The following is a 990,281-nucleotide window of genomic DNA, read 5'->3' on the forward strand; positions in this document are numbered from 1 at the left end:
TCCAATTCTGAATGAGCACCTTGCAAGGGGGATAATGCTTGCTTGGCAGTTTTCTTCCTTTCAGCACTTTGAATATGTTATGCCACTCCTTTCTGGTCTGTAAATTTTCTGGTAAAAAAATTATGATAGCTGTATGGGTTTTCCCTTAGACATAATATGTTGCTTTTCTCTTGCTACTTTTAAGAGTTTCTCTTTATCCCTAACTTAGACTATTTTAATTATAATGTTCTTGGTGTGTTTTTCTTTGGGTTCATCTTTTTTGGAGCTCTCTTGACTTCCTAGACTTGCATATCTGTTTTCTTCCCTGGATTAGGGAAGTTTCCAGCCATTAGTTCATCAAAGAATTTCTCTGCCATTTTGTCTGTCTTTTCTCTTTATGGACCTCTTTGATACCAGATGCAGTAAGAGGATGCATGTGGCTCCGAATGAAGCAAGGGCTGAACTGACTGGATTGAGTTCATACACCACACAGAATCATGCATGTACATTGTGTTCTGGCTAGAGTGGCCCTAGTAATAGCTTGTGCTTAAAATGGTTGGGGAAGACAGTTGTTCTTTCTTGTTCCTACAAACAGAAGGTCTCATTGTGGTTGCTCCAGGAACTTCTTGTTGAGGGTGGGTCTAATCTGGGATGATGCCTATGTCACATGCCTGGCATTTTCTGCCTTGGGAACTCCATGTAGCTGAGGAGATGCACATGTAACTTGGAAGTGTGAGGGAGTCACTTCCTCATGGAACAAACTTTGATACATAGAGACATGAGCTAGATGGTAAATTCTTCTTTCCTCACCCAGAGAGATAACTGAGAAACGCAGTAGCTTCATGGACATCAGTGAAGAGATGGAGGCACTCTAATTGATGTTGTAAAGCTGTGGCTGGCTTGGTAATGCATTTCCATGTATTTTCTGTTCTTGACTGCCTCTCCCCCTTCTTCCATCATTCTTGTTTCCCTAGGATTGGACTTATCAGTAAAGTCTTAGCACCTAAGTTTTTGCCTCAAACTCTGTTTCCTAGGGAACCCAGGCTAAGAAAATTGATACCATTTATTAAGTGCTTACTGTATACTGGACACTGTTTTATACACTTTACATTATTCATTTTTTATTGTGGCATATATATAGAATATAAAATTTGCAACTTTAACCATTTTAAGTGTATGACACTATAGAAAAATAAAGTAAAACATACAGAGAAGTGCAGAATTCAGAAATGTACAGCTCAGTAAATTTTTGTAAATTGAACACATTTGTTCAAGATACATAACATTACCGACACAAGAGAAGCCCTCCCCTTGTACCTCTGCCAGTCACTATCCTGTCCCAAAGAAAATCATTGTTTTGACTTCTATCATGATTTGTCTGCTTTTAAATCATAGAATAGAAATAACTCTTGTGTCTAGATTCTTTTGCTCAACATCGTGTTGCAAGATTCACTGATGCTGTATGCGGCAGAGTTTGTCTGTTTTCATTGCATATAGAATTCTATTGTAGGATTAGACTTATTTATTCTACTAAAAATAGACACTGGATTGCTTGCAGTCTTCTACATTTCATAATGAAGCAATATTATTTTGTTACAGATTAACTTCCCTTTATTTCTTCTTTAAAGTTGGAGCACTGCTGTGCATATTGATTTAAAAATTTTATGTGGCTACATGGTATTATGTACCATTTTAGCTCAAGATAATTATTTCATTTCAGCATTTTTGTCATAAGCAGAAGGGTCTGGAGTCTGATAGGTTGAGAACACCTTGGGTAGAATCATGATGTTTGCTAAGATTGATTTCATTGTACAGATAAAACCCAACATAAAGAAGCCTTTGCATTACTACGATTTAGTAGTATTTTTAAGAGTTATTATTACATATAGCGGTTTTAGGCACTCTGTGTCGATTGCCTCCCGGCGGGGGAACCTTTACGAACCTGTCCCAGGCACTAAGCCGAGTTGCTTGGGACCCCGACCGGAACCTTGGCGCAGTGACGCAGGTTTCCGGCGGGCTTCTTAGAGCGCTGAACAGCTTTGGACCGAAGAACTGTGAGAGGGCCGGATTCCGGTCCCGAACCTACGATGGAGGGGGACGTGCTGGACACGTTAGAGGCTCTGGGGTGAGTATCCCTGGGTACGCCTTTCCTCCGAAGACGTAAGCTCTCCCTCCTCTTGCCTGCCGCAGCCGCCCCCCACCCCCCACGTGGGCCGCCGCTGCGCTCGGGCAGCTCGGCGCAGGCCTCCTCCCCCGCCGCGCTCCCTCCGGCGCCGACGGAGTTAAGCGGGAGGCGGGAGGCAGGCCCGCTTGGGGAGCCGAGTAGGGCCCGAGAGCTGGGGTGCGCGCCCCCTCTTCCAAACTACATACCTTGAGACTCCACAGCCGGGACCTGCTGCGATGGCGCGGAGAGGCCCGGCGAGTACCAGTCCTGCGGGGTAGCGGGTCTCTACCCCGGGGGTGATATTTTTGTTGACATAGTTGTCGCGTCCGGAAGAGGTGCTTGAACCTGGACTGCTGCAGCGAATTGTTTACCACGGTGTACAACCTGTGGCTTAATTAGGGCTCGGGAACGAATCTGCCCTGCTTCCTAGTCCGGAGAAAGTGTTGTCGTTCAGTGCGAGTCCATTCATTCAACCGTTTGATCCATTCGTTATCAGCATATGAACTCGATGTTGATAATGTATTCATTAGTGCATATTTGTGTACTAGGCAGAGGAAAAGACAGTTTCCAGATTTCTAGTAGTTTACATAGCCGTTGGGGGCTACAAAAACTCCACTGGTATTTACAGTTCAGAGTGGTCAGTGGTATGAGAACTCCTGGGATGATGTTAATACTTTCCAGGTATGGGGATCAATATATCCCAAATTATCTTGTCCTGCGCATGCATTTATTGTCTCTTGAACGTCCCCTCAACCCTACCGAAAGTTAGCTACAGAAAAACAGGTGTCTGGCTTAATAAATAATGGCTGGCTGGGTAGGTAAATGAGAAGTTCCAAAGAAGAGAAGAGAATGCATGGAGGTAAGCATAGGGCCAGGGAGTTGAGCGTCAAAAAAAAAATACATATTAATTAAAGAGATCGGAGCCATCTGCACAATTGTTTGCCCTGCCACAGGCTGGAGTTTCTGTGCCTTTGCAGCACTGGAGTGCAATCTAAAACTGCAACCCCATTTTATATTTTCCTAAAACTGCTCTTGCTTCTCTGTCAACTGTTTCTTTTGGATGGTGATAATACCTGATGGTGATAATATTTGCAGTGACCCAATATTACAAAGCCTTGTGCTTAGCAGATCCTGAATGTTTGTCAAATGAAAGAACAGAGCCAGTGATTATTTAGGGGGCATTTTTACTTATGTGAAATCCCTTGGAAATTTTCACTTAACTTGGTTAAGCAAGTAAACAAAAAGTTGTGCTCCATAACAGAAAGTTAACCAAAACAAGAAGTTAAGATACTAGGCCCGAAACAGTCTGAGTTCCCAAGTACTCCAGATAAGAAGAGTGGGATTCTGAACGTAGTTTATGAAAAAGGGAAAGTCAATGCTTTTTTCCCCCCTTCCTTCATTCCTTGAATTTGTTTATTGAAAAATGAAGCTTGCTAAATCTTGACTTTTATGAAGGAAAGTTTCAGGTTATTCATTATAGAAAGTCAGACAGTTTACACACTTTACCTGGATTAACTGAGGACAAGATTTTGAAATTTGAATTTTCATATAGTGATAATGAAATGTGTATTGTAATTGAACACTTTTAAAATATCCATAAAGATTGTGTATCATGTGTTTTCTATTTTGTGATTAAACATTTAGGATATTAGTGAAGGTATTTCAGTTTGTCAGATAAAACAGGAAATAAAAGGGAAAATCTGTGTGAAAAAACAATTTAGTGATATATAGTATATTTAAAATAGCAATGGAAACAGGGTAGGAATAACCTAGTTTCCTCATTTGTGAAAGCAGTGGATTGGAGCAGATTTCAGAAGTCTCTTGCAGTTCTGACAACATATAACTTTGTAGAATAGTTCTGCTCAACCCTGTTTGTACATCAGAATCATGTACGGAGCTTGTGAAAAAGCATTCCAGTCTGTTATATACCACAAACTGACAAGATCATGCTCTTCAGGAGTGCAGTATAAGCATGCCTATTTTTAAAAAGCTTTACAGCGTAGGTTGAGAACCACTGTTATGGAGAGAAGTTCATTTCAGGTATTTATGGAGCACAACTCTATATTGGACACTATTCTGAGAAGTCACTGGTGAGCAAAATAGACTTGGTCCCTTTCCCTGTGGAGCTTACAATCTAGTGGAGAAACAGAAATGATCACATAAACTGTAGTAAGTGCTTTAAAGGAAAAGAACATGGTGACGTAACATGACCAGGAGGACCTATGTAGTCTTAGGGGTTAGTGATAGATTCCTGAGGAAGGAACATTTGAGTTGATTGGAATTGTGAATGGGAGTTAAATTAGGTGAAGTTGGATGGAAAAGGAGGAAAAAAGGTGTCCTTAAAATGAGAACAAAATGTGGAGACCTTTAAGTGGAAAGGAACTTGCTGCATTAGCAGAACTGGAAGGATACTAATGTGGCTGGAGGGTGGAGAGCAAGGGTGAGTCACGGAAGATGGGATTCAAGAGGTAGGTGAGGATCAGGGCATGTAGTGCCTTTTAGCCTGTGTTGTGGCTTTTGTTCTCTGTTATAATAGCAATGGGACATGATGAACTATTTTAAATAAAAAAGGGAGAGCTTAAATGTCTAGTTTGAAAAGTTACCTCTGTCAGCAAGGTGGAGAATTGTTAGTAGTCTAGACGAGAAGCGATAGTTGCTTACTGGCAGTGAATGTGGAAAGAAGTGCTTAACAGGGCTTAGTTATTGATTGGTTATTAGAGCTGAAGGAGGTGATGGTATCAAAGATTAATTTCTTCAGTAGGTATCTATTGACTCACCAAAATGAAATGATTCACTTTGTAACCTAAATTGGATAGGAAGAAAGTGAAGACAGTAGGGAGTTAGTAAATATAGGGAATGCAGGACCAATGGAGAGGAGGTAGAGATGAGATTAAGGAATAGTTGTAGGTAAGTGGTCAAAAAGGCAAGCTAAAAGGTTAGGTACCGGGTTTGGTCCGGGAGTGACGTGTTTGGATTAGTGATTTGGAGGTGGAGTAGTTGCAGGCAGTGGCAAGGTCTAGGGGTAACTCACATGTAGTGGCAAAGATTGGAAAAGAGGTTGTTCAGGAATTGAGAGCTCAGGGTTTTGGATAAGGGTGTACATACCGGCTCTGAAGAAACTCAATATAGATAGGAATGGGGAGGAAGACTGAGCACATGGAATATTGGTGGGCATCCAAGAGATTGATGGACAAAAACCACAAGAGAAACAGGGTGGCTAATCTCTGAGCTTTGAGCAGGTGATATTTATAAGATAATGGGAGAGTAATATGGGAAGCAAGGAGGATAAAAACCCTGCCAGATGACCTTGAATTTGAGAGAGTAAAATTGCCAAAGCTAGAGGTGGGAGGGTGGTCTTTCTGAGAAGAAATTGATACTACAGGATATTTGTCTATGGATGGAACATAGTGGAAGAGTTTGGGAAGCAAGAAGTTGGGAGCTGGATAGAGGCAAGCCAATAGGATGGGTAAATGACAGAGGGAAAGAAAGGGTCTCATGTTTTATATGTTGGCTGATGGAAATAGAAAACAGTAAATTAGGTTCTCGCCTGTGTCTTTGTGGCGGCCCTGATGGACAGAAGATCTGGATCACCCAGCTTGAAGTAGTGTCGGACCAGCAAATGAGGTTCCAGTGATGGCTCTGGAAGTTGTTCTCAGTGTTTGGAATAAGAGTAGCACTTCCCTAATTAAATAAGAGTATATAGAACAAACTAAGAACATGATAATAATACCTGTCTTATTAGATAGATGTATTGGATATACTTAGGATATTGTGGCAGTTAAATAAAGTTGTATACATAAAGCACACAGCACTGGCCTAGCATAACAGCAGTTTACAAATGATACATGCTATTATAATTATGTTTGCTATTAGATGTTCAGATTTACTAAATGCATTTATTTTTTTCTTATTTTTATTGTTACCTGATTTGATGAGCTTAGGCATTATGGATTATGGGGTTTTTCCCCCTCCTCTAAATTCAATATTTTGGATGATTTAATGAATTTTTGTTGAATTTTATAATTAGCATTTCAGTAAAAGTAACATCACCCAACAATATGAATTAGTTAAATTTATTCACAGTTTATGATTATTTCTTTATGGCATAAATGAAAGCAAGTAGGGGGAAATAATATGTTTACTATTAAATCTCAATGAGAGGCACTGTAGGACATGGAGGAAAGGTAACCCATGCGGGAAATCAGTCTTGATTCAATCAAGGTATGAGAGTACCTGTTCCCCCGTAACTCACCTTCAGTGGGCATAGATTCAGGACCAGAAAGAGTGGTCTAGATCCAGCTATGCCTTTATCTGGCTGCATTACCTGGCTAGGTTATTTGTTGAGTTTTCTTATTAGTGTAGACAGAAGTTTAAGAGTTCACATTGAATGTTTGGGGTTAGATTTGGGTTTTAATCCTAGTGTCATCACTAGTTAATTATCTTTTGACCCTACAAAATTAAGGTAATGCCAACTTCAAAACATTGCTGTAAAAACTAAATGAAAAAAGTAAATATTTTTATTAATATCAATATCTCTATGTGTATATGCCTAGTACTGTGCCCAGCCTGGTACTTAAAGCAGTTATCTTAACATTGTTAATCCTTAATTTCTACCTGCAAAATGGGGAGGATTCAAAAATATTTATCCCTTATGAGATAGGATCAGAGAATTCAGAAAAAAAGAAATGCAAATATCCTATAAACATATGAAAAGTTGTACAGCCTTGATCATAAGACAAATGTAAATTAAAACTATACAGAGACATCAGATGGTCAAAAATCTAAGTGTTCGACAACTTTGGTGAGTTATGGGGAAAAGGTACTCTCATACCTTGATTGTATAAACCCTGTAGGGAAATTTAAAAAGTATCTAGCAAAGTTACATTTCTGTTTACCCATTGACTCAACAATCCCATCTCTAGGAATGTGTCTCAGATATACACTGACAAAAATTTCCCATATTTTTTATAATAGTGAAACACTGCAAACAACCCAAAAGTTCTTCAGTGGGCATAGTGAATAAAATATTGTTAGCCAAGGCAGTGGAGAACTCTACAACTATAGAAATGGTTGAGTAGTACCTCTACTAATCTCTAGTATATGTGAATGTATGTGTGTAAAACAAGGAATAGAACAGTACACAGTAGGCTGCCTTTTATCTAAAAAAGCAGAAGCATATATATATATATGTTTATACTTAAAGACATGGAATGACAACCCAAAACTAATATATATGGCTACTTACAGGGGAGGGAGGAAACAGAGGAGAAGGAACAAGATTAAGATTGCCAGTTAGATTTGTCTGAGTATACCTTGTTTTGTAAATTAACTTTGAAACCATATAAATGTTTTACATAATTATAAAAGCAAAATTAAATAAAAATAATCCAAACAAAAGAAGAGAGATAAACCCCTAAAAATTAAAGGTACAGTATCCATCAACATATTGAGTAACTGGTTTAATCACATGTAAAGGAGTTGTTTTTTTGTACATTCTTACTGTATAATAAAAAAACATAATATATACATCCTTACTGTATAATAAAACAAAATATAATAACAATATATTCTGAAGATAAAAAATAGTTTTTAGTAATTTTATTATTAGTAATAATGCTGGTTTTCCTATTCTGAAACTGTAATTTGTATTTGTTTATATATAAACTAGGATTATGTAAATGTCATTAGAAACCAGAATTTTCATTGTAAGAGAAAATAGATAAAAACCTGAAACAAAATAAGTAAAAACCCTACAATTCTGAATTTGAAGTGGAAATAGAAATGTGAACTCCTGATGTAATTTCTCTTAAAAAGGTATAGGTACAGCTGACTTACCTTTAATGCCAGATTGTGTACTTTAAATACCATTGAAAAGAATTGGGGCTGCTTAGAAAATGGCTGATTGCAGGTTTAGGACAGAAACATCTTGTCTTAGAAAGAAATGAAGGTGTTCAAATAGTACTAGGAGTGAGTCAAATGACTTACTGGGCTTCACTAACCAGAGAAAGGACAGTTTGAGCATCAAAAGAAAAATAACTACAGTGGATTAAAATCCATCAAAATGTTAAAAATTGAAAGTTTTTTTTTTTCTAAAAGCACAGTGGCAGAAAGAACCATAAAAGCAGAAAACTGGTATCCAATTCAGTTATGTAATATAGAGAATGAATGGAAAATTTAAGGTTCTGTTCAGATACTTATACTAGTATTTGAAAGTATAAAATTATATAATAAATGGTTTAGGTTAAAATGATCTCATAGGTCCTTTTCAGCTTTAATTTTTTAAGTCAAAATCTGCATCCATTCTTTTTTTACCATATTATATTCATTATAATATATTCACTAAATATTCTTCTTGTAACTAGTATAAGGTTATTAGAATGCTCTATTTGACTTTGTTTTGAATGTAATATTTATCTTAAAAGTGGTTGATAATTTTACTAAAAAATGGTAAAATACAGGAAAAAATGCCAAATGTTAATTATATAGAACAGAAATTGTCAAACCATTTATGTAACAGACCAGAAAGTAAAAATTTCAGGCTTTGCCGGCTGTCCTGTCTTGTCACAACTACTCAGCTCTGCCATTGCAGTGTGAAAGCAGTCAGACAGACCGTCTGTAAGTGGATATAGTTACTGGCTCTGTTACACAACAACTTAACAGAGAGTATTAGGTGATTGATTTATTTAACTTTTTATGTCTTTCTTTTTAGATATAAGGGTCCACTGTTAGAAGAACAAGCCCTTGTGAAGGCAGCAGAGGGTGGACTATCTTCACCTGAATTTTCAGAGCTCTGTGTTTGGTTAGGCTCTCAAATAAAATCATTGTGCAACTTGGAAGAAAGTATCACTTCAGCTGGTATTACCGTTGTGTTTTATTTACGTTTCTGTTTAATAATGAAATGGTAGCCTATGGCTTATAGTTTTATCTACAATGTACCCACTGTAAAAAGAAAAATCATTAATCTTAGGGAGAACTTTAATATGTGATATTAAATATCTTTGGATTAAATTTTATATTAATCCAAATTGATTCTTAAATCTATGTACCAATTACCATGTTTCTCAACTGTCTAAACTTTAGTATTAATCTTTAGAAAAGTAGGGTCTAAATTTGGCTATTTAAAAAGTTTAATTTTTGAATACTGCTTCTTTTGAATGAAGGATTAGTTGTTTGTAAGTCCATGTAATACCTAATTTAAATTGTATTACCATGTTTGTAACTCAGGATATGGGTTCACATAGGAGTACTTTTATAAATACTCCTGCATTGGCTCATAATATGTTTATTAATTCGTTACTGTCTTGGTAACTGGAGGCCTTATGACTATTTGATTGGTAGAATTTCATACTATAATAAAAAGAAAAATAAAAAAAATATTGAGTATTTGATAGAGAACAAAGTAACCTTACCCTCTGAAGCTATCCTTACTTTTAAATTGCTTGTTTCTTTGCCAAACCTAATAGAATTCACTTGGAGAAAAGTAAAATAAGCTGAATTCAAAATATATGACATAAATTTCTGCATAATTAGGTTATGAAAGAAAGATAAACAATGAGGCTTAGATGATTGCATTTATTGTCTGAATCCACAGAAGTACTATAGAAATGGATTATTTGCTCTAAAGCCAATTAATAGTTATAGCCATAATATGCTTCCAATATTTCATTTACTAACATAAAACATTTTCAGTTTATCTGCTTATATGAAAAGTCCATTGGAAAAATCTTCAGGGATTTATCTCATGATTAGATACTCATGTTCTTGATTTAAGTATTGCTTTTTATATCTAGAAATTATTTGGTTACCTTTATCTAAACTTGGTGTCACACATAAGAATTTAATGTCAAAGTGAAAATTTAGAATTGAGTGTAAAATTGAAGTCAATTAGTAGTAGATGTTATCATATGAGTATATGGTAAATATTCACTAAATGTTTTATGATTTTCCTTTTTTAAAGGGAGAGATGATCTAGAAAGCTTCCAGCTTGAGATAAGTGGTTTTTTGAAAGAAATGGCATGTCCATATTCTGTACTCATATCAGGAGATATTAAAGACCGCTTAAAAAAGAAGGATGACTGTTTGCAGCTTTTATGTAAGTTGTCTTTCTTTGAACATTTTAAGTGCATGTGTGTTATTTTCAAGTTAAGATTTATGAAATTTCATTAATGAAGCACTAGACATTTTGTATATTGAGAAGGTTTTAATATTTGAAAATATGAAGCTGACCTAGAGGTATTTTTATAAATCATAATGTACTCTCTAAGATTTCTAACACTATAATCTATTTAGCCAGTATAGAATGCCTTGTGTTTGTATTTATATATTTAGTCATTTTCCCTTTACTAGTTCATTTCTCAGTGTTTATGGCTAAGTGACTAAAGTTGGTGATCTCCAAAGTCCTATGTATTCTTTTTTATTTTTATTGAGGTATCATTGATATACAATCTTATGAAAGTTTCACATGAGCAACATTGTGATTACTACATTCACCCATACTATCAAGTCCCCCAACCAACCCCATTGTGTCACTGCCCATCAGCATAGTAAGTTGCCACAGAGTCACTACTTGTCTTCTCTGTGCTTCACAGTCTTCCCAGTAACCCAACCCCACACCATGTGTGCCAATCATAATACCTCTGAATCCCCTTTTCCCTCCGTCCCCATCCACCCTCCTCCACCCATCCCCTTTGGTAACCTTTAGTCCCTTGGAGTCCATAAGTCTGCTGCTGTTTTGGTCCTTCAGTTTTGCTTCATTGTTATACTCCACAGGTGAGGGAAATCATTTGGTACTTGTCTCTCTCCACCTGGCTTATTTCACTGAGCATAATACCCTCTAGCTCCATCTGTGTTGTTGGAAATGGTAGGATTTTTTTCTTCTTATGGCTGAATAATATTCCATTGTGTATATGTTCCACATCTTCTTTATCCATTCATCTACAGATGGACACTTAGGTTGCTTCCATATCTTGGCTATTGTAAATAGTGCTGCATTAAACATAGGGGTACATATGTCTTTTTGAATCCTGTTTTGTCTGTGATCATATGTCTGTGATCCTGTTTTCTTAGGGTAAATTCCCAGGAGTGGAATTCCTGGGTCAAATGGTATTTCTATTTTTAGTTTTTTCAGGAACCTCCATACTGCTCTCCACAATGGTTGAACTAATTTACATTCCCACGGGAAGTGTAGGAGGGTTCCCCTTTCTCCACATCCTCACCAGCTTTTGTTGTTCCTTGTCTTTTTAATGTTGGCCATCTTAAGTGGTGTGAGGTGATACCTCCTTGTGGTTTTATTTTGCATTTTCCTGATAATTAGTGAAGTGGAGCATGTTTTCACGTGCCTGTTGGCCATCTGAATTTCTTCTTTGGAGGAGTGTCTGTTCAGATCCCCAACCCAATCAGATTATTTGCTTTTTGGGTGTTGAAGCATATGAGTTCTTTATATATTTTGGATGTTAATCCCTTATCAGATATGTCATTTATGAATATATTCTCCCATACTGTAAGGTGCCTTTTTGTTCTACTGATGGTGTCCTTTGCTGTGCAGAAGCTTTTTAGCTTGATGTAGTCCCATTTATTCATTTCTGCTTTTGTTTCTCTTGCCCGAGGAGATGTGTTCATGAAAAAGTTGATCATGTTTATATTCAAGAGATTTTTGCCTATGTTGTCTTCTAAGAGTTTTATGGTTTCATGACTTACATTCAGGTCTTTGATCCATTTTGAGTTTACTTTTGTGTGTGGAGTTAGACAGTAATCCAGTTTCATTCTCTTACATGTAGCTGTCTAGTTTTGCTACTACCAGTTGAAGAGGCTGTCATTTCCTCATTGTACATCCATGGCTCCTTTATCGTATATTAATTGGCCGTATATATGGGAGTTTATATCTGGGCTCTCTATTCTGATCTGATCTATGGGTCTGTTCTTGTGCCAGTACCAAATTGTTTTGATTTCTGTGACTTTGTAGTAGAGCTTGAAGTTGGGGAGTGTAATCCCCCCAGCTTTGTTCTTCCTTCTCAGGATTGCTTTGGCTATTTGTGGTTCCATATGAATTTTGAACTATTTGTTCTAGTTCATTGAAGAATGTTGTTGGTATTTTAATAGGGATTGCATTGAATCTGTAGATTGTTTTAGGCAGGATGGCCATTTTGCAAAGTCCTATGTGTTCTTAAAACTCTCTGAAACTGGGTTGCTAAGCAGATTATTAGATCTTGTTTTTAATGAGAGCCTTTGATAGTTGGTTCAAAAATATGTATTAATCACCTGTTATATTAGAAACTGCTCCAGGCACTAGTGTTAGATGAGTTAAAAAAAAATTGTGCCCTTGGGCCATTTGAATTCTAGTGAGTGCCTCAGTGAATCTGGATTATAGCTTACCCTATTATCTAAACAATTACCATAAATAATAGATCTGTTTATTTGTATTGAGTCCCTTCAAAAATTTTTAAATTCAGTATTATATCTTGGTACTTTTAAAGTTCTACAAACAATGACCACTCGAAAGAATTTTCTAACATCTGTTATTAAAGATTTCTATTATTTTAGGTTGTGCCATTCATAAAAAAAATCCACGTGATATATTTCTTCTAGGTTCTAGTGTTAGTGACATTTGTTACAGCAGAAATTGTATGTATGTGTTTAACTAGTGGTGGTGATAGAAATGTTGACATTTGAATTACCTTGTGTGTGCTGGGGGGATAAGAATTATGTGCTCACTACCCCCCCATTTCTTACGTTGTTTCCCATCTTCCATTCAGTGTGTTGAGTCACTGATTTAATTAATAAACCATTGTTCTTAGTGGGAGGTTACAGTAACCCTTAGGTATATTGGAACAGAAAGAAGCTAAGAAGCACTGGCCTAGAGAAACTTATGAACTCTCTGTGTCAGTCAATGAGAACTATGTAATTCATCATGTTTCCCTTTCTGCCTCGGCTGCTAAGAAGCTCAGCAATAATAGTAATACAGGTTTCTGATACAAGTAAAAGTAAAGAGATTTAAAGGAAGTTGGTATAGTTTGTTCTGATTATGAAAATACATGCTCAGGTGGGGGGGCAAAAATGGGGAGTTAGTGTTAAGTGGATGGAGTTTCGTTTGGGGAAGATGAAAAAGTTCTGAATGTGAATGGTGAAGGTTATACAACAGTGTAAATGTACTTAAAGCTGCTATACACTTAAAATGATTAGAATGGTAAATTTTATGTTATATGTCAAAAATTATATGCTTCTTAGAGAAATTTTACAAAGTAGATAAAATTGTAAAGAAGAAATTCTTTTATAATCTCATTCCACAGAAAAGATCATAAATAACCTTTTGGTCTATTTCCTTTCCCGTCTCATTTAAATAAGATGGAGATCTTGTTACTTAGGCAATTTCTCTTTCTCCTCTTTGTTTAATGCATTGTGAGCATTTCCCTATCACTTAATTTTTTCGAAAAAATAATTTATATTGGCTACACAATGTTCTATGCTATGGAAATAACATTTTTACTTAATAGATTTCAAATTTGGAGGTATTTGAATTCTTTTTAAGTTATTTTAATTATAATATTGTATAATTTATATAACAATTATATGCAATTTAATTATATTAATTATTTTAAATTAATTTCTTTGTTTATACTTTTGGTTACTTATACTTAAAGATTATGAACATTTAAAAAAAAATTTCTAGATAAATATTGTCATATTTTGGTCCAGAAAGGTTGTACCAGTTGACAATCTTACCAGCATCTATTCCATCTTATCTTTAGTTCAGCTGTCTTTAAAACAGTCTGTAATAAAGTTCTTCATATTTTCCTTTGAAGTGTTTGCAACATGTATGAAATAAAAAGGGCCAAATTCCTTACTATGTGGACACTTTCTATCTCTCAAGAAGAAAAGATTCAAAACTCACTGGAAATGTATGAAGTACATAAGACATGAACAAATATTCTACAGAAAAGAGTTTTTTAAAAATGCTTCTAATCATGAAAGGATACACAGTATCCTTCAAAATTTGAGTTAAAAAAATAAAATGAGAAGATATTTTTCACTTATCAAGTGAGCAAATAAAAAAAAAGTCGTAAGTGTGGGAAAATAAGCATTCTCATATACTGTAGGGAATAGAGTGTGGTGGGAAAATAACTGGTACCCTTTAGAAGGGCAAATATTCAGTATCACAATTAAAACACTACCTTTTGACTTGGGAATTCCATACCTAGGAATACATATTTATTTCCCTACAAAGACATATGAAAAGAATGTTCACTATGACATTGTTGGTAGAGTTAAAAAGAAGTGGTATATCTTTTCAGTGATACTACTAAATATCAAATAGAATGAAAATAGATCAAAAGTGCTGATACAGAATGATTTCTAAGATGTACTGGTAAACAAAATATACAGAGCATGTATAGTATGCTCCTGTTTGTTTAAAAGAAAAGTATGTAGTGGATGGAGCTAAAGAGTATTATGCTCAGTGAAATAAGCCAGGCAGAGAGAGGCAAGTACCAAATGATTTCACTCATGTGTGGAGCATAAGAACAAAGCAAAAACTGAAGGAACAAAATAGCATCAGACTCACAGAACCCAAGAATGGACTAACAGTTACCAAAGGGAAAGGGACTGAGGGGGAGGTGGGTGGGAAGGGAGGGAGAAGGGGAATAAGGAGCATTATGATTAGCACATAATGTGTGTGGGGGGGCATGGGGAAGGCAGTATATAGCACAGAGAAGTCAAGTAGTGATTCTGTAGCATCTTACTATGCTGATGGACAGTGACTGTAATGGGGTATGTGGTAGGGTAGGGACTTGATAATGGAGAGAGCCTAGTAACCACAATGTTGCTCATGTGATTTTATATTGGTGATACCAAAAAAGTAAAAAATAAAAATAAAAAGATGAGCAATAACAAGTAGTGGGAGGAACTGGAAAAAGGGAACACTTGTGCACTATCAGTGGAAATGTAAATTGATGCAGCCACCAAGACAACAGTATGGAGTTTCCTCAAAAATTAAGAATAGAACCACATGATCCAGCAATTCCACTTCTGGGTATTCATCCAAGGAAAATGAAAACACTGACTAAAAAGATATTGGTCCTCCTGTGTTCACTGCAGCATTCTTTACAATAGCTGAAATATGGAAACTGCCTATCAATGGTTGAAGGATAAAGAAAAGGTGTATATACAAAAAGACTGAGCTCATAGTTACAGAGACTTAGACTGGTGGTTGCCAGAGGCAGGAGGCAGGGGGTGGCAAGGATATCAAAAGGCACAAATTTTAAGTTGTAAAATAAATAAGTACTGGAGATGTAATGTACAGCATTGTGACTATAGTTAAAATTACTGTATTGTATATTTGAAAGTCTTTAAGAAACTAAATCTTAGAAGTTCTCATCACAAGAAAAAAATTTTGCAACTATGTATAGTTATGGATGTTAACTAGACTTATTGTGATAATTTTACAATATATATCAAATCATTATGTTGTACATCTGAAACTAATATATGTCAGTTATACCTCAGAAATAATAAAACAGACAAATTGTTATAAGAAAAATAAAGAAAAATATGTAGAGGTAGCTATGCATGCTAAATATATCTACACTTATGTGCCTAAAGAAATACCCAAGAAACTAATAATGGTTATTGCCTCTGGGAAGGGGAAATCTGAGGATCTTGGTGGTAAGAAGACTTTTCACTATATAGCTTACTATCTACATGGTTTAGCATTTTAAATAATAGATTGAACTCTCATTTATGCTATTACATAGAACATGTTTTCATAGAACAAAACCTTCAACTTTGGTTCTGTCTAAAATACAAATTCTTGAACCTAATGATCTGTTTTAATTAAGTTTTGAGATCAGGGACCCTGGCTTTGACATCAAAAACAAAGTTTGATACATATTGGTCTTAATTTTTTGTGGGCTCTTTAGACTGTCGTGTGTAAATTGCATGGAAAAGTCTTTAAAATCAGTGGCTTTCAATCCTGCCTGCTCATGAGAATCACCTTGGGTTTAAACCAAACTACACAAATGCCTAGCCTCTACTCAGATCTGGTTCCGAATCTTTGAGGGTGGCATCGTTGTACCTGTATAGGCAGACCTTGGAGATACTGTGGGTTCAGTACGAACCACTGCAATAAAGTGAATATCATGATAAAGCTGAGTCAAAGGAATTTTTTTGGTTTCTCACTGCATATAAAAGTTACGTTTATACTATACTGCAGTCTATAAGTGCAAAACCTCTGCTAGCTTCCAGATTTTTCTGCAGCTTCGTCATCTTTCTCTCAAGCCTGGATAGTATCGAAGAAAGTTAGGGCCTTGCTGTGGACTAGGTTTTGGCTTAAGGCGATGTTGTAGCTTGATCTTCTGTTCAGACCACTAAAACTTTTTCCATATCAGCAGTAAGGCTGTTCTGCTTCCTACTCATACACTGGGGTAGCCCATATAATTTCCGTCAAGAACTTTTCCTTTGCATTCACAACTTTTCTGACTGGCACAAGAGGCCTAACTTTCAGCTTATTTTGGCTTTTGATGTGCCTTCCTCACTGAGCTTAATCATTTCTAACTTTTGAGTTCAAGTGGGAAACATGAGACTTACTTTTCACTTGAACACTTAGAAGCCATTGTGGAATTATTAATTAGCCTAATTTAAATATTGTTGTGTCTCTTGTAATAGGGAGGCCAGAGAAGAGGGAGAGAAATGGGGTAACAGCTGGTTGGTGGAGCAGTCAGAACAAACACAACATTTATCAATTAAGTTTATGCTGTCTTATATGGCATGGTTTGTGGCACTCCAAAACAATTACAGTAGTAATATCAAAGATCAGGGATCACAGATCTCCATTACAAATATAATAATAATGAAAAAGTGAAATATTGCGAGAATTACCGAACTGTCACAGAGACATGAAGTGAGCAAATGCTTTTGGGAAAATGTGCCAATAGACTTGCTCGTGGGTTGCCACAAACTTCCAATTTGTTAAAAACACAGTGTCCGTGAAACACAATAAAACAAGGTAAGCCTGTTTTGCCAGGGTGTCATCTTTGATGAATTACTTAATCACCACCTGCATCTGTTCCTTCCTGAGTCACAAGGAGGCTGTGTAGCATGTAAAAACAAAATTGGATTTTTATGGGTTGGGGGGAAGGCAGAAAACTACCATATTGAGGATTAGATTTCTGGTTCTCTTACACAGAATGGAGGCAAAATAGTTGCTTCTCCAGCCTGTTGGAGTCAAGCCTGGGTTGGGAATAGCTATAAGGAAGCATCCTTACCACGCCACCAAATGACCGTCACAGTAACTTGAGTGCACACAGGGCACTTGCTCAAGGCTGGTGGTTTTTCTGCTTTTATCACCTTTGCATGTCTCACCACATAGCCAGCAGCCTTGGCCACCCCCTTACCATCAAGTTTTTGGGCTCCCTATCCATATATGTTGTGATTGTGATGAAATACTTGTGAGACAACAATCTTGGTGCCATTTTATAGACATTTCCCATGTGAACAACATATCATATTTGTTAATTAACCCAATGCCCAGAGGCCCAAAGTGTTAGTATCTCTGAGCCTGCAAGGCTGTAAGTTTATAACAAGGCTAAACACATCCCTTTGGCCACAATAGTATTAGAGCTTCTCTTTTACTTTGCATTTCACTATTTTGGACTCCACTAATTTGAAATAATGGGTTGCAGCTGGGATACTTGCCTGCGCCAAAATTTAACTTTGAGTTATTTATGGGGGAAAAAAGCATCTGTGGAATTAAAATGATTGATGTAGGTAAGATCTACAGGAGAACATTTAAACGATATGAAGATAAAACATTTTCATGTGCGTACAACCAAGTGGAAATCACTCCACTTTTCCCCGCTCCCCAAAGATGTCCATGTCCAAATCCCTGGATCCTGTGAAGATGTTACATTATGTGGCAAAAGGGACTTGGCAGATGTATCTAGGGTTGGTCCTTGTGATAGGGAGATTATCCTGCATTATCAGGACTCTCTCAACCTAATTACAAAATTACTTAGAAGTGGAGAATTTTCTTCAGGTGGAGTCAGAGAAATGAGTTACAGGAGGAACTTGGAGAGATTTGGAGCATGGAAGGGCCTTGACCTGCTGTCTCTAGGAGGAGGTTCGTGGAAAGCACAAGAGGGATGGCAGACACCCTCGATCAGCACAACCCGCCCCCCAGCCGACAGCCAGCAAGGAAATGGAGACTTCAGTCAAGGACCTCAATTTGACCAACAACCTGAATCAGTTTGAGAACAGGTTCATCAAAGCAAACACGTGCCTGGAACTTCCAGAAAGGAACATGGCCCTGCTGACCTTTAGTTGGCCTCCTCAACTAACCCCACTGAGCCACATGGCACCCAGACTTCTGACCTGTAGAACTGTGAGATCATAAATGCTTGTTGTTTGAAGCCACTACATTTGTGGTAGCTTTTAACAGCAGCAATAGAAAATTAATACAATCGGCATGTTAGTAAAAAAATTTTAATTGCTAATACGGCCAGGAACTGACGGCCCAATTATCAGAATGGCCAGAAGTCCAATTCAGTGTGTCTTGCTGGAATATCAGCCTCAGATAAAGAGCTGAAAACAGTGATAAATTACTCTTAGGTCTTCATGACAACAGATCTCTAAAAGGGTCTCTCCTAGGCGCCATTCTGTAAGCTCACGCTCTGTTCATGGCATGTCTTTGAAAGTAATAAAAGGGATATTCCTTAAAAAAAAAAACAAACAACAAGGTATGCCTGTACTTTTTTTTTTCTTTTCAAAAAAATCCTTTTTTAAATTTTTTTTATTTTGGTATCATTAATCTACAATTACAGAAGGAACATTATGTTTACTAGGCTCTCCCTTTCACCAAGTCCCCCCCACATACCCCTTCACAGTCACTGTCCATCTGCTTAGTAAGATGCTGTAAAATCACTACTTGTCTTCTCTGTGGTGCGCAGCCCTCCCCATGTCCCCCACACACTATACATGCTAATCGTAATGCCCTCTTTCTTTTTCCCTGCCCTTATCCCTCCCTTCCCACCCATCGTCTCCAGTCCCTTTCCCTTTGGTAACTATTAGTCCATTCTTGGGTTCTGTGATTCTGCTGCTGTTTTGTTCCTTCAGTTTTCCTTTGTTCTTATACTCCACATATGAGTGAAATCATTTGGTACTTGTCCTTCTCCACCTGGCTTATTTCACTGAGCATAATACCCTCTAGCTCCATCCATGTTGTTGCGAATGGTAGGATCTGTTTTTTTCTTATGGCTGTGTAATATTCCATTGTGTATATGTACCACATCTTCTTTATCCATTCATCTACTGATGGACATTTAGGTTGCTTCCATACCTTGGCTACTGTAAATAGTGCAGCGATAAACATAGGGGTGCATCTGTCTTTTTCAAACTGGAGTGCTGCATTCTTAGGGTAAATTCCTAGGAGTGGAATTCCTGGGTCAAATGGTATTTCTATTTTGAGCATTCTGAGGAACCTTCATACTGCTTTCCACAATGGTTGAACTAGTTTACATTCCCACCAGCAGTATAGGAGGGTTCCCCTTTCTCCACAACCTCGCCAACATTTGTTGTTTGTCTTTTCGATGATGGCGATCCTTACTGGTGTGAGGTGATATCTCATTGTGGTTTTAATTTGCATTTCCCTGATGATTAGTGGTGTGGAGCATCTTTTCATGTGCCTGTTGGTATGCCTGTACTTTTAAACAGTTTCTCAGATGAAGATGAAACTACTGAATTGTGTGTGTGTGTGTATAGCTTTAACAAAAAAAAACAAAACCCAGTATTTTAACTATTGTAATAAACGTTAATTTAAAACAAGACTGTAACCATCTAAGATTTTTGAGTAATTTTCTTGAATGGCTATTGGAAGGATTAATTAAAATGACAGTAAAGGGACTTGTGAACAAGGGGTGGTCCATCCTGAAGGCAAATAGTCAGATTGCTCTGTCTGATTATATATCTTTTTTTTCCTGGTTTGAGCATCCTGTACATATGAGAGAGACAATATTTTATCAGTCTTACTCATTCTTATACATTCTTGAATAGTTCATTACTGGTGGGTCTCTCTTACTGGATTTTAAAATTTTTATAGGAAAGGTATTCTTTTTTTTTTTTCTAGTTTCCCCCTGCCTGTTTGTTTTTTTTCTTGTGTGTGTGTGTGTGATAAGAATACTTACATAAAATCTACCCTCTTATCAAATTTGTAAGTATAAAATACAGAATTGTTAACTATGGGCACTAGGACTTATTCATCTTATATAACTGACCAGTATATCAAACTGTGCTTATGAGTACTATGCCAAGGTCCCTCTGCTTTCAAAACTTCATTAAAATAGATGACCAATTTTTCAGAAAATTTTATTTAACTAGTATCTTCCAGTTTTCTCTCTTTCCCATCCCCTGGCAACCACCAGTCTTCTCTCTGCTTTATGAGTTTTACTTTTTTTAGATTCCTTATGAAAGTGATATTACATAGTATATCACTTCTGTGTCTGGTTTATTTCATTGTGCACAGTATTCTCCAGGTTCATGCATATTGTCACAAATTGCTGGGTTTCCTTTTTTTAAAGCTAAATACTACTCCATTGTGTGTATAAACTGCATTTTCCTTAATCATTCGTCTGTTGAAGGACACAGGTTGTTCCCATATCTTGGCTATTGACAGTATTGCAGTGAATATGTCAGTACAGATCTCTTCAAAATCCTGGTTTCAGTTCCTTTGCGTGTATACTCAGAAGAGGGATTTTTTTTTTAAGGAGTTCTTCTTCATTTTAACATTATTTGTTTTTTCCCTTTTGTTTTATTATAGTATTTTTAAGTACAGAGCTTCAAGCTTTACAGATATTACAGAACAAGAAATGTAAAAATTCTCAATTAGATAAAAACAGTGAAATTTATCAGGAAGTTGAAGCTCTCTGTGATACTCTTGGTATATCCAAGTCAACAACTTCTGACATTCCACTTATGCTAAACCAAGTGGAATCAAAGGTAATGTATTCATTTCATTTTTTATTTCCAAAAAATTCGACTAAATCCTGACATGTAAATCTCATAAAAATAATAATATTTCCTTTACTTAGAAGATATTCCATTTCAAGAGAAGTTTGTTTTCATGTAAAACTAAATTTTGGATTTTGAGTTAACATGCATGTGACCTAATTTGTTTATAACTAATATTTAGGAATCAGAGCTTAATGAGTGAGTGCCCTTAGGGTTTGATGTCATAGAAATCACTTTGCAAATTTAAGGATCCCTTTCCTAAACAAGGTTGTAGTGCAGTATAATGAAAAAGGTAGAGTTATATTTCAAAGACAAATTAAAATGTTTTTAAATGGATATTAATAGATTGCAATGAGGTTGTTTTTGGCAGTGAGAAAGCACAATTTTGGGTGGGTAAGTGTTTAGTGTTTGTTTATAGTGAATGAATGAATGATTACCCTGATGGAGTAGTTAGAAATAGCCAAAAACTATGTACTTCAGGCTTTTTGAAATTTTCTTTATAAAATAGAAGAATTCTTTCAAATAAATTTTTTAAAAATTAAAAGAAAGAAAAGAAATTCATACATAGAATAAGTCTGTAAATTCCAGCTAAAAAAAGTTCCTGAGTTAACAAGTTACTCTTCAGGAGTTTTATTTTCTTTTTTTCCTCTGGATTAAGAATGATCTAGGGCTGGCTAAAATGTCTGCAATTATTTCAAGTGGAGACAGATTTCTGGGCTTTTTCTAGTCTTCCAGGGCTTCCACGTACTGATTCCAAAGAGGGTTTTCCTATTTTATGGGTTTCAATTAGTATTAACAACATTCCTAAACCTCTTTTCCCTCCTTGAAGCAGACTATAATGCCCATGTTCAAATGCTGGCAGACTAATTGTAAGGTAGTTGTTGACCATGGCCATCATGGATAGATATTTACCTAAAAGAACTTCCTTCTCCATTTAGTTCCTATCAAAAGCAAAAATTTCTTTACTTTCTTCTATGTGTGGTATGTTTCAAATACACTTTGTCCCCCTTGGGGAAGAAAATTATCATTATTTTCTAACTTGAAGCTGTTCAAATATGAATCTAAAATAGTTACAGTAATATTAACAGCAAACATATAAAGCATTTACTGTTCTAAATGTATATATATTTAATAACTCATTTAATTCTCACATCATCTATAGTGAGGTATAGGAGCTATTATTTTCTTAATGGCCATATGAGGAAACTGAGGTGCTGAAAGATTTAATAAATTAGACAAGCAAGATTCTAAGTAGTAATGATAGATCTGAGGGTTGAACCCAGGCAGTCAACCTCTGGAGTGTATGCTTTATCTCCCTCTCTATCACAAGTAACTCAGACTTATAAAAACTGTTATCTCATAGTGAAATCTTGGTAATGTAGCTGAATTATTACATGTAAGAATCTACAAGTGTGCATTCAGAATCCCTCTTGAGTGAGGAGTTAAAACTAAAACTTTGAGTAACATATGAAATACCAACCAAACTTGGAAGTATCTATAGAAATTGAGGAATCTCCAGAAATGGTATATTTTAAGAAAATAAGTTAATTATAATATGTAAGAAATGTATTTAGTTGTATCATTGTTGTAGAGGAAGATTTGTTGTGAAGCAAACCCTAAGCTTTGGGGCCCCTTATTTTCATAAGTTCCTTCCTAAGCTAATTTTTAAAAAACAGCTTTCTTAAAATATAATTTATGTGCCAAAAAATTCACCCATTTTAAGTATACAATTCAGTGAATTTTAGTACATTTATAGAGTATAACCATCATCAAAATCTAATTTTAGAGCATTTCCATCACCCTCAAAAGAAACCTTGCACCCATTTACAATCACTCCCTATTACCACCACCAGTCTCCAAGCTAATTTTGTGTTCACAACTTCTAATCCTTTTTCTTAAAGAAGACCCCCAACATTAAATAAGCTTTACATCTCTCAAAATCTGAACTGCTCCAGATAGTTTTCCCTGGTTACATTATACCTGAGAAACTAAATATTTCATTCAGTTTTGAAATATTTTCATTAGATAATGAAGGATTCTCCAGTTGGGAGGGTGAGTCCAACTTAGGCTATAATTTCTCAGTCATTTTCTTCAGAATAAGTTACTGTTTTAGAAATGACCCCCGATGTTGCCAAAGCAAAACTGAATGCCTAATATCTTGTTCACCAAAATAAAACATTTTAAGTAATGCAAATTAGTGGCTTTGTAAAAATAATGAAATGTGTATGTGGTAACTAATTGAAAGGGCTTGCCCCCCTATGTTGTGTTGCTGAGCAGTGAAAGCAGAATAATTAAAATTAGAATGTGTGTAGTATTTAATTGCAAAAAATCAGTGTGCTAATCAAAGATTTTAGTATCTCTTTTGAGAACTTACCAGAATGTAAGAGAGTGCCATCTTAAGAAGAAAGCCCCAAATTATTTCACATACAACATACAGATTCTTGTAGTAAAACCTTTTAGTAGCTACTTCTTTAGTCGCCTATGTACAACATTTCTTAGACTGGAAAAGAAAGTGTGCTATAGCTTGAATTAATACAATTAATGCTTTGGAAAAGATTCTCTGCACTTTGGTGATACCTTTTCCTAGTATGTGAAGGTATATTTTAATTATTTCACTGTAACATTTTATTTTCTAGCATTCAAAACAACATTTTAAGCAAGAATTAGATTGTTTTAAATTAAGGATGTATATTCTCATAATCTTTTACTTTTAGGTGAAAGATACTCTCTCAAAAGTCCAGAAAAATCATGTGGGAAAACCATTGCTGAAAATCGATTTAAACCTGGAACAGGCGGTAAATCCCCCACTTTTATTAGTTTTATGTAATTAAATCAGTGAATATGACTTAATTTATAAGTGGACATTTAGATTTTATAATGTGTAGCATGCATTAATATTTCGGAGAATGAAAATATATTGATATTCTAGAGTAATAGATCCTAATGTTTCTCCGATGAGATTGTTAATTAATTTTAAACATACCTGGCCAAGAGTATAGTGCCCAATATGTTAGCATAGTTTTGATGTGAAAAGAATAGTAGCTCAAAGCCAGCAAGATGGGATGTTTTTGGTATTTTCTTTTCCTTATTGGTCCAGATGACTTAGCAAGTAGACATTTTACTTAATATGTTTGATTGAAGATGAGTTAAACTTTATCAATTGTAGTGTACTTTATATGCTTAATCATCAGTGTTCTACCAAATACTCTTTATAATGTGAACATTTACCATAATGTCTCATGGTATCAGAAAGTGGTCAAGTACAGTATCTTTTGAATCAGCAGGAAATATTAACTAAAATTTTCAAATTTCTTTTCTCTGCCTAAAGAGCAAACCTAAAGTTTATGATTTTTATTTTCAAATTCTTCAGGAACAGCTGGAAAGAATCAATGATGCTCTTTCCTGTGAATATGAGTGCCGCCGGCGGATGTTGATGAAACGATTAGATGTGACAGTGCAGTCCTTCGGGTGGTCTGATAGAGCCAAGGTAAGGCTGTTCTTCCGTTTTGTCCTGTAGGTGGTACTCTGGGACAGCTCTTCAGGCTCTCTTGTTTCTTATGTACGTATGCCACATTTGCACTTTATCACTAAATCTGAGGCACAAACCCAGGCCAACTACTAGTATTATATGATCATCTGCTCTTGTGTAAATCCCTGTTTGCAAATATCTTAATTTTTTCTCAATCTTTCACATTCATTTTAAACTCATAGATGTGATTTATGCAAGGATATGCATAAAAGAAGGGGCGTCATTTGAGACAGTGAGATATAGTGAGCAACTGGTCAAGAAAGCAGGATAGAGGAATGGGTACAGGTAGTACTGATGCTTGGACAAGTCTTAAAAGTATCTTAAGCTGTAGAGTGTGTTTCAGTTGAAGAGCTGGTTGGAAGGTGGGGCATTCCCAAATATGAATCTCTTTAGATAGCTTTTTAGACAGATGTCTCCTTCACTCCCACTTAATGCCTTTACTCTGTACCCAGGCTTTGTCTGGGATCCCCTGTGTTACAGTCTAGAAATTCTTCAGGCAGTAGTAAGCTGAGACAATTATAGGGCTCAGCTCATTTGTTTCTGTTTCAAGGATCACTGTCCTGTGTTCCTTGATGTCAGTGTCTGCGAATCACTGGTTCATATTGGTTGTCCACTGTTGTAGTTGTTTCAGGTGGGAGGGTAACTGTGGTGCCTTTCACTCTCAGATGTGACTTTACACTCTTTGGATTAACTAGGGAGTTCTTCTGCCTCATGTTCTACCAGCTGAGGCCACTGTTGCAGCTTCATTCAGCTGGTGGCTGTTCTGGGCCAGAATGTCCAAGATGATGTTCTCACATGTCTGGCTTCTGCTGACTGACTGCTGGTGTTCTTCAGTTGTCTTGGCTCTTATGTATGTCTCTGTACAGGGTGTCTTACTGTTTTCCTATGGCTGCTGTAACAAATTACCCAAACTTACTGGCTTAAATGATACACTTTTATTCTCTCACAGTTCTAGAGATCAGAAGTCCTAAAATGAAGATATTATCAGGGTTGCATTCCTTCATTCCTTCCAGACACTTCAGGGGAGAATCTGTTTCCTTGTACTTCCTAGCTCCCAGCTGCCACCTACGTACCTTGGCTCTTGACCTCATTCTCCATCTTCAAAACCTACTAGTAGTGTGGGATCTTCTAGTTTGTCTTTGTCTTTCTGCTTCCATGGTTACCTTGCCTTCTCCTGTCTTATAAGTATCCTCGCGATTACACTGGGCCCATGCAGCTAGTCCAGGACAAGCCTTCCATCTCAAGATCCTTAACTTAATCACATCTGCATCTGAAAGGTAGCCTGTCCATAGGGCCCAAAGATTAGGATGTGGACACGTTTGGGAGGGCCATTATTCAGTTTGCCAGGTGTCACATCTTCCTTCTAATTGGATTTTTTCTCTATCATATGCTGTTGCTGTTTTTTTTCTTCCTTTTAAATATGTTTTAAAAATCAGATGTTCTAATGAGCCCTCCATTTTCTGTATACTTTCCTTCCCAAAAGTTCATATCCTCCTGTTGCAATCTGTAGCTATCCTGGCTACCCCACTATTCCTGGATCCCATGGCCACCTCTTTCATTGCTCAGTTCCTCATTATCTATAGTAAATCCACAAATAACTTGACAAATAGATTATGTGGTGATTTTCGAAAATCTTTGCATTCTGAAAATATTTATTCTCTTGTCATATTTGAGTCATACTTTAGGTACATATAAAATTCTAGGGTGAAAATATTTTTAAGAATATTCAGGCCATTTACATTTAGGGTGATTATTGAAAGATATGTACTTATTGCCATTGCAGGCTTTAGATTCATGTCTTTAAGAATATTAAAAGCCTTGTTTCATTCTTTTTGAAAATTTAGTGCTGCTGTTAAGAAACCTAATTATATTCTTTATCCTTTTGGATAATCATTTATTTTTCTATGGAAGTTTTTGAGCTCTTTTCTCCATCCTTGGAGTTCTGAAATTTTACAATATGTCTTAGCCTGAGTGTTTTTTCATTCATTGTGCTAAGCAGTAGGTAGACCTTTCAATTTGTACTCTTAGCTTTAAAATTTTTCTTTATTAATTTCTGCCCTTTTGTTACTGTTTTGATTACTCTAGCTTTGTAGTACAGTTTAAAATCCAGTAATATACTGCCAGCTTTGTTCTCTCTCTCAAAATTGCTTTTAAAATTCCCAGAAATTCTTCATAGTTTTTTGCTTTGATGTGCTTATCTTCTTGAACGAGGATGGAAATTAAAAAAAAAATGTTTGTGCCTCCAATTAGATCTGTTTCCTAAAGGGTAATTTATGTTAATTTCTTTTGGTGCCTCACTGGGGGCATTATGGTCTTTGCTTCTCCGTATTTAGGAGCAAGACACTGAAAAGCTGCCTGGGAACTACACTTAGAAATTGGGACTGTTGATGTTGGACTTTGAGGATGGCTGCTGTGCCATGGAAATTCCTAATGCTGACTTGCAGAAGTCAGCTCTGTAGCTGCTCATTTTTTTTTCAGAAGAAACCTTATTTTTGCTGTATGCTTTTTTTTCCTTTGGCCAGTGTAGGAAAAGTGGCAGCATGTTACTGGGGTTAGAGGAATCAACTATTGAATAATAGACAGAGTTAACCCCTATTTCTGGCTCCAGATTTCATTTTCTGGGATGTTGGTTCCTTTCTTATCTGTATCTCTCTTTTTCATTCTCTTTGTTGTAGTATATATGTACCTTTTTAAAATTTAGTGTATTCTGTCTCTCTCATTTACCTAGAAATACTCCTTTACATATTGTACATAGAATCTCCTTCCAAACACCTGGCAGACATACAGAAAATTTAAGAGTGATTAGATCAAGGTTGCTGGTGAAATCTATTTCAGAGAACTTTTTTTTATTGATATATAATTGACATACAGTATTACATTAGTTTTAGGTGTCTAACATGATAATTGGTATTTATAAGCATTATGAAGTATCACCATAATAAGTTTAGTTCTCATCTGTCACCATATGTAATTTTTATAAAATTATTGAATATATTCCCCATCCTGAACATTACATCCTCTTTTTATTTGTTTTATAACTGGAAGATTGTACATCTTAATCCCCTTCACCTGTCTTGTCCTTTCCCCTTCCCCCTTCCCTCTGGCAATTACCAGTTTGTTCTTTGTTTCTATGAGTCTGTTTCTGTTTTGTTTTGTTTGTTGGATGTTTTGTTTTTTAAATTCCATATGTAAATGGAATCATACAGTATTTGTCTTTGTATTGTTTCACTTAGCATAATACCCTTAGGTCTATCTATGTGTTCCAAATGGAAAGATTTTGTTTCTTTTTTAATGGATGAATAATATTCCATTGTATATATACCACATCTTTATCCTATTCATTTATTAATGGACACTTAAGTTGCTTCCATATCTTGGCTATTGTAAATAATGCTATGACAAACACAGAGGTAAATGTGTCTTTTGAATTAGTGTTTTTGTTTTCTTTGGATAGATAAATACCCAGAAGTGGTATTGCTAGGTCATACAGTAGTTCTATTTTTAATTTTTTAAGGAACCTCCATGCAGTTTTCCGTAGTGGCTGTGGTAATTTACATTCCCACCAGTAGTGCACAAGAGTTCCCTTTTGTCCACATCCTACCCAATATTTGTTATTTCTTGTCTTTTTTGATACTAGTCATTCTGACAGGTGTGAGGTAAGATTGCATTGATTTGAATTTCCTGATGATTAGTGAGGTTAAGTATCTTTTCATGTGCCTGTTGGCCATCTGTATGCCTTTGAGAAATGTCTATTCAAGTCCTTTGCCTATTTTTCAATTGGATTGGGTTTTTTAAAATATTTTTTGATATGTATATATTTTGGATGTTATCCCCTTATTGGTTTTTATCATTTGCAAATATCTTCTCCCATTAAATAGACTGCCTTTTCATTTTGTTGATGGTTTCCTTTGCTGTGCAAAAGCTATTTTATTTGATGTAGGCCTATTAGCTTATTTTCCCTTTTGTTGTCCTTGTCCAAGGAGACATATCCATAAAAATATTGCTAAGACTGATGTCAAAGTGTTTGCTGCCTAGGTTTTCTTCTAGGAGTCTTATGGTTTTAATTCTTAATATTTAAGTTTTTAATCCATTTTGAGCTTATTTTTTATTCTGTGTAAGAAAGTGGTCCAGTTTCATTCTGTCATTGCATGTATCTGTCAGTTTTAACAGTACCATTTTTTAAAAGAGACTTGTCTTTTTCCCATTGTATATTCTTGCCTTCTTTTCATAGATTAATTGACTGTAGAAGTGTGGGTTTATTTCTGGGCTGTCTGTATTCTATTCCATTGATCTATATGTCTGTGTTTGTGCCAGTACCATACTGTTTTGATTACTCTAGCTTTGTAGTACAGTTTAAAATCCAGTAATATACTGCCAGCTTTGTTCTCTCTCTCAAAATTGCTTTGGCTGTTGGGAGTCTTTTATGGTTCCATACAAATTTTAGGATTATTTGTTCTAGTTCTGTGAAAAATTCCTTTGATGTTTTGATAGGGATTACATTGAATGTATGGATTGTTCTGTGTAGTATGGCCATTTTAATACTATTAATTCCAATCCATGAGCATGGTATATATATTTCCATTTATTTGTGTCATTTTCAGTATCTTTTTTCAATGTTATATTTTTCAGAGTACAGTTCTTTCACCTCCTTGATTAAATTTATTCCTAGGCATACTATTCTTTTTGATGAAGTTGTAGATGGGATTGTTTTCTTAATTTCTCTTTCTGATAGTTTATTAGTGTGTAGAAACAACAGATTTGTATGTTTTGTATCCTGCACCTTCACTGAATTCATTTCTTAGTTATAATAGCTTTTTGATGGAGTCTTTAGGTTTTTGTATGTAGTATTATGTCATCTGCAAATAGTGAGTTTTCCTGCTTCCTTACCAATTTGGATGCCTTTTATTTCTTTAACTTGCCCATTTGCTGGCAGTAGTAATTCCACTAGCATGTTGAAAGAGTGGTGAGAGTGGACACTCTTGTCTTTCTCCTGATCTTGCAGGAAAGCTTTCAGTTTTTTACCACTGAGTATGATATTAGCTGTGGGTTTGCTATACATGGTCTTTATTAGGTTGAAGTACATTCCCTCTATACATGGTTTGTTAAGAGCCTTTATCATAAATAGATGTTGAATTTTGTCAGATGCTCTTTCTGCACCTATTATGATAATATGATTTTTATCCTTTCTTTTGTTAATGTATCCCATTGATTTGTGGATATTGATCCATCCTTGTGTCCCTGGAATAAATCCCATTTGATCATGTTGTGTGATCCTTTTAATGTATCGTTAAATTTGGTTTGCTAATATTTTGTTGAGGATTTTTGTATCTGTGTTCTTCATGTATATTGGCTTTAATTTCCTTTTCTTTCTTTCTTTCTTTCTTTTTTTTTTTTGTAGTGTCTTTGTCTAGTTTTGGTATCAGGGTAATCCTGTTGTTGTAAAATGAGTTTGGTAGCATTACATCCTTGTGCCTTTTCCATACAACAGTACAACTCCTTTTGGGTTCTTGGACCCATTTCCAATGTGTGTGTGTGTGTGTGTGTGTGTGTGTGTGTGTGTGTGTGCGCGCGCGCGCGTATGTGTGTGGTTTGTGGCAGGAGTTGGTGGTGGAGGGGGGTTTCTTCCCAGGCACACCAAGCAATTCTCTAAGACCAGCACAGTGTTCTGGAACTCAACTTAGTTCTGACACAATCTGCCCAGAAACGGCACCATATTCCCTGGGTTAAGGGCTCTTTTCTACAAGACCTCCCTCCACCCCCAACTCAAGATGCTAGTTGCAAGCCCCAGGCAGTTACCCATGGTTATGACCAAGCAGCTACAGTTTTGAGGTTCCCATGACTACCTCCTTAGGTTCGACTAATTTGCTAGAATGGCCCACAGAACTCAGGAAAACAGTTTTACCAGTTTAATAAAGGATATTGTAAAGGATACAAGTTAACAACCAGATGAATAGATGCACAGGGCAAGATTCCAAATAAAGGAGTTTCTCTCCTCATGGAGCTTGGGGTCTGGCTTAGTGGTATGTGGAAGCTTTCTGGTTCCCTAAGCATAGAAGCTGTATCTGACAGAGGAGCAGGACATGAGAGAGAGATATGCTCTTCTCATGGGTTTTTGTCAGGGCTTCATTGCATAGTCATGTTTGACTAAATCATTGGCCATTGGCTGATTCAGCCTCCAGCCCATACCCTTGTATGTGGTATAAAAATATCTCATTTTACATACCAAGTCACCCATTTCATCTTTAAGGCTCTGAAGTGTTTTCAGGAACTATGGGTAAAGACCAAATATATACCTGGGAAATACATATTTCATCATCTGTTAGTATGGTTAATCTGGTTTCTTTTTTCTGTTATTTTGCCAGTATTAAGATAAGACTGTGAGTATAATTTTATAGTTCGCTGTTTTCACTGAAGATCTTGTGAACATTGTCCCTTATCTCTAAGAGCTCTATTTCAGTATCCTTTTTAAAATTAATTTTTAAAGTATTTCTTCTTTTTTGAGATAAAATCACCATCTCAAAGTGTATAATTCAGTGGGCTTTTTACTATATTCTCTGTGCTGTGTAACCATTCCCACTATCTGATTTCAGAACACTTCTATCACCCCAAAAAAGAAACATTCATTAGTAGTCATTCCCAGTACCCTTTCTTCCTTTCTGTGGAAGCTGCTACTGTGATCTACTCTGTCTCTCTGGATTTGCCTTGTCTGGACATGCCACATAAAGATCATACAATATGTGGCTTTTTTTGTATCTGGGTTCCTTTGCATAATGTTTTCAAGGTTCATCCATGTTGTCACATGTAACAGTATTTTCTTTCATATCCTTGTTATGGCTGCATTATGTTTAATCATATAGTGGTGCTATAATTTACTTAACTTTCTTATTTTATACATTTTTTTCCTATATAAACTTATACCAGGAATGTTAACATACATAATTTTTATTTGTACTGAATAAAAATTTTCTGTATCAAAGATTATAACTTCTAATGGTCTTTATTCACATGGCTAAATTGTTTTCTAGAAAGTTTGTGTGAATATAAACTGCTACCAGTAGGGTAAATTAGATTTTCTCTTCATTTCAGCTTTTTTTTTTTTTTAAGAATTGGTAGTTTATCTGAGCTTTTGCATACGTATACAGTCATTCTGACATGTGAAAAATACACATATTTGAAATACCTTTTTTAAATTTAAAATAATATATGACATAGGATACAACATTGACATTTTAAGCATCAGTAAACAATGACCATGATATCTTTAAACATTTATAAATATTGAGCATTTGTAAGTATCAATAGATACCCAATATACTGTCAGTTCCACCATAATACTAGATGATACACAATTTAAAAAAAGAGCAAAAAATGATTATTAAACTGGTTAGTCAAATAAAATCTAAATTTTTTGGTTTTTGTCAAAAATCATTGACAAACCCATATTTTTTGCCTATTTGCTACAGTGAGCAACAAATACAAATAACTATAGTAGTACATAATAAAAAGAGACAAATACAGTAAGCAACAGAAGCATTTTTACTTTTCTATGAAAATGATTTTTAGCATTTATTTTGACATATTGCCATAGGTTTTCAAATGCAATGGCTGGTCTTTTAGGATTTTGGATATAGAATCCTAAAATAAAATCATTTTATTTATTTTACTTAAATGGTTTTAAAATTATAATGGTTTTAAAACTAACATACAACTGGAATGTGGAGAATGATTTGGGGGCAAGGTAGGGGGGGTGGTCCTCGATGTATATAAATCATCAAATATTTAAACAAGGAAATATAGCTTTCCCTAATAAAATTGTAGTCATCCTGGCTTCCAAAATTATAAGCTTCAAAATGAACCAAAATCTTCATTGATTTCTCCAGTGAATGTGAACACAGCAATTTGGTCTGGAACCTCTTCTCTGAACATAGAATAGTGAATAAACAATCTATGTATCTCTATAGTAAATCGTGTGTATATATATATATTTATACACACACACACATACACACACACACAAACACATTTATGCGTATATATATTTTTGGGGGTGAACTTTCACTGGGAGTGAATGTTTTAAGATGAAAAATAAACCTGCTTTACACCAGAAAATAGACTGTGCCTTACATAAGCAGGAGTCACCGTGTAGGTTAACACTTATCTGAATGAAATGCTATCCTACAACCTGTAAGTTTTAGACACTAACAGAGCGGAGGAGGAGCTAGCCAGATTATTTATATAAAGAATTGGAAGATAATGTACATTACTTAAGCAGTAGATTTATCTTTTTAATTATTTTTCTTAGTCTAATAATAATAAGTCTTCATTACCTATGGCCTGATTACTGGACAGTAGCAGAAAGGCCTAGGAATACATGGAGAAGAGGGGAAGACTGGCTTCAAGGATGAGTACATGCTGCTGACAACTGGGTGACCAAGTATATACCTTTATTATCAGCACTTTCATAAACAAGTATTTTTACCAGAGGCTCACAAAATGCAGTCCACTGATTGTCTATCATACTAGCTTTAGTATGAGAAAGGCACACTCAAAATGGGCTTTAAGCCAGATGTATTTGCCTTTCAAAATGGTAAAATAATTATAAAATAGAGATAATTCTGAACAACAGAAAGGCTTACAAGGAAGATCCATAGTAAGTTAATTACCAGGCACAATTTCAAGAGCAAGAATTGTATTTACAGTTTTGAAGTAGAGCTGTCCTCATTTTTTGCCTTTAATTGCAATGGTTTAGTGAAGTTGCACAAAGAGTAAATCACATTAAAAAACCAAAGGTCAGCTTATACTTGGTTCTCTGCTGGGTCTTTATTTCACTGGAATATTAATGTAGATTTTTGTTTTTTTTTTACACAATTATATGTTTTGTAAATTAAACATCAAAAACGATTGAAAGTCAGAATACTAGTTAGGTGAGCAGCTCATTTCTGTTTCTTTTTATATATGTTAATTTATTTGTAGTGTGGACCAAAAGGTTCGTGTTGACATCTCCTTCAGTACTTACATACTCCTACATCTCTGCCAGGACTCAGGATGAGTTTTCCGGGGACCAGATGACATGGCCAACAGCAGTCTTGTCGTTTCAGTAGTCCAGTGCTGAGCCCACTGCTGGTACAAAGTAGATGCTTGATGAATGTGGCTGAACACATAAATCTCTACTCCAGTATTTTGGTAAATGACTGAAAGCTCTAGTTCTTCTGGTGAACATTTCTTCTTTCACATCCACATCCTAAACTTTAGGGATGATAAGAGAGTCTTGGGTTTTGATATGTTCACGTCTTGTATCTTTTAGGCCTGTGGGTTGTTCCGCTTATTCCCAGCCTGAGATCACTCACACCAGTTTCTTTGGTTTCATTTGCTGATTGTTTCTGCAGTAGTTGGGCATCTTCTGTTTCTGTGTCTGATTCAGGTATGTGTGGTTGTCTCTTCACTTTGAGGGGACTGTGGCCTCTCCCTAAAATCTGTGCTATATATCTGTCTGCTGAATTTTCTTTTCCACCTACTTGGATATCAATAGCACTCTTCATTACACCTAAATTGCTGGCTGACATCTGAAATACCAAACGACTAGATAGTCGTGTACTTTCATTTAAACTCATGGTCAATGGTTTTCCGTTAGAAGGGGAACATTTTGTCATACTTTCACAGGGCTCAGTGTTTTTTTCTTGGAGAGGTCTGAATGTCTTCTGATTCAAATTTCTAGCATTCATCTGAATGTTATGCTTAGGTCTTCTTTTTACAGCTCAATCTGTTTGTTATTCTGGATCACACGAGTTTTAAGTGAAGACAATTTAGATTCTGCAACAACATGCTGTTTTCTTTTTAGGTTGCCAGGTTCTAAGATATTTTTGTTTACCTGTAATGACCAGTTTTTGGAAACTGGTATGACTTTAGGGGCAGTATTATTTTGAGAGCTAAAGGCTGTGTCCTGAACTTGAGTGTTTCTTCTGCTGGGCCTGGTGCTCCCAGAGCTACTGGTGGTGCCCTGTCAGACCCGAGTTTCCTTCTGCTCTGAATGGACCGGGGGTGGAGCTGCAGAGCTGAGAACACACGGGGCTTTGGGCAGCTCCACCTTGTGGCTCATGGCTACTGAACACAGTGTGAGAGGTTGAGTCAGGGTGGGTCTTGTGGAAGGGGCCTTAATCAGAGAGGACCTGAACATTTGTTTAATGGTCAGATTGGGTGGCTTGACTTTGTTTGCCTGCATGTGAGGCTTAATTAGGTCCTGTGTATAGTAGCATGGTTTAGTTGTCATCTTTATGGGAAATCCACATATGTGGGGCAGCTTAGATTTTAAATCTGAAGGAAAACTTTTCAACGCATCTTCCAAGTCTACCCTTGGGAAGAACTGTATGGGCTGACTGCTGATGCAGCTGGAGAGGGTATGTGAAGATCCTTCCTTCTAGCATTTTGATGTAGATGCTGCAGTATGTTTTAATATTTCCATCATCTTCTGGAAGTTTAAAGCCATACAGGTCATCCCAGTGTGTCTGGAAATCTTCATACAAGTGAAAAGGACAGTCAGGGGGTATGATGTGAAGAATACTTATTATTTGCCCCATTTTCATACTTGGCAAAACATAGCACCAGCTGCTTAGAATCGAATGTCCCACAGTATGGGAGAATATATTCATAAATGACAGATCCAATAAAGCTTGACATCCAAAATATATAAAGAGCTCACGCACCTCAACAAACAAAAAGCAAATAATCCAATTAAAAAATGGTCAGAGGAGCTGAACAGACAGTTCTCCAAAGAAGAAATTCAGATGGCCAATAGACACATAAAAGATGCTCCACATCGCTAGTTATCAGAGAAATGCAAATTAAAACCACAATGAGATATCACCTCACACCAGTAAGGATGGCTACCATCCAAAAGACAAACAACAACAACAGTTGGCAAGGTTGTGGAGAAAGGGGAACCCTCCTACACTGCTGGTGGGAATGTAAATTAGTTCAACCATTGTGGAAAGCAGTATGGAGGTTCCTCAAAATGCTCAAAATAGACTTACCATTTGACCCAGGAATTCCACTTCTAGGAATTTACCCTAAGAATGCAGCACTCCAGTTTGAAAAAGACAGATGCACCCCTATGTTTATTGCTGCACTATTTAGAATAGCCAAGAAATGGAAGCAACCTCAGTGTCCATTAGTAGATGAATGGATAAAGAAGATGTGGTACATATACACAATGGAATATTATTCAGCCATAAGAAGAAAAGAAATCCTACAATTTGCAACAATATGGATGGAGCTAGAGGGTATTATGCTCAGTGAAATAAGCCAAGCGGAGAAAGACAAATACCAAATGATTTCACTCATCTGTGGAGTATAAGAACAAAGGAAAAACTGAAGTAAGAAAACAGCAGCAGAATCACAGAACCCAAGAAGGGACTAACAGTTGTTACCAAAGGGAAAGAGACTGGGGAGAATGGGAGGGTAAGGAGGGATAAGGGCGGGGAAGAGGAAAGGGGGTATTATGATTAGCATGCGTAATGTGGGGTGTGGGGAAAAGGGGAGGGCTGTGCAACACAGAGAAGACAAGTAGTGATTCTACAACATCTTACTATGCTGATGGACAGTGACTGTAATGGGGTTTGTGGGGGGGGACTGGGGGTATGGGAGAGCCTAGTAAACATAATGTTCTTCATGTAATTGTAGAATTAATGATAACAAAAGAAAAAAAAAAGGCATGCTCCAAGTGGGCAGTCAGGAAGGCCCCAGGAATATTCTGGGTACCTGCTGTAACTGGCCAAGATTGGGATTAAAAGTTAGTTACAAAGAATATATAAAATGGAAATCAACATATAGACAGTTAATAACCTTAACAATCCATTATATGCAGTCCTGGGCACACTATAGGTGGTTTACAGTAGTTTTGAATAAATATGTATAACCTCCCCCCCCCCCCCAAAAAAATCGAATGTCCCTTAATGACAGCATCCTGGGTAGTATCAAAATGCTAAACTCTGAGAAATATCAAATTCTGTTAGCTCAGGTGGTGGCAATCTGACTGTGTAAGCTTCTATGCTTAAACAAACTTGAGTTTCTGTTACATTGATGTTTAATACAACAGCACTTTGCTTTCCCATCTGAGAAAGAAACTCTCTTCCTTTCACTAAGACATGGCCAGTTTTATTCTAGGCTGGAGCAAGTCTAGCTGTGAGTGAATACGAAAGGCAGTTTTGAAGAATTACAGGAATTACTCTTTGTGGAGCCTCCCCCTAGCTCCATATTTTTCAATATAGGAATTAAGTTTTCCAGCTGTATAAAATGGTATTGCCATCATTACCCAAATTTCTCAATATTCCTGGTACAGGTGATGCAAGAATAACTTGGTGCAAATACAGCAGTTGTCTACACATCTTCATTTGTGTACTCCTAATCTCAGTATCTGCCATCCCATTACTCAATATTATCCTGACAGCACAGAGTTTGTGTAAATCTGGAATTGTGATGAAGAACAGTGACTGCTGCCTAGAATCATTCATACTTTCCTAACGACTGAATATCTCAGCAATTAGGCCTTCTAACTCATTTTCCCTTTAAATATCTTTCAGCAGAGTCAGGAACAGATTCCCATGAGCCCTTCTCCACTTCTTTTGTAAATTTGGTGATAGACCCAATTTTGAGGATGTCCATATTCCCAAGCTTCTGACTTGGGTGACTTGATAACACTAGCAGCTGTATTTCTTAAAACTGTCTGGAACCCTGACTGGTACATCACTGCGATTCTGGTGGGTGAGTTCCTGTGGACCCTCGCCCACCTCCATGCTCCCCATGCCCCCTGCCAGGCTCCACACCCCCCATGGCCAATGCCCCACCCAGGTCCATGCCCCATGTGCCTCGTGCCCCCCGGCAGGCTCCACACCCCCCATGGCTGATGCCCCACCCAGGTCCATGCCCCATGCCCCATGTGCCTCATGCCCCACGCCAGGCTCCACGCTCCCCCCCCAATGCCCCAAGCCCCCTGCCCATTTCAGCTTATTTAATATTTAGAATATTAACAATTTTATTGATAGCTTGATGGTTTAAAAAAAGGCTAAATTGTTTTGATTTATATGTTTTTAGTGGTAAAGTTGAACTTTTTTCATAAGCTTATTAGTCATTTGGATTTCCTCTTTTTTAAAATTTCTACTTGTATCTTTGTTTTTTTTCCCCCTGAGGGTCTTCCCATTTTCCTTTTGATTAAGGTTTTTATATGTGAAGGAAGTCAGCTAGTTGCTTTATTTGTTGAAAATATTTTACCTAGTTATCTGTTGATTTTGTTCTAAGTCTTCTGATGTAAAGAAATTATAATCTTTTAATCTTTATAATATAGTTAACTTTTTCAATTTAAAATAAAACCTTAAATCATGAATTTTTTACTGTATTTGGAATTCTCTTTGTTACATGGTGTGTCTTATTATAGTTATTATTATTATTGCTCTTGTTTTTACAAGTAGTTTTATTATTTTATTAGTTTTACTTTAATAATTTTTTACAAACAGTTCACTTCAGTACCATTTAAAAATAATCCATCATTTTTCTTTCTGATTTTTGATGCAACTTCTATTATTCTATTGCATTTATACATTTAAGGGGCTCTGAATCTCCATTTCCTATTTTGTTTGATCAGTCTATTTTTTTCCTCCCAGGTTCCATTTAATTGAACTGAACTATTATAGTATATTGTTATCTGTACACCTGTGCTCAGAGGTGAGGTAGACCTTGATTAGTAAGTGGGCAAAGCTGGAATTCTCTCTGTATTTTGAGGAAACTGTTTAAGCTTTCTAAGCCTCAATTTTTTTCTTGTCTGCAAAAGGGGATAATAAAAACAGCCACTCTAAGAGGATGTTTTTAGGATTAAAGAAATGATTATTGAGTGAACAGTATCCTGGCACATTGAATAAGTACTCAATGAATTTTAACTGTTAAGACAATGATAATTTTGTGCTGCTAATAATATCTGGTTTCACTCTCTTTCAAAATTTTAGTTCTTACATATTTAGTTTCTGAATTAACTTCAGATGACTTTTTTTTTAACCATTCTTTCAAAAACCACTCCAGTAGGATTACAGAAAATCTATAAGCTAATTTGGGTGAAAACTGACAATACTCAATGTCCCCAACCAGAAACTTGGTATTTCTCTCCATGTATTTAAGTTTTCCTTTTGTTTGTATAAGATTTACTAATGTTTTCTTCAAAAACATCTTGTATGTATTTTTGGGAAAGCCACTTTTAGGCATTTTGTTTGTTTCTAGGCATTCATGTTAACATGAATGAAATGTTTTGTGTAATTTTTTTAATCAGTTTTTACTGGTAGTTATGTATTTTAGTGTCAGTTGCTCTGTTTCATTATATGTACAAATTGTAAAGCATTTGAAACTTTTGGTTCTTTCTATTTCTTTGCTTATGTATTATCTCCTTTTTTTTTTCTTTCTTTCTGAAGGTTATAATTGCCATCGCACTTTCACTGAAACGTTCTATGGTTTCTCTTTTCCTTACCTTTTGTCACTTAGGTAAAAACAGATGACATAGCAAGAATTTACCAGCCTAAGCGTTATGCTTTGTCACCCAAGACAACTATTACATTGGCACATCTACTTGCTGCTCGTGAAGATCTGTCCAAGATCATTAGGACAAGTAGTGGCTCCAGCCGAGAGAAGACAGTGTGTGCCATTAATAAGGTTGGTTTTCCTTTGAGTAGAGTGGATGGTGAATTTATAATATCCACATTTGATATTTTTACAGATTTCAATTCATTTTTCTTCTATGTCTTGGTGAATTCCTAAGAAAGAGAGTGGTCCTGATGCTCAGTTCATCTGGGCTTAGTTATGTTTTGCATGCACGTTTGAATTTCTGTATTCATAAATGAAACCAGAGTTTTATCTAAATTAAAGAAATTAAGAATTGTTTTTAGTCAATAGCTTTAGCAAGAATTACTTGCCTTCTCTCCAAAAATGTTATCATTTTTGTCCGTAAAAATGTGTAGGAATTGTTTCAGGTGCTGACAGATTCCTTATACCCTTTGTGTAAAGGTGGAGTGTGTGTTTGGGAGTCATGCAAATCCGGGCTCACATTCTGGCTTCATCACTTGGAGGAATTGCCTTGGGCAGGTTAACCGAATCTCTTGGAGGTTCTGTTTCCTGATTCCGAGTGTGGATCCACCTCTCTAACACTGGTCTTACATAGGCTCCAAGAGGGAATTTTTCACTTTAGAACAGAAACAGCAACGGTAAACTAGTTTGGAGTGCTTATCAGCTCAGCCGGCGTGTAACATCCATTCATTAGAGAGCTGGCGGCAGACATTATTTCAAAAGAGCCAAAAATCACAAGTAAGGGATTTGGGTAATTTAAAAATACCATTACTCACTCAGTGCAGTGAGAAAGGTATCCTTGATATAGAATATTTGGCCATAGGGATGGTTGTTAATAAAGTCAATTTGCTTATTATTACTAAGTTAGGCATCAGTGTTTGTGCCTCCTGCTTACATTTTTGATCAACCTCCTCTGTATTCTGTAAGTGTTCTATCTTTAAATATATTGCTTAGTATTTTGCATCAGGTTATAATCTAGTCTTGACAGATCAAGAGTTCTACTTCTTTAACAGACATTTCCCAGCTCTTTTCTGAGTTTGTAATTTATAGTCTTAAGTATTTAAGGGCAATCTGTGATCAGTTCTCAGAGCAGCATCCCCAGATACCCACCAATATAGCCTGTTTGGTGGGAAGACCAGTGAGAATAACAGAAAAGAAGAGCCATTTTTTGGATTTGCTAATTAGGACATTATTCTGATTTTAAGAGAATGTTTGCATACTTTGAACATTGCCCCACAGTGAGGATATTGTACTTTTTGTCTTTCATTTATGACATAAATTACTAAAACAGGGTTCTGAATAGAGAATCAGGGGAAGTTGAACCCAACTGATTCATAGTTCATTTTGGTTGAGGCAGATACTGTTTTACCTTCTTTCCTGAAAGAGATTAGCAGGAAGTTGTTGGCTGCCTCTTGGAAATGTTAGGTGGGGGATACCCTGCTCACCACTGTCCATATTTCCCTGTTCATAGGCATGTAAAATAGCACCTTTCTACAGATAGTTGGGCACTTAAACCAAACTTTTCTCTGGTTTATCCTTCAAAGTATTGTAAAGCATGGTTAAGGAGGTTTGTCAAGTCTATTTTCTAACAATGTGCTAACTAGTATCATTGAAAGTTAGCTTAAGGTTCTCCTAAGAAAGGAATATTTCATTGAGAGCTCTTGATTCTCTCTGCAATGATATCTTGGATTATAGTCATACTCATCTCTGACCTCATTACATCCACATGCCATCATATACAATTCATGCTTTATTGAAATAAAATGTGCTTAGAAATACAATTCTTTCACTGGGTAATTCATTACCAAATCAATGGCAATGGAAAGTCCAGAGTTGTATAAATGGATATTAATTAGCAGAGGATATTTAGTTTATATATATATGTAAAATATTACACTAAAAAATTAGTGTGCATACTACAGTTATAGAATTTATTAATGAATTTAAAGAAGAGAAAGTAAACAAACCCGTAAGTTTCAGAAATATTTCCCTGGATTGTTTAAGAATAGTACCACATTGTGAGGAATTTGTTATACTTCACATTTATAATTTCAATATTAATTCATACTGCCATGTTGATACTTTCACGTCCTTAAGTATTTGGCTTCTGTTTCTTTATTGGAACAATAACTTCAATATCACCTGATTCCTTTATGTAAATTATAACTTTTAAAATACTAGAAACTGAAAGAAAATGTTTCTTCACACAGGTGCTGATGGGAAGGGTGCCTGACAGGGGAGGACGGCCGAATGAAATTGAACCACCACCCCCTGAAATGCCCCCTTGGCAAAAGAGACAAGAAGGCGGTGGAAGGGGTGGTTGGGGAGGTGGAGGCGGAGGTGGTGGTAGAGGAGGTGGTGGAGGTGGAAGAGGTGGCTGGGGGGGTGGAGGTGGTTGGGGAGGTGGTGGTGGGGGAGGAGGAGGAGGATGGGGAGCAAGTGGGGGTGGTAGAGGAGGTTTCTCAGGTAGGGGAGAATACGGTGGGAGAGGGGGCCATGGGGGAAGAGGAGGCTATGGGGGTAGAGGTTATGGAGATCCATATGGAGGAGGTGGTGGTGGATATAGAAGATATTAACTAACAAAATTAGATCTCAGTACTTCTTGATAGATACATTAGGCGTAACATTCTAAATAACATACTTGAATGGCATCTTTGAAGTAAACACCGTGTTAGAGTCTCAGATATCATTCTTGAATCGGGTTAATATGTAAGAGCATTGTTTTTATACTACCATTGGATCTCTTAAATCAAGTGGTGATTTTTCCATATTCTGTGTACGCTTGAACATGTCTTTTTAAGAAACAAAAAAATGAGCAAAAATTATTTTTAAAAATGTAAATATTTATTACCATCAAACTTGGAAAGTATTTTATGTCACAATTGAATTTAGATTGTTACCTGTATTTTATTCAGCTTTGAGACACATAAATTGCTCCACACGTAATAGAAAGGAATATAGACTGTTGCCTCATCTGTATTCCTGTTTTGTGTTTGTTAATTCAACTTTACAAAATAGGGAAAGTTGTGCTCAATAGTTACTTGTCATGACTTGTTTTTTTTGTAACAGAGGCGTTCTCTGGCCAAGTTTCCACTAAAGTTCTATTAATTGAAGCCCAAGACTACTTTTTGTTACATATATTTTATTTTCCAACTGGATTTGAAATATGTGATTTTATTTGAGAAAACAAACTTAAAGGTTAAGGTCAGAATTACTCTAAAGGGGCAAAGATGTATACTAATTTTGCCTGTTGTGAAAAATATTCCTATAAACTGGTTTCTTTGTCATTTGTGCTGTCACCTTAGGTATCTGAATATTAATAGGCAGGTTGGGCTGTGTCATGTAGGTTAGGGCCGCAATTTCCAGTTTCAGTAGGTCAGAAGTAGGGCCAAGGCGTGTAGTTCCAACTCACAGCTTGACCCGAGAAACACAGGGGTAGGGAATAGTTGCCTGTGGTCTGGGGGCTGTAGCAGTCACCAGCTTGGGGGTCAGGAGCTGTGAATTAGAATTATGGCAGTAGCCCAGGGGTGTTGTGGGCTCAAATGACCATAGCTCTCAAGGATTGACTTGTCTCTCATTTGTCAAATGATGAATATGACACTTGTACCTTTCTCAGGTTGTTTCAGAAAGACCTAAGTACCAGTTCAATTCACTGAGAATTTATAGAGGGCCTATTGTGAATGGTTTAATTGGTGGGCCAATTTAATTTTTCTGTTAGTGTAGAGAGAAAAAGTCCGCACAAAATTTTCCATTCCCACTTTAAAAATCTGTATCCTAACATCAGCTCCTGATCAATACCTGTACATAACAACTTCTGTGATCTGCCCGACTCAACAGATAGAAAACTGAGTACTAGTGGGCAAATAGTATTTGATATTTGGCAGTTTTAGTGTCATTTTGTTTTGTTTTACAGTCAACTGTGTGGTGAAATCTAATATTAAAACTTTAAAAGTAAATACTGTGTTTTCTATAGTCTTGGCCACATATTTTTCAAGGTAACCCTTCAAATAAATTTGTTTAGGATAGGAAAATGAATTTTTTCAGTCATTTGTAAACTTAGGTTTATTTTTAATGTGTTTACATTTAATGAAGAGACTTAATTTTACGTGATAATTGAAGAAAAAGGCTTTCCATAATTAAAACATTTTTTCAGTAGCTATGAACTCTGAAAAAAATTAATTTTTGAAAAGACAAGCAAAGACCACTGGAAAAAAATATTTCAAGAGAGTTACTGGTTAAAATAGAAAATGTTAATCTAAAACCCTTACATTTCTGCTTCATTTCTTTTCAGGAGCTTTTAATCTGATACAGAAGGGGTTTATAACTACTTTGAATTTCTTTTGTCACTAATGGTTTATGTCAGATAATGACAGGAACATTAGTTTATCAGTTTCTGTAAGATTTCTTTGTACGTTCATAGGAGTGCTGTTGGATTGTCCACTGTACTCACTGTCAGTCTTACCCAAGTTTAGCACACTTCTGGAATCACTCATGCTGGAGCTGGAACCACTACTGTTTACACATTTCCATAAGCTTAGATGAAAAACTGAGTGGTCTAGACTCTAATATCTTATTCTTTCCTTTAAGGCAGGATTTTCATGATTCTCTTCATAAAAATTTCTTTTGTAGTTGAGTATGCTGAGCAATATTTAGAATAGCAGCAAGGCAGTTTGGGGCTTCAATATGAAAGGCCACAATGTGAAAATGTTTTATAAATTGAGTCCAATACAGATGTAGAATGTGTTGAATGGCATTTCACTGCTTCCTAAAATCTAACACATTTTTATGTGCCTTGTCTTCATTCTTTTTTGTCTGTTTGTCAAATTTTATTTTTTTCTGTTGTCTCATTTTTCTTCCCTTTTTTCTTCTCCCTGCCTTGGTCTAGCCTGTGGTAGCTAATAACACATATAGACATGAATTTACTGGGACTTACTGGGTTATAGAAGTAATTGACCTCTTATCTGGACCATAGAAAGAATACATGTCCCATCCATACATAATCACCACACTGTTACATCTAAGCTCTCAGCAAATGAAGGGATCAGGTGTTTTCTTTCAACTTACTCCCTTGTTTTCTGAAGATCAGGGAAACCTTGCCTTATTAAACAGAAAAAAAATGTGTGTGTGTGTGTGTGTGTTATGAGTCTCTTCAGTTTTGTTTGTTCATTTGTTTTTTTTAGATTCCACATATAAGCAAAATCAAACGGTATTATTTGTCCTTCTCTGTTGTTAGACTTATTTCACTTAGCATAATACCCTCTAGGTGCATGTTGTCACAAATGGCAGGATTTCATTCTTTTTTATGGCTGAGTAACATTCCATTGCATATATGTACCACATATTTATCAACATTCACCTACCAATGGACATTTAGGTTGTTTCCATATATTGGCTATTGTAAATAATGCTGCAGTGAACATAGGTGTGCATATATCTTTTCAGATTAGTGATTTTGTTTTCTTTGGGTAAGTTCCCATAAGTGGAATTACTGGGTTGTATGGTATTTCTATTTTTAGTTTTTTGAGAAACCTCTATATTGCTTTCCAGCAGCAACACATGAGGGTTCGCTTTTATCCACATCTTTGCCAACACTTACTATTTCTTGTCTTACTGATATTAGCTATTCTGATTTGTGTGAGGTGGTATTTCATTACAGTTTTGATTAGGATTTCCCTGATGATTAGTAATGTTGAGCATCTTTTTGTGTATCTGTTGACCATCTGTTTGTTGTCTTTGGAAAAGTGTCTATTCAGGTCCATTTTTTAATCAGTTTTTTGAGTTCTTTATATATTTTGGATATTAGTCCTTTTTCAGATACATGATTTACAAAACTTTTCTATACAGTAGGTAGCCTTTTTGTTTTGTTGAAAAAACATTTTAAACCGAAAATATTTCATTACTTGTGTTTGTGTCAAAAGAAGGAATGAGAACCCAACAAAGGTTTGTGAATGTTCTGAGCAATGATACTATCTATACCTTGTAAGGAGCACAGGGTAGAGATTTTTGTGAAGAGAATTGGGGATGGAGGAGGGGAGGCAGTTAATCTCAACTCTCCTTCAGGGTCAGGTGGTCAGTGTGATTTCATTATTTTGTATGAAGTATTATGAATTGCCCAAATGATAAATAATATACTCACATCCAAATGTACCAAAATGTATTCTGCGGTGGAATTTGAATGATTTGAACCCGCCTCCCCACATTGGTCTTTTTAAATAAAAGTTGACTGGGGATTAAAGGAAAATCTTGCCTATCTTTAATCACTAAATAATCATGAGCACAAATTGCTCTAGGTAGTCTGTGTACCAGAATGAACAATCCTCTACCAGTTTCACCCACAAGCTTCAACGTTTTTCTTCTTGCTAGTTTTCTTAGTCCTGTAGAACTGACAAAAGTCACAGAAATGGCAAGCAGATTTGTCTCATTCCATGCTAAGTAGTTGTATACTTAACATTTGGGGGTCCCTGTAAATCATTAAGCAGGCTAACATGGGAAAAAGTCGAATGTTTCTGTACTGTTACTTTGTGTTATAAAAAGATGTAGAAAAACTTAATACTGAATAATTAGCTCCTTTGCTTTTCCTTCAAGGAAAATTCAGTTTGGTTAATAGACTAGGGGAGTGATCTCAGCTGTGGATTAGAGTAAAAATTCAGGTGAAGTTTCTACGTATTTATGAACTAGAAGAAACACAAGATGCCTGTGTTGAAGGGATCCTATTATCTTTTATCATATAAATATTACACAAAGAAAACTTACATTAGGTATCAAAAAAAACTTTACAATCTGTACATTTTTTTTCCCTTGCAGTTCTTTTACATTATACATCTTTAAACAAAAAATTCACAAATGGCCAGTAAAAAGGCAATTGCCAAATAAAATGATTAGTGACATTGCTGTTAACAAAACAAGATTTGTCCTGGCAGATAAATATTGCTCAAACTTATTTCAAATATTCAGTAAGACACAAAAACTTGTATCCTAGCCTTAACCAGAAATCTGTTCCAGATTATTTTTGTAGATTCCACTAATCCCAGGTAGCACAGTGCAAATAATATTAATTTACCCACTATAATACTTTGGCCCTTACTGGACTGTAAAAATCAGTGATGAAACTACTGCTTACTATCCAGTTCAGTAATAAATTCTGGAATGCTTAAGACCCTCTAGCTATGTTAATTTGACTAATTAAGGAGGCTGACTTTTGAATTCTCAGATTACATATTGTTTACACAGAAACTAACCTGGGGTCTGTATTTTGGATGGAGGGTAAGAATGAAGAAATTTATTACATGTCCATGTTTAAAGAAATTGAGCTGTACTATCTTTGGTCTATATCAGAGGAAATAATAGTGAAGAAAATGAATTCTAAAGATCATAAATTCATGTTTGTTGCATATAAGGTAAGTAGCAAAGTGCATCTGTAAATTTATATACCAGGTGGTGGATCCAAGCAGTTCTATTGTGGGGATTTCTGAGTTTGGATGAGGAGAGGGTAAATTTTTGTGTAAAATAATTCTTTAAAACATGGACCTAAAGTCACTAAAGATGTGTACAGAAGGTATGCAAATAGGAACTGGTCTTTCATCAAAGAAACCTTTAAATGTCTGAGCCCTCCAAGGAAGCCATACTGGATATACTTTGTGTTCTGATGAAGACTTAGTGTCACTGACCTTAGGTTTAGAATTTTTAATTGCTGAGATTATATTCTTGGCAGTTTGCCAACTTGTGTATGAATTTCAAGTCAGGTTAGTACCTGCCTTCCAAGAATGGAAGGTAAATTGTCCCCATTTTCAGAATGAAAATGATCATATGAATTTTTTAGGGAAATATATTATCTGATGGAGTTTATGAACCATTGCCCAGACAACAAAATAAGCTCATTTGTCATTAACCATCATCAATAGAAAATGCACAGGACTCTTAACTTACGATTTTGCCAAACAATGCAATTTATATTGTGAGCAATTTCTTCACCTTGCAACAAACTGAACTTTGTGAATTTGTGTAAATGACTAAAAATTGTTTAATTCACTTGCACATTTTATGAAGGAGGAAACAAAATTGCAAGCCATCTGCATGCCTGATAGTGTATATACATGCTATATACATATATACATGTCAGCTATTACTGAAAGCTTCTGATCCAATTAGCTTATTTCTAAATAGTATTAATAGTGAAGACAGTATAAGCACAAATTTAGTTCTAAAACAGTTACTTCAAAAAAAAAGATGGCCCATGAAAGAATTAAACACTGTTTTAAAAAAGGCCATAAATTCCTAATTCCACTGTAGATTATATGAGGACAAACAGCATGTTTGCACTTTTTTTTTAGCTAACTAGTCAGTCATCTTTGAGATGGTATTAGCCATGTTTCCAAGTATGTAATTTGGCTACTTATTAAGACTGTGAGACTAAGGCTGTGAGATGACCTGCAATGGGATTATGTCCTGTTCTGTAATAGATCCTCCCAAATTTGTGGCTACATCTCTAGTTTACTCTTCACGTATGGATCAGCGTAGTGAGGAAGGAAGGGGCAAAGGCTAACTGAGTAGATCTGAGGTAGTGAGTTGGGAGCCAGATTCGTGAAGAATGCTGGAATATAGAGGAAGTGAATCTATGTGAGTATTTTTCCATTATAAGCAAGCTTTGGATGGAACATAGTAAATTCCTCAGTTCACAGAAAACCCAGGGAAGGAAGCAAATTCATTTTTCAGAGATTTTTAGTTCTAAGGAAGAAGCTGCCAGGCAGGCCACACAGGAGAAGCTACCTTGTCAGAAAACTATAGTTATATTTTTATCATGTTTTTAGTATTAGTCCCAGGGGGGATGAAAGTCTATAGTATGAATGGCAAAAATTTTGTGTTCTTCAGTTTTCCCTTTTGATTCAACTGACTGGAAGAGAAGACAACACTGCGTATTAGGAATCTTTTAGGTAAAAATGAATTTCTTGCCTTTCTCTTTTAAAGTGCTCTTCTTAAAGCCTGTCTGTCTAAAGTTTCCTGGGATTTTTTTGTGTTAATTGGTTTAGAAAATGAGATCTCTGATATATTGATCTACACATTGTTCTTGAGTTTCTGGGTTAAGAACAGTCACCCTGTTCCATATGAGCTAAGACATGATTGCTTGCAAGATGGAGAGTTTCTATTTTCTTCTGTGCATATTTCAGTTGAATCTTCAGTGCCTCATTATCTGCTTTCAAGGTATTTACTTCCTATGGGAAAGGAGAATGACATATGTTAATAGAGCAGCAATGAATAGCAAATCAAGTTACATCAGGAGTACCACGCTTGATTGGCACCTCCTTTTTACTGTGGCTGAGAATTAAAAACTATTTTCAAGACAGTTATTTTACCCTGAATAGAAAGTATCGTGAGCATGTGCAAACAGCAGTTGCTTTTTGTTATATCAAATATGCGAGAGGCTAGCAGGCAGAATAAATCATTCCAGGTAACAGGTGGATAATGACAAAATCTTTGGATGTTGTGTAGTTGGAGACCTAAACTAAGAGTCTCTGGACAGGTCTGAAGTATGCAGTCAGTGACTCAGAATACTGGAATATGAGATATTGTACAGTTCATTCTGAGTTTTTTTCTCCCCAAATCATTGAAAATGAATAGACTCTTTTAATAAAGGTAAGAATTTATCTTACCTCCTCAACTGGGATTTAGTTAGCCTCTGCAGTAGTTGATTTACAGTCTCCCCTCCCTTCCCCTTCCTCTCTCTTCTCTTCCTTCATAAATTTAAGGTATACAGCTTGTTCATTTGATAGTTTTATACTGTAATATGATTGCCATTGTAGTGATAATTAGCATCTCTACCATGCTACAGAATTGTCCTTCTTTTTTAGTAGTTGGAGTAATTAAGTTCCAGTTTCTCAGCAAGTTTGATGATTATAATACAATATTGTCTATATTCACTCTACTGTGCATTATATATCTAGGGCTTATATTTGCCACTTGTAAGTTTGTACCCTTAAACATCTGTCCTGTACCTCCACTCCCACCCCCTTGTAACCATCATTCTATTCCCTATTTTTAGAAGTTTGGCTTTTTCATATTCCACATTGTGATCTCATACAGTACTCATCTTTCTTTATCTTACCTCCCCTTTAGCATACTGTGCTCAGAGTCCATCCATGTTGTTGCAAATAGCAGAATGTCCTTTCTCATGGCTGAATCCCATTGTATATCTGTATCACATTTTCTTTATTCATCATCTGACTTGTTTCCAGATCTTAGCTATTACAATACTGCAGTGAACATGGGGGTGTATATATCTTTTCAAGTTATTATTTTCATTTTCTTCAGCTAAATGGCCACAAGTGGAATTGCTGTGTTACATGGTAGTTTTTAGGATTTGAGGAACCTCCATTTTGTCTTCCACAGTGGCTGCACCAATTTACATTCCCATCAACAGTGCACAAGGGTTTCCTTTTCTCCTCGTCCTTGGCCAGCATGTTATCTCTTGTTTTCTTGCTAGTTATCATCCTGACAAGAGTGAACTGGTATTTCATTGTGGTTTTGATCTGCTTTCCCTGATGATTAATGATGTTGAGCACCTTTCATGTACCTATTGGCTATTTGTATGTTTTCTTTGGAAAAATGTCTCTTCGGTTCTCAATTTTAATCAGATTTTTTGTTTTTTTGTTTTTGATACTGAGTGGTAGGGGTTCTTTGTATTTTTTGGATATTAACCCTTATCTGGTCTGCAAAAGTTTTCTCCCATTCTGTATGTTGCCTTTTCATTTTGTTAATTGTTGTTGTTCTTTTTTTCTTTTTGCAGTGTAAAAAGCTTTTGAGTTTGATGTAGTAGTCCCATTTGCTGATTTTTGCTTTTGGGGCTTTATTTTTGGTGTCATATTCAAAAAAATTATTGCTAAGACCAATGCTGAGGAGCTTCTTCCCTATGTTTTCTTTTAGGAATTTATAATATCAAATCTTATGTTTATATCTGATCCCTTTTGAGTTCATTTTTGTGATTGATGTAAGATAGTTGTCCAATTTCATTGCTATGTATGTGTGTGTCCAGTTTTCCCTATACCATTTGTTGAAGAGACTACCCTTTCCCTACTGGGTGCTTCTGGCTCCCTTGTTGAGTATGAGCTGACCATAACAGCAAGAGTTTAATGCTGGGCTCTCTTCCCTGTTCCTTTGGTCTGTATGTCTATTTTTTTGCCCGTACTGTCTTTATTATTGTAGCTTCATAGTCCAGTTTGAAATCAGGAAGTGTGATACCTCCAGCCTTGTTGTTTTGTGGTTCCATACAAATTTCAGGATTGTTTTTCTGTTTCTGTGAGGAACACAATTGTTATTTTGTTGGGATTGCATTGAATCTATAGATGAATTTGGATAGTAACTATTTTAACAGTATTTATTCTTCCAATCCATGAAAACTAGATGTCTTTCCATCTGTGTTCTTCAGTTTCAGCAGTCTTGTTTGCTTTGTACAGATCTTTTTCAGTTCCTTGGTTAAACTTATTCCTAAGTATTTATTATTTTTGCTGCTTTTGTGAATGGGATAGTTTTTTCAGACATTTCATTCTTAGTGGATAGAAATGCAACTGACTTAAGTTGATGTACATTCCTGCAGCTTTACCGAAATCATTATTTCAAAGTTACTTGGTTGAGTTCTTGGGATTTTCTACATACAGACTCATATCATCTGCAAATAGAGGCATTTTTACTTGTTTCATGATTTAGTTGCCTTTTCCTTCTTTGTCTTGCCTCACTGCTCTAACTAGGACTTCAGTACTATATTGAATGAGAGGTGAGAACGGGCATCCTGTGTTGTTCTTTATCTTAGAGAAAAAGTCTTACATTTTTCTCCATTGAGTTTAACGTTAGCTGTTGATTTGTCATATATGGCCCTTAAGTTAAGGTACATTCATTCTATCTTCTGGGGATTTTTATCATGAAAGGATGTTGTAGTTTGTCAAATGCTTTTTTTTGCTGCCTTTATTAAGATAATCATATGTTTTTTATATTTCATATTGTGATGTATTACATTTGTTGATTTGCATATGTTGTTGAACCATCTTTGCATCTCAGGGATAAATACCACTTGGTTATGGTATATAATCCTTTTGAAATGTTTTTGAATTTGGTTTGCTAATATTTTGTTGAGAATTTTTACACTTATATTCATCAGCAATATTGGTTTATAGTTTTCATGTGGTGTCCTTATCTGACTTTGGTATCAGGGTAATGCTGCCCTTACAGAGTGAGTTTGGAGGTATTCCCTCTCAGTTATTTGGAAGAGTTTGAAGATTGGTGTTCATTCTTCTTTGAATGTTTGGTAGAATTCACCAGTAAAGCTGTCTGATACTGAGATTTTCTATGTTGGTTAATTTTTTATTAGATTCAATCTCTTTACTTTTATTGGTCTGTTAAGAGTTTCTGTTTCTTCCTGATTCAGCCTTGGTAGGTTGTGTGTTTCTAGACATTTATCCATTCCTTCTAGGTTATCTAATTTATTGGCATATAATTGTTAATAGTCTCTTATGGTCCTGTGTATTTGTATAGTAACAGTTACAATTTTCCTTTTCTATTTCTAATTTACTTGAGTCCTCCTTTTTTTCTTAGTTTGGCTAACAGTTTGTCAATTTTGTTTATCTTTTTGAAGCACCAGCTTTTAGTTTTATTGTTCCGATTGGTTTTCTGGCCTCTATTTCATTTATTTCTGCTCTGATCTTTATTATTTCCTTCCTTCTGGTAACTTTGGGTTTGATCTGTTGTTTTTCTAGTTCTTTGAGGTGAAATGTTAGGTTGGTTATACAAGGTCTTTTAAGTTTAATGCATTTATCACTGAAACATTTAGAACTGCTTTTGCTGTATCTCATGAGCTTTGATATATTGAATTTCCATTTTCATTTGTTTTGAGATAATTTTTTATTTCCCTTTTGACTTCTTGCTTGACCAGATGTTGTTTCATTTCCACATGTTTGTAGATTTTCTAGCTTTCCTCTTATTGATTTCTAGGTTTATACCATTATAGCCAGAAAAGATAGCTGGTATGATTTCAGTCTTCTTAAATTTGCTGAGATTTGTTTTGTGCCCTATCACAAAATCTTATCTCAGAAAATGTTCTGTGTGCCCTCAAGAAGAATGTGCACTTGGTTTTGTGTAGAATATTCTTTTCTACCACTTTACTTTGAGCCTATGTGTGTCATTAGAGCTAAAATGAATTTCCTGTAGGCAGTATATAGTTAGATCCTGTTTCTTAATCCATCCAGCCACACAATGCCTTTTGATTGGTGAAATTAATCCATTTATATTTAGAGTGATTATTGGTATGGAAGAACTTGCTGTTATAGTTTGCCTTCTGGTTGTTTTGTATCTCCACTGTTTTTCCCTCTTGCTATTTACCCTTTGTAAAATGGTGCTTTTCCAAGGTGATTTGCCTAGTTTTTTGTTTTGGGATTTCACACTTAATGTCTGCTTTGTGGTTACCATGTGGCTTACATGAAACATCTCATGTAAAATAGTCTTTTTTATGCTGATAGCACTTTATCTTTGCTTGTAAAGGTTCCACCCTTTTACTCCTCTGATTTTTGTCACAACTTACCTCTTTTTATGCAGTAAATTCATTGAGAAATTATAGTAGCTATTGTTATATTTAATGCTCCTTTCTTTAATTAAGTGGTTAGCATACCATTCTAATATAGTTATAGTTTTCTAATTATTTTTCCCCTTTCCTAGAGGATTGTATATTTTATTTGCTTTTATGTCACTAATTAGCATTTGCATTTCAGCTTGAAGAACTCCTTTAGCATTTCTTACAAGGCAAATCTAGTGATGAACTCCCTGTTTTCATTTTTCCTTCATCTTCATATCTGAAGGATAACTTTGCTGGATGAAATATTCTTGGCTGGCAATTTTTATCTTTCAACACTTTGAATATGTCATTCTATTTTCCTCTGGCCTGTAGAGCTTCTGCTGAGAAATCCACTAATGGCAAGTCCCTCAGGTTTCGTTCTTTTTTTCCCTGGCTGCCTTTAAGATTCTTTATCATTGATTTTTGACAGTGTCATTATAATGCGTCTTGGAGAAGGTCTTTTTACATTGAGATAATAGGGTAATCTGTGGCCTCTTGGATTTTCGGACTTGTATGTCCAATTGCTTCCCCGGGTTTGGGAAGTTCCTAGCTATTATTTCTTTAAATATGTTCTCTGCTTCTTCTAATAGACCAATAATTCCTATATTTGTTTTTCCCATGTCTGAGAGCTTTTGTAGGGTTTCTTTATTCTTTTAAAATTTTCTCTCTCCTGAGTCATTTCTAAATTCCTGTTGTCTAAGTTGCTAATTCTCTCCTCGATCTGATCTCCCCAACTTCCTAAGCTCTCTAATTCATTCTTTATCTGATTCATTGAATTATTCACCTCCAGAATTTTTTTAATTTAGTGAAAAAACAAACAAAAAAAACCTCCTTCTGTTCATTTAACTTTACTCCTCAGTTCATTCAGTTGCCTTTCTGGGTTTTCTTGTATTACACTGAATCTCCTCATAACAGCTATTTTGAATTCTTTATCAGATTGCAATATTCCATGCCTTTGAGTTTGGCTGCTGGGGAATTATTTTGTTTTCATGATAACCATACTACTGTGATTTTTCACTGAATGAAACTCTGCAGTCTCACTTGAAGTAGCACATACACCTTTCTTAGTTGTTTGTACTTTGATTGTTACTGTTCAATAGACTGGCAGTTAGAAACCTTTTGTTTTCTAGAAGGTGGCACATTCTAGAACTCAAGTTTCTGGTTTCTTTTTACCTGAGCTGGCTCTGTGGCTGCACTCAGGAGCATGGGTTAAAAAAAGATGGTGTAGAAAGAGCTGGTGGCCGAGTGCGGGAGTTGTAGGCTTATTACCTGGGACTTCTGTGGGTGCTCTTGGCATGGTAAGGGGATCCTTGAGTTGGGTATTCCTAGAGGTCTTTGGGCAGACATCCTGATGAACTCCCATAGAGGTAGGAAACATGTTCCTTCAGTGCCCTTAGTTATTCTTGTTTGCATCTTTCCCTTTCCTCTCCCTTCCCCATGTCATGCAGGTCCCGCCTAAGAAGTCTGGGTGCTGCTGGAGAGACACAGGTACCTTCAGCTACAACCCATGTAGCTAGTTACTCACCACTTTCACTTTCTACCAGTACATATCAGTGTTACCCTGTGGAGAGAGACTGACCCAAGTTTCTCCTCTGCCTACAAACTTACTGTCCTGCTGTGATGTCATGCCAGTTTCCCATCAGGCTGGCTGGGCCTTCACAAATTCTGTATCTCTCTTGGTATCAGACCTGTTTGTTTTGCACTCTCCGGTTTGGCTCCCTACCCTCTCCCCCCGTCATGATATGTGGGGTTGAGGCAAGCTTACTCCCTTGGATTTGCAGCCCCCTCTGAGAGCCTATCCATCCTACTTTCTGAAACACAGGTGAGTAAAAAATCTCCTGGGTGTTCTGGTGTAATGTGCAGTCACTTTTATTTGGTTATGAATGACCAATTGTAAATAGAGAAAAAAAGGAATGACCCCTGCTGCTGCTGTCTCCAGTCTTCTGACTTTGAATCCCGTGTTCTTATACATATTGATTACACCCCAAAATATGTGGCAATATCTGGGTAATTTGGGATATGTTTTGTTGTTTCTCAATGTAAGTTACCAAGATAGCCGGTTTTTAACTACTGTATAATATTGAGCATTTGCTATGTGCCAGGGACCACGTTACATGATAATAAGAGTATTTAGCCCTCATAAATATTGTTGAAGATCTGAAGCAAACTGCAGAGAACATGGAATAAGCTTCTTGGCTCTGTGTTTTACAGAAGACCAAATAGGTCACAGTTTAACAGTTAGCATAAGTAGTATCTGGGAGTAGAAATAACTAGTATCTGGGAGTAGAAACATGAATGTTTGTCCCCAAGACCAAAGTTCTTTCTACTCTATCAAAGTTTACTTTTCATGGTTTCTTTTATTGTTCTTATAAGTTACTTCTGGCAGTTTCTATCCCTAAAGAGAGAGAGAGGGCTTTGTGTAAGCCATATTTTGTCACCTTCTGATTAACTTGATTCATAACGCATATCTTAAAAATACTCTGAGCAAGAGAGTACCTTTCCAGAAACTTTTTTTTCATATGGTACTCCTAATATTACATTCTTTGTTCCAGGCACCAAACCAAGAGTGTCACATTGTCTAAGTTGCTTTTTCAAATATTTCTGTAATTCAATTCCTGGGAGTCTGACAAGGATGGTATAACACTGAGGACAAAGCAGGAAATTCTGAGACCCTCTTGGGCAGTTTCACTATGTAGTATATAGAATTTTTTAAGTAATCCTAACTAAGTGGATGGTGGTTTTGTGTTTGTACTGATAGGCCTCAAAGTGTTTTAGGGAAAAAAAAGGCAGACAGGCATTCCTCCCCACTGTCTAAACTGACTTGTCACCTATCATTGGCAAGAAGTACTGTGCCATGACAGATGTCTGTCTAAGCCAGCCTTCTCCATAAGCTCTGACTCTAAACAAAGTATGTTAGTGACAGAGTATTGGAACAACACGTGGTTGTCCCATCTCTTACTTAACTTTTTTATCCCTTTTTCGAAAATTTTGAAACATTTCCGAACTACTGTCCTCCTTTTCTTGGTAAACTTTGTCTTTCTTTCTAATGCCTCTATGAGGTAGCTTATAATTAGGACATTATAAGCCTTATAGAAAAAAGCAGCTCCTGGTACAACTGTTAACATTTTATAGATTATATCCACCTGTGCATTTAACACATTCTGTTGGTTTAGCTGTTAGATTAGCACATTCCCTGATGTGTTAGGAAAGATATTCCTCATTTATATCAAGAAGGCTTTCTCTGTGGTGAGCTCTAATACTTTTTTTTGCAGGGGGGGGGTGGGGGTAGTGGCGGGTAGCACAATGATCACCTACCTTCTTTTTAGGAAGAGGCCTAGAGAACCACAAAGGTCCCAGTACATGATCCTGAGGAGTAAGTTAACAAAGACCTCCAGGGATGGTGGACTTAGGCAACTTCATTTTAAGTTTAATCTAGAAAAAGGGTGTGGTGTCAGCCCAGTAAAGCTGATCAATAGAAACTGGTTTTTTCCAAGGAGTCTATTGTGAACAGAGCTTTGAGCCCTGGCACCCACACTTTGAAATGGTCCCATTATGGCAATTGGGAGCCCAGCTTATCCTGTTCTCATGTGAACCAGGGCCCCTACTTCTCTCAAAGTCTGAGAAAGAGGGAAAGGAAGTTACCTGTTCCAGCTCTTGGTAGGTAGGGAGCCTGAGGTGACGGAGCTCCTCCTTTGATTTTATGAGGGATTCTTTATTCTCCCACTTGACAAAAGCCCGCTTTCTGACCAGGACTGGGCTAGGGCATGGAGATGTGGGGCTGGGAAGAACATACAGAGTATCCTGGGCTGTCTTCCTTGGGGAAGGCGGCACACAGGGACCAGAAGGGCCCTCGCTGCCAAGCCAAGGCAGTGATTCGGTCTGGGTGGCCTTGTGCGCCGCAGTCCTCTTAAGCCGAACAGAAATCTTCTGTGAGGACACACCCATGAGCACGATGGTCCGATCCTTACTTTCCTCACTGTGTTCCACAGCCTCCCCATTAGGGAATGTGAAGGGTCCTTCCTCAGGTGCTACAGGTAGACACAAAACATGTTAGTACCCAGCTCAGAAAAGGAGACTCAAGACTGACATGTTAATTTCAAGTGAGACCTTTCCTATATTTATATGAGTTCTGTAGTCCCAAAGTGGATTCATTTTCAGGCACCCAATTTAGGGGTGAAGGGGACTGAAATCCAGGGGCTTTGCTGGCCAAGCCCTAGCCACTGGGGTTAGGCTGCATCCACCCTGAGGGAAAGGCATTTTTTTTTGTTTGTACAAAGATTGCCTAGAAAGTTTGTTTCTTCAGATAAGCTGAAGTCCCTGCCTCTACTGTAGTTTCATAAATTAAAGAGAGCAGGGTCAATGTACAGATAGAAATGCTCTAAATGCTTTCTGTGGACCCTGCTGTCTGGGAGCTCTCAGCACTCAAGTTTCAGTTTGGATACAGGTGGCCTCCAGCAGCCTATATTCTCTGTGAGGCCAATATGTCCATTTGAACAATGGGCACAGCTTAACCGTGAGAGGGAAGTTGTAGCTTTGTGGAGGTGTGTGTCAACATAGTGCTCTTGTTTGATACCAACTGGAAAAGGAAAGAGGAGTCATTCTGATTTTTCTCCTTTGAACCAAGACTCCTGCCCAGGCCCCAGCCTAGACAGTAATCTGGAAAAGGAGAGTAAGAGCAGTGTATCTGAGCCAGGTGGCAGGTGTTCAGACTGCAGAGTACTCTTCTATTTCTACAGAGCACTACTTCTACTCTGAAAAGTCCTTAGGGCCCATACAACGTTTCTTGATAAACAGAGATTTTGGATTCTGTTTAGTCTTTGATTAAACATGGATGAAAAAACTACTACCTTCCAGCATTTAGGGAATGAAATGATTTTATATGCTTATATGTATACATATATATATATATATACACACACACACACACATATATAAAATATATATAAAACACATTTTAACAGAAAGTGACACTTTTTAAAAAAATACTTTTTCTTATATAATTTTTAAAAATATTATTAAACTTTCTAACAAAGACATTGAATTGGTATAGTCAAATGGCTCTGGACCAGGAAAGTTCTCTAATTAGCATTGTGATCTGAATCAACAGTTCTATTAATAGGAACCTATAAAGATACTAGTTTAATGTTTCCCTAGAGGAACACAGTTTTTAAAAGTTCAAAATTATAATTGCACTGTCAGTACTAGAATATTTAAATTGTTACATTTACCCTAATTAATTACAGTCTTTATTATGGATGATTATTTTTTTCTGTCTCCATTTTCTAACATTTCTATAACATGTTATACTTTTTTATCAGCTCAAATTATAAATAATCCTAGACATACAGAAACTTGGGGTAGAATCCTAGGCATGTTACCTTTTTAGAAGCAAAAAGAAGAAAGCAAGTAAGAAAAAGCAACAGAAGGAGCCTTTAAAATGGCAGGAGAAGTTCTAGGAGTCTACAATGTTGTAAAAGCCAGGAGAAGTGTTAAGTTTCAAGAAAGGAAAAGTAGATGAATATACAAAGTTACAGTGAGATTGACAAAGATGATAATGGGCTAAAAAGAAAACATTGGAAGTTTTGATTTGATGAGCAGGTGCCATCACAGAGAATAATTATTAAGAGATGGAAGCAGTTTGAATGGATGATGGTGATAGCCAGTCAGTTTTTCCATTACAAACATGCCTTGAAGGCTTACTGCAATCTTCATTTGTTGCTCATGAATAATACCTGTTTTAATCCTACCCATTAATTTACTTCCTGGTGGGTTATAAGAAAGCCTCAGAAGTCCTCTTATTTGGAGGCAGGGTTGAGAGAAGAGATGGACTGGAGAAGAGAAATCTCTAGGTGCAGCCCCTTTCCAGGCTTTGTGCTGAGGTCCAGACCTTCATGCTGCTCTCTGCCACCTTTCTCCTATGAAAATTTGCATTGTATCTGACACAATTGTGGTGCCCAAAAGTTGTGTATAACTCTTAAAATATAGAGTGCATAGTATACAGGTATGTCATCCACAATGGTATTTGTGGTGGTTTCTATTAAGAGTGGAAAGGAGAACAGTAATCTTCCCATTTCACTTTCTAAGATAAATGTTGAGTGCCTACTTACTGAGGAGCAGATCTTTGGCTCCCAGTGAGCAAAGGCTGGATGTTGGCCCCACCGAGGTGCTGTTCTCTGTGGGAGCTGCTGGGTTCTTGGCTCGCTTCTTGCACTCAAACACAACCAGATCTTTGCATTGTTTGTGGCAATTCATCCCGCAGTCTGTGGACAAGACACTTTGGTCAGGAAGTCTTTCACTTTCATCTTCAGGATCTTAAAACTGCATTTACATGCAGCACTCTCCTGTCATGCATGCCTGTACCGTCTCCTGGAGCTAGGTCACCTAGCACTCTTTGTGAACCTAGCATTCTCCTCACTTGGTCAACCCTCGATCTCACCAGCTTGCTGTAGTCCTGACTATCTCAGAATCAGAGGTGGAAGCTTGTATCATCTTGGAGGGACTAAGTGGTATCTCAGGTATTCTGCAGATACTACCTACTCTACAGAGACTCTCTGTGGGCTATTAGGTTTTACTCCTTTTTTCCTTGCAGTAAAAGCTCTCTTTTTCACTCTTGAATTGTCTAGTCACAAGGAAGGACAGTTATGTCCTGAGGTGTCAGCCTTTCTTTTATCGTAGACAGGACCTTTTGTAATCACTGACCTTCTGTTCCAAAAGTCAGTCTGTGCATTTGAATGGGAACCCACTTTTTCCATGACCATCTGAGAGTATAATCTCCTAACAGCCAACCCTATTTCCAAGGCAGCCAAGGCAGAGGATCTTGTAAGGGGAAGCTGCATAACTGGTCACCAGGCATTCCTGTCTTGGGTGTGGTGGCAGTCAATCTCGGTGGGCACTTATCTAAGGAAGCCAGTTTGGGGATGAGGCTGTGTACTGTGCTGAGAAGTTGTGGACTGCATGGATAATTACTATGGGCAAAAAATGCTTTTTATAGGAGAGCCTCTGAGACCAGGGAAAACAAATCAACAAAGCTGAACCTTACCTTTACATCGGTATCCTTGTTTGATCACTCCCCAGAGCTATGGGACGAGAGAATGCATCACATGTCATTCATCTATCTGTGCGAGGCTAGACTTTGACATCCATTCTTTATTTTTCCCCTCACTCTGCTCTCATCCTCAAGTAGGAGGGAAACCTTGCTCATCTCTCCTATGTCTTATCCCTCCTGATCTTAAACTGGAAACAGGAGAAGTCTGTGCTGATCAGAGTCATATGTTCTCAAGAAGCTCACCATCGACCCAGGCCTTCTCCAGGCCTGAAATGGATGAATCACAGGACAAACAGCCTTCTTGGGACTCCAAACTAAAGAACAAGTGCATAGAATCTTGGGGTGAAGCACTGGGTTTAGAAAGAAACTCCTGGTCAGGGATGGGACAGAGGAGGGACACTCAGATGACTTTTTAAAGGCAGTTCTCTTTGAAGGGGGGAGGGGCAAGGATGTCTCATTTCTTTTTTTCTAACATTTGAAACAGCATATGATCATAATACTTAAAAAGTATATCTCAAAAGTAATCGCATTAACATTTCCTTACCATTTATTCCAAGCCTCATGCACCAGTGAAAAAAATAAATCAGGAAGAAATGGGAAAAAGTGAGTGCAAGCTAAAGTCATGTATTTGAGGACCAGGTGTTTGCTTAGGCTCTGAGCTGGGATGAGCTGACAAGGGTGCTGAGGCCTATGCCAGGCTTCATCATTTACACTGTCCCAAGTTCAACCCTAAAACACTCTAAGAACAACTTACAAATCCAGCACAGTTGTCACAAAATGTGGGTTTCAGGTAGGTGGTCTCTTGGAAGTTGTGAGGAAAGCCCAGGCCCAGCTTGGAGTAGATTGAGCTGGCCCTCATGAAGTAGGCTGTGATCTCCTCTCTGCTGATGAGGCCTTCCCTGCCAGCACATGAAGGAGATGAGGGTGTAAGTGGGGGACAGGAGGTGACAGGGGTGACTTCTAGCCTTAGACTCACCTTTGTTTTTATCCTTGAGTGGTAGCACAGTACATAATACCTGATAATTACTTCCATGAGCCCTCCTCTTAAAAAGGGTACTTGGGTAGCATCTTGTAAGTACTTGAGGCAGGAATACTCATTTCCAAAGTTGTTCTTTGGATAAACTAGGTTTTTCTAATTAATCTAACCAATATCTGAAATATTGTAAAGAAGAATAATCGAGAATGTGTGTACAGGGAGAGGGGTATCATACGCTGCAGTTTCTGACTTTACACAGCACATATAACTGGAAGCCATCAACCATGTATTTAGTTTCATACAGAGAACCAACATCGGCCTTAGTGTAACCTTGAGGAAAGCAAATATGCAAAATATTAATAAATATTGTTTCTCATAATCTGTAAGATGAAGCAAGAGGGATACTAAATTTTATCTTCTTTATAGTTGACTATTCCTAAACAGATTTATGAAATCTTCAAGTCTGAGGCATTTAAAAAGCATGTTTTTCATTGTCTACTGTGGACCAAACCAGAGCCAGACAGGCCTTCCCCGGATGGTTGCCTTTCAGCCCCAGTATTCATTAAGTGGTCACAGCAGCACAGCTGAGTTTACAGGTGCATCTGATGACACCCATAAACCCCTCTCACCAGGCTCAGAACCACATATTCTTATACACACTCACCTGTCTTTGTCCATCACACAGAAGGAAAATGGAAAACTTGCAGCAATCTTTTCAAACTCTTCCTGAGAAATGTATCCATCCTGGTCATGATCATAGTTCTTGAAGACAGACTGAAAAAAGCAGTGTCTTTGATGATTACCAAAAAGAAAGCAATCATTTTTCCCTTTAGCCAAGGACAGAGAGGCTGGAGCAGCTGATGGAAACATGCTCCTTAAAGGTGCTGCAAAGCCTCAGCAGATCCCATCCCATGTCTTTGCTGGCACCAGCATCTGGAGGGTGGCCAGCTGCTGTTAACCCCATTAGCCCTGTGTATTCCCAGCTCGTTGCACGGAGGGATGTTCCCCCTCCTCTCTGACCTTCTGTCATTGCTCAGCTCAAACTGCACCTTCTCTGTGAAGCTCCCACTAACAGCTGATGCAAGTGCCCCCTCCTCCCCTCCCCCACTGCTTTAATCCCCAACCGCTCACTGTTGTGTTACTTGCTGGCCCTAGCTTTTCTCCTTTCACACTGGAATGGCCTATGAGGAAGAATGTGGAAATGTGAAAGTATATACCTCCTCAGCATTTAGCACAGTGAATTAAATCAAGCAATGCCAAAATTTTCAGTTTTAGATTCTCCTTGTTACTCTTCCTCACACACAAGTGTTTTCTTACACCTCTTGGCCCCAAATAAAGACCAGCTTTATGCTCTCCCGCTACATCTATCCTCTCTTGTAAGAGGAGGCACACTTCCCCCTTAAGGCCAAAGTACGATGGCAGAATGTAACTTCTGAACTGGTCTGCTGCCAGTGTAAGCACGTGGCCCCCTGTGCTCCCCTCCGTGCTCTCCCCCATGCAGAGCTAAGCCAGGCAGTGCCTTGTTTTTGTGTGCTGAAAAACAGCTGTACTTACATCCACCATCCTCTGGACGTGTTTGCTTATGGTCTTTGGGTCAGGTTTGGGAGATACTCCAGAGGCCCAGTCCACTACTACTGGTGGCTTTGAAGGTGTTAGTGGCTACAATGAAATATTCAGAAAAATCTCTATGACTCTAATGCAGCGTCACCTACAACTCTGCTTTTCTACTCCCCTATGGCTGCATCTATAGACAACCTTCAACTATGTGTCATGGCAAGGAGCAGAGAACTCACACATAACTGAAATCTAGAACTGTAATCTTGGCTGACACAAATATGGTGTTATGGTTTACAAAGAGCTCCTCATATGCATTATCTCCATCTACACATAATTCAAAATTCTCAATTCCCTCTCCATTAAATCTTTTGGGGAAGCTGTCAACCAAGAGTAAAGTATATCATTTAAATTTCCTCTCTGTTCTCTACTTACTGTTTAGTAGAGATGTAGATGAAGAGAAAAATAGCTATAAAGCAGGAAAATACTGCCTTTAAAGAAAAAAGTCTGAGGCCAAGACAAGCTGAGATGGAATCAATTCCTAAATATTTGAGAGTTGGCCTAGATGTAAATCTCTTCCCAAAACAGGAGAAGGTATCCTTTCTACTGAAGTGCCCTGAAAATGGAACCTACCAAATATTTTCAGGGAACATGTCTCGTTATGATAGAAAGCTGGAACTTGATCTTTCTTTGTAGAGAGTGAAATCTGCCACATGAACAGATGAACTCAGTTTCTTAAGTGTGAACCACTCTCTCCACTTGAGTACTACTTGTTTTGGGACTGGGAAGCTTCCCAGGAGACTGTGAGCATTACCAGTCCTTCAGAAGGCAAACTGAACTTATTACACCTGCCTGTCAGAGAGGTGGGGACAGATAACCAGTCAAGTTCCTACTGTGCAGTGCCACGACTATGCTCTTGTGAGGTCAGAAGACCCAGCACACCACTCTGTCTGACCCAGATGAATACACAATGATGGGGCTTTTCTCTCTACCAAGCTGGGAATCCCCTTAAATTTAACTTCTGATTAGTATGCATATTGCTTTCATTATCATCAGCAAATCATATAAGAGAAACAATTGATGTGGGAACACTTTGTAATAAAGTGGCCTACAGTGCTACCTCTTCTCTAATTTGTGAACCACTGATGGTTCCACCACTTATTCTGATGTTCTTACAGCCACATAGTTGTTTCCTGTTAGTAATCTTATCCCTTCAAGCAGACTGCAGGTTCTTTATGGTCAGAAACTAGTCTTCATACCTATGTTGGTGCTTTCTCTGCTCCTAGCACAAGGTTGGGCATGTAGTAAACACATCATATGCTTATTAAACTGAACTAAGATGTTTAGTTTCTTAAGATGAATGACCTCGATGAACGGCTTGTAGATCACCTGTTACATGCAGGAGACTTAATATGAACAACTCACTGGGGCTTTGTGGTTCCTTGGTTCCCGGGCATAAGAAAGCTCATAGATTTCATCTTCAGTGTAGTAGAGATCTAGGGATAACTGCAAATAAAAGCAGAACAAGGTTAATTCCTAGGATGCTGTTTTCCTTTCCCAGGGTTGAAGCATTTCTTTCTGGGTTCTGCCTCTTCAGTGGTTAACTCTTCTGGGCTCTTAGTAGTTTGTTTTTAAAACTCACAATTTGGAGGGCATAACACCTTCTATTGCAATAGGGCAAGCATTAGTTCATTCTCTTAAAAATGTTTTTAAACATTGGAGAAGTCTCAAGATGACCTCTTTTAAACTATGATTTCATATGTAAGCCTCTAGATGGAGCTTAGGCCAGAGGCTCAATCCAGTCAGATGGTCCGCTTCTCACCCGGTCTTTCCCCAAAGCAGCAAGTGCTCTGAAAGGACAGTTTGCTTAGCCTGATACTGTTAAAATTTGTTTCTAGCAACAGAATCCAGTTTAAATGACAACAGGTATGATTAAACAATACTAAGAGTTAATGAGTTTCATATGTCTCAGAACTATAAAATTTTAGAGGACAGATGTTTTGGAAATAACCTTATTGTTAACCTAGAGTCAACAGCTGGGCTTCAGAAGGTTCAGAACTAAAAGACATGCATATTTTTGTATGGTTATGTATTTTTTATGGGAAGAATATTCACAGCTTTTATCACGGGATTTGTAATCCAAAAAAGTTAGGAGTCAGTGCAGCTTTTCATAGATGATGATGTCTAAGGCCGAGACCCGCCAAGGTCACCTGACCAATTAGTGAAAGCGTTAGGATTAGGCTGGATGTGAAGCCTGGGACTCTATCAGCCTTACTCTATCCTGTAAGGTAGGGAGAGGCTATAATATTCCATTCTGCAAAAAAAGCAGATTAATAATTGTGTAATTTGAGAACTGAAAGAGAAGTTATAAGTCATCCCAGAGACTAATCCCTCTGGTTTACAGAGGAGGAAACAAAGTTAGTTACATGCCCACAGTCACAACAGCTACTGAATCACAGGATTGCAGGTCAGAAGGGAGTTCATTTGACTGCACCCTGTTTCCAAAGTGCCTACCCTTTGGTGTTTGCCTACCCTTTGCTTGAACGTCCTGGAAACAGGGATCTAAGTTAGTAGTGGCAGAACTTAAATAACGAACCTGTTTTTGTATTTGCTTTTTAACTCACTGCCTTTTCCTTTTTATGAGAACACACTGTCTCCATCTCTTACCAAGCTTTGTATCCCTGATTTGATATCAGCTTCTGCCAGAAATCTTAGGGCTGCTTTTGCAGGGGAAGAGAAACACTGAGAAGTCCTCCTTAAGAGCACACAGCTTCTGGAGTCCCACCAATGGGTCTGAATCCAGGCTCTGCTGCTTAATGTAAGTGTGGTCCTCTGACCAGTTATGTCTCTGTGCCTCAGTACTCCTAACCATAAAAAAGAGATAATAATAGTATCTAATTCATAGAGTTTTTATGAGGATTAACCGAGCTAGTATTTGGCAAGGTGCAGACAGCGGCGCCTGGCACACAGTGCTTAGTAATCGTCTCCCACATGAGCCTCACCGTCAGCAGGTGCACCAAGTCCTTGTTAGCCTCCAAGGGTGGAGCCACCTCTTGCAGCTGCACCAGTTCATTGATATGATTGTAAAGGGCCAGCAGCTTGTGGACGTTCACCTTCCCATCCTCCAGATAGTCGGGCATGGCTTCATATAGGGAGATGAGGTCCTTGAGGTGCACCCCCAGGATGGGGATCTTGAAGCGGGTACACTCCCCATAGGCTCGCCGGTAGTTATCATAGTTTCTACAGGAGGAGAGCAGCTCAGTCATCTCACCCAGAACCTACAAAGCAGAAGAGAAGTCCCAGTCACATCAGGTATGCATCAGGCAAAGTATATTGTCTGCACTGCTGCACTGGGCATCTTGTTTACTCTTAATGAGTCATGGGATGTCATGATTTCATCCCATCCCTACTTTGTCAGGCAGGAGGTGATTCATCTAAAAGGTACAGATTATGATTCCCAAATGAAAATTCTAGTCTGGCAAATGTCACAGTGTATTTACAAATTCAAGGCATACTTTACTTGATTCTACTGTAAATCAGAAAAAATTTTAATGAGGTCTGTTTTATACCCAAATTTTCTTTAAAAAATAAAAATAAAAGCACCTGATACAGAAACTAAAAATGTACAAGAACACAGTGAATAATAAGAATCCCTCTGATCTGTTCCAAGCCATGCTGTTCCCTTCTCTAGTGTCTGTGACAGCTTCTAGAGGCTGCACTGCATTGCATTTGGAATGCGATGGCAGAATTGCAGACTGTGTTGCTGGCATGGGGCAAACCATGTGTTTTAAATGTGGAGCTTCAGTGGTCTGTTCCATGTTTTTATTCTTTATGCTGTGATGGGTCGACCACATCTCAGTGATTCTCAAATGGACCTATATCTAGGAAGCAGGTAGCATTCCATTCAGACTGACACTCTGATCTAGAGACAGAATAGATTAGACCACTTTGTAGCAAAGACATGCAAGAAGATGAGGTGGAGGCCCCAGGGAGCTCTTCATTGGAGCTCAGGCTCTGCCCCGGCCTGGGAGGGGGCCTGACTGCTCATTAGCCCAAGAGGAAGTGCGAGATCTGTGTTCCTCTCAAACACACCTGGTTGTTACAGAACCCCATTCCCCAAGCGTAATGACCAGCTTTCTCAGAAACAAACACTAAGACGGTCTGCCAATCATGTTACAACACAAGATAACCATTTTAAGTTGAATGTCAGAAGTTCTTTTAATTATTTATGGCCTAAGAAGTACCATTTCTCCGCAGTGAAAACTTGAGGTCTTGGAGTTAGCTGGCCTCCTGCAGTCACTTTGAGCTGACAAGGGAGCCTCATCACACCCCTCTAGCACACAGTGCAGGTGAGTGTGAGGGACAGAAGGTGCTCACAAGACAAGAAACTAACACCAAAAATGACAGAGGTAGTTTTGTTCCCGTTAGAAGGTAAGGTGAAGCACTGGGGCACACTCGCTTTGGCCCTGGACTTACTAATTTGCTGTGTAGACTCTGAGGGGCAAGCAGCTTCGGATAAAGAGGCACTGCTGTGGGGGACCCCAGGCTGTAGCTCATAAGGGAAATGGAATGAAGCTGTATGAATTTCTGTGACTATACCTCTGTCACCTCTGAGACATGGGCAGTCTTTGCAGTTCCATCTGGTCTCAGCGGAGCTATTAGGGAATTCTCAGGTGACCAGACAATTGGGAGATGGGGGTAGGCTCCCCGGGCCCGGCACTGTGAGAGCAAGGAAGGTAAGAGACTGCCCCAAAAGAGGCTGAACACTGGGGAAAAAGGGCAACTGGACACAGACATCTCCCTGAAAGTGTCCTTCCATGCCAGAGGGAGGGCTGGGACTTGAGTTTAGTGAGGGAGGGCTTGCTGGTCCTCTTACACGGGAAGAAAATGCTCATAAAGTGGTCTTAATCTAACCCCGATCACACAGCTGCATTTATATCTTCAGTATATCATAGTGGTTTATAATAACAGTGCTGTGTTATAAAGGATCAGAGTCTATACTGTGAAATCTCATTAAGAATACAGAAAAAGACTTAGGACTGTCAAGAAAAACATTCCTCGATAAAACACTATCTAATACAAAATTCAGGCACCTGAAAATTTTATTTCCAACTATTTGGGAAAAATTCAACAACCCATTATGTTATTCCCAAGAGCTCTGGAGAGCTCGGTTTCTAACATGTCCCTCCATAACTGCACCTGACAGACTGACCTGTTCTCACCGGGACCACTGCTCCTTTTGGGGGAATGTTCTGGGGCAAGGGAGTTGATAAAGATGGTGACTGAATATACAGCAGCTTGTGAACAGAGGAAGGAGGCACACATCACTGCAGCTGACCAGCTGGAACGTGTGCAGCGACCTTGAGGCCAGACGGAATCATCATCACTTTCAGATCTGTGACGTTCCCATCCTGTGGGTTTCCTTAGGGTTTGCCTTCCTGGTATTTTGTCTGGTTGGCAAAGGATGATGTGGTTAAATGCCCTTGGTGCTGCCGCTCAAGGAGGAAATGCTGACGTTGGTCCTGGGAATGCTGCTAAGGGGCCCTGGAAGAGGCTGTAGCACTGACCTTATTAATTTCATGTGGGACATGTGAACTTGTCTCCTTGAGCCTGGAGATCGAGCTGTGACATAGCCCGCCTATCACAGCCATCAGTGTGTTGAAGTTCTGTAATTGGTGGAGCTTCTGTGACACAGAAAACAGGTAAGAGCGGTCACTGTACATGTCAGTTACACAGGGGCTTAGAGGCTGCCTCTGGACTCTATACTGCAAGTCTTCCTAATGCTAGTCAAAGACTAGTGATCAGGTGGTGTGATTCCTGTCCATTTCTCTCCTAAGGCTTAGTTCCAAACCAGCAGGTCCCAAATCTGGCAGGTCATCGCATCTCCTTCCCTTTGTTACAGCTGGTCTGTGGACCACTCTACTCAATGGTTTCTAGGAATAATCCAAAGTACTTGTTTTACACAAAGATTTCTGTGAGCTTAAGGATGTGCTTTTAATATACCTTTGGTTAAAATCAGAGCAGGTGGTCCATGTACCAGACTTTGAGAAACACTGGTCTAGACTATCTAGAGCTGGAAAAATAGATCGAGTGTGTAATCTTTTATAGCCTTCATTCAAAATTAACCAGACTTTTATTTTTGAGGGCAAGGATGGTGCCTTATTTTCTGTGCAATGCCAGAGCTATACAGGACAGCAATGGATGCAGAGAAGCTAGAATCTCTGGGGATTTCAAGTATGTGTTCATACTACCTGTTCAGATGCTTAAACTCTGCCTCTGAAACCCAGCCATTCAACACAACATGGGCTCAAAGACCTAAGCCAACTCAGGCTGGCCTAGCCCCAGGCAACCTTGCATGGGGGCTTGCCCTTTTCCTTTTGCCACGTGAGCCAGATTTAGGAAAATAATAGAGGCTGGTAAGCATCTTCTGAAAAGAGATACGGATGGGTCTAAAACTGAATCCTGACCCCTGGGATAGCTTGTATTGGCCCTCTCCCTATTGCTCTTGTATGGAAAACAGAAAAATCACCATATCTAGAAATGGGGACAGTTGAAGCTACACAAACCCCACCGTGGATCACGAAGGAAAAGCAACTCTAATGGAGAGACTAGGCTGGGGGGAAGAGGTGATAATTCACCTCACAGCCCAGCCAAAATTCTTAATCCAATCACTCACCTGAGCCACCTGGATGAACTTGATGAAGACTTCTGCTCGGAGCTGTGGGGTGGGACGGCTGAGCACCATCAGCTGGACCCACTGGGAGATGCCATTACATAGGGCAATGGATCTTTCCATGGTGGGGTTCTCCTTCACGCAGCTATTCACAAGGTAATTCTGATAATCAGAGAACTGGGGGGAAAAAAAACACCAGGACTGCCCATCTGGTATTCTGGGAGATCTGGGGGAATGTTACTCTGCCTCCTTGATGGCTAGAAACTGCTGTGGAACAGAGTTGCTTTTGGCCCTCTTTTGCATATGCCCCACTTGGCCAACAAGAACAGTAGGAAGGAAATCTTTCTTACTCTACCCACAGCACAGTCTCTCTACATCAAAAGTCATTAGGTGTAAGTGGAAGCATGCACACAATGGGTAATCCAAACATTGTATCTGAGTAGCTACTGATACAGTCTCTTCTAAATTCTAAATAACAGAAGAAAAGTCTCAGTACAGACCCCTGACTTACAATGGTGCAAAAGCTATACGCATTCAGTAGAAACCACACTAAATTTTGAATGTGGATCTTTCTGGGCCTAGAAAATGCTGTACAATCCTCTCTGGTGATGCTGGGCAGCAGCAGTGACCTGCAGCTTGCAGTCAGCCACACCATCTGAGGGCGAAGAACCAATGCACTCAAAACCGTTCTGTACCTAGACAACCATTCTGTTTTTCACATTCAGTACAGTATTTAATAAATGACATATTCAACACTTTATTATAAAGAAGGCTTTGTGTTAGATGACAACTGTAGGCTAAGGTAAGTGTTCTAAGTTCTAAGGTGGGCGAGGCTCAGCTATGAATGTTCGGCAGGTTAGGTGTATTGAATGCATTTTTGGCCTAGGATATTTTCAACTTATGATGGGTTTATTGGGGTGTTAACACTGTTGTAAGTCAAGGAAGATATGTACTAGTTCCAGGTCTGTTGCTAAAGTTAATGGGGAAAAATAATCCTCTCACAAAAATCTAATGTCTCTCCTTTCTTCCCCATTCCTCTCTCTCCCAGCTGTTTTTATAACTTAAAAATGGAATAAAATCTGCCCTTTGTAGGGCACAGATTTGATATGACAAACATAATAATATGTGCTTTTCAGAGGGCTACATAAATGTGCGGTGGTGCTAACAGGACAACTGTTAACCTCAGGCTAAAACAAACCTGTTTGGGTTTCCTTCTACTCGAACAAGCATGAGCAAAGGCCAAGTGAGTGGGGTGCATGAAACCTGGTCAGCTATTATTTGGTGACCATAGTTTCCCAACTGGACAATGGCACCGGCTGGTTGACTATGAAAGAGCATATGTGAAACTGTAAATGCCCCAGAAGATCACTGTATAATTGATGAGTGTAGCTATTGTGTCCCTATCACAAACGGAATCTCAGCTCAGACAGCAGAACCACGAAGGGAGGAGGAGTCTGCTCTGCCCCACTGCTCCTACGGAAATGTGTGGGGCTGCTGCCCAGCTCCTGCTAGCTGCTTCAGAACGTGCCCTTTGAAAGCAGGGAAATCCATGTCAGGACAAAGCCTCCCACATCTGAGTCTCTGAGCAACTGTGGTCAGCAGAGGCTCCTGCTGACCCATGCTGAGACATGCAGTGTGAGTGAAACATAAACTTGCTTTGTTGAGCCACTGCGATTGTGGGAAGTGGAAGGAGAGTTGTTTCTCAGTATTTAGTCCTACCTGACTGGTAATAACACACTGAGAAAAACTCACAACTTAAGTAAAGTAAGTGCAAATTAACTGAGCCCCATTTTAATGTCCTGTGATTGCTGATGGGTAGAAAACTGTGAGTAGACCAAAGCCACTCCTGAAGAGAAACATAAAGCAACATGCTTACTGGTTCTAAGAGAAAGTTCCCATGTCGCACTTATATACCTGTCCCACTATAAAGATAACATATTGAGTCCACTTGTTTTTTCAAAGAATTGTCCAGCAATTTTCCCCTCCCCACCGAAGTATAAGAATAAGCAGAAAATACAAAATGATGTTCAATTCATAGTAGAGATATATACTGTAGGAACCCTGTATCAGAGGAACAGTTTGGGAAATCTCTTTAGAACTGTGTAAGGAAAACAAAACAAAAATCCTCAAAAAAGTCTTCTGTGAGGGGACCACACCACTCAAAAGAGTGAAGGTTCCAAATGATGTTTCCATTTGCAAACAGAGGAACCCCTCAACCGCTGGGAGCACGGGCTCCTAGTCCTTGTTCTACATGGATTTTTCACCCCTGCTTGAGCCCTAGCACTGACCTGAACACTAGCACTGAGCAGACATCCCACGGGCCAGGTGGAGCAGCACAGCCAATTGGGCCCAACACAGCTCAGATTTCCAGTGTAATAAGCAGCTCTTTTCAGAGTCCTTCCCCGTGACAGGAGGTACGCCAAATGGAAATTCCCCAGATAGAGCTTCCCAACTGGGGCCTGTGGTTCTGTCTGAAGGGTGCCAGTGAGGAGACTGGGGGCTAGTGCACATTAATGCTGGGAGACATCTTTCCAAATGGGAGCTGGGGGGGTGTTCCTGACTGACTGATCAAAAAGTGAAAACAGGACAGATGTCAACATTATGGGAGAAACGATGAAATAATCTGTGTGACCTGGTTTACAGCTCTCCTTCCAGAAACAACCAGGCTCAATAAACTGTTGCTGAGTGAGTGAGAGAGGCACAGGATTCCCAGTTCTGACTCTTAACAGACTGTAAAACCTTGTTCAAGCCACCCTCCATGCCCCTCATCCAGGGAACATAACTCATTCAAAGAAATGCACCCAGCAACTAGGTAGTCTGTGGTTCTAGAGCAAAACTGAAGACCATATCTTTTGGTACAAGTGGGGGCTGGGTGGAGGAAGGGTGTCCTATCTTGGGAAGGCATCTGGGCCAGTGTCCTTTGGGGTCACACACGGAGTTTTAAGGAGCATGGTTTGGGTCACCATAGTTCATCTTGAGTCATGGATGATGGCTGAGCAAAGTCAGCACTACTGCAAGGGTCTCAGTATATTCTGGGCTAGAACAGCAGCATCTATTTTACTTTGAGACTCTCCAGAGCCTTCAAAGCCTATCCTAGAATGAACTCAAACTCTTACAGGACTATCCTCATTTTTTTTTAGAGGAAAATTTTTTTAAAAAACCACTAAGCCTAATGACTATAGAGGTGAAAGGAGTGTATGTGTGTGTGCTTTGTGTACACTCAACTAACATATGCATGTGTATAAGGTGCCATGTGTGCCGTTAGTACTGCCCCTTGAGCAGGGCATGGGGTGGGCATGGAGGATGGGAGAGGGAGCCCAGCAGGAACAATGAAGGAATCAGAGTACTGATTTCTAGACTACCCAGAGTCTGCCGAGCAAGCCTACCAGCCCAAGGGGCTTCTAGGGTTAGCAGGTAGATGGCTAGTACATTTCTTGGCTCTTAAAAATTATCCCAGGCAAGTCCTTCTCCTGCCACTTGGGTACATACAGATATCCTCCGGAATGACTTGAACTCAAGGTAGGTCAGGTGCTCAGATAGCTCCTCTGGTTCCAGATGGTCAAAGAGGAGGGACACTTTCCGTTTCTTGCTGGTGTTTGATTTTATCCTTTGAGTAAGTTTCCTGGACCAGTCACGGGCATTGCTTTAGTGGGTAAACATAAAAAGGAAAGGACAGGGAAAAATAACAATCAGAATTGTTTTTTACTGCAAGTAAGTCCACTAATGTTTTCCACAAGAATATATAAAGCACTCTTAGCTAACTTTCCCTGACCAAGACAACGCATTCACAGAGTTTCGCCAAGTCAGCTGTTCTTACGGCAGCAGCTAGGAAGCTTCACTGGTTTCCAGAGAACCTTTTGAAATGCCGTGGGAGCTGCGTATACCGCGTTTGCTCGAGGCTGCAGGAAGGACAGCCTCAGGCGTTGGTCGCCTCTCCTGGCCCCTGGTCCTGGCTTCTTCACCTGGCCCTGGCATGTCTGCTCTCTCCATGCTGCTTTGTGTCCCTTCATTCTCGTGAGGGTGATGGGGACTTTGTCTGCTTGGGAATCTCAAGGTAGCAGGGCAGCTTTCAGGCAGGAAGGGCACAGAGAACCACAGAGAGGAGATGCCCTGCTGCAGGGAATCACAGGTAAGAACTTGCAGTCACTCTGGGCCGACTTGTGGCATTTGCTCAAATGTCCCCAGTCATTGAAATGACCGAAGCAGCCTAGCTAACCCTAGAGTGCCCTCCCACCCCACAGACATATTTTCCTGTAATCAATCCATGTATTTCTTACTCAGTTTCAGTTTTCTTCACCAAGAAGGCAAAAGGAAGCAGCCTTTTTGAGATGAAGCAGGTTGCAGATTTGTGTTTTCTAACTGGTATTCCTGAAAACCTTGTCTGTTGACAAAGGGGTTCTGTGGTCAAATGAGTTTGGGGAAGCACTACAAATTCTGTAGCCCCCTTGGCCAATGAGCATGTTATAGACTGTGACATGTACTGCAAAGGTAAGTTTAACTCACTATTTTTCAATGAAGTATCCCACTTCAGGCAATATCCCACTAATTCCTGAAGAATAACTTGTGGAAAATATTTGTAGAGGAAAGTCAATTACAGCCTATTGGGACAAGGAGATCTGGGTTTGAGAACTGTCCTGGGCTCTGGTTCTGCATCTCTAAAATGAGGACATTGTTAATTCAAACATTTCTTTCATCTTTCCAGTTGTATAATTCTAAGCAGAGAAGTACAGATAATCCAAACTGAGAAAAAGACCTACTTGGAACCAGGAAATGTGATTTTTGAAATTAGTTCTACATGGCCATGGCCCAGGGCCTTCACAGTCCAACTTCTGCTCTAACTTAACTAGCTGTGTGACCACAGACGAGTCACAACTTCTCTGTGCCTCAGTTTCCCAGGATGCTGGGCAAAATGATCCAACATGTTTCGGTCCTGGATCCTAGTAGATACTCTGTATACCCTAGGGATTTGTGTTATTCCAAAATAAAATGGCCATCTTGTAAAAACCTTAGCATACAATGTGTGCACTCGCCTCTCCCAAAATTAGGAAAGGCACTCATTTTTCCAGAGCACACCAATCTCATAATTAAGAAATCCAAGGAATAATTTGAAATATTTCTGAGATTCTTTCCATTCTGAAAATCTAAGTGTTTCTCACAGACATCCATCCATGTCATAATCTGCTCAATACATTGTTCAGCAGTCCCAGCCCCATTTTCAAGTTCCTAGCTCTGAAGAAGAGTGAATTCAGTCACTGCACTTTCAGTTTCCCATGATCTCGATACATTTTAGTATCTTGATACCTCATCTCTTTTTCACTGGGACTTTTGTTTTTTTTCCTGTTCTTGGATATTAGTCACCTACATTTTATCCCCAGGGGTCTTCTTTGCTCTCCATTAAATGTCAAGCTTTTCACTTTGGGAAAGCAAGCTGCAGCTGCCCGAATGGGGGGAGAAAGAGCCGCAGTCATAGCCGGAGTCAGAAGCCTCGCTGAGCAGCCTGGACTGTATTACAGGAGGGAGGGGCTTTCGACCCTAGATACTCACATTTGGGTTGTGTCAATCAGGCGGCAGTGTATCTCCTCACCATTAGCCTTCACCAGTTCCTGAAACTCCTCCATAGTGTTTGTCAAGCTGGCATCCATTTTGAACATGATCCAGAATTCTGTGATCCAGTACCTACAGCATGGGAGTTAAAAAACACAATCCACAACCGAAGCCAAGTACTCACACTGGGTGGGGCCTTCCCACAGAGAGGACTCAGGAAAAGGCAGAGGCTGGCTTGCCTTCTCTATTCCTGGGAATACAGGATCCATACGCTATAGACAGAAGACGCAGAGCTGGGGTAGAGGTGGGGGAATGGAGAGAGAACCTCCCACTGACAGTCCTCTGCCCTCCACGCACTGAACACTTTGAGGGGACAAGGGGAGTCTCCATCAGAGGAGCCATGGCACAGATTCGGGTGCAGCCACACGTGTCGAGGGTACTACAAAGAAGACGGTCACAGACACACCCATTCGAGAAATGGGGCAATGGATCTGGTCACGTGACAAGAACACGTTAGCATGTCCAAGAATATTTATGACCATTAAAAATAATGCTTACAAAAAAAAGTTTTAATGACTAGAGATGATTTCTAAGATATAAAGTGAAAAACATAGGCCACAAAACTTTGTATGTATTTTGATCTCAGCTATGTTTAAAAAAAATCTACCTGGAAGAAAAGACAATGGAACTATGCCAAAATAGGCCGTTGGAAATGAGTGACTATTACTATAGCTATATTCTTTTCTGTATTTTTAAATGCTCTAAAATGACTTTTACTACTTTTATAAATAGGAATAAATAACAGATATCTTTCATTATCTCTGAATTTCTCTCTATGTCATTTGGTACCCAAATGGTGTAAGACTGAAGAAAATGTTGGTGTAAAATATTAAGCCCAGGCACACTAGAAAAACACTGACCGTACTGGCTTGAGGCATTTCCAGCATCAAAGGTTGCCCTTTCCTGCCTGTCCAGAGGTGTTCTATGGATGGTCAGGAAGGGAAAGGCAGGGAAGACAAGGAAAGATCCAGAGTCCTTTGCTTCAGTCTCATGTCACCCCACTCCACAAAGCCCCAAATGCAAGCAGACTATTACCTTACAAAATAGCAGATCTTCAGGCAAAGTCCTGGTGAATTCTTTGCCAAGGCATCCTTATAAGTAGGGCCGTGGTTAAGGAAAATGGAAGCCTCTGTTATAGAAACTGAACAACTTTGCATCTTTGGAAATATTTGCTAAAACTACCCCTCTCCTCCAAATTTAAAAAAGATGTTTTATCTCTCCAGCCGTAGGATGAAAAACCAACTTGGTATGCACAGCTGTATGCTTATTATCACCTCGAGGGCTGACTTTATCTAGCCCATGCTGAACGGCTTCTGGGAGGAAGCTGCAGCACTTAACTCTGAAGAAGTAGAACTACGAACTCAGTCTCATGGAAAGGTCCCAGCACAGGTGCCCTGTAAGAAATGAAGAAGGGGAGTGACCCCTGCCCATGCCCAGGAGACCAGGGGTTCAACTGGGACAAGGTAGAAAGAGGAGCCCCTTATCTTTTCAAATGATTCTAGTAATGAAAGACAATTTTTGCAGTGAGCTGGAAGAAGGGGAGTGAACATTCAGATATACTGTCACAATAGTTAAAAAAATAATGTGAAAGTGATGATATACACCTAGAGGATGTCAGTAGATTGGCCTCCTAAGTTGTGATGGCAAGTCACACAGAGCCACGTGAATAATACAAAATAAAACTGTAGATCCCATTAAGGATCCACATCATTTGGAATATTCCGTAAGAATGGTGCCATCCTAAGAACAGGAAAGAATACAAGATGTCATCAAGTTCACATGCTTCTAGAGATACATGGAAAAAATATTCATTTCTTTTATGAGCTCAAGAAATATAAAATTTAACCTAGTGATGAGAACTGGGTAGGTCCTACCATCTTCTGTCAACAAACTGAGGCAGGAGGTGGTATAGGCTGTGCGTGCCCCCACAGGACTAGGCCTCCTTCTCTTCTAAAATCTGTGTCATACTAACCACAATAAAGGGCTCAGCAAATCCCAGAAGGGCCCGAGAGGAATCCAGTGAGCAAGTAGGTAGAGATCTCAGTGGGGCAGACGCAGTCTTCCATCATTGGGTAGGCATATTTTAACCCCTGGAAAATTTAGAGTTAAATATAGAAAAGTAAAAGTCTAAATCACAGTATTGATGTCATTTATTAGGAAGGAATCTGTGGTTTTGAGATTTTTATATGCCTGTAATGTTAACAGCACATTAAGATGATAGCCTTGAAACTTCACTTTGGAGTATGTAATTAAGTGCTTTAGACTTGTGATTTTAAACTGTAAATTTCTGAATAGCCTTGGAATGTCTAAAATAATGTTAGCTTTACTGTTTATAACTTTTACGTACTAGAGTTATAGAAACTAGAATTGAAGATGGCATCTGAAGTAGTTGAAAATCATCTAAAATGTGAAATTCATAATTATAGTTTAAAACCATTGGAAATATTTATTAACTAGCATTATTCAAATTAACCATTTTTCATGGCTCCTTAAAAAGTGCTTGGTGTTAACATGCTCGACTTACAGAAATAAGATATGCAAACTAAACTTGAACCCTTGAAGAATTATGGTTGTAAAATTTGTATTTTTAAGAAAGTGACTTTATTTCAAAAACCTGAATTTTAATAGATTTACTCCCCATAAAATCAGTCCTCAAGAGCACCAAAAACAAAAACACAGAACACAAAACCATACACAAAGATAATCAAAATAAAAATAAGCCCTGGCAACTGGTAAACCTCGTGAAGTAAAAAACTTCTGACACCTGCCTTTCTCTGGGCTTAAAGAGTAAGAGTGAGCACAAGATGGTTTTATGTCTCTTTTTGCCACATCACTGAGGAAATGCACCCCTTCTGTGCAAGCAGGTTCAAGCATAAAGCACATTCTAGATAAATACATCTCAGATTCTGGATTTTTATTATTTGGTCTACTTGTTGAAAGTTAATTCTTCCTCCACTTTAACAAAGAAAGCACAAGAAACACACTCTCCTTAACTAAGTGGAGAAACATCAATATGGAGCCTTTAACTGTGTTGTTTCTCCTCCTCCTGGTGGCTCCTCACCCTTCTCCTCAAATGCTCGCCCTGGCAGGGCATGGTGGCTGCGTGTGGGGCAGCCTCCGTGTAAGTGCAGTCAGGGTACACGCCAGTACTGAGCTTGGCAGAGCCGCCCAGGTCGTTAGAGCCCCTGGCCAGAGCAAAGCAGGGCAGTGCTTTCCACTTCGGGAGATGGAAGTAAACACCCAGCACGTGCAGGCCAGCGATGCAAGGCTCGGTGCCTGGTTGCCAGAGGCCAACAACACTGTGTGCTGGAAGCTTCAGGCTCCGCACATTTCCTTCTCTTCATAGCTGGTACTGTGCTTCTGAAGTATCATTGTTCTGACTGTACTTTACAGGCATCTGTGCTATTCAAAGCATGTTTTAAAATTGCTTTCTTTTAACAATGGATAAAGAGGAAACCACAGGCAGCTATCTGAACTTATTTAACTAACAATTCTATTAGTTCCAGGTCAGAAAACAGGGACAAAATATGAAGAAAACATCCTTTTGCCTTCAGTGTTTAATCTGGGGTTCAAGGACAGGGAGCCTTACCTCATATTCCCTTCTTGGAATCTTTCCCCCTCTCCAAACATAAGCAAAGCCTGGATTTCTCCCCTAGAAGTCCTGATAGATATAGAAAGAGTACCCCAGTGTTCTGCAGCCATAGTAATGTAACATTTGTGGTGTCTTATCCTGAGACGGCCACAAAGCTCAGTTCTAGAGAAACTGTAAAGATACACAAGCCTTGGCTCCTGCTGTTGAGGGATGCGCACCGTAGTGGGAGAAATGGCATGTAAATAGTAAGTTACAATACAATGTATGTATTTTAGATATATGTTAAAAATATATACTTATTTATTTTTTTAAAGTAGCTTGTAACTTGTCACCTTCTCTACTCATAACACAATTCAAACTACAGCAACTAGACATAAGGTTCTGTGGTTTGCTTGAAATAGTCATCTCTAAAGACTAGGTGTTACACTGCAAAACTTACAGACTGAAGTCTAGGTGGATTAAGTTATTTAGATAGAATAAAAACATGCTTTCTGCAATCATAGATATAGATTACAAGGCAGATTACATCCAGGCCAGAAATGTGAAAGGCACTTTGACTTAAGCAATATAGAACTGAAGTCATAGGAATTAAATATACTTTCAATCTAATACTATCTTAAAATACTAGGTAAATTTTAAAAGGTAGGTAGAAGGCTGGAAAAGTCAGGAGAGACTTCACAGAGGGGTCTTGAAAGGGTCTGCAGAGGAAAGAGGGACAAAAAGCATTCCAGGCACAGGAATTGTAAGATGCCCCATTACATCTGGTGTGTTGCGAAGTTCAGTGCAAAGTGGAAAGGGTCTCTTGGGAACTGCAGGGTGAAGCAGGAGGGTCAGGACACACACTGGGGTCAGACTGTGGAGGGCCTTTTCCTGGGGAGGGCAGAGTTTGACCTTAAGCCTGTAGTCTGCAGAGGCTCTGAAGCAATGGCCTATGTTAGGTGCTTAGGAAAATAACTTCAGAGGTGTGTCATGAAAGGGAGTGGAGCCCACATGGATGTGGAGATGAGCACGGGGCAGAGGCCTAAGAGAGAGGGTGGGGGCCCAACCCGAGGCCGCTCATGGGCTCTGTAGGAGGTGAAAGGCTGGGAAGAGTCAAGAGTGCTTCTGACACTTCTGGTTTAGGCAACTGGATGGAAAATGACACTATTATCTGAAATTGAAAATGAAAATACAGGTGTCAAAGCAGAATTATTGACAGTAGTTGTGGGGATGAGGGTACCGACCTAGTGGGCTCAGTTCTGAACATATTAAGATTGAAGTGTCTGCAGGACAATCTAACATTAAAATAATTGGTTCGGATTAGAGAAATCTGGACTTGCAAGTTGTCAGCACAGAGGAAGGTGGTGGAAATCCCGGTGAGAAATCACCCAGGGAAGGAAGCAGAGTGAGAAGACCACCAGGATGCTGTCCCCATCTTTAAGTAGTGCTCAAAGAGGAGGCTGGGCGGGAAGCTGGAGGAGGGCACGGGCCAGGGGGACGCCAGCTGGGAAGCCTGGAGGAAGAGAGTGTGGAGAGGCAGGGGATTGTCAGCAACGCCCACCGTAAACAAGGACAGGAAAAAGCCTTAAGGTTTAGCGACTCAGAGGTCACTGATGACAGCAGAGAAGTCTGTGCAGGGCTGGGGGGTTAGTGTTGGGTTAAGGAGTGAGCGGGCACTGAGAGACTGGGGATAAGTGCCGCCTATTTTAAGAAGTTTGTGTACAAAATTCTAGCCCTAACAAGGAGTTGGAGGGGACACAGGGTTGGGAGTTCACTTCCAGGCCAGAGAGACCCGAATGTGTTTCAGGCTGCAGGGCAGCTGCCAGTGAAGAGGCAGAGTGTAAAGGCACAGGAGAGGAGAGGTGGGGTGGGCGGAGCGCCAAGGTGTCAGTCTGAGGACCAACAATGTTTTCAGTGCGGACTATTTCATCACTGACATTGTTTAGAATTGCTGGGATGTGGGGTTAATAAAAAGTAGGTCCAACCAGAGTGGGTTTTATTATGACCTTAAAATTCTCAGCAGACCAGACACCCACTTACTACCTGTACCACGTATTTTGTGGCCCTCTCACAATGCTCAGAGCTTGGAATACCACAGAAACACCTCCTGTGATATGAGAAGTAAAGATTTGTAAATAGGTGTAGAGAAGAGATACAGTCCTGAGGGTTTTTCTTTTTTCCTGTGTGCCACGGGAGGAGAAGAGAGGGGGCAGGAGAGTGGCACAGGATGACAAGGGCCGCCAGTGCTGACTCGGCGCCAGGGGCGTGGCTGCTGGTGCCGACAGCCGCACCTCACCGATGGCCCCTTCTCTCTGCAGCCATAGCTCACAGCGTCAGCAGTGAGAAGGGAAGGCAAGTGCGTGCTCCACCCTACTCAGTTCACACCTCCTAAGGTTAACATCCAGCAGGGTTCCCTTGGCCCACAGCCAGTGCCTCTGCCTGAAGCAAAAAGCCTCCGGCAGACTCCCCAGACACTGTGGCTTTAGGACGCTTTCTTCAGAACCTGGGGAAGGTGGATGAACTGGGCAGCACAGCCAGGATGCACCTGTCATTTGAGTCACGCTGGCACCCTTGTCAATCTGCACGGGAATATGAATTTTGACTAATCTATAAGAAATGTATTTTACTAGCCAGAGATACCGAAAAAGACTGTGTCTGCATGTTTTCTCTGACGACTTCTCAGAGCAATCAGCATCAATAATACAGACCTACTCAACAGGAGACACGTATTACCTACAGACATGCACACTTGGACACACACACACACACACACACACACACACCCACCACACTCCCTATCAAAGGAAATATGAACCCATTTACCACTCAGGGTTATTCTAAACCAATCAAAATGAAGGCATACTTCAAATTCCAAGATCCTTTTGAATGAATCCCACCTTGGGATTGCCAGCCAGATTGCCAGCCACTGTGCTAAAGGATATAGGGTGATCACTTTCCGGAGCAGCTCGCCAGAGGAAATGATGATGCGGTGCATGGTCAGCATGACTTGCAGCAGCTGGTTACTTCGACACAAGTTTCCGTCTGCATCTGAAAACATACAGAGCAGCATCTGAGTGAGGCCCCCGAGAGAAATCGGTCCGTCGGGATGTCCGCCAGCGTGCGTGACCCAGGTAGGTGACAGAGAGCAGGTTCTTCAGGACAGGGCTTTTCTCCCACTGCCTCTGGCACTGCACATCCCTCCCTTCCACACTTCTCTTGCCCTCCTGCCGCCCTCACCCCTTCCCATAATGTCCATTTTAATGCACGTTAACCACCCATCCAAAAAGGTTCTTAGGAAAAGGGTAAAAAATGGCCCCAGGACACAGGAGTCTGTGTTCAAGCAGAAGCAGATACAGGTTTTGTGGAATCTAATGTTCATATGAGGCAGGGGTGGAGGGCCTTCTAGGGTCAGAGTGAAAAATGTTGTAGTCTTAATAGATTACAGTTAAAATACCTTTTGCAAATCTTACAAGGACATACGACCATAGGAATACATTTCTAGGGCTCTCCCATGGCAAGGACTCATGCCAGTGAGGAGCCCTGAAATGTAAGTGTCCCTACTTTTATGGACAATGTGCTCTGGGTGGGAATACAGGAGGACAACTATGGGCAAACATTACATTTGGAGATTATAGGTGTGTTACAAGTACCCATGAGGATTGTATCAAAGATATAGTTTTCTAAATCCCAGCTGGTAGCAAATAAGATAATGTATTCTATACGCTGGCTTTGGGTAGAAGACTTTTCAAAGTCTTTTCAACGTTTATGGCATGAAGAGTCAGGGTCTGTGCTGGTTATTCACTGCAGGACCTATTCTCTGGCTTCACCATCAATCTCATTACCATGCCCAGTGAGTTTCCAGCTGGTTCAGCTGTTGGGAAGCATCGACAAGACATAGGAGGAGGGAGAAGCCAGGATACTTCTTTCTCGTCCCCCCTCTGCTTTGGCACCACCTCCGGGCTGACAGCTACAGGTCTCTTCTGTGAACGATCAGACCAGCTGGACTCTCCCTTGACCCTTTGACCCTAAGGGTGGCAATGTCTGGCTCTTGACAGTTTCTGGGTGCAGCATCCCTTAATTTGACTCTCTTCTGTGTAAACAGTTCCTTTATTAAAGCGTCTTCATTTCAACAAACTGTGAATTCTGTTCCTTGCTGGGAACTTGAATGATTCAGGATAAATTATCAAATGAAAGAATATACATGAATTCCTTTATCATTTGATATCTCTGTAAAATGCATTATACAAACGAGGCTATTATTTTCATTCTTTCCAAGTGTACCAAATAGTAAACGAAGGAAGGACACAGTGCATTTGGGTTCAGGGTTCAGAGCACCAGGCTCATTCTTAAATGATGACCTAATGTCACTGTGTACCGAGAAAGAGCAAGTGAACTGCCGAGTTCAGCTGGCTTCCTATCACCAAATCCACCAATGCACCCACTCTCTTACTCGTGCCGCCTGGCCCCCCATTTCCCTGGAAGGCCTTTCAGAGGCCAACACTTCCGCTGTGCCTTGCGGCTGCTCCTGTCTCAAGGACGGTGATCCTGCCTTTGACCACTCTCTCTCCTGCATTATCAACTTCTCTCTCTTGGTGTACTTCCTCTGACAGTTAAACACACACCTGAATCTCCTATTTAAAGCAAAATGAAATGAAACCTTAACCCTCATCCTTTGTAGAAGGTTTCCACTCCTCTGTTTCTCTGTTTAGCAAAACCTCACCATCATTAACTTCTCGCCTTCCATTCACTTCCAACCATTCCATGTGGCTATCTTATTCCACTAGACATTGTATTTTCAAGGTCACCAGCGAGCTTGATGATTCCTCTGTCCTCATCTTACTTTAATGACCGAAGCTGCGCTCAACCCAGCCCAGCCTAGGCTGACAGCTCCCTCCCTGGAACACTTCTCCTCTTGGCTTCCTCACCGTCACACTCAGCTTCTCTCACAGGCTCTTCTTCTGTCGCCTCTTCCTCTGCTGAGCTCTTAAATGTCACCATTCTTGGTGCCGTATCCTCCTACTTCCTCAAACAATTTTTAAAATTTAAAACTTCTTAAATTTTACATGAAAAAACCCAACTTCTTTTTTCTAGGTAAATTCATCTAGTCTTTGGGCTAAAAACACCATCTTTTAGTTGCTGATGGCTGCCCAACTTCTATCTTCAGCCCTCAGTACCAGATTAGTATGTCCATCACTGTACTTGTCAAAGCCACTCTGATGTCTAATTCAAACTTAAATCACCCAAACAAAACTCTTGACCTCTCCACTCCACTTCCACCTCTATTCTTCCTCATCTCAGGAAACAGCACCACTGACCATCCTCTCAGTCACCCAAACAAGAAACCTGGAAGTCATCCTTGATTTCTTACTTTCCCTCATATCTAGTCCATCAGCAAGTCTTCATTCTATTTTCAAAATAGATCTCAAACCTGTCCATTTCTGTCCCTCCTTGCCATCATACTAGTTGTAGCCGTCACTATGATGCGATGACCTAGTTTTCCTCCCCGCTTCCTCTCTTGTCCACTCATAGCCCATTCTCCACACAGAAGCCGGGAGTGAGCTCCTAAATCCATAAGCCAGGTCATGTGCTTAAAGCGCTTCAATGCATTCCAGTGTCCTGACAGAACACCAGCTCCTCACCGTGGCAATGGTGCACCCCACATCCTGGCCAGATCACTCCTCTCGCACTTCCTCTGTGACCCAGACCCTCCAAAGTTAGTCCCACCTCACGGCTCCTGCATTTGTTGTTTCCTTCCGTGGGGGCTTTCTTCCTTTGGCCCTTCATGTCATTTACCTGAGAGAGGTCTTCCTGACACTTCTTAAGGAAGCCACTAACCGGCTCGAGCTTCTTCACAACACTTTTCATGGTCTGAAGTTATCTTGTTCATTTAATTTTTATTTTCTGGGTCTACACTAGAATATAAGCTTCATGAGACCTGAGCCTTGTCTGTTTTTTCCACAGCCATATTTCCAAGGCCTAGAACAGTGCTGATGCATGGTAGGTATTCATTAAACATTTGTGGAGTGAATGAGTGAACTGTATGAAATGGGAGACCCCCTAACTTTTCATGTATCTTTGGATATTGAGTTTCGGTTTGCTCGTCATTAGCTATTTCAGTGGACATATACTATACACACTTACTTTCTTCTTGGCCACAGTTTACAAAACAAATACAAGGTTGCGACTTGACACGTAATTTTTATGAAATTAGCCTGGTTATAGTTTTGTAAATCTTTCATTAGTTTCTCTAAACTTATATTCTGCTGAGGCGGGGTTAGTACTGCTCTCTCTGTCCGCTGGCCCACACAAGTTTTGCAATAGTTCTATCTTGCCATGAAAATTCTGTAAAACAAACCACCCGAAAACTCATTTATTTCTTCTCAAGTGTCTGTGAGGTGGCAGGGTCCAGCTGAGAGAGGCTGGGCTTTGCTGTGGATGCTGCTCCACACGCCCCCAGCTTCCTCGCACTGGTCTAGCTGTGCTAGGTTCTTCCATGGTGACAGAAGGGCACCTGGACATCTCCAAGACCTCTCAAGCCTAGGCCTGGAGCTGGCCTACTGGCACTGCTGCCTTCTGTTGGCCAAAACAGGTTGCACTGCTGAATCTCAAGTCCAAGAGCAGGAACCGTAAATCACATGGAAAAGATCACTGACACAGAGGAGGTAAAAATTTGGGTGGGAGGCAATAATGTAGTTAAATCTATCACAATTATGGGGGGAGAACTTCAATTCATCTGACAAAACAGTCTTTATAACACATTCTACCTCGCGGAGGCAGCAGTGCTCCCATCCCCATCACCAAGGCAAGAGGGGAAGCTGCGGGATCTGTCTGCAGGACTTGCAGCAGGCTGCTCATGCGAGCTACGGACACAGTTGCAGGCTTATTCAGTGTGGATGGAATCTGAGATTTGCTGTCTCCTTGTGGCTGGCTAGCATCCTTCCATGGATGCTCATGTATTAGGTACGGGGCTTAGAAGTAGCCTGGGTGAGATCAAAACCAAGTCACCTATGGAAGGATTCAAGGAGCTAAGTTCACCATGGAGAAGGCCCAGGAGAGAGATTAGAACTGTCTTCAAATATTTCTAGTTTTATTTATGAGAGAAGATATAGACTGTTCTGTGGGGCTACCAAAGGCAGGACCAGAGAAGATGACTAGGGAAAGTTATAGGAAAGAGAACTGGGCATGACACATGGTGGAAGTGTCTAACCCCTAGGAACGCCCAGCGATGGGCGCATTCCCGTAATGGTGGTACTCAAGGCGGGACTGGAGAGGGGCCCTTTCACATCAGTGCAACTGGCATAGCACCTATTAGTTACTGACGTCCTAGTAATACCAGAGGCTGTGCTAAGCACCTTAAGTGTTAATTCTAATTCTCACAATTCTGTTGGTATTACTCAGAATTTATAGCTGAGGAAATCAAAACATCAAGAGATGAGGTGATTTGTTCTAGGTCAAAGAGACAAAGAGAGCTAGGCTCTGACTCCAGGTCTGTAGTTCTTTCCACTACACTCAGCTGCATGCTGCATGAGCATCTACCAGGAGAGGGAATTCAGGTGTTAAATAGGGGCAGCTAAAGCAAATGAGCTGTATGATCTTTTCCAGTCCTTACGGCTACAAGTCTATTTCATGCCACTGGGAATACTGGGTCAGAACCAAGGCACATTTGGAAGAATAGCTTTTGTACTCTGGTGGTTTCTGAAAATTGGTGGTTTCTGAAAATTCTTGCATGCCTTGGTTGATACATATTGGTCATTACATTGCCTTTAAGATAAGAAGGGTGCTGTGTCTAAGATGCAGTCATGTTCGGTCTCCACGTCGGTCTTGCACCCACCTTCCACACAGTTCCATGACATTCCCCCGCTGTGCCTTGTTGACCCTCACGTGCTCTCTGTGGGAACGAGGGCTGGCAATGGTAGGGCCAGAAGGGGATGACTCCCCCAGCAAAGGGAGGCAGAGACAGGGTGAGGAAGGAAGCATTTCTGCACCCAGGTCCCAACGCCCTTCTTGGCTCTGCTTTTTCAGCAGGAGAATGTCTTGGCATATTCACTTGCCCTCATTTCCACACCGTCTCTCACCCAAAAGATCTTCAGCCTCCATATGACCTGATCAAGGCTGCATTCCCTTCCTGCCTTCATTTCACAGAGAATGTACTTCTTCCTATTTGAGTGAAAGAGCCTCCCTTTGAAAGTCAGATTTCTAAGAGGGTGGTCAAAGAGGCTCTACCTTCCAAGCTGCGGGATTTTATTTTGATATAATTGCTGTAAGCTGATTTAAATATGTCAATGAATAATTTAATTTAGTTTGCATCTTTGGCTTTTTAAAAATATGGGAGTCATACTAACAATTCTAATAAGGAAAATGTACATACTTTCTCAGTACCATCTGCTTCTCCTTACACTTAGAGGGAAGATTTCTCAAAGGGTTGACACCTCAGTGGGGTACAAAATGTCCATCTTAAATATTCTATCACTTGACTTGAAGAATAATACATGTTGCTAAAGAAGTACACTAGTCAAAGAATGACCCAGCCTGGAGACCATTTGCTCTACAGAGCAAGCAGAAAGCCATGTAGCTTCTAGAGCGTCTATGAACCACCAAACTCATCTTCCATCACTAGACTCAGTGGAGGCAACAGACACACTTTATGGAATCACAGAACCTCAAGGGGAAGAGACTTTAGACATCTTCTACCTCAACCTTGTATCCCATGCCTTATTTCCTCCTAAAAGCATCACAAGTAAGTGGCTGTCTAGCTTCTACTTGTACCCTTCTAATGGGAGGATATGGCTCTCTTGTCTATATAGCAACTTTTCATTGTACTTCAACTAAAATAGTTATTTTGACACGATCAACCAATATGATAATTAATCTACTCTGTGTAAGGCACTGTCTTGATCCCAACAGAGATCTGAAGAACTATAGGAAGACCCTTGTTACTGAGAAGTTCGCAATCTATTTGGGGAATTAGACACATACCCAAGACATCTAATCCTATTAGGCGGTAAATGTTGAGTGGAGCCCATGGAGGCCACATGGCATGATGGGAAAGTTCAGAAGAGGGAGAGATCTTATCCAGTTGTGGTTCAGAAAGCATCTCCTGATATCTGTGGTGAGGTGACCAGAACTTCAAGATTCAAGAGGCTATCTGGTCCAGCTCTCTGCCTCTAAATCGACCTGAATACTCTTTTCTTCCTTTCTGTGGTTTAATCTTAAATGAGCCACATCCCCCGGAGAGCAATAAACTACTTCCTGATGATTAGAATCCCACCAGGGCAAAGGTGTGACGGGCTGCCTTCCAGGCCCTGCTTCCTGCTGAAAGGAGGTGGGGTGACTCTCCCCCAGTGAAGGCTTGTCCAGGGATGAGGCAGGAATAACTCGCTGCAAAATGGATATGAAACAGGTCAACACTAGAGAAACTCCAGAACAGAGTCTTTTCTTCTTTGTTTTGGTTCCATGTTAGTTTCTTGATGTATAAAGTGATATTTTGAGTGTATCCAAGGCAGCATATCAGAAATTGCTATGTTGAGAGTGGGCAAGCTGTCAGCATGGGGAGCATAACACAAAGTAACAGGTGTGTCAAAACCAGGAACCAGAAAATGGTGATGGAAAAGCTAGTGTCTGGAAACCTTGGGGTCAGAGCTGGACCTGGAGTCACTGGCAGGGCTGAAGTTGCTAATGGAGGTCAATATCCCCAGAAAGGAGAAGAATGATCCAGGTAGCACCTGACTTGCACACAGAATTCTGAACGTGATACATGTCCCAAAGACATGAAACCTACTTGAAAGATAGACTACCACATTCATTAAATCCTGTTTGGAGAGTGTACACAAACTGGCAAGCTCAGAATAAGTTCACTAGCTCGGTGTTTTTTGTTTTGCTTTGTTTTTTTAGTGCCAACAGCTGCGACCAGGGCAGGAAGAACATGTGGAGAAAGAATGTGGTAATATATACTTGAACTCTCACAGCTTTACTACCTGAACAGCTTAAAACCTGCACTGGACACCACCTTGATTTGTTCTTTTGTCCCAGCCCCTCAAGACAGGGGCAGGGAGAACAATCAGAAGAAAGCAAGTGATTGGTTAAAGATGGAGTCTCACATCACATGTGCTGGCAAGAATTTAAAGAACAGCTTTCCTGGGGGGCCAGGGGCCCCTGATTTGTAGTGTTTGGGGGTTTCTGTGGTGTAAATACTCCAACTGTGGCCAATTTCCAGCTACCAGTGTGAAGTCACAGAACAGGGAGCTGGGAAGGGATGCCTGCCGTCAGCTCTCGGGCAGGTGCAGCCCCCGACCTGCCGCGGCGGCAGGGCTCACCGGTGGGCCTCGGGCCACAAAGGCTGCTGCTTGCTCAGCTTCTGGCTGTTCTCCTGTCTATCTGGTCTCTCTGCTCCCAGATGTTTCTGAAGCCACTTTTCTCCTCACCTCACTCCTCAATTCACACTGTGTGGGCCTTGCCTGGTTAATGCCGACCAAGAAACTCCTCTGGTGGGCAGAAGAACTTCAAGGGTGAATCCTCTCAGAGATACTGCAAAAGCGATTTCTTGGAGTGGTTAGTGCTCTAATCCAAGGCTAAAAATTTTAACATAAGGTTAAAATTTGGGAGAAGGGAAGCTCCTGGTTCCTTCCCTGGCTCTCCTCTTCGAAAATCTGGTATATCAAAGCCAGGATGATGGTGTGGAGCTGCCACATGAAAGAGATAATGTAGGTCTAGCTAGACTATTTTCTATTCTTTGCCTCAGTGCAGTGTACAGGAGCTCTGAGTAACTTGGCTACAATTAGATTTTAATTATTTATTTGCAATGGCTGGGGGACACCACAACCTGGATAATACACGAACTTTAATTTGACCATGACCTGCAATTTCAAACTTCCACAACAGGTCTCTAAGCAGAGTCTTACTAAAGTGGGTAAGGGGCTGGTCAGGTTTAGCTCTTCTCTTTGCTTTTGCCCAACCTCTGGGGAGTAGGGGGATGGTGACAGCCTAGAGAAGGGAAAAAGCCTGCCGTGGACACTACCTTGATTTGTCCTTTCACCTGCAGCCCCTCAGGAGGGGGGTGGGGAAGACAATCCAGAGAGCACGTGATTGGCTAAGGATGGAGTCTCCCTCACACAGAGGGGGACCTGGAGGCATCCCTGATTCCTGTCCCAGAGAGGCCACCAGGGAGACACGCAGGGAAGGAAAAGAGCTTGCTTCCTCCCTTCACTCTGTTGGCACCTAGTCTCTCTCCTTCTGGGTCGGAGTGATGGGGCTGGAAGAAGAGCAGGCTCTATAAGTGGCACAGCATGTAGATACACACGTGCTCTACAGACATGCCAGGGTCATGCACAAGCTCAGAGAAACCGTCCCGGAAGCAAGCCAGCAGCAGGCGAGCCACTCCTCTCCCTAGATGAGAACACTGGAGTGTAAGCCTTTGTGTTGATAGTTTACAGGTTCAGCAAACAGAATCCCCTGTGTTGAACATCTTAGCCACACAGCGACTCTGTGCCCTAGCAGGGACCATGGGCTCAGGCTTAAAGGTGAGGACACTGGGGTATCATGCCCTGGCCATGGCCACAGGTCTGGTGTGTGGAGGTCCCAGGACAGGAGACAGGAATGGCTCTCTGGTCCCCAGCACCTGCCTCTCCTCAGGGATTAGATGAGTGGACTGAAGACTGGTTATACTGGGGAGAGCTCTAACCTTCAGCTCTCCATGCCATAGGCCAAACTCCTGACCCATGGCCCCACTTCTGTTTCTCTCTCCAAGAAGCCCTACACCCACACCGACCACCTCTCCCTTCCCACCGCAACTACGGTACATGCTCTGAAATCATGCTGGAGATCCTGCCTCTCAGTCCCACTACTGCTTCACGTTACCACGGTGTAGCTCCTGCTGGCACCACTCGAGCTAGAGAACTGGAGGCCAGAGAGCCTGTGAGCCACGGCCTGCGAGCTCCTGGCGCCGAGCCGGCCCACCTCCCTCCCAGAATGGCAGACGCGCTCTCCACTCCCTCCCACATCAGAACGGTCCTCCCTGGGCATGGCTGTTCTTCTGAAGCACGAAGCTCTGGGTAAAGGATGACCTAGATTTCGTGGATGAGTGATTGCAATCTATAAACGTCTAACCAAGCGCATGAATTGCCTCAAGTGAAAAAAGAGCTTTTAGCTGTGTTGCCTCTGCTGAGCAAGACAGCCGGCCTTTCTTGGGGACTGCCGCCTCGATCTGGATCTGTCACATTTGAAAAACCAGGGGTCTGAGAAGTCGTGAGGGAAGCTGGCCTCTTTAGTTCTGCGAATTGGACACAGTTCTGGGGGTGGGGGTTGGGTGCTAGGCTGGAACAAAAAGACAAGAGGCGGGAGGCGACGTGACAGGTCCTGGGTGGACCCAGTGATATGACTCCGGGACAATGCCATGACCGCGTGAGCCCTTGTCAGGAGGTAGGGTCCACAAACTTCCCTGGGAGCGATCAAATAATCCAGCTGGGCAGTCAGGCTGTAAACCGATTCTCTGGCAAGCTGCCTCCATGCAGCCTACCTGGCTGACGTGACCACACAGGAATGTGCCGGGCAGCGGGTGAGGGGCAACAGGGCCCTGCCCCAGCTGTCTGGAGGCACAGAGAGCTGCCAGCGGGTGGCCTCAGGAGGGGCCAGGCAAAGGGGAGTGGATCCAAAGGAAAAGAAACAGAATGGGGAGGAGAATCCAGGGGAGGCCTCTTTCCTTGCTCATGCGAGCACATTCCCATCACTTCATATTCATCTGTTAAGTTCTGGGCCTCTTTTACTTTATCAGTATTAAGAAGCAACTCAGGGAATGTCCCAAATACTCACGCAGTGAAGTAATACACGGCCGAGCTGAGACTGACTGCTTAGCCTCAGACGCAGCCTTCTTCAGAGCGCTTTCCTCATGATCTGACCCTGACGACCTACATGCCTAGACACCCTCAGTCCAGTGCATGACAGGACTGAAGCAATCAATGTCATGCTGACATGACTGCAGTCACACCACGAACTGTGTGCTTTCACCACAGAAACTGTCCTTGGCCTCTAACTTTCTGCAATGACCAGTCCTGTACAAAAAAACAGCATCATAGCACCATGTATTGTAAAAGTGACTGAGCAAAGTCTTTTGTAATCAGATAGAACTTATTCTGAAAGTCCCCTCTCCCCTTCTGTGGTTGTAGTGAGGATTAGATTATGCTTGATAAAATACAGAACAGTGCTTAGTAAACTGTGAAGCACTACAACAGCGGTGAATTGTTCTTACTTCTCTTGCTGGATTTGGAACACTATTTTTTTTTCTTCTTAGCCATTCCAGATGCAGCTTTGATTTTTTTCTGAGACACGATGACCACAACTCAGAGTGGCTGTCCACAGTGGCATGGCAGGCCGTCCACGGGACGTGGCTTTCACTCAGGCACTGTCCCACTCCATGGCCGAGTTAGCTGGGGCCTTCCAATCTTCCCTCCAATCCTAGGTTTTAAGGCCACCGGCCCCTCAGACCCTCAAGGCAACATTTTCTTAGTTACTGAGGAGCCAGACAGAAATCTGGATGAGGACAGGGAACTACTCTGATCCTAACAGCCCAACACGCCCAGATAACCTTGTTTTCTAGAGAGAACTGCACAGAGAAGTGAGGAATCTCCTACTATCTGAAGGAAGAAGAAACTGCCCTCCACTCAGGAGCCAAGAGCCAAATAAGAATGTTTTGAAACACCCCAAGTCATAAATTGGTCTGGTGTCACTGCTTTACAGAAATAGCCCACATGCCCCATGGGAACTCACAGTGCTGCTACCATCCGGAAGATGGAAAAGCCAGGAGGAATATTTGATATTGTTGGAGGACATGCAGCACCGGGCTAGAACAAAGTGCTCTATAACAAAGTGCTTCTCTCTCTCTCTATCTCGCCAAATCTGTGTTGCTCTCTTTTTGTTGACCCACATGGGGTACTATCTGTGGGCCAGACAGGCTTCATGTGTATTAACTCTATGAGGTGGGTGATACGAGTATCACGTGGTAGATGCAGAAACTGAGGCCAAAAGGGGCTGCAGTAACTTTGCCGAGTTCACCTGGTAAGTGGCAGACCTGGGATTTGAATGCAGCTGCCTCGCCCTGGGATAACCACTCATTTCTGCGCCTCAATCTGCTCATTCGCAGAATGGGATCTTAATTAGGTCCTGCCCCCAGCCCGCCCAGCAGAGATAATCAGATCAGGCAAGATAAGGGAAGAGCTTTGATATCTTTGGGGGAGAGCAAGGTCCTGAACCAAGTCCAAACCATGTGATTTCTGCTTGACTTGTGGGTCCCAAGAATCTAGGCTGCCTGACAGCTGTCATGTTAGGCATATGACACACTTACCCTGCGGTTGAAGTACCAATAGCGCACATTAACTAGTGGTTCCTCACAGACTCCCCTCCCCTTGCATGTTAGCTCATTTGACCCTACAGCTCTGTGGGTTGGATATTATTTTTATTAATTGGCAGGTGAGGAAATGGAGAGTGAGGCCATGTGACTGCCTAAAGTTGCACATGTGAAGAGTGATGGTGCTGGGACTTGAGTTCCAGTGCTACCCTTCCCACACACTGCTTCTCACACTGACAGCTGCAAAGATTCAAGGCATTATCTTCTACCTAGGCACTTGAGGGCTTTAGCTACTTGCTAAAGGAGGGCATCCTGCACGCCGGATGCCGGCTAGGCCATGTTACAGACATTCTCTCTCATTTTTACCATAGCTCCACACGGTAGATGGTTTCTCTGTTTCACACATTATCAAAAAAGACTCAAGAGAGGTAAAAGAATTTGTCAGTGGCCCTATAGCTAGCAAATACAGGAATGGGCTGCAAACTGTTGTCCTGGTTTTCTTATCATTTTAAGGATTTTAGTCTGAGAGTCCTGCATTGCCTTTTAAATGGGAATCCTCCTCTTAGGAAACCATCAACAAAATGAAAAGGCAACCTGCTGAGTGGAAAAATACATTTGCAAATGATATATCCAATGAGTGGTAATAGCCAAACTATATAAAGAATTGAATACCAAAAATATCAAACAAGCCAATTAAAAAAATGGGCAAAGGACTTGAATAGACTTTTTTCCAAAGAAGACATGCAGATGGCCAACAGGCATATGAAAAGATGCTCAAAATCACTAATCAGCAGGGAAATTCAAGATGCAAAAGCCAGGAGAAATATTTGGTACTGTTGGAGGAAATGCAGCAACTGATTTTCATCTTAAAATTCTGCAAAATCAGATGGTCTCCAGAAACAGGAAGCAACCAGGCTATTGCACCTTGCAGTCTGAGACCTCAGGGCTCTTTTTGAGGTGGGTCATTTCTAAAGCACCTTCAATCTTATTTTAATTTCTGCTTGTATCTTTCCCTAACTGCACAGCCCCTGAAGAGACACAGCCACTAAAGGAAGGCCAGCTAGTGCGTGAATGCGTGTACACAAGTGTGTTCTTGCTGCTACAGAGAGGTTGTATCAGAGCATGAAATAAAGGTTGGTTTTTGCTGGACACACTAATTCTGTAGTTATCAGGAAGCTCAGTTATGTGCCAGCATTAGCATCTTCACCCTCGAGCTCCTTCCTGGCCCACACCTTTGTTGCCTGCTCTAGAAGCAGAGGAAGCATAGGGAGGGCCATCTGTGATTACAGGGCAGCAATGCTCTAGGGCTTCCCAGATCTGTCTGTCACAGGGATGCTGGGTCAGTCACTCTCCAACAAATTCAGACCCCCAAAAAGCCTAAGAAGTCAGCAAGGATGGGCTGGAAGTTGGCAAGGCATTGGTTTCACCTAGCTGGGTAAGGGTTTTACCATAGTCAGTAAATATGATTATTCCATCTTTGGTCCTTCTGCAGCAGCCAGCTCCTTGGCCTCTGGTCCATGCTAGCGACTGAAGTGAAATTATAACCCTGTAGCCACTTCCCGTAGGTCTAGAGCAGACTGTGAAGTAGGGAAAGATTCAGGCACTTTCCACATTTGGTGTGTTTTCTCCTTTTAACTCCCACCTTTTTGCACACTTGGTTACCTGGGGAAGCCATAGGAAAGATCCACCTATGTAAGGTGTTGGAGACTTCAATATTCTTCAAGTGAAATTAGTATCAGATTCATTCTGAAGGAGATACAATAATAAAAATAAAAAATTCACAATAGGTGAAATTTCGGGCTTGTGTGAGTGAAAATTTCTTTCTTTTTCTAGTGAGATGGTCTTAATGTTAATGGAGTGTTTCTAGGGGGTTGGAAATCAATGGTTTTCTCTTAGGATGAGTAGGTTCAGGCTTTTCCAGAAGCAAATGAATATACTAAACCTGACTTTTCAAGACTTCCTGGGTAGCTTAAAAATAAAACAAAACAAAAAAAATAAACCAGACAATTCTCCCCACCCCAAATGGATTTCAAGGCCTTATCTCATACCTATTACATCACAACATCTAGAGATGGGGCACAGAATTTGTATTTTAAAAAGTCTCTCCAGGGAGCCTACTTTGATTAGGCTGACTTAGCCCACTTGGCTCATTCGTTGGCCTGGGGTTGGTCTACAAGCCACTAAAAGACCCCATGAAGATGCTTAATGGTTTCAGAAATCAGTGGTGAGGTCTGTCACGTCTTTTCAGGGTTAGATATAACAGAAGTACTTAACCAATAGGTTATTTGGTGCCGACATTATGGACTCCTTGGTGGGACTTGGTCACTCTAATTTATAAAGCACAAGCAGAAGCACATCAGAAATCAGCCTGGGGGGAGCCAGGGGACCAAGATTGAAGGGAACTGGTCTGGGCCCCAGGGAGTTTCCCAGTGAGCGTGTGCAAAGCCCCCACTCCCTGGGGACTGTACAGCTGTATTCTGAGATGATATTTCCCTAAAGCCAGAGACCAGGGCCCCTCATACTCTCGAAAATAAAGATGCCAGTTCTCCTGTGGCCTTCACAGGCTCTCCTACTTAAGGGTCTGTGCCGATGGCATCTGGGCAGTCTTTTCTTTCCCCTCTGCCCCTTGTATCCTAGGAAATGTCCATTGGGGTCTATCATCTTCCAGGCATTAAAGAAAGGACACCAAAAGTCTGATTCCAGGGATGGCCCTGTTTTACTTTGTTGGACAAGGGCATTTCACCCAGGGTATGAAAACACTTCTCTTTCCCTTTCCCACCACCCAACTCTCAGGCCTTTTACCATCATCACACCTCTGCCAGGGAGAGGTCCCATGGGGTTGGATGCTAGTTCTCTTCTGGTATTTCAGCAATTCTGGTAAAACAGTTGGACTCAAAAGACTGATTCAAATGAAATGTATGGGTTCTCCTGGTAAATTTCAACAAATCCTTCTGGACTGGCATGGTCTCATGAATTAATTTTCCATTTTACCTCTTGAGTTCTTGGGACATTCCAAAGAATATTTCATTAGCAGCAGTTCACCTCATTAAATAAGGACATGTTTCTTTGGCAGGGTTTTGTTTATCTCCCTGCCTCTGCCCAGTGAGTCATCAGAAGGGGGCTCTGGCTTCTGAGTTACTAGACTTTTTGGCCCTTAGATCTTGGCCTTGAACATATTTGATCACACACAATCACAGACAAGCCCAAAGGATCACACCAGAGGTGAAGCAGAAGTTAGTCACCTCACTCATCATCTGCCACCTTGAAGTCTTGCTCTGCCTTCTAGCAAGCTCTACCACATGGGCACAGACTGTGAAAAAATTTCCCCTCTCTTAAAGTTCTTACAGAAAGGACTTCTGCCAGTATTCTCATAGCCTGTTTTGGTGTTTGTTTCAAATAACTTATCTATCTTACTGAGCTTAAGGAAAAAGCACATATCTTAATGTGCAGTGTAATGTCTTCTGACAAATACCTACGTCCATGTAACCCAAACCCCTCTCAAGGTCTTGCTATTTCTATGACCCAGAAAGTCCCCTAATCTTCCTAGTCATCTCCTCCATCCTCACCCCAACATAAAGCTATTATTCTTACTTTCTAAAATCATGGACTAGTTTTGCCTGTTTTAGATCTTCATATAATGGAAATCATACAATACATACATTTTTGTGTAATGCTTTTTCTTGAAGTGAAATGTTTTTGCCATTAACCAGTTGCTGAGTATATGGGTGATTCCTTCCTTTTTATTGATGAGTAGGATTTCTGCTGTATATTGTTTGTTGTTTATTATCTGTTGTTTTTCTTTTGATGTTGAGTGATACTTGGGTTGTGTCAAGTTTTGGACTTTTTGGCTAAAGCTGCTACAGACAGTCTCCATACAAGTCATACTGTGGACATCTGTTTTCCCTTCATTTGCATAAACACCTAGGAGTGGAATTGATGGGTCATATGGTAGATGTACATTTAACTTTATAAGATATGGCTAAACAGTTTTCCAAAGTGATCTTACCATTTTACAACTCCATTAGTAATGTTTAAGAGTTCCAGATACTCTATGTCCTTACCAACAGTTGGTATTGCCAGTCTTCTAATTTTGGCCTTTTAAGTGGATATATAATGGTATCTCATTGTGATTACAAATTCATATTTTCTAGTGCCTAATGACCCAACTTCAACAATGATGGGCATATGGCCAATTTTGATCTATCTATACCCCACTCACTTCTCCTTCCCATATATTTAAAAGCAAGTCCCAGACATGATATGTCATCAATAACAATTTCAGTATGGTATTTTTAAAAATAAGGACTCTTAAGGAAAAAAAATTCATCATTAATATACCTAAAACAAAACCAATAGTAATTCCTTAATATCAAATATCCAGTCAGCATACAAATTTCCAAATACATGTTAACTGTAATTATAAGTATGTGTGAGCATATACTTGCACACACACACACACAATTTTTAGGAAAAAGGTTCACACACAATGACTGGTTGAAACATCTCTTGAGTCCCTCTCAGTCCCAAGGGTCTTCCCCCATCTTGCCATGTTGAGGGCATGCTTTCTCAGTTAACTGAAGCTAAGTCCATCTCAGGCAGCCATGGGTGGTTGCTGGCCAGGTAACAGGACTCTAAGCCATTGAGGACAGAGTGGGTGGAGGAACCTCAGGCATAGCCAGTGGTGGAGGGCTGTTTTTTTGGAGCTTAAAGCAGTGCCAGACAGTCAGGGAGCCCCAGAGTCACGCACTAAGACCAAGCACTGAGCTCACTCTGTGCAATAACTGCAGTAACAGTCCAGCAGTCAGGAGCCTGGGTACAACAGCTGTCTTCTGGGAAGCAGCCCATCAGGAGCTGGAGTGATTTCTGTGTGGCCTTGACTACCTGGGAGTGGAGGTAAGTGGAGAAGCGCCAAGGCAGGTTTGGATGGATTGAATCTGGAACCAAGATGCTAATGAACTGGGGAGCCAAAGGGGAAGGAACCATTTAAAAAGCCCCATGCATTTGGTATTAAATAAGTGAATGCAAAATTAGCCAAAATGATTAACTGCCAATCAGATTGAAGGATGCTCTGTAGGTTATAACTATATTCTAACAAGATAGACTCACAAATTATAGTTCTTGGCTTCCTAAATGCACTGGGTGTCCCCTTAAAATGGGGCTGTTCACAAGATTACAGAACAAATCCTGGCCGGTGGTTCAGAAATCAGTAGCCACACGTAGCTATACCTTTGTTCCTCCACCCCAGAAATTCCCAGATGACTCCATCCCTGACTGCTTTATTAGTCTGGTTATTCCCTCCTCTTCTTCACTATAAAACTGGCAATCTTTGCTTGCCCCTCCCCTTAAGATAGTTAGTGCCGCTAGTCTCAGCTCCTTCTGTCTATTTCGATTAACCCTGGGTGTCCCTCCAAATCAGGCTCCATCCAGGATTATCTTCCGCCTGAAGGTCTTGGCTATAACCTCAGCGGTCTTCCCAGGGCCCTTAGCCACTCTCCGGAAAAAACTGCAGGAGACCACATGGCCTCCCCAGCACGGCTGCCCACCGACTCCTCTGCTCCGCAGAAGAATCACATGTACCAGATTGGAGGATCTCTGCATTTTTGCTGTGTATCTCTCCAGGTCCACTTCTTAAAATTCTCTTGGAAAGTTTAACAGATACAAGTTTTTTCTCACTCTTTTTGAAGATAAAGCTTCTCTTCAACAAAGCCAATCCGTCTTTCCTTGTACAAAAAAATAAACCTCACACCTAGAATTTCAAATTAATGGAAGCCTTTTTTTTGTTTTCTTCATTTGTTACAACTATAATCAGTCATGGTTATCATAATTACAATTTAGAATTGGAAAGAAATTAGTAACTACTCTTCTTGTAATGTTTTTAACTTACTAGAATCATTTTAGTTGCCAAATAACCTTCATTTTTATGTCTCACCTTTGAAGGGATTATGCCAGAATTATTTTTTATGCTGATTTTAGGATAGAATAGCAACTTTGTGTGCTAACATACCTCTTTACAAATACTAATGCTGATTTTAAGATAATTGTTTAAATTGTGAATTATGGAGAACTAAGAATTATAGTGAATCTATCATGAAAAAGTTAATGTAATTATCGTACTTGTAAATATACAGAGCAGAGAATCTAGGAAGATACACCGAACAATGATGATAGTGTATATGTTGCTCTTGGTGGTAGAATAGATTACTGCAATTTTCTTTTCTTTTACTTTCTAGCCTATATTTTCTAAGTTTTCTACAGTGATCATGAGTAATTTTAAACATTATTAAAGTTTGAAAAGTAAAAATGAGAGCTGAATTATAGCTTGATCTTTGTAAATATAAGAACTAACAAGAAAGTGGGAATTAAATGAGGATATGCATATAAAATATATTAACATGAACACTGTGTTGCTCTTAATAAATTATCAAAAGTTAACTATTACTATTTTAAGAGTCTTTTTAAGTGGTATACTTTATGTTATGTATATTTTACCACATTAAAAAAAGTCTATGTAGGAACAATATGGACTCAGTTGATACTAATTATTTAGAAAGAATGGACTTAAATCTGGTTGATTTTCTAAGTCTCTTACCTAAGGATATTGGCTCTTCAAATAGCTCAGAAGGACTTTCTTCAGACCAACACTCAGCATTGCGGTGGAGAGCTCACTCTGCCCTTTCCCTGCCGTGTTCAGTGCCCAAAATTATTTCAACACTACCCCAGTGAGGGGCAACTGAGGTGCTGAGCTACAGAATAAGTGTCCAAGGTCTGGTTTTAAGCCAAGGAGAATCTCAGAAGCAAAACTGGAGGCTTTTTTCTCCAGTAAAAATGTACCGACAAACTTTTATTGATCATCCACAATGGTGGAATATGGAATTATGTCAGAGAATGGATTTAATAACACTGATTAAAATAAAATGGAACATTCACCACATCTTTGGAACAGGGATATTTTTTCAAGTTTAGAGTTAATAAAGGAAAAGATCAAGGAAACATGGACAAATTTACATCAAAATGAAAATTTTCTATACATTAAAATTCCCTACCAACATAAAGATGGAAAAGAACAGGGGGAAAATGCCTGTAGCAAATGATGTTGAAAGAATTACAGCCTTTTTATACAAAAAGCTTTTGCAAACCTCTAATAATAAAAATAACGAGCAGCAAGTGATAAACAGACAAAGGATATGAACAGAGAGTACACAAAATTGGAAATATGGTTAGCAAGCAACCTTATGGAAACACTCAACAAAAGCTTGGTTATGTGTATCAATAGTACCTATTACCATGTAGCAGGAAGTGGAGGCAATTGATTAAACAGGTGGAATTGGAAACAAATAGAGACAGCATATAATACACGAAGACCAGAAGTTCAAAAAATTGAGGTTTGGCTGGTCAGAAATAAGAGACAGGTTAATTAGGGAAAATTTTTAGATGAGGTATATTAAAAAAAAAACTTAGAGCGATAATTCCAACTCCAGAATGAGACTGTTTTCAGGTCCCACTGTCACTGGAAGAGTACTTCTCAGCATCACTGGTACTGGCTTTCCTTACCTCTAAGGTTCACTGTTTCCTTTTCTTTAAAGAACATATAGAGACACATGAGATAAGCAAACCAGTAACAACTAACTATTCCTTTCTCCTAATTAGGTGATAAAAAATGAAAATGCCCATTTTTCTTCTTTGCTTCCCACCTGGACACTTTGCTATGTAAGCACCCTCTGGAGCTGCAAGAAAGTGGTACACTGGGAAATGTTTAACAACAGCCTCTGCAGGAGTGAGGCTGAAGAGGAAGCCCTGATTAGTACTGACTGTCCATTCTCGTGGTGTAAATACTCCCAACACAAGCAACATCAAGCTACTACCATGACTTCATCGCATATGGAACTGGGAAGCGATGCACATGCCACATACCACCACATAGCACTCACACTGCACAGAGGCCATGGACAGAACCTCACGGGCATGGACAATAGTAAACATGGTCAGGTATTAGAAAATGATGAGTTTCGAGGGTTTATCTTTATTGTAATAAGTTGTGTTAGTAATTTAATCATTGACTATTAATTGTATCAGTTCATTGTTAATATTATTTAGTAACTAATAATTAATTAATTAATTAAAATGTTTTCATGGCTGTATTTAACAACTGGCTTGCAAAATTCCCCACAATTAAACATTCTGCTCTTGCAGATTAAGACTTTCGAGATTGCAACAGTGTTAAATCAAGTGTGGTGCCCTGTGCATTTGCACAGGCCGTGTGAAGTTGGCCCTGCTTATGCTCCTGCTCATCCCGTTGTCTTCCTTCCAACCACTCTATGACAACCCCGGCTGGGCCGTAGCCCAAACGACTGGTCCAACAAAGCCCAAAGCCCAGCAGCTGTATCATTCCCGGCAGAGAGGGGCAGCTTCTGCCTTCAGCAGGTGGCACAGTGTGGGGCCTGTACTTCACAGGACCTCCAATGGTCTCACTGCCATATTATTTCTGTGTCAGTCAACTGTTAAACACAACACATTTGCGTTCATGCCATTTCCTAACGTGTTTCCATCATGAACTTAATAACTTTTGCATCAACATATAGCTTTAAAAAGTCAATTGGGAAAGTGGCCCTTTTGGAGAAGTGTTTAGAAGGAGCACCTCTCTATTCACCCCCACCACGACACCAGCTAAGCTACTACTTCTAGGCTTCTGGCCCCTGGGCGATGTGCACACATTAGGGAGAAAGGCCCTACAGCAACCCAGTAAACTGGTCTAAGTGTGGCTTCAAGGTGGGCGTGCAGACTAGGTATCCTGTCTTGGAGTGCAAAGACAGTCGTTATAACAGACATCCATATTGTTTATTTCCACTGCCAAAAGATTGACAGGAAGTTTTCAATGGCGTTTCTCCAGCTGACAAAGAATAGAAATGCAGGAAAATCTGGTGTTTCCCCAGGGCTGCAGCCCTGCACCTGGGCAGCGCCTCTGTCTAATCAGGCCAGATTGCTTAGAGGTGCCCAGGACATGGGCTTCACCAGGTGCTTTTCTGGTTCATAGAGTTGAAAAATCTATTTGCTCTACTGCTGCTTAGAGGATTTGTACCCTTCAGGTTTTCCAAGTTTTCCTAGAAAGCCTGAGAAAGTGCTCTGGGATGTGCAAGAGCAAGTGTGCTATAGGAAATGAGTTCATGGTTCACTTGAGACCATAGTGACTGCCGGCTGAATGAAAATCTCTAGAGCTGACCCTCAGGAATCTGAATGCCCGACACACCTCTGCCCATGACTACTGCTCATGTTGAAGTTGGAGAACCTCTGGCAGAGTGGGAAGAACATGAGCTGACCCTTGGAGATAAATTGAGAGTTCAGATCTTAGCAGCTCTCCACTAAGGAGCTGGGACAGTTTCCACAGGTTATTTAACACTTCTGAGCTTCAATTCCCTACTAATAAAAAAAGCAAAATAATACCCACCTCATAGGGTTGTTGTCAAGACTAATGGGCCAATTCAGGTAAAGGCCCAGGACCCTACAGAGTCCTGACAGGGAAGTGTTCAAGCACAGTCTATCTGTCTGTCTCTTTACTTTCTCTCAGCAGTAAATCTCATCTCTCTGGATGGACTTACTGAACTAAAATGCTCAGAATTCCTGAGACACTGTCAACCTTACACATAAGCATTTCTACGATGGCCTCTGTTCTCCATTACAGAGGGAGGTCTGCTCTAAACACCACAGCGCAGAAGAGCAGATGAGAGGAGGGGATTTCCCATCTCCTCCTTTCTCAGGCCTGCCAGTTGCTGTAACTCACACCCCTGGGAGGGCCGACATGCAGCCTGGGGCACTGGGTGACGCCAGCCTGTCAAACATGCAGCAAAGATGCTCCTTGGAATAACATCTTGATGGCAGGCTGTCAATTCACCCCAGAGAGCCAAGAACAGTCATGTTAGAAGCCTGAGGATGTGGGTACCCCGAGGACCATCCTTTATAGGTGAAACCTTGTGGCCATGAGCCCCAGCGGCTGGGTGTGGCACTGAGGCGGCTACTGGGACAGTGGCCGTCTTCACCCAAGGCCTTTCATCACCAGAGGCCAAGGTTCTGGGCCCTTCCTGACACTACACTTGCTTTTGTTCCTTGGAGTTGCCCACTCCTGTCCCAGTGCCCTTCGATGTCCTGGCTCTGGGCACCCTGCTCTGGTGCACAGACCCTAAGGGGCAGAGCTGTGAAGAACACCTAACCTTCCCTTTGCCATGAAGGGAACTGTGTGTGGTCTCAACAAGTATGTGTTTACCTGCTTGGCTCTAATTTTAAGAATAGGTACACTGTTTTACCTCAATAAGGTGGGGTCTATAAAATGCTTTTAGCATCCAACTGTTCTATGATATGAGAAATATACCTATTAGTTTTGAGGTATTTCTAATTTGGGAGGCCTTTGGTTAGCACAGTACAATGGACATGGTAATTATAATTAATACTTTGTTCAAAAGAGAATTTCAGGCAGACACCTGTTATGCAGATGGCATCTAATAAACCTCTCTTAGATTGGATGGAAGTTAGCTTCTAATCCAGGGGAGACCAAGCCTGCAGAACTGGACACAGGGTGCAGGCCTGCCCTGAGCAAAGGGACAGCTGTCCTAAGACAGAGACTAGGCACACCCCAGCTCAGGCTGCAAGTGGCTGCTGGGGGCACAGGAAGAGGCACATGGGAACCAGGTTTTCTCTTTAGACTGGAGAACATTGTTGTTTCAATTCTCAGAGGCTTGATTTATTTTCTCATAATACCTGACCTGCCTATTTCCTAGTTGTTCTGAGCTTAAAATAAATCAATACATATGGAACACCAAGAAAAAATAACAACACTCTATAAATAGAAGATACTAGCTAAGTGTACTTCCATCCATACTGACACGTGAAGCAGAGATGTCGAGTTTCCTCCCACACCCCTCCTGGAAGGCTGCTTGTTGAGGGTCCCTTGCTGGACGTGTCTGCAATTTTCTGATGCTGTCAGAAGTTGTCTTACGTGCAGAAGGGGACAAGGGAAGAGCTTTGTGAATGTGGACACCTGAAGCGCTCCATTTGGCCCCAAGTGCTAGCAGCCCTCTTACAAAGGGGAAACAGTAAGAACAGCCCAGATGATCGCGTAGGTCTTTTCTACCTGTGTGAAACAGGTAGCATGATTCATATACATTTGACATAAATGTACCGGATTGTGATGATTTGCCTTATACTCAGCTGAGAAGTGGATTAACTAGCAATAATGTGCCGAGAATGCAAAGCATGACCTCTGATTAAAACGGAAGGTAGGGAGTGGGTTGTTTCATGGTTAAAGCAATGACCTATGACTCAAAGCTCTGAGTTTCTAATCACATATCCGTAACCTTGTATGTGACACTGGGAGGCTTGCTAGAAGCCTTCAAGAGTACCCTTAATTTGTACTTGCTGGTCACTCACCCTTAAAATGATTGTAATAAGTCCTTCCTCTGAGAAGAGTGTGGGTGATAATTAATGGTTAATAGTACTAAAGGGAGAGCCATCAGTAAAGACTGCCAGATGCCTGTAATGCAAAGACTGCTCATAGAGAGTGTTCATGTTCAGATTATTATCTAGAGATGCTAGAAAAATGCAAATCCCAGTTTCCAGATCTCCCTGTGCTTTTCCCTTTCAAATCAACTACCCTGTCCAGTGGCAGCTACCACTTGTGGCTACTGAGCATTTGAAATGTGGCTAGTGAGGCTTAGGAAGTAAATTTTACATTTGATTTCATTTTAATGAATTGAAATATTTATGTAAATAGCCACATGGGGCTAGTGGATACCATACTGATAGGCACAATTCAAACCTCTTCAAAGTATCTGCATGAAAGTGAGGCTGGGAACACAGTAGGAGGTAAACTAACTAGTTAGTCTTTATGTTCAAAACAGTTTTTTTCCTCCTTTTTTCTCAGGTTGGTGGGAAAGTGGCTGAAACTAGGGTCTGAAGAAAAAAGATTACCAAAAGCACCAGTTTCCCCCCACTTCTGTACTATTTCCCTCTCTTGTCACGGGTTTTACAATGAGAAGACATCAAAATTCATTAACAAAAAGCTAAGCTAGATTGCATTATTCTAAAGCAATACTTTTCTATGCAAACTTGAGAAAATAACCAGTGAAGGTAAATCCCGAGAGGTACACTGCCTCACTCGGCACTCTTCTGAGATCACCTCTGAGGCCCCCCGGAGCCAGGACTGTTCTTTGTCAGAAGGCCTGCCCCCCTCCAAGCTCCACCTACATCTGCAGCTCAGCCTCGACCCCCACCCCCACCCCAGACACAACAACTGATGACCAGAGAGTCAAACTCTCCGCGCTGTCTCCCGTTCCCTCCAGACGAGGGTGTCCTTTCTTTCGTGGGTTTTTCACGTACATTTGGTGGCAGGAAACTGCAGGGCATACATAATGCCAGAAACCTGGAGGACTTCCCTTCTTGCCCTTGCACAGCGTTCCCACGGCCCAGAATGGGGTTTGAACAACCAGTGGTTGTTCTCCTTAATCTGTGTCCTCCTCCTCAAATCGAATTTACTCAAACTCTACCTGGTATACAGAATTTATCCTTCCTGCACGCCTTAGTTTATTACTGTTTTTTGTATCTATTTATTTTTTGGCATCTTTTTTTCTATTTTTTGTATCTATTATTTCATTTCTCAGGTATTCTAAGCTCTAATAATGGAACAGGGGTTCAGATACTGTAATTCTCCTGTGCACTGCCCAGCACAGTGTCAGACGTAACTAGGTGCTTAACCAATATCACTAGATAATGGATATAAAGACTAGTAGACTCCACGGATTTTTATAGCTTTTGGATTTTAAGGTACTTTTTTCAATTCAACATAATCCAGAAAACAATGCACTTTTGCCCTTGTTGGATTTGTTGAGGGGGGTGGATTAGGCTTGGTTCTTTTGGGGAAGGACTTCGGCATGGATCATGTTTTCAGGTTGATGTCATGATTGTTTCAAGGTTAGGAAAACGGCCCTGAACTCAGCCAGCCACTGCATGATTGGCACAGAAAGCTGGCAAGACAAATATACTGCTGGTCCCCACTTTCTCAACAGTGCAATGGAGAGAGACTAAAAGTCCTTGTCATGAAATAGCCACCATGTCCCACTAGAGACAAGTAAAGGAACTACTGAGGCTGCCTGAGGAACTTTGCAGTCTGTTCAAATTGGGAACGAGGTGAAAGTAAAGAGCACAATGAATGATGGCACATCCATCACAGCCATTCTTCCACTAGGCTCTGCCATCACCCAGGGTATCTCCTTGCACTTATATTTTATAAGCAGATTGTTTTGAAATAGAAAACCATTCAGTCTGCTCCCAAACTCATCCTTAACTGAAAGATTAGAGTCTAAATAAATGGAAATTTAATGAAGATTTAAGACTAAACTAGTAATAAAAGTGCTCCCTCTTTTCCAAGTTGAAAAGTCTAAAACAAACAATGAAACAGTGATTCTCCAACCTGGGTTCTTCGATCAACTGCATGACCATCACCTGGGAACTTACTAGAAATGTAAATTCTCGGGCCCCACCCCAGACCTACTAGGGTAGAAACTTTGGGGGTGGGGCCCAGCAATCCATGTTGTTAAAACACTTCCACCATTCTGTACTAATAGTTGAGAAACACTGCTTTAACCTGATGTTGAAATCATGAGGCTAGTCTTCTCAATGTTGTACTAAAGTGTGCTAAATGGTGTCCCTGAAATGTCAAGTCCTTCCCAATTCTGGAAGCAAGGTCTGACGGAGCACTGACCACATCCAGCCAATAACCCCTACTTCTGAGTTCTAACAGATCTGCACATTGGGCTACCTGGGATGGGATGGAGCCTCCCCTACACTCTCCCAGGCAGCTGGCAGGCACTTCTGAGCTGAGTCACACACACTTCATGTGGGAGATGCAGAGCTTCGGAAAGGGACCTGGTGTCGGGGGAAGAAGGGAGGGCATTGGAAATCTACCAATTTTCCATCAATTTTAAACATTCCTTTTTTGGAGGGGAGCAAATATCAGTACTTTTCAATTACTATTTCACAAATAACAGTCAAAAGAAGGACCGTGCTTATAAAACTTAAAAAAAAAATAGGGTTCCTTTGCAGATAATGGCTTGTGCACTGCACTAAATCATGCATTTTTCATGGTGAGTATGGGCGATGGCCAGAGCACAGAATCTGGATAATTCACTGCCAGTGTGTGTCTCTGTGTGCTTATTTTCCGCAACCACAGCTACCCTCCAGATTGTAAGGGGAATTATAAAGACTTTACTGACCAAACGGTCCAAAGGCTTTCAAAGCTCTGTTCGATAACAGTGTTTGCTCATGTAACCTAGTCTTTGTGTGCCCCAAGAACATGAGGACAGAAAAGTGTCAAAGCACCATATGCACAATAACATTTTATGATATTTTGCAACATGAGAAAAACCTTCGAAAAATGGAAATGCAAACTCTCCTCCGTAACTTTTCTCATTTTAAATCGCACTTCTCATCACGACCTATTACACCCACATAGTCATGTGCTGGAGGCACTGCACGCCGTCTCCAACATTTCAAAGGCTCAAAAGATATTTTTAAAGCCAAAACACAATCTAGGTTGCTATTCTTTAAAGCACTTTTTAAGGAACATATGAGTTTTCATGCATGTGGGCAGTTAGCCAACTCACCAAAAGATTGAATGCAGCTGTCAATGAGATCGTCCAGGCTGGCTCCTTTGGCTAAATGTCCCAGAGACACCATCATTCGGAACTGGGTAATCTGGGCCAGGCTGGGATGGGAGGGGAAGGGGCTGCTGGCTGGCTTTGCCTCTAGTTTTGCTCTCGGGGCAGCTCTGCAGCCATGTGAAGGTTTCCTGCGGAAAAAGAGCAGGCAGTGAGTGCAGGCAGAGCGGCCAGGGGATGAGCACACTGGCAGCTCCACTTCTGAAGGCAGATCGAGGAGGGAGGAGTAGAGATAAGACAATTAATCCTGGGAGCTGGGATGAGAGAAGACACACCCCTCCCACTTGGCACATGCACCAAAGGACTGGTTGGCTGTTAAAGAGACATCTCCCCTGGAAGTAACAAGGTGAGATTGCGGGGTTGCAGCTAGTGCTCTCCATCCTCGGGTAGGATGGCTTCAGTCTGCTGTCTCCTGAAGGGGAGAGGCAGAGACAAGACTATGTTAGCAGTCCTTAACTCCAAGCAATTATTTTTTATTTCAACTGTAAGCCCACTGACTTGGGCTTTAAGAATGGTTTAAGTTGATCTCATCTTCAGCTAAATTCAGTCATTTTTGAGCGATACCAGAGATGCTGTAGGTCAAGTGGCCTCAGAAACAATAACTTCAAGGACTTTGGGGGAGAAGTCAAGGACAGGGGACCCGTGTGCAAGAAGTGAGGATTTATGGTGGTGGTGTTTAGGTTTTAAGCCAGTCCTGCCTTTCTCACAAATCTTGGTTTTAAGATTCTGTTTGTCACTATTGATAATACAGGTAATCATTATGAGTCATTTTTATCCATAAATTCATTCTATCAAGTCCTTACTAATTGCAAAAAGCAGCAGAGCTTATGAGAGCTTTATTCCAGAAGTGAATGCTAAAGGATGAGTCTGGGTCTGGAAATGTCTTAGGAGTCCAATAGGTCACCATCTGCTCTCACTCAGCTTTATTTTTGGTCACGACCTCAGCACTATAAGTCGTTCGCAAAATTATACAAGATTAAGCATTTAATTTTCCCTTCCATTAACAAAACACATACACAGATGCATATCTACAACCTTTTAAGTTTTAATACTGATAGGTGTTGCTGGTAACTTCTTTGAGCGTATAGTTAATTCTCCTCTTGCTACTGTGGTTGTGGTTATTTCATAGCTTACTGCCAAAGAGGAGACAAGAAAAAAGAAATACACCTCAGATCCATAACTTCAGCTACTCACTATGTATTTTGATACACACGATGGCATTAATCAGTAAGTGCTTATTCCATGAGAAAGACATTGTAATAGGCCCCAGGGGACTGCAGTGAGATAGTTTACATTTGAGGGTACTAGGTAAACTGTAAAACATACTTGTGATACGTTACATAAAGGGGATCTAGAGGTTCCTAATACAAAAATGTAGTTGGAGATTTTATATTGGCTGTTGGGAATCTGCTAACCCAAAGGAGTGACACCTAAAGATCAAGTTGGTGTTATAGGACTTTATTGAATTTCTGGCCGTTACCCATTTTCACCCAGGCCCTGTGATAACCCCAGGGTCCGATCAGTATCTGAAAATGAAAGAAAATAATAATGGCCATAATGATTAAGTGGTACATACTTCTACTTATAAAATAAATAAGTCACAGGGATGAAATGTACAGCACAGGGAACACAGTCAATAACATTTTAGTAACTTTGTATGAAGACAGAGGGTAACCACACTCACCTTGGTGTGAGCAATTCATAATGTATGTAAATGTCCAATTACTATGCTGTAGTTCTGAAACTAAAATCTTATTGTATGTCAATTATACTTGAATTAAAAATAAATACATTTTTTAAATGGCTATAATAAATTAAGTACCTATGATATGGCAGGCACTATGCTGATTTACATGGTCTTTAAAGCTTACAGTGCAGAAAGATTTTATCTCCGTTTCACGATGTTGAAACTGAGTCTAAATGTGGCTAAATGACAGTCAAGGTTCTACAATCCATGTTAGATCTGGGATTTGTACCTGATGCCTCTCTGGCTTTGTTTAAAAATATTTATTGTGCCTGGAACCTGGAACCATGAACCTTCACTGTGTCAGAATTAGCAAGTAGACTGTGGCACAGAGGATGAAGAGGTCAATTCAAGACAAAAGGAAAATCCTCCAAAAGCGTAGCTTAGATAACATAAGGGCGGACTGTCAGGCCCTACTCCTTCTGCAGGTCCCTGAACAGCCCTCACACCCCAGAGCTGGGTGGGCTCCTCATGGCCATTTTCCGAGACCTTGTAGATGAGGGAGGCCAGGCTCAAAAAGGCAGCATGATTGGCCACTGGTGCAGAGGCAGATAGAAGCCAGGCCTCCTGTGTCCCATGCGGTGCTCGCCAGCCCAGCTCCCTTCCCTTCCAGAAGCACTGACAACTCTAAACTGGGCACTGGCAGTCCAGTGTTAGAATTACCCAGCTTTGTGCCTTAGCTGTTACCTTTTCACCATTAAGACCTCTGTCCAAGGCACAGCTGGGAAAGATGGGGAAAAAAAATGCTTCTCAGTAGAAGTCTTTCTCTGTTAGCCTTCCACACTACTTCTCCCCAACCCCTAGGAAAGAGGCAGCGGCAAGTGATGGCTGCCTCCACGTCCACACACAGCTCTTCCAGCTAGGGCAGGGCAGGAGGTGTGGACCTCAGTCTCTCAACTGGTAGACCCAAGGAAAATCCATTTTCTCACTCAGTTGGTGGACTCTGCCGTAAGGATTCTGCAAACTGCCTCGGCTCTAATTCTAGTGATAGTTCACCAGTAGGGAAGACCACTTGGGTTCACAAGGTGATTCTCAGAGGCAAAAGCTTTCCAGAAGTAGGAGGGTCTGGGGTACATGAAGTAGAAAGACTGAATTTGAAAGGAGTGCTTAGGGTTGGTGGAAAAAAGGGAAGGTGAGAGATGCAATCTGGGAAATAGGGAGGCCAGAGAGACTGAGGGCTGGGGGCATGATAAACCAGGGAGAAGACAAACTGCTAAAAACCAAACTGGGACCTGAGGGGCCTCAGAAGAGGAGGGTTATTTGCACCATAAACTAGGAAACTCTGCTCTTTGGCTGTGTAGTCTCTTGACTGGCTGCTTTGTGTCAAACCTTAAAGTCATTCTCACTTGTGGTGAAATGGCTGTAGGTAAGGATTTATAAAATGCTTCATTATAGGCAGGTTTGTTTGGCTTGTTTGGGGGACAAACTCAAAGTTCTCTGGCTCCTCCAGGCCTCTTTCTCCTGTCAAGGACCATTTCACTCACTGTCACTCTTCCTTCATCTTCAAGACTTTCCTGAAATCTCTCTCTCTACTCACAGTGGGACGGGGAGGGAGCACAGGTTTCTACCAGGTTATATGGTTCGCTGACCTCTGCTTGTTCTCTGCAAACGCAGCTGGCCTTTCGGGGCCCGGCCCGCGAGCTTCAAGGCCGGGATTGGCCGCCAGGTGGCGCTGCCGGAGTTCTGCGCCCTTAGCAGGTGCGGGTTCCGCGGAAAGTCCGCGAGTGGGAGTCCCAGGTGTGTGGGGCAGAGGGGCCGGGGGGTGGGGTGGGGGGATGAGGGTCAGCGCAGCTCGGGGTCTCGCTGGGTGACGTCTGGCCTCCGCCCGCATAACCCAGCTCCCTCCTCTTCCCCGGCGCGGCGCGCTGGGCGCTCCGGGCGCGTCGGTCCCTCGCGCACGTCTCCCCGGACTGCAGCGGAGACCCCGGCCTGCAGCCGCCCGCACGCGGCACCGACAACTTCGCGCAGGAGGTGGCATCCGTGTCGCACCCCGCACCCCCTCCGCTCCCGAGGGTCTCAGGGAGCAGCCCGCGGAGCGCACTTGCCCAAGGAAAGGAAACATGCTCCCGAGGGCCTGGGCCCCTACTCACCGCGGAGCCTCTCTCGCTTTGCCCAGGGTGCCCATGGCTACGGCCCGCGCTCCTGCCGCCGCTCACCTCGCGCGGCGGGAAGGGCTCGGCGCGGCGCGGCGCATCACCGCCGCCGCCGCCTGCCGGGCCCCCGCGCCCCGGGCCGCCCCCCGCCGCTCTCCGAGCCCGGCGAGCCCGAGCGAGGCGCACCCGCAGGCTCAAACTTTGTGTGAGCGCGCCCCCTCGCCTCTCCCCGGCGCGCGCGCACGCCCGCTCGCACCAACCACCTGACACACGCTGATCTTATCGGCGGTAGGAAACGTGTGGCGCCCTGCAGCTCTTCTCCGAAACCTGCCCCCATGACTCGGTGGCGCCCAGAGGCCCGCGCCTCCCGCGCTTCTCGCCTCTCCCGCTGCCATCTAGCTCTCCCAAAGGGAGCCAGAGAGGAAGGGAGGCTCCGGGCGCACTGGATACCCCCAAATCCGCGCCTGGAGAGAACTTGGGAGTCCGAGGGAACGCGACCCCCGCCCCGCCTGTCAGCCCGCATTTCAGTCCTGGTTCTCGCGGACCCCCCTTTGTCCCCTCGTAGGCCTCTCTTGTATATAGCACAGCCCCGAGACGGGGGCAGGAGAAGGAACTGATACACAGTTGTGGATGTGCCTTAGCCCGCGCCTTCGAGTGTCTACTTGGTAGCAATTTGCAAGCCTGGGCTGGAGATACCTGCCCTGCACCCTGCAAGCGGCGGCGGTGTGGAGGTGTGCTCCCCAGGTGTGATCCATACGGGCGAGAGACAGCTGCCTGGCGTCTGTGGGTGTGGAAGATGTGGGGAGACGACAGAGGCACGGGGAGGGGTGGGGAGAACTTCCTTACAGCCGATCTGAACAGAGATTGCGGCCTATCCCTGCTTGTCCGAAAGACAGTGACGGTAACAATAGTTCATGTGGACTGAGTGCGTGTGCTAAGGGCTTTCTAACAGTGCCTCATTTAAAACATCTTCCCCAAATGCCAACAGGTCATTTTAGAGATGAGAAAATTAACGTTTAGAGAATAATATGCCTTCCTAACGCCCAACGAGTAAACAGCAGGGAGAACTATGAACTGAGCTGGGATCTCTCTGACTCCTGTAATAGCTGCTGGATATCCTAATAACACACCCAGTATCATCATAACATGCCACAACTCCAGCCACAATAATAGGTCTCTTCCCAACCATAATGTTCTGGGCCTTAAAGCCTCCCTCTGATTTCATTTATATATTTCCTCACATTTATATCTTTAAAAAAGAAGTCAAGGTAATTTACAAAAGTACATAACCTACGAAAAGTGTGTGAAATGAAAAGTGAAAAATAAGGCAAAAAAATGGAGCCAGAAATGAAAGTCGTTTTTTTTTAAATACATCTAATAGAGTCCAATACACGTGCTACACATGGAAACAAAATTTGTATCCCAGATTTCTAGCAGTCATGTTCAAAAGGGAGGCTTTGTCTAAAATTCTATTCCTGTCACATGCAAGACAAAAAAAGAAAAAAAAAAGATTGCTCAACAAAAGATCAACTCTTCTTGGTACTGAGACCAGAAGAAATTTCCCCAGAGAATCCTTATGAACATTGGGTAATAGAATCAAGTCCTTGGTCATGCTATATACATATAGAAGAGGCATGTGGACATTCAATAAATATTAAATCGTGACACTCTTGCGGACATGTAATGTATATGCACATGTATATATGCCAAATGGATAAACATATAGCTTTACGTAAATGCACAATTATATGCAAATGTGTGTTAATATATATAGGTAGATAGGCTATTTGGTGTATACACACAATACTAAACACACATGGCAGTTGTACACACCTATACACCTGCTGTCCTTGTATATGTGTGTGTGTGTGTGTGTGTATATATATATATATATATATATATATATATATATATATATGTATATGTATAGAAAATATTTGTTATTATTTCATTCAAGAAATGGGTCTTGCTGAGTTTTCCAAAGAAAGAGGCCTGCTTCTTTCTGGAAAACTTCTTTCTTTCTGGCTTCCTGAGAGTGCTGGATTCCACTTGCACGTGAATCTGTTTCTGGACCCACCTGAGCTCTTTGATGAAGCTTTCTGGCTGTTCCTACCTAAGCAATTTGTCTTTTTCAAACGTCTAAAAAATGAGAAGACAGCTCCAAGTCTTCATTTTCTGCCATGAGGTTAGTCTCCCTGGTGTCTGGGGCACCTCTGACCTCAAAAACAAAGTTTTCCTTCTTTTCTCTGGTTCTCTCCCCTACCCTCTCTTCTGCTGCCCCAGCTTCTTTGATGGGCAGTAAGTCACCATTCTCTGTAGCAGTATGCTGAAGGGCTGGGGCCACTGTCTTCCTCTGCTCAATCCTCGGGTGAGGTCATTCCTTGGCATTCTTCCTCTTTTCAACCAGACATTCCTAACATGTTCATGGGCTTTTAGTGAGTATTTGGGAAGCCTCTGAAACCACAGTACCTGCTTTCCTCAGATTTTCTAAATGATCCATTACTCAAGTTAAGTGTTCTTATTTTCTTCTATGACTTCAACAGGACCCATATAACTCTCATGCCTGCTACCCAGCCTTGTTATGTAACATCCACATGCACATTTCCAACTGGTTCCCTCTTCGAACCATCCCACAGGGCTTCCTCTCCATCTCCACAGCCACCTGCTGGTCTTGGCTCTCATGACCTCTGAACCTGGACATGTGTAATAGCCTCATAAGTAGCCTCCCTAATTATAGAGCCTCCTCCTCTGATCCTTCTTTGATATTCCTTTCAGAGTTACCCAATTGTGTCATTTCTCTGCTTTCCAACTGTCAAGGAACCCAGTTACCTACAGAACAAAGTGCAAACTTCTTAACATTATACATCTTCACAACCAGAACCTGCCTGTCCAGGCTGACCCCTGGCCATGCCTTCCTGGGCATCTGACCTCTCAGATTTCACCTTGGTGACTCCTGGTAGCTGTTGTGCCCCGAACCCTTGCAAGCCCCAGTGCTTTTGCTCATCCACTTCCTTCTGCCTGCACTCTCTTTTCACCTGGTAAACATACAAAGGCACAGTTATACCAACCACATGTCAAACTGACAAGTCACCCTGGAGGACACATACAGGGCTGCCTCCCAGGTGTAGAGGGTACAAGCCAACTTTTCAGAATCTGCCTGATGACTGGCTGTGGTTGGAGAACCTATTGGCTACCACAGCTTCCACTCTACTGCCTAATATTTCTTCATTTCGGATACATTCAGTGGGTGCCTTTCTAGTGTTAGACGCTGGCCTTGGCATTGAGAATCTTGTAGAGAACAGGAACAAGAGAGACAAGATCCTTGTCCACACGAGTTTACATATCTAACAGACAAAGTCAGCAAATGAACAATTACACCATGATTTGACACCCTGATTTCCAGGGGCTGCCACTTCAGAGTCAGGTTACCCTGCCCTAATGGATAAGTCCCCCTAATGGTTGAGTCCCCCCTGTGGAACTGTGAGGACAAAGCTGCCACTGTTAGGGGCACAGAGCTCCAGAGGAGAGTGAGAAGAGATGGAGAGGGGAAAAGAGGCAGGGGACATGGCACCACCTTTGCTCTCCTGCTGAGCGCTGCTCCTGCTTCTGAGCCAAGGTGACCTGGTCCCGTCGTCTCTGTGACTGGCTGTCCCACACACCAGCCCATGGGACACGGTCAGTCTCTGTAGCTGCTCACCTTGGACCAAGGGCAGAGGAACGGTTCCTGTGCAAAGTGGCGCCTGGGCCCCATGCCTGGTGGCTGGGGGCTTGTGGTAGTGCCGCTGGGTCTCTGTCCTGCCACCTTCCCCAGGATGCAGCCGCGGCCTCTCGGGAGTCTCTCCATCTGGGTGCCAGCTGCTCTGCAGGGTGTTCTGTCTCCTCGAGGGGCCCCCAGGATTCTCTAAGTAGAATTTTATGAATGTCGTATAAAGCATATTTTAAGACAGATCATCCCTCTTATAGACCCCAAATGTGAACACCTATTGTTGTTTTCAGCTTCTTTAAAGGATGCTGCTTCCCAGAGCCCCCAGCTAAAAGTTGTATGTGTTTACATCATGGAGTCCATATTTTTTATTTTGAAATTTTTTTTTTTTAGGATGCTAACACAAGAGATAGATACATGTTGTCCCATGGTCTTTACTCTTAGTGAGATGGGAGTCCCTGGAGGGATCTGAACAGAGGAGGGATGGGACCAGATTTCTGCTTGATAGGATCATTTAGGTTGCTAAGTTCCAAAGGACTCATGAGGCTTTTCATGGAAGTGTCCCTCATAATTTCCAACTTCTGTGCACACCCGCTTGGTGGCTTTCAAACATCTTTGAACATCAATCGGTGGTGAGAAGTGTAAAATCTCATTTTATACTCTATGACTCAGATGTACATTTATGCCACGTAAAACTGAAACACAGGCTGTGTGAAACACGAGTCTTCCAGAAAGCTTTTCTAATTAAAAAAACAAATGCTGGTCAGAACCCACTAAATTGATCCATTACTGGGTTGGGATTATAGTTTACAAAATAGAACTGTAGGTCTACCTCTCATGATAAATTAGATCTTGGTAGTTACCTCAGGAAAAGGGAACTAGGTAGCTCTGAGTGGGAGAAATCTTACTTTGTGCTATTTCCCCTTTGTAACTTTTACTTTTGTATTATATGTAAGCATCTATTCAATAAATAAGTCCTGTTTTGAATCATTTTGGCATAGAACTTTTTGTTTCTGATTCGGGCCCAAATGGCTTTTAAAAACCAGAGACTGGAGCCAGCAAAGGTAAGATGTTGGTAAACCTCTTTTGTAAACATTTATCAAAAAATATCAAACAATATATTTTTCAAAAATATTTGGGAGACAGAATGGCACAGTAGTTAGAAGTATGAGCTCTGGAGTATGATTGAATTTGAATTTCAGCCGCCTTCCTAGTGTTGTGACCTTGAGCAAATTAACTCTTATAAGACTCAGTTTCCATGTCTGTAAAAAGGGTACAGAAAAGGCCTACCTAATGGAACTTTGCTAATGATTGTATGACATGGTTTGTGCCTCGCAGACATTTACTGTTTTGAGTGATTCCTTTGTGCCAGGCTGTGGGCACACAAGGTGAATGTTTCAGGAACCTAGCAATGCTGTGCAGTCACATCTAAAGGACACCTACCCTAGTTCTCGGTTGTTGGGGAGCTGCCTTCGGAGAGGAAGTGAGGTCTAAGTTAAGATGCAAAGGGTGAGATGAATAGCCAGCCAATCTGTGTGCGGGAAGGAGAGAAGAGGTGAGTATATATATCAGAGAGAAAGAAGACGCAGGGGGAAGGAGGAAGAAGAGCACAGGGCTTTGCTGAACCACAATGCTGAGGAACTTCTCTGATTCTCCCCACCCCCTGCCAATATATAAATAAGGTTCTCAAGTCCGACTCAATCTTACTGCCTTTGCAGAATCTGAGAGGCTTCACACATTTAAGGGTCCCCCATGATCTCCTTAAATCCCTCACTTCACTTTAGATGTGATTCAATTAACACCACTCCTTTAGTCTGCCTTTGGGTGCTTGCGATGAGCTGCTGAAAGATCGAGTTAATTAAAATCCAGCACTGGGCTTCTTTTCAAATGGCTGGCATTGCAAGCAGAACAGAAATAATTTAAATGCTAAAACAGGTTGTGTAATGCAAAGTTATTTTTAAATCTCCTATTGTATACCCAGCACCATACTAGCATCAATACTACTTAATAATTTAACACCTTACAAAGACACATGGGTAAAAGCTGGAAAAAAACCCAGTTCATAGAAAGATTCAGTTGCCTGGACCAGCCAAAGGATGTGGTTTTCTGGGTTCAAAAAACTGTTTAGTATGTACTCAAAAAAGTACTGTGATAAGCATAGTATTGAAATGAAAACTCAAGTATTTATTTTATACTTGTATGTGAGGAATGGAGAAAATCATTGTAAATTAATAGAGGTGAGTGCTTCTCAAACTGGGATCATCTGCACATGCATCCTGCAGGGTCTGGAAGAAATTTTTTCCTCTAACAAGGGCTATACTTCATGCATATTGGAGAAATACTGAAGTAGGCCATTTCACACACAACTGCACAAGCATTTTACCTCCTTATTTTGACAATGGAGTTCTCATACCTCTTCTCAGGCCCTTTGCAATGCCCAGGTTTCCCCAGCCCATGTGGGTGTAAGTATCTTTTTATACAGTCTGATTTTTTGTCATGGGAATGGGAGTGAAACTCTCACAGACAGAGAGCAGCCTTAGGGAAGTATAAGATGGGATAGAATAATCTGTCTTCCATGTTGATCTGGCTTGGAAGTGGGAAGCAAGGCTCTGTCAGCCCCACTAAAGAAGATGTACCTTAACCTTGTGGGTAACTGTCCCCTGAGTACAGAGAATGATAAAGCCACACCCAAGAGAACATCATGAAAATTAGAAATGTATTGATTAAAAAACAAAGCTGAAAGCTTAAATTTGCTGCAAGTAGGGGTCAAGATTGATCTGCCTCCATAACTAATTGCCAGTGGACTCAAAACATTTTTATTGAAGTAATTTCTCAGCATCCATCCAAGTGACCAAAATTTACTGTAAAAAAATACTGAGGTTTTTTTTCTTTTTTGCACCTTGCACCAAACTAAGCATACTTAATTCTGAACAAAGTGTACAGCTGGAGGAGTCTGCATTACAGTTTCATAAGAAAGGATGGAGACCTAACATCAACCAGGATAGTCAACCATGTGTTCAACGTAACTGATTTTAAATTAAGTTAATCAATAGAAAGCATTGCCCCATGTTGCAGTAAGTCCAGTCAGGGCCCGTTTATGTGGGATTTTCAAGTGCTCCAGAAGTGAAGCTTTGCTCTTTGAGAAAGGTTCCCATTCCCTTATGCTGGATCTTAACTTTGTCCATGCAGGTGAGACCTGCTCTAGTGTTATGCTTTGATATGGTTAGCTGGTATTTGGGTTGGGGGTGTGAGGAAATCTGAGTTGGACCTATGATGGAAATAGGCAAGTTATATATCATCAACACTGGCAATTATTTAAAGACCCTCTTAAAAATCTACATTGCTGTGACTTTGGTCCTGTCCCAGCAATTGGAAGTGAATGGTCAGGTGGGGGCGGGGGGGCAGATGGGTGAGTGTGCCTCAGGCCCTCCCCACTCAGGACACCTCTAGACTCACCAGGAGCAGCAGGGCCACATTTTGATGACTGTGGACCCCTTCCTCTGCAAACAACATTTTCTAAAATATATTTTTATTGTGTTGGCATACAGATAAATAGAATCCAGAATGGACCCATTATTATACATTCACTCTTATTTTATTCATTTTTTTCTGCTTCTTTTAAAAGAAATTAAAGTGAAACCTTTTCGTAGGCCCCTGTAAGTTCTGCGGCCCCTAGGCCCTGTGCCTCTGGGGTTCACCGGCCTTGGGAGCTAGGCTGGCCCCTTCATGAAAGACAAAGTATTCTTCCTTAGTGGCTTCTGGCTGTTGAGAAATGTTGGTCTAAAAAAAGGGGGCAGGTGAGTTTCAAGGAGGAGCTCCCGCCGCCCTTTTGCACATGCAGTCCGGGAGGCCACCTGGAGAGCAGTAACAGAGGAAATATGATAAAAAATGAAGGCTTGCCCAGGGAGAAGAGAAAACGCAGGCCTCTGAGGGTCATTCAGGCCAGAGGGTCCAGCTCAGGGGAGCCCAAGTAGTAGTATCTTCTGACCAACCAGATGTAAGTGTAGGGATTAAGGAGTGCCTGTCCTATACCAGGGAGGGAGGGAGTCCCTGTGGCTTCCATGTCAGGCTTGAATGTGGGGCTGTCATACCCAGAGGCCCAGCTAGCAAGGACCTGGCAGCCCCTGGGCTATTGCAGAAAGCAGGCTAGACTACTGAACGCCACTGGTAAGCAGCGAGAACAAAGAAATGGACAAGCAAACAACAACAAAAAAGGGCTGACTGACATGTTAGGCTAAGCTCAACTGGATTCTATGATCGAAGAGAATGTTTTTTACTTTTTTCTCTGTATTTGCTGTTTACCCTAAATTGCTCATGATGATTATATGAGCCAACATACTGAGTACTTCCTACATGTCAAACACCGTGCCAAGAAATAAATGTGTTATGTCATTTCATGTTCACAAAAAGACTTCATGATGATTTCCCATTGTTGTCCCCATTTTATAGATGGAGGATTTAAGGCTCAGAAAGGTTAAGTAACTCACCCAAGGACACAAAGCCTGTGAAAAGGGAAGCTGGGTTTCAAGTAAATATGATTCTGGAGCCCAAGCTTATCACCAGTTTACTACACAGCCCACTCATAATACATTAGATTTCACACCCAAAAGAGTTGAGCTTCTTGGCTATCACCTAGTATGAAATTCTGGGTGAATTAGAGGATAAGAAGCCAGCACTCACTGTATTGTTGATGGTCTCAATGAAGTGCTAACCTTTTAGCTGTCTTATCAACTACAAGTTACAAACTGCAGCATCATAAGGGTCACAAATTTGGTCGAGTTAACAGCTGCAACTTGGCCCGGCTCAAGCTAAAATTGTCCCTAAAAAGAGTTGGCCATTGGTGGGGGTGAGGGAGCAGGAGGAGAGCCACTGGCTTAAGACGTCTTCAGGCCTGCCCCAAACTTCCTGTTCAGCGACCTGAAGAGCGAAAGTGCAAGGGCTGTCAGTGTGCTATCACTATGCTTGGCCAGGGCCTAGTTGCCCTTGTATATAAGTTCTCACATGACAGGTACCATGCCTCATGTGTGTGTGTGTGTGTGTGTGTGTGTGTGTGTGTGTGTGTGTGTGTGTGTCTAAACACAGGAATTTTTCCTCCACAGACTGGGCTAACACTGTGGTTCCTGCTATAACCTCCTCTCCATAGTTCCTTTTTTGGGGCTTTGCTATTCTCTTTAAGAAATGGGGGATTATTAGATCAAGTAATTCAAGCCTTATTCCTTAGGCCTTTCCTACTACAACCCAAGAGGTTTGACTTGTTTATTTATGTGAAGAATTTTATCTCATTACACTTAAAAGAAAATTGTCATGACTGAGCTATTCATGGAATTATACACCAAGTTTAACATCTATTCTTATCAGATATAAATATTTTGTGAGGTACCAGTATAAATTCAGGCATTTGGTCTAACCTGGTCAAATTAGGAGTTAAGACTGATTTGGACTTTTCTGGTTTTTGGATTGTTTTGTCCAGTCCCTCAAGTTGCTGGACTGGACCACCCATTTCTGGAACATTCTGGAAACCCAGTGTTCTCAGCATCTTCCTACCTTGTTGCCATTTAGCTTACTGTTTGTGATACAAATCTGGGCACTGAAGGAAAAGGGTCCCTTACCTGCCTTGATTTGAACAATAAGCAAATCATATGCTAGGAAGTTCCTGACTCAGTGGTACCTCTTTTCTTCCTGGTTGCCAGCCTCTCTGAAGACTCACGGGTGACACATAAGCTCATGTTTCCAGCTATTCCATCAGTGTCTTCTTTTCCTTTTACTCTTCCAAGACATTGGAGGACCACTTTGTATTTTACCTTCTATTTAACATGCTGTTCGACATCTCTGCCAGCCTCGAGAGTCCATGCTGAATCCTGTCCTTACAAACACTGGGCTACAAAGGAAGAGCTAGATGGTCAACCATCCAGGACGCCTATAAAATAGTGAGTAGGCTAGAGACGAGGAAACACATGGAGACGCGGCACACGCGATGGCTCACCCACTTTCTAGCTTCTGCTGCAAAGAAGCGTAATATATCTGGTTCCTGAAAAATCGTTTGCCTATATCCCACCCTACTTCATCCTCTGGGGAAAGATTTTTCCTCTGCTTGGTCCTGTGTTTTTGCCCTTGTCACTTGGAAGCAGTAAGTTGAACTGCCTGAGATTGATGAGTCTTAATATTTTTTATGCCCTAACTTTGCTAAGGTTGTGGATATCCCAAACCTAGGATCGGTTTCTGAGAGTCAGGGGCGGCTTTTGATCTAGACTCTCAAGGACCAATGTTTCTGGCAGAGGCAGCTCTTTCTGAAGAGTAAGTCATTGTTCAGCAGCACGAATAGGCCCAGAGCTAAAGAAAATTAAGGTTTCAGAAGACTGTTGAAAACAAAAGTCCTTTCAGTACCTAGTGTTCAGAGTTTCATCCCTCACTGAGTCAAGGTTGCTCATTTTGCAGGGAGAAAGCGCACCACACTGTGCTGTCTGGATCCAAGCACACTGTGATCGGCAGGTCAGCCACCATTTATGGATGTGGAGTGCTTATTGCTCGGCATAAAGTTCATCTAGAAGAAGAGGTAACCCTTTCCTATCTTATCTGCACTTATTCTCACCTTGGATTTCACGAGGATCGTGGCTGTAGCTACAGGTACATATCAAACAGAAAACAGTATCATTCCAAGAGAGAATGGAACTCAGGGAAATGGTGGCCAGTTTTACAAGTTCTTTTTTCCCTATGTCCATTCATTCATTCATTCATTCATTCTATTCCTTTTGAAAGCTGTTGAGGTCTTGTTGTTTCTTAGGAGCTTTAACTCAGATCTCAGGCAGTGCTGACCTGGAGGACTCAGGAGGGTTTTATCAATAGTTAGTGACCTTTGGAAGTAAATTCTGCTCTAGGCATGACTGGGGACCATCAGCACTCTGAGACCTTCAAGACCCCATGGACATTTAAAGGTGGACTGGTTTTCTGGGGGAGACTTGGGCACATGAGAACTCCCTGAAAAGATGCTAGGCTGACCCTTCATGACTGGGGCTGTCTAAAACAGGGCAGTTCCAAACTTTCAGGGTTGGGGAATCCCAAACTTCCCTGAATTTTTCTTGGGATTTCAGTAGACAGGAAGTTCCTCTTGGTTCACAGAGGAATTTCCATTCCTATTCTTTGTTCATTACTCACAAGAGCCATTCCCAAGGCACAGAGATAAGTGACTTTTTGGGGGACACAGTGAGTCATTAACAAATTGCATCATGTCTTCAAAGTCTAGCTTGGCCTCTTCAAAACAACATCGAGTCTGTTTACTTGAAAAGATAATGTCACAGGGGGTAAAGCATTTGTCTTTGCCTTTCTTCATCTCACCTCTGTTTCCTGGTCTCTTGCAGGTATTATCTGAAAAGTCTACTTAGCCTTTGTAATTGATTCACGTTATACAGTTTGATTTTTATATGATCTCTCTCTGCTGAGTTAGTTGAAAATGGCAGAAATCTATGCTAAAATCCAAAAAATAAAATGACGTATTGAAATCGCCTTTGTCCTGGAAATTACCCCCAATGGCAACATTTTCTCTGTGCGGCACCTGCTTGGTAATTTAGGGAAGCAAGTCCTCAGGTCTAGTGTTGACTGTGAATATGTCATTTTTGTTTTTTAATCAGGAACTTGTTTATGTAAACTGAAAATATACTGTATATTTGCTATGAATATAAATGTTAAAAATCTTCTGATTTCATGATTTGTTTTGCTGAGAAAAAAATTCCTAAGAACATTGATCATGAATATGATGTATTTCTGAGGGGTCAGTGGGTCTCAGAGTTCTCCTCCCCTCCCCTCTCCTTCTCTGGAGCCACCCCAGCTAGGACACCTCTAAACTAGCTTCACAAGGGTGAGGACCTGAAAAGATCTGAGGGCCATCAAACTTTGAGTTTTGCAGGGTTTTCCTCAGCTCGTTCAGAAATTCTCCTATGTTTACTGAACAAACTAGAAAAGTCACTCACTTCTGAGATCTTGGTCTTCCCAGCAGCGCTCTGCTGGCATCTGTGATCATTTGCATCTCACTTAATTTTCACTGAACACCATGCTCTCCAGTTATATAAGCGATACAATAAAACATCATGAATCCAGACTCAATACTTTTAGAGAATAGTAATTCCAGAAGCCTGAGATGAAGCTTACTGTTTTTAATATATATACATGAAGAAAGTGTTTATTAAGCCTAAGCATGTGATTACAGGAGCAAGTAGTGAACCTGCTAAGAATAAAACTGCTTTGAAGAGGCAAATATCTTTTAAATGCTGCTGCTACTCATTATACACACATGTAGCAAAGGAGAACGGCAGCATTCTAAAAGAAGTTTCAGTAGATGTATGTTCTGTGAAGTTACAATATAAACACAATACAAAACTCCATATCCTTAAAGAGAGTCCATAGATGAGACTGTTTTGTTTTGTTTTCTTAAATATGACATTGGCCTTCACCTCACTTGGTCCAAACTTGAGATGTTTAGCTAGATATCATGTTATAAGATCTGGAGTGACTTATTGGACCCTGACTTTCTGGGGCAGTCTAAGATCCTCCCTGGATTTCAATGTGGTCTTCAAAGTGTAAGTCTGCTGCCGTGTGTGTCTGTACGTGCCTGAGTGTGGGCACGCATGCAGGCATGTGTGCTCTGAGCACACCTCTTCAGTGCCACAGAAGCTTAAGGAAGCAGATCCAGGCAAGTGAGCAAGGGCAATAGAAGTTACCTCCATGGTTAAAAGGGGGAAGAATTCATCTCAGAATTTTAAAGTTCCATAAAAGCAAGCAAGAGGTACTTTGCAGCATAAAAAACAGAGGGGGAAGTAAGAAACCAGTATAAGGGCATCATAAATTCTAAGATCTTTGGCAAAATAATAAATGGAACCCATCATAATAGCATTTCTGAGGTACATGGTTATTTCTACATTTGCCTAGTGTTTATGTTTGGGGATAATAAATGAGCTTTGAGGTTTATGTCTTAGATTAGGACACCTGTATTCTATTCCTGACTCTGGAGTGAGAAAAAAAGTTCAATCCCATCAACATGTTTTAGGGAGAACGCAAACACAGCAGGGAGAAGCTCCTGCTGGAGTCTTCCTTTCTCAGCCCTCTGAAGCTGACTAATGGCCTTTCTCCTCTGAGGCTGAGTTAGAACGCCATATGGGGACAGCACAAGTCTGCTTGCTCTTCACCTGACATGACTCTGGTGCTCTGAGGAAAAAAGACAGTATTCCCAAACAAATTATTGTTGTAGATGTCAGGTGTTCTTTGTCCACGGGAATGACCCCTTCCCACAGTATTTGGATTTTTCTACTTCTAAATAGTTTTGGCATCTCAGAGTTTCGAAGCTGTTTCTAGCCACCAACCAACCCAGCCCCTCCACCACATCTCGCCGGTGGTTCTGCCCATTGACCTGGGGGCAGGGTTGCTGACACCTGCACAGGGCAAAGGCTCTTGTGCCATAGCTCAGGAGCATGTGGCTGGGAACAGAGGCTGTGGAGGGACTTCCTCTTTCCAGGGTGCCAGCCTTGTGAGCCAAGAGGACAGATGCCCACATGGTATTGCAGGGATTCCTCCAACAGAACAGCTTCCAAGGCCGGGAGCACTGGAGGAAGAGTCTTTGAAACCCAAAGTTTCCTTTAAAAGGCCATCTAGTTAACCTTTGTGCAGCAATTTAAAGATACACACACATGTGTATATAAATACAGTATTTTTATATAATAATGTATATATATGAGGAAATTGAAGCCTTCCAAAATAGGGCTACTCAAGTTAGATAAATACTAAATGGTGAACCCAGAATTGGAACTGGGGGCCTTTTGTCTTCAAATGTAGTGTTCTTTCTAAACATGCTGCTTCCTCCTCAAAATATTCTACACTAAAAAATTTTAGCACTATTAGTTAAGCAGATTAACAGCCTTCGATAGATAAATTGTCCCTATTTGGAATGGAGTCTAAGGCAAATGCGTGTGTGTGTGTTTTCCTCAAGTTTTTATTATGAATTTCAGATATAGAGAGAAGTTGACAGAATAGTATATAGAACATCCATCCATCTACCCTCCACCTAGGTTCAATGATTATTGACAGTTTGCCTTATTTGTTTCCTTTCTTTTAAAAACATTCTTTTCAAAAATAATTTTCAGACATCATGACACTTTAGCCCTAAATACTTCAGCCTAAATCTCCTAAGTATAAGGATACTCTCCACATACCCATAATATTTCACTTACAGCAAATAGTAATTCTATAATAGTATCTAAGAACTGGCCCATAGGCATTTTTTTCCAGTTGTTCAGTCCCCATGCAAATGTTCTCAGTCGCCCTAAGAATGTCTTCTATGGCTCTCTTCTTCAGAACTTGGGTCGGGACTGGAATCGCTCACAGCTTTGGGTACTATGTCTCTTTAATTTCTTTTAACCCAGAACTGCACTGTCCTAGACAATAGCTACTAGGCGGCTGTAAGTGTTGAGCACTTGAAATGTGCTAGTCCGAACTGAGATGTGCTATAAGTACAAAGTATGCATCAAATGCTGAAGACTTGGCATAAAGAAAGAATGTAAGATGTAGCATTAAATAAAGTGTCTCATCAGGACAATCTTAATGTCAATTACATGTCGAAATAATATTTTGGCTATATGGAGCTGAATAAAATATATTATTTTTATAAAATATAAATCAAATGGAAAATAAAATAAAATATAAAAGTTTCACCCATTTCTCTTTTTTTATGTAACCACTAGAAGATGAAAAATGACATATGTAGCTCACACTGTATTTCTACTGGCAGAGCTGGTTCTGGAATGCACCTCCTTCCTAGCTTCCCCATGACACTGGCTTAATGAATCGTCTGTGACAGTTGTCTGCCAAGGAAGACAGGTGTATTTTGGCGGGAAAGAAAGCTAGGGATCAACTGCAGAGAGGGCTGCTTCTGGGGAGGGCCCAGATGGGGAGTCCCACCGGGAGGAGCCCTGAAGAGTCTCTGCTGAAGGAAGGTGCTCTCTGCGCCCCTCTGCCGCGTGTCTGCTCAGCGCGGGTCCGTCACTGAACTTTGCTCTGTATGCCTCCTTCACATAGGTTTGTATGGTGTCTGAGGATTCACGCTCATGTCATAGTTTGATTTTTCTTTTTTGCTTAGCACATTCTTTTCTCAGTTTTTTCCTTCTTCCTATGCCTGCTCACTTCTAAATTCATTCTTCTGGTTCATTTGAGGGGAGGCCGGATGTTCCTGAATGCTGCTTTGGCCCTTCCTCAAGAGTGGCTAAATCAATCTTTGGAGACATTCCGGAGGGCTCGCAGCGGCCTCCCGTTGACTCTCTCCCCTGCTCCTAGGCCGCTGAGGCCTGACTCCAGGCAGCCCCCTTCCGGGATTGTCCTGAATTTGCTCACCAGAGTTCTCCTTTTCAAAATAAGTTTTCATTTTTAGTACAAAAGCGATGTGTGCTCATTTTAGTAGAGATAAGAAACATAGGTAACTGAAAAATATTCTCACCCCATTATACAGTATGATAGTTTGGCTACTGCTAGCCTAACAATATTCCTGCCCTCCTGTATTAGTTTCTTATTACTGTAAAAATTCCTCCAAATTTTAGTGACTTAAAACAGCACAAATTTATAACCTTACTGTTCAACAGGTCAGAGTCTGAAGTGAGTTAAAACCCAGGTGATGACAGGACTACGTTCCTCCTGGAGGCTATGGGGGAGGGTCAGTTTCCTTGGCCCCCTGGCTTCTAGAAGTGGCTGGCACTCCTTGGCTTATGGCCCCTTCTTCCACCTCCAAAGCCAGCGCTCCAATCTCTACTTTCATTGTCACATTGTCTGTTTCTGACTTTGTCTCTCTTGCCTTGCCTTCCAAGGCCCCTTGCCATCACACTGGGCATACCAGGACAGTCTCTCCATCTCAAGATGCTTCATCTCCAGTCTCAAAGTCCCTCTCGTTACGTCAAGAAGCCAAAGACAGGTTCCAGGGATTAGGACGTGGACACTCTTGGGGGTCAGTTATTCTGTCACACCTCCCCAACTCCAAAACACATGCCACTATTCATTTGCCTCCATTTATGCAAATGTTTATTGTTATAAATTGAGGAATAGGGAGGAGCTTTTTGGTGTATGTGAGGGAAAAATAAAAGCAGGAAGAGAGAATGGAAGGTTCTGTGATGACTATTCAAGTTCTGGATGAAGGACTGGACTCATGACATGCTGAATAGGGGGTGGGGCCGGAAATGGATGGGGCCATTTAAGAAGGACTGTGCCTCTGGGCACATACAGCACCACTTTCAGATCAGGGAAAAATATGGCTCACAATTATCTGTTTTTGCCAAGAGCCCAGCAGACTTCCCATGTACTGGGGATGGAAGCATTGGAACATATGGATGTGATAGCCTGGCAGATACATGCTTATTCTTATGGTAGCAATGGTAAAGGTCACGCATGAGAGAGCTGGAAGGTGGGAGAATGGACAGGTGAATGCCACAGGTCTGCTGTGGTGATTATGGGCACAGTATTGCCCCATTTAGAGGCTTCCAGAAGGTTCCTCTGTAGCAGGAGTGTTAGAGGCAGAACAAACGTGTGTGTGTGTGTGTGTGTGTGTGTGTGTGTGTGTGTGTGTGTTCCACTTAGTAATTTATGATGAACACTTTTCCATAAAAGTGATTTCCTTCTGTGATACATGGGACTTCCCAATATCCCAGGCCTGGAGATATAGCAGTATTTGTTCAACCACTCCTTTCTTGCTGGGGCTTCCAATGTTTTCTCTATTTTAAACTATAGCATGATGAATAGTCTTGAAAATTTCACAGATCCATAATTATTTTCTTAGAATAACTTACCTGATAGTGGAATTGTTGGGATCTAAAAGGTACAGGCTTTTGAAGTATGAAATACAGTTTTCTCATCTGCAAATGAAAGGTAAGATGAAACTGGTGACTTTCAAACTCTTTATTTTTTTAGCTACTAAACTCTACCAGCAGGAACTTCTGCAGAAGCCTGGGGAGTCAGTGAATCACAGGTGAACTCTGGAGGAGGGGCCTGGGCCATCTGTTTCTGCCTTCCTGTCCCTTCAGCTGCTGAGCCTCTGATTCGCCTCCAGGTCTACGAGGCACACAGTTTGGAACCACAGGGCAAGGTAGCTCACTGCCGTCTCTGCTGTCAGGTGCTTTGATTGAACTGCTGGCTGTCTAGACGGGTGCGAGATGCCATCCCTGGGCCCCGCCCTGACCCTTCCCTGCTTGGTCGGCAGATTCCATCATTTCAGATAACAGCCATTTCACAATGGGTCATCCTGCAGGTGAAGTGGAAAGGGGAGAGGGTGCTCTGGAGCCTGCATGCCACAGAAGAATGGGGGAAATTTCTGTGACTCGGAACTTGGGAAGTGTAGACAGTATATAATAAAAATACAATTCTAAACACACAGGTGACTTGGAGAATATCAAATCCAACTTCCTGTTTGTAGATAAGGTAATAGAACCAGAGAGGCTGAGGGTCTCACTCCAGGGCACACAGCAACATCAGGGCATAAACAGGCAGCCTGAAGCTATACGAACACTCCTTTGCTTTCACTGCAGTTGGACCTTCCCTCCCTCCCCCTTAGAAGGAGAAGGACAGAGGGAAGAAGCTAACATCCTCAACACCATTTTGTGCCAGACGATCTAGGTGCCTTCCTTATGCTTTGCTCACCCCAGGATGGGCGCCATACCGTCCTGCATGGGTGACCGTTGCCTCGTAGCCTCGGTCCTGGGTTCAAGGGCAGCCCGCAGTGGGTGACAGTGCTGTGATTTGAACTCAACCTCTGACTCCAAAGACTATCCTTCTCCAACTTAGATCTATTTTATTAACCTAGGAAGGTATCTGTTGCTTAAACCTAAGATTGCAGAGGAATCTGGGAAGCAATTTCAAGGCTAAATAAGGTGAAAGATGATGGACAAGAACCTGGTAATAGACAAGCCTCTAAGTAGGATCTAGACACATCAGTTTGATTTAAACACATTAATTTAGGAACAGAACATGACCTGAAACCCTGCCTAGAACATGTCCCTGGAGGTCCTTTCTTAACATGAAAGTTGGTGCTGCAGGAATTCCAAAAAGGGGAAGGTTTTCCTAAACTCAAAGTCCTCCAGGAAAAACCACCTAGTGTTCACCTGAATGCATGTCTGACTGGGAAACCCAGGGCACTCTTCAGAGAATGTGAGGTTTAGGTCCAGCTCCCCAGTGCCATTCAAAAGGCGTGGGCAGCCAAGCTGCGGGCCCGTGGGTGTGATCCTGGGGGAGGCGAGGGACTGCAGGCAACAAGAATAGGTGCGTGATTACCTGGAGACTGAACTCTAGCACCACCTTTCATGCATTGCAAGCTAGGGGAGACCTTGCTGTGACCAGGGGGGATAGCCCAGGCCTTGTCCACCAGCATCAAACTTCTCTTGCTAGTTTACAATGCTGCAGACTACACAAATACACAGTAGTTGTAAGAGAACATTAGGAAAATTCTAGAGTTTACTGATGAGATGGGGTTTTCCTTGCACAGAAGTTTTATGACTCCGGAAGTCCACTGTAATGAGGCTCGTGAGCCCATGGTTTTGTGAATAAAACAGTCTTTAAAATTTTTCCTAAATTGAAATATGGCTACAGCCTTGCTCTGAATCTCCTCCAAAGAGTGGGTTCTAAAGCCACTCCCCTTTGCCCAAGTCACTTTGCCAAGTAGCTTTTTCCCCCTGACAACTACAAGCTAACATAGCATGCTTGTAACATACAGGCAATGCTCATGCTTGTAACATACAGGCAATGCCCATGCTTGTAACATACAGGCAATGATCATGCTACGGACGATGCTCCCCATTGCCTCCCCAAACTCACACGTCCAGCAAGGCCCCTGGTGCCTCCTGACAGCCTCACCCCCTACTGCCTCCCTGTGCTCCGTGTGCTGCTTACTTCTTCCTGCTCTTCTGCCACTGAGATTGTCACTTGCTGCTGTATTGCATTGTTCTCTACTTTTTCATGTGTGTGAATCCCAGTGAACCCCAAATTTACACATTTCTTGAGGTAAGAGAAGAGATGGGGTGATGAATTTGACTACCATTTCAGGTAGTAAATCGTAGAGAATGAAGGCATGAGAGCAGGACTTTGAAGTCAGACTGACTGACTTTACATGCAGACTCCATGTTGGTCAAGTTAGGTAACTCAGCTGTGCTCCAGTCTCCTCAAATATAAAATGGGCGTAATAATAGTGTCTACCTCAGAGCGCACTGATTAAGTCAGAGAATTCACACAAAGTGCCAGGCACATTGTAAGTCCTCAGAAATGTCAGCTGCTCTTATTATTCCCATCTGCCAGGCACCGAGCAGGCTATCTTCACTCAACAGCTCATCATTCATCACAGGAATTCGGCCGGGGACGCAGTAAACACTGGTAGCTTACCCTACAGGCTGCTACTGCTTCCTCCTTGTCAGAAAAGTTCTGCTATTGTTTAGGGGTTTAGGGTCTGTCCACCTATCACCCTGTCCTTGGGGAAGGTGATTCTGCTCAGGGATAAGTGCTGAGTACTTTAAGCCAGTCATGGCATCCATCCCCCTGGCTCAATGGTGGTCATTTGGCCCTGTTCAAGGTGGGGAAGCATGAGGGGAAGTCTGGCCAGTGGAGGTGGAAGGTTGGGGAAGTTTCCTAACTGATGAAAAAGAGATAGAAAGAGACGTCCCTCTTCCTGACTCCACGCCTTGTGGTGTCTGGATGTTTGTCTGGAATTTCCACAGCTGTAAAGGCAGACAACACAGAGGGAGGAGGCTGAAGCCAAGCAAAGCAGAGGCAGGGCCTGGCTCTTTGACTACCTGTGCCTTCACTGTCAAGTGAGATGGGACTTCCCACAATCATTAAATCACTCAAGTCATGCTTTTTCTATAACTTACACCCAAAGAAAGTATCCTAATGTACTTAAGTATTTTGCTCCCTAAGTCCCAGACAAGGAAACTGAGCTTCAAAGGGGTCTGCATTGTATACTCCACTTCGGCCAGCCAGCCAGTGGCCATGCAAAACAGGCTTGTATGTTGCCGTGGCCTCCAGTGCTCAGGGCATCATTGGACAGCTACTTGCCATCTGATAAGCAGGCATCTCAGAGACTCATGATGCTTGCCAATCTGTGCTACTTGTGGGCAGTCTCAGAGTCCTGCTGCAAGGAGCGTGTAACCTGACATGCTGCAGCTGTTTTAACGACTTTCCAAACCAGTGTGCACGCTGAGTCTCCTCAGTTCTCTTAAAAGTGAGAAGAGCAATTATCTAAAGTGTTTCTCGTTTCTAGGGCATACTCAACACACTCAGCTCTGTCATAAGTAATCCTTGTTCTTTATTTAAATGACAGACTTTGGTCTGGTAGTTGCTGCTTCTTTATGTCATTTTCTTTTAAAAAGACGAGACTCATGCTATAAATGCTTAAGAAGTCCAGTTCTCTCTTACTGCAGCAAGTTGTGTTGAACTGGTCTCAGCATTTATCTCCACTCAAAGAGAGTCCTCTGACTGGGGATCTGGTAGGGAAGTTTGGGGTGGGATGTACAAGAGCAAGGCCAGTGGGGGCAGGAGGCGCACGTCTCAGATCGTTCTTGCCTGAGGAGCCTGTGCCTTTTCTTGATGGATACTCCTCTGACTTCTGCCGGATGATGGAAGATTAAAATATACCTCTAATTCTACTGAAAGCTACCAAGGGAAAAGTAAATGACATATACCACAGAGCCACAGAGGCATGACTGGATTCCCCATTATGTCCCTGCCTTACATGGTCTGCAAAAGCCAAGCTCAGTCCTCACTGAATCTGCACTTGGGCAGAACTTTAAGGACAGTGACCTTGATGGATATGGCCAAACGAGGGAGTTATGGGCCAGGAGCTAAGACTGTAGCCGGGCGATTTCCTCTCACTACTACACCCATGACAGCCAAATTAATTGTTAAACCCTCCTCCCATCTTAAGGAATAACCGTAGGAGAGAAGCCAGTAACAATAAAGGTGACAGTTAATACTGAGTGCTTTCTACATACTAGGCTCTGCTTTAAACCCTTTACATACATTGTTATTTGAAATCCTACAACCTGTGTTAGTTAAACTACCACAACTTGTATTCATTAGTTTTCTCTCACAACAAGAGTAGACACTGTTGTAATAGATAAAACTGAGGCGCAGAGAAGTTAAGTAACCTACCCAGGGTCTCAAAGCCAGGAAGCAGCAAAGTCAGAATTTAAATCCTGGTATTCTAGGTCCAGAATCCAGCTCTAATCACCACCCTGTACTGCCTGAATAGCCAAAATAGTTCGTGAGAAGGCAGGTGGGTTGAAAACAGTAAGCAGATGGGGACCAGGGAAACACTTCTGTCAAGCTAGTTTCATCTCTGCACCTTAACTGTGCTTGGGAGGCCACGGGTAGGCAAGGTGGGAGAGCACGTGTGTTGGGATATCTGGAGCCCAGTTCTGACTCTGCCACGACTGGATTTTAAGGCCCACAGAGGATAAGCAACATGGTCCCCTCTTGTTTATATTTGAGTTAACATGAAATAACTTACAAGTTTGAAGTACACACGAATCACCAACGGGTGCAGGATCCTTAGGCGTGGAGAACAGGAACCTGCATTCTGACAGGCTGTCCATGTGATGAGGAGGCAGGTGGTCTTTGGACCATACTGGAAACCAGCTGATCCCTGGGCTCCTTTCTGGTCCTTATTTGGCAACTCTAGGCTACCTGCTGTTGCGGTGGTGTTTCTGGCCTGCTTTTGTCTGTAGAGAGGGGTGGGGGCTATGGGAAAAGCAAGGAAGGCCTGGGGAGTCAGGCAGGTGTGTGGTGGTGGGCTGCGCACTGCTCACTGCCTCTGGCCCTTTTCTCTTAGGTAAAGGGGGATTTAAAGAAACCAAAAACCAGGGGCACGGAATGCAATGGGGGCTCGGGCAGTACCGGGCCCCACCCTCTGCCATCCTCTGGTCTCTAGAGCCAGGCTCTAGTCTGTGTGGTCATGTTTGGCTTAATGACATTGCAGAGAAAAGTTAGAATCTAAGGAGCCCCCCAAAACTTTGTTTGCTTTTTTATGGGCAGGAATCATTTGCCTCACTCTCAGGTCTCCACAAGTTAAAGCCTATCTTCGCAGAGAAGCGAAATAGTTGAAGACCACAGAAGGCACAGACCTCTAATGGACCAGACAAGCCTGGAAGGGTCTCCCAGACAAGACCTAGCATTTCATTGAAAAGGTATTTGACGGATTTTTTTTCTTTTCACCCATTTCAAACTTTTTTTCCTCAGTTTTTCTTGACCCTTCTGTGTGCTTAAATCTGCAGGGGTGCTAAACAGCCTTCCTCTGAAATCATAGCAGGAAATACCTCACAGCATCGCTTTCCCCTCTTGCAACATGGTTATGTGGTTGAAACCAGGTGAAAGGAGCATTCACAGTTCCCCCAAATTTGTGCAGGGCAGCAAGCTTGGTTTGTGTCCTGCCTTCCCCTCCTGCCCCCTATGGCCCATGATGGGGACCCAAGGACCCCATGTTCAGTGTGCCTGCCCCACCACCCAGCACCTTCTCAGGGAGTTCCACCAAGAGGAGATGCCTGCTCAGCTTGTCCTTACTTATCCGAGGGTCCAAGGGTAAAGAGGGAGAGCAAGGGGAGGCAATGCTGAGAACTCAAGTTCTCTGAGTACTAACTTCCCCAGTTTCTTAGAAATGGAATAACACTAGGGGCATTGCCCGAGGACGGACCTGGGGTGTGCGTATTGTCAGAGGCTCGCTCCTTGACCGACCTCGAGTCAGGCTCCTCTCTCTGAGCTCTCTTCTTGGCCAGGCCTTCCCCTTGGCCCTTGTCCTGTCTTGGGCCTGGTGGGCACAGTTTTAGCAAAAATCCTGCTACATCAGTTTAGCAAGAATCCTCAGCCCCACCTTTGATGCCTAAGTCCTTGGCCTGCCCTTGCAAAACGTTGTTAGGTCAGTTTAACAAGAATCTCCTTACCCCTGAAGTCTCCTCTTAGTTATTTTCCATCCACTGATCCCTTACCCTGCTCCTTGGCTATAAATCCCCACTTGTCCTTGTTGAGTGTGGATTGAGCTCCACCTCTCTCTCCTGCACTACTTGGATTGCAATAATCTTGAATAAGAGTCTTTACCATTTTAACAAGTGCCAGGATGTTTTCCTGTAACAATGAGTGTGTGTGAGGAAGAGGATCTTTCCAAAGGAGTAACACATCTCAGGGAGGAGGACAGAGCGTCTGGAAAGAAAACAGCAAGCGCAGCTCCCTCACGCACTATGTGGCTCTGTATGGAATTTACCTTTCTCTTCCTCAGTTTTCTAATCTCTAAGATGGAGATAATAATAGTACCTAAGTCAGAGCTTTGTTATATGAGTTTATTAACATTAATTCTACTATAAAAATATTTATAGAACACATGTACATTTGACATACATGTGTTTGATTTTGTTATTATTTAAGTAACTACTTATTATTTAAAAGTGTTATTTTTAACCTTTAAGAAAAGTACCATTTTTAACCTAGGGAGAATGATAGTAATGATACCAAGGATATTATAAGCAGTTAAAAAAGGGAATCATTTGAGTAGGGGTGCTTTTTTCTGCCCTGGGTGGTTAAAATCCCCAGGAAAGAATACTTCACTCCATAATGTACAGAATGTTAATTCTGCTGTTGCTCTGAGCAAGAGAAAGCGAGATGAAAGAGATGGTAGCACCCTGGACTTGGCAGGGGTGCTTCAAAAGTGCCAAGTGTTGGCCATGTAGTTCTGACCAAACAGTAGGGTGGGTGGTCTGGGCCTCAGGGCCAGGTCCTCAGGCAGCCCGCTCCCCGTGAGGACCTGTGAGAGAGCACCCTGTGCCCCCTGGGAAACCTCAGCTTTCAGGGCTGCTGGGAGACAGTGGAGGCAGGGAGGTGCAAGTGGTGGTGGTGAATCCCTACCCATCTTCCAGCCAGTGCTCAGGATGGCATGAGCCCATTACCACTCTTGAGGAACCCTGTTTGTGGAGAGATGTCTGGGCCACTAAGGAAGTATGCCCACAGCCGATGGGCCGGAGTGGGGGCTGACCTCCAGGGCATGTCGTCTTAGCCCTTGAGCCTGTTTCCTGAACAAAATTGCCCTGATAAAGAAGAAGAAAGCTGAGTAGGAGAAGACCCTGGGAGGCCTTGGGCTTTTGCAGCATGTAGGAAGGAAAGCTCAACACTGCAGGAAGCAGCCAGTCTCCTAAGCGCCCTTCCCCCTCCCCTATGCAGGCCCAGGGCAAGGCCTACAGGCAGACAAAACACCTGAAAAAGCTACCGCTTTGGGGAATGGGCACAGGCCAGGAGGCGGGAAAGATGTGCTGTACTTGGGCAGTTTGGCTCAAGGAATTTAATGTGAATATAGAAGCATAGAGTCAAAATTAGTTCTTACCAGTGAAGTTGCTTTAGTAGCTAACCAGGGAGCTGCAGTGTTGTGTATTGGTTTGATAGGATTTCAAATCTACTTGTTCATGACTTAAGTGAAGTTGGTTTTTTCTTTTTTTTTTTCATTGAAGTATCATTGATATACAATCTTATGAAGGTTTCACATGAACAACATTGTGGTTTGAACATTCACCCATGTTATCAAGTCCTCACCACCCCCATTGCAGTCACTGTCCATCAGCATAGTAAGATACTATGGAGTCATTACTTGTCTTCTCCATGCTGTGCTGCCTTCCCCATGACCTGCCTATATTGTGATTGAGAATTATAGTGCCCCTTAATCCCCCTCTCCCTCCCCATCCACCCTCCCCAACCCCTTCCCTTTGGTAACCTCTATTCCTCCTTGGCATCTGTGAGTCTGATGCTGTTTTGTTGCTTCAGTTTTGCTTTGTTGTTATGCTCCACAAATGAGGGAAATCATTTGGTACTTGTCTTTCTCCGTCTGGTGTATTTCACGGAGCATAACACTCTCTAGCTCCATCCGTGTTGTTGCAAACGGTAGGATTTTTTTTTCTTTTTATGGCTGAATAATATTCCATTGTGTGTATGTACCACATCTGCTTTATCCATTCATCTACTGATGGACACTTAGGTTGCTTGTAATATCTTGGCTATTGTAAATAGTGCTGTGATAAACATAGGGGTTCATATGACTTTTTGAAATGGGGCTCCTGCATTCTTAGGGTAAATTCCTCGGAGTGGAATTCTTGGGTCAAATGGTATTTCTATTTTTAGTTTTTTGAGGAACCTCCATACTGCTTTCCACAACAGTTGAACTAATTTACATTCCCACCCACAGTGTGGGAGGGTTCCCCTTTCTCCGCATCCTCGCCAGCATTTGCTGTTCCTTGTCTGTTGGATGCTGACCATCCTTACTGGTGTGACGTGATATCTCTGTGGTTTTAATTTGCATTTCCCTGATGATTAGCGATGTGGAGCATCTTTTCATGTGCCTGTTGGCCATCTGAATTTCTTCTTTGGAGAAGTGTCTGTTCAGATTCTCTGCCCATTTTTTAATCAGATTATTTGTTTTATGGGTGTTGAGGCATGTGAGCTCTTTATATATTTTGGATGTTAAACCCTTCACCAGATAAGACATTTATTAACTGAAGTTGTTTTAATCTATTTGTTTATGACAAAAACAAAAGGAATGAAGATGTTTTTAGAAGCCAAGTTGTTTTGACATAAGAATGAGGTAAGTTATATTAGGATATCATCTCATCTGTTCTCACAGGTAAGAACTCAGTAGCTCAGCTGGTGAGGGGCTTTACTGGAGGCTTATCAATAAAAATGTATGAAGAAGCAACTATGGCAAGGGGACATTTAGACAATACACATGGAGAGTGTGTGAGAACTATTCCAGAATGCTCGATCTGGGCGAGGCTACTCCCTGCTGATCTATATAGCTCTCCAAAGACCTGGAGGCAATTAAGTCCTATGGAGACTCTTCTACCAGGTGAAAACCATGCAGGGCCCCCTCAAGGAATGACCATCTTGCCTGTTAACACTGGCACCTTCATTCCATAGCAAAAGGGGACCTCAACATTTGCGCTGGCAGCTGGATGCCAGCTCTCAGTTGGCTAAGCCATCTCCCCCTAGCAGCAACTCATATAAAGGTACTCCTAACTAATTTGGGGCTTTATTCCTTTCATCTCCCCTTGCCTGGAACAGTAGTATGATTAAATATCACTGGTTTGGAATATGGTATTTCTTTAATGGCTTATTAAGAGGCATTATCCTGTATACTATTGGCTTATGAAATTCCCACAATGAATCTGTGTTAAATATTAATTGCTGGCAAAGACAAGCTTCGTTTCTGAGTATAACTTGCCTCCCCATAATAAAACATGCAGCCATTGATAAAAGGTGTGAGGAAGTAGTTTGGGAATGAAAGTGCTCACTGTTTGTGGAGCGGATTCCAGATGGTCGGTTAATTGACACTTCATAAAGGTTTTTGAAAGGCATAGAAGTTACAATTTTTTCCTTAATGCCTCCAGTCATTGTTCCTGGCAGCCACAGGGGGACCTTTCCACTTTTTATATAAGATGTGATCTCTAGGAAGCCAGTTTTTTTCCCAGAGGATTAGAGAAAGTTCTTTTTATGGGGAAAGCCACAAATGAGGAAGAGAGGGAGAAGTATCTTACTTCTCAGAGCACTGACATAGCCCTAGATAGATGAAAAGCTGTGTAGGTGGAGAGGAAAATGCACAGAGCAGGCCACCTGGAGTTTGTATGGACCAACAGGAGGTTGGAGGCAGAAACTCTGTTTCTATATTAATCTGCCCTCCTAAAACCTATTTCAGTTCTTTCAAGTATCATCTCCCTTTATATACCTCCTAATAGCATACTGCAGGTTCAGAAAACTTTCTCAGAATTAGTGTTACTTCTACAAATTAGTTTGTGGGGCTAAGAAATGGGACTGGGCAAAATTGAATGAGGCTCAATTTTCTAGTAAATTAATGTCACTGAATACTTGTTTTGAACATAATTTAAAATATTTTCAAAGCATATTCTTTTGTGAGGCATTAACAAAGCACACATAAAAAGAATTTTATGATCAAATGAATTTGAGGAAACAGAGTTAATATAAATTATATAGGCTTCTTTGTGGTAAGCTTGCTCAGAACTTTTAAGAAACAAATGTAGATTATAAAGAAAGGTGGGCTCTCTCGTGAGCAGTAATTCCCAAGCTGCTTCTCAGAGTGTCACGACACAACAGTGATTTAAAGAACACACTTTAAGAGACAGTAGTTATATCTCAACCCTTTGATTTCACTATTTTAAAGTTCCCTTCCATAGTTTTCACCAAGAACACACCAGAGAGAGATACCATGGGGCAGTGAGTGACAAATGAGTCAGGAGGCACCTGGGTCTAGTCCTATATTTTTCTTACCAGCAGTGGCAAGTAGTAGCAAGCTGCTGGGCCTCAATTTTATCATCTGTAAAATCGGATAATAGTGGCCTTACTTTGCTTGCAGGGAAATAGTTGGGAATATCAAATGGAAGTTTGAGATAACACAAACATACCCTGGTAGTTGTGTTGATCTATGGGCTGAGAAACCCCTTATCTTGTGTGCTTTGGAGGAGACTTCATGGCAGAACTGCCTCTCTGTTCTTTACTCTTTATCAGGTTGGCAAAAGTCTGAATGCCTACTTTGGATAAGGCACTGCTGAAGTTGGTTCTAGAAGAACTATGCTAAGATTCATAGCAATCCTCCAGAGATATTTAAATTCCCCAGATTGCTGTGGTGACCTTCCTTAGGGGTATCGCACCGATGCATACTCGTTTCGGTCTGGACAAGCTCGGCCTGATAGTCCTTTTTGCCTGTCATCACAGGGTCGTTAATGAACCACTTCCTTGTTAGGTGGACCAGTAAAGCAAAGCATGTGACTTCAGGGTCAGTGTTTGTTTGCTTCAGGACATTTCTGTCACTTTGGTGAGTTCAACTTTCTTCCTTTAAGACCTGGTTTTGTAACTACCTTCCCAAAGATCAAGGCTAGCATTAGTTTGGGTCATTTTAGCATAGCCCTGGACATTCTCAACCTGAAAATCATCTACTTTTGTTGTGTTGGGAAAAGAAACAGCCCCAAATGGAGTCATTTGCCCACCACAGTAAACCAAGACTTAACTGCAGTTTCAGCCTCTTCCAGAAGTGTAACCTTTAAATAGTCAATCTGAAATTTCCTGCTCAATACTAGGGACCTAATGTGCATGGTAAGATCCTTGCTGTTCTCTTTCCCCTAAAAGGAGATGACCTGGCCTTTCTTTCCTTTCTCTCCTTTTGCTAATAACTTCTTTGCTTCACCCTCCTTCCACCTATAAAAACCTTCTATTTGGTACCACTCCCTTGGAGCACCTGTCTATTTACTAGAAGGGATGCTGCCCAACTCATGAATCATTGAATAAAGCCAATTAGTCTTCAACTTTACTCCATTTAAGTTTTGTTCTTTAACATTTATCTAAGGGTGTTAGCAAATTTAAGTTTGGCAATGGTTGAGGCACATGTTCTCGCAAGGGCTGGGTCAGGCAAACCATGATGGGAGTCAAGGGCATAGCACACTGGAGAACCAGAATGAAAGCAGGCGTAGTACAGCTTGAATAATAATGCCATTCATGGCAATTAGTGTGCGCCAGGCCCTGTTTTATGCACGACACAGAGATTCACTCCTGAAAATCTCATAATAGCACCGTTATTAGCCTCATTCCACCTGTGAGGAAAGTTGCAGGTTTACAATGCCTGCTCCAGGGCTCTGGTTTAAAGGACAGTAAGTGATGTCCTGGTATGATAGACACATCAGGCAGTCTCCCTTTACTGCCCATTGTACTGTCGTGGCCCTCCTGGCTGTGACTGATTGGATTCTGGATGAATGTGTGTCCCAAAGCCAGCCACTTCACTGGCTAGTGAGATTCCCTCAAGAATTTGAATTTGGAGTCATAGAGATAAGAGTCTCTATAAAAGCTGTAGGGATGAGGCAGCCACTTTGGGTGAAATGCAAGTTGATGAGAAAGTAGAGGTAACTGTTCACCTGAGAGAGGCAGGAAAGAGACAGAGCCACGTGATGCTGAGACTGGATACGATGGGTAAAATGCTCCAACCCTGGAGGCTCATGGGCTGGAGTTCAAATCTGGACTCTTCCTTGTGAATGTGGACAAGTGACCTCACTTCTCTGGGCCTCAATCCCTCATCTTTAAAGTAGGAATGGTGATCTATCCCTCAGGTGAATCACTTGGCACAGTGCCTGGCACCCGGTAAGCACTCACAGATTAACAGCTATTACATTACTAACATTTCTGATGGCTTTTCAGTTCTGAGGCTTGACTTTACTTATTTTCTTTCTTATAGCATTCTATCATCTCTGAATCCTCGCCATAACCCTCCTTGAACTTCAGTGAGACATCATGGGAATATATAAGTTGTCTTATGGTGTAGGGATAACTTACCCTCTCTGCACTCTTCAAATAGACGTCATGTTTTAGAGCAGTTGTGGGTTCACAGTGAAACAGAGCAGAAGATAGAGATTTCCCATATATCTCCTGACCCATAGGTGCATAGCCTCTCCAGTTAGCAACATCCTCCAAGCTGGTATGTTTGTTACAATCGGTTAACCTACATTGACAAGTCATTAACTCCCAAAGTCCATAGTTTACTACATTAGGGTTCACACCTGCTGTTTTACATTCTGTGAGTTTGGACAAATTAATAAAGAGATGTATCCACCATTATACAGAGTAGTGCCACTGCCCTAAATCTCTGTGCTCCATCTATTCATCCCTCCCACCTCACAACCCCTGGCAGCGCCTGCTTGTTACCATCTCCCTGGCTCTGCCTTTTCTAAAAGGTCATGAAACTGCACTCACATAGCATGTAGCCTTTTCACATTGGCTTCTTTCACTTCACAAAATGCATTTAAGTTTCTTTCATGTTTTTTCATGGCTTAATAGCTCATTTCTTTTCAGCACTGAATAATATTCCATTGTCTGCATGTACCATGGTTTATTTATCCATTTACCTACTAAAGAACATCTTGGTTGCTCCCAAGTTGGGTAATTATGAATAGAGCTGATATAAATATCCCTGTTCAGGTTTTTGTGTGGGCATAAATTTGCAACTCATTTGAGTAAATACCAAGGAGCGCCATTGCTGGATCATGTGGTAAGAATATATTTAGTTTTGTAACAAACTGCCAAGCTATCTTCCAAAGTGGTCCTACCGTGTTGCATTCCCACCAGCAGTGGGAGAACAGAATGGGATTCCTGATGACTGACATTCTCTCTAGCATTTAGTGCTGTCAGTACTCCTGATTTTGACAACAGCCCTCCCGTTTTCAGACTAGCTTTTTAGGGAATGGTCTGGGTCATGGACAGGATTGGTCTTCACAGAATCATAACAAAAGGGAGCAATATAAACAGTTTACTCTCCCACTCTTCCATGTCCTTCTTTCCTTATCAGGTCTGACAATCTAACATCAATAATTTATTATATCTTCACTGTGTGCTTTGTACTACTCTGGTGTGTATGTGTGTGTGAGAGTAAGGAACCCTGCTCCTGAGGTTGGTAGGAAAAACCAAAGCAGCAAACTGGAAATAATTGAAAAACAACATGATCATGTGTATTAAGTACCACCTGGCTCTTTGTAAACTAATGGACTCAAATGAGGGTCTATGGGAGCATAAAACAAACAAACAAACAAAAAACCAAAATAAAAGACAGATATCCCAGTCTCACTGCCCAAATTTCAAATTCAGACCATCTGAGGCAGGTGATGGTAAATACTTAAAAATCTCATCAGAGAGTTTTGTTTTCCCCCAGATTTCAGGGCTGCCACTATTGATTACAAGCACAGTTAGGATTTCTGGAGCTCAGAGTTATCAAGTATGTCTTGATAGAAGGTTGAAGATTAGACCTGAATCTTAGGAGTGCAAGATAGAGAGACAAAAGGGGGAAATATTCCAGGCTGGGGGAACAGGAGGAACAAATGCAGGGAGTTTGGACTCTCTGTAGCATGTATTGAGCAGGTGGGAGGTGACATAAACGAGACCTATGAAACCAGAGCAGCAGGTCAAAAGGAAGAGCCACTGGCGCAGACTGTCAGACTTGAATTCTGCATTTACATTTGCAGTGTCAGCATCATCTTGGTCTATTTTTGCAGTGGGGCCTGCAAAAGGGGTGGAGCAACACTCCTGCTGGGCCTGGTAGCTAAGCTAGGTGACCTCTAGGTACCTCTGTGACTGTCTCCTTTCTACTGCTGGTCTCCACTGTCGGTGCCATCAAGCAAAAACCAGCTGCAAATGAGCAGAGGGAACCAATGGTGTTTGCTGAAGTGATACCTCATCTTTGTAAGGAAGTTCTGGATCAGCTGGTTGAGTCAAGATACCTGGAAAAGCCAGTTCAGTCCAACCTAAGCCAGCCTCGGGCTCAGTGCTGGCCTCCAGGATGCTGGCAGCTCAGCTGACTCACAATTTGGTTTTGTGGTACTGACACCCTCTTCTACAGAAGAAGCTTATGGAGGACAGAAGAGTCTTAGCTAGGAAGGTTTCTGAGAAGCTAGAAAGACTTTAACAGAGACATTTCCCATGTGTCTTTGCTAAACAGAGACATTTCCCATGTGTCCATGTTAAACATAGGACTCTGCCTCCTTTCCTCCCAGGAACCAGCAGCCTGTGTGTTGATCTGATGCAGGGTTTGTCTGTCAGAGGCATCTCTTCCCCCATGCCGGGCCTCCCACTGCTTTGCCTCCCTGGACTGCTCTTCTCTGCGTCAGCCCCAGGTCTGCATGTGCCCAGCACTCTCCTACCTCATGTCCTTTGACACCAAGCACAGGCATTTGACAAATCTTATCTATGCTAAGTAAATCCTATAGCAAATAAAGCAGCAACAGGAAAACAGATGGTGTTTTTGGCTCTGACTGTTCTATGACTCAAAATATTTAGGGTCCAGGGACCTACATTGTCAAAGACCACCATTAGAGGTTCCTATGTCCACTGCCCTGCATGGCTATTTAAACACAGCTTCAAGAGACATTTTACTTTATCTGGAGTTGCATGGTGAGAATTTCTTGCTTTGTGCTATGGAGTGAGGGAGAAATGTTCTCTGGGTAGAAGGGCCTTTCCGGGCCCTACTGCCCTTAGGTCACCCTCTATGGGGGGACTTACTATCAATGGCTGGGTCGCGTAGTATTTGTTGGTACTCCAGATTCAGACTCAGATATTCTTCACCTCCAATGTTGAGGTAGGATCCTCCTTACTGTTCTTGTCCTTCCCTCCCTCACATAAAGAAGCACAACAAGACAAGAGTCCCATAACCTAGAACCTCATGGACCTATATTATCTTATATAAGTGAAGGCAAGAAAATCTGCTATGTGAGCTTATTTTTTTTTCTTCCTCTCTGCATGCACAGACCTGATGTCACTGTTGCGGAATGCTCATTGCTGGTGAACTTCAGGTTGGGTGTCTGCTCAGGGGACTTGTGTGGAAGGACACACCCCTCTGGGGAGCATCACCTCTCTCATTAAGTGTGAAATAGTCCCCAATATTACACTTTAAGGACACTGATTAGGCCATCATTTGAATAAACTGTGTCACTGAATGGGTGAGTCTCCATTAGTGGAACAAGTCAGAGTTCTCCAGAAGTATTTGTGGCAACTGTTTAAACATGTGCTGGAGCTTTGTGTTAAGTAGTTGAGACTTCCACTGTGCCTGTTCACTGGGCTGCACCCGCAAGGGGCCCAGCTCCAATGAGGACCTCAGCAAGGGGCATTCTTTGAGGTGCCACAAATGTTCCCTCAAGTGCCATGAAGGCAAAGGCCTTGTCTGTTTTGTTCACCCTTGTGTCCTCAGTGCCTACAGTAGTTACTCAATAAACCTGTGTTGGAGGCACGACCTGACTGCCTTCAGTGGGCTAAGTACAGTGCTAGAGGTATGAGCTGATTAAATATGGTGTAGTATGAGCTGAACAGAGGTATGTGTTGGCTAAGACATGGATGCTGTCCTCAAATTATTCTCAGGCTACTATATAAGGTAAATAATTGTGGGAAAACAACATAAAATAGAGTACTAAATGTCTATAAAGGTCTCAAGGGAGCCCCAAGGAAGGAGCTAATTGTGTCGGAGGGCATACAGGTGGATCCAGGTTTTGTGGAGGAGACCAACTTGATAGGGACATGAAAGATTGAGGAGCATTAGCCAGACAGAAAGATCTAGAATGACTTCATGCTTCACCAAAGGAGTGGGAGATGAGCTGAATCTTGAAGGAGGTGAAGGAGCTGGTTAATGATGGGAAAGAGGAACAATGCAAGCATGATTTTTATTGCTGAGGAGCTCATTGTATAAAGGGAGGGCCAGGGACCCTCTGTGAAAGGCACTAGTAGCATGTGTTGAGGATGTTACAAAGAGACTGTTCCTGCCTGTTTTGACTGAGGCACCAACGTAATAGTTAGTTACCAAAGAAGTATGAAACAAAGCGCACCACCTCCATATTCTCTGAAGAAATTACACAAGAAGTAGACATATTTAATGTCTCTCAGTCCCCTCAGCCAAATTAAGGACTTTTCATGGCTAGGATGAGATGAGTGTTGCCCTATTTCCTGTGGATTAGATGGAGGCCATTTGGAAGAGAGATGAGGTGGAACCATCCTGGGTCCTGTGCAATAGTAGAGGCGCCGTCTTGAGAGGAGAGGAGAAATTCCACAGCAAAGAGTCAGAGACGCAATGCCTGGTGTCCAGCAGTAAAGGACAGAGTTGTAAGGGGCCACAAAGAATAGAAATGCGTTCTCCAGGTCAAAGGGGACTGCGGGAGAAATGAGTCTAGCAAGACTCCCATGAAGAACTACAGCAGTGCTTTGTGGGAGAGAGTTCTCCTGCCTGGGGACACCAGCATTAGCCATGTGCCAGGTCCAGAGAGCACAGAGCCATCCAGTCCCCAGTAACTGCCGTCCCCTTTAGATCTGACAGTGAGGGAGTGGGGGACTGTGAGAGGAAGAGGAGAGAGCCGAAGCGTCAGGCCTCCTTCCCTCCCATGGGCTTCCAGCCTGAAGCAGGCCTGAGGGGAGAGGGCTCAGCACTAAGTCAAGCTCACCTCTCGATTATTACATGGAAATGGGTATTATCAGGACCAAAGTGAGACTATCGTGGTGGCCTAAAGTGACTCTAATACTGTTCTATTACTTAGAAGTGAGCAAAAAAGCCATAGCACTTACCAGTGTTTTATCTGGGGGCAGGGAAGGTTAACTCATTGAAAAAACCAGTAAGTTCAATGGGACACCAAAATACTTCTGAGTACATCACAAATTTATTCAACATGCCTATTACACATGTAAACAGTGGTAAACATGCAGTGCATGTCTAATATCTTTTTTAATGAGTAATGTGAACAAGGTTATAATGACTGCAGTGGAACTCTGCATGGAGACACGGAGCTCACAAGTGCACCAAAAGTCAAACCTAGAAGTTCTGGTTTCGGGTTGCTATGAACTGTATAAGGATTGTTAACTATTTGGCCTCATGAAAGTCACGATTACAGGTCACGTTCGGCAACCTCACGGCATTGTGAGTGGGGTAGAGTATGCAGGAGCCAAAGCCATAGATGATAGGCCTTTTTGGAAGACAACTAATGACTAATGACTCCAAAGAAAATGTACAAAAGTTGTTTTAAATCTCTTCACGAGTGAGGACACAACCTTACTTTAATATTGGCCTAAAGATGCCTAGTTTGCAATTGATGGAAGATGGGAGGATAAGACCTTCTCCAGTTCCCTCAAAGTGTGATACGGTGGAATCCCTCATCAGTTCCTTCTGCCCGCCTTCCACACTGCTTTCTTCTATCCTACAGAGGCTGGAACTTGAAAAACTACATTTTCTCAACACTCTGGAGAGGCCTCCTGAGCTGATTGAAGTTTGACCAAGCAGTGGAACTCATACAGATTTGGAAGACAGACTTGAGGCAGGGGCCATGCTTCTGCTGCTTCAAAGGGCCAATCAGCACATGGAGGCATCTGGCCTTTCCAGTCCATTACTCACGGGTGAGAGGCTGAGTGTGGGGCATTCGTTCATATCAGCAGGTGTGGTGTGACTGGGGGATTGCAGACCGTGGTAGCTTGCAGGTTGCTGGAGCAGCAGTGTAGCTCTGGTGGAGGAAGCTTCCTGGTTGTAGAAAGGCAGCAGCTCCCTTGATGGGCCAGTTCTGTAGCATTCTTCAGGGATGTTTTCTGACAGCTCAGTCTGAAGTCTGTTTCTTCAGCCCTCCCAATGATTCTATGAGCTATTTAATACCCTGAACTAAGTCCCTTTCTATCTAAACTAGTTAGAAAAGAGTCTGTTCTGTACCACTGAGCTCTAAGGGATACAGCCTGGCATGTAAGGAAAACACAGAAAACGAAATAAAAATAAGTATGTCTGAGAAGCTAAACACAGGGAGAACAGTTTTATCTGGAGGTTGTGGGTGACATTCATCTGTTCACCCATTTATTCACTCATTCAATCTTTATTTATTGAGGCCTCCATGTGCTAGACCCTGGGAGCAGCTAGCCATTCCCTGGGGACAAAGACTGATGGGATCCTGTACTCACAGTGCTCAAGGTCTAGCAGATTAGTCCTCTTTCCCTTCTCCATTCTCCCTATCTGGCTGATAATATTGACATACATGTCTTTTCATTTAGTGATCAGAGAATTGAGTGAACAAAGAATTTTGTTCCTGGAGAGTTGAGAACTCCAGGACCAAAGCTCTACCCTCAACCCAGACCAGTTGTAACCACTAGTGATTGAGTTTGCCCTGCCAGCTACACCAACAATTAACCAACAAATCGAGCCTACAATTCATTTGTTACCTTGAACACAGGGTTTACCTCCCACATACCTACAAGTTTCCAACTATCAGCACAGTACATTCCCCTCTAAATTCTTTTGCTGCAGGATGATGTGTGTGCTCAGCAGCAGTGGAGATGAGTTGCTCAGACCTCCCTTTAAGGGAGAACGTGCCGGGGGGCCTGCTGCCAGTGGCAGGCTCCCTTGGGATCTGGCCCAGCTTTGGAACTTAACTGGCATGTCCCAGGCAGCTCCAGCCACGGCTGAGCTTAGCACAGGCCAAGGCCCACTCACTTCTTCTCTAGAGGCAATCTTTGTACCTGAAATTCCTATCCAGCCATTCTTCCTTTCCCTTTCCTTTCACAGGTGTCACTGTGTGAAGCATTTTCCTACCTACTCCAGCTCTCGCTCCTCTTTCTTTTTCATAGAGAAAGATTTATCTCTAATAAATCTCTTGGATTCCTAACTCAGTCTTGGTGCCTGCTTTCTAAAGGAGGCAACTGGTCCATTGTGCAAAACTTTCTTTTGAGAAGTTACTCACTTATTTCTTATTTATGAGCTTTCCCATTTGCTTTCATCTTTCTTTTTTTCTGGATGAAACTTCCCATATCTGAGGTTCTAATTTATCTGATTTAGTTCCACTTCAATCCCAGTAATAAAGGAAGTGATGGGAGACCCTTGGAAGTAACCTGTGTAAAACACATAAATTAGGGAAGCTACTGGGTAACTGGCATTTGGTCCAAAAATATTCCTGACCCTGGCACAGTTGGGACAGTCCTTGGCTGATTTCATGGAACTGGATCTTCGGTTGTGATTAGAGGACAGTCACCAGTGGGCACGGCTGTGCAGCCTCTCCTCCAGTGTGTGCTGTTGTAACTGCACAAGTGGGAATGCCCTTCCCGTCACCTGTATACCTAGCAAGCTGTATTCTTCAAGGCCCAACTCATCTGTCATCTTCTGTGTGAAGATTTTTCTGCTTCTCTAGGGAGCATTGCTCAATTCTTCAGCTCTCCTACAGCAGGGTAGATGCAGTTCCTACCGTGCACGGTGATTATTTGAACACGTGACTCCTCCCTAGCCAGTCTGTGAACTTAAGGGTGGGATGCTGTATGCCTCAGGCAATCTATTACCCTCCTCGTTGGTGTGGAACCCACACTTTGAAGGAGCCCATTAAGTGCTTGAGCGAGTGGAACTGCAGCCTAACTGGATCAAGGCAATGGACTAGACACTTCTGAGGAAGCTCTTTGGCCTCGGATTCCCGTTCAGTCTCAACCCAGGGCATTCCTATGCATCTGGTTGGTTCTGTGAATACCGGCCCTTATTCACGGCACAGTGAAGAGTAAAGAACAAAAGGCAGGGGTCTCGGCTCCTCACTGGGCTTCAATTTCTTTATCTTTAAAACAGTAGATCCAGCCAGATAATCTGGAAGGGCTTTCTAGCTCTATGATTCAGATTTCTGTGTCTGAGGACATGTGCCGTGTCATCTGTTGGCCTATTTGCTTCCAAGGTGGATGTGGCTGACCTGGAGATGGACCCTCCCTCGCTGCTGGGGGAACTTCCCCAGTGAGTACTTGCTCAGACTGAGGGAGAGACTCTTCTACCTACAGTAATGGGGTAACACTTGTGTTCAGACTGGAAGGATCATAAAGAGGAGAGAGAAATATTTACTGGGTACCTACTATGTTTGATGCTTTCACAAGTGTTACCTAATTTTATCTCTTTCTACAACTCTTTGAGGTTAGTATTATGAACTAATTTTAAAGATGGAGAAATGAGATTCAGTGGTTAAAAAAAATTGCCATAGGTCACACAGCTAGTGAGATAGAAGTGGGATTTAATGCCAAGTGTTTAGTGTAGTCTTCCTACTGCTGTTATTCTGGGTGGAAGGAAGGTATGAGTAAAGGTACTGAGCTGGAGAAGCATGGAGAGTATTGGGGAATGGGGACAGGTAGATGGCAGAGCACAAAGAGGATGTTTAAAAGGGATTGGCATGAGACAAGGCTGGTATGGTCAATTGGGGGTGCATATCAGCCAGTGATTGAACTTGAACTGTGTGCACTAGGGAACCAGGGACAGTTTTGAGTACAGATAGGACAAACTTGGAATCATGTATTATAAAAATTAATCTGGCTTTGAAGTATAGATTGAGTGGGGAAAGAGGGGAGGCATCTTTTCTTTCTAGATTGAGGCCCAACTTATTTTGGAAGCCCTTTTGCAAACCACACAAGGTATATAAAAGAGATCTGACCAAAGGTCTTGAGATGGAGAGGATAAAGCCCCTGGGAATAGCATTCCAATAGTCATTCAGCAAATGGAGTGCCTCTATGTACAAAACACTGTGCTCCATGCTGCAAAAGATACAGAGATGAAATAAATGTGGGTCCTGCCCTTAAAGAATTTATTATCCCAGAGAAGACATAACCTGAGGACTATTAGAGCACGTGGTCTTATAGATGCAAGTGCTAAGGAGGTACAGCCACAGCCCTGCCTCTGTAGAGTTCTCCACTGGGTAAAACCCACTAGTTTTAAAGGAGTCTCGAGTGAGTTTTTGGGTAGCTCTTTGTACTAAATTTGGTTTTCCTTTCTTACTGTTTGCTTGGATGTCTGAATGTTTGCCTGTCAGTATGAAAACAAACTGTGACTCTCTGCCTTTTCTCCTCCCTTAAGCTTCCACTCTCCTTCCTAAGTGTAGGTCAAGGGTTAAGGGTTTCTGCGTGCTGAGGTCAGTGCCGGACCACAGTTCGAGGTGGAGCGGGCAGGTCTTCCTTCGCTCCCATCTCTACCTGGACTTAAGGATCTTCTTTACTGGCTCCTTCTGGTCTCCACCAAGGCCAGGATTTCCAAAATCTTCAGGTGCCATTAGCTCAGTATGGTCCTCAAACCTCTGGCCTCGGGAGATGGGGAGCAGCTCTTAGCTCTGTTCATCTCAGCTCAGTTTGTCTACTGTTTGTTACTTCACAGGTGCCTCATACTTTACAGGTTGAACCCTACCTTCAGTCACCCACCGAATGCTTAAATATCAGCTCTTGGGGGTTTAAGTAGCAGCTTCAAGAGGAACACTCTTGGCCTCTAAATAGATCTCCTTTGAACTGGCCATACAGTCAATAGAGGAGCCAACACTTTGTTCTTTTCCTACTTTTTCTTTTTTTTTGCTTCACTTTGTGTGTGTGCACCTCTCCTCTGTGCCCAGAATTGTGTTGTGAGAGATGGAGCAGTAGATAGGGTTATATATTTATTTTTCAAAACCTTATAGAGTGCCCCTATGCCTGGCATTTTCCAGAAACCTTCCCCTTTTGGTTTCCAGCTCCTCAGCAAGGAGCTGCCACTGGTTAAATTGGTGTCCATGCCATTGACCCTGAGTGGCTGAAAATCATTCTCTCATTTGTTTCTAGAAGTCTCTGTGTCCTCCTGACAACCAATTGCACCCCACGTAGCAGCTAGTAGGGAGACAACCCCAGGGAAAAACTCTGAACTGAGAGGACTTTCAGACTAAAAATTCACAGCAGATCTTTCACAAGGCTCCGAACCCTGGCTGTTGCCTTTGTCATTGACTTTTCCTTACTGGAAACTGTTCAGAGACCCGAGCAAATCTTTGTGCTAATACTGATATGATCATGCTTATCATCATAACCCAGGTTAGTGTTCATTAAACATTTACAGAGTTACACGCAGGGCAAGTGCTATGTCACACTTAGTTACACATGGAGACCGAGTTTCTGAAACTCACAAGGTAATAACATAAATGTGGGCACAGAAAGCTCTGAGAATCAGAAGGGCTAGGCTCTGGTCCCGCCTCTGCGACTCCGCCTGTTTCTTCCTGCTTTTAAGAGAGGGTTGGAAAAATGAGCTTGCCCTTCCAGTTTGGGATTCTATGATCCTGACCTCATCACTTCCTTTCTAATATTCTCTCATCACTGTTTTTCTTTATTTAACCATCTTTTCTCTTGTCCCTGCTCTTTTCTTTCTCTCTCCCCGACCCTTATCAGCCCAGCTTACCAGGCTTCATTCATTCATTCATGAAGCTATTGCCTTCATTTACAAGTAACAGCTTCCAGAACACAGTGCACAAAAAATATGGCTGCTATTCCTGCCCCTGGAGGAATAGGAAGAGAAAGCTTTTCTTTCCCGTGATTGATGAACTCTGGGGAAACTGAGCCCTTTTTCTCTTACCAATCAGTGAATAAGTGGGTATTAAGGCTAAGGCCCCAGACTCTTTGTCTTCCTCTTAGCTGCAAACTTTAAAAAGAGGTTTTGGGAAATAAATGAAGGCAGAAATAAGTGTGTGTTGCTAGATCCTTCTGGCCTCTTTCCTCATCATGTATTTTACCTAAACTATTTGTTGTAACTTCTACCCAAGAGAGTAGAGACAAATTTGCATATGGTGACCAAAGGTCATTTACTAAGTTCTTAACTGGTTACAGCATCATGGTTGAAACTGCCTTAGACTGAGAATTTCCTAAGGGCACATGGCACAAGTCTGGCACATAGTAATGCAATGAATGCTTTACTTTGAAGGAGTCAATGATGTACAAGGTTACACTTGCAACTTTCTCAGAGGCAGAGTTTATTGATGATGATTGTATTTTAGAAAAAAAATGTGGAGGCAGACTCAACAAGTAATTTCTTCTGACTTTGGAACTTGCCAGAAATTACAACAGTATATATATTAAATTTGTTTTGTTGTGCATTGAATTAATCACCTTTATTGAAAAAAAACTGGGGAGATCTCAGAAAATTAACATGATTTTTTATAATTGTCATGCTTATGGCTTGTAAAATCAGGAGTTGCAGTAGGTAGTGGACTTAAAAGTAATATCTTTAAACTAACTACAGTAAATAAAGACGTTGTCACTTGGTGCAGCCACAGATCAGGAGTAGCTATGGTATTGGGATTTGCAGTAGCACAGGCAGCATAGACATACGGGGGTCCAAGCCGGGAGACAGGAATCATATAGCAGCCTCTTTTGTTTAATCTTGGAACACTAGAGTGAATGACCTCATCAAATATTTGGAACATGAACAAAGATAATTCATGTTAATCAGCTAGTGTCGTCAATTGCTATCAGGGTTCATTGTGGTATTACACTCAATTTCTGCTAATTGTTACCAGTTGGGTTTAGGTCAAGACCCTGGAAGATTAAGGAAGGAAATTAAGTGTCTCACAGTTCCATATTTCTAGGTACAAAAGGATGTGGAGAATATTTTATTCTAACCCTCATCACCTAAACTCAGTAAAAAGAAAAAAAAAAGACAGACATTCTTTTCCTTACTGGATGTCTTGTGAAGGCCTACTTAAGGCCAAATGTATTTCTTTGAGTGGAACCACAGGAGCTGTGAGGGCATCTGAGGGCATTTCCCTGATGGTGGGGGGAGGACAAGGATATTCCATATGGCCTTCAGTGCTCAGAGCCCAGCTGGTGCAAACTTCATTCTCTCTCTTGCTACCTTAGTCTCCTGAATGGTCCTCTGCTTCTGCTCTTCTCCCTCTACAATCTGTTTTCACACAGCAGCCGGACGCTTTCCATAAAAATGCAGACCAGCTTGTGTCACCTTTGTATTAAGCTGTCCAGTGGTTTTGCATTGCAGTTTGGATATCTTGTTATCACATTATATTCTTCCTGTGGTCACTACACTCCTAACTCCGGTCTATGGAGCCCTATGAAGCCCTTGCCCCCTCCTGCCTCTCCAGCCTTGTCTCAGGTTACTGTTCCCTTGCAGAATGTGCTTCCAGGCACAGTGGTCATCCTTCTGTCCCTCAAGCATGTCCCAGGGCCTTTGTACTTGCATCCTTAGGCACTCTGACCTCAGTTCTTTGGATGGCTGCTTCCTTCCATCCTTTGGATCTCAGTTCAAGTACACTTCTTCCATGAGGACTTCTTTTACTCCTAATCTAAATTTATTTAGAAAATTGCTCATAATTATTTTGCCCTATTTTATTTGTTCATAGTCCTTATCACTTTCTAAAATCATTTTATTTCATGGTTTACTAGTTGACTGACTGTTTCCTCCTGCCAGAGAGTATGCTTCAGAGAGTCATCTGGTAAATGCATTGCACACTGCTGTATACCTGTAAGTTGCTGGCCCATAGGAGGTCCAAAATAGTTTGGGTTGGTATTGATGAATGATGGAACCTAACCTATTCCACTGTCTCATGGCACCAACATGCTCCATGGATAGGACATACCTTTCCTTTTATAAAGTGGGTTGAGTGCCTGTTTTCCTCAGAGGAAAAGCCATTCCAGGACACACATTAGAGCATTTTTTAAGCACTTAGCATTTAGGGAGGGCTCATGCACACCATCTAATATAACCAAAATGGGCAGTATAGTCTCCAAAGATAGCCACTACCAATTCCTTCCCTCCCTATATGTGCTTGCCACTTCACCCGTCAAGAGACAGAAACCATTTCTCCTCTCCTTCAATCTAATTGACCTTGTGATTTGTTTTGATAAATAAATGGAATGCAGCAGAAATGATGTTCTGGAACTTCCAAGCCCAGGCCTAATAGAATTGACAGCATCTGTGTCCTCTGTCTTGGAAGCCAGTTGCCATGTAAGCAGCCCAGTGCCCTGAGAACACTGTGGTTTGAGGAAGTCCAAGCTATCCACATAGAGAAACCTCAGGGAGGAGCACTGAGGTACTAAATAGATGAATAAAATCTTAGACCTGGCAGTACAGCCCACAAAAGCAGCTTGGTGATTGGCCCCAGCCCACACTACCTGCAGCAAAAGAACCTACCAACTGAGCCAGGTTGATCTGTAGAATCATGAGAAATAAATCATTAGTGTTTCAAGACACAGTAAATTTTGGGGTGGTTTGTTATGCAGCAGACAGCTCCTATTAGGCTGCTGTTGCTATGGGGTTTTGTGTAACCAAATCCTGAGGCTTGAAGAAATTTGGGCTTCTCAAGCTTTAATCTGCAAATAAATCATCAGAGCATATTGTTAAAAGGCAGGTTCTGTTCTGTAGGTATGGGGTGGGGCCAAGATTTTGCATTTCTCACCAGCTCCTAAGAGGTGCCTATGTTGATGATAAAGTGCATGGACTTCTCTTTGAGTAGCAAGGCCAGTCCCCAGGATCCAGGAAGTTCCATTCTTAAATCATCTTAGAAAACCCCAGACTTTCCCCATGTGCATTTGAGGAAAGACTAATTTATAAAAGGGTTCTGGTCAAATAAGTTTGGAAAAAAACCCTACTATTAGAGACTCACAACATATATCAGCTAATTAAAAGCTCTTAGAACTCATCCGATAAAAAACCTTTTTGACTCTATTTAGCACAGTATTTCCTGGATACATTTGATTATACTGTTAATATCTTAAAGAACTGTGTTCTGTGGAACATACCTAGAGAAACACAAAACCACCCTATTTTTAAATTAACTCAGGTTTCTCATTGTTCCTCAATAATGACTACTCATGTTACACAGTATTGTAATCTAGAATTTTTTTCCCGTTAGTTCTATTTCCTTACCCCTTGCTGCAGTGTAAGGCATCTCTATTCATTTCTCATAAAGATGGAGAAGAGGGAGGACCACTGCATTGCCCCATTACCCAGCCTTTTCTATCCCTGAAGGTCTCCTTGTCACGGACCTTGATCTTCCAGTTCTTTCAGTTTTTCTTTCTGTTTACCAACACTTGATTGTTCTTTTTCCAGTTCTACCACTTAACCTGCTGAGTGGCCTTAGTTGCATGACATTTCAGATAAATATCCTCACTTGTAAAATGGAGGTACTCCTACTGTTGGCATGAGAATTAAATGAGTCGGTCTACATGAAAAGCTTAACAAAGGCCTGCTGTCCTAATCTTCAATAAACGTGAGCTCTTGCCATCATTGTTCTGGGCAGAAGCCCCGGCTCAGAGCTCCCACTCTCCAGCATCAGGGGTGTTCATGACCCACTGGGGCTGGGGAAGAAGGAAGACATTGAGGGGCACGTGGCACACGGAAACTCATCTAATTCCACAGTCTGATTTGAGTTGCTATTCTTAGCTGCCTTCACACCAAATCTTTTCCTGGTACTGCTGAGCAGCTTCAGAAAGTTCAGGCTAAAGTTAGAATCTGAATCTGTGTCTCTGGAAGTCCACCCACTCCTCATCTCTGGAAGCTGTTCTTTGGGGCTGACACTGGCATTTCAAGGGTTATCTATTTTTACATTTCTATCATCTCTCTGCTGGAACAGGCCAGGGACTCCCAGAAGCCAGACCTGATGCTGGTAGGTTTTACACTGCAACACAGCTCTGAGCAACATCACTTCCACCCACTACCCTTTATTTCAGAAACTACCTGTAAGTAGGGTTGCTACTCTTGTTCTTCATTTGCTTAGGAGAGAGCAGGCAGCTTCTCATCCATATTAAAAAGCTATGGTGCTCTTCTTTTCCCTGGCTGCTCTCCCCTGCCATTTGCAGACCCCACTAATAGCACCATACTGTAAGTGTCTGCTCCTATGAAGGGTACCCAGAATAACTCCAGCTGTCCTTAGTTCTCTCTTCTTCTGCCTTAAAAGGAAGTGGCTCTGGTCACAAGACAAACTTCCTTTTCCATGCAGTGGGAGAAAAACCTGATGGATTTTGTTTTTCTACAAGCTTAACATGGTGTCTTAATGTGTGCAGATAAGATGTACTTATTATTGTATTTCTTCATGGGGGTACCAATGGCTGTCTTTCACACAGGAGAGATCCAAAAGCCAGCACAGAAGGTACTAGGACTTTGGTGTGTGTGCTGTACTTGGATGAAGTGACTCAGTTTCTCTCCATAAGAAACAGCAAGTCTAGTATTTCCATCTAACTTAGAGATGGAAGAGGACCATAATGGTAACAGCCGAGATTTAATGTTACTGACATGCCAGGCACTGTGCTAACCAAACACTTTACCTATAATCTCATCTAAGTGTCCATTTGTATTCCTTTTTTTACAGAAGATACCTGAGGGATCTAAGGCATAAGGAGGATGATAGAACTTGTCTCAAGTCTCAGAGTTGGTTAGTGAGAGAATGGAGATTTAATCTCCAGAACCTCACTCCTGTCCACTGCATATGGAAACTTCTCTTGGAAAACCAGCTTGGGCTGCTCTGGGGGACAGTACAGAGTTGTGGACCCCACAGGGATGCAGGGTCCTCCAGAGGCCACTTAGCACAGTTCTCAGCCACCAAAGAGCATATCTCACAGCCAGTCCACCAGGGTGTTGTTGCTCCTAGTTGAAAATAGCTGCAAGTTAAGTCATTCCACATCCAAGCCTGACAAATCTACTGTGGTTTCATGACCCTTAAACAGGAAGTTTTAGCCTGAGGTTTCTTGGTATTTGTGTCTGAAAAAATCTGTGTGCTGAAACTCAAACCAATGTTATTTTCTCTCTAGCTTCCCACAGATAGGAAATGAATCCAGAGAAGTTGCAACTTAACACTGGAGTGCACATATGGTGCTAGTCTTAGGACTATCATGGATCCAAAGAAAGTTTTTATTACCAGTCTCATAATTAGTTTGCTTCTTATATGCAAGTAAAGAAAAAAGAATGTAAAGTAGGAAGTTGCAATGGCTTTGGTTTTAAGGTGTTTTAATTCTGCGTTTTTTGTTTTTTTTTTTTTAATGGCCTTGCTTCTCACAGGGTGTCTCAAGGACCAGCAGCATCCATGTCACCAGGGAGCTGGTGGTAAATGCAGACTCTCAGGCCCCACTCCAGGACCAGGAAATCAGACTCTGCATTTTAACAGCACCACAAGTATATCTGTGTGCATGTAAAGTTTTGAGAGGCACTATTTTTGGGGACTTAAAGCTTGAGAGAAGGGTACAGATGGCGTAGGTGTTAGGGCAATTGTTCATAATGCTGGCTGCACCTTAGAAACACCTGGGGAATTTAGAACATATTAAAGACTTAGTTTCACTGGGCATGGATATATCTGAAAACTTCTTTGAGTGATTCTACCATGTGGTCAGGTCTCAGCACCTCTGCCCAAGGGAAAGCAGGGGTCTGGCTCTGGACTATGTGTGCACCATCATGAAGATGTAGATGTGTGTGAGTACAAGGGCTTTCTCTGCTGGACTAATTAAGGCAGAATGGAGATAGACAAGGTTTAAGGAAAGACAATAGAAAAAATGTGCAAGCATACAGTCAAGCCCTATCATGTGTAGGTTTTCTTTTGAAAAGGCAATGAAATGGAAGCCGTGGGATCAATGTTCAGACAGTAATTGGAAAAAATGCACCATTATTCCTCCAACTCAATGGAGGGGGTGCTCATGGAGGAGATCTTGTCCTCCTTCCAAGGTTTAGTTTCTTTCATTCAGGACATTTGCATGTCTTGGGGGTGCCAGATTTAGCAAATCAAAAAGTAGAGGACACTCATTTAAATTTGAATTTCAGATGAACAAAGAAATGTTTTAGTACAATTTTCTATTATGCAATATTTGGGATATACTTACATTAAAAATTATTTACTATTTATTTGATGCTCAGACTTAACTGGGTGTCCTGTGTTTTATTTGGCAACTCTAGCCTGTTTAGAATAGTGAATCTTGATCACTGCTTCAGGTCACATACAAACCAGATGCCCTCAGTGAAGTGTGAGGGTGAGTGTCTCCACTCCTGGACTATGGCTGCTTTGGTGCTACACTGGTAGAAGGTGAGTATGTGTAACAGAAACCGTGTGGCGTGAAAAAGCTGAAAATATGTACTACCTCACTCTTTTCAGAAAAATCTTACTGATCCCAGATCAAGATTAGCAATATCTATATAGCCTAGATACAGGACATAGGTGCTCAAATCCGTGCCATCTTGAAAGAGAACAAGGTCTGTCCCTGTCCTCTGGAACTAAGTTCTCAAGTCAACCTTCTGTTGCTCAGCTTCGTTTTCAATTCCAGTGAAGGTCAGAGCCGTGAGAGCTAGAAGCTGAAGGACACAGCTCTGGAAGGCTGAGTGGGAAGGGGACTGTCATCCTTGGCTACAACCAAACAGCTCACCCTCCTGAAGAGCTATCCTGTACTTCTGCAGAACCCACCCGACTGGACACTGCACCCCTGATTTCAAGCACTTGCAACCCAGTCTCCTATCCCGGATTGGACTTGTTCAGGGATTTCAAAATTTTCTGATTTTCTTTAGCAAAAAGGAGAGCAGTAGCGATATGCCACACTTTAAGAATGCTGAGGTTCTTTACATTCACATGCATATGAAGACCCATCTCAACAGCCTTAGAGTGGAAAACCTCACACTCTTGGCAGGCAACCTTTTACCAGCATCCCTGCTGCTAGGATACATGTCATCTGATTGATGGTTTCAAGATCCTGTTTGAAATCTCTTTGTTTTCTTAGTCATGAGGGTATTTATTCAGGTTTTATGTTTTAAACCAAGTCAAACAAAATCCGTGGTTGTGACAAATGAAATGGGTCAACATTTTCAACAAGCTGAATATTCACCAAAACATCATTCCTCCATTAGTAATAGTGACGCAGACTTTCCATTTTGGCAAATGGCCCTACAGTTCCTTACTTCAAGGTACTGGGTGAATGAGAGTTTCCTTGCTGGCTTCTCTCAGCTTGTTTTTCCCTTTGGCCCACCTACTTGAAAATAATTTCTTGACTATATATAGCTCCTACTTATTTCCAGAGTCAAGAGTTTGTTTGGAGGTTGTTTACTGGGATGTCATCAACCAAACTGCAGTGTCAGGCTGTTCAGGGAAACAGCTAATTTCCTTTCGAAAATTGTAATTCTGAAATTTTATCTCCATCATCAATAGGAACAAAAGTCATAAGTGTTTTCATGCTGAGTGATATAGCAGCAAGCTAAATAAAAATGATCTTACTTTTGCAACTAAAAATAGATGACATGGATATGAACTGGCCCCATTGTGGCACATACAGAATTAACTTTCAGAATCTCTGAGCCATCATCCTTCCACAAGAGGCTTGGGTAGCTGCCAATCAAGAGAAGCAAGCCACATGTATTAAGACTTTCTGAGTAGAGGGAAGAAGCAGCAGTTTCAAATAAATTCCAAATTGAAAGTGACTAGGGCAAGTGCTTCAGTTTCCAGTCAGTGATTTGCAAATGAGCTGTTTTCATACCCAGGCAACTCCAGGTAGTAGGCTTCACAGCATATATGCTAGGGCAGTGACCCTCAACTGGAATGATTTTGGTCCTTCACTCGCACCCCGACCAGAGAATACTTGGTGATGTTTAGAGAGATTTTTGGTTGTCATGACTAGAAATGGGGATGCTTCTGGCATTTGAAGAGGCCACAGATGCTGGTAAACATCTTGTGATGCACAGGACAGGCCCTGACCCCCAACAAAGAATTATCTTGCCCCACATATCAATAGTGACAAGGTTGAGAAACTCTGACCTTGGCCTTGGATTCAGTTCCTTAATGATGGTTGATGATCTTCTGTACAGTTCATGGGTGGCCAGATGCATTTGTAGAAAGTAGTAATCACATGCATTTGTAGAAAGCTGTCTGCTACTGCAGGGACTTGCGCTGGTCAGCAGTGAATAGTGAGACCCGTGAAACCCATGCTCAGTGGGTCTCATCTGAAGGAAGAGGAGGGACTTCAGGAGCCCTTAGGGTGATAGAAGGGAAAATCTGCCGTGAGCTAGAGTGCACCTGGACTTTCCATGGCCAGGTCTGTGCCATGAGAGGTTTGGTTTGGGATGAACCAAAGAAGACTTTGATAGAATCTAGTAAGTAATCCTATAAATGAGGGGACGGGAGCACCTCAGGACTTGGTGGGAGCTGGAGAGCTTCTAAGGAGTACAGAGCTGGCTTTGTGCGCTCTGGCCTCTGCTCTCCCTCTTACGTCAGTGTGATGCTCCATGAAGAACCTCCTCTTCCTTGGGTGGAGAAGGATTTCCACCACACCCGTAACCCCCTCTGATCGACTCTTCTTTTGAGTCTTTCTTCTGTGTAGACCCACAGGAAAGTGATAACATGTTATTTCCTGGGAAATCCCTGGGCAGCTCTCAGCAAGTAAAGAGTACTTGGGAAATGAGGTCCTAGGCAGTGACGAAAACCTTTTCCAAAATTACTCAACCTAGGTAAAACCATCACAGGGAAGTCAGGAATAAATGGGACTACTTGACCTCAGTATAATTATGTAATATTGGCTTAGAGATTCTAGTGAATGCAATGATATTTTTAGAAATGAAGTAATTTGTATAAACTTCGGAGAAGAAGAAATAATTTCTTTTGCATACAAGTCTGCAATTGTGTACTTGGAAAATTAGAGTGTCCAGTAAAAAATACTAGAAAAAAATCAAAGAATTATGTAGGTGGCTATCTATAAGATGTAGTTGTACAAATCATTAACTATTCTCCAATTACCATAAGCATCTAAAATGAAAATAGAGAAGCATTCCATTCCCAGTAGCGATAAAAATAACAAAAGATTTATAAAGACATACTTTTATCTTGCATAGGAAGGCTTAGAGTTATTTAAAAATTTTTCCTAAAAATAATGTAAAAATTTAATCAAACTTTCAGGAGAATCTCAATAGATTTTCCTTTTGGGATTGGAGAAATAATCTTAAATATCACATTGAAGAATGATGTGCAAGAGAAATTAGAAAAATGGGAATAATAAGAAGGCATGCTTTTCTTGAGTTGGATTTGCTTTACCAGATATCAGAACAATTTGTAATCATATAAATATGAAATTGTCTTAGGAACAGAGAAATAGACAAGCTTAACAGAATAAAGAGGCTAGAAAACGACCAAAGCATTTCTGAGGATTTAATATACTTCAAAGGTGAGTCAATGAGGAAATGACGGATTTTAAAATCAATGGTGCTGGAACAGAGGTTTAGTCATCTAAATAAGGATAAAATTAGGCCCTACCTTACGCCATGTTAAAAAATCAAATAAATTGCATATAGATCAAAGACACAGATGAAAAAATTGATACAACAAAGTTAAAAATCTGGGAAACTTCATGAATAATCTAGGATATAGATGACACTTTCTTAACTAAGACAGAAAAACCAGAAGCTATAAAAGAATATACAAATAACCATGAAGCCAAAGGAGACCATGAGTAATGTCAAGAAAAAATGACAAATGTGGAAAAACAGTTTCAATGTAGAAGACAAAGCAAGATTTTGTCTATAAGACTTGAAGAGCTTCCATAAATTAATAAAAGACAGACCATCCAACAAAAACAAGGCAAAGGATGTGGAAAAACAATTCACTAGGAAAAAATAAAAATGGTAAAAAACCCTGAAGAAATGCCCACTCTCACTAGATGTCAGGGAAATGCACTGTGAGTAACAGTAAGCTATCACCTATCAGACTGGAAACAATTTTTAAGAGCCAAATTATATATTCCCTGTGGGCCAGCAATCCCTTTTCTGGGCATGTATCCCAGAGAAATAAAAAACAACAAAATGTGGAGATTTACCTATAAATCTTATTGCAGCTTTTTCTATGTGTGCTAAATAAAAAGCTGGAAAAAGTATGTGCCCATTTAAGAGGGGAATGGATAAAAAATTATGGACCCATCACATTATAACATATTGTGAAACTTTACAAAGATTTAGAACTATACCACTTGACTTGGGGAAAATTTCTAAAACATACTGTTGGTTGAGAAATTCATGATGATGAAAAACTTGTATGATATGATTTCCATTATTGTTAAATAAATAATGACTCATCCTTAGCATATGCAGCAGTGTGCTCATAAACATGGAGAGAAAGATACACGAGACCACCCACTAGGATTTTAGAACTCTGTGGGGAAGGAGGTGTGGAAGAGGAGGTCAGCAAAAAAGAAAAAAGATATAATACTTCTTTTCCCTTTCATATCTAAGCTGTGACTATGATTTAAAAATTTTTTTTACATTTATGCACCTGTTCATTTATTTATATAATGTGTGTGTACATATGTGCCCAAGTTAACTGGCTGGGGAAGAAAAGGAAATTCACAGATACGTTTTCAAAATTATGCTAATGCCATCTTGAATTTATACAGCAGTTTTCTCTCCAAGAATTCTTAATGCTTTGATGTATACCATTCATTTCATCTTCCTGACTTCCTGGGAGGTGTGACCTTTAAATGTCGAAGCCTACAGGGCTCACTGTCTGGCTCCAGGGATGGGTGTCCGCAGTGAGACGCCTGCAGCAGCCGCTTCTCCTCCGTGTGAGAGCATTCGGGGGGCTGGACTTTGCTGCTGGGGTCTTCCTGCCTGCAGGGCTCTGGGTTTCTGGGGCTCCCTCATAATTGGCTGCTCATCCAAACACGTCTCACCCTCTTCGATGAAAGGGAGTGCCTCGGGGCTACCCAGGTTCTGGACATCCAGGGACTGAATAGCAAGATCACTGAGTAGGACAACTAGTTCCAGGAAGTAGGGGATACATTCTCCAGAACCCTTGTGTGGTCTCCTGTGATGGAGCAGGTTTGGTCTGTGTGGCCAACTAGCAGAATAAGGAAGGGGTGATGCTGTGTCACCTCTCAGATGAAGTTACAAAATTCAGCACCTCTGTCTTTGGCTCCCTCGTTCTCCTCACTCTGGGGGAAGCTAACTGCTGAGTGGTGTGGACACTCAGGCAGCCTTTGGAGAGGCCCACATGAAGAAAAGATCTGCTAAACCCATGGCAGTGGGTTTGTGAGCACATCCTTCAGCCATCAAGCCTCAGAAGGCTGCAGCTCTGACAGCTTAACTGAACCTCATGAGTGGAACTGTTCCAGAATGACCTAGCTAAGCTGCTCTTGGATTCTTGACCCATAGAAGCCATGAGATGATAAATATTTGCTGTTATAAGAATTTATTGTTCCCAAATCTTTACCTTCCTCTGTATCAGTATACTTCGCTATGTGATACTGTGGTTTCTCCTATGAGAGGTAGAATAAATACATTTTTCTGCCCCACTGATGTTGCTTTGGTCAATGAAGTGTGGGCAAATGTGAAGGTCTGTCATCCTCAGCTATCTAAGATGTATCATGTGTTTTTGCTTACTTTTCTGGGAGCTTCCATCCTCCTCCATGAAGAAGAACTGGTCACCACTGCCCTGGTAGCTGATGCCCTTTCAGCCTGTGCCCCACAAGGGACACATATCACCAGAGTCATTCCAGTCAACTTGCAGACCTGTGAGCCTGAGAATAAACTATTGTTTCAGCCATTGATTTTAGGGTGATTGTTACACAGAATTAATGTAGCAGTAAATGATTTATGCTATCCCTTTACACATGTCAGCAGAAAAGGAGACATAAAGATTGGAAATGGTTTTAGACTTAGAGCCATGACAGAGTGTGAAGCCCGGGTCATGATTACATTTGGAAGGATCTTCAGACCCAAGTTAAAAGAATTCAGAATTTATTCTGTAGGGCACCCAGTATAATTCATTCTAGGAAGAATGCTTTGGTGACAGTGCAGAGAATAGATTAAAGAGGACAAGACTAGAGGCCAGAGCTGAGGTAGGAATCTTTGCAAGAGTCCATGCAGGACATAACAAGGGACTGAATTAGGGCATGGGCAGCGACAATGAAAGGAGAGGATAGATTTAACCTTGAGACTATCTCCTGAAATGACTTGTCTGTTTACCAAGGGAATGTGTGGGGAGAGAAAGTCTCCCAGTGCAGGGTTATGCCTGTACTAAGCTAGGAAACTTTTTGGTTGGAAGGGTTAGTTAGGCTAACTTGATGAAATTTCCAGGCAGATCTCATTATTGATTCCTGTTGGATCTATGGAAGAAGTTCAAGTTACTCCATAGGTGGTTGGCCAAATCCACTGCCCAAATGCCTGTCAGGGTATGTCTGAGCTTAAAGTGGGTATTCAAGGGTCTACCCTGCTTTCAAGAGAACATTCCCTTTGCATACATTTAGAAAATTTCCCTTCCTCTCCTTGACCCCACTCCAGCTATTTTCTCCAAAGTTAGGGGAGTGTAGATTAGCTGTGGGTTTCTTTGGTAAATGAGCTCTCAGATAAAGTTCAGAGGTTGCTCATGGGAAACTTGGCTGGATTAGGGACAAAGGCTTCCTGAGAAACCTTTCCAGTTTCTACTGCTAGATAGGAATTAAAGTATTACATGTAGGACAGGTTTTGGAGATTTTCCTCCTCATTCTGAAGTCACAAGTTGGGCTAGCAAGATTTGGGTCCATCTGGTATTTTCTACACATTAACATATTAGCTGGGAGGAGTCTTATGTTATTACCTAAGAGTGAGAGATGCCATAGACTCTGATTATCATTGGTACATGTTGAAACAAAGATATGTGTGTTTCTGGCAAGTGGGAGTATGCTAACCAAGCCTAATAAATACTTAAGATGAAATATGCATTGAACAAGATTGGCTTAGTTCATATATGTCTGACAGAATTACAAAGTTTATATTCTTAACAGCAAAGATAAGTTCAGAAAATTTGTAAATGGATCAGGGATTTCAAAGCATGAGTGACTTAGAGCCGTGACAGAGTGTGATGTCACTTTGGTGCCTTGTGATCTAGTCTCAGGCTACCTTGTAGGGTAGTAAAGGGCAATTCATGGGCTCCATGTTTCAGCTTTGTCATATGGAAAAAATTTTTCCTACAGAAATATCTCTACTGGTCTATTAAAAAAATTAATCAGCATTTACAAAGAATTTACAAAGACTTCTGAAAGCTGGACAGCAGCTAGATGGTGCGATACAACAGACATTTCCTCCAAGTCTGGGGAGCAGCTGGGTTAGTGGTAGGCCTCTCTGGCAGATACTCTGAAGCTGGGAGCAAAGTGATGAGAAACAATATTTTTCGTATGGTGTGAAGTAGCGGGTCTTACAACTGATGGTAAGATGCAGGGCTTCTGTCATTCAGGAGACTGATATGACTTAAGGAGAAGTTTGAGTAAGCAAGAGGTGGCATACAAAGTCCCACTCTGAAACCACAACCATCTGTTACCTTGAACATCACAGCAACGATAGCTTTGCAGTGATCTTCTTTGGAAACAGTGCCGTTAAGTCAACAAGAGCTGTCAGTGCCACTGAGGGCAGAGATCCCACAAGTCATGTGCACATCAGTCCCCGTGATAAGGAATCAGGGTCTCTGGTGCTGGATGTGGTTGTTCTGAGAGCTAAAAACACATCGACTCACAACCTGCAGATAGACATTGGAACTTGTCTGGATTAAAAACAAAACAAACCCCATTTCTGTTGCACTTTTGTCTAGACCCAGGGACCCCGACCAGGGGATGTTCATAGTATATAAAAGCAGGAAAGGTTCTTTAAGGATTCTCACTTGAAAATGAAGAATGAGGCCAAAGAGATGAAGTGACTAAAAATTTGTGGCCAAGGTGAAGCCGACTACCAGGTCTTCCAATTCTCGATCTTTTAATTATTTTTACTGTTTTACAACTTTTGTTCTCAATGTCTTGAAATGATTCATATCCCACCCTGACTCTTAAAAGAAGTGACCTGCCTCCTTCAAATGAGGTAAAGACACTTGCTCCCAACTTGCCTTCCCCCTCCTGAGAAGCTTCTCAGGTTCTCCCCGACTCCAGGAAGAGGGGCTGCCCGTCTACTTGGCCTTCTCTTCCATTGGCCTTGCTGGACTCGACCACCTCCTCCACATACATTCCTTTCCTCCTGACCCCCAGCAGCAGGAAGTATTTCATACCTACATGTTATGTCACCCTTATCAAAGAATATTTGGGTTTGACCAGTTCCTTTTAATATGGGGACCCAAGAGGTGCTTAATGACAGAAAGCAGGAACTTAGAGAACCCAGTGGGGGAGTTCAGTTAGGACAAGTTGATTTTCTTTAATTGAAGTATAGTTGATATACAGTATTGTATTGGTTTCAAGGATATAACATAGTGATTCAACAATTATCTACATTATTAAATGCTCACCCCAACTAGTGCAGTTACTCTCCATCAACATAGAAAGATGTTACTGAAAACCACACCTGGCAGTCGGCTCCTCACTTTGCCTAAGCACACAGCTAAGCTTGGGCCCCACTACTTTGTCTTGAAGGAAAATGTGACTCACAGTTTGGGGTATGCTTTGATATAAAGTAAACTAGTAGTATTATAGTTATAACCCATTCTGTGAGATACTACGCAGAAAAGTAGAGATAGCAATAAGCAACCATTAACATGATGGCTAAGTGGTAGTTAGCCTATAGCAAAATGTAAAGAAAGTTGGAACATAATTTTTAATATCCTACCACCTACTTTGCAAACGTCTACTAGTTCAATGGGGCATGTTAATATCTCTACAATATAATTACACCTTACTTTAACATGTAATCACACCAGAGAATAACAACAGGATGCTTTATATTATTATCCTTTGTGACCTTCGACAAATAGTCTTTACATTATTCCTCAGTCTCATTACCTGTATATAGGGCTAATGCCACTTTATCACATCTAAAAATCAGGCCCTGTGAATTTAACCTCCCCTAATTTTTCTTAAATCAGTTATGTCATTTATCTGTTGCCACAAAAATGTTGCATAATAAACTACCACGAGAATCTCAGTGGCATAGAATGATGCATTTGTCAGAGGTTGGGGTACCTACTGTGACTATTGTGAGGAGACTTGAGCCAAAACTCCATTCATCACCCAAACTCCCTAAAATCCTACCCTGGCTGGTGGACATAGTGGTGCTTTGGGTCTCCAGGAGTCAGTGAATAGCCAGTAATCCCTGAAGAGTCAAATTATTTTTCCTTTGTCAATGCACCGCCACCTTGCTAAGTGGCATAGTGCCTTTGGGGACAATTAGGAGGTTTTACAACATAAATTTTATGTCTCTGTAGCAGGGGCAGGGTTCTTACTCCAGGAGAGCTGCCTTTATTCAAAGGGTCCTGGGTCTGGGAACTGGGTAAAGTCTGGGAATTGGTTATTCCTTGAAATTCTGAGGATGGAAACAGGTAATATCATTCAATTTCTTTGATATTTACTGTATCTCTTCATGAGTCACCACTTCGTGCCTTGCATTCTTGGCTCTTCTAGAACTTAAATCTAGTTATAAGTCAGTAAATGGTGGTGGGGTTAGGTCCTAAGGAAGTTCTGTATTTCCTTGCAAGGCAACGTATCTCAGGGGAGGTGGTAATAGGTTCTCCAGGCAAAGGAGATTAATCTCCTTAGACAGGAGAGGAAGGGCTGTTTCTATTGGCAAAGGAGGCCTACCAGTGCTTAGGGGTTCAAGTTGTCCAGCTTCATTGAAATTGCCCCCGCCCAATATTCAAGGCCCCACTCTGCCAATTAATACCCTAACATGGGAAACTGTAAGACAGGAAAGTCAGTTGGCATTGTAATTGAGCTATGGGCATAAGTAGACTTTGGGTGTGGTTTTAGAAGTCTTGTCCCTAAGGCTGTAGGTAGGGAAGTAACATATTTTAGGCCCTTTATGCAAATCTTAAGCTGGGAATTTAAAGTCTTGATTTCATTATTTTCTTTCTTCAAGTCCTCCAGCTCATTTAGAAGCAACCAAACCACTCCCAGGACCAAATCTGGTATTAATCAAGGTTCAATTGAAGCAGCAGCAACTACTATGAGCAATTCTGTATCATTCTATCATAATAAGGAATTTCTTATAGAAACTTGATATTATGCAAATATGTTATGTGCAATTGTTGCAGTTGTGTATATATATCATATACATATTATTTATATATGTATGTTTTATGTATATATAGTTCACCCTTGAACAGTGTGGGGATTAGGGGCACTGACCTCCCCTCATCCAGTTGAAAATCTGTGTATAACTTTTGACTCCCACAAAACTTAACTACTAATAACCTACTGTTGATCAGAAGGCTTACTGATAACATAAACAGTCAATGAACACCTATTTTGTCTATTTATTACATGCTGCATTCTCAAAATAAAGTAAGCTAGAGAAAAGAAAATGAATTTTCAAATTGTCGCAAACCTCCAAAAAGTTTTCCAGTATGTTTATTGAAAAAAATCCATGTATAAGGACCTGCATAGTTCAAACCCATGTTGTTCAAGGATCAACTATAAGTACTCTTTATATATAGAGTATAAAAAAATTTATAAGATACAAGTACATAGAAAATACATAGAAATGCATACACACACATACATATGTATAAATATAAACACATAAATACATACACAACCACATAGAAAATGTGGCTTTTGGCAAAAGAGTAGACTAAAAGAACCTGAAACTCCCCTAATACAATTCTGGGGAAAGCTAAATAAAATGTTTAAAAATTCTTTGAGATCTATAGCTAACTCTAAAAGAAAACAAAAAAGGGAAATCCCAAGATCCCAGAGATGAAGAAGGAACTGAAAGCCCGATCAGTAAGCCTGTAAACTGACACTGGCTGGCCTGGTGTGGCAATTACAGATTCCTGCCACTGGGGTCCTAGGCTGTAAGGACCAGGGTGTGAAGTAAAGAGCATTATGTGGGGAGTGAGCCTGTGGTGCCAGTAAAAGCCCAGACATGAGAAGCTGAGGCTGTACTCAGTAAAGGACATATGAAAAAAAATCTACACGGTGGCCAAACACTCAAAAAGGAAGCTTTTCTGTTTCCATATGGCTCTGGCCTGACAAAATAAAACCACAAATCTATGCTTTGCATGGGCTTAATATCCAAATGTATATTGCCTACGTGATCCAGGAATTCAAAATGCATAATAAATAATATGAAACTTAGTGATAATAATAAGAAGTGATATAAATAACAATAAAATGATGACCATTAATAACAAAGTGGAATTAAAGCAGAAGAAAAAGACAACATGTAGAGTAGGAGAGAGTTTAGTGAATTTAAAAGTTTTAGTGTTCTGTTATGTATAAGGAAGTTAGAAATACTGGTTAAATTTAGATATGTTCATTAATCATGTATGTAGAATTTTAAAAGTAATCCTCAAAATACAGAAATAATAAATTAAACTTCAAAACCAGTAAAAAATCAAAGAGGAAATAGAAAATATGATAAACCCAATAGAATTTAAGAAAAAAAAGCAGCAATGAAAAAAAGGGTAAATTGCACAAAATAAAATTATAGAAATCAATCCAGCTGAACATAGCACTAATCACGATAAATGTAAATGAGCTAAATTCATCATTTCAAATACAGAGGCTCAGATTGTATTTTAAAAGTCCACGATCATATAATCTAGATATATGATGCCCTGAAAAATCCATAAATAAAGTATAATATCATAAAAAGTTGAAAAGCTGCTAGAGACACTATGAACACACCAACACAAAAAAAGTTGGGATAACTACCTTAATAACAAGACATATTTTAAAACAGCAATTATTATAAATGATTATTACAATAAAAAAGAACAATTTTTGAGGATGGTATTACAACGCAGTGCAAAGTATATAAATCCCAAATTGAAGAACTTCAAGAAGAAACTGATAAATCAGCAACCACAGAAGGAAATTTTACCCCGTACTTGCTTAGAAATTGATAGCTCAGGTAGGTAAAAAGCAAGCAAGGACATAGTAATTTTGACTAATACAATTAGTATAGCAGATTTGATATATACAGAACTCATTATCCATCAATTAGAAAATTTACATTAATTTTAAGGGCAGTTGTGGCATTTGTCAAAGTTGACCACTTGGATTGAGCTGATTTAGGATGGATCTCAGGGATGTTTTTATTTGTTTTTTAAAGTTCCCCAAAAGATTCTAATGTACAGGCTGGGTTGAGTATCACTGTAATACAGAAATTTTAAAAAATGAATGATCTATGTTTTCACATAATGATATGGATACACTTGTTGAAGCTAATATTAAGACAAAAGGCCAGTTACAACAGGAGCATACACTATATGTCACTTGAAAACACAAAACAATAGTTCTGTTATTTCTAAAAAAAAAAAATGACAAACATAGTAAAGTCTCACCATGGTAAAATATGGTGATAGTGTGGATAGCTCTTACATGATTTTTGTACTTTGTATTTTTGAAAATTTTCATATTTCAAATATTGAACAAAAAATAAATTCATAGATTAATTAGATCTCATGTCCACTGGTTAATGCAGAGTGTGTCTGTGACCAGGGAAGGAGGTGTGATGGACTTTTCCCTTAAGATTTCACAAAAGTGACACTGTCTTGGTGATTCAACCATGGACCTGGATCTTTTGGGTTCAAAGTTTTGATTTGTCTGCAATTTGATTCACAGTTGGGAAATAAAACTGTTCTAGGGACCTAAATATTCCTGCTTGTGGGACACCTCAAGCTTACATAATATTAGGAGAGGAATCCTAAGGAGACGTTTGCTTATGAGTGAACACTGAATTGGACCAAGTGAAACTGTTTAAACAATGATTTTGTTTAGCAGCATCAGGCTCTGTTAACCCCTGAGGCAGATGTCTCATTAGCAATGTAATTGAAATCCTCAAACCCATTTGTGAAGCTTCTCTCTCCTCTGGGCAGAGCTAGATGAGCAGAATCTGTATTTGACTCTGTGAATATAATTTTTTTAAGCTTTCTATGCTGAACAACAGCTCTCCATTCCCTCCACTCCCAAATATGTTAAGATTAGTTAAGGGAGGTTCTAGTCAGCTAAGGCTTGACATTCTGTCTCTCTATGGTAAATTTCCGTTTCTAGGCTTTGATGTAATTTGGGTTGATTTCATGATTTTTTCTATGTACTACCTTATTCTTTAATTTCCAAAGAATTTAAGGGAGAACACTGGACTTCAGGCCCCAAGAGATGGCACATTGACCATAGATAGTACTTACCTACTTAACACACTTCAATAGCTCTGTTTTTCCTGGGTTGAGGCTCCAGCTCCCATGATGGCACTATGCTCCTGCCTGTATCCACAGTCTGTTGTTCTGGCCTAGCATTTCACACTCAGTAGTACTGTGCCAATGCCCCGCTTCTTGTTGCACACACACTGTGCTGTCTCTTGCTTCTGCTTTGACTCCAGCTGCCTGGAAGGCTAACTCATCCTTTGCCCCTTCACTTGCTTGGTCCTACCCATAGTTCACTATTCGCTCAGCTGTTACCTTCTCTAGGCAGCCTTTGCTACTTTCCGCAACTCCCATCTTATATTTGCCACCCTGCCTCTGTGATCCCATAGCCACCTTTGTAGGCTTCAGTTATGGCACTTACCACACAGCATTTGAAAATTTCTGTTCATGTGTCTTGTCTCTTCAACTGGATTGATTGTTCCCTCAAAGGCAAGAACCATGTTAAATTATCCTGTAACATTACTTAGAATGCCTATTCTGTAACATCCTATATGCTGGTTACAGACTATTTCTAGCTCTCTGCTTCTGGGCACATGGTGAGATTGTACTTCCGGGTCACCCTGAAGCCACGTGACCAGTTCTGGCCAATCAGTTATGTGTGAAAGCGATTTGCCCTGGGTCAGAGAAGTTAACTGCCAGTGGGAGGCCCTCTATGCTCTGGCTGTTCCCTCACCACCTGGCTGACCAGCAAGCAACAGGTAGTGACCGCTCTGGTGACCTAGGACCCAGAGTGAGGATGATGGAGATGGTGAGCAGGTTCCCAGCCAATCCATGATACACATTCAGTGTGAGTACAAAACAATATTTGTCTTACATCACTATGATGTGGGGTTGTTTGTTATCACAACACAAGCAAGTCTCTCCTGACTGATACATACCCCAAGCATTTGGCATGGTGCTGGCACCTGTAGGTTCTTAATAAATGTTTACTGAAAAAAAAGTTCAACTACTCTAGGAGAAAAATCAAATAAGATGGTGTTTGCGAAAGGACCAGGCATTTTAGGGCACTCATTACATATTAATGGGACCTAAGGCAGACATCTATATTTTAGATTTCCTTTTAAATACTTACTTGAATTGTGTGTGAGAATAAATGACTGCTGGAATGAAAATTAAGAGACTAAATTATAAATAGTCATCAAGAAAAAGAGGAAACTCATTTATAGCCAGAGATAAAAAGTGATCAGGGAGAGTACTTCTTAAGCAGAATATTTAATATCCCAAATTAAACAAGCATCCTATTAAAAAAAAGTCAGCATTTGAAATCCTGTCCTAGGTCTCTTGTACTCCTGGCAGTCTATAATTTGTCTTAGAATTATTCATGTAGCTCTTTATTAGCCTTTCCAGATTCTGCAGGTTTTCCTAAGGTAGGGAAAGGCTCATTATTACTGGTGGTGGGGGGCTGGTCGGGAGGGGGACTGATGAGTGGTAAGGCATGGGAACTGTTTATTTTGAACAGCTTTCTTGGCTTCTCTGATTGTTGTTACTGCCTATAATAATGGTATGACAGCAGAAATAGGATTTCTTAATAACTGAACCCCAAGGAAATTTTATCAAAAATATGGAGACCAGTAACGTTTAGTGAGTGTGTGATAATCTAAGAATTTACAGAGAGTATAATATAGAAATAAAACTCCCACAAGAAATTTATAAAGTGCCTGGATAAATGGCACAAGAAGCCCCTTACAAATGTATAAGGGATTATTACGATCATACTGGGTAAAGACCAGGTATGTGTGTTTGCGTGTGTGAACATGTATTTCCCTTTTGTGAAGTAAATGAATTACCTCTTATGTAACTGCAAAATGAAGTGTTTGTGTATGTTAACTGATAACATTCACACTCATTTCTCCTCCGGGAAGAAGAGCTGCGAGGTCCCAGGAGAAAAAGAAAGGTGGCTCCAAATCTCAGACCAAAGTAGAGTGGGCAGTGAAAGGTAAGAGAGAAATAGTTAAGGCTGCTGTCATGAAAGTATAGAGTGAAAATAATGAACACATGGGGGAACAAACCAATAAGCCAGAAAAAAAGTTGAACTCAGCCACAGTCAAGTGTCGGAGGCCACTTCATGCCCAAAGCCCTATCCCCAGTCTAGAAGAACTTGTGTCATCTGACCCCTGCTCTCAGCCTCATCCTCCACACTTGTCCCTTCGCACATGGGCTCCCTGTGCTCCTCTGCCTGATGCTCCTCTGACATTTCATCTTTTTTCTTTTTGAGGAACTTAGCTCTTGATGCTCCTTTACCTACAAATCTGTTTCCCAGAACTTTACAGTGACCTCTCTTTCTTCAGGGCTTGGTTCAGATATCACGTCTCAGAGAGACCTTGCCTGACCATCACGCTTTAAATGGAAGGTGTCTAGAAATGTTTGTTGAATAAATGAACATGAGAGAAATAGAATCAGTGTGCTCTGCTATGTGTTTTACAGAAATGGAAACCAAAGGCACCAAGCAGTGAGGTGACATATGGTGGATTATCTAGGCAGATGTAGAATCTGGCACTCTGAGTATAAATGTCCTGTATCCCCAGTTTGACATGGAGAACTAGGGCTTGGACATATAACTCTAGTAATAAACTACTGTGCAACTATGCTTTATCATCAGTGAGATGCGCTGCCTTTTTTTATGGACTTTGAGAGCATATTTAAATCTTTTTTCATCTGAGGGTATCAAATGGTTTAAAAAGGTTATTAGAACTGGAAAGGAATATTTTCACCTTATATCACAAAGAGTTAATTCCATGATATATAAAGAGCTTCAAAAAACATAGAAGAAAAAGTCCAAAGCACTTATGAAAAATGGGCTGGAAATATGAGCAGACAGGTCACAACAAAAGAATGAAAAATAGCCCTTAAACTTATGAAAATGTTTAAAACCTTACTTATAACAGAAATAGGCATGAAAGCTTCACTGAAGTACCTTTTTCTCACCTATCAGACTCACTAAAATCTAAATTGACAACATTTTGTGGGTGAAACTGTATAGAAATAGACAATCTCATACATAGTTAATAGGAATGCAAATGGTACATACCCCATGAATGGGAATTTGATTTATCTAGTACAATTGTATTTGCATTTGTCCTTTGAGCCAGTAATCCAACGTCTAAGAATCTATCCCAGAGATATGTTGGAAAGTACAAAAAAGACTTGTATTCATGACTGTACATTTCTGAATCATATCTAATATCCAAAGATTGGAAACTATTTGAATAATCTATGCAATACCCTCCCAGTGGGATACTATGCATCTATAAGCAGGACAAGGGCAATTTCCATGAACTGCCATGGAGTTTTCAGCTCTATAAGGTGTTTAGTAGAAAAAAATTGAGATAGAAAAGTGTATGTACTATTGTAACATTTATCTAAGGAGGGGTAATATGTGTGTAAGAGTATGTATTTGCTGATATTTAAGGAAACATAAAATAAACAAAATAATCACATAAGGGAGTAAGAAGGAGAAGAGTAAAGAGGACAGAGATGGAAGTTAGTTGTTCTGAATGTACTTTGCTTTGCAGATATATCATTGGTACAACGTAAATGTCTTATGTAATTGTAAAAAATTAAATCAAAATGAAAGAATCAATTCCTAAAAATAAAAAACAAGGGATTCTAAACAGTCATGTAACCAGATAGCCCTAGTGTGGTAAACCATGGAGATTAAAAAACTGCAAGAAAACAAACAGTAACAACAAAAACTTAATGTCTGTATTTTTTGTATTGTTTGTATTGTTACCTGAAATGGTTACACATTGCACAGTAGAATCAAATGCATTATTATGTTAAAGAGATTAGAAGGGAAGATTTTCCATGTAAGAGAATGAAGGATACAAAATTACAAAAGCAAAACCCTATGATCCTAAAATTGAATTAAAAATACCAGTATGAACCTATGATGTATTTAAAAAAAAAAAACAAAAAACTTATTTCCTGGTTCTGTCCATGAAAAGATAAACCCAATAGCAGTAAGTGCCTCGTGTGTACATTATAGCATCTAGATAACATTTTGCAGTAAAAGAAACTAGGGCTCTTTTGGGGAATGGATGGTCTAGGTCTGAAGGCAGACAATGGGCCAGAGGAGCCTGGATATCTTGTTATAATGGATTGCAAGGAAGTCATCTAAGACTATGGGTCCTGTGTCAAAATTCCTTAGAAGCCAACTTGAAGAGTTTGCCCTTGGGCTTACATAGAGCCATTTGAGTGGCAGGAAAGCTAAAAATCACAAGGAGTTAAAATATATCAGATATGTTAAAACACATGAATTCATAAAGATACTAAAAAAAAAAAAACTAATTGGGCACCTCTGGGGATGCTGCAGCACCAACTCATTTTCCTGAGTTAGTCATAAGTAGAGGAAAAAAGTTAAGCATTTATCTTTCCTTTCATATGAGAACTCCATCTCAAGGTAACCAAATAGTTGATGAGAAAAATTTGCTCTCTACAGGAGTGTGAACTAGCTAATAAGGAAGAAACGACAGAACTGGGAAAGCACTGTTTTGCAACTCCTGATTGAAATACTGGATCTCTGTAATGACCATCAATGGGTGCTAATACCACTAGAAGAGAGACAACCAGATATCATATGCCCCCTGATGGGTGCACACAATACCACCTATGAAGTATCCTTGCAAAAAGGATTAAGTCTGAATCAAACTAAGCCTCTAGATGGAACATCAATTTCATAGGAAGTTGAATGGACAAAAGCAAAAGGAAAGTGTGAGAATGCAATCAGCCAAATCCAGAAGGTGAGGATCTCTAAAGGAGAACATCCCAGTTTGTTCAATGAATTTTAAAAATATATGGATTAAAATAGATTTAAGGTCAATGTCAACCAAATCCCAATGCATGCTGTTTGCATCTTGATTTGAACAACTTGACACTAAAATTAAGCATTATGTGCAAACCAGTTAATGTTCAAGTTTTCCTGGTTAACCTAGGAGATTGAACATGGTCTGAATATTTATGCTTTCAGAGAATTACTACGAATTTTGGGGGTTGTAACACTGATATTGTAGTTAGGTTTAAAAACAGTTCTTATATTTTATGTTTATATTGAAATTATTGTGGATAAAATGATATGATGTCTGTAACTTCCCTGAGACTAACCCTAAGAATGTGTATGTTTGGGAGTGGGGGAGAGTTTGGCAGTTGGATGGGGTTATGGATGAAATAAGAGGGGCAATGAGTTAATGACTGTCATAGCTGAGAGTTTATTGTGTTATTCTTTGTAACGTTGAGTATGTTTGGATTTTATTTGTTTGAGACAGTGCCTGGCACATAGTAAGCATGCAATTGACGGGCCTCTGAGGGGATCTGGGACTTGAACATTCTGAATCTCTGGGAAGCAGTATACAAGACATCTCTTGTTGGTCGAGGATAATCCATGTGTGTAAAAAGGGAAATTTTTGTTATAGTACTAGCAGATTATCACATTGCGCTGTACCTCATGTTTTATCACTTACTAATATATCTTGGTAATTGTTCCATACCAGTGCCCAGGAGCTTCCTCATTCTTTTTTTTTTTGCAACTGTTCAGTTTTCCATTTATGGCTACCCACTGTATTATATTTAACTCACTCTTTACTGATGTCTGTTCCTATTTCTTTTCATTTTGAATGCAGTGTTTAATAACTCATTCTTATAGGACACAGAAAAGATTTATCACCTACAAGGAGTTCCAGGGCTCTATAACTTACTCAGTTGTCAGAGACCAATCAAGAGACTCTCCTGACACTGGCAAACCCCTACCCCGTGTCAGATGGGTGCACTCCACAACTCTCTCGCAACAACAATTAAATTAGCTTCTCCTTAAGTAAGCACCTCAGGGGACACACCCCTCCAGTGTGGGTTTAGGTTGGTTTGACTGGGGTGTGGGTCGGGTGGGTGGGACAGGATGAATAGTTCTTCATTATTGTTTGTCATGTTTGAATGCAGACCTTCCCTAGCTGGGGTCAGAGTCTCCATGCTTTTAGTAGGGATTTCTAGAGCCCCTGAGCCTTCAGAGAACTGATAGGAAAGCTCTTGGCAGGTTTAAGAGTCAAAGGAAGTACCTTTACATGGGGCTGCTTGGAAATGGGGCAAGCTGCTCAATAAAAAAGCACAAAAGCAAAAGTGGCCCAGGGTATTTTTAAACCTCTTACAAATAGGAGCAAGACAAATTTAACACTGGCTGGTTGTTTAATGTGGCTTTATCTTTCACCCATCACCCCTTCAAAGGGTAGTTTTTTTCCTCTTTCTGCCAAAATACATGGGCTCAGGTAGCAACTACTCGCAGCCCCAACAAGCCCAGCAAGTTAACACTTGTGAGAACTGCACCCAAGTAGCAAAGGAAGCTTTAGTTAAAGTAAAACCACACCTTCTTCCCCTCCAGGTGACAAAGATAACCTTCCCTGGTCTGGCCTTAACGCTCCAGCAGCAGCAAACTGAAGAGACCGGCACCTGGGCGGGAAAGAGCAACAGAGCTGGGGGCTGTCCCGCCTGCCGGTTCTCCTCTCCCCTCCGCCTCTCCAGTTCCCGCCTCCACCCAGAGCTGGCCCTGTGTAGAGATGTGTGGGGAACTGGCGGCACCATTTTCTCTCTCTAAAATACCTCTCCAGGCACCTTACACCTCTGGTCTTTCTTCTCTCAAAACAGCTCTTAGCAAGGATTTCCTAAAATGCATGTACACTATGGTACAGAAGATACTGTAGAAGCATCGAGACTACAGGTAATTAATGAGTTTCGATGTATCACCCCTTCAGGGGATATTCTTACCCTTAAGCCAAATTACTTAGTGGGACATTTCAGGCATCCGTGATTCATGAATGGGAGATAGTTTGGGTAGGAGGTATGCTCCAAATTCTAAAATCCTATATATGGGTGGCTGCCTGCTCATATATGCAAAAACACAGCAGCCTGCACCCTGAACACATTTAAAACATGCATAAAACACTCACTGTTAAGTGCCCTGTGTTCCTACACTCTTCTGCAGAAAAGCAAAGGCCCTTCCATTTGAGTGGAACCTGCACTTGCATGCAGTGACCCAGAGCCAGGCAGTGTGGGCCGTCAGTCCGCGGCAGGCTGGCAGCTCCAGCCTGCAAGCCTGGAGGTTTAAGGAGTATGAAGGTAGGCCATTGAGCTTACATTAAAAGCATGGTCAGACCTTTCAACTTCAAAATATTCATTCATTTCACTTATTCACATTTAACATTTTGTTTGGCTCAGAGTCCAGTGCAACCTACATAAATCTGCCTCTCTGCCCTGTGTCAGCCTCTGTGTTCTGGGACCCCCAGTTTGGGACAGACACCATGCAAGGTGCATTCAGGTCTTGTCCTGCTTATTAATTCATAAAATAGATGACTCCCTGACTTTAATCCTTGAGACTAACTTCAAGGAATGAGAAGGGACTCAAATGAAAATGTACGCAAAGCAGCATGCAGATGAGAAGTACCAGCAGATTAAAGGTAAGTGAATAAACCTGCAGGACCTCTCGTGCATCCTCTTCTACTCTTGTCTGGACACTTTCTTGCAACTTGGCTTCTGTAGCTGTCAAAACCCCAACCTTAAAGCTATTGGTTCCGTGATTAGACTCTGGGTTTTGGGGTCAGGAAGTTAGGTTGGGGGTGGGGGTGGAGTTTTTCTGCGGCTGTCTGAGCAACTGTAGAAGAATTATTTGATCTCTGCAAGCTCCAAAAATGATAACCAGCTCTGGCAGGCTTTTGGTAGGTGACAGGCCATGGTGTAGGAGGACCTTTTACCTGTCTTTGAAGAATGTGAGACTGGGTCAGCTATCTGACATTCAGAGGAGCAGCTTCGAAAGGGAAACAAGCCCCAAAGGCTAGATGAATACTTGCTGCAGAGGAGAGTGATGAGGGGGCCCCAGGCCCTTGGCACGCTGTCCCCTCCCCAGGCTCTGGAAGATTCCGTATGCCTGTTCTAATGACCTGGCTTTAAACCATCCAAGATCCTTTAAACTCTCACTATGAAGAGCAAGAGACTATGAGAGCTTCAGGAGAAATCTATGGACAGATGCTGGAATGATGTCATTCAATGTCAGGGTCGTCCAACAAGTCTTTTACTCCCTAACTAGCCATTTTAACAGGGTTGAAATGTATCCAGGAGAAACCTATTTTCTAATACTTTTCTAAGGAAAAAACACATTAAATCTTCATAATAAGGGGAGAATAAATGCTCCCCTTTCCTAAAACCTAATGGTGAGCTAATGGGCACTCTTCTCCCACATTATTGCAAGAAGCCCAGGAATTAAAACATAAATAAATATAGAAGCCTTTGGTAATTTCCTTGTTTAAGCAGAGATTATGGTGAAGTCTCAGAGTGACGTCAGCAAACAAATGGGAATAATGTCTAAGCAGGATAACCTGGGTGGCAGTGCTGAAAAAGGACACACAGACAAATAGAAGTCCACACTGCAGCACTGTGAGGAGGAGGAGCTGGAGAAGGGCCCGTCAGCAGCACCGAGAAGGCTGGCACAGAGGAGAGAATTACCGGGGTCTGGTGAATAGTTCTTCAGGACTTGGTGAAGCAGAGGAAACACTCTTCTTAATCTCTAGCCAATTAGGAGATCTAAGGCCATAGAGGGAAAACTTACTTCTCTAGAAACGAAAGGTGTTAATAGCATAGTTCTTCTACCTGGGAGTGGAAAATAGGAGCAGGATTTGAATAAAATATTGCAACTCCCACCAAGATTAGGTTCTAGAACCTCTCTGTTGAAATATCACATGAGTCACATATACAAGTTTCACTATTCTGTTGCCCCATTCAAAATGGTAGTAGGTAAAATTAATTTTATTAATATATTTTACTAAGCTCAATAGATCCAAAATATTACCATTTCAACATTTAATCAAAATAAGCAGTGTTTGAGATATTTCAGATTAATTTTCATGTGGAATTAATTAAATTAGATTAAACAAAGAAATCTGGTTTCTCGGTTGCATGAACTATATACATTTCAAGTGCTGAAATGCACCCGCAACTAGTGGCTACCATGCTGGACAGTGCGCATCTAGAGCAAAGTCCCTCAAATTATGCAATGTTTAGCACTTTAAATTTGGATACAGGCAACTGAGTTATAAGAATATACATTTATTTATAAATTTATAAAATATATTTACCCGAACTTGGGAGTCTATTCTCTCTTGTAAAATTTAGTTGTGTGCCCTTGAACAAGCATGTGTGTGAGACTGTGGTGTCCAAGGTGGAAAGACTATTCTTCAGATTATAAGAATGTGGGAAAGCATAGGAAATGATAGTAGCCATCTTTATCAGTCAGGATAAACTAGGTTTTGCTTCAGTAACAAAGAACCCCAAAATGCTGGTGGCTTTACCCAGCAAATGTTTATTTCTCATTCATTCTGCATGTCTGACCTGGGTTGGTCAAGAGGGGTGTTGGGAGATGGGGAGACTTTGCTTTGCATTTTTGTTCTTGGTCCAATATGACAAAGAAGGTTACTGTCTGAAACATGGTTGGTCACCAAGGTAGAAGGGAAGAACGCTCTGGATGGCCTCACAACTAAACGGTGGGCCTAGAAGTGATGCAAGTCACTTCCCCTCATTGACTAGAACCAATTTCATTGGTCACACCCACTCTCAAAGTGGCCAGGAAGTGCATTTCTACAAAGTGGAGACCTTGGTGAATAAGACTTCTATCTCACTATCTTTTTTACCATGGCTGGTTGTTGTGAAATTAACTCAGATTATATCCAGGACCAGAACAGAACACCTTGTTGAGGCTCATTAAAGAGTCTGCACCATGCCTGCTTTGTTAAGGAAATGCTTGCCTGTGAATCTGTGCTTTTGTAGAGGGGGAGTCCCAGAAAGACACATTTCCAGGCAGATGAGGTTCAAAGAAGAGAGAGACACAGGGGAGCAGTATTTCTTTTTTCTCCATATGGCAAGAAATCAGAGATGCAACTTCTTGATTGGTCTGGGACAAGAGCAGGAATTTCTACCCAGATACCAGACTGTGTGAGGGTGAGAAAGTAAACACAAAGGGCTTGCCTATGTTCGAGAAGCAAATTCATCCCTAGCATTAAACAATGTAAAAATAACCACGACCAAATGTATTTTCAAAGGCAGTGAATGTGAAGACATTAATAAGGGGAAAGGGGATTACTTAAAATGAAAAATACTGCCTTGTTTATTTTTGAATCACAGAATCATCATTTTTTTTTTTTTTTTTGCAGCAGGAAGTCTTAACCTCATTTTAGAGAATAGAAAATTAGGTAAGAGGTGAGATGCACGGTCTGTGATCAGTGCTGCGTAACTCAGTGGCCTGGTTGGCATTTAGCCGGGGTCTCCTAATTCCCACACAAATGTGTTCCCTACCCTGGTGACGTAATTTACATCTTGTAATCAGGGCTCCTCATTATTTCCTGCCTTTCTCTTCATTTCTAGCTTTATCTTTACATCTTGATAGATGGAGACATGTGAATTTCATGAGTTTAGGGACCACAGATATTCCTCTTTCTTTAATATTTATCTTATAGACAAAAATAAACCTAGACACCTGTTACAAACCGAATCGTATGTCCCTCCCTCCCTGCCCTGCCCCATTATACGTTCAAGCCCTGACCTCCAATGTGGTTGTAATTGGAGACAGGGCCTGTAAATAACAAGAGATAATTAACATCAAATGAGGTCAAAGGGTGGGGCCCTATCCTATAGGTTCTTATAAGAGGAAAAGAGCTCTCTACACGAGCAGAGGCAAAGCCATGTTTAAAGGCCTGGTATCCCTAATTCTCACTTCTCGTTATATGAATGTGTTACAAGGACTCAAAAAGGATATTTCACTAATATGTTCAATGGCTACCAGGCCTATATTTGTGGCTGGCACCGTATGGGGTGCTCAACAGGACATGAAATAAGACACTACCTGCAAGAAGCGTCGAGATGGAGATAGAGAAATCACACAGCAAAAATCACTGTGGTCTGTCTACAACTGTAGCTCCAGGAAAAATGAATCCTGACTAGGAAGTTGAAAAGTTTCCAGAGGAGGAGTAGTGGGCCAGGCTTCTTCCCTCAACTCCTCTCCCATCCCAGATCCTTTCAGCTTGGTGCATTTGTATGTCAATGACACGTACAATTCTCAGTGAAGCCAACATTTATTGTGCACCAACTGTATATACGTAAAGCACTTACAGATTTAATTTCATAGAAACCTACAGCATCTCAATTTTGCATTTTTAAGCTCACTTTGTAGATGGGAAACCAGATTTTGGTTAACTTGCCTAAGAGGATAAATTTATTAATGATGGAGCTGAGATTTGATCCCAGATTGATTCTAAAAATAAGAACAAACAAAAAATCCCCAGCCCATTGCCCCTAGAAAATAACAGAAGCTCCTGCTAAATATCTAAGATAAATCTCTCAAAAATCAGTTACTTGGTGACCCTGGCGTCTCATTTCACCTGTAGGCTTATTTATTTACTTTCTTAAATTTAGATGTCCTAGCTCCTCTATCTCAAAGATCAGTGTGCGTTTTTCCCACCACTTATCCCAAGTGCCTTTACTAGTGCCTGGCACATGGTAGGTGCTTAATAAATATTTGTTGAATGAACCATTGCTTTTACTTCTCTGAGATATGTAAAATGTAGCTTTGGGAACAATAAACAGATACTAGTTCAACTGATCCCTTTACTTGACTGAAATGTAAAGAGCTAGGTTATTGGAAGATCGAGACTGGTGAAGAGGTTCTTTCAGGCCAATGAAGTGCTTTGAACTTGGGGAATTCGAGGACTCACAGAAATTTGATGGCATAAGCAACAGGCACCTGGAAAAGTCCACCCAGAGAAGAGGCTGCGTCTGTGGGGCCATCTGGAGAGGAGCTGGCTGAGGCTGTGGAAAGACAGGGCTGAGGGAGAGGGTGGAGAGGACGCTGGAAGAGGTAAAAGTCTGGGAGACTTCCCAGAGGCAGGCTTGTCCCAACTGTACTATTATGCATTTGTCCTCCCCCAGGGCCACCCAGATCAGTCAGATCTGCTCTCTAACATTCTTTTGTGTCTTCACTGACCCTTTTTTTCTTTCATCTGGACTCACCCTCTCTATACGCCCCACCCTTCAAATCTAAATTCTATGCAACTCTTTCTGACCTTGGCTCCTACTGACTTCCCTCCCTCTGAATTTCTGCTGCTTCACCATTAAGCTAATGATCCCTGATTTTCTGATTGCATATCCTTACTGATAGAACATTTCTGAGCATAGTTCCCTATGTATCCATTCACTGATTCCTTAAAATGTATACATATAACTGCTCTAAAAAATTACATAGAAATGAAATTTTAGAATAAATAAAAATGAAGTAAGCAATATTTAAAAATATTATGCTGATGGTGATGTTTTCATGTTTCTATTATATCTCAATGAAAAATACCCACTTAGGGATATCGTTCATTGTTGTTAATAGGGGATATTAACCTACATTTCAAATGCTTTTTCTTTTTTGATAATTTAAAAAATATGTTGACCCCCTGCCAGATCAAAATAGATTATTGTGTTTACCTCCTATTGAAGCTGATGAACAGCTAACAGGAAAGGTACAAGAAATGTCAGCCCTGTCATTTTCTTGTAGTTCATTTGTACTAAGGCTATTAATATTATTTTCAATCCATGGATAATTTGCATTAAAAAAATTCATGGCATTTGTTCATTTTGTGGAAACTATTATTATCTTGTCTTTACTAATTGATAAATCCATTCAAAGAGGGGCAGATAAGTCCATTTGTCACAATTATTGGAAAGTGGAGCAGCCACTGTCAAATCTTCCTCTTGAAAATTCCACTCTTCCCTCAGGACCCACAACTGTCTGACATACCACCCAGAGGAAGATCCCTGCATACCCCCTGCTTTGGGGTACGTGCACCACCTGTCGGAGAACCTTGGTCCTATCTATATTCCAAAGCACTTGATCACTAATTAGTTTGAATTTTTCAATCTTGCACGTGCCTCTTGCAATCTTCTTATCTTGTTAATAATCCTTGAAATGTCGAAATGTCCATGTTGTTTAACTTTGCTGATGGATTGGTAACATGCCTTAGCTCTTTCCTCCTCTACTTGTGTCACTTTGTGAAGTTTGAGTCAAGGGGAAACTAGGGTTCAAATATTATTTGAGCGCCCACATTTCTAGTGTGATGTGTATGAGCACAGCACAAGAATCTGAGTGAAGTCCTACACAAACCCCTTTTGTATTTCTCTGAACTTTCCAATTTACATCTCTTTTCAAGGGTGCTCCTTCTTAAAAGCCCTGCAAAGTTCTCACTTTATAGCTTTTAATTAGAATGTTCTATTCTTATACTCTGGTAGTCTCCCCTCCTCCCTTCTGCAGTACAGAATATCTCACCTGATGAAGTTTGCAAAAAGAAAAATAAAATTGCAAAACAACCTGGGAAATTACATTTCGCTTAACTTCCCTCCCCAAGATAACAATTCAGAAACAGCACTTTCTGTGCAGTCAATTTGTAGGTAGCATTTCTTGGCCTGAGACTCAGCTTTAGCCCCTAGCTAAGAACTTTCATGTCTGGTGTGGTGACTGAGGGCAGGCTCTGCTGAACCCTTTGCTGTGTAGTAAAATCATAGGTAATGACTGGTATGGGTTGACAGATCCCTCACTGTGGTGACCTGGGGTCTTGTCTGAGTTCTCCCTATTCATAGTGATGAATAATCTACTTCCCTGGTCTGTAGACTTCACATAGATAAACTTTTCAACTTCCCAGTCAGGATTCATTTTTCCTGGAGCCATAGTTGTGTAGAGACCACAGTGATTTTTGCTTTGTGATTTCTCTGTCTCCATCTCAACACTTCTTGAAGTTAGTGTCTTGTTTCATGTCCTGTTGAGCACCCAATATGGTGTCAGCCACAAATATAGGCCTGGTAGCCATCGAACATATTAGTGAAATGTCCTGCTTATTGAGTCTTTGTAACACATTCTATATAACTAGAAGTGAGAATCCTACCCACCTCATAAGCTTATTTTGAGGACTACTGAGAAATGGTACAATAAACATACTTTCAAATTATAGGAGGCATACATTTGCCTACAAGTATACAATGCATACAAGCATAATTTGTCCAAACCCATAAAATGTACAACACCGAGACTGGACACTAATGGGAACTGTGGTCTCTGGGTAATAATGTGCCAATGTAGGTCTATCAAGTATAACAAATGTACTGCTCAGGTGAGGAGTGCTGATAATGGGAGAGGCTGTGCATGTGTGGAGGGAGGGGGCATATGAGAAATCTTTGTACCTTCTTCTCAACTTTGCTGCAAACTTAAATGTGCTTTCAAAAAGAAAGTCTGTTAAAGAAAACAAAAGGTATACGACAAATGCAGGATATCATAACAAGTTTCCTATTTTCTGCAAATATTCTCCATTTTTCTGTTCTCATAACCCTGGGCAATGGACAGTACTTAAGTTTTCCCCCAGGAAGGGATGGGATGCACAGAGAAATTGTTTCTTTCTAAGTCAGTGCTTAGAGAGTGAGTTAATGCACAGGCGTATCAGCAGTGGTTCAAAGTGGCATTTTGGACTGGACTGAGGGTGGTAGGGGTAGAAGTGGGGATGTGGCTGCCTAAATCTTCCTTTTCTTATTTGTCCTTCATCTATCAGCCCATTCTTTAACAGTTTTCATGTGCTCACTTACATAGCATATTGGCAGTTTGGGCTAAGGAGATGGTACTATACCATACCATCTATATCTACATGATTAATTCTTTATTCACTAGTGAATTCAGCTACATTTGTTAAATACTTACCATGTGCCAGAAATTATTTAAGGTGCTAGGGAGGAAAATAACCATATATAAGAAATATTCCCTGACCCCAAGGAGTCCCAGTTTCTGACTTTTGTAGCAATCCAGTATTGCACACATACACCTAATCATTTTATCCTAAATTCTGGATAATCAAATCATCAGGCTGAATGTCTGGGTTGTAACATGTATGAAAGCATTACATTTATTCAGATACCCTGAGGAAGAAGATTTCTTGTAAACTGTCCCACTTCTTTTTCACTATTCTTCTTTCATGGTGCCCGTATCAACCTAGCTAAGAACCTTCCTCAAGAAATCCCCATTGCATCACTAAGTTAGGAAGCAATCAGCATGTAGACCTACCAAAGGCAGGCAATGTCTTTCTAGGTTGAGACTATGAAGTTGGGTGACTGGGAAAGTTGCTTGAGGATCTCTCATTTATATTTTTTAGTAGGTAATTATTTATACACCCCATAGAGTTCTATCTTATAAACTATGGCATGCCTATTTTCAAAGCCCTTATTCTAGTCTTGAGACAATCCTGTGACAGGGACAGGGGAGTTATTATGTTCATTTTCCCATGGAGAAATCGAGGCCTAGATGAAGAAAATGACTGTCCATTGTCTGAAACTCCTAACTGTAGAATTAAGAGTAAAATTCTTCCATAGAAATTATTCTGTGATAATACTCTGCTTCTCAGCATTTGTTGCCTGCATCTCATGCTTTGTCATGCCATGCTAATTAATTTCTTTTCAGTTTGTAAATTCTCAAGTATTTATAGAGTACCATTTTATCCAAGGCAATGTTTTAGTGGAGAGATGGACATAGTATTTCTTTTGTTTGAAGAATTTGCAATCTATTGTCTATGTTCCTACTGTGCTTCCAACTCTTACTTTCATTCAGCAAAGGCCCCTAATTGGCCCAGTTGGGGTTATTCACATGTTGGAGAGTCCAGTAGTAAGTGTAATGGTGAATGTCCAGTGGCAGTTGGGCCAGCAGCAGTGACGGCAAGTGTCCAGAAGTGACAGCATCAGCTATCGATAGCACACATTGCTTGTGTTTTGAGCCCAGGTCTCATCTTTTCTGTCACTTCTCAGAGGAACTCTATCATTCCAAAAATTTATTTTTCATTTTAAGTTTGCATTAGTTACTATTGAGTGTGACCTAGAGCACTGATATATTTTCCCAAGAAATTAAATGTATAATATATATGTAATTCACACATCCATGTGTATGAAGAAATGTATATATACACAGTTTATATTCCAAAGATTCTAGAACAAGCATTTGAGGTCCAGGTGGCCATGCACTCATGCACAGAATGCCCCCCACAGGTTACCATCCCACGCTGCAGCCCCTAGTCCTCAGCGCGGTCCTCCTTCCCCTCTGCCCCCACCTGACTTCAGAGCGTCCATCCCACACTCAGTGCAGACTCAAGGTGGAGAGGGAAATGCTACTGAAAGCAGCACTGGATTCCATGGGAGCCTAGGCCCCTCTTCTTGAAGCAAAACACTGCCAGTCTAGTTCTAAAACTGAGGCTCTGGGAAAGTATGCATTTTATCTATTACTAGGCATATCTGGCCAGAGCATGTCTGTTTTGCAAAAGAAGTCCAGGGCATTTGTGAATGGGAAGAGCTTGTGGTCAGTAATGGAAAAATATCTGACAAAAGACTGTCTTACAGAACTACATAAGGAGGTAAAATGTAGCACTTGCCATAGACAAACCAGAGTGCATTGTCCATATCAGAAAATGGCCCTAGACTTCAAAGTAAAAAATTCTGGAATTTGCTATGGACCCTGGAGTCATTCACTGAGATCTATAGGTATTGGAATAGGTCCCATTGGCTTCACGTCCCACACAGGGCCTATTCACACATTCAGAACTTTTGATTGTGTAGTCAAAGAGGCAAAACTGATTTAACTGAAGTTTCTACAGAATAATCTTGTTATATTTTCTATAATGTTACACTTTCATGGCTGCACACTGAAACCATCTAGGGAGCTTTTCTAAATACTGATGCCTAGACTTAGAGATTCTGATATAACTGACCTTAGTGGAGGCGAGGAGGACACGTTATAAAAAAGATTCCCTAGGGGATTCTAATGTGAGGCCAGTTTGGGAACCACTGATGCATAAGAACAAAGACATTAACAACAAAAAACAGTTGATTCAATCTAAATCTCAAGGCAAGGAAGAGAAAAATGGGAGATCTTAAGGTAGGAATTTATAACTCAGAGCAATCCTTAAAAATAATACCTTGTAAACCATGAGTCTCCTATGATGTGCATGGCAAGAGCCAGTAGCTGAAACTATTGACCTCTTCAGTTCTATAGATAAGAAAAGTCTTTGCTTTCTTGCACTTATAAAACTGTCCAGCATAGTGCTGCACTCAGATCTACTTAACACCAAAACTGAGCACTTTCTGATCCCTGTGCTTCTGGCATGCTTTTCCATTCACTATTGGACCATACTCAACTACTTCTCCCTCAATTGGCTTCATCTGCAGGTAGACAGATAGCTTAGGGCAAATAAATTCAAACCAAATGCTTCAGGAAGCCCTGGACATCTGCAGATGTGTTAAATGTAGAACTACGTTCCTTTCCCTCCAACACCCTACTGTAAGGACCATGCCTGCATTTACATCCAGATGGTTCTTTTGCTTTTCTTTCTTCTTTTTTTTTTGTTTCATTTATTTATTTTTTATTAAGGTATCATTGATATACAATCACATGAGCAACATTGTGGTTACTAGATTCCCCCCATTATCAAGTCCCCACCTTATACCCCATTATAGTCACTGTCCATCAGCATAGTAAGATGCTATAGTGTCACTACTTGTCTTCTCTGTGCTATACTGCCTTCCCTGTGCCCCCCCTACATTATGTGTGCTAATCATAATGCCCCTTAATCCCCTTATCCCTCCATTTTCACCCATCCTCCCCAGTCCCTTTCCCTTTGGTAACTGTTAGTCCATTCTTGGGTTCTGTGAGTGCTGCTGTTTTGTTCCTTCAGTTTTTGCTTTGTTCTTATACTTAACAGATGGGTGAAATCCTTTGGTACTTGTCTTTCTCTGCCTGGCTTATTTCACTGAGCGTAATATCCTCCAGCTCCATCCATGTTGTTGCAAATGGTAGGATGTTTCTTCTTACGGCTGAATAGTATTCTATTGTGTATATGTACCACATCTTCTTTATCCATTCATCTATTGATGGACAGTTAGGTTGCTCCCATATCTTGGCTATTGTAAACAGTGTTGCAATAAACATAGGGGTGCATATGTCTTTTTGAAACTGGGATCCTGTATTCTTAGGGTAAATTCCTAGGAGTGGAATTCCTGGGTCAGAGGGTATTTCTATTTTTAGTTTTTTGAGGAACCTCCATACTGCTTTCCCCAAAGGTTGAACTAATTTACATTCCCACCAGCAGTGTAGAAGGGTTCCCCTTTCTCCACATCCTTGCCAGCATTTGTTGTTTGTTTTTTGGATGTTGGCCATCCTAACTGGTATGAGGTGATAGCTTATTGTGGTTTTAATTTGCATTTCCCTGATGATTACCGATGTGGAGCATCTTTTCATGTGCCTGTTGGCCATCTGAATTTCTTCTTTGGAGAAGTGTCTGTTCAGATACTCTGCCCATGGGTTATTTGCTTTTTGGGTGTTGAGTTGTGTGAGCTATTTACATATTTTGGATGTCAACTCCTTATAGGATCTGTCATTTATGAATATATTCTCCCATACTGTAGGATACCCTTTTGTTCTACTGATGGTGTCCTTTACTATACAGAAGGTTTTAGTTTGATATAGTCCCACTTGTTCATTTTTGCTTTTGTTTCCCTTGCCTGGGGAGATATGTTCATGAAAATGTTGCCCATGTTTATATGCAAGAGAGCTTTGCCTATGTTTTCTTCTAAGAGTTTTATGGTTTCATGGCTTCCATTCAGGTCTTTGATCCATTTCGAATTTACTTTTGTGTGTGGAGTTAAACAATAACCCAGTTTCATTCTCTTACATGTAGCTGTCCAGTTTTGCCAACACCAGTTGTTGAAGAGGCTGTCATTTCTCCGTTGTATATCCGTGGCTCCTTTATCGTATATTTATTGACCATATATGCTTGGGTTAATATCTGTACTCTATTTTGTTCCATTGGTCTATGGGTCTGTTCTTGTGCCAGTACCAAATGAATTTTGGAATATTTGTTCCAGTTCATTGAAAAATGCTGTTGGTATTTTGATAGGGATTGCATTAAATCTGTAGGTTGCTTTAGGCAGGATGGCCATTTTGACAATATTAATTCTTCCTACCCAAGAGCATGGGATGAATTTCCATTTATTAGTGTCCTCTTTAATTTCTCTCAAGAGTGTCTTGTAGTTTTCAGGGTATAGGTCTTTCACTTCTTTGGTTAGGTTTATTCCTAGGTATTTTATTCTTTGTGATGCAATTGTGAATGGAATTATTTTCCTGATTTCTCTTTCTGCTGCTTCATCATTAGTATATAGGAAAGCAACATATTTCTGTGTATTAATTTTGTATCCTGCAACTTTTCTGAATTCAGATATTAGTTCTAGTAGTTTTGGAGCGGATTCTTTAGGACTGCTTTTTTTTCTTCTTATTGATTTATTTTTATTGTGGGGAGAAGGATATCAGAGTTCTGGATGAATGCGTACAGCCTCACGGTTTGCCTAAATATGTATGCACACACATGAATGCCTCGAATGTTCATGAATTCCCATCAAGAAGAGAACTATTTAAAAATTGTAATGCTCGCCATTGACACATCCAACTGAAGAGCAATTTTACAGCATAATTATAATGTATTGCATAATTTGGAAAAGCTTTTGTTCTCTTTGCGATTATCCTCGAAGAGCTCCTCTTCACCTCCCCGTTTCCACACTGACTGAATTAAGAATATCAGACCCTTGAAGGCTGTTTTTCCTTCAGAGAATTAAAGTGATGCTCTAAGATGTAATGTATGAGAAGTGTTGGGTGGGAGAGAAATTTTGGTACATGACTCACTTCTTTCTTGTGGTGAAGGTAATTTTTTACTGCTCTGAGGAACTTTCATCCTAGGATTTTACTGGGGTCAGGGGGAAAGGACGTGTGGAAGAGGACTGTAGGCACCAAAGCCCTCCTGAAAGAGGGAGGGTTACTAATTTGCTCATGCCCTTAGCAGTCAGAGAGCCCTCGAGGCCCCAGTTAGCTCATCCTTAAAGTGAGGGAATTTGACCAGGTGAGTCTTGACATGAACTAGTATTCTGTCATCTGGGCATATGGGAGGGGCAAAGAAAATGATTAGGAACCAAGCATGAGTTTTCTGTAGTCCTTGAGAAAATGGAAAATTCTGGTTACTTTGGGTTTACTGTTTTTATAGTCAGGATAAGGGATTTCGAAATGGGAATACTTCCAAGCCCTCCAGAAATACTGATTTTTCTCTAAATAAAAGTGCCTAATTTTACTCTCCGGCCATAACCAACAGCCCTTAAAAAGGAAGTAAGAATGAAGGTTTCAAAACATACTGTCAGTCATGAGGCACCCTGTACTGGGATTTTTTCAGCATGAATAATACATACAGAACACCTGAGGCTTGTCTTTTTCTTACCAAGTACAGTGCTGGATTTAGAACAGCCCATCCCCGGCCTGCCCCCTGCCACATCTCGCGTACCAAGGGGTCATCAGAGGCAGTGAACATGCCGTTGTGTCTTATCTGGAGTCTCAGGGGCTGCTTCTATCCATCATGAATTATCAAGGTAATACATCACATGGTAAAACATCCATCAGTTCATCAGAACTCAAATTGACAACATTTTTTATTTGATTTCTCCCTTTTCCTGGTCCCCTTCTTTTCATGGTTTATAATTTTAGCTGTCTTGGTGGTTACCTCTATAACTAAATAATGTGCTGATGGTTTTGTTTCTTCCTTTCTTCACTGTGGACAATGTTTATGATCTTCTTTCTATGAAAGGTGAGGATTAGATCACTCTTACTATCTCCTCACATGCCCTAGTTTTGATGCTAATGCTATTTGTTTTTGTTCTTTTCTTCATTACTTTTATAACTTCAAATACTGTAATTCTTAAAAAATTTCTTATTCTAGGCAACCATGGACTTAAATGTTCTCACTCTATCAAATTTTCTGGCCAATCCCTGCACAGGATTTACTGGTCACCCCTCTCTGCTGTTTATCTTTGTCCACCACTTCCTCTAATACATTATTTTAAAATGTCCTCATCTTTGAAGAACTTAACTAACATTTAAAAGAAGGCTATCCTTCAATTGTTCTTACCCCCCACCCCCACCACACACACACACACACACACACACACATGCCCACACACGCACACACACCACACTAAGTTTACTGGCTCGCTTGTAGTCCTTTACACTGCAATCTGTGCTGGTCCTAACTTCCTTCCTAACCTGATCAACTAATTGAGGGCAGACACAGTTACTTCTCATCTTTCTATGGAAGCTTATACAGACAGCTTTTGGCCTGAAAGTGTGCTCTCTACATGCTGCTGATTAAAATAACTAAAGAGACACGTTCACATCCCCCAATTTACTGTTGATGACTTTGACATGTCAGTCCTAATCACAGTTTGGGGAGAAAATGAGATTCTTCCCAGCTGAGGAGAGCACTTCTGTTCGCCTCCAGGGAGTGTTAATGAACTGCTATCTAGTGTGTCTCCACCATCCCTTGAGAGTTAACACCTCTCTTGGCAGTAAACCAAACAGGTTGACATTAAGGCTTGCAAGGCTTAGCTAAAGGCCAGGTGTTCTCCGTACATGCTGTTTGGATGCAGATTTATTTTTTGTGTTGTCCAAAACAAGGTCTGATGGCCCTTGACTTCTGATCCATTTTTTGATCTGGGTGGAAGAAAGCTAGGAGCACGGATTGGAGGAGATCTTGGAGGAGAGGGAAATGATTGTGTAAGCTTACTGTGGCTCTGGCCTTGCCATGACAGGATGGCAGGGAGGGAACTAAGGGTATCGGATGGTGAGGAACGTTCTTCTGGGCTTTAGGGTTGGCATAACACACTCAGGCTGGTAAAATTGGCTTCCCTATCTTCTAATCTCTTTCATTAGTTCTTACTCACTTTTTGATAAGGTCTGTTTGAAGAACTGAAAGCACTACTGAGTCTCCAACAACGTTTTTAAGTCATCAAGTGAAGTTTAAGCTCAAAACAGTCCTAAGCTCTTGAACAAACAGTGGCAACCTATTTGGCTAACAGAAGGCCTCCCCATGACTATGGCAGATCATGCATGTTTCTTATAAACTCAGAAAGGAAGTTCCTTCTCCACCCTCTATGTTGAATCTGCTGTTTGCAGGTCAGCCTGTGAGGAAGGCCCACAACTGCTCTGTGGTGACCCCAAATCAGCACCCCTCTAACTGTAGCTTTACCTGGCTCACCCTTAGGACATATTCTCAGCTCAGATGAGGGTAGGAGTAGGCTGGCTGCTTTGAATTCAGATTTCATGGAAGCCCCTCCCCACCACTTCCCCACCTCCACTGAAAGCAGTTCCCTTGCCCTGAATAGAATTCTACTGGGCAAATAAATTGTTTGTGCAATTTCAAATTTTCTGGGGGTGGTAAAAGCAGGGGCCTGCCTAGGGCTTAGCCAGACTGACCACAACTATCAGCTACATAAAAGAGATTCAGTTATCTACAGGAGAGAGGCTTCTGAAAATACATGGCAGCAGTTTTCCAGAGCCTGTGATGGCCTATTCAAAACATTTTCTGGTAAGTGCCAGAGAAAGTGTTATGTGGGAGGAGGCAGGGTTCAGGCTTACTAGTGCCTCAGGAAAGCTGGGCACAGTCTCTTTTCATAAGGAAAAGCCAGTCTTCAGCTCTGACCCAGGTAGAAGAGTTTCTCACATATTCTAGTGTGGAATTGCAGAGACAGAACCTGGTACCTATTGGCTTCCACTTCGCTGTCTTTCTGACTTACTGTTTATCTGAAATATAACATGGCAAAGGAAGAGTGAGTCTTGACAAAGGCCATTTGCCTTCCCCTCTCAAGTCCGGTAGACCTCCTGACATGATGAGGCCATTTCCCGCACGGCTGGCTGGCTGTCCTCCGTCCAGGCCGCTGCGATAGGTGTCACAGGGAGGGTGTGAAAGATCAGTACCTTTGGCTGTGCTCTCTCTGTTCCCACAGTGATCGCCCAGGATGCCTAAAAAATAATCCCTTCTTTTCATGTCAAGTAGATTTGCAGGTCTGGAGTCTGTAAAGCCAATTTTCATTTTTAATCCATTTTGAGCTGATCTCATTAATCAGTCAAGGCCTCCTTTTCACACTTGCCTTGGGACACAAAGGGAACCTAGTTATGAGCTGTTAATTAGCTATTAGGGGACTGGGAAACTTCCAATGAGTCATTTTTCACACTGTTTGAGGCTAATACTTATTTAATTAGAACTATTCCTTTCCTGTCATAAATCCCTAGTTAAAATAAATTTAGCTCAAAATGTCAGCTTAGCTTAAAAAGAAACTAGTAGCTTAAAAAGAAACAATTTGGCTAATTCAAATTCTACTGACTTTTTATGGGGCAAATGCTTGAATAATTGTCCTGCCAAACCAAGCACAGCGGCTAGGAACTGATCAGAACTCTCACCGAAGGGACGTGTATGTGGATGTATGTAGTTGGTGAATGCTCGTGAGACCAAGAGAGTGGGCTCCCCTTGGCTGTATATCATTCTCCCACGTATTTTTTTAGTCTTGAAAACACTGATGAGAACCCAAGATCTGATTATGGTGGAGGAGAACAGGAAGGGATGGGAGAGAGCAACATTGCCTATACTCATGCTACATTCTTAAAACCAGGAGTTAGCTGAGGCACCTGGGGAATACAGCATCCTACCTAATGAAGTTTCTAGATAAAGCTTTGGCAGAAAGTTTTTGTTTCTGTTATTGAAGCTTATGAAAAAGGAGTTGCTATGTTTCCCTCTTGTTTCAGGAATCTATTGCTATATAACAAAGCATCACAAACATTCATGGCTTAAAACAACCATTTCTTTGTGAGTCATGAATTGGATTAGGGCTCAGCTGGGTGGTTCTTCTGCTCTATTTGGCATCTGCTGGGGTTCCCTTGGCTGCATTTAAGAAGGCTTATTACATGCTGGCAGCTGAGTGCTCCTCCACAGGGTTTTTCTCTGATATTCTGGCTAGCTTGAGCTTCTTCATAGCATGGTGTTTAGAGAGTGTGTGGATGTCTTCTTACAGGGTGACTGGGTTCTGAGAGTTTTCCAAGTGGCATGATGAAAACTGCAAATGTCGTCAGGTCCAACCTCAGAAGGTACCCAGTGTCACTCTACTTCATTTTGTTGGTGAATATAGGTCATGTAGCCAGCCCAGACTCAAGAGAAAGGGACACTGACTTCCCCTCTCAATGGCCTCCCAATGACAAAGAATTTGTGGTCATCTTTAATGTACCACACAAAACTTGCCACATCCAAAACCTTTTGTTGTTGATGGAAGGTTGTGCGTTTCATGACCGTCATGCATGATATGAGTGGTGAGCACATACGTATGTGGGTGCAGGAGGCATGATAGACCCCAGCATCAGTTAAAGATGCTTTCAGCTGTGAAGGAGAGAAAACTTCAGTAAAGTCGGTTAACATCATATGAAGATGTATTTGCTTATTAGGCAGGAAGTCCATAGTGGAGGGTAGCCTTCAGGATCGGTTGATTTGATACCTTAGTGATATCACCAAGTGGTGTGTGATAATTCCCATCCCTCTTCTGTGACATCCAAAGTATGGGCTTCATGCTGAGCTCCACCTCTAATGGCAGGATGGCTCCCAGTGGTACTCATGGCTGTTTGGTTCTCTGTTCACATTTAGTGGGAGTTACTATTTGTTGTTCCTTCTTAAGAGCAAGAAAGAAGCTCTTTCAAAGACCCCATTAAATCTTTCTTCATGTTTTACTGACCAGAACCAGATCTCATGCCCACTTCTGAACCAATCACTGACAAGAGGAATGTGATTATTCTGATACCAGTCCATCCACCCTGGACTTGTGGGTAGGATGGACTTTCCCAAGAGACCTGGGCTGGGCTTTGTGGAATAATAAACAAAGATGGGTTTATATTAGGAGAAAGAACGTGGTAATAAAATTTCGGATAGGCAGCCAAGAATGTCATTGCATTGCTTTAAAAAGGAATCCATGGTATCAGTTTATTTTCTTAACATAGAAAATAAAAATTCCTTTTAATTGAAGATTCAGTTTAGGGAGAAATTATCATAGACTGGGCAACATTATGGAGACAATTTAGACAGAATCCTACTTCTGTACTGAGAAAATAGTCTCTCTAAAGTCTGTTTTCACTCCCTAAAAGTAGGATAATGGTATGTGCTTCTTAGGGTCAGGATTGAAAAGTGATCATGTGTGCAGGGGGATGAGACGACATTAATTACCCTGTGCTTAAAAGGGCACACGTAGTGGGTCCTCCAGAGCAGAAGGCAGGGATTTCTGAAGGACTAGGGATGGAGGGGATGTGGAGCTTTTTCAAGGCAGAATATAAACATATCTGAAAGCCCAGAATGTAAACTTTCACAACCAGAACCATCTGGAGTGGGGGGGATGGTGATACAGAACTGGGGCAGAATCCTCTGGGTGTTTGCTCCCCCACAACATGTTTTTTAGAAGTGAAATCAGGTTATGAAGAACACTGAGGCAGCCTGGAAGGGGAAGTTATACAAAGACTGGCCAGCACTTAGGGACAGGAGAATGTGTGTGCTTATGGCAGAAGGGCTGTAGGGGAGAGCAAGCCCACCCTCTTGGCCTCATCTGATGGCATATTCAGTCATTAGCTCATGGCCTCACCTCCTCCACACCTCCTGCCTCAGTGAGTCACCACACAGCCAGGGGATGGATGGGAATGTTCCCAAGCCCAGCCTAGGCTCCAAGTTCCTTCGCCTCACCTTCAGGGTGACTGCAGATCCCTCTGACTCCCCTATTTCCCACCTCCTACCAACAAAGCACAGCTTTATTTCCCCTCTCTCCACCATCTCCTCACAATACTGGCAGGGCCTTTATGCTCTGTAAATGTACGTGCAAATTAAAGTAAGGGATTCTCAAAGAGGAGACATTTCCGTCCAGGTTCTGTTCAATCAGGATTGTTTTCTCACATGTGTTACCTCTTGCCAACATGCTAATGTATGTGGTGCCCTATGAGATAGAAAATTACAAGGCAGTATCACCTTCAAAGGTGAAAAACAAGCCCCAGATGTTTTCAAAGCCACAAAACACATTTAAAAAATCTACCTACTTTTTTTTAACTCTAGCCCGTTCTAGAAAAATAACTTAAAATACCTTTGTTTTCAAGAATACAATTTTAATGTGGCACATACAGTTAGTTAAGCTTCATATTTCATATACAGGAGACAATTTTTGGTATCTTTTGGGGTGACATTAAACCTGACACGAACGCCTGAGGCTGGTTAAATTACAGCAAGACAGAAATCTTCCTGCAGTGAATGTCAGTAAGGGACAGGAATCTACATGCATCATGTCCTTTTCATTCCTCACCAAAGTTACGAGTGAGGCATTAATATTCCATTTCACAGATGAGAAAATTAGATTCAAAATTCAAACAGTGTAGTCAGTTTCAGTTCTTTGTGTGTTACCTAGGTTCCCGCTGAGCTGATAGAATAACCTTTCTTTACTCATGTTCAGCTTTTTACAGAAAGTCAGTTATGCACAAATTGGGAAATGGGAGTTCCTGCCCTAGCTCTGCCCCTCACTAACAGGGAGGCCTTACTGAAGCCCGTTCTCCTTTCTGAGTGCTGGACTGGGCCAGCTAGGTGGTCTCTGAAAGCAGAATTGGCTCTGAAAAGCCCAGGTTGCTTTGTCTGTTTTGCACACCCATCTGAACACTTCCTTAGCCTTTAGTTCTCCTGAATGGGTCTGGCTGGGGCAGAGCCTCATGCAAATGTTGTGAGAGAAAGGAGCCACTCCAAGCATCAGACCTCTCTTGGCCAAGAGCCACCTTCAACCAAGCCTCCTTGGAGGGAGGCATTGGAAGCGCATTTTCTCAGCGAACAGCTTGAGGCTGCAATGTGGGAGGCCTTTTTGCTTTCCCCTAAAGATCACATCGTCAAATGTCTGTGGATTGAAAAATAAATGAGGTTTTTGTTGAGTCAGTTTTAAGAAACATCGTGTATATCTCTGCAAATGACCTTGCAGTACTTAAAAGGCAATATATAAATGAGGTCGCACTGGCTGTTTACAAACTGTGAGAGGTGGGGTCAGAATGAAGCAAGTAGGTGAGCTTTCCTGCAGGCTTCTCAGAGACAGTGTTTTGAAAAAAAGGAGGGCAGTTCCAGGTATGGTATAGATGGTTGAAATCATTTTTTGATGGATTAGAGCTTGAAAGTAGCTGTGAGAGCGACAGTGCAAAGGTAGGGAGGGGAAAGACAAACTGAGGACCCTGAAGATGCCTGTTAAAACAGATTTGTAAGATATAAAAGGCCAGCTGGGGGCCTGCTGGGACAGCAACTTATTTCTTCTGAGGACAGTTGCTTGGGGTGGAGCCTGTATTCAGATATCTAGGGCAGACCTCAGCTCACCAGCAGTGGGCTGGGAGATGGGGGAGGAAGGCTTTGTGCACAAGTTGTAGACAGATTAAGGAGACCTTTCAGCTACCTGAAGGACAGCCACCTTCTCTTATAAACATTTCCTTTCTTCTTACTACTTCCTCTTCTGTATGTATACAACTCACTAAGGGCACCGCACAGAAGATTTGCAGAGCTCTGATTTTAGTTGCAAGCATTTGCCCTTGTGGATGCCACATCGGTGTTTGTTAGGGATGAAGACCTCTGTTGCCTGGGGCTGTCCAGCAAGGTCCTTGGGGAGCAAGGTAGGGAGGGACCCTTTCTTGTAGAGAATGCCTTGAAAAAGAGAACACAAATCCATCTGAGGTCCCCAATATTCAGGCTTAGTTTTCAAAGCAGCAGCTGGTTTGGAGATACTTAGAGTGGGCACCATATGACTGCTGCCACGAGAAGTGGACACGATAACAAACTACACGGACCAATTTGAATAAAGTAGAGGTAAAACCTAGCTTTGTGTAAGTCAAAAATCACAAGTCCTAGGAAGATGCCCTCTCCCACCTCATGGGGGATTTCCTTGTACAGCATCCATGATAAATGGTTATTAGCCTCTTTTCAAACAGTGTCTGTGATGAGAAACTCAACAACTTTTCAAGGCACCCCAATGACCTGTTGTTGAAAGATGTTTCTCTTTATATAGAGCTGAAAACTGCCTCCCAGTAATTTCCACCCACAGGTTCTAATTCTGGAACTACATACACAAAATCTATTTCCTCTTTCAGATGAAAGCCCTTCTAATGTGCGACCATTTTTTTGCCTCTCTCTTTTTTTTCTTCTCTATTCTTTCTCATAAAAGTCTGTTGTGTAAGTCTGAATTCTCTCAGCTGCTTCTCAGTCAGTGTCCCCCTAAAAGAGTGGTCATGCAGGAATAAATATTACCAAAGTGTCTCCCTAGCACTGAGGCTGGTGGGGCTATACTCTCTCTTGAGCTGGGCATTGATCTACTTTTACACCTAGTTAATCTCAAAATACTATGTTAAGTGAAAGGAACCAGACAGATTACAAACAGCATGATTCCATTTAAATGAAGTTTAAGAATAAACAAAATAAATCGGTGATGAAAACCTGAAAATGGTTCCTCTGGGAAGGGGAAAGGGAAAATTCATTGGAAAGGGGTGCAGAGGAACTTTCTGGAGTAATAGAAATGCTCCCTGCTTTATTTGGGGTAGTGAGTAATAGGTGTACAATTGTCAAAACTTCTCAAATTGGTCACTGATCTGTATTTTACTGAATGTAAGTTATATCTCAATATAAAGAAAACTCAGATATTATTCATACAGCAAACCTTTTTCTCCTCAAATTTTCTTTTCATTTGTTTAGCATGAGGTATTTATAAGACAACAAATGTGCCACAAATGTATATCAAGAGCAGCTGCCAGCTTTTCTATTGTTAGTCAATTAAGTATGCACACATTTGTCTTCCCCATCATGTGATTCTACTTTTGTGTGTTGAAAGGAAAAAAAAAATTCCAAAATCTCAAGCACAAGTAATATTTTAATGCCAATAACCTTCACGAAAATGAATTGTTCTTTGGTGTTTTATTAAAATACAAGGATTATAAAGTAATTAGAAAATACCTTTATTGAGTTGAAGTAAGACTTATGTACCCTTGCAGTGAAGGAAGAGGCACTTCTCAATGCAAAATGCTAATTAAATACAATCTAATGATAACTGCCAGGCATCTTTATAGGTTCTGCAGTGCAAAGAGTACGTCCTTTTCAAAAGCAAATATTTCAAGACTTCTTTTTCTGTTTTTTGTGACTCTATTCAGAATCAAACATTAGCTCAACCTGCTAAAGTAGCAAGAAACTGAAGTTTTCCAGAGATCAGAAAGAGCTCTTTCTTTATCAGCAATAGAGACCATTTCAAAGTTATCCAGAACAGGATAAAAAAAAAAAAGCCAAAGAAGTCCCATTACCCCACTTTTACCATGAGGAAAACATCAGACAAATTCCAATATAGAGGCTTCCTATGATACACCTGCCCAGTACTCCTCAAAACTGTCAAAGCTAAATGAAACATGTTATCTTGAGTGGGATCCTGGAACAGAAAAAGGACATTAGGGAAAAACTAAGGAGACATGGCCTTTAATTAATAATAATATATAAATACTGGTTTTCATTAATTATAACAATGTATATCTATGTAAGATGTTCATAATAGGAGAAACTAGGTGAGGGGCATATGGGCACTGTCTGCACCATGTTCTTGATTTTTCTGTAAATCTAAAATTAAGTCTAAAAAAAAAGTAAGTTACTAAACAGTTTGGATAAAAGTCCAGAAGGTTACCACCAAAATGTTTTCAGAGGTTATATATCTTCACGGTGGGATTAAAGATTTTTTAAATAAACAAATTTTCTTAAAAGCCATGGATGAAAGTCCCCCCAGAAGCCCAAACCCTTTGCAAACTTCTTTGGGTCTGGAGGAGGTCAGGATGGCCTCTGATCAAGTGATTGGACACCAGGTCTACCACCTGAAGATTATGGGGCTGAGTTTTGATCCTCAAATCAAAGGCTGTACATTTTGGCCAACATTAGGTAATGCCAGCCTTTTTGGTAATAGCCGTTTTAGTGAGTATGAAATGATGTCTCATTGTTAATTTAACATGCATTTTTCCGATGATACCTGATGTCAGCAGCTTGTCATTCTTACTGCCACGTGAAGCCTGGTTTATGGAGAGCCACCATTGAGATGTCAGCATGTGTCTGCCACCCATATACTTAATGGCTTTCCTGGGAATATAATCCTTTGGTGGGTGTTCTGGCCTAACATAATATACACGCCCCAGCACATCCACTTGAGTCTTTCCATCCCTTCCTCTGGCATCTATGGTAATGCTGCCATTTTACCCTCACTTACCAGAAACTATTGCTTTTTCCATGCATCTAGGAAGCAGCCTAGTAGTGAGTATGCACCATTTCTTGGGGGTCTTGCCAGGATGCTAAAAATCTGTGTTTCAAGAGTACTGCCAAATCAATACATTTGCCCTTATTCAGTATTATATTCAGGCCTCCCTGATCAAGTACACCCGGAATCCAGGCCCACGAGTGTACCTGCTAGGGAGGTCTTCCAGCCCCCTCAGGAGTGTGGTCCCTCTTCTCCTTTACCAGACCCAGAATGTCCACACTAGGTCAAGCTGCCACCTAATCCTAGTTATAGGCAAGCCTCTGCATTGTCTTTAAGCAAAGGAGTGGTCCTAGTTCTTAAACAGACAGGTGGATCATTTCTTCAGGCTCAAAGGGTTTAGAAGAATCTGGGAATTTAAGAGTTTGTGGAAAATCAACCCAGACATTCCACCCCATGGGTCAGGACTCATTTCCCCATAACCAAGTTCCTGACTTTGGCATAACAAATCTGCCCTGACTGGAAATTTTAACCTTCACTGCAGTTTGGGTGACACTTACTGTGAAGACCTGGGTCTGGGATGGAGCCCCCTATGCTCCCCCTGTCCTTCCTCTGCAGGGGCACAGAGGCTCTCCATCTGCCTCCATGGAGAGCCTCTGGCTTTGAACTTGACTTTCAATTGCCTGTTAATTGCTCTCAGCCTTTTGTCAAACTATATTCTTTTTATAGAACTTCAAGAGTGTAGCAATAGGCACCCTCTCATCGTCCTTAAGTCTCCTCTTTCTCTGGTCCTTTTCCAACAGCAAATACACAGCACCGGCTCCTGTGCCACCTTCTACCCGTGCACTGTCCTGACTGATCACAGAGAAAGTTTCAATAATTGGATCAGGGCTCTCTGTGTTCCGTCTGCCTCCAGTAATGGGGTCCCCATTGTCAATTGGAGGCTGAGTCCCCAGCCCCTAAACATTCTGTTACCTAATTTCTCAGATCACTCTTGGGCCAGCCTTCACAGTTTGGGTTCTCTGGGAAGCCAGCTCTGAGGAGGAGTTCAGCGTGTAGGATGCTTATTCAGGAGGGTCCCTGGGACCAACAGCCATGTCAGGGAAGAGGGTTGGTAATGGGAGGAGTCCCTTAAAGTTTTATATGACAAGAATTACATGATTATCATAGAAAACTTAGGAAATAAAGGGGAGCCAAATGAAGCAAAAATTGCAACATGGTTAATATTTTGTTTGAGGAATATGTTTTATACATTATAAAATGTTATGTAAATGTATACATAATTCCTTTTTAAAAATGCTTTCACACTGTAATGTTTCATAGTCTACTTTTCTCATTCACATCTTATTAACATTTTTCCATGACAGTGACTATAAATCTATTTTGCAACTTGAATGGCTGTAGAGAGGCTTACACGGCACAGGAGAGGTTGGATGGTGTGTGGCTCAGAGAGCAGCCTCTGTGGGCAGACTGCCTGGGTGCCAGTGTGAGCTCCACAGTCCCTAGCTATACGGCCTCAGATGAGGTAGTGAGCTGTTGTACTTCACTTTCATAATCTGTGAGATGCTGATGATAATTGTAGTACCTATCTGTTGGGAGGATTACATGAGTTAATATATGCAAAATGTTATGAACAGAGCCTGGCATTCAGTAAGTGCTAAGTAGGTGGTGTTAGTACTTTGCATGAAACAGCATTATTTATTTAACCAAAACACCTACGTTTTGACATTTTCTCAAGAAAATAATGTGATGAATACCCTTCTACTTGGTGGATGGTCAAGGACACTTATTTGCCTATATTCTTCAGATCAATTCCTAGAATTAAAATTGCCATATTAAAAGGCAAGTGCATTTTAAAAACTTTTGATATCTGTTGATATCTGGGGTTGCCAGATAAGCCAGTCAGAATGTTGTACCAATTTCCAGAAGCAGCACTGTTGCATGAGAGTGCCCGTTTCCTCTTATCATCTCCAAGTACTATCATCCACATCAAGCTTTGTCAGTTTGCTAGGTGGAAAAATGAGGTTTCAATGTGTATTTTATTTAGTTACTAAAAAGGCTGAACTTTTTCATAGCCTTGTCAATTCTACTTCTTTTGTCAGCTGGACTTTTATCCACTTTTATTTATGCTTTTGCCTATTTTTTTCCAAGGGGTGTTGCTTTTTCTTTATGTACTTGAAATAACTCTTTTTATCTTAAGGATACTCCATATATTTTGCACATCTTAAATATAAAACTGGCTTATGGAATTTCACATATTGACATTTTAGTTAGGTATTAAAGCTATGTCTGATGTTAAAGTGATCAACTGGGTTTTAGAAACCTTTTTTTAAGTGGACTAGTGAATCTAGGTGAAGGATAAATGGGTGTTCTTTCTACTATTACTCCATTTTTCCCCTTGTAAATGTGAAATTATATCAAAATGAGAAGTTCCAAAAACTACATTACTGACATGAAAGCCAACTGGCGGGTCTGGTGCCTGGCTAGCCCAAACACTATATACCTGACTACTCTCTTGCATTGTTTGTGGCTGCTGAAAATAGAGAGACCTCTGGGCCATCTCTGTGGCCAGCCTGAGACCACAGTCTATGAGCTACTCCTGCTAAGACCAGCTGCCTAGACTTCTGACATTCCTTGGTCTGAATCTGGGCCTGCTCGAAAAATCATACCCTTCTGGTCTGTTATCATGTGCCCAGTATCCTGCTAAAATGGAAAGGAATGATAATCGTATCTAGCCTCTTTTTTCCCACTAGTCTCAGGAGAATTGGAGGTGGCAATGCAGTTTGCTTTTACTTTCTCCATCCTCACAAGTCTGTGCTTTTTGTGGAAGGCCCACTCAGAGGTAAAAGACATCACTCTTAGTTCCATTTCTGCAACTAGAAAGTTAGTCCTTAGGCAGACTAACACACTTGCTGGGGTATGCTGCAAAACAAATTAATCCCTAAATCTCTGTGGCTTGCTTCAGTAGAGGTTTATGCTGTCTATCCCAAATGAGCAGTGGAAGATTGGGGTCAAGCAGCATGGGGATTACTGATGCTCTGCTCCACACAGACACTCAGGGATTCAGGCTAAGAGAGTCTCTATTATCTGTCATGTCACCAGCTATTTCAGCAAAGGAAGAAAGCAGCATGGAGAAATTATACTCACTCTCCTCTGCTTTGGCTCTACAGTGTCACATGTGACTCCCACTTACATTCCATTGCCCTGAACTGGTCACAAAGCCCCACCTAATGGTAAGGTGGCTGGAGAATGTGGACAAGTCCATAGAACATGTGGGAAGCTTTGCTGTCTCATTCCCAGCATTACTCTGTGGATGCTTCCTCCCACTATTGCAATTTAACTATAACATTTTTTTAGTGTCTTATCTTCCTGCTAGACTTGGACCTTTGCGGGGACTCTTTATTTGCTCACCACTGGATTCTTAATGCCCAGCAAGGTATCTGGCACAAAGTACCCCAGAAGAACTGTGACCTTTGATGCCATCTGGTGGCAAGATGCCCATATTACAGGAGCAGTTATTTTTAAGTAGAGTAAGGACTCAAGACTTCATTTCATTTGCGGGGTGCAGGTGGGAGTGTGGGGAAGTAGAACAAAGTGTTAGAAATGAAAGATGGTCCAAGATTTCAGCAGACAAATGCTCTGGAGGGAGAATGCCTGGGCGTCACAGGGCAGTTATCCTGTCTGTTCTGGCCCTACCCCCGTTTGGCCCCTTTCTCAGTTTGTCTGGTAAAAGAGCTATTGACACAGCCTGAGTTTTCAGAGTTTTTAGGAGACAAAATGAGTTAAAATGTCATGCCAAATATAATTCTAAAATCTACCCAAAGCTACTAAATCACCTGCAAAATAAATCCGTTTACTGGTACACTTCAACTCTGATTTCCTTAGCCTCAGGATCAGGGACAGAAAACAGATGAAGCTAGTGACCTCATTTTGTCTCCAGTGCATCACTGCTTCAGGATCCATGCTCAAGTGGCTTTTGTCAAAGCTGAAAACATTTAAGGTAAAAAACCATGTTAAGGAGGTTTCTAAAAAATTATCCGGCCCAAACTTTGAGATGTCTGGGAAGTGCCAGGGCCAGTTCTGGCTGCTGACTGCTGTGCCAGATGAGAGCTGATGACCCTGGGGGGCTGAGGGTTTCAAAGAGCAGAGCTTAATTGAAGGTAATAGTGGGAGAACAGTAACGGGTGGACTGCATTAGTGAGGTGTTTGCACTGCCATCCTTCACCCAGAGCCTCTGGGCTGACTCTTCTCTAAGTGGCCCCATGTTCCCTGGAATCCATTATCTCCCCAGGATGCCCCATTATGTGCTTAGTGAGATGGAAATGGTGGTGCCTGCTGCTGGCTCTGGGGAGGAGAGGTCTAAGGCAAACATCTCCCAGAAAACAAGAAACAAAAAATAACTTAGTTATACAATGAAGAAAGAAAGAGGCGGCAGTGCAACCCTTATGCCAACACAACAGGCTGGGAAGTCTGCTCTGTCTATAAGGGACTGGTTGCCTGAGTACAGAGATGGTGGCAAGTGAAGAATTATAAATGCATTCCTTGCGAATGCCATTGCTGGAGATAATAAAGAAAAACTATTAGAGAAAGCTCACTGAGGTGACAGACCTTTTGAAATGACAGAGGATAATCTAGAATTTTTAATGAATAATAACACATTTCTTAGGCATTTGGTAGGTGGCAGGTACTGGCACTAAAGGCTTCTACATGGTTTATCTCTCAGTTCTCACAGGTACTCTGTGATGTAGATGTTGCTATGACCCTCGTTTTACAGAGGATAAGTGGGAACAAGAAGGTTCTATAACTTGCTCAAAGTCACGCAGTCAGGAGGGGTGGGACCGGGACTCCACCCGAGGCCTGCTGGCTCCAGAGTCCTGGCTTTCATGGGGGGCTCACATGGCTGTTATGCTGTCCTTTCCTGTATGCTGAATCCTAGTTCCTACATCACTAGCATTTCTAGAGGTCCATTTTCTCCCTACATGCTGCCTTTCCCCACTCCTTTCTTCCCTGCCTAGTGATGTAGAGCCATAATCAGCATCATCGAAATATATTCATTTGCTCTGCTGGTGGCAGGTGATGGAGCCATGAATGAAGGAGGGGCTCACTGTCCCCAGAAGTGGTATTTTTGGCTGACCATGGTTTTGTATGACTGGTTCTTCTGTCCCTTTATTGCCAATCCTCCCTGCCTACCCCTCCCCCAACCACCTTTTTGATTCCCCGCCCACACTTCAAAACTCTGGGCTCCAAGTTACCCAGAGAGAAGAGCTAGAGGCCCCAGAGCCACCCTTCCTGTGAGCAGGTTCTCAGAATTCTTCAAAGGATTTACCCGGAGATACAGTGTTACAGGGTATCACCGAGGAGTTCAAGCACCAGACTGATGTGTATCTTCTTCAGTGAAATGGTTTTAAACTGTTGAAAGCCAGTCTTCTGAAGGTTACTTATTTTTTCCTGTGACCTGGACAGGGAAAGTACAATAACCAATTCAGAACAAAAAAGGTCAGCTGGGCTCTGAACTCTCTACCTTGCTGTGTAAATACATCTGCACCTAAAAACACGAAAAAGACTGAGGGTGGCAGAAAGTTCTCTGCAGCACTGTGGGAAGGAACGCACCCTGGCCATGCAGGATGAGGCGCTGGGTGAGGCAAGGTGGGGGGACAGATGGCTCAGAGTTCTTCATGCCTTCTAGCACAAACTAAGTGTGCCCAGGGAGGCAGTTTCCTTGGAGTCAAACATTGGCTCACTGTCAGGGTCACAGCTCAGGGCCAGGTGTCAGGAGGTTAGTTAGAAGGACAGAGTTTTGCCCTGTCACTGACAATCTATGATCCTAAGCACATCATTCAAACTCTCTGCCTTGGTTTCCTTATTAGTACAATGGGGATGGAGGACTGGAACCCTGCCTCATGGGTTTTATTGACTAAATCAATAAAAGAAGTACATTATTGAAATATTCTGGTCCAAGTTCTTAGCAATAAGTAGATCTGAGCACAGCAAATCTCCACCTACAAACCTTTGGTCACAGGATAGAGCCCCCTGTCAGCATGGCAAGTGCAAGGTCATGCCCTTCCACTCCTTTCAGCTGCCCTGCATGCCCACTCTACACACCACCCAGGACTGTGATCGAACACGCCTCTTCACACTTCTGTCCGGGCTGTTTCCTTTGCCTGCGATGCCCTAAATTCCCTTGTTTGCTCTGGAGCTGGACACTGGGTTTATAAACGTCCCTCCCCAGGTCCCTGAATTCTTCCTGTATAAGCCAAATGAACTTGTACAGTTACTTAGCTTATTTGAGCTTCAGTTTCCTCATCTCTAAACTGGGATTAATAATAATTCCTGGGTGCTAAAGGCTCTGGGGGGAAGCGAGAAGGGACACCATGGTTGTCTCAGACATGACCGCCGTTAAGACCCAGGTGAGTGTGCTTTAGAGAAGGCCATGGAAAAGCTGAGTCTGTTCAAAATATATGTGACACATTAGTGGTCAGAATGAGAGACAATAGAGGAGGTGGTCTAAAGACAGGACCTTTAAAATGTGTTCACTCCCCTTGTTGTAGAACCTGCCCATACTTCTGATGTGACCTCCGGACTAGCAGGAGGGAGATTAAAGTCTCTGCAGCATTTGGCACAGGATTTGATACAGAGAGCTCAAAAAACATTAGTGAGGACTTTTCATTTTATTGTCCTTTCATCCATGTTCCCATGTGCTTTATGCATAACTCATTACATCACTTCCTTTTGGGAGTTGCTTATCTTCCCTGGGCCACAGCACCCCCAACCCTCACTGAACAAGGGGAAGGATGGCACCAGCCTCAAGTCTCCCTGAGACAACATGTAAAGTACTCTGAACACTAAGCACACAAAAGGCAGGGTTGTTCAGTCATTTGTTGTGAGGGAGTCAAGCAACATGGTCTGAGTGGCTGGGCAGAGTAAACGTGAGGTAAATGCAGGTAATTTGGGAAGAACAAATGTATTAAGACTCCCTCTAGTGAGGAAGTGGAGAACTGCAGCTCTTGACAGCTCACTTCTGACTCAGGGCCTCCCTGGGGTCTGATTTAAGGCACAGAAGCCAGCTCCTTCCAGTTGTGTCTTCCTTGCCTTGTTGACCTCTTGAGTTTGACCAGATTTATGGAGACGCAGGAGAATTTCAAATGTAAAGGTAATGAAAAATATTACATATCCTCTGTCTGGCACAGGTGAGAGGTTGTCCTAGCCTTCACTTTTGTCCTGAAAGTGCTTATGGATGGGGGGGCATACAAAGTAAGAAAAAAGATGTGGATCATTGTATTCAACTGAACTCCTTCACAGACTTATAGTTAGTCCGAGTTACAAGTATTGCTCAGAAAAAGGAGGTATTGAGGATTGTGTTGACATCTATTTAACTCAAAATGTGCATGTGGATTAAGGGAATGAAATGAGGTGCTAGGAGGAAAACCCATTTCTCGGCCAAAGGTTTCTCAGGCCCCCTTTGTGGCTCACCACCTTTCCACAAGTTTGCCTTTTGATTTCCCTCTTCTGAGCTGCTCCTCTCTGGAGGCAACCTTTGGAGGATGATGACCCTGAGAGAAAGAAGCCCAAGGGGGTAGGGGGCAGAAAGCCAGGCTTGGCTGTCAGGCAGCAGAAGTGGAGAGAAGATAAAGGGAAGACCTTTCTTCTCATAAGAAGCATAGCTTCAGGAGCCACAGAAAGTAGTAAGGTTAGACCAGCGCTCCCTGCAGTCCTTTTCTATTAGTCTCCATCTGGCCACCTTTCTGCATTCATGGTCTAGCCCAGTTGAGCCGTGAAGGTGTAAGGGATCAGAAAGAGTTTCCTGCTCAGATCTGGGGTGGGGTGTTCTGGGGAGCTAACTCTAACTTCATCCTCCTAAGAGCTCTCCTCAGTAGATTTGACCTGATCTTTGAGGAAACAAGCCGAGAACCACCGGAACCGTAGCTCAGGGACTGAGACCTTCTCAGAGGGCCCAGGAGAGCCGGTCCACACTGGTCTTGGTCCAAGGCAGGAAAGGACTGAGGTGTGGGGTGGTGGGTGACAATGGAACTAAGAAGGGAGGCAGGAGGTCTGTTGCTGCCCAAGTAACAGAAGAGAAAGTATTAGCAGTTCCTGTTCTGGAAGGAGCTTACTCTCTGGGGAAGCAAGGACACCCTCACAGGGCTTCGAAGGGAAAAATGGTAAGTGGGATACCCATGAGGGTGCAGGCTAGGGAAGCAGGGCAGAAAATGCAAACTTGGTGGCTTTACAATTGTCCAGATAAGTGTGTCCCTAGCTTTGCAGCTTCACAAACGGAGTGTTAGGGAAAGCCACTGCAAGGTAAGGATCTAAACCTTTCCACCAGGCAGCAAATTCAACACCCAGCAAAGTATAAAAAAGTGCATTTTACCCATGTGAACTGTACATGTGAAACCACCAGGGAAAAGCATGTCTGAAAAAAGAGCCACCATTGGGCGTGTTCTCAAGTAAAGAATAGCGTGCCAGTGATTGCAGATGAAAAAGCCTTTTCCTTTCCAGAGCCTGAACACTAACGCAGGCAGTGTTCCTCCTTCAGGCACCTAGGCACCTGGGCACCACGCGTTTGCGCTTCAGAGCACTTGTGACTATTAGGGTGTTATCATCGCAGCTCTTGACAAAGCCTCCAAATTATACCTTTTATAATTTTGTTATTCTTTTTGTGCCACACAGTCTTCTGCTGTGTGTTAGCTTAAGGCAATTACCTTCATTGGGAAGAAAAGAAAGACTAGCTTCAGCCTTGCCTTTTATCTTCCCAGAGGTTGAGAGAGCCGGATAAAGGCCATCACCCTGTTGCCCTCAGGCAGGGCCTTGGCACGTCCTGGAAATTTCTAGCCATCTCAAGCAGAAAGGTGCAACGACCTCCCCTCACTGCCCAGATATACGGTACTACCACTTTCCAAGAAACACACTTGTCTTCCTGGCAACTGCTTTTCACTGGAGATTTGATTATTTTGTAATGACCAAATAGGAAAGGGCCTTTCTAATGTTTAACTTGGGATTCCCAAATGGAAAATTATTGGACTGAAGACACAGATTCTGTTGAAAAACTGGTTAGACTAATTAGTCACCGAGGTTATTGGCTAGGTGAGTAGATTTATTAGATATTTAACTAAGTCCAAGATAACCAGATTCCTTATCTTAGTTATTAACTTTGGTAACTTTTCAAACTTCAAATCTAGATTTTCTCTCCAATTTTAGTATTTTAAACCAGAAGCAGACAATTAACTATCTGGATGATATTCTTCTTCATTTTCAGAAAGGGGTTCTGATGAATAGGAAAAAGAAGGAAAACAAGGTAATATATCATAAGCTTAAAAACTACCTTTTATTAGTTGAAAACTGTTCGGAAATCCAATGATCTGATCCAAACAACCTCCCAGTTGTCCCCTGGGCCCCTCTTGCTCTTGGTCTCTATTGGCTGCCGTAGAGTTTGATTTGGCCTGATTTTCGGCTCTGCCCCCTTTCTGTATGGCTATGTCATTTAGGATGCTCTCAGCTGAAAATAATGAAAAGCCCAGCTGAAACTGGCCAAATCGACCTTTATTAACTCACTTAAACAGAAAATCCAGAGGGAGGGCAGTTTCCAGTCACTCATTTCCTCAGTTATACCTCAGGTATCCAGTCTTTTCCCCTCTTTTTTCTCTGCCAAACTTAGTGTACTAGCTTCGTTCTTAAGATGATGTCCAGGGTTCCAGGCATCACACAGGGAAACATAGCCTGTTTCATGCAGCCCGGTAGCATCCAGTGTCTTTGTTTGCAGAAGTCTCCTTCGCCGACACTCCCTGGCAGTAAGCTCTTTTCAAAGGGTTTCCATGCAGGCTTTGGGCCTTAGTTAATGTACACTTCAGTACTTTCTTCCCTGGGGTGAGGCTGGAGGTGGGACTGGCACATGTAGCCATATTTGGACCCATAACAGTCATCCCTTTGACACCCAAGCCCAGCTGCCTGTCCCACCCCATCCCCCACAGTCCTTGTCCACTCAGGAGGTTCCCCCAGGGTCCAGCTATCTTCTTTCCCCCTCAACTCTGACTCCTATGGGCATTGTTAGGCCATCACACACCTGGACATGCTTTGCACATTCCTTCTGTCTTCTGGCTGACAACAACAGGTTAGGAACCATCTGAGGCTTCAGGAACACAGCTGAGCACAAGACAAACAGGCCCTGCTTGCAGGCTGCTCACACTCATGCAGGGTGACATGGGACAGCAGACAATAGCAACCACATCAGACAGCATCAGAGATAGGAAGGAAACTGGAGAGGACGGCGGGACAAAGAACCCTTGGGGTGGGCGGGCCACCTCACGCGGGTGTCAGGGAGGCCTCTTTGCAGGGAGATGTTTGAGTTGAGGCCTGACCAGCTGGAGGAACCCAGACACACAGAGAGCTTAGTCGGGTGGAGAAGGGATGCTCCAGACAGAGGGAACAGCAAGAAAGGCCCGTAGGAAGCTAGCGGCTAGGGTAAAGGGGTTGGGCTCCAAGCTCATTGCAAGGGTGCACGTGGAGCTTAGGCCAACCCCAGGAATGGATGGACACCTGTATTAAGGGTTCCTGAAAGGTATGTGACAGTTGAGAAATCTCCTAGGTGTTCTATGGCAGGATCCTGTCTTCCCAGGGCACATGAGACTTTCCCAGTGACTGCGTTGACCAGTTCCACTTGCCCACCAAAAGGATCTCACCTTCAACCCCAGGACCAGCAACATTCCTTAAGTCATCCTGCTTCAGAGTCATTATAAATCTGCTGTTTTCTGATATACTTTACACGTGAATTGCTATTTCTGAGATAGGGCATGGGAAGTTCTCCTGCCGCTCCAAGACTGGTCCTACGTTCTCAGTTGATGAGAACTGGTGGGCAGCTGTTCTGTACATTCCTGGATGGTGAACATTGCAGACATGCTCAGCCAATGAGCTTTTGAATTTTCCAAGTTGAAGCTGTTCTGTAACATGGGTTCCTAATTTGTGTGCCTAAGATGATTAGCCTATGTCCCCTTTAAAGAACTGGGCTCACGACCTGGATGGATGAACCACATTGGAACGGAAGAAAGGACACCCCAAAAGTCAGGTGGTTGAGATAAAGTCAGCAGTTTTGAGGCAGTGCAAAAATGCAGGGGTCAAAGTCAAGGATTTCTCCCACTCTGGGTGGGGGGGCTCTAATCCCTTTTATGTAATAGCTTGTCAGATCCACTGAAGTGTGGGAAATCGGTAGGAAAATGGAAAGATACCCACGTGTTGGATTTGTGAAGGAGGTGCAAAGTTTTCCAGGGAAGTTTTACTAAAAACGGATCAAGAGCAAGAGGAAAATTGTGGAATTTTACTCACAGAGGCCACACCTACCTGTCATCCACAGTCAAGACTGCGGAGGCTCAAACAACTGCATTTCCTGCTCACAGGCGGCAGCAGAGCTGCCCTCCTGCCTTCCTAAAGCTGACGTGTGCACGTCGTTAGAGACATGCTATTCTGGCCGTTGTACTGGTGCTCTTTGGGGGAAGATCAGAGAGGAAAGCTCTCTCCTAGGCTTCGCTGGGCCACGGTCCTGAAGCAGAAACCCAGGGGCACGGCCTGTAGGACCTGCTGGACAGAGTGATCTAAGCTGGGCGGGTGGGGGCTTTTCTGAGCAAGTCTTTCTAGTCACACAGGTGTTGTCTGGAGCTTGTAATTGCTGACAGGTTTCCTCTTTGCTGTCCATTTATTTTGGGCCACTCAGGGCTGCTGTTGGTGACTTAGCCCTGAGAGGGGTCCAGGGAAGTCAGAACAAGGATGCTGTGTTCCTGAGGGCGTCAACCCCTGAAAGTCTCCCCTAGCAAGCAGTAGGAGCAGAAGTGGCAGTGACCACTGGCATTCTGGGTTTTGGGGTGAATAATTAAGAGTCATATAAGTGAGGGAGCACTATGCTCTCCTGGTAGCCATCCTTGTCACTCAAGTCTGGCTGGCTCAAGTGTGGGGCTGTGACGTGGATGTGCCTGTAGGACACCTGTCAGGCCTGGCTTCCAGAAACAGATTCTAGAGCAGAGGAAGGCAGAAGCCCTTACTGACTCTCCTCCTGTGTGGCCTGGAGCAGAGAGCCTGAGACGCTGTGGGCCAGATGCTAGCCTGTGCTTATCAGCCTGGGCTGATAGCCTCTTTTCTAGTTTATCTGGTGCTTTCACCTTTCATTCCATGGCTGTGTTAGCTCTGCACTCAGGTGAACGGTTGCCTGGGTGTGTGGTCAGGGTGCTAGTTGGCTCAGGGAGGCCCAGCACTGGAAGAACAGACAGACAGGACCACTGGCCAGGCTGACCAGGAAGGAGCTCTGCTGGAGGCTGCTGCTCTGCTGAGAGTTAAGCTCTGTGCTGACTCACCACCACAATTGTGGTTGAGAAAAAAACAGCAAGGGGTGGCTCCCATGAGCCCTGGAGCTGCACAATATAGGCCAGGGAGCCTCAGCTGTAAGGGGGCTCCACTTAGTAAGAAATCAACTTTTTCCTGCCCTCTCCCAGCTCACTTTTATGATAGGGAGTCACATGGGGCCCAAGAGGATCCTGGGCATTTTCCTCTCTAGTCCTGTAGGGAGACCAGGAACACAGTCTGAAAACAGGATGCAGGAGCAGCATCTGCGTCCAGACCTCTGAGATGCTGAGTGTCCGTCCCTGCTCTGTTGGTCTTCTGCTGTGGCTGGACCTGAATGCAGCAGGTGCCCAGCTCAGTCCCTTGGTCCACTTGGCAGCTGCTTCCTAGAGAACTGGACTGACTCTCTCTGGAGACCTCTAGCAACGCACAGACTAGGCTGCAGCCTGCCTAACTCAGGGATGAGGACGGGGGAGTCAAGGGGGAAAATCCACATTGTACTTTATGTAAAATGGAGCCCCCCCAGGGTACTGCCAAGGAGCCCTGAGACAGATGTCCCAGGGTGCTGCACACTGCTAGCTTCTTCCCAGCTTAATGCCCCAAGCCTGGCATCTTAAATCAGCACTTCACACTGTACTTGGCCTACTAAAGCACTAAAATACTTTTGAGTATACAATGGTGTGGCAGACAGAATATGTCAGTCTCCAAAGATGTTCCCATCCCAACCCCCGGAACCTGCAAATATGTGCCTACACATAGCAAAAGGGATTTTGCAGGTGTGACTAACGTTATGGACCTTGAGATGGAGAGGTCATCCTGGGTTGTCCAGGTGGGCCTGCTCTAATCCCAAGTCCTTAGAGCAGACAGCCTACCATGGGTGCAGAGAGGGAGATGGCTGGGGAGGAAGAGGCAAGAAGAGAAGGCTGCGCCAGGTCTGAGACACAAGGGGCTACATTCAAAGGCCAGAGAGGACAGCCCCCGCCGTCAGCCACAAGGGCCCGGGGACCTGAGTCCTCCAACCCCATGGAGCAGCCACAACCTGAAAAAGCAAAGAAATGGATTCTCTCCTAGGGCCCCCACCAAGGAGCACCGCCCTGCCGGTCCCTTGATTTCAGTTCAGCGAGACTCACGGGACTTCTGGTCCATAGAACTAAGACATGATATATTTGTGTTTTAAGCTGCTACAGTAATGGTAACTTGTTAGGGCAGCAAAAGAAAATGAATATGAACAGCTACAAAGTGGAAGATATTTTATAACTGAACATAATTTTCTTGCCTCTGGCACCCCCAATTTCCTTGGTGGCCACCAGTGGTGGAAAAGTCCTTTTTCATGGTTGGCTGTGTTCTGATGGTAGGGAAGGCGTCCTTCCTGCTGGTCTTATGTCCTTCTAGGCACACTTGGGTCTGCTTCTCTGCTGGTATCTCCACGAGCCTGCCCTGGGATAGGTGTAGCTAGGGGCTGCCCCTTGCGGAAGTACGTAGGGCTCTCTGCTTCCCATCATCTCCACAGCTTCAGAGAGGCGGCTTCTGGCCCCTCAGACAGGTGGTCTGCACCCTTCCTGTGTCCCTCTGCTCGCCGAGTATCCCCTGGGGCTGGGAAGGTATATCAGGTTCCAGCTAACAACCTCCATGCCACTCAAGGTCCAAAGAAACTCACGGACCTCCTCCATTACAACTCTTGACTCCAGGGAAGCCCAGAAGTGGCACCCAGCCCGTCTCACCTGACTGAGACTTGTCCTCTCCCCACGCCCTTTCTCCCCATGACCCAGCAGGGAGGTGTGTCTGCAGGGGTTGCTGCTGCAGAGACTCCAGCTGGGGGAGAGCATGCAACCTCTTCACCGCAGACCCTTTGTGGGGGACCTGGACCAGGCCTGAGGGGTGACGTCACCATCAGATGGCAAGGGAGAAGCTATGTGCCCCTTCTTTTTGGTTCTTCTTTTAAACTTTTCTCTCCCTCACAGCCCAGCAGGAGCCCAGAGAAGGAGGACACACAGATAGATGGTAACCCCCAGCAGTCATTAACTCCAGCTGGTGGCGGGGGGTCTCTGAATCTAGCTGTTTGGTCTAGACTCAAATGCCTTTATTCTTAGCAGTGTTTGTGGGGTTGGCAGCAGAGAAAGAAAAAAGAACAGGTAATTTGATTCCTCAAGTTCTTTGTGCACAAAAATTAAAACCTGACCACAGGCTCAGGAGTGGCTGTTGCATTTTAACAACAAGGATATCAGCAGGATGGCTTTGCCAGGGGCTTCTGGCTCCTTAGGCCCTTCCAAGGTCTCAGGGCCCTTCTTAATCACACAGGCTGGATTCTCTGTGTCCCTTGCTTCCCCTGGGACTCAGTTTCCCTATTCTAGGCCACAAGGAATTTGTGGCATAAAAGATCCAGTCCTGAGAGAAACTGGTCAATGCTTTTAGCCTGCCAGGGTTTATTCTTCAGTCAGTTTCCTCAGGGCCCATGGGTAGCCTCCTGGGGATGGACCCATGAAATGTCTGGATTGGTTGCTGTAGGAGCAACCTCAGCTTTCTGTGGAGAAAAGCCCTGGCCCTGATTTATACTTTGAGCCTGGGAAGTCTCTTGTCAAACTCAAAGACTAAACAGAGCTCCTCTGAGGTTCCTTTTGTAGTTCCCCAGAGAGGAACACCAGCTAGTCATGGGTTAGAGACAACTGAGATCAGTTATTTAGGGTCAACCACTGCCACCCGGCTTGGTTTCCCTCCCCCAGGACCTCCGAGGTGTTCCTCTTTGAGTGGTGAGGATTTTGCTTTTAGGTAAGATCAACGTGGGCAAAACAATGAGACACAGCTCCAGACTGCTGCCTTTTCTGAGGGTCCAGAGAAGATGGCTGCAGCTGCCATGTGGAGGGTCTTGGGGGGAAGGACCCTGTCCTCTGGAACCTTTACTTACTGAGCTCTGACTGGGCCCCCGACAATGTGCCAGGCTGTCAGCATTATCTCCCTTCAGCCCACAGCAAACAGAGAAGGGTGATGCTCTGTTATCCCCAGGGGAAGAGGTGGCCTTCCTTGGAAATCATCCTGGGGTCACAGCAAGCGTCAGGGCTGGGTTTCAGTCCCCAACCTCTCTGTGGCTTCAACTGAGTTACATGCTCGCTCTATGCTTCAGGTGTCTTATCTGCAAAATAGAGAGGTTACCCAATGCATTAAGTTGTTGTGAGGTTAAGTGAAATAAAATCCATAAAGTTCCTTGCATGGAACAGGTGATTAATATGTGTCTTCTGCCTCCACCCCTCAAATGCAGAGGAAAACTCTAACATGGTCTTCCTATAACTTTGGGGGTGACAAGTTTCAGCCAAAAAAAAATTGGATATTGTCCCATCCAATGTTGTATAAAGCCTCTAACCCCCCTTCCTCCCAGGAGAATTCAGTAACATGACCAGGGCTCAGTTCTGCCAGGGACATGCCTTCAGCCTTTCTCCCCTTACTCCACCCCAAGGGGCTGGGCTCCAGCTGTGGAGTTAGACAGCAAACTCCTTTGCCTCTCCACACTGGCCTGTCTCTCTCTGGTCCTGCATACATTTTCTTACTTTTTTAGGGGATGTGTTTCATTTAGGTTTTTGCTAACCTTCAAATGCTAGGCATTTGAAATAATGCCTAATGGCATTTCATTCTATTATCCACGTGTTGTAGTCCCCATAACTCCATTTTCCTCAGTCCTAACATTTGGCTTTCATTTACCTGCAACAGGCCTAGTTAAGCTTCAAGCCACCATCCGTTTTCCCTAGCCCAGACTTCCCGGCATGGTCAAGCTGATCACAGGGAGTGAAACTGCCACCTAGCGGTCATTGGCGGTATGACGGCCTTTTCATGAGCTGTCTTGTTACTAGTGTCTGGAAAAAACTCAGATACTAATGGTTTTCTTTTAAACTAACTTAGAAGCTGTGACAAGAATCAGACCAGACAATGTATCAGCTTCAAAACCCTACTGGTAAGAGGTTGAGTACATCTGAATATTATCAAATCAAAACGAAAGGTGAAACAAAAATCAGATTGACAGGCACCAGAGCACCAAACTAAGACACGACATCTTTTTCTTTGACTAAACTTAAATCCAAACGAAGTCCCACAAAAACACAATAAGCCAACCTACCAACAGACAACCTAGACCAAACAACTCGGAAAATGGAATGGCTTTTTCTTTGTCCCATGTGTATCTACCAAGTGCTTGGCTAGCTCTGGTCAGCACCTAAAAGTTCAACGGGCATGAGAGCAGCTCACCTCAATACCTGCAAAGGTACTCAGACCAGGTAAAGGAGAATGCAGTGGGGGGGCCATGAGGAAGAACTGCTCCCTCTGTGGAGCACTGAAAGGTTAGATTTTGTCAGGTAGGAGTGAGAGAGGCAGGAAGGGAATTCCACCTGCACGACAGATCACATGCGAGGCCTGCAGGGGTGGAGGAGAAGGTCGAGTTTAGGAGTTGAAGAGATCAGGGCATCTGAGAAATATAACTGAGTCTAAAATCTTGTACCAACACTGTGGTTATTCACCATTTATTTTATGTATGTATTGGTTGCCTGTTTTATTCAAAGAAGACACACAATGGTAGGGGACACTGACAGAAATTTAAGAACTCAAGGCATGTTGTAAAGATAACAGGTCTTCCCAGATGAGTCTATAGGTGCAAAGAAAACCCAGTAATAATACTAGGTTTTTTTCTTCTGTGGAAATTGATCAGTTTCTTCTAAAACTCATTGAGAAATATGAAGGGCCAAGAACAGCCAAGACAGTCTTGAAGAAGAACAAAACGAGAAGATTTATACTACCAGATATCAAGACTGTAATAAAGCTAAAGGAACTAATTATTAGAAAACTGGCAGCTTATACTAAGAATGAACATATGCACACCCTCTGACCCAAATGTGCCCTCTTAAGTATGTGCTCAGCCAAAATGCATATGTATTTAACATAAATTTATATTAAATTGTTCAAAGCCAAACTATTCGTAATAGCTGTAAACTGACTATTCAAAGCCCATCAACATTGTGGTGTCTGCACAATGGAATTCTATACAGCAAAGAGAGGTTATGATTTTCAGCTACATGTGACACTGTGGATGCATGTCACAAACATAATGTTCATAGAAAGAAGCCAGACTCAAAGGAATACATACTGTACAATTCCCATTAATAACATATAAAAATGGCCAAAACTCATGGCTGTAATCATTTACATGGCTAGCTCTGGTCCTACGTCTTTCCTGATAGCTGCGCCCTTCCCCATGACTATAGCTCCCCTCACCCCAGATGTGGAGGGCATTTCCCCAAGAGGGCTGGGACTAGAGTGAGACAAGGCATTCCTCCAGGGCACCAAAGTTAAGGTATCACCCAAAACCTCAGTAGTTAAGATTTTAAGGCAATTAAAAAAAATTTTTAAGGCTTTATTAAAATAAAAATTAATACAAAAAAAATTGTGTACAAAATATCAACATTTTCAATAAAGACAAGAGCTGACCCTGTACTTGCACAGCTTACTTTATTAGCTCTGGCTCTGTCAGATCCTGTCTTGAGTAAATAGGAGGCTTGCATATTTCTGACCATTTTCTTATTCTGTCATCACCCTGGCTATGCTCTGGCTATCCTGCTGGAGGAGAGCTGTCCCTGCCCCTAGATATGGGAAATAGCCCAGCCAAGATAAGCAGGGTTGCCTCTACAACTACCCCATTCTTGATTTTGTGTGCCACTGAAGTTTTGTAGCTGTTTGTTATGCAGCAACAGCCAGCTGATACACTAAATTATGTAGGTAAGTCAGGATAAAGGTTAGTTTTGGGAAATAGGTAATGACATTGAAGTAGGCATGAAACAGGCTTCTGAGGTGCTGGCAAGTTCTGTTTCTTGATCTGGGAACTAATTATACAGCTGTGCTTAGTTTGTGAACATTCATTGAGTTGTATGTTTATCATCTGTACATTTCTATGTTTTCATCATATTTGAATATAAAAATTTAAAAAGAAAGGGGACATGGCCTTTCTCAATTTTTCAAGTACAACTTTGTTTGAAAGGGATAAGACACTAAAGAAAAGCTATAAGCATCCAGGACTGAAGCAAAAATATAGAATAAATTGAATTTGAACCAGTATTCAGAAAATCTTAAAAATTATGTATTTTGAATGTTACCACTATTGTTTATAAGAAAACACTTAGAATTATTTGACCACTATATTTAAACTCTTTTAGGCCCAAAGTTCAAACTTAAGAATATTCTCTGAACTAGTATTTCATCTGCCTTGAGTTTTCACTAAATTAATCTTTACATATAGCTTTAAACTGGCTTCATTTCAAGGAAAATAATAATTATTATGATCATTGTTTTTTCAACCACATTACTGCTAACACATGGAAGATGAGAAAGCATGACTTTTGTGGACAAAAGTTGTGTACAGAGAGAGGAGGTGGAGCCAAGATGGCAGTGTGAGTGGAGCAGCAGAAATCTCCTCCCAAAACCACATATATTTTTGAAAATACAACAAAGACAACTCTTTCTAAAAGAGAGACCAGAAGACACAGGACAACAGCCAGACTATATCCACACCTGCGAGAACCCAGAGCCTCACAAAGGGGGAGAGGAAGGCCACAAACCAACAAGAAGGGATGTTCTCCCAGCCGTCACGCATGCCAGCTCTGCAAACTATCTCTATCACCATGAAAAGGAAGAATTTGAGGCAGACAAAGATCACAGAGACAACACCTGAGAAGGAGATAGACCTAACCAGTCTTCCTGAAAAAGAATCCAAAATAAAAATCATAAACATGCTGACAGAGATGCAGAGAAATATACAAGAGCCAAGGGATGATGTCCGGAGGGAGATTACAGACATCCAGAGGGAGATTACAGAAGTGAAACAAACTCTGGAAGGATTTATAAGCAGAATGGATAAGATGCAAGAGGCCAATGATGGAATAGAAACCAGAGAACAGGAACGCATAGAAGCTGACACACAGAGAGATAAAAGGATCTCCAGGAATGAAACAATATTAAGAGAACTGTGTGACCAATCCAAAAGGAACAATATCTGCATTATAGGGGTACCAGAAGAAGAAGAGAGGGAAAAAGAGATAGGAAGTGTCTTTGAAGAAATAATTGCTGAAAACTTCCCCAAACTGGGGGAGGAAATAATCGATCAGACCACGGAAATACACAGAACTCCCAACAGAAAGGACCCAAGGAGGACAACACCAAGACACATAATAATTAAAATAGCAAAGATCAAGGACAAGGACAGAGTTATAAAGGCAGCTAGAGAGAAGAAAAAGGTCACCTATAAAGTTGAGGGAATTTGCCTCCCACAAACCACCTCGACAGGGTATTCTAGAGGGACTTTTCTAGACGGGAGCACTCCTAAGACTAAACAGGTGTCACCAGAGAAAATAAAATCACAGCAAAGAAAGGAAACCAACCAAATATTAACTAAAGGAAAAAAATAAAATCAACTACCCACAAAAAGCAGTTAAAGGAAACACAAAAGAGCACAGAATAAAACAACCAACATATAAAGAATGGAGGAGGAGGAATAAGAAGGGAGAGAAGAAGAGAATCTCCAGACAGTGTAAATAACAGCCCAATAAGCGAGCTAAGTTAGGTAGTAAGATACTAAAGAAGCTAACCTTGAACCTTTGGTAACCATGAATCTAAAGCCTGCAATGGCAATAAGTACATATCTTTCAATAGTCACCCTAAATGTAAATGGACTGAATGCACCAATCAAAAGACACAGAGTAACAGAATGGATAAAAAAGCAAGACCGATCTATATGCTGCTTACAAGAAACTCACCTCAAACCCAAAGACATGCACAGACTAAAAGTCAAGGGATGGAAAAACATATTTCATGCAAACAACAGAGAGAAGAAAGCAGCGATTGCAGTACTAGTATCAGACAAAATAGACTTCAAAACAAAGAAAGTAATAAGAGATAAAGAAGGACATTATATAATGATAAAGGGCTCAGTCCAACAAGAGGATATAACCATTATAAATATATATGCACCCAACACAGGAACACCAGCATATGTGAAACAAATACTAACAGAACTAAAGGAGGAAATGGAATGCAATGTATTCATTTTAGGAGACTTCAACATGCCACTCACCCCAAAGGATAGATCCACTGGACAGAAAATAAGTAAGGACATGGAGGCACTGAACAACACACTAGAACAGATGGACCTAATAGACATCCAAAAGCAACAGGATACACATTCTTCTCAAGTGCACATGGAACATTCTCCAGAATAGACCACATACTAGGCCACAAAAAGAGCCTCAGTAAATTCCAAAAGATTGAAATTCTACCAACCAACTTTTCAGACCACGAAGGTATAAAACTAGAATTCTACAAAGAAAACAAAAAGGCTCACAAACACATGGAGGCTTAACAACATGCTCCTAAATAATCAATGGATCAATGAACAAATTAAAATAGAGATCAAGGAATATATGGAAACAAATGACAACAACAACACAAAGCCCCAACTTCTGTGGGAGGCAGCGAAAGCAGTCTTAAGAGGAAAGTATAGCAATCCAGGAACACTTGAAGAAGGAAGAACAATCCTAAATGAATAGTCTAACATCACAATTATTGAAACTGGAAAAAGAAGAACAAATGAGGCCTAAAGTCAGCAGAAGGAGGGATATAATAAAGATCAGAGGAGAAATTAACAAAATTGAGAATAAAATAATAGCAAAAATCAATGAAACCAAGAGCTGGTACTTTGAGAAAATAAACAAAATAAATAAGTCTCTAGCTAAATTTATTAAGAGAAAAAGAGAATTAACACGCATCAACAGGATCAGAAATGAGAATGGAAAAATCACAACAGACTCCACAGAAATACAAAGAATTATTAAAGACTACTATGAAAACCTATATGCTAACAAGCTGGGAAACCTAGAAGAAATGGACAACTTCCAAGAAAAATACAACCTACCAAGACTGATCCAGAAAGAAACAGAAAATCTAAACAGACCAATTACCAGCAACGAAATTGAAGCAGTAATCAAAAAACTACCAAAGAACAAAACCCCTGGGCCAGACAGATTTACCTCAGAATTTTATCAGACATACAGAGAAGACATAATACCCATTCTCCTTAAAGTTTTCCAAAAAATAGAAGAGGAAGGAATACTCCCAAACTCATTCTATGAAGCCAACATCACCCTAATACCAAAACCAGGCAAAGACCCCACCAAGGAAATTACAGACCAATATCCCTGATGAACGTAGATGCAAAAATACTCAATAAAATATTAGCAAACCAAATTCAAAAATACATCAAAAGGATCATACACCATGACCAAGTGGGATTCATCCCAGGGATGCAAAGATGGTACAACATTTGAAAATCCATCAACATCATCCACCACATCAACAAAAAGAAAGACAAAAACCACATGATCATCTCCATAGATGCTGAAAAAGCATTTGACAAAATTCAACATCCATTCATGATAAAAACTCTCAGCAAAATGGGCATAGAGGGCAAGTACCTCAACACAATAAAAGCCATATATGATAGGCCCACAGCCAACATTATACTGAACAACGAGAGGCTGAAAGCCTTCCCTCTGAGATCGGGAACAAGACAGGGATGCCCACTTTCCCCACTGTTATTTAACATAGTACTGGAGGTCCTAGCCACAGCAATCAGACAAAACAAAGAAATACAAGGAATCCAGATTGGTAAAGAAGAAGTTAAACTGTCACTATTTGCAGATAACATGATATTGTACATAAAAAACCCTAAAGACTCCACTCCAAAACTACTAGAACTGATACTAGAATACACAAAGTTGTAGGATACAAAATTAACACACAGAAATCTGTGGCTTTCCTATACACTAACAATGAACCAATAGAAAGAGAAATCAGGAAAACAATTCCATTCACAATTGCATCAAAAAGAATAAAATACCTAAGAATAAACCTAACCAAAGAAGTGAAAGACCTATACCCTGAAAATTACAAGACACTCTTAAGAGAAATTAAAGAGGACACTAACAAATGGAAACTCATCCCATGCTCTTGGCTAGGAAGAATTAATATCATCGAAATGACCATCCTGCCCAAAGTAATATACAGATTTGATGCAATCCCTATCAAATTACCAGCAACATTCTTCAATTAACTGGAACAAATAGTTCAAAAATTCATCTGGAAACACCAAAGACCCCGAATAGCCAAAGCAATCCTGAGAAAGAAGAATAAAGTCCGGGAGATCTCACTCCCCAACTTCAAGCTTTACTACAAAGCCATAGTAATCAAGACAATTTTATACTGGCAGAAGAACAGAGCCACAGACTAGTGGAACAGATTAGAGACTCCAGACATTAACCCAAACATATATGGTAATTAATATTTGATAAAGGAGCCATGGACATACAATGGGGAAATAACAGTCTCTTCAACAGATGGTGCTGGCAAAACTGGATAGCTACATGTAAGAGAATGAAACTGGACCAATGTCTAACCCCATACACAAAAGTAAATTTGAAATGGATCAAAGACATGAATGTAAGTCATGAAACCATAAAACTCTTAGAAAAAACATAGGCAAAAATCTCTTGGACATAAACATTAGTGACTTCTTCATGAACATATCTCCCCGGGCAAGGAAAACAAAAGCAAAAATGAACAAGTGGGACCATATCAAGCTGAAAAGCCTCTGTACAGCAAAAGACACCATCAATAGAACAAAAAGGAACCCTATAGTATGGGAGAATATATTTGTAAATGACAGATCCAATAAAGGCTTGACATCCAAAATATATAAAGAGCTCACGCACCTCAACAAACAAAAAGCAAATAATCCAATTAAAAAATGGGCAGAGGAACTGAATAGACAGTTCTCCAAAAAAGAAATTCAGATGGCCAATAGACACATAAAAGATGCTCCACATTGCTAGTTATCAGAGAAATGCAAATTAAAACCACAATGAGATATCTTCTCACACCAGTAAGGATGGCTACCATCCAAAAGACAAACAACAACAAATGCTGGCAAGGTTTGTGGAGAAAGGGGAACCCTCCTACACTGCTGGTGGGAATGTAAATTAGTTCAACCATTATGGAAAGCAGTATGGAGGTTCCTCAAAATGCTCAAAATAGAAATACCATTTGACCCAGGAATTCCACTTCAAGGAATTAACCCTAAGAATGCAGCACTCCAGTTTGAAAAAGACAGATGCACCCCTATGTTTATCGCAGCACTATTTACAATAGCCAAGATATGGAAGCAACCTAAATGTCCATCAGTAGATGAATGGATAAAGAAGATGTGGTACATATACACAGTGGAATATTACTCAGCCATAAGAAGAAAATAAATGCTACCATTTGCAACAACATGGATGGAGCTAGAGGATATTATGCTCAGTGAAATAAGCCAAGCGGAGAAAGACAAATACCAAATGATTTCACTCATCTGTGGAGTATAAGAGCAAAGGAAAAACTGAAGGAACAAAACAGCAGCAGAATCACAGAACCCAAGAAGGGACTAACAGTTACCAAAGGGAAAGAGACTGGGGAGAATGGGAGGGTAGGGAGGGATAAGGGCAGGGAAGAGGAAAGGAGATATTATGATTAGCATGTATAATGTGGGGGGTGGGGGAAAGGGGAGGGCTGTGCAACACAGAGAAGACAAGTAGTGATTCTACAACATTTTGCTGTGCTGATGGACAGTGACTATAATGGGGTTTGTTGGGGGGACTTGGTGTAGGGGAGATCCTAGTAAACATAATATTCTTCATGTAATTGTAGATTAATGATAACAGAAAAAGGGGGGATTACTCTCTGATAGGATAAAATTAACTGCAAATCAATGATTAATGCATGCTTTATATATCCTTTATTTTGATCTTTTTAAGGGTGTCGGATGATCAGCTATGGAAGTACATTTTTCTGATAATATTTCTTTCTCTTAAAAAAAAATAGTTCCTGTGTGGTGGTCTCCAATGGGTTCTTCACAAGAGTATAAAGGTCATATCAAAGTGTGGGCAAAGGGTTTATTTGTGTTTATACAGAGGATCAAAGCCTAATTTGGCCACCCAGAAAACGAATTAAGATACGATATGAAGAAGAACTTCCAACATCAACATCCTCTGGAAGAGTCATTCCAGAAGATGATCATCAAAAAACTTCAACAAAGATCCTGGCGCTGTTGCAGTTGCAGCTGCATTCATCCCACCAGTTCCTGGACTTGCCATTGGAATGAAGAAGGGATATCTAAGCTGGCCTGTGCATACAGTAAAACAACAAATTTGACTGGATCTATACTGTCAGAACTCAACCAAGAATTAGAAGAAGTGCAAGTTGCAGTGCTCCAAAATTGTGCGACTATAGACTATCTACTGTTAAAAGAACATATGGGATATGAACAGTTCCCAGGAATGTGTTGTTTTAATTTGTCTGATTTTTCTCAACCTATTCAAGTTCAGTTAGACAATATCCATCATATCATTGATAAGTTTTCACAAATGCCAAGGGTACCTAACTGGTTTTCTTGGTTTCACTGGATATGGCTGGTAATTGTAGGTCTGCTTTTGTTATGTAGCTGTATTCCTATTATGTTAATGTGTGTATGCAATTTAATTAGTAGTTTGTTAAAACCTATACATGCTTATGTCACTCTACAAGAAGTTATGTCAAAGAAATAATCAATCTTTCCATGTTTTCTTCCATCTGCTACTTCTATAGCTTTTCTTCTTCCTTCCTAATTACAACCCTTTAGTAGCAGTCATGCCTCATATCGAAAATTACCGAGTATCATAATTCTTCCAAGTGGTAAAGATACATTAAGACAAATGCTGGGCATAGAAGCCACAGGGCACAAATCTGCAAAGAAGTAAAAAGCTAACCTTTTCAAAGAATATTGCTTCTCTCTCACTTACCAACTTTACATTTCCCTGTATGGCCCTGGAAAATGACTGGTTAGCCAGAGACGGGTAAGATTCCTCTAGGGAGGAACAACCTAAGACAGGCACAGTCGTAGGGGGCCATCAGGTGAGAAATTGGGGATCAACAGAGGTGAGGCTTAGAACCTCACCCCCCTGTTTTGAGAGAAATCTTCTGCATCCATGTATGTTTTGCTGCCCTTGTCTGCTTGGATTAATACTTAGTCTATAGGCACACACCTGATCATCTACATTTGCCCTCTTACAGCACTAAATTATGTTTTCTACCTTTATCTTGTATCTACCTACCACTTCAGCATTTTATTAAAAAAATAATAATAATAAGGGAGAAATGTGGGATCCACATATAAATCAAGTATAAAAATCAAATGAATAATCATATCTGACTTGATTGTTTATAGTTCATGATGTGTGATCAAAACCGAAAGTTTCTGTGATATGACTGCCCTTGCACTGTTCACCATGTAAGAACTTATTCACTATGTAAGAACTTGTTCACCATGTAAGAACTTGTTTGTTATGCTTCAGAAGATTGGAGACTGTTGAGAATTAGGCTTGGGGTTGATTAATGATTGTGCATTGAGTCCCCTATACAGAATTTTATTGTTGTTAACAACCATTTGATCAATAAATATGAGAGATGCCCTCTCAAAAAAAAAAGTTGTGTATAATGATCATTCAGCATTAAGGAGCAATTTATTAACTATCAGTCTGTCTTTCAGTCATCTATCTATCTTCACTCCTGATGGGAAGAAGTCCACATCAAACAGAAATGGGATTTCTATGATTTCCTTGCTGTGTAAACTTCCTTCTCTTTCTAGCTTGTCAGGACTGACTCTGAAGTGGGTTGGCAGGTCCTGTCATGAATTTGACAACAAAGAGTAAGTATACCTGCTCTAAGATTGAGATTAAAGGGCAAAGTATGTATCTAACGTAGCACTTATGATTTCTTCCTGCATCTCCCAAAGGAATATCTTCTAGTTACTTTTCAAAAAGACACAGAAAAACTTACTTTGTGATTTTCTGGAGGAGCTAACTTTCTATCCAGCACCAAATTTTCTATGTGATCCAGGTGTTTCCACCTCACCTGGCCTTGACAATGCTGGTCCCCACTTCCCACAGATGAGGGCCAGGCAGGTTGCCAAGAACTTGAACTACATCAACTCATTTAATCTTTGAAACCTCCTTCTGGGAACATACCATTATTATCTCATTTTTCACAAATGAAGGCACCAAGCACAGAAATGTTGCCTCACTCGCCTGAAATCACACAGCGAGAAACTAGCGGAGCTCACATTGAACTGGGCTGCCAGGCTCTTAATCACCACAACTTGCTTTCAAATCATACCATGAGCTCACGATTTCAAAGGAGCTATGTAAATCCTCCTTTAAAGTTTATATTTATTTTATAAGCAGAACAGTATCACCCTAATTTATAGCTGGTGTAAATCTAAATTTTATATATATCAGGTTTGCTTGATATGGTGTGGATAAAATGAGAGTTCCTGTGGCAAGGATTCACTCCTGCCCTGGTTGACTGGCTCACTGCACACCTGTGGGCAATACATGACTGTTGACCCTACATAAAGAGCTCCAAACAGTGCTCTGAGCATGGCACAGTGGCAGGGCTGCAAGGCTGCAAGGCTGTGGGAGAGCAGAGCAGAGGACAGAGGCCCCGAGGACGGCTGTGTGGGACAATTGTGCAGAGAAGCCCCAAGGACGGCTGTGCGGGACAACTGGGCAGGACGGTTGTGCAGGCAGCGGGGCCCAGAGGCAGAGACCGGCTTGCTGCATGCAGACTCGCTCTGAGTGAACGGGATTCTAGTGACTGACCTGCCACCTGGAAGTAAAGTTGGGTATAACCTTTCATCCTGAGAACATTTTGCTGTCATTTCTTTGGTCAAACTGAATCCATAGCTAACTTGCCGGGGGCTGAAACCCATTGGCAAGACATATGGAAAGGGCATACCTACAGTGTGAATGTATATAAATGAGGTCATTCTGTAACTAATGACTTTAAATTATCTTTTAAAAGTACTTTAAATGTATACCTTACTGTATACAGTCCTGTTTTCACTACATCACACAAGGAGTCTGTGTGGTATTTTTGCTGATAGTTTCATGAATCTGTGTCTGGTTAGTTACAGATGAGGGCCCTTGAGGCCAGAGACCAGCTCATCCTCTTTGTGAGGCTGGAACTCAGCACATGGGGCGGGGCGACAGTAGGCGATCAGAGTCCGTGCTTATGGACCGATTAACAGGACTAAGTTAATGTCCTACAGCTTAGCAGGGATTCTGGGGAGAAACAGAGTAAAATGGTGTTGTGTGAAATTGACTAGTGGTACATATGTAAGTGACTCAAGTATTTTCATGGACAGGAAAACAACAACACTATTCCCGGCCATGATTCCGTGTCCCGCCCCTCCTGTGTTTCCGGCGTGGCAGATTTCACTCCCGTCCCCGCCGCCAGCAGGAGGAAGAGCAGAGTTGCGGGCAGGGTCGGCGGGTCGTTCACAGGCCCCGCGGAGCCGGCCGGGCAGAAGGCTGCAGCTTCCAGGACACGATCTCCCGGGGCCTCAGAGAACCTCATCTCCACACATCCTTTCCTCTTCATTGTCAGAAGGCTGTGAGATTTCAGACAAATGGGGGCAAACGGAGGGGTTTCCTCACTGCCGTAACCCTGCTCTGCTTTGCACCCAGATGAGCTGCTTCTGAGGGTCTGTCCTGGGCTCACACTCCCGTCAGCCCAGCCACGTGTACTGGGGACAACTTCTGCTATGGCCTCTCTTACCTCCCTTGTAATTTCTGTCACTAGGAATTGTAGCTCTTGTTTAAAACATAGCACTGGTTCTAATCAACACCTTCAGTGGCAACATTTTCTTGCTCCTTAACCAAATCAGTTATCAAATTCTTTCAACAATTCAGCTAACATTTAGAGGCTTCCCTTGCGTGCAAGCTCCTATTCTGAGTGCAACAGGGCATGCAGAGGTGATAGTGGAGATCTGCCCTCTCCAGCACCAGAATCTGTTGGACAGGGAGTCAGGATGAAATTAAGTCTAATACTGTGATATGTTGACTCTGCTGGGGATGTGAGGATGGGATAAACTCAAATGCTGGGATAGACTGATTTTGACAACCAGGGGTTCCTTCTCTGGGTAACTGTGTGTACCCCACTCTCCCTCGTCCAAGTCATTTTTCTTCCCTGCATTCAGACTTTGGTCAACATAAAAACAATCCTTTCATAGTTCATATGGGAAGCTTTGGGGAAGAAAACAACCATAGACCATTGTACAAGTGGGTTCTTTCTTCATTCAAAAATGGTCTACCTGAAATCATTAACTAGCAGATTTTGTAGGAAAGAATGCATACCTTTGGTGGCCGGGAGCTGCAGTGAGCACTTCTCCAGTAAGCAGTGCAAGACTGACAATGCAAGGATTTTGAGTCCATTTTCCCTTTTCAATAAGGGACAGCTGTGGTTCCCCCCACCCCCTGTGGGCCAAATTGTGAGCTGTGGACTAGCTGCACTTAGAATCACCTGGAGAGCATTTTGGACCGTGCAGTTCTTAGGTTCCAGCCCTAGAGATTCTGTTGCAGTAGATGTGGGAGTAGGACCTGAAAATCTGTTTTTAAAAAGCTCTTGAGGGGATTCTGTGTAAGCTAGGTTTGGAAATGACTTCTGCAGGGACTGTGTGATTGGCAGGTGAAGGCCCCTGGCGATTAGGGTTAATGCTCCCACACGATTTTGGTTTCAGGGGTGCTCTTCCCCACACGATCTGCTGCTGACTGAGGGCAGAAGAATGGTTTGCTGGGCAGAGCTGAGAGTGGTCACCATATGTCAGCTGGGGGTAGGGAGCAAGTGGTTTGCTTCCATTTGGGAGACTATTTTGTGAGTATGAGACACCATCATGAAGTGAGACTTTTGTGTGTCTACTACAATTTCATGCAAACAATAACTAATTTCTATGCATCCTCATTTACTGCACATACATATTGAATATTAAGAGATAGAAAAAGAAATCAGCCATATTGGTTTCCATTTTTATACATCCCACTAACTTTTCCTCATTCCTTTCTTTTGAAATGCTTATGTTCATAAATGATACTCTACGTTTATTCTCCTATTAGTATTCTACTGAAAGTTATCTCACATTGCTACAGAGGATTTCAATTTTTTCTCTTTTAACCTGCATGTTCTTGCCAGATTTTAGTGTACCTTAGTTTACATCACGTTGGTGGATTTTAATACTTGACACCAACTGATGTCCTGGGGACTTCTGGAAGGCCACACTCACACTTTCACATTTTAGGTGTAGTTCATTGACATCATTGCGGGCTTGGGTACTTTAATGGCCTGAAAGTCACTCCGAGAACTGTTTAGCTGTTCACTCCGTCAGTGTAGCACACCTCATGTGACCAGGAGATGGCGCTGTGGGCCAATTTTTCTCCCACAGTCCGCACTGCAGGTGGTTTTTTGATAACCCAAGTGAGTTTATACCGTGAGCTATAGCCTTTATTCCTTTCCTATTGGGCTAATAAACTAATGAAACCTTTAAAATAAAAAAATCATTTAACTTTTAGCTAGTGATGAAAGATAATAAGGGACCATCAGAGCTGACATATAGGGAAAAGACTATAGAGTCCAGAAATAAACCCACATCTACATGGTCAATTAATGTATGACTAAGGAGGCAAATATATCAGTTGGGGTGTGGATAAAATGAAGGTTCCTGTGGCCAGGATTCTCACCTGGCTCTGGTTGGCCAGCTCACCACACACGTGTGGGCAATGCGTCCTTATTAACTCTATGTAGAGAGCCCTGCCCAGTGCTGTGTGCGACATGGTGGCATGGCTCCAAGGCTGCAGGAGAGCAGAGCAGAGGCTGGAGTGGTGGCAGCGTGGAGGACAGAGGCCCAGAGGACTGCTGCGTGGGCAGAGAAGCCCAGAGGCAAAGACTGGCTTGCTGTGTGCAGACTCGCTCTGAGTAAATGGGATTTTAGTGACTGACCTGCCACTGTGGAAATAAAGTTGGGTATAACCCTTTCACCCCAAGAACGTTCTACTGTTATTTCTTTGGTTACACTGAATCCACAGTGAACTTGCCCAGGGCGGAAACCCATTGGCAAGACATGGGGAAAAGATGGTCTCTTCAATAAATGGCACTGGCAAAACTGGACAGCTACGTGCAAAGAATGAAACTTATACTCTACACAAAAATAAACTCAAAATGGATTAACAACCTAAATATAAGACCTGAAGCCATAAGACCCTAGAGGAAAACATAGGCAGTAAACTCTTGAACAATGGCATTAGTAATTTTTTTCTGGATATGTCCCCAGGCAAGGGGTACAGAAGGAAAAACAAGTGGGACTACATCACACTAAACAGTTTCTGCACAGCAAAGGAAACCTCTCAGCAAGATGAAAAGATAATCTATTGTACGAGTATTTTTGCAAATGATGTATCTAAGGGTCTGATATCCAAAATATATAAAGAATTCATACAACTCAACACCAAAAAAACCAATCTAATTAAAAAATGGGCAGAGTACCTGAATAGACATTTTTCCAAAGACATACAAATGGCCAAAAAACACATGAAAAGATGTTCAACATCACTAATCATTGGGGAAATGCAAATCAAAACCACAATGAGATATCACCTCACACCAGTCAGAACGGCTAGTGTCCAGAAGACACGAAATAGCAAACGTAGGCAAGGATGTGGAGAAAACGGAACCCTCCTACACTGTGGATGGGATGTAAACTGGTGCAGACACTGTGGAAAGCAGTACTGGAGGAAACTTCAAAAATGAAAAGTATCATATGACTTAGTAATTCCTGAGTAAATACAGCTGGGTATTTACTCAAAGAAAATTGCAAATTTGTAAAGATATATGCATCCCTATGTTTATTGCAGCATTATTTACAATAGCCACAACCTAATGTACATTGATAGATGAATGAATAAAGATGTGGTACATATACACCGTGGAATGTTACTCAGCCATAAAACAGAATGAAATCTTACCATTTGTAACAACATGGGTGGACTTAGAGCATATTATGCTAAATGAAATAAGTTAGACAAAGACCATATAGTTTCACTTTTATTTAGAATCCAAAAAACACAACAAACAAACAGAAATAGACTCATAAACTCAGAGAACGGACTGATGGTTTCATTAGGGGAGAGGGGAGAGGGATGGGTGAAATACATGAAAGTGGAAAAGAATTAGAATATTTGATATCTTGATTTGGGGGATGGTTACATGGGTGTATACACATGTCAAAATTCATCGAGCTGTATACTAAGATTTGTGCATTTTATTATATGTACCTAAATAAAAAATTTTAAAAACCAAAAAAAATTGAGAACAATTCATGTTATTTATTTAAAAAATGAATAAAGCTATCAGATTTGAACTTCACTCTGAACTTGAACTTGGAGGACATAGCAAGTTACGTGTTTATTGGTAACTTCCAGTTGTTGAGAAAGAGGTCAAAGAAAACTTTTGAGGAAGGCTGGAGACCAATCTGGGGCTTACTGCTCCTCTAAGAGCAGCACAGAGAAGTGATTACAGTATAAATAGGGTTCTAAAAAATATATGTATTTTATGTTCTTTTTGGTTTAACCATGAAAATGGTAGGCAAAAATTGCTACCTGCCAAATTAGCATAAGGAGAACATCCGATGTCAAAGAACATAGGATTTTGCACAAGCCCTTTGTGAGCACGAATGCACTTGACTCATTTTCCTAGGAATTCTGAGATAATACTAACAGACTGTTTGGTTTTCCTCGTGTGTGTTTATGACTTCTTCTGGTATTTGTAGTTAGAATGTGGCCTGCTGGAAAGGATTTTCTTTTCCTATTTGCATGTAAATAACATGACCATGACCCTGTAAATCTCCCACAGGCTGTTTTAGAAATAGGGTGTTGTTATCCCAGAGGTGGGGGTGCCTGCGTCATCCCCGAGTGTCTAAGCCAATTAGCTCAGATGGTTTGAGCATGACTCTAAGACATCCAATGTCACAGTGACCCTCTGGGGCAAGATCAGTCTAGTTAGAGAAGCGAGGACCTGGGTGTTCTGGGCACCAAGAGGAATGTGCTCTAACCCAGGCAAGACGGGAGTTACTGGTAACAACATGAAAAGATTGAAAGAGCACAGCCCAAAGTCCCTTTATGTTTAATAGAACAGGTGCTTAGTGATGTCATCAGTGGCAGAGCCACTTTTGTCTATATAGGGTAACCACCTCCCTAAGATGAACGTTTCAACCTGTGCTTCCTGACTCAAGGGTTTTATGTATGTGACTCTTCACCTGATTCTCCCACCAGAGGGCCCCCATCAGCTGCAAAATTCTAGGGAAACTGCAAAACAGGTTTTGCATCATTTTTGCATGTTGCCTACTGTTTTATTAGCCACTGTGATCCAGATGTGTACCTGGGATTTACAGTTGTCTACTTGGGTAGCAAAATCTCCTATGAAACAGGAAAGGAATTCTTCATATAAAGAATGTTTGTGTTCTAGATGAAGCAGAAGTTGCCTTCCTGACCTGAGTTGCCGCTGCTGGCTGGTCGAGTGTTGGTTCGTAACAGCTCACATTCCTTGACTAAGGGATACACTCTGGGCTAAGAACAGTACAAGCATCACTTTAACCCTCACAAAACCTTGTGAGGTAGGTGCTGTTATTATCTGCATTTTTAAGGATGGGGAAATGGGCCCACAAGGATGAAGTTCCCTGGGATTCTCTTGCTTGTAAGTGGCAGTGCCGTGCTTTGAACCCAGGCTGTAGAATCCCAAGGCCAAGTTCTTAAACAGGGTTCCATCCTATTCTGCTTGTAGTTTATCAGACAAAACCTGATTTCAATCTGATTTTCCCCCCAAAAAAGGCTTACATAGTTGCAATTCAGTAAGTGAGAAATAGGCCCAATTTTTTTGTTCAGATTTGTCTCCATACTTCTCAATAGGCAGCAGGTACGCAGTGAGGTTTAGGAAGCACAGGGCCAGTGTCCCCATTTTTCACTAAGTCCTGTGCGTGTGTTTTACATCTCTCCTTGGAATGTGAGGCTACCTTCCCTCTCCATTTGGGACTATGTCAAAAATTCTGGACAACAGGAAAAGCCCCATTCAATATCCTGTTATAATGGAATACTCCACTCGTCTTAGTGCTCAGCAAAATGAAGGTCCTATGATTAATAGGAAATACTTTCCTGAGAGGGCATTTAGGGATTCATTTATAGTTACTTGAGCATATTCTCTGGGTTTCATCCTTTCAAAGTATCCCCCTCATGTGTTGAAGCCCGCACATTATTCTTGCAAAAGAAAGCTCTTTTGTATTAATTACCAAGATGATAAATTTTTCTCCATGTTTATACATGAGGCTTTAAAGCAAAACATCAATGAACAAGAATCAGCTTTAGATGTTTAACATGGGGACATGCTTTTAGAAGTTTAGAACCTACTGCCCCCTCCGGCTCTGGAGGCTCATGGCTGCTCCCTGCAGAGGTTCTCTTCTCCAGGATTACTGCCTTAGGGAGACGAGCCGGCCCTTTGTCCCAGGCAGCTGCATGAAGGGGATGTCCCTGTAGACAGGTGAGTGGGGAAGGTCATAGAAGTGGGACTTGGGTTGGACTTGGAACGAAGTGCAGAATTTGGATGAGTGAGGAGGTGGGGTGGGGTGTATCACATGGAGAAAACAGCCAGAGGAGCCTGGACGAAGGGCTGGAATGGAGCCTCGTGGCACAGACTAAGGAGGCAGAGAGGAGGAGAGGATGACTCACCTGAGTGGAGCTGCGCTAGGGACGGTACAAAGGCACAAGGAACGTAAAATTAATGGGGGATGTTATGGAGCTGGTGGGATACCAATGGCAATTTTCAGTGTCATCCTATCTTTGGGAAACATCCATTCCAAACCTCACATCTTACAATCGAGGCAGTGGGGACTCAGGGGGGTAAGGCCTTTCCCGGGGTCTCACAGGCTCTTGGGGCAGGAGGGTCCCTCAGGACTCGCTCCTTGGTGCTTTCCTGTCTCCACGCCAGGCCTGATCATAAAAACGAAGCCTTTGTAGGCTGGGAAATGAAGAAGCTCTGCCACAATACAGTACCATGTTGCTGGATGCCTTAAACAGGGAGAATATGGAAAATCAGAAGGAGAACTATTATTATATTAAAAAAGCTTGAGGTGGAGAAGTTGGTAGGACCTAATACAGGCCCCAGAGAAGAGGAACATAAGCTGACTGTAAGTTTCAAATTTTGACTTCCTGTAGAATAGTGTCTTGGGGACAAAACGGGGAGATTCTGAGTTTGCGTCTGGAGATGTTTGTGAACAGACTTGGTAATGCCCAACTGGCAATGGCCATTCATTTGTGCACCCGGTGAAGCCAGCCTCCTGTGAGGCTGTGCTAGGGCTGGGGCACATCAGGAAATAGGCAAGATGTGCATGGGGGCGGGGGACTCCCTGGGGTTTTCATTCCGATGCTTCCTGGTGGGGGAACATGGACTTAGGTGAGAGGCCCATGTTGGTGCATCAGCAGCTGTGGCGCTTGGTGGGGTGCCCTCCTGTAGGCCGTGGGTACAGAATGGCCTGCCAGGGCTACGGACAGTGTCTGTGGACCCTGGACAATTGCTGGAAGGATGCCATCATTATCACTAGGTAGTGAGTTTTAAACAAATTGTCTTAAGAGTTTAAAAACCATTTTCCCTCTCGTTTTTTAATTGAAATCAATAATTTAAACTCCTATTCACCAAAGAGTTCTCTAACATTCAACTGAAGAGAATGAATGATTAAACAGACTGTCCATGGGGTGAACGTGCCCACTGACCCAGGATAAAAGGTGACAGACTCTAATTATACTTTAAAAATTCCGCTGGCCCACTGAGCTGGCAGCAGTACCTTTTGTTGCTTTAATTTGCCAGGATTCTTCAAGCTTGGCCCTAGCACCAGCAGTGGTATTAAGTGCTAAATAAACACCCCCCCCCCTCTTTTTTTTTTCTCCCTAATTTTAAGCCAAGCTTGGACTGGTCTTTGAGTAGATAAAGAAAATCTTAAGATTTAAATGGTTAAGGGCAGGCCTGGGACCATCCCACAGACTCCTGATTTAAATAGCAACTTTTTAGAGGTTAAGAGAAAATATTATTGAATGTTAATAAATACTAAAACTAATATTGATCTACATTTTCAAAGTCTTATTTACTACTTCATTATGCTATAATGACTTTGTTAAATTTAAAACTTCAAAAAAAATCACAGAAGTAATGACAATGTATATCTTATAAATAAAAGACCAATTGTTAAAAGGGAATTGTTAATGAAAAAAAGTGGAGGAATTGTCTTAATGACCAAAGTTCTTAATAGTCTTTTCCAGAAGTGTTTTCTTAGGGTGGGATGTATGTTGAAAAGATCATCCTTTGAAACACTGTGATGATCATGACTGGAAGAAATTTTTAAATTCCTCAAGGGCAGGAGAGCGCCATGCTCCACACCGTATTTGTTCTGCCAACTTCCCATTCTTCTCTTTTTGGGGCAATGGTATGTGTGCACTATCTTTTCCTCCTTGCCTGGGGAAACGCTTGGTACCTTGGCACCTCCTCTCTGTAACTGTATATCTCTCTATCCTCCCTCTCATTTGTCTTTCCCAGGACACGGAGTGCCTCAGAATTTCGATTCTTTCAGCTCTGATCCATTGTGTGCTTTTATTTTAAAGTTTAACTTGAGATGGCATCACTTCCTTCAGTGTAGCTCCTGTTGGGACCGGGGGCAAGTGCCTCCTTGTGTCCCTGCACATCCAGGCAGCGGCTCCGGGAGCTGCACAGCTTACATCATGGCAGCATGTTTCTACCTTCTCTGAGGGACACTGCAACAAATTTTCAAGCATTAATACTCTTTGCATCAAAGTTTGTAAATGATGATTCTTGAAAAACAAATTCAGAGAGGTTTGCAAGTCACACCTGTAATCAGTAATCCTCACCCTTTGCATTCCAGTGTTTTCTGGAGTAGAAGAGAAAGCCACAAAATTGCAGAAGTGAATCAGAAATGAACATAACCCACCACCAGTCTGGGTGCCTACAAAGCAGTGTGCTCACATGTGTATTTATTGTTTTAGGGGTGGGAGGTGGGAAATGCATCATGGAGCTATTTGGAAAAACACTCCTGATTTTCTCTAATAATGAATCAAGCAAACTTGAGGCCCAGAGTCCTTTCCACCATGAATACTGAAGCTACTTTGAGTGATTTTGCATTAAAAGGAATTTCTAGCATTGTATAGTTAGGTCAGAATGTTTTGACTGAACATGATTCATAATTAACTAGACAAATCTAACTTCATTATATACATTTTGCTATTCAGAGACCTGCCCAGACATTTTGGCCCTGCCTGTCAGCACCAGCACGTCTTGCTTCTCTCTGCCTGTCGTCTCTCTCTCCTTGCTTTCCCCCTCTCCTTGCCTCCCTGCCTGCCTCTCTTACTTCCTCACCAGACCCCATCTTTCCTTTTCTCCGAACAGAAAGTCTGTCTTGCTATGGTGTGGCTCTACACGAGAAATAATGGAAATGGTGGAAAATATTCTTGTGGTCAGAGGTGAAGCCAACAGTAAGGGGAGCCTGCCCCCCACTCTTCTTCCCTGTGGACACCCTCCTCTGGGTGGGCATGCAGGCTGGGGACAACGGGCACAGGAGCTGTGGCCAGAGGTGTCAAGAGATTCTTGTCGGCTCTTGCCGCCTGCTGTGTGCTTGGAAACTGCAGCTAAACACACTTTGTGGAGATCTGGAAGGATGGGAGAGCACCAAGCAGACACGTCTTCTTCAGAGGCTGCTGGATGCCAGCGCAAGGCCCCAGCAGGAGGCTCCTATCCTGGACCCCCAGTGCACACAGGGGCCCAACAGAGTAAATACCTCCAAGCCTTCTGTGTCCATCTGGCCCTGTTCAAACCCTCCATCTGTGTGTTTGAGTTAGTCCATTAGAGAACTCCCAGGACTCTTGAAATGCCTGTGGGTAACCTGGAATTTCCTGAGACCTGGCTGATGAGATCACTAGCTAGCCTCAGGGACCCATGCCATCTGTAAGCAACAAAGACCTTTGTGTGAAAGTGGGTCACAGGACCTCTCTGGACATTCTGGAGCTCTAAATTCCCTATAAGGCACAAACATACCAACTGTAAAACTTTTAGGGTGTGGTAGAGCAGGCCTAAATCTCAATCAAGCCAAGATATATAATACTATCGCTATCATTTTGTCTTTGGCTCACTCTAAACACAAGGTTTTTATTATTTTTTTGCTGTAGGCCTATGAGACTTAGAAGATCAACTACCATTTTCTTAGTTCTCTGGGACATTAAAAGGTATAGGCATTAGGGGGCTCACTGGAATTCCCAGGGTCTCAAGGACTGAAACACAAAACAGTGGTTAAACAGACTGAACAGAGACTTAATTGACCTTTCCTAGCAGATGCTAGTCCTGAATTCCCTCAAGGGAAAGCTCGGAAATGGCCACCTGGGCTCTTCTTTTGGGATGGACCAGAAAGGTCCCCTATTTAAGCCACAATTCATATATCTGCAAACACAGGAACACTTTTGGGAGGCCTATGACCTCTGCTTAGTTTTCAATAGTACTAGCTATTCCTTTCTCACAGGTCACACCCTTCTGTCCTTTTTGATTCATCTAACAAATATTCACTGAACAGGTGCCAGATCCTTTATTAGTAGTGGAGAAATAATGGAGGGCAAGAGAGTTCCAGTCCCCACCCCTTACAAGCCTAAAATCACCACAAAGCAGGGCCGAGAGTCCCAGTGACCTACACCTGTGGGCACAGGCTCCAGATCCTGGACACTATTGCTGCTCTTGTCCATCACTCCCTCTAGACACTGTGACTTCAGCAGTAGGTGACATCAGCCCCAACCTCGGCTCTCGCCCCTCTGTTTTTGGCTTTTCTAAGAGAGATGCTTGGGAAGGACAAAGACACTGCTTCCTCAACCAGAAGGCAGAGCTGCAGCTAGCCTTTTGATAGCTATTGGATGATGTTCTCCTAACAGAATAGTTTCTGCAATGCCTGCATGAACTTACATTTCTTGATAGAAGCAAAATAAACATGTAAATGCTGTCACTGTCTTCTTACAAAGTCCCAATTTTTCACTTTCCTTCTAATCATTGCAATTCAATCCATCAAAGACCCTGAGCCCAAGGTGTTTATTGTCCTGTCAAGAAGACAACAAATACAGACATGACGGCATGTGGGGGGATGACCACGTGAGGCAGCTGGAATCAGATGGGTGGGCCTTCTTGTGGTCTGAAATAACCAGCGGCCACTTCATGAGGAGGAACATGGGATTCAGAGCATGAAAGAGAGACGAAATGTGGCCAGCGGAGGGTATTTTCATTAGAGGAGAAGAATACGCAGAGGTGTAGAGAATTATTTGTGACGAGTAAGGTGGCAAGGAGGAGGCCGGCCCACCTGGAGCTCTGAGTTTTATTTGGATGGAAACCCATATCCTCTGTCCAGAGACACCATCCACGGGCCTCCATGGCTCACAGAGAACTTTCCTTGTAGAGAAGGCACCTCATGTGGCCCTTTGCCCATCACTGCCACCACCATAAAGCAATCAAGGATAGAAATTAGGAGACGACAGCTCATTTCCTCATTCTTTGCTTGAAGCATCAGTTTTCCATGCACAATTTTGTAAATTAAGGATTTTCCTGTGCTAAGGGATAGGCAAGTTTCTTTAATAAAGATAGGTCTCTAACTTGAAGGAAATATTCACAAACTCATGTGCTTAAAGAGGTCATGTCCATCCCCCCAGTGTTCCACGGCACCCTTCCCAGATCAGAGTGCCAAAGGAGTTGCCCTAATGGCCAAAGCCTCGTGTTACACATCTCCAAAGAAAAAGGCCCTAAATTGCCAAGAACTTAAGCCAAGAAAGACCATAAATGGCACATTTCTTTCAAGGTGATGCCATAGGGACAAAGCTTTTCTGTTTGAGTTTTATGAAACTGCTTGTTTTTTGAAGTGCAAGCCAGACTGTGAATCTGACTAGGAGCCAATTGTAAGTCAGCAGTGCTGAAAACTTGTTCTATATATTCACACCAACATGTGTGCCTGGCATCACTGTGGACAAAGCTGGAAACCATGAGTATCCTGTGTGAGGACAATTGCATCATAGAATAAATACTGGGCTCAAATACCACTAGTCCAAGACTTTTTCAAAGAAAGCCTTTAACATATATCATTGCAAGCATTAGACAGTGTCTGTTTGTGCTGCCTGAGGTTTTCTCTTCCCCAGAGAGGAAAGTATTCTTTAATGAAACGTAGTCAACTCCAACATTCTGAAAGCCTTAGCTTCATTTTTCCTCCATGCAGTGAGAGGAACAAACTAACCCCGACTCACAAAAGAAGCAATAGAATATGTCTCTCCTGTGCCTCTCTCTCTCCCCCTTTCCATCCCTTTTCAGACCTCTAAATCCTTACTTCCCAAAGCAAATCTTCCTTGGCAAGCTGCTCAAATCACACTTCCCAGGACATCTGTGGCATTCCGGCCTCCATACCTTTATGTCTGCCATTTCCCCTGGCCTGGAGTCCCCTTTCCATTCTCTCTGGTTATTTAAGCCAAATCCAGCTTTCAAGATTCATCTCAAACATCTCTTCCTCAGAGGAACTTCCCTGGTCCCTGCAGTCTAGTTGAAAGTCTCCTGCCCATTAGCCACCATGTCTCCACTGAGTGACATTAAGTAATCACTTTAGCACTGTGTGTCATGTGCTGCCTTGTTCAATTATTATCTATGAGTTAACCCCTTGACTAACCCAAGAGCTTACAGAGAGGATGAACTATGTATGGTTAATTTCTTATGCCCTGATATCCAACTTTTTTTGTATTTAATTTTTAGATACCTATTAGTTCCCCAAATCAATGCAGACACATTCAAGAGGCAAGTTATTTGGGACTGGAGGGTTCCCTGAAGAAATCAGCTATAGCCAAAATAATGCTGCCTCAGACAATAAGGAAACATGACTAGCCATTCTGCATGCAATGTTGTTTTGATTTCTACTGAACCCGAGACATATTTGTGATTCAAGGCTAGTGCATTGAACATTTGACACGTAAACAGATCCTGCTGTTGACTGACGTGATGGATGCAAATTGGGAAAGCAAAGAAGGAAGTGTGTTCCCAGGCGGAAGTGAAGGATGGAGGCCATACAGGCCAACATGGGAGTGGCCAGGATATTGATCTGGAGTCTGTTCAGTTCTAGCCTACTGAGCTTTGGGGAGAACCACTGGTTAGGATGCTGAATAGGGAAGCTACCAATCTGTCTCAATCTAAATTTTTTGTAGCCCCAGCTAATCCTCCTGTGGGTGACCCTTGCTGTTCATATCTCATGCCATCCATGCTGGACTTGATCACTTTTTTGTTTGGGGGTCCTTAAACTGTGGTAACTCAAAATTTACTTTTTGTATTGAGATATAATTCACATGCTATGAAATTCATCCTTTTCAAATGTACAACTCAGTGGTTTCTAGTATATTTACAAAGTTGTGCAGCCATTACTGTTCATTACAGAATAATTTTCATCACCGTCAAAAGAGACTTCACATCATTTAACAATCATGCCCTATCTTCCTCTTCCCCTCAACTCCGGGAAACCGCTAATGTACTTTCTTTCTCTAGGGAGTTCTCTGTGCTGGACATTTCATTTAATGGGATCATACAGTCTATACCTTTTACACTTGGCTTCTCTCACTTAGTATAATGTTTTCAAGGTTCATCCATATTGTAGCATGAATCAGAATGTCATTCTGTCGAATGGGAGAGTAATATCCCAAACATACCACACTTTTTATCCATTCATCAATTGATGGACATTTGGATCATGTCTACTTTTTGGCTATGTGAATAATGCTGCTATGAAAACTGAACAAGTTGGTTTTTGTGTGGAAATATGTTTTAAATTCTCTTGGGTATATACCTGGGAGTGAAATTGTTGGGTTGTGGTAACTCTGTTAACTTTCTGGGAAACTGTCAGACTCTTTTGCAAAGTGATGGCACCATCTTCCATTCCCACCCTCAGTGTAGAAGGGTTTCTGCTTCTCTACATTCTCACCAACCGTTCTCTGTGTTTTTGATTATAGTCATCCTAATGTGCGTGTGGAGTAGTATCTTGTTGTGGTTTTGATTGCATTTCTCAAATACTGTTGACTGTTTTTTAAAAACATGTTTATTGACCATTTGCATAACTTCTTTGGAGAGATATTTATTCAATTTTTTTGCCCATTTGTTTTTTTCAACATAAAAAGAATTTATTTTGGATGTCAGCTTAAAAATGTATCAGGAGGTTACATAGTTTTTCAAAATTATTTTGTGAGTAAACAAGCCAAAAAAAAAATCACCACTTCTGCCTTTTTGTCAGTGTTGTTCTGCTGTCCACTCCCTACCCTACACTGCAAGTTTTCAGTCTCTTCCTTTCTCTGGGGCTCCTTCTTTCTGCCTTTACTTCTTTTTTTTAATCACATGTTTTAAAAAATCAAAGTATAGTTGATACACAATTTTATATTTGTTTCAAATATACAATGCAGTGTTCAACAGTTACCCATATTATTAAATCCTTGCCCCTACTGTGGTTACTATCCGTCAACACAGGAAGATGTTACAGAAACACTGGCTATATTCTCTGTGCAGTACTGCCATCCCCAGGACCAACTTATATCATGATTGTGAATTTTTGTGCCCGTTTATCCCTGTTACCCTCCTTATCCACCCACCCCAACCCCTCCCCCATGGTAACCACCAGTCACTTCTCAGTGTCTGTGAGTTTATTGCTGTTTTGTTCATTCTGTTTGCTTTGTTTTTATGTGCCACAAATAAGGGAAATCATATGGTATTTGCCTTTCTCCACCTGTTTTTGCCCCATTTTTAAACTGGGTTATATTTTCTTTTATTATTAAGTTGCAAGAGTTCTATTATACAGATAGAGAACCAAGACGGCGGCGGGAGTAGAGCAGCGGAAATCTTCTCCCAAAACCATATATATTTTTGAAAATACAACAAATATAACTATTCCTAAAAGAGAGACCAGAAGACACAGGACAACAGCCAGGCTACATCCACCCCTGCAAGAACCCAGCGCCTCACAAATGGGGTAAGATACAAGCTGCAGCCCAGCGGGACCCGAGTGCCCCTTCCCTCGGCTCCCAGCGGGAGGACAGGAGTTGGAGCGGGGAGGGAGAGGGAGCCCAGGACTGCTAATCACCCAGCCCCAGCCATCCGGACCAGAGCGCAGACACACAGTGCATGTGTGGGGTGCTGGAAACTAGGGAAACAGGACAGTAAGACCTGTGAGTGGGTCCCCGCAGCCAGTGAACCTGGGACAAAGAAAAGCGAGTGCTTTTTGAAAGTCTTAAAGGGACAGGGACCCCACAGCTGGACGGAAGCATCCTGGGACACTTAGCCTAGCAGCTGGGAATCCCAGGGAACACTGGGTGCCCAACCCCCTGGGCGGCAGTGCAGCTTGGAGGCCCCTCACAGTGATAAACAGCCTCCCACTCATTCCCCCTCTGGCGCGGCTCCACCATATTGGAGAATCAGCCTGTGGCTAGCCACACCCACAGCAACCGCTGAGCTCCACAGCCGCCAGGCAAGAATTAAAAACCCCGCCTGCACGCAGCAGCTCAGCACAAGCTGCTAGGGGTTGCTGTTCTCCCAGGAGGGGAAGGCCACAAACCAACAAGAAGGGACTTTCTCTTAGCCAACACACACACCAGCTCCCCACAAATACTTCTATTGCCATGAAAAGGCAGAAGAATTTGATACAGACCAAGATCACAGAGGCAAATCTTGAGAAGGAGATAGACCTAACCAATCTCCCTGAAAAAGAATGAAAAATAAAGCTCATAACCATGCTGATGGAGCTGCAGAGAAATATGCAAGAGCTAAGGGATGATGTCTGGAAGGACATTACAGAAATGAAACAATCTCTGGAAGGATTTATAAGCAGAATGGATAAGATGGAAGAGACCATTGATAGAATAGAAACCAGAGAACAGGAATGCATAGAAGCTGATGCAGAGAGAGACTAAAGGATCTCCAAGAATGAAACAATATTAAGAGAACTGTGTGACCAATCCAAAAGGAACAATATCCACATTATAGGGGTACCAGAAAAAGAAGAGAGAGAAAAAGGGATAGAAAGTGTATTTGAAGAAATAATTGCTGAAAACTTCCCCAAACTAGGGAAAGAAATAATTGATCAGACCACGGAAGTGCACAGAACCCCCAACATAAGGGACCCAAAGAGGACAACACCAAGACACATAATAATTAAAATGACAAAGATCAAGGACAAGGACAGAGTTTTAAAGGCAGCTAGAGAGAGAGAAAAAAGGTCACCTACAAAGGAAAACCCATCAGGCTATCATCAGACTTCTCAACAGAAACCTTACAGACCAGAAGAGAGTGGCATGATATATTTAATGCAATGAAAGAGAAGGGCCTTGAACCAAGAATACTGTATCCAGCACGATTATCATTTAAATATGAAGGAGGGATTAAACAATTCCCAGACAAGCAAAAGTTGAGGGAATTTGCCTCCCACAAACCACCTCTACAGGGTATTTTAGAGGGACTGCTCTAGATGGGAGCACTCCTAAGGCTAAAAAGATGTCACCAGAGAAAATAAAATCACAGCAAAGAAAGGAAACCAACCAAATACTAACTAAAGGCAAAAAATAAAATCAACTACCCACAAAAGCAGTTAAAGGAAACACAAAAGAGCACAGAATAAAACAACCAACATATAAAGAACAGAGGAGGAGGAATAAGAAGAGAGAAAAATAAAGAATCACCAGCATTTAAAACAGCTCAATAAGCGAGTTAAGCTAGACAGTAAGATACTAAAGAAGATAACCTTGAACCTTTGGTAACCACGAATCTAAAGCCTGCAATGGCAATAAGTATGTATCTTTCAATAATCACCCTAAATGTAAATGGACTGAATGCACCAATCAAAAGACACAGAGTAATAGAATGGATAAAAAAGCAAGACCCATCTCTATGCCACTTACAAGAGACTCACCTAAAACCCAAAGACATGCACAGACTAAAAGCCAAGGGATGGAAAAAAGATATTTCATGCAAACAACAGGGAGAAAAAAGCAGGTGTTGCAGTAGTATCAGACAAAATAGACCTCAAAACAAAGAAAGTAATAAAAGATAAAGAAGGACATTACATAATGATGAAGGGCTCAGTCCAACAGGAGGATATAACCATTATAAATACATATGCACCCAACACAGGAACACGAACATATATATGAAACAAATACTAACAGAACTAAAGGAGGTAAGAGAATGCAATGCATTCATTTTAGGAGACTTCAACATGCCACTCACTCCAAAGGATAGATCCACCAGACAGAAAATAAGTAAGGACACAGAGGCACTGAACAACACACTAGAACAGATGGACCTAATAGACATCTATAGAACTCTACATCCAAAAGCCACTATTTACAATAGTCAAGAAATGGAAGCAACCTAAGTGTCCATCAGTAGATGAATGGATAAAGAAGATGTGGTACATATACACAATGGAATATTGTTCAATCATAAGCAGAAAACAAACCCTACCATTTGCAGCAACATGGATGGAGCTAGAGGGTATAAATAAGCCAGGCAGAGAAAGACAAACACCAAATGATTTCATTCATATGTGGAGTATAAGAACAAAGAAAAACTGTAGGAACAAAACAGCAGCAGACTCACAGAACCCAAGAATGGACTAACAGTTACCAAAGGGAAAGGGACTGGGGAGAATGGGAGGGAAGGGAGGGATAAGGGTGGGGAAAAGGAAAGGGGGTTTTACGATTAGCATGTATAATGTGGGGGGACATGGGGAGGGCTGTGCAACACAGAGAAGACAAGTAGTAATTCTACAGCATCTTATGCTGATGGACAGTGACTGTAATGGGGTTTGTCGGGGGGACTTGGTGAAGGGGGGACCCTAGTAAACATACTTTTCTTCATGTAATTATAGATTAATGACAACAAAATTTTAAAAAATACCATAAAGGAATTAAAAAGAAAAAAAAGAGTTCTATTATACATATTCCCCAAATCCACTTTTAATTGCATATGTATTAGCTGATTACCATAACAGTTTCTTCTTACAATAAAATCCTCAGGATACTGACTTCCTGAACTACCTTTTAATAGTTTCTGTCTCACTTGGCTGTACAGCTTTTTCTCTTAGTGCTTCTCCTATCTCTGTGCTCTTGCCTGGCTATGACTGCTATGTCTGTGTAATAACAAGGACTGCAGGTCATTGTAGGAGAAGAAAAGAACATGCAAGAACATAAGGCAGAAAACCATTCAGCTACCATACTATCAAGAGTCAATTATGCATCAGGGCCACAGTGGGAAAAAGTGTCACAATTCCCACTCTTTGGAGAAAACATTCCTGTGGGGAAGACACAGTACAGAAACAAATATAAGTAAAATATCAGTTAGCCGTAGGTGTTATGTTGAGAATAAGAGAATAGCACCCAGGGTTACCTTTTCTCCAGAGAAAAATTAAAAGCATGTCAATCTATTAAAGCTGTAATTAGTACACAGAACTTTGAGAAAAGAAACAGAAGTAAACCAAAGAAAAAAAATGGTGGATGGCAGCTTTGAGTTGTGCACCTACAATGCTTCTCAGCCCCAGATGCCATCTTTTTCTGTCTGCTTTCACCCACTATCACCTTGCTCCTGCCCAAACCTTAGTGCGAATGACTGCCAACTCCCAGGGTGAACCCATGGAACCTTCTTTGCTTCCACATTCTTCCCAGCCAGCCACCCATTTCAGAAGCCCAGTAGCTCAGTACTACCCATTATGGTCCTGGGGTGTGAACCTGACATTACAGTGGCTGTTTCATGGTTACGGAGCCACCTGGGGCTGACCCCGCTGGACTTCTCTCACTTCTTTCCCTGTGGGGGTCCAAAGCTTCCTGGAGGCCATACTCAGGCCCTACAGAGCTGGGCTTTCAGCTGAGATGCAGTCAGCGGCAGTGGTCTTAACCCTAAACTTCTAAATAAGATAAGCCCACCTAAGCAGTCCAGAGCCGAGAGCCGGTCCCCACCCACTCACTGAAAAACATAAAACTGAGCTTTAGGTTTCCTCCGATATTCAGAGCAATCTCTTTGAGTCTTACTTCATTCCCCTTTTAACTGCAGTGTTCACCCTTCCTCACACCCTGTTGGCTTTGGCTCTTGTTTCTGGCCCTTCAGATTCAACAACAGATTTTGGCTTTCTAGAGATAAACTCTCACCCTCTCTTTCTCCTCCAGACTCAACCCAACCAAGCGCCAGCCCCAGGAGCCCACCCCAGTGTGGGCCAGTTCAGCTACTGACCAGGACCGAGCTTTCCAGGGTCATCACAGAACGGTGGGCAAGAGCGACAGGAAGCTGAGCCATGCGACTCCAGAGACTGTCCTCTGACACCAGAACCCAGGGTTGTCTACATAAGCCATGACTTAGAAGTGGGTCAAAAGCCAGACTCCCAGAAACAGTGTCTCCAGCTGCCCCTTTGAGTGCCTCATCAGTAGGTAATTAGATCTAGGTGACCTTTGGCCTGTGAGCCCAGGTAAGTTCCGCGATGGGGAGGTAAAAGAGCTTTGGGAAGCTTCTGCTGTCCTCTGCAACCCGCCTCCCTCACACCGCTCCACCCCCAGGCCCGGCTCCACTCACCGCAGCCCCGTCCTGGAGCTGCTCAGGTGATTCTGACCTGCTGCCCAGTTGAGAATCACGGTGTTTAAAGGCAGATAGAAAGATATCTGAAAAGAAACCCCCCCAAATCTTATTACTTTCCTAGTGCAACGAGAAGCATATTCTTCAAATATGGAGGCTTAAATATAATATCTCAGTTTCTAGTTTTGGAATAATTTCTCTGGATGATCCACTCAGGCTAAAAAAAGTTCCCAGGAATCCGTATTGCTGTTCTCATACCTTCTTTAGTGATTTTGGTCAGCAGTTAGAAGACCTTGATTTCTGGCTTAGCTTTTAAAACTGAAGAGCCACTCAAAACAAGGTGTGAACTTTCAGGGAGTCTAGGCCTGTGCCAGGGGCCTCAATGCCACCGTAACAGGAAAAGGGTGGAGGGCGCTGGTTTTCTTCAGGGGTCCTCAGCCTGGAGGCCTCATCAGTGCAGAGCACTTCAGTGGGGTCTTAGGCAGGACTTTCCAAAACAGCAATTTCCACAGTCATAAACATGCTGGCTGTTTTGGAAAATGTGAGACTGGTCATCATCAGTTAGTAATTGTTGAAGTTTTACAAGTTAGGTTAAAAGGAAGGATTTCAGTAACAATTTCTCAGATGAAAATAACAAAGGGAAAATTATCCCAAATTTGTTATTCTGCATGACATAAATAGGACATGTTTGTTCTTTGATAGAACTTCCTTTTCACTCATTTTCTTCTAAAGAATAGTCAGAAAAAAACATGAGCAGTAAGCTCCTTGACACTGTTCTTGGCATATTTTTTTGGATCTGACTCCAAAGGCAGTGGCTTCAAATGAAAGCAAAAATAAACAAGTGGGACTACATCAAACTAAAAACTTCTGCACAGTGAAGGAAACCATCAGGAAGATAAAAGGCAACCTTCTGATACAGAATTAATATCCAAAATATATAAAGAACTCATACAATTCAATAACACAAAAAACCAAATAATCTGATTAAAAAAATGGGTAGATGATCTGAAAAGACATTTTCTCAAAGAAGACAGATGGCTAGCAGGCACATGCAAAGGTGCTCAACATCACTCATTATCAAGAAAATGCAAATCAAAACCATAATGGGACATCAGAATGGCTAGTATCAAAATGACAAAAAATAGCAAATGTTGGTGAGGATGTGGAGAAAAGGGAACTATTGTGTACTGTTGGTGGGAATGTAAATTGGTGCAGTCACTAAGGAAACAGTATGTATGGTCCTAAAAAATTAGAAATACCATATGATCCAGCTGTTCTACTTTTGGTTATTTATCCAAAAGATATAGAAATGTTGATTCAAAAAGATATATGCACCCCCATGTTCAATGCAGCATTATTTACAACAGCCTACATACGGAAGCAACCTGCATGTCCATTTATGGATGAATGGATCAAGAAGATATGGTGTGTATATGTACATATATATATATATATATATAAATATATATATATAATGGGCTATTACTCAGCTATAAGAAAGAATGAAATCTTGACATTTGCAACAACATATATAGACCTAGAATGTATTATGCTGAGTGAAATAAGTCAGAGAAAGAAAAATACCATATGACCTCACTTATATGTGGAATCTAAAAAACAGAACAAATGAACAAACAGTACAAAACTCATAGACACAGAGAACTGATTGGTGGGTGTCAGAGGGGAAGGGGGCTGGGGGTGGGCAAAAAGGGTGAAGGAGATCAACTGTAGGGTGAGGGATGGTAACTAGACTTACTGTGGTGATCACTTTATAGTTTGTAGTGTAAGCAATATTGAATTATTATGTTGGATACCTGAAAATAATAGAATATTATATACCAATTTTACCTCAATTTAAGAAAAAGAATAGTCTGGATGTTCTCTGATAAGATGAAATCTATTTTATAAGAAAAAGGTAATAAACTAAAAGTGAAAAGAGGACAAAGGAATACAGTCCGGAAGGCTCCCTCTGAAGCAGATGGCTGGTGGTTGGAACACCACCTGCTTACTCCAGACTCACACCTCACAGTGCCAACAAGCCGTGCTCTTCAGCTCGACCCCAGGGGACATCAGAACAGGCCACAGGTGCGTCTAGTGGGAAGAAGGATGGAGCCGACCCTACCCTGAGGTCACTTCACACCTGTAAGAAGGCCTCCTGCAAGGACCACTGTGCCTGCTCCCTCCACCTTGGTCTCTCACACTGTCAGAAGTAATCATTTCATAGCAGACTTTTCTATTCTTAGTGCGCTTCAACAATTTCTTGCCCAATGAATATCTGGTTTGTGGATTATTTTTCCCCAGACATATCCTTTTGCATTTTTCCATGATGATTTGCATTTTGTCCCTGCCTTTTCCATTTTCCTAATTCCTTTAGGTTATTTCTTTGCTTATGTTGGTGTTTGTCACATGTCTCCATTCAGAATCATCTGTGAATTTCATTTTCAAGCCGTTTCTCCCTCCCTACGGCTGTTCACACAGACAGGTCTGAGTGAGCTGGGAGGAAAGGCCTGCTTCCCAGTCCACTCTGGGGACCACCGTCCTGAGCCAGCCCAGTGTCCTGAAGGCTGTTTACTTCTACCCAGCACATTTTTCCACCCACATGACAGGATGGGCAGCCAAGATGATCTGCCTTTATTTATGCCACGTCCCAGGACCCTTTATTAACTGCCAAACTTCAGAATTCATGGATGGAACATCTGTTCCTGTCAGTTTTTATGCTAGGGTTACACACAAAAGGAAAGGTTTGCCTTCACCTCAAGAGGCCACATGGGAAGTTGTCGTCAATTTAACGTATGTGTATGGAAACAATCCTCCCTCTCCTCATCCTGTGGGAAATTACATCCCCTTCTATACCCCCAAATTTTTCTGAGGGCTCCCTTCACTATTCTTTTGATGTGTGGGACAAGCAATCTCCCCTTCAAAGAGAGTCAGTAGGGAATCAAAGCTATTCAGTCCTTCCAAAATTATTTGGAAACTGGTCTGCGATGTTTTCCTCCACTTTTGAGCCCCTGAGTTCTCACTTAGTGCAGAGTGAGTTCTGCTGATGAAGCCATGACTTTGCCAACTGGCAAAGCCTAATTCATGTAGATCTCAGAGAACAGGAAAGGGGTTGAAATCAGGATGCTCAAGAAAGAAATAAAAATTAGACTTACAAGTGATATTTGAGGACAGAAAGAACCCTAGAGAGAGCTCTTCTTTACCTAAACTGGCTTCTGACATGAACTAGCTCTGTGGGCTTGCCCAGTCGCTCAACCTGTCTGAGCCAATTTTCTGTCTGAGGATAAGAGGTTGGAACTAGAAAGTCTAAGGCCACTTCCAGCTGTAGATCTATAATTCTATCTGAAGAATTGCATGAAGTGCAGAAAAGAGGGTATCTTTCCCTCTTTTTTTCAGAGAAAATGACTATAGCCTGAGAGTTGGGGTCCCTTAAGAACTGGAGAGCTCTCTTTAAGATCTCAAAAGGCTGGTGGAATCATTCTGACTATGGCACTTTTTAAAAACAGCATCACGAAGAAAGAGAGGCTCAAAGTTGGAACTGGCCAGAAACTGCAAAGCATACAGGATTTATCTCTGTTCCTTAACATCAGCTTTTTAAAGTACTTGCTCATGTAGCTTCCATGTTCCTCTTCTCGATGGTGGTGGTGGGGGTGGCGTATCTTATGATCCAGTACCAAGCACTTGATTGAAGTGTTTATAAGGAACACAAATGTCGCTTCCCAAAGGTACTTTAATTAATTCAATACTCAGAGGTGGCATTTTATCCATTCATTCCTGCAATATTGAGTGCTTATTAAATGCCAGGTACAGGGATAAAAATTTGGTACAGAAAGACAAATAGAATATAGCTTCTGCCCTCAAAGAGTTCACTTTTTAATGGGGGAGTGAAGTAGATGAACAGATAGTGCAATGTATTTACAAGAGGGGTTCTGAAGAGTTGTTGATGGGATAATCACATAGCTTATAGTACAAACAAGGACATACTTTAGATTAAAGGGTTGCAATACTAATATGCCCACAGAAACGCATAAGAAAAGTCTGTCATAGGCAAACCAGCATATATGGTCATCCTCAGTGAAGAGAAAGTGTGGCTATTAAGTGTGGCTTTATCATTTTTACATCACCACTGAGACTGGGCCATGCACTCAGATAAGAAAGAACCTCACCTCAGAGAATTAGGTGATGCCTGACATAAAATCAACAATAGCTTGAATTCCTTTTTCAGATAACTGGTGATGACTTTTATAAACTATGCTATTCACCATTGTTTTCCTTCGGTCCTTCTTCCCTCCCTTTCTTCCTTCCTTTCTTTATAAGTGGCTCCCCAGTAGAAGTAGTTATGAGGAATCTTAACATAGTAAAATCATTAGCATTCTGTGTGTTTCTTCTATGAGGGAATAATGTGCCCAGTGCCTCCCAAGACTTCTGCTCCTGGAAATCCAGTGGCCTGACATCTCTCTGGCAATTTCATTGCACTTCACTGTTGAGTCCTTAAAACACCATCCACGACGTCATTCCCAGGGGACTGGGCTACAGGTGAGATTGTTTTATGACAAACTCCCTTCCTCCAGGTCTTCCACAGTGGCTCTGCATCATACTGATTTTAGTACTGTATACTCTCATGATTTTATGAATTTTTACTATAGAAATTTACTTTTCTGTACCATTAGCCTCAGTCCAATGTCTTCTTGCTAGGCAGTTAGGTTCAGGAATAAAATTTAAAAGTTGGATTTATGTTTATTTGTAATCAAGAAGCTCTCTCACACGTCATTGCTAAACATCCTGGAACTCTCCTAGGAGTTTACTCCTTAGCCATATCACTCAGCATATGTTATAAAAATAATCATAGTCCAGTATTCTCTGATATCTCTCTCCAAAATAACTGAAGGCTGATGGCCTGGGTGGGCCTGAAGAGGCCAGTCATCTACCACACTAAGCCCTCCACATGAAGGTCACCTTCATCTCCCATCTAGAGGTATAGTCAGACCTTTGAGACAAAACAGAGCACTGTGGCTCATGGCCTACATTCTTCCAGAAAAATATCTTCTGTGTTGTAAGAAAATTCACAGTGTAGGTCTCATCTGGCCCAATATGTACTACCCCAAGTCACAAATATAAGAACTAAATCAACATATTGGTGAGTTGATAAATAACTCCACAACTTGAAGAGTCAAACTGATTGGAGCTCCCTCTCCAACATGAATAACCGCTGAAAAAGAAGAGCAGAAGAGACACTCAAAGGCTTAGAATGTTTCAAAGGGGCTCCCAATCAAGAGTCCACATAAATTACATACCAAAGGATGAATCAGTAGAAAGGGTTCATCTCACACCAGGAAAATGACAAATATCACCCGCTCACCCACTTTACTGAGTGTTGTATAGAGATTCCAGCTAGCATAGTAAGACTAGGAGAAGAGATAAGAAGTAAAAGATACAGAATAAAGATAAAGGAAAAAAATGGAAAAAAGTATTGGCAGATGATATTATTCCCTAAATAGAAAATTCAAGAGATTCTACAGACAAAAATATTAGAATGAACAGAGAACAATAAATTTGCAAGAATCAGTACACAAAAATGTCAGTAACATGTTTCTTCTCCAGAAGCAGCAAATTAGACATTTTAGTTTTAGAAAAAGAACAGAAAATTCTAGAAAAAATTCCTTTGCACACACCAAAAAAAAAATTATAAGCTGGAATATATTAACACAATATGGACAAAACTTTGTGGATACAAAACATTTTAAAAACAAGAAAAAATCTAAACAAAGAGATATGCTGGACACATAGGAAAGCTGCAACATCATTAGAATAATAATTTTACTCAAATCTACCTATAAATTCAATGCCATTCCAAACACTATCTTGACACTTTTTTTGCGGAAATTGACAAGCTGATTGTAAAACTTTGATGTATGGGTGACAGGTCAAGAATCATTAAGACAGTTTTGAAGACAAAGAAACAAATTCTAATCACACTAGGTACCAAGAATTGTCCTAAAGCTACATGAATAAAACAGGGCTATCCTAGCACACCCGTGGAATAGACACACAACTATATAGAAACTCTGCAAATGACAGAAGTGGCAATACCACAGTCAATGGAGAAAGGCTGAGCCTTTTAACAAATGGTGTCAGGACAATTAGCTAATTATCTAAAATAAATTAATTAAAATTAGTTGCCTATGCAAAAATAAATCCCACATGGATTAAAAATTTAGATATTGGAACAAAGCAATGCTGTAAAACTTTTAGAAGAAGAAACATAAATAAATCTTTATCATGTTGGAGTAAGGAAGGATTTTTTGTGTAATGCACAGAAGTACCAAATGTAAAGGGAAAGATAGGTCAATTCAGCTGCAATAGACATAAAGACTTTTGAGTGAAAAACAAATGTAACAATTAAAAGCCAAGCTTCAAATTAGGAGGAAATATTTCTAACTCTTGAAACAAACAAAAAAAAGTAGATTCCAGAATATACAGAGACATCCCACAAATCAGTAACAAAACCAAACAACAAAAAAAAAGGGCAAAGGATATGAACAGGAAATTTATAAAGAAGGAACCTGAAAAGCCAATAAATACATGAAAACATCAAGACAATATTATTTCATACTCATCAGATTGGAAAAAATGTTAAAGTCTTACAACACACATGATGGCAAGGATGTGGGAAAGCAAAACGTTATAGTACTGGTGCGAGCATAAACATCAAAAAGCAGTTTGGTGAGCAATTTTACATTATCTAGAAAAACTGAACATAAACATACCCTGCCGCCAGGTAATTCTGCCTCCTGGTGATTACGCTAGGGAAACTCTCATACGTGTGCTCAAGGAGACTTCTACACAGCTGGTTGCTGCAATGTTATTTTTAATAGCAAAATGTTGGAAACCATTTAAAAGGCCATCAATGCAGAATGGATAAACTGTGGTATATTCATATACTGGGATACTAAGCCACTGTTAGAATGAATGAGTGAATAATTCTATAGATGGTAATGTGAATAAATCTGGAAAATATAAAGTTCAGCAAATATAAAGAAACTTACTGTAGGATAGTATTTATATATATATATGAATTCAAAATGATAACTATATATTGAGAACACACACTAATTTAAAGATAGTGGTCATTTCTGGGAAAGGAAGATATGGGGATTTATTATCTATAGTGTTTATTTTTAAAGAATTAATCTAGATCAAATATAACAAAATATCAACATCTATTAAATCTAGATGGTAGATGCATGAATATTTGTAATTTTTTTGTTTTTTTGTGTATAATAAACATTTTCATAACAAAACATGTTAAAAAGAAAGCAAAAATATTAAATATAGGAACAAACTGATATGTGAATATTTAATAAAGAATTGGCACTTCAGATATTGGGATATATTACACAAAGAGCGGGCAGACTATTACAGCTGAGAGCACCATTAGCAAGTATGTAATCTTACTACACCTGTGACACATGTGGAACTTGAAACCAAGAAAAATTAAGTGACTACAAAGCCCCCAAAATAGCCAGAACAGAACAAATAGGCCTCCTATCTTGTAGTCCATGACTCCTACCATGCCCCAGAAACACATCATTGCCATCTTCATTAGAAGAGACAAAGAATTACAGGCATCAAGAATAGTAGTGGGAATGGCCTCTACAGCCCGAGTCATTCGCCAAAGGGCTCTCAGTGTGAACAGTAACATTTATAAACTCTAAGAAAACTACATAGCAACTCATTTATGTCATAGCATCACCTCAAACCCTAGAATAACCTCTGCCAATGTCAATTACTGGCAAACACCACGAAAGAAAGCCATCCCAAGGGGGACTTGACCAGGCACAAGAACCCTGCATATCACCTGGTTGGTAGAAGACCGTGCCACTCATGTCATGAACTTTCTGAAGTTGAGATCTCTTCAGAACCTTACCGGACTGATAATGCCCAACAACCCTTATCAAACTACCACACATGCTGGTCTCCTGAGCAACCTTCAGATGCCCTGATGCAGATGATTCACTGGCAGAGTCTGAAGAGGGTGAGCTTTCCCATTTATTCTTGTCTTCCACTCCCCTTCCACCTTACCTTGGCTTCATTCATAAAGTACACATTATCTCACTTGAAGACTGGGTTTCCAAAGTCCTTTCCAACACCTGGTGCTTTATTGTAATTAACAACAATAGCTAATTTTATTGAATGCTCACTGGGGCTAGCTTTACTAGATAATGTAAAATTGTTCACCAAACTGCTTTTTGATATTTATACTCACACCAGTACTATGACGTTTTGCTTTCCCACATCCTTGCCAGCCTGTGTGTTGTACCAACTTGTATTCCCACTATTCTATGCATTTTTTTATTATTAATTCCTTTAATCCTTCCAAAGCCCTTTGAAGTAGATACAATAATCATCATCATTTTAAAGACAAGGAATCACAATCACAAGATTTAAGGACATTTTCCAAGGTCATGCTAGTAAAGTTTTGGAAGAGGACTCAATCTAGGCAATTTGACCCTGAGCCTAAACCATCACATACTCCACCAAATTCACTTTATTCTTTGAGGGGTACTCTTTATTGGCAAAGAATTGAAGAGAAATAGACTCAATCTGCCTTTAGTCCAGTTCGAAGTCAGAAAGTATAGTGTCTCCAACTCTGTTCTCTTCAAGGTTTCTGAGAGATTGATTGGTATAGTGTTAGAACAGGGCTTTCTACACAGTGGGCCTCGGGACTGGAACGGAACAAGGGCGGGAGTGGTAGGTTAATTGTGTGTAATTTTCTTTGCCTGTAAGTCTGTAATTCTACAAATTTTCATAGCCAATTTTGAGAAGTCTTTTTTCCTTTAAGTCAGACGAATGTCAAAATAAGGAGAATCATCTTATGATAAAGGAATTTAGGTTAGTGTCAAGTCATAGATGAACCAATGTAAGTTGTAGAAAATCAGGTATTGAGTATCTCTCTTCATCCCTCCACACCATACTTACAATGTATATACATTTTCTTTATCCATTCATCTATTGATGGATACTTAGGTTTTGTCTCTATCCTGACTACTGTGAATAATCCTGCAGTGAACATGAGAGTGCAGATTTCTCTGAGATAGTGATTTTATTTCCTTTAGATATATACCAGAAGGGGATTTGCTGGATCATATAGTAGTTCTACTTTTAATTTTTTGAGTACTTCCATATTGTCTTCCATAATGGCTGTACGAATTTATATTCCCACCAACAATGCACAAGAGTTCCCTTTTCACCACATCCTCACCAACACTTATCTTTTGACTTTTTAATAACAACTCTCCTAGCAGATGCGAGGTGGTATCTCCCTGTGGTTTCAATTCACATTTCCCTGATGATCAGTGATATTGAACATCTTTTCAAATACCTGTTGGACATTTGTATGTCTTCTTTGGAATAATACCTATTTAGATCCTTTACTTATTTTTTAGTTGGGTCATTGGTGTTTTTTTTCTTTTGCTATTGAGTTTCTTATATATTTTGGATATTAATGCCAATCAAATAGATGGTTTGCAAATATTTTCTCCCATCCTCAAATTGCCTTTTTATTTTATTGATTCCTTTGTGGTGCAAAAACTTTTTAGTTTGATGTAGTTTCATATTTTCTATGCATCTGTTTTTATGCCAGTATTATAAAATTTTGATCACTACCGTTTTGAGACATAGTTTGAAGGCAGGAAGTGTGATGCACTCCAGCTTGTTCTTCTTGCTCAAGAGCACTTTAGCTATTTGGGGTCTTCCATGGTTCCATATGAATTTTGGATAGCTTTTTTCTATTTCTGTGAAAATGTCATTGGAATTTTGATAGGAATTCATTGAATCTTTAGATAATTTGTCCCAAAATGGACATTTCAGTAATATTAATTCTTCCAACCCATGAGCACAGGATATCTTCCTATGTATTTGTCTTCTTCTATTTCAACATTTTATAATTTTCAGTGCACAGATTTTTTGCCTCCTTAAATTCATTCCAAAGTATTTTATTATTTTTGTTGCTGTTATAAATGGGATTCCTTCTTAATGTCTTTTTTTGACAGTTCATTGTTAGTGTATAGAAATGCAACTGATTTTTACATATTAATATTATATCCTGCCACTTTACTCAATTCATTTAGTCTTAACAGGTTTTTTTTTACAGTCTTTAGGGTTTTCATTATATATGAGATCATGCCATTTGTAAACAGAGACAATTTTGTTGACTTCTTTCTGATTTGAATTCCTTTTATTTCTTTTTCTTGCCTAATTTCTCCAGGACTTCCAGCACTATGTTGAATAAAAGTGGTGAGTGGGCATCCTTGTTTTTGTTTTCTTAGAAGAAAAACTTTCAGCTTTTCACCATTAAGTATTATCTTAGCTGTGGACTTGTCACATAGGGCTTTTTATTTGTTCTCTACCTAAATTGTTGACAGCTTTTTTCATGAAAGGGTGTTGAATTTTGTCAAATGTCCCTCATGTCCCGCATGCCTATAATGTACTTCTAGCCATATACATAGGGGAAGCTCCCTTAGAGGCAAAACACTGGGAGATGCATGTCCAGTCAAGTTTTCATTATTCCTTTTTACCTTTTACATATGTAGGCTAACTTTTTTTCTTTTTCCTTCATCGAAGCCTAACATCCAGGGCTACAAAGATATTAAAAGCTATCATTTCTTTCAGTGACTCAAAAATCTCTTATTTAAAGGGATTTTCCTCATTACCCCATAAATAGTAGATGACACTACTCCCTCCCCACCCCACACCTTGGCTATTCCCTTCTCCACTAGGGTGCTTGTTTTCTACATACCTGCCACATTATAGTTATTTGTTTATAATCTCCCCTCCCTAGAATGTAAGCATTATAAAGATGGAGCTTTATTGTGATGTACCTTCAGTATCTGCAGTAGTGTCAGAAACCAGAACTGTTTCTAATCTAATTGGTATTTCAAATCCCAAATACCATGATGTTCAGAGCTTCCTCTTCCTCTTCCCTCTAGGCCCCAATGCTTTGAAGCTCTCTGGTGCCTTGAATTATGTGAATTTTTCTGTAGATAATCAAACTTTGATTGTTATCAATGGAAATTTAAAAATTTTTTTTATTAAGGTATTACTGATATACACTCTTACGAAGGTTTCACATGAAAAAACAACGTGGTTACTACATTTACCCATAGTATCAAGTCCGCACCCACACCCCAATGCAGTCACTGTGCATCAGTGCAGCAAGATGCCACAGATCCAGTATGTGCCTTCTCTGTGCTACACTGTTCTCCCCGTGATCCCCCACACCATGTGTACTAAACATAATACCCCTCAATCCCCTTCTCCCTCCCTCCCGACCGTCCTCCCACACCCCTCCCCTTTAGTAACCACTAGTCCCTTCTTGGAGTCTGTGAGTCTGCTGCTATTTTGTTCCTTCAGTTTTGCTTAATTTTTATACTCCACAAATGAGGGAAATCCTTTGGTACTTGTCTTTCTCCACCTGGCTTATTTCACTGAGCATAATATCCTCTGGCTCCATCCATGTTGTTGCAACTGGTAGGATTTGTTCCTTTCTTATGGCTGAATAGTACTCCATTGTTTATATGTACCACCTCTTCTTTATCCATTCATCTACTGATGGACACTTAGGTTGCTTCTATATCTTGGCTATTGTAAATAGTGCTGCAATAAACATAGGGATGCATATGTCTTTTTCAAACTGGGCTGCTGCATTCTTAGGGTAAATTCCTAGAATTGGAATTCCTGGGTCAAATGGTATTTCTATTTTTAGTTTTTTGAGGAACCTCCATATTGCTTTCCACAATGGTTGAAGTAGCTTACATTCCCACCAGCAGTGTAGGAGGGTTCCCCTTTCTCTGCATCCTCGCCAGCATTTGTTGTTCTTAGTCTTTTCGATGCTTGCTATCCTTACTGGTATGAATTGATATCCCATTGTGGTTTTAATTTGTATTTCCCTGATGTGGAACATCTTCTCATGTGTCTGTTGGCCATCTGAATTTCTTCTTTGAAGAATTGTTTCTTCATATCCTCCACCTATTTTTTAATCAGGTTATTTGCTTTTTGGGTGTTGAGGCATGTAAGTTCTTTATATATTTTGGATGTTAACCCCTTGTTGGATATGTCATTTACAAATATATTCTCCCATACTGTAGGATGCCTTTTTGTTCTGTTGATGGTGTCCTTTGCTGTACAGAAACTTTTTAGTTTGATGTAGTCCTATGTGTTCATTGTTGCTTTTGTTTCCCTTGCTTGAGGAGATGCGATCAGGAAGAAGTTGCTCCTGCTTATATTCAGGAGATTTTTGCCTATGTTATCTTCTAAGAATTTTATGGTTTCATGACTTACATTCAGGTCTTTGATCCATTTCAAGTTTCCTTTGGTGTATGGGGTTAAATAATAATACAGGTTCATTCTCTTACATGTAGCTGTCCAGTTTTGCCAATACCAGTTGTTGAAGAGGCTGTCGTTTCCTCACTGTATGTCTGTGGCCTCTTTATCATGTATTAATTGACTATATATGGTTGGGTTTACATCAGGGCTCTCTAGTCTGTTCCATTGGTCTATGGGTCTGTTCTTGTGCCAGTACCAAATTGTCTTGATTACTATGGCTTTGTAGTAAGAACTTGAAGTTAGGAAGCATAATCCCCCCAGCTTTATTCTTCCTTCTCAGGATTGGTTTGGCTATTCAGGGTCTTTTGTGGTTCCATATGAATTTTAGAACAATTTGCCCTAGTTCATTGAAGAATGCTGTTGGTATTTTGACAGGAATTGCATTGAATCTGTAGATTGCTTTAGGCAGGATGGCCATTTTGACAATATTAATTCTTCCTATCCATGAGCACAGGATGTGTTTCCATTTATTGGTATCTTCTTTAATTACTCTCATGAGAGTTTTGTAGTTTTCAGAATATAGGCCTTTCACTTCCTTGGTTAGATTTATTCCAAGGAATTTTATTCTTTTTGATGCAACTGTGAATGGAATTGCTTTTCTGATTTCTCTTTCTGCTAGTTCATCTTTAGTGTATAGGAATGCAACAGATTGCTGTGTATTAATTTTGTATCCTGAAATTTTGCTGAATTCAGATATTAGGTCTAGTAGTTTTGGAGTGGATTCTTTAGGGTTTTTTATGTACAATATCATGTTATCTGCAAACAGGGACAGTTTAACTTCTTCCTTGCCAGTCTGGATGCCTTTTATTTCTTTCTGTTGTCTGATTGCCATGGCTAGGACCTTCAGTACTATGTTGAATAGAAGTGGGGAGAGTGAGCAGGCTTGTCTTGTTCCTGAACTTAAAGGAAAAGCTTTCAGCTTCTTGCTGTTAAGTATGATATTGGCTGTGGGTTTGTCATATATGGCCTTTATTATGTTGAGGTACTTGCCCTCTATACCCATTTTGTTGAGAGGTTTTATCATGAATGGATGTTGAATTTTGTCAAATGCTTTTAGAGCATCTATGGAGATGATCATGTGATTTTTGTCCTTTTTGTTGTTGTGGTGTATGATGTTGATAGATTTTTGAATGTTGTACCATCGTTGCATCCCTGGAATAAATTCTACTTGATCATGATGGATGATGTTTTTTTATGTATTTTTGAATTTGGTTTGCTAGTGTTTTGTTGAGTATTTTTGCATCTATGTTCATCAGGGATATTGGTCTGTCATTTTCTTTTTTGTGGTGTCTTTCCCTGATTTTGGTATTAGAATGATGCTGGCCTCATAGAATGAGTTTGTAAGTATTCCGTCTTCTACTCTTTGGAAAACTTTGAGGAGGATGGGTATTAGGTCTTCACCACATGTTTGATAAAATTCAGCAGTGAAGACATCTGGTCCAGGAGTTTTGTTCTTAGGTAGTTTTTTGATTACCAGTTCAATTTCATTGCTGGTAATTGGTCTGTTCAGATTTTCTTTTTTTTCCTTGGTCAGCCTTGGAAGGTTGTATTTCTCTAGAAAGTTGTCCATTTCTTCTAGGTTATCCAGTTTGTTGGCATTTAAGTTCTCATAATATTCTCTAATAATTCTTTGTATTTCTGTGGTGTCTGTAGTGATTTTTCCTTTCTCACTTCTGATTCTTTCAGAATCAGACTTTCTTTTCTCATTTCTGATTCTTTCAGAATCAGACTTTCTTTTTTTCTTGATAGGTCTGGCTAGGAGTTTATCTATTTTGTTTATTTTCTTGAAGAACTAGCTCTTGCTTTCATTGATTCTTTCTGTTTTATTCTTCTCAATTTTATTTATTTCTGCTCTAATCTTTCTTATGTCCCTACTTCTACTGACTTTGGGCCTCATTTGTTCTTTTCCTGGTTTCATTAATTGTGAGTTTAGACTGCTTATATGGGATTGTTCTTTTTTCCTGAGGTGGGCCTGTATTGCAATATACTTTCCTCTTAGCACTACCTTGGCTGCATCCCACAGATTCTGCAGTGTTGAATTATTGTTGTCATTTGTCTCCATATATTGCTCGATCTCTGTTTTTATTTGGTCATTGATCCATTGATTATTTAGGAGCATGTTGTGAAGGCTCCATGTGTTTGTGGGATTTTTCATTTTCTTTGTGTCATTTATTTCTAATTTCATACCTTTGTGATCTGAGAAACTGGTTGGTACAATTTCAATCTTTTAAAATTTACTGAGGCTCTTTCTGTGGCCTAGTATATAATCTATTCTTGAAAATGTTCCATGTGCACTTGAGAAGAATGTGTATTCTGCTGCTTTTGGGTGTAGAGTTTTGTAGATGTCTGTTAGGTCCATCTGTTCTAAAGTGTTTTTCAGTGCCTCTGTGTCCTTACTTATTTTCTGTCTGGTGGATCTGTCCATCAGAGTGACTGGAGTATTGAAGTCTCCCAGAATGAATGCATTGCATTCTATTTCCTCCTTTAATTCTGTTAGTATTTGTTTCACATATGTAGGTGATCCTGTGTTGGGCACATAGATATTTATAATGGTTATATCTTCTTGTTGGATTGACCCCTTTATCATTATGTAGTGTCCTTCTTTGTCTTTTGCAACTTTGTTTGTTTTGAAGTCTATTTTGTCTGATACAAGTACTGCAACTCCTGCTTTTCTCTCCCTATTAGTTGCATGAAATATCTTTTTCCATCCCTTAACTTTTAGTCAGTGTATGTCTTTGGGTTTAAAGTGAGTCTCTTGTAGGCAGCATATAGATGCGTCCTGTTTTTTTTTTTTAATCCATTCAGTGACTCTATGTCTTTTGATTGGTGTATAAAATACATTTACGTTTAGGGTGATTATTGATAGGTATGTACTTATTGCCATTGGAGGCTTTAGATTTGTGGTTACCAAAGGTTCAAGTTAACTTCCTTACTATATAAGAGTCTAACTTAACTCACTTAATATGCTATTACAAACAGAATCTAAAGGTTCTTTTTTTCTCCTCCTTTTTCTTCCTCATCCATTCTTTATATATTAGGTATCATATTCTGTACTCTTTGTGTATCCCTTGATTGGCTTTGGGGATAATTTTGCGTTTGCTTAGCAACTCCCTATTAGTTGCATGAAATATCTTTTTCCATCCTTTAACTTTTAGTTAGTGTATGTCTTTGGGTTTAAAATGAGTCTCTGGTGGTTTTATTACCTCTGGTGACAGCTGTTAAACCTTACAAACACTTCCATCTATAGCAGTCCCTCAAAATAGACTGCAGAGATGGTTTGTGGGAGGTAAATTCTCTCAGCTTTTATCTGTCTGGAAATTGTTTAATCTCTCCTTTAAATTTAAATGATAATCTTGAAGGATAAAGTATTCTTGGTTTGAGTCCCTTCTGCTTCATTGCATTAAATACATCATGCCACTCCCTTCTGGCCTGTAATGTTTCTGCTGAGAAGTCTGATGATAGCGTGATGGGCTTTCCTTTGTATGTAATCTTATTTCTCTCTCTGTTTGCTTTTAATAGTCTGTCCTTATCCTTGATCTTTGCCATTTTAATTACTATATGTCTTGGTGTTGTCTTTCTTGGGTCCCTTGTGTTTGGAGATCTGTGTACCTTCATTGCCTGAGAGACTATCTCCTTCCCCAGGTTGAGGAAATTTTCAGCAATTACCTCCTCAAAGACACTTTCTTTCCCTTTTCTCTCTTTTCTTCTTCTGGTACTCCTATAATGCAAATATTGTTCCATTCGGATTGGTCACACAGTTCTCTCAACATTCTTTCATTCTTAGAGATCCTTTTTTCCTCTCTGTGCCTCAGCTTCTTTGTATTCCTCTTCCCTAATTTCTATTTATCATCTCCTCCACCATATCTAATCTGCTTTTAATACCCTCCAGTGTGCTCTTCAACAATTGGATCTCTGACTGAAATTCATTCCTGAGATCTTGAATATTTTTCTGTACCTCCAAGAACATGTTAATGACTTTTATTTTTAAATCCCTTTCAGGAAGATTCATGAGGTTGATTTCATTTGAATCTTTCTCAGGGGTTGTATTCATAATTTTACTTTGAACCAGGTTTCTTTGGTGTTTCATATTTGTATATGGCACCCTGTAGTGCCCAGAAGCTCTACTTTCTGGAGCTGCTCAGCCCCTGAAGCAATGTCGGCAGTCACAGGGGAGTGGTATTGGTGTTGGGGGGAGGAAAGAGCTGTTTCCAGCCTCTTAGCTGCTATGACAGCCTCCACTGTCAGAACCAGTCAGCTGAGCACACAGGTATAAGCATCTATGCTTTGTGTTTGTAGTTGCTATAGACAGGGCTTCCCTCTGGCTAGCCTAATGTCAGGGTAGGGTTTGCTGGTTTGTAAGCCAGGTGTGGCTGGCTGGCAGAAAGGTGAAGTAGGCTGCATATCACAGAGGGGGTCCTTGGAGCTGTGTAGCTAGCCAGGGAGCTGGAGCACCTGAAGATTGAGAAAGTTCCCAACCTGCTGGGCAGAGTGCACCAGGACAATTTTGTCTACCTGTCCTTTCTCCTGAGCAGTAAGCTCTGTGCAATCCTTGCCCCTTTAGCAGCCCTCTTGATGTTAGGAAGTTTCTCATACTGCCTGCCTTTCTTTTGTCTCAGAGCATCCAGATATGGATCCCTGCTTTCCACAAGTGGCTGGAATCTCAGTCTCTCCAGGTATTCTGCCTGCCTTAGCTTTCCAACTCCCTAATCATGAGAGTATCATGAAAGCACCATGAAATGTAGTTTTGTGCTCCCAGAACAGATCTCTGCAGTCCCAGGCCTCCACTCCCTCCCTTCTCTGTTTCTCTTCCTCCAGCTGGTGAGCTGAGGTTGGAGAAGGGCTTGGGTCCCACTGGGCCACAGCTTTGGTACGTTACCCTGTTCTGTGAAGTTTATTCTTTTCTTCAGGTGTATGCAGTTTGGCACAGCCCTCTTTCCTGTTGCTTTTTCAGGATTAGTCATATTAATCATATTTTCATATTATATGCGGTTTTAGGAGGAAGCCTCTGTCTCACCTCTCACACCACCATCTTTAATCCCAGTCAGAGCCTATTCTTTCTTAATAAAGAATTTTTACTCTTATCAATGGGAATTTGTGCCTGCTGTAAACCAGTCTATCCTGATCTGGAGGCAAAGATTTCTTTGTTTCTGCTGCCACCACCCAGTGACAGTTCCATGGGCTCATTCCAGTCCTGTTTCTGCAGCCTCGGTGGATTCAAAAGGATTGGAGCAGCATTCTCTGCTGTTGAGCCTAACGGCATTGTGGCCCCAGGGCCTTGGAATGGTGCTTCTTCTCGTGCCTTTGTCTGTCCCTTGCGACAGGGCCAGCCCACTGGCTGAAGGTTCCCAACTTCTTATCTCCTTTGAGGGAGACCTGGTGATCTTCCCTTTGGGTGTAACGATGTGATAGGGTCTTATTTAACTTTAGGGCTTGTTTATTCATTCACCTTCAACAATTAATGGGGGTTTTGTTTATCATTTTCTAATATATTTGACTAAATTTTTACACAGGTGTGATAGGGTTATGACTGGTAACTTCATGATTTGGATGCTAATTGAAGTAAAGAAATATAAACTAACTTTCTTACTCATTAACTATGGGTATGCTACAAAACTATGTTGAGTCTGTTGGATAATGGTGTCAAATTAAAAAAAATTCCAATAAGCTATGGTGATAGACTTAAGCTGGTAGAATGAATATGGACTCCTACATAAGGATACCCCCCTGCCCCAAAACACACAAAAAAAACACTTTGGCTAAGAACAAGATAGAGGAATATGGCTTAAACACAGACTTCTGTGTTTATTTACCACAAACCATAAGTGAATCCTAAAGATGACGGAGCTGCTAAAAATAAGGTATTAGCATTTTAGGCTCTTCTAATACTAGTGTGGGACTCAGGTTAGTTCTACTTTTCTTGGTCACACCACATCTACATTATTCCAGTTTTGTATTTAATTCTTAAAGTGGGTATGGGTAAACAAGGACTCATGTATGGACAGTGAGAAGCTCAAATGAAAATTTTAGACTGGAAAAGAGACTTATTCTTTAATAGCCTAATTAAATATTGGAAATGTTGCCATGTAGACTTACTTTGTACATGTCTAGAGGACAAAATGACCCAGTCCATGCAGAGGTGTAATTTGGGACCATTGTAAGTACAGGCCTTTTCATGATTAGAGCTGCTGAATACTAAGGTGGGCTGTTCTTGAGTGCCAGAGAACTCCCTGCCATGGGAGATGTTTAAACAGAGGATGGTTGTCCCACTGTGAGGAATATTGTGACAAAATGGAATATTACAGAAGATGACCACTAGGGTTGCTTCAACTGTGAGATACTCAGCTTCAGAGTAATTCTGCAGCCCCACCTTCATGCTGTGAGAAGCATGAAACAGGGAAAAAAAAGAATCCTGGGATTGTCCTCAGCACTTAAACCCCTAAGGGGACTAAGTGGATCAAAGGGAAGAGAGAGGAATACTGGTTCTCATTTCCTTTTTCTTTTTTAAGTAACAGACTCTTGCCTCTCGCCTTTACAGAGATTGAATGCTATATAGATCCCAATTTAGAAAATAAAGAGCTAATTAGAATGGCCAGGTCTGGAGGTCGCTCCAGGTGACCTGGACCCCCACCTTCTTGGATGCCTCATGCTCAGAGGCCCTTGTGGTGTCTCCATGGAACCTAGGGTTTCCTGGAATTCAGTGTGAAACCACTAATAGGAAGCTTTACAGAAATCTCTTGGATTTGTGAGAAAGAGGAAATTGGGAAATTCTGGGAAAACACTGTCCAGTGTCTTTACCCCATTAAATGCACTGTGTCCACATAAGGAAATCCAGGAACAATAGAAAAGTGCCGAGGAACTTCCCCAGCTCAATTCCCTTCTCCCTATTCTGAAGTGCCTCATTTATTGAGTCTCCTTATTTCTCCATTTTGGCTCCCGGTCTTAGATCTTTCTTTCCCCCACTTAGTGGCCTGTATGTGTCAGCTTTTACATATAACATGGCTTCTATTTGCTGGTTATATGCAGCTGGGTCCACTCTTCATCAGTCCCCACTCACCAGGAGAGAGGAATAGCAGCAAACGGTACAGTGCCCAAGAGCAGGAGACCTAAATGTTGGAGTCTGCTGTCTAAAATGAGAGATCTGGCCACCCCAGGGTAAGCTGTCTAGGAGGCGGTTCTTGAGGAAGAATCTGTGGCAGAAGCTGTAGCTGGGAACTCTGTCTCCTCCTTCTTGGTCCCTTCCACCCTACACATAGGGAACACTTTTGGTCATGGGGAGGTAGGGACAAACTGGCATGTTGACATGTGCCATCTGTAGCAGTCAGAGTCCAGCACATTCAATTTGGGTTATTTGAAGAGTTTAATAAAAGTGTGGGAAGAATTTAGGAAAGGCAACAAGGGGCAAGAAAAGGACTGGTTGGAATCCAGACAGAAAGAACCATATGGATAAAGCTGCCCAACAGGAGCTATGGCCTCCTGTAGAGCAACAAAGCCAAATGACAGCAACCATCAGAAATGGAGCTAGAGGAGCAATACTCTGATTTCACTTCCCTCCTGCCTTCTGCCCTTTTGCAAGAGCCTGCCTTTGTGTGTACACAATAGGAAGTCAGGTATCAATAGAATCCCTTGATGAAATCCATATATGTCAGCCTCCTGGTTTTGTAGCAGGGGAGAGTGAACCTGAAGGGGCAAATGGAAGATACTCAGCAGACCAAACATCAATATCCAGGCCAAACTTTGTGCTTTAGCTTTGAGGAGAACATCACATTCGTACCACCTCACTTTTATACACAGCTCAGTTGTAATCATGTGTTTTACTAGTGGTTATGCAATGTCAGTAGAAAAAGAATTCCTTGAAGTCTTTTTTATTTTTTTTTATTTTTGTGGGTTAATATTGAAGTTAATGCTGAGCATTTCTGCAACTGTTCTCTGGAAAGTGAGGCTGAGCCATTTCAGGATGTTTGCCTGTGCCTCCAGTTTGACATTTGCCTCTCTGGTCTTCTAGGCAGAGCTTTCAGGATCTGAGGTATAAAGCTGACTAGAACTCCACCACTGAGAGCATTCTTTCTGCTTTAAAATTGACCCCAAAGGTGATAAGCAAATAACAATTGGCCTGGACTTTATAACCTCATTCTGTTCCATTGTCTCATTTGTAGGTGAAATCCATTTAATTCTCCAGCTTGGCAAGTAGAGGTATAGGATTTTTATGTGGTTTCTAGCTCTGTATCTCCTAAGGAGTGTGATATACTTGATGCATTTTTCAAGAAGTACTTGCAAAATACATTGTCTATTTATACAGTAAACACACTCAGTTGGATGTTTTATTCAAATGAAGTTTGTGAGTGGATTATATTCTCTGGACCTAAACTATATTTACAAGTTACAGGAAATTCAATTGTAAGCTACCCCAATGGAAGTATATGAAGTTTCACTTTCCTTTTCAGCAGAACAACTAGTTTTTGAGAATTTATTACATGAGTATTCTGGTTATCATTGCTAAATAACAAACCACCCTAAAAATCACTGGCTAATATAGTAATTTCTTATTATATCTCTTTGTTCCATGTGCTGCCCGGGCCTACCTGGGAAGTCCTGTCTGAGGTGTCTTGCAGGATCGCAGTAAGTTGGCAGCTAGGAGTGGAGTCATCTGAAGGTTTTACTGGACTGGTTATGCAGGATGGCTCATAGCTGGCAGTGGATCCTGACTGACACCGAGGAGCTTGCTGGGACTGTTAACCTGATTTTTCTGCACTTAGTCTCTCCACATCCTCGGGCTTCACAGTGTGGAGACTGGGTACTACTAGTGAGTGAGTATTCTGAGAGAGCAAGGTGAATCTGCAACACTTCATATGGTTTAGCTCAGAATTCATGCAGTGTCATGAAGTGTTTTAAAAAATAGGAAGGATGTTCCAAGACACTAGGACAAGGAACTAGCATGCACAAAGGCCTAGAGGTACGTAAGAACATGGAACAACCTCAGGAGCTACAAGTATGTTGGTATTATTAGAGTCTGAAGTTCACAGGAGGATGTGGCAGAAGATGGGATGGAAACCCAAGAGTAGGCAGGACAACCAGGAATTTTGTACACTTTGCTGAGAAGTCTGATCCTTCAGATTTAAGGAAGCATGGGGTCTTTAGAGCAGATGTTTAGATATCTCTATGCGTGCCATTCAGTGAGTGGACTTAGGGGACCCCTGTTAGGACTGCACTGTATCCCAGGGGAGAGAAGCTGAGGTCTAAATGAAGACAATGCTCGAGAGGAGGGGATGAAGGGGACAGAATTAGAAATACAAATATCTAAGGCAAAGTTGGAATTCCTGGGTGACTGAGTTTCGGGAACTGAGTTCAAAGAAATCATATATTTTAATTCCCAGATTTCTGTGTAGGGCCTGAGGACCTCAGTTTCTCAATGAAGTAGTTGGTGAGGCTATCAGAGATAATCTAGGAAATTTCCTGAATTTATGAAAAACTTAATTTTCAGATTTAAAAATGACATTGAGTCTTGAGCAGAACAGCATGTGTGTGTGTGTGTGTGTGTGTGTGTGTGTGTGTGTGTGTGTGTGTGTAGCTCCTAAAAATAGCCAAGGTAAAAAGTAACAGGACAGAAGAAAACATGATTAATCCAATGTAAGTCCGGAAAGGAGCATAAGAAAGTAAACAAAAACTGCAGTAATAAAAACACAAAATACAATGGTAGGAATGAGTAAAAATAAATCAGTTATTATGGATATGAATTGCTCAAAGACATTCATTAAAAGACAGAGATTCCCAGAGTGGGTGAAAACATATTCCAACTTATAAACAAATGTGAGTGTGTTTGAATGTTTATATGCATGTGTGTGCATGTATGTATGTACATATACATACACATACATATGTATTTATATGTAGAGGAAAATGATACAGCAGGCAAATATTAATCAAAATAAAATTGGGGTAATTATATTAACGTTACTGCTATATCAATGTCAGAATAGATTCAAAATGAAAGCTGTTATTAGTGATACAATATCATTCTATAATGATACAAAAATAGTTCATCAAGACTTGATATTTTGAATCTGCATGCATCAAACATATATGAACTCCAAATTGACAAAAATTAGAGAAATTAACAGGTATATATTAATCAAAATATTTTTAACATGCATTTGTCAGAAATTAATGTATTAAGTAAATAATAGGTTGATTAAGAACTAGAAAAATTTGACCACCACAATTAACAAACCATATTTGTGAGGTTAGGATCGGTGATACTGCAGTAACATTTTAACCACAAAATTTAAATGATTTAATAGACAGGGTTTATTTCTCACTTGGAGTTTGGTCCGAAAAAGCCTGGGGCTTATGGTGGCTATAGGCTAATGGTGGCTTATGATCTTTTAGCTCCATCACCTGGGACAAGCGGCCTTCTTTCACTGCAGAAAGGGAAGGAGAGAGCAGAGATTTATGCATGGCTTTTCACCGCCTCAGCCTGGAAGAGACACATGGAGCTTCCACTCATATTCCATTGACTAGACCAAGTTATACAGTCCTGACTAGCAGCAAAGGACATGAAGAAAGAGGGAGGGATAGATGCCTGATTATTAGCTCAGTCAAACGGAAACAAATAGAGTATTGCACCCATATTGCACACATTGTAATTTTGTTTTTCAAAACTGACCATATGCAAAAAATTTTATAGAATTAATATTCATCTGATTTTCCAATTTGAAAAATAATTAGCACAAAGTGACTCATGTGTCACAGTAGGAACCATAATGGAAATAAATATTTAGAGCTGAATACTTTTTTAAAGATTATAATATTTGTAGTATTCAGTTAATTAATTTTTAATAAGCATATATAAAATATATATACACACATACATATATACACACACACACACATATATATGTGTATATTAATACATATGTAAAGGATCCCATTTAAAGTACTAGTGAAACTTATTAAGTTTGTAATAGGGGAATTTTGGAAGCTGATTAAATGTGAATGAATGGATGATAATTAGATTGTTTGCATAATCATACATTTGGATACAATACAACACCTTATGTGAAAGAAATGACTATCAACATTGGAAAAACAGTTACCTGGAAGAGTTTTTGAGTAAAAAATGTCAAGTATCAGAATATTTGTGTAATGATACTATTTTGTAAATTAAAAAATGCACAAAATAGTGCTACTTACTTCAAGTGGATCTATACATATTTTGTGAAAGTATAAAACATGTATAGAAAAAGTATTTATACCAACTTCAGTATGAGAGGGAGAAAGGAAAATAGATTAGGTATTGAAAGATTCAACAGTGATTTATTTGAAGAAAGGTCTGAAGCAAATTATACAAAGTCGTAACGTTTTCTAAATCTGGGTGATAGGTAGCTAGCTGTCTGTTTTACTAGCCTCTTATGTTTAACTCACTGCTTTAATATTTTCAAAAATTTAAAAAGTGAACAGAAAGTGGAGAAATGTAGGGAAAGTACAGTGTCAGCGCTCTGGGGAAGTTTGACCATGAATAACAGCAGAGAAATGCTGTACTTTCTAAATGGGAAGGTGCTGGAAGATGAAGCCAATGCACAGCTGCCTCAAATGCCTAAGTTTTCTGGGACTTCTTGTGACTGCTGTATTCTAGCTGCAGAGATGACCTGGCTGCAGTATCTTTCAGCTGCTTTTAATCATCAGAGTTATGGATACTGTGCATTTATTTAACACTCACAATGAGAAAATGCAAGCAGTTATGTTTTCCTTTGAGCCATTTTAAAATAGAAAAAAAATGATTTTCTGAATCATGTAAGAACTATTAAATCATGATTGGTAGAAGTAAAGTGATTATTGTATTGTATTCTTTAAAAGTTAACAATTCCTTAGTCATTCCCAGAACAGTCCTGTTTTCTCAATACTTGAGTTTACGGGAATGTCATCTTGTTTGAAGGGACTTGATGGTTCCTGCATTTGCTTTTGTTTTGATTATTGCCTTGATGAGCTCTAAATCAGAACTAATTAGGAGGAATCTGGGAGAAAGCTCTTACTCTAAATATGAAAAAGAAAATGTGCTTATGCTATTAATTAGAGAGTAAGTTAATATAATCTTTTTGGCAGGACAATTCAGCAGTTCTGATTAAAAACTAAAATGTATATGACACTTAACCAAGGATTTCTATTTCTGGAAATCTAACCTTTGGAGATTTTTTTTTTTTGAGAGGGCATCTCTCATATTTATTGATCAAATGGTTGTTAACAGTTAACAACAATAAAATTCTGTACAGGGGACTCAATGCACAATCATTAATCCACCCCTAGCCTAATTCTCATCAGTCTTGGATCTTCTGAAGCACAACGAACAAGTTCTTACATGGTGTACAAATTCTTACATAGTGAATAAGTTTTTACATGGTGAACAGTACAGGGCAGTCGTCACAGAAACTTTCAGTTTTGATCACGCATTATGAACTATAAACAATCAGGTCAAATATGAATATTTGTTTGATTTTTATACTTGATTTATATAGAATCACTACTTTCTTTACATCTATCACACAGTAAAATGAATGAGAACATGGCAGACATGTAGAAAATGAGAGAAAAACAAAAAGGGGTGCCTCCTTGTTTTTGTGGGAAGGTCATTTCCTGTCCACACATAACCCCATCCTTCAGTCAGAGGCCTTTGTACAAGTGGGATTTTTCAAGGGTCTACTTCCTTTCATACTTTTAAAGGCAAATAAAAAATACAGAACTTTAACTTCCCTTTTGTCTAGCAGATGAGGGAACTCTGCCAGTTGTGCTGGGTTTCAAAATACAGGTGTTTAGGGTAAAGATCAATGTCTTACCTCTAACAGGTATCAGAGGCCTTATGTATTAGTCAAGACTTGAAGGCACCCACGATTTCCAGAAGCTTTCAGCTGTACAGAAAATGGAGCATAAGCCATTGTGCTCTGTAGAAGTCCCCTTGTGCATGGTTAAGGTTTTCCTTGGTCTGCGTGTGGAAATAACTCTCGCATTGGAATGAGGACTGATGTGAATCCACGGGTGCGCCCTTTCAGGAGATAAGTTTCCTGGCTGTTCTTAGGTGTGATTTAAAAGTGGAACATCTCACTGCTGACCTGGATCCCATGGTCATTGCAGGGGTTGTTGAACTAGGGAGTTTTCTCAGAGTGTCTTTTAAAAAATTTTTTTGAAGGTCCTTTAGAAAGTAATAGAAATACATCTCTTTGGGTAGCTGAGAAGTCACAATGTGTCTTCATCTCCTTCCTTGTGCTGTCAAATAGTGCAAGCGTGCATGGCTGTCCTGTAGTCCTCACTATGACTTCTGTGTTGTCATATAACATTAGAACATAGAATTGAATTTGATCACTGTTTCTTCATTTGAGTTCCTGTTGAGCTGATGTCAGTGGAGTCAAAAGGAAAGTATAACTTTATTCATGTTACTGTTCCCTATGAAAAAGGACTTGGGACTTCTTCCCATGTCTTGGAGGAGACCCCAGGAGGGGTCCCATATTTTTTCTGTTTATTCTTATATAGCCAAAATGTTCTGTTGCCACTCCCATTTGGTAGGAAGCCTATTCTAGTATTAATCTAAACCTTAATTCCTGAATCTTGGAAAATATCTTCTGGCCACATCTGGGTCCTGTTTGAAGACTGGAATCCTGCAAGTGATGTGTAAATGTGAGTGTAGGGGTGGTAATAGACAAGCACTTCTTACCTTTCTGTTCTTAGTCTGCTCCTGGTGACCAATGCTCATTCTTCTCTCCTGATGTGTTCCCCAGAGAAGGGCATAGAGAGAAGGGCACACGATGGTATGGCTGGCTAAGTTGTAACATGGGTATAGACTCTGAGATGTGGAGGAGACCACAATGAAACATTTCCATTTTTCTTCAGGGACCTCAGGCTTTATGCCCCTGTCACATGTAATGCCTTTCCTCAGACTTGTGTCTTAGACATCCCCCAGTCCCTAGGCCTGCTGTGCTCTTCACTTGTGTTGTTATCTTTCTTCCTTACCAGGCAGTGCTCTTGGGTGGCTTCCCACGAAGTAATCCCCAGGCTCCTCTATAAAACCACTTTTCAAAATAAGGAAACATTCTAAAGAATTGGGTGTTAGGACTTCAACATATGAGTTTTTTGTGGGGAGGCAGAGTTAAACCCATAACAGAGCTTCTGCCAAGTCTCTTGACTGAGAGAGTTTGTATTTCATGTGCAATTCAATGCAGGCTTTCAAGAATGTGCCCTTGCTATGACTTGATGATAGATGGACTCTAGCCCCTAGGGTTTGGTGCCCTACCCTGCTGTTGTGTGTCCCCTTTTCTTTTTGAGGACTGCTCTTGGGTAGTTTAATTTGGACGCAATCTCAAAGCACTCACCATTGTAGTTTTTTTTTTTGAGAGGGCATCTCTCATATTTATTGATCATATGGTTGTTAACAACAATAAAATTCTGTATAGGGGACTCAATGCACAATCATTAATCAACCCCAAGCCTAATTCTCAACAGTCTCCAATCTTCTGAAGCATAACGAACAAGTTTTTACATGGTGAACAAGTTCTTATATAGTGAATAAGTTCTTACATGGTGAACAGTGCAAGGGCAATCATCACAGAAATTTTCGGTTTTGATCACACATCATGAACTATAAACAATCAGGTCAATTATGATTATTTGTTTGATTTTTATACTTGATTTATATGTGAATCCCACATTTCTCCCCCATTATTATTATTATTATTATTATTATTATTATTATATTTTTAATAAAATGCTGAAGTGGTAGGTAGATGCAAGATAAAGGTAGAAAACATAGTTTAGTGTTGTAAGAGAGCAAATGTGGATGATCAGGTGTGTGCCTGTAGACTGTTAATCCAAGCTAGACAAGGGCAATAAAACATCCACGGATGCAGAAGATTTCTCTCAAAACAGGGCGGGTGAGGTGCTAAGCCTCACCTCTGTTGATCCCCAATTTCTCACCTGATGGCCCCCCTGTGACTGTGCCTGTCTTAGGTTGTTCCTCCCTAGAGGAATCTTACCCGTCTCTGGCTAACCAGTCATGTTCCGGGGCCATACAGGGAGATGTAAAGTTGGTAAGTGAGAGAGAAGCAATATTGTTTGAAAAGGTTAGCTTTTTACTTCTTTGCAGATTTATGCCCTGTGGCTCCTATGCCCAGCATTTGTCTTCAGATATCTTTACCACTTGGAAGAATTATGATATTCAGTAAATTCGATATGAGGCACGAATTCTATTTAAGGGTTGTAATTAGGAAGGAAGAAGAAAAGCTATAGAAGTAGCAGATGGAAGAAAACATGGGAAGATTGGTTATTTCTTTGACATATCTTCTTGTAGAGTAACTTAAGCATGTATAGGTTTTAAACTACTAATTAAATTGTGCACACACATTAACATAATAGGAATACAGTTACATAACCAAAGCAGACCTACAATTGCCAGCCATCTCCAGTGAAACCAAGAAAACCAGTTAGGCATCCTAGGCATTTGTGAAAATTTATCTATGATATGATGGATATTGTCCAACTGAACTTGAACAGTCTGAGAGAAATAAGACAAGTTAAAACAACCCATTCCTGGGAACTGTTCACTTCCCATATGTTCTTTTAACAGTAGATAGTCTGTAGTTGTAAGATTTTGGAGCGCTACAACTTGCACTTCTCCTAATTCTTGGTTGAGTTCCAACAGTATAGATCCAGTCAAATTTGTTGTTTTACTGTATGTACAGGCCAGCTTAGATATCTCCTTCTTCATTCCCATTCCCATGGCAAGTCCAGGAACTAGTGGGATGAATGCAGCTACAACTGTAGCAGCACCTGGATCTTTGTTGAGGTTTTTTGATGATCATCTTCTGGAATGACTCTTCCAGAGAGTGCTGATGTTGGAAGTTCTTCTTCATATCGTATCTTAGTTCATTTCCTGGGTAACCCAATTAGGCTTTGATCCTCTATATAAACACAAACAGACCCTTTGCCCACACTTTGATATGCCCTTTATACCATTGTGTAGAACTCATTGGAGGTCACCACACAGGAACTGCTTTTTTTTTTTTTTTTTAGAGAAAGGAATATTATCAGAAAAATGTACCTCCATAGCCGATCATCTGACACCCTTCAAGTGATCAAAATTAAGGATATTTAGAGCATGCATTAATCATTGATTTACAGTTAGTTTTATCAGTAATACCCCTTTTCTTTCTTTCTTTTTTTTGTTATCATTAATCTAAAATTATATGAAGAATATTATGTTTACTAGGATCTCCCCTATACCAGGTCCCCCCTATAAACCCCTTTACAGTCACTGTCCATCAGCATAGCAAAATGTTGTACAATCACTACTTGTCTTCTCTGTGTCATAAAGCCCTCCCTTTTCTCCCACCCCCCATTGTGCATGCTAATCTTAATACCTCCCTTCTTCATCCCCCCCTTATCCCTCCCTACCCACGCATCCTCCCGAGTCCCTTTCCCTTTGGTACCTGTTAGTCCATTCTTGGGTTCTGTGATTCTGCTGCTGTTTTGTTCCTTCAGGTTTTCCTTTGTTCTTATACTCCAAAGATGAGTGAAATCATTTGGTATTTGTCTTTCTCCACTTGGCTTATTTCACTGAGCATAATACCCTCCAGCTCCATCCATATTGCTGCAAATGGTAGGATCTGCCCTCTTCTTATGGCTGAGTAATATTCCATTGTGTATATGTACCACATCTTCTTTATCCATTCATCTACTGATGGACATTTAGGTTGCTTCCAATTCTTGGCTATTGTAAATAGTGCTGCAATAAACATAGGGGTGCATTTGTCTTTTTCAAACTTGAGTGCTGCGTTCTTAGGGTAAATTCCTAGGAGTGGAATTCCTGGGTCAAATGGTAAGTCTGTTTTGAGCATTTTGAGGAACCTCCATACTGCTTTCCACAGTGGTTGAACTAATTTACATTCCCACCAGCAGTGTAGGAGGGTTCCCCTTTCTCCACAGCCTCGCCAACATTTGTTGTTGTTTGTCTTTTGGATGGTAGCCATCCTTACTGGTGTGAGGTGATACCTCATTGTAGTTTTAATTTGCATTTCTCTGAAAATTAGCGATGTGGAGCATCTTTTCATGTGTCTGTTGGCCATCTGTATTTATTTTTTGGAGAACTGTCTATTCAGTTCCTCTGCCCATTTTTTAATTGGATTATTTGTTTTTTGTTTGTTGAGGTGTGTGAGCTCTTTATATATTTTGGACGTCAAGCCTTTATCGGATCTGTCATTTACAAATATATTCTCCCATACTGTAGGGTTCCTTTTTGTTCTATTGATGGTGTCTTTTTCTGTACAGTAGCTTTCCAGCTTAATATAGTCACACTTGTTCATTTTTGCTGTTGTTTTCCTTGCCCGGGGAGATATGTTCAAGAAGAGGTCACTCATGTTTATGTCTAAGAGGTTTTTGCCTATGTTTTTTTCCAAGAGTTTAATGGTTTCGTGACTTACATTCAGGTCTTTGATCCATTTTGAATTTACTTTTGCGTATGGGGTTAGACAATGGTCCAGTTTCATTCTCCTACATGTAGCTGTCCAGTTTTGCCAGCACCATCTGTTGAAGAGCCTGTCATTTCGCCATTGTATGTCCATGGCTCCTTTATCAAATATTAATTGACCATATATGTTTGGGTTAATGTCTGGAGTCTCTAATCTGTTCCACTGGTCTCTGGCTCTATTCTTGTGCCAGTACAAAATTGTCTTGATTACTATGGCTTTATAGTAGAGCTTGAAGTTGTGGAGTGAGATCTCCCCTACTTTATTCTTCTTTCTCAGGATTGCTTTGGCTATTCAGGGTCTTTGGTGTTTCCTTATGAATTTTTGAATTATTTGTTCCAGTTAATTGAAGAATGTGCTGGTAATTTGATAGGGATTGCATCAAATCTGTATATTACTTTGGGCAGGATGGCCATTTTGATGATATTAATTCTTCCTAGCCATGAGCATGGGATGAGTTTCCATTTGTTAGTGTCCCCTTAAATTTCTCTTAAGAGTGACTTGTAGTTTTCAGGGTATAGGTCTTTCACTTCTTTGGTTAGGTTTATTCCTAGGTATTTTATTCTTTTTGATGCAATGGTGAATGGAATTGCTTTCCTGATTTCTCTTTCTATTGGTTCATTGTTATGTATGGGAAAGCTACAGATTTCTGTGTGTTAATTTTGTATCCTGAAACTTTGCTGTATTCTGATATCAGTTCTAGTAGTTTTGTGGTGGAGTCTTTAGGGTTTTTTATGTACAATATCATGTCATCTGCAAATAGTGACAGTTTAACTTCTTCTTTACCAATATGGATTCTTTGTATTTCTTTGTTTTGTCTGATTGCTGTGGCTAGGACCTCCAGTACTATGTTAAATAGCAGTGGGGATAGTGGGCATCCCTGTCTAGATCCCAATCTCAGAGGAAAAGCTTTCAGCTTCTCACTGTTCAGTATAATGTTGGCTGTGGGTTTATCATATATGGCTTTTATTATGTTGAGGTACTTGCCCTCTATGCCCATTTTGCTGAGAGTTTTTATCATGAATGGATGTTGAATTTTGTCAAATGCTTTTTCAGCATCTATGGAGATGATCATGTGGTTTTTGTCTTTCTTTTTGTTGATGTGGTGGATGATGTTGATGGATTTTCGAATGTTGTACCATCCTTGCATCCCTGGGATGAATCCCACTTGGTCATGGTGTACGATCCTTTTGATGTATTTTTGAATTCGGTTTGCTACTATTTTGTTGAGTATTTTTCCATCTACATTCATCAGGGATATTGGTCTGTAGTTTTCTTTTTTGGTGGGGTCTTTGCCTGGTTTTGGTATTAGGGTGATGTTGGCTTCATAGAATGAGTTTGGGAGTATTCCTTCCTCTTCTCTTTTTTGAAAACTTTAAGGAGAATGGGTATTATGTCTTCCCTGTATGTCTGATAAAATTCTGAGGTAAATCCATCTGGCCCGGCGGTTTTGTTCCTGGGTAGTTTTTTGATTACCGCTTCAATTTCGTTGCTGGTAATTGGTCTGTTTAGATTTTCTATTTCTTTCTGGGTCAGTCTTGGAAGGTTGTATTTTTCTAGGAAGTTGTTCATTTCTCCTAGGTTTCCCAGCTTGTTAGCATATAGGTTTTCATAGTACTCTCTAATAATTCTTTGTATTTCTGTGGGGTCTGTCATGATTTTTCCTTTCTTGTTTCTGATTCTGTTGATTTGTGTTGACTCTCTTTTCCTCTTAATAAGTCTGGCTAGAGGCTTATCTATTTTGTTTATTTTCTCAAAGAACCAGCTCTTGGTTTCATTGATTTTTGCTATTGTTTTATTCATCTCAATTTTATTTATTTCTTCTCTGATCTTTATTATGACCCTCCTTCTGCTGACCTTAGGCCTCATTTGTTCTTCTTTTTCCAATTTTGATAATTGTGACATTAGACCGTTCATTTCGGATTGTTCTTCCTTCTTTAAATATGCCTGGATTGCTATATACTTTCCTCTTAAGACTGCTTTTGCTGTATCCCACAGTAGTTGGGGCTTTGTGTTGTTGTTGTCATTTGTTTCCATATATTGCTGGATCTCCATTTTGATTTGGTCATTGATCCATTGATTATTTAGGAGCATGTTGTTAAGCCTCCATGTGTTTGTGAGCCTTTTTGCTTTCTTTGTACAGTTTATTTCTAGTTTTATGCCTTTGTGGTCTGAAAAGTTGGTTGGTAGGATTTCAATCTTTTTGAATTTACTGAGGCTCTTTTTGTGGCCTCGTATGTGGTCTATTCTGGAGAATGTTCCATGTGCATTTGAGAATAATGTGTATCCTGTTGCTTTTGGATGTAGAGTTCTGTAGATGTCTATTAGGTCCATCTGTTCTAGTGTGTTGCTCAGTGCCTCTGTGTCCTTACTTATTTTCTGTCTGGTGGATCTGTACTTTGGAGTGAGTGGTGTGTTGAAGTCTCCCAGAATGAATGCATTGCATTCTATTTCCTCCTTTAGTTCTGTTAGTATTTGTTTCAGATATGTTGGCGCTCCTGTTTTGGGTGCATATATATTTATAATGGTTATATCCTTTCATTGGGCTGAGCCCTTTATCATTATGTAACGTCCTCCTTTATCTTTTGTTACTTTCTTTATTTTGAAGTCTGTTTTGTCTGATACTAGTATTGCAACACCTGCTTTTTTTCTCTCTGTTGTTTGCATGAAATATCTTTTTCCATCCCTTGACTTTAAGTATGTGCATGTCTTTGGGTTTGAGGTGAGTCTCTTGTAAGCAGCATATGGATCGATCTTGCTTTTTTATCCATTCTATTACTCTGTGTCTCTTGATTGGTGCATTCAGTCCATTTATATTTAAGGTGATTATTGAAAGGTATGTACTTATTGCCATTGCAGGCTTTAAGTTTGTGGTTACCAAAGGTTCAGGGTTAGCTTCTTTACTATCTTACTGTCTAACTTAACTCGCTTGTTGAGCTATTATAAACACGGTCTGATGATTCTTTATTTCTCTCCCTTCTTATTCCTCCTTCTCCCTTCTTTATATGTTGGGTGTTTTGTTCTGTGCTCTTTTTAGGAGTGCTCCCATCTAGAGCAGTCCCTGTAAGATGCCCTGTAGAGGTGGTTTGTGGGAGACAAATTCCCTCAACTTTTGCTTGTCTGGGAATTGTTTAATCCCTCCTTCATATTTAAATGATAATCGTGCTGGATACAGTAGTCTTGGTTTGAGGCCCTTCTGTTTCATTGCATTAATTATATCATGCCATTCTCTTCTGGCCTGTAGGGTTTCTGTTGAGAAGTCTGATGATAGCCTGATGGGTTTTCCTTTGTAGGTGACCTTTTTTTTCTCTCTGGCTGCCTTTAATACTTTGTCCTTGTGTTTGATCTTTGCCATTTTGATTATTATGTGTCTTGGTGTGGCCGTCCTTGAATCCCTTGTCATGGGAGTTCTGTGTACCTCTGTTGTCTGAGAGGCCATGTCCTCCCCTAGTTTGGGGAAGTTTTCAGCAATTATTTCTTCAAAGACACTTTCTATCCCTTTTTCTCTCTCTTCTTCTCTGGTACCCCTATAATGCAGATATTGTTCTGTTTTGATTGGTCACTCAGCTCTCTTAGAATTCTTTCATTCCTGGAGATCCTTTTATCTCTCTCTGCATCAGCTTCTCTGCATTCCTGTTCTCTGTTTTCTAGTCCATTAATGGTCTCTTGCATCTCATCCATTCTGTTTTGAAGTCCTTCCAGAGCTCGTTTTATTTCTGTATTCTCCTTCCTTAGTTCTTGCATATTTATCTGCAAGTCCATCAGTATGGTTATGACTTTTATTTTGAATTATTTTTCAGGAAGACTGGTTAAATCTATCTCTCCAGGTTCCTTCTCAGGGGAAGATGTAGCAGATGCCGAAGCTGTCTGGGTTAGTCTTGTCTGGATCAAATTTTTTTGTCTTTTCATGTTGATAGGTGCTATTGACTGTCAGCTGGGAGAGCCAAACTTTCCACTTGCTACTGGCCTTTCTTTACTGGGAGAACTGCAACCCCTAGTGGCTTGTGTTGGGCAATTGCGTGTAGACTGGGTCTTTGTGTCTTGCCCGGCTGGTATGGAGGAAGCTCCCTTGCTGAGGGTGTGGCCAGCCACGGGCTGCTTCTCTGCTATTGCCATGCCCCAGAGGGGTAATGGACAGGGGGCTGTTTGGCTGTTTACCTCTGTGAGGGGTCTCAGAGCTGTTGCCCAGGGGGTTAGTGTGCCCGGGTTTCCCTGGAATTTCCAGCTTCTGGACTGTGACCTGGATTGTTTCCGTCCAGCTGTTGCATCCCTGTCCCTTTAAGACTTCAAAAAGCACTTGCTTTTCTTTGTCACAGGGGCATCAGCTTTGGGACCCGCTCAGAGGTCTTGCTGCCCTGTTTTCCTACTTTCCAGCCCTCCATGCATGCACTGTGTCTGTGCTCTGGTGCGTATGGCTAGGGCTGGGTGTTTAGCAGTCCTGGGCTCCCTCTCCCTCCCCGCTCCGACTCCTCTCCTCCTGCCCGGAGCTGGGGTGAGGGGCACTCGGGTCCCGCCAGGCCGGGGCTTGTATCTTACCCCTTTCACCAGGCGCTGGGCTCTCGCACATGTGGATGTAGTCTGGCTGTTGTCCTGTGTCTTCTGGTCTCTCTTTTAGGATTAGTTGTATTTGTTGTATTTTCAAAAATATATATGTTTTGGGGAGGAGATTCCCACTGTCCTACTCACACCGCTATCTTGGCTCCGCCTCCCTTCGGAGATATTTTTATATGTGCACAAAGCTTGGGTAAAGGAAGTTCATTGTAATACTGTGGTGAACATCCTTGAACATGTAATTGTTCTTATGCTCAAGTATATAGTAGTAGTAACTTGGAACTAGGGCAAATGAGCATCAATAAGGGAATAGAAGCATACACTGTGGAACATCCATGCTATGTAATACTTCGGTAGTTAAAAATAAATAAGGTAGATCTTTCAATATAGAGATACAAGTTCAACCTCTAAGATACATTTAAGTGAGAAGAAAGTTATAAATACCTATAATATGATCCCATTAATATTAAATAAATCCCAAAACCATGTATGTGCAAATATAAAAAACACACGTGTGTAAATTTATGGAAAAGTTTACTGCCCAAACTGTTGACAATGATTATTTTTTAGAAGAGTTTCAGGTAGTGAGATAATGTGTTTTCAAAATATATATTCAACATATTCACATATATATATTTATTTAATATATTATAAATTTTATAATAAATATATATTTAATATAGTCACATGTTCTTGTGAATAACATTTTTGTATTTTTTAAAGACTGCTTAAATTCGCACTCTAAATAGATGGAACATAAACTCTACTATATTTGAGACTCACTCTAGTCATATTGCCTGAAGAATCAGAAATTATAAAGAGTAATGAATGCATTTTTTCTATAATCAGGAAAATATTCTTTAATAAAGGAAATAATTTGTGTGTCCTGTGGAAAAATTTAAAATACAGAGAAGTGCAGAGAATGGAAATCAATCCTAATCTCATCATAACGTGTTGGTATTTCCCTTCTTTTATAGATATGTTTGAGATCATACTGTATATACAACTTTTATCCTGCTTTCTTTTTATTTAATGCATAAATATATATCTATGTCACTGAAAGCTCTTTAGAAATGGAATCACATACATTCCCCATCACTGACTTAACCATTTCTCATTGGTCTCAGATTTGGTTAACAACCACAAAATGTTTCTGAATGAGACTCTCAGAACACATTTGTGAAGTTGGAGACCCTTTGTTGATGTGGCCAGTATGTGCCGAACATGGTCAAAAGGAAAGAAAGAAATCTAGCACCTCAAGGACACAAATATGGACCAAAGCACTAGCTGGGAAGCAATGGCCAGTAGCACAGATCAGATGCTTCCTCTTCCTTCTCTCTTATAATAGTGTTGCGAATGTTATACATGACTGACATGAATTGAGTCCACTTTTGAAGAAACCTTCTACCAGTTTTCATATGTTGGGGAGAGTAACAGTCCAGCAAAGAGGCCCCATCCTTAGTTCTATCTGATAAACAGGACAGAAATTTCAGGAAAAAAGGGCCCTGTTGGAAAACACCCTCAGACCCTAAAACTCACAGGAAGGAGCCACTAGTGACATTTATTTGGTGTTAGAAGAAATGTGGGGCATCCTGAGACACAAGACAAATACTGTAGGACATTTTACAGGTGAGGAAAATGAAACCTTCTCCAAAGGTTCACAAAATCGCACAGCTTCCCTTGGAGATGGTCTCCATGGTGAACCTGGCCTTCCTTTTTTCCAGGCCAATAAGCAGAGGAAGGAGCTGTAGAGACCCTGGCTGAGCACCCCCATGCTGCAGTGGATGGCTGGGGTTTACAGCAGAGGCCCCCATCCCTCCAGCCACAGGCCCAGGCCCAGGAACTCCTTCCACACTTTCGGATGCTTGAGGTTTCTCTTTTTGTTGGACTCACCACAGAATGAAACAACAGAGGCAATGGAAGCCTGCAGTCCTTCACGGATGGTCTGAATGGAAACCACGAGACCTGGCAATTCAAGGGCTTTAGCAAAATGCTGGTTTGTTTTTCATGTCCCTAAACTGGTCTGGCCAATGTCTCAGGTGACAAACAGTGAACAGCACTGGGCACTGTGTGTGCTATAATTAGGCTGGTGGGCTGGACTGGGGCTTCTTGGGACCAGACTCAGGCCATATGCTACTCCTGCAGTTATTCTGTGGCTTCATCACACAAGCTAGGGGCCCTGGCTAGGCTGATTTTATTAAAAGAAAAATAAGCTCATCACTACTGGCCAGCATATGTTTGGGTGTTTTTCTTTTTCTGATCAAGTCCCTTTGCCAAGCCACACAGTCTGTGATAAACAGAGCCTACTTACTCTGCTGGCTGGGGCTTTTCCTGGATCATGGCTACAGCTCTTACCGAAATGCCTCTGGGGCAGCTCATTTAACCAATTGTTCATTCTTTTGTGTGTGAATTTGTTCATTCATTCAATATACATTTAGTAAGCATCTGTTATGGGTATATTTTTTCCTGAGGCACTCTCCTTGGGAATACCATGAAGAATAAAAACAGATCCAGCCCTGCTCTGATAGAGCTGTAATAGAAACCAGGATAAGTGCTCTGTTGGAAAGTAGCCATTACAGGAGAATGTGCGGCAGGATGGATGGAATCCTAGCAGTTTATAGTCCCGGCTGATCAGGTCAGCTATCTTCAGTATATAGGTATTGCCTTTAATTATGTTATGAAGGTGGTAACCATCATCACTACCATCATAATAAACATTAACAAGTACAAAGTGCTTACCTGTGCCAGAAAGGAGTATCAGGACTCAAAATTTTATTTGTTAAACTGGGTTGCTGTTCTATTAAAAAAGTCTTCCCTGGGAAAGCAAATGACAGAATCATGGATGGAACTCTGGCCATACTTAAAACACTTCTGACACCAAATGTGTGGGTTTTTCACACCAAGCAATTCTCCAATTCTCCAACTGGCTGTTCCATAACATGATTCAATTCTGGAGTTAGTGCAGACCCCGCAGGTTAGCACTCAGTCCTGTAAGACTATCCCCACTTCAGAGGCCAAAAATAACTAGTGGATTCCCAGGTCACCCATACTTCAGTCCAACTTGACTACAGACTGGGGGCTCCCAAGACTCCTCCTCCTCAGGTTTGATCATTTGCTATTATGGCTCACAGAACCCAGGAATACAACTTATTATCAGTTTATTATAAAGGATACAAATGAACAACCAGATGAAGAGTACATAGGGAAAGGTCTGTAAGGGTCCTAAACACAGGAGCTTCTGTCCCTGTGGAATTGGGGGCTTGCCACCTTCCTGCCAAGCGGTTGCATTAACCAACCTGTAAGTTCTCCTAACCCTTTCATGTAGGGTTTTTATGGAGGTCCTATTACATAGGCATGATTGATTAAATCATTGGGCAATGGCAATTAAATCCCAGTCCTTCTCCCCTCCCTGGAGATTAGGTGTTGACGGTGGGGCTGAAAGTTCCAACCCTCTGATCACACGTTTGGTTCATGGGCAAGCAGCCCCACCCGGAAGCTAGCTAGAGGCCCATCAAAAGTTACCTCATTAGCATGAACTTGAGTATGTTTGAAAGAGGCTTATATTGAATAACAAAAGACTATCCTCTAACTCAGGAAATCACAAGGGTTTTAGGAGCTCTACCAGGACCCAGGGATAAAGACCAAATATATATTTCTGACTCTATCACAAAATCACAGGTCTCATATATTACAACTGAACCTCTGTCCCTACAGGGGTGTCCACATATTCATATTAATAAGAAGGCTGAGCTTTCAGTAGCTTGGAAACCCTTGGGGGCAGGAACGCAGAGCAGGTCTAGAGCTGACAGAGGTCTGCCCCCCTCTTACTCCCCACTCTTCCCCTCTCTTAACCCTCCTCTCCCACTCCCTCACTTTACCTTCTGGCCCAGTAAATTTTATGGTCTCATGATCTTGGGCCAGAGAAACTGTGAGGGCAGAGGATTTAATGGTAAACTCCACAAAGAGCAGGAATTTCAACTTTTTACCTTTATATCCCTAGCACAGCACAGAACCTGGCCCGTAATATGCACACACCACGAGTATTGAGCATATGCAGCAGGCACTGGAGTTGTGGTGACGGAAAATAACCGTATTTCAATTTGCCTGTGTGAGGGAGTGATGAACAGGTTTTCTCTCAGAAAAAGTTATCTTCTGTGTCCAGGGCAGGATAATAGAGAATCTTAGCCTCCTCTTGGTTTGAAGTTCCCTGGGACTCTAAGTAACTAGGCAGCCTATGTTTGAGGTAAGTCCGATCTGTCGTTTTTGTCCTATGTTGTTTGACACCCTATCTCTTGAAGTCAACCTACATTATTTCCATGGCTTTCAAATCCTTTCTATGTTTATCCCTTGATTTTCCCAATGTTTGACTCAAAACTCTTTGAGAGAATACACTGTCTAGTTACTTCATTTCCAATTGCGAATGAGTCTAAATGATATACCAGATACCTGGGTCTCTTGCTGGGCCCTCCCGGCCCTCCTCTGGCTCCAGCAACCCATGCTCATTACCTTCTGTGGCCTGGATGACATGATCCTGCACTACCTGGAAACATTTGGGTGGGCTGAATCCAGTTGAAAATGGCCGCATTTTCTTGCTAGTGAGGACTGTGCTGCTGAAAGTTGTGCACCGTCTCTTTCTCTTAGAGTGACCAACCTTTTTGGTCTGCATGGGGTTTTGGGGCTTCAGGAAAGTGGAGTTTCAGCACTAAATCCAGGACAGTCTGGGCAAACCAGGAAGGCTGGTCACCCTACTAGTGGAAATTAGACAGTAGAATACTCTTGCTTCTGTTACCAAACCTCAGTTTATTTGAGGGACTGTGTTTTGGCAGATAAAGGGAGGAAGAGTTGAATATAAACTGATTTTGATTCTCCACTTGCCAAGCTCCAATTTGGATAGAAATCTCCCTGCCCAATTTACTTTCCAGTAAATTAGTGGCTTCATGGGGATACGGTTAGGATTCTTTATGAAAGACCCTCATCACTTACGGGGACTCAGGCACTCTGAATAGGGAAATCCCTTTAATTCATTACTCCCACAGTAATGGTTTGGTCCAGCATCTTGCTCTCTTGCTGCACTATTTTTTGCACCAGGACTTCAACGGCCTAAGGACTCAGCAGATCCACTGGCCCACTCAGTGTGCTGTGCACCTTTGGTCACCAAGCACGAGGGTGTAAAAGAAGCAAGGCTTACATAAGCTCTAGCAGTGCAGCCAAAATTGGTGAAAGCTACAGTTTCTGTCAATCATTGATCAAAGACATGAATGAATGGAGATTTAAGAGGCTTAGACTTTATAAAAATGGATTTCCTCCAGCTCCTAGTAATTGACAACCTTTCAGAAAAGCATCAGGAGGTGCCAATGCCAGGGAGAGGCAGAAATTAAACAATATGTTTGGAAGAGCTTGAGTTTGCTTAGTAATACCTACTCAATACTTCATTATTTCATCATGTGCTATTCCCAGCCCCTTTTGCATGTCTGCTTCAGGGGGCCTGGGGGAAGCCTAGAAGACAAGAGTAATCATAACTTCATCTCTGCGGTCACAGTCTTAGAGTTTAGCAACTCCAAACTGATAATCTGTATATGTGAGAATTAAATAGATTGAAATCTAGAATCTTTAAAAAATAACCCTGAAACCTTGGCCAGTCCTTTAAGACTACATAGTCTATAATTGAAAGCTGTGCTATTTATGTGTTTCCAGATGAGATAATTAAACCCCATCTCCCCCAACTACCAGTGACAACCCATTGGGAAGTTGGTAACTGAGACCTTGTTGATGCTGTTTATCCTTTTTATAGCTGTTTTTGTAGAGGATACATGCCACCCTCTTCCATATCCCACAACTGGTACTTGACCCATCTTCCTCCAGTTAAGAGGAAAATGAATAACAGCAGCTGGCAATAAAATGAGCTGCCTGCACACAGGAATATAAACCAGAGAGAGGGTAACATGGAAAAGAATTTCCTGAAATAAAAGGACAAAACTACAGAACATTTTAACAGTCATTAAAACTCACAGACTTAACACAATTCACATAAGAACTTAATTAGGACACATGCTGTGTATTTATAGAAACAGAAAGTCTGACAGAAAAACAAAGTTGGGCAGATTTTAATGCATTTGGAAACTGTTTCAAATGGGAATTAGAATGTTACCAAGTACGAAGTGCTTACCTGAGATTTTAATATTGGAAGAGTTCTTGGTATCAATGCAGTTAAAAAAAATCTTAAAAATACCTGCTTACCTCAACTCCTGGTGATGATAGCAAATAGTGGATCTGCAGTCAGACCAGGTGGGGCAGGAGGTGTGGCTAGACTTGGGGAAGTTGGTGACTCCTGACTCCTGGCAATGGACTAATTCATGTCACATGCCACCTGTAATGCCAGGAAGTGGGTAAGTGCTGGAATCTGAGACCTTACTATGGCTTTTAAATAGGCCAAATGACTCACTCTTTTCTCTGCCACTCAGCCCCTTACTTTCTCATAGTGCTGGAAGCATATAAGAATTACTGTGTTGAACTTAAGAACAGGGGTAGATGACTGTGTGGCTACAGTGGTTTGGTTAGCTACTGGGGCACTTCAGAAGTTGGGAACTGGAATTTAATTTACCATATAGACTGCCCAACTCACACCTCAGCTGGGTGTGGCATGGTTGTCCCCTGCCCAGCCCTCCCCATGCCATTTTATCTTCCTGTACTACGTTGTTCTTGAACATCACAGATGCTGCAGGGACACGTCCATGGTAACAAGTCATCAGAAAAACTCCTCTCAGTGACCTTTACACAGGGAAGCAGTGCCCCTGGTTAACAGCTCAAGGGCTCAGCAGAACAAGCCTATCCTTAGAGTCAACCTTGCTCCTCTCTAAGCCAGGCAACATGGTTCTAGTTTCCCTCCTGACTACATCTAGCTGCAAGAACTTCTGGATTTCTTTTTCCTTCCCTTAGGATGTGGAGTTGAATCTGTAAGATTCCCTCCCAGCTCCAACATCTATGAACTTTGATCATTTATGATCCCATCTAGAAATATATAAACCCATCTGTGAATCACTTATTTGACAATGACAAGTATTATCCAGAGTGAAAAGGTTTGAGCTCTTGTCCAGCAGCTCCAAGCAGAATTGTTTCTGAGGCTGTCTGGCTTTTCCATGAGACGTGCAGTTGTCTTTCCCAGGGAGCCAGCCAAGGCTCCGGCTGGAGACAGTTACAAAGGAAAGAAGTTGATGCAGATCATAACAGTGCAATTAAAACCACCATGTTTTGACAGCCCCATTCTAAGGGTAAAAACAAGGAGGGATGAGAGGGCAGTTTTTGGGATGCTTTTGACCCTTTTGCTAGAATGATCTCATTATCTCTTGAAAAATAAAGTGGAAGATGTACTCACAGCTCTCTCCAATTAGAGGTAGCCTTTAGTTTCTTCTAGCCCCTAACCTTTTAGAGGGTTTACACATGTGTTAGAGGAAAATAGTTGTTGATCATTCTCAGTGCTATTGGCCATCTTGTACCCAATGGTAATACTTTATAATACTACACTCGACCTTGGCTATTTATCAAATTGCTCAATATGGTCTTTTTTTTTTTAAAGCACATAGGTGAATACAGACTACTAACTTTTGCCTTCTTTCTTTTCCCTAATGAAACCTCTCCTGCTAGTGTTTTCTTCTTGAAAATCTGTGATGCAAGCAGAGGGTAGCTGGACCAGCCTCCCTTGGGGCTCTTCAGTGATCCTGATGCAATCACATACTTATGATGCTATTTTTTCATAAACAGACTTTTTATTCTAGAATAGTTTTAGATTTACATACAAGTTGTGAAGACAGTACAGAGAGTTTCCACCCAGCCTCCCCTAATTATATGGTACCTTTGTCACAACTTTCATGAAACAGCATTTATACATTATTATTTACTATGGCCCATACTTCCTTCGGATATCCTCAGCTTTTACCTAATGTCCTCTCACTGTCCCAGGACCCCATCCAGGGTGCACACTGTATTTATTCATCATGTCTCCTTCTTAGGCTCCTCTTGGCTATGGCAGTTTCTCAGACTTTTCTTATTCATGGTCTTTATGGTTTTGAGAAGCACTGGTGAACACAGATTAATAATAATAATAACACAATAACGTTTTTGAGGCCTTGCATTGTGCTGAGCAATGTACAAAGTCCTTTAGACATACTGACTCATTTAATTTCCACAGCATCCACATAGGTGGCTCCTATTATTATCCTCTTTTTATAGCCAAGGAAACTGAAGCCTAAAGGGTTCAAGGTCACATAACGTAAGTGGAGGAGCAGGAAGACTGACCCAGGCAGGCTGAGTGCAGAGGTTACATGCTTAACTACCATGCTTGGTGATAAGAACAATGATGAAAAATCTCTTAGTCCTGTAGTTCTTAACAGCACATTCACATCTATCTCCATCGCTTCCTAACCATCCTGGTGAGAAGGGCAGGTTCTACCATTTTTAGAAGTCCAGCTCCTTGGTGTGGCTTCTCCCACAGATTGATCAGAGTCAGGCCAGTGTTACAATTACTTAGAAGTATCAGCCTTGCCTGTGGGCCTGTCATGCTCTGGGGGGCATAGCCCACATCTCCTTTAATGTTATCTGCCCTGTGATGTCTAAAATAATGTCTTTTACATGGCAATCTTTCATAGGTACTTGTTGAATTGGATTCCTCTTTTACAGATGAAGAAACTGAATATCAGAGAGTTAATGAAAGCCAAAAAATTCATTTTCCTTATAAATTGTGAGGCTTTTAAATCTTAAAGTCTTTCTACTGCAGGGTTTCACCTTATTGACTGTCTGTGTACCAACAAAAAAAGTATTACCAACAAAAGTTTGTTTAAGATGATGAGAGAAGCAAGAACACAGATTGGTAAAATTCAGATGACTTTAAAATGGATTTTTTTCCTCAACAAATACAAGTTCCTTCCTGGAGGTAGTGGTAGTGTGACCTTTATTTTCATTCCCTATTGGCCAAGTCTTACCAGACATAGTTATAAATCACAGCATGTCAATTTAGCTCTTTGGCTTTAATTTGTATGCCACTGGAAGAGACACTAACGTAAGTAGGAAAAATGGTTAGAAGTGCAGAGACAGAATAAGAGACAGAACAAGCTGGTGAATGAAGAACTGGCAATGTCTGCATTCACTCTCCTGAAGGAAAAGAAAGGCTCCCTTTATGCTCTTTCATCCAGAGAGAGGCTGACAGCCATCAGCACACTACAGGCTGGTTGCCTTCCTGCAAAGCAGGCTGGGTAAGACCTCATGATATCAGGAGTGGCAACCATTGTTACACTTCCCACGGGATTAGCAAGGAGAGGCCCCGCAGAGGAGGCATGAGTTGAACTTGCTTTCTAGAAAAATACTGTACCTGGGTTCAGACATTGACAACTTACTGTGTGAAATTGGCCAGTTCAGCTACTTTTTTTTTCAAGTATAGTTGATATAAACATAATGATTCAACACTTATCTCATTTTCTTCATCTCTAAAATGGGCTTAAAAACAAGTGTATCCCAGAGCTGTTGTGAGGATTTATTAGAAATAGTATGTGCAAATCATGTATGAAAAGTCCAATGAATGGCAAATGGCTTACATTCAAAATATGTGGTTATTATTAACTTGTATGTTTTCCATCTTAAAGACAGATGTAGATGATTGCCTCAGTCACATTCTAGCCACAGACTCCACTCTCCTTTCATTTAATATTCCCCAAATGAAAGTCAAAGTTATTTGAAAAAAGGCCTTTTCCTAGGGTGCAGGGTAGCCAGTTGCTGGATTTAGTCCAGTCCCGAGAGCACCTCTGCTTGCAGCGCAGCCCAGGAAGCGCGGCTCTGCAGACCCTCTGCATCTCCACAGCCAGGGTGCAGCTCCTGAGCTAGGCGCCTGCCTAGCCCCCCTGCCCCCTAAGTCCAGTCTTCACCTCCCATCCCGTTCTGCCTTCTGGGCCAGTCTGCCTCTGTTTTTCACTCCATAGTGTATTTGGCATTTTAATGACCAGGGCTTGGGCAATGGGGCAAAACCTTTGGGTCAGAACTGGGCACTATTGCCGAGGAGTTTCCCTCCATGAATGGCTTGACACTCTGCTGGGTACGAGTGGGTGGTTTTGACAGCTGCAGGGAGAGGTGCTGTGCCCTGGGGTGGGATGGGTGATGAACACACCATAAATCCCATCTGCCTAAAGCATAAATCTGAGGGCTGCACAAGTTCCGAGGCAAGGAAATTGGAACTGTGGATCCAGGTAAACAGACCTGAGTCAACAGGAGCAAAGAAACAGCTCTTGTGGCCCTGCCATCCACAGCCTTGGGCTGCCTTTTAGGAGTCATCTTTGATTTTTATGGTTTTGTGGGTTTGGGAGAGAAAACAGAGGCAGGGCAAGGATGGGACTCCTCCTTGCCGTGGCTGGGGCAAATGCTCCCCGGCGCCGTGGCATGCCGCGGAGTTTCCAGGGTGGCTGGACACTGCTGGCTCCTTCTCCCACCAGAGAAGTGAGGGAAAGGCTGCTTAGCTACCCCACGGGTCACTGATGGCAGGTCCTCTGGTGAAAACATGAGGCTGCGAGTCAGAGCACCCGGATGCCAGCTCCCGCCTTGCCGCTAATTGGTGACGTGATCTGAGGCCTCCAACTTCTCTGAATTTCAACTTCCTCCTTTACAAAATGGACATAATATCCATATCCTGCCTACCTCAGAGAATCAAATGAGATTCTAATGCCATAGTTTTGGAAACCTACTTTGTAAAACTGTCAGACTTTGTGTGAACATTTTTTAATAATTAGAAAACAGCTATCAATTGCTAAGCATTTTTTAGTACTTGGCACAGTTCTAGGGCTTAGAACAAAACAGAAATATGAGTCTTTTTCTTCAAAAAGAAGAAAATAGTGCCATTAAAGTTATTAAAATACTACAGTATAGTTAACAATACTGTATTTATTTTGCAAGCTGCTAAAATGGTAGATCATAAAAGTTATCACAAGAAAAAATGTAATTCTATGTGGTGATGGATGTTAACTAAGCTTATTGTAGTAATCATTTCACAGTATAGACATATATCAAAATCATTATGTTAAACATCTAAAACTTATATGTCACATGTCAACTGTATCTCTATGAAAAATTAATTAAAAATAAATAAAATAAAACTTTTCCTTTTCATTCATGGGCTCTCTTTCCCTGTCAATGTGGTTTATCGTTTGCTATTTAATGTTGCCACTCCCTTAGGCATGGGTGTACTTGCAGAGTACAGATGTTCATAGGCTCTCAGGAGCTCTGCTCCACGATGTCGTGTGTGTGTGTGTGTGTGTGTGTGTGTGTGGTCCACTGACTGCAGGGCCAATGTGCGTGCCCTGATTGAGGTGGGCAAGTTGAGCCAGGCATTTCTCCTTCCCCAGTTCATTGCAAACAGGTGATCTGGATGGATGGGTGAGAGGCTGGCCCTGCTAAGTTACAATAAACATACTCGGGTTCTGCCAGCCTGGAGCCAGGATGGCCTGGCCATGAGTTGCTCTCACATGTGCTCACTGGCCCTGATCTGCCCTGTGCCAGTGAGCAGGACCCTGCTGGACGGGGGTGGGGAGAGGGAGATCAAGGAGGGACCCAGGGCTCCACATACTGGGAAAGCTGGCAGCTAAGAACTCATCCTTGGTTGGTGGTGGGAGGCAGAACCACAGCTGAATTAAGGCTCCAAGCTTCTTTTTGGACTTCACTTACAAAACTCAAATTTTTGGATTGTGATTGCAGGACATTAAACTTAAAGTGGGGGATCCCCTCGGTACCAAGACCTATGTGACTATACAGCTCCTGTCCCTCAAGCCAGTCCAGGTAATTATCTCATGAGGCCTGAGGACTGCACTGTCAGGGAGCTACTCTTATTCCTGCTCAGCAGAAGAGGGAACTGACACCTTATTTGCTTGCACCAAGCCCCATAAAAGCAGAGGTGACATTTGAGCCCAAGTATAACTGAAATGATCCAACAGACTCTCTCCAATGTTAATGGATATGTGAGTTGGGCTGCTGAACTATACCCCTCAGCTGATCTAGATTAGTAAACTTACATTCAGGTACTGTTGACTCCCTTAAGAGAGAAGGCATGATGCATTTTCTCTCCAACAAAGGACATCCAGCAACACTATGAAGAGTCTTCACAGTTGATGAGGACTAACACCAGGGTGGTCGCTGAAACTATTCTCAGTCATTTACAATCATTCACTCAACCATTCAGCAAGCAATTAGTGAGTGCACATGGTAGGCAAAGATTTTGCTTGACATTTTTTGGGAATGTAAGTGTGACAAAGATCTGACCCCTCCCTTCTAGGAACTTATTTGTGCTAGAAAACTTGCAAACACTACCCTTAATGCAAGGTCAATAGTGAAAGGTGCCCTAATGGAGATACAACAACTGAGGCAGGGTAGAGGGTTCAAAGAAGAGAGGGCTTTTGGAAGTGAGTGAATAAAGCTTCCTGGTTAGGTGTTATTTAACATGGCCTTGGAGAATGTGTAGGGCTTGGCATTTTGAAGATTGTGAGGAGGGAACAGCAAGGGCAATCTATAGTGATTGGAAAAGCATGAAGCCTATTCTGGGAACTGTCCATCTTCCAATTCCTAGCATGTGTTTCCATGTCTTTACCTGATCCTGGTCCTTGGCCACACTTGAATGATCTAGTGATACACACCTCTGGAATTCTTTTTTTCTTTCTTTTATCCAAACAGATTCTGAGAATGAGGATTCTCTTCTGGTTGCAGAAGCTGTGAGCTGGCACTCCTGAGAGACTTTAGTGGTAGTTTTCTTGACATGTGTGGGATGTCAAATACATAAGGAAAATGAAGGTGACAGGCAGAGAAGCAGAGACAAGAGTGGTGGGGCTGGGAGGCAAGCATTCATTTCCTCATTTCCAGGTCTTCGCAAGGCCCAAAGGTGCATCAGCCTTCTGACCATGGACACCCCATGTCCTTCCAATCAAGCTCTCTTTTGCCTTGCTACTTTGAGATGAGTCTCTGTCCCTTGAAATCCAGAGACTTCTTCCAAAGGACTCAGGAGAGCCTGCTGCAGGGCAGGGGAAGAAGATGGAGGGGACCAAGCTGGATGGAGGGACTTTTGTGGAGGTACCTATGGTGGGACTGACCTGTTAGGATGTGGTGGTGGTGGATGCTCCGTCAGGGGGAGAGGTGATGGACACCCCCAGATTTCAAGGGATCACTGCCATGACTGTGACTCTAAATTACCACTTACTATGTATGCTCTGTATTACAGGACATGAAAACTGCTCCTGCTCCAACCTTCAGAACGATGAGTTGGCACCTGAGCCAGTCAGTGCTTCCTGTGTTTCAGTAGCCAACTGTTTTCTGGGTGTATAGAAAGATAAACAACCTGCATGAGATTTCACATCTTTAAAAAAAGGCATTTGAACTTAGTTGAATAGGTTGACAAAGTAGGATGTGATGAGAGTCCCAGCTGTGAAATGGGTTTCCAACACTTCTCAGATATTTGCATTTAGAAAATCTTTGATAAAAATACTCCTCTGGAGTGTCCATGAGGGGCGATGAGGCCACTCATAAGACACGGTCCACGCTTACTCAGCCTTGGCTCCTTTCTCTCCTCCTTCAGTAAAGACTGGCCTCTTCATTCTCAGTTTCCCCAATTCCTGCAGGCAAATCTTGTGTTTCTTGATTAGTCACTTCAGCCTGTCTTTCTTTTGTGTCCCTTCTGTTTGCACTTGCATTTTGTCTAAAGCTTTTTCTTGCTTTCCTGCTTTGGGGATTAGTTCCCACTTGGTAGAGGCAGGCTCTGTGACAGCCCTGCCAATCTCCCAGGGCTCTTGCTTCTCAGCCCCTCCAATTGGATTGGCCTTCTGTCAGTTTGGCCTGTCATATCTAAGTTTCCAGGAAGACTGATGCTATCGCAGTTCACACTTATGGGAGCATAAGAAAAACAGAGAGGGCAAATAATGGCTTAAAAATATTTTGATAATCCTGTACATTTGTTTGTATAGTTGACTGTGGATTTCCAAGAATGTGGTGGAGGAGGAAAGGGAGGCAGAATTTAATGGACCAGTTGTAGGAAATAAACTTGCAAAGCTAAAAAATATGATCTAGAGACTTTAACACAACACACACGGGGCTGATTCTATAAATAGCTGTGGCAGCATGTGGAGTTCATTAAGTTAGGGGAGTGGTTTGGGCACCTTGGAAGGTAGTGGCAAGAGCAGGCACACTCTGAGACGCGCTCTTTCACTCACAGATTTCACAGATGGCGAGAGTTTCCAAGGCTCCGTTCTCTCTGTGTCTGCCGACAGAAGAAAGTGTGGCCACACCTCACCCTTTGCCTTGGACTGGCTAGGAGTGACCAGGACTTGGAGAGCACATGCCTGGTGTGTTAATAGATCTAGCAGAGAGATTTGGAATTGGGATTGGTGAATTTGCCATCCTAATTTTTGTTCTCTGCTCTCTTTCAGAGCTACTGAATGTCATGCGTAAGTTGCTGGCTGTATATCAGAGAGCAATTAAAATATAATTTCTGGTGTTGGATGCTAAAATTTGCAATATTTCTGGCATTAGCCCAGCCCCAAAGAGGAAAACATACAAGTCGTCTTCTTCATCTATATTTTTTCTTTGAAATCCAGCTAGCTCCTTACCTCTTCAGTTTTGGAGTCTTCCCAATTTCTCAGTCTACCTCATCTTTCCTTCCTTTGAACTCAGAGTTTTTGGTTTCTATCTCTTGTGCTGTGGAAAAGGAAAGGGGATCTACAGATTAGAGTTCATATTTTGGCTGGGACTCTTGTTATGTTGAGTAAATTTGAGCTACCATCACCATTTAGACAAGGAATACTAAATGATTGATGATTACTACATTGCTTTTATGTTTTTATTTAATTCTCACTGCAACTGTATAAGGGCTCTTATTACCTTTACATTTTATGGATGGGGAAATAGAAGTTCATGGAAAAGAATTTGCCCAAGATTACATGGTTTGTAGGTGGAAAAACTGTCAGAAGTGAACCTGGATCTCCTACCTGTAGTGCTGTATTGACTCCAGGTTAACTTTTCTGAGCCTTAATTCTTTCATTTTTGAATTAGAAATAGATTGTAATGATTCCATGAGAAAGAAAGCCTAAAGTGCTAGGTTCAAAATACATGTGTATGTGAGCCCTTCTTTCCCCTCCTTCATTAATTGGATTTTATTGTATGCTACCTTTTTGTCTTCTTGTATTTAAAGAGAATTTCCACCCCAATCCTGCCTTTTCTGTGTGGTGACTCTGTCTCACACTTTATAGGTCCCATGTTATTGCACAGTAACTGTCACAAAGCATGTATGGATAGTGGGGATGACTTGATTTTGATAATCATGCCACTTTCTCTGCCTTTAGATATGCCTAGTAGCCTGGCATCATGACATACTGTCCATCTTGTGAGGTTGAGGCAGTGGAGCCTTGTTTACCACATTCCTTCACAAATGGAAGTTCAAAACTACAGTATTGCCACTCCAGGAAATTAAGTCCATTGAACAATCAAGGTTTCCAAACTATTTGGATGTTTTATTCAAAGATTCTTGGGAGTTCAATCTTCCTGTTGGCTATCCAAAAGTATTATAAAAATAGGCAATAGGCAAGAGTGTGGACATATCCAGAGACAGGGTAAACAAGGTATTTCTTGCCTCTCTGAGCTACTTGCCTGCAATAAATTTTGAATGTAGTTTTTGAATGAAGTGTTTTTAGCAAGAGAGAGATGTGGGAAGTGAGGGAAGGGAAACAAGGATGTTCAAGAAGAGGGGTAATAGGCCCTTCATTAATTTCTAGCACTTTCCTGTAGCTTGGGATGTTAGACGGTGGGAACATGCGTGTCTATGGCTGGGATGAGGCAATGGGCATGGGCCAGTGATTCTCAATCCTGGCTGCATATGAAAATAAGCTGGGGAGAATTAAAAAATGCCAGTGTCCAGGACCAAGCCCAGACCACTTGAATCCAAACCTCTTGGAATGGGACCTAGAGAACTGGTATTTAAAAAGAAAAATTCTTCAAGTCATTCTCACGTGTGATTGGGGTTGAATGAACTAACCTAGTAGTTAGCCAGATCAGGCCCAGAAACAAGCTGTTTTCCTGGCACTGTCTCTGGGAGAAGGAGTACAAGACTGTAGTTAATCTTGAAATGAAGGAAGGTGGACAATTTCAAGGAGCCCGAGGATGTGCACTTTGTGTATCTCTTTGGTGAGGTGACTACCAATCATGTGTATTAGTGTCAGGGATATAATAGTTATCTGGTAGGTGCTTGTATTGTTATATTTTTTTCTTTAGTACATTTTTTCAATTTCAGAAAGGAATAACTATGTTAAAAATGGCTATAGGGGAGGGCGGGAGCCAAGATGGCGGCATGAGTAGAGCAGTGGAAATCTCCTCCCAAAAACACATAGAGCTATGAAAATATAACAAAGAAAAATCTTCCTAAAATAGAGACCACAGGACACAGGACAACATCCAGACCACATCCACACCTGCAAGAACCCAGCGCCTTGTGAAGGGGGTAAGATACAAGCCCCAGCCCGGCGGGACCCGAGCGCCCCTCCCCCCGGCTCCCGGCGGGTGGAGAGAAACCGGAGCAGTTTTTTTTTTTGGCGAGCGCTTTTTGGAAGCCTTAGAGGGACGGGCCCCCGTTGCTGGGGAGGCAGGGTGGCGGGACCGGTGAGGAGGTGCCTGGGAACAGCGCCGGAGGACAAAGAATATCCTGCGTTTCTCCCTGCAAGACCTGGGGGCGGGTGCCTGAGACCGGTGCCTGAGGACGGAGGAGGTCGCGCGTTTTTCCCCTTTTTTTTTTTCTCTTTTTGGCAAGCGCTTTTTGGAAGCCTTGAAGGGACGGGGACCCCAGTGCTAGGGAGGCACGGTGGCGGGACTGGTGAGCGGGTGGCTGGGACCGGCGCCTGAGGACAAAGAATATCCCCCGTTTTTCCCTGCGGGACCGGTGGGCGGGTGCCTGAGACCGGCACTTGAGGACAGAGGAAATCGCGCGTTTTTCCCCTTTTTTTTTCTCTTTTCTGCGAGTGCTTTTTGGAAGCCTAAAAGGGACAGGGACCCCGGTGCTAGGGAGGCAGGGCGGCGGGACTGGTGAGCGGGTGCCTGGGACCGGCACCTGAGGACAAAGAATATCCCGCATTTTTCCCTGTGGGACCGGTGGGTGGGTGCCTGAGACCAGCACCTGAGGACGGAAGAAATCGCGCATTTTTCCCCTTTTTTTTCTCTCTTTTTGCCAAGTGCTTTTTGGAAGCCTTGAAGGGACAGGGACCCCGGTGCTAGGGAGGCAGGGCGGCAGGACTGGTGAGCGGGTGCGTGGGACCAGTGCCTGAGGACAAAGAATATTGAGCGTTCCTTCCCTGCGGGACCGGTGGGTGGGTGCTTTTTGGAAGCCTTGAAAGGACAGGGACCCTGGTGCTAGGGAGACAGGGCAGCAGGACCAGTGCGCGGGTGCCTGGGACCGGCACCTGAGGAAAAAAAAAAAAAAATCGCGTGTTTTTTCTTTTTTTTTTCCTTTCTGTTCCCTCTCTCATTGTTGCTGTTGTTGTTTTGGTTTGGAGAGTGCTTTTTGGAAATCTTAAAGGGGCAGGACAGGTCACTTAGACCAGAAGCAGGGAATCTGGGGATCTCTGGGCACTCTAACCCCCTGGGCAGCAGGGAGCACAGAGGCCCCTTACGGAGATAAATAGTCTCCTGGCTGCTCCCCCTCTAACGGGGCTCCACCATTTTGGAGGAACAGCCCCAGCCAGGCCAAGCCCACAGCAACAGTGGAGATAAACCCCAAAGCAACTGGGCAGGAAGCAGAAGCCCTGTCTGCGCACAGCTGCCCAGCACAAGCCACTAGAGGTCGCTATTCTCCCAGGAAAAGGCTACAAACCAACAAGAAGGGAAGCTCTTCCAGCGGTCACTTGTACCAGCTCTGCAGACTATCTCTATCACCATGAAAAGGCAAAACTACAGGCAGACAAAGATCACAGAGACAACACCTGAGAAGGAGACAGACCTAACTAGTCCTCCTGAAAAAGAATTCAAAATAAAAATCATGAACATGCTGACAGAGATGCAGAAAAAAATGCAAGAGCAATGGGATGAGATGCAGAGAAAAATGCAAGAGCAGTGGGATGAGATGCAGAGAAAAATGCAAGAGCAGTGGGATGAAGTCCGGAAGGAGATCACAGATGACAGGAAAGAGATCACAGAAGTGAAACAATCCCTGGAAGGATTTATAAGCAGAATGGATAAGATGCAAGAGGCCATTGAAGGAATAGAAGCCAGAGAACAGGAACGTATAGAAGCTGACATAGAGAGAGATAAAAGGATCTCCAGGAATGAAACAACACTAAGAGAAATATGTGACCAATACAAAAGGAAAAACATTCGTATTATAGGGATACCAGAAGAGGAAGAAAGAGGAAAAGGGATAGAAAGGGTCTTTGAAGAAATAATTGCTGAAAACTTCCCCAAACTGGGGGAGGAAATAATCGAACAGACCATGGAATTATACAGAACCCCCAACAGAAAGGATCCAAGGAGGACAACACCAAGACACATAATAATTAAAATGGCAAGGATCAAGGACAAGGAAAGAGTTTTAAAGGCAGCTAGAGAGAAAAAGGTCACCTATAAAGGAAAACCAATCAGGCTAACATCAGACTTCTCAACAGAAACCCTACAGGCCAGAAGAGAATGGCATGATATACTTAATGCAATGAAACAGAAGGGCCTTGAACCAAGGATACTGTATCCAGCACGACTATCATTTAAATATGATGGTGGGATCAAACAATTCCCAGACAAGCAAAAGCTGAGGGAATTTGCTTCCCACAAACCACCTCTACAGGGCATCCTACAGGGACTGCTCTAGATGGGAGCACCCCTAAAAAGAGCACAGAACAAAACACACAACATATGAAGAAGGGAGGAGGAGGAATAAGAAGGGAGAGAAGAAAAGACTCTCCAGACAGTGTATATAACAGCTCAATAAGCGAGCTAAGTTAGGCAGTAAGATACTAAAGAAGCTAACCTTGAACCTTTGGTAACCACGAATCTAAAGCCTGCAATGGCAATAAGTACATATCTTTCAATAGTCACCCTAAATGTAAATGGACTTAATGCACCAATCAAAAGACATAGAGTAATAGAATGGATAAAAAAGCAAGACCCATCTATATGCTGCTTACAAGAAACTCACCTTAAACCCAAAGATAAGCATAGACTAAAAGTCAAGGGATGGAAAAACATATTTCAGGCAAACAACAGTGAGAAGAAAGCAGGGGTTGCAGTACTAATATCAGACAAAATAGACTTCAAAACAAAGAAAGTAACAAGAGATAAAGAAGGCCACTACATAATGATAAAGGGCTTAGTCCAACAAGAGGATATAACCATTCTAAATATATATGCACCCAATACAGGAGCACCAGCATATGTGAAGCAAATACTAACAGAACTAAAGAGGGAAATAGACTGCAATGCATTCATTGTAGGAGACTTCAACACACCACTCACCCCAAAGGATAGATCCACCGGGCAGAAAATAAGTAAAGACACACAGGCACTGAACAACACACTAGAACAGATGGACCTAATAGACATCTATAGAACTTTACATCCAAAAGCAACAGGATATACATTCTTCTCAAGCGCACATGGAACATTCTCTAGAATAGACCACATACTAGCTCACAAAAAGAGCCTCAGTAAATTCCACAATATTGAAATTCTACCAATCAATTTTTCAGACCACAAAGGTATGAAAGTAGAAATAAATTCTACAAAGAAAACAAAAAGGCTCACAAACACATGGAGGCTTAACAACATGCTACTAAATAATCAATGGATCAATGAACAAATCAAAATAGAGATCAAGGAATATATAGAAACAAATGACAACAACAACACTAAGCCCCAACTTCTGTGGGATGCAGTGAAAGCAGTCTTAAGAGGAAAGTATATAGCAATCCAGGCACACTTGAAGAAGGAAGAACAATCCCAAATGAATAGTCTAACATCACAATTATTAAAACTGGAAAAAGAAGAACAAATGAGGCCTAAAGTCAGCAGAAGGAGGGACATAATAAAGATCAGAGAAGAAATAAACAAAATTGAGAAGAATAAAACAATAGCAAAAATCAACGAAACCAAGAGCTGGTTCTTTGAGAAAATAAACAAAATAGATAAGCCTCTAGCCCAACTTATTAAGAGAAAAAGAGAGTCAACACAAATCAACATAATCAGAAATGAGAATGGAAAAATCACGACAGACTCCACAGAAATACAAAGAATTATTAAAGACTACTATGAAAACCTATATGCCAACAAGCTGGAAAACCTAGAAGAAATGGACAACTTCCTAGAAAAATACAACCTCCCAAGACTGACCAAGGAAGAAACACAAAAGTTAAACAAACCAATTACAAGCAAAGAAATTGAAACAGTAATCAAAAAACTACCCAAGAACAAAACCCCGGGGCCGGACGGATTTACCTCGGAATTTTATCAGACACACAGAGAAGACATAATACCCATTCTCCTTAAAGTGTTCCACAAAATAGAAGAAGAGGGAATACTCCCAAACTCATTCTATGAAGCCAACATCACCCTAATACCAAAACCAGGCAAAGACCCCACCAAAAAAGAAAATTACAGACCAATATCCCTGATGAACGTAGATGCAAAAATACTCAATAAAATATTAGCAAACAGAATTCAACAGTATATCAAAAGGATCATACACCATGACCAAGTGGGGTTCATCCCAGGGATGCAAGGATGGTACAACATTCGAAAATCCATCAACATCATCCACCACATCAACAAAAAGAAAGACAAAAACCACATGATCATCTCCATAGATGCTGAAAAAGCATTTGACAAAATTCAACATCCATTCATGATAAAAACTCTCAGCAAAATGGGAATAGAGGGCAAGTACCTCAACATAATAAAGGCCATATATGATAAACCCACAGCCAGCATTATACTGAACAGCGAGAAGCTGAAAGCATTTCCACTGAGATCGGGAACCAGACAGGGATGCCCACTCTCCCCACTGTTATTTAACATAGTACTGGAGGTCCTAGCCACGGCAATCAGACAAAACAAAGAAATACAAGGAATCCAGATTGGTAAAGAAGAAGTTAAACTGTCACTATTTGCAGATGATATGATACTGTACATAAAAAACCCTAAAGACTCCACTCCAAAACTACTAGAACTGATATCGGAATACAGCAAAGTTGCAGGATACAAAATCAACACACAGAAATCTGTAGCTTTCCTATACACTAACAACGAATCAATAGAAAGAGAAATCAGGAAAACAATTCCATTCACCATTGCATCAAAAAGAATAAAATACCTAGGAATAAACCTAACCAAGGAAGTGAAAGACTTATACTCTGAAAACTACAAGTCACTCTTAAGAGAAATTAAAGGGGACACTAATAAATGGAAACTCATCCCATGCTCATGGCTAGGAAGAATTAATATCGTCAAAATGGCCATCCTGCCGAAAGCAATATACAAATTTGATGCAATCCCTCTCAAATTACCAGCAACATTCTTCAATGAATTGGAACAAATAATTCAAAAATTCATATGGAAACACCAAAGACCCCGAATAGCCAAAGCAATCCTGAAAAAGAAGAATAAAGTAGGGGGGATCTCACTCCCCAACTTCAAGCTCTACTACAAAGCCATAGTAATCAAGACAATTTGGTACTGGCACAAGAACAGAGCCACAGACCAGTGGAACAGATTAGAGACCCCAGAAATTAACCCAAACATATATGGTCAATTAATATTTGATAAAGGAGCCATGGACATACAATGGCAAAATGACAGTCTCTTCAACAGATGGTGCTGGCAAAACTGGACAGCTACATGTAGGAGAATGAAACTGGACCATTGTCTAACCCCATATACAAAGGTAAACTCAAAATGGATCAAAGACCTGAATGTAAGTCACGAAACCATTAAACTCTTGGAAAAAAACATAGGCAAAAACCTCTTAGACATAAACATGAGTGATCTCTTCTTGAACATATCTCCCCGGGCAAGGAAAACAACAGCAAAAATGAGCAAGTGGGACTACATTAAGCTGAAAAGCTTCTGTACAGCGAAAGACACCATCAATAGAACAAAAAGGAACCCTACAGTATGGGAGAATATATTTGAAAATGACAGATCTGATAAAGGCTTGACGTCCAGAATATATAAAGAGCTCACACGCCTCAACAAACAAAAAACAAATAACCCAATTAAAAAATGGGCAGAGGAACTGAATAGACAGTTCTCCAAAAAAGAAATACAGATGGCCAAGAGACACATGAAAAGATGCTCCACATCGCTAATTATCAGAGAAATGCAAATTAAAACTACAATGAGGTATCACCTCACACCAGTAAGGATAGCTGCCATCCAAAAGACAAACAACAACAAATGTTGGCGAGGCTGTGGAGAAAGGGGAACCCTCCTACACTGCTGGTGGGAATGTAAATTAGTTCAACCATTGTGGAAAGCAGTATGGAGGTGCATCAAAATGCTCAAAACAGACCTACCATTTGACCCAGGAATTCCACTCCTAGGAATTTACCCTAAGAACGCAGCAATCAAGTTTGAGAAAGACAGATGCACTCCTATGTTTATCGCAGCACTATTTACAATAGCCAAGAACTGGAAGCAACCTAAATGTCCATCTGTAGATGAATGGATAAAGAAGATGTGGTACATATACACAATGGAATACTACTCAGCCATAAGAAGTGGAAAAATCCAACCATTTGCAGCAACATGGATGGAGCTGGAGAGTATTATGCTCAGTGAAATAAGCCAAGCGGAGAAAGAGAAATACCAAATGATTTCACTCATCTGAGGAGTATAGGAACAAAGGAAAAACTGAAGGAACAAAACAGCAGCAGAATTACAGAACCCAAAAATGGACTAACAGGTACCAAAGGGAAAGGAAGTGGGGAGGATGGGCGGGCGGGGAGGGATAAGGGGGGGGAAGAAGAAGGGGGGTATTAAGATTAGCATGCATGGGGGGGAGGGAGAAAGGGGAGGGTGGGCTGCACAACATAGAGAGGACAAGTAGTGACTCTACAACATTTTGCTAAGCTGATGGACAGTAACCGTAATGTGGTTGTTAGGGGGGACCTGATATAGGGGAGAGCATAGTAAACATAGTATTCTTCAGGTAAGTGTAGATTAAAAATTTAAAAAAAAAAAAAAGAAAGAAAGAAAGAAAAGGGGGATTACTCCTTAACAGGATAAAACTATTGGTAAATCAAAGATCAACGCATGCTTTAAATATCCTTAATGTTGATCACTTAAAGGGTGTCAGATGATCAGCTATGGAGGTACTCTTTTCTGATAATATTCCTTTCTCTTAATTAAAAAAAAAAAAAAAAAAAGCAGTTACTGTGTGCTGACCTCCAATGAGTTCTGCACAGTGGTATAGAGGGCATGTCAAAGTGTGGGCAAAGGGTCTGTTTGTTTCTACGCAGAAGATCAAGGCCTAGCTTGGATACCCAGAAAATGAACTAAGATACGATATGAGGAGGAGCTTCCGGCATCAGCACTCTCTGGAGGACTCGTGCCGGGGGATGATCATCAAAAAGCCTCCACAGGGATCCGGACGATGCTGCGGTTGTGGCTGCATCCAGCCCACCATCTCCTGGACTTGCCATGAGAAGGAGGAGGGAGATGTCTAGGCTGGCATGTGCATACAGTGAGACAACGAATTTGACTGGATCTGTACTGTTGGAACTCAACCAGGAGTTGGGAGGGGTGCAAGTTGTAGCACCCCAAAATCTCATGACTATAGACTATCTATGGTTAAAAGAACATATGGGATGTGAACAGATCCCAGAAATGGGCTGCTTTAATTTGTCTGATGGTTCAAGTACAGTTGGAAAATATCCATCATATCATAGATAAATTTTCACAAATGCCTAGGGTGCCTAAATGGTTTTCTTGGCTTCACTGGAGATGGCTGGTGATTATAGATTTGCTTTGTTTATGTCACCGTATTCCTATTATGTCAATATGTGTGTGCAAATTAGTTAGTAGTTTAAAACCTATACATACTTAAGGTACTATACAAGAAGATATGTCAAAGAAATAATCAATCCTCCCAAGTTTCCTTCATATGCTACATCTATAGCTTTTCTTCTTCCTTCCTAATTACAAACTTTAAATAGAATTCGTGCCTCATATCGAATTTACCGAGTATCATAATTCCTCCAGGTGGTAAAGATACCTCGAGACAAGTGCTGGGCATAGAAGCCACAGGGCATAAATCTGCAAAGAAGTAAAAAGCTAACCTTTGCAAACAATATGGCTTCTCTCTCACTTACCAACTTTACATTTCCCTGTATGGCCCCGGAAGATGACTGGTTAGCCAGAGACGGGTAAGATTCCTCAAGGGAGGAACAACCTAAGACAGGCACAGTCGCAGGGGGGCCATCAGGTGAGAATTTGGGGATCAACAGAGGTGAGGCTCAGAACCTCACCCCCCCTGCTTTGAGAGAAATCTTCTGCATCCGTGGATGTCTTGCTGCCCTTGTCTAGCCTGGATTAATACTTAGTCCATAGGCACACACCTGATCATCTGATCATCTACATTTGCCTTCTTACAGCACTAAACTATGTTTTCTACCTTTATCTTGCATCTACCTACCACTTCAGCATTTTATTAAAAATAAAAATAATAATAATAATAGGAGAAATGTGGGATCAACATATAAATCAAGTACAAAAATCAAATGAATATTCATATTTGACCTGATGGTTTATAGGTCATATTGCATGATCAAAACCGAAAGTTTCTGTGATGACTGCCCTTGTACTGTTCACCATGTAAGAATTTATTCACTCTGTAAGAATTCGTTCACCATGTAAGAACTTGTTCGTTATGCTTCAGAAGATTGGAGACTGACGAGAATTAGGCTTGAGATGGATTAATGATTGTACATTGAGCATTGACCCCCCTATACTGAATTTTATTGTTGTTAACAACCATTTGATCAATAAATATGAGAGATGCCCTCTAAAAAAAAAAAAAAAAAAAAAAAAAAAAAAAAAAAAACTACTACGTGAGGGCATGTATAAAAAAAAAAAAATGGCTATAGGAAAAAGTTAGACTAAACACACTATGCTTAAATAAACCCTATTTACATTTGAAGATCAAGCACAAATACTGACAATTCTGTGGTAAACTAAATGAAATAATAATTGATAAACTATTGGTCCAGAGCTTGGTGCATAGCATGTAGTGAATCTTACTTTTTTTCTTATTCTTACTCCTATTTAGGGAATTTTCTAGGCAAGAAAGGGGATGCAGCATTATATTTTATGTTAACAGGATATTATGATAATCTCCATTATTACTTTTAAACATTTTTTTACACCATAAGCTTTTAGAAATCTTTTCATCTTAGGATTTTATATCTGAATATATTCTCCTTTCCCTAATTCCCAGATAATTTTAGCGTTATTTTGGGTTTATGATTCAGTCCTATCCTTCATCATATCCACCACCGTTATTCTCAGGGATTTCAGCAACTATGCTGACCTTCCAATACCCTGGCATATGGTTCTCTGTACTTTAATTATTTCTTTTCATTCTACTACATCTCCCTACATGCACGACCATTGTAAATGTCTCCACTGCCAAGATCTTTACCCTATGATCCCCCTTTCTGAATAGATCTATCTATCCCCTGTATCTACTAGACCTGTTTGGGCATACAATTCCCACAGTCTTTGAAATGGACAGATAAGCAATGACTATGACAAAGGAGGCAAGAATATACAATGGGGTAGAAAACTGTCTCTTCAATAAAAACTGGAAAACTGGACAGCTGCATGCAGAAAGAATGAACCAAAGTGTTCAAAAATAGGTGAATGGATAAAGATGATGGAGTGCATCTATATAAAATGGAATATTAACTATAGAAAAAGATGAAATCTTGCCATCTGCAACAACATGGATAGACAGAGAAGGTGTTTTGCTAAGTGACGTAAATCAGAGAAAGACAAATACCATATGATTTCACTTATAGGTGGAATCTAAAAACATTTAAGAAATGAACAAACAAAACAGAAATAGACTCATAAATACAGAAATAAACTGGTGGTTGTCGTAAAGTAGGTGGGTGGGGAGACAGGTGTAATAGGTGAAGGGGATAAAGAGGTACAAACTTCCAATTTTAAAATCAGTCATAGGCATGGAAAGTACAGCACAGGGAATATCATCATTATAACATTCAGTGTAGTTGTATGGTGACAGATGGTAATCACACTTATCATGGTGAGCATTTCTTACTGTATGTAATTATTGTTATATACCTGAAACCAATATAATATTGTATATCAGGTAAACTTTAATTAAAAAGAAAGAAATGGATACATAAGAAAACTATCAAGGGCCATATTAAGCCAGAGGAATCAAGTTGGTTCTAATGCCAAGCTAAGTTAGGTCTTGGAACTTAAAATACAAATTCTAAGTCTGGTACATACACAAATGGTATTGAACTATGGATTTTATTAGATGGGTTCATACAGTACTAGAGCAGCAAACTTTCAAGACTCTAATCCTTCCACTGGCCTGTAATTTTACTACTGATTATGACTTGGCACCATTTGTACCATCTGTGATTTGATCTTGACCAAATAAACTTAAGTAAATTTCAGATGCTGAAAATACAGCGGTTGAACTGAACTGAATTTTGGGGAATATAGCAAATAAAAGAATTAGTAGAATGGAATCACTCCTCAGTCTTTGCACTTCTTGAGCCCCTCTATGTGTCAGGCACTACGCTAGGTTCTGGATACAGAAGTTAAGGATGATGAAGAGCTGGCAATCTAGTAAAGACAGTAAGCAGACACAGTTGGTATTTTGAGCTCTTCCATGGCTCAGTTTTGTAGAGATATTCATTGTGTATGATTATAGTTGGTGGGGTTGTGACTGGGCATAAGGGTAGCCAATTTACAATGTTCTCTGCCACATTTTATACATAGAGAACAAAGACATCTGGAGACACCCTAATGAGTTTTCAATCTTTGAGCTGCTTGGCATTGAGTTAGAGTAGGTGGTAAATGGAGTTTGGTGCCTGGTCAGTAAGTTGGATTTTTATGTCCCATTTTTTTGGAATTTTTGGAATTCATTCCTGGAAAGGAGGCCTATCCTGGGAGAATTATGATGCAGGGGGCCTAAGTTGTTAGATGTCCCACTGTTACCATGTCTTCAGGGCAGCCGTTTACAGCTTTCAAAATGAAAGGGATGTGAATATGTGAAATGCAGGCATCTGACTCCTCAATAATCAGATTTGGGGAGGATGTAACCCTGAGTCTCACATGAGTGATGAGGACAATATTCAAACTCATTAGATTCCTCCAACTGTTGAGGTTCATCCCAGGGAATTTTTTCCCCAAGGGTCCTTGGAAACAAAACTCATTCTATCCATAGCTGTTTCTGAAGAGGAGGCCATTAAGGAGTCTCAGTCTCTTATCTTTTTGGTACTCAACAAAGCCTCAGTGAGAAACAAGAATGTACTTTCTGGATGCTCTTTGCTGTGGGCAGAGGAGTTACCATAAGTCATGTCTGAAGGAAAAGGCTAAGAGCGGTCTCTCCCCTAGAGGTCCTGGCCAATATGCTTATTTGTAGAACTATAAGAAGACCCACCAGACTCCTAAAGTGCTGACTAGATATGCTTTGGTGAACATGTCACTGTGACACAGTAGAAAATGACATTGGGCCAACTGATAATTAATATTCTATGAGTAGCATTCATTGCCTTGACCATATCCCTATGTGGAACCCCACTTACCCCAGAGTCATCTCTAGAAGGTTTGGTCTGCAGAAAAATTCTAGCTTTAGCAGTTTGTCTCCTACTTATTCAACATTTTGATGCCTGTGTGCTCAGAATTAATGGTTTCTTTTGTCCATATGCCTGTAGCTGTATTGTTTAGGACTTTTTTTCTGTTTTGTATTACAGTTATTTACATTCCTGTCTCAATCAATAAATGATGAGCTGTAGAAAGGTTTAATTCTACTTATTTCTTTGCTCTTGGCATATCTGAGTTCTAATTTTCTTTCTTGTGAAAGCATCAAGGAAGGTTTAAAGTAGTGGGAAGGAGGAAATTAAGAAAACACACACATTAGAATATGGAGGGGTGTGGGGGGGTAGAGGACACCTCCACCCCCTTAATTTGGTAATAGAGATAATTTATGGGTTGACTGTAGATATGCAAGTTCAGGTCTTTATTTCAAGGTGTCAGCTGAACAAGTTACAAGGGGGACACATGCAGAAGAAAGGAGAACACCAGCTCTCTGAGAACTTCTTCCTTCAAAGGGACAGAAATTACTATGGTTTGGACTGGGAAAAGATATGTAGAGACAAGTCTGAAACTAAAACCAGTAATTACATATATTTACATTTAATCCATTAACTTTTGTCATTGTTTTTATGGAAGGCAACCATGTTCTCTCAGGCAATGCTCTTTGTAAACTTCTACTCCTCTTTAATCTTGAACACAAATGTCACCTCCCCTGTAAAGCATTCTCTGAACCAAATTCAGCAGACATGCTTGCTGTTCCGTCTGATCTTTCTCTGAACCTTTTAGGTGTGTCCATGACGACAATGATCGCCCTGCACTGCAGGGTCTGAGACAAGTGTCCTCTCACTGGATTTGTGGCTCCATTAAGTGAGGCTACACAGCATAGAGTAGGTGTTCCATGATTTATGAGGTAATAAGTATTCTTTGGGGTCATTTTTAGACCCAATAGATGGGCCATGGAGCTGACCCAGTATGGTGTATCTTAATGTTCTTAAGTATAATATTTCCTAAGAGAAATATAAAGGTAGAGATTGATTTAGCTTGTGTAAGTTCAGTCACTCACCATCTCATGACTTCATTGTATCTGTTACCACATGTTCTATTATTTAATATTTTTACTTTGCCTCAACTCATTGGTTTTACTTAGAATAGTTTTTAAAAAATTTAAGAAATTAGGAACATTTGCATAACTTGCCATAATAGAGAAAAACCATTTAAACACACTGAAATATCAAGCACTTGTTCATATATTGCTTAAAATTGTTTCTGTATGACTAATGGTGAGTAGAAAACTCTTAGAAAACAGGCCTCCAGAACTTACATAAAGCCACCATTTTCCTTACTCTATCCTTACTATTCAACACACTGTCAGTATTTCTCATACGTCCCCATTAAAGTACTCAACATGACACAAGAGAGTAGATATGCTCTCTGTGCCCCAACTCCCAAGATCTGCCCCCTCAGACAAGAGTGTGCGTGCAACCCAGGATAGTCTGTTGCATAGCATCAAAGTGGCCCATCATAAGTTTCTTCAAAATCTTCATTTATATCTTGACAGTCATAGACATTTTGCTTCTACACCATACTATGTATTTGTCATTATTTTTATACAGAGATGTATTCCAGTTCATGGATAAGAAGAATTAATACTGTTAAAATGGCCATATTTCCCAAAGCAATCTACAGATTCAATGCCATCCCTAGCAAAATTCTAATGGCATTTTTCACAGGACTAGAGTGAATAATCCTAAAATTTGCATGGAAACACCAAAGACCCCAAATAGTAAAAACAATCTTGAGAAAGAACAAAGCTGGAGGGTATCATATTTCCAGATTTAAAACTATACTGCAAAGCTACAGTATGGTACTGGCACAAGAATAGATAAATAGCTCAATGGAACAGAATAGAGAGCCCAGAAATAAACCCATGCCTATATGGCCAGTTAATAGATGACAAAGTAGGCAAGAATATACAATGGGGAAAAGAGAGTCTCTTTAATAAATGGTATTGAGAAAATTGGGCAGCTGTCTGCAAAACAATAAAACTGGACTACTGTCTTACACCACGTACAAAAATAAATGCAGTATAAAGACCTAAATATAAGACTGCAACCATAAAATTCCTAAAATAGAAAATAGGCAGTAAACTCTTGAACATTGGCATTAGTAATCTACTTCTGCCTATGTCTCCCCAGGCAAGGGAAGCAAAAGCAAAACAGAAGCAAAAATAAACAAGTGGGACTATATCAAACTGAAAACCTTCTGCACAGCAAAGAAAACCATCAACAAAACAAAAAGGCAGCCTACTGAATGGGAGAAGATATTTGCAAATCACATATCTAATAAGTGGTTGGTACCTAAAATATATAAAGAATTTATACAGCTCAACACCAAGAAATCCCAAACAATTCAATGAAAAAATGAACAGAGGACCTGAATAGACATTTTTCCAAAGAAGACACACAGATGGTCAACAAATACATGAAAAGATGCTAACATCAGTAATCATCAGGGAAATGCACAGTAAAACCACAATGAGATATCACCTTACACCCATCAGAATGACTAGTGTCAAAAAGACAAAAACAAAAAGTGCTGGCGAGGATGTGGAGAAAAGAGAATCCTCATACACTGCTGCTAGGATTGTAAATTAGAGCAGTCACTGTGGAACCAGTATGGAAGTTTCTCAAAAAACTACAAATGGAAATACCATGCAAACCAGCAATTCCACTTCTGGGAATTTATCCAAAGAAAACACCATAAACAATTTGAAAGGATATACACTCCTGTGTTCATTGCAGCATTATCTACAGTAGCCCAAATATGGAAACAACTTAAATGTCCATTGATAGATGAATAGATAAAAAACATGTGGTACATGTGTATATGGAATAATACGCAGCCATAAAAAAGAATGAAATCTTGCCATTTGCAACAACATGGATGGACATAGAGGGCATTAAGCCAAGGGAAATAAGTCATACAGAAAAAGACAAATGTATGATTTCACTTATATTTGAAATCTAAAAAACAAAGCAAATGAACAAACAAAACAAATAAACTCAAAGACACAGAGAACAGATTGGTGATTGCCAAAGAGGAAAAGGGTGAGGGTATAGGTGAAACAGGTGAAGGGGGAATATATTAGTGACAATATTTGATATCTTGATCTGGGTGAAGGTTCCTTGAGTATATATACACGTCAAAATTATTGGACTCTATACTAAGATGCATGCATTATATATACCTCAATAAAAAAGATATATTTTCCTCCAAATATTTGAGTAAAATTGATGATCTTGGATACTATTTGGTGATTTTGAGTATAACCAATTATACCATCATGTATCACACTTTGAGAAGCATAATCTTGAGTAAGACACAATACTGTGTTAGGTGGCTTCTATCTTAGTACTAATGTGTAGTTTGGTACAAAATCCTCATTGAATGACATTGAAACTGAAGTCTAAGGAAACAGATTTGCAGAAAACTCTAGGAAGAATTTACCTACTGAGACAGTAAGAAGTACAAAACAGAAGTGATTATGTAGGTCATTCTGGACCGGACCAAAAAATTAATTTTTGAAAGCTAATTCTGGTGGTAGTTGAGAACTAGTTTCTATCTGAATGACAGAGCCAAGGAGGCCCTCTGCACTTACAGGAGAATGGTATCCTTAATTGCACTAGCTTTAGCCACCCTCACTCAGGCCCCAGCCATGCCACTCAGCACAGCGGGCAGGGGTGGGTCAGTGCCATTGAACCACGCATTCTTCCCCCATTGGAAACACCTGTAGATTTTGTGGATAATGTGTCTCAGAAGTTAGTGACTAGGGAGAGGTTTTCCATTCATCAGGTGACTTCAGCATACCAGTTGGGAGCCCTTATCTAGACCTTTTCTATACTGGATATATTTTCCATGTGATTCAAATATGCTATACATTGGGGTACAGCTCATTTGGAATTTGACTGATAGCTGTTTATTTTTTTGGTAGACTGTTCTCATTTATAAATTTAGAAAAAGGGAAGCTCTTGGCTTTAATTTAGTATCCTGTTTCTGCACTTACTGCTAGTGGGGACAGCTGGCAGGTTGGGTAGACCACCTTCCTTTAGCTGTCAGGAGCCTTGTAAAACTGCCTGGAAGTCAACAGAATGAGCACCCAGGGGAAAAGAGCAAAACCTGGACTGGAGTCAGTTTTAAAGTTTGAGACTTGACTTCAAATAAAGCAGTCTACATGGTCATTCTGATTTAATAGGAATTCTAGGGGTTTAGCAGTTTCAGATTATGATAGACTCATGAAAGCTTTATTGGAATTTAGCATGCCCGATCTTTCCTCACGATGTGTGTGTGTGTGAACTGATGGCCATGAATAGTTTCTGCCAACTTTGGCAGCACTCCTGGCCAAGTCCAGCAATGAATTTGGTGGCAACTGGCCTTCAGACTGAAGGAAATTAGCCCACGTGCTAGTTCCTAGTCTAGTTGGCCTCAGAAGCCATCAGTAGCTTGCCCTCAAAAGCAACAGAAGCTGTGTTCCCCCGCTCCCACAGTGAGGGCTGATTTGCTTACTCCCCATTCAATGACCAGGGATAGCAATGAGATATAAAGTCAGGATCTCAGCCTGGCCCCCACATCAGGCCTATGGCCCATTTCCCTATGTCTGAATGCAGGTGCTGGAAATCCAAGAACACAGCCACCATTTATCCACTGTTAATCTGCCTTTGAGGAAAAACAGGTGCTACACCTAGAATGGGTCTTGTTTCCTGACAACATTTTTGATCTTTAAACAAATGCCCACCCCTGCCAGGGAGGCCTCTACATTGCCTCTTCTCCCAGTGAGCTAAGGCAGGTCTGAGGGTGAAGAGTTGTGGGTCTATGTGACCCACTCTTTTTTTCAAAGACTCCTTTCTCCATATGGCCCAGGGCAAAGAAGAGAAGCCATATAGAAATGCCATGCTCTGCCATCCCGTTCAAGCCTCTCAACAGCAAAAGACAAAAGCAACCTGTTAGAATTTGGAACTGGCAGATACTTCTGTGTCTCCAATCAGAGACAGGCTGGACAACTGACAGGAAACTAAACTCCCCCTCCAACTGACCAGAAACAAAACACATCTGCCTTTCCGGCATATCCAGTCCCTCACCTGGGCTGGCACGTGCCTGGGGAACTTGGCAGGCTGGCTTCTGAGCTCTGCCCCTTGCTGGCTGTGTTTCTCCTGACACAGGCATGCTCACCTCTTTGAGACCCTACTTCCTCAGGTCAAAGAGGAGGCTAGGTACATTTCTAAGGACACTTTTACTTCTGATATTCTACAATGTGACTAAAATTGTGGGATGGGGGAAAGGAAGGCACCCATGGGGAAAATGTAGAGGACAAAGGAATGGTAAGTCACCTCTAAGGAATGCCTAGGTCTTGCTTCATTTTTACGTGCAATTATACTCATTGACTCCGTCATTTTCTAGCATTTCTACTTATTTACTCTGCGACCTTCAGCAATTGCCTACCTTTTCCAGATCTCTGATGCCTCTCCTATAAACTGTGAGCAGTAACACCATCCATCGGGTTGTCGATTTTGGTATTTTCATTTTGAGGACTAAATGGTTATACGTTTAAGGTGTTTAACATAGGGCGTGCTCATAGAGGTACTCAGTAAGTGTGAATTTTCTCCACCTTCCCCTTTCTCTCTGCTTCCCTCTGGATCTTTCCCTGAAAAATTTGCTCTAGGCTGGATGTTCTAATTAGGCGTTACCCAATTAAGGATGAAAGTAGTATTTGGAATACCACTGATGTTTCTAAGAGCAGGAAAATGCCAAAGGAGAGATTTTCTATGTGTTCTTCATGTTTCCTAAGGCTGTAGAGGCAGAAAAATGGGAAGACACTCCAGACAAGGCCAGCAGTGCCCACCACCCACCAGTGCTCAACCTGCCTCCTGAATCCGATCTGCTCCTTCAGGGCCTGGCTCCCTGGTCCCCACTTCTGTGAATTCTGCCCTGTTATCATAGCCAAAGGAACCTCTTCCATGTCTGGAGTCTTGTCACCTTACTATCTAGGCCTACTGTTCACTTACATCATGAAACTGTTTCAAATTGCCACTGGTGTTCATATATCCTTTTGCTATTTAACATGGTACCTTTCTCTTGTCTTTTTACCTAGATGGCAGATTTCTTGAGGGCAGGAAGCTTGTGTTTCCACAGTTCCCTGAACATAGCAGGCATTCCACATGTGGGCAGAATCCCTGGTGAAAAATAATGTCACACTTTACATCTGTTCCCACAGTAGTGCTGACTCTTCTCAACCCCTCACCACTCAATTAATATCAAATTTTCTAAACAGATGATCACTCTGCTTCTTCTAATCATAGGGTAGATGAAGCTTCTAAATTTGAACTTGTGTTACTTTTAGAAAAATTTTTTTCCTTTTTATACATAAAAATGAGGCTACACTTTCCTTTTCCATACCTTCTGTATATCTTTCTGGGAGTTCAAGATCTAGCCTTAAACTCTCTTCCAAGGCGTTCAAAGGTGGGTAATACATTAGTCTCCTAATAATGAGACCTTTGCTTTAAAACAGACATCACAAACCCTTGATTCCTTTTCCTACTCTAAAGGCCTCATCATTGTTTTTCAAGAATTCCCCAAAATGGAAAATGTCAATCTCACAAATCAATCTCCATTTGACCTATTCTCCAGTCAAATCCAAACTCCTGCCTTAAACGTTCTGCATTCCTCTGAAGCTGAATGACACGAAATATAAAAAACACCCTTGCATTTGAATGACCCCCATCTCTCCCAGCTCACAGGGCTGATTCAGCAGATTGGCTCCTGTGGTGGTGGGGGCAGGGGCACTGGTGTCCAGCCTACTTAAAGCAGACAAAGGTATTTCCAAGGTGGCTTTGTTAAAGGCCAAGGACATTTTTTTGGCATAGTCTCCGAGCTTACTGCCACATAAACAAATAGAAGGATTTCACTTTAGCTTCCCCAGTTTTTTGGATTGACAACAAGTGCTAAGACTGAGAGGGAAGCCAATAAGGCAGCCCCAGGCAGCTAGAAGCACAGTAGGAAGCCTGGAATTGTTGGCTCTGGCTCCAAGCTCAGGGTGAGGTTGGGAGCAAGCCGCAGCCGTGAACGAATGTCTGGAAAACCTCTTAGCTGGATTGCACCCGTAGACCCCGAGGCTGGATGATGTAGCAGTAAAGAGAATCTGCCTTGGATCCCCTTCTTTAGTGAGTAGTTCTCACCCCTGGCTGCACAGTGAAATCACCTGTGAGGCGGTTAAAAGCTGCCAGTGTCTGGGTGCCACCCAAGTCTCATGAGTCCCAAGCATACATGTTTCTGAGAAGATCAAGGGGATTCTTACATGCAACCAGGATGGAGACCACTGACTGGTGACAGCAGTCAGATTTTCTTTTGATTAGTTTGATTGAATCTCTCTGTTAATCACGATCTGGGATTAAATACTGATATAGACCTTTTCTATTTTGAGGATGTTGTATTTCCTCTTTTTGATGGGTTATTCTTAGAGAATAACTGTAGGCTAGGTATAGGAGGGGTCTTAGAGATCACTGAGCCCAAATATGGCAAGTAGGTTTAATGTATGGTGCCAGCTCTAAGGGGTAGATGCCTGGAGAAGGACATTGGGGCTGCATCCTCACTCAACAGATTGAAGTTCTGTGCAACTCCTAACGATGACCACCATCTGTAGACGGTGGTGCTGTGTAACGTGACGGGGGTATTTGCTGTTCATTATGTAGATGAAGATATTGCAGAGAGCACATACTTGCCAGACTTATACCAAATAACCAGTTTCTTTCTCCTTCCTTATTTATTGAACATGAACAACATTTTTGCTATGTAAAGGGTAATGTTACATAGATTATTGATTTTGAGATTATCTCAAGCCTGTCAAAGCACACAATTACTGAATTTGAATAAATGGTTAGAGCTAATAGGGATCAGGTCAGGCCAATTACTTTTACTTTCCTTCGTCTATGTGAAGGTGGCCAATGCCTGTACCCAAATCTGGAATGCTAATTAGTGGTTTGAAAACTTGTAGAATTTGTTGCTTTCACATTTTGAAACCTGAGAAAAAGCTAACATCTCCTGGCATTTGGGAGCCACTGCTCCAGCCTCCCACAGGCCTCTCGGGCCTTACTTTCAGGTGCTTTCTACTCCTGATGTACGCATTTAGAGAATTAGTAGATGACGTGAGCTTATAGAAATGAAAGTTGCTTCCAGTCATTAACTTTGTGCCCCCAAACACAGCCACTGATATCTGGTTCTATGATGGAGCACATCACCCTACTTTAGACCCTGGTTTCTTGTCTCTCGATTTCTGGCTAGCCTGCGGGAATGACTTTGCTGACCCCTTTTAGTTCTCTTCCAAATATCTACTCTCCCTCCTGCCTCTGGATATTCCTTAGCTTTTATCTTCTTTGGCATATCTTTATGCTAAGAGAAGGTCTAGGGTTTTTATGTGCAGCACACAGGAATGAACTGCCTGCTAAGATCAGGGAAACTTACACTCAAGCCTCCAGCCCGGCTTTGAGGAATGCATGGCAAAGAGCCACTCTCAACTGAGCCCAACAAATATTTTCCCTAAATGTTATTTAAGTCCAGTTCAGTTGGTCATTACTACATATGTCACTCTACTTTGCAAACTGATTGACAGTTTAGAATAAGCTCTATTCTTTTTTAAAAAAAAGCTATACCAGTGTGTGCATGTTTGTGTTTTCACAGAAAATAACCTAGAAGAAGATGTACCACATTTTGATTGTGGTGAACTTGGAGAGTAGGAGTTACAGGGGGAAGTTTGGGGGGGCCTTCATTTTCTACTTTATACACAACATTGTTTTTTGTTTTTTTTTTTAAATAAATAAGGATGTATTTTCTAACTGGAAGATAAAAAATTAAGTAAATTTAGAAAGATAAAAAATTGTTCACAAAATCTAGAGATGATGAGTGCCCCAGAGTTCATTTAGTCCTTTGATTCAAAATCTGATCTGAGTCTTTGTCAGATTTATTGTACTACTAGACTAGGTGTTAGGGATAAATGAGCATAAATAGGTATATTCGCTGGAGCTCATAGTGTAATATAATGGATCACAGCCTTAGTTTGCATATCGCATGCTAACCCATAAAATTAAACTTTTTCTCTTCAGGAAATAAGTGAGCCTTATATAACTTTACTTACTACATAATATTTTTTCCTTATCTATAGTTCATTACTGTTCTTTAATAGCAGAAATTTTGCCCCATCCATCTTGTCTTACACTTGAACCATGCAAGAATTTTAAGTGTTTTTAAAAGTTAGGCAGAATGAGCATGCAAGTTCACTGCAAACTAAATATTTAAATATATATATCAATAAATGAGAGTCTGGCTTCATTGCTCACAGCTCTCCAATCCCACTCTGGTCTCCAGAGTAAATCACTGATTTGTGAATATCCTTTCAGGGCACTTTCCTTGGAGTATATGCATATATTCAGGTCACTTTTATTTGTTATGTGGCCTTTCTTATAAAATCTTCTTCTTACAGAGTAAACACTCTTAATCCCAGTTAGAGTGATCCTATCATTTCTGAAAATAAGGTTGTCAATCACCCCTTGACAGTTTTGCCTCTCTCAACTTAAAAACAAGTTGTGTTCAAAACGGTTTTGTTTTACCAGCTGATTGGAATTTGGAATGTGTTGTCTCATAAAAAGAGTTATAAATGTGTTTTTACATGGTGGCTGCAGCAGTATAAGAAAAAGGTCAATGTGGAAAAGGAACATTTAAAGAGTATTTACCATGTGTGTGAAAACCCTATTAAGAACTTTCCATCATTCCACTTCCTCTCTGCAACATTTTTGTTAGGGTGGTTATTATTCCAAAGAATACAGATGGAGCAAGTAATGTTCAAAGTACCTAAGGAATTTGCCCATTGTCATGGAGGTTGTAAATGTCAGAGCTGAGAGTCAGATCCACCTGTGTTTGACTCCTAAGCACTTCAATGCCTGGAAGGTGGTTTGAAAGGGGAAAGGTGCCTACATAGGCATATATTCAGCTTCAGGAGGTGGCACGGTGCTTGCCCCCTCTTGTTCCAGTGATCATAGATAGAAAGATAGGAGCTGCTGGGCTACAAGCTTTGGTTCCACCATATCTTATTCATACCCCAATTGATGACTGTGTCAGACCGGCTAATTGACATATTGGCTGCTGTTGAATAGATGTTTCTTGGCTTCCAAAGCCAGTCAGTAAACACACTGCTAGAAATTCTTTGTTTCTCCTAGTTCTCTTACCTTCTCCATCCTGCTCTGTGCCTTGTGAGGCAAACCTTCTCAGACTCCCTCAGCTGGCTGACTCCCTTTTCCTCTGGCCTCTCATCAGCTGTGTCCAATGGGCGGCACAAGCCGGAGGTTGGAAGGTGTGAGGGAAGAAGCAGCAGGCCACATAGTTCCCCAGCTCCTCTGCCATCACAGTACTTTGCAGTGCTGGATTCCAAACCCAAAAACCACAGCGCCTGCTGGATGGCCTTCCCTGCATCTCCAGCTCTAAGTCCCAACAACCAGTTCCTCCCTGGTACCTTCAAGCCTAGAGGCGGTACAGATCTTACTCTTACTAGCCAGGTTCATCATTTCTTGTTGTAACAGCCTTGCCCACACTCTTACAAATGTCCCTTCAGTAAACTCTCTTTAATCACCCCTTCTGAGTGCACCATCTATTTGCTGCTGGGAACTTGGCTGGTCCAGTATATGAAACCAGTATTTGTTCCTAAAAACAGATCCTCAAAATGGGATTCAGTGATTAAATTGCTCACATAGTTGATGAGGGCACAGATAATCTACTTTCCAAGGTGAAATGGATAATATAGTATGTATAGAATAACTTACTCAAATTATCAGCAGATCATGCCGCATGGGGCGCTGTGTGGGCTAAAGCCAGATCACACCATGGGGGTGTGTGCAGGTGAAGGCCAGATCACATGGCAGCCACACTAGCTACTTTGTCGAGTGCTTTTCATTACACAGATTGTGCTGTGATCTGTCTATTTATGAAACCCAGAGAGAAGAAATGTAGTAAAGGACAAATGATCAGCCTTGAAAAGGTAGGCATAGGTAGGAAATGAAACTCTTTGGGAGTGTTTAAAGAATAGCAGGATAAAAATATCTAACTCAGGGTAGCTTTATCTAGTTGCAGGGAAAATATGATTGAAAATCATCTGCAGGTAAACACATGTTCTATCCCTATCCACCTTTCCCTTAGTACATAGATTTCTAGGGGCTTCCAACATTGTAAAATAAAAGGGACATAAGCTGAGGATTCAAATATACCTAAGATTGACTCTCACCTCTGATAGTAACACCAGTGTGGCATCAGGCAAATTCCTAGACAAATCTGAGAGGCAAGTAGCTGCATCAGTAAATGTGCAACCCTACCTGAGTTTGAATGATAAGGAAGAGGTGATGAAAGAGTGGATTCCTGAGATAAGGTGAAGTTATTTGGGGCAGATAAAGAGAAGATTGAGAACTGTGAACCTCCAAATTCCCCGTATCTTCCATTCATTATTTAATGAAGAAGCTCCTGCCCCACCTCAGCGACATCAGAGGCAACCAGCCCTCCCCTCCCATCTTTGACAAATCACACTAGGAGAATCAGGTGAGACCTCTAGTGCTTTGGTGTATAACCCGACATCCTCTGCAGATAACTAGTCTCCCTTTAAAAAGTTTCCATCTTGCCACTGGGCCCTAGTAGATACCAAATGCCTAACCACATTAGGTTTCCTATGGCTATATTAACACATTATCACAAACCTGGTGACTTCCAAGAACAGAAGTCCGTTTTCTCACTCTTCTGGAGGTTAAAAATCTAAAATAAGGTATTGGTGGGGCTACACTCCCTCTAGAATCCTTCCTTTCTGCTTTCAGCTTCTATTGTTCCAGGAATTCCTTGGCTTGTGACTGAGTAACTCAAACCTCTCCCTCCATCTTCACTTGGCCTTCTCTGTGTCTTCTCTTCTGTCTCTAATAAGAACACTTGTCACTGAATTTAGGGCACATACCAGTAATCCAGCATGACCTTATCTCAAAATCCTTAACTTAATTCTGTTTGCAAAAGTGCTTTTTTCAAATAAAGCCATACTCACAGGTTCTTGGAGACATTTTGTTGGCAGGGTGGGTGGGGGCACCATTCAAACCATTATACTGACTATAGAAAATCAACTGGCTATGTGACTTGAGGTGCCCCTAATGAACTGGGTGTTATCTGCCCCACCATCTGTAAAATTGGGCATGTGCAGCATCAATCCATCAAGTGGAAATGGTACATAAAATATTGGGTTCAACATGAGCAGACAGCTTACTCAGTCAACACCCACTTACGGTGCATTACCTCTTCCATCTCAGTTCACATCTGTGGCCTTGTATAGAGTCCCCTATAATCATGTTACCAGGGAAGAAAAAAGCTGGGCCTGATTTTATGATGTGTGGCCACAGCTAGAAGGGCACTGCCACTGCACTATCATCCCAGTTAGGGTGGCTCTGAAAGACTGTGATGAAGTGATGAAGGGAAATCACTCCAATTAGAACTTTAAGCAATACATTTTTTTTTTTTTTTTTTTTGAGAGGGCATCTCTCATATTTATTGATCAAATGGTTGTTAACAACAATAAAATTCAGTATAGGGGGGTCATTGCTCAATGTACAATCATTAATCCATCTCAAGCCTAATTCTCGTCAGTCTCCAATCTTCTGAAGCATAACGAACAAGTTCTTACATGGTGAACGAATTCTTACAGAGTGAATAAATTCTTACATGGTGAACAGTACAAGGGCATTCATCACAGAAACTTTCGGTTTTGATCATGCAATATGACCTATAAACCATCAGGTCAAATATGAATATTCATTTGATTTTTGTACTTGATTTATATGTTGATCCCACATTTCTCCTATTATTATTATTATTTTTATTTTTAATAAAATGCTGAAGTGGTAGGTAGATGCAAGATAAAGGTAGAAAACATAGTTTAGTGCTGTAAGAAGGCAAATGTAGATGATCAGATGATCAGGTGTGTGCCTATGGACTAAGTATTAATCCAGGCTAGACAAGGGCAGCAAGACATCCACGGATGGAGAAGATTTCTCTCAAAGCAGGGGGGGTGAGGTTCTGAGCCTCACCTCTGTTGATCCCCAAATTCTCACCTGATGGCCCCCCTGCGACTGTGCCTGTCTTAGGTTGTTCCTCCCTTGAGGAATCTTACCCGTCTCTGGCTAACCAGTCATCTTCCGGGGCCATACAGGGAAATGTAAAGTTGGTAAGTGAGAGAGAAGCCATATTGTTTGCAAAGGTTAGCTTTTTACTTCTTTGCAGATTTATGCCCTGTGGCTTCTATGCCCAGCACTTGTCTCGAGGTATCTTTACCACCTGGAGGAATTATGATACTCGGTAAATTCGATATGAGGCACGAATTCTATTTAAGGTTTGTAATTAGGAAGGAAGAAGAAAAGCTATAGATGTAGCATACGAAGGAAACTTGGGAGGATTGATTATTTCTTTGACATATCTTCTTGTATAGTACCTTAAGTATGTATAGGTTTTAAACTACTAACTAATTTGCACACACATATTAACATAATAGGAATACGGTGACATAAACAAAGCAAATCTATAATTACCAGCCATCTCCAGTGAAGCCAAGAAAACCATTTAGGCACCCTAGGCATTTGTGAAAATTTATCTATGATATGATGGATATTTTCCAACTGTACTTGAACCATCAGACAAATTAAAGCAGCCCATTTCTGGGATCTGTTCACATCCCATATGTTCTTTTAACCATAGATAGTCTATAGTCATGAGATTTTGGGGTGCTACAACTTGCACCCCTCCCAACTCCTGGTTGAGTTCCAACAGTACAGATCCGGTCAAATTCGTTGTCTCACTGTATACACATGCCAGCCTAGACATCTCCCTCCTCATTCCTATGGCAAGTCCAGGAGACGGTGGGCTGGATGCAGCCACAACCGCAGCATCGTCCGGATCCCTGTGGAGGCTTTTTGATGATCATCCCCCGGCACAAGTCCTCCAGAGAGTGCTGATGCCGGAAGCTCCTCCTCATATCGTATCTTAGTTCATTTTCTGGGTATCCAAGCTAGGCCTTGATCTTCTGCGTAGAAACAAACAGACCCTTTGCCCACACTTTGACATGCCCTCTATACCACTGTGCAGAACTCATTGGAGGTCAGCACACAGTAACTGCTTTTTTTTTTTTTTTTTTAATTAAGAGAAAGGAATATTATCAGAAAAGAGTACCTCCATAGCTGATCATCTGACACCCTTTAAGTGATCAACATTAAGGATATTTAAAGCATGCGTTGATCTTTGATTTACCAATAGTTTTATCCTGTTAAGGAGTAATCCCCCTTTTCTTTCTTTCTTTCTTTTTTTTTTTAAATTTTTAATCTACACTTACCTGAAGAATACTATGTTTACTATGCTCTCCCCTATATCAGGTCCCCCCTAACAACCACATTACGGTTACTGTCCATCAGCTTAGCAAAATGTGGTAGAGTCACTACTTGTCCTCTCTGTGTTGTGCAGCCCACCCTCCCCTTTCTCCCTCCCCCCTATGCATGCTAATCTTAATACCCCCCTTCTTCTTCCCCCCCCTTATCCCTCCCTGCCCACCCATCCTCCCCAGTTCCTTTCCCTTTGGTACCTGTTAGTCCATTTTTGGGTTCTGTAATTCTGCTGCTGTTTTGTTCCTTCAGTTTTTCCTTTGTTCCTATACTCCTCAGATGAGTGAAATCATTTGGTATTTCTCTTTCTCCGCTTGGCTTATTTCACTGAGCATAATACTCTCCAGCTCCATCCATGTTGCTGCAAATGGTTGGATTTTTCCACTTCTTATGGCTGAGTAGTATTCCATTGTGTATATGTACCACATCTTCTTTATCCATTCATCTACAGATGGACATTTAGGTTGCTTCCAATTCTTGGCTATTGTAAATAGTGCTGCGATAAACATAGGAGTGCATCTGTCTTTCTCAAACTTGATTGCTGCGTTCTTAGGGTAAATTCCTAGGAGTGGAATTCCTGGGTCAAATGGTAGGTCTGTTTTGAGCATTTTGATGCACCTCCATACTGCTTTCCACAATGGTTGAACTAATTTACATTCCCACCAGCAGTGTAGGAGGGTTCCCTTTTCTCCACAGCCTCGCCAACATTTGTTGTTGTTTGTCTTTTGGATGGCAGCTATCCTTACTGGTGTGAGGTGATACCTCATTGTAGTTTTAATTTGCATTTCTCTGATAATTAGCGATGTGGAGCATCTTTTCATGTGTCTCTTGGCCATCTGTATTTCTTTTTTGGAGAACTGTCTGTTCAGTTCCTCTGCCCATTTTTTAATTGGGTTATTTGTTTTTTGTTTGTTGAGGCGTGTGAGCTCTTTATATATTCTGGACGTCAAGCCTTTATCAGATCTGTCATTTTCAAATATATTCTCCCATACTGTAGGGTTCCTTTTTGTTCTATTGATGGTGTCTTTCGCTGTACAGAAGCTTTTCAGCTTAATGTAGTCCCACTTGCTCATTTTTGCTGTTGTTTTCCTTGCCCGGGGAGATATGTTCAAGAAGAGATCACTCATGTTTATGTCTAAGAGGTTTTTGCCTATGTTTTTTTCCAAGAGTTTAATGGTTTCGTGACTTACATTCAGGTCTTTGATCCATTTTGAGTTTACCTTTGTATATGGGGTTAGACAATGGTCCAGTTTCATTCTCCTACATGTAGCTGTCCAGTTTTGCCAGCACCATCTGTTGAAGAGACTGTCATTTTGCCATTGTATGTCCATGGCTCCTTTATCAAATATTAATTGACCATATATGTTTGGGTTAATTTCTGGGGTCTCTAATCTGTTCCACTGGTCTGTGGCTCTGTTCTTGTGCCAGTACCAAATTGTCTTGATTACTATGGCTTTGTAGTAGAGCTTGAAGTTGGGGAGTGAGATCCCCCCTACTTTATTCTTCTTTTTCAGGATTGCTTTGGCTATTCGGGGTCTTTGGTGTTTCCATATGAATTTTTGAATTATTTGTTCCAATTCATTGAAGAATGTTGCTGGTAATTTGAGAGGGATTGCATCAAATTTGTATATTGCTTTCGGCAGGATGGCCATTTTGACGATATTAATTCTTCCTAGCCATGAGCATGGGATGAGTTTCCATTTATTAGTGTCCCCTTTAATTTCTCTTAAGAGTGACTTGTAGTTTTCAGAGTATAAGTCTTTCACTTCCTTGGTTAGGTTTATTCCTAGGTATTTTATTCTTTTTGATGCAATGGTGAATGGAATTGTTTTCCTGATTTCTCTTTCTATTGATTCGTTGTTAGTGTATAGGAAAGCTACAGATTTCTGTGTGTTGATTTTGTATCCTGCAACTTTGCTGTATTCCGATATCAGTTCTAGTAGTTTTGGAGTGGAGTCTTTAGGGTTTTTTATGTACAGTATCATATCATCTGCAAATAGTGACAGTTTAACTTCTTCTTTACCAATCTGGATTCCTTGTATTTCTTTGTTTTGTCTGATTGCCGTGGCTAGGACCTCCAGTACTATGTTAAATAACAGTGGGGAGAGTGGGCATCCCTGTCTGGTTCCCGATCTCAGTGGAAATGCTTTCAGCTTCTCGCTGTTCAGTATAATGCTGGCTGTGGGTTTATCATATATGGCCTTTATTATGTTGAGGTACTTGCCCTCTATTCCCATTTTGCTGAGAGTTTTTATCATGAATGGATGTTGAATTTTGTCAAATGCTTTTTCAGCATCTATGGAGATGATCATGTGGTTTTTGTCTTTCTTTTTGTTGATGTGGTGGATGATGTTGATGGATTTTCGAATGTTGTACCATCCTTGCATCCCTGGGATGAACCCCACTTGGTCATGGTGTATGATCCTTTTGATATACTGTTGAATTCTGTTTGCTAGTATTTTATTGAGTATTTTTGCATCTACATTCATCAGGGATATTGGTCTGTAATTTTCTTTTTTGGTGGGGTCTTTTCCTGGTTTTGGTATTAGGGTGATGTTGGCTTCATAGAATGAGTTTGGGAGTATTCCCTCTTCTTCTATTTTGTGGAACACTTTAAGGAGAATGGGTATTATGTCTTCTCTGTGTGTCTGATAAAATTCCGAGGTAAATCCGTCCGGCCCCGGGGTTTTGTTCTTGGGTAGTTTTTTGATTACTGTTTCAATTTCTTTGCTTGTAATTGGTTTGTTTAACTTTTGTGTTTCTTCCTTGGTCAGTCTTGGGAGGTTGTATTTTTCTAGGAAGTTGTCCATTTCTTCTAGGTTTTCCAGCTTGTTGGCATATAGGTTTTCATAGTAGTCTTTAATAATTCTTTGTATTTCTGTGGAGTCTGTCGTGATTTTTCCATTCTCATTTCTGATTATGTTGATTTGTGTTGACTCTCTTTTTCTCTTAATAAGTTGGGCTAGAGGCTTATCTATTTTGTTTATTTTCTCAAAGAACCAGCTCTTGGTTTCGTTGATTTTTGCTATTGTTTTATTCTTCTCAATTTTGTTTATTTCTTCTCTGATCTTTATTATGTCCCTCCTTCTGCTGACTTTAGGCCTCATTTGTTCTTCTTTTTCCAGTTTTAATAATTGTGATGTTAGACTATTCATTTGGGATTGTTCTTCCTTCTTCAAGTGTGCCTGGATTGCTATATACTTTCCTCTTAAGACTGCTTTCGCTGCATCCCACAGAAGTTGGGGCTTAGTGTTGTTGTTGTCATTTGTTTCTATATATTCCTTGATCTCTATTTTGATTTGTTCATTGATCCATTGATTATTTAGTAGCATGTTGTTAAGCCTCCATGTGTTTGTGAGCCTTTTTGTTTTCTTTGTAGAATTTATTTCTACTTTCATACCTTTGTGGTCTGAAAAATTGGTTGGTAGAATTTCAATATTGTGGAATTTACTGAGGCTCTTTTTGTGAGCTAGTATGTGGTCTATTCTGGAGAATGTTCCATGTGCACTTGAGAAGAATGTATATCCTGTTGCTTTTGGATGTAGAGTTCTATAGATGTCTATTAGGTCCATCTGTTCTAGTGTGTTGTTCAGTGCCTGTGTGTCTTTACTTATTTTCTGCCCGGTGGATCTATCCTTTGGGGTGAGTGGTGTGTTGAAGTCTCCTACAATGAATGCATTGCAGTCTATTTCCCTCTTTAGTTCTGTTAGTATTTGTTTCACATATGCTGGTGCTCCTGTATTGGGTGCATATATATTTAGAATGGTTATATCCTCTTGTTGGACTGAGCCCTTTATCATTATGTAGTGGCCTTCTTTATCTCTTGTTACTTTCTTTGTTTTGAAGTCTATTTTGTCTGATATTAGTACTGCAACCCCTGCTTTCTTCTCACTGTTGTTTGCCTGAAATATGTTTTTCCATCCCTTGACTTTTAGTCTATGCTTATCTTTGGGTTTAAGGTGAGTTTCTTGTAAGCAGCATATAGATGGGTCTTGCTTTTTTATCCATTCTATTACTCTATGTCTTTTGATTGGTGCATTAAGTCCATTTACATTTAGGGTGACTATTGAAAGATATGTACTTATTGCCATTGCAGGCTTTAGATTCGTGGTTACCAAAGGTTCAAGGTTAGCTTCTTTAGTATCTTACTGCCTAACTTAGCTCGCTTATTGAGCTGTTATATACACTGTCTGGAGATTCTTTTCTTCTCTCCCTTCTTATTCCTCCTCCTCCATTCTTCATATGTTGTGTGTTTTGTTCTGTGCTCTTTTTAGGGGTGCTCCCATCTAGAGCAGTCCCTGTAGGATGCCCTGTAAAGGTGGTTTGTGGGAAGCAAATTCCCTCAGCTTTTGCTTGTCTGGGAATTGTTTGATCCCACCATCATATTTAAATGATAGTCGTGCTGGATACAGTATCCTTGGTTCAAGGCCCTTCTGTTTCATTGCATTAAGTATATCATGCCATTCTCTTCTGGCCTGTAGGGTTTCTGTTGAGAAGTCTGATGTTAGCCTGATTGGTTTTCCTTTATAGGTGACCTTTTTCTCTCTAGCTGCCTTTAAAACTCTTTCCTTGTCCTTGATCCTTGCCATTTTAATTATTATGTGTCTTGGTGTTGTCCTCCTTGGATCCTTTCTGTTGGGGGTTCTGTATAATTCCATGGTCTGTTCGATTATTTCCTCCCCCAGTTTGGGGAAGTTTTCAGCAATTATTTCTTCAAAGACACTTTCTATCCCTTTTCCTCTTTCTTCCTCTTCTGGTATCCCTATAATACGAATGTTTTTCCTTTTGTATTGGTCACATATTTCTCTTAGTGTTGTTTCATTCCTGGAGATCCTTTTATCTCTCTCTATGTCAGCTTCTATACGTTCCTGTTCTCTGGCTTCTATTCCTTCAATGGCCTCTTGCATCTTATCCATTCTGCTTATAAATCCTTCCAGGGATTGTTTCACTTCTGTGATCTCTTTCCTGACATCTGTGATCTCCTTCCGGACTTCATCCCACTGCTCTTGCATTTTTCTCTGCATCTCATCCCACTGCTCTTGCATTTTTCTCTGCATCTCATCCCATTGCTCTTGCATTTTTCTCTGCATCTCTGTCAGCATGTTCATGATTTTTATTTTGAATTCTTTTTCAGGAGGACTAGTTAGGTCTGTCTCCTTCTCAGGTGTTGTCTCTGTGATCTTTGTCTGCCTGTAGTTTTGCCTTTTCATGGTGATAGAGATAGTTTGCAGAGCTGGTACAAGTGACCGCTGGAAGAGCTTCCCTTCTTGTTGGTTTGTAGCCTTTTCCTGGGAGAATAGCGACCTCTAGTGGCTTGTGCTGGGCAGCTGTGCGCAGACAGGGCTTCTGCTTCCCGCCCAGTTGCTTTGGGGTTTATCTCCGCTGTTGCTGTGGGCTTGGCCTGGCTGGGGCTGTTCCTCCAAAATGGTGGAGCCCCGTTGGAGGGGGAGCAGCCAGGAGACTATTTATCTCCGTAAGGGGTCTCTGTGCTCCCTGCTGCCCAGGGGGTTAGAGTGCCCAGAGATCCCCAGATTCCCTGCTTCTGGTCTAAGTGACCTGTCCTGCCCCTTTAAGATTTCCAAAAAGCACTCTCCAAACCAAAACAACAGCAGCAACAATGAGAGAGGGAACAGAAAGAAAGAGAAAAAAAAAAGGAAAAAAAAGGAAAAAACAAGCGATTTTTTTTTTTTTTTTTTTTTTTTGTCCTCAGGTGCCGGTCCCAGGCACCCGCTCACTGGTCCTGCTGCCCTGTCTCCCTAGCACCAGGGTCCCTGTCCTTTCAAGGCTTCCAAAAAGCACCCACCCACCGGTCCCGCAGGGAAGGAACGCTCAATATTCTTTGTCCTCAGGCACTGGTCCCACGCACCCGCTCACCAGTCCCGCCGCCCTGCCTCCCTAGCACCGGGGTCCCTGTCCCTTCAAGGCTTCCAAAAAGCACTCGGCAAAAAGAGAGAAAAAAAAGGGGAAAAACGCGCGATTTCTTCCGTCCTCAGGTGCTGGTCTCAGGCACCCACCCACCGGTCCCACAGGGAAAAATGCGGGATATTCTTTGTCCTCAGGTGCCGGTCCCAGGCACCCGCTCACCAGTCCCGCCGCCCTGCCTCCCTAGCACCGGGGTCTCTGTCCCTTTTAGGCTTCCAAAAAGCACTCGCAGAAAAGAGAAAAAAAAAAGGGGAAAAACGCGCGATTTCCTCTGTCCTCAAGTGCCGGTCTCAGGCACCCGCCCACCGGTCCCGCAGGGAAAAACGGGGGATATTCTTTGTCCTCAGGCGCCGGTCCCAGCCACCCGCTCACCAGTCCCGCCACCGTGCCTCCCTAGCACTGGGGTCCCCGTCCCTTCAAGGCTTCCAAAAAGCGCTCGCCAAAAAGAGAAAAAAAAAAAAGGGGAAAAACGCGCGACCTCCTCCGTCCTCAGGCACCGGTCTCAGGCACCCGCCCCCAGGTCTGGCAGGGAGAAACGCGGGATATTCTTTGTCCTCCGGCGCCGTTCCCAGGCACCTCCTCTCCGGTCCCGCCACCCTGCCTCCCCAGCAACGGGGGCCCGTCCCTCTAAGGCTTCCAAAAAGCGCTCGCCAAAAAAAAAAAAAAAAAAAAAAAACCGCTCCGGTTTCTCTCCACCCGCCGGGAGCTGGGGGGAGGGGCGCTCGGGTCCCGCCGGGCTGGGGCTTGTATCTTACCCCCTTCACAAGGCGCTGGGTTCTTGCAGGTGTGGATGTGGTCTGGATGTTGTCCTGTGTCCTGTGGTCTCTATTTTAGGAAGATTTTTCTTTGTTATATTTTCATAGCTCTATGTGTTTTTGGGAGGAGATTTCCACTGCTCTACTCACGCCGCCATCTTGGCTCCGCCCCTAAGCAATACATTTTGTTGTTTACTTGGGTCACCAGAATATGAATTAAGGTTTGTACCTATATCTATGTGGGAAGCAACTACAAAGTTAACCATTTGGCCAGGGATTTTTAAAGAACTTCATATGAAGACTGGTGATAAGGGGAAATGTATTAGGATAGATTTCTTATAATGGGCACAGAATATTATTTTATCTAAATGCCCACCAGAGAGTGGTTCATTGTCAAGAGGCTCTTGATACTGAGGCAGATGAGATGAAATTATTCTGTGGCTGTCTGTCAGAATATTTCTCAAACAACATAGCTTGTTCAAGAGGCCCCTTGACAAAGTTGCTATGGTATTGAATTGAGGCTCATCAATGTGCCTCATTAAGACTGAATTCTTTCCGGCCACTGCTCAGAATTCTAACCTGTCAACATCAGAGACCAATACTGAACCTGTCTGCTAGCATCAGCATTCCTAGGCTTATGGGATGACTTATTTCCCCTCATTTTACCACATACAACTCACTGAATGGCAAATCAAATGTGAAATGGATGCACAATATTCATTCACATAATTGTGGAATGAACTACTGCAGGTTCAGTTACAATTACAGAGAGAGAATGAAGTGTGAAGTTAGGGTATATGCCTCAAGGCAGAGGTCAGAATACAGCACCATTTCCTTGAGAGCCAGAATTCTCAGATTGGAAAATCAAAATGTGGAAGTGGAAGAGGTCCTTCTAGTAACTCAAAGAGTTTTAGTTTCCTGTCTGCACAGCCTGACATTGGTGGGTTTGGAGGTGCTAGTGCTCAGAGACAAATACCTCCAGGAGCAGTCATGGGTCCATGAAATTGGGAATTGGGACTGATTGGCTCCTCTTGCTGCTGAACCAACAGGCAAAGGGTGGACCACATTAGTGGCCTGGGTGCTTGAACTGGATCAGAAAGGAAGTGTGGGTTGCTGATCCTCAGTGGGAGGGTCAAGGGCTATGCCTGGAACCCAGAGAATATGCTGGAGCTCCTCTAAGTGTTTCTCTACCATAGTGGTCTATGAAAAGCTGCAGCAAACTAATAAATACAAGACAACAATGAGTGTAAGTCCATGAGTGTAAGTAAACTTTGAAGCTCACAATCAGGAAAAGACTTAAACCTAGTTACAGATTACAGAGGGTAAGGGGAGCAGGGAATGGGTAACAGAAGCAGCTATGGTTATCAACTAAGGCCTGTGACCAGGTACAAAAATCAGGAACTATAGGACCTATGCTTTGTGCTATTTATCCTCACCCACATCTTTTCCCCCATTACATGGACAGCACTAATGTTGGCCTGCATTTGTTTCATGTAGGAGAATGAGTGAATTCACACCTCATATCTCTGCTGATTGGAACTGCTTATTTCCTACACTATGTTTTTCAATAAGACAAAAGGAGAAGTAGATGCTGAGGTGTAAAAATGTGCTATATATTTTATGCCCCTCTAGATCTGTTCTCTGTCCTTTTCTTCCCAGCTCGGAATGGAGAGGTTGAACTCCATGACCGCTTTAACCCAGCTCCCATGCCCAGTGGATTTTAGTTGCAAGGGCAACGCTAGATGAAAGTGCTGGAGAAAAGACCAAGCTGTGCATTTCCTGGCTTCCTTCTGTCTGGGCCACAGTTTAGCAGTAGCTACTTTATTCTTTCCAAATCCAGGGCTTCTTTTGGGTAGTCCCTTCCCACAACTACAACCATTAAGTCTCAGCAACCACTCTTTCCTCTTGTGTCTTCAGTCTTTCCTTAACACCATCCCTTGTCACTTTCCCTTAATTCTGCTCACTCTAAAAAATAGCCCTTTCATGAACCTCTGCGGTCACCCATTAGAATGAGGCATCTCTTTCTTGCCAGGCTTCTGCCTAGTACAACATCCACAGCCAGGCTCTTCAATTTAGGTTAGGGAACCCCAACTTCTCCATCTCTACCCAGTTTATATGCTCATATATCAAGAGCTGCTTATCCCTGGTTCTATGTGTATATGCTGAGAGGACAGATCCAAAGGCAACTTCTTTTACTTGGGCTACGGTTGCCTCCATAACAACCACTATAGAAGGTAAGAAGAATTTCTTTCTTTTAGGCCAAGAAATTTTGGCCCCTGCCTCATCTAGTTGCCAAGTCCTCTGAGCTTGGAAATGAGTGCCCTGTTCAATCTGTAAGCATTACAGTGGGCAAAGCAAATTTATCATAGTGTTCCAGTGGTAGTAAAGACAGTGGTCCATTACTGGGCTATGAGCTTGCTTCATTCACTTGTTCAACAAATATTTAGTGAACACATTGTTTAGACTTTGAAAATATGGAAGTGGACAAAACAAAGACTGCCATCACAGAGCATACAATTCCAATAAATAAGCTCTTGCACTCTTCTCAACGGTGCTGTGAGCATTGTGGTACAAGTTCATTCATTCATTATTAAATGAATAAAGATGGTGATTAGAACAATGATTGAAAAAGTAGCTAAAACACTTATACAGCATTGCTTTATAGTTAGCTCAAAGTAGTTAGCCTCTCAATGTGAGTATGGTCTTTGCAACACTGGCCTGTCTCTCTGTCAAACCATCTAGCACATAGAAACTTGTGAAAACTCAATGAGGTTTTGCTGGATTCTTCTCAATTCATTGTCAAATATCTGGGAGCACCACAATACCAGTCTGTTACTGTTATGGAATCTGTCCAATGGCCTCTTTTGGAAAAATCCCACATTCCTTGCCCCACTGTGCTAGGACAAGTTCTGTTGAGACGACTGGGCTCTGTAGCCTTCCATACCTCAGCTGCTTATCAACTTACTTCAGCCTCTGTTCAACAGGATTCCCTTCCTCTCAGACTTCCGTTTAGATTCACTTCATCTTTTCCTCTAGTCCATGTCTTTTTCTTTTTAACCTCAGTTCCCTTCCTCCACTTCCTAGATTATAGTCCTGATGTCTGTCAGTCAACTATGGCCCATTATGCTGTTATCAGTCTACTGGGAGTCCTGCTGACAGACAGATAGGTGGTGTGTCAACAAACCTATTTCATAAAATGGGAATTGGAAGACACCTAAAACAACAGAGTAGGGGATGGAAAGCAAAGTCATTAATTTCAGACTTAGCTTGCTCCTAGTAGGTTTCTGCAATGGCATTTCCTCCTTACACTGTTTTTCTCAGTGCAAGGTCGAATTAAAAAATGTGCATGCGGATACTCACAGTTGTGCCTTCTCATTGTTGGGTGGCTAGTGTGTGGTCAGGGTTTTTGCGCTTTTTGTAGTTTCATGTGAAAACTCACTGTGACATGGGGTAGGCAAGACCCACAGGGGAAAAATCATACTCACAGTAGAGCTGAAATCAAAGGAATGCTTCAGGCTGTGAGAAATGGCTTCCTGTTCCCTAGCTCCAGACTGAGCACTCATTCCTTGGAAAAGGTAATCTGGAAAAAGTGAGTTGCGGGGAGGGTGGGGATTTTCACACTGCAGCAGAGGATATCCATGGTTTCTTTTCCAGTTTAATTGCATGTGGGTGGTGTATGATTATAAGTGCTCATAAACTGTCTACCTCAATATTGAATTCAGCCCCCTCCACATGTGTCAGTGTGAGCTGAGCTGAAGGCAGCAGAATGGGCCAAAATACACGATAACTGCAGCCAAACTGATGACAGAGGGTTTGAAAAGTCAGCTAGAGACCTGTGGACCCAGTTATTGAAGTAATAGATTTCTTGTCCTGAGCCTGTGCACAGATGCTATTTCTTCCTCTTTGAGGTAGGATATGAAATGAGAAGGTACCAATGGAGAAACTGACTTTTCTGTTCAGTTGACAAAGTAGCATTTATTAATTCAGAAAACTATTCAGAAGTTTTAGATAAAACTTACCAAATGGCATTTCATAGGATGTTCAAATTATCTATAGTAAGGTACATATTTCTTGTTGAAATTTACATTGTAATGTACATCAAATTGTAAGATACATATTCCCTGTTTTTAACTTTTTTTTTTACAAAAAGAGTGAAAACATTAGAAATAACATTATTAATTTTCTGTAGGTTGAAAATTATTTTTCCAACCTGTACAAAATAGTGATGAGACAAAGAAGTACTTTGAACCCCCAATGTAGAAGTAGTAAAGTGCTATGCAAATATTTCCTACCACCTCCTAATGGTTACTTATTAAAAGTGACCATTTTGACTGATTCATTAATTAGTATACAGTACAAAAATTGTGTTCTTGTGTGTTTTGTGTAAATGTGAGGCATTTTTGAGGTTGGGAGGAGAATTAAGGAGTAATCGCCATTTGAAGGTTGGGCAAATACAATTTAAATAGCTTAGGAAGATATACCATCTCATGGATTGGAAGAATTAATATTCTTCAAATGTCCATATTACCCAAGGCAATCTGCAGATTCAACACAATCTCTACCAGAACACCAGTAGAATTTTTCACAAAATGAGAACAAATAATCCTAAAATTTGCATGGAACTATGAAAGACCTGAAATAGTCAGTGATCTTGAGAAGGAAGAACAAAGGTGGAGATAATATCACACTCACAGATTTTAAACTGTACTACAAAGTAATAAAAACTGCATGATACTGGTACAAATGAGGCCCATAAATCAATGGAATAGAATAGTGAGCTCAGAAATAAACCCACACTTATATGATCAATTAATCTATGATAAAGGAGGCAAGGACATACAATGTAGAAAGTCTCTTCAACAAATGGTGTTAGGAAAACTAGACAGCTATGTGCAAAAGAATGAAACTGGACCATTGTCTTATATCATATACAAAAGTAAATTCAAAATGGGTTAAAGACCTAACTGTAAGACCTAAAACCATAAAATTCCTAGAAGAAAACATAGGCAGTAAACTCTTAGACATTGGTCTTAGCAATATTTTTTGGGATATATCTCACAAACAAGAGAAACAAAAGCAAAAATAAATAAATGGGACTATATCAAACCATCAATGAAACAATAAGGAAACCTACTGAATAGAAGATATTTGAAAATCATGTATCAAATAAGGGGTTAATATCTAAGACATATAAAAATAACTTATACAACTCAACACCAAAACAATCCCAAATAATCAAATGAAAAAATAAACAGAGGACATGAATAGACCATTTTTTCCAAAGAAGACATATACAGATGGCCAACAGACACATGAAAAGATGCTAAACATCACTAATCATCAGAGAAATGCAAATTAAAACTACAATGAGATATCATCTCACTCCCATCAGAATGGCTAGTATCAAAAAGACAAGAATTAACAAGTGTTGGTGAGAATATGGAGAAAAGGGAACCTTCATGTACAGTTGGTAGATACATAAACTGATGTAGTCACAATGGAAAGCAGGAAGGACACTCCTCAAAAATCTAAAAATAGAACTTCCATACGATGAAGCAATTCAACTTCTGAGTACTTATCCAAAGAAAATGAAAAGATATATGTGCTCCTACGTTCACTGCAGCATTATTTACAATGGCCAACATATGAAAGCAACCTAAGTTCTTTCATGGATAAAGAAGATACAATGGAATATTAGCCACAAAAAAGAATGAAATCTTGCCATTTTCAACATGGCTGGACCTAGAGAATATTACTCTAAATGAAATAAGTCAGACAGAAAGACAAATGCCATATGATTTCACTAATACATGGAATATAAAAAACAAAACAAAGGAATATACAAAACAAAACAGAAACAGTTTCATAAATATACACATACCTTGAAGATACTGTGTTTGGTTTCAGACCACTGCAATAAAGCAATTATTTTAATAAAGTTAAATAATTTTTTTGTTTCCTAGTGAATACAAAAGTTACATTTATACTATGTTGTAGCTGATTAAGTGTGTAATAGCATTATGTCTAGAAACAATGTGCATACCTTAATTAAGAATACTTTATTGCCAAAAAATGCTGTAATCTATGTTTTCAGCCATAATCACTGGTCACAATTTCACCATAACACATAATAATAATGAAAAATTTTGAAATATTCCAAGAACTATAAAAATGTGACACAGAGACACAAAGTGAGCAAATGCTGTTGGAAAAGTGGCAACGACATACTTGCTTGACAGAGGGTTTCCATTTGTAAAAAATGCAACATCTGTGAAGCCCAATAAAATGAAGCACAATAAAACAAGGTGTGCCTGGACAGAGAACTAGTGGTTGTCAGAGGGGAGAAGGGCTTCCTGGGCTTGGATGTCTGTTTCTTCCTCCAGAATAGGGAAGTCATCAGTTATTATTTCTTCAAATAAGTGTTCTGCCCCTTTATCTCTCTCTTCTCCTTCTGGAACCCCTATAAAGTGGATATTATTCCACTTGATGTTGTTCCATAGATCCTTTAAGGTATCTTCACTTTATTTTTTTTATTTTAATTTTCATTTTTTTCTGCTTTATCTGGTGAATTCTATTGCTCTGACTTGCAGTTCATTGGGCCATTCCTCTGCTTCATTCAGTTTGACTCTGTGGCATCTGTTTGATACTTTCTTATATATTCTGTCTCTTGGTTGAAGTTCTCACTCTGTTCACCCATTCTGCTCCTGAGTTTGGTGAACATCTTTATGGCCATTACTTTGAATTTTTTATCAGGTACATTATTTATCTCTGTTTCATTCAGCTATTTTTCTAAGGTATTGTCTTGATTTTCATTTGGAACATATTCCTTTGTCTCCTCATTTTGCCTGATTGTCTGTGTTTATTTCTGTTATTAGGAAGACACATACCTCTTCCAGTTTTGAAGGAGCAGCTTTATGTAGGAGATGCCCCCTTGTGCCCAGAAGCACAGTCTTCCCTGGTCACAAAAGCGAGGCATTCAAGAGGCATCCCTGTGCGGGCTTTACAACCCGACTGGCTGTGATGGTGCTGCAGATGTGGGATGGGGGATGCAGGGTGCTCACCTGGCTAGCTGTAGCTTGGTTGTGTCACAGGGGGTGGGCAGGATGTGCCCAGGGGCACTATAAGGTTAGAGAGTTATAGCCAAGATGGTACTCACCAGTGCCAGCATTAACAGTGCAGAATGAGATCACAAAAATACCAGCACAGTCCCCAGAAAGAGTCTCAACCTGTTTCTCTGGCTGTCACTTTAAGATTCAGAAGTGGGTCTGCTTCACATATGGTCTAGATGCTTCTCAAACTGCTGCTTTTGTGATGGGTCCTGGGGCAAATGCGTCTGCATGCCAGTCCTTTAGGAGCAGTTTCTCTATTCCTTACAGTTCTGTGGTTCTCCTGGATGCAGCCTCTGTTGGTTTTCAAAGCCAAACACTTCGGGGGCTGTCTCTCCAGTGCAGGATCCAAGGGTTGGTGTGCCTGCTGTGGAGGAAAAACCCCTTGTTCCTTAGGGAAATGTTCCATATTTTTGAGACCCCCTTCTGATTGTGGGTCAACATGACTAGGGTGCGGTTTTTGGCAAGGCTGTGTCTCTGCCTCTCATACCCATCTCAATGCAGCTCTTTTCCCTTTGTTGTGGAAGCGCTGTTCATCTAGTTTTCAGAGGAAATTATTCCAAATGTAGCTGTAGTTTTTTCTGTGCCCGTAGGAGGGGAGTTCAGTATCTTCCTCAGTTGCTATCTTGACCTGTCTCTTGCCTAGATAAGTGACCTTTGGAAACTGACCTTTTTCATTCCATATAATTCTTGTTACATATATTAATATGCTCTTATTTTCATTGCTGAGTGTATTTCATTGTATGGATGCATCATACCTTTTTCTTGTTGAAGGACATTTGTTTTCAGTATTTGGCAATTACAAATAATGCTGCAGTAAGTAGTTGTATACAGATTTTTGTGTGAACAAGAGTTTTCATTCAAATCCTTAGATTAAGATTGCTGGGTCATGTCATAAGCTGGACCATGTATTTAACTTCGTAAGAACTACCAAGTTGACTTCTAGAGTGTCTGTACCATTTTGTATTCCCAATGGCAATACATAAGAATTCTAGTTGCTCCCCATTCTCATCAGCATTTAGTGTGTGTGAAGTTAAAATTATTTTAGCTAATTTAATAGATGTATTGAAGTATAAGTATGTAGCTATTCCAGTAGGTACATAGAGGCCATTGCTAGTTTTGAGCAGAGAAGTGTCACAGTCTGATCAGTATTTTGACACGATGCTGTGCTACTACAGACTGTAGGAAGGCAAGTTAGAGGAAAGAAAACCTCCTAGACAGCTACTGAAATAATTTAGACAATGATAATGGTGGCTTAGAGCAGGGTGGTAGCTGTAGAGTTGGTGAGATGTTATGAGCTTCTTTGCTAACCAACTGGATGTGGGATGAAAAGGAAGTGGGAAGTCAAGGACGACCACAAGGTTTTTGGGCTAACCAATTTGAAAAAGCAGAATTGACATTTACTAAAATATGACAGGAACAGTTTTTGGTAAATTGTCAGGAGCTCAGCCTTGGATATCTTAGTTTGAAATACCTATTAGACATCCACATAGAGATGTAAAGCAGATGACTGGATATATAAGTCCAGAATTCATGTCTAGGCTAGAGATAGAATATTAGGAAGTTATCAGTTTATACTATTTATGTACATGACTATGGATGAGATCTTCAAGAGAGTGAGTAGCTAAAAAAATAGAAGGTCCAGTGGTTGGGCCCTGAAAGAAACTTATACTGATGGGAAGAGGAGGGAGATAAGAAGGAACCAGCACAGCATTCTGTGCAAATGTTTTTCCATGACTAATGAGACAAGACAGAAGCTAGGCATATGATAAGGAAGTCTACCTAGCTCATTCCAGCACATTTTTATGCAACAAATAATATTTTGTTAAAAAAATAAAACACCTTGAACAAATATCAAATTGGACAGAATACAGGGACAACATACAAAACCCAGAAATGTCCTGGGCAAACTAAATTCAATATCTTGACTCCATGTCTTCTGGAGCCTGATTTTCTTCCAGCAGTCATTTCCTGTCTCAGCAGATGATAGCACTGTATCACTTACTGCTCAGATAAAAACCCCATGGATCACCCTACCATTCCTCACCTCTTATGTGTCATATCCAATGCATCACCACATTTCCATCATTCTTCCTTCTAAATAGCACATGAATCCATCCACTTCTCTTCATGCCCATTGCTACCATCTCAGTCCCTATAACAGCACCTTGCTCCTGAACTACTCAACTTATCTCCCAGGATCACATTTACTCCCCCACAAGTTATCCTCTACACTGTGACTATGAAGAGTTTTTTAAAATGCAGATTTAGTCATGTTACTTCCCTACTTAAAACCTGTCAACAACTTCTCACTGTGCTTAAACTGAAGTCCAAATTCCTTATCATGACCTGCAGTATATTTCTTGATCTAGCTCTCTTTCTCTGCATTCTAATTTCTCACTAACTTCATCTTCATTTTCTACATTCTAGTCTTTCAATCCTTGTAATGTATATGCTGTGTGCTACCAAAATCGTTATGTTGAAACCCTAATCCCCAATGTGACTGTATTTGGAGGTGGAGCCTCTGGAAGGTAATCAGACGGTAGAGATGGAGTCCCTGTAACAGAATCCTCTCTCCTTAGCAGGTGAGGACACAGGGAGAGGCTGGCCTTCTGCAAACCAGGAAGGGAGCTCTCACAGGACCCTGAATCTGCTGGCACTCTCATCTTGGACTTCCCAGCCTCTAGAATTGTGAGAAAACGGTTTGTATTTTAAGTGATCCAGAATCGTGTATTTTACTATAGCAGCCCAAACTAAGACAGTACCTAAAACATGCTATATTGTTGCTTCTCTGGGCCATTAATGCTTGGAACACTTTCTCACTCATTGACCTCTTTGCCACCTAACTGCTGGCCTTCCTGTAGCTCTCATTTAAGGGCCTCACTCTAAAGGTTAGTTCCCCAGGCAGGACCCCCCTGAACTCCTCAGATAGGTTATAATCTCTGTTAGGTACGTCTGTGCAGCCTATTTTCCCTTTCTGTAACACTCATCACATGGACTGAAGATCTCTAAAATGCACTGCTGGAAGCACCGCAAGCATAAGAACTGTGGCTGTCACACAGTCTCTGGGTCACACTGTGCACAATAAATGATTGCTGAATGACTGAAAAGACATTGTCTAACTTTCTTTTTCAAAGAGTAAGTCAAATTTTAACTATCTTCAAATTCTGTCTTAAAGACTCAATCTCTAAAAAGCACCAAAATATGAAGTCCTGAACACTTGTCATTTGACTCTTTGTGTCCATGTTGAATAAGAAGGCTCACACACGCAGAGGGGATTGGGGTTTCCCCTAGAGAAATCCATGTTTCTTAATGACTGAATAAAGGTCTTTTTGGTCCTATGTCAGTGAGGTCTTCTTCTACCTTGGGGTCTTGATCTCCATTATTTTTATCTGGGATCAGAGTAGTAAGGACTTTTGGGATGTGATATCTAATGCATGCTCTTGACTTTAGGCAAGACGCCATTTGGACTAGTTCAGATTAAAGATCTCTAAATTGTATGTAGTACAGGAAGATGTTATCTAATGTACCCTAACAGAGGAGATCCATTTTGATGTATTTTTGCTGTAAAAATAGATTTCCCAATACTTGATTTTAATTTTTCAGCTTCAGTTTGGACCCAAATGCATTTTGTCTTGTCCCCAGGAAAAGGTGAGAATGGTTGGTTCTGTTTCTCTGTCTAAAGACTCTTCCTAGACATCTGAACAGTTCTTACATTAACCCTCAGCTTTCTGGATGGTGAAGTTGGAAAAGCTCCTCTGGGATTCATGTGAAGAGTTCCACATTAACCCTTAGGTTTCTAGATGTTAAAGTTGGAAAAGCTCCTCTGGAAATAAGCATTCCCTAAAAAGGGCTTCTACTAAGAAGTCAACCTCTGCAAGACTAAAATGCATCATGCATAGGGAATTTGAAGTCTTTTATCCATTTAAGAAATGCAAAAGAAAAAAAATGAACTGCAATCTACATCATGTTTCAACTATGTCCGAGAAGACTGAGAAGTGTTGTTTTCATGGAAAATTGCTTATTGAAGAAAAGACTTTATAACTCTATTATAATTTGTGATAGACATAGATGTTTCCTAAGGGCTCTCTGGTTTAAGATTGTAATAATGGATGAAACTGGTATCATGGCAACTCTTTAGAGTGTGAGATTTCCAAGATTTATAACCTTCTTTGTAATTCTGCTCCAGAACTATTTCAGTGGCTGGGACAGTGTTCTAACTGCAGGGAGGAAGGAAGGAGCAGAGAAAGCAGCATGAGAGGGAGGGAAGGGGAGAGATTTCAAGGCAAATTTGTAACTATCTTTCTGTTTGTCTGACTCCTTGTCTCTGTTCTCTCTCAAATTCAATCAACTTCAACAGGCCCCAGACACCCTGAACACAAGGTAGACCCTAAACAAAACATTTTTTGCTACCAAAGTAGCCTCTGCAAGTCCTGCAAAGGGCATTTAGTGAAACACACAGTAAACATGCCTCTGACGAAAGGCTGGTGGTGGCTGCACTGATGAAAAGGCCAGAGAGAAAGGAGCAAGTTCCTCCAAATCAAGATTCATCTTCAAAGACTGGTTTCCTTTCATACAAATCAGCCAGTGGCTCGCCTAGTACGGAAACTTCTCCCAGATCCCTGAAGATCAGCAGCCTGCTGGAGAGGGCACACCACTTAACCTCTCTGGGCTTCTGCTTATTCATCAATAGAAAGGAGATCGAGCCAGGGCGCCTCTCAACTCTAACTCTCTAGGATGCTCATACGAGTACAGGTGGACTCTACATAAAAGTGAAAATGAGCATAAATACATAGAATGGATCCATTAGGAAGTAAATTTTACCTTTGGCATTTGGATTCTATTGATCAGCTAGTTCTTTTTTCACTCATATTTAACACATTTGACCTGGAAATTTCCAGTGCTGTTTAACCTGCCTAGTAATCTGTACCTGCTCTCTGGAGGAGGGTGTAGACTGAAGTGATGAATGAGGTAAGGTCTTTACCTTCTTCCTGTGACACTGGCACCTGCTGTGAGATTATACTTTGGTGTGGGCCACTGGCAGCAGCTGTAGCCATGGTCCCAAGCCTAACAGGAATCCACCACTGAGTGTCAGAGACCATGTTAATGCTACTAGGAGGACATGGATAATTTAGTGAGCATCAATGTATACTATAGTGGGATAATACTATGTAGTACATGCTGAGTACGTGAGTATACATGTGTGCACACGCACACCAGCACACATACTCTTGTATATACAGCCAGGCACGCAGACTTGCCTGCTCAGGCCCATCAGATGCCACTGGAGATGAGGAGGGCAGGGCTCTGTGATGTGAAATGACAGTGAGGATGTAATGGGAATGCCAAGGGTAGAATATAAATGGGGACATGTGGGCTCTTGCTCTGACATCAATCTTCTCTGTCTTGGAGTCCAGGGGCTATACCTGGGTAGGCAGGGGGCCAGCTTTGCTCCATTTTTTCTTTCTGGTCCCTCTTCTCTGTTGTAAGTCATCATTAACCTTGAGACACTATAAAGACTGTACAAAATACCCCCTTTTTGGCCAGCAAATCCAGGATATGAATCAGTTCACATGTAGGCAAATTACATGTATACTTCCAAGTTAGAATCCAACCTCAGCCAGTTTGAGTCATAAGCCATATGTCTCAGAACTTTTGGAATTCCCTACTCCCTAGTCCCTTTTAGACCGGATAGGGTATCTCATTCTGAATCTTAACCCTTAAATCTCGGAAGCTTAAAAGAGCACACTGCATATTTTGCTCACACTACATGTCCATTAGGGACTGGCAGAAGAACTGCTCATTGTAGCCACTTGGGATCTAGCTTGTGGAAGCTGAACAAAACATAGACTTCCATCATTCCAAAGTTGGGCGAATGAGAACAGGGCAAACTATACACTTGCCCTCAAAACTGCTACATGGAGATAATACAAGTCACTTCCACTCGTATATCTTCAGCTAAAGCAAGCCTAATATTTAAAAAGCAATTGTACTACTCCATCAGAGCTGGCAGCAAATACTGGTCAACAGCAGCCTTTCACCTCCCTGTCTCAGAGGCTGGCTCCTCTCCCTCATCCATCCCCTACTCCTCTCTGTCCAGGTTGAACTTCTCTGACCTTCCAACTTGTTAGTTCTTCTTTCAGGGTCCTACATCTTGAATCTTCTGAACTTGATTTCTAGCACATTTTGGTTATCCAGTCTCCAGAAATAAGGCACCTTGGAGAGCATCCCAAATGAAAATTTACCCTATCTTTCGATGAGCTATTCGCAATGTGGCCCATATTAGTCTGGTAACCTTAGAGTTTCTCTTATAGATTTCACTTTTAATAGATGCAACAATTCTGGATCATTCTTACCAAAAGTCACTCTTGTTATAAGCACAAGAATAACCTCTCTAAGGGATATGTCACCAGTATTCCTGATTAGCTGTGTGACCCTGGAAAGACACTTCACATCTTGGGCAATGTTTTAATGTGAAGAGGATAAGGGATGGCACTGTATTTCCAAGAGTCTTCTAGGTCTAAAGTTTTATGATTCTATTATCTCTGCTTACAGTTCTCCAGGAAGTACACCATCCTCCAACATGAGTTGGGGATAGTAACAGTTTACATTACTTGGTATGCCAAGTTGAAGTTCATTATTGAGCATGCTCTATGGAGATCATGTGGAACTGTCTTGTGCAGGTATGAGAAGCATCTGGTTCCAGATGCTTGAATGGGGAGGTCAGGGAAAATAAAAACAGTTGTATGGTTCACAGCCATAATGGAGTTAATGGATTAGTTGTACACACTGCTGAGGAGAAACACACCCACCATAATTCTTTTGTGTTTGACACAGGTCAGATTATTTTCCTTGTGTATTCCTAATGTTAGGACTGAGAGGCAGTGACCAAAATAATTTGATTGTAGCATCTTGCTAGTTACATGGCTTTACTTATATTTATTCTTTCTTTTTTCTTTGGAATTCCAGACAAAACAATGCCAGGGACTGTACCTGGGCTGTTTCTTTTGATTCCCCCTCCAAGACCGCTGGTTTCCTTTCCAGGACTTCAATCTTGGTATACCTCTAAGCAACAAGAGACTGAATTAGAAATCACCTTGGAATCCACTTGTGGATTCTCCAAACGAGTAAATAATAATTATGTTGTTTTCTAACTTTCTTTCACTTATTCACACATTCAATAAGCATCCAATGAGCACCTCCTATGTACCAGACTGCTGGGTACTGGAGACTCAAACACCAAGAAGGCACAGGAGAATAAGTCCCTGCCCTGGAGGCTTTCATCATCTTGTCAGAATATATATAAATATAAAATGAAGAGGACAAGTCCTGTTAGAGGTGGATGGCCAGTACCATAGTATACAGGAGTCAGTGATTTCTTGGGTGAGTCCAGAAAAGGCACAGAGAGAAGATGATGTTTGAGTGGGATCTTAAAGGGAGTGGGATTTTGCAAAGCAGAGAGATTCAAGAAGGGATTCAACATTCAGGCAGAGGAAACAGCTTGGGCAGAAGGACAAAAGTGAACAGACTTAAATGTGCTGGGAACACCTATTCTTACTGTAAGGAGCAGCCCTGATGTATTGATCTCCTACTTTCCTAAAGATTTCTTCCATATCTAAAGGTGACCTGGGAATAAGTGTGGTGAAAATTAAAGTCAGAAAAAAGGGAAACTTGAGTGTCATGTGGAAATGTCTAGCCTGGGTAATGACCAGAATAGGATGGGAACCAGTCCTCGGGGTGCCCTGAGGGAGAGGTGTGCTGTATGTAGCCAGGAGGCCAGCCAGGCCTGCTCCCTGTCAGATGGTCAGGGGTCTGAATTCCTGTCCTGCCACAGCTATCTGTGTGATTTCAGGCATGACTTACCTTCTCTAAGCCTCAGTTTTCTCCTCCACAAAATGGGGATAATAGTACCTTCCCCATGGAATTGTGAGAAGTAACTGAAATAACATATGCAAATCTCTTAGAGTGGTTCTCGGGATATATTAAATACTTAATAATTGTCAGATTTTGTTGTTTTTGCTATAATCATTGCTATTTTAACAGTTCCCAAATTATTTTCACTGTGATTATTGAGTAGGGGCTTCATTTTCTTACAATGATTTTAAATTATTTCTTTTAGTGATTTTAAAGGATTTAAATTAAATACTCCAGTTTGGAAAGGAAGCATAGGATTAGAGTCAACTTTAATCAATCTTCTACTGAGTAATTTTTTGTTTTGTTGAGTATTTTACCATGAGGAAGGGCCTATGTTAGCTACTGAAATAGTATATTACAGAGAACAGAACTCAGGGAAATGACTTTTCATCTCGAATTTGCTGAAAAGTTGAAGTGTGGCTTGCTTGAATTTCCATTTCAGTGCAGCTTTCAGAGGATAATAACAATTATACCCTGCAGTAATGGACACTTGTTTTCTGTATGCTTTGTGTCCTTTTTTCTTCTGGTACACCTTGCCTTTCTTTGGAGAATTATTCTTCCCCCAATCTTGTTACTCAGTTGAGGCTGAGAATTTGTACATATTGACAGGGAAAGAGAATATCTGTATCTCACCCCAGAGCAAAGCCAAAGGAAGCAGTGGAGGATATGTGAGCACATAAGGGGCGACAGACAGAAACAAGAGCTCCTGGAGGCATCAGACTCACATTCCAGTGCCTAAGCCCCCCAGATTGGTCCTGGATTCCACCTTTGGTTCTCTGAGTGAATAGAATTTCTATTTATGCTGCGGCAAGCTGGGTCCTGGCACTTCCAGCCAAGGAGTCCTAATATCCACATCTGCCTGCCAATGTCATTGCATAGGTCAGAGAAGTACACTGTTCCTTGAAAACTCAAAGCATAGCAAATACTAACTGTAATAAAAAAGAACTGTGAGATATTGTTTCTGCCCTTAAAGGAGAAATAAGGTATTCTGTACTGCCAGTGTTAATTATTCAAGAATACAGTGTGAATAATCTTATGATCTATGTAACTACAGTTGGTGTTAAGAGAATGCTGAGAATTGTGGTGACCAGGGAAGGCTTCAGGGAGGAGAAAGACTTCAAGCTTGGCCTGAAGGATCAACACGCTGTCACTCAAAGTAAGGAACAGGCTTTCTGGGCATGAGGATGCTCCAGGCTAAAGCTAATGTTGGTAATGTTGATGCCCAGTTAACAAATATTTACTGGCCTACTGTGGGTCACGCACAGAGGAAGTCAAGGCTTGGAGAGATCTTAGAATCTGGTCTGGCTACTTGTAAAAGTCATTTAAATCACCAAATACAAAAAAAAAAAGTCTGCAGTATTTAAACAAACAAAAAAAGAGGAGCATAATCCACATTCCTGTGGGCCCTCTCTTTTAATCCAAGGCCTTTCTTCTTCTTGGTTAGCATTTTTAAGACTTCCTTGGTGTTTGAATTAGGTTGGTATCCCCTGAACACTTCCCCTGTGTGTTTTTATTTCCCCTTTTTGGGACTGAGCAGAAATGGCCAATTTAGATGGAAGATATCACCCCTGCAGGGCCCTTCCTGACCATCCAGCTACTATTACTTTTCACCACCCTGTGGCTATTGTCCTTTCCAGTTTCACCTTCTTAGACACTTGTGGCTGAACCTCAGGGCTGGAAATGGAAATTATTCTTCTCGAGAACCTTGATGCTATTATTGTTAAGTAGCTGCAGACTTCCAAGGTTGCCAGGGTCCAGGGAAATAATTGTACACACTGTGTTCCCCATTATTTCTTAAGTGTGTCATGCTCAGAAATCTGAGTTAATTTATCATATGACTCAGAGATCTGAACAGTACATGTTTTCTTCCTTTAATTCAAGGAAGCTCATATTAGAATTGTTCTCAAGTTCATTCACTATGAGACATAAATTTAAAAAATTGAAACCTTGGTTTCCCCACCTACAAAATGAGATTATAACACCTAATGTTACAGGGCTATCATAAGAATTAACTAAAATAATTGATGTGGAATTACCTTATGAAGCACCACAATAATAATATAAGCAATCCAAAGATAGTAGAACAGGTATGATTCTTATCTTGACTTTTACTCCCTGTCTTAAACCCCTAGCTCTATCCTCTCTCTGTGGTCATGATCCTCTAGAATCTACCCACTGATATATGGGCTCATATTAATTCTAGTACCCGACAGGCACCTGAAGCTAGAGCTTACTAATTTGCTGGTTAGCACTTTTCATGTCATACTCTGCCAGAAAGAAACTAAAGACTGTACTAAAGACTGAGAATCAGGGTGGCTGTAGTTCAGAACAGCTATGCATGAGAATTATCACCCGCAGAGATGGGTAAGTGGGGACCTGCATGGCAATGGGACTCCAGTGACAACTACAGCAGAGAGAAGGTCTTGGCTTTGTTACCAGGATGTATCAAACAGGGCCAGTCTGATGATAAAGAGGTGGAGGAGAGGGAGAGAATTTGGCTAATTCAAGAAAGGAGCAGGTGCTGAGTGCCACCTGCAGCTCATTTTTGTGCTTTATAATCCATCATTTTCTTTTTGTCTTTAAAAATATCTCCTGGGAAGAGGCCCTTTGGCATGAGGGAAGCTAGCATGCTTCTCATCTTTTCCCCTATCCTCATCTCAGATGGAAACAAACAGCTCAAAGCTGACTGACATCCTAGCAGATCCAATTTGCTTCAAACTTCATTTTCAGTCAATTTCATAGGTAAATTCTTCCAGGAAAGCTGAAATAATTCTGTGGAAACAGTTGGGGATTATGGCTTGTGGACAGAGTTAGCTAACATTATTGCCATGGAGAGCACCTGATAGAGAAAGGACCCCAGAGGTCAGGTAGGTGCCTCCCCTAACTTTTTACGAGAACACCAAGGCCAAAATGGGCAGGTGGCTTCCAGGTTTCTGTCTTCCTAAGTCTCCTACAGGTAGAGAGTGTAAAAAAGAGTTGAGTGACTATAAGAATATAGTAATTTATCCTCCATTTGCCCCATGGTCGCAAGCACATAAGCTGGTGAGAATTATGCCTGGGCTTGCCTGGGGCTTGCCCGGGTTTACCCTTCCTTAGTCTAAACATCCCGACCCTCCCCCAAAGCAACAGGCCATGCGGATCCCCCACAATAAAAGGCACCACGCTGCTGCCCCCTCTGTCTCTGTTTCTGTCTCTTTGTCTCTGTCTCTCTGTCCCCCTGCTCTCCCTTCTCTCTCTCTCTCTGTCTCTCTCACTCTGCTGCTCTCTCTGTCTCTCTGCTGCCCTCTCTCTCTCTCTCTCTGTCTCTCTGTCCCTCTCTCTCCCCACACCCCCCTCTGGAGTAGTCACTCTCTCCTTCAGATAATAAAGTCTCTTGCGTGGGCCCGTGTCTCCTGAGTCATTCTGGGTAAGGAGGGTTGCGGCGAGATACCCTTTCAGTGACCAGGCAGAATTGGCCAGCTGGAACTGATCTTTCTGAAGATTAGGTGGGGATAGTGGGCATGAATAAGAGCAGAGCAAGATAGAATTCTCAGAAACAGAGAAACAGAAGAGTCTTAACTAAACTAGAACTTGAAGCAAACAAGTCAAAACCAAGAGCCAAAACTAGATGGGGACAGAGTGACACTAAGAACAGTTGAGAATGATTTGGGGTCAGCATGGTGAAAAACAAGTTGTCTTCAAGTTAATAAAATCAAAACAGGTGTTACATAAAGTGAATATGATCTGTGGATTGGTTAGTGGCTTCCCATTGTTGGGGAAGCCCCCACAATCTGGCCCAGTCTATTTTCCCCTTACTTTCCCTGAACCCACACAAATGCAACCAATACTTGCATATGCACCTGGTACTCGCCATCTCCAGGGCTCGCCGCAGGCTGTTCGCTCAGCCCAGAATGTTATTCCCTCTCGTAAGGCCCTACTTCTCAGGTTCAAGCAAATTCTACGTATCTTTCTAATGACTCTGGCCACCAATGCCATTGTGTGGGTTTTCCCCCTAGACCACTAAGCAGTTCTCAGATGGCAGCTGGGTATCCTACAATTTAACTCAAAGTCTGACACTATCTACTTGAAAACACAGTCAGATCCCACAGATTAAGGGCTTGGTCCTGTGAGAATGCCTCTCCCCACTTCAGATAACAATTGCCAGTCCAGAGTGTCACCTGTACTTCTGACCCACCTGCCATAGATCAGAGGCTCCAATGACCCCTTCTTCAAGTTGAATTTGCTTGAGTGGCTCACAAAACTCAGAGAAATTTTTTACTTACTAGATCACCAGTGTACAATGACGGGATATCATTCAGGAACAGCCAGGTGGAAGGGATGCACAGGGCACGGTGTGTGGGAAGGGGCGCAGGGCTGCCATGTCCCCTCCAGGGCGCCACTCTCCCAGTGTCACCACTTGTTCACTGGCCGGGAAGCTCTCTGAACCATGCTTTGGGCTTTTTTATCAGCTTCATTGCTTAGGCGTGACTGATTAAATCACTGGCCTTCAATGACTGAACTCATCTCCACACTCTCGCTCCTAGAAGAGCGGGGTGGGAATGGAAGTTTCAACCCTCCTACCACAGCTGTTGGTTCCCCAGGCAACCACCATCCTTGCTTAGGAAATCACCTTATTAACATGAAAGAGACACTCTTATTGCTCTCATTGTAAGAAGTTTTAGTTTAGGGTTTTAGGAGCTCTGTGCCAGAAACAGGTTGAAGACCAAATGCATACTTCTTACTATAAATCGCAATGTCACCTTCAAAGGCCAGTTCAGTCCCCACTGCCTGCGTGAAGCTTCATACGTGCTGACAGTACTCAGTGATGTCTGGGCAGGCATGCAGCATTTTCTCCTTTCTCTTTCTGGCAAGTCCATGAGTAATACATCTTACATACCACACAGGCCATACCAGTGTGCATCACACATAGTAGGTACTCAGAAAATTTTTGCCAAAGAATTTTGGTCACCCGGAGAATATATATAATCTTGAAAGCATCAAACTTGGTTTTCAGGCAGATCCTTACTATGAGTATAATATGCCCAAATAAGAAGAAATGTCAGGAAGCTGAGCACATTCAGAGCAGAGCCACAGAAATAATAAATAAGTTCTAAAATAGGCTAAAGGAAATCAGTTTAAAGGAAAATAAAACTTGGGACCTTTCCAGAGTAATGAGGCATATTCATTGATCTTTCTCCAGGCCTATAAAGTGCTTTTACCCAGAGAATTGACAGCAACTGTTTTTCATCCCTGATCAAAATGGATCAGTATGAAGTTAACCTAAATAGAAGCATCTGTGAGGTCACAAATGGGGAAAATATTTCTGAGAGGTGATTAAACTCTCAGACGAATTATCAGAGGGATTCATAGACTTTAGGTTTCCAAAAGACTATTAAAAAACAAATTCTTGTGTGTCAAGGCCAGTTTCGAGTCTCCCTCTGGAACAGATGCCATGGAATGAGCTTGACAATCTGTTCCCTCACACCTCCTGTGCTGGCAAGATGTCCACTTTACAAGGCCCGGCAGTCAGTTCCAGGCTGGGTCCAGCAGGTGGCGGCCACGTGCAGTGAGAGGTCTTCCTACAGCTAGCCAGAATGGCGGGAAAAAGCAAGCCTACCAGGATTGGAAAGGCACTGGAACTCACGTAGGGTGTGCAAAAGTCTAGTAAGCACATCTCACAGGAGAACCCAGGAAGCCTCCACCAGGGGGCCTCCTGCTTTCTCTAATTCCACCCCATCAGGGCTCCTGGGTGTTAAGAAAACCCCAGGAGTTGTGCTGACCAACTTGGAAAACCTTCCCTCCAAACCTTATGGCACAGTCATTTCTAGAAACTCCCTAGAGCCTGTGTTAAGAGAATTGGAGTGGTATGCTGTGACTCTTTTTGATATGCTTCTACAAAACCCAAGCATAGTGAATAATACTTTAGCGAAGACAAAGCAAAACAAAACAAAACAAGAAATGCTTGGTGGAAAGGAACAATAGCACAGATATTTCAAAAGAGCAGTAAATAACTTGTATTTGACTCTCAAGATACATGCACACAGGGCATATACATGCCTGCTAGGTTCACAGGCCTCCTTCTAAGGAATGCTGCCCCAGGCACATGGAGTTTGCTTGTGCTCTGTTGAGGGAACTCACTGGCTCTGCTGCCACCCAACAGGCCAGGTATTGAGAACTCAGCCAGAGGGCTATGGTGGGTCAAGGGCCATCTCTGCCTATGAACTGATCGGGTCTAACAGCACCTCCCACAGGGATGAAATGCATGTGAAAGATTTGCCCAGGAGCTGCTATCAGCCCCCTGAAGAAATAAATCTTGCTTTTTATCTAGTCCTAGAGTTGATGGGTCCCAGAGTATTCTAGACCACTGGGAAGACTTCATTGTGTCTTTACTTCTCCCTTGGAGTCCACAGCATCTTTCCATGGACTCAATGACCCAAGTACATCTCTCCCCAAAATCTGAAAAAAGTAACAAACACCAGGAGATTCCTTGCCCTGTCCCCCCACCCACTCCTACAGAGGAGGCTTTTGAATTCTTTTTCAGTTTTATATGCCGTGAAGTAAGATTTCAGCTCAGAAACCTAGATGGCTGGACCCCCAGAAATTGCAACTGTGCTGTGTTGACAGGATGAGCAAAGTATGGGCCCTCCAGTGCGTGGAGAATTACCGCACTTTTCATGGGGCTCCTCTCAGGTGTGCAGCCCAGCTGAGCTTGAATTCCAATTCCAATCCTTGAACAGGGGATTTAAGCCTCCAAGACTCCCTTTCCTCATTTGCAAAACAAGGCTTGGCTCACAGTACAGAGCTTAGGAAGCTGTAAGAATGAATTGAGATCATTTACGTAGAACACTTAGAATAGCCTCTGCTGCGTAGTTAAGAGCTGGATCGACAGTAAATTCATTGACAGATCCTTTATCTCCTCCTTTAGACTATGCAACCCCACATTGATATTTCTACTTCCCATTACCAATAAGTAATCAATTATTTTGCATTGAACGACTATGAAAACAAACTGAAGAAGACAGTGAGATGCTTGGCTATATCTGAGTAAAGGTTTCTTTCGGTTTTCTGTTTTTTGATATTATCTCCTGTGCTCAGTTTGTGCATAAGGTCAGGTTTTCTTCAATGTCTCCAGATGTACTATATTTTGACACCCTTTAGATTAGGAGTCATAACATCCTGAATTGGTTTATCATCTTATAGTGAGGGTCCACTAGGTTCAATCACCTGATGGTGGCATTATTCCCAGTCTGGGAGAAGGTTGTCCTGGTTGTCTTTTTGCATAAGACAAGGGGATTTTAAGTCTGGGGTTGAATCCAAGATGTTGAGAGTTTAGAAGATGGAGGTGGGAAGATGGAATACAGTCAGGGGTGGATATCCTCAATGTAGACCCAGTTTTGAAAATGCAGTGCTTTCTTTGGACTTATTTCAGATGTCAAACGCAGCAGGGTTGACATCAATACACAGCAGGCCATGGGTTATGGCTGTCTCTAATGACTGTGTTCCACTGTGTTTATTGTTTTGGATGTTAACATAGAGAGTAAATGATAGTCCTTGAACTGATGGTCGGAAATGCCCTACATTAAGGCACTTGGGTGACATCATCATCACACTCAAGTGAAACCCAAGACACTCACCGGCCAGGAAATCACAGCCTTGGAGACCACCTTCTTATGTGTGTATGTGGTGTGCATGTGCGGGGGAGGCCCAGAAGCTGGCCTGTGCCTTAATGGCAGTTCTTGATGTTACTGGGAGGAGAGAGGCATCATTTGGAGATTAGCAAGAATACATTAGGCCCACAGGAAATCTCAGCTCATCAGAACCTTAATGGAACAAGTTCTTATGGGGTGTATGGGCTCAGAAGAGGACAGACAGGTTGGCTCTCTTTCTTTCTTTAGCAATTTTAAGTGGCTCTTCAAAGACTTTCACCCATATATTTGTGGGAACAATTTATAATGCCTCTATCATAGGGATTAATAAAAAAAATTCCTTATAATTATTCAGATTGTAGCATCTGTGTTCTGAGAAGCCTTGACAAGCTACTCTGGCCTTGTTTCAGTGGAAGGTGTATTAGTTTCCTACTGCTTTTGTAACAAATACCACAAACTTGGTTGTTCAAAACAACACCAAAATCTATTGTCCTGTAGTTCTGGAGGTCAGAAGTCAGACATGGGTCTAGTGGGCTAAAACTTAACATTCTTTCTGGAGTTTCCAGAGGAGAATATGTTCTTTGCCTTTTTTTCTAGAGGCTGCCTGCATTTAATAGCATGGGGCTGCCTTTTAGCAATTGCATCATCCTGATCTCTGCTTCCCTTGTTACAGCTCTTTCTCTGACTCACCTGCCTCCCTCTTTTGATTATAAAGACCCCTGTGACTGCACTGGCCCACCTGGATGATTCAGCATAATTTCCCCATCTCTAGGTCAGCTGACTAGCAAACTTAATTCCATCTGCAGTCTTAATTTCCCCATACCATGTAACACAATGTATCTACAGGTTCTGGGGATGAAGATGTAGACATCTTTGGGGTGAGCACATTATTCTGATTACCGTCACAGAATTGAAATTTAAATTGGAAGTTAAGGACTATTGATGGGAAAGTGCAACAATGGTAAAAGGTTGCTCTATATGTCCTAAGGGTAAAACAGTTGGATAAGTCAGGGGCATTATAGCTTATTGACTAACAACACACACTTTGGGCTCAGACAGAATTGGAATCAAAATTTAACTCTGCCACTTGCTGGCTGTGGGATCTTAGAGTAGTCAATCATGCTAACGACTTTCGTAACTATAAAATGGAGGCAATAATACACACCACATAGCACAGTTGTACTGCAGATCCGAATGGATCTGGAATCCCATAGGGCAGGTTTGCAAAGTGGTAATAGCTTAGTTTGTAAATGGAACAATTGCATTGTTTCTGATGTCCAAGGAAACAGGATGTCTAAAAACCTAAGATTGGGTGTATCAGACACTTATTGCTGTGTGACAAACCAACCCTAAATCACTGACTTAACCATTTATCTGTTCATGTGTCTGTAGTTTGGAATCTGGGCTGGATGGTCTTTCTGGTCTTGGCTGGGCTTACTCTGCTGTACCTGTGGTCAGATGCCAAGTCCATCTCAAGCTGCTCTCCTGGGATGCCTCAACTTGTCATCACAGTTTTTCTTCCTAGTCTTTCAATATCCAACAGGAATGCCTGTGATTTTTTTCATGATGGGGACAAATGTTCCAAAAGAGCTAGTAGAAACACGAAAGACCCCAAAAGCCTAGGCTAAGAACTGGAACACCAGTACTTTGACCTCATTCTATTAGACAAACCAAGTCACGATGCTAAGCCTGAATTCAAGAAGTAGGGAGAAAGACCCCACTTCTTAATGGGAAGAGCTAAAAGTCACATTGTGAAGACTGTGGCAACTGGGACCACTTTTGTAATAACATCTGGCACTGTAAGAATGCAGACAATATTTGGGATGCTCTGCTAAGAACCCTATTTATTTATTTATTTATTTTTGTATTCTTATAGCCTCATCTACACTGAATTCAGTAGCAATGGTATGGTGAATTGTATGAGTCTTGCTTTGTTTCCATTCCATCTGTGCAGGAGGACTGAGACCATTGTTTCTGGCTTGTCCTGATGAATCCACTGAATGTTGTAAAGAACTAAAAACATGGAAAGCATTTAAATACTCAACTGTTCGCACTGGGCTTAAGATTTAAAGGTGACTAATATCCCCTAATTTCCCCAAGAAGGAAAATAGGATGGTGGGAAGGAAGCAAGCTGCCTGGGCCATCCCCTATCCGAGGGGAAAAAAGAATTCTGCCACTCCCCCAAGTATCCTTTCAAGGAAAAGGCTACTCTTGGGGCTATTTGCCTGTGGTTGCTGCACACCCTGGCCCTCTGCAATCCTATTTTAATGACGCAGTGTAGTTAGAGCCAGGTGTCATGTCTTTTTTTTGGTTCTTCACCTATTCACAGCTGATAAAAAAATGACGGGATGTGTGCTGTGTGTAGTATGTGGAAGTGCATGTCTCTGACAACAGTTATGTCCTCCCACCCTCACTTTCCATGGAATTTTTTAAAGTCTGCATATTTGAAATGGTCTATTTGTTACTGTTGACAAAGATTGAAAGCAATGTGAGCTAGTTATAGAGAAGGAGTTTGCCTAACAAAAGGGCTTTTCACTAGCAGCTGAAGGAGGCTGCTTCCCTTTTGCCTCAGTTGATGGTTTGATGGGATTCAAAAAGTACACAGTAGCCTCTAATAATTTCTAAATTGGGCTTAAATACAAAGCACATAATGAAAGAAGGGTTTATACTGCAAGTTGGGGTGGGAATATCTCTGTTGGATTTTGTACTAAGACAGCTAAATGGATATCATCTGGACAACAGGGACATGCAAATAACAACAGTCTCACAGAAGCAGTATCATTCTTTATGATACTAGGATCCAAAGGTCAACTGAACAGATGAGAGCAATTTGCACAGGAGTGATTTGCTCTGGCAGCGGAGCTGTGTATTAGCAGAGTTAAGGGGGCCGGCAGAGAACGTGGGGGAGGAGGGTATTGTTTCATCACCAGCAATCGGGGGAGCTCTCTTTGCAATAGCTTGTTGTGCTTTCAAGACACTTTTCTTTTTAAAAATCTCTAGTCTGATATCATGCCGATTTCCCCAGGAACTGCACTTACCTCTTCTACCTCTCTACACCTCCCCATCTAAGGAAGCCACAGGTGTCAGCTGTGAAGTGCTCAGAGCCCCAGCTCCCAGCTCCAGTGATGCTCTTGCCTTACCCCGTCAGAGCCCCACATGCGTGAAGGAGCCAGGACGGTTCCAGAGATGTGCCCTCAAGCGGGAAGCCAGAGGATCTAAGGGCTGAAAGTCCTTGTCTGTTGAATGGAAAACCAGGCATGGTCCCAGCCCACTACTCTCACCGGCCACAGATCATCAGAAAGATATTTTAGACCGCAATTCTTCATTATGGACAGTGCTTCGGACAAAAAAAAAAAAAAGTCTCAGGAGGAAGTAGCATGCGTGCAGACTGAAGTGAAAGGATTCTTCCTCTGTCCTTGGGAGCAGGAATCCCATTGTTCGGCCCCGTGTGACCTAAGCTTGGCTCTGAGTACCTTTGGAAGCCACTAGTAACCGTGACTACTCAGTGGCGGGAAGGTGATGACATGGATTTCCCCACACTCGGCCAGACCCGGAGGGGCTCCAGAGGAACCCGGGCAGCTCCCACGTGAGCTCTTGGTTCTGCATACCTATTGGGAACGAGTGAACTGCAGCTTGACTCCGCTCAGGAGCCTTCAGTCCTTATCTCTACGAGACATCAGGGAAGGTCTCAAAGTCCCAGATCACTCAATATTATTTTATAAAATACAATGAAAATACTTCTCTTTTCATTCAAAGGGTTGAGGGTCAGAAAGGGAGGTGACTACCTTGTTTCCCTGGCTACTAGCCAACCTGGATTAAAGCAACAACGAAACAGTATCAATAGAATTTTCTTTGAGTTTTTCCAAAGTCTGTGTTTCCTGGCACTTAAAAAGCACCTATATACCACGATCAAGCTTTTGACTGTTCACAGGACAGTTTGGGGTGTTTGCCCCAAAATGAACACCAGTTCATCCACAGTCTCAGTTTTATACATTTACCCCCAGCTAGTGTGATGTGCTCTTTTAAATTCACTGGCCTGTTAGGGTATATAGTACATGGCTGTGAAACTGAAATTTAGTCTGTATAGAGACCTTGGTTCTCCATTTTATTAAAAGATGGAAGCATGATACAGTGGAAGGAGATGGAACTGAGCAGAGTACATGGCTTTTGCACCCAGTTCTGCTGCTTTGCTCTGGGGACTGAGGACATCCTTGAGCTTCAATTTTATGTATAAAAAGGAAATAAACACTATGACTCACCTCATTGAAAGGATCAGATCAAATAATGTATTAAAAGTGCTTTCTTTGCACATTGGGAAGTTGGACAAGTGTGACTGATCACCAACACCACTTCTAAACAACTTGAAGAATACAACTCCTGTTAATACAGACATGCCAGAAGCAGTCTGTAAAGATGGATATAAATTTTGAAGCAGCTGAAATTGACTCAACCTAAAATAGCTGTTCATATGACTTGTATTTTATTTGGACATTTCTGAGGACTAAACTGGTTGCCTTATTATTGGAAAGTCATATAGTAAATTGAAGTTCTTGATGCTGAGAGATAAGTGACCTGGTGTGTTATTTCCTGACAGATTTTCTACTCTCTGATGAATTCATGTTTTTCTTGGCTTAACTCTCCTACTAAATTCTTCCTCATCTCCTGTTCTTGGAAACCACAGAGACAGTTTTCTCCTCTGTAAAGTGGGATAATATACCTACAGTTTTTGTAAGGTGTATAATGAATTATTTTCTGTAAAGCAGTTAAGACATTGCCTGCAGCAGGTATGTAAAAAATGTAAGCTACCCTTATTATTGTTATTATTACATTTATTATAATTATCATGGGGTGAATAAAAATTGCAATGGTCACATTTCTCCCTATGGCCAGGCATTGACTAAATTAAGTTTTATGTATTTTTGTGATGTATCTAAGAAAAATTGATACTATTTTAACTTCTTTAACAGTAGGATGATTGATCTTTGAATGTTTTTCTCTTCCACTGGATGACTGAGAAATGCCAGCCCCCTTGTAAAGGTGGGGAAACCCAATGAAACAGCAGCAGGTTCATTGTTTTCTGTTTCCCAGCCACCTGTTCCGGATAGGAGACTGTATAGAATAGTCACTGTCCAAGTTCAAACGGGGCTGACCCTTTCTCTCTGCAGTGGGGCAGTAGTTGCCAGTGCCACCGATCCTGTGCTGTGGTGAATTAACTGTAGGGCACGAGCCAGGTCTAGGGTTTGCATAGAAGCAATAACTATGGGAAGACAATGGCTAAAACTCTCTAAGCACTTCCCATTTGCCGATACTTCTCTAATCACTTGACAAATATCAATTCATTTAACCTTCCAGGGTAGGTACACATCAGCATTATTTTTCAGAGGAGAAAGCTGAGGCACAAAGCAGTTGTGTCCCTCAGGTAGTGCCAGGATTAAAGCACAAGCACTTTCTCTCCTAAACTATACTCCCTGAGGAAAGAGCTGAGTCAGAGCGGACTGCAGAGTGCATCTCTGTGTTAAGCAGGAAACATGGTTCTTCTGAAATGTGGGGGATTCTAGTTGTATTCAGGTAGATGTAAACAGACACAGCCTTTAAGTGTGAATCTGAATCTTCTCTCTGGGGTCTTTTGTTGACGGTGCAGTTACTTTGTGTAAAAATACAACCTTCATTGCCTGGAACTGTCATCTCTTATCTCAGTTTGTATGTCTGGGTTGTGTGGTCAAAGTAATGGCAGATAATAAAGTACTTTCCCATGAATTTGTCTTTGCTCCAACTCTGTGAAATAAGCATTCTTATCAGACAGATTGTCTTAGGTGAGGAAAGAGTGTCAGAGAGTGAAGAGACTCTCCTAAGGTTATACAACTAGCAAGTACATAACTAGGGTTCGCACTCCATGTCAAGCCCCTAGCCCTGTGCTGTAGAGCACAATTCCTAGTCAGCCCTGGGGGCCTATGACCAGATTAAAGGAAGGAAAATCTGCCTCTCAGGTCAGATACTATTGACACTTTTGGTAGAAAGAGGACCGAGAAGAGAGAGACTGGGATACTGTCAGGGAATAGCCATGTGGCACTAAAAGATACACAGAGGAAAGCAGTGAGCTCTGATGGACCAAGGACAGCTTTTGATCCCTCTGCACATAGTAGGCCTACCTTAGCACTCTTCACTTGGCATTTCCTACTATTTTCTTAAGGGTCTGTGTAAATGTCACTTTCTCAGGAAGGCCTGTCCTTATTGCCTCCCTGCCCCGGGCACATATAGATCATCACCTTTGCATTCCCACAGCATCCTGTCCTTCCCCTTTCGTGGCTCTAGTTTGTTCATTCATTCAGTCAACAAATATTTATTGAGTCCTCACATGTCAGTTCATGTTTAGGTGCTAGAACTGTACCAGTAAAAAACCAAAAAATCCCTGTTCTTGTGGCACAAGATGAAGAAGTGATGTGACTAAAGTGAATAAAGGAGTTGACAGTGACAGTAACAGTGGTCAGAGAAGGAATGAATGAGTGTGGGAGCAGGGAAGAGCTCTGCTGGTCAAGAAACACAAACACAAAGGGCTCTGCTTGGAATCTTCGGGAACTCTTTCTGATGTTATTATTTACTTAACAATATATTATATGGTATATATATGTGTTATTTAACAGCAATAACACCAAACTGCAACAGAACTAGGAACTTGCTCCCTCTCCCTCCAGTGTGTCCCTGACACCATTCCTGACAGTTCCGGGCACATGGAAGGCCTGTCATTACCAGGTAACTGAATGAATCAATCTGAGGAGTGGAAACAAGAAAATGAAGATGATTTCAGTGGACAAGATGAAGTTCAAGGACTGAGGTATTTCTGGGATTCACTAAGTAATTGCAGTTTGGATACTAAGGATACTTCTCTTTTTTTTTTCTTTCCAGTTTTTGCAGATAGAATTTAAAATATTTTAAGCAAATATTTTCTAAAGAGTCTTTAAATGTGTGTGATATGTCTATGATTCAGCTCAAATTCTTAAGTACCTATAAGTTACCAATCTTTAAGGTTTTTTTAGATTATTATTTTGAAATGTCTTGAGCTTACAGAAAGGTAAGCTTAGTACAAAACCTTTTTCCTTCTAAGTCACTTGAAAGTAAACTGTTGACCCACTGTCCTAACAACGTTTGCTCTCCCGTGTAGACACCTTGTCTGAGCACTTCAGAGTGTATTTCCTGCAAACAGGGACAATCTCCCTGATAACCACAAAACCACCATTACACCCAGGCTCTGACACCCACCCCGGGTGCCTCATGTGGGGCCCCCTTACCCTGCTCAGCAGGTTCTGAGTCCCTTGACCAGTGCCCTCCCGAGAGGGGGCCCTCCTCACCTGCCCAGGCTCTGACGTCCTGCTCTGAGCCCCTGCAGCTACTGCCCACCTCACTCCAGCCAGCACAACACTTACCCTTCTCAGCCCCACCTAAAGGCTTCAAGACTGGCTGGTTCATGAGAGGGAAGCAGCCAGTCCTAAAAGTTTAGGAAGTAGCTTTTACTATAGTAAATTGATGAGAGCTACCATCACACATGTTGTTTCCTAAATAGCCTGGCCAGAGCATCCAGGCAGCCTTCTTGCACGGGGCGGCTTTCCCCACCACTGTGGCTTCCCCAGCAACTACTTCTGAGCACCCTCCCTCTTGCTCTGCCCCTTCACTGCCAGCGCTTCCTTAAGGACCCAATCAAAACTCACCTCTTACAAAGAATCTTCCTCCAAACTCACCCCACACATCTCCAGTCCCACTTTGTCCTAAGGGCTTTCCCCCCCCAATTTATATCATATTCCCAATGTGTAGTTTTGTTTTCTGGTTGTTCAGTAGGTGTTTTGCTTCCCTAGCTATATTTGTTTACTTCTCATGTTGCCCACAAGAGCTGGGCATGTAAGATGTGCTTAGTCAACATTTGCCATTGAAGTTAACATGAGTATGTACTGTGGGCCTGCACATCAATTATTAGAGGCCCCATGCTAGGAAGAACAGATGGGGATGTGGCCTCGAGCTTTAGGTCTTCAATGCCTATTTTGATCTAGGAGTCTTTACTTTCTGCTTTGTCCACAGAATAGTACATTCAGTCTGAAGATATTACTTCATGACATAAAACTCTTCAAAGGCCCCTCATTGCCCACAGAGAAAGTCAAAGCATTTTTGGAATGATGTACAAAGTCTTTCATGTTCTTGAGCTATGTATCTCCTGCTACATCCTCCCTCATAATTCATGTCCTGCACGAAATGCCACATCACTTGTAATTGCTTTCATGGCCCAAGCCATTTCATGCTTCTGCGATTTAGAATGCTACTTTTGCATCTGGTGCACCTGTTCCCTCTTTTCTTGAAGGCTAACATCTATTCATCCTTCAAGATACAGATTAGTTATCTAGCTTAGGACACCCTTCTGGGGCTTCTTGACAGGGATGGGGCCCCCTTCTCTGTGCTCGTATAGTTCCCATGCATACTTCCATCACTGCTTTTAATGCATCTTATTCGCTTGTTCATTCATTAAGTTGACTTTTGCACACCTTCTGTGTATCATCCATTGTCCTCACTGCTGGGAAGACTGTACTGGCAAAACCAAACAGTGTTCTTTATGGAGGAGATGTACATTAGAAAATATTTCCATAGATTCTTAAATGATAAATGTGAAAAGTACTATGAAATAGAAGCATGGAGAGACCAAGCCTAGTAAGTGAGGTCAAGGGAGCTTTTTACTGATGAGGTGACATGTCAGGACAGGTGAAGACAGAAGAGAAGTATGATTGCTGACATATTTGGTTTGCACATCTATGGCCTAGTTTAAAATTTCAGTCATGTGAAGAAAGGTACTGGACATAATTTATTATTGTATCCCCAAAGCCTTGTGCTGTACCCAGAACATTTTCAACATCTGTTCAGCTGAACTAAGCTGCTGAGTGACTGTCCAAAGCATGAGGTTTCGTCAGCGAGCACCAGAAGGGCTATTTGCAGGCCTGCTGCAAAGAGGGGGCACTCCCACCATTTTTTCACTTCCTGTAGCCCTCTGGGGTTGCCTTTACTCAAATTATGGCTCGCTCTCTCCATTCTTACTTCACCAGATTTCTCAGAAGAGCTTCCAAAACTCTTCCCACTATTACCATGAGGCAACAGTAAACAGTCTGCAATTTCCAAGGGCTCATTATCTTTCAGTCCTAAAAACGGCTGTATATTGGCCTTTTGCCACCCAACTGTGGTGTGATGGAATCTGAGGGGCCCAACCTGTGCGTAAAGCCTTGTAACTCTGGGTTTCAAGAACCAGCCTGAATTTATTCATTGCCTATTCATTACGGGGGTGAAAGAGAATGGCACCTGGCCAGCTCTGGAGCTCAGGTGGGAGCACACCTGCCTGAAACAGTGAAACTCCCCCATCCCTTCCAGAGAAAGGCTCCTGTGATTAGAATCAGCCAGGGAGTCAGGGGAAGGGGCAGTCCAGTCTGCCTCTAGTAGCTCAGGTGCCAGTTATTTTTCACTTGCTTCTGAAACTTTGGGCAGTAGCAGTAGGTTGAATATTTCTCAGGGCTGGCAAAAACATTTGAAAAGTCTTTCAGTTCACCTCAAGTTGAGATGCGACTGAAGAGACAAGAATACATGTATCTATTCTTTCTTTTTTAATAACGAAGGAGAAATTACTCTTTTGACACAATTAAAAGCCTAACAACTTAAAGTAAGAAAGTTCTTGATTATTTCTATCCTGTTTTCAGCTAAAAGTCAGTCCATTATACTTGCCTGCCCAAAGAAACTGTGAGTTCTGGTTATCAAATTGAGAATGACATGCTTGGTTGAGCTTATGTCTCCAAAGTGCTGAGTAATGTTCTAACTTGTTCATTCAGGCTGACGGGAGCACTGTAGGCTGAAGCCGGGCCCTCGTACAAACACTTCTGGGGAAATACACGCAGTGGACAATGTTCGTGTTCTTCCAACAGCATCTCATCTCGAATTCATCTCTCTAGGAGGAAAAAAGGCCTAAGCCTTTCCATGTATCAGTGGGTGAGTCAGTTTTATATTGGAAAACTGCTGTAGAAGGTGGATGGGTCATTCTAAAGTGATGGACCCACATTAAAGATTCAAGGAAAACAGTAACTGCACCTGGAAACAAGAGTGCCAGTTTCTTGAGCTGTCGTCTAGGGTTTCAGTGGTTTGGTTATTTGGATTTTCCATTACTTTCCCCATGGGCTAGAGATACCAGAGACTCTCAGATAATAAAATACTTCATGGTAGCCAACTGGAAATATAAATACATGTTGAAATTATTGAGGCAGAAGAGATCCAAACTTTATGTAACTCATGACAGCATAAAGGCATTGTGACCAATAAGAAAAACAAGACGGAGATGGATCTTAGGTTTGGAAAAAGGGTGGTAGTGGAATTCACTGTTTTGTGTGAGGGAGAAATTTAGGACATGTGCTTACCCTAAATGAGTTTATTTTGAATCTCTTAACAGGGTTTCTTGTCTACATAAGAGATTAAGTGTCATTAATATTTTATCAAGCTTAATCTTACATTGAAACATTTTGCTATTTTTTTAGACTGTTTTTCTACACAAGTGATTCAAGTAGTAGACAGTGACAGCAAGTTTTCCACTTGAAGTTTTTAGTTTCGTCACTGAGTGCATGCCCTGATGATACAATTCTGTTGGTCCATGAACTAGATTCCATGTTATTCACCTTTTCCAATAAAAGGAGGTAAAACAAGGGTATATAAACAACTGAAACTTAATTGCTTATGTTAGGTTGGAAAATTATCTGGCTTACACACCAGGAGAAAAGCAGAGTTCAAATAATGAACATATCTATGATTAATGATCAGAGAGAATTCCGTGACATGTACACCCAGGCTCACTCATACACAAGGCATGCTGCTAATGACCCTGCCCATCCCTACCCCCCACCTCTTGCCCCAGCTTCAGTTCAAATGCACATTTCCCAGAGGATACACACATACACATAATACAACTTGTAAGGAAAACTCATGTCAGTTAAACGCCAGATTTTGATGTGAAAGGTAACTAACTAACTGCATGAACCATGCATCTCTAAGGTGGGTTGCTATAACTGGAGAGGGGCCCCAAATTTTGTTGAAAATGTAGAAAGTCAAGAAAAAGGAATCTTCAGCATATGTAGGACCTATAAAATTATGGCATTTCCAGGCCAACTCATGTAATTGACCTGGGTTTCAAGAAGGGTTCAAGTGTGTACTGGTGGCAACTTTATTCTTAACAGGCCAAAACAAACCTGGGGTCTGGGAATCATAGTGATAAAGCATGACCATTAGCATGCAGCCATCTGCTCAGGCAATTAGGATCCTAATTCAAGAACCAAGAGAAATTTAATTCTGCTCATTCTAGGTCACACTGTTGCTTTCCTTCATGGAGATTTTCTCCTGCATAGAATTGTGCAAACACCACCCATCCCATCTGGGACAATGAATAAAGCATTGTGAATTTTGAAGTGTTGGCATGGATGTTAGAGGTAATCACTAGCCTCCTGTTTTTAATACCTCAACTCTCTTAAAGAGCATACGTCTGTGAATGGAGCATGCCTGTTGAATTGGTATTTCTACTGTGCTGCTGTATCTTAGCAATTCTTTCTTTGATGCCTTATCACCCTTGTGACCAGTGCTGTGAATTTACAGGATAGCTGACAAGGGAATTCTCCCGGACATGGCCTGTGATTACCAACTAGTGATGCATTAATAGGATGGCCTGCAAGGGTGATTTGACTTGAGAGGGTCTATTTGGGAGGGGACCTCACCCTGGCTCAATAAGGCAGGTCACAATGAGAGTGCTCAAGAGAAGATTTAGTCTATTGTCTTCTTTGAGAATCAAATAATAATCATTGTCTTATTTGAGAATTAAATAATAATCATTTGGCAAATTAGAGTATGGTCTTTTGAGTGGTAGCTTTTTCATATAGCTCTATCTGCCTTTTCTTGCCATGGGCATATTCTTTTTTTAAAAAAAATTGACTTACTTTTGGGATTCTTTCTTACCATCTTAACTGTCCAGAAGCTTAAGTCCATTTCATTGAAAGACATCTGTATAAGCTGGCAGGAGAGTGGAACAAGAGTGCTTGACTTTCTCCTGTCTTCCCCATGGAACTGGTGATTTATTTTTTATTATTTATTTTGTCTTTAAATAACAGGAATCATTACATCACCTGATTTCAAAAGAATTAGCCCAACCCTGGCAGAGGGCAACACATATTTGGACATCTCTACGTCAGGAAACATTTCCTGCTAAACTGGATTCAATTGACTTGGATGAAAACAAGTTCACAGGGCTCGAGAACTTGGCCGGGAAGCCATAAACAATGGGAAGCACCAAGTGGAATCTGTGCTTCCAAACTTGGGGGTGTTGACTTACGTGGCGCCAGTGGGGTGAGGGAAGAGTCATGTCCATGTAAAGGAATTGCTGAGGTTCTGGAAGAGGCTGTTGGTGTCACTAATTTCATTATAAACACCAACCTGTGTCAGCACCAGCTAATGCCAAGGAAACACGTAGAGGGGGCAGGAGAGCACGGGTGCCAAGGAGGTGCTCAGAGTGAGTTTGGGCCCCAGCCTGGGCTCCGTTCCAGGGGTCAGCTCTCCACACTGGTGGTTGGAGCCTGCTGGAGAGGTGCCAAGTGAAAATGAGGTGACTGGGCAGCCACTTTTAATGGCATTAAAAAGAAGCCAAAGAGCCAAGTTTAATGACATTATTACACAAAATAGAGTTAGAGCATTCCCTCTCTGAAGGATATATGCAGCATTTTTGTGATAACTCTGAGATGACACCAGAGGACAGAGTTTTGTGGATGATATAGTAGAAAAAGATGTTATTATAATAGAAAAACCAAAGCCTATGCCCTCAAATTAAATACTATCCCCCTGCTGTATTACTAAATGCTGAAGCAAGTGTATACTAGCCTAGGATGATGTCAATTCACAGTTGAGTGATGGAAGGGAAACATTAGAACACTAATTGAATGCTCTAAACAATTTTGATGACTGAAAAATGAGGGTCGTTTATAATGAGTCTTCTCCTTAGGCTCTAACATAGAGCCTCACAGGATCAACAAATCACTGTATGTGGCCAATGTCCAATAAATATTTTTTGATTAGTAACTGAACGCATAATAGGCCTCAGTCTGGGGAGATCTCTCTTTTAGGAGATGGTTCTCCCCCTCCTCTACAGGGCAACTATGAGCAAGAGGAATACAGGATGAGGATACAGGTTAGTTCGTTCATTCAGCACATATTTACTAAGCACTAATTGTGTATCTGGCACTATTCTAGGCAAGGGGATTAAGAGATGAACAAAAAAGGCTCCTAACCTCATAGAGTATGTCAAACAATGGCAACAAGCACATATCTAACAAAACTCAGCTCTTAAAGAGTTTGAAAAAAAATATGGCTGAGTAAGGAAATACTGAGTGATAAGCAGGGAGGGGCATTTTTAAAGGGTGAACACGGAAGAAGGAGATCATTTGGGATCAGGATAAGGAAGTGACAATTGAGGAAGATAGCAAAATGAGATAGCGTCCTGTGGAGAGACCTGGGGAAATAGTGTTCCTGGTAGAAGCAGCAGCTAGCAGGATTGAGCTTGGTGTATTCTCTGACCTTCAAGAACTCCAGGCTGGCTGAGTGGAGCGCAGGAGGCAGGGAGTGGAGGAGCTGAAGCCGGAGAGCTGGGCAGAGGCCAGTCATGCACCGGCAGGGCTGGCTACATAATTGAGGAGGCCCACTGCAAAATGAAAATGGGGGTCCCCTTGTTTGAAAAGCAGTAAAAAAGGGACTTTATAAGTACTAAAATATAAGCCTTTTTCCTTTCATTTTATTTACTATATAGACTGTACTCCCTTGAGTATGGCGATGCTTGGGGGTGAGTGCAGAGCCTCCTGGGCAGTAGGGCTCCTGTCCTGGGGCTCAGCACGGACAAGGCCCACTGGCTGCAGGGGTCTCCTCCCCAGCCAATGGACCACCAATATGCCTTATCCTGGTTGAGGGGTGGGGAAGGGCCCTCCCCATCCTCCCCCACCCCACGGTGGATGGGTGGCCCCCAAAGGATTGCAAATGTCTGGGAGCGTGCTTAGTGCCTGATTAGGGGACAGAGAGAGGCTTGGCCCACTGCTCACCACCCCCACCAAGTACCTGGTGGAGCGCTATAAATGCTAGCCCAGGCCGGGTCCTTCTGGGGGTGGGGGTTCAGGGCTGTGGCAGAACTCAGGACTCTTGCTGTCATCCCTGCCACTTGACCAGGTCACCACCCCAGGGGCAAGGCATCTGCTGTGTGTTACGGACAGGGGTGGGGGCTGATGGGGCTTAGAACACCACAGGGTAGGGAATGGGCAATCAAAACTTATCCTGGGGAGGCAGGAAAATAGTGGGATGCAGGACTGTACATGAGCTGAGGTTCCAACTCTGAGCACATGTTCCATGGTCCCACTGGACTTCATTTACAAAACTCAAATTCAAAGAAAAAAGTATTAAGATTTCAAGACATCAACTGCAGGGCGTTAGGCCCCAAGTGCCGGACCTGTGTATGGACTGTGGTGAAGACTCTGATCTTTATTCTGAATGAGATAACCAACTGGGAGCAGGTGGTTGGGGGCAGTGGCAGAGAAAATGATGTTTTAAAGAGATTGTTCCAACTGCTCTGTCAAGGAAAAAGGCCCTGGGGGAAACCAGGAGGACAGGAGATGGGGGTGGCATGCTGGCAGCACTGCCGGAGGTGGTGGCAGGTAGTCACATTTTAGATGTACTTTGTAGGAGGCACAAGTTTAAAGTTAGTTTCAAGGAATACCTTTTGGATAAATTCTTGGACACAGGAGAGTTCTGGGGACAGGTCCCACTGACAAACACCTGTGCCACCATGACGGAGCATCAAACCCCTGCATAATTTAAAACCCTAGAAAACAATGTGAGGGTCTAAGGAAGACAATTACTTTAAAATAGAAAATTTACAACATTTTCTCTAAGAGACTTCTTATTGAACTCATCACCACACACACTAAGATCATATGCTATATCCAAAGCTCTCCTGAAATATGAAAGTAACAACTACATTTTAAAAAAGAAAAATATCCTGATCCCAGCCCCTGGGCTCAGGGAGAAAGTGCTTTGGTGGATGTGAACCAGAATGGGTAGTACTCAGTTCTTCAACCTTATGCCAAGACCTCTGAGAGCAGGGGCAGGTAACATGTACCTGTTAGAGCCTGGGGCATCCCCAGCCTGAAGACCCCACTGTGCCTCTGAGCCTGGTCGGAGCTGTCGCTGAGATGCTGCTCCTCGTCGGCACACAGACTGCTGAGAAGCTGAGACCCCACCTCGCTGAGACCTCCCTTGGGCGCCTCGCTCTGCCCGGCTCTGACTCTGTAAGCCGCCCTCCTCTCCGTCTCATGTTGCCTTCCCTTACTCCTCAAGCTGACAGCGACCATGGGGCAGGAGAGGTACCATTTCCTGGGACATGATAATAATCAATTCACAGGTTTTCAGGTACTTCCATGAACATTATTTAATTCCCATTAACATGAACTGTCTGAACACCATGGGCTCTCATCACTTTTTTTGGAAAGGGGGATGGAGGTGAATAGTGGAAAGAGAGCAAGGTGCTTTTCAAAATCTCACATGGCCAAAGTTACTCCGTGATATTTTATGAGAAAAGAGTCAGTTTTAAAAAAGGTGGAGGGGAGACAAAGTTTGCTCTGCAGGTCATTTGCCTAAAATGTCAGGAGTATAGAGTCAAAAACATATTTTTCTTTCCCGAGTCAAGGAAGCTGCTGAGATATAACAGGGTGTTGTGGTGTGGAGATGGTTTCTGCTGTTTCTTCTCTTTGAAAGAAATGTCTGAGGTGATCCTCTCATTCTGTGGACTCTGTTCGTTGGGTCCTGAACTTGTCATTTTTAAACTTCTCTTCAGAGGGTATCATATGGGCCTGCAAAGGTATGATTGCTTTTCTCAAATGTGAAATCCTAGGTTTTGTGCTTTGGGTCTTTTCAAAACTTGACATTACTGGATTAATATTTCTTTTCCTGGTATGAGAATAATGAAGGGCAGTGTAGTTTCAGCACACCAGCCTGTTTTCCTTGTGATGTCCTGGAGGAAAGCCCCATGGGAGCTACCTGTGGTCTGTGGCCACGGTCAGAACTGCACAAAGAGGCATACTGTCTGAGCGTGTGGATGCACCCACATTCAGGCCTTGCCCTGTCAGCCTGCAGAGCTCAGAGGCATGGTTGGCATCACAGCCTGGTACCTTCCTATTGAGCTCAAATGAGTTTACCTGGCAAAGGAGCTGTGTTACTCACCACTAGGATGTTACTATGGTGTTTTCACATTAGTAACATTTTTATAAATGTAAAAAAGCACTGAAACATTTTATATGTCTTAAATGAATTATTCACTTGTTATTTTAGTGTATAAAAGTCAATATATCTGACAACAACTGTTGTGACTTGGGTAGTAATTGAATATAAGTTCCTCTTGCATTAAAAAGCTGGGTCTCTTTTGGCCAAATGTGAATCTCAGAGAGGACTTTGGCAATGCTATCTTTGTCATGATATCGTATGATGACATCAGAATAAGATGTTATTGGCTATGAAGAATTTTCAGTGAAGAGATAGAATTTCACTTCCCTGTCAGCATAAAGAGATCACAGATGTTGATTTAATTCAAAATTCTAACCAATTCCCTGTCCTGCTCTTGGGCACAGGAGGTTTGGGGATTGTTTCAGAGCTTCTTTGCCTGGATTTCTCCAGCCTCCTGCTGCAACCATCCTACACTGGTGGGGACAAGAGAACTTCAGGATCATGTTCACTCTCCTGGGACCCAACCAGGAAACTAACATGGGCCTTCCATACCTGGGCTTCCAAAACAGGGTTGCCTCGGGGAGAGCGGCCGATGTGGGAGCCCCGCTCCCTGGGACACACTATGTCTAGGCACTGTCTCCTCAGCTCTTTTCTCCTTCCCAACTCTGAGGAATCTTTATCAAGCCTAGAACAAGAAATAAAGAAAATTATATTATCATGGTTTCTTTTTAAATCTATTCAATCTATGCTCTATCCTGAGGATTTCAAAGTTGATTTTGAAACTTAAAAGCTGGAAGTTGGCTTTTTGTTCTGTTATTCTGAGATAATACTGCCATAGCAGATACCTATCGTTTGAAGACAATGTGGCAAAAAGAAAATACAGAGATAGAAGAACACACAGGAAGTAGTATAAGGTTACCCTGTTAGATATACAACATGCTCATGCAATTCTAGAAGGTGGTGTGCCATGGACTATTTTAACACAGCTTGTACCTGTACAGATAATTACTCAGAGGATCATTTCTGCCCATAATCTAATTTCATGTAATTATAGATGTTTTAGAGCTTAGTGAGACTGTAGATTTTATCTAGTTTACACTGTTTTTCTTTCATTTTTCAACAGACAGAAAACTGAAGAATGTAGAGGCTAGATCAGTTGCATGTGGTTACATACATATTCAGAAGCAGAGTCCACAGGAGAGCCCAGGTCCCTGCACTCCCATTAGTGGGCTTGCTCATAAACTGATGCATCAGGGCCTTCCACTGTGTCAGCACTACCCCTGAGGGGAGAGGCTCTAAGGTGGAAACAAGCTGAGCTGACACAAAGAATGCAGTATATGAGGAAATGTTCTGCATACCCCTGGGATGGCCTCTGTTAAAGGAAGAGAAAAGCCATGGTTGGGATCAGTTGGAAGATGACGTACAGGGACCATCCAGTTAAATCAACAGGACCATGAGGCTTTGGGCTGCTCTGAGAATCTAGTAAAAGCTACAGACTCCTCCCCAGACAAATGTGTATCTGCACAAAATTTTGCAAACATAATTCAGGTCGTTTTCCTATCCCCTAAAATCCAAGACCTGAATGAAGTTTAAGAACCCTACGACAGAGTCAGGACCCTTCTTTGAGGTAGTAGGCAATACCTGCAAAAACACCAGGAAGATCACTTTCCCCAGAGAACTACCCTGGGATTTCTCGGAGCAGGAATAGAAAGGGGTTAGTCCACGGGTCAGTTCAGAGTGGGGGAGTGGCATCTCTGGGATTTTAAATATTTTAGGAGCATGAGCTTTGACAGAAAACTGCACTCACCTCTCCATCAAAATCACCCCTGTGGGTCGGGGGCTAAAATCAGCCTTTGCAAGCAAGGCTAATGAGGGCTGAAGTAGAGAGCTGACTGTGTGACTGAACAAAGATGGTCTGTTGGCTCCTAGGTGAGGGCCGAGCTCATAAGCCACTTGGGAGGGTGTACTTTTGGGAGAAGAGCGCTGTGACTCCCACAACTTGGCAGAAAAGAAAGGGAAACTGCTGATTTCCAAATTCTCTGGTCCTTGGAGATTTTATCCAGTAGCAGTAACAATAAAAACACTTAATTAAGAAGCAGGATCTTGGAATTTATATTTCTCCTTACTCTGAATGTGAGCCTCTAAGCAGAGGGGACAGGAGGCTGGGGTGGGGGCTGAGGGTCCATGGTTGGGCGTGGTCTCTCATTCACTATGTACTCAGCACCTCTGACATGACAAACACGGTGCTACAAGTTGGTTATAAATGATAAAATGACAGACATGGTTCCTGACTCTCCGAAGTATAAATTCCAGTAAGACATGTTGACAAGTGAACTGACTATCAGTGTAATACAGGCGGTGGTCCAGGAGAACCTCAGGGCGAGGTGTGCCTACCCAGGTTGGTGATGCTTCCCGAAGGAAATGGAGACTGGGCAGATGGGTTGCAGTTACCCAGCAGAAGCGGGGCTGGGAGAGCTCCGGGTGGGGGACAGCGCTCCGGTGGCAGTGCTGGGGCTGCCGAGTGAAGGTAGGGTGAGCGAGGGAGCCATAGGTGACACAGTGATGTGACAGGTCCTGAACCACAGGATGGAGCTTTGTAGGATATGCTAGGAGGGTGGATCTTAAATCTGAGAGCAAAGAGGAGCTTTGAAGGGTTTTGTGGGGAGGGATGACCCAACGCACCTTTAAGCCTGGGGAAGAGGGAACCCGACAGATGCCTCACGTTAGCATGCTAACTTGCCACATTCTCATGTCTTTCAGCCTGTTAGGGACGGACGAAGCTGCAAGCGCTCTGTTCCATGTGCCCGCTCAGGCCTACATGGAAGTGCGTGTTACCTTGAAGCTTTGGTTATGGACCTGAGGAATGAATCAACGCTTGTGCGGTTCTGCTTCCTTCCTGTACGGGGCACCCCAGCGTCACCTACCTGACGGAGCTGCGGGTGGTCTGCAAGGTCCTTCACAGGCACAACTCACGTCCTGCCCCACGGAAGACAGGGAAGCATGAGTGGTACAATTTTTTTCTTTCTTTCTTCTCTTGACTGATTCACTAACCCACTTTCCACCCGCTACCCAGGAGAGGAGAGACTCATCTGACTGATGAGATAAAGGAGGGCCTCTGGCCACGTGTGGCTCAGCCTCTTCTCGACCCACTCTATTTGGAGCCACTTCTTGTCAGGATCCCTCTGCTCTGCTCCTGCCTTTGGGGCTTACCCAGCTACCCTCTGCCCCTGCAGTGGGAGACCTGTGCTTTAGACTCTAGATTCTGTTTAGAGGAGGCTCATGTTGTCTCACGGAAGTCAAGCTGCATCCTCAATTTCTGCTTTCCCGCTAATAAAGTGGGTGTCTTAGTTTCAGTCGTTTTGATTCCTGTATCCATCTCTCATTTGGTTCTGAACTCAGAGAGGGAAGGAAACGAATGTGATCACCTAACCCTTGCAAACCTGACTAATGATAGAATCGCTGACTTGTCCTTACCTACGCTTGGATTGCTGGTTTTCCGGATCATCTTTGCTGAAGTCTGGTTGGGCTAGGAGACTCATACTTAATGATCCAATTTATTTATTAATCCTTAGGAGAAAGCAGTTTACATAGTGGGAAGAATCCAGACAGGGGCGACCTTTGAGACCCTTCCCCATTCTACACTCAGCAACTTCTTAATTTCTATCCCATCCCCCAGAGAAGAAATGAGAGAATTGACTAGTTTAGAGAAAGAGGCTAGGTCTTGTGGCTTTATGCCACCCATTCACAGTGCTTGGAGAACTGATGTGGAGATTGGATGATGGTAGGAATTGTGGTCCAGAGGGAACGGAAGAGCTTTGTTATCCACGTCATCTAGTATCTAGGGAATTTGTCTTTGGATATTAACCTAATTTCTGGCACCATCTTATTTGTCTAACCCTCTTTTCTCTTTCTCTTACTGTCTTTGTTTTTTAAAAATTTATTTGACCTTACTTCACTGTATGTGTCTTTATGTTTCTTAAATTAATTTAGCAAACAGCAGGGGACAGATAAATAATAATGCCCTCCCACAATGTTCAGTTCTCTTCAGATCTGCCTGGCTGTCAATCTGCTTGATATGGACAGTTTTAAAATATAGAAACACTCAGATTCATGCAATCCATGGAAACATGGCAAAGTCCAACATAAATGAGTTTTTAAATCCTTTTATAAATAATTTTCAAAATTATTTGTATCACTGCAGTGCTCTATTAGAACTTATCTTTCATATCTGTTTTTATGTTCAATTTTTATTTAAATTAATTCAGTAATTTTTAACAGTACTGTCTCTCAGGAACATGTCCAGAAACCTGTCTCTACTGATCATTGAGTCTCAAAGTTCAGCTGAATCGTATTCCCTTCCTAAATATTTCTGGGCAAAGTCGAAACACTACTTTCTAATTGGTTGAGTGCTTCGCTGAAGTGTTTATATAGATTTTGAAGAATTATGTTGGATAATCATGCTCTGCTTGGGGGAAGGGTGGAGCAAGCAGAGCCTTCTGAGTGTCTGACTGCTGCCATACCAATGAATAGAGTAGACTGAGAAAGAATTACAGAAGTATGGTGGTGGTGTGGTGGTGATAGCTCAGATTTCACTGAACTGAGAAACCTACAGGTCTTCAAATGCATCGTCTGATTACATTTAGGAATGATTCAGTCCCACAGAGATATCCTTCTGAAGCCTAGCTCCATCTGTTCTAACAGGTGTTTTGTGAGTTCACCTTCAGCAAGCTTTTATTTGGTGCCTCCTGTGAAAGGTGTTAACCACATCTTCTCCCAGAGTTTGGCTCCGGTTCTAGTTCCTTCACAGAGTTTTGTAAAAAGGGAAATTCATAGCCTGTCTCTGTGGTCTGATATTTCAGTTTATTGCTTCTCTAGTGCACTGATCCCATCTTATACACGCTTGCTTCTTTAAGTACCAAATTCATAGTCTCATGTCTACAAATGTTTCAGTTAATTTGTTTTTAACATTCTGAGTGTGTTTTCCTTATAGTCTAGACCACATGAGAATATGTATTAAATAAGTATTCTATTCCTTGGTTATTCCCAAGTTTCCATTTCTAGTCTTATTCACTTTCTTACTATTGCCTGTGTATGTGTGTGTGCACACGTGCATGCATGCCTGTGTATGTGTGTGGTACATACATATTTACATGCATCTGCTGAGTTGGCAGACTGGCAGGTCTAGTGTATATCGGAAAGAAGAAAATACCACTCAGTAATAACAGATTTGGTAGGAAAATTTTATTTTTTTTAAGAGTAAAAAGGAGGAATCATGTTCCATATTAAAAGAATGGTACATATAATTATCATCCCAATTGTCAATAAAAGTACCCCACTGTGGTTAGGAAGAGAAGCCTGACAGCCCTGGGGCTCCAAAAGAAACAACCCAATGGTATCAGATACCCTTGTCTTTCAAGGACAACTGTCCAGGAGCCACAGAAACTGAAGCTTGACTTTAGGGGCTCATGGCCATTTCCTCTGTTGACTAATCATCTGAATTGGTAGTCCAAGACTGTCAGGCTGTCACCCAGAAGCCATATACTCTATGACCTTTCCTGCTTCCTTTCAGCCAATGCTATATTGAGCTATTCCTGAAATTACTTTAAGCATGACTGCCAATTGTGACTGCATCTCCTCCCATCTTTGGTCCCCAGAGTCCCCAGCAGGAGTGTGATGGTGCTGACATCCACTCCTGCATGCCTTGGTAATACCAGGTATGTCAACTGCCCTCTGGCCCCCCACGCCCATCCTTGCCACAACACTAGTTCAACTGAGTTATGGAATTCTATGGGCATGGAAACAATGTGCATCACCAACTGGTCTACTCTTGGCAATTCAGTTCAAAACAATTATAACCACCTGCTCTGTTCTGGGAACTATGCTGGGCACTGGAGAGAACTTATGGAGAGAGAAGCCTCCTTCCTGAGAAAAATTCATTCCTTCATTCAGCACAAATTCTTTGCTTGCTTATTGTGTGCCAGACAGTATTCTAGTTGCTGAAAAATATATCCATTAAACAAAACTGAAGAGTTTGATTTGCTTATGGAAGTGACATTCCAGTGAGGAAAGAGACACAACAAATAATAAGTAATAAGGTAAAATATATCAGGTTGTAACAGTCTTTTTTGATGTATGGACCTATACAGACTATGGCCTCCAATTGTCAAAACAAACACTAATCTGGATGTTGCTGTGAAGGTATTTTGTAGACAAAATAAAGCCCATAATCTGTGGACTTTAAGAGAGATTAATCCTAGAGAATCTGGGTGGGCCTGATTCAATCAGATGAAAGGCCTTAAAAGCAAGGCTGGAGCTCACCTGAGAGAAGAAATTCATTAGCAAGTAGTGGCTTCATCCCATGTTCTTCCTGTTGGCCTGGCCTGTGGATACTGGACTAATTTAGGCAGCCCCCAAGATTGCATAAGCCAATTCCTTTCAGTAAACCTTTTCATATTATTTTTTACTGCTTCTGCTTCCATGGTTAAAATCTGACTGATAGAATTCTATGAACTGGATAAGCCCAGTTGGAGACATGTAGATACAGGCAATTAACATGGAATTTATACCTATCACAGAACTATGGACAAAGAGCTGGAGTAACACAGTGGAAGCAGTGATTACTTTGCCAGTACAGAAATTCTTGCTGTGGAGAAAGGAGTGCAACTCAAATACTATGGGGTAGTAAGCAGGTTGTTTTCTTTTTCTGGAACTTTTTCAGCATTTTAATGTCTAAAATAGTAATGCCAACCTCACGTGATTATTATGCAAATATACATTAAGACTGTCATATATAAAGCACCTAGCACCACACCTGGCACATAGTAAACTCTATTCTCCTTTATTTTTTAAATATCCTCCTTCCTAATTGCAACAAACACATTTGACTTATGAATATCATGGCAACTCAGCATTACCTTGACAGCATCAACCTATACCTGAGGCAGACACGTAGTAAAGCAGGCTCAGTGCATGCATTTAATAGGTTAACGCAGGCTCATGAGCCCGAGAAGAAAGCAAACTGGGAATTATATATGGATGGACGAGAATTAGGCTTATGTTTAAAAACCAGTCTACTCCATTTTTCACAATTGTCTTGAAACTTTTCCCAATTCTCTATTAAGTGTTCAGAGAAATATCTGACACATCCTAGCTGCTCTAAATACCTTCAAAATAATCAAAGTGGTGCATCAATGAATGAGTTATAGTCTTCTAAGTCTTCAACTAAGATTTTTCTTGTGCCTAACTTGTCATTGTCGGAGGATTTCTGACGGTTGGCAGGAAGAAAAGAGATGGAGAGGAATATTCTTCTGGCAGGTATATTTCAAACTGTCACTTCTGGGTGAGGGAAATTACTGTCATTTCTGTACATATCTGACAGTGGTAAAAAGCACAGGAGAGCAATACTTGCTTGAAATAGTCCACATTATGATGCAGACCCCTCCTTTCTCTGGTTAGCTGAACAGGAAACCATATTTCCAGGGTTGTTTTGCCCCTGAGTAATGCTAATTTGGAATAGAATGAACCTCCAGCTTTCTGGGGTGCATGAGGTGGCAGCTAGGGGTACCTTAAAAGAGGCATCTGAGGCCAAAGTTGCTGCTTCAAATTCAGCATTATCATTAAATGGCAAGGGTTATATTCCCACACCTTCTTAAAGTAAAATAACAGGCTAGAATGAATCTTCAGCGAACCATTCATCCAACAAGCATCTTTTCAGTGCCCACCGTGTGCTAACCATAGGAGTAGGGGATAGGGACACATCGGTGAGTAAGTCAGGCAAGTTCCTATTCTCATGTAGGTACTTTACTAGTTGGCAATCTAATTGGAACAAATAACATTTATTGGACACTTACTCTGCAAGTTCTCTGTCTAGGTAATCAAATGTGGAGCATCTAGCAAAGGGTAGCTAGCAGTGTTCCTGCAGACAGGAGGAAGCTAGGAACTGGGAGCCTAGGTGCAGGGGGGAAGGGGATATCACAGTCCAGCTGGTGACAGCTATAAAGGCCTGAGAAACATGGCTGGACTCAGACTGTGATTCCCAGCGAAAAGGGGGTGGTGACAGCAAGTCACTGAGCAGTTTGAATAGACTATTAAGGCAGACATCAACCTTAGGGAAACAAGACCCAAATACTTGCACTGGATGCCTAAGGAGTTGGAGGATAACTAGAACAGGGCCTGGTGCTTAGTTAGAGCTTAATAAATATTTGTTGAATGAGTGAAAGGACAGAATGAAATTTACAAGTGTGACTGATATTCACACCAGAACCACTGAACCAGAGCTCTGAAGTTTTCTTATTAGGGTCAAGATTTACTCCAGGACTTTTGGAAGATCTTTGCTCTGAAACAAAGTCAACTGACCCCATGGTAGACTGGTGAAATTTGCAGGAAGGCTAGCTTTGTCTGGTGTGATACGTGGCCCACTCTGGTTTTACAGGCATGGCCAGGGCCACCCTGCCTGGATTCCGCTCAGCACCATTACCAGGGGACTGCACAATTTGAAGGGAGGTCAGGAGTGTAGCAGCTATTTTTAGGACCATCTATTATTCCTACTTCCATATTATGATATAACCCCAGATGAACTGGAGAATATTTGGAGGAGATTTTGGGGCAAAGCTAGAGTCTGCTGAGGCCTAATTTAGCTTCTGTATTAATTTTGCTAGTGGGTCAACTTCTCATGACCACATGTCTGTGTCAGAGCTATCACTGTCTCCTGCCTGCCACTGAGAAATCTATTCAACTTTGGGTTAGGAAAAAATATATATGCATATGCCTATTTAGTTCCATCAGATTAATATGTAGTTATGGCCCTAGAAAGAATCAACAGGAAGGACATGTATGAGCATCCGACAGCAAAGGTGAGGTTTGAAGCTAGGGCAGAGATTGTGGTTTCTGCCATTATTTACACCACCTTAGTGTGGGTAGCCCCAGGTGAATGAATATCATATGAAAACTAAGGAATATAAAGGTAACTTCTGTACCAGATGATAGCTAAAAAAGAGGTGATGGCATTACCTGGAGTTTTGCACTGGGTAGGCAGTTAGCAGATGCTGGGGTAGAGTGAGTGACGCCATTAACTGAGGGCCTCTGGGACGTGCCCTGTGCCTCCCTGCTTCACATACAATATCTCGCATTTTCCTCACAGCCTTGGAGTCTGTATCATTATGCCCATTTTTCAGATGAGGACTCTGGGGCCCCGCAAGATCAGCTAACTTGTCTAAGAAGTGTATCTGCCATGTGATATGTGCTTTCTTAAGTGAATAAATATATCTTAAATGAATAAATGAATGGATAAAGCCGCACAGTTGGTAAGTGGCAGATCTGAGATTTGTGCTCAGGCCAACACAAGACAGGTAGGTCCCTTACTGCTATACTTCCTCAAGGGTTTTACTTTTGTAGACAGCAAGAAATACCAGAGTAATGTTTAGCAGCTCTGTTTCTGAGCAGGGGAATGTGTGTCTTCTCCCTTAAGTAAACCCAGCTGCCAGAATACACTGGTGGAGTTATGTTACTAACTGGGAGTAGCCAGCTGCCTACTGGTTATCCACATGAAGGAATGCTGTTTGGTTATTTCCCTCTGACTGATACTGAAACTAAAATGGGGAAGGACTCCAAGTACAACACATCATGCAGAGGGGTGGGGGTACCCTTGTGGGATCACACTGAGAACCTGCCAAGAACACACTGAAATCATTATTCCGACAGATCATGGATACTTTCTCCCCCAAAGCCAGTGGCCACATCTGCTGGGCACTCACTGTGGTCAGTCTGAGTCGGCTTCTGTAACATGGGGCTACATCAGGAGTCCAAGGGCCACTTCCACTGGAAAAGCAGTCATTTGTCCACATAATAGAAACTTTGGAAAAGTTGGGAGACAAGGACCCTGCCTGTACAGACATTCTCCCAGGAGGTCTTCTGTAGGTGAGTGCTGTGCTCCAAGAACAGGCAGGACAGACTGTACCTTTCCCCCCGGGGCACAGGCCACGGCATGCTCAGAGCCTGGGACAGGTGTTCCCTATGTGTTGACTGATCTGGCTATGAGGTTAAGAATCTCTCTTCCAGGGGGATCGTGTTCTGCAGTCAGGGCAGGGGGACAAAATGAAGAGGTAAACCTTTAATTGTTCCCTCCCAGTTTCCCTAGAAAGTACATTCTGTGTAAAGGGGGACTGCTTTTTTCCTGGTTTCAACATTGTGTATTCCTGGTTTAGAAAATCAGACGACCTGAGATTTACGAGCTTTGTTTCTAGATTCAGGCTCAGACAGATCCGTCTGAAAAGGAACCCTCTCTCTTACACAGGATGATCTGGAAGACAGGGGAGGCAGTGACTCCTGGCTGAGGAGCCATGGGGAGAGGCCTGAACAGTTAGTGTACCATGTGGACAGGTGGCGTAAGAGACTGGGCTCTATTGTTTCAGAAATGTACCTAATGATCTAATTTAGGGCATGTGTGATTTCAAGAAGGATACCAAACATCGATCTGTCCCATACACTCAGGCCTGTGGAACGAGGATCAATAAACTCAGGGCAGAGTTTTCTTCACTCTATCTTTGTCTTTATGGCTTCTGTAACATGGGGCCACATCAGAATCTAAGCTTCTTTCAATGACTGAGAAAATTTCGTACACCAGCGTTCAGGTATCTGAAGTTACGGTCTCTATCTAGTATTTCCTGGGTCCCCTGGTCTGTTTCATCTGCTTGCAAGGCCTTCATATTCAAATGCCTTTAAGATCTAAATCCCTACTCCAGATCTTGAAATGTCCGCTGCTAAATGTACCACCACCACCTCAATCTTGATATGGCCAACTCATGCTCACTGTCTCTCAGAACATAGTACTCGTGTGTTCCCTGTCTCAGTAAATGGTTTCCTGCCTCATTAGGGTCAAGATTTATTTCAGGACTTTGGGGAGACCTGTGCTCTGAGGACAAGTCAACTGACCCCACATTGGAGACTGGCGAGGTTTGTAGGAGGGCTAGTTTTGCTGATATGTGGCCCACTCTGGTTTCCAGGCATGACCAGCATCACCCTGTCTGGAGGTACCTCAGCACCATTGCTGGAGCTTGGGCAGCTTGAAGGGAGGTCAGGACTGTAGCAGCTATTTTCAGGACTGTTTGCCTAGAATTTTAGTTTGAAATGAACCACACTGGATTCCTCCTTCTCCCTCATTCTCATATCCAATCAGCCACTAAAGCATGATCAATTTCAACTCTTTAATATCTTTTGGTCTGTCTCCTCATGTCCGGTCTTATAACTATTACCTTAGTTCAGGCCCTCATCACTTAAAAACACTTTTTGGCCTGGATTAGTATAGTGGTTTCTTAGATGGTCCCTTTCCAGCTCTTCCACGCATCCAGTCAGGATGAATTTTCTGAATCATAGACCTCATGTCATCCTCTGTTTACATGCTCCCTCGAATGGCATTTCACATGTCTCACGCATTAGTCTTGCTTCTTTCCCAGATCCTTTCCCTGCCTCTCCCCCCAGGTTCCCATGGCACACACACCTATGTTCCACCCCATCCATTCTTCCCTCAATGTGACAAGCTCCCAGATACCTCCACAGCTTTCCAAAGCTGGTCCCTTTTCTGTTGGCACAAATCAATTCATTCTCAAAGACTGACCTACAGCCTTCCTAATTCTTATCTCCAGGTGCAGATAAGTGTGATGTTCCATGAACTGCATTCTAATGACCACAGTGCTTCTGACACCACATTGTGTGGGTTCTTTCCCCACTCCAACCTGTTTCCCACCAACCTGAACACCAGCGGGATATCCCACAGATCAGGTCAGTGTAACTGAGAGCTGATGCAGGCCCCACAGGGTAAGGGCTCATTCCATAAGACTCACCCACTTCAGACACCAGTTTTAAGTCCCAGGACTCTTGTTCTTCTGACCAATAAGCTATAAATCAACCTTCTTTTACTTCTGACCAAATCAGCTATAGGGAGTTCACTTGACCTCCTCCCCAAGTTCGAAAATTTACTAGAATGGTTAACAGAACTCAGAAATGGTTTACTTACTATTCTCAGTTTATTATAAAGGATAAAACTGAGGAAAAGTCAAATGGAAGAAATGCGTAGGGTGAGGTACGAGGAGACGGGCACAGTTTCCATCCCCTCTCTGGGCATGTTCAAGAAATGCTCAGTGAATAACCTCCCTCTACTGGAGAGTTTAAAAAGACAGGCTTTTTCTTAACATTTTTTCATTTTACCATGAAAAATCCTGACCAAATAATACTATGAACTTTGACTTTGAAAATAAACCTTTGCTCCTTCCTTCCAGGATTTCTGCTGCAAAGCCAGCTCTTAGATCTAGGTGCTGGGGAATCTGGAATCAGAATCTCTCACAGCTGTATCAGAGTACATGTGTGCTAAACATTCAGTGCCAACGTTTGCTCTTACAAGAGCAAAGGACCTGTGTTTTGAAGAGATGTGTTGGATTGCCTCCCTCACCAAAATCATCTCCTACACTGTTTATTCTTTGTCACAGAAAAGATTACTCAAAGTAGGACATGACTGAGAAGAAATAGAAAAAACACCGGCTTTCTGCCATATCCACATAGTCTTTATCGTAGTAGCTTGATTTTAGAGATTTCTGGGAAAGAAGACTCTACGTGAGTCATTTGCTTACTGTAAGGACTTAGTAAGGACTAAATGTCTGATCTTCCCTCTGGTTTTGTTCTTTGGGAATCTGGAAACTAGTGGGCCCCTATAGTATTCTTATAACTTCAAAATGGGGGGACATTATTTGAAGTATTTCATATCTAGGAAGTGCTTTGTTTACAGGTTGGTCACAGTAATGAATGGCTTCGGGAAGGGCTTAGAATGTCCCATAATCCAAAGCACAGTCCTGGGGCCTTGCACATGACATGCAGCTGCAAAGAAGTCACTAAACTGAGGTGGTCCTTTTTTCCCAAGTCAGCTCTTCCCACGCTTCCTCAAGGACAGCCTAAGGGCAGACACTTTGGTTCTTTCTGTGCCTCGAACAAACAAAATCTGGGAAGGGCCCAGGCTGAGCAAAAGAAAATGCTAGCAGAAATGAAGGAAACAATCAACATCCGTGGCTGTGTTGGTCCCGCGTGACGGCTGTGTGACTGCAACAAGAGGAAGGAAGGAACTGCCCATTTTTGCTTTTCTCTCTTTCCTCTTCTTCTTCTAGATTCTGTCAGAAAACAACCTTCTCCTCTTCTACCCGGTGCCGGCTGCTGCTCCTTCGTTTTGTTTCCCCCCAGGGCTTCCTCCTATTTTGTTTTGTCCGGCTAGAGTACGGATCTTGAGTCTTAGGTCTTCCTGAGGTTCTCATGAGTCTTATGGGATGATTTCTCACTGAAGAGTTCAGAGGTCCTTCAGATCATGGACTGGTAAAGATACCACTCTTCAAAACTGAAAAGTAGAATGATTCCACCTGGGAAATAGTGGCCATGGATTTGGAATACATTCTTGGCTTGTGTTTGCCCAAGAAGGTGCCATCTGCTGCAGTATTTGGATGTGGTGTTTGAAAGGTCCAGTCAAGCCATTGACTTTGTTTTCTAAAGAGTGCAGGCAATCTCCAGGCTCTGGGGAAGTCACTGGACAGTCAAGCCCTTGCCCTCTTGGATGGCCTTTTAAAGAAATCCCAACTACTTATCTTCAACCTTGGAAATCCTGACATCCTGGTTCTGAAAGAGAGATTTAAATGGTAGCTTGTACTGATTATATCACTGATATGTTGTTTCTATAGACCCCTTCAAATCAGTATTATCTTCATTGGCAGCATAGTCATGAAGCAACATCTTTATCTCATTCCTCATTTCAAAAATATGTATGAGTATTTTTCTCCTCAACAGCAGAATGTTTAAATTTGGAAAAAGTAATATTTGTATCTGGCATTCATTTCTTTGAATGGCACTTTCAAATAAGTGCATTTAGTGCCTGTAAGTTGAATATTCTCACAATTTCCATCAACACTAAATGAAGATCAGGATTTTCTTTTTTTGGCTAGTGATTATTCTGTGTGAATAAACAATATGCAGGCAGTCATTCAGAAGCACCTTCTCAAGCAGCTACAGTCTGGGTTTTCAGTGACTGAAAGTGTACCAAAGTGTCATATTCTTCTCCCTTATATGAAAACCCTATATAGTGCTAAGCATTGATTCAAATTTACCACATCTGTATCTTTATATAATTCTAATATGTGCCAAGAATTAATTATCTTCTACAATGTATGCCATGAATATTAGGCAACATGTAATAGAGTCATTTATAAAAATAATTTTTTCAGTTGTTCATTCTGATTTACTTCTGAACATAGTTATTATCTTTGTGGATGGCTTTATATATTTTTATCAATAGTGTGAATTCTATTTATTTTTGCTATGAGGTGTGCAACTGTGAAAAACCTGCCTGTAGTTTTTCTTTCTTCCATGCCTTTAATGAATAACTTAAGCCATTTTGAAAAGGAGAGCATTATTTTGCATTTTTTATTAGAAAATCTCCATTAAGGAGAAAAGAAGCTCCATTGATATTATAGAAAAGTTGTTGAGCTTTTTATTTGAAAAATGTGACAAAAGCTTTGACACTTTCGTGTCACGCTTTGATGCAGACTCATGATTGAAATTGTAAATGGACAAATGGATCACAAGTATAAAATTAAGTGTCTGGAAATCCATTGTCATTTTGCCTGCTAACGCTTTCATGTTTGAATGCTTGTGTAAAATCATCACCTTCATCACTTAATTTGATTAATAACTCCATTCTTCTACTTACCAAGTTCTATTCCCTTATTTATTTTACAAAGTCATTCTGAGTTATAGTATTTGCTACTTTTCATCACTGTTTTTAAACCTCACGTGTGGTTAATCCATTTGTGTGTGTGTGTGTGTGTGTGTGTGTGTGTGTGTGTGTGTGTGTGTGTGAAGTGAGGTTATAACAACATAACGGTGATGTTAAAAAAACCCACCCACATATATAATGTGTGTCTACATGAAGACTTACACATGAATGTTCAGAGCAGCCACTGGAAATAATCCAAATGCCCATCAATGAGCTAATGGATAAGCAAATGTAGTTATAATAAAGTATAATGACATGCAGCTGCAAAGAAGTCACTAAACTGAGGTGGTCCTTTTTTCCCAAGTCAGCTCTTCCCACGCTTCCTCAAGGACAGCCTAAGGGCAGACACTTTGGTTCTTTCTGTGCCTCGAACAAACAAAATCTGGGAAGGGCCCAGGCTGAGCAAAAGAAAATGCTAGCAGAAATGAAGGAAACAATCAACATCCGTGGCTGTGTTGGTCCCGCGTGACGGCTGTGTGACTGCAACAAGAGGAAGGAAGGAACTGCCCATTTTTGCTTTTCTCTCTTTCCTCTTCTTCTTCTAGATTCTGTCAGAAAACAACCTTCTCCTCTTCTACCCGGTACTTAGCAACAGAATGGCATGAACTACCCCAACACACAACATAGATGAGCCTCAGAATCCTTATGCTGAGAGAAGCTAAACACAAAAAAATACATACTGTGTGATTTCAGCTCTATAGAATTCTAGAAAATATAACACAACAGAGTGACAGAAAGCAGATCACATTGCCTGGGTACAGGGGCCCAGGTAGAGATGGACTGCAAGGGGGCATGAGGAAATTTTTGGAGGGGATGAAGATGAGATTTAAGAAGACAATTTGGGTAGTCATTGTTTTTGCATTCAATTACAGATCATTTTTTTTTTTTTTTGGTCAGACACAAAGTTGTCCACAAAGTTTCTATGACTTTATTTGGTTTTGCTGTGTTTAAAGTTTTCTTTCCTGTCAGGGGTTATTTTAAAATGTAAGTTCCATTCACTCAGGATAACATATCCTGACACATTAGCTGACAGACTAAATTCCAAAGAATAATTATTTTCTAACTTAAACAAACATATTAAACAACGGTCATAAAATAAACTTTGGGGCATGCAAATAAAATTTAATAAAGGTATCCCACTTACTACTGACAGTATTTGATAAATTTGGGTTCTTTAATATTGCCATATGACAATTTTTGTTTTTCTTGGGAAAAACAGCATTCATAAATGGTTCCTCAGCAAGTGGTGCATCCTTCCCCAAAATAAGCTGTACATTTTACAATCAGGGAAGAGAATGTGAAATATTTGAAAATTGTCAGAAGTGTGTTTCTTTGTCCAGAAATTGTATGATTGTGCGCTGTTTAACATTCTTGTTGGAGACTAGACCAGGAATGAATCTTTCAACCTCAGAGTCTTGAATAAAGTAAAAATATTATGTTCACCATTGAGTCTTTTTCATGTGAGGTAAGAGAGTTTAAATTTAATAATAACTTGGACTCTTAATAACTGCCAGGAGGAAACTAATAAAAGAACCAGAGCACTTTAAAAAAATCCCATAGCGTGATCTCAGAGCCTCACAGTAGACTGCCTGCAAACTCCTCTGTGTCCGTGCTGAAGACCACATGGGTAATGACGCCTCTGAGTTCCTAAAGGAGTCATACCTTCCTCAGAAGCTGTACGCAGTCTAATCTCAGAATATTGCTTAGCACTATCTTGGATGGATAATAATAATAATAAATCAACCTAAAGGGCAGTGCAGAATACAGACACACACCAGTTTTTCTAATAAAGAATACTTAATATAGGGATTTGCAAAGGAGGAACGCAGAGATTTCATGGAGGTAGCAATTTCAGGAAGCAACTACCTCCTAAGGGCTGAGGCAACAAAGGGCAGAGGTTATGGTCACTGAGATGGAGAAGCTTGGAGGAGGGCCTGGCAGAGTGGGAAACCAGAACCAGGAGGGGCTCTCCCTGCTGGCCGGAGCAGGTTTCTTGGGAACGCAGAGGAGACACCCTCAGTGCAAGAACTCAAAATGTGGGGAGGGGTGCCAATTGGCAGATGCCATCACTGGGGTGGGTTGACGCTGGTTCTGGGGGTGAAGGAAAAACTGAAAACTGGAGCTAACTGCTGTTGGGGGTGATGCTGACAAGACCAGTAAGAAAACAGGGAAAATTCCCTTCCTCTTTCCTTACTTCGGGTCTCTCTCTCTACTGCCCCCTATCGATGGAAATTAATGGAGATCCAGCTGGCAAAGCAGAAATGTGCTTTGCAAAGGCCCAGTCCCAGAATCACGAGTCTGAGAATGGAGGCTGAGTTTGGAGCTTAGGGACGAAATAGCTTACTACTAATCAACACAGATAGTAAGCACATTTTTTATTGGTCCCTGTGTTTTGTCCTAAACATCTGTTCATTGCAGCTAAAAGATGCACCACAGCTTAGGCCAGAGAAGGAGTAAACTCTCGTATTGTCAGGTCCTAAAACACCTCCTTTCTGGTAACTGTACACTAAAGGAATCTTCATTTTAGTACCACTGGAAACTCCATGCAGCCTTTTTCTTTTTTTATTTTCCAGGGGGCATGACTGAGTAAGGAGATAATTTGGGGTCCCAGCTCTTGCTTCAAGTAGCTGGGAGACTCTTTGGAGGCATTTCCATTCAGGATGCCAGGAAGATTGTCTCTACAGTTGTCTTATTTCTCCCAGGGAATCCAGTGACGCTTACTACACACTTTAAGTTCTGAATCATCAAATTCTGCTAAAAAGCCAAGGCATTCATCAGCCACTCTACCTTCTTTTTCTTTGCATTCTTTTTCTTTCTCATTTCTTGTTTTTACCCATTTTCCCTCCTTTGTTTTTCATTTTTAGGTTCTTTTCCTTTCTCTTCTTTCCTCTCCTTTACTTTCTCTGATACCACTCTTTCTTCCCAGGGGCCAGTGTAGTGTGTTGGAAAGAGCATGAACCCCTTGCATGAGAAAGGCCAAGTGTTAAATCCTAATTCTGATATTTACTTGCTTTATGATCTTGGGTAAGTTATTTCTCATTTTCATTTTTCAAGAGTGGGAATAATAATAGCTAGGCTATCTGTATTTTGTAAAAAATAAATGAGAGAATGCATATGTAATGTCTAGTAGATATTAGGCGCTTGATAAATATTTATTCCCATCTCCCCTTTCTTTATTTCTCAAATGTACTTTAAAGTGCACCTTTTAAAAAACAACTTAATACCATATGCCCACTGCAGGACCCTGGGCTAAGCACTTACCTTAGATTCAGCCTGAATTCTTCTCCTGTAATACCAAATTGGTTATTCTAATCTGGCCATATTTCATTGAACTCATTCTCTCTGTCTTCATTATTTGGAAACTGAATCAAAATTCAGCATGTGGCTGTCAGAATTACTGAGCTGGCATATCACGCAGTTTGACTAAACTGGGGGAAAGTTTATAGCAAAAGGGAAAGAAAGATTTCAGACTACATTTGGACTTCCTTGGCTGGAATCAGTGGCAAGGATCACCAGTGATTCAGTTGGAAGGTTCAGGACATAAAATGTCATCTGTTCACATTCTGTGCCAAGACCAGCCTTCAGGTACCACTCATTGTCATGTGCAAACTTCATCTAGACCTGGAAAATGACTACTAAGGGCACAGGAGGGTGCAAATCACATTTCTCCTTGTCCTTAGTGTTATGACACCTTGCTGGTTGCAGTCCTTTGGAACCCTTAACTAAACGTATTTGTAAAATCAGCCAGCCAGTAAGCTACTTGCCTTCTGAGGCAAGCAACACAGGAGAATTTTTAAGTTGTCTTCTCTCTTATCCAATGAATGCTGGCCAGAGCGGGCCTAGCCCTGCATCTTGAAACAGGGCCTCTCCTCATCGTGGCTTAAGTTCCCTGAGCCGTCTGCATCTGAGGGAGCCAGGGACACCTCCTCTGAGAGAGGAGGTGGGGCCTGCAGCCCCTATTGGTCTCTGGCAGGAGTGCACTGGCAAGGTTGACCATGGCTAACTGAGAGGTCTGAGGTGTTCCTTTTGTTCTTATGGGCCCTGCAGGCGAGACAGAAAGGAAGAATGTCTAGAAAAAAACAAATATAATTCTCAACTGTGGGGTATCTTTGTGGTTTCAGACTCTTGAACTCCAGGGTGGGGGTTTAGGGAATGCCCATTCTCAAGGGTCAAGGGGCAATTTAAATGTTGGGCCACTTCCTGCTGGTGAGTGAAGGGGTATCATGGGAGGTTGTCACCTGGTATGCACAAAACTGAAGTTTAAATACTAGAGGATTTTACTGATTTAAATAAAAAGAAAAATTGAGGTACATGTTCCAGGATTGGTTCAGCAATTCAATAATATCATTCAGACCCAGGCCCTTTCCACTGTTTTCTCCTCCTTCCTCGGGTGTGGCACCTCACTGCTGCAAGCATCACGGACTCACACAACTACATCCATGACGGAAGTTTAAGTTCAGACTTGTTTAATGTTATGTGCACCCCATGGGGAAATCCATTTGAATCAGGTTCAAGGGAGGCATAGTAACCGTATGCCTCTTGGACTTGAAGTATGACAAGATTGATTTCCTACCAATGCCCTGCCTCAAGTAATAATAATATCAAATATCCACTGAGTAATTATCATGTTCCAAGCCAAACTACTTTTAAATGAACATTTTAGTCAATCTTCATAACAACTCTATGAGAAAGATAATATTATTCTTGTTTTATAGATGAGGAAACTAAAGCTTTGAGCAGAGTAAGTTGTGGTCTCAACCCATGAATAGATCATGGAATCGACCTAATGGGCCATGACTAGTGTTTACAAAAGTTATATGGAATAGAATCAAAGTGCTTAAAACAGAATGATAAGTATTATTTCATTAAATGTTTGTCTCATTTTTTGAGAGTGTGTATATATGCTAGAATACTATATTAAATGTATGTCTTACTATGAATTGCAGTTAAGAAACATTTGAAAACCTGTCCTTCAGAGAGTTTAAGTAAGTTGCCTGAAAACACATGGTAAACTGAGAAACTTTAAATCCATGCCCTGTGAGACCGAGATGTGGCTCTCGATCCCTCTGCCTTGCTGCCACGTTAGCTCGGAGCATGACGAGCCCACAGCGCAGTGTGAGTGTGAAGAAGGAAGAGTATGGGTGAGAAGCACCTGCAGAGTGGGTGAAAGGTACGGGACTCTCTGAGGACTTTGGACTCTGGGGTACAAAGGCTGTAGTAAGTGAATGGGCCAGTGGAGCTTTCTGAGCAGCCCCTGGAGGGGGGCTCTGAGGACTGTGGTTCCCCAGCACAGTCTTACTAATAGCTACCCCGTGTAGTCACACATCTTTGCTGGTTTGAACAAAAAAATGTATCTGATGACCTGTGCCACTCCCATACAGAATTTCAGGGCTAGAAGGGACCTGAGTCCAAATTTTGAGGTTTCTGGATGAGGAATGTGAGAGCTGAGAGGTGAAATGACATGCCAAGGTCACAGAGGAAATGATGGTGAGTCAGAGCCAGAGCCCAGCCCTCTGGCTCTCAGGCCCGTGCTTTCCACTAATGTGATTGTATCATGGCTGTGAGCCTTCAGAAGGTGGTGGACAGCAGGCTGGCAGGAACTGCGGGTCGGTGTGCGCCTCACCCTGGATGCTCTTCTGAAAACCTAGGAGAAGATGTCCCACTTCTCTAGCATCTACTTCAGGCTTCCAGGTGGGGGAGGACCTTCCTGGGGCAATACAGGGAAGTGAGAGTGGAAAGGGGGCTGCATTGCCTCTGGGCTTATTTTTCTAAGCACAAGATGAAACCTTTTACCAGGCAACTTTTTTTTACAAAAATAATTTGAGACTGTTTTCCAGGGCAAAATATACTGTGAGTCTTTGTGCCCACAGCACCTGTAGGAGGGGGTTGAATTGCAGTTTTGTTCCAGGTCCTGAAAGTTTATGGTCCATTTAGCTGTGAAGCAGAGTTTAATGTTGGCAAACTTTGGTGTTGGTTTTAGTTGCTGAAAGTTGCTAACCATTCTCCCTTCCCCGGGGAGGAGAACAGGCCTGGAGGGGAAAGACAGGGCCATAAGAGGGACAGGGTGGCCGGCATGGGCTATGTTTAGGTGGGAAGTGTTAATGGACCAGTGGATATTTCTGCCTGGTGCTGTTAGCATGACCATGTTTTAGGCTGGAATCCTGGCGCATAGAGCTAAGCCTGCAGAGACTGAGGAACTCAGGGTGTTGTCTGAGCCCCTTCCTGCTGCAACTTTACCGAGTGTGGATTCTAATGGACAACCGCAGCCCCCAGAGCCAAACACGCATTCCTGCAAAAGACAAACACTCGTCTGTTTGCTGGGCCCTGGTTTTTTCAGTTTATTCCCATCTAAACCAGATCTGTCATGCCTTCAATGAAGTTGGTAGGGAAGACAGATGCCCTTAGATCTGGCTACACATTTCCCATTTCTGGAGCCCTGGCACTAGTACCTGCGGGCCTTCCCCCAGTACGTGAGAGACCCTGGACAAGAGATCTAATGTGCATTACCTGTTCTGTTTTATGCACTAGCAGAAAGTGACATTTCCTTGAGTATGGAGTACCAACTGGCTTCATTTTGGAATTCTGGAAGCAAATTGCTTGTCTGAAACACATAAAAACAAAGATTTTGTAGACACATTACAATAATTATAATAACATAATAACATGTTAGCATAAGTCCCCAGCTCCTCCCTGTTGCTTTGTCCTTTTCCTAAACTCCCATTCCCACCATGGCCACTGAGGACCTTAATGCTTCATGCCTAGGTTATGGCAAGAATCTCCCATCTTGTCTCTTTCCCTCTCAGCTCCCCCTACTCTTTTCACTCTATGCAAATCTACCTTCCCCCTGGTTACCATAAGGCACAATCTTCTCTCTCCTTAGTGGGAAGAGAACAGGTTTTGTATATGAGCACAGTACACAGATGCCCAACTGATATTTGTTAAAGAAATGAATGCATAAATCTTGTGCTATAGTGATGAGTTTGTACATGTGCAATGCCCCTGTATGAACATTTCTAATTTCTGTAAAAGGGAGGGAGCGTGGTTCAGGCAAGAGCTCTAGTCCAAGTCAGACTTGGCTTTCAGAGTAAGCTGAGCCACCAGATGCTACTCGCTATACTAAGAGCTTTGCATTCATTACCTCATTCATATTATAAGTAATGTGTAATGTAGATATTATTTTCATTCCATTTTAAAGAGGAGTTAACTGAGACACAGTGACTTTGGGGGATCTGCCCTCAGCACACTGCTTAAGGTTCCCAGATATTCTGAGTCCAAAGCCTGTTTGCTTATCCACTATGCTAAACAGCTATGCAAACCCGGCCAAACTAATTATCTTCGGACTCAGCTTCCTCCTGTGTAGAATGAGAAGCCTGAACTTCAGAAATCTCTTTAAATCTTGTATAGTTATCCTGCAGCTCTGTGCTTCTGATTCCAAACAACCACAGAAACACACTGTGAAGCTTCAGTAAATTGTGACCTGTGTTATGAGCTGAGGGCAGGTGGGAGAACTGTAACATTCCATGGGCAAGTGGCACACATTTGCAGCCAACAACTGAAATCCCAAGTCCCAGCACGGAGCTAACCCAGCCCTGGCCCTAATGCCTAGTTCCCTGGTGAGTCCCTCTAGCCCATTCCGGAATCCTGAACCCTGGGTCACGTCCGCATTATGAAGCACATATGCAGGCTCAACTCACTTCTTAATTAGGTGGTTGTTTGCTTATGGGGCATAATTTGAGGGAAGTAAAGCCTGTGTGCCCAAGATAGTTGGAGGGCATTGTTATTACCTGGGGGTACTGATGACTTAAAGTCTTAAAACTGTACTCATGATTCTCCTGTGACTGGCACTCTTTCTTCCTCATATTCTTTGAATTTGCTTCTTTGAATTTCTTTGTACGCATTAAGTGTTGTATGTTACCAGGATAGAGCTCTCAGCCTTTCTCTCTGCCAATATAGCCACATTCTTTCTCATATTCAGGGCTGACTTTCCTTTAAAATCTCTATTTGAATTTCCAGCTAATTACTAGATATCACTAATTATTGTATTTCAGCCCCACATCCCACAGTACTTCAGAGTTCCATAGTTTCCAAACAGAACCATCAAGTGGTATAACACAGAAATAAATAAAAATCCTGGTGAAATACATAAGCCTTGAAATAATTAATAATACATTAGTAGAGATGAAGATTTTAGGTAAACTTTCACATGTACCTTGGGAAACAGAACTATTTTAGTTCCTGAGAACAAGGGAAATACTTAAATTATTGTTTTATACTTTGGAAAAAAACAGTATAGTGCCTGGGGCAGAGTAAGGACCCAAAAAAGTTTTGTTGAAATTAATGAACTCAATAAAGAAAACTTGGGCCTGGTAAATTTTGAGAGGAGGGAAGAGATGGTCCAAATCTTAAAGTGTTGCTTGGAGAAGGCAGAGCCCTGTAGGATGACACAATATGGGATTTGCTTTGGCAGATCAAATGGGGACACTGGACCGCAGGATGGGAAGAATAAAGGAGGAGGATCCAGCTCATAGCAAGCAGTCAGATTTTGCTTAGTTCACTTAATTGGTGAGGGTCATTTCAGGCTCTTAAGATACTGCCTTTGGCTATGAGCCTGGAGAATAATTAATATTTTGGAAAATTCAAGTTATTTAGTATAGACCCAGGGTAAGGCTTCCATGAAGACTCAGCTGGTTTTCATTATTTCCTTTTACCTTTTCACAACATCATTTTCCCCGGGCAACCAGTCACTGAAGTGGTCCCAGCTAGGTTTTGTGGCTCCCAGTTCCCTGAGTACTCAGGAGAACAAGTAAGGGCAGCTAGCCATGTGAACCTTAGAAAAGCTTTTGGAAAATGTTTCTCCCTCTTATAACTGGTCCTGATGAGCTGGCAGCTAGCTTGCAGACATACAAGGTGAGACATTTTAACTCTGAAGTTGTCTAGTTGAGTCAGCTGTGGTGTACTGCATCCATACCTCCTAATGCTTGAATCAGGATTCTTGATCCCAGCTAAATATCTTGTATCTGAATAATGAGTTCTCTTGGCAGGTAACAGGGTGTTCTGGGACTAGGGTAAGAGAGGTGGAGTGTTGGGATCTATGAATTCTATCACTGCTAGATGGGGACATTATCTCAGAGATGTAGACTCTCCTTTCCGCTTAAATGTATTCCTCCTCATATTAAGTTCTCCCCTTGACAAGAAGTATTTCCTTCATAATGAGACAATGGGGATAGTTAAGAGGATCTAGAAGGTACACTGACAGTAAGAGAGGAGGCTGGCTTCAGCCCTAGGCAGAGGGCAGGTCGGGCAGCAGGGCTCCAGATGTGATAGGGAGACATGGCTACCACTACTTAGAAGCTAGTCAAAGCAACACAGTGGCGGTGGGAAGAGACATGGTAGAGAGAAGGGTGGTCTCCATTTTAGAGGTTAATATAATTAGAGTGTGGCTGGCTGGGTCCTGGGTCTGAGCAGTGGAGGTGACTCTAGGGAGCCAAATATGAACCCATTAGCCATGGCTGGGTGAATGGTTTAAATCCAAGCCTTGAGGGATGGTGAGCTAAGATGAACTTTTCTGCCGTTGCTAGAATTATTGCAGGAACTTCCATGAATTGACCTTCGATGGATTTGTACCTGGGGGCATCGGCTGTGAGAAGTTAGGAAATGCAGAGGAAGACAGCTTGAATAAAGAGTTGACCAATCCCTCCTGGATTTATTTTCCATCCATTCATATTCAGCTTATCATCTGTCCATTTCTGTTTGGCTGTTCTTTAAAAGCCATCTTCTCCTTTAGTTCTCAGCTGCCTGTGCTCATGGTCTAGATCTAACTTCCTTAATTTGTATTCTCAATGAATAAGTCATCTCTATGTCTAGTGCTCAACTGTTACCAAGCATAACTCTCCTTTGTCTCTAACATATTGCCTTTTGGAACACAAAATCTTGCCAAAAGAAGGCAAAAAAACATTTCTATTGTACATATAACTCTATCATACAACAATTTGTAACATAGCTAAAATTATAGCCTATTTAAATTTTTCTTATCTTATGCTCCTGATTCAACTATACTGGATGCTGAGTCTCAGATATGTTATCATATAGAAAAACTTAATTTTAGTGAACCCAAATATTTCCCTTAAGATGCAGTATCCATCTTATTTAGGAAAACATTCTATTTCAATGTCATAAAAATGATCTATTTTCCTATATATATATATCTTTTTTTAATGACATTTTACATTTAAGTCTTTATGAGGATGGTTTTATGTAAGATATAATGTAGGATATTAATTTTAATTTTTTTAATATGGTTATCTAGTTGTTTCAGCACCATCTTTTGAATTGTGCCTTCCTTTTTTCAGAGATCTGTTATATAAGATTTCATATATGTGTAAGTCTAACTTTCTCTTCTATTCTGTTCATCTATTTGCCTATCCCTGGAGTAGAACCACATCCCTTTAACTGTTATAGCATGAAAACAAATCTTCATTTCTGGTAGGATCTATATCTTGCCTTTCTACCAAGAACATTTCTCTATAGGGTTCTAGTTAGAGTTACATTCAATTTATACATCAGCTTGGGGATGAACTGACCTCTTTTTGATATTGATTCTTCCTATTCATGAAAATGTTATATCATCCCTTTATTTAGTTCTTCTCTAATATTATTCAATAAAGTTTTACATTTTTCCACAAAAATCCATATTTTTGTTAGGTTTACAGCAGGGTAAGTATATATAGTATATATATATGCATATATATTTAATAGGATCTTATTTAAGATTACATTTCCAACTATTTGCTGTTGTTACTTGGAAATGGAACTTTCATATATTTATGTTGTACTCTCTTTTGGATTTTCTGTAAGAATAACAACATCATTTACAAGTAGTAATATTTTGTTTATTCTTTCCTAATACATAGACCTTTTTTCCCCTGTACTGTACAAGCTGGGGTCTCTGGTAAATGCTCTTTAAATTCATGACCACAAATCTCTGATGAGTTTCAAGGGATTCCCAGTATATCCCATTCACTCTTTCATGCTCCTAGACTATTTCATACCTTCTTTCTCTTCAAATTTCCAAGACTTGCTCCTCCATCTGCATGTTCACTCAATTACATTCTTTCTTAATTCAATGGGGGAAAAAGATAAAGCAATCAGAAGAGAACTTTCACAGACTTTTAACACTAGTCTTCCACGGCCCTGCATCTTTGTCCATATAGTTCTTTCCTTCATGTTACTGCAGAGGATGGTTCCTAGGATGAGCTCAACTTGACCATGACGCACAGTCCTTTTCATATTTGGATTTAGTTGGCAAATATTTTGTTCAAGATTTTTCCATCTCTGTTCATGAGAAAGATTGGCTAGTGATTTTCCTTTCTCATCCTTGCCTTGTCCAGTGTTGGCATCAGTGTTGAGTCCAGCTTCATGAAATAAGATGAGGATCACTTCCCCTTTTCCTAGTCTCCAGAAGATTTGTTTAAGTAATTGAAATTACTTGTTTCTTGAATATGTGGCAGAACTTGCTGGTAAAACCGTTTGATGTTTTCTTTGCCAAAAAAATTGTAATTGCTGACTTGTTTTTTAAATGGGCTATCTTTTTCAAATCAGTTTTGGTGAGACATATTTTCCTAGGAATCTAACTATTTCAACTAAGTTTTAAAATATAGTGTCATAAAGTTATTTAAAATACTCACCTTTTGCGTATCTACAATACTTTTAGTTACAGTCACATTTCCATTCCTAATTTGTTATTAGTGCCTTCCTCCCTTCTTTTTTCTTCTTCAATCTTGGTAGAGGCTATTTTGCAAGTTTTCTTTAAAAGTACATAACCCAAAAACCCAAAGAACAAAAAACCCCAATTTGGATCTTCTGATCCTCTCTTTTATATGTTTATTTATACTACATTAATTTCTGCTATAATTATTTTCTTTTTCTACTTTTTCTTAAGTGGGTGCTTATTACTACATTAAGGTTTATTCCTTTAGCCCCCAATATAAGCACTTAAGATTACAAATTTCTCTTTCAGTTCTGTTCTAGCTGCATGCAACATGTTTTGAAATTTAGTAGTATATATATCTTTCAGTTCTTTATTCTATATTTAAATTATGCTATGTCTTTGTCCCAACATGTGTGATGACTTTGTTTACTTAGGCTTTTTATTTTAATTGTGTCTTTCTGCAATTTTCTTCACCAATCTTAAACATCTTTTATTACTTGGACTTCTAGGTTCTTCGCTTAAAGTTTGCCTGTGTGTGTTTGTGTGTGTGTATTTGTGTATGGTACTTCAGAGCCCAGAGAACCCAAATGACCTTTTCCAGGCTGGCTACCATCCTGGGTATAATTTTAATTTGGACAACTGGATATGCCTTCATGTGATTAGAAAACGTATATGGGTTTTCCTTAAAGCTGTAGGAAAAAAACAGAGAACTCCAAACAATACGCTGGTGTCAGCACAAATAAAGAGTCTGATCTGCAGCCTGATCCCACCAAGGGGACGTTGGTCTGGACTACATTGATTAAAGCCATCTCCTCCTCACCCTCCTGAAGGTCCATCTTCATAAGCTAGGAGAATGCAGGTGTCAGCTCACAAGCAATCAGACTCTGAGTTTCCTCTTAAAAAAGCAAAGACTAAAAGGAAAGACAGAAAATGCTTCTTTCTTTGTAATACCTATATTATTGCCAGATAACATATCTCATTGCTTAAAAAATAAAATGCAGATTAGCAAAAAGCATGGACCAAAAACTGTTGTTAACTCTTCCCTCAGGGATGACCCACTGTTACATTCCTCTATATATTGTTAAATTAATTAAACAAGGAGGCCAGACTGAGGTGGCTCTAATGCCATGGCAGCCTATGTAAGCAAACCAAAACCAAAGCCTGCAAAGGCCTCAAGGTTATGAGCTCAAAAGGCTAAGGACAACTAATCGCAAACAGCCAACTAGGCTTTAAGCTGTAGTCAATCAATAATTTCCCTACTTTGCTTTGCCTTTTGTCCACTAAAGTCTTTCCAAGCTCCTGCTGGTGGAGCAGTTTTAACCACTATCAATTTGGTGCTGCTGGATTTGAATGGATCTTCGCTCAACTAAACTCTTAAAAGTTTTAAATATCTTAGTTTATTTTTTAACAGTTCATACCATGAACACTTTTCTTAAGTCATCATCTGAGTTTTATCAGCCTTCACAGTGCAATCGTAGATTTTATTGGCAAGTAGTGTGTCCCGGAGAAGACACCACTCAGGTCCATATGACTGCTGGGTATAGAGTCCAGATGGGAAAACAGCTTGTATATCTGACTCTTTAGGAGAGACCCCCTGGTACTTTGGGCTGCTCGGATGCTCTCTCAATCATCAGTGTCCCGACTCATTTATTTTCAAATTGAAACTATTACTAAAAACATTTAGTAAAAACAGTAAAGAGAGAGATGAGCTACCTGGAGATAAATTCACACCAACATTTTCCAGAGCTGCACTTTATCTAACCATAGAAAACAGTCCGTTCAAAGAAAGAAGATGTAAGGTAGAGACTAGTCATCTCACCAAGTAGGAGTCTAATTCATGCTATCCCTTTTTCCCCAATTGACCGTGGAATAAGTTTGCAAACACTGAAAGGAAATATCAAAAACAGGGTGGATCTCTTTCTGCATGGGAGTGGAAGGGAAAAGCACTTCTCCCTTTATTATTTTGCATTGTGCCACCCCAGTTTCATAATGAGAACATGCAGAATTTTGTTTTCTAAGACCAACAGTCTCCCACAAAAGCCTGATGAACTTTATCTGCAGCTCTGTCCAAATCTCCAAGGTAAAACCATTTTGTTGACTCCTGATGTTTGAGAGATGCCAACATATCAGTCTGAGTTGGCTCCCATGAGAATTCTATCCAAGAATCTGGGCTCTTGACTGAAAAAACAAAGCAAAACAAAAAACCCTGTTTTCTGAGAAGGATTTTATGTTTATAGACATTCTGTTAATCTGTTCATCATTTACAATGGTGTTAAGGGCATGAAGCTTAGAGTAAGCTGAATCAAGAGTACATTTTATTGGCACCTTTTAGTAGTTACAAAAGCCTTGTGTCTTACTAAGTTTGTTTTGTTTTCCTCTCATCTCCACCCATCACAAGTGATATGAATGTACTGTCCTAGGAAAACTGAGTAAATGTTGGGGCTTTCTGTAACAACACCAGTCTCCCCAAGCCCGAATCTTCAAGGTCTCCATCTTTCTCCTTTTCATAAAGTGGATGATTTGCATCTTGGAATTATATGTGGAATTCCAATGGTTCTCAAATAAGACGATATGTGACTTTCTTCCTTTGTCCAAAATAGAAGGGAAGGTCAAATCATTTTTCATTAGTGTTGAACTGAGTCTTGGCCTCTGGTCCATAGTTTCTTTCAGTAAGAAGAAGAGTTTTTCACTGACGTCTAAAAATCAGAAATTTTCTGACTTTCTTTCAGTCATGGTTCTTGTATGTGGCTTTTTATGCCTATAGTCCCTTCTCCGACCTCCACTCCCAACTTCTTCCTTTCTACTAATAGTTATAAGATTAGGCTTACAAAACACAAGAACTTTTTTTTGTTATTTATAACCATTCTTCATTTCAAGGCAACTGTAGAGGTGCCTAGAAGAAAGGAGGAGGGTGTTGGGTATAGTACTAATGAAAAATAACTGGTGAGGGCAGGATGAAATGTGGGGAGACAGAAAATAATAGCAGTATATACCAAACTGCACCCAGGATACACACTCAAGTCATGGGGCAGGGAAGAGAAAACTGCTTTCATAGGATGTGTTAGCCAGGGTAGACTAACTGATGTGCCACACAACCCCAGGTCTAAAAGGATAGATTACACAGTAGGAGGTTGTTGGACCTCTCCTGCATCCATAGGGTCTTCTCTGTTTATCTGATGACTGGGGAAAGAATGAGAAGATTACATACAGAAGGGTTTTACCAGCCAGGCCTGTGAGTGGTGTGTGTGTCACTTAAGCCAGCATGCCATTGGTGAAATTCTGTCATATGGTCACATATAGTAGCAAGGGAGGCTGGAACACATAGTTTACTTGTATGTCCATGAGGAAAAGGGAATGCCTTATGCTGACACTGGCAGAGGATGAAGACACTTTTGAGGATACTTGCAGGAGTGAAACTGTCCCAGTGAGCTCACTGTGTAAGCGCCATTCCTTCATCCCTACCCCCATTTCTCTTTTAGCTCTTGGTTCTGAGTCTACACATATTACACTACTCTCCTAGCTAGGAATGCATTTAATTCATCTCAGAGAGGTATGTGATCTTCAACTAGGGGCATTTCCTTTACTGAGTCCCTGATATGTATTCTGCAGTACGTCACAGAAGTTTCGCTGTCATATTTTTCTGCTAGAGATAGGAAAGAAGATGACTTGAGTTCTGCTTTCAGTGCGCCTGCATAATTCTTTCTGACAAATTAAGATGATAAACATGAAACAAGCAGAGAATAGCCCATAACAGTAGATGACAAAGGTATGGGGCTTAATAGTCTGTGTGATGTGGATCATTCGTATCACCATAGCCACAGTGTATGAAACCTTCTTGTACAAAGGTGGGATGTTATTCATTTAAGGGTTTTCATATACTTTTCTTTGAAATATGACAAGCCTTGGGGCAAGCACTTGGCTGTGTGCCAGTGAAATAATTAAGTGGACCTTCCTAACCAGTTCTTCCTACTAAATAAAACAAACTGGTGTTAACAATCTCACTTGGCTAGACAGTCATTCTGACAGTTACGGAATCCAATCTTTTGCCTCCTCATGAAGAATATAAAGCAGGCAAAAGGCTGGTGAAAAATAGGATAATCGATTCAGGCCAATCATTTGTGTGTGTGTGTGTGTGTGTGTGTGTATGTACACTCACACTTTAATGCACACACTTTTATTTTTTGTCAGAGAGAGTAGAGAGTCCTATCTTATTTTGATTTCCAAGTTTCCAAGAAACCCTTACTTCTCACAGGAATTCTTAGTCAAGGCTTAGGGAAGAAAAAAATTAAGAAAACTTAAAAATATAAAAGGACTAAGAGAACCTAAAAGATAGACCACTGTAGCCTGAACCCTTCCTGCCCACACTGAGAAATCCTTCCCTACCTACTTGAGGGTCGGGAAGATGCAGCACAGGATGACCTTCACGAATAGACCAACAGCTGCCTCCACTGCTGTGGTAACTGTACTAGTGAGTATTTCCCAAGACTCAGGATTCCTCAGGTTTGTCATCACAAGCAGGTGACTGAAGAGAATTCTTTGGCTTCACATAGGCCTGGCTAAAGTAATACTGTTGGAAACTCTGAGGAGCTCATGTAGGAAAAAACTTTTTTTCCTATGATTTATGGGATCCCAAATGCCACCACTAGCATTAGATGATTAAATTGGGACATTTGCTTGAACTGTATCAACAGGGTTCTATCCTTCCCTGAGGGCCTCAGGTGGACATTGCACACCACTGCCATCATCACTTGGATGCGTCACCAGCAGGAAATATCAGAAGCCTCCCAAGACAGTCTGTACCCCTGAGCTTTCCAGAGAAGACCTGGCAGACACAAGAAGTCAGCTTTGTCTGGGTTGGCACCTGGGCCTGGAAGTCTCTAAAGCTTAGAGCTCCACAGTGGCGGAAAAGCCTTGGGTGAGTGCCCTGAAACAGTGGTAGCAGAGCAGAATACGGACGCCTGTCAGATGCCCAGTGTCAGAGGTGACTGGGCCTGTGACCTCCCCACTGATCAGATTAGCCAGGCACTCACTGGTGTTGAGTTGCAAATGTCTGGATTTTGTTCCCTCTGGCAGTAGCTCCTAGGATAGGAGAGAAAACAGCCTATAAATTCTTTAACGATTCTTGGAGCCAAGGGCAGCTTACAGACTGGATTTTTTAGCAATGTTATTTAAAAGGTTCCAGGCGACATGAAGGTAAATAGCTTGAAAAACAGGGGGAAGTTATTTCTCTCCTCCTCTGAGAACATTACACAGAGTGTATTAACCCCTTCTTGTGATTATGACGCACAGCAGTGAGCATGTACTGGCATGTCTTGATCTGGCTTCCTGTACAGCCTCATCTTTGTCAGTGATGTTTACTCATTGGTCTCACTGCACAGTTGTCTTTAGAAGAAACATTTGGACATCAGACTTATAGAATTTCTTTCTTTCTATATTTTTCTTCCTCTCTTCCTTTTTTCCTTCCTTCCTCCCTCTCTGCCTCCTGTCCTTCTGTCTTTCCCTCTCTCTCTCTTTCATTCAGTTGCAGAGATCTGAACATCAGCTATGAAATGTCCTTGGGGGGATGTCTGAGGATGTGTGAAGACAAATGAAAGAAGAGTTCAAGTAGAAGCTGCGCATTCAATCAGAAAGGAGATGCAAGCTCTAGCTGGAAGGATGAATGATATGACTTAATATCCTTCTAGTCCTAAAATTCTATTACTGTATTTAGTTTACATCTGTTTGAATATTTGAAAACTAGGACATTAACTTTTTAATGAAAGGGGAGATAAATACTGAATAAAACATCAATTTTGTTGCACACATTCCCCAGCAGAAACCTATTGTAAGACTGGGTCATGCCTTTCCTGGTATGGTGCCCATAGTCCTATGTCATGGGACAGTTCTGATTTCAAACTTCCTCATTTTTTGTTCTGTGAGCCCAGTTCTGCTTGACACATGACCTCTTATGATTTGACACTTAATAAGTATTGACAATTTGCTGACAGAGCAAGGAAGTACCAGTGATGAATAGAGCAAGCCATTAGATGTAAAGGTCACACAGGGAGATTACATTTCCTAACAGCTTGGATGACTTTGAATTCCTTCAGCCTTCAAATATTTCAGACCCATGGACCCTTCTTCTTTCAATGCATTCTTCTTATTTTTAAATTTTTTATTAAGGTATTATTGATATACACTCTTATGAAGGTTTTACATGAAAAAACAATGTGGTTACTACATTTACCCATATTATCAAGTCCCCACCCATACCCCAATGAATCAGTGCAGCAAGATGCCACAGATTCACTATGTGTCTTCTCTGTGCTACACTGTTCTCCCCATGATCCCCCACACCATGTGTACTAAACATAATACCCCTCAATCCGCTTCTCCCTCCCTCAGCACCCATCCTCCCATACCTTTACCCTTTGGTAACCACTAGTTCCTTCTGGAGTCTCTGAGTCTGCTGCTTTCTTTCCTTCAGCTTTGCTTCATTGTTATACTTCACAAATGAGGGAAATCATTTGGCACTTGTCTTTCTCTGCCTGGCTTAAATGTCCTCCAGCTCCAACCATGTTGTTGCAAATGGTATGATTTGTTTCTTTCTTACGACTGAATAGTATTTCATTGTATATATGTACCACCTCTTCTTTATCCATTCATCTACTGATGGACACTTAGGTTGCTTCTATACCTTGGCTATTTTAAAAAGTGCTGTGATAAACATAGGGGTGCATATGTCTTTTTGAATCTGAGAAGTTGTATTCTTTGGGTAAATTCCAAGGAGTGGGATTCCCGGATCAAATGGTATTTCTACTTTTAGTGTTTTGAGGAACCTCTATATTGCTTTCCACAATGGTTGAACTAGCTTACATTCTCACCAGCAGTGTAGGAGGGTTCCCCTTTCTCCACATCCTTGCCAGCATTTGTTCTTTTTTCTTTTTTTTTTGAGAGGGCATCTCTCATATTTATTGATCAAATGGTTGTTAACAACAATAAAATTCTGTATAGGGGACTCAATGCACAATCATTAATCAACCCCAAGCCTAATTCTCAACAGTCTCCAATCTTCTGAAGCATAACAAGCAAGTACTTACATGGTGAACAAGTTCTTACATAGTGAATAAGTTCTTACATGGTGAACAGTGCAAGGGCAGTCATATCACAGAAACTTTCGGTTTTGATCATGCATCATGAAATATAAACAATCAAGTCAGATATGATTATTCGTTTGATTTTTATACTTGATTTATATGTGAATCCCACATTTCTCCCTTATTATTATTATTATTATTATTATTATTATTATTAATAATAATAATAAAACAGCATTTGTTCTTCTTAATCTCTTCAATGCTGGCCATCCTTACTGGTGTGAGGTGATATCTCATTGTGGCTTTAATTTGCATTTCCCTGATGATTAGTGATGTGGAGCATCTTCTCATGTGTCTGTTGGCCATCTGAATTTCTTCTTTGGAGAACTGTCTCTTCATAGTCTCTGCCCATTTGTTAATCAGGTTATTTGCTTTTTGGGTGTTGAGGCAAGTAAGTTCTTTATATATTTTGGATGTTAACCCCTTGTTGGATATGTCATTTACAAATATATTCTCCCATACTGTAGGATGCCTTTTTGTTCTGTTGATGGTGTCCTTTGCCATACAGAAACTTTTTAGTTTGATGTAGTCCCATTAGTTCATTTTTGCTTTTGTTTCCCTTGCTCGAGGAGATGCATTCAGGAAGAAGTTGCTCGTGTTTATATTCAGGAGATTTTTGCCTATATTGTCTTCTAAGAGTTTTATGGTTTCATGACTTACATTCAGGTCTTTGATCAATATCAAGTTTACTTTTGTGTATGGGGTTAAACAATAATCTAGTTTCATTCTCTTGCATGTACTGTCCAGTTTTGCCAACAGCAGCTGTTGAAAGGCTGTCATTTCTCCAGTGTATGTCCATGGCTCCTTTATCATATATTAATTGACCATACAAGTTTGGGTTTACATCAGGGCTCTCTAGTCTCCATTGGTCTATGGGTCTGTTCTTGTGTCAGTACCAAATTGTCTTGATTACTGTGGCTTTGTAATAGAGCTTGAAGTCGGGGAGCATAATCCCCCCAGATTTATTCTTCCTTCTCAGGATTGCTTTGGCTATTCGGGGTCTTTTGTGGTTCCGTATGAATTTTGGAACTATTTTCTCTAGTTTGTTGAAGAATGCTGTTGGTATTTTGACAGGAATTGCATTGAATCTGTACATTGCTTTAGGCAGGATGGCCATTTTGACAATATTAATTCTTCCTATCCATGAGCACAGGATGTGTTTCCATTTATTGGTATCTTCTTTAAGTTCTCTTAATAGTGTCTTGTAGTTTTCAGAGTATAAGTCTTTCACTTTCTTGATTAGGCTTATTCCTAGGTATTTTATTCTTTTTGATGCAACTGTGAATGGAATTGTCTTCCTGATTTCTCTTTCTGCTAGTTCATTGTTAATGTATAGGAATGCAACAGATTGCTGTGTATTAATTTTGTATCCTGCAACTTGGCTGAATTCAGATATTAGATCTAGTAGTTTTGGAGTGGATTCTTTAGGGTTTTTTATGAACAATATCATGTCATCTGCAAACAGGGACAGTTTAACTTCTTCTTTGCCAATCTGAATGCCTTTTATTTCTTTGTGTTGCCTGATTGTGGTGGCTAGGACCTCCAGTACTATGTTGAATAGAAGTGGGGAAAGTGGGCATCCCTGTCTTGTTCCCAATCTTAAAGGAAAAGCTTTCAGCTTCTCACTATTAAGTATGATGTTGGCTGTGTGTTTGTCATATATGGCCTTTATTATGTTGAGGTACTTGCCCTCTATACCCATTTGTTGAGAGTTTTTATCATGAAGAGATGTTGAATTTTGTCAAATGCTTTTTCAGCATCTATGGAGATGATCATGTGGTTTTGTCTTTCTTTTTGTTGATGTGGTGGATGATGTTGATAGATTTTTGAACATTGTACCATCCTTGCATCCCTGGAATAAATCCTACTTGATCATGATGGACGATCTTTTTGATGTATTTTTGAATTCGGTTTGCTAGTGTTTTGTTGAGTATTTTTGCATCTATGTTCATCAGGGATATTGGTCTGTAATTTTCTTTTCTTATGGTATCTTTGCCTGGTTTTGGTAGTAGAGTGATGCTGCCCTCATAGAATGAGTTTGGAAGTATTCCCTCTTCTACTCTTTGGAAAACTTTAAGGAGGATGGGTATTAAGTCTTCACTAAATGGTTGATGAAATTCAGCAGTGAAGCCATCTGGTTCAGGAGTTTTGTTCTTAGGTAGTTTTTTTATTACCATTTCAATTTCATTGCTGGTAATTGGTCTGTTCAGATTTTCTGTTTCTTCCTTGGTCAGCCTTGGAAAGTTGTATTTTTCTAGAAAGTTGTCCATTTCTTTTACGTTATCCAGTTGTTAGCATATAATTTTTCATAGTATTCTCTCATAATTCTTTGTATTTCTGTGGTGTCCACAGTGATTTTTCCTTTCTCATTTCTGATTCTGTTTATCTGTGTAGACTCTCTTTTTTCCTTGAAAAGTCTGGCTTGGAGTTTATCTATTTTGTTTATTTTCTTGAAGAACCAGCTGTTGCTTTTATTGATTCTTTCTATTGTTTTATTCTTCTTGATTTTATTTGTTTCTGCTCTCATCTTTATTATGTCCCTCCATCTACTGACTTTGGGCCTCATTTGTTCTTCTTTTTCTAGTTTCATTAATTGTGAGTTTAGACTGCTTATATGGTGTTGTTCTTCTTTCTTGAGGTGGGCCTTTATTGCAATATACTTCCCTCTTTATGTGGCCCTTCTTGCATCCCACAGATTTTGTGGTGTTGAATTATTGTTGTCATTTGTCTCCATATATTGCTTGATCTCTGTTTTAATTTGGTCATTGATCCATTGGTTATTTAGGAGCATGTTGTGAAGCCTGCATGTGTTTGTGGGATTTTTGATTTTCTTTGCATAATTTATTTCTAGTTTCATACCTTTGTGGTCTGAGAAACTGGCTGGTACAATTTCAATCTTTTTGAATTTACTGAGGCTCTTTTTGTGGCCTAGTATATGATCTATTCTTGAAAATGTTCCATGAGCACTTGAGAAGAATGTGTATTCTGCTGCTTTTGGGTGTAGAGTTCTATAGATATCTGTTAGGTCCATCTGTTCTAATGTGTTGTTCAGTGCCTCTGTGTCCTTACTTATTTTCTGTCTGGTTGCTCTGTCCTTCAGAGTGAGTGGAGTCTTGAAGTCTCCTAAAATGAATGCATTGTATTCTATTTCCTCCTTTAATTCTGTTAGTATTTGTTTCACATATGTAGGTGCTCCTGTGTTGGGCACATAGATATTTATGATGGTTATATCTTCTTTTTGGATTGATGCCTTTATCATTATGTAATGTCCTTCTTTGTCTCTTGTGACTTTCTTTATTTTGAAGTCTATTTTGTCTGAAACAAGTACTGCAACTCCTGCTTTTCTCTCCCTATTAGTTGCCTGAAATATATTTTTCCATCCCTTTACTTTTAGTCTGTGTATGTCTTTGGGTTTAAAGTGAGTCTCTTGTAGGCAGCATATAGATGGGTCCTGTTTTTTTGTTCATTCAGTGACCCTATGTCTTTTGATTGGTGTGTTCAGACTATTTACATTTAGGGTGATTATCAATAGGTATGTACTTATTGCCATTGCAGACTTTAGATTCGTGGTTAGCAAAGGTTCAAGGTTAACTTCCTTACTATCTAAGAGTCTAACTTAACTCACTTAATATGCTATTACAAACATACTCTAAAGGTTCTTTTCTTTTTCTCCTCCTTTTTGTTCCTCCTCTATTCTTTATATATTAGGTAGCATATTCTGTACTTTTTATCTATCCATTGATTGACTTTGGGGATAGTTAATTTAATTTTCCATTTGCTTGGTAATTAGCTGTTCTACTTTCTTTACTGTGGTTTTATTACCCCTGGTGACAGCTATTAAACCTTAGGAACACTTCCATCTATAGCAGTCCCTCCAAAATACACTGTAGAGACGGTTTGTGGGAGGTAAATTCACTCAGCTTTTGCCTATCTGGAAATTGTTTAATCCCTCCTTCAAATTTAAATGATAATCTTGCCAGATAAAGTAATCTTGGTTCAAGGCCCTTCTGCTTCATTGCATTAAATACATCATGCCACTCCCTTCTGGCCTGTAAGGTTTCTGCTGAGAAGTCTGATGTTAGCCTGATGGGCTTTCCTTTGTATGTGATCTTATTTCTTTCTCTAGCTACTTTTAGTAGTCTGTCCTTATCCTTGATCTTTGCCATTTTAATTACTATATGTCTTGGTGTTATCTTCCTTGGGTCCCTTGTGTTGGGAGATCTGTGCACCTCCATTGCCTGAGAGACTATCTCCTTCCCCAGGTTGGGGAAGTTTTTAGCAATTACCTCCTCAAAGACACTTTCTATCCCTTTCTCTCTCTTCTTCTTCTTCTGGTACCCCTATAATGCAAATATTGCTCCATTTGGATTGGTCACACAGTTCTCTCAACATTCTTTCATTCTTAGAGATCCTTTTTTCTCTCTGTGCCTCAGCTTCTTTGTATTCCTCTTCTCTAATTTCTATTTCACTTATCATCTCCTCTACCATATCTAATCTGCTTTTAATACTCTCCACTGTGCTCTTCAATGATTGATCTCTGACTGGTATTCATTCCTGAGTTCTCAAATATTTTTCTGTACCTCCATGGGCATGTTAATGATTTTTATTTTGAACTCCCTTTCAGGAAGTTTCATGAGGTCAGTGTCATCTTTCTCAGGAGTTGTATCAATTTTACTTTGAACCAGGTTCTTTGGCATTTCATATTTGTATATGGTGACCTCTAGTGTCCAGAAGCCCTACCCTCTGGAGCTGCTCATCCCCTGAAGCAATGTCAGGGGTCACAGTGGTGTGGTATTGGTGTCTAGGGGGAGGAAAGAGCTGTTTCCTGCTTCCTGGCTGCTATGCCTGTCTCCACTGCCTGAACCAGTGGGCCAAGCACACAAGTATAAGCCTCTATGCTTTGCGTTTGTAGTTGCTATAGACAGATCTTTCCTCAGGCTGTCCTAATGCCAGGGTAGGGTTTGTTGGTTTGTGAGCCAGGTGGGGCTGACTGAGAGAAAGGCGCAGTAGGCTGCGTATCACAGAGGGGGTCATTGGAGCTGTGTAGCCATCCAGGGAGCTGGAGCACCTGAAAGTCGTGAAAGCTCCCAACCTGCTAGGCAGAGTGCACCCAGACAATTTTGTCTACCTGTCCTTTCTCCTGAGCACTAAGCTCTGTACAATCCTTGCCCCCTTAGCAGCCCTCTTGCTAAGGGCTTCCTTGTTAGGAAGTCTCTCAGACTGCCTGCCTTTCTTTTGTCCCAGAGCAGCTGGATATGGATCCCTGATTTCCACAAGCAGCTGGAATGTCTGTCTCTCGAGGAATTCTGCCTGTCTTAGCTTTACAATACCCTAATCACAAGAGTATCATGAAAGCATAATGAAATGTATGTTTGTGCTCCCAGAGCAGATCTCCAGAGTTAGGTATTCATCAGTCCCAGGCCTCCACTCCCTCTCCGCTCCATTTCTCTTTCTCCCACCAGTGAGCTGGGGTGGGGGAGGGGCTTGGCTCCTCCTGGGCCACAGCTTTGGTACGTTACCCTGTTCCATGAGGTCTGCTCTTTTCTCCAAGTGCAGATAGTCTGGCACAGTCCTCTTTCCTATTGCTCGTTCAGAATTAGTTATATTAATTATATTTTCATATTATATGCAGTTTTAGGAGGAAACCTCTGTCTCACCTCTCATGCTGCCATCTTTAATCCCCTCTGTCTCAATGCATTCTTCTTTATAAAAAAAAGTTCTACACCAGATAAAGTGATGACCATGAATTAATCACTGGTTGCCACTACTTGAGAGTGATTTTTCCCAAGCTTCATGCACACATGGTGCGGGAATTTCCCAGGTGGATTTCCATGACTGCTCTGGGACCAGTCATAATGCTCGGTTCCCAGTCATAATACTTGCTGGAGAGATGTTACTGGAATGAGCAGCAGGTCAATGTCTTCCACTTTGATACCACTCTGGCCCTGCTGTCATTTATGTTGCTAACCTCACTGTATTCCAGAGGAAGTCTTGATTTCCCCACTTCCTTTTCTGTCTTTTTTTGGGTAAAACCTGAATTTCTCAATCTAACCTCTGAAATGACACTTAATAGCAGAAACCCCTAAAAAGGAAGACTTGACTTTCTCCTTGTCCACTCAATAAGCAACTCCCTTCTCAAGTGATCTGTATAGAGAGTAAAATACTAAGACTGGTGGATGAAAAGATAGAGTGAGATATACCAAAGGAAATCTATTTTTTTAAGCAAATAGTTAATGCATGCTTATTAGAAAATAATTCCAATGAGGTTAGGGATCTTTGTCTACTTTACTCATGGATATATTCTTGGTACCGCACCTTAGACAACCAGTATATGGTGTGTGACTATTTCAGGCCATGTCTTTAGGAAACACACTGTCTTATATAAGAGGCAAACAGGGAGGGGTGAGACCTAGTTCTAAAGATTTTATAGAGATAAGTTAAAAATGCATATGAAATACAGAGGAGAACAAGACTGATTCTGCCCTGGGAGGGCTATAGTAGAGAGGAGATGAAAATGATACTGAGTGTTTAAGGACAGGTTCTCTCAGAGAGCTGAGACATCACAGGCAGGGAACTCAACATGAATGAATGAAACAGAGGCAGGTGACTGAATGCTGCATTTTGAAATGGGCTGGCTACATTATGGGTTTTCCTGGCCTCCCTTCACACCATTTATCCATAACTTCCTATCTTTGTCATCCATCCATCCATCCATCCATCCATCCATCCATCCATCCATCCATCCATCCATCCATCCATTCCATGCATACTAAGGTCAACAGGTATTTCTTGAGCATCAGTCAGGTGTTACAAAAAATTCTAGCCCCTGAGAAGAAAGTGAATAGGTGAATCAAAGTCTCTGCCCTCAGGAGACTTACAATATAGTGAGGGGACAACTAATGAGTAAATATAACAGGGGTGATGAAAGTTATAGTAAAGGAATATAAAGTAATTGAGAGGCTGTTTTAATCAGGGTTGTCAAGAAAAGGCTGTATGTGGTGAAGACATTTCAGCAGAAAGTAGTGAGAGAGTGAGCTTTGAGTGTGATTCTGTAGTTTTTCTTTATACCCTCACGAGCGCAGGGCTGTCAACATTGGAGAAGCATGAAGAGAGAGGGGATCCCCCAGGTGACTGATGTGGTCATTTCTCAGAAAGAGAAACCTTGGGCCTGCTGGCCCAAACTGCAAACTGAAATTAGACACTGAGCTTTTTAAATGTAGTTGTTCCATCTAGGGTCCAACGACTTGGTGGTAGGAGTGGGTTTGGGTTGAAGAGGTACACAGACAACTTGGAACAGGTGGAAAGAACCTGCTTCTTTGATTTCTAAAGGAAAAACTCATTTTGTAGGAAAAGTTGCAGCTGAAGCTGCTGGAGAATATCTCTCACCTGCTGAATAACATATCCAAAGAAGAAGTAGATTTTACATGCCCTTTGGGAACAGAGTTACAGAGCTTTCTATGAACATACTTTGGGTGGGGTCATCATGAATGTCAGTCTGTTTCAGCAGATCCACAATAACAGTAAAATGCCTTTGATGGTTGTATTGTAGGTATTTATAGATTTTTCTTACTCGTTTTATGTTTCTTCTGGTTGCTGATGAAGTATGCTGTGAAGGGAGCCTGTTAAACACAGTGCTTCAGCTGGCCTACAAGGCTGTCACATATAAATGTTTTATAGCTGAACTTTATTATACTCAAACTTCACAGAGACATTTATGAACCTTATTGCGTTCTGATATGAAATGAGCCCAGAAGGGTATTTTTGGTTTTATGTGAATGGAAGTTTTCATTGTATGGAACTTTCAAAAGGTTGTTGAATGCCAGAGTTCAAAGTGATTCTGCAAATGTTAATTTCTCTAGGGATCTTTGGGACCTTAAAAAAATTGTTGATGACTTCCACATCTTGCATCTAGCACTTTTTTTTTTCACTTGGAAAACACAGTTGCCTCAGTAAAAGGAATGTGTAAAGCTTGTGGTTGATGCTGAATTCACGCCGTGCTAAGAAGAGAGACCCTGTTTATTGCTGTAGGAGACATATAAAGAAAGTAAAAGGAGGAAAATATCATTTAATAGACGAACAGGTTGACATTTTTCTAACCCCTTCAAGGACACACATTCCTGAAGTCTGGTGAGTCAGTCTTTAGACTACATTTGGGAGAGTAACTATTAACTTGCCTTAGGAAGGAGATTATTTTTGCAGTGCTACCAATGGAAACTATGGCCTTTCTAAGTCTCATTCAATCACATTTAATTCATTCCATATTTGCTGAATTCTTTGTATCTGACACTGTTTTAGGTACAGGTGATAATCAGAGGAAAGACATAATTCTCAAGGAGTTTATGGTTCAGTCCCAGATGACTAAGCAAGACATGTGTATAGATCATTCCCAGATTACAGATGAGAAAGATATAACTTAGGGTGTGCTGTGTATACAGGATATTCACACAGAGAACACTGTAAAGACTTCTGGGAGGCAGGACCCCCTGAATTGGGTCATTAGGGATGCATAAGAGTTAGGTATACACACACACACACACACACACACACACACACACACACACACACACACATTTTGAGATTAGGAAGGATAACCTTAATTACTTAGAAAAGTAGAACTCAGAATACTGGCCTATATCAAGAGGTATGAACTATGCTAAATCCCTAACTACATAATAATCCTATTATCTCATTATCTTATTTTTTATCATTGAAATAATTTTAATATTTGCATGACACTTATGGTTTACATGTTATTTTCCTGTGTATTATTTCCACTTTAATCTTTACAGCAACCTGGTTTGATATGTATTATTGTTATTTTATAGATGAAGAATTGAATCAAAGACATCAAGTGACTTACCCAAAGTTACACAGAGTGTGGCTTAAGTGGGCTCTGAAAGAATTGCTTTCAATTTATATTCCGAATATTCTACTATATCATAGGACCTTTACTAGTTTACTTTTATTCATTGATTCAACATACATTCATTCAATACTATATGTATGCATGTATTTATTCAATACACACTTATTGAGCACATACTGTATGACAGGCAGACATTGTTTTAGGTTCTGGGATATAACTGAACAAAACAGATAATTTAAGATTGTGAAACATGCTATAAAAATAAAAATGATGGTATGAGAGTGATTGGAGGTAGGGGCTACATTTTAGGTGGTTGCTCTTATTTCCTTGGCTATTCAATTTTATCTAGGATTTATCTCTCTGAGAGTTCACATGATATACATTGTTCAGTGAGAATTCACTAAGTGCTTCCATGTATAGATCACCATGTAAGACTACTGCATTATTTTTGTTGGTGTAGAAGAAATAAAGGGAACTTCCATTTGTTGAGGAACTAGCATATGTCAGACTCTTTGACAGATACTTCACTCATTTCATTTAGGGGATGCTGGTGTCACGATCTCTCCCAGCTAATTCTTTTGTTTCTTGGAAAGTGCATTGACCACCTTTTTCCTCTCAGATGCAGGAGACAAATCCCAGAGTAACTCTCCATTCCTTCTGCTTAGATGTCCTGCTAATTTCTGTCCCTGCTCACAGCAGCCAACAAAGGTGGTTGCCATACAAAAACATCCTTGCAAGGTTCTTTTCCCAAACTTAAATGTTGTTATTAAATATCTCACTGGGGATGATGATAAAATTCTCAACAACTAAGGTAGCCACACAGGATATTCTCCAAGAACATTACAGGATCAGATTGGTCCCCAAATATTATCAGCACCATTAGCCTGGAATCACACAGCCTTCTTCTCCACCACACCTGATGCTCCAATGTTAGAGCCAAAGTCCAACTACCGAGCCGTGGGCAGAACTCCCTGAAGAGAATTAGAGCCCCAGGTATGGGGTAGAGATGGCGCCCTTGTTCCGTCACAGCAATCTGGATGTCTTTTCCAGTTGGCTGATTATATCTTAGAAGTCTAAAAGAACTAGGCTTTGATGGATTAAAGACAGGCCTAAAAAACATTGCAGAAATGGAGTAGACAGTGGAGTCCAGGAGGAAGTGCTGTTGGGAGAGCATTGGACCAGCAGGTAAGCCCCTTGCGGTGTAGGCAATCCCTCCTGCTGGATTAGCCTTCGAGATTGGTGCAGTATCTGGGCTCTGAAGAAGATGAGACTGTCTAGCATATACAGTTTATTCCATTTACTAGCTGTTCAACTTTGGGCAAGCTGCTTTAGCTTTATGAAGCAGTTTGTGCATCTTTAAAATGGAATTAGAACATTTACCTCACGGTTTGTTTATTTTGAGATGGAAATAGACAGTGAATGTTGTCTTAATCAGACTCTTTAAATAAATATATACAGATTTGCTTCAACACTGAAGTTTGCTGCACAGATATCCCAATGAGGGATTATGGGAAATGATTTCAGGAACAGCCCAGTCTCTCAGGTTCTCGAGGATTTACAAGACAGCACAGAAATGGCTTTGCTTAGAACAGCAGCTTGACCTTAAATGATCCATGGATTCTGTGTTCACGGGTATTTATACTTCTCCAAACATATATGCTTTGTTTTTTACTCATCTGATAAGGAATGTGCTGGTATGCAGCTTTTGCACCAGCTCTGAGCTATGGGTCTGTCTGATTTATAGCATATGTAGCATTTATTGGTTTGTACCCTGATTCCTGTTTCAATCAGTAGCAGCAGGGCTAGTTTTACTCAAAGTCTAAGTTTGGGCCTTAGAACTTGAAATGGGTTGTGACTAGAACAGGCATTATGAGAATTAAAGATGTGACAGTAGATATGGTAGGGACATGACACATCACAGCTATATATGTAGATGGTCTCTAAAAAACTGAAATTTAGCTGATGGTCCAAGACTAAACTGTGGGGTGGTAAGGAATAAAAGCCACTACAGAACAATGTGGCACTACAGCCATGATCCCCAGACGGCTCCAGTGTGGCCACCATCAAGGGAGGAGAGTGCCACCACGAGCATCCAGTCACACTTACACGCAGACCACCCCTGGGCAATGTCATTTTGGCTCTGAAGGATCATCATCGTCTGTACACAGTGGGTGCAAAAGATACACTATCGGAAAGAGAGAGACAGTGGCTGGGTGGTCCCAGTATTTCTTGTGGTTGAATTGTTTATTCAGTATTAGTTAAAATTGCTGGCTTGGAGACATAAACAACTAGGAAAATAACTTAGCACCGCCTGATAGCCGTTTCTGCTGTTCCCCTGCGTTGTCGTGATGAAGTGCATGATGAAACGATTTCAGTTGATTTTTTAGAGAAACCCATGCTGCATTTGGGCAAAACAGGAAGTGCCAGAGGGCTTACCACATGGCCTCTAAATTCATTTATCTCATTGCTAGGCACAGGAAGGAACCTCACAAGTTGCAAATTGTGGGACATAAATATCCCTTTTGGGTGCTATGAGGTGGATGGGACTGGTTCCTATGCTCTGATGGTTAGGAAGCCAAGTTTTAGGACAACTTAAATTCTGTTGTGGATGTTGTGTTTGGGTCCTTTTCCTCACAGCTGTGGCTGTGGCTGAAGAGAAAACCCGCAAGGACTGGTCAGTGATCCAAAGAGTCACATGTCTGCAACCTTCCCTCATCTGGAGCCCCCTAGTCACCATCACTTTCCCTGGCTTCTATGACCCTTTCCCTTCACCTAAAACACTTCAACTTGGCAGAACTCTTCAACAAAGCCTGGTAAATCAGAAGTTTGGTTAACAAATCTGAAATCTTTACAAATTGGCTCCCTAATGGAAAGTATTTATCACTGAGAATCTTTTGGGGGGTACATAATCCAAGAGGCAGTGAAGATCTCCATCCCTCTGAAAGGAAGCAGACAGGGAGATTTACTATTCCTGGTTAGAAGTCCACAAACTCTTCCAAAAATTTTCTGCTTATCCTTGTCTTAAAATGATACAAGTACTGTCCTTGGCTCCTGAATCCATTCCATTGCTCTGTGGTATAGCGTTCTTGGTGACTTTCTTATAAAAATAAGAATCTTAAGAGAACTTTTGGAATGAACTATCTTGGTTTCGCATTTCACCGAAAAAAGTTTACATTGGTCTACTCTGACATGCTAGCACAGTGGGGTGGTAAAGGACTTGTATCTGGAATTAGACAACCCTACATTTGAATTCAAGATCCTTACATATAAATTGTGTGAACTTAAGCAAGTTTCCTCCCCACCTTAAGGTTGTTTTTGACATTTATAAAATGGGCATAATAGTGTCTCCTTCATAGTGTGGTTGTAGAGTTTATAACATTCAGTTAATGATAAGTAATTATAACATGAGAATATATTTAAAGGCAAGCACTGCAGGCACTCGTGTGCTAGGAGAACTAAGGAAGTTGAGTGGTTACATTCAGGGTATAAACTTGGGTCCCATAAAGCAAAAAATAGTCTTGGCTTGAGGGTTAGGATAAAGGAGTAATTGAATTTTTTCTTTTGGAAAAAATGATGAATATTTTGCATTTGAAAAAATATTTCATTAACTAGATTGAAACTCCTCACAGTCAACATGAGCCAGCTCAGCTGAATGTCTGTTACTTGGGGCTGGACAGTGAGGGACGCCTTACAAAGCTCTTCTGTGTCCAGGTTGAGTAGCAGCCATATGATACTCCCAGACATACCTTCTCAAACCACATGACACGTTGCCATGCTAAGCACAGAGAGTCTGTATATTTCTTCTCTTTCCTGTTATTACACATTCCATGCTGAATTTAAATGCAAAAAGCATTTGAATGACCTGTGTCCTGAAAATTGAACCTGGTAAGACAAACTTTTAGGGACTCACTTTTAATAAGAGAGAAAATGAGAGAGGAGTAAAAACTGAACTACGTTATCTCCCTCTTTCTTGACCAGCAGTCACAGAAACAGATAGAGAGCATCAATTACCAGTGACAGCATATTGCATAAAAAAGTATGTCTATCCCAAGAACAGATAATGTACATAGGTATATAAGCAACTGAACATATGTGAATTCACATGCAGGACTCATGCAAGAGTACACATTTGGAACATGCATGAATTGCTGGAGAAGACTTATTTGGTTGTGCTGAGGTTAGTAGGGTGAAAGAACCTTATATTTCATAGAAACAGCCCTTGCTTCTGTAATAAAGGCTTTGTAAGTAAAGTAGAATGTCACTTGGAGTTTTACGGATGGAATTATGATTTGGTGGGAGTGGGTAATAAAGTCCTTTAGAGGTGCTGACGGAATCAAATCCCATCTAGGGTAGCATTCTGAAGCTGATAGAAATGTAAAAACAAAAATTAGTCTATGTGGATGGTTCCATAGATAGTCCTGGGAGTAAGGGGCGAAGGTGTTATGTAATAGAGGGAGTGGGGTGAGAGATGGAGGGCTAGGGCAACATCATCTGGATCAAGAGCCACAGAGGGAAGAGCAGCAACAAAGCTGTGAATGTGAAGGGCGGAGCACATGCAGTCCAAAGCAGAGAGCAGGTGTGAAGGGGGGTCACATGCGCAGGAGGGAAGGCTCTCCAGTACTTGCCAGGTGTGCAGTTTCTTGGCTGTCAGAATGCAGATGTAGAATTTCTATTTTTAATGTAATATTGTGTGAGTGAATCAGTCAGGGTATTGATAAGCAACAGATGGAGCCCTAAAAATGGGGAGTTTAATCAAGAAATGATGTTCAAAAGTAGGGGCGGCATGCAGGGAAACCATAGGGATCTGTGGGGCTTGGGGAGCATTTCCTCAGCCTGGAGGGATGAAGGGAGGGGAAGTTACTGGAGAGCATCAGATGCAGGAGACAAGAGCTGCAGCAGGCCATACAGGTCAGTCTCCAGGACACGGCCACGGTGGAGAAGCACAGAAAGTCGATCTTTCCACTTCTCATGAATACAGAAACGCTGCCTGCATTTGACACTACTGTTGATTTTTTCCTTTGCAACCTACATTTTGAGATAACTATGATACAGTGTTTAAGAGTTCAGGCATTAGAATCAGCCAGCCCCATGTACGAACTGCACACCCTTCACTAAGTGCGGAATTATGTGTATGGAATTGAATGCTGCAAAAAAGCACATTAGACAGAGCACAGTTCATCACTGTTGAGACTCTTGTTGGGAATTAGCTTTTTGGTCCTTTCTCCTTGGGCTTAATTTTCAGTTCTTTGCCCCAGGTCAGTTCTCAGAAAGGCCCACAAACAAGAGTAAGAAACAGCATGTATCATGGGGTAATAGATACAGACACAGGCATGTGTGCATGCATATATGCACGCGCGCACACACACACACACACACACACACACACACACACACACACACACACACACACACAAAATGAGTCTCCTCTTGGAACTAAAGGAGCAGAGAAAGAAGAAGAAAATACTACTCCTGGATATTTTTTCGCCCTCTCTGCAGCCTATCTGTAGATATTCACATCAGGAGAGTATCTGAGATGTGAGAATTAACTAAACCAAACACCCTGAAATCCACCTAACTTCTTTGCTTTAAATATCAATTGTGAGGAAAAGCAAAAACATAAGTAGAACTCAAAAGAAGCAGAAAATTTCAGACTGCTTCTGTTTCAGCAATTGACTGAATCTTTTTATTCTTGGTGAACTCTGAAAAGAAGGATAAGGAAGTAGCTCTGAATCTCAAAAAATAAAACAAAATCGACACAAACAAAACTCTTTCAGTCTAGTGTGTGGTGGGGAAGAAGCAGTAGTTTTAAGCAGTACAGTATTGAAGCCAGACTTACGTGGGTTTAATTGGTGGTTCTGCCTTTAGTTATGAGATGCAGGCGAGTTACTCTAATCTCATTAAAAAACATAATTTCATCAATAAAATTGAGTTGTTTTGAGAATTCAGTATGACTTTTAAACGGCTTAGTGCGTTATCTGGTACATACCAAATACTTAATAAATATTACCCATTATTATGATTGTTAGGTCATCTCTTATATCAATGTCTGCTTAAAAAATATTTCTTTATTTAGATTCAAAAGTTGTAAAACTTCTCTGTCCCCAGTCCCAGCGCATGTGCTGGCATTCTTTCCACAGTCCCATTATGGCCGGACTACCCTCCCCCGTGCCCGTTCTACACTCTTCTCCTCCCAGGCATCCCTCAGGGGTCTGGACTTTTCTGAAAAAATGGTTGAGGGCCCCACCACCTTCATGCCAAACAGTAAGCAACTGCTATTTGCCTTGGCTGTTTGCTTGACACCAACCTACTACTAGTGGGTGCCTGTGCTTTTAAAAAGAAAGATCTTTCCAAATGATAACAAACTTCCAATTACACATTTGGTACCTTAAATTTATTAGGCCTACTGCAAGGAACAAACTGTCCTTGTTACTTGTTTCCAAGAGCAACTGTAGTTTAAAAAAATCAAGTTTCTGTCCATTTTTAATATTTGTTTTTTATTTTGGTTTTATGGGAAAAAAACGTATGAGCCCTCCTTTCCTAAGGAGATGGTTGGTTCCAATTCTTAGCACTGAGGTTTTCTGCTTTGCCTTCAATCTTCCTAAGTCTTACTGACAGGGTTGACCCTTGATGCTTTTGCTCTGACCCCAGGAAAACCAGTGATAAAATATCCAATCAGACAATGGTTTGTTACTATGTTCTCTTTGGGGAAAGTATATAATTAACAGTAAAACAATTTTTCTTTCATAAATCTCATTTGAGAAATGTTGAAATTTATTTTCAGTACTGGATCTATATTATTCTTTCTTTAAATTTCTAGCTTGTTTTTTTTTTTTAACTTTTCTAAATCTTTGACTCCATCACTTTCTCCTACAAAAAGCCCCATCTTTTACAAACTTCCTAAAAAAGAAGAAAAAGAAAAAGTCCCTTGTTTGTCTCCTTCATCGTTAATGGGTGAAGAAACAACAAAAACAAAAAAGCACATTAGTGCTGACAGGCATCTGTGCTGACAGGACAGCTCCTCGCTGGCCTCAGTCTCACAGGGGCTACTGGTCATCAGGCCTCACCTTGGACCGGCGCGGGCTTGGCTATGGCAAGTCACACACAGCTGCCCAGCAATGCCTGGCATTCCCACTGACAAGCATTCCAGGCAAGGGGAAGTGATTCTCTCTCTTCCACGAAAGACCTGTGAAAGGCCTCTCAGTTTCTACTCAGACACGGGTCTTCAAAGAACAGAGCTTCTTTCTTCCATGTCTTTCCACTCTTTCTTTGTCATTATTTAGATTCTTTTCTCCTCCTTCTCAGTCCTTTCTCTACAGAATCAGGCCCAGGCAGTTGAGAAGTCTTGCTCCCTTTATGGGGCTACCAGGGGACAAGAACGAATGTTGCTTCTTCTCTCTCCAAACACAGAGCTTCATTGCCTCAGTTAATAATCTAACTATCCTGATCGCTATCCCCAAATGCTTTTCTCTTATTCTGGATTTGGGTAATATGCATATATTAGTTGTTGAATTTTGTTTTCTCTTCATTGAAGGATATATTATTTTCCTTTTCAGGATATTGATACAAATACATTTATTGATTTTTGAAAGTTGAAGTGATCTTACATTCCTGAATAAACTTTGTTTACTCATGATGTATTATCTGTCTTATGTATTGTTGGTTTTAATTTGCTGGTACACTGTTAAGAGCTTTTTGTACATATGTTCATGAGGGATACTGGTCTGTGGTTTATTTTCTTGTAATGTCTAAGATTGTGGTAACAGTTAAGCTAGACTCAAAAATGTATGGAGAAGTGTTCCCTTCTCTTCTTTTTCTGGAAAAGTTTTTGGAGAATTGGTTTTGTTTAAATGTTTAGTAGAACTCACCAGTGAAGTCATGTGGACATGGAGTTTTATTTTGGCCTTTTTTTGCTTACTGTATTATAATTGATGTACAATATATAGGACATATTGAATATGGGAAGATTTGGTCCCATAATAATTAGATATAGGACAGTTTAGGTTATCTATTTTTTCTTGATTAAGTTTTATAGTTTGTGCTTTCTAAGAATTTGTCCATTTCATCTAAGTTGTCAAATTTATTGGCATAAAGTACTTGATAATACTCATACCATTCTTTTAATATCTGTAGGATCTATGGTGATTCCTATAGCTGATATTGGTAATTGATATCTTCCATAATTTTTTTTGATCAATCTGACTAGAACTTCTGAACCAGCTTATTCAGTGAAGCAACTCATTTCACAACTAACCTATGCTCAAAATTTATTTCACTGTTGAAATGACTGAGGGACAGGAAAAGAACACATGTTTCAAAGAGGCTTTGTAACAAAACTAAATCAAGAAAATTTCCTTTGCTGTAGAAATATGGCAAATCCACACATATATTTTATATACAAATGAATTACAATGGAAAATTTGTCATCCTTTTCATATTAAATCAAAGATCATTTCAATTAAATTGTCACCTCTATAGTCTCCTATACTTTATCGAAGACACTCTATTATCATTGGATCTGGGGTAATAGGAGAGTAATTCAATATAATGACATTAAACCTAACTTCATTTTAGGTTTTAGGCTCTGCCTCTCAACTAATTTCACACATTTACAAATTACATTTTTTCCATCTTGACGTAAAACTAGAGCAAATATGAATTATGCTAATTATGGGTACATTGGTTAAATAATATACATATAATATTACATGATTAACAAAGATAAAAATATAATTCTCAATTTTTGTGAGGATAGGGTAAAACTGGCACTCTTGTATATAATCAAGAAGAACATAAATTGCTACAATCTTTGCAAGGAATTTCAAAATAGGTGTTAAGAGCCTCCACACCTTTTTTACCTTCCAAATCAATTATTTCTTTTCTTAGAAATTGTTCTGAAGAAATGGTTAAATACATGAATATGTTCAGAAATGTTCATTGGTCAGTTATTTAACAGTTTAAAAAAACTAGACATGAAATCCAATAACTGGGGAACAAATTTTAAGTAAATGTCACTAGGTTGAGCCATGTTGAACTACCTTTTTTATGGGTTATAAGGTTAAATGTCAGTAATATTATATGTTTCAATCCAGTAGGAGAAACAGACATTAGAGTATTATGTAGCCACTAAGTATCATTTGTACAGACTGTTTTTAATGATATGAGTAAATGTTCATATGCTGGTACAATATATAAGATTCAAAATCATATTTTCAGTATGCCTTCAAATACACTCACACACCCTACATGACTTGTAAGCTGTCTTTGGGTGGTAGAATGTTTTTTCCTTTTTTATGTTCAATAATAGGGTAGTGTTACTTTTACAATCAGGAATGGGTTACTATTAAACAGAAACACAGAAACTACTGTTCTCCAAATAAAGAAGGAGTACCTGTCTCATAATCTCCAATCTCAAAGAATTTCCAAAGTTAACTAATTCTTGGCCTTTTGATCAAGTGCAAGGAAAAAGACCTGGAACAAGTAATATATATGGAAAATGTATTCATATGCCTGGAAGGAGGGAATTCACAGATTTCCAGTTGTCTGAGGTGACAAACCTCCCTAAGGACACATTTTGGCTTCTCCTTCCCAAAGCCAGCTGACACTGACATAGAGAACACTGCCATGAATGTTACAGCCAGCCCTCAGCACGCAAGCCAGCCAGATTTGTGCTGGGGAATGATCGTCCTACGATACAACTCTAGAACTGCTTATGAAATCAGTAAAGTACATCTTAAGAGAAAGCTAGTGAAAGGTTATTTCCCTCATTTGATACTCAAAGTGAGTACACTGGAAAGCTAGTACCCAACTTTAACTGATAAGAAAAATAAATGACAGTGAGAAAGGATGGCTCACTAAATAGAAACAACACCCACTGTGAGGAAAATATTTCATTGCTAGTCTACTTTTAATTTGTCCATTTTATATCTTCCAAAGTGCTTTGAAAAAAGTTAAGAACTACATCAACTTTAGGTAACTGATGCCTTTTCATTTAGATATTTTCTTCTTGTTCATTTCCTGGGCTGACTGAGGAAAACCAAGATCAATTGTACATAGTATTTTGATATTTGTGTCTTTCTTGTTCCAGTGGCTATAATCACCACTCCAGTCATTTTAAAATGTCATTTAGGCATTAAGATGTCTTTCTAGGAAAACACCACAAAGGATTTGAATTATTGAATTAAAATTTATAAAACTTTTATTTCACAAACAAAGCTGCCAAAAGGAGTTTCAAAACCTACCCTCTTGATGCATTTTGACCTGGAATCTTAAATACTGGGGACAAAGCATTGCTGGCCCAGAAACTGGTGCTTATGAAGACTAGAAAATAATTCAGGAGCATCTGAAAGTTTGAAAAGATTCTAAATAATGTTGAGTTTACAACTGGAGAAAAAGCATCCACTTACTTCTTTTCGAGGAGGGGTGCAGTAGCAGCCACCAGTGCTGACTTGGTGGAGCACTGAGAACTAAGAGAAAAGTTTGTTTCTTGAAAGGATTTTTAAAACTGGTGCTGCAACCTTAGAGAAAAATAACATTTATTTTCAATTTACTTGGCTTAAGTTTTCCTTCCCCTACTTTTAGCCTTTAAACACACCAGCACAATCTTCTCCTCCTGTAATGGGGGCTGGGGCACGTAAGGACAGGCTGTTTGTACTGGACTTACTATGGCCTTTTTGCTTAGCAGGTTGGAAAGTTGTGCTGATGAGTCCAAAGTCATGGGTTTAATTCCTACATGGAACTTCATTCTTCTCTATTACCCATCTTTGAAGAAGACCTGAAAGGAAGTAAAAACTGGACAAATAAAATTTGACTGTAGAAGAAAGCTGTGGATGTCCAAATTAAAGGATGCTGCCTTGAGTGTGACATAGTGGTAGGAAGACCTGTGTGAGCCAGTGACCACACAAGTTGCCTGAAGTGAGTATGAGGAGAGGAGAGCTGGATCATGAAGGAAAAGGAAGGGGCATACTGACTGTGTGATATTTGCCTAAGTGGTTGCTGTGGCTAGACCAGAACAAACCCAGACTAGTAACTAAGTAAACAATTTAGAGGGTGGCAGGGCAGGGGCATCAGCTTGGGATTCAGTATTTATTTGTTATATTTGGGTTGGAAGGCCAGAAATCAAATTGTTATACATGTGCCCAGGTTACTGCCATAGTTTTGAAAAAAAAATACACAGTGTTGAGTAAGCCTCTGGGGTTACAGTCACAGTATCATGGCATCTTCTCCAGGTGGCTCCATGGTGTACAATACAAAGCAGCTGCAGCTACACACTAAGGGCACAGCTCATCGAGGACACCATTTCCATCCCTAGTCCATGAGGACATATTACGCATGTTTTAAATCTTGTTCCATAGAGTACATTTTAAGCAATATTTAGAAAATTAAAAACAAAAATGAAAACAACCTCCCATTGTCATTTCACAATCCTGTTCAAGCATCTTAACAATTCTTATCTCATGAATGTAAGAATGGAGATTATCAAGGGAGAGAAGGGGAAGGTACCTTCTGTGGGACCTCTGCACCCTTCTCTGCTGTCAGACTCCATTCTCTTGGCTGTGTACCTGGAGGCTCCTGAATTATTTTCTAGTCTTTATAAGCACCAGTTTCTGGCCCAGCAATGCTTTGTCCTCAAGCTTGATTGTGACTCCCAGAATATGGCACTCCCATTTGAACCCAGTCCCACCCAGACTTGTACTTTCCTGAGTGGGTCACCAGGATGCTAGACTTGCTCCTAACACATTGCCAAACCTCCTACTAGATAGGAATGATTTGGCATCCAGGGAGAAGGACTATGGTCTAATCCAAATTAGTTACTAATGTTACCAGGACCAACACTCCTCCTTTTGGTCACCAAGGACTGTTGGCTATTTATAGGGTTGTGCAGGGAACACAGAGGTAGTAATGAAGTCAGGATGCCTGCCAGTAAATATTTATGTCAACAGGGATGGGATTAAAGATGTCAGTGTGAGAAGTGAGACAGAAACCTCCTCCCCAAACCACATATAATATGAAAATATAGCAAATACAACTAATCCTGAAAGAGTGACAGGAAAGACTATGATAGACTGCCTACATCTGGGGAAAAGAGAAGATCTCATGGAAAAGGGTAAAGTAGCAAAGCCGCAATCTGGTAGGACCCAAGCCCTCCCTACCCCAGCTCACTGGAGGGAAGAAGAGAAATGGAATGGGGGTGGTTGGGGAGGCCTAAGACTGCTGAACATCCAGCTGGGGAGATGTGCTCTGGGAGCACGAACCTACATTACATGATGCTCTCGAGAGTAGTGGGGTTGGAAAGCTAAGACAGGTGGAATACTCAGGAAGACTGAGATTCCAGCCACTTGTGAAGAACAGATACCCACAACTGACTGCTCTGGGACAAAAGAAAGGCAGGCACTCTGAGAGAATTCCCAACAATGAGAAGGCTGCTAAAGGGGCAAGGATTACACAGAGCTTGCAGCTCAAGAGAAAGGTCGGGTGGATAAAATTGTTCCAGTGCACTCAATCCACCAGGTTGGGTACTTTCAAAGGCTTCAGGTGCTCCATCCCCTTGGCTGGCAATGCAGCTCCTAGGCCCCCCACCATGATACAAAGATGCCACTCCTTCCTCCTACCTGGCACCAACTCTCAAACCTGCTGCCCCCACCATTGCACCAGTCCAGCCAGAGGGTGTCCAACCTATGGCAGCTACAGGGGCATAGCATAGAAGCTGCTCCCTGCACACTTGGCCCACTGGCCCTGGCAGTGGAGGCAGGCACTGCAGCCAGGAAGTGAGAAAGCTCTTCCCAGCAGGCACCAGCACTGCTCACTGTGACCCCACCATCGCTCCAGGGCCTGAGCAGCTCTAGAGAGTAGAGCATCTGGGCACTAGAGGGCACTGCCTACACAAAGTTATTATTCCAAATTATTCATTACAAATATGAAACATCAAAAGAACCTGGTACAACCCAAAATCCCACAAACACCAGTAAGAGGGCCAAGTGAAACTGAAATCACCAGTATACCTGAAAAGATTTCAAAATAAAAATAATAAACGTGTGTGAGGGGGCACGGGGAGGGCTGTGCAACACAGAGAAGACAAGTAGTGATTTTACAGCATCTTACTACATTGTGCGGGGTATGTGGAGGGGACTTGGAGAAGGGGGGAGCCTAGTCAACATAATGTTCTTCATGTAATTGTAGATTAATGATACCAAAATTTAAAATAATAATAATAATAATAATAAACATGTGCATGGAGCTACAGAAAAATATTCAAGAACTCAGGGATGAATTCAAGAAAGAGATAGAAACTTTGAAAAATACAGTATCTGGAATGAAACATGCAATGGAGGGATATGAAGGCAGGTCAGATGAGGTAGAGGAGAATGAAATACAAATTATAGAATAGGAATACAAAGAAGCTGAGGCACAGAGAGAAAAAGGATCTCTAAGAATGAAAGAATAGTGAGAGAACTGTGTGACCAATCCAAACGGAACAACATTCACATTATATGGATACCAGAAGAAGAAGAAGAGAGAGAAAAAGGGAAAATTCCCCAGTCTGGGAAAGGAGATAGCTTCTCAGGCCATGGAGGTACACAGAACACACAACACAAGGGACCCAAGAAAGACAACATCAAGACATAAAAATTAAAATGGCAAATATCAAAGATAAGGAAAGAATATTAAAAGCAGCCAGAGAGAGAAAAAAGGTCACATATAAAGGAAAACCCATCAGGCTATCATCAGACTTCTCAGTGAATGAAACTGGATTATTATCTAACTCCATACACAAAAGTAAATTCAAAATGGATCAAAGACCTGAATGTAAGTCATGAAAACATAAAACTCTTAGAAGAAAACATAGGCAAAATTCTCTTGAATATAAACATGAGCAACTTTTTTTGAACACATCTCCTCAGGCAAGCAAAACAAAAGCAAAAATGTACAAATGGGACTACATCAAACTAAAAATCTTCTGTACAGCAAAGGACACTATCATTAGGAAAGAAAGGAATCCTACAATATGGGAAAATATATTTGAAACGACATATCTGACAAGGAGTTAACATCCAAACATATGAAGAACTCACATGCCTCAGCACCCAAAAAGCAAATAATCTAATTAAAAAATGGGTGGAGGATATGAACAGAGAATTCTCCAAAGAAGAAATTCAGATGGCCAACAGGCATATGAAAAGATGCTCCACATAGCTAATTATCAGGGAAATGCAAATTAAAACCACAATGATATATCACCTCACACCAGTTACAATGGCCAACATCCAAAAGACAAAGGAAAACAAATGCTGGCAAGGATGTGGAGAAAGGGGAACCCTCCTACACTGTTGGTGGGAATGTAAATTAGTTCAACCATTATGGAAAGCAATATGGAGGTTCTTCAAAAAACTAAAAATAGAAATACCATTTGACCCAGGAATTCCACACCTAGGAATTTACCCAAAGAAAACAAGATCCCAGATTCAAAAAGACATATGTACCCCTATGTTTATCGCAGCACTATTTACAAGAGCCAAGATATAGAAGCAACCTAAGTGTCCATCAGTAGATGAATGGATAAAGAAGATGTGGTACATATACACAATGGAATATTATTCAGCCATAAGAAGAAAACAAATCCAAAATTTGCAACAACATGGATGGAGCTAGAGGGTATTACGCTCAGTGAAATAAGCCAGGCAGAGAAAGCAAGTACCAAATGATTTCCCTCATTTGTGGAGTATAACAACAAAGCAAAACTGAAGGAACAAAACAGCAGCACAATCACAGAACCCAAGAAGGGACTAAGGGTTACCAAAGGAGAGGACTGGGGGAGAGTGGCTGGGATGGGAGGGAGAACGGGATTGAAGGGCACTAGGCTTGGCACACATGGTGTGTGTGGGGGTCATGGGAAGACAGTGTAGCACAGAGAAGACAAGGAGTGACTCTGTGGCATCTTACTACGCTGATGGACAGTGACTGCAATGGGATGCGGTGGGGACCTTGATAATATGGGTGAATGTAGTAGCCACAATGTTGATCATGTGAAACCTTGATAAGAGTGTATATCAATGATACCTTAATAAAAAAGTAAATAAAATTAAAAAACAATATTTATGACAACAGAAGTTAACACCTCCTCCCACTATCATTCATAATCCGCTTCAACCACATAATAGCCACACTTCATGATGGGACAAGAGAAACAGGGTAGTGTACCTCTCTGAAGAATCTTGCTTCCTATATGGCGATGCTTCTCTCTGGACATCTTTAAGGTAATTATTTTGGTCTAGTAGGCTCCTGGCATCCTGTGATATAAAGCACAAATCCATGAATCAGAGGTGTGTATGTGCTTTCTTGATAGTTTGACATCAAAGAAATTGCATTTACAGTGCTTATATCATTAAATCAGATAACTACTAAGAAGTTTATAAATCTCACATTCTACCTAAGTGAGTGCAAAGCATTCTAAGCCACAAAAGCATAAAGTTATTACTAGAAAGTCCTAATTATAGATAAGAAAATTAAGATGATAAAAATCCTAGCCTCAAAATTTGAATCTAGATACTGACACGTTCTTCAAAAAGAGGACTAGTCACATGAATATTATTCTTGCTCCCATCTCCCAATGAAATATTCTGCAAAGAGAAATTAACAGTCAGTGGTCAGCTGAAAAGGAGAGATCTACCTATAACTTAGTAAAACAACCTAAATTTCATGGAAGGGAAAAAACAGAGAAATGGAAACATACAACAATATACTTTCAATGAATTACTCAAAAACTGTTCCTTTAAGTTGAGTCTCAAGTTGTACTTTTTAACACAGTGATTGTACAATATTGAAAGTACATTTGACTTCACTTTTTTATTAGATGCCTTTCTGAATAATCAGTAAAAAGTATATATATATAAAATAATCTGAATCAAATACACATGTCTTTTTATATATGTTTTAACTTGGGCAACTTAGTTTTATAGAAATCATATCTATCTCAGCATATAATTAAGATCACAAAACTGATTATAAAAAAACATTATTAGTTTGTTCATTTTTCTCACAGTTGTGGAGGAGAATACAATAAATTCTACACAAAGAAAACACCCCACAGTAGATTAAAGCTACAAGTATATTAAAATGTACCATATATATATTTCAAATTTGAAGAGGCTTAATTGTGAGGTTGTCAGAGCAGTAAGTCCACTGTCTGAAGAATAGAGTAGTACTTGCTCAGTGGACTTTTTATTTTCTCTCAAAATATTTGTGTGTGTGTGTTTATGTGTGTTGTCTCTACCTATCAGTATTGGAAATACTCCTCATCTACTTCCAGAGAAATACTGTTATTTTAAAGTAGCAGTTAAGAATGTAAATTACTTCCATATAATTTTCTTTGGAAAGTCAATTAGAAATGGTTTGAAGAAATTCATCTGGATATTTACCAAGTGATCTTTTATTTTTTATTTCTTTGTTTACCACCACTAAAGAAAAAATAGAGAAGCAATGCAGGCTGGAGCCCCAAAGTCAGAGAAAGTGCAGTCCTAATATTCATATATTTAAATCAAGCCACCACTACAAATCATAAAACACAGAAAAACAAAACTGTTCTAGAAAGATCTGTGCCCAAGGTAATATTTATTTATACACCTATTTTTTGTGAATGCCCCTAAGTATACATTTTCTGAAAAATATAAACCTTAACAAGAATTTGCAAAATTATTTCCCATTGACTGGCACTAAGGAATTTCATCATCAAATTGTTAACTTAGCTATATATACCACCAACCCTGGGACTCCATGGTCTATGAAACTTCTGTGAAACAAAAGGTATATTTTAAAGTTTTTATTTGTTTTGTAATTTTAAAAACACTGTTTAGGGCAAAGGACTCCTCAGTTCATTCCACATAAGCAAATATCCTAATTAATAAAATTACCTTGTGACTCTATTTCTCGCGCTATTTGTCCTCATCCTTTTGAGAGAATGGAAGCAAGCATATAAAAGCCAATGTAAACACCAGAAGTCAATGGAGTTATTCAGAAAGAACTTCTGGTCACTTTGAAAGGTGCAGCATTTTTTAAAGATTGCATGTAGTCTGCCTGTTATAAGCAATTTAAAACGTTCTTATTCTTTTTTATGTGGAGTCACAGATTCTGACTAAATGCTTTTTTTTAAAACCTAAGACTTATGATAATGAATGGACAGCTTAATTCAAAATAGAGCTCCACAGTATACTTAGGAACCTCTATATGACAATGATATAGTTTAGTTTGGGAAGAAAACATTTGTGCGGCATTTAAAGGTTTTCTTTCTTAGCTACATTTTTGGTTTATATATTTTTTCATTAAAACTAATTAAGTCAGGTTGTAGATATTTCTTGATTTTATGTGCACATTTTACATGTAATATGTGTGCATAAATTCAATACATTAAAAATAAGTCTGCTATATTACCTAACATTAATTATCAGTATCAAGGTATAGATCTTAGACCTTCTTTCTGAAGTCTACTGCATGAGCTCTTCCCATGCTCAAACTGATAAAATGAAAGAACAAATGCAAATAAAATCATCAGCTATCCTTTATTCCTATGATCTCTATTTTAATAAAACCCAATCATACATCTTTTTTAATCTTGCAGAAATGGTGAATTAGGAGATGAGCTGCACTTGTACCACAGAGCTGTAGACTAAGATAGTGGACTCATACTTCATGATGGAAACTTCTAACTGCAATATCCCACAAATCAAACCAAACAAAGCAAAATAAAGGGTCCAGAAAGTTGCAGTTTTCATGTAATCTGCTTCCACAATTAAAACCTGGTGGCTAAGGAGAGAAACAGAAAATTCTCCTGAGAAGCAGAGCATTGTAGTAGAGTGAAGCTCTGCCCTGACTCCCAGAAGCAGCACTGGGGAGTGACATAAAAAAAAAACAACACTAGAATTCTAACCAATATCTCAAATATGAGGAAAAGTGAACTCAATGAATAAGCTTATCCTTTCCCTCTTGTGTCTGGACTCACTGAAAATGGCTCCCGGGTGAAAATATACGAAATGGAATGGGTAGACCAAAAGATGGTACACTGTGATAGAGGAGAAGGCTCCTGAGACGGACACTAAGCTGAGGGAATATGTATTTCTCTTTGGCATATTAAGTCTATATCTATCTATCTTTCTAAATTATATATTATATAATACACTGATATATTATGTATTAAAAAATAGTCTTTCTTACATATTTATTGATAATTCAATATTGAATATTATATAATTCAATACTACTATATATTATAGGATATATCATACCTTATATATATATCATACCTGATATGTACATATGTATACCATGTATAATTATATAATTCATGATACATATAATTCAGAGAATAGGAAAGAACTATTGGAAATGAAGAATTGATAGAAATGAACAAACAGAAAATTTAGAAGACAGAGTTAAGGAAATCCAGAAATTAAGATTTAATAAAATACTAGGAAATAGGAGGAAAATAATTTTAAAATTAGAGCATTAAAACATAATCTGTTATCTGACCAGTGGAGACTTCAGAGTACAGAGGGGAGGAATTATCAAATAAATAAAATTTTCTAGAACTGCTGAAGGGGCAAAGCCCCCAGATTGAAAGATTGAAAGGGCCCACTGAGTGTTTAGAACAATAAAAAAAAAAAAAAAAGGCCTGCCAAACTGATGACACAGAAAAAAGAGTTATACTAACATGAGATTCTTTGTTTTGTAACCAACTTTCTTTTTTTTTTTTGTAGGCCATAGTGAAACAAATGAGAGATCTGACTTGTTATTTTTGCCAGTATTCAAAAGTGAATGTGCACTGAAGTTTCTAATGTAGACCAGCCTTCATGAATTAGACATTAGAAATTTTGGAACACTGGCATAAATATCATATGTACTTGTGTCCAGAGAAATAAAGCACACCACATAAAAAGGGTCAGGATCAGAATGGCACAGAATTCTCAGGACAGCACCAGAACCTAAAAGAAAATAAGGCAATGCCTTCAAATCTTAAAGGGAAATGACTTCCATAGTAGTCAAACTGTTAATCAAATAGAAGAAAATGAATTAATTACCAATAAATAAAGTTCAAAAAAAAATCCTAAACAATCAACCACCCTATACCTCTTCTCAAAACTGGTATTGATACTCTACCAATATCTCTGTTGAAGCAAAAGAGAGAGATACACGATTCAAGGGGTACAATGGAGGAGAAAGGCAAGGAGAACTCCCCGCTTGATGATGAGGCGAAGACCCAGGATCATGGCCATGCAGCAGACACAAAGTGAGCATTCCATGAAAGAAGAGTTTAGAGTTCTAATTGAGGTTTGGTGATAAATTAATAATAGGGCCATTAAAATAGAGGCAGCTATTAACTTCCGGGAGGGAAAATTAGCCAAAAGAGAACTGCAGTTATAATATACTACTTGGCTCAGCTGCAAACAATGAGAACATAAAATGTGGGTCACTGAAAGAGCACTGACTATTGGCCATGTTTCTCAAGTGCTTTGACCAAGTAATAAAAGGATTATTTAAGTTTGGTTGGTAACACAGTCAGTCTTTAGCAGGCTCCATTTTCCTTTTTTCATGTAAGAGATTTGCCTAAATAGAAACATGCACAGTCATACTGAGACACACAAAACAGAATTTTTTATCTTACTGCTGTACCCACTGCCATCTCCTGGCTTTCTGACTGGCTTTGCTCACTGACCAGATTTCCTAATTGCAAAAGCGACTCATTAAATCTGAGAGGGAGGGAGCTTCTCCCCCTTCACGGCTGGATATGGATGACTAGAGGACATCAGCCTGGGCCTGGCTCCACTCCTCCTCCTTGAGCGTTAGTCAACCCATCTCTTTCCCATACAACTCCAAGGCTTGGGAATCCGTGTGCCATTTCTTACTTTTTTAATTCTAATGCTCTTATATTTTCTCTCCGTCTTCAGGAGCAAATGTTACAAAATGGTGCACAAGACCTGTTTTGTTTGGCCTGAACTTTTTGTGAATTGTTTGTTTGTTTTAATTTATTGTAAGTATGAAAAAACTGAGGGGATCTACATTAAAAAATCCTGATTTATGTCTTTTCTTGAAAAATTGCAAGATCACATCACCATGGCCATACATTCTAACATAGATACAAGTGACTGAAACTGAAGAGTGATACAGCATAGTCTTTCCAAATTGCCACAGTTCAAACACCCCTCGCTGTCTCTTACGTCCAACTTATTTTCTTGACTTATGCAATTTCCCATCCTTGCAGGCATCTGCATTTAAAACTCCTGTTCCGAAGTCTAATTTCTGTACTACAACTCTACTGGCCCAGCTTGCTTAAAGGTTACTAATGGTCTTTTTTGCTATCATTAATGGCCTTTGTGCAGAAGTCTTCCTTGTTTATTTCTGTGCTGGTTGAATCTGGGGCCGCTTAAATGACATTGCTGTTCTCTAAGAGGTAATGTACTTCCTATTATCCCTGGATGCCATTCCATGAATTTCTATGTCAAAGCAGTTCTGGTTGTAAACTCTGTTGCCTGCCACTGAACTGATCCAAGAATGTTAATTTTGTCCTCTGTAAATGTTTGATTTTGTGGCTCTATTGAAATAGTGGTTTGTGGCTATTCCTTGATTTCACTTTGCATTCCATTGAGGACCTGGACTTGTACCAGTCATTATAAGACTGTGAAGTGTGTGACAGAACTGTAGTGAGTCAGTGACTGGGAGGTATGAGTTTTAGCTCTTTCCTGCACTTCTTAGTAGAGGTATAATTGGGAAATACTCGACCTTTCTGAAAAGCAGAATTGGGGACTGATCTCTTCATGGGTTAAAGGCTATTTAATTTTCAGTGAAATTTCCTATAAAGTGCCTATATTTTACAATTAGGAACATTTAGGAAGAAGTGATTTGCTTTGGATCATGGGGTTGGTACCTAATGAGCTGGTGCTGACTTCTTGGTCACCTAGCTACCAGACTGATCTTTATTCTGCTGTGCAACATGGAATTCCCCAGTAGAACCTGCCTTCTTTGAGATGCACTTTTTACAGTTCTGTTTTAAAAACCCATGACCTCTTTTGCATCAGCTTCAATCTAACCCCCAAATGGCATTCATAGTCTGAATGAAACATTGTAAGAGGAAGGCCTTTCTTCACCTAGTTTTTGCTTTGTTCATTTTTCATGGCCAATTTCATAGTCTGGACCTTATCAGGGTTCACTCTATCACCACTGTCTGAGCTAATAATGCACACATACTCTAATCCTTGAATTAATAATATATGGGCAAGCATAAAATTTATCATCCAAGACTGGATGCTTTGGAGAAAAGAAGTTGTATTATTTATTACTCTTAAATGACATATATAGAATAGGACAATGATTCTCCTCTTTATATAAAGCATTTGCACAGTGCCTGACATAGTAAATGTTCAATAAATGTTAAGTTTTAAAAAGAAATTTATCAAAAGAGGTGAAAGGAGTTGATAGTTTATTAAAGGGTTGATAATTTTCTACATTATATTTAAGAGTTGTTCCCTTGAAAGTAACACAGAGCAATGGGTTTTTGGTGAAAAAAAAATGTATGTGATGTGGAATTTGAAGTCTACTAGGTTTTCCACCTAGGAATCAAAATGGGAGTGTGAAGAATTTTTGTAGGCAAACTTAACAGATGAAGATATTTTTTAAGGGTATGATGGATATATGAGGATAAATTCCTCTTCTTTCACAGAGGAATAAACTCAAGTTGAAAACATTTTCAAAGTAGTTTGTCCTGGGTAACTTTCCCAGGATTAGAAGACAGTGGTCCCAATTTCCAATACCCAGTCTGTGGAGGATGACTTACTTTTTACTGGTGTTCTATAGGGTTATCTGGATGGCCAGGCTGCCTTTGCAGGCTATCATTTTCCTGGGGATCAGGCATGCAGAGAGGCAATCTATCTTACTGCCTTCCTTCCAACTTGAGACTTGCCCCTTGATTGCTGAGGTCTGATCTCTACTGTTTCAGCACCAGCTGCAACCCAATCCTTCAGTGAGCACAGCTGAGCTAAATTAATCTAATTTTTTTAGCCTTTGCACCCTAGATATCAATCTCCTGGGCAGTTAGCGCTCCCTGAGCCAGCCATGGATTCCAGAGCCCCTTATCACTGCCCCCTTTGTACTCCAGCCCCCAAGCTGCAAACAACCCTGTGGGCACCACAGAGCTACACAAACATTTGTCCCCACAGCCGACTGGGTTCCTCAGGCCAGTGCACCTAATGAGCCGGCCGTGCCGTAAATCAAATCAGGCATGCACAGTTTGCGCTTTCATCAGGTGAGCCCCGTTCAGCAATGCCTGTGAAGGAGGGGCTCCTGTGGGCTGCAGAGGCTGTGTGCTGCCCAGATAAACACCCCATCTCAAAGATGTTGTTCTGTTTTGCAGACAGGCTTGTCGTTAGTGGGAGGAAGCATGCCGGGTTGCCAAGAACAGAAGCAGACTGATGTGACTTGGGAGCCAAGGAAAAGAAACACACACACAGTCTCTGCAGCCTCTCAAGAACCCAACTGGAGACATGAGGAAAACAGAAGGCGTGAAAGTCTCACAGACCATCCTCTCACTCACAGATGTGCCACTACCAGGCAGTCAGCAAAACGTGTGGCAGGTGTGTCTTCATTGGGGTCTGTCGTGAAAGCCCCCAACAGGGCTCTAGAAAGATGGACCACTGGTTTGAGGATCTTTGTCGCGTGCCCTTCCATTCTTTCCTTGCTGAAGCCTTCCCAGGCTCCTCTCCCTGTTCAGTGCCTTCTCTGACCTCCCCCTATAGTTACAGTCTAAAATGTTCCATGGATTAACTTCCAGTCAGAAAACAAGACAAAAATAGTTTGTCTTGCAGTATAGTATATAGGTGATTTCTTATGTTTTTATTTTCTTTACCCACCTAGGACAAACAACTTTTTACACTGATTTAGAATCTCTCTCCACCTAGTACTTAGCAAGTGCTTTTTAATTTTTGTAGTGATTTTTTAAAATTCCCTTTGAATTACTCTATTTTGTTCACTCAATATATAAATAAAATTTAGTAAATATTTACTAAGTACCCAAAATATATCAGAACTTCTAGGGGCTGGGGATATGGTGATAAGCAAGACAGACAAACGTATGTATTCTATGGGGGTGGGGGGAGAGACAACCAATGAGAAAGCAAATAAATACAGGATGGCACTTTCGGATAGTAATTAGCTCTGTAAATAGAATTTAAGTGAGGGGGATAAAGAGGTACTGCAAGTGGTTGGCCCTGGGGGCACTTCCAATACAGTGCCTGGCAAGAGCTCTCTGAAGAGATCAGATTTAAACGGTAGCTTATTTTAATGAAGAAGCAAGAGACTTGAAAATCTCGATAACAGCATTCCCGGCAGAAGAGAATGCAAGGGTCTGAATGGGATGAGAAGGCGACTCAGGGACAGGTGAAGAACAGGGAAGCGGGAGCACAGTGAGAGATGCTGAGCAGCGTAGATGAGGTCAGGCAGGCAGGCAGGAGCCGCGCTTGACACAACTGCTGTGAGCAGTGACCGGCATGGTGTGTCACCTCCAGTGAGGGCATCACATCCATTCTTTCATTTATTCCTCAGATAACCTCGCAGAGACAGCACTGTTTTCCTCTTTGTATAGGGCTCAAAGTGGCCAGGTGTCTTGCTGCAGTTTGCACAGACAGCAAGTGACAGAGCCAGGATTTGAAGCCAGAGCTCAATTCTAAACTCCTGCTTTACCTACCAGAGTTTCTGCCTACCATTGCCTTCAAGAGATGACAATTTTGTTAGGGAGACAAAATTTAATCTGATGAATAATGTGAGAACAGAAAATAAAATTTCAGCTAATCTGAACTGTACCGTACTGGCAGTGACTATTTTAACTTTTGTTGTCCCTTTAAGCAATTAGAAATAGATCCTCCCACACTCAGCCAGCCTCGTATCAGATGGGAAGATTAGAGCAAATGGCGCCAAGATGATCACCGTGCAGACTGGGTATATACAGCTAAACATAGTATTAGGGGATACTAAAGGCAGTCCTCCTTGTCTAAATCAGTGTTTTCCAAATTTTAGTCATTTAAAAACCACCTTGATTTTTTCTATTCTCATACTATTACTTAGTATTTTCCTTTAACTTTTCACTTAACTTCTTACTTAAATATATTTGTCTATAAAGGAAACTTTATATTGCTATTATAAACATAAAGCCAGTAGTTTGTCATAAAAGGAAAGTATTTTATTAATAGAGTTTAATATAGGTCATATCCATTTGTCTAAAATGGTCCTCAACAGTAATAGGCAGAGCTGTGGGAAACACAGCTGAATTCTCTCTTCCTGTAACAACACAAAAGGCAGAAGCTAAGTACCTGGGCCCAGCTGGTTAATGCTCTGTCCATGTACTTTCGATCATTTTCAACAACTATACATTAGGAGTTTAGAAAAATTTACTTTGCTGCTTTTTTCCTTTATGCATAATATTAGCTTTTATCCTGGACACTAATGGTAGTCAAATGCCACAGTATCAGACACTGGGATTCAGGATGACATGATTTCCTCTGTTTGTTTTTGCACAATTGCTCAAGACACCTTGGAACTCGGTACTTAAAAATTTACTGTTGAAATCATCTTCCTCCACCTTCCTCCTTTTACATTCCTTTTTAAAGACACCCCCCACTCCCATAGCTCACCTAATCTTTCCATCCAGTTGTATTTGGATGTGGAAAGGTGGAGGAAATTATGGATAAGAGGAGGAGAAAATTAGGTAGTTTTACTCTATTAACTGCTCAGAACTATGTCAATTCCTTTTTATTTCTATTGTTCCCATCTCAGTTCAAGTCCTAATTACTTCTCACATTATTTCAAAAGACCTCAGAATGGATCTCTGTTGCCTTTTACCCCCGTCTACACCATGGCTGCCAACATGTAGTAGTAACACTTCAGACATACCCCTCTTACTTTAAAAATTTTCATTAAGTTCCTATTGCCTCCTGAGTAGAGATTTGCCTTTTCTCTTAGACATTGTGTCTCCCATTAGACATTAGTCTTGTACTTATTTCTATAATATCTTATCATCTCTAACTCCCAAAATTCCACTGATGTCTTAAGGCACATTCTAAACATTGTCTCTTCCATAATATGTTCATACAGATGCATATGGAGGCAGGGATAGAATCTCTGCAACCTTTATCTTGTATCAAATTTCACTGTTATAAGGCAGATTTTTAGTGAAAAGAGGTCAGTTTGTACACACATTAGCTCAGCTCTCATGACTCTGCTATTACACAGAGGGTATGAATTATCCTCTGAACCCCTTGTAAAACCTAATGGATCCTTTGCAACAAGAATTTGAATAGCTGTGTTCTATTTTGTTTTTCCTAGGAGAGAAGTCAATGGTTGGTTGACAGAGTATAATTTCACTGAGGAACTGGAGAAAGTCACTGGCCTTATTACTCTCCTGAGAAAAGAGAAGAAATGACTTTCATTGGCTTCTGTTTCACTGCTCCATTAATCACCTTTACTGTCAAATATCATTTCCTTCTGTTAAATTTACAGGGATTCTCCTTAGAGACTTTCTAATGACAACTTCTTTGTATATATTTCCTGTGACCGTGAAATCCTCAATAATAATAAGTATATACTTCACTGTCTTGAAATGGTCACCCCTATGAAAAGACTCATATCAGTGATGTACATATCCTGGCAAGGCTAAGAATTGCCTGTCTCTCTGCAGTATGTCCCACCCTGGATGCCTGTGACCTTCACATCCTTGCCATACGCCAATGACACTGAGATGAGAAAAGACTGGCAGGTATGGAGGCTGATGTGAGGAGAACCAGAGAGTCAAGTCCTCTTTGAATCATATAGTCAGAGGCTGAAATAGATTTGATTGATTTCTCTTACTAATATTCTAGAACTAAAATAGGGAATTCAAGAGATATGAAGGTCACTTCTATATTAAGAAAGCATGCTAAACACAGTTCTAATAATTATGAAATATTTTTAAGATTCATATTTAAAATTTTTAATAAAGTACAATGAATTGTGCTAGTCATGATATGCATAATTGTAAGGGTGCAAATTATGATCATTGGAATCATTGATGAGAAAGATTTGCTGCATGTAGCAAGTATGGTAGTAATACAGGTGTGCATTACTTATTGTTCCCATTAGTAAAAGATTCATTTGGAATTTTAGAGAAAATACATGGAAGCATACTTTGGGAAATATTTTCCTATTACAAAAATTGTCTACTTGATTGGCTGGAATGCTGTTGAAACCAGGTAGCCCCCGGCTAGAAACAGATGTCCACAGGCTTCTATGACCTGTCATGGTATCCTCCCAAGCCTTATCCCCTTCCTGTCAGAATTTCCCTTCCATCCCAGACACAGATGTTTGCTTGTCCCCTGAAAAGTTGATTTTCTTTTCCAGTGCTAGGGCACCATCACTGGGTGCCTTAGGAGGCACCTCTTTCTGTGTCCTGCCCCCCAATCCTATGGGCACGTAGCACTTCTGGCGCCAACCAGCTCTGCCAGTTCTTGCTCAGGCTTTCTGGGTGCCTGTCAGTGACCATTTGTGACAGGACTTGGGAAAAATAACAAAGCAGCTCTCCCTCAAGCCCTCTGAGGAATGTGAAAACTGGAGTGGGCACACATAGGCTCTTTGTAGCCTCAGGTACACGGTGTCAGCTGCCTCCTCTGGCTGGCAGGGCTAGGTGACAGAATACAATGAAATGCTCAATTGGACTGCATCAGGCTAGTCAAGACAGAGGATGCATTTTATTAAAGAAAGTAACATTGTGCCTCTTGCCAAACTGAGGTAATTTCCTTCCCTTTTCTATACTTCCTAGCATTCCAGATTTATACATTTTTACAGCATTTGCCAGAGCTCACCTGAAGAAAGCAATGCTCAAATAAAAAACTTAAAAAAATATTTTTGTTCATGGCTCAGACCCATAAAGAATAATTACCATAAGCTAAAAAATCCCAACCTAACTTTACAACTAATTACTTAAACCAAATAAACAGACCAGTTTTGTCTCACTGAAAAGAAAGCTGTAAGTATATAACCTGCTTGGGAATTCAACTGATTCAAGTGAGAAAACTCCTCACCCCACCCCATCTTCCCATTGACCTTATTTTGTCTCTGAATCCAAATGCTTGTATAAATATGAATATATATGTTTAATCATCAGATCAAAAAATTGATGTTTAGATAAAAAGTCAGATCTTTCTTGTTAATGACATATGACAGATATTACGTAGTGCCTAGAAGTCCAGACATGCAGCCATAATATCATTCTCCATGGAGTATCCATGACCCGCAGGTTGAGAACTATTGTTTCAAAGCCCATGCAGGGTTTGAAAGAAGGAAAACATGCGGAATTAGGAGGCACTGATCTGTAGATAGCTGCTTTTAAAAAGAAAATGACAGAGGGGCTTACTTGGCATTTAGAGAGGTTTTTCATGCAGTTAATTTCCTGTCAGCCTGTATTAGTTTCTTGAGGTTGCTGTAACAAATCACTACAAACCAGGTGGCCTTAAAGCAACAGAAGTTCATTCTTTCACCGTCTGGAGACTGGAAGTCTGAAATCAAGGGTTGGCAGGGCTGCCTTCTCTCCAGAGGCTCTAGGCGAGGATCCTTCCTGGCCTCTCCCAGCCTCTGACGGCTGTAGGTATTCTTTGGCTTGTGGCAGCATCACTCCCATCTCTGCCTCCATCTTCACATGGCTTTTTCGTCTTTAATTGTGTCTTCCTCTCTTTTGTCTCTTTTAAGGAAGGATTCTTGACATTGGAATTAGGTGGACCTGGATAATCCAGGATGATCTCATCCTCAATCTTTAATTACATCTGTGAAGACCTTTTGACCTATCTTTTGGCGGGGCACCACCTGCTACACAGCCCAACATCCCACTTAAGGCCCCTGGTTTGGTACAAGGAAAACTATGGTGTCAAGAAGGCTGTGAATTAGAGGTGGTGCAGGAGAGCAAGTTCAAGTGTCCTAGTGATCACTGAGGCATACCCAGTTCATCCATCAGCTACATTTGGAGGCCTATAGAAAAGCATCTTATCTAGAAATAACTTTAAAACATGAGTTAATTTTAATTGCTTTTTTTCTGATTATAATAGGAATGTGTGGTCATTTAAAATATTCTTGAAAATATAAAAAATTATGGAAAGAAAAGTAAAAACTAGTGAAGCTATTTACTGTATAACTCAGAGAAAGATAAGTTCTAGAATGTTTCCCACCTCTGCTCATCCTTATTTGATCCCTCACTACTAATATTAGGCCCACTAGTTAGACTTCACTAATGTAACCAAGTTATTTGTTCACTATTTAAGCATATTTATTTTTTAAATATATTAGTATTTTAATATAAAATGCCACTAGTATATATTAATGAGTTGTCAAGTTTTATAAACTTTGATTTCTAAACAATATTTGATCCTGTCTTCACTATAATCCTGCTTTCTAGTCATGCATATGAAAGTATATATAACCTGCTTTAACCATTACCATAGTCATCTGCCTTACCACAGAGGAGAGATTAGATCAATAAAATACCTAATCCCAGCAGGAAATGTCCCAAAGAACGTGAGCAAGTCACAAAAGAGAACATGCAAAAGACTAGAAAACAGGTTTTTAAAAAAATAATCCTTCCACAATAATAAAAAATACCAAATATTTGGTAAAAATAAAGCATATATGTAATAAAAAAGCATTATATAATATAATAAGTTATAGCAGCAAGGCGTATTTTTAAACAATAAAAGTAAGGTTTGAAATGTATAAAGCACTTTGCTGCAGACAATGCAGCTGGCAAGTTATAGAGCTGGGATTCAAGTTCAGACCGTACAACCTTAACAGCATTGAGCCATCTGGCTTCTGAGAATAATAGTTACTGAGTTTTTTGGTACTTGATTTGTCCAGGCAATGTACACATAAACTTTCTCATTCCCTACCTTAATCTCTTTACATACTTATATGTATCTATTTTGACTTTACATTCACTCCTTGATTTCATTTTTTGACTTAAGTTTACAAAGTAAATTTTTCCATTCTTATTTTAATGAAAAAGAAACAAATCTTCCCCTCCTTCATAGCCCTGAGATGTTGGGAAGAAATGACTTTGTAAGGCTGCCATTTTGTAAGAAAGTATAACAAACAATACTCCCAGGCTTGTTTTTCTTTCATTTTTTTCTTTCTCCTTCCTGATATTTCCAAATGGTGGCAAACACAGCTACTCTCACATTACACCCAGAGGAAGTGTAAGGTAATTGAGTATTAACTTTAAGAAAACATTTGATGAAAATATGTTATAGGGATACACAACATATATTATATAAACATGCCATTATTTCATTTAATTTTAAATTTCTTTAGTATATACCATGTGTTGTTTGACTATACTGATAACCAATATCCATTAAAATAATCAGGAATGTTATACTAGTACATTTTCCTAAAGAGTGTTTGTGGGTGTATAAATTTGTCACTATTATATATTAATAATATAATTAATATGTTAATATATTCACTATATATTAATATATTATGTTCTACATGTTAACAATATAGAACTTGTTATATTATATAATGCTTTTTTATTACATATATGCTCCATTTTTACCAAATATTTGTCTTTTTTTATTACTATTATGGAAGGATTTTTTTAAAGAACTGTTCTCCAGTCTTTTGCAAGTTCTCTTCTGTGATTTGCTCATGTTCTTTGTGACATTTTCTACTGAGACTAGGTGTCTTATTGATCTATGCTCTCTCTCTCTCCTCTGTGGATAGGCAGTGCTGTTTTAATACATAAATGTGATTTTTGCAAGGAAACAATTCTCCTTTTTCCCATGATGATAAAATGTTGCCCACATTGTATTTGATTTTCTCATTACATTTTATGAGAAAACATCTCAGGAATGATCGAGACCCCAAAAGGCAGTGCTATGATGTGGACTGCTGTTGATAATTTGAGAAATGCATAATAGAATGCGAGTAGCTTAACCATCTTGAATTCATTCTAAAACAGTGTAAATAACACTTTCTCCAAAGGAATTAATCCTAACAAATATTTTTCAATATTTTAGCCATTCCCCTATTTAACTACATTAGAGCATTTGGAGATGATTATTTAATGGGAGAATATTTCCTTAAGTGTTCTATTCATTTCCTCTAAAATTCCATATAAACCATTCACCTTTTGGGTAGGTGATAAGGAATGTCACCCCATATTAACACCGTCTTTGGTGTATGCAGCAAATCTTTCTTATCAATGATGCTGATTGCTATAATTCTGTACCCTGTGTACTCTTCAAGTACAGGTCTCAAGCTTCCATATATATTCAAGTGTGAGGCCCTGGTAGTGGGAAAAGCTGGCTCTGTCAGCCTGGGTTACCCATTGTTCCCTAGCTCCTTCCCATATTTATAAGTCCCATATTTCTGCAATGGCACCCCAGGAAATCCCTTTTGTTAAAGCATGGAAACGGCAGTGTAATACGTGAAATCTCCTAAACTAACAATCTGCATTTCTCAGGCATCAGCAAGGAACTGAACCAATCCTGGCTGGAGGCTTTAGGTATACAAATGGAGAACCTATGACAACATCTGGAACAGAATGAGACTGGCAAAATATTGGGACCTTCTCAACAAAAGATTCCATTGTGGGGTCACAGGACATAAAGGTACAGAAAACAGATTGCAGTACAGGGAATCATAACTGGCGACCAGCTAACAGGGGCTGCTCCTTAAAGGTGGATTAGGGAAGTTCCAGGCAGAGAAACTCCCCGAGGAACAGCTCTGCAGAGCCCACTCCTTTTTTATTGGGGCTCGCTTTCCATGGGGGCTAAGCTGGTTAGCAAATATGACAATTGATTACAATGGTGACTTTGAGACTATAAAATACTGAAGTGGTTTTTGAATCACTACAAAAATATTTCATTACTCTATTTTATATTATGACATGTGGAGTTAAGGATATAGTTTTATTTCTAATTCTTTAAACATATACAGACTCCTGACCACAATATTTGGTTGTCTAGAACTCCTTACCAACCATGAGGAATAACAGATTTTACTGTACAGCTTCTGTGTCTAATTCATATTTTAATCAATTTAAGACCAAGAGACTGATTTTTTTATTTCCTTTGATCTCCCAGCAGGCTGCAATTGAAAGTGGATTATGATGGATTGGAAAAGTTAATCCATCTCTGAAAGGTACTGGAGACCAGCTCACCAACCAGGGGCTGGTACAGTGTTTCAAATCCTGCACTGAGAGATTCAGTCTTGACTTGGTGTGCCTTGAACTAAACATACCTTTGGTACTAGTCTTAGTAACAGCATTTATCAATCAAGTCTTTGTGTAGTTGAGTCAGTGATTTGACATGTGAAATGAATAATTACGAACTTGCTGACTTGGAGCCCATTTCAGGAGCCAAACTTCAACTTATTAATAGCCCTAGGATGAAGCTTTATACTGCACAGACACACATGTCTGCAGACAATAAATGATTCCATTCTTCTTTGGCTTGGTATATTTATGATTTTTCTTAACCCTTTGGTAAGAATATGTTTTATGTCCTCTCATTTGTTTTCAATCTATTTTAGGTATATAAGTTGTAAGACTCCACAGTCATAGTCTAACCTCTTAGTTAATTGTATCTTTTCATTAAAACAAATTGGTACAATTTTCAAGGGTTCATTTATCAAATTTTTGATCCTTTAAAATAATCTCCTGTGTATTTAAAGAAGTTCTGCATTAAAAATAGCAACTTTTTAAAAGAAATAGTAATTTGGCAAGAAAACTTTGTTTTTAAGGGTTTATTAAAGTGAGTTCATCTTGGCTTTTAAGAGTCAAGGTGACTTTTGATAGTGTATTTGCACCTAAAACATTGAAAATATAAAACAGGTTTAAGTCATAGTAAGTAAGGTTTGAACTGGGAAAAGGGGAGTATTTTCTGGAGTATCCTTTGGGTTTTCACACCTTTATTTTCCAATGAATATGCTTAAGAATTTGCTCATATTTCCTTCATTACTCATGAAAATATTTTCATGGAAATTTCACCATCTGACATTACACTTGCTTACACAGACAAACTGATTCTATAATTATATGAAAACTCAAAGAATCAAAAATTGCCAACATAATCTAGGAAAAGAATAAACTTGGAGAATCTCTACTACTAGAAATTAACACTCTTTAAAGATAGAGTAATTTAAAACAGGTAGTATTTTGTGGAAATGGAAAAATAGAAAAAGAGTCCAAAAAGAGACTCACACATATGTAGACATTTGATTTATGGTAAGGATGGCACTGCAGAGCAGTAGGAAAAGAAATATGCCTTTGATAAAATGCTATGCCAATTGATATTGATATGAAAAATAAAATTGTGTATCAGGAATTAAGGTGAAGTTTATCTGGGAAATTTTTCTGTTTCATACTGGGGTTAATCCCCTGTAGTTAGCTGATACACTTTCAAGGTGACCCATTCATATTGCTGACAGTTTGTTTATTGTCAGCTGATAATTTAGCCAAGGGTTTTGCCTGGAAGCACATGCAACTCTCCATGGAGCTGCTTGGACTTCCTCATAGCATGGTAGCTGGCTTGTGGGATCCAGGGTTTCAAGAGACAGGAAGTAGAAACGAATTGTCTTTTATAGTGTAGTGTCAGAAATTGGCACTATATTACTTCTTTAATTTGTCAAACATGTCATAGAGCCCACCTAGATTCAAGAGAAGGGGAGCTATCATGAATATACAGTGGGGAAAAGACAGTCTTTTCAATAAATAGTGTTGAGAAAACTGGGCAGCTACATGTAGATCACTGCATTACACCACTGTGTTACTTTCCCATAAGTAAATGCTAAGTGGATTAAAGACCTAAATGTAAGACATGAAACCATAGGACTCTTTTTTTCAGCTGACAATAAACAAGAAGAAAACACAGGCAAGAATCTCATGAACACTGGCATGAGAAATTTCTTTCTGGATGCATCTCCCAGGTAAAAGATAGAAAAGCAAAAATAAACATGTGGGACTATATCAAACTGACATATTTCTGCACAGCAAAGGACACCATCAACAAAACAAAAAGGCAACCTATCTTATAGGAGAATATATTTGCAAAGCATATATCGAATAAGAGGCTAGTATCCCAAATATATGAAGAACTCATACAACTAAATATCAAAAAACAAATAACCCAATTAAAAAATGGACAGAGGACTTTTTTCCAAAGAAGACATACAGATGGTCAACATGCACATGAAAAGATGCTCCACGTCATTAATCATCAGGGAAATGCAAATCAAAACCACAATGAAATACCACCTCACACCAGACAGGCCACTATCCAAAAGACAAGAAATAACAAGGGTTGGCAAGGATGTGGAGAAAAGGGAACCCTCCTACTTTATTGGTAGGAATATAAATTGGCTCAGTCACTGTGGAAAATAATATGGAGGTTCCTCAAAAATCTAAGAATAGAAATACCATATGACCTAGCAATTCCACTTCTGGGAATTTACCAGAAGAAAATAAAATCAATAATTTGAAAAGATATATATGCACACATATGTTAATTGCAGCATTATTCATAGTAGCAAAGATATAGAAGCAACCCAAGTGCCCATCAACAGATGAATGGATATAGAAGAAATGGTATACATTCATGATGGAATATTACTCAGCCATTAAATAAAGAAGGAAACCTTGCCATTTGCAACCACATGTATGGACCTAGAGGGTATCATGCTAAGTGAAATAAGCCAGGCAGAGAAAGACTAATAACATATGATTTATTTATATGTGGAATCTAAAAAACAAAACAAGCAAAAAAGAAATAAACCCATAAATATTGACAACAATCTGTTGCTTACCATAGGGAGAAGGGTAGGGAGATGGGTGAAGGGGATAAAGAGGTACAATCTGTAAATTGTAAAAAAAGTTAGTCATAGTTATGGAAGTCATATAGCACAGAGAATACAATAATACTGCAGTATCTTGGTATGGTAATGGTGTAACTACACTTATTGTGGCAAACATCTGACAGTGTATATAATATTGAGTCACTGTGTTATACATTTGAAACCAATATAATAATGTACATCAACTTTATTTCAATAAAAAATTATATTTTTAAATAAGAGAAGGGGAGCTATAACACCATCTCAATGGAAGTCATATCAAATAGTTTGTCATCATTCTTAATTTTCCACATGTGGAATGCCTCAGAAAGATTTCTCTCTGCAACCCTGCTTCAACCCTAGTCTTCAACGAATGATTTCCATGTACTCAGTGAAGGACATGGGAAAAACTTGGTAGATAGGTACAGAATCACTTTTACTGGGGCTCCTATGATTCTAACCTGTCACGCCAGCCCTCACCTGGCCATTAAACGTTCACACAAAGTTTGGTTGACTTACTGGTGTGCCTGTCAGATTCCTCCTTCTCTGGCAGCACTACTAGCAATGAAAAGAGGCACGGGTCTCTCCTCTCCTAGGAAGGGCTTGTCAATTTCTAGAATTTAGTGCATTTAATTTGACTTCTTGACTCTCTGATGGGTTTTTTAAAGCTATAATTTGTAGTTTATCTGCCTTATTCTCTTTGTTAGGGTGACAGTGACAGTCTCATCACTTACTATGTTCTAGTCAGAAGAAGAAATTTCCCCCTAGCTCTTGATTTGCAAAGATATAATTCACAGGAAACAAAACATACAATTCCTATGTTTTTTTTCTTTCTTGTTTGCTCTAGAAGTTTTTAAAGCCATAAATTTTCTTCAGTGTAAAGCAATGGAAGTATTCCATAATTATTGTATTCTCAGTATCATTTTTCTTTCATATTGGATTCATTGATACAGGTTAGAGGCAATGATCCCTTTAATTAGTTCAGGGGGCCTTCCCTAACATCTAAATTTTATTTTTTCTTCTACATTTACATAGTTCTTCTATATAGCTCTATAACTCATGCTGATTGGAGGTATCTCTTTGAAGTATAGCTAAAATTACTTTTACAGTTTTACTTGAATCCAGAATCATATTTTGTCATTTAAGTCATCTCCTTTGTGATAAATTGCTTCCCACCTGTCTCTTTCTCATAAGTTTTCATATACTTACAGCCCTAGGTAGGATCATCATAAAGTTAGAATGCCGACAAAGACAGGGATTTATAGAAATTAGGAACAGGCATGAAAGAATGAACATGTATTTTCATAAAACTTGCTTATGAGTCATAAAATATTGGTAGAATATCTCCTAGAGTTTCTGATGCTTCCTTTCACCAGCAGGTATCTATAAAAGCATTTGCAGAGTTCACTATGTCTTAGCATGTGATTTCATTTTCTTCTTAAATTATGGTAAGAAGATTAGGGATTGTTTTGGGATGTTTTTAAAATTTAATTAACTTTTAAAATTATGGTCAGAGGACTAGAGATTGCCTATTCTCTCCCCTCCATATTGCTTGAAGTAATTTTACATATTAGGGGTGGTATTTGCTACATCATTAAATGTAGCAGCTTCTACTTCCTGTAGAACAACAATTTCTGTATTTATATCTCAAATTTTATTTAAGAAAAGAAAGCTTAAAAGAAATGTGACTTCTTTTTATTTCAAAAGTAATAGAGTAGCTTATCCCTATAATAATCTTTTTGGGAAACAACCTACCACGATATAGAAATACCTCAGACATAAAGTTTCCAACTTCTTTTCTCTCTGAGAATGAAAGGTTCCTCTATATACGCTAAAGTTTCCAAACAAGACTTCTCCATGAACAGCCAAGGAGAGAAACACAGTCAGGCCAACATCTGGTTCAGTGCTGGACAAACAACAGAAAACCTCACCTCTTACTAATGAGTGATGTTGGTGTTTCTGCCCTTCCTGCTGCAGATGGTACTGAAGGACTGAAGGCAGGTCAAGTCCTTGTTCACAGAAGTCTCTTTCAAAAGAGAGCTACTAGTGTCTTCCATTTAAAGAAGGTGCCAAATATACAGCATTTTAATTTTGTCCCAAGCTGAATAGGTACTTCTTGGTAAACTTTCCCCTATGCTGATGTCTGAAGAAAAGTTATGCTTGTGTCAGAATCCAAGGGATGTAAAACTTGTCTTCATTGTGATGATTTTTCCAATTCTGTTTTTCAGTCAGGACTATTATCTGTGAGAAGCTCTTGCAAATTATTGAAGTAGTTTTGTTGTCTAAGTAGCTCTTATAGTCATCCACATAACTTTCCTAAATTCCTCCTTAAGGTAAAGACATGTGTATATGTGGGGTGTGTGTGTACCTTTATGAAGTTGAGAGGTGCTGAATTTTAGAAATGGTTGAGACTGTGAAGAGCAGCTAACAGGAAGAAATAAAACAGGATACTAGAGTTCTGTAGTGAATTCTGACTGTCTCGTATTCAATTCTCAGTCCCAAAGTCTACTCATCTTTCAAGTGCAGTTCAAGATCCACCCCAAATGCGAACTCTTTGCTGATGGTATTGCCCAATTTGATGTCTGAATTCCTAAAACACATTTACATGACATACTTAGCATCCAAAATATACCACCCAAAATTGTCCTTGTGATTTTTTTGTTTTGTTTGGCCCATTTGTTTATTTTTGCTTTCGTTACCTTTGCCTTTAGTGTCAAATTCAAAAAATAATTGCCAAGACTGATGTCAAGGAAGTCACCACCTATAAATTTTCTTCAAGTTTCATGGCTTCAGTTCTTTACGTTCAAGTCTTTTGTCCATCTTGTGCTGACTTTTGTGTATGCTATAATACAGGGGTCCAATTTCATTCTTATGCATTTTTTAAAAATGTTATTCAGTACTGTAGTTTTAGTTTTCTCTCAGATAATCCCAATCTTATAGGAGTTCCTTGCTTTTTATGGTTGTTTCATGATTCCTTAATGAAAAGGATAAGAAAGACTATATAAACACAGCCAAGCCAAGTATCTAGACATGTGGATGTCTCCGGACTAATAATATGTTACTATTTCAAAATGAAATTTAAAATATTTATTCAGCATTACTTAAAGGGGCAGGGGTAATCTGACTTCCTATTAATAAAAATGTATATAGAAATAAACCCATTTATTGAATCACTGTGCTGCCCAGAGTCAAAAGTCTGAAAAAAATATCACTCAAAAGTTCCCTGCTTTCCTAAAACTCTTGTTCTCTCCTCTGTTTTTTTGTGATTATCCAAACCAGATAACTTCTTGGCAAGCTTATTAAAGATTCAGATAATGAAGGAAATTCCTCAATTCTGTGAACAGGGTTGTGTTGTGCAATGTTTTGATCCGTGAGTTCTGGCTGCCAGCTACTGCTATGTTTTGGCCAACAGCAACTGCATGTGCATGTTGCAAAATTATTTCATAGAGGCATGTCCATGCTAGTGAGAACTCTTTACATTTCCATCTGAAGCACTGTCTGCTTCAGCTGGATTTGGACAAATTGGTACTTCTAAAGTTCCATAAAAAGCCACTTGAGAAAATCTGATTGAGTAAGCACCGCCTTTCTCATTTATTCCGTGGGTGTGTTAATGCCCCCACATCAAGGCTTCAGGCAGCAGTCTAGTTGGTCTATCCTCCATCAGGTTCTGTACCATTTAGCAACTTTCTTTCTTCCAAAAACCAGTCACTCTGGCTGGTATATTATAAACTTAATTTGCCTTTTGAAAATGTGACTATTGAACTTCCCTCTTTATTGATTTTTGGTGAAATGAGAAGCTAAGGAAATCATTATAAAAAGCATAAGTTAGGAGTCAGATGTGGCAACACATTCTGAATTTGCCACTGTCAGCCCCTAAGAATCTTGACAAATCATTTAGCCTCCCTTTTATCATCTGTAAATTAAAGATAATAGTATCCCCCTCAAAGAGTTGTTGAGAACATCAGCAACAATTAATCTCCCGATGTTCTTTGTGAATGATAGCTAATTTATTGCTTACAGGTACCATAAAATTTTTAGTTCATCTTTTGGCACACACTGAATTATATAAAGAGGACTTGAAATTATTAAAACTTCAATTGCTTTGAAAATCATCATTTATCTATTAATTCATGTATTCAACAAAAATATATTTGGCTCCAGTAGGTACCAATTCTATTTTTATAAAAATTTACATTTTTATAGAACACACATAATGTAACATGAGTTTTGACAGTGCACATATATGTGTATGTGTATGTGTGTACATGTGTGGATGTAATACTTATTTAGGACTGACTGTATAGAAAGATGTAAAGTTGGAAGTAAACATCTACCTCTCTACTTCAAGCTGACCTTCAAAGGTAACTAGTATTAACAGTTCATTGTTCATTATTCAAAAACATTCATAATTATCACTTCATTCATTGAACTAATATTTACTGAGTACCTATTATATACCAGGCATTCTTGTAGTTTCTTGGGGTGCATTAAGAAAAAAAATCCATCTTTTCTTCTTCCATCCCTTCATTGCTGTGTGTGTGTGTGTATTTGTGCATAAAATATTTTCCCTTTATTTATTGAGGTATAATTTATAAGCAGTGTAATGCACATATCTTAAGTTCAATGAGCTCTGATGAATACATACATCTGCATATCCCCACAAAAGAATCAAGATATGAAATACTTTTATCCCAGAAAGTTCCACTATGTCCCTTCCAGTCAATCCTTGCTCCAACCCCGTGTCACAGGTTAGCATCTTCTGATTTCTCATATCAAATCCTTACTGTTGCAGGATTTCACATAAATGTCATCACACAGTATCTATTTCATACACTATCTTTTGTGTATGAATGTGAAGCAAATGTCTAGCTTCATTTGCTTAGCAAAATGTTTTCAAAATCCATCCACTTTATTGCATGAATTAGCGGCAATTTACATCTATTACCTCAATCCTTACAGTGTCCTATTAAGGCAGGTGGCATTTTTTTAATTGAAGTATAGTTGATATACAATCTTATATGGTTTGAAGTATACAACACAGTGGTTCAACAGTTACCCATATTATTAAACCCTCACCCCCACTAGTGCAGTTACTATCTGTCTACAAAAGAAGATGTGACAGAATCATTGGGTATATTCTCCATGTTGTACTATCATTCCTGTGACCAACTTATGATTGAGAAATTTTATTCCTTTATCCACCTCTCCCACCCTATCACACACCTTAACCCCTCCCCCATGGTGACACCAACCTCTGCTTGGCTCATTTCACTTAGTGTAATACCCTCTAGATCCATCCATGTTGTTGCCAATGGCAGGATTTCTTTCCTTTTTATGGCTGAATAATAGTCCACTGTGTATATGTACCACATCTTCTTTATCCATTCATCTACTGATGGATACTTAAGTTGCTTCCATATCTTTGCTACCATAAACAGTGCAGTGATAAACATATGGATGCATGTATCTTTTTGAATCAGAGATTTTGTTTTCTTCAGATAAATTCCTAGAAGTGGAATTATTGGGTCATATGGCATTTCTATTTTTAGTTTTTTGAGGAACCTCCAAACTGCTTTTCACAGTGACTGCACCAATTTATATTTCCACCAACACTGTAGGAGGGTAACCAATAAGGGGCTAACATCCAAAGTATACAAAGAACTCATATGACTCAACACCAAAAAAACAAATAACCTGATTAAAAAATGGGTGGAGGACCTGAACAGACATTTTTTCAAAGAAGAAATATAGATACTCAACAGGCACATGAAAAGATGCTCCACATCGCTAATCATCAGGGAAATGCAAATCAAAACCACGAAGAGATATCGCCACCTCACACCAATTAGAATGACCACTACCCAAAAGACAAGAAATAACAGGTGTTGGGGAAGATGCATGGTATTTTTATTATCTTATGTTTTCTAGTTGTTTATTGTTCACATATAAAAAACATTTGTATGCATTCACCTGTTTCCTATGGCTTTGCTAAATTAAATTATTAGGTTTAGGAGCCTTATTATACATTCCTTAGGATGTTTTATATATGTCATCATGTAATCTGCAAATAAAGACAGTATTCTTTCTTTTTTTATTAAGGTATCATTGATACACACTCTCATGAAGCTTTCACAAGGAAAACAATGTGATTATTACATTCACCCTTATTATCGAGTCCCCCCATACCCCATTGTAGCCACTTTGCATCAGTGTAGTAAGATGCCACAGAGTCCCTATTTGTCTTCCTGAGCTACACCGTCTTCCCCGTGACCCCACACACACCATGTGCATCAATCATGATACTCTAGAATCCCCTTTGCCCTCCCTCCCCATCTGCTATCCCCCACCCCTCCCCTTTGGTAACCACTAGTCCCTTCTTGGAGTCTGTGAGTCTGCTGCTCTTTTGTTCCTTCAGTTTTGCTTCATTGTTAGACAGTATTCTTTGTTATTTTCCAACCTTGATGCAAGGTATTTATTTAGCCTGAGTGTGCTGGCCAGAACTTCCAGTACAATCTTGAATAGAAATGATTAGAATGGATATCATTGTCTTTTCTCCCATTAAAATGGAAAATGTATCAAATCCTTCACTATGAAGTTCAATGTTTTGTGTAGGGTTTTAAAAAATTAAGTGACTATTTTTAGAGCAGTTTTAGATTTACAGAAAAACTGAGCAGAAAGTACAGAGTTCACATATCCTTTCCCCCCCTCCCAGTTTTCCTTATTATTAGTATCTTGCATTAGTGTGGTACATATGATGAATGTGTGTGTTACAACTGATGAATGGTTACTGATACATTATCATTAAGTCTATATTTCATTCTAGTTCATCCTTGTGTTTGACAAATGTATAATGTCATGTATCCACCATTATAACATCAGAGAGAATAGTTTCACTGCCCTAAAATTCCCTGTGCTTAACTAGGTTTTATATAGACACCCTTGATCAGGTTGGGGAAGTTCCCTTCATTTTTAGTTTGCTGCATGTTTTTATCATAAATGCAGTTGAATTTTGTTAAATGCATTTTCTGCATGTATTAAAATGGCCATATGGGCTATCTTTTACCTTTATTCTGTTGGTTTATACTGATTGATTTCCAAATGATAAACCAATATTGCATTCCATGTAAACCTGACTTGATCATGATGCATTATAATGTTGATATATTGCTGAATTTAATTTGCTAACATTTTGTTAAGGATTTTTATGATTTATGCAAGAGGAATATTTTCTTAAATATTTTCTTCTTTATGCTTTTCTCTGTATTCAGTATTAGAGAGGGTAACTCTGGCCCATAAAAGGAGTTGGAAAGTATTTCCTCCTCCACTATTTTCTGAAAGAGTTTGTATAGATTGGTATTATAGGTACAAAGCAGTTAATAATATTTCTTTACCCTCTTAATATATTTACGTTCTCTATAACGTCTCCTTTCATATACATATTAAATATTTTTCCACTTTGTTATTTTCAATATCCGTGTCTTAATATAGTTGAATCCTGCTTATTTATCCAGACATAGCAATCTCTGCCTTTTAATCGGGGTTTACTCCATTTACATTTATGTAATTATTGATATGATTGTTACTTTCCTTGTTTATGCCATTTGTTCCTTTGGTTTTCCTTTTTCTATCATCTTCTAGATTAATCAAGGATTTGTTGTTACTCCATTTATCTAATCTTTTTGCTTTTCAGCTGAATCTACTTATTTTCAGCAGTTGTTCTTGTGGTTAAAATATGCATTAACTTATAGTCAGATTTAAATTAAAATCTTTTCATATACAATGTAAGAACCTTGTGACATTTACCCTCCGTCCTCTGTGCTTCCTGCCCTACACTTTATGTTTATATACACTAAAACTAAACACTTCATAGTCATTGTTCCTTTGTCTTATGAAGAAATTCAAATACTAATTGGAGACATATTTTTATATTTTTGCAAATATTTATTATATATATCTGGCACACTTCATTTCTTTGCTGATATTTAGTTCCTTTTAGTATCAGTATTTTCTAGACTGAAAGATTTCTTTTAACATTTTTTGAGGTACAGTTCTGCTACTTATGCATGGTGCTGCTGTCAGCTAGTCTTTATTTGAAAATGTCTCTAGTTTGCCTTCATTTTTTTATTATTTTTTCCAGGAGGCTGTGTTCTTTTTATTATGTTTTTTTGGTAAACAAAAAAAAATTGCCACATTTAATACTTACACCAGTCCCTTGGGATTTCTCTGACTAACGTAAAATGACAGTTGTCGCAACATTCCATATAAATACAGGTCTGTTTGCAGGATAGTTTGCCTTCATTTTTGTAGAACATTTTTGCAGGCTATGAAATTTTAGGTTGAAAGGTTGTTTTATCCATAGCACTTTAAAAAAAATGACACCCCATTTTTCTAGCTTGCATTGTCTGTGATAAGGAGTCAGTGCTCACTTTATCCTCATTGTTGTTCCCCTCCATGTACTGTGTCTTTCTCTGGCTGCTTTCAGAATTCTTTCTTAGATTTTTAAAATCAGTTTAATTATCATGTACCTGGATGTGGGTTTTTGTTTGTTTTTTTGCTTACTTTGATTTCCTTTTGTCAAGATTTTCAATTCTATGGGCTGAAATTTATGTTAAAATTAAAAAACTTTTTGGTCATTATTTTATCAAACTTTTTTTCCTTTTGCCTCAGTCTGTCAATTCTTCCCTTCTTTGACTCCAGTTGCACATATGTGGCTCAATACGGTTTCACGAATTACGGTGTCTCTATTTTATTTTTTTCAGTTTTTTTCCCATCTGTGTGCTTTATTTTGTATAGTTTGTATTGAACAATTTTCAAGGACATTGATACTTTTTTCTGGAGTGTCTGATCTTCTATTGAACTCATTTACTGTACCTTTCATTCCAAATATTGTATTATTTGGCTTGAGATTTCTTTTAAGTATATATCTTTTTCCTCTCTGATGAAATTTATCACTTACTCTCTCATATTTATATTTTCCATTAAAAAAATATTTTTCTCCCAAATTCTACATCTGTATTATCACTGGACCTTTTGATTTACTATTTTCTTTTCCTGGTTATGGTCCTATTTTCTTATTTTTTCACATGTCTAGTAATTTATTTTATCATATATTGAATATTAAGGATGACATTTTCTTGAGGTCATCTGTTTCTCTGAATATTACTACATTTTATTTTGAAAATTAATTAATCTATTGGAGGATCAATTTAATCTCAGCAAGGCTTGGTTTGCTGAGCTACTCTAGGATTTACCTTTATGCAAAGTTGCAACATTTCTATTCCCTGGTATGTCCTTTGTAAGGTGCCAACTGAATGCTCAGGGTAGTCAGCAAGTTCTGTTCATTCTGGTTGGTTGGGACTCCAATGTATTTCAGCATTGCATAAGCTCCAGAATCTCCATCCAGCTCACAACCCATTAGTAACTATTATCCCAGATTTTGCAGATGTGCAGGGCTCAGTATTCAAGGGTACTCCCCCATATATAGATTCTATATAACTCCTTCACTCCAGTACTCTGTCCCTCACATTCCACCTCCCCAATAGCCCTGACTTTTTATCTCTCTTTCACCCAGAGAGCTGGGCACTCTCTGCTGGTCTGCATTTTCTTGGGCCACCCCTGAGATGGAAAGCCATGGTGAACGCACAGCTCACTTTATGTTTTCCTCCTCTCAAAAATCACAGGCAGCTTTGCATTCTCTAGTGTCAAATTCCTGAACACTGCTGCTTAAAATATTTTGTTCACTTTTATAGTTATATAGGACAGAGAAGGAAAATTTGATTTATCACATTGACCTATTACTTTAACATTATGGTTGAAAATAGGAGTCTTTACAAAGCATTTAAAAAAATAACAGTGATACCTCAAAAGTTTGGTATAAATTATTTTTAAAAACACATCTTAGAAGTCATTCCATATCTGCATATATGGATCTGTCTCATGTTTTAACACAGTTGCACTGAAGGATGCATCCATCAATAGATGAATGGATAAAGATGTGGTACACATACGCAATGGAGTATTAGCCTTAAAAAAAGAATGAAATCTTGCCATTCATAATATGGATGGGTCTAGAGGATATTATCCTAAGTAAAATAAATAAAAAAGAATAATATAAATACCATATGATTCCACTTAGTGTGGAATCTAACAACAAACTAACAAATAGAAATAGACTAGTAAATACAGAGAACAAACTGGTAATTGCCGGGGGGGAGGGAAATAGGGGAATGGGTAAAATAGGTGAAGGGGTAAAGAAGTACAAACTTCTAATTATAAAATAAATTAGTCACAGGGATGAAAGTATAGCATAGTTAATAATATTTTAAATACTCTGATGATAACAGATGGTGACTACACTTATTGTGGTGACCACTTTGTAACATATATAATTGTTGAATCATTATGTTATATACCTGCAACTAATACAGGATTGTGTGTCAACTATACTTTAATTAAAAACTTAGCTGCATTAATTTCATTGAATGTCTTTATTGCATTTTATCCAATCATCCCTGTTAATACTTTTTCGGTTATTTTTGCTATTATAGGCAATACTGCAATAAAAACTCTTAAACATAAACCTTGGCCTATTTATGTGACTATACCAGTACACTACAGTTATGGTATGGAGTTGATGGGTCAAAAGTAGAAATATTTGAGATTTTGATAGATAATAATAAGGTACCCTGAGAATGCCATTCTGCACTCTTACTAGGGGCATAGGAGAGCTTTTGCTCCTCACGCCCTCCCCTCCAGAGGTATTTCATGACAATGTTCTAAAAGAAAAAGAGGTAAAGTGATGTACATCATTTGTAGCAGTGGGAACTTCCCAGTAATGTTTTAAGTTGATATTTTAAGCTGAATCATTTTGTGGTTTCCTCAGTGTCAGTTTTCAATGTTTGAGGCATAGGAATTTAGTGAACAATTACTGAATGCACTTGAATGAACAGTAATTTTATTTTTGTTTTTTAAAAAAAGAAGGTCAGAGCATTTACACTATTAGGAAGGCTGAGAAAAAAAAGAGCCCTGCTATCAAAATGGTTAATAAAAGTTAAGAGACAGGTCCACGGAGGCCCTCAGACCAACTGGCTGTATTTAACTACTCTCCTCTCATTATTTACTCCCCACTACTGCAGTGGTCTGGAATCCTGAGAATTATGTTTTCCCAACTGGCTGGAAATGAGAGATTAGGTGGGTCAGATCAAAGACTTCTTCCCTGTGATCCAGGGAAGAAAACTGAGACCTTTTGAAAACACTCTGTCCTGATTAGCCATACAGTGTGGGGTTTGTTCTAGGTGGAGAGCACAACACCTCCTTTATAGACTCTCTTAGTCCACTCAGAGCCTTGAAGAAGCTAAGTACCAAAATAGAAAAGAAAAAGAAAGAAAAAGGAGATAGATAAGGAGAGTCATATAATCTAAATAATTTTTGCAAATCACTCTAACTCCTGCAATTAATGTCCAAGATTGTCCTTGACATATAGTTACCACAAAAATCTTAAAAAGAAATTTGTAAGACTAATCACTTAAAACAAATATCACAGATACATACTTATGAAGAACACATGAAGAAAAAATATGCATCATTTGGGAAAATCATTACACTTATCTGGGTTTTTATTCCTTCTTTTTCTACAAGAAAGCCACAGAGAAGAGGTAGACTTTGAGGTGATTTCATGAGAGATGGGTACAATTTGCTAGTTAAACAACAAAAGAAGCACATTCCAGGCTGGAAAGAACATCCCTTTCAGGAGTCCTCATGTTACTCAGATAGTAAATCTCTCTACCCTCTGGGCTTCTGCTGTGCTGTCTATTTATTTACAATATCAGGATCTGTTTCTTTGCATATACCTGTACCCCCAAGTGTTTGACTCTGGACCAGGCACAGGTGGTCAGTTACTGAACATTCCTAAACAGTCATGGAATGGTGAAATTGAAGAGCATACTTGGTGAAGGCTAAGTCTACTATTGTTTTGGTACAGTGCTAGGTGGTCTGGGACCAATATTAAGTATTTGAGAAGATCCACAAGTATGTATTTTGTGTGTAATGGCACCCTTAACATATGATACAATGAATATCATATTCAGTGCCCTAAGATACAATTGTACTCCAACTATTGGTACAATAGGATTTGGAAAAAGAAACATTGGTTTGGGGAAAGAGCAAAAAATTTGTGTAGAAGATAGGCTGTCAAACAGACTCAGAAGGATGGATAAGTTTTATGTGGGGAGAAGAAGGGAGAGAGGTATCCAGGAAGGGTGACCAGAGTACAGGAAAGAAGTGTGTGGCACCTGGAGGGAACAGGTGGGAGTGCAACATCGCAAAAATGGACCTGGGAGGAAATTAAGGGGAATAAGGTAGACAGATGGAGTAATTCCAAATAGCAAAGACCACAGGTAAAAGCAGTTGTACTTAATCCCAGATTCTGTATGAGGAAAGTGACATGATGACAGTGGTATCTAAGAATGCTTGGTACTAGTCCAGCAGTAGCAACTAAGAAATTCTGAGCAACTTGATGTCAGAGATTGAGTTTTGCTTATAGTTTTTATTCTGTCACTATTACATTGTTTGACACCTAGTACATTTTATATAAAAATTTAAAGTATCCTCCTGCCTATAATTTCTCCATCAATTGAATGAAGAATGAAGAGGCTAAAGCCCTAAATCATACACAAGGTGACTACAACCATGAATATGGTGGCCCCAGAGTAAATGGATAACGGAAAATCTCACTGACATGTCAAAGGAATAAGTAACAGAGCCTACTGACAGATTGGAATGATGTATGAAGAATTTCAAAATGTGTGCATTTCTTGCTGGAGCACTATGTGAAATGGGAAGGATCCTGATTTCAGGTTCAAAAGAGACAAAAGAGTTTGGGTGACAGAAATGTTGTAATTGGTGGGACAACCAAGCATCCAAGTTTCTTAGGGGTGTTTGGAAATTTGAAACTAATATGTAAGTGAGAAGTCAAGAATGAAGATTGTTTCTGTGAGTGAGAATGAGAAAAGGAGAAGAAATAAAGTGGGCCTTTTGAGGAATATATCTGGACTGTATTTCTGACAGTGTCAAGGAGTGTCTGAGATATGAGTTAAAGTCTAGAAATACCGGTCACAGAAAAAATACACCGAGGGCCCTCATTGGGAAAATGGTCCTGTTTCCATGGTTGCCCTGTTTTTGTGGTTGCTCTACCTCTGTGAAGGTGTAACGGTTTCCGTGTTTGTGTCCAACAGGAACCGGTATGATATCTGAGGCTAGAAAGGAAGTGCATTAATGGAGGTCAAGTGGACTTTCCTTCTTTGGGTTTCTACAAAGTGGGCATTTAACACAAACAGGAAACTTGGGCAGGGCTCATGAACGTATCATGGGTTTTAGTGCCTTTTTTTTTTTTTTGGCCACTAAAAGAGACACATTTCCCTATTGCATAGGAGACAAGTATAATAAGACTTGCTTGGAGGCCAATCATTTTGTGTGGCAATACATGTAAAGGAAAGATTGAAGTTTTCTAGACAAAACATTGCAATGTTTTGTGTCACACCTGTTCTCATGCTGTTTGCTAATTTCCTTAGCTTCCATACCTCCAAAACAATGCTTTAAGCCCATTTGGAACATTCCCAGGAATAGAGAAGGTTGATAGCTCAGTTTTCTCTCAAAAACATTTAGCAATTCCAGAAATCTTTATTTCCAACATGCCACAGCACACCTCAACTGGCCTTTCATATAAAAGATATCGTAACTCCTCTTACACAACTTTTGGCTACAGGGGAATGATCAAAATGTGAATTAGCCTCTGCTTCAGAACATAGAATATTTATACATAAGCCAGGAACATTGTCAGAAATGTTTGCAAATGCCCGTTGCTAACAGGAAACAAGAAAAAGTAATTGAAGATTTCTACAGAAGAGTGTTTTCAAACATTTCTAAGGGGATCCAGGGTGAAAAAATGTATTTATATCATGACTCAGCTCTGTGCATGTGTGTGTGTGTGTGTGTGTGTGTGTGTGTGTGTGCATGCATGCGCACACACACACACACACACACACACACACACCAGGCACAACCAAGACAAAGTTTGAAGTAATGGTACTTACTCTTGCTACCTGGAAAATGCCCCTCCTTCCCCCTCCCCTCTGTACTCCTCCCCTCCCCTCCCTTCCTCCACTCCACTCCACTCCACTCCATCCTGTTCTATTCCATTCTATCCCATCCCATCCCATCTCATTCCATCCCATCTCATCGCATCCCAGAAAATATAATTCTGGTTGTGACTTCCTAAATTGATTTTTATCTGGGCTGAAAAACACTGCTAAGTTATTTTTAGGCCCATAGGAGGAAATTTATTTTTCTGAACTTGGAAATAGGTTATAATTTTTCATCCTATGGGGTACTTTATATATCATCTTCACATTTCCTCCTCTCAAATCAGCAACTGTCTTTATTCAGAGAACTAGGCAGTTGGATGTGGGGAGTTCCACTCCAGTAGCCATCTCCAAGAAGAATCCTTGTCGCTGGGCCAGGTGAAGCAATCACCACCTCTGTGCCCTTGACCTCCCCTGAGGGCCAGGGTAAGTTAGGGTGTGACCATCCTCCTATCCCAAACAGCCCTTACACTGTTAGGGTCCAGGAACTCAGGGTTTTCCCAAGAGAACAAAGCACACAGGCATGGAGATGTAAGTACAGGCAAAGTCTTTATTCAGCCAGCAAGCTGGGGTCGACAGCACCTCCCCTCACACGCAGGCCGAGTCTGAGCTGCCGACCCCCAGGCAACTTTAGGTATTGCTTATATAGGATTTTCACAGCCGTTACACCGAAGCCTGTGCATTTCTACAACTAATAATTTTAAAACACATTCTATATTGTAACCTTTTAGGGAACACTCCAGTTGCCTGACTGCTTCAATTGTTATCTCTTGCTTACCCAAGCATGTCTACGTGACTTATCACGGATCACGCCCCCAGGCTGTTGCCCACTTCTAGTTATCTAACTTAAAGCAGGCGCATTTCTAAGCTTAGCCTCGGGTTGTTTATTCAAAACTGGGTGGCCCATGCTTTAGGCAGTTAGGTTAAATGTTATTAGTCCTTTTTCCTGACTCTTGATGCCCTCCGCCCTCCTTTACATTTCCCCCCTTTTCTTGATCAGACTAAGGAATCTTCTGCAGCGGTATCTAGGGCCTGATATTTTTGGCGAAGGACCAGGAGTTGGACGGTGTCAAACTTTTGCACAAACTTAAGCAGCCTATTTATTATACACGGGCCGATGGTAAGCAGAAGCAGCAGGATGACCAGTGGCCCTGCAACGGCCGAGAGGAGGGTAGCAAACCATGGCTTGTGCTTGAACCAAAGATTCAAACTAGCCTTCGTTGCTGCTGCTTTCATATTCTTTATGCCGCCTGTCAAGATCTTTTTTTAGTTTGGCTAAGGAATCTCTAACTGCACCTGTCTTATCTACATAGAAACAGCATTCTTCTTTTAGGGCTGCGCATAGCCCACCTTCTTTTAAGAACAAGAGGTCCAGGTCTCTTTGGTTCTGTAGGACCACCTCTGCCAAGGAGGTGAGGGATTGCTCCAGGTTTGATACTGACTGTCGGAGCTGTTCTAGGTCCCTGTCAACTGCCAGCCTCAGGGTTGTGAGCCCTTTTTCCCGTGTCACGAGGGCTGCGACCCCAGTGCCCGCCCCTGCTATCCCTAGGGAGACGAGGATCTCAATGGTCAGGGCAGTAACAGCTTCCCTCTTGCTCCGGTGGGGATTCGGCCTTTCTTCCCAATAAGAAAGGAGAGAGTCATGAGAACGATATATTAGGCGAGGTAGAATGGCCACCAGCACACAAAACTCATTATTAGTATTGAACACAGAGGTGGATAGGGCCGGGGTGAGGCCTGTCTTTGAACAGAGCCACCAACCTGAGGAGGGTATAATCTACTTTCTTTGCTCTCACGGGGTGCTATTATAGGAGGAGCATAACTGGCTCTGGGCCGTTGGGACTGTGCTTACACATGTACCAGCGATAGAGACTTGAGCGATTCTAAGTCTCCATGGTCTCCCTTCCCAGTAAGTGGGATGGGAGTTGTTGATAGTGTAGGAGCCATTTATCTCGATTGCCTCATAGAAGGGGGGTGAACCTGGGTAGCATAGCCAACAGGGATCGGTGAGGGAGGAAGTGGTGTGGTTAAGAGTCTCTACTACTGCCTGCACTATTTCTCACATGGGATTATCTAACCCGGAGGGAGTGTGCTGGACCCATAACCCAGAGGTCGATGGACCTGGTCCTCTCGTGGGTTCTGGAGCAATCGTCCTGGTCGGCATTTTCTCATCCTTTTTGCTCAGGCCCTTAGCTTGGATTGAAGGTTTCTGGGGATTTATAACCGGGTTGGGACCTATGGCGGCGGTGGGAGCTAACGCGGTTAATTTAATGGTGAGGGTTGAGCCTTCTTCTTCATGTCTCTAAGATTTATAGTACTTTATCCCCCATGTTAGCCCTCTTATCCAACGTGATACTTCAGTCTTTTTGCCCATTTCAGTGAATCGAATTCGTACTTAATCTCGGTCCCGGTCACAAGCCTTGTCCCTTTGTATGTGATGTGGGAGGCCCTGGTTGACATAAGAAAATTTGACAGCATCTTCTTTTGTAACCGGCCATTTCTGACTCCCATCGTTCGAGGTTACACAGGTCAATTTGGCACACCAGAAGGGCCTCCACCTACATGACTCTCTTTTACCTGCTTTTGGGCAGGCATAAAATTCCTGGGCCTGGGTGCCAGCCGAAGGAGCGATCCCCCAAAGGGTCCAGTAACTTTGGTTTATCCGTCGAAGGCAGAAAAACAGGTCAGGCCACCAGGTTCCGAGTGGCGCACTGTGTTCTGTGGTACTGATGACTTCCCCAGTTGCGCTGTTGACCAGCACCCAGGTCAGGCCCCATGGCTGGGGTGGGGCTGGTCACAGATGTGGTTCCCTTTAAGGTCTATACTAAGGCACTTATCAGCAGGATCTCTTTCATCTTCGGCTTAGGTGTAGTTTCAGGGGATTCGCAGGATGCTGCTGCACCTTCCACTCCTCCTTGCGGGCCCCTGGATCCTGATGAGGCAGGATCTTCCAAACGTGGGTGTGGTGCACCCAAGGAGCGATACTGTCAACCTTGAGAGCAGTGGGGGTGGTAAACAATACAAACATAAGGTCCTTTCCACCTGGGCTCGAGAGTCTTCACTTGGTGTCTCTTGACCCACAGTATATTTTCTGGGACTATGCCATGTTCCGGGCTCGGAATTTTCCCGCCCTCGTAATACGCTCTGATCAGGGGCCAGATTTCCTGCTGCACTTTAGCAAGAGCTTGCAACACTTTCAAATAGTTAGGGGACGGGTCTTCTACACTGGGAAGATGCACTCGCTGGATTATGGGTGGAGGAGCTCCATACATTATCTCAAATGGAGTTAAACTATGTACATAGGGAGAGTTCCGAGCACGGAAGATGGCTAAGGGAAGGAGGGTCACCCAGTCCCCGCCAGTCTCCAATACTAATTTAGAAAGGGTCTCTTTCAGGGTCTGATTCATTCTTTCCACCTTCCCAGAGCTTTGTGGGTTATAAGCACAATGTAACTTCCAATCTACTCCTAAAGCTAGGGCTAGTCCTTGCAGGACTTTGCTAATGAAAGCCGGGCCATTATCGGAACCTATTGCTTCAGGGACCCTATATCTGGGGATGATTTCTTCAATTAATCTTTTTGCTACTACTTGGCTAGTCTCATGCTTGGTTGGAAAGGCCTCTACCCACCCAGAGAAAGTATCTACTATAATTGGCAAATACTTGTATCTATACTTCTCTGGTTTTATCTCGGTGAAGTCTATTTCCCAATTCCTCCCTGGAGCCCTCCCCCTTTCCCGGGTACTTGCCAGGTGCAGCCCTCTTGGGGCTGGTCTTAGCCTTGCACAGCTACTGCATTCATTCATGATCTGACGAGCTGCCTCATTCTGGTGGGGAAACACCAACTGCGCGGACTGGAAAAGGCTGAGCAGCTTTTTCCAGCCTAGATGGGTGGACTTGTGCAGATTAGCAAGCATGTACTGCCCCAATGCTTCAGGCAGGATCAACTTACCTTCTTGGTCCCTACTCTAATTTCCCTCCCTAAACACTTTCCCCGAGACTTGTTTCTTAATCTACTCAAGATCCTGGGGGGAATACTCAGGCTTGGGTGGCAAGGCGGGCAGTTCAGGTATGGGTATTTCGAGGGCTGCAAGTACAAGGGAGTACGAGAAGGCTGCCCTTTTAGCTTCTGCATCAGCATGGCTGTTGCCGATGGCCTCAGGTGTCTTCTTTGATTGGTGGCCCGGTACATGTATAACTGCTACTGCTTTGGGTTTTTCGACAGCAGCTAGTAGTCTTTGGACTTCTTGCAGATTCTTCAGTCCCTTCCCTTCTGCGGAACGGAATCTTCTTTCTCGGTAGATGGAACCGTGGACATGGACAGTGCCAAAGGCATATCTGCTATCTGTGTATATGTTGGCCCTCTTGCCTTCTGCTCTTTCCAGGGCCTCAGCAAGAGCAATAAGTTCCGCCTTCTGTGCTGAGGTGCCAGGGGGCAGAGCTGCGCTCCAGACAACTTCCCCTTCGTGGGTTACTACTGCTGCCCCTGCTCTCCTGACCCCCTCCTGCACAAAACTGCTCCCATCCGTATACCAATTCAGCTCACAGCTTGGTAACGGTGTGTCTTTCAGGTCTGCTCGCACCTGGATAATTTCGGAAAGGATGTCTCCACAGTCATGGATGGGGGTCGTCGGATCTGGGTCCGGCAGAAGGGTGGCAGGATTTAGGGTTACCGGGTCAGAGAAGGCGATTCGTGGAGAGTCCAGTAGGAGCCCTTGGTAGTGGGTGAGTCTTGTGTTCGTCATCCATTTTCCTGGAGGATGCCTGAGGATCCCCTCTACGGTATGTGGGGCTGTTATTCTTAGGTTCTGGCCAAAAGTCAGCTTGTCTGCCTCCTTTACCAGTAGAGTGATGGTTGCTAGGATACGCAGACAAGGTGGCCACCCGGAGGCCACTGGGTCTAGCCGCTTGGACAAATAGGCCACAGGTCTCTTCCATGGACCCAGCTGCTGAGCTAGGACTCCTTTGGCCACTCCCTTCTTTTCATCTATAAACAGGATAAAGGGTTTTTCTGGGTCTGGCAGAGATAGGGCGGGGGCCCGGAGGACAGCTTCTTTTAGTCTGTCAAAAGCTTCTTGTCATTCTTGAGTCCATTGCCAGCCCAGCCCTTCTTTGGTCGCTTCATATAGCGGTCGGGCTATTTCTGCGTACCCTGGAATCCAAAGCCTGCAAAACCCCGCTGAGCTAAGAAATTCTCTCACTCCCTGGGGTGAGGAGGGGACGGGGATAGTCAGGATAGTTTGTTTCATAGCCTGCATTAGCCACCTGGCCCTATTAGATATTTCGTACCCCAGGTAGACTACTGACCTCTGACAGATGTGGGCTTTCTTGGCGCTGGCTCGATATCCCAGTTCGCCTAGTTCAGCCAGCAAGTTCCCTGTGGCTTCTTCACACTCCTCATGGGTTTCTGTAGCCAGCAACAGGTCATCCACATCTGCAGCAGTGTCATGCGGGGGTGGCTCTTGCGAAAGGGCTCTAGGTCCTGGCTTAGGGCTTCATTGAATAAGGTGGGAGAGTTCTTGAAGCCCTGTGGCAGTCTAGTCCAGGTAAGCTGCCCTTTTCTTCCTCCCCCTGGTTCTTGCCACTCAAAGGCAAACAAAGGCTGATTAACTTCAGAGAGTGGGATACTGAAGAAGGCGTCTTTCAGGTCCAGAGTAGTATACCACACATGTGCGGGTGCCAGGTAGCTGAGTAGGGTGTAAGGGTTGGGCACTGTAGGATGGATGTCTTCTACCCTCTCATTGACCTTTCGCAAGTCCTGCACTGGTCTGTAACCTCCACTGCCAGGCTTCCTTACTGGAAGTAGGGGCGTATTCCATGCAGATTGGCAGGTTTTAAGGATTCTTGTCTCCAATAGTCTATGGATATGGGGTGCTATTCCTTTCCTAGCCTCTTCCGGCATTGGATATTGATGGACCCGGTTGGGTAGAGCTGTGGCTTTGAGTTGAACAACGACCGGGGATAGGTGTTTAGCGAGACCAATTCCTCCGGTCTCGGCCCATGCGGAAGGGAACCTCTGTAACCAAGAGTCCATTTCTCCCCGGCCCCCCTTTTCTTGATCTGCCTGAAACAGACGATGTTCGTCGGCCAGGGACAGAGTTAACACATGCGCCGGTTGTAGGGGCTGCCCTTCTTTGTCCATGATTTTTATCTCTTCTGGTTCAAAATGAATGCGCGCCCCAACCTTGGTTAGTAAGTCTCTACCTAACAGCGGTGCGGGGCTCTCAGGTATGACCAGAAATGAGTGAGAGACCTGATGCCTTCCTAGGTCCACTTTTCTGCTAGTGGTCTAGGCACATTTCTTGGACCCTGTCGCTCCCTGGACTATACTTGTGCGTCCTGGGTTCAGGGGACCATGGGCCTGGTTGAGAACTGAATATTGTGCCCCAGTGTCTACCATGAACCCAATGGGAGTCCCCTCCATGCACAGGGTTACCCAGGACTCGGGAAGGGGTGCCGAGCCCCGTCCCTGTCAATCCTCCTCTCCTAGATTCAGGGTTTTAACAGGGTTCCCTCTTCCTTGTTCCTTCCTTTGGGGGCACTCCCTCTTCCAATGTCCATATCTCTTGCACAGGGCACACTGATCTTGCCCTAGTCGGGATTGGCGGGGTCCTGTTCCTCGAGGTGGCCTAGGGCCCTCCTTCACCCCAGCCAGGAATATCCTGGCCATCTCCTCCCTCTGCTTCTTGTTCTCCCTCTTCTGAAATTCTCTGTATTACTCATTTCTCTTTCCTCAGCCTTTCTTCTCTATCTTCCGGAGTTTCCCTAGCATTGAAGACCTTCTCTGCCTGCTGCAGCAGCTCTCTAATAGAAATCTCCCCCAGGTTCTCCCGCTTGTGGAGTTTTCTCCGGATATTGGGGGCTGCCTGGTTGATGAATGAGAGGACTACAGCTGATCTGTGTTCCTCTGCTTCTGGGTTTATGGGGGTGTACTGCCTGTAAGCATCAAACAGCCTTTCTAGATACGCGGCTGGGCTTTCCATTTCCCCCTGAACAATAGTTTTTACCTTAGCCAGGTTAGTGGGCCGTCTGGCGGCCACCCAGAGACCGGTCATCAGAGTCTGGCGGTAGACCCAGAGACGCTCCCTACCTTCTGCAGTCCCGAAGTCCCAATCCGGGCGTGTAAGTGGGAACGCCTCGTCGATGATGGGCTGGAGGATAGTGGGTCTTCCATTCTCTCTGAGGACATTTTTCCTGGCCTCATTGAGGATACACTCTCGCTCTTCCGTCGTGAAGAGAGTGCAGAGCAATTGCTGGCAGTCGTCCCATGTGGGACGATGGGTAAACATAATGGACTCCACTAAACCTATAAGACACTTGGGGTCCTCTGAGAAGGGAGGGTTCTGAGTCCTCCAATTGTAGAGGTCACTAGATGAAAAGGGCCAGTATTGATATTGTTGAGCGATGCCTGTACCGATGGCGCGCACAGGCAGAACCGGCACTGCTCCTTCTGAGGTGGAGGAGGGAGCCTCCCCTTCTTGTTCCCTGGCCCCCCGAGGCCTTAATTGCATTCCTCCCGCTCTACCTGGCTCCCAGCGTGGGGCCAGGGCGGGGGAGTGTGGGGAAGCTCTTTCCGGCCTCCTGCCTCCCTCTGCTGAAGAGTCTGGGGAAGCTGTGGCTGCCTGGTTCCCACTGGGTTCCCCAGCCTCGTTTTCTATCCTCCCGGCAGCTTCACCCACCTCCTCCGCATACGGGGATGGCTGCTCAATCGGCAGAAGGGGGTAGAGAGGAGAACCATCGGGGAGGACAGGCGGCGCACTCGGGTGCACAGGATTTCTGGCCCTGCGATCAGAGGGCTCTAATTTTTCCTGAGCAACTAGGACGGAGGTCTTTAGTGGGTCAGTATGAGGTTTCCCCACCAAAAAGGGCCTCAGCCAGGATGGAGGATTCTCAGCTAGATTTTCCCAGACCAAGATATAGGGGAGTTGGTCAGGGTGGCCCTCAGGGCCTGGTCGGGAGATAATGGTTTTGACTTTGCCGATAAGGTCCAGGGAAAGAGATCCCTGGGTCGGCCAGCCTACTCCAAAGGAAGGCCACTCAACTGAGCAAAAGGTGTCAAGCTTACCCTTCTTGATGCCAAGGCTCATATTTAAGGCCTGTTTCTTGACCTCCGGGAAATGGGAAAGGATCAGACTCTTAGGAGTAGCCTGAGCCTGACCCATAGTGAAAAAGAAGAAGAAAAAGGATATGAGGGAGACAAAGGCGAAGGATGAAGATGCCACTTCAAACAAGATGACTGTTATATGTGCTTGTGATTGGGTGCCTGTCGTTGCAGTTTTCCTTCTGTGGGGGACGCAAATTTATCTGGGATTAATGGCTGTGACCCCCTTATCCTGTCACGGGAGTCTTCTAGTGGCGGGCGCCCTAATGGCTCTTAATTGCCCGACCCGTGCCCACGGGGAATGATGTAGTGGCAGAAAGGAGGAATGGAGAGAGCAGGAGAGCCTTAGAACAAGGAAACTTAAAATAAGAAGCACATAAAAAAATATAAACCGAAACCAAAACACAGTAAAATAAACACCAAGCACACACACATCTGATCACACTAGTTCGGACCGGTCCTTCTCTCACTCTGGTGCGCACCACACTCACCACTTTCAGGATCCTCAAAAACTCTCGTTATTCTCCCGAAAGGCGTCCACTCAGACCGCCGCAGTGTGACAAGCTCGATCTTTTCCTCCTCGGGTGCCAGTTTTCTGCCGATCGGACTTGCCTTCCTAAGGCCGAGTCACTCGGACCTTAGGGCCAGGATTGGTTACCTGGGCTTCACCCAGGGTTGCTAACCTGGGGGCCGGGACTACCAACCCGGACTCTCTCACTCGGGGTCACTAACCCGAGACTATACACGGGATGGCAACTCCCGCTTTATAATGGATTTATGCAGACACGAGGGGGCGACCCTTGAATTGCACTGCCCCGTCTGGACAATTAGACCTTGCCTCCAGCCATCCTTTGTTCTCAGGGAAGCCGCACGTATCCCAGACGAGCCCCCAAATGTTAGGGTCCAGGAACTCAGGGTTTTCCCAAGAGAACAAAGCACACAGGCATGGAGATGTAAGTACAGGCAAAGTCTTTATTCAGCCAGCAAGCTGGGGTCGACAGCACCTCCCCTCACACACAGGCCGAGTCTGAGCTGCCGACCCCCAGGCAACTTTAGGTATTGCTTATATAGGATTTTCACAGCCGTTACACCGAAGCCTGTGCATTTCTACAACTAATAATTTTAAAACACATTCTATATTGTAACCTTTTAGGGAACACTCCAGTTGCCTGACCGCTTCAATTGTTATCTCTTGCTTACCCAAGCATGTCTACGTGACTTATCACGGATCACGCCCCCAGGCTGTTGCCCACTTCTAGTTATCTAACTTAAAGCAGGCGCATTTCTAAGCTTAGCCTCGGGTTGTTTATTCAAAACTGGGTGGCCCATGCTTTAGGCAGTTAGGTTAAATGTTATTAGTCCTTTTTCCTGATTCTTGATGCCTTCTGCCCTCCTTTACAACACACATCAGCATTCCCGTAAACACTCTGTGCCAAATGGTGGACTGGTATTTATTTTGTCAGCCTCTTAGTCAAATAGCTCCAGTGACTCAAGAGGCAGAGAATCTAAGAAGGAAAGGATAAGAACACTGTGGTACCAGAATTTCCAGTATGAAGAACATTGAGGCAGCCATCTGGTTGGAAGTTGGGGAGTGGACTTGCCCTACTGAACCTGTCTTACATTAATTATAGCCAGATTACATATTTATCTGAGGAGAACTGTTGTGTTGAGAGGCTGAGAGGTAGGTCCTCTGAAGATACCCTATAGGCAGAGTCAGAGAATAAGTGAAGTCACTGGGGAGAAACCAGTCCAAATTAGACTATTTTTAAAAGAAATCCTTTTTTCAGAATAATCACTTGGTTTGCAACATCTCTGGCAAAGAGAATCTCTCAGGGATCACTTTTAGTGATTATACAAGCATGATATAAAAATGTGTGACTTCAACGATTTACACGAAGAGTACAAGAATGAACATAGCAATTGCAATTCTATCTCTAGGTATATACTGGAGAGAATGGAATCATATGTCAACAGAAAAACTGGGACAGATGTTCACAGCAGCATCATTCACAAGAGGTAAAATGTGTAAACAACCTAAATGTCCATCAGCTGATGAATAGATGAACAAAATGCAGTATATCCATGTGGGTAAAATTAAAATATATTTCTAGAATCTCTCGCCTGGCCTTCATACATCTCCATGTCAATAGGTGTTTCCAAGGGCTGGAGAGAAGCAGTCCATCTCCATATCAATAGGTGGTGACAAGGTGGGTGGGGAGCAAGCACACACCTGGACTGGAGAGGTTGGGTGGAATCTTTTTGCAACCAGGTCTGGAGAGACACAGGTGAGCTGGAGCAGGCGACTGCTTGTAAGCAATGAACAGGTTTTTCCCACTCTATTTCTCCCTTTGACTGATTTAGGCTTCCAGGATTTATTTGCTCTGGGCTGGGAACATATTTTACCCCCCAGAGTTACAATCCCTACAGTGGAATAATATTCCACTATATAAAGAAATGAAGTATGAATACATGCTACAACATGGACGAACCTTGAGAACAGGCTATGTGAAAGAAGCCAGACACAAAGACGCTATTGTATAATTCCATTTTTATGACATGCCCAAAATCTGCAAATCTATGGAGCTAGAAAGTAGATTAGTGGCTTCCAGCAGATAGGGAATGGGGGAAAATGGGACCAACTGCTTATGGGTATGGGGTTTCTTTCAGGGATGATGGAAAAGTTCTAGAATTAGATAGTAGTGATGGTTCTACCACACAGTGATTATACTAAAATCAATTGATATGTACACTTTAAAAAGGTGAATTTTAATATTGCCTGAAAGTACATCTCAATAAAAAATGCTGTTAAGAAAAGAGAGATAAATTCTAGTTTATCTTCTGTATTATAACAATGGTTGCTATATGACTATGTATCTCTAAAGATCTTTAAGTGTTTTGTTCATGTTAGCTAATTTATAAAAAATTGTATTCTATTATTATTTAATTCACCAAGCTCTTACCTATTATATGTATTACTACAACTTTTAAATTCAATAATCTTGATGAAGTAAATTTTATTGTTGGATATAAATAATCTACTCCAAGCAGTGTGTGAGGGTGCCTTTAAAATTACTACTTATTGAACAACTGGTGCTTGCTTGACACTGTGCTAAGTAGTCAAGGAACAAAGAAGTCACTAACTCTTGATCTCTGTTCTAAAGAGTCATTCAGCCTATCTGGGAAACAACAATGGCACAAAAGTACCCACCTAAAAGAAGGAAGACCCAGGGCAAAGCCAAGCCTGAGTTACAATGGGGAACAATACAAGCAATCAGAAGAGTGGGAAATAAAGCTTCCTGGGGGAAATGGGTCTTTGGATTTAAAAGAGAAAGATATCTGGGCAGAGGAAAGAGTAAAGACTGAAGGAAGGGAAGGTCAAGGAGAGTTTGCTTAACACTTGGCCCCTGTGGAGATCCAGACAATTTCCTCTCATCATCCTTTTTCTTCTAACATCCTACTAGGGTCTCAGAGTATTTATTCTGTTTTAGAGTTAGGACAGTTAGGACAACCAAAGCTTTTAGGAGAGTTTGGTTAAAAGTAAAATAAACTATAGTATTCTGAAGAGTTTTTTTGAAAGGATTATGTGGTTTTCCTTGGAAATGATGTTCTCTTGCTTCCCAGGCTCTAGCTAGCTTTCAGTAAGATATGTCACAAAAAGGAAAATTTAAGTTGTTTTTAAAGGATCAATTTTCATTAGAACTTGTCTGAAGATAGGAGGTTTCTGGAGTCTGTAGACTTCTTTCTAGTGCAGTGAGAGGAATTGGAGTTTCAAGCAAATTCCATCCAAGTTAAGTAATAATTCAGGATTGTATACCTTTAATAATGTTTACTGCTCTCTGTCAAAAAAATTAATATATGAAACGGTATACATCAGAAAGGTAAATAGAAATGCAGAAATTAGAGAGTTGTGTGTACTTGGGTATAAAAGAGTGATGGTTTTACATTATTTGGTAGCCCCAGTGGAGAAGCAACTGGTCTGGGAATCTAAAATTAATGATTCTCACTGGTTCTCACCCTGTATCTGTTTACCCTCTCTCTTTCACCCAGCCTTAGCACTTGGCTCACTTAAGCCAATGGTTCATACCTACTATGTGTGAGGCATTATTCTGGACAGAAAAGTGGGCGAGAGAGATGAGTAAGGCATGGTGCATGCTGTCAAACTACTTATTCTACAGATACCAAAGTTTGCTCCATGGAACACTGCCCTGGGAGTTCCTTCACAAAGAGAAGTTTGATGTACTGATTTAGGAAAATCCCCTATAACAGAGCCTCCTCTTAAGAGACAGTTTAAAAGAACTGCAGAAAGGAAAACCTTAACTGAGAACTCCCTGTACATTACCCTTTATTAAGAGCCTAGAGCTAGTGACTTAACTGAATACACTAAGAACAATTGACGTAGATCAGTGCTGTTCAATGAGACTTTCTGCAATGCCGGAAATGTTTTACGCTTGTGCCGTGCAGTACGGTAGCTAGCAGCGACATGACGCCATAGGGTACTTTACATGTGGCTAGTACAACGAAGGAACATAATTTTCAATTTTATTAATTTTAATTAAATTTAAATAGCCACATGTGGCCGATGGCTACCATATTGAGCTGTGCAGCTCCATTATCATTAAACATACAAGTTTTAAAAAGCTTTTTAATGGCAATTAAAATTTTTTACTGAGAGAAAACTGACAGACACTTTAGAGGTTTTGAGAGCACTGACAATATTGGGCTGATACCATGAGTTTTTAAAGTTATGTCATCTGGAAATGCCTTTCCAAAACCTCTGTAGATATATTAACCCTCTATACCCTGATTAGGACTATTTTTTAATTTATACATTTGGGTCCATGTCAATATTATGGAACTCTTAGGAAGAAACACACCTCTGTTGCTCTGGGTAATCTGTCTGTCTTGTCTGGCCTTCAGGTGTGAGGCAGAAACACATATTCAGAGACGAGCTTCACATGTGACGCTCCAGAGGCTCCCTGGATTTACTGTCAGACCCAGGCAGGCAAAAGATACTGTCAAATGGTTTGATATAAATCTAAAATACTTACTGTCAAAGGTTTCCTTCCTCAAAAAGTTTTATTTTATTTCTGCATTTATTTTGTGTTTCAAAATACATCTTTATTTTTAAAGCTAGAAATATCATTAATACAATACAGTATTTTCTGGTTAAATGGAATTAGTAGTAATCCTGACAAAAATATAAAAATGGCAGATTTTATTTCTTTATTCCTTTGATTATGGTATTTGGCTTTTGATGTCTTGAGAGAGCTTTAGAACGCTTCCCAATGTTTCAGAAATGGCTCATTTTCAACATTTTTTTGCAGATGTCTGGAGCCCATGACGCCTGCCTCCACAGGCTTCATGCTTTTCTGGCTCCAGCTTCACTTCCTGTCCACAAAGCCTGTCTGTCCTGCAGATAGAAAGGCACTAGAAGCAGTACCATAGCCACAAAGAGAGGAACAGTGTCTCTAATCCCGAGAAGAGCCAAGGAGCCCATTTCCTCCATTAAAAGTGCCCCTGTTGAGTTGATACTATGGCAAAGAAGCTGGGTATTTTTGAGTCAACTGTCTTGAAAGATGTGAGAGGAGCTGCAGATTTTCTCTATCCCATAAATGTAGAGAAATTATTATCAATAGAAATTGATAACAACTTGCAGTCACTGGAAGAAATCCTCTGGGGACCTATGTATTTACTAGATATCATTTTATTTACCTTGCAGTTTAGGTCAACAAGGTCATCTTAAATTCAGAAATAATACTAACTCTTGCCAGACTGAATGAGATTCTTTTCTGAACAACCACTAGTGGGAACTACAGTTTGCATTTACCAGGTTTATCTGCATTTACCAGGTTTATTAGAAATAATACTAACTGATGCCAGACTGAATGAGAATCTTTTCTGGACAACCACGAGTGGGAACTCCAGTTTGCATTTACCAGGTTTAGCTGGTTGAACTCTGGTGTGCCTGAGGTAAGTAGTGTCTTAGTGCCTTGATCCTTAGGTAGATCACACAATAGATCTATATAGGAATTCAAACAGATAGTACTGCTGATTACTGCCAGTAAACCATGCTTCACTTTTCTCCCAAGTAAGAACATGTTTACTATTCCAAAAGTTAAAACCTGGCAGCACTAGAGGGGAGGGAGGGGTGGCAAAAACTAAATAGCTCAGTTTAGTTTGTGAGTCTGACTCAGGGTTAACAGAAATAAAATAAAGCCTTAGTCCATTAACTATCAGGGCAAATTTGATGGTGGAAAGTAGGATGGAATATATCATATATGCTCTGATTGGTTTTATTTATATAAGCATTAGCCTGGGAAAATAGCCCCTGAGGGGAGGTAAACATGAAGTGCTACCAAGACAACAGCTAATAGCATCAATACCATTTTCCTAAATCCTTGGCAATTTTTATGACTGCTTTCATGGCTTCCTCAGATGATCAGAATTTAGTTATTATGGATTCTTTTTTATTTCTTATTATGGTATCATTAATATATAATCACATGAGCAACACTGTGGTTACTAGATTCCCCCCATCATCAAGTCCCCCCACATACCCCATTACAGTAACTGTCCATCAGCATAGTAAGATGCTATAGAGTCACTACTTGTCTTCTCTGTGCTATACTGCCCTCCCTGTGCCCCCCACCTACATTATGTGTGCTATTCACAATGCTCCTTAATCCCCTTATCCCTCACTCCCACCCATCCTCCACAGTCCTTTTCGCTTTGGTAACTATTAGTCCATTCTTGGATTCTGTGAGTCTGCTGCTGTTTTGTTCCTTCAATTTTGCTTTGTCATTACACTCCACAATTAAGTACTTGTCTTTCTCTGCCTGGCTTATTTCACTGAGTATAATACCCTCTAGCTCCATCCATATTGTTGCAAATGGTAGGATTTGTTTCCTTCTATGGCTGAATAATATTCCAATGTGTATATGTACCATATCTTCTTTATCCTTTCATATACTGATGGACACTTAGGTTGCTTCCATTTCTTGGCTATTGTAAATAGTGCTGCAATAAACATTGGGGTACATATGTCTTTTTGAATCTGGGAAACTGCATTCTTAGGGTAAATTTCTAGGAGTGGAATTCCTGGGTCAAATGGTATTTCTATTTTTAGTTTTTTGAGGAACCTCCATACTGCTTTCCATAATGGTTGAACTAATTTACGTTCCCATCAGCAGTGTAGGAAGGTTACCCTTTCTCCACATCCTCACCAATATTTGTTGTTGTTTGTCTTTTGGATGTTGGCCATCCTAACTTGTGTGAGGTGATATCTCATTGTGGTTTTACTCTGCATTTCTCTGATGATTAGAGATGTAGAATATCTTTTCATGTGCCTGTTGGCCATCTGAATTTCTTCTTTGGAGAAGTGTCTGTTCAGATTCTCTGCCCGTTTTTTAATCAGATTATTGGCTTTTTGGTTGTTGAGGTGCATGAACTCTTTATATATTTTGGATGTCAACCCCTGATCAGATATATCATTTATGAATATATTCTCCCACACTGTAGGATGCCTTTTTATTCTACTGATGGTTTCCTTTGCTGTACAGAAGCTTTTTAGTTTGATATAGTCCCAATTGTTCATTTTTGCTTTGTTTCTCTTGCCTGGGGAGACAGGCTCATGAAAAAATTGCTCATGTTTATATTCAAGAGAGTTTTGCCTATGTTCTCTTCTAAGAGTTCAATGGTTTCATGACTTAAATTCAGGTCTTTGATCCATTTCGAGTTTAATTTTGTGTATGGAGTTAGACAGTAATTCAGTTTTGTTCTTTTATATGTAGCTGTCCAGTTTGGCCAACACCAGCTGTTGAAGAGGCTGTCATTTCCCCATTGTATATCCTTGGCTCCTTTAACATATATTAATTGACCATATATGTTTGGGTTAATATCTGGAGTCTATTCTGTCCCATTGGTCTATAGGTCTGTTCTTGTGCCAGTACCAAATTGTCTTGATTACTGTGGCTTTGTAGTAGATAGAGCTTGAAGTCAGGGAGCATAATTCCCCCTGCTTTATTCTTCCTTCTCAGGATTGCTTTGGTTATTTGGGGTCTTTTGTGGTTCCATGTGAATTTTAGAAATATTTATTCTAGTTCATTGAAGAATGCTGTTGGTATTTTGATAGGGATTGCATTGAATCTGTAGATCGCTTTAGGCAGCATGGCAATTTTGGCAATATTAATTCTTTCTACCCAAGAGTGTGGGATTAATTTCTATAGAGTCCTCTTTCTCATATGAGTGTCTTGTAGTTTTCAGGTTATAGGTCTTTCACTTCCTTGGATAGGTTTATTCCTAGGTGTTTTATTCTTTTTGATGCAATTGTGAATGGAATTATTTTCCTGATTTCTATTTCTGCTAGTTCATCATTAGTGTATATAGGAATGCATCAGATTTCTGTGTATTAATTCTGTATCCTGCAACTTTGCTGAATTCAGATATTAGATCTAGTAGTTTTGGAGTGGAGTCTTTAGGGTTTTTTATGTACAATGTCATGTCATCTGCAAACAGTGATAGTTTGACTTCTTCTTACCAATCTGGATTCTATTCATTTCTTTGTGTTGTCTGACTGCTGTGGCTAGGACCTCCAGTACTATGTTGAATAAATGCAGGGAGAGTGGGCATCCTTGTCTTCTTCCCTATCTTAGAGGAAAAGCTTTCAGGCTTTCACTGTTAACTGTGATGTTGGCTGTGTATTTGTCACATATGGCCTTTATTATGTTGAGGTACTTGCCCTCTATACCCATTTTGCTGAGAATTTTTATCATTAATGTGTTTTGAATTTTGTCAAATTCTTTTTCAGCATCTATGGAGATGATCATGTGACTTTTGTCCTCCTTTTTATTGTTATAGTGGACGATGTTGATGGATTTTTGAGTGTTGTACCATCCTTGCATCCCTGGAATGAATCACAATTGATCATGATGTATGGTCCTTTTGACTTATTTTTGAATTGAGTTTGCTAATATTTTGTTGAGTATTTTTGCATCTATTTTCATCAGGGATATTGGTCTGTAATTTTCTTTTTTTTTTGGTGTCTTTGCCTGGTTTTGTTATTAGTGTGATGCTGGCCTCACAGAATGGGTTTAGAAGTATTTCCTCCTCTTCAATTTTTTGGAAAACTTTATGGAGAATGGATATTATGTTTTCTCTAAATGTCTGATAAAATTCTGCAGTGAATCCATCTCATCCCATGGTTTTGTTCTTGGGTAGTTTTTTGATTACCAATTCAACTTCATTGCTGGTAATTGGTCTGCTCAGATTTTCTGTTTCTTCCTAGGTCAGTCTTGGAATGTTGTATTTTTCTAAAAAGTTGTCCATTTTTTCTAGATTATCCAGTTTTTTAGCATATAATTTTTCATAGTATTCTCTCATAATTCTTGTATTTCTGTGGTGTCCATAGTGATTTTTCCTTTCTCATTTCTGATTCTGTTTATGTGGATAGATTCTCTTTTTTTCTTGATCAGTCTGGCTAGGGGTTTATCTATTTTATTTTCTCAAACAACCAGCTCTTGGTTTCATTACTGTTTTCTATTGTTTTATTCTCCTCTCTTTATTATGTCCCCCCTTCTACTGATTTGGGCCTCATTTGTTCTTCTTTATCCAGTTTCAATATTTGTGAATTTAAACTATTCATTTAGGATTTTTGTTCCTTTTTTAAATAGGTCTGGATTGCTATATACTTTCCTCTTAGAACTGCCTTTGCTGCATCCCACAGAGGGTGGGGCATTGTGCTGTTGTTTTCATTTGTCTCCATATATGGCTTGATCTCTGTTTTAATTTGGTCATTGATCCATTGATTATTTAGGAGCATGTTGTTAAGCCTCCATGTGTTTGTGAGCTTTTTTGTTTTCTTTGTACAATTTATTTCTAGTTTTATACCTTTGTGATCTGAGAAGTTGGTTGGTACAATTTCAATCTTTTTAAATTTGCTGAGGGTCTTTCTGTGGCCTAGTATGTGGTCAGTTCTAGAAAATGTTCCATGTGTACTTGAGAAGAATATGTATCCTGCTGCTTTTGAGTGGAGTGTTCTATAGATGTCTATTAGGTCCATCTGTTCTATTGTGTTGTTCAGTGCTTCTGTGTCCTTACTTATTTTCTGTCTGGTTGATCTATCCTTTGGAGTGAGTAATGTGTTGAAGTCTCCTAAAATGAATGCATTGCATTCTATTTCCCCCTTTATTTCTGTTAGTATTTGTTTCACATATGTAGGAGCTCCTATGTTGGGTGCATAGACATTTATAATGGTTGTATCCTCTTGTTGGACTGCCCCCTTTATCATTATGTAATGTCCTTCTTTGTCTCTTGTGACTTTCTTCATTTTGAAGTCTATTTGTCTGATACAAATACTGCAACTCCTGCTTTTTTCTCCCTATTATTTGCCTGAAATATCTTTTTCCATCCCTTCACTTTTAGTCTGTATATGTCTTTGGGTTTGAAGGGAGTCTCTTGTAGGAAGCATATAGATGGATCTTGTTTTTTTACTCAAAAACTGGCTCTATGTCTTTTGATTGGTGCATTCAGACCATTTACATTTAGGATGATTATCGATAAGTATTTACTTATTCCATTGTAGTCTTTATATTCATGGTTACTGAAGGTTCAAGGTTAACTTCCTTACTATCTAAGAGTTTAACTTAACTCAGTATGCTATTGCAAACACAATTTAAAGGTTCTTTTTTTCTCCTTTTTTTTCCTCCTCCATTCTTTATATATTAGGTATCATATTCTGTACTTCTTGTCTATCCCTTGACTGACTTTGGGGGTAGTTCATTTAATTTTGTCTTTGCTTAATAATTAACTTTGTACTTTCTGTACTGTGGCTTTATTACCTCTGGTGACAGGCATTAAACCTTAGAAACATTTCTATCTATAGCAGTTCCTCCAAAATACACTGTAGAGATGGTTTATGGGAGGTAAATTCTCTCAGCTTTTGCTTATCTGGAAATTGTTTAATCCATCTATTAAATTAAAATGATAATCTTGCTGGATAAAGTATTCTTTGTTCAAGGCCCTTTTGCTTCATTGCATTAAACATGTCATGCCTCTCCCTTCTGGCCTATAAGGTTTCTGCTGAGAAGTTTGGTGATAGCCTGATGGGCCTTCCTTTGTATGTGATCTTATTTCTCTCTCTGGCTGCTTTTAATAGTCTATCTTTATCCTTGATATTTGCCATTTTAATTATTATATATCTTGGTGTTGTCTTCATTGGGTCCCTTGTATTGGGAGATCTGTGCACCTCCATGGCCCAAGAGACTATCTCCTTCTGCAGATTGGGGATGTTTTCAGCAATTACCTCCTCAAAGACACTTCTAACCCTTTTCCTCTCTCTTCCTCTTCTGGTACCCCTATAATATATGAATATTGTTCCATTCGGATTGGTCACACACTTCTCTCAATATTCTTTCATTCTTAGAGATCCTTTTTTCTCTCTGTGCCTCAGCTTCTTTGTATTCCTCTTCTCTAGTTTCTGTTTCATTTATTGTCTCCTCCACTGTATCTAGTCTGCTTTTAAAACCTTCCATTGTATGTTTCATTTCTGATGCTGTGTTCTGTAATGATTGGATCTCCAACCAGAATTCATTCCTGAGTTCTTGAATATTTTCCTGTACCTCCATGAACATGTTTATGATTTTTATTTTGAAATTGCTTTCCAGAAGATTCATGAGATCAGTTTCATTTCACTCTTTCTCTTGTGTATGTATGATTTTGCTTTGAACCAGGTTCCTTTAATGTTTCATATTTGTATTTGGTGACCTCTGTTGCCCAGAAGCTCTACTCTCTGGAGCTGCTCAGCCCCTAGAGCAATGTCAGGGGTCACAGTGGAGCAGTGTTGGTGCTGGGGGTAGGAAAGAGTTTTTCCCTGCTTCCTGGCTGCTATGCCTGTCTCCACTGCCAGAACCAGTGGGCCAAGCACACATGTATAAGCCTCTGTGCTTTGTGTTTGTAGCTGCTGTAGGTGGGGCTTCTGTCTGTCTGGCCTAATGCCAGGGCAGGGTTTGCTGGTTTGTGTGCCAGGTGCAGGCTGGCCGGGAGGAAGGTGCAGCAGGCTGTGTAGCATGGTGGAGGGCCTTAGAGCTGTGTAGCCAGCCAGGGGGCTGGAGCAACTGAGGATCGTGAAAGTTCCCACCCTGCAGGGCACAGTGCACCTGGACAATTTTGTCTACCATCCTTTCTCCTGAGCAGTAATCTCTGTGCACTCCTTGCCCCTTTAGCAGCCCTCTCACTGTTAGGAAGTCTCTTAGACTGCCCACCTTTCTTTTGTTCCAGACCAGCCAGATATGGATCCCTGTTTTCCACATGTGGCTGGAATCTCAGTCTCTCCAGGTATTCTGTCTTTCTTAGCTTTCCAGCCTCCTAATCACCAAAGCACCATGCAATGTAGGTTTGTGCTCTCAGAGCAGGTCTCCAGAGCTAGGTGTTCAGCAGCCCCAGGTCTCCACTCCCTCCCTGCTCCATTTCTCTTTCTCCCACTGGTGAGCTGGGGCGGGGGAAGGTCTTCGGTCCTGTCGGGCCACAGCTTTGGTACATTACCCTGTTCCATGAGGTCTGTTCTTTTCTCCAGGTGTATGCAGTCTGGTGCAGCCTTCTTTCCTGTTGGTCTTTCAGTATTAATTGTATTAATTATATTTCTTATTGTATGCAGTTTTAGGAGGAGGCCTCTCTCTCACCTCTCATGCCGCCATCTTTAATCCTCTTCTTTTCCTCTTTCTTTTTCAATGCATTTTCTCTTATTTGGCCCATAACTCTGTTTAAATGTCTGAGCAGTTCCCTGGAGCCAGCTCTAGGATCATAAGTTTAAGTGAATATATCCGTATTTGCCATATGCATGCTCTCTTGTGTGGTCTTTCATTCTGGGTGTGTTTGTATATGAATGTATATGAAATTACATATAAATATATACATTATTTATGTAAATTATATATATTTTTTCTCTAGTCAGAAAAGAGCACATACATTTAGGTGGGTATATCAGCAGTTTCTGAGTTGTTCCTTATGCAATGCTCCAAGGTCCCTAGGAGGCCTTTAACTATCACGGAACACTGGAGATTTGCTGGAGAATGCCCCCGAGTACGTAACATGCAATACCATCAAGGGCTGCCACTCTTCCTTCAGGTTTGATTCAAAGTATGCGGTGTAGACTTTATTTCTTTCAGTGGGAGAAAAATCATTCAAGGCTTTATTTGAACATATCTTGAGTTTTAGCCTCAGGAGGTAGAGTAAGAGAGTGATTATATTTCAGTTCGGTATCAGTCCAATTGTCATCTATGTCAAGACACATAATTGCCCCATATTTGAGTCACTGCCAATGATTAGTAATAACCTATAATCTCCTTGACATTTCTGTCAAAAATATCCCATGGCTCCTAAATTAAAATCTACCAACTTTAAGAAACATAGGAAAGACAGATACTATAGTAAGGTTTCAGTGAAAAGACAGTTTGCTTTAGAATCCAATTTCTCAGTCAGCTAGGCAGAGTACCTGTGTTAAACCCTTCCCTCTCACCCACCTTTGGTTAAAGATTGAATGCTTATAAATCACTTTGGGACTTAAGGAGAACTGTATTGATTTGAAACTATAAGTTTTTGTAAATTATGATCTTCACTTTACATTGCCTGATCAAAAGAGTATGAGGGAATTAACAAAACTAGTTGGTTGTAGCTATTCAAAGTAAACTGGTTATTTCCTAATTCCTTCTTTCCTGATTATCTCAAAATATTCATACTCCTTTTTAGTTGGGAAGACGTTCCATACATAAATAAGGTACCATGTCAGAAAATGGGTCTGGTAACTCAGCTTCTCAGCTTTTCCTGGAAATCAAAGATTCTTCTTTACCAGGACTGGGAAGCTAGAGGTATCACACGGTCAAAAATACTTCCATCTACTGGTCAAACTCAGGAATACACTGTGTTCCTCTGCCTAAAATCACTATGTTGAGAACCCCAAACAACCCAAACTGAGCAGAGCTTGGCCTCTAGCATCAGAAGCTCAAAATAGTGGGTTCTTGTTGATGGTGAAGATAAATTCCAATCAAAAAGGAGCTATTCTGACAGAGGGGAAGCAGGAGGGTAAGATTAGGATTCAAATTCCCCAAGGCTCTGCTTGCCAACCTAGGAACAGGCAGTAGGTTGTGACTGCTTTGAAATATTCAGACGAAAAGTATTCTGCCTCTTGCATTACCAGACTTAGTAGACTATAGAATTCTGAGTATGAATCCAGTAAATGGAATGGCTTAAAATGTCAACTGACCCTTTTCTCAATGCCTAGCTGGGTCAGTGGCTCCCTCATAATCAGTTATTTTAATTTATTCCTGTGAGTGAAAATACGTGACTGTTTCCCTTTCTGACAGTCACAGGGAGTTGACTGCCATGATGAACAGTTGCCAGATAGACAATGGAATTCATCCCATTCCTGTGATGACTTTAGATTCAAAATGCCAGGCTGCTTGGCCTAGGGGAAGGTGCTGTAAGTTTTGGCACTGTGGCCAACTCTCCCCAGTACCCTTTGCTCCCTTTAACAGCCACCCTCCTGGACTGTGATCTAGCTGAATTAATTCACAGCTGCTGGTTATCAGGACTTCATCTGCATTGTTAGCATTCTTACTAACCTGCAGGCTCTATTCATTTAATGTCTATCTGATGGGAACTGATATTAGGTGAAGAGGAATGTTCAAATCACTCTAGCTTTGACAAGTGGGATCTAAAATAGCAGAACTTCAGTTTGAGAGAAGAATATTTGCTCACTGATATGAGATTGCTGTTAGTGGGATTGTGGAATGGGAGGGAAAATGATTCCAGAGAAATATTCTGGCAAAGGGGACTTGAAAGAATGATGCTCCATGCACTTTATTTGCCAAAAGATGAGAAAAAAGCAACCAGGCAGTGTCGGTCCTTCCCTGCTTCTGACCTACAGATAAGGGAGGAGACACGATGAGATATCGAAGATCTGAAAGGACCAGCCAGGGGACTCGAGGTTTAACAGCTCAAGAGTGGTGCTGAGAGGGCACCCTTCGTATTTATTGAGCAAAAACATGTTAACAACAACAGAATTCTGTGGGGGGTACTTAATAGACAACCATTAACTAACTCTAAACTTAATCCTCGGCAGTCTCCAGTCTCCTGGGGCGTGACGTCTTACATGGTATTGAAACAATAGCAAGGGCAATTAGGTCACAGAAACTGTTTTGGTTTCGTTTGTTCTGTTCTTGATCACTTATCAGGAATTATAGGAAAAATAATCAAGTCATTTATGATTATACATTTGATTTCTATACTTGATTTCTATACTAATCCCACAAGGCAGGCGCAGAACAGGTATGATAGGAAGACATTTCTACTTTTGGCCATTTTTCAGGCAAACATTCTCTATTTGTAGTCTCATTGATATATTCAACTGAGCAATTTATTTGTACTGAGCTAATTCAAGCAAAAAATATTAAGAGTTTTTAGAAGACTCAGCTTTCAAGAGCATTTTTTTTTAAAAGGACACATCCTTAACGCATGTTTCTGTATTCATAGGCTTTCTCTTCAGATTTCCAGGCAGATGAGAGAGTCTTAAAAAATTGTACAGAAAGGGACAAAGCACAAGCAGATACTTTGCAGTGAAACAAATGCACTTACTTTAACTAAAGCTGAACTTTCTTCAAAATTGCTTTCTGCATATTAAGCATTTAACATAATGATTCAAAAGCATTCTTTCCTGCTTAGGGCTTGCAGCAGACTCACGAGGGAGTAAGCAAAGCAATGAAACCCAGAGGGACGTGAGATTCCCAAGAGCAAGATGCATAAGCATCCTGTGAGAGAGATCCATTCTACAATGATTCAAAATATATTTATATCACACCAAGCTGACAGAAGAGGCAGTTTGCATTTTATAGTTTTGGGAGCATATAACTGTGAAAAGACATAGACATGCCTCAAGTATGTTTCCAATTTAAAAATGCACTTGAAATACACTGAGCATAATAATTAATGTCCATTTTAAGGAAAATCTAATATCTATGCTAGGAAAATTGGATATTCATGTGCAAAAGAATGAAACTGATCTCCTATCTTACATCACTCACAAAAATTAAATTGAAATGGATTAAAGACTTAAATGTAAAACCTGAAGCCATAAAACTCCAAACACAAGGAAGAAGTTCTGTGCCATTTGTCTTGGCAATGATTTTATGGATATGACACTCTAAACACAAGCAACAAAAGCAAAAATAAACAAATGGGACTACGTCAAACCAGAGCTTTTGCACAGCAAAAAGAAATGATCAAAAGAATAAAAAGGCAATCTATAGAATGGAAGGAAATATTTCCAAACCAAAAAATTTGATAGCTGATTTCCATAATATATAAGACATAATTCAATAGTAAACAACCCCAAATAATACAATTAAAAAGTGGGCAAAGGACCTAAATACATATTTTTTCAAAGAAGACATCCAAATGGCCAACAGACAAATGAAAAGGTGCTCAACATCACTACACATCAGGGAAATGCAAATCAAAACCACAAGGAGGTATCACCGTACCCCTCTTAGAATGGCTATTATCGAAAAGACAAGGCACAAAAAAGTGCTGGTGAAGATGTGGAGAGAAAAAAAAGCTTTGTACACTGGGTGGGAATGTAAGCTGGTGTAGCCATCGTGGAAAACAGTATAGCAGATCCTCAAAAAATTAAAAATTAGAACTACCGTATGATCCAACATTTCCAATTCTGGGTATTTATCTAAGGGAAATGAAGTTACTATCTCAAAGAGATATCCATCCTTATGTTGTTCACTGCAACTTAAGTGTCTATTAACAGATGAATCATTAAAGAAAATGTGATATACAGTTTGTATCAAAGGGTACAAACTCCCAGCTATAAAATGAGTAACTGCTGGGGATATAATGTACAACATGATGGCTAGAGTTACAATACTATATTGTATATTTGAAAGTTGCTAAAAAAGTGGATCTTAAAAGGTCTCATATCAAGAAAAGAAAATGTACTGTATGAGGTGATAGATGTTAAGCAAACATTTTGTAATATATACATATATCAAATCATTATGTTGTACACCTTAAACTTATGCCATGTCTTATGCCAATTATATTGCAATAAAGCTGTAAAAAAAATAAAATGAACTAAAAAAGGAAAGAAAATCTAGTATCTGTAACCAAAAAAATTGTGGTTTCAGTGCTTTCAGTGGCTTCTGGGAACAAACCAAGTGTAAAACTGACACTTCCCAGCTTTGTGGCAATGTTGCCTAGTCTCTCTGTGCCTCAGTTTCCTTTTTTACAAAATGTACCAACCACATAGGGCTATTGTGTGGTTTAAAAGTGTTAAAGTGTGTAAAACAATTGGAAGTCTCCAAAACATGGTAAGAGCTCTGTAAACGCTACTGTCTGCTCCTTGCTTTGGGGAGCACATGGACCTTTAGCTTGGCTCCTAGTGTGACCCCTCTAGTCTCTGTGTACCAATCGTTCAGAGCCTGTCACTTTAGTACATGCCATAGCTGATGGCCTCTCTCCTAGCCCCCACCAACTGGAGGACACGGCTCTCCCCAAGATCAGAAACACAAGCGCTGTTGCCTTTGGGAAGGCTAGTTTTGCTTCCCCACTGCCAGCACAGGCCTCTCTCATTTGTTCTTTACTAACAAACAAAAGCCTGATCATTTATTTCTTGTAGGGAGCAAGGTTTTCTTCAGGAAACCTTGCATTATCACATTTATTAAAAACTGGGGAGTCCAGACATAGGTAAACTGTCTGGGAGTAGAAGAGATACTTTTCTTTCTTTTGAGTCTTCTGCAGTGGTGAGGGAAAATATACAACAATGTGAGGATAATTTGGCTTGCCATGTTTGTGTTTATCATCTGTCGGACCCAATAGATTGTAAACTCCCTACAAACATACAGGTAGTGAGTTTGTCTCTTTTTTTGCATTTCACATTGTGGAGAAAGTGAAGGTTCCTGTGGCTAGGATTCTTACCTGGCCCTGGTAGGCTTGCTTCCTACACACGTGTGGGCAATATGTTGCTATTGACTCTGTATAAAGAGCTCCGCTCAGTGCTCTGGAAGACAGGGCAGCAAGGCTGCAGGAGAGCAGAGGCTGGAGTGGTGGCAGCACTGAGGACAGAGACTGAGACAGCTGTGGGGGTAGAGAGGCCCAGAGGCAGACACTGGCTTGCTGCCGGCCGACTTGCTCTGAGTGGACGGGATTCTAGTGACTGACTGACCTGCCACTGTGGGAATAAAGTTGGGCATAACCCTTTCACCCCAAGAACATCCCATTGTCATTCTTTGGCCTCACTGAATCTATAGTAAACTTGTGTGGGGCTGAAGCCCATTGGCAATACAATATTTAATGAATGAATGAATAAATAAATGTTAAGTAGGTGTTTTACTTGATAGCTGCGAAAATTTCTTTTTACTCTCTCACCTTTACCATAAATATAGGCAATGGTTACTGGTATATGCTTAATAACCAGCTCTCCAGAGGTGTGGGGAAGCCCTGATTTGTAGCATTTGCCAATTTTGGGGGTATAAATATTCCCATCATAAGTGATTTCAAGCTGCCAACATGGAATTACAAATTTTCTTGTGATTTAACAATAGACTTTTATAAGCAGGTAGCAACTATCTCTAGCACACTACTTGAAAATAAGTATTAGATTAATGTTATATCATTTAAAAGTGAAAACCTAGTACTATCTAACATGGATTGAAATTAGAATGCAAACCCAAAGACCACTCTTCTTTCTAGATACAGAAATGCTTGTATAAACAAATAAATGGATAGATATACTTAAATGAGTTAAGGTTGATGGCTATCCATAAAAAGACCCACTTGTAAGGTCAGCCATTGGCTGGCACCCAGGAATTTGGATTTGGGGAGGGTTCTCACTTTTGCTGAACCTATCAGAGTGGCTCACTGTACCTAAATCATTTATACAGTGTGGTTTATGGTGAGCATCTGTGTTCATTCTGAGAATCTGAAATTTTGGTACTTGCTGGGCAGGTGCCTACATGATGAGTCCCCAGTAAGAACCCTGGGGTACCTAACGAGCATCCCTGGTAGATAATATTTCACTAGTCTTGTCACAGCTCCTCACTGGAGGAACCGAGCACATCCCACATGACCCCTCTGGGTGGGGACTCTTAGAAGCTTCTCCCCACTTTTTTGGAGGCTTTGCCCCACGTGATCTTTCTGTTAGCTGATTTTGCTTTGTATCCCTTCACTGTAATAAATCGTAGTTCTAAATGTGGCTCTATGCTTAGTCCTGTGAATCCTCCTAGTGAATTATAGAACCAGAGGGTGGACCTGGAAAGCCCCAAAACAGTATGAAAATAAATAAGTTCATTACTGCTAGATATAACTGAAGCCACTGGTTTTCACAGTGTTTAAAAAATCCACAGGGAATGTATTCTGTCCTCTACATTCTGACAGCATATTGCATATGCATTTCATACATTACAGCGTAAGTCCAGGTCCCCTCAGCAGCCTCTCCTCTCACCTCTACTCCAGGGCAAGAAGCTTCACAAGAGCAGGAGCCCTTGTTCCATTCATCTTTGTACTGGGAAATATAAGGCCCAGGTACTTACTAGATCATCAGACTTTCAAAATACACAGACTGGATTGCATTGGGTTAGGAGAATTTGGGGTCAGGAGAGGGGTTGACTATGATGGGGTGAGGAAGGAAAGACTATTTAGCTGGGGGGCCAGTTTTGAAGCTTTGTTCACAGGGGGACAGCATATTCCTGTCCCACCCAAGACTCTTTTCCACATTGTTTCAGTGACTGAATTCTGGGACATCCCATGTGCTCATTACTCATCATGCTCCTGATATCCAGTTCACTGGACTATCAATCTCTGAAGGACCTCCAATACTCTTGCTCTTTTTTACCACCCAGATGCCTGGCCAATTGTCCTATTTCCCATTTCACACAAGGCAGCAGAGTGCACAGGTTGAGACAGAGACACCACTAATTAAAAGGCACTGGAGAAGGAGTTCCTTCACTAGGAGATGACTTCAGAAGATCAACAAGGAAGACATGGAGTCCCTAATTCTATGAAACACCAGATTTTCCTTTATTGGTTATTATTTCCCCATCTTTCATTAAAACTGGTATTAACACTTCCTAGCAACATGGAATTTAAAAGCATGTCTTCCATTTTCAGTCAGTCAATCATACTTAGCATTTTACTAGTAGACTGAAGGAATGAAAACCCAAACAGGACAGATGACTGGAAAAATCTGGAACCATGCCTGACTTTCTTTTCCTCTTAGCTCATGCATAGAATGTTTCTAGCATTATATAGTCACTTCCGGTAACTATAGTTAATAGCAAGAAATAGGGAGATGAAGCAAGCACCCAGAGAGATGATTAATATAAATGGTATAAAAATTATGAGTTACTCATTGCATTTTTTATTTCCCAATGATGAACAATCACTTCATTTCTCTTGCTCTGGAGTGGACATAATATAAACAAAAATGAATTTAGTGGGAGAAAGTTTTATTACCTTTACTATTTGGCCCAAATTCACAACAATGTCTGAAAAGATTGCCAGGAAATTTTTTTTTTTTACTAATCAGCAAAGGAATAACTACTTTAGAGAATAGCTGTGTATTTTCTTTATTGGATTCATCTCTTAGGCATAAACATTAATCTATTAACATGTTTAATTAAACATGTCCACCAGATTAAATGTAAATGGTACCATCTCTCTTAGTGGGTTATGTGGAGTATTGACCATATGGCAGATTTTATGCTAAAAATACTGGGTACACAGTGGTTAACAAAACAGATTTTGTCTTTGCTCTTATGCAGCATATAGTCTTATGGGAGAGAGAAAGTATACAAGAAAACAATCAAATGAATATGAATATTTAATCATAAATTATGATGTGCTATGAAGGCAGAGGGTGTTAGGAAAGAGAACTTAAATTGAGTGGTAAGAAAAGGCCTCTCTGAAGGAAGGCACATTTAATCTGAGGCCTCAGGGATAAGACAGAGTTAGCTGGGAACACCATGTGTCTGTAGGGATAAACAAGTTGGAAGAAGGTTTAGGCAGAAAGAACAGCATGTACTTAGGTCTTCAGCAGGAAAGGCCTTGCAGAGAGGAAGAACTGAAAGTCAATATGATAGGAGCTTAAGTGAAGGAGAGGAGAATGGCATATGATACCCACTAAAGTGCCTAGTACAGTAGGCATTCAATGGGCACACTAGCATTCAATACATTTTCACTGAAAATTAGTAAGGTTTGTACAGAAAAAAATTTTTCAGGAGATTAACTTGGGCCCTAAATTACGATCTCATCCCAAACAGCCATTCTAGTATCTCCACCAAGAACAGAAACTTTTGGGAGGAGGGCACACAGTCTCCTGCGATAGCCACAGACCAATGTGGAGACTGTGAGTTTTATACAATGGAAATCAAGTACTGCCAGTGAATTGGTCTATTGGATTAACCAATTTAGTTTGATGAGTTTAACTGGAACAGATGGGTTGGTGATAGCTGGTATGACAGATAGTGCCTGTTCACGTTAATCTGATGGACAACATGGCTGGAAGTCTTAAGCAAGAATCACAATGATCTTAGCACTCTCTGCCATGGTCTCATGAATAACTGTGTCCCTCAGGTTAAATGCAATGCAAATGGGGCTGACAGGATAACTATTTTGCACTCTGTTAGTACTCGTGAACTTGAATCACTGACATTTGCCTGTCATGTAGACCTTAAACCAGGAAAGATGAGTCCAACCTCATTATCAGTGCTGCCAAGGCATCCTGAACTCAGACTGCACTTTAGCTGTAGACAAACTGAAGAACGACCAGACTACAAAGGAAACAAGTAGCAGAAGATACTGCCACAACCCAGTTCCAGAGGACACTGCTACTGAGGTAAAGGAGAATCATCAAGCCAAGCTCTGAACTTATTTCAACCCTCTGAGACTGGAGGTTCTCTGGTCATGTACCAGCCAAACATTCACTAACTGAGTGTTCAGCCTTCTTAGGCACGATTTTATCATCTTGGAGACCCACTTGATTTGAGGTGAATAATGTAAATTAGAAACATATGGATTAAATCTCTCAAAATCCCCCACAAGTGACTGAGGTTTTGACAAACAGAAAACCACTGAAAGGTATCTGGAAATATTCTCAGAATCCAAGAATCACTCGGTTGACCCAACTTCTCTAAATATGAAGTAATGTCCCTGTGAACATTATGATAGTCTTCATATATACTTTTATGTTTCAACAACAAAAAAAATCCTGTCATCACTGTTCATAATATGTAAGTGTTTGGGAGGTACACGGACGTGAAAATTGTGGGTGAGTTTCTAACCCGGATATCCTAAAATTCACCAGATGGTAAACCTGGAAGTCAGATGCAGTGTCATATCTAAGAGGGTTCTCAGTAGCAAAACCAGAATTGACTGTAGCTAGTTTAAGCAGAAATAAATTTGTTAAAGGAAATGAGAAAAGTTCACCAGTTTCCTTAGAGGGCTGCAGTCAGATAGAGGAGCTGCAGTAGGAAGAGTGCCCTAACCACACTTTGAGGGCTGCCCTAGGAAAGACATATCTGCTGTCACTTAGCCCAGAATTTCTAGAGTGCGATGATGATACTAGTGACTAAATGACAGAAGCCTTTTCACTCTTTGCACCAAAAGGCAGGTGCCCCTTCTTCCACATTAACTGAAAGATGGAGTTTGCATATTCTTTCTTTACTGGATTAATTCCAAATCAAAAACGTCCATGGATGTAGCTGATTGGCAGAACCCAAGTTATATGCCTATGCCCCACCTAAAAAGGAATCTGGGGTAGATAATTCTAGCTTCTACCTTAGAAAAGATAACACATACAGTGGGAGTTTCTCCAATCACAACAAGGGTGCTCATTATATTTTGGATGGCCATGACACAGCAGATATCCTTTGCAATTCAGATTCTGTAGTATCTCCTAGCTTGCAAGATATTTCATAATCTTGTTTTGCTATGCAACTAATGATGTACTTATTACATATTTGCTTCTTATTTTTCTTCATGGCTATTTTTATTATTAACTATATTAAAAACTTCATTTACTCAACATTTAGCCCCCCAACAAATTTTCTATTTGGAACACAAGTGAAAAACAGAAAATAAGCATCCCTAAAGATGGGGTTGAGCAAGCAAGAAACATTATGTATTTGATTTACATGACTATAATACTGCAAGCATTCAACTCAGGGTCTACTAACCCCTCCTTCCTCCCTCCATCCCTCCCTTCCTTCTCTCTCTCTCTCTCTCTCTCATGCATGCACACACTTTCTTTCTTTCTTTCCTTATTTATTTATTTATTTATTTGAGAATTTATTTTGTGTTATGTTCCCCCACGACAGAAAAGTTGCAAGAACAGTTCAGTAAATACACATATACCTTTCTCCTTTCCCCTAGATTCATCAATCTCTTCTGCTTTTAAGAGTCCAGGCCAGTTGTTTTTCAGAATGTCCCTTAACTTGAATTTATATAGTTGTCTCCTCATGACTAGATTTAGATTAAATGCATTTGGGAGAAATTGTACACAGGTAATGATGCACTATCGGTGATTACTAAAACAAAGCACATGATATCAGTTTGTTTCTTTATTAGTACAACTAAGTTGAATCACTTGGTTAAGTTGGTGTACCCTAGGTTTCTTCTTTATGAAGTCATTTTTATCTCTGTATAATTAAAAAGTGATACTCTGAGACTGTGTGAATATCCTGCTTCCTGACAATCTCTTAACTGATGATATTAGTATCCATTGATGATTTTTTGCTCAATCAATTATACCTGTGATGATTGCAAAATGAAGATTTTTCACATTCTGTCATATCTTCTATATTATTAGTTGGCATTCTTCTGAAAGATGGTCTTCCCTTCCTGTTCATTACATTCATTCACTTGTCCTTATTTATACTGTATCAATTCATTAACTCTTTTTCATACTCAATACGTTGTATTACTGACAGTTTTCACTTTGATATTTAAAATTATTCAAATTTGGCCAGTGGAAAGCCCTTTCCAGCTGGCTCCAGTGTCATGTTGACATTCCATCAGATTCTGAGCACTCCCTCAATTTTTGGCCCAACAAGGAATTTCAAGAATGCCTGAAACTTTTCCTACCCTGAGGCTAGAATCATCAGACTTCTCTAAGAATCACTAGTTCCTTTCAGAGAAATGAGAAACGATGTTTGGATGCCAGGACCTACATGTTAGTATGGTCATTTCTACTGAGTATTATTGCCTCTAGTTCCTTGCAGTTGACAAAACTGGAAAATAGTTACATCTACATCTGTATCTATATACATTGACATATTTAATTCAATGTAGTACCAAAGGATTTTTCCTTTTCTACTCTCATTCTATTACTTTACATGTTTTTCCCCCTCCCTTTTTCCATTCTTCAGCATAGGTAGAATAATTTAGTTTCTCCACAAAGGCATGTCACAGTCCTAGGTTGGGTGCAGGAATTATACCCTACCCAATTATCTCTGTTCGGTCTTCCCTGGTTGTGTGATCACCTCAGCCTTGTCTACTCAAAGACAGTCTGGACTCCTCCCTTACTCAGGTTCCCCCACCTGTGATTATTCTCCAGGTCTTCTTGATTTAGTCATTAAAGCCAATATCCCACCCCTTTTTTCTAATGCTGGTCCTTATTTCCTCTTGTCTATGTTAATAGACTTCTATCTTGTATTCTTGTCCACATTGCCTTCCTCACTCTAAGACACAATTGCCATGTGATTCTATAGGCAAGTTGATTTTATTTCAAGTCATAATCACTTATGTTTCTGAAAGACTTCAGTTCACATCAATCCTAGTATTCAAAGTTGTTAGTCTAGTCCATTCCCACCCTTAATACACCTTTTTTTTTTTGAGAGGGCATCTCTCATCTTTATTGATCAAATGGTTGTTAATAGTTAACAACAATAAAATTCTGTGCAGGGGACTCAATGCACAATCATTAATCCACCCCAAGCCTAATTCTCAACAGTCTCCAACCTTCTGAAGCACAAAGAACAAGTTCTTACATGGTGAACAAATTCTTACATAGTGAATAAGTTCTTACATGGTGAACAGTACAAAGGCAGTCACCACAGAAACTTTCGGTTTTGATCACGCATTATGAACTATAAAAAATCAGGTCAAATGTGAATATTCGTTTGATTTTTATACTTGATTTATATGTGAATCCCACATTTCTCCCTTATTATTATTATTATTATTTTTAATAACATGCTGAAGTGGTAGGTAGATGCAAGATAAAGGTAGAAAACATAGTTTAGTGCTGTAAGAAAGCAAATGTAGATGATCAGGTGTGTGCCTATAGACTAAGTATTAATCCAAGCTAAACAAGGGCAACAAAACATCCACGGATGCAGAAGATTTCTCTCAAAACAGAGGTGGTGAGGTTCTAAACCTCACCTCTGTTGATCTCCAATTTCTCACCTGATGGCCCCCCTGCGACTGTGCCTGTCTTAGGTTGTTCCTCCCTTGAGGAATCTTACCCGTCTCTGGCTAACCAGTCATGTTCCGGGGCCATACAGGGAAATGTAAAGTTGGTAAGTGAGAGAGAAGCAATATTGTTTGAAAAGGTTAGCTTTTTACTTCTTTGCAGATTTATGCCCTGTGGGTTTTATGCCCAGCATATGTCTTCAGATATCTTTACCACTTGGAAGAATTATGATACTCAGTAAATTCAATATGAGGCACGAATTCTATTTAACGGTTGTAATTAGGAAGGAAGAAGAAAAGCTATAGAAGTAGCAGACAGAAGAATACATGGGAAGATTGGTTATTTCTTTGACATATCTTCTTGAAGAGTAACATAAGCATGTATAGGTTTTAAACTACTAATTAAATTGTGCACACACATTAACATAATAGGAATACAGTTACATAAACAAAGCAGACCTACAATTACCAGCCATCTCCAGTGAAACCAAGAAAACCAGTTAGGCACCATAAGCATTTGTGAAAACTTATCTATGATATGATGGATATTGTCCAACTGAATTTGAATAGTTTGAGAAGAATCAGACAATTTAAAACACCACATTCCTGGGAACTGTTCACATCCCATATGTTCTTCTAACAGTAGATAGTCTGTAGTCTCAAGATTTTGGAGCACTGCAACTTGCACTTCTCCTAATTCTTGGTTGAGTTCCAATAGTATAGATCCAGTCAAATTTGTTGTTTTACTCTATGCACAGGCCAGCTTAGATATCTCCTTCTTCATTCCAATGGCAAGTCCAGGAACCAGTGGGATGAATGCAGCTACAACTGCAACAGCGCCAGGATCTTTGTGGATGTTTTTTGATGATCATCTTCTGGAATGACTATTCCAGAGTATGTTGATGTTAGAACTTCTTCTTCATATCGTATCTTAGTTCATTTTCTGGGTAGCCAAATTAGGCTTTGATCCTCTGTATAAACACAAACAGACCCTTTGCCCACACTTTTATATGCCCTTTATACCATTGTGAAGAACTTACTGGAGGTCACCACACAGGAACTGCTTTTATTTTTTTTTAAGAGAAAGGAATATTATCAGAAAAATGTACTTCCATAGCTGATCATCTGACACCCTTTAAATGATCAAAATTAAGGATATTTAAAGCATGCATTAATCATTGATTTACAGTTAGTTTTATCCTATCAGAGAGCAATCCCCCTTTCTTTTTTTTTGTTGTTGTCATTAATCTACAATTACATGAAGAACATTATGTTTACTAGGCTCTTCCCTATACCAGGTCCCCCCACAAACCCCTTTACAGTCACTATCCATCAGCATAGCAAAATGTTGTAGAATCACTACTTGTCTTCTCTGTGTTGTACAGCCCTCCCCTTTCTCTCACCCCCCCTTGTGCATGCTACTCTTAATACCCCCTTCTTCTTACCCCCCCTTATCCCTCCCTACCCACCCATCCTCTCCAGTCCCTTTCCCTTTTGTACCTGTTAGTCAGTTCTTGGGTTCTGTGATTCTGCTGCTGTTTTATTCCTTCAGTTTTTCCTTTGGTCTTATACTCCACAGATGAGTGAAATCATTTGGTATTTCTCTTTCACCGCTTGGCTTATTTCACTGAGCATAATACCCTCTAGCTCCATCCATGTTGTTGCAAATGGTAGGATTTGTATTCTTCTTATGGCTGAGTAATATTCCATTGTGTATATGTACCATATCTTCTTTATCCATTCATCTATGATGGACATGTAGGTTGCTTCCAATTCTTGGCTATTGTAAATACTGCTGCGATAAACATAGTGGTGCATCTGTCTTTTTCAAACTTGAGTGCTGCGTTCTTAGGGTAAATTCCTAGGAGTGGAATTCCTGGGTCAAATGGTAAGTTTATTTTGAGCATTTTGAGGAACCTCCATACTGCTTTCCACAATGGTTGAACTCATTTACATTCCTACCAGCAGTGTAGGAGGGTTCCCCTTTCTCCACATCCTTACCAACATTTGTTGTTGTTTGTCTTTTTGATGGTAGTCATCCTTACTGGTGTGAGGTGTTATCTCATTGTACTTTTAATTTGCATTTCTCTGATAACTAGCGATGTGGAACATCTTTTCATGTGTCTGTTGGCCATCTGTATTTCTTTTTTGGAGAACTGTTCAGTTTCTTTGTCTATTTTTTAAATGGATTGTTTGTTGAGGTGGGTGAGCTCTTTATATATTTTGGACATCAAGCCTTTATCAGATCTGTCATTTTCAAATATATTCTCCCATACTGTAGGGTTCCTTTTTGTTCTATTTATGGTGTCTTTTGCTGTACAGAAGCTTTTCAGCTTAATATAGTCCCACTTGTTCATTTTTGCTGTTGTTTTCCTTGCCTGGGAGATATGTTCAAGAAGAGGTCACCCATGTTTATGTCTAAAAGGTTTTTGCCTATGTTTTTTTCTAAGAGTTTTATGGTTTCATGACATACATTCAGGTCTTTGATCCATTTTGAATTTACTTTTGTGTATGGGGTTAGACAATGGTCCAGTTTCATTCTCCTACATGTAGCTGTCCAGTTTTGCCAGCAGCATCTGTTGAAGAGACTGTCATTTTGCCATTGTATGTCCATGGCTCCTTTATCAAACATTAATTGACCATATATGTTTGGGTTAATGTCTCGAGTCTCTAATCTGTTCTACTGGTCTGTGGCTCTGTTCTTGTGCCAATACCAAATTGTCTTGATTACTATGGCTTTGTAGTAGAGCTTGAAGTTGGGAGTGAGATCCCCCCAACTTTATTCTTCTTTTTCAGGATTTCTTTGGCTATTCGGGGTCTTTGGTGCTTCCATATGAATTTTTGAACTATTTGTTCCAGTTCATTGAAGAATGTTGCTGGTAATTTGATAGGGATTGCATCAAATCTGTATATTGCTTTGGGCAGGATGGCCATTTTGATGACATTAATTCTTCCTAGCCATGAGCATGGGACGAGTTTCCATTTGATAGTGTCCTCTTTAATTTCTCTTCAGAGTGACTTGTAGTTTTCAGGGGATAGCTCTTTCACTTCTTTGGTTAGGTTTATTCCTAGGTATTTTATTCTCTTTGATGCAATTGTGAATGGAGTTGTTTTCCTGATTTCTCTTTCTATTGGTTCATTGTTAGTGTATAGGAAAGCTACAGATTTCTGTGTGTTAATTTTGTATCCTGCAACTTTGCTGTATTCCGATATCAGTTCTAGTAGTTTTGGAGTGGAGTCTTTAGGGTTTTTTATGTACAATATCATATCATCTGCAAATAGTGACAGTTTAACTTCTTTACCAATCTGGATTCCTTGTATTTCTTTGTTTTTTCTGATTGCCATGGCTAGGACCTCCAGTACTATGTTAAATAGCAGTGGGGATAGTGGGCATCCCTGTCTAGATCCCAATCTCAGAGGAAAAGCTCTCAGCTTCTCACCATTCAGTATAATGCTGGCTGCGGGTTTATCATATATGGCCTTTATTATGTTGAGGTACTTGCCCTCTATTCCCATTTTGCTGAGAGTTTTTATCATGAATGGATGTTGAATTTTGTCAAATGCTTTTTCAGCATCTATGGAGATGATCATGTGGTTTTTGTCTTTCTTTTTGTTGCAGAAACTTCCCCAAAGAACATCAATACCAGCAAGGAGAGACTGGATTTGTGAAAACTACAAGGAATCAAGGAAGGTTGTGAACAGTGGGGTAACACAATAGAAATTATACTTCAAAAAATTAAACTGTGGCAACCCAGACAGAAAAAGATAAACAAATAAAATAGGAAGTCTGCATAAAAAGCAAGACATTAAGCTTAGCTGAAACATAAGGTGTATTAAGGGGGGCGGAGCCAAGATAGCATCAACAATCATCTTTTTGTTGATGTCCAGCAAAACTGGTCAGCTACATGTAGGAGAATGAAACTGGACCATTGTCTAACCCCATACACAAAAGTAAATTCAAAATGGATGATGTTGATGGATTTTCGAATGTTGTACCATCCTTGCATCCCTGGGATGAATCCCACTTGGTCATGGTGTACGATCCTTTTGATGTATTTTTGAATTTGGTTTGCTACTGTTTTGTTGAGTATTTGTCCATCTGTGTTCATCAGGGATATTGGTCTGTAGTTTTCTTTTTTGGTGGGGTCTTTGCCTGGTTTTGGTATTAGGGTGATGTTGGCTTCATAGAATGAGTTTGGGAGTATTCCCTCTTCTATTTTTTGGAAAACTTTAAGGAGAATGGGTATTATGTCTTCCCTGTATGTCTGATAAAATTCCGAGGTAAATCCATCTGGCCCAGGGGTTTTGTTCTTGGGTAGTTTTTTGATTACCACTTCAATTTCTTTGCTCGTAATTGGGTTGTTTAACTTTTGTGTTTCTTCATTGGTCAGTCTTGGAAGGTTGTATTTTTCTATGAAGTTTTCCATTTCTTCTAGGTTTTCCAGCTTGTTGGCATATAGGTTTTCATAGTAGTCTTTAATAATTCTTTGTATTTCTGTGGAGTCTGTCATGATTTTTCCGTTCTCATTTCTGATTCTGTTGATTTGTGTTGATTCTCTTTTTCTCTTAATAAGTTTGGCTAGAGGCTTATCTATTTTGTTTATTTTCTCAAAGAACCAGCTCTTGGTTTTGTTGATTTTTGCTATTGTTTTATTCTTCTCAATTTTGTTTATTTCTTTTCTGATCTTTATTATGTCCCTCCTTATGCTGACTTTAGGCCTCATTTGTTCTTCTTTTTCCAGTTTCAATAATTGTGATGTTAGACTATTCATTTGGGATTGTTCTTCCTTCTTCAAGTGTGCCTGGATCGCTATATACTTTCCTCTTAAGACTGGTTTCGCTTCATCCCACAGAAGTTGGGGCTTTGTGTGGTTGTTGTCATTTGTTTCTATATATTCCTTGATCTCTATTTTGATTTGTTCTTTGATCCATTGATTATTTAGGAGCATGTTGTTAAGCCTCCGTGTGTTTGTGAGCCTTTTTGTTTTCTTTGTAGAATTTATTTCTAGTTTTATAACTTTGTGGTCTGAAAAATTGGTTGGTAGAATTTCAATATTGTGGAATTTACTGAGGCTCTTTTTCTGGGCTAGTATGTGGTCTATTCTGGAGAATGTTCCTGTGCACTTGAGAAGAATGTATATCCTGTTGCTTTTTGATGTAGAGTTCTATAGATGTCTATTAGGTCCATGTGTTTTACTGTGTTGTTCAGTGTCTCTGTGTTCTTACTTATTTTCTGCCCAGTGGATCTATCCTTTGGGGTGAGTGGTGTGTTGAAGTCTCCTAAAATGAATGCATTGCATTCTATTTCCTCTTTTTGTTCTGTTAGTTTTTGTCTCACATATGCTGGTGCTCCTGTGTTGGGTGCATATATATTTAGAATGGTTATATCCTATATCCTCTTGTTGGACTGAGCCCTTTATCATTATGTAATGTTCTTCTTTATCTCTTGTTACTTTCTTTGTTTTGAAGTCTATTTTGTCTGATATTAGTACTGCAACCCCTGCTTTCTTCTCACTGTTGTTTGCCTGAAATAAGTTTTTCCATCCCTTGACTTTTAGTCTGTGCATGTCTTTGGGTTTGAGGTGAGTTTCTTGTAAGCAGCATATAGATGGGTCTTGCTTTTTTATCCATTCTATTACTCTGTGTCTTTTGATTGGTGCATTAACTCCATTTACATTTAGGCTGACTATTGAGAGATATGTACTTATTGCCATTGCAGGCTTTAAATTCGTGGTTACCAAAGGTTCATGGTTAGCCTCTTTAGTATCTTACTGCCTAACTTAGCTCACTTATTGAGCTGTTATATACACTGTCTGGATATTCTTTTCTTCTCTCCCTTCTTATTCCTCCTCCTCCCTTCTTCATATGTTGGGTGTTTTGTTCTGTGCTCTTTTTAGGAGTGCTCCCATCTAGAGCAGTCCCTGTAAGATGCTCTGTAGAGGTGGTTTGTGGGAAGCAAATTCCCTCAGCTTTTACTTGTCTGGGAATTGTTTAATCCCGCTATCATATTTAAATGATAGTCGTGCTGGATACAGTATCCTTGGTTCAAGGCCCTCCTGTTTCATTGCATTAAATATATCATGCCATTCTCTTCTGGCCTGTAAGGTTTCTGTTGAGAAGTCTGATGATAGCCTGACGGGTTTTCCTTTATAGGTGACCTTTTTCTCTCTAGCTGCCTTTAAAACTCTTTCCTTGTCCTTGATCTTTGCCATTTTAATTATTATGTGTCTTGGTGTTGTCCTCCTTGGATCCTTTCTGTTGGGGGTTCTGTGTATTTCCATGGTCTGTTCGATTATTTCCTCCCCCAGTTTGGGGAAGTTTTCAGCAATTATTTCTTCAAAGACACTTTCTATCCCTTTTCCTCTCTCTTCTTCTTCTGGTACCCCTATAATATGGATATTGTTCCTTTTGGATTGGCCACACAGTTCTCTTAATATTGTTTCTTTCCTGGAGATCCTTTTATCTCTGTCTATGTCAGCTTCTATGCATTCCTGTTCTCTGGTTTCTATTCCTTCAATGGCCTCTTGCATCTTATCCATTCTGCTTATAAATCCTTCCAGAGTTTGTTTCACTTCTGTAATCTCCTTCCTGGCATCTGTGATCTCCCTCCAGACTTCATCCCATTGCTCTTGCATTTTTCTCTGCATCTCTATCAGCATGTTTATGATTTTTTATTTTGAATTCTTTTTCAGGAAGACTGGTTAGGTCTGTCTCCTTCTCTGGTGTTGCCTCTGTGATCTTGGTTTGCCTGTAATTTTGCCTTTTCATGGTGATAGAAATAGTTTGCAGAGCTGGAAAGAGTGACGGCTGAACGAACTTCCCTTCTTGTTGGTTTGTGGCCTTTCTCTCCTGGGAGAACAGCGACCTTTAGTGGCTTGTGCTGGGCAGCTGTGTGCAGACAGGGCTTCTGCTTCCTGCCTAGCTGCTATGGAGTTTATCTCTGCTTTTGCTGTGGGCGTGGCCTGGCTGGGGCTGCTCCAAAATGGTGGAGCCCCATTGGAGGGGGAGCTGCCGGGAGGCTATTTATCTCCATAAGGGGCCTCTGTGCTCCCTGCTGTCCAGGGGGTTAGAGTGTCCAGAGATCCCCAGATTCCCTACCTCTGGACTAAGTGTCCTGCCCTGCCCCTTTAAGACTTCCAAAAAGCACTCAACAAAACAAAACAACAAGAACAAAAAAAAATTAAATAAACAATTAAAAAAAAAAAACTCGCTTTTCTTTGTCCTCAGGCACCAGCCTCAGGCATCTGCTTACCAGTCTTGCTTCCCCGTTTCCCTAGTATTGGGGTCCCTGTCCCTTTAAGACTTCCAAAAAGCAGTCACCAAAAAAAAAATAAAATAGTAAAATAATAAAATAATAAAATAATAAAATAAAATAAAATAAATGGCTGCTCGCTTTTCTTTGTTCTCTGGCTCCGGCCTTAGGCACCTGCTCACTGGTCTTGCTGGTCTATTTCCCTAGTATCCAGAACCCCACGCATGCACTGTGGCTGTGCTCTCGTGAGGATGGCTGGGCCTGGGTGTTCAGCAGTCCTGGGTTCCCTCTCCTTACCGGCTCTGACTCCTCTCCTCCCACCAGGAGCTGGGGGGAGGGGCGCTCAGGTCCTGCAGGGCTGGGGCTTGTGTCTTACCCCTTCGTGAGGTGCTGGGTTCTCGCAGGTGTGGATGTGGTCTGGATGTTGTCCTGTGTTCTCAGGTCTCTATTCTAGGAAGAGTTGTCTTTGTTATATTTTCATAGATATATGTGGTTTTGGGAGGAGATTCCTGCTGCTCTACTCATGCTGCTATCTTGGCTCCGCCCCCCTTAATACACCTTATGTTTCAGCTAAGCTTAATGTCTTGCTTTTTATGCAGACTTCCTATTTTATTTGTTTATCTTTTTCTGTCTGGGTTGCCACAGTTTAATTTTTTGAAGTATAATTTCTATTGTGTTACCCCACTGCTCACAACCTTCCTTGATTCCTTGTAGTTTTCACAAATCCAATCTCTCCTTGCTGGTATTGATGTTCTTCAGAGCATTCTAGCAAAACTTTTTAGACTTCTGTCCTATTATTCTTCTACATGATTTTTATGTCTTCTATATGTTTTTTATGTTGCCTGAATGCTTCCACTTCTCATCATGTATATACCTGTTTTCATGACAGAGCTTTATTCTGGAATGCCCTTCTACCACATTTATCTGTTGAAGTCATATTCACTCCTAAGGCTCAGTTCAAATGCCACTCTCTCCCTCTCAGTTCCATCAAATACTTTACTGAATGCCAACTTGTATCTCACTGTAAACTTTATTGGATATCCTCAGTACTTCCTCTGATTCAAACTCTTACCGTACCATATAGCAGCCATGTATTACACATCATTTAGTGGCTTAAATTTTTTAAGTTCATTTTTCTCTCGTAAAAATTCAGTGGGCAGGGCAGGCTTAGGTACAGCAGCTTAACTCCTCAGAGACCTTAGTCACTCAGGCCCTTTCCATGCATGGCTTTCATCCTTATGGTGTAAGGTGACAGCCAGAGCTTCAGACTTTATACACAAATTCTAAGCAACAGAATAAAAGAAGATACAACAAAATAAGGGGGAAAATGCATTCCAGATGTGTTTTTAAACAAACCTTGTAGCAGTATAATGTACCTATAAGAAAATGCACACATTCTAAGTTTACAGTTAGATGAATTTTGACAAATACTGACCAGTACCATAAGATGTACAGATCAACCCAAAAAATTCCTTTTGGCTCTTTTGCAGTCAAGTACCACAACCCTGGCTCATATTAACAATATAAAAAAAAAATAGGATCTCCATATATTTTAAAACATCATTTGATAAAATTGAATATCCTTTTAAATAAAATTCTTATCAAATTAGGAAGAAAAGGGAACTTCCTCAACCTGATAATAAACACCTTTGAAAAGCCTCTAGCTAGCACACTTCATGGGCCATCTTCTATAGGCAGAAAGCAGGGCCAATAACAGGATCACCTCTGCTTTCCTTTTCTCAGTGATCACAGTCCTGCTCTGCCTATTGTCTCAATGTCTACAGGAGTTGTTCAGTATATTTTGCCTGGTTTTCTAGTTGTTTATGGTAAATAGATTGGTTCTTTGCCAGTCAGAAGCAGAAATCAACTGGATTTTTAAGAAAGAGTTACCACTCTTTACCACTCATTGGCCCAAACTAAGGCTAATTCTGACCTGCAAAGGAGACTGGAAATGTACCTTTATTCTGGGTGGTCACGTGCTCAGCGAAAAAATCAGGAAGTAGTGGATTTTGAGAAAGAGTGGGCATTATGTGCCATAATTGTACAGCTGTTAGGTCACTTTGCAGTTGAGTACTTCTAAGTGGAGGGGCAGAGCCTTTCTCATTTCCATAGCCTTTGAAGAGCCTGGAGCCCATAAAGGGCTGAGGAAAATAAAGCTGCAAAGATGGTCCTGAATGCTGACCTCATAAACATTCAAACCACCAAAGAGAAAATTAGGCATGAGGAAATAAGACAATGTGTGCTGGGAAAGGAAAGCGTTAAAGAAAGAAGTTGGAAATTATCTTAGAGTTCCAAACACATTAACCCACAGATTATTTTAAAACTCTGTTGAGGAACTGGAGACTCTACAAGCCTTGTTGTTCCCCTTACCTCAAATATCCTTTTCCTGGCACCCATGTCATTTTTCTCAAAGCTCAGATCATAAGTAAGTTACTAGATGGTCACCTAGCCTGTGGCAAACAGCTCTTTTATATAGCATGATTTGTGTCATTATTAATGCACATGAAGATTCATACAGTTTATTTCTACCCTCAAGAAGGTGGAATCTATTTGAAGTAGCAAAATAAATAAGAAGTTTTATTTTATTTCTTACTTTGCTCTCCTCACAGTACCTGCCCCAGTGAGCACTGAAAATCTTAAATAAGAACACTGTTCTTGAGCTAGTAGTGTCCTACATCTGGTTGGAAATTGAGATCAGTTGAGACCTTAAAAAGAAAACTAGCCTGGTGACACTGACTGTCTTCAACCACAGGGCTGATGAGCTGCTTTCTCAGGGAGGCAGCCCCTTGACTACTCTGCTGAAGCAGGCAGACACATAACGTCCCTGTGACCCTTCCTTGTTTTATTTTTCCCCCTAACCTATCTCCATAGAATACATTATATTGTAAATATTTATATTATTTATTGTCTATTTCTTTTTCCATTCAAATAAGGGTTGGGATATTTGTTCTTTTTGTTACTGCTATATTCCTCACACAGAAACATTTGTGGAATGAAGGAGTGGGAGACGATAACAAAGGAAGTTAAGTGAGAGGGTCACCTTGGAAGAAACTGAGATGAAACCTGAAACTATGGTGGGAGCTGGCTGCCCTCCAAAAGGCAAAGAGGGTTACCTATGATGACGAGAGGATTTGGGTAGCTCTTAAGGGCCGTGTAAAAGGGGGGGTGAAAATATGGAGATGTGAGTGAAAAAAGATTTTCTCTAACCTGTTTGTGTAATTCATCCAATTAATGGTGAGTTTGTAGAATTTCTCAATAGTGAAAGTAGAAAATGACCAATTCACAGAAAATTCTGTGATTAAGAATGGATTTGTAATTAAAAATTAAGACTAAAAAACTGAAATGCATGATATAATTTTATTTAGATTCCACCCCATGAATGCAGTTGTCTTTTATATATAGTGAATTTTTAGTTGCTGTGAGTCCTATAAAAACCATGTTTTTAATGACTAGTTCCTGTCCCTGTTTTTTCCTACCTTACGATTTGAAAATGGGTGTTTTATTTTCTTCTCCTTTTCACATTTAGCTTGGAATCCCTTCTCCATTCTTTGGCTTCCATTCAACACCAAGGGGCTCATTATTGCAAAGTTAAAAAGCCATAAGGGGAGTTTATAAAGTAAACTGCATCAGAGGCACAGCTATCATCTTACCATCATAACCACTCTGAATTGCCGGGTGGCACCAGAAAGCTCACTGGTACCTTGGCATATGGCAGTGGGAACCTGGTAATTTGGTTAAATTGAAAAGTTGGTGTGGAGTTGCCGTTAAGCTTTCCTCCAGTTGAGTGTGTGTGTGTGTGTGTGGTGTGTGTGTGTGTGTGTGTGTGTGTGTGTTATGTAGGGGCAGAAAAGAGGGAAGGAGTAATAGGAGAGGAGAGAAGTATGTTAAATCAATCCTAGGTTCTACTAACTTCATTTCTTATTGTAAATGACCTAGAGGGGTCACGGCTGCAGCTCTGCCTTTTCCCTCTCCATGGCTCTCGGTTTGTTGGCAGCTCTCTTTTGTTGGCTGGTTGACTGGCTTTGCCCCCTCTGCTTCTTTGTCAAAGAGACAGTTCAACAGAAAGAATCCAGATTTAAATTGCACAATTCTTATAGCTGCCAAACAACCAAAGACAGGAAAATAATGAGCAAAGGAGAAACGGAGGTTGGGGTCAGGAGAAAAGAGATATACGGAAGTGGTGGTAAACCTTTCCTTCATCGTGAATTTGGTTTGGACATATGCCCACACACTTTTGGTTCGAAACCAGAAGCTTAGCATTTAACAAAATTCCAGGAAGCATGTGGCCATCCAGGGTAAGAGACCAACCAATTCAGCTACAGTGAACTGCTCTCTGAAGAAGGCATGGGTTGACAGTGTGAGAAAACATGGTGCCCAACTTTCTCCCAGCACGGTCCTCAGCTGTGGGTTCAGATGGGGTACCTAACCTTGTGGCCAGGTCTCAGAGCAACTGAACTCATTTACCCTCCTGAGTATTGTCTGTGAATTCAAAAGCTGAAACTTATAAATGAGCTGAAAATTACAGGGCACTATGGCACACAGGAGACTTAGTTTCATATTTATTTTGAGATTTGCAATTTCAAGTTTAGGTAAGACTGAAAGATTCTCTAGAAGATCATAGTGATTTGTTTCTCTCATGCTATTAGTGACAAACTTCTTATGGTTGGCAAACCCACTAACCTTTTATGACTTAGATACAGAAACCCATGAATCAGGTGAATGGGATGTTAGCAACAACATCATCCACCCAGCAACTCCCAACATAAACAGCCAGGGGTATCTCCTGTCCCAAGGTTAAGTACATCAAGGCCTGTAAGCAAAGAACCCTATGTTGAATAAACTCAGTGGTCTTCCTTCTACCAGCCTCATGTCCCTGCACTAAGGTAGAGAAGGGGAACATTTCCTTTGGTCCCTTCTGACCTTAGCTGTGGAAGCCTTTGATGTCTTTTCCTGGCATCCTTCCTCTTCCATCTGTGTTTATCACTGCATTTTTGCATGCTAGTTCAATGACTCCATCGTGCCTGCAATAACACTCAGTCATTTCTCTCAGTTACTTCTCTTGTATTGGAGAAAAAGAAAAAACCCAACCAATCTGGGTTTAGGCAATAAAAACATTCTAGCACTGCAAATAAATTATCTAAGTGTGTTGGGAGATAATCCATTTTCTTGCCAAATGCTAAGGATTGTACCACATGGAAATGAAATGTGGATGGACAGGGAGGTTAAGTAAATAACACCAAGGGACAGGATGATAGAAGTGAGGGTGGTGGTGGTTGCCATGCACAAGGCTATGGCTCTGTGTGATATCTGCTATGCTATACCATCAATGTGGGGCTCCAGGATAAAGGGGATCCTTTAGTCAGCCTGGTGCAAACCATGCACCTGGCTTTACGACTGATGAGGGGGAGTAAGAGTTCACCTAACCCTGAGTCCTAATGATGAAGTCAGCAGATTTATATTCTAAACTGCAATAGGGTATGGCATTTACACAATAAGCCTGGGTCTCATATGCAACTACACTGTAAAACAGGGATATTTATCATTTCCTTTCTCCTTGTCCCCATTCCTCCAGCTGATTAGAGCTATTCCTACTCTACTCACTTTATGGGTTGCTGGGAGGAACAGGACCCAATGGTTATGATGAGAATAGTAGAAAGAGCTGCACTTACTGTGTATATTTTAAGTGCTAGACACTAATACTTCCACTTGAATCCTCAAATAACCTTAGGATAGGAGAATTGCTATCCCCATTTCCCCACAAGACAACTAAGAGTGAGAATAGTGAAGAAACTACCAAGGAATAAAGCCAGCTGTGGTGGGCATCTATCTCTAAAGGTCATGCCTTTATTAAGCTACAGTATATCTTTTAATTTGAAAAGCATAATATAGATATTTAGTATTGGTTACAGTTATTAAAGCCCTTTGCAACTCTAATCTTGCAATTGAAAATTTTCCTTGATACTCTAAGAAATATCTGAGCCAGGATGTTAGCAAAATTACCTGACAGGTTATATGAGCAGCATGTGGAAGACAGACATGCTTTGAGGGATGTCTTTGAGGGGGATCTATGAGTTTCTTACTCTAGCTCACTGACTTCCAAATTCACAGTGGGATTTAAAGAAAAAAGGAGGTGCTTGAATAACAATTATTAATTCTCCTCTGTTAACACTTTCTGGTATCTTAGTCTTTCTGACGGCAAGTATCTTGGCTCAATTTAGTAATGCATAAAGTCTTTAGAGTTTATAAAGGTGTTTCATGTGAATGTCATCATTTAAACTTTCATCCAATTTGCAAGCTAAGTATTATAATGCCAATTTTTCAAGTGAGAAAAGTCATCTATTCAAGGGGCAATAAGTTGTATCCCAAAAAGCTAAGCATTTCCCAATTATAAAAATCTCCCAGAAGTAGGGTAGCTTATATGTCCCAGTTTGCCTGGCTGTACCAGCACAATTAATTCTCAAAAATGTCCTAATTTGGAGGATAATCCCACTGTTAACCCACCAAAAAGCATGGAATTAAATGCAAAATTTCACTTGCAACTAGCAAATTTTGATAACATGATGAGTTATACCTTTGGCTATCAGGGACACATATAAGGATGTCCTTATATCCCACTTGCTATATATTTCTTCCTCATGGAATTTACACAAGGTAGATTTTTGGGGAATCAATACATTTCTTTTAACTCTCCACAGATAAGTGAAAGCCAGTCTCTAGGTCACTCAATGTGTGTTTCCCAGCCAGCTACACATTAGAATCAAGTGGTGAGCCTTTTAAACTCAGGGCTGCCTCAGTACCACCCAAGACCAATTAAGCCAGGGCTTCAGGGATGGAGCCTGAGAAATGGCATTTTTCAAAAGTTCTCCAGACAGAGCTTTTGACAATGCAGCAGGAAGCAATGACTGTCAGTCTGCATATGAACAGGCACAAGTCGATAACGGTGAAGTATGTCAGAACAATGGGAAGGCACTGCAAAGGAGAGATAAAAATTGGAGGTGAAATGCAAGATATTTTGGCTACTTTTTCTTCTACCTTATGAAACTCGTGTGTGTTTATCTCAGTTTGATGAAGTGTGGTATTGTTAAGCTGAGATATGGAAGCAACTTAAGTGTCCATTAATAGATAAATGGATAAAAAAGATGTAGTATATACATATGATGGTATATTATTCAGTCATAAAAAGAAAAGAAATCCTACCATTTGCAACAACATGGAAGAATCTAGAGGATATTATACTCAGTGAAATAAGCCAGGTGGAGAAAGACAAATACCAAATAATTTCACTTATTTGTGGAGTATAAAAATAAAGCAAAACAGAAGGAACAAAATAGTACTAGACTCATAGACACTGAGAAGGAACTAGTGGTTACAAAGAAGTAGGGGCTGGGGTGGGCAGTGGCGGAAGGGAATTAAGGGGCACAATAATTCACAATCACAACATCGGCTGGTCACAGGGATGGTAGTGTAGCATAGAGAATACAGTTAATGATTCTGTAACATCTTACTATTTTGATGGATAGTAGCCATGCTAGAGGGGGTGAGGGTTTGATGATATGGGTAACTGTTTCACCACTGTGTTGTACATTTGAAACCAACATAAGATTGTGCATCAATGATAGTTTAATAAAAAAAAGATTTGTTTTGCTGAACAGATACTGAGTCTAGTCTCCAGTTCTACTACTTGTCTCTCTGTAACTTTATTTAGATCTGTTGCAACCTCTTGCTTACCATGTGTGTGTGCTGGGAAGTTACAATGTGGGTTTGATTATGCAGAAGGAATTGTATCTGTTACCATCATGTCTTCTAAGGGATAAAGTCTCTTTCATTATTATTATTTTTTATTTCTGAATATGCTCACTGAGGAAGGGGGTGAGAAATAACTTATTGCACAGAGAATGACATGGGGTCACAGAGAGGTTAAGGTCTGAGTGTGGGTCATGCAGTGAGGCAACCCAGACCTTGAATTAGCAGTCAAAATATCTAATCATTAATCTAATGCTCTGTGAAAATTCAGGCATGGTAAAAAATAAGCTTCAATATTTTTCCAATTCATGAGAGTATTTTTAAAGTAGAGTATTATTAGACCTATTTTACGGTTATTTATTGCAATAAATGTTTACTTTGCTTTGAAATGCACTGAATCATACGCTAATCTCTTTGCTATAATTTTTCCATGGAAAGAAAATAACATTTCAGTTGATGCATTTTCAGTATGTTGGGAGCTCAGTCTCCTGTTTCAGGCCCAGTCTGGAACTGGTACCTGGGGACACAGAAGGCCCTGGCTGGGGACTGGTTCCTTCCTGGTGCAGATCACTGCAGTGCAGAATCACTGGCTTCTTTGCTGACAACTCCAAGCAACTCAAATTCTTTCCTTTCATTTTATTTTTTTCTGTATAAGTAATATTTAGTCCACCCTAGGATTCTATTCTAAGAGGTAATTTCTCAGTGTTTTCTGTAAACTGTAACCCTCTTCAAACTTCAATCTTAAATCTAATTCTTCAGTCTCTCCTCTCTATTCTCTGATGTTTTACCCTTCTCTGGGAAAAGGATGCACAAAAATGAGCAAAGAGTTTTAAAAACTACATACCCAAGAGATGCATTATTCCAAATATTAACCCACTATACCAGGCATTGGTGCGCATAGGAGAAGGGAGGGAGGTACCAGGACTGGGTGATGCAGGCAGAACTTTTGCTAGTCTTCAATCAGTCAGCTGCGGTAAGAGTGAGGGAAGAGGCAGGGAATAGGACTCCTGGGTTCCTTCTTTCATAACATTGATTACATACACCACAGACAGAGCTAGAGCAGTAGTTCAGGGCCATTCCTTAGACCCAGAATCTGGGGTCTTAGCCTATTTAAAATAATAATGTGTAATATTATTTCAAGCAGGGGTAGGAAAATAAACCTCAGAATTTAGTTCCTTCAGATTGGTGGACATGCAGAAATAAAAATTAAATCCAAAGATGGTCCTTAATAGCCACAATTCCTGCCCATGTTTCTCTCCAGGAACCTTTTGAATTGTTAGTGGTCTCAGGCTGAAGAGAAGAAGAGGTGATTCCCCCTTAGTTGTCCATCACAGACATCTGGCCAGGTTAAGTGGAAATAAGTTCCCAACCATTTGACAGCTTATCTAAGTCACTGAAAGTCCCAAATGGTATGAGAAGGTTAGGAGAACTAGTCAAGGTGTTGATATCCTCAAGAAATTAAATATAACCTAAAAAATTATTTGACATAAAATAAGGTTGGTTAAAAAAAATAATGGTAAAGGAGAGTAGTGAGGGATTCGAGTCTGGAAAAAAAATGGCTAAAAAAAATTGTAAAGTTTGTGGTAAAATGCTTTCTGGATCCACCTGGTAAATCCAGACGGGCCTCACAAAGGAAGAAGGCTAGAAAGTACTTTTGTGCTTTCAAATTATAAGGACCCTGAAGTGAAGAAGAAATGAAATACTTTAGAGCTGATAGGAATGTGGGAGGGTGCAGAAGCGAGACGGGAGTCATTAGCATGCCTGATTTAATTTGATGGAGAATTATTGCTCTTTATGTGTGTGCCTGTCTCCTTAATAAGCCTCTCAAGGGCTGCAACTCTTTACCTTTATGTTCTACACATAAAGAAGCTTAAGAAATGATTGCTGAATAAATAAATACATGACTAAATAAATGGTTGAGGATATGAATGGAGTCGCGAATGGAGGCGTTTACTATAAGTGGCATTGCAGGCAGCCTTGGCTATGAATTTAAACCTGTTGTTTGTGATCTCTCATCTTCCTTTGCCCAACCATACAGCTCATGATGATACTTCAGAGCGTTCTGCCACCAGCAAGTGATGCCTGCTTTTGGTCTTTTGAAAGAAGACTGCAGTTAACAGTTTTACGGACTTTAAATTTAGCAGCATTGGGCAAGAATAGAAATGTTCTAATCCTGTCTCCTCCTACGGAATGTGAATTGTGGTCAGAGTAATATGTTTTTGCCTCCTGTGATTTAGATCAAATTTCATAGGCCAGACAGGGCGTAGGGAGCTAGGCTGCAGCAGCCACTCTCCCTGGTAAACAGTGTCACACCTCCCTTGGATGGCCCGGGGCACCATGTGTGCCCTGGCATTGGAGACACCTCACCAGGGCCTGTCTGTTCTCCCTGTCTTGTTTCCCTGCCCAGTGTTCATGTGGCGTTTGGCTTCCTATTCTTAGAACTGGGCAATGCAGTGATGTGCAGGTATGAGAAGTACACACACACACATGCCTAGAGAAGACTGCCCCTGAAAAACACACCCAGGGCCTGGATGTGACTGACAGTTTGGATTTCCATTTCCCATACAGAAAAAGGTTACTTGTTCTAAAATTTCCACTGGGGAAGACTGAGTTGGCCTAGCAGAGCAATGCTATCTGGTGGGTGATTCTATCTCTATAAAGCAAGTCTGGGAAGATGTCAGAATGGTGTGTCTGCAGGCAGAAGATAGCAGGGAAATCGGCCTTCTTTCACAGACCCCTAAGGAAAGAGTTACCCAGTTGCTGGATTTAACACTGTTATCTGTCTGCCACCACTTAGGCTCAGACCCTTTGCTTTCACCCATTTGTGCTCCAGCCACTGTCCTATAAACATGTTTGATGCCACAGAATTGGAAATCAAATCAGGGAATAAAGGGTTTTTAACTTTTAAAGAAAGTACTGTCGGACTCTCTTGTCCCCTCCTGGCGTGAGCCGGGAGCTCTGTCCTTTCACTGTATCTCTAAATAAAAGCCTGTACCTTGCTCTCCTAAAAAAAAAAAAAAAAAAAAAAAATACTGTGTCTTATTCAGTTTTCCAGAGGGCTCCCCTCCAACTTCACCTTCCCCCCTTTTCCTTGAGAGCACTAACAATTTAAAGATAAAGCTGGTTAATAAATTCCTTTTGGGAATAGGAATTAGTATATATGCTTAGAAAAGTGGATTTCGGGAGAAAGGAAAAGAGAATGAAAGCGGGGAGTTTAAGAGGGAGTGAAAGTAAAATTTAACCAATGTATGTCATTTTTTGTTGAACTGGAATTATGCATTTAAGGAATGCTATATAATCAAATAAGGATTCTCCACTAATTTCCATCTCATTTATACCTGTAATCCATAGTAAGGAAGAAGCAACCTCTATTTTCTAAGTTATAGATATTCAGCCTATGAAAATAATAGGATCTTATCAAAGTTTAGCTCAAGTTCACCAAGGAAAACAAAGATCCATCATCTTCATGTACACTTCATAGTATTTCAAGTAACTAAGTATACTGAGACTTAAATTGCCTGACGAAAAGTACTCTTCTTGTGACTGTATTATTAACACATAGATACTGAACATATTCATTAGATATCCAGATTAATTTTGACAGTGGGGAATGTATGGACTCTATATACAATCTTTATAGGAGTAATATCACGTTAGTTTTATCTTTTAAGCCCACTCCTTGAACCTTCTGATTTATTATTAGATTAAGCTCATCCTTTATTAATTATTTTTAGTTGGTAAGATTTCTTAGTTTGTACATTTAAAAAGATGGACTTAACTGAATGAGCATTTAAAACTCTCTCTCATAATTGATCATGAGTACTAAATTGTTGCTTCTCTTTTTTCTTTTTTTGAGTTTCTTCTCTTTACCAGATGTTTTCCCTCTAATTAGGTAGATGTTTTTTATTGTTGATGTTTTTCTTTTTAAATATTCTGTGATGCTTGTTTTCTAATACTTTCTCAAATCTGACTACCTCTCATACTGGTAAACTATAGTAGTTGAGATACACAATATACGAAAGCAATTTGCTTACTCCAGAATGAAACATTTGGCATGTACTATCAATAAAATACTCCATGTGAGTAGTTGTACTGGTGAAAAAATAATATAGCCCTTTCATACAGGCCTTTAGAATTTTAACATCTGACACAATCAGGGACTTAAATGTGAATCTGTGAATTTAAGACACACTGACTCTTTGGCTATTGTTTACTAGGGTGACAGAAAGCTTTGCTTCCCAAATACAATCTTATTTTCTCTGTCAGTAAGAACAACTGGTCAAAATATTCCCAAGGATAGGGGTGCCATTAACAGAAGCATTTCAGATATCTGCATGAGAGTCAGAAGAAGATTCTCTTTGAATTACCTTGTACTACCCCACAAACTGTACTACATGTTGTAGGAAACATGGTTTGGGTTAGCTTATCCTTGGAATCAGTTCTATGTGCTCTAGAAACTTGGGTCTATGAGTCTGATTTAATATAATCCATGACCATCCCAACATGGCAGATATGAATACTCCTAATGAAAGTTCATGTTATGAAAGTTATTTAATTTAAAGGCAAGTCTGGGGTTCACAGTGGTCAGGAGATACTAAGGTGACGGACATTGTTTCCTGAGGCCACTGTAGTGTCATCATGATTTGTAAAATCATCACAGCTTCACCATCATTTGAAAACAAGTTTAAGAATATATAGGTATGAGTGTATCTTACAGGTACCCACTAAAGAAAATCAGACTGAAGCCAGTGAAATTAATCCATCATCACCCTGTTGGCTGGCTCTGCCTGCTACAGAAGCTGAGGCTCTTTCCTTCAGTTGGCCCGCCAGTAGGTTTGAGTCCCAGGAGATCTATGACTGAACCATGATTCACTGACGTCGCAGAAGCCAAACTGGCTCCTTCTTTGTCCTGAGGCTTCAGCTCAGGACCTTGGCCTCTCTTCCCTAACAAAGGGAAAAGAGCAGCAATAAATATGAGTAAGATAAAAACACCAAGCTGTAACCACCCTTTTATTATCATCAAAACTAAACAAAGACTCATTAAGAATTTCAGTATTTGAACTAAGAATTTAGAAAAAACAATTGGCAGAAAGCACAGGAGCAAAGGAGAATGTTTCCAAACAGGTTATAGGGCTTATTTTAATGAGCCCTCAATGATCTTCAGGAAATTTAATAGGAAACTATTTTAATTGGTTTAAATGAGCAATGTTTTGAGGTTTCTTGAAACTGCAAATTAATGAACAGAAAACAAAATCTACTCAAGTCTTTGAAAGTTATATAATTCTTTTCTTTTTTTTTTTTTTTGCTACAGAAAAATAATTATTTGGAATAATATGTACCAGAATTTGGGGATCTCTTGTCTAGCTGTGCTCCTTTTTAAGGCATTCTGCTTATCTCTAGGAGAAGAGCTTGGCCAGCTTCTAATTTGTGGACATTAAAAAGTTTTGTATTTAGCAAGTACTTACTAAGTGTGAAGTGTAAGGAGTGGTCTCTATTCTCTTAAGAGGTTATCAGAGAGATTCATATTGAAATAAAGGAGTGAATATGAGTGGGGGTCAAAGAAGGGATGAGAAGGACTATAAGTGATTTTGCCTAAAGCCAACTTGATCAGCTTCTCAAATGACTATTTCACCTAATTTACTTTTAACTATTTAATTGTAGCTAGTCAATTTCATTTTACCTTCCTAACATATTTAAGGAATGCTGCTCTAGTCTCTGCTGCCACATCTCTGCTATAGCTGAATATTGAAAGGTAGAGAAAGTAGTAAACTGAGAGCCATACAAAGACATATTAATAAGTATAAAGTTTTGAGTATGCATAACCTATACTAACATTTTCTTCCTTATTTCTTCATATCTAAAGAAAAGTATATTCATAAGAATTTTCATATTCCAGAACATGTTCTCCAGAAATATACTCTTACTGAGTATATCACGGATATACCTGTCAAAAAATACTGGATGGTGGACCATGGTACAAATCAGGCCAGAGTTCTTCTCTGGCAACAATAAACAGATATGGAAAGTCAATAGCCCTGGGGGCTGTGTAGCTGAGAAAACAGAGATTCAGGACTGACAACATCTTTCTTCTCCATGTACAGACTGAAGCTGAGCAAGAGTAGGTCATGATGGGTGAGGTATTGTCTTACTCCATTCAGGTTGCTGTAACAGAATGCTGTAGACTGGGTGGCTTGCAAACAACAGACATCCATTTCTCATAGTTCTGGAGGCTGGGATGTGCAAGATCAAGGTGCCTGGCAAGAGCCTGCTTCCTGGTTCATGGCAGCCATCTTTTCACTGTGTCCTCATAGGGACAAAGGAACTCTCTTGGTCTCTCTCATAACTGCACTAATATCATTTGTGAGGGCTCTGCCCTCTATGACCTAATTACCCCCCAGAGGCCCCTCCTCCAAATACCCTCATGCTGGGGATTAGGTCTCAACATATGAGTTTTGGGGGATGGGAACACCAGCCCTGAGAAGATACAGAGAGAAAGATGGCCTTGGAAGGCAAAAATTTGAGACCCTGGTTCCAATAGTTAGTCTTTCCTTTGATCCCTTGAGTTGACAAGAACTGTGAAGGGCCTGAGGTTTTAGTCTCCTTGCAAGCTAAAACTTTGGTCTGCTAGTTTCATGGATGCTAAGTAGGAGACATGAGACTCTTGTTCAGAGACGAAGGATTTAACTACTCATACCCATAATAGTACCCAGAGTATTAGCATTTGTTTGTGCCCATTTCCCAAGTACCAATTCCCACATGGTAATGTAAAGAGGACCAAGTGACACCTTTACACATAGTGAATTATATTACAGAAGAGAAACTCTGAACTTAGGGAACTCAGATATTTTGTAAAGAGCAGTAAGCCTGCTTGCCTTCTGTTCCAGTTTAAGACACTAGCTATTTACTATACATACATCCTTGAAAAATGTCCAGCAAAAAGACAGTCATTGCCTCTGCTTGTAAGACATGCAGAAACCCAAGAGAACTATGAAGAACTGTCTCCAACCAGAGCTATCTCTGAATCCTTTTCAGTTCCATGAGTTAACACATTTTCCTTAAGCTAGCTATACTATGTTTATGTCACTTCAATCATGAATCCTAACCAACACAGTGTGGCAGTAGAGTACCCTTTTTTTAATGGTCCCTCCCACTCAATTATGAAATCAGAGTGATGTAAGTTTATTGTAGAAGAATTTGAAAGTATAAAAGTATAAGGAAATCAATCCCTTTTAAGTTTTGTTTGGGAAATTAGCTGGATCTAAGTTTGAGATCTGTTTTCATTTTACAGCAGCTGACCAGACTTTTCATATTCCTTTTCTTCATGTGCTGGCAAAACAAAGCACATGTTTTGGGTTATACAAAATATTTAAAGAGTTATCAACTGTTGTTCTCAGCTGGCCTGGGGTCTTTTAGATAGAAAATTATTAAATTGGTGATGGTTTGAGTTAGGATCTTCTGCACTCCCCTTCCAAATGACCTCCCTTCTTAGTGCATTCCTACTCATAAGAATTTGCTCTAAGTTACTGCTAAATAATACCAATAATGTATCATCTGTATAATGATTTAAGACAAATACTCTGTCAGAGAAAACTACTTACATGGCAATATGAAATTCTGCAAGAATGCAAAGCCTTTAGAAAAGAATCAGAAGCAGCAGTACTGGTGGAACTTGAGGCATCATGAGATGTCAGGTAGCTAGTTAAGGATTGGGAAAAGCTGTTGAGCAGCGTCTAAATCCTACCATATCAAAGGTGGTGGTTTTTAGGCCATTAGAAATGGCTTACCCACTAGGGGAAAAACGTTCTACTTCTGGTTCCTGGTGACTAAAATGTGAACTCTTTAAGTCTCTGATGCGTGTCTTTATTTCAAGGGCCCAACATCGTGTCTGACTTATAGAAAATGCTCACAAAACATTGTTAAATGAATGGAAATAAGCCTCTACTGGAAAGTATACTGAAACAAAGTGGTGGTCAACTCATCAAGGTCATGTGCTCATTCATCCAACTTCTCAGGGAACTGACAAATCCACACAGGCAACAATTCACAAATAATCAAGATAATCATGCTTGAACTGATGTTCATGTAAGTCATCATCTAAAGGAAAACTTTTCCTAAAGATACACTAATGGAAATTTTTCTCACTTTCAACAGAATTTCCTAGCAACTAACGGGAGTCTTTTCCCCTTCATTTGGGTGTGGATGTGTGCATGTTGTACTTGCAGGAGGGGAAGAAGATGTGGGGAGTGGAGAAGGACATCCAACCACCTCTGCAGCTTATCCCCTCTAAGGGCAGCTGTTTTCTCCATCAGCAGCTGGGTGGCAGACTTCTCCATATCCATTTGCTGTGGAAGGGTGAGCAGCTGGAATGTCAGGACCAGGCGTAGTCTGAGAAAATAAACTCCCATCCAAGGACAGATGGGAGGTTTCTAGTCCTTAACTGCCCTGGAAACATCATTTCACCCTGTTTTGCCTTCTGTTTAGAAATGCGGAGGAATGTATATGCCACACTGTTGCTTGCTGTGGGTGTTTCTTCCTCCTCTTCCTCACTGAGACTAAATCTAGCCAGTCAAACAGAGAAAGCTACAGTTAAGTTCAGGATCATTCTATAAAGCCCTAGAGATCATTCATTAAAAATAAGACTTTTTCAAATATTATGGATAATAAGAATCAGGTTTCTCAGAAAAGGAAATTACAGTTGCAAAAAAGGTAAGGCTGGAAGGGACTCTGTGGTATTGAACTGGACTGGGAAGTATCAGTGTGAACTCTTAATTTCATATATAGAAATAGATATAGATATAGATATAGATAGACACATGATAGATAGATATAGATAGATAGATAGATAGATAGATAGATAGATAGATAGATAGATAGATAGATATAGATAATGCATATATAATCTTTTCTGGATATGTCTGCTCAGAGGGCCTAGCAGCAAAAACAATAAATATATCTACAGCTCATGTGTTGGTTTCTGAATATCATTCTTCACTAAAAGTAACAGGGGCCTTAGAGAATGTTTGATTCAGGGCCGGTGGGGTGGAAGGTACAACATGGGCCTGAAACATTGTATTGTGTTAAAAAGAAAGAAGTGCTCAAAGAATGATGGAGAAATGTTGGAAGGACTTAGGATCCAGCTTGCAGGGGCTCCTACTGGCTACATTTGAGACAACAGGAACATCAGTATAAAAGCGAAAGAGAGAGACCAAGAGGGAAGGGAAGGAAGAGCAAAATTAAAGCAAATGTAGCAGAAAGTTAACATCTGGGAAATTTGGAGGAAGGGTATAAGGGAACTTCTGGTATTATTTTTGCAATTTTTCTGTACATCTGAAATTATTCCAAAAGAAAAGGTTAAACATGTAAAAACAGTTGTGGGGGAGATAAATAAAACAAGATTAACAAAATATTGTTGAAGTTGGATGGTAGATACCTGGGAGGTCACTGAACTATTTTCTCTATCATTATGTATATTGAATCCTTTCCATAATAAAAAGGGAAAACAATAAAAGAACACCCCTGTGATTCCCAACCTCATGGTACTATGGAATTCAGGGCTTTGTGCATGACCCATGGCAAGAACAACCTGTGTTCTTTCTTCTCGTCTCAAGTTTTTCTACCTACTGTGGTCCACCCTACTCATTACCAACCATGGGAGTAGTCTTTTGAAATATATCTTTTAATATTTTATCCCCCCTCAGTTTCACCAATCTTTCACTCCCGCCCATGCCAAGAGGAGAAACTCTGAACTTTCATTTCCAAGCTTTCAAGGTCCACTATAATTAAGTCCTGACCTACTTTTGCAACCTCATCTTCCAAATTCCTGACATGAGTATCCTTCTTCATTAAATATGCTTTCCTTTTCCTGTCTGTCCTAAGGGCTCTTTGGATATTCTTACTTCTATATTTGGCGGGTCTAAAAATATGCCCATAACCCTCTTTGTTGTTTTTTTAAAAAATCTTTCCTATCCATTAGGATGATAGATGGTGAAGATGAAGTTAAGGGTTGTTTCAAAGGGATAAGCTATGACCACTCCCCACTAGAACTGGCTGTTTCTTTTGTGGGGCTCTACCCAGGAAATGGGCTCTTTGAGGCCAGAGTTACAGGTAAGAAGTGGACTAGGTTTGCTGGAAGCTGTGTTTCATTTTCTCATCACTAACATTTTTAGAGTCTAAGTCATATCTTGCTGCGGGCAATTTTCACTAACTCCAAAATACCCATCTTCTCTTTCTCTGTTTCTGTCATCTTTATTCAACTACTATTTCATACTCCCAACTCTCTTCTGAGACACTTAGACATATTCTTTCATTGGTTAACACATAAGTTTTGGGAGGGCACCTTATCTGCCCTGTATCTGACATCCTGTGATGCATTCTTTCTACCTCTGGCAATGATCTAAATGATAGAGAAATTCATGATTGACACAAAAAACTTCTATCATAGTGATTTTTCATATGTCTCAGAGCAAATCCATGTACAAATAGGTGTTCAAATATTTACTGACAGATCTTCGGAAACCAGATTATTTATCTGTAAGTGTTCCAATTGCATTGCTCCATTGCAAGAGAACTTGGAGACCTTGAAAGCAATTTAATGAAGAGAAACAGATAGAATTCTGAGTAGAGGCTCACTTATATTTCTCCCTCCATATTTTTGACAACTTTTAAATGCCTGAACATCATGTTCTTTTCAGGGTCTCAATATTTTCTTTCTATGTTAATTCCAACCTTTATATTTCAATTATGGTCAGACCACTTTCAAAGTTATGTGGATTCCACAACTAGGTTTTAATAACCTTAAACTCCTTCACCTCCCACTCCATGATACATTTTGTAGGTAAGCTTACCCAGTTGCCATTTGGCCAATCCCTTTACCCACTTAGCCTATCGGCCATGGTGCAGTCACCTTTAACAGCTTTCTAGAAACCTACTGAACTCTAATAATCATTTTTTGGGGATCCTTAGGGAGCACTTGTCCTATTATAAGGATAGGTGGACTTTCTTGGTCCATTCCAACTTGTGATGCTGCGTCATCTTGAATACTCTGTGCAAGACCCTATTCTAATGCTTTACCTAAATTAATGCATTTAAATCCATTTTCACTTTTTAGTCTTTCATCTGACTAGCCTCTGAGATTAACCTTCTCAGAAATATTTTGGGCAGTCCTACAACACTCATTTGCCAGAAATTCTAGCACAAGCTAGAATTGGAAATATAATGAGCCAAGTCCGTGGTTTAGTATGGCAGCCATTGGCGATTAAAAAAAGAAAAAAATTAAAGAAATGCTATTTCTATTATAAAAACAATATTTTCTAAAATTCCAAAGAGAAAAACAATTATGACACTCCCAACAGATTCTGGTGGTTGGAAAGTAGAAAGTAGAAAATGGCTTTTTAAAAATGGGCAAAATACATCTTGCAACCATATTACCAGTGGCTTTAAATGGAAAGAATGACAGGCCAACCTGAGTACAGGGCTAGCATTTCATCTCAAAAACGTTTTCAATTCTGTGGTCTCAAAACAGATCCAGAAAAAGCTTCCTCAGAACATGGTCTAATACTAAATAAATACTACACATTTTATGGTTTCAGACTGAGGGCCCAGGAAACACAAGATTAAGCAACGGCAGAGGTCTTGCCAGCTAGAGCTCTGGATTCACTACCTGTGAGCACATCACGCCATAGTTCCCAGGGCCCACCATTCAAAGACGTAAATAACAGTACCCTGAATCATCTTAGGATGGCCCTCCTGTGGCCTCTCCAGCCTCTTATGTTTCTCAACCAATGAGGCCTTCAGCTTCATTTTCTCCCTTGACTTGTAAGACCTCACATTGTCTTGGGCCTTCCTCCTGTCTAATAGCTCCTGGAGTGTAAGTACTTGCTCTATTCCTCCATATCCCCAAAAGATATGGATATGAAGGCTCTACTTTCATAACTCACAAGTTTCATGCAAGTATGGAAACCTCTAATCACAATTTCTACCATCCCCTCTACGTAAATGACTTTCAAATCACCATTCCAACCCCCAATTCTCCCATGAGCTCTAGTCTTATATGTCTAACAGAGGTTAGACCTTTTCTCTTCATGCAATCACTCTAAATTATGATTAACACAGTAGGTGCATTTCTTTTACCATGAACCAGGAATTATGCTAAACACTTTCTGTCTTTTCTTATTGTTTTTATTTCAGTAATGGATGTTTTGGCTACAAATGTATATTTTACTTTTAAACATGAGCAAGTTATTTGAAAAAAATACAAATGTTTATATCAAATTGATTTATTTCCCATACATTACTTTTGACATTAAAAATTCTTTATACACTACTATTGATCACAGAAGTCTAAGATGAATACTAACTAATTTGCCTGTTTTCAGTGGTATGGATTCTCTGAGCTCTGAACAGTCCAGCCGCTGTTGTCTTTCAGGGAGTAGGGGTTCTAAAGGAGTCAATTATAAAGGAAAAGTGTTCTCTCCAAAAGTCTGGAAGCAAAGGAAGTGGCAAGTAGGAAACTGGATTTTTCTAGGGGTGGCAGTTATGGTACTATGGGGAAATGGGGAGATTTTTAATCATTCAGCTTCTCTTGGAATCATCAGGCTGGGATATTCCTGGCTGAGAGTATTTATCTCCTTGGGGGCAGCCCAGGCAAACCCCTTACTCCCCAGCTCCAGTCAGTAAATATGTATCTCCATTTTCCCTTCCACCCAACAAGGCACCCTCCACCTTGTTTATTCAAACTACTTCCTAGCCAATCTTCCTAACCTCAGCCTCCAATCCTTTCTAATTATTGTATGTCCAAAGTCAGATTAATCTCTTTCCTTTATTCCAGTTCACATCCTAAAAGTCTTTAGAGGATCCCCAATAAGATAAATGACAAATTCTGTGTCTGACATGATTTGTAATTTTCTCTAGGCCACTCTCTTTACATTTTTAAATATCACTTTCCCACCTTTGTTTCAGCCACAATGGTGAGTTCATTGCTCCTAGATATGTAACTCTCACCCTGTTCTACTAGTACCTACTTCAGGCAGTAGTGGGATGAAATGATGTTTATAAAAATATCTGATCTGTCCAGCCACACTGAATTCTGTTAAATGGGTGATGCCCTTGAACTTTACATCCCAAGGAGTGAAGGTGAATCTCAGTTACTCAACAAGCCTTTAAGATAGCCATCTTTTTTGTATATATTGAGTATGTAAGACCCACGTTGGGTCTCCCACTTCTGCTCCGGGGAGAGATAAGAGCCATTTAAACTGCTCTCCATGCTTTCTCTTTGTCATAGAACACTGGCCTGTTCTAAGGTCAACCTTAGATAATCTGCACCATCAAATTCCCAAAGCTGTACACATCATGAGTGAGGAAACAGTGGTTTCCTTCAGATTTGAGTTTCTCCCACTAAGGCATATAGATAATTCAATATTTTGGAACTTTTATTCAGATATTAAAATTTTTCATTTGCACTTGTGATTTTAGATAGTTTGCAGCACCTTTTCATACAGACCCAGTGGCTATTTGGATACCCTCTGACCATAGGCTGTTTCTGTTCTCTGCTCCTATTTCTTCAGCTGCCAAGCACACAGATACAGAGACAGCCCCATCCCATGTGCAGTGTTCAACGCTGGCCTCATTACTGTGACTGTCTTGCTTAAACAGACTTCCATCCAAATATGCTTCCAGAAGCAGCTGTTTTCCTTAAATTTCAAAGTGTATACAGGGACCAAATGACAAGAACAGATAACTTCAAGGTTTGCTAATTATGATGAGCTTCTCCTTTTTATGATTCATGAGGAATTCCAAGACCTGACTACCTGATAGGGGTTTAGGGAAAAGTCATGCATCATTATTTTTATTCATGGAAAATAGACACCCCAGGCTGGTTCAGAATGACAAAGGTCTTTGTCTGAAGCTCTGCTAGATTTGGGTGAAGGAACCAAGACTCCACTCTCAAGCTTAATTTGCTTTCATCTCCGGTCCCATAGAAATGTCTCTTAGTACATCCCAGAGCACTGTTTAAACATAAGGAATTGTAGGCAAGGCTGTGATTTCAGAGGGTATCAGAACTTGAAGGAACAATAATATTTACCTTATCATGTATGATACTATTCAGGTGTATATTTCCATTGTTGTGTCTAATATTTTGAAGGAGGGAAACTGAGGCTCAAAATACCAATTCTGAGTTCATACTATGTTCCAGGAACTGGACAAACATTTGATATCTTTAAGCCTAATTAGCCTATGGTAATCACAGATGGGGAAACTAAGAGATTAGGTAAAAGTTCCCTATGGTAACAGCTCTGATAAGAGATAGAGCCCAGATTAAGATCTATTCTCTCTTTTAGTAGCTCCTTAAAAGCCCTTAGCCCAGAACTGACTGTTTGGGGACTATGAAAGCCCAGCTCCATCGCCTCAAGTCAAGATCAACTCTGAGGTGTGACACCTGTGAGCATCCCGTGGGATCTGGGGGGTGCTGGGAGTTTGCCAGAGCTCACAGCCTTGCTTGGCTTGTACCCTGCAGCGCTGATAAGTGGCAGGGCTGGGACTCACACTTCTCCTTCCAGGTCCAGGGTCTTCCCCACTAAAGAGACCAACCACATCTGTTATTTCAAACTTCAAAACATACCGGAATAGTGACACAAATGTAAATGTATGAGGCACTTTCCAAGTCTCGTCTGACACCTTTCTGTTCTAATCTAAAAATGTTTGATTGGTTAAACTGTCAATCCCAGTTACACAGTGGCAAACTGTGAGCTGTTTATTCTATCACAAATTCATGCCACATTTATGAAACTCCTGTGTATCACTGGTGTTACCTGGAGCATACTAGGAAAGAGAGGCTCTTGCTTGATTTGCTCTTTTCATATCATTAGTTTTTCCCTCAGAACATCCTTACTTGGATCAGGCAGCAGACAGAAAAGGAGATGCAAACCCTGGCGGGGAGAAGCCCTACCCCGCTTCCATAGCAACACTGCAAGGAGGCCAGGAGGTGTTTTCAGCTACTCCAGATATTTCTTTTATCTGATATCAACCCACTTTTCACCCTCTCCAAGTCATAAGTGCTGCTAATTCCTCTCCACTCAATACAAAACTATGAATGAGAGAGAGTGTTTTTTTGTGTGTATTTCTCCTAAATATTCTCTCAAGGACTCCAGAGTCAGGGAGGTTTGGGTCCAAATCTTTAATCCACCACTTACTAACTAATTGGCCTTGAGTCCCAATTTTCTCCATTCTAGAAGGAGATAGTATCTACTGACCAGAGCGGTGAGAATTTAATATCTAGCAAACATAAATTCTAATGGGTTTAGTATGGTCCTGGCACAAAGTAGGCATTCAAATGTTAGTTCTCTCCACTCCCTCATTTTTTCCCTGTTATGATTACAGTAACCATAACCTTAAGCAGCAGCAGGAGAGCTCTGATGGCTGAGTTTCAACAGTCACTTATTAGTCAAGGAGGCTGTGGGGGGTCTCGAATACTCTTGCAGTCACAGGGCATAGATGTTTACTTCCTTCATTCACAGGTGAGACCAGCCAGAGTGTAACTTAGTGCTGAACTAAGCAACATGTCTTCCTCCTCACTGAGGGTTGCTTTATGCTCACTTGAGACCCTGATAGTGAGAAGAAAGAGAGCCAGGCCACCCTCTCTCCTCAGGTCCCCACAGTGACATAAGGATCGCATAGGACTCCAAAGGCTCAGACACCAAGAGGTCATCTTCAGATGCACTTCCTGGTATGTAAGAAGCTCTGGATGACCACACAAAAAATGTGGAGGCTTCTCTCTCCCAGGAAAAGACTGGAGCAGAAGTCAGAAGCTGCAGTGAGTCACTGCTTTTGATTTTTATGAACTGTGGGAAAAGAAAGTTAGACTCTTTTCATTCTGTTACATTGTAGTGACTATTCTATTAATAGACTTAGCAGTTTCATTTGAAGTCTGAGGCACTTCCTGGATGATGAGGACCCAGATACATTGTTTGATTTTCTAAAACAAACCCAGAATAGGATTAGTAGAGCCCTGATCTTAAGGAGGTGATACTCTGGCAGGTAAATAACTTGAAGAGGGAAGCAGGTGCCACTGTCACAGATAATTTCTTATGTTTGAATCATACAAACCATAAGGAAACCCTGGGGATGGGACAGGGGTAACTGAACATGCAAGTATATGGAGCCAACCAAGAAAGATGACAGAAGCAGACTCCACAATGTGCACTGCCCAGGTAGCAGGATTTGGGAATTACGTGTCCATTGTAATTTCTCGACACAGACATCCTATCCCAGCTGACTGCTTATACACGTTTTCTGAGGTGATATCGATGAGAAAGTGAAAGAGAAAAGGGTGAAGAGGAAAAAGACCTTGAATTCCTTAAAAAACTTCTTTCCATAAGAAAAGATGACAATAAATAGTGTATCCTCTCCCAACTAAGGTGAGTTGGGTTTCTTTCCTTATAGGTAGGCTTGAGAACAATCCAATGAGGGTACAGAAACATTTTCAAAATGTTTGTTAGTGGGTCTGGCATAGGTTGTCTTGTGGGCTGTCCTAGCCAATATGGTCATATACAACTTCATGTCTTTCATGGAAGCTGACAAAGAAATGTGGCATTAGTGAGGATTATCTTCTTAGAAGGAAAGTGAACCATGTTCCCCAATACACGGACTTTTAAATCTCTTAAAAAGAAACACCTTTGGGTAAGATGTGACTATTATTGTGCCCAAATATTGACTGGGGAAAAAACAGCTGACTATTTTCTGACAATTTTCAAATAAACAGCAGAGGGGTGGGCACAGGGTGGAAAGGGTTATGAGTATTTGTGGCATCTGTTTTCTATTATTTAATATTAATTAGTACTAAAACTTCCTGAAGGGACAATCTCTGCATTTTTTTCCAGCTACATTTTCAACGCAAGTTCTGTTCTATAGGAAAGAAAGAATAAAAGTCCTTGGATATGTTGTCACACATCCATAGGAAAGGTCAAAGTGTCTGCCTCACCCAGGTTTCTGTACGCCATTCATCACACCACCTGTGGAAAGGCAACTAATGACTGTTGCGAAAAACTGGACCGAAAAGCAAAACAGCCCCCATATGGGTGAAAAATCCTCAACCCTTAATCAAATTAGAGGTTTGTCTTGGTGAGCTCCTTATGGGAAAATGACCAATTAAATCTAATTAGAATTGGAATTTTTCTGACAAGAACTTGCCCTAGAGGTTAAGTGGGAGACTGAACCCATTTCTAATGAAAACTGAAGATATGGAGAATAAAGCAAATTAAATTCAACTGAATAAAAAATAATTGATAGAGAAAACCAAATTTGCAGTCAAGAAGATCAGGCTCAGAGTCTAGAGAGACTTGAGTTCTTGTACATCAGCCTGGCTATTTACTAAATGCCCAATTTGAACAAGTTAGTTAGACTTTCTGGTCCTAAGTTTTTTCATCCATAAGAAAAAGCTGTGAACCCAATGTTGATTTAGCTGGGCTGTAGGTCTGGGCAAGTGTTCCTTTTTCTCCCTGGAGAGACAAATGTAATCTTCCTGGACCCAAATGGATATCCTCATGTTAACAATGCAGCCCTGCTAAAACCTCCAGTTCTCTCATACGTAAAAAGAGGGAGTTTATCCACAGTCTTGAAACTCCACTATACTCCACCACTGATTTTGCTATCCTGGCTGAATTATTTCTCCAAACCTCATTTCTTCAGTTACAAAATGGAAGTAATAACTACTCATTTCATAGAATTGTTATAAAGATAAGTTTGTGACTGTAAAATGTTTGGTAGAATACTTGGCACATAGCAACCAATTAATAAGGGCTATTCTGTATTACTATTAGCATTATTACTTTTATTACTATTAAATACTTCCAATTTATATTGAATTAAGCCCTACATTGTGCTTTTAAGTATGGGCTTCAAAACCATTTTTAAAACTTATTTATTACTTTTAGTACAATAAAGAATGTTGTCAACAGTTCTGTCACATCTTTCTATGTTGGCTAATAGTAACTACACTACGTGGGGTGAGCATCAATAATGTAGCTAACTGTTGAATTAAAAAATTGTCAAAAAAACTCCTTTATATTATTTTCAATTTTTAAAAAAGGAAATCCTTACTCACTGAACAGAAAGACCAAGAGGAACATGTTGCTGCTTAGAGGTTTTTTTTCTTGCTATTATTAATGTACAATTACATGAGTAATATTATGGTTACTACAGTCCCCCCATTATCAAGTCCCTCCAACATACCCCATTATACTTACTGTCCATCAGCATAGCAAGATGCTATAGAATCACTACTTGTCTTCTCTGTGTTATACTGCCTTCCCAGTATCCCACCGCCCTGCTACATTACATATGCTAATCGTTAATACCCTTTTTTCCCCCCTTATCCCTCCCTTCCCATCCAACTTCCCCAGATCCTTTCCCTTTGGTAACTGTTAGTTTTTTCTTGGGTTCTGTGAGTCTGCTGATGTTTTGTTCCTTCAGTTTTTTCTTTGTTCTTATACTCCACAGATGAGTGAAATCATTTGATATTTGTCTTTCTCTGCCTGGCTTATTTCACTGAGCATAATACCCTCTAGCTCCATCCATGTTGTTGCAATGGTAGGATTTGTTTTCTTCTTATGGCTCAAATAATATTCCATTGTGTGTATGTACCACATCTTCTTTATCCATTCATCTACTGATGGACACATAGGTTGCTTCCATTTCTTAGCTATTGTAAATAGTGCTGTAATAAACATAGAGGTGCATATGTTTTTTTCAAACTGGGCTGCTGAATTCTTAGGGTAAACTCCTAGGAGTGGAATTCCTGGGTCAAATGGTAGTTCTATTTTTAGTTTTTTGAGGAACCTCCATACTGCTTTCCACAATGGTTGAACTAATTTACATTCCCACCAGCAGTGTAGGAGGGTTCCCCTTTCTCCACATCCTCGCCAACATTTGTTGTTGTTTGCCTTTTGGATGGCGGCCATCCTAACTGGAGTGAGGTGATATCTCATTGTGGTTTTAATTTACATTTCTCTGAAGATTAGTGATGTGGAGCATCTCTTCATGTGTCTGTTGGCCATCTGAATTTCTTCTTCAGAGAAGTGTCTGTTCAGCAACTCTGTCCATTTTTCAATTGGCTTATTTGCTTTTTGTTTGTTGAGGTGTGTGAGCTATTTATATAATTTGGATGTCAACCCCTTATCAGATATGTCATTCATGAATATATTCTCCCATACTGTAGGATGTCTTTTTGTTCTACTGATGGTGTCCTTTGCTGTACAGAAGCTTTTCAGTTTGATATAGTTCCACTTGTTCATTTTTGCTTTTGTTTCCCTTGCCCTGGGAGATAGGTTCATGAAGAAGTTGCTCATGTTTATGTCCAAGAGATTTTTGCCTATATTTTTTTCTAAGAGTTTTATGGTTTCATGACTTACATTCAGGTCTTTGATCCATTTTAAGTTTACTTTTATGTATGGGGTTAGACAATAATGTAGTTTCATTCTCTTAAATGTAGCTGTCCAGTTTTGCCAACACCAGCTGTTAAAGAGGCTGTCATTTCCTCATTGGATATCCATGGCTCCTTTAACATATATTAATTGACCATGTATGCTTGGGTTTATATCTGAGCTCTCAATTCTGTTCCACTGATCTATGGGTCTGTTCTTGTGCCAGTACCAAATTGTCTTGATTACTGCGGCTTTGTAGTAGAGCTTGAAGTGAGGGAGCATAATTCCCCCTGCTTTATTCTTCCTTCTCAGGATTGTTTTGGCTATTCAGGATCTTTTGCAGTTCCATATGAATTTTAGAACTATTTGCTCTAGTTCATTGAAGAATGTTGTTGGTATTTTGATAGGGATTGCATTGAATCTGTAGAATGCTTTAGGCAGCATGGCCATTTTGACAAAATTAGTTCTTCCTAACCAAGAGCATGGGATGAATTTCCATTTATTAATGTCCTCTTTAATTTCTCTTAAGAGTGTCTTGTGGTTTTCAGGGCATAGGTCTTTCACTTCCTTGGTTAGGTTTATTCCTAGGTGCTTTATTCCTTGGTTAGGTTTATTCCTAGGTGTTTTATTCTTTTTGCTGCAATTGTGAATGGAATTGTTTTCCTGATTTCTCTTTCTGCTAGTTCACTGTTAGTGTATAGGAATGCAACAAGATTTCTGTGTATTAATTTTGTATCCTGCAACTTTGCTGAATTCAGATACTAGATCTAGTAGTTTTAGAGTGGAGTCTTTAGGGTTTTTTTTATGTACAATATCATGTCTTCTGCAAACAGGGACAGTTTGACTTCTTCCTTGCCAATCTGGATTCCTTTTATTTCTTTGTGTTGTCTAATTGCGGTGGCTAGGACCTCCAGAACTATGTTGAATAAAAGTGGGGAGAGTGGGCATCCTTGTCTTGTTTCCAATCTTTAAGGAAAAGCTTTCAGCTTCTCACTGTTAAGTATAATGTTGGCTGTGGGTTTGTCATATATGGCCTTTATTATGTTGAGGTACTTGCCCTGTATACTCATTTTGTTGAGAGTTTTTATCATAAATCGATGTTTAATTTTGTCAAATGCTTTTTGAGCATCTATGTAGATGATCATATGGTTTTTGTCCTTCTTTTTGTTGATGTGGTGGATGATGTTGATGGATTTTTGAATGTTGTACCATCCTTGCATCCCAGGGATGAATAATACCACTTGATCATGATGGATGATCATTTTTATGTATTTTTGTATTGTTTGCTAATATTTTGTTGATTATTTTTGCATCTATGTACATCAGGGATATTGGTCTGTAATTTTCTTTTTTTGTGGTGTCTTTGCCTGGTTTTGGTGTTAGAGTGATGTTGGCCTCGTAGAATGAGTTTGCGAATATTCCCTCCTCTTCTACTTTTTGGAAAACTTTACGGAGGATGGGTATTAGGTCTTCACTAAATGTTTGATAAAATTCAGCAGTGAAGCCATTTGCTCCAGGAGTTTTGTTTTTAGGTAGTTTTTAGATTACTAATTCAATTTCTTTGCTGGTAATCGGACTATTCAGATTTTCTGTTTCTTCCTTGGTCAGCCTTGGAAGGTTATATTTTTCTAGAAAGTTGTCCATTTCTTCTAGGTTATCCAGTTTGTCACCATATAATTTTTCATAGTATTCTCTTATAATTCTTTGTATTTCTGTGGTGTCCATAGTGATTTTTCCTTTCTCATTTCTGATTCTGTTTATGTTTGTACACTTTCTTTTTTTCATGATAAGTCCAGCTAGGGGTTTATCTATTTTGTCTATTTTCTTGAAGAATCAGCTCCTGCTTTCATTTATTCTTTCTATTGTTTTATTCTCCTCAATTTTATTTATTTCTGCTTTAATCTTTATTATGTCCCTCCTTCTACTGACTTTGGGCCTCATTTGTTCTTCCTTTTCTAGTTTCATTAATTGTGAGTTTAGACCATTTACTTGAGATTGTTCTTCTTTGCTGAGGTAGGACTGTATTGCAATATATTTTCTTCTTAACACAGCCTTTGCTGTATCCCACAGATTTTGTGGTGTTGAATTATTGTTGTCATTTGTCTCCATATATTGCTTGATCTCTGTTTTTATTTGGTCATTGAACCATTGATTATTTAGGAGCATGTTATTAAGCCTCCATGTGTTTCTGGGCTTCTTCATTTTCTTTGTGTAATTTATTTCTAGTTTCATACCTTTGTGATCTGAGAAGCTGGTTGGTACAATTTCAATCTTTTTTAATTTACTGAGGTTCTTTTTGTGGCCTAGTATATGATCTATTCTTGAAAATGTTCCATGTGCACTTGAGAAGAATGTGAATCCTGTTGCTTTTGGATAGAGTGTTCTGTAGCTGTCCGTTAGGTCCATCTGTTCTAATACATTGTTTAGTGCCTCTGTCTCTTTCCTTATTTTCTATCTGGTTGATCTGTCCTTTGGAGTGAGTGGCGTGCTGAAGTCTCCTAAAATGAATGCATTGCATTCTATTTCCCCCTTTAATTCTGTTAGTATTAGTTTCACATATGTAGGTACTCCTGTGTTGGGAGCATAGATATTTATAATAGTTATATCTTCCTGTTGGACTGACCCCTTAATCATTATGTAATGTCCTTCTTTGTCTCTTGTTACTTTCTTTGTTTTGAAGTGTATTTTATCTGATACAAGTACTGCAACTCCTGCTTTTTTCTCCCTATTAGTTGCATGAAATATCTTTTTCCATCCCGTTACTTTCAGTCTGTGTATGTCTTCGGGTTTGAAGTGAGTCTCTTGTAGGAAGCATATAGATGGGTCCTGTTTTTTTATCCATTCAGTGACTCTATGTCTTTCAATTGGTGCATTCAGACCATTTACATTTAGGGTGATTATCGATAGGTATGTACTTATTGCCATTGCAGGCTTTAGATTCATGGTTACCAAAGGTTGAAGGATAATTCCCTTACTATCTAACAGTCTAATTTAACTCACCTCATGTGCTATTACAAACACAACCTAAAGGTTCTTTTTTTTCCCCTCTTTTTTCTTCCTCCTCAATTCTTTGTATCTTATGAATCATATTCTGTACTCTTTGTCCATCCCTTGGGTGACATCTATTTAGCCTTAGAAATACTTCCATCTATAGGAGTCCCTCCAAAATACACTGTAGAGACGGTTTGTGGGAGGTAAATTATCTCAATTTTTTCTTATCTGAAAATTGTTTAATCCCTCCTTCAAATTTAAATGATAACCTTGCTGGCTACAGTATTCTTGGTTCAAGGCCCTTCTACTTTATTGAAAGCCGACCTCCAGGGCTGGATGTTCAGCAGTTCTAGGCTTCCACCCCCTCCCGTGCTTCTTTTCTCTTCCTCCTGCCAGCGAGCTGGGGTTAGGGAAGGGCTTGGGTCCTGCTGGATTAAAGCTTTTGTATGTCACCCTGTTTCATGAGGTCTGCTCTGTTCATTAGGTCTGTATGCAGTCTGGTTCAGCCTTCTTTCTTGTTTCTGTTTTAGGGTTAGTTGCATCAATTAACTACATTTTCATACTATTTGTGGTTTTGGGAGGAGTTCTCTGTCTCACCTCTCATGCCACCATCTTGAATCTCCTGTGTCAGATTTTTTTAAAGAAATCCAAGTACCAAGACACTCAAGGCCCCCTGGTTATACTTCCTTGATATCTTTCCTTTCCTCACTTCCTCTCCCTATCCTCAATTCCTTGCTTCTCATTGTCTCACTCCCATTTTTTTCAGAGAAAACCACTGCCCTGAATTTTGTGTTGACTGTTCCAATTTTTATAACTTTGTATCATATTGTCTGGATAATTTCATTCCCAAGAAATATTTAATGTAGTTTTTCTTATTTATAAATATGTGTATTATATAGTTTGCCTTTTCACTCAATATGTTTTTAAGATTTATTTGTGTTGATGCATAGAACTCTGATTAATTCATTTTAACTGCGGTATAGTACTCACCACACATTTATTATTAACTTTAGATGATCATTGAGATTGTTACTATTTTTTTTATTATAACTATTGTGCAATAAGCATATACAGGTTTCCTTATATATATATATATATATATGTAAGGGTTTATTTAAGGCAGTGGCTTGATACACACATGTACTCATGCACATACACACACTTAGCTGTATACTAGAAATGAACACGATCTTTACTACTTTTATTATTTACTATTCATTTATTCTATTCCATTCCATTCCATTCTTGTCCATTTCTATCCAATATGTTTTACTCAGTAAAAAAAGCAAAAGTGTGTGTTGTGATTCACCAAATTGATTTCCTATTTCACTAGTCTAAACTCATAGTTTGACCCATATCAGTTTATGTTATACTTGGAAATGGAATTCCTTAATTATATAGTATATAAATCTTCAACTTTACTAGTATCAGCTCCCCTCAAATACCTCCAGATAAGAAAAAAGGAACACTGTTGATCGAGCAAAGCTGTTTTTTGGGCCTACTACCATAAGGAAGAACACTACCATGGCAGAAACTTAATAGTGCCTCAAAATGGGAAATTAGATAATGGTAATTATATGGTTTTAGGAACTGGGCTATGTGATTTCAAGGTATATCTTTCACGGCAGTTGAATAGGGCAGTTTGTGACATAATAGCTTTGAATTGGTAAGCACTATGAGGCAAGGTTCTTGAAGCTAGACTTGATGAGCAGGCTATTAGTCTTAAAAAGTAAGTTATTATTGTAGCCTCACAGTCTTATCTTCCAGGAAACAATATTTCCTGGAGCAAGTAGCTACATATTGCTTAACAAAGAGGCTGAAAAGTATGCCCATCTCAGACTTGTCTAACACAGGGACAGAAAATATGTTTGGTACTAGTGTTATTTAATACTAGGGAAGAACATTATGTTGGATTTGCTTATCAACTAGACACTACCAAATATTCTCCAAAATGGTTGTCTCAATTTATGCTCCCACCATAATTATATGAGAGCCCATCATTCCACATCCTCAAATCTGTTAAGTATGAAAAGTCTCATTGCCATTTCATTTTATATTTCCTTGATTACTAGCAAGATTTAACATCTTTGTATGTGACTATAGGCCATTTGGATTTCTTCTTCTGTGAATAACCTATTCATATACTTTGCCTATTTTTCTACTGTTTGTGTACCTTTTCTTATAGTGTGTTTCCCATATATTTTCTGATAATAATATGTTAATGAGCATAAACAATACACATTTCAAATATCTTTTCCCAGTCTATGCTTTGCCATTTACCTTAATATGTGGTATGTTTTGTTAAACAGGGGTTTGAAAATTAAATGTAGGAAGATTAATCAGTAATTTTTATGCTTTGTCCTTTTGGTTAATTCTTCAGGAAATTCTTCAAATATTTTCCTTAATTTTTGCTTAGTTATTTAAAATTCTTTCATTGTGTATGTATATCTTTGAACTGTCACAAATTAATTTTTCTGCGCAGTAAGAGAATATTTTAGTCACATGTTGCCACAATATCACTTCTTCTAAAAATTCCCCAAATCAGTGGATTATAAGAGAAAGCAATTATTTACATATCATGCATCTTTGTGTCGATTACAGTTTGGCTAATCTCACCTGGACTCAACTAGGTTTGGTTCCAGACTGTGAGTTCAGGGCAAGTTTGCTTCACAGACATACTACACTATTCTGAGACGAGCAGGCTACCCAGGGCAATGGGAAAAGTGAAAGGACCAAGCCCAACCTTGCTAGAACATTTCAAGTCCCTGATCATGTGACATCTGCCAACATTCTTATGGCCAAAGCAAGACACATAGCTAAGCTCAGAATCATCAGAATGGCAAATGTGCTCTGCCTCTAGTGGGAGGAACTGCAAAGTCCCATGACAATGGGTATGGATGCAGGGAGGGGTGAGCAATTGAGAATCATAATGAAATCTACCATAGACTACCCTGTCGGTTTTAATTATTACATTTCTCCTACACAGTTTACTCGGCCCTTCCCTATTATTCCCAAAGAGGCTCATCCAATCAATGCATCAAGCTCTAAAGCCAGGACCTTATTATCTGTGTCACATCTGGATGCAACCCTAAAACCAAAAAGACCATTTACTGCCTCCCACACACCCAACACCTAATGATGAAACACAGACAGGATAACTGCAATAAACTCCCCAATTGAAAAAAAGAAAAGGGGATGAGACAATATAGCACTCACTGGTGCATGACTATTTTGAATCCAATTGGTCAAATGTCACCGGGTCCCATTTCCTTGAGGCCAGGGTATCTATCTTGGTAAATAATCCAGCTTAAAAATTTGGGTATGACTCCCTAGTCTATTTTTTCCCTATGGTAATTGGTTCTGTCCTCCCTGTACTCCTTTTTTCTACTATCTTCCTTGATCATTTCTGCCAAGGGACTTTTAGTCCTCTGTACCCAGCAGGAGTAAATCCCTACTCTTAACTGTTTGCTTCCAGACTCAGAGCTCAGCACATCTGTGGCTTCAGTTGTGCTCCTGGTCCATGGAGATACCTTCCTTGTTTCTAAGTCTCTCTATATGTTTTGGTTTGCTATTTTATATACTACTGTTGTATTCAAGTGGAGGAGAGGCACTATGCTTTGAATTCACTGCAAAAAATTTGGCCAGAGGTATATAATATTTGTCTTTTATGGGAAAATTCTAACATTTAATTAATTTTTTTTCAATTGCCTTCCTTAAAGGCTAAAAACTTTCTAACTTGTCTGAATATTGTTTGGGGAAATTCTTTTTTGAAAAGGGAAACAAAAACGACTAGAGAATAAGTATAGCAATAAGTTTTTAGTTAGCAGTAAAAAGTGATTTGATAATTTGTGGATAAAGTGAAGGTTCCTGTGGCCAGCATTCTCACCTGGCCCTGGTTGGCTAGCTCACTACATATGTGTGGGCAATATGTCGTTATTGACTCTATATAAAGATCTCCACCCAGTGCTCTGGGAAACATGGTGGCACGGCTGCAAGACTGCAGGAGAGTATGGCAGAGGCTGGAGTGGTGGCAGCACCAAGGACAGAGACAAGACCGCTGTGGGGGAGAGAGGCCCAGAGGCATAGACCAGCTTGCTGCATGCAGATGCGCTCTGAGTGGACAAGATTCTAGTGATTGACCTGCCACTGTGAGAATAAAGTTGGGTATAACCCTTTCACCCCAAGAATGTTCCACTGTTATTTCTTTGTGGACTCACTGAATCCACAGTGAACTTGTCTGGGGCTGAAACCCATTGGCAAGACACTTGCGTATTTAATATTTTTCTCTAGAACATTGAGTTTTTTCACAGTTGCACTCCAGAAGACCTATTATCTCTAGAGTCTGCCAAATGGAACATTAACACAAGAAACACAATAATGTAATACTTATTGTTTTTCCTTAATTGGATGTGTCTAAGGAACTGGAATACTGCATGGGAAAAATCACTGTTTATTCCTCAAGTGTATAGATGGAATGGCTTAACTTTGTTCCATGATCTTTCTAAGAATTCTCTAAAAAGGCTGCACACCCTCCAGCTATGTCTCTGATGTCCTACTCTTATTAGCTAAGGAAGTGTGTGTGTCAGGAACAGGGCCTAGGTCAGACAAGCACTTTCTCTGAACACCTTCCTGTTCCCTGGTCTGATTTTTAGGTCCTAAGCTGAACTAGATGTCTTTTCTTCAAATCACTGTTACATAAGAGTTAAAAATATTGTCCACAAGTAAAACAATACCCTGAATTTCTTCCTTCTCATGGTGAAGGGAAAAAGGAAGTTTCTATGGCCAAGATCCTCACCTAACCCTAATCTACTTGATGATGTAATTGGCCTACTGCTGGGCTAATGCTTACACATCTGTTGGCAATGAACCATTATTGTGGGTGTTACTATATAAAGAGTTCCGCCTAGTGCTCTGCCCAGAGGCAGAGAATGATGTAGATTGTGAACTTGTCAGAGGCAGACATGATTCCAGCACCCAACCTGCCACCTTGAGAATAAAGCTGGGTATAAACCCTTTTACCCCTCAAGTTCCTTGTTGTTATTCAGTCTCACTGAATCCGGAGTGAACTTACCCAGGGGTAATCCCCCCTCAGGCAGACAAATGGCTAAGCTCCTACCTTCTTTTTTCAGACTTGGATCACTGATCATCTACTAAATGCAGAGAAAAAACATTATCTCTCCTCTGACCTACTGCAAAAAAAAAAAAGACCTACTGACTTTTTTCAGACTTGGATCACTGATCATCTACTAAATGCAGAGAAAAAACATTATCTCTCCTCTGACCTACTGCAAAAAAAAAAGACCTACTGACTTTTTTCAGACTTGGATCACTGATCATCTACTAAATGCAGAGAAAAAACATTATCTCTCCTCTGACCTACTGCAAAATCCCCATAAGCAGTCTGCATACTTAAACTCTTACTCTGCCATTTCATTTCCTCAAAATATATTAAAAAGATTTTAAAAACAAAGTGATATATACAAATGATTAAAAGTGAAACAGTACCAAAATACATACAGTTAAAGCCAATATTCTCTAGCCCCATTTCTCTTCTTCCTTGTACCACTCTGTAGGAATACTTTATATTTTTAGAGCATATATTGGCTATCTCAGTGATTCTAAATACAGTGCTTTATAAGAATATAAAGTTATCAACTAAGCATTATCACTCTTAGTGATATCACTATGGACATTCTTGCTCAATTGATGAAGATTTAACCACTTTCCTGTCTCATCTCCCATTCTATGTATATCCCTAATCTCAGTTCCACCGCTGACCTACTCCTTTGCTTCAACAGCATTCTTCAATTCTCATTTCTTTATTTACTCACCATAAGACAGAACTGTCCAACAGAACTTTCTGTGATCATAGAAATATTCATATCTATTCTGTGCAATATGGTAGCTGTGGATAAAGTGAAGGTTCCTATGGCCAGGATTCTCACCTGGCCCTGGTCGGCAAGTTTACGACACATTTGTGGGCAATACATTGCTATTGACTCTATATAAAGAGCTCCGTCAAGGGCTGGGGGTTGCACAGCTGCAGGAGAGCAAAGACTGGAGTGGTGGCAGCACAGAGACAGAGACTGGATGGCTGTGGGGGCAGAGAGGCTCAGAGGCTGACACCAGCTTCCTGCATGCAGACTTGCTCTGAGTGGATGGGATTCTAGTCATTGACCTGCCACTGTGGGAATAAAGTAGGGTATAAACACTTTCACCCCAAGAATGTTCCATTGTCATTTTTCCGTCTCACTGAATCCATAGTGAATGTGCCCAGGGCTGAAACCCATTAACAAGACAGTAGCCAACTACCCAGGGATGAATATTGAGCACTTGAAATGTGGCTAATGCAACTGAAGAACAATAGAACATTAAATTGTCTTTAATTTTAATTGATTTAAAATTAAACAGCCACATGTGCTTAGTGGTAATGGTATTGGATAGGGCACCTTTACATAACAACTTTTAATTACCTACAATTTTGTTGGGTGAGGATATTTCTCTTTACTTCTTCTCCTTCCAATTCACATCCTCACTTACCTGTAGCTTTACATTTATGTTGCCAAAACCAGCAACAATGGAGTGTTATTCTTAAATATAGTTAAATCTTCCATGGTATGTCAAGGTTAATCTTCATTTATAATGAAAATATAAAAACTATATTTACATTATTATGATACAGCTTCATTCATTTTTTGTTGATTTCTTAGTCTATTGTCTGTCTCTTTTACTGAGGAAGGAAAGAATCTTGCCTACCTTGTTCGATATTTTAATTCCAGAGGCTAACAGACTGACTGACAGAAAACCTAAGAGAGATTCTCTAAAATGCTGAATGGCTGGTCATGTTTTATTTATTGTTGTTCAGACATTCTGGTATCCTCTAATAGAAAAGGAGCTCAACAAATGCTCCTTGAAGTAGTAAGTGTTAATTACTTCATTACAACAATACTTTCATTGTCATTTGGAGCAACTATCATTACTCCGTGAAGTGCTTTAATTTTTTTCCTCTCCATGCTTTATCTTTGATGGTGTTTCCAAACCATTTTGACTTGAAAATCCCCTACTAGTAATATATGATAATGAAATAATCTGAGGAACTGAGAAATAATTTTGTTATTTTTGTATGGTACATGATTACATGATTTTAAGCAAGCATATTTTACTTTTATCAGTAGATAGTTACTATGTTATAAAGTTCATTTTAATAACTGCTTCATGATAGACATATAAAGATTAATTTTTACTTAACAAGTAATGCATTCCTTTATACCAATTTTATAAGATAAAATATGATTTGATAGTATGTTTTAAAAAATAACAATGCTATATTTGAATTTGGGATAAATGTATACTTAAATATGAATTGAAATTATCAATATGTTAAAGTATCAACAATAGGGAAAAATGTTTTCATGTTTCTTACTTTAACCAGGACTTTATGACTAAGAATCACAAAGGGTAGTGCGCTGAGAAAAGTGATAAATAATTTGAGCCATGACCAAGTCATGAACTCTCCTACCTTTTGACCCTTGCCTATATTCAATATACATTCAGAGGCTCTGAATCTATATTCAAGAAAAATGCTATAATAATTATTATAAGTACTGATTTAAAAACTGAAAAAAGATGCCATTATTAAAAACATAGATCTCCTGGAGATCTATGGGGATTTCTGAATTATAAGTGGGAGCTATAATGACCATGATATTCTATGATTAATTTTAAAAACTGACCCCTTTTTTTATCAAATATAAATGATGCCATAAAGGACACAATTCTATAACATGAGATGGATCTTAGCAAATATAAGCATAAAAGGACTGGGGCCATTCTGATTCAGAGTCACAATAATTCCTTCCTGATCCCCATCTTCATGGAAAGAAGGAGGATTTAAGGGTGCCCTAAGGAAGAAAACTGGGAAAGGGCAGGCATCAATTCTGCTTCCTTTCTCCTTCTAGAGTCTATTCTCTCTCTCTCTCTCTCTCTCTCTCTCTCTCTCTCTCTCTCTCTCTCTCTTTATGTATAAATTCATCTTCTCCTTGATAGATCTAAGAAATTCCCAGAAGAAAGCTATGATTTCTGATGAGAGTAGAGTACCTTACACATGTGTGAAGGTCCTCAGACAGTATCCTTGACCACTGTAGCGCATTGAACAGTGTCCTCCCCATAGCCATGTCTACCTGGAACCTCAGAAGGTGGCTTTGTTTGGAAACAGGGTAGATGTAATTAATTTGCAGATGTAATTAATTAAGGATGGGGATGGGATTATATATATATTGGATCAGGCTGGATACTACATTTAATGACTGGTATCCTTTTAAGAAGAGAAGACACAGAGACACACACACATAAAGAAGGCCAGTAAAGGTGAAGCCGGGACAGAGCCTGTAAGAACACCAAGGGCTGCCAAGAGCCCCTGGAAGTCAGAAGGTGCCAGGAAGCATTCTTCCTTAGAACCTGCAAAAGCAGCATGGTACCACCCGTCCCTTGACTTCATACTTACAGCGCCAGAACTCCTAAAGAATATATTCTGTCATTGTTAAGTCCTTGGTAATTTGTTACAGCGGCCTTAGGAAACTAACACACCTGACCCCCTCCTCCTCCGGAACTGTGGACACTGTTCTCATGCCACTTTCCACCTGTCTTGCCATCCACCTTCATTCTTTTCTGTCATCCCTTCCCTCTGTCCACATCTTAAATTATGGCATTCCCCAGAATTCTGTCCTGGGTCATTTTCTCACTTTACATTCCCTGGGCAGTCTTAATCCAATTTCAGGGTTTTAACTCCACGTCTCTGCCAATAACTCACAAATATAAAGCTTCAGTCAGACTTCTCTCTTGAGATTCACTTTTAAAATCTTACTAGACATCAAAAACTGATGTCAAAAGGCATGTGTTCAAACCTCATTTTTAAACCCCATACTAATGCTTTCTTCTCCTCCTCCTCATCCCTATTCATGTTCATGTACTATATTTTGTCCAGTGACAAAAGCCAGAAACCTTGAGTCATCCAAGAAGCCCCACCATCCCCTAGACAATAAGGCCCATGAGATAGAGACAGTGCTCAATTTACAGTCAATATATATTTTAGAAATTATAAAAAATTGGCATATGTATTAAAGGATTTAACAAATATATAGCACCCAGTGTCAAAGGATTTTTTAATGTAAAGATTTTAAAGCAGCTATCATCAGAATTGCTGTGATTGGTAGAAATACTGAGAAAAGATGAGACTTGAAGAAGGTCTTGAAGAATAGCAGGACTTACATATAATTAGTCTGTGATATTTTGGACAATATAAAAAGCCAGACCAATTTTGGCATTAGGATTCAATAAGCTGCTTAAATGGTGGATTTAAATAGCAATTTGGAAGATAGTTTCTTTACCTTGACACTGGTGGCTTATCTGGTTTGCTTGAAGTGTCAGGCTGGCATGGCCCAAGATAGTTGCTCGGTCTGTGAAAGGGAGTATTGACCCTAGAGTACCTTTGGTTACAGATGTCTGAAAAACATAAAATAAGAAAAGAAAACTATCTTCTCGGTGTCCTGGACAACATTCAGATGAGCCAGAATCCTAGTTCATGGTTTCAAACAAAATGGGGAGATGTATAGGACACTCAAGTTCCCCCCTAGCATGTTAAACCACTTCCTCCATGAACCATGGAAATGAGAGCCAATTACTATCAGTTGGGAAGGGAACATGGGAATTTTCTCTTGTAGTTTAACTCAGGTTCCAAAATAGCACTATCACAAGTTTGAGTATCCAGATGCATTCTTTACTTCCTACATTGCCTTTATGGAGCAAAATTTCAACTTCTTTGGACAAAACTGACCAAAACATCCAGTTGTTTGCTGTAAAAACAACTTGTATAAAAGCTGTATTCAGGAGCAAACTTGTCAATAGGACTCTGTCAGAGCCTATTACATACCCTTGAAAGATGGGCAGTGTTAAAAATATGAAATGTCTTGTACTCCTCTCAAGGAACCATATGATTTAATTATACTTATTTTGTACCTAATACAGAGCCTGAAAAAAGCTACAGCAAGATTCTGAAGATTTAAGATATTAACAAAGAAGGAGGTAGTTGCCACACAATTTGTACTTCATATAAGATAGACTCCAAAGAATACATACATATAAAATTACTAAGATAAGTTGATAGGACTAAAATAATTCCTTAATGAATACACTTTGTAAGGATTTCTATGAATGGGCCAAGGAATATCAGGTGGACATGGCTTTCAACAAGGAGAACATAGGCTGAGGAGTGAAACAAAAAGGAATTTTGCTTCATTTTAATCTTTTAATCTTTTTTCAATCTGAAAAACAGCTGGGTCTACTATTTTTTTTAAGACCACATGCAAATTATCTCCATAAGGATTAGGTCAATAGCTTTCCCTCTTACTGTAAATAAATATTAGGATTTACAGGAATTTGTTTGGTCCACTAGACAACTTCGTAAACTATCTTCATCTTCAGTTTTCTAATAAGTGCCAGCTATAGGTCAGTTCAGCTGGTCTCAAGGGAAACGTCCCATGGACTCTGGTCTGATGGAATTCTGGAGGAAGTATCTGATACGTTCCGAGGGAAGTAGTAGGAAGATAGTTAAGTTTAGCCACCAGATATGAAATGTTTTTTACCAATAATTTTGTCCCTGGTAAAAGACTCCTTTGTAAATTAAGTTCAACATGTCTATTTTTATGGGTAATTATTATTTATGGTTTTGGAATGTTTCTCCCTGGTTTGTTAATGTCATATTTTCACCACTCTTCATAGGCTCTCAGGTACCATCTCCTTGACACCTTTCATCTAATTCATTTCAGCCCTCTTTCCATCCTTTCATACTAGTGATTATCTTCACCACAATTTTTAGTATGGTCTAGAACGCACAGTTCTTTAACCACTTAAGTTATTCTACCTCATCCATCATTATTCCCATTTTACAAATAAATTTAAAATTATTTTACAAAAAATCTAAAATATCTAAGCCAGAAAAAAAAAAGAAACATCAAGACTTCTAGTCACACTCTTAAATTGTAAGGAGACTGACATTTTCCCTCAGTTTTAAAAAAGTATCAAATTTTTTACATTCCCATAATATCATAAAAATAAAGCAGGACTCATTACAGGGCGACGTTTTCACTGTACTTGACTCTTTCATTCTCATGTAGAAAATTCCTTTTCCAGTGGATCGTGTGGGGAAAGGTCACTGGCTAGCAAAGCCCAGGTTGTTGCAAAACCTTGAGTTCTAATTATTTTTAACCACTTGGAGTGGGTGAAGAGGGCAGTATAGGCATCAATCATGGCTGATCAGAGTACAAATACTTGGCTATTGTTCATCAAAAAAAGTCTCAACACATAACATGGTGCAAAGAAACAGGGACTTAGACTTCTGGGAGATGAGAACACAGCAAATTAGCTCTAAAAATAAACCCATTATCAATATATAAAGCTTCAGCTTCTGTTTATTCTTCTTCTCTGAAAGCATAAGGGACATTTAATAAATGCTTTCTGAGCTGATTCGTAAATCAATTACCCTGAAACTAATAAATATCTCCTACAATGCGAGCTCTTTATTGCTTTATAACATCATAAGAGGGTGTGTATTCATTAAACAAATACATTTTGAGTAACTGCTGTGTTTTAGACCCTTTGTGGGCATTGTGTGAAGATTCTGCCCAAATAGTAGTGGAGTCAAGTTGTGAAGGAGAGCCCCAAACACACATGGACACATGTAGTTCCTATCAATTTGTGAGCTCAGAGAGGATATTTAAACAACAACAATGACAACATAGTTTAACTTTTGGATACTTTTTGTTGTGGGGTACAAATACACTTGAGAAAGAAAAACTGAGAAGACTTAAGAAACTGAAACTGATAAATCATCTATGTAAATGAAACCATATGTGTTGGTTTAAGGCAACAAGGGTTACTGGACTTGCTCATAAATGATCACCCTCTGTGAAGGCACAGAATAAGATTTGGGAAATTTCTGAAGAGAATTCTGACCCACACAGAATGAAAGATTCCAGAGTAGGACAATTTTATGCTTTGCCAAGATATGAAACAAATATGTGGAACTCTACAGAATGAGTTGAGGTGGAGGGATAAACTTAAGTTCTTTTCCTTTCAAATACTGAAGTGCTGTTCTATGGGGAGTTTATTTTTCTCCCCTCTTGAGTGGTAACACCAAGGTTTGACTAAGGTTAGGAAACACTGATCTAATTGATAACAATCTTTTTTCCCTGCCTTCTATAGTACAATTTCCTATGGCAATAATCAAAGACGTACAATCCAGGCAAGAGTTAATGAGTAAGTAACAGCCTTTGGAAGTTAATTTGAAGACTTGGAAGAGGGAAGTGCTCTAGAGATAAGCACTTGGGTCTCTGACTGCACCACTGTCCATGACAACCATGTTTCTGCAGCTCGTAGGATATTTTTTATTTGCTAACACTCTTTGAATACTCTACTATAAAACCTAGCATTGTTTATCATTTCTATCAAGTATGAGGGGAAAAGTTCACCCATTCCACGTCTTCTGAAATGAAAGACTCCTTTTTATACAATCTAGCTAAGGACTATGATGTAGTAGGAAGTGGAGCATAAGATGAGGAAACTCTACAAGACAGATCCTAGAGAAAAGACCCAAGAGGTGGACAGAGATGTAGGTGGATGCTTAACATGACCCAGACCCTTCAGGTTCCTAGAAGAACATGAAGGATGTAGTAACCCCATCTTAAAAAGTAGAATAAAGAAGAATCCATGGCATTGCTAATCACTTTGATCCTAGACCCTGGAAATTTGGCTCATGTTCATTTTGCCCATTTTATAAGTGGAAAGGCATGAATACTTCAATGACTTTCATTTTCCAACTTTTCTCCTTTCTGAAGAACCTGCCAGGAAGTTGGTCCAATGACCTATTAGACAGTTTTAGAGCTCTTTAAAAGGTGACAGAGAACTCAAGGTTACCAAAAGCACAAATTATGAATGCCACAAGTGGAATCACTCTCCTGATCTCATGAAAGGCAGAGCCAATAAAGGGGGCATTCCAAGAAGCCAGACACCAGGTATGAACTGATTTCCCAAGAGCACTGAGGAACAATAAAGGGGAGGGTGTTGTCTGCACTGGAACTTGGAGACTAGAGCCCCACATTTGTGAAGATTCTGATGAAATCTCAGGGGCATATATGCTACAAAATATAACTTCCTGTCTCTCTAGGAAAGAAACTCTTTGAATAGGGCTAATAAAATGAGTTTCTAATGAGGCCTCTTAGACATCAAATAGACAGAGTAAAAACACACTTGGATGAGGTAAGTGTAAGGGAATCAGAAACACCCCCTTGCCCCAAAAAGAGTTTCCTTTCAAAGCCGTGTGCACTGAAAATTCAAGGATGCATACTTTGCCAAAGCCAAGATACCTGAAACAAGATTCTGAAGATTTCAAAGGTTAATGAATGCCAACGAGAGAAGTCACCTAGTCTTCATGCCATCCTGTTTCCTAGCCAGATTGTAGAGTTTAAGCCCCACCCACCACTATGCCCCACTTTCTTCAGTAAACCTCAATTTTAAAAAGAGCTGCTCTAAAACACCTCTCTAAAGAGATAATGCTTATGAGAAAATGTTTAACTCTTAAAATTTGTGGAGTCACATATCCCTTTTGACCTCCTCATGATTACATACACAGACAATTACACATTCAGAAGTTATGGCTCTTAGTTAGGAACTATGGGTTTAACATAATTGAAGATTTCATTTTAATATTAGGAAGAATTTCTAGCAGTTTTCTTGGTAGATGAAAGGCAAGTTTGTTTGACCAAGTAATTAGTGTTCCAGTGCTGGAACTGAGGCTGAGAAATACCTGAAAAGAATATTAGGCCTTATATTGTGACATGATGTATGATATGACATGATATTCAAAAAAATTTGCAGTTGTACTTGATAACCTCTACAATTTCTTCCTACATTGAGATTCTATGATAAATAAAGATATAGCAGATCACTTTTAATGGTTGATAACAAGGGCTTCACTACTTAGGTAGGCATTTAGATATTACTGAGGTCTTCGTACAACAGCACTCATGGGGTCAGGGAATGTTTTTATCTTTACAGACCCAGTACCTCGTCCAGTCCTTTAACCAGTAGATAAATTATTTTATAAGTAAATAATCTCCTTTGAGAAGACCTGAAATTCTATTTTATAGTTTCAATTTGTGACTTGAAGATTATCTGATATCTGAAGTCTTCTTTTCTAAAGTACAGATACCCCTTGGAAGCATCAGAGATGATGTTTACTTGAGTCTTTCCTAGGTAAGCTGTGGACCAGGAAACATTTAAATAAGCTGTAGAACAAGGTTTCTCAATCTTGGTCTATGGCATTTTGTTGTGGGGACTGTCCTGTAAATTGTAGAATGTCTAGCAGCATTCCTGGCCTCTGCCCACTAGATGCTAATAGCACCCATACTCAGTAGTAACAAACACAATGTCTCCAGATATTAACAAATGTTCCCTGTGGGGCAAAAATGCCCCCAGTTGAGAATCACCATGTCTGTCAAGGGTTAGAGGACAAGGGGCAGGGGAGCACAGCAATACGGCAGAGGAAGACCTGTGACCTGGGAGGGGAGAATATCTAAGGGAGGTGTGACCAAATTCACAGGTTTTCTTAGGGTTAGACCTACTTACAGAGAATATTTTTCTATCACTCACAATTCCTGTATCTTCCTGTACCAGAGAGAACAAGAAACCCTTTTTGTGTATCTCATAAACTCCTTGGTGTTTGTATCAGTCACAGTTTTACCACAAAAAGAGGATATATGCATATGAGAGAGGTCAAAGAATCGGCTTACATGATTAGGGCTTATACTTCACATGATTGTGGGAGCTGACTAGGCAAGTGGAAAATCTCTAGGGCAGGCTGTCAGGCAGGGTAAGCTGTCAGGAAGGGCACACTGGAGCTCTTTTGAGCTACATACAGTCCATGGATAGAATTTCTTCTTCAGGAAAATTTCAGTTCTGTTCTTAAAGCCTTTCAACAGATTGAATTATGGCCACTCAGATTCTTTAGGCTAATCTCTTTCACAACTCCCTGAAACAATTGTAGATGTTAGTCACACCTACAAAATACCTTCACGGTAACACATAGATTAGTGTTTGATTGAATAATGGGACCATAAACTAGCTACAGCAATAAAACTGACCATCACAGTATTCTAGAAGCTATTCCTCAGGCTCTGATGTTTTATTCATGACCATACTCTTCTGTTCATCTCATTTTAGTTGCACAACAGGTCCTGATCATTCACAGACCCTGTTTCTGGCCTGCCATGGTGAAGTACAAGGTCCTAACTCCTCATAAGCATTTTCATGGACATAAAAGTATCTTTGGAAAGATCTAAAGAAATACTAATGGTCAGTGAGTACGTGAAAAGATGTTTAACATCACTAGCCATCAGAGAAATGCAAATAAAAACCACAATGAGATACCACTTCACACTCATCAGGATAATTGTAAACAAAAAGTTAGATAATAACAAGTGTTGTGATGATGTGAAGAGATTATAACTCTCATATACTCCTGGTAGAAATGTAAAATGGAACAGCTGTTTTAGAAAACAGTCCAGTAGTTCTTCAAAAGATTAAACCTGTTTCCATATGACCTAGCAATTCCTAGCTAAGAGAAATGAAAACATAGGTCCACATAAAAACTTGTAAACAAATGGTCATAGCAGCATTATTTATCCAAAAGCAGTAAAAAAATAAATGGCTATCAACTGATGAATGGATAAATAAAATGTGATATAGCCATCCAATGGAATATTACTGATCATTAAAAAAAGAATGAAGTATTGATACATACAGGAATGAACGTTGATTATGCTAGTGAAAGTAGTAAGTCACAAATTGTCCACCTAGTGTATGACATCACACATTATATTGATGCAGGAGGTAGCCAATGAGGCAGATAGAACAGAATATGTTGTCCTGGTAGAGGTCAGCCAAGTGGGATGCTAGCACTAGGCATTGTAGTCAGCTGGCCAGGCAGGACTCTGGTCAACAAGAAACTTATCCTGAAAGAATCAGTACAGAGATCCAATATATCATGCTTGACCCTAGCAAAACCCTGGCCAAACCCTAGCTACAAGCCCTGGCCAAACATGTGAACTTCTAGTGCTTTTAAACCCCTAGGCCTTGTGGTGTCCTCTCTTGGAGCCCCTCCTGATTAGCAGAATTCCTTTTCTTTTCACTTCTAATTAAAAGTTTTGCCAGTTGCTCCATACTCTTGTCTGTTGGCTTCATTGTTTACACCTCCAAGACACGATCCTGGGAAAAACAGCATCTCAGCCGGTAACACTACGACTCCATCTTATGAAATTTCAGGAATAGGCAACTCCATGGGGCAGAATATATTGGCTGCCAGGGGCTGGAGGAGTTCAAGAGAAATGGGAAGTGACTGTTATTAGGCATAGGGTTTCTTTTTGTAGTGATGAAGATGTTCTAAAATTTATTGTGGTAATGGTTGCACAACTTTCTGAATTGTATGTAAATGGATGAATTGTATGGTATGTAAATTATATCTCAATAAACTTATTGTGTGTGTATATATATATATATATATTTTAATATCTTTGGAAGCCTGGTAGCAGAAGAGTTTAAACAACCTGTTGGGTCAGAGCTCTCTGATCAGACTGATGATTAGCCAGTACCTATGGCATCTGCTGGCTTAAAGCCCTGTCGGGAAGAGGCCATCAGAGGAAAGGAGCAGTAAGATGTTTCTCCGTTGCTTAGTATTCACCACTCATACTAAACTGGAAGAAGGAAATACTTCCCAGAGCAGATTGCTCCATTTCAGGATCTCCCTTCTGTGCCACTTTCTGCCGACAGTTGTGGAGTCTGCCACCTAAAGCAGGCTGACAAGCGTGGAACCCATCCAAAAGAAAATTCAAAAGCTTGTCCAGACAGAGTATTAGCTCAGAAACTGCTCTTTTACCTCAGTGCCTTAAGAATTTTGATCCCTTTGGTAACAGTTTATCTTTGACAATGTCTGAACGCATGACTCACTTTTGTGGCTTTTAGCACCTTGATGCTGGGAACTTACTAAAGCTCATTTTACTTATTCCAGAGTTGGCCCTGGACTTCTGCCTAACCCTCCTCCTTCCTCCTGGCTCCCACGGAATTCCTCATATGTTAGCCTTTCAGAAGAGGTGCTAAGATGTTATCATTTCACTGTCATAGTTCTGGTTTTCTGAGGACGTTTCCAGTCTTTTGAATATTCTATTCAAGTACAAGTATTTGTTATCAGATAATAGCTTTAGCTAGGATTTTCAAGAATGGAAAATAGGTTTGAAAAGATAATCTAGTTTTTCTTCAAACTTGACATGCTAAGATCAGAGTGAGGGCAATGGAATTTTCTAGCAGGAAAGCACCAGGTAGTTGGCAGACAACTTGTTAGGGCCTGGCCTTCAGTGCTGTGGTCCAGAGCCTCATGCAACCTGAATGCTCTTTTGCCCACCAGCCTGTGGGCACAAATAATTTACATTGACATTGTGACTCAAATTCTGCAGGCAACACTCATATAAACTGTGAAAACCTAGTCCCTTGAAAAGTTCTCCCGAAATATTTCTGGGTTTCCCCATGGAAACCTCACTTGGGTACCAGCAGGCTCTCCACGTGCTGCTGTTTCCACTGAGCCTCTGCTCATGATCTCCCAACTCGCCTGGGCAATGGCTACATCCACTGAGCTCTCACTCTGTCTACGATCAGCACACCTAGCCTGGGTGCTGTTCCCCATTGCTCAAGGCATCAACAGGGCCCTGTAATCCTTTCAGCACTTAGAACGTCCCATGTGAAGGCATTCGTCCAGCCCTTGTTAGACAGCGTCCAAAAACCATTCCCTGGACTCCGTGAGGTAACGGAGTAGATCTCTCACACTGCTCTCCCTCACTGACCTCCCACGTATCTGTGCACAAACCTTTTTGTAGGTACTTCAGGCAAAGAAAACCAAAATCCAATTCAGACTCAATAATTACAAGTTTAGTCAGATATCCCTACAAAACTCCTACATTCTTTAGGCTAAGCCAGAGTCAAATTATCTTTATACTCAAGTTTGATTGGTGTTGATCACATCCTAGGAGACCTGAGTATAAAAAGCTACATTTTCAATTTATTGATTTACAAGGAAAAAATATTACCAAGTAAGCATTATGTCTCTCTTTCTCTCTCTCAGTAAAGGACTTAGGCAGCCAACCTTTAGAAGAATTATTGGTGAAAAGCCTTGGTAAAAATTGTTATAATATGAAAGGCCAGTGTCAATAAATTACAGCATCCTTGATTGATGATATTTAAATTAGAATTTTCAAGTCTACACCAGCCACATGCTAGGAACCAGGAATGGAGACCCCATCCTTTAAATTCGGTTGACTTTTTACTAATCTCAGTTGCAAAGAAATCCTCAAGTTCTACTGTACTTTAATTTTCCAGCCCTCTTAAATCATCACCCTTCCTAGGTTTGGGACTTGGAACAGAAAGGGACAATATCCAAGAACAAATTGTGGTGAACAAGGTGCTCAATAGAGTTATTGGAGAAAGGTAATTGAAGCCATTGTCTAAAGAAACTTGTGAACATCAATGATTCAACTTGAATTACTTCATTCAGTTGGCCACAGAGTTCATCACAGGAAGGAAATTATCAATCACAGAGCTAATTTGGGCCAAAAGATTCTATCAACATATGTGTTAACATACTTGAAAGTCCCTTTTCCAATCTAACATTGGCCAACCACAGCAGACAGGACCATTCTTTAATGTTCAGTTTTTATTTCTTCCTTGGGACTGAATCTAGGTGTGAAATTCAACTTTATGCTCTTTTTATCAATTGAAATAGCAAAAGAATCACAATCTTTCAATTACTTTATGTAATAAGAGACTAGGCTGGGCATAGGAATCTATCATTCTCAAAGATCCCAAAACCTTTTTGAGAATATGAGTCTCAGAATCTTGCTAAGAAGCAAAAGAGACCTATAAGTTTACCTTCTCTCCTGTTCTTGACAGATTACCTGTTTCAAGACTCCACTGGAGCCTCAAAACCAAGAACTGGTTGCAAGAACCTGGATAACTGATATTATTCCCTCTCTCCCTGACAGGTCGTGTGGCCAGTGTCCCTCTGCATATTCATTTCATTCTTGTTTTCTACAGTCTGCTTGCTTTGTTTACTCATAACTTCTGCTACCTAATATCTTTGACTTATTCTCTTTGTATCCTGACTATCTCAAAGAATTCCTCTTGTCCTTTAAGCCTCAGTTCCCATTGCTAGTTTCTGTATCACTGTGATCCAAAGATATCTGTAATTTTATAATGCACCATCATTTAAATAAGACCTAACAGGGGGAAAGGGAAATACATTCTATGTACATACCTAAATGGTGTGACATTCTAATTTCAGGTATGCAAAATACAATGAGGAGATGAGCACCTTAGAACAAAAGAAGTATAGTGATTTGTAATTTCAGCAGCAGCTGATTAGAGCTGCTCATCTTCTACATTAACCGGAAAACAAAGTTCTGGCCAGGCTGGGGCTACTAGCTTTGGCGCTCACCCTTGTTCCCATCAGTTTTGGGTGCATCCTGAAGCTGAACAGCTCCCAACACAGTGGCCTTGGCTGCCGTCTTCAGGAGAACTGTGGCAGGGCAGTCCCCTTAGAAGATTCTAGGAGTAGGGGAGAATCAATTTGCCACATGTCATTAAGAAAGAGGAATAGTCAACTCTTATTGTTATGCCCATTCATATTTTATCTACCTTACCAATATGATACTGATTTCAGATTATGAAATTATAGGCAGATTACTATGTGGGAAATCATGCCCACATTTGTCCAGTTCTTGATCCTTAGGTCATTCGTTTAGCCTACTGCTTTGAAGCCTAACCTAGTAAGAAAAAAAATGTCTAAATAATCCATACCAGATTGATTTAAATTTCCAAGGAACATTTAACTTGCCTTAAATTGTGAAGTCAAGTTACACTGACGCTCTTTTTTAAGCACAGACTTGGCCTTAGAAAACCTGAAGGTGTCAAAGTGGAAAAGATTTAAAGAGGTCTTTTCCCTGCTGCCATTCGATGAGCAATTCTTATTTTGCTTTAGAAAAATCATTCCTCAGATTGCCAAGAGGCCGCTGGCAGATGTAGTTTATATTAAACAGATGGTTGTTTTGTAATTAAATGTGTGGCCATGGCTGGGCCTAGTGCATTATGAACGCTGTAGGACCTGCCAGCAGCTAATAATTGTGGACCACTTCCAGGATGAGGGTCAAGGAAGAGAAGTGTAATGTGGGCTTTTACATGAGACCACTAGAGAGACGAACAGAATTGACCTATTGACTACTGACAAAACCCAATGGAAAGGAGTGCTGTATTACTCAAACACTCATGAATTGAGAAATGGGGGAATTCTTTGCATGGGTAAGCAGGAGAGATAAACACCCATGGTGTGTATTCAGGTTCATACACAGAACACACATTCTGAAATGTAGTAGTACTGATGTATTTGCATATGCATTGCTTATTTGATATAACTAATTTTTTAAAGAAAATCAGAATATCAGGGACATAGGTTTCTTCCCATTTACTTGCAACCAAATAGCTCTTAGGTACAACTAAATATTTCCTTTTTCAGCTGAAAGTTTAGAAACATTTAGTAACAGATTTAAAATTTTGATTCTAGAGAAATCCTCAAGTACCACAGACCTACCTTTTGTTTTTGTTTTTGTTTTTTATGTTAGTTGAGCTACAGTGAAGAACAGAGATTTCCTCAGGCTATAGGTATGAAAGAATATGAGTAGAATACGAAGCTTATGTCTTAGTTCCAGACTCCTGATTAATTATGAATAATGGTGGTTACTTCCCCCAAATCTATAAATAAGTGGCAGGTCTGTGTACAGAATATATAAATATTGAATGCAAAAGTTAGTTTTATAGTTAGGGGCCTAAAACAACTGTATGACCAATTAAAAATGTCCCCCCACATGTCTAAAATAAGAAATCAGAAATGAGATCAATTACCAAAATCTGTCCAAAGTGATATGGCCAACCTTGAGAGTCCCAGCTAAATGTCTACCTTTAATGAGGCCAAATGAGAAAAGGTACTAGTGCTTTCAAAGTGACCAGCAGGGCAGCTAGGAGCCAGCCCTGGTGGGCATGTACTCAAATGGTTATTTTCTTGGCCAAAGGCTGCCTGCCTCCTAACCGTGGGCCTGCAGGCAGCTACCTGCTTGCATTGGAGCAGTGTGCTACCCAGGCAACATGCCTCGTTGCCTATCCTTAATTACGTGAGTTAGACTGAGCTGCTGCTAAAATGCTTGCATCTAAGCAAATGCATAAGCTATTTTGAATTCAATGTATCTATTAGTGATAGTTTGTCTTAACTCTCCTCCTCAGTAGAGTGAACAAAGATGGTAAGGACAAAAACTCAGTGAGGTTTGGACTAACACCTGAATAGGAAGGAAAGGTGTTCTCCCTGGCTGCTGTGCAGGCTGGCCCATCGAAGCATACTGGAGAGTGTGCATGACCAGTGAAAAACAGAGGGCAGAGTCTCCAAGCTCAGTGCAGCTCTGCTTGTCTTTCCACCTTTTTCCTTTGTGTGCATCAAACTAAATGCCCAACTGAAGTCATGAAGCAGCATCTATTGTTTTTTAAGTCTTTTCTGGGAAAAAGACTCCAATAACCAGTTAGAAAGGACTAAATACACTCACTCCCACTGTTCCCGGCATCCATGCCAAGGTGTTAACAGAGATTGTTTTCCAGGGAGGTCTTCAAACAAACAGCTACTGTGTGCCTGAGTGGAGTGGGTGCTTTTCACTCCCAGATTCTGGAATGGCTCTAAAGAAATAGGCAGCAGATAAGCAACAGAAGGTGATTGAAATGCTGCTGGAGGTGCCAGAACCTGAGAATGTCCTGAGGACAGAAGGACCCTAACATAGTCTAAAGTCCAGGGACTCTGAAAGCAAAACAAACTCACCTAAGTACAGTGTCATTTGAGGACTTTAACTAGAAAAGTAAACTGAGCTTTGGCAGGTCAAACGCATTTGGGATAGGATATTTAAACACAGTCACTCCTGTAATTGGAATTTATCAGACATGAGTATTCCAGTTTAGTTCAGTTCCTGTCACTCAGACATACAGACATCACACATATTTATGTATTCTGGATAGTGTGTGTGTGTGTGTGTGTGTGTGTGTGTGTGTGTGTGTGTGTGTGTACATGTGCATGTGTGAACACATTTTGGGGGCATAGGGTAGTAGTACATGGACAGAAAAGCCATTCTGATTTTTCTTTTTAGCATTTCAGAACATCTCCTTCAGGGTCCACTCATAATTTCTAAACACTTAGGATTGGTGCTTCGATGGTTCCATAAAAATTCCCTCTGGCAACAAGTTAAAATAGACATTTTCAGGTCCCACCAGAAGGTTTAGTTAGTAGGGTTAGGGTATAACCTGGGAATCTTGCATTTTTAAGTTCTTCCCAGGTGGTACTGATGCCATGTTTGGAAAGCATGATTACACAACAAAGGTCTGAAAGGTAAAAAATATACATGGAGCAATTCACTGGAAATGTTTACCTTCCTGTTTCTCCCAAACCATGATTGTGGAACTCTAATTTATTTGACCAAACATACTTAAATAGAGATACACTTTCTAAATAGCCATCTCTAGTCAAACACATGGTATTATATAATCAGTAGGGTCAGATTTTAAAATTTACAGGATTACAAATCTCTTCTTTTGGACTTTTTCTCTTGATTATGATATTCTCTCCAGACAACTATATTTCTAAAGTAGCCTGGATATTTATTTTAAGCTCTTGTAAAGACTCTTGATTGACTATATACCATAAATGATAAGGGTTTTATAAAAGCAGAGACAGCACTGAATAGATAGACATCCACTACACATGCACTCTACCAATTGTAGTTTCATATTTTTACTGAGCATTTACATGTCTTTTTCACAGCATAAACTTTCTATTTGTCCTTGCTCCTAATGGACTTTCAAAGTAGGTTGTATGTCTTTGAGCACTCAAAAGAATGTCCTAAAGAACTATACTTACATGTTTTCGAGACAAAACAAATACAAAACATTAAAAAGAATCTATCATGCCCAGTCCATTGCTGTATGTGTATATGATATCTAGTTGGTTGGAGAATAATTATAGAACCAAACATTATAATGGAAATCTCCAGAGAATCATGAAAACAAAATAAATGGAGACCTAAATGGTAAGACTCAATAAAATCTAACTGGACATATGAAAATAAATATGTAGGAAACTGAATGAAAACAAATAGGAAGTCCAGGGCAACAAAACACCCTGCAGTTACACACAAGTGGGTGAAAAGTTTTAGAAATGAATTGTGACCTTCCTAAGAGGTTTTTCTTGTGAAATAATTTATAATTGAGTAATGTGCCTGCTTAGTCTCTCCTTTGCTTTATGAAAGATATTTTCCCAGTCATTATTTTTTCTCTCCACTCAAGGGAATCTCTCCTTCACTAACTATGACACTGGAGTGTATATGTGTGTGTATGTGATATGGTATGAGAAAAAAAGAACACTTAGTGATCTCTCTAAAATGCCTTAGAATGGGTATCGGAAAACCCAAAAGTGAAGAATACTCTTTGTTATTATGGAAGCCAAGTAACATTATCCACCATGACAAAATTAATATGGGGATTTTAACAAATAATTTGATATTATTTCTCTTGGTACATATAATGGCTCACTGCAATTTCTGGTAACCTCAACAAATCCAAATCCTAAATTGTTTGTTTGTTTTACTTAGAGCTCTTATTAGCACAAAACATAGATCAGTTCTTATGACAAAAACAGTCTGTGACCCAAATATTAGAAACAAAATGAGATAATGTCATTGCTCATTATACCAACCACAAAGGAAAGAATAAAAGACTACTAGATTGCTATTAACAGCTATTGGCACAAAAGCCACACAGCACTGCACAAAATCAGGATGCACAATGTTGTGAAAGGAAGGAGGATATAAATACAATAAGAAGAACACAAGAAGAGAGAGAGAAAGGGCAGCCATCAGAAAATTGAAGTGGTAAAGTTTAGAAAAGAGGCAGGGACCACAGGTACTTTGACCATAATGGCACAAAAAGGAGGTGATAACAAACAACTTGGACAGGAGGGGACTGAAGAAAATTAGTAGAGGTCCACTTTGAGAAGCCAGCTGGCAGTAAGTAGTACCATTGTCACATACTAAAAGCATGGTCAATTAGTGATGGAATCGAGGAAGGCAACAACTAGAGATGGTATTTATGGTGGATTTAGGATTCAGAGAAAGGGGTTTCTTCTTCATTGTCTGGAATATTAAATTTTAAGAAAATAATTTGAATAATAACTCAAAACAAGTTAAATATATTACTGCAATCACTGTTGAAAAGATGTGATCTACATGAGTAAGTCCTAGAGATCTACTGTGCAGTTTAGGCCTAGGGTTAACACAGCTGTGTTATAAACTTCAAAATTTGCTAAGAGATTAGGTTTTCTAATCACAAAAAATATTAGTAATATAAGAAGAGAGTAGAAGGGAATAGGTATGTTTATGATTTAGATTGTGGTGATGGTTTCATGGGCATATAATTATCTCCAAACTCATTAAATTGCATAAATTAAATATGAACAACATTTTATATGTTAATTATACCTCATTAAAGTAGCCTAAAATGAAAGAAACTTCTGGAAAAATGCCTGTGTATAGAGAGCTTGAATCCATGTCCACCTACCTACACACTGAATCTAATACCTACAAATAGAGCAATTCATCTTGAGGAAGAACTGACTGATGAATGTGCAATGATGGATAGAAAGAACTGACTTCCGTGCAATGATAGATAGAAAGACCACATAAAAAACAGCAGGAAAGATGGAGACATGGTAACAGAGAGAACCTCACTCCCAGAATGACCCACAATGGGGAGGGCTTATTACTAAGGGATTGTAAGCAGAGTCCCTGCCTTGGGTCATAGAAAAAATGACCTATGTTTTAAAGCATCTAAACTATAAATGAACATACCTGATTTTTAGAACTTAAAGCAACTGCTATTTGGCAGGCAAATGGCAGGAACTATCTCTGGATCTGAGATCTGGTGAATGCTATTGTTTTCTTTCCTTCCCCACATTGACAGTGATGTGGGAAGCAGGGATGGGTGACAAACACCAGTATCAGACCTGGTCTAGGTGGTGTCCCAGCCTCTGCCCACACATGTTAGACAGAAAGCACATTTAGGCCACCACTGTCAGTTGCTGCCGACCCCTGGAGGACACACCCTGACCAACACTGCACTGCCAGCACCAACCCAATAGCTGCAGAAGCAGGACTTCCTTGAAGGCCACACCTGGGCCTAGGGTTGCACTGAGGTATAGTCACCATGGACCGCTGGAGAGCATGCCTAAGCCATAATGCTGCACTGCAGGTGCAGTAGAATGGCTGCAGAAATGGGGCTTTCCTGGAGACTGCACCTGGACTGCTGCCTCTCCACCAGTGTGGACTGCATCAGTATCTACTCAGGAGCCCCTCCAGTAGGGCCCTTCTGACTGTGCCACCCCCAACCAGGTCCTTAGAGCCCTGACACCAGGACACCCCAGCTCATGCTCACTAGGCCCCCAGCCAGTAAGCCAAAACCACCAGGTACACACAGTCTACCCAGGGGACCTTCCCTACACAAGGCCAATCAGTTAGGACTGGGAGAAGGAGGTCTTTCTACTAATTCATGGGTCAACCATAAGTCAAACCAAATGAGGAGACAGAGGAATATGTTTGAAACAAAAGAACTAGACTAAACTTCAGATAAAGAATGAAATTAAATAGACTTAAGCAATCTATTAGATTAAGGGTTCAAATTAATTATTATAAAGATGCTCAATAGACTTGAGGAACTCAGTGAGAACTAATACAAAGAGATGGAAAATATAAAACAGAACCTAAGATGAAGAATACAGTAAGTTAAATGAAACATACACTAGAGGGAATCAATCACAGATTAGAGGACACAGAAGAATGGATCAGCAATTCAGAAAACAGACTAATGGAAAGCATTCAAACTGAAGGGCAGAAACTGAAAAAAGAGTGAAATGAAGTGAGGATAGGTTAAGGGAGCTCTGGGACAATATCAAACATCCAAAAATTCACATTACAGAAATCCCTGGAGGAGAAGAGTGAGAGAGAAAGAGAGGAGAAGACTTATTTGAAGAAAAAGTAGCTGAAAACTTCCCTAGCCCAAAGAATAAAACAGACATCCAGGTCCAGAAAGCAGGAAGAGCCCAAAATAAGATAAACACAAAGAAGATCCACACCAAGACACATCATAATTAAAAAGTCAAAGATCAAAGACAAAGAGAATCTTAAAAGCAGAGAAAGAAAAGCAATGAGTTACCTACAAAGGAAACCCCATAAGGCTGTGAGCTGATTTTTCAGTAGAAACTCTCAAGGCCAGAGGGGAGTGGCATGATATATTCAAAGCACTGAAAGAGAAAAACCTCCAACCAAGAATATTCTACCCAGCAAGTTAATCATTCAGAATGGAAGGGGAGATAAAAGCTTCACTGATAAACATAAGTTAAAAGAGTTCACTACCACTAAACTAGCCTTTCATGAAATGGCAAAGGGTCTTCTTTAAGAGGAAAAGAAGACACTAACTAGAAGCAAAAAAAGTAGGAAAGCAAAAATTTCACTGGTAAAAGCAAGCATACAGCAGAAGTAGATCAATCACTTAAAGACCAGTATGAAGGTGAAAAAGACAAAAGTAGTATAATCAACTACACCTAAAAATTAGTTAAAGGAATTGCTAAATAAAAGAAGTGCAAAACAACACATCAGATACATAAAATGTGGAAGAAGGGGAGTAAAAAATGTAGTGTTGTTGGAATGTTTTCTAACTTAAGTGACAAGTCAGCTTATCATAGGTTGATACACATGTAGGTGACATATGAAAACTCCATGGTTAACCACAATCCAAAAACCCATAATAGTTACACAAAAAACAACTCAAAGAGAGAAAGATCCAAGCATAACATTAAAGATAGTCATAGTGCACAAGGGGAAAGCAAGAGAGGAGGAAAGGATCAGAGAAGAACAACAACAACCAGGAAACATTTAACAAAATGTCAATAAGTACATACCTATGAATAGTTACTTTCAATGTAAATGGGCTGAATGCTCCAATCAAAAGACGCAAAGTGCCTGAATGGACAACAAACAAGACAATGTATTTGTGGCTTACAGGAGACTCACCTCAGACCTAAAGACACACACAGACTGAAATTGAAGGGATAGAAAAAGACATTCCATGCAAATAGGAATGAAAAAAAGGAAAGCTGGAGTGGCAATAGTTGTATCACACAAAATAGGCTGTAAAACAAAGTCTGCAAAAAGAGACAATGAAGGACATGATGATTAAAGACAGAATTCAGCAAGAAGATATAACAACTGCAATTATCTACACATCCAACAGAGGAGTACCTAAATATATAAAGCAAATATTAACAGACATAATGGAAGAGATTGACAGTAATACAATAATCACTGGGTTATAACACCCCACTTACATTAATGGATAGGTCATCCAGGCAGAAAGTCAGTAAGGAAACAGTGGATTTGAATGACAGATTAGATCAAATGGAGTTAACATGTATCTACAGAACTTAACATCCAAAACAAAATACACATTCTTTTCAAGTGCACATTGAATATTCTCCAGAATAGATCATGTTAGGCCACAAAACAAGTCTAACAAATGTAAGAAGACTGAAATAATATCAAGCACCTTTTCTGATCACAATGGTTGGTACTGGCAATCAATTTGGAGAAGAAAAGGAAAAAGCACAAATACGTGGAGGCTAAACAGCATGCTTTTAAACAACTAATGAGTCATCAAAGAAATCAAAGAAGAAATAAGAAAATACTATGAGAATAATGAAAATAGAAATACAATGTTTCAAAGTCTTCGGGATGCATAAAAGCAATCTGATGAGAGGTGTGAGAGGTGTTTACAGCAATAGAGTCCCACCTCAAGAAACAAGAAGCATCTCAAATAAACCATCTACCCTAACACCTGAAGGAACTAAAAAAAGAGTAAATAAAGTCTAAAATAACAAAAATCAGAGCAGAAATAAATGAAATAGAGACTAAAGAAACAATACAAAGATCAATGAAAGTAAGAGCTGGTTCTTTGAAAACAAAAGCAACATTGATAAACCTTTAGTTAGAGTCATCAAGAAAGAAAGGGAGAAGATTCAAATTAATAAAATCAGAAATGAGATAAGTTACAACTGATACAGAAATACATGATTTTTATACAGAAATACAAATGATTATAAGAAAGTATTATGCAAAATTATATGCCAACAAAGTAGACAATTTAGAAGTAATGGATAAATTCCTAGCAATGTACAATCTTCCAGGACTAAACCCAGAAGAAGTAGAAAATTTGAACAGAGCAATTACTGGTACCAAAGTTAAATCAATAATCAAAATATGCCCAAACAAAATCCCAGGACCAGAAGGCTTCACGGGTGAATTCAATCAAGGTTTTAAAGAAGAGTTGATATCTCTCCTACTCAAACTATTCCAAAAAATGGAAGAAGAAGGAAAGCTTCCAGATTCTTTCCATGAGACCAGCATCATGCTGGTACCAAACCCAGACAAGGACACAACAACAAAAAAGAAAATTACAGACCAGGCTCCCTTGTGAACACAGATGCAAAAATCCTCAACAAAATATAAGCAAACTGAGTTAAGAAATACATTACAAAGAACATTCACCATGATCACATAGGATTTATCCCAGAGATGCAAGGATGGTTCAACATCCACAAATCAATCAATGTGATACACAAACTGTGTATTGAGAAAAAGGAAGGGTAAAAACTATATGGTCATCTCAATAGAGACTGAAAGAGTATTTGATGAAGTTCAATTACCATTCATGATAAAAACCCTTAACAAAGTGGCTATAGAGAGCATATATCTCAATGTAATAAAGGTCATCTATGGCAACCCACACCTAACATCATGCTCAGTGGCAAAAAGCTGAAAGCATTTCCTCTAAGATTAGGAACAAGACAAGGATTCCCACTCTTACCACTTTTATTCAACATTGTCCTAGAAGTCTTGGCCACAGCATTCAGACAAGAAAAAGAAATAAGGGCATCCAAATTGGTAAGGAAGAAATAAAATTGTCACTATTTGCAGATGACATGATACTATATAAAGAAGACCCTTAAGACTCCACAAAAAACATTAGAATTAAAAAACAAGTAAAGTCACAGGATACAAAATCAATGTATAGAAATCTGTTGCATCTTTATAGACAAATACTGAACTAGCAGAAAGAGAAATTAAGAAAACAATCCCATTTACAATTGCATCAAAATAAAATACCTAAGAACAAATCTAACCAAAGAGGTGAAAGACCTGTACTTTGAAACTACAAAACATTGATAAAAGAAATTTATGACAACACAAATAAATAGAAAGCTATTCCATGCTCATATATAATAATTAATATTGTTAGAATGGCCATACTGCCCAAAGCAATCTACAGATTCAATGCAATTACTATCAAAATACCAATGGCATTTTTTACCTAAGTACAGTAAATAATCCTAAAATTTGTATGGAACCACAAAAATCTTGAATTGCCAAAACAATCTTGAGAAAGAGCTTAACTGGAGGCATCACACTCCCTGATTTCAAATTGTACTCCAAAGCTACAGTAACCAAAACTGTATAGTACTGGTGCAAGAACGTATACATAGACCCATGGAACAGAATAGAAAGTGCAGAAATAAAGCCATACTTTTACTAGATTAATTATGACAAAGGATCAATTAATCTTTGACAAAGGAGGTAAGAATACATAATAGGGAAAAGATGGTCTCCTTAATAAATGGTGCTGGGAAAACTAGTCAGCTACATGCAAAAGAATGACACTGGGTCACTGTCTTACACCTTATAAAAAAACAAAATGGAAATGGATTAAAGACCTAAATATAAGACCTGAAACCATAAAACTTCTAGAAGAAAACATAGGCAGTAAACTCTTGAGCATCAACATTAGGAACTTTTTCTGGATATGTGTCCCCAGGCAAGGAAACAAAAGCAAAAATAAACAAGTGGGACTCCATCAAAATAAAAAGCTTCTGCACAGCAAGGGAAATCATCAAGAAAACAAAAAGGCAGTCTATGATATGGGAGAATATATTTGCAAATGAAAAATCCAGTATAGAGCTAATATCCAAAATATACAAAGAACTCATACAACTCAACACCAAAAAGACAAGTTATCTGATTAAAACATGGACAGAGGACATGATTCAACATTTTCCAAAGACATACAGACAGAACAACAGACACATGAAAATATACTCAACACCACTAATCATCAGGGAAAGGCAAGTCAAAACTACAATGAGAAATCACTTCACACCAGTCAGAATGACTAGTATCAACAAGAATACATGTGTTGGGGAGGATGTGGAGAAAAGGGAACCCCTGTACACTTCTAGTGGGATGGCAAATTGGTATAGCCACTATGGAAAGTAGTATAGAGGTTTATCAAAAAAACTAAAATGTAAATGCCATACAACCCAGAAATGCTACTTCTGGGACTCTACACAAAGAAAACAAAACCATTAATTTGAAAAGATATATGCACCCCTATGTTTATTGAAGCATCATTTGCAATAGCCAAGATATGGAAGCAACTGAAATGCCCATCAATAGAAGAATGGATAAAGAAGGTACAGTACATATATACAATGGAGTATTAGTCAGCCAAAAATAAGAAAAAAATCTTGTCATTTGCAGCAACATGAATGGACTTAGAGGGTACTAGGCTAAGTAAAATAAGTCAGAAAAAGATGAATACCATGTTATTTCAATTATATGTGGAATTTGAAAAACAAATCAAATAAAACAAAAATAAACTCATCCCTCCTACACTGCTGGTGGGAATGTAACTAGTTCAACCACTGTGGAAAGCAGTATGGAGATTCCTTAAAAAACTAAAAATAGAAATACCGTTTGACCCGGGAATTCCACTCCTAGGAATTTACCCAAAGAAAACTTCTCAAACTCAAAAAGACATATGCACCCCTATGTTTATTGCAGCACTATTTATAATAACTAAGACATGGAAGCAACCTAAGTGTCCATCAGTAGATGAATGGATAAAGAAGATGTGGTACATATACACAATGGAATATTATTCAGCCATAAGAAGAAAACAAATCCTACCATTTACAACAACATGGATGGAGCTAGAGGGTATTATGCTCAGTCAAATAAGCCAGGTGAAGAAAGACAAGTGTTAAATGATTTCACTTATCTGTGTAGTATTAGAACAAAGCAAAAACTGAAGCAACAAAACAGCAGCAGACTCACAGAACCCAAGAATGGGCTAACAGTTACCAAAGGGAAAGGGACTGGGAAGGATGAGTGGGAAGGGAGGGATAAGGGGGAAAAGGGGCATTACGATTTGTACACATAATGTAGCAGGGTGGGGGACACGGGAAAGGCAGTATATACAGAGAAGACAAGTAATGATTCTATAGTATCTTACTACACTGATGGACAGTGACTGTAATGGGGTATGTGGGGGGGACTTGATAATAGAGGGAGTCTAGTAACCATAATGTTGTTCAAGTAATTGTACATTAATGATACCAAAGTAAAAATAAAATAAAATAAAATATAAAATATAAAATAAATAAATAAACATAATCACAGTGAATTTGTTGGTTGGTTATCATGTAATGGGTGAAAAAGGTGAAGAGGCTAAAGAGGCACAAACTTCAAATTATAAAATAATTTGACCACAGAATGGAAGTACAGCATAGGGAATATAGCTGATAATATTGTAGTATCTTTGTATGGTGATAGATGGTAATTACACATCATGGTGAGCATGCAGTAATGTATATAATTGAACCACTAAGTTGTTCATCTGAAATTAATACAAGAGTTTATATAAACTATACATCAATTAAAATTTAAATTTTTAATTAAAAATTCTAAAATTAAGTAAAAAGATGTGATCTATTGATGTCACTTCGCAAAAATGGCAGAAACCTTAATGTTTGCTGGGAATCAGAAAAATCCTTAGCTTCTTTCATAGTCATATCTTTAAAATGTGAATTTATAAAATGCACACACTTCTTAAAAATACTCCTACATGACAATATATATGTCACAGATACAGTCCCCTTGAATCTTCTCCTCAGTTAGTAAGCACGTTTATCTGAAATCTAGGACTAAATTGAAAGCTGATGTACAGAACCAGTAAACTTTAAGATTCCAGATTATGTAGTGATTGGGTTGATATTTAAGACTTTATCTGCTAGTATTCAGCTGTGAGTTTTAGTCCATATTTGAGAATTTGCTCAACTCTCTCCCCTCAAAATTATGTGAGTGCTCTCTTTCTCTCTGTCAATCTCTCTCTCTCTCTCTCTCTCTCTCTCTCTCTCTCTCTCTCTCTCTGTTTCTCTCTCTGTCTCTCTCTGGTAATCATGTATCTCTTAACCAGGGGAGACTTATTGTTCTTAACTAATATGATAGTTATTATGTGCCAGCAGAGATGGCTTACAATATCTTTGGTTTGTTTAGAGTCTTTCATTAGTCCACTCTATTCTATTTTTGTCCTTGAAATTTAGTTATTGATGAATCTATGATCCTTAATCCCCACCATACAACCAAGACAAGGAGTTGATAGCCACTGCTTTAATGGAGAAATGTCATGTAAATCTTTAAAGGGATGGGTGACGTATTCTTGCAGAACTGGAACACTATTACAGAAAATAACACTTTAATTACTTCTCCAGCTATTAATTACTCTCCAGCTGAGTATGAAGAGGGAAATAGAGAATTAGCTGCTCTCATTTACAATATCAGTTGGCTTGACAAGTTATGGAGACAAGAAATAAAGATTATCAAAGAATAGAAGTGAAACAAATACACCTACACCTTAAGACAGTTTCTTAGTATGGCAACATAATGTTATTTTCCTGGTTTCAAAAGCTGAGTAGACATGTCTTAAGTATTTTGAGTGGAAGATGCTAAGGTTTCTGCAGTATGTACACTACTAAGTGTTTAATACATACCTTGTGGACAACCTCAAGAAACCCCTGAAGAGCCTCATTAAACACATCAAATAGCATGCATGGGGATAAGACTTTGCACCAATTGTGAAGAATTATTCCACAGAAGAAGTAGCAAAGTTTCAAAAAGTTTCAATGATCTCTTCATTCCCTTCATTTCTGAAAATGAGTTTACATTTATTTGATATGTTTAAACACATCCTCACCTGAGTTACCTGCCAATTGCACTTATGACCCTCAAACAAAATGCAAGGCTACAAACATAGTAAAGATCAATGGCATTAAACTTTAAGCAGGAGAACCTTGATTTTCTCATGAAATAGTATATAGTAACAAGTCAACACTCAAGTAAAATGAATTATCCAGACACAGTCAAATACTTAAGAGGTAAGATTATAGTCTATTTTTTTTCATATCTACCAGTTGTACATTTAATAGGAATTAACTTTTCCTCACTTAATTAGAAATATGGAGTTACTTCAAGTTTATTGTTCTTGTTATACATAAAATCACAGGACTTGGGCCATGCAAAATTCAGAGAGTAGATTAACCATGGGGTTATTCCTTACTATGTTTATAAACTATGGAGGAATTCCTTCAAAGGTGTGAGCTAAGGAATTTTTCTTATAGGGTCAACTGGAATTAATCCAGTTATGTTTTTTGATTACTCATAGAGGCAAAAAATAATGAGCTCTTTAAGAAGAAATGTTTACTTTGTCTCTATCTCTTGAATTTATGAATTGTGATTTAATGGAAAAATAAGAGTGAGTAAATCAGCAAGGAGCAATAATTTTTCTCTAATCACTACTAATATAGAATCACCTGGCATTTTCTACCCCTGTTGTAGAAAATCCACATATATCTGTATTCTGATTTAGTAGGCCTGGGCTGTGAAACTATGTATTTGAAATCTCTATAGGTGCTCTAAATTATAGACAGAGACAATTCCACTAATATAACTCAGAGAAAGAAAAGGCACAGAACTGGTAGATAAATTATGACATTATTAATTTGTTCACACATATATATAATTTATATGCATACACACATAATATATGCTTTTATTTATATTCCCACCTTATTCCAAAAAAAATTTTAAAGTTAACAATATGTTACATACAATACCAGGTTAAAAAAAGCAAGTGATATTTAAAAAGCAAAAGAAATATACAGGTAAAGGGTATGAGTCAGGACTAAGGTTGAAAGAGTATGCTGCCTAGAGGTGTGAGACTGCCATACAGCAGAGACACCATGGATTAGGGCTAGTGTTCATGCTTACTTTGAGTGTTTATGTTTGCCTTCTGCAGTGATTCCCAGTAAGGTGAGCTCAGTTTCTCCCTGCTTACAGTTTGTTAATGATTTTCTTTTCTCTTTCCTGTGTTTTCAAGCCAGCAACACTTTGATAAAGGAGAAAATATTTTTATTTCTAGTGATTATTTCCAGAAATTTCTCCCTTACTTAGTTTATTCATCTCATTAATACCATCACATAAAAAAGAAAAAAGGAGCATACTCTCCAGCTGCATTTAAACATGTAGCTGGGAACAATTAAAGTAGTTCTAGTGATAAGAAATGGTCTTAACTGTCTGGAGACATTAATCAGAAAAGTGAACAATATTCCTAAGGAAGACATGTTCACCTTGGTACACTGAGGCTCTGAAACTGAAGCCAGTCTTATAGCTCAAAGGACTGGATATTGTGTGAAATTAGAGTGGGGGTACTGAGGAAGGTCAGGCAGAAGCAGAGAGCAGAGAATGCAAAGTCTTTGAAAGTCTGAATCTCCAAACTGAGGGAATCAAATTGTGGGCCACTGGGTCAGCTTCAGTTCATGACCTTGAACAGCTCAGTCCACATTCAGGATGAAATGGGACACTTGTGGGTCTCCCCAGGCTGGTTTCCTTTCACTGTTCCCACTCAGCTGCCCTGGAGACATCAGGCAGCTGCCGTTTCCAAACATACCCTTGGATCGACTGTCTACTTTGATAGTGGGAAGTGGAAAGTGAGAAATCTCTCTGGGCTCCTATTCATTTTAAACTGGTCAGACCAGTAAAGCGAAAGTGAGGGGGATTTCTTTGTGGGTAAGCAGTTTAACAGAAAACAAATCCCCCTAAATTACTAAAATCCAAAGTACAAGAAAGACTAGAGCTCAAGCCAATTCTACAGGTCATCATATCAAAAGCAAGTATCAAAGACTGTTACTCCCTCAGCACAGGACCCAGGACCCAGTCAGCACTGTGAGGGAAAATGGCAGACAAAGTTCCTTGTCTCAATTTTATGACCACTATAAAGCTGCACATGGTTTCTTTAACTTTTAAGGCCTCAAGACACTGGACATTCTGAAAACATGCCTCTGTGGAAGCATTTTATTCTCACAGGAAAAGAGCAAACATTGACTTCCTTTGAAGCATAATCAAGAAAAATAGCAAAATGTTGAATATCCAGACAGGTCAATAAGCTTCAAAACAATCTGACTGTGCAGTGTTCAGATTTGGTTTTGGAGAGATGTCTAAGAGTGTATTTGCGGTCCTGGAAAGCAGTGTGGGGACTGAGTGACAGACTTAATTAATATCATCTCAGCCATTGGCTAGTACTAGTCATGGGCAAGTCATTTTGCCACTCAGAGTCTCAATTCCCTCTACTTTAAAGTGAGGATAGTATTACTGAAAGCACAAAATGTGAAAGTGTAGGTATCAATGTCCTGCAAATTTTTTGGCACCCCATTGCTCAGATAGCTCACAAAGAGACTGCGTGAATTAGAGGTAACCTGGTGGGCCACTGGTGCTCACTTCAAATAATGCCACAAGGCCATAGCATAAACCCAGCCTGTTCTTCCAAAATGACATGCAGCTTTATCCAACTGCAGCTTCTTCAGGAGAAGGGAGGTGTCAAAGGTTTGATAGAGAAATCACACTTAAAATGGAAAGGAAGGGACTCAGATTCAAGATGGCAGTGTGAGAGGTGAGAAGGAGAACTCCTCCCAACACCACAGGTAGTACAAAAATATAGTTGATTAATACAACTAACTCTAAAACAGCAACAAGAAAGAAGGCTGAACCAGACTGCATACACACCTCACGAACAGAGCAGACCTCACGAAACAGGGGAATGTAGGAAAGCCTTGATCCAATGGGACCCAAGCCCTTCCCCCACCCCAGCTCACTGGTGGGAGGAAGAGAAATGGAGTTGGGAGGGGGTGGAAGCTTGGGTCTGCTAAACACCCAGCCCTGGAGATCTGCTTTGGGAGCAGAAACCTACATTGTGAGATGCTCTGGATGTTGGGGAGCTGGGACAGGAGGAGTGCTTGAGAGACTGAGATTCTGGCCATCTCTGGAGGTTGGGATCCACATCCACCCACTCTGTATCAGAGGAGAGGCAGGTGGTCTGAGAGGCTTCCTAGTGGCTAGAGGGCTGCTGAAGGGGCAGGGTTTGCACGGAACTTGCTGAGTGGGAGAAGGGAGAAGTGGACAAGGTTTTCTGGGTGCACTCTGCCCAGCTGGTTGGGGACTTTGAGGAACTTCAGGAGCCCCATCCCCCTGGCTGGCTGCTCAGCTCTGAGGCCCCCCAGTGTGACCCACAGCCTGCTGGGCCTTCCTCCTAGTCTGCCGTCACCAGTTTGCAAACCAGCAGTCACTGTGCTGGTGTCAGGCCAGCCACAGAAAGGCCCTGCCTACAACAGCTAGAGACACAAAGGCTTACACCTGTGTCCTCAGCCCACTGGCTGTGACACTGGAGACAGGCACCACAGACAGGAATCAGGAAACAGCTCTTTCCTCCCCCCAGGCACCAGCTCCGCTCCCCTATGACCTCCAACCTCACTCTAGGGCCTGAACAGCTCCAGAGACTGGAGATTCTGCACACTAGAGGGCACCACACAGAAATATGAAATATCAAAAGAACATGGTTCAGACCAAAATCTCACAAACCCCAGAAAAAGAGCCAAATGAAACTGAACTCACCAATCTTCCTGAAAGAGAGTTCAAAGTAAAAATTATAAACACTTTTATGGAGGTATAGAAAAATATTCAAGAACTCAAGAATGAATTTAAGTTGGAGATTCAACCATTAAGAAATTCCATATCTGAAACGAAACATACAATGGAGGGATTTAAAAGCAGATTAGATGTAGTAGAAGAGACAGTAAATAATGGAATAGAAATTAGAGAAGAGGAATACAAAGAAGTTGAGGTACAAGGAGAAAAAAGAATCTCTAAGAATGAAAGAATATTGAGAGAACTGTGCGACCAAAACAAGCAGAACAATATTTGCATTATAGAGGTACCAGAAGAAGAAGAGAGAGAAAAAGGGATAGAAAGTGTCATTGAGGAGGTAATTGCTGAAAACTTCCCCAATCAGGGGAAGGAGATAGTCTCGCAATCCATGAAGATGCACAGATCTCCCAACACAAGAGACCCAAGGAAGACAACATGAAGACATATAATAATTAAAATGGCAAAGATCAAGGATAAAGACAAACTTATAAAAGCAGCTAGAGAGAGAAAAAAATTCACATACAAAGGAAAACCCATCAGGCTATCATCAGACTTCTCAACAGAAATCTTACAGGTCACAAGGTAGTGGCATGATATATGTAATGCAATGAAGAGGAAGAGCCTTGAAGCAAGAATACTCGATGGAGCAAGGTTATCATTTGAATTTGAAGGAGGGATTAAACAATTTTCAGATGAGAAAAAGCTGAGAGAATTTACCTCCCGCAAACCACCTCTACAATTCATTTTGGAGGGACTCCTATAGATGGAAGTACTCCTAAGGCTAAATAGATGTCACCCAAGGGATAGACAAAGAGTACAGAATATGATTCATAACATACAAAGAATGGAGGAGGAAAAAAAATGAACCTTTATGTTGTGTTTGTAATAGCATATGAAGTGAGTTAAATTAGACTGTTAGATAGTAAGGGAATTACCCTTCAACCTTCGGTAACCAAGAATCTAAAGCCTGCAATGACAATAAGTGCATACCTATCGATAATCACACTAAATGTAAATGGTTTGAATGCACCAATCAAAAGACATAGAGTCACTGAATGGATAAAAAAACAAGACCAATCTAGATGTTGCCACAAGAGACTCACTTCAAACCCGAAGATATACACAGACTGAAAGTAAAGGGATGGAAAAAGATATTTCATGCAACTAACAGGGAGAAAAAAGCAGGAGTCGCAGTACTTGTATCAGACAAAATAGACTTCAAAACAAAGAAAGTCACAAGAGACATAAAGGGACATTACATAATGATAAAGCAGTCAGCCCATAAATATCTATGCACCCAACACAGGATCACCTGCATATGTGTAAGAAATACTAACAGAATTAAAGGGGGAAATAAATTGCAATGCATTCATTTTAGGAGACTTCAACACACCAATCACTCCAAGGGACAGATCAACCAGACAGAAAATAAGTAAAGAGACAGAGGCACTGAACAATGTATTAGAACAGAAGGATGAAATGGATATCTACAGAACACTCCATCCAAAAGCAACAGGATACACTTTCTTCTCAAGTGCACATGGAACATTTTCAAGAATAGATCATATACTAGGCCACAAAAAGAGCCTCACTAAATTCAAAAAGATTGAAATTGTACTAACCAGCTTCTCAGATCAAAAGGTATGAAACTAGAAATAAATTACACAAAGAAAATGAAAAAGCCCACAAACACATGGAGGCTTAATAACATGCTCCTAAATAATCAATGGATCAATGACCAAATAAAAACAGAGATCAAGCAATATATGGAGAAAAATGACAACAATAACTCAACAACACAAAATCTGTGGGATGCAGCGAAGGCCACGCTAAAAGGAAAATGTATTGCAATACATACAGTCCTACCTCGGGAGAGAAGATTAATCCCAAATGAACAGTCTAAACTCACAATTAATGAAAATAGAAAAGGAAGAACAAATGAGGCTCAAAGTCAGTAGAAGGAGGGACATAATAAAGATTAAAGCAGAAATAAATAAAATTGAGAAGAATAAACAACAGAAAGAATCAATGAAAGCAGGAGCTGGTTCTACAAGGAAATAAACAAAATAGATAAGCCCCTAGCCAGACTTATCAAGAAAAAAAGAAAGTCTACACACATGAACAGAATCAAAAAAGAGAAAGGAAAAATCACTGTGGACACCACAGAAATAGAAAGAATTATGAGAGAATACTATGAAAACTTATATAGTAACAAAATGGATAACCTAGAAGAAATGGACAACTTTCTAGAAAAATACAACCCTTCCAAGGCTGATCCAGAAAGAAGCAGATAATCTGAATAGACCAATTACCAGCAAATAAATTAAATTCATAATCAAAAAACAACCTAAGAACAAAACCCCTAGACCAGATGGTTTCACTGCTGAATTTTATCAAACATTTAGTGAAGACCTAATACCCATCCTCCTAAAAGTTTTCCAAAAAGTAGAAGAGGAGCAAATACTCCCAAACTCTTTCTACAAAGCCAACATCACTCTAATAACAAAACCAGGCAAAGACACCACAAAATAAGAAAATTACAGACCGATATCCCTGATGAACATAGATGCAAAAATACTCAACAAAATATTAGCAAACCAAATTCAAAAAAACATCAAAAAGATCATCCATCATGATCAAGTGGGATTATCCCAGGGATATAAGGATGGTACAATATTCGAAAGTCCATCAACATCAACCACCACATCAACAAAAGGACAAAAACTGATCATCTCCATAGATGCTGAAAAAGCATTTAACAAAATTCAATATCCATTCATGATAATAACTCTCAACAAAATGGGAAGAGAGGGCAAGTACTTCAACATAATAAAGGCCATAAATGACAAACATACAGCCAACATTATACTTAACAGCAAGAAGCTGAAAGTTTTTCCTTTAACATCGGGAACAAGACAGGGATGCCCACTCTCCCCAATTTTATTCACCATAGTTCTGGAGGTCCTAGCCACCGCAATCAGACAACACAAAGAAATAAAAGGCATCCAGATTGCAAAGAAGAAGTCAAACATTCCCTGTTTGCAGATGACATGATATTGTACATAAAAAACAATAAACAATCCACCCCCAAACTACTAGAATGAATGTCTGAATTCAGCAAAGTTGTGGGGATACAAAATTAATACACAGAAATCTGTTACATTCTTATATACTAGCAGAAAGAGAAATCAGGAAAACAATTCCATTCACAATTACATCAAAAAGAATAAAACACCTAGGAATAAACCTAACCAAGGACGTAAAAGACCTATACCCTGAAAACTACAAGACAGTCTTAAGAGAAATTAAAGAGGACACTAATAAATGGAAATTCATCCCATGCCGTTGGGTAGGAAGAATTAATATTGTCAAAATGGCCATCTTGCCTAAAGCAATGTACAGAGTCAATGCAATCCCTATCAAAATACCTACAGCATTCTTCAATGAACTACAGCAAATAGTTCTAAAATTCATATGGAAACACCAAAGACCCCGAATAGCCAAAGCAATCCTGAGAAGATGGAATAAAGCAGGGAGAATTACACTCCCTGCTTCAAGATCTACTATAAAGCCAAAGTAATCAAGACAATTTGGTAGTGGCACAAGAACAGACCCATAGACCAGTGGAATAGAATTGAGAGCCCAGATATAAACTCAAACATATATGGTCAATTAATGTATGATAAAGAAGCCATGGATATACAATGAGGAAATGACAGCTCTTCAACAGCTGGTGTTGGCAAAACTGGACAGCTACATGTAAGAGAATGAAACTGGATTATTGTCTAAACCCATACACAAAAGTTAACTCAAAATGGATCAAAAACCTGAATGTAAGTCATGAAACCATAAAACTCTTAGAAAAAAACATAGAAAAAAATCTCTTGGACATAAACATGAGCAACTTCTTCATGAACATATCTTCCTGGGCAAGGTAAACAAAAGCAAAAATGAACAAGTGGGACTATATCAAACTAAAAAGCTTCTGTACAGCAAAGAACACCATCAATAGAACAAAAAGATATCCAGCATGTGGGAGAATATATTCATAAATGACTTATACGATAAGGGGTTGACATCCAAATTATATAAAGAGCTCATGCACCTCAGCAAACAAAAAGCAAACAAGCCAATTAAAAAATGGGCATAATTGCTGAAAACACACTTCTCCAAAGAAGAAATTCAGATGGCCAACAGGCACATAAAAAAATGCTCCACATAGTTAATCATCAGAGAAATGCAAATTAAAACCACAGTGAGATATCACTTCACACCAGTTAGGACGGCTGCCATCCAAAAGACAAACAAATGTTGGCAAGGATGTGGAGAAAGAGGAACCTTCCTCTACTGCTGGTGGAAATGTAAACTAGTTCAAACATTGTGGAAAGCAGTATGGAGATTCCTCAAAAACCAAAAATAGAAATACCATTTGACCCAGAAATTCCACTCCTAGGAATTTACCCCAAGAATGCAGCAGCCCAGTTTGAAAGAGACATATGCACCCCTATGTTTATCACAGCACTATTTACAATAGCCAAGAAAAAGAAGCAACCTAAGTGTCCATCAGTAGATGAATGGATAAAGAAGATGTGGTACATATACACAATGGAATATTATTCAGCCGTAAGAAGAAAACAAATCCTACCATTTGCAGCGACATGGATGGAGCTAGAGGGTATTATGCTCAGTGAAATAAGCCAGGCAAAGAAAGCCAAGTATCAAATGATTTCACTCATCTATGCAGTATAAGAACAAAGCAAAAACTGAAGGAACAACAGCAGCAGACTCACAGAACCCAAGAATGGACTAACAGTTACCAAAGGGAAAGGGACTGGGCAGGATGGGTGGGAAGGGAGGGATAAGGGGGAAAAGGGGCATTACGATTAGCACACATAATGTAACAGGGGGACACGGGAAAGGCAGTATATACAGACAAGACAAGTAATGATTCTATAGCATCTTACTAGACTGATTGGACAGTGACTGTAATGGTGTATGTGGGGGTGACTTGATAATAGGGGGAGTCTAGTAACCATGACGTTGTTCAAGTAATTGTACATTAACGATACCAAAAAAAAAAAAAAAATAGATCCCAAAAGGCATCCAGTGCCTCGGCGGCAAAGTCTTCAATATTCGCCATTAATTGGGTCCCTGTGGACACCCCTGCCCCGTAACCCACAGATGAGATTCTCCCCGGAGCAGGAAATCAAAGGGCGTGGGGCTTGGCCCAGCCCTCTAGACTGACTTCCCCAGGCAAGGCACAGAGATGGGCCTCCTGGAGCCTCTGCAGCTAGGCCTCCACAGCGGGGCTCCTGTGCCACAGAGTTCTCAGCGGCTCTCGGGCTGGCCACTGTGGCTGGCAGCAAGGCCTTATCCTAAGCTTTTCTGCACAGGGGAGGGGACGCCACAGTGCCAGCTCCTCACAGGAATACTAAGATGACTATCAACCAGGCTTGTGAATAAAAATGTTTTTTAAGAAAAAAAAAAAACGGAAGGTAAGGGGTATGGCGAGGTTGATTCTGAAACCCAGGGCTGTTTATCACAACATGCCTTCCACTGCATATGCCAAAAAACCTCACACTTACACTCATTAAATCCTTCTCAAGAATAGTTAGCAGTGAGCTGCTTTAGCACTCCTGGGAAGGAAGGGCTTATATGGTTCATCCTGGTGTGACAATGACTTTCTAGTTACATATGATAAGGCATTAAAACGGGGTGGTGATGAGCATAGGTTTTAAAGTCAAACACACCTGAATCTAGCAATGTAAACTTGGTTGTTTAATTTTTCTAAGACTTTCTCATCTGTAAAATGTTATAATATAACCTATCTAATGGGGCTATAGTGAGGATTATGGAGATTAATAAATTGCAGTTGCTTAGCACATTCATGACACACAGTGATTAGTCAAAGAATTTTGACTACTATTAACATTATAGAGATAGAGGGTTGTGTGGTTGGAATTACTACTAGCTACGAGCACATAAAGCAAAAATGTGATGAAATAAATTATTTTCTAAAATTGGCTATAATGATGTTTGTCACAGAACAAAAATGATTACATATTACCTAAAATTCAATATTAATAAAAGCTATATTTTCTTCAAATATCAAACTTTCAATGTAAGTCCAAAATGAGAGGAACGAACTCCAGATATGTCTATATTCTTGAATTTTGCTTTAATTGGGAACTCATTCATATTTTGATGCAAGATAATAGATATGAATCTTCTTCCAATGAATAAATCAAAAGATTTAGTTACAGAAAGAAGTAAACAACAAAAAACAACTCAGCTGGGTCAGAATCATCAACAGGCAGACGCTGTAGCATTTTTATATTTGGTTACCTAGTAAATTCTGTTACCAGTACAAGTCAAAACAGTATTTCATGTTGAATGGAGGAAGGGACAATAGCAATCACCTATGATTATACTATACTAATTACCTATACTATACTCCCAGTATTTTGAGGACTAGAATGGGAAAAATGGGTCTTTTTTAAAAAATGGCAAGGCCATCATTGATACTAGAAAAAGAAACTGTCTAGTGATGGGTCAGGGTGGCAAAGCAAAAATGGTTTGTTTTTGTGGATACCGACATGAAATGCTGGAAGGGATCCCATTGTCATTTCTTCTGTGGCTGTTTAGAAGCACTGTGCACAAAGCCTTGAGTGACCAACACAGTGAGCTAGTCTGCCTACAGCACAAAAGTCATTCCTTTGCAAAGCGTTCTGGGGCTCTTTGTGAAGAAACTGAGAGATAGCACTGAAAAAGATGCTGGGGCTTTAAACCCAGCTTGGTATCATGGTGTTCACAGAAGTCACAACTGTTGTTAAAAGATCCCAAGAAGCCCCTTTGTGTTGATGTTTATCCTCCAAAGTCAGGAAAGAGCATGCCAAGAAGATTTTGGATAATTTTCACTCACAGCAGAGAGGCTGGTAACTAAATAGTCTGACAGATACCATTACCTACTCTACTCTACCTCTCCTAAGCCATGTGGAAAGAACATAATTCTATATTTAGCAAATCTGGTCAGCACACATTCTGACTAGTAGCTGCTGTAGAATAGCCTGACAGCTAATGATACAAAATGTTACACTATGTTATTCTCCAATATAATGGTCCAAGATGTGACCATACAGTCTTTTCCTGTCTTCCATTCACTCACAAGGTATCCATCCAGCTATGGTGATTCATCACCACATTGCAAACACTAGTATCAGTTTCTGGCTTGCAGAGTAAGTTTTAGTATTTTTCTCCAAATGAAGAAGCCTCTTTTAATGTTTTACCAAAAAAAAAAAATCACTTATTGGAGTCCTGTCATCATTGGGAAGGATAAGCAATTATTAATTTAAGTACCATCATATGCTTTCATGAGATCCTTCCTTCTTATGAAAATGCTGACAAAAGATAGGCTTCTGCTGAAATGTTCCATTTACACATGCACTTATGAGTTTAAATCTTACCATCACTTCCTGAAAGGATGTTCTGGCTGCAACAGATTAAAGAAAACTCAAGTATGATATCTGACAGTAAAAGAATGTCCAGAACTTTAGTTAATTAGGTTACAAATAGTTACTCCTTGTTTAGAGACATTCTTTAGCTATGATCTATGTGGAAGGAAAATGTACATGTTTTCATTTTAAACTTTATGACATTTGCTTTCTCTCTCGGGGGTTCCCAATAGCAGAAATTACAGCCAAAGCCATGCCTATATCCAAAAACTGCTGCTGGCAATGTGCCAGGTCATCCAGAGACTTGTTGACTAGGAAGGTACCATTGATAGCAAAGAGGTAGGAATGAATATGAGGAGAATGGTATGTATTTGGAATCACCACTGTGAGGGAATTAAGAGGAATAAAGGATCCAGCCACTTGGTCATGGCGTACATATTCCCATGCTTTTCCTTTCTTCCCAGGAACCTATTAGTTTTTCCTTCTTTACACCCAAATTTCATGGAACATGGAAATCTTGTCCCATTCCCCATGTTATTGGGAAAAGGAGTGAGCATCTTTCAGAAGGAATATTCTTTACAATTAGAAGGATGGAGACAGTGGGAGGGTGGAGAGGAGTCATCTCTGTTTCTGTTTGTCATCACAGCAGAAGCAAGAATTCTGGTTTATATGTCTTCTACTATTCATTTTCTCACATCATTTAAATTAACAAAATCTATTGTTTCTACCTCAGAATCTCTTTGAAATCTACCTCTTTCCCACCTCAAATCATTTCCATATTTCAGTTGCACAGCATTTCTTACTTCCATTGTTAGAAAACTCCCTTTATTACTCTATTGTTTCTCTCCACCACAGCTCATCTTCCATATCTTATCAAATTCCCTTTCTACAAAATGTGACCATGCCACCTCTTTACTTGAAAAAGCATTCCCTGCTGTTTCAGAGCTTCTGACATCAGTACAGGATGTAGCCTTGGAAATTATACTAAAAAACAAAAATCCACAGTTAGTTTTGACACACAGCTATTACTGAGTACCTCTGTATTATGTATCTATGTAAAAGGAAGTAGAATAGGTGTGACATGGCTGATAATTGCCTCAAAATTCTTATCTAGGGGAAATAAAGGAAATGGGGCTGTTTTTTTCCTAGTATGTCATATAACCAGAAAACTGCCAAATTAAGTAAATGCACCGTGGATAACAGATACATTGGCTTTCTCTATCTTTCCTCTTTCATATAGTTTTACCCAAAAAGAGGAACCATTGACAAGAAAGATCCACAAAACCACTGAGTACCTGGCTGACATTTATACAAATAAGAACTAACTCTCTTAGAACGATTACCAGTCCTCGCCCTCCACCAGCTGTTACTGGTCATTAGAAGTCCTACCAGAACAACCCCCTCGTCACTCACTAAGAGCATTAAGGAGGAAGGAAAGGGAACGAGGGAAGACAGAATGACTGTTCCTGGTAATTAAGTACTGGGAAGAACTTTTAATCAGGAAAAACTTATCTTCATGCCCTTTCTTTCTTATTTTTAATTTTAGAGATACAGAAACATATAAAAGCAAACAAAAGAGACAAAAAATACTGATGTATCCATTATCTATCTTCAATCTTCAATCCTCTTTCATTTAGTACTGCCCCCACACACATTCTTTTCACCATATACACTGGATTATTTTGTAGCAAATCTTAGACATTGCTTTATTCTTCTGTCATATTGTACTATGAACCTGTAAAAGATAAAAACATTTCAAACAGAACTAAAACACACTTACTACTGCTAATATAGCAAATTACCGCAGACGTAGTGGCTTAACAAATTTATTCTCTCACAGTTCTGAAGGTCAGAAGTTGGAAATGAGTCTCAAGGTGTCATCAGGGCTGGTTCTTTTTTTCCTGAGGCTCCATAAAAGAATCTATTTCCTGCCTCTTACAGCTTCTAAGGGCTAATAACATTCCTTGGCTGATGGCTACATCACTTCAACCTCTGCTTCAGTCACATAGCCTTTTCTTCATTGACCTTCCCGCTTCCCTTTTCTAAGGATACCTATGATTACATTTAGGGTTTTTCCAGATCATCCAAGGTAGTCCTTAATGTAATCACATCTTCAAAGTTCCTTTTACAATATAAGGTAACACATTCATGGATATAAAAAACTAGGACACGAATATTTTGGGGAGGTCATTATTCAGCCTACCATACACACTCACATACACTTAAAAATTAATAGTTCCTTAGTATCATCGAATATCTGGTCAGAGTTCAAATCCCTCCAGTCATCCCATAGTTTGCTTTGTTGTTTATTTTCAGATGGTTTGATTAAGTCAACACATAGTGAAAGTCATATGATGTAATTTATGGTCTCTTTCAATCAATGGAGTGGAGTTTTTTTCTTGAAAATTTATTTGTGAAGGACACTGGATTTTTTGAAGTGTTGTGTATCCCACATTCAGGATTTTGCCTATCAAATTATTTTACACATTCTTTTGCCTCATTTTTCCCCATAAACTTTTAGTTAGATTAAGAAATTTGATCAGTCCTAGACTGTATTTTTGGCAAAAAGATTTCATGATGCCTCTCATTCCACTTAAGCATTTTTTCTTTACATTCCTCTTTCCCTGATCAAAACCTTTCTCTCTAAGAAGGTTCTGTTACATCCTGGCAGCCATTATGTTTCCATGTGAATTATCTTAAAGGCTCTGGTATAATGCGCTTCAACACAGATTCTGCCTTCAATTTTTTCCTACCCAGAAGCCCCATTAAAGTCCTAAGGTGTTAGTCATTCCAGTTATGTCACCAAATCAACACTGTTTCTGACTAGCTGATTCAAATTTGTATCCAGAATAGTTCTAGAAGGATTCATGCATAAATTGTATTCACTTAACCTAAGTTTAAGGAATGACCTTAGGTCCAAGGATAACTCATGAATTAAGTCTTTAGAGAATCTATGAGTGAGACTACATTCACGACAAATTAAGACCACAAGTGGAATACCAGGAAACAGAAGATGTGGTCTGTTAAAAAAGAAAAGAGATTCAGAAACTAAGGAAGAAGCAATCCTTGGGCAATGATGACCTTTCTGTCTCTTTGTCCAAGTTCTTATCATTAGATAGCTGGCCTCAAGGACAGGATAGAACAGAAGAAAAGTGTAAGATAGAAAAAAGTGTTTACAGCTCATCTGGAAATACTTCCTTCTTGCTGATGAAAACAAATAAGCAAAAAAAAAAAAAAAACCATTAAAAAAAAGGAAAGGCATCTGATTTAAAAAGACAAGCATAATTGGATAGCCACATAATGTGGTACAAGGACTGAATAATCAGTCCTTGGTTTTAATGCAAACTCTACCACTAACTGGCTAACTTCTAAATGTTTGGATTATTGGTCATACTTAAAATGCAAATATGGACTAGATAATCTCTTAAATCCCTTGCACAGATGTTTTTCAAGTCCATGTCATGGCTAATGTTAAACAACATATAAAACACATTCATCCATTGATCTCATGCACTTCATAGCATTTCAATGATTAGATTTTAAAATATGCTTTTGCATAGCACATAACAAGATAAGTGACTGCCACAAGGATGCAGCCTTCCCCAATAGGCTCCACCCCAGAAACACACTAAAATATCTTAACACAAGCATGTTCTTGTCACCCATTCCTGCCCTTTTCTCTTCCTTCCTTTATCCCAGAGGCTGTGGGCATAACTGGTGCATCATTGGTATAACTAATGGCTGCAAAGACACTGTCAATATAATTATACTAAAAACACAAATTCCTGAGAAATGGGACACAATGAAGCAAGAAAAACTCATTAATATTATCATATTTGGTGGCTGTCAATTTTGTTAGAGTGAGAGATGAATGAAAATGGGGACATTTCATTTGAGGCAATGTCTTACGGTCCCAGAGAGTCATTAAAAGTAGAAATGTTTGCATTCCTGCCAATCAGTTGAATAAAATCTCTTAGTATCGTGTAGGCAAAGTGAAGGATTGATTGGTAGTAGTAGTAATCACTGTTCAACTTGGAAATTCAGTTACCTCACAATAAGGACTCAGCAAGACAGACTGTTGCAAGCATAACTCCCTCACTGACAGCACCTACACAATGAGTAAATAGATCATTAGGTAGGTGGATCAGTAGGAAAGTCAAACCCAATATATTTATGATAAAATAATCGTTTAGGGCAGACATAAATAGCTTCTCCACTTTCATGGTACAGTACATGCATTGTTCTCTATATGAAATAAAGATCAGATGGTTATTGAAAACATGTGAATCCTTACAATGTGGTTAGAGTAACATATGGTTTCAATAACCAAGTAGTATTTGTTTAACATACAGTGACTTTATTATTAAATGTGGTATGATTGTTTAATTTATATGTCAAATATTGAAGCCAGCCTGGGTAAAGATTAACAGCTAATACCTACTTGATGTTAAATATTCAACAAGTGCTTTTTAATGTGGAATTGCTATTTAACTGCTTCAGGCCTGGAGATTTTCTCCCAGTTTACCTTATTATATACTACAATCTCTACGTGTGAAAACCCAAGAATCGCACATCCTTAGCATGACAATGTCCTTACAGAGCCTTCTATCTGTGCCTTTGTCCTTATGTGTAGATGAGGAAAAGGAGGTTCAGACAGGCAAACAGCTTATAAGAAGTTTTAATAGCAGATTTATACTTTCCAATTCAGCTCTTCATGATACCACACCACTTTTCTTATGAAACAATTAATTATAGGAGGATCAGAGACCTGACATTTTCTTAAATAAATCTGTCAAACCAGTACATGGCCAGTACAGATTCATTTTTCCCTTCTTATCTATACCCTTCTCTACCCCAACCACAAATAATTTATCATAGTGAGACCAGCCACTCTTTGCTGGCTCAATGCCTAGGACATTGATTCTATTCTGCAGTCTTGGAGCTAAAGAAGAAAGTTCCTAGTCCAGATCACCATGATCTACAGGATGAATGGAACGGAACCCAAATGTCTTACAAGGAACAATACTAAATATTGAAAATCCAAGGTGGAGAGCAAAATCAGGGTAGCATAAGCCAACAGTCCCCCACCTAACAGAAGGTCAAGATAAAGAGGGAAGCTTGTATGTATGCTGGTGTGACTGTAATTTGTGCGTGTATGAGGTCAAGGGTAGAGGGGTCCACTGAAACTTAAACTGAGCCTAATATTTGAAGAATCTGGTGTTCTATAAAAGTCCCCCAAACTTCCACGTGGCCAATAAGTGAGCAAATAAACGCATTCTTAAAAACAAAACAAAACAAAAGTCCCCAAACTACTCACTCACCATTACCCTTGACTAAATTGACTGTAAGAACAAAGCTTATTCAAATATGTTTGGCTGAGCAACCAGAATAGTAAACCAGCTACCCATAGTTCATCAAGCCATATGACAAATACGTATTTTGCCTAGAGGAAACAATAGATAATTGTTTGAGTGAGTGAGCGTGTATATGTGTGCATGTGTGTGTGTGGTATGTGCAAGGGGAAGACATAGGAAGGGAGAAGAAGAGATGACACGCAGGGAGTTGCTACTTCAAGGCTATCTTCACATATTTTCTGACATGTGGAACTAGAAACAGACTATTTCTGTGTAGCTCTAAATAGAAGAATCAGTCTCAAGAGTCATAAATACAGGGAAGCTGATTTCAATGATTAACTTTTTTAGCCATCAGAATTTCCCAGTGATAGAACAGTGGAAGAAGGCAAACTTGTGAGGTCCTAGTTACTGAGAACTTTCAAGCAAGGAAAGACTGATCTGCCCAGGGCAACCCTTCAATAAAGTGAGCTCTGATGTCTTTTTTGTTCAACTCAAAATTCCAAGGATCTAATATATATATAAGCCTTGGATTCATTTTTCATGAAGCTACATTTCACTACAGATCCCTCAGGTGTGATTTTCTCTGGGAAAGAGAGGTAAACCCAAGAGACCTGTAAGGAAGATACATGAAAGAAGGAGAAGGCGAGACTGAGGAGGGATTGGCCCGGAACACGCAAGTGTCACTTCCTTAGTGACCATGATGGGCAAACATGTCACAATCCCTATGCTGACAGGGAGAACAAAGAACAGCAAGGACAAAATGCCCTGGATTAAGGCATGAATCAGAGGTAGAAGGGTAGAACTCTATACAACTCACAGGTCAGCCGGGCATCCTTGCGCCTCAGAGATCTTATTAACCTTGAACCAAACTGCAGTTGCCCACAGCTCTTCCCCTGATTTCTCTACCTTCCCATGTTGACTTAGGAAAAAAAAGTCAAACTTGATCTGATCTCTGGTGACCTTTTCTGGACAAATGTCATGAGCTCCAGGTAAACAACTTTTGTCTCCATCTGAAGATTTTCCTAACAGAGCAGTACGAAGCTGGAAGAGATAACGGATGGCCAGAGTAAGGTTTCCATCTCAGTACAGGAAATGCTCAGGGGAGAGATACAATTACTTTGTCATACTAGGCCAGGCTTCTAAAGTACTGACAGTGGTCCTAAGAATACCTGCAGGAATCATGGAGAAGGATCAACACTTATTCCAGGAAACTTAGACATTTCTCATAAGACTGTCAGAAATAAACTATGAATTGGTGACTTCTAATATATTTTTTCTCCTCCATATTTGTTGTTATGTAGTATCTTTTCCACCATCAAATTTAGTCAGTGGGCCCCTACTTTTTTCTTCTTTTTACACTTGCAACCTATGTTGGAACTATCAAAGACCTTTATTCAAAATGCAAAACACCAGACTAACAAATCACATTGATTGGGAGATAATGTTTCTCTATATTGGTTGTTGGTGTGATTTTATTTCTAATATGCTCTGATGGCAGGAGGCAGTTAAATAAAAACCAGACCTGCTGACTGCTCATCAAGGAAATGTCTCACGCAGAGAGTGAGGGCTCCTTTCCCTCTGCTATGTTTACACTTGTCTCCTCCTGGACTTCAGGCTCAGAGATCTGTCTCTAAATGTGGTGAAATGGAGCAGAATTCTCCTGACTGGCTGCTATCTAAGCACTGGGTTTCAAGCAGTGATTTCATGCTCATGGCATTCTGTGTCTGCTGGATCGTGTCCCCCATGTCCCCACGTCATCATGCCCATGACCAGGGAAGAGTTAGTCAACATCTTTCCTTACTTCAGCACAAAAGAGTAGATTTTTTCTTACCCTCCTGCCATGAAATAAAAGATGCTTTTCCCACTATCAAGATTGACTCGCCGTGTATTTATTTAAATAGCACATGCCCTAATCTCTTCCCAGTTCTTATCAGCTTCCTGCTCTGATTTCCATGACCATAAGGTCTTGAGACTGAACTGGAGTGCTTACTACTTTTTAAGGGCCAGATTCACATATGCTTTCCTTTGGGAAGAACTTACATTATAGACTATGCACAGTCAGCCTGTTCTTTAAAATCCAAACCAAAGATCCGGGACAGGCTACTGTCCCCTGGACTCTCTGCCCAAACCTTGTAACAAAACACATACATAAGCTTAATCATGCCACAAATTAAGGTAAATTTATCCTGCAAAGAAGAAGGAAGTACTAGTAGTGGGGGGTGGTGGGTGGTGATGGTGTCTTGGTGTAGTTTTCCTTTGATTCCTCTCATGAAGCCCCATTATTTTATTCAGCTTTGAGTCACACAAGTTCTGATGTTTTGGTAAACTATTTTGAGACAAGAAAACAGTATTGGAATTCTGAGAGTCCTCCAAAAGATGAGGAAAAGTTGAAGGAAGTGGGAATGATTTTTTTGGTGGTCAAGATAGCTAATTGATTTATTTGCTCTGACTGTGGAGAGCATGGTTAAACCAATGAGTCGAAGTTCCAGAAGGGTGGAGGATAAATTTTGGCTTGACATGAAAATTTAAAAACAGCATAATAACAATTAGAGATGTTCAAAGATGCAGTAGGCTGCCTCAAAAGATAAAGCATTTCATATCCCTGCAGGTAGTTTTAAAGCAGGTGGCTTTACAGAGGAAGGAGGCCAACTGTTGATGTTTAGGCAGTTCACATTGTATGCTTAAAAAATCAAGTAAGTTGAAGATTGTGTGATGTGAAGAGCAGTGGTGGTGAGATAGGGATGGGAGCCAGGCTGGGTTGGAGAAATAGGGATGAACAATTAGATTTCAGCATCTGAACTTGTCTCCTGCCTCTGCATTTACCTTAGCTCAGATTCCTAGAAACAGAGGCAAAAGCAAAAATTCACATACTGCCCCTTCATTGTCGAGTGTGGGGGACACGGGGAGTGGCATGGAATAAAAGCAGCTCAAAGGTGAGGATGTGCATAAGCCACCTGGCCACTGCCTGAGAGCGAGTGCAGCTGAGTGCTGAACCGTGCAGGACACCATCAAGGAGACGATCTAAGGACAGACTCTCCAGGAGGCGGAAGAGCCAAGAGTCTATTCCATTCCCTGCCACCCATTGGTCAAAGTCAGCTTCATGGGATGCCAGCACCTTCAGGTGGCTTCCCTGGGCTCACCTGGAAATGGCCACAGAAGCCCGAGCCCCCAAGTTCAGCCTGGTGAACACACAGGAGCAGCATTCCTCTTCACCAGCAAGTGGGCCGGGCTTCACAGCTATAGAAACAGCTTGGGGGCCACTATGACCAGGCAATTATACAGATGGAAGACAGGGAGGCGGGGGCTGGGGAGGCGCATGAACTGTGTCCAGAATAGCTCCCGCTCTGGGTCCATGGTGCCATCTGTGAACACAGATGTGGTCTTTGATCAGGTCTACTCTGCCCTCTGTGTGATATAGCAATGGAAATTCATGCTGGAGGAATGGCTCTTGTCTTAATTCAGAGATGCCCAGGTATGCCAGACCAGAGAGTCTCCACTGACAAGGGAAGAATCCCCTTCTAAGGAACTATTCTCCTGCCTCCAGACTGCAGAGAGGGCAAAGGGATCTTCCTCTCAGTCCTGAAACAGAAATTTTACTTCTTTGCATCCTGTTGGAGAAAGCACTTCCAAAGAGTCCTACACAATTTGTCCAGGGGCAAGTCAAGTTTGCAGAGAACTGGTACTCTGGGCAGGGCTCATTTTAAGAGACGAGTATCTGGAGCTTAATTTTATTTTGCAGACACTGACTCTGTTCTCTTCCTACTTACTATAAGCACTTTTTAACTGAATAACAAGTAGTCTGGCATGGAAGAAAGGGGACTGGACTTGGAGTCTGAGGAGCTGGGTGAGTTCTGGGTCCACCCCTTCCTCAATAGTGATTGTGGTCAAATTTCTTAAACTCTCAAGCCCATTCTCCATGTGTTTCTAACACTTACAGCTCCAAATAAGTGCTGCATGAACTTGACATGTACATTATTATTACAGAGCTTCCAAAAGTGTGAAAGCTCAGACAGTAGAATATGGGCATGTATGCCTGCAAAGATGAGCAGATTTGTGGATAGTCTGATTAAACTGGCCATGAAAAAAAATGTCCTGCAAGCTTAGAAAGGCAGGTTTATGGTTTTAAAGAGGCCACTCCTCAAGAAGGCAGCAAATGATTCCAAATGTTGGGTCTATTTTAAGCCCTTACATGTAATTTAATCCTCAGGATAATTGTAAAATTAAGAAAGTAAAGCACAGAAAGGTTAGGTAACTTGCCTAATGTCACACAGCTATTGAATGGCGGAGACAGGAGGCAAACCCAGGAAGTCTGAAGAAGAGATCCATGCAGTGAATAGACAAGAAATCTGAGATTCACTAGTCTATGTTACTACCGGTCATCCTTGTACTCTCAGTCAGACATCTGCTTGTCAGTCCAGCAGCTGCTTGTTGAGCTGAACTGAAATGAGCTGAACTGAGTGAGCAGGGAGGGGATAGGGGAAAAAGTATCAGGTCATCACAGTCAGGGGAACAGCAGAAGCAGGAATGAGCACAGCTCTGCCTTTGTCCCCAGGGCTAGTGCCGGCTCACATTCAGGGAAGTCCAAGTACACGGTATTGCTTTGTGATGCTATATAACACACAGAAAGGATGGCAGAGCAACAGAGGCTGGAGCACAGACCAGCGCTCCACAATTCCCACCCTGAGGGAAGAGTGTTTTCCTGCGTCATGATGATGCCATGAGTAGCAGACCTCCTCTTGTTTGGTGACTTGTCTCTGCCCTGCAAATACAATATGCTCCTGTAATGGCTAAAAATGTATTTTGGATTTGGAGTCCAAATGGCTAAGTCCTGTGGCCTGCAGTGGTTCCCAGGAGCTCTTGCCATGTTTAGACAAACCAGGCAAATAACTGGGCAACACCCTGAGACTTGGCACCCCGAAGAGTGCCGACAGCCGGGGCTGGAGCCTGTGTATGACTGCTCCTCACGGTTCAGAGGTTCAGCACGCCGCCCCATGGAATGGCTCAGAAAATTCTTCCACTCGTCTTTTCAAGGGCATTCAACTCTGCCACCTCCTCACATGACCCTTTTTGACTTTGGCTGGTTTGATTTGACTGTTTTTTTTCCCTTCTCACCCTCCCACCCAGTTCACAGAGCCCATTTCACTTTCCATCTTGTGAATACCCCAGTGAAAGAAGCCAACATTTTTTTCCAACCAAGAGAGTGGAACTCCATCAGGATAAACTTTTTCCATCTAGTAAATGTTCATCTGCTATTTTAACAACTTAGTCATATCATATGGCTGCAGCGGCCAATGCCCCCGGGGCAGCAGGCCATATTGATACAATTAGCCTACATACTCTTCCGTTCCTGGAAGTGCCTTGCCTTTATTATCCTTGAATATCAACAATTCTTCATTTTCAAAGACAGGGTGTGTAATCTAACCCCCAAATCCCACAATGAGGAGATAATCTGGCCCCTACCCACTCGCATATTCCCAGCAACAGTCCTACAGACTCTGCCTCGTTATAGTTACACTAGGACTGAACTTTTCAATCAGTTACACATGTGGTCAGAGTCAACAGCATTTGTTACTACCATATCATGTTTTCAGTAATCAGAAAATAATCCTCTGGGGCGGAGAATACTGCGGCTTGCCAAAAGCAAGCTCTGACTTATTTCGCTGTGACCATCACAAGCAAGATTGCCTCACTGACTGGGCAGGCCTTTCTTCCAACAGCCATTTTGCCTAGCATTCTAGTACAAGCATGCCCCTTTGAAGACTGGGATTTCTTCATATAGCTTAGAATCAGATGCAGATTAGCTGGAGATAACTAAGGCTTTTCTGACCATCTTCTAACTTTCAAATATTGAGATCAGTGAAGAAGGGTAAGCTCATTATTGCCTATCAAATGATGTGAAAGCCATGAAAGAGAATCAAACAATTCCTCAATATGACAAACAATGGCTTTCCCACTGCAGAAAATGATTGTGTTCCATTCCAGATATGATATTAGGGTGAACATAAGATTACTGTCAATGTAAACAGGTAACCAGGGATAGATTCACAAAGAATTACAAAATCAAGCAAAGCTGGCCTTCAGTGTGCCTCCCGACCTCTATTTTTTTCACCCAACTTTATGATATCCCTTCAACTTTCATTTTGAGATTTATTCTAAGACACTCTACCCCTTAGGAAAACTACTTGAATGTGAAGGACTGAGATCCTATTAATGTTCTTAAGAAGACTTGTATTACCAAGTACTGGCAAGGATGTGGAGCCAATGAACTCCTGTTTATTGCAGGGAGTAAACAGGCAGAACACCCTGGAAAATTGGCAGCATCTGCCAAGGCTGAACACATGCAAAGCATCTGATGCAGCAATTCTCTTCCAAAGTACAGACCCAACAGAAATGCAGGCATATTTTCACCAAACATCATACACAAGAATGTTCACAGCAGTACTATTCATAATAGACAAAAACTGAAAAAAATGCCAGAAACAGCAAAATAGGTTAATAAATTATGGCACACCCGTGCAATAGAATACTAATAAGAAATGAGAACAAACTATTGCCACAGGAAACAAGATGTATGAATCTTGCAAACACAATGCTGAGCAAAAGGAGTCAGGAAACAATATACACTGTATGAACCCATTTATAGAAAGTCAAAAACAGGCAGCGATCATCTATGGGGTTAGAGGTCAGGACTGTGATTACTTTGGGGAGGATGGTGCCTGGAATGGGGAGGGGAAGACCTAGCAATGTTCTATCTCTTGTTCTGGGGGAAGCTGGTTACATTAGTGTATACACTTGGTGACAATTATTTGAGCTATTTCTGTGTGATTCTGTGAGCTTTTCTGTGTGTTATTCTTTAACAAAATGTTTACCTAAAAAAAGTACATATTCCTAGGCCTTTTCTTCAGGCCTAGTGAGTGAATCAGCAACTCCTGAGTTGAAGTCCAAAGAACTTTATTATTAAAATGTACCCAGCTACTCAGATAAGCAATTAGTTTAGGGAATGACCAAGAGTAACTTGTGGAAGAACAAAATATTAAATTTAAAGTTCTGAGACCAGGAAGTTTATTTCACTGACAGCAAGATATTCCAGAAAGTAAGTAGACCAGGGAAAAGTGCACTTGAGTGAAGAAGTCATACACTCCTGTGTGGGTGAGCAGACAGCAAATATGGATGATGTGGGACCCCACTTCAGTCCAGTAAGAGCCACCTGCCCTCTCTTCAGCTACAGGCCCCAGCTATAGAGACAGCAACACAGCTGTGGAATGTCACCACAGAGCCCCTTTACCCACATTCTTGTCCTGATGAGTCATATTCAGTAACCTTTGTGTGCTGAATCTCAGCCTCTGAAATCATGCAGTAGACCGACTCACTCTGGGGGGAGCCATCCTTCTGTCCCTCCTGTTGGGGAGGTAACTCAGTTGTCAGCTCCAGGAGGTCTCTCTGTGCCAATTAAGCAAGTTGGAGAGTTTCTTATAAAGAGAAGATCACTTGTCTTGATCAAGTTAGACTGATGGGAATTTTGAAAAGGCCAAACAACTTTGTGATGTTCTCTGTTTAATGCTGCTGTGCTGTTATCCTGACAAAGAGCTATGCAAAGCTTTAAAATAAAATCAACACATCTCATTTCCTCCAGGTTGGGAGAAGAGGAAGGTCCATAAACACATGGGTCATTAAGTCTTTCTCTCCTCCAGAAAAACAGCAAAATGACCATGAAATGTGCTTTTTTTGTTGGGCTGAACTGGATTAAATCCCAGCACTGCTAATTGCTACACTTGTGACCAGGGGATACACCAGATCTACCACATGTCATAGTACCCAGAAACCTCTGGCTTGACAGAACTAGGACTGCAAAGATGTAACTCCAGTGCCAGCTTGGAGATGAGTAAGACATATATACCTTAAATCAGTGGTTATTATATGATGTCATATTACCAAAAAGGAGAGTCCAAGGATTTCAGAACTACATAATAGAAGTAAGAGTAACTTTGCTTCCCTTCACTCCCAGTGACCCACTTGAGGAATGTGTGCTTTCCATCCCTACAATGCTAGGATCTGTGGGTCTAGAGAAGTACTATTTCCCAGAGAAGGAATATTTCCCCCAGGGAACACAACAAGAGTTTTATTAAACCTAAGGTATAGCTGCTACTCAGTCACTGTGGGCACCTTCACCAAGAAACCAGCAGGCAAGGAAAGGAATCACCACCCTAAGCAAAGGTAAGTGAACTTGACTGTCAGGAAGAAGCAGGGCTGCTCTACCTGATGGAGTTGGGGAAGAATACACTTGACACCTGTATTATCCACAGGGTATACTCTGCCCCATTTCGACAGTAAATGGGCAAGGACAGCAAAAGATCATGGTGACCAGGATTCACATACCTTAGGAATGAGGTCTGGGTCACCCCACGACATAAACTACCAGTACCAGACAAGAATGGAGGATCTAGAATGGTTAGTAAGGAACGTGATCTTCAATTGCAGCCATTCAGACTAGTCTTTTCCCCAGAAAGAGAGATAAATCAGAATCCTGGAGGAGCTACTGCCAGGTAGGCTGAAGAAATAGAAATCAAGTGGATGCAGATGACACAGAGATGGATTGTTGTGGAGACCTAGATGCCCCTTTGTGTTTGAAGCATGCATTCCCCCACTGGCTGGAAGTTGCTTGCTAATGGCTCACCACTTAATCCCTTTTCAGGAACTGACTTTCATCAAAAGAAGCTGCCTCACTCAAGGCTGCACCCACTTCCCAGGGGCAGCCAACATCTAATGATTGTTTGATGAGGGGGATGAAGGCCTGAGGCCCCTTTGCCTCAGGTCCAGACATCTCTGAAGGTCTGACCCTCCTGTTTGTGGGATTGACTGATGCCTTTGTTGCAAGTGAATCGCAGTTCAAAGTCTCTGGCCCGTCCTGCCTCCCTCACTCCCTTATACTTGCTGTTCCTGAACACACTTCTCGACAAACCGCCTGTACTCAACCTCTCTTTGTAAGACTATTTCCTGTTTCATACAGAACTTATTGCAATAGTCTCCTCTATGGTTTGCTTCCTCTACTCTTGCTCACTAAAGTCTTTACTCCACTCAGAAGCCAGGATGGTCCTCAGATGTAAGCTGGATAAACTACTTCGTAGTTTCTCATCACTTTTAAAAAAAGTCCTGATGATATTAAATATAGTGGAATAGGAAGGCAAGACGGAAACCTCCTCCCAAAAACTCGTGAAAGAGGAACATACAGCAAATGCAACTAGACCTTAAAATGCCCTGAAGCCTGCAGAGCAGACCCCCTACACCTGAGGAATAAAAGGAGACCACACACAGAAAAGGACCAGAAAGCACAGCAGAGACCTCTAATACAAAGGAAGAAACACAGAATCCCTGACAAAACGAGCAGGCAGAGGAATTTGATCCAATCAAACCACAAGACAGAACCCCAGAACAGGGTTAAATGAAACAGAGATCACCAATCTTCTTGATAAAGATTTCAAAATAAAAGTCATAGAGATACTCATGGATTTATAAAAGGTCCTCACCAAGGCTCACCAGGCCCTGTGTGGTCTAGTTCCCTCCTCTCTAGACTCATTTCTGACATTACTCCCTTCAGTCACATACTTCCTGACCTCCCTGTGGATCTGCCCACGTCAAGCACTCTCCCAAGCCAGGTCCTTGGCACCTGCCACTCCCTCCCCTATACGCACACGGTTTGCAACCTTCCTTCATGTAGGTCAAATGGCACCTTATCAGAGATGTCTTCTATGTCCACCCTAACTAAACTGTACTCCACCCCTATCTATTTTTCTCCATAACCCTTACCACTATATGACATTCTAGTACTGACTGACTGCTTGTAGATGACTTTTTTTTTCTTTCTTTCCTATTCACCCATGTAAGCAAGGGTTTTTCCTTTTCTGTCTGGTACCTAGAACAGCATTTCCTTATATTAGCATTCACCAAATAACTATTGAGTAAATGAGAAAACTAATGGATGGATAAAAAGTATTTTGTAAGTCCACATATCTGACCACACAGGTTTTCCAAACAAAAGAACAAGAAGATCTGAAACATGCTGACAATGACTCTGTCTGGGGGGCACTCCTGCTCTGACCTGGGACTGAACCATATGCAAAGGAGTGGCCCATTGTGGACCCAAATCTTCTGAGGGTCCCCACAGGCTAATGAAGAGTCCAGATGGCTCAATCAAAACATGGACGTCCTTTAATGTGTCTGGTGCCTTATTTCTTCAAGGCTTTGTGAGGGGAGGGATTGCACTTTGATGCTTATTGTTTTTGGTTTTTGTTCTGTTGTTGTTTTAACAGAATGCCCATCATTTGCCTACACCTAGTGTCAATAAATTGGACAGGGGCCATTTTGTCCAAAGTCTCCAGCCTCCACAAAAATGAAGTAAAAGGTATTGAAAGAGCTCAGACAGGTGTTATATCACTCAGAGTTCAGTGCAAAGTAATTGGAAATAGCTCCAGGTATTTAGAAGAAGACATTGCATACAGAGTAACAGGTGCCTGAAGAATCCTTAGAGGGGTTAGAGGAGCAGGGATCTCAGAACAACGCTGAAATCTGGAAAGAACTGCTGCTGCCATTACTTCCTCACACACACAGGCTGGTCACCTGGCCCTGGAATGGGAGTGCAGCCTACACAAATGCTCTTCCTCTCCTGACCTTACCTTCTAGCCCGCACAGTAGCGGGAAGCTGTCTCTACACTGAGTGAGCCCATTTACTGGTAGAACACTATCATATCCAGAACTTAACTGTTCATTAGTCTATAACATGTCATTTTTAGCCTTCCAGATACAAGAAGGTAAAAGGAAAGGTGAGAATGGATGTTGAATGCAATAAACATTATCCAGCAGATATGTCAACTGTGAGAAATTTCAAATGGGGAAGTACCTTTGCTCCGCAATAACCTAGTTCAGTATTGGAGTGGCTGTTTTGGAAGACAAGGGAAATTCCAATAACAAAAGATGATAACTTCCATCTAATGACCCCTTAACTTGTGCTTGGCACCATACAAAGCACTTAATATGCATCATCTCAGAGTTTACTCATCTCAGTAACTCTATAGAGCCAGTGCTAATATTATTCCCATTTTAGAAATGAGAATATCAAAGCTTAGAAAGTTTCAGAGGTGTGCCACAGACATACAGATAGTGATAAACAGGCTGCGATATAAACTCAAAGGAAGTTCTTTGCCACTAGGCCATTATCACTCCCATCACCAGCCTACACCACCTACTCCATCAACATAGAAAACTCCTCACCTGCAGTCTTCTCTCTCTCTGTCAGCCTCACTCCACCCTCTCTTGTACTTGCACGAGTTCTCTTGCTCTCCCACTTTCTCACGCTCAGTTTTGCTCTAGCTTTCAACAAGTAGCTCCTTATGTGTGTATATATCTATACATCTGTTTATTCACTATCATGAGTATGTAGCTCAGTACCAAAATACGTGCTTATCAAGTTTCAGTACTCTAAAGAAATTAGTTCATTTCCCAAGAAAGCTGCATAAAGAAGGTTGGAGAAATCTTCTGAGAAAAGGCACAACTCTTTGGATGATAGAAGTGGGGTGCTGGGGAAATGTCAGTATCCCTAGTAGGAAAACTTAAAAGACATTTCAAAATTCTCTTAGTCATGCATTAGGGAGTCTTGAGAAAGACCGTCACTCTGGCTATTTTTGTTACTAAGAAAATTTAAACACTCCTATATTTGTTTTGTGGTTTCCTAGGTTATCTTTTCCAGAGGTCACTCTGGATTGTAATTAAGAGAAAAAGAGAAGAACACATATGAAGCAGAATGACAAGCATATTCTCCTTCTGCTGAGAAATCTATGGGTCATCTCAGAAAGAAAAATGGAAGGGCCTACTATTGTTGTATTGCATATCTACTCGGCATTGACTTTTCAGTACAATTGCCTAAATCTTGTAAAAATCCTATTAAATGGGAATATTGACCAAGGTTTACTAATTCATCCATACCCACAGGTGGCCTAGCCAGAATTTGAGCCCAAATCTCTAGGTTCTTCTTGCTGAGTCACATACACTCTCACTGTTGAGATTCTCATTTCCTTTAATGGAATGTCTATTTCCTGTTATTAGACCTTCAATCTAAAAATAGTCTTGGTCCATTATTTTTATATATCTGTCTGAAACATACCAAGAATAAAATAGAAGATCAACATTGTGGTTAGATCAAAATTGGAGGTCTTGTTTCCCAAAAAAGGAACACTTCTGTAAGGGGCCAAACATGGCAAGAGTTTTATTAAACCTTAAGGTATGACTATTACCCAGTTACTTCAGGTTCCTTGGCCAAGAGACCAGGAGGCAAGGAAAGGAATCCAAAATAACACACCATTACAGGGGTACATGAACCTGATAGTTAGGGGGAGGCAGGGCTGCTCTGCCACCACAGAATAAGGGAAGAAGAATATATTTGGCATCTAGATGATGCACAGGGTGTATCTTGGTCTGCCCCACTATGACAGTAAAGAGACAAGGACAGCACAAAGGCACGGTGACCAGGATCCTAACATTACGGATGCCTAAGCAAAAAGTTATAGAACTGTGGGTAATTAATAGCAGTAACAACAAGTTATAACTGGGCACAAGAAAGTACCCAGAAAGTATAGAAGAGGACAATCCAGAAGTAGTAACTTATAAATGTTTGACTGTGGCTACGTTGGAGGGGTTCCTTTGGGGGTTTGGTCATCGGCATGAACCTCATTCATATTCCCTTAATTTTGGTCATAGAGATGAGAAGAGACTGTCAATTTAGAATTGTTTCTGTACATTCCTAGAGCTTGCTATGCATGTCCTTTGTGATCTTCTAAAAACTCAGAATGAAGGAGACCTCCTGTATATGCTTGTGCTCTCACATCACCTGAACCCCCCACCTGAATGTGCTCTGCACTTTCATCATATTTTAGAGTCAGCAACTTGTTGTAGGAACTTCAGAAGCAGCTTGAAGATTTTACTTACTTGTAAGCAAGTAGTCTTTTCTTGAGTGTTAAGGTAACAACTGAGAGATGATATGAAGCCAGACTTTCCATCAAACACCTTTTCTACTCTCTTTCAATAAGATCACTTACATTTTGTTTAAACAAGTGAATAAATAAATGATAACTTGCTCTCTCAAACCTGGCCAAGAATTCCATTTCTCAAATCTCTGATTAGAAAGCAATGGGGGGAGGGGATGCATTGTTTCCAGAGGGCCCCTACTAAATAATTTAATATGCTGATTCATTCATAATCGATTCATTTCTTCATATGCAAGAAATGTGTGCTATTTGTCAAGCATTGTGCTACAGGTTAGAGATAAAATGTAAATATGACATGATTGTACCATCAAAAATTGAAAATTGAATAAAAGAATAATGGAATGGAATATTTATAGAATAAGTGCTATAGCGGAAGAACACAGGAAATTCTTATTTCTGAAAAGAATAGGGGATGAAGAATGAGGAAGACAAAACAAAGGTGGCAGATTTTGAACTTGGGATATATATATATACTGAATAGGGAATTCCTAGGTGAAAATGAGGAGGAAAGGCACTTCAAGAGAAGAAGTCAAGCAGGAAATGTGTGGCTGGGAAATAGCTAGTCATCCGATATGAGTACAGCAGAGGGTTATGCATACAGATCAATGGCTAAAGGTAAAGGCAGAAAACTAGATGGGATCATTAAGTGAAGGGCCTTGAATACCAGCTTCATTGTATGCTGTCTACACTCTATAGACCATGGGGATCCATTAAATGTTCTAAGCAGGAGAGTGATTTGACAATATAATATATTCTTGCTGTCCGTGTTCCTAACCTTTAATGGTCTCTCCCTACTCTTTTACTATTTATGTCCTTAATGTAGCTTAATTGTGGGCACTGCCATAAGTTAACACTTATTTCTCTCTTCTCTCATAATGAATAATTCTTTTCATAAATCCAACTGTAACCTCTTTGTTAATAACTCAAATCCTTATCACCTTGTTGCATATTTCACTAATTTTCAATCCCTTTTCTTCCTAACCTATAGGTCATCGCTGTTGGAATGTGTGACAGCTTTGTGATGCGTGAACTTGGCTGGAAGGAACGGCATTCCCCAGATTCCTTTCTGGTGTGGTTTGATTAGGGTGGGCTACAAGAAGAGTGAGAGGGCAGGAGGAGGCAGCAACCATGTTGCTGGCACACACGCACACCTTCTCCCAGTTATTCAATCAAATAATTCAAACTATAATCAGGATCCTACAATGGAGACATTTTACAGATGTGACCAAGGACCTCAATCAGTTGATTTTATCAAAAGGGAGATTATCCTGGTACTGGCAGTGGGGAAAGGAATACAGAAAACTAGAGTCTCTCTTAATCAGGTGGAAGCCCTTTAAAGAGGGACGAGGTCTCCCCTGAAAATCAGAGACAACAAATAGGACTGCATGTCTTCCTCTCCCCTGGACCTTCCTCTTCTGAATGTCTGCTTTGTGAACTTCAGGCTTGGTTAGCCAGCCCCCACAGCAATTGTGTAAGACAATCCCATACAATAAGTAAATCCATATATATAATTGTACATTCACATGTGATCGAATTATGTGGGACTAAATACATACACAAATGAGTATAAACAAAATGGGAAATCCGAATATCTGAATAAGATCAGTAGTTTGTGTCAATAAAGGTCTTGGTTAATATTTAACTACACTTCTGCAGAGGTAACATTTTTAAGATGTTACTATTGGGGAAAACTAGGCTAAGGGAATTCTCTGTATTATGTCTTACAATTCCATGTCAATCTACAATTATCTCAAAATAAAAACTTTTTCAAAATTACCAGTTTCTTTACCAGGAGTTTCATAATGCCTTGGGATTAGTGCAATTGCCAATAGCAGGATTAATCAGTGACACTGTTAACCCTCCAGGGTATGTTTTGGATAAACAATTTGAAAAAAATGCCCAAACCCAAAGTGGTACAGAGGGAAAGCTATGAAGAAAGGACCCCTAGCTGGAGTTTTGTGCCTGGAGCTACTTACTTTCCATTTTCTCTTTTCCACATTTACTAAGTAGCACCTATGTACACCTTGAAGACGGTGGGCGAGGCAGCAGGACACTCAGACCTGATTCTACAGTCATTCTCTCTAAGGCTGTAGAGATGATATCAAAGTTTCCTGTTGCTTTTTTTCAATGAATAAAAAATGTATTTTCAAATCAAATGTCAAAATCCCAGGAGGATATTTGAAATATGGGACAGTGTTGATTCCTTCTCATTGTACAATAATGTTAATAATAGCAGCACTAGCAGTTGTTTGTATTGTCAATATTGTTACTGTTCTAAAGGCTTTCCATACTGCTTGGAACTGGGCAGTCTGTGGAACCAGACCCTGGCCAAAGCATTTGTTATGCAAAGAAACTATCTTTCTGTGAATTCTCTCCATTATCATCAAAAAGCTCCACTACATTGGAAATAGCCAGGGGAAACCCCAGGAGGATGAAGTCAGGCTGATGAAACAGCTGCTCGGCTCTCCCAGTGGTGATAAGGGCACAGCCCTGGGAATGCCAGTTCATCTACTGTGAGTCACCAAGTGCAAACAGGGTGATAATGGCCTTAGTATCAGAAAAAAACTCCTTTCTGAGACAGCCTTAGAAGCCTTCACAGAGAAGGGGACCAGAGCACTGGCTCTTTCTATAGAAAAGGGAAGCCTGTGCTTATATACCTGTTGGTGTCTCTCTGGCCTCACTGGTCCCTATCAAAACAACATCCTTTCCTCTGAATTTGACCTGACTTAACATGGGCTGGGTGCTATTTAGAGTGTACGTGGATACTCTAGAAAGATACTCCCGTCTTTTTCCAATGGATGTCCATATAAGGCAATGGCATCCAGCCATAAAGGACTGCGGTCAAGAGCAGATGCAGGGCTTCCTGGACTGGACAATGACCAGCGTTAATGATGAATCAAGCCTTCATATCCAAAGGACACTAGCCTTTTCTATATATGGATTGCTTAACTGGAGCTATACTTATCCTCTGGGGAAGGGGAGTTGCATATGAAGCATTCAGTTCTCTTCCTGATTTGTCCCCTAATTATTAAGCTTTAGAACAAGCAATTTATTTTTCATGACACTTCATAAAATTGATTATATGCATATATATGGGTATATATAGGACTGCGGATTATATATATATAGTGTTTTATATATATATATTAACATGTTTCAATTCAATTTTTCACCTCCCTATTACATCCTGACTTTACTCCCCTTCTTTCACATTAATTCAATGGTGCATCCTGTTGGTTCTCTTATCTCTCCCTCTCTTTCCTTCTGTATCACTCATACATGTGTTTAGTTCCCAGGAACCCTCTGGCCTATATATTTCTTCATCCAAACTTATTAAAAAATCTCTTAACAGTTTCTCTGTTATATTTCCTAGCATATTCTCTCACTGAACATCTGTCTCTGCCTCTGTCAAACACACATGCACGCACATGCACACACATTCATTCACGTGCATTCACTGGATCCCAGTTCACTCTTGGTTCCTGGGGTTGGCATTTAGTCTTCAGCTAGTGTGGTAAGATTTTCTTGCTACCAAAAGCCACAGGCAAAAAACAAAAGTGGGCTGGGGCAAGATGAAACTGGATGGTTAGATGGGACTAACTGACAACACTGGGAGAAAAGATGGCTCCTAAGCACCTTCAACTGGGGGCTAAGGATGTGCTGAGGCAGCTGCAGAGAGTGAAAAAGCACATCCAACAGCAGCAGCCTGAGCTAGTAATCAGGATGCAGAGAGCCAGAGACAAGGGCTATGTGTGGGAGAGACATATGGAGGTGTTACAGGTGAGAGGGTGTTGGAAGGAAGCCGAAGTAAGAAAAGTTAGAAAGAAACTACCATGAATTGAGTACTGATTATGGGTTAAGCATTGTGCTCTGCATGTTCAGACACTTCTTGTTGACTTTTTACAATAAATCTCTTTAGGGGATGATCATTATTGTACAGATGAGGAAACAGAGGTTCAAAGAGGTTAATAACTAACCAGATTTGCACACTGTAAGTAGAGGATTTAGACCCACTGCTTCTTGGAACAGCCATTTGAATATATTTGTTTTCATTTTTATATTCTTTCTCCCATTCATAATTGTTACAGGCTGGAGAAGATGGGAGAAAAGAGATGCTCTGCATTGGTATTGGGAGCTGGCACTTGGCTTCAGGAGAAGTTTCAAAGGCACTCCAGTTGAAGAATAGAGGCTATATGGAAGTGCAGGGGCAGAGCTGATACCCCTACTTCTTAAGCTAGGATGCTCATTTTTGTTCCAGCTTTCCAGATATATATTTCCTGAAGAGCAAAGCACTATTAACAAAACAAAACCAACATTAACAAAACAAAACAAACCTGGCGAGGATGTGGAGAAAGGGGAACCCTCCTGCACTGCTGGTGGGAATGTAAATTAGCTCAACCATTGTGGAAAGCAATATGGAGGTTCCTCAAAAAACTAAAAATAGAAATACCGTTTGACCCAGGAATTTCACTCCTAGGAATTTACCCTAAGAAAACAGGATCACAGATTCAAAAAGATATATGCACCCCTATGTTTATCACAGAACTATTTACAATAGCCAAAAATGGAAGCAACCTAAGTGTCCATCAGTAGATGAATGGATAAAGAAGATGTGGTACATATATGCAATGGAATATTATTCAAACAGAAGAAGAAAACAAATCCTACCATTTGCAACAACATGGATGTATCTAGAGAGTATTATGCTCAATGAAATAAGCCAGGCAGAGAAAGACAAGTACCAAATGATTTCATTAATCTCTGGAGTATAACAGCAAAGCAAAAACTGAAGGAACAGAACAGCAACAGACTCTCAGAACCCAAGAATGGACTAATGGTTACCAAAGGGAAAGGGACTGGGATAGGGGGGTGGGAAGGGAGGGATAAAGGGTTAAAAGGCATTATAATTAGTACACATAACACAGGGGGGTATGGGGAAGGAAGGATAGCACAGAGAAGACAAGTAGTGACTCTGCAGCATCTTATTATGCTGATAGACAGTGACTGTAATGGGGTATGTGGTGGGGACTTGATAATAGGGGGGGATATAGTAATCACAGTGTTGCTCATGTGAAACCTGAGCATAAGATTGTATATCAATGATACCTTAACACACAAAAAAAATCTAAAAAAATATAAATAAATAAAAATTAAAATAAAATAAAATTAATAAGTCCCAGGGACCAAAGTACAGCATAGGGAATATAGTCAATAATGTTGTAATATCTTTGTATGATGACAGATGGTAACCTATCATGGTAAGGACATAGTGATGTATTTAATTGTCACATCACTAAGTTGTACACCTGAAACCAATAATATAGATCAACTATATTTCAATTTAAAAAATTACTTTAGACTCAGCCTACCAAAGGAATCCATTGCCTGACACCAAAAACAACTCCGTGATTAAAACATTTCTCTGTGTGTTTTAAAGCCCACCTTTGAGGTAAATTTCTGAGACTAAAATTCAAGATATGTAACAATGAGAGTATTGCACATGACCTGGACATCCTAGATCTGGAACTGGATACAGTGTCCAAATAACATCTTGTGCTGTCTCTCTTGTGGAAAGAATAGTGTGTATTATATATGGAAAGAGTGAATATTTGTTGAAAGAGAAAGGTGGGCATTGCTTTGTGTCCACCAAAACAGTCCTCTTGTTTCAGGGCCCACAAGAGGATGACTGAATTCTAATGAACAGAATTGTAGCCCTCAAGCACTTTCATTTCCAGCTTGATAAAGATGAACCCTACGACCTTGGAAATCATTCGTAAAAGAGAAAAGTCACAAGATGGAAGGAGCAAGGCCCCTGAGTCACACCTGGAGAAGAGCCTCTCATCAATGGAAAATTCTTGTTTTGGATGTTATGTGCATGAAAAATGAACTTCTACTTTGAGCCATTTCTTTAAAGTGAATACATTTAAAAGTTTTATGACAGACAGATACATGCCGAGATTAAGCTCTCAAGTGTACTGAAAGTAGAAGCATACAGAAGGGGTACTCTCTACGACACACCTAACTGGTTTTTCAGAGTTCCAGTCTCAGTCAGATGACTGGTCCTGCCTCATCCAGGATCTGAACCAGGACTCTGTTCTTTGGAGCTTTGGGGCATTCATTGCTGCTCTTTATATTCTTGCACTCTATGGATACTGCTTTGCTTTGAACACACAGAAAGAGAAAAACATGCTCACAACTCCTCTAGGACACAGTCTGCTCTCCATAGGAAATCACAGCTCTTGGAAGCCACAGCCAGTTCTCTTGGCAGCTCTGTGTTCAACTGTGTTCTCTCAGGACACATGTGATAGAGAGATACTATCCCCAGTAAATTTCACATTTAAAAACAAAAGTGAATTTGTTCGACATTTCTGTTAAATGCTCCTCTCCTTCAATATTTCCCTAAAGCTGAGGCCTCCAGGGAAGGGAATCTGAAAAGAATCTATCTCCACCTAGCCTATAGCTGTCCAATAGAAATATAAAGTAAGCCACCTACATAATATTAAATTTTACAGTAGTAACATGAGAAATCAAGTTTAATAATATGCTCTATTTAACCAAATTCACCCAAAATATTATCATTTCTACATATAATCAACATAAAATTATGAATGATATATTTTACTTTTTTTTCCATACTAAGTCTTTAAAATCTGGTGTGTTTTTTCACCCTTACATCACATCTCAATTCAGAATAGCCACATTTCAAGTGCTCAACAGACATGTGTGGTAAGTGGCTGTCAAACTGGACTAGAGTCCTATATTTCTGCTCTTACCTTTATGGTGCAGCTGCCCAAGGCTTGGATTTTTTTTTTTTTTTTTAGTGAAGTCTACTTCTCTAAGAGATGATCATTAACTACAAGATATGTTGTGAGCTAAAAAGAAATAAAATATCCTCTAAGGAGTTAAAATTTTCTCTAGAGATTCTTATGCTCTAGGACATGGGACTGAAATGATAAAAAGATCACTGAGTTAGCCCATCTTCACCATTATATTCTCAAACCATTTATTCTTTCAGATTTCCATTTGACTGGATTATCTATCTACTTTTTTTTTCACGCATTTTTGACATAACTTCTGCATGGAACTTGGAAGGCTAGTGAAGTATGGTTGGACAATGTTTGGGGTCAGATATCCTATCTATGCCCCCTAACTTCAGTGTGGCTTTGGGCAACCACTGTGAATCTGTTTTCTCAACTTTGAACTGGAGACTGCAATATTACGTATCAAGAATTTTGCAAGGAATGACATGAGATAGCACCCGTGATGGGTCTAGTACAGTGTCTGGCATGGATCACAAAGGATCTTATGTGCAATACTAAGGAGTTTCAATTTTATTTTGAGGCAACAGAGAGCCAGTGAAGACTGAAAATAAACAATGATTTGATCAGATTTTCCATTATAAAGCAGTTACTGGGAAAACTGAAAACATTTTGCTTTTCTTACAGCCAAGTTGTGTCCCAGAAAGAAGTGTTCACTTCCAAATCTCTCAAATCTTTTCTTTGTGTAAAAAAGAAAAGAATCTTGGCTAAGCTTCAGACTGAATTTTTCTGTATACCCAGAGGTATTATCTTTGAATGAGTAAATTAAACATTCCATTAAATACTTCTACATTTTGCATATAGGAATATGAACTCTTAATAGGAAAAGGCACACAATAATATTACAGGAATGAATTATTATTCTTCTGGTGTTGCTTTATCTCCAGTGGGTTTCAATATATCTTCCTGGACTTCTTTAATGAAAGAAATAATAATTCTAGACTAGATCCTTCTAATGGCTTTTTCCTTTCATTTCCATAGTCTCTCTGGGAAGCAGTGGAGAATAAATTGAAAGATAATTTAAAAAACTGAAATTGATAACTGAATGATAACTGAATGGGCTCATCCTCAGAATGTTCACACTAGGAAAACTCTAGTTGAAACTTTAATTTGCACTTTGGCAAAAAGTAACAAATGAGCTTGTCCCCTCATTTGGAAGAGCTTATTCTTTTTAAGATCTTCATCCTGGAGAAGTTTTCCAGCTCTAGTGACAGATGTCATAAAGCACTGGTGGAATCTGCCTCTGGGCCTACTCTATACTGTTGGAAGCCACTGGGGTCATCCCACACTTAAAACCAAGGACATACATAATCTACTCAGCTTATTGATCCTCATAAATACACGGTGTATGTGGAACCAGGGAGGAATAAACAAATGTGATAATGTCACCATTTGACTATAGACTAACAGGAGAGACAGTTCTCATGCCTTATTTACAGACCTGTTACATTGTAAGAAACATGAGTACACTATGTATGGCATTTATAACTTTTGTATTTAAACAAGTTAGGTACATTTAATGGGATCTTAGTAAATGTTATCCAAATCTGAAATGTCTTCCCATAGAACACCAATGATCTCAGCCGCAGATACACGAGAGCCAAGATAGGTCACCAAGATTTTGACCATGCAAATTAAGGTTATACATGTAAATGAAATCTAAAAGTATAAAGAACTATTTAAACTTGAGGGATTACTATTAAATAATTCCTTTAATGACAGGAACTTAAAATGAATTCTGTTTTATGGGAAAAGATCTGCACCATCTGACCTTTTGCATAGTAAACTTCAGCAGAATTTGAGAGCTGGCCAGACGTGAGAAGACCTGGTCCATCATAAAATTCTACCATTCGCCTTATAATAGTAAAAGTTTTTCCCCATTCTTCTTACTCAAGGTCAGGTTAAAACATGAAAGGTTACTGTGCTTTCCAATAATGCATTTTTTAAAAAAATCCTCAGAACCTAAAGTCCTTCAGAAAATGAAAGAACTCACTCTGCTGAGTTTATCTTTACAAAATAATTTTAAGATTGTTCCAAGAAGAGAAACGTTATGTGTATTAAGAGACTGTTTACTGAAAACAATATTTTTTTTTAGTATACGATAATTACCAACATTGCACACAAGGATGTTTACTTATAGCCAGAAGAGGTTTATGAAATGTCTTAATACACTTTCTGAAAATGCAGTTTCTGATGGAGTCTTCATGCTGTCTACTCCCAAGACTGTTTTCCCAAAATGAGCATAGTGCGTATTCATGCAAATCGATTCCAGGCCCATTTATCTAGAGCCTAAAAGAAATCACACTGGAATTAAAATAAGTTCTTTTTATTTTAAAATGGAAATTAGTAACAAAAGCTTTATGTAATAAGGCCTAGTGCTAATAATTAGCCAATTAAAAACTCTAAACTTCTTTTTATAAGACAGTGTCCTTAATACAATATACATATATTTTCCAGGTCATCCTACCTGAAGGATTAAAAATTAGGCAACAATAGTCAAAAAATAGTGTTTCCCTAGTTCTGACTTCTAAAATGTTTTGGGAACTCCAAACACCTCTCAAATTCTTCCCAGACATTTATGTAAGTCCTTAAGGGGTGACTGACAGGTGCTTTGTGCACTGAGCATCTGGGCTACCACAGGATGTCTGTTCCTCTCCTCTCCTCTGGATCCACATCACAGAGCCAAGGTTTCCCATCTCTACCTGCACTCAAGGCCTACACAGAGACTGCCAGTGCTCAGTGTTACAGGAGGTACCCCCAGATTCTGGCACTCATGTTACCAAAACTTGGAATCCTCCATGTACTTAAGAGATTTCAGCAAAACAACTCCTTTTAGTTTTAGCCAGGTCATATTTTTTAAATCAAATGTATCCTGTCTTAGGCAAAAGCCTAGAGAAGCTGAGAATCTGTGGTACAGTTATAGTGCTCAGAATCATCACTGCCCTTGACATGAACTGGGTATATCTTTGATCCCTCTTCTCTCAAGAGTTGAGTTCTTTCCAAAGGAGCTTCTTGGTCACTTAAGTAAACAGAAAGCTGAGATGCTGAAGCCACTGGTCTCTAGGCAGGTCTGATTTCTAAGGAGAGCAGAGCTTCAGCTCCACCTTGGACCTCATTAACAATAAAATCCCACCTGCCTCCAAAGGTTATACATTCTAGGTGGGACAGGCACATTGAGCAATCGATTAGTCTAATATACTGTGCTAATATGGTGGAAGAATATCTTAAGAGAAATTTCAATAAATTTGGAGAGTTCCGATGGACTTCCTGGGAGATAGGATGCTCAATTTGAGGCTTGAAGCATGATCACATTATGTTTTCATTTCACTTTTAATGATTCCAAATTCTCCCTCCCAATCATGATAATTCCCAATTAGAGAAATGGGAGAAATTAAAATAGAGCCCCAGAGTACACAAGGGCTCCAGTTTCTAGAAATGGTTATGATGGTCACAGAACTGCCTGGGAAAGGCTGACAAAGTCACTTCAGGACATACTCCTAGTAGCTGCTGTGGCCTCAATTACATCAAACGTTTAGCTGAATAATTCAGTCTTTGAGTTTAGAGGTCCTCTCTGGACTGCTGGCATACTGGGTTGAGAAGGATGTTCATGAGGTATGTGGAGCTTGGTTAGCAGGTATCTCCATGGGCAAGTAGTAAAGGGAAACAACAGGAGTGCCACATATTTTCTACAAGATTCATCAGCCAAATTTTGTCTTCACCCTTAAGATTTTCTCAAGACTTACTTCAACAGTTGAATAAAATAGCCAGGAACTCACAGCCCAACTTGGGGATCCTTTGCACTATCCTAAACCATGAAAAAAATATATAGCCTAAAGGAGACAAATATTTGTACTTTGGAGGAGCTGATCTTTATTTCAAAGGTGAGCCAGCTAAAAATATACCACACTATAACCCATTGAAATGTAGCTAATTTAATTTTTAACATAAAACTATGGACTACTTGCATAGTTTCCAATGGGAAATTCTAAAGTGAACCTTCTCAAACATTTTGCCTTCTCTAAGGACTGTATTGAGTTTTGGTTCCAACCACACAAGATTGAGGGGGAAGGTCTGAAGGGCTCAGTACTGGCTTTAACACATGGCATCGTCTCAATATGAAATGCTTGAGGTGGAGACTCTTCAGAGGCAAAACTAAGGCACAGAGCATCTCTGAATTCTCTATACCTCCCGAAACTGAGCTTTACCCAGTTTCATTACGGTTCCAGTTCTTGTTTTTTACCTTCTTAAAATCAAAGAGACACACATGCAAACACACAAATGTGCATGCACACGCACACCATCACTCACAGAGCAGTAAGCAATGTCTGATCTCTGAAAGACTTCCTGTTAGAAGCAGGTAGAGGTAAACCAGCTCAAGAAACAGCAAATACAGAAATTGTTAGCTGACCCAGCCGACTGGGAGTGTTTCCATTGCGCAGGAGGAGGTCCTGGAAAGGAGATGGGAGGCTCAGAAGATGGAAGGCTCATTGTTTTGTTTTGTGGTGGATTTTTTTTGTGTGTGTCTTTTGTTTTCAAAATCATAACTCTCAATGTTGTGAGAGTATGGTTTAAAGTGAGCTGACCGTCCATTACTCACCTCCTGTCAGCTGTCACCCAGCTCACGAAATGGAAAGAACACTAGGACCTTGGGTCTAAATTGGCCAAGGGATAGGAAATATGGAATGGTCATAAATGGAAAGTATTCAGGCTCAAAACAAGTTTGTAGGGGGTAGCATGCAGGAATTTGAGTGAGGCAGCCTAGAAATGTTTACATAAAAAGAAGCTAAAGTTGAGAAGGAAGCCAAAGAAGTCCAAGCTCACGGATGTCTCCAAATCTGAAGAGGGATTTCAGCAGTTAAATGTGTAGTAAGTGTCTGGGAGCCAGGAGTGGGAAGTTTTATAAGTTCTAATTAGGAGGTAGATATAAAATAATTCCAATCTGGAGACTGAAACATTAAAATTTAAAAAGGTAGTGAGGTTATTTTAAACCAGAGATTTTGAAGTTATTTCCAAAAAAAAGCAAATCAAAACAAAGCATAACAACAAAGCATTCCTGCAAACAAGGTAAGCCCTCGTGGCTTCATTTTTGTCCCCTCAATTTCACTGCTGAAATCCAAGGGATAGGTCTTTTGCTTTCTTGACATTTTTCCCAAATCAGAAAGAAACAAATATGAATATTAGAGAAATATATAAGACAGAAGCTGTGCTTTGGAAAATTTAATTGTAAAAAACAGGGCAAAGGAACAGAAAACTCTCTTCTAATAAGTTGCTCTAAAGAAATATTATCTTAATATTTGCTATTTTAGTTATTTTTATAGAACAACATCTTTTTTAAAGTTCTGGCATGGAATAATTATTGAAATGGGTAACATCTGCATGCTTATTGTAACTGTCAAAACAAAAGGGTAGGTACTATTTTGGTTCTATTTCACCAGGAGAAAATGAAGATAAGCAACTTTCATGGGATTACCGAGTTAGTAAAGAAGCAGCTGGAGCTTGAACCCTGGATTTATCCCATTCCAAAGTGCATGCAATTAATCATGAGTATAAACACTCAGTCAAAGCCAAGGCTTTGTTCAGATGAAATTCAGTTCAATGCAAAGTTCAGATGAAACTCAGTTCAATGCAAAGTTCAGATGGAATTCAGTTCAACGCAAAGTTCAGATGAAATTCTCCTTAGCTATACATACCCTTAATATGCTTAAATTTTTGGAAGTACAGTGAAAAAAGCTATTCCTGAAATTGTAGAACAACTTTCTTACAAGACACATTTTAAACCTTCAAAGCATTGGCTGCTATAAGTAATGTTCATTAATGATTGATGGGTGGGATACTATGTAAGCCAAGGAAATGCCTAATATACTGTGCTTCTCTTTGACAACACTTATAACCTTCATTTCAGGCCCTGACACAGCATTGGCCACATAGTAGGGGTACAATACACAGTAAAGTAGGGGTACAGTTTGTGTTAAGTAGATATTTCTGAGCTGACATGAACACCTTCCATCAAAAACTGGCTGAAGTGTCACCTGACCTCCATGAAGCCATCTATACTAGTCAAGCCAGTCAGTGCCTATTTTGAATCATTCTAGGTTCTTTTCCAGTTGGCCCTTTGCTAGCTCTAACTTACCTCATGAAGCCTAACTAAGGATTATGGTGAGATTGGTATAATTAAAAGTATTCTGGAAGATATAAATTTCTATGAGGATATTAATCATTATTATCTTCATATGTATTGCTCACGCATCTATGTTTGTATTTTACATACACTGAGGTCATACAATGGGCCAAACAACTAACAACAGATTTAACCTCACAACAGCCATCATACATAGATGTTAACTTTGCCCTGCTTGTACCAATGAGGAATCTAAGAATCTAAGATCAATACTTATAATGAGGGACTTGCTCACTTAGGATTCAAACTCATCTGTATCTGACCCTGAAGTCCTTGCTCTGAACCACTACTTAAAAATTCTGTATACTAGTTTCCTATTTCTAATATAACAAATTACCACGAACTGAGTGGTCTAAAACAATATACATTTATTATCTTATACTTCTGTAGATCAGAAGTTGGAAATAAGTGTTACAGAAATAAAATCAAGGTATTGGCAGATACCTTGTTGTGTCTGGGCTCTAAGGGAGAATGCATTTCTTGCCTTTTCTGTTTTCTAGAAGTCATTCATTTTCCTTGACTCATAGCCACATCCATCAGCCCAACTCCTGCTTTAGTTCTCACATCTCCCCTAGCTCTTGCGTTTGGCCTCCCTAATACAGAGATCCTTGTAATTTCTTTGGGCCCATCCAAGTAACCCAAGATAATCTTTACATCTCAAGATCCCTAATTTAATCACATTCACAAAGTCTCTTTTGTCATGTAAAATAACATAGTCACAGATTCTGGTGATTGGCACATTGACACCTTCGGGGGACCACTATTTTGTCTATTACACACTAAAACGTGTCTTACCTGTTTCTGGGAGGGGACATGAGGGTCATTTTGGCTTACAGGTGTGGCTTTGCGCTTCTTTTTGTTTCCTTACTACAAAGCTCTTGCGAAAGGGGACTATCATTTTAGCTGGTTGTATCTCCCTGACAGAGCCAGTCAGTCATACATGTGTGCTTCCATCTACAAGGGAGGTGTGAATTCAGGAGATCTCTCTCTTGCTTCTTGCCCCTCAATCCCTAACTGCTCCACAGGAAAAGAAACTCTCTCTCCAACCATTACTGGGAGAAAGGCTTTAGTTCTATCACTAAAGATAAAGCTACAGAGGTAAACAATATTGAAAATAAAATATTGACCTTAAAATTGCACAAACTAGCAAAAATATCAAATAGTCACCAGTACTAATGGTGGAAGAAAAGGGCCCTGGGTAACTGAAGGGACAAACAGAAGGAACAGGAAACAGAGAAGATAAAAAACACTGAGAGTCAGGAGCACCCAAATAAAAATTTCTTCCTTCACAATTTTGCCAAGGTTCCAGGTCTACTGTTAATAAATTCATCATTAGTACTGTTCAATGATATTTTCAGCTCTTTCTTTCTGGCACATAGTAGGATTACAATTCTCAAATCCTTGAAGTTGGGTGTGGCTAAGTGATTTGTTTTGGGCAATGAAACCTACTGGCACCAAGACAGGCAGAGGCACAAAATGAGTGGAAGTGACATGGGTCACATCCAGGTGGAAGCCATCAAGAGCCAATGAGTGAATTTCCACAAGGCTGGCCACTGCTACAGGACGGGTAATGCTCCATATTGTGGAGCCTCCATTAGCCTGTGCCCTAGAGTGTTAGCATGTAGAGAAGAGCCCCCAGGTGGCCTGCCATGGTCATAAAGCACGAACGAGGAATAGCCTCAGTTGTTACTAACCAGAGATGTGTTTGTTATATTGCAGTCAACCTAGTCTCTCCTGGATGATACTAAAAACTTACCTCTTTTCTGGACATGGTAACTGCTGGAATGGAGCAATAAGAAAACAAAAGGGTGGTTAGATCTCATTTGTGGCAATAAGATTTTCTTTAGCTTCTCTTAGGAAGACTGTATTAAATTCTCTTAGGAACACACTTAGGAAAATGTGCACCCGTCAGGAAACTTGAAAATATAATATAAACAAGTATACACAAGTGCCTGCAAATTGTAAATCACTTTGCAAGTACTAGTTATAACAGTATTTATTTCTTATCCACAATTGCAGCCATGACTACATGTTTTCCTATTTTGTGAGTATTTACTCAGACCCCACCAAAGAAATGTACTTATTTATACTGCATGTGGACAATTCAAAGAGATCAGGGACAACTTTCCTAATTTACATGTCAAAAAATATATACATGAGGAAGATTAAGGCCATTTTGATAGACTATATACTATTTAAAATGTGTGTTTCTTTGTTATCCTTTTATTACTCATAAAATCCAGAACTACTGTAGGAGAGACTATCCTCCCAGACCACAAACACAGGAAGTGGAAAACAACATGGGATCAGTGGTTTGCAAATGGATGGGGCTGCCCTGGGTGGCTCCGCTACCTCCTCCCTTTGCTCCTCTGGGTACCAGCATGGGCAAAGGCACACAAACTCTGGAACTGTTTTGTTCATGCCAACCCTTTTCTAATGAATAAACTTGAAGCTTAGTAACATATTGTTATATTGGAGTGTGACATTATTAAAACTTCCTAAGCCCCATGCCTACAAAATTAGGAAATTTTGAGGATATTTTCTAAATGGAAATGAAAATGTATAAAAGCTTACTAACAAATAAATATTTAACTTTCAAGTTCCCCAAATTAAAGACAAGACAAGCAATGACAGACAATATGAATTCTTCTTTTTACCACTTAGAGGAGTTAGGCTTGCTCAGTGGAGAACAGCCACATTAGAAGAATTTGTACCTCTTGCCATTGTTACTGGTAGAAAAAGTCCAGAGTCAGTCTCTACTGAAGTCAGAATTTGGGCTCTTAGCTTCTGGTCAGTTCTATTGCTACCAAACAAGGAATAAGCAAGATTTTCTTCTGTGGATTGCCCTGAGGACCTGTCTTTCTATTCAGCCTGTTTAGTAAGTCTCCTTTATAAGGAGTTTTCAGAGCCTCAAGCACATTGTGAGCTGTTTTTAATCCAAGAGCCACTTTCCTAAGGCACACACCCTGGGTCCCCTGTAACCTGAGGCACATCGCATGCTGCTCACTCCAACCCTGTCAAGCTGAAAATGTGCTCCTCCTTAGTTTCACCTCAGGCCATCACTACTTTCTTACAGCAACTGTCGTTTTAGAGAGAAGTTCCCTCCCTGATTTCTGACCATTGTCTTCTTGGCAAGGTTAGCTTCCACAGGCACCCCCACCCTCCTTTCCTGATCCAAATCACCCTTTCCTTACTTTACTTTCATCTGGATCTTTCTTGAGGTGGTTTTATTTCACACTGCTCCATTCCACCATGGGCCCTGAAGCTCACACTCAAAGTAGACATCTGCATTGACAAAGTGACTACATTTCTATGACTCCTCAAGCCAAAAAGTTCTGCTTTGAATGGGAATAATTAGGAAGGAAACTATGCACATATGCCACATTCTTTCTCTGAGGCAGATTAATGATCCTTGGAAATAGTTTACCTTTTTATACCCTCCTTCATTTCCAAAAGGATTCAGGGCCAGAATCTTCAAAAATAAAACTTATGCCTTCTTTGGAGTGTAAGACAACATGTATGTTGCTGGTGTTTGTGATAAGCAGTGACAATCTTTAAATTAGTAAGGTACCCTTCTATTCTTACAGTAAGACACAGCAAAGAATATTTAACTTCAAAATGTTCCTGAAACCTTGTATAAGTAACCTCATCCTAGAAAAATGATCTGTATCTTAATTTATACCAGATTTTAAGAATTCTCACATGTAAACTCTAAGAGAGACAGAAAAGGGAAGATTCCAGAGAACTGCTGCAGATAGTGCATCTTGCCTCAGGTTGTTTGGGGTCCTGGATCAAGATTGACTAAATTTTGGTTGTTTACCCTGCCATTTATCTTGGAAAGGCTTGTTGAGATGCTCACTATATCATATTAGATAAAACCATGTCCCATAGCTGGACTATTCAAGTTCAGTGAAACCAGGAAGTTGGAGGCGTATGGTCCCTGTTCAATAAAGAGTGATGAACAATGCTGGGGGTAAAGGTTGAAGGGTCCCCACCAGTAAGATGGCAAACTTCTGGCTTCTCTTTGGGGTCCTCAGTTCCCGCCAGCGCCACCTGAAGCCCAATCACCTCTCGCCCCCCTCCCAATCCCAGCACCTAGCCAACAGCCACCAGCCCCGTAGAAGTGACACCTCAATCAATTCATGCCCCTTCCTATATAACCCAGCACCTTTCCCTAATAAAGCGGAACTCTCCGGTGAATTGCTGCTATGTGTCACTCCTTTCCTTTCATTGGTGCCGAAACCCGGGAGACGGGACACCCCAACTGGGCCCTGTCTTCCCCCCGACACCAGCAGCAGCTTGCCCTCGTCCTCTTTTTCCGGTGCTGGCTCCTCACACTCACCACTCCTCTCTGGCCTTTAGGTAAGTTTCCCCCCCGGAGTGGGCCACTCTTCCCCGAGCTATCGCAGTGCCATTGACCGTGATCGTCCGGCAAGGCCCTGACGCTCGGGGATGAGGAGGGAACTCTCCCCACCTCAGGCCTTCACGGCTGCGGAGGACCCTCAGGCCCCTCCTCCGACAGCCATAAATCCCCGCCTCAAGCCTTTACGGCTGTGGTGGACGCTCAGGCCCCTCCTCCGACAGTCATAAACACATTCACCGTCCCTTCCATCAGTGCTGAAACTTTTTAAGCAAAATTTCCCTGGGGTGGGCCACTCTTCCCCGAGCTATCGCAGTGCCATTGACCATGATCGTCTGGCAAGGCCCTGACGCTCAGAGATGAGGAGGGAACTCTCCCTGCCTCAGGCCTTCACGGCTGCGGCGGACCCTCAGGCCCCTCCTCTGACAGCCATAAATCCCTGCCTCAGGCCTTCACGGCTGCAGCAGAATCTCAGGCCCCTCCTCCGACAGCCGTAAACAAGGTGACTCCTTTGCGGATGAGAACGCTCCCTTTCCCCGCCCCCTTCTCCTTCTGTTCCGTCCTCCGAAATCTGTTCTGTCTGCCGAAAACACCTAGCGCTAGGTACCTCGTGACTCCGGCACTCTGCCTTCTTAGGGAAGTCTGGGTGACGACCCACACTTCCCAAGAAATTCCGACTCGTATACGAGTTTCCGCAGACCACCAAGGATCATCGGGGACGCCCTTTGTCTCCTTGCCGTCTGCCTCCGGTCCGAGGATCTCCGTTCATCTTCCCCTGTTTGTCTCCTTCTCTGTCCTTTAGCCATGGGAGCCTCCTCATCCCTCCCTGAAAGTTCACCTCTTGAATGCCTGCTTAAGCATCTGGCTACCCCCTCCCTGACGCCTGATATAAAACCAAAACTTCTCCATAAATATTGCTCCCAAGATTGGCCGACATACCACCTAGACAATAACAACCAATGGCCCGCAGGGGGAACTCTTGATCCTAACATCACTCGCGATCTTTTTAACTACTGCCAACGCCTAAAAAAATGGAAGGAGATTCCCTATATCAAAGCTTTCCACCTCCTCCTCTCCCCGCCCCCTCCCAAGTTCTCCTAGCCTACAAGCCGCCGCCCCGCAGAAGCCTCCTTCACTCCCTTCCCCTTCTTCTCCTACAACAGCCCTTCTCCCTTCCTCCCCAACCATCTTCTCCCCCATCTCACCTCCTCCACCTTCATTCCCTGCAGATTAAGCCTGAGCCTTTCAGCCCCCCTTTAACTAGGTCCCAGGGGCCTCCTCCATCTTTGCCCTCATCACCTGTTTCTCCCCTGTTAGGGACCGCCTTTGTCTTCTCACATGTTTGTAGGGAGAATGGGAAAGCACCTTCCCCCATGTCTGAACGCAGCATGGGAAAGCACAAGCTAGAGAACAACTGGTGCAGTCCTTAGAAGTTATCTGTCCACAAAAACATATCTTGCCAAGACTCCTCACTCTGAAAATAGGGAGACCTTGAAGATGTGTAGAAACACCACCCCTGCTTCTAAATATGCCCTTCTCCCACTTGTGGATGTGGCAGGAATGGAGAACAAAGAACATTCTGTTTACGCATTCCATAAGCAATTAACTAGAGCCCTGCTGCAGCTCAGTTAGTAGAGCATGGGACTCTTAATTCAGAGTCATGAGTTCAAGCCCAACTAGAGCAGCAGAAGTAAGCAGCTGAGCTGCTAGCTGGCGACATGTGGGTCCGATTCTATCTTTCTTTATTTTCTTTGCCCCCCTTCTGCACTTCAGGACCTGCTCGACTAGGCACGGCTAGACCGCGTCACTCCCCCACAGACTGAGCCAGAACCCTTCAGTCCCCCTCAGACTCAGTCCTGAGAGCCTCCCAAAATTATCACCCCCCTCCGGGAAGTAGCAGGATCCGAAAGCATCGTGCGCGTTCACGTCCCTTTCTCCTTAAGAGATTTAGCCCAACTAGAGAAACGCCTAAGTTCCTTTTCCACTGATCCCATGACATACATCAGGGAGTTTCAATAGACCCTCCAGTCTTACAGCCTCACACATCATGACATTCTCATGCTCCTGGCCAATACTCTCCTCCCTGAAGAGCATAGACAAGTTTGAGACTTCGCCCAAATGCAGGCTACCGAAACCCACAGGACTGACCCCACCTATCCCCCTGGCCCCACTGCTGTCCCCGAACAAGACCCACACTGAGATTATAACACCGCCATGAGTCTCTGCTCTCAAGATATTTTTGCCTCCTGCTTAATAGCAGGTCTGAAAAAGGCAGCTTGTAAAGTAGTCAATTTTCAAAAGCTCCAAGACATAATTAAAAAGAGAGACGAAATCCCCTGAGGTCTTAGACAGACTCACTCAAGCCCTATTACAGTATACCAGCCTGGACCCAGAAACACCTGAAGGAAGACAGGTCCTTATGACATACTTCCTAGCTCAAAGTTACCCCGACATTAAAGCTAAACTCAAAAAGTTAGAACAGGGCCCCGCTACCCCACAGACTGAGATCCTAACAGTGGCCTTTAAAGTCTTCCATAAGCGGGAGGAGGAGAAAGAATGCCATAAACGAAAGGCTGATCAGGCCAATTTCCAAATGTTGGCCCAGCTGATAAAACCACAACCTGGGCGCCCCTCTACAAACAAGCCCCCCCCAGGAGCTTGTTTCAAGTGTGGAAAAGAGGGACATTGGTCAAGGGCGTGCCCCTCCCCCAGATCTCCTACCACCCCATGCCCCAGATGCCACAAAAAGGGCTGCTTTCCTTCCCATCATGGTCGGTATCTCTTTAACCACCTCAGCCATTGGGGCAGGGTTTTCGGGAGAAGCCTTTGGTCACTCTCTATAGGCAGTTAGAGATCTCAACGCCAAACTTGAGGGAGCCCTGACATCCACTGCCGATTCCCTAGCCTCTCTCCAAAGACAGGTCACTTCGCTAGCTAAAGTCACCCTTCAAAACCGGCGGGCCCTAGATCTGCTTACAGCCGAGAAGGGCGGCACCTGCGTCTTCCTCTGGGAAGAGTGCTGCTATTCCGGCATTGTAGAAACTAACGTTACCAGACTCACCGACCTTGCCTCCAGCCTCCACTCTGCTTCCAATTCCAACCCATTCTCTTCAATACTAACAAACCCCCTCCTCACCTGGCTCTGGCCCATCGCAGGCCCCATAATAATCATTCTTCTCGCCTGTCTCTTCTTACCCTGTATAATAACGTTCATCAAATCCCAAGTCAGAAAAATCTCTAATCAAGCTTTCAACCAGCTTTTACTCAGGAACTACCAGCTTCTAGCCACAGAAGATCCCTCATCCTCACGTGACCTCCTCACCACATGCTGAGATGGACCCCTCTCTCCGCTGGAAACTGTTCCTGGAAACAATGGCCACAGATGCCTGGCTCCTGACACCCATATCCTCTTAGCACCATTAGAATCAACAGGTCCTCGACCTATAGTTACAAAGAACCTTTATTAATTTCCAACCTGAAGAAGTCCACATATACTCATCCTTACTGTGGGGAATCCTATCAACCCTTTCCTCCCAATCCTCAAACCCTCACTCCCTTCTACGCCCCTGTTCAGCAAGAAGCAGTCAGAGAGAAAGCAACGTCCACAAACCCATAGAGGAGAAAGGGGGGAATGAAGGGTCCCCACCAGTAAGATGGCAAACTTCCGGCTTCTCTTTGGGGGTCCTCAGTTCCCGCCGGCGCCACCTGAAGCCCAATCACCTCTCGCCCCCCTCCCAATCCCAGCACCTAGCCAACAGCCACCAGCCCCGTAGAAGTGACACCTCAATCAATTCATGCCCCCTCCTATATAACCCAGCACCTTTCCCTAATAAAGCGGAACTCTCCGGTGAATTGCTGCTATGTGTCGCTCCTTTCCTTTCAAAGGTCACTAGGATGTTTTACTTGCTCCTCTGGAAGATGTAAGCCACAGTGTTCAACAAAACCACAGCTTATTGACTTTCTCTCAGGTTTAGAATATGGATACTCCATTTCCATAATCACTCAATCACCCTTTCATCACATTCAGCAGGGAAAGGGATTGGCCTGCTCCTTCAAGAAATCAGTTTTCAAAAAAGAACAAGACCCTTGTCCACATCAGGAGGGATTTGTGAATTTCTACTATTGCCTCTTTTCTCTTTTGCATATGTGAACACTGACTAGAAGTGAAGTCAGTTCTTCTCAGGGTGGGGCAGGACGCATGTCTAAGGGCTTTGTTTCGTTAAAATTTTGTCTTTCATTTATTTTCTACAGTTCTGCAGCCAGCTTAGAGGACTCCAGGGAGCTTGAGACTAAAGCACAAGATCTTGACATGATACAAATCAAGTCAAATGCAATGAGTAATTCAGCTCAGCACAGCTGAGAGGGCATGGGTCGGGTCTGGAAGTCATTAGATGAAAAACTCAGACTGAAATTAAGATGAAAATATTGGCAACTGGTATAATATCAGAAACCCAGCAATTCATTGCTTGGGTCCTCCCTGACTTTCCAGACCATAAGCTCTGACTCTGCAGTCAACATTGCAAAAGGATCCTCTGTGCCAAGATCATACAGGATCTTACGTACTTCCTAGAATATACAGTGTGTTGTTTGCCTTGACCCCCCCCCCACCCACCTTCTCTTTTGGGCATCAGCCAATTCCTTACAAACCCTAGCAATGCCCTGTCTAGAATAAGTGGGTCACAGCCCAAGGAATTAAGACTCACTGACACCCTTCAAAAATCTCAGTAAAGTGCTGGATATTTATAAAAGCTAATATCAAACAAAGAGAGCCTTTAATCAGATCTGTGTATATATAAGTAACCACCTATAGAGAGGGTATTTCAGTGAGAAAAGATAAGGGAGGTTGGTTAAGTTGTCTCAAAAAAGTCAGTGAAGGTTTAGCAAGGATAAAGGGAAGTTTCCCTATTAGGACATGGAGGGAAAAAGGGAAATTCCCTAAGTATGAAAGAAATTGGAACAAGGCCACTCAAGCATTGAAACTGGACAATGCGAATGGACACTGGAGCAGAGACTAAAAGAAAATGCCAAACTCTCCCAGAGGCCAGCTGGTGCCTGAGGCCTAGCACTGAGGTTATTGAGGCCATAGCATGAGGGTACCTGGTGCAGCTTCTCTCCCCAAAGGTCTCTTGCTACCCAATAGGCCAATAGCTGCTAAATCCAATTGAACAAGCTAAATTATGTAATCTTTCTCTCTGGGGATTTTATGATTAGGGAGATTTGTACAGAGACCTCAGGAGGGTCACCCTAGATTTAGATATTGGATTAATATTCATTCTCATAATTTCATACACTATCTACTAGGTAGAATTCACCTAATTTTAAGTGTAAGAAAGAAGAGAGGTAACCTGAAAAGAACTCAAAGATATGCTGTAGTTAAACAAGAGCTAAAGGTTTCAGTCTAAACATTGATTTTGAACTAAAGACCTTAATGCAGCTGAAATAGGATACCCCAGGGTTATCTCAGTTTATTGACAGCTAGCCTGTACCCTGAACTTCACAGCCAGCAGGAGGAATGCCATGCCCAAACTCAGTTTATCACAGGTATGAGGGTCCCAAGGTCTCTAGATGGTTGGCACTGCCATATATCAGAATTCCCCTTTAAACATGCTGTACCTAAGCTTGAGCCCACACTTCATTCAAGGTTGCTCTCAGGCTTACCACATAAAAAAGAGAGACCAATAGCAGAACATGCCCAATTCCTCAGTGTGTCCAGCTGTGCTCCAACTCAAGCATCTCTTTTCTGCAGGAAGCCAAGAGAACAGGGAACCACATATGCCAGCCTGGGTCAAAAAATGATGTTCACCCAGAGCCTTTGCAAAATTAATGGGGAAACAGAGACACAAGAGTCCTGCACTACCATCATTCATCCACCGAGTCTGCACAGCCACAGAGGATGGCATCTACCTTCCTGTTCACAAAGAAACCACCTATAGCCTTCTTTTAAACTCTATTTGCCACCCTTTTACTCCCCAACCAAGCAGTGCCTACAAATTGTTAACTAAACTGTTTCTTCAATGACAGAGTAAATGAACATTCTTACATGATAGTTTTCAATAAGCAAAAGGAAATGAATTCCGTATCAGGCCCATTGGTAAGAAAAAAAAATAGGAAATGGATTCTAGTATTTGCCTGCAACACATTATAAACTGGCAGAGGACCAACATTTTCTGTTCATGAAAAATATGCATGATGAAGAATCTCTTTGCAAGGGAAAACCAAAGTAACCTAGGCATTTGCTGTTACCAACACATCCTTCATTTTCCCACAAACAAAACAACCTCCTACCTCACCCACATACAAACCACAAATTTAGAGGCAAATTAAAAAAATTTTTAATGATCTAGAAATGAATTATCATGTCAGTGTTGTATATGGAAAAGCCCATATTCCAAAGGGAAATAAGGAGAAAATACACAAATAAAATTTATAAACTCCTGGAGTTTAGCCATGAAGTATGATTGAAATTAGAAGAAGGGTGAATCCATGGTCATCCTCTTGATGCAAAATCCTGCTTGCCTGTAACCAGCTGTGAATAAAAACATCTTCACAGAGGTAATCAGGCAAATGCCCACTGGTTATTTTCATGCCTACATGTAGAGGATGAGGATTTCTATGGTTTGATTCCAAGTCTTTGGAGCTAAACTAGGAATTTCATCTAAGATGAAACTCTTGTGGGCTCTCTCAGCAATGCAGCCTGACTTTTTGTTGTGTTGATCTCAAAGGGCTCCTTCATTTCTCTACAGTAGATAGTTCCCTGGTCTTTACCTCAGTGGGAACCTTCAGTGTATGTAGGAGGTGAGAAATAAAACTCTAAAGCAACCCCAAAGCTACATTGTTGTGCCGTGTTTCAACATGAACTATCTCTTGTTCCATTGATTTTATGTCATGGTAACTAATGCTACTTTTCTTCATTCATAAGTGTTCAATTGGGGACTGAGATGATTACTATTTGACATACTTTTACATGTATTTTATTATTTATGGGAAAGGAAGTACAATCATGAATATTAGCATTAACATGTAATACCAAGGAAAACCAGGTGACAGGGAAGGGTTCCCAGGAATCCTAAAAAAACTTCATAATTCTAGCATGGCGTATCTGGTTCTTGAGTGTCCACTGATTTAAGAAGTATCATTAAGACAATGCTGGTTATCATAAGGAACATTTTAAGGTGCAAGACTTAAGGATCTGTGAGCAAGGGTGGATTGATTTTAATGCTAAAAGGGCTGAAGACACAGCCCTTTTCATTCTTCACATGAAAAGAAGCTACCTTCTCACTTCTCCTCTGTTTCCCATATCAGCCTTGTCTCCCATATGTGATAATGAGACTCTAGAAATGTTTAGGACTTTGTTAGGGGGTATGTTGAGATGGGCATTCATGAAGGCATAAAATTGGCACTTTCTGGAGACAATTTGGTGATATGAAACAACAGGCTTAAAAATGTTCAGTACTTCTGGAACAGATAGTTTTAAAATTCATATGGAACCACAAAAGACCCTGAATAGCGAAAGCAATCCTGAGAAAGAAGAATAAAGCAGGGAGGATCTCGCTTCCCAACTTCAAGCTCTACTACAAAGCCACAGTAATCAAGACAATTTGGTACTGGCACAACAACAGAGCCACAGACCAGTAGAACAGAATAGAGACTCCAGACATTAACCCAAATACATATGGCCAATTAATATATGATAAAGGAGCCATGGACATACAATGGGGAAATGACAGTCTCTTCAACAGCTGGTGTTGGCAAAACTGGACAGCTACCTGTAAGAGAATGAAACTGGACCATTGTCTAACCCCATACACAAAAGTAAAAACAAAATGGATCAAAGACCTGAATGCAAGTCATGAAACCATAAAACTCTTAGAAAAAACAGAGGCAAAATCTCTTGGACATAAACATGAGCAACTTCTTCATGAACATATCTCCCTGGGCAAGGGAAACAAAAGCAAAAATGAACAAGTGAGACTATATCAAGCTGAAAAGCTTCTGTACAGCAAAGGACACCATCAATAGAACAAAAGGCATCCTACAGTATGGGAGAATATATTCATAAATGACAGATCTGATAAAGGGTTGACATCTAAAATATGTAAAGAGCTCATGCACCTCAACAAACAAAAAGCAAATAAGCCAATTAAAAAGTGGGCACAGGATCTGAATAGACACTTCTCCAAAGAAGAAATTCAGACAGCCAACAGGCACATGTAAAGATGCTCCACATCATTAGCCATCAGAGAAATGCAAATTAAAACCACAATGAGATATCACCTCACACCAGTAAGGATGGCCACCATCCAAAAGACAAACAACAACAAATGTTGGTGAGGATGTGGAGAAAGAGGAACCCTCCTACACTGCTGGTGGGAATGTAAATTAGTTCAACCATTGTGGAAAGCACTATGGAGGTTCCTCAAAAAACTAAACATAGAAATACCATTTGACCCAAGAATTCCACTCCTAGGAATTTACCCTAAGAATGCAGCAGCCCAGTTTGAAAAAGACATATGCACCCCTATTTTTATCATAGCACTATTTACAACAGCCAAGAAATGTAAGCAACCTAAGTGTCCATCAGTAGATGAATGGATAAAGAAGATGTGGTACATACACACAATGGAATATTATTTGAGCCATAAGAAGAAAACAAATCCTACCATTTGCAACAACATGGATGGAGCTAGAAGGTATTATGCTCAGTGAAATAAGCCAGGCGGAAAAGACAAGTATCAAATGATTTCATTCATCTGGGAGTATAAGAACAAAGAAAAAAACTGAAAGAACAAATGGCAGAAGACTCACAGAACCCAGGAATGGACTAACAATTACCAAAGGGAGAGGGACTGGGGAGGATGTGTGGGAAGGGAGGGATAAGGGGAAAAAAGGGGAGAATTATGACTAGCACACATAATGTAGAGGGGGAGGGTATGGAGAGGGCTGTACAACACAGAGAAGACAAGCAGTGATTCTATAGCATCTTACTATGCTGATGGACAGTGACTGTAAAGGGGTATGTGGGGGGGACTTGGTGATGGAGGGAGTCTAGTGAACATAATGTTCCTGATGTAACTGTAGATTTACGATACCAAAACAAACAAAAAAAATGGTCAGAACTTCCTAGAAAAATACAACCTTCCAAGACTGACCAAGGAAGAAACACAAAAGTTAAACAAACCAATTATGAGCAAAGAAATTGAAGAGGTAATCAAAAAACTACCCAAGAAAAAAACACCTGGGCCAGATGGATTTACCTCAGAATTTTATCAGACATACAGAGAAGACATAATACCCATTCTCCTTAAAATTTTCCAAAAAATAGAAGAGGAGGGAATACTCCCAAACTCATTCTATGAAGCCAACATCACCCTAATACCAAAACCAGGCAAAGACCCCACCAGAAAAGAAAATTACAGACCAATATCCCTGATGAACATAGATGCAAAAATACTCAATAAAATATTAGCAAACTGAATTCAAAAATATATCAAAAGGATCATACACCATGACCAAGTGGGATTCATCCCAGGGATGCAAGGATGGTACAACATTCGAAAATCCATTAACATCATCCACCACATAAACAAAAAGAAGGACAAAAACCACAAAATCATCTCCATAGATGTTGAAAAAGCATATGACAAAATTCAACATCCATTCATGATAAAAACTCTCAGCAAAATATGCATAGAGGGCAGGTATCTCAACATAATAAAGGCCATATATGACAAACCCACAGCCAACATCATACTGAACAGCAAGAAGCTGAAAGCCTTCCCTCTGAGATCAGGAACAAGACAGGGATGCCCACTCTTCCCACTGTTATTTAACATAGTACTGGTGGTCCTAGCCATGGCAATTAGACAAAACAAAGAAATACAAGGAATCCAGATTGGTAAAGAAGAAGTCAAACTGTCACTATTTGCAGATGACATGATATTGTACATAAAAAACCCTAAAGACTCCACTCTAAAACTACTAGAACTGATATCGGAATATACCAAAGTTGCAGGATACAAAATTAACACACAGAAATCTGTGGCTTTCCTATACACTAAAAATGAACTAATAGAAAGAGAAATCAAGAAAACAATTCCATTCACAATTGCATTAAAAAGAATAAAATACCTAGGAATAAACCTAACCAAAGAAGTGAAAGACCTATACCATGAAAACTACAAGACACTCTTAAGAGAAATTAAAGAGGACACTAACAAATGAAAACTCATCCCATGTTCTTGGCTAGGAAGAATTAATATTGTCAAAATGGCCATCCTGCCCAAAGCAATATACACATTTGATGCAATCCCTATCAAATTACCAACAGCATTCTTCAACAAACTGGAACAAATAGTTCAAAAATTCATATGGAAACACCAAAGACCCCAAATAGCCAAAGCAATCCTAAGAAAGAAGAATAAAGTGGGGGGGATCTCACTCCGCAATTTCAAGCTCTACTACAAAGCCATAGTAATCAAGACAATTTGGTACTGGCACAACAGAGCCACAGACCAGTAGAACAGAATAGAGACTCCAGACATTAATCCAAACATATATGGCCAATTAATATATGATAAAGGAGCCATGGACATACAATGGGGAAATGACAGTCTCTTCAACAGCTGGTGTTGGCAAAACTGGACAGCTACCTGTAAGAGAATGAAACTGGACCTATGTTTAACCCCATACAAAAAAGTAAAGTTGAAATGGATCAAAGACCTGAATGTAAGTCATGAAACCATAAAACTCTTAGAAAAAAACATAGGCAAAAATCTCTTGGACATAAACACTAGCGACTTCTTCATGAACATATCTCCCTGGGCAAGGAAAACAAAAGCAAAAATGAACAAGTGGAACTATATCAAGCTGAAAAGCTTCTGTACAGCAAAGGATACCATCAATAGAACAAAAGGCATCCTACAGTATGGGAGAATATATTCATAAATGACAGATCCGATAAAGGCTTGAAATCCAAAATATATTAAGAGCTCATGTACCTCAACAAACAGAAAGCAAATAATCCAATTAAAAAATGGGCAGAGGGACTGAACAGACAGTTCTTCAAAAAAGAAATTCAGATGGCCAACAGACACATGGAAAGATGCTCCACATTGCTAGTTATCAGAGAAATACATATTAAAACCACAATGAGATATCACCTCACACCAGTAAGGATGGCTACCATCCAAAAGACAAACAACAACAAATGTTGGTGAGGTTGTGGAGAAAGGGGAACCCTCCTACACTGCTGGTGTGGGAATGTAAATTAGTTCAACCATTGTGGAAAGCAGTATGGAGGTTCCTCAAAATGCTCAAAATAGACTTACCATTTGACCCAGGAATTCTACTTCTAGGAATTTACCCTAAGAACACAGCACTTCAGTTTGAAAAAGACAGATGCACCCCTATGCTTATCGCAGCACTATTTACAATAGCCAAGATATGGAAGCAACCTAAATGTCCATCAGTAGATGAATGGATAAAGAAAATGTGGTACATATACACAATGGTATATTATTCAGCCATAAGAAGAAAACAAATCCTACCATTTGCAACAACATAGATGGAGTTAGAGGGTATTATGCTCAGTGAAATAAGCCAAGTGGAGAAAGAGAAATACTAAATGATTTCACTCATCTGTGGAGTATAAGAACAAAGGAAAAACTAAAGGATCAAAACAGCAGCAGAATCACAGAACAAGAATGGACTAATAGTTACCAAAGGGAAAGAGACTGGGGAGAATGGGAGGGTAGGGAGGGATAAGGGTGTGGAAGAAGAAAGGGGGTATTATAATTAGCATGTATAATGTGGGGGGTGGGGGAAAGGGGAGGGCTGTGCAACACAGAGAAGACAAGTAGAGATTCTACAACATTTTGCTATGCTGATGGACAGTGACTGTAATGGGGTTTGTGGGGGGACTTGGTGTAGGGGAGAGTCTAGTAAACATAATATTCTTCATGTAATTGTAGACTAATGACAGCAAATAAAAGAAAAAAAAAGGGGGGTGGGGATTACTCGCTGATAGATAAAATTAACTGCAAATCAACAATTAATGCATGCTTTACATATCCTTAATTTTGATCTTTTAAAGGGTGTCGGATGATCAGCTATGGAAGTACATTTTTCTGATGATATTTCTTTCTCTTAAAAAAAAAAAAGCAGTTCCTGTGTGATGCTCTCCAATAGGTTCTTCACAATGGTATAAAGGTCATATCAAAGTGTGGGCAAAGGGTTTGTTTGTGTTTATACAGACGATCAAAGCCTAATTTGGCTACACAGAAAACGAATTAAGATACGATATGAAGAAGAACTTCCAACATCAACATCCTCTGGAAGAGTCATTCCAGAAGATGATCATCAAAAAACTTCAACAGAGATCCTGGTGCTGTTGCAGTTGTAGCTGCATTCATCCCGCCGGTTCCTGGACTTGCCATTGGAATGAAGAAGGAGATATCTAAGCTGGCCTGTGCATACAGTAAAACAACAAATTGGACTGGATCTATATTATCGGAACTCAACCAAGAATTAGGAGAAGTGCAAGTTGCAGTGCTCCAAAATTGTGCGACTATAGACTATCTACTGTTAAAAGAACATATGGGATGTGAACACTTCCCAGGAATGTGTCATTTTAATTTGTCTGATTTTTCTCAAACTATTCAAATTCAGTTAGACAATATCCATCATATCATTGACAAGTTTTCACAAATGCCTAGGGTACCTAACTGGTTTTCTTGGTTTCACTGGATATGGCTGGTAATTGTAGGTCTGCTTTTGTTATGTATCTGTATTCCTATTCTGTTAATGTGTGTACACAATTTAATTAGTAGTTTGTTAAAACCTATACATGCTTATGTTACTCTACAAGAAGTTATGTCAAAGAAATAATCAATCTTCCCATGTTTTCTTCCATCTGCTACTTCCATAGCTTTTCTTCTTCCTTCCCAATTACAGCCCTTTTATTAGAATTTGTGCCTCATATCGAAAATTACCAAGTATCATAATTCTTCCAAGTGGTAAAGATACCTCAAGACAAATGCTGGGCATAGAAGCCACAGGGCATAAATCTGAAAAGAAGTAAAAAGCTAACCTTTTCAAAGAATATTGCTTTTCTCTCACTTACCAACTTTACATTTCCCTGTATGGCCCCGGAAGACAGCTGGTTAGCCAGAGATGGGTAAGATTCCTCAAGGGAGGAACAACCTAAGACAGGCACAGTCACAGGGGGGGCCATCAGGTGAGAAATTGGGGATCAAAAGAGGTGAGGCTTAGATCCTCACCCCCCCCCCCCTGTTTTGAGAGAAATCTTCTGCATCTGTGGATGTTTTGTTGCCCTTGTCTAGCTTGGATTAATACTTAGCCTATAGGCACAGACCTGATCATCTACATTTGCCCTCTTACAGCACTAAATTATGTTTTCTACCTTTATCTTGCATCTACCTACCACTTCAGCATTTCATTTTTTAAAAAAAAGGGAGAAATGTGGGAATCACATATAAATCAAGTTTAAAAATCAAATGAATAATTATATCTGACTTGATTGTTTATAGTTCGTGATGCGTGATCAAAACCGAAAGTTTCTGTGATATGACTGCCCTTGTACTGTTCACCATGTAAGAACTTATTCACTATGTAAGAACTTGTTCACCATGTAAGAACTTGTTCGTTATGCTTCAGAAGATTGGAGACTGTTGAGAATTAGGCTTGGGGTTGATTCATGATTGTGCATTGAGTCCCCTATACAGAATTTTATTGTTGTTAACAACCATTTGATCAATAAATATGAGAGATGCCCTCTCAAAAAAAAAAAAAAGTTCAGTTTTTCCTCCCAGTATTCCTCTACTAGAAATTTATCCTATAGAAATAATTATTTATGATGGCAAACAAACAAACCAAAACACCATAAATGCCTAAGTAGAAGAGAATGATTATATAAATAAAAGTGTATCAGTAGAATGAAACAGTACATCATTATTTTAAAATGTCTTTTGCAAAATACTTAGAGCATTAATGATATAGTTAAAACATTATACCAAATGAAGAAATGATATAAAATTGCATATATATTATGTCATCTTTATATACATATGTCCAGAAAACACACAACTAGAATAGTAGACAAAACACTGGGAGGAAATATGCCCGAGTATTTAAAGTGGTTGTTTTAGGATGAGAGAAGGGAATAATGGTGAATTTCACTCATTTTTATTTATACTTCATTATAATTTCCAGTGGGTTACATTGGGCACAAGTTACTCAATTTTTTTCTGTATATGGATTTATAATTGTGAAGTGATATAGAAATATTGTATAAAATTCAAGAATTACAAAGTATGTGAAGTAAAAGATGGAAGTCCTCTCCCTACTCACTCCCTAGATATCCCTGCTTAACAGAAAAAAATTTAGTTTCTTTTCAGATTGCTTTTATATATATATATATATATATATATATATATATACACATATACTTATATCTATATAATTTCACTAAAATATAATAATAATTTATTTTACATTAAACAAAAATACTTTGAATATCTTTCCATGTTATTAAGAGAAATACATCATTTTTAATAGACTATAATTTTTGAAGGAGTTTTAGATTCACAGCAAAATTGAGAAAAATGTGGAGTTCCCATATACCATACCTCTGCCATTCACATACACACAGCCTCCCCCACCACCGAGATTTTACACTGAAGTGGTACATTTGTTACAATGGGTGAACCTACAGTGACACTTCATCACCCAAAGTCCATAGTTTATGTTAGAGTTTGCTCTTGGTGTCAGTCATTCTATAGCTTTTGTCAAATTTATAATGACACGCATCCACCATCACAAATGGTGTCATACAGAATATTTTCCTTGCCCCAAAATCCCCTTTACTCCCTCTATTAATTCCTCCCCTTAACCCCTATCAATCACTGTTCTCTTTATTGTGTCCATGGTTTTTTGTTTTCCAAAATGTCACATAGCTGAAATAATACAGTATGAAGCCTTTTCATATTGGCTTCTTTCGTTTAGTAATATGCACTTAAGGTTCTTCCCTGCCTTTTCATGGCTCAATGGAACATTCCATGTGCACTTGAGAGGAAAGCAAATTCTACTGTTGTTGAGTAGTGCTCTGTATATGTCTGTTAGGCCCAATTGGTCTATAGCACTGTTGTCCTCAGTTTGCTTATTGATCTCTGTTTTGCTACCTTTTACTGAAAGTAGAGTACTGAAGTTTCCTACTATTACTGTGTTGCTACTTAATCCTTGAATTCTGTCAAAGTTTGCTTCATATTATTAGGAGCTCTGGCATTCAGTACAAAATACTTAAAATTGTTACAACTCTTATGTGAATTGACCCTTTTATCATTACATAATGTCCTTTGACTCTTGTGACAGTTCTTAGTTTAAAGTCTATTTTCTCTGATATGAGTAACTCTCTTTTGGTTACCATGTGCATGGAATATCTTTTTCCATCCTTTCATTTTCAGCCTCTGTGCACCTTTATATCTAAAGTGAGACTCCTGTAGACAACATATAGTTGGACCTTATTTTATTATCTCTTCAGGCGATCTATTGATTAGTGAGTTTCACCCATTTACATTTAAAGTAATTATTGGTAGGGAAGGATTTACCATTGACATTTTGCTGTTTTCTGTATACCTTGTGTTTTGTTGGTTTTTTCTTGTCCTTTCTTTCCTCTCTTCCTTCCTTCTTTTGTGTCTCATTTTTTTTTAGTGACATGTTTTTTTAGTGATATATATTCTATAAGAATTTTCTTTGTGGCTACTACTGGAATTACATAAAACATCTTAAGCTACAGCACAATTCTTTTTTAGTATCATTTACAGCACTATTTTTAAAGTGATCACAAATTAAATTCAAACTCTGCTCCTTTACAACTCCAACCCCTCCACCTTATGTTACTGATGTCACAAATTACATCTTTATATATTGTATATGCATTAACATAGACCTATAGTCTTTTTAATGCACCAAGTTACAATAGTATAGGTTACTATTTTGTCCATGTGCTCACTTTACTGGAGAACTGTATTTTCATGTGGTATTGCTTCTGTCTACTGTCCTTTCATTTCATCTTGAAAAACTACTTTTATAACTAACTCCTCTAGTATTAAGAAATTCTCTCCACTTTTGTTTATCTGGAAAAGTCTTCATTTCTCCTTCATTTTGAAAGACAGTGTTGCCAGATATAGTATTCTGGCTTATATTTTTTTTCTAGGACTTTGGATATTTCACCCCATGCCATTATGGTCTGAAAAGTTTCTTCTGAGAAATTCACTGATAATCTTACAGAAGCTTCCTTATATGTGATGAATTGTTTTTCTCGCTGTTTTTTTTAAATTAAGGTTATCATTGATATACCTTATGAAGGTTTCACATGAACAACATTGTGGTTTCAACATTCACCCATATTATCAAGTCCTCCCCCACTCCATTGCAGTCACTGTCCATCAGCTTAGTAAGATGCTATAGAGTAATTGCTTGTCTTCTCTGTGTTATACTGCCTTCCCCATGATCTACCTATATTGTGATTACTAATTATAGTGCCCCTAAATCCCCTTCTCCCTCCCTCCCTACCCAACCTTCCCAATGCCTCCCCTTTGGTAACCACTACTCCCTTCTTGGAATCTGTGAATCTGCTGCTGTTTTGTTCCTTCTGTTTTGCTCTGTTGTTATACTCCACCAATAAGGGAAATCATATAGTATCTGTCTTTCTCTGCCTGGTTTATATCACTGAGCATAATACCCTCTAGCTCCATCCATGCTGTTGCAAATGGTAGGATTTCTTTTCTTTTTATGACTGAATAATGGTTGTGTATGGAGTTGTACGATAATCCAGTTCCATTCTTTCACATGTAGCTGTCCAGTTTTGCCAACACCAATTGTTGAAGAGGCTGTCATTTCCCCATTATATATCCATGACTCCTTTATCATATATTAATTGGCCATATATTAGTGGTTTATATCTGGGCTCTCTAGTCCTGTCCACTGATCTATGGGTCTGTTCTTGTGCCAGTACCAACTTGTCTTGATTACTGTGGCTTTGTAGCAGAGCTTGAAGTTAGGGAGTGTAAACCCTCCAGCTTTGTTCTTCCTTTCTCAGGATTGTTTTGGCTATTCAGGGTCTTCTGTGATTCCATATGAATTTTAGAACTATTTGTTCTAGTTCATTGAAGAATGCTGTCCGTATTTTGATAGGGATTGCATTGACTCTGTAGATTGCCTTAGGCAGGATGGCCATTTTGACAATATTCATTCTTTCTATTCATGAGCATGGGATGTATTCCCATTTACTGGTGTCTTCGTTAATTTCTCTCATGAGTGTCTTATAGTTTTCAGGGTACAGGTCTTTCACCTCCTTGGTTAGGTTTAATCCTAAGTATTTTATTCTTTTGGATGCAATTGTAAATGGAATTGTTTCCCTTATTTCTCTTTCTGCTAGTTCACTGTTAGTATATAGGAATGCAACAGATTTCTGTGTATTAATTTTGTATCCTGCAAATTTGCCAAATTCAGATATTAGTTCTAGTAATTTTGGGGTAGATTCTTCAGGATTTTTTATGTACAATATCATTTCATCTGCAAACAATGACAGTTTAACTTCTTCCTTACCAATCTGATTGTCTTTTATTTCTTTGTGTTGTCTGATTGCCTAGGTGGCTAGGACCTCCAGTACTATGTTGGATAATGGTGGTGAGAGTGGGCATCCTTGTTTTGTTCCCAATCTTAGAGGAAAGCTTTCAGCTTTTTGCTGTTAAGTATGATATTGGCTGAGCGTTTGTTGTATATGGCCTTTATTATGTTGAGGTACTTGCCCTCTATACCCACTTTGTTGAGTTCTTATCATGAATGGATGTTGAATTTTGTCAAATGCTTTTTCAGCATCTATTGAGATGATCAAGTGATTTTTGTCCTTCTTTTTGTTGATATGGTGTATGATATTGATGGATTTTTGAATATTGTACCATCCTTGCATCCCTGGAATAAATCCCATTTTTCTTTTGTTGTTTTTAAGATTCTCTCTTTACTTTGCCTTTAGTTTGATTATAACATGTCTCTGTGGGGATATATGTATATTTTATGCATATTAAATATATATATGTCTGGTATAAATATAAATACATTATAAATAATAATACAAGTAGGTAACAAATATAAATATATGTATATATACATAATACAAGAATATATGATTTACCTTTTTTTTATTCTATAGATATCTACCCTTATGGTTTACTTTCCTATACTTATTTTGGGTTTAATTTTTCAACTGTTTTTAACTTCTTATGATGGAAACTTAGATCAATAATTTTAGACATTTTATCCATGTCATGTCACTTGAAGTATGTTTATGGGAAGTAGTCTTCTAGTAGACCTCACAGCTTCAGACAGTTCTAGGCTTGTTCTTTTTCCAGTATCTTGAAAGACTGAAAAATGCAATGGTTCTCCAGATTTACTCAGGACAAAGTCAGCTTCAGTAAACCACTTATCTCTCTGGATACCATTTTTGCTTAGTTTTTGTTGTCTTGAGAATTTCATACTTTGTTGCCAGCTCGGTGACTAATTTTTTATTCATATTTTTCCAGTATGTTTAGTTATTTCTGATGAAAAGATCAGACAAGATATCTAATCAGCCATACTGTTAGAAATACATATGCTTAATTAAGTTCTTAAATTTCCTGGTAATAGAGTTTTCATCTACTTAATACATTCTCTTTTTCTGGTAAGATTTATTGTCTATCATTTGTTTTTCCTTATTTTCTTTCTCACTCCTCATTCCCTTTTAAAAATTCTATTATCTTATGCTGATTGCTTTTTGATCATTAGTCATATATGAATGAGGTGAACTCTTGGTGGACCATTTATTTCAAATTTATGTCAGCATGTGGCTGTGCTTCTCTTCTGGAAAAAAATACATATATATATTTCTTTTTATGGCACATGATATGTGTGTGAGTGAACATTTTCAGCCTTTATTTCTGCATGAAGGGAGAGCTATCTTGCAGAATTACTCACAATGCAGCAAAATTTTCTTCTTGTACTGCCTCACTTATAAACTGCTTCTGGCAAGTGTGTCTTCTCTGTATAGTTCCTTGTTTTGTCACATTGCCTTATACTTTTTAGATTTCCTACCAAAGAAACCCCAGAGAAGCCCCTTTTACTATCTAATGCACTGCATTCTCTTTTCGGCAAATGAGTGTTTGTTGACTTCCTCCTTAGTCTGTGCTTCAGAAAGTAGAACTGTATCCTCTGCCAGCTTCTTCTGTAAGATCTGCAGCTGCATGCAGGCTCCACATCTTCCTAGGTCCCTGCTGCCTGTTACAATTTTTAGGCAGCCTTTCATCCTATTTGTGGTTCTAAGTTTTAAAATTCTATTCGTTAATTAAAGATGAAGTTAGAATGTCTCATTTTTGTTCCCCTGCTGCTTGTAGGTGATTTCTGAGAGATGGGGCAATATCCAATGTCTTCCTGTCATCTTAAAACCAGACCTGAGTGGTGTTTTTTAAAAAATTCTGTAGCCACTCACATTTCTTCCTTTCTTAATTATATGTTCTTATCCTTGACCACTATTTTTTTCCTTTTAGGTATATTCTCTTAATAATCAAAAAATTGAAGATTAATACAGGATTTTCTCCAGGAAGGGTACGGTGACCATGATATAAGTAGCAAAGTAGGAACTGATGGGAAGATGCAGCCTACAGTGCACTGGGACGGTGTTTGAAATATTCCCATTGCAGTTCTTGGCCCAAGAAGTCTTCCTTGGAAAGAACTCCCTGGGCTCATTCTTGGCCTAGCCCCTCATCTTGTCATTCTAGGTGCTATTTGAGAAGGATAATGTGAGCGTGAGGAATGAGAAAGATAAGCTTCCCTGAATGACCCTGAAAATTCCTCTGTAACATCTGTTTTCTTCACTTTTCTTTGCTGTCTTTCTGTCTTCAACCGAACTGGCAAGGGCTACTTGCTTTGTCATAATAATTTGGAGAAAATGATTGAATAAAATACATTTTAATTTGGAATGACTTGAAGCTTAGATATATGCAGGGCTAAGGCTTATCTCTTTCTTCTTCCATTATTCAGCATATAGTGAAGACAAAGTGAGACAAATGAAAAAAAAAATCTGCTCCTGATTCTATTTCCATTTTTATAACTTTCAGGCCATCTGGACTAAAATCAAACAAATCTAGTCATTGACCACAAATAGGAAGTTAGACATATTAAAAATTGTTTGTAGCTCTACAAATGTGCCTTCTCCAAGCAAACATGGAGTTGGATCCAACGTTTCTCTTGATAAGCATAAACTGGGGAGAAGGCATTTAAATATTTAAATTCAATATTAATATAATTTATTTTAATATATATTAAATAAGTAAATACTTAAATTTAAATATTGTGAATTATCCAAAACTCTCTTTGTTACCTCAGATAGAGTACACTGCAATAGGACTAGTTACAGGACTATTATTTTTTACTATTACCAGAATGCCATCAAATACTAAGTATGCTTAAGCAGAAAAGCACAATGTTGTAATTTTACAATTTCAAGATCTTGAAAACAGATGATGGACAATATTATCAATCATGACAAGACAGTGGGAAGGGAATGAGGAAAGGAAGAATAGGATGGAGTGAGAATTTTTAAAAGCTTATAAAAAATGATAGATAGATAAAATCACATTACTTCCCTCCTAGAATGTTTGTTCTATATACAAATGCCTTGTTTACATGCATTTAACACATTAAAGGACATTCTATAACTTAAACTATTATAAATCTCCTGCTAATATTGCCAGATATTGATATTGAAGTAGCTAGATTTTCCTCTTATAAGTTCAAAATCAGTTTGGCAAAAATTGGGAAAATGTAATGGAAAGCAGAGGAAGATACTCCCTAATACATAAAAATGTATTTGGAAGTTAGCCTGGGTTATTTAAAATAAAAGCCTCAGAAAAATTAGCTTTTGTATTATGGAAAATATTTTTGAAATTTTGGTGACACCCAGTTCTTCATGAAGAAAATTAATCATAGTATTGATGGGATGAAAAACACAAGGGAATTTTCAATGAAATGTTTTCTTTCTTTTCCACTGATGCAATATTTGAAATGGGAGCACAGGGCATATTTCTAAGAAAAGTAGTTGTCAGCAAGCATGACTTTTTTTAGCAAATCACCTGTGGTCTATGAACAAGTAATTGTGGACATCAAATTAAAAGACATGAGCTCAGTAACTGTTTCCAATTGAATATTGATCTTTGTGATTGATTAAATAATTTATCAGTCTTTTGCATGCTCTTCATTCTCCATTCAAAGCTTCAAAGCTGTATAATGAGAATGAAGCATTGCTTGGGAACTGTAAGGACATTGCCATACTTTATGAATTACTACTAATTACCTTTATCACCTCAGTGGGGAGGTCTGTGTTCATTTAACAAATGGTAGAATGGGTCTTGATCATTGAGGAAACTGAGCAAAGAGTAAGAAATATGTTGTTCTGTAGATAGTATTCGGTGTGCTCTTCCTCTTTTCCAACAAACACACTTACTTCCAAGAGAGAGATAAACTTGTCAGTTACACGGAGTCCAGATCAGAGCTGGGACCAGAGCCCATAGCACCTCCCTACTGGCCCAGAGGCTGCCTCCCAGAGGTCACATTACCTGACTTGTTTTCTTAAGCTCTTTGCTCTTTAACTTGGTAGCATGGGAAGACTGCTCTGGTCATGACAGCTGGAAAAAGCAACCCACTGCTGTGCGATAGGATTGTGGTCAGAGGATAAAGGCTGAACAGGACAATGACATCTATTCAAAGATGACTGTTTATTATGTCCCATGAGTTCCAATCCTCTGGCCTACACACTTTACATCTGAGATTCCCTGTGGTCTTTTGAGCTTGTACAACAGTTAACCTCTATGGGATAGAGTTTAGGAACTAGACACCTAGTTCATGGAGCAGTCCTCAGGGAGAGAAGTCATGCAGTAGGACTGAAACAAGCTTTGGATGTAAACAATACAACTAAGAACACTAGGTAAATGCTATTTACAAATAGAAAGAGATTTCTTATTCTTTTCCATTAATTGTTTTTATGAGCCTTTCTCTGATGTTCACCAATATGTGACAAATCATTTCAATTTACTGAAAATGAGACATAAAGCAGTAAGTCCCAGGTGATACTCTTATGTGCTCGGTATTCCTCAGTAAGCAAAGTAGACAGAAATCCTGCTCTTCAGGAAGTTTGCCTTCTCCTTTTCCCTGCATGTTTAATTAGAAGCAGACTCCTAAAGGCACCTGTCCTGTTGCTTTGGTCCACCAATGCTATCCCTCTTCCATGGCATGTGTATTTTCTCTGCATGGAAGTGAGGGGCATGCATAGGGAAAGGAGAGCTAAGCACATGCACTGCAGAGCATAGGAGTAGCAATAAAAATTTCTCAATCCTGTGAAAGGACAGACTAACCCTAAGTGCCATACCACAGCCCACACAGGCTTTCTAGTCCTCCAGATTTGAGGGTAAGCCAGGGGTCACTGGTATTTAGGATTCAGAGTCACACAGACCTGAGGATGCATTTTAGCTCTGTGGCCTGGGGTACAGGTCAAATAATTTCAACTCTTAAGTGAATCTGACATCTTTTATATTGAAAGTTCTATCATTATTTTACTCATTCATTCAATCAATGAGTATTACTAACATCTACTGTGTACTCAGCACTACTTACAGTATTAGGGATGTAACAGTGAAGGAACAAAAGTTCCTGTCCCCACGGAGCTTACATGGAAAGAATATTGTCAATTGCCATAGAAAACTTGGATTCACCCTGCCTTCCTATAACAATAACTGAAGCAATGATGTTTGTTCCATTTTTCAAGACTTAGAAACCATGCCCAATGGAAGACTGGCTATGAAATTAATGAATGTGTGTCTCTATTTGATCAGCCAAGCCATCAAGAAGTTTTTGACATTATTCTGACAGACATTAAAATCACAATGCTTTCTTGATTGATGAATCACATAAAAAGAAATGGAATTAGTTGGAAAAGATTCACGTTTCACAAGGCCATTTAACTTCTGGAATTTTTCTAGAATCATCTCTAGTTCCAAAGATAAATATGAGTTATTGTTTCCTTTTAAAAATAGATTTTCTGATTATGTTCCATTTTAAATTCCTTTTATGTTATAAATAAGTATTATTAAAAATTATAGTTATTTTGGGATTTGTAAAAATTCTAAATAATGAATAATGACTCTATGTGATCTATGAAAATCCCATTTGTTGACTAAGATTTAATATGTCATAAGACTCTACTGATTTGAAAGCATAGTATTTAGCCTATACTTTTTCATACATAGTCTCCTACTTTATTATGCCTCTTTATTTTTCTCATCCCAAGTAATATTCTCTCTAGATCCCTGAAGACTTAATAGCCCCATGAAGACAAGGATCTTTTTTTTCCTGTTTTATTTTTTCCCCACTGCTGTATCTCCAGAACCTAAAAGAGCACCTGACATACATAAATGGTCATCACTACTTACTATCAATTGAGTTTACATTTTTAGTTTAGATGATGATGACAAACATTGAGCACTTAGTGTTAGACACTTTTAAGAACTTTACACATATCAACTATTTAATCCTCAAAATAAAAACCCTCAGAGGCACAAGCCAGATTCAAATTTGCCCAAGTTTAGCGATAGGAGCAGGATTTGAACCCAAATGATCTAACCTTAAGTCTATGATATTAACTACTCTGCTATTACTGACCCTCTAGGTTGGATTTTTAAAATTAATTTTTTAGTTTCATATTTCATTTAAATGATTTTATTATTAAATTATTTCTATTAGTGTGCACATGTAATACATATTGCATTTATATAGTTCAAAACCCCAGGTATACAAAGAAGCATAAAACTGTCTCCCATCTCACTCCTGTCCTTTAGCCAATCCGTTTCTCTTTCCCAGAGGCAGCCAACAGATGGCTTCAGTTTTAATTTTGTCTCTGTACTCTCTAGATGTGTAATTTGGTCAGAATACTTAATCTTTCTATGTCTCAGTTCTCTTGTTTGAAAAACAGGCATAATAAGGACAGTCCTCATGAAGTTTTTATGAAGATTAAATGAATTAATGTATGTAAAAGGCTGAGATTAGTACTTGTCACAAAGCAGATACCAATAAGTATTTGCTTTTGATTTTGTTTATACCTCCAGATATTTTATTCATATGTAAGATACATATATATATATATACACACACATATACATACACACCTCTTTTTCTACAAATAGTATTCTGCACCTTGCTTTTCTTACATCATGATCCTAAAACTTTAAAAATAAGTCCATGAACACACTTTTTTTTGGAGTAACCCATTCTCAGCCTTTCCAATGTATTCTTTGTTTGAAGGAAGTTAACTGTGGTGTCCTACTACTATTCTATCATTTCTCATTATTTTGATAGAAATTGAGGACGAATAGCAATTCTGGAGATAGATAGTCATTAACAAAGTCAGTTCATGAAAAACGAGTGGTGGTATGGATTCTGAGCCTTTGAAACTGGTTGCAGTCTCTGATCCAGTGGCTGTGGCTGCACCAAGAATTTCTGCTTCAAGGGGCTGGGTGGCAGCCATCTGATGGGGCCTGGGAATGTTTCTTAAAGCTCCATCTGCATAGCAAGCATGTAGTTCTCACCTAGATTTAATATATATTTAAGGTGTGGGACACTTGCTGATAAAAATTATGAGGGAGAACCCCGTCCCCTCCCCTCTCCATCAAGGCACCTCTTGGCCCTACTCCTGCCAGATGGTGCCATTGTCCTTGGCTCTACCATTTGGAAAAACAAAACTAAAAAACAAACAATCAACAAACCAGAGAAACATAAGACCTGCGAGGGCTCCTGCCTGTAGGAAATGAGCTGTAGCTCTGACCCATTGGCAGAGGATTCCAGCCCCAGGGAATAAGCTACTGGGAGGAGGATGTGAGCAAGAGGTTAGTTTTAATTAGAATTGACTCTTTATAGGGAGGGTAATTGACTTTCAAACAGGCAAGAGAAGTGCTTCAGAGAGTGGGAGGATCTAGACTCTGGCTGTTGACCAAGTCCCCTCTACTTTGTTTCCTGTGGTACCCAGATTCAGGGTGAGTAGCCTGAACAGGATTACAGAGGCACCCTGTGCCAAACAACAAAAAGACTGCAACTGCCAGCAGAGAGCGCCACAGACACCAAAATGGTGAGACCCGAGACCCGTGCCTCTTGCAGGAACAGAAGTGAGGGTGGTGGTAAAAGGGATGGGAGCCTACAATCAACGACAGATTTGGACTCTCTCAGACCTCATCTTAGTCTCAGAAACAGAAGGAAAGTCTCAGGGACACCTCAGCACTGCCTTTAGCTACCGCAAGGGGACCCTGTGGTCTCCACAGAGATTTTAGGCCTGAACAATCTGCTTTTCCATCCAGCTTGAATGGATTTTAGGTCACAAGTTATCCAAGAATGTCAGGGAAACTGCAGTACACACTGATTGTTGATGAAGCTTCGGAGAGACTGTGCCACACTGTCTCACACTGGTAAGCCAGAGGCCACCAAGTAACTCCAGACCCCGGGTTCCCAGCCCCTCAATCCTCAAGAGCTTCTGAATCAAACAGATTTCATTCTAAATGCAGCCTTGTTAACCGCTTCAAAACCCAGTGCTGAAAGGCTCCGTGTGCAACACGAAGTCCCCGGGGAAGGGCAGACTTGGCTTAGGCAGTATCACCTTCAGGGGCTGCTGCTCCACAGGCTTTGTGTGCACAGAGCTTTCTTCATGTGGAATGCGGACACTACATGATTTCCTAGCTGCTTCAGCTGCTCTAAACAAACGCTCCTGGGGAATCGAAACTACACAGTTTCACCCTGTCCTGTTGTGTTGTCAGCTGGCTTTCAGCATTCCCCTGTCTGCACAAAAACCTCAACACGGATGCATTGCACGGATGCTGTACAATAGGAGCTTTCATTCCTGTTTTGGCATCTGCAACCCTGGGTTAACAGTGCCATGGAGTAGAGAAAGCATTTACCAAAGAGTGTGGTTCTGGGACCCTGGTCTGTGCAGCAGCTGAACAGAAGCAAGTAGGAGTATGAATGTTTGCATAGAAGGGAGGGGGTTGAATCTTGGAACTATTCCTGCTGCTACCCTGAATCTCTGAATGTCTACTGCATGTGCACTGTGCCAGCCCTGAGAGCAACACCCAATCTCTGTCTTTAGCATGTTTGAGGCTCCCAAGGGGAAACGGCAGGCCCAGAACCAAATGTTCTATAAAATCTGTCCTTAGTGAGATATCTAGCACTGGATCCAGGCTCTAAGGTATCCAATTTGTCTATCACTTACTACCTATAGGACCTATATGATGATTAGTTAACCACTCTATGCTCTAGACTCTCATTTGCCAAAGGAGGATTAAAATATTGAATATATATGAGCTCACTGGAGCAGTGCCTGACTCATATTAAACATTCAGAAGATGTTACCTATCATTGTCATCAAATTATCTTCAATCAAAAAGCCATGGAAGCAGATTCATAAAATGGGCAAGCATAAGAGAGGTTGAGAAATAGGAGTCAGAGAAAAGTTTTATGCTGTAGGAACAGCCTATTATATGTTTCCCCTGGCACCACTGCCACTGCGATTGCTAGACACCACTGCTACCCCAGCTGGTCACTACTCAATACTGCTGCAGCAAATCAACTACAAATTCATTATTTTTCCCCTGTTCCAAATTCAAAGTCATATATGAAAGCAAATAATTACCAAAGCCCAGTTTACCAGATGTCAGGATTGGGAAGAAACTACATCTAGTCTACTCTATTTTCTGCACTGGGAGGTTGTGCTCTGTCTCCTAGCTAGGCTCACACAATGGTGGATTCCTCCACTGAAAGAAGGACAACAACTAATAAAAAAAATTGAAAAATCTGAAAAATCTTACAAAATGAAAGTGCTATAGTAAAGGTATGAAGTTAGGGTCATAGCAGTCATTACCTCTTCCTGGAGGAGTCAGGAGCTCCCTCCTAAACCTGGTCCTCCTTCTCCAGGGCCTTTCTGGTTCAGTGGATGGCCTCTTCATGCGTTCAGTTGCACAAGCTAGAATCCCAGGGATCGTCCTTGACACCTGTCCTTACCCCATAGTTCTAATCCATCACCAGGTCCACTCAATTTCATTGCCTAAACATCACTTAAATCCACCCACATTCCTTCCTCTTCCTTACCCAGCCACACCATTGTGCTGTTAGACCACTGCACTAACCTCATTGCTGATCTCCCTAGTTGACTCTGGCCTCTCTTTAGTCTATTGTTCTAGAACTGCCAGAGTGATCTTTTCCAAAGGCATATCTGAGATTCCATAATCCCTCCAGTTTTTAATGTTTCATAAGTCTCTTAGGTTAAAGATGAAACTCATTAACATGCTCACAGAGTCCTGCCTGCTTTGGGTTCTACCTCCTCTTTAAATTCAAATGTGCTTTAGTAGAGAGGTTTCTCAAAAAAAACTAAAAATAGAAAATACCATACAACCCAAGAAATTCCACTTCTAAGATTTTATCCAAAGAAGACAAAATCACTAATTCAAAAGATATATGCACCCCTGTGTTTACTGCAACATTATTCACTATAGCCAAGATATGGAAGCAACTTATAAGTCCATCAATAGATGAATGGATAAAGAAGATGTAGTAGATATGGAATATCAGTACATACAATGGAATATTAGTAAAAAAAAAAGAATAAAACATTGCCATTTGTAACAATATGGCTGGACCCAAAGGATATTTATTATGCTAAGTAAAATAAGTCAGACAAAGACAAATACCATATGACTTCACTTATATGTGGAATCTAAAAAAACAAAACAAACAAAACAGAACTAGACCACAGATTGTTGTTTACCATGGGGAAGGGGGAGAAGAGAGTGGGTGAGGTAGGTGAAGGGGATAAAGAGGTACAAACTTAAAATTATAAAGAAAATTAATCACAGGGATAGAAGTAGAACAAAAGGAATATAGCCAATAATACCGCAATATCTTTGCATGGTGACAGATGGTAACTACACTTATTATGGTCTTTAGTAATGTATACAAAAGTCAAATCACTATGTATATAATGAAACCAGTATAATATTGTACATTAAGTGTATTTCAATTAAAAAAATTTTTTTAAATAAATTCAAGTTTGCTCTGCTCTCCTGCCCTCACTCCCTCTAGTCATAGTGTCTTCCTCCAGTTTCTGTTGTCCATATGCTCTCTCGCCACAAAGCCTTCTCCCTTGTAACACACTGTCCTTCCCTCTTCTTTTTTGATCCCTATTCAGGGCTCAGATCAACGGTGACTTCCTCAAAGGTGCCTTCCCTGACCTCCCTGTCCGGGACAAACCCTCTCATTATAGATTCTCACAGACTCCTGAGTCCCTCCTATATGGACACTCATCACAATTGCCATTTTCACTTGTGTGATATTTTACATGACATGTGAAAGTAGGAACTATCTGTGAGTCAGTTCACCATTGCCTACCTTCTCCTATTGGTTGAATGAATGGATATTTTTTTTAAATGGCTTCTTGTTGGAGATAAATATACCCTTGATCTTAAAGGATGAGTGAGAATTTGTTGGATGGGGGAAAGGAGGAATAAAAGCATTCCAGGAGAGGAAATGGGAAATTCAGAAGTCCCAAGACACATGAGGCAAGGGTGTGTTTAAGAAGGTTTAGCATGGCTGATGCACAAAATGAATGATGGGAGATGGATGAAGGAGAGAAGAAAAGCAGTAAATAAGGCTGGTGAGGGTTGAGGCTTGTTTGCAAGGGTCCCTGAACACGTTAAGTAGTTTAATCCCGCTTTTCCCTGTGGACATGGAGAGATTCTGTACGTCTAAGCAGAGAAAAAGTCACGATAAGAAATGCAGAACAAGGGCTAAAATAAGTGCATACCTCTCTGTCTTTAAATTTTTTATTATCAAATTACAATTGTTTGTACTTCCACAGCAAAGCTTGAGCCATTCATTATAGAATGGAGGTTAAGATTTCAAAAACGCCTTAAATAATGTTTCAATGTCTTTTTCAAGTAAGTGCAAACTTGACTATCAGATTTTCTTATACTTTATTTCCAATCATTGTCCCCCAAATGATTATTATACACATTCCAGTGAACAGATGTCCAGCTGGAAAAAACTGGTTATATAACATGATCCGTCAATAGAGTGTATCTAATTTCAGCTCAATATGAGTTATTCTTATTAGGTTGATGATAATAGCTGTGGTTAAGAATTAGTTCTACCTAGTTCTTAACATAGGACCATGCTTCTCCAATTCTTTGATCTCAAGGCCTCTTTACACTCTGAAAAATTACTGAGAACTTCAAAGACATTTTGTTTATATGGGTTACATCTGTGAATATTTACCATACTAGAAACTACAACTTGAAAATGTTTAAATATTAATTTATTTTAAAATAACAAAAATAATCTCATTATGTGTCAACATAATTAACATGTTTTGTGAAAACAGCTGTATTTTCTACAACAAAAAAAAAACTCAATAGAAGACAGCTGGATTCTCATGTCACCTTAACCTGACTTTATTCTATTGAATATTTTACTGCATTTAATCTGTTATAATATATTGTTTTGCTTGAAACATATGAAAGGAATACTGCCTCATACAGATATGTAGTGGAAACAGGAGGGGTGTTTTAATGCCTTTTTAAGATAATCATGACATTTTATCACAACTTGACAAATACTATTTTCTTAAACATCAGTTGCAATGTGGAATACAAAACCATATCAATGAATCTTTCATGCTCAGTTACACTAAAATCCATTCATCTCTTTTGCACTTTGAATGGAGTTTTACCCCACACAACTAAGTAACATTATGCATTGGTCATTTAGAAATTATCCATTCAATGAGTCAAGCAGGTCTTCCAAATTTTTACACATCAAAAAAACACAATCGTTATATCACCATTAACCTTACCAGAAAATATTCTTAATACTGGGAAGCTATCAAGCTCCCAGTGGCAGAAAAGAGTTTTCAAAAACCTCATTTTACTTGAAAGTTTAAATTCTATCTTTGGCAACAAATTCCACAGTTGCTTTCTTTGATGGGACAGGCTGACTTTGTTTAGTTTAAGAACATTTCTGCCAAATAACTATAACTTGTCATTCTTTCAATAAAAATGGTGTCCCATTAAAAACATGTTCAGGTTAACTTGAACTCAAATGTACACATGCTTTCTTTTTAAGATGACCACCACACTTCATATGCTGACATGTTTTATGTGTTACTTCCCATTTGTCCTACAGAATAGTGAAAGAAATATGTACTCAAAAATCAAGATTTAGTAAACTTAGTAATTTCTTCCTGATTCATCAGAACAAATCTATGTGAAACCAGAATCCTTTTTTTTCATGCATGTGGTAGTGAAAAAGTGCAATAACTTCTAGTAGTATGATTTGGTGCCCTGCCTTGATTTCTGCTCAGGAACCCAGGTTTACCCATCATTGCTTCTGTACAATCAGTTGAAATGTCAATAGAGGCCAAAAGGCAAATAAAATGTAAATATAATTATGAAGAGTTTTGACTATGAGCCACAGAAGAATCTTGGGACATCCAGGAGTCTGTGAACAACACTGAGAATCACTAATATAAAATTTGACCTAGGGACCTAGTGGGTTGCTTACAAAGACAGAATGGGGCTAACCCCACAGCTTTATCTAATTCATGATTTTACTGTGTTCAAAAAAGTCCACCTTTGGATGTTTTCATTACTTCAAGAGCAATGTGCTATCATTAAAGGAAATGGTAACAAGTCAAATGAAAATTTTAAAAAACATTCTGGTAACTCATCAGTTTTAGTCATTGCAAAGGTTACTTATTGCTTTTAAAGCAAGGAGTTATTTATGCCAAGTCTATGTTGTTGCCAAATGATGTACTTAGTGGCTTTTTCAGCAGTCAAGGCCAGTAAGTGGCAGAGGGTAAGCAATTTTTGAAAGGTGTGTTGTCATTTCACTAATAGCTTACAGAAGACCAGAACTGAACCAGAGAGTAAAGGGGTGAAGTAGGCCTTCCCCTCATTAATTAGAGAAGTAATACTTTAAACAACAACAGTATAGTCAAGACAATTTTCTTCTCTAGTGATTCAGTTCATAAAACATGTGTGTTCTGACTAGGCAGGCAAGTCCCTAAATGTTCACCTAACACCTTATCAAACTGCCATGTGGAAAAGTCAGACCTAGGCTTTTCAAAGGAATCGCCCAGCGCATGCTGAAAGCACAGAGCAAGTCCGCTGATACATCCCAGGCATTTCTAAACTTGCCAGCAAGCTGAGGCAGGAGTAGAGCTTGTGAAAGGCCATTTGAGCATGGTTCTGCCAACTGGACAGACGCAAACCATGTTGACTCCTGTGATTTCTCCAATTCATGTTGGAACAAAGGCTGGAATCACAGTTTCCCACACGGGGTGAGTTTCTGAGTTATGCCCATTGTATGAGTCTAACAAGGCCAACTGTTACAAAGAAAGGAAGGAAGAAGTATAGCTGACCCTTGAACAACACGAGTGTTAGGGGCCCTGACCCACTGACTGCATAGTAGAAAATCCATATATAACTTTTGACTTCCCAAAAACTTAACTACTAATACTGTTGACCAGAAACCTTACTGATAACATAAACAGTGGATTAACACTTATTGCATGTTATATGTATTATACACTGTATTCTTTCAATAAAGTAAGCTAAAGAAAACGTCCTTTTTCAAATTGTCACAAATTTCCAAAACATTTTCCAATATATTTGTTGAAAAAAAACCCACATAAAAGTGTACCTTTGCATTTCAAACCTGTGTTGCTCGAGGGTGAACTGAATTTTCTTTTTCAATGGCACAAGAGCATAGATACCATGCTTTGGTCATTGATACCCAGCAGATGATTAATGGCAAAGCATGTGTATACAGTCCTGGAATAGAGAGGAGCATTTCCTAGTCATTGTTTCTTTTTTCAGAATCATCTTATTTGTCCTTATGTTTGAGGCATAGATATGCAGATAGGAGAGATTAATGCTAGCCTCTCAGGCACTTCCCTTTACCTATTTCTCAGCATAGCTACAGCCCTCTGAGCTGCTCATTATGGAAGACATGTCCCAGAAATTCAAGTTATTCAGTCAAACGAGCACCATCTGAGTCAGTGTGATCTTCCTAAAAAACATCTAATCATAAAACTCCAACCATACCAGAAAAGACCCAATTCATTACCTGACATAGGCCCCCGTAATGAGGACTTTGTCTACCTCTGTAACTGCGCATCCCTCATAGGCTCCACAGGTTTCAGAAGCATCCTGAGTGCCTTTGTGAAAACCCACCCTCACCTTCTTCTTTGCACCTGCTGTTCCATCTGCCTGGAATGCCCCCTCTCATATGCTGGTAGAACTACTCATGCTTTTTGACTCTGTCAGAGCTGGGTATCAACTGCCTTATTCCCATAGCATTCTGTGCTCGTCTCTCAAGCTACCTTGTCAGTTTGTTTACTCATCTGTCTCCTCCATTAATTGTTTCTTGAAGACAAAGACTTTGTCATTAACTTCCAAGCATCTAACAAAAAAAAAAAAACGCATGGTAATGTCTCAATGGATGCTGGCTGAATATATATGTTTGGACTACAATCATCCCTTCTGTATTCATCTTAAACAACCAACTTGAATTTCTCACTATAATTGAGTCCTAGCCTAAAAATGTAACTTCATCCATAGTCTGCACTACCATCTTTTACTTTCTCTTTCAAAGTTGTCTCTCTTCATTTCCAAAATTAGAAGATCTTTCTTCACCTGCTGCCTCACTTACACATTTCATTGGTCATTATCTGCCTTCTCAAGATACAAACAAATAATTGAGGTTACCTCATGCGTGGATATGTAAAGCTAAGTATCTATGAATAGCTGGATATTTGAAATATATTTTTTCCTTAATTGTCTCAGTGCCCTAATTAAGGCAAGCTGTGGATGGGGTCAGGGGAGGGCGGGCAGGGGGAGGAGGATGGGAGTGGGCTTGCTGTCCAGGCAGTCTGATGAGTCCTGGCAAGGTTAGGTCGCCATCAGAGTCCAGGCTCTGACTCTGGGCAGGTGTTTGGCAGCCTCTCTGACTTTCCCTCAGTTAATCCCCTCCTGGCCTCATCAGGTGGGTCTTGTTTGGGTCCAAAGGAGCACTGAGTAAACATCAAGTGAAGCAGCTCATCCTAATGATGGCTATTATGACTTTCATTTTCCTCTGAAGTCAGGAAAGCACTGACAGTAACAGATGGGACTCCAGAATTTTTTTGGAGGAGGACTCTGAGCCCCTGAGAGGTGAACCGGATAGTTGGACTATCACTCTCCTTAGTAGGAGAGGAAAGGAGTCAATGAAAACAGCAAGAGAAAAGGCCAGCACAGCAAGGAGCACCTGAACACCTTTAGCTGCCTGTGCCTCCCCCAGCCACAGGGAGAGGAAGAGTGAGCTGCCTTCTCTCTGCTTTTTCTCCAACAAACATGCCCAAGTGTTAATATTGTAGTAAATGAGGAGAAATACTTCTCTCATTCAAGTTCTCACATACACTGAGTTAGTAATTTAAATTATAAGAATATTCACATTTTTACAGAATTGGATGAAGTTATTTTTACTTTAAATGTGAAAAACATGATTCGTATTTTTTTTTCTGAACTAACTTACACACCAACATGTTTATCTTCACTGGGCTAGAAAAATGGAGAAACTTTACAGAAATCTATGAATACAGGTAGATGAATGTCTTTTCCATGTGGTAGCCCCAATGCAGCAGCTCTATGTAAATCTCAAACTCTTTAGTGTTGCAGACATCTTATCTATACACCAAACTTGCATTTATTTTAACCAGTTTTACCAAGGATGCTACATTTTTCTTCTTTTTTATTTTCCTTATTCCAATGGGTATGAGTATACTATCTAGATTCAGGCCTGCAGGCAAACACTAGAGAAAAATGTAAAAGAGGACAAGGACATTTTATAACTGTAGTCTCCATTCTGATGCCCCACTTCTTGATTTCTGCCAGGACTTGAGCCTCTACACCAGGGAAATGGAAATTCTCGGAGCTGTGATCACAGCCCTGGCAAAATAGTGTTCCTGGTGGAGTACCTGCAGACTAGTTTTCCAGCTCTCCAATATTTCTCAGCGCCCAGTGTTAAGGAAGGAGGTCATGAGGCTGATGCTCCAGGCTGATCATCTGTTCATGTTTCTTGGAAATTATGACATAAACAAAAATCACCCTCTCCCTGTGAGATAGGAGTCTAAGACTTTGTCCCTAAACTGGCCATTCTCATAAAAGAGGGTGTTGCCAGAGACACTATGACTCCTGCAATGGTGGAAAGCTGTCTAGACTAAGTCCAAGGGAAGCAGATGACCTGGATGAAGGAGAGAAGCCTCAGTAACAGGAAAGAGCAGTCTCAACTGCAGTGTCTGGATAGTTCACGAAGAAAGTGCTCTAAACTCTTGTTTCATCAGAATGGACTCTAAGGTTGCCATCACTTTGGGAAATTTTGATAATCCAAATCCGAATTTAACAGTAAAATAGTCCCCCTTATCCTCAGTTTCAGTTACCCACAGTCAGCCATGGTCCAGAAAGAGATGATCCTCTTTCTGACATATGGTCAGCAGGCCAAAGGTAGCCTAACGCTACATCATAGTGCCTACGTCATTCACCTCACTTCATCTCATCACCTAGGCAACTTACAATCTCACATCATCACAAGAAGGACAAGTATCATATATTTTGAGAGAGCCCACATTCACATAAGTTTGATTACAGTATATAGTTACAATTCTTCTATTTTCTTACTGTTGTTGTTAATCTCTCACTGTGCCTAATTTATAAACTAAATTTACCATGTATATATAGGAAAAACATAGCGTATACAGGGTTAGGTACTATTACAGTCTCAGGCATGCACTGGTGGTCCTGGAACATACCCTCTATGGATAAGGGGGGACCACTACATTAGCATTCCAACCAGCCAGAAACATCAAGAAAGACAGATACATGAAATCTGTCTGAAGCAAAGGTTTTTATAAAACCAGGCAAGCATCTAAGAAAAACTGATAGCAGTAAAATCTTTTTGTGATTTGAAGATTTATAATTTACTTTCAAGAGTTTCCTACTTACTATAGCTTTGGGAATAATACACTCTTCACTCTTAGGAGAGCTGGTTACCTCATTCTTACTGATTCAATACAGAGATCTTAAATATTTAATCTCAATCTTGCTACAAATATAAAACAGCTGGTCTCTTTCTCCTTAAAAAATAATTTTTTTAAACAAAACAATTTTGAGAGTGCATTTTCTGACAAATTCTGATGATTAACTTCAACATTCTGTTTATATTATATAACCATGCAGGGGGAAAAAATAGCATAAAGGCAGGATAATTTATTTAATTCACAAATTCTTTGTTATTTCCCATAGATTGAGTCTCACATCTGGAAAAGCTCATGCAATTAAATAGTTTATCCAAGAAAAGTCTGTTAGAAGGAATTCCAAATATAGACTGCTTTTTTTCATTGTTGGTTTTATTTAATGAAAAGGTTTTGAACACAATAATATTTTAAGAAAGAAAAAAATGACATTTCACATTATAGCTTATTAGGACTTGAAGGGACACCTGATGTCTGTCTGCTGGGGGTTGTTCTCTGCCCCCAAGCTAGGACTGTATTGAAACAATTCCATAGAGTTCATACCTGACATATTTAGAAAAGGAACTCTATACTGTCCGTGATCATTTGTCCTAGTGATTCTTTGCAGCGATGAAGGCTTCCTTTGTTTATAACTTAAATCTTTCTTATCATCATTTAAGCCAATGATTATCTCTCTGAGTACAAGGCCACTAGACAAAGCCACAGCACCAGCAGCCTCCTGAGGCTCTCCCCGGCCCCACCGCCGCACAGCGGTCAGCACCAGGGGAGCTGGTCCTACTCCTCTACGGGGAGGTTGGGATGGAAATGGCCATAGCTTAGAAGGGAGGAGTAGGGTCAAGATAAAGAAGTAGAAAACTGCCTTTCCTCAGCAAAAGAAAGTATTCCATGATGATGTCACACCACAAAATAGGCTAACATCCCAGGAATTGATTACATGGCTCTGGAGGAAACGAACAATTCTTTTAAACACCTTATTCTCAGTCTTTAGAAGAGGCCAATATTATGATCAGGCAGAGGAGAGGAGGGGCTGTATCCACTTTGCAGCACACACTGGATTAACTCCTGGTAGAGGCTTATCACTTTTGCCTTTCAGATTTTTCCTGACTTCCCTATGTATGAACATTTCTCCCTTCACCCCACCATTGTTCTCAACGATCATAGCACTGTTTATTTTATACTTAACATTTATCACAATCTATAATTAATATTTTTAAATTGGTTTGTTGCTCTATTATCATCCTGCAATATTGTTCTAGAAAGCTAAGAATCCTTCCCATTTAATCATATTTATACCTGTTACAGGTAGTACCTATACATACTCAAAAAATGCATAGAGAAGGAAAGAATAAATGTGTAAACAAAGACCAGTCCTTAGGACTCATTTCTCCTCTACTCCTTTGCTTTGCAATACTTCCTCCTCAACCCACCCATCTCTCTGCAGCAGGAAGCCCAGGAATCGTGTTAGCTTGTATTGCTTTTCATCAATGGAGAACCGTGGACAGAGTTCTCCCTCTAGATCCCCACCGTGCATGCCTAGCCAGCCAATACCTATAGTTTACCTGTTTGCAGTTTCTTGGTGTTTCACTTCAAGCTCACCCATGGACTCATGTTTCTGTTGCAAGGCCAGAACACAAAAATGAAATTAAATGAGGCATCACAGCAGAAGAATTTTCTTTCAGGGATGAGTTTATAAACTTCTCCAGTCTCGTGGATGATTAGCTCCTCCTTTAAGCCAAATCCTTTCCTCTCCCTCTGTACAAAAATAAAAGAAAAATGGTATGCTATGGAGGAGAGAAACAAAGGATTGTGTGGACATTTGATTATTTTTTAAAGTGGAAGATGAACTGAAAACTACTTAATGGCCTTCTTTTAAGCAAATATAGAGAAAAAATCTAAGGTTGAAACCATCAAGTCTACTCTTCAGAAAAGCAAGCTGAAACTTTGGTTTAGTAAATAAAGTCTGCCATAGCTTATTAAGTATCAGAAAGGCACACTGTAAAAGTAAACAAAATAAAATTTGCTTTGAACTGTAATCTGTTGGTTAGGAGTTTGTGGTACCTTTTCAGGCTGACTTATGTGGTGCTTCTATATTTTATATCTTGCAAATTGCAGTGAATGTGGTATAGTGGAAAGAACAGGGAACGTATCACACAGAGGGGACTCAAAGAGCCTTTGATAAATAAATAAATAAAAAGTCAAGTAGCAAAGAGTATTGTCCAAGTACCACTTATATATGATTTAGGGAAAATGATTCAATCTCCAAGAGTCTCTAATTTGTATGATATTCTTCTCTGCCCAACTCAGAGGTTTTTGGGACATCCACATGACATAATACATATAAAAGACTTTACATATTATGAAGCAGACTTTAAAAGTGAAGTATATTATTTTTATTTTGTAAGGAAATTATCATGAAACTCAAGTTCTTATTCAATAAATATCTATCTAAATATATGATAGATCCTAGGTATTGTACTAGATATTGTCTTTTTTCCAATATTTGGTATTCTATAATTTAAGAATAATATAAAACAATGTATTAAAAAATTTTAAGCCCTTATTCTCCATTCCAAACAGATCCTCAGGGAAAAACTCAGTCCACAGTTTGATGTACAGCCTTACTGATCTCATATAGTATGTATATACCATACAAACTGCAAATATTACTTTTTCAAAAATACACTCACATTATATATATTGCTTGTGTACATTTTTAGTTAAACCCTATCTCACAGATATCCTTCTCTTATCTCAGTACATACAGATAGATCTGCCTCGTTTTTAGTGGCTTTATGTTTCATAATGCCATTATCTCTCCACAATTGCAGCTGATAACTCTAACAGAAAAATTGAATACATCATTTTGGATAGATTGATGGTGTGGTGGTAGAGGTACTATTTCTCCGGTGGGAATTCTATTTGTATGATTAGTATCCCATAAATCCTTCAGCTTCAGAGAAGATTCTAGAACTTCCCCCTGGCAGTCTCCCAGTAATATTACTGAGAGGGCAGAACTACTGTGGGGCTCAAGCAGAACCTCAGGCTGAAAGCCATTTGGGTACCTAGGGAATCCAGGAAACCAAGTCCCCAACTGTCACAGAACTAAGTTACAGGTAGAACAGTTCTATAGGTAGAAGAGTTCATCTTCCTTGCATCTCACCTGAATCTCTTCTGTTCAGACTTGGTAAATGTTTACAAAATATGACTTGGCAAAATTTCCTGGATAAAATATTGGACAGAATGATCAGTCCTGGTTCCCCCTGATGGCCAGATGTTAGAAAAATGTCATCATCTCCCAGTAATATTCTTTTCCCTTTCTACATAACAGTGTCCCAAATTGCTCTTAACCCCTCACAGAACTACTGTGGGGCTCAAGCATATCCACAGGCTGAGAGCCGTTTGGGTACCCAGGGAATCCAGGAGATTATCTTCATAGTTAGGGAAGCCTATGGAGTCCACTGTCCTCACTCTCTTGTAAACAGCTGCATATAATCACCTCAGCAGTATTATTATCTCCAGGTTAGATGGGAAACTGAAGCTTAAAGAAATTAGGAAACTTGCCTAAAACTCTGCTCCTCTTAAGTGGCAGTGGAGAGCTTCAAACTCAGTTCTGTTCATCTCCAAAATCTGTGCTTATGCCATGAAGGAAACCAAGTCCCCAACTGTCACAGAACCAAGGTGTCCTCTGCCTGGCAGGGGTCACAGAGAAGTTCTTGGAGTCCTGCCCTCAGGGCTGGTGGCAGCGCTTCCTGTCTGGGGTATGCACGGAGTCTAGAATGTGCTCCTCAGTCTGATCGGTTCAGGGTCTTCCAGGAGGAATCCATGGGATATTAACAAGTTTTTGTCACATTGTGGCCCTTATCATTCACCACCAGAGTTAGGGAGGCACCAATGATTGATTTGAGTGGTTCTATAGGTTCTACGGAGTTTAGTTCCCCAAGTGGATTTTGCTAATAATAGTAATCAGCACAGTAAAGAAGGCAATGTCCTATTCCCAAGGCATCTCCTTCTTGGGATTCAGAGCCTGGTCAGAGACTCACAAAGGAAAGTCTGAATCCACTGAAGTGGCATTAGAGGCAGTGTTTTAGATTAAGTGAGATAGAAGCTTCTTTGACAGTTCTCAAAGATTTCCTGTTACTGAAGGAATGTTCTTTAAAGGAGCAGAGGGATTCCCAAGAGGCAATCTGGCTACTAGGGTAGACCCCTGTAGACCTATTAACAAGGACAAGGACGGGTGTCCACCACCAGGCACACTTGTTAGTTGATTAACTGAGTCAAACTGTTTTGTACAATTCTGAGGAAGGTTGTGAGAAGGGCCACTCAAGGTTGAAAAGATACACACTGACAACAGCCCAACAGGATTCTGCTGCAAAGAATCCAAAAAGGGCCAACAGTGACACTGGGTCATCCCTGTATTTGAGATGACACATCACACAGAGGACGCTTTGGCAGTAATTGCATGCCAAAGGCTACCCAGCTGTCATCTAACCTTTAACACAATGAGTACGGGGCTGTCTGCCTACAGGTTAAGGATGCACCATGCCTGCCCTTGACTGTCAGGGCCTGTCATGGTGGGTGGTTAGGCCTTCAGTCTCCCAGGTCATATGAGACATGGGATTTTGTTAAACCACCACATGTCTGGCATGCACTCACAGCCATGGGGCATCTGGGCCACCCACAGCTCCATGTACCACTTTGCCATGGCCATAGCTTTCCCACCTACTCAAACACATCCATGGAGATGGAAATAATCTGTATGGAATCCCACCCTGTACACCCTCTAAATTTGCATATGTTGTCTCAAGAGCCTACCTTCTCGGGAGCCTACAACACTAACAACACAGGATGATGTTCTCGCATGGATCATTTGTTCATGCCACCACTCATTCATTCATCAGCAAATATTTGTTATGTGCTCACTATGAATGCAAAAGATATTTAATAAAAATTGGTAAGCCAAGATGCTGGATTTTTTACTAAAAATATATTTAGGAGACTTTGGTCTATGTCCCCATGTTTGATTCTTACCCTTTCTATCCACCATTCCCACAAGAATATTTACCAACTGGTGATCTGGAGAATGTTCTCAATCTCCCTGGCTTCCCATTTCTAACTTATAAAGAGGGTAGTGCTTTCACAGTACTGTTGTGAGGCTTCAATAATTCTGTCCATGAAAGCTTATAAATTGTAACACAATATGCAAAGTTGTTTGTTAATGCTACTAACAATGTGTCTAGTACTGTATTTTCCCCACTTTACCCAATATTTTATTTACAAAGAAATAGAGCTTTCTCCAAAGGGGAGAGCTTTCTCCAAAGGGGTTATGTAAATCCCTGCACTATTTTGTCAGATTTGGCTTTCAAAATATCAAAACAGATATGGGGAACATTGTTCCCACAATGGACTCTTAAAGTCTTTTCTCCTGGAAAAAATATCTGTCAAGACCAGTGTAAAATGACCTGTAGCTTTTCCTCACCTTTTCTTACAGTCCGTCTCTGTGGTCAAGAACCATTCATTGGCCAAGCTGTGTGTGCTCAGTTTATAATGCCAATTCCTGATGCTTTTTCTTGTACTCACCACCATGAAACTCAGGCCTCTGGAATATTCTCCTGACATGCCTGTAAATAATTTTGAGTGGGATAAATCAGTATATTTTGGTCTCTTTCTTTTAAACCTATCTCAATGGCCTGTACTTTTTAATAAAGCATCTACCTGCACATGTGATAGAGGATTAAAAAAACTCAATACAAATGAAAATATTTTATTGTCTTAATCTAAGAGTTGCCTTTACAGATCATTTTATTGTCTATTTATTTTCAGAAAGAACAGGCTGGGCCATAAAGCCAAAATTATTATTTTTCCCATATGCTTCCCATTTAATTGATATAAAGATATCATTATTTAATTGTTGTATCTCATGCAAAGCTAAGTGTTTAGCAAGTTGGACATTTTTGTAGAATGTCACTTAAATTTGAAAGTCTAGGAAAGCTCCAGAGAAAATGATGCGGTTTTTCATTGTTTATTGATAGCACAGACTTTGTATCTGACTCTATCTCTTTTTTGCTTTGGATTCCAGTGAAGATTTCAGTGTTGTTTAGCAACTTTCTGGTGTTCTCTGCCCATACTTCTTTGGTTTTCCTTCTGCTCCTGAAGACAGACAGGCCTGTGAAGATGACATCGACAGTTCTCATTCCCTGTGGAGCCAACAGGACATGAGGGAGGAACAAGAGTGAATTCAAGATATTTATTTCCCATCCTGTTCCCATGAGGTCACCTCAGGCTGTCTGCGTCCCTCAACAGAGATCTCTGGTCCTTGTGAGGACCTCTCACGCGAGCCAGCTACAGATTCTCTCCTCTGAGTTCCAGCAACCTCCTCTTTCTCTCAAATCATCAGGCCTAAGAGTAAATTATCCCTTAGGGTTCAGCTGCCATCCCAGCTTTTAAATAAACTCTCTTCAAATTACCCTATTTTGAGTGAGTCATCTATTTCCCGTGAAGACTTTGACTAGTACAGGCCCACTAGTTCACATCTTTGCTATCTTATATTCTGGCTCCATCTCTCTTCTTTTAAATTTTCCAACTCTACTCCTTTTTCTTGGTAAAATAACCTTGAATATACCTTTATACTATTATATAAAGTACATATAAAAAAACCTTAACCCTATTTTATAGCAGTATATAAAGTATATAAGCATACCTTCAAATAATCTTTAAAACAACCTAACCCTCACAATTTTGTTTAAATTACACTTTTAAATGAGGCATAGTATAAACAAAATAGACAAAATAAAATCTTATTATTTGCAACTTTTTAAGGGACTTCAAATCTTTTTAAAAATGAAGTTGAGATGAAATCAAGGAAGAGGAGAGGAAAAAGAAAAATAAGAAAGAGGCCCTTGATATGAGTATATTTCAAGGTCATCATCATCACTATCATGGGTAAAAAGACATTTAATGATCTTTTTAAATTATTTGGGCTCTGAAATAAACAATTTACATTCACCATCTCATGGATACCTCAAACAATTCTCTGAGGTAGACACTAACATTCTCCATTTTAGGTATGAAGACAATGAGGCTTAAAGGAGCAAGTAATTGCCTTAAGGCTACACGACCAGCAATAAGCCAGGAAGTCAAGAGAGTCAATTAAGGCTTTGTATTGAGATAATAACAATCAGGGATTCTCCACTCATAAAAGTTAGCACTTTTTAAAACTAATCATAAAGCACATAATGATTTTTTGGATCAAACTGTCAAGTAAATATCAATACTGTAGTTTTAAAACCTCTCACTGATCCTGATCATTTTCGTTTAGAATCCTGTGACTCTTGGCTTGGTTTCAAAAGCTCTCTTTGGCCATTTATGCTTACTCTCTGACCGACCTTCCATCTGAGTGCCTCCAAGGGTCCTGTCTCCAAGCTGTCTATTTTATTCCCTTTCGGGTCAGTTACTAGTGATCTACTTCCTCTCTTCAGCTACACAACCATTTCAAATGACAGCCTTTAGTGACTAGGTATAAGATAGAACTTTTCTATGCCATCAGACACAACTAAAAGTAAAAAGAAATTTGCTTTTGAGGACATAGATGCTGACCAATCAGAAAGCTATAATATTTCAACTTTACTTCCTTTCCCCTTCCTGTCAGATTTCTCTCTTGTATTAATTTGAAATAAAGTTCTTGATTTAATAGGAGTCTATGACAGATGACCTCTTTGAGAAATACCTAGGCAAGAACTTCAGCTCAAAAGTACTTTGATACAAAATTTGCAGCATTATTTGGAAAATGCAGTTTCATGGTAAAGTAAGGTTGACCACAGTTCTAATGAGGTTTTGAACACCAATTTGATGGTTTTCATTATAATCTTATTAGGATGATAGCTATAACCCTGAAACTTTGATAACTAACTATACTACTTCACTAGCAATATTTAAGATTTTCCAAACATCTGCTTCTATTTGTCTCTTTATTTTTCTCAGATTCCCTCTGTGCTCATTGGCTGACCTTGGCATCATAGTCGAAGCATTTTATCATTACCCATTTTCTTCCAAAGAAGGTCTTGAGTTTTTATTATCCAAGCAATAACAGATTCTATTTCCGGGACTTCTTATCTTTTCTTTAGCCACATCATAAATAACTGCAATTTTATGTTGACAAGAAAGTTCTGTTTTACATTTTTTGGAAGAAATATAGTCAAGTTGAATAGGACCTCTGGTTACTCTATGTAACTTGTCAGTGCCACTGCTTTATGAATGATGATGACAGGCAGAAAATGGGGCATAATGACATTTAAATTATAAATTAAATTAATCAAAATTTGATCTTAAATAACACCAATGAACTTTCAAGTTTGAAAAGTAGTCAGATACCTTGAAAATAATGAGAATCTGATTATATGTATTGGAATACCTAAAATTCAGGGGTTTTGGAAGGTTAACCACAGAAGGATCACATGGTTCTAAGCAGTGAGTATCAAATATGTCTTTCAAACTGTTGCCACCAAAGAAGTTCAATGATTTATCCAAGGTCACATACATGGATCTCTGCCTAAGTTAACCTTCTTCCTGTTTTCCTAGGCACCACGTCTGAGAACTGAGTGTCTGACGCATTCTTTTCTAAGCCCTACGAGGACAAAGTTATGCAATTCTCCACAGGTATTTTGGCAGCTTCCTGGGACATCTGACTCAAGACTCATCTCCATTCCTCTCTGAGGAGAGAACGCACATGCTTTATCAGGAACATCAGGCCACTAGAGCAAATGGTCACTCCCAGAGCAAGATGACGGCCATGCGCAACTGGAAGGGCACCAGTCTAAAATCCAGAATCAAATGACATTTTTGAGCACTTACTATGCATCAAGCACTGTATAAATTCCCCCCACAGGGGCTCTCTCCCTTGGGCTGAGAGACTTACATACCTGACCTAACTACCACTAAGTAGCCCTGGGACACTGGACCAAACTTTGAGTCTATTTTCTTCACAAAACTGGAGAAAAGTTACCTTCCCTTCTTGTCTTTTAGAATTGTTGTGTTGGTCAAATCAACTAATAAATGACAAAACCCTTTCTCAAAATTTGTTACTGAAATATAACGTATATATAGAAAATCACATAATCATAAGTGTATATAGCTTGATACATTTACACAAACTAAACACGTGTAACTAGCACACAGTTCAAGAAACTGAACATTACCCCAGAAGCCCCATCTGCTGCCTAATGGTCACCAACCTACCAAAGGGTAACAATCATTCTGACTTCTAATAGCCTAGATTCATTTTGATTGTTTTTGCATTGTATGGAATCATATGCTGTATGCTTTCTTTGTAGCACTGGTGGAACGGTGATGGGAGAACACCTGACCTGGTCACACCCTCAGGCTGCCCAAGAGGGGACAGGAAGGTCCCACAGAACAGCCCCGATCAGTCATCTATCCCCCAGCCACAGTCTTCTGAAAACTCCCTTGGAAGTCTCAGCCTTCTTCACATGGCAAGGTTTTACTCTTTGCCCAAATCCCTCTTCCCGGAACACTCCCTCCTGCCACTTCTCCCTCACCCAACTAACTCAGACACATTCTTCAGCTCTCTGGGCCTTCTGACTCCAGAGCATACACTTAGCACCAAGTTATCCCCATGCCTGGCACTTGGGAAGTACATAAATGATGACTGATGAGTGAATAAACAACTACGCTGTCCAGCACAGTCTTCACACAGTAATAGGGATGGATCCCCTGCTTGGTCAACTCACCTCGGCCACTGTTCTTTTCGGGGAAGAAGGAGGGAGACAGAGTTGTTGCCATTGTTTTAAATGATTTAAAAAGCCTCCCCACATATTGATCCTAACATGCAACCAGAGAAGCACTGGGGTTGGTAATTGTTTAGCAATTCTAGTGACACGTGAGAAATCTTTACTTTTTTTAAAGAAATGAACATCTAGATTATAAAACTGAAGTGCGATTTTTGTAACTTAATTTTTAAATAATTTGATTTCCATAACAGTTGCAAAGAAAGACACATTTTTAATGGTAAGAATAAGCAAGAAGGGATCATTTATTTTAATTCTCTCAAGGCCTGGAGAGGTTTTGCTTTTCTCCTCCTTGCAGTCTACTTCCTGCCATCATCACTTTTTACCAGCAAAAAAAAAAACAAAAAAAGGCAGGGGGATGGATTGGAGGGGAAACAAAACAAAACAAAACAAAACAACTCCCATTACAGTATGAAGAATGGCCAGAGAAGAAAGGGGACAGTATTGAGCTAAGGGAGAAAATAACAAGGGGACTGGATGACATCAGTGCAGCGGTTTTGCTCAGGCAAAAAGGAATGTTGGAACATAAAATAGCAAATTCCTGTCCTGAGGGACAAGTTTCAATTCTGTAACTTAATTATGAAAATACAATAGGGTCTAATCTCATCAAATACAGATCCACCCCTAGCCACATACAGTATGTACCTTTGTGGATTATTTTATTTGCCCTTTCCCTGCCCACACCGCCTAGGAAACAGAGAATAAAGTACAAGGTGAGTTAATGAATTAGGCTCTCTGACACAGCTTAAGCAGTTCCTCCATCATCAGGCCCATTAAGCCATATTCAATGACCATCCTACTGGTCTGAAGTTCAAACACTGTGTTATCAATATCAGGGGGCAAACGGCATGCCAGGAAAATCTGGCAGTTTTCGCTGCTCTGTAAAGTTGAGGTTTACCTTCAAAGATAGTTACTTTCCTTTCAGCAGCGAGGGAAGAAGTGCAGAGGGCTAAGAAAGCTGGACTCTCGCCTACTTAGTTCTGTGAACTTGGACAAGTTATTTCACCTCTCTGTGGCTTAGTGTCCTCATTATAGATCAGGAGTAGCTACTTCAAAGGGTTGTTAATAGAATTTAATTAGTTAATTAATACACGTCAAAAGTTTGGAACCGTGCTTGGCACATGTAATAAGGGCTCAAAAAGTATAAGCTATGATCATCATTAGCTGCTTTGCTTATATATAGTTGGTTCTCCTCTACGTGCTTGTTCTGAAAATGTGAATTTGTCCCAACACAAATTGATGTATCAGGGAACAATTTGAGCACAACATAAATATCAAGTTTGCTATCCAAACCCAGCTGAATTGAGCAAGGTAGAAATACACAAAACACACATATAGAATATGCACATACCTAGTGTGTGCCTAGAAATATCTACCAGCCACTGCACAGCTACAGCTCACCATGTGTGATAAACCACACCCATCCATACCCACTGTTAACAACTTTTGGTTCAATTTCAGTAACCTCATTCTACCACTTTACAGTGATTCATCAACTGAAACCCTTCAGATGCCCATTTCCACAACCAAACCTCAGTCTTTTTCATGGTAAAGTACAATATTTATTGTAGCATTTATACATTTCTTAACCATTCACATGTCTAAAACTGTATTACCATTTTTATTAGACTCCTATCTTTTTTCTGTGTCACTGATAGGAGACAGTGTTGGGTCTCTAATACCATTTTTCCACAGGCCCTGTGGTTTTTACCATGGAATTCTGCATAGTGCTAGAGGAACACACATGGTACAGTACAGTAGAACTGACTGTAATTAGCATACTTGTCACTGTACAAATCAATGATGTGATCAGCTGAACTAAAAACAAATACATTTTCCACTTACTGTATTTTATCAAGTAACATCACAAATACTATTTTATTAAAATAACTAAACTCAACTAATATTACAAAACATATAGAAAAATCCTTCCAATGCAAATGTTTAGGGCAAAATCCAAAATAGCTCTTCCACTAAGATGAGCAGCAGTTTCATCTATCTGGGGCCTGATTTCTAGGCCTGACAGGGATGCTTCCAACTAACTTGCTAGGGATCCCTATCTAGGTTTCAGACTTCTGCCATTGTGTACCCACAAGCCTCCTCCAGAGACATACTCAATTAAGGAATAATTTCCACATTTCTTCATTCAACAACACTGTATAGGCCTATTATGTCCCAGGAGCCAAGCTGAACATAAAAGGAAAAGGAGAAATTGAACATAGAAGTAAGATATATTACTTAGATGAACTCAAGACCTTCATATTTCCCTGATAGAGTTATTCCCAAAAGGATTCAGTCCTCTCATATCACTGGAATGAATAAACAAACATTTTTAAAGTAATACAGCAAATGCACCTATTATCACTTCCCTTTCTGTTTCTACTAAAAAACACTTGCAGTAATAGCTACTTGCCAAATAGCTTCTTTAAAATGAAATATAATAATCCCCTGTATCTACTCCTTTACTGCCCATCATTAGGTTTCAAATGCTAACTTGTTTTATCAAGATACTTTAGCTTCATGGTAAATAATTACATATTTTTTGTAGATCACCATATGTAGAAACAGAACATTAACATCATGTCATAAAGGGCAGAGCAGCTTCTAGAATAGAGGATACTGAGTTTTCTCACATCTCCATTTCTATCTGAACAAGAAGAAATATATTTAATTCTAAAGGAGTAGAAGGAGGGCCAGCATAAGGGGAAATGAATAGCAAACAGTTTTCCAACGCGGGAAGTGGGAACTCCATGATGGGGTCTCTAAGAGACTGTTCCATAAGCTTCTTCATAGCTGTCTGTTTGAGATGACAGATCTCATCCCGTGTGAAGACAGGGGAAGGCACCCTAAGACCAGGGGAGGGGCTGTGCCTTCCATACCATATTGGCATCACCTTAAAGTTTTGAGTCAGCCCCTCAGCGTTTCACATATGATTAAAGTGAGTATTTCTACCAATTGAGCTCTTATATGAGGCTCCTCGAATTTAATTTTTCTTTTAGCATGACCTTGGATAATTCTATAAATTCCTTTAGTCTCTGGTGAAAATGGGAAAATTAAGCAGGTAATCACCACTTTTGAGTCTTAAAACTTTCATTAATACAAAGTATGAATTTTAAATTTCTCCAGTTTCCCAAAGTTTCAGAGCTGATAAGGACGTCTAAGAGCCACCCAGCCTCTTAGACGTTAATATTCTGTATGCCATATTCTGCCACACAGCTAACTGGTAAGTGGAGAGAAGGCCAGAAAGCTAAGAGAGTGGTAGCATTGTTTTAGTCTGAGTGTTTATTGGCAAGTTCCAAGGACTGGGGCATGCTCTCAGGAAGGAGTCCTGGAAAGCAAGCTTAGTAAACAGGAAAGACAGAACTTCTGTTGGTCCTCATTTCAGTGACCTGCTTGCATGTTTTCAGGCCACCAAGCAGAATGTCAATCCATGGAAATACTGTATAATGTATAAGGACAGAACTGGAAATTAGGATCCAAATTTCAGTGATGAATATACCAGACCTCTCCTCTTAGAATACACATAAACTGAGATTGCTAGAATTAAAACAGTTTCTAACCACAGAGAAGAATTAATCCACGCGTAAATTTCTGGATAAAATTCAGAGCAAAATATGTGCAAAACAAAATTGAGATCATTCCTGAATAACGAAGTTAAACCTTTTCAGACACTGAAAGCAAAATTCATTCTCTCTCTCTCTGTCTCTCACACATGCACTCCTCAAACCAATATAAAAAATTATTTAAAAAATACAAGCATTTATACAAAATCAACTCTAAATATATCTGGAGTGAAAGGAATCTGTTAATACTAAACTAAGAAATGTACAGAATTTAAGCAAAGTTCTACCCAATCACCCTCCAAATGTTCTTTCACAATCTGTATGCAGATGTTAATTAGTAGGAAAAAAGTGCCTAACGGATTAGAGATCTTATTTAAAAATATTCAAGTAAAAAGAGTATTTTCCTGTAACTAAATAGTACTGACTCTCTCAATCAAACATAAACAGGGTACACAGCAGAGGAAAGAAGGCCAAGACGTCATCACCCTGTTTGTCAATTGATCATTTCTTGATCTCACAGTTAAGCAAAGTCAGCTTTTGCTGTTTTGGATTTTCTAAGAAAGCAGAAATGAAATTAAACCCACCCAAAATCCCTGAATCACTGATAGTCATACATACACTTACCTAAGCTCCCAATACCAAGAAGTTCTACAAGGAACACTATTTCATTTTCACTTAACAAACAAAATCATTTATTAGGTTTCTGCTACCTGCCATGTATTGTGCTCAAATGCCAGATTCACTCTCACTGCCTGAGAAGGTGATGGTGGGAGTGGGAAGCAGCTGTTCCCCTGAATCCGGGCTCAAACTTGGCCTTCTAGCATACAAGAACTGTTTTTGCATGAGTTCTAGGAGCTGCCTGATCGTATTTAGAAATAAGTGACCCACATTATTTCCTGGGTAGTACCCAGGCAGGCACTCTCTGCTCCAAACTTGGCTTCTTTGCTCAGACCATGTGTCACTAAACTCCTCTGAAAAGAAAGATATGGTATGTGGAGAATCAAAATGACCAGAGGAAGTGGCCGAAGTCCTGAGTTTAGAAATGGCCAAATTCCTGGGGGTTGAAGGTCTATTGAGACAGACTACATGGGAGCATCTCTGGCAACACAGCAGGAAAAAAAAAAGTCTCAAATAAAGCCAGTGGTGACCACAATTATTGGAAACAAAGTGAAAGAATGGGTCCCATTGGTCTCAACTCAAACCTAGCTTCACAGTCAACTAACATCCCTCTCAGGAGAAGAGAAAGTCAGACAAGATTCAGCATGAAAAGCATCCTGGGCCTTGGATATACTTCCCTAAATGAAGTTCAAACAAGCCTTCAAAGCATTTCTATTGCTGGAAACTTATAGTTGTAGCACTTTGCAAGGTTTTTCACAGTGAAACCTATCAACTCAGAAGAAAATGGGCCATTAAGGCAAAGCAACAAGCACAGACTTCATCATTAAATGTCCACCTGAGCCTTCGCTCTGTGCTCAATGAAAATGTAGTATTTCCATCCCAAAGCACACAAGATAGCAAGGCCTGAGGGTTTTGAATAATCGGTTTAGCTCCAGACAAGCCCAAGGGAGCAGGTACCGCCTCTATCATAAGCTCTCAGCTCAGCTCAGCTTACAGACCTGACCTCACTCTTCATTTCTCTGTCTTCCTTCCCCCACTATACTCCTCCTGCCTTCTTAACTCCAAGCAAACTTACAGCTCTTCCCCCTCCAACACTTGGCTATGTGATTATCAAAGTTCCTGGTTTGGAAGCCTTTGGACAGTTTTGTCAGGCTCTGTTTGTCTGAAGGCCCTGAGATCCTTAACTGACAGTCACCTGTACCGCATTTCTAAACCAACCCTGCTCAGGACTGTGGTCCCCAAGCCCAGGAAAGACAGGAATTAGTCTTTGGCTGTCAACTAGTAGTTTTCAACTGGAGTGGGTTTGTTCACCCAGGAGTATTTGCCAATGTCTGAAGACACCTACAATAGTCACAAGCAGAGGAGTATTACCAGCAACTAGTGGGCAGGGGGGAGGGAAGCTGCTAAACAGCCTGCAGTGCACAGGGCAGCCCCCACCCCGAGAACGGTCCAGCCCCAAGCGTCACTAGTGCTGGGGTACAGAAACCCTGCTGGAGACCTAGGCCCAGGAGTGGGCCATGGGAAGTCATGCGCACACCGAGTTAACCTTCACTGTAGTACCCTGGCAGCTTCTCCTTATGGGTCCGATTCCTCCCTCACATGCAGCGTCATGCTCAGGGTCTTCCCAGCTGCAAAGCCATCACGGATCTAATGCTCAGTATTCCTGCGGCAGGAACCCTACTGCCAATCCCACCTCACCAGATCACACCTCAAGAAGAGACACAGTGAAGTTAGCCTGATTACAGCCCCTTCGGATATTATACTCTGGCCTGCTGGCTGCCTACTCAAGTTCCTGCAAGCTCAGTCAAGTCCCCAACCTGGGTCTCATTTCTCTCCCCTCCTCCCAGATCTGAGGTTCCAGAGTGGCTTGAAACTAACTGAGTTCACTTTCCAAGAAGCTTTGAGAGAATAATTTCTAATGGAGCAACGGTAAGTGCTCTGCCGAGGGCCATGCTATTCAGACGCTCGGATCCAAGCTTTAGAACCATAATGATTCAGTTCAGGATACCATTCCAGAACAATGATGGTCATTTCTCAGAAGCCACCAAAATATTGTCTCTCCCACTGTCTCTTTAGTAATTATTTCAAGTTGTTATGTGATTAGCCACCCCCGAGCCTTTTACAGAAGAACAAACTCGTTAACTATTTCCCTGAAAGGGGCAGCCGCACAGCCTGCCCGATATCACGCTGCTCCCGGGCACAGTATACAAGCCCACCCATGCCTTCTTGCCACAGCAGAGAACGTAATTTCTGAGGAAAACTTGGCCTCTTGGCCTTGTTCCAGACTGAACCAAAACAAGAAATGAGACAGACAAAGCAGCAGACAGGGAGTAGCTGGCAGGAATGACTCAGTCCACAAACAAGAAATGAGTACCAGTTTTCAGTGCATTAACATACACCTGGGTCGGATGACAGGGGTGGATGCTTGTTTGGAGCTGCTGGAGATAAGGGTCCACCAGACCAGGGTGGAGAGTAGTATGTGACTACAAGAACCATTACCACTTTGCAGTCAAATCAAGTTGTTAGGAGTAGTGGGGCTCAAAGGCTGTGGGATTTCAACATGACACCTGTTCTTACATATGCACTACTGTGTAAAATGCTAGTTTTACTGGGTTCTGAAAATACTCTGCAAGGAAGATTTCCAAGAAACAAAGAAGTATTTTAGGCATCAGAAATGATCATCACAACTCATCCTTCCTGAATACAGTGAAATCAATATTTTTCACAAGGAATCTGCATCACCAGAAATCCCACCTCACCAGATCACACCTCAAGAATAGAAACACTGAAGTTAGCCTGATTCAGAGCTCCTTGGATATTAAACTCTAGCCTGCTGGCTGCCTAGTCAAGTTCTTGTAGCTTAGACAAGTCCCTCAACTTGAAAAAAAAAATGGAAGTGAATGAACACAGAGATAAAACCTAAAATGTTGTAACCATTTCAAAGGTTCAATAGACATAAATATCTTCCTATTTTTTAAATATGGTTTTAAACAGTAAAGCCTCCTTTTTCTTTCATTCTCCTCAGTTTATGGAGAGACAGATCCCAGCTGAATATACATGCTGTGTAGCTTTTTAAGTAGTGGTGAAGGATTTCTCTTAAGCTGTTCAAACCATTCCACATCAACAACCTTGATTTATGTCGGCAAAAGCAGCTTTCAAGGGTTTGGGTTCCTCTCGAGCTCTGTCCTATTGCAGAGCCCGTGTGCACCAACATGTTACACATGCACAAATCTGAGCAACGTGTGTTACTCTCAGAAATCTCCAGAGAATATAAATGGGCTAGGGAGGTGAATCAGCAAACCATGAATAAACCCTCAAGCTGTAGATGACAATGAAAAGAACACCAGAAGACTTGAAATGTATAACCAATAAAACAGAGCAATGTGCTTTTCCTGAGCAGGCAAGATCCAGATTTATCAGAGGAAGCACATCAGCTATAAAAACACTCTTACCAACTTCCTTTAATGAGTTCCAGATTCTCTGGAGATGGTTGAGCCCATCACCAGCATCACCTGCCACAAATTTCTGACCTCAGGCAACTAGACATAAATTGGCCTTCACATTTCAGCTAATCTCTTCACTGCACAATTAAATTAATGCAAGCTAAGAAATCAAATTCTATTTAAAAATAGGCCAGTCTCTTCTGAATATGTTCGTATGAACCTCTAGGATCAAAAATCAAACGTTAGTCATATAAAATGAGTTTTAAGAATGGGTTTTATTCTATTTTATCTTTGTAGCTCATGAGGTTCTACAAATGCTATGCCTAATCCAGCATTACCCCAAATGGGATCTTCTGGGATATTATTGAGTTAGGCCCCTATTAGTCATGTTTATTACATAACAATGACTAAATCTCTCATTTTTTGCATTAATTCATATTTTATTAATGTCATAGTAAATAATAATCCTCAGTTGACTGGTATTGTAAAGCTTTCTTTCCACTGCAATGGGGACATTTTGGTTAGGTCTAACAAGCGGATTTTAGAGGGACTGGAAGTCTATGGGGTGGGCCCTCGTGCAATTGGAAATGGCCTGTAAATCATAACCACTGCACCCAAGTAATTTGAAGAGCACATGCAACCTATTACCTGAGCTGAATCTTCCTTACCATGTCAATTTAAGCCAAGCCTTTATCTGCATCAATGGAGAAAACCTTACCAGCTGCTGATACTTCTTTCCATTCTCTTGAAAGCTGCTGATACTTTGAAGAATAGAAACAGTGAAGTTAGCCTGATTCAGAGCTCCTTTGGATATTAAACTCTAGCCTGCTGGCTGCCTAGTCAAGTTCTTGTAGCTTAGACAAGTCCCTCAACTTGAAAAAAAAAAAAGGAAGTGAATGAACACAGAGATAAAACCTAAAATGTTGCAACCATTTCAAAGGTTGCAATTGTAATGTGCACTGCCCTTCTGGACCTTCTCTGTATCCCCATTCACTCTTCCCCTGACAACACATACAAGTCACATCCTCTAATGTCAGCTTTCTCAGTCATCAAGATGATGTTTTGGTCTATGCGTGCCTTATTCTTTTGTCTTATTTCTCATTTGTGTTTGAATTTGGGCAGGAGAAAAGGACCTAGCACACCCCAACATTTGGTACACTGGTTGAGAACACAGAAGTGGCCAGAATGTAGGGAAATAAAATAAACATATTAGTGGCCTTGGGCTTTGGAGTTTTATGTATAGGAAAGATTTTTTTACTTTAGTGGGTGTGACAGCCTTTACTAGATCAAGAGGTTGCTTTGTGCACTTGGGTTTTTTTTAATTCTATGACTTGGAAATGGGGCCTTAAGCTTTAGGCCACATGATATTTCAACTGATGGATGATAACTTGTCCTATGGTTACTGTATCTGGACTGTTTTTTATTTGTGGCTCTGTTTCTTTTTTTATGGACTGTGAAAGCCTAAAGCAAAGTTGCATGGCCCTCGGCTAAAACGAAGTCTGAGAAGCATCAGGACAATTGGGCCTTAACGTGGAGGCAGGCGGCTGAGGGTCTGCAAAAACAGCAAAAGCACATGCATAAGAATAACCTCAGCAAGCACCAACTGCACGGGGCCTGGAAATGGCTGACTTCAGTGGGCACAGGCAATCCCATAGAAGTCTCAGATTTAAACAGTATGGGCACTGGTCTCAGCACACACGAGTTGATTCAGGAACGTCAGTATGAGCTGGTGGCTTCAAGGCCACACACTGTTCAAATGGCCAAGCAGGGATCTGAACATAGGCTGATTTTGGGACAGACCTGTATTAACAGGTTCTTAACAACCTGTATTACTTCTTGAACAACCTGTAACAACCTTTTCTTTTGCTGCTGCAAGTTACCACAAACATAGTGACCTAAAACAACACAAATTTATTATCTTACAGTTATGGAGGCCAGAAGTCCAAAACAGGACCTGGGCCCAAATCATGGTGCCAACAGGCCTGAATTTTTTCTGGGGCTCTAGGGGGAAACCCACTTTATCTTTTCCATCTTCTAAAGGTCACCCATATTCTTTGGCTCATGGCAAATTCTTCCATCCTTAAACATAGTAACATAGCATATTCAAATCTCTCTCTGACTCTGCCCCTACTGCCTTCCTCTTACAAGGACCCTTATGACCCTACTGGGCCCCCTAGATACTCCCAGATAATCTCCCAACTCAAAATTCTTAGTTAACTTGCACCTATGAAGTCTCTTTTGCCACGTAAGGTAACATTGCAGTTTCCAAGAATCAGGATATAGACATCTTTGAGGAACTATTATTCTGTTTATTACACAGGCACACACCCTGCCAATCCTTCACTCAGATGCTGAATTTTAGGCCATGGTCTTTGATGACATACTAAGCCCCACATTTGGGGATATATTTATATTTTTTCTGGAATTTCTTTTTATAATTTTTATAATTTTTTTCTAGAATAAGTGTTTTAGGGGTTGGGGCTTGGCTTCTCTTCTAAATGTGGGGGGTGTGGTCTACCAGTGCAAATACTTTTTTGAAACTTTTAACTAGTTAAATCCATAAGCAGCCTGGCAGTGAACAGTGTATTTTTTTTTTTTTTAACAGAAACCACACAGCAGCTCCAGTGAAAGAAAGTCCCAGATACAAGCACTGGCAGAATTCCTTGCGCTGACAAGGCAGAAACCCTTCAACTGAGCGCTCAGAGAAGAGGTTGGGAGGACATCAGTTACTTTGGACCTTCAGTTCACGAGAGCAACAGAATCTGATTTCAAACTTTAATTCCTTTAGTTGTTGTCATCTTTTGACTCAAACTTGTAGGAGGATTAGTGTTTGGATTTTTATTTTTCTGAGGCAATTACAATGGGATGAATTACATTCAAACTTAGGGCATCTCCATGTTGGCATTTTATTAATAGTTTCTTTCTGCATCTTTAATTTTATTGCAGAACCTCTGATGGGTTATATTGGACAGCGGTAGTAGGACAAGACTTGGGAAGGGAGAAAAGGAGAACAGTTTTGGCCTTGGAATTATTTTAATTAATGCATCGTTCTGGCCCATTTCCAGTCCTCTCTGGACCAACACTCTTCCCTACAGAGGAGACCTGCCCAAATTAGCCCTGCTGGGTAAGTTGGTTAAAGTCCAGGTGGGGGTCAGTGTCTGTGCTCACGGCTGTGAAGTGGGCTAAGGGATGCTATTATGGAGGGGCTATATGTTCCAGGACTATAGAGGGCTCCTTACTTTACAATCCTCGTGAATGGGGCTCCATAGAGTTCTGGCAGCCAGGAAATAAACCACCTTCTGCAATAAAAAAAAGGCTTGTTAGTTAAGCAGCTGATACTCTGGACTTCATCTGGTTTATTTCTTGGTCTTTTCTCAGATGGATCCAAATTTGGGTGGCAAACAGGGGTTTATTGGACTCCCCTGGACTTCAAAGCAATTTTTTTTTCTCTAGATTGCTATATTGATCTTTTATCTCTCTCTTTCCAGTCAACCCTTAATGTTACCTGCCTGCTTTGTAGGGTTTCGAATTTGAACTCTTTTGCTTAGGGCAAGAGATCTTAACCCTTTTTGTGACACGAACCTCTTTGTCACTACGGAAAATCTGCGAACCCCTCTCAGAATAACGTCTTTATATGCATAACATAAAACATTGAGGATTACATGAAAATGTCATAGCACCTCATTTAATAGAAAGTATATGAGAATTCATTGAGTTTTCATAGAAATGTAAGCTCCATGAGAAAAGAAATTTGATCTGTCTTATATATCTTTATATCCCCAGTTTGCAGCATATAGAAGGAGTTCAACATTTGTGGAATGAATTATTCAATGATAAACTCAGATTTCCTAGTGAAGCAAATACATACTCAAGAGGATAAAGTTATTTGGGAAACAAGAGCATATTCTTGTTGCCTTTAATTCTTGGAATGTTCGTTTCCTTATTATCAGAAAATATGAAGTTTTTTCTTTGTAAATGCTGCCCAACTACACAGAAAATGAAAAATCACCTTATTTTTTTCCTTACAAAAGATGCAGTGAAGTGTATATCAATTTTCTTATTGCCTTTAATGTAGTTGAACATAAATTCTGTATGTTGGGAACTGTTCCAGACAGTCTTTATAGCTGCCTCCTGTTGTGATGTCCCATGTGCTTTAATAAGCATATTTGCTCAATGAATCATGTTAACCTTTGCTCCTTTCATATTATTCAATAGCTTGGGACTTCACTATATTTTTCTAAAATATATGCCAAAATTGCCTAATATAAAATGTATCAGTTAAATTTTATCTCAAGTGTTTAAAATATGTATAGATAGAGCAGTTGTTTTTTAGTGATGGTTGTTTTGAATGGGAGTTGGCACAGATAGGTTTGTTTTTTGAATGTGGTAAAACACATCATTAACATATCATAATTTGTTTTTAAGAGCTTAACGTGTTTTTTCAAACTGCAGATTGAGATCCATCAGTCAGCTGTGAAATCATTTTAGTGGGAAACAAACACTATTTTTAAAGGTAAAATAGAACAAAGCAAAAATATCAGAATGCATTGTATAGAAAGAATAAAAAGTGTTTGGTGAAACTGTGTGTGTGAGTGCGTGTTTACTGAGCTGCAACATAAAGTGTATTTCTTATGGTGGGTCATGGCCAAAACATTTTAAAAACATTAACTATGAACATTTTATTGAGTTTACAGACAAACAAAAACCGTGACTCCAATACAACCCAATTTAAGGTCACAGGGATATAGACAATTTAAGCAATACTGTATCTTCTGATTCTGTGCCAGTCTAATGCTCTCTCAGATAGAGAAAACTTTTTTCTGTTTGGTACTGCTTTCTCCATAATGACCTAATCATGGCGAAAGAATTCTCTGGTTAAGTCACATAGGAGTTTGCATCATCTCAAGACCTTTTGCTTTGGTGCTTGTGTTTCTTCAACTAGCTGGATTTTACTCTGGGCATCAAAGCTCTATATGAAAGGTATTAATAAAAGGCTTTGGAAATTCCTGAATCACAGGGATGTTATAGGAATTAAATGACAAAACATGTGAAAGCAACAACCACCATGACTGGCCCACTGGAAATGCTCAACAGATATTCAAAGCTAAACTTACATATCCTTAAGTTTGCCTTTCATGGGTATTTAATAAACCAGCCAATAGCATAAGAACGTAAACTCATTTTGAAGATTATAATATCCTTTATTCATAAATATGACCAGACAAGCAGAACTAATCTGATAAACGCTATTCTTCTAATACTAAATTTAAATGCACTCAAGTCACATGTATGGCAATACATAGAACTATACTTATTTATGTTGTACTAAATTATATATAAATATGGTTTTTTTTAGCTATCTAATGGAGAAAAACACATTGAAAACAGAATATTAACTTGAGTTTAAGTATGAGAAAGAACTTCCTGATATAATGATTATTAAATAATATAATAGAATTCTGTGGCATCCTCACCCTTGAATTTTTTGGGTTTTGTTTTTAAAGAATTACTATTTAAAGCTGGTGCACTCTGTGCTAATTAGAGATTGAAGCACAAACTATATGGCTAGAATATGTTCTAGTCCATATTCTGTGACTCATTTTCAAATGTGTTAAAATTAAAGTCTAACTCTTAAATATTATTTTCTACAAGGACACATTTATAAATTAATTATATTTAAATTAAACAATTAAGAATTTCTACATCATATTCAATAGCATCCTAACCCATCTACCTCAATTATCTTAAAGTGAGACAGCAGTTATTCATCCAAGAAAATGGTTTTCTTTCTTATTAGAAGATTGCTACATATGGTAACTTAAAAACCTCATATTGTAACCTATTTTCATGTTAATAACTATTACTGGGAATAACATATTTTACAAGTCTAATCAAACTGTCCCTTTTTAAATTCTAATCTAGATTCTTTCATTAATAAACACTTACATAAAACACTTTCATATAAAACATTTGGTTGCTCTGAAGACAGATGAAAGACAGGCTTGTAGCTCTGATGTGCTGAAATGCCATATGTGGATGGAGAGTGAACAGAGAAAGAACTAGAGTAGTCCTATAGCCAACACTGTACTGGGTGGGACATGGTCTCAAAGGGAAACTGAAAGATCAATATAAGAATCTGAATCTTACATTCAGTTTTAGCTTCCAAGCTATCACCTATGAACTCCAGAAGGAACTAGGCAAAAAAAAAAAAAGGTGGGAGTAGCGGGGGGGGGGGCCCTCTGTCCGTAGGAGATCTATGTATCTAAGGACCTCTCTGAAACTGCCTGTGTTCAGATCATGTTGCTTGTTGCTTGCCTCTGAAAACAGAGAGAAAGAATCAGCACCCCAAGACCACATTTTCACAAATAGCTGAAAAGCACATCCTCTCCTTGAACTTGAAGATGATCTCTTGCACCATATTTTGACAAGCAGCAGACTGGAAACAGAGCAGAGTTTTTCAAGAGATAAACAAGGTTAATGGATATTCCATGATGGAAAGCTGCCCGTAGATGCTGCCAGCTTCCATTCAAAGAAACTTACAGAAAGGTTGTCTGGCTTTCACTCACTTCACCCCAAGGCATCAGATTACCCAACACAGGCAATAAACGTACTTCTTCCTTGTTTTTCTGACTGCCTGTCCTCTTGAACAGGGAATTCTGAGCTAGGGTTCAGCTCCTGCCACTTCCTAAGGTCATATGCAGCAGGGACCTATTAGGTCACATGCTGTGATTCAGTCAGGAGCACTAGGTCCCAACATGCTAAACTCAAGTGGGAAAGACAGAAATAAGCAAGCCCTCCCCACCCCACCATTTTTAGTTTGTTGGAAAGTAACAGCAGTTATAGCCATGAAATACGAAGACTCCACCAAAAATAGCCACTGATGTTGTATAAGTCCATTATTGCTAAAGAAGCAGCATCCAACGAGTCACAACTGATTTATTCCACCTGAATGAATTATACACCCAAACTACCACCCTTGATCCACCAGAGGGTTAATGGGAGACCCTCAGGCATTTGCTTAATGCCTGAAAAACGAATGAAGCAGTTGAGACTTTTATAAAAACTCAGGTCAACCTGTCTAAATAAGTCAGATCTCTGATAAGGAAACTCAGATTCCAAGCCACCTTCAAACCACAGCCATAAATGTAAACAGACAAAAGAGAAACATCAGGATTATACTAAGTCAGGCACACAGTTACCCCTTGCCTGTAAACTCCAGACTGCATAAATCATCTTGCTCTAAGTTAGAACTGGCCTATAAGCCCAAGGAAGATCCAACTATGAACAAAATGTCCAATGTTGTTCCTTGTATGCATTTTAGTAGTCCTGACTAGATGCTTATTAAATAGCTGATGAAAAAATGAATGACTCTGCTGGTGGAACTGATAGAGCAGAGTGAACCATGTGATTCTGTGAACAAAATTCTCATTTTGCCAAATGGTAAACTTTAGGGAGGCTTGTTTGTTCCAACTCTTCAATCCACAGGAGATTTTGTTTAGCTTTGTTTAGTTTTTTTATCCTTGACCCCAAGGAGATTTTGTTTTGCTTTTAGTTTTTTTTATCCTTCTTATAATTGAGACAAGATAATTTGCATGTTTTACAATTACTTAGGTCAGAGACTAAGCAGAAGAACTTTCACATTAGTAGACACTGACAGTAATATATTAACGCTTAACTATGCTTGTTTTTTAAAGGCCACACAACTTTAACCATTTGGAAGGGGAACAAAAACTGATGCCATATTCAGTATGACAGTGATGTCAATGTCAATATCATAGGTAATGGTGTGACCTATTCCTTCCATCAACAATTACTGATACTTACTGTATTAGTCCCAATAGGCTATACTATGCTGCAGTAACAAATAAGTCACAAAATCTCAATGCCTTATCTCAACAAAGGTATGGACCTTAATTACCCAAGTACTGTGGAGTTCCAGTTTTCACCAGGCAGCTTTTACCATCCAGTAACACAGGTATCTAGGCTCCTTCCATCATGTGATGCCTTTATTTCAAGGTGTCATCTCTAAGGTTTTTGTACTAGGGGAAGAAAGAGAGAAGAACACATACCCAATCTTAACTATCTAAGCCCCAAGTGACACAAATCATTTTGGTTCACAGCCAGAACTAGTCATATCACACTATACAGATAAAAGGAAGCACATGGATCCTTGGGAAGTACTAAACCTCTTTCATAACTACTATATGCAAGAAAATGAGATAAATGCTGGCGGATCTTTAGGCACGCAAGCAGGTACACACTGACATGGTTGGAGTTTCTGACCACTCTAGTGCTCATCTCTGGAATCCTTTCTTTCATTTAGCCATTCATTCATTAATTCATTCATTTGTTCTCTGTCACTCATTTATTTAGTATATATATATTTACTGAGTATGTACCTGCCAGGATTTGTGCTAGGTGACGGCATAAAAAGATGATTAAAACTTATCTTTTTCATCAAGAATTTCATATTCTAACATGCAAATAAATGTATAAACACTACTATAAATATAATTTAGTGGTGAACCAGCTATGATGGAAATGTATATTAAATGTTATAGAAATATTCATTCATTTATCCATTCAGCTAGTTCTCTACCTTAGTATATGCCATGCACCATATAAGCAGAGAAACTAAATAATTGTCACTGGCTACAGTGGGGAGGGAATTAAAGGAAATGACATTTGAGTTTGTCATTAAAAAGTAGGAGTTTTCCCTGACCATGAAAAATCTTTATTTAGGTCTTCAAGTGGTAAAAATGTACCCAATAACTCCTCGCTGTAGAATCTAATGGTTAAGAGTGCAGGCTAGAGTCAGATGCCTGATTATAAATACTGATTTCTCTATTTATTAGTCATTTATTAGCTGTTGACTTAACTTCCCTGGTCTTCAGTTTTCTCATTTGTAAAACAACAATAACAACAATAATAACACTTACTACACAGGGTTCTTCTGAAGCTAAAGTAAGAAAATATATTAAAGCCTTAACAAGAAAAAAGTGCAGGTTATCATTATTGTTATTATTCTCCCAGAAGAGGAAAAATATACTAAAACTACAGTATCTATAAAGCTATTGCCAACTGGATCAGTTTCCAAATAGATTCTAACCTGTGTCTCTGAAGAACAGTAGCAGAAAGAGGTAAGCAAGATTTCCTACTAACCTCAGGATGACAGTATTTACTATTTCTATCCTATGTTACAGTGTAAGCCATGGGCTTTGTGAGTGCCTACTGACAGATGAGTGCTGAAGTGTTAGACTCTAGAGTTATAAACTGAAAATTCCTCTGCCTAAAACAACCTTTAGCCACTCTCTTAACCTGACCTTCTCTCCTCCTTTTATAGATGATAGTTTAAATACTATCCCCATTAGGAAGCCCTACCTTGTTTACTCCCACAACAAGCCCTTCTTATGCCCTCCTCTGACCCCCAGGGCCTCCCTATAGAAATACTTAACAAGATATAATAGCCCATTGACTTGTGAAAAGGACCGCTTGTCCCCAACTCATCATTACATCCGCAGTGTTTAGAACACTATCTGCAGTACAGACTGGGTGCTCAATGCATTGTGAGGTCAGAAAGCATAATTATACCAGGAATGAAAGAGTATGAAAGTTAAAATGGGACTTATGAGATGAGAGCTTCCACAGATGATAAGCAGCCCTTAGGTGAGGCTTATAACAGTTGAAGTAGAGAAGGATATGGTCACAGAAATCAGGATGTGGAGAAATTTCAAGATCAAGAATCATGAATATGAATGTTGAAGTCACTGAAAGTCATGGTTATAGGACTTCTCCCATAAATATGGCAGCCCAGTCATATTTAAGGGATGATTTGCTAAGCCTTTGAATAAATTTCTGGTGAGAAAATTCCCTCAACTGCCTTGTCCTATACTCAAAGATTTGATATACTTTTTAAAGATGAGAATTGTACTCTTAGAGACAGATGTGTAAGTCTAAAAGACCTCTTTGAACTGAAAGCCAAAATTCACTTTAACAGACCTTGAACCACCATTTATAAAAGATATGCTCCTGCATCTGGAAGTCTGCAGTTCAGTTGAGGCTGAAGGATCTTTGAAACCAGTTTCTCAGTAGACACCAATTAGGGGCTGCAGTAGTGTTATACCACTCAGTACATCAACAATTTCACCCCAGAATAAAATTAAAGTGCATTTCCCTCCCCACCTCTGCTCCTCTAGAGTCTCCCATCTTTCAGTCTTTCTATTTCCCCATATCACACCTCAGCTTCTTTCATCCAATTTTAATTCCCTATAACTATTCCACATACAAGTAAACAACATAAATCACTGAGTCTTTTTCTAGAGTAATTTTAAATCAAAGAAAGTGGTTTTATGATATAGTCCTCCCAACCCCAAACAATGAAAAACCATATAACCAATAAAAACCACATAACAGAATTTGAAACATTTCCATAACTTCTTATGGAAAGAATCTGATCCTTTGGCTTTTTACCAGGATAACAATAGCAGATAAAAGCCAAAAGTGAAGAAAAATATAACAGAAAGTTACAGGATCCCTTCAAATATAAGTGAAGGCTTTGGCTTATTTGGGATTAAAGATGACAATGATTTTTTTTAAAATTTTCCCAGGGGTCATTAGCTGCCTAAAAAGAATGTCTAATGCGTGAGATTGCTTAGGTATTTCTGATGCAGAAGACCCAATTAGGAAGAGGGAGAAGGATCATAGGAGGGAAAATTAACCAGAATAACATTCTACAAAGAAAATGGAGTCTGGATGGAAGTTGTACATAATGATGAAAGCTGTTCTGACAAGCAATATGCAAGTGTATTCATGCTCTTGCTGTTCATTCCTTTTCTTGGAAAAATGACTACAGGAATAAAGTGATACATACCATATCATTTTCAGAAGAAGTAATATTACATATCTCATTAATAATTACACTAGGGACAGTTAATGCAGGTGTCCATACTCCACTGATCAACTAGATCTATAAGCCATGGTGTTTGACTACTCATGGTACCAATTTTTAGATATCTGGTCCATAGAGTCTAGGCAGGGTGAAAATACACCACCAGACCTATTTTCCTGAATAAATGTTGAGATGTTTCTATACCACAAAGGTGGCAGGCCAACATGATAACCTACCCTGATATACAGCTTTTGTTTAAGATACAAAATGAAATTAGAATTCATCAAGAAGAACAAAAACCATTCTCATCTGGAATTCTTGTGTGAAATAGAACAATGGTTACAATTTTGGTCCTCATATGAGGTAATGTTTCCCTAGGAATATTTAATAATATTTAGCCATCAATTAATTGGCATTGCATCAAAAGAAACATTTGTGTTCTCACTAATCTTGTCTGGTATCTTAAGCACATCACTGGGAAGTTAGTAAAGCATATAACGTGGTAGAAGAGAAAAACTGGAACAGCCTGCTTTACGTCACACAGTTTAATGGGATCTATTAAGTAGCCTAATTTGCTTACATTTGAATTGAAACTTGAAAATGCAAAAAAAACCCATTATCCTAGACTGGGAGTCTATAGAAGATAGAATATATCACTTGAAGGCAAAAAGAACTTCACTCAGAAAAAGTGAATAAGATGGTAAGAACAACTTTCCCAGAAGATGGTGAGGCAGTATGTGAGAACCAAAATTCTCTCAGACATGGCAGCAACAGTTATTTTGAGGAGAAAGATAGCTGATGTAACCAGAGAGACTTCTGTGATCAGAGGAGGAAGGAATGCTGAACTATCTTAAAGCTGTGACCTGTGATGGGCACAGGAATTCCAAAGCTTTGGAAAACAGAAAAGATGTTTGATTTCTGCAGGAGAGCCTTCACAAATTCTTTATATCATTTGTCATATCTCCTTTTTAATCTTGTTTGTATCTAAGTCTCTCTACAGTTAAGTTTGGTATCTGATTCATCTTTGAGGTCCCCACAGCTCCTATTATAATGTTTTACATATCATCAGACATACAGTAAACATTTATATGTTGTAAGAATTGACCTAATATGTCTATACTTTTAATGCATTCCATTGACAAGGTATTTCTTTATCCTATGTATATAAATTTACTCAGACCCAAGTGTGGGAATTTATATTGTTCATTCATTCATTTATAATGCGTATTCACTAAGTATCTACTGTATGCAAGGATCTCTAAGTCCTATGAGGCAGTAAATAGATGTTAAAGTCATTATCTTCATTAAGAAAACTAACAAATGAAACTATTTTTCATGTTATTAGAAAAGAATTTCAAAATTCATAACCTAATTAAGTCTTCATCTAATTTAATCAGTACTTAATATGCCTGCTTTATTAGACTTTGTTGTAGGCATTAACTATTGCTTTTCAGCCTGGTATATTCATTAATGGGATCTGAGGAAATGAGTTTGTAAATAGATGAAATGAGTCCTACCTACGCAGATTTGAATAAAACATAGGCCAGTATCAGTTGCTCTAAAACTATCCTTAGCCAATTCTTAGAACTGTGCCTAGCTAAAGGCTTCTATATCACAGTGATGTTTTAGTCCAGAATGACAAATGGCCTGTGACATATGGTGAGGGAAAGATAGATGAACAAAAGAAGAGAGAATGAACAGCTACGGATTCCCTGAGTCCCTCTCCCCCTGGCTTCCTGTTTCTTGTTCTGGGAAGACCCGCCACTGAAAAAAAAAAAAAGGCTAGAGGTTCAAGGTGAAATAACACCACTTCTTAAATAAGAACAAGACTTTTGGTTGCATATAGATAACACCATAAATTAGAAGAAAATGCTTACCCTGCAGTAAAAGCATCTAGTCAAGAATAAAGAATGCAGAAGGTGGTGAGTGCCCATGACTAGAAACTTAAAGTGTTAGGTGGAGCAAGGGGACCCCTCTACAGGCTGGGTGAGGAGCTGAATGTAAAGAATGCAGCTGACAAATGTCACAAATTCTTAAGGTACTGTAATGGCTTTCTTCTGAGTGGTCACATCAATAAGGTTTGTCTTTAAGCTGATCTCTCAGCAAGTGAGTCAGCAATCCTGACACTCCCTGTGAGGTCAGCTGTTTGCTGCAGAAGAGAAGGCCATTTCAGATATATCAGAATGGCTCTGTCTCAAATGTCCTTCCCCTGCCTTTCTGGCTGAATTTCCAGAAACTTGCATGGGAGTTTCTAGGAAAAATGCCAGAAATCATTCAATTATCAAGAGAGATTCAGCTGTGAGTTTGATTCACAGTTACTTAAATCTCGCATCTTATGCAGAGATCCTCCTGCTGTTTTTCCTAGGTGACAACTTCGTATTTTTTTCTCTGTAGGTTCCCAATTAGTTAATTAGGCCCTCAACCCCTTTTAACTTTTGAAGTTTGGGGTCTCAGGATGAGAAAATAGATTGTGTGCTTCCATATCAAGATGGAGTCTCACTTATAATGTAGAGTAACACTCCTGAGAGTGCTGAGTTGCTTTGGAAAGATTAGAACATTGTGTTTTAAGTGGCATTGGTTTAAATGCCCACTCTGCCACTTATTACCTCTGAATTTCAGGGGAAATCACTTAAACCTCATGTTCCTTATCTACAAAGTAGAGATAAGAACACCTGAACTATTTATACAGTTATTTTGAAAAATGAATGAGATGAACTACATGAAAAATGCTATGAAAACTCTAAAGTCCTACTTCTACAAAGATGGCAGCATAGAGAGAGCTTGAACCTACCTCCCCCGACCTTCACACAGAACCTACACCTACCCATGGAGCAATTCATCTTGAAGAACTGAGGACTAAGTGAAAACCTTCTGCACAGCAAGGGATAGAAAGATTATGTTAAAAAATAGCAGGACAGAGAAATAGTAATGGAGGGAGTGTGACCAGAAGCACAATGACCTACAGTGGAGAGGGATATTGTGAGGAACTGGGACACATGCTCTGGTATACACATAGGAAAAGACCTGCACTTTAAAGTGCATTTAGACTATAAATGAAAAAAGATGGTTTACAGAACTACATCACCCACTGCTTGGCAGGGGACTGACTAGAACTTTCTCCATATGAGAGATTTGGTGAGCACCATTGTTTGCACTCTTTCTTCACCTTGAGAGTGAAATGGGGAGCAAGCTGGGGAACACAAAGCAACTTCAACTTGTCTTGGAAGCTTCTTAGCCCCCACCTACAACCAGACACATCAGCTGGAGAACACATTCAGACCACAGCTTCCCAAGAGTACAAAGACAGTCACCTCCTAAAGGGCACAACTTAGCCCTCACTGTACCACGTGCACTAACCAGTAGCTACAGAGGCATAGCTTCACTGAAGCCAGACACGCTGCTGCTGCACATGGACTCAGAGTCAGTAGCCACAGGGGTGTGGCTTCCTCAGAGGCAATGGCTGGATCTGCTGCCACCCTACCACTGTGGGCCCCTCAGGAGCCTTTACAATGGGACCCTCTAAGCCACCAACAACCATATTCTAACCATGCCATACCCAACTATGTCCTGAGAGCCCTGACACCAGGACACCCTAGCTCATGCTCACTGGGCCTCCAGCTAGCAAGCCAAAACCACTAAGCACACACTGCCTATCTAGAGGACTTTCTCTACACAAGTGATTAGTCAATCAGTCAAGACTGGGAGAGGGTAGACCTTCTACTAATTAATAGATCAACTACAAAACGTCAAACAAAATGAGGGGTCAGAGGAATACACTTGAAACAAAAGAATATGACAAAACTTCAGAAAAAGAACAAAATGAAACAGAGATAAGCAATCTACCAAAGAGTTAAAATTAATAATTACAAAGATGCCCACCAGACTTAAGAGAAGAATGGAGGAACTCAGTGAAAACATCTATAAAGAGATAGAAAACATAAAAGAGAACCAATCAAAGATGAAGAATACAATAAATGAAATGGAGCATATACTAGAGGGAATCAACAGCAGATTAGAGGATGCAGAAGAAAGAATCAGCGATTTGGAAAATGGAGGAATGGAAAGCACTCAGGTTGAACAGCAGAAGGAAAAAGAGTAACAAGAAGTGAGGATAGGTTAAAGGAGCTCTGGGACAATATCAAACACCCAAACATTCACATTACAGAAATCCAAGGAAGAGAAGAGAGAGAGAGAGAGAGAGAGAGAGAGAGAGAGAGAAAGAAGTAGAAGACTTATTTGAAGAAATAATAGCAGAAAATTTCCTTAACCTAAGGAAACAGACATGTAGACCCAGGAAGCAGAGAGAGTCCCCAAAATAAGATAAATCCAAAGAGGTCCACACCAAGACACATACAATATTTAAATGTCAAAGATCAAAGACAATGAGAGAATCTTAAAAGCAGTGAGAAAAAAGCAATGAGTTACTTACAAGGGAACCAAAGGCTATTAGCTGATTTTTCTGCAGAAAATCTACAGACCAGAAGGGAGTAGTGTGGCATATTCAAAGTGCTGAAGAGTAAAACACCCAACCAAGAATATTCCACACAGCAAGGTTATCATTCAGAATGGAAGGGGAGACAGAGAGCTTCACTGACAAACACAGTTAAAACAGTTCACCACCACTAACTAAATCAGCCTTACATGAAATGCTAAAGGGTCTGAAGAGGAAAAGACCCTAATAAAAGCAAGAAAAATAGGAAAGTGAAAATTTCATAGATAAAACAAACATACACCAAAGGTAGTAGATCAATCACTTAAAAGCTAGAATGAAGTTCAAAAAGACAAAAGTAGTATAAGTTCAAAAAAAAAAAAGCACCTAAGAATATAAAGCAAATACTAACAAACACAAAGGGAGAGATTGACATTAATACAATAACAGTAGGGGACTTTAAAACCCCACTTACATCAATGTACAGATCATCCATGCAAAAAAATCAGGAAAGAAACAATGGATTTGAATGTCACATTAAATCAAATGGAATTAACATGTATCTACAGAACTTTATATCCAAAACAACAAAATATACATTCTTTTCAAGTGCACATGGAACACTATCCAGAATAGATCACATGTTAGACTACAAAGCAAGTCTCAATAAATTCAAGAAGACTGAAATCATATCAAGCGTCTTTTCCAACCACAATGGTATAAAACTGGAAAAAAGAAAAAAAATGGAAAAACCACAAACACATGGAGGCTAAACAGCATGCTACTAAACAATCAAAGCATCATCAAAGAAATCAAAGAAGAAATCGAAAAATAGAGAATAATGAAAATAGAAATACAATGTTTCAAAATATTTCAGATGTAGAAAAGCTATCCTAAGAGGGAAGTTTATAGCAATATAAACCTACTTCAGGAAGCAAGAAACATCTTAAATACACAACCTAACCTCACACCTAAAGAAACAAGAAAAAGAAGAACAAAGATCAAAGTGGAAAGAAATGAAATAGAAACTAAAAAGCAATACAAAAGGTCAATGAAACTAAGAGCTGGTTCTTTGAAAACAGAAACAACATTTATAAACCTTTAGCTAAACTCACCAAGGGAAAAAGAGAGAAGACCCAAATAAAATAAAAAATAAAAGAGAGGTTACAACTAACATCACAAAAATACAAACAATTATGAGAAAATTATGAAAAACTATATACCAAAAAAATTCGACACCCTAGAAGAAAGAGATAATAAAAACACACAGTCTTCCAAGTCTGAACCAGGAAGAAAATTTGAAGAGACCAATTACTAGTAATGAAATTGAATTGGTAACCTAAAACCCCCAACAAACAAACAAAATCCAATACCAGATGGTTTCACAGGTGAAGTCTACCAAAACTTGAAAGAAGAGTCGACACCTTTCTTACTCAAACTATTCAAAAAAAAAAAAAAGAAACAGGAACAAAAGCTTCCAAATCCATCTCTGAGGCCAGCATCACCCTAGCATCAAAACTAGACAACACTACAAAAAAAGAAAACTATGGACCAATATCCCAGATGAACGTGGATGCAGAAATGCTCAACAAAATATCAGCAAATCACATTCAAAAATACATCAAAAAGATCATTCACCATAATCAAGTAGGGTTTATCCCAGAGATGCAAGGATGGATTCAATATCCACAAATCAATGCAATATACCACATTAACAAAAGGATGGATAAAAACAACATGATCATCCAATAGTTGCTGAAAAAGCATTTGACAAAATTCAACATCCATTTATGATAAAAACTCAACAAAGTGGGCATAGAGGGAACATATTTCAAAATAATAAAGGCTGTCATCTATAGCAAACCAACACCTAACATCATACTCAGTGGCAAAAAGCTGAAAACTTTTCCTCTAAGTTCATAAACAAGACAAGGATTTCACCATTTTTATTCAACATGGTATTGGAAGTCCTAGCCACAACAATCAGAAAAGAAAAAGAAATAAAAGTCATCCAAGTTGTTAAGAAAGAAGTAAAACTATCACTATTTTTAGATGACCTGATGCTATACATAGAACACCCTAAAGACTCCAGCAAAATACCTAATAAAACGAATAACAAATGAATTCAGTAAAGTTGCAGGATACAAATTAATATACAGAACTCCACTGCATTTTTTGAAGTATAGTTGATATACAATCTTATATTAGTTTCAAGTATACAGCCAGTGGTTTAACAGTTACTCACATTATTAAATCCTTACCCAAATTAGTGCAGTGACTATCTGTCAACTTATAAAAAGATGGCACAGAATCATTGGTTATATTCTTCATGTTGCGCTGTCATCCCTGTCACCAACTTTATTATTATTCAAAAATTTTGTGCATTTTTATCCCCTTCACCCACCCCAATCCCTCCCTATGACAACCACCAGTCACTTCTCAGTGTCTATGAGTCTACCGCTATTTTGTTCATTTTGTTTTATCTTTAGATTCCACAAATAACTGAAATCATACGGCATTTGTCTCTCTCCACCTGCCTTATTTCACTGAGCATAATACTCTCTAGGTGCATCCAAGTTGTCACAAATGGCAGGACTTCTTTACTCTTTATGGCCAAATAATATTCTGTTCTATGTATTTTTTATTCATTTTTTGAGGAACCTCTGTAACTGCTTTCCAGACTGGTTGCACCAATGTACAGTGACAGTGTAGGAGGGTTCCCTTTTCTCCACATTCTCGCCAACACTTGTTATTTGTCAAGTGGCCATTCTAACTGCTGTGAGATGATATCTCATTGTACTTTCGATTTGCATTTCCCTGATGATCAGTGATGTGGAGCATCCTTTCATGTGCCTGTTGGCCATCTGTATTTCTTCTTTGGAGAAGTGTCTGTTCAGGTCTTCCACCAATTATTTTAATTGGGTTATTTGGGGGTTTTTGGTGTTGAGTTGTTTATATTTTTTGGATGTTAACCCCTTATTGAATAAATCATTTACAAATATATTCTCCCATACTGTAGGTTGCCTTTTGTTCTGCTGATGTAATTCCACCTGTTCATTTTTGCTTTTGTTTCCCTTGCATTGGGAGATGTATCCAGCAAAAAATTACTCGTGCTCATGCTCAAGATATTTTTGGTTGTTTTTTTCTAAGAGTTTTATGGTTTCATGTCTTACATTCAGGTCTTTGATCCATTTCAAGTTTACTACTGTATATGGAGTTAGACAGTAATCCAGTTTCATTCTCTTGCAATGTGGCTGTCCAAATTTCCCAATTCCAGTTATTGAAGAGACTATCTTTTCCCCATTGTATATTCATGGCTTCTTTATCATATATTAATTGACCATATTTGTGTGGCTTATATCTAGGCTCTCTATTCTGTTCCATTGATCTATGGTCTGTTCTTTTGCTAGTACCATACTGTCTTGATTACTGTAGCTTTGTAGTATAGCTTGAAGTCAGGAAGCATAATATACCCAGCTTTGTTCTTCTTTGTCAGGATAGCTTAACTATTGGGGGTCTTTTGTGGTTCCATATGAATTGTAATATTATTTGCTCTAGTTCATTGAAAAATGCCATTGGTATTTTCATAGAGATTGTATTGAATCTGTAAATTGCTTTGAGTAGAATGGCCATTTGACAAGATTAATTCTACCTATCCATGAGCATGGGATAGGTTTCCATTTATTTGTGTCGTCTTTAATTTCTCTCATTAGTGTCTTGGTTTTCACCAGAGTACAGGTTAAACCTTGGTTAGGTTTATTCCTAGGTATTTTATTCTTTTTGATGCATATATACGTGGAATGGTTTTCCTGATTTCTCTTTCTGCTATCTCATTGTTAGTATATAGAAATGCAACAGATTTCTGTGTATTAATTTGGTATCCTACAATTCTGCTGAGTTCAGTTATTAGTTCTAATAGTTTCTTGGTATAGTCTTTGAGGTTTTCTATATATGGTATCATGTCATCTGAAAATAGTGACAATTTAACTTCTTCCCTACCAATTTGGATGCCTTTTATCTCTTTATCTTGTCTGGTTGTTGTGGCTAGGACTTCCAGTACTATGTTGAATAAAAGTGGTGAGAGTGGGTATCCCTGTCTTGTTCCTGACCTTAGAAGAGAAGCTTTCAGCTTTTTGCTATTGAGTATGATGTTAGCTGTGGGTTTGTCATGTATGGCCTTTATAATGTTAAGGTACATGGCCTGTATATCCATTTTGTTGAGAGTTTTTACCATGAATGGATGTTGAGTTATGTCAAATGTTTTCAACATCTATTGAGGTGATTACAGGGTTTTTATCCTTTTTTTAATATGATGCATCACATTGATTTACAAATATTGTACCATCCTTGCATCTCTGAAATAAATTACCCTTGCTCATGATGGACGATCCTTTTGATATACTTTTGAATTCAGTTTGCTAATATTTTGCTGAGGATTTTTGCATATATGTTCATCAGGGATATTGGTCTATAATCTTTTCTGTAGTGTCCGGTTTTGGTACTACAGTGATGCTGGCCTCATCAAATGGGTTTGGAAGTATTCCCTCCTCTTCTACTTTTTGGAATACTTTAAGAAGGATGGGTATTTGGTCTTTTTTAAATGTTTCATAGAATTCAGCTGTGAAGCTATGTAGTTATGGAATTTTTAAATTACCAAATCAGTTTTGTTACTGGTAATTGGTCTGTTCAGATTTTCTGCTTATTCCTGGGTCAGTTTTGAAAGGTTGTATATTTCTAGGAATTTGCCCATTTCTTCTATGTTGTCCAATTTATTGGCATATAATTTTTCACAGAATTCTCTAATAATTGCTTGTATTTCTGTGGTGTCAATTGCAACTATTCCTTTTTCATTTCTGGTTTTGTTTATTTGTGTACTCTTGTTTTTTATTTTGATAAGTCTGGCTAGGAGTAAATCTAATTTATTTATCTTCTCAAAGAAACAGCTTTTGGGCTCACTGATTTTGTTTCTATTGTTTTATTCTCTATTTTATTACTGCTCTGATCTTTATGTCCCTCCTTTTACTAACTTTGGGTCTCATTTGTTCTTTTTCTAGTTTCTTTAATTGTGAGTTTAGACCTTTTATTTGGGATTATTCTTGTTTCTTGAGGTAGACCTGTATTACTCTGTATTTCCCTCTTAGAACTGCTTTTGGGGAATCCCACATATTTTGAACTGTTATATTGTTATTTTCATTTGTCTCCATGTATTGCTTGCTTTCTTCTTTGATTTTCATTGATCCATTGATTATTTAGAAGCATGTTATTTAGCCTCCATGTGTTTGTGGGATTTTTCATCTTTTTTGTGGAATTTATTTCTAGTTTTAAACCATTGTGGTCTGAAAAGATAGTTGATAACAACTTCAATCTTATTTAATTTACTGAGGCTCTTTTAGTGTCTAATGTGTGATCTTTGCTGGAGACCATTCCATGGGCACTTGAGAAAAATGTGTACCCTGCTGTTTTTGTATGAAATGTTCTATATGTATTTGTTAAGTCCATCTGATCAAGTGTGTTGTTCAGTGCCTCTGTTTCTTTATTTTCTGTCTGGTTGACCTGTCCATTAATGTTGGTGGTGTGTTAATGTCCCCTAATATGATTGAGTAACAGCCTATTTCTCCCTTTAGTTATGTTAATATTTGTGTCTTACATATCCTCCTATGTTAGGGGCATAGATATTTATAATTGTTATATCTTGTTGGACTGATCCTTTTATCATTATGTAATCTCTTTCTTTGTCTTATTACTTTCTTTGTTTTGAAGTCTATTTTGTCTGATACAAGTATTGCTACTCCTGCTTTTTTCCTCCTATTATTTACATGAAATATCTTTTTCCATCCCTTCACTTTCAGTCTATGTACATCTTAGGTCTGAAATGAATCTCTGGTCAGCATATAGATGAGTCTTGTTTCTTTAAGTATTCTGCCACCCTGTGTCTTTGATTGGAGCATTCAGTACCTTTACATTTAAGTTAGTTATTGGTAGGTATGTACTTACCATAATTTTATTATTTATTTTCTGGTTATTTTTGTAGTTCCTCTCTGATCCTTTCTTCCTTGTTTATTCTCTCCACTTATTATTTGATGGTTTTAAAACATAAGTTTTGTGACTTTTAAAATTTTTTTTATGTATCTGTTATAAGCGTTAGACTTGTGGCTACCATAAGGTGCATAGATAGTTTTCTAAGTATACAACAGTCTGTATTAAGTTGATGGTCACTCTATTTTGAACACAATCTAAAATTTTTATTATTCTTCCTCATTCACACTTTTTTTGTGTATCTCTTGACTGATCTTGTATATAATTGATTTTACTATTTTGGGATTTTGGGTGTTTTTTCTTTTTTAACTTTATACATGCTTAGTTAATAACTGGTCTACTGTCTTTATGGTGAGCTCATTTTCACTGATGAAAAATATTTAGGCTTAAAAACACTACTATATACAGAAGTCCCTTTAACATATCCTGTAAAACCAATTTAGTGGTGGTGAATTCTTTTAATATTTGTTTATCTGGGAACCTTTTAATCCCTACTTTAGTTCTGAATGATAACCTTGCTGGGCAGAGGATTCTTGGCTGAAGGTCATTCTGTTTCAGTATATTAAGTATTTCATGCCACTCCCTTCTGGCCTGTAAAGTTTCTGCTGAGAAATCTGCTAATAGCCTGATGGGAGTTGCCCTTAGTTATAGGCAATACCCCCTCTTTATCCTTAATATTTATCATTTTACTTATATGTCTTGGTGTTATATTCCTGGGGTTCATTTTGTTAGGGGCTCTTTTTGCTTCCAGGACCTCAGTGTCTATTTCCTTTCCCAGATTGGGGAAGTTTTCAACAATTATTTCCTCAAAGAGGCTTTCTACTTTTTTGTCTCTCTCTTCTTCTGGTACCCATATTGTGTGAATATTGTTTCATTTGGATGGGTCACACAGTTCTCAGCATTCTTTCATTCCTAGAGATCCTCTATTATCTGTTTCTCAGTTTCATTGTTGTCCTGTTCTCTAATTTCCATATCATTGATTATCTCTTCTACTTGCAGCAGTCTATTATTCATCCCCTCTGTTGTATATTTCATTCCAGTTACTGTATTCTTCGGCTCTGTGTGGCTCTTTTTCAGTTCTTGTATCTCTTTGTTGAAATCCTCTCTGAGATCTTCAATACTTTTCCACAGTAAGCATAATTATGACTGTTACTTTGAAATCTTTATCTAGAAGTTTGGTGATCGCCATTCCATTTAGCCCTCTTTCTGGTATCTTATCCTGTAGTCTTGTTTGGAACATTTTCCTCTGATTCCTCATTTTTTCAGGGTTTTTGTGTTTCTTCCTTTGTATTAGATCTGCTATGCTTCCTGATCTAGAAAGTAATGGCGTATGAAGAAGGTGCCCTGTGGTGCCCAGAAGCTCAAGACTCTTTACTCTCCAGTGCCTGGTTCTCCTTTGCAGTGGAGCCCTAGTTGCTATGGGTGGAAAATGGGTGGGGCTGCCTTCTGTTCACCTGCCAGTAGTGGTCTATCTCAGTCTGTTGTGGCCAGCAGTTTGCCTTAGTCAGCCCTTTGTGATCAGAGCAGTGGCTTCTGCTGGGATCATTGTGGGTGGGCCATCCTCTGCCTACCCTGCAGTGATGGCAGGGCTGTTTGGTTGACAAGGTGGGCTGGATGGTGGCTCCACTCTGGGAACTCACACAGGCTCGTGGCAGCAGTGAGTCACATAGTTGCAAGGTGGCCAGTTGCGAGGTGGCACAGCACCCAGGCAAATGGTGGGGCAAGTCACACTGGTGAAAAGAAACAAGGGCCTGCAGAAGTGGTGAGTGGCAGGGCATGTGGCATTAGAGACCATGGCAGTGCAATGAGTCACACAGGTGCCCCGTGTAGACAAAGAGGCACTCAGCACCATGCCTGGCCGACTGCAGGGAAGAAGGAGCACTCTGAGCTGGCTCCTACAGGCACCTCTCTAATTGGAGTGAGGCAGGACTGAGAAAGCTGGGAAAACCTCCCTCTGCCTGCCAGGTGCAAAGTCTGATGCTACTAGGCCAGGTGGGCTGGAGCACTGGCAGTGCACAGGGAAGCACCTTGGCTGAGCTGCTGGTGGGGGCATGGAGCATCTGGGGCTCCCAAAAGTGCCCAGCCTTCTGGGCCAAGCAAGTTCTGGGAAAGTGTCAGCCACCTGTCTTTTCTCCTGTGGAGAGAGTTCCGTCCAACCCTTTCCCCTCTGGCACCCTTCCCACTGCTGGCAAATCTTTCAAACTGCTGTCTCTGTTTTGGGTCTCAGAGGGACTAGCAGAGCATGCCTGTCTTCCACAAGTGGCTGGAGTCTTTGCATCCCAGAGTATTCCAAGTGGCCCTAGTATTCAGCCCTGCTAATCACCAGAATCCACTGCAATGTGTACTCATTTTCCCAGAGCAGATCTCCAGAGCCAGGTGTGCAGAGTTCCTGAGCACCTATCTCTGTTCCTCTTCCTCCCTCCTGTGGGCTGGAATGGGGGAAGGGCTGGTTTCCCATTTGATTGTGCCTCTGACACTTTACCCTTTTCTGCAAGGTTTTTTTTCTTCTTCACCAGGTGGAGGTGGTCTGTTCTGCAGTCTTCAGGTCACTTTTGGGTTTATTGTATTTGCTACAGTTACTTCCTTGGTGTTTGTGTGCAGGAGGAAGTTTCCACCTTGCCCTCTTACTCATCATCATTTTCCCCTCCAGTTCTGTCTAGTTTTTTATTCGAAACATTATATATACGTATTTTTAACTGGAAAATATAAACATTTTTGTAATCTAATTTTTCACTTTTTTGCTATAAAATTGTATTTGCTGTAGTTGCTTTCTTAGGGTGTGTCTGTGTTGGTGGGATGGGAGGAGGTCTCTGCCTTGCCTTCCTACTCCGCCATCTTTCTTCCACCCACTGTTAATCATTTCCTCTCATCTTAGAATAGCATATGAGCTGATGAGAGTTAGAATTAGGACTAAAGTGAGAAAAATGCAATGGGTTACAAAGTTTTTCAACAAGTATAAAGTGAAATGACACAGACTACACTGGGTTAGAAACAGAAAGTGCCTCTGCAGGCAAATGGTAAATGGTCTAGAAAAATTATTTTATAAACAACAACCAGCAGACTCACTTTTTACTATGAGAAGAAAACTGGTACTGAACTTGCACACTCTCCATAAATAATAAAAATGGGGGCAGGGAAGGGAAATTCCAGTGCAACTTTCAAGCATTGGCCCAGAGACATTGCTTGAAACCAGTGGTTTTTGAGAGAAGGAAAACATATGTGAGTCCACAAACTTCCTGGCTTCCTGAATCATGGCACACATTAAACTACTCAACCACACTTCAGGGAAGTGGCACTCAAGAGAAACAGTAATCCCACTGACATGAAGAGGCAGAGGTTGAATCCTGATGTTGTTGAATCTTCTGGGATTTGCAGAGCAGAATAGAGAGGATGGAGCTGCACCAATGAGGTGGTTGCCACTACTCTATGTGAAGGCTTACTATGGTTCTTTGGTTCAAACTGACTTATACATGTACAAGATTAGACTCTGCAAGGCCTACTAGACATAGCCTGCCATACAGGTAAGAGCAGAACAGAGACATAAGAGGTCACATAGTACTGAAAGATACCTATTTTTGGGCACAGCTGCAGTGGAGAGACCTCACTGACTACATACAGCATTCATTTGAGACCCCAGCTAGTCCATGCCTTAGATTGTGGGCCATACTCAAGGACAAAAAGATAAAACTCCAAACAAATCCCCCTAAAAGAATAAAACCAAGACTCACGGGGACAATTAAAACCACCAGAAACTTAATGGCCCACCAGAACAAAATGAAAAACTACATTAAGAACAGCAACATAATATACACTTCCTATAAAATATCATCTCTAATGTCCTGTATAGAATCAAAATTACTAGACATGCAAAAAATTAAGGAAAATGTTACTCATAATCATGAAAAAATTAAAGTCATGAGTGAAGCAAAACAAATCCAGGAAAGGCTAATCATTTAATAAATACAAGGAATCATAACTGAAAAGTCAATAGAGGAGATAGAATGGAATACTAATAAACATATTTGACTAAACCAAAGGAGACAGAAAAATAAGAATAGCACAAAAACAGACAGGACAAATAGAAAAACAAACAGCCAGATGATAGACTTGCTAAACACAACCATATCTATAATTACATTAAATGATAAGCAACCAAACACTTCAATTAAAAAGCAAAGACTTTAAGATTAGATTAGAAAAATCAATCTTCAACACAGGCTCTGTATTACAGTTTAATTGTACGTATGAAAGCAAAGTTTGTAAAGTAGCAGGATTGAAAAGATTATGCCATATAAACAACAAGCATAAAAATGATGGTGTAGCTATAATAATATCCAAGCAAGCAGTATTACAATGGATGAGGCACAGAACTTCCAGATGGGTAGTATTGCCATGAATGAAGAAGAGGGAAATTTAATAATGGTAATGGAGTCAATTAACCAAGAAAACATAACAGTCTTAAATGTTCATGCACCTAATAACAGCTTCAAAATAAATAAGCAAAAACAAAATCAAATAAGGGAATAATTAGGTAAATTTACAATTACATTTGGACATTTTAACACCCAGTTACTCATGATTAATGAAACAGTTTGATAAAAATCAGAAAGGATATAGTTGCTAGCAATCAATACCCCTGATCTAACTGACATTTATAGAATATTGCAACCAATAGAACAGAATACTGTTCTTTTCAAGAGCTATGTAACATTCACCAAGATAAAAAAATATGCTGCTCCCATAAAAATGTTTAAGAAATTTCAAATAATTGAAATTTTGCTGTATATGTTCACTAATCACAACTAAATTAGAAATTATTCTCAATAGACTCCTATTTGATCCCCAAATATTTGGAAATTAAATAATACATTTCTACATAACACACAGGCCAAAGAAGGAATCACAAAGCAAATCAGAAAATATTTCAAACACAGAATAGTGAAAATGCAGTAAATTAAAATTTGTGTGATGCAGTCAAAAGCTTAGAGGTATGATGGCTGTTTAATTCTTATATCAGAAAAGCAGAAAGGTTTTTAAATTAATGATCTAAGTTCCCATATTAAGAAATTAAATAAAGAGCACATTACATAGAAAAAAGGAAATAGTAAATAAAATACAGTAAGAAATAGAAAACAAGTAATAGAGAAAGTAACAAAACCCAAAGTTGGTTCTTCAAAGATTTTATTAAAATTGACAAACATCTAGCAAGACTGATCAAGGTAAAAGAAAAACATATACACCTTACCAATATCAGAAATGAAAGAATGTAACACCAAAGATTCTGCATGTCTTAAAAAAGATAACAAAGGAATATTATGAATTTTATGAAAATAAATTGGATGTCTTAGATTAAATGGATGAGGTCCTTAAAAACTACAAGTTACCCAAGCAGACAAAAGAAGAAATAGAAAATCTGAATAGCTCCATATTTATTAAAGAATTTGTTACTAAAAACCTTTCCACAAAGAAAGTAACTAACAAAGACATAAAGTGGTAAGTGAACTTGACAAAATTATTCTGAACAAGTTGGGTAGATGGATTTATCAAACTCTCTGAGGAGTAGGAATGGGTGGTTATCTGCGAGGGTGGGCATACAGAATTACCATCTGCTTTCCCTTAGAAATGAAAGAACTCTTCATCCTTCTCCACCTTGCTATTTGCCCCACAACATTTTACTGATAGATGGGATCAGTGGGTACTATAATCCTCTTGCTTCTCACTGGTTTCAGACCATGAGAAGTGCTGAAAAAGAGGAAAGTGAAGTCAGGGTATTTACCCCTATGTGGCCAAAACATGCTGGCTGCTTCCCTTGACCAGAGAGCACAATTCCTGCCAACTGATCTTCTCCACACAGCTCTCCCTTCCTGGTTCCAGAAACTTCTGCCTCCCCTCACTCCTTCAGGTTTAGAGTTAGTAGCAGTACGAACTCACTGTCACTAGTTCCAAGCTACTAAACTATTCCTTATTGTTTTATGATGTGCTACCCAAACCTTTATAAATAGCCTTTTTATTAAATTCTCCTTGTATTACCTACTTTCAGTCCACCATATGCTTCTTGATAGAATCCTAATTGACACAGCTGAAAGGGATTAAGACTTCACCTGAAGCTATGAATACTTTCTAAGGTATTTTTGGATTGCCTTCATGAAGAAGTATTGAATAATAAACATTGTATAAACAATATTCAAATCAAAGGCAACAGATCAGAGGAGTGAGAGCAGGAAAACAGCAAGGGTTAACTTAGAAGGCATCATGTTGCAGGGTAAGAGTTCCCAAATGTGGTTTGCATTGCAGCATCCCTCCTATTTCAATGGAAAGGGTGCTTTGGGTGAAAAGATGCCCTGTGTCTCTAGTCATTGGTTTCCACTGCATCCAAAAGGTATTAATAAGCTTTCTGTTGAGAACCAACCTTCCAAAAAGAAACTCTTCATCATGTCACATAGGACTCCATGAATAGTTTTTTTTTGTCTCATAGGTCTACAGAACAATCTGTGATACTATCTGTATGTATACCTTACATACTCATTAATTCAAGATAACAACAGTAAAATCTTCAGAAAAATAGAAGAGATAATAAAGACAAAAGCAGAAATCGATAAATAGAATGAGAAAACAGGAACAAATAGAAAAACAAATCCAAGACAGTTCTTTGAAACACAAACATGAATAAACACTAGCTTGCTTAATAAAAAAGAGAGAGAAAACAAACACACAATAGTAAAATTGCGTAGAGCATAATCAGAGATACAGAGGATATTTAAGGGATTACTTTGTTCAACTCTCTTCTCATAAATTGAAGGCATAGTGAAATAAATAGTATTTTTAAATGTAATTCACCAAGAAAAGAAAAAAATGATCCCAGAAGAGGTAGAAAACCACAATATCCCAATACTGCAGAGATAAATTTCAGGAAGACAGTGGAGGTTATGCTGATAAAGGAAAAAAAAAGAGAGAATGACAGAGAAAGAATCTTTTTGATTTGAGGCTTGCAACATTCTCCTTTGTATGGCACAGGGTTAAAAACAGTATTACATTCCCAAATCTAAAAGTTTGTTGACTAGACTTTAAAAAACAGTTTTAGAATCAAAATATGACAATTTATATTTATTGGCTTTCAATTTTTAGGACCACTCTAAGAGAAATCATGGAACTGTCAGATTTAAAATAGGACTTGGAGAGAGAAAAAATAAGCGTCACTTGTTTAATAAAGTATACAGGTGCTAGTTTCTTCTTTCTCCTACTTGTTAGAGTTTAAAATGTAGTTTCTAATATAAATGGCTTAAGAAATAAGAGTTACTAAGTTAATAAAAGTTAATAAAATGTTGAATTACTTGATAAAGGATAAAATAAATTTTTTTAAATACACAAGTGGGAAGAGGATGTGGGGAGGAAAAGGGCCTATAAATGAGCAAAATTTAATTAGTCTTTCACAGCTGGAACTAATGGATACTATTAAAAGTGGATAAATCTTGAAGTGGAGGTAAATGCTTACTTTTCTAAAATATATTTAAATGTAGTAACTTCCAGGGAAAGGGACTGGGGGTAGGGAAGGTGTACAAGGTGATACAAATGACATTATTTCTAGTATTTGTTCTATATATTTTCATATATACTTTGTGTATACATTAATTTTGTAATATATTTAAAATTTTTGAAAAGGACTATTACTGAAAATAAGAAGTTTTAAACCAATGGGAAAATATTAACTACGCAATAGAAAGGTAGGTTAAGGATCTGACAAATTACATTGCAGACCACAAATGGCTGCATGGAAACACGCTTAACTCCACTAACAGTAAAGAAATGCATATATAATCTTGTAAACCTACATGACAAAGATTTTAAAAATACATATTAGTTGGCAAATACAAAATGTTGGTTGGCAATATACAATTCTACTGGTAAGCCAACAAAAAAAAAAAAGGATTCTCATACACTATTATCAATACAAATTTTTGGAGGAGGATTACCTGCTAAATATGCATATTTACCCAGCAATTCCACAATTTTAGGAATGTGTTTAAAGATAAAGAAAGGAAAACAAAGATAAGGAAGTTCATAGTGGTATGGTTTGTCAATTGAAAGAAACAAAAAACATAAAGAAACAGGAGCATGGGGGCAAAGTAAACTTAAGTGGTCTTCAGGGGACAAGCTTGATAAATTTCAGTATACAGATATAGTGGCATATTATTCTAGCACTAAAAATAACAAAAATCACAATGTGTTAGCACCAAAAAATCCACAAAACATTGGTAATGGAAAAATTTTCCAAAAAATTTTCTATATTATTTGTGGAAAATAAATTCTGGAATATTGTAAACATAGACAAAAAACAATAGGACAAGGGAATAGTCTCCAAATTATCACTGAGGCTGTCTCTGGGAAAAAGGATGAGGAGGCACTTTATTTTTTCTTCATACAATTCTCTATTTTTAATTTTTATCCAATGATCATTTATTACATTATTTTATTAAAAAGCTTTTTAAAAAATTCAGTGAAGAGCTGTGAAACATAAAATTAAACCAAATATGTTTAATAAATATTACTTGGCAGCCCTGACTCTCCCCAGAACAGAGCACAATGACTGAGAGCAGATATTCAAGCAGTATTCTCTGAATAGATGATAACTGAATAAATGAGGAATTGAAACTTGAAATAGTCAATCATGTATTTTTCTGCCATATTAGAGCCATTTCACAATTATTAAACTTAGGAAAAGCCAATTCTCATATATAAAATAACACAGAACACATGTCATTTAACATATTTATATTTTTTTAAATATATGGTTCTTGAACCCAAGTTTTTTGTGTTCGTTTTTTTAAAAATATTTTTATCTTCTCTGGGTTCCTCTGCCCACAAATCCATGTCAGGTGCACACTTAGAACCCTTGGGAGAGAGGCCCTGGATTAAATGAAAGCTGTAGCAAACTTTTAGAGAGTGGTAGATCAGAAGACAGAATAGTGTTCAAGAAAAACTGGTCATTTCCATTTTAGAAGTGTGCAGAAACTAGAGAGAACACGTGGCCAAGGACACATTCCACCACTTTAATAGTCATTGTTTTCTGCAGGAGGCAATTGTAACTCAGTGGATGGAAATAAATAAAATACATAGTTGTCTTGGCTTCACCATCTGCCAAAATCAGGAAACAAGTCTGATTGTGACATCAAACTCCAGACTAGTTTCTTATTTGCTTTTGTCTGACACATGCCTATGATGATTAACTCTATGCCCCCCATTCTTTCCAGGACACTAGACTTTGGTCCTTCCTCACCTGTAAACAGAATCAGGATGTGTCATGAAGTTCAGCCAAGAACATCTGGCCTTGAGCAAGACATATTCCCCAAAATACACATATGCACTTCGGTGAGGGAGCCATTAGTGAAGGGAAAGGAGAGAAGCCAGCACAGGACTTTCACATTCATTTGCTTATAACAACTTCTGTCAGATGCCAATATTCATATGCAACTCAGAGGGGGGAAAGCAGAAAAACACCCAGGAAAGACATTAATCTTCCACATTAAAAACAGCTTCAGGAAAGCAGTATTACCAAGTACCGAGTGAGAGAAAGGGGAAAAAATGTAAAAGAAGTTAAATCTTCAGTACAACAGAAGAGCTCTTAGACTTGTCTTCATTACATGAGAAAGAAAGCAAACTGTTTGAAGAGGTTGATAGCAGGTCTACAGACACCTATTCAAGTAGATATTTCAAAGCACCTTTTTGTGCCTCTTTTTACCTACAAGATGAACATCAATATATTTCCATTAAAAATGGAAACGCTATTGATTATTTTTTCCCAACCACTAGCCAAGACACTTGGTAAAAAAAGGGGGGGGGGGTAAGTATATTAACAGACATTGTGGCTCTATCTTTCCTTTTTTAAAAAATCATACTTTTAAAAGGTGGAAAATTATTGTCATACTGGGAAGTGGTCCCAGGAGAAAAGGGAGAGAAGCTATGAGGGCACATGTCCATTACTTTTTTCAGAGGCAAAGCGATGTCCCATTTATGTCAGAGAATAGAATATTTGTACTATATAAAAGTCAAACATTAAATCAGAAAAGGGTAATCTCTGACATTAGTAACTGATGTGATGGGCTTTTTCTGCAAGACTGAAATAACTGCATGGTATGGCACTGGGCATCAATACCTCTCTAGGTAGTATATGCAAATCTGCCAGCAGCATTGTTTAGGTACTAAATGATGTGATAATTTATGTGCTAATAGAATATTACTGTCATGAAAGGTATTTATGGTTTGTAAGTTAAAGAGATGATTGACAGAAGAGATATCTACCCAACTTATTTCACAGATAAGGAACTAGCAGTCAGGGGACCCTGGGCAAGAGAGAAACCAGAATAATGACCTTCTAACCCAGCACAGTGTGTTTCCCATTACAGTCACCTAAGTGAATTATTGATGTCACAAAATTATAGATACACTCTATCATGTGCAGGGGTGAACTTTTAAACCCAAGTTCATCTTTTCCATGCCAATTGGGATGTGTCACTGGAAAATATTCTAAGATATTCATTCCTGTTTCTCTCTCTGAATTTTTCTGTTTCTCCTAGTCAATTCAAGAGCAGGCTGTGTGTTTCAATACCTCAGGGAGATATAAGACTGAGCAGAAATAACAGTAGCATGAAACACATCCTGATTTATATCTTCAAAAGCCTAAGCTCATTGCAAGAAAGACACTTTGATGAAAAAAGCATACAGGCTTGAAAAAAATAAATGAGACAGAGGAGCTCTGCCCCTGAACTCAAAAAGCAAACTTGCCTGCTAGGAGCAGGTCTGCAGGACTCAGGCCCGCTTCATGGCAGTTTTCCAGAATTGACTTTCAGTGTTCTCCAGGGGGATGAGTCAAGGGCCACTGGGATTTTTGGCCTTGAGAAGCATTCCTGTTTGCTGAGTGCAGCAAGGAGCAACAACATGCTGCCGGAGCCGAAAGGTCATGTCAACAGGGAGAACACTCAGAGCAGCAGTGGGGTGAGGACAGACGACTGCTCCCCAACTCCACAGCAGGCTCCATGGGTGATGCTTTGACATGGTGATTCTCCGACCTGGACGTGGCCCAGGGGAGAGGCAGCCTAAGACCCTCTCCTTGATCCAACTCTAGCCAGGCCCCTCTGAGCCCTCTTCTCAACTAGGTCTCAACCTTGGCCTGTAAAAACGGCAGACTCTGCTCAGATGATTTTGCCTACATGCCCCCACACACAGCCCACCACATACACACACTAAAGGATTTGAACAAACACTAGCATAGTTTCTGATAACTCAAAATTTGGGGACTGGTTAAAAGAACAGGTAGGCTTTGAATAATTTATAGAGCTTCACTTCTGTTGTTATAAAGACTTGATTAGTAAGACTAGCACAGTTGTTTTTAATTCCTCAAAGTACTGGGTTGTAAACTGAATAATATCGAATCATACAACTACTTATGCTCTATCTGCTTCTTTGTATCAGGGAGGAGATAGATATTCAGCTAAGATGGAAATCAAAAGATTTCTGTTCTAGATTTAGAGCTCTGTTTCTTTGGAATGTTTCAGTAAATCCTTCCACAATAAATGTTTTTCTTTCCCTCTGTGTACATAGTTTATTTAGCTTAGGGGAGAGAAGGCCTTTAAAAAGTTCCCAAAGGGCTCTGATTATCAGCTACCAACTTGGCCAACTTCTTACCATAGAGCTACTAAAAAAATCCTTTAAAATATCTTGTCAGGTTTCAGGCAAGACAAACTATAAATATCCCTGGCAGTACTGAACAACCCCATGGACATAAAAGAGGTTCCCAAAGGCACTATAAAAGATACTACACTTCCAAAATCCAGAACCACTCCCAAAGATAACCAAAAGAAATAAATACATAGACAATTCCCCCGAGAGCTGGCAACAATCAGTAGAACCCTCACAAAATGCAGTGCAATCCACATTTCCATTCAGCCATATTTAGGAGGTCCCCAATCTGACAGTTGCCAAGTTCCTGGGACACAAAAATGAGACAAACAAGAAAGTAATAGCTTTCTCTGGGAGAGAAAGGATTGAGAACCCATGTTTTTTCATGCCAACCTGAGTTTGGAAAGAAAGGGACAATGTGAAATTTCACTTTCCTCTCTTGACCAGGCAACACAGACAGAGATCTGGCAGAGCTCACACTGGCAAAAATTATTACCCTTTGTCAGCTTCTGCCAGTTTTTTCAGGATGCCATCTTCAGGCTCCAGAGCAAATGGGGTATCCCAGCCAGTCTCAATCTGATCACAGAAACTGTAGAGGAAAAATAATTTTCCCTCTATGCTTTATAGCAAGTACTTGGCTGAGACCCCTTTTTCTCTAGGGTACCTCATAAATGGATAAGCTTATCTAAGTTAGTTAAAAGTTGTCCACTGCAGCTGTGATTCAGTATTACCCTTCATAAGGTGAACCTACTTGTTTATCTTTGAAACAAAATTTTCTTCACCTAAGGTCTCACACTGGACCCAGTCCACTTAAGTCAGACCCAGTCTGGTCCCAATCCATTTTCTAAGTCAGAACCAGTCCAGCCCTGGACCCACTACAACTGCAGATCCAGTCCAGTTTCTGTCAGAACCAGTCTAACTGGCCAGTTTCTGGACCCAGTCTGGAAAAAGAAATGCTCAAATAAGGTGTGAAAGTTCATAAAGCAAAAGCTGTGAGCTAGGTTGCAGGATCTGAGATGGACTTACCCGTGACCTCCGCAGGCAAGAAAACAGTGGGCTTACAGGGCTCCACAGGTACTTGGGTCTAGTTGCTGATTGCTCCTGGGGGCCATTAGTGGTGTCCTGTTTGGTTCCCTCGTGTGACACCAGAATTGTTAAAATAAACTGAGGTGTGTTAAAGTTTTTAAGACTTTATTTGAGCAGAAATCGATTCAAATTGAGCAGTGCCAAATGGGAAGTAGTTTAGGAACACTTCAAGTAGTATCAGATCTTATGTTTAAGTCTTCAATCCATTTTGAGTTAAATTTTGAATGGCATAAGATAAGGATTTTATTTATCTGCATGTAGTTCTCCAGTTTTCCCAGCACCATTTCTTAAAGAGACATTCTTCTATTGTGTAGATTAAAAACAGAAGTCCTAGTGAAGGTAAACTACTTACCTAAGGTGATGGAGCCTGTAAGAAATCCATGCTTTTTTAACTAAACCACAGACCCAAGGCCTGTACATACATCTTTCATTATTCTTCCACCACTGAACTTGAAGAAGATGTGACTGGGAGAGAAAGGCAAAGCAAAGGTACCTGGTAGAGATGGAGCAGGAGTTTTAGACACGAGCACAAAGGGCAGAGCAAGAGAAGCGGATCATCCCTGATCCAGCCGCCTGGGGGCGAAGGCTGTGGTGTCCAGGCTGAAGGCACGAACAGCTCACTCCTCGTGAATGCAGTACAGGCTTTTCAGCTGCTATCTTCCACATTTGGTCACGTTTGTCCTTTTTTAAAATATAATCTAATTAAAGTTCACCTATGTACTTATCCTTACTGACATTTACAACAGGTTTATGTGGTTATCTGCTTATGTGGCATAGATACATGCATAATTCCCTTCTTCAATTTATCTACATTCCTTAAAAAGTCACATTAGTATTTTATTAGTCATCAATTTTTCACAGCTGATAAATTCACTAACTATGACAAATGCTGATGAGGTAGGACCACCTGTGGCATGATGTTTCCAAATATATATCAGTAAAGCACATTCACACAAATGCAGATTGTAGTGACAGACTTACAGCAAAATAACAATTTGCGTATTTTATATTTTCCCAAAGAACTGAACAAATGTCCTCTCTAAGTAAATATATAACATTATCTAGTTTTGGAAATTAAGTTCCCAAACTGAATCTCTCCCTCTCAAAATGAATAAATATTTTTAAATAAACTGAAAATGTCCACATACTAGGAGCTTTTTAAAAACTGCACCAAGTAGAGGCAGAATATGTACAGTGGTCCAATGCCCAAGATTTCCATGTTACTTTAGGAGACAGTGTGCTCTGTCCTAGTGGGAGACCTACAAAAAAAAAAAATCATGGCCCATTTGAGGACCTTGGCAGATGCTTAATGTGGCTATTGATCCAAACATCTCAATCTCATTTTTCCCCCATTATCAAGCATTGCCTTTAACTGGGTATTTTATAGGCAAAGATCGACAACATTTTTAAAAAGTAGAAAGTTGAAGCTAAAATCCCATGTTGTGTGGCCTGTTCTCGTTGTCCTTATCCACATACCAGCTCTAAGGCTAGGGACACTCCCTGAGGGAGTGGGAGCAAACGGAGGTGGCAGCGACTCAAGTGCAACTCAACGGCTGCCACCTCAACGGTGGCCAATAAAAACTGAACCAAGTATCTTTGTCACATAGGCGGCTGCCAATTCCATGGATGCTGGGGAGGGCTTGCAGAAAGAAGAGGAAAAATAAAATCCCATCTTCTTCAAACCAAAGAAGGCTAAAAGCTTTTAACATATGCCCTCACAGAGGTGTGGGCAGTAGATGATGAGAAAGCAGAGCCAGTAACAGAAGCATGAAAACAGGTGCCTTGCCTTGTCTTTCTCCTGTAAGACCTGAGGAGAACACGGCCAAAGCTTTCAGAAAAGAGGTCAAATGATGCTTCTGTTGAAGAGAAAGGACTCTCCTCCCATAAATGAGACTTTCTGTTACTCATCATTTACAATCAGAATTCACTGATTTAAGTCAAAACACAGGAGGAATCCATCATTCAAAGAGACTCTGGTTGGCATCCACTTTTTAAAAAATGTCTTACTCATTACAGTTTTCTAGTAACTGTTTTTGTTGTTGTTCTGGTAGAATATACATCACATAAGATTTACCATTTTATAGCCATTTTCAAGTGCACAGCTCAGTGGCATTAGGCACCTTGACATTGTTGTGCAGCTATCACCACCATCGTCTCTAGAACTCTCACCTTCCCAAACTGAAACTACCCATTCAACACTAGCTTTCCATTTTCTTCTCTGCTCAGTGCCTAAGAACCACCATTCTATTTTCTGTCACTGGATTGGACTACTCTAGAATCCTTGTGTAAGTGGAATCCTACAGTATTTGTCCTTTTGTGCCAGGCTTACTTGGCATAGTACTGTCCTCAAGCTTCATTCATGTTGTAGCATGTGTCAGAATTTTATTCCTTTTTAAGGCTGAATAATACTCCATTGTATGTATATGAATTTGTTTACGAGTTCATTTACATTTGTTAAATACACTGCGTTTGTTTATCCGTTCCTTTTCTGATAGATACTGCATTGTTTCCACCTTTTGGTTATTGTGAATACTGCTGCTATAAACATGGTTGGTAAATATATTTTCAAGTCCCTGCTTTCAATTCTTTTGAATATGGATCTTCCTCAACTTATGATGGGTTATGTTCTGATAAACCCATTGTAAATTGAAAATATAAGTAAAAAATGCACTTCATACACCTGCTCTACCAAACATCATAGCCTAGTCCAGCCTACCTTAAATGGGCTCAGAATGCTTACATTAGCCTATAGTTGGGCAAAATCATCTAACACAAAGCCTATTTCATAATAAAGTACTGAATATCTTATGTAATTTATTGAATACTGTTCCGAAAGTGAAAAAACTGAATGGTTGTTTGGGTACAGAAGAGTTATATCAGTTGTTCAACTCTGTGATCGTGTGGTGGCTGGGACCTGCAGCTCACACTCATGCTGCCCAGAATCTGCTCAGAATCACAAGACAGTATACATACCACATACCACTAACCCAGAAAAAGATCAAAATTCAAAGTATGATTTTTACTAAATGCATACTGCTTTCACACTACCATGAATTCAAAAAATTGTAAGTCAAACATCCTAAGTCGGAAACCATCTGTATATACTCAGAAGTGGAATTGTGGGCCAAGCAGTAATTCGTGCCATATTTGTTTTCCACAGTGGCTATATAATTTTACATTCCCACCAGCAATACTTGCAGCGCTCCAGTCTCTCAACATCCTCATCAACACCTGTTATTTTCTGCTTTTGATAATGGCCATCCTAATGGAAGTGAAGTGGTTTTCACTGTGGTTTTGATTTGCATTTCCTGAATGATCAGTGGTATTGAGCTTATTCATTCTTGGGTGACCACTAAGTTGAAAGGAGGCTGCCTGGGCTCAAAATCTAGCTCTACCACTTATCTCTTCTGTGACCATGAATAGGTCATTAAATCTCTCTAAGCCTCTATTTCCTTATCTGAAAAATGCAAAAATAAACTGGCTATTTCACAAAGATTGTAGTAACAGACTTAGAGCAAAATAACAATTTGCATATTTTATATTTTCCCAAAAAACATTTGTGAAGATCAAATAGCCCACATAAAGGGCTAGCATAGTACCTGAAACATAATATATGGGTTCATGAAGAGGTAGCATTTACTGCCGATACTGTTTTTCCTGCTATTGTTACCATTACTATTATTAGGTCAGATGTTATTGCAAATATTTTTAAGCAAGAACACATATAACACTCTAAGATGTGTGAACTCTTTTAAGAAACCATTGGCTTCCTAAAGGATAAAGCACAGCTATACATTACAAATACCATATAAATTGGTAAGACTTTTGAGTCCAAAAATTTCCCTGGTGAAAATACTAAATAATTATGAACAAAGTCAGAGTCATAAAAGTTCCCTTAAACACCTAAGTTCACTAAGAAATAAACTGCCTAAAAGAACTAAAGGGCTAAACTTAAATTTTCCTATTCCTGAGTAGAACCAGGTATACAGAAATTAAATTAGGTAAGAATGGAGTAGATTGTGCATATATATCTGCTTCCATCTTTGGATCATAAGGCAACTGAGTGTATTCCTGATAGGAACCTTCTTTCTCCAGCCAAAACCAAGTTGGTAAATGCCAAGCGCCTGAAACCACAATCTGGACACGGCCAGGGCTGAGATCAGACTTGGAAAGGGCCCTTCTCTCCCTCTGGAAAATGTCTGTGCTGGTCAGAAGAAACTAATAGGGGGTTGACCACCACATTCCCTGTGCTTCCATGGGATCTTCAGGAGCAGAGTGACCAAGTGGGTCCCCTGGTTACAGTGCTTTAGAAAATCAAAGAGGGAACCTTCTGGGTCCTTCATAGAACTGATTATGAAACAGAGGGTGAAACAAACCAAAAAAAAAATGTGAGGAGGGATACTCAAAAGTTCAGTTAAAGCATTCATACACATACACATGCATTTTTCTCTCTGAAAAGAAATCTATACATGTCTGCTTGGTTTGTACTCCAATTCCAAAATCTTGTATTCTTTTCCCACTTCCTGTAGGCAACTGTATGGAGTCCTATTTAAAAGTGTAGTAGCTACATATATCTGAATGCCATTTGGTGCACAGATCAGAGGAATATCACACATCACACTTGCCCATAAAAGAGCCTTTCAAATATTCATGTAAAAATTCACAAGTGAAAAATTCCCAAAATCATTTATGCAATTAGTTGAATTGGTTTCAGACAGTATGCAAATTCCCAAGGTGAATAATTTGAATCTTCCATTCTGATATGCTTTGCCCACTATCCATCTCGTTACTCAGGCTTTAAAGTACCCCTCTTACTAGTTGGCATTCCTGTGATCACTAGCCGTGAAAGGGAATGGCAGGAGAGGACTCTGAGCTGGGAGTAGAATAATGATGTAGTTTTTGGTTCTACAGGACAGAGGCATTTATGATTCTTTTGAGCTCTTATACCACATATCAAATTTCCCTGAAATGGAATGGTCAAGAGGAAGGGAAAAGAACTGATATTTATTGAGCTGATACTCTGTTACACATTATCCCAAGCAAATTTCATGGCAATTCTTCTATAACTCAGAGGAGATGAAAAATCAAAGGGATAAAGTAACTTGCTCAAGGTCACAAAGTCAGTAATCCTAAGTCTTTCTTCCTCTAAGTCACATGCATATTATATTATACCCTAAAATCTCTTCCCTGTAACTTTTGTATCTGAATGGCAGGTGTAGAAATGTCTCTATTTGTCTCAGCTCTCTTAGGAAGACATCACCTACTAAATAAATGACCTCATTCAGTATGCACCAGGAAGGACTGCCAGGGCAGCTGAAACAGAAAGAGTGAAGACAAGGGCATTTCCTGGATCATACTGAAACCTGCTCAACAAGACCATCTCAGAGTGGAGAAAAACATCCTGATTTCTGCAAAATAGTCAATGATGGCATAAAATAAAAGCAAACATTTGGGTTGGCACCAGCCATTAGTATGATTGCTAATGGATAGAAACATCAGAGAGTGAGAAGAATTCTTCTATAATCACTTACAGAGTGATAGCATGGTAAAATGAGTGATATGTATGTAGCTCAGTTAAATTTTTGCATGCTTTGTCTCTCTTTGCACTCACATAGAGGCACTGGTCTTATGTTGGCATTAGTCTAAATCCTGTCTTGCCTTTAACTCCAGGAAATCAATCATGAGCTCACAAAGGTGGGATCCTCCAAAAGACACCTGTGCCTTTTCCCCACAATCATCTTCACCTCCACACATTCTAACAGGTGGACTCACTGCAAGCACAGAAGGTTCCAGAGGACACAGAAAGCTTAATAGTCTTCCAGAATTTGCAGGGCACAGATACCTGAACAAGAAATGACTCAATTTCTGTATTTTTCTACAATGTTCTTTCAACAATGATCTTACTTAGAACTTTTCATTTGTCATCATAGTGAGTTATTAAAATGGGTAGGAGTGGCTACTACTCTGATTTTATAAATGAAGAATTCAAGAAATAGCAGTAATAATGATGGTGGCATTTTTAATGCCCTTTCTCGGTTGTGAATTCTAAGTACTATAGTGATTTGCGTTCAGCCCTTACCTAAGGTTGTCTCAGATACCCACGGTTTAGACCTCCAGAAGGTACCTTCCATTAAACTTAACTCATATCTAAAATCTTTCATACTTTGGATTAGAAATAAAATGCTATCCTTAGGCCCTGTAATTGAGGCTCCTTTTCTTCCTAAGGGAGGTTTTTGAGGAAGGGTCTTGATAAGAACATTCCTCTTTAAGATGATTATCCTAAAACTTGAACAGAAAAGAAAATGAAATCCCAAATTGCCTCTTCCATCTCCTAGTCCCCTTTTAGCTCACGACAGTTTTCTTCTATTTCCCCCAATTTTTTGTGTATAGAACGAGGAAAATTGACTTTCCTTGGGCCTATAAATGTAAGATAAGTTACCTCTTGCATTCCCTTGATAATCACCACTTCTCTAGGAAGAACTTCCTGTACTGTCCAGGTAGGGTTAGGTGACCCTCTCTGTACCTAACACTAGCCTGAATAATTTCTATTATGTCATTTGTTCAACTATTGTATATTAGTTTGTCATAAATTATAAGAAGTTTATTAATATCAAAAGGCATATATTGTTGGTTTCATGCCTTTGAAAGGCATGTTGTTCTACCATTTTGGATTTAGTTAAAACTTCCATAAAATTTACTCTTACCTCATTTAAATTTTTTAAAACTGTCATGTCCTTGGTTAGTAAGTATGTGACCAACTGCTATCATTGAGGCATAAGATCTGAGTCATTATCATTGTATTGGTTTTCTATTGCTAACAAATTACCACAAACTTAGCAGTTTGAAACAACAGCCATTTATAGGCAATTCTTGACATGAGAATTCCAGGTAGGCTCAGCTGGTTCCTCTGCTCAAAGCCTCACACTCACGGTGTCAGCCAGCTGCAGTTCTCATTTGGCTCTTGAGGTCATCTTCCAAGCTCATTGTTTGTTGATAGAATTCATTTTCTTCTTATTCTTTTCACATGGCTCCTCCATCTTTAAGCCAGCCATGCTGGGTTGAGTCTGTTTCATGCTTTCAAATCTCTCTGACTTCCTCTTTTATTCCCAGTCAGAGAAAACTCCCTGCTTTTAAAGGGCTTGTGTAACTAGTTTGGCTCACTCAGACAATCTCCCTTTTACCACATAGTTTAACATAATCATTGGAGTAACAACAGGGGGAAGGCAAAGGGAGTCATCTTAAAATTCTGCCTTCCACAGGCATGACTGCTGCTTTTAATCAAATGTACCTGCATTTTTTTTTCATCTTTTTGTCTAACAAGTATGTGATTTTCTATAAGGAATGTTTAGAACTGAGAAATTCAACTTGCAGTCCTGAAGCAGAGAAACACTGATTCAGATAAATAATCTTGTGGTCTCAACTTCAGCAGAAGGATATGCTGCACAAGTAAGCACAACAGCCATCCCCACCAGGCAAGTAATAATAAAGGCAGCCTGAATTTCAGAGATAGAATGAAATGTCAACAATTCCATTAAAATATTTCACTGTCCCCAAAAAGCAATGTTGTCCCAAAAAAGTAAAAAACTAATTTGAGTTACTGTGTTGCTGTCAAACCACAACCTCAGTTATATTGTGCAACCTAGAGTTTGTGAGCTGAATTTGATTAAACTGCTTTCCTAATTATAATGGAATCAAATTTCAGCTATTTCTCTGTATAGTTTCGATTTGTTACAAAGTATACCAACTATAATCATCATAATACTATTTTGAATATTTTCTAACATATATTTAGCTTGTAAGTTAACAAAAATCTCTAACAAATCAACTCCATATAATTTTATTGGGCTATTACACAGTATCGTCTGGAAGAAAGCGTTGGAGATAGATCAAATCAGCCCCAGGAGTTGGTTCATGAATCAGCTTTACAGAAAATACAAAGGTATGTGAAACTATAAAAGAAAAATGAAAAAGCACTTCTTAAACAGTAATTATCATTTGGGAGCAATTTGTCCCTTTTCAGTAAGTCCCTTGAAGGATGGGATTATTTGCGTTTTCATTTATCTTTTTGTCCCCTATAAACAATGTCTAATTTCATGATTTGAACATGGTAGGAGCTCAAGAAATACTTACTGAATAACAAATATTTGTTCATTACAAAACTTCAGTAAGTATTTAATAGTGAAAAACAAAAAAATCTTAATGTTCAAAAATACGGAACTATTTAATAATGTTTTAATGTCCTTGAAATTATGCTGTGGAGGAATACAAAACATAATATATAGTGATGTATAAATTTCAATACATATTATAGATGACAAAGGCAGGTTACTAAGCAATACAAAATGTTCTATTAATTATGGAATGCTAAAAGATACATAGCAGCATGTTATGTTGGCTATCTCTGGTCAAATTACAAGTCATTTTTATTTTCTTCCTTGGGACTTTCCTGTAGTTTCTGAATTGTATTCCTTTGTAACCGAATTTGAAAAAAAATTATTGAAAGTAAAAGAAGAAAATAAATCAAGTTTGAATTACAAACTGAAGCTTTTAGCAGAACACAGTTGAGTCTATGCCATAGACACAAGTCATTTCCTTCTTTTCAGTGGCATTCATATCACTGCCACACATTTTTTCCCAACTGAGATGACACAATGGAAAGACCATTCCTACACCAAGCCCTGAGACTTAGGAAAATGGAATGTCAGTGTGAGCATCTGCAGATCAGGAAATCAAGTCACGGAGCAGGAGCAGTGTAGGAGTCCAGGCTTACGTCATTTGCTAATCAGTTACTGTACTTTTAAATTACGCCCACTGTAATACACTCTCTCTGTTCCTTAGCCTCTGTGAAGGCATTCTGAGCAGATGTCCTTTAAATGGACAAAGGAGGATCGATTACTCCAAATTACCTCAGATTAGATCTTAGTCAGACTCCCTCCCCAGAGTAGAAGTAGCTTCCCTATTGGATTCAGATTTAGGTTGGGGACCTACATCCCAGGGGTGCCAGGCTCTTAGCAAAGACTCAAGAGCATTATTAACATCAAGCAGCCCTTATTTGCCCTTATCCCCTTCATCTTTCCTTGAATTCCAGGTTCTGCTTATCTCTCTCTGAAATCCTTAGAAAAATTCCTTTTAAAACAAATAGGTGCTATTTCCTCTGTTTCCCACCCAAGTGGTAAACAATCTCTATTCAAATGTGTACCGACTGAGCTCAGAACCTGCATGCAGACCTAGCTCACTGCTGCAGGGCAGATTGCCAGACCGATCCTCTCCCCTGCTCACCTCCTGGGCCCTGCTTCTCTGATACAAGGACCACTAGACAAAATGTAAAGTATTCTCATAGTCCTATGACCTTATAGTTCATTGTCTGTTTTTCCTCTCATCCCCCAATGAAATATCACCCTAAACTCTCATGTCAGAGCATTCGACAAGAGCTTTTCAAAAGATAATAGGGGGGAGCCAAGATGGCGGCGTGAGTAGAGCAGTGGAAATCTCCTCCCAAAAACACATAGAGCTATGAAAATATAACAAAGAAAAATCTTCCTAAAATAGAGACCACAGGACACAGGACAACATCCAGACCACATCCACACCTGCAAGAACCCAGCGCCTTGTGAAGGGGGTAAGATACAAGCCCCAGCCCGGCGGGACCCGAGCGCCCCTCCCCCCGGCTCCCGGCGGGTGGAGAGAAACCGGAGCAGTTTTTTTTTTGGCGAGCGCTTTTTGGAAGCCTTAGAGGGACGGGCCCCCGTTGCTGGGGAGGCAGGGTGGCGGGACCGGTGAGGAGGTGCCTGGGAACGGCGCCGGAGGACAAAGAATATCCCGCGTTTCTCCCTGCGAGACCTGGGGGCGGGTGCCTGAGACCGGTGCCTGAGGACGGAGGAGGTCGCGCGTTTTTCCCCTTTTTTTTTTTTCTCTTTTTGGCAAGCGCTTTTTGGAAGCCTTGAAGGGACGGGGACCCCAGTGCTAGGGAGGCACGGTGGCGGGACTGGTGAGCGGGTGGCTGGGACCGGCGCCTGAGGACAAAGAATATCCCCCGTTTTTCCCTGTGGGACCGGTGGGCGGGTGCCTGAGACCGGCACTTGAGGACAGAGGAAATCGCGCGTTTTTCCCCTTTTTTTTTTCTCTTTTCTGCGAGTGCTTTTTGGAAGCCTAAAAGGGACAGGGACCCCGGTGCTAGGGAGGCAGGGCGGCGGGACTGGTGAGCGGGTGCCTGGGACCGGCACCTGAGGACAAAGAATATCCCGCATTTTTCCCTGTGTGACCGGTGGGTGGGTGCCTGAGACCAGCACCTGAGGACGGAAGAAATCGCGCGTTTTTCCCCTTTTTTTTCTCTCTTTTTGCCAAGTGCTTTTTGGAAGCCTTGAAGGGACAGGGACCCCGGTGCTAGGGAGGCAGGGCGGCGGGACTGGTGAGCGGGTGCGTGGGACCAGTGCCTGAGGACCAAGAATATTGAGCGTTCCTTCCCTGCGGGACCGGTGGGTGGGTGCTTTTTGGAAGCCTTGAAAGGACAGGGACCCTGGTGCTAGGGAGACAGGGCAGCAGGACCAGTGCGCGGGTGCCTGGGACCGGCACCTGAGGAAAAAAAAAAAAAATCGCGTGTTTTTTCTTTTTTTTTTCCTTTCTGTTCCCTCTCTCATTGTTGCTGTTGTTGTTTTGGTTTGGAGAGTGCTTTTTGGAAATCTTAAAGGGGCAGGACAGGTCACTTAGACCAGAAGCAGGGAATCTGGGGATCTCTGGGCACTCTAACCCCCTGGGCAGCAGGGAGCACAGAGGCCCCTTACGGAGATAAATAGTCTCCTGGCTGCTCCCCCTCTAACGGGGCTCCACCATTTTGGAGGAACAGCCCCAGCCAGGCCAAGCCCACAGCAACAGTGGAGATAAACCCCAAAGCAACTGGGCAGGAAACAGAAGCCCTGTCTGCGCACAGCTGCCCAGCACAAGCCACTAGAGGTCGCTATTCTCCCAGGAAAAGGCTACAAACCAACAAGAAGGGAAGCTCTTCCAGCGGTCACTTGTACCAGCTCTGCAAACTATCTCTATCACCATGAAAAGGCAAAACTACAGGCAGACAAAGATCACAGAGACAACACCTGAGAAGGAGACAGACCTAACTAGTCCTCCTGAAAAAGAATTCAAAATAAAAATCATGAACATGCTGACAGAGATGCAGAAAAAAATGCAAGAGCAATGGGATGAGATGCAGAGAAAAATGCAAGAGCAGTGGGATGAGATGCAGAGAAAAATGCAAGAGCAGTGGGATGAAGTCCGGAAGGAGATCACAGATGTCAGGAAAGAGATCACAGAAGTGAAACAATCCCTGGAAGGATTTATAAGCAGAATGGATAAGATGCAAGAGGCCATTGAAGGAATAGAAGCCAGAGAACAGGAACGTATAGAAGCTGACATAGAGAGAGATAAAAGGATCTCCAGGAATGAAACAACACTAAGAGAAATATGTGACCAATACAAAAGGAAAAACATTCGTATTATAGGGATACCAGAAGAGGAAGAAAGAGGAAAAGGGATAGAAAGTGTCTTTGAAGAAATAATTGCTGAAAACTTCCCCAAACTGGGGGAGGAAATAATCGAACAGACCATGGAATTATACAGAACCCCCAACAGAAAGGATCCAAGGAGGACAACACCAAGACACATAATAATTAAAATGGCAAGGATCAAGGACAAGGAAAGAGTTTTAAAGGCAGCTAGAGAGAAAAAGGTCACCTATAAAGGAAAACCAATCAGGCTAACATCAGACTTCTCAACAGAAACCCTACAGGCCAGAAGAGAATGGCATGATATACTTAATGCAATGAAACAGAAGGGCCTTGAACCAAGGATACTGTATCCAGCACGACTATCATTTAAATATGATGGTGGGATCAAACAATTCCCAGACAAGCAAAAGCTGAGGGAATTTGCTTCCCACAAACCACCTCTACAGGGCATCCTACAGGGACTGCTCTAGATGGGAGCACCCCTAAAAAGAGCACAGAACAAAACACACAACATATGAAGAAGGGAGGAGGAGGAATAAGAAGGGAGAGAAGAAAAGACTCTCCAGACAGTGTATATAACAGCTCAATAAGCGAGCTAAGTTAGGCAGTAAGATACTAAAGAAGCTAACCTTGAACCTTTGGTAACCACGAATCTAAAGCCTGCAATGGCAATAAGTACATATCTTTCAATAGTCACCCTAAATGTAAATGGACTTAATGCACCAATCAAAAGACATAGAGTAATAGAATGGATAAAAAAGCAAGACCCATCTATATGCTGCTTACAAGAAACTCACCTTAAACCCAAAGATAAGCATAGACTAAAAGTCAAGGGATGGAAAAACATATTTCAGGCAAACAACAGTGAGAAGAAAGCAGGGGTTGCAGTACTAATATCAGACAAAATAGACTTCAAAACAAAGAAAGTAACAAGAGATAAAGAAGGCCACTACATAATGATAAAGGGCTTAGTCCAACAAGAGGATATAACCATTCTAAATATATATGCACCCAATACAGGAGCACCAGCATATGTGAAGCAAATACTAACAGAACTAAAGAGGGAAATAGACTGCAATGCATTCATTGTAGGAGACTTCAACACACCACTCACCCCAAAGGATAGATCCACCGGGCAGAAAATAAGTAAAGACACACAGGCACTGAACAACACACTAGAACAGATGGACCTAATAGACATCTATAGAACTTTACATCCAAAAGCAACAGGATATACATTCTTCTCAAGTGCACATGGAACATTCTCCAGAATAGACCACATACTAGCTCACAAAAAGAGCCTCAGTAAATTCCACAATATTGAAATTCTACCAACCAATTTTTCAGACCACAAAGGTATGAAAGTAGAAATAAATTCTACAAAGAAAACAAAAAGGCTCACAAACACATGGAGGCTTAACAACATGCTACTAAATAATCAATGGATCAATGAACAAATCAAAATAGAGATCAAGGAATATATAGAAACAAATGACAACAACAACACTAAGCCCCAACTTCTGTGGGATGCAGCGAAAGCAGTCTTAAGAGGAAAGTATATAGCAATCCAGGCACACTTGAAGAAGGAAGAACAATCCCAAATGAATAGTCTAACATCACAATTATTAAAACTGGAAAAAGAAGAACAAATGAGGCCTAAAGTCAGCAGAAGGAGGGACATAATAAAGATCAGAGAAGAAATAAACAAAATTGAGAAGAATAAAACAATAGCAAAAATCAACGAAACCAAGAGCTGGTTCTTTGAGAAAATAAACAAAATAGATAAGCCTCTAGCCCAACTTATTAAGAGAAAAAGAGAGTCAACACAAATCAACATAATCAGAAATGAGAATGGAAAAATCACGACAGACTCCACAGAAATACAAAGAATTATTAAAGACTACTATGAAAACCTATATGCCAACAAGCTGGAAAACCTAGAAGAAATGGACAACTTCCTAGAAAAATACAACCTCCCAAGACTGACCAAGGAAGAAACACAAAAGTTAAACAAACCAATTACAAGCAAAGAAATTGAAACAGTAATCAAAAAACTACCCAAGAACAAAACCCCGGGGCCGGACGGATTTACCTCGGAATTTTATCAGACACACAGAGAAGACATAATACCCATTCTCCTTAAAGTGTTCCACAAAATAGAAGAAGAGGGAATACTCCCAAACTCATTCTATGAAGCCAACATCACCCTAATACCAAAACCAGGCAAAGACCCCACCAAAAAAGAAAATTACAGACCAATATCCCTGATGAACGTAGATGCAAAAATACTCAATAAAATATTAGCAAACAGAATTCAACAGTATATCAAAAGGATCATACACCATGACCAAGTGGGGTTCATCCCAGGGATGCAAGGATGGTACAACATTCGAAAATCCATCAACATCATCCACCACATCAACAAAAAGAAAGACAAAAACCACATGATCATCTCCATAGATGCTGAAAAAGCATTTGACAAAATTCAACATCCATTCATGATAAAAACTCTCAGCAAAATGGGAATAGAGGGCAAGTACCTCAACATAATAAAGGCCATATATGATAAACCCACAGCCAGCATTATACTGAACAGCGAGAAGCTGAAAGCATTTCCACTGAGATCGGGAACCAGACAGGGATGCCCACTCTCCCCACTGTTATTTAACATAGTACTGGAGGTCCTAGCCACGGCAATCAGACAAAACAAAGAAATACAAGGAATCCAGATTGGTAAAGAAGAAGTTAAACTGTCACTATTTGCAGATGATATGATACTGTACATAAAAAACCCTAAAGACTCCACTCCAAAACTACTAGAACTGATATCGGAATACAGCAAAGTTGCAGGATACAAAATCAACACACAGAAATCTGTAGCTTTCCTATACACTAACAACGAATCAATAGAAAGAGAAATCAGGAAAACAATTCCATTCACCATTGCATCAAAAAGAATAAAATACCTAGGAATAAACCTAACCAAGGAAGTGAAAGACTTATACTCTGAAAACTACAAGTCACTCTTAAGAGAAATTAAAGGGGACACTAATAAATGGAAACTCATCCCATGCTCATGGCTAGGAAGAATTAATATCGTCAAAATGGCCATCCTGCCGAAAGCAATATACAAATTTGATGCAATCCCTCTCAAATTACCAGCAACATTCTTCAATGAATTGGAACAAATAATTCAAAAATTCATATGGAAACACCAAAGACCCCGAATAGCCAAAGCAATCCTGAAAAAGAAGAATAAAGTAGGGGGGATCTCACTCCCCAACTTCAAGCTCTACTACAAAGCCATAGTAATCAAGACAATTTGGTACTGGCACAAGAACAGAGCCACAGACCAGTGGAACAGATTAGAGACCCCAGAAATTAACCCAAACATATATGGTCAATTAATATTTGATAAAGGAGCCATGGACATACAATGGCAAAATGACAGTCTCTTCAACAGATGGTGCTGGCAAAACTGGACAGCTACATGTAGGAGAATGAAACTGGACCATTGTCTAACCCCATATACAAAGGTAAACTCAAAATGGATCAAAGACCTGAATGTAAGTCACGAAACCATTAAACTCTTGGAAAAAAACATAGGCAAAAACCTCTTAGACATAAACATGAGTGATCTCTTCTTGAACATATCTCCCCGGGCAAGGAAAACAACAGCAAAAATGAGCAAGTGGGACTACATTAAGCTGAAAAGCTTCTGTACAGCGAAAGACACCATCAATAGAACAAAAAGGAACCCTACAGTATGGGAGAATATATTTGAAAATGACAGATCTGATAAAGGCTTGACGTCCAGAATATATAAAGAGCTCACACGCCTCAACAAACAAAAAACAAATAACCCAATTAAAAAATGGGCAGAGGAACTGAACAGACAGTTCTCCAAAAAAGAAATACAGATGGCCAAGAGACACATGAAAAGATGCTCCACATCGCTAATTATCAGAGAAATGCAAATTAAAACTACAATGAGGTATCACCTCACACCAGTAAGGATAGCTGCCATCCAAAAGACAAACAACAACAAATGTTGGCGAGGCTGTGGAGAAAGGGGAACTCTCCTACACTGCTGGTGGGAATGTAAATTAGTTCAACCATTGTGGAAAGCAGTATGGAGGTGCATCAAAATGCTCAAAACAGACCTACCATTTGACCCAGGAATTCCACTCCTAGGAATTTACCCTAAGAACGCAGCAATCAAGTTTGAGAAAGACAGATGCACTCCTATGTTTATCGCAGCACTATTTACAATAGCCAAGAATTGGAAGCAACCTAAATGTCCATCTGTAGATGAATGGATAAAGAAGATGTGGTACATATACACAATGGAATACTACTCAGCCATAAGAAGTGGAAAAATCCAACCATTTGCAGCAACATGGATGGAGCTGGAGAGTATTATGCTCAGTGAAATAAGCCAAGCGGAGAAAGAGAAATACCAAATGATTTCACTCATCTGAGGAGTATAGGAACAAAGGAAAAACTGAAGGAACAAAACAGCAGCAGAATTACAGAACCCAAAAATGGACTAACAGGTACCAAAGGGAAAGGAACTGGGGAGGATGGGTGGGCAGGGAGGGATAAGGGGGGGGAAGAAGAAGGGGGGTATTAAGATTAGCATGCATGGGGGGGAGGGAGAAAGGGGAGGGTGGGCTGCACAACACAGAGAGGACAAGTAGTGACTCTACAACATTTTGCTAAGCTGATGGACAGTAACCGTAATGTGGTTGTTAGGGGGGACCTGATATAGGGGAGAGCATAGTAAACATAGTATTCTTCAGGTAAGTGTAGATTAAAAATTTAAAAAAAAAAAGAAAGAAAGAAAGAAAGAAAAGGGGGATTACTCCTTAACAGGATAAAACTATTGGTAAATCAAAGATCAACGCATGCTTTAAATATCCTTAATGTTGATCACTTAAAGGGTGTCAGATGATCAGCTATGGAGGTACTCTTTTCTGATAATATTCCTTTCTCTTAATTAAAAAAAAAAAAAAAAAGCAGTTACTGTGTGCTGACCTCCAATGAGTTCTGCACAGTGGTATAGAGGGCATGTCAAAGTGTGGGCAAAGGGTCTGTTTGTTTCTATGCAGAAGATCAAGGCCTAGCTTGGATACCCAGAAAATGAACTAAGATACGATATGAGGAGGAGCTTCCGGCATCAGCACTCTCTGGAGGACTCGTGCCGGGGGATGATCATCAAAAAGCCTCCACAGGGATCCGGACGATGCTGCGGTTGTGGCTGCATCCAGCCCACCATCTCCTGGACTTGCCATAAGAAGGAGGAGGGAGATGTCTAGGCTGGCATGTGCATACAGTGAGACAACGAATTTGACTGGATCTGTACTGTTGGAACTCAACCAGGAGTTGGGAGGGGTGCAAGTTGTAGCACCCCAAAATCTCATGACTATAGACTATCTATGGTTAAAAGAACATATGGGATGTGAACAGATCCCAGAAATGGGCTGCTTTAATTTGTCTGATGGTTCAAGTACAGTTAGAAAATATCCATCATATCATAGATAAATTTTCACAAATGCCTAGGGTGCCTAAATGGTTTTCTTGGCTTCACTGGAGATGGCTGGTAATTATAGATTTGCTTTGTTTATGTCACCGTATTCCTATTATGTCAATATGTGTGTGCAAATTAGTTAGTAGTTTAAAACCTATACATACTTAAGGTACTATACAAGAAGATATGTCAAAGAAATAATCAATCCTCCCAAGTTTCCTTCATATGCTACATCTATAGCTTTTCTTCTTCCTTCCTAACTACAAACTTTAAATAGAATTCGTGCCTCATATCGAATTTACCGAGTATCATAATTCCTCCAGGTGGTAAAGATACCTCGAGACAAGTGCTGGGCATAGAAGCCACAGGGCATAAATCTGCAAAGAAGTAAAAAGCTAACCTTTGCAAACAATATGGCTTCTCTCTCACTTACCAACTTTACATTTCCCTGTATGGCCCCGGAAGATGACTGGTTAGCCAGAGACGGGTAAGATTCCTCAAGGGAGGAACAACCTAAGACAGGCACAGTCGCAGGGGGGCCATCAGGTGAGAATTTGGGGATCAACAGAGGTGAGGCTCAGAACCTCACCCCCCCTGCTTTGAGAGAAATCTTCTGCATCCGTGGATGTCTTGCTGCCCTTGTCTAGCCTGGATTAATACTTAGTCCATAGGCACACACCTGATCATCTGATCATCTACATTTGCCTTCTTACAGCACTAAACTATGTTTTCTACCTTTATCTTGCATCTACCTACCACTTCAGCATTTTATTAAAAATAAAAATAATAATAATAATAGGAGAAATGTGGGATCAACATATAAATCAAGTACAAAAATCAAATGAATATTCATATTTGACCTGATGGTTTATAGGTCATATTGCATGATCAAAACCGAAAGTTTCTGTGATGACTGCCCTTGTACTGTTCACCATGTAAGAATTTATTCACTCTGTAAGAATTCGTTCACCATGTAAGAACTTGTTCGTTATGCTTCAGAAGATTGGAGACTGACGAGAATTAGGCTTGAGATGGATTAATGATTGTACATTGAGCATTGACCCCCCTATACTGAATTTTATTGTTGTTAACAACCATTTGATCAATAAATATGAGAGATGCCCTCTCAAAAAAAAAAAAAAAAAAAAAAAAAGATAATAGAAGCAATGACAAGCTGTAGCTCAGGCTCCAGTCATGTTTTCCACACGGATTACCAGGTTTTATTTATAATCATGTTAAAGAGTGTCCTAACTCTTCTCCTGTTATTTTGTCTGATGATGGTAGTTGCCAAGGAAGAGAACTGCAACATTAAGGACAGAGCAAGGAATGGAAACACAGAAGGCTAGCTTAGGATCTGGGGAACACAGGCAAATGGTAATTGAATACAGTAGCAGAATCAGACTGTGCAAAAAGAGAAACAGGACAAAGCATCAAGTTAAAAGGGAGCAAACAGGACAAGAACAACTAAATCTAAGTGACAGAGGAACAGAACATGAGTGCATGTGCTTGGGGAAAGCACACCCCCAGGAGCATACAGGAATCACAGGAGAGGCTTTTGCAAATTGTGTAGACCCTCCCTTCCCCAGAATTTCATGTTTCTTGAGGAATACCACCAGCTACCCTCCACCATTTAAAATGACTAGGAAGAAAGGGAATTTAAAGAGACATTAAAGGAAACTAATAATTACCAAATAATTATGACATTCCAGGTATCATATTAGGTATAATCATTTCAACTACCATATAAAATGTGGTTCTTTTTTTTTTTATTACCTTATGAGAGAACTGCAGTTTATGGAGTTTAAATCACTTGCCCATGGTCAATGAACTAGTAGGGAAGCACTAAGAATTTAAAATCAAGTTGTGGGACTGAAAAGCCAAGAGAGAATTCATTCCTTCTTATGCAATAACTTCTCTCCCTGTTGATATGCCGACACCAGATTCTCTAGATGCTCCTTCCTCAATATCGCTTCAGTCCGTCCTCTCCTGGGGAATCCTAACTACCCCGACCTCATGGCCTACCAAGTTTTCCCCAAACTGCCTCTTAACTGACCTTCCTTTCCTCAATCCCTCCCTCCTTCTTTCCCTAGCTCCTCCCTTCTTGCCATTCTTTTTCTTTCTTTCCTTCTTTATTTCAACATAAATCTGAACAACTCCAGCCAGCTCAAAGTCTTCAGTGACCTCCCAGTGGCCTGAGATTCAGGCCTTGATCGCAAATCGGGCACTGACTACCCACTGACTGTTTCTTTCACCCTCCCCCTCCCACTGTCTACGCTCCAGCCCTATGAGAGCTCTTTAATTCCCCAACACTCTAAGCTGTATCCCACCCAGGTAGGGCTTTTCCACATGCTGCTTCTTCACCGTGGAACATTCCCTCCTTCTCTCTGCTTAGCTCACAAATTCCCAAACTTTTTGGATCCAGGAGTCTTTTATATTTTCTTAACACATTAAGGACTCCAAAGAACTTTTTTTAAAAATGTGTATTCTATCTATGTAATATCCATATTAAAACATATAAATTAAGTTTATATGTTTTAAATTAAAAACATAAATTTTATAATATTTAAATCATCTAAAAATAACACAGTAAACTGATTGCACCTTAAGATAAATAACACTTTATGAAAAACAACTACATTTTCCAAAACCAAAAGTACATTAGTGAAAAGACTAACATTGTTCTACATTTTTGCAAATTTTTTTAACATCTGACTTAATAGAAGACAGATGGATTCTCATGTCTGCTTCTGCATTCAGTATGTTGTAATATCACACATTATTAGCCTCTGGAAAACTCCACTGTACACTTGTTAGAGAATGAGAATGAAAACAGCTAATTACTTCTTAGTATGAAAATAGGTTTGACTACTGAACCTCCTGAAAGTGTTTTAGGTGGGCACCTCCAAGGATCCCCAGCTATACCTTCAGAACTCCTACTCATTCTTTTTTTTCTTTCCAGCTTTATCGAGGTACAGTTGACAAATAAAATCATAATATATTTAAAGTGTGCATGATGATTTAATGTACACATGCAATTTGATAAGATTTTCAGAACTGAATAACACATCCACCACCTCACATAGTTTACCTTTTTGGGATGTGGAAGATAACAACATTTAAGTTCTACTTTGTTAGGAGATTTTAATTATACAATACAGTATTATCAACTATAGTCACCATGTTACACATTAGATCCTCAGATCTTATTAATCTATGACTGAAAGTCTGTACCCTTTTATCAACCTCTCTTTATTCCACCCCCCCAGCCCCTTGGGAACCACCATCTCATCCTGTTTTTGAGTTTGACTTTTTTGTTTTTTAATTCACATATAAGTGATATCAAGCAATATTTGTCTTTATCTTTCTGGCTTATCTCAACATAGTGGCTTCCAGTTTCATTCATGTTGTTAAAAATGACAGGATTTCCTTCTTATTTTAAGGGGTGAATAATATTCATATGTATGAATGTGTATATATATCTCTTTTCTTTATCAATCCCTCAACTGGTTGTTTCCATACTTTGGCTATTGTGAATAATGTCACACTGAACATGAGAATACAGATATCTCTTAGAGATAATAATTTCATTTGTTTTGGTTAAATTCCCAGAAGTGGGATTGCTGGATCCTAAAGTATTTCTATTTTTAATGTTGGGGGGGAACCCCCCTACTGCTTTCTATAGTGGCTGCACCAGTTACATTCCCACCAACAGTGCACAAGGGTTCTCTTTTCTCCACATCCTTGTTAGCCTTCCCTTACCTCCAAGAATAGGTTGCACCCTCCTGTATGCTTCTGTAACACCCTCTACATCTCTGTCCAAACACTTATTATACCTGTAAGTTAACCGAAAATTTGCATGAGGACAGAGGCATGAGGACAGAGACAATGTTCGCTCTGACTTCAAGGAGCTTCATTCAGACCTAACTCAACTACCAGTTCCGCCACTTGATAAATGGGTTGCCTTGGGCTAGCCACTTAATCTCCTTATTCTTTATTTCCCTCATCTGTAATGTGAGCAAGACTTAAAAGGTTCCTGGTAAGAACTAAATGAAAGAGTATCTGTAATATACCTAATGGAGAGTCTGGTACCCAATAGGTATTTAATAAATGGAAATGTTTCTGGTGGCAACTCATCTTCCAAAACGGATTTCTTCATATGTAGAAACTATTCTACAGACCAGAATCCAATCATTCAAATGGTATCATTTGGGTAATCGGGTGGGGAGGGTGTGTTTAGGGTTTTCAGAGGGCACAGGAAGGCTGCAGTGGCACTCTTCCTAGAAAGAAACAATATCTCTGGCTCCCTCTGTACTTGGGAAGCACCTGGATATTTTTACATTGTTCCATAATATTGGAGAATAGAACTATACAAGGCACTGTTACACTCCCAAGCAATGCCCATGCTCCAAGGCAGGCTTTCCTGGGGACTCACTCTTACAATCATACTAAGAGTATAAGACTGTTTAAGAAAGGATATTTGGAGCCAACTGTTTGTAACTTGACTGTCTATTCACATGGGCTTATCATGTATCTGAGTGTTATGAGGTTTCCAATGCCACCTCTTACTGAATTTGGCTTGATCTTCTGAGACACGGTGACTGCCTTCAATGGATTACCCGGAGAGAGAAAAATGGATTGGGTTCTTTGATTGTTTTCTCTTGCCACCTCTTTTTGATTACCTCCACCGTTAGCACCACACTAGAGAAGTAAAAGGGGAAGAAAGAAAAGGATAGGTATATCAGCTGGCTTTGCTATATGTTACCAGTCTGGTAAAAACATTTGTAGAGTATTCAAACATGGAATGCAATAAAGTTTGGGAATTACTTGTGTGGATTTAGTTTCCTCAGACTACTCCCAGTATTCCTTAGCAGGAAATATTCATGAGTCAACTATCCAAAATCATACTTCTTATTCAAGATGTGGGTTTACAAGAAAGGTTGATGCCATGGCAAACCTCACTGACTTACTGAGAATGTTCTTCAAGTTCAAGAGCAAAATGTCTGAAATGACTGAAACACATATGGCTTTACAGAGTGTATCAAGAAGACCTGAAAGCTTCCACATAGAAGTGAAAGTCATTATTGACAAAAATAGTGACAGGACACCCCAGAGGACTGAGCAACAAAGAATTTGCCGAGCCCTGTAGCTAACTCCCTGGCCTAGTTTGATCCTAAAATCACTGTCTTGGATAATCTTCCCAAATCTGTTCCTGCACTTAAGAGACACTCAGCACATGACTGAGCTCTCCCTCTCGGTGCTTTTACATTGACCTGTCAGAGTAGACTTGCAGTGAACACAGATATCACATCAAGTCATCCAACACATGTCCCTTTTAAGTGAGTTGGATAAGAACTAACAAATGGAGAAGTCATAAACAAAGAAACATGCTACCCAAGGATTTTCAATGGATTAGCAGAGCTTTTCATACAGAAACCTCAGTCTCTCGGGTGGAACGAGTTATACAAGAGTGTATGAGAATCAGAAAATTGACTCTCATCCCAGCTGATACTAATACTGTCTGACAAGAGATTCAGGAGAACATTGTAGAGTCTAAACTTTTCATCATCTCAATGAAGTACTCCTCAATTTCAGAGCTCCAAGAAGTAACACATTTTTATACCTAGGATAAAAAGATTTAGGAAAGAGAAACCCAGCATCCAGCCTCATTTCTGTCAGTGATTCACTCATTGTGTTGGGCGGTGGTGAGCCAGAATTGTCTAATCTCTGTTTCTGATTTCTCTCTTCACTGGCATCAGAGGATTTCACTGCAGAGAAACTAATATCTGACTGAGCTCCAAGTGTGAAATAAGAGCATTCCACATTCATTCCAGGCCACCAAGAGGTTTGGGGTCACCAAGTCACAGACTATGAGTTTGAACAGCTGATTTTTTTTGCAAGTGACTGCATGAACAAAGCAAAACTCAGAAAATACATAAAGATGGAAACTAGGAATTTCTCATTTGAATTATTTAACATGCCTAACTCTGATGGTTCTGAATATAGAAGAATCATAGGCCCTTCATTAGAGTGAAATTAAGTTACTGAGTTTAGTTTTTTGGCCACACTAGAATAGAAAGCACGATCACTAATATTTTCAAGGCACCAGGTTAAATGCCTGATTTTTTGGCAAAATATTTTTGTTGTTTTTATTGTTTCTGTGTGTAGGCAGTTAATACCATATAAAAATCCAATCAAATCACCAATTCAACACTGCCTACTTCTGACTTAGTTTTATTCTAGCAATACTCCAGAATTTAGTGAAAATCCTCTATGTGCCAAGAACTACATGAGGCACTGGGAATATAATAATCAATAAGGTATTGTGCCTGGATTCAAGGTATCTTCAACATCATTTGGCCAGTTTCATTACATGTTTATATGTTCGAATTACCAGAGCACTTAGCTCGAACCAAGGGCTCATATAAGAGTTTGAAGAGATCTTGGCTGAGCTCAGTCTTAAATTATTTGGGGTAAGTGTAAACATTTTCAAATTAGAATTTAGTGCCCACTAAAATTCTTGAGCTTTCTTCATATGTTTTCCTTCTAAGCGCCCAGCTTGAGAACTTGTGTCTTTACTAGATTCAGTCCATCATTTAGTCTCAAAACAGCAGTGCCATCTCTCTCAGGTGAATACCAAATTCCAAGGAAGAATAGCAACTTCTTCCTTGATCCAGGTCTTGAATATGAATACTGAACAGGACAAGCCAGATGTCAGACCCCCAAGAAACTTCTATCCAGGTTTCCCTCAATCTCTTAGTAACTATTATAATCAAGGTTAACTTATTTTTTGCTGATTGTGACACTTAAGCTCACCTTCAACTCAAGGGAGAATTTAAGGATCACTGAAGCTGGACTTCCCACTTTCTTATATCTGATGACACTGGCCATACAGTGGCTCAGTAATTCCTGGTTTCTAGGAACGAGAAACTGGAGCAGAATCCACAAATTGGAATTTATTAGTAGCTAAACAGTTGCATCAGTTGATCAAGATAGGAAAGATGGGGGAAAGAGGTGGGAACAGAAATATACATATAATATATATATATATATATATATATATATATATATATATATAGCATGTTATTATGGCCAAGTTCCTACATTAAGTACTTTATATTTAGTTTTTATTCAAACTCAAAAGATACATATCTTGGCTATTGTAAATAATGTTGCAATGAGCATGGGGGTGCTTACATCTTTTCTAATTAATGTTTTCATTTCTTACAGATAAATACCCAAAAGAAGAATTGCTGGATCATACAGTAGTTCTGTTTTTAATATTTTGAGGACCCCTCTATACTGTTTTCCATAAGGGAGTCAAAGGGTACAAACCTCCAGCCAGAACATAAGCAAAGGAGATGTAATATACAATGTGGTGGCTATAGTTAATAGTTCCACACTGCATATCTGAAAGTTGCTAGGAGAGCAAATCTTAAAAGTTCTCATCATAAGTCAAAAAATTTTGTAGTAAGTATGTATGTTGATAGATAGTACCTAGGCTTATAGTGATCATTTCACAGTGTATACAAATAACGAATTATTATGATGTACACCTGAAACTAATACAATGTGATTTGCCAATACCTCAATAAAAAAAACAAAAGTTATCAATGTTTCCATCCTACTAATAAGACTTAGGTTAAATGATTTGCCTGAGCCAGAACTGAGGCAATATTTGAGCCAAATGTTATTTCCATTATGTTTCATCCTCTTCCTAGCTAACACAGCTTGCTTTTTCCTATCTGACTCAACTCAAGTACCCATCACCCTTCACCAGTTTTTAAACCAAGGAAAGAAATCATACAATGAATTACGATACTTGACATAGGCTTTTTACCAATTATTGACTTAAAGAAAATGTGACTTGGATATGAGACGCCTAGTCAATTTTTTCTTGACAGAGTATTTAGAATTGACCTTGTTGTACTTAATTCTCACATATCCATATGCTGTGGACTGAACTATGTCCCCCTCAAAAACTCACATTTTGAAGCCCCAATTCCTGGTGGATGGCCTTATCCGAAAGGATTGGTGGCCTTAAAAGAAAAGGCCTCCCTCTTTTCTCCCTATCTACACACACACACGGGCACACACACACACACACACCTACTGCGTTAGGACACAGAAAGAAGATGGGCATCTGCAAACCAGGAAGAGAGCCCTCACCAGAAACTGCCCATGCTCATACCCTGATCTCAGAGTTTCAGCCTTCAGAACTCTGGAAAAATTAATTTCTATTGTTTTTTTGTTTTTCATTGTTGTTATGGCAGCTCAAGCAAACAGATAAAGGAAGTAGGACTATTCTGTAAGAACAGACTATGAAATTCAAAGGAGTCATTAGGACATGCAGTGAGTGAACTGGTTATTCCAAAGATTTACTTGCTAAATCCTAGTGTAGAGCTCCAACCACTATGGCATACAGTTTACTTTCCCACAGGTATGCCACAGCCTACCATTCCAAAAAGATCAAGGAATAAAGAGTGAATAATCAGGCAGTCCAACAGTCCTATACCAGACAAATGGGCATCACTCTGTGGTCAGGCATGTGGTGCAACATCTGCCACTGACACATAAGTGCTAATCCTGCTTAGTCCTTTCCTTGGGAACAAGGAATGGCTACAGATGTTTCCCTAACAGGTATATTTATTTCCCCTATGTGGTTTTCTAGACACGTCACAGTTCTCACTGAGTCACCCTTTCTATTCAGGCAAAGGAGGAAAATGAGACAGCTGCCTAAATAATTTAATTAATTTGATATTACTTGGTTGCTTCTGGTATGCTTAAATGTAAGTTTGGCAGGTAGTGGAGAAATAAGAGAAATAATTAAATGCTGAAAACTGCATGTTTCTGGAACCCTTTAGGGTGGTTGAATTATTTACTACTTTTGTGCTTTTAGTGTGCTTCTTGAGTAACATAATCAGGACAGGATAACATGCATTATATTCCCTGAATAATAGATCAGCAGGTGGAAGCTTGAGAGGTAGAGCAATATTGCTGCAATGAGCACACTATTAGAGCTCAAACTTGACTATTGAATTCATAGTCTTAGATTAAATCCTTAACCTATCACCTCAATGCATTCTGCCAAGAAATTTTAGTACCTAACCTTTTTCATGAATACAGTAAAAAAAAAATACTAGCAATTTTTAACCTAAAGCCATGTGATTTTCATTTCTCATATGTAACTAATTCATAGTTAATTAATAAATGCAGATATCTGTGTCTTTAAATCATCATGTATAAGAATACAACCTCCTACAAACACTGAATTAAAAATGCTCACATATCTCCAGACCCTTTATAAACAGTAATGCAGGATGGTGAAAAGTCGTATGTAACCCAAATAACAGGTAGGACTCCATGTAATTCCATCTAAACATGGAATTGCATTCAAAGAGAATAGTCTGCCAAGTATAAGTAAAATCAGTCAAATTTTTACTTATATTTCACAAAGAATGACAAATTGAAGGAACATGTACCCTTAATGCAAAAAAAAAACCATCTTGAAATTATGCTTCCAATTTTGGACTGTGCTTATATTCTGCTTGTCCATTATCTATTTCTATATTCATGTGACCCTACAACCTCACTTTTCACAGACATAGCAAATGTGATTTGTAAGTGATATTTATCTAGATTCCCAGAGAAGTTGCAGTCCAAGAGAACTCCTTCCTTAAGAAAATAAGACAATTTTAATACCTCTCCTCTATAGCCTGTGAATTGATTTCACCTTAATAAATTTTTTGAAAGCAGTATCTCAGGGACCTGTCACTTAAGTAAATGATATAGACACTTTAGGCAAAAGAATACAATGTTAAAATTGAAAAACTGTACATGTCAGCCAAAAGTAAGATCCCAGGAACCTCACTGGACTATTGGATCTCTCCAGGATCTACAAAACCTAACTTTATGACTTCTACCAGTATCTTGAGAGTTGGGAGGAAGGCGACTGGTCTTAGAGTTCTGAAGAATATTTCACTATCTAAAGCCACCTTGTTTTCCACCACTAAACTCAAAAGTGAGGGACACTGTCTTTTCACCCCTGATTTTCTAACTCCCAGAACAGTGCTTGGAAAAAGTAAATTGTCTAAAAGTGTTTTGAACGACTGAATGAATGAATAAATGTATTAAAGTTGTTTAAATGCTCCCTTCCCCTCTCCTCCATGTTAGCCTGTCTGGACAGGTACTGGGGTTGCTGCCCCAATGACAAACAACTGAGCAAAAAGTTAGAGACTTCAGATATTAAAAAGTGGACATTAGAAGGAACACTGAACTGGTATGACACGTATCTTCCAAAGACTAGGATTCTAGGGGAACATACTATGTTCTTTAATATCTCCTGTCTATCAACAGTTTGAGATTAGTCAATTCTCTGATAACAAAAGCAAATTTACAAGCCATTCTGTGCACTCAAAATGGCTAATGACAAACGTGTGTGTGTGTGTGTGTGTGTGTGTGTGTGTGTGTGTGTGTAGACCCTGGGGAGAGTCACTTAAATCAACTCTTTGAGAAGACTTGTATAAGACAAGAATGTAAGATAATTATAAAACAAAATTCTTCCCCATAAGAGTAATTATTGTCAATAAGAAATAAGTATTGATTGACTAGAAATTGATGCTAAATACTCTGTATTAAGTAATATAGAATCTGCTAGTGATACAATAACTAAATATCACAGACTTGTGGCTTAAGCAGTAGAAATGAATTTTCTCACAGTTCTAAATGCTTGACATCCAAGATCAAGGGAGCAGAAAATTCAGTTTCTGGGGAACCTTCTCTTCCTGGCTTGCAATCACCTGCCATCTTGTGCCCTCACTATACAACCCCTCTACAGGCAGAGAGAGATCTTGTATTCCTTCCTCCTCTTACCAGTCCTATCTGATTAGGACATCACCCTTAAAACCTCATTTAAATTTAGTGACCTCCCCCTAAAGGCCCAATCTCCAAATACAGTCACAATTGGGGATTAGAGTTTCAATATATTAATTTGGGGGTGTGGAGGAGATTCAATCCACAGCAGGTAAATTAATAAAGGAGAGAATATGAATAAGACACTGATTTTCTCAAAGAGGTTACCACCTAGAAATGGGTTACGGAGCAGAAAAACAAACACATATTCATTCCTATGCATAAGTATAGCATCTAATCTGATAAAAATTCTGAAAGAGTAAAAACCAATTGCCCTGAGACAGATAAAGGGAAAGCTAATGTATGTGATTTGAAATGACTGAGGAATTCTTCATGAAAGATATATTAGCTAATCCCACAAATGTAAGACTCCATAATATCTGCCTTCTGATTTCAAAAGCAGCAATCCAAAAGAAAACGGAGTGAAATCTTTGAAACAAAGCAAGATACCATCTATGAAAAATAAAGTTTGAAAAACCTGAAAAAAAAAATCCCTGTTTAGGAAACTCAGTAATTGGGTATATGTAAAGGTAGCTGCTTTTTTGCTTGTTACAGAAGTCTGACATACAGACCTCAGCAGCAAGGTCTTGGCCACAAAGAAATAAGTCTAAACTCAGATAAGCAAGAATATCTAAATCTCTATACCTAACTTGAGCAAATGGACACACTTTTTAAATAGGTGAGTAACTCCTACTGATGAAAGCAAGCTCATCTACGGTTTAAAAAGGAAAAAGAGCTCCTTTTCCTGGTTTTCTTTCCCTTATGTACAGAGTGATAAACTCTTGACGTCTGTATGGCACTACAACATGGTACCTACCTGGGATTTCAAAGACCTGGAATTTCTCCAATAATGGGTGTTCCTATCTAGACTTGATGAGCTGCATTTAGGGAAACAAACTGGCAATTTAACGTTAACATATCTAGTGACAGTCCATCTGACTTCAAGTGATTTTTAGCTAGACAGCAGAACTTCTGCAGGACATGTTACTTTCACAAGAATGGACTGGTTCTGACCCAAATGGAAGTCTTTCAGTTTGCTTTGAAATCACTCTGACCGTGCCCTTCCAAGCCCATTTCATACCATGTTGTCATTATCTGTTTATTTGTTATCTCCCCTGCTAGACTGCAAGCTCTTTAATGATGGACTCTGCCTTGTGTACTGCCGGATCTGGGCATCTCTCACAGACAGTACCCTACTGGAGGTTTTGGACCTTGGCTATGAAGGTTCCTATGAACCATTTTCCAGAGTTATATATTTTTTTATTTGGAAAACATTTGTACCAATCTAGAATCTGGGCTGGAAATCTGTACACAATGAGTATGTCGTTGTTCAAGCATGCAAGTCAGTTGTAAAATTTTAAATTGAATAAATCTTTATAGGCTCTCAGCAGACCCTGTCACTAAAGGGAACAAATTATGCTCTCCTATGCTGAAAACTTAAGCTTGTGCTGCCTAATGGAATCCTGACATTCATCTCCACTTGATATCCTAATGCTCTGATGGTGTCTCTGCATCAGAGACTGCTAAATCTCCCCCAGCATCCATTCTTCTCCCTCTTCCACAGTAACAGAATATCTGATGAGCACAACTTCCTGGAATATTACTACATTTCAAAACGTCTCTTATAATTGGCATGGCTGGCTTCATAACTAAAGCTCTTCTCAGAGAAATGTACGTAGAAATGATGCATGCAACTTCCAGAAAATGCCTTAAAAGGAGGGGTTGTTCTTTCAACCTCCTCCCACCCTCCTTATAGCTAGCTGGAATGTGGACATAATGGCTGGAGTTCCAGCAGCCATCTCATCATGAGGTATGTTGAGAAAGAAAGCCATGTCCAGTGAAACAGTAAGACAGAAGAAGCCTGGATTCCTCATGCAAAGGATCACAGACTATACAACCTGTACCCCTCCAGATTCGTTTGATATGAGAAAATAACTACTGTCTTGAGCAGGCCCCACGGTGTAATGGTCAGCACTCTGGACTCTGAAAATAACTGCTAACTTGTAGAAGTTACATTCCTTTGCTTTGTTTTGTTTTGATACTCATGGTGAAATATAACCCCTAATCTTATCCTCTGAGGGTGTACATTATCAGCCCAGCATCTCTCGGCAAATATTGGAGAACTTGCAATAGCTGCATAAGAGTCTTTGAGGAGTCATTTATTTTAGCATATGCAAAATGATATCCATGGATCAACGACAATCCACAAGCTATTTGTTAGGGTCAATGACAGGATAGTTAGAGAATTTGAGAGTAAGCATTTAGAAACTTTTATAGCATTTTCACATTACTTGGCTCATCTTGTTGAACCAGCTTGGATGTCATTAATTTTCTTGGTGAGTCATGTAATGCAAGCTGACTACTAAATCATGTAAAATAGACTTCATGACATGTGACTTTTAAGGTTACTTTCTCAGCTATCACCAAAAGTGTTTAAAATCTAAGAAAGTATAAGTACATATATATAAGCACATACAGATACACATATATATAATAGCTGAGAAAGTGTAAGCATATATATAATTCATTCTTACAATAATTTTCATTTTAATCAAGCCTGTTTTAAGTCTAGTTTTTAAATCATTAGCTACATTAGGAATCTGAAATTGGTGTTACAAGTATCCCCCACTTGAAAATTTTTATTATGCCACTTTGCTTTTATGAAAGACCTAAATTAGTACCTGTTTTCAAAAGAATGGCAGCAAGCCAATATAGAAGCAGTAGGCATCCTGAGCAGTGACAGTGGCCCCACCAAGTTCTTTCCCCAGGAACTAGCCCCCTACTCTCAGCATCTCAGCATCTCAGCATCAAGCTGCCACAGCTTTGAAGTGTCTGAGGGTCTGTGCTTTATCTTTATTTTGTGCATCCATTAGCAGCAAGTCATGTCCTAAGGTATCAGAAAAGCCTTAGAGAGACCTTTTTGGGGTCTGGGAACATTCAAAAGTTTTTCCATGCAAATTCATGGTAATCACTTCTTCACTTTATTTCAGCTTACAAAAGTTTTCACAGGAATACTCTACTTTTGGATAGTGGGGAAAACCTATATTAATTCTAAATACAATTTACAAATAAAAAGCAAGCTTCACTGGACACTTGTGTCAAGAAAAGACCAACCTATCCTGCTTGAAAATATAATATTAACTAGATGATTAAAAAAAACAACATTTGAAAGAAATAAAGACCAAAAAGTTATATACAGTTTTACTTAGAAGTATGACCCTTCATATACTGAGTTCAGTTTTGTAGCCATAATTGATGCTTAAGAGCTAAAATGACAATATGCTTTTGAAAAGATGTGTTGGCTAATCAATGACACCACTAGGACCTAAGGAATATTTACATCCAAATCGTAAAAAGTTAATTCAATACCAAAAGGATGTTTTTAAACAAGAGTATTGAATTAAAAAGCCACCAGAAACAAATGTGCTTTGTGGTCTTCTTATAATACAATAATGTGAGTTGCTATCCCTCAGCAAATATTTTTTGCAAAATATTTCTACTTGATATCCTAATATTCTGAAGGTACCTCTGCATCAGAGACTGTTACAAACATTAAAAATTATTTTAATAAACATGATCAGAATACATGATCATGAAATATAAATTTCAGCTACTATACAAACTTATTTTGTTTTTCCAGGATAAGAAACAGTTTCAACATTTCAAAGATATGAATTAGGGATTACATTTGACCACGAGTAGCAAACCAAAACAAAGCAAATGAATGTAACTTCTATAAGATAGCAGTTATTTTCTCATATTATTCAAGTCTGGGGGATTCAGGTTGTGTAGACAGTCATCCTTTGCATCAAACATACATTTTTTGAAATATTAATGAGATATTGCATCAAAAATGTTTAATTGGGAATGTTGAAAGAATCTCATCAGACAAAATAACTCAACTGCCATTTTCCAGTGACACCAAAACTCAATGTTATGTAGAATTCACTATAAATTAAATAAAGCTGGTAATACAATTTTCATTGCCATTAGACAGATATATAAATACTGCTAAAAATGGTAATTCCTTTAATATATGTGCAATTTGAACATGATGGTGATGTAAAGAAAGAATTTGTTTACTAAGTTTCATTTTTAAAAATACAACCAGTTCTAAACTACATACAACCATGAAGGATTAATCAACAAATGTGACTGAAGTTTAAATTTCAGGAATATGTTCTGATGCCACAGCTATTACACAAAAGCATTCTGGAATAGCTGTGCCAGAATGTAAATCAATAGAACTCTTCCTTCATTAAAAAAGTCTTCTTATAACACAGAACAAAAATGTTGGCTGAACTAACAAGTGCACTTAGTGTAAACTGGAAATTACCTAAGAGCTAATGACCTAAATTTGAAGTCACTCTTTTTATTTGGAATAATAGATGTATTGATTATAAACAACTACTGTGATATGATTGTTACTGAGAAAAGTTCTATCAGAAATATTTGAACTACTAAACAAACTTACTTTGTCTCTGCAAGAACTAGTTTCAACATTTCAAAGATATGAATTACACAGTCTGTCATGATAATTTGTTTGATATCTTTTATATTTTTGAATATCTTAATGCTTCCATTCAAGAAAGGATGTGATATGTTTTCAATGGCAGATAAGATCAAAGGCCAAAAAAAAAGTTAGAAACTTGGAACACAAAGTTTCTACAGTGTTGATAGTCCCATAATTGAACAATAATTAATAATCAAGTAGGTGATTATCTTGAAATCATATGTCTGCAAAATTATTGCCATACATCTTAGAAAATTTGTAGGAAGTTTTGAATTTTATTTCCCTTTATAAGAATATTTACAAATAGGAATTCATGGATTTGGAATCCACTTATTTTATTAAAAGGTAAATTAATTTTGACTTTAACTGTAAAGGAGTGCAGAGAGCATTAAGAGTCAGGAAAAAGAACTAATAAAACTTAGCTAAACCTTAACAGCAGACCATTCCGGAATAGTAAGAGATTCAATGTCTAAACTTAGAGAGAGACCAGATCAAAGGAAGAGAGAGCGAGAGGCCTGCCAAGGGCTATTTGAATCCTAGTTTACTAAATCCCCATGGTTTACAACCCTGATATCCACCCTGGCAGGGCCCTTGCTTATTTTTATACTGCTTCTCACTTTAGGTCCCTGTATCTTAAACCGGCTAATAGCCTTTGTTAGGGAAAGAGTGAGTGCTGTTCAGGTGCTAATGCTGAGACCGCAGTATCATTCACTCACACAGCAGGAAGAAACAAACATTCCATGATTGGAATGGTCAAAGGAAAGTGGGGAAATGTAGAATCTAAGCATTAGTAAGATTAGTAAATTAGCATAAAAAAAAAAAAAAAAAAACCCTGGGCCTGGGTAAGGCCTTGAAAAACAAGTTAATCATGAGCACCGGGTGGTGGGCAGCTGTGACCCTTGGTCAGCTGACCTTGGTCAGTAAATCTTACATACCAAGCTTATCGTGCAGAACCTCCCTAACCATTGAGGAGTAGTCTTACCCTGCCCTTGCTTAACCCCAGGATATATGTCTTGCAAGAATAATGTATAGTTATAGAAAATTGCTATGAGTTAAGTGCTTTGAAATTGCTATATAAACCCTTGGCTCAGAGTGCTCGGGGTCCTTGTTGAGACCCGCTGCGTCGGGCTGACTTGGACCCCAACTAGTTGGCTGAATAAAGACTTTGCTTGAATTTACATCTCTATGCCTGTGTAGTTTGTTCTCTGGGGAAGCCTCGGAAGCCTGCACCCTAACATAACTTTACAGGATAAATTGTAGAAATTTGCTTTAATAATTTGATACAGGATATTTTATTGACATTTTATTGAAATCCGTAATCACTGATGAAGTGATTACGGATTATTTTTGGAAATGCTGTATTTGATTCATTTTGGAGAAAAGACAAAAATGAATATCCTGAGTTTGATGAAGTTATTTTAAAACGTATTCTCCCATTTAAGTCAAGTCTTATCTCTGTGAGACTAGATTCTATACTATGAATGTTACTAAAACAAAACACAGAAACACCTTCCTTGTGAGTAATGTTGTCAGTTCAACTACACTAGTTAAATTAATAAGAAGCATGATTACTTATTGCATTAAAAACCTTAAATATTAACATACATGGTGTTTAATTAAAAGTATGTGTACAGGCATTTAACATGGAAAATTTACATTTCATCCATAACTTTTCTCATTACTCATACTTGCAGACAAAAGGCTATGAGTATAACAGTGCTACAGTATAAGTCTATAGTTATAGCGTATGTGCATATATTACATGAACAGTAGAAGCTTTACAATTGTTTTCTTTTTCCCATTTTATGTTTATTCTGGTCATGTTTACTAAAATAATTTTTAAGGTCTGTAAAATCTAATAATAAACTCTGGTTTGTATTTTGTACGTCTTTTATCCCCTTTATTTTCCTAGAATTGATGTATGTTGTATTTTACAAAAGCACAGGTCTGTGACAGATTGGAAAGTAAAAAACAAATTATTCCTTCTCCACAGACGATCTGAAAAGCACTGAAAACACATCATTTCCCTGCCTCCAGTTTGGACCATTTCTAAGTTGTCCCCCAAATCAGCATTCTACTTTTCCTGAACCATTCCTACCCAAACCTACCTCACCTCTTCTCTGGCTTAGGCACACCAACCATAATACCAAGATGAAATAAATGCATCAAAATAAAAAAATTCAAATGCTCACAGAGACTGGGCTCATGAAGAAATGGGTGCAGTGGGCTGAGGGGCACAGGGACAAATGGAAGACCAGGGCTGCTCGTGGCAGGTCTGGGAGCTCCTCACAGGTTTTTCAAGAGATGCCAGAAATCCCATTTTTTATATAAAAACACACTCATTTAAAAATGTTAAACAGTAATTCTTACAATTTTTACAAACTATAAGACCAGCTAAAGAAAATGCATCTGTGGGCCAAATTTGGCCTACAGGCCACCAATTGCAAACAGCTGGACCTCCAAATGCTCTTGATAGAGAAGGTAAGACCAGTAAACAAAAAGGGTTTCTTTCAAGTTCAGCCTTTAGATAAATTTGGCAGTTCCCTATCAGCCTTCTCCCCTCGATGGAGAATGGCTGCTGACAGGCAAAGTTTACAGGTACATTGTTCCTGCTTGGGCCTGGCCTGAGGCACTACCCCAGCTGTCTAGGATACCAAAGTAAGCATGAGACAGACCCCACATGGAAAAGCCAAGCAAGAGACATTCAACAGGACACAGAGCAGAGAGGAGAGCGCCTCTGAAAAGGCCCTTTAAGAAGGGAAGAGGAGTCTCCTAACCCTGCTGGCAGGGCAGGGAGGGTGGAGGTGCTTTCTTCTCCCACAGCCCCAGCTGGGAGAGGGGAGTTCCATGGGGCAACTCAGGCAAACTGATACTCATTCGTCACACGGGAAGGTGTGGAGACTGGTCCTTAGGTCACACACCACACAGCTAAGTCACCTGGTCCATTTGGCCATGTCAGGATTGGCTGTTCTCCCAGCTTCACAGGCCAAAGGATTCATGAGTATTTCCAACAGACACACATAAGTTCTGTGCCCATAATTCACTCTCAGAAATAGGGAAAACCAATGGCCATTTGCTCGCCAGAGTAAAGTCATGTGATTTTATCAGCTGATGTTCCTGAAAGAGTTTAAAGTGCTATAGAAGTGCTGAATGGCATTGTTCTTCCACAGGGCTTTTGTGGACAAGATAGAAGATAGGTGGTCCCTCCCTGCCTGTGAGGGCCTTCCCAGCCCCTTCTCCTCTGCTCATCTATAAACTATAAGGTGTCTGCCCTGAGATCCTGAGATGACCTTTCCCATTAAGCTCTATTATTATTCATGCTCTATGGAAAGAACTTCCTTTAGGTCTGAATCCCCTACAAGCTGTGGGAGTGTCCAATCAACCCAGCACAGTGTAGCAAAGATCTCATTATCTGGTGGTGGTTTCATTTAAAGAAATGCTTCATTCCCAAAGGGATGGGATGGTCTGGGGTGTAGGAGGTGTGATTTGCATTCACTGTGGGGCTCTTGGTACCTGAAACAAATGATTGCATTCCTGTGCTGACTACCTTTCCCTTTCCTACCCTGTAGCTCCAAATTATGCATCCACAAGATCTCTACAACCCCAGCAAGTCAAACAACAGGGCTTTCAGTCTAAAAACTGGTAAATCTAGTTTCAGAGAACAAAGCCAACATCTAACCCTTCCTGACTTTTCACATCACTTACTACTTGTGTCATAGGTTTGGCACTTGATTATATTCAATTTAACACATAATTATATCCCTGCTTTCTCATGTTTTTCTTCCATTGCTTAAAAGCGGTCTGGTTCTTTTTCCCAATAATTCACTAAGCCTCTGAACAGCAGAGACCACTTTTCACCCTCATCAGAGATCCACAAGCTTAGCACAGTTAGGTCCACAGCAGACACGCAACAAACACCCGCTGAGTTGAACAGAATAGAAGGAACCACGAGGTTCACCATCCAGTGGCAATGTGATTCACTGGAGAACTGAGCATTCGGCTTACCTCTGTCTCTTTCACTGGTGGAATATGCTCAGCTTCTGCACTGGGCTCTTGATGGGAAAGGAACAGTATTCCTGAGGCTTCCACGTGGGTGCATCCTCGGGGAGCATCTGTAATACAAAGTGAGGGTCTAGGCGGATGGTGACAATGAACTCACTATCAAGTCTATGTAGGAGCCTGGACAGCAATAATCTCATGTGAAAAGTTATTTCCACTCCATCTTGCTCCTTCCCACACTCAACTTTTCTGGGCCACTCTGTTGCCGTAGCATAGCATCCTGCTATGCCCTGAGGCTTGCTACTAAGTGTGGTCCTCAGACCATCAGCATTGATTCAGGACTTACTAGAAATCCACATATTGAGCTGCATCTCAGACTTAATGCCTCAGGATGCTTTTAACAAGATCCCCAGTAAGTCATCTGCACATTAAAGTTTGAGACCTCTGGTCTACAGAGGGGCTTGTGGGCACCAAGCTTGAGGAGACAGCCTGGTTCTCTGAGCTAAAGCTGCAGAATATTCCAGAAAGCTATCCTGAGCTCTAACTTACACTTTCTTCCTCAGGAAGAGAAGATGATCAACAAAGCAGCAACAGCACAAATTATCTCCAACCCACAGACAGGCACCGAGCTCAACATAAATTAGGCCAAGCCAAATGGCAAGCAGGTTGATGTTACTAAGACTTGTAACAAACAATGACACAGCTTTCATGCCCTGTTCTGCCATTGTCTGTCACCATTTATTCTCCAAACACTCAGTTTCAACTGACATAACCACCCAGAAAATCCTCTTTCAGAAGGGGCTCATTAGCCTGGGAATCATCCTCTCATTCCTAAAATGAGTCCCAGCTGGGCTGTGCACTCACTGGGTGTACCATCTCTTCTCCACAGGTACTTCTCAGAGAGTCCAAGGGGCACTCAGATTTCAGAACGATGTGCAGTGCCAAGTCTGACGATGGCAAATGACATTCACACCAGAGGACCAAACCAGGCAATTCCTGCACTTTCCAGTGATGCTCAGGAGGTACTGAGCTAGTGGTAAACACTGTTAATAGGAGGATGGACTGGGAGGAAGGCACAGCAATAATAGTAATTCCAGACTGATCTGTAAGGCAAATCATTATTTCAGACCTCCACTGGGAAAGTAGCTATGCTTCATAGTCCTCCTGGCTATGGTGCTGTAGACTAGAAGAGGACATTTGAGACAATGCTCCTAGGAATATTACTGCCCAAAGAAAGGATGCATATGTTATCAGAGCATCTTTTTTACTAGATCAGTATATTTTCCTCCTGCAGTTATGCTATGCTCCCTAATATGGGCTAAATTAGCAATATATAGACCAGATGTTACAATCAAATTACTGAATAACCTTAAATACACAGTCAACTGAAAATCACAGGCAGAAATGGGAACACCAACTGTGATTCCACTCCGCCATGGCTGGCATGAAGGCCGGTCTCTTGTCCAGCACCACCAGAGTCACAGCTCCAGGGAATACTGCTCACACCGCAACTCAGCAACAGGGCCCCTGGGCATTTGGAGTGCACAACCTTCATGGTGCATGCAGTGGACCTAAGCCTTCTATTTAAATTATCATGTGTTCTTTCTAATGAATACAGAAATAAACCAAACTTGAAAAATATGGGAAAAGGTGGCACAGGCATTGAGTCTACAAATAAGGAAAGTTTAATATTTTTGCTTTAAATAGCCCTGAATATACAATTACAGCTTAATAGGAACCCAGAGGAGTTATTAAATTCTACTCTCAAGAATAAGATTTCACACATCTAGAAATCACTCTGAGTCTTTAAAAAACAAAAAGCCTCCCTACCTCCAAAAAAACTCCTGAAAAGGAATTGCTAAAATTTTACTGAATTATGCAGTCTTGCCCCTCACCTCTCTCATGCCAGCTCCATGATCTGATCACTGGCCCTTTGATACCATCCCTACCAAAAATACAGGGGAGTGTGTGCAGAGCGGTGCAGTGGAAGCTTCTGGGGCCTATAACCCGGAGGTCAGTGGATCGACAAGCAGAGGTGAGCATGATCAACACAAAGTCTCAGGCTTTCCACAAGTATCTGTGGTCTCCAGCACCTTGCTAAAGCACCCAGAAGACTCCATGCTGGAAACGTTCCTCCAGGGCCTTGAAACTTACCCTCACTCCTCCACTCATCTTCTCATTAAAAGAAAAAAACTCAGAAGTTGGTTTGTGCAGGTTTGGGACCCAGCAAATGTTTGCTTGTTTTTTTCAACCAACTTTCTATTCATAGCCTAAAGGAAGCACCCCCTGGTAAGAGAGATGAACCACAAAGGCTGAAATAGGGGTAGTCACGTCACCTCAAAAACCATGAATCAGAAATACAAGTTCCAAAAAGAAAGTTCTTATGAAAAAGGTAGTGAAAGATTTGCCACTTTTCTTTTTTCCTCTGAAAAGAAGTCAATGGCCATTCAGTGTTTAAATGAGAACAAAGACTCCAGGGAGAAAGGTGAACGTAAATATTTGTACTAATATGTCACTGCACTTTACACAATGGACCAGCAGTCTTTGAAATCTGACATTTTCATTATCTACAGGTTGTTGGGTTTTTTCTTATTTGCTCTCATGAGGTAAGTCTCAGGCTGTCAGCCACCAAAGCACCTGCTAAGTACAAGGACACTGAAGTACATTTGGCCAACATGAACTCAGAAGTATTGACACACCACAATGAGATCACAATATCATTCAGTTTCTGTACTGCTGTACTTTCTGCCAACTAATATTCTGATGTATCCCTCAAGGATGTGGTAATGTTGGTTTAAGATAAAAATGTAAAGACAAATATTAGGGTGCTACATAAAGGCAGAGCAGACCTCCCTTATCTCTTAGGATATGTTCCAAGACCCCCAGTGGATGCCTGAAACCATGGATAATAGCAAATACTACATATATGTTTTTTCCTACACATGCCTACCTATGATAAAATTTAGCTTAAAAAGTTGATACACTGAGACAGTAACAGGGGAACTACTAATAAACTATCATAATACACTGCAATGAAAGCTATGTGAATGTTGTCTCTCAAAATTGTACTATTATACTGTACCTACTCTTCTTTTTGTGAAGATGTGAAATGACAAAATGCCTACCTGGTGAGATGAGGTGAGGTGAGCAACATAGGCATTGTGATGTAGGGCTAGCCTACTATAGACCTTCTGACGATTCGTCAAGAGGAGGATCATCTGCGTCCAGACCCTGGTTGACAGCATGTAACTGAAACTGCAGAAAGTGAAATGGTGGATAAGGAGGGGACAGCTGTACTGCTTTTCATGAGAGCTTTGGTTCTCAGCACTGACCACCTGGATCCCATCACCAGCCAGTCTGATTTCCTTGGTCTCACATGCAGCCTGAGCACCACGATTCTTAAAATCTCCTCCAGTGATTCTAATGAGAAGTGATTCCAGTGATTTGATTAAGAAACACTGCATTTGAGAATTGCCAGGATATTCTGTATTTTATTTGGAGCTACAGTCAAGATTGGTCTAATAAGTTCATGCTAGATGTTAAAAGTTGTCCCAGCAGAAATGTAGGGAAGGGGGTACAGAAAGATAAAGAGCAGAAGAAAAATGCCACCCCACCCCAACCTGAATTCTGATGGAGACAGAACTCACAAATAATAATAACAAAAGATTAATTTTGCTTGATTAATACAATCCTTGAGCCCAGAAAAAAAAGTTATAGGACACCTAGCAGATGTTTAGTGAAAATCAACAATGTCTTTAAACAATTCCCAGTCTGCAAACCGGGTATATTTGGGAGTAGCTGGCACCCCTCCCACTCCCCACAATCCCTCCAGACCTGGGTGCGGTCCTAGGATGCCCCAGGGCTCTATCAGGATTTGCTCCCCAGTGGGGATTTCCACACTGGCCTTTGAGGCTCATGGCAGCAGCCCTGCTTGCCAGAACCCGGAGGAAGGTGAGCAGGGCGATGTAAGGCCACAGAGCTGTGTCAGAGAAGCCTCCTACTAAACAGCCCCAGCTTCCTTTTGCTCAGGAGCTTGCCTTTCCCTTCTGCCTCCTCAGGACCTGGGCCTTTAAGTTTCCCAGTAACTCCTTTCTTCACACAAGTTGGGAAGGCTGTGCTCCAACCACATGGCAATGGGTTGAAAAGTGACCACCCATGAGAGTTAACTACCTTTCCTCGCCCACTTGAGGAAAAGCTCTGCTCCTAGTTAAAGGAGTCTGAGGTCCTAGGAAAGCTTTGAGAGAGCTGGAGCAGAGGTAAAGGAATGACTTCTCTATGTCTCTAATATGGCACAGAAATGAGGGAGCAAGGGACAAGACACTTGCTGTTTAATAGGAATCTCATCTTAGGATGATATCAACTATCACTGCGCAAAGTATCAAGGAAAAATGCTGATACTGATAATCCTTTAGAATTAATCTCATGGAAAGTAAATCTGTAGATTTTCCAGGCTAGGTAAGGTATTAATAAATAATTTTCTTTTTATGAATAATTATATATTTTGCTATGAATTCTTCTTCATCACTGGTATTTGATTCCCAAGACACAATAATTACATAGATCATTCAACACACTTCACCTCTGAATCATTTGGTCAAAAAAAAAAACTACTCAGGGACATTTCATTCTTATAGCTCTTTAAACCTGGTAGCTCATTACAGATTTACAAACTGTAGAGAATACTATCCCCAGGATCTTCCCCATGACAGGGCCTTCATCTTCGGCTTCTCTTTTCCTTTGTCAAAAGGCAGCAAGACTTCTGATTATAATAAAAATGAAGGAGTCAGTAAAGCTTCTCCCCAAGACACAACTGCAACATGGGATAAAATTGTCAAAAACAACCACTTTAGAACTTTGGAAACTAAGCAAAGAGCAAATTGAGAAGCAATTGCTTGTAAAAAACTAATAAACTTGGGGTAAGAACAGAAGAATCCTGTGGCATTCTTGCCTGGGGCGGCTCTCACCATTCGTGTAGTTCAGGCATCTTGGTAGCTCCACCACGGAGGGCAGGGCCAGCCAGAATAAACCGCAGCCTCCCCGCTAGAGCGGCTCACTCCTGCCCAGTGGGACTGTCCATAAAAGGAACAAGATTGGTAGGAGATAAATGGAGAACCGATAGCTCTTGCAGCCCGAGGATACAGTCACAAATGGGGTGGTTGGCAGAGGGAAGACTAACCAGACACATAATGAGACCCTGGAAATGAAAGCACAGTAAAGGGCCCGGATAAGACCGCAGGCTGGGTGGATGCTGCATACATACACGGGGGAGATCTAAGAGGGCCCAATAGAAAGTAAAATCCGGGCAGACTTGAAAACTACCTGACTTTGATGTGCTCCTGACGCACACACAGACCTGTCTACAGAGGGGCAAGCTCTGTGGCTGAAGGTGTTTGAGCACAACCTCTGACCAGTCAGTCACTGGTTGACCCTGAGCTATGCAGACACACAAGCAACCCCTAGGAAACCAGGCTAATAACATTAGAATAAAAATTTTTTTAAAAAAATACTGCTTAACATATGGAGGGGACAGATTCTGTCGATTTAAGTCCAAGCAAGTTACTAAAACAACAATAGTAGTAAAAACAACAAAATGACAACTTTCAGGGGAAAAATATCAGAATCTAGAGTTTTACTATATTTTCTAAAATGATCACTTTTCAGCAAAATAGTATGAGACAGGCAAAGAAATAAGATGATATTATAACCTATATTCATGAAAAAGATCAGTCAACAAACTGTCTCTGATGTTGGATTTAGCACACATAGAAATTATCCAAAATAAAGCAAAAGGAAAAATGACTGAAAACTGAACAGAGTACTAATGACTTAGGAACAGGACCAAGCAGTCAAGTATATATGTAAGCAGCATCTGCAAAAAAGAGGACCTGAGGGGAAAAAATATATACTCAAAGGAGTGCCATACATTACAGGAAAATAGTAAGAAATTCTGAAAAACAAAGATAAAGAGAGTATCCTAACAGCAGACAGATGAGCAATACACAGAGGTAAAAGAAAAGTGATGGCTCACTTTTCAGGGAAAACAGTGCAATCCTGTTTCAAAAAACAGTCTGTCTTTCAAAACAAAGATGAAACAAAGACATTTTCATATAAATTAAAGCACAGAGAATCCACTGCCGGTAGACCTATACTGTAAGAATAATGTTAAAGCAAGTTCTTTAGGCTGAAAATGATACCAGTTTGAAAATTGGTAATTTGGTTCTACAGAAAATTTTTTAAAGTGCCTGAAATGGTAAAGAAGTGGTAAATATATAATACTATTTTTTACCAATTTCTTTGAAAAATACTTATTTAAAGTAAAAGTAAAAACACTGTATTTGGGGGTTTGTAACATACATGTAGTAGCAAATTATATGACAGCAATGGCAAAACAAGGTTAAGGCTAACGGAATTATGCTGTTGTAAGCTTCTTATATTATACATTGAGTGGCACTGTATTAATTCAAGATATATATACTAAGTATATATATTGTAATCCCTAGAGCAACTACTGAAGAATAAAGTGAAAGGATAAAGATTTAAAAAAAGAGAATAGATCCAAGACAGGATACAAAATAGAACACTAAATATACATATATTTGACAAAGAATATATATTCAAGCTATATAAAGAACTCCAACAATTAAATAATTTTTTAAAAGACAAATAACCCAATAAAAATTGGCAAAAGGCTTGAGTCTTGACCAGACATTTTACAAAAGAAGACATAAAGATGCTCAACATTTTTAGTCATCAGGGAAATGCAAATTTAAAACCATGATGAGATATGCTAACACATCCACTAGAATGGTTAATATTAAAAAAGCTTAACATGCCAAGTATTACTTACTTATTATTTATTAAGCTCCTGCAATTCCTCTCCTCAGTATTCACCCAAAAGACATGAAAACATCCATCCACAAGAATGTCCATTGCACCTTTATTCATAATAGTGAACAACTAAAACATGATATCCATCAACAGGAAAATGAGTAAAAAAAAATGTGGTACATTTATATAACAGAGTATGACTGAACAACAAAGGAATGAACAACTGAGGTGAACAAGAACATGGATGAATTGTCTCAAGGACAATGTGTTGAGGAGATAGTTGGGGAGCCAGACACAAAAAAGTCCACACTGCATGACTCCATTTATGTGATTTCAAGAAGAGGCAAACAGACAAAGCTAATTTGGGGGAATAAATCAGAACAGAGGTTGACTTTCTAAGGTGAGGGATCAGTTGGGAAGGGATCAATTTTCTAATGTGATGATACTGTTCTGTCTTAATTCAGATGCACAAATTCATCAAAATTTAACACTTGTCCACTTTACTGTAATTACATTTACATGATATAATTACATAGACTTCAATAAAAATACCCCCAAAAAAGTACATTATTCCTTTCCTGCTCTATTCATTGACTGTGATTTCCCCTCAAAGTTACTGAGGAAGGAAGGTACAGATTGGATATCACAAGTTCTACTCAGCTGCCAGCCTTAAATATGCTTTTCATCTCTAGGCTGTGGTCATCCCCAATTTCTGAAATAAGGGAACTTCCATCCAAACTGACCAAATTTATAATCATTAAATCATAAACTAACATGTTGGTGTGTCTGCCTGAAATAAGGAAAAAAATAAGTGTGGTAACCTGACTAGTTGGTAACCTGACTTCAGTGTATGACATAGGACTTGGAAGCCATAAATCTGAAACCTCCCAACTGCAAATCAACAGATTGATCATTCTTATTGAGGAATAAGAATCATGTTTACAAGTTCCACCCATGGAGTTTAGAAGAGAATATTTTGCCCACCAACATCCTCCCTGACTTACCTAAAAAAAATGTTTATAAACTTCTTACTTCTAGTAAGCTATGCAACATGGGATCATGGGGGCTTTACAGTGACAGGATTTTTAAAACCACAAGTTTTCAAATAACTAAGAAATTAACCAACTACCCAGAATACACCTGAAGCATTGTTAAAGTACTGAACCAACATTTGGTTGCTAATGCACTAAGGACTCAGGGACCAGGGCAGAAGTGACAAGAAGGTAGTAACATTTATGTTGAAGTAATCATAATTACTGCAATTTTCAGCACAAATTCAAGGCTCTGGGTAAGATATTGACAAAGATAAGCCCAGAAAATCTGAGTACATGTGGAGAGCATCTACTTACTAATATCCTTCTACTGCTAAAACCAAACTCCAGTCCAGGCATACTTCTCAACAATAGTTTTTAAAGGATAATGCTAGAGAATTCTCTGTACTAGACAAAAACATTTCGCCTTTAAGACAAAAGAATTATCAATGATTGGGTGGGGGGAATTAAGGACAATGGTTAAGAATTTGGTCTAAAAGTATGATATACCTACATTCAAATTCTAGCTCTGCCTTCGATCTATGTAACCCTATGCAAGTTATTTAGCCTATTTTGATTCCCTCATTTGCAAAATGGGAATAGTCATAATTTCACAAGAACATTGGAAACATTAAATTTTTCATATATGTTCTTGAAAGATGGAGCCACTCTTGCCTGGGTGCCACATTAGCAAACTGAAACTTAGATAACTTTTGCATCCCTAGAAATACTTGGATTGACCAGAAACACAGTATATCCATATAGTCTATCTCTAAACACCAAGCCATGGTCTCTAAACACTTAACCCAAACACGGTGGCCCCAGCCAGTCAAATATTTTCTGTTTTTCTCTTCCCTGTTGTTTATCCTATAAAAGCTTCCTGCCATCCACTCCATTTTGCAGTTCTCCAAAAGGAGACTGTCTGCTTCAAGAATTGTTAAAGTTTGTTTATATCACTAAATTGTCTTTTTTAATCCTTTTTCCTAATTTTTTGAATGATTTTCAGTGACAAGGAATGGAATTCAAAGCTAACAGCCTACAGGACAACAAGAGACACAGGCAAGGCACCCCTGAACCCTCTGCACGTGATCACTGTTCCTCATATTGTCAGCAAGGGCACAGTAAGTCACTCTCAGATTTGAGCTCCGCTCCTTTGTGTGTGACTCCCCAACTCAAACAAACTTTTTTTTTAAGTACATTTTCTTAAAATTTATTTTTCCCAGAAAGGTTCTGGGGTTCTGGGAAGATTCCAGAATAGCTATATTGGGAGTCCACAATGGGTGGCAGTCTTTAGAGGACTTACAAGCATCGAGGCAAGTCCATAGCATAAACTGCTGGAGGACCTGGGAATAAATTAAAATGAGAAATTCAGGCTGTTTTGACCATCAAAATAAAAATCTAAGGAGGCACAAGTCAGACTATTAAAAGCCATCAGGGTATCCACAACTATAAAGAAATCTTGTTGTGAAAAGAATAATGCACTATTGTTAATAGGAATCTCAGACACCAATGTCACAAAAATTGGTGGGCATGGACCAAGCACTTAGAAATTGTTAGAGCTCTGTTGCTACCTAACTCTAAGATTCCCATGTTGGTCATAGAACAGGTTAGACTGACACTAGGTGACCCACCAACCTCAAGAAAATTTCTATGCTATGAGGGGCACCATAAAACACCACAAAATCTCCCAACTCAGCAGCACATCTCTTTTAGGTATTAATTTAACACTATTAATTTAGGTATTAACTGATTTAAAAAGGACAGCTAAAGAAATGGGATCCTGTGTGCTCCACCTCCAGCACAACTGCTTATTTTATGTCTAAAACCGTGGCCCCAGAAGCTGTACATATCTACAAAAATGACAAAATCTTACTCAGACAACCCAGAATTACAGTGACCATTATGGGGAACATTCCAATTAGACCAATCATTCATTTAAGAAGTACACTTGAAAGCAAAGATTCCCAATTCAAATCAACAGAATGGGGAACCTACTTTAATTGGCAAGCGGATGCCTACAAAAGGCTTCAAGATTCCACAATAGCTTAACTGAAATACTCATGGAAAAAGGACAACAAAAAATTAAGGACACAAGAGGAACCTAAAACAAAGACTATTAAGACTGACATGACCCCTACTCTTCCTCTCTATCCCTTTTAAATTGAATACAGATTCTACTAATCCTTTATCTGAGTTGTTTTTCACTCTGAAGAGACCACAGACAAGTCAACCAATTTAGGGGCCTTAAACTACAACAGGTCTAAGGCTAGACACCTAAAACACCTGCGCCCCCAGCTATATTCTGCTAGAGTCCCATCATCAAAACACTTGCTTAGCATAATGTGCTCAAGATCAGTATTTTTGATGAAACCTCTTGAGTAGTCAAGAGGATGGTCAAAAGAGGGGACAGTTGGAATAACTTTCTAGAACCAAGATGGAGCTGGTCCTGCCTGGGAAGTCACGTCATCACATCTAAATTTAGGTAACTTTCATGTCCCTATAAATGCTTGGTTTGACCAGGAATGCAGTATATCCAGGCAGCCAGTCCCCAAACACAAACCGACTCTGGGCCTTCTTACCCCAAACAAGGTTGACTATGTGGCCCAAGCCAGTCATATATTTTCTATTTTTCTCTTCCTTGTTCTTTATTCTTTATCATATAAAATCTTTCTGTCTTCTACCCCATTTTGTAGTTCTCCAAGTGGAGACTGTCCATTTCACGAACAGAGTTTTAATTAAAAAACCTAAGTTGTCTTCCTTAATCATTTTTTAATAATATATAAGGTACTTAGCACACCTACTTAAGGATAATTTTTCAGTAAACAGTAGCTACTATTATGATATCCTTTTACAGTTCTCAAAAAAAAAAAGTAACTTAGGGATAAAATTTGATCAATGTTCAGTTTTCATTCCAAAGAATTTTCTTAAGTAATTATGCTTTTTATATCACATACATAATCATCAGCTGAGAAAATGATTCCTAGGCCATGTGATAAAAGTACACATATCCTCTTTATCCTTTATAATTATTATTCTATAGCTATTAATGAGGGAGCATTTTCCAACACCTTAAGAAATTCATTAATTAAAATAGCCCCCATTTAAAGGCACTGGAATGACAAGAGGGAAGTGACAATGCTGCTGTAATGGTAGGTCAGTTCTCATTTCAACTCTGTAGGTTGACTGGAGATGAAGTTAGTTCATTTCTTACATAGAAAGAGGAGTTCCAAAGATTCTTCATGAAAAGGTTTTGTTTTATTCCCTGGAGTATGGGAGAATAGCCATGGAAGATGTCCAGGGGATTTTTACTCCAGCAATTCCTGTAGTATTTTAACTGTTTTGAAAAAATCCATAATGGGTCAAGTTCCCAAGGAATGGACTCTTGAGACTCTGAAATTGCATACAAGAGTTCTCTTTGGGGACTGGTCTTGGGCCAAAATAGAGGCCCCAGCTAATGCTATGGAGAACTCTGGTTAGCATGGCCCTCCAGAGTCCTGCCTTGAAGCATATGGACCAGCCATTGGGTGTGAGCTGTCCTGGGGAGGACACATGACCTAGGGCAAGGCAGCGTTGCTGACCAAGGGCAACTCCTGGAGGAGAATCAGCCCGGAGTCTCAGCTGCCACACTTCCAGCCATTGGAGGAAAGAGGAGCTCAGTCCTTTAAGTGGGATCTGAATGAAGCACCACCACTTCTACTCCACAGGCTCACATACTCTGCACCTGTTCCTGAGACTGACCACTGACCACATGGCCAATCTACATAAAGGCCAAATCAAACTACAGCATCTTTTGCTGCTGTTCTGTCGCTGCTGTTTTTAGCTTATCCTTGAACTTCCACTCTCTAAACTACACTATCTTTTTACACGGATCCATGCTGCTGTTGAGAACGAACCAGGAAGGCAATCCCACAATTGAGGGAGAATGTCCCTTATCCAGAGAGATCCCCACACTTCTACTTTTAGCTTGATATGGCCTGGCTTAGGGAAAGGGAGAGTTGAGAAACTATGACCTCAGAGTTCGGAGTTTGGATTTTAAATTAAAGCTCTGTTTGTTGATACAGCTGAAAGTGATTTATGTTGGGGGGGTGGTGCGCAGCAACTGAATTTACTGCCAGCATGGGCAAAATATACTGGTTTCTGCTCCTGAACTAAAATATAACAAATATATCTTTATGTATTACTGAAGCCACAGGCTGATGTGTGGCCCGTGGAATGAAGCCTCTGAAGGTGGTTAACTAGATCCTGAGGCAGAGAGGGATCAGAACAGCCTGTCCATCTCTGGTATGCAAGGGTGGTGCCCGAGCAGGCAGATGGTTGTTTTGTCCCAGAAAACAGCTGCTTTGGAATTTCTGTGGTTAGGTATTTGGGGGAGAGCTGATAAAGTGGGGAAGATGTAAAGAATAAAGTGAAGAAGAAAAGAAAGAGGAGGATGATTATGGAAAGGGAGAGAGAGAAAGAATCAAGGAAAGAATTATATTTTCCCTTTCTTTGGTCAATAACTAGACGAATTTTAACTCGAGAAAGAAAGGAGAAGCAGCAGCAGAGAACGCTTCATCCCCCGTCACCACCACCTCTGCCCTCCTGGCAAGCTGGGTCTGATGAGAAGATATGATAAAGATATGATGGAAGCAGAAGAGGATGAAGAGGAGGGAGACGAAGAACAACAACAAAAAAGGAGATCCTGAACCAAAGTTCACCGCTGGAACTGGAAATAGAGCATGGTTGCCTTACGAGCACATGAACGTGCCTCAAGACGTTTCCTACTGATTCTCTGGAAAACTTACAAATCTCTGCTGAAAAGCTTTAAAGAAATGAAGATGCAAGGTTAAAGCACCTTGCTTACTAGAAAAAGGATGGCACATACAGTAAGAATATTTTATCAAGTCACATCTTGAGCATTAATAGCTGCTTAGTTTTGGTTCCATTCTTAATCTCCCCAATCTTTATCTCTGAAATGGCCTTATCACAGAGACTGGACATAAAAACCGATCAATAAATATGAATAACAATGTTCTACTCTGCACAGTGCCACAGAAATTTAATGCTAGCTTTTTTTTTAGAAAGCATGCATTTTTGTGGTTAATTCTCTGAGTCAGGAAGAATACAGATACTTTCCTTTTTACTTAGCTTTATTGCACACTACCTGAGGAAGCATTTTAAATTTATTAGATCTCTGAGTCAATGACAGAATATTTCTTCTATTAGGCACTAAGCAGTGATGGACATTCATTCAAGCAAAGTGGGAGATGGCAGGTATACTTTAAATTTTATATAAAGCAGGCATTTACTGAACTTAAGTTATCCTTACATTTTACACTAATAAAACTAAATCTCCTTTGGAAATCTCTGTCAAAAAGTATGAGTTCATTTTTTTTTGCAGTACTTTTTTTTATCAAGGCATCATTGATATATAATCTTATGAAGGTTTCACATGAGCAACATTGTGGTTACTACATTCCCTCTATTATCAAGTCCCCACCACATAACCCATTACAGTCACTGTCCATCAGCATAGTAAGATGCTATAGAGTGACTACTTGTCTTCTCTGTGCTATACTGCCTTCCCTGTGCGCCCCCATATTATATGTGCTAATCATAATACCCCTTAATTCCCTTCTCCCTACCTTCCTGCCCCCCTCCCCACCCCCTTTCCCTTTGGTAACTGCTAGTCCATTCTTGGGTTCTGTGAGTCTGCTGCTGTTTTGTTCCTTTAATTTTTGCTTTGTTCTTATATTAACAGATGAGTGAAATCATTTGGTACTCATCCTTCTCCACCTAGCTTATTTCACTGAGCATAATACCCTCTATCTCCATTCCATGTTGTGCAAATGGTAGATTTTTTCTTTTTATGGCTGAATAACATTCCATTGTGTATATGTACCACACCTTCTTTATCCATTCATCTACTGATGGACACTTAGGTTGCTTCCGTTTCTTGGCTATTGTAAATAATGCTGCGATAAACATAGGGGGGCATATGTCTTTTTAAACCTGTAATCCTGTTTTCTTAGGGTAAATTCCTAGGAATGGAATTCCTGGGTCAAATGGTATTTCTATTTTTAGTTTTTTGAGGAACCTCCATACTGCTTTCCACAACGGTTGAACTACTTTACATTTTCATCAACACTGTGGGAGGGTTCCACTTTCTCCGAATCCTTGCCAGCATTTGTTGTTTCTTGTCTTTTCAATGTTGGCCATCCTAACTGGTGTGAGGTGATATATCATTATGGTTTTAATTTGCATTTCCCTGACGATTAGTGATTGGAGCATCTTTTCATATGCCTCTTGGCCATTCAAATTTCTTCTCTGGAAAAGTGTTCAAATCCTCTGCCCATTTTTTAATTGGGTTATTTGCTTTCTGTGTGCTAAGGCATGTGAGTTCTTCACATATTTTGGATGTTAACCTCTTGTCAGATATGTCATTTATGAATATATTCTCCCATACTGCAGGATGCCTTTTTGTTCTACCAATGGTTTCCTTTGCTGTACAGAAGTTCTTTAGTTTGATGTAGTCCAGTTTGTTCATTTTTGCTTTTGTTTTCCTTGCCCAAGCAGATGTGTTCAGAAAAGTTGCTCGTGTTTATATTCAAGAGATTTTTGCCTATGTTTTCTTCTAAGAGTTTTATGGTTTCATGACTTACATTCAGGTCTTTGGTCCATTTTGAGTTTACTTTTATGTATGGAGTTAGAAAATAATACAGTTTCATTCTCTTACATGTAGCTGTCCAGTTTTGCCAGCACCAGTTGTTCAAGAGGCTGTCATTTCCCCATTGTATATCCATGGCTCCTTTATTGTATATTAATTGACCATATATGGTTGGGTTTGTATCTGGGCTCTCTATTCTGTTCCATTTATCTGTGGGTCTGTCCTTGTGCCAGTACCAAATTGTCTTGATCACTGTGGCTTTTTAGAAGAACTTGAAGTTGGGAAGTGTAATCCTCCCAGCTTTATTCCTCCTTCTCAGGATTCCTGTGACTGTTCAGGGTCTTTTGTGGTTCCAAATGAATTTTTGAACTATTTGTTCTAGTTCATTGAAGAACATTTTGGTATTTTGATAGGGATTGCATTGAATCTGTAGATCACTTTAGGCAGGTTGGCCATTTTAACAATATCAATTCTTGCTATCCATGAGTACAGGTGTATTTCCATTTATTGGTGTCTTCTTTAATTTCTCTCATGAGTGTCTTGAAGTTTTCAGGGTATAGGTCTTTCACCTCCTTGGATAGGTTTAATCCTAGGTATTTTATTCTTTTTGATGCCATTGTGAACAGAAGTGTTTTCCTGATTTCTCTTTCTGCTAGTTCATTGTTAGTATATAGGAATGCAACAAATTTCTGTGTATTAATTTTGTATCCTGCAACTTTGCTGAATTCAGTTACTAGTTCTAGTAGCTTTGGGGTGAGTTCTTTTGGGTTTTTTATGTACAATATCCTGTCATCTGCAAACAGTGACAGTTTAACTTCTTCCTTACCAATTCGGATGCCTTTTATTTCTTTGTGTTGTCTGATTGCCATGATTGGAACCTCCAGTACTATGCTGAATAAAAGTGGGGAGAGTGGACCTCTTTGTCTTGCTCCTGATCCTAAAGGAAAAGCTTTCAGATTTTAGCTGTTAAGTATAATGTTGGCTGTGGGTTTGTCATATATGGTCTTTATTATGTTGAGGTACTTGCCCTCTATACCCACATTGTTGAGAGTTTTTATCATGAATTGATGTTGGATTTTGTCAAATGCTTTTTTTTTCAGCATCTATGGAGATGATCATGTGATTTTTGTCCTTCTTTTGGTTGATGTAGTGGATGATATTGATGAATTTTCAAATATTGTACCATCCTTGCATCCCTGAAATAAATTCTACTTGATCATGATGTATGATCATTTTGATGTATTTTTGAATTTGGTTTGCTAAAATTTTGTTGAGGATTTTTGCATCTATGTTCATCAGGGATATTGGTCTGTAATTTTCTTTTTTGTGGGGTCTTTGCCTGATTTTAGTATTAGGGTGATACTGGCTTCACAGAATGAGTTTGGTAGTATTTCCTCCTCTTCTACTTTTTGGAAAACTTTTAAGGAGGATAGGTATTAGGTCTTCTCTAAATGTCTGATAAAATTCAGTACTGAAGCCATCTGGTCTGGGAGTTTTGTTCTTGGGTAGTTTTTTATTACCAATTCAATTTCATTGCTGGCAATAGGTCTGTTCCGATTTTCTGTTTTTTCCTGGGACAGTCTTAGAAGGTTGTATTTTTCTAGAAAGTTGTCCATTACTAGATTATCCAGTTTATTGGCATATAATTTTTCATAGTATTCTCTAATAATTCTTTGTATTTCACTGGTGTCTATAGTGATTTTTCCTTTCTCATTTCTGATCCTGTTTATGTGTGTAGACTCTCTTTTTTCTTGATAAGTCTGGCTAGGGGCTTACCTATTTTGTTTATTTTCTTGAAGAATCAGCTCCTACTTTCATTGATTCTCTCTATTGTTTTATTCTCCTCAATTTTATTTATTCTCTCATCTTTATTATGTCCCTCCTACTGATTTTGGGCCTCATTTTTCTTCTTTTTCCAGTTTCATTAATTATGAATTTAGATTGTTCATTTGGTATTGTTCTTCCTTCTTTAAATAGGTCTGGAATGCTACATACCTTCCTCTTAGAACTGCCTTCACTGTATCCCACAGAAGTTGGGGCATTGAGCTGTTCTTTTCATTTGTCTCCATATGTGGCCTGATCTCTATTTTAATTTGGTCATTGATCCAGTGATTATTTAGGAGCATGTTGTTATGCTTCCATATGTTTGTGGGCCTCTTTGTTTTCTTTATTTTTTTTACTTTTTTATTTATTTACTTATTAATTTATTTTTTTTTGAGAGGGCATCTCTCATATTTATTGATCAAATGGTTGTTAACAACAATAAAATTCCGTATAGGGGACTCAATGCACAGTCATTAATCAACCCCAAGCCTATATCTCAACAGTCTCCAATCTTCTGAAGCATAACAAACAAGTTCTTACATGGTGAACAAAGTCTTACATAGTGAAAAAGTTCTTACATGGTGAAGAGTGCAAGGGCAGTCATATCACAGAAACTTTCGGTTTTGATCATGCATCATGAACTATAAACAATCAAGTCAGATATGATTATTCGTTTGATTTTTATACTTGATTTATATGTGAATCCCACATTTCTCCCTTATTATTATTATTTTTATTTTTAATAAAATGCTGAAGTGGTAGGTAGATGCAAGATAAAGGTAGAAAACATAATTTAGTGCTGTAAGAGGGCAAATGCAGATGATTAGGTCTGTGCCTATAGACTAAGTATTAATCCAAGCTAGACAAGGGCAACAAAACATCCACGGATGCAGAAGATTTCTCTCAAAACAGGGGGGGTGAGGTTCTAAGCCTCCCCTCTGTTGGTTCCCAATTTCTCTCCTGATGGCCCACCTGCAACTGTGCCTGTCTTAGGTTGCTCCTCCCTTGAGGAATCTTACCCGTCTCTGGCTAACCAGCCATCTTCCGGGCCATACAGGGAAATGTAAAGTTGTTAAGTGAGAGAGAAGCAATATTCTTTGAAAAGGTTAGCTTTTTACTTCTTTGCAGATTTATTCCCTGTGGCTTCTATGCCCAGCATTTGTCTTGAGGTATCTTTACCACTTGGAAGAATTATACTCGGTAATTTTCGATATGAGGCACTAATTCTACTAAAGGGTTGTAATTAGGAAGGAAGAAGTAAAGCAATAGAAGTAGCAGACAGAAGAAAACATGGGAAGATTGATTATTTCTTTGACATATCTTCTTGTAGAGTAACATAAGCATGTATAGGTTTTAAACTACTAATTAAGTTGCATGCATACATTAACATAATAGGAATACAGCTACATAACAAAAGCAGACCTACATTACCAGCCATATCCAGTGAAACCAAGAAAACCAGTTAGGTACCCTAGGAATTTGTGAAAACTTATCAATGATATGATGGATATTGTCTAACTGAATTTGAATAGTTTGAGAAAAATCAGACAGATTAAAACAACACATTCCTGGGAACTGTTCACATCCCATGTGTTCTTTTAACAGTAGATAGTCCATAGTCACACGATTTTGGAGCACTGCAACTTGCACTTCTACTAATTCTTGGTTGAGTTCCAACAGTATAGATCCAGTCAAAGTTGTTGTTTTACTGTATGCACAGGCCAGCTTATATATCTCCTTCATTCTTAAGCCAAGTCCAGGAACCAGTGGGATGATTGCAGCTACAACCGCAGTGGTGCCAGGATCTTTGTTGAAGTTTTTTGATGTTCATCTTCTGGAATGACTCTTCCAGAGGATGTTGATGTTGGAAGTTCTTCTTCATATCGTATCTTAATTCTTTTTCTGGGTAGCCAAATTAGGCTTTGATCCTCTGTATAAACACAAACAAACCCTTTGCCCACACTTTCATATGACCTTTATACCATTGTGAAAAACCTATTGGAGATCACCACATAGGAACTGCTTTCTTTTTTAAGAGAAAGGAATATTATCAGAAAAATGTACTTCCATAGCTGATCATCTGACACCCTTTGAAAGATCAAAATTCAGGATATCTAAAGCATGTATTAATTGTTGATTTGCAGTTTGTTTTATCTTATCAAGGAGTAATCCCCCTTTTCTTTCTCTTTTCTTGTTATCATTAATCTACAATTACATGAAGAATATTCTGTTTACTAGGCTCTCCCCTATACCAAGCCCCCCCCCCCACAAACCCCACTACAGTTACTGTCCATCAGCATAGCAAAATGTTGTGGAATCACTACTTGTCTTCTCTGTGTTGCACAGCCCTCCCCTTTCTCCCACCACCCATATTATGCATGCTAATCATAATACCCCCTTTCTTCTTCCCCCTCCCTTATTCCTCCCTACCCACCCATTCTCCCCAGTCCCTTTACCTTTGGTACCTGTTAGTCCATTCTTGGGTTCTGTGATTCTGCTGCTGTTTTGTTCCTTCAGTTTTTCCTTTCTTCCTATACTCCACAGATGAGTGAAATCATTTGGAACTTGTCTTTCTCCACTTGGCTTATTTCACTGAGTATACACCCTCTAGCTCCATCCATGTTGTTGCAAATGGTAGGATTTGTTTTCTTCTTATGGCTGAATAATGTTCCATTGTGTATATGTACCACATCTTCTTTATCCATTTATCTACTGATGGACACTTAGGTTGCTTCCATTTCTTGGTATTGTAAATAGTGCTGCGATAAACATAGGGGTGCATCTGTCTTTTTCAAACTGGAGTGCTGCATTCTTAGGGTAAATTCCTAGGAGTGGAATTCCGGGGTCAAATGGTAAGTCTATTTTGAGCATTTTGAGGAACCTCCACACTGCTTTCCACAATGGTTGAACTAATTTACATTCCCACCAGCATTGTAGGAGGGTTCCCCTTTCTCCACAACCTCGCCAACATTTGTTGTTGTTTGTCTTTTTGGATGGTAGCCATCCTTACTGGCGTGAGGTGATATCTCATTGTGGTTTTAATTTGCATTTCTCTGATAACTAGCGATGTGGAGCATCTTTTCATGTGTCTGTTGGCTATCTGAATTTCTTCTTTGGAGAAGTGTGTGTTCAGCTCCTCTGCCCATTTTTTAATTGGATTATTTGTTTTTTGTTTGTTGAGGTGTGTGAGCTCTTTATATATTTTGGATGTCAACCCTTTATTGGATCTGTCATTTAGGAATATATTTTCCCATACTGTAGGGTACCTTTTTGTTCTATTGATGGTGTCCTTTGCTGTACAGAAGCTTTTCAGCTTGATATGGTCCCATTTGTTCATTTTTGCTTTTGTTTCCCTTGCCTGGGAGATATGTTCATGAAGAAGTCACTAATATTTATGTCTAAGAGATTTTTGCCTATGTTTTTTTCTAAGAGTTTTATAGTTTCATGACTTACATTCAGTTCTTTGATCCATTTCGAATTTACTTTTGTGTATGGGGTTAGACAGTGGTCCAGTTTCATTCTCTTACATGTAGCTGTCCAGTTTTGCCAGCACCATCTGTTGAAGAGACTGTCATTTCCCCATTGTATGTCCATGGCTCCTTTATCAAACATTAATTGGCCATACATGTTTGGGTTAATGTCTGGAGTCTCTAATCTGTTCCACTGGTCTGTGGCTCTGTTCTTGTGCCAGTACCAAATTGTCTTGATTACTATGGCTTTGTAGTAGAGCTTGAAGTTGGGGAGTGAGATGCCCCCTACTTTATTCTTCTTTCTCAGGATTGCTTTGGCTATTCGTGGTCTTTGGTGTTTCCATATGAATTTTTGAACTATTTGTTACAGTTCATTGAAGAATGTTGTTGGTAATTTGAGAGGGATTGCATGAAATCTGTATATTGCTTTGGGCAGGATGGCCATTTTGACAATATTAATTCTTTCCTAGCCAAGAGCATGAGATGAGTTTCCATTTGTTAGTGTCCCCTTTAATTTCTCTTAAGAGTGACTTGTAGTTTTCAGCGTATAGGTCTTTCACTTCTTTGGTTAGGTTTATTCCTAGGTATTTTATTCTTTTTGATGCAATTGTGAATGGAATTGTTTTCCTGATTTCTCTTTCTATTGGTTCATTGTTAGTATATAGGAAACCCACAGATTTCTGTGTGTTAATATTGTATCCTGCAACTTTGCTGTATTCCAGTATCAGTTCTTCTAGTTTTGGAGTGGAGTCTTTAGGGTTTTTTATGTACAATATCATGTCATCTGCAAATAATGACAGTTTAACTTCTTCTTTACCAATCTGGATTCCTTGTATTTCTTTGTTTTGTCTAATTGCTGTCACTAGGACCTCCAGTACTATGTTAAATAACAGTGGGGAGAGTGGGCATCCCTGTCTTGTTCCCGATCTCAGAGGAAAAGCTTCCAGCTTCTCACTGTTCAGTATGATGTTGGCTGTGGGTTTATCATATATGGCCTTTATTATGTTGAGTTATTTGCCCTCTATACCCATTTTGCTGAGAGTTTTTATCATGAATGGATGTTGAATTTTGTCAAATGCTTTTTCAGCATCTATGGACATGATCATGTGGTTTTTGTCCTTCTTTTTGTTTAGTGGTGGATGATGGTGATGGATTTGGGGATGTTGTACCATGCTTGCATCCCTGGGATGAATCCCACTTGGTCATGGTGTATGATCCTTTTGATATATTTTTGAATTCGATTTGCTAATATTTTGTTGAGTATTTTTGTATCTACGTTTATCAGGGATATTGGTCTGTAATTTTCTTTTTTGGTGGGGTCTTTGCCTGGTTTTGGTATTAGGGTAATATTGGCTTCATAGAGTTTGGGAATATTCCCTCCTCTTCTACTTTTTGGAAAACTTTAAGGAGAATAGGTATTATGTCTTCTCTGTATGTCTGATAAAATTCCGAGGTAAATCCATCTGCCCCAGGGGTTTTGGTCTTGGGTAGTTTTTTGATTACCATTTCAATTTCTTTGCTTGTAATTGGTTTGTTTAACTTTTGTGTTTCTTTCTTGGTCTGTCTTGGAAGGTTGTATTTTTCTAGGAAGTTGTCCATTTCTTCTAGGTTTTCCAGCTTCTTAGCATATAGGTTTTTTATAGTAGTCTTTACTAATTCTTTGTATTTCTGTGGAGTCTGTCGTGATTTTTCCATTCTCATTTCTGATTTTGTTGATGTGTGTTGATTCTCTTTTTCTCTTAATAAGTCTGGCTAGAGGCTTATCTATTTTGTTTATTTTCTCAAAGAACCAGCTCTTGGTTTCACTGATTTTTTATATTGTTTTATTCTTCTTAATTTTGTTTATTTCTTCTCTGATCTTTATTATGTCCCTCCTTCTGCTGACTTTGGGCCTCATTTGTTCTGCTTTTTCCAATTTTGATAATTGTGACATTAGACTATTCATTTGGATTTGTTCTTCTTTAAATATGCCTGGATTGCTATATACTTTCATCTTAAGACTGCTATCGCTGAGTCCCACAGAAGTTGGGGCTTTGTGTTTTTGTCATTTATTTCTATATATTTCTGGATCTCCATTTTAATTTGGTCTTTGATCCACTGACTATTTAGGAGCATGTTGTTAAGCCTCCATGTGTTTGTGAACCTTTTTGCTTTCTTTGTACAATTTATTTCTAGTTTTATACCTTGGTGGTCTGAAAAGTTGGTTGGTAGGATTTCAATCTTTTGGAATTTACTGAGGCTCTTGTGGCCTGGTATGTGTTCTATTCTGGAGAATGTTCCATGTGCACTTGAGAAGAATGTGTATCCTGTTGCTTTTAGCTGTAGAGTTCTATAGATGTCTATTAGGTCCATCTGTTCTAGTGTGTTGTTCAGTGCCTCTGTGTTCTTACTTATTTTCTGTCTGGTGGATCTGTCCTTTGTAGTGAATGGTCTGTTGAAGTCTCCTAAAGTGAATGCATTGCATTCTATTTCCTCCTTTAGTTCTGTTAGTATTTGTTTCACATATGCTGGTGCTCCTGTGTTGGGTGCATGTATATTTAGAATGGTTATATCCTCTTGTTGGACTGAACCCTTTATCATTATGTAATGTCCTTCTTTATCTCTTGTTACTTTCTTTGTTTTGAAGTCTAATATCATCTGATACTAGTACTGCAACACCTGCTTTTTTCTCCCTATTGTTTGCATGAAATATCTTTTTCCATCCCTTGACTTTTAGTCTGTGCATGTCTTTGGGTTTGAAGTGAGTCTCTTGTAAGCAGCATATAGGTGGGTCTGGTTTTTTATCTATTCAGTGACTCTATGTCTTTTGATTGGTGCATTCAGTCAATTTACATTTAGGGTGATTATCGATAGGTATGTACTTATTGCCATTTCAGGCTTTAGATTCATGGTTCTCAAAGGGTCCAGGTTACTTTCTTCACTATCTAAGAGTCTAACTTAACTCACTTAGTATGCTGTTATAAACACAATCTAAAGGTTCTTTTCTGTTTCTCCTCCTTTTTTTTCCTCCTTCATTCTTTATATATTAGGTATCAAATTCTGTACTTTTTGTCTATCCCTTGATTGACTTTGGGCATAGTTAATTTAATTTTGCATTTACCTCGCAATCAGCTGCTCCACCCTCCCTACCGTGGTTTTCCTACCTCTGGTGATAGCTATCCAACCCTAGGAACACTTCCATCTATGGCAGTCCCTCCAAAATAGACTGTAGAGATGGTTTGTGGGAGGTCAACTCTCTCAGCTTTTGCTTATCTGGAAATTGTTTAATCCCTCCTTCAAATTTAAATGATAATCTTGCCGGATAAAGTAATCTTGGTTCCAGGCCCTTCTGCTTCATGGCATTAAATACATCATGCCACTCCCTTCTGGCCTGTAAGGTTGCTGCTGAGAAGTCTGGTGTTAGCCTGATGGGCTTTCCTTTGTATGTGATATTATTTCTGCCTCTGGCTGCTTTAACAGTCTGTCCTTATCCTTGATCTTTCCCATTTTAATTACTATGTGTCTTGGTGTTGTCTTCCTTGGGTTCCTTGTGTTGGGAGATCTGCGGATCTCCATGGACTGAGAGACTATCTCCTTTCCCAGACTGGGAAAGTTTTCAGCAACTACCTCCTCAAAAACACTTTCTATCCCTTTCTCTCTCTTCTTCTTCTTCTGGTATCCCTATAATGCGAATATTGTTCTGCTTAGATTGGTCACACAGTTCTCTCAATATTCTTTCATTTTTAGAGATCCTTTTTTCTCTCTGCACCTCAGCTTCTTTGTATTCCTCTTCTCTAGTTTTCTATTTCATTTATTATCTCATCCACCGTATCCAACCTGCTTTTAATACCCTCCATCGTGCTCTTCAATGATTGGATCGCCAACCTGAATTCATTCCTGAGTTCTTGGATGTCTTTCTGTACCTCCATTAGAATGCTGATGATTTTTATTTTGAACTCCCTTTCAGGAAGAGTCACGAGGTTCATATCATTTCAATCTTTCTTGGGAGTTGTATTAATAATTTTACTCTGGACAAGGTTCCTTTGGCATTTCATGTTTGTATATGGAGCCCTCTAGTGTCCAGAAGCTCTATTCTGGAGCTGCTCAGTCCCTGAAGCAAAGTTGGGGGTCGCAGGGAAGCGGTACTGGTACCTGTGGGAGGAAAGAGCTGTTCCCTGCCTCCCTGGCTACTGTGCCTGTCTCCACTGCCTGAGCCAGTGGGCCAGGCACACAGGTATGTTTTTAAGCAGCCAGATATGGATCCCTGCTTTCCACAAGCAGCCGGAATTCCAGTCTCCCAGGATCTCTGCCTGTATTAACTTTCCAACCTGGTAGTCATGCGAGTCTCATGAAAGCACCATGAAATAAATGCAAGTTTGTGCTCCCAGAGCAGATCTCCGGAGCTAGGTATTCAGCAGTCCCAGGCCTTCCACTCCCTCCCTGCTCCGTTTCTCTTCCTCCCACCAGTGAGCTGGGGTGGGGGAAGGGCTCATGTCCCACAGAGCCACAGCTCTGGTACGTTACCCCTTTTGGTGAGGTCTGCTCTTTTCTCCAGGTGTGTGCAGTCTGACCCTGTCCTCTTTCCTGTTGCTCTCTCAGGATTAGTTGCGCCAATTAAATTTTCTAATTGTATCCAGTTTTAGAAGGAAGCCTCTGTCTCTCCTCTCATGCCACCATCTTTAATCCCAACTCCTCCCTTTTTGTTTTCTTTGACCAATTTGTAGTTTCATACCTTTGTGGTCTGAGAAGTTGGTTGGTAAAATTTAATCTTTTTCAATTTGCTGAGGGTCTTTTTGTGGCCTAATATGTGATCTGTTCTGGAAAATGTTCCATGTGCACTTGAGAAGAATGTGCAACCTGTTGCTTTTGGGTGGCATGTTCTGTAGATGTCTATTAGGTGCATCTGTTCTAATGTGTTGTTCAGTGCCTCATTATTTATTTTCCAACTAGTTAATCTGTCTTTTGGAGTGACTGATGTGTTGAAGTCTCCTAAAAGGAATGCACTGCATTCTATTACCCCCTTTAATTCTGTTCTTATTTGTTGCACATATTTGGGTGCTCCTATGTTGGGTGCATAAGTATTTATAATGGTTGTAATGGTTGTATCCTCTTGTTGAACAGACCCCTTTATCATTATGTAATGTCCTTCTGTCTCTTGTTACTTTCTTTGTTTTGAAGTCTGTTTTGTCTGATACAACTACTTTGTCTGATACACCTGCTTTTTTCTCTCTATTGTTCATATGAAATATCTTTTTCCATCCCTTCACTTTTTGTTTGTGTATATCTTTGGGTTTGAAGTGAATCTTTTGCAGGTAGTATATTAATGGGTCTTGCTTTTTTATCCACTCTCTAATTCTGTGTCTTTTGATTGGTGCATTCAGTCCATTTACATTTAGGGTGATTATCAATAGATATGTACTTAATGCAATGACAGGCTTTGGATTTGTGGTTACCAAATGTTCAAAGGCAGCTTCTTTACTATCTAACAGTTTAAGTTAACTTGCTTATTATGCTATTATAAACACAATCTAAAGATGCTTTTTTTTCTTTCTCTCTTTCTCCCTTCTTTTTCTTCCTCCTCCACTCTTTGTATGTTAGGTATCTTATTCTGTACTTTTTGTGTATCCCTTGACTGACTTTGTGAGTAGCTGATTTAATTTGCATTTGGTTAGTAATTAGTTGGTCTACTTCCTTTACTGTGGTTTTTTTTTCTCTGGTGACAGCTATTTAGCCTTAGCAGCACTTCCATCCAGAGCAGTCCCTTTAAAATACACTGTAGAGATGATTTGTGGGAGGTAAATTCTCTCAACTTTTGCTTATCTGGAAATTGTTTAATCCCTCCATCAAATTTAAATGATAAATATGGGATCCTTTTTAAAATATAACCATTCTAATGTTCCTAGTGATGACTATGACAAAGTAAAATAGTATTATCACTGCTTCTGAATCACCCAAGGAAGATTCATTTGAATAGCTCTGTTATTGTGTCAAATAAACTTGAATTACTTCAACTCTTTCTGAGCTGGTCATCAGTAGGTATGAGAACTTCAAGTAATCCAAAAATCCTTTTCCTTACTACATTAGATTGCTAGGAGTTTCTGGTAGCCACTGATCTCTAGAGAAAAATAGGACCCAAAGGGGTAGATAGTACATATTTTCATTTGCCTTTCAGTTGAACTTTTCCTCCTCAGACTTTTGACCATTACCTGGGGCAAATAAGTAGTCACTTCTTTGCATTAACATGTGTGTGCCCATATTTTCCATTCTCGTCCATCTTGCTTCTGCTTCTGCACTCAATATTTCTCCCAGATCTAGAATACAGCTCTCATAGCCTGACACCATTAAGTGGTTAATACAAAAAACGTTTCAATCCTCTTTCCTCCTCCTTTAATTTACTTGCTATTTTTGGAAGACCTTTAAGAAAGATATTGTGCCTCCACAACGATTAACAGCCAAATGATGAACATACCAAAAATAAAAAACAAAAATGCAAAAATTTGCTCACATGTATCCATGTAAAACAAGAATGACATCTGGACTCCATAAAGTAGATTCTTCATTTGTTGCTGAAACGCCTTCTGGTCTTTCCGTTACAGGACCATACAGCAAGAGATGCTGTTAAAACCCAACCAAGTCCAGAGCAACTCTGTCTAGTCTCAGTCTATGCTTAACAACCTGCTTAAGTGAAATAAATGTTAATAAGCCCAGAAGGTCTGGTATCCCCCAGTGCTGAGTACTCATAGTACTGATGTCATGGTCATTATTAATCACAAAAGGGTGCTTCATTTCATATGGAATAGAGTCTAAGAAGTTTTGTTTTTCATTTCAAGCTCTGTGTATTACACTCAGAAAAAGAATCTTCTAAAATTCCAAGTAATCTGAAAAATTCATTATATGGCAGCATAAAGACTGATGGAAGCTTTTTTTCCCCTCCCAGGGCTCTGTTCATTTCCTGTCAATGCCTGTTTCTTGTGTCTGAGGACTCCAAGGTGACACCCTGAAACAGTGATCTGCACTGGATTTTGCACTTAAGAAGCTGACTTGATGCACACAGCAAATCTTGCTCTTAGATTAGGTCTGATGAGGGCCCATTTGGAGACATTCCACAAGCAGTTAATGCCTCTGGGAAATGAGCACTCTACAGTAAGAAGTCCTTTCATGCTTATATGCTGGTGTTTATGCTATTGCCTCAATTTGAAATGTTCCCCCTCCTCCAATTCTCAACATATTGAAATGTTTTAAATTTAACTCAAATACCACCTCCTCTCTGGAATTCTTCCTTATCCCCCACAATCAAGATGAATTGTTCTTGCTTCTCTGCACTCTCTGCAACATATTATTTGTCCCTCTGTTTTGCAGCTATCTGTCTTATAGTTTATTTCATATATATGTTTCCTTTTCTCTAGCAGAAATTCATAAATGTTTGAATGTCCCAGATAAAATGGGACAGATGGAAGTAAGACTTGGTTTGAGCCAAATTATTTTGGCCCTGGTATCTAAATTATATTTTGTTCTATAAGATTAAACACAAAAACTCTAGTCTAGCATCTAACATCTCTCTTGAGTTTACATCCAGAATTTTACAGGGAAATTCTTTTTTTCATATCTCTGACCTTTTTTATCATGCTGTAATGAGGACACTGCAGAAATAAAAAATATAAAGCCCTGATTTTGAGAATTGCCCACAGTCACGAAATCAAACAAGAACTGTGCCATATACCTTAGAAAGACAAAGCTAAGACTCTAACCCAGTAAGACAGCAATTTAAGGATGGTTATAACAGAGAATAATATCCTACATCTGGTATCCCCCACAATGATTTCCTGCAAGGATAGAACAGGCTCTTGCCCCCAAATCAACTCTTCACAAAAGCAGACTCCAATCCAACTAAAAGAAAAGCACCGAAGATAAACATGCCACCAACAATATTTGAGTGACGTGTTGTATTATAACCATCAAGAACACAGAGCCATGCAAAATGTAGTGTGGAGAAAGGGGTAGAGACAAACCTGCTGCCACCTCTCCTTCACTCACATCCCCAGGATTCTTACTTTTCCCAGAACTCTTCTCCAATAAATAAACAACTTATTTATTTATATTTCTAAAAGTGAAGATTAGGACAGAATTTTCCATGGAATTGGTTCATTCGACATGTTTTCCTTATCTGTGTGGTTCCTGGCCCAATAATTATCCTAAGGCAAAGGGTGAGTCTACAACATAGTATCAGGGTAGAACACCAAGTCTGAGATGCACAAGTGCACGTATCTTCCCTAGAGACAAAATACATTTTTTTCTTATAATTGTTTTAGCAACAAGAGCAGCACCCTTTGCACAGTTTTAACTCAAATCTTAACCTTCAATGATCACATCAAGATAAAGGTGACCAGATGGCTAACTTGGTAGCAGTAAGTCAATTTTAGGACTATTTCCAGACAGAAATCCAGGGTGTTCTATGTCCCAATCCTGCCCACCCTCTCCAATTTTCTAAGATAAAGGAAGAGAGAAAAGCAAGGAGTAGTCAGTTCTTGAGAGCCATTAGGAAAATCCCTGCTATCATGCACCGTTTAGAATTACTTAAATACCTTTAACAGGTAGCCCTGGGTAAGGAACCCTCTGAAAAGAAATAAGACAGAGGGTCCTTTGTTACCTGCTAGCACAGGCTGTCTGTCTTCTGAAGAGGACAAGGCATATAACTAGGTTAATGCTGGGTCTGCTGTGTCCAGGTGCAACATTCCCTAGAAGATGGTTAATGTCCCGAGATTCTAGGGGAGTTGTTTCACTATAAAAGGTGATGGGGTACAGGGAATGCAAACCGTAAGGCTCCCATAGGAATGACTTGACTCACTTTCCTACCCATTGCTTCCCTCCTGTTTCCTCCTCCTCCTGTTTCCTCCTCCTTCTTAAGCACCTGCTTTCAATAGTCTCTTGTTCAGGAAGAAATCTACTATCCTAGAAACCATGTTAATTTTCTTTTTTTTTTTTTCTGGAGTCCTAGAAAATACACGAAGACCATGTTTCATTTTGTTACCTGTGGGGGTCTTCCTTGCTGTTGCTGTTGATGTGAGCTAACTGAACCAAAGCCTGATGCCAGTGTTTGCAGATGCCTCTAAGGCAAACTGTGAGGTAAATAAAGAACATTTGACATCTGCACCCGTAGAGAATTAGAAATATCTGCTATAACCTCAGAAAATATCTGTAGAGGAAAAGGTCACTTCACAAAGAAAGAGCTTGTCTGAAAGTGTTTGCAGTGACCAGGCAGATAAAGGCCCCTTCCCCTTTAAAAAGCCAGGTGGTAAAATAACAACTGCACCTTTCATCCAAATAACAATCAGAATTGAATGAGTTAGAGACAGTAGAGGAAAGAGAAAATGGTGTTCTGAATATCTCCTTTAGAGGATAATTCAGTGCCACAGAAGAAGGAAATAAGTGAAGCAACTTCAGATGGCAGGAGGAATGGATTGAGGGGGGAAATTTATAATTACTTAAGAATATATTCCCCTAAATAGCAGAAGATATTAATATCTATTTTATAAATAGCAGTTTAATAAAGATAAAAATTACTGTGCCAAAAGTTAATTCAGAAAATAGCCAGGGGAAACTCATACTACAGAGTGTGTGTGTGTGTGTGTGTGTGTGTGTGTGTGTGAAACTAAAGTGGAGATCAACATAGATGAGTGAGATCACTATTTATTTCAACATCTAAGTGTTTTATGCAACCCCCATTCCTAAGCATCCTTTAAACATTTATCTTACTAGATGAGGCCATGATTAATTAGGAATAAGGTGAACAGCTTTGTTACAGACAAAATCACCGATGAAAGCGCGGCCGCCTTGACTGGCGTCCTAACCCACACACTGGAGGACAGAGTTGAAAAAAGGGAAAAGGAGAGAGGCAAGTGGCCGGGAAAGGGGTCTGGGAGGACCCGAGCCTTCACACCCACGCCCGCCTCTGAAAACAGAAAGCTGGTTACCTTGACACACACGCTCCCTCGGTTCTCAACGGCCTCGTCAGCTCCAGTGGTCTGCGATGCCTAAGGGTTCTGGGAACCTTACCTCCTACTCTGTGGTAATTTCTCTCTCCACCAACTAAAGAAGGGATTTAAATTTTAAAAATTTTAAAAATCACCTGCTCTTTCGCCTCCTTCATCAAGCTCTTTCCCTTCTTCTCCTCCTCTCACATTCAAATCCCGTGCTTGAAAAAGAGGCTGTGTGCACGCCCATGCATGCGCGTGTGCGTGCGTGCGAGATAGCGAGCGAGCATGCACGCCTGCGTGCACAAGGCAAGCGGGCTGTCCCAAAGCCTAATGCCAGTGTTTAGGCCGCCTTTCAGGCACGTTGTGCAGAAAGTACAGAACATTTGACATCTGTGCCCATGGAGCATTAGAAATACCTGGTATAACCTCAGAAAATGAGCTTGTCTGAATAAGAGTACTGAAAAGATGTCAAATCATCCAAGATTAATTTAACACATTAAATGCAATTGCAATTTCAATTAAAATTGGGACATTTCTTTAATTTTTATAATATTTTATTTCACAAAATTATTCTAAAATTTGCTTGGGAGAATGAATTATCAAGGTAAGGTATCCAAAGGAAAAAAATTTTAAATAGTAAGATAAAGATGAAAGTAGTAACAGAGGGAATTCATTCAAGTTATTAACCATATTATACAACAATAATAAGTAAAACAGTGTGGTGGAAGTCTAGGAATAAACAGGTAAACAGAACCAAATACAAAGTTCAGAACCAAATGCAAGTACATATAAAGTATGGCATATGAAAATGTCTCCTGTCAAATCATTAGAGGAATATGGATTATTTAGTTGCTAGACTAAATATGAAAGAGAATAATAAGTTCTTCTTCATAACATATGCCAAATTGGGTTTCAGACATACTCAAGAAGTAAAAATGAATAGGAACACTGTTTTAAAAATTTGGTAGAAAATTTCAACATTTTTCTGATCTTGGGACATGGAAGTTAGACTAAGCAAATATTTAAGCATAGATTTAATAAAAGACAATACAGATAGATTCAACTACCTAAAAGGCAGATTTCTGAGTGTCAAAAAAGCCATCAACAAAATTAAAAACAAGTGAAAAATTCCCACAAAGAATAATGTAAAAGATATTCATGGCAGGAAAAATATTCTCTTTATACAGCACTCAGACATCAACAAAAGGAACAAGAATAAAGACCTAAAAATGTGTTCAATATAACAGACAATTCAAGAAAGAAAGAAAAAAATGAGTGAATAATAGATTAATTCTTATCGTTACTAATAACGAATGTAAATTTAAATAATGAAATACTATATTTTGCGTATCAAATTGGAAATGATTGAAACAAAGTGTGCCAGCTGGGATGCAGGAAAATGCGGGCTTTAAGGAACTACTGGTAAAAAGTGTAAATGTTTCCTACTTCCTAGGAGGATAGAATGACAAAACGTATCCAAAACCTTAAATATATGCATGCTCTTTTAATCATAAACTCCTCTAAGGAAATTAATCAGAGGCATTGTCTAAGTTTTATGTAGTAGATGTTAATCACAATATTTATACTTCAAATAATGGAAAATGGTAAGAATTAAGTAAATATTATTTATATATATATAAGCCACTTATATATATAAATAAAGCCACTTAAAATAATGCCACAGAATGATGGTATTATGTCAAAAATGTTCATAATATATGAATGAGTGTAGAAAGCATATATTAAACTAGAATGGTTTGGATTTTGTAAAATCACACATGCACACACACGTGTGCACATACACAACCAAACACAACTAACTAGAAGACTATACCTCAAAATGCTACCAGCTGATAGTGTAAAATGGTGAGGTTATAAGTACTTTTTATTCTCTTTCTTGAGGCTTTTATGTGTTTACAAAAGCCAAATCATTTTATGCAGATTTAAGATGATTTTTTAATTGAAGAAAACGTTCTTAAAGAGTAAGGTAATTAAAATGAAATAAAGTATTTTATCAATGTCTCTGAAGAGGCATTTCTCTTCAAGGATAAATATATTCTTACAGTTCTTTAACCACATCTCCCTAAGTTCAGCACCAAGACACATTTTATTGGAAATAGTTGCTGGCAATCTTCAGTTTTAATTTAATTCCTGGAAATCTGCACTTTAACAGCTGGGAAAATGAACAACTGTATATTAGTAGATTCACTTTGTCTTATGAACCTATGCCTGAATTGCTCATATTTAGCTATTGGAAAGTTGCTGGTATGAGCAGAGGGAGGTTTAGAATTTAACAATGTCAACAGTATTTTTTTTAATTGTCTAGTTTATCTTCCTCCAAGGAAATTAGGGGAAAAAACTTAACCTTGGCAGCTCCAGGGCATTTTCTGTAATGAGACATATATAACCCTCCTGGAATTAAATACATATTTAATTCATTTTCCTTCCCTATGCTTTTAGTCTAGTGTAGCATCCGACTCTTAAAGCATTTCTACAGCTAGTTGTCAGTAACGGCACCAGACTCAGAGTGGCCCAGATGGCCTATGGGGTGGTGAAGCATAGGCTCTCAACTCCCAACTACTCACCCAATTAGGAAAAGATCAGGAAATATCCCCAGAGATTCCTGAGTTTTTTGAAGTCATGTGATCTGGGACAGGCCACTTAACTTTCCCATGCCTCAATTCCTCATTTGAAAAATAGAGATAATAATGCCAAACTTATAGCATTCAAATGAGAAATAAATTTTACAAAAACGATACAAAATAGTTTGGAGGAAAAAAGCCGTACATATGTCCTGCCATCTCAATGATGCTACTCTGAAAAAGCCACTGGTTTTAGCAGAATGAGATTTGAGAGTCTTCACTGTGGTTAGGTGTTTCCAGCACCCTCACAGTTTAGAGAGTTGTCGGGTGGCTGTTCTGCTTGATGTTTGTGGCCCCTGGATGGTGTTGACAATGGGCACAGGAAAAGAATGCTTCTTACAGAAAGTAAAATTAATGTAAATTGAGAAGGAGAGCAGTACATCCTTCTGCTCTACGTTCTTTACAATACACTCTTTCAGAAAAATCACTGATGGCAGAAGTTTAAGGCAACTATTTTATTCAAACACATTCCATAAACAAAACGTATTTTTCTTCGGTCATTTTCCTGATAATTCTCCTCTTGCACTTGGCCACTTTATGGGTAATCCCTGAGATTATGCCCTTCCTCTTTCTTCTCCATGCTCACCTCACTGTTCACTTACTCCACCCTTTATATATCTGCAGAGTAAACTGTAGGCCTACAAGATGCTTATAAACTAAAATAATCATGCCCAATACAGAAAAAATAAGAGAGTAAGTGAGGAAGGGTGCTCCTGGAAGATGCTGTGGGGAGTTCTCTGTGTTGAGACTGCATCAGTGGGCTAACTTGCACTAGGAAGTCTTCAGATGCATTCAATAAATTCATGCCCTTGCCACTTTAGGAGATGCTCAGCTAATGCCTCATCAATGAATCAAAAACACTAATCTCTGGGATTATAATTGCCTATTTATGGCAACAAAAGGGAAATTTTATGGGAACATAATTACACTTACTCAAAATGGCTACAGCCAAAATTCACAGTCATTCTTACTCCAAATGCATTCTTTCAGTAACATTTTTCCAAAGAAAAATAAAATCAATGTTTATTCATCTGCTTCTTCCAAATAAAATTAAACCCAGCAACATTTATTGTTTGCGTAGCATTGGCCTCATCAATACAAGAGATGTATAAAGAATGGGGCTCAAAACACTGGCTTTGGTGCTTGGTTTTGGATGTAGTTCCATCACTTACCGGCTGGATTAGTTTCCTACAGTTGCCGTAACAAATGACCACAAACTGGGTGGCTCTAAACGACATAAATTTTCTCACGGTTCTGGAGGCGAGAAGTCTGAAATCAAGGTGTCAGCAGGGTTGGTCGCTTCTGGAAGTTCTGAGGGTGGATCTATTTCATGTCTTTCTCCTAGCTTCTGGTGATGGCCGGCAGTCTTTGATGTTCCTTTTTTTCTTTGTAGATGCATCACTCCAGTCTCTGCCTCCATCTTCATATGTCTTCTCCATGTCACAAATCTCCCTCTTGATTCTTAAATAAGGAGATGGGTCTTTGGATTTAAGGCCCACCCTAAATCCAGAATGATCTCATTTCAAGATCTTTAAGTTAATTTATCTGCAAAGACCTTATTCCTTAATAAGGTCATATTCACAAGTACTGGGGATTAGGACTTCGACATATCTTTTGGGGACCATTATTCAACCAACTACATCAACTGTGTGACCTTGGGCAAACTATATAACTTTGAAGCCTAAATTTCCTTATCTATAAGGTAGGAATACTTATAATAACACAGTAGAATCATAATTGAGATTAAATAAGTTAATCTTTTAGAGTACTTAGTATATTGCTTCATTTATAGTGCACACTTAATAATTGCTAGCTTCTGGTGTTACAAGTACTGTCATTGTTTCACTATTAAGCACCTTGAAGGATTCAGAAGTTACAAAGCACAAATCCTTCCCCTATAAGTTTTATAATTCAGAAAAGGATGGATACACATTGAATCGAGGCCTGGTTTTAATTTTTGTAAATCACAAAGTCCTTAATATTGTTAAGCACATGTGGACTGAGACCCCTGACATACAGGGGACAGACTTTAGGTTGATTCCTGTGGTATTGCTATTAAGACTGGCCTTTTTCCCTTCTCAAAATCAGCATGCTCTCCAGTCCTATCTTCTAGAACGTCCCAAGGAAACAGCAAGTAGAAATGATGCTGCTGTTCTGAGATTTCTGAGACGATGCTCATTCTGAAGTTTTCCACACTGACAAAGGAAGTACCACTTACAACCCCTGGCCAGAGGGCAACCTGTGCGACACTCTATCGAGGCAGCAGCAGGGAAAAACTTTCCACTAACCTTTCTTACTGGCCCAGGTTTCCTATTACTTTTCTATATTTTGACACATAAGAATACATAAAAGTACAAGCTAAAAACTTCTAAGTGCACAATTCATTCTTCTCATGATGTCAGCCACCACCAGTCAAAGTCAGCATTGTCATAAAAAGACAATGAATTTCAAAAGGATACGTTAACACTAAATTGAGTATTAATGAGTAGAATATCTACCAGAGTAAAGTCTTAGTCATTCTGAAGACAAACACAAATGAGAACTTTGTACAGCATAAAATTCTATAATACCATGTTTCTTAGTCACTGGGAAAAAAAAATATGTAACTATTCTCAGGTGAATTTCCTTCTTAGTCTTTTATTTTGTCCATTGATCTATGGGACATGAACACCTAGCAAAAAAGTAGAAATTTCACCCAAATTACTCAACAAGATGTACATCCCCCCAAAACTGATAAGGTTTTTAAATTTTCATTCTACTTACTAAGTAGTTTCATATATTTAGTCAAACTAGCCAAACAGATTTATATATAGACATGACCTTTAGCATATATGTGCTAATGAATTTTATTCCAAACCTTTGAGGATATATTTAAATGAATCCTAATGATAAGGGTAATAACACATAACAAAACAAGGAGTTCGAATGGGATGGGGGAAAAGGTTTATGTTTGTTTTCTTATTTCTTAAACATATGAGGATACTCCGCTGCCACACTGTGAGCTTTGGAAACTTTTAAAGTGAAAAGATTTTAGGATATTTTGTCTAAAAAGAGTAAAGAAATATTTTAATGACTAAGAGCCAAGGATGTCAAGACAAGAGAAAACAGAAGTCACTTCTCTGTTTGGATTTAGCTTTTTTTTTCTCTCTCTGAAATCTGCTCTGTTTGGAGCTGATAGGGTAAATGAACAGGCCTGCTGGTCTGGCAGTTACATGATCCTATGCAAAATGCAGATGGCAAGAGAAATCACTCCCCATGTGCCTTCACTTGGATTACCCCCTGTTCTCTCCACAGAAAGGGATCATTCCATCCACCTCTGTGGTCAGTAGCAAAACTACTTATTGTATGGTCCCAAAGCACAGAGCCTGGCCTGTTGATGAATTGACAACTCTAGGTCAAATGAACGATTTTGTGTTTCTTCCCAAGGAAAAGAAAATCGATGCTGGAATTCAGATGGGCTCATTATGGAAACTGAAATCTATCATGGTAATAGAATGAATGACTCTAACCCTAGAGTGACTTAATTAAGAAATACAAGAGCAAATGATACTCTGGTGTCCAGACACATAGTCAGAAATGAATTTTTCACAATTTGTATGTGTGAGGCCATGCTTTGCCCTTACACTTAAGTAGAAACAAAACTTTGGCTATATGTTCCCTTTCTGAAAGTCACCCCAGCTCCACAGACATAGTTGACTAATACTAAATGTTCTGGTAAACAAAGTGGGAAAGGGGTCATTGCATAGATTTCTAATTAAATGCTAAATGCACACCTAGAACCAATCAAAGTTGCATTCAATATTTAAAACATTCAAAAAACAAGTACTAAACCACCTGACCTACTTTTTCAAGGTGTTGGCCTTTTGGAAATCTTGGGGAATGTTCCTATGAAAATCAAAGTCAGAAATATATGTAAAACCTACCCTTTTAAGCAGACTTAGATGATTCTCAGAATCTTTGAAGAGCAGAAACAGAGAGAAGACATGGCAGTGGAAGGCAGAACGAAATGGTTCTATTCTTTTGGGGATCTGGAGTCTGTGAGAATAGCAGAAAATCATAATGATCAAGACACAGACTTTTTCATTTGTCTTACCACTGCAAGGTAGTCCTTGCTCAGTTCTGAATTTGGAGTACAAACATCCATCACACTCTCCATGAAAGATTACGATGGCTCCATTTGGAGCTTCAGAAGATCACAGGCTGGTCACAAGTTCCCGTCTGAAAAGTGTAGCATCTTATTGGTACAAAGTCTAGGCCACTTGTGTACCACCCCATTTCTCATACCCAATCTCACCAAAGAGTCCTTTTTGACATTTCTCTTATTGCTTCCAGGAAGGGTAAAGTTATAGACAATTATTCCTTTGGGAATGCTGGGAAATTAAGGAAAAAATAATTAGATGCTAAATGAAATTAGAGGATATCCTTAGAAAGGGTGAAATACTTCACTACCAGGGAGTTAAACCTTTTAAGGGATCCAGTGAGTCCCCAGATGAAATCTAAATCCAAGTACTTCACAATTCCATTTTTAAAATATGATAGTTTGCATCTTTGTTCATAGAGAACCTTTCTGTTTCAAGGACTTTTTGGAGAGAAGAGTGACACAAAATGCAAGACGGACAAGAAACGAAAATTGCCTTGGACACTACACTCTGGACATCCAAACCCAGGAGATGCCCGGCTCTGACACTCCATATTTTTTTCTTTGATCTGACTCTTCAAACACTAGCCATGTACAGGCAAATTTCCCTAGTGTCCCTGGTAAGCTTCAAAGTAAACCACCGGTTGGCCCCAGTACCTCTGCACTGGCTTTCCCTCACTGTTTTTAAGTATGAAAAGGAAAGACAGAAAAAAAAAAAAAAAAGGAAAGGAAACTCAGTAAGCATTTTACATGTGTTTTTCATATTGTCCCTTAATCATTCAGTATGAAAGTAAATCGAAGAGGAATGAGGAGTTCAAGTGCTTGAGTTGGGGTGAGAGCTTCAGACTCCTATAAGCCAACATTAATGTGTAGGGCATTTAATTCTGGAATATCTGCAGGGCAGCTGTCTTATGCAGACCAGGTTCACAATAACCTTTCATTACATGTCATCACAGAATGAGAAACAGATATGTGGGCATGAGTGGTGTGTGTGTGTGTGTGTGTGTGTGTGTGTGTGTGTGTGTGTGTGTGATGTGTAGGAAATATGATGTGGTTTAAACTGAAAACAAGGATGAAAAATTTGAACCTGCTTTAAAAATTTGGTTATGAATACTCACCAGGGATATGCTGAGTAATTAGTGAATTTATGACTCAGGAATGTCATTTTCTCCATGTATATGTTAGAAAATATATATAGAATATATATTTATAGAATACATATAGAGAGAATATATATATTTATAGAATATATATATAGAATATCAGCTGTCTTCAAGGCAAAATAAAACATATATAAAGAATATATATATAGAATACATATATAGGATATATATAAAATATCAGTTGTCTTCAAGCAAGATAAAACAATTACATGATTCAAATATCCAACCAAGTTGGAAGAGCCTGGCTTCCCTGAAGGGTGAGTCTTCCTGCGTGCCTGCTCAGGTCACGTGGAACACCTCAGCTCCTTTTCTTTCCCCCAGTCTTGCTCTCTCTTTGTACAGAGGCTCACCTCTCAGGAGTGTATCTCGTGCTTTAATTCCTAAGGTTCTGACTGGCAGCCATAGAACTATGTTTCTTATCCTGATTCTGTCTCACTTGCTAATCACGTGGTGAAGAAAGTGCCCCGACAATGCCCACCCTCTGCTTTTAGAATGATCAGGGTCTTTTCTTTCTGTAACCTGCTCTGTGGACTTGCGTTATCTACTAAAGGTTGAGAAATACCAAATGAAAAGCAGCTTCCTTACTATATGATTTCTCAAAGCCTTTAATTTGCCAATGTATATTTTGCATCCAAGAGAGATGAAGCAGATTTGGTCCAGCTGGATATTTCCCTGGGGTTCAGACATTTATAAAACTCATAAAATTATTTTCTGTTTATGTTTTCCCTACTGCTCAAAATATTTGAAAGCATGAGTCAGCTCTCCATAATAATAGGGCAGTAAATTTCATTCACCTCTGCAAAGCATCTTTCATCCTCTACTTAAAGGACACTATCGAAAAATGAGAGGAAAACAGTTTACCTACTTTTGAGGAATCTGAAATATTAATACCCAAGCTGTTTCTGAAATTTTGCAATTCACGACTGTTTTGTTCATGTTGATTCTTTTTGAAATTATTTTTATTTTTCTTTCATTCTTATTTTTACTCAACTGCTGTTACTTGCTGTTATTAAAAAGTAAGAAAAATGTCTTTCGAAGGCTTCCCATTATCAGCTATGTCAAGAATGGCAGGGCATACCTAAGCAATGTCACCAAAATAAAAGGGAAAGATACAAATCTACTAAATACCTAGACTATGAGTCAATAGGGATTTAAGTGCCTTCAATTGAACCAAGCAGGGATGGAAATGATTAAAATATAAAGGACAGCCAGGCTACCAAAAGTAAGTTACAGCTGGAAATGAAATTAAACTCTTAAATTTAAGATTTTTAAATTTGTTTTGTTTTTTGTGTGTGTATGTGTGTTATTGTGTAAAGAGCATACATAGGCCTGGAAGTATGGTTTTCAATGGATAAAGAAATAAACAAGCTGGGAAATTTTAGTAAAATAAATGGAGAGTGGACAGTGCTTCCAGATGGAAAAATAGAAAATTAAAATTAAATTTAAAAACAACCTAAGGGATCCAAAGGTCTGTAAAAGGAATATTCCTTGACTGGAGAACATGCCTAAGACACACGTAACTTCATCACTATGCAGCTTGTACAATATTTCTGCAGCCCAATAAATGTACCCAAAGATAGCATTTTAGGCTACACAGAAAATACCAAGGTCCAGACATATTTTAATGCCAGTCCCCAGGCAGACTGGCCTACAGCAAGATATTCTGGAACACCTGGCTGGCTGGCAGACTTTCTTTGACTGCAGAATTTTGGGACCAAACAGGCATTTATTTCAACCTCTCTGATCCTTTCATATAATAAAGAAGCAATCAAAGAATCCTGACTTTTTTTTTTTTGGAAGCATTGGTTTTGATCCAATGGGGATCAAAACCAGGAAATAGGGGCACAGGGGGCATGCAGGAGGGAAGGGGAGTAATGTGCTTCCCAGCTTCAAATCAAACACTATTGGGAAAATGTCCAGAAAGCAATTCAAAGTGAAAATATTTGCTTTCTGGCTAAATAGCCAGTAGCTTTTTATTGCAAAATGGAAATAAACAGTCCTTCTCATTTATACCAAAAAAGGGCAATCTACAAATAACCCAAATCCCCAAATAAAGGTATTGCCCAACAAAGTAGGACATGATTCATAAAGGTCTTGACTTCAGTTTCCTCAGTGATTACAGCACATGGATTGGAGTGGGCTGGAGTTGTGATTAGTAAAACGTCTCAAATACTCTGAGTGTATACCCCAGAAGACCATGGCCAGTGTGATCCATGCCTTTCATGTTGTTTATTGTACAGACACCTCCCACCTCTCCCTCACATGCCTTGGCATGTTCATACCCACGTCCAGACTATATGCACTGACAATAGTAACAGAAAGTCATACTGAAATCAGTTTCAATGAAGAGGTTCCTATGAAACTGTTCTATTTAATGTTTAATAGCTTTCGTAAAAAAAGAGAGAGTGAAAAATAAATACAGTCAATGATACATACAAAGAGATAGAGATTGGCTGAGAGAAAGATAGGAATAATAACAATATTCACTCATTCATTCATTCAATGATGTATTGCATAGATACTGAACTGGGCACATCAGATATATAAAGGAATGAAAAGTGATTACTCGGCAAAGACGGGAGTTGACAGATATATCACTCAAGATACACTCACATGCAAACACCGACATCTTACATGCAAAATGCATGTTAAAAGTTTTGAGGCTTTTCAGCCACATTATCTCACTTAGTCCTCATATCATCCTTTAGATATCTATCAGGTAGGCAATATATGAGAACACAAAATCAGAAAGGTTGGATTTCTTTCCAACATTCTTTAAAAAGAGTAAGAACTGAAATTTGAGCTCTGGTCTCTTGTGATGCCCTCTATCTATATAGAAACTAAAAGTGCATTAATAAGTCTTTTCATTCCAAAATTAGCTCTTTTCTCTCAATCCCACACTCTACAGTTCTCTCTCGGCTTTAAAGCTAAGTCATGATGAAGGGAATGACCCCAGACTATATTAACTATATATTAGACAAAGGGCTTCCTCAAAGCAAACATATCACCATGTGGAATTAGTCACAGCGACTAGGATTAAAAAATTCCATAAAGAATTTAGAAATCTAAATTGTGAATGCTGTCCATTAATTCATCCACTGAAGTCACATTGGTAGGAATGAACTATTCCAGGTGCTTTTCCAGGCACAAGGGCTACAATAGTGATGAAGATAGTCAAGCTCTCTACTTTCATGAGGAGAAAACAATAACCAGGAAAACAAATGAATAAGATAATTACAGTTACCACCAGTGTTTGAAAAACAATATAATGAGGTGATATGATGCAGTGTAGGGAGGGAGGACAGCAATGTTAGGTGAGATAGTGAGGGAAGGCCTCTTTGAGGAAGTGACTTTTAGCTGAGAGATGAAGCTTCCAGTATATGCTGATTGGGGCAGAGGACTTTAGCCAGAAGGAACAGCAAAGACAGAGGCTTAGGGGAGGAATGAGCCTGAAGTGCACATGGTGAGCAAGGCTAAGCTGGTCCTAGAGGAGGTTGGAGACTAGCCCAAATAAGGCTTTGATGGCTGTCGTAAAGGATGCAATCTTTTTCCTAAGTGCAATGGGAATCTATTAGAGGATTTTAGTTAAGGGAAAGAAGTGCCCTGATTTCAGCAAGTTGATCATGAAGTGAATACCAGAACCTTCAAATAAAGAAAAAGATTCTGTTTTGGAGGCAGCTGGCTTATGATCTGCCTGATGAATGGACATGTGTCTGAATAATTTGCACAAGCAAGGAAGGCCATTCCCAGGTGCCAGTCTGATTACAGAGCTTTGCCGTTTACTTGTGGATCCTGGACAATTCCAGTGTGGTCCTTGTACAAAAGATTTCAGGCAACCATGAAGCGTGAGTCCAAGGATAGCCATCCCGGGCTCAGTCTGGCATTTATCATCACCACAGCTGCAGGGGCAAGTTTATGAGGCTGAGTTAACACACAGCAGGAGCATCCAGGCATTGCTGCTGGAAAGGCTTCTTCTGTGTTGTCTCCCAGGAAACAGACTCCGTGACCCAGTCCTTTTCTCCATTTCTAATTTCCACCATCAATGGCCAATGGTTATCCAAATGGAATTTCTGAAGTACATCTTAAGTGTATTAAGGATGAAATAGTGGGCATAAAGCATTTTTTAAGCATGAACTACCTTCCGCATAATAATCAACTATCTCACTTATTCAGCCTGTCATCTGTTACCCATAAGCGGTTCCATATGCATTGGTGTGTATTGGGATACAAGACTGTTCAGCTGTAGCACCCATTTGGTAACAGCAGGCATATGTTTTAAACATGCTTGATGTTATTGCCCTATAATGTCTTGCCACAGAGCATTCCTTCCTAAGAATACAATGCTCTTTGTGACTACCACCTCATTAATCCTGGGAGAGGCAGCGAATCACTCTCCCCACATTTCACCAGTGAGGAAACAGAACCACTGAGAGATGCAGAGTGACCCAGGATGATGTGCAGCTACTTAATGGCAGAATGGTGGTTGAATCCTGATTGTACCTGAGCTGATGCCTTTCTGTCCTGCCTAGATGCACCCTAGAGACACATCAAGCTTTAATTGATAAATGACTTAACATCCATCCGTGAGCTTCATTTTGTATCCTGGAGTCTTTTCAATGCTCCAGAATCTGTTCAGGCCACTGCCATTTCAGAAGCAATTTTCTTTATCAGGCAGGTTTCATTCCTTTGCAACTTGAACACTAGTTTCCAATCACATTCACAAACAACAGGCCCAGTCACAGAGGTTCTGAATTCAAGGCTGTGGACTTTCTTCAGCATTTTTGTGGCTGTGTTGGACATTCGTACGGCTCTGGATGGACCAGGCACTTTGACTCAGCACAAGTCTTTCCTTTAAACTATTCAAAACAGCCCTGTAAAACTTAGAACCAGCCTATGACTTGGTTGTTTTAATTAACCTTGGGTTTTCAGTAAAATTCCCTGTTAGTATTTTACAACTCTAGAATTATATCACAAAATGTCACAAAAGGAAGTTAAGTTTTAAGAGGTTCTTTCCCATCTTGACTATCCTAAAAGTTACTGTTGATGTCTATGGTGCTAAATTGTCAGCATGACTGTTTTTTTCAGGTTTTGATGAAGCTCATGATGACAGCTGTCTTTTGTGGCTTGTGGAAAAGCAAAGGAAATGCAGAAAGAAGACATCTGATCTGAAATTATTTGGTGGGTAATTGTGAATTTAATATCTGTGAGAAGCAAACTACTTTGTGTATATTATAATTATTTGCAGGTTGTTTTTTTCTATCATGTTGCACCATCATCATATCTCTAACATTACTGTTGGGTTTTTTTTTCAGTAAGAAAAATGAAGTATTAGAAATCCCCATGTTGGACAAAAGCACTGGAGAACAATGACTCAGTCAAATAAATCTCCCTCTTGTTCTTGTTTTATCCTCAAGGAATTAATATCTATGGCATTTCTCAGTCTACCCAACCATCTGGATCCATGAACAGACAAAAATATTCATTAGTCCCTTATCTAGAAGTCCTGTTCACATTGTTACAAAGCCATAGGCACATTCTCATTTGAGTGTTCCATTTTTAAGGCGTTAATCACTGAGATGCAGAAAAGCCTCTTGACGCTAGTTCCTGAATTCCAGTACTTTCATGCTGTGCACAAATGCTCACAAATGTTCCCCTGTTTGCATGTACATTATTCTTTAAAGACATACAGGATAATCTAAAGCTAAGGAGGCACTTGACAGACTGAGACAACCTTGATATAGTTTGCACACATGCGCTTGCTTACAGCAAAATGGAAATAATAAAATCAGACTCTATATCCAGGTTTTATTTCTGGAGGAATCTTTGAGCTGTTGGCCCCAGAACTACTAGCTGCCTTGACATTGCCCAGAACACTGAATGACCATGGCCAACACATGGCGACCTTCTCAGAAGTCTCTTCAAGGGACTGTTTCCACTAACTATTCCACTAGCTGTTCAGGGAAAGGATTTATGTGAGGGTGTATTAGTTCTCTCTCCCTTTACATCTTACTCTTTCCATTCTACTTTCCACAAAATATACAGGAATGTTCAGAGGACTGAATGTTAAAGATAGTAATGCTCTGGTCTAGCTTTTCCAGATAGGATAGGAGTTTCAAAAAATATTGTCCTACCAGATTCCTAATACTTAAAATTCATAAAATTGGAACAAAATCTTATATCTACAATGCATAATGAGTCTTAAAATGTGACTTCCTAAGAAAAGGAAATCTGTGCTTTAAGTCAAACAAAAAGATAAATACCTGATATCAGAAATAATGGGAATTAGGGTCAGAAAATCCAAGCCTAAATGCTGCCACTTTCTATCTGTGTGAATCTAGACAGGTTATGTATCCTGAGTCTTAGGTTGTTTGCAAAAAATGCGAAATAGTTACCTTCATGGAGATTTTACAAGAATTAAAGAGAGAATGAAACTTATGCACTAAACAAACCTAATTAATACTGCCAAATCTAATGATCAGTTTTTAGTTTTCATCTACTTCATCCACTAATAGCATCTGATTTCATTGGCCTCTCCCTCATTCTTGATATACCTCTTCCCTTGGCCTCCTGGAAACCATTCTCTCCTGAGTTATTATTTTCTTACTTCAATTGATTGATTCTTCTTAATCTTCTTTGCTGCTTCTCCTCAACTTGCTGGCATCTTAACATTTAGTACTCAGGAGGAGGGGGTGCCCAGCACAGGCTGGTTTCAAGAGTCTAATATCAAGCTCTTCAAACATTCAGAACTAGCAAGGGGTCAAAGTCAGCTCAGGTGCAGGCAGAAGAGTTGGCTGTCCTGTGGTGAGGATGAAACTGCCACAGGTAGATGTATGCTGAGCTGCCATGGCAAACAGAGTGGAATATGACCATGAGGTCTAAATTATCCAGAGTAATTTTCACTTTAGACAGTCTAACACACATGGACAAGTATCTCAGGTCTGACCTTCATTTGATTAGAAGGACTCAGGCACATGTTATTGCCTCAGCTTGGAACCAACAATGGAAACATCTCAAAGATTCTCTCTTAATGAAAGTATTTATACCGGATTTATGCACTAAAAATTTGGGAACTGAGTCTGGAATTGGAGTAGTGGCCTGGGCAAGAGAATGAAGGCAGCCTAATTTGAGGGCTTCTAACTGTAGATGTTCCTTGAGGTGAAACAAGAGAGCTTGGATACACATTACATGTGTGTTTGGCAGTAAATATAGAAGGGGCAGTAGCCAGTTTAGCTACTAGGTTTATAATCAAGATATATTCATTCTGCTGAAATAGTCCTTTAATTCTGTCTGCCAGAAAGAACTCAGCTCTACAAGTTTTAAAACAGTCCTGGGAAGAATTATCTCCACATTAAAACCCTGATAAATAGACTGCAAGAGAATAACAGGCCCAACAATCATGAAGAAAGTAATATCCCACTTACTTTATGCCTAACGCTTGCATGTGTTATCTCCTTTGATTCCCAGGAAAACAGGCACACACTACTAGTATGACCCCCATATTACAATGAAGAAATCAAGGTTCAGAGAATGATTAAGTTGCCTACCCAAAGTTGCTCAAGATGTGGTAGAACCAAGAGGTAAACAGAAAACCTGATTCTAAGGCCCACAGGCTTAATTACAAACTTTTGCTCCATGCGCACACAGAGGCAAAGCTGCTACCTGATCCCTGACAGCTACTCTTGCCATTGCTAAGATGATTAGTATCTTTCATTTAAATACATATGAACGCTGCAACGGGACAGATGCATTATATGTTAAAGATGTGCTCATTATGATGCAGTAATTGGCCCTTTTAGCATTTTCATTGCCACACATCACACATTATATAACTATTACTAAGCTAATCCCATCAAAGCCTATTAAAGACCCAGCATTTCATCACTAAGCTGTCTCCAGGATGTTTTACACCTTCTGGGCTGCATTTAACATTTGCCATTATGGGAAAAGCATACCATGTAAACTGTCCTTCAATCTCTTTATACAACAAACAAGCAAAAAAAATATCAACTTGATTGAGAGCTCCAGGACATTGGCTGAGAGCTATTGTCATTTGTTTTTAGGCCTAAAAGATTAATAGCTAAAATGCTTTTCATCACAAGAGAACAGAAATACACACCAGCTGTTCAGCTTCGCCTAAGCCTTTGGGCACAAGATGAAGAGAATTAGACCCAGTATCACAGCAATCAGGCCTAAAGCAAGCAAGGGCCTGGCTCAACACTGAGGAGCCCCCACTGAAGGGGCAGTACACCTCCATGCTCCTGGTGCTTTTGGGTCTTGAGAATGGAAACAGTTCATAAGGGAGTAGTAGTAGTTCACAAGCTGGGAAATGTTGTTCACCTCTCTTCTTGCTATGTTTGAACTCCACTTGTTCGTTCTTGCCTCTTAATGTGCTCCCCTTTCCACTAGGAATTCTTGTCCCTTCCTCTACCCACTCAAGAATATGGTCCTAATTTATCCTCCTCTAAGACTCCTTTGCAAGTTAATATTCTCTTATTCCCCAGTTCAACAGAATACACACAAACATATGCATTCACGAACCCATGCTTGCGTCTGGTTTCATCTTACTTGTTCTTTCAACAGATAGAATGGTATATTCTCGTGGTGAAAACACCCTGTGAGAAGGTCACCTATCTAAAGTAAAACTAATCTGCTGTGTTTGCATCCTTAAGTGTTCTCAGTGTGCTGCGTGTGTGTTCTGTCTCCCCAATCTGGCCTTAAGCTTTTGAAGGCTGAAGAGTATTGCTTTTAGTTCTCTTATATTCCTGTCATCTTTATTTTGCAAGACCTTTCTGTTTTGTTGAGAAAAAAGTCTACCTGTCTGTTTAGAAATGAAGAGAGGAGTGAGCAGCCCAAAATCCAGCTTTGTCTCCCTCCCCAACTGCCCTGTCCCCCCACAGCATCTCCCTGCTTCTTGACTCAGCCACACTTCCTGCTTCTGGGCACCACAGCTCTAAGTCCACCTACCATGAAGCTGGCATTAAAACATTCTCTGTTCAGGTGACAACAGAACACACTGTTCTGTGTTGGCATGGAACCACTATGAGGCAGTAGGGGGCACTGTGGATTTATGCCTATGACACCCTCAAAGAAACACACAGGAAAGAGGAAGTGGTGAAATCCTTCAGATCTCTACTTTGTAGTGGGTGTCTTGTCCATTCCTATTGCTTCCACTCCTTCCCTCTTTAAATACTCTTTTCTTGGGCTTTGCTATTCTTGACCATACCAAAACTTTTCAGGAGTTAATATTAATTATTGTGACTTTTCTGAAGGAGTCGATATACCAGACATTGTTTTAAAACAATAGCCACCAAAGCCAGTAGTTGGGGAGCAATTCTTGAGCATCATATTAAATCATCTACCAGGTCCAAAAGATTATATTTCCACACAATACCTCAAATTCATCCCCTTACTCAGGACAGGAACATACCCCTGAACAAAAGCACTCAGGTGAGGGGACAAGTGAGGCTAAAATCTAGCCAATCATTGCTGAGCAGGCCATGCACCCTGGCACAAGGCTAAATGTGCTGAGGGACGTCTTTGTCTACTGTACAAAATGACCAACACAGAGTCGCCCTAACCATCCTGACTGCAACTGTCTTGTTCCAAGCTCTTATTATTTTCACAGTGACCACTGTAATAGTCTACTAACAACTTTGGGATTGATCTAAATTGAACACACACACACACACACACATCAAAACCAGACAAATTACACTCAAAGCTACAAAAACATCACCACCAAAATTCAAATGAATAACATTAATTGAATGTGACCAAAATGTTGTTGGTGAAACTGAACCTCTTCTGCTCCAGCAAGGATATAGAACTAACACCCTACCTATGTTACACGATCTTTCTAGTCTGGCATTATACACACCATGTGTTATGTGACGATTCAATATCCAAGCATTTTTCCTCTATTAAAGGACCTCAGCACCATAAAAATCACTTGGCCTTTATTAAACTTACCTCTGCTCCACTCATTATGTGACTGGAATTTAATGTCTACTGAGATGTAAATCTCATCGTAGTACTCAGGTAATAAAATAAATCCAAATAATCCAAAGTGTGCTTAGATTTTTAAAATATAAGCAAAATCATATAAGCTGATTTTTAAAAATAGAGCCAAAGAGGGACAGACCATCATCACATCTGAATTTTTTTGTCAAAAGACTCCAAGTTAAAATTAAGTTCTTCCCTTACAGATTTTAATACTAGATGGCTATAGGAGGATTCAAGCGGAGAAAACACTACTTACCATATTTATGGCTTTAGTCTCTCCTATCAGCACACAAGTGAAGGGGTTTATTCTCAGTGGGAAACAAGTAACTGAATTTTTTCCCACTGAAGCATATTTGCTATCAGAAAATATCAAATGCCATGTAAAAATAAAATAATATTGCTATTATTATTAGGATAATCCAGTTGAGGGTCAGCAACCTTAGCCAGAAGGCCAAATCCGGTCCATGCCTTATTTTTGTACTTCCAGAGAGCTAAGAATAGTTTTCACATTATTAAAGGATTGTAAAAAGGAAAAATTGATGACTATACAACAGAGATGGTATTGTAGTTCATGAAGCCTAAAATATTTACTATTTGGCGCTGTAGAGAAAAAATTTTCCAACCCCCAAACTAGATAATACCCTAATAAAGAAGATTGCTAATGAAAACTGCAAGGAAAGAGTTATTCATGATTTCTGTATAAATTCATTGTTAAGAAGTAGTCATCAGAAATAAGACGAAGGGTTTCATTCCATTCACCATCCATAAGTGTCCATCAGTGCATGTCCATCCCACACATCTTGTATCCAGTCAAGTCCAGTGTGTTTAGGCTGGCCAGGATCTGGCAAGACAAACACCTTCATTTTGTTCACAGCTTCACTCCTGAACTGCTTGTCCCCATCCAACTCAAGCTCCATTACCCAACCTGCTGCTGAGTGCCGGTCCTACTGACACTTTTGACTTATGTTCTGTGGACAGCATCAGCTTGCTCACAGATCTGCCGCTCAGCCACTTTGCTGGCTCGCAGCTCAATTTCTACTTGCAATTAATTACTCTTTTGATTATGTTGTTTCAGGACAACCCAAGAATGGTCTCATTGAGACTAGCCCATTCTTAGGTAACAGTTCTCACTGTGCACAGTACTGGTGAGGGCCCTCGCTTGCAAGGAGCCAGGCACTCTGTCACCCAGGGACTTGGAAACTGAAACTCAACTAGTGATGCCTGGGCCAGGAAGCCAGCCAGACTGGCTCATTCAGAACAAAATCTTTTTTACTTTCTGTTTGGTGTTTACTCCAATTTGGCTAATTTATTTAACGGGGGGCTTCTTATTCGGTTGAAATTGAGAAAGATAATATTAATTTGGGGAATGTATTCAGGAGCAGTGGAGATCTAAAGCAGTCTGAAGCAGTGTTTCTTAACTAAGAGCCAGGAATCCGTATGAAAGTGTTTCTCAGTATTGAGTTCCACTTACTCGAATCAGATTTCTCTTGGGTGCTTCTTAAAAATTCAGAATCTTAGGACCAACACCTTAATATCTAATAAACCAGAATTTCTAAGACTGTAGTCCCAGTATTATTCTTACATGTACTAAATTTTCAGAACCAATCACCTAACAGACCTATGTATGGTCTTCAGGGGATTTTTTCACTTACTGAAATTATTTGCAATAATTATCTGTGATGGTTCAGACTTCATTTTTATAAAATGGTCATATTACCCATCATGAAATTCTCAAAGCAGTTCATGGCTCAAAATGATAAGAACTGCTGATTTTAAAAGAAAACAAACAGGGTTTGTTCAGAATTCCAAGCTCAGACTTCACATAGAACCATTTGCTGGATGACTGGCAGGTCCTAAAAGGACAATCGCTCTCCCTGTCCATGGGATGTGCAGCTCTTCAGATACATGCAGCTCAGACCCCCAATATTTCCAATTTACCCAAAGAAGCAGCATTAGTAACTTTTCTTGGCAATCAGAGCTCCTCTGGGGTGCCTCTGAGGTCTGACCTTACTGTTCTCTTTCCTTCATAGAATACAACTGACCCCATCAGCTTCTGACACATATAGTAAAACACAACTAGACTGGGAAAGTGCCTATTGCTCAGCTCTCACCTGTGTTTGTCAGGCCACCCACTTTACCTCATTGCTCCAGTTCTTCTTTAGTGAGAAGCAATTTTCTTTAACCATCTTGGGATTCTGCACCTAATTCCAACATGTGGTTCTTCATACCACCAAGAAATTCTCACACACCAGCTGAGTGTCCTATAATTTAACTCAATTTCAACACTATCTACCTGGAGATAGGATAGATGCCACAGGTTAAGAGCTCAGTCCTACAAGATTGCCCCCACCCCGCCATATACACACTTCAGATACCAATCACAAGTCTAGATTGTCACCTGTGCTTCTGACCCACCAGCCTTAGAACAGAGGTTCCAAGACCCCCCACCTTGAGTTCCATTAGCCTGTTAGTGTGGCTTGCAGAACTCAGAGAAGCAATTTGTTTGCTAGGTTACCCATTTATTATAAAATGATATAACTCAAGAACAGTCAGATGGAAGAAATACTTAGGGCAAGGTATGTGGGAAGGCAGAGCTTCCATGCTCTCTTGAGGTATTCTAGTCTCCCTGTACCTCCACATTTTCACCAACCCAGAAGCTCTCTGAATTCCATCCTTTGGGGTTTTTAAGGAGGCTTCATTACATAGGCATGATTGCTTAAATCATCAGCCACTGGTGACTAAACTCAGTCTCTGGCCCATTTGGGAATGAAAGTTCCAATGCTCTACTTACATTATTGGTTCCCCTGGCAACCAGCCCTCACCCTCAGGAATCACTCATTAACATAATAAGAGACACCTTTTCCCAATCACCACAGGAAACTTCGAAAGTTTTGGGAGCTCTGTGCCAGAAACCTGGAGGAAGACCAAATACATATTTCTTGCTATAAATCACAGTATCACACAGTTAACTTTACTTACCTCCCAAAGTTCATAAGAATAATATGAGAGGAGAAAGGTAGAGATAGTTCAGTTGCTACCTAACTCCTTCATTTTACCAAGGAAGATGTCAAGGCTCAGAGAGTTCAAGGGACTTGTGATAAACCAGAGGACGGTCACTTACGTTATCTGACTGACTCCTCAAGATTCACCAGGAAGAGAAATGCTAGCTGGTTTTAGGAGATCATTTCACTCTTAGTTCAGTGTTCTGTGCATTTCACCAAATGGCTCAAAAGGAGTGACAAGAAATTTCTTTGAAAGAAACAAAGAGAATTGTAAATACAATGCTATATTATGACTCTCTCACCAATGACTCTGAATATGATTTTTTTGTTTGTAAATGGAAACAAAGTTTCATTAGCCACATGGCGTAATAATCAGAACACCAGTCTAGTAATGAGAACTGCCCAAAAGTTACCCATTTCTCTATAGCAAATGACCCTTTCTTAAGCTAGTTTCCTGAATGGAAAGCTATTCAGTCATTCAGGCATTCCTCTCCAAGCAATTATCTAATCTTTTAAAACTTGATTTTTCATAACCAGTCTTCCTATTCACAAATCTTGCCTCTGAGAGACTTTTAGGGTATTTGCTAAGGTAATACCAAACGTCCTGCCCAGAGTATCTGAATTGGGCATATCTATTGGTGGGAGAAGAACTGAGGCTGGGGTAAAATATAAAATAGTCCAAAAATAACAAAATGCAGACAAACTCTGACATTACACATTCAATAAAGACTTCTCATTCATTAAAACGCTAAGAAGCTTACAGTCTTGATTTAACATGCATGTCAAAAGAGCAATTTCCTTAAAATCAAACAAGTCTGTTTTGAAGCCAAACAAGACTGGCAAGGGAAGAAAAACCCTTGGCAACTCAAAATTCCAGCTACTCAAAATAGGGTATTATTTGTCATATGAGAAGCATTGAATATATTTACTGTTACAATATCTTCCCTTGAGTCTTTTCCACAAGTAAAGACTAAGGCATGTACTCAGAAAAGAATAAATAAAATAAGCATACAGACTTAATAGTATAAACTCCATGAAGTTCTTAAACAGAGGACACAGGAACATGCTTTCCAAGACCATGTGTGTCACAAGAGAACATTAATATTAAAATCAATTTGAATATTTGAGCTGTTAAAACAGGCCCACTGTGTGTATTTCCCACTAATATCCTTGTGAATTCATGTCAAATCTCTCCTTAGTTATACTGAGAATGATTATGAGAATCACTCCCTTTCCACCCCTCCTCCTCTTCAGTTTTTACCCAGTTACAGATTTTAAAATATCCCTCATAAGACAAGCAAACTAAAGGAAACATGTGAAGATCTGCATTCTTCTCCTTGCCCCTTCTGCCATAACTGATTTGAATATACCCTTATGAAGAGTCAAAACTCGTAGTGGATTTGTGTTGCTCATGAAATGAATCCAAATCCAATCCATCCCTGAAAGCCTGCTAATAATTCAATAGGACCCTCTATTTCATTATTTTAAGTAGGAATAAAACAGTACACGGTGTTCCCAACCATTCCAAAAATCCCAATTTCCCCAAATAATCATTAAAACATGGTGCGACATCTACCTAACAATTCACCAAATTGTCTAATTATTTAATACTTGATAGCACTCCTCAGTGGGTATTTTTATAGCCAGATGCAACAGTACTACATAGTTCTCAATATTATTGTTTTCCTTCTATAATGCAACAAGCATGTATTCTGATAAAAAGAGATTATTAAGCAATGTATTGAAGATAGACAAGAATACAAATAATATTAGCAGGAGGAATTTGTAAAGCAAAGTAGTTTTAAAAATGGTTGCTCACTGACTAAAGAGCAGCCTGAGTGAAGTTTGACTTCCAAGAAGAAGCTGCTTGATGCTAGGTGAAGGGGAGCACGGGCGAGCTGGTGACGGAGAGGAACCCTGAGTGCTTGAGGTCCACCCATGCGCAAATGCAAGGAACTGGTGTGGACCACCTTCCTCTCCTGGCATTTGAGACCCCGGGAGTGGGGGCTGAGGACCAGTGTCTGAAGCTTTGGATATGGTAATTCATGACACTTTCTAACCACTTACTAATGCATGGTCTTCTCTAAGCTCCCAGGCTCACTACTTTCTTCACAGATTTGTCCATCTCCTAGACCTCTACGTGCTTCCCAGGTTAGTGAAGAGAATAGACCACCAAACCAGAAGGATTCAGTGTTATATTTGACCCGGGCAACCATAATCACAAATACTTTGTATTCACAGTAAGATTTATGCTCCCCCAAATCACTTTATATTACTGGCCCCTTAAAAACAACACAACAATGTAAACAGGTGTTGTCAGCTGAAGCATGTCTCCCCCAAAACACGTACATTGACTTCCTAAGCCCCAAAACCTCAGAATATGGCTGTATTTGGAGACAGTGTCTTTAAAGGGGTAATTAAGGCTAAATGAGGCCATTAGGGTGGATACTAATCCACTATAACTGGTGTCCTTATAAAAAGAGAGAATTGGAACACAGATACGGAGGGATGTGGCCATATGAAGCCACAGCACTAAGGTGACCACCTGCAAGCCAAGGAGAGGGGCCTCAAATAAACCACACTTGTGCCCACTTTGATCTTGGACTTGCAGCCCTCAAAACTGTGAGAAAATTAATTTAAATCACCCAGGGTACAGTGTTTCATTATAACATCTGTGGCAAACAAATACAGTGGAGCAGTTCGCACCTCAACTATCTTAAATATAAAAACATTAGAACCAGAAAGATCTGTCCAAATTTAAGCAACAATTCAACATTAAAAATAGAATTAGGACACCAGGCTCAACTCCTAGGCTTGTGCCCTTTCCTCTACTCCAAGACAAGGGCACTTGCCTGTGGCAAGTCTACAGACCAAAGGCTTTGAGGAGAGGGTCCTGCTTTTATTTCTCAGGGTGGGAAAATGTTGAGCCCTTTTTTTCTATTTTTCAGTTCTGTCTCTGCCTAGGGCAGGTGTGCCTCTAGCATCAGGTGATCTCTCAGGCGCTTGTTATGAATCAGTGGTAAAAGTTAGAAGGAACAAATAAAGAGGGAATAAAGGTGCCCTGCTGCCTATAGCACTTGAGTGTTGTCAATATTAATTTTAATCAGTGTCTCAATATTATCAAAGGGAAAATAGCTTAATGTTTTTTGAGAAAAGGAAAATAAATGAATAGGAAATCATATTGGAAAGGCTATTTTTAAATTTTATTGTATTGACTGAGTCCCCCAGTTTTACATCCCCATCAAATTTGGGTGGCATGAAAGGTGGGGCCAGATACACCCTGTAGTCTTTTCTACCTTGAAGATCCATGATGGTAGATCAGTGATAGAAATTGCAATTCAAGTCACATAATTTTCCTCCTTAAAAGACTGCAATGATCACCCACTGCCTAAGAGATAAAGCTCAGAACCCCAAGTCCCAGCACAGAAGGCCTGCCACGATCTTGCTCCCACCGACTCTTCAGTTGGTTCCCCGGAATAACTTAGGCTCTTGTGATGTTTGAATGCTCCCATTTCTCTGAAAGTTCCACTCATGTCATATGTGCCTTTGTTCATGTTCTTCTCTCTGCCAGAAATGTCCCTTCATCACACTATGTGCCTGTCAGGGACTATGTATTCTTTTAAATCCAACCTCTTGGCTACTTCTTGGTCTTCCCAAAATCTGTCTCCATCCAGCATAATCAGCCCCCACCTCAGTTAGCCATACTTCTATTTTGTGGCTTACTCCTCTGTCCAAGGTTTGTTTATTTACATGTCTCAACCTACAACACTGCCTCATGTGAACTATGATCTTTGTGAAGTGGAGACACAGCTTACTTAAATATTTATATCCTCAACCCCAGCATAGAACCTATGCCATTTTCTCCCTAAATGCAATGCATCTAATGCCCCTTGTATTTGACTTTCAGTTCCTTCCATAATTGTTTTGAGAAGGAATACCAAGGGGATCTACAATTATGGACCTTTACAAATAAGCCCCCAAAAATCATTCCTTACCTGTATGTCAATAGTCAAAACAACAGAAAACCAAAGCCAATTGGAATGCCTTTACTCTTGCCTTATGGGATGTCCCTGTTTAGAGTGAAATATCAGTAAGTATTGGCCAACTGGACCACTGTAGGGAAAAGAAGCTCTTCCAGCCACTTGAATATGGAGAATGATAACTCAGACTAAACTCCAGTTCAAGGAGAATGGAAATTATCTCAAATGACTAAAAAAGAATAGATCTGAGATCCAAAATACAGACAATTTTGTCTTCTGCTTTGATAGACTACAAAATGTAAACAAGCACAATACCCTCACTGCTAAGACAACTCCCAGTGATGATCTTCTGCAGCGATCATGCCAGAGATACCCAAACCTGAAGCAAGGAATTCAGCTGGGGTCCAAAGCTAACACAGATTTGGCTCCATTTAAACATATGAACAAAAAATGCAAATAATTGGTCTGGAGCATTTTTCACACAGTTTGTGACATGGTTCCTCAGCTTACTTTTGGCTTGTGTGATAGGAACTCAGGGAAGGCCCACTGAGAGCCCAGTCATAGATGGACACAGGAGCGTGCCTGCATGATGACAAACTTCCTGCCAAGTCAGGATTCCCAGCACCAGAAATGGGGCTCCCAGTGACTCATTCATCTCCAATAGAGCTTTTGGGATTTCCCACAGGACCAAAGAGCCCCTTGTACTGCAGGGTTTGAGGATACGCCCTGACAGCTGCACAGCTGCGATGCCAACCCTACCATGCAAAAAGCATGACTCTGGCTGGTTGCTGTGTCTCTCTCGCTTGGCTCTGTTCCCACCTGTCCTCTTGTCTAGTCTTCCAGAAGATACCAGCAGGACAGCTGCTTTTGCCCTGGGAAGAAGTCATTTGTGTTAATGTCAACGGAACATCCAATGGAAGAGCTGACTTAATGAGTGTTGCGCTATATGCAAAAAGGCAACTGGAAGGTGACAGATGCAATCATCTAAGAAATTTGGAAAGGTGACCTGCTTAAATTACAAAAAGTTATTGCAGCCTGACATAGTCTGTGGAAAGGGGCATAACCTTGCCTAAATAGAGAACAAAGAAATCCCCACTACACCCCTTTGGCTACCTACAGATGAACCTTAAGCTTGTTTATATCATGTATAACTCAACTCATGAATACACTTGGTTACTCCCCCATGCTGCCCGTATTTATAGCAGGGAATGGATCTTTGCCACTGTGAGGAGTCTAATTTTAATCAGACTGGTGTGCGTGCAACCTAAGTACACTCAGGAATCGACGGTCCTGGAGAGAAAAGACAATGCTTTTGATGTCTCTGATGATGCGCCCTGCTTTTTCCAAATGAGTTGTATCAGTGGCTTGATAGCTGTAAGGAGACGAGGTGCCATGTGTTGTTTTCCATTCCAGCTGGAGCGGTTCAAGGGATTTTCTGCATCCTACTGCTGCGGCATCTGAAGAGTCCTTCTCAACCCAAATTCTTTTGGTGGCATTCAGCCAGCACAGGGCATCGGACCCATGTGCAGTGCCATGTGCAGCCTAGTTGCCCATGAAGTGAACGTGACTGTTAAACCTGGGCGAGCATGTGTGTGTGTGTGTGTGTGTGTGTGTGTGTGTGTGTGTGTGACCATTTTCAGCTTACAGCAGGGTTTTTGTCATTGTTACAGTGAGTGTCCTTAGACTAGGAAAAGGCTTTGCAGATAGATCAGCTGTGTGGTCTTAAACAAGTCTCCTAATTTCTGTAAGTCTTTTCCTCTTTTTACATAAAATGATAACAATACACCTACCTTACAGGAATTGTGTAAAATTATGAGACAAAATATATAAAATATGGGAAACTTAGGAGGAGCTCAATAAACTAAATCAATTGTATTTTTATTATAAATATTAAGTGGGGGAACTATTGTTTCACACTTTGGCTTTTTTAATTAAGCGTCTCTTTCCAGAAACATCACAAGGAAACTACTCCCAGCCTCAGGTTCTTTCTCACTCCCTGAGGAATTCTCTGATCAAGGGCTCAAGGGTGAAGAGTAAGAGGTGGGCCTCCAAAAGCCACATGTCTCTGGACCATTTATTGGTCAATGAGAGTTATAAAACAGAAAGTTTTTCTCAGGAAATGACAGTCAAAGGCTGGGACTAGTAATACCTCTCCTTAAAAGGCAAAAGCAAATTCTCACTGGCTTTCTTTCTCTTTTTCTTTTTCTCACTGACTTTCAATTTAAACAAAACAATGAAATAATGGCCATTTGCAAGAGATAGTGTTCCTCACAAATGGTATTCAAATCTTATTCCAAGCAAGCTCATTATTAAACAAAGAAGGTTCTAGACTCCATTTACTCAGTCACAATGAGAAAACAGAAGCACAAAACTGAATATCCATAGAGTATGTCATGCCTGCACACATTTCTTTAGCAACTGGGCATGCTTCCCTTAATGAGTTCCTCCTTCACATTATCACAACCACAGTATAAAAAGAGCTATCTTCTTTTCAAACCTTGTCAGTTCTCATAATTGTTACTGCACCCTCTTGTATCACAGCTGTACCTTCAAGGCTGCTTGCCAGCCCTGGGTCTGAATGCAGATTCCATTTTCTTTGGCACTTAGAACTGACCATCTAAATGACACCTCATCACAACCCACAGGGGCTTCAAAGAAAACAAAAGCCAAATACCTTCATATACCCCTATGGACTGAGGCTGATCTCAAAACCAGGTGTGAGTTCTGTTTCTGAAAAACTCAGATGATGATTTTCAGGGGTTGTGTATTTGAATGGATGATAATGACCTGAACGAAAATCCAGAGACACTTTAATAGTCACTTCATAGATCAAAGTGTAGCTTATTAATGTGATATTTTAAAAATCAAGAATATGTTCACATTTAAAAAATAACAATCAAATGTTATTTTAATGTTAACAACAGATACAAATATGTAGTATAAATTCCCACTGCTTACTTAACATTTCTTTCTTCAAAGGTTCTAAATTCCTCAGTTGTTGTTTTCTGATTTATCTGATTTAATAGTCATCCTATAACATCTTTAATTTGACTTATGAGAGGTCCTTGATTGGGCTCATATTTACCAAGCACCAAGTATGAGGCTCAGAGTGGTTCAGCTCATTCCCTCTAGTATGGGCCCATGGTAGCAAAAGAGAACAGTCAAGCCAGATACTTAGAAAAGTATCCCTTTATTAGATCATCCAGAAATCAAGGATCCTCCTTTTGTGGAACCATTTTAACTCAGAATTGTTTGGGAAGCAAAAAAGTGAATTGTATTATTTATTTATTATTATTTATTTAGACACAAATGTGATGTGCTGTATTTAACTAATTGTTTCAAGTGTATTTTGCCTGTACTAATTTGCCTTAGCAGCACTTCCTCTAATACTTATCATAATACTGGACTATATTCTTTTAAATGAATATTTGTAGATATTTTCCAGAGGAAAGAAAGGTGAGGCAATCAACTAGGACTTGTTCTGGTACTAATGTTTCATTCAGTTCTTCCTTCCTTGCCTTTAGAGTTTCTTCAGGAAGAGCCAGAAGAGAAGGGCCATGTCAGTAATTTAACACTCCTCACCTCCCATAACCTGAGTCACTGAATTTCAGCACAGAACTCCAGTTTAGAGGATTTATCTGAAGGTGTTTTATGGGCAACTGGTGTCTTATACATCAATCTTCATGAAATTAGAGGTAACTTCCCACTTTGGAGTCCATTCCAGCTCCAAAGTCAGACAGAGCAGGATTCTAATCCCAGCCCTGCCACCTGTCCGCAGTGTAACTTCACGCAAGTTGCTGAAGTCCCTTAGGCACAGCTTTCCCGTATGTAAAACAGGAAGGATCGTAGTTCTATCTATGGGGCTGCTTTGATGATTCAAAAAGACAGTATATGTGTGTTAGGGATCTAGAGCAAAAGAAACAATAAAATGTATAAACAGATGTAGAAGAGATTTATTATAGGCATTGGCTCATGTGATTATGAAGGCCAAAATATGCCACAAAATACTGTCTACAAGCTGGTGAGGCAGCTTGCAGCCAAAGGCTCAAGACCGGGAGCCCCCTGTCCAAGTGCAGGAGAAGACAGTTGTCCCAGCTCAGAGCGAGAGGGAAAACTTGCCCTTCCTCCACCTTTTTGTTCTGTTTGGGCTCTAAGCAGACTGCCCACCCACCCTGGTGAGGATGAGTCTTCTTTACTCAGTCTATTCATTTAAATGTTAATCTCTTTCAGAAACACCCTCACACGCAAACCCAGAAAAAGTGTTTTACTGGCTATCTAGATGTTCCTTAGCCCAGTTAAGTCGGCACATAAAACTAACCGTCACAATAGGTAATACACTAAGCACTAATCACATAATAAATAATTAATATTATCTCTCACAATTGCTCTTGGAGCCGTCTTTAGCCTCCAGTTTCAAACTTTGTTCAGTTCGCTAGTTGAGAGATTCCCAGGTGCTGACCTAGGTCTGACCTGGAAATAAAGTTCTCTTCTTTGGTTTCATTCTTTTCTTGTTCTCTAAGGGTTAACACGAGCTCTTACTAAAGTGGCCAGCTCTTAGAAATCATAATAAATGCAAGGAACAGTAGACATAAGTTTCCAGAGTATGCAGGAAACACTTAAAGAAGCCTTGAAACACTTAATTAGATTACGTGATAAAGCAAAACATGATATTCAAAAACTGATAGCTACATTTCTCAAAGTAACTGGTTGTCCAGCCTCCAAACATTACAAATAATATTAATTATTTAATAATGTTTATTAACAGGTTAATAAACATTGTGGAGTGATTGATTAATATGTGAAAATATTAACCTCTACTTTCACTATTTAAAATGTTTATTTTGTTGATGCATCAGAATGAGGCATTGACCCACGAAATTCTATTTGATATTTGAGTATAACCAGTGTTATAACCTCAGATCCAACAAGCTGTATCTGCTTTGCTCCTGAGGGTATATTCCCACGAGAAAATGCCCTGCATTCACTTCTCACCTCAATCTTCCTGAAATTCCCTCTTCGATGGGTATAGCTGCCCTTATAAATGATCAGACAGGACGCTAAAGGACTGCTCTTTCTCCCCAGAAGCCAGCTTGGGTACTCTAATTCTCCTCACCTCATGCTGTGCATCTGTCCCTGCTTAGGTGTGTCATTCCAGGAGAGTGGCTTGGAAAACTATAAGGAGTAAGTGCCTTTGGTTGAATTATTTGCCAAGACCATCTGCATTTCACATCTGGAATAACTTTTCCAGACCCACCTTTCTTACAAGGAACAATAATCATTTTTGAGTTGTGCAAAAACAGTAATAAGGTGATAAACTTTTTAAATTTCATAGCAGAAAAATTTGTTCATGGATGGTGTGTTCACAATCTTTCCCTCCTTCCCAAGTGATGCTGTTTTCTCCTCCAGCACTGTATTTTTACCACATCTAGTTCCACCTATCATAAGGTAATTGGCCCCAGTCCACTAACAATAAGTTATAAAATAAAAATGTCTTATAAAAACTTTCCTAAGTAGTTTTTAAAAGCACGTTGAGTCTTCTCTTTGAAAATTCCACCCTTCTCCCTTTCTCCTCCCCATCCTTTTGACATCATTCCTTTACTACCTCAAAGGCTGCCTTCTTACTTACCTCCTTCCCCAAGAGAAGGGCAACCCCTCCTTCCCAGAACTTGTACTGAATTTCTTCTGAGATTTTTAAAACACGATTAGGTCAAATGTAGTTACAAATGTTTCCCAAAGCGCCTAAGAAGAAAATTGTATAATAAATTTACAATAATCCTGATATTATACTTTTTAATTCTTCTCAAAGTTTCTCTGCACGCTGATGGATTTCTCTCAAATAATGTCTCATTATGCTTTCTTCCCACATCCCATGTTATTTCAAAAGAACTCACCTATTTCAAAAGGACAGAAAGGTAGGCAAGAGGATTGGATTTAAGCAAAGCACAACTATATGTTTATCATCCTTACACGAACCCCTGAATCAATGAGTTATTCTCTATCAGAATTAGCTCATCCATTATTGCTAACAGGCACTTTTATCTCCAGGCCTCAGACAGCAGTCTGTAATGGAAATACCTCTGCCAAGAAATATTGATACACAGAAAAGAGTCAGGACCAGGCAGGCAAAGCCCCTATCTGATGAGGCAAAGTACGTTTTTGGCTCTAGTCTTATTGTATACAAAGTAGGTCAAGAAAGTTATGGGAACTTCCAAGAAGAAAAAGAAACTATGTTTACCCAGCTTTATGACAGGGCTACCAAGTGCAGTTTGTGGCTGTGGAGGGAAGAAGAAGCATTTCCAAGTCTAAATATTTAACTGGTCCCCAGAAGCTGTGGGGTGACCAGGAACCAGGAGAGCTCACAGGGAAAAGATTCACCCGCCCTGGCAGAAGGAAGAGAAAGGAGAATTCTGGGGACTTGTTCCAGATTTGGAAACAAGCACTTAATACAAGGGGAGAAAAGGCATTGCAGTCAGCTGCAGTGATACTCCCCCTTTCTCTCTCTCTTCCCAACTTCCCATCATAGGGGGTTGCTCGGTTTCCCTGCCCCCAGTCTGAGAACTCCCTTATATCTGAGTCACTGCATGCGACACTATGGTTACCTGGACAACTGAGGTATGGAAAAGAGAGTTGAAGTTCAGATAAAATTCCAACAGAGGCTCCCATTGTTTCCGCATTTGGTGTCCACCAGAGTGCACGCAGCAGTTCAGATTACATACAGATTTCCATTCTAAATAAGCCCCTATTTAAAAATAAAACCTTCCCTCCACCTGCTCATAATGCTCACAAACTCTTCTATCCCTTTGGGCTCAACCTTCCCAAGCTTGGTCTGTGCCCAACGGTAGATTACCCTGGAAAGTCTGAAGTGCTCTGGCATAGGTAAGGATGGGAAAATGTACTTTTGTTTTTCAATTTGATTCTTTTAAAATAAAAGATCAATCTTTGAAAGTAAATAAGGTGAAAGAAATTTCTGGTGCCTACTTGCACCCTTTGAATGTTACAAGTTTGAAAGAACAGCTAAGGAGCTGTTCAAAGTTCAACCAAACAGGAAGGCTCAAGACAGCCCTTGACGCAGATGCTGTTACATTTGTAATTGCAAAATGATCAGCAGGACTCCTAAGTGTGAAAAGGTCATTGCCAAATCTTGTAGTGCTACAGCTTGGGTTTGTCAGGGAAGAAGGGCAGTGTGTGTGAAAACTATGGGGCAACTAAAAAAAGTATGGGGAGAAGCAACTTGTCCCATGCTTAGAGAGAAGAATTTCGTGCATACCCCCTTGAGATTGCAGAAATACAAATTTGCTCAATACCACAATGACACAACGTGGTCGAGAGGGGGTTCCCCTTCCTTCTATGCAGTTTGCTAACTTTCTATGCAATCTGTTAAGTTTCTATGTAATTTGCTAAAAATCAGACATGAAAAATTCCCTTTAAAATGTAAGTTCTAAAATCTTCTTCAGCCCTAACCTCCCTACTCTGCCTCATCCCCCCATTCAAACAAGTCAAAACAACCATCCACAGTGCAGGTAACTTTCCCTGTGGACATGTGACATGATACATACAAGCACTGAGCAACTGGCCACTGAAAATATTTCCACATCATTGCATAGACCTGCTTCTCTTTTTATACATCTCTCCTCAATTTCCACCATGTTTACCTTTTCAGGTGTTCCTCCTAGGAAATTCTTACATGTTTTGAGGATCTGGCAAGCTACCTTTTTATGCACTTAATTCATCAAATGTGATGCGTAGGGTGACTTATGAGAGAAGTCCTCCAAAGAAGGGAACAGAGCAAGATTCCCTCAGTTCAGTCCCTTGGCCTCCGAGGGGCCAGTGTTGGGCTCAGCATTTAGACTTAGCCTAAGTCTAAGCCTTAGGAGTTAAGCAACCATGTCCATGGGTGATATCTTGGGTGACACCAGTCCTAGGTGTCCCTGCCTATGCTGTCCTGGGTAGGCCTCTCTGGAGGTAAGACTACACACCAGCATCCTGGGAGCATGATCCTGGACTTGGGGCAAGCAGCAACTAGAGTCACAGGATTTGTGCATTACAACCCTGGGGCTAAAATGCCAACCATTAAAACCAGTCTGGTCTTGGCTGCAAAGACTTTGAAAATGGATAGATTAGAGAAGATACAACCCTCGTATCTGAGGGTTTAGAGTCTTTATTCTTTATATATTCTGACCCTTCTGTAGTAGCCACCGACCAAAAATAAACTCACTGTGCCTTCAAAAGAAAAACTGCAAGCAAAACGCACCTTTGGGGAAAAGTACTTATCCTCTACCACTTGAATTCTTGTTATTTCCTAGGAGAAGTTTCCCATGTATTCATTGTGTGCAATCCCAGCTCATCCAAACCCCACTTGAGGAGAGTTTGCTTGTGTATTCCTTCCATTGTCTAGACCTCCCCATCCAGAAAGGTTCTCTGACGGGTACAGTCAGTGCCACAGAGAGGGCCAGTGTGACAACCAGGACTTTTCAAGATATGCCTGCTTTTGAAAGACAGATAAAAGGCATAGGGTACAGAATTATGGATTTATAAAACCAGAAACAAATAGTAATGACCCCCAGAAGAGTCTTTATTTTACAGTCATTCCATCACAGAGCTGAGGTTTGAAAGGTCTTGGCAGGAAATGTACAGTTTGTCAATGGCTGGGCTGGGATGTCTATGGAGGAGTGGGGAAAGGTGTTCCACATAAATGTTTAAAAGATGACACGGACTTGATGTTTACCCCTATCGTAATATTTTCATTCAAATCAAAGCGATATAAGCACCAACTATCAAGTAGAATCTTTGCTCCTTTTTTGGCCAAGTGCCCACAGCTCTTTGAGCTGGCTCAGTCTAAGGCTCAGTTTGGTTAAGACCACCACAGACATTCCCAGCACCCTTCTGAGCTTCGGTATACAAAACATTATACTCCAAGATTCTACTCCCCAAACCAGATCCAACCCTTTGTGCATAATCCTGTTCAACTCACTTGTTGAGGATGCCTTCTCTAACTTTAAAGGGTCAGTTCAGATGACAGTTACGTGTCTTTCATGCTACACAATTTACAAACGGGTTTCCCATGAAGCCCCAGCAAAACAGTATGGCCCACTCACAAAATATTTCATTTGTGAACCATGTGACTATATAATACATTCTAGTTGAGATTAATTGGTTAGAAGTTTAGGCATGAAGTTTTCCTTTTATTTTCTTAGCAGTTACAGATATAAATATGGTTACCATGGAGGAAAGCATGAGACAGTGAAAACAACTGACTAAGGCTCCCTGCTCGGTGATCCCTATTCTGGAATTAAGTAGTTTTTTGGCCTTGGACAAGGCCCTTCCTCAGTGTGAGCCTCCATTTCTTTATTTGTTGTAATTCAAAGACTGGGATGCCTGATACCTAAGTCCTTATCAGCTCTCAAATTCTATGGAGATGTTCATTCATTCATTCACTCCAGAAACATTTACTGAGCACCAGTGGTGTGTCTGCCTCTATGCTAGGGCTCTGGGAATGCAGCTAGGAAAAGACAAATAGAGCAGTCTTTCTGATTTTATGTTGCTTATGATCTAGCAGACATCTAATAGTCACTAACACATGCCTAAGCAGATAATGACTCAAGTGCAGTAACAGTTAATTTCTCACTTAAGTAAAGAAGAAAACAGAAGTTTCTGAGCAGCAGACAGCTCTCCCCCGAGTGTTAATGCTGAGATCCAAAATTCTTCCACTTTGTGGCTCTGCCATATTCAAGACTCAGCTTTTCAGGTTGCCATGGTTACCTGCATCAAGCCAGTGGATGAAGAAAGGCAAGATGGTAGGGGGTAGACTGGGGGTGCTGCATGCAGGAGGTAGCTGGGGACAGTCCCTACAAACTCCACTGGTCAGTCACAGGGTTTCTTCTAACTGTGGGAGAGACTGGGAAACATGATCTAGTCAAGTGCTCAGGAAAAAGGATGAACAGTTTTCATAAACAACTAATCAATCTCTGCCAGGAGGTCAGGAGAGTGGATGAAATGAGAAAAAGAGAAGGAAATTCTACAGCAGAATTCAGGGAAGACAGAATTCACAAAAAGGAAGAGAAAATGGGAACTAGAGCAACCCAGAGGTGCTCAATGCAACAATAGGACCCTGAGTGATTTGTGGAGGCATCTTGTGCAGTCCCCACCACATGAATAGCAGCAGGTCCAGAGAATCTTCTGGAAGATAACAGATCATCAGAGAATAGATAGCGACACATGGCAGCTAAGAACCAAAGGCCATTGGCACCACAGGAGATGAATTGATACATGGTGGCTGAAAGCCCATAAAATTAGTCCACATGCTTTCTATTTGAGCTAAATGTTCATAAATAAATCTATATTCCTGGTGCAAATCCATCTATGGCGACTATGAACTATATTCAGACCTGGACTGGATTTTTCTTTGGACAATAGTATAATTCAAGTGTTAGGAATGTCACATAAGAAATCTGGTTTCCATGTTTTCTTGAACCATCAAAAAATCTGGCAATAGCAGTTCCTCATTCTTGTGTAGAAATAATCGGACAACTTTGAATAGCCACCAACCTTAGACTGGGTATTTTCTCTCTCTCCAAGACACCAAAGTCCTATAACTTACTTCATTTATATTTTCTACCTGCTACATGTTGATGTTTGAATTTCAGCCCCTAATGTAAATAGTTAAATCCTTACCAGTGAAAAATATTACAAAAGGAACTAATTCAGGAAGTCAATCATTTTCAGCATCTGACAACAGCCCCGCTAGAATACTGTTATACATCCATATACATGTATGTACATATATGTGTAGAACAGCAATATGAGTTTACTTTGCTTTATGTTTACTTGTTTAAGCAACTATTTTCTTTAACGCATTATGAGTTATTTTAAAAGCAAGGCTCAGAGTACCTGGTCCATGATAAGTGCTCAGTTAAGGCTTTTGGAAGAAACCACAGCAATTTATAACAGAAAGAATCACTTGAAGTGAAGTGTAATAAAGGAAATACTGAGTAAGTTGCTGAGGTAGCATCCCTGAATTGGGATAGATCCTGCCATGATCCAGACCCCAGAACCTGGGGGGAGAGGCTACTGATCCATCCTTACAAAGAAAGCAGAGAAGGAAAGAAATCATCAGGGCTGCAGACAAGAAGTGAGAGAAAAAAGGGATGTTGAAAATATTGGAGAAGCCGCTGGCTCAGATGGCCTTACCTAGGCCGCATCCTGACTGAGCTGTCACTCTGGAAGCTGTGGGAGAATGACCCATCCTTGTCCCTCACTCCTCCTGCCTGGAACACCCAGAGATGCGGAGGACTGTGCAGCAGCAGCTAGAGGTTCCCAATGAGACCAGCCAGCCCCACGGCCACGCATTGGAAGCAATCCCTCAAATGGCTTAGTGAACGGCTTCATTAACCACCATTTATCTAATTTTAGGAGGACAATAAAGATGAGATAGGGCTGAATAGAATTGAAAGGAACTGAATTGACATGGTGAGCCCCTAGGAAGCCTTACAGGGAGGTGTCCTGGCCACCCACGGGTTCTGTGCAAGGGTCCTGCCCTTGCTGAAGGCACCAGAAACCATCAGAATCAATCAGGCCCATAAACAAGTCTCATGAGGATGATTAATCCTTGCTGTGAGGATGCCAGGGTGTGAATGAGGTGCCAGCAACTCTCTAGTCAACTCTAATAGTTAACCATCCAGGGCAACGGGGGCTCTGGCACATGCTGCCCAGCCAGGCAGAGTGGGAAATGTTGGCAAGGTGGCTGCTAGGGGCAGGCGTGTCTGGGCACAAAGATGTCAGCTTAGCCTACTCACGTTCTTCTTGGACAACCATTAGTCTTGCTGAAAGTATCTGGCTGCTCCCTGTTGTGCTAACTCCTCTTTCTATTGTCATAATTCGCCAAGGAGAGGAGAAGCAAAGTTGATTTCTGACCTTTTCTGGGAAAACTAAAGCAAGGTTCTGGTCATTTTCAGGGACTGACGGTAGCCTCATCCATCCATTCAACCAGCGCCTATTTATGGCCGCCTCCTATGTGCTAAGTGCTAGATGGAAAGTGATGGATAATAGAGATTTGGTAGTTTATTCTCTATTTGGAGAGAAAGACAGTAAACAAGTAAATATATACATCATAACTAGGTGCAGTAAGTGTTTCGAAGAAAAGGAACATAGTGCTCTGATAGGAAATCGCAAACAACATGGTAACAGCTTAGTCAGAGAAAGCCTTTCAGGAGAAACTGAGTCCTGAAAAAAAAGGAAGATCCAGCCATGAGTAGCTAGCAAAGACTGATGCAGGTAGAGGGAATAGCAGGAGAAACCCCCAGGGCTCTGAGAGCCCGACGGGAGAAGCTACCAAGAGGCTGAGCCAGATGTGCACAGCTGAGGGGCACACAGACTGGCCTGAGGGAAATAGAAAGGAAATTCACTTGAGGCCTTCTTTTAGCTCTCTCTTCTCATAGGTTTTGGGGTCTGCATGGACTGCTGTGACTTATGTAGGAACCCCTCCATCACGTGGCACAGAGGAATCCAAAACCCAGGGCCAGCTCATGGCACGCGTGCATGGACAGGCTGCTGTGCTGGCCAAGCTGCGCTCATGGAACGTCCTTCCTACATGAGCCAGAGGAAGAACCTGGGGCTGAACCAACCCGGCTGAGGCCTCAGGGAATAGGATTTTCTCTCTGCACCTTGCCACCCACACCAGCCAGCTACACGGGTTCAAAATGGCATCTGAAGGGCGTTCACACTTCTCTAGAGCAAATGCTCACAGCCAGGTAGGCCACTAGCAGAGGCACACCCACTCACAGCTGCCTTAGGTGAGAGGTTTAGGATAGGAAATTGGTTCAACAGCCAGAGAGTTTACTATTGGTCACAAGTTCACGTAAGAAAAATCTATGATTCCTAATAAAAACAGCCATCCAGACAGGGAGAGGATATTCTTTTCACAACGGATGAGACTCATCTTTGGGGTCTGGCAGCCTGCAGACATTGTGCTCACCACTTCCTTTGCAGTCCAAGGTTGCTAACAGGAGAGATTAATTTCATTGCCGTGATTATCTGCTAAGTAGATATCCTCCAGCACTGCATGTATGTTCCATTTTGTTCTGTTAGAAATAAATAAATCCCCTGAAGGATAATATAATCTGGCCAACATGCCACCTATGTGGTAACTTCAGGCCAATAGGATCTGACCTACCCGAAAAAGTGTCTAGGAAGGCCTTTCTGGAAGGGGAGGCAGGAGGAGGAACCTCACAAACCCTGAATCACAAACACGGTGTCTTCAGCGTTTACTGAAAAAGCACTGATGATCTGGCAAAATTTGGACGTGAATTCAAAGTTACTCACGTATCTAGCCTGAGCCCAGTCTAACCTCAGCTCAGAGCTTTCAGTTCTAGCTGATTCAGGTTTTGTTGCAGGAGACAAGATTCCTAACATAACCAAGCTGCATACTCTTCCCCACTCCATGTGCTCACAAATAAGGGTTAAAGCCAGCCAAAATTACATGGAAGCTCTCGGTGACTGGGTCAGAGCAGACTTGGTCCAGGGTATATTTCCAAATCGTCTGAGGCTACACATTTGTTTATCTATATTTAGGAGTTGGTTCTGCATAAAGAGACCTTCTGTCAATATTTCTGTATCTGTCAAGGATTCCCTGACTTCTACCACCTATGTGTGTGTGTGAATGTGTGTCTGTGTTTAATATAAAAACCTTCCTACCCATGTCCAGCAGTGATGAGGCTGTGATGCATGCATCTTTCATCCATAAAAGCCTCCAAACAGACTCAGGCAGAAATTTAACAAATGTTAGGCTTGGTCCCCCTGAGGTGGTGAGAATACGATTTTTTCAAAAATGTGAAGAGCAGCACACTTTCCACAAAGCAATAACATACCCTGAACACACTGGCATTTGCAACTTTTCAAGCCCCAAAGTCTCTTCTCTGTAATTCTAGACAGGAATATAATGGAGGAGCTGGAGGCCTCCAGCAGCTAACAGAAAGGTGTTGACCTCCTAATGCCTTCCCACCGTGACAGGCACGATGGAGGAGTCCGATGCATAAGGCAAGGCTTGAATCCACCCTTTGTGCCCACAGCCACATTAACTGGGCTCACAAAAAAGCTGCCTCAGTAAAAACATGTAGATCAAAGATTCATTCTGTCATGTTTTGAGATACTGCAAGTTATCCTCACTTACCTAACCATACTTAACTCGGGAGACTGGGATGGGGTGATGGGGAAGGAGGTGATGGGCAGCTGAAATGGCTGAAAGCTTTGATTAACTTTTATGTTTGAGCGCATTCCTTGGTAAGGACTGCCAAGACAAGGGCAAGTCTGTTATTTTTCCCTCTCCCTCAAGAAATAGTTCTTAGTGAGTCCCTTGCACTCATTCATTCACTCAACAAACATTCATTACATGCCAGTCCTGAGCATGAATAGGACAGGGTATATAATGTCAAAACAGGGAAACTGGCCAGAGTGGTTTTCAAGCAGCCCCCAGAGTTCTTTACTTCTAACATTTCTACAAGTCAGCCTCCCTAAACCAACACAAAGTTGGGACATCACCCCTCAGGGAGGAACTGTACCATCCTCCTAACTCTGCACGATCAGCAAAACGCACACACCAAGAGGAGATGGTATTTCATCACTCTGTGCAAAGCATCCTGAGGCTTCAGATTGTCTCTTCCACTGCCTTGGAAGAGGGGTGCTGCCCAGCCCGACCACTGTTCATCCAGTCCAGCCCCATCCCACCCTTATTCTCCCCCTAAACAGGCTCTTGCCACTCACCTTTGTGTATCCATTCCATGTTTCCAAGCCTTCCTGCGATAAGCTGCATGTCCAATTGCATTTCCCCTTTTCTGCAAAAAATTAAGTATACAGTGATTGTGACATGTTCTGAAGAGGCTTGCTTTACAAGAAAAACACAAACTCAGCCCCACAGGGAGATCAGAGTGAGTCACTCAGGGCTCTTAGCTTTGGCCTTTTGGTCTGTAAATTCAGGTACTGCGGCATCCCACTCAGCCCAGGTGGCCCAAAAAGGGCCTGAGAGGGTCACTCCCTGAACATTAGATTACACAGAAGCGTTAGCCAAACAAGGTCAAACTGAATCCCATGAATCCCTTGCTTTTTGTTGTTATAATCTGAGAAAATGCCCAAACACTGACTGGATGAAGAGTAAAGTCTATGGTGCCTCATTTGACCGTCATAGGAAAGTAAACAACTCCTAGAGAAATTGAGAGAACATGAGAGAGGGAAAAAAGAAACAAAAGTAAACACTGGCAGATCTCATCATCCTTAATATAACACAAAAACTCGTGACACTAACATCAACCCAATGGCACATGGCTCAATAGAAAGTTTGGAATTTGAGTGAGTAATGAGCTAGAATTGCCATCATCAGTCTGGGAAGTGACTGTAGGGATGGGGAGCAAGTTTCCAACACATTCGTTAGTGATAAAGCAAAAGCAAAATGACAGTTTGTGAAGCTGGGCCCCACCAGAGAATAAGGCTTTGATGCTGAGACTCTGCCAGGACCCTGCTTTCTTCTTTAAGTCCTAGCAAAAGCAGCCCTCCTCCATGAAGCCCTCAAGGACTTCATCCAACCACTTCCGAATTCCTTGAACCCTTAATTTCACATCTCACCACGTGGAACTTTCTCAGGTTTTCTTTGGCATCATTCTCTAGTTGTTTTGGTGTGTTCACCTCTGAGTTTTGGACAAAGCCCACTGGCAAGACAGGGGGTAAATGTACTCAGCCTCATCTAAGTAAAACCTCATCCTCTAGACACACACAGGCTGCTTAGTAGCCGGTGGACAAGGTGAATTTTCTCATACATGTTTGTCCCAACAGAGAAGGTTTGCTCCTTTGGTAGGAAAGCAAGAAAAGTTATTTATGCCAGAAGTTTACGTCAGAGGTTCTAATCATATATATATGTAGGGGCTGCTGTCAGTACCCCCTCACTGCCAGTTTTTCTCTAAAGCCTATCCTTGGGCAATTCCATCACTGTCTCTGGCTGCCTTTCATCTTCATTCATGTCACCCCAAATCTGTAGCTCGATCCTGACCTTCACCCTCAGCTTTAGTTTTTTAACTGCCCATTTGATGTCTTCATCCTCCATCCTGTTAAGCTCAAAAACTAAACCAAACTCAGTGCGGCCTTTTTTTCTTTCTTTGGCATGTCATACTCATGATAATGGCTCTGTTACCCTTTGGGATTTTCACATTGACTTCAGAACCCCCTTTTATACCTCCCTCTCTGAGGCTGCCTCCCAAGGCCTACCATGTTCTAAAGCCTGTGCGTGAGCCGTTCTCCAGCCAACGCCCACCTTTCCGATCCCTCAGTCACTGAGGCCGCAGCCGTTAGAACCGTCTCCCCTCGCCCCGTTTCCCTCACCCTCCTCCCTGAGCCCATCCAGCGCACCTACTATCACAGCACCCATCAGATCCCTACTCTGCCCACCACCACCAACAGTCTCTTCTCCACTGCGACGTGTCCAAGTCCTATCCACCCTTCACATCCCACATGGTACCTTCCCCATGGAGCGCCGTCTGTTCCGGAGAAAGTAATCTGTTTTCTAAACCCCTCAGGCATGTGACTTTTCTCTTGAATTATATCTATTGAATTGCAATTATAAAATTATAATATCTACTTGACATCATAATTTCTGTGCCTTTTTATCTTCCCTTTTATGCCAAAGTCCATGAGAACAAGAATTAGATGTGCTTCACCTTTTATCCCCAGTTCAATTAGTTAATTAATTAATTCACCAATGAATAAAATTCAAGTAAGGTTTAACCTGAGGCATACTCCTTGCCTGGATGCTGTTGTTTGATGCCCAGAAGTTTTTCCTGTAACCCTACCAACCACTTCACCCCATGCTCGTGGTCTGTAGGCAAGGCCGGGAGAGCTGGGGGCAGTCATGCCCAGGCCTTAATGCAATCCTTAATCCTGTAGGATCCCAGATGCCATGGCAGGCCAGCCAGGCTCAGCTGAAGGACTTTGCCCTCGTGGAATTGTGGCAGAGAGATTCCTGTGAGGCATGACCTGCATTCCTTCCCTGCCCTCTGTCTTCACCTTCATAATTAGCACACTTTTCCCACATGGGCCTAATGCTGTACTTCATTTCACCCCGTCTTTCACATCCCTGGCAGCTATGGCTTTGAGTTTGCCCTGTTTCTTGACTCAAGAAACAAAGAAATGTGCTAAAACTGTGTCCACATGTAATTATTTTCTGTAAGGGAATACAAAGGATCCGCCTAAGGCAGAGTGTCTGGAGGAGGCATTTCTCATTCCTGTCGACCGCTCCATCATAGAGCAAACATGCGGAGGTTTGGAAGAAGAGAGAATCTGAGCTTCTCCTTGGGTTATTTTTTTCTCATCTCTCTCTCTTTTTTCCCCAGCTGCGGCATTTCCTGGTTTGAATCCTAGGCCTCAAAACCCAGTCATTATTGGAATGATGGGTTCAGTCAGAAGAAAAGCCTCTGCTGAGGAAGCTCCCAGAACACTGAAATAAGGGAGCAGGGCTGCAGCCCTAGCCCGGCGGCTGGGCAAGCTGAGCCCACTCCGCAGCCCTGTCCATGCCTCCTTTCACTGAGCACCCACTTCATTCAGCAAATGTTAATCAAGCACTTACCATGTAGCTTCTCTGTGGTTACTGGGAACAGTACAGAATGATATTCAAAATAGCCAAGAATGAGTAAGACATAGTCACGGTATGAGCATCAGGCAGAGAGCTGGGGCAGGTTTTGAAGGACTCTGCTGTGCCAGGACTTAGTATTTTTATTGTTAGATTATGGGGGTAGGGTCAGAGCTTTCAGGTAGTGATCAGAACAGCTCAAGTGGCAGAAGGGGCACTCGGGGGCTCCAGGGGTCCATTATTTGCCTACTGGTATGAAATTGTTTCAGCAGTTTAATACCTGGTAGGGTTATACAGGGGTAAGCCAGCTGAATCTGAGTCTTTGATATAATAATGTACTAAATTGAGCTCACAGATCCCACAGTTCAATGCAGGAGAGACAGTGCTGTGGTCTGAATGTTTGCATCCTCCCAAAATGTATATGCTGAAATTCTAACACCCCAAAGTGCTGGCATTGGGGGGAGCATGTATTAGGTAGTAGGTAGGGCCTTTGGGAGATGATTAGATCATGAGAGTAGAGCCCTCTTAGAGGGGATCAGTGCTTTTATAAAAGAGACCTACAGAGCCCCCCAGTCCCTTCTAGCATGTGAGGACATAGAGAGAAGGGTTCACCCAGGCAGAGGGTCCTATCTAGAACCTGACTTTGCTGGCACCCTGATCTTGGACTTCCAGCTTCCAGAACCATGAGCAATAAATGTTTGTTGTTCATAATCAACCCAGACTGTGGTATTTTGTTATGGTAACTCAATAAACTCAGACAGACAGTAATCAAATAATCATACAAAAACATAAGATCTCATCTGGTCTGTAGGAAAGTCCAGGAGAGCTGGGGGCAGCTATGCCCGGGCCTTAATGCAATCCTTAACCCTGTAGGATCTCCAAATGCCATGGCGGGCCAGCCAAAATTACCAAATATAAAACTGTGGCTGTAAGTAACATTACAACAATAGGTACCAATGCAAGGAGAGTTGCAGTATTAGAACTGGACCCTTTCAGATTGATCAGAGAAAGCTTCCTTGAGGAAGTAAGGTTTCAACTAAGATATGAAAAATGAATAGGAGTTAACAAGTCAACAGGGGATTAAAGAGCATTCTGAATAGAGAGAACAACATGTGCAAACCTCCTGCAGAAGGGAGAGCTAGAAGAAGGCGGATGTGGCTACAGGAGAAGAGAAATCTGAAAGAAAAGAGGAAGATATCTGGGGGCCAATGTGGGGCCCCCAGTTCTGTCTGTCCGAGGGCAACGAAATGTCATTAAGTGATTTAAAGCCATGTGGTAGCAATAGCAGATTAACATTTTGGAGAGAAAATGCTGACTGCTGTGGCCATGCTGCACCTGGAGTAGGAGGCTTGGTGGCAGACAGACACTTCACTGGTTGACACCAACAACCCCTGTGATATAATGAGTTATAAGAAATATATATTTGGTCATTCAGATGACCAAAATATACTTCTCAGATATGTTTGGTCTTCATCCACAGCACCCGAAATTCAGAGCCCAAAGTGAAATGGAAGTCTTGTTATGTTAATGGCGAGTTTTTTGGACCCTGCCGAAGGGTCGGGGTTGGTTGCCAGGGGGATCAACGCTGTGATTAGAGGTCAGGAACTCTCAGCCCCAGCCCCTGGGAAGGGAGAGAGTAGAGGGACTGGGAGTTGAATTAGCCAATGGCCAATGACTTAGTCAATTATGGCTATGCAATGAAGCTCTCTTAAAAACCCAGGAAAAGAGCACATTGTTCTCTTTTACATACTGCTTCCCTGAAAGAACTCACCCACCTGGGGAACCAGAACACTTCCACATGCCACAGAGCCAGGCTCAAAGCTCTATGAGCACGGAAACTCCTTTATTTGGGACCTTGCCCTATGCATCTCTTCATCTGGCTGTTAACTTGTATCCTTTAGAGTATCCCTTATTACATTGGTAAACTAAGTGTTTTCCTGAGTTCTGTGAGTCACTCTAGCAAATTAATTGAACCTAAGGGGGAGGTATGAGAACCTCCAGTCTGTAGCCGGTAAGTCAGAAGCACAGATAACAGCCTGGGGCCTGGGACCAGCATTTGGAGTGGGGAGTGGAGGATAGTCCTGTAGGATGGAGCCCTTAACCTGGGAAATCTGGTGCTTCCTCCAGGCAGATAGCGTCAGAATTACATTGAGTTCTTAGACACCCTAATGGTGTTGAAAATTGCTTGGTGTCACGTGTGGGAAACCCCCTCCTACACACACACGTTGGAATTGGGTCTGGGAACCCCTAAGATCCTATATATGCAGTGTTACTCAGGGCTCTGGTCTCTCATCCTGTAAAGAAAGGATTCCTCCCCATAAGGCAAGGTTTGACAGATGTCTCATGTCAGTGAAATAAAGTGTTGATACAGTGAAAAAAAAAAGCACACAATAGTTAAGAATTACATGCTCTCAACTTTATCCTTAATATTATAGACTGTAATTTATTTAGCACAAACTCTGAGAGCCAATTACCTAACTAAACATTGCCATCTATTGCCTCCTTAATGTTCAGAAGGACTCAGCAAGATGGGCATTATCTAATTTACAAATAAGGGCATCGACATTTTTCAGAGAGTTATTTACCAAGGAATCAACAGCCCAAGCCTTTCTGACTCCTATCCTTTGGCTTTTAACCCAGTAATAGTTATGGTTATTAAATGTGAACATGTGACACGTTCCCTAATGGGTGCTAGGCCTTAGGTACTTACTAAAATGCTGTCTTGCCCAGGAGGAATACAGTCTAATAGGGGAGGGGGCCACACACATGCAGATGCATGTACACAACTCCGTATAACACAATGTGATGTGGGCTTTGAGGGCACACATTAAAACCTGACATAGTATTTTTCTTCATGAAAGAGCAGTGGTTTTTCTATAGTTAGCAATACATTCAGCCCAACGTCCCTATGAAGAAGGCATGGGTAGTAGTTGACTGCTAACTTTATGAAGTGACTTCTACATGCCAGGTATTGTGCTAAGGGCTTTAAATATATTAATATAATGTAATCCTCAAAGCAACTTCACCAGGAAGCTACCAGTATCGTCCACACTTTACAGATGGAGAAATTGAGGCTCACATTGATCAAGAAAAAACCCCAGGATCACAAATAGGAACCAAGAGAGGAAAATAACTTGCTAAGGGAGAGAAAACTCATGCCAAAGATCACTACTTTAAATTGACATGAAACTGGAGATATGTTCTGAGATGGAAAACCAACCCTGTGCTGATGCGAGACACAGTATGTTCAGACTAACCCTAAACACTCAACCACAGGAGTCTGACTGCAAAACAGGTTAGCTTTCCAGAGCCAGGCTCTACAGGCAAACTGTCCCTGCGTCTTGGAGCTGTTTTGACATTAAAATGTGAAAGTTCTTAAAATAAGAGTGGGGGTAGAGGATCCAAGGAATGCTAAAATAATTTGTGGCAAGCAGAGAAAGTTAAATATTCATTAAGGGGTTTTCATTTCAAATGATCGTTTTACCATATCAATGTCTAAACTGGGGAGCTGGGAGAAGAGGATGACATTTTAACTTAATCCTTTTCCTGAATTTGCCACAGAGAATGCACAGCAGAGGGTTCAAAGTTCCTGTGCAAGCTGAGGTCTGTGGATGCTGAGGCCCTACGGAGGCGCCCCTGGCTGCTCATCTCTGTGCCAGGGCCAAGCCAGCTTTGCCAAGAATTGCCCTGCCAACCTCTGCTGTCTATAGCACATACTTAAGGACCCTATGAATTCATTCTCTCCAGAGGCAAAGCTTTGTCCTGGACTGAATCTTCATTATTTCACCTTCAAATCCAAAAAACTCCAAAATCTTAGGAAATATCTCAAGTCCAACTCAGCAAATCTCCATAATTTAAGATACATAAATCTCCTGACATATAAGTTGAGATTCCCAAATGTCGGGAGTGTCTGTGTGTCCAGGGAGCAGTCTGGAGTGAATGCCCTCTGCTCGGGCTGTGGATCGCCCTTGCTAGCAAGAGCTGTCAGCTCCCTTGGGCAGGGGGTGCTGGTAGCCTCAGTGCTGAAACAAATGCTCTCATTTCACTGCCTTCAAAGGTGACTTTCTGCTGGTTTCCCAGGAGAACACAACAGGCTCAAGGCTTGCCTGCCCTCAAATTAATTTACCCTTTCATATATTTAACCATTAGTTCTTCAATATTCTTTGAACACTAATGTGCCAAGGATGGAGCCAAACACACTGATAATATATTGGTCAACATGCAGTTGCCAGAATTTTAGCCTTCAGAATTACTTACTCTGTCATCATTATTGCATCTCTACATGTTACACAGTGGGAAGCTGATTAGGATATATTATGTTAGCCTCAGTTGACATATTAGTGCCCTGGAAGCACTCACTGGTGGGCCACTTGCAGTGAGAAAGAACACCTGCAGAAAAGCTTTTTAAGAACAAGAGACAGAGACAACCTCAATAGTGCAGAACAGGTCAAGACAGGCCAGACCCCACTAAACCCAGGAAAGGTAAGGGACACCTGGGGCCACTGTCACCTGGAAAGTGGTATCACCAAATCCAGGATGGGAAAAGAGAAATGTGGAAGAGCTGGAAAACCTCAGAAAATAAAATACATATACCCCTGAAATTTCACTGAAGAGGGTAGGCCATATCCCTCCTTCACTCAAAAGCAACAGCTATGGAATGATAGGGCATCATATGGGTCACTGGAGACTACAAAATGCCAAAAGAGTTAGCTTCTCACACAGAGAGGTCTCACCACAAAGGGGCCCACCCACCAGACCCACAAAAACAAACATGAATTACCAGAGAAGTGATTCTTTAAAGTCATCTCTCAAGATTTAACAATTTTATTTTCCTTCTTGCCTCCAATTCCCCCTGCTGCCCTTTCCACCCCACCCCACACATACACCCTTGTAATCCATTCTCCACATAACTCCAAATAACTCCTAGTGCTGCAGATATTTGTAAAACATCTGCTTGGAAACCTGTCAGCAAGGGTAGTTCTCAAACTGCTGTTCAAGAGCCACTGATGGAAACTTGAGCCTCCATATGTACTAAAGTAGAATTTCTGGAGGTACTGCCTTAGAATCTGCCTATTAAACCCACATTAGAGTAATTTTAATTCACTCCAGTTTGAAAAGTAGCCCATGAATAGAAAAGTTGATTAACAGGGCTGTATGCCCTTCACATGGACCTTAGCCTAACTTTCTAACCTCATCTGAAACCATTATAATACTCCCGCTATATGTCTTGGTAACACACAGTCCCTGAACAAGCTAGAAATTTTCACTCTTCTATGCTATTTTTCATGCAAATACCTCTGCCCAGGATTCTTTCTGTTAAATGCTTACATGTGCATATAAACACATGCACACATACTACCCTCTTGGAAAATTCTGATTCATCTATCAAAGCCCAGAACAGATGTCTTATTATCTTCTCCTGGACCCCTTCAATGCCTGGTAAAATGCACTGTTCTCATTGTGTTTCCACAGCACTGTATATGTTCTACTTGGCTTCACTAATCCCATTGTATTACAGTATGAAATTTACATTAAGTGGCTGCCCTCCCCATATACACACACACACACACATGCATATACTTCTTGAGGTTCTCAAGGATACAGACTGTATCTTATTCATCTCTAAACACCATGTGCCCAACACTTAGTGAGTACTCTGCAAATCTCATATTATACTCAAATTGTACAGAAGCATGTAACCTCTTTCCTCACATCAGCCTATTTTTAAAAAATATTTACTTCTTCCTCCTATTATTGGAGATGGGTTCTTAGTCTTGTCGTGGGAAAGAATTCAAGAATGCATGCAAAAAATGGTTGAACTTCAAGAATTTTATTGGAAAATAAAAGTTTAAAGAAAAGTGAAAGTACATGACCGAGAGTTGAGCTTGGGCAGACGCAGAGGGAGTCCCGATGAGGAAACAATAGGGAGACTTGCACATAAAGGGAGATGAATAGTCACTTAGTGGGGATAGGTTTCAAAGGCTTCTTGGACTTTGATCTTGCTCCACCCTGATGTCAGGCAGGGGAGTTTTGGGCTATATTCGATTCTCATCAGAACTATCATGTTGCAGGAAGGTGTGATTTTTTTCTATGTCACTGAGTGTATAGTGTATTTTGGAGTGAAGTTTGGTCAACTTCTCCTCATGTGGGAACTCCCCACATCCCAAGTGATGTTTCTGATGCTCTTCTGTTTTTCTCATATTTCAAATTCCAGATTTTTGTTTCAGACATATAGAAATGCAACTAATTTTTGTATGTTGACCTTGTATTCAGTAAATTGCTAATTATGTCAGTGAATTTTAAGATTAATTTTAATAGTTTACCTTTATAGTCTTTAAATCCTTTCTACACACAAATAATACTGGTTTATTTCTTTTCCAATTCATATGCTTTTATTTTTCTTGACTTTTTCACCAGTGACTTCTAGTACAAAGTTGAATTGAAACAATGATAATGGATGTCATTGTTTCATTCCCTATGCTAGGTAGGATACCTTTTAATATTTCTCAGTTAATAATGGTATTTCTCCTATTTTTAAATGCTAAGAGTTTTTTTTTAGTTTAGCCATGAATGCATGTTGAATTTTATCAAATATTTTCATTTTGACATAATCATATGGTTTTTCTCCTTTAAAATGCTTATGCGGTAACTTAAATCAGTTTTCAAATATTAAGCCAACCTTGCATTCTTAGAGTAAGTTCAAGTTGGTCATGACATAAAATCATTTTCATATGCCACTGGATTCATTTTACTAATATTCTATTTATCATTTTTATATCCATGACTATCAGGGAAGTTAGCCTGTAAATATTTTTCTTACAGTTTCTTTGTCAAGTTGTGATACTACATTTTGCTGGACTCATAGAAAAGGTTGATAAGTGTTCTTCCTTTTCTACTCTGGAAAGTTTGTGATCCAATCCTCTTCATTTTAGCCAGAAATAGATGTTCCTCTCCTTTTCTTCTCTCATATACACCTTACCTTTAAAGAGAGAACATATAGAGCTATAAGAGGGTAAGGTGGCTGAGATAATACCAACTTCAAGGACCTGAACACCCAAAAAACTTGACTTAGTAATATGTGTACCAGCTTTGTGTTATAAGTCCCACATACATATTATTTGTGTGTGAATATACTTTATCCTTTACATTAGTATGTGAACAGACTTGAAATATGATTTTATTACAAATATTCTCATATAGCATTACCAGCTTATAACCTCCTTTGACCAGTATACATATGCTTGAGTTATATGAGATACACACACAGTATTTAATCTTACTCTATTATATTCAAAAAGACCTCCAGCATAGATTAACGGTATTCTGACTATATGTAGAATTGCTTTATGCTTAGGGTCCAAGAACTCATTTCAGAAATGCAGGCTAATATTCAGTTTTTAATTGGAATTTACTTTTTCGGATATTGTTGCCATTGTTAATTTTCTTGGTAAACATGTTCTCTTCTATTAAGCAAAGTTTAGAATATAGTCATTCACAGCAATGAATAAGTGACCAATAAATACATGGAATTTATTAATAAATGAATAATGACTGGGAAGTTACTTATACTCTAAAATAAGAGTCATGGCAATCTACAGTCTATGGGTCAAATGCACACTCACTCTCTGATTGTTGAAATGTATACTGGACCCCGCCATACTCATTCACTTATGTTTATACTTTTTCAGAGTTGAATGTCTTCTGCTTTTGGAGTTGAATAGTTGTAACAGAGACTATATGGCCCCTACAAACCTGAAATATTTACTATCAGGTCCTTTATAGGAAAAATCTGCCAGTCTCTGATCTAAAACACAATATTTACTAAATAATTAGAGAGTAGCCAGTATGTATCCCCCCACCCCTGGGAGGTCTATGCAAATGAATCTTTTTCAGTTTACTGCTGAAAGAATAAATGACAGTCCAGAGGTGAAGATGCTGGTGACAAAAAAATTACTCTGAAGCTTTCTTAAGGCAGCATGAAGAGTCTATTGTCAAAGGTCATAATGTGAAGGGCCAAGTGTCTACAGTTACACACTTTTCTGAATCATCTTGTGCTGTCCAGCTTTTCCCTTCTTCTCAGGGGCTTTGGTTAAGTCTTTTCCTGAGTTTCAGGATTTCTATTACCTCTTTTTTCAATAGGATTTCCCTGAACTCAAATAACAGTGATTTAGACAAGGTGGATTGCTAAAATGATAGTGACAAGTCAGCAGACGCCTGGACTACGGAAAGAGCTTCTCACATGCAGCCATCCTAACTTCTTTCTTCTTAAGACAGAGAACCCCTGACTCTGGAGCCAAATTGGTCAACAATTCGATGTGCAGCTGAGTGAAAATTCTAAGAATACTGTAAAATGCCTCGGGAATATTTGTTTCCAATTTCCATTATCCTTCCTCTCAGTTAAGAAAGAAACTCTTGTTATTAAGAATTCTAGTGTCACTAAGTTTTCATAACACTAAAGTATAAAGTAATTTGCAGGAACCCAAAACTTACTATTTAAACATAAGTGGAGTTTCTCTTCATTCTCACCACGTGACATGGTACACAGAGAATATCAAAATGTCATTAAAAAGGAAAAGGTGAAATCTAAATCTATTCTGAAAAAAAAGGCAAGATAGCATCATAAATGATACCCACTCAGTCTTTTGGTAGCTAACAAAACTTACCAATTAATGAATCCCCTTTTTTTGTTGTTGTTGTGGCAAATGTAGTAGTTTTTTTCTGGTCATTCAATATGATGTTTCTCTAATTATGTGAAATTGAATGATAAATTGTTTGTAATGCACAAGATAGTCCCAAGGCCAATCATATACAGGAGCACAAGAATAATTAGGCACATGAATACAGAATAAATGACCATAAAATAATCTAGGGAGTAAGACAATATTTTTCACTAAGTACTCATTGTTATTCTTTTTAAAGGATATTTGTGTATTAAGAAAATATACCTTCAAATACAACTTTTAAGCCCACAATTTCAGAGCAAGGAGGAAGAAAAGAACTAGGAAAGAGCATTAACTTCCACATGCAATAGGCAAGTCTGGTAGAGAAGAAAGAATTCTGAGTCCTAGGTCTAGTGATCTTGAATAAATCAGTTACCATTTAAGCGTTAGGTGACTGATCTGTACAGAGATACGAGACCCTGCCTGTCAGGTAGCTACACAGACATGAGGGCATCCTACCATGCACTAGAAAAGCTCCTCCCCATTTCCACCTGCCCCTATCACCAAATGGAAGAACACACCCCCAAACCCTTCCTGTTTATGGTTCAGTCTCCTGCCTTCTCAGGGCCTAAGGATATGTAAGCCCAAAAGAGCTTCCAGACCATCACCAACTTGGGTTGGCACCTGCACACTAAACCCAAAAAGTGATCCAGAGTTACCTCAGGATTCATTATACCCTAATTGTGATAAATTTCAATTGCGGTACCAACACCCCCAACCCCTCCCCCCCCAACATTGGTTTTATCTAGGTACTTATGGGTGGGCATCTGCACCCTGAGAAGAAGGTTATATAACCTGAAATTGTCAATCAACATGTCAATTAAATGATTCACCATTTTAAAAACAACCCTAACCCTAATAGTGGGGCTGCTTCTGGTTTCCAGACAGCCTGCTCTCCTGACTCCTGGAGAGTGTACTTTCCTGCTGTTTAAAACTGTTCTTAATCTGTCTTTTGATTTAATTATTTTCTTCAAGGCAACAACAATTGGGGAAATAGTTATTTCCTCTGGTAAGATATCTATTTCAGAGGACTCTCTTGAGGAAAACATGAGATAACACGGGTTAAGTGGATTTTATTCATTGGAAAACATAATGTTTTTATTTCACAATATTGGCAGACATCCATGGGATGTTGTCTCAGTCAGTTTGGACTGCATAAACAAATGACCGCGGACTAGGTGGCTTAAACTACAGAAATTTAGCTCTCACAGTTCTGGAGGCTACAAGTCTGAGATCAAGGAACCAACATGGTCAGATTCCTGGTGAGGGCCCTCTTCCTGGTTTGCAGACAGCCACCTTCTCTTTTTGTCCTCACACAGTGGAGAGCAGAAAGGAGAAAAAAGGTCTCTCCTGCCTCTTCTTAAAAGAGCACTAGTCCCATTGTGAGCCCTCTGCCCTTGTGACCGAATTATCCCCAAAGTCTTACTTCCAAATACCATCTCACTGGGAATTAGGGTTTAACATATTAATTTGAAGGAGACATAAACATTCAGGCCACAGTAAATATTATGAAACAATTACCAAAGTAGGCCTTCCTATTTCAAATCATGCTCTAGAGAGTGATTTATTCTGTTTATTTATGCCTGAAGCTAATTCTAGCTTTAGGTCAAATGTCCAAAACCTTTTTTAAATGAAAATACTCAGTTTATTTGATATTATCAATGCATACTAAGTTAATTTTATACAGAAACATTGCTGTTGAGCTTCTTTGTGTTATAAAGCTGGCCATAATACAAAGTAGAAGCAGACATCAGTAGAAACTGATGGGGTATAAATGGAGAGCAAGTGATTTAGTGTAAGTGCAGAACAATTTAGAAAAATCCATGATAATTTAAAATGCCCTCACCCCTGGACCCAGACACACACTTTCAGGAATTTAACTTATGGTTATACTTGTTTAAGCGCACTGCTTCCATTCTTCTCTGTCATCTTAATGAGTATAAGAATATTAACTGCAACATTATTTTAATAGCCAAGATTGGAAACAACATAAATGATCTTCAACAAATTAAATAGTACATGTTTACTAATAACAGGTTAAATAAATTATATATGTTCAAACAATAGAAGGCAGCTTTTAAAAGTAATGCAGCCCAGTAAACTTCAGGGCATAGCCTCTAATATATTGCTAAGTGAAAAACAATACAGAATGTTGCATAATATGCTACTAGAGGGAAGAAAAGAGGTGAATGGGAATGGGTGCTGCTTGTGTACAAGTGTGCTGACACAGGTAGGCTACCCTGGGAAGGGTTATAGAAGTGCTAATTACATAAGCATTATATAACTATATAAGACGGTTGCCCTGGTGTGGGAAATGCGGGGCAGGGGGTGGGTAGATGTGAGAGGTTACATTTCTCTGTGTATTCTGTTTGGTTCAGAAACATCTATTACTCAAAACACAATTTTCTGAAAATAAAATTGGCAAAGGAGGCTTCCTATTAAAATTTCAGGTTGTGTTACAGACTGTTAATGACTGGAACATTTGGAAAATTTCACAGGTAATTAAAAAACTTGATGATACCAGAAAATCTTAAACATAACCATTCTTAGTCTCCATGATGATTTTCTTTATATCCATTATGGAATGCTGATTACTTTAGAATAGTTAAACTTCCAGATTAGTTTGTCATCTCATTTGCGACAGGCATTTATCATTTTTCTAATGTTAATAAACAGTTGAAAAGAAATGGATAAAATTTTTCAAAGACTTACTACACTAGTTTCAGGCTGGGTGGGGAAACCATAGAAATGTAGTTTTCTTTAAAACCTGCTGAGGTGACTATAGAAAAGGAACCGAGGTAAAATAATTCACACAGACTCTTGTAATCCTTGTTATGACTCAGTTCTCTCTAGGATCAGAGGAAGGTTATGGCCTCCACTTTGCCTCAGGATTGGAGGTACGCCAGCATCTTAGTGGGGGTGGGAGTGGGGGAGGCCAGTGAGGAGAGAGGCAGAAGATAAAAGCCGGGGATGTTGACATAACGAGGTGAGGGACAGCGTGCCCTCAGGCAGGCATATTGTATCTCTGGGTTCCAGCCCCTGGGTCCAGGCCATCTGTTATGATGTGCAAAGAACAGCAGGAAACCTCTCCGCAGTGGTGAAATACAGGTGTCAGGAATAGGTATAGTCTGAGGCCATTTGTGGAAAGAGGGTTTCAACCTACTTTAAATTAGGATCCCACCTATAGCAGGGTCCAGCTGCTGGAGAGGCCAGAAAACACTAGCTCAAGTTCAGCTACTTGCGTGCAAACCTGGGTTAAGAGCTGCAGCCTCCATGTAGAGGAGGCAACCTTAGAAGATGCAGGGGAGAGCCTGAATCTGATGAGCAGCCAAGGGAAGAGATTTCCCAAGACCATGGGATCAAGAAGTCAAGCAGCAAGACTGAGCCCGGACCTCCGTCATTAGGAGAAGAGCGTGAGTGATTTCTGAGTCATGATCCTTAACTCCCTGCTCCTTTTTATAGTTTTATTTTTCTTGCTCAAATACCTCAATCTAGCATATTCCACTATTATTACTTGACTAATTACTCCAGATGAGTATCTCCAAGCCTGTTCTAACATGCATTCTCCAGTACTTTTTTCCAAGCCTTGTCTGTTTCTTTGCTTGCTTGCTTTATTCTCTGACTACAAACTAGACATTTCCCATGGGATGTTCCACCGTCATTTTAAACTCCCCATGTCTTACACCAAGTGCAACATCTTCCTTTCTCTTCCTTTCCTGTCACCTCCTTCCTTCCCTTCTCTCCAACTTTGTTCTGTCATGGCTATCTGCATTTTTTCTAATTACCCAAATTCAAAACCATGTAGCCATCTTTTCTGCCATCTTAGAAATCTGGGATCTCAAAGTTCTGTATTCATTCATTCAAATATTATATTGAATGCAACTGAGTGCCAAAGTATACTACAGGTTCTCTCACCCCTACAAACATACTCCCTCTCCATCCAAGTCTTCCTATTGCCACCAGGGCACACAAGATATTCATAACTTCTGTATTCAATTATTGCAAAAGCTTCAGGTCAGACCTCCATGATTCTGGTTTTACTCCTAATCCATTTATATCTTTAACCCATCATTTCCATATAGACACTGCATTATAACTGCCCAGTGCTCAACTGCCTCCCTCTCTAGACTGTATGCTCTTTGAGGGTAGGCTCAACTACCATCATATCCCCAGAGCCTACATTAGTGTCTGAAATATAATAGCATCCAAGAAAATGTATTTAACAAATTTTCAAAAACTTGCAATGTCCCCCTATAACTGGTTGCATCAAAACTCTGTATCTCTGCTTAGCTTTCACAGTCCTTCATTGTCTGGCCCAAATGTACCTATTTAGCCCCATTTCTCACTGTTTTGCTCCCTGCTTCTTCTGCACCCTTCAGGCTCCTTTCCTCTCAACCCTATACCAGTCATGCTGATTCCTATCTTCAACTGATTCCTATCTTCACCTGCTTACCTCCAGTGTCTCTTGCCTGAAGTGTCCCCCTTTTTCCTCTCATTCAGGGGGTCCTGACACTTCACCTGTGTGTATCAGCTTTTCCAGATTAGAGAGAGGGAGTGGCCATTCCCCTCCCTGCCTCCTCCAAGAAGCTTCCCTGGCCCCGCTTTGCTCCTGATGTCAATGAAAGGAGGTGCTCTTTCCATCCTAAGGTTTTGGCAAGTGAGACCCAGTCCATCCATGGTGTGAATGGAGTCAAAGAGCAGAAAGTAAAATGTGTCAGAGGCTACGAAGAGGTCCTTTGGTTACCACTGCTCCTGCAACACCCGGGTTCAGCAGGCTGGTTGGAGGAGGAGGCAAGGAGGTCCACAGCCTCTGAGATCGGCAGAGGTTAGCAAAAGGGTAGGCAACCATTGGCTTCCTGCTTCCTCTAACTGTCCTGTCCCTTGGGTAAAAACTGGGCACTTGGCAAACCTGGCTTCTCATTCTTTCAATTCCCTCTTCATTGTCACTAGCTGAAAATAAAGAGGCTGAAACAGCCCTTCAGGGATAATACAGCCAAAGAGGCCAGAGGCAGCTGATCATTCTAAACATCCTTTACCTATGGTCCAAGAAGGCAGTAGCCCCGACCTGACCATCTGTTCCATACCATCAACCATGAGTTCAACTTAATTTGAAATTTTCATCATGTGCCCTCTCACGTGCCAAACCCTGGGACATTCTACATATAGAGGGACAAGTAAGACACAGTTGCTGGTGTCCCACGGCCTTCAGCACCCGGTGAACTGCACTGCAGCAAGTCCACAGAAGGCTCTCTACTCTCCCGTTTCCCCTCTGGACCTTTCTGACCTACTTCAAGTCCCTTTCAGAGAGATCTAGATCTTCTTAGGTACCACCCACCTCTTATGTGAAGAAGTGACCTTTCACATTTTTCCTTTTTTCCTTAACTCCCAAAGCTCTTTTTGACCCTGCTCTCTGATTCCCCTTTGCTTCCAGCTTCTCCCACATGGAAATCTGTATGAAAATCCCAAGTCTGGTGATGGTTACACAACAATGCAAATGTCTTTGATGCCACTGAATTGTACACCTAAAAGTAGTCAACATGGTAAATTGTATGTATATTTTACCACAATTTAAAAAATCTCATGTCCAACCAGAGCCCACCCCCAGCCCTAGCAGCAGAGGTTCATCACCTGTTGTGAAGGAACTCAGACTCAAGTAGAGGAAATACAATACACACATCCACTAGTTTAGTGAATATTACTGACCATCTACAACATGCTAAACACCACACTGGGAATAAAGAATTCAAAGAAATCCATGACAGATATGGTACTATCTTATAAAACCTTTATTCTAGCCTGGGAGATAGTCACCAAGTATCGGCATGGAATTAAGTAATTCATTAAAACTGTGATCAGTGCAATGAAGGGAGATACAGCATCCTAAGAGAGCACATGACAGGTGGGCATGAGCTACTCAGGGGGTTCAAGAGGGCATCCCTGATAAACACGTGATGCAGACGACACCTGAAGGATGCTAGCCATTACCTAGGGAAGGGGTGTGATGGCTCAGTGAGGGGGTAGGACATTATAGGTGAGAAACCACATGGGTAAAGTTAAAGATCTTTCATGAAAGGTCTAAATGACGCGGTCCTTTCAAAGGACTGCTAGAAGGCAGTGTAAGGAATGAGGACAGAAAGGCAAGGCACCAGGCTGGCTGCCTGACACAGCTTCAGCTGCTGGAAACGCTACAATGAGGGGCTCCACAGAGGCCTACAGAGGAGGGGCCTGGCTCCCCACTCCAGGACAGGATGGGTGGTAGTATCTCCTTGAAGAGCTCTTATCAGGAGATAATCAGAGACTTCGACAGCTAAGGAAGCAAGCCCAGGAGTGCCTGGTACAGAGGCAGCCTAAGCAAAGCCACAGACACAGGAAAGTGCCAGAGGCTCTTTGGGACAGGAAGTAGTCCTGTTTTGATGAAGCACAGAGAGAATAAGGAGGGGAAATGAGGATAGATTGAAAGATACAATTAGGCCTCATTTCCAAGTCTTTGGCCAGGAGGGCTGTTGCTACAGAGGCTTGGAGTAGGACACCCGTTGTCTCTCAGACTCCCACCTGTCTTCTCCCACCACTGAGGGCTGACCCTGCAAACAGAACATCAGCCCTCACCCGGGGAAAGCGAGGCCACACCTGAGAGGCACTGAGCTCTCCACCTCAGGTCACACTGCGAGCAGTAGCCCTCCCCTCTGGTCACACATTTGGAAGCAACACTAACATTAGCCACAGAGTTCCAGTGAGGGGTTTGGGATCAGACTGTAGGGCCCACCAACCACGCTGCTTCTTGAAGTCCTGCGTGGGATATGGGCAGTTACGTAGTTTGGCTGGGAAACCAGCAGGCACCCAGTTTGGGAGGGGAAGCGTTCCCAGCAGCATCAGATGGCTCCTGGCTTGCTGATGGATTTCGGAAAACCTTAGCCTTTTGCCATTTTGTGTTTATCTCTGGCTCCAGGAGACTTTTTTCATTGGCTGTTTTCTGTAAACACACTCTCTGCAAATCAGATTCCTGGCTTGTCCAGATGGAGGGCCAAGCATGAACCTGTAAGAATATTGTTAGCCTGCTTTTCCTGATAACAATACAGGCTGTTTCTCTGGAAAATGCTGCTGGAAGCCAGCCTGCTGGGATGCAAGCATCCCTCACTTGCCACTCATGTCTGTGGGAGAAGGCCAGCTCCCACCGTTTGGGCCCCCTCGTCCTCAGAGGGCTGCTAAGTGACCCTGTCCCCATCTGGCCAGGAGCAGCCGGGGCTGGAGAGTACTCCCACCAACAGCCCAGCCCCGCACCTAATGGGGTGTTCCCAGGAGGCAGGGAGACTCCATCCACCCTGAGGTCAGAGGGCCAGGCTTGCAGACACAGGGGGTCTCCATTTCTGCCACCATAAATTGGATGCTGGAAGGAACTGTGAAGAAATTTTAGTTCACCTCCTTCATCCCACAGATGAGGAAACTGAGACCCAGAGAGAGGAAGTGACCTGCCTACACAGGGGCAGCTTGTGCCGTGACTCAAGGCCCGTTGCTGCATGATTCAAATTCCCATCTAGAAAAACCCATCTCAACCAGCACATTTATAAAAATGGAGTTTGTATCCATGTCAGTAATTGAAGATCTAATATTCTTTTATAAAGGAACAACAAATCTTTGTAGTGAGGTCTCTTTGGTTAGTTTTTTGTGGAGCTATTATGCTAGAGGCATTTTTCTAGTTTCAGAATATAAACTGAAAATTATATGGATTGAATGGCCTCAAGTATTAAAAAATAAAATAGAAAAGTTCTCCTGAGCCATCTAGAGACTGGCCTGTTCACTCTTTGGATGAAAGTGATCTCAGAAGCCCAAACATCGCCCCCTCATCTCCATCTCTGCACCCATCTTCCTTCCACCATCTTCCCATTAGTTTCATCACAATTAAAGTTGTCCTGTATCTGCAAGGAGACATTCCCAGACCCCCAATGGGCTCCTGAGACCATGGATAGTACCAAACCCTGTAAATACTATGTCTCCTCCTGTACCTACATACCTATGATAAAGTTTAATTTATAATTAGACACAGGAAGAAATTAACAACAATAACTAATAATAAAATAGAGCAATATAACAATTTCCTACAATAGAAGCTCTGTGAATGTGGTATTTCTCACTCTCTCTCAAAATATCTTATTGTATTGTACTCTCCCTTCTTCTTGTGAAGATGTGAGATGATAAAACACTTACATGATGAGGTGAAGTGAGAGGGGAATGATGTAGCCATTGTGATACAGTGTTAGGCTACTATTGACCTTGTGACGATATGTCAGGAAGAGAATCATCTGCTTCCAACTCCAGTTGACCACGGAAAGCAAAACTGGATAAAGGGGACTTCTGTATTATGATTATGTAAACATAATTCATTGCTAAGCCAAGCAACATGTTATAATTTCCTTTTTGTTTCTTGGATATTTTTTCACCAGGAATTGACTTTCTTCTTGCTTCACTGGCTATCTAAATCACACGCTATTAAGTCCTTCTACACCCTGGAAAATGCTCTGTAAAATGCCTTTCGATTCAGTTTTCCACTTGGATAAATCAATCAGATAAACTACCAATTCCATTTTCTCTGAAAGCATCCTTGGGGAGCATTTTGGATTATACTTTGTAATGATTTCAATTTTTCGCAGATGGGAAAGGAAAGGATCTGTAAAACCTCTCTCCCAGGACTTACATCAGAAGCCTGCTTTTTAGGAAACTACAGCTGTGATGTTCAAGTTCTAGGCATACTTCTTCTCCAGACTTCTAGAAAAAAGGTTCTCTACGGACTTACACTAATTTGGCCTCAGACCACATGGAGTGCCCTGGCTCATGCCTCCATAGGAGTGTAAAAGAGAATGCAAGGGTTTCATGTCTGAAGGAATCCTGCCTCTGCCACGTGTAAGCCATCACTAAGGGCACGTCTCTGAGCCTCCTTGTCCCTATTCTGTGCTGGAGACAGTAACACCACTCTAAACACCTATTAGATAATAAAACGTCAATTGATATTGAATTGAAAAGCATGAACTTACTCCTCTGGATTCACCTTTCTGGCAAGAGAGGCCTGAGATACCTTAGCATTCATATAGCCCTCCTCAAAATGTGGGTCCACATTCCTCAGCTATGTGAGATTGGCCAGCCTTCTGAAATCTCATCTTCTAAGAAGTATCCAGCGACAAGCACTTTCAGGAGACTTGAATGCCAGGTTAGTGATGGTTCTGCCAAAGCTTTATTCATAGGAAATTCGAGTAGTTTAGATTGTTTCTTTGAGAGCCATTTATTCCAAGAATATATACCTGCATCAAAGTGAAAAACAATTGTCTGACCTCACTTATCATCAATATCCACCAATCTGAAACCACCACCTACTGGCTACATATATGGGGAATTTAATTTGCATTCATCCTCTATTTCTATTTTTAAGAAGCGTAATGTAGGCCCCAAGTTGAAAGTGACTCTCTTAAATTTCTTCTGACCCTCAAACACTGTTCCTGAGTCTATTTCTGAGTCTCAAATGGAAAATTTGAGGTTATGGAACTGAAAGTTTCAAATGGAACAAGGCTCTAATCCCCGAACTAGCCTTCTTGAGGTAGAAACATGTGCTGTACTCCTCTCAAATTATGTTCTGAGCATTTTCCTCCAACTAAAGAAACAAACCAGAGGCAAGCCAAGCCCAGCCTCCCTGCTCTGCGTTTGGCCCAGAAACTGGTCATTCTGCTCCTGGTTGGATGGAGTTTGACAGTATGTCAAGCCAATTCACTCAGCACTAACAAGAAATTATCTGAAATATAACTCAGAGAAGCCTTACTAAAATTTATTATTTTGAGATGACTCAATGCAGCAAAGATTTTTAACACATAAGGTCACCAAACCTCTTGGCCCTCTGTTAAAAGTGACTGAAAAAAAAAATTTAGTATGGACCTCCATCAGTTTGCAGCATAGGATTTAGATATAATGTTCTATAAACCTGGACTGTATCATTCTTTTGTTAGCACAGTTGTAATAGCAAGTTGAACAAAATGTGGAATCATAGATACCATTTCATGTGGCAAGCCGTTAGAGACATGGCACAGTGGAAGAATACTGACTTGAATTCAAGGCCTGCTTGGCCATTTCCTGGCTCTGTAACCTTGGGAAAGTATTTCAGCATTTCTGTGCTTCAGTTTTTCAGGTGAAACAATAATTTCTCCCCAACACAGACTTGTCTGGAAAATATAACCAGATTTTACATGTGAAAGTGACTTGTGAAATGTGAAAGTTCATTAACTTGAGGCCACAATGAGTGTACTACTTAGTTGGCATACCATCTATTTTCTATTTGAGATGGCATGAGTTAGGCGTGAGTTAGGAACATTTAGGTAGATGTAATTCTCTTAGTTATTTGGCGGCTCCTCAGACCACACCACTGAATTGACATGACCACTGAATTGAGATGATACTGAAGCCAGCCCCCACAATGAGCCCCGAGACTGCGTAAGCAAGGTCTTGGGCTCTAAACTACAAGTGAGTTGCTCTTCGTTGATCCCACAGTGTGCTGCCTTTCCTCTTGTACTATCCTACCACATAACTACAAAACCAACCTGATTTTCTTTCATACCCCATTCCTCCTGCTTAGAAAGGGGCCCTGCCTTTGTATACATTACATTCTGTATTACATTGGGCATGTGGTGAATGATCTTTTTTCCTATATTTGTGCTGTGGCAATGACTGGGCAGTTTTTCTTTTACCTAGTTCAGCTTCCTGATCTTTACCTGTACTCTCAACGGCAATCTGTCTCTTGGTTTTTTGGCCGCCTTACTCTTTGACTCTGTTTCTTAGCCTCTATCTCTTCGTCTTTCTTTGATGTAAATACACATACACACTGATCCAATCCTGGTGTCCTAATTTAGATTACCAATTTGCCTCTTGATTTAGCATCTCCTGAGCCCCAAGTTACAGTGTGACATTCTTCAGTTCTTCCCAGGCACGTTTCAACTGCAGGCTCTGGATTGTTTTTAATTTTTGTGTTATCTGTACACAGACACCACAAAAGAAATTACTCACTCCTGGAAAGAGATGCCAAACCTCTAATTTAAAAACAGCAAATGAGTAATTCCCAAAGCATTATTTTCTCCTCCACTGCCAGAACATTTTAATTACCTTGAAATAAACAAAGAGCTTTGCAAGTCTAACTCAAATTGTTTACGCACAATTCTTCCTTTCCTGTATGCTAAGGATTTCCACCTGCCCCAAAGTCCATCACTGACTTGTGCCTTTGTTCATCTATCGCCCATATGGTAGAAAACCCATTAAAAAGGGGAAGTAGACTTTGCACCCATTAGTAGTCCTACTTGGGCATGAGAGCTAAAACAAACACAGAGATAAGCAAATAAGCAATGACCCATCTCTTTCTTTAATTGTGCATTGGCTGGGCCAAAATGGCCGAGCTTCCTGCCTGTAGTTACATATTTGGCTGTGGTAAAGTGCAAATAAAAGCAAACAGCTTTAAGGACTGAAGCACCAGTGGGTTTGCCCAGCCATCTGTGCTATGAATGTTGCAGTCTGAAAAGGAAAACATTTCCCTTGCCAGAGGAGGCCGATGACAACAGGGCACAGGGGACTGAAAATCCTTCATATGCAGTAGCAAGAAAGACCTGTAAAAGGAGAGGTTCCCAAACATGCATCCAGCCTAACTTCAAACTGCTAGTTGCAAACAAAAGACTTTCACCTCCCCCAGTGAGGGAGGAGACAATCAGGTCACTGTTGAGCCACTGTTGCTTTGAAGCAACTGAATACTGGAAACTGTGGAATGTTTACCACTCAGACAGGTAAAACTGAGGATATAATCCATGTGTGCCATCCATAATCCTCTTTAATGCACCAAATGCCCTGAGATTAAACTGAATTTTCCCAACCCAGTTAAACTGGCCTGGGCAGGAAACAATGAGGAATTGGGGCCCCTTGTATTTTCAGCAATGAATAAGAAATGATTTAAAATCTTATTTATAAAGACAGACCTATTTTCATTGAAGGATAAATATCTATAATTCTGGAAAATATTCAGGTTATTGCAATATTTCTCCTTTGCTATTCTTTTTATTCTCTCCTGGAACTCTCCAGACATTTTTTAGAGCTCTTCTCCATGTCTCTCAACCTCTCTTTTCATATTTTAAATCTCTTTGTCTGGCTTCTAGGTCATTCCTTCTTTTATCTTCACTGTTAACTTCCTCTTCAGCCAAGTCTACCAGAGCTGGGCTAAGGGCAAGGCAGGCAGGTGGCCAGAGCACACAGTTTAAGGAGGCACTCACCCTCTGGCTTGTGCAAGTGCAAGGTCTGCACCTTGGACAGTGAGTACCTCTTTAAATGTGCACCCTGGGTGCCTTCCCTCATGCTAGTGTTGGCTTAGTCACCTAGTCTACAGTTCACCATGTCAGCTACCATTTTTATTCCAGTGAGTAGACTTCCCATTCCAAGATTTCTAGACGAATCTTTTAATACCTTATTGTGCTTGCTTAATAATCCTTTATTCTCACTCCTCTTTGACTTACTTAATGATTCCAAAGTATTTATTTTAACAGTTTTTCATATTGCTCCATTATTTCTAGTTCCTTGGGTGTGGACTCTATAGATTATTTGGCCTGCTAACTATCTTTATGACAGAAAATTTCCTTGTATATTTTATAATTTTTTTTTAAAGCTTTTCTTGCTTGAGAGGTCATTTTTCTGGTAGACCCCACTCCCTGCCAAGTTGAAGGTTGGTTACCTCACCCTGACACTTTGAATGTGCATCATCAAGCCAAGACGTAGTTCTTCACTCTCAGCTGCCTCTGGCACTGACGCACTGAGGGCTGTGGTGAGACGCAGCGGGTCCTGGCTCTCATTCTCGCCCAGATGCCTATTCTCCATCCCAGAACCACAGACAAGCAGGACCCAGTGCTCGGTAGTTAGTGGAACTTCTTCACATCCAGTGACTGACAGAGGCTGTAAAGACTGATCTCAGCTTCATCTGGAAGAGCTCAGGGATTTGCCTTTTGTGAGGTGAGAAATGCCTTCCTCATCAAATAGTCCCTGCAGCTCAGCCTCCACTGTTCGCAGATGACAGTATTTGTCTCCTCCAGGCCAAGTGCACTTAGCCTGTTACCCACTATAGGTTTCTGTCAGTTCCTGACTAATGGATCTTGTTCTCTTGTTTTTGAGTTTGATTGTGTTTACCTGACCTCCCCCTAAAGAAATTAAACACGTTTTCTTCTTTTTTAAAAAGTGAGAAACAGGGTAAAAACAGGTGAGAGAGCAGCTATATCAACATGACAAAGAAAAACATAATTTATCACTAGTATAAATTATACTTATAAAATTATAAAAATACAATTAATCACTAGTGTGCCTACTAGTGTAGTTGCATCCCAATCAAGTGTTCCTTGTGCAGTGACAGTCAGACTGGCAGCAGCTCCACCCTGACTCAGCCTGCTTAAACCTAAGTTTTTATCATTCTGCTCTGTTAAGAGCCAAGGAGATTATATATGTGCTCATTTTACCATCTTGAGGAGAAATCTAAAGGCAGATTTTAGTGAACAGATTTTATCACACTATCAAATCTAAATTCTAGTTTGAAAATTCTAGACAAATTTTAGTCTTAGAAGTAGAGACCTGCCTTTTTCCCAGGAGCCTGGTGTAAACCTCGAGAGTGTTCCTAAGCTTGGGCTTTTAGCGGGGCAGGCCTCACCTGTTCGTCCTCTCGGCCACCACACCCCACGTGATTTTCTGTTCTCGTGATCTCCTCACTGGGAGAGCAGACTGTATCAGCCCATAGAGCTGAGCCGTGTTCCGCCCTCCTGATTTTGTCAAGGACACAGTGTGCTTATGTCAGTTTCCTGGTTTTGATGTCTGTTATTGATTTTTGCGTCAAAAAACATCGCAAAAATTATTAGCTTACTAACAAAACATGTACAGTCTCTGTAAGCAGAAATTTATAAAATCGATGAAAGAAAGCGAAGATCTAAATAAATGCAAAGATCTATTGTAATCATGGATTGGAAGGCTCATTGAGGAAAGACGTCAATTCTCCTTAAATTGTCCTATCTATCAAAATCCCAGCAAGATTTATAAACTAATTCTAAAATATATATATGAAAGAAAAGGAACTAGAATGTTTAACCCAATTTTGAAAAAAATAAATAGAAGAAATTATTGTACTTGATACTGACTTACTATATAGCCATAATAATCTTAATCATAAATAATTACATAGCTTAATAATAGCTGTGTACTATTGCTGAATTCATAGACACATAGATCTACAGAACAAAAAAGAGAACCAAGAAATTTGGTTGAATTCGTTTATAATGATTTGGTTCATTCTTTACATGGTTCAAAAGCAGTTCAATGGAAGCTGGATAGTTTTTCCAACAAACTGTGTTGGAACAAAACGTAAGCTCACACCATATACAAAAATTAATTCAAAATGGATCATAGACTTAAATGTAAAACATAAAACTATAAGCCTTTTTTGAAGAAAACAATAAAATCTTCAGAGCCTAGGGCCAGGTGAAGAATTCTTAGATCTAACACCAAAAGCACAATACATAAAAGAAAAATTCATAAATCGAACATCATCAAAATTAAAAACATTTGTACTGCAAAAGATTCTGTTATAGAATAAAAAGATAAGCTAAAGACTGGGACAAAATATTAGCAAACCACATATCCATGAAAGAGCTAGTTTCTAGAACAAACTTGGTACATCCATGCAATGAATACTATAATAAAAGGGAATGAGCTTCTGAATCATGCAACCAGGATGGACCTAAGGGGACATACTGTATGATTCAAATTTACATAACATTCTTGAAATGACAAAACTATAAAATTGGCAAACAGACTAGTGGTTGCCAGGGCACAAGGACAGGAGTGTGTTGGGGGACAGGTGCAAATACAAAGAGGGGGCAGGAAGAAGTTCTCTTGTGGAAATGGTGGTGGTTACACAAATCTGTATGTAGAATAAAACTGCATAGAGCTATGTATGTGCATGTGTGCACACGCACATAAATATACACAAATGAGTACAGATTTTTCAAAACATGGCAAAAACTGAATAAGTTTAGTCTAGTCAACAGTACCTATATTGATTTCCTGTTTTTGATATTGTTTTCCAGCTTGTAAGATGTCACCATTAGAGAAAGCTGAGTGAAGGGTGCACCTGACTTTACAGCAGCTTTGGAAGTCAAAAAGCTAAAAAGAATAGTGGCTTAAAGCAATACTCATTCACCTAGCACACCATTCTTATGAGCGGGCAAGTCAGGCCGGGATCCTCTCAGCAGTTCTCCAGCTGCTTTCAGCTCTGATAATTCAGGCTTTGGCAATCAGCTGCCAGTCAGTGAGGTGGCTCTGCTTTGGGGATCTCTCTCCTGTTCAGCGAGCAGCCCCAGCTTGTTTACATGGTGTCAGTTACAGGGTTCCAAAAGCAGCAAGAATAAGGTCCAATGGGCAAGCTCTTCACAAGTCTTTGTTTGTATCAAGTTGCTAAAGTCCCATTCTGCAAAACAAGTCCAACCCACATTAGGGTAGGAAAACAGACTCCAGCTATGGCGGAAGAGATGCAAATGTTCTGGCTATTGTTTGAACCTACTGTAGCCACATTATACTTCTGAGCAGTAGAGAAAGAAACTGACTTGGAAGGTCAAGGCTTCTTTTCTCCAATTTGCCATACTCCATTTCTCATACCTTCCCAACCCCAAGTAACAATAAGTACATGGAGAAAAGAAGAGAATAGAAAGGTTTTCTTAAAGCATGCACAACTAAAAGTTCCAAAGACTAAAAAACTATCTAGGTTAGGCCTAATCAAAATGAGGCTGTGGAACGATTAAAAAGGAAAAAAAGAAATCTTGCCATTTTCAACAACATGGATGGACCTGGAGGATATTATGCAAAGTGAAATAAGTTAGACAGAGAAAGACAAATACCATATGATTTCACCTACATGTGAAATCTATAAAACAAAACAATGAACAAAGGAGACACAGAAATGGACTCATAAACACAGAGACAACAGACTGGTGTTTGCTGTGGGTTAGAAGGAAATGGGTGACATAGGTGAAGGGGATAAAGAGGTACAAACTTTCAATTATAAAATAAGTGAGTCACAGAGATGAAAATACAGCACAGGGAATACAGTCAATAATATTGTAATAATTTTGTGAGATGACAGATGGTGACTACACTTACAGTGGTGAGCATTTAGTAATGTATATAATTGTTGAATCACTATGTTGTACACCTGAAACCAATATAATATGGTAGATCAACTATAATTCAATAATTTTTTTAACCAATGAAGTGAGGCTGTGGGAAGGTAGGAGACTAGTCTAAAAGTTCCTCGAAGGATAGGACTTTGTCTGACATTTCTTGGTACCCCTCACAGGCCTTGTATGGATGGCTAATGCTCATCCAGAATGGTTATTAGCACCTAGAAACCTCACCACAGTTCTGCCTGATCACACTGACCCTCTCTCAGGTGAATGAGCACATGGCATTGGTGAGGGGTAGGTTGGTTGGAACACAAGTATCTTTTCCAGGCCGGGAAGATGGTTTGGGTTTTTCCTACTCTATACTTCTTTAACATATAGTTCCCAAGTATTTGTGAGAGTAATAACTGGGCTCAGGCAAATTGTAAGCATGAAGGACATCACCTAAGTCCTGCTCAGGCATCTCCGATGTGAGCCCGTATCCCAGAGATCCAGCAGGAGGCTGGCCTGACAGCGAGCAAGCCCAGGCTGGGGCGGGAGCCTTCGTCCTGGAGCTTTTAGGTTTTGCCAGAACTCAAAGTTCAATTCAGGTGATTAGAAACAAATTCTCAGTCCCACTAGGACCCCAAATTCTGGATATACTAATTCCCTTTCCCTTGGTAGTTGTGCAAAGGTTTGCAGTCAAGTAAAAGACAATTTTATTCCTCAGCGAATGTTAACTCAAGACTCTAAAAAAAATAGCTTAACTTTTAAGAAACAAATGCTTTTTCCCCAGTGCTGCAAAAATTCCAGGTGTTTTCTGGGCCCACAGAGTAAGGACCACATTAAGAACAAAGGAAAAAAAAAAAGAAAGAAAGAAACAGCTTCTCCTTGGGGTGGGATGGTGGTGATGGTGGAGGTGGTACAGACTCTTCTGAGCAGCCTGATCTGCACAGGGTCCCTCAGGCCTCCCAGACATCACAGGGCAATTGAGACTGAGCTAGTGTGGGTGCGGATGCCTTTCTAGTGAATTGCACATCAGTTGGGTGCCAATGTTTAAATGAAAGGCAGGGATCTACTAAGGGAGTAATACCCTACAAAGACAATTCCATGCCGCGTGATTTGGGATTTCATCAAAGAAATGACATTCTAAGCAGGAGGAAAGTTTCATGTTGAAAATAGTGCATGTGAAGTTCTCCAGAAAATGGGGCTGACCTAAAAGACTTCATTCTAATAGCCAAATTCTCAGTATTTATCAAAACTTTTCCTGTTTCTGGGCCATTGGCTATTGCACCATCCAAAGTATTTTCTTGCTAAAATAATGGTTTTATCATTATCATTATAAGAGCATAATTTAATGATAATAAAATATCTCACATAGGATTGAAGTTTTATGGCTTATCTAGCATTTCTTATGCAATATTTTATTTGATAACCCACAACAACCCATTTAAATAGTCAGGAAATTATTATTAGCTGCCATTTTAATGGCACGTAATATCTAAGAATACTAAGATAGTACACGGAGGCTCAAAAATGGGAAGGTCACTCATCAGACAGAGCCTGATCTAGTGATTATAAATTCACTGCCCCAATTCTCTTGTCTCCCACCATGTTGGAATTCAACAAAGATGGCTATACATTGAAGAGCCATCTCAGGTACTGAAGTGAATGACTGCTACTCAAAAATCAAGAGTCAGAGGACATGGGACCAAGCTTAAGGGCTCCCAGACCAAGTGTAAGCACAATTTTAGCGCTGAAGTAACATTTAAATGTATCATGACTCAGTGAACTCATTTAGAATCCATGAGTCCACACTGATATAAACAAATAAAACAGATAAATGGGGGTGAAGTAAAAGCTCTTCCTAACAGAATTCTAAGTAAAAACTATGGAAGAGATGATGGGGTTATTAGAAGCATGAATGGATCCTAACTAAGCAGGAAAAAGTTATGAGTGTCTGATATTTACATAGTATCAAAGCATTTCTCCACAAAACACTTACTAATTACAAAGGGAAAATGATAACTTTAAGTAGAGAAGCTGGCAGGCACCACCTTACACACAAGGTCAAAGTTAATATCACCAGTGCAGGGACACACTGACATTATGCAACTGAGACACTGTGCTGACAGAGACATATTGTTTTTATGGCATTCTGGTTAAAAATATAAAACCTGAATCCAATCTGGACAAAACATCAGAAAACACAAATTGAGAGGCATTCTGCAAAACAGCTTCTACTATCTAACAATGTCAAAGTCAAGGAAATGTTCCGGAGTAAGAGGGACTCAAGAGATTAACAATAAAGTACCATGGGAATCCTGGATTGAATCCTGGCTGGGCTGGGAAAAATTAGCTCTAAAGGACATTACTGAGATAATTAACAAATTTGAATATGGATTGTGGATTTTAGGTTATAATGTATCCATGTTACATTTCTAGGTTTTGGTATTTATATTTAGATTATGTAAAAGGTGGCCCTTGTTAAGAAATAAATACCAAAATATTCAGGGGAAAAGTGTACAGTATCTCCAACTTTTTCTCAAATGGTACAGAAAAATGAGAAGTTGGTTCTTGGTGAACAAAAACTTCTTAGATATTATGATGGTTATAAACAGACACAGTTTATTGTCTTACATTTTCATGGGGTAAATGATTAGGAAAAAATGTCTAAAATGTCTCCTTGAGAGTGATAATTTTTAAAAGTTAAGAAACACAGATAATGAGAGAGAAAGAAAAAGAAAAAGAAAATGTGGATCCGTATAAAGGAAGGGTATATAGGAATTCCCTTTCTATTATGTTTGAAGATTTTCAAATTAAAAAGTCACAAGGAAAAATATACCTATTTGAGGCAGAGCATCAACAAAAGTAGAAGCACACTGGCCAGAGGAGAGATCCACCCAGCATGTGAAGAGCTTTCATTGTTGCTTCTCCATAACACTGTGTGGGTGTCATTCCCTCACTTAATCCATCTCATGTGGCCTTGTGACTTTTTTATGGATGGTGTTCTTGTTGCATTCATTGCTGAGGACAGTAGTGGCTCAACAGGGTCTTCTTTTTTTAAGGAAAGCATTTTATATAGAAGAAGGTGACATGTTCCTAGCTTCATGAGAGAGAGAACAAAACAAAGGTTTTAAATAATAATTTTATTATTTTTATTTATCTAAATTATAATTTAGAATGCAAAAAATGCCTTAAGAATAAAATAGTTGGGAATATAAGTTACTGAGCTGGTTATGAAATATCTTCTCACAGAGAGATTAAGATGTTAATAATATTTAAGAATATCATCAGGCACATACCTATAAAAGGACAGTTCAATGGTGCCTTAGTCCTTTAGGGCTGCTATAACAAAATACCAAGACTGGGCAGCTTATAAACAACAGAAATTTAGTTTTCATAGCTCCAAGGGCTGGGAAGTCCAATATCAAGGTGGCTGCAGATTCAAGTCTAGTGAGGGACCACTTTCTAATTCTTAGATGATCCCTTTTTGCTGTGTCCTCACGTGGTAGAGGGAACAAATTAGCTTGGTGGGGTCTCCTATAAAGGTGCAAATTCCCCTCAGGAGGGCTCCACCCTCGTGATCTTATCACCTCCCCAAAACCCCACCTCCCAACATCATTGTAGAAGTCAGTGTTTCAACATATGAATTTGGGGGAACACAACCATTCATACCTTAAGAAACTATAAGGCAATGAATTCTAAGAGTCATTCATTTGATACCCTCAGTGTGCTAGGCACAGTTGGCTTGAAGTTGAGTGAGATGTGACGCTGCCTTTAGTGAAGTTGCCAATCAGCAGGACTATTTTAGGATACATCTCCAAGTATAATAGAATATTGTCACCTTTCATCACATTCCCAGTCTTTGCAACTTTTTGCTAACATTTTACCATTATCCTAACTGCTGTCATCATAATTAACACATTTGTATTTCTACCCTCCTTCCACTGCCACTATGCAGCTACCCTTACAAAATATTTTCTAAACACCACTGACAGCACGACACCAAAACAGGTAAGGAGGTGCGCATTGCACACCTGGCAGCCAGGTGTGCTGAGCTGGTCAACAGCTCCCTATGGGACCAACACACATGTCAGATTACGGGTCACCCTGAGACTCTGCTTGCAGGACCCGAGTGCAAAACTGACCCTGTTGCTGCCATTCCTGACCACTGGATTCCCTCACTTGATTAATTAACTTGTAAGTGCCTCTCAGTGGCAATCCAGACTTCTGTTTCCAATTTCCTCCTGTGTTGAAAAGCAAATAGGTCTACCACATTTTCAAGCCCCTGCACATGGGTCTTTAATGCTTATTGCAAATGAAAATGCACTGGAAGGCGTCTGGGCCACTGCCAGGGTGGGTGTTTAATTTCTTTGTTGTCTTTCAGTATAACCTAGCTAACCACAATCCCTTTCCACTATTCTTCTGCAGTGTGCTTGAACCACAGCCAAGAGCCCTTCCTACAAAATGAACAAGAAAAAAAAAATCCAGGAAATAAATACAGAAAGGGCCATGTTAAAGATGAGGGTTTGTGAATATTCCCCATATTACGTTTTCTTCCTACATTTTTCTTTCATGACTTTACAAAAACATCTAGACCCTGAATGCATAGTCATATTTGGAATAACTCTGAGGGTTTCCCTTTCCTGCCTCCCCACCCAAGAAGATTATAGGATTATAAACGAGGTAAATTCCTGTGATCCAGTTCCTTGGGGCATATGCCTTGCCTTTTGACTTTGGGTAAGGGAGGGGGAAAGGCAAATGCCTATAAGGTTTGAATGACTAATCAAAGAGAAGCCGATGGCTTTAGCAGACCTATGCCGAACATGTGGTCTGTATGATCTCTATGCCACTCATTTTCTCCCACCCCCCAGGAAAAGAAAAGTTAAAAATGAGTATGCTGATCGTTTAAGAGGTAAGTTTTCCAGGGCAAGTCTTCCCATATGGAAAGGATAATGGCCCCAGGTCCGAGCATGTACAATGGAAAAGGACTCAGGGTGTTTCACATTTTCTCTTCCAATGGGTTCCAAATGTTTTTAAGGGACAATCTTTTTATTCTTCTCCCAGTAAACTCCCTGTCCTACTCCCTACTACAGATATTAATAAACTTTCTTTAAATCCCCAAACAGTGAGAACAGCATGAACATGGACCCAAAAGCAAGAAACTATGGGCATGAACTGGGAAGAGCAAAGAGTTCAATTAGGGTCAGATATCCATGAGCACAGGGTATTAAGTTTGAGCTTTATTTAGTAATTGGAAAATATTAAACATTAAAAGATAAAACTTTGGAAAATTAACCAGTTTAGAAGAAAGATAATGCCACATCAAAAGAGAGAGAAAACCAAACTTAAGAATTAGTAGATTATGAATGCTTCACCTTAAGGGGGGATTCCTGTGATGGACCACTAGGAACCAGGCATAAAAGAAGCCTACGTAAGTCTTTATCCGATAGAAAGAAGCTCACTTGTCCTCGAAAAGAGAGCAAACATTCTAGGAGAAATCATGTGTACTCTTTTACATGCCATTAGATGACATAATGGGAAAAATCTTCAACAACATTTTTATCACAAACACAGATGCAAAGTCACATGGCTGCACAGTTCTTTCTTATACTGACATTTCATACAGGCTCAGGACAAAGCATAATTTAAAGAAGACAGCTACATTGGGAGCTAAACTAATATGACTAATACATGTGGGTGGATTTTATAACTTTCCTGGCCATCAGGAAGTGATGAACCTGCAGTGAGTGGAGGAGTGAAGGAGTAGCTTGTCTGTCAGCCTCGTCTAATACTACTTCTTTGGCCATTCATGAAGAAGAGCAGATCAGTTAGTTTCTCTCAGACGAGAATCCAAATTGGGTAGAATACATTATTGACTAAGGGGAGATCTCTGATTTTAGGTAAGGTGACCATATATAAAGTAGGTCCTAGTTCATGCCTGCTATCCCTACGTAATTATAAGCTGCTCTTCCTTTCACTCTCAAAACTACCCCAGTTGAAGTGATAAATTATATGGCTCCACCCATTTCAAATATCTGATGAGCAGAATGTAAGTTGCCACATTACTATGCCAGCTCAGAAGCTAGATTATCTTCTAACTTGGAATACAATCGACCTTCACAAAGAATACCTAATTTGATGACTGGTAAAGAATTCAGTAAGACCAAACTTATTAGAGTGTTATCTCTGCGAGCACAGTGCCATGTCTTATTGGACTCCGTCCGCATCCCCAACACAGCACCTCCATGTTATCATAAGCATTTACTAAATGAACTGTTGGTTATTGATAGACCTATGAGATATTACTCATGAGTTATCAATAGATAACTATTGATACAGCCATGATGTAAGATAAATTATTACATAAATTCACAACTTACATGCTCTCCTTCTTTCTTCCCCATTTCCTTAAAAGATATTAAGGAATGGACAGCCACCATAACTGCCTTTCTTGTATAACTGCTAAAGCCCACCAAAGATGTTCATCTTCTACAATTCCGTGCAACTCACCAAGCATAAGAGGGAAGCGCAGGGATGTCACAGCGATCCGGCTCAGAGTGCTACTTCCCGACAGAGCCAGAGCCATCTATTTTTCACTCTGCCAAACCAGCAATATTTCCAACGTGGAATATCCAAAGTGCAGGAAATTCCACTTCTAGGACTCAGACATGAATGGCCTCAGGAATTATTATTAAATTACATGTGTCAAAAGTAGCTTTTTCCTGTTAGAAGTAAACAATATGGTACGTATGTTGTGGTTCACAGAAGCAATGAAAGTGTGCTATGTCATTAGATCCTCCAAGTGGGTAGTAAATCTAAAAATGGTTGATTTAAAATGATTATTTTTATCTCTGATTTTGCAAGTAATTTAGAATTGTATGAGTGATTACTGTGCTCATACTTTCAAAATCATTGAAGAAAGTTCGTGGGTTACCTCTTTTGGACAACTTGTTTAATGTTTGGGACATTTTATGAGAAATAAGTGGATATCGTCCTGTATTCCATGAAACATTCCTGATGTTATCAGGATCATCCACATGATTTCTATCCTTAACCACTCTGTTATCTTGGCACCTTCGAGCCTGTGAAAATGCAACTATATTACAAGTAGCCAATAAAATTAACAAGGAAAATAGAATCATCTTGTGAATAGCAAATAATACCATGTTAAAGATTTCTTAGCTAGAGACAAGAGTCATTCTAAGATTAAGAAAATATTTTTGGTAAAGCAAAAAAAGAGCTAGAGGAACACCTTTGAAAAATGTCTAATTCATCTTTTTTTGCCCTTAATGCCTTGTTTATAGTAAATGCTAAACATATGTTACATTAAACTGAAATTCTTATCAGATCCTTCTAGGATTAGACAAACCGAGTGTGCATGTGTGAGTGTGTTTTGTTTGGTCTCTGCCTGCTTTGCTTCAATGCCATTTAATAGCTGATACATACTAAAGTTACCTTTTCTAATGACCTTAAAGCTGATACCAAATAAAAGTATAGTTTTAAAAGCTTTAGTATATGCAAACATGATAGCACTTTTGGGGGGTTGTCTTCTGTTTTTGCAGTAGAGCAGGTGTTGCTAGTTTGATTTGGAATAGGTAGAATATCCATACACACATCTTTTCACTGTAGGAAATATTTATTGAAAGCCTAACGCTTCATGGCACTATATTAGGTTCAGTGAGAAATATACAAACAAGTAAGAAATAGCCACACCCCCAATCTTACAACTTATATTAAGGGATTTGCATATGTATGCATACCTAAAGTATGTCACTTATATCTTACCAAATAAGAACGATTTTTCAAAATAAGAAAATTAAAAATAAGAAACGATTCATCCCATTGAGGTGTATTGAGAGAGACATATAGATGTGTTCATTTTGGAGTTAGCTCTTGAAAAATGAATTGAATTTTTACTGAAATTTCAAGAAGAGGGAGCACTATAAATAAAAGCGGGGAAGTGTAACTGTTGGCTATATATTTAACTGGATTTTGCCTATAATTATATGTGAGTGGTAAAGCAGTGAGACATTGAGAAAGCAAAGATTTCTAGACTGGGTGAGTAGGTATGAAATGGGAAAATTATGATTTCTCTTTTACACAGTGAATTTAAATTATCTGTGGGTTGTCTTGCTGGAAAAAATTAAGTAGGTAAATAGAAACATGGACCTAGAGAAACAAAAGAATACACAGAGATAAAGATTTGGAATTAATTCAAGTATGAGGTCTAATGAGATGATTCAATAGCAAACTATAAAATCTTGTATTATGCCAACATTTAATAGCTCGTGGTAGGGTGTTGGGAGGAGGGAGGGAAAACTGCAGACAGAAAGAGAGGAGAGCCAGGAGAATTTACTATCTTAGAAACCCAAGGAGAAATGAGTATCTTTGACTAGCTGGTCTTGACCAACATGTCAAATGTTGCAGAAATTGGATAGGAGGAGATACTAATGATTCAATATTGTCAATGAAATACTGAACTGCCATTTTCTAAGTAGTTTTAACATATTGAAGGGTTATTTTTTGTTGTTCTAATAAGTCAGAAGGAAATACATGTAAACATACATATCATAATTAGACTCACCAATATCATTTTGATGTCTGTTCATTCCTAATGAATGTCTCACCCTGTGCTTCATTTAGATCAAAGCTGATCCTTAAATTGGGTAAAAAAAAACCCTTCCTAATCTTAGGAATTTTTTTTTTCTGTAACTGTAGGCTTGAACATTTTTTTGCTCTATCATATACTCAAATGAACTCCAAGCACAACAGGCTTTGGAGATTGAGAGTGGACACAGATTTGGAGGTGAGTAAGCGTTATCCTATGTCACTGAATCATAAAATGAGGGGAGTGGCACACCTCATCTTTGAGTAGCTTGGACATGTTTAAATGATGTTACTAATATGTTGTCCTTCTTGACTATACTAAATTTTCATATTTGGAACAAATGTTATGTAGATGCTGGGATTTTACTCTTCGATTAAATATGGAAAAACTGGAAAGCCCATGTTCAACTGGAATTTATATGGCCAAGAGCTGCAATGTGATGAGATGAGGTAGAATAATAGAGGGGAAATAGTTTTCTAAAATTGTTTGCCATCTATTTTCAGTGTCTTCTTTGCTTGTATTATTTATTTGCAACTTAATTTTTGTGGTCTGGAACCTGAAAACAATTTGAATGGTCTTTTAAAAATATTTTAAATGTGAAACAATTCAGGGAAAACAAATTTCTGTACAATTCTGTCAGCATCTAGAGGACATAAAATATTTTCCAAAGAAAAAAAATAAAATTTGTTTTCCTAATTTTCTTCAGCCTATGAATTTGTCCAAGAGCAGAAGAAAGATTTTTAAAATAAGACAGAAAGTAATGTAATAGAAACTAAACAGAAAGCAGAGCCAGAAGTTAGTTTTTAAAAGGACTAATAAATAATGACAAAGTTTTAACAAGACAGATCTAGTAAATTAATGGCTGAAATAAAGTGGAAACCTAACTACTGACACTGCATTAATTTAAAGAAGTAATAAAAAGGTCTTTGAAAAAGTCTATACCCACCAATGTGAAAACTTAGATGAACTAAAACAAATTTTCAAAAAAATGTACATCAAAAAGAATATAAAGAAGAAAAAGGAGAATAACTCTATAACCATTAAAGAAATATATGAGTGCTCAAAACACATTGACTGACACATCCTATAGAGTTTGGTTTATATTAATTCAGAAACAGGCCGATGGTGTTAGAAATCAGAGTACTTCTAACCTTGCTGTGGAGGTGTGATGGGGAAGGGGCATGGCAACATAATTTCAGAGAATTCTAGCAAACATTAAGAAGCATATAATTCCCATTTACTATAAATATTTTCATAGTACAGGAAAAGAGGGTCTACTCTCCCGACATACTTTGTGAAGTGAGTAAAACCTTGATATGAACAGGAGAGAGGACAGTACAAAAAAGGAATATCATATGCTGATCTTACCCACTAAAATAAATGTAAATATATCCTGAACTAAACCGCTAGGAAACCAAAGGCTGACTGTAAGAAAATGAATCATGACCAGTGGCATGTATTCTACAAATGCAAAGTTGAGTCAACATTAGAAGATCTTATAATGCAATTCAGCATATTAATGAACTAAATGGAAAATCCTAACTAATTATTTTGATACAGACAGAAAAAAACAATTGATAAAATTCAACACCTATTCAAGATGTTCTTAGCTGACTATTAATAGAAGGAACCTTTCTTAGCACATTTGAGAGAAGCTAAAAAAGAAAGAAAACAAAACAAAAATCCTACCACAAATAATATTAATCAATGAAGAAATGTTGAAAACATCAGTACCTTTAAAATCAGGAACAAGGCAGGGTGCCTACTGTCACCACTTCTATACAGTAGTAAGGAAAGTACATATACAGTGTAAGGATTAAAAAAAAGAAAACAATTATTTACAGATGATAGAATTGTTTGCATAGAAAATTTTGTTAATCTATCAAATTGTTAGAGTAAAAAAAGTAGGTAAGTTGCCAGACTAATATATTCCAGATCAATATATAAAAACCAATTCCATGTATATTTACAGATACCAACAATTGTAAAATGTGAGTAATATGTAAAATACATCACTTCAGGGATCTAAAGATTCAACGCATTTCTAATCAAAATTATAGGAAGACTTTTCATGGTACCTGACAAGCTAATTGTTGCCACTGAAGTACAAAGCACCAAGAATACTCAAGAAGTTCTTGGAGAAAAACTAGGTAGGGGACTTGCCCTGTCATGTGTCAGGACTAATTATAATCTATAATAATTAAACAGTGAAGAATTGGCTTATGGATTTTAGAAAAAAAGTTTGACCTATAGATAAAATAGCTCCCAAACAGACCCATGTACCTGTCTAAAACAAATGGTGTGAACAAGGCTGGTATGGCAGTTTAGTAGAGAAAGGATGGATTATGTAGTAAAATGGTACTAGACAATTGTTTATCCATAAGGAAAATAAGTTAAAACAGGTATTTACTTTAGACCATTGATTTAAAAGATTCAAGATGGATTAAGTACTTAAGAATGAAAGGCAAAAGTATAACACATTTAGAAGAAAGTATAGGAGAATGTCTTTTGGACTTTAGACAAAGAAAGATTTCTCAAACAGGACCAAAAAAAACCTACAATCCCTAACAGACAAAAGAGAAATTCAATGACATGAAAGAATTTCTGTTATCCGAAATACTCTTAATGAGTTTAAATAGGTAAACCAAAAACTAGAAGGACGATATATTCTTTATGTATAACTGACAAAGAATTAGCATCCAGAATACATAAAAAATTACTACAAATCAATAAAAAGATAACTGAGGAAGGAAAAAATGACAGAAGATATGAACAGGCATTTTTCACAGAAGTAAAAATATTGATGGCCTTTAAACATATAAAAATTATGCTCAGCCCCATTGTTAAATAAATATAAACTAAAATTATAATAAGATACCACTTCTTACCTGTCAAAATGGCAACAGTTAAAGTGTCAAACAACAGAGTTCTTGCTCAAGATGTGGAGCAACAGGAACAGTCACGAAGAGCTGGTGGGAGTGTAAAGAATCACAGATGAAGCAACCATTTTGGAAAAGCAACTTGACTTCTCTTACCAAAATGTGACAAACCTGGACCCTATGACCTGAAAATCCCACTTCTACTTATATACCCAATAGCCATAACTCTTAACTCTGGCAACACAGTAGAATCCCCCGGTCTCATACTAAGTGATTCTGATTTAATGGTTCTGAGGTAGCAGGCAGCCACTGGTATTTTTGGAAAACAACCCAGATGGTTCTACTGTGCATCATAATCTCCTGGAGAGCTGACTCAAGTCCCGATTGCTGGGTCCTATAGATTCTCACTCAGTAGGTCAGAGATGGAGATGAAATTCCTTGTCCAAGAACTACGATTTGAGAACCAATGCTCTAAAGAAATCCTTGTCTACATTCCTCCAGTGACATATTATAATGTTCCTAAGTATAAATGGCAAACAATAGTAAAACCCAATGTCCATCAAAAGGTGCATAGATTAAAAATGTGTACTATCCAGGCAATAACATATTATATAGCAGGGAAAGTTGCACAGGTGTCCATGCATACAGTAAGCATTCAATAAATGCTAGCCCCATTTACTATTTTACTCCAGCTTCTGCAGGGACTGGCACTGTGTCTGACGCTAGTGCCCCACTAAGAAATAGTAATTACATGAAAATGGAAGTATGTTTTAGTGAACTAAATTATGTATCAGGCATTACAATAGCAAGTTAGAAGTCCAGTCTTATATTACTGTGAACTCATGGACAATCTTGAGATTTCTGCCACCATCAGCAAGAGCTTTCATTTCTTACAAACATCACTATCTAATCCAAACCAGCCAGCCAGTTGATTGGATTACTATCATTCATCTGAGTCTTTTCATTAACACATTCATGCAAGAAATAACCACTGAATTTTACTCTGTGCCCATCATTGTTCAAGGTCCTGTGGATACAGTATAGAACAAGATAGGCTACATTCTAGAAAGGAGATCCAGATAGTAACAAACAGGAAAAATACAGGATCATAAGAAATGCTATGAGATAATAAAATAGAAGGATGGAGGTGATTTTCAAATTCAGAGTATCTCCTAAAGGCCGTCTGTCCTAATTCAATAGGAGTGACTGAAGTCGAGCCACTATGCTTGTGGAAACTGAGGTGGGAGAAGAGAGGTGTGAGTATGTAAGCAGATCAGGCACCCTGCATGTCATGTGACTCCCTTCAAGCTTTGAATCTATGCTGAAGCTATAGCTTCATGCTAAATGTTTCCACCACTACATTATTTTTTATTATTAAATAAGGAATATATAGTTACTAGCATAGTACTAAGCATACAGCAAACATCTGATAAACACTGACAGCCTTCCATGCAGTTTAACCATTTCACTTGTAATGTCATTATGATGCTATAAGTAAATTGTGATATTCAAGGTATTCAAGGACATCCTATATTCCCGTCCAAGCACGGTCAAAAAACCTAAGGAATCATGACAAAGGTGGTATATCCCAGAAATTTATGTTAGAAAATAATATTAAGTTCTTCAAATGCTCCTCCTCTACTTAACCATCACTCAAACTATTAATACCCTCCCCATTGAAACCCTAGAGACCTAACTCCCAATTCACCAATCCTCTGTGTTTCTGTGTGCACAATGCTATGGCAATTTAAAAATGCAGCTATGCGTGAGTTCATCAATTTCAGACTGAAGGTGGGTGTCAATCCAAGTGATGACTGTAAGAGTTACCAGAGACCCGCGGTCTCCACGCAGCAGGCACAGTTCCGGTATTGCCTTACCGAATTGCAGGCCTGTGCAGGGAGTAACTGATGGCCTGGCTCTTCGGGAAACTACCTTTGGGTTGAATTCAAAGCTGCCTCCAGGTTTATCTTCCAAAAGGAAAGTTCCGTTTCTCTTCTAAAAGGAACATGGTGAGAGACTAAAAACAAAGGAGATGCTGTCAAGTCCGCTTTATTGTGCAGGTTTCTCCCCGTGCTCCCATGCGCTAGTCTGTGTGTCCCTACGTGGCCTCTGAGGCCAAAACATGGCCTTAAAGAATACTCCCAGGAAATGTAATAAAAGTTGTATTATTTTCTGAATCCATCTGGAAATTTGAGACTGCTTCTAAGGTCCTGTTGTCCCAACAGAGCTGACAAATCAATGGAGGCCTGGCTGCCAGCTGGGTGGGCATTCTGAAGCTGCCACTCACCAAGCCCTGGCAGGTCCCCAATGGATGAAGGGAAAACAAGTAGGCAGGGGTTTCCGGTTGATTGTCCCTGTTGTCAGTGGGGAGCTGACCTTGCCTTCGCCTTTTCACCAGTAAGTCCAGTGAGCATGGTTCTCTGAGCCTGAATGGTGAGCGACCCACTCTTGTGAGCTGCCAGCCAAGCCCTGTCAGGGCCACCTGCTGCTGTCCTCTACCCTCAGGGACTCATTACCACACATAACTTGAAAGTACCCGACCTCTCTAGACTGCAAATCTACCCTACTGCTCTCCTGAGATGGTGTTACAGGCTGGACTGTACGCCCCCCAAATTCACATGTTAAAGTCCCAAAGCCCAGGTCTTTAAAGAGGTAATGAAGTTAAAGTGGATCACTATGGTGGGCCCCAATCCGATACAACCAGTGTCCTTATAGGAAGAAGAGACTAGGACGCGAATAACACAGAGAGACAACCAGATGAGGGACAGCGAGGTGGCTGCCTGCAAGCCAAGGAGGGAGGCCTCAGAATAAACCAAACCTGTTAACACTTGGTCTTGGACTTCTAGGCTCCAAATTATATGAAAAAAAAAAAATTTCTGTTGTGTAAGCTACCCTGTCGGTGGTATTTTGTTACTTACAGCAGCCCTAGCACACCAACCGAGATGCCCTCTATTCTTTCCAGTGCTAGAACAGTATAAGCTCCCTAGAAATTCCCTCCAGTCCCAAGGAGAAAAACAGAGGAACCAGAACATCCTGGACGAGGGGTAGCTGCTTTCACGACACTGACTCCTGATCCTTAACAAGTGCTGATCCCTTTGTGAGACAAGTTTTTGACTTGGGCTCCAAGTGAAACAGTCCACAGGTATGTATGGAGCATCAAGGACATGAATAGGACATAAGCTCTGTACCTCAGGGAAGCTGCCTTTATTGTAAAATACTCAGGCTCAGAGTTTAGCAGATCCTCTTTGAAATCCCAGTTCTGACACTTGAAATCCAAGTTCAGCTATGCAAATTTGGGTGAGTTACTTTTCTTCTAATCTCAGTTTTCTCATCTATAAAAGAAGGATAACAATACCTTGAATAATACTTGGAAGTTTATGTGAGGATTAGAAATATTAACTGTAAAAATTTATGCAGTTCTTGGCAGGGGAGTTAGTATTCAATAAATGGTAGCTGTGATAATAATCATTATTATTATTTTAAATAAACAATCTAGCACCGAGCCTGACACCTGCTAAGGCCCAACATATTTCAACTCTTAAACTTCTCCTTCCTTCAGGTAAATTACATTTGAAAGTCTAAGGATTTTACTATATCTGAGATAAAGTCATAAACTGTTGATTTTTCTTATTGCTATATAGAAATTTGTTTCATCTGCAATAATGCCATCTTTGTTTTTTCTAATCCTTATATTTTATTATTTTTTCTCACTTTACCATTTGCTTTGAAGCAGTACCAGGCATTTTTGTCTTATTTCTGATTTTAAATAAAACAGCATTTTTAACATTTTGCCATTAAATATTATGTTTGCTATAGGTCTTTTTGTAGTTACTCTTCAACAGGTTCAGGAAATTTGCTTTTTCAGTTATCTACAAGTTTATTTTCTAGAATGGTTGTTGAATTTTATCAAATGTTTTTCCTGCAGTTACAAAGATGATCACATTTTAAGCTCAAACTTTAAAGTGGTAAATTACATTAATATACTTTCTAATGTTTAACTCACCTTGCATTTTGGAAAACATGAAACTTGGCCATAATTTACTACAGTTTGTTAATATATTACTGGATTCAGCTTGCTAACATTTTCATTTTGCATTTTTATATCATGTAATTGTCCCTTCTTATCTGACCTAGTCTGGTTATTATTCTTATTATTATTAAAATACCATAGATATACAATCTTATGTTGATTTCAAATATACAACACAGTGGTTCAACAGTTACCCATATTATTAAGTCCTCACCCCCTCTACTGCGGTCAGTATCTATCAACATAGTAAGATGTTACAGAATCATTAACTATATTCTCTGGGCTGTACTACCATCCCTGTGACCAACTTACACTGTGATGCAGATTACTGTGCCCCTTTATCCCCTTCCCCCTCCCCCCTTCTCCCCAACCCCTCCTTCTTGGTAACCACTAGTCCCTTCTCAGTGTCTATGTGTCTACTGCCATTTTATGTTTTGCTTTGTTTATATATTCCACAAATAAGTGAAACCATATGGTATTTATCTTTCTCTGCCTGGCTTATTGCACTGAGCATAATACCCTCTAGCTCCATCCATGTTGTTGCAAATGGGAGGCTTTCTTTTTCTTTTTATGGCTGAATAATACCCCTTTGAGTATATGTACCACATCTTCTTTATCCATTCATTTCTGACATTGTCTGGTTTTAGCCCCAAGTTGTTACTCCCCTTATGAGATAAATTGAGACAGTATTTCCCCTTTGTAAATGTGAAAGTTTGAAATTACATATTCCTTAGATTATCAGTGAAATGCACCTCTAAAATTGTTTGGGATGATATTTTCTTTGTAGGAAGATTTTTAATTGGTTCAGTTTCTTTAATAACTATAAGATCATTTAGACTTTTTAATCTCTTCTTGAGTCAGTTTTGATATATTTTTTCTAGACATTTGTATATTTTTTCTATTTTTCTAATTCAATGGCAGATAGGTCTATAAAATATTGTCTTCTTAATAAATACAGAATCTGTGGTTATATTTCCCTTCTAATTCCATTTATTCTTCCTCTCTTCTTTCCATTCATCACTTCTGTCAAGAGCTTATCAATTTTTTTTTCTATTTCTGGAAATATATTTATTGTAATATACAACTTTAAAAAAAATTTTTTTATACTTTTTTTTCATTTTGTTATCATTAATCTACAATTACATGAAGAACATTATGTTTACTAGGCTCTCCCCCACCCCAAGTCCCCCCCACAAACCCCATTACAGTCACTGTCCATCAGCATAGTAAGATGTTGTAGAATCACTACTTGTCTTCTCTGTGTTGCAAAGCTCTCCCCTTTCCCCCACCCTCCACATTATACATGCTAATCATAATACCCCCTTTCTTCTTCCCCACCCTTATCCCTCCCATTCTCCCCAGTCTCTTTCCCTTTGGTAACTGTTAGTCCATTCTTGGGTTCTGTGATTCTGCTGCTGTTTTGTTCCTTCAGTTTTTCCTTTGTTCTTATACTCCACAGATGAGTGAAATCATTTGGCATTTGTCTTTCTCTGCTTAGCTTATTTCCCTGAGCATAATACCCTCTGGCTCCATCCATGTTGTTGCAAATGGTAGGATTTGTATTCTTCTTATGGCTGAATAATATTCCATTGTGTATATGTACCACATCTTCTTTATCCATTCATCTACTGATGGACACTTAGGTTGCTTCCATTTCTTGGCTATTGTAAATAGTGCTGCAATAAACATAGGGGTGCATCTGTCTTTTTCAGACTGGACTGCTGCATCCTTAGGGTAAATTCCTAGAAGTGGAATTCCTGGGTCAAATGGTAAGTCTATTTTGAGCATTTTGGGGAACTTCCATACTGCTTTCCACAATGGTTGAACTAATTTACATTCCCAGCAGCAGTGTAGGAGGGTTCCCCTTTCTCCACAACCTTGCCAACATTTGTTGTTGTTTGTCTTTTGGATGGTAGCCATCGTTACTGGTGTGAGGTGATATCTCATTGTGGTTTTAATTTGCATTTCTCTGATAACTAGCGATGTGGAGCATCTTTTCATGTGTCTGTTGACCATCTGAATTTCTTCTTTGGAGAACCATCTGTTCAGCTCCTCGCCCATTTTTTAATTGGATTATTTGCTTTTTGTTTGTTGAGGTGCATGAGCTCTTTATATATTTTGGATGTCAAGCCTTTATCGGATCTGTCATTTATGAATATATTCTCCCATACTGTAGGGTACCTTTTAAGAGCTTATCAATTTTATTAAGTCTTTTAAAGATACAACCTTTGTCTCCCACACTAGCAGGAACACATTTATTCATTGTGGTACCCCCAAGTACCTAGAATCATGCCTGATACACTGCAGGCATTCAGTATTTGCAGAGTGGGGGGAAAAAGCATAAGAGAGAATGTGGCTAAAGACTAAGTTTTAACTAATTTCCATAGCAGAAAATAATGACTACCAAATGCATGGATCTTCCTTTCAAGAAGAAAAAGTAAAAATAGCTTAAGAGAGAATGTGTCCTTTAATTGTTATGTCACTCTTCAATATTTGCCTAATTCAGATCATCTAGAAATAAATGCAGATCTTTAAAGATCTCAAATTCACAATACTTTCCTTCCAAGTTCTAGTGGTAGAAACTTAAGTGAGATCACGAATTTGCCAATTTTTCTTTGCTGCCATAGGCATTAGTCAACATTTGATCTTATGACCTGTAGTACTGATCCATCACAATTTTTTATTTTCTAAACTGATGTTGCTGATATGCTGGACATAGAAGAGCCTCATAAACGCAGAGAGGAAAGAGGAAATGTTGAAAGGACAATGAGTTTTACACACATTGCTTAACGTAGTCCTTCAGATACTGGGTAGTTACGTAGAGAAGTATGGGTCTCTCTTGTTATTTTCAGGAAGAACTCTCTAGTGATCAGCAATTCCAACCCCTGCGTCTCTGTTCCTAAACCAAATTGGATAAGGCACAATAAGAAGAGAAATCACAATTTCCTGCACTTACCCTTCTATCCATTTAGTCTGTATATTTAGGAGAAGCTTTCTGGTGCTTTCTGAGCTGAGATTTAGACTGACTGCATGACCCCATAGCTATTAACAGGATAACCTTGGAGATTAGGTTGAATATGTGCTGGCCCAAAACAGCCTCTGGAAATCCTAATGAATCTTTATATCAAATTCTTTTGCCACAATGTACAAATTTCTTCGAAAGTGAAATACTGAGAACAAACTTCAGGTAATTGAGTTCTGCAGAGCTGGCATCAGGATGCCAGATTTGATGTTAAAGGCTCCATGTAAAGTCTATTCCGGGCAACCCGAGGGAATGACAATGTGGCAGCCATGTGTGAGCCCTTAGGTTGAGGAAGATGAGCCCGAAGCAGCCGCATCTCTGCTAGCATGCTGAGCCTGGCACAGAGGGGGGTTGGAATCCCTGCAGCAAAGGCCCTGCCATCATGTACCTCAGTCAGATATGTAATGTAAGGCAAATGTGTATGGGCTGCAGGCGACAGAAGACTACACTATAGAAGAAAGTATAATGTCCTGAAAATATTTAAGATTGAGTATATATTTATGTATACAAAAGGGTAATTTTAAAAATTATAAATGCAATTGACAAGTGTTCTGCAATTGGCAACATAGATACATGAGACCGTTTTGCATATTATAGTACAACTAACCATATGCCAGTACCTGAAACATAACAGGTGCTCAATTAATATTTTTAGAAGGATAAGGGATGTAAAGAGCACTGTTCTGCAGTCTGAACACCTGGATTCTAATCCTGACTCTATCATTAACTCATTGTGTCACCTTGGGAAAGTTACTTTCCTTCTTTGGGTCTCCGGGTTTTCAATACACAATAAAGCAGAAGCTAAACTGAATGGTCATAAAATCACTTCCTCTTTGAAATGCCTACACCTCAGTTTTTAGTGCTGCAAGAAGACCAGGTGCCCACAGCCCAGCAGAACATCCTCTCAAGGAATCACTGAGCAGAATCACAAATGCAAGGAAGTGAATAGGGTTTTCGATGAATGGCAACTAGTCTGATGAGGATGGAGAACTTGGCTGAAGAAAGACAATACAGGAGATGAGAATGGAAGAGGAGGATGGGGCTAGATCTGAAAATACTTAGAGTGTGAGGAGAAAAAGCTACCACTGAGATGTGCCAGAAGGATTCAAGCTCATCTGGCAAGACAAAAGAGTGTGTAGTGTAATATTGGGAATAGGAATAGCATCCTATACCTGTATAGAGCAGTGGATTTCAACACTTACTTAGTTATATATTTTCAAGTATAAGTGCCAGAGTCCCACCACCAGAGATTCTGACTCAGTAGAACTGGAGGAGGCCCTAACCTCAGAATTGTTTTTAATCTCTGTGTTATGATAAAACCATTTGTATGGTGCTTTACAGTTAACATACCTTTCAACAAAATCCTTTGATCTTCACAGCCAATATAGAAAGAGGGCAGAGCAGGTAGAATCATCACCATTTCACAGGAGAGAAAATTGAGTCTCGAAGAAATTGTGTCTATCCAAATGACAAGCAGCAGGAGTGAGACTCTAAGCCAATCTCCTGAGCCCAAGTTCAGTGCTTTTTCACTATAGCTCAGCTGCCTGAAATGAAAGCAAGGGTACAATGAGTAAGAATTTATCCTCCAATCCAAGAAAACATTAGAACCAAGAACATGAGATTACTGGAAAGGCAAATTTTGGCTCGATGAAAAGGCACTTCTTTGGATGCAGTTAATATATTCATAGACCTACTACCCAAAGATGTAGTAGACGATTATCAAAGATTTAAATTATATTTCAATACATTTATAGATGAAGGATCTACTCTTTTAACTATTTGAGAGCAACACTGTATCTTCTCAAGCGCTTGTCAGAGCAGATGCCAGTCTCATTGTATTATATTCCTGACAGTCTACAAATGATAGTGAGATGTTCCTCAGAGTTTATAACCTTATTTGCCTCAACCCTCTACTGCATATTCAATTATCCATGCCCTCAGAAGGAAGGAACAGAACAGATAAGTGAAATTCCCACAAATCAACTACAGAACATGAGGATGTGGTGATGATACCATTACCGCAGAAAGGCTAGGGCCCCTGGGTGCCATCAGGCAAGCTAGTTATTACATGGTTAATGTAAGGAAGGAAACCCAGTTTTCTCATGCCCGCAAGGTAGACGGCCACACAGGGCACTTTATATACACCATTCCATTTAGTCCTCACAGGCATCCCAAAAGGGTAGTTACAATTATCCCTTTTCCACAGGTGAGGAAAGTCAGGTTAAAGGGATGTTAACTATGTGCTTAAGGTACAGAGCTCCACAGGATGCCTATCTCCAATGCCTGTGGCCTTCCCACTGTATTATGTTGATTCCAGCCTACCAAAGGGTAAGAACCTGATGCAATATACTAAATAACTAAGTGAAAAGACTTTCCCACTATTCGATGGCTTCTGTCTTTAGGGGGCTGCATCTTCGTGGCCACAGAGCTGTGTAGCTCACATTGTTAGCATCAGCATGCAGAGTACTGGCACAGAGATGGGCACCTGACCTGGCCCCTGACTTGCAGAGTCAGGATTCATCTGATACTTACACTCACATCTAGATGTTCATCAGGAGCTGGGGGTGTTTCCCCTGCACAGGGACTCCTGCCTCCCTGAGTCACTGATATTACACAATAGCTATGGAATTTCCAAAGCACGGCACGCTAACTATCAAAAAACAATAATAATAAGAGCAAGAATGTTGGCAGCCAGATGGCTGTTAAATAACAAACCTTCACTATTACAAAATTACAAAAGCCAGAGCTCATAGAAACTGCTGCTATAAATTTTGCAGGGTGCTAAGCTATAAGGAAACATAGCCATCCTTAAATACAACCCAAAATAAGAGATACAGAGTTGGTTTAGAGGACTGGCTGCCAAACCTTTTAATGCTCTCACTTTAAAACTGAGAAACCACCCTTGGCTAGCACCAATTCATCCTGATCGAGCATCCCAGATGCAGTAGACACAGGAAGCGTGAAAGCACCACCATCACCCCTAGCTTACACTGTTCCCATATCCCTGCATTCTACATCCCCTGTGAGCCAACCCGCTTCTCAGCAGCAGCCAGACCCTCTTCTTCAAACACATATCTGGCTGTGATGTGCCCTGCTTGAGAACCTTTGCGTTGTTCTTAGAAAAAAGTTAAAACACGTGATGTAGCCAGCCATTTCCTTAGCCTGATCATACCGCATGCTCCACCACACCCGCTCAGCTCTACCGTCCTTTTAATTCTCTAGTCACACCTCCCTGCCTTAGGTCTTTATCACAGTCATATCCTCACCTGAATCACAACTTTTCTCCCCACCTCCAGCCCACTACCTTCACCAGCCTAATATCTTTTCATCTGTCATATTTCTACCTAAATGCCACCTTTTCAGCATATCCAAAATAGGGGTCCCCTATTCTATTTTCTCATAGCACCCTATTGTTCCACCTACAACACAATTAAAATTGGAATATAACAATTAAGTATTTAGGTCTTTGTTAAAGCCTGTTTTTCTTCTAGAATATAAACTCCATAATAGCAGGAGAAAATGACTATCTTATCCATTGTTTGACTCCTAAGTGCTTTCTACATTAAGTTATTCATTCAGTATTTAACCTCTCAAATCAAAAGCAAAATAAAAGAGCTCTCGAGAGGTTTAACCTCTTTTCATGAAGCAAAAAGTACTGTTTCTTTCCAAGGAATCTAGAGACCCAGAAAAGGTTGTAAGATGTGGGCAGTGTTGCAGATAGGCTGCTAGCCCACAGACCTCTGTACTCTCCACGTATCTAGTGGTAACTATGGCAGAGCTACTGACATGTCATCACAGTGCGACTGTAGAAGGACAACACTAAAAATAAAAACAGCAGTTAAAAACAAAGTTACTACTTTCTTCTTAGTATACATCATAAAACTATTTCCCAATCCTGCAGTTAATTGCCAGATGCTGAAACAATGACATAAAATGACTGCAAATATGTGAAGGACAAGCACCTAAAGGAGTTAAACAGTAACAAAACTATGTAGATAAGAAATACCAACACCCCAATCTTTATTATTTTCTAGTACCCAATGACCTAAAGTGCAGCTGAGATATGAAAAAATAAGCTCAGTGGTTGGAATAATTCCAGGAACAGAATTCATGCAGAAGACCATTTAAAAATAGTAAGGGCAGAAAGACAAAATCCACATGCCCATGTGCTCTTACACACACATACATAAACACACGTGGAACACCAATTGGCCAGCAAGCCAGTGATGTCCAAAGCCTGCATAGAAACTGTCCCCTGCTCCAGCCCCCATGCCATGAAGAACTCAGACTCCCATGTCCTCTCTAAGTAGCAACCATCCCTTAGTGCCCACCACCCAAGGTGGGTGGCCAGGAGTCCCCTCAGTATTCATGGGTGCATTACACATGACAATGATCAATAGATCAGTGTTAGAGATCAGAAAGATACCCATTAAACAGCCCTTCCTCCTTCTCCCCTCCTCAGCCTCCTTCCCTCCTCTCCCTCTCCCATCCTGTTGGATATACATATTCCAAGACTTGAAGAGCTGCTTTGCATTTCCTGGAATTATGTGACCAACTACATTTTTACGGTCTACCAAAACAAGTTCTTATCAAATGTCTTATCTCAGGGTTTGCCTTCCACATAAAATACAAGCCACTCTCAGGATCAAACAATTCAGGTGAAATTTTGCCTGCCTGCAGTGTCCTCCCACAGAACCTTGCTTCATGTCTCCTCCAAACCCATGCCAGTCTGAATCTCTCTGCTCAGCCTCCAACAGCCCTGGTTTACTTTGGTGCCCACCTCAGAGCTCTGTGTAGGTAAGAAAGAAAAATCAACAACCAAGAGTGGTAACTGGCATCAGCATTGCATTGGATGTTACTAAGAAATCAGATAATGGGAGAAAGTGAGATCTTATTCTTAAGTGATCCTGGTCCCATCACGTCTCAGTATAAGCATCTATTGCTACCTAAATTACTGATTATCTATTATTCTGCCATTGTGGTTTAACACTTGAATTTTAAAGTTTTTTCAATCTTTCAGATACCCTTAAAAAATGCTATTTGTCTTGAGAATAGACACACCTTATAGCTTCATCAGACTATAATGCCATGTTTAAGGATTGGAAAGATCTGATACTGAGAATGAGTAGGTCAAGAAATAAATTGTGCTTACTTCCCTTTTATTTCCTGGTTGTGGTCAAAATTATGCCACCATTCATTGTGAGACCACAGATGGATTGCTTAACTGCACCAACTCAAGTTGGCCCTCTTTCAAAAACAGAGATTTCAATCTCTTTCACATATCACACGATCATAAAAATCTGTTCACTGTACACATATATACTACCAAAGGTAATTTCAGAAAACATAAAACATAATATTTACCTGAATCCTTGAAAGTCATACAGCACAAGCATGCATGGTAACCATCTATGTACCATAAAAAATTAAAGTGAAAGGCAGTGATTACCTTTATAGCCAAAGAAATCAGTGTGAGTTGGAGCAGAAAATGTTCTTCATATAGAATTTTAATTAAATATTTCAATTTTATAAGTAAATGAGTATATTCATATAAGCATAAGGCATATGAGACAATGAAGCAGAGTTCATACACTGAGAGTCAGGCATTCTCAGGGTCAAATTTCAGTACAAATCTCCTGGCCATGTGACCTGGCGCAGTCAGTTTATTCTGCAGCTCAGTTTCTTCACCTGTCAAATGGGGACTAACTTAGCATTTGGCAAATCATAGGTAGTAACAGCTCCAAGAATAAAACGTACTGACCATCTGTGAGTGGCTGCAAGGAAACCATGGTAGGAGAGAATGGAAGAAACCAGCCTCAAAGGCAGCCATATCATGGATCCAGTCCTTCATCACCCTTCATTCAATTGCTCACCAAGCATTTATTGAGACCTACTGTGTGATAGGAATCACACTAGAGTTGGAGTGCTTGTCTTAAGTAAGGGGAGTGAGATGTATGCACATGTAATAGCAATGCAATGAGGCAGATGCCAGAAAAGAGGGAGCTGGCTACCTCTCAGAGGAGGCGGCAGGAGAATAGCTGTGTATGTTGGCAGGAGTTGTCAAGGGGGTCACGGAGATGAATTACACCCCAAGAATAAGGAATGGCCCATCCAAAGGAGTGGCTTCAGCATGAGCATGGAGATTGGCACGGTCATACTCACACTTGTCAGTTCTGGGCAGAGTGCATCATCTGACGTATGACGGTTACTTAGCAATGTGTGTGACTGAGAAGAGGAAGGGAAAGAAGCTGTTCCAAGTGTGAGGGTAAGGTGAAGTTGCCAAGAACAAAAAAGACCAAAATAAATATAATGAGCAGAAGCGTGAGAAGACAAGATAGAATGGTGCTCACCAATAGACAGGGGTGGCGTGGAGGGCCATGGAACCCGATCCTCATTTAGCCACAGGCTGCTTGCATGGCCTTGAGCAAGTCACCTCCATATCTCTCAACTCCAGTTTCCTCAGCTCTAAAATCAGGAAACTAAACCCACTGAGCTCTGAGATATCTTCCAGGTCTGTTCCACTTAAAAACATTTGTTAACTTTCTCCTTGGTGCTGAGCACTGTACTATCCATGAGGGATCCAAAGATGAATAAGATGTTATGCTGGTTTTTCTCCATTTGCTAGTCCACATGCTCACATCTGCCTCATCCCTTCTCTGCCCTACTCTGTCCTCCAGGGGCACAACTCCCACCACACCCAGGCGCCAGGCACCCTTGCCATCTGGTGGTCCATTCCCCTCACAATGGGAGCACTCGTGGGAGGTTGGAAACAGCAGGAAAGAGGCTGGGGTATGTCTCCCCCTGAATCTTCGTGGTTATAGCTCCTATCTGACAGTCTACTTTCCAAGGCTCTAGCCCAATCTGAGATTCAGTGACACAATTTCCCCCTGGGTCATCTAGGCCTAGATATGCCAATGGCTTCTCATGTTTGTATCTGAGTACCTCGACTTTCTTTAAACCTACCCTCAATCATTCTGCATAGCGTCTTCATTAAAATTTCTTCAGTTAAACCATGTGAGGGAAACTCTAATTGTGTGAGCCCCTAACTGGTACAAAGGTTAGCATGCAATTGAGGAGGCAGAATTTTCAACATATCATTTTGTCCCAGTATAAAATGCCATGGGAAAGGCAAGGAGTAGGCAGGGCTGAAAGGCTAAAGGAAGAAGCCTCAAGGGCAGCGTTTATAGTCCCAGGATTAGAATGTGAGAACTAATGATAGACACAGATGTGGAAGAATGGGCCAGAGAGACTTCATTGTTGTTTGGACTGCTACTATTATTGTCATATAAAGAACAAATTTGCAGATGTACAGACCACAGAGAAGTAAAATCTGACATACAAGAATGAAAAGCAGCACATAATTGAATGTGACCTATGGGAGAACAGGTATACTGTCAGCTGGGAATTTGAACATTTTCCTTTTTTGCTGTTTTATGTACATTAATAATTTTCAGCATATCAGCTAAGTATGCAAATTCAGAAACTTGAAATAAGTGCAAGCTCTGTACAAAACAGCACATTTTAAATGTGGAATAAAAAGTTAGCTGGAAACCAAAAATGAACAAAACCAACAACTTCTACACCAAAATCAATGAAATTCTTAAGTCCTCGACGCTTTACACCCTTCTATTTCACTGGGAAGTGAAGTTGGGAAGCAGTGCCTACCTTTCTCCATAGCCACCTATGCTCATAGAGAAGATATTCACTTCCTTTGTGGCCTTCGAAGAGCAGATGCTTCACTGCCTTGCTGCTCATATTATCACATTCAATTATGGGTAGATAGGAAGATGGACATTGCATCATAAAACAAGCTGTAGCAAGCTAGCATGCAAGGAGAGCCCAGCAATGTGGAAGTGGGGCCTTGCTTTTTGTGTCACATTAGAGAGGTCAGCTCCAAACCCTTGAGGCCCTGTGACCTTTTCTCACTAGAATAGAATAGAGAATCTTATCAGAAGTCCATTCATTTAAGGGAAATCACAGGTATAGGGAGAATTGAGACATTGTATAATAGAAATATATTCTATCAAAACTTCCTGATTTTAGATCTTGGGCAGGTTACTTAATCACTCTGAGCTTTTTTCTTCATCCATAAACCAGAATTGGTAATACTTACTTCATGAATTTATTGAGAGGATTAAATGGAATCATGTAGGCAAAAGATTTGGTGTCAGGTATGGCATGGAATTGGCCTGCAGCATGGCAGTGGCTGCCCTGGTACTGCTCCAGTGTACCAGCCTCTCTCTGCCTCTTCGAGGCCTAGTTGTGGCTATACCCAAGAGGTCTGAGATGGTCCAACATGATCCTCATCATTTTCAACCCAGAGAACATCCAGGGATCCCCAGTCCTCAGAGGGCTTCCAGGAGCATTTTGACAGGACTACAAAGTTGCAACTACTCCAAAATCCCCTCCCACCTAGTCAGGTAAGTTAACAGCCTCCCCTCTTCATCTAGTTTGAAATTTCCATCATTAGAGTCATTCTTTGGGGCTAGCACAAAAATCAGTTTGGAGCAGTGACTGGACATCTTACACCTCTTTTATTACCATCTCTCTCTGTCTGTCTGTCTCTCTCTCTCCCTCTGTCACACACATAACCACCAGCCAGCTATCTTTTTGCTCGTAAATGACCAACCTATACTGACTTGACTACAAATTCCATCTTCTCCACCCATCATTGCGCCCTTGATGTTGCTGTCAAACCGTTCCACCACAGCCTGTTCTCTGTCCCTTACCGAGCAACCATCCCACTGTTAGCAGATAACCACAGTTCTCACTCACTACGACAGAATCCACACTATGAACTGTCTCAACTCTCTCCCCATCCACTTAGAATTTGAGAAGCTCTGACCCACTACCTCTAGTGTTTTGTTCCCTTACATGACAGACAGTGGGAACCTCAGGGAAGCAGAACCGCATGATAGGAAGAAAGTAGAAAACTTCTCTAGGCTCCTAAAGGAAAGTCCTAGAGCTTTAGGATGAAATTAAACTGATGAAGCGGTTGGAAGACTTATTTTAATAAGCTTAACGAATTGATCACTCCAAAAGATTTTTTTAAATCTTCAGAGTCAAATCTTTATTGCTTGAAACTGAAAGTGAAAAAATACTATGGGAATTTGAGGGGTTGAAAGGAGATACTTTTGGAGAAGCGTCTTCCATCAGTGACACACCCCCTCTCCCAACCATGTCAGTTATGGTGAACCTCTCCATAAAGTTGACCTTATCGTGTGAACCATATTAATAGATTTCTAAACACATCCTCCTGTAGCTCATGCTAAAAATTGTAAAATGTTAACCTGATCAGAATTTAAAGATAATTTAATACTATAGTGACAATTCCTTGAGCCTAACACCTGTGACTTATTTGACTTTAACAGTGGCTCTGGCCTGGTATATAACAGGTACTCAAGAGATGTTAATTACATGAATGATCTGGCAGAGGAAAAATCAAACCTGTCTTGGAGACCCTCAGGTTCCTACCTTGAGCTGGGTGTGCCAGGAAGATCCAGTGACCTTGACATAAACAATTCTGCATAAGCACATGCAAGCTGTCCCTAGTTCTTGACTGGATATCAGACCCATCCCAAAGCTGCTGGGGAAAAAACAGAGACTCCAAGCAAGGGGTGAGGTCCCAGGACGCTAAGCTGAGCCCATCATTCTCACAATGACACAGGAAGCAGTCTCCTCGGCTATGGGGAATAGGAAGCCCTCTGACACAGCCAATATCAAAACCGTATGTCTTGAAGGTGAACAGCCATGGACACGGCCTCCTTTGGGGAGGGAGGAAAAAAAAGTCCTTTTAAAACTAAAGTCCCAACAGATTTCCGGACACATTCAGCAATGAACAAATTATCACTGGGGCAGCTCAGCTCACCAGGCCAGGGATTTTGAATTCACTCCCACAGGACCCTCTTCCCAAGCTGCAACAAAATGATTTAAAAATATCTGTGTTTCCTGTCAACACAAGGAAACATTTTTAAGAGACTGTAAACAAATATATATTGTTACAGGGATAAAAAGTTGACCACATCCGCATGCAAAGCAGAAAGAAATATTAACTTCAATGAGCCCATTGTGTCCTCTCCCCCACTGCTTTCATTGCCAAGAATCTGAACAAATAGAAAGCTTATCCTGATCATTGGTCTGCAAAGATTAATAGTAAGAAACCAGAAATGATATCATTTGATGATAAATGCAGACACTCGTTAGCACCTTCCTTGCAATTCCTGTGCTGATCACAGTGCCAATAGCATAGTAGGCACCCAGTAATTAACTGTGGATTAAACAAGTCAACCTTCTTCTGATGGAGTCATCAGATTCATTACTTTCCACAACCACTTTGAGTTGCAGCATCCATCTAAGGCAATGGTTAAATTCTCTCCCCCTTTCAGCTCATCCTCCATTCATTCCATCAAGTTAATGCTCCATAGAATCCTTTCCATCATCTCTGCTACTTTCTGATGAATGAGGAAATTAAGTCTGGGAGAGAAGGCCTTGGGTCAATCCAAAGGCAGAGTAGGAACCCACCTTCCATTAAAAATTTAATTCACAAATCCTCTTTCCTCTGCAGTGGGATTAATTCTAAAAAAGTGGCGACTCCTCATTCCTGCCATGTCTTCCATATGCCCATATATTCATCCATATTATTATTGCAGCCCCCAAGAGGGGGAACCCCAAAACTAGAGGTGTGAGTGACTCAGAGAACCCATGAGTTCTCGTAGGTCAAAGGACCTCAAGGAAGAAAATTTTCCTGAGACTTCCTAGGGCCAAGGTAGAGAATACCGACATTTGGGATTGGAAAAGAGACCGGATAGCTAATGTTAAGAGTAATTTTAGTCCCCTAACTTTATAAGCATTCCTCAAAGCTCAGGAGGAGAAAAAGTGAAAAAGAAATCCTCCAAAGAGATATTTTCCAGCCCACTAAATTTTCTAATGCAAAATGCAGTGCCCTCATTAAGTCTCCCAGTAGCCTTTTTCACTTTTTAATAATAAGGATATTGTCTTCAACTTTTGGGTTTTGGTATCTCTTCTTGACCACTAACATATGTTAGTGCCTTCTAAAATTTTTTGAGTAATTTCTCTAAAACGTAACTGTACTTCTTTGTAAACATAGCAAAATTCTTTCTTTATGTATATATTTATTCAGCAACTATGTATTTGGCACCTGCAATATGCAAGTCACTGAGGCAGGCGTCGCAAAGCACGTAAGGATAAGAGCTAATTCCCTGTGAAAACTGGAAGGGAGTACATCTGTCGCCCTGGAAAACCAGAAACCACGTATTTCAAATGAAATGAATTTAATATATGGGAATCATTTACACAGGTGATGGGAAAAGCAGCCGTCCCATCAGGGGAGCGTGAAGCAGTCCAGAAATAACTGCAGGCGCCACCACCATCCCTAGTCAGGAAGTATAAGGAGGCAGTGTTCCCAGCGCCTAGGGCAGGGACCCCCAGTCAGAAGCTGAAACTATCCATTGGGAGTTGGAGCCTCAAAGGGGTTAGACCTCTTCTGCGGATACCTCCCAAGGGAGAGGCGGTAGGGAGAAGACCCTCGTTTCTCAGGCCAGTACCCGTACTTTCCCACCATACAAAATCACCCAGCAAGAAACCAGTTGACACAGGAGTGTGGGTGGCGCAGCCCACAGGTTTAGCCCCTGTGATACAGAACAGAGCAGGACAACGCAAGGAATGGAACTGAGAACTAACGGGCCATACACAGCAAACTTTGACAACTGTGTAATAGCCAAATACAAATGATCGACATCACAGGGAAAGTAAAACGAATGAATGGTCAAACACCTTACAATAATTGCTTTAACAATTACAAAAAAAAGTCATGAAAATTAAGAGGAAGGAGATATCAATTCTATTTAGATTTGCAAATGCTCTATGAAAGAGGTGGTACTTTGGAAATTTGGGAGAAATGGATAGAATTTTGAGAGCTAGAGGAGGTATAGAAAGGACTCTACTTTGCACAAGTCTAAAAAACATGTAAATATTCTAGAATCATAGGTTGGGACCATATTAAGGAAGAAAAAAGTACCAAGTTAAAGAATGTGAATTTTTCCTGGTAGATGAGGAGTCACTGAAGTTTTCTGGGCAGGGAAAGGATAAAATCAAAGCTGTGCTTTAGAGATTACTGGTGCTGTAGCGTATAAAATCCACTGTGAGTGGAGATGTCAGGTAAGAGGTAACAGTCTTGAACCAAGAGATGACTGTGGGACTGAATGGAGCCCTCTCTAATCAGTTGAGCGTCCACCACTAGGAGGCCGAGGGAAATATAAGCCCTTTGAGAACTCAGAAAGGATATCCAGATTGTGCACATACTTTGAGGCACTAAAAATAAAATGATGTAAGTTTAAAGCCTAAAGATAGATTAAGTCACACAGACAGAAAAACAGAAGAGCAATGTTTCAGAAAAGCCATGGGCACAGGGGAAGAGGAGCTTAAAAGAAGGGGAGCAGTGGGAGGAGGAAGAGACCCAGCAGGGCACTGCACTTCAGTGGCAAGTTTCAAAAAGGAGTGAATGAGCAATTGTGTAAAATGCACCAGAAAAGTCAAGGAGAATAAATATTCAAAAGGAGTAGTAGGATTTTTATTTTTATGGAAAACTTCAGAAAGTATCCAGAAGTGAATTTGAAATCAAAAGATCTGGGCTCAAGACATACATAAGATAATTTCTCTCTAGCTCATGCTTTCTCCTAACATATTTTCCAGCTCTCTTACCATGTTAGAATATATGCAGTTTCTTGTGGCCTCTTGGCCCTTCTCCCAAGCATGATCTTTCAGTTCCTACACCCTTTGCTAAATGCTTTTTGTGCTCTTGGTATTCCAGAGAGTGCACTGATGTGTCACAATGCCCAACAGAAGTCCAGTTATCTACAGCCAGGGAGAGCCTGGTCACACCATATATAATTTGGCTTTCTAAGGATTTGCCTGTAAGCATGCATTTAGAAAGGACTATGGGCCTAACAAGCAAAGACTGGCTGGTCAGGTTTAACTGGCATCTAACTTTTACAGTGAAGACTCAATAGAACTTAGGAGAGCATGATTTTGTAATAGGTTTCATCAGCATGGTTTCAATTTTTTTTTTCCCAGCAATTCTGTGGAAAGCTCTGAAGAAAATACAGGTTAGAATAATATATGTTTATGAACTAATATGTTGCTTTCTCCAGAAACGCAAACAAACTAGAGAAGACATTATCCACAGTATTAAGTTTAAACCACTTAGACTGTAATTCAAAACCTTACACAATCTGATAACAGTCTACCTCTCCAGCATTCTCTCCAACCATTAAGTCAATAATTCAACAATTACCAAGTACTTTATTCCAGGCATTGTGTCAATCATAATGCCAAGCACTCAGCAGCCAGGCCTCTTCCATTAAACTTTACTGCCACCATTCCTTCTCTGACCCTAGTCCCCTCATCTGGAAAGCCTTTGCTCTTCCTTCAACATATGGAAATCCTTCTATCAGAGGCAGCACACTAGGTGGGGGGGAGCAGGGGTTCTGCAATCTACTTGCTATTTAAATCCAGCTCCACCACTAAAGAGCTGTGCAACCTTGGGCAAGGTTCTTAAACTCTTCATTCCTCAGTTCCCTCCTTTCTTTCTTACAGTGTTGGTGTAACAATTAAACACAGGCAGATATTTAGAGCAATACTGGGAATTTGGTGAGTGTTCAATAAATGTTAAATAGCAGCAGTAGTAATGGTGGTAGTAGTAGTGTAGCAGTGCTGGTAGTGGTGGTAATAGTGGTGGTAGTTGTGGCGGCAGTGGTGGTAGTGGTAGTGGTAGTAGTGGTGTTGGAAGTGGTATTTTAATGCCCAGCAGAAGATGTACCTCCTCCATAATACTTTCTGTGATGACCCCAGCTCATGGTGGGCTCATGTGGCCCTTATCATATGAATGTGTCTTATATCTTTTGTCTCACATCTTTAAATAGATTAAACTCCCCTTGGAGGCAGACTGTTACACACTTTTATTTTCCCCCAGCACACACAACCATGCACACCAGTGCCTAATGGTGAGTGTATATGGCATATATATACATTTTATATATATATAAATGTATTTATTATGTAGATTTTATATTTTTATAAATATATAAATTTTTATTTTATAAATATACATATAAATATGTAACAAATGTATCATATATAAATATATGATATTTATTATATATTTTTGTATATATACATTTTATATTTTATATATATTTTATATACATATACATATATATGTTTGTAAAATATGTATATAAAATGTGTATTACCTGTGTGGATGAATTCATTGGACCCTAAGGAAAACTGTGGAGATGGCAAACCTTAGTTCTTTCAATCACCAGGAAATATCAAGGTTTGTAGCTACCAAAAATGGGAGGAAGGTAATTATAGAATCTCCTTTTCAATGGACCTTTAATAATCTCTCTGCTTCTTACCAGTCTGGGTTGGCTTAGATTCCTTCCTGTTAGGGGCTGGGGGATGGACTAAATAGTTATAATTCCACTAGTTCACCCCATTATAATACCTCTAGACCATCATATCTCCAAAACTTGCTCTGTTAAGCGCAGCCATGCTGGAAGCCTGGCCAGGACCCTGTACCTCTGAACCTCACCCACAGGCATGCTGCTGGGACCAGCTGGGGCTGGCCTGTTTCTGGTAGGTTGGAGAACCAGGTAATGCTCTGACCTCCAAAGAGGTGACCACAGAGGCTTCAGGAGGATCCACAAAAAATGTCAGGAGGAAATGGCCACAGGAGTAGAAATGCTTTTTCTCTTGGACTTAGTTTCACAAGCCACGGGACAACTGACAAGCTAGAAATAGCTCACACTGAGTGTTAGTGATAGTACTGGGAAGTGGCTTTAGTCTGCAAGCTGGGCCATACAGCTGCCACCCCTTGCTTGAGAGGAACTAATGCCTGAAACAGATAAGTTTCCCGATATGACTAATTTATTAAGTGACTATCTTTTTGCCTTCCTTTCCCCTCATGCTGATGCAGATATGAGGCATAAGTGAACACACAAACTTGAAGAAGCTCTGCTGATCTGAGGCACATCCTCCCTGGAGCAGTGGGGGACACTGCCTTCAACCTCCTGGGATCACCGTTGTCCCTGTGTCTTCAGAACGGAGGGGACAGACCTAATCCCTCCGTTCACTTGTGAAGTCTGTGCCAGCTCCAGTGCTGGGCTGACAATGAAATGAAAAGACAGAATTTACGAACTACATATCTCGTTTTAATAAACTGAACTGTTGCAAGGTTAGTCCTGCACTATCATCACATTCACCCCGTTTCATGTCTATTTGTCACGGTTTCCCAATGTTGGCTCTACAGAACAGTAGTTCCATGAATTACTAACAGAAACTCCATGAAATGAAGGGTTTAGAGGTCAAGTATGCTTCCTTGAGTGTGAGAGAAGGGAAATGAATGACAGCAGCAGACCAGTGATTGCACGGACCCTGGGCACCCCCACAGCGGCAGGCAGCTCACACAGGCAAAAGCCATCTGCAAAATGGGTCAAGGAGACGCAGGGAAGGATCCACCTCTTTGACGACTTTGGGTGGCCTACCAGAACAACCTTGAACCCTCCATATTAAAATGTATTTCCAGTGCCATATGAAACAAGTCTAAAAACTCCCAATAAAATCTTAAAACTCCTATTTCCTAAGAAAACCTAGGAATATGGATCTCTCTACAGGCGATCCTAAAAGAGGTTAAAAATTGCCTGCAAAATCCTTGCAAAGAGCAGCAGCAAATACAATCTGATAGTATTGCATGATGATTCAAGACCAGCACCTACCTTCCTGTTGTTCAAAGATGTAGTTTTATAAGCCACAAGTCAGTCATGAAATCCATTGGTTGAGAATGCATCTTTACTGATTCCAGACACAACTCTACCGCTGGTTTCCTTCAGCTGAGTAATAAGCTGAGGTATAAAGACTTGGTTACCCAGCAAAAGTGCTGACTCTTCTGGATGGTTCTGGAACATGCTCCCTTCCTGCTACCTCTTTAATTACTATTTTATAAAAAATCCAGGAGTTGCCTAAACTCCCCTGCGCAGGCATGCCCAGAAATGCACGAGGAGCCAGAAGAGAGGACAACCTTCCCCTGATGCTAACATGCTCCAAGGCTCTGCTGTAAAAACATTTGCAACCCTGTGTTTGCCGCATCACACCCCAACATGCTTTAATGTCATGAACAAAACTCCCAAAGGTAAGTCACTTTCTGGGCATCCATGAGGCCTGGGGAAGGGCAGAGACCCTTTCAGGCCACAGAGAGCTGCTGAGGGGCGTGTTGCCACAATGCCTGTGGGCCTGTGCTAACTCAGTTGGTTTAACCAGAGAATTGGGCTGGGAGTTGCCAGAGTTGTTACAGTCCCTGCTCTGCCATTAACCAGATGTGACAGGGCACCGTTTCCTTCACCTTTTGGTGCTTCCATTTCCTAACCTGTAAAATGAGGAGGTTTGTACCAGATGACCTCATGGACTCACCTGGCTCCACTCTGGTCCCTAGACTATGGTTATAAGCAAAGAGGAACCACACCTTTCTTGTTCACCACTGTAAATCCAGCACTGAGTGTGTATATGTTTTTTAATTGAGCAATAATCGACAATACTGTATTCATTTCAGGTGTACAACATAGAGACTTGGTATTTATATACATTACAAAATGGTCATCACCTTTAAGTCTACTTATCATCTGTCATCATACAAAGTTATTACAATATTATTGACTATATTGGTAAGCTGTATATTACATCCCCCATGTCCTATTTATTTCATAACTGAGAGATTGACTGTACCTCTCAATCCCCTTCACCTATTTTATCCATCCTCTCCCCACTCTCCTCTGGAAACTATCAGTTTGTACTCTGTATCTGTATCAGTTTCTGGTTTTTTGGTTCATTTGTTTTTGTTTTTAAAAAAATATTCCACATATAAATGAAATTATACAGTATTTGTCTTTCTCTGACTTATTTTACTTAGCATAATACACTCTAGGTCCTTCCATGTTGTCACAAATGTCAGTATTTCATTCTTTTTTATGGCTGAGTAACATTCTATCATATATACACATATATATGATACATATACACATATACATACATATAGATATAGATATACATATCTATGTATATATACCCTATTTTCTTTATCCATTCATGTATCAATGGATAATTGGGTCACTTCAATATCCCAGCTCTTATAAATAATGCTGTGACAAACATAGGGTTGCAAATGTTTTTTATGAAACAGCGTTTTCATTTTCTTTGGATAAATACCTAGAAGTGGAATTGCTGGATTGTATGGTAGTTCTATTTTTAATCTTTTGAGAATTCATATTGTTTTCCATAGTGGCTGCACCAATTTATATTCTACCAATAGCACAAAAGCATCCCCTTTTCTCCAGTTCTTTGCCAACATTTGTTATTTCTTATCTTTTTGAAGATAGCCATTTTGACAGGTGTGAGGTGATAGCTTATTGTGGTATTGATTTGCATTTCCCTTATGGCTAGTGATGTTGAGCACCTTTCAAGTGCCTGTTAGCCTGTTAGCATCTGTATATCTTCTTTGGAAAAATGTCTATTTAGGTCATCTGCCCATTTCCTAATTGGATTAGTTTTTCACTGAGTTGTAGGAGCTCTTTATATATTTTGAGTGTTACTTCCTTAGCAGATACATCATTTGCAAATATCTTCTCCCATTCAGTGATTTGTCTTTTCATTTTGATGATGGTTCCCTTCACTGTGCAAAAGCCGTTTACTTTGATGGAGTCCCATTTATTTTCGCTTTTGTTGTCCTTGCCTGAGGAGATAGATCCCCAAAAATTATTGCTAAGACTAATGTCAAAGAGCTTACTGCCTGTTTTCTTCTAGGAGTTTTATGGTTTCAGGTCTTATAGATAAGTCTTTAATCCATTTTTAAGGTTTTTTTTTGTATATGGTCTAAGAAAGTGATCCAGTTTTCATTCTTTTTCATGTATCTGTCCAGTTTTCCTAATACCATTTATTTAAGAGGCTGTCTTCTCCGCATCATATATTCTTGGCTCTTTTGTCATAGACTAATTGACCATGTAAGTGTGGGTTTATTTCTGGGCTCTCTATTCTGTCCCATTGATCTGTGTATCGGTTTTTGTGCCAACACCAAACTGTTTCAATTACTAACTTTATAGTATAGTTTGAAATCCAAGAGCATGATACCTTCAGCTTTGTTCTTTCTCAAGATTGTCTTGACTATTCAGGGACCTTTGTGGTTCCCTACAAATTTTAGAATTATGTGTTCTAGTTACGTGAAAAATGCCATTAGCATTTTGATAGGGATTGCATTGAATCTAGTTTCCTTTGGAGTAGGTATTTTTTGAATGTATGAACACTCAGATAAAATGCTGAATTCAATCCAAAATATGCTTGCTGGTTTATATAATTCAGGACAATGCCCCTCTAAAATCCCTTTCATTTTTGTCTCAATTTCCTAGATGCTACCCTAAATTGCCCCCTTACTAGAGTTACTTAGTTGGTGCATTGAATTTCATTGTTACCTACCAGAAGTAATGTAAATCCTCAAACTAGAACTTTTAGAAAGAATCTATGGATAACCCAATGTATCAAACTTATCCACTGATGACAATATAAGTCCTTGTGTGGAAAGACCATTGAAATAGATAGACAGTGATGATTTGTGATTAGAAGTTCAGAATGTGAATAACCATCCTGGCAAAAAATACCCTGTTACACAGAGTTTCTCATAAAAATAAAAATAGACAGACTTGGCCCAAGGAAGATTGTGAAGGTCAGGCATTTTTTCCTGCATTTCTAAAGTCCCCTTACTAACCCCTTCACTGAATTCAACAAAAGACTCACCATTTACCGCATTTGCAAGTTTAAGCCTTTAATCTCTTATTGTGCAATTAAAGACACATGTTGAAAGAATTTCAAACAATAGAAAACACATGGGGAGATGTTTGGTGAAAGGGTTTGGTGGACAGCTTGCACATTCCACTAACTTAAAACTGATCTTAAACCTAAATTTCTTGTAGAAACTTCTCCACTGCATAGTGGTCTGTGGTTGACATAGAGCAGGTGGTGGCAAAACACTTACCCAAAAGGAGCAAGGAGGTGTCCAGTCTATTCCCGTCTTCCTGTCCCACATGCCCAGGATCAGGGCCCGGGGCACACTCTGAGCCCTCTCCCCTTCCTGAGGACACAACACAAAGGACAACCTCAAGTCCCTCAAAAGGAGTCATGGGATACTTTCCTCCCAACCTCATCCCCCAAGCAACTTCACTTTCTAGGATCAGTTAATAACTAATCACCCAATTCCTTGGGACTAACCTCAGTCTGATATGGTGACTCTATTTTTCTCAACAAGATCTATGGACTGACCCATGATCTGAAAAGAATGAAAGAGGTTTGAAATAAGACCATCATATTGCTGATGCCCAGCAGAGTAGACCAGGCAGTTTGAAGCCCCAGGCTGAGGTACAGAAAAGCCCAACACTACTCAGAGGAGATTCAAGATTAGGACAAGAGTCCCTTCCTGGAGAATAAGATCTAGTAAGCCTGAGTGTGATTATATGTGTCATCAGTTAATAACCAATCACCCAGTTCTTTAATGATGGTAAGAATGAAAAAGAACACAGCATAGGGGAAAACCATTCGTGATGAGATCAGTTCTTAGTACTAGTGAACTATTGGAGAGGAAGAGTCGTATTTTTCCTATAAAAGCAATTCTAAATTGTAGTCATTGTAATACTAAATGTAACCATACATCCATGAAAGTATGTCTGATTACCAAATACAACAGAAGTTATATGTATATTAATGTGACTGAATTTATTAGTTTAATAAGTGACAATGTTACACTGAACTGCTTAGTCTTCTTAACTTATGACTTGTGGTTGTTAAATTGCATCTGAAGAATAAAAGATAACAGTAGTTAAGAAACCTTCATATTATTTGATTTGTCTAATATTCAACCCTACATTCATATCCCCAGATATTATATGAAACATACATTGATTTTAAATGTCCATTATCTTAAAATTTGATACTATATTGATATTTTAAAATAAAACAAAATTTATTATTTGAGAATTTTTGAGGGGTTATAATTTCCTTTGGTATGGGCAGTATAACACAGTATTTAAGGAAACCAACATTGTTGCCAGATAAACCTGAGTGTGAATAGTGCTTGTGAATGGTGTGAACTTGTGCTGAGAGGTTACTTTACCTTCCATAATATGGCTGCAATAATTGCAATGACTCAGTATACCAACCCATGGTACACACAGGCTCATGGGATCTCAGAGCTGAGAGAGGTCCTTAAATTATCCACTACAACCGTCTGATCATAGTTGTACAGATCATCCCTCCTTATGCTGGCTGATTTTTAAAAAGTCAAAATGGGTGATCATGCCAAGGAAAGGCTCAATGTGTAACCAGGGTATCAGATGTGGAGTGTTTAGAAGGCAAAAAAAATAAAAAAGTTTGAGCCATTTAACCTACACTGGTCCAAACCTGTGGAAATCAATCCTATCACTGAAGACCTTAGTCTACCTAGGAGCTTTTTAATTTACACAAAGTTAGTGTGCTTCTTAATATTGGTGAACTGTATCTTACATTTATTATCTCTTTTTCCAGTTATATTTATTACCACAGATAATGATTCCAGCTCTTGGTTACTGAACCCCCATTTGTGCCAGGCACGGGACTTGAAAGTCTGCATACATCATCTCAGGTAATTTTAAGAACATCTGACATAGTTACTATTATTTTCCCCCATTTTACATAGGATGAAAATGAGGTTCAGAGGGGCTAAATAATATGACCAACATCACAAAGCAAGTGAGAGTTTGAACAACAGCAAACAAATGTAATGTTACCTTGCAGAACAGTTCTGTATGACTGCATGGATTATTAGTCCTATAAACAAAACTTAAATCATTAATCTCCTTTGAAACAAGACTAGCAATCCATTAAGTTACTCTATGGTAAAGGATATTCAATAACATATCTAGAAGAAAAGTAACTAAAGGTCACTATAGGCAAAAAAATAAAAATAGTAGTAGTAATAGCAATAATAATAGTGAAGATGATGATGATATAATGATGGCAAGAAGAATTAAGAAAAATAAAGAAAAGCTAGTATTTCCTTAGATTTTTCCAAGTGATTTAGTGGAATCTCTTTCACTTGATATCTTCCAAAAGAGATAGATAAATATAAAATATAGATACTCATCTCTCAAGAGTGGCACCTGGAATATTCCACTAGACAGTGAGATCTCACAGGCCAAAAACAGGAGCAAGCCATGCTCTCTGATGCATTTCTTAATTTTGGCAAGTATACAGATGTTTTATGGATGTGGTTATCAAAAATAAATATTAATATGAGACCAGAATCCTGTGACTACTACAGCTCTGGTAACAGATTTCCTTCAGGGCAATATCCCCTGCTGTCCCATTTATGGCAAATGATGAGTTTATGACTACTGTGTCCACCCTGATAAGAGTTCAGAAGATATTTTTTTCATATTGGCCTTAAAACAAACTCATACTTTAATATGCAAGGTCCAGGACCTGAAGTTCTACCAAGATTCTTCCAGCTCCACCAGATTCCCAGGTCTATGATGTAATTACAACATATTCATTCAATAAACATCAAATTCATGCTAATCATTTGCCTAATACTATTGTCTGTGCAGTGAGAAATGCCAGTAAGTGAAGACATGGCCTCTGTCACAAAGGAAGTTAACCATCACAGATTTGAAGCCACATGGTACTCACTGCTGACTCTCTCTGGGTGCTTGGGCCAAGAGGAACTGCTAAAGCCTTGCAGCATCCTTGGTAGTTTTATTCACAGATGGTAACCATGATGCTCAAAAGTCTTTCAGTCACCAGTTCTCTGACCCCAATCCATTTGTATTGCCACCCACTCCAGCAGGTACGAACTACGTCATACAGTTTTCTCTGTGGATTTCTCCTTTTAAGTTTTCCCAGTGTGCTATAGGGCAATGGGCTCTTACACACAATTCTGAGCAGTGAAGGAAAAAGCAGAAAGGGACTGCAGAACAGCGAGGCACCTTTGCCTGCCTCCCAGCACTGTGGCATGTCCCTCAGCACATCCAAGGCCATAGTCTGACCTCAAGCAAAGACTCTTCTGCACTCCACAGACACACCTGGCTTCTTTCTCCTAAGCACCTTCACATCTCTGTCCCCCTGTGCCTGGGGTGCTCTTCCTCATGATATTCCTTCTCCTGCCTTCAGGTCACTGCTCAAACATCACCTTTTCACAAATACCTCCTCTGAACACCCTACCTAAGAGATTAAAACCATAGATTCTCTACCATAATTCGTATATCACCTATCATAACCAAAAAACCCACAAACATTTGTCTATGGTCTATCTCCTCCCACTAGAATTTAACCTCCATGACAACAGGAAATTCATGTGCAACCAAAAAAAAAATGCATTAGACAAATCTAGTTGCTTTTATGCCCAGAGATCAATTGTCTCTGCAGGGCGGCAAACATTTCTAAAGGCTGGCTCTGACCACTAAATTATTCAGGTGTTTTTTTTTCCTGGCAGCTTGCACCTTGTTCCCCACTAGCAGAGCCTCAGGAAGCATTTGAAGGGGGTTTATCAAAGTCTAAGATTTATCCAGGCTTAAGATCAAGCTTGTGGTAAAACCACCGTCAATGAGTGACTCTTGACTCCACCACAATCCAAAAGTTGATCACAACATAGAAATGGGAGATTAACTAAGGTAGAAGCAGTTAGCTAAGACACTCAATCTCTTTGACCACAACCTATTTTGAAAGTTAAATGTTTCATGGAATCTTGCTTCCTCATTCTCAATGACCTAAAGCAGGGGCACAGGGAGGTTAAATGGTTTGTCCAACATCCCACAGCATTATCAGCAGAAGTACTGGGCTTGGAAACCACCAGGTTTCCATATTTCCTGCTTATGACCACTCTGAAATGAGAACCCTGCAGAGGTATGCAGAATAGGTTCAAGCCCTAATGGTGTAAGGCAGGAGGAAGGACTCACACACGCAACACTTGCAAACATGCATACACACCTATGTACTACAGAATGGATGTAGAGTTGCCCTACCCAGGTTTTCTATAAAGATGGCTGAATTTACAGTTGGAAAGGTTAGCACATCTTTTCAACTCTTGCCGCCTGGAACTCCTACCAGGGAGCCCTGAGAGCACTCAGTTTGTTGCTTTTCAGTTTCCCACAGTCCCAAGACAACCCAGATGATCACATGATTTTCATACTTCACTTTCCCAAGGCAGTTGAGTGTGTTGTGTTTTCTCAGTCCTTGTCTTCTCGAAGTAAGAATTCTTGTTAGAATGGTCTTACATGTCAAGTGTTAATTAATCAAAGGAAAAGTACTCTCTCCGGAAAGGCAGAGAGTGGTCTGTCTGGAAATCAGAAGCAGCCCAGCTCCTAGAGTTAGGTCTGGTTTTTCAAATGGTGGGAAGTCCCTCCCTGCATCTTACATCATTTAATTGACATGTTGATTGACAGTTTCAGGTTACAGAACCTTCCTCCCAGTGCACAGGTGCTTACCCGTAAGTACCCAAATGAAACCTACAGGGGGCCAAAACTGCAATGTAAATTTATTATAATTATGGTATGATGAACCCCAATGTAGCTCCAGGTCACCTTCTGTGTCTTAGCGTGCCTGCAGCCAACCTGTGTTGGGGTCTGGAAGCCCATTGGGTTTTTTACATCTTGTTTGGCCCTGATAAGGCAGGAGAATGAACCACAAACAGGAGGGGTTTGGGGCATATTCTGCCAGCTGGTGACAAGGGGCTAGGTGGAGAGGGGACCTTGTCCAGGACAGGGAGGCACCCACTCATGGCTGCCTAGCTATCTGACCAAAGTATCTCCCTAAAAACCTGCTCCACCTGTAGTGAAGAAATGATTTGAGATTGTTTTTATAACATGGTGTAGTATCTGCCCCAAAAGAGCAAATCTCAGCCTTCAGCACTTCAAAGGCCAGAAGAATAAGCAAATGATAGAAAAGGATTAGAAACAAGTGGGGAAAGGTAGACAAAAACAAAATTTCTACCAACTTCTTTGTCTCCAGATATGGCCAAGTGCCCCCCGGAAGGTACAATGGCCCTTGGGGACCACCGCAATGGAGGGCAACCAGACTGCAGGGACCCTTCACCACCACAGTAAAAAGGACTGGTTTTACTTGGATGTAAAGGGCCACCAGAACCAACGAAAAGATTAAGCTGTTCAATTTGTATATCCGACTGAAATTTGGAGATAAGTGAAAGGGTGATAGGCAAGTTATTGAAGAGCAAGTAATAAAAGATTAACCAGGTTGGAAGAGGAAGAGGAAACGCTGCTAAACTTTCTATAATGCCCAAGTCATTCCGCTACAACAAAAAAATTGTCCATCCCAGCATGTTGATACTGCTGAGGTTGGGAAACTCTGCTCCACAGTTCTCTCTCCACTCCTTTTTTTGCAGTCAGAGATTGCAATCGCCTAGACATGGCTCCTGGGTTCAAAACTTCAAGCCATTGCTATATTGTTAAGTGTAATAAGAAATACACATTTGGTCTTTGATAGTTTCTGGCACAGAACTCCTAAAACCTTCGGAATTCCATACCTGATGGGCAATCAAGGTGTCTTTTGTTATGTTAATGAAGTAATTTTTCGAAAGTGCCTACAGTAGGGGCTGATTGCCACAAGAATGACCATGTGATTTCAAAGGTTAGAACTTTCAGTCCCACCCTCCTGACTTCTGAGAGGAGAGGGTCGAATGGTTGAATCAATTGTCAATGGCCAGTGATTTAATCAGCCATGCTTATGTAATGAAGCCTCCATTAAAGCTGAAAAAGATAGGGTTCAGAGCTTCCAAGCTGATGAACCAGAACACTTAAATGTGCCACCGTGCTGGGCCCCAGACTCTACTAGGACACTAAACTCCTTTGCTCAGAACTTTGCCCTGTGTATCTCTTCATCTGGCTGTTGATTTATATCCTTTAATATCCTTTGTAATACTTCAGTAATCTAGTGAGTAAATGGGTTTCCTCAATTCTGTGACCTGCTTTAGCAAATGAATCTAGAAGCTCTAGCAGCTGTAGCTGCTCTAGCATAATCCCCAAGGAGGGAATGTCTGATTTGTTGGCTAGGCGGTGGGAAGTATATACAGGTAACAACCTGGGCTTGTAACTGGCATCTGAAATGAAGGCCAGTCTTGTGGGACTGAGCTCTTCCCCTGTGGAATCTGATGCTATCGCTGCATATTGAATTGTTAGAACACATGGCTGGTGTTGATGAATTTCTCAGCATGGGGAAAACCCCATACACACTGGAATCGAGATTCAGAATCTTACCGGCTTTGTGCCCTCCCTCTACTCGGAAAGCCCCAGGCCAGACATCAGACTCCTATCTTTTCACTAAGGCCAGTCTCCTTGAAAGTTTCCTGAATGGATGGACTCCTTGTTCCTCAACTTGCAGAATGCTTTGGCACTGTTCTTTCATGAAATTCATCATATATAATCTGGAATTATACAGTGTAGTCTCATAAAAACCATGCCTTGTTTGCTCAAGACTGTATCGCCAGTGTCTAGAATGGTGCCTGGAGCATAGCAAGAGCTAAACCACAGCTGATCAAGAGGACTTGTCTTTGCTCTAGATTCTTCACTCCTGTCAGATTGAGGCTCTTTAGCCCTGGAAATAACCGCCATTTTCCTCTGAATCCTTGCATTAACCATTCCACCTGGAAGATGTTTAATAAATATTTGTTAACCATCCAAGTAATTAATATGTATAAAATAGAAATATTACATATGTAAGTACAAAAATAAGCACAACATAAATTGAATAAATACAGAGCTGAAATAAGTAGTCAAAAATGAAATAAGGCTCAGGCTGTAGAAATTTAAGTCCTTGGCAACAGTTCCCTCATTTCTACTTTTAATTATATCAAAGAATTCAAGTCACAAAGTATGTTCCAATGTCTTACATTTCCTCATCTTTAAAGAGCACAGAAATACACATTTAAACGTGAATTGCTCATCTGGAGAGCACATGTGAAAGAAAACACGCAAAGACAGGACGTTCCTTGGCTGACCAGAATAGAAATGCCTGAACAGAATTAATACACTGCCCTGAAACACTGACTTCAGTTTCTAGTGACACCACAAACCTCTTACAACACGGAGTTACTAATGTGCAGACTCACTGTGACCAAATTATCACAACAATAGTTAAGAACAGAGAGAAATGAGTGAGAGACGGTAGCAAATTCAGATCTAAAGTGCTCACGTTTGTCAAAATTTCCTCATATCCTATATTGAGTGGTGGAGAAGAGTTTGCCGTAATGTTCTGGGGGCTCTTTATATTCTTGGTATAGCATCTCAGAATCCCTCATCTTTCTTTTTTCCAGACACAGATTCCATCATCTTTACTTTTTCTCCTAGGTTTTGTTTTCCACTTCATAATCATCCACAGGGAAAGTTTAAGTTCCTGTGGCCAGGACCTCACCTGACCCTAATCTACTTGATGATGTAACTGGCCTTCAGCACACCCTACTGCTTACACACCTGTTGGCAATGAGCCATTATTGTCAGTGTTACTGTATAAAGAGTCCTGCCCAGTGCTCTGCTGAGAGGCAGGACAAGAGACAAATGTGGACTTAACAGATGCAGATGTGATTCTAGCGCTCCACCTGCCAGTGTGAGAATAAAGCTTAATATAAACCCTTTTACCCCCAATGTTCCATTGTTATTATTCAGTCTCACAGAATCCAGAGTGAACCTGCCTGGGGCTGAAACCCCTCAGCAAGACATCACCTTTCTGTATAATCCCTAGTAGTCTCAGAAACCGTATAGATGGAAAGAAACAAAATCAACATTTTAATTAGGATTTATGTGCTAAACACCTTGTTAAGCACTTTACATGCATTGTCTCATTTATTTCTTAAGTGAGCCCTAAAAGATATGGGCTATTATTACCCCACTTCCACATTAGGAATAGGAGGCACAGAGAGTTAAGGAATTTTCCCAAGGTTACAGGGTGTGGATAAAGTGAAGGTTCCTGTGGCCAGAATTCTCACCTGGCTCTGGTTGGCTAGCTCACTACACATGTGTTGGCAATACATTGCTATTGACTCTGTATAACGAGCTCCACCCAGTGCTCTGGGTGATGCAGTGGCATGGCTGCAAGGCTGCAGGAGAGCAGAGATGAGACTGGAGTGGTGGCAGCGCCAAGGACAGAGACTGAGACGGCTGTGTGGGCAGAGAGGCTCAGAGGCAGAGACCCGCTTGCTGCAGGCAGACTTGCTCTGGATGGGATTCTAGTGATTGACATGCCACCATGGAAATAAAGTTGGGTATAACCCTTTCACCCAAGAACATTCTACTGTCATTTATTTGGTCACATTGAATCCATAGTGAATTTGCCTGGGGCTGAAACCCATTGGCAAGACACATGGCTTATATGATTCAGAGTTTGTGTCAGCTGTGAGTGACAATTTTGAAACATCTTTGAATTCATTTGGCTTTTAGTAAATATTAACTGGACACCAACAAGCCAGGCTTTGTGATGAGTTTGGAGAGAAAATGGAAAGCAATAATGTATGTGATTATTCATCTCAGGAAGCTTATAGACTACTCAAATTATCATAATAGAGAACATTAATTTACAAGCTTTCTTGCCAATTGGTTTCAGCCCCAGGCAAGTTCACTATGGATTCAATGTGACCAAAGAAAATGACAGCAAACGTTCTTGGGGTGAAAGGGTTATTCCCAACTTTATTTCCAGGTGGCAGGTCAGTCACTAAAATCCTGTTCACTCAGAGGGAGTCTGCATGCAGCAAGGCGGTCTCTGCCTCTGGGCACCTCTGTCTGCACAGCCGTCCCACACAGCCATCCTCTGGGCCTCTGTCCTCAGCGCTGCCATCACTCCAGCCTCTACTTTGCTCTCCTGCAGCCTTGCAGCCCTGCCACCATGTCGCGCACCCAGAGCACTGGGTGGAGCTCGTTTTATAGAGTCAACAGCCATGTATTGCCCACAGGTGTGCAGTGAGCTAGTCAACCAGGGCCAGGTGAGAATCCTGGCCAGGAACTCTCATTTTATCCACACAAGCCCATCTAAGATGGCAGATCCAAAAGGAACAGAGGCTCTGAGAATGTTTAATTAAAGACCCTTTCTATGCCTTTGAATCAAGAAAGGTTGATTCCTTCCTGTGGAGGTTTCTTCAGCTGATCTGAAAGATGGATAGGAGTTCACTGGGAATGGGGAATCGAGATGCAGAAGGAGGAAGGAAGCATTTCAGAGAGAGAGACAGCACAAATAGAGGCTGTGGAGGAAAGAATGGCAAAATCAATAAACTCACAGAAGCCCCAGAAGGCAGAACCCCACACATGCATGCATTGAGGCTATGGGGTAGGTGGGGCCAGGGTTAGTTTAGGTTCCCCAAGAAGCAGACTCTGAGACAAGACTGGTTTTGAGTAGTTTAATTGGGAGGTGATGCCAGAGAGTTCAATGAGGGAGGAGGAAAAAGAGAAGGAAGAGAGGAAACAATAGTGCAGAGAGTAATGAAGGGATGGCCACTGTGCGCGCAGCTCGGCCAGGGACCTCTGCAAGACCTCAGAAAATACATCTTGGATTTGTCCCACTGAAGGGAAGGAATGGCCGACTACCAACCCCAATTCCCACTGTTTCAGGGGTGGTCCTGGGGACCTTCGAGCACCTTCTGGGAAAGAGAAAGCAGGAAGCTCTTTGCATGTAGAGAAACTGCCTACAGGTGTAGCAAACGGGAGGTGCACAGTCAGCACCCATTACAGCCTCACTGGACTCTATCCTGAGACCAGTGGGGAGCATCAGTGGCCCTAAGTGGGGCAAGGTGGTGACCTAATCAGATTTTGGGTTGAAGCTCTGACTGTCTGCGATGTGGAGAGCAGGCTGGAAGGATGCCAGGGTGGGTGCCAAGAGACAGACAGGAAGGTATGGCAGCAATCCAGGCAGGATCAGCCATGTAATTTATAAGGACCAGTACAAAATGAAACTGTGAAACCCCTTGTTCACAAAACAGGATAAAAACACTTATAGACGAACTAAATATGAAGCTGTTTCCTTTCTTCTCTCTCTGCCCTGGCTCTTTTTATTTACTGTTTAGTATCACACTTCCCTAAAAAGATACTCAAAGGGTGAACACAGACCCACACAGGCACCTAGGGGTCCTATCCTGGTATTTAGCATGTACACACAGCCCAACTGCTCCAGGGTTCCCCTCCTCCCATCAGCTGGACTGAAGTTGGAGGGGAAAAGTTGAGCCAGGAATCTCCTTTTCCCATGGGCCTGCCTCCCTAGCCCACACAGAGTGTGACCATCAAAGTTATGGCCACCTCCAGCCCTGGACATGCTATGCTAGCTACCAGAATTGGAGGTGGGCAAGAGGCTCACCCCAACTGAGTCATATGCTAAATGTACCTTAGCACTGCCAGTCCAAGGCAAGAGCAGCCATGCTCCATGCCCTGCCCAAGACCCTACACTCGATCCCAACTCTCCCCATACCCATTCCCAAGGACCCTGTCAGAGACAGAAGGTGGCAGTAATCACAGAGATGGTGAGGCTGGATCTGGGGCACCAGCAATCAGAGCAGTGGGTATATGAGAACCATCTGAAGAGGTGGGGGGGCAGCAGGAGGAACCATTTGTAATCCAAGGCTCCAGGTCCCCAGCACATACTCCATTGTCTCATCAAGCTTCACTTAACAAAATACAAAGTTAAAGATAAAACTACTAAGAAGAATTTCAAGACAGCTAAGGCAGAGCATTAACTCCAAAGTGGAGTCCTTGGAATATGGGGCCCTGTCTGACTGCACTGGTGATGTGCTCATGAAATCAGCCATGAATCCAGAAGAGAGAATATTGCCATGGGCTAGTGTAGGAAACATGGAGAAAACCAACGTGAGAATTATCTTTGGGATAACTTTATCAGTTGGTTAGGAATTTGGCATGGTGGGTAGAATGGTGTGATGTGGAGAAATGAGGGACAGGAAATATGTGTGGCCAAGGGGAGGTGCTTCCTGACCCCCCTTCCAGAAAAAATTTGCTATTCAGCTGCAAGAAGTGTAGTTAGCTGACTCCTCCAACTGTTGGCGCCATTAGGATCTGTCTCAGCTTTGGTGCTGAAGCCACACTTTTCCCAGGCATCCTTCAGCCCGTGACTACACACAGCAGGCAGAATCTTGCCTGCTCATTTAGACTCAAATTAGACTCTGGTAAAAGCAATGGCTTTCTCAGGAACTTCCTTTTGGATTTTCAAGACTGTCAGATCTGCACAGTAGTTTGAGACTCTTGTTCTGACCTGCCTCTCCCCATTTTCCCATCACAGGTATGAGAGTTGCACTAGTCTCAGAATACTTACCCTGTCCAGTCCTGATTCCTCCCTGCTTTTATCTTTTACAGGCCTTATCCCTCACTCCTGTACTTCTAACTCCATCTCAATACCTGCTTTACAGGAAATTCAACTCACAGTCAAAGCCATCTGCTTGTTGTGTCTTTTGTGCATCTGCAGGGACCCACTGAGATACTAGGAAACAGCATCAATTCAAATATCATGGAGCACTCTTGTTTGGCATGCACCACACTCCATGCAATGGAGAATACAAATCAATGTTAGACAAGATCACTGTTCTTCAAGGAGGCCATTGTGTAGACGGGAAACACAACACAAGAAAAATGAACAGATGACTTTTCCAAGCACCTAATGAGAATTATTTGCAAGAGATTAAAAAACCTCCAGATGTGATGGCAGACCACACCTCCAAGATGAAACACAAGTTTCCTCTGCCAATCTGAATATAGTTTCCAGATTGTGTGTGTGTGTGTGTGTGTGTGTGTGTGTGTTGGAGTTGTATAGCTTCTCATCTCTGTAAATGGTTAATATTTCATAAACCCATAAACCACCAAGAAACCTACCTTGACTTCTAGAAGAATCTAAAACAGACCCCAACCCTCCATCCAAAAGGTTGCCAAGTTTGAACTTTCCAACAGGACCCCTGAGACTTGATGTGCGTCAGGCCTGGGTGGGGGCCTGCAAAACTGGGCCGGCCATCCTTCCTAAAGGCCCAGCGCCCTGTTCCTCCAGGTCTGGCAGGGCTAAGCTGGGAAGCCACTCCAAGGACTTGTCTGTTTGGTCCAAGGGTGATATCAAAGGACTGATGCTCCATCTGTTAATTCTCACTTTTATCTGCTTGCTCTTTATTGTAGACATTTATAAAATGAGGCTTATGGAATTAATCAACTCCAAATAAGATGATCATTCACTACATCTCTGCCAGGTGTTCTAATAGAACAAAGAGAATTGTTGAATCACATGCTAAGCTTTGTGGTACTTAATTCAGAAAGCAGTACCTGGAATGACCCTCACTTCGGACAGAGCCCCCCTTGCACATTCACCCCATCACTCATGATTCCATGACAGTGCACATTCCATCTCCTGGAAAGCGAGGACAGCTGCTGGACAAGTGGAACGAATGCTTAGCCTTCTGCACATATGGAACTCATCCAGCCCGCTGCACATGACCCCAGGTGCTAAGGTGAGCCGTTTTCTTTTAGCATTGAAAGATTTCAAATCATAGGCAATCCTTGGTAATGGTCCTTAATAGTCAAAATAGTCAGATTAAAGCACTGAATCGCAGTCAATAGCTTTGCAGGCTTTGTATCAGCTACTCATAACAAGAGTATTGGAGGGAACAAATTTTCTTTACCCCCCACCCCAGGTGAATGAGGTGAGGTCCAGGGGAAAGCAAAGCCACCAGTCACTAGGCCTTCCCCCTCATCTGCATTCCCATCTGACAGATGAAGGAAGGTAAAGCAGATGTGGAAGAGGAGCGCATGGGATGGAGTGACTGGCCATGGGAAAATCTGAATCACAGAGAATTTTGTAGATTGGCTGATTGAAAATTGTTAGAGAAGTCTCCTTCGGTAAGGCTGTATTATTTGAAGTCCCATTGCACTTACTTGTCTAAGCCTAGAGAGAGGATGTGGATTCAAAGTTTCTGCCTTGTTCCTAGAAATTGGCATCTGGTACATGAGTCTGCATGTCAGCACCAGAGGCCCAGTCAGATTCTGTACAGTCAGATTGTAAAGCTGGAAAGAGCCAACCCTAAGAATTCTGGGAAGTGTCTGCTGGGGCAAAGCCCTCCCTGCAGGAAGGGCACGCTGTGCTATACATGACTCCCTTCCTACTCCATAGATCTTCCTCTGAACCCTAGCCCTGTATTCATAAATGCAGACTTTGCCCAAGAGACACAAGAGGAAGAGAGTCGGGTCATTTGCTAGATGATTCTGAAAGTCTCCACAACTGTACAGGAGGCCATCATGCCAAGAAGGCTCTGGTCAAACAGACACTCATACAACGAGGAAGCAAAGTTTGGATGGGGAGATGGTAGACTCAGTTTTGAGCTAACAAGTACCACCAGGTTATCAATCCCATGCCTCCCTTTCACAGATGAAGAAATTGAAACCCAAAGATGTGATGGGACTTGCACACTCACAGGGCAGAGCCCCCATTGTGAGCTCAGTATCCCAACTCTAGTCCTGCTGTCTCCAATCCTGCAGTCTGATGGGACTGACAGATATTGATGGACTCTGAGAGAAGCAATTGTGGGGAAGGTCTGCTTTAAGAACCACAGCATGGAGAGCAGGTCCCCTTTCTAGGGAGCAGGACCCTCAGCTCTCTGTCCTTCTCATTCCCAACACTCTCCAAGGCAGTGCCAAATAAGTCCTTTCATGAAATCACTTCCTAATGCCAAGCTTAGCACCACCCTGGACAAAAAGCTAGCTCCGTGTGCTACACCAATACATAGGGAGAGAAGGAGAGGAGCGTTCACCAGTAAAAGCATGCTATGCCTTGCAGCAATGGCAGGAGAGAAGCAAAGACAGGAACAACAAAATAGGTTTCCAATTCAGCAGCAGCTAAAATACTTGAAGTGTTGTGTGAGACACAGTGTGTATGTAGTGCTGCAGGCACTGGGGGAGCCATTTAAAATGGACTCATCAGGCTTTACCCTTAAGGAGCTCACCATTTTGAACAGGGTGCAGAGACCTTCTCTCTAATAACTGCTACAAGTCATGGTATGGAAGTTGCTCAAATTGAGGCAAAAGAGGTCGAAGTGATCCAGGGCTCCCTTTCATTTCTTACATGAGCTGGCCCACAAGAAAAAGTGAATTTCAAAAATGAATCACAAACACAAAGAAATGTGTAAATGTCATGGGCATGGTAATTGCTGGTGTTTTTTTATTTTTTCTGACTGTACTACACAGAATTTTGCTGCTCTGAGTTCGTTCCGTCCTAGAAGTAAATAGCATCTGTCAGCCATATGCCTTTTTGGATCACCAGCCACAGAGCTCTACCGTAAGGCTGTGCGCATGTGGCTGCAGCTGGAATCCAGGCTCCACCCTCTGCCCTGCCCAGGCTGCTCCCTGTCTGTGACTTGTGCCAAATGATTCCTGTCACTTAGCAACAGGTGGCCTGCAGAGATCTGGCTTTCTGACGCAAAGTTGGGGAGCAGCCTGAATCCTGTCGGGAGAGCACAGGAGAGGAGGGGCTGTCCCCCACCCCAGCTTCCTTGCGGTTAACCAAACCTTCAGCTAATTTTAAGCAACTACCAAAGCCTGCCCCATGTGTCAGCACAGTTTTGACACATGCCACAACCTTTGACAAAGACGGTGTATCTGCAGCTTTCTGGGAAGTGCTGTGCATCCTGCTCTGTGGACACTCTTCCCCCAGCCACAATTGTGTGTAAAAAAGAGTATTTTAGAAGCTCACACAGAGATGGGCTTTCCCATAAGGAAACAGATGAAGAAAAATCTACCTGTTTGGGTTCTGTTCTCAATCAAGAATGCCAGAATCCTCACCAATTTCTGCTTTGGGCCAAAGAGCATTACCAACCACCTGCTAAGGAGAGACTCAGCACAGCTACCTATCTCACTGTGGAAACAGGTTTATCTGATGTTGGAGACCATGGGGGAACAGATGGCTCCTCTGCGTGTTGAAGTGTGTGGTCAGCCCAGCTCCCAGAGCTGCCCTGGAGCTGTGCAGATGCAGGACTTCCACAGACGAATGCCCAGCACTGCCAGGGTGCCCTCACCTCACTTCTCTGTGGGCAGGCGGCCCAGCTTGGCCAGCAGGGGCTCCAGACTGCTGTGTCTTTATCTGGGCCCCTCATGGTTTTGACATGTCCCAAATATGAAGAAGCTGACTTTTCTTTTAGCTTTCTAAATCCATCTATCTCTCTGCTTTAGCATCAGTGCATTTATTTGATTAATATCATTTATTAGACAGATATTTAGTCATACCTACCATGTTCCAGGCACTGTTATAGGCACTAGAATGGTGTAACTGCCCTTCTAGAGCTTATATTCTAATAAGAGAAGATGATAAATAATAAATAATTATATAGTGATATAAAATAATCATAAAATAAGAGTTCTGTGTGCAGGAGTGTGGATACCAACAACATTTGAGCACTGCCTCTGATATGTATTGTGTGGAACCCATATTCACTCATTTAAATCCTTAGGAAAGTCCTCCGAGATAGATTTTATTAGCTGCACTGGACAAATAAGAAAACTGAAATTCACACAAGCCCCAAAATGGTCAAGTCCAAATGTGAACCTGTGCCTGACTCCGAGAGCTAGCCTCACTTCATTCTCTGTCTCTCCTGACGCAGCAAGGGGAGTCCCAGGACTACAAGCCTTCAAGAGTCATGCAAGGGCTTTGAGTCCCAACTGCTCAGTTTGAAAGCATTTTTAAGCATTCAGAAGCGCTCCCAGCATGACGGAGGTGCCGTGAGAACGAGGGCACCAGACCTCAGCTCAAGGAGCCCAGACCTTCGGGAGCTTCCTCCGTGTTAGCCTCCCCTCTTCTGTCCCAAACGCTCACCTCCATGCACTCTGGAACTGGAGGCCAAGTTCTGGTCTGTTCCCTTTTAGGATCTTCAGGGCATTTATTATTCATTAGGATTTCAGCCAATGGATGAAAATCAGGAATTTCTTTATAGAACCTGAGCTGTCCTCCTAGACACTCAATGGAAAAAAAAAGAAATCTTGCTTTTCCAATACTGCTGTCTTCCCAAACATACCAGAGTGCCAGGGTGAGTCACAGCTGATGCCCTCCACTGACTGAGCTGCTGCACACGCCAGGAGCATGGCTTCCAGACCCCACAGGCAGGAGATAAAGCAACATCACTGGACCTGAGATCAAAACACCTGGGGCAGAACTTATCTCTGCCACCTGCTAGTTACATGGTCATGAGCCAGAGGCTTAATTTCTTTGAGACCCAAATTCCTGTCCACAAAATAAACAATTTATTTCACAAGGATCACTGGGAAGAGAAAGGAGACCGAAGTGAGATTTAAATTTTCCGATGTTGAAAGAAGTTGGTACATACAGTGTTTTTTTAAAAGGTTAAATGTGGCTTTAAAATGTTTTTCTCATTAAAATTAAAGGCAAAGTATGTCTCTTGACTGCTCATTCAAACCTTGTTTATATCTCATTTCTTGGAAGAAATTTAGAAACCCTGCAAGATTACTATTACTATTACTATTACATTGGTGTTCCCCTGAAGTGAGGCCCTGAGTGCACACCAGGTGAGAACTCACCATGGGTAACAGCCTCCCAGGGAGACTAGAGGACAAGAGAGAATTTTCTTCTCCAATATCCAACTCTGTCACATAATTCATAATACATTGTTTAAACTCTCAGTCCTCATGGTGACATCAGAGGTTCATCTTTACAACCATTGTATAAATGAATACAATGAGGTTGAAATGGTTAAAAAAAAAGGACAATCAGGAAAACTGACGGAATGCTCTCCATTCCTATGGACTATGTAACCTAGACATTTTATCCCACTTAAGAGGGATAATATTTACCCCAAAAAAACTAAATAGTTGACTGGAATACGAGGTGTGGGGGAAAGAAGATTAGTGTGAGAGGCAGGAATGTGTTAAAACACAAGTAGCAGAGAGGAAATGAAGTAACCTTCCTACCTCTTAGCCTTGAGTGCTTTCAGGAGCCTGTCTGGGGCCAGCAGCCTCAGAAAAAGCCAAGGCTGGCCCGTGCCGTCACCTTTGGGTTGTTTTTTTATTGCTGCTCATTAAGGAGAGCAGCCTTTGCCATCAGCCTTATCGCCTCTTCCTTGGCTCTCCGTCAGGTTGAGTCAGACCTGGAACACTTACTTACACAAGGTCTTACCAGCCAGTCTTTTGTCTAGACTCATGTCTTCTACCAAAGCTCTGCTAACTGCGGTTAAGGAAGCGGCCATCACAACACAGGGGCTTCCCTGCGTGACTGAACATGATGGGCAGAGGGCTGAGAAGAGAGCAGACAGTGAAAGGCTGGGAGCCTGGAATAAGCTGGCAGCATATAAAGAGGGCAAATGAAGGCATTTGAACTCTCTGTTTGGAAAGTATGAGGAGACCAGTCTGGATCATGGCTGAAAACATTTACAAACCTGGCCTGGGCCTGGCTTCCACAGCCCCAGGGCCTTTGTTTGTCCTATTCCCTCTGCCTGGACAACTACCTGTTCTTCATCTCTACTTCCTTTTCTTCTGGCCAACTTTTATTAACCAGTCAAGCCTCATGCTGAAGTCATTTCCTCAGGAAAGTGTTTCCTGACCCCACGGGCTAGGGTAGGTCACCATTATACATGCTCATCACCTGTACACTGCCAGTATAGCTCTCATCAGCACTATAATTATGTGTGTGTGACTTTTGGAAAATGATTAACATACTCATTAGTTGTTGGGTATTTTGTAAATTATCTTATAGTTGACATAATTGTAATTTTTAGGTAGCAATATTACACAACAAAAATAATGTATGTGGTCATTACTAACCTAATGATGTCTCCCTCACTCAATTTTAAGCTCATTGGGGGAAGGGGCCACTTGTGCCATTATGTCACTAGTTACCCAGTGCCTTACACTGTGCTTGACACACAGTTGGGAGTCAAAACATGTGCTGATTAAATAAATAAGTAAATGATGAGATTGTTCAGAAAAGGCTCTGGTAACAAGGGGGAAAGTTCAAAGGGTGAAGTATCCAGAGAATAGCTCATACCAGTTCATGCCCGGCAAGCAATACCCTGATGTCTCCGTTGCAACTGTCCAAGAGTTTCCGGTGTGGCACCTGCTGCCCGTGTCATGTGGCATCACTGAGCACAGAGCCCCCTGGAAGTCTCATTCCACTATTGCCTTTATGAACAAGAGAAAAAGAAACCTGGAACCAGCTCCCTGGCTGTACTGAATATTTCCCTTTTGAAAACAAAAAGTGGTCTTGGTCATTTTAGAAAAATTTGAAATTCATTTACATTTGAAAAATGGTTCATGTTCAAGAAAAAAATTGTCAAGTAGTGAATCAGACTATGGTTTTGGCAGTCAGATTCATCCTCCACACAGTGTAGGATGCATTAGCCATCTTTCCATGAAGATCCATCTCTAAACAATTAAGATAGCGGATGTTTCTAGGTAAGTCTGGACCCCTCAGAAATATTGTTGGCTCTATGAAGGTAGAGATAGTCTTATGCATACTTTTTCATAGCCCCAGTATCTAATCTGGTGTCTTGGGCACAGAATAATTGCTGATGAGATAGATAAATGTAGCTAGTCAAGAGGTTCTTGAAGTGGTTTCCACTAAATCTAAAATATTCCCCATTAGTCCACCTCACAGGGCCATGAGTTCTTCCTTGGGAAAAGCGTGCCAAAACGTTTCAGGGGTTCACTCCCTGGGCATCACCTTCTGGCCACCCGGCTTCTCCTTGCCTTCCTCTCATGACATGTGCCAGCACATTAAGTCTCTGCCCTGCTCTCTCCTGCCCCAGCCTCCTCAAACACTCCCTCCTCCCTCCTCTTGACCATCAAAGGGACTTCACAAGGAGGACCCCTCCCCCTTGTGGTGCTCCCTGCCAGAGTCCTCTCCGATGACTGTATTTTCCTGGTCATGAAGCGTCCGCCATGTCCAACTTCCCGGGAGTGCATCTATATAAAGAAAGCAAGTCACTTCATGTGCGCATTTCTAAGAATAGATTGTCAGAGTCAGCACTCTCGGATCTTCTACAGACTCAGTGGAAGGATTTAATAGGATCCGACATTATGAGATGCTTTTTGAAATCTGTTAGTTTAATCAGCATTCTTAGCCCACACATGAACGTCAAAGCAGGGAGACAGCCAAGAGCTTTGAACTCATATGCCGCTGGTGAGGGAGTGATAGCCTTCCATTTTCAGTTTGTCTTCACTTCATTCCAGCTTAATTTCCCCTGAACGGCCCCATTTATTTAAGGTCTGGGTCCGTAGAGTTTTGCACTGTTAATTATGCTTCCATACAAACACGCAAGCTGAGATGATGTAGGCCAGTATCCACAGCCATTTAGAAATATATTCCAAAGATCCAGACACATGGAGGGGATCTTAGAGGAAATCCATTAAAGTTGGGCAAATATGGGTTCATCTGTGAATAAACTCTTAGAATACCACTCAACACAGTGGCCAATGGTTTAGTAGCTGATAATTTCATACTCTGGAGGAGTGAGAGCAACAATGAAAAGAGAGTATCATCATTTAACAGACTCAGGTAGGAGGAGCGATCAGCCCTGGGAGAAAAGGGCTCTTTCCTTCAGTCAACACAAGTCTTTTTAATGCCAACAACGTGCTCAGTGTTATTAAAAAAAAAAAAACACCAAGTACTGTTCTCACCCACTGGGTCTGCCCTCATATATGATCAACACTGAATGTTCAGAGGAAATTGGTAAAGTTCCTATAATCTGGCTTCCTGCCTCTGGAGAACTTGTGTATATTGTCATTTCTCCCACCCCACAAATAAGGAAAGTCAAAAGAGAACCAGTGGCCCCTCAGACAGATGAGCCTGTATGTGAATGCCATGGTGTTCACCACATCCTCGGGACCAGGCACTGTCCTCCTTCTGGTGCTGGGTGCAGCAGCCGCACACCACCCAGCTGAACTAGCTCACGCAGCAGTGTCCCCTTTGGCTCAGGTTCCCTGTTGATTCCTAGGATGAGTGAATATACAAATAAAAGGCTTAAGATGGCCTAGTGTATAATAGAGTTCAATAAAAGTACATTTGCCTTCTCTGCCTTCAACACATGCAAGAAGAATTGACTCTGCCCTACTTTGGCTGATTAGGCAACTTCACACACCAAGTCTCAGCAACCTCCCTCCCTCCCTCCACGACGGGCCAGCCTGGCCAGAGTCCACATGCCCACAAGCAGGGGAGCCAGCAGGCAGGCTTGGAGGGGGTTGGGGAAGACCAGGGAAACCTCTTGTGCACAGTCATCAGACACTGTACTGGTCACTGTACAGACATGATCACAGTCAATCTTCAGAAGACTATCACACAGGTTTTATCTGCATTTTGCACATGAGGAAACTGAGATTTAGAGAAATCAAGTAACTTTTTCAAGTTCATACTGATAGACAGTGAGTGACAATCTTAGCCTGAGTCTTTCTGATATCAAAGTCTTTGTTTTTCTTCCTGAAACATTCCTGAGAAAATGAGACCAGGACTCAGAAGAATTTTTAAACCTCTGTTCCATGCTCAAGAAGCCTGGAACAGAACCATATTGGAGAACCATGCTGCCTGTGACCTAAAACTTCTGACTGGCCACCAACATGTCACCACAAACTTCTAGGCTCCAAAAATGAATTTTAAAGTCCAAAAGAAAAAAATGTCTTTTTTTGTATTACTACAAATATTTTAGTGATACAAAGGCAAAATAAACACTCCATCTCTTTTTTGTGCATTTTTACAGTAGTCTTAGTCCTTAGTATAGAGGTTATGTGGGTAAGAGAGAGAGAGAGATTGAGAGAATGTTGAGAGGGACTTTTAATGTCAACATTCTCGGTTGTGTTGGGAACCCAAACACAACAGTCTTAGGTCAGTCCCTGAGAACTAGAAAGGCCAACTGACTAGACAATGACCATAAACATGGCCCTTTTTTAAACTGATGTTGCTTGTGTCCCTGGGAGAATATAAAACATAAAATGAAACAAAAACTATGGTTTGGCAACAACTTTGACTTTTAAGAGGATTAAATAAACAAGAGTTTGGGTCAGAGAAAGCAATGGCCATTTTCAGAGTTTGGGGATCAGCAGGATGCAAATTGAGTGATCTTAGCAGGACTCAGGGAGAGCTGGGAGCTTGCAAATGAAATAGGAAAAGACAGTTTACCTGTCCCAGTGAATACTGTAGGAGTGAAACCTTAAAAAAAATATCAGCATTCCTCTTCACTGGTGGGGAAAAGCCAATTAACAGAACTGGGAAGTTAGGGCTCTGGGGTCAGAGTTTCATGTGTATGTGTCCATTTCCCAGTCTCTACTTGGGAGATGCCACTGGTTAGCCTCCTATGTGGACCGGCAGGTCCCTGCTGTGCAGGCTGACCCTTCAGGCTCACATCAGAGAGTGTCGCACCAGGGTCTGGGACTCAGGGCCACAGAGGGGCCATTGAGAAGCCGTCCAAAGGCAACTTATGTTCCCTCATGGACTTGGCAAGCTCTGAGGGTCACATCTCAGCCTGACCTAAGACTACAGCTTCCTCCATGAACTTTAATTCCCCTTTTCCCGACTCCCTCCCACCACAGGCCCAAAAGAGCCCAGTTCAGTCTCCCACATCAAAGAATTCCTTTTATTAAAAGTAGCAAGGCTGTTCCTTTAGGCCCCTCCACCACATATGGCTCAGGAGAGGAGAGGCGGGAAGCAAAGCACTCGGAGTATTTGCTGTGTTCACTTTCAAAGGGCACCTTGTTTGCAGAAGGGGATATCTTGTGTCCACATGTTCTGTTTTCCCTGGGTCTGAAGCAGTTTGATGAAGTGAGTCTGGATCCCTTTCAGTACCACAAAGTGACGTTTTTCTAAAGGGACCTGTGACAAAGTCAATGTTTTAAAAAATCATGTGCTCCCAAGACACATCTGAAAGAAGGAAGATGCTGAGAAGACTCCCGACCACTGTGGACAGATTGAGAGACCAAAGGGTTGCATATTTTCTCTTCTAGGTACCAGTGTCAAACAGCAGAGAAAACCAAGACAGTCATCCTGTATTAGGATGCTGACCTATACAAGCAATGGGAATAGACAGCAAATCAAAGACCATGAGCCGCCTTTCTCTAAAGAAGCTCCTTGTTCTATTCCACAATCTTTTTCCTTTCCAGCCTATGGAATGAGTACATAGAAAGCATTCAATGAAGACTTGAATTTAAATGAACTGAAATCAAAGCACGGGTGCATGCATCCAAGAGGAAAATAAACATCTCATTCCCCATTCCCAAACCACAGGGACCCTTTACAACAAAAGCACCTTAGAAAGTACATACATAAATCCCCCAATATTATGGCCTGGTTCTCCGAATTTGCTCAATTCTCAATGGGGGAGACACTTTCCTGTCAGGATTTCCTAAATCAAAATGAAAGCACAAAAATGCCCAGTCATCTCTGATTCTTCCCTTGTGGAGAAAGAAGGCCAAAAAATGGTCCTTGAGTTCCCACTTTGAAAGGCATAGGCTCAAATTGTGACTATGAAAGCAAAGAAGACTCACAAACCTTTGACTCCTTTCCTATGCCTGGTATCTGCCCCACAGCTGCCGGAAGTCATATTAACATTTTTTAAATAGCTCTATAAGAAAGAAGGAAATTTGTAAGTCAGGGTGTTTGCCTTGAGTGACACTGCTTTCGTCCAAAGTTATTTCCACAGCACCTATGAGCTCAGGCTCGTAGCCCACATTCCTGCCCTTTCCTCCCTGGCATCAGTGAGCGTTTGCATCCTCTGGTCGGTATAGGAAGTTGTCTATTGGGAGACAGAGCTTCTAACTGGATGGTAATGTCACTCCTACTCACGCAAAGAGCCAACTGCCAAGCTAACAAATTTTTAATGAGATTATTATTGATGCAATTGTCAAAATAGTTCTAATTCAAGGTAACCAGAATGTTAAAAGCAATTAACCCTTTAAATGCTTTTATATACAACTTCCCTGAAAAGTGAACAGTTTTAAAAGACCCTAAATCAGGGGTCAGCAAACTTTAGTCCATAGGCCAAATCCAGTCTGCTATATCTTTTTGTAAATAAGGTTTCACTGGCCCACAGCCACGGTCATTCATGTGTTTCTGCTTTCACTCTACAGCAACAAGTTAAATAGTTGCAACAGAGACCATACAGGACCTGCAAAGCCTAAAGCATTTACTATCTGGCCCTTTGCAGTAATAGTTGGCCAGCCTCTGCCCTAAACTATGTCATACAACTTATTGTGAAACAAGTGGTCTCTAGTTGTTTGTCTTTACCTGATACACTTTATGCCAGGGAAGTACTTAAAATTACACCTGTTTTTTATAAAAACAGAGAACATTTGATTTATATAGTCAAGGAAGAGGATTTATGATCAGTATACAGACACAGATTTAAAGGCAGCTCAAAATTTTCGCTCAGAAAGGGTGGTGAACTTTCTTCTGCCTGCATGTTGGGTATGCCTCAGAGGGAGCTCCAAGAAGAAAACATACATGGAAAGACTGTCACTATAGACTGTGAAATAGGGCCCTGGGCACAAGTATGATTAGGTGCATAGCAAGGCCCGTAGAGCAGCCGCGTGATGCCAGACACCTGCCTTTACTGGTCCCCTTTGGCAGAACCTGTGCTGCTTTGCCCTCAGACTCAGCACCCCACCTCTCTCACAGTTTCATTAGAATCAGGCTCAACCACTGGAACAGAACCCAAACCACTGATGCTATGTGCATGCTGGGCTGAATGGAAGCCCCTCAGTGTCTGAGACCCAGGCTCCTTCCACCCTGTTGCTCTGCCATCCCGAGTCTGTTGCCCTCCTTTGTGTGACCCAAGATGGCCCGCAACACATCAGCATTCAGTCCCATGGGAAGGGAAGGGGTGGGCACAGAAGAGGCAGCAGAGCCCAGGACTCAGTCACTTGGCCATAAGGAGCTGCAAGAGAGGTTGGGAAATGTAGCCTTTTATTCTGGGCAGCACGTGCCCAGATAAAATTCCAGCATTCTGGTACCTGCTGGCCTGGAACCAGGTGACAACTAGCACCCTCTTCTACAATGAAGAAATACTGCCTTAGGATGGGTGAGTCTTTAACAAATCATTTCTTGAGGACAAATGTGAAGTGGGAGAAGAAATAACAAATCCTCTAAAGGGAGAAAGGAGGCACAACCATATTTGGAGAAAACACTTAAAAAGAAGAGAATAAGTCTGATGACAAACTTCTCCAAACTTCTCCTGGGACCAATGCTACTCCATGGAGTTTGTTTCAGAGTTCACATAGTCCCAAGATAGGTTTCAGATCAAAGGACATGACCTTGCTAGTAAAACCCAGGCTGCGTCTGGCCAGGGCTGCCAGCCGTCATGTGATGAACTGTGATGCTGTGAGTCTGTAAGACAAAAGTGCCAGCACAAGGCACAACCACCAAGAAGCTCACGTCTAAAGACATCAGAGGGTGAAGCACAGCTACTGCCTCAGCCAGGACTCTGAGAGCCCCATCCAATATGCCAGTAGGAAACAAAAGGAAAGAGGGCACCCTCCCACCCAGGACTCAGCAAGCCTCCCCAGATGAAAGAAAGAAAGGAAAAACTAATGCCAACACCTGGGACAGATGTGCAGGCTAACCCCATGCTCTGTTTATTTCAGGTCTCCTCCAACCCACAGCTTGTCATTTTGAAGGGTCTCTTGTCAAGCCAAACATAAGCAATGCTTAAGCTATACCAAAAAGAGAAAAGAAAACAGAAAAAAAAAAAAAATGAAGCCCATCTTTGCCAAAGAGAGTTACTCTGTCATTTGTGGCAAAAGGCACTGATGTTGCTGGTATTGTCCAAGCAGAAAAGAGAAAACAAACAATCCTATTAAAAAATTGATAGAGGACCTGAATAGACATTTGTCTCTAAAGAAGATGTACAGATGGCCAACAGGGTCATGAAAAGGTGTTCAACCTCACTAATCATCAGGGAAATGTAAATCAAAACCACAATGAGATAGTCACTCTGACAGGCGCAAGGGGATATCACCAAAAAGACAACAGACAAGTGCTGGCAAGGAGGTGGAGAGAAAGGAACCTTGTGCACTAAATGCAAACTGGTGCGGCCGCTATGGAAAGTGATATGGAGGTTCCTCAGAATATTAAAAATAGATATACCATATGATCCAGAAATTCCACTTTTGAGTATTTATCTGAAGGAAATGAAATCACTATCTCAGAGAGGTATCTGCACTCACATGTTCACTGTAGCATTATTCACAATAGTCAAGATACAGAAGCATCCTAAGTGTCCATCAACAGATACATTTATACAGTAGAACATTACTCTGTCATGAAAAAGGAAGGGAAACTTGCCATTTGCAAAAATGGATGGACTTTGAGGGTATTATGCTAAATGAAATAAGTCAAAGAGAAAGAAAAATACTATATGATCCCACTTATATGTGGAATCTAAAAAAAAACTAAACTCATAGAAAAGAAGAGATTGATGGTTGCCAGAGGCAGGGGGTAGAGGATGGAGAAATAAGGGAAGGAGTTCCAAAGTTACAAATTTCCAGTTATTAGATAAATAACTTCTGGGTATATAATAGCACGGTAACAATAGTTAATACTGTGTTGTGTATTTGAGAGTTGCTAAGAGATCACAAGAAAAAGATATATGTAACTATGTGCAGCGAAGGATGTTAACTTACTGTGGTAATCATTTCAATATATATCTAAAATTGCATATACATATAGAGAGAGAGTGCTAATCAAGTTGTACACCTTAAATTTACATTACATGTCAATTATATCTCAATAAAAATGGAAAAAATTAATAAAGGTAATATGGCTTCAAAAAAGAAGGAAAGAAAGAAAAGCTTTTCTACCTCTTGCCACCTCGAGAGAGGAGGCCCTTTCTACTGTGCCTGAGAAGAGCTCCCTACAGGTGGGGAAAGGAGAACCCAGTTAAGGTCTCCTCTTCCCAGGTGGCACACACCCCTTCCCTTGTTGCACTGCTTCGGGGTGACTGGTATACTCAGAGAAGGAGGGAGAAGGTGGTAGGTTGTGTGACTGTCAATGCCCCCGGCAGCATCCATCAGTTGCTAAGTCCAGAGAAGCCGGCCCGGTGGGAGAAGGCCTGCATCCATCAGTATGACCTGAAGAGAAGGCAGAACCAAGACCAGACCTTCACTAAATATCGATGTGTATTTTAATTCTCTCCCAAGTTTCCTTTTTGGCATCCTCTGCCTTATTTTTTCCATCCTTCATGAAGGAATCCCCAGACTGCTTATTAAGCACTTCACCCACGCTGCCCAGGCCAGCACTCTCTCAGTCTAGACCTCCTGATACTAAAACGTACTCTCTGTGCCTTTCATTTTACCACAGGAAAAGTGGTCAGTGTTAGAAAGAAGCTGATAGAAACACTTCCCTGAGCAACTATTGGGTGAAAGAGGAAGTCAAATTTGCAGTTTTTAAGAAAAAATTATGATATTAACAAAGCTACATATCAAAATACATAGTGTGCAGCCAAAAGTTATTTAGAGAAAAACTGTGGTTTTATAAGTGCCTTAAATATTAAATAAGAAATAATGAAAAATAGTAAGCTGAGCAGAAAATAGGAGAAAAATTAATAACAACCTTAGGAAAGAGAAAAGGAATATAATTATAGCTAAGAAAGATAGTATTATAAGGGAATACTGCATTTAAAAGTGTCAATGAATTAGAAAATTTTCTAGAACACTTATATGGAAAAAATGACTCTTTGAAATAGATTCAATTAATCTCCTAATTGAAACTAGAAAGAAAAAAAAAGACAAAAAGAATACCATAAAAAAAATCACCACCTCTAAATGTATATAATTCCTAAGTTTCTTGGATTGTTTAAGAGAATTCAAAAAATGGAAAGCTTTTTAATTAATTTTAGTAAGTTGATAGAAACATAATTGAAAACCTGATGAAGTCAGCCCCCAACCCCCAACACGCACAGACACCTTACACATACTATTTGAATATCACTTAGGATGTACAAAGGTCATAAATACAATGCCTGTCAATTTGATCCAGCCAAGTACTAAAAGAATAATTCAAAATGGCCAAGTAAGTTTCATTCCCAGAATACAAGAATCTGTTTGTACTAGGAATCGTATTAGAATAATTGACTAAAAGATCAAAGGAAAACAGATGACCATCTCAACAGATGCTTAAAGGATATTTGACAAAATGAAACTGTCATTCCTTCATTTAAAAAAGAGTTAAGTTGGAAAAAACATTTTGTTTAAATGATAATGATTATATCTATTGACAACCAATAACCGGCTTTATACTTAAAGTTCAAAAAACAGCTGAGGCACTCACATCAAAGTCAGGAATAAGGTAACTATGTCTTCCACAACCACTACTATCCTACACTGTTATACAAGACAAACAGTTATTGTAAATGAAATATTAATATTTGCAAGGAGGAAATAAAATAAAGTTTTTAGCAAAAGATATGATTATTCATTTGGAACATTCATGAGAATCAACTGAAAGACCGTTAGACCAATGAGATGTCCTGAAAGTGGCCAGTTAAAAGATAGGACAAATGCTCTCCTTATAAAACTTACAAAAAACATAAAAAATAGTAATAGACTAGGAATAAATGCATCAAGAAATGTAAAGTACCTGTACTTAAAAAAACAGGAACTGTAAATTACTGAAGGAAATGAAAGGAGAGTTGAATACATGCATAAACATACAATACTCACAGATGGAAGAACTTAAGGTCACAACCATGCCAATTTATTTAAAGCTGAACTATCAATATTTACAATTCTATCCAAACCCCACCAAGGGTTTTTCTGTTGTTTTGAATTGCTCTTTGCCACTGCTGCTATTGTTATTACTGCATCTTAAAAATGAATAGGAAGTTCATTTGAAAAACATATGTGGTAACTGAGAAAATTATGAACAAAGAAGAGTAATGAGGGAGGGTTACACGTGGTATAATCTACAATTGTAATATTAGAACATGATGGTTGCACAAAGAGTGCGAAGTGCACAAAATTGTTAAAGATAATGTTTTAATTCTCAAGGAGATCCCATTCTTCTAAGGGAAATAGACATACAAATGAGTAAGCTTACTAAAATGCAATACTATTTCTAATAAAAATAAGAATACAAGATGCTCTAGGGATGCAGGAAGGGGTTTCCTACTCTCCCTCTGGAGGCTGGGACACCCTGAGGAATAGTTGCTGTGTAAGCTGCTCTACAGTGGGGCCTCCCGGGTGAAGGGTGGCAGGGCTCACCCAAGCACATGGAGGGGTCCGGGAGCATGTTCCTTTGAAGAAAGAACAGCAGGACTGTTGAGCTAGATCATGGCACCCATGGGTGACTCCAAAGGATATGGAGCTGGAAAAGGAATCTAAATTCATTAAAATTTAGATGGCTAAAATCTAGCTAGATTGTGAGGGATTTGAATATCTTTGGGATGCAGGGGCCCAGGGGTTTAATATATATATATATATATATTTTTTTTTTTTTTAATAAAATTTAGTTTCCCAAGCTTCACACTCAGATGTTGTGATCTGCTTTGCAGTTGATTCAGGGTCACAATCAGAGTTTGAAAACACTGTTGTAAGGACATGGGAAGCTACTGAAGCAAAGAGGTTGTGTGACTCTGGCTGTGTTTCGGGCAGCTGTACAGGTTCTGGAGGAAAAGACATCAGAAACAGAGAGGAACAATCCGGGGAGGCAAATGTGCTGGTCTAAGCTGGCACCACAAGTTAATGGCAGACCCACCTGGAGCATAGATCGCCCAACTCCCAATTCAGTGCTCCATATACGCACCAGACCCACTCATCCTGGGTGTCCAACCCATACCCACAAATGACATAGGAAGGGGATGAGCAAAACCCATCAGATTCAGTGTCATCCTAGGCAAGCAGGACCTAAGGGGGATTTCACAATATTGAGAAGACAGTATCTTTTCTCTTGTTTTTAAACTTCTTCAGTAAGTCAGGAATAAAACACTGAAAAGAAATAATTTCATTGCTGATATATTTGACATCCAGTTCCCTTGTCTAAATAAAAGATTATGGCATAAAACTATAGGACATGCAGGTAATATCATTGCTTTGGAAAGACAGAGGAGATAAAAAGGGGAGGGAGGAAGGGAGGAAGAGAAGGAAGGAAGAAAAAACAGGCTGCCTCTTTTAACATCTATCCCTTAATATTCAACATTTAAGAACTAAGCATTTCCCAAAATGGTCTTGATAGCAACAAATAAATGAGACCAGAGGAAATACAAGGACAGAGATCCCGAGGTGATCGTAGGCCGAGGCTTCAATTTGATGCCCCAGGCTCAGATTCTCATCTTGGCATGGCATTAATAACCCTACTATGAGGAAGTAAGGTTAGTGCCAAGCTCAGTCTAGAAAAAAAAAAGGAAACCTCAACATCACTTGAATCCCAGTGGCTGGGAGTCTAGACCTGTAATATCATGTGTCTGTAAGAATATTAAAGCTCAAGAACATAGGATACAAGGGGTTCTGAGTTGGCAGAGGTCAATGTTAATAATACTCGGTGGATGTGCTGTATGGGATATAATACTCGGGGATGTGCGGTATGGGATCAGACTCAGCTAATTCCTGCCTGCGCACTCTGTTTAGTAGGAGTCCTCAGGTCGCCTCACTGCCTCTCAGGGCTCTGCAATGCCAGAAACCACCAGTATTCTTCTGCACAGGGCCAACCATGCATACCATGCAACCAGGATGATTTCAGTGCAATTAATACTATCAAGGAAAACTGAACAATGTCCTTCCCGTTTCAAAAATCATTTCAAAATGCAGAACACCAGTCACACCAATGCACATCTTCCCATGTCCCCTCAAAGGCTCTGTATTTGGTCTCACCTTGACACTCCCTCCCCCACCACCCCACTGTGCTGGAGGCTCTTCAACATTTCTTCTCAGTGATGCAGTATAATATAAATGGGCAAAAAGAAATATGTGGGCCCAAATTCTGCCTCCACCACTCATGAGGGTGTAGTGTAATCTTGTTTTATGTAACCTCTTTATGCCGCAGTTTCCTCATTTATGGAGTAAAAACACCTACTGCATATGATTTTTTTTTCAAGGATCACATGTGATCTTATGCATGAACCATTTTCACGCCTGGCATCTGCTAAGAGCTCACCTTTCAGTATTATGAATATCAGTGAGTTTCAAATTCTAACAGCTGTAAGAATCATCTAGAGTTTGTTGAAAAGCAGATTGCCAGGTGTCGAACCCAAATACTCTGATTCATTAGGTACAAGAGGCCCAGGCATCGTCCTTTAGGGAAACTGTATCAGATGGTCCAGGTGGTCTATAGAGTACGGTCTGAAAAACCCTGCCACAAGTGTTGATTCCAACACAAACACCCCTCCACCTTTCCCACAGGGAAGCAGGTGGGCAGGTCAGCTCTCAGAAGCCCTCCGAGACCCCTAAAGTTTCCTGAAGTATGCTGATCGAAGGAGACAGCTTCCGATGTCAAGACAATTGTCAGGGAGGTAAGGGCTCCAAAACGGGTGGGATCTTTCCTCCGAAGCCCGCAGTGACCAGTTTCGTCCCCTCCCCCGTTTGGTTCTGTCGCTGCCGCCACCACCTGCCAGGAACCCAACTTAATCCCAACCTGTCCATTACGCTGGCATTTCAAGTCTCAGCAGAGAAGACACTTACTGCTTTCCCAGAGAGCAGCTGCCGAGGGCAGAGTGCTCTCCCCAGCCCCAATGTGCATTCCCGCGGGGTGTCAGACTCCATTAACACGGATCCCCTTGCGGAGGCCCTGCGGGAATGGGGAGAGTCTGTCTTTCATCTCCTAGGTTTGGTCTCTCCCCCAGATTAGACAGGTCCACAGAGTTTTATGCTCAGAATGTACCCCCCTCCCCCCATTTCAGAGCCCTAAGCAAAAGGGGGCAGAAAAGAGGACTGGCAAAAGGAACCCAGGGACAATTCAGAGTGGCCATGCAAAGAGGAGGCTCTGACAAGCGAGGAGCTGGGGGAGTGGCCCAGCCCGGAGCGGGACAGCCTTGTAAACAGCGCCTTTGCTGACTGGGGCCCTGCGCTTCCATCCCTTACACTCCTACAGAGCGGGAAATGCGGCCTCCCTGGGGACCTCTGAGTGAGGGGACCCACCTGGATCCCTGTCGCCTTCTGCTCTTTGCTGTGGTAGCAGCAGCCCCAGACTCGGCTTCCTGGCAGGAATTTATCTGTCCTACCCAGTGGGTAGGAACCATCGAGAGGTCCTGTGTGTGGATCCTGCCCCTGCCTCACTTCCATGGGTGACTTTAGTCGTATCCCTCATGTCCTCACTTGTTCGGTTAATGTGCCTGTGACCAAAGTGAGTCATGAAGTATTTCAGCAAAGCACATTAGAGCACACACACTTTTGCACATACATGGGGGTGGGTGGGGTGGAGGGCAGAACGGAGGATTTTTAAAAATTTTAACATTTTTGTTCATATTCTGATATTTCTATAAACTTGTGAGTGCTCTTAATAAGAAAAAATATTTTTTAAATTTAAAAAGAAATTGCTGTTTGAAAATAAGGTAACATAGGGGCTCTCTTGTCCCCTCCTGGCATGAGCCAGGAGCTCTGTCCTCTTACTGAATCTCTCAATAAAAGCCTCTCCCTAGCTCTCCTAAAAATAAAAAATAAAAAAAAAAGAAAGTTAAAATAACTTAGCACAATGATGAAGAACAGATTTTAGAATTACAGGTTCAATTATACCTGTCTCTGCTACTTACTAGCTGAGCATTTGGGGGCAAGTTATTTAAACTCTTTAGGGCGTCATGACCGCATCTAAAGAATGAAGACAATGTTAGCACCTATCTAGCAGGGTTATTGTAAGGAGTAAAGGATATAATCTATGTCAAATACTTATAAAACAAATCTCAATAAATTGCACTGGTTTTATTCACAGAAGCATGCCCCCTTCTGTATATGATACACCGGTCAGGTGGACACTCAGTCTTGCAGTCCGCAAAGTAGGATAACTCATCTGGTGTACCCACCACACACACACACACACACACACACACACTCTCTCTCTCTCTCTCTCTCTCTCTCTCTCTCTCTCTCTCTTCCCTGGGTTCTATCGCAGTGGCAGTACCCATGTGTAAGTGGGGTAAAGAAGCCAGGCGTGAAGTTTATTGAGAAAGCTGCATTTCACAGTCCAGTCCAGGGATTGGCCCCATGACCTTGGCCTCATTTAGTGCCTCATGCCATCAAGTAACAGCAGAGCAGATATTACAATCAGTAGTCACCTAGGATCTATGGCTGTGGAGGTGGGTCTTCTAATTCTACAGCCCTGGGAACCTCTGGAGATAGGAAGGGTTCCAAGTACTTTTAAAGGCTAGCAACCTTATCAGAAAGAGAGGTTATATACACACAAAGGCAGAAATAAAGTTTTTCAGCTCCCCTGCTTCTCCTCTGGTTTCTAAAGCTGAGTCCAAACTCTGTTAAGTGGGAAAAAATGAAGAGCTCCCTGATATTTCATTATCTCCAAAGCCCATCATTTTAAGTGCGAACGAGCAAATGAAAGGCTGGGGATTTGGAAATCTGCATTGTCATTGAAGTGCTGAATCCCAGGCTGCCTTGATATGAACCATGTCGCCTTTGACCTTTCCCATCTCACCTTTTTGCGCCTTACTACTCACCCTGGCCTTGGCTTTCTGCCTGTTGGATTGGCATGGCCCTGTCTTCCCTCTGCCCTAACCCAGCAGTGGCCTGGTCCCCAAATTTCCTGCCCCAAAATCCCTTCAAAATGTACCTGTCTTGAGTTCAGCTCCCACAGGCCCTGAACTCCTAAACGAGCCAGTTAATATCACCATACAGGTGGATTGATGCACTAACCCTCTCAGGTCTGGAATTACCTTTAAACAGAGTGGTTTAGAGGCAGTAGCTTCACCTAAAGGCCCAGGGGGTGGGGCCTGGGCAGGAGCGGGGATGGTGTAGAAGCTGCAGCAGGAATGGCAGTGCTTTCCCTCCTGCCCACCACCCTCCACAGTGATTGCTGTCTGCCCTATTTTTATTGTGATAGCTTCCTTCTTATCCCCAGCAGACTGTTACTAGAAGATAAGCAAAATAACCACTAAACCAACATAAGCTGGTTTTACTTTTGGTGGCTTCATTTTCAGTGGGTACTCTGCCCAATGTTCCTAACCTTTGTCGATTTTCCTACTCCAACTACAACTTGAGCAACTCTGATCATTGAACAAACTCCAGAGATCCCAGAGTGGTGGGACTTTGCCCTTCTTTCTCCCCTGCCTCCAGTACTTTTATTCTGATGGTCATTATGAAATTGGAAAATATTTAGGTTTGTTTTCCTGGAATCTTCTGTGTAACCAAATCTTCAGGTATGCGGGAGATCAAGGCCCTCGAGGAAGTCCACATAAACATATTCTCCAAAGAGGAACATCAACTTCCTATCCTTAACTCTGAGCAGAATTCTCTTCCCTTTAATAGACAAAGTCCATCCCTTCTGTCAGGATGTTTCCTGAATCTTCCAGAAGAAGACTAAACCCAGCATATGCTGACTCATTAGTGAGTCAAGCACCATAGCTGGAAGATGATGCTCATCTGTGAGGTGACAACATATAGAGAGTAAAAAAAGTCCTGATTAATAGTAATGAAATGAAATCCTCATTAATGTATTTTCTCTTCATTTATCAATAACCAAGCATTCATCTCCTTTGACAACAAAAGCATATAGTAGCACTTCTCAGCCAGTCTCACCCAGGAGAGGTTTCTGGAATACTTTAATTATGTAACCAGAAAATATCTTTCTTTTCACTCCCCTTTTTTCAAGAAACCATGTAAAAAAAAACAGTGTTTGACTACTGTGAACATTAAGGCAATTCAGGAAGGAGTGGTAATGGGCATTTCTAGGCTTCTGAGCTATGGTAAGTTCTGGATAACTCATTCTGAGCCTTCTGACCATTTGATCTAGCAAATGACTTGCACAAAGTCCACAGGGTCATATTAGACCAAAGCTAAGCATTTGTTAAGATGCCTAAAAGTCTAAATACGATTAGGAGAGAAATCTTTAATTTCTTTAAACCTCTGACCAATACCCTCCTTCTCTGTAGTTTTCTCATTTTACAGACATATTATTAGCTCAGACTCCGTTTGTTGTGAATGGCAGAACACCCTAAATAACATAAAAGTTAATTTATGTTTCACTGAAGAGACCCAGGGCTGGTCGGGTTCTCCACGGAGCCAGAGACCCAAGTCCCTACTGTATCACTGCTCCTCGGGGGCCTGGCCTCAAGCTGCTGACCCCAGATGGCAGCTGGCACACCCCAGGCAGCAGGATAGAGGAAAGAATAATCGGAGATGGAAGCAAAGGGCTTCCGCATGGTCTCTTAAGTTTACCAGAAGCTTCCATGTGACATTACTGCTTATATCCCCATGAACAGAATTTAGTAATATGGCCAAACCTAGATACAAGGGAGTCTTGGAAGGAGATCAGCATTCTGAAGACTGTGTGACCAGTCACAAGTCAGAGATTCTCTCACCATGGAAAAAGGAGGGGGTAGGTACCAGAAGATTGTCAGATGCCTCTTTCCCATTACTTATTATTATAGTATTCAAATCATAAAGAATTTCAGATTAAGAGACGAGGCTGGTTAAAATGCTGGCAGTAGATCAAAGGAGCCAGTGACACATTCCATGTAAAGAAAGAGTGGGACAGAACAAGAAAAACACAACTAAAGCAGAGGGAAGGGCACAGCATGAGAGGATGAACAAAACTGAGAGTGAAATTAAGAATTATTTAAACTACCAGATACCAAACCCTAAAGCCACAGCAATTAAAAGTTTGATAACAGTATAGAAAAAGACAAATCAATGGAACAGAACAGATTCCAGAAAGATTGTCAAGAGTATATGTGAAGAAAGATAGGTTATTCACTAAGTAAATTTGAAGACAAAGGTCTATCAATTTAGGAAAAAATAAATCACCTCCTTTCCTACCCAGGGAGCTCTAGAAATAGTACCCAACAAAAGGCTTAAGTGTGAATGCTTTTTGGAAAATGCAATTCCAGGAGAGTACGAGGGGGAAAAAGAGAAGTTAGAGAAGAGTGGGGGGCCAACACAAGGTGCTGGGGTTCTGAGCTGGCATAGACAGACACAGACAGTCACACAGCCACGCAGGACATCCTGACACAGCACCTAGAAAATACCACCTCTGAACTGTCCATTAGAGGAACAAACACAGCCAACAACTGCTGATTTCCTTCTGTCTCCTGTTTGCCACTGGCCACAGCGCTCACTGATTTCTTATTGATATCCCATCAGATATCATAGTTTTCACTGAGGCATTCCCAATCACATATGACTTTATAAGCAGGGCAATGAGTTGCTCTCAAAACATGTTTCTTTAGGGATTCATTGTGGAGTTTGATTGGCAGTTTCAGAAAAATAAAGTCATTTGTATTCAATTTTCCCTTCAATAGCAATGGCTAACTGACCAAATAAAGTTAGAGATGTTAGAATTCATTTCAAATGCCTGAGGACCCAGCCCTTTGCCTTTAATATCATGAAAATGCACCAATAAATGCCTCTGGGTACTCTTTTTCATAGTAATTTTCCCTTCATCCCAGAAGTTGGGGAAGGGAGGGGAAAAGGATCCTCTCAGGCAGGATCACCCCCACTTTCTACGGAGAAACCCAGCTTCAGATCAAAACTATCCGGCATCCATTGCTTCTGGGACAACAGGAGTGTGGAGGGTCTTCTGCCAAGCTCCAGGCCCCAGACACCACTGAACCCCTTGGTGAGATTCTAAAGGCACCCAGGCTGGACAGGCTTGCCTTCCAATTCTGGTCATGACTGACAGAAGGAAAATAACTAGAAGAGCCAGAAATATGAGATAATGTAACACTTCTGAAAGCTATTAGTTGGGTTTGATTTCTATATGAGACAGAAGGCAGAATTCTACTTGATTTATACCTTTTACCTAAATCCCTAGATCAAAATAATAATGGCCAAGAATTCCCTGTAGGTCTCTACCACTAGAATAGGAGCTCAGAAGGCAGAGATTTTCATCTCTTTTGTTGGCTGATTTATCCCAAGTGCCCAGAATAGAAGTGCTGTGTAAGTGCTCAATAAATATTTAACAAACAAATGCAATCTGTGGCAAGATACTCTTTTCCCACCTCAGACCGTGAATGAACAAAAGAAGGACACTAGTACATTGCTATTTTTATATCTAGTTACTTTTTTTGTGAGTTTGGGGCTACTTCCCCAGCAAAATTCTCCATTTGGAAAAAGGAGAAATCCATTGAGTTGAGCCAAGACTCTCACATATTTCTTAGTTTTTCATTTGTTAAGATTTGGAAAAGCATCTCATGATTACTTTTTTACTTGAAAGTTTTAACGTTTGTCCTTACATTTTAACTGGCCCTGTTTAAGTGCAAAACACAGTTTACATTTTCTTAAGCAAGGAAAAGAAACTAATTCTGGCTAACTTGGAGGGGAAAAAAAGGAAATCTATTGAAAGAACACAAGGTAGCCTAATTAAAGGGAAAATTAAATAATGAGACTCAGGAAAGAATGGGAATTAAGGTAGCTCTGGGCATAAAAGCAACAGAAAATAACGGACAGCATTTCAGGGCAAACCTGCTTGGAGACTTGGCTGCCATCACACTGTTCCATATTTGAATTCCAAGCAGAAAGGCTCTAGAAGGGTGAAGCCCCTTAAAAGACTCCCACCAATGTGGTACATATAATGGGAAATTCACATCCCAAAGCAGAGGACTATTACTAACATGCAGGGGAATAGACTCTGAGCAGGCAAAAACTGATGTCCTTTACAACAGCCTTCACCAACCTGGTGACCTCACCAGTATATAACCTACAATTAAGCAGCAAATCTCATCCTTAACTTGCGCTGCTCAAAGGAAAGGACGCAGCTGCCCTGATAACAACTGGGAAAAGTTTAAGGAGTCCAGAGATGAAAGCAGTCCATGCTGCAAAATGCATATACTTCTTAAGGTTAGTGCTGCGTCCTGGAAGTGCTCCCTGACCTGTGCAATGAGGAGCTCAGAAATGGAAAAGTAAAACACCCAACAGCAAAAGGCTTTGTTTTAAGAATGGAATTGACAATAGAAGTAGACTCATGTATTTCCCAGCCATGGGCTTTTCCTGACACTTAGTATCTTTACTTAGTGTCTTTGGTATTTTCAAAATATAGGAAGCTCCTGCCTCTCACTGAGGCAAGGAACTATAAGCACAGCTGTGAGAGCTGAAACCATGCAAAGTGATCTGAATAATCAATGAGAAAAATTACAATTATTCCATGGCCTTTAAAAATTTCTGTCAAGACCTTAAAAACTCTCTATTAGTTATATAGAGGGAAATGAAAAAGTAGTAAAACCAATGTGTATTTGGTACACCTTAATTTACAAATTAGCAACAGTGAGAACTGAAATATTTTCTTTCTTTGTTAGAAAGTTTATCGACAGGAGTTTGAACTGGGCTTGCTTTCTTTTTCTCATAGCATAACTATGAAGTGAGCATTTTTCCTATGTCATGGCAAAGAGTCATACTTTCCTCAATTTGAGTTCACTTCCAACATTTAGTCCTTTGTGCTTTCAATGTTGTGAAATATCTCCGAGAGTTCCTTTAACGTGAAGATTTTTTTTTGCTGGCGTCACTTCCTCTGGGGCATCTTAATCCTTTTTGTCTCAAATACATTCCTCCTTTGTTTACACGCTCATCTTCAGTAAGTTCCTCTGGCTGCATTTCTGTAGTATCTTAGCAGCAGAGTCAATGGTTCTACAATCAGCTATTTCATCTGTAGCTCCATTATATTTGAGTTGAATTTTCACTTCCAGCATTATCAAAGTTTGTTCTTTGATGTATTATCTTTATTGGCCAATTTGCTTTCAATTATCCATTTCTGTAAAATGTCACTTTATGACCAAGTGACATGGAGGCAACATGATTGGTCAATTATAAAGTGTATCTATTATTTACACAGTAATTTATAGACTAAAGAGGCAGCAACAAAGTTTGTACTGTATACAATTATAATTACTATGCCATGGTATCTGAAATTTGAAACGTGTTGTTGGGGGACTGGGTAATTTAAGTCAACCATACATGTCAGAACCATGCAAAGGTGAGGATGGCCTATATTGTAAAACATTCTGCTAGAAGCCTTTTAGCAGGTCCTAAAATCTAGTGTGACATCTTTGTTACCCTATTTTAGGCGAATTCTTGGCTGGGAGACCAAATATCATGTCCTATCACTATTTGCTTATAATTGTAAAAAAGAGAATAGCTTATATTTGACAACGGCGCTGGAATTATCTAATACATTTTATTTATTATCTAATATCTAATATTATCTAATAAAATTATCCAATCAATCCTCTGCCAAATATGTTGGATTTTGATATGCCCATTTATTTTGTCTGCCATGAAATGAGATAAGCTTTTGCTTATATCAGTAAAGTTGGAACTAGTGAAATAGTACTCATCCTTCCAGACCCAACTCAAATGTGACCTCCCCATGAGCCTTTCCTAGCCTCACCAGAGTTAAGCGTACACCCCTCAAGGTCCTGGTGACACCCCATCTAGACCTGTGTCATGCTCTCCCTACATCACACTGTCACTTGGGAGCAGATGGGGAGCTCTGGAAGGACAAACATTTCTTCTTGATCATCTTTATATCCCTTGTACCTAGCACAGTGTCCATTCTATATGAGATGCACAAATGTTTCTTAAATAAACATCTCCATTCCTTTTTTTATGTTTTTTAATTTTTCTAAATTAAATAAGCAAGCCCCCCCAGGATGGGATTCTAATAGAAAGGCCCTGCAGGAACAGTAGTCAGGAGATCCAGCTTGAAGTCCTGGATTTTCCCTCCAGGAGCACCAGAACCAGTTCTAGCTTTTGGAGGGCACTTTGTGTGCAATGGTCAGAATGAGTTGAGAAAAGCCCCCAAACAGGGGATAACTCAAAACAACCTATTTTCTGCATTTGGCCTCTGTTGACTCATACTGACTTTAGAATTTGCAGCATTCTGAATCTATAATTGGTAACACATGGGGTGAAAGTTGTGAAAAAAACATATCAATCATATGGTTCAGTGTGTAAATCTGAGGAAAATGCCTTTTAAATGAAATTGAGACAAACATCCATCTTGCTCCTCTTACAAAGTCAAAGTACAGAATGTTCCATATGGACTAATCAAACTTTATAGCACTACTATGCAACTTTGTACATTTCCTAACAACATGTCCCTCCCAGAGCTGTTGCTTGTTGGAAACTTGTCACTGACAGAACAGTCAATGATTTCTATACTGTGTGGAATAAAATGTAAATGCCACATGGTACATTCAACTGGGCTCATGGGAAAACATGAAACAACATACATACATTCCTCATTATGCCTTTGTCTTACCAACACAAACATAAACAGACATAAATCAGAATCCAGTGCAAGAAAGGATTTGGCTCATTGGTCACATTACCCAAAATTCATTCCATTCAATTGCTTCTTTTATCTGAAGATCTCCACAAAAATTTGATAAACATCATCTGATGGAAGGAATTAATATTGTCATTTTACAAAACACATAGAGAAGGGTCTTGACCCAGTTGCACAATGGAACTAAGAACAGAATCAGCTCTCTGGAACTCAAAATTTTATTGTGACGTAAAAGCTGTAAGAGAGAATCACAAAGGGCTGCCAAGGTCTATAAGGATGTGTTGGGGCTCAGCAGATAGTCAGGGGCAGTGTGTACGCATATGCAGGCGCATGCACGGAGATGGAGGAGGAGGTAGACACTTCTGTAATGCACACTGAGATTACAGCCTCACAGAGGTATAGGGATGGCAGGGCAGACGTGTGTGAGTGGGGGATGCAGTCATCCAAGCCAAACTGAGAGATAAAGGGATCCAAGCCAAACTGAGAGATAAAGGGGAAGTGGCAGGATTCATAGCTGGCCAAAGTCAACTAGTATTATGATGAGCTTCAAATGTCTCATCTCACGGATAGAGTCGAGGTTTGACCGTATAAACAACAAGACTTAACTTCTCCAGATTTTGAAGGGGAAGTTGTATTAAGGCTTTCTTACTTTAAAAAACACCACTCTGAAGCAAGAGAGCATGCTCTTTGTAGTTTCTTGTTTGGGTTTGGATTTGGGCTGTTTTTGGCAGAGACTGTTGCAGTTCTGCCCTGCTGCCCTGTACCCATAGACCTAACCACTCGGCTCACAGACACACACTCAAGGAGCAACCTGGTAGAAACATAGAAACATCAGTGGAAATGACTTTATACTAGTTGTAAAACAGTATTATCCAATGGTGCTTTATAGATGGAGCAAAAAGGACCCAGGGACCCATCTACCCTGCTAATTTCCACTTGCCAGTAGAAAGATCTCAAAGATCAAAAAATTCAAAAAAAATAAAGGAATGAAAAAAATCAAAATGGTAATATAATAATTACACTACAGCAAGACAATTAATAAACATACATCCATAAAGCTGTGAATATAATCACCAATACAAGAGCAACAATTGAAAACCAGGACCAACTAATTCAATACATCACTGATAATGTACTGATAACAAGGTGTCCTTTCAAAACTGGAAATTTCAACTCTTTGTGGCAGGCCCAGCAGAACTTTGCAAAATGTCAAGTGTCCCAAGGCAACAAGAATTCTTATATAATAGTGTTTTGAATGGTAAATATCAATAGTCCCTAACAGCTTTATTAATGTGTTATTAGTAAAGCAGCCCTGAGACATAGGTAAAAAACAAGAGAGTTCTAGTACACAACACTCGCTGACAAGTTCAGAAGAAAATTTTTGTATCTCTGTTATTAACCCATCAGGAGGACTGGCACAAACATGAATGGGCCTTTAACCAACTGAGGCAAAGGGCTCTCAGCAGCCTCCCCAAGACCACATGACAGGACTGAAAATTTGCAGATGCTAGTGACTAGCTCTCAACACTGGGACTTCAGGCCAACCCTTGCACTGAGCCCTGGGGTACTCAGTTTAAATCCCAGCCAGTTTTTTGCCTTGTGTCCACTCTGAGTTGTTCATGGTTGTCCTCTAGTGTCTTCCGGAAGGGACGGATTGTACCCACAAGCCCCCTGCGCTGTGCACCCTGGGCCCAAAGAGATCATGAGGGTGAAATGGAAAGTCACCAAGAATCTCTTCAGGAAATGTGATACTCAAACTGCCTTAAGAAACACTCAGTGCCTTTCTTTCTAGACAAGTAGGGACTGAAAGCTCCTCAGAATCTTGCTTCGGTTTCTTGTTTTACTGGTGATCGTTTCAGTTGAGTGTGGAATTTGTTACATCATCCGATCATCAATACCAAGCAAGATTTCATTTTTTTTTTCAACTTGTTTTTGAATCAAGTCCTCTCAATGAAAAGTTCATCTAGATAATATTCCTTGTACCTAGCACAGTGCCCATTCTGTATTAGATGCACAAATATTTCTTGAATAAAGAAACATCACAATTCCTTTTTTTATGTTTTTAAAAATTTTTCTAAATTAAATAAGCATGTCCCCCAGGATGGGATTCTAATAGAAAGACCCTAAAGAAATAGAAGTCAGGAGATTCAGTTTGAAGTCCTGGCATTTCCATCCAAGAGCACCAGAACCCAGTTCTAGATTTTGGAGGGTACCTTGTGTGTGACGGACAGTTTTTTATGCAATATGCTACAGCCACGGAGGGAACCCAGAAATAACCTGGGGAGTGAGGCTGCCCATCATCCTCTGGCGCACAGAGCTCATGGTAACAGCAATGGGGGCCCTGAGCCTCATGACACTAACAATGTGTAGGCACCCTTCCAAGCCACTAATTATTGCTACACCCATCCTAATGGTCTCAACACCAAACAGGGTTCCCTGATAACCTGGAGCTTGCGTCTCAGAAATAATTCATGCAGCTTCTCATGTGGGGGTGAGGGTGACTGGGGGCTCAGTGTATAGGGTGGTAGTCAAAAGCCTGGGCTCCAGATCCAAATGGCCCAGGTTTAAATTATCCTCCCGTGGTGTGATCAAGGCCACACTTAACCCATCTGTGCCTCATGCTCTTCAACCCTAAAATAAAGTACCAACCTGGGGTTAATGTGAGGGTTAAATGTGTGTTGAAAAGATTAAAGTGCTTGACACAGGCCTGGCACTGAGTGAGTGCTCAGTGCACATGAACTACCTTGGTGGTGATGATAAAGAGTGCACGGCAGCTGACGTTCCATTGCCAGGTCCCACTACCTAATTAGTCTCCTCCAGACCCAACACCCAGAACCATGGCAGATGTGCGCCAGTGAGGGACAAGGCCACTCACCACTGCGCTGAACTGCTCACTACAAAAGCAGAAACATGCTAGAAAAAAACGTTTTTTTCTAGCATGTTTTTTTCTAGCATGTTTGTTGCCTTTTACCACTGAGAGAGCAGAAGGCGTACGGAAGACATGTGAGTCAGAAAGCATGTACTCACGCTTTCTTTCCGCTCATAACCCACTCACTCAACAACCCACCAACACACACATATTCCTGTACCTCCACCCAGGAATATGCCAGCTCTGCCCATAAGATGAAGGTTTCCAAACTCCAGCCGTCCAGTTTGATCAGGAAGCAAAGGATGGTTCTCCTCCACCCACAATTTGCCAGACCCAAAGGCAAAGGAGTAGACTCCGCTCCCAGGAATGAGGGGTAGCAGGCGCTCTCATACCCATCAAGCTTCCCACTGAAAAGAGCTATGACAAACATTTCATTAGTTACCTAGGAAGCATGCAGCCACATTAAAGTAGCATATTTTTCTGGAGACACCCTCAACACTATCTCCCATCCCACAACAGGAAAGGACATCCCTCCTGCGAACGTGACTTTGACCCTGATCTGCTCCTGATGAACACTGCCTGAGGCTGGCTCTCCCAGCCCTCCCAGATATGTGTGTGTGTGTGTATGCATGCGTGAGCGCATGCACATGTTTGCACATGCATGTGTACATGGAGGTGGGAGGAACAGTTCATTCTCAGTTTGTTCTGCTCATCTCTGATCTCCATAACTACCTAATATCCCAGAGGAGGAAATGGAGTTCCAGAGAAGGTAAGTAACTAGCACAAGGTCACAAAGCCTAAAGTAACCCAGGTAGCTTGGGGCTAAACCCTTTGTTCTCTTCATCCTGAAGGGTTTCATCCCCTGTCCAGAAATGAAGAAAGAGTAAAAGCAGAAGGCATCAATTCATAAAAATGCTTAAAAGACTGCTGCTATAAAGCCTGATGGACCCAAATGGTTGGTTTCCCTTTACTCACTGAACTGCTAGCAGAGAAGACAGACGTGGAGATGCGACCAAGTTTCGGAAGTCTTCCAGCAGCTTATCAGATCTCAGCCAAACACCATGAGTCCTGATCTGCATTGTTTTTCCCAACGAGGTAACGCCAAAATATTTGTTCCCAGCTTCATTCTGAGAAGACAAATTTGTCCACTTCAACACAATTGCCCTTTCCCAAGATTTACCTCTTTCTCTAGACTCCTGAGTCATACCTTAGGGCTGAATCTTGCACCCTGAAATGGCCATGTTCTTCCCACTGCCTGTTCGCACCAAGGGTTTGGCTAAATCAGTGGAACATGCAGTAGTAGAATGTCCCCTTGTGACCTCCAGCTCCCTGCTTGGCTCTGAAATAAGCTCTGCTTCAGCCAAGAGCTACTATTTTTTTCTTTTTCTTTGCTTTTATAAATGTGTTTTTAAATTTACATGTAGTAAAATTCACTCTTTTCCTGTACAGTTAGTTCTGTGAGTTTTGACAGTTGCCTAGAGTCATGAAACCACCACCAGAACCAGGATACAGAGTGGTTCCTTTGCACCTCAAAGACTCCCTGGTGATGCCCATTTGTGCCCAGACCCTCCCTTCACTCTTAGGCCCTTACAACTACCACCTGTCCTCTGTTCCTATAATTGTACCTGCCCCAGATGCCACGTAAATGGACTCACACAATGTGCAGCATTTTGAGTCTGGCTTCTTTTCACTTAACCAAAGCAGTAGAGATTCATCCAAGCCTTCATCCAATCGCATCGTGATTCTGAAATCAGGATAATAACGAGATCTACTGGCAGATCTTGTTATTTGATGGATCAATGAAGTGGCACATATATTGCTATATTACATTTTTTATGTCAAAAACTATATTTCAACAAAAGAATTCTCCTTTGCAATCTTACATACATTGCTTTCAATTTTAAAAAATATTTTTCTGAGAAGAGCACTATGGGTTTTTCTAACTGCTAAAGGGCATTAAAAATGTTCAATTTCAGCAATGTAAGGATTTATTCACCTCCATCCCTCACCGCTGGGCCTCTTAATCTCCGCTGGTAGGGTGCAACCTACCCCAGACTCTCAGTACAAATACCTTCTATAGGGAAAATGAGAAGTTCAAGAGTTCATCAATTCAGCACAAGCTGATCTTGTTGCAAGTTCCGTTTTTGCCTTGAATTACAGACTTCCTGTAACTAGATTGCTGCCTAGTCCCCCAGTTCCTGTGTGACTCAAACCTCTCTCCCCAGCCACTGAGCCCCTGCCATGAAAAATGTAAAAGGCCTCCTGCAAATGCTAACAGCCAATGTTTCTAGCTTAGTGAATTGAGAGATGTGTGCTTTGACAGTGTTTTCTTCTCTAGATCACCCTGATGCTGAATGGCTGCCGGAAATGGTTCACAAGGCATCATGGATGGAATCACAACACAATAGCCACACTACCTGTGTAAAGTCCCACTCTTCTTTACATCAGGAAGAGTTTTCCAGCAGGCCACATTGGCCATAACCATGCTCAGTGCAAGATTCCCAAAGGAGCTAAAATTGTACAAAGGGGAGATTCTGATGAAACAGCATGTCGTTCTTCTCAAAGAGTATTTGGGGGACAGATTAATTTAACTCCTAGAAGGCAAGACTGAGAAGAGCAGCAAAATGACCTCAGGACTTCTGAACAATGTGACTGTGGCTCTAAATAATTGAGGCTAAGAAAATTACACAATTAATCATAAACACATTGAACAAGAAAAACTAACTCAGTTGCCAGATAAACAAGCTGGGACTTAAAGCAACAAAAGGTGTTGTCCACCAAGGAAAACCTTTGCTTTCCATGAAGACTCTTCAGAGAAACTACCAGCTTCGAATCGCTTAACCTATGAAAAGACCGTGATGTTTTCTCAATAGCATTTGAGTAAATCTTTGGTGGATCCTGAGGAAATATGGGACCAGTATGAAGTAAAGGGAGAGAACATAGGCATCAAGGCCCCAACAAGAACTGTTCGAGTCTCAAAAAAAGCTGCTCAGCCTTGAGTCCTCTTTGATGCCCTCTCCAGGAAGCACACTGTCCCTGGATTAACCTCTTTAAGTATTGAGAATAAGTACGAAGATGTATTTTTATTTATTTCACCTAAAAATATTCAGCCTTGGCTCCAGTAGAAATGAATACTATGTTTTCTCCTGTAGACTTCATCCAGATTTAAACACGGAGTCATGCCAACAGATAAAACCTGAGCCACTGCAGTTACTCGGCTCATTTCTGTAGGCATGCTAGCATCAGGCAGTATGCAATTCAAACACACAACTGTGTGTGTTTCTGGTTTACATAGGGTCCTGCTTTTCCTCCCAGTTCCTCAAGAACTCTGATCCTGCTGAGAAACCATTTCTACATTCATCTTGAAACAATGTTACCAAGTACTATTGAAATGATGTTCAGACTCCTGGGAGTAGGACATTTCCTTAGTTGCCATCTTTTCCACAGACGCTACTTACATGGAAACCAAATTGTTTCCCCTGGAGACAGTCCCTTCTCTTTTGTCCAAGTGCCACACTGGTGAATAAGCCCACAGCGTGGGATAGATACTAAATGTAGAGAACCCTGGTAATGAATGGACCCTTCATCGCAAAGGGTTCCCTGAAATAAACATGAATGCAGTCCTGAAATACAAATGTAAGTCCATTATACTGCAGTAACTTGCAGATAATAAAATACATTTTTAAGAGCTCATCAGGTATTGGTGTTCCTCTTGCATCTTGTGATCTCCAGCTCAACCAGTCTTTCAAGAGCCCCAGTGATTGACAGCAGTGGTTGTTTAACTTAGCTGCCCATCAGAATCATCTAGAGAGATTTTTTTTATATCACAGTGTCCTCAATGCAGCCTTGACCAACTAAGTCAGAATATGTGGGACTTGGGCATCAGTATTTATTTTAACTTCCTAGATGATTCCAGTGCACAGCAAAGTTTGAGAACCTTATGCCGAGGCCAGCAAGATTTTGGAAGTTTGCTCAGTCACATTGAGAGCAGCCCCAAGGCAACCACCAGAAACCATCTTTCCCCTGGTTACAGGTGCCCAGGGGCCACGTGCCCCAATGGTCTGGGCGATCCAGCTGCTCCTCTGGGCCACACATGTTAGGTGAGGCCCAAACTACCTGACATGGGGATGGAGAGGGGGAGGTCAGTCTGCTGGCTGATGATGGAAAGACTGCTGAGGGAATTCATGTTTATTGTCCACAGCAGATCCAGGACACTGACCAGGGGCCACATGCTGGCATTTTCTCCCCATTCCTAGTTGCTCTTAATACTCATTGCAGCCCTACTTCACACATATAAACAATATTTATATAGGGGACAGAAGCTAATTATTTGCCCCAGTGCCACTGCCCCTGGATAGTCCTACCCTCAGACATAAACCCACTTAGAGCCAAGCCAACCAAATCAATTTAAAGGAAATTGTTCCTAAGAAGATAAGTCTTATATTTGTCATGCTTTCAAATTGCTGGAGCAATTAAAAAGTAAGCAAATGCAACTTAGACTCCCGTCCGTTCCCTAAGTGAGCTGAAAATAGCTCTTGAAGTATTTTTCAAGAATGAAAGATGAAGCACCAACTTGCATAAAGTGCTGCCCAGTGTCAGTGGCTGATTTGCTCAGTTAGAGCACTAGATGAATGGGGCCAGGCACTGATCTCATTTGTTTCTGTTCTGAGACCACAGGCTGTGTGCCCTAATCCCCTGGGGTGCAGCACAAAGTGAATAGATGCCCAGCCCTCCCAAACTTACAGCTAAGTCATTAAAGGTATCAGCTGATGGTCTAAAACACAAGGGGGAATGCCCAGGGAGATAAAGCCTTATGTTTTAAAATGATATAAATACGAGGATAGAGCTGAGAGTAAGGGGCCATGATTTGGGGGAGGAGGTGCAAAAAGGAAAAATTATGTTTTCAGTCACCAAAACTATTAGTGTGTAAATCCTTCTCTTTCTCGCGGTGGATAAGGTGCCCCTGCCATGGGGCTAATTCCTCCACAGGTGATCTGGAATGTTCCCCTCTTCCTCTTGGGTGACTCCCTCTGTCAGTTATCATAGCTTAACTCCTCCTTGACAGCTCCTTTTCCATAGCATCTAAATGCCCTCAAGCCTCTCCTAACTCTAAAAAATAAATAGAAAGAAGGAAGAGAAGAAGAACAGAACTCTGAATCTGGTCTCTCCCTCGCGGCCTTCTGGGTGCAGCCTTATCTCCTGGCCCTCAGATATTCACCACCTGTTCACCCTCCACTCCCTCAGCAGCCCACTGAAGTCGAGCTGCCTTCACCTCCATCTCACTTAAACTCCCGTTGCCAAGATCAACAGCAACCACTTACATCTCCTGTGAAATCCAAAGGAAACTTTTGCTTTCTACCTGCCTTGATCTCTAGCTTGCACCAGAGACCCTTGACCACTATCTCCTTGAAACCCTCTCTCCCTCCCTCTCCCGCAGCCCACTTCCTTCTTCTCCTACTTCTGTTTGCTCTTTCTCATCACTTTGCCATTTCCCTTCCCTTGCCCATCTTCAGTGTGTTACCTTCCTGAGAGATGTGCCCTTGGTCCCCTTCTCACTCCACACCCTCTGAGTGGCTGAACCCTCAGGGCTTAAGGTACCACCTGTATGCCAGGAACTTCTGAATCTGTATTTGCAGGCTTGATCTTTCTGCAGCGGTTCAGATCTGGATAACCCACTGTGTACTCGACATCTCCACTTGATGTCAGAAACACCTCAAACTCAACCTCTCCACTGGAATACACTCATTCCCCTAAACCTGCTCCCCGTCCTCTGCTCCCTGTCTCAGTAAACACCATCATATCACTGACTGCCTCAGTTACACAACTTGGCATCATCCTTGTTCTTGCTTTTATTCAGCCTGTCAATCCAATGAATTTAATTACCCAATCCTATTGATTCTCTCTGCTAAATAATGTTTTCAATCCCTTTCTCCTTTCCATTTCCACCTCCAAAGTTGAGGCAGTCATCCTCTCTTACACCAATCACAGCAACAAATCCCAAGTACCGTCCAGCTCCCAGACCTAAGCCTTTCCATCCCATACCTGACATTGTCACCAGACTGATCTTTCTGAAATGAAATGCTGACCATCTTCCCCCATGACACCACTTAAAATCCTTCCTAGATTCCCCAGTGGCACCTAATAGAATCCAAACTCCCCACAATGTCCTTTAGAGCTTGCAAGACCTGATGATCTGGCCCCGCCGCCCCCTATAGCGTCACTCATGGCCACAGGACCCATTCACACTAAATCACTCTTAGCTCCCAACTGAAGCTACGCTTTCTCTCTCTGCAAGTCTACCCGCAGTGCCCTTCCCCTGTGCTCTCAGAGTGCCCTGCTCTTCTTCCCCTAGCACTCTGCACCTTGTTTCTTAACTCAGGAACTGCAGCCTCCCTGAGAGCCAAGCATCTTCTCTGTCATGTTCATCACCATATTCCCAGCACTTCAAAGGTGCCTCGAATGTAGTGCGTCATTAATAAATATTTTGCTAAATCAATTGGCTGAGCAATGAAAACAAAGCTCCACATATTAATAGCTGAAATGTGATAAATGTGCCAAGTTCCAGGCAGGAGTTACTTTTTTTTCCACAGTGTGTATTACTTGGGGTTCCATTTCATAATTATTAGACATCAAACCTTTTATGAACTGTGCTAAGAAGCTGGTGACCAGTAATTTAGCATAGAGACTTCCTACGGGAAGAGACTGTACCTTTTCTCACTGTGCCAAAAAAGGTCTGTCATAAACTCTATTTGGGAACAATGTGAATGCTGCAATGACAGGGAAGTATTCCAAAAGCTAGAGAGAAATATTTCTCTCTCCCAGATGTCTCAAACTATGATTCAGAACAATTTCTGTCTTTCAGATCTTAGTCACTAATGAGAGTTAGAAGCAACTGGTCATCTTTCAATTATACCTGCTACCTTTCACTGGCTGAGAAGGAAAAGCGTAGACTGCCCCTGTGTGTAACAGCACAGAACCCAGCTCAGACATTCCCAGACACTAGGGAGGTTTGAGAAATAACTCACAGACATGCTTATGTAGTCCTGGAACAGCCTCAAAAGCAAATTATTTATCAGAAGGAAAGCTGAGGTTTCCAAGGAATGTGTGCTTGCCTGCATGCATGTATGTGGTGTGTGTATGCATGCCAGCACTGTGTACGTGTGAGCATGTGTGGCTGAAAAATGGGCTGAGATTCCCGATATACACAATGAGCTTATAACCACTCCCATGCCTCTGCTAGGACCATCACTACACATACACATACCCCCATGGCATATACATTTATACAAAACTTAATGAGTCCATTTATTTACCTCTTACCTTACATTCTATCTAATCCTCACAACAGTCCTGCAAGGTTAATACCCTCTTCTTCAGTTTACAGATTAATCTGAGCCCCTGAACACCTAAAATCCTTCAATGTAAAAAAAGGAAGTCAGGACTTGAGCCTTGGTCTCTCCAATTCCAGCCAACTCTGCTGCTGCCATGCCTTCCTGACTCCTAAGCCATCACTCTTCTGGCACTGGTTACAAGAAACAACAGTGAGAGTGCCTCTGCTTTACGATAAACCAGCCTGATGAAAATGCTTCAGCGATTATCTTTGAGATGTCAGAGCTGACAATGTACAGATTTCACAGGAGGAAGAACACGCCAAGTTGTGATTGCACAATCAAAGCCCTGGAAGGAACCAAGGAGGCCAAATGCGTGCTGGAAACACTACAGATGTCATCCGGGAACGCTCAGAACTTTGGATGCTCAAGCGGAGGCCTTCTGGCTTCCACCGGAACCACAGCCTTATAAGGCTAAACCTAGGCCACAACTTCCTCAGCTGAATTAACCCGACATACACCCCCTGTTCCCTTAGCTCATTGGGATTCCACTAGCTGAGCGTCAGCCCCGTCATGGAAATAACACGACTGCTGGAGAGGAGTGATCAGTCCCCATCCTAAACTGGATCACAAACGCCCGCCTTGTTTTAAAGCTGCTCTGAGTCCTTTCAGTGGGAAGATGGGGGAGATGACACACTGGGGTCAGGAATGGAGATATTAGGCTCCCCAAAGAAACTAGTCACAGGTCTTAGCCCCTCCTGACAATTTTCAGCCATTTATTCGGGAGCAGCAAACTCTGAAAGGGTGAAAAGCAAAGCCCCACCAGCACCTCCAGCCTGGAGCACATGCTCCAAAGTTCACAGGAAGGTCTCTTCTGCTCATTTTCTTTGGGGCACACAGGCTGCCTGCTAATAGCTGTATCTTCCCACAGACAAACCAGACAGTCAGTGTTGCACAGAATAGGGCTCTGGGGAACGAAATCAGCCATTTCTTGGACTCATTTCATTGACCTAGTCCCATTATATTAAAACTCTAGGAAAATAGAAACTTAACAGAGATCAGCTATACAAATCTGCACACAGAGGACCTCTTGGTTCTGAGAAGTCACATCAACCAGTGGTTGAGAAGTAATGAAAAAGTATGAGACCACAAAACTGAGCACACAAGAATGCTTCAGAAAATGGAATGTGGACCCTGTCACCAAGTAACTTCCTTCCAAATATTGATTACTCTGTACAGATTATGGGAAATTTTTGTCTGAGATGTTATTTTAACTGTTCTCATACTCAGCCAATAAATATAGTAGAGCTATAGAGAAGCATGTGCTCATCATTTCCCCAAAGGTAAATTATTGATATAGGAATATTAAGGTACTAGGGAGAGGATAAGGAAATTTTCCTAAAGAACCCAAATGGCCTTCTGAGGGAAAGGAAACTGCAGGCCCAACTCCTTGAGCTTCTCCTTAGTGGGTAGTCAGCAGGGTGGACCTGAGTGACCAGAGCCAAGGCCCTGGACAAGGAGGACCCAGCAGCCCCTCTAAGAGAGCACCGCGCAGTGGAGATGGGCCGCTAGGCAGGCCTGTGTACCAAGGCCAACCTGCAAGAGTGGTTGGTGGTTCTGGCTCTTGGCAGCTGTAACTACCAGAAGTGGTACCGACTGACTGAGCCCTACTGCGCACAGGCTTGTATCCTAAGGAAAAGGGATGTAGGTGAATCTGAGGATGCAGACCAACTTTTGAGTGGTACGTTCTTGGCTCAAGGAATACTAGGGAGCCACTGTGGCTGGGGCAGCTTCGAGAGGAAGGGACTCTACCCATCCATTATCATGTCTGTGTTAACCATTTAGTTTGCAACTTCCTAAGAGGCCTGATACCAGCTTTCCTAGTGGGCAGCCTGGTAGTACAGTGAGTCTACCAGTTTTAGAGGATGGTTATGGCATCATCTAGTTTCATGAGGGAGTATGGGAGTCATGAGAACGTGCCTTACAGACTTCCTTCTTCAGTGAATCAATTGATCCAGGGCCCCAAGTGCTACACTTGTAAGTCCGCTGTTGTGTTTACATGGTGACCCCACTTTCAAAGGGCTGCTCCCTGCCAAAGACCGGTGTGCTCTAGGTGCTCCGTCCAGGACTGTCAGCTGCCCAAGGCACAGGGCCTTTCCGCAGCTTTGCTGCTGCTTCCTGAGGCAGCACAGCAGCCTATCCTGTCCCCACCTCGCCTTCTCCCCTCATCCCCTTCACTGAGTCAGGCCCACACTGTGATCTGACTCTGTCTTGGGGACTCTGTCTTGAGGACCCTGACTAACACAAGGAGGAATATTTAAATTGAGTCTTCAGGAATAAAGTGGAAGAGGCTAGGATTATCCCCTGGATTTAAATTGCACCCTAAAGATTTCTTGAGATGATTATAAATATGGAAGCCAGGGAACACAATATAGAAGCTCAAGGTGATTAAGTGTCTGTGGCTTTATTTTGCATGAAATACTCTAAAATAAATAAACATCCATTATGCAAGTTCAGACCAGATGGAAAGCATCAAAGCAAGAAGCCATTCTCTATTCTCATAGCAGAAGAAAAGTGGGAATAGATGATGTATACCAGGGAGCGAATCGATGGTGCCTTGCCCAGGTGGCCTCCCAGGTGAGCATGCAGAGTGTCCCGGTGTGACCTGCAAGCACTGCCTGGGTTCCATGTGTGGAGAGTCGAGGAATTTCCTACAGCTCCCACTAATTGGACCCTACATCACCAAAGGCCCCGTGAAGTTCTGCAGATGCGGCCACCTCCATCACCAGCCCTTGGGCCTCTACATCCTATCCGGCCCAATCCGGAGCAGACTGAAACAGCGTACAGCAGAGGAGAGCCTTCTACCCATTGCCAGTCCACATGTAACTGACAGCAACAATTTCAATCCTTCAAGTACCGGGATTGTGTCAGCCACTAGGCCAAGCATTTACATTCACTCATCTCATTCATTCATTTATTCATTCAGCACATTTATTGAGCATGTATTAGGTGTCATCACTCCCCAAAGAGTAAAGTCCCAGCCCTCATAAAGCCTATGTTCTAGTGAGAGAAAGAGAATCAGTAAAATAAGAAAGCAAACATACATTTTGAGTAATAATAAAGAAAACTAAAGCAGAGTAGGGTGCTCAGAAGTTAGGGCAGAGAGGTAGAGAATATTTTACACAGAGTGGGCAGAGGAAGCACTTCTGAGAAGCATATAATAGCAGAGACCTAAGAGAATTGGAAATTAGTCGGGCTGCCATCTGAGCAATGACCTGCCCATTCAATCTCCTTTAATCCACACTGCAAACCCGCGAAGCAGGAGGCAGAATCCCCCTATCACAGGAGAAGAACCTTAGAGGGGTTATATACCCAACTGGTTCTCACTCCAAAGCCAGTGTCATTGCCATTATGTCTCTGCCATCAAAGAAGATTTCAGACCCTTCCTAGGTACATTCTAAAGTCAAAGACAAAGCCCAGGCTTTATGTCTAGCCTATTCTTGCTAACACACTTTGTGACCTTTCCAATCTAATTGTTGGGGTATAGAGAAGCCCCTAAAGAGACTACACAAAGTTGGCTGTACGTGGGCAGTTCTGCCCCGGCATGCTCTGTCCATCTCACACACACACCCCAAGCCTGCCGGGTTCCCAGAAAAGCCTGGGGCCATTCGTTGAAGCAGTGTGATCTCTCTGACCCTTCCCATCAGGAAGCTGGCTTTGCTTGGGGCCTATGCCTGAGCGAGCACACAGGGCCAAGACTTCAATTAACTGGCCAGGTCCTGTTGCTTCACCAAAGTGTTCACCACATAAATAAATGGGCAAGAAAATGTTCTGGTTGAGCAAATAATGAAGTTTTGCTGGAGCTTAACCATGGAAATTGATGAAGTTGTTAGCATCATGTGTGAATATAAGAATCTGATTTAAAGCTCTTAGTGGAATGTGAGCCACCAATAGCTGCCACAGTCATAAGATATGAACACAAAATGAAATGCTAAATGCTCTTACTTTTATAACGTGTTCTTTCTTAAGCAGCTCTTGACTCATAGTAAGCACTCCGAAGGGAAGCTGCTATTATTATGATCAACAATCATTGTTGTCATCATTATCATCCTCGTAACTCCTTTTCCCACACCAAAGTCCTGGTGGCTGAGGACAGGGGCAGCAGGGCCCCCTCAAACTTGCATTTCCCCACAGCCATTAACCAGCCTGTGCAGTGGTCCCTGTGGGAAGGTTCTCAAACTAGCCTTCAGCAAGAAAAACTGTGACTCAATAAACCCATAGATATTTATGTTTCTCCTGCTGCAAAGAACATCCTTCCCTCCTGGGTAATAACTGAGCTCCATAAATAGATTAAACTTCTACCCATTCACCAAAAAAAAACTGGTAGAACTGGTAGTACTTTCACATTATGCTAAGACACACCATTAGCTCTATTGGGCCATTTGATTCTTGTCTTCTTTCGGCAGCCTGCTTTATTTGAATCCCAATATCATCCAGAGGCCCCTGTGATAATAGAAGACCCAAGCCTCTGTAGCTGTGTCCCTGATACATGAGCAACCAGGATCCACTTATCTGTTACCAATAAACCTCAGAGGTTGGTTATTTATTTTTTTCATGAGCAGATACTCTCTCCAACTTCATTTCTTACACATGATCTAGATATCTGTTTCACTGAACTTTATAATAATGCTATGGCTGCCTACAGGGTGCTGTCCGCAGGGTGATGGACATTTCTGCAGGACAGTCTTCTAAGATGAAAGTCGACACAACCCTCTGAGGGCAGGGATCCTCTTGATTAGCTCAGTCCTTTTAGCATTCCCCATAGCACCATCCTTAATAAAAGTTTACTATGATGATTTTGACAGTTTATAATTACTAGCTCATTATAGTTTGGAAGTAGCATTTAAATACATTTTCCCACTAAACCAATGGGACCATTTTTGGTATAGAAGTTGAGGTTCACATCTGATAAAGACTTTACATACCTTAGAAGCTTCATTCTGTTCTTCCTTTTTCTCTGGTGCTGAAAGTTAACAAGTTCAAAGCTTGAGAAGCACTGAGCATTCATTACCACTCATGAAGGTGGTGACTTCATTTAATTCAAGAATGGAAAACTGTCCTCAAAGTCTCAGTCTCTTTGGAGCCTGGTAAGTTGAGTAAACTCTGAGAGAAGCCTGAGGAAGCTGGGACACCCTTCCTCGCAAATAGATCTAGTCCTCCTGGCTTCACGCTAGTGCATTTTGATTAACCAGGTCTTCAGAGGTGTGCACAATGTGTGTGATACAGGCTTACAGAGTGGCCAGGCACTGATCAGAAATCCTTCTAGAGTTTCAAAGATGGAATATATTTAATAGCAGGGAAAAGTGATTTATCAAGCCAGATACAAGGAGCTATTTTGAGAATGTGTTTTATTGGATTCTACTGCATTTTTCCTTTTTTAAAAAAAAAATAGATAAGCTGAACCTATGGCAATTAACCTGTGAGCCAGGGATAGGAGAAGAAATCCACACAAAGTAACCAGGTAAATAAGACCCCAAGATCCTTTCCTTTTCTCTTTAACCCAAGCTGTGAGGTTTCTCTCTCTCCCCCAGCTCTATGGTCTAGTGTTTCTTACCTTATCTAAGAAATGGCCTCAGTTAGTTGTAATCTCTCATGGTTGGGAGGGAGAACAGAGGAGATGTAGTTCAAGTCCCTGCCACCCTCCCAGGGAATGAAGTCCCTCCAACATCTCCGAGTGATGGTCATGTACCTCTGTGTCAGTCCTTCCATGATGGAAATGCTGAGCACTGCTGATTATTAGAAATATCTTCCTTAAGTTGAGTCAAATCTCCCTCTCTGAAAATTTCACCCATTTAATATTCATCCTGCCTTGTTTCCTCCCATCTGCTCGGCTCCCTTCCACCAGCTGAGCACACACACATGTTCCTACCAAGGCCCCACTGCTGGGTGTGGGGTTTGCAGGTGTGGGGGCCTTCTGTTGGTGCTCTCTGGGTGCTAAGTGGCCAGTATCTTAAGTGATGCCCATGACTGAAGACGCTATTCTAGATATGAACTGTTTTGTCTTGTGATCAAGACGAGACCACTTTGTCTACATCTGTAGCCCAGGAAAGGAGTAATAGTTCACTAGATGAGTTTCAGTGCTAACTGATGATGGGAAAATGGAATGGAGGCTCCTGGCCTTTTTTCACAAGAATTCCAATTAAGCAAGCTCTTCCCATGTATAGATGGTTGTTTACAACTTGGCTTGTAACTTATGATTCCATGGCAGTACTATGCCTTTTAAGGACAAGTAACAGTTAAGAGTAAAAAAAAAAAGTCTTAACAAGATTCTATGAGGAGAAAGTTCACTGTGTCTCTTCTATCATTTCATCTACGTAGTCATATAAATGTTTGTTTTTAGAGGCTTTCTGGAACATGGCCTTAGCTTCTAGTCTCCACCTCCAGGTGTTATTTCTTGGCTATGCTGAGGATCTGTAAGACACTAGATGTAAAAGCAAGGAAGCAGGAAGTCACTGCCCAGAGAACAGGGAGACCTGGATTCTAATCTCAGCTCTGCCATTAGCTGGGAGGCTTGAGGCTACTTTGTCATTTTGAGCTTTGGTTTTCTAATTTGTAAAACAAGGGGCCAGGTTTAGATCATTAGCCTGGTTCTGTATCAATGATAAAAGTGTTGGGGACCTATCCGTGTGTAAAGCAGGCTAACCCTGGGCGGGCCTAGTGAGATGCTGTGGTGGTGCCAGCACAGAGCGGCCCACCAGCTGGGGGCAGGAGCAGCCCCAGACCCCCATGCCAAAGCCAACGCTCTGAGCTCCGTGCGTGCTCCTGCACTTGCCTGCAGGGAGGAAGCCCTTCTCTCAGCTGCTTGATAAAGCCTGCTTCCCACAGATTATGTGGGCAATCTGTTCCCACACACTTTCTCTCCTTCAAGCACTTTGCATATATTAAAGCCTCTTTCTTACCCTCAGGCCAATATGGTACTCGAACTCATGTGGACACTAAGAAACATCAACCCAAAAGTTTTCTTACTGCTTCTTCTCATATTAAAAAATAATCTTGTTTTCCTTATCACATATTATATATACACATTTCTTTTTAAAATACAGGTAGAAAGAAAGAGCACATTCCATTAACTCACCCTTCAGAAATAATCAGATTTTGTGTTTATTTCAGAATTGTGTGTGTGTGCATGTAACACATCCATGTACATTTTAAAAATTAGGCCATACTGTAATAGTGATTTCTGATCTGCTTTTTCACTTAATACACCAGGAACATTTTCCCACTCTTTGCCTAGTCTTCCACAGCTTACTGTTTTACTCTAGGAATTAGCCATTGTGCTTTTAACCAGTTCTATGTTCTTGGTCACTGGGGCTGCTTTGCCAGACGCTGCTCTTGGATTGGGCAGTGCACCTCTTTGCTTCTCTTAGAGATCAGCCCCTCTCTTCTTGCACAGATGAAATTGTGGGTTAGGAATTAAGCCAAGGACATACATCTTGTACATGGAAGTACCAGCCTAGAATCCGGATCCCATCCAATCATAGCCAATGCTTTCCTACTACTTCTTACATAACTATATTCTCAAATCTTATTCATTTCTATTTTAAACTCTTCAAAACCTTATAATTTCCAAACATGCAAAGCCAGAGCAAATTCCTTACCAAGTCATTTGATTTCTCAGGTTCCTAAAAGACTACTCCTCCTTGCCCCTTGAGTGGAGAGACCTTTGGAAAGCCATCTGATTTTCCTTCTTAAGCACTAGATGCCCATCATGACTGAGCAATGAGAAAAATGAGGGTTCAGAGACCACTTCTCCACTTTGTGTGTTTCTTCTCTTTTGAGGATCGTTACCCTTGCAAAGGAGTCTAGTTCAATTTGTTTTTACTAAAAAAGTGGTTCATAAGTGATCTCAAACTTAAATGTCATTGACTAACAACTGAATAGTGATTCAGAGATGGAAGGTGTTCTAGAGATGAACAAGTCAAGCTCCTCACTGTACAGAGGGGGGAAAAGACCCAGAAAAGGGGTGAACTTCATTTAACTAGATAGTGGTAGAAGATGCAACAGAACAGCACATCTTCTCTTGATCCAGTTTATTTTTTTATAGTATACCTGAGACCAGGTGTGTAGCTAAGAAGAGGCACCTGTGGGAGAGGGGCATAGGATTTGGGGATAACATGGACACCCCAAGCTCCCTGTATCATCCATCATTCTCTAATCTCTGAGAGCTGCCCTCATGTGTTTGATCAAAGGCAGAAAGGAAATAACTAATGCTTTTAAAGTTTCTTCAATTTCCTCATCTGCAAAGGGAGCTATGAATAGCTCTCCTAGAGAGAGTGGATCTTGAACTGTACTAGGTTAATAATTATGGTATATTGCTCAGCAACAAAAAAGGAATAAACTACTGATACATGCACCCACATGGATGAATATTAGAAACATTATGTGAAAGTAGTCAGACACAAAAGAATATGCTCTGGCATGGTTTCATTTATTTATAAAAACTACAAGCAAAAATAAAACCTACTGTGATCAAAAGCAGAAATTACAGGTACACATATGCTTATAATTTTTTTATCTTACTGAGAAAATAGCCTGTAAACATCTGTAAATGTCTCCCTTTATTTCTGGTAATGATAAGAAGGAGTTCGGTTCAGAGACACAGGAAAGTCAGAGTGAAACCGAAGTCAAGAGAGCAAGCAAGAATGTTTATTACACTGTATAACAGAGCAGGCCCAGACCTAATGTCTGACAGGCCCCAGCTGCCTACTCTGAGGCTGCTTTTATGACATTTTTGTCATAAAAGAGAAGTCCTTGATTGACAGTTCTTGGCCCGCTACGCCTCATCTGAGTGGTAAAATGAGGACATGGGCTGGGCTGAGTCTGCCCTTTGAGGTTTCTTATCTGGGGACACTCTGGACATTTCCTGAGTCACTCTTGGTCATTGTGGCTTCATCTGATTAACTCTCGAGTGATTTCTGGTCTCTGATTAACTCCCTGAGTCAATTTTGGTGGGCTCCACTCTTTCCATCCCACTCACATCTATCTTTCTGCCTAACAGTACTGTTTTTTTTTACAGTCTATTTTATCTAATGTTGGGAAGACCAACTCTCCTATGGTTGCTGTTTGCATAATATAGCTGTTTTTCATCCTTTTACTTTTATATTTCCTTTATAAGAATTCTTAAATTTGACATAAATTTACATACAAAAATATGCAGAGATTAGTGCTCAGTTCACTGACTGTTGACAATTATATACAGAAGTTGGTCCACCCGATAAAACAAGATACAAAACATTTATAATATCTCATACAATTCTCTCATGCCGCTTTTCAGTCAATCCTCACCCCCTTACCCCTTTGGGATTAACAGAATCCCAAAATATTTGAAACAAAAACTGACAGAATTGGAGGGAGATACAGAAAACTCAATAATTGTTAAGGACTTTCAATAATGAATAGAAAAGCTGAGCAGAAATCCAAAAGAGATAGAGAAGATAATAACACTACAAATGAAATAGACCTAAATGCACCTATAGAACATTTCACTCAACAGAAAAATATATGTTCTCTTGAAGAGCAGATGGAATATTTTACAGAAATAGGTGATATGCTAGGCTATAAAACAAGCCTCAAAAAACTAAAAAAAAACTGAAATCATGTAAATTATGTTCTTTAATCACAGAGAATTAAGAATCAGTGACAAAGAAATTTGGGAAATTACATGGAAATTAAATATACTCCTAAACAACAATAGGTCAAAGAAAAAAATCACAAAGGAAATTAGAAAGTACTTGAGATGAATGAAACTAAAAATACAACATATTAAAATTTAGGGGATGCAGTTAAAGCAGCACATAGAAGGAAATTAATAGCTATAACTGCTGATATGTTCTTTTAAAAATCTCCAACGATTATCTAATCTTCCAACTTAGGAAACTAGGGGGAAAAAAGGACAAATTAAACTCAAAGCAAGTGGAAGGAAGGAAATAATAAAGATTCCAATGGAAATGAATTGAATAAAGAATAATAAACAATACAGAAAATTAATAAAATCAAAAGTTGGTTCTTTGAAAAGATCAACAGAATTGACAAACTCTTAGCTAGACTGACCTGGAAAAAAAGAATGACTCAAATTACTAAAAGCAAGAATGGGACATCACTATTAATCTTACAGAAATAAAAAGTGTTATAAGGGAATACTATGAAAAACTTTACTGCCAACAATTAGGTAACAGATTAAATGGACAAATTTCGAGAAAGACACAAAGTTGTCTAAACCAACTCAAGAAATAGAAAATCAGAATAGACTTGCAACAAGTAAAATGGCTGAATTAGTAAATACAAAACTTCCCACAAAGAAAAGTGCAAGTTCAGATGGCTTCACCAATGAATTCTGCCAAACATTTAAAGAATCAACACTAATCACTGAAAAACCCTTCCAGAATATATAATCAAAGGGAACATTTTTAACTCATTCTATGAAGCCAGTATTAGCCTGATACCAAAGCAAGAGAAAGACAACACAAGCAAAAGAAAACTGCATACCAATATCCTATGACTATAGATGCAAAACTCCTAAAAAAAAAAACTAACAAACTGAATCCTACAATAAATTTTAAAAAGATTATACATCACAACCAAATGGGAATTATCCCAGGTGTGCAAGGTTGGTTTAACATCTGAAAATCAATTTATGTAATATATCACATCAACACAATAAAAAACAAAAACCATGTGATCATTTCAAGAGACACATCAAAAAAGCATTTGATAAAAATCCAACACTCTATCATATTAAAAAAGAAAAAAACAAATCCCAACAAACTAGGAATGGAAAGAAACTTCCACAACATGAAAAAGGACTGCTGTAAAAACCTACAGCTAACATCATACTTAATAAAAGACTTATAAAATGTTTTTCCTGTATGATAAGGAACAAGGCAAGGATATTCACTCTTACCACTTCTTTTCAACCTTACACTGCAAATTCTAACCAAGTCAATTACTCAAGAAAGACAAATAAAATTCATCCAGGCAGGAAAGGAAGTAAATCTATCTCCATTCTCAGATGACATTATCTTGAATATAAAACATACCAAGGAACTCACTAAAAAGCTATTATAATAAATGAATTTAGCAAGACTGTTGGATACAAGATCAATATACAAAATCAGTTGTATGTCTATATATCAGAAATGAAAAACTAAAATAAAAGTAAGTAACTTCCATTTATAATTAGCATCAAAAAGAGTAAAATTCTCAAGACTAAATTTAACAATATAAGTACAAAATTTATATACTGGAAACTACAACACACTGCTGACAGATACTAAAGAAGCTAAAAATAAATGGAAAGTCACCCTATGTTCATGCACTGGAAGAGTTAATATTGATAAGATGGCAATACTTCCCAAATTCATCTACAAATTCAGTGTAATCCTTACCAAAATCCCGGCTGGCTTTTTTACGGAAATTCATAAGCTGACTCTAAAATTCATACAGAAATACAAGGAACCCAGGATAGCTACAACAATCTTGAAAAAGAATAACAAAGTTGATAGACTCACACTTTCCAATTTCACAATTTACTACAAAGCTACAGTAATCAAAACAATTTGGTACTGACATAAGGATAGAGGTATAAATCAATGTAATAGAATTAAGAATTGTAAACCCTTACATTTATGTTCAATTGATTTTAAACAAAAGGGCCAAGAAAATAAAAGGAAAAGAATAATCTTTTAACAAATGGTGCTGGATAACTAGATAACCACATGCAAAAGAATGAATCTGCACCCCTACCTAACCTCATACATACAAATTTGCAGACTGAAATTGCAAACATGTAAAATATTTTCCCACCCTCTACTGACCTAACCCTCTTACCCAGTCCACGTCAAATGTCACCTCCTCAATGAAGCCTACCCAGACTCCTGCCACATTCCAAACTCTGAATGATAACTCCTTCCTTTATGCCTTCATTATAGATCAGACATACTTTCCTTACAGCAATTACCTCACTGATTTAAGTTTAAGATGGGAATATTTCCTGACAGCACAGATTCTGCTACTTCAGCCTTTTCTTCACATAAAATTAAACCTATGATACCTTTGTAAGGAATCATATTTACTTCGTTCCTTTTCCCATCTAGTTATCACTACAGAACCTTTCACTTATCCTAGTGACAACATTCAGCCTGCGCATGACCCTGCAACAAAAACCCACTTTACCATCGTATCACAATGGTCATTTCCTATAGCTTTACATAGAATAATTCCATTTACCTATTATTTAGCCCTAACTGGCATCACAGTTATCACTACTTTTATTCTCTGGGCTTGACAGAATACCAGCTGTGTCCAACAAATATAACAACAGTGGCTTCCAGTCAGGTGTGCAACTAAGATTTTTGCCAAGAAGAGATTCCATGGAGTATATTGACAACAGCACATAAACAAGGATTAACATTCTGGCTTTGGCGTGGGGTAAGTCCACTTCAAAGAGGTTCAAAGGCTCACATGAAGAAAACTGAGTATCATAGTATCTGAGTCAAGGGACTGTCCCAAGGTGCTAGCATGCTGCCCTTAGAAAGGTGGCTGGGCCTTCATCACTGAGGCGTTTGAAGCCTGACACCGGAGACCTCAGGGCCTCTCATCTGCCTGCTTCCCCCGGGACTTCTCAGTCACTACAGGACAACCAGTAAGTCAATTATTCCCTAGGACAGTCTTCCACGATTCATCTGCACATGTGCACTGAACTTGCCTTACAGCAGAAGCCATCAGTGTTGCTTTATTGAAATAGACATGAAAAGCAACAGAGCCTCATATCTCACCTAGGCTAGGAGAAAGCCTCCTGTCTTCACTGTGGCCCTCCAGGTCCGGTCTCTCCACTACACCTCGGTGTTGCTGCCAGGAGCATAAAAAATGCAAATCTAATTATCTGACCAATTTTATTAAAAACTGAGGTTAGAGCACCCCTGGAAGTAGACTGAGGGAGGTCCAAACTCCCTCACAAGACATTGAAGGGCCTTCACAACCTGCTACTAATCTATCTTCCAGCAATATCCTCAATAGTTTCTCCCCATGGAATGTAAATAGGTGCAGCCACTATGGAAAACAGTATGAAGTACTTTGAAAACATTAAAAATAGAACCAGCATAGAATCCAGCAACTCCACTTTTGAGTATTTATCTGAAGAAAATGAAAACACCAGCTTGAAGAGATATATGCACCTCTGTGTTCATTGCAGCATTATTTATAATAGCCAAGATATGGAGGCAATCTCAGTGTACATCAATAGATGAGTGGATGAAGAAATATTACTCAGCCATAAAAAAGAATGAAATCTTGCCAGATGCAACCACATGGATGGACGAAGAGGGTATCATACTAAGTGAAATAAGTCAGATAGGTTAAATGATTTCACGTAAATGTAGAATCTAAAAAACAAAACAAACAAAGCAAAACAGACTTTCAGATACAGGTGGCAGAGCCAAGACTCAAACCAAGTCTCCAACTCCAAATACTAAGGTCTTTCTGTTATGCCATACCACCAACAGAACTACACTTTAATTCTGAATCCCTCATGGCTGGCCAGTGGTGGGTACTCAGTAAATGTGCATTCAGTGAATGAATGACATCCTGGAGGTACCTCCTGTTATCCCTCCCCATACTCCATTCTCCAAACTAGAATTTACAAAGGAAGCCTGGCTTCTCAGATGCATCCAGCTCACAGAGTCCTATGTATCCTGTAGTCGTGCCCAATTTAGGAATACAACCATGTGTCATGCAATCATGCTGGTCCGCCAGGGAAGTTCACGATGCCCATTTGGCCAGCAAGAAGAGTGAGAAGAAAAGGAGAGCAATATGTAATAATGTCCAGGAAGAAGCCTGGCCCGAGGGAGCCTTTCCCTTTCAATTCCCTAACACATCTCTTATTCAGCCTCTGAGCACTTGAGCCCTGCAGGGGCTGGTGGCCAAGTCTGAGCAAAAGCATCACATGTTTGAAAGAAAGAAGCCAAGGTGTCATGACGATATAAATACAGAGACAAATAGGTCAAGCAGGTTTTAAGAAGAAACGCCAAGCCCAAGAAGGTCAAAAGGCTTTGGGCTGTGAATCTACTCTCTGTCAAATAAAAATAAAAGAAGAAGATAAAAAGAAAAAATTAATTTGATTTTGCCTTTTCACACACATACCCAAAAAAACAACTCTCTTCAAGAAACGGCCAATAAAATCTTCCCAACTAACTGGGTGCCGAGTAGCACACTGAGATGCCAACCCTGACAGGAAGAACGAATAAGCAATTCAAAATGGGCTTTCACACCCTAAGCTGAGAGTCTGAAATGGACCATTTTGTCAGCAATAATATGTCTGTCAACCAATCTTCAAAGAAAGGTGCCTTTTAGAACTTCAAGTCCACATGAGATGGCTGTCATGCAAAATCCAAGCACCTAAGAAAACGTTTGATCCTTTCCTCATCCATTATACCTTAAGAAACCTTGGTAGAGAGAAGCTTTTTAAATATTTTTTAAAAAAACAATATTGTAAATTTAAAGTATATTTCCTAATCTGATTGAAAAAAATCTTCCAAATATAGGTAACAAAAAAATGATAGAATATAAACCTTCTTCATAGCCACATCACCCCACACAAAGCCTGACAAAACAAATCTGTTTCAAAGACTCATCCATTACAGAATTTTTCTTCTTTAAGAATTGATGGCCCTTAGCATTAGGAAATGCACCCTTTCATGTGTGATAGCTTGTGCCCTCTGGACGCTTACCCTCCAACTAGAGACTCACAGCTTGCCTTGGGCTTCTTTCAAAGCCTTCACAATAATAAAAAGTGAGCAAGGTCCACAAATATACCAGAGTGAATGAAACAACATCCAGATTCAAAGGTTCACACTGAAAAACAGACCTGTGTAATTTAAAACCTCAGCCTCAATAATCCAAAAATTCATTACAAAAAGTTTTAACTTCAATATCCAGCAACATTTCCACTAGATGCAAATCTGACTTGAGATTGGCCTCCTGTTCAAGCCTTTGCTGCCCGGAATTATGAGGACAGTCAAAAAAAAAAAGGGCAGAAAAGCAAAGGGTAATTAATATGTGGACTAGATCACATAGAAAGTCATATCTTTACAGTTCCAAACAACATTTTATCATTTGGGCCTCCAGTGAACTTGTCACCAGACATCATGTGGGCTTTTAAAGCCAAAACCTCCAGAAGTTTGTGACATGACTCGTAGTTTCTGACAACTATTTTTAGTGAAATAACATTGCCTTTGCTTCTGTGACATTTCCCAGAACAACAGTAAGTCTGAGATCAGACAGAAGGGAATTTTATTTTGATTTAAACTTTTGCTAAATGAGAGAGTCAACAGACAGCCATATTATGTAAGTACAAGACCCAAGAAAACAGCTGGACTGATTCAAAAGGAGTCAGTTCACACTGAGTTTGTCCTTGGGACAGCAGCTCACCTAGACTGGAAAACTTGAACCAAAAAAAATAGCTTGATTCTTATCTAACTTGCTTTCTAAAAACTGGGAAGCCACCTGATCCACTCTAAATGAAACAGAACATTACAAAAAACATTACAAACATCAACCACTGCCTCTACTCTGATCCTTTTCAAAGCCACCAAGTGCATCTGGGCCATTTGAAACCCCAAAGCTAAAGTCCAAATGGAGTGAAAACTCCGACTACACAAAATCTTGATGCTCTTCAAAATTTTCTCACATTGTTCCCATCATTTGCTGTTGTTCAGTCATCTGCATCCCTGTATTGTCCAAAAATACAACCATGAGGTTTTTCAACAAATGTTATCTACAACCCAGAGACACATTTTCAATATCATGATAATCAAATAATAAAATTACTGCACTTGCCCTTCCCCAACCATATCTGGAGTGTTGTTTTTAAATATATCCATGTGTTGTCTCCAATAACCCTGCTCAGAACTCTGAGCTGAGCCTATGGGTGATCTCTTAGAAATAATGAATTGAGAACCTAAGGCCCTCAGTGGTCTTTGGCGAAGGAGCTGAGGGTGAGGTACCTCAGAGCCAAGGGGCTATTGTGGACTACGGACAAGCTGAACTCATGGGAAACCTCGAGCCTTGAGTAGAAAGAGAAAAATGAGCTTGAAACAAAGAGAAACGGAAGACCCTCACAAATGAAGGACCACAGGCCCACCGTTCCATGAGGCCTGGCTATGCTTCACTGCTTACTGGATTCCTGAAAGAATGCTCTGTGTCCTTAATAAAAATCCTCCTTCCCATGGATTAAAAGCAGTGGATCTCTGTTTCTTAAAACCAAAGAGCTAAAACCCAAAAATCATTGTGATGTTGTTGAAGAGACTTACATACTCTTTATAATAATGATCAGTTCTGTGATCCCCAGTCTGTGTAATGATACAAATCACTTGGCATGTTAAAAATACAGATTACCAGGCACTTTCCCTGAAGATTCTGCCTCCAAAGTTCTGACTCAGGCCCAAGAATATGTAGATCATTCTTAGGATCAGACAAGTTTGAGTCACACTAGATTAGGTGATCCTTTCCATTACAACATCAACAAATATGAACTAACCACTCCTCCACACACAGTTAGTTGTTTAAGAGCACAGATGTGGAATTAAAGACATAATCCTTCTTAAGAAAAAACCCTTTTTTGGAACACACTAGACTAAGTCAATCAATGGAAGACGGCTTTAGAGACTGAGGAATAAAGTCAACATACGTGTGAGTGTACGTGTGCTTTGATCTAATTTTTTAGACATTAGACCAAATTCTCCCAAAAAACATCTGAACTATATCTGCATTGTATCACCAAATCCATATACTTGGTAAATACGTGGCTTCCACCACCCCAACACAGAAAGCCGGACATTCCTCTCATCGCTGAAGAGAGGAACATAGCTTATTGGATGACAAATGTGGTCAGGAAAACGATTTGAAGGTCAAAGTTTCTGAAGAGTGGAACAGACCTTAATTAATTAATTAATGTGAATTTCACAAAGTTGCTGTGAAAGTGCTAAATCAAAATTCCAGCCACAGTGTGCTCCAAATCCATATGAATGCAGGGCTTTGGAGGACTGGACAGACGTTCCAGGTTACGTTGGGTCTTTGCTTTGCTCAGCTTCTAGTTCTAATGGGAGCTGCAGGTAATTCCATGACTCTTTCTTAGATATTTCTCTTCTGAAAGTAATCTCACATTCTACTTAGAAGACAGGCATTCAGCCCCCCAGAGGCCCTGAGATAGGCAGTGTTCCAACATGGTTAGGAGCTTAAAACTTGAATCAGATGCCCATCAATCTAATTATTTGTGTGACCCTGATGAGCAAATTGTTTTCCCTGTTTTCTAATCTATAAAATGGAGCTAAAACCAGATACCTCTTAGAAGTGCGAGGAGAATTAAATCAGACAATATATCGGCAGCACTTGACACAATATCTGACACAGTCAAACCCCAGTGAATGTAGCTACATGCATATTTAGGAGATTATGCCACAGGGATCCACGGTGATCAATCACCCTGTCTACTCATTGTGCAGGGTGGCTAGGACAATCATGTGTTAACTATGGACTGGGAGGATCTTAGAAAGAATATAGTCTGAGAATCTACAGTTAGTGATCTAAGAAAACCATCCTATTACGTTTGTTTGGTAATTGTATTTGTTTAACAACTCTATATCTCCAACAGGAATTGAATCAAAATCACATTCTTTTAAGATGTTCCCTGGAAATTGATTAGAGTTTTTCATGCTTTTGCAGAATGCTTTTTAAGGATATTCTCAGTTTTATGTGTTAGGGATGCAAACTGCTAAAAGATCCTCTTTGAAAACCTTTGCTTTTTGCAAATGCAATCACTGCTTTTAAAAAACAGACTAAAAATATCATTTAAACACAAGTTGACAGGGCAGAGTACTTGCTGTGGGAGTGGCAGGTACTACATGCGGTCAGAGAAAAGTTCATTGGAAAAGTGACAGTGGGGCTGAAGTCTGCATGATGTGAAGAAGGTAGCTGTGTTAACACATGGGCGTATGGAACTGCAGGTGCAAAGGCCCTGAGGTCAGAAGAAGATGTATGTGATTCAAGAATTGGGGAGTATTCCAGTACAGTTAAAACACGGTGGAAAATGGAGGAAAGTGGTTGGAGTGTGGTCCAGTCTCACTACAATGTATGAACAGGGCCTGGCACAGCATCTATACATAGAAGTATTTAATAAATGAGAGCTATCATAAATATTCCTTGGAAGTCAGAGCCAATGTTTATAAATCATCAATACAGTCCCAGCAGACAGTAGACCCTCAGTAAAATGGTGGTGGTGATTATATAATGAAAGTAATCGATGTAAAATTCTTAACATAGGGCTTGGCACATAGTAAGCATTCAAAACCATCATTATATATATATATATATATTAATATTGTATAAAATATTGTGTAATATATAAAATATTAACATAACAAATGTTTAACACATTTGCTAAGTGAGCAAAGATGAACATAGGAGCCTGTAGACTGACAGAGGGAAACCTGGATACAACTTTTGCCTGTACCTAACAATCACGAAGTGATTCGATAGTGGCAAAGAGATTTTTGGAGAAATGATAGCTATTCCTTACTGAGAAAAGATGCGTAGTAGGGCCAGGATACAGACAGAAAGCCGTGTGACTGAAGCTTGTGCTCTTTGCTTCATGTTTGATGGCTACATCCAACATATTTTGATGACATAAAGGCATGCACTTTATACTTTTTAAATTTGGAAATGCAGATCACAAAACCCTACACTGAACCCCACTCATCAAGGCAAACTTCAGATAAGCCCAAAGAAGACCCCCAGTGAAAGGAGTTAATGCTGGTTGAGCACTCACAACATGCCACCCACCACCTTTACCTTCCCGCTTACTGCCTACAACATTCAAAGGCTGGTATTACCATCCCTTGTCATACATGAGGAAGCCAGCACCAGAGGACATGAAGTAATTCTTCTGGCATCATGCACTCAGTAGACAACAGGCAGGAATTTGAGGCTAGGCCTCTTGTCTGCTCTATGCCAGTGCCGAAAAGCCAGTCCAGCCTTGCAGCACACTCAGGGAGGTGTCTCACCCCTGCCTCACATTTGTCTGCTGGCAGGAGTCTCACCAGGAGCCCAGCTGCCAGAGACCTCCTGGTGGGAAGGAAACACCTGCTCCCCATCCCCCAACCATCCAGTGCATAAGACAAACCCAGCATGTTTTCAAGTCTCACATTAATGATAAAAAGTATTTTTGTGATTTTAGCCCTTCAATATTTCAAGGCTCCCACTTTCTCTCCAGAAAACCCTAAGACAATGAGCTTGCAAATGTCTCTCTAGGGAGAAAATAAATCTCTCACTCTTGTTTCTCCAAAACAGACTTTCTTTTTGGGAAAAAAAAATTCATTTCTTTCACCAAAGATTGAGTTTAACCAAGATCCTTTGTCCTTTCCAGATGTCCTTTTAGTTAGGCTCCCTCCCCAGGAAAAGCCAGGAAACATGGCCTTCCCCAAAAGCACCATCAGTGGACCCCAAACACTACCCCTCCTCTGAATGGGGTCTATGCAGCTCCACCCAGCAGGTCCCTCTGGTGCACATGATCCAAGGGATCTCTCACTGGTGGAAAGAGCCAGCCAGTCCCTCTTACTTGAGGCTGGATGAAAAGAGGGTAAGAGACACAAGACTCAGAAATCATAGGGTGAGGCTTTTTATTCAACAGCCCCTCGTGGAGGCTGGAATGTCCCTATGGCTAATGCAATGGCTGCCGTGGAGACCCTTCAGGGGTGGGAAGAACAAAAGAAGGCATGATAAGCCAGGCGCCTAGAGTCAGGAACTCGGACTGGAATCTGTGAACTACCACTCAGACCTCAGCTTCCTCCCCTGTGAAAGAGGACTAAGGAGAATCACCTACCTCATAAAGACATTGTTAGGATTAAATCAGATGATTTGGTAAGAGGCTGTAGCAGTCCCTAGCCTATCAGGAGACAGAAACCAGACAATGTGGTTATATGGACAGAGAAGGTTGAAATAAAGAAGTATTAATTATTTACAGGGAACTAGCATCTAAAAATAGAACCTTAAAGACCCCCTAGATCTGAACAAGAAAGGCTGAAGGGATTGAGACCCAATTCCAATGAGGGCTGGCGTTAGCAGTGGGGTGCAGACATTCCTCCCCACCTGTTAGCAGTTAACTCCAGGACACCAGCTAGGTGATGCACAGTTCAACTCACCTGGGACACTATCTGGTGATAGCCTCAGATTCCATGCGCTGAGAGCTCAGTCCTGCAAGACTGCCTCCTCTCCCCACAGTCATATGCCAGTCACAGGTCCAGGTGGTCACCTGTGCTTCTGACTGACCAGCTTTAAATTGGAAGTTCCCACAATCTCATGAGGTTTGATTAATTTGTTAGACTGGCTCAGTCTTGCCAATGGGTCTCACTGTGGATGCAGTGAGACCAAGGAAGGACAATGGATTGTTCTTGGGGTGAAAGGGTTTATACCCAACTTTATTTCCATGGTGGCAGGTCAATCACCAGAATCCTGTCCACTCAAAGTGAGTCTGCATGCAGCAAGCCAGCCCCTGCCTCTGGGCTTCTCTGCCCCTGCAGCCATCTCAGTCTCTGTCCTCAACACTGCCACCACTCCAGCCTCTGCTCTGCAATCCTGCAGCCTTGCAGCCATGCCACCTTGTCACCCAGAGCACTGGGCAGAGCTCTTTATATAGAGTCAATAACAAATAACAACGATGTATTGCCCACATGTGTGTAGTGAGCGAGCCAACCAGGGCCAGGTGAGAATCCTGGCCACAGGAACCTTCACTTTATCCATAGGCTCCCAAAACTCAGAGAAACATGCTACTTACTAGATCACCGATGTACTCTGACAGGCTATAACTCAGAAACAACCAGGTTAGAAATGTACAGGGCATGGGCATGGGAACAGGGCCCAGAGTATCCGTGCCCACTCCAGGTGCAACACTCTCCCTGCCCCTGTGTTCATCAACCCGGAAGCTCTCTGAACTCCTTCCTTCGGGGGTTTTATGGAGTGTTCATTACTTAGTATGATTGATTAACTCACTGGCCTATGGCAATTGCTTTAACTTCCAATCTCTCTTCTCTCCCAGGAAATCAGGGGGTGGGACAGAAAAAATTCCAACCCTCTACTCAAGGTTAGTTCCCCTGGCAACCAGCCACCCCAGCATTGGGTGATTTCCAAAAGGCACTTGCCTTGCCAATGGGTTTCAGCCCCAGGCAAGTTTGTTATGGATTCAGTGTGACCCAAGAAAATGACAGCAAAATGCTCTTTGGGGTGAAAGGGTTATACCCAAATTTATTTCCAGGTGGCAGGTCAGTCACTAAAATCCCATTCGCTCAGAGTGAGTCTGTATGCACCAAGCCAGTCTCTGCCTCTGGGCCCCTCTGTCTGCACAGCTGTCCTCTGAGATTCTCTGCACAGTCATCCCGCACAGCCATCTCTGGGCCTCTCTGCCTGCACAGCTGTCTTCTGGGCCTCTGTCCTTGGCGCTGCCACCACTCCAGCCTCTGCTCTGCTCTCCTGCAGCCTTGCAGCCCTGCCACCGTGTCGCGTGCAGATCACTGGGCAGAGCTCTTTTTATAGAGTCAAATTGCCCACAGGTGTGCAGTGAGCTAGTCAACCAGGGCCAGGTAAGAATTCTGGCCACAGGAACTCTCTCACTTTATCCACAGCGCTTCATTAACATAAACCCAGCTGTGGTAGAAAGGGACTTGTTATGAATAACAGGACACCCATTTCACCTTTAAGGCTCTGAAGCAATTGAATTGAGGACAAATGGCCAAATAGTATGACAAAAGATGCTCCCGGTGCTCTTATCTCTTAAGAAATGCCAAGGGTTTTGGAAACTGCAAGCCCAGGAATCCAGGAAAAGACCAAATATAAATGAGAACTATGTTCTGGTCATCTGAATGACCAAAAACATACATCTTATAAATCACAATGTTGCAGAACAAAAGAAGAAACTATCTTGGAAGAGAAGACCCTTCCCCACGACCTCACTGGTGAAGATGTGACTGCCGCCAGTGGGTAACAGAGAAATTGTTGACCAGAGCCAGCCAATAGGCTGCGGGGCAGTGAGCACAGGAAGGCCACCCACCCGCAGGGATGCTGCCAGCCCAGAAAGGCAAGTGGGGGGAGGCGGGGGGAGTGCATCCTGCGGCTGACGGCCACTGGGTACCTTAGAAGCAAGCCAAATAACTCACCAGAACCAGGAAAAATGCCTGCGGAGGTCTCTCCAGCGTTCCCTGGCAGCTGGAAATGAAGAAAGGTTCCAATATCACAAGCTGGACCATGAAGGATGGATTTAGAACTGAATAACTGTAAAACACAGGGGCACAGTTGTCATCAGATCCTCACAAGGCTGTTATTAACTCCATCTACACTTCTCCTATAGAGTCATGTGCCAGAATAAATGGGATGTAGATATGGAGTGATTGGAACACCTGGTATCCCACCTAAACTCAGTAAACTAGGCTCATCATCTAAACTTGGACACAGGTGCAGATCATTTAGAAAACAGCCCTAAGTGCTCCTGGAAGGCTAGGACCTTCTGTGCCACACTCCAGGGTCTAGGAAGCTCTCTCCCTGCTGAGCTCACACACACTGGCAAAGCTTCCACAACAATTCAAGTCACCAATTCCCCTTGTATAGGATTCACCCAAACCCAGGGCTGTGTGACCAACACAACTCTTAACCAGAAACCCAGAGAGCATGGGCAAAGAAGAATCAGCTGAAAGAAACATACTCTCTGATTCCCCCCTTTCCACCAGAGGGTCCCACATAGCCACTGTTGACAACACAGGGAGACTAGCACAGACTGTTTTACACTGTCATTCCTGATCCCAAGGTAATAGGACATTGACTCACCTTGCAACTAGGGAACTTGAATAAGACATAAAGGAAAATGATCACAGCAGCATGAGGATCCTGTTAGATTTGATAACATCTTCGAACTGCAAACACTTCTTTAGAAAATAAGACGCATTCTGATGGCTTCAGCATCATTACCAGATTGTAACCAGCGCCTACAGGGAGGTGACGGTGTGTGCCATAACCTGGAAAAACTGGAGGGAAGCCCCTGAGGGTCTCAGATTTCCATGTCCCGCCCAAGGGCAGGCCTGGGCTAGTACGCAGCACTGGGAGCCCGGAGTGGGAAGCCATTTCAGGCCACGTGGAAAGCAGCAATAATCCACCATCATTGGATAAACTGTCCAAGGACCAAAATTACTGGGAAATGATGGCATTCTGAAATAAAGTGGCAGGTCTTGTGTCCTCTTCCTTTGAGGAAGAAAACAAGGGGCCTCCTCCTTGGCTGTGTGATTGGCCGGGAAAGAAGAGCATATTTCAACTCAGTACGGAGAGCTGCTCTCCAGGCTGGGCTGGGCTGCAGCAGTTTTCCTACATTTTTGAGGTGCTTCCAATTTCTCCCAAATGAAAATTCCCCAAATATCCTGCTTGAAAACTACCCCTTCCCACTCAGGACAGGCTTTCCTTGGTCAAGGTACTGCCACTAGGAAGCTGCCACAACCTGTGGTGCCCAGCTCACCCAGGTGAGGCTGAACGCTTGGTGGAGTCTTTCAGAATCACAAGTCTTGGATAGCAAGGTGGGCTGGTCTTCTGTGCCTTATACTTACGGATGAACACATCTAATCCAAAGGAGGCACCCAGGGCTCAGCATGGTGATGGATGTGTCCAAGAACACAGGGTGAGTTAACAATAAGAAGGGGATCTGGCATGTACCTCTCCCCAACCCCAGGCCCAGGCTTTTTCTCCACCTGACACCACAGATGCCTAACAAAGCATCCAGAGATTAGTGCCCAGATAATCTTGTTTTTGCATGTCTGCTCTAAGTCCAACCAGTCATGAGAAATTACCTCAGTTGGCTAGGGCATGGGAGGGGAGGTATTGGGTTATGGCCAAGGTTAGGGCAAGGGCTAGGGTTTAGGTTAGGATGAGGGCTGGGCCATTAGTCCAAGCAAAGGGATTAACATCAGCCCCCAGTGTATCTCAATTTCCATTTCAGCTGGCCTGTCCTAGGACCATTATTCCTTGCATATTAATAATATGAACAAAATTAGCAGATTGGAAAAGTTGCAAATTCTCAAGGAGGAACTTATATCTTATATACACTTCTGCAGTCTCCTAATGCCAAAGCCAGTGTGTGTGTGTTATCTACTGCTGTGTCACACACTACCCTGTAATGCTTCAGATAACAAGCACTTGGTTGCATGCCTGTGCATGGAGGGCAGGACTTTGGGCAAGTCCCTGCAGGTTCAGTGCCTCTGGGCCCCAGGTGGTGTTAGTGGAGGCAGCTCAGCTGGAGGTCTCATTCACCTGTGTGGAGCCTTGGTGCTAGCTTTTAGCTGGGTGCCTATTTCTCCTCTGTGTGGCCACTCTCAGCAGGGTAGCCTGGACTTCTCTGGTGGTGGTTGGGTTCTGAGAGGAGAAGTGGAAGCTGCAAAGGCCTCTCTGAGGTCTGGACTCGGAAGCCCCACATCACTTCCTTCACGTTTTATTCGTCAAAGCAAGTCCCAAAGTGAGCTGGATTCAGTAGATGGGGAGAAAGACCCCACCTCTTGATAGCAGTCTTGTTGCAAAAGGTATATAGACCTAGGCAGGGCCCAGATATTACAATTTGCTCCATGGTGCTTGTCATAGGGAGGACAAGCTGACGTCTTGGAGAGAGAAGCAGAACCATGAGCTGGTGGTGAGGTCTAAGTCTACTTTCTGCCTCTCACTATAAATGCAGCTTCAAGCAAGTCATCTGGAGCTTCCTATAAATTGGAACTTTCCTCTCCTATAATGTAGTAATAAACTGACTTAGTTGTAAAGAATAAATGAGATAATTAAAAACTGTGGGTTATGATGTCATTCTAACAATTTTGATCCTATATTTTTTTTTATTTTTTATTTTTTATTTATACCCTTTCTCCTTCTAAAAGCATTTATTTTTTATTTATACCCTTTCTCCTTCTAAAAGCATTTATAGCAAATACTGGCCGACTGGCGGAGGGGCATTTAAGAGCTGTGAAAAGAGCGATCTCATCTGACAGCCACAGGTCCTGAGCCCAGCTCTGCCACTTTCTAATCAGAGAAATCATTTACCTTCTCTGACTTGGTGAAAATCACATTTTTGTGAGGATTATCATAAAATATCCAGCACAATCGGCACTAAGATTCTTTCATCATTATTATATTTCAAACATCTTGATTGTTACCAAAAAAAATTTGAAACTTATACCTTAAGCAGTCACAATTTCAGAAAAATACGAGTTTGATCTGCATCTGAGCAGTCTTTTAGACAGCTTTATTTTTTAAACAAAACCAAAGCTAAAACTTTTTTTAAATTGGGGCATCTCTTGCTTAAAAAAATGAAAGCCCGGGGCAGAGCCAAGATGGCGGCGTGAGTAGAGCAGTGGAAATCTCCTCCCAAAAACACATAGAGCTATGAAAATATAACAAAGAAAAATCTTCCTAAAATAGAGACCACAGGGCACAGGACAACATCCAGACCACATCCACACCTGCAAGAACCCAGCGCCTTGTGAAGGGGGTAAGATACAAGCCCCGGCCCGGCGGGACCCGAGCGCCCCTCCCCCCGGCTCTCGGCCGGCCGGTGGAAAGAAACCGGAGCAGTTTTTTTTTTATTTTTGGCGAGTGCTTTTTGGAAGCCTTAAAGGGACAGGGACCCCATTGCTAGGGAGGCAGGGTGGCGGGACCGGTGAGCGGGTGCCTGGGACCAGCACTTGAGGACGGAGGAAATCGCGCGTTTTTCCCCTTTTTTTTCTCTTTTTGGTGAGTGCTTTTTGGAAGCCTTAAAGGGACAGGGACCCCGGTGCTAAGGAGGCAGGGCAGCGGGACTGGTGAGCGGATGCCTGGGACCGGCGCCTGAGCACAAAGAATATCCCGCGTTTTTCCCTGCGGGACCAGTGGGCGGGTGCCTGAGACCGGAACCTGAGGACGGAGGAAATCGCGCGTTTTTCTCTTTTTTTTCTCTTTTTGGCGAGTGCTTTTTCGAATCCTTAAAGGGACAGGGACCCTGGTGCTAGGGAGGCAGGGTGGCGGGACTGGTGAGCAAGTGCCTTGGACCGGCGCCTGAGGACAAAGAATATCGCGCGTTTTTCCCTGCGGGACCAGTGGGCAGGTGCTTTTTGGAAGCCTTGAAGGGACAGGGACCCTGGTGCTAGGGAGGCAGGGCAGCAGGACCAGTGAGCGGATGCCTGGGACCGGTGCTTGAGGACAAAAAAAAATCAAGTGTTTTTACCTTTTTTTTTTTTCTGTTCCTCTCTCATTGTTGCTGTTGTTGTTTTGGTTTGGAGAGTGCTTTTTGGAAGTCTTAAAGGGGCAGGACAGGTCACTTAGACCAGAGGCAGGGAATCTGGGGATCTCTGGGCACTCCAACCCCCTGGGCAGCAGGGAGCACAGAGGCCTCTTACGGAGATAAATAGCCTCCTGGCCGCTCCCCCTCCAACGGGGCTCCACCATTTTGGAGGAGCAGCCCCAGCCAGGCCACGCCCACAGCAACAGCAGAGATAAACCCCATAGCAAATGGGCAGGAAGCAGAAGCCCTGTCTGCACACAGCTGCCCAGCACAAGCCACTAGAGGTCGCTATTCTCCCAGGTGAGGAAGGCCACAAACCAACAAGAAGGGAAGCTCTTCCAGCAGTCACTTGTACCAGCTCTGCACACTATCTCTATCACCATGAAAAGACAAAACTACAGGCAGACAAAGATAACAGAGACAACACCTGAGAAGGAGACAGACCTAACCAGTCCTCCTGAAAAAGAATTCAAAATAAAAATCATGAACATGCTGACAGAGATGCAGAGAAAAATGCAAGAGCAATGGGATGAGATGCAGAGAAAAATGCAAGAGCAGTGGGATGAAGTCCGGAGGGAGATCACAGATGTCAGGAACGAGATCACAGAAGTGAAACAAACCCTGGAAGGATTTATAAGCAGAATGGATAAGATGCAAGAGGCCATTGAAGGAATAGAAGCCAGAGAACAGGAACGTATAGAAGCTGACACAGAGAGAGATAAAAGGATCTCCAGGAATGAAACAACATTAAGAGAACTATGTGACCAAGCCAAAAGGAATAATATTCGTATTATAGGGATACCAGAAGAAGAAGAAAGAGGAAAAGGGATAGAAAGTCTCTTTGAAGAAATAATTGCTGAAAACTTCCCCAAACTGGGGGAGGAAATAATCGAACAGACCATGGAATTACAAAGAACCCCGAACAGAAAGGATCCAAGGAGAACAACACCAAGACACACAGTAATTAAAATGGAAAGGATCAAGGACAAGGAAAGAGTTTTAAAGGCAGCTAGAGAGAAAAAGGTCACCTATAAAGGAAAACCCATCAGGCTAACATCAGACTTCTCGACAGAAACCCTACAGGCCAGAAGAGAATGGCATGATATACTTAATGCAATGAAACAGAAGGGCCTTGAACCAAGGATACTGTATCCAGCACGACTATCATTTAAATATGATGGCGGGATTAAACAATTCCCAGACAAGCAAAAGCTGAGGGAATTTGCTTCCCACAAACCACCTCTACAGGGCATCCTACAGGGACTGCTCTAAATGGGAGCACCCCTAAAAGGAGCACAGAACAAAACACACAACATATGAAGAATGGAGGAGGAGGAATAAGAAGAGAGAGAAGAAAAGAATCTCCAGACAGTGTATATAACAGCTCAATAAGCGAGCTAGGTTAGGCAATAAGATTCTAAAGAAGCTAACTTTGAACCTTTGGTAACCACGAATCTAAAGCCTGCAATGGCAATAAGTACATATCTCTCAATAGTCACCCTAAATGTAAATGGACTTAATGCACCAATTAAAGGACACAGAGTAATAGAATGGATAAAAAAGCAAGACCCATCTATATGCTGCTTACAAGAAACTCACCTTAAACCCAAAGATAAGCATAGACTAAAAGTCAAGGGATGGAAAAACATACTTCAGGCAAACAACAGTGAGAAGAAAGCAGGGGTTGCAGTACTAATATCAGACAAAATAGACTTCAAAACAAAAAAAGTAACAAGAGATAAAGAAGGACACTACATAATGATAAAGGGCTCAGTCCAACAAGAGGATATAACCATTCTAAATATATATGCACCCAACACAGGAGCACCAGCATATGTGAAGCAAATACTAACAGAACTAAAGAGGGAAATAGACTGCAATGCATTCATTTTAGGAGACTTCAACACACCACTCACCCCGAAGGATAGATACACCGGGCAGAAAATAAGTAAGGACACAGAGGCACTGAACAACACCCTAGAACAGATGGACCTAATAGACATCTATAGAACTCTACATCCAAAAGCAACAGGATATACATTCTTCTCAAGTGCACATGGAACATTCTCCAGAATAGACCACATACTAGCTCACAAAAAGAGCCTCAGTAAACTCCAAAATATTGAAATTCTACCAACCAATTTTTCAGACCACAAAGGTATAAAAGTAGAAATAAATTCTACAAAGAAAACAAAAAGGCTCACAAACACATGGAGGCTTAACAACATGCTACTAAATAATCAATGGATCAATGAACAAATCAAAATAGAGATCAAGGAATATATAGAAACAAATGACAACAACAACACTAAGCCCCAACTTCTGTGGGACGCAATGAAAGCAGTCTTAAGAGGAAAGTATATAGCAATCCAGGCACACTTGAAGAAGGAAGAACAATCCCAAATGAATAGTCTAACATCACAATTATCAAAACTGGAAAAAGAAGAACAAATGAGGCCTAAAGTCAGCCGAAGGAGGGACATAATAAAGATCAGAGAAGAAATAAACAAAATTGAGAAGAATAAAACAGTAGCAAAAATCAACGAAACCAAGAGCTGGTTCTTTGAGAAAATAAACAAAATAGATAAGCTTCTAGCCAAACTTATTAAGAGAAAAAGAGAATCAACCCAAATCAACATAATCAGAAATGAGAATGGAAAAATCATGACAGACTCCACAGAAATACAAAGAATTATTAAAGACTACTATGAAAACCTATATGCCAACAAGCTGGAAAACCTAGAAGAAATGGACAACTTCCTAGAAAAATACAACCTCCCAAAGCTGACCAAGGAAGAAACACAAAAGTTAAACAAACCAATTACGAGCAAAGAAATTGAAACGGTAATCAAAAAACTACCCAAATACAAAACCCCGGGACCGGATGGATTTACCTCAGAATTTTATCAGACACACAGAGAAGACATAATACCCATTCTCCTTAAAGTGTTCCAAAAAATAGAAGAGGAGGGAATACTCCCAAACTCATTCTATGAAGCCAACAGCACCCTAATACCAAAACCAGGCAAAGACCCCACTAAAAAAGAAAATTACAGACCAATATCCCTGATGAATGTAGATGCAAAAATACTCAATAAAATATTAGCAAACAGAATTCAACAGTATATCAAAAGGATCATACACCATGACCAAGTCGGATTCATCCCAGGGAAGCAAGGATGGTACAACATTCGAAAATCCATCAACATCATCCACCACATCAACAAAAAGAAAGACAAAAACCACATGATCATCTCCATAGATGCTGAAAAAGCATTTGACAAAATTCAACATCCATTCATGATAAAAACTCTCAGCAAAATGGGAATAGAGGGCAAGTACCTCAACATAATAAAGGCCATATATGATAAACCCACAGCCAGCATTATACTGAACAGCGAGAAGCTGAAAGCATTTCCTCTGAGATCGGGAACCAGACAGGGATGCCCACTCTCCCCACTGTTATTTAACATAGTACTGGAGGTCCTAGCCATGGCAATCAGACAAAACAAAGAAATACAAGGAATCTAGATTGGTAAAGAAGAAGTTAAACTGTCACTATTTGCAGATGATATGATACTGTACATAAAAAACCCTAAAGACTCCACTCCAAAACTACTAGAACTGATATCTGAATACAGCAAAGTTGCAGGATACAAAATTAACACACAGAAATCTGTAGCTTTCCTATACACTAACAATGAATCAATAGAAAGAGAAATCAGGAAAACAATTCCATTCACCATTGCATCAAAAAGAATAAAATACCTAGGAATAAACCTAACCAAAGAAGTGAAAGACTTATACTCTGAAAACTACAAGTCACTCTTAAGAGAAATTAAAGGGGACACTAATAAATGGAAACTCATCCCATGCTCATGGCTAGGAAGAATTAATATCGTCAAAATGGCCATCCTGCCCAAAGCAATATACAGATTTGATGCACTCCCTCTCAAATTACCAGCTACATTCTTCAATGAATTGGAACAAATAATTCAAAAATTCATATGGAAACACCAAAGACCCCGAATAGCCAAAGCAATCCTGAAAAAGAAGAATAAAGTAGGGGGGATCTCACTCCCCAACTTCAAGCTCTACTACAAAGCCATAGTAATCAAGACAATTTGGTACTGGCACAAGAACAGAGCCACAGACCAGTGGAACAGATTAGAGACCCCAGAAATTAACCCAAACATATATGGTCAATTAATATTTGATAAAGGAGCCATGGACATACAATGGCAAAATGACAGTCTCTTCAACAGATGGTGCTGGCAAAACTGGACAGCTACGTGTAGGAGAATGAAACTGGACCATTGTCTCACCCCATATACAAAGGTAAACTCAAAATGGATCAAAGACCTGAATATAAGTCATGAAACAATTAAACTCTTGGAAAAAAACATAGGCAAAAACCTCTTAGACATAAACATGAGTGACCTCTTCTTGAACATGTCTCCCCAGGCAAGGAAAACAACAGCAAAAATGAGCAAGTGGGACTACATTAAGCTGAAAAGCTTCTGTACAGCGAAAGACACCATCAATAGAACAAAAAGGAACCCTACAGTATGGGAGAATATATTTGAAAATGACAGATCCGATAAAGGCTTGATGTCCAGAATATATAAAGAGCTCACACGCCTCAACAAACAAAAAACAAATAACCCAATTAAAAAATGGGCAGAGGAACTGAACAGACAGTTCTCCAAAAAAGAAATACAGATGGCCAAGAGACACATGAAAAGATGCTCCACATCGCTAATTATCAGAGAAATGCAGATTAAAACTACAATGAGGTATCACCTCACACCAGTAAGGATAGCTGCCATCCAAAAGACAAACAACAACAAATGTTGGCGAGGCTGTGGAGAAAGGGGAACCCTCCTACACTGCTGGTGGGAATGTAAATTAGTTCAACCATTGTGGAAAGCAGTATGGAGGTGCATCAAAATGCTCAAAACAGACCTACCATTTGACCCAGGAATTCCACTCCTAGGAATTTACCCTAAGAATGCAGCAATCAAGTTTGAGAAAGACAGATGCACTCCTATGTTTATCGCAGCACTATTTACAATAGCCAAGAATTGGAAGCAACCTAAATGTCCATCAGTAGATGAATGGATAAAGAAGATGTGGTACATATACACAATGGAATACTACTCAGCCATAAGAAGTGGAAAAATCCAACCATTTGCAGCAACATGGATGGAGCTGGAGAGTATTATGCTCAGTGAAATAAGCCAAGCGGAGAAAGAGAAATACCAAATGATTTCACTCATCTGACGAGTATAGGAACAAAGGAAAAACTGAAGGAACAAAACAGCAGCGGAATTATAGAACCCAAAAATGGACTAACAGGTACCAAAGGGAAAGGAACTGGGGAGGACGGATGGGCAGGGAGGGATAAGGGGTGGGGGGAGAAGAAGGGGGGTATTAAGATTAGCATGCATGGGGGGAGGGAGAAAGGGGAGGGTGGGCTGCACAACACAGAGAGGACAAGTAGTGACTCTACCACATTTTGCTAAGCTGATGGACAGTAACCGTAATGTGGTTGTTAGGGGGGACCTGATATAGGGGAGAGCATAGTAAACATAGTATTCTTCATGTAAGTATAGATTAAAAATTAAAAAAAAAAATAGAAAGAAAGAAAGAAAGAAAGAAAAGGGGGATTACTCCTTGATAGGATAAAACTATTGGTAAATCAAAGATCAATGCATGCTTTAAATATCCTTAATGTTGATCACTTAAAGGGTGTCAGATGATCAGCTATGGAGGTACTCTTTTCTGATAATATTCCTTTCTCTTAATAAAAAAAAAAAAAAAGCAGTTACTGTATGCTGACCTCCAATGAGTTCTGCACAGTGGTATAGAGGGCATGTCAAAGTGTGGGCAAAGGGTCTGTTTGTTTCTCTGCAGAAGATCAAGGCCTAGCTTGGATACCCAGAAAATGAACTAAGATACGATATGAGGAGGAGCTTCCGGCATCAGCACTCTCTGGAGGACTTGTGCCGGGGGATGATCATCAAAAAGCCTCCACAGGGATCCGGACGATGCTGCGGTTGTGGCTGCATCCAGCCCACCGTCTCCTGGACTTGCCATAGGAATGAGGAGGGAGATGTCTAGGCTGGCATGTGCATACAGTGAGACAACGAATTTGACCGGATCTGTACTGTTGGAACTCAACCAGGAGTTGGGAGGGGTGCAAGGTGTAGCACTCCAAAATCTTATGACTATAAACTATCTACGGTTAAAAGAACATATGGGATGTGAACAGATCCCAGAAATGGGCTGCTTTAATTTGTCTGATTTCTCTCAGACTGTTCAAGTACAGTTGGACAATATCCATCATATCATAGACAAATTTTCACAAATGCCTAGGGTGCCTAAATGGTTTTCTTGGCTTCACTGGAGATGGATGGTAATTATAGATTTGCTTTGTTTATGTCACCGTATTCCTATTATGTTAATATGTGTGTGCAAATTAGTTAGTAGTTTAAAACCTACACATACTTAAGGTACTCTACAAGAAGATATGTCAAAGAAATAATCAATCCTCCCATGTTTCCTTCCATATGCTACATCTGTAGCTTTTCTTCTTTCTTCCTAATTACAACCCTTAAATAGAATTCGTGCCTCATATCGAATTTACCGAGTATCATAATTCCTCCAGGTGGTAAAGATACCTCGAGACAAGTGCTGGGCATAGAAGCCACAGGGCATAAATCTGCAAAGAAGTAAAAAGCTAAACATTTCAAACAATATGGCTTCTCTCTCACTTACCAACTTTACAGTTCCCTGTATGGCCCCGGAAGATGACTGGTTAGCCAGAGACGGGTAAGATTCCTCAAGGGAGGAACAACCTAAGACAGGCACAGTCGCAGGGGGGCCATCAGATGAGAATTTGGGGATCAACAGAGGTGAGGCTCAGAACCTCACCCCCCCTGCTTTGAGAGAAATCTTCTGCATCCGTGGATGTCTTGATGCCCTTGTCTAGCCTGGATTAATACTTAGTCCATAGGCACACACCTGATCATCTGATCATCTACATTTGCCCTCTTACAGCACTAAACTATATTTTCTACCTTTATCTTGCATCTACCTACCACTTCAGCATTTTATTAAAAATAAAAATAATAATAATAATAAAGGGAGAAATGTGGGATCAACATATAAATCAAGTACAAAAATCAAACGAATATTCATATTTGACCTGATTGTTCATAGGTCATAATGCGTGATCAAAACCGAAAGTTTCTGTGATGAATGCCCTTGTACTGTTCACCATGTAAGAATTTATTCACTATGTAAGAATTCGTTCACCATGTAAGAACTTGTTCGTTATGCTTCAGAAGATTGGAGACTGACGAGAATTAGACTTGAGATGGATTAATGATTGTACATTGAGCATTGACCCCCCTATACTGAATTTTATTGTTGTTAACAACCATTTGATCAATAAATATGAGAGATGCCCTCTCAAAAAAAATAAATAAATAAATAAAAATAAAAAATAAAAAATAAAAAAACCAAAAAAAAAAAATGAAAGCCCTATCACCTAGGTTGGTTTCTGTGCCTGGAAGCTGGTTGGGTGAGAAATCTCACCATAAGGGGCAGAGCCGTGAGTCTCCTCTGGCCTGGGGCTGCAGGGTGGCAGCCCTTGCTGTGGCCTGGGCCTGTCCTCTCTGGGTCTCTGGGCTGAGCAGGGGCCCAAACATCATGCTTGACATCACTTATTCCACCCCAAGAACTGGTCTTTCTGGCTTCAGTACTCCAGCCAGTGCCTGACACCGCTCACAGGCACCCGAGCAGCACATCTGGAATTTAAGCCCAGGTCTGGTGACTGGGTCACACTCAGTTGGGGACGATGTGGTGGGGAGTCCTCACTCCCATCCCATCGCTGGACCTGGGCGTAGCTGCTCAGTTGTGCTTTGGCACAGTTTGTCGGTATTTGGATGGGCTCAAGCCATCTTTCTGGTTCACACGGCGTTCAGATCCCTGCTCCTCATCCAGCTGAATCCTCTTCTGCCTCTGCATGGGCCCAGCCTGGGCCTGAGACCAGCACTGGAGTCAGCTGGACTCTGCTGCTCACATGAATCGGTGTGAATGGCCCTGAGGACCGGGGTCCTGGGAAAGGGAGAGGTTGAGGAGCTGACTAATGAAGAAGGAGGGATCGGGACAGGCTTGGCCTCCTCCAGCCAAGAAGAACCTAATCCTGAATGGAACTGAGGGGATGGGCTCCTGAATAAAACATGCACCAGATGTAGGCGGTTTCTCTCTGACCTCTGCATTCCAGGGCACTTTAGAGTGGCTAGTGGTGAGGGAGTCCCAGGGAGGCGGAGGTGGGTGCTGGCTTCCCAGGGCAGGGGTTGCTGAAAAGGACCTTGAAGTCATAGGAATTGTGTTCTATTTCTGGCTCTGACACACACTGCCCATTTGACTTTGAACACGTCCACTCCCCTCAGTTTCTTTATCCATGAAACAAGCATCTGACAGATCAGAAGTTCTTAATCTGGTGCATGTGGACCAACAATGTGGGCCCTGAGCCCCCCGAAATGCGGCCCCAAACTTCTATTGAATAGCATTCTCAAGAGAATTTAATGCAGTCCAAATGATCTAAGTGAATCCAATTTTTAGTCATTTAGGAACTTCTATCATCCAGTCTCAAAACATATTCTGAGTTTTCCCAAATCTAGGTGGGGCCTTCTTCCTCCTTTTTACAGACTTTCACCCTATTTTGTTCCACCAGCTTGAGCTTCCCTTGCCAGCATCCAGACTCAAAGAGGAGATTGTAGGGTATCATCATGGAAAGAAGCACAAGGTCAGCATTAAGTTACTTCTAGAATTATGGAGAATTCTCATAAAACTACATAGTATGAAAACGGGCTCACATCATCATAAATACATGGTTCTTACTGAGATAAGCTGTGTGTGTGGAATTCCTATTTGGGAAACAGAATGTTCCTTTCAAACAATCTAGCCATTCCGTCCTCAGAGAAAGCCTAAACTAAATAGCCACCCACAAGAAGGTAACATAAATAAGACAGTAACCTCAGCAGCTTAATCCAGTGCAGGGCCCTTCTGAACCCAAGCCACTTAGCACTTGCTTAAGGAAAGTAACATTTTTCAAGAAAAACTGACTCATGCTGATGTAACAGGATAGAACGTAATGCAGCCAGCCGTTCTGGTCAGGTAGTGACACCAGATACATGGTAGAGGGTTGGGAAAGACAGCCCCAGAGCCCACCTGGCAAAAAATTCACACTGAGGACAAGAGGTAAACATCCCCCAGACTGATCCGCGAGGCTTCTTTCCTACCTTGCCAGTACTAAGCCAAGGAGCAGGGAGCCTGGCTCTATTGACTGTCTCTCAGTGTCAAAATTCTGCTTTGAGGGAGGAAGCCAAATACTAAGCAGGCACAGATCCTGTCTCCCTCTGGACAGAGCAGCTCATGCCTCCTCAGGACAACCAGGTTTGCAGTGCCCTGAATGTGGGTTCATTCATTCATTCATTCATTCATTCCACAAACATTCCTTGATTATCCACCACATGCCAGCATTGTCCAGGCAGGGGAGCTACAGAGACAAGCTAACTTAGTCCTTGTCCTCAGGAACATAATGTCCACAGACCAGAAGAGATGACTGGCCATTTGGTAGGCCTAGAATAAAGGCAGATCATCTACATGAGAAGCTGAAAAGTAGCCACTGAGTTTTTCAAATTGGATGTTAAAATAAATAAAAGGCTGGCCCTCCGTCTGCCTGGCAGTTACCAACCCTATCATCAGCCGGCAAGAATGATGAAAACCAAGCTAACAATGCTTTTTTTTATTACCCAAACTAAACACAAGTGAGAAAGAAAATTCACCAGGAGAGCATTCAAAAATCCTGCATTCAAAAACAAAGGTTTTGTGATTAACTAGGCCACAGCTTTTGAAAGTTGATGGTATTAAAGAACAAAACGTTTCTCTTGTGTTCTCATGCTAGAAAACCTGACCTGGTGCAACAGAAGAGTGGTAGCTCAGAAGTGGGTGTTAATTAATAGTTAATAATTATTATGTGCCTGGTACTATTCTTAGCATATATTTAATCTTCACAACCACTCTATAAAATGGATACTGTTATTAGCATCATTTTGCTGCATAGGAAACAGGCACAGAAAGGTTAAGTAACATGCCCAAGGTCACACAGCAAGCTGAATGCAGAGCCGTGAATTAAACTGAGCCTATGCAGTGGGTCCTCATATCCTAGATTGCCCTGAAGCTACAAAGGGGGGATGTCTGCACTTCTTGGCAACATAACCAAGTGATGGAGCAGGAGCTTTGGGCCAGAAAGCCTGAGCTTGACTCCTGTTCTGCCACTCGGTGGTGTGTGATTTCTGTTAAGTTTTTTAGCTTCTCTAGTTACAGGCTCTGCATTTGTCAAAAGGCACAGCTGTCTCTTAAGATTGTTGTGAGGATGTGAGGATTAAGTGAGCTAAACATAAAATCTGTACCAAATTCCACGCTTAAGGGAGGCCTGTTTCACCTGACTTTGGTAGACATTCCATACCCACAAGTTTTGATAAAGTTCACCCAAGAAGTTGCAAGGTCAAGAGATGAGTCAAAGCTGCGAAGATTCACACATTAGCAGGCCTGATACATCCATACTCTGGTCAAAACAAGGCAGTAGCCTAATTTTCCAGAGTTTCTGCTAAATTCAGGACTTATTTTGAAACACTAGAAAGTACAGTCATTAATGTTAACCCAGGAAAGCAGCATGCGTCACTACAATTGTAGGGCAATGTGAGGAGCTGAAAATTGTGGAGGATCCTGAGTGCCCTCATTAGGAACAGAAATCTCATCCTAGTCCAAACAATGGTAAACATAGTAAACACCATGGAGGTGAGCAGAGTTCACACTGGACAGACAGTGTACGCACATGCGGCTATACTAAGGCTATTACTTAGTATTTTCACGGAACTTTAGAACTGGGCATAACTATGTGAAAGTCCTAAAGATCACTTAATTCAACTACCCACCTAATGCTTAAAATAGTGGGTGCAATGAGACCTAAGGACCCTTCCACTTTAATATTCTGTGATTTTTTTTTGGTATCATTAATCTACAATTACAGAAAGAACATTATGTTTACTAGGTTCCCCCCTTCACCAAGTCCCACCCACATACCCCTGCACAGTCACTGTACATCTGCATAGTAAGATGCTGCAAAATCACCACTTGTCTTCTCTGTGTTGCACAGCCCTTATTCTGTGATTTTTTTTTTAATAAAGTATATTATTTTCTTACAGACTTCTTTTGTACCAAACTTCAACCCTGCTGGATGCTCAATCAGTATCAAACTAATGAACACTGAGACTTTCCAGTCAGACTGGGAATACTGACCTTGAGATCCACACAATTTAGAGCATTTTAAGACTCTGAAATAAGCAAAATCAGTGTGTGCTTTTTACTGGAGAGCAGGTACATGGCTTGCATGATCTGTTCAAGGGTTCTGTATGCAAACCAAAAAATATATGTTCTAAGAACCATGTTATCTATAGATTCAATGGCCAAAATATACTGGAGTACGTCTCCTTCTTGGAATCAGCATGTGATGCTATGTGAAAAATGAAATAAGCTCTGAGAGATTTCCAATAATAATCTTTACCAGCCTAGTGCAGAAAAATGTGGAGTTCACTGCTGAGTTGCTTGCATGAAAAAGCAGTATTCTCCTGGGTATTTCCTATTTCTTGTGTTTCTGATGTGGGTGTTAATGATGGCTCACTCTTTATGATTGCTCCTCTATCCATTCAGAGCACATTATTTCAGCCTAATTATAGATATATTAAATATTATAAGTATAGTTATAAAAAGTACAACAGAGTTGATGCTAAACAGACCTAGGATCAAATCCAAATTCACAATTTATTACCTAGATGCCTTGGACAAGTCATTTAATTTCTCTGAGCATCAGATTCCTCTCCTGTGAATGACAAGTATTAATGCCAACAGAGGATTACTCTAAGGACCAAGGAAATAATGTACAGAACATACCCAAAGCATTCCCAAGGATGTAGTAAACACTCAAAACATGCCAAAACAAAGCTGGAAAAGAAATATTCTTACTTTTTGAAAATCACTGAGAACAGATAAAGATTTACAAAGATATTTAGCAACTATGAGGATCTCTCAAAATCTGAGGGGAAAGAGTTTCAACAGATACCACAGTCCAGTGGTAGATAAAGACATCCATCCATTCATTCATTCAATAAGTATTTGTTGAACACCATTATGTGCGAAGCTTACAGTGATGAATAGGCAAACATTGATCTAACAACCATATAAATAAATGTGAGCCTGAACCTGCGGTGAGCACTCAAAGACCCCTGACACCCCAAGATTTTCTAGCAGAGAGGGACCAAAGAGGCGTGGAGGAAGGAGCACTGGACCTGAACCCTGAAGGAGGAATGAGTGGGCTCCAGTTAGGACAGGGAAAAGGGAGAGAATTCTGGGCTGATTCTGGCAGTGAAGGAGAGGAGAGAAATCAGGGAGTGATATAAGGCAGCAGCTAAAGATAAGCAGTCAAATTGGGGCACCATCGTTATTGTTATTGGAAGTTCTGAATGGAGTACTGAAGCAACAGTGCATTCCAAACATGACACTCAGTGATCAAAGGAGGGGGTCTGAAACCAGTCACATGATTTTTACTACCCCTTCACCCATACTGAGAATGTACATAGGTCAGGGGTCATTGGAGATGAGGGAGGAACTTGGCAGAGAGCTGTTGCTATGCTGCCCCCTTGCCCCACTCCATGGGGAACTGTGGGAGATCTGTCCCTCTCCTCAAACCTAAAGAAAGAAGCTTCCCAAGGCAATCTGGAAACTGCATCTGAGACCCCCTCAGGGAAGAGTGGGGACTGGTATCCAACCCAGCCGAGTGGTGGGAAGCTGTCAGCCCTCTGACTGCAAGAGCCTCACTAGCCACTGCAGCCTTCAGTGACCATCCCATTCCCTTGTCCCTCTCAGAACTTCCCGTGAGAACGAGGAAAATATAGAAAAGATTGCATTTCATAAGTGCCATCTATAGCCATCATGCATCTATAGCCATAATGCATCATCTCCACTATTTGAATATCCACAAGGTTAAAATTGCGGCAAAACAGTCACTCATGGACAATAAGATAAGAAGGACCATGCTGGTATGGAGAGAGATACCAAACTAGACACATCTTAATTCTTGAGCTGGTGTTTTAATAATGTTGAAGTTTTTTATTTGCTCATTTGTTTTTAAAACAGCTGTCAGGGAAGGGGTCTTGTTTGTTATCACAGTTCATTTCTACAGAGCAACAAATTCAAAGAGAACTAGAATGGCAGGAAACACAATACTACACTAAAGGGAAGATGCACAAGGTACTCTTACTTTTGTAAAAAGAAAAAAAAAGTCCTATCTGAAAGTTGTACACCACCTTTGTCCCTGGGAATAGATGTCTGCATCTCAAGAACAGCTAAATATGATCTCATTAATATCATTATTATAATATAGCATTAATTTAGTATTTACCATGCTCTAAGCATTGGTAAGCCTTGGTATATGGTTCCTTAAAAATTAAGGAAGTGAGGATGTTTTTCCTCTCTGCTTCTTTTCCAGCACCATTTTTGTTTGATGCATCACTTGTGGTATTTTGGTGCCTACAGGAGTCCTGCCTTCAAAAGGCTCCTCTTCAGAGCAGACTGTTCTTAAGGGGGGTCACCCCTGAGGCTGAAGGACCAAGAGCTCCCTGCTGTCCAGGGACTAGCCCCACCTTCACAGCTCCCACTGGCGTTGTCAGAAGCAGCTGTGCTGTGTTCTCATGCACAAATTTTAATACATGTTTTTGTATATCCATGTTCCCCAAAGGCCAGATCTGCTACCAAGTTTTGTATGCAGGTCTGCATAAGGCTCAGTACACCCCCTGATTCAATGAATATTTTCTTCAAACATATTAATTAAAAAAGGAAGGAGGGAGGGAGAAAAGGAAGGAAGGAAGGAAGGAAGGAAGGAAGGAAGGAAGGAAGGAAGGAAGGAAGGAAGGAAGGAAGGAAGGAAGGAAGGAAGGAAGGAAGGAAGGAAGGAAGGAAGGAAGGGTTAAAAGTAAAAATTGTTGTTGGTGTGTAGCAGAATCAGGATTCAAACAAACCCAGATCTGATTTGATGGCGTATATGCTTAAACACCAGACCACTCAGCTTCTAGAGTCATATTCCTGTATAATTTACCCATTTGTTTACTTGTGAACAAATTCTCCTCCCAACAGCCCCACTATCCTCCCCACCACACACAGATGCAGAGCTCTACCACCAAGCCTCCTTCCTCCCAGTCCAGGGAGAGAACTCAGCGCCCCTCAGGACTCAGCCCAGACGTGCTCCTGTGCTGCGGAGGCTTCCTTCTGCCTTCTGTTTCCTATCTCTTCATGGACTCTTGTCCCTTTATCCAGTACTCAAGTGTATTTGGTTCCTGAAGTTCCAACTTTGACCCAACCTTCTTCCCACCCTACATGTCTTCCTTCTGCCCAGATCGCTTTGCCCGCACCCCCCAGGTCTGTGGCTCCAGGCAAGGTCTCTCTCCTGGGACTCCTGGTTCTACATCTTCAGCTGCTTTTTCTCCAGTGGTTGCCTTGGTTTACTCACTGGGTTGTGAGGTCCTCAACAGTAAGAAACATGCCTCGTTCCCTGTCATGTATCCCTCAAGGCTTGCCACTGCAGGAAGCATTTCAGATATTTTTTATGTATATAATTATAATGTATGAGTGAGTAAATGAATGAATAGATTTAATTAATGACTGCTTAATGATGAACAGATTAAGATGAATAGAGAAAAAGACCTTCAAAAGGAGAAGCCATGTGTTTCTTTGTTCCAGCACATTCTATTCTCACCTACAATAGAATGTGCCGGAGAAGAGCCTAGGGACACAGTATTCCATAAGATAAAACAGATGTGTAAAAAAGCGGCATGCTTGACAAACACTTGACTTAAAAACACTTAAGCAAGTGGTAATATTTGGGAGCTTTTGACCTTTCCTAAGAAAAATTCCATAGATCTATGTAGACCACTTGGATACAAAAGAGATTAAGGGCTTGGCCTGATGTGGACCACAGCCCAGAGGGTCAGGAAGGAGGCGTGGATATGCTTCAGAATCACAGGGCTTCTCTATCAATCAGGCCACCACCGTCAACCCACTTGCTCTACTGTATACTGACTTTTCTCCTGCATCCCCAAGCACAGTGACATTTAGGCTGTGAAGCCCACACACACCAGCTCTCAACTTAAGCTCCTCTCAGGGGCCTCGGGGTGGGGGTGGCTCCTCATGCTACAGCAGCTGCAGGAAGCTCCGGGTGATGTCACCACCCCCCAAGCCAAGAAGCCTCCACAAGGTCAGCTCTGGAACAGCCATCTTTACACAGAAAACACACACATAATCTACCTCTTTCCACCCTGGGGAATGAGCTCACAACTCCGGGGAGCCCAGCTCTCTGAGTGTGCCAGGTGATGTCAGGATTAGTGTCCTGGCACTTCTGACACACCGCAGGTGCTTCATTCATGGGACACCACCCAGTCTGTACCAGATGGCAATGTGGGAGATAGACGTCCTGCTCCAGACCTTCCTTCACGTTAAGTTACAAGGCCTCTGGGGGACAGACTCGCCCATTTTCTTGGACTGGGCTGTATGGATGTTGAGCCAATCCGAATGGGATAGATACTGGAGTAGGGTGGGGAGGTAGGAGAGCTTCTCTCGAGACTACTCTACAAGTAAAAATTCCTGGCCATGGCCTCTCACTTCTATCATCATCTGTGATTCTTCTGGGTCATGGAAAAGCCTGCATTTGTTGGTCATATGTGGGGAAATAGTGGAAGAGTTAAAGGAAAGCTGATTGGTTCACTGCAAGGTAAGTAGGGCTGCATAGTGCAGGAAAGAAGCCCCTGTAATGTGCTGGACAACCTCACACCTAACCTAGGCGCCCTGTTCCACACCCTGCTTTTTCCAAAGCCAACAAGCCAAAAGAGTTCAAAATCAGCCTATAGTTTAGTTCTTTGAAAAATGAGCTTTTCTGTTGTTTTGTTCAATTGCTGATATGGTACACCTGACTGTACCCTGATTTCTCTTCACAGATAGGAAATGGGCATGAATAAAACCAATGTGTTTCTTTGAAACCTGCAGAAGAAAAGCTTCTAATTTTGTGCCTATGTTTCAATTCCGGTAATTTCCTCATTTGACCCTTCCGAGAGCTAAGACATCTGTGCCAAATGTGTTTGTCTGTCTGAGGAGATGAGGCCTAAGAGACACTGCATGGGTGCCACAGAGAGATGCACCCGTAAAGGGTAGAAGTCCTTTCAAGCATTGAATGCCAGCATCTGATAGAACAACTGAAGCAGACTGGGGTGGTTTGTTAAGGAAAGGAAGGAGACAAGATATGAGGGGAGAGAAAGAAGGCAATGTGGAAAGGAGGGAAGGAAGGAAGGAAGGAGGGAAGGAAAGGGGCAAATGGGCTACTCAGGAGCCCATAGGATTTCATAATAAATCATGGAAATAATGAGACCTGTTTCTTCGGAAAATGAAAGTGATTGAAAAAGGCAAGAAGTGGGCAGCCATCTGGGCCTGCCTTCCCCACAGTCTCCGTGGTGCATGAGTTGGGGGCTGCACCCCAAGTGTGGCTTGCTCAGAGGAGCCCCTGGAGGGTCACTGTGGGTGCACAAACCCTTCTGCTGCTGGTCGGGAATGGACCACGAGAAGCTGGTTCAGCCCAAAGTCATTCTCTTCAGAATTTGGCAACCAATCCTCAGAAGAATGGACAGGGACCCAAAGTTTGAATCCTGACTTCAAAAAAAAATACGGGTTTTGGAGTCTGGCAGCCCGGGTTCAAATCCCAGCTCTGCACTCACTTGCTGGTGACCTTAGGAAAGCAACTTAACCTCTCTGAGACTCAGCCTCCCCAGGTTTGAAGTAGTGATAATAACAAGAGTAATTATGAGCATTAAATTGTGCTATCCCTTTGAGAGCAGAATCTATTTTATCCAACAATGTTTTGCCTTCAGTAAGCACTTCACACAGAAATGAGCACATAGAAGGCTGCGTAAGTGGATAGGCTGATCTTTATCATTATTTTCTGCCTCTCCTCACATGGAGGAGCTTATTTGGCCAATGTATCAGTCAGGGTCCTGGCAGGAAACAGATGGTGCACCCAGCTGAGGAGAGCCTCCTGAGGGAACCATGTGGAGGGTGGGGGCAGGATTAAAGGGAACCAGCAGGAAATAGCTGTACACTTTGGAACTAGCAACAGAAAGATGCCATCTTCCTTAGACCTGAAGGGCCAAGGAGGTGAGCTGCTGCCAGAACCTGAGAGAGGGCCTTAGAGGAGAGGGCAGCTCCAGAGCAGCTCAGTCATCGGGGAAGGAGGGGCGCACAGAGGGAGAGGGGAGAATGAAGGCCCCGCCCACTCTCTTCTCCCGCCGCTGGTCGCCTGCGGAGCCTCCCAATGGCCAAAGCCAACGCTCCCTCCAGAGGCCTGTGGGGTCAGCTTCCAGAGAGCAGAATGGGCAAGTATGGGGTTGGCCCTGGTGGTGTAAATGGAGAAATCCAGGACACCATGGAAGTTCCAAAGGCCTCATGTTCACATCCGTTTTTCCTAATCTGTATAGGTCCCTGAGCAGATTTATACTACTAAAGACTAGATCATCTCAAAAACACTGGGATCAACAGGAGAGTTTGAAATTTCACCTTGTATTTCTTCCTTTTGGAGGAATCTAAACATCTGGGGCCCAGCTGTTCCATGGAGTTCATAGCACAGTTGTATCTTGCCTTTGCTGCCTTTCCTCATACTATATTATATATACTATATATATATGTATGTATTACATAGTATATTTCTATGTGTAAAACCCAGCAATGGATACATGCACTTACTATGCTTTGAAAAAAGTGAAAGGTGAATCTAGGCATGAATAACCTATAGGCAAAAAAAAAAAATTGTTTGCAATACTTGGGTAATTTTTAAATAAAAATTGCCTCCATTAATAAATGTAATATTTAAAATCTACCCATGTAGATTTGCACATTCATCTTTGTACTGCAGACTGTATTTGATTTATAACCAGACTTATCATATCTTAGACTGGAAACACTAAATTAGTTCACTTTTGAAATGCTGGTGTATCTGTGGCAGGGGATAAGCTGTGCGAGTAATCAGAAGCCAGCTCTGCAGAGACCACCTGGCCTCTGAAGGCCAGCAGCATCCACTTTCCCAATACTGCACAGTTAGGTGAGTGGACACCCTGCTAACTTGCATCCAGCTCCACTACCCAAAAGCTACCCAGAGGTTCAAGGCCTGCATTGGACATGGAATCAGTGCTGATACGGGAACACAGTCCTCTTCAGGCTCAACTTCTCCTGTTACGTATATACAAAGATGCGTACAATAAGACGATAACCATATTAAAATGAAAGCATACCCACAGTAAGACTTGGTGAGTTCTTCACAGACCCTGCTTCCATCTGGTCACCTGGCCCTAAGAAACCAGCAGTGTTTAAAAATGAATGGAGCAATGAAGTTAATGATGAGGATAACCAAGGATCATGTAGTAGCATTTAGTTCGTTCGAGAACCTACAATAACGGCTTCACATAGATTATCTCAGCCCCACTCCCCGATAAGCATGTGTTGTAGATTTTACGTTATAGATGTGGGATGCAGAGCCAAGTGAGATTAAGTTACTTGCCCAAGATAACAAAGCTGGTGAGTGCAAGAGCTGGACTGGAACTAAAGTACTCTAAAGCCAGATTGTACTTTGAACCATTGAGCAATTCTGCCTCTGATTATGTCCCTCAAATATTCACAGAGGGGGAAAAGTTGGAAGAACATGTACTTTTCAAGTTAAAAGTAGCTTTTTGCAGAGAGTGAAATAATGAGTTCATTTTTCCATCTACTTTCTTCTTTTTTGCTCTTTTCTTGATTTTATTTAGAAACAAATATACTAATTTCACAATGGTAAATATAAACGATATGTCAAAAGGCTACTTTAGGGGTCTGGTTCTATTATTAAAGGAGGAGTTCCCCACAGCCCATTCCTTCCCCAGGTTTCTCCTACAAACCTTGTGCAGAACAGAGGCCAAGAAGAGACCTTCACACATATGGTCCATTGATTTTCAACAAAGGTGCCAATGCAAGTCAATGAGGGAAGAATCGCCTTTCCAATTACAGGTACTGGATCAACTGGATATCCAGGGAGGGGAATGAAGATTGACCCTTAACTCTCACCATACATAAATAGGACCTTGAAATGGATCATAGACTTCCATAGATGATAAAGAAGAAAATCTTTGTGACCTTGGGGTAGGCAAAGTTTCTTAGAAAAATGTTTTTGCATTGGTGCTACTTCATCACAATTTAAACGTTCATTCTTTGAAAGACAGGCAAGCCACTAGCTGGGAGAAAATATTCAAAGCGCTGTACCCAGAATGTATAAAGGACCCTTAGAGGTCAAAAAGAAGACTATCTATTTTCATTAATGAGCAAATAAATAAATAAAGCAGATATGAAGGGCCCCCAAAACACAAAAAAGATGTTCAGCATCATTAATCAACAAAGAATTGTGAATTAAAACCACATAGGTGTCACTATACATTCAGCAGAATGGCTAAAATTAAAAAGATTAACTATACCAAGTAGTGATGAAAATGCAGAGGAATCAGAACTCTCATAAACTACTGGTGGAAATATTAAATGGTACAACTGTTTTTGGAAAACAGTTTGACCATTTCTTCAAAGGTTCAACATAAACTTACAATACAACCCAGCCATTCCATACCTGGATATCTACCCAAGAGAAATAAAAACATGATGTCCATGTGAAGACTTGTACAAGAATGTCCATAGCAACCTTATGGATAATAGCCCAAAACAGGAAACAACCCGATGTCCACCTGCAGGTGATAGAGAAACAAATTGTGGTATATCTATCCAATGAAATGCTGCTCAGCAATAAAATCAAGCAAAATATTGATACGGACAATAATATGGATGAGATTCAAAAATCACTATGTTGTGTAAAAGACCAATTCCCCTCAAAATAGAATACATAGTGTCTAGTTCCATTTCTTCAAAATTCTAGAAGATGCAAACTAATATGCAGTGACAAAAAGTCCATCAGTAGTTGCCTAGGAACAAGGCTGGAGGAAGGGATGGATGACAAAGGGGCATGCGGGAGCCTTGGGGAGTGCCAGACATGTTCACCGTCTCCATTGTGATATGCTTACAGAGCATACACATTCGTCAGTGTTCATTAGATTGTACACTACATGCATACAGTTGTTACACATCTGCAAAGTTGCTTTTTAAACAGTACTGTTTCTGCTAAGCTCCTGGTCTTAGGAACTCTGACGGCACCAGTAGCCTCAGCACCAACACCCTCGTTTGCCTCCCCCAACAGCAGCTCTGCTTGACAGGCACTTCTAATGCACCATCCTGGGCAGCCTCGTGCTCCTTACCTTACAACCTTGTCTTTCATTTGTATAGTCCTTTGATTTTTTTTTCCAAAGGTTTTATTGCAATAAAGTCACACATATGCATTTAACTTAGAAGAATTCTACTACAGACACAAGGCAATAAAAAAGAGCAATTACAGTCTTTACAAGAAAGAAACAGTGTATGCAGTATAGGTGATTTCATCAGCCTTTCTATGCCATGGGTCTAAGATGGGTGAAGTAGCTGTGTTCCTCCTCCAGATTGCCCGTATGTGTATCATTTAGGAGAATCACATCATGTGAAGTGAAACTCTGGTGTTTAAAACACCCATTTTTGTACAACATGGCCTCTAAACACAAACCAACTGCTGGATCTTAACACTCAGCTGAGGAAACAATGACATGTCCCAGAACTGGAGAAAGTACTATTTTTGTTGGAATCTTCCTAGTCATAAGAATAATTGTGCTATACTTGTTTTTCATCATAGGTGCTGACTTTAGGACCCTCATGTAAGATGAAGCTTTATTGTGTCTTTTCTGATTTTCAGAACAACCCCATGCAGTGGCTGGGGCCAGTACTATTATCCATACTTGACAAAAGAGGAAACCAAGTCTAGGGCAGATGGTGACTTGCTCATTACACGCAGCTATGAGAGATAGCCTTTTTCCAAAAACCCACATATTCAGACACCAGTCTAGGATTATTGGAACCATATCACCACCTTCATACTTTGCCATTTTGCTTATCAGCAAATTTGTGATGAAGATGCAGTAGTGATGGCCAAGATTTACCTACCCTAAGTTTCAAGGAGCATTCTCATAGTGACTACAAATTATTTTCACAATATGAGCAGAAGTTACTGCTAATAACTCCTGGCTCTTTTTTAATATTGTCTTCCCTGTCATTTAAAAAGGAAATTATGTTAAGCCAAATATGGTAGCCTTGTGACTCTTATATGCCAATCATAATCAAAATTTAGTTTAATTCATGACCAAAATGTCAGTAATCCAGGCTTTGGGAAAAAAGAGACACAGATGAGGCCAAATTATGATGATTCCACAAACCCAGAGGCACCAGCATCCTGGGAGAATCTCCAATGTTCCTGGAGGCAAAGGAAGGGTCTGGCATATGTCTAAGCCTCCCATGTGCCCAGCACTCCCCACACATCAAGATTCATTTGGCCATCTGTATACATTCTAGCTGCATCCCTTCAAAAAGGCTGAGGGATTTCAACTAGGATGTGGAGAATAAGGAATCTTAGATAAATAATCTCTTCATAGGAAGGTGGGAAGTTTGGATACAATGACCTATAAGAATTATTTTCACTCCAGAAGTCTAAAAATAAACTGTTCCCAATCCGTTAAATAACACTTGGGTTGCCACTAAAAATCATTTTGCAAAAAGTGGCAAAGTTGACTCTGGCCACTGCCCAAATCTCTATCAACAGGGCTTAGCGCCAAACAAATTCAAATTTAACAAGTGCCACTGTCCTGGGTGTAAGAACAAGGACAGCAGCCATCCCATGTCTGACCCAGACAAGAAGCTAAGAGACTGGCTACCCCAGACAGTTAGGCTGCATACATGGGAGGGGAAAGAACATGGCCTAAGAGTTATACTTCCAACAGGGACATGTTTCCTGTCATGAGTTCTCATCCTATAAGAAAACATGGAAGTTTAGCACGGCTATTTCACAAACACAGCATCACAAATTTAGTAACAATCGCAGTGAGCCTGGCTGAGGCTGGAGAGTCTGCATGAGCCTCCATTTGGAACTACGTTGTTCATGTTCACACATCCTTTCACTAAATTCAGCTGCAGCAGAAAGAGAGGCCCTAAGAACCAGGGGACGTCACGGTGCTTGAGCCATCCTAGGATGTCTGTCAGAAATGTGATGAGATGTAATACTTTAAAGAGAAGCACAACCCAGAAGGCTAATTCCCCTTGTCTGCGAGCAAGAAGCGACACTCGGCAAGGGTATCGTGCAGGCAGTTTGGGTCCTTGTCTAGTTTTGCCCAGTAGGCACCAGGCCTGGGACTTGGTCCGTGGGTTTTGTTTGGTTGCATTGCTGTGTTTTTAAATCAAGGAACCTTTCTGCCTTTCTGCCTCTACAGCCAATTTCCTCCCCTTCTGGCCCAGTAGCAAACCAGGACAATAGCAAACAAGCCACTAATGCTCTGCAGATGAAGGAACGTCAGGCAAGTAAACATATTTGCTTTCTCCTATTGCGTTCCTTTCCTTTAAGGAAGAAAGCAAATGAACAAAACTTAGAACTGAACACAGAAATTTTCCAACACAGAAATTTATCTCACCAGCTCCTGCCAAGGATCACTGGCTTTAAAACTCTCTTCAGGCCCTGAGTTTAAGACAGCTTGTATGCAATCCCACTCTGCAGAGCTACCAAGCATATTTTCAGCTGTTTTCCAGCTGCCTGACGGGGGTATGGAGTAGGATGCAAAGCACCCACTCTCCTTGGCCAGGCGTGAGGAGCAGAGAGAAAGGGCAGTATGGTTTCTTTCTCAAAAAAAATTGTTAAGCCTTTCCCTAGGGCATAGACTGCTGGATTCTCACAGAGCCTTCGATATTGGACCTTTGGGGATGGTTCTCGGAGTAGGGGTGATTGACACCAGGTTTAGACTGCTGACATCACACATCACTAAGAACTCCAATCGCCGGTAGAAGTAGTTCAAGATCAACTTCTACTACCAAAGGTGCTGCATTCTACAGAGTCTAAAGCACTCAGGGTGTGGATGGAGCAAGCGAGGCACAAACACAGCTCAGTGACTGCCCAAGATGTTTTGGGTGTCAGTCCTAGAGCCCCAACAAGGCTCACTGTGTTCTGGGCTGCCAACAGGCTAACTCTTGAGCATCCTGTCCCAGAAACAAATTGAGGAAGAAATATTCTAAACAGGACTTTTTGGCATTTGAGAGGTAAATGATTCAGGATCCAGTCCATGATGCATTGTTAGTTATTTGTCATTTGCTATGGATTTTAATTCTGCAACTTGCTCAGGGGCATATCAAAATGGGGCTCCAGGTAGAATCCTACCCACAGCAGGCTGACCTCAGCACTGCCTTATTAGTGCCATCCGTTCTCACCTGGTAAATCCACTTGTAAATGTGCAGTCAGGGACCCATGCATGTTGAAGAACTGCTGGGCCAAATACTTTCATCAGGTTTCATTATTATACTTTAGTCAGGAGTTCACTTTGTCCTCCTGTCTGGGTCTGAACTAGACAAATTTGCCACTTAGAAGGGAGAAAAGCCAGTGCGCCTGCGCGTCCTCTCTGCCTCCAACCAGCCAACTGGCAGCAGTCAGAATTCCTATCCTGGGTCCGTGTCTCACCGGTGGGCAGGAGCGATGAGCAGTGCCTCCTCCGCGACAGCACTGTTCCCTGTCCACCTTGCATCTGTCTGCTATCTCCCCATACTCGGTTCAAATAAGGTATAGCTGGCAGCATTATCAAATAAAGGCTGCAACTGAGCTCAAGAAGTGTCTGCACATGTGTGTGTTTTCAATTTAATTTAGATCCCTAATGTCTTGAGGAAAAATAATTTTTTTGCAATACAGTTTGTATTTGGATTGTGGAAGAACTATTTATATGGTTATTCCATCAACACATTCATTTCTGAGCCCCCAAGCCCCACATACCTGGAAAACTTGGCCTCCCTTGGAGAATTCACTTGAAGTTTTTCTCGTAAGAAAAATTCTTTCATTTGATGAAGTTATTTAAATGTGGCTATGGTCACATTGGTGGGAAAAAAGAAAGAACCACTTTATAAAATCTCTTTGTGAGAGACATGAGTTTATTGCCTTAAAGAAATAGCACCCTTTGCTGCATTAAAAAAAAGTTTTTTAGCAAAATATCTGCTGTTCAAAATTCTTTTAAATGGATTTAACATTCACCTTTGTTTCCAATGCCTAAATGAATACCTTTTTGGTCCGTGGGCCAGTGAATGTGACAGACTGAATGTTAAGTCAGGAAGAAAGAAATTTTGCTATTAGAGAGGTGAGGTGTCTCATTTTCTGATGTTTTTAATTAATTCTTAAATTAAAATGTGTATGTTTGGAAGCAAGAAGTGGGTTGGCAGTCTTATTCCCAACCTCGCACACATAACCATTCTACCTAGAGCATGTTCGTCACACATCAGGTTGCTCTTTAAAAGTTAACACTCATCGCTGCTTACACTTTCTCTATTACTTCATATCTTAATCTACAGTAATAATGACTGTGCTCCTGAATGTTTGCAGGGTCTGTTTTAGAACCTGGGATGCAGAGGTAAAATGACAGTCCTGAGGGCCTTATAGTCTATAGAACAGAGGTCTCAATAGACAACCTGCAGTGCACATGTGAGATACAGGCAGAGATACTCCAAAGTGGGCTGGGGCCTCCTGGAAGGCTTCTTGGAGGAACCTTTGTGCCCTTAGAGAAGAGAGAGGCACCGACAAAGGACACTACAGCAGAGGAGACTAGTGGTTGAGGTGGTAGTTTGATGGTTTGAACAAAGGCAGCAGTAGGAAGGCACACAGAAGGTTGAGGAAATAAAGCAGATAATTAAGCAGCATGAAAGAATTTGCAAAGGACACACCTGGAAGGTAAAGGCATTAAGGAAAGGGAAAGCAGATATTGCACAAGTCTTGACACCCAGGTTGTATACACAAAGTATAAATCAGATGCAAGCTTCTATCCACATTAATCCAGAAAATCTTGGTGGACTGTTTCATTTCTTGGGCTTTCCATCGGATTTTGGTGTTTTTACTGCCCATAGGCCTCACCTAGAGGTCCCTACCATTTGAGTTTCATTTTGTCAACAGTAAGGAAAAATAAAAAGGATTACAGGTTGCGAAGCTGCTGCTGGAGAAGAGAATAGGAATCCCAAAGCCCCATCACATGGAAAAGCAGTAACACAACTCCCAGATGCTGATAAATAAAAGAAACAGTAATTGAATACTTTTCTTGACCACACAAGGCACAAATCCAATTCTGGCTCTATTTTCAGTTAGTGTTTTTCCTGATAATCTGCTTTTTTAACTGGTCACTTTATTCTGATCCTGAAAAGAATACCTAGTGGATTAGGCACCTGCCTTTTCAGTGTAAAGATGGCTTCCTTATATTCCCAGAGAATTGTATGATTCACAAAATGCCTTGGTGCATACCATTTGATCAGCACCAGTCCTGCAGGGTGGGTAGGGACAGCAGCATTATTATCCCCCTTTCACAGATGAAGTCGTTGAGTTTCAGACAGACCATGTGACCTGCCCTAGCTCACCTGGATCGGGTCAGGGTTGGGTCTCAACCCTCCAGATCTATGGGGACTGCGCAAGGTCTTGATCCAAATCCCACCCTTTTCTCTACTTAACCTATTGCTTACTATTTGGCCATTCATTTCTTAAACTTTGAGAGCTTTGTGTCTCCTCCAGACCACTTTTTAGACCATACTTCCCCCAACGAAGAAGTTTTATGCCATATTCTCTGTGGTTACCAATTGGCTAGATCCAATGTTTACTACTCCAAACAGTGCTTGTTAATCCTCTCCAACATCCAGGAATATAGGACCTGGTACCTAGATTTGACAGATGTGAAATCAGATTTAGAGTGAGTAAGTGTGTGTGTGCATGTGTGTGTGTTTTGACCAAGCTCAAATTAACTAGTAATTGACAGATTGGTAATTCCTCAATTACACTAGCAGAAATCTGCCCCAGTGAAGGTGGGAAATTGTGAAGCAGTGATTCTCAAGGCATGATTCTGGCTTCCTTGCCTCAGAATCACAAGAGAATTCCTATTAAAACTTCAGGTTCCTGATTCAGAATGTCTGAAGCTAAAACACACTCCTGGGAATCCCCAACTTTATGGGCTCCAGAGAAATACTGGCGGGAGGCATAGTCAGAGAATAGTACAGCTTGACCCACAGAACCTGGGGGAATGGAATATACAGCGGTACTGGGGATAAAGGCAGGTGAGGGCCAGGTGGTGGAGGCCCTGAAAGAGGCAGGAAGGGGTTTGGAGAGGGAGCCTTGAGGTTTTCATGTGTCAGGAAAAGAGACCAGCTTCAGCACAGGAAGAAGATCACCAGATTGAGGAAGTTTTGATCTTTCCATCAGTAAACTCAGCACCTCATTTCTCTTCTTCTGTAGAGGAAGGAGCCCCACCTTGGACATAGATCTGGGCCCTGTTACCAGCTCCTCCTCTAACTTACTCTGTTACCCTGGCCCAGTCACTTGACATTGGGACCTCATTTCAGCTTGTTTAAAATCAAGGTGGGACCAAACATACACTAATGGATGCCACATGGAGGCGAGTGCCCATAGAGGTGAGTGCCTTTGGAAGTGAGCTAAACTCCCTCCACTGGGAAGCTGTGCCAGGACCCCAGGACCCCAGACATAGTCACAGCCCTGCAGAGCACCACTGCCAGCGAGCTCTGGGGCCGAGGCTTCTTCCCCCAGGTGGATCAACCGCAGTGTTCTCATTTGCAACAGAAGGACTAGGTTGAACCAGGTCATTGTTCCAAGGGCCTCTGACACTGAAGTCCTAAGATTGTAATGCTGAAGGAATAGATTTGTCATCATCCACCAGCCTTCTTCAGGGTGTCTACCTAGTAAGCCATAGCGTTCTAGGTTCTAGGGCCTCAAAGACCCAGACTTGAGCAGCAGCCAAGGAAGCTTCCTCTCTCTCTCTCTCGTTTGAGGTCTGCCCTCCCTTCAGAGCCCAGCAGAGGGACGGAGTCCTCCCTGAAGCCCTAACAGCTCTTTTCAGCCATGCTCTCCTCTATCACTCGGCGGCAAGCTCCTCAGCCTATTGTTAATGACCCTATAACACCTGGCTACTCAAACTGTGGTCCCCAGACCACCATCCTCAGCATGACCACCTCAGACTGTACCAGAATCTGCATTTCACAAGACTCTCGGGTGATCATTATGTACAGTGAGATTTGAGAAGCACTGATTTATCAAACTTGTCAAACTGGGTGTCAATGGGATAACCTGGAGAGTTTCAACAAATGATGGTGTCCAGGTCCCAACTCTCAGAATTCTGACTAAATTCTGGTATGAGGCATGACATAGGTGCTGAGGGCTTTACAAGCTCTCCCAGATGATTCTAATGAAAAACACAGCTTGGGAGCCACTACTTTAGCATCTCTCCCCAGTTGGATATTCTGTTCATTCATTTAATATCCAGTTATTGAACAAAACAATAATAAGCTCTCTGTATAATCAACTAAGTTATAAATAGGTTTTAAATCAATGTTTGGTGTTGCTACCTCTCATGAGTCCCAAATTTACATCATCCATCTTCCATGGAGGTGGGAGGTCTAGGGAAGGGGCTGCAGACACAGGCCTAGGCCAGGACCTGACAGCTTTTCAGCTGCAGCCTGGAATCTTCTAAGAAATCAGAACAAGGGCTTGTCCTTCAATATCTGGGAAGGAAGAGCATTTCAGAGACAAACTGGCAGATGACAGCCCTTAGAAAACCAGGCTCATTTAGTTCCCAGTTAAGAATGTATAACTCCTCGGGGAAGATCTGAGCTCTTTTCCCGCTTTGAGTCAAAGCCCAATAGGTGAGGCGCTTTGGATGAACACCCTCCACACCAGTAAGCTGTAATCACATGGGCATTGTCCACCCTGGGTGCCCCCCAAGAACGGCACCACCAGCTGGCAGGAGACAGGGACAGCTGCCGCCGTCTCTGAAGGGATGAGCCCAGGGAAGAGAGTCAAAGGGACCTGCCCTCATCTTGGACAGGGAGGTCTAAGAAGGTGGACAGGAAGACCAAGCCTAGGGTGTCCTGATTATGAGCCCGTTACTAAGCCAGATGATTCCTCTCATTTCACAGGGAATGGGCTGCCTGACTAGGACCTTCTCAGGTCTCTGGACCTTAGTAGACTTAATTCTCTATATGGAAAACTGGCTTACATTGCCATCTAACAGCTTTATAGAGAATTTGACAGCCTCAAAATGGGCATCCAAAGAAATTGGTAAAAACAGGAGATTAGTCCCCAATAATCTTTTTTGAAAATACAGATACTCATCTGCCAGGTGCATTTGGGTGGAGGAAAAGAGGCAATGACTCAAAGGAGCCGTGTGACCTTAGATAAATCACCTCCTTTATCTCAGTTTCCCCTGTGTCAAATAGTGGATCTTAATTTGGATGATCTCTAACTTCTGGTGTAAACATTTTATGTCTTTCTAAAGGCTGAGGCTTTAATTCCAAAGCCTTGCTATAACTGCTACAATCCCAAAATTTGACGACATTGTTACTCATGACTGAAGTTTGATGCATAGTCCCATCAACTGAGGATGTACAGAAAATTCCAGGGAGAATGTAAGAGGAGACAATACAAGCCAGATGAGCTGCTGTCTGTCCTGACTAGAAGTTTTTGAAGTTCACGTTTTGTTCCACTTCATTAAGCAGCAAAGATGAATGAACTCCAAGCCCACTTCAATCGAGCTGTCACCTCCACATCTCCAACAAAATGCCTTTCCAAAGTTGCATGACTTCACATTGTTAGAGGAGCTGATCATCTTGCTGCCATCTCTCAGCAGCGTTCCTCACCGATGCCCAGCCCCTTATCTGCAAGTCCTCTCTCTGGCTTCCAGGACACCCCCCACACCTGGTTTTCCTCCTGCCTCTCTGCACGCTCTGCTCGGTCTCCTTCGCTGGTTTCTCCCTCTCACCATCACTTAATGTTACAGGACCCCCAGTCTCGCAATCTCTTCTCTTTTCCTTCCATATCCACTCACCTGTGGATCCTACCAGTCTTAGGACTTTAAAGCCACTCATGATTCCCGACATCACGGCTGCAGCCCCAGCATTTCCCTGCCACGGGATGCCAAGTAAGCCTGAATGGCCAGAAATGCTCTAGATGAAGGGATTTGTTTTTCTAGTACTGTAGGGGTGGGACCATCTTGAGGCTACTTGGTTTTTTAGGCTCTCTTTGCAGAGGAGGATGGATAACTACTAGTTACAAAAGGGAGCATGTTTTTCAAAAGAAATGGAAACTTATGAGGAACAAGGCAATACTTTGCAGTTAGCTGGTCTGCTCTCAGGCACATTCATTCATTCATTCGTTCATGCACAGGAAGGGCATGCCCATGAACCTGAGGGAAGCATCTTTTGGAAGGAGCCCAGGAGACCTTGTCCTTAGGATACCTCTGATTCAGAACTGCTAGGAGGAAAGAGTAGGATGCCTACCAACCAGTATTCCATGTTTGCCAAATGAGTAAATGAATGAGACAAAGAAGTTCTTGCCGGTTAATAAATCAAAAAGCCCATTAAAAAGCAGTGGTAAATATTCAGCAATTGTATTTAGGGCACCAAGTATATGCAGAAATCTGCATGGGCTGCAAAGCTAAGGTCACATGGCCTTATATGGGTTCTGCATGGGCTGCAAAGCTAAGGTCACATCCCTCCCTGAGCCATTTGTCGCAGAGGTCCTAAGATCCTTGCTGAAGGGTCTGTGTGTTCCAGGACAAATGGGCTGGGCTCTCACACCCCACGAGGCCAGAGCCAGTGCTCAGCCTCACTCTCCCTCCCATCCTCTGAGCTCCTTCCCTCCTAGGAGCCCTCTGACTCTATCAGCCGACTTGTCCCTACTTGTCTAAACACATGGGATGTTTTTTCTTTTTAATTTGCAGCCTTTGAAAAGTAAGTATTTAAGTGAGGGACAGAGCAAAGTTTAGTCTGGGAACTCTTCTCAGCAGCTCCTCTTAAGAGTTTCTAGCTCTCCCCTGCTTTCACAGAACTGGGGAAAGTTAGGAACAGGGGCACAGAGGGCCACATTCTCAACATTAACCTTGGATTTAATACTACCCCAACAAGCCTCAAGGCTATCACCTTTGGGTGGGTTTCTGAAACATGGGATTCTATCAGGGTTCAGCCAGCAGGCCTCCTAATGCCCTCTTGTGTGCCAAGCCTCACTGCACACAGAGGTCAAGAAAATAACCTGTATGCTGAGGCACATTTTCCCTCCAGTCAGTGATGAGCAATGTCTGCCCACCCAGACTGTGTTATCGTCAACAGGAATGAACAGAGGGGACTGTTCTCCTTTCCACAGGCAGCAGCACAGGGCAGCTGCTTACCCCTGACCTGGGGGCTGAGCCAGGCATCAGCAGAGGTCGTGGGAGAGGCCCAGTCCTTCCTCATCCCCTGCTTCCTGGGTTAGGATCCTGTCAGAACCAAAGATAATGAAGGCCCTTTCATAACAGGACTGGCAACACTTGCCTGTATTGTTTGATCATCTCTGCATTTCATCGTCTTTTAAAAATCACAAAACCAAGCAGGGAAACATGAGGAGTGATTTTGTTTACCTGCTCTCCTATTAAACAGCTGAACTGCTGCATTTCCAGGTCGCCTGTTCCTCTTCTTGGGAATGGACGCTAGAAATTTTTCCCACTTGTGGCTGAAGCTGTGGAAACGTCCACCTGCTTTCAGTCACCCCGTTGGATGTCTCATGGCTACAGCCCTTTTTGAACGGAAGGGAAACAACAGTAATGATCCCAACTGCAGTGTGGCTCTGAGTCCCTCTGAAAGCAGCTGACATACATTCCAGAATGAGGCGGGTCCCCCCAAAGGATGATTAAGGATAGAGTATGCAACCAGAGACACGGGAGCAAATTAAAGAGCCATCCTGCAGGGTTAGAATCCCTCCTTCCAGGTGGGGGACAGAGTGTCTGATACACCATGAAGAAGGCATTCTAAGACCAGGTCCTGGAGTCGAAGAACGGGATAAGCAAGAGGAGCAGACTTGGAGGCATACCAAAGCGGCAGGGCCAAACAGGTGCTTATTCAAACGTTTAGTATACATAAAAAACCATCTGGAGACTTATGAAAATGCAGATTCCTGGGCTCAACCCCAAAGATTCTAATTCAGCAGGCTTGGGTGGAGACCAGGGAGGAATCTGCCTTTATTCAGTTTTCCAGCTGGTTCTAATGGTTCTAATTGGTCACTGGGTTGCCATCTGAGAAGCACTGAGGGTCAGACTGAAAACACTGGCCAAAGTAGTTTGCCTAGAGACTCTGTAGTTACTCAAAGCCCTCAGGACAAATCCAAGGTTAGAGCCTGGACGAATGGATACAAACACACTCATAGCTTGACAATTAGGTCTGGAAGCCCAAAGGAAACACCTGTCCAAAGGCCCAAGGTCATCACTGAGGCAAAGAAGCCTCAGAGGAGTGTCTAGAAGCCAGTGGTCTGAGAGATGGCACACATCAACTAAATCCTAAATGCACAGTTCACATCACAATTAAGAAAATAAGGGGGGGTACCTAAGCAAGAGGCCTGGCCCCTCCAAATGTAAAATTAATGGGTCTTTTAGAAGAATAGGTCCTCTGGGAAATTTTATCTTCTCTAACACAAATCTGTGGTAAGCACAGGTGTTGCAAGGAAACCATAGTTCAATTGCTCTGCATCCATTATTTGGGCATGGACAATGCTGGGTTCTGTGAGATACTCTAAAGAAGATGACACACTTCTGTTGTCACATTTAGACAAACCTAACACACAAAGCACCTTAGAAAAAAAATGGCTATTTAAATAAGCCCTAACCCTTGATGACACTAAAGTAGTTGACTACATTCTAGAGTACAAAGTGGTCCAATGAGGCCAGGAAGAAGCTCACAGAGCAGACGGAGAGTCAGGCCTAAGTGATTTAAAGTCCTCATTCTCCTTCCCATTTGGCCTCTTTTCCCAGCAGGCCCGATCCTGTTCCTATAGTTCAGACTGTAGGAAAACTCATCTCAGCACCCTGGTTTGCCTCCCAGTATCTACTTGCACCTTTTGGGACCCACATTCGATTTCTTGCCTTGTCTAATTCTTCTCAGATTCTTACATTCCATCTTTCCTGTTAGGGTCTTGCCATGCCCTTGACCCTGACATTAGATACCCCTCCAGTTTTGACTTTTGCCACCATTACTCCCCACTCTTAACACAATGATGATTTGCAAACAACCTCCAGCCACCCTGCCTTTTGCCACCGTGGATAGGTAAACATGTGCCCTGACCCAGGATCCTTGTATTCTTGTATGTTGACATAGGCTCCATGGGCAGAAGCTCCATGGGATTTTTCGACCTCCAGAGGAGAACTCACATACTCATGAAGGCAGAAAACAAGTGGGGTTTGAGTAGAGGGAGAAAGGAGAGAGAGCAAGTTAGGGGCAGTAGTCTGAGAGGAGAGTCCACATTTCGAGAACAGTGATAACATCCTCCCTTTCAGTCAATGTATTACCTAATGTCAACTACTCTGCTGGAAGGGGAGAGGATGATTGTTTCTGGAGTCAAATAAAGGCAATCTGCAGCTTGAAGCATTCGCTAAGCATAGTCTTCTACATAATAACTACATGGAAGGTGGAGTTTGAAACACAACAGAAATATAAAAGAGAGTCTGGTGAAGTTGAACATTAGCAGAAGAGCTTCAGTTCCCTGGCCTGATCTGGACCACAGCCAATTTGTGGGAGTGTTGTTCTTGCTAAGTAAGCTTCACTGTAGCCTCAAAGCCTTTGGACATTTAGAACCATGAGAATTCCATAGTCTAGTCTCCAGATGATCCCCAACTGACTTCGTGCTCAAAGAGTAAATGATGCTCCAGGCAAAGAACCAATCTTCTAAGCACTCCACTACATTATTATTGGTAGAAAATAGATCTGATGCTTTAGGGAGTTGTGTAATTTATTTATTTTCAATCTCTCTCTGTCTCACAGACACACACATACACACACACACACACACACACACACACACACAACTTTAAACTCTGTAAGGGCAAGAACTGTTCTTACTCAACATACTGTATATTTCACAATGCCTGAAGAAAGCTTTGTACACATTAGGCCTTCAAAAACAGTGTTAATGAGCAGGATTCACACTATTAAAATAAGTAGTACTACTGGTAATCTGACTCATGGGAGAATCCATGAAGAATGCCAAATACAAAAAACTCCAGGGTCTCAAAAAAGACACCAATAAATGGAACTACATCCCGTGCTCATGGATAGGAAGAATTAAAATTGTCAAAATGTCCATCCTGCCTAAACCTATCTACAGATTCAATACAATTCCTATCAAAATATAAAAAGCATTCTTCAATGAACTAGAATGAGTGGTTCTAAAATTCATATGGAACCACAGAAAACTCCTAATAGCCAAAGCAATCCTGAGAAGGAAGAATAAAACTCGGGGATTACACTCCCCAACTTCAAGCTCTACTACAGAGCCACAATAATCAAGATAATTTGGTACTGGCACAAGAACAGAACCATAGACCAATGGAACAGACTAGAGAGCCCAGATATAAACCCACACATATATGTCCAATTAACACACAATAAAGGAGCCATGGATATACAATGGGGAAATGACAGCCTCTTCAACAACTGGTGTTGGCAAAACTGGACAGCTACATGTAAGAGAATGAAACTGGATTATTGTCTAACTCCATACAAAAAAGTAAACTCAAAATGGATCAAAGACCTGAACATAAGTCATGAAACCATAAAGCTCATAGAAGAAAACATAGGTGAAAATCTCTTGAATATAAACATGATCAACTTTTTCCTGAACACATCTCCTCAAGCAAGGGAAACAGAAGCAAAAATAAACAAGCTAAAAAGTTTCTGTATCGCAAAGGACACCATCAGTAGAACAAAAAGGTATCCTACAGTATGAGAGAATATATTCATAAACAACATATCCAACATATGGTTAACATCCAAAATATATAAAGAACTCACATGTCTCAACACCCAAAGAACAAATAACCCAATTAAAAAATGGGCAGAAGATATGAACAGACATTTCTCCAAAGAAGAAATTCAGATTGCCAACAGGCATATGAAAAGATGCTCCACATTACTAATCATCAGGGAAATACAAATTTAAACCACAATGAGATATCACCTCACACCAGTTTGGATGGCCAACATCCAAAAGACAAGAAACAACAAATGCTGGTAAGGATGCAGAGAAAGGTGAACCCTCTTATGCTGTTGGTGAGAATATAAATTAGTTCAACCATTGTAGAAAGCAATATAGAGTTCCCTCAAAAAATTAGAAATAGAAATACCATTTGACCCAGGAATTCCACTCCTAGGAATTTACCTGAAGAAAACAAGATCCCTGATTCAAAAGACATAAGCACCCCTATGTTTATCGCAGCACTATTTACAATAGCCAAGATATGGAAGCAACCTGAGTGTCCATCAGTAGATGAATGGATAAAGAAGAGGTGGTACATATACACAATGGAATATTATTCAGCCATAAAAAGAAAACAAATCCTACCATTTGCAACAACATGGATGGAGCTAGAGGGTATTATGCTCAGTGAAATAAGCCAGGTGGAGAAAGACAAGTACCAAATGATTTCACTCATTTGTGGAGTATAACAACAAAACAAATGGAAGGAATAAAACAAAACAAAACTCACAGACTCCAAGAAGGGACTAGCAGCGTCACGAAAAGGAAGGTGTTGGGGGTGCAACTGGGGAGGGAGGGAAAGGGGGATTGAAGGGCATTATAATTAGCATAGGTAATATAGGAAAGTCACAGGGAAGGCAGTATAACACAGAGAAGACAAGTAACGACTCTACAGCATCTTACTAAGCTGAAGGACAGTGATTGCGGTGGGCGGGGTGGGGGTCTTGAAAATATGGGTGAATGTTGTAACCACAATGTTGCTCATGTGGAACCTTCATAATATTGTATATAAATGATACCTTAATTTAAAAAAAAATTCTCCAGGGTCCCTCTCGTAAGAATGTAGCCCCACAAGTGTCCATCTGCCTTTTAACTCCTAGGCTCAAATTAATCAAGCAAAAGGGCTGAAACAGACTTAACAAGTGCCTTATCTCCCTACTCATACCTTTTTTTAAGTTTCATAGTAGTGAGCATCTATGGCCAATCAGTAGCCACCAGCCATGGTCCAACTCCTGGAGGTTTAGGGATTTATAACCTAGACCTATAGATTGATTGGAGAGGGTGGCAGTAGTTAGGCAAATAAGGAGAGGTAGGGATTACCCATTTTACCCATTCTATAAAACTGTAGAAAAGCCATTGCTCACTTCCCCAAGAACACCTCGTTGATAAAGGTTCACAGAGAATGTTGGTTTGGGGTCCCCTGCTGTTTCCTTTACATTTCATAATGAGTCATCAGTAGCAGGTTCCCCCAACATCAGATATCGACAAGGACTTGGGGAAAAGACTCGCACGTCGGTGGCTCCGCCTCCTTTACAATAGGAGGAGAGCTCTCCGGGGACATTTTTTATCAGGGCTTGTCCAGGGTCTGTGCCAATCCCACTGCATTCCAGATTCCTAAGGCTTAGAGGAAAACCTTATGGGAACACCAAGCAGGATGGATCCAACATCCTCACTCTCAAAAAATGTTACTGTCTCTCCTGGTAAGTTATTCTCTGACGGTCTGTCTTTTGTAAATAGGGCAACACATTACTTCTCCCAAAAAGACATTGATTTAAAGTGTGCTGGGCTAAAAAGGAGTTGGAAAGTAAAGGTGGTCTTCTGATTCCCTAATTTTTGTGTCCCATAAACAATTTAAAGAAACCAAATATCACCTTTACCCAGAGAAAAAAGTGTCTGCTACTTTGGTAAACCAGGTGTGATATGATCTCAGAGAAAGGAGAAACTTACCTTGACTTGGGTTAAGGGCCAAGAGGTCAAACATAAAATAAAAGAGAAAAATACTCTGTATGGTTGAGCTGAATGGCCACCCAAATATCCCAAAGAATGAACTTTAACTTTCTCAACAAAAAGGCAACCACAAGAAGTTTGGCAGCTCATGGAAAAAGTTCCCTCATTAATGTGTGACCTTTACAGCATTTCATCTTCATACAGAATCCACACAGGGCCTGAAAGATGTGTGTCTTTTTCTGTTTTGTTTCAGTGGCAGACTCAGAACACAGGACACAGCTTTCCTTCTGTCTTCAGAACTGTCCTTGCCTTGCCCTCCAACGCCTGCTGCCAGCTGAGCATTTTTGGCCAGACAGAAACATTCTCCAATCCCAAGAATGCTCAGGAACCAACAGGCCTAGGTGGTTCCTAAGCTTATTTCCTGTGTTCAGATTCTGGAGTGGAATCCCAGTTTGGCCTTGCTACAGAGACTGGAAGGTAGGAAAGGTGAGAAATTCTCTAAAATGTTTCCAAGTCTTCTATTTACTGGACAGACAACAAACTAATAACTGTTTGGAGGAGCTTGCCTGCTGGCAGCGATTTTCCAAGAATTTCCAAACAACTAACCACGGCCTAAGGGAGGGAAGTACCAGGAATAGGGTAAGAAGGGAGCAAAGTACTGATTTGTCGGTGCCCTTGGCAGTTTAAGGTTGGAGAGGACAGACAGCACAGCTAAAATGTTGTCTTGCTGCTGCAGTAGGGAAATTAGCCAAGGGTGGTGTCAATTCAAGCTACAAAGGATGACAATTTCACTTGAGAAGTCAACTCTAAGCAGAGAATATGGGTGCTGAGAAAGTGCCCCAGAGAGCTGCTAGGTTATGTGCTGTGTTTGTTTTCACCAGGACTCCGTGTGAATGTGAGAGAGACAGAGAGACAGAGCTAGACAGAGATGGAAGTAGGTTATTCTATTGGAGGAGAAGCTTAAAAGGTTGAAGAAGGCCTCTGTTCTATCTGTTTTAGAGGGGAAGAGTCACTATCTGCACAAACAGTATACATGGAAAGAATGCAAAAGTTAAAATAATATATCAGGAAAACAGGAAGGCAAAGGGGAATCAAAATGAGAAACAAGATAATGATGAATGAAAGAAACTGGCATAGGAGTGAAAGAGAAAAAGAAAACTTTTGCCTTCTTGGAGATACACAATTAACCTGAACCTCATGCCTGTTAAAGGCTAAATGTTCCCCCCTTACTCGCAGACAATGCAGGGGTCTCTTCCTGGCAAGACCATATCATCTGCTTCAGGATCTTGCCCCATCTCTCCTCCTGCCACTGGAAGGTCAAGTTGCAATCCAATCTGGCCAGGAAAGTGCCAGGCCTGCAAAGAGAGGAAAGAGTGCATATCCCAAAGGGACTGCAGGCCCCAGACATCATATACCAGCAGGTGTCTGTAGACTCTAAATGGGATTGGATCATGAGGAGGCTGCACCAAGGGGAATGGTATATAAACTTGAATAAGGGAGAGATCAGTACTATGAAAGCATTCTTCTTTATCAACCCTGGTGAGCACCCAGGCAGATGGTGTTAACATTCTGCTAGGATGGCTCCTGGAAAGTAGGAAAAAGCAATGGCTCACAGTAAGTAAAATAGAAAAGCCAGACTACCATGTTGTTATGGAAGAAAAAATATTATACTATTTTATTATTTATTCCATACTGTATTATGGAAGAAGAAATCAAAGGCTCAGAGAAGTGGGCATGAGGTGGGGTATGGAAGCTGGAAAACCTGCCAGCAGATTATGTGGTGCAGGTGCCCAGGAGACAGATCGTTCGCCAGAGGGATGAGAAATGTACTGGGAAGATGAGCAGCAGCATTGGAGAGCTCAGCGGCAACTGGCTCTGCAGGCAGGGCTGCCCCTAGCAGACGCTGTTACAGAACTGGGCTCCTTGAGAGCAATGGAGAAAAAAGGCAATAATAAACATAGAGGCCAGAGGAATGCAACAATTGTGTTAAGCAGCGAAACTGGAGTGGCAGCCAGGAGCCCCTTACATGCAGGGAGCAATGGAATGGTTAACTGAACATGACATCCCTAAGGGCAAGAAAGATGGGCTGTGGGCAAGAGCATTTCTCAATCTGTGTAGTTAAGAGAAACCAAGACTGGAAGCTGAGGGCAACCACCCAAGAAAAGGCTGTGATCTCTTGCCCAGTTTCTAGAACTAAGCCAGTTTTCAGATCTCCCACCTTTCTGACAGAAGGAGAGACCAGGCACCCAGAAGGAATAGCCCTGCGGTGCCACAGCAGGTGTGTTTGGTAGTGATGGCCTCCCCCAGTCTTCTCCAAAGGCTCCCACAGCTGGTTACCAAAGTACCTACAAACGAAAAGAAGGGGATGTCCCAGCGCTTGGAGGGAGGATGAATGCAGGGTCACTCACCACTGTTGCACCACCTACGGCAGTATGGAGGTCCCTGGTGTCCAGTCAATGGAGGAGGAAAAAGGCCAGGCTTGTCCACAGCTGGGTCAGCATGATGTATGGATGCAAAGCAGAAATGGACTTCAGCGTTCTCAGTCCCACTCAAAACTGTCCCTGAGAGAGAACCAGAGGGGTATCCTCCCGTGGGCTTTGGGGGATGCATCTGATCACTCACCTAGAGAAGTACACACAGACTTATGGTCAGTGGTAACTTTGCTGGTTGGTCAGTGGCCTGAAAGGAAAGAGATTAAAAGATGAGGGACAAGGAGGTCTGGGGAAGAGGAATATGGAACTAGACATGATGTGTGAAGACCCCTGTGTGCCATGTTAATGCCCGCCAAAGAGCTGTCACCACAGAAGAGGCACTTCACAGTCACATGGACAGAAGGAGTTGGCCGGTTGATGTTGGAGAACCTTTCTCGTTAGCTATCCCAGTGCTGGTACAGCAGGCACATGAACAGAGTAATTACGGTGGCAGGGACGGAGGCTGTGCATAAATTCAGCTTGGAGAAAAGCTGACCTATCTACTGCTGAATGAACAGACTTCCAAAAACAATCATCTGCCAAGGCTCTGGTACAGAACCATTATTCAAGGAGACCAACCAGCTATTTTGTGGTACATTAATTACACTGAACCCCTTTCTCCACAGAAAAGTCAGAAATCCATCTCGAATGAAATCAACACATACTCAGGGTATGAGTTTACCCTTCCTGCCCACAGAGCCTCACCCAGCATCACTCTCTGAGGATTTGCCTTCAGTGCTTAGGTCCCTAACACAGGACCCCACATAGCATCACATGATACTAAGGAACTCATTTCAAACAAAGGAGGAAGAATAGTGGGCAAATGACCATTAGAGCCACTGGTCTTGTCATATCCTGTACCAGCCAGAAGCTCTTGACTTTACAGGTGAAGGAACAGCCTTTTGGAGGTGCTGCTGAAGCCCATTAGAGATGATGCATAATGATGGGGTGTCATCCTTAGGGAGGCAGGAAACACCCTTAATCAATAAGTATTATATTGTGCTCTGCCCTCTCTCCATAGAATATATGGTTCTGGATAAAAGTACAGGTTGTCCCACTATCTCACCTAATGACCAACATTGGGAATTTATGTTCTCCATCCCCACAACTCTAGGCTCTACAGATACAAAGATTCTGGTTCCAAGATCAGAAATACTTCCACCAGGAGCAGTGCAAGAATCCCATTAAACTTTAAGTTATGGTTGCTTCCCAGGCTCTTTGGACTTCAGTGCCAAGAGATTAACAGGCTAGAAAATGCATCACCACCCTTGCAGGGCAATTGACCCTGGTCATCAGAAGGCTGGGCTGTTGTTACACAGAGAAGGGGACAGAGAAGACTGCATTTGGCACTGAGATGGGCCTGTGCAGAATCTCTTGGTAATTCCCTAACCCATTGTAATGGTGAATGGATTGGAGCAGTAGACATGGCTTGAGAAGAGCATGATGGCCCTGTACTCAATCCTTCAAGGATGAGGATCTGGGTCACCCACCAGGCAAGCTCCCTGGATCAGCAGAACTGCAGCCCAGGGGAGGAGAGCCCACAGAGGGTTGTAGTGGAAGGATCTGATGACTGTCAGTCACCCCAGAGAGGTGAGAGCTATCGTTTGTCCCATTAACTTCCTCTTGTACATGTACCTAAGGAAGAGGCTGGCCGGAATTCTAGATGATCTTTTCCCAGATAGGATGAATTTTTGTGAGAGACAAATAGTTCCAAGAGGTGCAAAGGGTTACTTCAGTGGTTGCTCTGGTGCACCACAAGATTCCCCCTTCAGTTATGGGATTCATTCCCCACAGCCAGGACTGTAGCTGCTGAAAGCTAGTGTCTGAATCCTTCTCCAGGAATTGCCCTGGGCTGAAGGGTGATACCCCGGCTCAGTAGGGTCATGCCCATTCCCTGGAGGCAACCAGCAACCAATGAGTGGTCAATGTAAAGACAGTAATTCCTCAGTTTGGGACAACTTTAAAGGACCCTCCAAAGTCGAGACCTCCCCAGGGTCAGCTGAGGCTGATCAATTGCATGGCCCACTTCGCATCCTGCTCACTCCCACACTCACTGTCTCACAGGCAATGAGGGCACTCTTCACAAACTCCCTGCACACAAATCCCTATCGCCCTGCCTATTTCCCTGGAGCATGATCTGAAACACAGTGTACCTGAAAATCCTAAAAAACATGCAAATACTTGGACCTAGTAGTCTACATCCAAGAGAGTCTAAGGAAATGATGAGAGACAAAAATCAGAGTTTTAAGTTTGCTGTTGTGACATAATGATTTTAAAAATTAGAAGGAACCTAAATATTCAGTAAGAGACAGATAACCAAACTAATGAAGTATAATTTTTTGCAGCCATTACAACTCATATTTTTGTAATCTAGTGACATAGGTTAAGTGTTCACAATAAGACTTAAATGGAAACAGCAGGACACAGAACTATAAATGGTTTATAAACATTATTAAAAAACAATAAAAGAGAAATTAGATGATGCAATGGTATATGTACAAGGAAAATGCACAAAAACAGTCAAATTTTGTTAAGTTGGATAAAATTCTATCTCACTGCCAGACTGTTTTTTAGATGAAATAAAAGATGGTGAGCTCCTCAGCACTGAATTTTTCAAGAATAGCATATATGCCCACTTGGCAAGCTTGGATGCAGAATGGAATTTAGTAATAATTTAGGTTTCTAAGGTAGCTTGGGCCCTCTGGGATTCCGTTCCCCAGTGGGTAAGTGCCTCAGGGATGCATGGTTTGGTCGGCTTTCCTCTGCTTGTCCTTGGTTTCCTGGGTTTTTTTCCTTAGTTAACAACTTAACTCTAGAAAAATCTCTGATTTCTTTGGCTTACTTTGCCAATTCAGGGAGTAAGAATTTGCTTAATCATTCCCCCCTCAAAAACCTTACAATCCTCAGACTTTTATCACAAGCATTAAAGAAAAGAATTCAATTAAAGGAAACTAGCTCAGCTGACATGACCAAGAATCCCTAGGCAATAGGAGCCCAGCCCTAAGAGTAAGGGAGGGTACTTTTTAAAAATAAGTCTTTATATTAGGATGAACTAATTGTGATGCTAAATTATGTTTCATGTTTAAATAATCCCCCATGCATAGTTCCTCATTTTTCAGCAGAGCCCAACCACACCCAAGCAGTTCAAAGACTGAGCCCATCCATCACTAAGCCCCTGACATTTCCTAGGTCTGAATAAAAATCAAACATTTCCATTTTCCCCATTCTTTATGTCCACCCCCAAGATAGTTCAAACACCAGGAACAGATAATGGGAAGGTTTTAAGGAGTGAAATAAGGCCAACACACCATCTCCAACCATCACTCCTCACTCCTATGGCCACAGCCTAGTCTGCAGCAGGAAGAGGTGACATCTGCCCTCCAGGAAGAGAGGGGTCCTGTCTCTGCTGTCTTCTCTGTGCCCTCCTCTCAGTGGGGAGGGACATGCCTGTCTGTCCCTGCTCTGCCCCATCCAGCCAAGAGTGTCCTAGCCTGGCCATGGTAAGAGGTCCCTCAAAACAAGTGGGGCTTGTGATTTTGCATTCTCAGTAAGTCACCAGTGTGTGCTGACAATCTCTCCTTCTTCTCTTCACTTCATTTTTCTGTATTACATGATTAAAACGCAAGAATGTACCTAGGGGAATAGGCTGGAGAGCTGAGAGAGACAAAGGGACCCTTGAAGTGACTGCGTGGTAAGCTAGGAAAGCTAACAATAAAAATAAAGGTGCTCTAATGAATTTAGTTCCCTTCCCTTCTGCCTATAGAACTGTGGAAATCTCTTTGATGTGGAACCAGAACTCTTGTGTTTATTCAACAAATATTTTTAAAGCATATGCAGTATGTCAGGCATTATATGAGATGCTGGCGATATGTAGACCTAGACCCTGACTTTGTGGAAATTATATTCCAGCAGCTCAGAGATTTATGAGGATATTTTCCTGAAAATCATGTAGGCCAAACAACGCTGTCAGCCGGCAGCGGGGGCTCCTCTGCCTCTCAGGTGCCCCACGTGTGCTGAGAAGGGGAAATGCACTGGAAACACCCTGAGACAAGGGTTAGCTGGAACTTCCCTTGAAAACCTGCAGAGCTGCCCCCCGCCTGCCTCTCCTCCTCCTCCAAGCAGTAAGATGAGACTGAGCTGGAGAGCCAACCCGAGAACTCCAAAGCAGCTGCCGTCTGAGTCTGAGCAACAGCCCTGCGTGCTACTGCAGTGGTGGGCAAAACTGCAAAGCAGACCAAGTGGTCTTGCAACTGTCCTGAATATCCCTCATTATCAATCTGCCAGACACTACCTGCCCTTACACTGCCTTAAATCTGCCCCAAATCCTCCAATAAGCCTAGACATGCCTTAGACTAATGTCTGATTAAAAATACCCATGAGGTGTAACCTCACCAGGGATGCCCTTGGCCAATCCCCCACCGAGACAGACAGAAGTGGTGTAATGGAGAATGCATGGGTTCAGGGCCAGACAGACCTGGTTCTCCACCCTGGTTCCGCCCCTTACTATTCTGTTACTGCAGGCAAGTTACTTAACTTCTTCTAAGATTCAGCGTTCTTGGCCATAAAATGTAGATAATGATGCCTGTCCAAATACAATTTACAGAGAAGCTCTTCATTCTATACCCTATCTTTCCTCATTTTGTAAGGGGAACCTGGAAAGCTCAGCAAAAATTAAATTAAATAGGCACTGGCAGAAACCCCATCCTGGATAGGGGTCCCCCTCCCCGCCCCTCAGCAGTTTGGTGCTTTTGGTTGCATTGGCGGGGAACTGAGAGAGAGGTCCCAGTGCTAGGTAGAGAAATCCATGGGATCATCTCAGCAGAAGCCAGGCTTCAGGCAAAGTACAGGGCAGAAGCCATCAGCATGACAATGCCCCTAAGAAAATGAAAAGCAAAGTGTGTTCTTAATTGCTTCAGAAAGCTCTGGGTGCTAAATCATCTATCCTGGAAGAGAAGATAGAACTTGGCTTTATTTCCAAGGTGTGGCATCAGATTCTCAGCCTCTCACCTGGCACTACCTCGGGGCTGGCCCCCACCACTCCATCCTATATAAAGGCTCTAACACACGTCACCTTGCCTCTCTATCAGGTGGTCCGCTCTTGGTTCCCACTCAGCCTGCTCTTTGATTCCCTACCAGCCAGCTTCTGCCTTCCTGCCTCTGTGCTATCCCAGCTGCCCTTCTCTCCATCTTGAAAGCCCTCCTTTTGTCTTTGCCCTTCATCTTTCCTACACACGCACACTGCAGCTCAGATGGACTCTTCTCCAGCCAGGGAGAGGGAATAGGAAGCCAGAGCCCAGGATCCATGCATGTGGACCAGGGCCCAGGGACGTGCTGGGGCCGGTCAGGGTGGTGGACTGGACACTGCAGACCTGAGATACACTCCAGAATGGGGTTCTCAACCAGGGTGCCCTTTGAATCAATTCAGGGGCTTTTAAAAAGCACCCAGATGTGGGGAGTCATGGGGAAAACAGTGTAGCACAGAGAAGGCACATAGTGGATCTGTGGCATCTTGCTGCACTGATGAACAGTGACTGCATTGGGGTATGGGTGGGGACTTGATAATATGGGTAAATGTAGTAACTGAAAGGAAAGGAGCAACACACAGCAGCAATTCACCGGAGAAATCCGCTTTATTAGGGAAAGGTGCTGGGTTATATAAGAAGGGGCATGGGGTGATTGTGGTGTTACTTCTACGGGGCTGGTGGCTGTTGGCTAGGTGCTGGGATTGGGAGGGGGGCGAGAGGTGATTGGGCTTCAGGTGGCACCGTCGGGAACCGAGGACCCCCGAAGAGAAGCCAGAAGTTTGCCATCTTACTGGTGGGGGCCCTTCATTCCCCCCTTTCTCCTCTATGGGGTTGTGGACGTTGCTTTCTCTCTGACTGCTTCCTGCTGAACGGGGGTGGAGAAGGGAGTGAGGGTTTGAGGATTGGGAGGAAAGGGATGATAGGACTCCCCACAGTAAGGACGAGTAGATGTGGACTTCTTCAGGTTGGAAATCAATGAAGGTTCCCTGTAACCATAGGTCGAGGACCTGTTGATTCCAATGGTGCCAAGAGGATATGGGTGTCAGGAGCCAGGCGTCTGCGGCCATTGTTTCCAGGAACAGTTTCCAGTGGAGAGAGGGGTCCATCTCAGCGTGTGGTGAGGAGGTTACGTGAGGGTGAGGGATCTTCTGTGGCCAGAAGCTGGTAGTTCCTGAGTAAAAGCTGGTTGAAAGCTTGATTAGAGATTTTT

The 990,281-nt window shown here is 40.5% G+C and overlaps 4 protein-coding genes, 4 long non-coding RNA genes and 1 pseudogene across 32 annotated transcripts; 3 read left to right on the forward strand and 6 right to left on the reverse strand.

The window, feature by feature from the left end:
* Positions 1-1,966: 1,966 nt before the first annotated feature.
* On the forward strand, positions 1,967-43,213 carry FAM98B (family with sequence similarity 98 member B). 3 transcript variants are annotated; one of them, XM_017660206.3, is made up of 8 exons: positions 1,967-2,104; positions 8,853-8,998; positions 10,101-10,235; positions 20,943-21,121; positions 23,848-23,928; positions 24,504-24,620; positions 39,180-39,347; positions 41,468-43,213. In XM_017660206.3, the coding sequence occupies exons 1-8, from the start codon at positions 2,067-2,069 to the stop codon at positions 41,831-41,833; spliced, it is 1,230 nt and encodes a 409-aa protein (XP_017515695.2). In that variant the 5' UTR covers positions 1,967-2,066; the 3' UTR covers positions 41,834-43,213. The 3 variants fall into 3 exon arrangements, with proteins under 3 accessions (XP_017515695.2, XP_073067705.1, XP_073067703.1); XM_073211604.1 differs by lacking the exon at positions 1,967-2,104 and adding an exon at positions 2,347-2,478; XM_073211602.1 differs by lacking the exon at positions 1,967-2,104 and adding an exon at positions 2,554-2,824.
* LOC140843058 (uncharacterized protein C18orf63 pseudogene) lies at positions 32,264-35,591 on the reverse strand (annotated as a pseudogene).
* LOC118972449 (uncharacterized protein C18orf63-like) lies at positions 36,303-37,790 on the reverse strand. The gene is given in 3 exon segments (XM_073212264.1): positions 36,303-36,900; positions 36,903-36,979; positions 36,981-37,790. Coding segments are annotated over 3 exon segments (534 nt in total). The 5' UTR covers positions 37,169-37,790; the 3' UTR covers positions 36,303-36,631.
* A 2,743-nt stretch (positions 43,214-45,956) lies between the features above and the next one.
* On the reverse strand, positions 45,957-111,368 carry RASGRP1 (RAS guanyl releasing protein 1). Of its 3 annotated transcripts, none has more exons than XM_073211600.1 (17): positions 111,140-111,368; positions 107,252-107,436; positions 81,214-81,319; positions 75,736-75,798; positions 74,641-74,772; positions 72,586-72,739; positions 69,100-69,273; positions 67,991-68,107; positions 65,426-65,701; positions 63,849-63,929; positions 62,424-62,528; positions 61,534-61,643; positions 60,648-60,792; positions 59,888-59,924; positions 58,956-59,108; positions 56,491-56,876; positions 45,957-48,466 (listed from the first exon to the last, which is right to left on the reverse strand). In XM_073211600.1, the coding sequence occupies exons 1-17, from the start codon at positions 111,172-111,174 to the stop codon at positions 48,335-48,337; spliced, it is 2,391 nt and encodes a 796-aa protein (XP_073067701.1). In that variant the 5' UTR covers positions 111,175-111,368; the 3' UTR covers positions 45,957-48,334. The 3 variants fall into 3 exon arrangements, with proteins under 3 accessions (XP_073067701.1, XP_017515689.3, XP_073067702.1); XM_073211601.1 differs by lacking the exon at positions 45,957-48,466 and adding an exon at positions 48,477-55,243 and having other exon boundaries at positions 111,140-111,367; XM_017660200.3 differs by lacking the exon at positions 45,957-48,466 and having other exon boundaries at positions 48,476-56,876.
* LOC140843125 (uncharacterized) lies at positions 81,320-102,510 on the forward strand. The gene is made up of 3 exons (XR_012120644.1): positions 81,320-81,402; positions 84,233-84,268; positions 88,163-102,510. It is a non-coding gene; the product is annotated as an uncharacterized lncRNA (long non-coding RNA).
* Positions 111,369-170,830: 59,462 nt separating the features above from the next.
* LOC140843281 (uncharacterized) lies at positions 170,831-247,187 on the forward strand. 2 transcript variants are annotated; one of them, XR_012120902.1, is made up of 4 exons: positions 170,831-170,990; positions 172,069-172,139; positions 174,642-174,942; positions 246,931-247,187. It is a non-coding gene; the product is annotated as an uncharacterized lncRNA (long non-coding RNA). The 2 variants fall into 2 exon arrangements; XR_012120901.1 differs by lacking the exon at positions 246,931-247,187 and adding an exon at positions 176,568-178,314.
* A 22,249-nt stretch (positions 247,188-269,436) lies between these two features.
* On the reverse strand, positions 269,437-365,511 carry LOC118972440 (uncharacterized). Of its 2 annotated transcripts, XR_005061420.2 has the most exons (4): positions 365,403-365,502; positions 296,379-296,466; positions 287,998-288,127; positions 269,437-270,126 (listed from the first exon to the last, which is right to left on the reverse strand). It is a non-coding gene; the product is annotated as an uncharacterized lncRNA (long non-coding RNA). The 2 variants fall into 2 exon arrangements; XR_005061419.2 differs by lacking the exon at positions 296,379-296,466 and having other exon boundaries at positions 365,403-365,511.
* A 15,998-nt stretch (positions 365,512-381,509) lies between these two features.
* LOC118972456 (uncharacterized) lies at positions 381,510-804,587 on the reverse strand. Of its 18 annotated transcripts, XR_012120645.1 has the most exons (10): positions 804,139-804,587; positions 734,712-734,818; positions 722,099-722,212; positions 719,852-719,983; positions 667,385-667,444; positions 664,864-664,906; positions 652,198-652,339; positions 648,281-648,473; positions 540,568-540,682; positions 513,275-513,719 (listed from the first exon to the last, which is right to left on the reverse strand). XR_012120645.1 is itself a non-coding variant. In XM_073211606.1 (8 exons), the coding sequence occupies exons 1-8, from the start codon at positions 804,197-804,199 to the stop codon at positions 648,449-648,451; spliced, it is 684 nt and encodes a 227-aa protein (XP_073067707.1). In that variant the 5' UTR covers positions 804,200-804,587; the 3' UTR covers positions 647,100-648,448. The 18 variants fall into 18 exon arrangements, 8 of the variants coding, with proteins under 8 accessions (XP_073067707.1, XP_073067711.1, XP_073067708.1 ...); XR_012120647.1 differs by lacking the exons at positions 513,275-513,719; positions 540,568-540,682; positions 648,281-648,473; positions 652,198-652,339 and adding exons at positions 652,784-652,915; positions 672,064-672,184; positions 698,751-698,938 and having other exon boundaries at positions 664,814-664,906; XM_073211606.1 differs by lacking the exons at positions 513,275-513,719; positions 540,568-540,682 and having other exon boundaries at positions 647,100-648,473.
* An 8,257-nt stretch (positions 804,588-812,844) lies between these two features.
* LOC118972442 (uncharacterized) lies at positions 812,845-913,570 on the reverse strand. Of its 2 annotated transcripts, XR_012120903.1 has the most exons (6): positions 913,433-913,570; positions 912,753-912,904; positions 851,795-851,988; positions 850,204-850,321; positions 843,402-843,482; positions 812,845-813,965 (listed from the first exon to the last, which is right to left on the reverse strand). It is a non-coding gene; the product is annotated as an uncharacterized lncRNA (long non-coding RNA). The 2 variants fall into 2 exon arrangements; XR_005061421.2 differs by lacking the exon at positions 850,204-850,321.
* Positions 913,571-990,281: the final 76,711 nt, after the last annotated feature.

This window comes from Manis javanica, chromosome 8, assembly GCF_040802235.1.
Source record: "Manis javanica isolate MJ-LG chromosome 8, MJ_LKY, whole genome shotgun sequence".
NCBI lineage: Eukaryota > Metazoa > Chordata > Mammalia > Pholidota > Manidae > Manis > Manis javanica.

What these genes read in the sequence shown, in the direction of transcription:
- RASGRP1 (XM_017660200.3), bottom strand. Translation starts at nt 111,174, where the DNA reads ATGGGCACCCTGGGCAAAGCGAGAGAGGCTCCGCG. An exon ending in CTCCGGAAAGTGATCACCCT is followed by an intron (nt 75,799 to 81,213) that starts ATATCCTTTAGC and finishes CCACGGCCCTAC; the next exon opens with TTATAAGGATGCCTTGGCAA. An exon ending in CAAGGAACCACAAAGCCCCA is followed by an intron (nt 62,529 to 63,848) that starts GTGAGTTGTTCA and finishes ATTTCATTGTAG; the next exon opens with CCACTAACACCTTCAAAGCC.
- FAM98B (XM_073211602.1), top strand. Translation starts at nt 2,643, where the DNA reads ATGAACTCGATGTTGATAATGTATTCATTAGTGCATATTTGTGTACTA. An exon ending in TGACTGTTTGCAGCTTTTAT is followed by an intron (nt 10,236 to 20,942) that starts GTAAGTTGTCTT and finishes GTTTTATTATAG; the next exon opens with TATTTTTAAGTACAGAGCTT. An exon ending in GGTGGTCTGATAGAGCCAAG is followed by an intron (nt 24,621 to 39,179) that starts GTAAGGCTGTTC and finishes TTTGTCACTTAG; the next exon opens with GTAAAAACAGATGACATAGC.
- LOC118972456 (XM_073211605.1), bottom strand. Translation starts at nt 804,199, where the DNA reads ATGCAATTGGACATGCAGCTTATCGCAGGAAGGCTTGGAAACATGGAA. An exon ending in CACCAGTGAAAGAGACAGAG is followed by an intron (nt 722,213 to 734,711) that starts GTAAGCCGAATG and finishes ATTCTGCTCCAG; the next exon opens with TTTCTCGTTCCTAGAAACCA. An exon ending in CCATTCACGAGGATTGTAAA is followed by an intron (nt 652,916 to 667,384) that starts GTAAGGAGCCCT and finishes TTGGCTCCACAG; the next exon opens with GGAATGAGAACTGTCGATGT.